We start from the raw sequence: 1,153,433 nt of genomic DNA, 5'->3' as shown, positions 1-1,153,433 counted from the left end.
GACTATGGTACTCCTTCGGGTACCTCCCACAGAAAATTTCGGGAAAAGTCGCTATGGCACCATATGTAATGCTGAAGCGCACGATGACTCTCGAACGATTCGGTCCAGAATTTTCCAGTCGTAATATTTTGTCCAAACTTAAATCATGTTCTAAGATTGGCCATATCGGTTCACTCCCTCGGGTACCTTCCCCACAAAAGTTCTACACTTTTCACTAAAATGCTGCACACGATAACTCTTGAAGGTAGTAAACGATTTATGCCATACTTTGCACATCGTTATATTTCTACGAGACATATGGAGACATTAGGTTCGAAAATCGGGTAAACTCTTTCGGGTACCTGTCACACAAAATTTCGAAAAAATGTAGTTTAAGACTGCTATCGAATCGCTTTATGTTTTTCGTGGGCAAGTCCATGCTTTCACACCAACTGAAATGACTGGTGGGCACAATACCTATTGAAAGGAATGGCTCCCAAAATAAGATCCACTTCCAAAATGGACTACATCGATCCATTCCATCAAGTACTTCCTCCGCAACACTTTTGAGCTTCAAACCAAATATATTTTTTGTCGGCAATTTCCAAAAAGGACCACAAAATCTGTAATCCGTTGATTCGATATTGCCAATAGATTCACACAGGCTGAGGATATATCTATGTCGGCAAAGCCGACTGATACTTTCTTACTTGTTTTCAAAGCTCATTTCCTGATTGTCCTTTCTTTGTGCCGTTATTCAATATTGTTATGAATGTTAGTGCTGTTGGTATACTTGTTGTGGTATTTCATTTTTTAGACTCCAACTACATGCACACGTTAGTAGTTATTCCCAGCAAACCAAATGTCGGATGTCCGTTGTTGTTGTCCGTTGTTCTGTTTTAGTTGAAGATTCAATCATATGATTGCTTAAGTCTGGAGTATTCCTCCATTGGCATAACTTCACCACTATCCTCTTTGCAGAGAGTAATGTTTACAAAACGCACTGACAGCTTGCGAAGGGAATCTTCAACTAAAACAGAACAAACAAAAAACAGCGAAGGCACGCGCAAAAGAGAATTTTTTTAAATAATAAAATTCCAAAAACATACTCACAGGTAACTGTGCTGAAGTTATTTCAATTTAACAGAAATCGATGATTTCTTAGTTGAATCGTGCTGGCAGCTTGCAAATATTTTGTTCTGGTGTTTTTTGGGAAAGCCGAAAAGTGAGTATCATTCTCCTTAACATGAGAATACTCGATGCTTTAAGAGTTCAGGTTTTCACTAAAAATTCATCATTTCAAAAACTGAAAAGCCAATTGATAATTCCCTTCGCCGGGATGATATTGGTAGCGATCAGTCAATTTTGCAAGCTGTCAGTGCGTTTTGTAAACATTACTTCTTGCAAAGAGGATAGTGGTGAAGTTAAGCCAATGGAGGAATACTCCAGACTTAAGCAATCATTATAATCTGCCAATAAAAGACATAACAAAGAAAGTTGATCAATAAAAAAGAGGCATCAGAGAAAAATTTTTTCCTTCGATAATCAAACGAAATTATTCCAAAATCGTTCAGAAATCTGTACGAAAATTCGGAGAAAAAAATTCGCATTCCGAATTTCCCAAGGCTTTTCTTCCGATTTCGTTCCGAATTCTGACCGAAATCGATCCGATTTCGCTCTGACATTTCGTTCAGAAATTATGTCAACCACTTCATACAACTTTCGTTAAGATATCGTTACGATTTCGGAACAGATATCGGACGTAACGTCCGAATTTTCTTCCGACTTCGTTACGATTGGTTTGCTGGGTTGTTCAATTTATCTGTCCGTATGTACAGCTGGAGTACCCTACAGAACTCTATATTGAAATTATTATTGATTAAAAGTACCATAATTGGTTTACAAATAGTTAGACAAAGGGGCGTCCTTCTCCACATAACATGCATATATGTTGCTTTGTAGACTTTAGACATTTATAACGTAAAAGTGATCAAATAATAACATGGCTAATGGTTTCTGTATAGCGTATACGCTCCGCTCACAATATGCAACCCATTTGACTTTTCAACTACACTTTGGTTTTGGCCTAGTCGCCCAATTCAACACGAACGCGTTATAAATTTATGGTAAATAAAATGTTGGTAGATAGCTTGGGATGATACACAATATGAAATATATTTTTTGATAGTGTAGCAGTGTTGCTTTTGTATTGTTCGCTTTTATTTCCCTTGTTACTATTGTTCTCTACGCTGTTGTTCCTGCCGTTGTTTATATGTTGTGTTATTGTATTATTTGTCATTGTGGTTGGTTAGAGAAAAACCACTAAATTGTGTTTTGACTTTGTAACGTTTTAACCACATTTTGGTGGTTCTTTTGGGGCTATTTTTGTTACATTTTTGTCTCTGTATGTCCTTACCGAAACAAACCATACACGACCACAAATACACACACACATAACAAAGGACATACATAGTTTTCATGTCTATCTACCCGTACTACTACTACCGAAAACTACTTGACTTTAGTTGTTGGTCAAATTGACTTCGTTTTTTTCTCTGTTTGTCTCTTTGGATGTTTTGTCCTTCTGTTCAAGTGGTCTGTTAGCAATTCGCCTTGCCTTGTACTTGTGTGTGCTTGAGAGTTGTAGTCGTTGTTAACTTTTACAAATTTACTTTTCAAGTTTAATTTAATTATCAGATAAATTGAAATTTACGAATTTTAAATGGAATTAATAAATAATTCATTTGTGGTTTTGAATACAAAGTAACGAAGTAATGGTTGAATGGAAGTAACTGATTTTATTTTTGCGGCAAAATATAGAACAGAATTTGTAAAGCATAGCGATGAATTTTGTAGTGGACTATCAGAGTCAGAAGAGTATAGTTGTTAAGGTTTTTTTTTAAATATTTCTTTAAAAATATTTTTTGAAAGAAGATTCTTGAAGGCTTCAGCTTTTAGGCTAACGAGGATACATATACTGTAATAAGATCAAAAATGTGCCTCATCGAAATAATGGTTTTACATCAAATGTACAGTGACTGTCACTAAAAATGATTCAACCTGAAATAAAAAATGTAAACGTTGATAACTTGGAAACGAGTTGAGATTTTTAACAATTCAAAAACAATTTTGTAGGCTGAAAAGTTGTCTTTAAGATGGCATACAAAAATATTCCATTTACAGTACCGTTGTACTAAAATTTTGCCGGAAAACAAAAAATTTACATTTTTGAAGTAAGCATCAATAATTTCCAAATTTTTCGCTTTTTATGATATTTTAGTAATCAGGATGGTGGAAAAATTGGTTTCCTATCATTTTCAGTAGTTTTGTCATTGATTCCGATAGAAAAAATGATGTTCTTGGCGTAATTTTAGATATTTTCCAACAAATTACTATGAAAAATCATTATGGCTAGAGTATGTATACAACCAATCTAATGATATATGGAAATTTCGATAGGGCTTGTGGTTTCCAAGCAAAATCCTGAAAACCTAAAAAACTCCTAAAAATGTCAACTTGAATCGCGGTTTATTTAAAAAGCGCTCCGACGATTTTTTTGTTTTTTCCCATCTATGAACATTGTAGTTTCAGAATCCACAAAAACTTCTCAGGTGTAAGCACCTTCCATTTAAAATTGATTCAAGAGCACCGTCATTTCATATGGGAAAACGGATAGAAACAATTAAAAAAGTACCAGTCGGCTTGGCCGACAGAGATATACTCTCAGCATCGGACATAAAAAAGAAGTAACACACAATACTTCTGACGTCTATATAATACGATGTACAACGTTTGGACCAAATCGGCTTCTCCCTTCGAGGGTTATATTACGTACTATCCACTTTAGTTGGTGCCGGCAGGCCTTTTTAGAGCCTGCGGCCCTTTATCTCAAGTAGTAAGGACTTGCCCCTGAAATAACATGTACTGTCGTAATGGGGAAAGCGAACACAAGTTGTTATAACAAAATCCAAAGGGATTCAAAGTCCAAAGAGAGAAAGATTATTTATTTACAATAGGCTTGACGTTGTCGGAGACTCGAAATCACAACCAATGTTGTTAAAACTCTCGTCGTAATGATAATGTCATTGCAAAAGGTTGGTGGAAATGACATGCCAAAGCATTGTGGAAATGACATGCCGAAGCATTGGTTAAATTGACATGTCAAAGCATTGGTGTAAATGGCATGCTTTGGATCCAAAAATTAATAGCATCTTTTAAGGTCCACGCTCATATAAAATTCATAGATGAAGATGCCAGATCACTTGCACCCATGATTGAATGGCATCTGTGGCATCTAACATTTTGCTGGGACATGTTGCCATAGGAGTATTTAAAACCTTTCGGACTATTTTCTCAGGAGGTATCGACTTTCCCCTGAAAAAAACGTGAACTGTCGTAATGGGAGCATTGAATACAAGTTGTTACAATAAACCACGATTCGAGAGCAGGACCTAAACTGAACTTTTCCGAAAATTTGTGTGGGATGTACCCGAAGGAGTGAACCGATAGAGTCAATCATCTATGTCTGGTGGAAATTTCACGATGTGCAAAGTATGGACCAAATCGGTTACTAGCTTCAAGAGTTATCGTGGGTACAATTTTTCCGAACATTTTCGAACTTTTGTGTGAGAGGTATCTGAAGGAGTGGACCAACGTGGCTCATCTTCGAACTTAAACTAAGTTTGGATAAAATATAACTAACGCCACATTTTGGACCAAATCGGTTCACAAAATTGGCCGATGCGCGTAAAAGTTATAGCGGTTTTTACTCTCTTATAAAAAAATATATACGAGGGCGGTTCGGAAACTTCTTAGCCTATCAATGAAAGAGAATAGTTAGTTTTTCAAAAATATTTTTATTTTTCAATATAATCTCCTGAAACTTCAATATACTTAGTCCAACGCTTTTCTAGCAATTCTATCCCTTGATTAAAATAGTTTTCCTCAAGGTCTTCAAAATAGTGGTTTACAACTATAATTGCATCTTCATTTGAGGTAAAACGCTTGCCAGCAAGGAATTTTTTTAGATTTGGGAACAAGTAAAAGTCACTGGGAGCTAAATCAGGAGAATAAGGTGGGTGGTCAAGCAACTCATACTATAATTCGTTGATTTTAGCCATTGTTAAAACACTCTTGTGCGCTGGTGCGTTGTCTTGATGAAAAATTATTTTTTTGTGTTGTAAGCCAGGACGTTTTTCTCGAATTTGTACATTTAATTGAAGGTTGCAATAGTACTCTGAATTTGTTGTTTTACCCTTTTGCAGATAGTCAATCAATAAAATACCTTTGAAGTCCCAAAAAACCGTTGCCATAACCTTACCAGCCGATTGAATTGTTTTTGCCTTCTTTGGGGCACTTCCTCCAGCTTCAGTCCATTGTTTGGATTGTTCTTTTGTCTCTGGAGTATAGTGGTGGATCCATGTCTCATCAACAGTTATGAAACGACGCTTAAAATCCATTTTATTTCGCTTAAAACGATCCAAACAAGCTTGAGAAATGTTCATTCTTATGCGTTTTTGATCGACTGTTAACAAATGCGGCACCCATCTTGCAGAAAGCTTTTTCATCTGTAGTTCTTCATGCAAAATTAAATGGACTTGATCATTTGAGATGCCCATGATATTAGCAATTCCACGCACTTTTATTCGTCGATCATTTAATACCATATCATGCACTTTGGCTACAATTTCTGTTGTTGTTGCTGTTTTTGGACGTCCACTACATGGTTCATCTTCAATGCTTGTACGACCACGTTTAAATTCAGTAACCCAATTTTTTACTGTTGCATATGAAGGAGCACTTTCACCTAACACATTCACCATATCATTATGAATTTCTTGTCCCGATAAACCTTTTTTATGTAAATATTTAATGACAGCACGCATTTCTAATTTGTCCATTGTAAAAAAATTGCGGATGCGTCTTTTTTGAACACCTGTTTCTATATGAAGGAGTAGCCAGATCGAAATAAAATTTAACATGTGTTCATAACAGTGGTGGAAGTTTCCAAAACACTTAACTTTTTTCTGTTTATACCGCGCTTTTTGTGCTAGGCTAAGAAATTTCCGAACTGCCCTCGTATATATATATATATATATATATATATATATGGTAAATTTCAAATTTCCTTTTCAATACCATTGAAAAAAAATTAAAATTTTTTGGCGATCACATCCGCCATATTTGGTACTTAGGTTAAGAAAAAAAAATTGTGGTTTCAAATACATATGTTCGCGTTCACATACATAATTGGATGCTGCACCCAAAAGTTGTAGGGGGTTTTGTTCCCTTATAAAGAAAAAATATTTAAAAATTCCATTTAGGTTTTAATAAGAAAATATATGTATAAATCGTTAACAGAATGTTATATCTATCCGCTGATGTTAAAATATTTCTAAATTTGCTTTTATTTTCGCGGAAAATCAACAAATAACGAAAAAATTTTAGAGTAAATTTAATTTATTCTAACTCAGAGTCCATATAAATCTCTAAAAAAAATAAATTAAAAATACGTACAGAATCTAGACAATGTCCAGAAAAATTTGAGACCTAAATTTTATAGATTGGGGTTTTAAATTGCATATTGCAGCAACAAAAAAAGACAAAAGTTTATTGTTGGAACATTATTTCAAAAATATATTTTTTGGTTTAAAACGAAAAATGTGAGAAAATTTTTTGGGAGTTATTCTACTATTTCGCTAAATTTCCATACAAAACCGGAAGTATTTTGCTAAAACTTCTTCAAGGAAAAAAGTTTATCATCGTGAAAGTATATGTGCTTAGGGTGCATCCGATTTCAATGGCCGCCTATTAAAAATAAGTCAATATAAATTATTTTAGACAGATTCGTCAAGAACTGCGGATGTGCCACCACATTCTATTTTGGGATAAATAGGGATATTACTCCCGAATCTTTGTAATTTGTGACACATCTTTTCGGCAAATATTATAATCGGGTATAAAGAATTACATTTATGTAAAAATAATCAAAGAAAATAGCGGTTCAATTCGCGGAATTGTCAAAATATATTTTTGCAAATTTTCCTATATTCAAGGTATCTACATATATCCGGCGTTTTAGTGGATGGATTTGAACGCGGAAAGGCTAATTAGATCCAGCATGTAAAAAAACAAAAATCACGCGGGGTTCAGGGGTACAAGTACGACAGTTGTAAATTTTAAAGCCAAAAAATAGGTTTTTTTCAGAAAATGTACTCACCAAATTTTCGCCTTGGGACTCCTATTACTAGGAAGCTGTACTGAGCACACTCATGAGATATACATCGAACGACGTGGAATTGCGAAGTCTACAATCCTATAACTAGTTTGGATTATTATATAGTTGCACCCTCTAATTATAAGAAAAATTCGAAAAACACTGAAATCAAAACTTCAAAATGTCAGCATCGATTTTAGGGGGATGCAGTGTATATATCGAAAAGTCATACACTAGAACCATATTGCCCAAGTGCTATTCTTTAGTTCTTTCTTTGAGCACATGTTTGAATTTTGCGTTGTTTGTCCAGAAATCAAGAAAGAACACAAAAAACCTTGTTTACTTCAACACATTTTTCCCATTTTTTTATATTACCACCAACGCAGCTTCCATGAAAATTATTTGTTATGGTCCATATTATGAGATCGTGGCTAAAACACTTCAATTAATATAAATATATTCATATTTTATAAAGTTCGCGACTTATTAAATGGTGAACCTCAACTTCAAGGATTGTAAAACTTTTTTTTAATATTACCATATACATATATATATATATATATATATATATATATCAACAATTTGTTTTTATTTTCGCAGAAAATAAAAAAATTAAAAAAAAATCTGGAAGCAAATCCAAATTATACTACCTCAGAGTTCTTATAAACCCCTAAAATATAAATTAAAAATACGTCCAGAATCTAGACAACGCGTAAAAAAATATGACACATTGCCTTTATAAATTACATATTATAGCAACAACAAGAGAGAAAAAAACTAATTGTTAAAATATTATTCCAAATATATGTTTTTGTTCGATTAGAAAAATTAGAAAAACATATTTCGGAGTTCTTCAACTGTTTCGCTAAAATCCCAAACAATGATTAATGTATACCTGTTTTTCAAAATAGTCAGGCTTAATCCCATAGTCGTTGTTTTAATATTTTATTAAAACAACTTTAATTTATTGTGGGAAAAATTGGCGATGTTTACCAAGGGGTAAGGCAGGGAAGACTATAGTTTCAGATCTCGCCACAGATCTTCATCAGTTCCCTTGTTTCTTGTTTTTCAACAAGAAACTTTTTATACCCAAGTGTCAATTGCTCGCTCAAATTGATACGTGAGCAAAGAAACACTCTGATCGAGAATTTTTTTAGCACTACCTAAACTCGAGCAACTTCACTTGCAAACAAAACCAAATCTTTCTTGTTGAAAAACAAGAAACAAGGGAACTGATGAAGATCTGTGGCGAGATGTAAACTATAGTCTTCCCTGCCTTACCCCTTGGTAAACATCGCCAATTTTTTCCCACTAATAAATTAAAGTTGTTTTAAAAAATATATTTAAAAAAACGACTATGGGATTAAGCCTGACTATTTTGAAAAACAAAATAGAAGTCGTCATCCCAAATAAAAAACGCCAACCCTCCTAATTAATGTATACCGCGAAAACTTCATCAAGAAATTTGCTTTACCATCGCGAAAGCTTAACTGCTTACTGTGATAACTTATAAGGATAGGAAATTAAGAGTAATATTGAAATTACAATCATTCAAAAAATATGAAAATTAAAATGCTTGTTATTCGCGAATTAGTTAAAGTCGGTTGATGCGCATCCGATTTTGGATACAGCGAATCAATCTCTTTCAATATTTATGCATATTTCGATGTTTCACTCAGCGGTCATTGTGTGCCGTCAGTTGCATCTCACAATGCCAAAAGCCTTAAAGTGGGTAAAAGTCGCGCAATGTGCATACGATATTGATGCGAATCCGGTTTCATTAGCGCCCATCAAAAATACGTCAATATACACATATTTCAAATAGATTCTTCAAGAACCGCGGATGGGCCTTCATATTCTATTTTGAGTAAAAGGAACATATAACTCGCGTATCTCTGTAATTTATGACACGCGTTTTCGCAATTATTATAATCGCGTATAAAAGATTCCATTCAAGTAAAAAAAATTAAGAAAATCACGGTTTAGTATGCGGATTTATCAAAATATATTTTTACTGACTTTCCTGTTTTCAAGGTATCCATATCCGCGGTTTTAGTGGATGGATTCGATCGCGGAAGGGCTCATTAGATCCGTCGCGTAAAAAAAATAAATTCACGCGGGGTTCAAAGGAAATTGAATGACACTTGTAAATATTGAACGCACAAAATAGGTTTTTTAAGAAAATTCACGCATCAAATTTTGGCCTTAAGACTCCAATTACTAGGAAGCTGTAAGGAGCACACTCATGACATATGAGATTCATATACGTAAAATCACGAATTCTGTAATCATATTATGAGTTTTGAATATTAGGTTGTTGCGCGTCCGAATTAAAAAAAAGTAAAAAACCCAGAAATTCCGGCTTCAAAATGTCAGCATCAATTTTAGGTGAATGCAGTGAATATATCGAAAAATCATACACCAGTATCATGTTGCCCATGGAGTATTATGTGATCCCTTCTTTGGGCATAGGTCTATCAAATGTAAGGTTAAGCCAGAAATCGGAAGGGAGCATAAAAAACTTGTTGGCTTCAACACCTTTTTACCCATTTTTCTACATTGTGCAACATTTTTAAGGTGATCTAGTGCAAACAATTCGAACTGAGGAGTACAGACCCAAACGACAAGAAACCCTAGTTGGGTTTTGTTGTGTCAGATTCAGCTCGGATTTCATGGCCCCATCTAAACATGGTTAAATATTGAGTTTTTAGAGAAATTCGGGGCTATATCTCTGAAACCAATGCGAATCTTCTTCTGACCTCTGAAGCAAATTTGTAGATAAGGACAAGAATAAAATATTTGGAGAAATAATGAACTCGAAAAACTGCATTTATTGCCTCAAATTTCAAAATATATGCAAAAATTCCACAATTTTTATACATTTCGCACCGTATCTGCAAAACCGTTAATTTTTTCTGAATATTTTCTTTTGGAAAAATATTCCCTGGAATGTAGTATACAACTCTTCGGAACATATCATTGTTGTAAAATGCCTTTATGCCGTTGTTTCAGTACATTTTTCAACGACGATTTAATAAAAATGTCAATAATGTAGTGAAATCCGAAATGCGAGAATAAACTGTTGGTGTGAACTGTGTTTGAAATACATGTTGTAAAAGATATGATGCAAAATACCACTGAAGCAACATGAAGTAAGCAATATAGACTTTATTTGGAAGATTTTTGCAAAAGGTTACTTGGTTCAACTCCCAATAGTTTAGCCGATACTGAACAGAATTTCAGCAATTGTGTAAAATTGTATATATTTTATAGATTTCAATGCCCTGGATGGAGTTTTTCTTATGTGGTATTTCAAAAGATAAGTTCTACTAATTGAGGGCTACAATATTGCTAAAGACAGCAAGTCCAAATTCCTATTCTTTTCTGAGATAAAGGCCTGATAAATGCAAAAAAGTGTAGATTTAGCCCGGTTTAGATGAGGCCATAAAATCCGAACTGGATCTGACAGGACAAAACCCTACTAGGGTTTTTGTAGTCTAAATATGTACTTTCAAAAAATGCATTGTTTGCATTTTCAGTGTTGCATAGTGATATTTTAACCTTTTTTAGTTTTCTTAGTTTCAATATGATTTTTGTTAAATCCCATATAAGAAATTGCGACGTACATTCGATATTGCCTAACCACCTGGCCACAAATAAGATTTTTCCTCATTGGATTCCGTGTCGATCGGTGTAAGAAATTATGAAAAAATACAATCGCGGTGCTTTGAAAAGAAGTTTATAAGATCGTCCCAGGTGACGAATCATCATAGATCAATTCGTATGAGCCCGAAACAAAATAGCTGTCGTCAGAACATCCTGCTGAAGCGTTCAAAACCCACGTTTTGGGAGTGTTTCAATGAGGGTGGGAAAGGGCTTGCACAATTGGGTTAAGCAAATGCGAAAGTTTATAAATCATGCTGGAGAATACTTGAGAAAACAATAAAACTATATTTGATGATAAATATTCGCGTTTTTATTATTAGGTCTCTTGTACACATTGAGAAAAGTGACAGACCAAAAAAAGGGGACGGGAATTTTGTAATAGTTTAACAAAACATCCAACAAATTTTAATTTAAATTCACATGTATTTGTAAAACGAACCAAATTGAGGACGTAGAGTATGTCCAATGAAAATAGACGACAAATAGAGTATATTAAAAAAATAGAGTACGGACCCCTAAAATAGTGTACAAGTTCCAATACAGTTGTAGGGGCTTAAATTCTACTGAGTAGATTTAGAACAGAAATTATTGTTGCACAAAGACGAACAACACTATTACCTTTTGCAAACTACAACAAACACAACAAGTATTCTGGCGATACTTACGTTTTGTTGTCTGTAAACAAAAAGAAACACTTTTAAATAAATTCAAATTGACTCTGACGGTCAAATATATTGTTTTATTTAAACACAATAAGGTTTAAATAACTACAAACAAAAGTTATTGATCTGCCGATCTCCACTATAACACCTCAAGAAAAAGAGTGATTTGTTTTTCTCATTGGTGATGGAACCTCACCGATTACAATGACTTATCGCGGTGGATGAGATCCATATCGATGTTGTCATCGAGGGGGTTGGGTGGATTCCCAACATGGCGGGCCCCTTGCACTGGTGCAACCGTTAATGCAGTCGCAATGCATTTAAAATTCTATACATCATATCTGGTTGTTGCTGGAGTGAATTTGAATTGGCTACAGATTCCGGTTGAGTCTCATTTTGGCTGATGGATTCTTGTTCTTCACTGGAGTTCTGTTGCTGTTGGTTTTCAGTGCCTTTTTGTTGCTTGCCACGCTTCCTCTGCTGCTTACCTTGTTGCTGATGGGTTTTGGGTTGGGTTTTACACTCCTTTGCATTTTGTGGAAGTTCTCCGGCTTTTTGATCAAGAATCTTCGCTTCTTGCGAAGTTTCTGGTTGCTGTTGTTTCTTGTTATTTTGACTCTTCTTTCGTACAGTTTGATTGTTTTGTTCCTTGAGACCGGTCAGAAGTTGTTGTTGCTGCTGCATTTACGAATTCCTTTGATTCATAAATGAATGGAATCTTGACCCAGATCTGTCTCCACCTTGGTTGCCGGTTCTCACCGTTGATCGATGAAGCATGGTATTGTGACGAGATCCACACATTCTACAAGTTCCAGCCCAAAGACAGTTCCAAACAAAGCGATTTTGCCCCAAGCAATTAACGCAGTACCCACGTGAAAGAACTACACATTCTCTCTGCTCTACAGTCATTGCATTAAAGGCGGCACAAAACCTTAAGTGGTGAGGGCCAAAGCGTACCATGCATATTTCACTTTGGTCCATGTTCATTATGATATAACTGGAAAGGATGTAAAGAAAGAACAAGAAAACATTCGAAAGCATGCCCTCAAGCCATATTATTTTCAACAACTACACACATAACTGTTATACTGACGACTACATAATTTCACAATCGGACGAAAAATTATACCTGTTGTAGTTTTAATATCAACTACTCTTACGTGCTCATCGTGCACTTTTACCACACGTCCCATCATCCAATCATTTGGGAGTAGCAGCTCATCATTGATTAACACCAAGTCATTTTCTTGCAGATTCCGCTTAGGATATTGCCACTTGCACCTCTTATGCAATTCCAGCATGTATTCCGTTTTCCATATTTTGCAAAAGGTGTTATGGAGAGCTTTAATTTTTTCCCAACGATTTATTAGCGATAGATCATCCGCTGGCATTTCAGGAGGAAATATAAGCGATCCACCCCTCAGAAAGTGCGCTGGAGTTAAAGCTTCCAAATCCTCTGGATCTTCCGATAATGGTGTTATGGGCCTAGACCCAGCAAAATTTGAAAGAAGGGGTTCCATGTGATGACGTGATTTCATGTCATCTTTTGCATTGACTGAAACGATGTCGTGAATGATCCGATCTTTTCATTAGCATTGGAACCAATGCAAAGGAAGTCGTGAAAGTTCCGATCTTTTCATCAGCATTTGAACCCATTCCATCGATCCAATAGAGATGAGTTTTGTGTTTTTATTTGTACACATTTTTCTAAATATGGTAACATGGGGCGCCTTCGCCACTGGGGCGGCTACGCCAGCGCCGATTTTCTCGAAAAATACAAGTGCTAGAAAAAGTCCGTTAAAGGCAAAATTGTGAGTTTAAGGAAGATCTATCATCTCCCAAAAGTTGGCAGTTGTGTCATAGGTATAGGTTGGGAAAAATAATTATGGTAGAAATTTTTTGTGATATCTTCTTTACCTTTTGTGATATCAAAAACACATTTTATACCGTTAGAACACAACTACTGAAGAATATAAATCCCAATAATTCGCATGAAAAAAGCAATTGTAAATGTCAATATATTAATATTATGAAATATGTAAGGGGTGGGGCGCCTACGCCATGATAGTGGCGTGGTGGGTTAATGTTAGAAATTTGTCATGTTTAACTTAAATTCTTTATACCATAGATATACCACACTATAATGTGAAGTTAAAGTCAAATATTATCCTAAACGTATCTTGTTTTAGTTATATTATGATTTTTGTACCTAAATTCAAGGAACCTACTTCAATTAACCACTAGAATCGGTGACTTTTTGTGAATTTTAAAATCATTTTTGATTATTTAATGGAAAACATGTTCCTTTTTTTGCATAATGATGATATTTAAGGAAGAAGTATGGTAAATTACAGTTTTACAGTCCGTTGGAGAATGTTCAATATCGATGGCGAAGCTGGCCCATGGGTGGGGAGGCTTCGCCACTTTTTAGACATTTTGTAAATTCTCAAAAATAATATTTTTAAAACAAAATTATGACCATTTATATATAAAAACTTATAGTCAAGATACGCTTATATTTGTACCAAACATAATATTTGAGAAAACTTTAACGGTGTCGGCATCAGAACATTTTGAACAAAAACGTGGCGAAGGCGCCCCATGTTACCTTATATAAGATTAATTATTTACAATATGCTTGATGTTGTTGGAGACTCGAAATCACAACCAACGTTGTTAAAACTCTCGTCGTAATGATAACGTCATTGCAAAGGTTTGGTGAAAATGACATGTCAAAGCATTGGTGTAAATGACATGCTTTGGATCCAAAAATTAATAACATCTTTTGGGGTCCACGCTCATATAAAATTCATCGATGAAGATGCTAAAAAGATGACATGCCAGCTCACTTGCACCCATGATTGAATGGCTTCTTTGGCATCGAACATTTTGCTGGGGAGTTTAAGACGCTCTCTATCCTAACCAAAACTGTGGAAAACTCCTCAAAATTAAACTTAACACCTTTCATAACCTTCTTGAAATGTGACTTAAAACTCTTTACTCCTGCTTCCCATAATCCTCCCATATGTGTAGCGCTAGCGGGATTGAACTTCCATTCGAAACCATTAACTATATACTTTTCCGAAATTTCTTTAGAGGACTTTTTTAGAAATTGTTGGTACTCTCTCATAAGAGCACGATCGGCACCGACAAAATTCGTTCCGTTATCAGACATAAGCATAATAGAGTACGGCTGGTCACGGTAGTCATAGAATAACTTATTTGGCGCGACATACCTTTGTAAAAATAATGGGTTAATAAGTTGGTTTGTAAATAGTTACGGCTACCTTCATTTCGTAATATGAGTTTATTTGGGTTAGTTAGCTGGTTCTGCTGAAACTAAAACACTGATATATACTTATTTTGGAATTAATCAAACATGATTTTAATACTTACATTTAAAGATAAGATAATAGTCCCCGTAAAGATTAAAAAATGGTGTATGTGATAGGTTAACTTAGAGATACCGCTTGGTGTAATAACAATTCATAGACCCTATATGTATATACAAATCACAATTATACTTTCACATATGATGTATGTACGTATTTTTTTTGCATCCAACTATATGATGTATGTACGTATTTTTTTTGCATCCAACTATAGGTATGCGCAAAATTATGTACGACGAATATTTGCACCAGAACAAATGACAAATTGCCAAACAAGTAATGCACAATTTAAACACAATCAGAGATGTGACACTACCATGATTAATCTATTGATGTATGGAATAGCGGTGGCAAAACGCGGCGCGGATGGATGAACGACTGAGGTTATTTTGCATACACACGGAGACTTAGTGGCTGGTTGGATGGATGGATGACTGGCGTTTAAGATGCTGATAGTCTGGTGTGACGTTTTCGCGTTGCATATAATTTAAGAGGTGTTTGTAATTTGGTGTTATTCTTTCAAAACAAATACAATGATTGACATTTGAAGAGCGAGGTCACATAGAAGAGGCAACATGGGCAAAATATGTTTAAATATTAAATTATGATTTATAAGGCACTTTGGGTCGAATGATTTTAAAATTTGCACTTTACATTTATATATATGATATATGATATGATGCTGTTTCCCATTATTTGCTCCTCCTTACATTATCTCTTTTGGGGGCAAAATGTATGTATGTACTTTTTCATTTTCATACAACATTCTTATATGGACAATATTTTTTTATCTTTATGCGAATGATTTCCACAATTTTTCACAAATTTTTCTTTATTTTCCTGAATTTCACTTTTTGCTGTCGTTGTTGTTGTTTTTATATTAATGAAACCCACTTATATTTGTTGGGAGGTTATTTTTAGATAAACATTTCCATTTAGCACATTTTCGTTAAAGACGAACACAAACGTCCAACACCATGGAATTCATTTTCCAAGCATTTTCAACAACAACAAAAGAACAGCAAAAACAAACCAAAAAAGACACTGAAACACTTTTTATTATTTCCACATTGTGTTGCTGCTGCTGCTGCCACATTTGGTGATGTGATGGTGGTGGCAACGATGCCGGATGTCGCAAGCGAACCGAAATGAATGCGTATTCCCAAATGTACAACAAGGAACAAGTGATACAACACTGGGATGGGAACTGTAACAAACCGTGTACCGAACCGCGAAATCAAGAAGCAACACTTTGGCGCGAATGTGTTGTTTGACTACAAATGGCAGCTGAAATGAATGAGGACTGAACTCTTGGCTTGGCTAAACGAAATATAGGAGTGAAAATACATCCACCCACATCTCCCACAAATAGACAGACACATGCAAAGACACTATATTTTGCACTTGCTATGCAGTAATTTCTTTTTTATTACTTCGTACAATAGCTGCAACACGGTACGACACACAAATCACACCATAAAATGTCACAGCAAGATTTTTCCGAATTTTTCCAACATTTCAACAAAACAGAAAATACTCGTAAAGGAAAATAGGATAAGGCTTTGCGTTTCGAAAATGTCCTTTATTTTCCTCCTGGTTTTTTATTAAAGCACTTGGCCAGCTGGGTGATCTGTCGGGTCACTCAACGATTTTGGCTTTTGTTTTCTCACTCAACACATTTCCACTTGTCAACCCTTTAGGATTTTAAGGCAATCGCCAATGTTTTCTTTTTTACCGAAGCAGAGAAATGTTCCGCGATATTTTTTACCGTTGGCGTCTTCGAATATTTATAGCACCTTAATCTCGCGCGTCTATCAGCCTACTGGCCTGTTGTCACTGCCGCAAACAACAACATTCTCCAAAAAATATCAGAATCAGAAAAAAACAACAACAAAATCGGCGACAAACAATAAGCCCAAAACAAATCGCAGACGCTTTTGTTGTCCATCCACCCACCCCTATCGTCATCGCCACCAGAGGGGAGATGACGGCCAATTATTTGCTTAGTGTCACCTACCTACAAACAGCAGGCAACAAATTGAGAAGACGCGCCAAAAATGTGCTTTCTTCACACAGCAACAACAACATGAATTTCCAATCAAAATTATGACACTTTCCATAAATGTAAGAAAAACAGCAACAATAACAAGAAAATTGCGATCATCGAAGCGTCTTGCTGCTGTTCTCACAAAATTTTCATTCATTAGCGTTGCCATTGCGACATTTGGAAATGGTCCAATATCTTTTAATGATTTGGTCCATTTATTGAACAAAATAAAAAGGAAATTGCTTTAGATCAGTGCCGCCCAGAATAATACTATCAAAACAAAAACTTGTGTGTATGTATGGTGGACATCTCCAAAATGTACATACCCTGCAAGCAAAAACTATCGCGGAAGTGATTTCGGCGTGTCGCCCAGGGCGATGAAAACAGCCGCTGCGATAGTCGCGGAAGTTACCCTGAAGTGACCTCCGGTGTGAAGAAATGACAGCGACACTTCTAGAATATCATTTCCGCGATAGTTCTTGGAATTAAAAAAAAAAAAAATTTTTCTATTTATTTTTATATATATTTTTTTTATTTTCTTATTTTTATAATTTTTTTTATTTTTATATATTCTTATACCCATAGCATTTATGCTAACGAGGGTATATACACTAGGGTGGGGCGATTTGTGTGGAAGGAAAAAAACCTTAATGAGCCCTTCGCGATTCTGATTCCTGGGATTGAACTGAGCAAAAAAGTCCACTGGACCATATATCTACCGTGAAAATCGAGCCTCCCGATTTTGACTTTAAGTTTTTTATCTACGTTTTTTTGACATCTTGGCATATAACAGCCAAACCATTGAGATTTTTGAGCCAACACAAAGACAAAACGGAAGAAGGATCAATAGAAATCTGATGTGAAAAAAGAAGATCTGCGCGTTTAAATTTTGAAATATAAGAAACCCAGATGTTCACTACTTTTAGTGTTATAAAAAAATGAAACGGAGTTACCCAATCGAAATAAAGACATTTTCGTTGTCCATAGATTCCAACACGATCGAATTTTGTATCCGAACGCTTGAATAATTTTCTGGTCAAATTTTGTAGCACAATGTCATTTATCGACACTTTCCGAAAAGTTTGCACATTCTTAAGGCCAAAACTGCCTGAAGGAGCGTTCCAATGCATTTGCGATGTATTAGAGAGTTTTCAATTACTGTCTTGGCTACAATTTTTGTCATTGTGTTTGATCGAAAATCTCAATGGTTTGGCTGTTATATGCCAAAATATCTAAAAAACGTCAATAAAAAACTTAATGTCAAAATCGGGAAGCTCGATTTTCACGGTAGATATATGGTCCAGTGGACTTTTTTGCTCAGTTCAGTCCCAGGAATCAGAAACGCGAAGGGCTCATTAAGGTTTTCAAATCGCCCCGGCCTTATATAAACTTTCATACGGGCAAAATGTGCCTCATCGAAATAATGGTTTTAGACCCCAAGTATGTTTGGACGAAATGTGTTTCAGACAATTTGGAGTCGATTTAGCAAAGTCCCTCCGTCTGCCTGGCTGGCTGGTGCGCACGATAACTCTCGTACGGATGAACCGATTTGGTCCAAAATTTGGCTTTCGCAATATTTTGTCCAAACTTAGTTTAAGTTCGGAAAAGTTTAATTCGGAAAATTTGCGCATAATAACTCTTGGAGGGAGTAACCGATTTAGTCCATACTTTGCACATCGTGAAATTTCTACCAAACTTAAATGAGGTTCCAATATAGACTCAATCGGTCCACGCCTTCGGGTACCTCCCACACAAAATTTCGGAAAAGTTCAGTTTAGAACCATCTCTCGAATTGTTTTGATTTTTGTTGCTATAGAGATTGTTTGTGTAATTCACCAACGATCTTCCTTGGCGTGTCTCCGGAGACACTTCCTTGGCGAGGGAGTGAGAAACTCACTTCCAAATGCTGGCAGTGTACCTTGTCGGACTTGTATCAACCAGTTGATAAAATGGTTGAAAAGTCATCTAGAGATCAACCACTTTGAATAGAGAAGAAAGTCGACAATTCTCTATTTCTGCACTACATCTCAACTAACTTTAAATTGGTTGAAAAGTCACCCAGAGATCAACCACTTTGAAAACAAGAACATGCACACCCAACAAAGTGTTTATGTTTGTCGAAAAAAATAAAGCAAAAATGAATTAATATTTCACATTTTCATTTTCTAAATAACTTTCGTATTAAGTCCCTACAGGATATTTCCTTTGTCTTCCCTCAAGACGCTGTGTTTTATGTCCAGGCTGATACCAAAGGCAACAAGTAAGAACGTCATTAAGTTCGGCCTGGCCGAACTTGTTATACCCTCCACCACGAGTTGCATTGAAGTAAAATGGAACAATTAGTTTCCTATCGTTTATGAAGAAGACAAAATACCAAATTTCAGCAATTTCGGTAATACCCTAGAAAGACGGCAGCGTTAGTTTGCATTAACTTCTTTAATTTAAATTAATTCGTGCATTATCCACATTCTTAATGCACAAAATCAAAGGGAATTTAAATTGAATTTAGGTATTTCAATATGGCAATGTTGTAAAAGAGAGCACATATTCATGTACAATTTGCATTGCAAACAACAACAAAACAGTTGTTTACCAGGAAACAGCCCCCATAGAATGGTACCTCCCGATATTCGTTATTTTGAAAGTTGTAGCCTCAATTTCCCACCGAAATGTCTGAAAATTGGTATTAAGTCTTCGTTGGGAGAATTAAATTTTCCACCTGAATTTTATCGGTATAGGTCCAGGTCTTCATATAGTCCCCATAGAATCGTACCTCCCGATATTCAATATCCCACCGAAATGACTGAAATTTGGCATTTTGTCTTCGTTGTGGGTATAAAACTTTTCACCTGAAATTTGTCGGTCTTCATATAGCCCCAATAGAACGGTACCTCCGCATTTCTGGTAATTTGGAGGTTGTGCCCTCAATATTCCTCCGAAATGCCTGAAATTTGGTATTAATTCTTCGTTGGGGGTATGAAACTTTCCACCTTAAATTTATCGGTATAGGTCCACGTCTTCATATAGCCCCCGTAGAATGGTACCTTCCGATTTTCGGTATTTTGAAGGTTGTGGCCACAATATCCCACCGAAATGACTGAAATTTGGCATTAAGTCTTCGTTGGGGGTATAAAACTTTCAACCTGAATTTTATCGGTATAGGTCCAGGTCTTCATATAGTCCCCATGGAATCGTACCTCACGATATTCAGTATTTTGAAGCTTTTGGCCTCAATATCCTACCGAAATGACTGAAATTTGGCATTTTGTCTTTGTTGTGGGTATAAAACTTTTCACCTGAAATTTGTCGGTATAGGTTCACGTCTTCATATAGCCCCCATAGAACGGTACCTCCGGATTTCTGGTATTTTGAAGGTTGTGCCTTCAATATCCCTCCGAAATGGATGATATTTGGTATTAGGTCTTCCACCTAACATTTGTCGGTATAGGTTCAGACCTTCATATAGCCCCCATAGAACGATACCTCCCGATTTTCGGTATTTTGAAGGTTGTGGCTGTGGTTATACATTTCCCTATTTTATTGACTTGTCTGAAAAGAATTTTAAACAGAAAAATTGTACACACAAACATTTTTGTACCTATTATTGAAATATTTGTTGCATAAGAAAATATTTAAAATGCATAAATTTTGCAATTTGTATTAAAATAATTACTGTTTACACCAACATTATAAATCGTCTTAAAATTTTTTGTTCAAAAAAATAGGAGTGTGGAAGAAAAAGGACAATAAAAATATTTTTAGTTGAATTTACGACCAAAACTGTAAATATTTTAGTTGATAGTACTAATTACAATATATTTGATTTTTTTTTTTTTTTTTTTTGAAAACAAAAGTCCTTTCGTATGGTTATTGTTCTTCTGGGGAAGTTTCCAATAAATTAAGCACGTATTGGGGAATTCAGTGGATTTTATAAACAAAACCTTTATTGATTAGAGTTGTTTAACACTCTGACTGTTACCTCAAACAAAACATAATGATTGGTATCCCATAATTTGGTCTATTTTGAACCATGAACCAAATTTCAGCCAGTTTTCATTGATCCTTTATGAAAGGATCGAACAAAACAACGCTTTTTTAAGTCATTTATTCCTCGACCAAATAAAATTATGAGGTCCGCAGGATGTTAGCTTTATGTACACAATCAATTTCACTTCTACTACAAAAATTTTTTAAATGTTGAACGGTTGAAATTTGTTTTATTATATGATTTATTATACGATAATCCGACTTTGACTACTCTATGGTTGGCATACACGGTACTATATTTTTCTACAAAAATTCACGTTTTTCGTTTAAAATTACTTATTTTAGATTAGTTTTCATAGAAAATTGTGTTTTATACGATGCAAAACCTAATAAACATATTCGCGTGGCAACTTCAGAAGTATTTCCTTAAAATTAGCTTTTTAACAAAGCATAAATATAAACAAAATAATTGTTCTGCGTGTAGTTAAGATGCTAAGGGCCTTAAAACATTATTTGGTCGAGGAATTAATGCCTTATAGATACGCTTTTCTGGTCAATCCTTACATAAAAGTCTAATGGAAACTAACTAAAGCTTGGCTCAAGGATCAAAATACACAAATTTATGGGGAACCAATCATTATGTATTGTTCGAGGTAACAGCTAGAGTGTTAAACAACTCTAAGCAATAAAGGTCTTGTTTATAAAATCCATCGATTTCCCAATAAATGCTCAAATTATGGGAAAATAGCTGCAAGGACAATATCCTGTTTGTGGGAACATCCAGAGACCGTTTTTGTTTTCAAACAGCCTTCAAATCTATTAAATTCACTACTTACAACTAAAATATTGACAAGTTTGGTCCTAAACTCAAATAAAAATATTTTTATTTTCCTTTTTCTTCTATTTTTTGGAACAAAAAATTTGAAGGCGATTTATAATGTTGGTGTAAACAGTAAATAATTTAAAACAAATTGCCACATTTCTGTTAATGAATTAACAGTTGGGATGTTAACAATGTTAAACAAGTACAAATTTGGCCAAAATAGAGAAGTGTAACCATGTTTATTTGACCATTCACTCGGTGTGTAGGGGCACTCCTATTATTTTGAACACAGCTGTACATACTTTATAGGGTCTCCGATGAATATTTCGATGTATTACAAAGGAAATGACAAATTTAATTATACCTTCCATATAAAGGTAGAGGTTATAATATAAATGTTCTGTGTTGGAGCAACATATCCCGGAACGCAGGCTCCGGATTCTTTTGGTCCGTGGCGGGAAAGAGAAAAACCCAGGACCAATATGTAGATGCTCTATTTGTCACATCGGCATCCACCACACTCAAACTACGGTGAGATGCAATAGATGCCGAGAATGAGTGCCTCTCAGGGATTGCTGTGAAGAAATACGATAAGGACTATGTTGCTACATGCTGCGTGAACACAGTGAGGCGTCCTCGTCATTAGAACACGAGAGTTAGAGTTAGAGTTGTGCCATTTGGTCCTCGGAACGACCAGAGGGGTGTAAAGAGTGTCACAGTTCTCCAGACATAACGATATTCTCACCTGGTGTGAAAAATGGCGACACTTTGCAACCCGTAATTTCTCTTGGGCCAGACCTTCTCCCCATAATTAGCAGACCGCCTAATTTCATCACCTCTGAACGCTGCACTCTCATCCATCAGTTAGGGAAAGCAATGTGGCCTAGTTTCAGACATTATCACTGCTGCAGCCGCTCGCAATATACTTACTGGCCGAATACCGGAAGTGAGAACAAATTTCCAAGCAGAGGCGACTGGATTATCAAATGAGCGTGATGAGCTTCGTCGTGCCAACTCAAGTGACCACAGAGTCAGGGAGCAGACACTGGAAGTTAACAGGTTGGTCGGTGAGCATAAGCGGAAAAAGTGTCTAAATCATCTGAGGAGTTTCAACATTGGAGCCGGAATAAGTTAATTATGGGCAACGGTTATGTTACTCTTGAACCTCCGAAAAAAAGGAAGATAGAACCTCAGTCACGTTTGACGACGCTGATTGAAGCGAAGAGGTGCGCATGTTATTTTAATAGACAGTTTGTCGAGCATCTTTGGAGTGACGGGGCGAAGAGGAGAATACTACCTCGCATAAGATCTCATCCCGATGTTGCGAATGCTATCAGGAACGCCAAATCATAGAAGCTATAAAAAGCAATGAACGCAAACAAACAAAACTATTCCCGTACCAATGACACAAAGTCACAAAATTTTCAGTTTCTCTGAATCGTTTCGCTATCAACACAAAACCACAAACTTTTCAATGCAAAAATACGAAAACCGTACGTTTACTGAAATGTACTTCGGCTATGCTTTGCCGAGTTGTTTCATTCATAACCGAAACAAAAATCATTTTTGCAAACGTCTGCTGTGCGAATGATCAATGCCACACTCAGACACACACACATTTGATTGCTTAACAATCCTATCAGCCAGCATCACATACTTCGAACATACCACGATTGATATTTTCAACCACCAAACGAATCATTCATTGAATCGTTCACTTTTTTGTTTTCTATCTGTTGTTATGGAATTGAGAACTTTTCGCTATTCGTTTTGTTCGCACTCACGACGAATTAAAACAGCGAGTTGGGTTAACGTGGGTTATGTTTAGTTTTGTATTGTTTCTATGGAAAATACGAAACGAAACCATTGGACACGTTTCATAAAGTATTTCTACGTACGCTGATAAAAATACGCCGTTCTTACTTTTTTATTTAAAAATCGCATAAATCTGTTTACATATTTGGTACAAAAAATCCGTTCAATGGCAACACTTGAATTGTTCGTTCTACAACATCTAAATCTCACCCACAATAGAAATAGTGCACTCCCCCAAAAAAACACAAAAATCGCCTTGATTTTTTCTGTTTCTCGTCACAACACAAATGTTCGGCCTGCCTGCCATTCAACCTACAATATTCATGTCAATGTATCCATGTTTGTTGTTGTCATTTTATTCTTGTTGTATTCAAATCAGAATTCTGATTCTCAGCCATTAAAATTGTGAGTATCACCATCATAAGTAGATATACATATGTACCTACATATACCAGACGATCTACAGTTCGTTGTCCATTTCTTATTGGAATCTCTTTGGATTTAATTCGAAATTTGGTCGCTTATAATGTGAACTGTATAGTAGCGTCGTCTTAATATTGTCCGCCTGTGATCTACTCATTCTTTTTCGATTAACTGTGACGAAGTCATTTTCATTAATATTATGAACACTTGCGACAGACACAATGAGTTTACAAACATACACACACATATACACTTTGCACTCGGCGACCGGCTGCACTATAGGTAATTTGGCCTGTTTTTGAGGCAAAAATTAATAGCGGTGGATATGTGGGCTTTTTATACATTTTTATTGCTTTATATGCAAAAGTAAGATAAAACAAAGAATTACAACGTAAAATTCGGATATAGCGAACATCGGTTATAAGAAACTGCGTTTATAGCGAACAAAGTTTTATGTTTCCAAAGAATTTTTCTTAATATTTGTACACACATTCAACTTCTTAAAACGACCACGACTATAACAAACAAAAGCTGTTACCCCGCGAATAGAATTTTTTACAATTTGTTACGATTTTCAGGCCCGCTTTAAAGCAGAAGCGGATAGCGACGAATTTAAGCACTGTTTCAAATATTTAAATATATGATATTTAAAAGTAGGCTTTAATAAAAATTTTACAGACGAATACGTCTATAACGAACGCAGGATATAACGAACAACTTTTCTTTTTCCTACCCCCTATTCTCATTTTACCTATTTTATCCGTTCCAACCCAATAAAAGCGGTTACAATAAAAGAAAAACGGTTACAATGAACTAAAGTACTGATCCGCCAAAAGATTTTTATAAACATTGATATGTTTAAAATATTTATTCGCGAAAAGATCTGTATAAATATTATATTTTTAAAGGACCAAATAAATCACGGAATCATGATCCCTAGTTAGAACTTATTACAGCTATAATTAACAAAAATGTTGACCACAACACGTATGTACATTTTTAGAACACATGGTGAATATTTCTTTAAAGAAAATGTCTTTTTAGGTCAAATCGGATGCTTTTTCGTATTTAATATTTCCTTCACCAAACAAAAAATTAAAAAATATATATTTTTCTGCAAGGAGGGCACCTTCAAAAAAGTGATATAACTCAAAAAACGCAAAAAATCGCACTTTGGTAATTATGTAGTTGATTCAGAACCCTTAGTTGAAGATATTCCCAATAGCAGAATCACGGCCAAACACGGCCAATTTAGTATAAGTCTATATGAAGTGAGTTTAATAAAAATAAAATATTTATTTTTGACTTTTTGTGTTTTTTGGTCGCTACCCATAATGTTTAAGCTATATTATATATTAAATAAATTCCTCTCGCAATTACCAATCTATTCCATTTTACATATATTTACATTCGGTTTATTTTTCCGCGGTTTTAAATACATTGAAATATGTCTTAAAATATATATATTTTTTAGTTCTTCTTCGAAATTCTCACTTTGACTGCAATTTAAACCGCGATAATGACGCTATTTTGAAATATATCATTCATATTAATAAATTTTGACATGTTCTTTTTTTAATGCCAACTAAAAAATTACTTACTTACTTACTTAGCTGGCCCATTACAGAACATTTGTTCTATAGGCCGAACTAAGAAGAGATCTCCATTCCTCTCTATTTGTTGCTTTGCTCTCTGGAATACCGCGCCTTTTCATCTCAACATCCACTTGTTTGCGCCATCTATTCCTTGGCCTGCCAATTCTGCGTGCACCGCCATGTGGCATGTATTCATACGCCTTTTTAGCGGGTTCATCATCGCTCATTCTTATGATATGGCCTAGCCAACGCAATCGCTGCATCTCGATACGTTTAACAATATTCATGTCGTTGTATAGCAGATACAGCTCGTGGTTCATGCGACGTCGATATTCACCGTCAACGCAGATTGGTCCGTAGATCTTTCGAAGAATTTTTCTCTCAAACACACCAAGCACTGCCATGTCTGCTTGCGCAAGTACCCAGGCTTCGGAGCCATACATCAGCACGGGTAGTATCAGTGTTTTGTAGAGCGTTATTTTTGTTTGACGAGATGTGGCTTTGTTTTTAAACTGCTTACTTAATCCAAAGTAGCATCTGTTGGCCAATACAATTCTTCTTTTTATTTCACAACTGATGTCGTTTGTTGTGTTGACGGAGGTGCCGAGGTAGACGAAGTCTTTTACTACCTCAATATTATAGGAACCAACTTCCACAGTCGGTCCGAGCTCAATGGACGCATTGCGCGTCGACACCATCAACTTGGTCTTCTCACCGTTTACCGCCAGACCCACTTTAGCAGATTCTCCTTCGACCTTTATAAAGGTATCAGTTACTTCTTTTACTGATCGACCCATGATGTCTATATCATCAGCATAAGCAAGTAACATGTGACTATTGGTGTAGATTGTGCCACTTCTTTTGAAAAATTATTATTATTAAAAGTTGCAAAATCGACTTTTTGCCTCAAAAACTGGGCAAATTACCTATAGTGGGCTGGGTGGATTTGCTAAATTATTTTTTTTTTCTGGGTGGTTGGTTATTTGCTTGTTCTTAGCTTGTTCAAATGACAAAAATTTTTGCCGATTTATCTATCAGTGTCCATCGGATAACCCAGTGAACAATATAGAATCTATATTGAGCGTTTTCACCACAACCGAAAATGCATGTACCTATCTAAAGAAAAAATATGTAAAACTAAAATATGTAAAAAGTAAACTAAATTTCGAAGCAAATAAGCTTTATTTCATTGCAATGGGAAAAAGTTTACTGGGAATGGCGAAGGATTGAAGCTAGGAAAAAGCTTAAAGTGCCGACTGTTGGTACACTTACCCAATATTATCTACTAGAGGTAGGTAGAATGTATGCTTCCAACGAAGAATATGAGATAAATACGTATAATATGTTGCATTCATGTAGATTGGTAGAATATTTTGCTACTAAATCAGAAAAATAAAAATTTTATTGCGCCCCCGGGTGGGCTCGAACCACCAACCTTTCGGTTAACAGCCGAACGCGCTAGCCAATTGCGCCACGGAGGCGATAAATACTTCCTTTTCACACTACATGAATGTAGTGTAATAAGACATTGTGTTAATAATCAGAACAATACAAATATTTACCCAGCCAGCATTTTTTGAAATTTTTAATCAAATTCGAGTCTTTTTTGATCCAACTGCACGACTAAAAAGCTGGAATATGAGCACATTTTCTGATCATAAATGACTCCTTCGTCGGGAGGAAAACGTAACCTCAGGCGGCTCTTCTAAACAAATCACAAATGAGTCTTCCTCTGCATTAGTTTCGAGTCATTTTTGGTCAATTTCTGATTGTATATAAAGTCTTTTTCGAGTCGTATTTTAATCATTTATTAGTGATTTGTTGATTAATTTAGGACTCTTTTTCGAGTCTTTTTTATACCCTGCACCATATGGAGGGTATAATTAAATTTGTCATTCCGTTTGTAACACATCGAAATATTCGTCGGAGACCCTATAAAGTATATATATTATTGACCAGCATAAAATTCTATGTCGATTTGACCATGTCCGTCTGTCCGTCCGTCCGCAAGTCCGTCCGTCTGTTGAAATCAAGATACAGCTCGCAATTTTAAAGATAGAGTGTCAAAATTTGGTACAGAAGTTTTTATTACTTGCAGGATGGTTGGTATTGAAAATGGGATATATCGGTCCACGTTTTGATATAGCCCCCATAGAACGGTACCTCCCGATTTTCGATATTTTTAAGGTTTTAGCTTCATTATCCTACCAAAATGGCTGAAATTTGGTACGTAGTCTTCCTTAGGGATATAAAACTTTCCTCCATAATTTTGTCGGTATCGGTCCACACCTTCATATAGCCCCCATAGAACGGTACCTCCCGATTTTCGATAGTTTTAAGGTTTTAGCTTCATTATCTTACCAAAATGGCTGAAATTTGGTACGTAGTCTTCCTTAGGGGTATAAAACTTTCCCCCAGAATTTTGTCGGTATCGGTCCACAACTTCATAAAGCCCGCATAGAACGGTACCTCCCGATTTTCGGTATTTTGAAGGTTTTAGCTTCATTATCCTACCAAAATGCCTGAAATTTGGTACGTAGTCTTCTTTAGGGTTATAAAACTGTCCCCCAGAATTTTGTCGGTATCGGTCCACACCTTCATATAGCCCCCATAGAACGGTACCTCCCGGTTTTCGGTATTTTGAAGGTTTTAGCTTCATTATCCTGCCAAAATGGCTGAAATTTGGTACTTAGTCTACGTTAGTGGTATTAAACTTTCTCCCAGAACTTTGTCGGTATCTATCCATGCCTTCATATAGTCCCCATAGAACGGTACCTCCCGATTTTCGGTATTTTGAACGTTGTGGCCTTAATATTCCACCGAAATGGGTGAAATTTGGTATTTAGACTTCGTTGGGGGTACTCAAACTTCCCCTCTAAATTTGTCGGTATAGGTTCTCGCCTTAATATAACCCCCATGAAAAGATACCTCCCGATTTTTCGTATTTTGAAGGTTGTGTCTTTAATATTCCACCAAAATGGCTGAAATTTAGTATTTAGTATTCAATGTGATATAAAACTGTTCGCCAGAAATATGTCTGTACAGGTCCACGCTTTCATAATGCCCCATTTCTGACTAAAATTCGTCGGTATAGGTCCATGTTTCGATATAGTCCCCATAGAACGGTACCTCCCGATTTTCGTAATACTGAAGATTGCGACGTCAATATCCAACCGAAATGGCTGAAATTCGTTATTTCGTCTTCCAAGAGTTATAAAATATTCTAGAAGAGTATTACCCGTGTATCACGCCTTCCTATATCCCCATAGAATCGTACTTCTTGATTTTCGGTATTTTTTAAGTTTTAGCCACATTCTCTTACCGAAATATGGGAAATTTGGTATTTAGTCTTCTTTGAGCCTAAAAACTTTCCGTAAGAAATTTGTCGACGTTTTGAAATAGCCCCCATAGAATGGTGCCTCACATTGTTTTACCGAAATTGTTGAAATGTAGTATTAAGTCTTCTTCATACACGAAAAGAAACAAATTATTCCATTTTATTTCAATACAACTTGTGGTGGAGGGTATAACAAGTTCGGTCCGGCCGAACTTAACGCCGTTTTTACTTGTTATATATTTTTCAGATGCATAAACAGCTTGAATTTTATTAGAACAAGTTGTAAACTACCAATTGTTTTGAATGCTTTCCTAATTTCCGCGAAAATTTACAACTTTTTCACTAAAGTTATGGGACCTCAGTAACCATATAGTATGTAGGGAGCCCCTAATTAAGAGAGTTTCTCAATGTAATGATTAGAGTCTTTTAAAGATTTTTTTCTTTTTATCAGAATTGAAACCGCCATAACTTTTGCGCGCAACAACCAAAATTAGTATCTCGAACAGATTTAAGAATGGGATTTTTTTTCCCAATGTATGTACCAAAAATCATTCATGTAGCTTAAAAAAAAAATTATTTTTTTTTATGGAAAACTAAAAAATTTTGTCTTTTCTTCATATACACTTTCATACGGGAAAAATGTGCCTCATCGAAATAATGGTTTTAGACCCCAAGTATGTTTGGACGAAATGTGTTTCAGACAATTTGGAGTCGATTGAGAAATGTCCGTCCATCTGTCTGTCTGTCTAGCTGGAGCGCACGATAACTCTCGAACGGATCAACCGATTCGGTTCAAATTTTGGCTTTCGTAATATTTTACCCAAACTTAGTTTAAGTTCGAAGATGGGCTATATCGGTCCTTCCGGTACCTCCCCCACAAAAGTTCGAAAATGTTCGGAAAATTTGTGCGCACGATAACTCTTGAAGAGAGTAACCGATTTGGTTCATACTTTGCCCATCGTGAAACGTGTACCAGACGTAAACAAGGTTTCAATATGTACTCAATAGGTCCACTCTTTTGGGTACCTCCCACACAAAATTTCGGAAAAGTTCAGTTTAGAGCCACTTCTTAAATCGCCTTGATTTTTGTTTTAGCAACTTGTATTCGCTGCCCTCCATACGACGGTACAAGTTTCATCAGGGGCAAGTCCATACTTCCTGAGAATATAGCCTGAGAGTTGCAAAAAACCCCTATGACACCGTGTGAGGTGGTTGGAGCGCAAGATAACTCTCGAACGGATCTTAGTAATATTTTGTCCAAACATAGTTTAAGTTTGAAGATAAGCCATATCGGTCCACTCCTTCATGTACCTCCCCCACAAAAGTTCAAAAATGTTCGGAAAAATTGTTCGTACGGTAACTCTTGAAGGGAGTGGGCGAATTGGTCTATACTTTACACGTCCTAATATATCTACCAGATATAGATCAGGTTCAAATATGGACTATATTTGTCCACTGCATCCGGTACCTCCCACACAAAATTTTGGATAAGTTCACTTTAAGACCTGATATCGAATCACTTTGATTTTTGTTGAAGCAACTTGCATTCGCTGCCTCAATTACGATGGTAAAAGTTTTTTTAGAGGCAAGTCCATACTTCTTGAACAAACAGCCCGAAGAGTGTAAAAACCACCTATGGCACCATATGTTGTGGCTGGAGATCCACTTCCATAACGGTCAATGTCGATCCATTCCTTTTAGTATCTCCTCCGCAAAACTTTTGATCTTTAATCCTAATCAACATTTTTGTCGGTTCAAACGCCCTAAATACATAGGTATTTTGGGAAAAAAATTGTTTCAATATACACAGGCTGAGGGTATATTTCTGTCGACAAAGCCGACTGATACTTTTTTACTTGTTTAATTAACAAAAACTCGCGTGCCGACGGTGAGCGTTAAACACACAACCCTAGGATTTATAGTCGGACACACAAACACTGTACCACCGTCCTCATTACTTAGTGAGGAGTAAAGTAAGCAGGTTTGCCTTGTAATTTTTTTAAGAAGTAACCCACTACTTTTCAGATTACTTGTAATGCGAAAAGAAGCATGTTTAAATTACTTTGTAATGGGTTACGTAATGGCTAACGGATCCGATTTTTTGCTGGGTAGAATCTAAAGGCAGGGACGGGTTTAAACATCCGCTTAGCTACTCTGTCTCCACCTATTTAATTATTTTGTTGCAAATTAACAACAACAAAAAAGCAATCGCCCCCGGGTGGGCTCGAACCACCAACCTTTCGGTTAACAGCCGAACGCGCTAGCCAATTGCGCCACGGAGGCTATATGACCACTGTGCAAACGATGGAGATCAATAATAATTAACTCTTATTTTTATCATTAATTAAAGATGAACGAATTTGAAATGTTAACAAACTATACAAATATCCCTAGTTTAAACGGCACTACAAAATTCATCTGGGGCTTATCTTTTAATTTTTTATTCATGAAAATTATTCGTTAATTCTCTTCAACTCAATAAATTATTACATTTGTTTGGGTCAAACCTGCAATTTCAATTTTTGCAAACCTGGCAAATACAATACTTTCCATATACATTTATTTGTTAGTATGTACCCTAGATATAATCGTTAATGAGTTTTCATAGCCATTTGTAGTAAAATAATCTCAAAAATTAGACATTTCTAGCCATATTGCCTACAAAGCAATACTTATTACGATAATGCCAGAATTTCGTCAGGAACATCAATCTTTCTGTCAGAATCAATGACAAAACTACTGAAAACAATAGGGAACCAATCGGGGGATATTAAGGTCACAACCTTCAATATACCAAAAATTCGAAGGTACTGTTCTATGGGGACTATATTAAGGCGCGGACCAGTGCCTACAGGTTTCAGATGGAAAGTTTTGTACCCCCAACGAAGACTAAATAACAAATTTCAGCCATTTCAGTGGTATATTGAGGCTAAAACCTTGAAAATAGCGAAAATCGGGAGGTACGGTCCTATAGGGGCTATGTCAAAACGTGAACAAATATAGCCCATTTTCAATACCAAACATCCTACGACTAATAGAAACTTCTATACCAAATTATAAACATCTATCTTAAAAAATGCGAGCTGTATCTTGATTTCAACAGACGGACGGACAGACGAACATGGCGGTTTCGACTTATTTCATGCTGATCAAGAATATATATTATATGGTCTCCGACGAATATTTCCATAATAATATGTTACAGATCTACCGTATTTGGATAAAAACATGTGTATGTGGAACTTTATTCAAATCTCGACGGATTTCGATATAATTTGGCAAACGTAATTCTAGACCAAATTCCAAATTCCGTTACGTATTTCTAGACCAAATTCCATTACACAAACTTCATTGAAACTGGACATACACACATAGTGTGTTTGGTGCATCAAATATATGAAATCGGCCGAAACTATTTATGGGAGCTATATCCAAATCTGACAGCAACAGCGTTAGTCCTTTGAAAAAAAACTTACCATCTTCAATAGGATAAAAATACGGTAAGTATTTTGATAACAAACATACATGGAAAGACAGACAGACACGTATAATATCCCTAAAAGGAACAATTGGTCTGTGTCGTTTCCTGATGAATAATGCAATTTTAAATTCAATTTTTGTTTGCCTTGGCAAATACATAAAATTTGACAATATAAAATCCATATAGCATTGTTAACCCAGATATGCATGCTCAAGGCTTGATAATTTTTAGACCTTTTTATATATATTGCTCTCAAAAATTTAAATTTTGTATAAAAGGCCCTTTCAATATAGCATCGAGATGCATTTCAAGCTATATCCTGGATGTCAACAATAAAAACGGTACTTTGGTAATGACGACATTTCATGAATCTTCTAAAGAGGAGTACACACTATCATTCAAAGCTGACAATCAACACACTTTTACATCAGTTTTCTGGCATATTAAAACTTGTTATGTTTTGCCTTTTTAGGGTGAAGGCCGTTATTTGTGAGCTTTTTAATTAATATATTTAATTGAGCTGTATGACCTAAGGAGATTCTATTGAAAAAATGATATGTAGGGAAGTCCTACACATCAACTGCTATGCGACGATCGTTAACTGGTTGGGTTAACATCATCACGTATATTAGATGTTGTTGTTGCTAGACAATTTTCGCCATTTGGAGCCCAAATTTATACGTAAAACATTGCAAATATGCATTTGTGAATTTTTAATTGAAGCTTTCTTATTTCCAAAGACGATATTACAATCATATCACAATCGATAGATTTTTTCCATCGTATTGTAGTATGTCTTTCATATCGAAAAATTTTGGTTTGTGGTTTGGAACGCTAAGACGTCAGAAATATTTTCTGTTGGCTGTTGACGATCCTGGTTTAAAATCCCAGCCGCTCAGGGCTCAGCTGAATGGTTAATATGCGGTTGATATGTAGGACTTCGCTAGATATGGTTTTTTAGTAGAATCTCCTTAGGTCATATAGCTCGATTAATTAAATTAAGTTCGGCAGGGCCGGACTTTTATACCCTCCAACATAATATATTCTGAACTAAAATGGAATAATGAGTTTCCTTTCCTGCCACAATTTTAGGTGCAAACATTTTTCGACCACGGCTACAACTAATGACTAAATTATCTAATCTAATCAAAGTGTGGATCTATCTTAACAATTTTTGGAAGAAAAGTTTTGTAACACCAGGGAACCTCAAATGTCAAATTACGAATAGTTCTGTCAAACAATGCAGCTAAGACCCTTACAATACCGAAAGCGGGAGGTACCGTTATATGGAGGTTATATCAAAGTGTGGACCTACATATATTGACAATTTTTTTATGGAAAAGTTTTGTAATTCAGGGAACCTCAAATATAGTTCTGTTAAGCGATGTAGCTAAGACTCTCAAAACACCGAAAATGCGGGCTATATCAAAACATGGGCCTATGTTGACGATTTTAAGTGGACATGTTTCGCGGCCACAACTGAAAGAAAAAGCTACGTAATATGAATGAAATCCTACGTTGTATCAATGAAATTTGTCATTGATTTTGAACCAAAGTGGAGCTTCATTGAATAAATGAAAAAAAATTTCATTGAAGTAAAATTAACGAGTTTGTTCATTAATGCAATAAAACTCCTCCTTTGATGCAATGAAACTTTTTCATTGATGCAATGAAACCTTTTCATTAATGCTATGAAATCCTTCATACTTTTATTGTCGTAACGAAACTTTTTCATGAAATAGTTTCATTGTTGTAATGAAACTTCTTAATTTATGCAATGAAGCCTTACGTTAGTTCAAAATCAATGACACATTTCATTGATGTAACGTAAGATTTCATTCATGTTATGAAGTCATTTCATACTCACGTAATGAAAAATATGAAGTCAATGCTAAATATGTTTGTTTCGTTTTATTGCAATTAGTGTTGACCATGAATACAACAAGTTATTTTTTTGAATTCCTCAGGTATTAACCACATTAATGATAGTATTGGGATTGTCATCTGTAAGTAAAATTTACAAGATTTCCTTTTTTCTAAATTTGAGGTGCTTCGTTGGCCAATGATAACAGTTTCTCAGCCATTCCACTCATCTTTCGATTTTCTATTGAATGCTTCCATTACAAAGAAAAAAAAATTTAAATGAAAATTCACTTAAAAAAAAACAACAACACATAAAAAACAATATTTGGATTTTCATTTCATATTAAACGCATCACACTTTTTAAAGTTGAAAACACCAGACGTAAAATAACTTTTTCAACCACACTTGATTGTGGTATAGCGCAAACTAAAACAAAGTTCTTGATCATCGTTTGATATAGCTAAGAAAACGGTGGATTACAGCTAGTTTGGTTAAAAAATTGTTGCTAAAATCCTCAAAATACCGAAAATCGGGAAGTACCGTTATATGGGGAGTAAATCAGATGGATGACAATTTTTGGTGGAGAAAGTTCTTGACCACAGAGAACCCCAAATGTCAAATTTCAGCTATTTTGGTTAAAAATTTAAGCTTAAATACTGAAGATGGACCGGTATATCCCATATTCGAAATGACCTGCCTATGGAAAAGAGATACTCTGGTGCAAACATATAGTATATAGTAATTGCGGACGCTAGTGTGATTACAACAGACGGACATGACTACGAGTATAGTGGTGGATGCATGTATCATCAACAGTTATGAAACGACGCTTAAAATCCATTTTATTTCGTTTAAAACGATCCAAACAAACTTGAGAAATGTTCATTCTTATGCATTTTGATCGACTGTTAACAAATGCGGCACCCATCTTGCAGTCAGCTTTTTCATCTGTAGTTCTTCATGAAAAATTAAATGGACTCGATCATTTGAGATGCCCATGATATTAGCAATTTCACGCACTTTTATTCGTCGATCATTTAATACCATATCATGCACTTTGGCTACAATTTCTGTTGTTGTTGCTGTTTTTGGACGTGCACTACGTGGTTCATCTTCAATGCTTCTACGACCACGTTTAAATTCAGCAACCCAATTTGTTACTGTTGCATATGAAGGAGCACTTTCACCATATCATTATGAATTTCTTGTCCCGATAAACCTTTTTTATGTAAATATTTAATGAAAGCACGCGTTTCTAATTTTTCCATTGTAAAAAATTGCGGATGCGTCTTTTTTGAACACCTGTTTCTATATGAAGGAGTTGCCAGATCGAAACAAAATTTAACATGTGTTCTTAACAGAGATGCAAGTTTCCAAAACACTTAACTTTTTTCTGTTTATCCTGATCGGTAATATACGTTACAAACGGAAAACAAACTTAATATACCCCTCATGCTATGGTGGAGGGTATAAAAATGTTTTAAATACAATATTTAAATTATTATTTGGAGATTAGGAAAGTAATTATTTAGCTTGCTTTGATATTAAAGCATAGTACACATTGACCAACTAAACTGACAGTCATCGATGTCTATTTCGTTAAAGTCAAAGTCTAGCTGAATATTTACTTTCCTAATCTCCAAATAATAAATTACATATTGTGTTTCAAGCATTTTTAGCTAAACAAATACTTTTATTTGTCAGAAAATTTTCCTTAAAGTACGTTGACTGTCAGTTTTGTGTACCCTCTTTACGAAATAGACCTCGATGACTGCTGTTTTTTAGTCAGTGTGTACTATGCTTAAATGAAGTTACTGAGTAGTTGTTGCTGAGAAAATAATCAATCTGATCTAATGTTGTCGCCCATTAACATGAACCCAGGTGTTGCAAATTCTTAACAAAAAATTCAATCGCCCCCGGGTGGGCTCGAACCACCAACCTTTCGGTTAACAGCCGAACGCGCTAGCCAATTGCGCCACGGAGGCGTTACGACCACTGTGCAAATTATGAACAATAATAAATTATTGTCACGTAAATAATATAATAGAATTAAGAAGCTTGCCTCATCAAATGTTGTTTGCCTGCATCATTAAAAAATATCAATCTAAAAAATATGTAATTGGCTTGGGAGACCCTATTGTTGTAGCCTAATGGGGGAGTATGTAAACTTATATAATATACTAAGGGGCCCCTTGTTCCTATGATATTCATTAGCTAATGTTATCCCTGTTAAAAGTACAACAATTTAAATTTAGCGCAGCGCAATGTTTCAGAGATTACTTGCCACCCACTTGTGGTGGTGGGTGGGTTGTTGGTTAAATGCGTTTTTTGGTGGCCCCTGATGTATTGGTTTTTATTTCAAAAACACTCTGCGCCCCCGGGTGGGCTCGAACCACCAACCTTTCGGTTAACAGCCGAACGCGCTAGCCAATTGCGCCACGGAGGCTACATGCCCACTGTGCATCTGCCAACAAATAATTACGCAATGCGTGTTTCACAAACTGATGTGCATACATATCTGTTCTAAAAACTATACAATCAGCATTTATTTAATCATCAAGTTATGATTTATTAATAAGTTAAATGAAAATGAAACGTGAGCTGACATGTAACACAATACTTAACAAGTTAATGTACATTGTGGTTGTTGTGTTTATTTTTATACCCTACACCACCTTGAGGTAAGGGGTATTATGTCTTTGTGCATTAGTTTGTAACATGCAAAATGAATCGAGATAGACCCATAGTTCCTTTTAGGGATATAGTACATAGAATCACTTTCTGATTCGATTTACGCATGTCCGTCTGTTCGTCTGTCCATGTTTTATTGTCCGATTTGCATAAAAATTGGGGAAGATAGTCTTTTTGGCCAAAGGACGAACGCTATTTATTTTGGTAAAAATCGGTTCAGATTTGGATATAGTCCCCATATGGTAAATTTAAAATTTCCTTTTCAATACCATTGAAAAAAAAAATTAAATTTTTTTTCCGAGCAGATCCGCGATTTTTGGTACTTAGGTTAAGAAAAAAATTGTGGTTTCAGATATGTTCGCGTTCACAAAATTGGATGCTGCACCCAAAAGTTATAGGGGGTTTTGTTTCCTTATAATGAAAAAATATTTAAAAATTCCCTTTGGTTGTAATAAAAAAATTTATACATAAATCGTTAACAGAATTTGAAATCTATCCGTAGATGCTAAAATATTTGCAAAATTTATTTTTATTTTCACGGAAAATAAAAAAATAATGGAGAAATTTTGGGGTACATTTTATTTATTCTAATTCAGAGTCCATAAAAATCTCTAAAAAATAAATTAAAAATACGTACAGAATCTAGACAACGCTTAGACAAATGTGAGACCAAAATTATAAAGATTGGGTTCATTACATGCATATTACAGCAACAAAAAAAAAAAAACGAAAACTTTAAAAATATATATTTTGGTTTAATGCGATTTCGCTAATTTTCCATACAAAACCTGAAGTATTTTGCTAAAACTATTACAAGGAAAATAATTTGTCATCGTGAAAGTATATTTGCTTTTTGCGATAAGCAATAGAAATAAGTAGTAGAGCGTAATAATGAAATTGCAACCAAAGAAAAAACACAAAAATTAAAAAGTGTGTAATTCGCGAATCCGTTTAAATCAGTTGAGGTGCATGTGCTTTTCGAATACAGCGAGTCCATGTCTATCAATATGCATGGATTTTCCCATGTTTTATTCAGCGGCCAAAGTGTGCCATCAGTTGCATCTTACTATTCAAAAAACCTTCAAGTGGGCAAAAATTACGCGATGTGCATATGAATATAAGGTGAATCCGATTTCAATGGCCGCCTATTAAAAATACGTCAATATAAATTATTTTAGACAGATTCGTCAAGAACTGCGGATGTGCCACCACATTCTATTTTGGGATAAATAGAGATATTACTCCCGAACCTTTGTAATTTGTGACACACCTTTTTGGCAAATATAATAATCGCGTATAAAGGATTACATTTATGTAAAAATAATCAAAGAAAATCGCGGTTCAATTCGCGGAATTGTCAAAATATATTTTTGCAGATTTTCCTACTTTCAAGGTATCTATATCCGGCGTTTTAGTGGATGGATTCGAACGCGGAAGGGCTTATTAGATCCGGCACGTAAACAAACAAAACATTGTTCCACAACATCCCATACGGGACAAGGGAGACATTTTCATTTCATTCATTTTTGCCAATGGCCATATTTATTTGGTATATGTTCTTACGAGCTAACAGATATGCCTTACTGTACTATTAGAGATAAATAAACACGTAGCTATTCGCCACCTACTACAGTATATTCACATATATCGCTGTGAGTTAACCACAGCAGCTATCATTAAGAGAAAAACCAAGTATATGAATTCAATTCATGTAAGCCCCAAACCTAGGGTGGATAAGGTGAGTCCGAACGGCGTGTCTTAAGACACCACTTATGGAGAAGTTTTTCAAGGCTGAAATACTCAGGAAATGTCGCCAACATTACTGAGGGGTATTTTGCCACCGTTGAAAAATGTTCGATGTTGCCTGGCCGGGGAATCGAACCCCCGACCTTCTGCGTGCAAGGCGGGCGTGCATACCATTGCACCACGGTGGCACCCGGCACGTAAAGAAACTAAAATCACGGGGTGTTCAGGGGTACCTGTACGACAGTTGTAAATTTTAAAGCCAAAAATAGTTTTTTTCAGAAAATTTACGCCTTTTTCATGAGATATACATCGAACGACCTGGAATCGCGAGTTCTACAATCCTATAAACTAGTTTCGATTATTATCTAGTTGCACCCTATAATTATAAGAAAAATTCGAAAAACACTGAAATCAAAACTTCAAAATGTCAGCATCGATTTTAGGGGGATGCAGTGTATATATCGAAAAGTCATACACTAGAACCATGTTGCCCAAGGGGTATTCTTTAGTTCTCTCTGTGAGCACAGGTTTGAGTTTTGCGTGGTTTGGCCAGAAATCAAGAAAGAACACAAAAAAACTTGTTTACTTCAACACATTTTTCCCATTTTTTATATTACCACCAACGCAGCTTCCACGAAAATTATTTGTTATGGTCCATATTATGAGATCGTGGCTAAAACACTTCAGTTAATATAACTATATTCATATTTTATAAAATATATTAACAGTTCGCTACTTATTAAATGGTGAACCTCAACTTCAACGATTGTAAAACTTTTTTGAATATTACCATATATGTATATCTTCGCCCGATTTAAGGCATTTGGTCCACGAAACACGCTATATATGACCGATTTCAATTAAATTTGGAATGTGCGACGGTATTTAGTCTAGAAATAGGTGTGTCAAATTTTATAGAAATTGGTTCAGATTTGGATATAGCTCCCATATATATTCTCGGCCGATTTTAGGTATTTGATACACGAAACGCGCTATATATGTTTGATTTCAATAAAATTTGGAATGTTTGCCGGGATTTGGCCTTGAAATAAGTATGCCAAATTATATCGAAATCGCTTGAGATTTGGATATAGCTCTCATATATATTTTAAGCAGATTTGAGGTATTTGATGCACAAACACGCTATAGTTGTCCGATTTCAAAGAAATTTGGAATGTGTGGCGGTGGTTAGTCTAGAAATAACTGTGGCAAATCATATCGAAATCGGTTCAGATTTGGATATAGCTCCCATATATATTTTCGACCGATTTAAGGTATTTGATGCCCGAAATTTTGATGAAATTTGGACTATGTGACGGAATTTGATCTACAAATAAATGTGAAAAATTATATCAAAATCTGTTCTGATTTGGATTTAGCTCACATATATTTTACATATTCACAGTGGTGTAGGGTATTATATAGTCGTCCCCCCATAGAACGGTACCACCCGATTTTCGGTATTTTGAAGGTTGTGGCCTCAATATCTTACAGAAATGGCTGAAATTTGGTATTTAGTCTTCGTTGAAGGAATTAAACTAGGTCCACGCTTTTTTATAGACCCCCTGCCGATTTACGGTATTTTGAAAGTTGTGGTCTCTATATCTTACCGAAGTGGCTGAAATTTGGTATTCTTCGTTGAGGGTATTAAACATATAACCCCCCATACAGATTTTCGGTATTTTTAAGTTTATGGCCTCAATATCATAGCGAAATGGCTGAAATTTGGTATTTAGTCGTCAGTCAAAGCTCAAATCAATTATCCAAACCCTAGTTGTTGAACCGCGGTTTGGCATGTTTTCTTGCAACGTAAAAATTGCTAAACACAAAAGCAACAAGTGGGTTTGTTTATAAGACTTTATTGGGCATTTAACAAGAAAGGTCACAAAATCGATATGTAAGTTCCGATACAGGCGTATGGACTAGTAGGGTTTCTAATTCCACAGAGGAGTATTACACCCAGAAATAATTGTTGCCCAAAAACGAACAGCAACACTCCCTGCAAACATTTGGAAGATTTTCGGAAGATTTGTTGATCAGATTATTCTTCTGTTATTTTTTCCGGCAATCTTTTAGCGAATTTTTATATAATTATCTTCCATGCGTGTAATTTGATATTTACAGACTATTCTCTAAAATTAATGTCTATAATTATAGATTCCGTAAGTTCCGTAAATGTCACCAAAGCAGGCGTTAGTCCCATCATTGTACTATTTTGGACCACGTCCAATCGTGCATGTACCTATATTTTCACTGGACCATCGCCGTAAACCCCTCACGTATTTTCACATACAACCAATGCTTATCCTAACTACGTAATTTAAGTTTAAAGTACTAAAAATACGCAATTTTACGAAGCCCGATCTGGGTTTCTATATTTTTCAAATATATATTCATCACAAATATTTCAAAGGCTGTTTAAATGGAGCACACAACATCTTTGTATGAATTTATAACGAAAAACTACCACTAAGATATTTATAGTATTAATATGGCCTAAACCCTATATCAAAAACAATGGCTGTTAAGAATGTTATGGTTACAGATTTATTCTATTCAGAGACTCATAGTGAAGTTTGATTTGGAACATTTCTTTCTTTAACAATATCCCCAAAAATGAAGGAGTTTGTTAGATTTTGATCCACTATGGAATTATGGATATACCGAAAAGTTCTAAAAATACGGTGGACAGACCGAATGAATAATAACGAAGTTCTTAGGAAAATGAATGCGAATAGGGAGCTAATAAGAACTATCAAAAGCCGAAAAGTGTCATATCTGGGACACATCATGAGAAATAACAAATACAAAATACTGCAAAACATTATCAAAGGAGTGATTGAAGGAAGACGAACCAGGGGCAGAAAAGAACTCTCCTGGCTGAAAAATATCCAAACCTGGACCGGACTCCAAGACGAAAGAAGCCTTCTAAATGCTGCGAGAAATAGAGATCTTCAATTAATATGAAATGTTCTAAAATATTCACTTTATCACTTAAAATTGTAAAAATATTGTATAATCGCATATATCCGAACATCGGATGTGCAAATAAAGAAGAAGATGGAATTATGTAAAATTAAGAGTCCAAAATTAAATCAAATGATTTCATCCTAAAATGTATAAATTTGTAATCTAATTTTCTTAAGAAAATAGTATACCTAGATATATGGTTTATTCTGAAACTCATCATAAAATTTTGTGCAGAATTTTCCTTCCTTTGACACTTTTCACCTAGAACCAAGTTTTATATTACTTTCACTCGAAAAAAGAAGGAAAAAATGTCATAAAAAAATTGGAAAATATTTTCATGTTTTTTTTTCAGCAAAATAGATACTGATATTTTCATAATATGGAATGTAAATAGACATTTCATTTCTTTGGTGACCCATAGTGAAATTTGACGAAGAATATTTTTGCCTTTGACGTCATCTCTCTAAAATTATGTTTTGAGGGACAATTTTGAATAAACTCATTTTTAGAGATTCCTGGCGATTAGATAAGATTACAGATTTGGTGCATTCTGAGATATATAGTAAAATTATATGACAAACAATTTTGAAGAATATTTGGATTTAATATGATCAAATTTTAAAAGAGTTTTTGAAAGATTTTCGAAAAAATGACACAAAAGTCCTCTTTGGTGAACCACATGAGGGTTAAATTTTCTGTAAAGTTACTAAAGATACTATATACCTAAAATGCAAGGATTTCAAGACATCTTAACTCGAATATTTCGAAAAAACTAGAAATGGGCGGAACTTGCCACTGTAAACTTTAAAACGCCGGTACTCGTGTCTCATATTTTTAGCTCTACTTTCATAATATTCACTGGTTTTCCTATCATTTTGAAAAAAAATTAATTTTTTTGCACAGTGTAATCAAACTCAATGAATAATCTTCTGTTATGCTGTTCGACAATCTTTCTGTGAATTTTCTGTTATTAGTACAGGCAAATAATAGAATATTCTATGTTAATGAAATTTTTGATTTGGTTGCATATATGTATGTATGTAATTCTGATATACATAAATGTCACGTATAATATAATATCATTATGTGTCACATCATATGATTATGTACCTATTTGTGTATTTGTATGTAACATGCAGAAAGAAGCGAGATATACCCATAGATCCTTTTGGGGGATCACTTTCTGAGTCGATGTATGTCCGTCCGCACCAGCGCACAAGAGTGTTTTAACAACGGCTAAAATCAACGAATTAAAGTACGAGTTGCTTTACCACCCACCTTATTCTCCTGATTTAGCTCCCAGTGACATTTACTTGTTCCCAAATCTAAAAAAAATTCCTTGCTGGGAAGCGTTTTACCTCAAATGAAGATACAATTACAGTTGTAAACCATTATTTTGAAGACCTTGAGGAAAACTATTTTAATCAAGGGATAGAATTGCTAGAAAAGCGTTGTAATAAGTGTATTGAAGTTTCAGGAGATTAATTGAAAAATAAAAATATTTTTGAAAAACTAACTATTCTCTTTCATTGATTGGCTAAGAAGTTTCCGAACCGCCCTCGTGCTACGATACCGCTCGATATGAAGTCTTTTAAATGACTACTTTAGTGACTTTAATTTGGTATTTCGGTTTCTTAATGGGTGGAAGAGCTCCACGAAGAAAACGATCAATAAAGGTTCATATTTTGGTATATTCCCAATATGAAGGTACATACATTTTGCATATACGAATATAACAATTTTAATCTTGGAAGTAAAGTGTGAATTTTGCATTTTTAGTTTCACATAAAATTTTGTGGGACTACACCTTTTTCAAGTGTAATTCGAATCATTTTAATTGTAATTCGATAATTCCATTTGTAATTCGTAACATTTTATTTGTAATTCGAGAATTCCATTTGTAATTCGAAACATTTCAATTGTAATTCGAATTATTCCATTTGTTATTCGAATTATTCTATTTGTTATTCGAATTATTCCATTTGTAATTTGAATTATTCCATTTGAAATTCGAATTATTCCATTTGTAATTCGAATTATTCTATATGAAATTCGAATTATTCTATTTGTAATTCGAATGATTCTATTTGTAATTCGTATTATTTTATTTGTAATTCGAATTGTTTTAGTTGTAATTCGAATTATTCCATTTGAAATTCGAATTATTCCATTTGCAATTCGAATTATTCTATTTGTAATTTCAATTGGAATAATTCGAATTACAAGTAGAATAATTCGAATTACAAATAAAACAATTCGAATTACAAATAAAATAATTCAAATTACAAATAGAATAATTCGAATTACAAATAGAATAATTCGAATTTCAAATGGAATAATTCGAATTACAAATGGAATAATTCGAATTTCAAGTGGAATAATTCGAATTACAAATGGAATAATTCGAATTACAAATAAAATAATTCGAATTACAAATGGAATAATTCGAATTACAAATGGAATAATTCGAATTACAAATGGAATTCTCGAATTACAAATAAAATGTTACGAATTACAAATAGAATAATCGAATTACAAATGAAATGTTACGAATTACAACTGGAATGTTTCGAATTACATGTGAAAAAGGTGTACACCTTTTTCAAGTGTAATTCGAATCATTTTAATTGTAATTCGATAATTCCATTTGTAATTCGTAACATTTTATTTGTAATTCGAGAATTCCATTTGTAATTCGAAACATTTCAATTGTAATTCGAATTATTCCATTTGTTATTCGAATTATTCTATTTGTTATTCGAATTATTCCATTTGTAATTTGAATTATTCCATTTGAAATTCGAATTATTCCATTTGTAATTCGAATTATTCTATTTGTAATTCGAATGATTCTATTTGTAATTCGTATTATTTTATTTGTAATTCGAATTGTTTTAGTTGTAATTCGAATTATTCCATTTGAAATTCGAATTATTCCATTTGCAATTCGAATTATTCTATTTGTAATTTCAATTGGAATAATTCGAATTACAAGTAGAATAATTCGAATTACAAATAAAACAATTCGAATTACAAATAAAATAATTCAAATTACAAATAGAATAATTCGAATTACAAATAGAATAATTCGAATTTCAAATGGAATAATGCGAATTACAAATGGAATAATTCGAATTTCAAGTGGAATAATTCGAATTACAAATGGAATAATTCGAATTACAAATAAAATAATTTGAATTACAAATGGAATAATTCGAATTACAAATGGAATAATTCGAATTACAAATGGAATTCTCGAATTACAAATAAAATGTTACGAATTACAAATAGAATAATCGAATTACAAATGAAATGTTACGAATTACAACTGGAATGTTTCGAATTACATGTGAAAAAGGTGTAGAGTATGTGAAATGGTACTGAATTGCCCGCGGGGGTACTTCTGGACTTTTTATAGTAAAAAAGCATTATTGTACTGAATTTTCCATCCCAGCCATGTACAGGTCGTTTTTTTGTCCCGGGACGGGGCCGACTGTGTCATACCCTACAGCACTACCCCTGTGCATAACCTTTTCGCTGATAAATATTTTTTAGGGACCATCAACAAAATCTGTAGGCTTCTTCCTCTCTGGGACCCCCATTATCCCTCACCGATAGTGATCCGATCTAAATTGCGAGCGATAGCGTGATTACAAAAAAAAAAAAAAAACAAAAATGGAAAGATCGGATGTATTAACAACTATTGCTTTATCTCCGTTGTTTGACGTCCTACTCAGCGTTGTCAGTATTGGGGATTTTTCCCCAAATTGGGGAATTTTTATTTGAAATGGGGAAAAAAAATTCGACTTGGGGAAATGGGAAAATTTTGAGGAAATCTGAAAAATATTTGGGGATTTTTGGGGAATTCCTTTTTGACTAATTACTTCAGATTATCTGATCTTTTGTAATTTCAGTACGTGAATAGTAGTAGCGCACGCGTGACGCACAACATGTATCATATACATACTAATTGGTATTTTACACGTTATGTTTTTTACATATGAGTTGTCACATTTTATATACAAAATGTATACGCAAAGTGACAACACATATGTAAAATAACATATCGTGTAAAACATAACTGGTCACAGTTGTAATAATTTATGACTGATTTGAAGTGTTATCATGCGGTTTGACGACTGACAGAACAGTGGCTTGAATTAATTAACATTTTCCATCATTTCTACTGCTGAAGGGGACTTAACTGCAGAAATGATTTCTGGATTGATGGGCAATGACGACATTAAACTTTAGTGAATATTCATGGCTCCAATTATAAAAGAGATAAATATGCTTAGGCCCGTTATTATATCCTTATTGTTGGCCGATATCGGACAGATAACCCGTTTTTATTCCTACAAGTTTGCAAAAACATGAAAAATTGGAGAGCAAATTCAAATCAACCAATCCGATTTGAGTAATTTTGATGTATACAATCTGTCTTGCTTGAAATGGAATGGAAGATATAATAACAAATCCCTGGTAATGCGAACTTTATTCCTTACTTTTCTGTGAAGCGAAACTTTCACCTCCGGAGAGATCGAATGTATTTAAGGTCTCTTTAGAATTTTGTGGCCCGTTTTGGACATTTGAACTTACCAACAAAAATTTGGATTAGGAATTAACTGCACTAAGACACAAATGTTGAACTTTTGTAGAGCAGGTACCCTGAGGGAGGACCGATATGGGCTATTTTAGAAGTTAAACTAAAATATTAGGAGATCCAAAGTTTGGACCAAATTGTTTGCCCTATTCAAGTGTTATCGGCCTAGCATTTTAGTGACATTTTTTAAATATTGGGGAGAAGTACCGAAAGTTGTGGACCGGTATGGCCCATGAAACTAAGTTTGGATATAATATGACAAAGACCAAATGTTGGACCAAATCGGTTGAACAGTTCGAGAGTTATCGTGCTCTCCGAACGACAAGAAATATGGACTTGCCCCTGAAAAAACTTTTACCGTCGTAATGGAGGTAGCGAATGCAAATCGCTTCAACAAAAATCAAAGTGATTCGAGAGCAGGTCTTAAAGTGAACTTATCCGAAATTTTGTGTGAGAGGTGCCGGAAGGAGTAGACAGCCAGACAGACGGACGGACATTGCTAGACCTACTCAAAATTGTCTGAAACGGATATCGTACAAACATACTTGGGGTCTGTAACCATTATTTCGATGAGGCACGTTTTTTCGTATCAAAGTGTAAACACCCTCTTTAGCCTAAAGGCTGAGAGTATAAAAATGACGGAGATTTTAAAATAATAGTGGAATTTATCGAAAACGACTCGACATATTTACCTTGAGGAACCATGGACAAGGATTTACGTTTGACCTGTACTTTTTTGAGTAAACAATTATTAAAGTTAAAAAGACTTGTGCCGAATATCTTAAACGCTTGTTAATACAAATGCTGAAACCCATGCCTACAAATATCCATTTTTTAACTTACACTTCACAATTTTAGATCTATAAGAACCTTTTTAGAATCAAGTTATCATTCGTAAATTGGAGATGGTATTAAATACATATGCTTTCCGTTCCAACAAGTAATTCATAAGTGGAAATAGTCTTTTCAATTTTGAACCATATTCAGAAATAAAATATAGTACGAGTTACTAGAATAAATACTCAATTTTCTAACAACTCCATTTGTTGTAATGTTGACCCATCTAAAGGAATGTTACAACTCTTTCATTATAAAAGTTTATATAAATCCAATGAGACTGACGATTCTGAATCACTTGAAAAGGAAGTTTTTAATGTCGTTAATTTATTTCATATATAAGTATATAGAATATTTTACAAGTTTAATGATATTAATTTAAAGGTTACAATAAAACTACATTTGATGTTTTGCAATTATTCGTTAAAAAAAATTTGGGGATTTTTTTGAGGAAATTCAATAAAATCTGGGGAATTTTGGGGAAAAGTGTTGGACAAGTTGGGGAAAAGAGGCTAAAAAATACTGGCAACGCTGGTCCTACTTTACATTGTTGTAAAGGTGATATTTTCTACTTTCATTGGCAGGTTTTGCTTTTGGTATTCCCCTTATAGAAGCGAAGATATTTGCTTTAGAATAAAACGTTGACTTTTTCTCGAAATAAGTTTTTTGCCCATTCCGACCCCTGAATATTATCCGACCTTTGATGACGGTCGGATAATATTCAGGGGTCGGAATCATCATCCTCTGGGGCCCCCATCAACCACCACAATTTCGTTATGATCCGATGAAAATAGCGACCTGTAGCGTGGGTACAAAAATTGAAAAATGGGATATATTACCGACTATTGCGTCGGTCTCCGACGTTTGACCACCTACTTCAACCTACTTTGCATCATTGTAAAGGTGAGATCTACTCAGAGTACGGAAAAATACTTTAAATAACATTTCCAATCGTTTCGTTTCGTATTTTCCATAGGAACAATACAAAACGAAACATAACCCTCCTTGGCCGCGCTCGCTGTTTAGTTTTGTTTATATTCGTGAGTGCGAACAAAACGAAAAGCGAAAAGTACTCAACTCCACAAGAGCAGATAGAAAACGGAATAGTACTAAACACATGTGAATAATAGGGTTATGACTTTTTGACATTTTTCCTCAAAAATGATTTCCTGTAGCCGGGATGAATGAACTTTTGCCTATTAATCACTATGCTATCGTTTGTTCCATTGAAATATAAAAAAAGTTCACGCACAAATCGATTTTAAAAATAATAATTTTTTGAAAAAATATATGAAATGAAAAAATTTTTTTTTTCAAAAAATTATTTTTTGTTGCACGAATGAATAAATATAAGCCTACTAATAACTATAATAACGTTTTTTTCATCCAAATATTAAAAAAGTCGCGAAAAAAGTCACTTTGAAAAAATTTTAAATTTTTTGTTTTTTGTTAAAAAATTATATTTTTGAGTAAAAGCGTTTACGACATTTTTTACGATTCTCAGAATTGATGAAAAATAGTGAGGAATAAATTTTATGTCATTTTAATTATCTCATGTGGCTCAAAAGTTTATTTTCAATTATATATCTGTTTTCGGTGACTTCAACAAATTGTCCATAATTTTGATAAATTCAAATTTTAAAATCATTTTGTGCGTGAGGTTTTTTCACCGAATCACCTTATAATTAAGATTTTATGTAATCTTATGGCAAAACTCATCACGCTATGATACAGGGATATGAGGTTGTAAAAAAGTCATAACCCTAGTGAATAAATCAAAAACGTTTGGTGGTTGATAAAATTCACTGTGGTATGCTGATTGGTGGTTGATAAAATTCACTGTGGTATGCTGATGCTCTCTTATAGGGTTGTTAAGCACTCACATGTGTGTGTGTCTGAGTGTGTCATTGACAATACGCACGGCAAACGTTTCCCAAAAATACTTCTTGTTTCGGTGGTGAATGAAACAACTCGGCAAAGCATAACCGAAGTTACATTTCCGCAATCGTACGGTTTCCATCTTTTTACATTGAAAAGTTTGTGTTTTTGTCTTGGTTGTGAGAATGAAACGATTCAGAGAAGCTGAAAAGTTTTTGGCTTTGTGTGATTGGTACGGGAATCGTTTTGTTTGTTTCCGTTCATTGGATCTACTTTCATAGCCATTATTTGCTTCTGAAAGGCCACCAGCCAGAGCTGTTGTACTCGATATTACATTTGAAATCCCAAAAATGAAAACTTGGGTTTGATTAGCGACTTTTGCGATATCTCCGTTGTTTGTCCACCTACGCCAACCTACTTTGCATTTTTGTAAAGGAAAAATTTTTCACTTTCATTACACTGTGCAACACTGAAAATGCAAACAACTTCTAGTGAACATTTTCTGAAAGTACATATTAAGACTGCAAAACCCCTAATTGGGTTTTGTATTTTTAGATCGGGTTTGGATTTTATGAACCCATCTATACCGGTCTAAAACGAGCCTTTTTTCAATTGTTCCGTTCTTTATCTCAGAAACTAATAAAAATTTTGCTTTGCGGTCTTCAGCAAATTTGGAGTCCTAAAGTAGTAGCACTTATATGTCAAACAGACGAACTACGAAGAACCACATATAGCGCATCAAAATTGATAAAATATAGGAAAGATTACATAATTTCTGGAATTATGGTCAGTAACCGCCAAACTAGTGAAAGTTGAACCAAGTAGCCTTTCGCAAAAATTTTCCAAATAATGTCCTCAGCAATTCTTCAGAACATTCTGAAACTGTAAAACACTTAGACGGTTGTTTAGACGGTATTTCATATGATGCTTTCTACAAAACATATTTCAAACAACGTTCACACAGGCTGTTTATTCTCATATTTGAATTTTCAATGTATTGTTGATATATTTATCAAATTGTCTTTGAAAAATATGATAGAGAAATTTTACAACAATGATATGTTCTGAAGAGTTGTGTATTACATTTCAGCGAATATTTTTCCCAAAGATAACACTAAGAAAAATTTGGCGGTTTTGGAGATACGCAGCGAAATATATACAAATCACCGAAATGTTAGATATATTATAAAATTTGAGGCAATAATTGAGGTTATTCGTGTTCATTATGTTTCAAAATACGTTCTTCTTGTTCTTATCTACAAGTTTGCTGCGGATGTCATGGAAAGATTTGTATTAGTTTCAAAGTTATAGCCCCGATTTTCTTTAAAAAATCAATATTTAGCCATGTTTATATAGGGCCATAAAATCCGAACCCGATCTAACTAAACAAAACCCAAAGAGGGTTTATGTGTATTGCGTCTGTACTTTCATTAGAAATTCAAAATTACCTTGAAAATGTTGCACAGTGTTATCATGCTCTGCTAAGGTGAAGGATACACTGTGCAACATTTTTAAGGTTATCTTGTGCAAACAATTCGAACTGAAGATTTTTTGAAAGTACAGACCCAAACGACAAGAAACCTTAGTTTGGTTTTGTTGTGTCAGATCCAGCTCGGATTTTATAGCCGCATCTAAACATGGTTAAATATTGAGATTTTAAAGAAATTCGGGGCTATATCTCTGAAACCAATGCGAATCTTCTTCTGACCTCTGAAGCAAATTTGTAGATAAGGACAAGGACAACATATTTGGAGAATTAATGAACGCGAAAAACTACATTATTTGCCTCAAATTTCAAAATATATGCAAAAATTACACAATTTTTATACATTTTGCACCGTATTTCCAAAACCGTTCACTTTTTCTGAATATTTTCTTTTGGAAAAATATTCCCTGGAATGTAATACACAACTCTTCAGAACATGTCATTGTTGTAAAATGCTTCTATGCCGTTGTTTTCAGTACATTTTTCAACGACGATTTAATAAAAATTTCAATAATGTAGTGAAATCCGAAATGCGAGAAAAAACTGTTGGTGTGAACTGCGTTTGAAATACGTGTTGTAAAAGATATGATGCAAAATACCGCTGAAACAACATGAAGTAAGCATTTTAGAGGTTCAGAATGTTCTAAAGAATTGTTGAGAACTTTATTTGGAAGATTTTTGCAAAAGGTTACTTGGTTCAACTCCCAATAGTTTAGCCGATACTGACCAGAATTTCAGCAATTATGTAAAATTTTATATATTTTACAGATTTTGATGCCTTAGATGGAGTTTTTCTTATGTGGTTTTTTCAAAAGATAAGTTCTACTAGTTTAGGGCTACAATATTGCTAAAGACAGCAAGGCCAAATTCCTATTCGTTTCTGAGATAAAAGCCTGATAACTACAAAAATGTGTAGATTTAGCCCGGTTTGGATGAGGCCATAAAATCCGAACTGGATCTGACAGGACAAAACCCTACTAGGGTTTCGATAGTCTAAATATATACTTTCAAAAAATGCAGACTAGAAGTTGTTTGCATTTTCAGTGTTGCATAGTGATATAATAATCGGTTCAGATTTGGATATAGCTTCCATCTCCAGTTCGCCCGATTTTAGGTATTTGGTGCACCAATCACGCTACGTATGTCCACTATCTATGAAATTTAAAAATTTTGACGGAATTTGGTCTAGAAAAAAGTTTGCCAAATTGTATTGAAATCGGTTTAGCTATATCCAAGCCCATATATATTTTCCCCGATTTTAGGTATTAAGTATACTTAATATAATATAATGGTGTATACACCAATCAATCAGTGAAATTTTTAAAGTGTGTCGGAATTTGGTCCTATATATTTTGTACACCAATTACGCTACACATGTCTAATTATGATGAAATTTGGATTGAAAATTAGTTTGTCAAATTATATTGAAATCGCTTCAAATTTGGATATATTTGCCATATACATTTTCGCCCTGTTTTTAGGTATTTGGTGCGCCAATCATGCTACGTATGTCAAATTTTGATGGAATTTAAAATGTGTGACGGAATTTGGTCTAGAAAAAAATGTTGGTCACATTATATTCAAATCGATTTAGATTTGGATATAGCTCCAATATATATTTTCGACCGGTTTTAGGTATTTGGTCCAACAATCACGCTACGTACAGTCTGTCGCAAAAGTTAGTATGCAGCATTGAAATCAATTGTGTAAAGAATTCTTGATATTTTTGAGCAAAATAAAACTAAATCTGTATTTAAGATCCTCAAGAGTATATAAATTATTTCTAATGACAGTTATAGTACTTATAGCGACAAATCCACCATACAATGGATCTTAAAACCCAGAAAAAATGGTCACCTATAAATATAACTACTGTAGCGACAAAATTATTACATGTTTCGAAAGGACATGTTTCTGTTTGGTTTCACGCTGGAAAATATGTGCTTATTTAGCACGTACCCGTAAATGCACTTTTAAGTATTAATCCACAACCCATCAAAAATTAGAATCCGTTAGTCATTATGTAAATGACTAGAGAGCGGAATCCTATGCAATGCGTAGATGATTAGGATGGTCGTAGAGAAAATATGATTAGACAGAAACTCGTTTTATCACAAAATAAAACGAACTAGGCCTAGAAATGTTTGAAATTTGGTATTTAGTCTTCCTTAAGGCTATAAAACAATCCATCTGAAGTTTGTCGGTATAGGTCCACATCTTCATATAGCCCCCATACAACGGTACCTCACGATTTCCGGTATTTTGAAGGTTGTGTTTATACATTCTCTATTTTATTGACTTGTCTGAAGAGAAAATTGTACACACAAACATTTTTGTACCTATTATTGAAATATTTGTTGCATAAGAAAATATCGAGCCCTTCCCGCGAAAAAGATGTAAGCGACATTTTTTCGATTTTCGTTTTTTTACGGAAATCTATGAAGAATATTCCAACACACCATCTCCCAAATTTTTAGAACTCAGCCATGTACCGTTACGAAATTAGAGCAAAAACAATTTTGATGTAAGCGCCATTTTTGCTTTTTGTGTACATTTGTTTGTGACAGCGAATTGTCGCTTACATCAAATTGCACATTTACATACCATGTCGTTATTCAACTATATTACAAGAAATACGTTTTAATCTTATAATTCTTCGAATAAATACTTGCTATAAAATTTGTGTGCTTTGTTTTTAAATTGTAGATAAGAATTACTCTAAAATAAATAATTTTTTTTTATGTAACCGCCACTTCTCAAAGCAAAAGCCTGATTGCGTGACAGCGAAAAAGATGTAAGCGACACAAACTACCGTTATATTGAAGATATTCCAAAATTTTTTTATTTTTTCAGTAAATAGGATTTAATAACAGAACTATACCAAATTTGAATAAACATTTTTGGTTATATCAAAAGTTATTCAATAAAAACCGTCTCCTGTAAAATTAGCTTTTTGTCGCTTACACCTTTTTCGCGGGAAGGGCTCGATATGTAAAATGCATAAATTTGCATATGTCATATGTTTCGATTGCAATTTAACCAGAAGCCAAAAATATTCCCAGTCCCAAAATTTGACATGAATCGGACCAAAAATAGGGGTTGCATAAAATTCCGCTGTGTAGGCAAGACTTTTCCTCACTAAAGTTAAAATTGTCATACCTGTTGAGCTTTAGGTAAACCCGACTGACTGATTGTTGTTTACTTCTTTTTATAAATTTTGAAATGCATATTTTTTAATCTTTCAACTATTTACAAGATTGTGTTAACAAGTAATTCAAAGTTACAGCAAGTTAAAATAACACATTTTCAAATTAATATACAGTTGAACCTCGATTATCCGGGAACCTCCATTATCCGGGATAGAAAAGAAATGTTTGTGTTTTTTCCATTTCCTATATTTTTTGTTATAAACTTTATTATCCGGGAGTAAAAGCACACTTTCCAATAAATTTGATTAAGCAAACAAAAGAAAACTGGAAATTCTCCAATATTACACAATTTGTATGGGACAAAGTCAATTCAGATGAATCTGATGATAGTATTATGTATCCTTCTAAAATTTTGTAGATTACTTTTAGAAATACATATAACCACCACCAACTGGCTCTATTGTTATTGTACAATACTACGCCATGATTACTTAAAAATATGTTCAAAAAATGCATAAAAACATTGCCTCCATTATCCGTGAAAATCGATTATCCGTAATGCCTCCGGTCCCGACCATCACGGGTAATCGAGGTCCGACTGTACTATGTTTTTGATGGTAAGCTACATTTACTTTTAATCCACTGTTGGGCAGAAATGCTCGGCCTCATACACAAAAGTGTAAAAAATACAAGAGCCTCTCGCAATTTGCCCACCATTGTTTTAATCTGACAACATTACGAATTGTATATCAAGATTTTTTCACTCGATTATTTTACAATTGTAATTTAAACCGTTAAAAACGCTCAATCACATTTAATGTCAATATTATCACAAATGTTATTATTGTTTTTTGTTTTAATATTGTTACGGAATTAGATTTAACTAATGTCCGTGTAGACGTTGTTTTATTCCCCGATACGATTTGTACCAAATAAAACAGGGTTCGTTTTAGATTACGTTTCTACAATGCTTTATTTACTTTATTACACTTCTTCGTAACCGACTTTAATTACTAAGCACGCAGCTTGTCTCTAGTTAGCACGCAGCTATTCTTTTACCGATCTGTTCAGTTCAACGCTTAAAACACAACTCCTCCGTCATTGCCATTTCACCGGTATTTATACCCCAAAGTCTCCCTGTTCTAGAGTCCTCCAGAACACATATGGCAATATCTCGAATCTGTGCAACGAACACACAGACGCACATTCAAACTAAGCGAACAACCATACTCACATACATACATGGGGAAATACAGGCGGACGACAAGCACAGTAATGACGTAATTACAACAACAAATAAATGCAAGAAAAGAAGTAACAAACTAAACGATAATTACATGATTATGGCAAAAGAAAATAAAATCACATTAATGAAAGGTAAAGTAACATCTAGAATAATGAAGAGAGTTCTACATGGTAGTTGTTGTTGCTTAAATAAAGTAACTGCGTAATAAAAACTTTACGTTACAATTCAAATTTTTAAATTAACGGAAATTAAACTAAACTAACTTAAACCTATCAGTTACATTCGTAACATTGCCTCCCGCTTAAGCCTGTTCGTCCCGAATAGGCACAGTTCCCTCTCTGTGGTATGGGCATTGGTAGCACTGCCTCCCGCTTAAGCCTGTTCCTCTTGACTAGACGCAGTTCTCGTTCCGTAGTGGGGGCAACCAATTTAGATGTACCCTCTACTGCGTCAGCTCTGGACTTTTGCTCTTCTGGACGACGTTGCTTTCTCTCCAGGAATCTTGACGTTATACCTTCTTTCTTTGTGGTCACCTTCCTAAGTGTCACCTGGTCTTCATCGGACTTGTCCTTCCTTGTTGTACGGCCGCTTTTCGATGGACCTTTCCTCGACGTACATCTTCGCTTTCTCGTCCTCGTTGCTGGATTTTTCCGCTTTCCTACGGGCCAATTGTCGGCGGCTTCCACCTTCAGCGTACGGACATCGACAGCGATCTCGCCGGATTCTGCCTTTGGGCGATGTTTGCTTTTCTCGTTGTAGCCCACACTTATCGGTATTTCCACATTGGACCAAGTCATCACACGGTGCTTTATGTCCAGGTTGATATCGAAGGCAATCATGAAGTCTACACCAAGTATGACTTCGTCCACAATATCGGCCACTATAAAATCGAAATTTACAGATTTTCTACCCATGCTCAGCCTTTGGTAGGCCTTTCCATGCACCGTTGTAGTCTCGCCTGTGGCCGTCCGCAATTTGACTCCATTTAACGGCAATACCTTCCCTTTCACCAAATCCGGTCTAATAATGGACTTTGTTGCACCGGTGTCCAATGTCAAGGTACGCAATACACCATTGACGAAGCCTTTCACCGTTAAGTTGTGGTTCTTCTGCTGGATTATGGCTATAGAAATTGTGGGACCATCGTTTTCATCCTCTGCCAGCGGCGCCTCGTGATCGACGGAATTCATTTTATTTGATTCACCTGATGTCTCTCTTTCCAGATTCTTGGCCACCGGTTGGTCGTCGCTTTTTGAAGGCGGTGAGGTGGATCTGAGCCTTGGTCGTTGCAATATGCATTCTCGTGCAATGTTTCCAGCTTTACGACAGTTGTAGCAAGTCTTTCTCGTTTTACCAGCCCCTCGTTTCACACGCATTAGTGCATCCTTTAGCGGATCGACAACGGTCTGAGAATTGTTGTCCTCAACTTGCAGCCTCCTCACGTTGTAGGCTTTAGGTTTCACCAGCATCCTCGCGGTTTCTTGGGCCAGGGCAAATGACACGGTTTCTGCAAATGTTCCTATCGGTGCCGCATACGTCGCAAATTTTATCTCTGGATCACGAATACCACTTGCAAATGTCTCAATCTTTATGCGGTCCACCAATGGATGTGTCTCTCCTGGATATGCCAACTGCGCCAACCGCTCTATATCAGCCGCAAAGTCTTGTAAGGTCTCATTTGGCTTCTGGACTCTTCCCCTCAGTTCCATTCGGTAGATCTCTTGCTTGTGTTCACTACCGTACTTACGTTCAAGAGCAGCCATTATATCTCCATAGTTGTTCCTAGAAGCGGCGGGAATACTCTGTAATACGTCAGCAGCATCACCCTTCAATGCCATAAGGAGTGATACCGCCTTGTCTTTGTCGTTCCAAGAATCTCTAGCAGCCAATGTCTCGAACTGTAATTTGAACACATTTAAAGAGGTAGAGCCGTCGAACACTGGAGGCTTGATTTTTAACGTGTTATGAATAGCTCTCACTGGACCGCCTTTAATTTCCAGTTCCGACATTTTCTTTTCTATGCCCAGAATCTTCTCATCTTGAGCCAGAAATTTCTCGTCAACAGACAAAATCTTTTTATTCAACTCTTTAATTTGTACCTCCATGTTTTCTACTCTCTTTTCAATCACCATCGTGATGTTTTCGAGTTTCTCGTTAATTGTTCTAGAATTTACCTCTAGTTTCTCTTCCATGCCCTTAGAGATTTTTCTAGAGTTCTCTTCTAATTTTTCCTCTAATTTTCTGGAATTTTCTTCGGTCTTTCTGGATATCTCTTCCAACATTTTACTGGAATTTTCTTCCATCATTCTACAATTTTCTGCTTTCATTTCGTCCATCATAAGTCTAGAAGTTTCTTCATTCTTTCTAGACATCTCTTCTAACATCTTACAGTTGTCAGATTTCATTTCCGCCATAAGCCTGGAAGTTTCTTCATTTTTCTTATTCATTTCCAGCATCATCATAGCCAGCATTGATTTCAAATCGTCACCCCTGGCAGCTACCGACGAAACTTCCTCAACGCTGGATTCGCCCTTTGCCGATAACTCGACTTCCTCCTTACCGTCGAACTCATATTCATCGATGTTCATTCCACGGCGTTCGAACTCTTCCAACAAGCGTTTTTGTAGTTCGGCCTTGTTGCCAGTAGAACACAACTCCAACTTAATTAGCTCCTTCTTCAAGTCTTCCACTCGTAGATCCTTAAACTTCATTGTAGGATGATCGTAATCTCACTGCTGACACCAATTGTTACGGAATTAGATTTAACTAATGTCCGTGTAGACGTTGTTTTATTCCCCGATACGATTTGTACCAAATAAAACAGGGTTCGTTTTAGATTACGTTTCTACAATGCTTTATTTACTTTATTACACTTCTTCGTAACCGACTTTAATTACTAAGCACGCAGCTTGTCTCTAGTTAGCACGCAGCTATTCTTTTACCGATCTGTTCAGTTCAACGCTTAAAACACAACTCCTCCGTCATTGCCATTTCACCGGTATTTATACCCCAAAGTCTCCCTGTTCTAGAGTCCTCCAGAACACATATGGCAATATCTCGAATCTGTGCAACGAACACACAGACGCACATTCGAACTAAGCGAACAACCATACTCACATACATACATGGGGAAATACAGGCGGACGACAAGCACAGTAATGACGTAATTACAACAACAAATAAATGCAAGAAAAGAAGTAACAAACTAAACGATAATTACATGATTATGGCAAAAGAAAATAAAATCACATTAATGAAAGGTAAAGTAACATCTAGAATAATGAAGAGAGTTCTACATGGTAGTTGTTGTTGCTTAAATAAAGTAACTGCGTAATAAAAACTTTACGTTACAATTCAAATTTTTAAATTAACGGAAATTAAACTAAACTAACTTAAACCTATCAGTTACATTCGTAACAATATTATAAAAATGTTGTTGCGCCCCCGGGTGGGCTCGAACCACCAACCTTTCGGTTAACAGCCGAACGCGCTAGCCAATTGCGCCACGGAGGCTACATGCCCACTGTGCATCTGCCAACAAATAATTACGCAATGCGTGTTTCACAAACTGATGTGCATACATATCTGTTCTAAAAACTATACAATCAGCATTTATTTAATCTTGAAGTTATGATTTATTAATAAGTTAAATGCAAATGAAACGTGAGCTGACATATAACACAATACTTAACAAGTTAATGTACATTGTGGTTGATGTGTTTATTATAACCTCAGCCTTTAGGCTAGAAAGGGTATATACACTTTGATACGACCAAAAATGTGCCTCACCGAAATAACGGTTTTGGGGTCTAAAACCGTTATATCGATGAGGCATGTTTGAGGTATGTATGTTTGGACGAAATTCATTTCAGACAATTTGGAGTCCGTCCGTCTGTCTGGCTGGCCAGTGCGCACGATAACTCTCGAACGGATTAACCGATTCGAACCAAATTTTGGGTGTTTTGGGTATGGTAATATTTTAGTCTTCGTCGGAGGAATTAAACTTTTCACCTGAAACTTGTCAGTATAGGTCGACATGTTCTTATACGAGGGCGGTTCGGAAACTTCTTAGCCTATCAATGAAAGAGAATAGTTAGTTTTTCAAAAATATTTTTATTTTTCAATATAATCTCCTGAAACTTCAATACACTTAGTCCAACGCTTTTCTAGCAATTCTATCCCTTGATTAAAATAGTTTTCCTCAAGGTCTTCAAAATAATGGTTTACAACTGTAATTGCATCTTCATTTGAGGTAAAACGCTTGCCAGCAAGGAATTTTTTTAGATTTGGGAACAAGTAAAAGTCACTGGGAGTTAAATTAGGAGAATAAGGTGGGTGGTCAAGCAACTCGTACTTTAATTCGTTGATTTTAGCCATTGTTAAAACACTCTTGTGCGCTTGTGCGTTGTCTTGATGCAAAATTATTTTTTTGTGTTGTAAGCCAGGACGTTTTTCTCGAATTTGTACATTAAATTGATCCAAAAGGTTGCAATAGTACTCTGAATTTATTGTTTTACCCTTTTGAAGAGAGTCAATCAATAAAATACCCTTGAAGTCCCAAAAAACCGTTGCCATAACCTTACCAGCCGATTGAATTTTTTTTGCCTTCTTTGGGGCACTTTCTCCAGCTTCAGTCCATTGTTTGGATTGTTCTTTTGTCTCTGAAGTATAGTGGTGGATCCGTGTATCATCAACAGTTATGAAACAACGCTTAAAATCCATTTTATTCCGCTTAAAACGATCCAAATAAGCTTGAGAAATGTTCATTCTTATGCGTTTTTGATCGACTGTTAACAAATGCGGCACACATCTTGCAGAAAGCTTTTTCATCTGTAGTTCTTCATGCAAAATTAAATGGACTCGATCATTTGAGATGCCCATGATATTAGCAATTTCACGCACTTTTATTCGTCGATCATTTAATACCAAATCATGCACTTTGGCTACAACTTCTGTTGTTGTTGCTGTTTTTAAACTTTTTTATGTAAATATTTAAAGACAGCACGCATTTCTAATTTTCCATTGTAAAAAAATTGCGGATGCGTCTTTTTTGAACACCTGCTTCTATATGAAGGAGTTGCCAGATCGAAACAAAATTTAACATGTGTTCATAACAGAGATGAAAGTTTCCAAAACACTTAACTTTTGTCTGTTTATACCGCGCTTTTTGTGCTAGGCTAAGAAGTTTCCGAACTGCCCTCGTAGAGCGGTAGCTCCCGATTTTCGGTATTTTGAAGGTTGTGGCCTCTATATCTTACCGAAATGGTTGAAATTTTGTACATAGTCTTCGTTGAGGGTATAAAAGACTCCACCTGAAATTTGTCGGTATAAGAACACGCTTTCATATGTATACCCCCATAGAACGGTACCTACCGATTTTCGGTATTTTGAAGGTTATAGTCTCAATATCTTAGCGAAATGGCTGTCATATCGTATTTAGTCCTCGTTAAAAGTATTAAACTTTCCATCTGAAATTTGTCGGTATAGGTCCACTGTCTTCTTATAGCCCCATAGAGCGTTGCCTCCCGATTTTCGGTATTTTGAAGATTGTGGCCTCTTTATCTTACTGATATGGCTGAAATTTGGTATTTAGTCCTCGTTAAAAGTATTAAACTTTCCACCTGAAATTTGTTGGTATAAGTACAAACTTTCATATAGCCCCCATATAACGGTACCTCCCGATTTTCGGTATTTTGAAGCTTGTGGTCTCAATATCCCACCGAAAAGGGGGAAATTTGGTATTTAGTTTTTGGGGCTAAACAAAATAGGCCCACGTTTTCATATAGTCCACTATAACGACACATTCCAATTTTCTGTATTTTAAGGTTTATATACCAATATATTTCAGGCGGAAAGTTGTATACGCCCAACGAAGACTACATTCCAAATTTCAGCCATTTCGATATGATAATGAGGCTAAAACCTTCAAAATACGGAAAATCGGGAGTTACCGTTCTATGGGGACTATATGAATACACGGATCTATACAGATAAATTTTAGGTGGAAACTTTTGTACTCCCAAAGAAGACTTAATTATAAATTTCAGTCATTTCCGTGTGATAGTGGGGCTAAAACCTTCAAAATATCGAAAATCGGCAGGTACTCCTCTATGGGGGCTATAAGAATACCACATGCGTTGTAATAATGCCATTTCGGTGTGATATATAATAATTGTTCCACAAACATCCCAGGCGGGACAAGAGAGAGTTTCGGTGTGACAAATAGGCTTAAACCCTCAAAATAACGAAAATCGGGAGGTACCGTTCTATGGGGGCTTCATCAAAACGTGGACCGATACCGCCCATTTCCAAACTTCTGTACCAAATTGCAGTGTTCTATTGCAGTGACGAACAGACGGACATGTTATATCGACTTAAAATGTTATGCTGATCAAGAATATTATATACATATATATTATATACATACATATATACTTTATAGGGTCTCCGACGAATATTTCGATGTGGTACAAACGGAATGGCAAATTTAATTATTCTATCCATATTATGGGGGAGGTTATAACAATCTTGACACAGCTGTTTGACTTTAAATATGAAAATTCTCCGAAAAATTTTAGTAATTTTAGTAAGTTGATGTTTCACGATTTTCCTCCAACAACTGCAAACATATTTTTACGACTGATTTGACATGTTTATCTGATAATCGAAAAAGATGCATTTAATTGGGACAAACCGGTCCAGATTTTTAGAAAACATATTTGACTACACAACAATTTGCGTAACTTTAATCGAAATTCAATGATTATTTTGACAATACAACCGGCAAAATTCGGTCGCTATAAATGACAGTCTTTTCTTGTATGAGCTATAAGTTGTTATAACCGATATGTCGTTATAAACGATGACGTTAGGTCTGTCTGGTTACCCTAAATTTTGTAACAACTTGTACCAATTGTTGCTGGAAGTCGTCTGTTAACACAAAAAACCAGCAAAAGAGAGCGAATTCGAGAGAGACATTTTGACAGTTTTTTCACTAACAGTGTGCAAATTATTGCTGGACAAATTTCTTCTAGCAAGCACTAGCAATTCTTCTTCTTCCTGAAAACAGTCAATCATCTGTTTTTAGTTTTTTTGTTCATTTATGTTTGTGAAAATTGTCTAATTGTATTGTTTTATGGGAAACAAATTTGTAAAGTGGAAAAATACTTTTTTGTTTCATTTTCTTTTTTATTTTTAATAAAATACAACGTGTTTGCTTCCTTTATTCTCGGACAAATTGTTCTGTTTTGGCAAGCCAGCTGATTGCTTGATGGATGGTTTTTGCTGGGAAGGTGTCTGTTTACTTTTTACAATTTTCTAGCAAAAGAGAATAAAAACCCCTTACTCTCTGAGAAAGTTCTTGCTGAACAATTCTTGCTGGGAAAGTAACCAGACAGACTTGTTATTAGCCATTTCGACTGTAATTCATAAATATCAGCGAAATAAAAAATGTTTACAAAAAGCTTGAATCGCCCCCGGGTGGGCTCGAACCACCAACCTTTCGGTTAACAGCCGAACGCGCTAGCCAATTGCGCCACGGAGGCGATGGTTAACGCTGCCAGCGATAATGTTTGTTATGAACAAAGAAAAAAGAATCGTACAAACACACAATCAAACTAAAGCATAATTTTTTTATCGGCCTAAAAGTATACTGAGGTCTGTTGTTTTTCCACATAATGAAAGTTGTTTAATATTATAATATTTATTGCCAATGAAATAAGAACAATTCAGAAAAATATTGAAAAAATATCAACCTAAAAGTATACTCAGGTTTGTTGTTTTTCCACACAATGAAAGTTAGTTTTTTAATGTTATAATATTCATTCACAATGAAATAAGGACAATTCAGAAAAATATTGAAAAAATACAGTTTCAATTAAAAATTACTTGATTTGTTCTCTCGCGATTTTTTTTTCAATTAAGAATTTCTATTACACTAATACCTCGATTTGCGTTAATGGTTGGTTCCACATATTTGTGTGAAGAATTTTTTAATTGGTTTTTTGATTTTTTTTCTAAATTTGTTATTACTAAAAATTCAAGCGAATGTGGTTTTAAATATTGACTTTGTTTTTGCTTCGAAATAACTACAAAATTTGAAAATCATACACGAGGTAAGAAGTTTTTCTTTCGTTTTCATTATCGTTCGACATAATGAAACAGGCTGCATAAATGTATTCCTAAAAAATATTTTTTTCTTAAACTATCGTCACATTATGCGAATAATTCATAGAATTTTTTTCTCTGACCTTTTTTTGTTATTTTTTGGTTGAATTAATTTTTTGATAAATAAATTTCATTTCATAATAGCATCTTCCATAGCCTTTTTAGCTTTGCCACTATGATTTTCATATGGATCGCTGTCTACAAGTATAACAATTGCTTTGGTAAGTTGCAGGTGCATAGGTTCTGTTTTTGAGTGGCATTTAAACCTCTTTTTCTGCGGTAACATTATTAGATCTAATCCCAGCGAAAAGTTTGCCTCCAAAGAGGCAGTTAAATGATATGTACAAGTGATTTGGAAGTGCATCAAATTATGCATTTTCACTCATGATTTTTACAAGGGAGTGACCCCGGAAAGAGGCACTCCATTGCACCGCATTTTAACTGACCCTTTGGCATTGCATTTTAACTGAACCTTTGGCACTGCATTTTAACTGACCCTTTGGCATTGCATTTTAACTGACCCTTTGGGGTAGAATAGGAGGCAGTCCAGAGCACGTGTTTTGAATAACAAAATAAAATGCATTTATTATTTGTGTAAAACAAAAATATTAATAACTTTATTAAATTATCACAAATTATGAAAATTCTCTATTGAATTCAATCGCAAACATGTGTGTTTCCTCCGCTCTTCATTTAATCCAAGCTTAAGTGCTTTTGCTTCATCTGCTAAATGGGTTTGATATTGTCTTCCCATCACCAGTTAAGATTTCGACATGTACTCCAACAGCACTCCATTGGGAAATTTTCTTCTCGTGAGTTACCGGAGAAATGTTCACAAATTAAATATTATTTCGTTTGTATTAACAAATGTTTGGAAATGTTAACACGATTATCTCTTTTTGGACTGCTGACTGTAAAGATGTACAAACTGATTTATGTACATGTAGGGATCTCTAAAAATGTTATTAAAATGTGACAAATGGATGTGATTCTTTGGATTGCATCCAAATGCGGTTTAAATGTGAGGAATGGAGTGCCTTTTTCACGACTCCGTTTGAACTGCATAAAAACATGCCGTGAAGGAACTAGTCTACATTGCACTACTTCCAATTTATTTTGCTGGGATGTGTACAATCGGTGCCAATTGTTTCATTGTGTGACGTCAATAACTCATGACTACAAGCCACATGCATATATTGTTTTATAATCAGTATGTTTTGTAATCGAATCAGTAACGCTAATCGAAACCAAATCTATTACTTTTTTGTTAACGCAAATCCATTCAACGAAAGTCGAGGTATTAGTGTACTTTTATGATATGTGGAGATGTAGAGCCTTGACTTTTAGCCATTAACGATATGATATCATAGACTTGATACATTTGGTTTTTTTCAATTATAGGTATGGTAAATCCGTTCTAGAAATCGTTGAAATCACTTATCTTAATCTGAACAGTTCTCAGGCAAAGAAATATAAATAAGTCTCAGACTAAAGACGGCACTTGACAGGCCAAATAATTTGCTAAAATTACTACTTTTTTCTTAATTTTTTAAACTTTGTCAATACAATTTTTCGTTTATACAAATGTGAAACATTTGTCATTTTACCAACAAGTTAAAAAAATATTTTTTTTTACATTTGTTATGTTTTATTTAGGAAGAAGAAAAATCAAAGAAATCAATGATATGCTCCAAACCAGCGCCAGAAAATTTGGATCTTCTAATTGAACAAGATTTTAGAATAAGTGTGTCACGTAAAAAAGTTAGAGAAGTACTAGTTAACAACAAGTATTTATCGTGAGTGACTATCAATACTGGTATGAATTTTTATATGGGGATTTCTGAATGAAATCGGAAACCTTTTTCCAAATGAGGCTTTTGATGTCATTTATTTTTTGCTGTGGTGATGCTGCTCATCAGCAAAACATATTAGTACATTTTCATATTTTTTCTAAAGTTTCCAGTGATATCGCGTTTCCAGTGCAATGCATGCTCATAGCTTCATTAATATTGACCCAAATAGAAAACATTTTTTTTATATTTTTTTATCAGCTAACTAATAAAAATAGAGACAATTTTTTCACGGTGGGATTTAAAATCAATTTTTATCAATAATTTTACTCTTCGATTTTCTAGAATTTGTTCGTATTAAACTATGATATATTACAAAAATGTTAAGTCCTACTTAGGCCGCCATCAGACCATCTGCTTTTTCACATGTATGAAATCAGCTGTTCTGTATATTAGTATACCCAAAGTGACAACATACATGTGAAAAAGCAGATGGTCTGATGACCGCCTTAGTAGTGAGATTCGAATCATTACTATTTTTTTCTTAACAACATTTTTTTTTTAACTTTTGTGTTGTTTTATTTAGGAATTTATCTTAAACATTGTAACAACGGAGTTATTTTTTTAATTTACCAGTCGGGCAATAAACTAAATTAACTGATGATCAAATAACTACAGCTGGGGAATTATATGCCTGGGCATCCGAGCCAAATAATCTACCAAAAATTAATGTGATATTTTCTTCAGAAGATGATTATTTAAATACGAAAGAGGATTTGAATTTAAAATATGCAATGGTTAATACCTATCGCGGGCACAAAAAAACTTCATTCAGTAATATCCAGTAATGCTGGTACACGAATTACTAAAGTTTAGCTAAACCATTCTTAAAATCGCACAATGAAGAAGTTTTCAATATCTTTAAGATAAATTCCTAAATAAAACAACAAAACAAATGTTAATAAATGCAACGTATTATTATTATTATTTTTTCTAAGAAAAAATTAGTAAAATTGTAACACTACCAAATAGGACTTAGAATCATAATCATACTTTAATACAAACAAACAAGAAAATCGAAGAGTGCAATTATTGAAAATGGATTTTATGGATTTTAAATATTAAATCGCGAAAATTGCATACAATCAAAAATCCTTTGTGCAAAAATGTTTTTCAATTTTTTATTAGATAGCTGATAACAAACAAATAAAATGTACAAAAAATCTATTTCCTATTTGAACAAATATTAAAGAAGTTATGAGTATTTCTTTGCATATGGCATTTACAGAATTTGACTTTTTCTAGGCGTAATATCTCTGAAACCTTTAGTCAAAACAATCTGAAAATATACTTAAATGCACAGTTTATACAGTTGGCCATTCAGCCCAAACTAGTTAGCCCTGACTATTTAGTTTGCTGTCAAATACATAAAATACAAAGGAAATCAAATCACAATAATGAACAATCTATTATGTTTGTTGTCAAATGTTGTTAACAGAACTCTGAATGGCCAACTGTATAAACTGTGCTTAAATGTTTTGCTAATAAGAAGGGGGAAAATACCATTAGAATTTGACATTCTGAAATGTATTTATTCAATTCCCAGAACCTTTCATTACATGCTGTAATTGATGCCCAAGGTTGGCATACAAAGTATTAAGAGCAACATCTGCAGAAATAAGATAAGACTGAAAAGTTTTTAATTTTAATTTGAAATAGTTATTTTAATTTTTGATCATTTGGGAACAGTATTTTTTATTTTATTAATATGTGTGCATGTGTAAGAGTTTAAAAATAATTTAAATGTTGTTATTTATTTTTAACAATAAAATGGCATTTCACTTAAAATTATTTAATATTTTTGGTTTTGCAATGATTATGTTGTGTAACTGTATCTATTTATGTTCTTCTCTATGGTGATTGGTTGGTGTCTAAGATGTACATTTTAGTATGATCAGTTGTATAATTAAGTTTTTAGTACATTTTTAAGAAAGGTACTAAAATTTGGGAACAGGTTGCTTTGTGCTGTCTTTGCTAAGCCAATAAAATTTATTGCATATTTTAAGGATGAATGAAATAAGTTTGTGCCAGCACTGAAGCCCGTACACCACTCTCAAAATGACTTTTCCCTAAATACATACAGTTTGTCAAGAAATTGTTTCCGAACCAAGAAAACTAAAATTTGTCTGTAGTAATTTATGAAAAATCGTTGAAAATTGTGATAAAAATTTCTGTTTTTTTTTTTGCAAAAAATATGTGGTCGACTTATTTAAGACAAGATAGAATGTTTAAATACAAAATAAACCCACGTAGTACAACAAAGATAATCAAAACCAATAACTACATGTAATGCAAGTCGTTAAATACATGTTTGCGAAATGTAGTGGTGGTTCAGCAAAACCTCCATGCTAGGAGGGTTACCATATGTTCCAAGGGATGAATCGGATTACTCTAAATGGGCAACGGTTAAATCCTAAATTTTCAAAGGTGGAACACGATGGTCTGGCATTTTTGCTCGGGGTAAAGGAATTGGACCACTTCATAAAATTAATGGATTTATGGATCGTTTCAAATATCGTAACGTATTTAAAGGCATGATGTTGTCTTATACCCTAGATAGACGGCAGCGTTAATTTGCATTAACTGCCTTAATTCAAATTAATTCGTGCATTATCCACATTCTTAGTCCATGGTCATTGAAACAATTTCATGAAACCAAGGGTTCCTAGGTCGAGTTCCATACTAGTGTAATATGATGAAGTTGTGTGTTGTGGGGAACTCGATTTATGAATACCTAAAAATTTCAATGAAACCACTCTAGTGTGACTTTGACTTAATGCACAAAATCAAAGGAAATTTAAACTGAATTTAGGTATTTCAATATGGCAATGCTGTAAAAGAGAGCCCATATTCATGTAGGAGAGAGAGCATATTCATATTCATGCTCTGAGACACAAATTGCATTGAAAATCAATTGTCTTTTGTAAAATTTCCATGTTTAAGAAAATAAAAAAGGAAAACAAATCAGAAATTTTCGCTTTTCTTTCAAATAAGTAGTGGTCTTTCTCGAATAGAATAGCAGCTAATCATTTTTCGCGGCTTCTATCAAATCTATTTTTAAAATTTTTATTTTCGTAAGCATTTCATTACCAACCATACCAATTCTATCGAAAATAATATCTTCTTCAAATGTTCCTTTAGAGTTTTGCGACATTTTTTAATATTAAAAAGACTCAAAAATATCGCGAATAAATTAAATTTATTTTTGCATTATCGTGGTGAAAAATTCAATGGTTGAAAGTATATTTGTATCGCATATTTTGGCATATTTTGGCGAACAAACAAACAACACAAACGGCTGTTTCATAAATGCAGAAATATCGTCTGTCAGGGTAAAAAGTTAATTCAAATTAAGGAATTTTAAATGCAAATTAACTCTGCCGTCTGTCTAGGATATTATGTTTAAGATGAGATGCCACTTAGATGAACATTCGAAGAAAATAACTAGCCAAAACGTGTATCTAAAGTGGTTAAGGAGTGATTCCAAAACAGTTCAACAGAAGTTCTCCATTGGCCTGTCCAATCCCCTGATCTTAGTTATCGATGGGGACCTATGGGAGATCGTTTATTCAAAAATCAACCAAAAAAATGCAAACACAAAGTCAGTATTTCCATGGAAACCAAAGTTTACGTGTTTTTCGTTCGCAATCATATTCTTTCGACACAGTGAAACAGGCGCTTCGACTTTTTTAAGGCGCGATAGCTCTGGAACCTTTAGTCAGAAAACAAAAAAAAGTATAAAAATATACTTAAATGTTTTGCTGATGAACAGCATCTACTTACTTACTTAGCTGGCCCATTACAGAACATTTGTTCCATAGACCGAACTAAGAAAAGATATCCAATTCTCTCTGTTTTTCGCTTCGCTTTCTGGAATACCACGCCTTTTCATTTCTTCGTCCACTTGTATGCTCCATCGAAGCTTAGGCCTGCCGATTCTGCGTGCACCGCCATGTGGCATGTATTCATACGCCTTTTTAGCGGGTTCATCATCGCTCATTCTCATGATATGGCCTAGCCAACGCAATCGTTGCATCTCGATTAACTATATTCATGTCATTGTATAACTGATATAGCTCGTGGTTCATACGACGTCGATATTCACCGTCAACGCAAATCGGCCCGTAGATCTTTCGAAGAAATTTCCTCTCAAACACACCAAGCACTGCCTTATCTGCTTGCGCAAGTACCCATGCTTCGGAGCCATACATTAGCACGGGTAGTATCAGCGTTTTGTATAGTGTTATTTTTGTTTGACGAGATGTGGCTTTGTTTTTAAATTGCTTACTTAGACCATAGTAGCATCTGTTGGCCAATACAATTCTTCTTCTTATTTCACAACTGATGTTGTTTGTTGTGTTTATGCCCAGCCAGCATTTTTTGAAATTTTTAATCAAATTCGAGTCTTTTTTGATTCGACTGCACGATTAAAAAGCTGGAATATGAGCTCATTTTCTGATCATAAATGACTCCTTTGTAGGGAGGAAAACGTAACCTCAGGCGACTCTTCTAAACAAATCACAAATGAGTCTTTTTCGAGTCGTATTTCAATCATTTATTGGTGTTTTGTTGATTAATTTGGGACCCTTTTTCGAGTCTTTTTAGAGTCATGTTTATAATCATTTATGAGTCTTTAGGGTGTCATTTATGAGTCTTTTTGTTAGACGAAATAAATTAAAAAAATTTTCTTTTTATTCTTCTTTTTAACTTAATTTAATTCCTTTTTATTTTATGTTTTGTTTTATTGTTGTTGTGTCGTTAATCCTTTGTTTGGGTTATTTTTAACTTTTTGGTTTTTTATTATTTAATTTAATTCATTATATTTTTATAATTGTTTCAGGAATTGTCGCTTATATTAATTTTGTCATTTGAAAAATGTGATGTCGCCTGACCAGGTAATCGAACCCCGGACATTCAGATTGCAAAGCGAGCATGCTTACCATTGCACCACCTGCGTATATAAACATCTGTGTACAGAAGTCTTATTTGTTCAACTTACAACAATTCTAAAAATAAATGTAAGCTGTCTAATTTGTATCCAAATAAAGGATGGAAAATAGATATGTCTATCTAATATCCATCCTTCATTGGGGTATACATGAGATAGCTTACATTTATTTTTAGATACATATGTTATTGTTGTTATTTGTCTATCGTATTCTTTTCTAAATGGTGACTGGATACGATACAAATGGGATAACAATGCAATTGTTATTGTATATTAGACAAATGTCGCATTTTTACAGAAAATTAGACACCAAAAAGATCCTCATTTATAAAATTAGATAAAACTCACTTCCAATTGTTGGCAGGGATGCTTTACGTCATGACAGCTATAATACAGTGCGTCACCTTTAGGTGTTGTTGTGACGCCTTTCCCAATCCATCGTATTTCCTGTATGGCAGTAATATCGGCCTTGTACTTTTCAAGTACGTCTGCCAATGCGAAGACTGCACCTTCTCTATTAAGAGTGCGAACATTCCAGGTGCAGATTCGCAGATCATGGTCCTTAAAACGTTTGCGGGGTTCGTCAACTTTAGAGGGGTTTGTTTTTCTTTTCTTTCGTTTTTTCATAGTAGGATGTTTTTTCTAGGGGAGGGTTACTAACCCGACGCCCAAACCCAAGTTTTTAACGTTCTTATGGGTGAACGCGCGGCACATGTTAGCTCACTACCTTTAACGGGTGTTAAAGGCAGTTCCCCAGGTGACACCACGGGGAGGTCAGTGTCCACTTGAGATGAAAGAGGGACCAAGATAAATCCTGGGCTTTGCCATGTTAAAGCCGGTCAAGACTGTTGCTTGGTATCATTCATCCCCTACGTCACCCAGCAGCATCACCACAGGAAAAAATAAAGGAAATCAAAAACCTAATTTTGAAAAACTGTCCGATTTCACTCAGAAATCCTTACATGTATATAAATGGAAAATAATTCTTAATACGAATATTTTTTTTTAGAAATTTGTAAAGTTTCCTGGCTTGAAAGCCAATAAATTGGAAACAAAAAATGCAAATGAATTACTTATGTTTTCGAAATTAATTATTTAATCAATTAAATATTAGTTACCAAATTGGTGTGGATTTATTTCGTTAGCACATCAAACAGTTTCGTCACATTTCAAACTCTCTCTCTCCCGCACGTTACGTTCAAAAGTTAATATCTATCATCAAAAACACACAAACAAGGGGCGTTTTAACTCTCCTACCCGTAGGTAAATCTAAAGTTTCGATAAAAACGAACAAATAAACGAAGGAAATATGTTGAGAAAAGTTTTTGGGTTTTTTGTCAAAAAGTTTACGTAACGCAAACGAAAGAAAGTTTATCGAAGAAACTTTGAACTTCTTAATTGTGTATTGAATTGATGGTTTAATAACTCAAATTTAATTTGTGCACTAAAAACTTGATATGGTATTTCCCTTTTCCCTGATACTCTTTGCCGCCCTCAAACAGTTCACCGTGCAGCTGTTGTACTTTCCTGCAAACACAAAGCAGATGTATAGTTTTCATTTTATTTGTTCCATTTCAAAAGGTCTTGAGGTATACCAAAGGCAATCTAAGGTAAAGGTAGTGTATGAAATTCCCTTTGACAAGGAGGTCTGTGAAAAAGTTGCAAAAATGCAAAACCTATGTCAAACTTAAAGATTACACAAACTAATGTGTCTCTACTATCATGGAGGAAAAGTTTACTTAATTGAAATGATTTCATAAAAATTGATAACACAACGTTTACTTCAACGTTTCGACATTGCAAATCTTTTCTCCCACTAGACAAGGGTAAAGTTTTCATCTTAAGTAGATAATTTTAATGGACATCTTTTGTATGAAATTGGTTATTTCTTTAGAAAAGTTTTGTTGCATATTTTTTGAAAATTATTAGAAAATACTAATTGAAGAATATTTATACACGAAGAAAAATATATGCTAGAAATATGTTTGGATCCAAACAAATGTATGTTTGAGACGGTTGCAAACAAATATATGTTTGGATCCAAACATAATTTGTTTGTGTCCAAACAAATATATGTCCGCAACATTTTGCAACATATCTCAATTTTATTTGTTTGGGTACCGACATATTTTTTATGTTAGAACATATTTGTTATGGCTGGAGAGAGATTGTTTTTGCTTTGGTAGTGTTTATGCGGCCAAACACTCGTGCTTTGTCGTTGTTAACCAACGTAGCAAGCGAAAAAAAAATAATATTTATAAAGATCGGATCAGTATTTTAGTTCATTATAACTTTTTTGGTTTTAACCGTTATTAAGATGTTATTTACAACAGTTTCTTTAACACCCAATCAAATCGGTAAACTATGGGAATGTTGATATGACTTGATAATTAAATCAAACATTATCGCTGTGATTTTTTACTGCTCTCTATGGGGGTTTGTGCTAGTGATGGCAACAGTTGATTTCGTTTTTTTTTTGTCAGTCATATTCAATTCCGCAGAATAAAACAAGTGAGCCAAGGCTATAGTCGGGTAAGGCCGACTATGTGATACCCTACACCACTACCCCTGTTCATAAGCTTTTGGCTAATAAAATTCAAAATATTAAAATTGGGATAGATTTGCGCCTTTGCTCTGAATGTCTTCATTAACACAGGCCAATTTTTTTGAAACGCATTTAAGTGCATCGACCGTACAACCCAAATAAAAAATGGAAAAGTGGAAAAAGGAATGCATTACCGACTATTGCGATATCTCTGTTGTTTGACCACCTACGACAACCTACGTAACATCGTTGCAAAGGTGATATTTTCTACTTTCATTAGCAAGCTTTTGATATACCCCTTTTAGAAGCGGAGATATTCGCTTTGAAATAAAACGTTGACTTTTTCTCCAAATAAGTTTTTTGCCCATTCCGACCCCTGATGTTTGACCACCTACGACAACCTACGTAACATCGTTGCAAAGGTGATATTTTCTACTTTCATTAGCAAGCTTTTGATATACCCCTTTTAGAAGCGGAGATATTCGCTTTGAAATAAAACGTTGACTTTTTCTCCAAATAAGTTTTTTTGCCCATTCCGACCCCTGAATGTTATCCGACCATCACCAAAATCAATAGGCTTCTTTCTCTGTAGGATCCCCATTAGCCCCCAAAATTTCGTGACGATCCGATCAAAATTGCTACCTGTAGCGTGATTACAAAAAAATGGGATGTATTGCCGACTATTGTGATATCTCCGTTATGTGGCCACCTACGCCAACCTACTTTGCATGACTGTAAAGATGGGATTTTCTACTTTCATAGTCAGACTTTGTTTTTGGAAGATCCCCAACCGAAGCTGTGATATTCCTTATTATTAAAATCGCAAAAATAAAAAGTTGGGTTCTATTAGCGGCTATTGCGATATATTCGTTGTTTGATCACCTACGAGAACCTACTTTACATCAGTAGAAAGGCGATATTTTCTACTTTCATGGCCAGGTTCTGCTTTTGGTATACCCCATATTGAAGCTGAGATATTCGCTTAGGAAAAAAACGGTGTCTTTTTCTCCAAATAAGTTTTTTGCCCATTACGACCCCTAAATATTATCCGACCATCACCAAAATCAATAGGCTTCTTCATCTGTGTGACCCCCATTAACCCTCAAAATTTCGTGACGATCCGATCAAAATTGCGACCTGTAGCGTGATTTCCAAAAAAGTGGAAAAAAGGATGTATTACCGACTACTGCGATATCTCCGTTATTTTGTCACCTGCGCCGACCTAGTTTACATCATTGTAAAGATGGGGTCTTCTACTTTCATAGCCAGACTTTGCTTTTGGAAAGTCCCCAACAAAGCTGTGATATTCGTCATTATAATTAAAATTGCAAAAATGAAAATTTGGGTTTTATGTGCGACTATTGTGATATCTTCGTTGTTTGATCACCTACGAGAACCTACTTTACATAATTACATAATTAAAAGGTAATATTTTCTACTATTATTGTCAGGTTTTGCTTTTGGTATACCCGGTATAGAAGCTGAGATATTCGCTTTGGAAAAAAGCTTTGTATTTTTATCCGCATAAGTTTTTTGCCCATTCCGACCCCTAAATATTATCCGACCATCACCAAAATCAATAGGCTTCTTCCCCTCCGGGACCCCCATCAACATCCGAAATTTCGTGACGATCCGATCAAAATTGCGACCTGTAGCGTGATTACAAGGTTTAGATGGACAGACGGACGGACGGACGGACTGACGGACGGACACATATAGCCAGATCGACTCAGCTCGTCGAGACATCCATTTTGGTATATATAAGTATGGGTCTACGACCATTATTTCGATGCGTTACAAACTTTTTGGCCAAAACCAACTTATAATACCCTCCCCACATAGTGGTGTAGGGTATAAAAATCACAAAAAAGTAAATGAAAATTAAATGGATTTTTCTTCATTGTAAAATTGAATTCACACACTGCAGGAGTCAGTAGAAAACAGGATATAAAAATAGATGTCAAACAAGGCAAATGAAACACTCAAGCAAATATAAATGGAAGCGATGACAAAGGGAAAGAGATAAAAGTTCAAGTTCATAATACATTTTATAAAAAAAAACACATTTAAGGTGTTCGTAGTACTGAGAGAGTTACGCTTGTGTGTACGTTATATAAAAGGCATGAAAGGATAAATGGAATGCCTGTGAATACCATGAACTCAAAGCATTATGAAAACTCATAGCTTTCACACGCAGACACACACACATACAATAGAATGTACACAAAAATGATGAAGTGAATCCTTTTTTGACTTTCTGCCAATATGACAGCTTGAAAACTAAATTCATTTTTATAAGCATTTTATTTCAGATATCATCTCTGTGGAATGGGAAAGCATGCATGATTTAGCAAGTGGTATGTTGTCAGGTTTCAGTTTTTTTAAGAATATACTTTTCAAGCACCAACAGAGCCATGGGCGTGGATTTTTTAAGAATATTTTTCAAGCACCAACAGAGCCATGGGCGTGGATTTTTTTAGAATATTTTTCAAGCACCAACAGAGCCATGGGCGTGGATTTTTTAAGAATATTTTTCAAGCACCAACAGAGCCATGGGCGTGGATTTTTTAAGAATATTTTTCAAGCACCAACAGAGCCATGGGCGTGGATTTTTTAAGAATATTTTTCAAGCACCAACAGAGCCATGGGCGTGGATTTTTTAAGAATATTTTTCAAGCACCAACAGAGCCATGGGCGTGGATTTTTTAAGAATATTTTTCAAGCACCAACAGAGCCATGGGCGTGGATTTTTTAAGAATATCTTTCAAGCACCAACAGAGCCATGGGCGTGGATTTTTTAAGAATATCTTTCAAGCACCAACAGAGCCATGGGCGTGGATTTTTTAAGAATATCTTTCAAGCACCAACAGAGCCATGGGCGTGGATTTTTTAAGAATATTTTTCAAACACCAACAGAGCCATGGGCGTGGATTTTTTAAGAATATTTTTCAAGCACCAACAGAGCCATGGGCGTGGATTTTTTAAGAATATTTTTCAAGCACCAACAGAGCCATGGGCGTGGATTTTTTAAGAATATTTTTCAAGCACCAACAGAGCCATGGGCGTGGATTTTTTAAGAATATTTTTCAAGCACCAACAGAGCCATGGGCGTGGATTTTTTAAGAATATTTTTCAAGCACCAACAGAGCCATGGGCGTGGATTTTTTAAGAATATTTTTCAAGCACCAACAGAGCCATGGGCGTGGATTTTTTAAGAATATTTTTCAAGCACCAACAGAGCCATGGGCGTGGATTTTTTAAGAATATTTTTCAAGCACCAACAGAGCCATGGGCGTGGATTTTTTAAGAATATTTTTCAAGCACCAACAGAGCCATGGGCGTGGATTTTTTAAGAATATTTTTCAAGCACCAACAGAGCCATGGGCATGGATTTTTTAAGAATATTTTTCAAGCACCAACAGAGCCATGGGCGTGGATTTTTTAAGAATATTTTTCAAGCACCAACAGAGCCATGGGCGTGGATTTTTTAAGAATATTTTTCAAGCACCAACAGAGCTTAGATTTTTTAAGAATATTTTTCAAGAACCAACAGAGCCATGGGCGTAGATTTTTTAAGAATATTTTTCAAGCACCAACAGAGTAATGGGCTTCGATTTTTTAAGAATATTTTTCAAGCACCATCAGAGCCATGGGCGTGGATTTTTTAAGAATATTTTTCAAGCACCATCAGAGCCATGGGCGTGGATTTTTTAAGAATATTTTTCAAGCACCAACAGAGCCATGGGCGTGGATTTTTTAAGAATATTTTTAAAGCACCAACAGAGCCATTGGCGTGGATTTTTTTAAAAATATTTTTCAAGCACCAACAGAGCCATTGGCGTGGATTTTTTAAGAATATTTTTTCAAGCACCAACAGAGCCATGGGCGTGGATTTTTAAAGAATATTTTTCAAGCACCAACAGAACCATGGGCGTGGATTTTTTAAGAATATAATTTTCAAGCATCCACAAAGACGTAAGCCTGGATTTTTTAAGAATATTTTTCAAGCACCAACAGAGCCATGGGCGTGGATTTTTTATGAATATAATTTTCAAGCATCCACAAAGCCGTAAGCGTGGATTTTCTAAGAATATTTTTCAAGCACCAACAGAGCCATGGGCGTGGATTTTTAAAGAATATTTTTCAAGCACCAACAGAGCCATGGGCGTGGATTTTTAAAGAATATTTTTCAAGCACCAACAGAGCCATGGGCTTGGATTTTTTAAGAATATAATTTTCAAGCATCCACAAAGCCGTAAGCGTGGATTTTTTAAGAATATTTTTCAAGCACCAACAGAGCCATGGGCGTGGATTTTTAAAGAATATTTTTCAAGCACCAACAGAGCCATGGGCGTGGATTTTTAAAGAATATTTTTCAAGCACCAACAGAGCCATGGGCGTGGATTTTTTAAGAATATTTTTCAAGCACCAACAGAGCCATGGGCGTGTATTTTTCAAGCAACAACAGAGCCATGGGCGTGGATTTTTTAAGAATATTTTTCAAGCACCAACAGAGCCATGGGCGTGGATTTTTTAAGAATATAATTTTCAAGCATCCACAAAGCCGTAAGCGTGGATTTTTTAAGAATATAATTTTCAAGCATCCACAAAGCCGTAAGCGTGGATTTTTTAAGAATATTTTTCAAGCACCAACAGAGCCATGGGCGTGGATTTTTTAAGAATATAATTTTCAAGCACCAACAGAGCCATGGGCGTGGATTTTTAAAGAATATTTTTCAAGCACCAACAGAGCCATGGGCGTGGATTTTTTAAAAATATTTTTCAAGCACCAACAGAGCCATGGGCGTGGATTTTTAAAGAATATTTTTCAAGCACCAACAGAGCCATGGGCGTGGATTTTTTAAAAATATTTTTCAAGCACCAACAGAGCCATGGGCGTGGATTTTTAAAGAATATTTTTCAAGCACCAACAGAGCCATAGGCGTGGATTTTTTAAAAATATTTTTCAAGCACCAACAGAGCCATGGGCGTGGATTTTTCAAGCAACAACAGAGCCATGGGCGTGGATTTTTTAAGAATATTTTTCAAGCGCCAACAGAGCCATGGGCGTGGATTTTTTAAGAATATAATTTTCAAGCATCCACAAAGCCGTAAGCGTGGATTTTTTAAGAATATAATTTTCAAGCATCCACAAAGCCGTAAGCGTGGATTTTTTAAGAATATTTTTCAAGCACCAACAGAGCCATGGGCGTGGATTTTTAAAGAATATTTTTCAAGCACCAACAGAGCCATGGGCGTGGATTTTTAAAGAATATTTTTCAAGCACCAACAGAGCCATGGGCGTGGATTTTTTAAGAATATTTTTCAAGCACCAACAGAGCCATGGGCGTGGATTTTTCAAGCAACAACAGAGCCATGGGCGTGGATTTTTTAAGAATATTTTTCAAGCACCAACAGAGCCATGGGCGTGGATTTTTTAAGAATATAATTTTCAAGCATCCACAAAGCCGTAAGCGTGGATTTTTTAAGAATATAATTTTCAAGCATCCACAAAGCCGTAAGCGTGGATTTTTTAAGAATATTTTTCAAGCACCAACAGAGCCATGGGCTTGGATTTTTTAAGAATATAATTTTCAAGCATCCACAAAGCCGTAAGCGTGGATTTTTTAAGAATATTTTTCAAGCACCAACAGAGCCATGGGCGTGGATTTTTTAAGAATATAATTTTCAAGCATCCACAAAGCCGTAAGCGTGGATTTTTTAAGAATATTTTTCAAGCACCAACAGAGCCATGGGCGTGGATTTTTTAAGAATATTTTTCAAGCACCAACAGAGCCATGGGCGTGGATTTTTTAAGAATATTTTTCAAGCACCAACAGAGCCATGGGCGTGGATTTTTTAAGAATATATTTTTCAAGCATCCACAAAGCCGTAAGCGTGGATTTTTTAAGAATATTTTTCAAGCACCAACAGAGCTTAGATTTTTTAAGAATATTTTTCAAGCACCAACAGAGCCATGGGAGTAGATTTTTTAAGAATATTTTTCAAGCACCAACAGAGTAATGGGCTTCGATTTTTTAAGAATATTTTTCAAGCACCATCAGAGCCATGGGCGTGGATTTTTTAAGAATATTTTTCAAGCACCATCAGAGCCATGGGCGTGGATTTTTTAAGAATATTTTTCAAGCACCAACAGAGCCATGGGCGTGGATTTTTTAAGAATATTTTTAAAGCACCAACAGAGCCATTGGCGTGGATTTTTTTAAAAATATTTTTCAAGCACCAACAGAGCCATTGGCGTGGATTTTTTAAGAATATTTTTTCAAGCACCAACAGAGCCATGGGCGTGGATTTTTAAAGAATATTTTTCAAGCACCAACAGAACCATGGGCGTGGATTTTTTAAGAATATAATTTTCAAGCATCCACAAAGACGTAAGCCTGGATTTTTTAAGAATATTTTTCAAGCACCAACAGAGCCATGGGCGTGGATTTTTTATGAATATAATTTTCAAGCATCCACAAAGCCGTAAGCGTGGATTTTCTAAGAATATTTTTCAAGCACCAACAGAGCCATGGGCGTGGATTTTTAAAGAATATTTTTCAAGCACCAACAGAGCCATGGGCGTGGATTTTTAAAGAATATTTTTCAAGCACCAACAGAGCCATGGGCGTGGATTTTTTAAGAATATAATTTTCAAGCATCCACAAAGCCGTAAGCGTGGATTTTTTAAGAATATTTTTCAAGCATCCACAAAGCCGTAAGCGTGGATTTTTTAAGAATATTTTTCAAGCACCAACAGAGCCATGGGCGTGGATTTTTAAAGAATATTTTTCAAGCACCAACAGAGCCATGGGCGTGGATTTTTAAAGAATATTTTTCAAGCACCAACAGAGCCATGGGCGTGGATTTTTTAAGAATATTTTTCAAGCACCAACAGAGCCATGGGCGTGGATTTTTCAAGCAACAACAGAGCCATGGGCGTGGATTTTTTAAGAATATTTTTCAAGCACCAACAGAGCCATGGGCGTGGATTTTTTAAGAATATAATTTTCAAGCATCCACAAAGCCGTAAGCGTGGATTTTTTAAGAATATAATTTTCAAGCATCCACAAAGCCGTAAGCGTGGATTTTTTAAGAATATTTTTCAAGCACCAACAGAGCCATGGGCGTGGATTTTTTAAGAATATAATTTTCAAGCATCCACAAAGCCGTAAGCGTGGATTTTTTAAGAATATTTTTCAAGTACCAACAGAGCCATGGGCGTGGATTTTTTAAGAATATAATTTTCAAGCATCCACAAAGCCGTAAGCGTGGATTTTTTAAGAATATTTTTCAAGCACCAACAGAGCCATGGGCGTGGATTTTTTAAGAATATAATTTTCAAGCATCCACAAAGCCGTAAGCGTGGATTTTTTAAGAATATTTTTCAAGCACCAACAGAGCCATGGGCGTGGATTTTTTAAGAATATAATTTTCAAGCATCCACAAAGCCGTAAGCGTAAATTTTTTAAGAATATTTTTCAAGCACCAACAGAGCCATGGGCGTGGATTTTTTAAGAATATTTTTCAAGCACCAACAGAGCTTAGATTTTTTAAGAATATTTTTCAAGCACCAACAGAGCCATGGGCGTAGATTTTTTAAGAATATTTTTCAAGCACCAACAGAGTAATGGGCTTCGATTTTTTAAGAATATTTTTCAAGCACCATCAGAGCCATGGGCGTGGATTTTTTAAGAATATTTTTCAAGCACCATCAGAGCCATGGGCGTGGATTTTTTAAGAATATTTTTCAAGCACCAACAGAGCCATGGGCGTGGATTTTTTAAGAATATTTTTAAAGCACCAACAGAGCCATTGGCGTGGATTTTTTTAAAAATATTTTTCAAGCACCAACAGAGCCATTGGCGTGGATTTTTTAAGAATATTTTTTCAAGCACCAACAGAGCCATGGGCGTGGATTTTTAAAGAATATTTTTCAAGCACCAACAGAACCATGGGCGTGGATTTTTTAAGAATATAATTTTCAAGCATCCACAAAGACGTAAGCCTGGATTTTTTAAGAATATTTTTCAAGCACCAACAGAGCCATGGGCGTGGATTTTTTATGAATATAATTTTCAAGCATCCACAAAGCCGTAAGCGTGGATTTTCTAAGAATATTTTTCAAGCACCAACAGAGCCATGGGCGTGGATTTTTAAAGAATATTTTTCAAGCACCAACAGAGCCATGGGCGTGGATTTTTAAAGAATATTTTTCAAGCACCAACAGAGCCATGGGCGTGGATTTTTTAAGAATATAATTTTCAAGCATCCACAAAGCCGTAAGCGTGGATTTTTTAAGAATATTTTTCAAGCACCAACAGAGCCATGGGCGTGGATTTTTAAAGAATATTTTTCAAGCACCAACAGAGCCATGGGCGTGGATTTTTAAAGAATATTTTTCAAGCACCAACAGAGCCATGGGCGTGGATTTTTTAAGAATATTTTTCAAGCACCAACAGAGCCATGGGCGTGGATTTTTTAAGAATATTTTTCAAGCACCAACAGAGCCATGGGCGTGGATTTTTCAAGCAACAACAGAGCCATGGGCGTGGATTTTTTAAGAATATTTTTCAAGCACCAACAGAGCCATGGGCGTGGATTTTTTAAGAATATAATTTTCAAGCATCCACAAAGCCGTAAGCGTGGATTTTTTAAGAATATAATTTTCAAGCATCCACAAAGCCGTAAGCGTGGATTTTTTAAGAATATTTTTCAAGCACCAACAGAGCCATGGGCGTGGATTTTTTAAGAATATAATTTTCAAGCATCCACAAAGCCGTAAGCGTGGATTTTTTAAGAATATTTTTCAAGCACCAACAGAGCCATGGGCGTGGATTTTTTAAGAATATAATTTTCAAGCATCCACAAAGCCGTAAGCGTGGATTTTTTAAGAATATTTTTCAAGCACCAACAGAGCCATGGGCGTGGATTTTTTAAGAATATAATTTTCAAGCATCCACAAAGCCGTAAGCGTGGATTTTTTAAGAATATTTTTCAAGCACCAACAGAGCCATGGGCGTGGATTTTTTAAGAATATAATTTTCAAGCATCCACAAAGCCGTAAGCGTGGATTTTTTAAGAATATTTTTCAAGCACCAACAGAGCCATGGGCGTGGATTTTTTAAGAATATAATTTTCAAGCATCCACAAAGCCGTAAGCGTGGATTTTTTAAGAATATTTTTCAAGCACCAACAGAGCCATGGGCGTGGATTTTTTAAGAATATAATTTTCAAGCATCCACAAAGCCGTAAGCGTGGATTTTTTAAGAATATTTTTCAAGCACCAACAGAGCCATGGGCGTGGATTTTTTAAGAATATAATTTTCAAGCATCCACAAAGCCGTAAGCGTGGATTTTTTAAGAATATTTTTCAAGCACCAACAGAGCCATGGGCGTGGATTTTTTAAGAATATAATTTTCAAGCATCCACAAAGCCGTAAGCGTGGATTTTTTAAGAATATTTTTCAAGCACCAACAGAGCCATGGGCGTGGATTTTTTAAGAATATTTTTCAAGCACCAACAGAGCCATGGGCGTGGATTTTTTAAGAATATTTTTCAAGCACCAACAGAGCCATGGGCGTGGATTTTTTAAGAATATAATTTTCAAGCATCCACAAAGCCGTAAGCGTGGATTTTTTAAGAATATTTTTCAAGCACCAACAGAGCCATGGGCGTGGATTTTTTAAGAATATAATTTTCAAGCATCCACAAAGCCGTAAGCGTGGATTTTTTAAGAATATTTTTCAAGCACCAACAGAGCCATGGGCGTGGATTTTTTAAGAATATAATTTTCAAGCATCCACAAAGCCGTAAGCGTGGATTTTTTAAGAATATTTTTCAAGCACCAACAGAGCCATGGGCGTGGATTTTTTAAGAATATAATTTTCAAGCATCCACAAAGCCGTAAGCGTGGATTTTTTAAGAATATTTTTCAAGCACCAACAGAGCCATGGGCGTGGATTTTTTAAGAATATAATTTTCAAGCATCCACAAAGCCGTAAGCGTGGATTTTTTAAGAATATTTTTCAAGCACCAACAGAGCCATGGGCGTGGATTTTTTAAGAATATAATTTCCAAGCATCCACAAAGCCGTAAGCGTGGATTTTTTAAGAATATTTTTCAAGCACCAACAGAGCCATGGGCGTGGATTTTTTAAGAATATAATTTTCAAGCATCCACAAAGCCGTAAGCGTGGATTTTTTAAGAATATTTTTCAAGCACCAACAGAGCCATGGGCGTGGATTTTTTAAGAATATAATTTTCAAGCATCCACAAAGCCGTAAGCGTGGATTTTTTAAGAATATTTTTCAAGCACCAACAGAGCCATGGGCGTGGATTTTTTAAGAATATAATTTTCAAGCATCCACAAAGCCGTAAGCGTGGATTTTTTAAGAATATTTTTCAAGCACCAACAGAGCCATGGGCGTGGATTTTTTAAGAATATAATTTTCAAGCATCCACAAAGCCGTAAGCGTGGATTTTTTAAGAATATTTTTCAAGCACCAACAGAGCCATGGGCGTGGATTTTTTAAGAATATAATTTTCAAGCATCCACAAAGCCGTAAGCGTGGATTTTTTAAGAATATTTTTCAAGCACCAACAGAGCCATGGGCGTGGATTTTTTAAGAATATAATTTTCAAACATCCACAAAGCCGTAAGCGTGGATTTTTTAAGAATATTTTTCAAGCACCAACAGAGCCATGGGCGTGGATTTTTTAAGAATATAATTTTCAAGCATCCACAAAGCCGTAAGCGTGGATTTTTTAAGAATATTTTTCAAGCACCAACAGAGCCATGGGCGTGGATTTTTTAAGAATATAATTTTCAAGCATCCACAAAGCCGTAAGCGTGGATTTTTTAAGAATATTTTTCAAGCACCAACAGAGCCATGGGCGTGGATTTTTTAAGAATATAATTTTCAAGCATCCACAAAGCCGTAAGCGTGGATTTTTTAAGAATATTTTTCAAGCACCAACAGAGCCATGGGCGTGGATTTTTTAAGAATATAATTTTCAAACATCCACAAAGCCAAGGGCGTGGATTTTTTAAGAATATAATTTTCAAGCATCCACAAAGCCGTAAGCGTGGATTTTTTAAGAATATTTTTCAAGCACCAACAGAGCCATGGGCGTGGATTTTTAAAGAATATTTTTCAAGCACCAACAGAGCCATGGACGTGGATTTTTTAAGAATATTTTTCAAGCACCAACAGAGCCATGGGCGTGGATTTTTAAAGAATATTTTTCAAGCACCAACAGAGCCATGGGCGTGGATTTTTTAAGAATATTTTTCAAGCACCAACAGAGCCATGGGCGTGGATTTTTTAAGAATATTTTTCAAGCACCAACAGAGCCATGGGCGTGGATTTTTTAAGAATATTTTTCAAGCACCAACAGAGCCATGGGCGTGGATTTTTTAAGAATATTTTTCAAGCACCAACAGAGCCATGGGCGTGGATTTTTTAAGAATATTTTTCAAGCACCAACAGAGCCATGGGCGTGGATTTTTTAAGAATATTTTTCAAGCACCAACAGAGCAATGGGCGTGGATTTTTTAAGAATATTTTTCAAGCACCAACAGAGCCATGGGCGTGGATTTTTAAGAATATTTTTCAAGCACCAACAGAGCCATGGGCGTGGATTTTTTAAGAATATAATTTTCAAGCATCCACAAAGCCGTAAGCGTGGATTTTTTAAGAATATTTTTCAAGCACCAACAGAGCCATGGGCTTGGATTTTTTAAGAATATAATTTTCAAGCATCCACAAAGCCGTAAGCGTGGATTTTTTAAGAATATTTTTCAAGCACCAACAGAGCCATGGGCGTGGATTTTTTAAGAATATAATTTCCAAGCATCCACAAAGCCAAGGGCGTGGATTTTTTAAGAATATAATTTTCAAGCATCCACAAAGCCAAGGGCGTGGATTTTTTAAGAATATAATTTTCAAGCATCCACAAAGCCAAGGGCGTGGATTTTTTAAGAATATAATTTTCAAGCATCCACAAAGCCAAGGGCGTGGATTTTTTAAGAATATAATTTTCAAGCATCCACAAAGCCAAGGGCGTGGATTTTTTAAGAATATAATTTTCAAGCATCCACAAAGCCAAGGGCGTGGATTTTTTAAGAATATAATTTTCAAGCATCCACAAAGCCAAGGGCGTGGATTTTTTAAGAATATAATTTTCAAGCATCCACAAAGCCGTAAGCGTGGATTTTTTAAGAATATTTTTCAAGCACCAACAGAGCCATGGGCTTGGATTTTTTAAGAATATAATTTTCAAGCATCCACAAAGCCGTAAGCGTGGATTTTTTAAGAATATTTTTCAAGCACCAACAGAGCCATGGGCGTGGATTTTTTAAGAATATAATTTCCAAGCATCCACAAAGCCAAGGGCGTGGATTTTTTAAGAATATAATTTTCAAGCATCCACAAAGCCAAGGGCGTGGATTTTTTAAGAATATAATTTTCAAGCATCCACAAAGCCAAGGGCGTGGATTTTTTAAGAATATAATTTTCAAGCATCCACAAAGCCAAGGGCGTGGATTTTTTAAGAATATAATTTTCAAGCATCCACAAAGCCAAGGGCGTGGATTTTTTAAGAATATAATTTTCAAGCATCCACAAAGCCGTAAGCGTGGATTTTTTAAGAATATTTTTCAAGCACCAACAGAGCCATGGGCGTGGATTTTTTAAGAATATAATTTTCAAGCATCCACAAAGCCGTAAGCGTGGATTTTCTAAGAATATTTTTCAAGCACTAACAGAGCCATGGGCGTGGATTTTTTAAGAATATTTTTCAAGCACTAACAGAGCCATGGGCGTGGATTTTTTAAGAATATTTTTCAAGCACTAACAGAGCCATGGGCGTGGATTTTTTAAGAATATTTTTCAAGCACTAACAGAGCCATGGGCGTGGATTTTTTAAGAATATTTTTCAAGCACTAACAGAGCCATGGGCGTGGATTTTTTAAGAATATTTTTCAAGCACTAACAGAGCCATGGGCGTGGATTTTTTAAGAATATTTTTCAAGCACTAACAGAGCCATGGGCGTGGATTTTTTAAGAATATTTTTCAAGCACTAACAGAGCCATGGGCGTGGATTTTTTAAGAATATTTTTCAAGCACTAACAGAGCCATGGGCGTGGATTTTTTAAGAATATTTTTCAAGCACTAACAGAGCCATGGGCGTGGATTTTTTAAGAATATTTTTCAAGCACTAACAGAGCCATGGGCGTGGATTTTTTAAGAATATTTTTCAAGCACTAACAGAGCCATGGGCGTGGATTTTTTAAGAATATTTTTCAAGCACTAACAGAGCCATGGGCGTGGATTTTTTAAGAATATTTTTCAAGCACTAACAGAGCCATGGGCGTGGATTTTTTAAGAATATTTTTCAAGCACTAACAGAGCCATGGGCGTGGATTTTTTAAGAATATTTTTCAAGCACTAACAGAGCCATGGGCGTGGATTTTTTAAGAATATTTTTCAAGCACTAACAGAGCCATGGGCGTGGATTTTTTAAGAATATTTTTCAAGCACTAACAGAGCCATGGGCGTGGATTTTTTAAGAATATTTTTCAAGCACTAACAGAGCCATGGGCGTGGATTTTTTAAGAATATTTTTCAAGCACTAACAGAGCCATGGGCGTGGATTTTTTAAGAATATTTTTCAAGCACTAACAGAGCCATGGGCGTGGATTTTTTAAGAATATTTTTCAAGCACTAACAGAGCCATGGGCGTGGATTTTTTAAGAATATTTTTCAAGCACTAACAGAGCCATGGGCGTGGATTTTTTAAGAATATTTTTCAAGCACTAACAGAGCCATGGGCGTGGATTTTTTAAGAATATTTTTCAAGCACTAACAGAGCCATGGGCGTGGATTTTTTAAGAATATTTTTCAAGCACTAACAGAGCCATGGGCGTGGATTTTTTAAGAATATTTTTCAAGCACTAACAGAGCCATGGGCGTGGATTTTTTAAGAATATTTTTCAAGCACTAACAGAGCCATGGGCGTGGATTTTTTAAGAATATTTTTCAAGCACTAACAGAGCCATGGGCGTGGATTTTTTAAGAATATTTTTCAAGCACTAACAGAGCCATGGGCGTGGATTTTTTAAGAATATATTTCAGGAATATTATATTTACTCTTTAAGAGTTTCTTTCAATAACAAAAATATGTCTGCGTAGAGCTCACAAATGTCGCCTACCACCTTCTCGCTATATTATTTACAAAAGATGATCATATGCCTTTGGCTAAAATTGACTTCTTATTGAGGTATTGACAGGACAGGACACAGCGACTACAATGGTGAGAGGCTATTTGGCTATAGTCCCAGAAAAATAAAATTACAATAACAGAAGAGAATGTGCTGTCTTTTCGTTTTTCTCATTGGGACACCGTGCTATAAAACTGCAGGTTCCAACCAATTTCGAACCATTGCAGCTTTTTCATTTGTTTGTTTGTACATCGTCTTGTGCACGTAGCCGTTGTCGTCATCGTCGTCGAATTTTTGGCACTGTTGAATACCAATTGTTTAAGGATTCGTTTGCCTTCAGGGTCTGGACAAAATGAAATTCACACTTTACCCAATGATTGCTTTCTCACTGCCTTAAATGAAATTATAAACAGGACAAAAGGATGTTGTTGTTCTTGTTGCCGTTGTCGTTGTTTGTGCCGCACTGCAAGACGCCAGGCCAGAGATAGAGAGTCAAAGAATTATTGCGCGTAATTGCATGGCGTTGAAGCGTGTACAAAATGGAAGTCAGTTCGTCAGTGATTGCTAGGTGAAAATGTCCATTTAAAAAAGAAAGAAAAAAAAGAAGAAGGAAGCAATAACAACAAAAGAAAACAACAAGAAATACGTGTACTTATGTAGTGATGTTCCATTGTATCACAGCGTGTGAGTGCATGAATTAAACTTCAATAAAAAATGGATGATATCCTCAAAAACAAAAAAAGAAAGAGAACACGCAAAACGACAAGAAAAGAATTAAAATAAAAACGTAGTTGTGTTCTGCTCTGTTGTAGTCGGTCGGGTCATAAAACAAGTGCTCATAAAATTTATATGAAATGAAATTATTTGATTTTCTGTGCCATCATTTTGGACCCAGAGTCCTTGCACTTAATTCAATACAAATTCTGACGGTATGTTCGCACTGTTGGAGGCGAGGTTACAACAAGGCAAAGAAACGAAAAGTATTAATGCCACAATGAGTTTTTCATCACATTTTAATTTCATGGTTATGCTTCCTCAGCATTTCGTGCTTTTTCTAACGTTTTCTTTTTTTGCTGTTTCGCTTTCCTCAAATCATCATTGTGGAATCAAAAACAGTATGTCGAAATGGAAAAAAAAGGCAGGTTGTAGTGAAAGTATTAGGAAATAAAATGGTTATTAAACAAGTAAAAAAGTCAGACAGAGGTATACCCTCAGCCAATGTGAATTGAAACTTTCATCTACGGACATATAGAATGTATTTAGCCTCTTCAGAATTTCGTGGCCCTTTTTCAACATTTGAACTTGCCGACAAAATGTGGATTAGGAACGATATGGGCCATTTTAGAAGTTAAACTAAATTTTGACAAAATATTAGGAGATCCAAAGATTGGACCAAATTGGTTGCACCATTCAAGTGATATCGTGCGCACAAATGTTTCGAACTTTTGTGGGGGAGGTACCGGAAGGAGTGGACCGATATAACCCATCTTCGAACTTAAACTAAGTTTGGGCAAAATATTGCGAAAGCCAAATTTTGAACCGAATCGGTTGCTCCGTTCGAGAGTTATCGTGCGCACCAGCCAGCCAGACGGACAGACAGACAGACGGACGGACATGGCTAAATGAACTCCAAATTGTCTGAAACACATTTCGTCCAAACATACTTGGGGTCTAAAACCATTATTTCGATGTGGCACATTTTGCCCGTATGAAAGTGTATATACCCTCGTTAGCATAAATGCTGAGGGTATAAAAATAAATTTATTCTACAGGGAGACAGTTTAGAGTAGAGTTTTTATTCTTCAACATAAACAAATAATTGTTCTATGAGAACGCTTTAGGTTTCCTACGAAAACACTATTTGGACTTGAGTCTTTTGAACTTATTAATGCGTTTTCTATTCGATAGAATATATGCTAAGGCGTCTTTTGTTCGATAGAAGACTTGATGCGTATTCAATTCGCAGGAGACTTCTAAAGGCGTATCCTACTACATAGAAGACCCCTTAAAGTGTCTTCTACTATATGGAAGACTCCTCTAAGGCGTCTTCTACTATATAGAAGACCGCCTTAAGGCGTCTTCTACTATATAGAAGACCCCTTAAGGCGTTTTCTACTATATAGAAGACTCCTTAAGGCGTCTTTTACTATATAGAAGACCACTTAAGGCCTCTTCTACTATATAGAAGACCTATTACTGCGTCGTCTACTATATAAAAGACACCCTAAGGCGTATTCTACTATATAGAAGACATCTTAAGGCGACTTCTACTATATAGAAGAAACCTTAAAGCGCCTTCTACAATATTGAAGACCCCAAAGGCGTCTTCTACAATATAGAAGACCTTAAGGCGTCTTCTACAATATAGAATACCACTTAAGGCGTCCTCTATAATATAGAAAACCCCTTAAGGCGTCCTCTACCAGATAGAAGACCCCTGAAGACCCCTTATGGCGTCTTCTACTTCTACTATATAGGACACACCTTAAGACGTCTTCTACTATATAGAAGACCCTTAAAGCGTCTGCTACTATATAGAAGATCCCTTAAGACGTCTTCTACTATATGGAAGACCCCTCAAGGCGTCTTCTACTATATAGAAAACCCCTCCTTGCGTCTTCTAATATATCGAAGACCCCTCAATGTGTCTTCTACTATATAGAAGACCCTTAAAGCGTCTGCTACTATATAGAAGAAACCTTAAAGCGCCTTCTACAATATTGAAGACCCCAAAGGCGTCTTCTACAATATAGAAGACCCCTAAGGTGTCTTTTACTATATAGAAGACCCCTTAAAATGTCTTCTACTATATGAAAGAACCCTTAGGGCGTATTCTACTATATAGAAGACCCCTCCAGGCGTCTTCTACTATATAGAAGACCCCTCAATGTGTCTTCTACTATATAGAAGACCCCTCAATGTGTCTTCTACTATATAGAAGACCCCTTAAGGTATCTTTACTATATAGAAGACCCTTTAAGGCGTCTTCTACTATATAGAAAACGCCTTAAGGTGTCTTGTACTGTATAGAAGACCCCTTGAGGCATCTTCTACTATATAAAATGCCCCTTACGGCGTCTTCTACTAAATTGAAGATCCCTTAAAGCGTCCTCTACTATATAGAAGGCTCTTTAAGGCGTCTTTTACTATATAGAAGATCCCTTCAGACGTCTTCTACTATATAGAAGACCCTTTAAGACGTCTTCTACTATATGGAAGACCCCTCAAGGCGTCTTCTACTATATAGAAAACCCCTCCTTGCGTCTTCTAATATATCGAAGACCCCTCAAGGTGTCTTCTACTATATAGAAGACCCCTTAAGGCGTCTTCCACTATATAAGGCATCTTCTCCATATAAAGTGCCCCTTAAGGCGTCTTCTACTATATTGAAGACCCCTTAAGGCGTCTTCTACTATATAGCAGACCCCTTAAGGCTCTTCTACTATATAGAAGACCAATCAAGGCGTCATCTACTATATAGAAGACCCCTCAAGGCGTCTTCTACTAAATAGAAGACCCCTCAAGGCGTCTTCTACTATATAGAAGACCCCTCAAGGCGTCTTCTACTATATAGAAGACCCCTCAAGGCGTCTTCTACTATATAGAAGACCCCTTAAGGCGTCTTCTACTATATAGAAGACCCCTTAAGGCGTCTTCTACTATATAGAAGACCCCTTAAGGCGCCTTCTACTATATAGAAGACCCCTTTAGGCGCCTTCTACTATATAGAAGACTCCTTAAGGCGTCTTCAATTATATAAAAGACCCCTTAAGGCGTCTTCTACTATATAGAAGACCCCTTTAGGCGCCTTCTACTATATAGAAGACCCCTTAGGGCGTCTTCTACTATATAGAAGACCCCTTAAGGCGTCTTCTACTATATAGAAGACCCCTTTAGGCGCCTTCTACTATATAGAAGACCCCTTAAGGCGTCTTCAATTATATAAAAGACCCCTTAAGGCGTCTTCTACTATATAGAAGACCCCTTTAGGCGCCTTCTACTATATAGAAGACACCTTCTACTATATAGAAGACCCCTTAAGGCGTCTTCAATTATATAAAAGACCCCTAAAGGCGTCTTCTACTATATAGAAGACCTCTTTAGGCGCCTTCTACTATATAGAAGACCCCTTAAGGCGTCTTCTACTATATAGAAGACCCCTTAAGGCGTCTTCTACTATATAGAAGACCCCTTTAGGCGCCTTCTACTATATAGAAGACCCCTTAAGGCGTCTTCAATTATATAAAAGACCCCTTAAGGCGTCTTCTACTATATAGAAGACCCCTTTAGGCGCCTTCTACTATATAGAAGACCCCTTAAGGCGTCTTCTACTATATAGAAGACCCCTTAAGGCGTCTTCAACTATATAGAAGACCACTTAAGGCGTCTTCAATTATAGAGAAGACCCCTTAAGGCGTCTTCTACTTTATAGAAGACCCCTTGAGGCGTCTTCTACTATATAAGGCATCTTCTCCATATAAAATGCCCCTTAAGGCGTCTTCTACTATATTGAAGACCCCTTAAGGCGTCTTCGACTATATTGAAGACCCCTTAAGGCGTCTTCTACTATATTGAAGACCAATCAAGGCGTCATCTACTATATAGAAGACCCCTCAAGGCGTCTTCCACTAAATAGAAGACCCCTCAAGGCGTCTTCTACTATATAGAAGACCCCTCAAGGCGTCTTCTACTATAGAGAAGACCCCTCAAGGCGTCTTCTACTATAGAGAAGACCCCTCAAGGCGTCTTCTACTATATAGAAGACCCCTCAAGGCGTCTTCTACTATATAGAAGGCCCCTTCAGGCGTCCTCTACTATATAGAAGACCCCTTAAGGCGTCTTCTACTATATAGAAGACCCCTTAAGGCGTCTTCTACTATATAGAAGACCCCTTAAGGCGTCTTCTACTATATAGAAGACCCCTTAAGGCGCCTTCTACTATATAGAAGACCCCTTAAGGCGTCTTCAATTATATAAAAGACCCCTTAAGGCGTCTTCAACTATATAGAAGACCACTTAAGGCGTCTTCAACTATATAGAAGACCACTTAAGGCGTCTTCTACTATATAGAAGACCCCTTAAGGCGTCATCTACTTTATAGAAGACCCCTTAAGGCGTCTTCTACTATATAGAAGACCCCTTAAGGCGTCTTCTACTATATAGAAGACCCCTTAAGGCGCCTTCTACTATATAGAAGACCCCTTTAGGCGCCTTCTACTATATAGAAGACTCCTTAAGGCGTCTTCAATTATATAAAAGACCCCTTAAGGCGTCTTCTACTATATAGAAGACCCCTTTAGGCGCCTTCTACTATATAGAAGACCCCTTAGGGCGTCTTCTACTATATAGAAGACCCCTTAAGGCGTCTTCTACTATATAGAAGACCCCTTTAGGCGCCTTCTACTATATAGAAGACCCCTTAAGGCGTCTTCAATTATATAAAAGACCCCTTAAGGCGTCTTCTACTATATAGAAGACCCCTTTAGGCGCCTTCTACTATATAGAAGACACCTTCTACTATATAGAAGACCCCTTAAGGCGTCTTCAATTATATAAAAGACCCCTAAAGGCGTCTTCTACTATATAGAAGACCTCTTTAGGCGCCTTCTACTATATAGAAGACCCCTTAAGGCGTCTTCTACTATATAGAAGACCCCTTAAGGCGTCTTCTACTATATAGAAGACCCCTTTAGGCGCCTTCTACTATATAGAAGACCCCTTAAGGCGTCTTCAATTATATAAAAGACCCCTTAAGGCGTCTTCTACTATATAGAAGACCCCTTAAGGCGTCTTCTACTATATAGAAGACCCCTTAAGGCGTCTTCAACTATATAGAAGACCACTTAAGGCGTCTTCAATTATAGAGAAGACCCCTTAAGGCGTCTTCTACTTTATAGAAGACCCCTTGAGGCGTCTTCTACTATATAAGGCATCTTCTCCATATAAAATGCCCCTTAAGGCGTCTTCTACTATATTGAAGACCCCTTAAGGCGTCTTCGACTATATTGAAGACCCCTTAAGGCGTCTTCTACTATATTGAAGACCAATCAAGGCGTCATCTACTATATAGAAGACCCCTCAAGGCGTCTTCCACTAAATAGAAGACCCCTCAAGGCGTCTTCTACTATATAGAAGACCCCTCAAGGCGTCTTCTACTATAGAGAAGACCCCTCAAGGCGTCTTCTACTATAGAGAAGACCCCTCAAGGCGTCTTCTACTATATAGAAGACCCCTCAAGGCGTCTTCTACTATATAGAAGGCCCCTTCAGGCGTCCTCTACTATATAGAAGACCCCTTAAGGCGTCTTCTACTATATAGAAGACCCCTTAAGGCGTCTTCTACTATATAGAAGACCCCTTAAGGCGTCTTCTACTATATAGAAGACCCCTTAAGGCGTCTTCAATTATATAAAAGACCCCTTAAGGCGTCTTCAACTATATAGAAGACCACTTAAGGCGTCTTCAACTATATAGAAGACCACTTAAGGCGTCTTCTACTATATAGAAGACCCCTTAAGGCGTCTTCTACTTTATAGAAGACCCCTTGAGGCGTCGTCTACTATATAGAAGACCCCTTAAGGCGTCTTCTACTATATAGAAGACCCCTTAAGGGGTCTTCAACTATATAGAATACCCCTTAAGGCGTCTTCAACTATATACTATGGATTAAGTAGGCGTCTTCTACTATATAGAAGGCCCCTTCAGGCGTCCTCTACTATATAGAAGACCCCTTAAGGCGTCTTCTACTATATAGAAGACCCCTTTATGGCGTCTTCTACTATATAGAAGACCCCTTAAGGCGCCTTCTACTATATAGAAGACCCCTTAAGGCGTCTTCAATTATATAAAAGACCCCTTAAGGCGTCTTCAACTATATAGAAGACCACTTAAGGCGTCTTCAACTATATAGAAGACCACTTAAGGCGTCTTCAACTATATAGATGACCCCTTAAGGCGTCTTCATCTATACAGAAGACCCCTTAAGGCGTCTTCAACTATATAGAAGACCCCTTAAGGCGTCTTCAACTATATAGAAGACCCCTTAAAGCGTCTTCTACTATATAGAAGACCCCTTCAGGCATCCTCTACTATATAGAAGACCCATTCAGGCGTTTTCTACTATATAGAAGACCCCTTAAGGCGTCGTCTACTATATTGAAGACCCGTTCAGGCGTCTGCTACTATATAGAAGACCCCTTAAGGCGTCTTCTACTATATAGAAGACCCCTTAAGGCGCCTTCTACTATATAGAAGACACCTTAAGGCGTCTTCAACTATATAGAAGACCCCTTAAGGCGTCTTCAACTATATAGAAGACCCCTTAAGCCGTCTTCAGATATATAGAAGACCCGTTAAGGCGTCTTCTAATATATAAAAGACTTCCTTAAGGCGTCTTCTACTATATAGAAGAACCCTTAAATCATCTTCTACTATATAGAAGACCCCTTGCGTCGTCTACTATATTGAAGACCCGTTTAGGCGTCTGCTACTATATAGAAGACCCCTTAAGGCGTCTTCTACTATATAGAAGACCCCTTAAGGCGCCTTCTACTATATAGAAGACACCTTAAGGCGTCTTCAACTATATAGAAGACCCCTTAAGGCGTCTTCAACTATATAGAAGACCCCTTAAGCCGTCTTCACATATATAGAAGACCCGTTAAGGCGTCTTCTAATATATAAAAGACTTCCTTAAGGCGTCTTCTACTATATAGAAGACCCCTTAAGGCGTCTTCTACTATATAGAAGACCCCTTAAGGCATCTTCTACTATATAGAAGACCCCTTAAGGCGTCTTCTACTATATAGAAGACCCTTCAGGCGTCTTCTACTATATAGAAGACCCCTTAAGGCGTCTTCTACTATATATAAGACCCCTTAAGCCGTCTTCTACCAATACTTCTACTTCTAGCAATACGTGCAAATACAAACCTCGTTAAAACTAAAAAAAGAAATAAAAAGAAATCGATGTTGCTTGGTAATGACGCTTTACAAAGAAATCAAATTTCAGTAGCAGCAGGAGTAACATCACCATGGTCCTTCTTCAGCAGTGTACAATGTATTTTAAATTCTAATACTATGACCATTTCATGCAATAAAACAAGAACCATGGGAGAGGGCGTACAAATAAAATAGCTACGGCAACACCAACAACATGCTGTAATGGGGATTTATAATCACAAGAAATAAAAATACGTGTTGTTATTTGCAAATGAATTATTTGATATCCTTACAAATGTCATGACGATGACAAAAGGTCATCCTTTTTTTTTTATTTCATTTATGTTGTTTGTGCGTGGGTGCCTGTATGGGGAGGGAAGGAATTACATTTGTCCATCGTTACGTACATATAAACTATGAAAATAGATTTCAAATTAGTTTCACAGACCTTTGTCAACATTGACGTTTGTGTACGTATGTGTCAAAGTGTAAAATCCACTCTTTATAAACATGGTGACCCCATGTTTGCCAGTGTCAACGGAAATCTTCAAATCTTAACACTTGTCCTGTTTTAATATTCAGATATTCAGTGTTTATCAAATTATTAAGCTATTTGATGGGGATTTCAGAAGTGTGAATATTAAGTGTTTTAAAATGTTAAAACTTTTTTCATGAACACCTTAGAGAAAAGTTTATTGGATTTTGAAAATAAACTAGAGGAAATGTCGACATATTTTGATAAAGGTTAGAATTTACATCTTAATTTTCATTAATAAAATAATGAAAAGTTTTCAAAGCTGTTGCACACGGAAGAAAAAAAATATACATATACACTCCAGTTCATCTGATTAGAACCAAGCTGATTGAATTTACAAATACCGTTATATCAAACGGTAGGAGAGAAATTGTTACTTTTATTTTTGTGAACATATAGAGTATATAGTAACCAAAATTGTCAATAACTAACATGTTTCACAAATTCTTTATAACGGTACTTTTTACTCGCTTTATGAAAATTTACGCTTAGTCCTGGGCCACACCAGAGTAATTTCAATGAAATTTTGAAATGAAACTTTGCATTTTTTAGGAAAAATTCATAATTTCAAGAAACTAGTTTACACGGTTTCATGTGTTCTGCAATTGTGCTTTTTTGCAATATTCGTATGAAACAAACAGACCGTTTTATTTTACATTTTCTTTTACTTTCATGTCAAAATTTCGGTAAAATTACTCTTAGTGTGGACCGGAACTTATTTTAGTCTTCTTACATAGTTCACCAGGATAGAACAATGCTAAAAATTTAGGTAAATCGATTGTTAGTTGCAGTAAACTTTTTAAATAACCAAATATAATAACAGGTAAGAACGGCGTTAAGTTCGGCCAGGCTGAACCTGTTCTATCCTCCACCACGAGTTGTATTGAAGTAAAATTGAACAATTAATTTCATTTCGTTTATGATGAAGACTAAATACTAAATTCCAGCTATTTCGGTAAAAGAATTCGGTTAACAAAGTGGCGGACAGATTTTAGACTCAAAGAAGACTATGTAAATACCGAATTTCCGATATTTCGGGAAAACTAGGGGATATAGGAATCCGCTGGTCTATATCGAAACGTGGACCTATACCGACGAATTTCATTCAGAAAGGCTTATACCTCCAACAAAGACAAAATACCAATGCTGTGGCCACAACCATCAAAATACCGAAAATCGGGAGGTACTGTTATATTGGGGCTATATTAAGCCTTGGACCTATACCGACAAATTTCATATGGAATATTTAATACCTCAAATGAAGACTAATTACTAAATTCCAGCAATTTCGGTAAAACCATACAAAATTTCAGCCATTTCGGTGGAATATTGAGGCCACAAACTTCAAATTACCGAAAACTGGGATGAGCCGTTTTATGGTGGCTATATGAAGGCGTGCACCTATACCGACATATTTAGAGGGGAAAGTTGAATACCCCTAACGAAGACTAAATATCAAATTGCAGCAATTTGGATTGATTATTGTGGTCATAACCTTGAAAATACCGAAAATCGGGAGGTACCGTTTTATGGGGGCTATATTAAGGCGTGGACCTGTACTGAAACATTTCTGGAGGAAAGTTTTATATCACCAACGAAGACTCAAGACAACATTTTAGACATTTCGGAGGAATATTGAGGCCACAACCTTCAAAATACCGAGAATTGGGTGCTACCGGTCTATGGTGGCTATATCAAAACGTGGACTGATATAGCCTTCTGTACCATATTACGAAGTTCTATCTTAAACAAGTAAAAAAGAATCAGAGTTATAACCTCAGCCTGTGTATATTGCAACAGTTTTTTCCAAAAAACGTATGTATTTAGGGGATTTTAAAAATTTTGGGCGTTTGAACTAACAAAAATATTGATTAGGATTAAAGATCAAAAGTTTTGCGGAGGAGATACTAAAAGGAATGGATCGACATTGACCACTATGGAAGTGGATTCCAGCCACTACATATGGTGCCATAGGAGTTTTTACACCTTTCGGGCTGTTTGCTCAAGAAGTATGGACTTGCCTCTGAAAAAATTGCAAATTGCTTCAACAAAAATCAAAGTGATTCGATATCAGGTCTTAAAGTGAACTTATACGAAATTTTGTGTGGAAGGTACCGGATGGAGTGGACAAATATAGTCCATATTTAAACCTGATCTATATCTGGTAGATATATTAGGATGTGTGAAGTATGGACCAATTCGGCCACTCCCTTCAAGAGTTACCGTACGAACAATTTTTCCGAACATTTTTGAACTTTTGTGGGGGAGATTCCTGAAGGAGTGGACCGACATGGCTTATCTTCGAACTTAAACTATGTTTTGACAAAATATTAATAAGGCCAAATTTTGTATCGAATCGGCAGATCCGTTCTAGAGTTATCTTGCGCTCCAACCACCTCAAACGGTGTCATAGGGTTTTTTTTGCAACTTTCACGATATTTTCTCAGGAAGTATGGACTTGCCGCTAATGGAACTTGTACCGTCGTATTGGGGCAGTGAATACAAGTTGCTAAAACAAAAATCAAAGCGATTCGAGAGATGGCCCTAAACTGAACTTTTCCGGAATTTTGTGTGGGAGGTACCCGAAGGACTGGACCGTTTGAGTCCATATTAATAACTATCGAAGGCAGTAACCGATTTGGTCCATACTTTGCACACTATATAGGTCCTCTCCTTCGAGTACCTCTCAAACAAAATTTCGGAAAGCAACGTTTAATAGCTGTTCTCAAATCGCTTTGATTCTTTTTTTCATTTCGACGGTACTTTTTTGTTTAGGGGCAAGTCCATACTTCCTGAGACGGTGGCCCGAAATCTGTAAAATACACAGATGGCACCGGTGTAACCTCTATTACTGAACAAGTTCAGTTCTGTCCGTCCGTCTGTTTAAGATAGAGCATTGTTCTATGGAATAAAAGTTTCTACTACTCCTAGGATATTTGGAATTGCAAATGGGCTATAACGGTCTTCATTTTGATATAGCTCCCATAGAACGGTATCACCCGATTTTCGGTATTTTGAAGGTTTTAGCCTCATAATCACACCGAAATAGTTCAAATTTGGTACTTAGTCTTCACTGGGTGTATAAAACTTATCTCCAGAAATTTTTCGGTTCAGGTTCACGCCTTCATATAGCCCCCATAGGACGGTACCTTCCGATTTTTGGTATTTTGAATGTTTTGGCTTTAATATTCCACTTAAATGGCTCAAATTTGGTATTTGGACTTTGTTGTTGGTATAAAACTTTGCCTCTATAGCCCCCATAGAATGGTACCTCCCGATTTTCGGTATTTTGAAAGTTGTGAGCTCAATAGCCATCGAAATGGTTGAAATTTGGTATTTAGTGTTTTTTCGTGGGAATACAACTTTCCCCCCAGAAATTTTTCGGCACAATAACTCATCGAAATGGCTTAAAGTTGGTATTTAGTCTTCGTTGGGGGTATTCAACTTCCCCCTTAATTTGTCGGTATAGGTCCACGCCTTCATATAGCCCCCATAGAACGGTACCTCCCAATATTCGGTATTTTAAAGGTTATGGCCTCATTTTCACAGAAATGGTTGAAATTTGGTGATATGATCGATTTGAAGGCAATCGGGTTATTGATGTCGGGTCAGAGATAATCCGATGTGTTGTACTGCTCTTGAAGTATTCGGATTCTGCCGGCTCGAAGGTAATCGTGTTGTAGCTCGGCTCTGGCAAATCGGGGTGTTGGTGTCGGTTGATAACAATAGGGTTGTTGATTTTGGAATATTCTCTTACTGTGGGCGGCTCGGTCACAATCGGGTGGTGTTGTTCGGGTTTTCTGATGCTGTCAGTTCGGATATAATAGGATGTGGGCTTATTAAGTGCGTGGAGCATGCTAAGTGCAGGATCGAAGATTTGGTTGACTATTACCAGTTACCAAGACTGCGGACGAGCCACGCCTCTCAGTTGATGGTATTCGATGATATCGGTGAGGGAAACCCGAAAATATATTTTGGCAGTAACACGAGCTGACTGACAAGTAATTTCTAAACACTTACATCGATCCTATATGATGATGTATAGATATGATGGAGTATATGGAATATTAATGATATTGACGGTGTTATATAGACACCTTAATTTTAGGATGGATATATCTGCGAGTCGAAAGAGAGGTAAAGACCGATTGGTAATTTGAAAAGGTGGAATGTGATGTGCGCACCTGCACCACGTGCTGAGCAGATGTTTTGCCCAGTAGGAATTGATCGATGCTTATCGACAGATTTTCGGATTTTTTGAATTATTCGACTCTCAATTCTTCCAGATGTTTCAGGATTACCACAAATATTCCGCTTGGGTCCTAAGCTCCGTACGAAATACACGATGTGCCTTAACCAACTTTAAATGAAAGGAGCTTACTCCGTGGAAGTTTTTGCAGATTCTGAAACTACAATGTTCATTGATGAGAAAAATCAAAAAACTAAAAAAAAAATCGGCAGAGGGATTTTTAATGAATCGCGGTCAAATTTCACACCTTTAGGGTTTTTTTAGGTTTTCACGATTTTAGTTGAAACCCGCAAGTCCTATGGAAGTGGAATTAAAGCAAATGTTGTAGCAGTAAAAGTTCTCTATAAGATTGACCTTTATTATATTTTTGTGGGTTTTACCCTTTTTGAGATATAGAAGTCCCAACTGGGACAATGTACAGACTGTTAACCTCCTTATAAAACAATGCCATGACTACAATTCCCCAACTTAAACTTTTATATCTCAAAAATGGTACAACCCAGAAATAAGTTACAATGGCCAATATTGTAGAAAATTTTCACAGGTATATAATTTTCTCTATTTCCATTTCGATAAGACTTGCCTTTTTCAAGCAAAATCGTGAAACCCTAAAAAAAACCTAAAAATGTGACCTAAACTTCTGAATCTCAAAAACGGTAAAACCTAAGAACAAATCGTAAATGCCAATCCTCTAGAGAATTTTCGCAGCTATAATATTTTCTTTAGCCCCATTTCGATAGGACTTGCCGTTTTCAAGCAATATCGGGAAAAACCTAAAAATGTGAACTTTGACCGCGATTTATTTAAAAATACCTCCAGAGATTTGTTTTTGGATTTTTCTCATTTACAAACATTGCTGTTTCAGAATCTTCAAAAACTTCCCAGGTATAAGCAGTTTTCATTTAAACGGTAAAACCTACGGAAATATCATAAAGGTCAAACTTGTAAAGAATTTTTACTGCTAAAACATTTGCTTTAGTCCCATTTCCATAGGACTTGCGGGTTCCAAGCAAAGTCGAGTAAACCTAAAAAGAACATAAAAGTGTGAACTTTGACCGTAATTTATTTAAAAAGCCCTCCGGCCTTTTTGTTAGTTTTTTGATTTTTTTCATCTATGAACATTTTAGCTTCAGAATCTGCAAAAACTTTCAAGGAGTAAGCTCCTTTCATTTAAAGTTGTGTAAGGCGTACCGTGCATAGCGTTTCGGATGGCATTGAAACGGCGTTACGAAATAAGTCCCCAAACTGAAAATGAAATAATTCCCCAAATTTGGGGCGTTATTTCATAATGAAATAAGTCCCCAAAAATTTAAATGAAATAACTCCCCAACGAAGTGAAATAACTCCCCAAAATAAAATGAAATTACTCCCCAAATTTGGGGACTTATTTCATTATGAAACAAGTCCCCAATTTTAAAAATGAAATAATTCCCCAAAAAATTTCATCGATTGTTATGTTTTTTTGTTCGTATGCAGCAAAAATAGTAATTGATAACATATACAGTTATACAACATCAATTTAGATACAAATTTTCTAGGCAACAAGGCCACTTGAAGGCGTTATTTTGTTCTGCAATTGAGTTATTTTTCAAAGATTTTATTTTCATCTGAAAAACAAACTTTTCGAATTTCCTCTTGGAAAATATTTACTTTTGGTACCACATTTGTACACATGCCGTTTCTCTCATATATTATCCAAGTTAAAAAGATTTTCACCGTTATCTTACCATTTTCCAATAACTCTGTTGACTTATCTATTTCACTGTCTTTCATAGGAATATTTTTTTAATAAAGATAAATGTTCAATGCTTTGAAATATTAAGAATTTGAATGTAAATTGTTTTGTTGTGAAAATATCACCCTATTTTCACAACAAAATAATTTACATTACAATTCTTAATATTTGAAAGCATTGAATATGTATCAAATCGTTTCCGATGAATGGTAGTACGAGTAGTTGTTTGTGGGAAAAAGGACGTGTCTTGGTATCAAGTTCGCGCGAATTTTTGTTTCATACCAAAATATCAACCTATTTTCACAACAAAACAATTTACGATCAAATGCGATGAATGGTAGTACGAGTAGTTGTTTGTGGGAAAAAGGACGTGTCTTGGTATCAAGTTAAAAATTCGCGCGAATTTTTAACTTGATACCAAGACACGCCCTTTTTCCCACAAACAACTACTCGTACTACCATTCATCGGAAACGATTTAATACATATTCAATGCTTTCAAATATTAAGAATTTTAATGTAAATTATTTTGTTGTGAAAATAGGGTGATATTTTTTTCATTTTTCATACCAAAATATCAACCTATTATCACAACAAAATAATTTACGATCAAATACGATGAATGGTAGTACGAGTAGTTGTTTGTGGGAAAAAGGACGTGTCTTGCTTTCAAGTTAAAAATTCGCGCGAATGTTGTGAAAATAGGGTGATATTTTTTTCATTTTTCATACCAAAATATCAACCTATTTTCACAACAAAATAATTTACGATCAAATGCGATGAATTGTAGTACGTGTAGTTGTTTGTGGGAAAAAGGACGTGTCTTGGTATCAAGTTAAAAATTCGCGCGAATTTTTAACTTGATACCAAGACACGCCCTTTTTCCCACAAACAACTACACGTACTACAATTCATCGAAAACGATTTACTCTCACAATCATATTTCCCTATGCTTTTAGTTATATATACTCCTTCTTAATTCTAATGATTAAGCTCCATATTTTTTTTGTTAAACAAACTTTACATCTTCCACATTCACTCTTGATTTGCAATCTTTTATGCTGCAAATGCAAGTGTAAATCATTTTTGGAATATATAATACCTTCGAACTTTTTTCTCAGCGGCAATAATTTCGACTTCCATACTAATCAGTAGACGCTCTTCAAAAAACTACTTGATAAGCAATAACTACATGAGAAAGCACAACGACTGCGTGGTAAGTCCAGTGGGATATAATTTGCAATTTTAGAAAAATGAAATAAGTCCCCAAATTAATTTTTGGGGATTTATTTCATTTCTAAATTTGGGGAGTAATTTCATAATGAAATAAGTCCCCAAAATTTTGTATGAAATAAATCCCCAGAAAAATTAAATAAATCCCCAAAAATTTAAATTATAGTTGTTGTTGTTTTGTGTATAAAATTTTGGGGACTTATTTCATTTTCAGTTTGGGGAGTTATTTCATTGGGGACTTATTTCGTAACGCCCATTGAAACAACATACATTGTAAAATTTCGTGGTGCCTTCTCGGCAGGAAGAAATTCTATGCTTATTCTTTTATCCTGTCATCCTCAGAGCTCGAGTAATTGTCAGCTAAGATAACTTGCGCTCTTTTTGGTAGAATTTGTATGTTTAAATCTAAAATTTATGTTACACTGTGTGTTGTTTTTTTGAGTCATGGTTTATTAACCATATTCTGACACCACAGCGTCATAGAAGACCAAAAATAAGAAGACACGTGTCCCGGCGTTTTTCCTATCACTTCAACTTTCGCGGTTATTGGCCCCCAAAGACCTGAGGCCTTGATGGCAAAGGGATAAATTTGTGGGGCACATATCTTCTAAATCGCTGGAAATTTGGGTTTACTCGTGGAAGCAAAGTTGTAGCTCTCGTCCTAAAGAATAATAATTGTGAACACATAAAATCCATTGAACTTCATCTTGTAGGTCAAAATTGTCATGGTCAAATTTTCATTATAATTTCTTTTCGGATTTTAGTATGCAGATATAAAACCGATCAAAATTTAAGCAAACAACCGACTTGAAAAATTTTCATTAGATCTCAGTAAACAACTTTCTAGAACATACAAACTCTGTAGAAACGGTTCTTAACATACGAAATGAAATGTCTATGACCGGTTCTTAAATGTGAAAATAGCCAAAAACTTTTGAAAATATGAGATTTTTATACTTTTTTCTCCGATTCCGGTCCACAGACTCCGAACCGCCCAAAAATTAAGGATGCAGTCAACTACAAAAATGTACCTAAGATTTCAATAAACAACTTTCTAGAACAGAAACAGATTTGAACGGTTTAGTATCTATGGAGCAGGGCCGAGAAAAGAGGATAAAAATAACATTTGATTTGCTATTTTGACCATTAGAAACCGTTTCTACAGAGTTCGTATGTTCTAGTAAGTTGTTTACTAAGATCTGAGGTAAATTTTTCTAGTTGTTTGATAGCTTCAGTTCAATCCGAGAAAAAAATTAAATGGGACATTTGACCTTGACGATTTTGACCTTGAAGGTGAGGTTGAATGGATGTTATGTGTTCACAATTATTATACTTTAAGTCGAGATCTACAACTTTTCCTCTAGGAGTAAACCCAAATTCTTAGCGGTTTAGAAGATATGTGCCTGACAAAATGATCCCTTTTGACATCAAGGCCTCAGGTCTTTGGGGGCCCATAAAACCGAAAGTTGAAGTGATAGGGAAAAACGCCGGGACACCTGTCTTCTTAGTTTTGGTCTTCTATCCTGTTGCGGTGTCAGAATATGGTTAATAAACCATGACTCAAAAAATTACACACAGTGAAATTTGGGCTTACTTTGGGTATTCGAGCAGGCGATATACAGGGAGCGGCTACTGTTACGATTTAGATTTGAATTTGTATGTTTAAATCTAAAATTTATTTAATATATTACTTATTTAATATATAAGTATATATTTGTATATATTTGTTTTAATTCGGAAATCCCTTTAGCATTCGTTTATTCCCTGTGTAAATCCATAACCCTTATTACCATCGTTTCTAAATGGAATAAAAAACAACAACCCTTTTTTATTTTAAAATACATTTTCACCCATTCTTTGCAATACAGACTTTAAAAGGATACATAACATTTTGAACGATATAAAACTACAGATAGTTGAATAATTATTACAATTTTCATACATAACATTCGTATATGTAGCTGTGTTTCTTTGTACGTAGTCCATCTTGCTATGCATGTGAAACTCAATTTTTCTCTCTCTCTCTATTCGCTATAAGAATACTTTATGCTAAGTATTTTGTGGTTTTTAGTTTATCAAAGGATAACCAGTGTATCATTATACAACACAAAAGACCAGTTTGTATACCCGTGTTGTACTTTGTTTTATATGTTTTTTTATAAAACTGTTTTTATGTCCTCTTTATTTACAATGAGGTTTATTATTAATCCGTAATGTTTGTTTCAGGACCCATGTCGGACAGTTGAATGTACATACATATGTATGTATAATTAAGATCAAAAGAATACGAATGGAATGTCCCAGGGTTAGGTAGGAATAAGTTATTAATTTTAAATTATGAGCCTCTTTTTCTATATCTCTACATTTGGGGCGTTTGGCAAAACCTGGAGGTATTTTGTCTGTTTTTTTGAGAAGAATGTTTTGTGGCTGTTATAATGTTTTGTACCCCGGCTAAAACTTTCAAAATATCGAAAATTAGTGAGTTCCGTTCTATGGGGACTATGAAGACCTATACCGGGAAAATTCAGGTGTCGGTGGGATGCTGAGGTCACAAACTTCAAAATACCGAACATCCGATGGTTCCGTTCTTTGGGGACTATATTAAGACGTGGACCTATATGGAAACATTTTAGGATGAAACGAAGACTAAATACCAAACTCCAGCCATTTCAGTGGTATATTAAGGCTAAAACCCTGAAAATGCCGAAATAAAAAATACATCCATTCTATGGGGGCTACATGAAAACGTGGGCCTATGCTGAAAAATTTCCGGCGGAAAGTTTTATACCCCCAATTAAGACTAAATACCAAATTTCAGAAATTTCAGTACTATATTGAAGCCACAACCTGCAAAATACCGAAAATTGGGAGGTACTGCTGCTCTATAAGGGCTATATTAAAACGTTGACCTATACCGAGAAATTTCAGGTAGAAAGTTGCATACCCCCAACGAAGACTAAATACCAATCTCCAGCCATTTCAGTGGTATATTAAGGCTAAAACCCTGAAAATACCCCAATTCGGGAGGTACTATTCTATGGGGGCTATATGAAGACGTGGACATATACTGATAAATTTCCGGTGGAAACTTTAACACCCCTAATTAATACTAACCAAACTACAGCCAATGTGGTGGGATATTGAGGTAAAACCTTCAAATATAGTTGATTACCCAACATTTCAAACAAGGCTGCAGGGATGTCTTCTCTATTTCCTCGTACAGCTTGGCATGGTTTTCCAAATTATTTTCAGAACCAAGTAAAAAGAATCTTTTTCCTGAATATGAGCACTCACATGCATATTCATCAAAATCTCTATACAAGACATCTAAAGGATATCATTTTGTCAACGTTTGGTTGTTGGCCAGGTTTCAAAGTATTACAGGCACACATATGTACATATGTACGTGCCTCTCTGTGTGCATGTGGACATTATATAGCTGTGCAGATGTGGCCAAAGCATAAGGCTATATAAAAAGCCATTTCCGCCACAAAAATGAACACACGTGGACTTAAGTCAATACCATGAGCATAAACCGCTCAAATATATGTGTACGTATGGACAGATGAATGGATAAATGTTTCGTGTTGTGTTTTTCATGTGTGTTTTTGGTGATAATTCTGATGATGATGAAGTTGCAACATTGTATGAACGGGTTGCAGCGGCTAAGTATTATTGGTCATGCTGCTGCCACTGCTGGTGGACAATTTTTTATCATCTTTATACGGTTGGTTGGTTGGTGGATTTGAGGCCGGTGGGCTAAAGTGCTGATGGTTCTATTCATTTTAACATGATTGCAGAAAAAACTTACAACCTGAAGAGGAAAAACATTCTCTCTTCTTCTTTTTTCTATAAGCGGATTATGTCATTTCGTAACTTTACATCATATGATGTTGTTTTTGCTGTTGTCGTTGTATTCATTGTTGTTTTTGTTTTACAGTTCACTTTTATTTTAAGTATTTTATGTATATTTTTATTTCTCACAAATAGGTTGCTGGTGTAGCGTGTGAGTGTATGTGTGTTTTTGGTGAGATGCTGAACAAAAAATTACCCAAAAAGGCTATTTGCTGTCCTTTCGGCATGTTGTATTATCGTGTTGTGTATATTGTTTGTTCGTCGTTTTTTGTTCAGTTGCTATCTGTTGTTATTGCTTAAAGCCAACATACATCATCGGCATCAGTATTAAATATCCTTCATCCTGGCCTTTAGGCATGTGAATGCCAACATACCAAATTTGCTAGGCCAAAACAGAAGAAATAAAAAATATTTAAAACGTATTTATTTTTGAACAAAATGTTATCGGTAAATCCATCAGTTGTACTGTGGATTGGAGTCTAGGACTTCAGTGACTTTAAGTGAATTTAGAGTGGAATAAACAAAATCTTTTACCTTCCACGCTACTTCTTTACAAATCTATTGATATTTGTGATTAGAAGTTCTTACGGTATACGCTCATTTAGAGGTTTTATACTCTTCACTCTTATTTATTAATTTCTTCCTGCACAACAAGATGAAGATCTTCTCCGTCTAAGGGGTATAATTTTTTCCTCTATAAGGCCTGGAAAATTGTATCCTATTAAAGAGATATTTAGGTTTTTGTTTATAAATAATCTTGTGTAGATATAATATGGCTTTCGTATGGAGAAGGGAATCGAAACTAATGCCATAAAGAGAGCATGCAAATCGCTGTGTTCTGCTCAGGCCAAACACATAATGAATGATGCTATTAAAACCCACATTTAACTTTCTTCTACTCACGGAATCGCAGTTTGTGTAGAGTTCCGATCCAAAACCGGCATAAAAAAAGTTTTCGCTAGAAGTTGTCTTATTGGGAAAGGGGTAAACGATTGCGCTAACCATAACGCGCGCAGTTTTGAGTAAGTATGTTTTTGCATGAAGAAACAATTTAATTTTTTTCGTTATTCACTTATATATTTCCATTTGCAAATTTTTATTTTTATGTATAATTAGGCATTTAGATTTTTGTCGGGCTCAGAATAAGGCCATTTGCTTTAGCCCAATTACACATTCTTTCAAGATCAAAATTTAGTTTAAGAATGGACTGACTTACATCTTTGACATGCGTGCTTAAGAAGACTTGGACATCATCGGCATACATATGCACATTGCTGTGGGCTAATTGATTGGGAAGGTCATTGGCATAAATGCTAAATAGTAGAAGGCCTATTATAGATCCATACGCACTGCTAATGGTTTTGTTATAGAATTCCTGGAATATACCGATTGTGTACGGTCAGACAAATACAATTTGATGAGGGTCGTAGAAGTGCTGGAAAAATTGGAAAGCGTTGAAGTTTTATGCAGAGATTGCTGTGATCGACTGTATCGAAAGCCTTGGAATTATTTTAGAGCGCTAAAAGAAGCCTATTGATTCTGAAATATCTAATAATGCGCTTATGCCAGTATGTTCGTCTCTGAATCCTGACTGCACATCAGATAACAATGAATTTCGTTGAAAGTATTCTGACATTTGAATATGTACTAATTTCTCAAATACTCTCGAAATATATGGTAAAATTGCAATGGGTCGATATTCCATGCTTGATTTGGGAAGGGGAACAATTTTGGCATGCTTCCAATGAGTAGAGAAAACGCTTGTAGTTAAAATTGTGTTGAAATAAGGTAGAAGACGAGGCAAGATGCTATATTAGAAATGTCATCAGTAGTTAGGTTATTATAAAATCTAGGATTTGCCGGAATGGTGGGTATATCGATGAATGAATTATTAATGTCATCTACATCGACCTGAAAAGAAGCAGAAGCCCTGGGCTTAACAACGCCAATTTCTTGAATGACCCTCCATTTACTTCTGGTGTCTAATGCTTGGTTGAACTCAGTAAAGTAAAATTCAGTTTTAAGACGATTAAAATGGTTGTTAATAAGCTTTGATTTTACTCTTGTAACGCATTGCAATTATGATTTGCGACCTTGTTAAGGACAAAACTCTGAGTCGATTTAGCCATGCCAGACTGTTCTAATTCCTCTAGCGTCCACAATAGTTAAGCTTACTTACTTGGCTGGCCCATTACAGAACATTTGTTCCATAGACCGAACTAAGAAAAGATCTCCAATTCATTCTGTGTGCTTAGTGCTTCGCTTTTTGGAATACCGCGCACCATCTATTCTTTGGCCTGCCAATTCTGCGTGCACCACCATGTGGCTCGAATTTATACGCCTTTTTAGCGGGTTCATCATCGCTCATTCTTATTATCTCGATACGTTTAACTATATTGATGTCGTTGTATAGCAGATACCGCTCGTGGTTCATACGACGTCGATATTCACCGTCAACGCAGATCGGTCCGTAGATCTTTCGAAGAATTTTCTTCTCAAACACGCCAAGCACTGCCTTATCTGATTGCCCAGGCTTCGGAACCATACATCAGCACGTGTAGTATCAGTGTTTTGTAAAGCGTTATTTTTGTTTGGCGAGTTGTGCCTTTGTTTTTAATGTGCTTACTTAAGCCAAAGTAGCATCTGTCCGCCAATACAACTCTTCTTTTTATTTCACAACTGATGTCGCTTGTTGTGTTTACGGCGGTGCCGAGGTGTACGAAGTCTTTTACTACCTCAAAATTATAGGAACCAACTTCAACAGGTGGTCCGATCTCAATGGACGCATTGCGCGTCGACACCATTAACTTGGTCTTCTCGTCGTTTACCGCCAGACCCACTTTAGCAGATTCTCCTTCGACCTTCATAATGGTATCGGTGACTTCTTTTACTGATCGTCCCATGATGTCTATATCATCTGCATAAGCAAGTAACATGCGTCTATTGGTGTAGATTGTGCCACTTCTTTTGACGTTTGCCTCTCGTATAACCTTTTCTAGCAGGATGTTGAAAAGATTACACGAAAAGCTGTCTCCTTGCCTGAGTCATTTTACAATGCCGAATGAGCTTTGCGGGGATACCAAATTCAGACATTGCTTGGAATACCTTTGAACGTAGCGGGCTGTCGAAGGCTGCTTTATAATCGACAAAAAGGCGGTAGGTGTCTCTTGGGTCTTCTCCAGTTGAGCTAGAACGGTTTATTTTTCCACCCAAATCTCTTTTTTAATAAACATGTCAAGTTCGAATATGGGCTATATCGATCCATGTTTTGGTATAGCCCCTATTTTCGGTATTTTGATTTTCGGCATTTTGATCAGTTTAGCTGCATTTTTGGACCAAACTAATGTTATTCGACACTTCAGATTCCCAGTGGCCACAGAACTTCTTCACTGAAAATTGTCAACATAAATATGATCTGAGTGAAAAAATTTTTAGACACATTTTGATTGCGGATCAACCGATGTTATCCAAACTTTACACTTCGTATTATTTTGTGCAAACTTAGATTAACTTGGAAGGTGGGGCATATTGAACCTTAGGGTATCTCCTTCACAAAAGTTCAACATTTGTAATGTAACCGTTTAGAATTCTCATACCGCCTTCATCTAGCTGTAATATCCATTCCTACCTTAAGGTCGTCTAAGATCCTAAGTGTTGGGGAAATAATTCTCAATCACATAGATTTACAACCATAATATATATTTCAGTTTTCCTCGCCAAAGTTATGGAACCTTATGGAATACCTCCGAAAAAGTATAAGTAAATAAACGTGTGGCTCTTCCTCAGTATCGATCGAGCACTCAGCACGATCTATGTTATAGAAAGATCTCTGCGTGTAGAATACTCCAGCTCTTTGCAAGCTCACTGCACGTTCCAAGCCCTAGCAAGCTTCATAGCCAGCTCAACGCACATAGCCACTTGGTAACCGAACACTGTCGCCAAACCATCACAATATTTCACAGCGAAGCCACACATCTGATTACCACCGACCCGACAGCATACATATGTATATTAGCTGACAACACTCTCGTGGCATAGCTCACCACAGTCCGACTTATGGCGTTATACATATGTGGTCAAGACGTTTTCTTTAAAGTTTCTTTCAGTTAGTTGTCGAAATTATGCTACCATCCACCATGACATTCAACTCAGTGCTCACCTCTGCAGTACAGGTGTTGAGCAGAATGGCAGTAAATTTAGTGACGGATATTTGCACATTTTTCGTGCGGAAAATGTGGTAAGATCAATAGGAGATCAGCCTTTCACAAATGACATCAGGGAAGGTACCTTATCGTACAATCATGGAGGGGGTGGAATACAGGAGAGGTAGATTTTAGTGAAATTTCACTGAATAGCTATTCTGACGATGGGGAAGAATACGGCCTCTATAGCTTTTTACCCATATAGGGTACCCCGATTTCGAGTATTTACCCATATATTGGGTAAAAACTCATTATCTGCCGAACCACTTGACGTAGGCTGAAAAAAACTGGCTTAAAAGTTTCTTATATCAATAGTATTAAACGTATTGAAAATTGAGTCCCTGGGTACATGTTTTGGTTTAGCCCCCATATAGCCGTACCTCCCGATTTAAGGTATTTTTCATCTATTAGCCACATTTTACAACCAAATTGGCTGTAATTTGGCGCATGCTTTCGATTTCCTGTAAACCCAATTACCCACCAAGCCTTCGATTACACTGTGCAACAAAATGGAGGTGAAAGTCCGGGACACGGAAAATTCCTCTTGGGGAATAAAGGCCTTGGTGAGTATATTATGAACCCAGAAGGACAGATCCGCCTTGTGTCGATCTTCCGCGTTATGGCGTGATGAAGTTTTTGCTAGAGAGCCTGTAAGCCATCAGGAATTAGCGTTATATCTTTGTTCACTGTTGCTTTAGCTTATTTTTGGGATGACATGTCTGCAGTTAAATCGAATGAGGATTATTTTCGTAGAGCACTTCGACCTTCTAACTCACTTTTTTCAATGTCCTTTTCGTCTTTTATTTTAAGAGCCGCTATAAAAGTACCACAAGATGACGTTTTTCAGCTTTTAAATGTTCTGCAAAAATCTCGCTCAAAAAAATTTAGGTACGGCTCTCATTGCCAACTAATCGATTTTTTTACAGATTTCGAGCCATTTTCTCAGGAAGTATGGACTTGTCAAATACAAGTTGCTACAAGAAAAATCAAAACGATTCGAGTGGAAATTTTGTGTGGAAGGTACCCGAAGGAGTGGACTGATATAGCCCATATTCGAACTTGATCTATGTCCGGTAGAAATATTGAGATGTGCAAAGTATGGACCGCATCGGTTAGTCCCTTCGATGGTTATCGTTGGCATAATTTTTGCGAAAAAAAACTTGAGCTTGCGTGAGGGAGATACCCGAAGGAGTGGACCAATATGGCCCACCTTCGACCTTAAACGAAGTTTGGGCAAAATATTACGAAAGCCAATTGTTCGATCATATCGGCTTAATCGTTCGAGAGATATCGTGCGCTCTAGCCAGCAAGACAGTCGGACGGACATTGCTGAATCTACTCCAAATTGTCTTAAACGGATTTCCTCCAAATATCTTCGGGGCTAAAACCATTATTTTCTCATTAGCATTTATGCTCAGGGTATAACAAGTAAAAAAGTACCGACAGAGATATACCCTCAGATTGTGTGAATTGAAACTTTCATTTTTAGCACTTTTGAGGGGAAGGTACCGGAAGGAGTGGACTGATATGGCTCTTCTTTAAACTTAAACTAAGTTTGGATAAATATTAAGAAGGCTAATTTTTTGATCGAATCGGCTGATCCTTTCGAGAGTTATCGTGCGCTCCGGGTACCTCATATGGTACCGTAGAGCTTTTTAAAGCTTCCGGGCAATTTTCTCAGGAAGCATGAAATTGCCCCTGAAAAAATTTGTAGCGGCATAATGGGGGCAGAAAGAATCAAAGCGATTCGAAAGCAGTAGTGGAATTCTGTAACTCATTTTTTGAGTTACCGACAAAAATCGGTAAAACTAAAACACAAAATTAGGAATAAAAAGTATCAATAAATGTTGACAACACTGTTCCTATTGGTATGAGTTAGCGACAGCTTTATTTTGTTTGTTAACTTACCGATACATTTTGTTAATATCCCAAATTAAAAGTTTTTTAATTTGACCGGTATTTGTCGTTATCTCGAAAAATGAGTAACAGAATTCCACTAAAGGTCGTAAACTGAACTTTTACGAAATTTTATTTGGGAGGTACCCGAAGAAGTGGACCGACAGAGTCCATATTGGAACCTCATCTATGCCTTAAGAATTTTACGATGTGCAAGGTATGGACCAAATCGCTCATCTTCGAACTTAAACTAACTTCGGACTAAATATTACGATGCCCAAATTTTGGACCCAATCTGCACATCCGTTCGAGAGTTATCGTGCCCTCCAATCCCTACATTTGGTGCCATAGGTAACTTCGTGCTATTTTCTCAGGAAGTATGGACTTGCGCCTGGTAAAACTTGTACTGTCGTAATGGGGACAGCGAATACAAGTGTTTGCAAAAAGAATCAAAGCGATTCGAAAGCAAGTCTTAAACTGAACTTATCCGAAATTTTGTGTGGGAGGTGCCCGAAGGAGTGGACTGATACAGTTCATATTGGAACCTTATATATGTCTGGTAGAAATTTCACGATGTGTAAAGTATGAACCAAATCGGTTACTATAATTAAGAGTTATCGTTCGCACAATTATTCCGAACATTTTCGAACTTTTGTGGGGGAGTTGCCTTAAACTAAGTTTGGACAAAATATTACGAATGAAATTTATACCCTCTATAGCCTAAAGACTGAGGATATAAAGACCCTGCAGGCACTAACTGAAATGACTGATGCCTACTATAACTTACGAATTGAGAATCAGATTTGATCGAAGCTTGGCTCATCATAAACTTTTTCCAAATGTACACCAATATGGTCCATATCAGACAACACCTTTGGATATCTACCTCACAAAAATTTTGTATACGAGTCTTTTTTATAGCGATATGATGTATTTCTGATGAATAAAGGTGTTATTTAAACTTTACATTTAAACCACTGTGCCACATATCAATCTTAATACACAAATTTTATTTTGCCAAATTCATTTGCTCTCCTGCTTGCTACCATAGTCAAACGGAAATGTCATTAAGGCTAGTGCTTAGGCCTTCGCTCGGAACCAAACAAAACAGCAGAAATTTTGATAAAACAAAATAAACCCGGTGGGCAGTACATTTTGTTTTTATTGAATATGGTTTGACAGAATGGATGTCATGCATTCATGAACATGTCAGAGGCTTAAGTCCACACTTGATATGAATGTAATGTTGGATTACTTACACATTTCGGCTATTGGCCAAAAACTGCACACATGGATATTTGTGAGAGATATCTAACGTTGTTATTTTTTTATCGGCCATCGGTTGTTTTTTTTTCTACAGAAGCCAAATACCCCTAAAATGTTATTTTGCTCAGAGGTTATTTGGTGAATGTGTGTATGCTGTTTTGTAGATTTTGCTATTATGCCATTACCATCAGAAAGGATTTGGTCAACGGTGAAGAAAATATTGGCAAGGCATATATATTTTGTTTAAAAGCACGACATTGATAATACCCGTGTTCGTTTATTAAAAATGGAAAGATAATCATTCTTAATGGACGGATGTACCAATATTTATTCATGGGGGGATTTTAATGAAGTTGGACGATTTATGTATGTAACAAGGCCTTGTTGATTACAATTATTGTTGTTATAGTTGTTTTTTTGTGTTATGATGTAGCTACAGTAATCAGTTTTTCCCGCATTAAATTATTTAATGTAAATATAACTAAATTAATAAGGCTAAATCGTATAACAACTAACAACCCACAAACATTGCTTTCCAATCGATCTTAATTAAAATTGTTTCATCCTGTCGGAAAAGTCTCTACAACAATACATTGCATGGCTATCCTTTAAAGTTGATTGTAATCCTCTATCTAATACCTGTTAGATTTTATCTTATTTCTCCAAATTTTAGTTGTATGGTGACATGTCTACACATAACTAACAAACTTTTTATCCTCGTCCTTGCCCAAATGTCACATAAATTGTTTTGGACTCTAATTTACAGTAGCTTTGTCAAATCTACTGTAAATTAAATAAAAATATCCTAGATTCTTGGGGCTACAAAACAATTTTTATAAGATTAACACAACTGGGATTTCATGTGTTTTTTTTTGTGAAATCATTGAAAAAGACAAGGACAATGATACAATATGTATTGTCAACAAGGTGGTGGGATAGCTTGATTGATGGGATGTTGTAGTTCATACTGCAGACATACACACATATAGCTTTCCAGGATATTTGTTGTTATTTGTCACTTGATAAAAAATCTTTCTAATTTAATAAGATAAAGTGATTGTGCAGAAATAAATGTGGGATAAAAGAAAATATGTTTTATAATAATAATAAAAAAACAAGTAAGAACGACGTTGTTATACCCTCCACCACAAGTTGTATTGAAGTAAAATGGAATAATTAGTTTCCTTTCGTGTATGAAGAAGACTTAATACTAAATTTCAGCAATTTCGGTATAACAATGTGAGGCACCGTTCTATGGGGGCTATTTCAAAACGTCGATCTATACCGACAAATTTCTGACGGAAAGTTTTTAGATTCAAAGAAGTCTAAATACCAAATTTCCTATATTTCGGTAAGAGAATATGGCTAAAACTTAAAAAATTACTGAAATCAAAAAGTGCGCTTCTATGGGGATATAGGAAGACGTGTACCTATACTGATAATACTCTTCTGGAATATTTTGTCACTCTTGGAAGACTAAATAACGAATTTCAGCCATTTCGGTGGGATATTGACGTCACAATCTTCAGTATTACGAAAATCGGGAGGTATCGTTCTAAGGGGGCTATATCGAAACGTGGACTTATACCGACGAATTTTAGTCGGAAATGGGGCAATATGAAAGCGTCCACGTGTACCGACACATTTCTGGCGAACAGTTCTATATCACATTGAAGACTAAATACCAAATTTCAACCATTTTGGTGGAATATTGAAGTCACAACCTTCAAAATACGGAAAATAGGGAGGAATCTTTCCATGGGGGCTATATGAAGGCGTAGACCTATACCGACAAATTTAAAGGGGAAGTTTGAGTACCCCCAACGAAGTCTAAATACCAAATTTCAGCCATTTCGGTGGAATATTGAGGCCACAACGTTCAAAATACTGAAAATCGGGAGGGGCTATATGAAGGCATGGACCGATACCGACAAAGTTCTGGGGGAAAGTTTTATACCACCAACGCACAGTGGTCCCACTTGTATGGGAAGGTGCGACAAAAATATTTATAATCGTCGGATCGATCTGATTTTTTCAGTATATGCCAAAAATAAGTAAAAAATCAGCAATATGGGTTTAGTTTTTCCCTATTGGGATTCCCAATGGCCAACAACCTTCTGTGCAAAAAATTGTGGTCTTAGGTCCAGGTTTCGGTATGGCTCTCATATTACGGTACCTCCCGATTTCAGGTATTTTGAAGATTTTATCAATATTTTTAGCCCTAATTGGCTGTACTTTAGTAATTGGGGTTCCCAATGGCCAAAAACCTTCTGCGCAAAAAATTGTGGTCTTAGGTCCAGGTTTCGGTATAGCTCTCATATTACGGTACCTCCCGATTTCAGGTGTTTTGAAAATTTTATCAATATTTTTGGCACGAATTGACTGTAATTTGCCATTTGGAGTTCTCAATGATCAAAAATCGTCTGCACCAAAAATTGTGGTCTTAGGTCCAGGTTTCGGTATAGCCCTCATATTACGGTACCTCCCGATTTCAGGTATTTTGAAGATTTTATCAATATTTTCGGCCCGAATTGGTTGTAATTTGCCATTTGGAGTTCTCAATGATCAAAAACCTTCTGTGCCAAAAATTGTAGTCTTAGGTCCAGATCTCGGTATAGCCCTCATATTACGGTACCTCGCTATTTCTGTTATTTTGAGGTTTTTATCTACATTTTCGGTTCGAATTGGTTGTAATTTGCTATTTGAAGTTCTTAGTGGTCAAAAAACATCTACGACTGGTATCGTGGACTGGAAAGGAAACAAATTATTCCATTTGAGGTCAGAATATTTCATGGTAGGGGATATAATAAAGTTCGGAGCGGCCGAACTTTACATTTTTACTTTTTTTCATATTATATGTAGCATCATACATATATCAGAAATATATTATATATTATATATAATATAATGTAAAAAAATACACTCATAGGTAGATCCCAAAACAAAAATGTCTAAATCTTTAAACAAAAAACAAAAAAAAAAACCAAAACAAAACAAACGATTAAAACACAAAACAAAGAAGAAACTGAGAGTACAGTAATACGGCATATTTAGTGAAACGACCAGAGGCATCGTCAGTATTTTTAATGTCACACACGGAAATGAAAATATCTGCAGCTGGAACCAAATTTGTTGTAAAATTGACACTATTTCGAACATTCTTCAAAAAATTTGGAGAGTGGCGAAGGATGGCGAAGTTAGTAAGACTCAACTTCAATTTTTTGGACTTGGAAAAAAATCCACAAAAATGTATTTTACAAAATGTGATTTCTAGCACATTTTATGGGAATAATGTGTACACATTTTTATGTAAAAGTAAGTTACTTGCCTTGGAAGAAGTCACAACCCTACTGATGTTTTTAAAGTTCTTAAAAGATCATACGTAAATGTCAACTTCTTCTGTTTTGTTAAATACCGTTATAAATTACAAAGGCAGTGCTGGAATATTAAAATATGATTTGTTTAGAGACAATTTGCTGAATTGTCGTAGAGATTTGCTAATATCGACTTTTCGATTTTTGTCGCAGGTTGGGACCAGTGTGCAACGTGGGTTAAGTACCAAATTTCAGCCATTTCGGTGTGATAATGAAGCTAAAACCTTAAAAATACCGAAAATCGGCAGGTACCGTTCTATGGGGGCTATATCAAAACATGGACCGATATATCCCATTTTTAATACCAACCATCCTGCAAGTAATGAAAACTTCTGTACCAAATATTGACTCTCTATCTTTAAAATTGCGAGCTGTATTTTGATTTCAACAGACAGACAGACGGACGGACAAACGGACTTGGTTAAATTGACATAGAATTTTATGCTGATCAATAATATATATACTTTATGGGGTCTCCGACGAATATTTCGATGTGTTACAAACGGAATGACAAATTTAATTATGCCCTCCATATGGTGGAGTGTATAAAGAGGTTTCACGACCGTAGCCAAAAATGCTCAAAATCAAGTACTTCGGAATACAAATTTATTGATGAGAATTTATAGTAAGCAGTTAATATGAACTCGCGACATAATGAGACGTTCTGTCGTGTGATCTCTTCAACATCCTGTTGGCCTCTGTGTCATATTACCTATGAATTGACTCTGTGAATATGCTGACGATGTTTTTTCCCATTGTCATATTTTAATTCGGTGACTTATAGAAACAGCCATATGTTACTTGCTTATGCCGACCACATTGTCATCATGGGTCGATCGGTAAAGGAAATAACTGATACCTTTGGAAAAGTCAAAAGGAATTTTGCTAAAGTCGGTCTGGCAGTAAACGGCGATAAAACTAAGTTGATGGTATCGACGCGTATTATGTCCACAGATTTCGAACCAACTGTAAATGTTGGTCCCTAAAATTTTGAGGGAGTAAAAGAAAAGTAACACATTACAAAACACTGATACTGCGCGTGGTAACGTATGGTTCCGAAGCATGGGTTCTTGCGCATGCTGATTAGTTATTCTACAGGCCAATCTGCGTTGACGGTGAATATCGACGTCGCACAATGGTTCAAGAAACCATTTTCCTGGCCAAAAATCAAAATTTTGTTTTGTCACAGATATTTAATTTCTATATGGGATTCGATAGTAAACATATTGAAACTAAGGAAACCAAAAACTTAGGTCAAAATATTGGAAGGTGCGGGCGTGGGGTACCTCTAAAGACGAACATTTTCCCATGTTTGAGAAATACGTAATTTTTGAAAACTTCTGGAGAAAGAAATAGCTATTTCTCGGAAACTATAACATATATTGCGTTCGCTGTTTTTTTGTTAGGTAGGTAGGATTGTGGCCTTTAAAAATAAGTTAAACAAGTTGCCGTAGCGTTTACATTACATGAGCTATTTAATGTTTCCTCACGTACTAAATTGTATGAAATTCCAAATTTAGTGGACTAGAACTTTTGTGGAACAACCTGGAACAATGTTCTGTTTCCACAGAAATATGCCCGAGAGTCTCCTCTTTCAGCCCATATATACTTTTGCTCCCGTTCAGTTCCGTCCGTTTAACACTTTTTTAAATTTATTGAAATTACATGGGTAAAAATGTGTGTTTTTTCATACCATTTCCCAATTCATATGGGAGCTTTTTTACACAAATTAACATTTTTTGGAGTATATGTGTTTTCATATGAGTTATATAAGTTTTATGAAAACCCAAGGAGCATTTTATTTTAATTTTTGAAAAAATTTAAATTTCTTTTTATTTTTTTTTTTTGTGAAAAATTTGTGAAAAAAATTTTTTAAAATTTTTTTTCGAGTTTTTTTTTAGTATTTTTTTGTATTTTTATAGTGTATTTATTGGCGTTTGACTATCTTTAATATATAAGAAGATATAAAAAACACAAAAGCACTGATATTTTGATGAAAAATAGTAAAAAAAATCAAAAGTTTAACTTTGACATTGAATTCCTCTGCAACTACTAGACCGAATTTGACCTCTTATAATTCACCGGAAAGTGTTATTGTGTTATCTGTCTAACAAAAAAAGAATTGTGAAAATATCTCTATCCGTTCAAAAGTTACAGAATTTTGACCAGGAAAAAACGATTCTGAACCACTGTGCGTCTTATGAACAACGAGCAGTATAGTTGAACGAATCAAGATACAACGATTGCGTTGGCCAGGGCATGGCATAGGAACGGGTTATGATGAACCCGCCAAAATGACGTATAAATACGGGCCGTATGGCGGCACAACAAATGGAACAATTGTTCTGTAAAAAGCCAGCTAAGTAAGAAAGAAATCGATTGTAGAATTTAATGGAAACCAGAAATATGCTCAAGCATCAATTATATTAACAAATACTTTGCCTTTATAATTGCAGTACGACTTTTGTTTGCCGCTAAGCCCTTAGTATTTGAGCTATAAATGGGTTAATTATTTTCTTATTTCGTGTTTTTAAATTGCAACCGAATGGGCTAAAAAGCTGCGTAAGTACTTTTTTCATATCTATTTTGTATGTCGGAGTCAATTAAATACATTTCATTAGATGTACGACTTTCGCTTGGATTCACTGTATTTACTTTATAGGGTCTCCGACGATGTGTTACGAGACATATATTATGGTGCTTGAATCGAATCCCCAAAGATCACCAAATCAAATCGACCAAGAAAAACATGGTGTCAAACAAGATACAAAATAACCATAAATGGTAAGATGCAAAAACAACGGCAACCAATTATATAAGAGTGCGAAGCCCTGTACGAAGAATAAAATAAATAGACCTTGATACTAAATATACTTATTTAACAATGTGTGTCTGAACATTTCCCTTTTCGACATCTGTGATTACAGACAGCAATTAACTTTTTTCGTACAGAACTAACAGTTATTAATTATATTTTTAGCCTGTTCGACAAACCAATAAATTGACAAATGAGCCTGATTCAAATGGCCTCAAGCAATTCGTATTCTTTATGTCAACACATATGGTCACAATTCTTCTTAACCCATTGCATTTACGAGGAGAGCAAAAAAACCCCTTATAAAACATCTATAATAAATAAAGGAAGTTCATAAAAAACAACACATCTTACATATGTACATATATAAACACTGACACAAACATCATATGGCTAACTATAAAATAAATGACCAACAATTTTATACTTGTACGCCTTGATAATAATAAGTTTAACGAAATTCAACATAAAGAAGTAAATACACATCTGTTTGACCAAAGAAGAAAAAAATCTTTTTCTTAAATAATCCTTATGCGCACATAAGGACAAATGGAAAAACGCTCGCACATACATACATATAGATTATATGAGTGATTGCTTGTGTGTGCAAGTTTATATGAATGATCCTTTGGATAGAGGCTAAGTGAGAAAAATGATGTAAATTGAGTCACGTTTCAACAATCACGGCCATCCTTTGGATGAATGGATAAATGGGAAAATGTGAGTTGAAATATTTATATGAGGCATTCAGGGAGAGGTGTTTTATCACAACGTCCGGGTTTTCCGGCAGTGATACCAAAAATTCCATTTGAATTATTTGCTCTAAAAAACAAGATCAGTTCGTGTTTTTCTAGGAAAACTCATCCCTGTTAATTGTATAAATGATATGGAACTAAATATTACATGGAAGAAAAAAGGCCTCTCTAACATACATATATCCCAAACATATTTTGTAGCAAACATGTATATTTTTGCAACAGTCGCACACATAAAATATGTTTGGTCCAATCAAATATTTGTTTTGGTGCGAACAAATATATTTTTGGGTGGAAACAAATATATTTATTATTGGTAATAATATTAATACATTTTGTTAATATACATGTATATATTCCAAATATGTATGTACCTATTTATTATATTACTAGCAGACCCCGGTCCGCGTTGCTGGCCCGTCGTAATGAGTTTTAATTCAAAAGTAGGTATTTTCTACCTCACTTCTTCGGTCCATTGTCAAACAGAGAAGGATTTTAAATTTATCAACAGATTTTGTCCGTAACCTTTCTTTTCTCTTACGGACTTTGTCGGATTTTTCACCAATTTGTGCCTTTTAGGATTTATTATCGTCACTGTCTTTATCCTAAAGCGATCTAATAATAAAAGTTAAAAAAATGATTAAATCGAATTCGCCCGCTTATTTAAACCTATATGTTTTAGCTTTACATGGCTGATAGACCGTTGAACCTCACCATTTAAGAACATTTGTAAATATATAGTTTTTCTTGATCGGGGGACAACCACCGTTGTCTCGAAAACTAATTTGCAACATGATGCACTCATAAGTTTAACAAATACACCGATTATAAAATAATAGGCCCCGAAATTCGTCTACAAATATATAGCATTTTGGGCCACGGGACATTCCTGAATATTTTCTGAAAATTAGGTTCAGTAGTTTTGGAAAAATAATGTTTTGAAAAGAGTGGGCGTGGTCATCAGTTTTCAAGATATAACATATTGAAAAAGTGGGCCTGGTCCGGTCCTAGGGTGCACACAACTTCATTGCCTACCAAAATGTACGCTGAAACCGATATAATCATAAGTTTGGCTTATACATATAGCGTTTAACAGAAAGGCATGGAGAAGGAACCCCACATAACAATGGCAAACATTGAGCTTTTGCTTTTTATGGAAATCCCTTCAGTAGTATTGGAGTTATGCCATACTAAAAAAACAGGCTTGGTGGGGCCTATAGGCCCCATTACTACGAGCGGAGGCAGAGAAGAACTGATGAGGAAGTTTGGCTGCTTCCGAAACTATAGTCTTCTCTGCCTCCGCTCGTAGTAATCAATTTCAATACCCACTGTTAAACATTTTGTTTCTTCAAATTTTGAAGCAACAAAATATGGACTTTAGCTGAAATAAATACACAACGATGTAAAATATTTTAAAAAGTGGGTATGGTCAAGTTTGTGGTTCTTAAAAAAGTAGGTAAGGTCGGAGACACAACGACAATTGTCTCGCAAATTAACTTCCAAATAGATACATTCGTAATTATTGTAAATATAACATTTTTAAAAAAGTAGGGTATAGGGGAAGTTCCCCGCCCTTTCCGAAATTCATTTGAATTTGTAGCCTATTTTAAGCGTGGACCATCTCTGTACATTCCCTGGCAATTTCAGGAAAATCGGTTCAGTATTTTTTGTAGAAATGATAAAAATAGAAAATTGAAACAAGTAAGCCAAGGCTATAGTCGGACGGGGTCGACCATGCAATACCCTACACCTTTACCACTGGGAATTAGCTTTCCACATATCAAAATTTCTTTATGGAACAAATAAACTTATTATAAGAAGTAAATTTGTGGATTCTGGTACCGTATCACACCAAGCTTAAATAATAACATAATAATTGTTTCACAAACATCCCAAATAGGACAACGCTCAATGATATGGAACCCACAGCTTATCTCCGAGTCCAAACGGCGTGTCCTAAGACACCACTTGTAGAGTAGTTTTACATGACTGATATTTTGCAACCGTTGAAAATTAGATTTTGCCTGGCTGGGGAAACGTTTTGAAAAAAAGGTGGCAAAGCGACCCATGCTGCAATGTATAAAAAATCCAATTGGACAATTAAAACGTTAGGGCACCATGTAATTTGCAATAATGCAACAACTTGGAATGGGAAAATGTGGTTCTCACAAAACCCATTATATATTGAGCAGTAGGCCCGTTATCTAGCAGACACTTTATTGCAATTTTCATCAGGGGGAAGATCAGTAGTTCTATTTTCATATGTAGTCTACCTTGCCGGTATATGCCCTCCAGGAAAGATATAGACCAAAAATATTTTTTTGTATTTTTCATACAAAAGTAATGGTCCATTTCACCCGCTAAATAATATCAGATCATCATCCAAAATTGTAAGCATCTTCCTCCACCTAACTCCCTACCTCGTGCAAAATTTCGTGATTGTTGGGCTATAATTGCGACGTCTAGCGTGTTTATCATTACACTACAAACAAATAACAGGGCGTATTAGGCTGTAACTCTGTTATCTTATCATGTACACCAACACAATTGACATCAATAGAAAGGTCAAGCGTTCCTCTTCCACGAATAGCTTACTTGCCCGGAATGTCTCTTCCAGGAATAAAGATATAACCTGTATATTAACATTTTTCACAATTTTCACACAAAAGTTTTGGTCCATTTAACCCTCTAAATATTATCTGATCGCCATTTATTTAAAATTTCGAGGCGATCTGACTATTATTGAGACCTACAAAGCATCTACAAATTCGGATAAAAATTATGTTTTTGGTCCATTTCACCCGCTAAATATTTCACGATCATCACCAATTAAAACAGCGATCTATTCTGATGTCAATCCGACCACCATACCAAATTTGGTGACGATCGGTACATAATTGCGGCCTGGAGTTTGATTACAATTTATAATGGACAGACGGACACACGGACGGACGGACACACATCTCAAAATCGCTTTATCTCGCCGAGATATGACGATTGGTATACCACATTGGGGGTCTCCGACGAATATTTCGCGGTGTTACATGAATTTGTACCAAAACAAACTTATAATACCCACATAGTGGTGTAGGGTATAAAAAGTGGGCGTAAAAGTTGGCATGGTCAAATTTTCTTTGTATAAAAACCAAAGTCGAAAATCGGTCCAGCCGTTCTCAACTGATGCCATTACCAACGAACGATATTTGATTTTTATTTATAAAGATTTAAAAGTTTAGACAAATAGCGATTTTTTTGAAAATCCCCTGTAGATATAACCTAATTAGAAAGTGAGCGTGGTCGGATCTTAAGTCACAAAATAAGTACGTAAGGTTGGAGACACAATCGCCATTGACTCGCAAATAAATTCCCAAACCGATACATTCGTATTTGTTGCAAATATTGCATTTTTACAAAAATAGGGCATAGGGGAGGTACCCACCCGATCCGAGAGTCAAAAAGTATGTAGCCTATTTTTATCGGGGACCAACCCTGTACATTCGCTGAAAGTTTCAGGAAAATCGATTTAGTAGTTTCGTAGTTATAATGTCTTAATGTCCCAAATAAGCACGTAAGGTCGGAGACACAATCGCCATTGACTCGGAAATTAATTTTCAAGGCGATACATTTGTAATTGTTGCAAATATTGCATTTTTACAAAAATAGGGCATAGGGGAGGTACCCCGCCCGATCCGAAATTCAACCAAATATGTAGCCTATTTCAACCGGGGGCCATCACTCTACATTCCCTGCAAATTTCAGGAAAATCTATTGAGTAGTTCCGTAAATATAACATATTTATAAAAGTGGGCGGAAAAGTGGACGTGGCCAATATTTCTTTGCATAAAAACCTAAACTGGACTATGACTAACATTTCCACAACAAATTATCCAAATCGCTCTAGCCGTTTTCAACTGATTCAATTACCAACAAACGACAATTGAGTTTTATATATAAAGACTAGCAAATGTAAGCTACTTCGCATGCGGAAAGGGAATATTATTCAAATAAACTATAATTAATATGGAAATGGTGAACACTGAAAATTTTGTTGTAGGAACAGCTACTTTAATTTCAAAAGCAGCGCTAATCGTTTGTCATGAAAGCATAACTACATTGGAAAATCCTCATTGTTGTTGTAAAAAACAAAACAAAAATGCATTTGAAAGAATAAAAGTTCGAGGATAGCGAAGCCACTCCACATCAGATATGCCTGAGGATCCTTTACCAAAGGCGAAACATGTCAAGTCACATAGTGGTGGGTGTGTGGGTTCGAATCGTCGGCTTTCCTTTTTCACTTGCATTATTGATCATCAAGCTCGATTCCGACGAGAAATTATTTAAAAAATATAAATGCGATTTTTTCTTTGTCCAATAAAATATTTCTATTCACATTTAATTAACTAAACAGCACAATTTCTTCAAGAAAATACAAAGCACTGATTTACTTACTCACATTACGTCTTTACTCAAGTATTGACTTGAGGAAACTAAAGAAATGATCTCTGACTTTCTCGCAAAAAGAATAGAAATAATTCATACCATTTTTTCTTATCCTACTCGCTTGCTAGTCTTACTAATTTACTTAGCTGGCCCATTACAATATATTTGTTCCATAGACCGAACTAAAAAAATATCTCCAATTCTCTCTGCTTAGTGTTTCCCTTTCTGGAATACCGCGCCTTGTCATCTCTTCATCCACTTGTTTGCGCCATCTATTCTTTGTCCTGCCAATTCTGCGTGCACCGCCATCTGGCTCGAATTTATACGCCTTTTTAGTGCGCTCGTCATCGCTCATTCTTATTATATGGCCTAGCCAATGCAATCGCTGCATCTCGATACGTTTAACTATATCGATGCCGTTGTATAGTAGATACAGCTCGTGGTTCATACGACGTCGATAATCACCGTCAACGCAGATTGGTCCGTAGATCTTTCGAAGAATTTTTCTATCAAACACGCCAAGCACTGCCTTATATGCTTGCGCAAGTACCCAGGCTTCGGAACCATACATCAGCACGGGCCAGTTATGGCTTTGTTTTTGAAGTGCTTACTTAAGCCAAAGTAGCATCGTTTGTTGTGTTTACGGCAGTGCCGAGGTATACGAACCTACCTCAAAAGTACAGGAGCCGATCTCAGTGGACGTATTGCGCGTCGACACCATCAACTTGGTCTTCTCGCCGTTTACCGCCAGACCCACTTTAGCAGATTCTCCTTCGACCTTCATAAATGTATCGGTTACTTCTTTTACTGATCGTCCCATGATGTCTATATCATCAGCATAAGCAAGTAACATGTGGATATTGGGGTAGATTGTGCCACTTCTTTTGACGTTTACCTTTAGCAGGATGTTGAAAAGATCACACGAAAGGCTTTCTCCTTGCATGCAACCTCTTTTGGTACAAAACTCTTCGGAGAGGTTCTTTCCTATTTCCTATTGTGTCAGTTAGAGTCATTTTACAAAGCCGAATGAGCTTTGCGGGGATACCAAATTTAGACACGGCTTGGAATACCTTTGAACGTAGCGGGCTGTCGAAGGCTGCTTTATAATCGACAAAAAGGTGGTAGGTGTCGATCTGCATCTCTTGGATCTTCTCCAGGATTTGCCGCAGGGTAAATATCTGGTCAATGGTGGACTTGCCAGGTTTAAAGCCGCATTGGTATGGTCCAATTATTTCGTTGACCATGGCCTTTAGTCGTTCGCACAATATCCCTGACACTATCTTGCAGGTGATAGGGAGAAGACTTATGCCCCTAAAGTTGGAGCATAAATTATTATCTCCTTTCTTATGGACGGGACACAGGATGCTCAGGTTCCAATCGTCGGGTACGCGTTCTTCCTGCCAGATGGAGCTAACTAGTTGCTGCATACACATTATCAGTGTATCGCCACCGGTTTTAAGCTCGGCTGGTAGGCTATCAGCTCCTGCTGCCTTATTATTCTTCAGCCGGTTTATTGCTCTTTACCTCATCTTGGCCGGGTGGTATACATTCAATACCATCTTCTGGGATTGGATCTGTGGTATCTTCGTCGACATCGCTACTATTGGATATTAGCAGATTGGAGAAATGTTCCTTCCATATCCTGAGCACGCTATCTGTATCTGTTACCAGATTACCTTATTATCAGATTACCAAAGCCATCTGTTTGATGTTTCACTCTTTGGTAGAATTTTCGGACTTCATTCTGTCTCCTGTACATCTCAATTTTTTTTACACTCCCTCTTTTCCATTTCTCTCTTTTTCTTGCGGAAAAGACGTTTCTTTTCTCTCCTTTTCTCCTGATATCTCTCTCGTGCGCTAGGCGTTGCTACTGATTGTAAGGTAGCTCAATATGCCGCATTTTTTCTTCGGTAGCAGCACGACACTCCTGGTCATACCATGAATTCCTTTGTGGAGGTCCCTGGTATCCAAGTATGGATTTTGCGGCTGTTTGGATGGAGTGGGCAATGTTTTGCCATTGTCCGGATATGTTATCGGGACGAGGAGTGCTTTGATTAAGCAGTTGGGCCAGTTGAGTGGAATATGCTGGGGCTATCTGTTGTGATTGCAGCTTACCGATGTCCAACTTCCGTGTTGTGTCTGTTCGCACTTTGTTTGCTACGTTTAATCTGGTACGTACCTTTGCTGCAACAAGGTAGTCGTCCGAGTCTATGTTTGCACCTCGGAACGATCGTACATCCAACACGCTTGGTGTATGTCTTCCATCTATCACAACGTGATCAATTTGATTTCTGGAACTTTGATCTGGCGACAGCCAGGTGCGCTTATGAATATCGAGATGCTTAAATCTGGTACTGATAACTACCATGTTCCTTGCACCTGCAAAGTCCATCAGCCTCATACCATTGTCAGATGTTTCACTGTGGAGTCTGAATTTCCCGACTGTTGGGCCAATTCAATTTTGGCATTAAAATCGCCTAGTATAATTTTAATGTCATGGGCAGGGCAACGGTCATAGGTTTCTTCTAGGCGCTCGTAAAATATATCTTTGGTCTGTTCGTCCTTTTCTTCAGTGGGAGCATGAGCGCAAATAAAGATGATGTTGAGGAATTTAGCTTTTAATCGAATTGCAGCAAGTCTTTCATTCACTGGGGTGAAGGTGGAGACCAGATGTTTATACCTCCGACCAACTACAAATCCGAAACCAAACTCATGCTCTGTGTCATGGCAGCTATAATACAGTGCGCCACCTTTATGTGATGTTGTGACGCCTTTCCCATTCCATCGTATTTCCTGTATGGCAGTAATGTCGGCCTTGTACTTTTCAAGTACATCCGCCAATGCGTAAACTGCATTTTCTCTATAAAAAGTGCGAACATTCCAGGTGCAGATTCGCAGATCATGGTCCATAAAACGTTTGCGGGTTAGTCAACTTTAGAGGGGTTGGTTTTTCTTTTCTTTCGTTTTTTTCATAGTAGGCTGTTTTTTCTAGGGGAGGGTTACTAACCCGACGCCTAAACCGAAGTTTTTAACGTTCTTATGGGTGAACCACACATGTTAGCTCACTACTTTTAACGGGTGTTAAAGGCAGTTTCCCAGGTGACACCACGGGGAGGTCAGTGTCCACTTGTGATGAAAGAGGGACCAAGATAAATCCTGGGCTTTGCCATGTTAAAGCCGGTCAGGATCGTCCCTTGGTATCTTCCATCCCCTACGTCATCCAATCGAGTTTTATACTAGATAATTTTATGAAATTGCAGTAGTAGGGAACTGATCTAAGAACGCCTAATTTCATGAGATTTGTTTCATGACAACAAAGCAACTGGAAGTCAGCCCATTTTCGTCTTTACTAAAAAATTAGAAATTTTGGCCTACTTCCCTTTTGTTGAGTAGGTCCGATATATATGTACCGTAAATATGAAACATATTAACATTGTGTAGAAAATAAAACAGATTCATTTATCTGGCGATTTCAAGAGTTTATAACATGTCTCATATGAATACTTAGCCATATGTATGTGTGTTTTATACTATTATAAATATGTAACTAATATACATACATATAAATATGAAAGTTTTATATAATACTCCAAACCAACCAGCGAATTCATGGCATCAATATTGATGTTTGATGTTATTTTCATGTCAACAACAATTGACAGGCATACATCTTTATTTTATACTTTTGGAAGGGACGCTTTAGTTTCAGGAAAAACTATAATTTTGTTTATATCTACACATTTCGAAAATATACATTCATTCTATTACAAAATCCTATACGTATATAGAATTTTACAAAATGTTCATGTATAAATTACACAAACAACGGTTTACTTTCTTTCTTTTTTTATTTTTCTTCATCCTCATTATACCCTACACCGCTATGTGGGGAGGGTGTTATAAGTTGGTTTTGGCCAAAAAGTTTGTAACACATCGAAATAATGATCGTAGACCTATACTTATATATCCCAAAATTCATGTCTCGACGAGCTGAATCGAGCTGCCTATGCTTCCGCCCGTCCGTCTGTACATCTAAACCTTGTAATTTTGATAGAATCGTCACGAAATTTTTTGGGTGTCCCTGAGGGGACGAAGCCTATTGATTTTGGTGATGGTCGAATAATATTCAGGGGTCGAAATGGGAAAACAACTTATTTGGAGAAAAAATCAGCGTTTTATTCTTAAGCGATTATCTCTGCTTATATTAAGATAGAAAATCCAACCTTTACAATTGTGCAAAGTACGTTGACGTAGATGGTCAAACAACGGAGATATCGCAAGAGTCGGTAATAATCCCATTTTCATATCCTCAGCATTTATGCTAACGAGGGTATATCACCAATATTTTTGAAAATTTAACATAGCTGAAGCCAAGGTTTGCCCTTGTAGAACACGCGACTTGTGATTGTACAAGGTGGCGCAAAAGTAATCTTCCGAAGTTTTTTGGCTGTAATTTAAAAATAAATGAAAAACTTTGATTTTTCTTGTGGATTATTTTTATACCCTCAGCCTTTAGGCTGAACAAAATGTGCCTCATCGAAATAATGGTTTTAGACCCCAAGTATGTTTGGACGAAATGTGTTTCAGACAATTTGGAGTTGATTTAGCAATGTCCGTCCGTCTGTCTGTCTATCCGTCTGTCGGTCTGGCTGGCTGGTGCGCACGATAACTCTCGAACGGATGAACCGATTCGGTTCAAATTTTTGCTTTCGTAATATTTTGTCCAAACTTAGTTTAAGTTCAAAGATGAGCTATATCGGTCCACTCCTTCCGGTACCTCCGCCACAAAAGTTCCAAAATGTTCGGAAAATTTGTGGGCGCGATAACTCTTGAAGGGAGTAATGGATTTGGCCCATACTTTGCACCTCGTAAAATTTCTACCAGACTTAGATGAGGTTCCAATATGGGCTCAATCGGCCCACTCCTTCGGGTACCTCCCACACAAAATTTCGGATAAGTTCAGTTTAGGACCTGCTCTCGAATCGCTTTGATTTTGGTTGCAACAACTTGTATTTACTTCCCCCCATACGACGGTACAAGTTTCATCAGGGGCAAGTCCATACTTCCTGAGAAAATGGCCGGAAAGGTGCAAAAAGCCCCTATGTCACCTTGTGTAATAGTTGGAGCGCAAGATAACTCTCGAACGGATCTGTCGATTCGGTCCAAATATGGCCTTCGTAATATTTTATCAAAACATAGTTTAAATTCGAAGATGGGCTATATCGGTCCACTCTTTCAGGTACCTCCCTCATAAAACTTCAACAATATTCGGAAAAATTTTGCGAACGATAACTCTTGAAGGGAGTGACCAATGTAATCCATACTTTGCACATCCTTGTATATCTACGAGATATAGATCAGGTTCGAATATGGACTATATTTGTCTACTCCTTCTGGTACCTCTCACACAAAATTTCGGATTAGTTCACTTTAAGACCTGCTCTCGAATCACTTTGATTTTTGTTGAAGCGATTTGCATTCGCTACCTCCATTACGACGGTAAAAGTCCATATTTCTTGAGAAAACAGCGCGAAAGGTGTACAAAACCCCTATGTCAGCATATGTGGCGGTCGAAGAGCACAATAACTCTCGAACTGTTCAACAGATTTGATCCAACATTTGGTCTTCGTTATATTACATATATCCAAACTTAGTTTCATGGGCAACACCGGTTCACAACTGTCGGTACATCTCCCCAATATTTAAAAAATGTCACTAAAATGCTAGGACGATATCACTTGAATGGGGCAACCATTTTGGTCCAAACTTTGGAGCTCCTAATATTTTATCAAAACTTAGCTTAACTTCTAAAATGGCCATATCGGTCCTCCCTAAGGGTACCTGCCCTACAAAAGTTCAACATTTGTGTCTTAGTGCAGTTAATTCCTAATCCACATTTTTGTCGGCAAGTTCAAATGTCCAAAAAGGGCCACAAAATTCTGAAGAGACCTTAAATACATTCGATCTGTCACATTGGCTGAGGGTATATATCTGTCGGCAAAGCCGAGTGACACTTTTTTACTTGTTATTTGGTCTTTTAATTTTTTTACATCAAGTCGAGAATATGATATCAGATAAATGGCCGCCGCCACAGTTTATTGTCATTTGAGCCCTTTTTATGGCATTTTACATCACTTCTGCCAAAACTTCCGGCGATAGGTCCTAACATTCTTGGCGGATATTGTCTTTAAGAGCTGAAAGAGTCTGAGGCTTGTTGACATAAACCCGCGACTTCAAAAAGCCTCACAAAAAGAAATCTGGAGCGCCTTATCACTCATGATTATTTTTGATGAAAAATCATCTTCCTCTTGGTGTTGATTAAGGATGGATTAATCGTATATTGGACGCGATTGGCGGTCAGCATTTAACAGCTGATGCACCGTCTGGACTTTGTACGGAAACATCTTCAAATATTGTACCAAAATTCGCTGTAAAGACCGTCAACTGATACCCATTTGCGTGGCACGTCGTCTGGTCTATGTCGACGGCGCTTCCGTGACATCCTCGGCTACAGCAGCAATATTCTCTGCAGAACGGATACTCTCGTGTTGTGCCAGTCTCTTCGAAGCGAGCGGCTAAACGTCTGCGACGAAATTCACGTTGTGCCAAAATCACCGACCGATTATTGGTCAAATAAATAGTCACCAATATTCCGCGTTCTGGAGCAGTGTAGCGTAACATTGTTTATTAACGTGTATTTCGCATGTGTTTACTACACAAATGTCAAAACAGAACTGACATTAGGGGCCAATCGCAAAAATTATAGCATTTTCTGATAGGTGGATTACTTTTGCGCCACCTTGTATTTTATACAAATTAAATATTTTTCGATGAAGTGAAATGTTTTTGAACGTGGCAAAAAATATTGTCCTTAAAAGATAATTTGCGTGGAAGCTGTGACTGACTACATTTATGTTAAAAATAGGTAAAAATGTGTTGAAGCCAACTTGTCTTTTTTTTGATTTGCCGACAAATATCGGTAAAATTAAAATGCTTATAAATTCGTTAATTAACTATTCCGATAGCAACAGTGTTGTCAACTTTTATTTTAAATTTTCGTTCATAATTTTGCGTTTTCATTTTACCGACATTTGTCGGTAACTCAAAAAATGAGTTAGAGAATCGCACTACTGATCCAATAAATCATTCCCCGTGAAAATCCATCTATTAAAACGCGAGTTACGAGAAATTCCAAAGTAGAAAAATCACCTAAAATCACCTAAAATTGTTTTAGAAAATATCTGCGGTTCGTTTCCACTGCAATGAAACAACTAGTACAGCATCTTCGTTTTAGCGGAAACAGAGATTCGAAAACTTCACTGATAAGGGAGCTGCATTCCTTTTTTAGGATCGCAAATGATTATTTCAATACTTTACAAACGGAAAAACAAACATAATATACCCTCCATACTATGGTGGAGTGTATAAAAAGGTAAAAGACCTTCTAATATTTTCCTATAAATAAAAGAAAATATAAGTCTTTTCACGCGATTCCGCCGGAGCATAGAATAAGAGTGTCCCGTGTAGAAATGGAATTATTTACTTATTGCCAGACCCATATAAACACTAAGCAGAAAAGTTCGCATCATTCTCATTAACATGACAATACTCGATGCTGAAAAAGTTCGGGTTTCACTTGAAAAATCATCATTTCAAAAACTGAAAACCCAATTGATAATTCCCTTCGCCGGCATGAAATCATGCTATTGTTGGCGATCAGTAAATTTTGCTACGCTGTCAGAGCGTTTTGTAAGCATTACTCTCTATACTAGAGAGGAATAATGAAGTTAAGCCATTTTGATAATATTAGAGATTTAAACAATCATACGTATGTACATTTAAATTTAAATCTATCTTAATTTAATATCACTTCATGGTAGTTCTTTTCAAATATAAATTTAACTTCTAAATATCCAATTCATACGAAAATAACTCTATGACGTACTTACCGTCGTAACAAATGAAATATTTTCATAGAATTTTCTACGTAAATTGACATTGATTGATAAATATATCTCCAGAGACACACTTATTTGATTTAATTCACTTTTCGGAATTTATGTTTCTTCATAAAAATGGGAAAATATTGCAAATTTCAATGAATTCCCATGAAAAGTTCATCTGTCATTTTTTTCGATTTCCAGAAATGCTAAAAGGAAATACATCTTCTAAGAATATACATATGTATGTATGTGTATTGAATCTACACTGTAGATATGTAAATAAGTATGTATGTAATATATTTATATCGCACAGGTGAATTTATTCAAATTAGTTCATGAAAGATTGGCCATGGAATGTTGATTGACATTTGGATAATTGAAAAATCCACAAATACGAAGTTTGGATTTTTCGTATTTAATATAAAAGTATAGTTTGGATATTTACTTTAAGAGGTCACGAACAGAACGTATTTTCTTCTGTGCTAACATTTGGTTACGTCTCGTTCCGGTAAAAATTGACATTGGGGTGGGAGATGTTGGGTGTTAACACATTTAAATTTTATTAATAATTAATTTGAAACAATTTTCAATTTTTGATGAAAAAAAAAAAAAAATATGACAAAATATATGTATGTATTTTGATGATGAATATACATACCCCTTTAATGCTCCGAGACACATGTTGTAGCCTTAAAAAAAAATAATAAACAATACAAATATCTGCAATGTCCAATTTCTTTGGAGCAGTACGTGTCTTCGATAAATAATGGAAATTTGATTACACAACATGAATTTGCAATTTTTCATTTGATTTCATTTCAATCGATTAGAATGAATCAGTGTGGCATTTGATTCGTGTTTGTGTTTTTCGCTTAGTGTTCAACATTTTATCCTATTGACGCCCATTTACTTCATATCCTCCAACAGCATTATTTTGCTAATGTTGTTGATTTTTTGCCACTCATGTGATGACTCCTGTCTACTGCTTGACTGAGGTTTTGTCTAAGAGATTTGTCAACTTTTCCACAGGGAATAGAAGAACAACAATAATATTATGGGTTTTGCCATTTTCGTGAATTTTTACAATTCCCTCTTTGACGTTTTGCCGTTTGATGTTTGGCCAAACTGATGTGTGTTACAATTGTTGTCAGATTTTTGTATTTTCTGCTGTTCTTGCTAAAGTTGTATTGCTGAAGAAACAGAACTTCTCTAGTTGGTATTCATATGTATGAAAATATCTAAAATATTACAACAATGGGGAGAAATGTTAGAACATATGTACGTGAACGGAATTTATAAATATTAACACATAAAAAAGAAACACGTACGGAATGCGATGTATGGATGTTCTGTCTTGATGACATGCTTGATATTTTGAGTTTTGTTTATTTTTTTTTCGATTTAACAATTTGAAATCACTTAAAAACAGCTAAGGGTGATTTTAAAGTTGAAGGTAAAACATTAAAAAATACATACCGAAAAATCTATAAAATTGGGCAATGGCTTGGATCTTACTTGCTTACTGAGGTGATCCTCTAGAGAACATTTGTCTAAGTCGAAATAAGAGTTAATTTCCACTACTCTCTATTTGTTGCGTTTTTATCCTAATTTAAAATATGTCAATTGACCCGTAGATTTTTCGAAGATTTTTTCTCTCAAATTAGTACTAATTTATCTGCATACGGAATTACATATGCTTCGGAACCATACAGTGCCGCTCAAAATATTTGCAACTCAGATGTCTATATCACATTTAAACAATTTTTAGGAACATTTAATGTTTTGAAATATATTTATTTATGTAATTTGATTCATTATTGACCCTACTCACAAGATTTAAAAATGATTATTGAGTTTTTAACACTTATGTTACAAAAATGTCTCCTTATACAAAAACGTTAACCCAAAAGGTAGAAGGTGGTTTATATTGATCTGGGGTATTTTTTATTAGATGTAAAAGATATTTATTAGATGTAAAATATAACTGGACATATAATATGTCGAAATCGCATCAGGTACACACCACAGATGTCGTATAAGAGGGTGTTTTGGCATAATACCGCCATTAAACCTATATATAATCCCGTAAAACTGGTACTTCTTTGCAAATATTTTTGTGTCCTTATCTGACCCTTTCAGCTTAAGTGATCTAAATTCATATAAGAGGTTGCGGCACCCTAAAATGGACTCTACAATTTTAAATATAGAATAAAACCTTGGTGTTTAACAATTATCCTTAGAGACAGGATTCTAAAGGGTATATTAATTTGTTTAGTTAACTGGATACCTTTATGATGTGTCATAATTTACTCAGATTTTGAATCAAATTTTCTCGGTTGCAAATGTTTTGAGCAGGACAAAAGTGAGTATGAGGTTTGTTTTGTATGTTTTTGTAAAATAAGTGCAATTATTGCAAATTATTTTTTAAATCTTTAAAAAGGTGTCAATAAACAATCAACCTAAAAAAATATCTGCATTTCATTCGATTTGCAAATGTTTTGAGCATTGGCACTTTCGTAACAGCAAGAAAACTAATTATTATATATTAGTTCTGAATATTTCATGGTTTGGCCAGGCTTAACGCTTTTTTACTTGTTTAAAAATAACAATTGAGCAAAGGCTATAGTAGGGACGGGGCCGACCATGAGATACCCTACACCACTACCCCTGTGCATAAACCTTGCACTGGTAAACATTTCTTTTAGAGAATATAATACGACTACCACCAAACATAATATGCCTCTTTCTCTCTGGGACCCCCATAAGCAACCAAAATTTCGTGACCATCAGATCAAAATTACGACCTGTAGCGTGATTGCAACAAATTGAAGAATTGGATGCATTGTGGTATCTCCCTTGTTTGACCACCTTCGCCAACCTACTTTACACCAATGTAAAGGTAGTATTTTTTTCTTCCATTGACAGGCTTTGCCGTTGGAATACCCTGACTAGAAGCCGATATATTCACAAAGAATAAAACTACTATCGCCTAAATCAATGGGCTTCTTCCTCTGTGGGGCCCCATATACCCCCAAAATTTCGTGACTATCCGATCAAAGTTTCAACCTGTAGCGTGATTACAAAAAATGGAAAAATTGGATATATTATTGACTTTTGCAATATCTCGGTTGTTTGCCCACTTACGCCAACATACTGTGCAATATAAAGGAGATATTTTCTTCTTCCTTTTGGTATACTCCTACCAGAAGCGGACATATTCGCATAAGAAAAACGTTGACTTTTCTCCACATAAGCATTTTGCTTATTCCGACTCCTGAATATTATCCGACTATCACCAAACTTAATAGGCTTCTTCCTCTGAGGGCTCCGCAACCCGAAAAAAATTACTACCCGTAGCGTAATTACAAAAAAAAAAAAAACGGAAAATTGGATGCATTACCGACTATGGCGATATTTCTGTTGTTTGACCACCTACGACAACCTACTTTACATCGTTGTAATGGTGATATTTTCTACTTTCCTCGCCAGGTTTTGCTTTTGAGATATTGGCTTTGAAATAAAACATTGACCTTTTCTCCAAATAAGTTTTTGCTCATTCCGAACCCTGAATATTATCCGACCATCATCAAAATCAATAGGCTTCTACCCCTCCGGGACCTCCATCACCACCAAAAATTTGATGACGATCCGATCAAAATTGCGACCTGTAGCGTGAAGGTTTAGATGGACAGACGGACACACATAGCCAGATCGACTCAGCTCGCCGAGACATTAATTTTGGTATATATAAATATGGGTCTACGACCATTATTTCGATTCGTTACAAACTTTTTGGCGAAAACGAACATATAATACCCTCCCCACATAGTGGTGTAGGGTATAATAAATTTCTCGACTGTTGGGCCAAAGATATTCTTCATTCCAAATTTTGCCATTAAAACGCCTAGAGTAATTTAAATTTTATGGGCAGGAATTGGGCATAAATATTTTGTAAACGCTCGTAGAATATATCTATTTTATATCTATGTAATTTGCCTTATGCCTGAACTCTCGAAACTTCTCCACTAAAAATTGTCAATATAGGTAGGTCCATGTTTTGTTATAGCCCCCATATAACGGTACTTCCCGACTTTCGGTAGTTTGAGTATTTTAAGTCATTTTCAGTTACATTTTCTGACCTAATGTTGGTAATTGAGGAATGCCTGATCATAAATTATCTCCACCTTAAACTTTGGACAGGAAAGACAACTAATTATTCCTATTTAGCTCAGAATATTTTATGGTGAAGGATATGAAAAGTTCGGCCCGCCCGAACTTAACGATATATTACTTGTTATACCCTACACCACTATGTGGAAAGGGTATTATAAGTTTGTTTTGGGAAAAAATTCATGTAACACCGCGAAATATTCGTCGTAGACCCCCCATGTGGTATACCAATCTTCATATCTTGACGAGATAAAGCGATTTTGAGATGTGTGTCCGTCTGTCCATTATAAATTGTAATCGAACTCCAGGCCGTAATTATAGACCGATCGTCACGAAATTTTGCATGGATGTCGGGTTCAGACCAGAATAGACACCTATTGTTATTGGCGGTGATCGAGAAATATTTAGGGTAAAATGGACCAAAAACAAACAAAATGTTTAACCGATTTTGTTGCTGCTTTTTGTGTAGAGAACAATATTTTCCTTCGATGCTACAAATTTGCAATAATAGTCAGATCGGCGGAAATTTTAAGTAAGGATTGGCTTTACGAGGATGAAGAAGCATGCGTTTAACATGAAGATCAGATAATATTTAGCGGGTTAAATGGACCAAAACTTTTGTGTAAAATTTTTATTATATGCTGAATGACAACGTGAGTTATATTTGGAAGACGATCTTTTAACCTTTCCATTGATGTCAATTATATTGATGTACGTGGTCAGATAACAGATTTACACACTGTTATAAACAAGGATTTGTGTGTACTGTAATTACAGTCACGCTAAAGGTCGCAGTTATAGGTCAATTCTGACAAATTTATACACGATGTAAGAGTGTTGGTCAAGGAAGATGCCAATAATTTTGGATAATGATCGGATAATATTTAGAAAATTCTACCAAAGAGTGAAACATAACTGATGGCTTTGGAACTGGCACATCCTCCTGTAGAGACCAGTAAGGTAATTTGGTAACTGATACAGATAGTGTGCTAAGGATATGGAAAGAGCATTTTTTCAAACTGTTGGTATCCAATAGTAGGGAAGTCGACGAAGATACCACAGATCCAATCCCAAAAGATGGTGTTGAATGTATACCCCACGGCCAAGATGAGGAAAGACAGCAATAAACCGGCTGAAGAATAATAAGGCAGCAGGAGCTGATGGCCTACCAGCCGAGCTGTTTAAAACCGGAGGCGACCCGCTCGTAAGGTGTATGCATCAGCTAGTTAGCTCAATCTGGCAGGAAGAACGAGTACCCGACGATTGGAACCTGAGCATCCTGTGTCTGGTCCATAAGAAAGGAGATAAGACTTTATTCTCCAACTATAGGGGCATAAGTCTTCTCCCTATCGCCTACAAGATAGTGTCAGGGATATTGTGCCAACGATTAAAGCCCATGGTCAACGAAATAATTGGACCATACCAATGCGGCTTTAGACCTGGCAAGTCCACCATTAACCAGATATTTACCCTGCGGCAAATCCTGGAGAAGACCCAAGAGATGCAGATCGACACCTACCACCTTTTTGTCGATTAGAAAGCAGCCTTCGACAGCCCGCTACGTTCAAATGTATTCCAAGCAATGTGTGTATTTGGTACCCCCGCAAAGCTCATTCGGCTTTATAAAATGACTCTAACTGACCCAAGATCTTCAGTTAAAATAGGAAAGAACCTCTCCGAAGAGTTTTGTACCAAAAGAGGTTTCAGGCAAGGAGACAGCCTGCTAGAAAATGTTATACGAGAGGCAAACGTCAAAAGAGGTGGCACAATCTACACCAATAGCCACATGTTACTTGCTTATGCTGATGATATAGATATCATGGGACGATCAGTAAAAGAAGTAACCGATACCTTTATGAAGGTCGAAGGATAATCTGCCAAAGTGGGTCTGGCGGTAAACGGCGAGAAGACCAAGCTGATGGTGTCGACGCGCAATGCGTCCATTGAGATCGGGCCAACTGTTGAAGTTGGTTCCTATAATTTTGAGGTAGTAAAAGACTTCGTATACCTCGGCACCGCCGTAAACACAACAAACGACATCAGTTGTGAAATAAAAAGAAGAATTGCATTGGCCAACAGATGCTACTTTGGCTTAGGTATATATAGTCCTTTTAATTCCGACTGGAACATAGGGCCGTTTGGCTTAAGTAAGCACTTCAAAAACAATGCCACAACTCGTCAAACAAAAATAACGCTTTACAAAACACTGATACTACCCGTGCTGATGTATGGTTCCGAAGCCTGGGTACTTGCGCAAGCAGATAAGGCAGTGCTTGGCGTGTTTGAGAGAAAAATTCTTCGAAAGATCTACGGACCGATCTGCGTTGACGGTAATATCGACGTCGTATGAACCACGAGCTGTATCTGCTATACAACGACATCAATATAGTTCAACGTATCGAGATGCAGCGATTGCGTTGGCTAGGCCATATAATAAGAATGAGCGATGATGAACCCGCTAAAAATGCGTATAAATTCGAGCCACATGGCGGTGCACGCAGAATTGGCAGGCCAAAGAATATATGGCGCAAACAAGTGGATGAAGAGATGACAAGGCGCGGTATTCCAAAAGCGAAGCACGAAACAGATAGAATTGGAGATCTTTTCTTAGTTCGGTCTATGGAACAAATGTTCTGTAATGGGCCAGCTAAGTAAGTAAGTAAGTAATATTTAGCGGGTAAAATTAACCAAAACTTTTGTGGGAAAGATATAAAAATGTAATTTTGGTTCTACATTTTAGTTTCTGTGGGACATACCTATTCAAATTACGAAAACGAAACTAGAAAACCAACTCGTGAAACCCAACTCTCTTGATGCAAATTATATCAATGTAGCGGTTAGATAACGGAAGTACAGTCTAACATATAAATTGGTTTCTTTCTTTATTGTTTTGGTTTGCTTTTAACGAACTGCATTTAGTTGCTACGGTACAAAATGTCGAGCGAAATTCCCACAATTTAAATTGATGCAAATTGCAATGATATACTAGTCTTGAAATTTTTGTGCTACCTTTGGTCAAAATTAATGTAATACCTGATTGGGTAAAAATCATCGAAAAATACTTCTAAATGTCTTTTGATATTTCTTTCTTTATACAAATAGTAATTTTTGGAAAAAACGTATGTATATGTATGTACGTACGTATGTATGTATGTATATATAGCCAAAACGGTATATGTGTCCATTATAAAATAAAGAAAATAACACCTAACGGTGTATGTATGTGCTATATCTCTGGTATGTTATCGTGTATGTCAACTTATGTATGTGTGACCGGACGGCAAAATATGTCGCAATCATATAAAATTAATCCAGTGGAAAACTAGTACCCAGGGGAAGTTGTGTAGGGTATCACATAGTCGGGCCCGTCCGACTATAGCTCTCTATCTTACTTTTTTTCTGTTCAGTCCCACAGCGGCATGTTCTTCGTCACCGGATTTCACCCAGCGGCTGTTAATTCAGAGCATGCATATTCATGTTCGATGTTGCTTGCGGTATATACATGGATGACTGCACCGGACTCGTTTGGTCTATGACGGGACGGCATGTCCGCATCCTACATACTCAGACTTAGTTGAGATGCAGCTTTCGCTGCAGTACCTCTGCAGATGTTTCCTAAGAGAGTGATCATATTCATCAAATATTTTAAAGAAACCCCGCGCGTGTCCGGAAGGATCCTTACGATCAAGAAGAGAGAGAGGTTTACACAGATGCCGTGGCTGATATCATAAGCATCTATCGTGCGAATGTCGTCCTAGTCGTACATCCCTCATCTACTGCAGCTGAACGTCTGCTGTCTCGGCAGCCCAGCGTGACTTCCCTGAACTACTTTTTCTAGATGGTGTAAACTCAGTTCACATTGGGCAAGGATTAACAACGGCAAAGTTAACTAACAGTAAAGAACTCAGAGTGGTCAAATGTTGTATTCCACACTGACGGCCTAATTTTCTAACAGTTGCTTCGCAACTTAGAGAACAACGTGATAGGATCTGCCATGAAATTAACAACCAGCTTCGTAGAAGGAAATGACTGAATCATTTGGACAACTGTGAAGCTGGTTTACACAAGCTCTGGGATCCACAAGGGGTCTTACAGGATCCAACACACAGAGAGGATATATTGCTGTATGTTTCGCATGTGTCGACATCATAGACGCCAAAAAAGAACACTAAAGTTCTGCCACAAATTTATTGCACGGAATGACGTCAAATAAATAATTCATCTCTCTCTCTCACTCTCTTCAAAAACAACAATATTTTGAACCTAATTTGTTATTCATAATAAAAAACGAACATAATTGAATTGATTGTAAGGTCTGTTCAATTTTTATGATAACATCCATCACTACCATTCTTCCTTCTCCCTCCCTCCTCGCCCGCCAATTCATTCAAAACCAAAAAACACGAAACTAATACCCAATTGCAAAAAGAGATGGCCCCCCAAAAAACCAATGAAACATTGCCTTCTGTATAAAATTGAGAGTCCATCATAAATTTGTACACCATGTGGACATTTCTCACATAAAATATTCCTGACAATATTTCTCTATTTTCACCCCTCTGCAATACTCCAGAAAAAGTATATATTTTCGCAATGTGTGTGTGATCCGATCCCCTTTTGTCAAATTGATGTGATGCGAAGCGATGCGAATTCAATGTTGCCATGAGATATGATAAATGACACACCAATGGTGACACACATAAAAATAATTTATTATCCTTATTTTAACTCACTCACTGGGGCAGCAGTGCCATAGGCAGAGAGAGAGACATCAATATTTTGCGGACATTTGTCACAAGCAATTTCCAACGAAATGAGTTAATAAAGATATACTCCAATGGATAGTTGTTGTGCCGTCGTTGTGGGTGAGCGACGAGGGATGATTGAGGAAATTCAGTCAGTTCGACGACACATGATGCCTATTTGGGGACAATTGATGCCAGGATTTATCATCATTCAATAACACCTTTCAAAAATTTTCGACAGCAGCTTATTTGAATTGATTGGTGTGGTAAGTTGATTATTATCAATGAATTGTGAATGTATGAATAATGTTTGCTTGTTTGTTGTTATTGTAATTTAAATAGATGGAATGAGCAATTTACTGGCTGTTTAATTCGGAATAGTATAGGCTTCTGTCATGGAAATCAATATTTGAGCATGTGATAATGGTTCAATACATGAAAAGAGACAGATTTATTGTCATATTACCGAGGTAGGGTCCAACAGAAGATGTTGAAGATACTAAAGTGCCATTCACACAACCCTTCAATGTCGTATGAGATGTCAAATTTGCCATCCCTAAATGTTGTACACATCGCGTTATCCCTATGAAAATTTGCATCTATCAAGATGATGTGGGAACTCATGTGTAACTTTTTCGTTTAGGGAGCGCTCTATTCGCTTATGTATCTTCTCGTATGCATTTCTGTAGTGCGATTCTCTAAAAGTTACCGTCTCTAAAGTTACCGACAAAAATCGGTAAAATTAAAATGCTTATAAATTCGGTAATTAACGATATTTTTCGGTAAGTTAGCGACCAAGGGAAAGTAGTCGTGAAGTTCTTCCGATTGCAAGAGTGTTGTCATCTTTATTTGAACTTTTCATTCATAATTTTGCGTTTTAATTTTACCGATATTTTTCGGTAACTCAAAGTTGAGTTAGGGAATCACACTACAGAAATAAATTATTGGAAGAAAAACATTTAACCAAATAAAAAAAATAATTAAAACCCGTAAGGAAAGGATCAGAGTCGGGCGGGCCGACTTTATGATACTAACACCTGTGAATAATTTCGATATAACTTGGCACATTTATTTCTAGACCAAATTCCCTCAAACGTTCCAAATTTCATTAAAATTGGACGGATATAGCGTGCTTCAAATAAATCAAATCAGCCAAAAGTATATATGGGAGCTATATCTAAATCTGAACTGATCTCGATATAATATTGCACATTTATTTCTGGACCAAATTCCGTCACAGATTCCAATCTTCATCCAAAGAGGATAGATATAAGGAGTTTGGTGCATCAAATACCTCAAATCTGTCGAAAATCTTATTATACAACAGAGCTTTGTGATAAGTGAGTGACTGATAGGTCTTGGCCCAGCAGAAACCGCTGAAGCTATAAACTTGCAATTTTGAGCGTGGGTTGTTGTTGGTGTGTAGGGATGAGACAAGGTCGGGTTTTGGAAATTCGAACTAGAAGGGTACTAAAAGGCACTAAATAGGGTACCTTTGTATTAGGCAAACGGAAAGAGCTAAATTTAGAATGAGGGTAATTGATAGAGGGTTAGAAAGTTGTACTAAACGGTTTTTGGAAATTCAAACTAGAAGTGTACGAAAAGTACTAAAATTCACTAAATTTGGTACCAATTGTATATTTTGAACGGGTATAGCTAGAATCTGAAATTTGGTGTCGGAATCAAGGTTGAGAAGTGATGTATATATAAGGAAATGGTTTTGGAAATTTGTACTTACGTGTACGAAAAGTACTAAATTGTACTAAATTTAGTAGAACTTGGATTTGGGAAAACGGATAGAGAAGGAAACCTGAGATTTGGAATTATGATTACTGTTGAAGTGTAGATTGAGATATGATCATAGTTTTGGAAATTCGTACTTATGTGTACGAAAAGTACTTAATGGTACTAAATTTGGTACTTAATTTGTACAACTTGCTTTTCGGTGAACGGATAGAGCTGGAAACCTGAAATTTGGAATTATGATTACTGGTGGAGTATAGGATTGAGGTAGTTTTGAAATTCGTACTTATGTGCTCGAAAAGTACTAAATGGTACTAACTTTGTTACAATTTGTATTTTGAAGAACGGATGGAGCTGGAATCGTGGCATTTGGAATTTAGATTACTGAGCTAGCTTTGAAAATTCTTACTTATTTGTACGAAAAGTACTAATATTGGTACAACTTATGTTTGGGTGTACGGAGAGCTGGAACTAAGTTACGGTGCACAGTGGTTCAGAATCGTTTTTTCCTGGTCAAAATTCTGTAAGTTTTGAACGGATAGAGATATTTTCACAATTCTTTTTTTGTTAGACAGATAACACAATAAGCTTTCCGGTGAATTATAAGCGGTCAAATTCGGTCAAAGTTAAACTTTTGAATTTTTTACTATTTTTCATCAAAATATCAGTTCTTTTGTGTTTTTATATCTTCTTATATATTAAAGATGGTCAAACGCCAATAAATAAACTATAAAAATGCCAAAAAAAATTAAAAAAAAATTTTGAAAAAAAAAATTAAAAAAAAAATTTTCACAAAATTTTCAGATAAAAAAATACAACAAATTTAAATTTTTTTCAAAAATTAAAATAAAATGCTCCTTGGGTGTTCATAAAACTTATATAACTCATATGAAAGCTCATATACTCCAAAAAATTTTAATTTGTGTAAAAAAGCTGTAATTCATATGGGAATTGGTATGGAAAAACACACATTTTTACCCATGTAATTTCAATAAATTTAAAAAAGTGTTAAACGGACGGAACGGGAACAAAAGTATATATGGGCTGAAAGAGGAGATTCTCGGGCATACTTTTGTGGAAACAGAACATTGTTCCATGTTGTTCCACAAAAGTTCTAGTCCGCTAAATTTGGAATTTCATAAAATTTAGTACCTGAGGAAAAATAAAATAGCTCATGTTGTGTAAACGCCACGGTAATTAGTTTAATTTATTTTTAAAGGCCACAATCCTACCCACATAACAAAAAAACATCGAATGCAATATATGTTACAGTTTCCGAGAAATAGCTATTTCTTTCTCCAGAAGTTTTCAAAAATTACGTATTTCTCAAACATGGGAAATATGTTCGTCTTTAGGGGCACCCCACGCCCGCACCTTCCAATATTTTGACCTAATTTTTTGGTTTCCTTAGTTTCAATATGTTTACTATCGAATCCCATATAGAAATTAAATACCTATTACAAAACAAAATTTTGATTTTTGGCCAGGAAAATCGTTTCTTGAACCATTGTGCGGTGTACGAAAATTACTATGTTGAACTTATTTCGGAATCGTTCGGTATACGGAATGGAGATAAAAAAGTGATTTCGAAAAATTTGTGCTTTGTTATGGGATGTAGGGTACTAAATTTTTCTAAATATGGTACTCGGTGTACGGACAGCGCTGGAAATCTAAAATTTAGTATTAGAGGAAGTGTAAGATTTAGATATGGAGGTTTTTGAAGACGATAAGTACTAAAGGGGTTGAACTGGAATTTTGAATTGGAGTATTGAGATAAGGAAAAGGTTTTGGAAATTCCTATTTATGTGTTCTAAATGGTACCAAATTTGCGACAATTTGGATTTTGGAGATCGAGGGCTATATCCAAATCTGAATCGATTTCGATCGATATAATTAGGCACATTTATTTCTAGACAAAATTCCGTCAAATTTTCCAACTTCCATTAAAATTGGGCGGATATAGGTTGTTTTGTGCAGCAAATACCTCAAATCGGCCGAAAATATAAATAGCAGCTATATACAAATCTGAACCGATTTTGATGAAATTTGGTACATATATTTCTATGCCAAATCTAGTTTGGTGCAGCAAATACGTGAAATCGGCCAAAAATATATATGGGAGCTATATCCAAATTTGAACCGATATCGATATAATTTGACCCATTTATTTCTAGACAAAATTAGTCACACATTTCAAATTTCATCGAAGTCGGACATATGTAGCGTGTTTGGTGCAGCGAATACTTGAAATCGGCCGAAAATATATGTGGGAGCTATATCCAAATCTGAGCCGATTTTCACCAAAAGCAATAGCATTCTTCCCATGGCTAAAAACATTATATTTCCCAAATTTCAGCTGAATCAGACAATAAATGCGACCTGTTCGTTGCTAACAGAAGTAAATGGACAGACGGACATGCACTAAAAACGATTCAGAAAGTGATTATATGTATGTCTCCAAAAGGAACTATGGGTCGATTTTGTTTCCTTATGCCCCTTACCACAGTGTGGTGTAGGATATAAAAATTAAGTTACAATGTTTTATTAATAAATGCGCTAAATGCAGAAAGTAGTTTTTCTCTCAGCCTCAATAAATAAATTCTTCTTCATGATGAGATGTCTCAAATGAAACGCTTGCCGTTTATTGTCATTTAATTTTGTCACCATTTTTAATTTAAATGCAAATATTTTATGTCCGTGTTTATACGTTTAAACTGGAATGGCAAATTTTCTTCTCAATTTCTTTTAAAATTTCTTTGCAGTTTAGACACGCAAATAATGTTTGTGTCAATTTTCTGATTCTTCTTCACACTCATTTTCTCGTTTGATCATGCAAAGGCAATAGGTACTAAGGCGATATTGCTTATAGAAATTAAATAAAAATTCATTAAAAATTAAATAAATACATATGTATATTAGGACTATAACCAAAAAAATACCACCACATAGCCGTGTAGAGCATGGAAAACTATTATGAAATACGGTGTCAATTTTTCTCTATCGCGAAAAAAGTTTCCGCACCAAATGCATGGAAGTTCAGAAATGCATTTTTTAATTTTATCTGTTATAACAACATATTTGCTTTTCATTAAAATTTTTATTTTTTTGTAATCTTATTTAAAATCATTATCAAAGCGTTCTGGACCAATTTGATCTCAAATCGCGCCATTTCGAAGCATATTAGGAACTTTTGACTCTATTGCAATTTTTGGTTTTTCTTTATAAACTCGTGAATTTTATGTTTATATTTTTTGTACCTATCGGACAAGAGAATTTGGGGTCATTTGCAACGAATTCGCGAAAGTTATAGGATGTTTTTGTTGACCTTGCCTGTGAGAATTGTATTTGTTTTCTACAAAAATACAACACCAGTACCATGTGGGGAATTTTGTCCTAATAATGAAAACGCGTTTCTAAAATCGATTCGATGAAAAAAGTTTCAGCACCGACCGCAATTACTAAAACCCTTTCGGTATTTTTTCTACTTATAATTTTAAATTTGCTTTGTTTGAATAAAAATTTATAGATAAAAGTACATTTCTCACAGGCAAAGTCATTAAAAACGGTCTGTAACTTTCGCGAATTTGTTGCAAATGACACCATATTCTCTTATCCGGTAGGTACAAAAAATATAAACATAAAATTCACGAGTTTATAAAGAAAAACCAAACATTGCAATAGTGTCAAAAGTTCCTAATATGCTCCAAAATGGCGCGATTTGAGAACAAATTGGTCCAGAACGCTTTGATAATGATTTTAAATTAGATTACCAAAAAATAAAAATTTTAATGAAAAGCAAACATGTTTTTATAACAAATAAAATTAAAAAATGCATTACTGAACTTCAATGCATTTGGTGCGGAAACTTTTTTCGCGATAGAGAAAAAATTACACCTTATTTCATAATAGTTTTTCATGCTCTACACGGCTATGTGGTGGTATTTTCGATATCTGCAAAAAAGTGCAAAAAGTTATATCCCTAAAGTATATGGTAATATTCAAAAATGTTTTACAATCGTTGAAGTTGAGGTTCACCATTTAATTAGTCGCGAACTGTCAATATATTTTATATAATATGAATATATTTATATTAATTGAAGTGTTTTAGCCGGGGTCTCATAATATAGACCATAACAAATAAATTACGTTGAAGCTGTGTTGGTGGTAATATAAAAAAATGGGTAAAAATGTGTTGAAGTTAGCAAGTTTTTTGTGTTTTTTCTTGATTTCTGGTCAAACCACGGAAAATTCAGACCTGAGCTCAAAGAAAGAATTGAAGAATACCGCTTGGGCAACATGGTTCTAATGTATGACTTCTCGATATATACAGTGCATCCCCCTTAAATCGATGCTGACATTTTGAAGTTTTGAAAACGGGGTTTTTTTGAATTTTTCCTATAATTGGAGGGCGCAACCAGATAATGACCTAAACTATTTATTGGATTGTAGAACTCGCGATTCCACGTCGTTTGATATATATCTCATAAGTGTGCTCCGTACAGCTCCCTAGTAATAGGATTCCAAATTCGAATTTTTGGTGCGTAAATTTTCTTTAAAAACCTATTTTTTGGCTTCAAAATTTACAACTGTGACTCAGGTACCCTTGAACCCCGCGTGATTTTAGTTTTTTTCCGCGCCGGATTTAATTAGCCCTACCGCGATCGAATCCATCCACTAAAACCGCTGATATAGATACCCTGAAAAAAAATTTTAAATTTTATTTTGACTAATCCGCATACTAAACCGCGATTTCCCTTAAATTTTGTTACATAAATGGAATCATTTATACGCGATTATAATATTTGTCAAAAAGGCGTGTCATAAATTACAGAGATTCGGGAGTAGTATTCGTATTTAAGCAAAAATAGAATCAGGTAGCACATCCGCGGTTCTTGACGGATCTGTATAAAATTTGTCTTATTGACGTATTTTAAACAGGGGGTCACTAAAATCGGTTGCGCCTTATAATCATATGAACATTCCGTTATTTTTACCCACATGAAGCATATTGGTGTAGCAAGATGCAACTGATGGCACACTTTGGTCGCTGAATGAAACATGGAAAAATGCAAACATATTGACAGAGATGCACTCGCTCTATGCGAAAATCACATGCGCCTCAACTGATTTTAACTATTTCGCGCGTTATACGTTTTTTAACTTTTATGTTTTTTCTTTGATTGTAATATCAATATCACTCTTTATTTCCTAATTCTATTGCTTATCACACTAAGCAAATATACTTTCACGATGATAAACTATTTTCCTTGAAGATGTTTTAGCAAAATAATACAGGTTTTGTTTGGAAATTTAGCGAAATAGTAGAATAACTCTCAAAAAATGTTCTCAAATTTTTCGTATTAAACCAAAAAATATATTCTTGAAATAATGTTGCAACAATAAACTTTTATCTTTTGTTGTAGCTGCAATATGCAATTTAAAATCCTAATCTATAAAATTTTGGTCTCACATTTTTCTGGACATTGTCTAGATTCTGTACGTATTTTTAATTTATTTTTTTCGAGATTTTTATGGACTCTGAGTTAGAATAAATAAAATTTACTCCAAGATTCCTTCATTATTTTTTGATTTTCCGCGAAAATGAAAATAAATTTAGCAAATATTTAGGCATCTACGGATAGATATTAAATGTTGTTACCGATTTATATATACATTTTGTTATTACAACACAAAGGGAATTTTAAAATATTTTTTCTTTATAAGGGAATAAAATCCCCCATAACTTTTGGGCGCAGCATCCAATTTTGTGAACGCGAACAGATTTGAAACCACGATTTTTTTCTTAACCCATGTACCAAAAATCGTGAATGTGCTTGTAAAAAATTTTATTAATTTTTTTTCGATGGAATTGTAAAGGAAATTTGAAATTTACCATATGTATGTTACTATTAGTTTTTACAGATAATTTTTTGTTCAATTTATTATACCCTATATCACAATGTGGAAAAGGGTATTATAAGTTTGTTTTGGTAAAAATTCATGTAACATCGTGAAATATTCGTCGGAGACCCCCAATGTGGTATACCAATCTTCATATCTCGACGAGATAAAGCGATTTTGAGATGTTTGTCCGTCCGTCCGTCTGTCCATTATAAATTGTAAACACGCTCCAGGCCGCAATTATGGACCGATCGTCACGAAATTTTTTATGGAGGTCGGGTTCAGATCAGAATAGATCCCTATTCTTATTGGTGATGATCGTGAAATATTTAGCGGGTGAAATGGACCAAAAACATAATACAGTATAATCTCACCACATGTATATACAGTATAATCTCACCACATGTTTCGGCCGTGTCCGGATTACCGAATTGTCCGGATTACCGAGTAGCAACAAAAACATATAAATTTGTACGTTTAAATCATTAAAAACGGACTTTCACTAGGTAATAACCTGGCATGTAAAGTAAACGAATTAATGTTTAGCAAATATCACGGGTTGCGACCACTTTAAGACCGGGTGCAGCTTCCCTGTCTACCAAATTTTATTATATTCTTCCAGCGTAATTTAGGTGACATTTGCTGAGTATTTTTGTCATATAAAACTTCTCTAAAACTGGTGTAATTTATTCATAGTTTTTGTTAAGGACATGAACTTCGTAGGCCATGTAAATACATATTAATTTACATTGTCCATGGGACATGAGCCTCTTACGACTCGCGATAGAACTTCAGAATTCAATTGCACTCATCTCATTATGGTGAATATTTTGCCATTTCCATTAACATCGAAATGATTTTATCTCGTTGACGAAACCAAAAAGAGATATTGACTCACAAATGTTATATCTTAGGAATAATATAAAATTGAATTTATATATGTATATTGGTTGCATAATTGAGAGAATGCAATATAGCAATATTAGTTACCGGTGATTTTGAATGCCAAAGGAAGAAAATAAAAGGGGCCATACGATTTTTTTGAATTTATTGAAATGTCTATATTACGTCTCTACTCGTTTAGCTACAAATCCCAAAAAAATAAGCTATTCCCAGCGCTTTAAATAATTTAATAATTTCTAGGTAAAATGTTCTTGGAATACATAACAGTCGCATGATTTGAGGGCTAATGAGCTATTTCCTTTACAGGAAAGGAACACTCAACATCAAATTTTAGGGGAACTAGGCTACCCAACATTAGCTTTAAAATACTGTTGCTTATCATAGCCAGTCATCAATGGCTGAACGATGTGAAAATCATTTGGCAGATTCAGATAGTTAATCACATATTGACTGTATAACTGAGTTAACAGTGGCTATCTAGAAAGTGAAGTTTTGGACCGAAAACTTTGAAAAACTTTATTTTTCTTATTCATACACCAATTACTATTGCTAAGAACGAAAACGTCAATGAAATAAATAAGAATCTAATGCTCAAGATAGGAAAAAATATTGGTGTCCGGATTATCGAGGTAAGAAAAATAAGTGATGTCCGGATTACAGAGTCTACAATGTAAAAAATTCTAGTGTCCGGATTACCGCGTTGTCCGGATTAACGAGTGTCCGGATTATCGAGACTATACTGTATTTATCCAATTTTCTAGCGGCTCTGTAGGTCTCAATAATAGTCCGATCAACGCGTAATTTTAAATAAGGTAAGAGTATATCACAAAGGAGAAGCTTGCAATTTCAGATGGCGATCGGATAATATTTAGAGGGTTAAATGGACCAAAACTTTTGTGTGAAAATTTTTAATATACGGATTATATCTTAATTCCTGGAAGTGACATTCCGGACAAGTGAGATATACTTGAAAGTGGAACGCTTGACCTTTCAATTGATGCCAATTATGTTGGTGTGCATGATCAGATAACAGAGTTACAGCCTAATATATTCCGTTATTTGTTTGTAGTGTAATAATAAACTCGCTAGAAGTTGCAATTATACATCAATAGTCACGAAATTTTGCACCGGGTAAGAGTATAGGTCGAAAAAGATGCCTACAATTTTGAATGATGATCTGACATTCTTTAGCGGGTGAAATGGACCATTACTTTTGTATGAAAAATATAAAAATTTTTCTTTTTGGTCGATATTTTAATTCCTTGAGGACATATATATTTCACAAAGTAGCCTATATATGGGAAAAAACTACTGACCTTTCCTCTGATGTAAATTGCAATAAAGTGTTTGCTAAATAACGGGCCTACTGCCTAATATATAATGGGTTCTAGGTAGAGAACCACATTTTTATCCCATGCTACATATTGTCTCTCCAAAAGCTTATGTAACACCACCAAATATTCGTCCTAGACCCCTTATTTGGTATGCCAAAATTCATATCTCGACGAGATAAAGCGATTTAGCGATGTGTGTCCGTCCATTAAAAATTGTAAACAATCTTAAGGCAGCAATTATGGACCGATTGTAACGAATATTTTAAGGAGGTTGGGTTCGGGCCAGAATAGAAATGATTAGTTTTTGCTGATGATCGTGAAATGTTCAGAGAATGAAATGGACCAAAAACAAAATTTTAACCAATTTTGTAGCGGCTCTGTAGGTCAAAATAATAACCCGCAAAATTTTAAACAAAGTTTGAGTTTGTGATGAAGATGGAGCGTACAAACCAACGTGAAGATCAGATAATACGTAGCGGGTTAAATGGACTGAAACTTTTGTGTGAAATTGGTAAAAATTTCAATAACGTAGCGGTTAAACAACGGAAGTAGTAGTACTACATAAGTGGGTTTCATTACACTTTAGTTTGTGTGAACTAAATTTTCCTTTCCTACTACAAAAATGTCTTTGTCGTGCTAGATAACTTTTTGGTTTTGGTCATAAGTATTATACATTACATCTCTGATATTTGATAATTAAATTTTCACAATCATTGAAAATAAGTTCCGTGGTATAGGGTATCCCATGGTCGGCTCCGTCCGACTATAGACTTTTCTTACTTGTTTTTTGCTGTGATGTTTTGGTATATCCTTTATATAACGCTACAACCTAACTTAACTGGTTTTGATGCTTTATCTATATTTTCGGACTTAATTGACTATGATTTGGTGCTAAGACTTCCCAGTCAAAAAAAAACTTCAGCAAAAATTCTAGAGATAGGTCTACGTTTTGGACCCCCTATGCCAGTACCAACCGATATCAGGTATGTACTTTTACGTTGTTATCTAATTTGTAGGCATAAATCGTTCTAATTTGGCATCTATGGTTCTCAGTGGTTAAAACTTCTGCAGCAAAAATATCTTTTGGCACTGGTAATTTTTTTCTACATTTTGTGACCAAATTAGCTATCATTTGTAGTTAGTACCCAGTCCTCCTAGTTTCAGATGGTGGAGGGTATAAAATTCGGCCCAGCTGAACCTATCCACCAAAAAAAAAAAAACCAAATAATGGTTTTTAATGCACTTTTGGCAGTAGTTTCTACATAACAAACCCCCTACTAACCCATTCATTTAACTAGGACATGTTGCAATGAATAACTACCCATTCTATGGCCAGTTGAGGTGTTTAGATCCCAAGTATGTTTGGACGAAATGACTTTAAGACAATTTGGAGTCGATTTAGTCATGTCCATCCATCTGTCCTTCTAGATATAGATCGGGTTGGAATATGGGTACCTCGGGTACCTCCCACACAAAATTCGGAAAAATTTAAGATTATGAGCTGCTCTCGGATCGTTATGATTTTTTTCGACAGGTTGCCCTTGCGGTCCCCTTTACGATGGTACAATTTTTTCCTGGGCAAGTCCATACTTCCTGAGGCACCTGATGGCACCAACAAATCCGCAAGATAACTTTCGCAGGGAATTTCTGATTTGCCCAAAATTTGCACATCGTATTATTACATCTAGTCATGTATCAGCGCTCCTCTCGTATCGTTTTGAAAAAATGTCAGCAGTTTGTCCTTACGGTCCTCTTTACGAAGGTAAAATTTTTTCGGGGTCAAATCTATACTTCCTGAGATAATGGCGCAAAGACTCCAAAACTCCCTGCAAACGCATACTAAAATGCTATTGTACAAGATAACTCTCAAAATGTTTGGGAAATTTTATATAAGGCATAATTATTGTATTTGCTTCTTTTTTGGGCATCGGCTGAGGGTATATCTCCGTCAGCACAGCTGACTGATGCTTTTTTACTTGTTTTATTTTGCTCTCTGCTGGATTTGATCATGTGATCTTCTTATTTGTAGCCTAACACACTAAACTCTGTGCCAGGCGTACGAACATTAAGGGTTGTTTAGACGCTTACGTGTACACCAATTTCAAATTCAATTTTTGGCAAACGTGTTTGCTAGCAATACTTCCTGTATAACTTATTGTCCTAAGAATAACATCAACATTTTGACCATTCAATTACTTCTTAATAAATTCTCAAAAAAATATTAATATTCAAATATCACCTATGAGCTAAAGGTTAGCAACATACATATGTACATATGTATAAACATATTCCTTTCATAATTGTAAATGTAACCCAAATTTCAAATAAAGATGAAACTAAAACCATAGATAAGCCACTCACTGTTCATATTTGTTAAGCCTTTTGGCAACAAAGTTCAATATTGTTTGCCACGAAATGTCCCAAATGTCATATTTCATTATTGGTTAATAAAGTCACAGAGCAACTACAATAAATACATATTTCACACACACACACACACATCTGGCAACTCATATTCAAAGGATATGTCAAACCTCATAAGTTTGTGAAGTGGCCGGGTTAACATGACAACACATCTTCAATTAAGTCTGTGACTTGAGGTAATATCAGCAACAGCAACAAAATTCTATGACAAAGCTCGAGAGTAGAAACCACAGCAACATCAATATCAAGAGCAACAACTGTAGCAATCAATGCCAATGAGCGAATGAATGACAACTTCTAAAGATTAATACAAACACACCGGTACACAACACTATGCAAATACACATGAATGGATGGAACACACAACCACAACCATGAGTATAGCTACAGTCTTAGCCAAACACAAATCCAGGCTAATAACATGAAAGCACGATACGTACTCATCATCTTCGAGCCGAATAGGGTAAAAATGTCTAACCAAGCAAATAATTTTGAAAATTGAATTTTCCATTATGTGTTTCTGTTGTGTTCGATTCATCTCTTCTGTGTTGAACAAAGCAAAGGCTATGTCACCATGTTGAAGATGATGATGTTGACGACGATGAGGCATAGGATAGGATGAAAAGCATAGGACACCATCAAGTACTAAGGCAAAAAATTGTCAACATATTATCTTCAGTCATGACTTTGCAAGGGATTTCATTAATTTAGTTATTAATGAAATGTGATTGCTTATTTTAATAATAATTTCCAATCATGTCAAGTCAATAAGGGAGGTTTAATAAATTAAATCAACACTCCTCCGAGTGCCGGCAAGAAGGAATTCATTTTCTTTATCTTTGAATTGTAACAAAATTTTAAATATGATCTAAAGGATATTATCCTTTTGGCATGTTTGTTAAGATTTCAATTGAGAGATTATGTTTGAAATTTCCTTGTTCATAATAAATAGAATTAATAAGAACCCGGAAGGATACTTAAGAAAGTGTTTGTTTGTAATGGATGAAAGGAAAATATGCTAATTTTGAAAAGGGTTGAATTGAATGTTGAAAATTAGGACGTTAATGGGTTAATTAAAATTGAATTTGCTAAAAATAATAAAAAGCAAATAAGAACGGCGTTAAGAACAGATGATAACTGTGGAAGATTCTAAATGAAGGATATCACTTTCTTTTAAATAAGGTTTAAGTCGAATGTGAGAGCGATGTTTTCTACCCACTCAAAATCCGAAATAGCATGTTACAATCATTTCCTTTCGACGTCATGGGGTATATAACAAAATATGAACCTATGTATGTATATTGATGCGTGGAGGTTGGAGCTTGGAACAACATCGGTCTGGACTTAGATATGCCTACAATTTTTGTTAATAAGTTTTTTTTAATCACTAGGAACCTTAAATTACACTGTGAACCGAAATTTTGGGGGGTGGAAAATTCCTTTTGGGGATGAAAGCCCTTGGTGGGTACATACAGAACCCCGAAGGATAGATCCGCCGTGAGTCGAACTTCTGAGTTATGACGTGATGAAAGTTTTGCTGGAAACCCTATGAGCCGTCTGGAACCAGCGTTATAGCTTTTTGCTCTGCTCTTTAAATTTGTTTTTAAGATGACATATCTTCAATCAAATCGAATGAGGATTATTTTCGTAGAGTATTTCGATCTTCTAACTCACTTTCTTCAATGTCCTTTTCGTCCCTTATTTTAAGAGCCGCAATAAATGTACCAGGGACGTAGGGGATGAAAGATACCAAGGAACGGTCCTGACCGGTTTTAACACGGCAAAGTCAAGGATTTATCTTGGTCCCTCTTTCATCTCAAGTGGACACTGACCTCCCCGTGGTGTCACTTGGGGTAGCTGCCTTTAACACTCGGCAAAGGTAGTGAGCTAAAATGTGCCGCGCGTTCACCCATAAGAACGTTAAAAGCTTGGGTTTGGGCGCAGGGTTAGTACCCTCCCCTAGAAAAAGCAGCCTACTATGAAAAAACAAATAAAAAGAAAAACAAATCCCTCAAATGTTGACGACCCCCGCAAACGTTTTAAGGACCATGATCTGCAAATCTTAACCTGGAATGTTCGCACTCTTTATAGAGAATGTGCAGTTTACGCATTGCAGATGTACTTGAAAAGTACAAGGCCGACATTACCGCCATACAGGAAATGCGATGGAATGGGAAAGGCGTCACAACAACACTTAAAGGTGACGCACTGTATTGTAGCTGCCATGACATAAAGCATGAGTTTGGTTGCGGATTTGTAATTGGTCGGAGGTTAAAACACCTGGTCTCCAGCTTCACACCAGTGAATGAAAGACTTGCTACAATTCGAATAACATCAAAATTCTTCAACATCATCTTTATTTGCGCTCATGCTCCCACTAAAGACAAGGACGAACTGACCAAAGATATATTTTATGAGCGCTTAGAAGAAACATATGACCGTTGTCCTGCCCATGACATTAAAATTATTCTAAGGAAAAAATTGGAAAGGAAAATATCTTTGGCCCAACAGCCGGAAAATTCAGTCTCCACAGTGAAACATCTGGCAATGGTATGAGGCTGATGGAACATGGTAGTTAGCATCTCGACATCCATAAGGGCACCAGGCTGTCTCCAGATCAGAAAACAAGAAATCAAATTGATCACGTTGTGATAGATGGAAGACATTCATCGAGCGTGTTGGACGTGCGTTCGTTCCGAGAAGCAAACATAGACTCGGACCACTACCTTGTTGCAGCAAAGGTACGCACCCGGTTAAACGTAGCAAACAAAGTACGAACAGACACAACACGAAAGTTAGACTTCGGTAAGCTGCAATCACAACAAATAGCCACAGCATATTCCACTCAACTAGCCCAATTGCTTAATCAAAGCACTCCTCATTCCTATAACATATAAGCGCAATGTCAAGTATTGCCCACTCCATACAAACAGCCGCTAAATCCATACTTGGATACCAGAGATCTCCACCAAGGAATCCATGGTATAATCAGGAGTGTCGTGCTGCTACCTAAGAGATAAATGCGGCATATAGGGCTACTTTACAATCATCATCTTTTCCGCAGGAAAAAGAGAGATGGAAAAGCGGGAGTGTGAACAAATCGAGATGTACAGGAGACAGAAAATTCTACCATAGAGTGAAACATCAAACTGATGGCTTTGGAACTTGCACATCCTCCTGTAGAGACCAGCAAGGTAATTTGGTAATACAGATAGTGTGCTCAGGATATGGAAAGAACATTTTTCAAAACTGTTGGTATCCAATAGCAGCGAAGACGACGAAGATACCACAGACCCAAACCCAGAAGATGGTTTTGAATGTATACCGCCCAGCCAAGATAAGGTAAAGACAGCAATAAATCGGCTGAAGAATAATAAGGCAGCAGGAGCTGATGGCTTACCAGCCGAGTTGTTCAAAACCGGAGGCGACACGCTGATAAGGCTAGTTAGCACCGCCTGGCAGGAAGAACGAGTACCCGACGATTGGATCCTGAGTATCCTGTGCCCCGTCCACAAGAAAGGAGATAAGACTGTATGCTCTAATTATAGAGGCATAAGTCTACTCCCTATTCCCTAAAAGATCGTGTCAGAGATATTGTGCGAACGACTAAAGCCTATGATCAACGAGATAATTGGACCATACCAACGCGGCTTTAGACCTGGCAAGTCCACCATTGACCAGATATTTACCCTGCGCAAATCCTGGAGATGACCCAAGAGATGCAGATCGACACCTACCACCTGTTTGTCGATTATAAAGCAGCCTTCGACAGCCCGCTGCGTTCAAAAGTATTCCAAGCCATGTCGGAATTTGGTATCCCCGCAAAGCTCATCCGGCTTTGTAAAATGACTTTAACTGACACGAGATCCTCAGTTAAAATAGAAATAACCTCTCCGAAGAGTTTTGTACCAAAAGAGGTTTCAGTAAAGGAGACCGCCTTTCGTGTGATCTCTTCAACATCCTGCTGGAAAAGGTTATACGAGAGGCAAACGTCAAAAGAAGTGGCACAATCTACACCAATAGCCATAGGTTACTTGCTTATGCTGATGACATAGACATCATGGGACGATCAGTAAAAGAAGTAACTGATACCTTTATGAAGGACGAAGGAGAATCTGCTAAAGTGAGTCTGGCGGTAAACGGTGAGAAGACCAGGTTGATGGTGTCGACGCGCAATGCGTCCAATGAGCTCGGACCAACTGTGGAAGTTGGTTCCTATAATTTTGAGGTAGTAAAAGACTTCGTCTACCGTGGCACCTCGTAAATACAACAAACGACAAAACACTGATACTACCCGTGTTGATGTATGGATCCAAAACCTTGGTATATGAGCAAGCAGGCATGACAGTGCTTGGTGTGTTTGAGAGAAAAATTCTTCGAAAGATCTACGGACCAATCTGCGTTGACGGTGAATATCGACGTCGCATGAACCACGAGCTGTATCTGCTACACAACGACATCAATATAGTTAAACGTTTCGAGATGCAGCGATTGCGTTGGCTAGGCCATATCATAAGAATGGGCGAAGATGAACCAGCTAAAAAGGCGTATAAATACGAACCGCTTCGCGGTGCACGCAGAATTGCAGGCCAAGGAATAGATGGCGCAAACAAGTGGATGAAGAGATGAAAAGGCGCTGTATTCCAGAGTGCGAAGCAACAAATAGAGAGGATTGGAGATCTTTTCTTAGTTTGGCCTATGGAAGAAATGTTCTGTAATGGGCCAGCTAAGTAAGTAAGTAAGCACTTAAATATAGGTTGTGCTCACAAGAAAATATTAGTCAAATGTTTTTAAAGCTAGTCTTAAGAAGATCGCGTTCGAATGAAACAAAAATAAATATGTGTTTAAAAAGGTCCATGCCATAGCTGTCAGAGTTGCCAGATGTTGTATCAAAATTTTGACATTAATTTTGTTTATTTTTGGCCCATGGGTGGATCCACTGTGCACTGGGAACTTCAAACTGCAGGTACTTTTGTCAAAAAAGGTAGCTAAAATCTACAAAATACCGAAAATCGGGAGGTATGTGGGCTATACCGAAACATGTTACAATTGTTGGTGGAGATATCTTTGATCTCTGAAACCCTCAAACATAAAATTACATGCAGTTCAGTAAAAAATGTAGCTAAAACCTGTATTTAACGGATCTCAATACCAAAACCTGGGCCGATTTTCAACGATTTCGGTAAAATATAGCCACATTATCTTACCGAAATCGCTGAAAATTGGTATTTGGTAACCTTCAAAATACCGAAAATCCTGAAGTTAATCAAAACATGGAGCTATACTGACAAATTTCTAGAGAATTTTTTTTTTTTTTTTGTAGAAGAATACAAAATAAATGTAGCTAAAACCTTGAAGAAAACCTTCCGCAATAAAAGTACCATAAGATGACATTTTACAGCTTCCGAATGTTCTGCAAAAATGTGGCTCGGAAGATTTTATGTACGGTTCCTAAAGACATGAAATCCATACCATCTTGTTTAAGCGGTCCTTTTCACTTTTATCCGAATATGGCTAAGACAACCCTATATCTATTTATTTCAATATATTCCTTTTAACCTATTGCTGATCTAGAATTCTCGGAGTCATTACAAATATTGATATCCGAATTTTGGAACCGAATATTTTGATACTAAACTCGAATTTTTATTCTGTTTTTATGAACCGATTAACCGTATATGTATATCTCTAGAAAGTTATTACAATTGTCAATCAGATACGATTAACATGCGTGATACATATTACGCGGTTATGGTGCTGGAACAGGAAACCCGTATTGTTGAAACGCATAGGAGGATACTTTTCACTACGCGAAAAATTATGATCTAGGTCTGGGGGGGTGAACAATTCCTTTTGAGGTTCAGAGATAATCTTGAGTATATATAGACATTTTGAGATAAAGGTACCTTACTAGGTTTTAAACCATGTTTTTTTAATCGGTTTTGTTCTATCTCTTACAGTTTTTGAGATATTCAGATGTCAGAAACCCCACAAAAAAAGGCGAAAATATCCGATGTTTACGTCAAGGTTTGCAACCATTTTTTGTGGCGTTTATACGACCCAGTGACTTTATAACCCACATAAAGTCATGTTAAAGTCTAGCTATCCTAAAATTTGAACCATATTCCAAACATTGGAGCAACAGGCTGTATTTAATTCTTACATTGGCTGGATATTATCGTTTTGGTGGCAATGTGGATGACTGTTGTCTTGTCAGGTCTACTGAAATTAGATTCAATTTTGTATGTAGAGAATATTAAACTACAGCTTACTTTACTTACTTAGATGGCTTTTATACTAAACAAAACGTCTTGTTCCATAAGCAGAACTAAGAATAGAACGCAACGATTTCTTGCTTTACTTCTCCAATTTTTGATATATTCTTCAACTTGCTATTCTAAAGCAATCTGTTGAAATTTCAAATTTTCAATAAAACATATTCATATATATGAATATAACTGATCAACTGCTTTCACTACATGATATGCTTCTATGTTAAACATGCATTGACTCTAACAAGCGGGCCTGTTGCCCTTGAGCGATATATACCAATCATCATTCCATATATTTTATTTACACTGATTCCAATTTTTAATCTCTTCGAGTCTATGTTTTAAATAATGTTTAAATAAACTAATTATCTTATAACTTAACTATTTCCAATTTAAATTCAATTTAATATGATCCCGTTTAAGAAAAATAAGCCTCTAATAAGCTTTACCCAAAGAACATTACACCCTATACTGGTACACAATTTTTCGTGCAATATTTAATTTATGGAAAGCTTAATAAAATTGGCATATTTTGAATTAAATTTTATAATTTATCATAATTAAAATTCATTGCTCATCATTTGAAGAGTTATTATAAATTGGGGAGATTTTTCTCACATTCTTCTTTAAGCGATTGTGTGTTGGCTGTGCTGTGGTATGGGAAAATTTGAAATTGTTTGTGAAAGGTATGCCAGCCGAATTATTATGTAAATGTGCGTGTGTGCATCGGATACCCTTAATGCCGCATACAAAAATTTAATTATAAAATAAATAATTAACATCGAACACTGGTTTTAATAAAATTGCTTGTCTCTCTGTGTATTGCTGTGTATATAGCATATCGTATAATCTGACAACCACATATATCTGCTTATTCATAAATCGCACCATCAAATTCTCCCGCCGAGCAACAATATTGATTCACACATTCCAAATTTACACCTTAACTTGATGGTGGCAGCTTAGGTTTGGGTGGCTTTTGGAGGTTGGTGTATTAAGTGAGGGAAAATAAATCATAAGGAAAGTTAATTAAATATTTCTTTCATATGAGTCTCTTACAAAGGCTCGTGGATTTTTATAAATATTTTTTCCAGAGGCTCCTACAAAAGCTAGTGGATTTTTAAGAATATTTTTCCAGAGCCTTTGTAGGAGGCTCGTGGATTTTTAAACATATTTTCCAGTCCTTTGTAGGAGACTTGTGGATTTTTAAGAAAATTTTTTCCAGAGCCTTTTTAGGAGGCCCGTGGATTTTTAAGAATATTTTTTCAAGAGTCCTTGTAGGAGGCTCGTGGATTTTTAAACATATTTTATCCAGGCCTTTGTGGGAGGCTTGTGGATTTTTAATTTTTTTTTTCCAGAGCCTTTGTAGGAGTAAATAGTTTTTCTTGAGCCTTTTAAGGAGGTTCGTTATTTTTAAGAATATTTTTTCCAGAGCCTTTGTAGGAGGCTCGTGCATTCTTAAGAATATTTTTTCCAGAGCATTGGTAGGAGGCTCGAGGATTTTCAAAATTATTTTTTCCAGAGCCTTTGTAGGAGTCTCGTGGATTTTTAAGAATATTTTTTCAGAGCTTTTGTAGGAGTCTCGTGGATTTTTAAGAATAGTTTTTTTCCAGAGCATTGGTAGGAGGCTCATGGATTTTTAAAAATATTTTTCCAGAGCCTTTGTAGGAGGCTCGTGGATTTTTAAGAATATTTTTTTCAGAGGCTCGTGGATTTTTAAGAATATTTTTTCCAGAGGCTCGTGGATTTTTAAGAATATTTTTTCCAGAGGCTCGTGGATTTTTAAGAATATTTTTTCCAGAGGCTCGTGGATTTTTAAGAATATTTTTTCCAGTGGCTCGTGGATTTTAAAGAATATTTTTTCCAGTGGCTCGTGGATTTTAAAGAATATTTTTTCCAGTGGCTCGTGGATTTTAAAGAATATTTTTTCCAGTGGCTCGTGGATTTTAAAGAATATTTTTTCCAGTGGCTCGTGGATTTTAAAGAATATTTTTTCCAGTGGCTCGTGGATTTTAAAGAATATTTTTTCCAGTGGCTCGTGGATTTTAAAGAATATTTTTTCCAGTGGCTCGTGGATTTTAAAGAATATTTTTTCCAGTGGCTCGTGGATTTTAAAGAATATTTTTTCCAGTGGCTCGTGGATTTTAAAGAATATTTTTTCCAGTGGCTCGTGGATTTTAAAGAATATTTTTTCCAGTGGCTCGTGGATTTTAAAGAATATTTTTTCCAGTGGCTCGTGGATTTTAAAGAATATTTTTTCCAGTGGCTCGTGGATTTTAAAGAATATTTTTTCCAGTGGCTCGTGGATTTTAAAGAATATTTTTTCCAGTGGCTCGTGGATTTTAAAGAATATTTTTTCCAGTGGCTCGTGGATTTTAAAGAATATTTTTTCCAGTGGCTCGTGGATTTTAAAGAATATTTTTTCCAGTGGCTCGTGGATTTTAAAGAATATTTTTTCCAGTGGCTCGTGGATTTTAAAGAATATTTTTTCCAGTGGCTCGTGGATTTTAAAGAATATTTTTTCCAGTGGCTCGTGGATTTTAAAGAATATTTTTTCCAGTGGCTCGTGGATTTTAAAGAATATTTTTTCCAGTGGCTCGTGGATTTTAAAGAATATTTTTTCCAGTGGCTCGTGGATTTTAAAGAATATTTTTTCCAGTGGCTCGTGGATTTTAAAGAATATTTTTTCCAGTGGCTCGTGGATTTTAAAGAATATTTTTTCCAGTGGCTCGTGGATTTTAAAGAATATTTTTTCCAGTGGCTCGTGGATTTTAAAGAATATTTTTTCCAGTGGCTCGTGGATTTTAAAGAATATTTTTTCCAGTGGCTCGTGGATTTTAAAGAATATTTTTTCCAGTGGCTCGTGGATTTTAAAGAATATTTTTTCCAGTGGCTCGTGGATTTTAAAGAATATTTTTTCCAGTGGCTCGTGGATTTTAAAGAATATTTTTTCCAGTGGCTCGTGGATTTTAAAGAATATTTTTTCCAGTGGCTCGTGGATTTTAAAGAATATTTTTTCCAGTGGCTCGTGGATTTTAAAGAATATTTTTTCCAGTGGCTCGTGGATTTTAAAGAATATTTTTTCCAGTGGCTCGTGGATTTTAAAGAATATTTTTTCCAGTGGCTCGTGGATTTTAAAGAATATTTTTTCCAGTGGCTCGTGGATTTTAAATAATATTTTTTCCAGAGAACTTGCAGGAGGCTCGTGAATTTGAAAGAATATTTTTCCAGAGCCTTTGTAAGAGGCTCGTGGATTTTTAAGAATATTTTTCCAGAGCTTTTGTAGGAAGCTCGTGGATTTTTAAGAATATTTTTTCCAGAGCCTTTATATGAGGCTCGTGGATTTTTAAAAATTTTTTTTCCAGAGCTTTTGTAGGAGGTCCGTGGATTTTTTAAAATATTTTTCCAGAGCCTTTGTAGGAGGCTCGTGGATTTTTTAAAATATTTTTCCAGAGCCTTTGTAGGAGGCTCGGCTCAGCGCCTTTGTAGGAGGCTTGTGGATTTTTAAGAATATTTTTCCAGAGCCTTTGTAGGAAGCTCGTGGATTATTAGGAATAGTTTTTCCAGAGCCTTTGTAGGAGGATCGTCAATTTTTAAGAATATTTTTTTCCAGAGCCTTTGTGGGTGGATCGTGTGTTTTTAAAACTATTTTTTCCAGGCCTTTGCAGGAGGTTCGTGGATTTTTAAGAATATTTTTTCCAGAGCCCTTGCAAGAGGCACGTGGATTTTTAAGAATATTTTTTCCAGAGTCTTTGTAGGAAGCTCGTGGATTTTTAAGAATAGGTTTTTCCAGAGCCTTTATAGGAGGCTCGTGGATTTTTTAGAATATTTTTTCCAGAGCCTTTGTAGGCATCGTGGATTTTTTTTAAAATATTTTTTCCAGAGCCTCGTGGATGTTTAAGAATAGTTTTTTCCAGAGGCTCGTGGATTTTTAAGAATATTTTTTCCAGTGGCTCGTGGATTTTAAAGTATATTTTTCCAGTGGCTCGTGGATTTTAAATAATATTTTTTCCAGTGGCTCGTGGATTTTAAAGAATATTTTTTCCAGTGGCTCGTGGATTTTAAAGAATATTTTTTCCAGTGGCTCGTGGATTTTAAAGAATATTTTTTCCAGTGGCTCGTGGATTTTAAAGAATATTTTTTCCAGTGGCTCGTGGATTTTAAAGAATATTTTTTCCAGTGGCTCGTGGATTTTAAAGAATATTTTTTCCAGTGGCTCGTGGATTTTAAAGAATATTTTTTCCAGTGGCTCGTGGATTTTAAAGAATATTTTTTCCAGTGGCTCGTGGATTTTAAAGAATATTTTTTCCAGTGGCTCGTGGATTTTAAAGAATATTTTTTCCAGTGGCTCGTGGATTTTAAAGAATATTTTTTCCAGTGGCTCGTGGATTTTAAAGAATATTTTTTCCAGTGGCTCGTGGATTTTAAAGAATATTTTTTCCAGTCGCTCGTGGATTTTAAAGAATATTTTTTCCAGTGGCTCGTGGATTTTAAAGAATATTTTTTCCAGTGGCTCGTGGATTTTAAAGAATATTTTTTCCAGTGGCTCGTGGATTTTAAAGAATATTTTTTCCAGTGGCTCGTGGATTTTAAAGAATATTTTTTCCAGTGGCTCGTGGATTTTAAAGAATATTTTTTCCAGTGGCTCGTGGATTTTAAAGAATATTTTTTCCAGTGGCTCGTGGATTTTAAAGAATATTTTTTCCAGTGGCTCGTGGATTTTAAAGAATATTTTTTCCAGTGGCTCGTGGATTTTAAAGAATATTTTTTCCAGTGGCTCGTGGATTTTAAAGAATATTTTTTCCAGTGGCTCGTGGATTTTAAAGAATATTTTTTCCAGTGGCTCGTGGATTTTAAAGAATATTTTTTCCAGTGGCTCGTGGATTTTAAAGAATATTTTTTCCAGTGGCTCGTGGATTTTAAAGAATATTTTTTCCAGTGGCTCGTGGATTTTAAAGAATATTTTTTCCAGTGGCTCGTGGATTTTAAAGAATATTTTTTCCAGTGGCTCGTGGATTTTAAAGAATATTTTTTCCAGTGGCTCGTGGATTTTAAAGAATATTTTTTCCAGTGGCTCGTGGATTTTAAAGAATATTTTTTCCAGTGGCTCGTGGATTTTAAAGAATATTTTTTCCAGTGGCTCGTGGATTTTAAAGAATATTTTTTCCAGTGGCTCGTGGATTTTAAAGAATATTTTTTCCAGTGGCTCGTGGATTTTAAATAATATTTTTTCCAGAGAACTTGCAGGAGGCTCGTGAATTTGAAAGAATATTTTTCCAGAGCCTTTGTAAGAGGCTCGTGGATTTTTAAGAATATTTTTCCAGAGCTTTTGTAGGAAGCTCGTGGATTTTTAAGAATATTTTTTCCAGAGCCTTTATATGAGGCTCGTGGATTTTTAAAAATTTTTTTTCCAGAGCTTTTGTAGGAGGTCCGTGGATTTTTTAAAATATTTTTCCAGAGCCTTTGTAGGAGGCTCGTGGATTTTTTAAAATATTTTTCCAGAGCCTTTGTAGGGGGCTCGGCTCAGCGCCTTTGTAGGAGGCTTGTGGATTTTTAAGAATATTTTTCCAGAGCCTTTGTAGGAAGCTCGTGGATTATTAGGAATAGTTTTTCCAGAGCCTTTGTAGGAGGATCGTCAATTTTTAAGAATATTTTTTTCCAGAGCCTTTGTGGGTGGATCGTGTGTTTTTAAAACTATTTTTTCCAGGCCTTTGCAGGAGGTTCGTGGATTTTTAAGAATATTTTTTCCAGAGCCCTTGCAAGAGGCACGTGGATTTTTAAGAATATTTTTTCCAGAGTCTTTGTAGGAAGCTCGTGGATTTTTAAGAATAGGTTTTTCCAGAGCCTTTATAGGAGGCTCGTGGATTTTTTAGAATATTTTTTCCAGAACCTTTGTAGGCATCGTGGATTTTTTTTAAAATATTTTTTCCAGAGCCTCGTGGATGTTTAAGAATAGTTTTTTCCAGAGGCTCGTGGATTTTTAAGAATATTTTTTCCAGTGGCTCGTGGATTTTAAAGTATATTTTTCCAGTGGCTCGTGGATTTTAAATAATATTTTTTCCAGTGGCTCGTGGATTTTAAAGAATATTTTTTCCAGTGGCTCGTGGATTTTAAAGAATATTTTTTCCAGTGGCTCGTGGATTTTAAAGAATATTTTTTCCAGTGGCTCGTGGATTTTAAAGAATATTTTTTCCAGTGGCTCGTGGATTTTAAAGAATATTTTTTCCAGTGGCTCGTGGATTTTAAAGAATATTTTTTCCAGTGGCTCGTGGATTTTAAAGAATATTTTTTCCAGTGGCTCGTGGATTTTAAAGAATATTTTTTCCAGTGGCTCGTGGATTTTAAAGAATATTTTTTCCAGTGGCTCGTGGATTTTAAAGAATATTTTTTCCAGTGGCTCGTGGATTTTAAAGAATATTTTTTCCAGTGGCTCGTGGATTTTAAAGAATATTTTTTCCAGTGGCTCGTGGATTTTAAAGAATATTTTTTCCAGTGGCTCGTGGATTTTAAAGAATATTTTTTCCAGTGGCTCGTGGATTTTAAAGAATATTTTTTCCAGTGGCTCGTGGATTTTAAAGAATATTTTTTCCAGTGGCTCGTGGATTTTAAAGAATATTTTTTCCAGTGGCTCGTGGATTTTAAAGAATATTTTTTCCAGTGGCTCGTGGATTTTAAAGAATATTTTTTCCAGTGGCTCGTGGATTTTAAAGAATATTTTTTCCAGTGGCTCGTGGATTTTAAAGAATATTTTTTCCAGTGGCTCGTGGATTTTAAAGAATATTTTTTCCAGTGGCTCGTGGATTTTAAAGAATATTTTTTCCAGTGGCTCGTGGATTTTAAAGAATATTTTTTCCAGTGGCTCGTGGATTTTAAAGAATATTTTTTCCAGTGGCTCGTGGATTTTAAAGAATATTTTTTCCAGTGGCTCGTGGATTTTAAATAATATTTTTTCCAGAGAACTTGCAGGAGGCTCGTGAATTTGAAAGAATATTTTTCCAGAGCCTTTGTAAGAGGCTCGTGGATTTTTAAGAATATTTTTCCAGAGCTTTTGTAGGAAGCTCGTGGATTTTTAAGAATATTTTTTCCAGAGCCTTTATATGAGGCTCGTGGATTTTTAAAAATTTTTTTTCCAGAGCTTTTGTAGGAGGTCCGTGGATTTTTTAAAATATTTTTCCAGAGCCTTTGTAGGAGGCTCGTGGATTTTTTAAAATATTTTTCCAGAGCCTTTGTAGGGGGCTCGGCTCAGCGCCTTTGTAGGAGGCTTGTGGATTTTTAAGAATATTTTTCCAGAGCCTTTGTAGGAAGCTCGTGGATTATTAGGAATAGTTTTTCCAGAGCCTTTGTAGGAGGATCGTCAATTTTTAAGAATATTTTTTTCCAGAGCCTTTGTGGGTGGATCGTGTGTTTTTAAAACTATTTTTTCCAGGCCTTTGCAGGAGGTTCGTGGATTTTTAAGAATATTTTTTCCAGAGTCTTTGTAGGAAGCTCGTGGATTTTTAAGAATAGGTTTTTCCAGAGCCTTTATAGGAGGCTCGTGGATTTTTTAGAATATTTTTTCCAGAGCCTTTGTAGGCATCGTGGATTTTTTTTAAAAATATTTTTTCCAGAGCCTCGTGGATGTTTAAGAATATTTTTTCCAGTGGCTCGTGGATTTTAAAGTATATTTTTCCAGTGGCTCGTGGATTTTAAAGAATATTTTTTCCAGTGGCTCTTGGATTTTAAAGAATATTTTTTCCAGTGGCTCGTGGATTTTAAAGAATATTTTTTCCAGTGGCTCGTGGATTTTAAATAATATTTTTTCCAGAGAACTTGCAGGAGGCTCGTGGATTTGATTTCCAGAGCTTTTGTAGGAAGCTCGTGGATTTTTAAGAATATTTTTTCCAGAGCCTTCATATGAGGCTCGTGGATTTTTAAATTTTTTTTTTTTCCAGAGCTTTTGTAGGATGTCCGTGGATTTTTTAAAATATTTTTCCAGAGCCTTTGTAGGAGGCTCGTGGATTTTTTAAAATATTTTTCCAGAGCCTTTGTAGGAGGCTCGTGGATTTTTAAGAATATTTTTTTCACAGGCTTCTGGATTTAAAAAAAAATATTTTTTCCAGAGGCTCCTTCATTGGCTCGTGAATTTTTAAGAATATTTTTTTCCTACAAAGGCTCGGGGATTTTTAAGTATATTTTTTCCCGAGGCTCTTACAAAGGCTTGTGGATTTTTAGAATATTTTTTCCAGAGCCTTTATAGGAGGCGCGTGGATTTTTAAGAATTAATTTCCAGAGGCTCCTACAAAGGCTCGTGCATTCTTAAGAATATTTTTTCCTACAAAGGCTCGGGGATTTTTAAGAATATTTTTTCCAGAGGCTCCTATAAAGGTTCGTGAACCTTTAAGATTTTTTCCAGGGGCTCGTGGATTTGTAAGAATATTTTTTCCAGAGGCTCCTATAAAGGTTCGTGGACCTTTAAGATTTTTGTCCAGAGGCTCGTGGATTTGTAAGAATATTTTTTCCAGAGGCTCCAAAAAAGGTTCGTGGACATTTAAGAATTTTTTTCCAGAGGCTCGTGGACCTTTAACAATTTTTTCCAGAGGGTCGTGCATTTTAAAGAATTTTTTTTTTCCAAAGCCTCGTGGTTTTTTAAGAATATTTTTACCAGAGGCTCTTGGATTTTTAAGAATATTTTTTCCACAGGCTCGTGGATTTTTAAGAATATTTTTTGCAGAGGCTCGTGGATTTTTAAGAATATTTTTTCCAGAGGCTCGTGGATTTTTAAGGAAATTTTTTCCAGAGGCTCTTGGATTCTTAAGAATATTTTTTCCAGAGGCTCTTGGATTTTTAAGAATATTTTTTCCAGAGGCTCGTGGATTTTTAAGTACATTTTTTTCAGAGGCTCTTGGATTTTTAAGAATATTTTTTCCAGAGGCTCGTGGATTTTTAAGTACATTTTTTTCAGAGGCTCGTGGATTTTTAAGAATATTTCTTTCAGCGGCTCGTGGACTTTTAAGGACATTTTTTTTCCAGAGGCTTGTGGATTTTTAAAAATATTTTTTCCGGAGCCTTTTTAGGAGAATCGTGGATTTTTGAGAATATTTTTTCAGCGCCTTTGTAGGAGGCTCATGGATTTTTAAAAATATTTTTTCCAGAGGCTCGTGGACTTTTAAGGACATTTTTTTCCAGAGGCTTGTGGATTTTTAAGAATATTTTTTCCAGAGCCTTTTTAAGAGACTCGTGGATTTTTGAGAATATGTTTTTAGCGCCTTTGTATAAGGCTCGTGCATTTTTAGGAAAATTTTTCCAGAGCCCTTTTAGGAGGCTCGTGGGTTTTTAAGAATATTTGTTCCAGAGCCGTTGTAGGAGGCTCGTGGATTTTTAGGAATATTTTTCCAGAGCCCTTGTAGGACGCTCGTGGATTTTTAAGAATATTTTTTCCAGGGCCGTTGTAGGAGGCTCGTGGGTTTTTAGGAATATTTTTCCAGAGCCCTTGTAGGACGCTCGTGGATTTTTAAAATTATTTTTTCCAGAGCCCCTGTAGGACGCTCGTGGATTTTTAAAAATATTTTTTCCAGAGCCCTTGTAGGACGCTCGTGGATTTTTAAAAATATTTTTTCCAGAGCCCTTGTAGGACGCTCGTGGATTTTTAAAAATATTTTTTCCAGAGCCCTTGTAGGACGCTCGTGGATTTTTAAAAATATTTTTTCCAGAGCCCTTGTAGGACGCTCGTGGATTTTGAAAAATATTTTTTCCAGAGCCCTTGTAGGACGCTCGTGGATTTTTAAAAATATTTTTTCCAAAGGCTCCTACAAAGGCTCCAGTATTTTAAAGAATATTTTTTTAAAAGGCTCATGGAGTTTTAAGAATATTTTTTCCAGAGGCTCTTAAAAGGATCTATATATATATAAGATCGTGGATCTTTTAAGAATAGTTTTTCCAGAAGCTACTACAAAAGCTCGTTAATTTTTTAAGAAGATTTTTTCCAGAGGCTCCTTCAAAGCTTCTAGATTTTTAGGAACATTTTTTCCAGAGGCTCCAACAAAGGGTCGTGGATTTTTAAGAATATTTTGCCGGTACTCCTTTAAAGGCTCGTAGAATTTTAAGAATAATTTTTTCAGAGGCTTCAGGAAGATTGTAATTTTAATGTTGTTCACTGAAGTGTGGGAAATACATATGTAGTACCTTGTGCTTGCCCAGCAAACCAATCGTACCAACATCGTAACGAAATCGGAACAAAATTCGGACTATACGTCCGAGATCTGATCCGAAATCGTAACGATATCTTAACGAAAGTTGTATGAAGTGGTTGACATAATTTCGGAACGAAATGTCGAAGTGACATCGATTTCGTAACGAAATCTGAAGAAAATCCTTGGGAAATTCGGAAAGAAAATTTCTTTCCGACATTCGTTCCGAAATCGGAACGAAATCGGTACAAAATCTGAACTATTTCCTCCCCCAAAAATCGTTTAGAAATCGGAACGAAATCTGAACGACTTTGCTTTTGAAATTGTTCAGACGTATCGGACATCAGACATTTGGTTTGCTGGGTGCATATCAAAAGTTAACCATGAATTTTATAAAAAATAAAGGAATAAGGAAAACATATTTAAGAAATTTTTCCTCAGCATGTATCGCTTTGGGATATCTATGGGAAATACTCCATATTTGTAATTTCCTTCAAAAAAATATTTTAAATTTTCTATAAGCTGTGTTCAGACATCAATTCATTATCATTTCATCCTCATATCCTGTTCACATCATACGCACTCACTCACACACATACTCGCTCACTAACTCACATCGAACGCCCACTTTTATTACAAGCGTTTGTTGAAAAATTTTTAACACATCACGTGCCAAATACCAAAATATTTGGCATTTTCAAATTCTTATTGACAACATATGACAGTCGTTGTGTCAACGTGCGTGCAATTGAAAATTTGTTTGTGTTTGTATACTTGTGAACAATGGTGAACAATATGAATACTCAAATATACATATGGACATAATTTGCTGAAAGAACGCACACACCCATGCATATACTAAAAGCCCCCTCCACACTAATTTTATTCTATTTTGGTGGTAAACTGGGAGTACAATTGTGTTTGTGTCATAACTGAATGGTTGTCATTTTATCCGTAGGGTAAACTTTTCACTTACACAAAAGATCACACATACACACACACCTACACGAACACTTGCAGCGTCAGCATGCAAATTTATTTATACCCACACAGTTATAAAAATTACTGTGTTTCATGAACACAATAATATAGAGCGGTGTTTGTGTGCTACATACACATGCATAATTTTTGAATTCAAGTAAACTTTTGTTAGTTGGTGTGTATGTGACCGCTAAAATTTGTGCCTGTGTTAGTGTTCGCACGTGCTAAGCTGTCATGACCAACTATTTAATGCAAAATGAATATTTATGCAACACACAAACTCGTGTCTCTAACTCAGGCTCCCATTTGCCATCACGAAGTTAAGTATATACACAAACACACACACATACACTTTTCAAGTCATTGTGTTCGCATGTGAGTACGAATATGTTACTTAGTTATTAGTCTTGAATGTCATAAGTGAAAATCATGTGTTTGGAATTTCAATTAAATTAATCTATTTAAAATATAAGTTTTTTGTTGTTTTGTTTAATGGATTAGTTTGAACTTTTAGGAATTTTGAATATAAATGACACTTTTCAGGATAGCAGTGTGTGGAATACAAAGTTACGATTAGAATTGCCTAGAAGGCACAAATTTGTTTTTGTTATCAATTTTAAACCGTTTATAACAAACTCTAACGAACGTTATTATTTGCTTTATTTACTTACTTTATTTATCCCATAAGCCGAACTAAGTATAGAGTTTCACTCCTCGCAATATCCTTCTTATTCTGATTCCCTGTGGCTTTTATCGCCTCAACAATCCCGTTATTATGTTGTGTGGTCCTTGGCTTACGTCATTCCACCAATAGTTTGCTGCTTGAAGTTCTGCAATGACTGATCTTCTCCACGCTCTAGCTGGTGCATCAGCATGCCTGCATCTTCTCTGTGGATTCCAGATAGGAAGGTGCATGCTAAATGCAGCCTTGGCTTTGCTCAAATTAATATTGTCTTCTGCACCATCCTTTGCAGCAATTAAACCAATATATTTGATCATTTAAATTGTCCTCCCATTCAATGACCCATCATCAATCATGATGTGTGTTAAAGAGCCCGCTCTATAGCCATCCGACATAATTGTTGTTTTTAAACTCTAAAGCCTAGTATGGAAGGTATTTCCATTTGTAACTCATTACAATAATCATTATTAATCATATAAAATATCTACATATATTTTTGATCAGGATATAATTCTGAGTCGACCCCAGTCGATACATATCCGTCTCCTGTATTCACTCTAGTGTCCACAATAACACTGTGCAACATTTTTAAGGTGATCTTGTGCAAACAATAAGAACTGAAAATTTTTTGAAAGTACACACCCAAACGACAAGAAACCCTAGTTGCGTTTTGTTGTGTCAGATCCAGCGCAGATTTTATGGCCCCATCTAATTATGGTTAAATATTGAGTTTTTAATGAAATTCGGGGCTATATCTCTGAAAGCAATGCGAATCTTCTTCTGACCTCTGAAGCAAATTTGTAGGTAAGGACAAGAATAAAATATTTGGAGAAATAATGAACTCGAAAAACTACATTTATTGCCTCAATTTTCAAAATATATAATAATTTTTATACATTTCGCACCGTATCTCCAAAACCGTTAATTTTTTCTGAATATTTTCTTTTGTAAAAATATTCCCTGGAATGTAATACACAACTCTTAAGAACATGTCTTTGTTGTAAAATGCCTCTATCCTGTTGTTTTCAATACATTTTTCAACGACGATTTAATAAAAATGTCAATAATGTAGTGAAATCCGAAATGCGTGAATAAACTGTTGGTGTGAACTGTGTTTGAAATACGTGTTGTAAAAGATATGATGCAAAATACCGCCGAAACAACATGAAGTAAGCATTTTAGAGTTTCAGAAAGTTCTAAAGAATTGTTGAGAACTTTATTTGGAAGATTTTTGCAAAAGGTTACTTGGTTCAACTCCCAATAGTTTAGCCGATACAGACCAGAATTTCACCAGCAATTATGTAAAATTTTCTATATTTTTTTTGATTTTAATTTTAATGCCCTAGATGAAGTTTTTCTTATGTGGTTTCTTCAAAAGATAAGTTCTACTAGTTTAGGGCTGCAATATTGCTAAAGACAGTAAGGCCAAATTCGTATTCGTTTCTGAGATAAAGGCCTGATAAATGTAAAAAAGGGTAGATTTAGCCCGGTTTAGATGAGTCCATAAAATCCGAACTGGATTTGACAGGACAATACCCTACTAGGGTTTTTGTAGTCTAAATATGTACTTTCAAAAAATGCATACTAGAAGTTGTTGGCATTTTCAGTGTAGCATAGTGTAATTGAGCTAGAACTCCATATTTATGAAAAACAGTGTCTGTTTTCCATAGGCAGGTCAAGTTCGAAGATGGGTCATTTTAACGTGGTTTTCTCGTCGGCTGGGGTAAGTTGAATCGCGTCCAGGGTCTCCATAAGGACTCACTAAATCTTACGAAATGGAAATACTCTTGGGGGCTATATTGGGGATTTATTGATTAAATAATAATTTACAATCTAGTTGAATTTTAATGCGATAAGAATTAATTCAATGGGTATCTATATGGATTAATAGCGTGAAGATTATGCAGACTCGCTGGGGTTTGGCAGCTGATGAGCTCGTGATGAATTAGCGTGTTCTTCTTCGAGGGAAACGGTGTTGTCTGTGTTCGGGTGTGAATGATCGGAAAGATGATGAATTCGGTGTTCGGCTGCAGATGATCGGGAAGACGATGTATTCGGTGTTCGGCTGCATATGATCGGGAAAATGATGGGTTGGGCGCTCGGCTGTAGATGATGGGGAAGGCGATGTATTCGGTGTTCGGGTGCAGATGATCGAGTATCTGTGTTCGTGAACACGATGAGTACGCCGTTCGGGTGTTGACACGATGGATATGTGTAGGACTACGATCTAGTTTCTACAATGTACTACTATTACCCAAACAGTGGAACAGCTGACCCGAAGGCCCTGTAGACCTGAAAAATCCGAAGGTCCAGTGCCGAATGGAATAGATGACTCGAAAGCCCTGTATAACTGAAAAATCCAAAGGTCCAGTGCCGACTTGAACAGATGACTCGGAAGCCTTGTAGAAGTGATAAACACGAAGGTCCAGTGCCGAATGAAACAGATGACTAAAGAGCCCTGTAGAACTGAAAAAACCAAAGGTCCTGTGTCGAATGGAACAGGTGACTCAAAAGCCCTGTAGAACTCAAAATCCCGAAGGTGCATTGCCGAATGGAACAGATGACTCAAGAGCACTTGTAGAACTGAAAAACCCGAAGGTCCAGTGCAATTATTAGACACCGCAATTTAATGGGTAGCTTCCAAAAAGTATTCCCAACTCGATAACACTATGGTGTACGTTGACGGATTTAGAACAGTCTTTAGTTCCAACCCGTGCAGATAACTCCCTGCAGTAGCCAGCTCGGCAGCGAATTATTCGTACTAAGCACTGACTACGACGGTTGCAAAAGACACTGGAGTTAAATTTACCAGTTTTTGGACTGTTATACCACTAGTGTCAGATAGACAATGGGTGGTGGAGTGTTGTCAAAGCGCTGTTTACCCATGATTGCAAGGGGTTTCTTGGTAGTAGTTGTTATGTTATGTACGTGATCATGTTGTCACGTTACAATATATAGGTCCACGTTTGATATAGCCCCTATATAACGTTATATTCGGATTTTAGGTATTTTGAGGATTTTTGCTAATTTTTTTATCGAACTAGTTTTCATTTCCATTTGAGATTTCTAGTTGTCACAACACTTCTATCATCTCCTGCATCTTGGTACATTCCGATTTTCGTTATTTTAGCTACATTTTTTTTTACAAAATCTGACATTTAAGGTTCTCAGTGGTCGCAAAACTTCTACACCAAAATTTTTTAACATAGGTCAATATTTGGTATATTTAATTTGATGACAGAACTATCCGCAATTTGACATTTGCGGTTCCCATAAGTTAGTCCATGGTTTGGTTTAGCCCCCATATAATGGTACCCCCGATGTTCGGTATTTTAAAGAATTTACTTACAATCTTTAACCGAACTAGCTGTAATGTGCAATTTAAGATTCCCAGCGGTCACAACACTTCGTCCCTTAAAATTATCAACATAGGTTCGCGTTTTGGTGTAGCCTTCATATAACAGTACATCCAAATTTTGGGTATTTTGAGGATATTAGGGTCATTTTGTCACCCAACTACATGTTATTTGACATTGTAAGTTCCCTGTGGTAATGGGCTACACAAACGATTACTATTAATGGTACCTCTGGATTTTACGAACTACCTGTAATAGGACATTTGAGGTTTCAAGTGGTCACAAAAATTATCAAAATAGGTTCAGGATTTGGTATTGCCCCCACATAACGGCACTTCGCGATTATGGGCATTTTAAGAATTTGAACTCCATTTTTAACCGAATTAGTAATTGTTAGCCCTCATATAACGATTTTAACTAGTTTGAGGGGTTTAGCTACTTTTTCGATCAAACTACCTCAGGGCTATACGGGGATGACCCATCAATTCCACATTTCGTTCGGTCAAAAAGGCGCTGGTTTGAATCGATGTGTAAAAGCTAACACAATGAATCGTCGTCTCCTGTTCGCTTTTCGAATTTCTCAGGAGACTTCAGGCAACCGTCCTACGTTCCTCAAGTCGTATAGTGGCCACATGTCCAGTTTAGCAGAAGAAACAGGCGACCATTTGCTTCGAACTGCTTCTTCCATGAACAACTTTCGTTGGATTTGGCTCACCATCGAAGACTTCCACGTTCGATTGCTGTTTTGATTTGGACTCGTAAACCAAAAATTCGTCGTTGACGATCTTATAAACGTCGTTTGAAGCACCGCGATGGTATTTACTCGCAGTGTCTTTGCACCAATCGACAAGAGCTTGTTTTTGAGCGTTTGTCAAATTGAAAACGGCCGTTTTTGGAAGACCCCCAGCACCTTCGTTTTTAGCGAGTGTCGGCCACGATTGAATTCATTCAACCAGGTTTGCATAGTGCTGTAGGATGATCCCCTATTGACTTACCAAGATTTAATTTGATCGATGTACTCTTGCCGTAATTATCTCCGTCGAAAATTGTGAAAAATTATCGGACGAAAATGTTCACAAGTAAATTCCATTTTTTTACCCTCCACATTAATATGGAGGGTATAAATAAATTTGCCATTCAGTTTATAACACGTCGAAATATATATCGGTACACGTTTTGATATAGGCCACATAGAGCAATACTTCCCGATTTTCGGAAATGTCTGAAATTTGCTATTTAGACTTCGTTGGGGGTACAAAACATTCCTTCATTAGCCCCTTTTCGATTTTCGGTATTTTGAAGATTGTAATCTTAATATCCCACCGAAATGTCTGCAATTTGGAAATCAATCTTCGTTGTGGGTATAAAAATGTCCACTTGACGTGTGTCGGTATAGGTCAACACCTTCATATAGCCCCCACAAAACGATACCTCCTGATTTTTCGGTATTTTGAAGATTGTGCCCTCAATATCCTACCGCAATTTTGTATTTAGTTTTCCATGCGATATAAAATATTCCAGAAGACAATTATAACTATAGGTCCACGTTTTGATGTAGCCCTATAGAACGGTAACTCCCGATTTTCGGGGTTTTGAAGGTCTTAGCCACATTATTTATTCTTGGGGGTACATATTTTTGCCGCTGAAAATGGTATAAAACATCGATGTCTCATTTGTATTAAACCATGTCCTGACTACGGGAGGATAAAAACTGTCAAACTTTCCAAAAAAAAAATCGCCTGATAACACACAGTGTAGCCTATGCCTGAAAGTTATCTTGCAGTCATCGTACAACACTTTTAGAAAAGGATTTCAAGTAACAAAATACTCAGCAAATTGCTAATTCACCGAGGAAGCATGCCAATAAATCAAAGTTGATCTTTAATCTCCCAAATGGCCAGTGGACTCGGTCAAAGAGTTATAATAGTCAGCTTTTATATTTAAAACTGCTAAATGTGCCCATGGAACTAGGACCTCCCCATAACCATTTAGAAATTACTTTCAAAACAACTTCCATTTCATTTGACATACCGCCATTTCCTTTCTCAATTGAATACAGCACGCCTTTAATATGTTTCCTGCCAATTGAGTAATTTAATTTGACTTATTTAAAGAAAACAAAATGGGGAAAAATTACAAAAACTAATGTTTACACGGAAAAAGGTCGACATATGTATCTCACCCACAATACGGAATCATTAAAATTTAATAACAAACCGCCAGCCCGAATATGTTACAGCAAACAATCCCGGAATAGTTGAAGTGAAACGAATCGAAAACAATGCCAATGTCAGTCAATCACAGATAAAATCGTCTGTATAACCGAACACAAAAGGAAAAACAATGAACAGTAGAAACACACACACACACACAAAAGGAAACAATGAAAAAAGGGGTTTTGCAAAATAATACAAATGGCCACAGAAGAATGGCGATATGTGGTGCAGCAGTAACTAGCAGAGAATAGAGTGCCACCATTCATTTATTGGCTTGTATGGAATAGAAAGAGCTGTCAGTCGTTGTTGTTTCTGCCCATCAATTTTATTTCATTCCATCACATGTCCATCTTAAATGTTCACAAACACACACACATACTCACAGCCATACGCAATCACACATGCTAGCAGCACATTTTGCTTCCAAGTTTGTTTGCTATGTGTTTAGAGGGAATTGGAATCAGTTAAGTAGTCCTCGTCGAATAGTACAACCCGTTCATTTCATTTGATGTACAATTGCGTTTGCTTTGAATTGGAATGGATGGAATGGTTGCGTTTTTATTATTTGTTCCTTGCCTCTAGAAAGATACACAAAAACACACTCACTCTTAGTTACATAGATATTCCGAGAAATGGACAGACAATCACAATCTATAATTCGTAATAACATTAAGCAAAATGTTTTGTAATTTTTCTTCCTGTTTACGTATTAGTTCCGTTTCCGAGAACCAATAACAAAGAGGAAGGAAGAGCTAACAACATCAGTGGTAATAGCCATGGACAGTGGGTTTGTGAAGGATATTTCATTCTTAACAAGTCCACTATAAAAAACATTATCGACGAGAATATGCATTTGTTTTATATACTTCGAATATGGTTTCTTCTCCAAACGATCGTGCTGGCCTGTACAATATGCTGGGATGATTTTTTGCACCACTGTCTGCCATAACTGACATGCAATAGTTCGAGGTGTACCCCGAGGACAAGATCAGGAAGATAGTTGTTTATGGAATAAGCGATTGCATCAGTGTGAATGCTATCCACTCATGGAAAGAATCGCTCCTTTTATACCTTCTCCCATAATATAAAGGATAAGTTAAGTTTGTTTTTCCTTTTGTATTGCATTGAAATAAACATTTGCGACCCTTGATCTGAGTCGATATAGCCGTATCCGTCTGTCCCTCTCTTGCTACCAATCTAGCGTCCACAATATATTTTTGCAGCGGAGTATATTTTTCCCATGGACTGGTCAAGTTCTATGATGAGCTATATCGGCCTACATTTTGTTATAGCCCCCATAAAACGGTACCTCACGTTAGCTACATTTGATGACCGAACTATCTGTAATTTAACATTTGAGGTTCCAACCAAAAATTATCAGCATGGGTCTCCAGATTTTAGGTGCTTTAATTTGTTTAGCTGCATTTGTTGACCGTACTACATTTAATTGGGCACTTAATGTTACAAAACTTAACGATCACAAAACTTCTCTGCCAAAAATTTGCCAACGTAGCTCCAGGTATTGTATAGCCCCCCAAATCCTGCTTTTAGGTGTTTTGAGGAGTTTAGAAACATATGTTGAAATAACTATCAGTAATTGGAGGTATACAGCTTTCCCCCAGAATTTTTTTTCTTCATAAACGAAAGGAAACTAATTGTTCCATTTTACTTCAATACAACTTGTGGTAAAGGGTATAACAAGTTCGGCCCGGTCGAACTTAATGGCGTTCTCACTTGTTTTTAAACTGCTTACTTAAGCCGAAATATCATCTGTTGCCCAACACCATTCTTCTTTTTATTTCACAACTGATGTTGTTTGTTGTGCTTATGACGGTGCAGAGGTAGAAGAAGTCTTTTACTAACCTAAAATTTTATGTACCAACATTCACAGATGGTGCGAGATCTGTGGATATGTTACGCGCCGATATCATCAACTTAGTTTTGTTGCCGTTTACTGTCACACCGACTTTAGCAGATTCTCTTTCGAATTTTGCAAAGGTATCAGTTAATTCCTTTACCGATGATGGCCTTTTGTATATATGGTTTCACTTCTTTTGACCTTTCCTATATCAAGCCCCAGCAGTAGCAAGCTGACTTCAACCACGAAAACTGAAATACTTAAGGTTCAGCTGGCATTAAGTTTATGAGAATTATTCTGTATTGATGAGAACAAGCGAATGACTTCAATGAATGACTGGGGTAGATGGAGGTGCCGTTGAGGGCATGCTGATTGGCTGCTACTGTGATGGCAGGGGTAGACCGTAGGTGTTGTTGTATGTAAGTGACATTTGTCACGTTACAATATATCCAAAAATTCCTTAACTTCGTATATTTGGCGCCATATCACCAAAACTGTTACATTTTTCGTTAACTTTTCATTAAAAAATATCCACTGAAGTGTAGTTCACAACTATTCAGAACATTCCATTCTTCTAAAATGCATCTATCATGTTATTTCTAGCACATTTTTATACCCTCAACATTTATGCTAACGAGGGTACCCAGCAAAAAAGTTTGGAAGTAGTGCAATGCAGAGTTATGATTTCAATGCAGAGTTATTATTATGATGCAGTCCACACGGAGTTATGAAAAATGCATTCCGCTCGATACATTTTAGAAGCACTCGCTTATAGATCCCTAGCCAAGCAAGCCAATTTTTTGATCCCTACAGTCGCAGTCTTTTTTTCTGAACACAAGAAAGAGTGTCTAAAATTATAAGAATTTGTTTAAAAAAATAAAGAAATACAAATTAAAGATACAAAAATTGTTGTAATTCACGAGACGCAAATTATTTTTGAAGTGGAGTTAGAGTTTTTTTGGAAATCTGAACTGGAGTTGGAGGAAAAATGAGAAAAACCATTTGGATGATGAAGCAATATCAGTTGCGGTGTTACAAAAAGCGGAGCAGAGGAAGTAAACTCAGTTATGATCAAATTTAATGGAGAGTTTTTATAATTTGTATTAGTGTAATAAAGTTAATATACTTGTTTACTCGAATAAACAATGTATTTTATTTATTTTGGGATATTTGCAATGGCTTGCATTTTATAGCATCTTTAGATTGCATTTAAATTCAATCCAAAACACTACATCAAAGGCTGTGATTTGGATCGAAAATGGAGTGCATCCTAGCTGTGTGCCGTGGAAGCAAAATGGAGTGCATCCTAGCTGCGCGCGCTCTTGTAAAATTCATAGGTGAATTCATAGGAAAAGATGTACTCCAGTGGCAATTGTGCTAGTGATTTAATTGCATCCGCGGATGCAAACTTTTTGCTGGGTATTCGGATAAGTTCACTTTAAGACCTGCTCTGGCATCACTTTGATTTTTGTTGAAGCGATTTGCATTCGCTACCTCCATTACGATGGTAAATGTTTTTTTAGGGGCAAGTCCATATTGCTTGGGAAAACAGCTCGAAAAGTGTAAAAAAACCCTATGTCACCATATGTGGCGGTCGGAGAGCACTATAACCCTCCAACTGTTCAATCGATGTGGTCCAACATTTGGTCTTCGTCATATTATATCCAAACTTATTTTCATGGGGCAATACCGGTCCACAACTTCCGGTACTTCTCCCCAATATTTAAAAAATTTCACTAAAATGCTAGAACGATATCACCTGAATGGGGCAACCAATTTAGTCCAAACTTTGGATCTCCTAATATTTTGTCAAGTATTTTGTATCTTTCATCTCCTACGTAACCTTGTTCCCAGTGGTCACAAAACTTCTCCAACAAAAATATCAACATAGGTCCAGGTTTTGGTATAGCCACCACATAACGGTACCTCCCCATTTCAGGTGTTTTGAGGAGCTTAGCTACATTTATTAACCGAACTATTCGTAATTTGACATTTGATATTCACAGTGGTCACAAAAATTGTCCACAATAAATTGCCAACAAAGGTCCACATTTTGATATAGGCTCCATAGAAAATTGCAGCTTGATTGAAGATATTTTTAGAAACATTTTCTGACCTAATGTTAGCATACGGGTTCTCCGTGGTTATAAAATATCTTTACTTAAAATGTAGACAGGAAAGAAAACTTATAATTCCATTTTATGTACGGTGTCCTATGCAACATATAATCACTCTTATGGTGCACCTAAGCGGATATAGCTGACGTGCGGATGACTTGTGAATGATCCACTGAAGACATGATGAGCACCGCGCTACAGATCTCCGTGCATCGTTGTGATCGTTGTTTACTGGTCAAAACTACGTAACTTTTGAATGGATAAATAAATTTTTGTAATTTTTCGTTTGTTCGGTTCACAGTTTTCCAGTGAATCAATATTGGGAATTTTACGAAATGGAGATACAGTGTAATCTCGATAATCCGGACACCACATATTTCGGCGGTGTCCGGATTATCGAATGTTTCGGATTACCGAGTAGTACTAAAAACATATAATTTTGAAAATTTAAAACATTAATAACGGATGTTTACTAGATAATAACCTGACATCTAAGGTAAACGAATTCATATTAAGCAAATATCACGGGTTGCGACCATTTTAAGACCGGGAGCAGCTTTCCTGGCTAACAAATTTTCTTCTTATATTCCTCCATCGTAAGGTGGTATTTGCTGAGTATTTTTGTCATCTAAAACTTCTATGAAACTGGTGTATATTAATTTAAAGTTTTTAAGGATATCAACTTCGTTGTCCATGTACATATAATGATTTCCCTTTTCCATGGGATACGAGCCTCTTATGACTCGCGAATTTAAATGTACATACGTACATCACCGAATGACTTCGACGAAATCAAAAAGAAAAAAAATATAAGTGTATAAGAAAAAGTGGAATTCAAATGTTTTGGTTGCATAATTACTGGAATGCAATACAACAATCCTTAGTCGTCGGTGATTTTGAATGTCAAAAAAAGAAAATAAAAAGGGCCATACGATTTTTTTAATTTATTGAAATTCCCATATAAGGTATCTACTCCTTTCTTCGTTTAGCTATAAATCCCAATAGAAACTAAGCTATTAAACCCGACGCTTTAAATGATATAAACATTTCTATATAAAATATCCTTGGAATACATTACATGCCCCAAGGACTTTCTCACTAACCGGAGGGCTAATGAACTAATTTTTTTAGAGGAAAAGAACACCCCACATCAGGTTTTAAATACAGTTGCTCATCGTAGCCAGTCATCACTGGTTCAGCGATGAGAAGATCATTTCACAGATTCAGATAGTTAATTCCATATTGACTGTATAACTGAATCAACACTGGTTAGCCAGAAAGTCGAAATTTTGACCGAAAACTTTGAAAAACTTAATTTTTCTTATTTATGCACCAATTGCTATTGCTAAGAACGCAAACGTCAATGAAATAAATAAGAATCTAACACTCAAAATAGGAAAAAAAATATTGGTGTCCGGATTATCGAGGTAAGAAAAATATGTGATGTCCTGATTACAGAGACTACAATGTAAAACATTCTAATGTCCGGATTACCGCGTTGTCCGGACTAACGAGTGTCCGGATTATCGAGACTATACTGTAGATGCCAAACCATCTCCATTTCGTAAAATCGAAATTCGCATGTAGATGGTAGCCTAGCCACACTTTGAAAACGAAGAGAGTGGCTTTCGACAATTTGAAAACTGTTGTGGTATACTCAACCCTCTCTCATCCATGTAGTTTCCTTCGGTCACTAACAGTAATGCTCACGTTGTAACACCCAAACAGGTGCTGCATCGGCAATATCTTGTTGTGTTGATGTACCCGTAAAATCTTCGTTTCCTCATGACTATCTAGTAGTGTCATGAGGATGCACCCAGTTGCAGGCATTCTGCCAGCGACTTGAGGACCTTTTCCCTACTTTTGATCTTGTCGCAAGTAGCTGTTACTTGCACGGAAGACTTAAACATGCTATCGAACGTAAAACCCAATATTTTGGGGTAGTTTGTGTGTGGTCAGCATCAAAACACTATCGACCAATATATTGCAGGAATCTTCATTTCAGCCGTCCATGTGGTGAACAGTATGGCAGTGGATTTGGCCGTGGATAGTTTCATATTCCTCAGATGGAACAACTGCACTAAGTCAGCTATGTATATATTTAACCTATCTCACATATGTCATCGACGATAGGAACCGACGCCATGATAGTACAATCATCCGCATATATTACGATCTCTATATCGTCTGGAGGCTGTGGAATTTCAGAAAGGTAGAAGGTAAATAGCCCCGGAGATATCAGCACGCCTTGGGGAGCTATCAGCTTCATTCTATTGGCCTTCGAATTCTTTTTTTTTAAATTCCACAAACGACTGACGCCCACACATACAGTTAGTTGAACGTTCCAAACAATAGAGGGAAGTCTTCTCTATGTATGTGGATATTTTGGCATGGTTGACGGTATCGATGGGGAAAATCGCACCATACCTGTTCGGACACAAGGCCTTTAATGCTGAAACTGAGAAACTGATTTTTGCTATAGGCAACAAGAGGGAGATCGGCCTGTACGATTCGTCTATGCTGTATCTTTGTTGGCTTCAGTATCGGGATCACCCTGCCAACTTGCCCGGCATCTGGTACAATATGGGTGGCTAACAATATGTTGAGGTCACTTGTTAAATACACAACTCCGGGATCATCCATTTGCTCAAGCATTAAAGTTCTGTGTAAGCCCAAAGCTTTCGATAGTTTTGCGTTTCGGATGACGTCTACAACATCATTCAACGTAAATTGTGGTGATACCTTCTTGGCCGGGAGGGCTTTTATACGGCGTATCACACTCCTCTTCGTCCAACCGTTGCTCACAATTTACTTAATCATGTACCAATGTTGCATTGCTTTAGGTGGTCTTGCCACTTTTTTGGCTTATATTTGCATACTAGCCTCCTAACTTCAAGAGTAAATTCCCTAGCTCTTAGGTCTTCTGGATTCGTACGACAAAGCTCGTAACGCTCATTTGCCCGTCTTATCGCCTCTGCTAGGGAATTTGTTCTGACTTCAGGTATTCGACCAGGTTAACGGAGACAATGAAATAAGATGATCTGAGCCAAGTGAAATTACGGGTTGCAGAACACGTACCATAGCAGCAGATATTTGGCGAGGAGCTACAGCTGTGCAGCGGAAAGTTTGCTTAGCTACCAGAGGATCTGTGGAATGAACAAATCTCTGAAGAGGTGCTCGCTTTGCTAATCAGCTTTCCAGTGATTCAGAAAAGTACAGCGGTCAGATGTTATGAAGTCGGGTGGACTGTTTACGGAGACAATGAAAAGAAGATGGGTTGCCAGGACACATAATTTATCGGGTGCCACAATGGTGATGTCTTTCAAGCGGTGGAAATCTCCGTTTATCACAGTAGGAGCGTCTTTGTTCATAATGCAAAATGTGAAGCTTTACTCGGCCAGCGCAGTACCCCTCTGGCAATTGCCAAGAGCGGAATGTCAAAGCTCATTGTGATCATTGAAATCCCTTAGCACCAGACGGTTAATGCTTCCCGAAAGCATATCAGGCATATAACGCAGGGCACAACTATTCATCGGCGGCATGCACACAATAAGCAAATCTACCAGGGCAGACCTACACTTTACCCCAATATATGTATTCTGTGTGTGGATCACAGGAGTCCAGTTCAAGCGAGATATGTCTCTACTGGACAGATTGGTGTATAAGGCAAGTCCTCCTCTTGCGCTTTTTGATCGATCCTACGATTCTTTCGTAACACTTTGTAACCATCGGAATATTGCAAACTGCATGTGACAATGAGTTTTGTTTCCTGCATTGCAGAAACCACGGTGTTTCTCCGACTCATAAAATCTATAATTTCGCTGACTTTGTTGAATTGCAGAACTCATTTCCGGGCAGTTGAACGATAACATATGGTTTTAGATACTGCGTTTATTGTTGTTGGAGAGACTGCGTGGGTGTTTCGTATTCTGACGACGATGATGAACCTGACGAGGTGTCTAAGACCAGAGCACCGGATCTGGCAAACGGATAAGAGCCGTTACTCGGAGTTCTTCTGTAATCAAATACGGACCAAAAGAGCTTGGAGCAGGCTTCCATGAAAAATATGTGAAGGATCCCAGTTCGAAGGATCACTTCGAGGTCCATAGAACAGGCTTGGTATTGCATCCGTCGTAAATTTTGGTGATGTCTACTGAGCAGGAAGAGATTTTTTGCTCGGCATGCTTGAAAAATACTCGGATCAAATCAGTCATCGCGACGTCATGATATCAATCTGTTCTCCAAGGTTTAAAGTGATTTTACAGTATGTATACTAGTTCGATTGCATGATCATACCTATGCTTGTCCCTCTGTCTCTTCTATGAAATTTTATCTTAGCAGGGTTATATCTAGCGGTTGCCAAAGTGACGATCTCCGGGATAATCAGGCAGTTATCTGAAGCGGTGATTGATAAACTCTCTGAACTTTTGGAGAATAAGCCTTCTCATTGTTGATGAAAGTGCAGCAGATCATGAAGTCGAACGGTCTTAATGGAGAAGGTAACAGGCCAAAGAGAAATAAAGGATTGCCATGAAACACCATTTGGTAGACCAGATGACACGATGGTTATGACTGACGAACTGTGGCACTCTCCAATAGTTGTGGTGGGAACATCTTCATTCACTATGGAAAACGTAGATATTTGTATCTGCTATGCCAAAAGGATACCGCTCTGCTCCCTCCTTAAGATGGAAAACCGCAACTCATGATGTGGAATTAAATCCATTCGTACTTTTCAATGACCTGTATCGTGACCAGACAAAAAGGAATATTTATCCTCCACTTCCGGTGCCACCTTTTCTAAAAAAGTTTTAGGCACCACAATGTTATATCCCTGAAACACCCACGTTTCAAATCAGATATAACCATGGCACAAAGGATTCTTGGTGGTCAAAATTCAATATGCACTTAGATCACTGTGTGTCATGCAACTACCAACAACAACTGAAGTTAGCCATTTGAAACATACCAAGACCACTGAGATCTCCAGCAAACAAAACAATGCTTTGAAGCAACAGCAATAATCCATCCATTTGAAAAGCCATCGAAGCCATCAACTCAGGCAACTAAACAGATCCAATACATTTCAAGGAACAAACATCGTTGCACTCTTAAACAATGTACAAACATACACACATACCTATTGAAGCACCTACCCAGCAAACCAATCGTACCGACATCGTAACAAAATTCGGAAGCTACGTCCGACGTCGGATCCGAAATCGTAAAGATATCTTAACGAAAGTTGTATGAAGTGGTTGACACAATTTCGGAACGAAATGTCGGAGCGACATCGTTTCGATTTCGATCCGATTCGTAACGAAATCTGAAGAAAATCCTTGGGAAATTCGGAAAGGAAATTTCTTTCCGACATTCGGTCCGAAATCGGAACGAAATCGGTACAAAATCTGAACTATTTCCGAAAAATCGTTCAGAAATCGGAACGAAATCTGACCGACGTTGCTTCCGAAATTGTTCACACGTGTCGGATATCCGACATTTGATTTGCTGGGTAGTTACACACATATTCCAACGAATGGGTATTGAAATACAAGAATATTAAATTTATGTATGTATTGGTGTGAACGTGTATATGTGTCCTACCATCTTTGAAATTCCCAATAGTATCAATACAATTCACCAACAATACAAGCGTAACAACATGACAGCGCGTAACTTAACGTAATGGCAAAATCAATTTTTATCCTTGTGGTGTGCAACACAACTGCGTACACACACACACGCAGAATGAAATAGACAAGAATTGTAAAAGCTATTGGATTCTTTGGTATTTAGTCCAAGTACAATGTAAGCCAAATAGAATGTGGTATTTATGTTAAGATGTGTGTGTACGTATGTGCGTACATGTTATTTACGTGTGTATGGACACGCGGACGTTATCGCTTCCGGTTGAATTGGTAATTTCATTCATGCTCATGATATGTGAATATTTTCGTTGGCTTCTGCAATGCGAACATTAGTTTTATAAATTGCTTTACTTTCACCATTTTTGTAGTTTAAAACCTGCGTGGTGTTTTCGTTTTATTTTGAATATTTAAAGAATATATTATTTTATAGGATTTTAGTTTGTACCAATTTTTACTCATTTAAAATAGTAAACACGGTGCGCCTGACGCAACTTTAAATGGAAGGTGCTTACACCTGGGAAGTATTTGCGGATTCTGAAACAGCAATGTTCAAAGATGAAAAAATCAAAAAAAAAATCGTAATAGCACTTTTTAAATATTTATCTTTATTTTTATTTAAAATATTTATTATAATAAGAAATTATAATAAAATTATAGTAATAAAGCACTAGCAACACATGCTACCGGCTTCCTTTTAAATAAATCGCGATCAAAGATCACATTTTTAGGGTTTCACGATTTTGCTTGGAAAGTGCAAGTTCTATATAAATGGGATGGTTTTATTTTATGTTTGTAAGTTCATGTTTATACCCTCCACCATAGTATGGAGGGTATATTAAGTTTGTCATTCCGTTTGTAACACATCGAACTAATCATTTGCGACCCTATAAAGTATATATATTCTTGAGCAGGATAAAATTCTAAGACGATCTAGCCATGTCCGTCTGTCCGTCCATCTGTCCGTCTGTTGTAATCACTCTAGCGTCCGCAATAATTGAGATAGAGTGCTGAAATTTTGCACCCGAGGGTCTTTTTTCCATAGGCAGGTCAAGTTCGAAGATGGGCTATATCGGTCCACTCTTTGGTATAGCCCCCATATAACGGTACCTCCGGATTTGAGGTATTTTGACGTTCTTCGCCACATTTGCATACCGAATTAGCTATAATTTGGCACTTAGAGTTCCTAGTGATCAACAAACTTATATCCCAAAGGATATGGGCATAGGTCCATGTTTTGGTATAGCCCCCACATATCGGTACCTCCCGATTTTCGGTATTTTGAGAATTTTAGCTACAAATTTTAACCGAACTAGCTGTAATTTGCCATTTGAGGTTCTCAGTGGTCATGAAATATCTCCACCAAGCATCATCAACATAGGTTCATGTTTTGGTATAGCCCCCATATAACGGTACCTCCCGATTTTCGGTATTTTGAGAATTTTAGCCACAATTTGTAACCGAACTATCTGCAATTTGCCATTTGAGGTTCTCAATGGTCATGAAACATCTCCACCAAACATCGCCAACATAGGTCCATGTTTTGGTATGGCCCCCTTATAACCGTATCACCCAATTTTCGGTATTTTGAGAAAATTAGCTACAATTTTTAACCGAACTGGCTGTAATTTGCCATTTGAGGTTCTCAGTGGTCATGAAATATCTCCACCAAACATCGTCAACATAGGTCCATGTTTTGGTATAGCCCCCATATAACGGTACCTCCCGATTTTCGGTATTTTGAGCATTGTAGCCACAATTTGTAACCGAACTATCTGCAGTTTGACATTTGAGGTTCTCAATGGTCATGAAACATCTCCACCAAACATCGTCAACATAGGTCGATGTTTTGGTATGGCCCCCATATAACCGTACCTCCCGATTTTCGGTATTTTGAGAATTTTAGCTACAATTTTTAACCGAACTAGCTGCAATTTGACATTTGAGTATCTCAGTGATTATGAAACATCTCCACGAAACATCGTCAACATAGGTCCATGTTTTGGTATAGCCCCCATATATCGGTACCTCCCGATTTTCGGTATTTTGAGAGTTTTAGCTACAATTGTTAACCGAACTACCTGTAATTTGCCATTTGAGGTTCTCAGTGGTCATAAAACATCTCCAACGAAACATCGTCAACATAGTTCCATGTTTCGGTATAGCCCCAATATAACGGTACCTCCCGACTTTCGGTATTTTGAGCATTATAGTTACAATTTTTAACCGAACTAGCTGTAATTTGACATTTGAGTATCTCAGTGGTTATGAAACATCTCCACGAAACATCGTCAACATAGGTCCATGTTTTGGTATAGCCCCCATATATCGGTACCTCCCGATTTTCGGTATTTTGAGAATTTTAGCTACAATTTTTAACCGAACTACCTGTAATTTGCCGTTTGATGTTCTCAGTGGTCATAAAACATCTCCAACGAAACATCGTCAACATAGTTCCATGTTTTAGTATAGCTCCCATATAACGGTATCTCTCGATTTCGGTATTTTGAGAATTTTATCTGCAATTTTTAACCGAACTAGCTGTAATGATCGGTATTTTGAGAATTTTAGCTACAATTTTGTCTGTTCAAAAATAATCGTCAATACACATAGGTCCATGTTTTGGTATACCCCCCATATAACTGTACCTCCCGATTTTCAGGAATTCTCAGTGGTCACGAAATTTCTTCACTAAAATTCGTCAACATGGGTCCATTTCTGAGGGTCTACATTGTTTTCATGAAACTACCCTCAATTTGACTCTTGAAGTTCCCTGCAGCTATAAAACTTTTCCGCCAAAAAATTTACAGATAAGTTGACTCTTTGATATAGCCCCGTAGGTGGTACCTTTCACCTAGCTGAACACATTTTTTAGATTAGATTAGATAACACTGTGCAACAAAATGGAGGTGAAAGTCTGGGGCACGGAAAATTCCTCTAGGGGAAGAAAGGCCTTGGTGAATATATTATGAACCCCGAAGGACAGATCCGCCGTGAGTCGAACTTTCGCGTTATGGCGTGATGAAAATTTTGTTAGCGACCCTGTGGGCCATCAGGAATTAGCGTTATAGTGGGAGGCAGTAGGAGTCTATCCATTGTCGAAAAGTTGTTTCACCTAAAATTGTGAAAGCACCCTAATTATTCCATTTTAATTAAGACTATTTTATGGTGGAGGGTATAAAAAGTTCGGCCCGACCGAACTTATCAACTTTTTACTTGTTCTGTTTAATTTGGTTTTGGGCCTATCTCCAGTTCTAGAAATGTGTCTGCTTCGAAGGATCTACTGGAGTTAGTTTTAACATTTTTTCAGCAGGTCGTCCATGGCAAGTCCATACTTCCTAAGATAATGGCCCACAAACTCCAAATTAGCATGATTCCGGTACTAACTAAATTGGGTAGTACGTAACATAGCGTTCGAAGGGAGAAGCCTATTTTATCCAAACGTGGTACATCGTATTATTTCTAACAGCCTCGAATTATGTCCGAATTTCCACACTTTTGGGTACCTCCCTCACAAAGTCCAGAAAGGGTGCATCTCAAAAATTCGTCTGGGATTGTTTTTAAATTTTTGGCAACATGTTTTGTATGCGGCATTGGTTAAAGCCGTAAAATATTTTTCGGTGGCCAATCCATACTTTATAAGAATTTGGCCCAAAAACTTAGAAAAATCCCTTTTGTGGTGATGATCTACTAAGCGAATACATGGAACTTTTTAGCCTCCGACCATGACCTGAAATTTGTTGCGCAGCGTGAATCCTTGCAAAATTCCGTCGTCGACAAATTACTGAGATTTAGCTGTTTCAGATGGATCTCTTGGTACGGAATCTGCATATCAAAATGTAACGACATGTCCTTAAATATTTCTCCATTGTCAGAATCTATTGTTTTGCTTGATAAACAACTCGTAGTGTACGTCATTTACGTCAGAATTTTTGAGATGTCAATTGTTATGGTTAGAATAACAGATGGACAAACAATCCAGGACATTTCAAGTTGAAGTCAATAAGATAAATTATTGATTAATTTATGTTACGTAATGAACCGAAAGCCGCTCATTTAATGTGTTACATTCGAATGTACTCCCATTTCAAGTCATTAGCTCTTCTTCCGTTCACATATATACATATTATTAAGTAAATATGTGTTTTAATTTACCGTACAGAGTTGTTGTTTCATTAGTTGTTTGTTTCAATCAATTTACATCCAGAAATAAAATGCCGACACATAAAATCCTCTTATAATCCCATATGTGATCTATTATGTAATTTGAACAATTATCTGAACAATTTATCTAATAAATTGTGTTAGAAATTTTCGCACGAGTCCCCTCATATCGCTTTTTTGTTTTATTGTTTGTTTTCATTTTACCGAGTAATGCCAATTTATCTATTGAAATGTGTGCAAAAAAAAAACTTTTATGGGATTTGGAATAAAATCCATGGTAGTAGCTGGCGTTCTGCAACTAAATATGCTGGAAATTGTATTCGTACTCCTAATTTAACTCATCACATTAAGTATACAAAAGTTGGATGGATGAAGTTGCTCAAACTCAAATATTGGATCAATTGAGGCAAAACTAAGCTTAAAATGAGAACACACACTCACGCGGGACTAGCTAACAGTAATATAGGAAAAGGGATCCTATGTGTCCCAGCAAGAGAGGGCTAAGTGACTGAGTGTGTATGTTATTGTTTCAGTGTTGTTGGTTATTGGTTGATGCATTACATAAACATTCGATACAAACGCGTTACGCTATGAATCACAACGTAAGCAGATTAGTAAAGTTTGTAATTACGTTGGTAATTGATTAGGTTCGAACAACTAACTCCTAATAAGATTATTGTGGGAAGCAGATGCAACGAGTGTGTTTGTGGCAATCATCACACATGTGACACACTTCACATAGAGCCAGGCAAACAACAAACACACTTTCACACATACTGACACAGTTTGATGGAGAATTTGAAACATCAGTATCCTCAGAAGCGTTATAAGTTAGACATGCCAATGTTTGAAAATTGAGAAAACCCCAAATACATCAACCTCATATCGGAGTATGTGTCAGTATGGTGGTCATGTGAATTTTCTTGATCCATACTGAGGCAAGGAAATGTTGGAAAGTTCGCCGTTTGGCAGAAAAAAACTATCAACTAACCAATGGCGCAATCAATTGAGACGACCAACTTACAACGAACATGATAACTACGACAATACAACCACCAAAACCAATGACGACGACGCCGGCGCTCGCCATCAGTAACATCAAGTTTCTGCATTGGGATACAATTCAATTGGGATAACGGCATAGTGATGCAATTAGTAGATGAAATTAAAGCGACTTGTGGTCAAAGCAAACATTTATATGCACATCTGATGGTAGGTACAGTGTTACAAATATTAGTGAAGACAGACTGGAAATGATTAAAACATGTAACTTGGATTTTTAAGAAAAAGGAAAGTGACGTAGCGTTTAAAGTCAAGTATCGTGGATTTTTTAAATACACGTAACGTGGATTTTTTAAATACACATAACGTGGATTTTCTAAATACACATAGCGTGGATTTTTTAAATACACGTAACGTGGATTTTTTAAATACACATAACGTGGATTTTTTAAATACACATAGCGTGGATTTTTTAAATACACGTAACGTGGATTTTTTAAATACACATAACGTGGATTTTTTAAATACACATAGCGTGGATTTTTTAAATACACGTAACGTGGATTTTTTAAATACACATAACGTGGTTTTTATAAATACACATAACGTGGATTTTTATACCCTCAGCCTTTAGGCTATGAAGGGTATATACACTTTCATACGGGCAAAATGTGCCTCATCGAAATAATGGTTTTAGACCCCAAGTATGTTTGGACGAAATGTGTTTCAGACAATTTGGAGTCGATTGAGCAATGTCCGTCCGTCTGTCTGTCTGTCTGTCTGCCTGTCTGGCTGGCTGGAGCGCACGATAACTCTCGAACGGATGAACCGATTCGGTTCAAATTTTGGCTTTCGTAATATTTTGCCCAAACTTAGTTTAAGTTCGAAGATTGGCCATATAGGTCCACTCCTTCCGGTACCACCCCCACAAAAGTTCGAAAATGTTCGGAAAATTTGTGCGCACGATAACTCTTGAAGGGAGTAACCGATTTGGTCAATACTTTGCACATCGTGAAATGTGTACCAGACTTAGATAAGGTGGACTCAATCGGTCTACTCTTTCGGGTACCTCCCACACAAAATTTCGGAAAAGTTCAGTTTAGGGCCATCTCTCGAATCGTTCTGATTTTTGTTTTAGCAACTTGTATTCACCGCCCTCCATACGACGGTACAAGTTTCAATAGGGGCATGTCCATACTTCCTGAGAATATAGCCTGAAAGGTGCAAAAAACTCGTATGACACCGTGTGAGGCGGTTGGAGCGCAATATAATTCTAGAACGGATCTGCCGATTCGGTCCAAAATTTGGCGTTAGTAACATTTTGTCCAAACATAGTTTACGTTTGAAGATAAGCCATATCGGTCCACTCCTTCAGAACCTCCCCCACAAAAGTTCAAAAATGTTTGGGAAATTTGTTCATACGGTAACTCTTGAAGGGAATGGCCGAATTTGTCCATACTTTACACATCCTAATATATCTACTAGATATAGATCAAGTTCAAATATGAACTATATTTGTCCACTCCATCCGGTCCTCCCACACAAAATTTCGGATAAGTTCAATTCAAGACCTGCTTCTGAATCACTTTGATTTTTGTTGAAGCAACTTGCATTCGCTGCCTCAATTACGATCGTAAACGTTTTTCAGGGGCAAGTCCATACTTCTTGAGTAAACATCCCGAAGGGTGTAAAAGCCCCCTATGGCACCATATGTAGTGGCTGGAAATCCACTTCCATAATGGTCAATGTAGATCCATTCCTTTTAGTATCTCCTCCGCAAAACGTTTGATCTCTATTCCTAATGAACATTTTTGTCGGTTCAAATTCCCAATATTTTTAAAAACCCCTAAATACATACGTTTTTTGGGAAAAATTATTTCAATATATACAGGCTGAGGGTATATCTCTGTCGGCAAAGCCGACTGACACTTTTTTACTTGTTTAAATACACATAACGTGGATTTTTTAAATACACATAACGTGGATTTTTTAAATACACATAACGTGTATTTTTAAAATACACATAACGTGGATTTTTTAAATACACGTAACGTGGATTTTTTTAAATACACGTAACGTGGATTTTTAAAATACACGTAACGTGGATTTTTTTAAATACACGTAACGTGGATTTTTTTTAAATACACGTAACGTGGATTTTTTTTAAATACACGTAACCTGGATTTTTTTAAATACACGTAACGTGGATTTTTTAAATACACGTAACGTGGATTTTTTAAATACACGTAACGTGAATTTTTTAAATAAACGTAACGTGGATTTTTTAAATACACGTAACGTGGATTTTTTAAATACACGTAACGTGAATTTTTAAATAAACGTAACGTGGATTTTTAAATAAACGTAACGTGGATTTTTAAATACACGTAACGTGGATTTTTTAAATACACGTAACGTTGATTTTTTAAATACACGTAACGTGGATTTTTTAAATACACGTAACGTGGATTTTTTAAATACACGTAACGTGGATTTTTTAAATACACGTAACGTGAATTTTTTAAATACACGTAACGTGGATTTTTTAAATACACGTAACGTGGATTTTTTAAATACGTAACGTGGATTTTTTAAATTCACGTAACGTGGATTTTTTAAATACACGTAACGTGGATTTTTTAAATACACGTAACGTGAATTTTTTAAATACACGTAACGTGAATTTTTTAAATACACGTAACGTGGATTTTTTAAATACACGTAACGTGGATTTTTTAAATACGTAACGTGGATTTTTTAAATTCACGTAACGTGGATTTTTTAAATACACGTAACGTGGATTTTTTAAATACACGTAACGTGGATTTTTTAAATACACGTAACGTGGATTTTTTTTTAAATACACGTAACGTGAATTTTTTTTAAATACACGTAACGTGGATTTTTTTTAAATACACGTAACGTGGATTTTTTAAATACACGTAACGTGGACTTTTTAAATACACGTAACGTGGACTTTTTAAATACACGTAACGTGGACTTTTTAAATGCACGTAACGTAGATTTTTTAATTTCACGTAACGTGGATTTTTTAATTGCACGTAACATGGATTTTTTAATTGCACGTAACGTGGATTTTTTAATTGCACGTAACGTGGATTTTTTAATTGCACGTAACGTTGATTTTTTAATTGCACGTAACGTGGATTTTTTAATTGCACGTAACGTGGAATTTTTAATTGCACGTAACGTGGATTTTTTAATTGCACGTAACGTGGAATTTTTAATTGCACGTAACGTGGATTTTTTAATTGCACGTAACGTGGATTTTTTAATTGCACGTAACGTGGATTTTTTAAATACACGTTACGTGGATAACGGTTAATTTTTTAACACACGTAACGTGAATTTTTTAAATACACCTAACGTGGATTTTTTTAAAGACACTTAACGTGGATTTTTTAAATACACGTAACGTGGATTTTTTAAATACACGTAACGTGGATTTTTTAAATACACGTAACGTGGATTTTTTAAATACACGTAACGTGGATTTTTTAAATACACGTAACGTGGATTTTTTAAATACACGTAACGTGGATTTTTTAAATACACGTAACGTGGATTTTTTAAATACACGTAACGTGGATTTTTTAAATACACGTAACGTGGATTTTTTAAATACACGTAACGTGGATTTTTTAAATACACGTAACGTGGATTTTTTAAATACACCTAACGTGGATTTTTTAAATACACCTAACGTGGATTTTTTAAATACACCTAACGTGGATTTTTTAAATACACCTAACGTGGATTTTTTAAATACACCTAACGTGGATTTTTTAAGTACACCTAACGTGGATTTTTTAAATACACGTAACGTGGATTTTTTAAATACACGTAACGTGGATTTTTTAAATACACGTAACGTGGATTTTTTAAATTCACGTAACGTGGATTTTTTAAATACACGTAACGTGGATTTTTTAAATACACATAACGTGGATTTTTTAAATACACATAGCGTGGATTTTTTAAATACACGTAACGTGGATTTTTTAAATACACATAACGTGGTTTTTATAAATACACATAACGTGGATTTTTATACCCTCAGCCTTTAGGCTATGAAGGGTATATACACTTTCATACGGGCAAAATGTGCCTCATCGAAATAATGGTTTTAGACCCCAAGTATGTTTGGACGAAATGTGTTTCAGACAATTTGGAGTCGATTGAGCAATGTCCGTCCGTCTGTCTGTCTGTCTGTCTGCCTGTCTGGCTGGCTGGAGCGCACGATAACTCTCGAACGGATGAACCGATTCGGTTCAAATTTTGGCTTTCGTAATATTTTGCCCAAACTTAGTTTAAGTTCGAAGATTGGCCATATAGGTCCACTCCTTCCGGTACCACCCCCACAAAAGTTCGAAAATGTTCGGAAAATTTGTGCGCACGATAACTCTTGAAGGGAGTAACCGATTTGGTCAATACTTTGCACATCGTGAAATGTGTACCAGACTTAGATAAGGTGGACTCAATCGGTCTACTCTTTCGGGTACCTCCCACACAAAATTTCGGAAAAGTTCAGTTTAGGGCCATCTCTCGAATCGTTCTGATTTTTGTTTTAGCAACTTGTATTCACCGCCCTCCATACGACGGTACAAGTTTCAATAGGGGCATGTCCATACTTCCTGAGAATATAGCCTGAAAGGTGCAAAAAACTCGTATGACACCGTGTGAGGCGGTTGGAGCGCAATATAATTCTAGAACGGATCTGCCGATTCGGTCCAAAATTTGGCGTTAGTAACATTTTGTCCAAACATAGTTTACGTTTGAAGATAAGCCATATCGGTCCACTCCTTCAGAACCTCCCCCACAAAAGTTCAAAAATGTTTGGGAAATTTGTTCATACGGTAACTCTTGAAGGGAATGGCCGAATTGGTCCATACTTTACACATCCTAATATATCTACTAGATATAGATCAAGTTCAAATATGAACTATATTTGTCCACTCCATCCGGTCCTCCCACACAAAATTTCGGATAAGTTCAATTTAAGACCTGCTTCTGAATCACTTTGATTTTTGTTGAAGCAACTTGCATTCGCTGCCTCAATTACGATCGTAAACGTTTTTCAGGGGCAAGTCCATACTTCTTGAGTAAACATCCCGAAGGGTGTAAAAGCCCCCTATGGCACCATATGTAGTGGCTGGAAATCCACTTCCATAATGGTCAATGTAGATCCATTCCTTTTAGTATCTCCTCCGCAAAACGTTTGATCTCTATTCCTAATGAACATTTTTGTCGGTTCAAATTCCCAATATTTTTAAAAACCCCTAAATACATACGTTTTTTGGGAAAAATTATTTCAATATATACAGGCTGAGGGTATATCTCTGTCGGCAAAGCCGACTGACACTTTTTTACTTGTTTAAATACACATAACGTGGATTTTTTAAATACACATAACGTGGATTTTTTAAATACACATAACGTGTATTTTTAAAATACACATAACGTGGATTTTTTAAATACACGTAACGTGGATTTTTTAAATACACGTAACGTGGATTTTTTTAAATACACGTAACGTGGATTTTTTAAATACACGTAACGTGGATTTTTTTAAATACACGTAACGTGGATTTTTTTAAATACACGTAACGTGGATTTTTTTTAAATACACGTAACGTGGATTTTTTTTAAATACACGTAACCTGGATTTTTTTAAATACACGTAACGTGGATTTTTTAAATACACGTAACGTGGATTTTTTAAATACACGTAACGTGAATTTTTTAAATAAACGTAACGTGGATTTTTTAAATACACGTAACGTGGATTTTTTAAATACACGTAACGTGGATTTTTTAAATACACGTAACGTGAATTTTTTAAATAAACGTAACGTGGATTTTTAAATAAACGTAACGTGGATTTTTAAATAAACGTAACGTGGATTTTTAAATACACGTAACGTGGATTTTTTAAATACACGTAACGTTGATTTTTTAAATACACGTAACGTGGATTTTTTAAATACACGTAACGTGGATTTTTTAAATACACGTAACGTGGATTTTTTAAATACACGTAACGTGAATTTTTTAAATACACGTAACGTGGATTTTTTAAATACGTAACGTGGATTTTTTAAATTCACGTAACGTGGATTTTTTAAATACACGTAACGTGGATTTTTTAAATACACGTAACGTGAATTTTTTAAATACACGTAACGTGAATTTTTTAAATACACGTAACGTGAATTTTTTAAATACACGTAACGTGAATTTTTTAAATACACGTAACGTGGATTTTTTAAATACACGTAACGTGGATTTTTTAAATACGTAACGTGGATTTTTTAAATTCACGTAACGTGGATTTTTTAAATACACGTAACGTGGATTTTTTAAATACACGTAACATGGATTTTTTAAATACACGTAACGTGGATTTTTTTTTAAATACACGTAACGTGGATTTTTTTTAAATACACGTAACGTGGATTTTTTTTTAAATACACGTAACGTGGATTTTTTAAATACACGTAACGTGGACTTTTTAAATACACGTAACGTGGACTTTTTAAATACACGTAACGTGGACTTTTTAAATACACGTAACGTGGACTTTTTAAATGCACGTAACGTAGATTTTTTAATTTCACGTAACGTGGATTTTTTAATTGCACGTAACATGGATTTTTTAATTGCACGTAACGTGGATTTTTTAATTGCACGTAACGTGGATTTTTTAATTGCACGTAACGTTGATTTTTTAATTGCACGTAACGTGGATTTTTTAATTGCACGTAACGTGGAATTTTTAATTGCACGTAACGTGGATTTTTTAATTGCACGTAACGTGGAATTTTTAATTGCACGTAACGTGGATTTTTTAATTGCACGTAACGTGGATTTTTTAATTGCACGTAACGTGGATTTTTTAAATACACGTTACGTGGATAACGGGTAATTTTTTAACACACGTAACGTGAATTTTTTAAATACACCTAACGTGGATTTTTTTAAAGACACTTAACGTGGATTTTTTAAATACACGTAACGTGGATTTTTTAAATACACGTAACGTGGATTTTTTAAATACACGTAACGTGGATTTTTTAAATACACGTAACGTGGATTTTTTAAATACACGTAACGTGGATTTTTTAAATACACGTAACGTGGATTTTTTAAATACACGTAACGTGGATTTTTTAAATACACGTAACGTGGATTTTTTAAATACACCTAACGTGGATTTTTTAAATACACGTAACGTGGATTTTTTAAATACACGTAACGTGGATTTTTTAAATACACGTAACGTGGATTTTTTAAATACACGTAACGTGGATTTTTTAAATACACGTAACGTGGATTTTTTAAATACACGTAACGTGGATTTTTTAAATACACGTAACGTGGATTTTTTAAATACACGTAACGTGGATTTTTTAAATACACGTAACGTGGATTTTTTAAATACACGTAACGTGGATTTTTTAAATACACGTAACGTGGATTTTTTAAATACACGTAACGTGGATTTCTTAAATACACGTAACGTGGATTTCTTAAATACACGTAACGTGGATTTTTTAAATACACGTAACGTGGATTTTTTAAATACACGTAACGTGGATTTTTTAAATACATGTAACGTGGATTTTTTAAATACACGTAACGTGGATTTTTTAAATACACGTAACGTGGATTTTTTAAATACACGTAACGTGGATTTTTTAAATACACGTAACGTGGATTTTTTAAATACACGTAACGTGGATTTTTTAAATACACGTAACGTGGATTTTTTAAATACACGTAACGTGGATTTTTTAAATACACGTAACGTGGATTTTTTAAATACACGTAACGTGGATTTTTTAAATACACGTAACGTGGATTTTTTAAATACACGTAACGTGGATTTTTTAAATACACGTAACGTGGATTTTTTAAATACACGTAACGTGGATTTTTTAAATACACGTAACGTGGATTTTTTAAATACACGTAACGTGGATTTTTTAAATACACGTAACGTGGATTTTTTAAATACACGTAACGTGGATTTTTTAAATACACGTAACGTGGATTTTTTAAATACACGTAACGTGGATTTTTTAAATACACGTAACGTGGATTTTTTAAATACACGTAACGTGGATTTTTTAAATACACGTAACGTGGATTTTTTAAATACACGTAACGTGGATTTTTTAAATACACGTAACGTGGATTTTTTAAATACACGTAACGTGGATTTTTTAAATACACGTAACGTGGATTTTTTAAATACACGTAACGTGGATTTTTTAAATACACGTAACGTGGATTTTTTAAATACACGTAACGTGGATTTTTTAAATACACGTAACGTGGATTTTTTAAATACACGTAACGTGGATTTTTTAAATACACGTAACGTGGATTTTTTAAATACACGTTACATGTATTTAAAAAATGACAATATATATTTTTGTACTAAAAGCTTTCTTTCGGGTGATTGGTATATATCCTTAAAATTAAACATTTTCCAAACACTGTGCTCATTGGAACTACAATAACAACAATGACGCGTTGCTCAAACTTTAGTTTTTCTAAATTAGGAAAAACTAAAATACTAAAAAGCCGAACATCGCTGTCAAAAACGATGTCACTCTGTGTCACTCTTGGTATTTGCGGGACTTCGATGTCAGAAGTTTCGCACAACCCACAAAATCCTTCAAGTATAACAAGAATTGAAATTGTTCAACCATCAGCTAAATTTATTTAGTAGCAATTGATGGTAGTTGTGGGGATTTGTTCTTCTCTAATAGAGACATCAAAGTTTTTTATTGCAAAACCAAGAACCTGGCCAGAAAGAACTTTGAAATGTAGCAGCCCTACAAATGTCCACAAATGCCGTGTACAACTTAGGTAATTTAGAAAATTAAGACCATAAGAATTTTTTAAACCAACTAGTGGTTTCTGTTACACTCAATCGTATAGGATCAATTAAAAACTACGTTAAGTGATAGAGGGATGTAAAATAGATCCTATAACGTCTTTTTATCTTGATAAGGGATTTTAACATCGGAAAATCGATACCAAAAAATTGCAATGACTATTCGCAAATTGTTTCTAAACATTTTATATTTTAAATTTCCAGCAATATTTTTGAAATTTATGACGGTACTTAACAAAGTCATACAGAAGAAGTTGACATTTAGTTATGATATCTTGAAGATTTAAAAAACGTCAGTAAGGTACTGACTTTTTACATGGTAAATAACTGAAAATTTAAAAAATAAAATATTTTTTTCCAAATTGAAATTTCAGTTAGAGGTATTTTAACTACGTTGCATAAAAATGTATTATTTGCATAAAATGTGCTGGAAATTGAGTTTTTTCAATACTTTTTTGTGGATATTTTTGCCAGTCTTTAAAAGTGAAGAAGTAGGCCATCCTAGGCCACTCTCAATTTTTTGGAGAATCTTAAAAATAGTGTCAAGTTTACAAAAAACAAGTAAAAAAGTGTCAGTCGGCTTTGCCGACAGATATATACCCTCAGCCACTGTGAAGTGAAACTTTCACCTACGGACAGATCGAATGTATTTAAGGTCTCTTCAGAATTGTGGCCCTTTTTGGACATTTGAATTTGCCGACAAAAATGTGGATTAGGAATTAACTGCACTAAGACACAAATGTTGAACCCTTTTGGGGGAGGTACCCTTAGGGAGGACCGATATGGGCCATTTTAGAAGTTAAACTAAATTTTGACAAAATATTTGGAAATCTAAAGTTTGGACCCCATTCAAGTGATATCCTCCTAGCGATTTAGTGACATTTTTAAATATTGGTGGGAAGTACCGGAAGTTGTGGACCGGTATTGCCCTATGAAACTAAGTTTGGATATAATATGACGAAGACCAAATGTTGGACCAAATCGGTTGAACAATTCGAGAGTTATCGTGCTCTCCGACAGCCACATATGGTGACATAGGGATTTTTTACACCTTTCGGGCTGTTTTCCTAAGAAATATGGACTTGCCCCTGAAAAAACTTTTACCGTCGTAACGGAGGTAACGAATGCAAATAGCTTCAACAAAAATCGAAATGATTCGAGAGCAGGTCTTAAAGTGAACTTATCCGAAATTTTGTGTGGGAGGTACCCGAAGGAGTGGGCCGATTGAGTCCATATTGGAAACTCATCTAAGTCTGGTAGAAATGTCACGATGTGCAAAGTATGGACCAAATCGGTTACTCCCTTCAAGAGTTATCATGCCCACAAAATTTCCGAACATTTTGGAACTTTTGTGGGGGAGGTACCGGAAGGAGTGGACCGATATAGCTCATCTTCGAACTTAAACTAAGTTTGGACAAAATATTACGGAAGCCAAAATTTGAACCGAATCGGTTCATCCGTTCGAGAGTTATCGTGCGCACCAGCCCGACAGACGGACGGACATTGCTAAATCAACTTCAAATTGTCTGAAACACATTTCGTCCAAACATACTTGGGGTCTAAAACCATTATTTCGATGTGGCACATTTTGTCCGTATGAAAGTGTATATCACCAATATTTTTGAAAATTTAACATAGCTGAAGCCAAGGTTTACCCTTTTAGAACACGCGACTTGTGATTGTATATTATACAAATTAAATATATTTGGATAAAATGAAATGTTTTTGGATGTGGCAAAAAATATTAGCCTTAAGGGATAATATTCGTGGAAGCTGTGGCTATATTTATGTTAAAAAATGGGTAAAAATGGGTTGAAGCCACCATGTCTTTTTTTGTTTTCTCTCGATTTGTGAGTAAACCACACTTCTCTCGATTTTCCTGTCAAAGTAAAAGTAGAAGCAAACTAAAAAAGGATCATCTCACTAATGTATTACTTTTCAAAATGTGAGCTGCGTCTACCATTAAATGATGCTGACATTTTGAAGCCAGATTTACAGTGTTTTTTTAAAATTTTCTTCTAATTTCATTCCGCAAACAGGGTTTTCAAAAAATCATATATAGGATTGTAGTACTTGCGATTCTGAGTTATTTGATACGTATATTGTGAATGTAGTCTGCACAGCTTCATAGAAATCTGCACCCAAATGCGGAAATTTTATGCGAACATTTTTCTAAAAATGATATTTTTCGGGTCTAATATTTGCAATTGCCTTTAGAATACCTCGTACTCCATTGCACATTTTAGTTTTTTACGTTCCGGATCCAATAAGTCATTCCTCGTGAAAATCCATCTACTAAAACGCGAGTTACGAGAAATTCCAAAGTATAAAAATCACCTAAAATTGTTTTTGAAAATATCGCGCATTTTATCGCGTTTTCTACGGTTCGTTTCTACTGCAATGAAAAACTAGTGCAGCATCTTCGTTTTAGAGGAAACAGAGATTTGAAAACTTCACTGATAAGGAAGCTACATTAATTTTATCCCAAAAAATAATGTGTGATGCTACATCCACGGTTCTTGATTGATCGCCTTCAAACAGATATATATCGATGTAGATTTTCACGGTGAACACTGAAATCGGATGCGGACAAAAATTGTATGCACTTTGCGCAAATTAGCGATATTTTATAGGTTTTTTAATGCTAAGATGCAGCCGATGCTACATCTTAGAGTCCAAATTATATTTCGAAAAATATATACAACTTAATAGATATAGTCTTGCTTTACATGAAAATCACATGCGGACAAAATGATTTTGATAATTACGAGATTTACACGTATTTTAAAATGAATATAAATTAAAATGGGTTATTTGACCTCTGTTTCCATTTCAGAAGCTTTGAGATATATCCTCATCAACCCAATTACCTTCCCTAATGGGAAAGCTTTAATATAAATGTCAATAAAGCAAAATCCGTCTATTTTATTGGGAGATTTAAGCAAAATGAAGGAAGTATTTCTACGGATTTTTACAATATTTTCTACTACATAATGCATGTGAAAAAATATTTTTTCAAACAAAAAAATATTTTTTTGACCAAAATATGTGTTTATTTTGGCTGTAACATTGAAACTATAACACCAATCTGTATGATTGTAGTCTCATTTGATTCGCCGTGAAGTTTTGATCCACAACAAATTTTTATGTAATTTTATGACCACTAAATGGGCCTTAATTTTGAAAAAAGTCGACTTATATTCAATAATTTATCAATTTTATGTACATTCCGCGAATTCTGTGTAACATTTTGCAGGTATTATGCAATCTACTCGTCGAATTCACTTCGAGAGAGCTTTTTTGTAACAATTGTGCTCATTAAAATAATTAGCGTTTTTATAATATTTTCTTTCTTAGAAATCGAAATAAAAGTGCCATAACTTTTGTCCGCAACAACCAAAAATTGGCTCGCGACCAGATTCGTACTGGGAATTTTTTTCTTAACCTACATATCAAAAATCATTGATGTAGCGCGAAAAAAATTTATCCTTTTTTTCTGAAATGGAATATGAAATAATTGACAATATTCGTGATATACCCTCGTTAGCATAAATGCTGAGGGTATACAAACCTTAAACTTTACATGTTTCAAATTTTGTGTGGGAGATACCCTAAGGAGTGGTACGATGTACGTTCCATATTTGGACGTAATCCAAGTATGTACGGGAGTGTTATGTTAGGCACAACCAAGTTTAGTTAGTGCCGGCAGATTTTTTGGGGCTCCAGGGCCATTATCTCAAAAAGTATGGACTTGTCCCCGAAAAAGAATACACCGTCAAGGAAAAGAATACAAAGTCAAAATTTCGATTTTTAACAAAAAAAGTGCCGTTTATTGACCATTAATCGGTCAAAAAAATTTTAAGGAAAATTCTCTTATTTGATGACAAAATGTTGATGTATTCAATAAACTCACAAAAATATATGAAGACTGAACACCAAATTTCTGTAATTTTGGGTGGATAATGTGGCTAAAACCTTAAAAACCCGAAAATTGGGCGGTACCGTTCCACGGGGGTTATATCAAAACGTGAACCAATACCAACAATTCTCTGTAAAAATATTTCGTAAGACCTGGCGAAGACTAAATACCAAATATCAGGTACATTTGTTGTTTAATGTGGCTAAAACCTTGAAAATACCGAAAATAGCGCGATACCGTTCTATTGAAGCTATATCAAAACGTGGACCTATGTACATAGTTTTTATCAGAATAATTTTTGGTCCATTGGGAACCCTCAATGCAAAATTCCGACGTATTTGGGCGTGAAACATATGTAAAATCTTCAAAATTCCGAAAATCGGGAGGTACCGTTATATGAGGTCTATATCAAAACGCGGACCTATGTCCATAATTTTTATCGGAAACGTTTTTTGTAAAGAGAAAACCCCGCATCTCAAAATTAAACCAATTTGGTTGATAAGTTTAGCTAAAATATTCAAAATACCGAAACATTAAGAAGTACCGTTGAATTTTTTGCTTTCGACATTGGCATTAAACTATAAGTATTTATATCAAAATTCATATGCCAACGCCAACTCCTTTTACATTTGACGACCGTTTATTTGAACTCGCGACATAGTGCGCCGTTTTTTGAGGTTATTCGCCATTATCTCGGGAACTATGGACTTGCCCTCGAAAAAATTACAATGAAGTAACGGGGGCCGCACGAACATCCTGTTACAAAAAATTTCATAACGATTCGTGAGGTGTCACTAAACTGCACTTATTTCAAATTTTGTGTGGGAGGTACCTGAAGGAGTGGACCGATATAATCCATATTCGAACTTGATGTATAACCTGTCCACATTATGAAGAAGATACGTTTTTCACCACTGAAAACATAATTACAGCCGATTTAGGACGAATATGTAGATATAAGCTTAAAAATACCTAAATACGATGGAACGTATTTAGGTCCTAAATCGGTTGTAATTTGGTTTTCAGTGGTGAAAACGTATCTTCTTCATAATGTGGACAGGAAAGGAACCTAATTGTTCCATATGAATATCTCATGGTGGGGGTATAATAAAGTGCAGTCCGCCCGAAATTAACATTTTTACATATTATTAATTTTGTGTGGAGCATCACATATTAAAAATTCACAAATGTAAGAGTAAAATACACTTATAAGTAGATCCCAAAAGTAAAATATCTAAATCTTGGATGAAAACAAAAACCAAAACAAACAATTAAAACCCAAAACAACACAACAATACAGCATATTCACTAAAACGAGGTATCGTTAGTATTTTTGATGTCACACACGGAAATGCAAATATATGCAGCTAGAAACTCTTTTTATACCCTCAGCCTTTAGGCTAAAGAGGGTATTTACACTTTGATACGACCAGAAATGTGCCTCGTCGAAATAATGGTTTTAGACCCCAAGTATGTTTGTACGATATCCGTTTCAGACAATTTTGAGTAGATCTAGCAATGTCCGTCTGTATGGCAGTAATATCTGCCTTGTACTTTTCAAGTACATCTACCAAAGCGTAACCTGCACCAGGTGCAAAGTGGCAGATCATGGCCCTTATCACGTTCGCAGACACAACAAATGCAGAGAGGTGCACAAAATGACGCCCAATTATTTTCGAAATTAGTTACTGTTTTATTTATTATATTTTGGATATTTTTGAAATTAGTCGTACTATGTATACACGGAGAAAAAAACTTGAATTTGCAAGTGAATGCTATAGCATTCAGGTCACCATGAAAATGAATGCTAAATCATTCACGTCCGCGAACGTGTTAAAACTTAGAGGGGTTTGTTTTTATTTTCTTTCTTTTTTCAAGTTTTTACGTTCTTATGGGCGAACGTGCGGCTCATGTCAGTTTACTACCTTTAACGAGTGTTAAAGGCCGCCCCCAGATGACACCACGGGTTGGTCAGTGTCCACTTGTGATGAGAGAGGGACCAAGATAAATCCAGGGCTTTGCCATGTTATTTAGCATCTTTCATCCCCTACGTCACCCACACTTTGATATTAGCCCAATATAAAGGTGCCGCCCGATTGAATATATTTGTAGATATTTTCCTAACCAAATTTAGACCTATGGGGTACCCGTGGTCATAAAATTATCCACCTAAAATTGTGGAAGGAAAAATAACTAATTATTTCATTTTAGTTCAGAATGTTTTAGAGAGGTGTGTATAAAAAATTCGGCGCTTCCGATCTTAAAGATGTTTTACATGTTTTCTACAAGATTGGATTTTATAAATTTGTATTGTAAAACAATCATATATGTATTTTTTTTCGCAATTCCTACAAAATATTACATTCTTTTCATAAAAGTGTAATTATGTAACTCATTCCATTTGTGATAATTTAATTTGCAAAGATATATGTGTGGCCATAAGAGGCATAAAGTCAATACCATTATGCCATTAATATTGAATTATGTGCCATAAAACATTTATCGCAATCAATGAAGTGCGCAAAATGTTGCCCTTTCAAAATGCCTTCGCACCGACACTTGCTCAGTCACTCATTTAGACAAAAGAAGCAATGATATCTATTTTGTTGTATTGAAAATCTGAAATTTATTGCCAAAAGACGTTCGACGTGTGAGAATAAACATGGCATTAACAGACAAAAACAAGTCATTCAACAACAAGGAAAATAAAATAACAAACGAAAAACAGACATTACTACTCCTCATCATACGCAGCGTAGAGAATGAGAACACCTATAAATCATACGTAAATAATAAAAGTTAATTTCGCAACGAAATGGGAGATGGTGGGAAGTGAAATTTACATAAATAACATATTTTCAATAAAACCCCACGCCCTCTTTCTGCAGCCATTCATTCAGTCAACCCAGACCATCAGTTGGAATACACATATCAACGATGCATGGCAAAGCAAAGCCAAGTTGCCAAAGAGCAAATGGCAAATCGCACAAAAACAACAAAAAGGAAAATAATTCAATTGTGAAAAATGCTTTATTGTTTGCTAACGCCTTTAAATGAATACGTTTGTTGAAATCCCCCAGCTTTTCGCCTTAAACAAATGTTTAAACACTCGCATACGCCGAGCTCAAGATACATTTACACAGGCACAATCATACACACGTTAGAAAGATTTTGCAGGCAACAGAAGCAGCAGCAGTGTTCTTAGAAAATTGTGCTGTGTGCAACATTCCAAACACCCCCAAAGAACAACCAACGAACCAAACAACCAACCAACATACAAAATGCCAATAATCACTAACATAAATCTTTCAGAAGCAAACAAAGCCACATACCGTTCGTTTGAACAATATATACGATTACGCCAATACTCTCCAAATCACGCATACACTCACACCCACATTCAATGTTGGTATTTATGTGATAGCTTATTACATAAGGATACACATGTATACACATTATATTTAGTGGGGGGTATTGGAATGAAAATCATTGCAGGATTTTTGAGTTTTAAATCATTGATCGTTTAGGAAAGCTTAATGTTTTATGTTGATCATAAGAATTGTTTTGAATGCTATCAAACCAATGCCAACACACGAGACATAACTGATGTAACTCATACATTCTCAACGTATTAATATTTAAACTGTATTTATTCCTGGTCTAAGCCGTTATTTATACCCTATAGGGTAAGTGCTCCTATCTCCGGCATGTACCAGTAGTCGGCATCTTTCGTATGTGAGTTTAAATAACTCAAAATTACTGTAACAAAATATGAAAATAATATCAAAAAGACTTCAACATAACTCTCAGCTAACTACATACATATGTGTAAAATTTCATTGAGCTAAGACCATTTATTATATCGGAATTTAACTTTTTGTAAGTGAGCGTTTTTTACCACAAACGAAAATACATGTCTCTTAAGAAAAAATTAGTGCAGTCGTAAACATAATAATGTCCGTAATTATATTAAAACTACAAAAATTTTAAAAAATTTTAAAGTGGATATGAAATTGATTAGTTGCGGGCGAAGGGTAGGGAATACTATAGTTTCAGTTGTCACCAAACAACTTCATCAGTTCCCTTTTTCGCCGACTCTGTATCGATAAACAGGTCAATAAAGCCATCTAGCAAATTAAATAAAATGAGAAATTTGCTGTATGGTCCTAAAGCTGTTTACCCTACAATTTGAGTCGAACTAAAGAATTTCATATCCACCACTGTTTTTATGTCGTCTTTGCTTCGCAAAGAATACGAACATAGGAATGTTGCTTCAATAAGCGGGGGTAAAAACAACAAGAAAGTTGTTTTTGCATTACGCATTGGATACAGAGTCGGCGAAAAAGGGAACTGATGAAGTTGTTTGGTGACAACTGAAACTATAGTATTCCCTACCCTTCGCCCACAACTAATCAATTTCATATCCACTTTAAAATATTTTGTTGTTATTCAAACAATTGAATTACAACAAAATATGGACTCAAGCTGAAATAAACACAAAGATGTAAAATTCTGCAGTCCAACAATAAAAAACGCCAACAACAAAAATAGGCATCAGCACGGCCTTGTTGACCAATGCGTAATGCAAAAACAACTTTCTTGTTGTTTTTACCCCCGCTTATTGAAGCAACATTCCTATGTTCGTATTCTTTGCGAAGCAAAGACGACATAAAAACAGTGGTGGATATGAAATTCTTTAGTTCGACTCAAATTGTAGGGTAAACAGCTTTAGGGCCATACAGCAAATTTCTCATTTTATTTAATTTGCTAGATGGCTTTATTGACCTGTTTATCGATACAGAGTCGGCGAAAAAGGGAACTGATGAAGTTGTTTGGTGACAACTGAAACTATAGTATTCCCTACCCTTCGCCCGCAACTAATCAATTTCATATCCACTTTAAAATATTTTGTTGTTATTCAAACAAATGAATTACAACAAAATATGGACTCAAGCTGAAATAAACACAAAGATGTAAAATTCTGCAGTCCAACAATAAAAAACGCCAACAACAATAAAAGGCATCAGCACGGCCTTGTTGACCAATGCGTAATGCAAAAACAACTTTCTTGTTGTTTTTACCCCCGCTTATTGAAGCAACACTCCTATGTTCGTATTCTTTGCGAAGCAAAGACGACATAAAAACAGTGGTGGATATGAAATTCTTTAGTTCGACTCAAATTGTAGAGTAAACAGCTTTAGGGCCATACAGCAAATTTCTCATTTTATTTAATTTTCTAGATGGCTTTATTGACCTGTTTATCGATACAGAGTCGGCGAAAAAGGAAACTGATGAAGTTGTTTGGTGACAACTGAAACTATAGTATTCCCTACCCTTCGCCCGCAACTAATCAATTTCATATCCACTTTAAAATATTTTGTTGTTGTTCAAACAATTGAATTACAACAAAATATGGACTAAAGCTGAAATAAACACAAAGATGGAAAAGTTTTTTGTTAAGTGAAAACCCCGCATATCAAAATGCAACCAATTTGGTTGATAAGTTTAGCTAAAATATGCAAAATACCGAAACATAAGAAGTACCGTTGCATGGGGACTATCCAAAAACTTGGATCGACCTTCCCAATTTTTTGCTCTCGACATTGTCAGTGAACTATAAGTATTTATACCAAAATTCATCTACCAACGCCAACTCCTTTTATATTTGGCCACCGTTTATTTGAAGTCGCGACATAGTGCAGCGTTTTTTTAGGTTATGCGCCATTATCTTGGGAATTATGGACTTGCCCTCGAAAAAAAATTACAATGATGTAACGGGGCCGCACGAACATGCTGTTACAGAAAATTTCATAAAGATTCGTGTGGTGTTACTAAACTGCACTTATTTCAAATTTTGTGTGGGAGGTACCTTAAAAAGTATACCGATATAATCCATATTCGAACCTGATGTATGCCTAGAGGTAGTATTGCCATATGCAAATGTTGGTTCAATTCGGTTACTGCCTTCGAGAGTTATCGTGCGAACAAGTTTTGCGACAATTTTTGAACATTTGTGGGGGAGGTACCTGAAGGAGTGGACCTATATGGCTCATCTTCGAACTTAAATCAAATCTGGACAAAATATTTCGACAACCAAAATTTGATTGATCCGTTCGAGAGTTATCGTGCGCACCAGCCAGCCAGCCAGACAGACGGACGGACGGACATTGCTAGATCTACTCAAAATTGTTTGAAACGGATATCGTACAAACATGCTTGGGGTCTAAAACCATTATTTCGATGAGGCACATTTTTGGGCGTATCAAAGTGTATGTACCCTCTTTAGCCTAAAGGCTGAGGGTATAATAAGTTTGAAAGAAATTTTTAAAAAAGTTTTAGAGTTATCTTGCACAGTATTCGACAGGGTTTTGAAGCTTGACTTACTGACTTACTCCGGAACGAAATGTACCATTGTAAATGAGGCCGCTCCAACAATTTACTGAAAAAGAGTCAAAACGATGCGAGAGGAGCCCCCAAACTTCACTTTATCAGAATTTTGTGTGGGAGGTACCAGAAGGAGTGGACCGATATGGCCCATCTTCGAACTTAAACTAAGTTTGGACAAAATATTACGATACCCAAAATTTGGTTCGAATCGGTTGAACTGTTCGAGAGTTATCGTGGGCACAAACCAGACAGACAGACATTTTTCGTATCAAAGTGTATATACCCTTTTAGCCTAAAGTCTGAGGGTATAAACATCTTCAATCTATTGGTACCTTTATAGAGGGGATTTACGAAAAAATTGACCTATGTGGACGATTTTTGGTGGAGAAGTTTCGGGACCACTGAGAACCTCAAATGTCAAATTACAAAATTCCGAAAATTCTTCTATAGGGGCTATACTAAAAACTGGGCCTCTGTGGACGATTTTTCGCGGAAAAGTCTTTGCTCGTTCGGTTAAAAATTGTAGCTAAAATCCTCAAATAAAACGAGAAGTTTCGCGTCACTAAAAACCTCAAATGTCAAAATACAGCTAGTTCAGATAAAAATTGTGGCCATAATCCTCAATATACCGAAAATCGGGGGGTACCTTTATACTGGGCTATTCCAAAACATGGAAGTATATTGAACATTTTTATTAGACAAGTTTCGGGACCATTGAGAACCTTAATCGAAACGAAAGACTATATAGGAAAATTTACCTATTTTGACATTCAGACCATTGAAACCCACTTTTATTGAATGTAAAATACTAAAGTCATAAACACAAGACATTCGAAAGTGTTGAATAGATTGAAAATAGCTTTTTAGTTCGGCTTATGGGACAAATGTTTTGTATCGAGACGTCTACCTACATAAATACCTATGTAAGTAATAACAAGTTCTTCAGCTTCGAATACTTATATTTCTTATTGTTTTCTTTTTAATTCTAGTTCTTATTTACCTTATAGCAAACAGAATGCAAATTTTATTTATTTTTTTCAAACTTACTTATTCCCAAAACCTAAAAAATTTTCAAAATTTTAACTCACGTCTTCGACAAACTAATTGACATTAAATAACAGTCTTCAATGTCAGAAATATTTATATACGGTAATATATTTACTAAACAACACATACAATTGCATACATAAATACACAATTGTCATTCCAAAACCATGTAGATTGCGTTTTGATTTACAACAATATTGGGATGTTTTAGAAGCAACCAAACGAATTGAGAATTCTAAAGCGTGATTTAATTTTGTCATTTCTTGTTTTGCCTTGAGTTTGACTGGAAACGGAAATGAACGCCTCTAAAAATTTGATTCCTGTTTGTCGCCTTTATCTTTGTCACCATCAGCATCGTCATCATCATCAGGAGCAGCAGCAGTACTGTCTGGCCTCCGAACATCCGCTACATTTGTGGCATAGTGTTGAATGAAATGTGTGTAAGTCTTCTTTAGAATTGGTAATGTATGTATGTATGGATGTGTATCTGGTAGGTGCTGAGACAACTTTTCCAAAAATGAATTCATGCTAATACGTCACGTACTTTTGACATTTGTTTACCTCTACAATTAAGTTTCCGTACGCATCGCCCAGTCTATGTGCAAAACTTTTAAATTTGTACATATGAAAGTTTGTGAGTTACATAAATACAAACGTCTGTATGTATGAGCGTGTGATTTGCAAAGAAAACTATAAATGTAGGTGTGTAAGATATTACCAAAACCGTGTTTAGAAAAACTTTGATTTAACATTTTAATATTTTTAAATATTGTGATTGTGGATTTAGTCTAATAGTTCATTTTCAAACCCTCCCACCATAATATGAAAGCTATAATTAAGTTTGTCATTCCATTTTTAACACATCGAAATATTCGTCAGAGACCCTATAAACTATCTATATTCTTGATCAGCATACAATTCTAAGTCGATACATATAACCATGTATGTACGTCTCTCCGTCCGGCCATCCGTCTTTTGAAATCAAGATAAAGCTCTCAATTTTTAAGATAGAGCTTCGTAATTTTGTATAGGAGTTGCTGTTACTCCTAGGATGTTCGGTATTGAAAATGGTCTATATCGGTCCACGTTTTGAGATTTTCGGTATTTTGGAGGTGGTTTTAGCCTTATTATAATACCGAAATTTGGTATTCGCTGGGGGCGCAAAACTTTCCATCTGAAATTTGTCTGTATAGGTTCACGCATTCGTATATCCCCCGTAGAAAAGTAGCTCCCGATCCCTCGCCTAAGAGGTCACTGCGGAGACACGCGAAGGAAGATCGTTGGTGAATTACATAAACAATTTAGCGTCATTCTCTAAGCTTTTGGTGAATAAAGATCTTCCAGTGAGAACTAAAATACTGCTATATAAAACAGCATAATACCAGTATTCTTGTATGCATTTCCGATATGGTTCAATATATCCCCCACAGTTCTTGGTGAGATGGAAATATTAGAACGAAAAGTTCTAAGACATTGTATAGGCAAGTATTACGAGTCAAGTTGTAAGCGTTACTCCAATAGGGTAATATATGGCGAGTCCAGAATTACTCCAATTGGATTACACGTTTGTGATTTGATATCAAAATTTGTGCAACGTGTAAGGGACCATGGCATTCGTGTCAGAAATTTATATGAATGAAATGTCATATAGTTGGCGGAATATTAATTACTTATCTCCTGTTGCTTACATTAACGAAGTCCCACCGAATTTTGATATTCATGCCAATATTCGTTGTCCATTTCATGAGAAAGCTGTATCTTTTACGCACAGGCGGTGAATTCAGGTTTATCAGCTGTTCTTTTTTACTTTTATTTATATTTTTTAAATTAGTTTATAAGTCTAACTGAGTTATTAACACTCCAAACAAATGTATTCCCGGTGCAAGGAAGTCTAAATTTTACACCCCCAAATTGTTGTTGTTTTTCTTATATATATGTAAAAGCATGGCGCTGAACACAAACAAATATTGTAAATTTTGATCATACATTATAATCTTAAGTACCTCTAGATATTACAAAAACTCTGTAAAATTTTTTATCGATTATTTAAAGGCTCAATAAATTTAATCTTAAATCTTACACAAACAATTTCTATAGCCTTATTGTGATTACGTTTTATCGCGTATGCCTAGACTTCGGAGTGACTTCTGGGTGACTTCTAAGGCGATTGCTTACATTTATTTAATGATTCAACACATTTGAACAAATATAGAACATTTTCTATCTGATGATCATATGAGGCGGTGGTGCAGTGGTAAGCATACTGGCTTTGCACTTTGAAGGTCCGGGTTCGCTTCCAAAGTCAGGCAACAAAACATCACATTTTTAAAATGACAAAATTAATGTAGGCGGAAATTGCAAAGAATAATTTCTCTAAAAGAGAAGAAAAATAAAAAATAAATAAATAACAAGTGAGCAAAGGCTATAGTCGGGACGGGGCCGACCATGTGATACCCTACACCACTACCCCTGTGCATAAGCTTTTCACTGGTAAACATTTCTTTTAGGGAATATAAACCGACTACCACCAAAAATAATATGCCTCTTTGTCTCTGGGACCCCCATAAGCAACTAAAATTTCGTGACCATCCGATCAAAATTACGACCTGTAGCTTGATTGCAAAAAAATGGAAGAATTGGATGCCATACCGACTATTGTGATATCTCACTTGTTTGACCACCTTCGCCAACCTGCTTTACACCAATGTAAAGGTAATATTTTCTTCTTCCATTGACAGGCTTTGTCGATGGAATACCCCTACTAGAAGCCAATATATTCACAAAGAATAAAACTTTGAATTTGTCTCCAAACGAGTTTTTCCCCATTCCGACCCCTAAATATTATCCAGCTATCACCAAAATCAATAGGCTTCTTCCTATGTGGGACCCGAATCAACTCCCAAAAAATTCGTGACGATCCGATTAAAATCGCGACCTGTAGCGTGATTGCAAACAAATCGGAAAATGGGATGCATTAACGACGGTTGCGATATCTCTGTTGTTTGAGCAGATACGACCACCTACTTTACATCATTGTAAAGGTGATATTTTCTACTTTCCTTGCCAGGTTTTGCTTTTGATATACCTCTTAAAGAAACAGAGATATTGGCTTTGAAATAAAACGTAGACCTTTTCTCCAAATAAGTTTTTGCCCATTCCGACCCTTGAATATTATCCGACCATCATTAAAATCAGTAGGCTTCTTCCTCTGCGGGACCCCCATTAACCCCTAAACTTTCGTGACGATCCGATCAAAATTGCGACCTGTGGCGTGATTACAAAAAAATCGGAAATGGGATGCATTATCAACTATTGTCATATCTTTGATATTTGACCACCTACGACAAGCTGCTTTACACCGTTGTAAAGGTGATATTTTCTACTTTCCTTTCCAGGTTTTGGTTTTGATATACCTCTTAAAAAAACAGAGATATTGGCTTTGAAATAAAATGTTGACTTTTCTCCAAATAAGTGTTTACCCATTCCGACCCCTAAATATTATCCGACCATAACCAAAATCAATATGCTTCTTCATCTGTGAGACCCCCATTTACCCTGAAATTTTCGTGACGATCCGATCAATATTGCGACCTGTAGCGTGATTTCCAAAATAATAGAAAAATGGGATGTATTACCGACTATTGCGATATCTCCGTTATTTGGTTACCTACGCCGACCTAGTTTGCATCATTGTAAACACGGGATCTTCTACTTTCATAGCCAGGCTTTGCTTTTGGAAAATTTTCAACCAAAGCTGTGATATTTGTCAATATAACTAAAATCGCAAAAATTAATATTGGGGTTTTATTTGCCACTATTGCGATATCTTCGTTGTTTGATCTCCTATGAGCACTTGCTTTACATCATTAGAAAGGTGATATTTTCTGCTTTCATTGTCAGGTTTTGCTTTTCGTATACCCCATACAGAAGCTGAGATATTGGCTTTGGAAAAAAACGTTGTCTTTTTACCCACCTAAGTTTTTTGCCCTTTCCGACCCCTAAATATTATCCGACCATCACCAAAATCAATAGGCTTCTTCCCCTCCGGGACCCCCATCAACATCCAAAATTTCGTGACGATCCGATCAAAATTGCGGCCTGTAGCGTGATTACAAGGTTTAGATGGACAGACGGACAGACGGACGGACTGACGGACGGACACACATAGCCAGATCGACTCAGCTCGTCGAGACATTCATTTTGATATATATAAGTATGGGTCTACGACCATTATTTCGATGCGTTACAAACTTTTTGGCCAAAACCAACTTATAATACCCTCCCCACATAGTGGTGTAGGGTATAAAAATAAAAAAATAAATAAAAATAAAAAAAATTAAATAAAAATAAATAGAATTTTGTTTTTAATTTCTAGAACTATCGCGGAAATGATCTTCTAAAAGTGTCGCTGGAGTGACTTCCAAAACGACACACCGGCGTGGTTAATTTCTTCACAACAGAGGTCACGTCAGGGCGACTTCTGCGACTATCGCCGCGACTGTTTCCATCGCCCTGGGCGACACGCCTAAGTCACTTCTGCGATAGTTTTTGCCTGCACCGAAAATCCGGTATTTTGAAGGTTTTAAATTTGGTATTTAGTCCTCGTTGCTGGTATATAGCTTTCCACCTGAAATTGGTCAATAAAGGTTCATGTTTTCTTATAGCTCCCATTGAACAGTACCTCCCGATTTTCGGTGTTTTGAAGGGTTGTGACTTGAATGTCCTACCTAAATGCCTGAAATTTGGTATTTAGTTTTCGCTGAGGGTATAAAACTTTCCATCTGAAATTAGCCGGTATATGTGTATTGAAAGTTGTTATTCAAACGGATTTACTGAAAATTGTTTGTTAATCTTCGCTAGAGGCATTTATATTGGTACAAAACCTCCCTTACAAAAAATCAGACAGTATATGTTTGTACCAGTACCAGTATACGAGTAAAGGCCACCATTTAAGGTTTTTTTTTACCTTTTGGTGTAATAATCGTTGACCGTTGGACTTATATTTCTTGGAGTTTTTGTTTGGCTTTCAGGTCAGAAATTAAAAGTAGCAGTAGATTTTTGTTTTTTATTTTATTTATTTTCCAATATTTCGATCATCGTCGATGATCATCATCAGGGATTTTCTTTAAATTTTAAAAGAAAAACAAATAACATTTCGTTATATAAAAGTATAAACAAAAGCATGTTTTTAATAATTACATTTAATATTTTTTCTTTTTGCTACTTGCCACTACAAATTCTCACTTGATCGCAATAATGTTCCTGTATATCTGGGCACAGTGTTCTGTGTCCATTTTGTATTTCATTCGGTTTTCCACTGGTACATTTATTATGTGGAGCATTTCGAGCATGTATCTCCGTCTGCCATTCATTTCTTGGGTTAATACCTCGACATCCTTGAAATTCGGTGTATGTCCAGTTTCTGCACAATGTGCTGCAATGGCTGTTTTTTGTTCCAACGTCTTATTTTTAGACTTTTGGTCCGATTTATGGCCACTTAATCTCGTTTTTAATTTAGTTTTCGTTGTACCAACATATACTTTTTGGCATGCGCTCGACGAGTCACCATTGCATTTTACTCTGTACACAACATTAGCTTTTTCTTCAACAGGCCTTTTTGTCTTTGTCCGACTAAAAAAGTTGTTATTCGTATTGTTGCTCCTTAACGCCAATTGGTATCGTTCTTTGTGATAAAGATTTGAGTATGAGAATCGTTCGGAAAAACCGGGTATGTATGTAAATCTTTTGAATATCTTTTCTTCTGTTTGGTCATTGTTATTAATGTTTTTTGATGTTACATGTTGAATCAGTTCATTGATCGTTTTGTTGGTTTTTTTTTGGGGGATTTGTTTTATCCTGGTTTTGTTTTTGGAATGAAATACTTGGTCACTGATGTTTTAGACCCGCCGTATAAAATTTGTTGCTGTATTTACTTTAACTCTCCTATGATGTTTGGAATGGTAATTGATTAGTCGGCCTGATGATGTTGGCTTTTGGTACCAATCAAGTAACAGTGTTTTGTCTTTTCTATATATGATTGAATCTAGGTATGGTAGTTGGTCGTTGGATTCACACTCCATTGTGAACCGTAACTGTTTATTATATGAGTTTAACGCTTTTATTGTATTGTCAACCTGATCTCTCCTTACTATACAAAATATGTCATCAACATATTTTGTTAAAAGCCTTGGTTTTGTGGGTAGTTTTTCTATAGTTTCATCAAGGAGTTTTTCCATGACAATGTCTGCAATGATTGGAGATATCGGCGAGCCCATTCAATTGTTCCCCTCAATTGTTCGAATAATTTGTCATTGTAAAGAAAATATCTCGAGTCTTTGATACATATGATTAGAATTTCTATGAAAAGATTCTGTGGAAGGTTTGTATGCTCCTGAATTATGTTCCATTTTTCCTTTATTGTGTTAATCGCCAGGTTTATTGGGACACTGGGAAACAAGGATATCACGTCAAAAGATATTAAAAGTTCGTCGTCGTCAATGTATTGTTTACTGACTCTAGATTTAAATTCAATCGCATCTTTGATATTGTATTTTGATTCCTTTGTTAAAACTTTCCGAATTGTTCTTATGTATTTGGAGAGTGTATATGTTGGTGATTTTACAAAGGAGCATATAGGACGCAACGGGATGCCTCCCTTATGGATTTTAGGAAGACCGTATATTTTTGGGGGTACAGATGTTCTATTTATAAGTTTGTTCCTGTCCATTTCGTCAATTATGTGTAACTTATATAGTTTTGTGACGAGTTTATTGCACTTTTCTTGCAATCCGGTGGTAGGATCTTTCCTTAAACGTCTAAATGTGCACATGTCTGTAAGAATTTGTTGCATTTTATTTTCATAGTCCGTTTTTAACATTGCAACGGCCTTTCCACCTTTGTCAGCGTTAAGAATTAAAATATGTTTATTTTCTTTTAAGAATTTGGTTGTTTGGCCAAATTTTTGTTGTTTGAAAAAAAAAGTTTTTTTTTTACCATTTTTCTCAAAAGCTAATTCCTGTAGCAAAAATGAATGAACTTTTGCCTGTTGATGACTAATATAACGTTTATTCTAGTTTAGTATTAAAAAGGTCACGCACAAACCACTAATAATTGTTTAAAAAATCCTAGAAGTTGAAAAAAATTATCAAAAAATGTTTTCCTGATGCCCGAATGAATGACCTTTTGCTCTTTATAAATAAAAACAAGTAAAAAAGTATCAGTCGGTTTTGCCATCAGCATGCGTGACATTTGAACTTGCCGAACATAGTCCATTATGGAAGTGAATCTTATTTTGGGAGTCATACCATCTCGATAGGTATCGCGCCCACTAGTCATTTCAGTGGTCTTCATATATCTTTTGGGCCAGTATACCAGGAAGCATGGACTTGTCCACGAAAAACGTAATATCGCTTTAAACAGGACCACGACGAACAGCATTGGTATATATTTCCGAATGATCTTCGAACAGATCCTAAACTGCAGATCCTAAACTGTACAAATGTTGAACTTTTTGCGGGAGGTACCCTAAGGAGAGGACCGATATGGGCCATTTTAGAAATTACACTATAGTTGGATAAAATATTAAAAGATCCAAAGTTGGGCCAATTCGAACTGAAACTAACTCTGGACAAAATATGACGAAGGCCAAATTTTGGACCAAATCGGTTGATCAGTTCGAGAGTTATAGTGCTCTCCAGCCACTACATATGGTGCCATCGGAATTTTTTACACCTTTTGGACTGTTTTATCAAGAAGTATGGACTTGCCCCTGAAAAAACTGTTACTATCGTAATTGAGGCAGGGAATGCACGTTACTTCAACAAAAATCGAAGTGATTCGAGAGCAGGTCTTAAAGTGAACTTATCCGTAATTTTGTGTGGGAGATACCTGAAGGCGTGGACAAATAAAGTCCATATTTGAACTTGATCTATATCTGGTAGATATATTAGGATGTGTAAAGTATTGATCAAATCGGTCACTCACTTCACGAGTTATCGTGCACATAACTGAAGGAGTGGTCCGATATGGCTGATCTTCGAACTAAGTTTGGACAATATATTACGAAAGCCAATATTTGGACAGACTCGGCAGACCCGTTCGAGAGTTATCTTACGCTTCAACCACTACAGACGGTGTCATAGGGTTCTTGTCCACCTTTCAGGCTATTTTCTCAGGAAGTATGGACTTGCTCCTAATGAAACTTGTACCGTTGTATAAGGGGCAGTGAATACAAGTTGCTACAACAAAACTCGAAGCGATTCGAGAGCAGGTCCTAAAATGAACTTATCCGAAAATGTGGGAGGTACCCGAAGGAGTGGACCGATTGAGTCCATATTGGAAACTCATTTAAGTCTGGTAGAAGTTTTACCAAGTGCACAGTATGGACCAAATCGGTTACTCCCTTCAAGAGTTATAGTGCGCACAAACTTTCCGAACATTTTCGAACTTTTGTGGGGGAGGTACCGGAAGGAGTGGGCCGATATAACCCATCTTCGAACTTAAACTAAGTTTGGACAAAATATTACGAAAGCCAACCTTTGGACCGAATGGGTTGATCCGTTCGTGAGTTATCGTGCGCTCCAGCCAGCCAGACAGACGGACGGACGGACATGGCTAAATCAACTCCAAATTGTCTGAAACACATTTCGTCCAAACATACTTGGGGTCTAAAACCATTATTTCGATGAGGCATATTTGGCCCGTATGTAAGTGTGTATACCCTCGTTAGCATAAATGCTGAGGGTATAATAATTAAAGAAGTATCAGTCGGCTTTGTCAGCAGAGATATACCCTCAGCCTGTGTGAATTGAAATGCCCATCTATTGACAATATCGAATCTTTTGGTTTGAAACTCAAAAGTAGTGCGGAGGATGTACTTCGTGGAATGAATCGACATAGTCCATTTTAGAAGTGGATATTATTTTGGGAGTCATTCCCTTTGATAAATATTGTGTCCACCAGTTCTTTTTAGTTGGTCTGAAAGCATGAACTTGCCCATGAAAAACATAATATTGAGTGTTTTTACAGATTTCTGTCTATTTTCTCAGGAAGTATGGACTTGCCCATGAAAAAGCTTATTCCGTCGTAATTGCAGCGAATAAAAGTTGTTACAGCAAATATCAAAGTGTTTCGATTGTAGGCCTTAAACTGCATTTTTCCGAAATTTTGTGTAAGATGTACCCGAAGGAGTTGACATATATAGCCGATTTTCGAACCTTATTTATGTCTCGTAAAAACATAATGATGTGCAAAGTATGAACCAAACCTGTTACTATTTTCGAGAGGTATCGTGTGAACCACTTTAGTGAAAAGTGTTGAACTTTTGTGGGGGAGGTACCTAAAGGAGTGGACCGATATGGCTCATCTTCGAACTTAGACTAAGTTCGGACAAAATGTTACGATGGCCAAATTTTGGACCCAATCTGCAGATCCGTTCGAGAGTTATCGTGCGCTCCAACCACTACACTTGGTATCAAAGTTGTTTTTTTTTTTAAATTTCGGGCTATTGTTTCAGGAAGTATGGACTTGCCCCTGATAAAACATGTACTGTCGTAATGAGGGCAGCAAATGCAAGTTGTTACAACACAAATCAAAGCGATTCGAGAACAGGTCCTAAACTGAATTTTTCCGAAACTTTGTGTGGGAGGTACCTGAAGGAGTGAATCGATAGTCCATATTGGAACCTCATCATGAGTTACATTTTGTCCGTATGAAAGTGTATATACCCTCGTTAACATGAATGCTGATGGTATAAAAACTTATATTCCGTTTAAATATGCAGGTGATATGATATATTAAATAAACAGGGTGCCACCGCACAGTGGTCCCACTTGTATGGGAAGGCGCGACAAAAATGTTTTTAATAATCGGATCAATCTGATTTTTTCAGAATATGCTAAAAATAATTAAATAAACTTTAGCCAAAAATCATCAATATGGGTCCAGTTTTTCCTATAGCCCCCATGTAGCGGTACCACTTGATTTCAGGTATTTTGAAGCCTTTATCTACATTTTAGGTCCTAATTGGTTGTACTTTGATATTTGGGGTTCCCAATGGTCAAAAACCTTCTGCGCCAAAAATTGTGGTCTTAGGTCCAGGTTTCGGTATAGCCCTCATATTACGGTACCTCCCGATATCAGGTATTTTGAAGTTTTTATCAACATTTTCGGCCCGAATTGGTTGTAATTTGCCATTTGGAGTTCTCACTGATCAAAAACCTTCTGCGCCAAAAATTGTGGTCTTAGATCCAGGTTTCGGTATAGCCCTCATATTACGGTACCTACCCATTTCAGTTATTTTGAGGTTTTTATCCACATTTTCGGTTCGAATTGGTTGTAATTTGCTTTTTGGAGTTCTTAGTGGTCAAAAACCTTCTGCGCCAAAAATTGTGGTCTTAGATCCAGGTTTCGGTATAGCCCTCATATTACGGTACCTACCCATTTCAGTTATTTTGAGGTTTTTATCCACATTTTCGGTTCGAATTGGTTGTAATTTGCTTTTTGGAGTTCTTAGTGGTCAAAAAACGTGTCCGACTGGTATCGTGGACAGGAAATGAAACAAATTATTCTATTTGAGGTCAGAATATTTCATGGTAGAGGATATCGACGCCTCCAAACAATAGTATGCTAAGTCGACTTAGCATTTTTTCAAGTTCTTTACATTTTTATATTTAACGTCCTTTAACTTAAATTCTGTCAAATTTTGGTAATGATCGGACAATCCGAACAGAAGTTATAAACAAATATTTACTTAGCATAGTCCTGAAGGTCAAAGAAATTTCCAAACTTTTAGAGCATGTCCTGCAAAACTCGCTTTTCAGAATTAGCAAACTATTATTTGGAGGTGTCGAACGTCCTTTAACTTAAATTCTGTCTAATTTTGGTAATGATCGGTCAATCCGAACAGAAGTTATAAACAAATATTGACATAGCATAGTACTAAAGTTCAAAAAAATTTCCAAACTTTGAGAGCATCTCCTGCAAAACTCACTTTTTAGACTTAGCATACTATTATTTGGAGGTGTCGATATAATACAGTTCGGTGCGACCGAATTTACATTTTTAGTTGTTTTTCATATTATATGTAGCATCATAGCATCAAAACTATACAAATATCAACAAAAATACATTCATAAGTAGATCCCAAAACAAAAATGTTTAAATCTTTAAACAAAAAACCAAAACAAACAATTAAAACACAAAACAAAGAAGAAACTGAGAATACAGTAATACGGCATATTCACTGAAACGACCAGAGGCATCGTCAGTATTTTTAATGTCACAAACGGAAATGCAAATATATGCAGCTGGAACCAAATTTTTTGTAAACTTGACACTATTTCGAATATTCTTCAATAAATTTGGAGAGTTGCGAAGGATGGCGAAGTAAGTAAAACTCAACTTCAATTTTTAGGACTTGGAAAAAAATCCACAAAAAAAAGTATTATAAAAATGTGATTTCTAGTATATTTTATGCGAATAATGTGTACAAAATTTTATATAAAAGTAATTAGGAAACCTTGTACTAAAACTTCCATTTGAAAAAAAATAATTTTATCCTTTCAATTTTGAGTTACTTGCCTTGTAAGAAGTCACAACCTTGCTGATGTTTTTAGAGTTTTTGAGAGATCACACGTAAATGTCAACTTCTTCTGTTTTGTTTTGTTAAATACCGTTATGAATTACAAAAACAGTGCTGGAATATTAAAATATGATATGTTTAGAGAAAATTTGCTGAATTGTCGGAGATATTTGCTGATATCGATTTTTTGATTTTTGTCACAGGACCAGTGTGCACCGTGGTGCAATGGTATGCACTCCCGCCTTGCACAACCTCCAAGTTTTATGTATTTAATCATCCAAATGTAATGGTATTTTGGATTTTGAATGCGTGGAAAACATGGATATCCCATACGAATTAAACCTTGTTTAAGGGAAACGATATTCTGCAGTTAGCATATTTCACTTCTCCACGGCATAAGTCTTGAATTGAGGGAAGAGCTTAGTACTTTTATAAACGAGATGAAACTAATTTTTCCATTTTGCTTAAATACAACTCGTGGCAGAGGGTATACAAAGTTCGGGCCTGGGGACCTAACGCCATTTTTATTGTTTTTAGATATTTTAGGATCTGTCAGAACCATGATGCAACTATTACGGCTACACAATAATACAACAACATGACTATTTTTATTGAAATACTAACAATCTGTCAATATGCGTGTTCATTCACTATAACAATTTATTAATAAAGTGAAGGCATATCCACGGATTTCATGAAAAAATTTGAGGGACTACCAGAGTTGTATTCAAGTGCAAATTCAAACATCCCAAAAACACTGTCATTAAAAAAAAAAACAAAACAAAATGTAACCATTGTGCACAAATATAAATATATCGTAAGACAAATCTAACCTGTATGGATGGGAGAGTTTATTTTTATGTATTTATGCAAAAGTGAAAAGTTTTACTTTGATGCGATACGATTTATTTATTTTTTGTTTTGTCGTATCCTCCTCCCTTGTATACAACAAGGTTGGGTTCCCCCCACCCCTTCCATACATCTATCGTTCATTAAAAATTGCGTAAAATGAAATAAATAACTTTTTGAGACATTCGAACATAAAACGTATGCTTCAATTCCATTTTTATTGTGTCTAAAACGAGAAGAAACTTTTCATTTTGCAGGGGGGGTGGGGGAATGCTAAGGTTGATATAAATGTTTTTTCTCTTCTTTCTTTCCTGCTGGGCGGAAGGGGCGTCTTTAAAAAGTAATGAAATTTGAATGTCAGTCCCAATTTATTTTATCTTCATACTCGGTGGGTAGAATATGTTTATGCTGACGACGATGACGATAATCATAATGCAGTGGGTGGGGGAGGCGGGTGTGTGATTGTTCAAATCTGCATGTGGTGTCATGGTAAAGTAGAATTTCATTGGTTATATATGACAAGTACCAGCTGTCACCAGAATACATTGGGAAAATTTTTGAATTTTATTTATGTTTTAAGTCAGTTTTGATAGACACCATAACACGTAGTCACAAAAGGAGGAAATTGTATAAAGATTTTTGCCGTTTCTAATGCAAAGTGTGAGAGTGAGAGAAAGGTTGAGAGTCGTTGGGTATGGGAATTACTTAAAGAAGTTGTGTCATGATTTTCTTCTGGATGTATCATAAGACAAAAATGCCTAATTAGTAACATTCACTGTGACAATTCATATTGAAGGAATGCGTGTGACAGAAGGAATAATTTTCAAAGACAGTAAAGTTTTGAACAAACATCAAATAATTAGTAATTATATGCGAAGAAGCATTGAAATGTGTATATTTTAGAATTTATTTCTGTACACATATCAAGAGAAATACCTGTCACTTAATACGATTTTGAAGAAGAAACATACATTATACACTGATAAAGTTAAATATTAAATTTATAAAACTTACACTGCATCAGATTCTTCCTTATGTCGACATGTATATTTATCATCGTTTTCATGTCGGTCCACTTTGTGAAAAACCTCGATTTCGAGTATTATTGCGTTTTACCCATATTTCTTACTAATTTCGCCAAATCTTGTTTTTTGAGTTCTTAGTTAATAGAAACTATCTATGCAAAAAATCATCAAAATAGGTCCACGTTTTGGTATAGGCATCATATATATGTAGGTACCCTTTGATTTTCGCTATTTCGAGGGTCTTGGTCACATTTTCCAATTTATAATATCGGTTAGGAACGCGGACTTGGTAGTAACATTGTAACGTTATCATTACTTTTATTTCTTGTATTTAATAATATTTTACAGTGTGGTTTACCCACCTGAATATATGCTTCTTAATGTACATCTTTCCATGAGTACCGCTACTTATGAATTTACCTTTGGTCAATACATACCCTGACATCTTCATATAATACCATCAGTTCATAACACTCGTTGTAATGGAATTATTTTACTTCAGTGCATATAAATTATAATTATTCTTAAGTGTGGGAAAGTAATTCTCATTCACTTCGCATTGACCTCCTGGTACTCCACCAGAAGTCCAGGTTTTGACACCAGAAGTCGTGAAGTGCTGGAGTTAACCGAGTATACACGAAGTTGACGTGCGGCAGTGTCCGCAGTCGCCTGGTACCCAACATAGCCGAAGCTTCCTGCGATTCGTTCGCTTTCGAGACTCGTTCGCTTCTTGTGTATACACTGCGATTCGTTCGTTTCCGCAACTCGTTCGCTTCCCTCTAAATACGATGGTCTTCTCGTTCCAGGCTGACTAAACCACAGCCGAATCCGAAGCCGAAGGTCACAACGCGATCGAACAAAGCCGACGACACCTAGCCGAGTATCATCAGCCCGAGCAGAGGGTTATCAACACATCACACCAAGTCGACGACAATTAGCCGTGTATAATCAGCCCGAGCCGAGGGTCATAGACACAATCACACCAAGCCGAGTGTCACCAATCCGAATACCACAAGCCGAGTCGCTTCAACACGACCACATCAACCCGAATACAACAAGCCGAGTCGCTCCAACAAGACTACACTAAGCCGAGTATCATCAACCCGGAGACATCAACCCGAGTCGCTTCAACACGACTACACCAAGCCGAGTATCATCAACCCGAGTCGCTTCAACACGACCACATCAACCCGAATACATCAACCCGAGTCGCTCCAACTACACTATGCCGAGTATCATTAACCCGAAGACATCAATCCGATTCGTTTCAACACGACTACACCAAGCCGAGTAACATCAAACCGAATCGATTTAACACGATTACAAAAACCAGAATACAACAAGCAGAGTCGTTTGGTACGGCCACTACCACTATGTACGATCGAGCCGACACCTGCCACCAGCGCACTGCCGAACCAACTACCACAACTTAACAACATCACTGTCGCCCGAAGACGATTGACTGCGAGGCCACAGAAAGATTCCACCCAGCTGAGACGAATAACCAACATATACATATTAGAGTTGTATAGTTCATGAACGAACTAGTTCAATTGAACGATTCATTGAATAGAGCGTATGAACTAGATCAGTCGATATAGTTCATTACAGTTCAATAGTTCACTGAACTATAATCAGTCGGCGTCCGTACGATCAACGAACGAACGATTTACAATCTAGTTCAACATGTCGTTCACATATGCATAAAGTTACGCCGTCGTCAGTGTTAAGTGATGCCTTCGTAATGTGATGAGTTTGTTTACGTTTTGGATCAAGGTACAATGTTCGAAAGTGAAGATTTCTTCAAAAACACAACAAATTCCACATATTCCCATATTGAATGTGCCTTGTTTTGGATAGAAAAAAAAGAAGCACACACGCACAAAGCTTTTTCGCATTGACAGATTCTACACACACAACATAAGATTTTTGCTATTGTTTGTTTCTATTTGGTGTATGTATGCGTTTGATTGAACGATTATGATCCGAATGAATGAACTGGATAGTGAACTATGAACTAGATTACTGAACTAGTTCAGTTAAAAGAGCTGAACTATTGAACTAGATCTTTCAAATGAACTAGATTGTACAACTCTAATACATATAATTGCATATATCACATAAATATCCACATGTTAATCATAAATTAAGCACCAAGAGGTGATAATAAAGAATTGAATTGTCATCACTCGTGTTTTCACTTAAGGTTTCGTTGGTCCTTGAGTTGACCCTGCCTGCAAGTCACCTCAGCCTTAAACAAAACCATCGTTATAACATTTATATGGAGGCTACACCAAAACCTATACCTACATATATCGTTAATCTTCTGCATGAAGGTTTTCTACTCCCAAAGGAACCAAAATACAACCAAATCGATTCAAAAATGTGGGCAAGACTCTCAAAATATGTAAAATAAGTGGTAGGTTTTTTCGGAGCTTACTCTGAAACATGGATATTAGGGTTATGATTTTTTGAAATTTTTTCTCAAAAATGATTTCCTGTAGTAAGAATGAATGAACTTTTGCCTATTAATACGTAAAATAACATTAATTCTGTTTTCTTATAAAACAAGTAAGAACGGCGTTAAGTTCGTCCCGGCCGAACTTGTTATACCGTCCACCACGAGTTGTATTGAAGTAAAACTGAACAATTTGTTTCCTTTCGTTTATGAAGGAGATTAAACACCAGTCCTATGGGGACAATATGAAAGTGCAAACCTATACCTACAAATTTCAGGTGGAAAGTTTTGCACCCCAACTAAGACTGAATACCAAATTTTAGCAATTTCGGTGGAATATTGAGGCCACAACCTTCAAAATACCGAAAACTGGGATGCAACATTCTACGGGGGCTATATGAAGGCGTGGTCTATACCGTTTGATTTGGAGGGGGAAGTTGAATACCCCCAATGAAGACTAAATACCAAAATCCGGAGGGCAATATGAAGGCGTGGACCTATACCTACAAATTTTAGGAGGAAAGTTTTGCACCATCAACGAATACTATACAAAATTTCAGCCATTTCGGTGGAACCGTTCTATGGGGGAGTACCGTTCTATTGAGCTATACGAAGGCGTGGACCTATACCGACAAATTTCATATGTTTTGCACCCCTAACGAAGTCTAAATAACTAAATAGCAAATTACAAGGCTCTACCTTTATATCGAGCTGTATCTTGATTTCAACAAACGGACGGACAGAGGGACATGGTCATAACGACTTAGAATTTTACCCTGATCAAGAATATATATACTTTATAGGGCCTCTGATAAATATTTCGATGTGTTACAAACGGAATGACAAATTTAATTATACGCTTAATATTATAGTGGAGGGTATAAAAATGAAGGGTTTTTGAAAAATCAAAATCAAACCACTTTAATTGTCCAAAAGCTCTATATCTTACGGCGACCAACTTAATTGACGGCTTGACGCCATAACTATCAAAAGAAATGACTTCCAAAATTAGGTCTACTTCCAAAATGACTCTTTCAGGTCTCTTCTATACAAAAGTGAAAAACTTTTGCGCTTTCATCGAAGTTAAACTTTTGAGCACAGCATAAGCATTTATTCGTAACGCCAAAAATCGTGAAGTTGTATACCCCAAATGTTTCGATATTATTGTCGGAAAGTTTATACGTTCAAAAACGAGAAGAAACTCTGAAACTTCCTGGCTATACAATTTATAGAAAAAATTGGCTATGTTGCTCGTATTCGATCTGTCTATATATAAAGGTCTAAACTCATATATAAACGTCTCAACTTATACAGGCTGAGGGTATATCTCTGTCTGCAAACCCGACTGTTACTTTTTACTTGTTTTCCAGAAAATAAAAGTTATGAATTTTCATAAGTTTGCTTCCGCTGTGCCTACAGAAGTTATTGGTCTTTGGAAAGTTTTTAAGGTCATCGAGTCCATAAACATATAGTCATACAATTAAGATAGAAATAAGCGGTATCAGATGGAGTTTTTGACTTAACCGTTTTTCAGGATTTAGCTGAAATGCTGACGAGCTTTTTTATACCCTCCACCATAGGATGGGGGTATATTAAGTTTGTCACTACGTTTGTAACTACTCGAAATAATAATTGTAGACCCCACAAACTATATATATTCTTGATCAGCGTGCAATTCTACATCGATATAGCCATGTCCGTCCGTCTGTCTGTCTGTCTGTCCGTCTGTGGAAATCACTCTAGCGTCGGAACGGATTGACGTAGGTGGATGAAATTTTGGGAAAGTCTATTATTTGTACGTAGGACTTTTGGTATTGAAAGTGGGCTATGTAGGTCCACGCTTTCGTATAGCCCCCATACAAAATGACGCGTGACGCGTCGTCGTTTGAAGGAATTTTTTAAATATTTGTCCCATTTTATCACCGAATTGGTTGTAATTTGGTATTTTGTGTCTCCAGAGGCCAAAAAACATTCCTACCAAAGTTGGTTTATATAGGTCCACGTTTTGGTATAGCCCCCATATAACGCCCCATATAAAGTACGCGTCATTTTAATATATTTTGAATGTATTAGTCCCATTTGACAACAGAATCGGTTGCAACTTTGTATTTTGTGTTTCCAGAGGCTAAGAAACATTTCGACCATAAAATGTTTATATAGGTCCACGTTTTGATATAGCCCCCATATGACGATATCTCCCGATTTTCGGTATTTTTAAGGTTTTGGCCTCATTGTTACACCGAGATGCCTGAAATTTGGTATTTAGTCTTCGTTGGGGATATAAAACTTCACCCCCAGAAATTTTTAGGTATAGGTCCGCGCCATCATATAGCCCCCATAGAACGGTAACTTCCGATTTTCGGTATTTTGAAGGTTGTGGCCACATTAATCCACCGAAATGGCTGAAATTTGTGGTGGAGGGTATAAAAAGTTCGGCCCGACCGAACTTAACGCTTTTCCCACTTGATAGACATATTTTTGACCATATTTTTGCGTAGTCTCAAACAGTACTGCGAGTTGGATTCGGAGTCTATGAAGTTAGTGTGTGATATATGTACTTTAAAGAAGAAAAAGCGTTCTGTTTGGGTCGAACTGTTTATATCCTCCAAACACTATATGTATCTTTTCGACATATTCGCGAATGCAATCCCTGTGTTCAAACGTGGATCTATTTTAACCACTTTTTGCATGGAAGTTTTCCCACCAAAAGGATTTCCAAAATCCATATTACTGACGATATGTTTAAAAACCATGCTAATAGCCACGAAATACAGAAAATCTTTTGAAAGCTTTAAGCTGCGAGATTTAGAACCCAAAATAACAAAATAGAGGTAATGTGGTTAAAAAATCTAGAGTACACCAAAATGTAAATCTATGTGGGTAATATTCATTTAAAAGATTTTTTAGTTATTGCTTCAATTCTGTTGGAGAATTTGGTTAAACAATATTGTATGGGCACTATACCGAACGTGGTCTGATATGGCTAATTTTCAATTCTAAACATCGAAGTTCCAAATTTCAATCTTGTATCTAAAATATTGTTATCCCTCCCTATTGAATGTATAGCATTTCCAAATTAAATGAAACCTTTTCCAAATTGAATGAAACCTTTTCCAAATTGAATGAAACCTTTTCCAAATTAAATGAAACCTTTTCCAAATTAAATGAAACCTTTTCCAAATCAATTGAAACCTTTTCCAAATCAAATGAAACCTTTTCCAAACCAAATGAAACCTTTTCCAAATTGAATGAAACCTTTATTTTTATTGAAAGAAAAAATCTAGAATATTTTGAAAAGAGAAAGAAATAAAAATGTATATGGGGTTTCAACAATTTTTTACTTAAATTCTAATCATAAGTAATGACATAAAAGTGCAACGCGCTGCATGTTTTGCTTCCTTGAACTTAAACATTTTATAATTTTTGGGCAACAATTAAGGTTTTAGCGAAATAATGCTAAAGAGAGAATTGAGGTTAAAAATTGCTAAAAATAACAGGGGCTAATTGTATTACCTAACCTAATGAAGTGGTTCACGATTTGCTGCTTGTGGAATTTTCAATGGAAATACTCATTACATAATTGGAACAGTCCTCTTTATTGGGCTGTTGGTTGCTATGCTCAATCACGTTAACGATATTACGATCTATTGTCTGATCGCGTAGTACCACTCTAGTACACAATTTTATTTTTGAAAATGCCTTTACTATTGGGTTCAACATTGCTGAATATGGCATTACAAATTTAAAATTACACCGGTTTAATTCTATCATTATGTGTATTCGTTTACTTATTAAGTTGTTACATAAAAATTATCCTGAAAAAAACTTTCAAAAATAAAATTTTGTGCCAGAGTCGTACTAAGCGATCGGACAATAGATCGTAATACCGTTCACGTGATTGAGCATTGTATCGAACGTCTCAAACAACAGACTATGAAAACTCGACAAAATCGATTAGCTACATTTTTGAAGAACATTTCGAAGCTGAAAACGTCATCATGTGGTACTTTTATAGCGGTTCTTAAAATAAGGGACGAAAAGGACATTGAAGGAAGCGAGTAAGAAGGTCGAAATGCTCTACGAAAATAATACTAATTCGATTTGACTGAAGACAAGTCATTTCATAAATAAGCTAAAACAACTGTTAACAAAGATATAATGTTAATTTCAGATTCCTTATATGGTCTTCAGCAGAAACTTAATCACGCCATAACTCGGAACTTCGACTAACGGCGGATCTGTCCTTGGGGATTCTTAATATACTCACAAAGGGCTTTCATCCCCAAAAAGAATTATCTCTGCCCCAGATTTTCACCTCCATTTTGTGTCACAGTGTTATTAGAATTTTTTTAAACCTAAATTCTCTCTTTAGGATTATTTCGCTATAACCTTAATTGATGCCCAAAAATTATGAAATGTTTAACCCTGTTCCTTTATGTGCAAGAATCTTCAAGTTTTACAACTTTTTACTCGAAAAGCGTTCCTTTACTTCAGACACCATACAATTCATATGGAAGTTGATTACAACTTTTGCTACTTTTGCCAGTTTTACCATTTTCAAAAGTAAAGGAACAGACCATTTATGTTCAAGGAAGCAAAACATGCAGCGAGTTACACTTTTATATCATTACTTAAGATTAGAATTTAAGTAAAAAATCGTTGAAAACCCGCATAATTTTTTTATTTCTTCCTCTTTTCAAAATATTCTGGATTTTTTCTTTCAATAAAAATAAAGGTTTCATTCAATTTGGAAAAGGTTTCATTTGATTTGGAAAAGGTTTCATTTGATTTGGAAAAGGTTTCATTTAATTTGGAAAAGGTTTCATTTAAGTTGGAAAAGGTTTCATTCAATTTGGAAAAAGTTTCATTTAATTTGGAAAAGGTTTCATTTAATTTGGAAATGCTATATATACTTTGTGGCAATATTGAATATACATAAAATCCACTAAAAACCTTTAAATAGCTTTACGTAACGATACACAACATTTTGAATTTTCATGATTTTTGGTCAACTTGGTACCCTCCCTCCAAATGAAAACCTGCGTACGTCCCTGTACCCAACTGGAAGCGGAGATATTCGCATATGAATAAAACTATGAATTTTCTCCACATAAGTTGTTTACCCATTCCGACCTCTGAAAATTACCTGAGCATCACCAAAATCAATAGGATTCTTCCTCTGTGAAACTCCCATCAACTTCCAAAATTTCGTGATTATCCGATCAAAATTTCGACTGTAGCGTGATTACAAAAAATTGGTAAATGGGATGTATTACCGACTATTGCAATATCTCCGTTATTTGGCACACCTACGCCAACCTAATTCGCATTCTTGTAAATACGGGATTTTCTACTTTCTTAGTCAGGCTTTGGTTTTGGAAAGTCCCCAACCAAATTTGTGATATTTGTCATTATAATTAAAATGAAATATGAAAAGTTGGGTTTTATTTGCGACTATTGTAATATCTTCGTTGTTTGACCAGCTACGGTACCCTACTTTACATCGTTAGAAAGGTGGTATTTTCTTATTTCGGACTTCTAAATATTATCCGGCCATCACCAAAATCAATAGGCTTCTTCTCCTCCGGGACCCCCACCAACACCCACAATTTAGTGACGATCCGATCAAAATTGCGACCTGTAGCGTGATTTCAAAAAAATCAAAAAATAGTATGTATGGCCGACTATTGTGATATCTCCGTTGTTTGGCCACCTACGCCAACCTACTTTGCATCATTGTTAAGACGGGATATTTTTTCTTTCATAGATAGGCTTTGTTTTTGGAAAGTTTCCAACCAAAGCTGTGATATTTATCATTATAATTATAATCGTAAAAATAAAAAGTTGGGTTTTATTTGCGACTATTATGATATCTTCGTTGTTTGACCACATACGACAACCTACTTTACATCGTTAGAAAGGTGATATTTTCTGCTTTCATTATAAGGGTTTGCTTTTGTTATGCCACTTATAGAAGCGGAGAAAAAAACGAGACAATCATTTTGGTATATATAAGTATGGGTCTACGACCATTATTTCGATGCGTTACAAATTTTTGTCCAAAACCAACTTACAATACCCTCCCCACATAGTAGTGTAGGGTATAACAAGGTCTCGCACTAACATTTTATTTTTTATGATATATGAAATAAGGTTCTATCTTATCTTATATATATAAAAATGGTGTAAAAAATGTATAGTAATTCATAAAATGAGAACGGCTAGCCCGATTTCTGTAAAATTGTTTGTCAGTTATTCGTATTTTCGAGGAGAAGGTCTTTACGGAAGAAAATTTTGGAAAATCTCTCTGGAAAAGTCGGAAAATTGGAAAAATCGAAAATTGAGTTTTTGTATGAAATTTTATTCCTTAATAGCGAGACGAAGTTCGCCGGGTCCGCTAGTATAATATAAAATGATATATATGGTCAACATAAATGCCGAAAGTTGTAACTAACAAAATAATAATTTTACAGAAGAAGCAAAAAAACCTTATAAAATGAAAAACATTTTTATGGAATGTTAATCTTATGAAGGCGAGTATTTGGGATATTTTCAATCATATGCGAATGGGAGTAATTAATGAAACCAAGATCGCGGAAACGCGTGTTCGATCTGTATATAGATAAAAGTCTCAACTCAAACAGGCTGAGGGTATATCGACCTTTTAGTAGAAAATTAACTTATGTTGAAGCTGAGGTATGGGGTACTGTAACTCGCGAACAGTTGTACTATACCATAATTTTGAACGCATTTCGGTAAAATAAACTGTTTTAGACCGATTCACCGATGGATTTCTTAAAATAATAATTTGTAAAAAAATAGGAAAAAATAGAACTTAATGCTCAAAGAAGAAGTTAAAGAATGCACTTCAGAGATGAGGTTTCTGATGTATGATTTTAAATATATCCACTTTATATACCTCAAACGGATGCTGATATTTTGAAGACTGAAAAATGTGGTTTTTGGACTTTTTGCTCTAATCGCGACAGCCGGATTTATCTAAAAGCTTATTATGTGATTGTAGTACTCGCAATTTCGCAATTTATAATGCATAACTTGGGCGTGTAATCTTCAAAGGATCACGTCAATCTGCGCCCAAAGTCGAAATTTTTGTGCGTAAATTTTTCTAAAAAAACAGTTTTTTGGATTCAAAATTTACAAATGCCATTCGATTTCAGTGGAAACCCACGTGAATTTAGTTTTTTTACGTTCTGAATCTAACAATCCTTTGCGCGTCTAAATCCATCCACTAAATCGGCGGATATGATACCCCTCAAATTTCGAAAATCTGCAAAAAAATGTTTTTAAAAATATCGCGTATTTAGACGCGTTTTAGATGTGTTATTCCTACTTAGATAAATAGAGCGAAACGCCTATTTAAAATTTGCGAAAACAGATATTAAAAAACGTTCGGGAGTCCGGAGATATAATAGATCTTTTCTAAAAACTGAGTGCGATGCTACATCCACGGTTCTTGATGGATCGCATTGAACTGACATAGGATGATGTATTTTTTTATGGTGATCATTGAAATCGGATGCGCATAAAATGCAAATGTACTTCGTCGAAATTATGGGCGTTTTACTGTTTTTTGCACCTTAACATGCAACTGATGCTACATCGTGGTCGCCAAATGGAATTTCGCAAAGTGTATATCAAATAAGAGGGATTGATTCGCTGTTTTGGAAAATCGGATGCGCATCTTGTGATTTGCACTATTACGCGGTTTCTATACGTTTCAAGTTTTGTAATATTTACTTTTATTTTATTTTAATTTTATATCCCAATGATTGATGTGATTTAATATAATGATCTAAAAATGTTCGCTAAAAAGAAAACTATAAGCCAACATTTTGTTGCAACGGAGTATCTTCACTATTGGGTTAAATTTTGACGAAATAGACAAAGAACTCAAACATTTTTTTTCCTATAAAACCATAAAAAATTAAAATTAGAATTACATGATTTTTATTTTTCTTCATATCTTCTTCGTTTTTTCATATCTTCTTCGTTTTTCCTAGCTGCTTGACTTAGGAATAATTTTATTTCTCACAGTTTATGGATGCTGTTGTAATTTTTTAATATATTTTTGTAAGTACAAGAGCTATTATTTTAAAAAAATATGTGTTTATGTCAAATGTGAACCCCCACTGTTCCCCACTTTCTTTCCTTCAACGTATCTTTAAAATTCCCAGTTAACTTAAATGTAACAACGGAAAGAAGATTTGTACTAAAGTAATCAGTACTATTAACTGATTACTGATGGTCATGTTGAGAGGGCAACTTCCCTTATACTCTATCTTGTTACTTCTGGACAGCCAACGAGCTTACACCTGTTGCATCGTAAGTTAAGAAGACCCTATTTGTACGAGTGAAATAAAATACATATTGGATCATATACAAAACCAAGACATTCGGTATAATTTCTTTTGGGTTTCTACGTTTGCATTGTTACCTACGATTTGCATCAATTTGTTAAGCTACAAAATCAAAGATACAAACACACATTCTTTGGTTCTGTTTCGGCTCTCTGCTTAATTTGTCCTCTTTTTCGCCAAATACTTTCTGCATTCCTGTTGTATGCCTATTCAGCAGTTTGAGGTGTACAATATGTTTGTAAATACGTAAAATTTTGTAAGAAATTCGATTTTTCCGAATCTGTTGAGACTTTTCATAAGTATTTTCCATCATCGCAAAGGGTAAAAATTTTTTAAACAGTAATAGGATATAGCAGCTTATTATATTAAGCCGCGATTATTTTAGAATTTTTTCTAATTATCAAAATTAAAACGCCTATATCTTTTGCGAGCAACGATCGAAGTTAGTTACAAAAACTGATTTGGAATGCCGATTTTTTTCTTAATTTGCGTACCAAAAATCATTGATGTAGTATCAATTTTTTTTTTTTAATTTTTTTGAAATGGAGAGGACAATTTTAGACCTTTTTTCGTGATATCTATGTCGGCATACCCGACTGATACTTTTTTACTTGTTTTCGAGAAAACAAAAGTTATGAATTTTCATAAGTTTGTGCCGACAGAAGTGCTTAATCTTTGGTAATAGTCCTTGGAAAGTTTTAAATATCATCGAGTTCATAAACATCTAACCGTACAATTAAGATAGAAATAAGGCGGAACAACCATTGGGATATCAGATGGAGTTTTTTCGACTTAACCTATTTTGTCAGGACTTAGCTAAAATTTTGCGGAGCCCGAATGTGGGTTTCGTAGTCTCAAACAGTACAGCGTGTAGAATTCGGAGTATATGAGTCGTAATTGGTATCGCTCGACTCCTGATAAAAATGTTTTCTGTTTTTTTTTTTCTAAATGCCTGTTCCAGAACCTGCAAGAATCTACACATTTTTACTACTGAAAATGAGTAGATTCTTGCAGTACTGGAACAGACCATAAATTTAATTTTCTGATTTTTTTAGTTGGCTTGCATGGACTCTATAACTTCTGGTAAATCTGAACTCGGGGATTCGAGTTATTCTTTTTTGGAGTTATTTATTTCAATTAATTAATGGTAATTATTAATGGTAACGAAGTCAATAGAGAAAATGTTGAAAGCATATGGAACGATGTAAAGAGCAAACTCAAACCCATAGCAGAAGATACTCTCGGATATTATAAACGATCTAAAAACAAGGAATGGATGACACAAGATATATTGAACTTGATGGACCAGAGAAGAAAATATAAAAATATTAATCATGAATTATATTGGGAGCTGAATAGGGAAATTCAAGCTTCCATACGCACTGCAAAAACGGAATGTCTAAAAAACCAATGTCTGGAGATTGAAAGACTACAAAAACTACACGACGATTTCAACCTCCATCGAAAACTAAAAGAAATTGCCGGTGCATACCGAAAGACGTCATCAAATGTATTGTATAATAAAAGCAACAAACCCTTATTTGACATTGATGAAAAGAAAACTTTATGGAGAGACTACATAAAAGAAGTATTTACGGACGACACCAGATCAATCTTTGAGCAGCACTCCCAGCAACATCTATCAGGAACAGCAATAAGTAGAGCAGAAATAGAATCTGCAATAAAGTCGCTAAAAGATAAAAAAGCGTGTGGCCCAGATGAGATTCCCTCTGAAATTTTAAAATTAATAAATCATGAAAACATGGATCTCTTAACAAAATTATTCAACAACATATATGATACAGGCCTATACCCACAGGAGTGGTTAATATCGACATTTATTACCATCCCTAAAAAAAGTCACGCTAAATACTGTCACGAGTTCAGACTAATTAGTCTTATGAGCCATGCTCTAAAAATATTCCTTAGAATTATTCATTCAAGAATATATCCGAAATGCGAAAGCGTAATGGGAACGTCTCAGTTCGGCTTCAAAGAAGGCATGGGTACCAGAGAAGCCCTTTTTTCCATAAACACTCTGATACAAAAATGTAGAAACGCCCAAAAAGATGTATTCCTATGTTTCGTTGATTATGAAAAGGCCTTCGACAACGTACTACATGATAAACTGATTGACATTCTTAACTCAATAAACATAGATAAGAAAGAAATACAATGTATAAAGAGTCTATACTGGCACCAGACTGCTCAAATTGAGGTAAACGGAGAAATGACGGAAAGTATACCTATATCCAAAGGAGTCAGGCAAGGGTGTATACTGTCTCCATTGCTTTTCAATATTTATTCAGAACAAATATTTCACGAATCGATCAATAGATTGCGAAATGGCATCCATATAGGCAGTACGGTTTTAAACAACATTAGATATGCTGATGACACAACTCTAATGGCACATAACATATCCCAACTTCAGCACCTTGTGGATACACTCTCAACTTGCAGTGAAAAATATGGCTTAAAAATTAATATCCAGAAGACAAAATTTATGATTATAAGCAAAAAAGAAGAACACAATAACGCCATATTAAAAATACACAATTCAAACATACAGAGAGTTAAGACTTTTAAATATCTTGGAGCTACAATTACCGAACAATGGGACTCCTCGAAGGAAATAAGATGCCGAATAGAGTTGGCGAGAGATGCATTTCTGAAATACAAGCGAGTTTTTACCAGCCATGACGTCAATCTTGAAACGAAGACTCGATTTGTCAAAGCATATGTGTGGTCAGTCCTACTGTACGCAATGGAGGTGTGGACAGTGAAATCTGCCGATATTAAAAAGTTAGAAGCCTTTGAAATATGGATATATCGGCGAATATTAAAAATTCCTTGGACTGCTCATGTTTCAAATGCTGAAGTATTGAGGAAAATGCATTGCGAAAGAGAACTCATCACAGCCATAAAGAGAAGAAAAACTGCTTATTTGGGACATATTATGAGGAATCAAAAATATAAATTATTACAAAATATAACCCGCATAAAGATTGAAGGAAACCCCATTAGAGGAAGGAAAGAGTTAACATGGCTTGATAACATCACGGAATGGACTGGTATTCGAGATGTCACAAATCTATTAAGCATGGCGAGAGACAGAGAGGGATTTGCAGATTTGATAAATAATGTATGAAAACAAATAATGTATATATGATAATTGTAATTAAATTGTATTGGTCGCTAATATTCGGAAAACGAATGTGCAAATAAAGAAGAAGAAGAATTAATGGTATACAAATAACATTAATAGGTTTTTTAGATAAATCTTCTTATCAGCATCAGTCCTCGCGGTAAAAATTTTTCCAATCGATAACTTAATGAGACAAAAGTAACACAAAACTTTTTTAATGGGACTGAAGTTAATGTGTGGTATATGGTATATAAAGAATAACGTAAACCTACATGTGTAATATTCATTTGAAAGATTTTTTAGGTTTTTACGTAAATTCTGTTGCAGAATTTGGTTAAAAACTTCAAAATACCAGGCGGAACTTTTGTATGGGGACTATACTGAACGTATTATGATATGCTTCATTTCCAATTCTAAACATCCAAAGACTAATTTATTATACTCTGTTCCAAATTTCAAACTTATATCTATAATATTGTAAACTCTCTCTATTGAATTTATATATTTTGTGTCAATATTTCATATAAAATCAACTAAAACCCTTTAAAATTTGTTTTATATAACGCTACACAACATTTTTTAATTTCATGATTTTTGGTCAAGTTGGGCCCCCCCGAAATGAAATCCTACGTACGTCCCTGCTCCAGCGTAATTGACATTTATCGATTATTTCTGTCATCTCAAACTTCTATACAACTGGTGTATATTCATTCATAGGTATTTTAAGTATATAAACTTCGTACTGATTTCCCTTTTTCACATGAGAATTCAAATGCACTCATCAAATTATGGGGAATATTTAGCCATTTCTATGGACATCATCAAATGACTTTATCTCGTCTGGACGAAACTAAAAAGATATATTATTTTATATGAATGTTATAGCATACAAATAAGTCAATAGGTAATAAAAATCTATTGGTTGCATAATTACGAAAATGTAATACAACAATCCTTAGTTACCCGTGATTTTCAATGTCAAAGAAAGAAAATAAAAGGGTCCAAACGATTTTGTTTTGAATTTATTGAAATTCCTATATAAAATGTCTACTCGTTTCCTCATTTAGCTATAAATCCCGATTAATCCCAACGATTTAAATGATTAAAATATTTATAGGTAAAATATCCTTGGGATACATTATATGCCCCCAATTGAATTTCACACTAATCGGAGGGCTAATGAGCTAATTCCTTTAAAGGGAAGGAACACACAGCATCGATTTTTCAGGGAACTAGGCCCCCACCCCAGTTAAACACTGTTGCTTATCATAGCCATCAATGGTTGGATTATGGGAAAATTGACAGTATAACTCAATTGGCAGTGGCTATCTAGAAAGTCGAGATTTTGGCCGTCAATAAAATAAATAAGAATCTATTGCTCAAGATAGGAAAAAATATTGATGTCCGAATTAAAGAGTCTACAATGTAAAAAATTCTAATGTAGGTACCACATGACGGTACCAACAGATTTTAAAGCAATCTCATGATTCAAAATCAATTTATTTTAAATACGGCACAATTATTGTGTTTGGTTTTTTTTTTTTGGTCAGTGGCTGAGGATATATCTCCGTCAGCACAGCTGACTGATACTTTCTTACTTGTTTTATTTTCTTTCATTCATAGGCTGGCGACATTTAGCTGTTCATTGGAAGACCTCAAATTTCAAAGAATGCGTTTTTATACCCTTCACCATATTATGGAGGTTATAGTTCAATTAAATGTGTCATTCCGTTTGTAACACATCGAAATATTCATCGGAGACCCTATAAAATATATATTCTTGATCAGGGTAAAATTCTAGTTCTACATATATAACCATGTCCTTCTGTTCGACCGTCTGGTGAAAACAAGATACGGCTCGCGATTTTGGAGATAGAGCTTTGTAATTTGGTATTGAAGTTTCTACTACTCCTAGGATGTTTGATATTGCCAATAGGCTATATCGGTCCACGTTTTGATATAGCTCCCATAGAACGGTACCACCAGATTTTCGATATTTTGAAGGTCTTAGCCTCATTATCACACCGAATTGGCTGACATTTGGTACTTAGTCTTCGTTGGGGCTTCTCCCCGGAAATGTTTCGGTACAGGTCCACGCCTTAATATAGCCCCCATAGGACAGTACCTCCCCATTTTTCGTATTTTAAAGGTTGGGGGAATAAAACTTTCCCCCAGAGATTTGTCGGTACGTGTCCACGTCTTCATGTAGCCCCCATAGAACGGTACCTCACGATTTTCGGTATTTTGAAGTTTGTGGCCCCAACAGCCCACCTAAATGGCTGAAATTTGGTATTTAGTCTTCTTGATAAAGGAAAAGAAACTAATTCTTCCATTTTACTGCAATACAACTCGTGGTGGAGGGTATAACAAGTTCGGCCCGACCGAACTTAACGACGTTTTTTTACTTGTTATTTCAATAAAAAGTTCTTCGTTGGCTATGACGCCATAAACAGAGATACATATGTCTTTTAAAGCCTCCGTATCAGGAAATAAAAGAGTAGTGGTTTTTACTTTTGTATTTAGCTTTGTTTTTTATTTCATTTATATATTCATTTGTTATAAAATCATGACACAGTTTATTATTATTAAATTATTGTTAACACATCTGAATTTTATAGCAATTTCTTTTCATACAATTACTTTTCTTATAGATTTGTCTTTGTTATAATTTACATGCATATATTTTTCTCTTTTTGTTGTTGTTGTTTTATTATTAAGTTAAAAGTATTAAACTAGTTACAGCAATTATTTATTTACAAAACTATTTTCTAATTTACAATAATAATTAATAGAATTTTTTTTTTTCATATTTTTTTGGTAGATTTACTCTATGGAAATATCACTATTGGTTGTGTGTATGTGTTATTTGAATCTACAGTTGCTGCTTGAATTGTGTATTACTTTGTGAATATAATAATTATATTTGCATTCGATTATTTTAAAAATTTTACTTTTTAGATATTTCTCTTTTTTAAATATTTTATCAGAAAACACAGCCATGCTTTGTTTAATGTTCATTCTATTTAAATTAATTTACAGTTAATATATATATATTATTTCTCATTTTATAGTTATTTTTCAACAAAGGTTATAATAATGGAAATTATGTTATTAAATAAGCAGTTGAAAATGAAGAGAAAAATTAATGATGTTTGTAAAATAGTAGGCGATAGAATTCTGAGAGACTTGGGATAGTTTATTCTACCCAAATATCATAAGAAAGAGATAAACCAGCACAAACCAAAGCATGAACTTAGCCTGTTTACTTTCTTTAACGAAAGCCTATAAAAGTAAATATGTAGAACGAAAATGTGCAAGTAAGAAGGGCGTTAAGTCGGCCAAACTTTTTATACCCTCAACCACGAGTTGTCTTGAAGTAGAATGGAAATCATTTTTGCAAATACTAAGTTCTTCCGCCAAGTCAAGGATTATTCCTAGGAGAAGTGGAAGGTGTTAACTGAATTACATGAATTTCTTTTAAACAGAGTTTAATACCAATGAGATATCTATGTTTAATACCCATTCAAAATACAAGTTAATTATACCCTCCATATTATGGTGGAGGGTTTCAGGAAGGAAGCCATAAGAGCGACCAAAATTCTTTTTTTTTTTAAATAAGGCGCGAAAAATCTACTGTTGCAGTGATGTTGAGGCTCATTCTCTTATAACAATTAATTCTGGTGTTTTATCTATGGAATAACTCGATATGAGTCCTATGTATATAAAACCCTTAAGAAGGTCTGTAGAATTCCGTTAAGGTGATTTTTTTATAAAAAGTATAACTTCTGTATGCATTCTGTCGAAAAAAAGCGATCTTTAAGCTGAAGAAGATCACCGAAGGGGAAATGTTGTTATGTATCATCTATACACGCAGGGTTATTAACTTAGTTAAAGTTATATGGGTTCACTCCTTCAAGTAACTCCCCCACAAATGTTTAAAATTGAGGTTCGAATTGGAGAGGAGTCTCTCTTGTTTGTGGAACAATTATATTATTGGATTAATAACTATATTCGACATATTCACGAATAGAATTATATAGAGATTGCAATTCTCTCAAGATGTTTAAAATAAATTCCTAAATAAAACAACAAAAGAAATGTTAAAAAAAAATAATTTTGTATATTTTTGGTAAAATAACAAATGTTTGACACTGGCATAAAGGAAAATTTGTATTGACAAATTTTAAAAAATTACGAAAAAAAAGTAATCATTCGAATTCTACAACCAAATAGAACTTAAAATTTTTGTAATTGGTCGTAGTTTAATACAAAAAAATTTCAATAAAATCGAATATTAAAACGTGAAAATTTCACCCAAGCCCACTGTGCAAATTTTTTTTTTATTCAATAGCTGATAAAACAGCAAAACAGAAGTTATGAGTATTTCTTTGTATAGAGTTTTTATAGAATTCGACTTGTTCGCGCCTTGAACAAGTCTATAACTTTGGAACCGTTAGTCAAAAAATAATCTGAAAATATACTGAAATGTTTTACTGATGAGCAGCATCACCACAGCAAAAAAATGAAGGAAATCAAAAACCTCATTTTGAAAAAGTATCCGATTTCACTCAGAAATCCCCATATATTCTTGATAAGCACAACAAATTTAATTTGATGTAACCATGTCCGTCCTTCTGTTGACATCAATATACAGCTCGCAAATTATAAGATAGAGATTTGTAATTTGGTATAGAATTTTCTATTACTCGTAGGATGTTTGGTATTGAAAATGAATATCGGTTCCCGTTTTGATATTTCGGTATTTTTAAGGTTGTGACCTCAATATCTCACAGAAAATGTTGAAATTTGCTTCTTTGTCTTCGTTGTGGTTATAAGACTTTCCACCTGAAATTTATCGGTACAAGTCCACGCCTTTATATAGCCTCCATAGAACGGTACCTCCCGATTTTCCGTATTTTAAAGGTTGTGGCCTCAATATCTCATCGAAATGGATGAAACTTGGTATTTAGTCTTCGTAGGGGGTATTAAACTTTCCTGTCGGTATAGGTCCACGCCTTCATATTGCTTCCCGATTTTCGGTATTTTGAAAATTGTGGCCTCAATATCCCACCTAAATGTAGGAAATTTAGTAATTAGTCTTCGTTGGGGGTACTAAACTTTCTACCTCATATTTGTTGGTATAGGTCCACGCCTTTATATAGACCCCATAGAGCGGCACCTCCCGATTTTGAGTATTTTGAAAGCTGCGGCCTCAATATACCACCGAAATGCCTGAAATTTGGTTGTTAGCATTCGTTTTTCCGTGCGGAGTTGTTTTTCCTCACTTTTTTTCTCCTATCGGACGCCTCCCCAGGTGGTGGATAGGGGAATGCTCGTCAGCGATTGCTCACTGAAGGGTACCGCAAAAATAAAATATGCGGGGCGAACCAAAAAAAAAAGGGGGACAAGGCAGTGTCTGTTCCCACATTGGGCGACTGCGTCTGTACTCCAGTGGAGCGGCTGAATGCGGAGACGGTAAACTCCAAACCCTTTAGAAGGCAACGGGAAACCACTAAAGTAATATCCCATGAAAATCATACAATGAAAATGGAAACACAAAATAACAACCGGCCCTCAGTCTCCGGCCAAACGAGGGTGCTAAGAATCCCCGGAGGTAAAACAAAACTTAACATCGGAACATGGAATGTTCGAAGTCTTTATGAGCTTGGAAAATTGGATAACACCATAAGCGAGATGAAGCGGCTGCAAATAGATATATTGGGTATAAGTGAGACATGGTGGACCGAAAGCTCAGAGTTCTTCTCTGAAAATACAAAGGTTTATCACTCAGGCAATGTTGACGGAATCCACAGAAAGGGCGTTGCTATCTTAGTTAAAAGTAACATTGCACCCAGTGTGACAGGATGCTTCCCGATTTCGGATAGGGTGATGATGATCAAAATATCCGGAAAACCGGTTAACTTGAACGTAATACAAGTGTATGCACCCACATGTGATGGCGACAATCTCGAGGTAGAACAATTTTACAGTGATGTGGAAAAAGTGTTGATAATGACGAAACCCCATGATATCACAATAATACAGGGGGATTTTAATGCGAAAGTTGGAAAGGAAGAAACAACTGATGTTACAGGTAAATTTGGGTTGGGCCAACGTAACGAAAGAGGAGAAAGGCTAATTCAATTTTGCCAAGAACACAAGTTTAAAATTAGTAACACTATGTTCAATCTCCATCCGAGACGATTATATACTTGGAAGTCGCCACAAGACAGCAATAATAATATAGTCAGAAACCAAATCGACTACATAATTATCAATAAGCGATATTCTTCCTGCGTGAGTAGATGCTCCACATATCCCGGTGCTGACGTTCCATCAGATCACACCCTCCTACTTTGTAAGATTGGTATAAAATTGGCTATCACCCGCAGGAGAAACCCCCGGAAGAAAATAGATTTCGAAAAGCTTAGCGACCCCTTTATGAAACAAACAATGAAAGATCAAATAAACGCCAAACTATCCTTCGTTGGGGACAACAATGAACAGCAATGGAACAGTTTAAAAGAATCCATCAACAACGTGTCGAAAGATGTATTAGGTACAACTACAACTAGACGGAAGAAGAACAACTGGATAACAGAAGAAATACGTGCACTTCGAGAAGAACGGAGCAAATACAGAAATAATAACTATGAAAAATATTGGGAATTGAATCAAGAAATTAAAACCGCAATTCGTGCCGCGAAAAATGCACAAATAAACAGAGAATGCCAGGAAATTGAAAGATTACAACTTCTCCATGACGATTTCAATCTCCACAAAAAAATGAAAGAGGCATCCGGTATATATGCAAAAAGAACGTCCGCGTTTATTTGCGACGATAATAATGTAGCTCACTACGAACGTGAGGATAAGAGTAAACTATGGGAGAGATATATCAGAAATTTATTTACTGACGAGAGTCGAACCCAGTTCCTAACCAATACACACCAAATCGGTATTCCAGGAAGACTAATCAATGAGGAAGAATTGGAATCGGCAATAAAATCTATGAAAGACAAAAAGGCACCGGGGCCAGATGATATACCTGTCGAAGTACTCAAATTAATAGAAGGAAACAATAAACAACTACTATTGGGGTTGTTTAACCAAATTTATATTACCGGGGAATATCCGCAAGATTGGCTCCAATCAACATTTATACCTATACCCAAGAAAAATAATGCGAATACGTGTGGTGACTTCAGGTTAATTAGTTTAATGAGCCATGCCCTGAAAATATTTCTAAAAATAATACACAGAAGAATATACCCACTATGTGAGGCACACATGGGGCAGACACAATTTGGATTCAATGAAGGTATGGGAACGCGAGAAGCACTACTTGGACTTAACGTATTAATACAAAAATGTCGAGAAGTTCAAAAAGACGTATATATTTGCTTCGTGGATTATGAGAAAGCATTTGATACGGTGAAACATGATAAACTGATGAATATCTTGACTTCTATTGGGCTAGACGAATGGGATATAAGATGCATTAAAAATTTATACTGGAATCAAGTAGCAAATATTAATGTAGATGGTGAATTAACAGACAATGTTCAAATTTCAAAGGGTGTAAGACAAGGATGTGTTTTGTCTCCCCTTCTATTCAACATATATTCAGAACAAATATTCGTAGAATCCATTGCTAGAAAGAACATTGGTATTGCTATAAACAATACGCTAATTAATAACATCCGTTACGCCGACGATACTACGTTACTAGCAAGCAGTTTTGCGGGGCTACAAAGATTATTAGATGTACTTGTGAAAACAAGCGAAATATATGGATTACGTATTAACATAAAAAAGACCAAATATATGATTGTGAGCCGAAAGTCTGTGGAAACAACTGCACCTATGTTAATAAGTAATACCGAAATAGAAAGAGTTAAAACGTTTAAATACCTGGGAGTCCAGATTAATGATCAGTGGGATATGTCGAAAGAAATCAAGTGCAGAATTGAAATGGCACGAAATTCATTTTTTAAATATAAAAAAACGCTTACAAGTCATGATATAAGCCTAACAACAAAAATGCGCTTTGTTAAATGTTACATATGGCCAGTACTATTATACTCAGCCGAAACCTGGACGGTAAAAGTAACAGATCAGAAAAGATTAAATTCGTTTGAAATGTGGATATATCGCCGTATTTTAAAAATTCGTTGGACTGAACGTATCTCAAATGAAGAAGTGCTTAGACGCATGAATACCGAACTTCAAATTACACGTATGATAAAAACCAGAAAAACTGCCTATTTGGGCCATTTAATGAGGAATGAAAAATATAAGCTGCTCCAAGCCATTATACAGACCAATATCGAAGGAAAAAGATCCAGAGGAAGAAAAGAAACAACATGGATAAGTAACATTAAAGAATGGACGGGTGTGCAAAACGAACGAATTCTTTTAAATGCCGCCAGAAACCGAAGCCTTTCGATAATTGAATAGAACATATTTAATTGTACTATAATATTAACAATTAGTTAAGTTAATTTATGTAACACTGCATTATAATTGTATGATCGCTAACATCCGAACACGGATTGGCAAATAAAGAAGAAGCATTCGTTTTGGGTATAAAACTTTCCGCCTGAAAGTTGTCTGTATAGGTCCACGTCTTTATATAGCCCCATAAACTATATCCCCAATTTTCGGTATTTTGAAGGTTGTTTCCTCAATATCCCACCGAAATGGAATTTGATGTACGTTACCTCCCGATTTGCTGTATTTTTAAGGTTGTGGCCTCAATATCAATTGGTATTAAGTTTTCAGTGGGGGTATAAAATATTCCTAAAGAATATCTGTACCAGGTGGTCCAATAAGCCTAGTTGATGTCTTCTCTTGATGTCAACATATTTTGTTTTAGTTACGAAAAATAAGAAATTTTTCTTTTCTAACAAAAATGCAAATGTAAAACGTTTAAATTTTAAATTGATGAAGAATATTTTATGGGTTTCTTTTGTGTTTTCGGATTCCATACAATAAAACTTTTGACAGCAAGAAAAGTCTAATGATTGAATACGCATTCTGTGTAACCTTAATAAATTCGGCATGGTTGACCCCTTGGAATGTCTTACGTCTCTAGAAATTACGCATTTTGTTAACAAAAGATGCCTTCGCTTCTATCTTTAATCTAAGATTTATGAGGGTTTGTTTGTCTAATACGAAATCTCTATCTGTATCGGAAAAAATGTTGTTAGGAAAATAGGTAAATTTTATATTCTTTAGCGAATATCTCCGCATTAATAAGGTTTCCTTTCCCGGCAATTTGTAATCGATCTAGATTTAACGCGTGCATCTAGATGGCTGATTAACCGATTGAACCTATGTATGATTTGAAGTGTTTTAGTACTTCATAAACTCAAAAATTGTTGAATTATGCAAAAACCGTAATGATCTGTAACTCGTTAAGTATTAGAGATATCAGCATGAAAATTTGACACAAGATAAAGTAGATGTCGTAGAAAAAATAAAAATTGCTAAGTCAAAAAACGCATTTTTTGAGTTATGTTACTGGAGAATTTTGTAGAAAACTATTTTTCTGTGTAAATGGAGTCAGGTAGGTTTCTTTTTAATGCACGTGTTCTAAGAATATATTTAAAAAACAAAACCAAGCGATGGAAACGGAGCCCCCGTCCAAGCTGGTTGCTGAAGGTATTGGCTGTCATCACCTAGAAATAAGTCAATATCATTCTTTATATATTTTATTATTAGTTTAGAGGCTAAGTAATGCCTTCAGCGATTTAAAAATGAAAAACAACAAGTAAGCAAGGGCTATAGTCGGACGGGGCCGACCATGTGATACCCTACACCACAACCTCTAGGAATTAGCTATGTGTAACCATTTTGCACGCTGAATGTCCGGGTTCGATTCCCAAGCCTGGCCACATCAAATTTTCAACGGTGGCATAATACCCCTTAGTAATGTTGGCTATATTTCCTGAGTATTTCAGCCATGAAAAACTTCTCTACAAGTGGCAACTTAGGGCACTCCTTTCGGATTTGGCGATAAAAACTACGTCACATATCACAAATTGATATAAGATAAGCCTCACTTGTCCCTACAGGGATATTTATTTATATAAATTATACATTTCTAAACAATATGCCAAAATTGTGAATTTTCACATTGATTAAATTTAAATTGTTTTTAAATATCAGGTTCCTTTTTGAAATGCACCTAATATAAATAAATATATATACAATGCAATTTGCCATATCTCTGATATTTGTCAGTAAGAGAGACAAATAAACTGCCAGGGCTATATCGACTCCAAATTGTCTAAACCATTATTTCGATGAGGCACATCTTTGGTATTTTGTATATATTCCCTTTATCCTAAAGGTAGCGAAGCGACCCCATGCTGCAATATTTGTATACAAATCCAATTGAACAACTGAACTGAAAATTTCTCTGTCATGTAGAGACAATTTGTAGTATAGGAGGAAATTGTGGTTCTCTACACGAAACCCATTATATATTAGGCAGTAGGCTAGTTATCTAGCAGACACATTATTGCAATATGCATCAGAGGAAATGTCAGTAGTTATTTTTCCATATGTAGGCTACTTTGCCGGTATATGCCATCCAGGAATTAAAATATGGACCAAAAATAAAATTTTTATGTTTTTCATACAAAAATAATGGTCCATTTAACCCACTAGATAATAGATATAATATGGTAGCATAATTCAAAATTGTAGGCATGTTCTTCGACCTAAACTCTTACATCGTGCAAAATTTCGTGACTATTAAACTATAATTGCGACCTCTGTCGTGTTGCGATAACACTACAAACACAAAACTGGATATATCTCTGTAACTCTGTTATCTGATCATGCACACCAACATAATTGGCATCAATTGAAAGTCAAGTGTTCCACTTTCATTTGTCCGGAATGTCACTTCCAGGAATTAAGATATAAGCTGCATATTAAAAATTTTCACAATTTTCACACAAAAGTTTTGGTCCATTTAACCCTCTAAATATTATCCGATCGCCATCTCAAATTGCAAGCTTCTCCTTTGTGATTACCTTACCTTATTTAAAATTACGCGTTGATCGGACTATTATTGAGACCTACAGAGCCGCTAGGAAATTGGATAAAAATCATGTTTTTGGTCCATTTCACCCGCTAAATATTTCACGATCATCACCAATAAGAATAGGGATCTATTCTGATCTGAACCCGACCTCCATACAAAATTTCGTGACGATCGGTCCACAATTGCGGCCTGGAGCGTGTTTACAATTTATAATGGACAGACGGAATGACGGACACACGTCTCAAAATCGCTTTATATCGTCGAGATATGAAAATTGGTATACCACATTGGGGGTCTCCGACGCGGTGTTACTGAATTTTTACCAAAACAAACTTATAGTACCCTTTTCCACATTGTGGTATAGGGTATAAACAAATTTAAAGCAAATATTTTTCATTTCAAATTTTCATAAAACAAGAATCCAGCCCCAGGTTCGAATATGGACTATATATGTCAACTCTTTCGGGTACCACTTACAATAAATTTCGGAAAAGTTCAGTTTAAGACCTGTTCTTGAATCGCTTTGATTTTTGTTGTAACAACTTGCATTCGCTACCCCCATTACGGCGGTACTAGTTTTTTCAGGGGCAAGTCCATACTTTCTGAGAAAAAAAAAAACGAAAGTTGTTAAAACCCTTATGGCACCATCTGTGGCTGGAGCGCACCATAGCTCTCGAACGGATCACCCGATTCGGTCCAAAATTTGGCTTTCGTAATATTTTTTCCAACCTTAATTCGAAGATGAGAACTGTCGGTGCACACCTTTCTGTACCGCATATCGGGCTTGTACTTTGAGTACCACCCCACCAAAGTTCAATATTTTATTTTTATGTGCATTTTAAGATCTGTTCGAAGATCCGTTGGGAAATGATACCGATGCTACTACTTGTTGTTCTGTTTACAACGATATTATGATGTTTGTCCAAAATCTCCAAGTAATACGGTGACCAACTGAAATGACTGTTTTGAGCTTGACACTTGAGCTACAATCCAAATATATTTTTGTCGGCAAATTCACACGTTCAAAAAGTCCCACTAAATCTGAAATGGTCCTAAATACGTTGTTATTGGGGAAAATGATTGTGGTTGAGTAGCCGTTATTTGATTTGGTATTGCCAATAGATGAAAGTTGTAATTCACTCAGGCTGAGAGTATATCTCTGTCAGCAAAGACGATTGGTATTTTTTACATGTTTACACTTAGCTTAAGGATTTGATGCAATAAAAAATTTGCCTACTCCTAAAATGGTTTTTGGCCCCACTTATGTTACGACTATGTCTGTTTCATATAATGTGGGGTACTTCTAGCTCCCATTATGTAACGCATAATGAGTACGGTGGCACAGAGCGTGTATTTCCGACTACAAATCCTAGGGTTGTGTGTTCAACGCACGCCGTCGGCACGCGAGCTTTTTGTGGTGCACATGTATGCACACAATGTGTATTGTGTCCGACTACAAATCAAAAGTTCGAAAAGAAATTAGCTTCTTTTTGAATCGGCTTGAGTAAATAAAGAAATAAAAAAAAAATAAAAAACTAAACAAAATTAACAAATTTCATAAATATTTTTTTTAATTTATTGTTTATTTCATTTTTCATCACTTTCATAATTACATATACTACAATTTTATTCTATGTATATTAAAAGCGTTTTAATAAAACATTGATAGAAAATTAATTAACTATTGATAAATTTCTTATTTATATATGTAATTTTATTTCTTTTCCTTAGATTTTTCTACATGAATTTACAAAAAAGCAGAACATTTATATTACAAATTTATAGTTTTTTCATACAAATTTTCGTCTTACTTCGTAAGGGCATTGTCATTACATCGAAATAAAAATAACAATTACTGTTAATATTAGGCTATTTACAATAATTTTACAATGGTTTTTTTGTTGATGGGCTTGTGTATTTTCACTGAGGATTTTGAAGAGATGTGCTACTTTATTATGGCGGGCTGCTAACATAACCGGATCGCTAGAAGTAAAAAGAGAAATAAAAGAAAGGAAGAGTCAGTAAACTAAATTTCAAAATTTGATTTTTTATTTATTCATTCTTTGTGAAATCTTTTTTGCTTTTTTTTGGAAGATAACTTTACCTTTATTTTGTATTTTACATCTTGATCTTAACAGATTTAATTAACATAAGTGTTCCTTTTTGTACGCCTTTGTGTGTTGATTTTTTTCTTGTTTTGTTTTAACAAAAACATCCAGTCTAAAGAGATGGCATGCAACAATTTCACGCAGATTCAGCATCAAAGAAGAAGGAAGAAAGGAACAAAAGAAAAAACAAGATGTTAAATTTGTTGATTAAGTATTCCAGCAGAAGGCATACAGCCTTATAGTTGGATTCGAATTTTTTGTGCTAGTTGGTTTTTCTCATTTAGTTTGTTTTTGGGTTCAGGGTTTTTCCGGTGTCTGTGTATGTGTGTAAACTTGTCTTACATTTAGGGTTTTAAGATTGCATGGATAATAGAAGGAACTACAAGCAACAAACAAAAAGCTGAAAACCTGCAAAACAATGAAATCTTCAAATAAAATCTAAAGGAAGTGAAAAAGCGTAATAACGAATTTAAATCAAAGGCATACAAAACTCAAACTTCAACATTCGCCCTCCTAAGTGAAATACCATTACCAACGATATAAAGCCAACATTTCAGTCAGCACCCACATTGGTAAACTCATGGAATAGCACAAATGTTTGTAAATTGCTGTGAATGAGGAATCAACAATCAGCCCTAACAATGGATATGGTATAAATAAAAGATTCTTGAAACTATTTTTTTCATGTTATTTCAAAACAATGGTTGTAAGTTAATAAAAATAGAATGGAAGGTTTGGTTGGCCGCACAATAACCTACAGCTTCAGTAGAGTGTTTACGTTTTAAGAATAGTTTTCTAGGTACCAACAGAGCCATAAGCGTAGATTTTTTAAGAATATTTTTTCAAGTACCAACAGAGCCATAAGCGTGGATTTTTTAAGAATATTTTTTCAAGCACCAACAGAGCCATAAGCGTGGATTTTTTTAAGAATATTTTTTCAAGCACCAACAGGGCCATAAGCGTGGATTTTTTTAAGAATATTTTTTCAAGCACCAACAGAGCCATAAGCGTGGATTTTTTTAAGAATATTTTTTCAAGCACCAACAGAGCCATAAGCGTGGATTTTTTGAAGAATATTTTTTCAAGCACCAACAGAGCCATAAGCGTGGATTTTTTTTAGGAATTTTTTTAAGCCTAATTCGTTGATTTTTTAAGAATATTTTTTCAAGCACCAACAGAGCCATAAGCGAGGATTTTTTAAAAATATTTTTTAAAGCACCAACAGAGCCATAAGCGTGAATCTTTTAAGAATATTTTTTCAAGCACCAACAGAGCCATAAGCGTGGATTTTTTTAGGAATTTTTTTAAGCCTAATTCGTTGATTTTTTAAGAATATTTTTTCAAGCACCAACAGAGCCATAAGCGAGGATTTTTTAAAAATATTTTTTAAAGCACCAACAGAGCCATAAGCGTGAATCTTTTAAGAATATTTTTTCAAGCACCAACAGAGCCATAAGCGTGGATTTTAAACAATATTATTTCAAGCTCCAGCAGAGCCATAAGCGTGGATTTTTTAACAATATTTTTTCAATCACCAACAGAGCCATAAGCGAGGATTGTTTAAAAATATTTTTCAAGCTCCAACAAAGCCAAATGGGCTATATCGGTCCATGTTTTGATATAGTCCCCATAGAACCGTACCACCCGATTTTCGGTATTTTGAAGGTTTTACCTTCATTATCACGCCGAAATGGCTGAAATTTGGCACTAGGTCTTCGTTGGGGTTATAAAACTTTCCCCCAGAATGTTGTTGGTATGGGTCCACGCCTTCTTATAACCCTCATAGAACGAAACCTCCCGATTTTTCGGTATTTTGAAGGTTGTGGCCTCAATATTCCTTCAAAATGTCTGAAATTTGGTATTTAGTCTTCGTTAGGGGTGCGAAACTTTCCCTCAAAAATTTGTATTTACAGGTCCACGCATTCATATAACCCCCATAGAACGGTACCTCCCGAATTTCGGTATTTTGAAAGTTACTTACTTTACTTACTTAGCTGGCCCATTATAGAACATTTGTTCCATAGACCGAACTAAGAAAAGATCTCTAATTCGCTCTGTTTTTCACTTCGCTTTCTGGAATACCGGAATACATCTCTTCATCTACTTGTTTGCGCCATCTATTCTTTGGCCTGCCAATTCTGCGTACACCGCCATGTGTGTATTCATACGCATTTTTGGCGGGTTCATCATCGCTCATTCTTATGATATGGCCTAGCCAACGCAATCGTTGCATCTCGATACGTTTAACTACGTTCATGTCTTTGTATAGCTGATAAAGCTCGTGGTTCATACGATGTCGATATTCACCGTCAACGCAAATCGGCCCGTTGATCTTTCGAAGAAATTTCCTCTCAAACACACCAAGCACTGCCTTATCTGCTTGCGCAAGTACCCAGTCTTCGGAGCCATACATTAGCACGGGTAGTATCAGCGTTTTGTATAGTGTTATTTTTGTTTGACGAGATGTGGCTTTGTTTATAAATTGCTTACTTAAACCATAGTAGCATCTGTTGGCCAATACAATTCTTCTTATTTCACAACTGATGTTATTTGTTGCGTTTATGGCAGTGCCGAGGTAGACGAAATCTTTAACTACCACAAAATTATAGGTACCAACTTCCACAGTTGGTCCGAGCTCTATGGACGCTTTGCGCGTCGACACCATCAATTTGGTATTTTCGCCGTTTACCGCCAGACACACTTTCGAAGATTCTGCTTCGACCTTCCTAAAGGTATCAGTTACTTCCTTTACTGATCGTCCCATGATGTCTATGTTATCAGCATAGGCAAGTAACATGTGGCTATTGGTGTAAATTGTGCCAGTTCTTTTGACATTTGCATCTCGTATTACCTTTTCCAGCAAAAATGTTGAATAGGTCACATGAAAGGCTGTCTCCTTGTCTAAAACCTCTTTTAGTACTGAACTATTCGGAGAGGTTCTTTCCAATTTTAACTGAGGACCTAGTATCAGTTAAAGTCATCTTAAAAAGCCGAATGAACTTTGCGGAGATACCAAATTCAGGCATTGCATGGAATAGCTTTGATCAGAGGGGACTGTCGAATGCTGCTTTATAATCGACAAAAAGGTGATATGTGTCGATCTGCATCTCTTGGGTCTTCTCCAGGATTTGCCGCAGGACTTGTCAGGTCTAAAGCCACATTGGTATGGTCCAATTATTTCGTTGACCATTGGCTTTAGTCGTTCGCACAATATCCCTGAAACTATCTTATAGGTAATAGGGAGAAGACTTATGTCCCTATAGTTGGAGCATACAGTTTTGTCTTCTTTCTGGTGGACGGGACATAGGATGCTCAGGTTCCAATCGTCGGGTACGCGTTCTTTCTGACAGATGGTGCTAACTAGCTGATGCATACACCTTATCAGCGCGTCGCCTCCGGTTTTAAACAGCTCGGCTGGTAAGCCATCGGCTCCTGCTGCTTTATTATTCTTCAGCCGGTTGATTGCGGTTTTTACCTCATCTTGGCCAGGCGGTATACATTCTATACCATCTTCTTGGATTAGATCTGTGGTATCATCGTCATCGCTACTATTGGATACCAGCAGATTGGAGAAATGTTCCTTCCACATCCTGAGCACGCTATTACCTTGCTGGTCTCTACAGGAGGATGTGCCTGTACCAAAGCCATCTGTTTGATGTTTCACTCTTTGGTGGAATTTTCGGACTTCATTCTGGCTCCTGTACATTTCGATATTTTCACACTCCCGCTTTTCCATTTCTCTCTTTTTCTTGCGGAAAAGACGTTTCTCTTCTCTCCTTTTCTCCCGATATCTCTCTCGTGCGCTACGCGTTGCTACTGATTGTAAAGTAGCTTCATATGCAGCATTTTTTTCTTCGGTAGCAACACGACACTCCTGGTCATACCACGAATTCCTTTGTGGAGGTCTGTGGTGTCCAAGTATGGATTTTGCGGCTGTTTGCATGGAGTGTGCAATATTTTGCCATTGTGTTCTTATGTTACGGGGACAAGGAGTGCTCTCATCAAGCAATTGGGCTAGTTGAGTGGAATATGCTGTGGATATCTGTTGTGTTTGCAGCCTATCGTTGTGTCTGTTCGTGCTTTATTTGCAACGTATAGACGGGCACGTACCTTTGCTGCAAATAGGTAGTGGTCCGAATCAATGTTTGCGCCTCGGAACGATCGTACATCCAACACGCTCGATGAATGTCTTCCATCTATCACAACATGATCAATTTGATTCCTTGTTTTCTGATCTGGAGACAGCCAGGTGCCCTTATGAATATCGAGATGATTAAATCTGGTACTGCAGCTGCAAAGTCTATCAGCCTCATACCATTGTCAGATGTTTCACTGTGGAGACTGAAATTCCCGACTGTTGGGCCAAAGATATTCTCCTTTCCAATTTTGGCATTAAAATCGCCTAGAATAATTTTAATGTCATGGGCAGGGCAACAGTCATATGTTTCTTCCAAGCGCTCGTAAAATATATCTTTGGTCTGTTCGTCCTTTGCTTCAGTGAGAGCATGAGCGCAAATAAAGTTGATGTTGAAGAATTTAGCTTTTATTCGAATTGCAGCAAGTATTTCATTTACTGGTGTGAAGCTGGATACCAGATGTTTTAGTCTCCGACTAAGTACAAATCAGTTTAAAGTTATGGCCACAGTAATCCATTGAAATGGCTGAAACTTGGTATTTATTCTTCGTCGGGGGTATTCAACTTTCCTCTTTAAAATTGTCATATAGGTCCATATAGCCCCCATAGAACGGTACCACTCGATTTTCGGAATTTTGAAGATTGGGGCCTCAATATTCATCCGAAGTGGCTTCGTTGGGGGTATAAAGCTTTGTCCCAGAAATTTGTTGGTACAGGTCCACGCCTTAATGCCGCACCCATAGAATGGTACCACCAGGTTTTCGGTATTTTGAAGGTTTTAGCTTTATTATCATTTGGTATTTAGCCTGAAATTTGGTATTTATCCTTCGTTGTGGGTATAGAATTTCCAGCCCCATAATTTTTTTGGTATGGGTCCACGCCTTCATATAGCCCCCAAAGAATGGTACCTCTGGACTTCCAGTATTTTAAAGGTCGTGGCCTCAATATTCCTCCGAAATTGCTAAAATTTGGTATTTATTCCTCATTTGAGGTATAAAACTTCCCATATGAAATTTGTCGGTGTAGGTCCACGCTTTCATATAGGCCCCATATAACGTTACCTCCCGATTTTCGGTATTTTAAATGTTTGTGACCACAACAACCCACCGATATGGCTGAGATTTGGTATTTAGTCTACTTTGGAAGTAAAACCATTTCTGACTGAATTTTGTGGGTATAGGACCACGTTTCGATATAGCCCCCATAGAGCGGTACCTCCCGATTTTCGCAGTTGTGAAAGATTTGACGTCAATATCCCACCGAAATGTCTGAAATTTGTTATTTAGACTTTCATGGGGTTATAAAATGTTCCAGAAAAGAATTATCAGTAAAGGCCCACGTCTTCCTTTATCCCCCATAGAAGCGTTCCACTTGATTAACTGTATTTTTTGATTTTAACCACATTATCTTACTGAAATATCTGACATTTCGTATTTAGTCTTCTTTGATCGACATTTTGATATAGGCCCCATAGAACGGTAACTCCCATATTACGGTATTTTGAAGGTTAGCGAAATTGTTTTACAGAAACTGCTGAAATTTGGTATTGTCTTCTTCATAAACGAAAGCAAACTAATTGTTCCTTATTACTTAAATACCACTCGTGGTAGAGGGTATAACAAGTTCGGCCCGGCCGAACTTAAAACCTTTCTTACGTGTTCTAACAAGATTTGCACCAACAGTTGATCGGAACAGTATTGCCTGAGACATGAGCTTTTGAAGTCAGTAATGTATTGTGTTTTCTAGGCAACATTGAAATGACATTTTGGAAACGGTGCCAACTCTAGCTCGAAAACTAGTGAACAATTTTGTGGGTTGATAACCCTTTCTTATTATTATATTTTAAAGCCAAAAATTTAAATTTTGAATTTTTCGGTCCACCATTTCAGTAAAATCTTTTTAAAAAATTGATCGGCAAGTTCTTTATGTTCTATAAATATTGACGATCGGGTTATTAGTTTTCGCACTAGAGTTGGCATCGTAAAACGCTTTTACAAAAAGGGTTTGGGCAAAAGCCGAAATAATAGTTTTCAAAAAAAAAAAAAAAAAAAAATAAGACACTAGATTATGATGTACTCTTTCAGGTGAAAAATCTACCAAAAAAAGTTTGGTAGTTTTCTTGAAAAAATTCATAAAAATTGCCTCTTTTTGGACTTTGCAAGTGCGGTCACCCCTTAAGAATATAGCAACAGTGCCTACAAACCTTACCTTACTTGCTACCTGTAGGGTGCCAAGTAACTAACTACGTAACAGAGAAAAAGAAAATCAAATACAAACAATATCAAGTGTAAAATAACATTGAATTTTTAATGTTTGTAAATTCTTTTGTTTTATTTCACTTCATTCCTTTCAACTTTGATTCATCTCTTCTCTTTATTCTATAACAACAGGAAATTCACACAAAGCAATGAAAAAACGAGTTTTAGGAGAGATTTTGTTTATCCATTTTCCAATTTCACGAGAGACGGACAAAGTATTTCAATGTTTTTCATTTTTTTCCTTTCACCATCTCTTGGTAAAGCTTTTTAATGAAGTACAAAAAAAAAACTCTAAGATAGTTTGCTTTTTCCTTACGGTGATGATTACAACAGGAGGCAGCCCAGTAATCCTTTGAATTTTTTATTCATAGTTAAATCAAGATTTCTTTTTTTCTTTTAATTTGGTATTACATGAGAAAAAATTGTTGTAAAAAACGAAATGCTAACTGAAAACTGAAATAGAATAAAAAGAACGATGTGAAGGTTGAAGAAAAAAGTTGATTTATGCCTTTCCATTTAGAGAATAAAGGGTAAGTGTGAAAATGAATGTTGGTCTATAGGAACTACACAAATAATATAAAGGAGTGATAATGAACAAATACTAGAGTGGAGAAACAAACAGAATGATGTTTGGGTAATCTTGATTTTGCCTTTAATGGAAAGTAAGGAGAGTAAGAAAAAGAAATACTTTTTAAATGAAAATGTTTAAGCCTTTGTAAATTTAGTTTTGCAAAACTGTTGTAAAACTTTAAATCTTAAATATCTGTTATGAGATTCAGGTAAAACTCAACTCAACTTTTGTGGAGTAAAAAGGGCAAACATGCGATGGAGACACTTCACAGGTAAAAAGCTCTAATTACGGATAATTTTCAAAATATAATTTTGGAGTTTGGCCTTTTTTAATTATGAGGCGTGGATTCTTCAGGTCATGGTGCATGGAGTTTTGGGAATATTTTATCAAACAATGAGGGTTGGTTTTGGTACTTCGAAATAATGTTATCTGTGTTTAGCACACCTGGTTTGCACTCAATATTCCCAGGGCAGACAACATCACATTATCGACGGTGGAAAATATACTCCTACGCGCAATTTTGGTGGTACTGTTAGACACGCCGTTGGGACTCGCCTTTAAGTAGATCCCATATCATTGAATAAAAATAAATCGGAGTGCACTTATTGATATTGTAGAGGTGTCAATTGTCAATTCAGGGATATTTGTGGGAAAATGTGTTGACCCATTTTAATACACCAAAATTAATTTCTCTGTCTGCTGCGGATATCAATTTTGATCGGATCATCACGAAATTTTGGTTGTTGACATAGAGGAAGAAGCCCATTGATTTTGGTGATGCACAGTGGATCCACTTGTATGGAGAAAGTGGTCAAAATATTTAGAGTGTAAAAATCAAGCCAATGCGCCGGTTACAGCTTTGCGCTGCTGTGTTTTAAGAAACCACGAGCGTAACATTCACCCCCCTTTCCCCTCTGGAGGGGGTATATGGTAAGAATTGTTTTATGCTGTTAATACAAAATTACATGAAGAAAGGTCCCGATTATCTTATGATGCAAAAATAGGCTTGGGGAAACAAAACAACATAATACCAACCAATTTAGCGGATTTCAAAAAATCTAAATTTTTGTCTGATAATTGGTAAAATTTGTAATATTGATCTTATAGCGTTCTTCCTGGAAGGCACGTACCGTCAACGTAAGACAAATTCGGAAGGAGATTTCTTCATCTTGCCACTGATGCAAATTATGTTAATGTACGTGGTCAGACAACATAGTTATACGCTAATATAACCATAGATACCCTATTTTAGGGCAACTTTAGTCGGCGACCCACCATTTATAGTCTGCACTAGATGGCAGCTGATTTTAATACTGGGTAATTTTAAACTCATGGACTATCTGGAAAATTATTCCCGAGGTGGGCACTGGTGGGCATCATGACTAAAACCTTAGGTCAAATTTAAGGATATGATCGAATTGAATTGAAATTGAAACTCTATTTTTAATAAAAATTAAGCTATTACCTCCTCCTTCAATATGTTCAATGTTTAATTGCACTTAAAATATAGGTTGTACTCACAACAAAAAATATTAGTCAAATGTTCCGAATTTTGAAGCTATTCTTAAGAAGATCGCGTTAAACGAATTAAACAAAAACTAATATATTTAAAAAAAGGTCCATGTCATAGCTCTCAGAGTTGCCAGATGTTGTACCAACATTTTGACATTCATTTTTTTATTTTTGGCCAATGGTTGGATCCGCTGTGATATGTTATGTTTGGGACTGATTGCAAGCAAATATATGTTTGCTGCAAAATATGTTTGGGACATATGACTTTTTTTCTCCGTGCAGATCTGAGTTTTTAAAGTATTTCCAAACCACATTGTCTGCTTGTAACATCTTCTAGATAAATAATGTTTTGTTTTCAGGTTGAAAGTGCTGTACCGACAACGCAGACTAAATACCAAATTTAAGCCATTTCGTTATGATAATGGGGCTAGAACTGCCAAAATACCGAAAATCGGGGAGGTACCGTTCTATGGGTGCTATATGAAGGCATAGACCCTTACGAAGACTAAATACCAAATTTCAGCAATTTCAATGGGATATTGAGGCCACAACCTTCAAAATACCGAAAATCGGCAGGTACAGTTCTGTGGGGGCTATATGAAAGCGTGGACCAATACCAACAAATTTCAGTTGGAAAGTGTTGTACCGCCAACGAAGACTAAATACCAAATTTCAGACATTTCGGTGTGATAATGGGGCTAAAACCGTCATAATACAGATAATCGGGAGGTGCCGTTCTATGGGGCTGTATGAAGGCGTGGAACTATACTAACAAATTTCAGGTGGAAAATGTTGTACCCTCAGCGAAGACTAAATACCAAATTTCAGTCAATGGGGCAAAAACCTTAAAAATACCGAAAATCGGGAGGTACCGTTTTATTGGGGGCTATACCAAAACGAAGATGTAACCCATATTCAATAACAAACATCATAGGAGTAATAGAATCTTCTATACTAAATTACAAAGCTCTGTCTTAAACATACGTGCTGTATCTTGATTTCAACTCAAGTTCGAATATGGAGTATATCAATCCACTCCTTAGGGTACCTCCTCCCACACAAAATTTCGGAAAAATACAATTTAAGAACTCCTCTAGAATCCTTTTGGTTTTTGTTGTAACAATTTTTATTCCCTGTCCCCATAACGACGCTACAAGTTTTTTTTTCAAGGGCAGGTCCATACTTCCTGAGAAAGTGGCCCGAAAAAATCCCTTATGACCAGCATGTGTAGAGGCTGGCGCGCGCCACAACTGCCGAACGGAATACTGCATATCGTATTATTTCTTCGAATATTAGATGAAATTCGAAGATGGTGCTAATAGGTCCACTCTTTCCAGTACCTCCCCCACAAAAATTCCGAAAATATTCGCTAAAATGGTACGCGCAATATCTCATAAAAGGAGCAAACGATTTGATGCAAACTTTTGATCTGGAAATATTGTGCCAAACTAAGTTTATGCTCAAAAGTTGGACCTATCGGTCCACTTTTTAGGGGTTCGCCCGCCCAAATGATCAACATTTTTGTTTAAGTGCGGTTAAGGGTCTCCTAGATGTTTTTCGTGGGCAAGTCCATGTTTTCTGACATAATGGTCCTACTGAGAGGAATGACTCCCAAAATAAGACACACTTCCAAAATGGTCTATATCGGTCCATTCCTTTACGTACCTCCTCAGTAAAACTTTTGAGATTCTATCCTAATCCATATCTTTGTCGGCAAGCTAATATGCCCAAAATTCTGAAGACCCCCTATATACATACGTTTTTTGGGAAAACGGTGTTTCAATTCACGCAGGCTGAGGCTATATCTCTGTCGGCAAAGCCGACTTATGCTTTTTTACTTGTTCTGCTTAACCAGGACAGTTGAAAAGGTACAGTGTATCATTTTGAACGGTATCATCAATCCCTGCCCTATAGAAATTTAGACGGCTGCACCATCTTGGGCGTAGTTGAGCCAAAACTACTCCGGTTTGTCACGGCAGCTAACGTTTCTCAGCTGCGATAGATTGGGGATGTTCTCCCAGGATAGTTTTTAAGGTATCTGCGACTGCTATTTGATCAAGGGGTTCTCTCTTGCAACTTTGGACCTCACCTTCTTCAATTTCCTGGGTGGGGGTTCTATCCACCATATGCTGATTAGGATGGTTTTCGCGGTAACACCCTAGCAAGTACTGCAACGAAAATATGCCATTGTGTTTCTATACTGGAAGAATATTTGACCCCTTATGTAGATGATTTCCTGAATACAAGCACTTATTTTCGCTGACCCTAGTGGACCCGCATTATATGCGTTATATATGGTCAGCAACGTTTCTACATATGCACCTCAAGTGCTGCCGGCTAGGGACTTGAGGACGTTGTTCCTATATCTAAGCTTGTCGCAAATAGCTGTGTGCTGCCGAATGTGACCCTTAGAATCTTGGGGTAGTTAGTGGTCGGAATTCTACTACCATTGACCGTGACATTCAACTCTGTGCTCGTCTGGCGGATATTTTCATTTTCTTCGCGTGGAAAAAGGTTGTAAGATCGGTCAAATGGGAGTTCAGCCTTGCACGAAGACATCAGGAAACGTGCCAAGATCTCACAATCATCGCCATAGTTACGGTTTCAACAAAGTTGGAATACAGGAAAGGTAGATGTTAAATAGTTCCGCAAATATCACCCTAGGGAACTTCCCACTTCAATATACGGGCTTGGAATTCTTGCTCCTGAATTCTATGTACGCTGGCGTCCATATACATATATAATTGATAGACTGCGGAATCCTATGCAAATGCATATTTGGTTAGGATGGTCGTAGAGAAAATCTGATTAGACAGAAACTCGTTTTATTGCAAAATAAAACGAATTAGGCCCAGAAATTTTTGCATATTTTGCATATTCTGCATATCGTACATATTTTGACATATTTGTACATATCTGCATAAAATGAGCATATGCAAAACCATATGCAAAAATATATTCAAGGATTTGTGGTCTAAATATCCCACTAAAATGGCTGAAATTTAGTATTAAGTCTTCGTTAGGGGTATGCAACTTTACAACTGAAATCTGTCCGCATAAGTCCACGTCTTCACATAGCCCCCATAGAACGGTACCTACCGATATGAAATGACTAAAAATTGGTATTTAGTCTTCGTTGGGCGTTAAAACACTCCACCTGACATTTGTCGGGATAGGTTCACGACTTCATATAGCCCCCACAGAACGGTACCTCCCAAATTTTGAAGGTTGTGGCCTCAATATTCCACCGAAATGACTGCAATTTGGTATTTAGTTTTCGTTGGGGGTAAAAAACTTCCCACCTGAAATTTCTCGGCATAGGTTCAAGCCTTTATATAGCCCCCATAGAACGGTACCTCCGGATTTCTGGTATTTTGAAGGTTGTGGCCTCAATATTCCTCCGAAATGGCTGAAAATTGGTATTAAGTCTTCCTTGGACGTATAAAACTTTCCACCTGAAATTTCTCGATATAGGTCCACGTCTTCATATAGCCCCTATGGAATGGTACCTCCCGATTTTCCGTTTTTTGAAGGTTGTGGCCTCAATATCCCACCGAAATGACTGAAATTTGGCATTTTGTCTTCGCTGTGGGTATAAAACTTTCCACCTGAAATTTGTCGGTATAGGTTCACGTCGTCATATAGCCCCCATAGAACGGTACCTCCCGATTTTCGGTATTTTGAAGGTTGTGGCCTCAATATCCCTCCGAAATGGCTGAAATTTGGTATTAAGTCTTCCCTGGGGGTAAACAAGTTTTCACCTAAAATTTGTCAGTTTGGGTGCAGGCCTTCATATAGCCCCCATAGACCGATACCTCCCAATTTTCGGTATTTTGAAGGTTGTTGCTGTGGTTATACATTTCTCTATTTTATTGGCTTGTCTGAAGAGAATTTTAAACAGAAAAATTGTACACACAAACATTTTTATACCTATTATTGAAATATTTGTTGCATAAGAAAATATGAAAAATGCATAAATTTTGCATATGCAAAAATTTATGCATTTTGCATATGCCATATGTTTCGATTGCAATGTAATCAGAAGCCAAAAATATACCCAGTCTCAAAATTTGACATGAATCGGACCAAAAATAGGGGTTGCATAAAATTCCGCTGTCTAATAATTGATTATCCAACGTTTCAAACTTGGTCGGAGGGTTGTTTGCTTAATATCCTCAAACGGTGTGGATTGCTTGACAGCACAAAGACTTTTGCTAAGACGAGCGCAACCAGCACTCTCCAATCGCACGGCTCGCTCTGGTTGAATTCTCTACTAATTTGTGTGGAGATAGAGTGCATCGCTATTGTCACGCTGTGTTGCTTACTAAACCCATGCTCGGTAACTGGGTATACTATTTCAGACGCTGGAGAGGTGTAGATCCTCAAGAGCTATTGCTAAGTTTATGAAAAGTTAGCTTGGTCTGTACGATTTCCCTTTGCTGGCATCCTTGCCTGGCTTCTGGAGAGGAACCACCCTGTTCATTTTCCAGACTTCGGGAACTAAAGGGAACAAAGACTTTTGCTAAGACGAGCGCCACCAGCATTCTCCAATCGCACGGCTTGCTCTGGTTGAATTCTCTACTAATTTGTGTGGAGATAGAGTGCATCGCTATTGTCACGCTGTGTTGCTTACTAAACCCATGCTCGGTAACTGGGTATACTATTTCAGACGCTGGAGAGGTGTAGATCCTCAAGAGCTATTGCTAAGTTTATGAAAAGTTAGCTTGGTCTGTACGATTTCCCTTTGCTGGCATCCTTGCCTGGCTTCTGGAGAGGAACCACCCTGTTCATTTTCCAGACTTCGGGAACTAAAGGGAACAAATACTTTTGCTAAGACGAGCGCCACCAGCATTCTCCAATCGCGCGGCTTGCTCTGGTTGAATTCTCTACTAATTTGTGTGGAGATAGAGTGCATCGCTATTGTCACGCTGTGTTGCTTACTAAACCCATGCTCGGTAACTGGGTATACTATTTCAGACGCTGGAGAGGTGTAGATCCTCAAGAGCTATTGCTAAGTTTATCAAAAGTTAGCTTGGTCTGTACGATTTCCCTTTGCTGGCATCCTTGCCTGGCTTCTGGAGAGGAACCACCCTGTTCATTTTCCAGACTTCGTGAACTAAAGGGTTTTTTTTTATGGTAGATAGAACTTTAAATTGTAAAAAGTAACACAAACAATTAAATTTTGATGAAACTTTTTTTTTATTTGTTTCAGTATACTCTGACAAATCATCATGAATAGACTCACGCTTGAACAACGCTACGAAATTATCCAAATTTACTTTGAAAATCAGTCGTCTATTCGCAAATGACAAGTGGCAAATGACCCGTTGTTTTATCGCAAAATTGTGTTCAGTGATGAGTCGCTTAACGGGTTTGTTAATAAGCAAAATTGCCGCATATGGAGTGAGACCAATCCACAAGGGACCCTACAGACTCCATTACATCCAGAAAAATGCACCGTATGGTGCGGTTTTCACTCTGGTGGCATCATCGGACCTTATTTCTTCAAAAATGAGGCCGGAGCTCGCGTTACGGTCAATGGAGATCGTTACCGCACCATGATCAATGATTTTTTGTTTGAAAATATGGATGACATTGATCCGGAGGATATGTGGTTTCAACAGGATGGCGCTACGTGCCATACGGCGAACGCAACCATCGACTTATTGAAATCGAAATTTGGCGATAAGTTGATTTCGAGAAGTGGACCTGTCAATTGGCCTCCAAGGTCATGCGATTTGACACCTCTCGATTATTTCCTGTAGGGCTACGTGAAGTCACTGGTTTATGCTGATAAACTAGCAACAATTGATGCCTTGGAGGCCAGCATTGTTCGTGTTATTCGTGACATACGGCCAGCAGTGCTCGAAAAAGTGGCCAAAAATTGGACGTCCAGAATGCACTTCGTCAAGAACAGCCGCGGTGCCCATATGCCCAAAATCATTTTCAAATGTTAATGTCACGTATTGATCTTTGGAACAAAAAAAAAATTTTTGGATTACAATTTAATTTTTTGTGTTATTTTTTACAATTTCAAGTTCGATTGGGCTTAAAAAAACACCCTATATGTGGGTGACTGGCGAAAGGTTGAGAACTCTGATGAGATACTCGACTCCCGGCTCATCTAGTTATTTTAACATCAGATCCCAACGCTTTGGATGGTGACATTCGCAGCATCATCCATTGTGAATTGTGGGGGTTCCACTTCAGTATGCAAAGATCTCTTACATCTTAAACTTCTCTTCGCCCTTTCACAATTAAAATAGCTTGCGCACCTCTCCGGATTAGATAGCTTAACGTCGCCAAACATTACTGAGGTTCTTTTTTCCTTCTTTCTAGTGTTCGAGATTGACTTAATCGCTACTCACAATTCACTTATTCCGGTTCCAATGTAGCAACCTTTCAGATGACTTAGCCCTTTGTTCCGTATATGCTCACCGACCAACCTGTTAACTTCCATTATCAGCTCTCTGAGTTGCCAGGTGGCGTTATTTGTCAGAAGAGATGAAACGATGGTTATTTCTGGCGAACTGTTACACTCTCATTTTGGTAGGGACGTCTTCATAGACAGTGCAAAAAGTTGAGCTATCAATCAGATCAACGACCACGATACACTGCATGTGTTTAACTGCCCAGCTAAACCCACTCACCTGTGTCCGGAGGATCCAGAACCAAATAACAGAAAACAATACACGAATGAACGCATTTGCGTGGCTACAACAAGAACTACGAATGAAAAATCGACTACAGATTATTTGAAACGAATTGGGTTCAATCCGTTTCTTTCAACGAGATTTTTTTGATCTATTTAAATAGGTATGCCCCTCAATTGCTGAAGATAGAAGGTAGGATTTTTTACACTCCTTAAACATGTAAACTGAGTTGAAGTGTCTTTCCAGATAAAACAAATTACAACAAATAATTATGTTTTTTATTTGCAAAGCGTATATTAGCAGTTGATATAAATAAAAGGCCACTTAGCAATAAAAAAATAAAACAGATTTTTTTATATAGATGAAGAACAAAAAACAAAGCTTTATTTAAATATTTCAGCAAAAAGTAAATATATATAACGATATTTAGATAGATAGATATGAACAATACAATTAAGAAAGAAAACTATTTATGTACGGTGTATTTGTGTGAGTAATTCAGTTTCTAGTGTTTGTAGGTGTTCTTTGTTTGGTTGTTTGTTTTTTTCTTGTATATAAATAACAAAATCCAGAAGAAAAAGCATTAAACAATTATATAAAAAATATATTTCTTTGAAGATTAAATAAAACAACATCAAAAAGTGACTTAGCAAGATTTTGTTTATATAAAAGATAAAGAAGTATTAACAAAAAAATAAACAAGCAAGTTATGAAACAATTTTGTATACTCATAAAGTGACAGAAATACCAAAAATTGTGTTTTAGATGAATATTAAATTCAAGAATTCATTAGTGGTCGTTCTGCTTTAAGAAAACAATTTGGGTTTTTGACAATTCAACATTCATTCAATTCATTTGACTTAAACTTAAAGATATATAGAGAAGAAAAAAGAGAAACACTTATGGCAAACATTAAATGTAGATTTGTGAGAAATTTTAAAAAAATTTTTTCAAACATAGATGAAAATTCACTTTTACAATTTCAATAAGATTTCAAATATATCATTTTACAAAGAATATTTAAATTTTGAATTTAATACACTTTTAGTGTATTTTTAGTTTTTTTTTTTTCGTGAGAACATGTGATGTATAACAGTTTCATACAGTGTACAGATATAACACAATTCTCTAGTTACACTTAACGAAAATTCCAACATAAGATTTCAAAAGTTTGTTGTTCTTTTGTTTTTTTTTTTCTCTTTGTGCTCCATAAAAACAAAATTAAAAAATAATAAAGTTGTTGTTGGTTTAACTTAAAATAACTACAAAAATTGCTATGTAACACTTTGATCCAGGTAAAAAAATTCAAATTAATTAACAATCAAACGTAAAACTTAATCTAAGACTTGCTCTTTGTGATTGATATTCGTGTAATTATGTTTTGTTGTGTAAATGATGTTTTAAGGCTTTTGAAGCTTTAATAAAAATGAGAAAGAGATTGCTATATACTACTATATATGAAACAAATAAAAGCTTTAAAAGCTCTACTAGTTACAAAAAACTACTACATACTAGAAGAATATTCAGTAAACTTCAAATTCATAAAACATAAAAATATTCAATTCAGAACGTTATACAAAAATAAAAGGTTCTTCTTTTTTGTTTTATATAAAAGTAGACATATATGTATGTGTGTGTGTTTACTTAAGGAAGAACCCAAAAATATAATTGTCTTTTTTTTCAAAATCGTGTTGGCCACCAGCACAACTTGAGGAAAATGTTGAAAGAAAATGGCACACAAATTACCTCCTTTTAAATCCTTGTAGCAGAAGATTTCAGAATTTTTGTTGTTTTCTAAGATTTGTTTCTCTTGGTTGGTCAGTTAAATGGCCTAAAATAACCACCTTATTAACTCCATTCATTCCACCCATTAATTTTATTCTTTTGTCCGCCTTTAATGTATTTTTTTGCAGCAGATTTTTTTACGGAAATTTTCTTCTCCTACATCTTCTTTTGTGTGCACGGTAATGCTTCTCTTCTTCTTTTGGCCATTTTACTTTTATTTTCGGTTTTTTTTTTTATTTTATTTTCTTAATAGGGTTTCGAAGCATCTTTGGGCTTTTTCAATTGAACTTTTAAGCGCTTGGTACCCACTTGAAATCCATTCATTGCTCGTATGGCTACCTGCGCCGATTCGGGATTGTCAAATGATACAAAACCAAAGCACTTGGATAAGTTTGTCTGCTTGTCGATGAAAACTTTGGCGGAGATGACATTTCCAAAGGGCAGAAAAGTCGATGCCAGGTCTGTGTCAGTGAATTCCTGCGGCAAATGATATATGAACAGATTACAGCCTTCAGGACCTGAAATGAAATTAAAATGGGAAAAGAAGGCGTCAGTGAATATTTAAATATAGATAATAAATGAAAATTTAGGTAATAAGATTAGATAAACGTAGATAATCGTTAAAAGTAGAAAAACGAGAGTTGCTTTAAATATACATTCCGTACATTATATACATATACATTAATGGCTGTACTTCAGGTTAAAGGTCCAACTTTTGCCAGCATTTGGAATGTCATATCCGACTGTGACATTCGTTTCTAGGTTATGACCAGAAGTGTAGAGAGCAGGCTGCGCAGATTAATAGCTCTACGTTTCTGACCATGTAGGTCTTTTTGAATGCTCCTACCAGAATTAGTTCGATACATATAACCCATCGTTGCTTTTCGGTTAGAATCTTCTCTATTAGTTGACCGTCCGATTGAATGCCGAACATTCATCAACCATGGGAAAGCTAATTGGCTTAGGTTCAGAGAGTTCACAGCCCAACCCTTCTGTGTTCGCGTAGGTAAGGATGTTCCGGACATCATCTCAAATGCAGCGTCTCGCTATATACCAGCCGATCGAACACCCGAAGTGAGACCAAAATTCTCAACAGAAGCGACGTTACTAACAAATGAAAATGATGAGCTTCGTCGAGCCAGCCCTAGTGTCTTCAGACTTAGGGAGCTGACATTAACTAGATCATGTGAAGAGTTCTAACATTGGATACGGAATAAGTGATTTGTGAGCAACGGATATGCCATAGGACCTCAGACATGTTCGGCGACATTACGCTGGCTGGTATCGGGCGATACCGTTCTATTGGAGCTATATCAAAACGTGAACCTATATACATAATTTTTATCAGAAAAGTTTTTTGGTCCATTGGAAACCCTCAATGCAAAATTTCGGCGTATTTGGGACTGAAAAATATGTAAAATCTTCAAGATTTCGAAAATCGGGAGTTACCGTTATATGGGGTCTATATCAAAACGTGGACCTATGTCCATAATTTTTATCGGAAAAGTGTTTTGTAAAGAGAAAACCCCGTATCTCAAAATTTAACCAATTTGGTTGATAAGTTTAGCTAAAATATTCAAAATACCGAAACATTAAGAAGTACCGTTGCATGGGGACTATCCCAAAACGTGGACCGACCTTCCCAATTTTTTGCTCTCGACATTGTCGGTGAACTATAAGTATTTATACCAAAATTCATCTGACAACGCCATTTCCTTTTACATTTGGCCACCGTTTATTTGAACTCGCGACATAATGCAGCGTTTTTTTGAGGTTATGCGCCCTTATCTCGGGAACTATGGACTTGCCCTCGAAACAAATTACAATGACTTAACGGGGGCCGCACGAACATCCTGTTACAAAAAATTTCATAACGATTCGTGAGGTGTCACTAAACTGCACTTATTTCAAATTTTGTACCTGAAGGAGTGGACCGATATAATCCATATTCGAGCCTGATGTATGCCTAGAGGTAGTATTACCATATGCAAAGTTTGGTATAATTCGGTTACTCCCTTCAAGAGTTATTGTGCGCACAAGTTTTGCGGCTATTTTTGAACATTTGTGGGGGAGGTACCTGAAGGAGTGGACCTATATGGCCCATCTTCGAACTTAAATCAAATCTGGACAAAATATTTCGATACCCAAATTTTAACCGAATCGATTGATCCTTTCGAGAGTTATCGTGTGCACCAGTCAGTCAGCCAGACAGACGGACGGACATTGCTAGATCTACTCAAAATTGTCTGAAATGGATATCGTACAAACATACTTGGTTAGACCCCATTTTTGGTCGTATCAAAGTGTAAATACCCCCTTTAGCCTAAAGGCTGAGGGTATAAAAACACAGAAAATTCTACTGGAATTGGAAATGTTTATTATCAGCTTAAAGGATATTCTCTGGCATTTATTCTTTTAAGTTTATGTCCATAAAATGTTGTCCCTGTCTGTCTGTCGGTAGAATCCAATTTTCGCTGAATCTTTCAATCATTTCGACTGGTAACTGAATAATGACACGTCTAATGTTTTGCCCCTAAGCCTGAATCCGCATAAAATTTAGACGTTACATATCCCCACAGTCTAACGGTGTACTATCACACGATCTTGGTGAATTGCCTGCTTATCAAAGTGTTCTCTTAATAAATCCATTGATTGATGTCATTTGGGGAAGTAGCGTCGTCTTGTTGAAACCAAAATGTTGCAGAGATCGCGAGATTTATTTCAGGCATCAAATAGTCGGCCTAATGTTTTGAAAACCTAAAATAAACCTAAAAATGTGAAGTTTGACCGTGATTTATTTAAAAATGTTTTCTTGTTTTTAGATTTTTTTCATCTATGAACATTGTTGATTCAGAATCCGCTGAAATTTCCCAGGTGTAAGCGGTTTTCATTTAAAGTTAGTTAAGGTGCACCCTGTATGACATTGTTTTATAAGGAGGCGATGATGTCAGTGCATTGTCCCAATTTGAACTTCTATATCTCAAAAATGGTAAAACCTACGAAAATACCATTAAGGTCAAATTAAGAATTTAGAGAATTTTCACTGCTATAATATTTTCTCTAATCTCATTTCGATAGGGCTTCCGGTTTCCAAGCAAAATCGCGAAAAACTGAAAAAGCCCTAAAAATGTGAACTATGAGCGCAATTTATTTGAAAATCCCTCCTGCAATTTTTTTTTTATTTTTTGATTTTTTTCATCTATGAACATTGTAGTTTCAGAATCCACAAAAACTGCGAAGGTGTAAGCACCTTTCATTTAAAGTTAGTTAAGGCGCACCGTATTAGGTCTGCACTTTGATATAGCTGCCATATTAAGGTACCGCCCGGTTGAAGACATTTTTAGATACATTTTATGACCTCTTGTAGGCATTTGGGGTATCCGTTTTCAATTTTTATTCCACCAATTTCGAGAACGAAATCGAAATCGTGGATACGGTTCCTCAGTTTTCCTCAGATTCAGCCCAATTGCATTATTTACAATCTACGACCGAACCTTAACCATTTTATGGTTGTTTTTGTCCATCCGTTCGACTTTAACTGAATATCTGGGCTCGATACCCATGCCAGACAACAGACCACATCACATTTTCCACCGTGGCTAAAATAACCCTCCTTTTATTTATATGTAGTTATGTATATGTATGACTGAATGATGGTTTTTCTATTTTTCGGACTTCAAGCCTATAGATTTACACCTTATTTTAAATGCCGTTATTCTTTTGTTTTACTTTCATGTTTTCCGTTTCATTTTTTTACTTCGTTTTTTTTCACTGTCAATATTCTCTCTAATCAAATTGAACATTTTTCACTTGCAATCTGTCATGATTTGTAGTTTTGTATGTATGAGTATGTGTGAGTTTTTTCGGTTTTTTTCATGAGTGAACATCGTATTATATATTCGTTCATTAATACAGGGATCATAGGTACTCTGACATTTTCATATCCTATACTTTCCCCGCTCAATTGTCGGCGGCAAATAATTTGATTAATAACTATCCAATATCTGCCGTGTGTTCTACTTTCGGCAATTTGTTGACACGTTTCAGCTATTTGGCGTATCATTGCTAATGTCCCTCATACGCATCCTCATCCTCACTACCGTCGAAATCAACTAAAACCCATGATCCAAAACCATATTGGTGAACACAACAATTGAAATTTTACACAATTGTTTGGCCTCATTTGTCTTTAGTTGGTTAAACAAATATTGATTTTTATTGGTTTTTTTTTGTGCTGTCTACCCTCAAAAACACAACAGTCGGTCATTCATTTTGGAAATGTTATTCATTTGTTTTACTTTCATGTTTTGCGTTTCATTTTTTTACTTCGTTTTTTTCACTGTCAATATTCTCTCTAATCAAATTGAACATTTTTCACTTTCAATCTGTCATGATTTGTAGTTTTGTCTGTATGTATAGGTGTGTGAATTTTTTTTCGGTTAGTTTTCATTCTATTTCTCATTGACATTTTGAACAAACATATGGGGATCAATTTGAAACCACAATTGCAGATTTGGTTCAATTTGTGGTTTTTGTTTGCCTGACATGTTAACATGTTTAACGAATTTATATGGACATTGGATCAAATCTGTTGTGTAAATTAGCTAAAATTTTTTCATCGATTTTTGGTTATTTTGTTTGTTTGTTTTGTATAGAGTAAATGTTATGGCATTTTAGTTGTGTATAAACTATTTTATTATTTATATTTAATACACGTTCAAATATATATTTGCTTAACATTTTTTGGAGGTTTAAATCGGCGCTTGAATGGTATTGATAATTTAATAGTTTAAATAAATAACTACACATGTGATAACATTCAAAGTAGGTATGAAAGGCAGTATGTTTGCAATGGTATCCAGTTGCAGGACACAGTTTTAAATGATATGTATAGGGTGGAACTTTTTTTAGAAATATTTGTTTCATTTACAATTAACTTCTGGTCACTTAGCTCATTTCGAAAGAGAAAAAAAAACAAAATTAAATCATATCAAAAATTATTTAGTTGCCTTTAATTTGCCCTTAATTCAAATTAAAATTTCCTCTTTAAAAAGAATATCCATCCAGACACCTTAATTTAATGAACATAAAATACAATTTATATTATTATTTATACATCGTTTATCTTTTATTAATTTTCCACATTCATCATCTGATATATTTAAAAATTCTATTAAATTTCCACAAAATCTAAATTTATGTTTAACAAAGAACTTTAACAAATCTATTTACCTGGCAAACAAGAGAAACTGTCAAACCCAACCAAGTCGAACTAGCTTGGCATGTCTGGTGCCAACTTAAACCACAAGTATTCTAATCTCGTTAATAATTTGTCAACAAATGTGACAGGAGATTTTTCATTATGCCATAGACAATAGCCACAAGTATTTTGTTTGTGTACTACTTATTCCTTTATTCATTATGCAAAATATTTACCTATAGATATGGATATTTAATCCTTTTATAATAAATTTACCAAACAAAAAGTTATCACAGCCTAAAGTTGATTGTCCTCAAGAGCTTTAAATTTGGTTATCATCTAAAGGAAATGGAAAATTATGGCAAATTATAAGACAAACCCTTAAATGAAGTTTTAAGTCTTGTAGCCACACACACGATTCTCACACATACACTAGGAGACGATATATGAAAAACTTGCCTTCATCCTCATTATCGGCAAATGTCGTCGATATGTGTACGGATTAAAAATCAATCATTGAGAATCCTTGGCAAATAATAAAATGAAGTGAATTTTAATTTGGTTTCTTACTTGTAGTAATATCTAGAAGTGCTGATGTGCTGATTATTGTACTTCTTCAAAAGAACTCCACTGACAGAGGCGTATTTAAATATCATCAATGTTAATGATTTTTCAAAAGGTGTTTGTGTGCCAGACATGTATGCAAAGGTTTACTTCAGAAATTGATCTCTGCGTTAAGCTTTATTGCTAGAAATTTGTATGGGAATTTTGGGATGACAAAATTGAAGTATTAGAAAATAAACGAAGCAGAGTAATTTTCTAACTGGATGATTAACATGAAAAATTGGTTCTAAGTGGACATCGAAACATGTTAAGGAGTCTCATCTAATCAATAATTCTTGCCGAATTTCAATAATTCTTTCCTCAGTCCACAGAAGTAAAAATTAATCTAAAAACTACTATCATTTAAAATGTAATGTTATATTGATACGTCGAATCTATGTGGCGTATAATTAGCAATGTTCCTCATACGCACCATGAAAGAAATCGGTTTTAATCCGTCCACCATATAATATTCAGAGCTCAAATGAAATAATTAGTTTTCTTTCCCGTTCACAATTTTAGATGGAGATATTTTATGACCACGGATACCCCAAATGTCTAAATTGGTCAGAAAATCTTTCTAAAAATTTCTTCAATAGGCGGCAACTTTATATGGGATCTAAATGAAGAAACTGTTGACCTATGTTGATAATTTTAGGTAGTTCGGTCAACAAATGTATAGGGTCAAAAAATGTACCTAAAACCGAATATCGGGGCTTTACTGAAAATTTTCGTGGAGAAGTGTTGTGACTCCTAAGAAAGGTATAAGTTTCTTGAATGCAGGTAATCTCAAATGTCAAATAACAGGAAGTTCAGTCAGAGAATATAACTGAAACCCTCAAAATATCGGGTACTTCAGTAAAAAAAATGTACCTAAAACCGAATATCGGGTTGAAATTGTAGCTAAAATCTTAAACCGAGAACCGGTAGGTACCGTTATATGAGGGCTATACCTTAACATGAACCTACATATGTTGATAATTTTTTAAGAAGAAATGCTGTAACCCCTTAGATCGTCAAATGTCAAATTACACCCTAACTTACTTTTTTAGCTGGCCCATTACAGAACATTTGTTCCATAAGCCGAACTAAGAAAATAAGAAACGATCTCCAATTCTCTGTTTGTTGCTTCGCTTTTTAGAATACCGCGTCTTTCTATTTCTTTTTCCACTGCTCGCACCATCGAAGCTTTGTCCTGCCAGTTCTGCGTGTACTGCCATATGGCGCGTATTTAAACGCCTTTTTCGCTCATTCTTATGATATGGCCTAGCCAACGCAATCGTTGCATCTCGATACGTTTATCTATACTGATGTTGTTGTATAGCAGATACAGCTCGTGGTTCATACGACGTCGATATTCACCGTCAACGCAGATTGGCCCGTAGATCTTTCGTAGAAATTTTCTCTCAACACACACCAAGTACTGCCTTATCTGCTTGCGCAAGTACCCAGGCTTCGGAACCATACATTAGCACGGGTAGTATCAGTGTTTATCTGGTCGATGGTGGACTTACCAGGACTGAAGCTGCATTGGTATGGTCCAAGTATTTTATTGACCATAAGCTTTAGTCGTACGCATAATATCCCTGACACTATCTTATAGGCAATAGGGAGAATACTTATGCCTCTTTAGTTAGTGTATACAGTCTTGTCTCCTTTCTTGTGGACGGGGCACAGGATACTCAGGTTCCAATCGTCGGGTACGCGTTCTTCCTGCCAGATGGTGCTAACTAGCTGACGCATACACCTTATCATTGTGTTGCCTCCGGTTTTTAACAGTTTATCTGGTAAGCCATCGGCTCCTGCTGCCTTATTATTCGTTAGCCGGTTTATTGCAGACTTTACCTCATCTTGGCTGGGCGGTATACATTCAATACCATCTTCGCAGCTATTGGACACCAACAATTTGGAAAAATGCTCTTTTCATATCCTGAGCACAATATCTGTATCAATTACCAAATTACCTTGCTGGTCTCTACAGGAGGATGTGCCTGTACGCAAGCTATCAGTTTGATGTTTTACTCTTTGGTAGAACTTTCGAAATTCATTCTGACATCTCGTTTTTTTCACACTCTCGCTTTTCCATTTTTCTCGTTTTCCTGCGGAAAAGACGTTTCTCCTCTCTCCTTTTCTCCCTATACCTCTCTCGTCCGCTACGCGTTGCTACTGATTGTAGAGTAGCCCTATATGCCGCATTACACCCAGTTCGATTAAATTTGGTAGCTATACCTCTCTTGTCCGCTACGCGTTGCTACTGATTGTAGAGTAACCCTATATGCCGCGTTACACCCAGTTCGATTAAATTTGGTAGCTAAAATCCTCAAGCACTATTCCAAATCATGTACCTATGTTGACAATTTTTTGGTGGAAATATCAATTTACAGTCAGTTCGGTTAAAAATTGTAATTAAAATCTTCAAAATACCGAAAACCGGGAGGTACCGTTATATGGAGGCTATGCCTTAGCATGAACCTATGTTGACAATTTTTTAAGAAGTCAGTTCAGTTAACATTTGTAGCCAAAATCCTCAAAATAGCGAAAATCGGGAGGTGTCGTTATACGGGGACTATTCCAAAACATGTACCTATGTTGACAATTTGTGGTGAATAAGTGATGTGATCCATAAGAACCTCAAATATCATATTCAAATATCCTGTATTAAATTCCACAAATCGACACATTTATTTCCTAATTGCGTCACACATTTCAATTTTCATTAAAATTGGACATATTTAGCGTGATTGGTGCACCAAATGGCGAAAACAGGATTGACTTGGAAGAATGTTCAGGGCGCCTCACCTCAACAATTACCTGTTTGTGTTGGTAAATTTTTTTCGCCATGGGAGCGATAATATATCCCGTTGAGCCTGCTTCGAGCTCTTTTTGTCCGTGACACAGAAGAGTTCCGGGCCATGGATCTGCTCCGTTTGTCAGATTAACAATCACCATATGTCAACATCGCTGTAGGGAATGGGTGCACTTCCGAGCCTGCTCTGTTCTATGTCTTCGCCTTCAGGACTACTACGATAGGAGTTATGTCGCTCTTTTTGTCCGTGTCGGGACACAGAAGAATTCCGGATCATGGATCTGTTGTGTTTGTCAGATCCGGTAATATGCAGGGAATGGGTGCACTTCTGACTCAGCTCTGGTCTAAGTCTTAGCCTCCAGGACTACTGTGATAGGATTTATGTTACGGCTTACTGCGTCAGATCATCTCCCAGCGTGTCTACAACATCGTCCTCGGAATAAGAGCGCCCAGAAAATCCATTATTCCTGTATTTCATTTGCAACGGTATCCGGAACAAAATCAGGGAAACCGTTCAATTAATAAAGCGGAGAAACGTCATGTTCGCCACGATCCAGGGAACAAACTTCAGAGTCACCTGTAGCTTTCAACGTTGGGATGGTTACAACTTTTTGCGAAAGGATTTTACAGATACGGAGGAAGAGCTCATCATCACAGCTGTAGCCGTTCGTCACAAACCTTCTGCTAGAGTACCAAATTTCTCAGCAGAAGCGATGAGACTAGCAATGAGCGTGATGAGCTTCGCCGTACGAACCCTGAAAACGGGTTAAATCCAGGTTAGAAAGGCTTTAACTTTCAACGGTGACAGATCCGAAGAGGTGTTCATGTTATCTTAACCGGCAATTTAGAGAGCTTGCCGAACGTGATAGGGAGTGTGTTTGCGTCCACACGGAATCTCAATGTTAATGCTTAAGGATAAACCCAGGGTTGTGTATTTGACAATGGTCCCCAATCTGTCGTTTGCCGCTTATATTGTATCAAAAGCATGGAAAGTTGGCAGGGTTTTCCCCCTACTGAAACCAGGTAGGGATGCCAGCCGAGCCGAATCGTACAGGCCGACGCCCCTTTTGCAGCCTGTAATAAAGATTCTAGAGTCACTATTACTCGCCATGATGAGAATCAGATTCCTCGTCACCCAATGTCAGCATGGATTCCATAAAGTGTACAGCACCAAAACGGCGTTACAGCCATATCCACATATATCAATCGAGGACTAAGCCAGAACAGACCCAACATTTGTGGTGACCTATTATGGTATTTCGAAGGCTTTCGTTACCGTCTACTCATGACAGGCTGTTCGGATAATATAGAGAAGACTTCCCTTCAGCAGTGTTTCAAATGATGGATAATCAAGTGTATAGTGACATGGGGTAATATTTCCGGAAACATTTAACCTCTATATTTGTGAAATTCGACAGTCTTCAGACGGCATAGATATCGTAATGTATGCGATGATTTTGTGACCTTAGGTCGTGTCCTATCGTCGGTGATATATGTCAAATGCCTACTTATTTAGCTGATTTAGTACAGTTCTTCAATTAGAGGAATATGAAAATATCCGCCGCTAAATGCACTACCACACTGTTCACCACCTGGACGGCTGAAACGAGACACCGCCAAAACATTTTGTTCGATGCTGTCCTGGTTCCGACCGCTAACGCCAAGATATTGGGTGGAACTTTCGAAAGCATATGTTAGTCGCCCGCGCACTCCACAGCTATTTGCTACAACATCAAAATTAAGAAAAATGTTTTCAACTCGCTGGCTGGCGTATACCTTTTTGACCTCTTATAAAGTAATAGGCTGGACTGTGGTAAGCTATACGGCACCAGTGTGGTATGCAAATGATAGCGCTACTAGCTAGTGAAAGAATATTTTAAATTGCTACAGTGGCGCCTTGTCGATACAGTACCTGTTTGGGTGTTATCGCAATGAACATTCCTGTCACGATTTAATGGAAAGGCTTCCCACACCAAAGCCCATCAGGAGAGATCTCCATGATCTGGAGAGAGTTCCAAAGGTACATGCGAGAACCTCTCGATCAAGCGGCCCAGCAGACAGTGGAAATGTAAAGTAATAATGCCATACTGAGATACCGACCACCTCCATTAATCCGGGGCGATTTTTATGGAAAGAAAAGCACCATATTGGGCCCTTCGCGTTTCTGATTCCTGGGACTGTACTGCCCAAAAAAGTGCACTAGACCATATGTATACGGTGAAAATCGAACCTTCTGATTTTGACTTTGAAGAGACGTTCCGATGCTTTTGCGATGTACTAGAGAGTTCTTCGTTATTGTCTTGGCTACAATTTTTGTCTTTGTGTTAGATCAAAAATCTCAATGATTCAAATGTTATAGGCCAAAATATTCAAAACAAAAAAACGTGGATAAACTCCTCAAAGTCGGGAGGATCGATTTTTTCATCGTAGACATATGGTTTAGTGAACCTTTTTGCTCAGTATAATCCCATGAATCAGAAACGCGAAGGACCAATTAAGGTGTTCAAATCGCCCCACCCTAACCCCCATCCATTACGCCAAGACAAACACAAATGGTTTTAACCCAATTAATCTTCGGCGATAATAATAATTGTTCCACAAACATCCCAAAAAGGAACAAGGGAGACTTATCTCATATCAATGAGTGCACCCCCATTCATATTTTGCTCAATGATATGGGTCCTACTGCTTATCGTCGAGTCTGAACGGCGCACATAGGAGTAATGTATGTTAAAAGTTGATTAAAACTCCTAAAACCCTCATTTATAATCCGATTGTTATAATATTTTGCACAAATCATATCTTTGGTCCAAGGACTATTTTTGTAGAAAATAATGAAAATCGGTCCAGATTTAGCTCCCATTTATATATTAGCATCGGATATGAGGTAAATAATGCACTAAAAGCGCAATATATATCCGATCAAGCTAAAAATCGGTACATGCATCCAGAACGAGACCAGAAAACAGTGTGTCAATTTTGGTTCAAGATTTATATAGTTATATATCCATTCGATTTTTTATTTCTATTATTATTTCTAAATTACTCCACTTTTATATGAGAAAAAAACGTGATTTTTCGGAATGGCGCAAATTTATATCAAAAGTTATGAGTCATTCTGATAAATAAGAGCCCCGCTAATAAGGTAGACCAAAAATTAGTGTTGGCAAACGTTACTAAAATATTTTTTTATATTATTTTACATAAATTATTCCAATTTTACTTCAGAAAAAACGTGATTTTTCGGAATGGCGCAAACTTATATCAAAAGTTATGATACATTCTGATATATAAGAGACCCGCTTATAACACAGACCAAAAATTAGTGTTGGCAAACGTTGCCAACATATTTTTTTATATTATTTTACATAAATTATTCCAATTTTACTTCAGAAAAAACGTGATTTTTCGGAATGGCGCAAACTTATATCAAAAGTTATGATACATTCTGATATATAAGAGACCCGCTTTTAACACAGACCAAAAATTAGTGTTGGCAAACGTTGCCAAAATATTTTTTTATATTATTTTACATAAATTATTCCAATTTTACTTCAGAAAAAACGTGATTTTTCGGAATGGCGCAAATTTATATCAAAAGTTATGATACATTCTGATATATAAGAGACCCGCTTATAACACAGAAGAAAAATTAGTGTTGGCAAACGTTGCCAAAATATTTTTGTAATTTTTTTAAAATTGTTTTACATAAATTATTTAAATTTCACTTCAGAAAAACCAGTGATTTTTCTGAATGGCGCAAACATTTATCAAAAGTTTTGGATTAGTCTGATAAATAAGAGCCCCGGCTACAAGACAGATCAAAAATTAGTGTTGGCAAACATTGCCAAAATATTTTTGTAATTTTTATAAAATTGTTTTACACAAATTATTTAAATTTTACTTCAGAAAAACCAGTGATTTTTCCGAATGGCGCAAACATTTATGAAAATTTTTGATTTAGTCTGATAAATAAGAGCCCCGGCTATAAGACAGATCAAAAATTAGTGTTGGCAAACGTTGCCAAAATATTTTTTTAATTTTTTTTTTTAATTGCTTTACATAAATTATTCCAATTTAACTCCAGAAACAAATTTAAAGGTTTTCATGATTGCAGTGGAGAAAAATAGGATTATTTCAGATTGGCGCAACTGTGCGTAGCGTATTATCTTTGAATCAGCATAATCTGCAGAATCTTGCATAAAACATCAAAAGTAACTATGGTCCGCAAACGTTCGCATCATGTAGTATTTCACCATTGAAATTTGAGTTATCATAAAAGATATCTATGAATGATGGGATGTATCTCAATAAACTAATAGTGAATATGCAAAAACAATTATCTTTGGCGATTTTTATGACCTCTAATACACATGAGTACAAATAAAATAAGTAGATTTGGCGAACGCTGGAACCAAAATATATTTCTATTTTGTAAATGTTTTTCTTAAATACTTCCATATTTAAATATTTCAATGGTTTTAGTTGATAAAAATGAGATTTTTTCAGAATGGCGCAAATATGCGCAATATATTATGATTGGATCTAATGTTGGAGACTTCAGTGCATAAATCACCAAAAGTAATTATGGTCCGCAAACGTTCGCATCATGCACTTTTTCACTTTTGAAATTTGAGTTATCTTAAAAATTATCATAAAAAATATGCATGAAGGAAGAGACGTACCACCATTATTAAAGAGTGAAGCTGCACAAACAATTTAGAACTTTTATAAGCTTATCTTGTACGGAGAATATACAAAAACAAAAAACTTTGAAAATTATAAATTTTCGCGAAAATATTTATATTTCAATTTTCACTTCATTTTATAATATTTGAACATGTGCTTTTTTGCTTTCATTATAGCTGAGTTCAATCGGCTGCTGCTTTGAATTGGTTAACCGCTGATAGTTGCGGATGGTCATAGCGAAAGGGGTAAAGGGTCAGGTGACTGTTTACCAATAGTTTGTTTTTAAAAACGCGATTTTTATATGTTGAGTTTTGATCAACTTTTGGCATATATTACCCGTATGTGCGGCGTGTCTAAGACTCCACTTTGTAGAGAAATTTTACATGGCTGAAATACTCAGGAAATGTCGCCAACATTACTGAGGGTTGTATGCACCGTTGAAAAGTGTTTGATGTTGCCTGGCCGGGAAATCAAAACCACGACCTTTAGCGTGCAAAGCGGGTGTGCATACCATTGTACCACAGTGGCAACCAGCCGATGCAGCCACCTCAATTCGTATTGGGTCCGAGCTGATAGCACGAAAGCCAACACATGCCTTTTATGTGGATTGGATCCGCACGATACTCTGCATTTGTTTATTTAGCCAGCTATACCCACTCTTTCTTTAAGGACGCAGCCACTCCATGTTGCAAATTTTTAGAACTGGCCGATGAGGAACCAGAACCGGTTTCTACAACAACTAATTAAAAGACAGGGGTTGTAGTTCGACTGCTACAAATATTTGAAGAGATATGTCAACCCTAAACGAAGTTCAACATCATGTGCTGGATCGCGTTCTTCGTGTTGTAATGGCAGATTAGCTTTATGGGTTTGATGACCTATTATGGTTAAACTGCCATTATGGAAACAGGCGGCTGGATAGTTTCTCCTCCACCTTAACGGTGTCGTTTGTCTTTTCACTGAGAGGAGCGAGATTTCTTTGATAAAGTTTAACCAGAGCTCAAATATATGCAATGCACGCGGAACTCTTGAGATATTCTAGCTCTTCTTGAGTTACTGCTGATACCTGAAACCCGGAACAGGCTGAAAACAAATATACATCAATCCAAAAAAATGTCACGCCTAAATCTTCTTGCATTTCCACCTATCGACAACTCCACACATACACATATATGTATCTTAGGCTAAGACCACCCACAGATATATATCACATTGAATATGATTCACTCCTACGAAAGTTTATCCAGGCTGCCTGCTTGCTTATTCACCTGAAAATTGAATTATACTGCAGTTTTGGTAAATCCAGACGAATATAGCTGAATGTTGGCGTTGATTCTATGATATTCTTGAGTTTGGTGATAATGAGGATGTCAAATTGTAGATTGTCACACACACACACATATACACACTCTTGTTGTATAGGTTAAAATGCAATTAAATTAATCGATGTATTGTATACATGCTTAAAGTGAGATTTGGGTGTAAATGTGTGTGTGTGTGTCTTCACTTTTCGTGTCATGAAGCCTCAGAATTTATCCAGGGTATGGGTGTCGATTCTACCTGTGGTTTATGGCAAACAAAAGATGCATTCATGTCTAAAACTTTGGTCGAACTTATGAAAGCCACATTAATGTCATTAATAACTTTTGACATAATAATAATATCTATGTGCATGTTGTGGTGTATCATAATATTAGTTCTCGAAACAAAAGAGCAACTTATCCATGGATACAGATGTAATGCAGGAAAAAATTGTGGGATGGTGCTTTAATGGTGGAATGCCAATAATGTTAAGCACCAAAAGACCAAGGCCAATGGGTCTATTATGCGTTGCCTTATCCTTTGAGATTTTAATAACAGCAGTCATACGGCAAGGGTGACCGAAATGCTGGAAATTGTTCTTATTAAATGTAATTTAACGATTTGTGGGTCTACGTATGATGTGAAACAATAGAAATCCGTTGTGAAAAAGAAGATATATTTACTACTTTTATCGTTATCAAATAATAAAACGAAGTGACCCAAACGAACCAAAGGTATTTTCGTTGTACATGGACCCCTCACGATAGAATTTTGTAACAGAGCGCTTGAATATTTTGCTGGTCTACTTTTGTAGCACAGTGTCATTTATCGACGAATGTGCACTTTCTCAAGGCCAAAACTGTCTTAAGGAGCATTCCAATACTTTTGCGATGTACTAGAGAGTTCTTAACTATTATTGTGGCTAAAATTTTGGACCTTGTCTTGGATCGAAAATCTCAATGGTTTGGCTGTTATATGCCAAAATATCCAAAAAAAAAAAAACGTCAATTAAAAACTTCATGTCATATGGTCCAGGGGACTTTTTTGCTCAGATCAATCCCAGGTATCAGAAACGAGAAGGAACCATTAACCATTTTTCCGCCCACACAAATCGCCACGGCCTAGACACACACACACATGAATACTCACACGAAAAATAATAAAATAAGTTCCAACCCAAAATGGTCTAGCATAATAATTCTATAAACTTCACATTTGAATAAATTAAAAAAAAAAAATGCTGATGACAGCCTATAACCGCATGAAAAGGAAAAATCATCCCCCCATAAAAAACAGTTCATGTAAATGAATCTCTTCCCATGCCAACGGAAATTAAAAATTAAATTGTCTCAGTATTCTGTACCAGAAACACCGAAAGACACACACAGACAAAATGTGATGACACCATAAGAATATGTGGCATCATTTGATGCCAACATTTGTGTTAGCTGCGAGGAAAAGCCTTTAACGTGTCACACTTAATTAGGCTGAGCAAACAAATGGGACTCTAAACTGGGAAAAGCCACCAATTAAATTCACAAAACACTTATAATGTGACTGTGGATGTATGAATGTAGTAGCGCTGATGTTAACCAAAAAAAGAGCTGCAAGTATTTTACTGTTATGTTAATTTTATAGGCAGACATAAAGTTACTGCATATGTTGGGAAGAGTTTATGGTGACATGGCATTTTTAAGCACATAATCCAATGAAACTCCTTGTAAGACTTAAAATCTATAAAGAACTAACAAGAAAACAAATAAAAAGTCGATAAATTCAGCAGGGCCGAACTTGTATATACCCTCCACCATAAAATAGTCTTAACTAAAATGGAATAATTAGTTTTCTTTCACAATTTTAGGTGGAAACATGTTTCGGCCATGGATACCCAAATGCCTATATTACACTGTGCAACACGAAAATTATTAACCATATTCTGACACCGCAGCGTGATAGAAGACCAAAAAAGAGAAGACACGTGTCTCGCCGTTTTTCCCTATCTCATCAATGTTCGCGGTTGTAGGCCTGCAAAGGTTTGAGGCTTTGATGTAAAAAGGGGCGATTTTTCCAGACTATATCTTCCAAACCGTTGGGAATTTTAAATTTATCTCAAAGGCAAAGTTGTAGATCTTGTCTTAAGGAACAAAAATTGTGAACACATATAACCCATCAAACTTCATCTGCAAGGTCAAAATCGCCAATCGCAGCTATCACACCGATCAAATTTGAAGCAAATAACCACCTACAAAAATGTACCTCAGATCCCAATAAACATCTTTCTATAACATAAGAACTCTGTATAGACGGTTCTTAAAGGTCAAAATAACAAAGCAAATGGGATTTTTATCCTGTTTTCTCTGGTTCTGGTCCACAGATACTAAACCGTTCAATATTAAAGAAAACAACCAACTACAATAATGTAGCAAAGACATCAATGAACAACTTTCTGGAACATGCGAAATGTCTATGAACGGTTCTTAAAGGTGAAAATAGCAAAAAACTTTTGAAAATATTCAATTTTTACACTTTTTTTTCCAATTCTGGTCCAAAGATACCCAATCGCCCAAAAATTAAGGATACGGTCAACTACAAAAATTTACCTAAGATTTCAATAAACAACTTTGTGGAACATATAAAGATTCTAGGAATGATTCTCACGGCTGAATTTCAAAACAATTAAATTATTTTTAACATTCCCCCTGCTCAGGTTTGGAAATAACAAACTGCTAAAAAGGAAAGAATGATCTAAAATAATCGAATTTTGAGCTTGAAGAATCGATCCTAGAATCTTCATATGTTCTAGAAAGTTGTTTATTGAAATCTTAGGTAAATTTTTGTAGTTGACGGTATCCTTAATTTTTGGGCGATTGGGTACCTTTGGACCAGAATTGGAGAAAAAAGTGTAAACATTTAATATTTTCAAAAGTTTTTTGCTATTTTCACCTTTAAGAACCGTTCATAGACATTTCGCATGTTCCAGAAAGTTATTTACTGATGTCTTTGCTACATTATTGTAGTTGGTTGTTTTCTTGAATATTGAACGGTTTAGTATCTGTGGACCAGAACCAGAGAAAACAGGATAAAAATCCCATTTGCCTTGTTTTTTGACCTTTAAGAACCGTCTATACAGAGTTCATATGTTCTAGGAAGATGTTTATTGGGATCTGAGGTACATTTTTGTAGTTGGTTGTTTGCTTCAAATTTGATCGGTTTGATAGCTGCAGACAAAAACCCGAGAAAAGTTTTTAAAAGAAATTTAACCTTGGCGATTTTGGCCTTGCAGATGAAGTTTGATGGATTATGTGTGTTCACAATTTTTGTTCCTTAAGACAAGATCTACAACTTTGCCTCTGAGATAAATTCAAAATTCCCAACGGTTTGGAAGATATAGTCTTGAAAACTGGCCCCTTTTTACATCAAAGCCTCAAACCTTTGCAGGCCTACAACCGCAAAAGTTGATGAGATAGGGAAAAACGGCGAGACACGTGTCTTCTCTTTTTTGGTCTTCTATCACGCTGCGGTGTCAGAATATGGTTAATAAAACATGACTCAAAAAATTACACACAGTGTTATCTAATCTTATACTAAAAATGTGTTCAGCCAGCTGAAAAGTACACAGGATCGACCTGTAAAGATTACACTATTTGGTGGAAAAGTTTTATAACTGCAGAGAACGTCAAACCGTCGGTGTCATGCTTAAGTGTTCCATATGCCATTTGCCTGTTTCGAGAAAACTCAATTTAATGTTTGAGTCTATACAGTCTAAAGGTGGTGCAAAAATTCAATAATTTAAAAGCACAATTCTAATTAACTAAACTTAAAGAATATATCAGAAGTTGATTTTAGTCAGATATCGGATGTAGTCTAGAAGTTATGGCCGATTTTTACAATTGCAAAACGTTGCTGATTTGTTCCTTGGGTTCTTTTTTCGTGTTTCTGGCAGTTTGCTTCACATGTAACACGCTATGTCACTTTTCAACAAACCAACTTTTTGTCAATTGTGTTCCACCTCCCTTACGTGAAGTGCTACTGAGAACCGGAAATTCAGGGGGTTAAATAAAACAGTGTTATGAGAAAGAAATACATTAGATACCATTTTTAAATGTTTCCTTTACATTTATTTAAGGGATTGTCACTTGTCACTTTGGAGAATCGCAATTTTTTTTGTTAGTTTATCTTATATGTTTTGTGTTAGGAGGAGGCGTTAAAATTAAGCGAAACTAAATGTAGTTTCATATAACAGTACAATATTTAAAAATATTTAGATTTAAAAACCATTATTCTTCAGTTTTTAAACCAAGTCCTTCAAAACAATTTGTTCTATACACCACATTATTCGCAACTTGAAAAAATTGGGCAATTTTTTGTCTCTTTTTGTTCCATACGCCAAACGACATGGGTATGGAACTAAAAAGTTCAATGTTGTTTTGTTCCATACGCCAGGCTTTATGGATATGGAACAAAATGATACATTCTTCGGTGTCGCAAGGCGGATATGGAACATATTGGCTTCTGAATATCTCAGAATCTATAAGATATAGAGAAAAACCGACTAAAAAATCTGAAAGAGCATGTTTCAAAACCTTGTAAGGTACCATTATAAAAGGCGTATGGAACACTTAGGCATGACACCGACGAAAAGTCAAATTACGAGTAGTTCCGTCAAACAATGTAGCTAAGACCCTCAAAATACCCTCCCGATTTTCGGTATATTGGAGGTTGTGCCCTCAATTTTCCTCCGAAATGGCTGAAATTTGGTATTAAGTCTTCATTTGAGGTATAAAACTTTCCGTATGAAATTTGTCGGTATAGGTGCACTCCTTCACATAGCCCCCCTAAAACGATACCTCCTGACTTGCGGCATTTTGAAGGTTGTGGCCTCAATATTCCACAGAAATGGCTGAAATGTTGCATTTAGTCATAATTTGGGGTATACAACTTTCCATGTGAAACTTATCGGTACAGGCCCACGCCTTCACAAAGCCCCCATAGAGCGGTACCTCCAGATTTTCCGTACATTGAAGGTTGTGGCTTCAATATTCCTCCGAAATGGCTGAAATTTGGTGTTTAGTCTCCGTTTAGAGTATAAAACTTTCCATAAGAAATTTGTCGGTATAGGACCACTCCTTCATATAGCCACCATACCTCCCGATTTTCTGTTTTTTTATAGGTTGTGGCCTTAATATTCCTCCGAAAAGGCTTAAATTTGGTATTTTGTATTCATTTGGGGTATAAAAGTTTCCATATGAATTTTGGAGGTATAGGCCCACGACTTCATATAGCCCCCATAAAACTTTACCTCCCGACTTGCGGTATTTTGAAGGTTATGGCCTCAATATACCACCGAAATGGTGGAAATTGTGTATTTAGTCTAAATTTGGGGTATACAACTTTCCATATGAAATTTAGCGGTATAGGCCCACGCCTTCACATAGCCCCCATAGAACGGTACCTCCAGATTTTCCGTACATTGAAGGTTGTGGCTTCAATATTCCTCCGAAATGGCTGAAATTTGGTGTTTAGTCTCCGTTTAGAGTATAAAACTTTCCATAAGAAATTTGTCGGTATAGGACAACTCCTTCATATAGCCACCATAGAACGGTACCTACCGATTTTCTGTTTTTTATAGGTTGTGTCCTTAATATTCCTCCGAAATGCCTGCAATTTTTTATTTTGTCTTCGTTGGTTGTGTAAAACCTTCCCTCGATACAGGTCCACGCCATAATATAGCCTCCATAGTACAGTACCTCCCGATTTTCGGTATTTTCAAGGTTATGGCCACAACAATCCATCAAAATGGCTGCAATTTGGCCTTTAATCTTCGTTAGAGGAACCTAGGAACCCAAAATGTCAAATTATAGCTAATTCGATTTGAAAATGTGACTAAAAACGTCAAACAAAAGATGAATCTTCCCAAAATTTTAGCGTCCTATCTCCATTTATGTGGGTGCTAGAGTGATTACCACAGACAGACGGACATTATGTCTCCTAGTAGCAGACAGTTATTGCCATGCAAAAGTTTACTAATATCAGGCATATAACTCTACCCTTTTGTAGAAAAGGTGCGATATATACTTTCAGCCAACGCAATTAGGTCTTGAAAAATTTTGCAAATAATAATGAATTCGTTGTGTTGTAGGGCCCCACCCGACTTTGATCCTTTCCTTACTAGTTTTTTTTTTTTTTTGGACTTTGGTTAGTAGTTTTATTCTGGACATTTTCTTTTAGTTTATTTAAGGATATAAGTCCTTCTGAAGGTCGCCCTTCTGAATAGCATTAACGCTCTGTCATAGAACAACTAATTAAAAAACCAGAAACGCAGTACCGAAATAGAAATATCAACGATGGTATGGACGTTCAAATTACCAACAAGACAAAATTTGTGGCCACAAGGCTTCCTATGAAATATTTTTATATGGCCTTCACTGTGATATTTGCTTCAAACAGACTAATATATACTCCAGTATATCCTCACCAACATTATACTTTGTTTTCAGTCTTTATGTTTCATAAATTGTGTATGCATGCTTACAAATTTATATTTAAATGTATGCATATATGTACGTAGTGTGAGTGTGTGTGTGTTGAGGGACTTATTAAACTGGTCCATAGGATAAAAAAGTAAGTACCAACTGTTTGTATTTTACAATTTGTTTGCCAATGTTGCTTGCCGTTATTATGCTTTATGAAAAACAGAATGGGAATGGGAGAAGTGATTATGGAAATTATTGTTGCCATCTTTTGGCTGCTTATATTTAACCAAAGAAGAAAAAAAAGAACGAATTTCCTACAGGTGTGTGTGCGGTCTGAGGATGCTGTATTTTATTTTTATCATTTTGATGAGGTAATTTAACAAATACAAAAGCAGGCAGCTACAGCCCGTACCACAATGAATGTATGAATGAAGGAACGAAGGAGCAAACATAAATGTTACCGGGTAATATAAATTTAAATAAGTGATATTTAAGGGCGGAAAACAGTTTTAAACCAAATGCCTGTGACAGACTATTTTTATAGGTTTTGATGATGATGATCTGAATGAGGATAAGTGTAGAAAGCAGGAAGTGTTTTTTTCTTTGCCTTGTGCTGTATATTTAAATAGACCCATGTCACATAAATTGGCATAGAATTGTAATTTTCGCTTAATTTGCGTATTTTTTCGCTTTTTATCAGATTATGACTGTGTGGCGTTTTTAAGGAGCCATTTTGGGGATTGCTAAAATGTATATTGTACGATTCTGAGAAGGATATGAAGTGAAGATCACATTTGGTTGATTGACTTATTTCCCTCAATATTATTTCACTTCCTGTGGAATAATTCCCATAAAAATATATAATTTTTATCCAACATTCTTAAAAATAATTATCAATTGAATTCCGAACAATATTTAACTTAACGACCTTTCAACCACAAGACATCCTTATCAAGAAAAACTAATTGCTTCCTAACTTATTTTCTTAACCTCCCACTCATACATGTGTATGTATGTGAACTTCCTTCCGTTGCTAATCTCTTTTAATGCCCTAACAAAATGTTCGACCACAAATTGTCACCTCAATCATTGGGGACGACGACAGTTTTATGTTTCCTCTTGAACAAATCCTTGAACATTATCGAAATGATTATCGATAAGAAAATTTATTTTTAAGCTGAACAAATGACGATTCCCAGGTGATATTAATAACGAAGTCTCTAATGTGGAACCCACCAGCCACGGCAAGTTAAACAGAAATCCGATTTCAAGCACAATATTCTCAACGTTAAGAAGAAACACAAGCAATGGCAGAAGATTTAAAATATCTTCCATCGAACAAAATCAATAAAATTAAATCCTTTCTAGATTTACTTTTATCTTGTTGCTGTGCAGTGCAACATATGAGCTATCCTAACACATGCTTAAAATAATCTTCTTATTTTTGAATGGGCTGTTAGAGCTGCTGGCTTTTTGCTAGCTATAGAAGGATGAATTGTGTGGCGAATGGATGGATGATACGGGGGCAAACACAAAGGGAGATATCCACAGAAATCCCTTTAGAGACTAAGAGAAATTGTAACATTTTCAACGGAAAGATGGTGTGTTCGGGGGAATATGTGTGCGGGTGAATATGTGTACGTATGTGATTTGTTTGTAATCTTATGAACAATTTAATAGACGTAATGATATTTTCTATCTTTTGGTTTTTTCTCCCTTTAAGATGAACAATACTTTCAAGTTGCCATGAACAAAAGCAAGAGGAGAACACAGACAGAACATTCACTCATGTTGAGGGAGTGCAAGACCACAAAAAAGTAACAACTGCGAGAAAAAATATCATGGATTCCCTCGTGGCCTAAAGAAACAACATAACAAAAGTCAATGGAAGAAAAGACGAACAGCCGCTAAAATAGACAACAACACAATGGATATCTCATTGTAAAGAAATGCCAGTGAGAGTACAAAGTGAATGGTTGCGAACATTAGAGGGGGTGGAAATTTGCACCATTGCAGTAAATTCTAAGAAAATTTTAAGACAACCATAAGATTGAAAATATATAGAGGCCAAATCGCAAGGGACCGACGAAATTCGGACGCTATAAGCGATAGTCGTTATAAAAGATATTAAAAAATGAGCGGACTTTCTACTATGTACTGATTTCTGGGTATAATTATATTGGTTTTTGTTTAAATAGTATATGCAATTTTGTTACTTTTTGGTATAAAGGACTTATGATTCATAAATATTAAATTTAACGCAGTTCTGAGCTTTTAAAGTATTTGCAAAACACTTTGTCTGCTTGTAACATCTTCCCGGTAAATAATGTTTTGACGGATTTCTAAAGCTAGACACCCATCTAATACAGATGGTACATGAAATTCGGGTCCTGCAGTATCTTCAGGTATTTACCATCATTAGAAGGATAAACAAGTAGGAACGGCCGGGCCGTAAATGGTATAATTAGTGTCCTTTCCTTCACAATACCGAAAACCGGGAGGTACCGTTCTATGGGGGCTATATGAAGGCGTGGGTCAATACCAGAACATTTCAGGTGGAAAGCGTTGTACGCCCAAAGAAGACTTAATACCAAATTTCAGCCATTTCGGTGTGATATTGAGGCCCCAACCTTCAAAATACCGAATACCGGGAGATACCGTTCTATGGGGGCTGTATGAAGGCGTGGACCAATACCAACAAATTCCAGGTGGAAAGTGTTGTATCGCCAACGAAGACTAAATACCAAATTTCAGCCATTTCGGTGTGATAATGGGGCTAAAACCCTCAAAATACCGAAAGTCGGGAGGAACCGTTCTATGGGGGCTATATGAAGGCGTGGATCTATACCAACAAATTTCAGGTGGAAATGTTGTACCCCCAGCGAAGACTAAGTACCAAATTTCAGTCATTTCGTTGTGATAATGGGGCTAAAACCTTCAAAATACAGAAAATTTGGAGGTACCGTCCTATGGTGGCTGTATGAAGGCATGGACCTGTACCAAAAAATTTCAGGTGGAAAGTGTTGTACCGCCAACGAAGGCTAAATACAAAATTTCAGACATTTGGGTGTGATAATGGGGCTATATGAAGGAGTGGACCAATACCAACAAATTTAGGTGGAAAATGTTGTACGGCCAACGAAGGCTCAATACCAAATTACAGACCTTTCGATGTGATAATGGGGCTAAAATCTTCAAAATACCGAATACCAGGAGATACCGATCTATGGGGCTATATGATGGAGTGGGCCACAACCAAAAAATTTCAGGTGGAAAATGTTGAACGCCCACCGAAGACTAAATACCAAATATCAGACATTTCGGTGTGATAATAATGCTATACTGTAAAAATACCTAAAATCGAAAGGTACCGTTCTGTGGGGGCTATATGAAGGCGTGGACCAATACCAACAAATTTCAGGTGGAAAATTTTGTACATAGACCGATGTAGCCCATTTTCAATACCAAACATCCTAGGAGTAATATAATCTTCTTTACTAAATTACAAACTCTGTCTTAACAATTGCGAGCTGTATCTTGATTTCAACTCAAGTTCGAAGGAATGAACCGATATGCATTCCTTCGGGTACCTCCCACACAAAATTTCGGAAAAATGCAGTTTAAATTTTTATTCCCTGTCCCCATTACGACGCCACAAGTTTTTTTTCAAGGGCAAGTTCAGACTTCCTGGGAAAATGGCTCGAAAGCTGTAAAAACCCGCTATGACAGCGCGCGATAACTCTTAAACGGGTAAACTGATTCGATCCAAAATTTGGCACGGTGCTCTTGAATCAAATTTAAATGGAAGGTACTTACACCTGGGAAGTTTTTGTGGGCTCTGAGACAACAATGTTCATAGATGAGGAAAACAAAAAAATCGCCGGAGCGCTTAAAATAAATCGCGATTCAAGTTGACATTTTTAGGGATTTTTTAGGTTTTCATGATTTTGCTTAGAAACTGGAAGCCCTATCAAAATAACACTGAAGAAAATGTAGCTATGAAAATTTTCTACAAGATTGACCTTTACGGTATTTTCGTAGGTTCTACCATTTTTGATATATTGAAGTTCAAATTGGGACAATGTACTAACTTTTAATGAAAACCGCTTACACAGGGGCAGTTTTTGTGAATTCTGAAACAGCAAAATCCAAAAACAAGAAAAAAGTCGCTGTACGGATTTTTAAATAAATCGCGGTCAAAATTCACATTTTTAGGTGTTTTTAGGTTTTCACGATTTCGCTTGGAAACCACAAGTCCAATCGAAATGGAGCTAAAGAAAATGTTTTAGCTGTTAAAATTCTCTAGAGGAGTGACGTTCATGCTTTGTTTTCAGCCTGTACCATTTTTGAGATAAAGAAGCTCAGTTTACATTTTTAGGTTTTTTTTGTTAGGGTTTCGCGATTTTGCTTGAATACGGCAAGTCTTATCGGCATGGAACCTGAGAAAATCTTATAGCTGTGAAGTTTCTCTACAAGACTGGCTTATGCATTTTTTTCCTAGGTTGCACCATGTTGTTAGATATATAAGTTTAAGTTGGGAAATTGCAGTCATGACATTGTTTTATAAAGAGACGATAGAGAATTGTCCCAATTCCAACTTCTATATCTCAAAAGTTGTATAACCTACGAAAATATCATTAAAGTCAATCTTGTAGAGAATTTTGGTATTTCCATTTTAATAGGACTTGTGGTTTCCAAGCAAAATCGCAAAAACCTAAACAACCCCTAAAAATGTCCACTTGAATCGCGATTTATTTAAAAAGCGCTCCGGCAATTTTTTTTGTTTTTTGATTTTTCTCATCTATGGACATTGTAGTTTCAGAATCCGCAAAAACTTCCCAGGTGTAAGCACCTTCCATTTAAATTTGATTCAAGAGCACCGTGTTGGTCGTAATACTTTGCCCAAACTTAAATCAAATTCTATGAAGGGTCTTATCTGTCCTCACAAAATTTCGGAAAAGTGCAGCTTAGGACCCCCTCTCGAATCAGTTTGATTTTTTCTTGCATTAGGTTTCATTCAAGGCCTCTATTGCGATGGTGCATGTTTTTTCATTGGCAATTCCATACTACTTGAGAAAATTACCTGAAAACTGTATAAAAACCCCTGCGACCAGCATGTGTAGTGGCTGGAGCGCACCACAACTGCCGAACCGAATACTGCATATCGTATTATTTCTTCGAATACTAAATGAAATTCGTAGATGGTACTTATAGGTCTACTCCTTCCAATACCTCCTCCACCTCCTCCTCAAATTGTACGAGCAATATTTCATATACGGCGCAAACGATTTTGCTCAAACTTAAATCAAGTTCTATGACGGGTCTTATCTGTCCTCACAAAATTTCGGAAAAGTGCAGGTTAGGACTCCCTCTCGAATCATTTTGATTTTTCTTGCAACAGATTGCACTCAAGGCCTCTCTCTATTGCGATGATACAAATGTTTTCAATGGCAAGTCCATACTACTTGAGAAAATGACCTGAAAACTGTATAAAAACCCCTGCGACCAGCATGTGTAGTGGCTGGAGCGCACCACAACTGCCGAACCGAATACTGCATATCGTATTATTTCTTCGAATACTAAATGAAATTCGTAGATGGTACTTATAGGTCTACTCCTTCCAATACCTCATCCACCTCCTCCTCAAATTGTACGAGCAATATTTCATATACGGCGCAAACGATTTGGTCCAAACTTTGGATCTGGAAATATTGTGCCAAACTAAGTTTATGTTCAAAGTTCGGCCTTATCGGTTCACTCCTTAGAGGTCCACCTACACCACACATGATCAACATTTTTGTTTAAGTACGGTTAAGGGCCTGTGCGAAAATCCTTTGGGAATTTTTACCGAATGTACTCCTAGCGATATGAGATTTTTCGTGTGCAAGTTCATGTTTCCTGTTATAATGGTCCTATCGGGAGGAATGACTCCTCAGCAAAACTTTTGAGATTCTATCCAAATCCATATTTTTGTCGGCAAGTTCATACGCCCAAAATTCTAAAGACCCCCTAAATACATACGTTTTTTCAGAGAGGGGAGTTTCAATTCACACAGGATGAGAGTATATCTCTGTCGGCAAAGTCGACTTATACTTTTTTACTTGTTCTGCTTAATCAGAGCAGTTGAAAAGGTACAGTGTATCATTTTGAACGGTGTCATCAATTTAGACGGCTGCCGCTCAATAGCGTAGTTGAGCCAAAACTACTTTGATTTCTCATGTCAGTTAACATTTCTCAGCTGCGATAGATTGGGGATGTTCTCCGGGGATAGTTTCCACGGTATCTGCGACTGCTATGGGGTTGCTGATCTAGGGATTCTCTCTTGTAACTTTGGGCCTGACTTTCTTTACTTTCCTGGGTGGGAGTCCTATCCACCATATGCTGATTAGGATGGCTCTCACGGTAACACCCTAGCAAGTACTGCAACGAAAATATGTCATTGTGTTTCTATACTGGAAGAATATTTGACTCCTTATGTATGACCATAGTGGACCCGCATGGTATGCGTTATATATGGTCAGCAACGTTTCTACATATGCACCCCAAGTGCTGCCGGCTAGGGACTTGAGGACGTTGTTCCTATATCTCAGCTTGTCGCAAATAGCTGTGTGCTGCCGAATGTGACTCTTAGAATCTTGGGGTAGTTAGTGGTCGGAATTCTACTACCATTGACCGTGACATTCAACTCTGTGCTCGCCTGGCGGATATTTTCATTTTCTTCGCGTGGAAAAAGATGGAGTTCAGCCTTTCACGAAGACATCAGGAAAGTTACCTGACGCCAAGATCGCACAATCAACGGCATAATTACGATCTCAACGGAGTTAAAATACAGTAAAGGTAGGTTTTAAATAGTTCCGCAGATATCACTCAGGGATAGAGTATGGGTTTTCCCGGTTTTTATCACTCCCGGGAAACAAGAAACAACAAATCGCCATTCCCGGGAATCCGGGATTTCACGCTAAATTTTAAAATACGAAAGTGGCTCAATATTTCCGTGATTTTTTATCTTCTCATAGTAACTTATATGAAATACAATATTTTCAAAGAGTTGCAGGCTCAAAAATGGATGACACGTTTTCGTTCTATCGATTAAAAACGAAAAAATACGGAAAAATGCACCATTCTACCTGGATTTTGCCCACACTGGCCATTTGCATTACTCAGAGCTAATGAAATCGCTCTATGCAAAGTTATTTGGCTCAAACAATAAAGGTATTGATGAGAAATTCCAATTTTATGGACCTCGAAAATCTAATGTTTTATTCTTATGCTTAAGATTGCTTGAAACAAGTAAAAGAATCAAACACAATACTTCTGACGTTTCTAGGGATTTTTTGAGTTTTTGAACCAATTTCTTAAGAAGTATGGATTTGCCCCGAAAAATGTGTACCGTTTTAACTAGGGGCGCACACAAAACATAGAGAGTGTGGGAGATTTCTCCCTTCGACGGCTATCTTACGTACTACCCAATGTAGTCGGTATCGGCAGGCTTTTTTTGAGATTTTATGCCTTTACCTCAGGAAGCGTGGTCATGCCCTCGCAAAAAAGTTGCGCCGTCATAACAGGGCCTTCCAGTAGAACTTTTTGGAAAGAATTTCATGTGTTAAACTGCACATTTCCTAAATTTTGTGTTGGCGGTACCCGAAGGGCTGGGCCGATATAGTCCGTATTCCAACCTGATACATGACTAGTTGAAATAATACGATATGCAAAGTGTGGACCAATCAGAAACTTCCTGTCAATGTTTCTTGGAGCTTTTAAGACATTATCTCAGGAAGTATGGACTTGCTTCCGACAAAATTTGTACCGTCGTAATGAGGGCCGTAAAGACAAATTGCTGAAAAAATTCAAATCGACACGAGAAGAGCTCTAAAACTTCACTTTTTCCCAATTTTGTGTGGAACCCGTTCTATGCCTGGAACTAATATTACCATATGCAAAATTATGACCGATTCGGTTATTCCCTTCAAGAATTATCGTGCGCACCATTTTAGTGATAATTGCTGAACTTTTGTGGAGAAGGTACCGGAAGTAGTGGACCGCCAATATGGTCCATCTTCGAACTTAAAACTAAGTTTGAAAAAATGTCGAATGCCAAATTTTTGAACTGATCGGTGGCTTCGTTCGAAAGTTATCGTGCACACCAGCCAGCAAGCCGGACCCTCTTTAGGCCAATGGCTGAGGGGTTCCACTTCAGTATTCAGAGATTTCTTATCTCTTACACTTCTATTTGCCTTGTCACGATTAAAATAGCTTGTGCAACTCTACGGATCAGTTAGCTTAACGTCACCAAACGTGACTGAAGTCCTATCTTCCTTCTTTCCAGTGTTAGAGAGTGACTTAACCGTTGTGCACAATTCACTAATTCCGGTTCCAATGTTGCAACTCTTCAAATGATTTAGCCCCTATTCCGTTTATGCTCACCGACTAACCTGTTAACTTCCATTATCAGCCTGTTAACTTGCATTATCAGCTCTCTGACTGTGGGGTCGACTAGTTGCCAGGTGGCGTTATTTGTCAGACTAGGTGACACGATTGTTATTTCTGGCGAACTGTGACACTCTCTGGTAGCGGCGTCTTCATAGACAGTGCAAAATGTTGAGCTATCAATTTGCTCAGATAGCACTATGTCCCTCTGGTCATTGCCGTGGACCGAATGCCACACCGCATGATGAGCATTTAAGTCGGACAAGATCAATCGGTTATGACCTTCCAATAGCGGACCAATGTTGGGCCTCTAACGAGGAGGACAGTTATTTATCGGCGGCATGTATACGTTAAGCAACTCTACTTCGACAGTTGCACACCTGACTGCTAACCCCACGCATTCCACGTACTGGCCATTTGAGGAAGGCTCAAGCGAGATAGGTCTGTATTGAACGAACAGTTGTATTAGGAAAGTTCCACCTCCACTTCTGCTGCAATCTTTTCACAGTGCGTTGTAACCATCTAAACGCTGTAAGCTGCAGTTGTTGTAGAGCTTGGTTTCCTGTACCACCACGACCAAGATATTCATCCGACACAAAAAATCCAATATTTCCTTGAGATTGCCTCGAAGTCCATTGTAAATAATTTGCAACTAGGATGCATTTTCAGGGATTGAAACATCACCGGCTGATGTCAAGTGCTGCATGTGCGGCGGCTTTTGGTGCAACAGCGGGGGAGTCTTGTTTTCTGGTGACGACGACCATGGCTCACTGTGTTCACGCATCATGCAGCAACATAGTCTCGTATTCCCTCACATTGACTAGTCCAGAGCAACCAGTTAGATGCACCCACTCCCGGTACCTATTGCATCTACTGAACGGAACACTATAGTTCTAGGTCAATCCAGTACCGAAGAACCCACCGCCGTGAGATTGGGTATGTATGATTTAGTCTTCGATGGGGGTAAAAACATTCGAGAAGAGATTTGTCGGTATAAGTCCACGTTTTCTTAAGGCCCCCATATAAGTGTACCTACCGATTTTCGATATGTTGAAGGTATATAGGCTTCGCTAAGAATATAAAAAAAAATTTGAAAAGAATTGTCGCCATAGGTCCACGCCTTTGATGAAATGTGCTGTACAGCACAATGACTGGAGTTTAGTATTTAGTCTTCGCTATGGGTACAAAACATCCCTTACAAGAAACATAGATTATAGGTCCATATTTTGAAATGGCCCCACGCCCGAGTCCATAAAACTAAAATGTTTTACAAAGAAATTTTCATATTTATTTTTAGTTTACAGCAACGACCCCTCCTATTCTAGCACAAGAAAAATGACATGTGGATGAGTTTTAGTATTGCACCCACTTTGAAGTTAAGTTAACCGACATTTGTTGTTGTGCCGTTCGTTCATCTTCTACTCCTTGGTTGAAGTAGGTTTTGTTGGGTTCACTCCCATTATTATTAGTTGTTGTTATTGTTGCTGAAGTTGATGCTAGTTTTTTTTTGTGTGTGCATTCGCTTAAGAGGAAGAGTAAAAGGATTTCCAGTTGTTACAAATAAACTTCCTGTTAGGTTTTTCGAGTATTGGAGATTGCATAAGAAAGAAAAGCGAACAACAGTAAAAGTAGTAACATACTTCCTTATGCTGGCAATACGTATATCCTGTGCGAAATGATACACAGGCACACACACAGATGTTAACATTGAATGCAAGAGAAATAAGAACAAAAAGCAACATTGGTAACGAAACTCCAAAGGAAACACATATTGTATTGGAAGTACGGTTGTTGATAGGTGATTGCACATTCGTATGTACATACATACATACATATGTAGGAAGGTGCATTGCCGTAGCTGCAATGAAAACTATTTACTCTACCAACCGCACACGTTTAGCCTCTTTCCTGTTACATTTGTATTTCTTTGCTTGTTTTTATTTCTCTCTTCTTCAGTTGGAGCCTCTTACTTACGTCGTTTACTCAAAATCCCTTTGAACTTTATTTGCTTCTTCTTCCTCCCTATGAGCTAGTGTTAAAATTCTGAGAAAGGGAAAAATGTATTGCATTTTTCACGTTATGTTGGTGTGGATTAATATGAGCTTTATTTGAAAGGGGGAGGAAGAGAGAGAGAGAGAGCTACAAACTATATTTCACCAAAAGCGATAGCAAAAAATATGGCAGATATTTATAGGTGCAGGTATTGGTGTTGAAATATTATACAGCCGTTTTTATGTTTTTAATATGGTATTGCACTTTTTCCGTTTCCATACTCAAGGGTATCAGTTGTCTACTATGCCGACATACAAACATATTTCTACACGGGTTACTTCAAACGGATAAAAAACGCAGGATACAAAGTGTACATGTTGCAAGGAAGGTTTGTTTTGAAAGAATTGGTAGTAAGAATGAAGTAAACATATAATGTGTTCCAACATGAGTATTCTACGACGATCTGTTGGTAAAGTCAGCTTTAGCGATTTATACGGGAAACTAAGCATACTTTTAGGAAAATAACTACAAATTATTTTTAACACAGACTGAAAGGAAACATATGGTGCAAAAGACAAACTGTGAGATCAACTGACAATATTCGTGAGGTCTGGAGCTTTCATGTGGACAATCTAAGAGGAGAAATGTTGTGGAGTTGAATATATGGGACCCTGAAAATGATATGATTTATTTGAGACACCTCAAAGATCAAGTTCCGGACTCAAGTTGCACCGAGAAATTGTTTAGAAGTCATGATGTTGTTAGCGTGTTTAAATTTGAACATGTTGATAACATTTTGAATATCAAGTGTAAAGCAACAGGTAGTGGTCATGATAAAATCTCGTATGAAATGATTAGTGCAATTTTATGAATTAAACGATATCTTCTGAAGAACTTGTTTTTATACCCTTTGCCTAACAGACAGAAAAGTGCATATATAGGGTAAAGACTTTTCGAAAAAAAAAAAAACATTTATCCCATGTAAGTATCCAAAAAGCGCAGAACCAAACAACCAGTTATATTTTAGAGAACAAATTTATATGTTTTCATTTAAAAACGGGTAAAAATGGGTTGAAGCCAACAAGTTTTTGTATATTCCTTTCCGATTTCTGGCTTAACCTTACATTTTATAGACCTATGCCAAAAGAAAGAATCACAGAACACTCCATGGGCAACATGATACTAGTGTATGATTTTTCGATATATCAACTGCATCCACCTAAAATTGATACTGACATTTTGAAGCCAGAATTTCTTTTTTTTTTAATAATACGGTCGCGCAACATCGTAATATACAAAACTCATAATAGGATTATAGAACTCGTGATTTTACATCGTTTTATGTAAATCTCTCATGAGTGTGCTCCGTGCAGCATCCTAGTAAATGGAGTCTAAAGGCCAAAATTTGATGCGTGAATTTTCTTAAAAAAACCTATTTTTGCGTGTAAAATTTACAACTGTCATTCAATTTTCCTTGAACCCCGCGTGAATTTAGTTTTTTTTTACGCGACGGATCTAATGAGCCCTTGCGCGATCGAATCCATCCACTAAAACCGCGGATATAGATACCTTGAAAAAAGAAAAATCTGCAAAAATATATTTTGACAAATCCGCGTACTAAACCGCGATTTTCTTTGAAATTTTTTACATAAATGGAATCCTTTATACGCGACTATAATATTTTCGAAAACGCGTGTCATAAATTACAGAGATACGCGAGTAATATGAGTTTTTTACGCAAAATAAAATGTGAAGGCACATCCGCGGTTCTAAAAGAATCTATTTGAAATAGGTGTATATTGACGTATTTTTATCGGCGCTAATGAAACCGGATGCGCATCAAAATCGTATGCATATTGCGCGACTTTTGGCATTGTCAGATGCAACTGACGGCACACAATGGCCGCTGAGTGAAACCTCGAAATATGCATAGATATTGAAAGAGATTGATTCGCTGTATCCGAAATCGGATGCGCATCAATCGACTTTAACTAATTCGCGAATAAGAAGCCTTTTAATTTTCATATTTTTTGAATGATTCAAATTTCAATATTACTCTTAATTTCCCATCCTTATAAGTTATCATAGTAAGCAGTTAAGCTTTAAGTTTTAGCAGTATTCATTAATTTTTGTGTGGGATTTTAGCGAAATAGTTGAAGAACTCCCAAATATTTTTTTTTCTAATTTTATTTTCGCGGAAAATCAAAAAAATTACAAAAAAAAAACTGGGAGCAAATCTAAATTATACAACCTCAGAGTACGTATAAAACTATAGAAAAAAAATTAAAAATACTTACAGAATCTAGACAACGCATAAAAAATATGATACCAAAATTATAAACATTGGCTTTATAAATTGCATATTATAGCGACAACAAAAGAGACAAAACTTATTGTTAAAATATTATTCCAAATATGGTAACATGGGGCGCCTTCGCCACGTTTTTGTCCAATATGTTCTCATATCGACATTAATAAAGTTTTTCCAAATATTATTTTTGGTAAGAATATTAGCATGTCTTGACTACAAATGTTGACGTATAAATGATTATAATCTTTTTTTTTATATATTATTTTTGAGAATTTACAAAATGTCTAAAAAGTGGCGAAGCCTCCCCACCCATGGGGTAGCATCGCCATCGACATAGGACATATATCAACGGACTCTAAAACTGACATTTACCATACTTCCTCCTCAAATATCAACATTATGCATAAAAGGAACATGCTTTCTATTTAATAATCAAAAAGATTCTAACATTTACAAAAAGAAACATATTCTAGCCGTTAATTGAAGTAGGTTCCTTGAATTTAGGCATAAAAATGAAATTTTTGCCAAATTAGATAGGTTTAGCACAATATTTGATTTCAACTTCACATTATAGCTTGGTATATCAATAGCATAAACAATTTAAGTTAAACCTGACATATTTCTCATATTAACCCACAACACCCCTATCATGGCGTAGCCGCCCCACCCCCTACATAGTTCATAATATGAATATATTTGCATTTATAATTACTTTTATCATGCAAATTATTTGGATTTATATTCTTCAGTAGTTGTCTATTAACGGTATAAAATATAATTTTGATATCACAAAAGGTATACAAGATATCACAAAAGGTATACAAGATATCACAAAATATACCTACCATGAATATTTTTCGCACTACCCCAAAAACATGAAACCGCGTGCATCAGCAATCATATATTTGATAGAAATGCCAATTTTTTGGGAGATGAAAGATCTTCATTAAACTCACAATTTTCCCTCTAACGGCATTTCTGTAGCAGTTATAATTATCAAGAAAATTGGCGCTGGCGAAGGCGCCCCAGTGGCGAAGCCGCCCCATGTTACCATATATTTTTTAAGTTTTTTCTTTTTTGTTGTTGCTATAATATGCAATTGATAAAGCCAATGTTTAAAATTTTGGTATCATATTTTGTATGCGTTGTCTAGATTTTTTGGTATAGCCCTCATATAACGGTACCTCCCGAATTTCGATATTTTGAGGAATTTAGCTACAATTTTTAACCGAACTGGCTGTAAATTGACATTTGTGGTTACCTGTGGTCACAAAACTTCTACACCATGTTTTGGTATAGACTCCATATAACGCTACCTCCCGATTTTCTGTATATTGAGGATTTTACCTAAAATGTTTAACCGAACTTGCTGTAATTTAGCATTTGAAGTTCTCAGTGGTCACGAAACTTCTTCACAAAAACTCGTCAACATAGTTCCATCTTTGGTTATAGCTTCCCTATAATGGTAACTCTCGATTTTTGGTCTTTTGAGAGTTTCACCTAACATTTTTAACGGAACAGCCGCAATTTAACATCTGAGGTTCTCTGTGGCCACGAAACTTCTCCACCAAAAATCGAACTAGCTGTAATTTGACATTTGAAGTTTTCAGTGGTGGCGAAACTTCTTCACTAATAATCTGTAACATGTTTTGGTATAGCTCCCATATAACGATACCTCCCGATTTTCTGAATTTTGAGGGGCTTAGCTACATTGTTTGAAGAAACTACCCGTAATTTGACTTTTGAGGTTCCCTGCAGCTATAAAACTTTTCCACCAAAAATTGTAAAGATAGGTCGACACTTTGATATATAGGTTGTACCTTTCACCTGGCTGAACACATGTTTTAGATTAGATATTTAAGTCATATGGGGTATCCATGTCGAAAAATGTTCCACCTAAAATTGTGAAATGAAACTAATTATTCTATTTTAATTAAGACTTTTTAATGGTGGAGGGTATAAAAAGTTCGGCCCGGCTGAACTTAGCGAGTTTTTACTTGTTAAATCATACAATAGAAATCAATTAACATCTTCCGTTTTTATTTACAATTTTTGATCGTTTATTACATCGCTGTAAACATGACCTTCAGAAAAAAATTCAAAACGGTCCTTGAAATGCCCTTAAACTGCACTTACAGCCTGTTTTTTGTAAAAATGCTTGCCTGTCACACAAACCGTTCGTATTAAAACGTAAACGTTCAAAATTTGGTTCTTGTAAAATTTTACGAACCATTCGTCTTCATCTAAAAGTTTTCGTCTGTTTCGGAAAAGCTTTTATTTTCAGGGTTTTTGCATCTGCATTTGTACGTGATATGTGTTGCTTGATGGCAATCCCGATAAACAGATGACAAACAACAAAGAGGATAAAAATGTAAACAAATTTGTCAAAAAATAATTCACACAATATGAAGGTTTTTGGGACACTTTTTTAATGTGAGAGAAAAATACAAAATATTGTCTATAAATTCGTACTTGTTCTAAGTCTGGATGAAATATAATCGAGCCATATCGGTTTATCCGCTTGAGAGTTATCATGCTCACCACTTAAGAGAACAATTTTCATATTTTGTGAAGAGGCACCGGAAGAAGTGGAAGAGATTTTTTGACCTATAAGAACCATTTCGACAGAGTTCGTATGTTTTTATTGAGACGTAAGGTTGTTTGCTTCAAGTTTGATCGATTTGTTATCTGTAGACTAAAACTGCACACAATTGTAAAGAAAGTTGTGTACCTCTTTGTGTTTATTTCAGCTTCAGTCCATATTTTGTTGTAATTCAATTGTTTGAATAACAACAAAATATTTTAAAGTGGATATGAAATTGATTAGTTGCGGGCGAAGGGTAGGGAATACTATAGTTTCAGTTGTCACCAAACAACTTCATCAGTTCCCTTTTTCGCCGACTCTGTATCGATAAACAGGTCAATAATTTAGTTCGACTCAAATTGTAGGGTAAACAGCTTTAGGGCCATACAGCAAATTTCTCATTTTATTTAATTTGCTAGATGGCTTTATTGACCTGTTTATCGATACAGAGTCGGCGAAAAAGGGAACTGATGAAGTTGTTTGGTGACAACTGAAACTATAGTATTCCCTACCCTTCGCCCGCAACTAATCAATTTCATATCCACTTTAAAATATTTTGTTGTTATTCAAACAATTGAATTACAACAAAATATGGACTGAAGCTGAAATAAACACAAAGATGTAAAATTCTGCAGTCCAACAATAAAAAACGCCAACAACGAAAGTTGTGTACTTTAAGGCAAGGAGCTTGTCTCCGAGAGCAAATTAAAGTTATTAGCGGTTTTGGCATCAAGTCCTCATACCTTTCGGGGGTCATAACCGCGATAGTGCAAGTGACGCGATAAAAAACGGACATTTATCTTCTTATCCCTATTCTTCTATTACACAGCGGTATAAGAATATGCTTACATTTCTTCCCGTCGCAAAGTAAATGGACCTTAACATATAAATAAATTTACTGAGAGTATTTTCTGGTCAGGGATTGAACGACATACCTTCTGCTTACCACAAACTTTAAAACACTTATATGAAGTTTTAAACAATTACCACTACAACAGCATTTAACGATTTAATTCACATTAGCACTATGACTTTGTCTTTTTCTACTTGCCCTGCAAGCAAAAAGTATCGCGGAAGTGACTTAGGCGTGTCGCCCAGGGCGATGAAAACAGTCGCGGCGATAGTCGCGGAAGTCACCCTGAAGTGACCTCCGTTGTGAAGAAATGAACCACGCCGGCGTGTCGTCTTGGAAGTCACTCCAGTGACACTTCTAGAAGATCATTTCCGCGATAGTTCTTGGAATTAAAAAAAATATATTTTTTTATTTTTTTTTCTATTTATTTTTATTTCTCTTCTCCTTTATAGAAGTTATTCTTTGCAATTTCCGCATACATTAATTTTGTCATTTTAAAAATTTGATGTTTTGTTGCCTGACTTGGGAAGCGAACTTGGTCCCTCAGTGTGCAAAGCGACTATGCTTACCACTGCACCACCGCCTCATATAACAATCAGATAGAAAATGTTCTATATTTGTTCAAATGTGTTGAAACAGTAAATATATATAAACAATCGCCTTGGAAGTCACTCAGAAGTGACTCCGAAGTGTCGGCATACGCGATAAAACGTAATCACAATAAGGCTATAGAAATTGTTTGTGTAATTCACCAACGATCTTCCTTGGCGTGTCTCCTGAGTGACTTCCTAGGCGAGGGAGTGAGAAATCCACTTCCAAATGCTGGCAGGGTAGGTACATATATACATATGCTCCCACATACAAATACCCTGCCAGCAATTGGAAGTGAGTTTTGCACTCCCTCGCCTAAGAGGTCACTCCGGAGACACCCCCAGGAAGATCGTTGGTGAATTACACAAACAATTTCTATAGCCTTATTGTGATTACGTTTTATCGCGTATGGCGAGACTTCGGAGTCACTTCTGAGTGACTTCCAAGGCGATTGTTTATATTTATTTACTGTTTCAACACATTTGAACAAATATAGAACATTTTCTATCTGATTGTTATATGAGGCGGTGGTGCAGTGGTAAGCATAGTCGCTTTGCACACTGAGGGACCGGGTTCGCTTCCCAAGTCAGGCAACAAAACATCAAATTTTTAAAATGACAAAATTAATGTGGCTGAAATTGCAAAGAAAAATAAAAAAATGAATAAAATTAAAAAATAAATAAAAAATAAATAAAAATAAATGGAATAAAAATATTTTTTTTTTCAATTTTTAGAACTATCGCGGAAATGATCTTCTAGAAGTGCCGCTGGAGTGACTTCCAAGACGACACGCCGGCGTGGTTCATATCTTCACAACGGAGGTCACTTCGGGGTGACTTCTGCGACTATCGCCGCGACTGTTTTCATCGCCCTGGGCGACACGCCTAAGTCACTTCCGCGATAGTTTTTTCTTGCATTGTATAAGTGTGCATATGTAAACACATACTATCGAAGGCACATAGAAATTATGAAAGTTTCCTTTAGCACCACACTCCAGTGATATACACGAATCCTTTGGAAAATTATAGTCTCTTCACTTTTTTCCTGCATACATACGCACACATACAAACCAGTAGCTGCTATACACTTGTGATATAAATAGCTTTGTATGGATAGAATATCAAGCAAACAAAATAAAAGGAAAATAAGTATGAACATCGACAGAAAAAAAGAAGAAGAAAAAATAGAATAACCAGGAAATCTATGACAACGGCAACACAAACAAGAAATAATCATGAAATTTTGCTTTTCACACACTAGTCCCTCATACCACACTGCAAACATAATGTTAAAGTGAATTTGAACATGATTTAACGGAAGCTGCTTATCAATATGAGGATATATGGAGGAAATTGCAACAAAATAAGAAGAAAAAATATATAGAAGAGAAAATATAAAACTTTGAGGAAGAGCATTGGTAAAATCTAAAAAAAAATGTGTTCGAAAATAAAACACTTTAAAGTGGGCTAATGTTGAAAGAAGTGCACTAATATTTTCCCTACTGAAGGAAGACGAAGGCGTTTATTTGCCACGAAGGCAGACAGATTATGCTTTTAACTAAATAGATCATATGGATTTTCTTTGCATTAAAATATTCCCTATGAATATAAGAAGATGGTGATTATTTACCACGAAGGGAAAATATCTTTTTTATATAAATAGGTGTAGATCAATTTTGTTATTAACTATATGATACCAAATTACTTATTCGACGAGTCGGAGCAGTAGGTCGGTCATTGAAGGTCCCAACTTAGTGATAGTGTTTTCTTGTCAAAATATTTAGAAAATGGGAATTTTTCTTATATAAGAGCTTTTACTCAGGTCAACATAATTAATAGTTCTTGTAATAGAACCTTTTGAAGAAGACCAGATGTTTTTCTCAAAGAAGAGAGGTGTTCTGTGGATAGAAGACCAACAGATCTTCTTATACAATGCCAAAAGCGCTTTTCACAAAAGACTAATAAAATAAGTATTCTCACAGAAGGCATTAAGTCCGCTAGCAGAAGAGCTATAGGTGGACCCTACCCAGCAAAAAGTTTGCCTCCAAAGAGGCAGTTAAATGATATGTACAATAGGGCTATAACCAAAAAAATACCACCACATAGCCGTGTAGAGCATGAAAAACTATTATGAAATGTGGTGTCAATTTTTCTCTACCGCGAAAAAAGTTTCCGCACCAAATGCATTGAAGTTCGATAATGCATTTTTCAATTTTATCTGTTATAACAACATATTTGCTTTTCATTAAAATTTTTATTTTTTTGTAATCTAATTTAAAATCATTATCAAAGCGTTCTGGGCCAATTTGTTCTAAACTCGCGCCATTTCGGACCATATTACGATTTTTTGACACTATTGCAATTTTTGGTTTTTCTTTATAAACTCGTGAATTTTATGTTTCTATTTTTTTCACCTATCGGACCAGGGAATATGGGGTCATTTGCAACGAATTCGCGAAAGTTACAGGCTGTTTTTGTTGACTTTGCTTGTGAGAATCGTATTTGCTTTCTACAAAAATACAACACCAGTACCATGTGGGGAATTTTGTCCTAATAATGAAAACGCGTTCCTAAGATCGATTCGGTGAAAAAGTATCCGCACCAACTTTGATTACTAAAACCCTTTTGATGCTTTTTCTACATATAATTTTAAATTTGCTTTGTTTGAATAAATATTTATAGAAAAAAATACAATTCCCACAGGCAAAGTCAACAAAAGCAGCCTGTAACTTTCGCGAATTAGTTGCAAATGACTCCATATTCTCTTGTCCGATAGGTTAAAAAAATATAAACATAAAATTCACGAGTTTATAAAGAAAAACCAAAAATTGCAATAGTGTCAAAAAATCTTAATATGGTCCGAAATGACGCGATTTTAGAACAAATTGGTCCAGAACGCTTTGATAATGATTTTAAATTAGATTACAAAAAAATAAAAATTTTAATGAAAAGCAAATATGTTGTTATCACAGATAAAATTAAAAAATGCATTACAGAACTTCAATGCATTTGGTGCGGAAACTTTTTTCGCGGTAGAGAAAAATTGACACCACATTTCATAATAGTTTTTCATGCTCTACACGGCTATGTGGTGGTATTTTTGATATTTGCAAAAAAGTGCAAAAAGTTATATCCCTAATGTACAAGTGATCTGGAAGTGCATCAAATTATGCATTTTCACTCATGATTTTTACAAGAGCGTGACTACTGAAAGAGGCACTCCATTACACTGCATTTTAACTGATCCTTTGGCACTGCATTTTAACTGACCCTCTGGCACTGCATTTTAACTGACCCTTTGGCATTGCATTTTAACTAACCCTTTGGGGTAGAATAGGAGTCCAAAGCACGTGTTTTGATACAGGCATTCTGCGGAAATTGTGCAAGCCATTACAAAATATGCCAGAACAAATAAAATGCATTATTTGTGTAAAACAAAAATATTAAGAACTTTATTACATTAACACAAATTATGAAAATTCTCCATTGAATTCAATCGCAAACATGCGTGTTTCCTCCGCTCTCCATTTGTTCCAAGCTGAACTGTTTTTGCTTCATTTGCTAAATTGGTTGTCTTCCCATCACCAGTTAAGATTTCGACATGTACTCCAACAGCACTCCATTCGGAAATTTTCTTCTCGTGAGTTATCAGAAAAATGTTCACAAATAAAATATTATTTAGTTTGTATTAACAAATGTTTGGAAATGTTAACACGCTTATCTCTTTTTGGAAAATGTATGCCGCTGCCTGTAGAGATGTACAAACTGATTTCTGTACATGTAGGGATCTCTAAGAACTGCTAATAAAATGTAGCGAACGGAGTGCCTTTTTCACGACTCCGTTGGGACTGCATCCGGATGCTGTTAAATTGTGAGGAATTGGAGTGGCTTTTTCACGACTCCGCTGAACTGCATCCGGATGTTGTTAAAATGTGACAAGTGGATCTGATTCTTTGAATTGCATCCAAATGCGGTTAAAATGTGAGGACTGGAGAGCCTTTTTCACGACTCCGGTTGAACTGCATCAAAACATGCCGTGACAGAACTAGTCAACATTGCACTACTTCCAATTTATTTTGCTGGGTAGTTATTTCAAAAACACTAATAGAAATTCTCACAGATAGGTCTTTTTACAGAAGACCGATTGGTCGACCAATATGTCTTCCCCCAGGAGATCAATAATTGTTCTCAGAGGAGAACAATGGGTGTTCTCATAAACACCCAAAGAAAGATAACAACAACAAAACATTGTGCCACAACATCCCATACGGGACAAGGGAGACTTCTCTCATATCAATGAGTGCACCCCGATTCATATTTAGCTCAATGATATGGGATCTACTGTTTATCGCCGAGTCCGAACGGCGTGTCTTAAGACACCACTTATGAAGAAGTTTTTCAAGGCTGAAATACTCAGGAAATGTCGCCAACATTACTGAGGGGTATTTTGCCACCGTTGAAAATTGTTTGATGTTGCCTGACCGGGGAATCGAACCCCCGATCTTCTGCGTGCAAGGCGGGCGTGCATACCATTGCACCACGGTGGCACCCACCCAAAGAAAGATATTCCCACAAAAGACCAATAGGTCGACAGGTCTTCTCACTAAAGACCAATAGGTCTTCTCATAGAAGACCAAAACGTCTTCAATATGTCTTCCATCAGGAGACCAATAAATGTTCTCATAAGAGACTCTAAGGTCTTCCCACTGAACACAAATATGTCATCTTACAGAACACAAACAGGTAATCTCTAAGAAGACCGACGGGTCTTCCCACTGGAGATAAATACGTTTTCTCACAGAACACCAATAGGATCTTTCATAGAAGGTAAACAATTCTTCTACAGAAGGCCCAGAGGTTCTTTCATAAAAGACAAAAAAGTCTCCTCACAGGAGACCAATAGGTCTTCTCACAAAGCACCCACAGGTTTTTCATAGAAGACAAAAACGTCTTCTCAGAAAAGGTCTTCTCAAAGAAAACCAATAGACTTTCTCTCAGAAGATCAGTATGCCTTCTCTCAGAAGACAAGTGGGTATTCGTAGAGAAGACCAAATTGTCTTCTCACAGAAGACTGAAATTTTTTCAACACAAGACCGATCGGTCTTTAGAGAAGACCAATAGTTCGTATCACAGAAGACAAACAGGTCATCTCAGAGAAGACCAATATGTCTTCTCACAGAAGATAAAGAGGTCTCCTCACAGACGACGAAGAGGGTCTTCTCACAGAAGACGAAGAGGTCTTCTCATAGAAGACCAATAGGTCTCCTCCCAGAAGATCAATAGGTCTTCTCATAGAAGAACCATAGGCCGTACCACAGAAGACCAATAGGTCTTCTCACAGAAGAACCTCAGTTCGCCCCACAGAAATCCAGTAGGTCTCCGCATAAAAGTCCAGGTGTTCTTCTAACAAAAGACCAATAGGTCTTATAGCAAAAGACCAATAAGTCCTCTCACAGAAAACCAATGAGTATTCACACAGAAGATCAGATTATCCTATCACAGAATAACCTCAGTTTGCACCAAAGGAGACCAATAGGTCTTCTGATAAAATTCTATTCTAAAAAAAAAAAACAAATAAGCCTTCTCAGAGAAAACATATTCTTATAGAAGACCGACAAGTGTTTTCACAGAAGGTCCACCGGTCTTCTCACAGGAGGCCCATGGACCTTCTCATAAAAATCAATAAGTCTTCTCACCGAAGAAATAGATTTTTTCACAGAAGAACCATATTTCTTATCATAAAAAACGAACATGTCTTCTCCCAGAAGAGCAAGAGGTCAACTCAGAGAGACTGATACTTCTTCTCGCTGAAGAAGAATAGGTCTGAACACGGAAAACTGATGGGTCTTCTCAAAGAAGACAATAGGCCTTCTCATAAAAGTTCAGATGTTCTTCTCATAGAAGTCCACAGCTCTTCCCACAAAAGACCGATAGGTCTTCTCATGGAAAACCAATATTTTTCTCATAGAAGACCAATAGGTCTCATTACAGAAAACTGATAGGTCTTCTCACAGAAGGCCAATAGGTCATCACGCAGAAGATCAAAAAGTTTTTTCGTGGAAGGCAATAAGTCTTCTCATAGAAGGCCAATATGTCTTCTTCTAGAAGACCAATAGGTCTTCTTATAAATGTCAAGGTGTTCTCTTCATAGAAGTTCATATCCCTTCCCACAAACGACCAATAGGTCTTCTTCCATAAGATCACTATATCTTCACCCAGGTGATTAATAGGTGGTCTCATAGGAGACCATTAAGTGTTCTCATAGAAAGTCTTCCCACAGAGGGCTTTAAGGTTTTCTCACAGAAGTGCAATAGGTCTTCTCACAGAACCCGATAGGTGAGAAGGCACCAATATGTTTTCTCACAGAAGACCTACAATAAATGTAGGTCTTCCCACAGAGGGCTCTAAGGCCTTCTCACTGAAGACTATTAGATCTGCTCACTGAAGGTCAATAGCTCTTCTCACAAAAGTCCAAACCGATATGTCTTCTCAGAGGGCACCAATAGGTCTTCTCATAGAAGACCGAAAATAATTTTTCTTCTTCTTACAGAGGACCTATAGAAGTCTACAGCACACAGAAAACCAATAGACCGAATAGGTATTTTCATAGAAGTCTATAGCTCTTCTCACATAAGACCAATAGGTCTTTTCACAGAGGCACTCCCATAGAAACGGATTATTCATAGAAGGCTATGGGACACTAAAACGTATTCTCATTGAAGATCTAAGGTCTTATTACTATAGAATTTCTCACTAAATCCATTCACGGAAGCCGATATTTGTTACATACAAAATCACCATATGACCAATACCACCAACTACTGTAGCGAACAAATACCAGAATAAGCTGAAGAGAACGGAAATATATACAGGAAATAAAAATACTTTAATACATTTCTATGTGTCCTGGCAATGTAATTTTCGTTTCCTTCTTGCAAAACATGAATATATGAAAATGTCACTAGCAGAAGAGTAATATGTTGTGTTCAGTTGTTGTGGGTGATATTTTTTTGTAGAGATAAATCGAATTTCGGCACTGATGCGTGAATTAATTGACAGATTTTTTGATATTTGAAATGTAGTAGGAAAAATATATCTAATATGGTGAGGGATTATGCTGTAAGCTAAAATATTTATAGGTATGAAAAATATTAACTTAAGGATTTAAGATATCATGTTTACTTTACATTTCCTATAAAAATTTGGAATAATTTAATATAGTATTTTGCAAACTTACCCTCAATTTGTTTTCCAGCGGCAGCAGCTGCTGCTGAACTTAAGGCAACACTGGCTAAAGGTGATGTGGTCAGAGCGGTACTACCAAATTGTGGTAAGCCAGCCGCTGTTGACATGTAAGCTGATGCAAAATTATTGGCATCAGCCCCTGCGAAAAAGAAACAACGAGAATGGTTATTACAGTTTTAAACTATGTACATATATTATACAAAAATTTATATCAAACACAAAAACATACATTCAACTAAAGGAAGAACATAAATATAACGCTTATATCGTACTCATGAACAATTTTTAAAAATAAAAATTAAGAGAAAACAATAACACTTAACATAATTTTGCATTTCAACCTACTTTTCCTAGATATAGGTTGGAATTTTGTTGACGTTGGTAAAACTTTTTTCACATTAGAAAATTATAAACGCACAAAATTAGCATAACGTGTGTACACATTTTCATAATACTCAACAACAACACAACAACAACATAAGTTGCTGCTCCTTTAAAATGCACATTATATACTTTCCTTGCTATGCATGATAATTAGTGCATAACTAGTACGTGAAACATTGAAGTGAATTGCGGAATCAAGCCACAATGTTTAAATAAAAAAAAATCAGAATTTGTATAAGGCTTTAATTCTACAACTAAGAACGCAATGTACATGGTGCAAATATATAGTATTTGGCATATTTGGTTGTTTAATATACAATTTAATTTTATTCCCATCATATAATCTTAGAAATATGTAATAAAGTATAGAAATATATGGTAAAAAAAAATATTTTGCAATTCCATTTGAAAAAAATTTAAAAACATTTTTGCGAGCACATGTACGATTTTTGGTATAGAGGTTAAAGAAAAAAAATTGGTTTCAAATCCGTTCGCGTTCACATAATTGGCCGATGCGCTCAAAAGTTATAGCGGTTTTTATTCTCATTTAAAGAAAAATTATTTTAAAATATCTTATTTGTTTTTATAAAAATATTGCATAAATCGTAAACAGCATTCCATGTCTAATCGTAGATGCTTAAATATTTACTAAATTCATTTTTATTTTCGCGGAAAATCAAAATATAATAAGAAATGGGGAAATGATAATGAAGTAGATCCAAATTATCCTGCCCCAGAGTATGTACAAACCTCAAAAAAAAAAAAAAAATTAAAGATATCTACAGAATCTAGACAATGCACAGTGCCAATTTTACGAAAAACCTGGCCAAAAATTCTTATGTGTTTCGGGTCGCTGGTTTCAATTTTTTATATTTTTTAACCCTCAGACGGTCATTAAAGGGGTCTTCATGGTCCCTTCTCCTATAAAATGTGATCGTGTTAGTTCAAAATATTCTACAAATTTGTTTGCCATCAATTTTTACTATAGGTCATAGAATGCACGAAAACTCTATATCTTACCTAAACTCCAAAAATATGCAAAATTGAAAACAGATTTTAGGGTTAAGGTCGTACTTCATGTGAGTATTGGCAAAATGTTCATACAAAACATCATTTTAGAATAGGCCTGCTCAAAGTGCGCACCTGGGCTGTCGGTGTGTGTCAATTTGCTCACACACACAATTTAAAAAGAGAGCTTTTGTTTTTGTTTTGAATATTTTCAAAATTACCAATCAGTCTCTATTGAACATTCAATGAGGAAGGTTCTGTTTTCGAATTTGTCTATGAATTTATATGCGTACACTGAAAAAATGAATGAAGATACTGAATACGAATTTTTATTTGCCGAAAATTATTACGGCAAATTAGAGTGTTTGGTTTGTCACGAACTTGATTTGCAACAAATTATAACATCAACAGTCATAAACAGTCAAAATAAAATAATTCTTCTACTTTAAATTTTGAAACATAAAATAAAAAAAAAACTTGTACAATATTCCTCACAGTCTACAGAGGCAAAATGAAAACATTGAAATTTGTGTATTTCAAAACTAACACAATAACAAAATGTATTTGTATGTGTGTGAGCAGGCCTATTTTAGAGGGATGGATACAAAGACAAAAATATTTTCCGCTAAATTTCACTATAGGTCACCAAAGAAATCAAATCTCTATTTGCATTACATCCCAAGGAAATATCGGTATCAATTTTGCCAAAACAGAAAACTAAAATAGGTATGCAAGCTTCTACCATTTCTACAGTTTTCGAAATATTTGAGTTAAGATTACTTGGAATCCTTGCACTTTAGGTATATGGTGTCTTTAGAAACTTTACTGACACGAATAAGAGGAATATTTTTGACAAGGTTTTCCGGAAATTTGGGAAATTTGAAATTTTAAAATGTAGTGCAGTATTACGTAAAGCTGTTATAAATGTTTTTCTTTGTTGTTTTTATATGAAAAATTGACAAAATGTATATAAATTCACAATATTGATGATACAATTTTGAAAATGTGCACATAGTACCAAATGAAAACAAGTGAAAAAGTATCAGTCGGCTTTGCCGACAGTCTATGTGAATTAAAATTTTCATCTACGGACTGATGGACACAATTCGTCGGTGTCATGCTTAAGTGTTCCATATGCCATTTGCCTGTTTTGAGATAATCGCATTTTAATGTTTTGCGTCACAACTGTGTGGAGCAGGCTAAAGCAAATATTTATATTTTTGACTTGAAATATTAATAATAGTGTATAGAACATATTTGCAAAAATTTAGAGGAATATGTATTGGAATATAAAAGTTATAGAGATTTTGTAAAAAAAAGAATTTTTGTCGATTTGTTCCATATCCGCACTTATGACACAAATGTGAAATATTGCAAATCACATGGAACAAAGTGACAAAAAAAATTTCCATCTTTGCCTCAATAAATTAAATACTTCTAAATCGAAAATTAAAATTCTGATTTTTGAAATGTGTTTTTAAACTTGTAAGTTTTTAAAATATTAATTTCATAACTGAAAAAAGTTTATGCTTTCCCATCGAGGTGTGGATATCTCGGAAACTAGAGCAGATAGGAATTCAGAAAGAGCATACCGGAAAACCCTAGAAACCATCTGTATCTCAAAAAGTCAAAAATGGCGTATGGAACACTTAAGCATGACACCGACGAATTGTTGAACTTTTGGGGGGAGGTAGCATAAAGAGAAGATCGATATTGGCCATTTATTTTAGAACTTAAATTTGGACATAATATTAGGAGATCCAACGTTTGGATAAATTTGGTTGCCCCGTTCAAGGGATATCGTGCATACCATTTTAGTGACATTTTTTTAAAATATTGGAGGGAAGTACATTAAGTTGTTGCCAATCTTCGAACTGAAACTAAGTTTGGACACCTTTTGGGCTGTTTTCTCAAGAAGTATGGACTTGCCTCTGAAAAAGCATGTACCGTCGTAATTGAGGCAGCGAATGCAAGTTGCTTCAACAGAAATCAAAATGATTCGAAGCAGGTCTTAAAGTGAATTTATACAAAATTTTGTGTGAACCTGATATACATATGGCAGATGTATTAGGCGCACAATTTTCCGAACATTTTTGAACTTTTGTGGGGGAGGTACCTGAAGTTATGGACCGATATGGCTTATCTACGAACTTATACTAAGTCTGGACAAAATATTACGAAACCCAAATTTTGAACCGAGTCTGCAGGGTGTCATGGAGTTTTTTTGCACTTTGCCGGCTATTTGCTCATGAAGTATGGACTTGCCCCAGATGAAACTTGTACCGTTGTATGGGGGGCGGTGAATACATGTTGTTACAACAAAAATCAAAGCGTTTCGACAGCAGGTCGAAAACTGAACTTTTGCGAAATTTTGTGTGGGAGGTACCCGAAGGAGTGGACCGATTGAGTCCATATTGAAACCTCATCTAAGTCTTGTAAAAATTTCACTATGTGCAAAGTATGGGCCAAATCGGTTACTCCCTTCAAGAGTTATCGTGCACACAAATTTTCTAAACATTTTCGAACTTTGGTGGGAGGTACCGGAAGGAGTGGACCGATATAATTCATCTTCGAACTTAAACTAAATTTGGACAAAATATTACGAAAGCAAATTTTGAACTGAATCGGTTGATCCGTTCGAGAGTTGTCGTGCGCTCCAGCCGGGCGGACAGTGCTAAATCAACTTCAAATTGCTTGAAACGGATTTAGTCCAAGCATACTTGGGATCTAAAACCATTATTTCGATATGACACATTTTGCCCGTATGAAAGCCTATATACCCTCGTTAGCATAAACGATGAGGGTATAATGAACCAAGTCGGACCCCATTCGGTATAGTTCCCATACAAAGCGTTCCACCCTGTTTTCGGTATTTTGAACATTTTAACCATATTTATAGGAATCTATAGGTTCTCGTTTTTGTATATCCTTTGCCTTTGCCAATTATCTTTAATGAATGTCTGCTTATCTATAACTTACCAGTAGTCCTCTCTTTGAATAAAACGCACACAAACTAGTAAGAAGCAACAATACTTCTCGTCTCTAACTTCTTACATGAAACCACTAAATTGAATTATGCCTTATAACGTTTATAAATAAATACTACATTTTTGCGTTTTATTTCACATCTCTTTACAAACCTCTAATTATTTCTCATTGGCTATGAGGAATAATTAATACAAAAAAAAAAATACACTCCACTCTGCTCTAGAAGTTGTCTGTTGGAAATCGATGTTTGGCTCCATTCTCTCTATCTCCAACAGAAGCTACCAACAAAGCAGCAGATTTGTCAATCTCAGAAACAAACTTTCAGAAACCTTTTGCGTCTGACAAAATACTACAAGTGGAGAAAACTTTATGATTTTTGTTCAGGGTGTATTTTCAACTTTTGGTAGAATGTTACAGAAGAAGCATTATCAATTTCTTAAAACTTAGCTGGACACCGTTTTGATATTTATTGGAAATTGAATACAAACAATTTTACAATTAGATTTTTTGCGAATATACCACACTTATAAATCAAGCCAGTGAAGCCAACTCATGAAAATTTTTGACTTTTATTTTCTGGAAAACAAGTGAAGAAGTACCAGTCGGCTTTGCGACAAAGATATGCCCTCAGTCTGTGTGAATTGGGAGTCTTATCTATTACAGATCGAATTCCGGCTACACAATTAAAATCTTTCTCCCCAAAAGTAATGTACTCAGGGAGTTTTAAGAATTTTGGTAACTTCTTTGTACGTATGATTTAGCAGATAAAAATATCGAAAATTTTGGGCTATTTATTTTCACGATTGTGGACGTTCCGAATAAATGCTTACGTTTTGTTTATATATTTGATTTGGATTAAAGGGCAAATGGTTGCACTTTTGAGGAGAAGGCACCTGCAGGAATTAACCATGTTTGGAAAAAGCATTAGGAGATCAGATTCATACACTATATCTAAAGTTTGAACATTATTAAATTTTACGGTTGTTTTTGCGGCCACATGCATTTGGGGAATTCCTAGTGAAATCGGACCCTTTGGAAAAAGTGAATTTTGATTTCCTTTAATTTTTGCTGTGTTGAAGATGTTCCTCAGCAATACATTTCAGTATATATAATTGTTCCACAAACATCCCAGAAGGAACAAGGGAGTCTTCTCTCATATCAATGTGTGCACCCCGATTCATATTAGCTCAATGATATGGGACCTACTGTCTATTGCCGTGTCCGAACGGCGTGCCCTACGACACCACTTGCAGAGAAGATTTACATGGCTGAAATACTCAGGAAATGTCGCCAACATCACTGAGGAATATTTTGCCACCGTTGAAAATTTTGATGTTGCCTGGCCTGGGAATAGAACCCAAAGACATAAATACAAAAAGATAAGAAATTTTTTTTTTGCTATCATTAATCAGTGAATGGCTTTTGAATTTAACATAATGTAATTTTACGATATGGTTAAATAACATTTTTTTCTTTTATACGTTTTGTACGTATTTAACCGAACTTAACGATCCAATTGACATGGAATTCTTCTGGAATAGATTCTTGAATTCATAAATTTCATTTCTGATACTATTACATGAAATGTTCCTCCTAGAGTGCAATTTTAAATTATCTGCAACCTGCATTGTTTCTGTTAAGGGTAATGTTTCTATACATTCTTTCACAAACATTTTTGTTGCGTGCATTTTGTCTAGTCTTATTTCTTTTATGTCTTTGTCGAACCCACGACCTTTAGTGTGCAAGGCGGGTGCGCATACCATTGCACCACTGTGGCACCCAATATATTTCAGTACATTTTCAGATATTTTGGCGGTTGCGGAGATATATCACTTTGAAAAAGTCGAATTCTATAAAAACCATATGCAAAGAAATACTCACAACTTCTTAAATATTGGTCCAAATATTTTTCAAACGGATATGTCTTCGAATCGTCTTAATGAAACTGGGCATCAGTCTATCAAAATTTGACTACGCTTACTAAATTTTTACGGCCTTAAAATTTTTTCTAAAATTAAAATTTGTATTGGCTTTCGGACTACATTTAAGACTTTCGCCTTAGGGCAAATGCAAAATCCTGGTTCACAGTGTTGGTTTATCGAATATTTTGTCTATCTAATTTCTATCTTGCTAATCACACTCAAGACAACTTTCCCCCCCATAAGATCACTTAAGATTTCAGAATGTTTATTTTCGAAGAATTAAATTCCAAAACTTTTAACATACGACAGCAAAAACTGTCAAAACAGCATTGTTAGTTTTTCAACTATGCTACGAAATATAAAAGATTTCCAAGAAAAATTAGCATACGTTTGTAGAACATTTTACAAGTGAAAACGACAGAAAAGAACAGGAAACAGGAAATAATATGTACATTAAATTCAAAGTAAGAGTATTTAAATGTATAACTACTCTTTGTATAGAGTGTGCGGAAGTCAAGTTCGTATCTTATCAACGATAAAGGATGCATATTGTTCTTATATTTAAATTACTATCTATGACGGATAGATAAGCAAAAGTTTTGTTTAGGGTGGAGTTGTGCAATTTGAACTAGTTGAAACGATCTAGTTCACTGAGTATACGTAATCGCACCATTTAGTTTGTATGACGTTACTCATACGTTTTGAAACTAGAACATTAAAGTAGGAACTAGATTGCCCAACGCTAGTTTTGAAATTCACAAGTGAATACACTCAAGTATAAACAGATGGGGTTGTACAAGTATACATACACATGCATAAAATCTCAAAAAGAACTATAAAAATGCATATAAACTAATATAAGATTTTATTTAATATTGTTGAGATTAGGCAAAGATTTTGTTATGCCAAGAAATTTTCAAGAAGTTATGTCAGGGCGTTATTCAACTTAATTACTGCTGAATTTGTGGATTTAACTTTTAAAATAAACTATAATAAACGCAAATTATTTAAGTATTTTTAGATGTCGGATTAAATGTGAATAGTTTTCGAGGATTGACGTTTTTGGGATGACGACTTTTATTTTGCTTCCCAAAACAGTCAGGCTTAATCCCATAGTGGTTGTTTTAATATATTATTAAATTTAATTTATTAGTAGGAAAATTGGCTTTGTTTACCAAGAAATGTTTATACACAAGTGTAAATTGCTCGCTCAAATATATACGTGTCCAAAGAAACACCTTGATTGCGATTTTCAAGTTGAGGTTGTGCCAAAGAAGTTCACAATCTGAGTGTTTCTTTGGAGTATTTCAATTGACACTTGTATATAAAAAGTTTCATGTAGAAAAACAAGGAACAGGGGAACTGATGAGGATCTGTGGCGAGATCCGAAACTATAGTCTTCCTGGTTTACTCCTTGGTAAACATGGCCATTTTCCAATAATAAATTAATGTTGTTTTATTAAAATATTAAAAAAAAACGACTTACTATTTTGAAAAGCAAAAAAGTGATACTTTACTATATCTCCACTTTTTACCACAAATCACCTTGGTTTGTCCTTTTCTAAGAAAGATTATTCTTAATTCCCAATTTACCAACATCCCTTTTTGATAATTCTAACTATTAATTTATATTTATTAAGCAAACTAAAAAAAGTAGCTTAAGATTTTTATAAATCTTTTTTTTTGTTTTCATTACTTCACCCACGTTTTCATGCTATTTTCATGTAAAAAGTATTTTCCGAGGGAGTACAGAAAAAGAAACCAAACAAACACAACACAAGTACTAAAACAGAGAAGTTTTTTTTTTTCAAAATTAACTTGTTTGAACTTTACCATAAATATTTCCACACATAACATAAAATTATTACATTTTACAGATGTTACAAGAGCCACAAAGAGAACAAAACCCACCAACCAACAACAACAACAGCGATAACAACAATGGCCAAGAATGTACAGAGTGATGACAGGCAATGCCCTGCTACACACAATGAACCGCATCCTTGTCGTCGTCAGACCATTCAACCATCCAATCTAATGAACGAAGCGAACCCTTACAAACCAAACCAAACCAATTCACTTCTTCTGGATGGTTGACTTTGCTTGAACTCCATTCATATATATTTTCATGTTATGCTCTTTTCTCTTATATTTATTTTTTTGTTTCGACTGAGTTTGTGTGTGTGCCTTTGCGGGTGGTACATGTGCATTTAAAGTTTCCTTCATTTCCTTTTACATTTCATCTCCATATTTTCGCATCAAACTTTTATTATTATTTTGAGAAACACAGTGTGTTATAGAAGATGACCACATGGTCTTCTTATAGCAGAACACATGTTCTCCTCGTGGAAGACCACAATGTACTCTTATAGAAGACTACAAAATCTTTTTATAGAATACCACAATTTTTTCTCATATGAGACAACAAGGTATTATTATAGAAGATCCCAAGGTATTATTATAGAAGACCACAAGGTCTTCTTATAGAAGACCACAAGGTCTTCTTATAGAAGACCACAAGGTCTTCTTATATAAGACCAAAAGGTCTTCTTATAGAAGACCACAAGGTCTTTTTATATAAGACCACAAGGTCTTCTTATATAAGACCACAAGGTCTTCTTATAAAAGACCAGAAGGTCTTCTTATAAAATGCAGGAAAGTCTTTTTATAGAGGTCCACAAGGCCTTATTATAGAAGACAACAAGGTCTTCCTATGGAAGACCACAAGGTCTTCCTATAGAAGACCAAAAGGTCGTCTTATAGAAGACCACAAGGTCTTCCTATAGAGGACCACATGGTCTTCGTATAGAAGACCACAATATCTTGTTATAGAAGACCACAAGTTCTTCCTATAGAAGACTACAAGGTCTTCCTATAGAAGACTACAAGGTCTTCCTATAGAAGACTGCAAGTTCTTCCTATAGAATAAACAAGGTCTTCTTATAGAAGACCACAAGGCCTTCTTACAAAGACCACTAGGTCTTCCTATAAGATGCAAAAAAGTCTTCTTATAGAGGACCATAGAAGACCATAATATCTTCCTATAGAAGAACAAAAAGTCTTCGTACAGAAGACCACAAGGTCTTCGTACAGAAGACCACAAGGTCTTCGTACAGAAGACCACAAGGTCTTCTTATAGAAGACCACAAGGTCTTCTTACAGAAGACCACAAGGTCTTCTTATAGAAGACCACAAGGTCTTTTTATAGAAGACCACAAGGTCTTCTTATAGAAGATCATAAGGTCTTCTTATAGAAGACCACAAGGTCCTTTTATAGAAGACCACAAGGTCTTTTTATAGGTCTTTTCATAGAAGACTACAAGGTCTTCTCATAGAAGACCACAAGTTCTTCTTACAGAAGACCACAAGTTCTTCTTACAGAAGACCACAATGTCTTCTTATAGAACACTACAAGGTCTTCTTATAGAAGACCACAAGTTCTTCTTACAGAAGACCACAATGTCTTCTTATAGAACACTACAAGGTCTTCCTATAGAGGACCACAAGGTCTTCCTATAGAGGACCACAAGGTCTTCCTATAGAAGAGCAGAAGGTCTTCCTATAGAAGACCACAAGGTCTTCCTATTGAACAAACAAGGTCTTTTGACAGAAGACCACAAGGCCTTCTAATACAAGACCACTAGGTCTTCCTATAAGATGCAAGAAAGTCTTCTTATAGAGGACCACAAGGGCTTCCCATACAAGACCACAAGTTCTTCTTACAGAAGACCACAATGTATTCTTATAGAACACTACAAGCTCTTCTTATAGAAGACCACAAGGTCTTCTTATAGAAGACCACAAGGTCTTCTTATAGAAGACCACAAGGTCTTCTTATAGAAGACCACAAGGTCTTCTTATAGAAGACCACAAGGTCTTCTTATAGAAGACCACAAGGTCTTCTTATAGAAGACCACAAGGTCTTCTTATAGAAGACCACAAGGTCTTCTTATAGAAGACCACAAGGTCTTTTTATAGAAGAACACAAGGTCTTCTTATAGAAGATCACAAGGTCTTCTTATAGAAGACCACAAGGTCCTTTTATAGAAGACCACAAGGTCTTCTTATAGAAGACCACAAGGCCTTCTTATACAAGACCACTAGGTCTTCTTATAAGATGGAAGAAAGTCTTCTTCGTCTTCCTATAGAAGACCAAAAGGTCTTCTTACAGAAGACCACAAGTTCTTCTTACAGAAGACCACAATGTATTCTTTTAGAACACTACAAGGTCTTCTTATAGAAGACCACAATGTGTTTTTATAGAAGACCACAAGGTCTTCTTATAAAAGATCACAAGGTCTTCTTATAGAACACCACAACGTCTTTTTATAGAAGACCACAAGGTCTTCTTATAGAAGACCACAAGGTCTTCTTATAGAAGACCACAAGGTCTTTTTATAGAAGACCACAAAGTCTTCTTATAGAAGACCACAAGGTCTTCTTATAGAAGACCACAAGGTCTTTTTATAGAAGACCACAAGGTCTTCTTATAGAAGACCACAAGGTCTTCTTATAGAAGACCACAAGGTCTTCTTATACAAGACCACAAGGGCTTCCCATAGAAGTCCACAATGTCTTCTTATAGAAGACCACAAAGTCTTCTTATAGAAGACCACAAGGTCTTCTTATAGAAGATAACAAGGTCTTCTTATAGAAAACAACATGGTCTTCTTATAGAAGACCACAAGGTCTTCTTATAGAAGACCACAAGGTCTTCTTATAGAAGCCCACAAGGTCTTCTTATAGAAGACCACAAGTTCTTCTTATAGAAGACCACAAGTTCTTCTTATAGAAGACCACAAAGGTCTTCTTATAGACAACTATAAGATCTTCTTATAGAAGACAGCAAAGTCTTCCTATAGAAGACCACAAGGTCTTCTTATATAAGACCACAAGGTATTTTTATAGAAGACCACAAGGTATTCCTATAGAAGACCTCACGGTCTTATAATAGAAGACCCAAATGTCTTCTTAAAACAACCTCTTACAAAGCAACAGGATTCACATCCCCGGTATGTCAGGAAAGTATCTTCATGATAAAGAGCACGTAGTGATGTCTGTATTATAATATATTTCCACGACTTATAAAATTATACAAAGTTTTATGTTGAATTTTTAAATGGTCGACATTGTTCTGTGGGGTTATTTTGTTTTCCGAAGTTCCTGCCGCATGTTGCTCTTGTATGCTCTTTTCCTACAGTGCTTACAAAATCAATGTCAAACATGAAGTCTAGATGGTGCTAAAATATACGTATGTGGAACAAGGGTCTGTTTGCGTTCCTTTCCAAAAAAATGTATTCATATTTATATGAAAAATCTCATAAAATTCCCCTTCGATTGGTTTTGCCACACTGTTTAAATGAAGCAAAGACTAATAATATTAATAAAGTACTAAGGTACACTATACCATGAGGTTGCTCAATAAAGGCCAAGCACATCCAACAAGAAGAGAGGGAGACGAAAAAAAATACTGAAAGGAAATTTACCAAGCCGCACATCTTCAAGGATTGTAAAAATTCAACTAAGCGTAAAATCAAGTTCACTATAAAAATATGTATGCTGCTATTGCAAACGAGTTTTTGCCATGGATACGTCATATCAGCAACAGCATCTTCATCATCATCATTGGCATCGCCATTTCTATCGTCATCAACATCAGGAAAATAAAGTTATGTTATGACTACTGGAGGTTTGTAAGGACTGTTTTTGTTTTACTTTGGATCAACTGATGCGCTATATTAAATGGTGAGTAACTGAATAGATTCCAGCTGTTTTTTTTGTGTTCTTCTCTACCTTCTAACATGTTGCAGGCAATATGGTTTAGAAATTGGATGGGATTCGAAATCTATAAAATGTTGAGGGTATATGTAAAGAATTTGTGCGTTAATCAGGATTTGTGGTTAATTGGTAAAATGGCAGTTTTAAAGAAGATAATTTAGTGACTTCAAGTTGTTAATACCTCGCTAGATATTACAACACTGTGCCACACAAGAAATATGCCGGGGTTCTAATGTATTAATTCAGTTTTGTTGGGGTCCATGGACGACGAAAATGTCTTTGGTTTCCTTGGGCCACTTCATTGTTTGATTTTATAACGGCCATGTAGTGAAGAAGGGGACATAACTTCATTTTTCACAAAGGATTTCTTTTGTTTTTTCTTTAAAGGCGAGAATGACATACTTGGAACAAATCATTACTTTTTAAAATCGGTCAAGTGTAGTGTAGAAAAAACGCATAGAGAAACATAAAACGCTATTTCTCGGGCTCTAGGCAGCTAAGAAGATACAAACAGTATTATTATTTATTTCTACCAAAAAGGAAATTAAGTTAGCTTTCGAAAATGGGAAAAGACCTTTTATTGTTGAAAATCTACGAAACTCTGATTTTTATACCCTCAGCAATAATGCTGACGAGGGTATACACACTTGTGGGCAAAATGTTTCTCATAGACATAATGGTTTTAGATCCCAAGAATGTTTGGACATAATCAGTTTCAGAGAATTTGGAGTCGATTTAGCAATGTCGGTCCGGCTGGAGCGCACCATAACTCTTGTACGGATGATTCGATTTGATCCAAAAGTTGGCTTCGTAATATTTTATCCAAACTTAGTTTAAGTTCGAGGTACATCCTCCACGAAAGTTAAAAATGTTCAGAAAAATTGTGAGTAATTGAAGGGGATAACCGAATTGGTCCATGCTTTGCACATGGTGTAATTTCTACCAGACATAGATGAGGTCTTAATATGGACTATATCGGTCAACACCTTGGGGTACCTCCCACACAAAAATTCGGAAATATTCATTGTATTCGCTGCCCCCATTACATGTTTTTTCAGGGGAAGTCCATATTTCATAAGAAAATAGCACGAAACCTGTAAACAACCCCTATTCTACCATGTATAGTGGCTGGTATTTTTTTCAAACTTAGCTTGAGTTTGTAGATGGGCAATATCGGCCCCACCATCCGATACCTCCCGTAACATTTTGACCAAACTTATCATAAGTTTGAAGATGATCGGGTACTTCCCACACAAAAGTTCCAAATTTTTCGTTAAAATTATGGGCGCTATGTCTGTTGAACGGAGCAACCAATTTGGTCCAAACATTGAATCTCGGATTAGTTTGGTGGAAAGTTGTATACCTCCACCGAAGACTAAATGTCTAAGGGCCCAACATTTAAAATACCGAAAATCGGGAAGTAACCTTCTACGTGGGCTATACCGTTCTATGGGGGCTATATGAAGACATGGACCTGTACAGACAAATTTCAGAAGGAAAGTTTTATATTATCAACGAAGACTTAAGGTCAAATCTCAGCCATTTCGGTTGGATATTAAGGTCACAACTTAAAAAAGACCGAAAATAAATACCAAAAAATCCGGAGGTTGCCTCCTATGGGGACAAGTTGACCTATACTGGTTATTCTTTTCTATATGCTTTATACTACCATCGAAGACTGAATACCAAATTTCATCCATTTCGGTTTGATAGTGAAGCAGAAACTTCTAAAATACCGGAAATCGGTTGGAACTATTCTAAGAGGGTTATATGAAGACGTGCATCTATATCTACAAATTTCTGGTGGAAAGTTTCATACCCCCAACGGAGACCAAATACGAAATTTTAGCCATTTTGGAGGGATATTGAGTCTACAACCTCTAAAATATAGAAATTCTGGAGGTACCGTTATATTGTGGCTATATTAAAACGTGGACCGATACAGCTTACTTTCGGTACCAAACATCCTAGGAGTAATAAAAACTTCTATAACAAATTATGCAGCTCTATCTTGATCTGATCAAGAATATATATAGGGTCCCCGACGAATATTTCGACGAGTTACAAACAGAATGAGAAATTTAGTTATATATGGTGGATGGTATAAAAATGTGCGTAACTCTTAAAATTTAGTGAGGGAAGCACTCGTATATGCTGCCGATATAGACCTGATAGATCAGAAGATTCGACCAAATCGGTCCAGCAAGACTCACAATTGTGTGAAACATTTTTCGTCCAAACATACTTGGGATCTGGAACCTTTAATTCGATGAGGAATTCGTGTACAAGCAACTTCTACCGAGCATTTTATGAAAGTAGAGACCCAAAAGACAAAAACCCGATAGGGGTTTGTCAGATCCAGCACCGATATTATGGGCTGATCCAAACATGGATAAATATTGACATTTGAAAAGAAATCGGGGCTATAACTCTGAAACCAATACAAATCTTGTTTTGACCACCTTACATAAGAGATCTCACGCCTCTCAGTAATGTGGCGTAAGACACTAGTAAGGTGGAATAAAAAAACTGCATGTCTTCTCTTCAGCCGCCTGTTTCCTTAATCACTGTTTTACTATTGCTAAATGCTGCTTTCAATTGATCATAATTGCACATCAAATCCTGCAGAAAGATGTATACGATGTTTGGTAATTAAGTCGACCCAAGGAGTTCATCTTCTATGACAACGCGAAGAACAGTATCCAGCACAGAATGCTGAACTTGGGTGTGGAGGTGACCATTCCCTTCCAACATTTGCTGCAGTCGAACTACAACGTCCGTCTTTTTGCCTGTATTGTGGTTGTTCCAGTTTTCCCATCTTTCAATTTGAACAGTCAACATAGTTTCCTCAGATTCTTTCTTGAGGACTAAAACTCTCAAGGTGTTTACCGTCAAAGTGCTTGCCCCACTTCTTCGAATATCTAGATTATTATTCATGTTATGAATAAAAGCACCCATAAATAATGATGTCTTAAATAATGCATGAGTCAATAAATGAAAAAAGCTAATTTATAAAATCCTATTGATAAAATCTTATTACACTGTGAACACAAATTTTGAAGAAGAGACAATTCCTTTTGGAGATGAAAGCCCTTGGTGAGTATATTAGGAACCCCTAAGGACAGATCCGCCGTGAGTCGAACTTCCGCGTTATGTCGTAATGAAGTTTTTGCTATAGACCCTGTAAGCCATCCGGAATTGGCGTCATATCTTTGTTCGCTGTTGCTTTAGCTTATTTTTGGGATGACATGTCTTCAGTCAAATCGAATGAGAATTATTTTCGTAGAGCACTTCGACCTTCTAACTCGCTTCCTTCAATGTCTTTTTCGTCCTTTCTTTTAAGAGACGCTATAAAAGTACCACAGGATGACGTTTTTCATCTTCGAAATGTTCTGCAAAATGTCGCTCAGAACATTTTAGGTACTCTCAACTAATCGATTTTGTCGCGTTTTCATAGTCATAGTGTAGGCTCGGAAAAAACTGTGTTTTTGTATGTTATGTAACGAATATACAAAAAACAAAATCAATTAGTTGTCGATGAGAGCCGTACCTAAAATTGTCTGAGCGACATTTTGGCAGAATATTTCGAACGTCATCTAGTGGTACTTTTATAGCGGCTCTTAAAATTCAGGACGTTGACATTGAAGGAAGCGAGTTGTAAGGTCGATGTGCTCTGAAAATAATACTCATTCGATTTGACTGAAGACATGTCTTCTTAAAAATAAGCTATGGCGAAAAAAATTCAGAAATAACATGGATCAAAAACATTCAGGAATGGACAGGACACCAAGATGAAATAAGCCTTTTAAGCGCCGCCAGAAACAGAGAACTAGCTATAATTGAATGAAATTTTTAATTTTTTAACATATAACCAAATAACTCTGTAATAATTAACATTGTATGATCGCTAATATCCGAATACGGATTTGCATATAAAGAAGAAGAAAAAATTCTTCACTAAAAATTACCAAGATAGGTCCACGTTTGGATGTAGCCGCCATATAACGGTACCTCCCGATTTTCGGTATTTTAGGGACTTTAGCTACAATTTTTGACCGAACTATCTGAAATTTGAAATTTGAGGTTCCTAGTGGTCCCAAAACTTCTCCACAAAAAATAGTTAACATAAGTCTATGTTTTGGGATAGCCCCTATAGAACGGTACTTCACAATTTTCAATATTTTGAGAATATTTCTACAATTCTTAACCGTACTAGCTGTAATTTGACATTTTAAGTTCTCAGAAGTCCAAAAATCGTCCACATAGCTTTATTTTTGGATATATCCCCCCATGTAAAGGCACCAATAGAAAAATTATTTTTATACATTGTTTGTCCTAATTTAGGCTATCCGTGGTCGAATAATTTTAGCACCTAATAAGAAACTAATTATTCCATTTTAGTTCAGAATATTTTATGGTGGAGGGTATAAAATGTTCAAACCGGCGAACTTAATGTGTTTTACTTGTTATATTTTTGTTTCGCACTAATTTTCTTACTTGTGAGAATCATAAAAAATCGTGAACTCTTTTTGCAAAGAGATATGTACATTCGTTTCAAAATTCGATGGCTTCACTTAATTGGAAATAAAAAAAAATTTAAGTGGTTTGTGCCTGACCTTTTTCAATATTTAAATTAAATAAATATTATCTTAGTCATTAATAAAAAAATGATCCTGATTTTTCTATTTTTTAAATTATTTATTTGTAGATGTGACTACAGACAAAATTGAAATGGAAAAGAAAATACTTTAAATTCCTCAGCCATGACGATTTTCATTTCAAGGATACAGGATATATAAATTTAACATTTTGAAATTTATTTCTCCATACACTTGCCTTAACGCTTTCACTCTAGCGAGAATTACAATTAGTTCACTCGTAAAGAAATTTTTGTTATTTTAGATAAGATTTTTTCTATTCGAACATATTTCCTTCGTACTTTGTGAATTCTAAAGACTGGCACTACCTTTTTGTATGTGGCATTACAATATTTGGTAGTCGTTTGTTACTTCGAATGAAATACAAAAATTGGAACAAGTCGTTTTTATATAACGCAATTTTTTAGTTGCCGACAAAAATCGGTACATTTGAAACGTAAATTTATGACTGAAATATACTAAAATATGTTGACAACTCTGTTGCTATCGGCGAAAATTTTATATTGGTTGCTTTCTTACCGACAAATTTCTTTATTTAGCGAAATTAAAAGCATTTAAATTTTGCGATTTTTGTCGGTAATCAAAAAATGTGTTGGAGAATCGCACTACAGGTATACGATTTTTTTACATTTCTCTTTACAGTCATTGCGGACGGCAACGAAGAAAAATTATCAATTACACTACTATAGAAAAAATTTCAAAATATTCCGAATCCAAATAAGATTTAATTTCAAAATTTGAAATATTATGCTCACTACGATCCATTGTCAATTGTTGTAGTATACATAAATGTCGCCTATGCACATCTATAGTCTATCTGATTTGTTTCACTCATACTTCTTTTGTTTCTCATTCTCTTCTTTACCACTTGCTATTTGGAACAATTGCAATAATTCATTCGATATAATAGAATTTTTGTGTGCAAAAGCATACTGACATGCCTATTATAACCGTATGCTACTGCTGCTGTTCCATTCTCCAGCCAGTCAGCCAACCATTCATGTCGGCATTGTTAAATGAAATTATAACCGCTGCACAGCCGTTGTCTTCTAGTTGAGAATAACAGCGAAAAAAAAATAACAAGACTCCCCCTTTTTTGGACAAACATCAGTGGCGTTATTTGGCTACATGGTATCAGTAGACTAGTTGATGGCATTCACATCTTCCCCATTCAAGTTTTTTTTTTGCTTCTTTATTTTCAAATTGGATAGCTAGTAGTTGCCAGCAGATTGGAAACTCAACAGCTTTTATGGTGGTTTGTTTTTTTTTGGGTAACATCTACTTTTTCTTTTTTACATCTATCTATCGTTGTTAGCCGTTTTGGTTTTGGTGTAATAATTCTTTTAACAAAAGGAATGCGTAACAAAAAATATAAAAAAACAACAAAAAGAAAACTTTCACAAACATAAGTTTTGTTTCCAACAGACTTTGCTCATACTTTTTTCTCAATTTTTTGTGGTTCTTAAGGCAGATTTCAAAATTTATGTGTTTTTGGGAAAGGTTTTGGTTATTTTTTATAACCTTTTCTAATATGAAGTATACAAGAGTTTCTTAAAGAATAAACGGTATTGTTTAGTGCAATGTCTAAACATAAAATTTGATTATATGATGCAATATCGATAAATAAATATCTAATTACAAATGTAATATTTTTTGAATATTTAACAATAATATGCAATTCAGCTAATGGTTTGAAATAAAATGTCTATAAACAGCAAATTATAAAATATGATATATTTAATAAATATTATTTTCATATTTTTGTATACTAACTATTCGTCAGGTCCACAAAATTTATCCGGTTGGCTGTTGCTGGCTCAGCCGTTTCCGTTTTTAGAGAACGAACTTTGCGTTGTCTCGCTATATATTGTATGCGATTGTATTTTTGTTGTAAATAAAGTACATAAAATGGAAATATGGAAGACATAAAGAGACAAGGAGAAACATGAAAATAGGAAGAACAACAATTATTATTTAATTATTTTCATGGTTTAGAAAAATCTATGAGAAGAAAGAAAGCGACATGCACAAAAACAATATTTCCTTATGAACATAAAACAGAAAACGTTGAAATTGAATCAAAACGAAGAAATCAAATAAATTAATATTTTAATTTAATCAAACAAACAACATTTATATAGCCAATAGCACAACATCTCTAAAAAGAAAACTCTAAACATAACATTTAATTGTTACATTTATTGTTTTTCTCACCTGTATTGGCAGATTTTCCTAATAGACCTTTTTATGGTTCGGAATTGCATGTTTAAAAAGGGAAAGATAAATATAATTATTATTGATTTATATAGAACATATGTTGCACAATTAACAATTATAAAACAATTAAGAAGGATTAGAATAAACATGGAAGGTCACGTAACTTTTTCATCTCATCATTATTAAGAAAATTATTTCACTAATAAGATCGAAGTTTCAACAATATTTTATAAATTGTGCTCTTTGGTTGAGAATAAAAACGTCAAAACACGCTGCACAGTGTCAGGACTGCGGCCAAAAAGGGTCAAAACCAAGTACCTCGGAGTACAAATATACTAATGGCAGTCGATAAAAACAACATTCCAATTAGAAGGATTTTGAATATTGACATTGATACATCAAATAGTTTTTTCTATATGACCTAGTAAAATGTTCCCAGCAAAATTTGAAGGAAGGGGTTCCATGCGATGACGTGATTTCATCTTTTGCATTGGTTCAAACGAAGTCGTGAAAATCCGATCTTTTCATTAGCATTTGAACCCATGCAAAGGAAGTCGTGAAAGATCCGATTTTTTCATCAGCATTTGAACCCATTCCATCGATCCAATGAGATGAATTTTGTGTTTTTATTTATAAAATTTTTTCTAAATATATACATTATTATTTACAATAGGCTTGATGTTGTCGGAGACTCGAAATCACAACCAACGTTGTTAAAACTCTCGTCGTAAGGATAATGTCATTGAAAGGGTTGGCGAAAATGACATTCCAAAGCATTGGTGGAAATGACATGCCAAAGCATTGGTGAAAATGACATGCCAAAGCATTGGTGTACATTACATGCTTTGGATCCAAAAATGAATAACATCTTTTGGGGTCCACGCTCATATAAAATTCATCGATGAAGATGCTAAAAAGATGACATGCCAGCTCACTTGCACCCATGATTTAATGGCATCTTTGGCATCGAACATTTTGCTGGGTTTGCTTCCAAAGATGCAGTTAAATCATATGTACAAGTGATGTGGAAGTGCATCAAATTATGCATTTTCATTCATGATTTTTACAAGAGGGTGAATACTGAAAGATGCACTCCACTAACTAACCCTTCGGCACTGCATTTTAACTATCCCCTTGGAATCGCATTTTAACTAATCCTTTAGGGTAGAAAAATGCAAGCAATTGCAAACTATCCCAAAATAATAAAAAGAATTTATTGTTTGTGTAAAACAATAATAATAATAACTTTATTACATTAACACCGGTTATGAAAGTTCCTCATTAAATTGAATCGCAACTGAGTTTGTTTCGTCCGCTCTCAATTAAATCCAAGCTGAAATGTTTTTGCTTCATATGCTAAAGGGGTTCTTGTATTGTCCTCCCATCACCAGTTCACTTCTGCACTACATTAGGAAATTTTCTTCTCGTGAGATACCGTAAAAATGTTCCCAACTTTTGGTTGTATTTTTTTATTTTATATAAAAATTTTAGAAATTGAAGCACACATTTTCTGTCTTCGAAAAAATTCTGTAGTTGTAGGTATCTACAATAGGGTTATGACTTTTTTACAACCTCATATCCCTGTATCATGGCGTGATGAGTTTTGCCATAAGATTACATAAAATCTTAATTATAAGGTGATTCGGTGAAAAAACCTCACGCACAAAATGATTTTAGAGTTTGAATTTATCGAAATTATGGACAATTTTTTGAAGTCACTGAAAACAGATATATAATTGAAAATAAACTTTAGAGCCACATGAGATAATTAAAATGACATTCAATTTATTTCTCACTATTTTTCTTTAATTCTGAGAATCGTAAAAATGTCGTAAACGCTTTTATTCAAAAATATAATTTTTTAACAAAAAACAAAAAATTTAAAATTTTTTCAAAGTGACTTTTTCGCGACTTTTTTAATATTTGAATGAAATAAACGTTATTTTAGTTATTAGTAGGCTTATATTTATTCATTCGTGCAACAAAAAATAATTTTTTGAAAAAAAAATTTTTTTCATATCATATATTTTTTCAAAAAATTATTTTTTTAAAATCGATTTGTGCGTGAACTTTTTTTATATTGCAATGGAATAAACGATAGCATAGTGATTAATAGGCAAAAGTTCATTCATCCCTGATACAGGAAATCATTTTTGAGGAAAAATGTCAAAAAGTCATAACCCTAATCTACAAATTATCTTGCTTGCTTGCTAGGGATCACTAAACAACTGCTTGTAAAATGTATCGAACGGAGTGCCTATTTCACGACTCCCTTCAACTGCATCCGGATGCAATTTAAATGTGAGAAATGAATGTCAATCGTTGGATCGCATCCAATTGCTGTTAAAATGTAAGGAATTGGAGTGCATTTTTCACGACTCCGATTGAACTGCATTCAGATGCTGTTAAAATGTGAGGAAAGGATGTCATTCATTGGATCGCATCCGAATGCGGTTAATATGTAAGGAATGGAGTGCCCTTTTCACGACTCCGTTTGAACTACATCAAAACAAGCCGTGAAAGAACTAGTCTACATTGCACTAATTCCAATTAATTTTGCTGGGGAGGGATCCAATCCACAGTGTTTCTGTCCATTGGCCAAAACTAAAAAAATGAATCGCAAATGTTTGGTACAACATCTGGAAACTCTAACAGCTATGACATGGACCTTTTTATACCCTCCGCCATAATATGGAGGGTATAATTAAAATTGTCATTCTGTTTGTAACACATCGAAATATTCATCGGAGACCCTATGAAGTATACATATTCTTGATCAGGGTGAAATTCTAAGTCGATATAACCATGTCTGTACGTCCGTCTGTCAGTTGAAATCAAGATACAGCTAACAATTTTTAAGATAGAGCTTTGTAATTTGGTACAGAAGTTTCTATTACTCCTAGGATGTTTGGAATTGCAAATGAGCTATATCGGTCTACGTTTTGACATAGCCTCCATAGAACGATACCATCCGATTTTCGGTATATTGAAGCCGAAATGGCTGAAGTTTGGTACTTAGTCGTCATTGGGGGTGTACAACTTTCCCCCAGTATTTTGTCGATATAGGTCCACACCTTCATATAGCCCCCATAGAACGGCACCTCCCGATTTCCAGTATTTTGAAGGTTATGGCATCAATATTCCACCGAAATCGCTGAAAGTTGGTATTTGGTCTTCATTTGGGGTACTGAACATTCCATATGAAATTTGTCGGTATAGGTTCACGCCTTCATGTAGCCCCCATAGAACGGTACCTCCCGATTTTCGGTAATTTGATGGTTATGACCCTAATATCGCTCTGAAATGGCTGAAATTTGGAATGTTGTCTTCGTGACGGGTACAAAACTTTCCCCCGGAAATTTGTCAGTACAGGTCCACGCCTTAATATAGCCCCCATAGAACGGTACCTCCCGATTTTCGGTATTTTCAAGGTTATGGCCACAATATTCAATCGAAATGGCTGACATTTGGTATTTAGTCTTCTTTGGTGGTATAAAACCCATAGAACGGTACCTCCCGAGTTTCGTTATTTTTAAGGTTGAGTCAACACCAGGGTTTCGGAGTCGGAGTCGGAGTCTACGAGTCGGAGTCGAGCAATTTTGCTGGAGTCGGAGTCGGAGTCTGAGTCGAAAAAAATAACTCGACTCCGACTCCGGGCAAAATGTTTTCTACGTTATAGAAATATAACATTAAATTTGGAACAAGAACATTTTTTTAAAAACTATTATTTATTTTAAAAGAAAGGTATAAGAAAACAGATATGCAAATGGTATATTATACTAAGTTAAAGGACAATTCAAAGGATATTTATTATCCTCTGAAGTGTAGTCTATTCATCCCTATTTTGTTGATCCAAATGATTCTTTACATTTTTGCAAGCAAAAGTAAAGTTCTATGACAATCGAATTAAGATTTAACCTCTTTCGTCAGAAGTCTTACTGGTTTTCTCAGAAAGGTCTATTGGTATTCTCATCATGTGTTTTATATAAGTCATCCTTGTCTTCTACTAAAGACATTGTAGTCTCTATGGGAAATCTTACTGAATACCCACTGACACAAAATGGAAATCAAGATCTTGGGGGTGGAAAAATTCCTTTACGGAATTTTTGCCCCAATTAAGAACCCCAAAGGATCCCATAGCTGAAATTTCTGAGTTATGACATAATGAATTTTTTGATTGACCCCCATCAATCATTGAGAACATAGCTTATATTTCTGTTTGGAGATATTGTTTCATCATTTTTAGATGACATGTTTTCAGTTAAATAGAATGAGGAACCGTTATGTCGAATGTGCTGTCCTTCTCTCAGTTCCTTCCATGTTCGTTTTGTTCTTGAACTCAAAAAGTAAAACAAAATGAAATTTTCTACAAAAATGTTCCACCGAAAATTATATGTAGGTTTCCCATATCCAAGAAATCGATATTTTCACGTTTTCCTTGTTCCTTATCAGTTTTACCCGTTACTTTCTCAAAAAAGCGTATGTTTGTGTATTTCGGTAAAATTTCGCATAATCTATTAACTATGTATACATATATGAAATTCGGATGGTTACGCTTCTGAATTAGCCCATTATAAATTCGTTTTTGGTCAACGACAGATTCATCCCGCCATAACTCAGAAGTCTGACAAACGGTGAATATTTCTTCCAGGATTCATTATATACTCAATGAGGTCTTTAGATGTAGACATTTAAATAACCGGATCTGTCTGCCAGAAACAGATATAGTTCATGTGTATTCGAGTTTTCTACCCAGTCAATAGCATATACGAAATTTTATGAAATACATAATCATAGAGTTTTCATGAGGAAGGATCGGGTAATACCCCGGTTACACTATACCGGATTAACCCAGTGGGTTTGGATTTCAAATGTCAATTCCATAGCGCAAACGTCAAATAAATCCTCTCGAAGTGGGTTAACCCGGCAAAAAACCCTAGTGTAACCGTACTATAAAAGTGATAAAGGACAATAAAAACATGACAATATCGATATCTTGTCCTAGTGGACCGACCCTACATACAATTTTCCTAGCAACATTTTTGTAGAATATTTTCATGCACGAAATCTCATCGTGTGCTAATTTTTTAGTTCCAGAAAACATCCATCTGCCTACGTGCTGAGTGGTGTACACAATATATCTCAAATATTTCAATAAAGTTATCCACTCCACACCAAAGTTCAAAATGTGAGCCCTGAATTTTAATTTAAGGGGTGATCCCTACTTACATATAAATTTCATAAAAAAGTAGAAAGTGTAAGTGGCATAGAATATGTGGTCAAATTTTTAAGTCGATCGGAACAATATGAGCGTTGGATGGGAACAATTTATTTTATTTTGTATGCAGCATATAAACGTTGTTTTTCTCGAAATCGGCCACAAAAATATATGACAATTGGTTTATTAGTTTTGGAGCTAGTGTTGGTCCATATTTGTATTAGGCCATTTTCCTTGCGGCAATTGTCAATTTGTTGGTGAGAGAGGGTGTTGACAGGCAACGGGTTACCATATGCCTCAACTCTCTCTCCTTCAAACTGACAATTGCCGCAAGGAAAATTGCCTAATATAAATATGGACTTGACACCGCAAAATGCTTTAATAAACACAGGGTTTCATATATGGCCTCAAAACTTCGTAATATTTTTCGCTTTCAGGTGAAGAAAAAATCTGCCAAAAAACTACGTAGTTTTCTCGGAAAAAATCATTAAAAATTTATAACTTTACAACTAGGGATCTCCTTTTAAGCCTAAGCACACTAAAATGTTGGCCTACATCCAGTTTGTATCTTGTTCATGAATTGCTTATAATTTTTATTGCATGTAGTCCTTATGATTTGTAGTGCCTCTTCATTTTCGCATATTTTGAAAGCTTAAAGATTTTCTCATGCGGAAGAATTCCGTCCAGAATATACTCGTGTAAAAAAGGAAAACCGACAAAAACTTTCTAACTTTGCTATTTTTCAATGTAAGATTCGGCAGAAACAATATTGATATGTTCGAATGTTTTCGAACGAATGTCTTTTCTAATGAATATGTAAGGAAAAACTAACACATTAGCCTATATAGGTCAAAATATAGGAAAAAGTTAAAAATTTGTGCACATTTTATTAATTTTTAGTGGTATAGGAATTCACTCTCGGAGTCGACCCGGAGTCGGAGTCGGAGCCGGAGTCGTGAAAAAAACTCGTCTGGAGTCGGAGTCGGAGTCGAGCCAAAAATACCTCGACTCCGAAACCCTGGTCAACACAACAACCCACCGAAATGACTGAAATTTGGTATTTAGTCAACGTTGGAGGAAAAAACCATTCCGACTGAAATTAGTCGGTGTAGGTCCACGTTTCGATACTGCCCCCAAGAACGGTACCTCATTCTCCCGAAATTCCTAATTCTGAAGGTGGTGACGTCAATATCCCACCGAAATAATTGAAATTTGTTATGTAGTCTTCAATGCGGTTATAAAATATTCCAGAAGAGAATTATGAGTATAGAAACGTAACTTTTGATTTTCGATATTTTTTAAATTTTTTTGCCACATTATCTTACCGAAATATCGGAAATTTGGTATTTAGCCTTCTTTGAGTCTAAAATATTTCCGCCAGAAATTTGTAGGTATAGATCGACGTTTTGATATAGCTCACATGCAGTACCTCCCGAATTTCGGCATTTGGAAGGTTAGCCACATTTTTTCACCGAAATTTTTGAAATTCGGTATCTAGTCTTCTTCATAAACGAAGGGAAACTAATTGTTCCATTTTATTTCAATACAACCCGTGGTGTAGGGTATAAAACTTACTTAGCTCCGTTCTTACTTGTTTCATTCGAACGCGTTGACTAATAGTTTTTAGTGAGTACAACCTACATTTTATGTGCAAGTAAATATATTCATAATATCGTAAAACGAATACGTATTGCAAAATATTAATGTGGATTTTGAAGCATGAGGCAGTAGCTTTTTTCAAAAATAGCATTTTAGCGTGTTGTGGAATTCAAGTTAGCTGTGTGTTTTCTTAGTGAATTTTATAAAGCCAACTCGTTCATATACTTATATTCGACATAACTTTTTAGTCATGATGCCCACCAGTGCCCACACCGGCAATAATTTTCCAATGTAGATCCATTATTAATATGAACTGCCATCTAGTGCCAGACTTTAAATAGTGGGTCGCACACTAAAGCTGCCCTAGAATATGGTTTCTATGGATATATTAGGATGTAACTCCGTTATCTAACCACACACATTAACATAATTGACATCAATGGAAAGGTCAAGAGTTCTCCTTTTCAATATTACTTACATGGGCGGTACGTGTCGCCCAGTAAAAACGCCATAAGATATGTATTAAAAATCTTAAAAATTTTCAGGCTAAAACTTTGGTATTTTTAACCCGCTAAATTGGCTTTATCGTAAAATAATCGGTGCTTTTGTTCATGACATTTTGTATTAACAGCATAAAACAATTCATACCTTATACCCCCTCTAGAGGGGAAAGAGGGGGAATGCTACGCTCATGTTTTCTTAAATTAATCTTCGCAGGAGCACAAAGCTGTATCCAGAGCATTAGCTTGATATTTACACTGGGAATATTTTTGGGTGCAATGGTATGCACACCCGCCTTGCACGTAGAAGGTCGTGGGTTCGATTCCCCGGCCAGGCAATATCAAAATTTTCAACGGTGGCAAAATACCCCTCAGTAATGTTGGCGACATTTCCTGAGTATTTCAGCCATGTAAAACTTCTCTATAAAGTGGTGTCGTAAGACACGCCGTTCGGACTCGGCGATAAACAGTAGGTCCCATATCATTGAGCTAATATGAATCGGGGTGCACTCATTGATATGAGAGAAGTCTCCCCTGTCCCATCTGGGATGTTTGTGGAACAATTATATTATATATATTTTTGGCCACTTTCTTCATACAAGTGGATCCACTGTGCAATCTGAGAACCGGCTATCAAAAACTAAAGTTTCATTCAATTCGGTTAGATAATGTGGTTAAAATCTTTAAAATACAGAAAGTAGGGAGGTAGGTTGCGGCGTAATGGTAAGGCTAAAACTATTAAAAATCGGAAGTTACCGTTCTATAGGAGCTATATCAAAATCTTTTCCGGTGCGGACAAATTTCTCGGGAAAAGTTTTGTAACCGGAATGAAGACTAATAAAGTTCGGTGCGATAATGAGTTTGAAATTATTTAAGTATGGAAAATCGGCCGGTACCATTCTATGGGGCTGTATAAAAACGTGGACCGATATAGACCACTTTCAATACCAAACATCATAGGAGTAATTGTAGCGTCGGTACCCTTTATGAAGATTATGTTGCGAGCTGTATCTTGATTTCTACAGACGAACGGACATGGTTCTATCGACTTAGCCGATTATGCTGATCAAAAATATAGAAGTTTATGCTGATCAAAAATATGTGTAATTTATAGGATCTCCGATGAATATTTCAATGTGTTACAACCGAATAATATGAATTTAGAAAACAACTTTTAAATCGCAAAAATCGTGATCAGGAATGGAAGGAAGATAAATATGCACGTTGTCATTGGACAGGATGAATTTAAGTGAGAGTTTCCTTCTTGCGGCTGGACTTGAATGAGACTTATTTAACTGCACTGGTTGCTTTGGTTAGTGCTGTTTGGAGATTCATCGTATTTCGAAAAAATAGTAATTATTCGAATCCCACTACCAAATAGGACCTAAAATTTTTGTATTTAATCGTAGTTCAGTACAGAAAAATTTCAAGAAAATCGAAGGGTACAACAATCACCGGCAAAAATTGATTTTAAATATTAAATCGCGAAAATTGCATCAAAGCCCACTGTGAAAAATTTATTTCTATTATTTATTAAATAGCTAAAAAAATAGTTCTATTTGGACCAATATTAAAGAAGTGAGTATTTCTTTGCATAGAGTTTTTACAGAATTCGACTTTGTCAAGGGGGATATCTCTGGAACCTTTAGTCAAAAAATCTGAAAATATACTAAAATGTTTTGATGATGACCAGCATCACCACATCAAAAAATAAACCTCTCAAAAACCTCTTTTAAAAAAAAGTGTCCAATTTCATTCAGAAATCCCCATATATACTGACATTGATATAGTTAAGCGTATTGAGATGCAATGATATGAAAACTACATTAAATGTTATTTTCAATATAGTACCGGCCCATGTTCTGTCATTATGATCACCAGATTTAAAACCAATTTTGGTAAATGTGCGAATTGGTCGGAAACGAATTGCCACTTTAAACAATATCCATTATTCGAAGTATAATATTCTCAATTAAATATTTGTTTTTGAATGACAAAAACAATAATTAAACTGATTCCTCGTTTAACATTTTAATTTTGTTGTGTCGATTTTTTATGGCAAATTGACAGCATTAAGACAATGTTGCAAGCATTTGCATTTGACAGGTATATATTTTCGAGCATGTTTTTTTTCCTACTCTACCATTGATGGCCATTAATCGTCATTATAAAAAGGCATGTACGTTCTGTGTACATTTTCTTGTTTTAATTTCGCAACCACAGAGAAAACGACTGTGAAATTCGCCCCAATTGAATTGGTGTTGATTGTTATTGTTTTTGGCCACAAACATTAAAAACCTTAAAATAAGTGTCTAAAGCCTTTTGTTGGCAAGCACCAACGAATAACTACAACTGTGTGTGTGTGTCAACGTGTTACTGTATAAATACGTAGGCCAGAGCTGGCGGTGGCTAAAGAGACAGAGAGGTGGCATAAAATCATAAGGGGGATATTTTCCCTTTTTATTCATTTTCCCTTATTTCTTTATTATACATTCGCCGGTAAATAGGTGTTATTCAAGCTCAAACACAACATGGAAAAAACGAATATGTATTATTAGTTATCTAAAAGCTTTTCCAATTACATTGGAGAAGCATCGCAGGAAATACGTTATTGTAAAACGTGCCTTCTGTATATGAGACTCTTCCTATTCGGCCGATTTAAATGCATCTTAATGCCGGATAAGTCGTCTTCGTCGTCCAAAAACCTTAACGTGTCAAAACATGTATAAGCGAAGTACATAATTGGACTCTGATACTTGCTTATGATGTTTTAGCTAGCTATGCGAAATAGGATGTAACGAATGGACATACTTTCTGGGTTTGAACTTTAATGCTACTGTGTCCAAAAGATACCCATTATTTTCTCTTTTGCAAAAACAACTACCACCCTGACTTTGACATGTCATTGTATATGTGTGTTCGTACACTGACAGGCATATAATGAATTATTTAATTAAATGATTTTTAAATTATCAATATAATTAAGTTTAAGTCAACAAAAAACCAACGAATATTGGCCCAAGCGAACACTGGTGGATGGGTGGGCAACAATTACAAACGATAGCGGTGAGGAAATTGAAAATGAACTCACAGCGAAACGATGAGATTGTCGGTATGTCTGCGTGTTGTTTCTGTGGTCTGGGGGATTACAATTTATTAACAATATCCGGCAATCAATGGTCAATGATGCATGGCCATGTATTAATGGCAACCATGGCCATGCAACAGAGGGAAATGTGGAAAAGAATGGAGCGCAAAACTGAGGGTGGTATTATCTCCACCACTAACACCACCAAACGACCGACCGACCGACCCACCGTTGTGCATATGTGTTAAGTAATGTTGTGTAATTTTCACTTAAGCATTACTTATGGAATCGGATTAAACGGGGCATTTCTCTTATTAAAAGTTAAAATAAATGTGGGGTAGTTGTAATTATCCGTCGAAGGATTAACATCTCATTGTCATTGTTATTATGTATTTGGGGGGTTTTTAATCAAGGCTGGCAGTTTTGATAGTGAAGCGATATTGAGGTTTGTATAGAGATTGACATGTGGTAATGGTCAAGCGGCGTTTATTGTAAAAATTAAAAGTGGGGATTTGTTGTAACGACGAACGAATACTTTTCGATTTAAAATTGCATTTCACACAAAAATTTACGATAAATGCTGTTGACATTTCCAGCTTAATTTGAAACTTTTAAGCATCAATTAATTAATTTTTCTTATCAAAGTTAAAACATACACACAATTTCAGACGCACACATTTACTTATATATAATTCATAGTTATAATAGTATATAAACATGCTATATATATATAATACTTACACAATAAGGCGGCTGTATTTGTCAATTGAGCATTGCCCGGATTGTTGGCCGTGTTCGTCAATGAGGATTGAGTCATGGCTGCAAGGGCAGCTAAATTTTGTACAGTCATCGGAGGTAGTAGACCAGCGGCAGCAGCCGCTGCTGTTGCGGCCGTTGTATCCGCTGCATTTGTTTGGGCACCCAGGCCTTGATGAAACAAGTGGGAGAGAGAGAGAAAAACAAATAAATTTATTAGTAACTAGTAGTTAATTGGTTGGTAAATTATGTGGTACAGTGGCTGGTATGGAAGTAAATAAATATCCAGTGATTAAAAAAGGGTTGAGATAGGTCAATGAAAGAAATGTTCGTGGAGCATTTTTAGGGAGCATTTAAGCTGTTAAAAGTGGATTTTTGAATGATATATAGAAATGCAGATTTAAACGTTGAATTTTAAGGGTATTTTCTATGACGCATTTAAATTAATCGTGTTACTATTTGCATGTTTGGCCTGTACTATCTTAATCTATGGTTGTTTCGTGCGGTTACATGCCCTAAGTAATGCTTCTAAACATTCCAGGTTAGCTGCTGTTCAACGTGCTACGTCCGTTCTTAGTACTGGAGCTATAAAAAGCACATTTCAGCTATAAAAAGCTTTAAGGGCATCAGGGTATTCTTTCTCTATTAAATATAAAACTGTTCAAAATTATAGGTCTACCTAAAAACTTGTGGTATGGTTGTTAAATTTTGTTGGGTTCCAGGGCCCTGCAATGTTGAGGTAAATGAGACAGATGATGACTAGCAGCACGGGGTTCCCAATGTTCTGACTTACAGGTGTTGGACTGTGCTAAGTTACTCATTTTGCCTTTTCCTTGACAAACTCGATACGTTTTACTTAGAGAAAACCATAAAAATCTGGCAGGACAGATCTGCATGTAAGGTTTCTGGTCCATAATCTAAGGACTTAGAACTGCGTCTCTTTTCTCAATTTTAAAGTCAGAGAATTGCTGTGGGGGTCAGATTTATGAAAACTAAGTGGGGGAGGACAAAAACGTTGGGTGCTGCAGGTTATATGAGGTTGTGGATGAGAATGAAACAATCGGACATTTTCTCAGCCGACGTCCTAGTCTAATGAGTTAAAGATACGGATTGTATCTCATTCTTACTTTTCTTCACTAAATCCTGCGGTCCTGTAAAGAATGCCGTGTTTCAGGTGGACATGGGACAGGACATCGTAGATTTTTTTCAACTAATTTTTTCCATCCTTTCTCGTTTGTTATACCCCCTGCTCACCACCCCTTTTTCTGTCCCTTCCTGTTTCCCCTTTCCTTTTTTCTCTCATTTCCGGATGATCACAATGGACCACAGGTGATAGAGTGAAGTGCCTGTCTGCATTAACGGCAGATGCGCATTCTACAACCCAGCCTAATTTGTTTGGATACTAGCGTGCTTACTCTCCGTCTTTAGCCACACGAAGATATATACAGTTTTACACTATAAAACAACGAGCCTCATCGAAATAATAATTTTAGACCCTAAGTATGTAAGGACGTAATCAGTTTCAGACAATTCGGAGTCGATTTAGCCTTGTCCGTCTATCTGACTGGCTGCAGAGCACGATAACTCTCCAATTGGTCAACCGATTTGTTCCAAACATTGTCATTCGTAATAGTATTTCGTCCGAACATAGATAATGTTCGATGATGCGACGTATCGGTACCCTCCTTTTGTTACCTTCCCCACAAAAGTCCAAAATGTTACACATCAATTTGGGATAGACCAGATTTGGATTATATTGGTCCACTCATTCCGGTACCTCAGAAAAAGCTAATTAAAAGTATCAATCGGCTTTGCCGGGAGAGATATATCTTCAGCCGGTGTGAATTGCAACACATCTTTCCAAAAAAAAAAAAAACAAAATTATGTATTTAGGGGGTTTCCAGAATTTTGGGCGTATACACTTGTCGACAAAAATATGGATTTGGAATAAAGCTCAAAAGTTTTGCAGGGGAGGTACCTAAGGGACATAGTCCATTTTGCAAGTGGGTCTTATTTTGGAAGTCATTCCTTTCGATACATATCGCATCCACCAGATATTTCAGATATTCATAATTTAGATCATTGGACCATTATATCAATTTCCAAAGGATCATCGAATAGACCCTTGACCGCACTTAAACAAAAAATGTTGATCATTTATGAAAGTACCCCAAAGGGAGGACCGATAGGGACCTACATAGTCCACTTTGGAAGTGGGTCTTATTTTGGAAGTCATTCATTTCGATAGATATCGCGTCCTCCAATCATTTCAGTTGGTCACCATATAATTTAGACCTTTGGACCATTATATCAGGAAATATGAACTTGCCCATTGCAAACAGGGACAACACGAGTACCTTTGGTAAAAATTTCCAAAGTATCTTCGAACAGACCTTTAACCGCACTTAAACCAAAATGTTGAACATTTCTGGAAAAACCCCAAGGACAGGACGGATAGGGACCACTTTTGAACATAAACTAAGTGTCGACACAATATTTCTAGATCCAAATTGGTTGCTCCGTTTATGACATATCTCGCGTACCATTTTGGTGAATATTTTCGAACTTTTGTGGGGGAGGTATCGAAAGAAGTGGACCTATAGGAGTTTTTTACATCTTTCGGGTCATTTTCTCAAGAAGTATGGACTTGCCACACAAAAAACATGTACCAACCTAATAGGGGCCTTGAGTGCAACATGTTGCAAGAATTAAAACGATTCGAGAGGAGGTCTTAAACTGCCCCTTTCCGAATTTTTGTGTGGCAGGTAGCCGAAGGACTTGACATATATAGTCCCGAGGGTGTTTGTCTGTTCCGCTAACGGGCGTGCGGATGGCCGTGCTACTCTATCATTTACGAGGGAAAACACTTGTGACATGACCCGTCTAGGGTGGAGTGGCACGACCACCTACCTACCTCTGGAACCTCTGAGGTTCCCGCGGACAAAAAACTGAATACGGGGGCCTAAATAACCCAGTACCGGCGGGGAATAGTGATCTACCTGCGAGTCACACCTCGTCGTCAACAAGCGATGGTGAGCAAACATCTCCCACAGATGTGGGTGCCTTGGCATCTGTGGTCGACGGTACTGCTACAAGCACGCAACCGAAAGGTAAAAAAGATGAGGAGAAGGGGAAGTGTTGGGAGAGTTTAATCTGGACCCAGCCATCCGAGGATGGGAGCGACCCTCCACCACCGTTGTGGAGAAGCCCGTTAACGAGGAGGTCCACAAGATGGTAGAGGAGGTAAGCGAAAGCATATCTAAACTTACAACGGAGAAAAAAGTTCGGTGGACTGGAGCCCAGAGACGTAGGTACAGGAGGATCCAGGCACAGCTAAATAAAGAACAGCAGGACGCCCCAGGATCAGATCTCCAGAGGAAGAAAATTCCGCCAAACCAAGTAAGAAGAAAATGAGCTTACCACCATCAAATGCCCTAAGCAATTCCTCTCAAATCCCACGCGAAGGAGACTGCCCAAAGAACCTTTCGACGGAGGGCGAAAAGGAGTGCTCGGACACGAAGAATGCGAGCGCGACCGCGGAATCCTCTGGAAGTTCCAAGGGCTCTAATAAGAAGCCCAGGGCCTTCCAGAAGAGGAAGATGGGCGCAGAGACTGGTTCGGAGCCGCCATCTACTTACGCCAATGTGGCCAGGAAGAACTACAGGGACGAGAGGTGCTATGCAGTGATCGATACCAGTAGAGGGTCCGACAGATTACCTAAAGAGCACCAGCAGGCCATCGAAAATATGGTCAGCGATAAAATAATGGAACACATTTTAAAGAGTGTGCCAATAAAAATTGTCAGCAGCGAGCTCAAAGGGGACCTCTTAGTATACCACTTGGGACCGCACGCGAACCCGGCCGCTCTCGAGGAAGTGATCAACAGTATGACAACTCCTTGGGAAGGCAGCAAATTGAAGCTAGTGAGGAAGGACGAGATACCTCACCTGACTAAAGCGACGGTTTACGTCAAAGGGTATGGCTGCAAGTTCGAGACAGAACGCATGCTCCAGGTCTTTGGCAAGAAAAATAAGACCTTCGAAGTGAAGAGGTGGGAAGTCTTCCACAGGGAGGAGAAAGAGGATGGCACTCTCCTTGTGGTTGGAATTGACGACACTCACAAGCCAGTCTTACAAAGACAAAGGGCAAGGCGTATTACATCTGTAATGCAGTCACCTTTAAAGTTGGATGGGCACGAGTCGGGGAAGAAGAAGAGGATGCCCACTTATCCAGCAAGGAGGAAAAACCACCGAGCAACACCGAAGAGGGGGTCAAAGCCATTAGCGACTCCCAACAAGCCCGCTTACTGGATGACTCTTGATTGAGGTCATCCAGGTAAACCTCCATCGGAACGAAACGGCAACCCAAGCCCTGATGGATAAAATAAACAAAGGTAATATACACATCGGTTTAATCCAGGAACCTTGGACCGTAAAGAACAAGGTTTCCAGACTAAACCACATTAATTACCAACTCTTTTAGCTAATACAGGAAACCGACCGAGGACCTGTATTATATGCCATAAAAACTTCTGCTTTCTTTTCTCCCCAGAGTTTTTAACCTCGGACGCCACAGTGTTGAAGCAAGGGAATGGTAATATATACCTAGCATCAATTTACCTGCCGTTCGACTCGCCGACATTACCACCCTCGTCGGAGCTGCAGCAACTGGTGAGGGAAATCAAGCAAACAGGTAACGAAGTAATAGAAAGTAGCGATGCTAACTCTCACCACATTTCGTGGGTAGTACTAACACCAACAAGAGGGGTCAAGCACTTCTAGAATTTTTGAATACTAACGACCTGATAACCCTTAACATATGAAATACACTAACCTTTGTTAACAGAGTTAGGGAGGAAGTATTAGATGTAAGAATATGTTAAAAAAATCTAATAAACGAGGTACATGAGTGGAGGGTTTCAAAGGAACACTCCTTCTCTGACCATAGGTATATTAGGTTTAAAATATTAGGGCCAGCGCCGAATCCGATAACTTTCCGTAATAAATCCAAAACTAACTGGACTGAATTTCGAAAACAATTTAAAGATAGACCAGGGCAAGAAGTTTAGGTTTGCCTAAGCAAAGAAGATATAGATAGAAATGTCAATAAATTCGACTGCAAATTGTCTGAAACGGATTTCGTCCAAACATAGTTGGGTTCTAAAACCATTATTTCGATGAAGCACATTTTGTCCTCATGAAAGTGTATATACCCTCGTTAGCATAAATGCTAAGGGTATAAAAGAATCTCAAAAGTGTAGAATGAAAATGATATTCGGATATCTCTCTCACAAAAATTCAAACTTGTTCGCTTAAGTGCAGTGTAAGGGCTGTTTGAGGATGGTTTTGAAAAGATATCCATGTGATTATGATTACAACTATATAATGTTGGAACCGTACCTACGTACTTGCTTGGGGCCAAGAGACTCGACTACGACCAGCTTCTTAAACCTGTTATATCATTAAAACTAATGAACCTATTTTCATAAAATCTTCAGAAAAAGTGTTATATGTGTAAAACTTATAAAGATATCTGTTCGCTAGGGCACTTCTACCTGTGAGCTAATTCCCCTGTTAAACTTTATCTCTCAGAAATTAGGGCATATATGATATGGGTCTCCAAAATGGTTTCTATACGTTACACCATGATAGCCTATTATAGGGATTGTTTATAACGCATATCATGTGGTTCGATTCGCTGATTTTGTAGACAGTTGCCGGTGTTGAATCGAATCTCACCCATACTAATAAAAATATTTATCAGTGGAATATTTATCAGATCAGAAAATGTTGTAGAGTTGGAATATACACCAGGTCAAATCTGGCACATAAAATGGTTAATAAAGGCTTAGCAAATGGAAAGTTAATCTATAATCGTATCAAAGAAAACAAATCTCGAAACGTTATAATTACATAAACATAATTTTATCTTTGACCTATTCACATGAAAATCTAATAACTTACCTGTGAAGATTAAATTTGTTGTAGAATTTTAGTCTTTGTCTCTGTAGTGTGGACATCATAGAGAGAGCTTAGCCGCTCTTACTATTAAACTTAAGATGTAAAAACAAACACATTATCTACATAACACAACATTTGACCTTTGATATCCCAACTCTTCAACAGAACTGCATATTTCAATGCATCATCATCATTTATTTTACTTCCATACCACTGTTCCCCAAAGGCTAAGTGAGCTAACCAAAACAGACCCTGTCGTAATCATTGAAATGTAATAAATTCAAATCAAAGATTGTTGTTTATATTCCCTACTCCTGTCCCAAAGGCTCTCACACTTCCTAACTTATCTAACAAACACTCCTCTGTCATACATACCTTGCAATAGTTGCTGTTGCAGACCGACTGCCTGCAATTGTTGCAACAGCTGCAATGATGCTGGTGTTATGGCATCAGCTCCCAATACCGGACTGGCCTGTTGCGGTGTACTTGGCATTATGGCCGGCGTCGAAACCGTTGTCGCTGTCTGTCCCAAGGGTATATTCATGTTTGTCGCCAAATTCCATAGATTCGCTTGGATTTGTTGGATTTTCTTTTGTTCCTTTTCCTTTTGGGTATCGGCGAATTTTACCACTAATGGTGAGGTGCAGCCTTCCATGGTCTTGTTTTGATTTAGTGTCTGCAGCAAGTGGATATTGTGGGTGGGCGGCATTCGAAAACAAAATATGAAATGAAAATTTGCAAAAAAAAGAAAATAGTAACATACAAAAAAATTCGATATAAATAAAAGGAAAAGATCATAGAAGAAAACAGAGAAAGAGAACGACAACAACAGCAGCATGAAACGAAAGGAAAAAAGAATTGTGGAAAAAATCCATGAATTACAAATGAAGTTATTTTTTCAGTATTTGTTTGTGTTAAAAAATGCAGTGATTTTTTATTCCTCCAACGGGGCAATAAATCTGAAAATCCTTGTTTTTTTAGCTTTTTTCGTTAAGGATTTTCAAAAATATTGCTGCAGTCTACTGCAGTGATGTATTTTTTTCGTTTGTTTGTTGGTTTTTGGTTTTGAATGTTAACAGTTAGTGAAATGCAATTTACGTTGGACAATAAATTTCCATAACTTACACCAGTTGAAAAATAATAAAAGAAAAACAAAGAACAGCAGGGTGAGTAGACGGCAGAAGAAGATTTTTATACCTTAGGAAGAACAAGGATTTATAATTACAAATTAGTTATCAAAATGTATTTCTTTTCACAGGTCAATAGATGGGAATGTTCTTATTAGATAAAACTGTGCAATAATGGACTTTTTTGAAGTTTCTTTTCTTATCGAGGTACTTCCGATAACCATATACGTTAAATAGTATTCGCGTAAGGCTCATTTGCCTTTGCAAAATGCCATTAACTGACACGCGAGTTAAGATTTTGAAGAACGCTTTCTTTCAGTTCAGTATCAAAATTGGTTTGAAGACAGTCCCTCGTGTGATCTTTTTAAACAACCCGCTTAGTGAGTCTTACGAGACTTAAAAATAAATAAAAATGGAAAAATTAAAAAAAGAAATTACTTGCTTATGAGAACAACAGCATAGGTAGTAGAAAAAGTAACAGCTACCATTAATATATGAAAACAAGTAAGAACGGCGTTAAGTTCGGCCGAGCCGAACTCGTTATACCCTCCAGCACGAGTTGTATTGAAGGAAAATGGAACAATTAGTTTCCCTTTGTTTATTAAGAAGACTAAATACCGAATTTCAGAAATTTCAGTAAAACAACCGAAATTCTGGAGGTACTGTTCTATGGGGGCTATATCAACACGTCGATCTATACCGAAAAATTTTCAGCGGAAAGTTTTTAGACTCAAAGAAGACTAAATACCAAATTTCTGATATTTCGGTAATATAATGTGGCTAAAATCTAAAAATACCGAAATACCGTTCTATGGGGGCTATGAAGGCCTCGACCTGCACGGAAAAATTTCAGCTGGAAGGTTTAATATCGGTGGAATATTGAGACCACAAACTTCAAAATACCGAAAATTGGTAGGTACTGTTCTATGGGGGATATATGAAGCCGAGGACCTATACCGACAAATTTTAAGGGAAAAGTTGAACACCCGCAATGAAGACTAAATAGCAAATGTTAGCCATTTCGATGGATTATTGTGGCCATAACCTTCAAAATACTGGAAATCGGCGGCTATATTAAGGCGTGGGCCTGTACTGACAAATTTCCAGGGGAAAGACTTAATACCAAATTTCAGCCCTTCGGAGCAATATTGAAGCCATAACCTTCAAAATACCGAAAATCGGAAGGCATGGACCTATACCGACAATTTTTATATGGAATATTTAGTACCCCAAATAAAGACCAAATGCCAATTTTCAGCCATTTCGGAGGTATATTGAGGCCACAACCTTCAAAATACCGAAAATCGTAAAGTACGGTTCTGTGGGGGCTATATGAAGGCGTGGACCTGTACCGACAAAATTCTGGGGGAAATTTGTATACTACCAACGAAGACTAAGCAGTGTTCGAAAAGAAACAGTACACTAAAATAACGTACCGTACCAGGTACGGTATCACTAAAAAATATTTTAGTGTACCGTACCGGTACGCAACCACTAAAAAATATTTTAGCGTACCGTACCGGAGCACAACGAAAATTGTAGTGAACCGCAGTCGGTACACTAAAAAATCGTAGTGTACCACTGGTCGGTTCACTAAAAAATAACGTACCGGTAATGTACCACACATGTGTTTTTTTAATTATGAGGAAATATGAATTGTTATATGCTTTCTTGGGAAAGAAGGCAAGTATAATAAATAAAATTCAATATTGTATAAATTAATTACATTTTAATCGTTTATAAATATTGAGAAAATTACTAGAAAATATAATGTTGTTTAAAAAAATCGTGAATTATAAAATCATTTACATGAATGAGTAATTTTACTTTTTTTGATGTTATTAGCATTTTTTGGAAAAAGATTATTCAGAAAAATTTAATATTTGCTATACAATCCACATTAATATTACCAGTACCAACAAAAAATACCCATCTGTTTTGTTTGTAGCGAACAGTACTGTTCATCACTAAGGTTTTTTTCCAAGCTATGTTTATTTACACATTTAAAAGTATTTGTAGCCAAATTACAAATTTTAATATGATTGTTTCAATATGGAATGTATTTATCATAACACCAGTATGAGGTTATAAGGATGTTTAAAAATCCCCTCGTGCAAAATCATTATTATTGGCGGCACCAATAACAGAAAATCTATTCATAGCAAGGTAATGTGGACGATCAACGAGAATTTTGCCTGTTACTTTGTGGTACTACTGAAAAGGACGAAGCAGTAAAACTTCGTAGTTCGTATTGTTGGAACAATGAAAATAATATACGTATCTGTAATGTAACATACATGTGTTTTTATGAATTATGAGAAAATGTAAAATATTTAATGGTTTTTTGTTTTATTATGGAAGACTATACAAATTGACCCCATAATTGTGTTATATACATATGTATATCCAAAATATTTGTATAAAGTAATAAGGCACGTGTTTGTGTCACATTGATGTTTTTTGGGCCAAACGAACAGTGGAAAAAATACAGATATAGCGCGCCAAAACTTAAAAAAATCACATACGCCTATGTAAAAATTATTGGTGCAGTATTGATCTAAGGTGTCCACAGAATCTAACGACAGTTAAAATAATTTGTTTTACATCAGCCAAAGCAAAATAACGTTTAATTTTTTGTTCACAATTTATGGACTGGTTTTTATAATATATTTTAGTAGTAAATTTGCGATCGTCGTATGCAGTCTTCCTACAAAGTAATTTTAAAGCTTTTCGTGAAGACAGGTGAGCAAAAAATATTTTATATAATATGTTATTTATTGTAACTCGGATTTTACACATATGTAAATCACGTGACATCCGCTTTTCTTTCAAATTCTGTACTTTGTTAAAGCTTCTTAGTAGGGAGTGTCGCGGGATGGCGCGTAGATTTTTTATTTTATTTTTAGTACATATAGTTCTTACCAAATTTGTAAAGTTTTAGCTGCAACAAAGTGCAACAAAATATTTTATAATTGTTTTTATTATTATTTTCTATCTAATATTAGCAAAATTCGGGCGGTACATTTCTATGGGGGTGATATCAAAACATGAACCTGTGCAGACAATTCTCCGTCGGAATATGTTATACTCCCAACGTAGACTAAATACCAAGTTTCAACTAATTCGGTTGGATAACGTGGCTACAACCTTCAAAATAATCAATATCGGCGGAACCGTTCTATGGGGGCTATATAAAAACGTGGACCTGTACCGAAAATTCTTATAGGAATGCATGTATAACCCCAACGGACACTAGATACCAAATCTAAGCCATTTCGGTGGGATAATTTTAGGAAAAACGTAAACGTATTCTACCAGCAGAAAGTTTGAGTTTTTGGAGGAATTATTCTCATATTCTTACCATGGCAGAACTACCAGGTAGTGGTATCACACCAGCTGATCGAATATGAAAAGTAAAATCACTTTATAAAAAAATTATTTTTGTTGTAATTTCCCCAACAACATAAAGAAAGTTTTGACATAACATATTCAAATTTTTACGATGCCACTACCTGTGTAATTGTGCCTTGATTCTTACCATTTTTTTTGTTACCTATTACAAACGGATTTTATGTTTTATGCAATTTTATTTTAATTAATTCAAACATATCAACATTAAAACTTCAACAGAATAAACATATTAAAATTTTAAAATATACTACCTGGAGACTCAATCTTTAGTGATCCGACTGTGGCTGTTTTGTTTGTTCATGTGGATTGGACAACAAACATAACCTTTCTATGAATTGACTTTTGCCGCAAATAAACATCCTTATGACACCAACATATTAACGTTATTCTTTTCCATTCATAGAAATGGTTTTATGATACATGCATTATCACCCCTTTTTACTTGTAAAAACTGTCTAATTATTTAACTAGGGAACAAATAATATTTAAAAAGCAGTGTTTTAATATGTACATTGACTACAAGGACCTTAATGAGCCCATAATAAAATTTTCTCAAAGCGAGTAAATAGAAATACATACATTAATAATATGGGTTTTAAACCTAATACTATAATAGAGGGTAAATTTATTAAAATATGTATTGGTTGGAAATTTTAGCTAATTTCATATTTTATACTAATTTTCTCAACATTCGTATACCGGCCGAATTTACCACATTCGTGCATTTAAATTATATAATCTTGAATTTTAGTTACTATTCTTGCCCTTATTTTCAAAAACATCAAACATATAATTTTTCATCACAATTTACAAAAAACACACGTGCGGTACATTACCGGTACGTTATGTTTTAGTGAACCGACCAGTGGTACACTACGATAATCGTACTGTACCGCAGTCGGTTCACTAAAAATCGTTGTGTACCGCAGTCGGTACAGTAAGATTTTCGTTGTGCTCCGGTACAGTATCACTAAAATATTTTTTAGTGTTTGTGTACCGGTACGGTACATTATCGTAGCGTACCTATCCACCTTGGTACGGTACAGAACGGTACGGTACGATTCCATAGTGTTTATTTTCGAACACTGAGACTAAGTGCCAGATTTCAGCCATTTCGGTGTGATAATGAAGCTAAAACCTTCAAAATACCGAAAATCGGGTGGTACCGTTCTACCGATATAGCCCATTTGCAATACCAAAGATCCTAGGAGTAATAGAAACGTCTATACCAAATTACAAAGCTCTATCTTAAAAATTGCAAGCTGCATCTTGATTTCAACAGACGGACGGACATGGTTATATCGACTTAGAATTTTACCCTGATCAAGAATATACATACTTTATAGGGTCTCCAATGAATATTTCGATGTGTTTCAAACGGAATGACAAATTTAATTATACCCTCCATATTATGGCGGTCGGTTCTACACCCAGAGCAAAAATGACACCATACGTGGCCAAACTGATCACATCCGTTGTCGATATTGCATCAACACCGTTTGTGGTCGAAATGAGCACGCAGTTGTCGATTTAAAATGATTTTGAGAATCGACAACGTACAGTGGTCAAAGTGAGCACGTTTGTAGTCGAAACTGAGCACGCATATGCTCATATTGACACCATTAGTGATTAGATTAAAAAATGACGGTTGTTGTCATTGTCGAAAAAATCGAACACGCCAGTGCTTATTTTGACACCATACGGTGTTGATTTTGAATCGACTTTTTTACATCTGTGTATACACCGGATTGAGCGCGGATATATCCCAGAATGCCTGCTGGCAGCTCCTTTGGTCCTTGCCGGAAGAGGATTTTTAGCCCATGGACCTATTGCATTTGACAGATCCGCATCCAGCATATGTTAACTTCGGTGAAATGCAACGGATGTATGGGATGGCTGCTCTGAACTTAGTCGCCTACCACAACTAAGAGTTATATTGCCGGTTGCTGCGCCACAGCATCTCCCAGCGTGTATCTAACATCGTCGTCAGAATCATTGTCGTCGTCGGAATAGGAGACATCCCCAACAACAACAGAGGTAATACTCCAAATTGTAGTTCAGGGCCCCGAAAAAGCATCATTACGGCAATTCAATTACAACGGTCTCCGCAACAAAGTCAGCAAAATCGTAGAATTTATGGACCGGAGAAATATCATGGTCACCGGGATTTAAAAACCATAGCTCATCATAACCTACAGCTTACAATGTTGCGATGATTAACATTTTTTTGCAAAAGGACAATAAACGGCTGAAGAGGACTTGCCTTGACTCTATTGACCCATACATGGAATGTGTGGGGGTAGCAACGAAGTGTAGGACTGCCGAGGTATACGAGGGGCACTAGAAAACTATCTGGCCTAGGCAAAACTCAGTGTCGCCAGGAGTCATTTAATTTTTTTTTTTGAAAGTTTGACAGTTTTTAGCCTAGGCGTAGTCAGGACAGTTTATACGACCATGTGTTGTCATGATGCAGAACGATTCGTCTTTTCTTGTTGGTTTTTCGAATTTCTTGGGAGACTTCAGGCAAACAAATTGTAGTGCAACACTCAGAATTAACCGTCCTACATTTCTCAAGCCGTATAGTCGCCCCACGGTCAGGTTTGCAGAAGAAACATACGACCATTTGCTTCGAAGTTCTTCTTCCATGAACAATTTTCGTTGGATTTGGCTCGCTTCCGAAGACATAAACGGTCGATTCCTTCTTTGTTTCGGGCTCCTAAGCATAAATCCAAGATTCGTCGTCTGTGACGTTTTTATAAATGTCGTTTAAAGCACGGCGATTATTTTTATTCACAGCTTTGTTTGCGGCTTGCCTCTTGTGGATGTCTTTTTTTGAGCGATTGACCAATTTTTCTAGATTTTGCAAGAAAAATCCATTTTTGCGGCCATGTGTTCATGCAATATCAAAACTTAGTTGGTGGAATAAATGCCCAATAATGCCTCTATCTCACGGTATATAACATGGCGATCTTGCATTATCCGTTCACGGCTTAATTTGTTTCTGGCACAACGGCCGATTTTGGTTGACCCTCACGACCTTCGGTTTTTAGCGAGTGTCGGCCACAATTGAATTCATTCAACCAGTTTTTCATAGTGCTATATGATGGTTCTTTATCGACATACAAAGATTTTATTTGATCGATGCACTCTTGCCGTGATTATCCACGTCGAAATTTTTGAAAAATTATCGGACGAAAATGTCCACAAGTAAATTCCATTTTTTTGCAAAGTGAATTTTTCATGTCACTGTAAACAACACATGACCGTATGTCACACTGTCCTGCGTACGCTTAGGCTAAAAACTGTCAAACTTTGCAAAAAAAAGACGCCTTGCGACACCCTGTATTGCCTAGGCCAGAGAGTTTTCTAGTTCCCCTCGTATTTGTCAAATTTGTATATACCGCCGATGAATAGCTGGGTCTTGCGTTATATGGCCGGCATTAATTCGGTTTTGGAGGGCACTAACCTACAGTGCTAGGGTACTTCAATGCTCATCATAAGCTTTAGCATTCAGCCTTTGCTAATGACCTGTGGGGTACAGTGCTGGTAGAGCAAATTGGTAGCTCCATATTTTGCACGGTGAATGAGAACACGAGGTTAAAAGGGGATTACCAAATCATACCAGACATCATTATTGTGGCACCCGGTCTGATAAATAACACTTTTCTGGCATCGTCTCCGTTACCTGAAGCAATGGTACATGATTAAGTAAACGGTTAAGTCCCTCTCAAATCCGGGAAAGAAGGATAATAGAACGGCTGTTACTTGGTAGTGACAGATCTGAAAAGGTGCGCGTGTTAATTGAACCGGTAACTTATAGATCACCCCGAGAATGATAGGGCGAAGAGGAGTGTGCTACGCCGAGGATGTACCACCACAATTTACGATGATTTATGTTACAATGGGTGCCACCGTGGCGCAATGGTATGCACACCCGCCTTGCACGATGAAGGTCGTGGTTTGATTCCCCGACCAGGTAACATCAAAACTTTTCCACGATGGCAAAATTACCCCTCAGTAATGTTGGCGATATTCCCTGAGTATTTCAGCCATGTAAAACTTCTCTACAAGTGGTGTCTTAGGACATGCCGTTCGGACTCGGCGATAAACAGTAGGTCCCATATCAGTGAGCACTCATTGATATGTGAGAAGTCTCGCTTTTCCTTCTGCGATGTTTCTGGAACAATTATTATTATGTTACAAACGTCATCCGAAACGCCAAAACATTCAAAGCGTTGGGCCACGCATATTTTGCTTGAAACCGGAAAGTGGTCCCGCTACTGAAGCCTTGGAAGAATGACGGCAGAGGTGAATAGTACATGCCGATCTCCTTCTTGTCGCCAGTAAGAATGCTTCTAAAGACACTACTCTTCCCCATGATGAGAAAGAAGCAGGTCCCAAATTGTCCAACATAAGCATGGATTCCGAAAAATACACAGAAACAGGACAACATTACACACCATATCCACACATACTGAAGCAGAACAGGCAACCGCATATATAGATAAAGAGAAAACCTCCCTCTAGCCTGTTTGAAACCATGGATAATATAATTCAAAAATAAGAAGTCCCAACCTGCATAGGGAAACAGCGTATTTCCCGGAACTGTTTAGCCTCTACATTTCTTAAATTCCATACCCTCCAGACGGCAAGAGATCGTAATGTATGCGGATAATTGTACGATCTTGGGGTAGCGGTCCTATCGCCGATGAATTATGTGACAGGTTAAATCTCTACAAAGCCGACTTGGTGCAGTTCTTCCATCTTCCACTAACACATTTTTAACCCCTGGAAGGCTGAAATGAGTCTCCCCTGAATATAGTAGTCGCCGGTGTCCTGATTCCGACCACTATTTATGTTTAAGTAGGAACAAGCTTCTCAAGCCCTGGTCGGCAGCACTTGGGGTGCGGACAAAGGAACCTTGTTGACCTCTTATAAAGCAATAGGCGGGTCTGTTGTGGGCTATGCTGCGCTAATGTGGTATGCAAATGTTAGACCTACGCAGTGAAAGAATATTCAATCATGCCAGAATGGACCGCCGTGAGCAACCCTGTAACGATCTAATGGAAGGTTGGCCCACCCTGACACGTCAGGAGAGATCTTCACGATCTAGGGTAGTGGAGACCAACAAAATAAAATCAAAACAAAAACATGTGTGGATGTACATATGAGTAAAAAAACAACAACCTAATGATGTGTATCGTTTGTTTTTGTTCACGTACAGTGAGCGTGAGGGAGAGAAACAAATGCAAAGACACCTCAGCGGGATCGCTGAATATACCGTCCTTGCAAAAAATAGCACCCCTGATCTAGAGAGAGGGACATGTGGATTGAGACCGCACGACATGGTTCTTTCGACACAGAAGAACCAGACGCAGATAAATGAATAAAATATACGAACAAACATGTTTGCTTTGCTACAATAACAACAAAAGTCACATGTTATTTACTAATGCAGACGACATTGGCATTGTATGTCGGTCCTTAGAAGAATCAACAGCTACATTTGAGAAAGTAAAGAATGAATCGGTTATAAGTGGGTGTGACAGTAGTTGGCGAAAGGAACAAATGTATGGTATCGACTCGTGAAGCGTGCATTGAATTCAAACTAATTGTGAATTTTGACAACTACAATTTTGATATTTTTGTATCCAATGTAATGTATGGAATGTGGACATCATTCCATACATTATTGCAGACGAAAATATATTTTTTTCAACTAGCGTAAGTTGTGTACTATTCTCCTTCTGAGTGATTTAACTTGGGATGTACATACATAGGTATAAACATCAAGTCAATAAATTCATTACTACAAATGTTATCATAACAAATCTATTGACATGAATCATGCTGTTAGTATTGTTATACATAAGAAAGACATAAGAAAAAGAAAATTACTACTTTTATCGCAGATATCGCCGAATGTTTTGTTGCGTATGTCACAAAGGCACACCCTTTACTTTGACCGTTTTGATCACGTAACACCGTACACTCTTCAATGGCTCCGTGAACTTCAAATAATTTTCGAACGTCGTTTTCGTTCAGTTTCTTATTTAGCATACCAATGAACAGTTTACGTTCTGAAAAGAGATAAGAAAAACAAAATACAATTAGTGTTTGTTGTAAAAAAGAAGAAGAATCATTTTATGGTTGGTTTATGAATGAACAATTCAATAAAAACACATATTCACATAGCCCACATAAATGTAAGCTATGTCAAGATCATGAGACATATGAAAACATATTATAGTTTTGTTTTTGGAAATATAAGTCATGCTTGAAGATTTTAAACTTGACATTGTACCAGTCGTCTGTACAATTATTCGTTTGAGAGATTAGAATGATGAGACCATAATATACAGGGGGTTTGAATAAAATGCAAATGTTAAACCGTTGGGTATCACTCAATAATTACGAGAAAAAACAGTAAGTAATGGACTGAAAATTATAATTTCTAAGATGAAGCTTTTTAAGCTTTTTATACCCAAAATAGAACGTTCATACTAGAGCTTTTACCACAATAAACTTGTATTTATGGATTATTTGATGTATTATCGTGGTAATAAGCTGTAGTACGAACGGACTATAAGTGCCAAGAATATTTTAGCTGCATTTATAATTATCGGCTTCTAAACATGCCATAAATATGAGTAATATAAAACATTTTAATAAGCGAGAGAAGTCTCCCTTGTTTTGTATGGGATGTTTGTTGAAAAATTATTATTATAAATATATATACCAAATAGAGGTAATGAAATGCCATTTTGTCACTGTATTCATTTTAATGAAATTTCAAAACCTTAACTTCGATAACATAACCAAAACCCATTAATACCACTGTGTCATATGATGACATCTTAATTTAATCACAATATGAGCAGCAGCAAAGTCAAGTTGTTGATAGCTGAAGGTACTGTTTTTTTGTTCTTGTTTTTTTTTTTCATAAAATAATACTCTCATTATAATAAAGACCTTCACAATGGCATTAAAATAATAATGTTTTTTGTTTTGTTCTGGTTTTCTATTATAGTCTGCATTATAGTACCGCACATACATATAAACACACTCTTTCCTAAAACTACAACAAATAAAGAGCCCTTGGATGTGAGCATAAATATTAACGCTTGACTTATATTTCATATACAATAGTGATGCTGCTGCTGTTGGTTGGTAAGGTTAAAATTCATTATAATAAAATGCAAAAAAGAATACAAAAATACAATGCAAATTTTAGCATTGTATATTTTTACAAAAGTAATAAAGAATAAATGTGGTTAAGGACAAAAAACCATTTAAAGTTAAATACAAATGGGAAATAAAACCTTCTAAATGCTGTTGGAAGATTAGTCTTTGAGTACATCTTGAAACTTTTTATAAATATTTTGATAAAAGCGATTATAGCCGAATGCGTCAGAGCTTTGAGTAGGATGTGAAAAATGTAGGAATACTAGTAAAACTACTTTCCGGATTTTTCTAAGAACATTTGGGAATGAATTGCTCAGCATGCATGACGAATCTTACAACGGAATGAGGCTGATATACAGTATCGGCCAAAAGTTAAGCACCCCATCAGAACATTTTTTAATTTATAATTTTTTAAGAAAACTAAGTTATGAATTTATTTTTTATTAAAGAACACAAACCTAAGGAATTCCGAATTTTATAAAAAATATTAAAATTAAAAAAAAAATTGATTGCTTGAGTTGGAGTATTAAAAAAAAAAAAAAATAATTAAGAAAAATAAGTTACAATGTTTTATTAAAAATGCACTGAAAACTAGAAAACAATTATTCGTTTAGCCTCAATAAGTATATCCTTCTTCATAATCGGATCTCTCAAATAAAATGCTTGCCGTCTAATTTTGTCACCATTTGTAATTTTGAATGCAAGCGTTTTATTGGAGAGATTCGATTATGAAGAAGGACATACATATTGAGGCTAAGCGAAAAATTATTTTCTAGTTTTCAATGCATTTCTAAATAAAACAATGTAACTTAATTTTTGTTTGATTATTTGTTAATTTTAACTTTTTAGTAAATTAATTGTTTGACCACTAAGAACCCCATAACCAAATTACCAACAAACTTAGGCCGAAGTGTATATAAAAACTTTAAAAAGACTCTATGGGGGATATAGGAAGAAATGGACCCATATTGGTTTTGGTTTCATATTCATGTATTGTCATCCAAATGTGAAAAGTGTAATCTGCAACTGAAAACGAGTTAGTAGATTTGAACTAAACACGACAACAAATCAAGTTAATTAAAACAAAACAGTGTTAAAAAAACATTTTAAGTCGCAAATATAAGTGGACAAAACTAAAGCACACCCCAATAAATATTTTATTGTGTATCCATAATTTTGGATGTGTCATCTTGTATGTATGGAGGATATTAAGTTCCCTGCAAAATTAGAAGGAAGGAGTTCCATGCGATGACGTGATTTCATGGCATCTTTTGCATTGCTTTAAACGAAGTCGTGAAAGATCCGATATTTTCATCAGCATTTGAACCCATGCAAGGGAAGTCGTGAAAGATCCGATCTTTTCATCAGCATTTAAACCCATTCCATCGATCCAATAGAGATGAATTTTGTGTTTTTATTTGTACAAATTTTCTAAATATATAAGATTAATTATTTACAATAGGCTTGATGTTGTCGGAGACTCTAAACCACAACTAACGTTGTTAAAACTCTCGTCGTAATGATAATGTCATTGCAAAGGGTTGGTGAAAATGACATGTCAAAGCTTTGGTGTAAATGACATGCTTTGGATCCAAAAATGAGTAGAATCTTCTGCCGTCTACGCTCATATAAAATTCATCGATGAAGATGCTAAAAAGATGACATGCCAGATCACTTGCACCCATGATTGAATGACATCTTTGGCATCAAACATTTTGCTGGGTTATTAATTATTTCAGGCGAAATAATTAATTTTCGGAAAATGTAGATATGGGGCTATACCCAAATGTGGAATCAGGTCCACAAATAATGCAAAGGCGGAAATCCCATTGAGACACCTGCAGAAGGTGGTTTTTGAACGTTTCCACAGCATGTTCTGGCGGTTGCTTTTTTGGGGCACATACTCATAGTTCCGTGATTCGTTACCTCGGACCTTTTTTAAATATCTATAAACCCATTTTTGCGGCCAGGTGTTCATGCAATATCAAATGTTAGTTGCCCAAGGATGCCCCTATCTCACGGTATACGGTGGCATTAGCCGTTCACGGACGGCTTAATTTTTTTCTGGCAAAACGGCAGTTGTTGGACGACCTTCGTTATTAGCTAGGGTCGATTGAATGCATTAAACCAATTTTTCACAGAACCATTGGATGGTGCTCTTGCCATGAGAATTCACGTCGCACAATGGTTCGGAAATCGATTTTCGTGGCTAAAACCCCAATTCTTAGTCGTCACCGATTTTCAATTTCTATATGGGCTTCAACAGTAATAACACTGTGCAACAAAATTCAATTTTTTTCAAAATGATGGGACAAACCGAGTACATTATGAAAGTAGAGCTAAAAATATGAGACACGTGTATCGGCGTTTTTAAAGTTTACGTCGGAAAGTAACCAAAATAGGCGGGGCAAGTTCCGCCCATTTTTAATTTTTAATTTCTTCGAAATATTCGAATTAAGATATCTTGGAATCCTTGCATTTCAGGTATATAGTGTCTTTGGCACCTTTACTCAGGAGGGTGTGGGGAATATTTTTCATACAAATTTTAACCCTCATGCGGTTCATCAAAGGAGTCTTTTTTGTCCTTTTTTTGAAAGTCTTTCAAAAACTCCTTAAAAATGTGATCGTATCAAATCCAAATATTCTACAAAATCGTTCGCCATAAAATTTTACTATAGGTCTTAGAGTACACCAAATCTGTAACTCCTGTCTAATCGCCAGTAATCTCTAAAAATGAAAAAACACGTTTAAGGGTTAAAGTCGGACTTCATCTGAGTTTAGTCAAAATTGTCCCACAAAACATAATTTTAGAGAGATGATGTCAGAGACAAAAATATTCTTCATCAAATTTCACTATGGGTCACCAAAGAAATGAAATGTCTATTTACATTTTATAGCATGAAAATTTCAGTAACAATTTTGCTGAAAAACATGAAAATATTTCCCAATTTTTTTGATGAAAAATTTTTCCTTCTTTTTTCGAGTGGATACATGGAAGTATTATAAAACTTGGTTATAGGTGAAAAGTGTCAAAGAATGAATTCTACACAAAATTTCACTATGAGTTTCAAAATAAACCATATATCTATGTATACTATTTCCTTAAAAAATTAGATTACAATTTTATATATATTAGGATGAAATTATATGTTTTAATTTTGGACTGTTAATTTTACATAATTCCATACTGGATCAAAATCTAGCAAAATCCTTTACTTTTTGGGAATATTGTTAAAGAAAGAAATGCTCAAAAAGAAATTTCATTGTGAGTCTCTGAATAAAAGAAATCTGTAACCATAACGTATAACATTCTTAGCAGCCCTTGTTTTTGGTGTAGGGTTTAGGGCCGTATTTTACAATTTTTAACCAAATTGTTGTTGTGATTAAAAAATATAAATAACTTATTGATAGTTTTTCGTTATAAATTCATACAGAAGATGTTGTGTGTTCAATTTAAATAGCTTTAAAAACATTTGTGGTGAATATATATTTGAAAAATAAAGAAAACCCAGATCGGACCTGCCAAAATTGCGTATTTTTAATACTTTTAACATAAATTACGTATTTAGGATAAGCCATTGGTTGCTTATATTGTACGTAAAAATACATTAGAGGTCTACGGCTATGGTCCAGTGAAAATATAGGTGTCATATAGGCTCTCACATGTACAATTTGGTGTGCTCCAAAAAACTACAATGATGGGACTCACTCCTACCTTTGGTGGCATATACGTAATTAACTATAGAATATATGTTTTCCGTGGACATGTCCATACTTCCTGGCATACTGGTCCAACAGGTGTACGATAACCCACTGAAATTACTAGTGGGCGCAATATCTATCGAAAAGGTATGACTCTAAAAATAAGATTCACTTCCGTAATGCACTATGTCGTTCCATTCCCTCCTGCGCAAAACTTTTGAACTTTATTCCTAATCCACATTTTTTCGGCAAGTTCAAATGTCCAAAAAGTGCAACAAAATTAAGAAAAGACCCTAAATATATTCGACCTGTATGTAGATGAAAGTTCCAATTCACATAGGCTGAGGGTATATCTCTGTCGGCAAAGCCTACTGATACTTTTTGACTTGTTTCTGTGTATGTATATGAGTTTTGTGAACACCCAAGTTGTATTTTTTTATTTTTGAACAAATTACAATTTTTTTGAATTTTTTTTTTTTTAAATTTTTGTATTTTTATAGTTAATTTATGGAATTTTATCATTTTTATACCCTCAGCCTTAAGGCTAAAAAGCATATATACACTTTGACCAAAAATTCGTTTCAGACAATTTGCATTTTGATATCGTAATATTTTGTCCAAACTTAGCTTAAGTTCGAAGATGGGCCATATCGATGCACTGCTTCGGGTACCTCCCCCGTTCAAAGTTCAAAATTTTTCTGCAAAATGGTGTGAACGATAACACTGTGCAACACGAACATTATTAACCACATTCTGACACCGCAGCGTGATAAGAGACCAAAAAAAGAGGACACGTGTCTCGCCGTTTTTTCGTATCTCATTAACTTTCGCGGTTATTGGCCTCCAAAGGTTTGAGGATTTTATTTAAAATGGGTCATTTAGTCAGGACTATATCTTCCAAACCGTTAGGAAATTTGAATTTATCTCAGAGGCAAAGTTGTAGCTCTTGCCTTAAAGAACAAAAATTGTGAACACATATAATCCATCAAACTTCATCTGCAAGGTCAAAATCTCCATGGTCAAATTTCTTTTAAAATTTTGTCTCAAGTTTTGTTATACAGCCGATCAAATTTGAAGCAAACAACCAAATAGAAAAATGTACCTCAGATCTCAATAAACATCTTTTTAGAATATACGAACTCTGTAGAAACGGATTTTAATTGTCAAAATAGCAAAACAATATCAATTTTTATCCTCTTTTCTCGATAGATAGATACTAAACATAGATACTAAACCGTTCAAAATTCAAGAAAACAATCAACCACAATATTGTAGCAAAGTCATCAATAAACAACTTTTTGGAACATGCGAAATGTCTAAAATATCCATTTTTTATTCTTTTTTCTCCGACTCTCGTCCAAAGATGCGCAACCGCCCAAAAATTAAGGATGCAGTCTACCACAAAAATTTACCTAAGATTTCAGTTCGAAAAATTATTTGGAAAACGTTTCAAATTTGGATTAGCTTCCATATATATTTTCAGGCGATTTCATTTATTTGACAAACCAAACACAAAATAGGGCAAAAAATTTGACGAACTTTTGACGCAATTTGGTCTAGAAAAAATTTCACCAAGTTATGTATATTGAAATCGTAGTGGTGTAGGATATCATAAAATCGACCCCTGCCGATTTTGATACTTTATTTACTGGTTCAGATTGTCTGACTCCAGTGCCTAGTATGAATGTAAAATTTCGAAAATATTGGTTTCTAGATTTGGTTTTTATCGTACATGCCAGTAAAAGTCCTAACATAAACATAAATGTACTAAATTGCTAAGAAGAAACTATAATCTTGTATTTGCTTTTTGAACGCTTAAGCTTTAATATTACCCCAGAGCTTGTTCCAAGTTAACCTACAGCTGCTGATGATGAGCCAAAGTGTGAAGAAGAATAAACAAAAATTCATTTGAAAACAGCAAAAACAAAAACACAACCAACATCAATTCCAAACAAAAACAAAAAACTGCATGTAATGTAAAATTAATGTAATAATAAAATTCGTATTTAGCTCATTTTAAGATTAAAAAAAACTCTGTAGTGCAAAGAAAGGAAGCTTGAGCTTGAGGTTTAAGGCAAAATACACACAACAACAGCAAAAAACGGACTTATGGATCTTTGGCCAAGTCAATCCCAGTTAAAATGGCTTTGGTACTTCATGGCCAACAAGAGCTGCTACTGCAAACACATTAAGGTCATTTTGTTGTGTTCCTCTTTTTTCTCTCTACACTCTTCCGTTTTCACTGTTTGCTGTGTGCAAAATTTAACATTGGAAAAAGTGCTTTGCATTTTTCATTGAATTCAGTAGTTTTTTGTTCGTTTTTGTTTTAAGCAGCTGAGGAAAACTGAAGGGTAGTGATGGTTGGTTGGCTGCCTGTTTGGTTGGTTGATCCTGGAGCGCTGGAGTATAAGTGTTATGAAGTCTAAAATACTTATGCATATTACTCGTACATTTACAGAGCAATTGTTGATTCATTCCAGTCGTATTTTTTTTATCATAACGTTCTTTAATCACATGCAGATGTAAGGAGGTGCAAATGATAAGTTTTGGTGGTATGGAGAAATGTAAGAGAAGGTACAATAAATTTGGTAACAAAATGGAGTAAAATTCTTTAGATTTCGTATCCTTAGAACCGGTTGTTTCCTCAATTTTTACACCGACCACTTTTTGCTGGCCCTTCATCATTTTCCTCTTCCCTTCTTTGGTCTGAAAATTAAAACATCATTTTAATGCAGAAATGATGAGGCAAAAAGAGCTGAAGAAACTCATCAAACAACAGCGCCATGGCGTGAAGCTGTAACACGTGATATAACAACGTTCACACCCCAGAAATGAGGCAACCAACATATGTAGGTATGTCTTCGGTAGATGTTTTCCACTTCCAATTGCTCCTCGTTCACTACAAGTATTTTACAAAATGGGCAGTTAACGTGTAACGCGGTGGTGGGCACAAAGTGAAAATAAAATAGACGCCTCCAACCGTGTACGCGCGCAAAGTGTTTGTAAGTAAACGTAGAAAACTGAACAAAATCTTCATGAATATTTTATATGCTGCTGCTTAACATAAAGAAAATTTTAAATTTTTAACGTAAATTTGTGCAAAATTATCCTGCATTACTGAATTAAATTTAATAATAAATGCGTTGCTCTGACAGGCATAGAGTAGTAGTATGAAATTACTGCTACCAACCATTGTTTTATTATTCCACAGGCTTTTGCTTGGCATTTGGATTTCATTACGACGATGATGACGACGAATACCGTTTTTTTTCATCTTGGCCATTATAGTTTTGTTTTGTAAATCCGTTGTTTGCCTTCGCCTTTTTTAGAACTTACAGAAACGGACGACTGCACAGTATACCACTTGTATGTTAACAAGTAGGGTTGTGTGTGAACATTGAGGGAAAACAAAAGGCGATTTATACATGTCGAGCTTGTAACTACATTTCTGTTTTTAATTTTTTATTACGGAAATATGAGGTAGAATATATTTAATTAATAAAGAGAGAAAATTAATATAGTTTTAAATATCACATATCAGGAGAACTGAAATTATAACAAAGTACTATGGAAATCGGCCATGGGACCGGGTTATCTATCGTTAACCGATCGTTATAAATTGTTGTAGAAATCGTTTTTTAGCTACAACTATGAACTGGTAATTTTTTATACCCTCCACCATAGTATTGAGTATATATTATATTTGTTTTTAAATATTCATTTGCTATAGGGTCGCAATATATACATATATTCTTGATCAGGGTAAAATTATGAGTCGATCTATGCATGTCCGCCCGCCTGTCAGTCTGCAATAATCACTCTTAGTCCGGTCAAAATAGACATTGAAATAGCAAAAATTCCCACAAAGCTGAATTTTGGTGGTGAGCTAGGGTTTGCCATTAGAAGCAACGTCCTAAAAGTCTCCATCGACCTCATGTGTGCAAACAAAATTATTCGGGGTCAAAGGTCAAAATTTAAGTGTTTTTAGGTTTTCGGATTTATTTTATGAAAACGGTTGATCTAATCAAAAAGTGACTAAAGTAAATATTGTAGACAGAAAAATTATCTACAAGTTTGATCCTTATAATTGTTTTCTTAGAAGGAACCATTCTTGAGATATAGCTGTTCTAAAAAACACATGATTTTTATGCACTTATAAGGGAAATATGCACATATTCAGACGAACCGGCTAAAATAAGCGAAATAATCGGGTCTGTCCCCCAAAAAAATATATATTTTCTTGAATAGTGAAATTATAGCTATCTTCTTAAAAAAATTCCAACAAAATCGGAGTGTGTTTAGTAGAGTTATTCAATGTTAGAGTCATTTTATGCAAAAATAGCTCATTTAACCCACATGTATAATCGAAAGCCCAACGGGAGCGACCCCAACGAAAACTCTCAGATTTTTTTCAAGTTTTGTCCGAAGGTAGGGTTTGTTGCGCTGATTACGGAAATGTATAATTTTCAACGGTTGCGGATCCGGTTCGCCGGTTACTACAAAGTGGATATCGTTTGAAAGCTTACGGAAGTATCTAACACATAGTGTCGTTACTTTAACCGGTTCGCCTCATAATGTACTTACGCGGCTAATTTTTTATTTGACCTTTAGATCGAGATATCTCGAAAATGGTAAGTCTTTTTTAAGAATAATAAAGACCAATCTTGTAGACAATTATTGAATCTACAACTTTTACTTTAGCGTGCTTTTCCTTAGTATTACCGTTTTTGAGAAAAATTAAAAAAACTGAATAATGCCTCCAAAAATGACCCTTGACCCCGAATAACTTGCTTTGCACACATGGCATCGATTGGGACTTTTAGGACGTTGCTTCTAATGGCCAACCCTAGCTCTCCAACAAAAGTCAGCTTTGTGGAAATTTTTGCTATTTCCCCCTTATACGCATGTCTATTTTGACCGGACTATCTAGCAACCTGAAATTTAGGGAAGATGCGTCTTTAGTTTGCTGGCGGGTCAAGTTCAATGATATGCTATATCGGCCCACGCTACCGCCCGATTTCAGGTATTTTAGACGTTGTTAGTCACATTTGCAAACCGAATTAGCTATAATTTGTCATTTAGGGCTCCTAGTTATCAAAAAACTTATATTCCAAAAATTATGGGCATAGGTCCATGTTTTGGTATAGCCCCCATATAACGGTACCTCCCGATTTTCGGTATTTTGAGCCGTAATTTGTCATTTGAGGTTCTCAGTGGTCACGAAACTTCTTTACTAAAAATCGTCAGCAAAGGTCCATATAACGGTACCTCCAGATTTCGGTATTTTGAGGATCTTAGCTACATTGTTTGACGGAACTACCCGCAATTTGACTTTTGAGGTCCCTAGCAGTTAAAAAACGTTTCCACCAAGAATTGTAAAGATGTACCTTTCACCTGGCTGAACACATTTTTATACCCTCAGCATTTATGCTAACGAGGGTATATACACTTTCATACGGCAAAATGTGCCTCATTGAAATAATGGTTTCAGACCCCAAGTTTGTTTGGACGAAATGTGTTTCAGACAATTTGGAGTCAATTGAGCAATGTCCGTCCGTCTGTCTGTCTGTCTGTCTGGCTGGCTGGAGCGCACGATAAGTCTCGAACGGATGAACCGATTCGGTTCAAATTTCGGCTTTCGTAATATTTTGCCTAAACTTAGTTTAAGTTCGAAGATAGGCTATATCGGTCCACTCCTTCCGGTACCTACCCCAGAAAAGTTCGATAATGTTCGGAAAATTTGTGCGCACGATAACTAACCGATTTTGTCCATACTTTGTCCATCGTAAAATGTGTACCAAACATAGATAATGTTTCAATATAGACTCAATCGGTTCACTCCTTCGGGTACCTCCCACACAAAATTTCGGAAAAATTCAGTTTAGAGCCATCTCTCGAATCGCTCTGATTTTTGTTTTAGCAACTTGTAATCACTGCCCTCCATACGACGGTACAAGTTTCATTAGGGGCAAGTCCATACTTCCTGAGAAAATAGCCTGAAAGTTACAAAAAAACCCTATGACACCGTGTGAGGTGGTTGAACTCTCGATCGTATCTGCCGATTCGGTCCAAAGTTTGGCCTTAGTAATATTTTGTCGAAACATAGTTTAAGTTTAAAGATAAGCCATATCGATCCACTCCTTCCGGTACCTCCCCCACAAAAGTTCAAAAATGTTCGGATAATTTGTTCATACGGTAACTTTTGAAGGGAATGGCCGAATTGGTCCATACTGTACACATCCTAATAAAACTACTAGATATAGATCAGTTTCAAAAATGGACTATATTTGTCCACTCCATCCGGTACCTCCCAAACAAAATTTCGGATAAGTTCACTTTAAGACCTGCTATCGAATCACTTTTATTTTATTATTTTTTTTTTTTTTTGAAGCAACTTGCATTCGCTGCCTCTATTACGATAGTAAACGTTTTTTTTTCAGGGGCAAGTTCATACTTCTTGAGCAAACATCCCGAAGGGTGTAAAAACCCAATATGGCACCATATGTAGTGGCTGGAGATCCACTTCCATTATAGACAATGTAGATCCATTCCTTTTAGTATCTCCTCCGCAAAACTTTTGATCTGTAATCCTAATGAACATTTTTGTCGGCTCAAATGCCCAATATTTTTAAAACCCCTAAATACATATGTTTTTTGGGAAAACTTGTTTCAATATATACAGGCTGAGGGTATATCTCTGTCGGCAAAGCCGACTGACACTTTTTTACTTGTTTTGATTAGATTAGATAATTTAGGCATTTGGGGTTGGGGTTAGGTGAAAAAAATATCCACCTAAAATTGTGAAAGGAAACTAATTATTCCATTTTAATTAAGACTTTTTACTTGTTTATCGTTTGAACCTTTAAAGAATTTTCGTGAAAATTACCTTTGAACCATACAAATGACTATGGAAACAAAGATCGCTCGGGCAGTACGTGTTAACGTTAACCGATCGCCATAAAATTTCACATGTCACGTTAATGGACCTGTACCGACAATTCTGTGATGGAACATTTAATACCTTTAACGGAGACTCAGTACGAAATTGTAGCCATTTACTTAAGCCTCGAAAATATAAAAAATCTGGCGATATCGTACTATGGGTGTTATATCATTCTATTTTTTGTAGAATACTTTGTAGCCCCAAAAACACAAAAATAATTCCAGCCATTTCGTTGTGTTAATGAGACAAACCCTCATTATTATAAGTCTTCTTTTGTAATAGTTTGGATTTACCGAACAGATTTATAGCATTCCGGTTAACTTAAAGTTAAAAGTGATGATTGAATTTCAAGGAGGAGCTCCTTGGCATTAACTTTCAATGTAAAAAATATATTTTTAATGCCTCCAAATGGGTTTATTTTGCGTTTTCAAATCCTTCAGATAGTAAAAGAACACATATAATAATGGCCCTAAAACTACTAATTTACCAATCGGGAGGTACCGTTCTATGAGGCCATATACCAAACAGTGACAAGAATGAAAAATTTCTGGAATAACGTTTTGTAGCACCAAAGGGGCTATATGAAGGCGTGGACCTATACCGACAAATTTCTGGGAGAAAGTTTTATTCCCCCAGCGAAGATTAAATACCAAATTTCTGCCATTTCGGTGTGATAATGAGGCTAAAACCTTCAAAATATCGTAAATCGGGCGGTACCGTTCTATGGGGGCTATATGAAGGCGTGGGCCTATACCTACAAATTTCATATGGAAGGTTTAGTACCCCAAATGAAGTCAAAATACCAAATTTCAGACATTTCGGTAGAATATAGAGGCCACAACCCTCAAAATACCGGAAAGAGGGTGGTACCGTTCTATGGGGGCTATACTAAGGAGTGTACCTATCCCGACAATTTTTATATGGAACGTTTAATACCCCAAAATACCAAATTTTAGCCGTTTCGGAGAGATAATGAGGCTAAAACCTTCAAAATACCGAAAATAGAGAGAGGCCATTCGATGGGGCTATAAGACGGGAACCTATACCAACATATTTCAGGTGGTAAGTACCCAATTTGAGTTATTTTAATGGCATATGGTGGCCACAACCTTCAAAATATACTGATAATTCTATACTATAAATATACTAATAATTCTATTCTAGAATGTTTTATACCCCAATCGAAGACTAAATGCCTGAACCAATGCCGACAGATTTCTGGTGGAATTTTTTACACCCCAAGGAAGACTAAATACGGAATTTTAGTCAATTTTGTGCGAGACATTGAGGCCACAACCTTTAAAGTACCGAAAAGACGGATGTATCGTTCTATGGGCGCTATAGAAAGACGTAAACCTATACTGACAAATTTCAGGTGGAAAGTTTAATACCCCCAATGAAAGCTAATTACCATATTTCAGACACCTTCACAATACAGAAAATCGGGAGGTATCCTTCTATGGGGGCTATATGAACATACATATTTTTATAATTTTTATACCCTCAGGCAAATATAGATCTGGTTCAATATGGACTATATCGGTCCATATTTGTTATTACAGAATGTTGTCTTCACGGACCCTATTACGACAGTACAATTTGTTTCAGGTGGAAGTCCACAATTCCTGAGATAATGACCTAAAAGCTCCAAGAATCCCTGACGGCACCAACTAAGATGAAAAATCCGCAAGATAACTCTCGCAGGGATTACCAGTTTGGTCCAAACTTTGTACATCGTATTAATTCATCCAGTTATGTATAAGATTGTACTATGGACTATATCGGTCCACTCCCTCGGGTACCTCTCACTCAAGATTTGGAAACAGTGAAGTTTAAGAGTTCTTCTCGGATAGTTTTGAATTTTTGTTCAGCAGGTTTTCCTTGCGGCTCTTTTATGACGGAGGAAATGCCTACAATAAACTGAGTGGATTTGCCACCGCCGAAAATTTGGATGTTCTGGTCAGGGATTGAACAGCAGAAAATATCCTTCAAAATTCATAATAATCCCTTAAAAATATTTTTCGAAAATCTACATACATATATTGTCATGCTATTCTTTGAAAAATCCAGGAGCATTGTCCTGTTGTTCCTTGAAAAAATATTCTTTGACAATTTTAGAAACATTTTCCTGTTGTTTCCTGAAAAATATTCTTTGAACATTTCACGAACATTGTCCCGTTATTCCTTGAAAAATATTCTTTGAAAAATCCACAACATTGAAAAATTTCACAAACATGTCACGTTTTTCTTGAAAAATATTCATGGAAAATATCACGAACATTGTCCTGTTATTCGCTGAAAAATATTCTTTGAGAAATCCACGAAATATTATTTTAAAATCTACGACATTTTTTCAGATATTTCTGAAAACCTTCCATGAAAATCCTCGACAGTTTCCAGCAAGTCCTTGAAATTTAAAAATTGTTCACAATTTCCCTCTTAGTTATTGAAAATTTATTTGTTTAAATCCCCCAACATTTTTTGATGATCCTAGTAAAACAAATATTAAGAATTAAGATTATTTCCCTGCTGGTCCTTTAAAAGTGCGAATATTCTTAAAAAACTCTTGAATTGCCAAACTGGCCTTTATAAATAAATTTCTTTAAAAATGCAGGAAATTTTTCCATCTGTTGCTTAAAAAAAAATACTTTGAAATCCACGGAACTAACCCTGTTTACTTTAAACAATATATATATATTTTTTTGTAAAATCCGCAATAACTGTCCCGCTGCACAGAGGGGAAATTTGTGTTAAAATTTGATCAAAAGCCCTAGAAAGATCATTTATAGTCGGATTGATATAACATTTTGCACAAAGCATATCTTCTGTACAAGGATTAATCCTATAGAAAATAATGAAAATCGGTCCAGATTTGGATGCAGCTTCCATATATATTCGCATCTGATATGAGATAAAAATGCACCAAAATCACTGAAATTTGACACATGCAACCTGAACCAGCTTAAAAAACATTGAGCCAATTTTCAAACAAATCGGTGCAGATGTATATGAAGAAAAGACAAAATTTTTTAGTTTTCCATAAGAAAAAATATTAAAAATTTTTTTTAAGCTACATGAAAGATTTTTGGTACATAGATTGGGAAAAAAATCCCATTCTTAAATCTGTTCGAGATACTAATTTTGGTTGTTGCGCACAAAAGTTATGGCGGTTTCAATTCTGATAAAAAGAAAAAAATCTTTAAAAGACTCTAATCATTATATTGAGAAACTCTCTTAATTAGGGGCTCCCTACATACTATATGTTTACTGAGGTCCCATAACTTTAGTGAAAAAGTTGTGCATTTTCGCGGAAATTAGGAAAGAATTCCAAACAATTGGTAGTTTGCAACTTGTTTTAATAAAATTCAACCTGCTTATGCCTCTGAAAAATAAATAAAAAATATGTACGTAATCTATACATCGCGAAGATTCAAATGAAACCAAAACTATACAAATCCTTTTAGTGGTTTTCATATTATAGTGAAAACAAAAAAATATATTGAGGAAATTTATAAAATTTTTGTAAGAGAAAATATTTATTAAAATTTATTTTGTGAGTTAGTTGAACAAAATGTAAGAAAAATAGGTCGGAGCTTTTCCTCTATTTTACTTAAATTTCACGCAATAAATCACATTTTTTATTCTAATCACTTCTCGAAAACACGCTAACATCTAGCAGAAGATATGAATATCTTTCAAATAAATGTTGGGTTCCTTTAAATGGGGTATAATCTTGAAATAAAATTGTATCGGGTAATGTTCATTTTGAAATGCGTGTAAATCGAGAAATCCTCAAAATCACTTGATGCGCATGCGGTTTACCAATACAGCGAATTCTTCTCTTTTAATTTGTACACATTTGCCAGGATTTACTTTGGCCGCTAAGATGTAGCATTGTCTGCAGTTTAGTGTGCAACAAACTGTATAACGCTTATATTTTGCACAAAGTTCATACACTTTTTATGCGCATCCGATTTCACTATCAACCGTGAAAAAATACATCGATCTAAACATATTTCAATAAAATCCATCAAGAACCGTGGATGTAGCATCACACAGTATTTTTTGGATAAATCGGATACAGCTCCCACGCCACTAAATTTTTCAAACCGCTGTTTTCGCACAAACGCGAGTGATGATTCACTTTCTTCATTAAAATGGACACGATCCACATAAAACGCGAATTAGTCAGCGATATTTTGAAAAATATTTTTCGCAAATTTTTCAATTTTTGCAGTAGCCATTTCCGCCGTTCTAGTAGATGGATTTTTATGATCTGGGATTCATATGATCCGGATCGTCGAAAAAGTAAAATATCGCGGGGTACCAGCACACTCAAAACGATATTGTAAATACTGTACCCAAAAAATAAGTTTTTTAGAAAAAATATCACACTAAATTTTGGCCTTTGCCAGTAGATTACTCTGCTGCTGTGTGGGCTACATACTCAATATACATATCAGATTATGCGAAATCGCGAGTTCTTTAATCTTATAATTGGTTTTTCGAAACATCCGAATGCGCGTCCCAGTTACATAAAAAATACAAAAAACGCCTGAAATCCGGCTTCAAAATGTCATCATCCATAAAAGGTGGATGCAGTGGAAATTTTGGAAAGTGATACATTAGAAGTGTAATCTTCATTTTGTATTCTCCTACTTTTACTTTGGACAGATGTCCGTCATTTGAATGGTCTAATCAGAAATCGAATAGCAATGTAAACAACCTGTTTAGCTTCAACGTGTTTTTACCTATGTTTTTCCTTTACGCGGTCGTAACTACCACGTAAATTAAATTTTTTTGCTAAATTTTTGAGCTTTGTACAAAAACATCTAAAATAATCCAGCAACAGTCATAGTTACTGGTAAACTACAATAGTTCGCGTATTATAATAGTGCAAACCTTGGCTTCATGGAAACTAAAAAATTTTGACTTTTCCTCATATATAGTCCCATATACATATATTTCATACCAAATTTTATTTTTTGCAACATTCTTAAATTAAATTTTTCTCAATTCACATGAGAAAACCCGTGAATGTTTCTGAATAATGAAAACATATTTAATATGTGTTGGTTTAGTATGATAAATAAAAGTCCCGGTTATAAGGCGGAAAAAAATTTAGTGTGAGTAAACCTTGCAATTCCATATAAAAATATTTCATATTTTAGTTGAGAAAAATTAGATTTTTTCGGAATGGCGCGAATATGCGCAATTTTTTATGATTGAATCTGATATTTGAGACTCAAGCGCATAAAACATTAGAAGAAACTATGGTCGGGAAACGACGGGGAAATAGACTTTTTCACTAGTGAAATTGTAGTAATCATAAAACTATCATAAAAAAATTTCATAAAGAGGATATGTATCACCATTATTAAAGAGCAAAGATGTAAAATCAATCTAAAAAATTTTAAATGCTAATCTTGTTCGGAGACTGTACAAAAACAATAAATATTGAAGAATATAAATTTTCGCGAAAATAATGTTATTTTAATGTTCACCTAATTTCTTAGTTTTCGAAAATTTACTTTTTGTTTTCAGTATGGCTGTGTTCAGTCGACTGCTGCGTCGGATTGGTTAATCTTACAAAGTCCAGGATGGTTATAGCCAATGTAGAAAAGAGTCTGGTTGCCCTTTATCAATTTTTTTTCCATAAAAAACGATTTTCATATTTTGAGTTTTGAGCAACTTTAGGCCTATGTTTCCCCTCTGTGCGCTGGTCCCTATGAAATAATGTGAAAATCAATGATAATTGTCCTGCTGGTCCTTGAAAAATATTCTTTTAAAATCCATGATAATTTTCCTGCTGGTCCAAGTAAAATATTGTTAGAAACTCCAAAACAATTGTCCAATTGTTCTTTCAAAAATATTTTTTAGAAATCGTAAAAATTTTTCTTTGAAAACTCATTGCGTTCCCGCTCCTTGAAAATGTTTTTTAAAAATCCACAAAAATTTCGTTTCTGCTCCCTGTAAGTAATTTACAAAATCCCACATAATTTACAAAAAATTATAAAGAAAATACTTATAGAATTCAGTATAAATGCGCTGCTAGTATTTGAAAAAATAACCTTTTAAAGTCCACGAACATATTTATATTTATTCTATGAAAATTAAACATAATTGCACTGCTTGTCCTTCAAAAATATTCCTTAGAATATATGTTAATTGACCTGCTAGCCATGCCTTCAAAAATCCTAAAGTATTTATCTGTAGTATACTTAGATTTTTCTTTAAAAATCTACTATTATTTTTTCTGATGGTCTTTGAAATATATTTTTGGAAGTGATCTTCTAACCCTTCAATATTATTTCCTTGCTTAAGCTTGAAAAATCCCCAACAATCCACAATCATTGCCCCGCTAGTCTTGAACAGATAGTCAAATCATCAATCATTGCTTTCACTCTTCATTTTGCACTAATAGCACAATAACCAATCAAAACTAATTTTCTACTTAACAATTTGAAATGTGTTCAATGTTTTATTATTTTTTTTTCTTCATTGAAAAATAACATTTTGGCATTTTTCAATTAAGTAAATTAAATTCAACAGTAAAATACCAAAATTCCTGACAAATATAATCAAAAAACTTTACATGCATAACACAAACTTAACATGCATTTGAAGACTTTGGATTACGTTTTTGGGTGAAAGTTTCTTCATTGAAGCAATGCACTTGTTTTCTTGTTCCAAAGCAATGTCATCATCATCTTCCCCCCCGCAGTCTATTCCAAATGCTAGAGCATTGTGTGGCATACATTTTTATTCAAGGCAGTTGTACAATTACATTAAAAAGTTCGTCTCTAGGATTTTCTGTGTTGCTGTTGTTTTTCAAAGAATGTACCTATAGAGGATTTCTTGCTTCATCCACATTGTATTGTAGAATAGTTTACAGCAAACTTTCGCATTTCTGTGCCATGCACTGGGTTCGTTGGTATTCATTGCAGTACTCCAGAAACGCGATATCGATATTGAACACAAAAAAGTAAAGTATATTGGTAACAAAGCAATTTTTGACATGGAATTTCTAACAACACTCAACACCATTCTCTTCCGTAAGGGCAGGCAATTGCCGTTTATTGTCACAAAAATGCCAGCAATACACATGTCGATAGCAGCAGGCATTTTTACAATCATGACATGCATTCTTATATGTATGTACATTTATGCCAACATACATGAAGATGTGCGTCACATTATATATCCAACAATGTGTGTGAAATTTTCCACTATAAAATTTTAGTTGTCTCTTGAAAATGGATAAACTTTATGTAAATTTAATTTTTCCTCTACTCATCAGTTTCCCCACCTAATGTTTTATATAGTTGGATTTTTCTCCAAATATTTTAATTTATAAAAATTATATAAAATGTCATATAAGTAGTTTTTACTTTCTTAAATCAACTTGGCAGTGGACACCCATGAAAGTTCATAAACAGCTCAATGTGCACAACATTTTGTGCCACCAAAATGCCAACATCATCGTCTGACTAATATTTATGTCACAAAATGCGCTTGGTTGCACCCATCGGTTGCATTTAACATTTTTCAATAAAAGTTCCAATGTTAACGTTTGTACATTTTTGTTTGTTCGTTTTGCAAATCAATGTCTATGCATATTCAATGGGTGATCTACATGAATACATATGTATGCATGTGCATTAGGGCGGTCCAAAAAAGGACAAAATAGTTTTTTTGAAATGCCTAAATTTTCTTCCTTTTGATGTAAAAACTTTATGTATGGAATTTTATGGCGAGCGATCTCTGTTTCCATAGTATTTTGTATGGGAACAAATGTGAATTTTAACGAAAATTCTCTAAAAGCCGCATTTATAGTCCAATCGATGAAAAAAGCTTTACCAGTTCGTTATTGTGACTATAAAATGATTTAAACAAAATGTACGATCACCGATTTTTTTATTTCCATAGTACTTTATAAGTTGGTCTTAGCCGAATTTTCAGGAAATCGCACAACAGGCCACCATTATTTTCCAATCGATTAACAAATTTTACCAGTTCATTCTTGTGGCAAAAAAAAAAAACGAATCCTACAAAAATATTGGATCAAATGGAACAAAATAGGAGATAGGCCTTTTATAATAACAAAATAAATAAATAAAACAAACAAAGATTTGTAGTTTTTTGGGCCTCCCTAATGGGCATACATTCAATAGTAGACATATTGTTTTACACCAAATGCAAACTAGAAAGCATGCAAAACCATCACCGACAAACTTTTACGAGATGCAGACCTCTTCAAATGTTAAACACGGCGCGCAAAATGTTTATCACCAAAACTTTTTTAGGAAAATATTTAGTATAAAAAATTAAACAGTAACCGCCGACCAAAAAATTGTAAGGACCACGATTTTCGAAATATTCGTTTTTTTTTTAAGAGAAGCTCCAGTCAAGGGCTGCTTTTTCAAAAATTCACTTTAAAAACTACCTAAAAACGTCTTGCTTTTCTTTAAAAATCAACAGTACATTATTCTAAAGATCTTAAATTTTTTCTATTACAAGTAAAAAAGTATCAGTCGGCTTTGCCGACAGAGATATACCCTCAGCCTATGTGAATTGGAACTTTCATCTACCGACAGATCGAATATATTTAGGGGTTTTTCAGACTTTTGTGGCACTTTTTGGACATTTGAACTTGCCGACAAAAATGTGGATTAGGATTAAATTGGAATGGGGGGAGGGGATGGACCAACATAGTGCATTACGGAAGTGGATATTATTCTGAGTGTCATATCTTTGGGATAGATATCGCGCCCACTAGTCATTTCAGTGGGTTATCGTACACCTGTTGGACCAGTATGCCAGGAAGCATGGACTTGACACGGAAAACATAATATGGCTGTACATCATCGGTATAAATTTCCAAAGGATCTCCGAACAGACCCTAAACTGCACTTGGTCACAAATGTTGAACTTTTGTGGGGGAGGTATACTAAGGAGAGGACCGATATGGGCCATTTTAGAAGTTAAACTAAGTTTGGACAAAATAGGAGGAATGCCAAGTTTTGGACCAAATCGGTCTATCAGTTCGAGAGTTATTGTGCTCTCCAGCTACTACTTATGGTCCCATAGGGGTTTTTTACAACTTTCGGGCTGTTTTCCCAAGATGTATGGACTTACCACTGAAAAAACTTTTACCGTTGTAATTGAGACAGCGATTGCAAGTTGATTTAACAGAAATCAAGGTTATTCAAGGGCAGGTCTTAAGGTGAACTTATCCGAAATTTTGTGTGGGAGGTACCCAAATGAAAGGTCAAATATAGTCCATATTCAAACCTGATTTATATCTGGTCGATTATTAGGATGCGTAAAGTATGAACCAAATCGGTCGGTCCCTTCAAGAGTTATCGTGCGCATAATTTTTCCCAACATTTTTGAACTTTTGTGGGGGGAGGTACCTGAAGGATTGAACCGATATGGCTTATCTTCGCACTTAAACTAAGTTTGGAAAAATTATTATGAAGGCCAAATTTTGGATCGAATCTGCAGATCCGTTCTAGAGTTGTCTTGCGCTCCAACCATTACACGCGGTGTCATAGGGGTTTTTTGAACCTAAACTGAACTTTCCCAAAATTTTGTGTGGGAGGTAGCGACAGCGTGGACCGATTGAGTCCATATTGAAACCTCATATAAGTTTGGTAGAAATTTCACGATGTGCAAACTTTGGACCAAGTCGGTGCTCCCTTCAAGAGTTATTGTGCCCACAAATTTTCCGAACATTTTCGAACTTTTGTGGGGGAGGTACCGGAAGGAGTGGACCGATATAACCCATCTTCGAACTTAAGCTGAGTTCAGACTAAATATTGCGAAAGCCAAATCTTGGACCAAATCGGTTCAACCGTTCGAGAGTTATCGTGCGCACCAGCCAGACAGACAGACCTACGGACATTGCTAAATCGACTCCAAATTGTCTGAAACACATTTCGTCCAAACATACTTGGGGTCTAAAACCATTATTTCGATGAGGCACATTTTGCCCGTATGAAAGTGTATATGGTAAATTTTAAATTTCTTTTGCAATTCCATTGAAAGAAATATTAAAAAATTTATTGCGAGCACATCCGCAATTTTTGGAACATAGATTAAGAAAAAAGTCGTGGTTGCAAATCTGTTCGCGTTCACAAAATTGGATGCTGCGCTCAAAAGTTATGGGGGGTTTTATTCCCTTATAAAGAAAAAATATTTAAAAATTCTATTTTTGCTGTAATAAGCGTTAACAGCATTTAATATCTATCCGTAGATGCCTAAATATTTAATAAATGTATTTCTATTTTCGCGGAAAATCAAGAAATACTGAAAAAATCTTGGAGTAATTTAGAGTCCAAATAAAACTCGAAAAAATAAATTAAAAATGCGTACAGATTCTAGACAACGCGTAGAAAAATATGAGACCAACGATTTTAAAGATAGGATTTATAACTGCCATATTACAACAACAACAAAAGATGAAAACTTATTGTTGGAATATTATTTCAAAAATATATTTTTTGTTCAATTCGAAAAATAGAAAAAACATTTTTGGGAGTTATTCTACTACTTCGCTAAATTTCGATGCAAGGACTGACGGACTTTGCTGAAACTTCTTCAGGGAAAATGCGATGACAAACCCGAAAATGTATTTGCTTACTTTGATAAACAATAGGATTATGAAATATAAAGTAATATTGGCATTACAACAAAAGAAAAAACATAAAAGTTAAAAAACGTATAATTCGCGAATTCGTTAAAATCAGTTAAGGCGCATGCGCTTTTCAGATACAGCGAGTGCATCTCTATCAATATGTAGCGATTTTTCCACTTTTCATTCAGCGGCCAAAGTGTGCCGTCAGCTGCATCTTACTGTTCAAAAACCCTTTATGTGGGTATAAATTGCGCGATGTACAAAAGATTATAAGGCGCATCCGATTTCAGTGACCGCCTATAAAAATACGTCGTTATAACAAATTTTAAACAAATTCGTCAAGAACCGCGGATGTGCTACCAAATTCTATTTTATACGAAATACGAATATTACTCCAGAATCTCGGTAATTTATGCCACACGGTTTTGGAAAATAACATAATCTCGTATAGAGGATTCCATTGATGTAAAAATAACCAAAGAAAATCGCGGTTCAATGCGCGGAATCATCAAAATATAATTTTGCAGAATTTCCTACTTTCAAGGTATCTATAACCGCCGTTTTAGTGGATGGATTTGAAAGCGGAAGGGTTCATTAGATCCGACGCGTAAAAAAACTAAGATCACGCGGTTCAAGGGTACCTGAGTCACAGTTGTAAATTTTGAAGCCAAAAAATAGGTTTTTAAAAAAATTTACGCACCAAAATTTCGTCTTTCTTTTTCTACTAGGGAGCTGTATGAAGCATATTCATGAGATATACATCAAACGACGTGGAATCACGAGTTCTACAATCCAATAAATAGCTTGGGTAAATATCTGGTTGCGCCCTCTAATTATAAGAAAAATTCAAAAAACCCAGATTTCAAAACTTCAAAATGTCAGCATCGATTTTAGGGGGATGCTGTGTATATATCGATAAGTCATACATTAGAACCATGTTGCCCAAGGGGTATTCTTCAATTCTTTCTTTGAGCTCAGGTCTGAAATTTCCCCAGAAATCAGGAAAGAACACAAAAAAACTTGTAAACTTGAACACATTTTTACCCATTTTTTAATATTACCACCAACACAGCTTCCACATAAACTATTTGTTATGTTTCTTTTCATGCGACCCCAGCTAAAACACTACAATTAATATAAATATATTCATATTGTATAAAATATATTGACAGTTCGCGACTTATTAAATGGTGAACCTCAACTTCAACGATTGTAAAACATTTTTGAATATTACCATATACCCTCGTTAGCATAAATGCTGAGGGTATAAAAATCTACGTCAACTTCCCGCTAGTAATTGATAAATACATATTTACAAAAATAAGATAATTGACTTGCAGGACCTTAAAACTCCTCAATAAATTCGATGCTGGTCCTTCTCAGTATATATTTTATTCCATGATAATTTCCTTGTAGCTTCTTGAAACAGTATTTTTTACAAAGCCACGTTTATTGTCCTACTGATCGTTAAAAATATTCTTTAACAAGTAAGAACGGCGTTAAGTTCGGCCGGGCCGAACTTGTTATACCCTCCACCACAAGTTGTATTGAAGTAAAATGCAATAATTAGTTTCCTTTCGTGTATGAAGATGACTTAATACTAAATTTTAGCAATTTCGGTAAAACAATGTGAGGCACCATTCTATGGGGGCTATTTCAAAACGTCGATCTATACCGACAAATTTCTGACAAAGTTTTTCGACTCAATGAACTAAATACCAAATTTCCTATATTTCGGTAAGAGAATGTGGCTAAAACTTAAAAAATACCGAAAATCAAGAAGCACGCTTCTAAGAGGATATAGGAAGATGTGGACCTATACTGACAATATTCTTCTGGAATATTTTATAACTCTTGGAAGACTAAATAACGAATTTCAGCCATTTCGGTGGGATATTGACGTCACAATTTTCAGTATTACGAAAATCGGGAGGTACAGTTCTAAGGGGGCTATATCGAAACGTGGACCTATGCCGACGAATTTTAGTCGGAAATGGGGCAATATGAAAGCGTGGACCTGTACAGACATATTTCTGACGAACAGTTTTATATCACATTGAAGACTAAATACCAAATTTCAGCCATTTAGGTGGAATATTGAAGCCACAACCTTCAAAATACGGAAAATCAGGAGGTACCTTTCCATGGGGGCTATATGAAGGCGTGGACCTATACCGACAAATTTAAAGGGGAAGTTGGAGTACCCCAAACGAAGTCTAGATACCAAATTTCAGCCATTTCGGTGGGAAGGCATGAACCGATACCAACAAAATTCTAGGGGAAAGTTTTATACGACCAACGTAGACTAAGTACCAAATTTCAGACATTTCGGTGTGATAATGAAGCTAAACCCTTCAAAATACCCAAAATCGGGAGGTACCGTTCTATGGGGGCTATATGAAGGCGTGGACCGATACCGACAAAATTCTGGGGAAAGTTTTATACCCCTAAAGAAGACTACGCAACAAATTTCAGTCATTTTGGTAGGATAATGAAGCTAAAACCTTGATAATACCGAAAATCGGGAGGTACCGTTCTAGGGGGGCTATATCAAAACGTGGACCGATATATCCCATTTTCAATACCAACCATCCTGCAAGTAATAAAAACTTCTGTACCAAATATTGACTCTCTATTTTTAAAATTGCCAGCTGTATCTTGACTTCAACAGACAGACGGACGGACGGACAGACGGACATGGTTAAATCGACATAGAATTTTATGCTGATCAATAATATATATACTTTATAGGGTCTTCGACGAATACTTCGATATGTTACAAACGAAATGACAAATTTAATTATACCCTCCATATGGTGGAGGGTATAAATTAAACAGTAACCGCCGCCAAAAAAGTTGTAAGGACTACGGTTTTCGAAATATTCGTTTTTTTAAGAGAAGCTTCAGTCAAGCTCTAACAAGGTAGACTACTGTACAGCTGTTTTTTTTTTTTTTTCAAAAATACTTTTTAAGAAGTACCTAAAAACAGTTTCCTTTTCTTTAAAAATCAACAGTACACCTTGCAAAAATACTTTGAAATAAAAAACAAGTAATAAGTATTAGTCGACAGAGATATACCCTCAGCCTGTGTGGATTGAAATACATTTTTCCACAAAAAACGTATGTATTAAGGGGGGTTTTCAAAATATTGGACGTATGCACCGACAAAAGTATGGATAGGATTAAAGCTCAACAATTTGCGGGGATATCGATCGATAGGTCTGCCGAAATTGAGGCAGCGAATGCAAGTTGCTTCAACAAAAATCAAAGTGATCTGAGAGCAGGCCTTAAAGTGAATTTATCCAAAATTTTGTGTGGGAGGTACTCGAAGGAGTGGACAAATCTAGTCCATATTCGAACCTGATCTATATCTGGTAGATATATTAGGATGTGTAAAGTATGGACCAAATCGGTCACTCCCATCAAGAGTTATCGTGAACACAATTTTTCCGAATATTTTTGAACGTTTGTGGGGGAGGTAACTGAAGGAGTGGACCGATATACCTTATCTTCGAACTTAAATTAAGTTTGCACAAAATATTACGAAGACCAAATTGTGGAACGAATCGGCAGATCCATTCGAGAGTTATCTTGCGCTTCAACCACTACACACGGTGTCATAGGACTTTTTTGTTCCTTTCAGGCTATTTTCTCAGGAAGTATGGACTTGCTCTGATGAAACTTATATCGTTATATGGGGAGCAGTGAATACAAGCTGCTACAACAAAAATCAAAGCGATTAATGAACAGGTCCTAAATTGAACTTTTCCGAAATTTTGTGTGGGAGGTACCCGAAGGAGTTAACCGATTGAGTCCATATTGGAACCTCATCTAAGTCTGGTAGAAATTTTACGATGTGCAAAGTATGGTTGCTTCTTTCAAGAGTTATCGTGCGCACAAATTTTCCGAACATTTCCGAACTTTTGTGGGGGAGGTACCCGAATGAGTGGACCGATATAAATAACCCATCTTCGAACTTAAACTAAGTTTGGACAAAATATTACGGAAGCCAAAATTTGGACCGAATCGGTTGATTCGTTCGAGAGTTATCTTGCGCTCCAGCCAGACAGACAGACAGACGAACGGACATGGCTAAATCAACTCCAAATTGTCTTAAACACATTTCGTCCAAACATACTTGGGGTCTAAAACCATTATTTCGATAAGGCACATTTTGCCCGTATGAAAGTGTATATACCCTCGTTAGCATAAATGCTGAGGGTATAAAAATGTGATTTCCAGCTCATTTTATGCGAATAATGTGTACAAATTTTTATGTAAAAGTAATTAGAAAATCTTGTACTAAAATGTCCATTTCGAAAAAAAAAAATACTTTTATCCTTTAAATTTTGAGTTACTTGCCTTGTAAGAAGTTTTTAGGAGATCATATGAAAATGTCAACTGCTTTTGTTTTGTTTTGTTAAATACCGTTATAAATTACAAAAACATTGCTAGAATATTAAAATATGATATGTTTAGAGACAATTTTCTGAATTGTCGCAGATATTTGCTGATATCGATTTTTTTTTGTCGCAGGATGGGACCAGTGTGCGGTGGCACGGAGGAGGATCAAATGGAAAAATTAGGGGATAGGCCTTTCATAAAAAAAAATAAATAAAACAAATAAAGATTTGTAGGTTTGTGGGCCTCCCTAATATGCATACATTCAATTGTAGACATATTGTTTTACACCAAATGCAAACTGGAAGGCATGCAAAACCATCACCGACAAACTTTTCCGAGATTCAGACCTCTTCAAATGTTAAACGCGGCGCGCAAATTGTTTATCACCAAAACTTTTTTATTAAAATACTTAGCATAAAAAATTAAACAGTAAGCGTCGCCCAAAAAATTGTAAGGACCACGATTTTTGAAATATTCTTTTTTTTTAAAGAGAAGCTCGAGTCAAGGGCTAACAAGTTAGACTACCGTACTGGTGCTTTTTTATACCCTCCACCATAATATGGAGGGTATATTTAAATTTGTCATTCCGTTTGTAACACATCGAAATATTCATCGGAGACTCTATAAAGTATATATATTCTTGATCAGCATAAAATTCTAAGTCGATAAAACCATATCCGTCTGTTGGAATCAAGATATAGCTCGCAATTTTTAAGATAGAACTTTGTAATTTGTATGGAAGTTTCTATTACTCCTAGGATGTTTGGTATTGCAAATGGGCTATATATGTCCATGTTTTGATATAACCCCCATAGAAAGGTACCACATGATTTTCGGTATTTTGAAGGTTTTAGCCTCATTTTTACAATAAAATGGCTGAAGTTTGGTACTTAGTCTTCGTAGGGGGTATAAAACTTTCCCCCAACAATTTGTCGGTATAGGTCCACGCTTTCATATGGCCCCCATAGAACGGTACCTCCCAATTTTCGGTATATTAAAGGTTGTGGCCACAATAATCCACCGAAATGGCTGAAATTTGGTATTTAGTCTTCTTTGGGGTATAAAACTTTCCCCCAACAATTTGTCGGTATAGGTCCACGCCGTCATATAGCCCGCATACAGCGGTACCTCCCAATTTTCGGTATTTTGGAGGTTGTGTCCACAATAATCCAACGAAATGGCTGAAAACTGGTATTTCGTCTTCATTTAGGACATACAATTTTCCATATGAAATTCGTCGGCATAGGGGGTATTCAACTTTCTGCTCTTAATTTGTCGGTATTGATCCACGTCCCCATAGAACGGTACCTCCCAATTTTCGGTATTTTAAAGGTTGTGGCCACAATAATCCACCGAAATGGCTGAAATTTGGTAGTAAGTCTTCGTTAGTGGTATTAAACTTTCCCCCAGAAATTTGTCGTTACAGGTCTATGCCTTAATATGGCCTCCAATACAACTCGTTCTTACTTGTTAAAAAATCACTTTAAAAACAACCTAAACATCTTGCTTTTCTTTAAAAATCAACAGTACTCCTTGCAAAAATATTTTGAAATACAAAATAAATGTCCTGCTGGTCTAAAATGCTAGAGAATTTATTCTACAGATTTAATTTTTTTTCTATAAAAATCTACGTCAACTTCCCCGCTAGTAATTGAAAAATATTTACTAAAAATTCCTCGATAATTCCGTTGCTAGTCTTTCTTAGTATATATTTTATTCCATGATAATTTTCTTGTAGCTCCTTGAAAATGTTTAAAAATATTCGCTGAAAATCCGCCATAATTGTTTTGCAGGTCCTTAACAATTTTTCTATGAAAATCTACAATAATTGCCCTGTTGGCCTTGAACATAATTTTGTTTAAAGATCTATGACAATTGTCCTAATGTTTTTTGCAAAAATATTTTTTAAATACACGAAAGCTAAAGTCCTCAAAGTACCGAAACTCGGAAGGTACCGCTATATGGGAGCTATACGAAAACATGGACCTATGCTGACGATTTTTAGTGAAGAAGTTTCGTGGTCACTGAAAACCTGAGAATCTTCTTGATCTCCCTAGAAAATCTCATGGTCTTCCTACAGAAGAGCATATGGCCTTCCTATAGAAAACCTTATGGTTTTAACATACAAGACCTGTAGGTCCTCCTATAGAATACTTCATAGAAATCATTATTATTTTTCTATAGAAGACCTTATCTATAGTCATTGTTGTCTTCCTCCAGAAGAACAATTTGCTCTTTGAAAAAGAGTAAGATCTCAGGGCTATTGGCCCTTGGAAAAATATTCATAAAACTCTCCATCTTTTGTCCAAAAAATATTTTTTTAAATATACCCCAAAAAATATCTTCATTAAGTTCGCGTGCAAAAGCATTCAAAATTTTTCTGTGCCTTTTGATTACAACAAAAGTAATGTTTATATATTTGACATAAACACAATTAGTCCATTCCACCATATACGCCCAATTTAGTAACTGTCGATGGGCCTCTGCACCGTTTACTACTAAATAAATGGATGTTGAAAGAAAAGACTGTTGTTTAGCTTTTTTGTCTTATGCCGCTTGTTTTGATATACCATTATTAGAATTATTTTATTGTACTACACCCGACATAAGAGGTCTCAACAACAACATCGCGGTGCCTCAGCTTTGTCATAATACATATGTATGTTTGGTTGTCGTGTCGTGATGGTTGGTGATTGTGGTGCCAGCACAGCGGAATCACTTTTGCAAAAGTTCTCAATGAGTTTTTAGATTTTCCATTGCATTGCAATCTAATCAAAATTCTGCAACGTTTGCTGAATATTCAGTTCAGTTGCGATAAGTAGACAAATGTACTGCATATGTTCAACCAAAAACAACTTTGCATGTGTATGTGTGTCTATGTCTATGTGTTTGCAATAAGAAGAATTATGGCCACATAAAAATAAAGGATTTGTGGTAAAAGCAAACATTTTTCCAATTTCTATAAATGTATTTCGAATTTGGTTGGTTGGTCGGTGGGACGGTTGGTTATTTGGTTGGCATGGAGGATGGTAGTAGGTTCATGGTGACTGCTTCGACATCAAAGCCTTTTGGGTGGTGGCGAAGGCACATAAAAAGCTTTGATTTATAATTGATTCATGTCATTATCATAAACTTTTATGGGCAGCAAAATTTTGTCATAGCGCATTACGAAAATATGAAAATTGCAACCATGAAACCTTGGCCAAATTGAAAATGAATTTCCGTCCATTATTATAATCAGCAAAAATTTAGCGATGTAGTTTTTTTTAGGGAATTAAAATTTGGTTACACAAGATTTGTGTCCTTAATGCGTACCAAAAGAATAAAAATTAAAAAAATATATATAAAAAATAATAAATTTTTGGACAACTTTTGCAGGAACAATTTTATTGTGAGACACATACGTCCTGAGAAAATGACCCAAAAAGGTATAAAATGTCCTGCCCGCACTAAGTGAAATGAGTGATGATCACGATTTTAGTATCCGATTTGGCCAAACTACTGACGGTTCTATTGCTTTATAAGAGATTAACCAATGTTTTATTGTCAGCACTCCCAAGTGTTGTCGGCCAGGGACTTTCGAACCGGGTTTCTATTTCTGATTTTGTCGCAAATAGTGGTGGCTTAGGTGAGCGACTTTAACATGCTGTCGAACGTTAAACCCAAAATCTTTAGAGTAATTAGTGATCAGAATCAGGACACCATCGACCAATATATCAAGGGTTCATTCCGTCCATGTTGTGAACAGTGAGGCAGTGGACTTAGCGGAGGCAATTTTCATATTCCTCAGACATTTAACCATTAACCCCATGTAAATATCGTACAATCATCTGCATATACCTATTACGCTCTCTATGCCCACTAGAGGGTGTGGAATTTCAGAAAGGCATTTATGGCATTTCCAGAGATATCACCCCGTCTAGCGAACTCCCTATTTCACTGTAAAGGGTATTGGATTTTTTATTTCGGAATTCTCTAAACGATTGCCGTCCAATGATTATCCAACGTTAAGAGGTTTTCCCTATATATTGGCATGCTTGACTGTAATGATGAAGGCCTTCGGTAGAAAAACCATGAAGTCTTCTATAGGAAGTCTATGAGGTTTTCTATAGGAAGATCATGAGATATACCCTCAGCTTGTGTAAATTGAAACGCCCATCTATTGACAATAGCGAATCTAATGATTACGGATTTTGTGGCCCTTTTTGGAATTTGCAGACAAAAATATATTTGGTTTGAAGCTCAGGATGTCTATGAGGTTTTCTATAGGAAGATCATGAGATATACCCTCAGGTTGTGCGAATTGAAATGTCCATCTATTGACAATATCGAATCTAAGGATTACGGATTTTGTGGCCTTTTTGAAATTTGCCGACAAAAAATATATTTGGTTTGAAGTTCAGAAGTGTTACGGAGGACGTACTTGAAGGAATGGGTCGACATACTCCATTTTGGAAGTGGATTCCTTCCTCTTGATAGGTATTGTGCCCACCAGTCATTTCAGTTGGTTTGAAAGCATGGACTTGCCCACGAAAAACATAATATCGAGCGTTTCTACAGCTTTCGGGCTATTTTCTCAGGAAGTATGGACTTGCATCTGAAAAAACTTGTACCGCCGTAATGGAAGAGAATAACATTTGTCACAACAAAGATCAAAGAGATTCGATAGCAGGCCTTAAACTGCATTTTTCCGAAATTTTGTGTGAGAGGTACCCGAAGGAGTTGACATATATAGCGGATTTTCCAACCTGATCTATGTCTCGTAGAAGTATAACGATGTGCAAAATATGGGCCAAATCGTAGTACATCGATATTGCTCATAAATAAATACATCCCCGAACTTAAATTAAGTTCGGAAAAAATATTACGATGGACACATTTTGGACCTAATCTGCAGATCCGTTCGAGAGTTATTGTGCACTAAAACCACTACACTTGGTGCCATAGGGGTATTTTGCAACTTCGGGCTATTTTCTCAGAAAATATGGACTTGTACTGCTGTAATGGGGGCAGCCAATACAACAAAAATCAAAGCGATTCGAGAGTAGATCCTAAACTGAACTTTCCGAAATTTTGTGTGAAAGGTACTCAAGGAGTGGATTGATATAGTCCACATTGGAACATCATCTATGTCTGGTGGAAATTTCACGATGTGTAAGGTTTGGCCCAAATCGGTTACTACCTTTAAGAGTTATCGTTCGCACAATTTTTTACATCATTTTCGAACTTTTGTGGGAGGTACCTAAAGGAGTATCGCTCCATTTCGAACTAAAACGGTATTGGCCCGTATTCGAACTTAAACTAAGTTTGGACAAAATAGGTAAAATTTTGGACCAAATCGGTTCATCCGTTCGAGAGTTATCATGCGCACCAGTCAGACAGACGGACGGACATTGCTAAATCGACTCCAAATTGTCTGAAATAGGGATAGCTAATGGAAATCAACAATCGATTTTTCAACTTTTCGATTTTGTCCTAAAACTAAAAATGCGATTTTGTGGTCTGGCGATTATTTCATTTGCCCTAACACTAGACTTTTTCATCGATTTTCGAGTTTTCCTTTGAAACTGTAAAATCGCCAAAACTGTAAAATCGCCAAGTCAACAATCTATGGGCAAACTCGAAAATCGATCACAAGATAATCGATTATACGATTTCCCTCCAGGCAAAAGTTGACTAAGATTTTTAATCTTTTGACTGCAAAAAGTCAATTAATCGAAAGTCGACTTATCTATCCCTAGTCTGAAATGGATTTCGTCCAAACATACTTAAGGTCTAATTCCATTATTTCGATGAGGCTTATGTTGCCCGTATAAAAGTGTATATATCCTCGTTAGCATAAATGCTGAGGGTATAAACACCAAAAGGTCTTCTACAAAAGGAGAATGAGGCCATCCATAGGACGATAAGGTGGTCTCATATAGGTCTTGCCTATGGGAAGACCATAATGTTATATAGAGGAAGAAAATGGAATCTACTCTAAGAAGATAATGATGTCTTCCAAAGGAAGAGCATGATATCATCTAAAAGAAGATCAGGACGTATTCCATGGGAAGACGGCATATCTTCTATAAAATTATCCTAGGGACTTTTTTTAGAAATATTTTCTGACCTTCAATAGCAAGGACTTCTTGTCTTCTGTAAAAATGCTTTCAGATCTTCTATGGAAAGAATTTCTACTATTCAATGAAAAATTGTTGTTCATTCTGGTCTAGTCTAGAAAGATCTTCTCGCTATCCATAGGGCTTCCTCCTGGCTTTCTATACCAAGACCTCGAGGACTTCTATCAGAAAACTCTGGTGTCCTCTGTAAGAAGACCTTGTTGTCTCAAGATATTCTGTTTATACCCTCAGCATTTATGCTAACGAGGGTATATGAGGAAAAGTCAAAATTTTTTAGTTTCCATGAAGCCAAGGTTTGCACTATTATAATACGCAAACTATTGTAGTTTGCCAGTAACTATGACTATTGCTGGATTATTTTAGATGTTTTTGTACAAAGCTCAAAAATTTAGCAAAAAAATTTAATTTACGTGGTAGTTACGACCGCGTAAAGGAAAAACCATAGGTAAAAACACGTTGAATCTAAACAGGTTTTTTACATTGCTATTCGATTTCTGATTAAACCATTCAAATGTCGGACATCTGTCCAAAGTAAAAGTTGGAGAATACAAAATGAAGATTACACTTCTAATGTATCACTTTCCAAAATTTCCACTGCATCCACCTTTTATGGATGCTGACATTTTGAAGCCGGATTTCAGGTGTTTTTCGTATTTTTTATGTAACAGGGACGCGCGTTCGGATATTTTGAAAAACCAATTATAGGACTAAAGAACTCGCGATTTCGCATAATCTGATATGTATATTAAGTACGTAGCCCACACAGCAGCAGAGTAATCTACTGCCAAAGGCCAAAATTTAGTGCGATATTTTTTCTAAAAAACCTATTTTTTGGGTACAGTATTTACAATATCGTTTTGAGTGTGCTGGTACCCCGCGATATTTTAGTTTTTCGACGATTTGGATCATATGAATCACAGATCGTAAAAATCCATCTACTAGAACGGCGGAAATGGCTACTGCAAAAATTGAAAAATTTGCAAAAAATGTTTTTCAAAATATCGCTGACTAATTCGCGTTTTATGTGGATCGTTTCCATTTCAACGAAGAAAGTGAATCATCACTCGCGTTTGTTCGAAAACAGCGGTTTGAAAAATTTAGTGGCATGGGAGCTGTATCCGATTTATCCAAAAAATACTGTGTGATGCTACATCCACGGTTCTTGATGGATTTTATTGAAATATGTTTAGATCGATGTATTTTTTCACGGTTGATAGTGGAATCGGATGCGCATAAAAAGTGTATGCACTTTGTGCAAAATATAAGCGTAATACAGTTTGTTGCACACTAAACTGCAGACGATGCTACATCTTAGCGGCCAAAGTAAATCCTGGCAAATGTGTACAAATTAAAAGAGAAGAATTCGCTGTATTGGTAAACCGCATGCGCATCAAGTGATTTTGAGGATTTCGCGATTTACACGCATTTCAAAATGAACATTACCCGATACAATTTTATTTCAACATTATACCCCATTTAAAGGAACCCAACATTTATTTGAAAGATATCCATATCTTCTGATAGATGTTAGCGTGTTTTCGAGAAGTGATTAGAATAAAAAATTTGATTTATTGCGTGGAATTTAACTAAAATAGAAGAAAAACTCCGACCTATTTTTCTTACATTTTGTTCAACTAACTCACAAAATAAATTTTAATAAATATTTTGTATTACAAAAATTTTATAAATTTCCTCAATATATTTTTTGTTTTTTGCTATAATATGCAAACAGCTAAACGGATTTGTATAGTTTTGGTTTCATTTGAATCTTCGCGATGTTCAGATTACGTACATATTTTTTATATATTTTTCAGATGCATAAACAGCTTGAATTTTATTAGAACAAGTTGTAAACTACCAATTGTTTTGAATGCTTTCCTAATTTCCGCGAAAATTTACAACTTTTTCACTAAAGTTATGGGGCCTCAGTAACCATATAGTATGTAGGGAGCCCCTAATTAAGAGAGTTTCTCAATATAACGATTAGAGTCTTTTAAAGATTTTTTTGTTTTTATCAGAATTGAAACCGCCATAACTTTTGCGCGCAACAACTAAAATTAGTATCTCGAACAGATTTAAGAATGGGATTTTTTTCCCAATGTATGTACCAAAAATCATTCATGTAGCTTAAAGAAAATTAAAATTTTTTTTTTTTTATGGAAAACTAAAAAATTTTGTCTTTTCTTCATATACACTTTCATACAGGCAAAATGTGCCTCATCGAAATAATGTTTTTAGACCCCAAGTATGTTTGGACGAAATGTGTTTCAGACAATTTGGAGTCGATTGAGTAATGTCCGTCCGTCTGTCTGGCTCGCTGGCTGTAGCGCACGATAACTCTCGAAGGGATGAACCGATTCGGTTCAAATTTTGGCTTTCGTAATATTTTGTCCAAACTTAGTTTAAGTTCGAAGATGGGTTATATCGGTCCACTTCTTCCGGTACCTACCCCACAAAAGCTCAAAAATGTTCGGAAAATTTGTCGCACGATAACTCTTGAAGGGAGTAACCGTGTCGGCCATATTTTGCACAACGTGAAATTTCTACAAGGATGAGATGAGGTTCCGATAAGGACTCAATCGGTCCACTCCTTTGGGTACCTCCCTCACAAAATTTCGAAAAAGTTCAGTTTAGGACCACCTCTCGAATCGCTTCGGTTTTTGTTGTAATATCTTGTATCCACCGCCCCCCATACGACGGTACGGTTTTATCTGGGGCAAGTCAATACTTCCTGAGAAAATAGCCTGAAAAGTACAAAAAAACCGTATAACACCGAGTGTAGTGGTTGTAGCGCAAGATTACACTCCTACGGATATGCCGATTTGGTCCAAAATTTGACCTTCGTCATATTTTGTCCAAACTTAGCTTAAGTTCGAAGATAACCCATATCGGTACACTCCTTCAGGTACCTCCCCCACAACAGTTCAAAAATGTTCGGAAAAATTGTGCGCACGATAAGTCTTGAAGGGAGTGACCGATGTGGTCCACACATTACACACCCTAATATATCTACCAGACGTATATCAGTTTTGAATACGGATTATATTTGTCCACTCCTTTTCGTACCTCCCACACACAATTTCGGATAAGTTCACTTTAAGACCTGCTCTCGAATCACTTTTATTTCTGTTGAAGCAACATGCATTCGCTGCCTCAATTACGACGGTAAAAGTTTTTTCAGGGGCAATTCCATTCTTCTTGATAAAACTGCCCGAAAGGTGTAAAAACCCATTAACACCATATATAGTCGATGGAGAGCACTATAACTCTCGAACTGATCAACCGATTTGGTCCAAAATTTGGCTTTCGTCACATTTTGTCCAAATTTAGTCTATGTTCGAAGATGGGAAACAACTTTCGGTACTTAAAAAATTTCAATAAAATTTCAATATTTAAAAAATTTCAATAAAAATGCAAAATGGCATGTCTGTTAAACGGGTAGTCGGCAAAGCCGACGGATACTTTTTACTTGGTTTTTTTTTAAGAATAGTACAGTCATAAGGGGGAAATAGCAAAAATTCCCACAAAGGAGAATTTTGGTGGAAAGCTAGGGAAAGTTTAAGTTTTTTTGATTTTTCTCAAAAACGGTAATACCTAACAGAAATCGACTGAAGTAAAAGTTGTAGGCTTAAAAATTGTCTACAAGAATGATCTGTTTGAATTTTCAATAGGAGTGGCCATTCTTGAGATATCGTGTTATAAGAGTCAACTTACACATGTGAAGAAGTAAGCCGTCTAAGAAGATCATGAGGCGGACCGGTTTAAATAGCATCTCCATATGTTAGGTATTTCCATAAGCTTTCAAACGATAGTCACTTTGCAGTAATCGGTTAAGTAGAACCGGGTATAGCTCGGTTTTAAGTCTGGCCTTTCGTAATCAGCGCAACAAACGCTACCTTTTGACAAATATCGGAGAGTTTTTGTTGGGGTCGTTTCCTTTGGGGTTTACTTTTGCATAAAATAACTTCAACATGGAGTGGAGGTTGCGTGGGTTCAAATCTTCGGCTTTCCTTTTTCACTTACCAAAATCATCGGTCATTAAGCTCGAGTACAACGAGAAATGAATTAAAATTAATATTAACAACACACAAAACACGACACAAATTTCAGCCATTTTGGTGAATTAATGTGGCCACAACCTTCAAAATACCGAAAATCGGAAGGTACCGTTCTATGGGGGCAATATGATGGCGTGGACCTATACCTAAAAATTTCTGGGGGAAAGTTTTATACCCCCAACGAAGACTTAATACCAAATTTCAGTCATCTCGTAGAAATGGTAGAAATGTTTCTTAGACTCTGGAAAAACAAAATACAAAGTTACAAACGATTATGTTGTCAAATGGGACTAATACATTCAAAATATATTAAAACCAGTAAGGAAACCTCATAGTCGGGCGGGGCCGACTATATGATACCCTACACCACTGTGAATATGTAAAATATATATAGGAGATATACATCAATTTGAACTGATTTCTATATAATATGGTACACTTAATACTGGACAAAATTCCGTCACACATTCCCAATTTCATAAATATTGGACAGATATAAGGTGATTGGTGCAGAAAATACGTGAAATCGGGCGAAAATATATATGGGAACTATATCCAAATCTGAACCGATTTCGATATAATTTGGCACACTTTTTTCTAGACCGAGTTCAGTTACACAACCCAAATTTCATCAAAATCGGACTATATAACGCGTTTGGCGCAGCAAATACGTCAAATCGACTGAAAATATATATTGGAGCTATATCCAAATCTGAACCAATTTCGATGTAATTTGGAACATTTACTTTTAGGCCGAATTCAGTCACACATTCCATATTTCATCAAAATCGGACGTATATTGTGGGTTTTGTGCCGCAAATACATCAAATCGGCGGAAAATATACATGGGAGCTATATCCAAATCTGAATCGATTTCGATATAATTTGGCGCACTTATTTCTAGACCGAGTTCAGTTATACTATCCAAATTTCATCAAAATCGGACGTATATAGCGTGTTTGTTGAAGCAAATACCTCAAATCGGCCGAAAATATATATGGGAGCTATATCCAAATCTGAACCGATTTAAATGTAATTTGGCACATTTATTTTTAGACCGAATTCAGTAACACATTCCATATTTCATCGAAATCAAACATATATAGCGTGTTTGGTGCAGCAAATACGTCAAATCGGACGAATATATGGGAGCTATATCCAAATCTGAACCGATTTTCACCAAAAGCAACAGCGTTCTTCCTATGGCGAAAAAAATGATATTCCCCAATTTTCAGCCGAATCGGGCAAAAAATGCGACCTGTACGTTCTGAACAAAAATACATGTACAGACGGACAGACGGACGGGCATGCATAATCGACTAAACGTGGACCTATAAAAACCAACTTTGGTAAGAATGTTTTTTGGCCTCTGGAGACACAAAATACCAAATCACAACCAATTAAGTGGTAAAATGGGACAAATATCTTAAAAATTCCTTAAAACGACGACGCGTCGCGCGTCGTTTTGTATGGGGGCTATACGAAAGCGTGGACCTACATAGTCCACTTTCAATACCAAAAGTCCTACGAACATATAACAGATTTTCCCAAAATTTCATCCACCTACGTCAATCCGTTCGGACGCTAGAGTGATTTCCACAGACGGACGGACATGGTTATATCGATGTAGAATTGCACGCTGATCAAGAATATATATAGTTTGTGGGGTCTACAATGATTATTTGGAGTAGTTACAAACGGAATGACAAACTTAATATACCCCCATCCTATGGTGGATGGTATAAAAATGATCTTCGCCATAATAGGCAAATAAATAGAAATCAGCTTGAGACAGGCTGGGGTTTTGAACCCACGTCCTTGGAAAACACATGAAAAAAGTGTTGTCATGACGTATTAGAGTTCAGAGCCAAATTCATAACTTCATGGAAACCATACAATGAAATTGCATTTGAAAGAGGAAAAGTTAGATGATAGTGAAGCCGCTCCACAGCCGATATGTCTGATGAGCTTCTACCAAAGGCGAAACATGTCACATAGTAGGGGTTGTGTGGTTTATAATTTTCGGCTTTCCTTTTTTATTTGCATTAAGCTCGACTTGAACGAGAAATTAATTAAAATGAATATTAAAAATTATCCTTATCCTAATAGGTAAAAAATAAAAAAATTATTTATAAAAAAATTAAGTTACAGTGAAAACTGGAAAATAATTTTTCGCTTAGCTTTAATATGTATATTCTTCTTCATGATCGAATCTCTCACATAAAACGCTTTTCGTTTAATTTTGTCACCATTTTTAATGTAAATGCAAGCGTTTTATTTGAGAGATTTTATCATGAAGGAGTATATACATACATATTGAAGCTAAGCGAAAAATTATTTTCTAGTTTTCAGTGCATTTATAAATAAAACACTGTAACTATATTTGTTTAAATTATTTTTTATTTTTTACTTTTTAATATGTTTTTCCACCTTAACGAAATTACACCAATTTAGGCAGAAAATGTCGTTTATAGTGGCTACACCAAAACCAGGACCTTTGTCCACAATTTTTAGTGGGGAAGTTTCTGTATATTTGGGAACTCCAAATGCCAAGTTACAGCCAATTCGGCCTAAAAATGAAGATAAAATCCTTAAAACACATGAAATCGGGTGGTACCGCTATATGGTGGCTATACCAAAACCTGGACCTATGTCCACAATAAATTTTTGGTGGAGAAGTTTCTGTACCATTGGGAACTCCAAATGCCAAGTTACAGCCAATTCGGCAAAAAATTTAAGATGAAATCCTTAAAATTCTTGAAGTCGGGTTGTACCGCTATAAGGAGGCTATACCAAAACCTGGACCTATGTCCACAGTTTTTGGTGGAGAAATTTCTGTACCATTGGAAACACCAAATGCCAAGTTACAGCCATTTCAGCCTAAAAATGAAGATAAAATCTTTAAGACACATGAAATCGGGTGGTACCGCTATATGGATGCCATACCAAAGCCGGGAGCTGTGTCCACAATCTTTTGTGGAGAAGTTTCTGTACCACTGGGAACTTCAAATGCCAAATTACAGCCAATTCGGGCTAAAAATGAAGATAAAATCCTCAAAATACCTGAAATTGTGTGATACCGCTATATTGGGGGCTATAGAAAAAAATGGACCCATATAGGTTTTGGTTTCATATTCATGAAATGTCATCAACTGCAACTGTGTTAAAAATGTGTTAATAGATTTGAACTAAAAGGACACCAAAGCCAGTTAAATAAAACACTGTACAAATGGATTTTCCTTATGTGCATAAAATGATGTGTTTTTAGAACCGCTATATCTCAAGAATGGTTCCATCTAGCAAAAAAAATTATTAAGACCAAACTTGTAGAGAATTTTTCTGTTTACAATATTTGCTCTAGCCACTTTTTGATTAGACCTACCTTTTTCACAAAACAAATCCAATAACCTAAAAAATGCTTTAATTATGACCCTTTACCCCGAATAACTATTTTTGACGGGACTAGAACTTAATGTTTCTTTCTATAAAATTCCTTCTGGCTGTATACCTTTGGTCTTACATAACAAGTAAAAAGGCATCAGTCGGCTTTGTCGACAGAGATATACCCTCAGCCTGTGTATATTGAAACAATTTTTTTCCAAAATACATACGTATGTTTTTAGGGGGTTTTAAACATGTCGGGCTTTTGAACCGACAAAAATTTTGATTGGGATTAAAGATCAAAAGTTTTGCGGAAGAGATACTAAAAGGAATGGATCGACATTGACCGTTATGGAAGTGGATCTCCACCAACAACATATGGTGCCATAGGGGGTTTTTACACTCTTCGGACTGTTTGCTCAAGAAGTATGGACTTGCCCCTAAAAAACTTTTACCATCGTAATTGAGGCAGCGAATGCAAGTTGTTTCAACAAAAATCAAAGTGATTCGATATTAGGTCTTAAAGTGAACTTATCAGAAATTTTGTGTGGGAGGTACAGGATGAAGTGGACAAATATAGTCCATACTTGAACCTGATCTATATCTGGTAGATATATTAGGATATGTAAAGTATAGACAAATTCGGCCACTCCCTTCAAGAGTTACCGTACGAAAAAATTTTCCGAACATTTTTGAACTTTTGTGGGGGAGGTACCTGAAGGAGTGGACCGATATGGCTTATCTTCAAACTTAAACTATGTTTGGACAAAATATTACTAAGGCCGTATTTTGGACAGAATCGGCAGATCGTTCGAGAGTTATCTTGCGCTCCAACCACCTCACACGGTGTCATAGGGGTTTTTTTTGCAACTTTTATGCTATTTTCTCAGGAAGTATGAACATGCCCCTGATGAAACTTGTACCGTCGTATGGAGGGCAGTGAATACTAGTTGCTAAAACAAAAATCAAAGCGATTCGCGAGATGGCCCTAAACTGAACTTTTCCGAAATTTTGTGTGGGCGATACCCGAAGGAGTGGACCTATTGAGACCATATTGAAACCTCATATAACTCTGGTAGAAAGTTTACGCTATACAAAGTATGGACCAAATCGGTCACTCCCTTCAAGAGCTATGGTGCGCACAAACTTTCCGAACATTTTCGAACTTTTGTGGAGGAGGTACCGGAAGGAGTGGACCAATGTAGCTCATCTTCGAACTTAAACTAAGTTTGGGCAAAATATTACGAAAGCCAAAATTTGAACCGAATCGGTTCATCCGTTCGAGAGTTATCGTGCGCTCCAGCCAGCAGGACAGACAGACAGACGGACGGACATGGCTAGATCTACTCCAAATTGTCTGAAACACATTTCGTCCAAACATTAGACCCCAAGTATGTTTGGACGAAATGTGTTTCAGACAATTTGGAGTCGATCTAGCCATGTCCGTCCGTCTTTCGATGAGGCACATTTTCATCGTATCAAAGTGTATATGAAGAAAAGACAAAATTTTTTAGTTTTCCATATAAAAAAAAATTAATTTTTTTTTTTAAGCTACATGAAAGATTTTTGGTACATAGATTGGGAAAAAAATGCCATTCTTAAATCTGTTCGTGATACTAATTTTGGTTGTTGCGCGCAAAAGTTATGGCGGTTTCAATTCTGATAAAAAGAAAAAAATCTTTAAAAGACTCTAATCATTATATTCAGAAACTCTCTTAATTAGGGGCTCCCTACATACTGTATGTTTACTGAGGTCCCATAACTTCAGTGAAAAAGTTGTGCATTTTCGCGGAAATTAGGAAAGAATTCTAAACAATTGGTACTTTGCAACTTGTTTTAATAAAATTCAACCTGCTTATGCCTCTGAAAAATATATAAAAAATATGTACGTAATCAATACATCGCGAAGATTCAAATGAAACCAAAACTATACAAATCCGTTTAGTGGTTTTCATATTATAGCGAAAACAAAAAAATATATTGAGGAAATTTATAAAATTTTTGTAGGAGAAAATATTTATTAAAATTTATTTTGTGAGTTAGTTGAACAAAATGTAAGAAAAATAGGTCGGAGTTTTTCTTCTATTTTAGTTAAATTTCACGCAATGGATCACATTTTTTATTCTAATCACTTCTCGAAAACACGCTAACACCTAGCAGAAGATATGGATATCTTTCAAATAAATGTTGGGTTCCTTTAAATGGGGTATAATCTTGAAATAAAATTGTATCGGGTAATGTTCATTTTGAAATGCGTGTAAATCGCGAAATCCTGAAAATCACTTGATGCGCATGCGGTTTACCAATACAGCGAATTCTTCTCTTTTAATTTGTACACATTTGCCAGGATTTACTTTGGCCGCTAAGATGTAGCATCGTCTGCAGTTTAGTGTGCAACAAACTGTATAACGCTTATATTTTGCACAAAGTGCATACACTTTTTATGCGCATCCGATTTCACTATCAACCGTGAAAAAATACATCGATCTAAACATATTTCAATAAAATCCATCAAGAACCGTGGATGTAGCATCACACAGTATTTTTTGGATAAATCGGATACAGCTCCCACGCCACTAAATTTTTCAAACCGCTGTTTTCGCACAAACGCGAGTGATGATTCACTTTCTTCATTGAAATGGAAACGATCCACATAAAACGCGAATTAGTCAGCGATATTTTGAAAAACATTTCTCGCAATTTTTTCAATTTTTGCAGTAGCCATTTCCGCCGTTCTAGTAGATGGATTTTTATGATCTGTGATTCATATGATCCGGATCGTCGAAAAACTAAAATATCGCGGGGTACCAGCACACTCAAAACGATATTGTAAATACTGTACCCAAAAAATAGGTTTTTTAGAAAAAATATCACACTAAATTTTGGCCTTTGGCAGTAGATTACTCTGCTGCTGTGTGGGCTACATACTCAATATACATATCAGATTATGCGAAATCGCGAGTTCTTTAATCCTATAATTAGTTTTTCGAAATATCCGAATGCGCGTCCCAGTTACATAAAAAATACAAAAAACACCTGAAATCCGGCTTCAAAATGTCAGCATCCATAAAAGGGGAATGCAGTGGAAATTTTGGAAAGTGATACATTAGAAGTGTAATCTTCATTTTGTATTCTCCAACTTTTACTTTGGACAGATGTCCGACATTTGAATGGTTTAATCAGAAATCGAATAGCAATGTAAAAAACCTGTTTAGCTTCAACGTGTTTTTACCTATGTTTTTTCCTTTACGCGGTCGTAACTACCACGTAAATTAAATTTTTTTGCTAAATTTTTGAGCTTTGTACAAAAACATCTAAAATAATCCAGCAATAGTCATAGTTACTGGTAAACTACAATAGTTCGCGTATTATAATAGTGCAAACCTTGGCTTCATGGAAACTAAAAAATTTTGACTTTTCCTCATATACCCTCCTTAGCCTAAAGGCTGAGGGTATAAAAATACCTTTCGGTCTTCTATAAGAAGTCTCCCTTTTCTTCTATAAGAAAAATGTATCTTATGTAAAAACAATATCTTTAAACCTTCTGGTTTTCTATAAAAAAAACAATTATTTAGACAAATTTTACTTAAATTCCGATTAAATAATTGTATTTTTTTATTTAAAACCCGCAAGAATTCAACCAATACGTAGAATCAAATATCAAATTCCAAAGCACCCACACAATGCACACAAAATGAACACGTTGCAGTTTCTGATGATTATAAAAAATTCCAACAATATACCTTGACCAACTTTATATCCTTAGCAATGTCATGTATTTCCCTTAAATCCAGCGAGAGTTAAAGGACAATATAAATTGTCAAGTACTTTATCTTCCTCTCTAGGAGTAAAGTTGTTACTGTAGTGGTGTGTCCACGATTTGTTTTTTGTTCTTTATCAATTTTCAAGACAGCAATTAAGTCGGAATTAAAAAATCATTTATTTTAGATGACCTCAAATGCTGTACATGGATAAAGAAGCGATACACTTATCGCCACACATTGGAAATACCCGGCAGAGTTGAGTTTTTTTGTCCTACTCTTTGACTCAATTGATGGTAGGTCATCGTTATGTTAACCGATTAAATCCAGTTATAAACAACAAGAGGCTGGCTTGGGAATACCTGCCGCCTCATGCCTGCCTGTTTGACCAAAATACCGACACACATCCACATGCCAGGCCACACATAAGGTGTTTGCTTAGCTATAATTACCAGTGCAGCAAACTATTAGTAGTAGCAATAAAATTCTACATGTCCCTATTTACAGGAGTAAGGTACCTCCTTCTTCTTGTTTTGTGTTTTCCTTGCTTTTTAGATTCTCCAGCGCCTCCATACAATGCCACCATCACTAATCGTGTACACATTTACTATTATGAATATGGGTGTGTGTGTGTGTGTTTGTGCTCGGCTTGTACATGCATTGAATTTATATGCTAAACTTTCACTTGCCATGTTCCAGTAGCCTCATTCGGAAATGGTTTTAATGTCCTATTAGAAAACAACGACTGTGTGACTTTCCATATACAGCGACAAATGATGATGAGGAGTCACTAGCAATGACTCGGTTAACGACTGGCATTTATACACATGGAGGAATTACAAAAATGCACCTAGATTTTTTTCTAACCTTTTATTTTCCAGAGAGAGAGAGAAAAAGAGAGACAATTTCCACAATTTATAACATTGCAATGTGTGCCCAGTTAGCACAACCTAGTGTTCCATTATTGTAATGTGTGCAAGAGGTTCAAAATGGACGGGGAGAGAAGTTTATTCTTCACAACATATTTTAAACAGTGACCCAAGGACAATAAGTTGTGGAGTTTTACATGATTTAAGATAGATTCAGAGACCAAAATTAAGTTGGGGTTTCAATATGTGGATTTAGAAATTTTTTTTCGGAGGGCACAAAGAGGACAGCAAACTTGGGGTTTCAGTAGGTCTTGAGACTGCAATGGCTGTGGATTTTGAAAGGTTTTTAAGTTGACCAAATGACCAATTAATATCAATTTTGAGTTTTTCGGTTGATATTGAAACGGCAGCAAAGGTGGATTTCCATAAGGTTTTAATTTCTAAAGATTTCCAGCTAAGCGACCATAATAAACGAGGGATATTGCAATGTTGGGCGGATCTTACCATAATAGATGAAGATTTTCTAAAGATTTTTTGACCAACCTAAAACTAAAACAAATATGGATATTATATCGCATTTTCTACCGAATTGGTTGGAATTTTGTGATCCCAAAAGAAAGAAAACTTACTCGAAAAAAACTATGCATATAAATGCATCCAAGTTTACGTCTAGCCGGTACTACCCAACTTTATATATTTCGAGTTTTTTTGTCAAATTATCGAACCTGGATTGCTGTAATTTAATATTGTGTATTGCCAGAGGATACAAAAGCTGAATTTCAGTTAAGATATTCTGCTGCTTCAATGAATAAGGGAGGAAAGAAAACTAATTTTTCCTATTTACTCCAATACAGTTTGTGGTGGAGGGTATAAAAACTTCGGCCGAAATATAAATTTGCCCTCGGTACCTTCAAAATTTTATTTTGAAACACTGTCTCACAGATTATAAGTTCTTAAATTCTCACATTTCTAGACTATTTAAATTTCCATTCAAACTTAATATTGAAATTGCTAGAAGAAAAAATATGAATACTGCAGTATGAGTTGACTACAACCGTACAATGAATTTCGACTTTATATACACTTTTAGTCAGCAGAGATGAGACAATTTATCAAAACAAAAAATTTATTTGTGGACGAATACGGCAGTTTTGCAGGATTTTTATGCAAATTAAACTAACATTGGCATAGAACCAACCATTCTTAGAATACATGCAGCCCACATTTGCATCAGCCTCCCTCCCACAACATTTCACACGCTGCACAATCGTCGTACAGCTAGTGACATAAATTGTGGTTATATCTGGCAAAGGCCAGAAAGAATTGGAGAATATTTAACTATAGTAGTAACAAAAAAGAAGTAAACCAAATACCGACAGAAAGTGAGTGCAATGTAGTTTTTATGAAGCAAAAAAAAAAATCATTTCTAGAGAGGATATTGTGTTTTCAATTTTTGTTGTTGTTGCCGCTCAACGAATGGTTTAAAGGATATAAAGTGTTTTGTTGTAGATATGCCAGTATTAAAAACAAAGTGGAGAATATTTATTAAAGGATTTTCCATAGCGATTTAGTATAAATCGACAGATGGGAAGAAGAAAAATAGAGAGATAGGTATTTCATGAAAGTTAAAATGAAATACTCTGTTGAAATTAAATAAATCAATTCGCATCTGAAATTCTGAATATAGAATTCAGTTATGCCAATGACTGTTAAGTCTGAAAGAAATACTTAATGATTTTAATAGAAGATATACATTAACATACAGAAACAAGTGATAACGGCGCACAACGGTTCATCATTTTTCTTTCCTAGTCAAAATTCTGTAACATTTGAACGGATACATATATTTTAATATATTTTTTTTTTGTTCCACAGATAGCACATTCAGCTCTGCGTTGAATAAAAAATGGTCAACAAATGAAACGCAGAGTTAAACTTTTGAGTTTTTTTAATCTTTCTATATATTAAAAATGGTAAAAACATAATAAAAAATAATAATAACAAGTAAAAAAGTATCAGTCGGCTTTGCCGACAGAGATATACCCTCAGCATGTTGTTAGGGGGTTTCAAAATTTTGGTCGTATGAACCGACAAAAATGTTGATTAGGATTAAAGTTTAAAATTTTTGCGGAAAAGGTACTTAAAGGAATGGACCGACATAGACCATGGGGGTGCCATAGGGGGTTTTTACACCCTTCGGGCTGTTTTCTCAAGAAGTATGGACTTGCCCCTGAAATAACTTTTACCATCGTAATTGAGGCAGCGAATGTAAGTTGCTTCAACAAAAATCAAAGAGATTCAATAGCAGGTCTTAAAGTGAACTTATCCAAAATTTTGTGTGGGAGGTACGGGATGGAGTGGACAAATATAGTCCATATTCGAACCTGATCTATATCTGGTAGATATTATGAGAATGTGTAAAATATGGACCAAATCGGTCACTCCCATCAAGAGTTATCGTTCACACAATTTTTCCGAATATTTTTGAACTTTTGTGGGGTAGGTACCTGAAGGAGTGAACCGATATGGCTTATCTACGAACTTAAACTAAGTGTGGAAACAATATTACGAAGGCCAAATTTTGGCCGGAATCGGCATTTCTGTTCGAGAATTATCTTGCGCTTCCACCCATAAACATGGTGTCATAGGGTTTGTTTTTCAACTTTCAGGCTATTTTTCAGGAAGTATAGACTTGTACCTTCGTATAGGGGACAGTGAATACAAGATGTTACAACAAAAACCAAGGCGATTCGTGAGCAGGTCCTAAACTGAACTTTTCCGAAATTTTGTGTGGGTGGTACTCGAAGGAGTTTACCGATTGAGTCCATATTGGAACCTCATCTAAGTCTGGTAGAAATTTCATAATGTGCAAAGTAATGACCAAATCGGTAACTTCCTTCAAGAGTTATCGTACCCACAAATTTTCCGAACATTTCCGAACTTTTGTGGGGGAGGTCCCGGAAGGAGTGGACCGATATAATCCATCTTTGAACTTGAACTAAGTTTGGACAAAATATATTACGAAAGCCACATTTTGGACCGAATCGGCAGATCCGTTCGAGAGTTATCTTGCGCTCCAACCATTACACACGGTGTCATAGGGTTTTTTGTAACTTTCAGGCTATTTCCTTAGGAAGTATGGACTTGCCCCTAATGAAACTTACAGCGTCGTATAGAGGACAGCGAATACAACTTGCGTAAACAAAAATCAAAGCGATTCGAGACCAGGTCCTAAACTGAACTTTTCCGAAATTTTGTGTGGGAGGTACCCGAAAGAGTGGACCGATTGAGTCCATATTGAAACCTCATCTAAGTTTGGTGGAAATTACACGATGTGCAAAGTATGGACCAAATCGGTTATTCCCTACAAGAGTTATCGTGCGCACAAGTTTTGCGACAATTTTTGAACATTTGTGGGGGAGGTACCTGAAGGAGTGTACCTATATGGCCCATCTTCGAACTTAAATCGAATCTGGACAAAATAATTCGATACCCAAAATTTTAACCGAATCGATTGATCCGTTCGAGAGTTATCGTGCGCACCAGCCAGCCAGACAGACAGACAGACAGACAGACGGACAGACAGACAGACGGACGGACATTGCTAGATTTACTCAAAATTGTCTGAAACGGATATCGTACAAACATACTTGGGGTCTAAAACCATTATTTCGATGAGGCACATTTTTGGTCGTATCAAAGTGTAAATACCCTCTTTAGCCTAAAGGCTGAGGGTATAAAAAACATTTTTTCCACAAAATGTAAAATTTGTTAGAAAATTAAAAAAAATGTAAAATTTTTTTAGAAAATTAAAAAATTTAAATTTTGTTAGAAAATGTATGTATGTATGTATGTATGTATTCCACTTTTATCCGTTCACTCAATGCCGAATAGTACTAAAATTAGTACCATTTAGTACTTTTCGTGCCACCGTATGCACACCCGCTTTGCACACATAAGGTTGTGGGTTCAATTCCCCGGCCAGGCAACATCAAAACACTTTTTCAACGGTGGCAAAATACCCCTCAGTAATGTTGGCGACATTTCCTGAGTATTTCAGCCATGTAAAACTTCTCTACAAAAGTGGTGTCTTAGACACGCCGTTCGGACTCGGCGATAAACTGTAGGTCCCATATCATTGAGCTAATATGACTCGGGGTGCACTCATTGATATGAGAGAAGTCTCCCTTGTCCCTTATGGGATGTTTGTGGAACAATTATTATAGTACTTTTCGTATATATTTGTACACATTTCCGAATCACCTCCTTATATTAACAAACGAATATCTCAACCGATATTAGCATATCAATTTTGAAGATTTTAACTTTATCCGTTCACATTATACCAAATTGTACCCTTTTAGTACCATTTAGTACTTGTCGTAAATTTATTATTCGAATTTCCAATAACCCGTCCGTGTCCCAATTTTCCGCTCAGAATTCAAGTTCTACTCTTTCGCCTAATACGAAAGGTAAAATTTTTGTACATTTAGAAACCCTCACTCAGAATTTGGAGATTCTACATTTATCCGTTTCGCCTCGACGTTGATTACCAGTAAGTCACTCATTTTAAAAATTTTAATACATTTAAGTACTTTTCGTAATTTTCAAAAACCCAGTCAAATCGACCACCTACGCCCCATGACTACAGATGGTAATTAACGGGTATTTGCCCGGTAGATACCCACTCGGTAGGTTTTTCTCTATTATCCAAAGCTTACAATCTTATTGGCTTTAATTGGGCACAGTGAGTTCTCAATGTGTTTAAAACATCCTCGCACAAACCTGTCAACTGAGGTTCACGTTTTCTTGTAGCCAGCCAGACAGACGGACGGACATTGCTAAATCGTGTCCAATTGTTTGAAACGGATTTCGTCCAAACATACATGGGGTCTAAAAGCACTATTTCGATAGGCACATTTTGTCCGTATGAAATTGTATATGAGAATAAGTAAAAAAGTATCAGTCGGCTTGGCCGACAGAGATATACCCTCAGCCTGTGTATATTAAAACAATTTTTTTCCCAAAAAACGTATGTATTTAGAGGGTTTTAAAAATTTTGGGCGCATGAAACGACAAAAATGTTGATTAGGATTAAGGATCTAAAAGGAATGGATCGACACTGACCGTTATGGAAGTGGATCTCCAGCCAAAACATATGGTGCCATAGGGGGTTTTTACACTCTTCGGGCAGTTTGCTCAAGAAGTATGGACTTGCCCCTAAAAAACTTTTACCATCGTAATTGAGGCAGCGAATGCAAGTTGCTTCAACAAAAATCGAAGTGATTCGATATCGGGTCTTAAAGTGGACAAATATAGTCCATATTCGAACCTGATCTATATCTGGTAGATACATTAGGATGTGTAAGGTATGGACCAATTCGGCCACTCCCTTCAAAAGTTACCGTACGATCAATTTTTCCGAACATTTTTGAAATATTGTGGGGGAGGTACCTGAAGGAGTGGACCGATATGGCTTATCTTCGAACTTAAACTATGTTTGGACAAAATGTTACTAAGACCAAATTTTGGACCGAATCGGCAGATCCGTTCTAGAGTTATCTTGCGCTCCAACCACCTCACACGGTGTCATAGGGGTTTTTTTTGCTACTTTCATGCTATTTTCTCAGGAAGTATGGACTTGCCGCTAATGAAACTTGTACCGTCGTATGGGGGGCAGCGAATACAAGTTGCTAAAACAAAAATCAAAGCGATTCGAGAGATGGCCCTAAACTGAACTTTTCCGAAATTTTGTGTGGGAGGTACCCGAAGGATTGGACCGATTGAGTCCATATTGAAACCTCATGTAAGTCTGGTACAGGTTTCACGATGGACAAAGTATGGACCAAATTGGTTACTCCCTTCAAGAGTTATCGTCCGCACAAATTTTCCGAACATTTTCGAACTTTTGTGTGGGAGGTACCGGAAGGAGTGGACCGATATAGCCCATCTTCGAACTTAAACTAAGTTTGGGCAAAATATTACGAAAGCCAAAATTTGAACTGAATCGGTTCATCCGTTCGAGAGTTATCGTGCGCACCAGCCAGCCTGACAGACAGACGGACGGACAGACAGACAGACGGACGGACGGACGGACATTCCTAAATCAACTCCAAATTGTCTGAAACACATTTCGTCCAAACATAATTGGGGTCTAAAACCATTATTTCGATGAGACACATTTTGCCCGTATGAAAGTATATATACCCTTTCTAGCCTAAAGGCTGAGGGTATAAAAAATCATAATTAGGCTAAAGAGGGTATTTACACTTTGATACGACCAAAAATGTGCCTCATCGAAATAATGGTTTTAGACCCCAAGTATGTTTGTACGATATCCGTTTCAGACAATTTTGAGTAGATCTAGCAATGTCCGTCCGTCTGTCTGTCTGTCTGTCCGTCTGTCTGGCTGGCTGGTGCGCACGATAACTCTTGTAGGGAATAACCGATTTGGTCCATACTTTGCACATCGAGTAATTTCTACCAAACTTAGATGAGGTTTCAATATGGACTCAATCGGTCCACTCCTTCGGGTACCTCCCACACAAAATTTCGGAAAAGTTCAGTTTAGGACCTGGTCTCGAATCGCTTTGATTTTTGTTTACGCAAGTTGTATTCGCTGTCCTCTATACGACGCTGTAAGTTTCACTAGGGGCAAGTCCATACTTCCTGAGGAAATAGCCTGAAAGTTACAAAAAAACCCTATGACACCGTGTGTCTCGAACGGATCTGCCGATTCAGTCCAAAATTTGGCTTTCGTAATATTTTGTACAAACGTAGTTCAAGTTCAAAGATGGATTATATCGGTCCACTCCTTCCGGTACCTCCCCCACAAAAGTTCGAAAATGAAAATTTGTGCGTACGATAACTCTTGAAGGAAGTAACCGATTTGGTCATTACTTTGCATATTATGAAATTTCTACCAGACTTAGATGAGATTCCAATATGGACTCAATCGGTAAGCTCCTTCGAGCACCTCCCACACAAAATTGCGGAAAAGTTCAGTTTAGGACCTGCTCACGAATCACCTTGGTTTTTGTTGTAACATATTGTATTCACTGTTCCCTATACGAAGGTACAAGTTTCCTCAGGGGCAAGTCCATACTTCCTGAAAAATAGCCTGAAAGTTGAAAAACAAACCCTATGACACCATGTTTATGGGTGGAAGCGCAAGATAATTCTTAACAGAAATGGCGATTCCGGCCAAAATTTGCCCTTCGTAATATTGTTTCCAAACTTAGTTTAAGTTCGTAGATAAGCCATATCGGTCCACTCCTTAAGGTACCTACCCCACAAAAGTTCAAAAATATTCGGACAAATTGTGCGCAAGATAACTCTTGATGGGAGTGACCGATTTGGTCCATACTTTACACGTTCTCATAATATCTACCAGATATAGATCAGGTTCGAATATGGACTATATTTTTCCACTCCATCCCGTACCGCCCACACAAAATTTTAGATAAGTTCACTTTAAGACCTGCTATTGAATCACTTTGATTTCTGTTGAAGCAACTTACATTCGCTGTCTCAATTACGATGGTAAAGTTATTTCAGGGGCAAGTCCATACTTCTTGAGAAAACAGCCCGAAGGGTGCAAAAACCCCCTATGGCAACCCCATGGTCTATGTCGGTCTATTCCTTTAAGTACTTTTTCCGCAAAAATTTTTAACTTTAATCCTAATCAACATTTTTGTCGGTGCATACGACCAAAATTTTGAAACCCCCTAAATACATAAGTTTTTTGTGAAAAAAGTGTTTCAATTTGCCCATGCTGAGGGTATATCTCTGTCGGCAAAGCCGACTGATACTTTTTTACTTGTTTAATATTCCATTTGGAAAAAAATAAAATTTTGTTTAGACGCTACTTGAATGATTTTTGGTACATGGTTTGAGAAAAAATTCCCATTCTCGAAATACTAATTTTGGATATTGCGCGCAAATGTTATGGCGGTTACAATTCTGATTATTAGAAAAAATCTTATAAAAACGCTATTCATTATAACGAGAAACATTGTTAATTTATGGCTTCCTACATACTATATGTTTGTTTACTGAGGTGCCATGACTTTAGTGAAAAAGTTGTAAATTTTCGCGGAAAATCGGAAAAAATTCAAAACAATTGGTAGTTTCCAACTTGTTTTAATAATATTCAGGCTGTTTACACATCTGAAATATATATAAAAAATATTTACGTAATCTAAACATTGCGAAGATCGCGGTTTGCAATATTATAGCAAAAACAAAAAAAGTTATTAAGGAAGTTTATAAAAAAAGTAAGAGAACATATTTTTTCAAATTTATTTTGTGAGATAGTTGAAGAAATTTTAGGAAAAATATTTTAGTTAAATTTCACGCAGAAAATTAAATTTTTTATTCTAATCGCTTCTCGAATACACGCCAACATCTACCGGAAGATATGGAGAACGTCAAATAAAGTTTGGGTTCCTTTAAATGGGGTATAATCTTCAAATAAAACTGTATCGGTTAATGTTCTTTTTGAAATACTTGTAAATCGCAAAATTCCTCAAAATTACTTGATGCGCATGCTGTTTACCAATACATCGAATCCTTCTCTTTTAATATGTACACATTTGCCAGGATTTACTTTGGCGGCTGCGATGTAGCATCGTCTACAGCTTAGTGTGCAAAAAATTGTATAACGGTTATAATTTGCACAAAGTGCATACACTTTTTATGTGCTTCCGATTTCACTATCAACCATGAAAAAATACATCGATCTAAACCTAGTTCGATAAAATCCATCAAGAACCGTGAACGTAGCATCACACTATTTGTGTGATAAATCGGATACAGCTCCGTTGTCACTTAATTTTTAAACCGCTGTTTTCGCGAAAACGCGTGTGATGTGCCAGTTTCTTCATTGAAAGGGAAATGTTCCACAGAAAACGCGATTAAATCCGCGATATTTTCAAAAACATTTTTCGCACATTTTTCTGTTTTTGCAGTAGCCGTTTCTGCCTTTCTAGTGGATAGATTTTCACGATCTATAATTTATATGATCCGGACCGTGAACTACTAAAAAAACTAAAATATCTTGGGGTCCCAGCACAATCAAAACAATATTGTAAATACTGTACCCAGTAATTTAAACGGTTTAACCAGCAATCGAATAACAACGTAAAAAACTCGTTTGCTTCAACGTGTTTTTACATATTTTTATTCATTTACGCGGTCATAACTTCCACGCAAATTAACTTTTTTAGCCACATGTTTTAGCTTTGATCAAAAACAGTTCGTTTGGTCCAACTATGGTCGTATTTCGTGTTACACTGTAATATGTCGCGTATTATGATAGTGCAAACCTTGGCTTCATCAATATTAATTTTTTTGACTTTAACTCATATTTATTTTGCGTAACTCTGTAATATAAAAGATCTCTATTTTATAAACATATCCTCCAAGTTTCATTGTTCTATCTTCATCCGTTTAGAATATATAGATTTTTGACACAAAAATAAAACCAATTTGGGGCACACTATGCCTTGTGGCGAAGGGTATAAAAAGTTCCATTTAGACAATTAACGCAGTAAGCTCAAACAATTTCAAAATATATTTGTTTTAATATTTTATATTGGAATTTAAGTTGAAACAATCAACGGACTTCTCTTTAGAAGATCTTTGTACCTGAAAGCATTTTTTTTCTTGGAAGGTCTGACAAAACCTATGTTTTTAAAAAGCCCGATTCTTTTGTTCTTAATTTTGGAATCTTTTGAAACTAAATTTTGAATTTCTTTATTTGTTATTAATTATTTCTCTATACCAAGTGTTTTCAATTGTCACTGATTGGAACAAATTATTTCTTAGTTCATCATCATACGTACAAAGTTGAGTGTTTAAGGGGTTATGGCCACTTATTGTGCATGAAAAAAAATTTTCATGAATTTTTTACAAGAAATCTACAAAGTTTTTAGAACATTTTGTTTTCATCAGAAAGGTCATAATTACGGCTATTTTCGGATTTTTTTATGAAAAAAATTGAAAATTTTTCTGACAAATGGCCCCCTACGAACCACTGTTTTTACTAAAGCAGTTTGCGGTGTCCACTGTAGCTACAAAATCAAATAAATCGATAAGCGTACGTTTTTTGTGGGATCATTAAGAACCTAATAATCTTGTCCTTAAGCGAAACGGAATTAAACAAGTAAAAATTATCAGTCGGCTTTGCCGACAGAGATATACCCTCAGCCTGTGTGAAGGTACCCTAAAGAGAAGACCGATTTTGACAAAATATTAGATCTTTGGATCCCCCTGGACCTAATCGGTATGTCCGTTTAAGAGATATAGTTCGTACCATTTTAGTGACATTTTTTTTAACTTTTGTGATGGAGCTAACCGGAAGAGTGGACCGATATGGCTCTCCTTCGAACTTAAACAAAGTTTGGACAAAATATTACGGAGCCAAACTTTGGACCGAATCCGTTCGATAATTACCGTGCGCTCCCGCTACTGCTGTCGTAGGAGTTTTTACAGCTTTCGGGTCATTTTTGCCACTTAAAAAAAACTTGTGCCGTCTTAATGGGGGAAACGAATACAAACTGCTACAACAGAAATCAAAGGGATTCGAGAGCAGCTCTTAAACTGCACTTTTCGGAAATTTTCTGTGGGAGGTACCAGAAGGAGTTGACATATATAGTCCATATTCGAACTTAATCTATGTCTCGTAAAAATATTGCGATGTGCACAGTATGGACCAACTCTGTTACTACCTTCGAGAGTTACCGTGCGCACCATTTTAGCGAAAAGTTTAGAATTATTGTGAGAGAGGTACCAAAAGCAGTTGACCGATATGGCTCATCTTCGAACTTTTGGACCAAATCGGCAGATCATTTCTCGAGCTATCTTGCGCTCCTACCACTACTCGCGGTGTAATTGGGGTTTTTTTGCAACATTCAGTCTATTTTCTCAGGAAGTATGGACTTGCCCCTGATGATGGGGCAATGAATTCAAGTTGTTACACCAAAAATCAAAACGATTCGAGAGCAGACCCTAAACTGAACTTTTCCGAAATTTTGTGTGGGAGGAGTTGACCGAAGGAGTTGACCGATTGGGTCTATATTGGAACCTCATCTAAGAATCTGGTAGAAATTTCACCATGTACAAAGTATGAACCAAATCGGTTACTCCCTTAAAGAGTTATCGTGCGCACAAATTTTCCGAACATTATCGAACTTTTGTGCGGGAGGTACAGGGAGGAGTGGACCGATATAAAACATCGTCGAACTTAAACTAAGTTTGGACAAAATATTACGAAAGCCAAATTTTGGACCGAATCGGTTGATCCGTTCGAGAGTTATCGTGCGCTCCAGCCAGACAGACAGATGGACGGACATGGCTCAATCAACTCCAAATTGTCTGAAACGGATTTCGTCCAAACATACTTGGGGTCTATACCCATTATTTCGATGAGGCACATTTTGCCCGTATGAAAGTGTGTATACCCTCGTTAGCATAAGTGCTGAGGGTATAAAAATACCTATTTAAAAACTGGTGAACTGTCAAAGTCAAAATTTCAATTTTAACTATAAAAATTGACAGTTCTGTGGCATAAATCCGTCCAGTTATTAAAGTCTCTCGCTTAAGAACATGCTTTTTATGTGTATAGTAAACCGCAATTTTCGGAACATATTCTATTCTACCTGTACTTAAAAACGAGCCAATAAAAATTTTTCGATTTTGTTAAATTTGCAAGTGGCCACAACCCCTTAATAAAAATGCTTTCTTATTTTTCGTCATTTTCGTCAGAAATAATAATCGCATTTAATTTAAGAGTTTCTCAACCTGCTTTTATTTTATTTTTATGGCTTTTGTCATCATGTCAGTGGTTGTCATTCTGGCGTTGCAGCATATTTATCGTTAATAAAGATATTAATTTTCACATTTTCATTTAATAACGCCTGTATTTTTAACCAAAGTCGAAACTCTTGTCGTCATCATGTCGTGAGAGTGCCATAAAGTTGTATAAATATATCCTTTATTGAGTTTTTACCGCCAATCCTAGTACATATATGTAAATGAGTTGACATGGTTATGGAAGTAGACAGGTATAAATCATATATTATATTAAAGTGTATAGGTAGGTAATGGTAGGATATGGAATTATTCAAAGGGTTGGTTTTTTAATTTCGGTATAGTTTTTCCACAAAAATCTCCATATAGTTCAAATAAAATACAGTGAATTTAAGTTGCCGTGGAGAGAACGTTCTTTGGAGTGTCATATCTTTGTAGAATTTAAATTTTAATATTGTAAAAAAATACACATAAAAAAATACAGATTTGTAAGAGTTCCGGAAATCGTATCATGCAACATAAGTATTCGGGTTAAAAATATATATTTTCAAACTCGACACAATAAAGAAATTAATGGTTCTAATCGAAAGTGTTAAAAAAGAATCATTAATCACCTTCAGCCTTAATAAATATTGTTAATTACAAAAGAATGACAAATAACAGTTACAAAAATTAAATACATAAGAGGTACTTGTACGACTTTTTTTAGGGAAATGCCAATTTCCCTAGAAGTGCCCATTTTTTGGTGCTTCTGGGTAGACCCAATCATTCCACTGACATGTTACAAAATCATCACTTTAATACTCCAATACTCTTTTCCATAGAGTCGTATGAATAATATATAAATCATACGGCCCACCAGTTATTGGAAAATTACCATATACCTCCTCACTATTTAAGAGTTTGCCTTATCACGCACACATTGCATAAGTTTTCTTTTCAGTTATTTTAATCTATTTTCGTTCTACCTCTCATTGTTGTTGACAAAACAAAAACATACTCTATTACGCATTTTACTTTGTCCACCATTTCACATGAAACCCAATGACATTTAGTTTTACGCTAAAAATGTCATCATCCAACTGTCGCCTCTATTGGAATATTACCAAGAAAACAAGTAACTCGGCAATGCACAGCTGTCTATCAAAAGAAACGGAAAATTGGCGCACGACCGACATCATTGATAGAGGTAAGTCAAACCGGGTACATAATGTCATATATTCCTATATGCAGATAAAATAAAAAACAAGAAAAATAACGTGACAAATTAAGGCAGAAACTGCATCGCCATCATCATCAACATGCATCCTGTCTACCATGAGGCTAGAATGGACTCGACCTCTAGGTGTGATTAAGTTAGCATATAATTTATTTACATTCATTCACTCACTCAGTCTTCTTTTTTATTCAAGTCGCCATAGGCCTGAAGTGTGTGTTACCCAGCATATCTTATGCAGGTTGATGTCTTCTCACCGTATGAAATCTCTTAATTTATATACATGAGCACGATTTCATGCTGAAACATCATATGTAAAAGGATGGACACTGGGTTCAGTGGTATAAAATGCAGAGGAAGTGTTATACCAAAAAATGAGGTTATATAGCCAGTAGGACGATGCGTATTCTCCAATGGATGGAAATCGTAAAAAAATTAATATATGTGAAATCAATCGATTCCGCAATGAAAAGAATTCTAAACATAAGGACATAATTTTCAACAGAGTGTCCTTTAGTCAGTCAAGAGTGCCGAATCTAAATGTGCTATGAGACCCCAGGCCCCGGTTTTAAAAATAAATAGAATTTTCATAGGTGACAAGAGAAGCATGCATTTCAGCATAAATTTGTAGGCCTAAGTTCTCCACTGATAGACCAAATCAACAGAGTCTACCCAGAATAAAATTATAGCCTTGAAACAATGACCCTAAATATCGTTTAATTTCGGGGTCAATATATCAGAAAGTATTGTCTTCCCATAGCAAAAAATAATGTAGACATCATGACAGTGGTTACACGTTATTCAAATTTCTACACGTCATAATTATACCCTCAGCATTTATGCTAACGAGGTTATATACACTTTCATACGGAGAAAATGTGCTTCATAGAAATAATGGTTTTAGACCCCAAGTATGTTTGGACGAAATGTGTTTCAGAAATTTTGGAGTTGATTGCCCGTCCGTCTGTCTGGCTGGCTGGAGAGCACGATAACTCTCGAACGGATCAACCGTTTCTGTCCAAAATTTGGCTTTCGTAATATTTTGTCCAAACTTACTGTTAGTTCGAAGATGGGTTATATCAGGCCACTCCTTCCACTACCTCCCCACCTGGTCTACCAGGTATAGATCAGGTTCGAATATGGACTATATTTGTCCACTCCATCGGGTACCTCCGAGACAAAATATCGGATAAGTTCACTTTAAGACCTGCTCCCGAATCGCTTTGATTTTTGTTGAAGCAACTTGCATTCGCAGCCTCAATTACGACGGTAAAAGTTTTTTCAGGAGCAACTCTATACTTCTTGAGAAAGCAGCCCGAAAGGTGTAAAAACCCCCTATGGCAACATATGTAGTAGCTGGTGATCCAATTCCATAATGGTCTATGGCGGTCCATTCCTCCGCAAAACTTTAATCCTAATCCAAATTTTTGTCGGTTCATACGACCAAAATTTTGAATACCCAATAAATATAAACAATTTTTTTCAAGAAAGAATTGTTTCAACTTACACAGGCTGAGGGTATATCTCTGTCGGCAAAGCCGACTGATCCTTTTTTACTTGGAACTGGATTAAATTATGGATAGTTACCGCGCCCGTAATTCATTTAATTAGCCGCCGTAACATTTGGAGCTTTTGCACCATTCCTTACATAAATATGGACTTGTCCACGAAAAACATAATATCGCTGAAAGCTGGAACCTCGAAAAGACCTTAAACTGCACTTAAGAGATGTTAACCTTTTAAGATGGAGGTACCTGATAATGTTGTCTTATATGGATCTTTTTGGAACTTGATGTGTTTTGGAAGCAATTTTACCACGTACGATTATCTTGGGAAGTATGTATTAATTTGCCCCAAAAAATTGTACCGTTGTAATAAGGGGGAAATATCATTCAACAAATTTCAGAGCGATCCAAGACATATCCTTCAACTGCAATTTTGCGAAATTTTTAGAAATTTTGTGTAAAGGTACCGGAAGGGGTGACCGGTACAATTCTTCCATATTTGAACCTGATCTATGATCTAATGTACAACTTTTGGATTACATCGTTTGAAAGTTCGAGAGTCATACTACGCAATATTTATAGCGAAAAGTTTTGAACTTTTGCGGGTAAGGTTCACGAAGGATTGGACCGGTATGGCCGGGCCATCTTCGAAATAATATCATGTTCTACTGGTTTGCCAAATCGGTTGTTCCGTTCGAGAGTTATCGTGCACTTCAGCCAGCGAGACAGACGAACAAGGCTAAATCGACTCCAACATTTCTGAAAAAGATTTCGTCCAAACATACTTGAAGTCTAAAACCATTATTTCGTTTAAGCACATTTTTGTCGTATAAAAGTGAATATACCATGGTAAGCCTAAAGGCTGAGGGTATATGCAATCGTACAAAAACCAGTTTTATGATGGTACGTGCAGTACTGGAGGCAAAAATCCTGATGGAATGTGCAAGAGGAAAATAAACAAGTAGGAACTGAATTAAGTTCGCACAGGCCGAACTTGTTATACCCTCCACCACGAGTTGTATTGAAGTAAAATGGAACAATTAATTTCCTTTCGTTTATGAAGAAGACTAAATACCAAATTTCAGCAGGTTCGGTAAAACAGTGTGACTATCCTTCAAAATACCGAAATTTGGGGGTAATGTTCCATGGGGGCTATATCAGAAGGTCCATCTATACCTACAAACTTCTGGCGGAAAGTTTTTAGACCTCCAGAAGACTAAATACCAAATTTCCGATAATAATATATAATAATTGTTCCACAAACATCCCATACGGGACAAGGGAGACTTCTCTCATATGAGTGCTCCCCGATTCATATTAGCTTAATGATATGGGACCTACAGTTTATCGCCGAATCCGAACGGCGTGTCTAAGACACCACTTTTGTAGAGTAATTTTACATGGCTGAAATACCCAGGAAATGTCGCCAACATAACTGAGGGTTATTTTGCCACCGTTGATGTTGCCTGCCCGGGGAATCGAACCCACGACTGTATGTGTGTAAGACAGGTGTGCATACCATTGCACCACGGTGGCACCCACCAAATTTCCGATATTTTAATAAAACCTTCAAAATTCCGAAAATCAAGAGGTACGCTTCTATGAAGGGTGTATGAACTCGCTGACCTATACTGATAATTCTCTTTTGGAATATTTTATAACTCCATGGAAAACTTTCCGTGGGATAATGACATCACAACCTACAGAATTCGAAACGTGAACCTATACCGACGAATTTCAGTCAGAAAGGCTTTTACCTCCAACAAAGACTAAGTAACAAATTTCAGTCATTTCGGTGTGCTAATGAGGCTAAAACCTTCACAATGCCGAAAACCGGGTGGTACCGTTCTATGGGGGCTGTATGAAGGCGTGGTCCTATACCGACAAATTTCATACCCCAAAATAAATACCAACTTTCAGCCGTTTCGGTGGATTACTGTGGCCCCAACCTTCAAAATACCGAAAATTAGGAGGTACTGTTCTATGGGGGCTATATGAAGGCGCGGACCTACACCTACAAATTTCTGGAGAAAGTTTTATACCCCCATCGAAAACCAAGTACCAAATTTCAGCCATTTTAGTGTGAGAATGAGGCTAAAACTTTCAAAATACCGAAAATCGGGTGATACCGTTCTATGGGGCTTTATCAAAACGTGGACCGATATAGCCCATTTCCAATAGCAAACATCCTAGGAGTAACAGAAACTTCTACAAAACTCTTTCTTAAAAATTGCGAGCTATATCTTTATTTCAACAGACGGACGGACGGACATGGTTATATCGACTTAGAATTTTACCCTAATCAAGAATGTTTATACTTTATACTGTCTCCGATGAATATTTCCATGTGTTACAAATGGAATGACAAATTTAATTATACCCTCCATATTATGGTGGAGGGTATAAAAAGACATGCAGGAATAATACATACAAGAGAAGGCTGCTACCATATTAGGCAACCCCACATTAGTCTTCTACAGAGGTTCTCTTTACCAAAAAAAGTCCCCTATAAAGGTCATCTATGCTTTAGAAGACCTGTGTACATGTCCCTTTTACCATACAGGACCTCTGTAGACATCGCCCGTGTTAAAGAAGACCTCTGCCGATATATTTTGCAGCATACAAAATCTCGTTATAGCTTTTCTATACTGTAGGAGACTTTTTCACAGGTTCTCTATATATAAACGGAAAAGAGTTCTACAGCGCTATACACATACACACATTACCTTTACAGAGGTATTTTTGCTATAGAAATCCTCTACTAATGTTCTTTATACCAAAGAAGACGTCTGTACCACAGAAAGACTTCCACGTGCGTAGTTCCTCTATATCTCAGAGGACTTCTGCAGAAGTTCCGTTACCATGGAGCGTTTTCACCACAGATAACTTCTACAGAATTCTTCTGCACTTTTACAGAAGTCATAATTCCACAAAAGATCACAAAAAACCGCGCTACAGAAGAAATCTACAGAGATATTTTGTACTAAAGAAAATCCTTCAGTAGGTTCTCTTTACCACAGCAGTCTATAAAAATCGAAGAAGAATTCTACAGAGTTCAACTAGTCCCCTTCCTCTGCGGGGTGTTCTATACCAATGAAGATTTCAGCAGATGTTGTCCGACCGCTAAGAAAACTTTCATGTACCACAGAAAACCTCTATAAAATTTACAGTACACAGAAAAAACAAATTAATGCAATTTATGAATAGTGTTCAAAAATTGTTTACAGTGTTCAGATTTTTACATTCTATGAACCTAATTCATAAAGCAATAAATACTGTTTTCCTTTTGAATGAAACATAAACATTGGATATATGCCTACTCTCTTTTGCAAAATATGAACCAATTCATTCATTTCAAAATAATCGTCTTTAAAGCAAGAAAAAGTTACTTATATTCAAAACTCTGTTTATATTTTTTATAATTTATTTTTTCTATAAACATTTTGTTTTTTATTTTATTTTGAAAATTTGTTTTTTTATTTTGTTTTGAAATTAGTTGTTTTTATTTAAATTTGTAATTATTGTTCTTTAAATGATTTTTCCTAATGAATTATGTATGTATCTTGAAAAGCAGAACAATGTATACCATTTATACATACCTATTGAGAACATAAGCAGTAGCTTGAATTATTAGCAGTTGCATTTATATTACAGAAATTCTAAAATTGTATATGCGAAGTAATGCTATTGATATAGTGAGTGTTTTCCGACAACAAACGAAATCTATACGTGTTTGGTTTGTTAGTGTAGTAGTGATGGTTGTTTAGGCTGTTGTGCTTTGTTGACACGGAGTCAATGTGCGTGTAGATACGATGAAGAGGAGGAAAGACAAAAGCAATAGAAGCAAAACCACAACATCTTTATAGGCAAAGCTCAAAAACCGTTTTTTGCCAGAAAAAAATAATGGGCAATGTAGGGGAAACTAGAAAATTAATTTTTGTATTTTAGAAAAGCATGCATACTTTTGCAAAAATAGTTTGGGTACATGAATACAAATATTTGTCCATTCACTTTAAAAGAGGTCCGTTCAAATTATGGGCAAAAAAATTATGAACGGAATTAGTAAAAAATTCATACTTTTTTTCTGTGTTCCAAAAATACATTTATTCCATAGAATATATTTTTGGACGTCTACCTTTCTAGAGGTCCTGTATACCAAAAATACTTCTGTCGATGTCCCATATTCCTTAGAAAATATCATTGGAAGTCCACTTTAGCAATCATATAACGATTATACCGTTGATAAATCCTTTAGCTTTGTTGTGTCGTGTTTTCTAGTGCCACGAACACGATAATCACAAACACCAATAACATCTCTGGTTTTGATTTAAAACCCATAGAACGGAACCTCCCGATTTTCGGTATTTTAAAGGATTTATCCAGATTTTCTCACCGAAATGTAGCATTTAGTCTTCTTTGGAGATACAAAATTGTCCCTAAGAAATTTGTCAGTATAGGTCCACGTTTTAATATTACCCCCATAGAACGGTACCTCCAATATGCCTATTTGGCCGATTTTGGGTTCTTTGGGCTCCATATGGCTATAATACAAAGTACAGGAATACAAAGTACTGTGGATCTAAGATCGCTCGGTTGGCACGGGTTAAAGTTAACCGATCGCCATAAACGTTCATATATAAGGCTTTTTGATCACGTGCAGAAAATTTAAGGTGTAGGAGTACCAACAAAGAAAATTTGGGTCGCCCTATTGTATTCACATGGTCCAAATATAATGACGGTAATATGTTATTTAAGATTCTGAATGGGTAGAAAACATCGAAGTTTCATTGTTATTCAACCTCGTTTAAAACATAGAAGAAGCCCTTTCCTACTTCGACATGCCCTCCATATCATGAAAGATGTCTAAATGGTACTGTATACATTTTTTCCCCACCTATCCACTGTTTCTTTTTAATATGTTTTTTTTTTTCAACAAGACTATCCAAAACACTGAAGGATATTTTCCTGATACACTGACAATATAACGTTACCTGGTATCGTATACGGCGAAGGATGTGGTGATGGCAGCCAATATGCGGAATTTATTGACGGATATGGCTTAAACGACGACAACAACGACGCTGTGGATGATGTAGATGATGTTGTTGCACATCCAGCTGATGCAGATGATGCTGACGGCGTTGTTAAAGATGATGAGTTAAATAACGATGAAGCGATAGCTTTGGCAGTGGCAGCTGCATCTATGGCTGTGGTTGAGGCATATGGATGCAAAGCCAATGAGTACTTGGTAGTGATACTTGAAACGTTAGTGGTGTTGTTTTTGTTGTTGATGATGATGCTGCTGCTGTTGTTATCGTTGTTGATGATGTTTGAGGAAATTGAGGCTAGGCTGTGGGTATTGGAATGAGAATTGCTGCTGTTCTTATTGTTGTTGGCTGTTATTGCATCACTGGCAGCACCTGCTGTTAGCGAACCACTACCACCACCAGTACCAATACTACTACTGGCACTGCTACCACTACTACTAGCACCACTGGCACTGCAGTTGATACTGCAACAGTTATTATTGGATAAATTCTCAATTACCGTCGGTAATTGCCTGTTTCTGTTGGATATATCGCTGAGGCTGTTGGCCGCTGAATTAATGTTACTGCTGTTGTTGTTATTGTAACTATTTGCATAATTTGCCAATGCAGTTGAAGCCACCAACATGGAGTTGGATAACAAAGACGACGACGCCGCCGATGATGATGATGGAGTCGTCAATGACGTTGATAACGTTAATACCGGCAACGTTCCAGTAGACATGGATGAAGTGTTTGATGTTACATTCGTATTTGGATTTAACATCATGCCAACAAGGGGTGTGTATGTCCCGCAGAGGAAGTTAATAATCCGCACAAAAAAAATTAAGACAAAATCAGCAAATATTTGTAGAGTGTAGAGTTCTTAACTGGATTGGGTTACACAACAAACGAAATTACCAAAATAAAACAATTCTCGACTACTATTAATCACGTCCGAATTGTGTTGTTTACAGAATAATTTTTTATTTTTCTTTTATACGTAGGAAAAGTTTTTTTCTTTGGAGGAACACATTTTAAACACGTACGGAAAGAACACGGCAAGTGTACGTCTTTTCTGATTTATTCGTGGTGGTGTGTGTAGAAAAAGTGTTAAAATATCAGTGAAGTGTACATGAAGAGAAGTATTAAAATATAAATTTGTTTATAATCTTCACTCAAAATTTTAATTTTGTCACTCTATTTGGTTTGAAATATTCGTCTGAGACCCTATTACTTGTAATTGATCACTAGAAAACTTTTACTAGGATTAAACATGAAATCTCAATAAAGTTCGCAAAATGTTTAAATAGGATTGACATAGGTACTGATCTTTTATCTTCACACAGATAAAGTATATTCTTAAAGCAAATCTATTCTGAGAGCAAAATAATGAATTACAAATATGTATAAATATATTGGGTGTTTTTAACTTTTTAATATACTTTTTAATTTAGTTGTCCATTTTGTAAGAAAAGTTCAAATAGCACGATATTTTGGTATGGTAGCCCAGCCCATGAGCGGTTACCCATGATGTATTTGATGTTGTTAAAACTATTTAGTTTTCATTGCAGGGTCAAGATCCGGGCAAAATATTTTTTCAATTGAGTTATATTTTAAGTTCTTGATTTGGTTTTAAATATCATTTCTCTAAATTTGCCGCTTTATTTGTCCTTTGGTTCCATTTCTTCATTTGTGTCAAAGATAAGTAGGACTCATTGAGAAACACTTACCTGAGATTGCTGAGATGAGTGCAGGCTAAATGTAGAGATGTGTAATTTATTTACCCTACAACACAGCTGAGCAACGCAATGTTTAACAACAATATTGGTGATTTTGCTTAGTTGGAATCCTTGGGGTTGTATTATAAATTCGTTTTCGTTATTTGTCTCTCCCTTAATGAGAAAGTTGATTTATTATTGTTGCACATACATATGTTTTAGAAAACATACGTTGAACGTTTTGTACTTACCGTAACAAGAAAACTAAAATATTTTCCAAAAAAAAAAAAAATATTTTGCACGGATATTTGAACCAAATTTGAACAAGAAACCAACATGATAATTAAAAAGTAGTGAACTAAATAGCTCATACCCGAAAAGAACAATTGTTTAAAATTCAATAGCAAAAGTGAAGTAAAAAATTGAATTAAAATATCGCTCATTTACTCAAAGAGTGACACATTTCCAAAAATCAAGTTTGGAGAAAAACGCGTTTTAAGATGCCTATTCAAAATTGTCATCCCAACTTAAAAAGACTACACAAAAAATAAAATAGCTACTTGGACCATCTTTTGTGTAGAAGTAGCCACATATCAGTGCAAAATTTCTGGGCAGGATCAAGCAAGATTTGAAGTGTTTTAGTGCTTCATAAACCCCGAAAACATTTTTGTTGATTTATGCCAAACTCCTAGTAAATAACCTTTTACTCGTTGAGTTTTAGAGATATCGACATGAAATTTTGACACAAGATAAAGCAGAAGTCGTAGAAGAAATAGAAATTGCTAACTCAGAAAACGCCTTTTTTGAGTTATGTCCCTCTTTGAGTAAATGAACGATATGTCATTCAAGTAGAACGCTTCTAACGCGGAAAAGAGCCAATAAACCTGCACAAAAAACCTAGTCCAGGTCCCTGTGCCATCAAATGTAGGGATCGCACAGTGGTTCCGCCCGTGGCACAGTGCGAAATATGGGCACTTTAGTGGAACTTTACTTATAACTTTTAATGTGAAGAACGTAGCTACTAAAATTTTCTAAAAATGTTTCTTATAGTTGAGGGTCGTATGTGGATAAATATGGGCCACATAGACCTGCGGTTTTCTATAGCCACCACATAGAGGTGGTGACCGTTTTTGCGTATTAGGTTCATTTGTCAACCGATTTAGCTGCAAATTGGTATATTGGGGTTTCAGAGGATGGAGAACATATGCACAAAATACTGTCAATATCTGTTCACGTATAGGTATAGCCCCCATTGAGCGTTACCGGCCAATATAACATATTTTAAAGATTCCAAGCACATTTAGCAATCTATTTGTTTGCATTTTAGAGATATTATTTTAGAAATATTAGCAACGTATTGTTTTTATCATTTTGCTATAGCCCCCATATGAGGGGGCACCCCATTCGGGATATTTAAATGGTGTTAGGTAATTATTGCCAACCGAGTTTAGTTTACTTTAAAATTTGTCTTCATTGAATAGAAAATATTCTAAAAACAATTCAGAGAATAGATCCTTGCTTTGGCCCCTCCCCCAAGCATCCACATACTTTAGTAAATAAAAAAATTAGATTTTTTATTTTTGGTATACTGTCATTGAGATAACCTAAATTTTACAAATTGAACGTTTCGACTGAGGATATGTTTATCTTATTACACGGTTCTGCAAATGGGTATATCATATAAAAGCATCTGGTGCAACTATGCTTTTTTTAGGTACTCAACGATGTCCTGAGAAAACTGCTCAAATTTGACCACTTTTTATATAAAATGTGAATGAAATTCGCAAGAATAGGCATAAAACTTTTAAAAGCAACATTTCTTAGTATTGGTGAACCCATTTTGGGATAAACGAAACCAACATTGACGTCTAATGGCGGTTCTTCTATCAAATTTTCAAAAATATAGATATATGAATATTCCAATGACTTTTTGAAGAAGTCGCATATCTCGCAAACCTGCGCGAACCTGCAGCTAATTTTTGGTTTGTCCATAGAAAAATATCCTACATCTCAGAAAAATGTGCGATTTATTCTGCAATTCACCAGAATGCATTAAAAAACCTCCAAAACTTATAAAAAAAATAATTTATTAAACTTTTAAAAAATCACATTTTTGGGGAACGAATAGAACGAATAAATTAGATATTACAAATCTATAAACGCCAAATAATCAAAAAATTGTCGAGAATTATAAAAGCAACAAAAACTATAGTCAACTAAAGTACAATTTGTTTGTATCACTATATTACTTAAGCAAAGCTAGAAGCAATTGTTTAAGAAAATAAATATTGTAAAACAAAAGTGCAACTTTTAAGTGCATTTCTAGTTGTTTCGCGGGGTAAATCGCAAAACTGAATATGAGGCATTAGTCATGGGATACTTAGCAATAGAATTCAAGAAGATTCTCATTAGTTTGGAAAAGCCGAAAAGTGAGTGTGATTCTCATTCATATGAGAATACTAGACACTTAAAGAGTTCGGGTTTTCGCTAAAAAGGCATCATTTCAAAAACTGAGAAGCCAATTGATAATTCCCTTCGCCGGGATAAAATCATGATATTGGTAGCGATCAGTAAAATTTTGCAAGAGGGTAATAAATGAAGTTGAGCCAATGGGGGAAAACTCCACTCAAGCAATCGAAAAAAAGAGGTTTAATGTACTTTAAATTTTGAGTAAAGTTCCACTAAAGTTCCCATATTTCACACTGTGCGATGCAAAAAAACCCCTATGACACCGTGTGTAGTGGTTGGGGCGCAAGATAACTCTCGAACAGATCTGCCGATTCGATCCAAAATATTTTTTTTCCAAACTTAGTTTAAGTTCAAAGATAATCCATGTCGGTTAACTCCTTCAGGTACCTCCCCCACAAAATTTCAAAAATGTTCGGAAAAATTGTGCGCACCATAACTCTTGAAGGGAGTGACCGATTTGGTGCATATCGATCAGGTTCGAAAATGGACTATATCTGTCTACTCCTTCGGGTACCTACCACACAATTTCGAATAAGTTTACTTTAAGTCTTGCTCTCGAATCACGTTGATTTTTGTTGAAGCAACTTGCATTCGTTGCCTCCATCACGACGGTAAAAGTTTTTTCAGAAGCAAGACCATACTTCTTGAAAAAGCAGCCCGACCATTTAAAGTGGCTGGAGAGCAGGATAATTTGGCCCTTCCTCATATTTTGTCTAAACTTAGTTTTAGTTCGAAGATGACCAATACTGGTCCACAAGTTCCGATACTTCCCTCCATATTTAAAAAATGTCCTAATATTTTTTCCAAATTTAGTTTAACTTCTAAAATGGCCCATATCGGTCCACTTTTTAGGGTAACTTCCCCACAAAAGTTCAACATTTTTGTCTAAGTGCAGCTTAGGGTCTGTTCGAAGATCCTTTGGAAATGTATACCGATGCTGTTCGTTGTGTTTCTGTTTACAGTGATATTATGTTTTCCGTGGACAAGTCCATGATTCCTGGAATACTAGTCCAAAAGTTATACGATGACCCACTGAAATGACTAGTGGGCGAGGTATCTATCGAAAAGATAAGACTCCCAAGGTAAGATCCACTTCCAGAATGGACTATGCGGTCCATACCTTCAAGTACCTCCTCCGCAATACTTTTGATCTTTAATCCTTGTTGGCAAGTTCAAATGACCAAAAAGCTCCAACAATTTCTGACAAGACCCTAAATACATTCGATATGTCCGTAGATGAAAGTTTCAATTCACATAGCCTGAGGTCTTTTTTACTTGTTTGGTATAGCTTTCATATAACGTGAACTCTAGATTTTTTATATCTTAAGGGGTCTTTTAAGCTAACACTATCAGCCGAACTAGCTGTAATTTGACATTTAAGGTTATCCGTGGTCACGAAACTTATAGGTCGATTCCTTAATGCAATTTTCCATTACGCATGCAGAAGTCGCCCGACTACGTCAAATTCTGTCGCCATAAAGTTAATTTTCCGGCGGCAACAAAATAGCTGTCGCCTTGCATTTTTACAAACGAATAAAAACGAACAATTTAAACGTAAGTAACATTTTCATATATTTTAAGTGAATTTATTTAATATTATATACGTTTTTTGGTGTGTTTAGTACTTATATTGGTAAAAATTACTACAAAACAGCAATTTGAAATGCTGCTTGAGAAAATGGAAGCCCACCCAAACGTAGCTCGTGGAGTCAGACTTTTCGGCGAAACTAAAGCCACTTTTGATGAGGTGTGGAAGGATGTTGCGGATCAATTAAATATTTGTGTGCGTACACCAGATGAATGGCACAGAGTATGGACTCATTTTAAATCCAAACTAAAGAAAAAACTTTCCGAAAATAAAAAGAACCTTACAGCTACAGGAGGTGGACCATCACAAGAAATATCTTTGTCGTCGATGGAACAAGAGTCATTGCCATGGGATTTTCGAAAGCTTCCTTCTGCAAAAAAATCTTAAAGCAGCACACACTTTAAGGATTGGCTGTATTGCGGTTGATCTGTGGGTTTTTTAAAGTCATTTTAATTGCCTCTACTATATAAATAACAGCGTCTTTTGGAAGCCGAAAATAGGCTTTAAACCTAAAAAATTAACAATTATTTTGATGAATGTTGGAAACCAAAATACTCACAATACTCATGGCAATTCTAAAGCATTCGATTTATCTCTTAAGTGTCGCATGATAGATGCTACGTTAACTATATTCTCCTCACTACCGTCAAAAAAAAAGTTCCACTGAGGTTATCATTTTAGAAAACTTTAACTTTTGTGTACACCTTCCTTGATATTTTTTCTGATTTATTCAAATCAAAACAGAAACCGCTCCGCTACATCACCGATAACTTGTTATCGACGATTATTTTCCATCGCATTTTTTAACCGAATTAGCTGTAATTTGACATTTGAGGTTCTCTGTGGTCACGAAACTTCCCCACCAAAAATCACCAACATAGGTCCATGTTTTGGTATTGCCCCATATAACAGAACCTCGTCATTTTCGGTATTTTGAGGATTTTAGCTACATTTGTTAACCGAACCGTCATGAAAGTTCTCTAACACAACTCGTCAACATTTTTCCATGTTTTGTTATAGCCCATATATAACGGTACTACCCGTTTTTTGGTGTTTTGAGGATTTTAGCTACAATTTTTCAGCAAACTAGCTGCAATTTGACATTTGAAGTTTTCAGTGGTCACGAAACTTTTTCACTAAAAGTCGTCAACATAGGTCCATGTTTTGGTATAGCTCCCATGTAACGGTACCTCCCGATTTTTGGTATTTTGAGGGTAATTTTACTTTTCAGTAGTGGGATTCTGTAACTTATTTTTGTTGTTATCGATAATTGTCGGTAAAATTAAAATGCTTATAATTTCGATAATTAACAATATTTTTCGGTAAGTTAACGATGAATAAAAAGTAGTCGCTAGCCTCTACCGACACAAACAGTGATGCCAAATTTTCTTTATGTTTTTAGTCATAATTTTGCGTTTTAATTTTAACGATTTTTGTCGGTAACAGCAAAAATGAGTTACAGAATCCCACTACAGGTTCCACCAAAAAAATTATAGATATGTCCACACTTTGACATAGCCCAGTAGGTGGTAGCTTTCAGCTGGCTGAACACATTTGTTAGATTAGACAATTAGGCATTTGAGGTATCCGTGGTCAAAAAATTGTTTCCACCGAAAATTGTAAAAGGACACTAATTATACTATTTTATTTTAGACTATTTTATGGTATAGGGTATTAAAAGTTCGGCCCGGCCGAACTTAACAATTTCTTACCCGTTAGTATAAATTCGTAAAAATGTATCCTCTTCTATCTATCTTTTGTTTTTGTAGCAACTACAAACCAAACAAATGATATTGTTGTAAAATAAACAATGAAGTTGTTAAAAAGTTGGTGAATTCATTTGAATGAACTTTTCCCCAATATACTTCAATACTTCTTTTATTACAACAAACAATTGCCACTCCTCAATGTCATGTGGCTCTTTTTATATTTTATATATATTTTTGTTAATTTTCAGGCTTTATTTTTATGTTTTAATATTTAAGTAATACTGTTTCGATCTTTGGAGCTGAGAGTTTTAGTTGATTTTTTCCCACCAATAACTACAACTTGTTTTAATAATATATTAAAATATGACACTGAAGATAGACTCGACAATGCGAAAAAAATTAAAAAGAAAAACATTAATGATTATTGTTTGTCTATATTTCTTCAACACTTGTTGATCCTGTTTCATATTTTAGCCCTTTATTTTATTTTTCGTATAAAGTCACAAAGAGAATCAGTTTTGAGTGTATTTTTTCTAAGTTAAGAAAAGGGGTATTTATAGCCTGTTTCAATAAGAAGATTCAAATACAAATTCGTTTAAACTACAATAAAACTTCTTCTTTTTTTTTTTTTTTTTTTGAAAAATGTTTGCTTCATTTGTGTTTTCGATCAATTTTGTTTCAAGGAGTTTGGTAGTAAGTGGAACAAATTTGAATTCGAATCGTCTTAGAGAAACAGACCATTAATGCTTTATGTTTATGAAGTACATATGTATACATTTGTTGTAGTGTTTTTGTAGATTGTGTTGAATTCTCAGAAAAGATAGTTTGGACTACTTTTTTGTAATTATACCATTAAAAATGTTAATTAGCTACCAACAGAGGCAACAACATATTTACACAACGAAATATTTTCTACTTTCTTTACACAGAAAAAAAAAAAATTAAATATGGATATTACAAATTACAAAAATTTTAATAACACTATATGTAATTTTTTGCATAAATCTTTTCAAACATAAATCAGTAGTGACTATTGTGCCTTAAGGGCCGTTCAAACCAATCGTAAATTATTATTTGACACGCAGTTAAAATCAATTCGTAAATTCAAACATAAAGAATAACAGAACCGAAGATACATTTAAATTATTTAAACATTTCAAATAGTTGGTTTTTTATTGATTGGTTTTTTAACACAAACACATAAGTATAAATGTATGTAATTTTGTAATTTACAATTTGCTTTCTTTCCAATCGTAGTTTGGAATTTGTATTTGCTTTTCAGATTACAACGTATATAAATTACACAGTGATGGTATTTTTATTTATTTGACTTTTTTATTTATTTATTTTGTTTGGTAGGTTGGGTTTTTTATTCTGTTATTTGTATTTATTTAAATTTAACAATTAACACTTAATACGAATTTAAACAAGAAGAAGAAAAAACACAACGTTTATGTGATCAGTCTTTTAGATTGCCGGCAGTTTTATGCGCGCGCTACGCTACGTTGCATTATTTATCAGTAAATGTTTGGCAGACCATTTAATCAAATCGTTTAGACCTCATCAATTGATTGCCAAATATAATTTTCAGTTACCCCTTTTCTTCTTTGGGGTTGTGAGTGTGTGTGTATGCTATTTTTTTGGGTTGTCGACTGATTTATTTTAGTGAGATTTGTTCTGTTTTGGTTTTTAGTTTGCATTTTGTTTTTCTCGATTATCTGAAATGACTCTAAAAATAGTTTGATTTATCACCCGAAACAATGAATGCATTGATTTCCACATTGAATGACATACCAAATGTTTTGGGCATGTTGGGCGCCATTGTTGCAACAAAATACCAAAGGACATTTGTGGCTTTAATGGAATTGAGGCGATAATATCAATAGGGCGAGTGAAAGGGCAGTATTTTAAAAGAGCAATTTTAGTTAGTGGAACACTGTGCAACACTGAAAATGCAAACAGCTTCTAATGGACATTTTCTGAAAGTACACATTGAGACTACAAAATCCCACCTAGTGTTTGGATTTTATAGCATTATCTAAATCGGGCCTTTTTCCAATGACCGGGGCTTTATCTCAGAAACTAATACGAATTTTGGTTTGCGGTCTTCAGCAATATTGTAGCCTTAAAGTTGCAGAACTCACATGTTAAACAGAAGAACTAAGAACGTAAGTATACCTTATTTCTGGAATTATAGTCAGTAGCAGCTAAATTTTGGGAGTTTAACCAAGTAACATTTCGGAAAAAATCCAAATAATGTGCTCAGCAATTCTTCAGAACATTTTGTTCTGTTCATGCTTTATACTTTCTATAAAACATATTTCAAACAATGTTCACACTTGTTGTTGATATATTTATCAAATTGTCATTGAAAAATAGGCTGGAAACAACGAGATATAGACATTTTACATGAATGGAATATTCTAAAGTGTTGCGTATTACATTCCAGCGGATATTTCTCAAAAGAAAAGTCAACGAAAAATGTAATAGTTTTGAAGATATGGTGCGAAATATACAAATTAATGGACTTTTTAGATATATTTGCTTTATGCTTTTATCTACATGTTTGATTCAGATGTTTAAACAAAATTCGAATTGGTTTCAGAGATATCGCCTTGAATTGCCCTAAAATGTCAATATTTAGCCATGTTTAGATGAGGCCATAAAATCTAAACCCGATCTAACAACATAAAATCCAAATAGGGGTTTTTGTCGATTGGGTCTATACTTTCATAAAATCGACAGTAGAAGTTGTTTGCACACAATTTCTTTGAAAATGTTGCACAGTGTTATAGAAGCAAAGCTATTTAATGTTGAAATATATAGCATTCTTAGCATTATGAATTTTGGCTATGATGGGATTTGGGAATAGTTAATTTATGTCATATTTGTGAAATTATCTTAAAAAACACTTTTCAATGCATGTCGTTCCCTATTTGAGTGACGCACAATGGTTCAAGAATCGATATTCCTGTCCAAACCCCCAAATTTTTGTCTTCACCGATTGTTAATTTCTATATGGGAGACTATAGTAATTGATTGAAACTGATGACATCAAAGAACTAAATCAAAATATTGGAAGGTGTGAGTTTGACGTGCTCCTAAAGACAAAAAACTTCTGAACAATTTTGGAAAATATGTATTTTTTTTTGCAAATTTCTAGAAAAAAACAGCAATTTCTCGGAAACTATAAGAAATATTGTGTTTTCTTAGGTATGTAGGACTGTTGCACATTATGGCCGTTTTAATAAATTACCGTAGCGTTTACACCAATCGAGCTATTTTATTATTTCTCAGATACTAAATTTTATTGAAATTCCGAATTTAGTGGGCTAGAACTTTCAGGGGAAAACATGAAACAATGTTTCGTTTTTGCAGAATGATGCCTCAGAGTGTCCTTTTTCAGCCGTTTAGCACTTTTTTATTATACCCTCCACAATATAATTAAATTTCTCATTCCGCTTAAACATATCGAAATATTCATCTGAGACTCTTGATCTGGGTAAAGTTCTAAGTCGATATACCCATGTCTGTCTGAGACTTATAGCCTGTTTCTCTAAGACGATTCGAATTGAAATTCATTCGAATTACTATCAAAATCCAAAAAACAACCAAACAATTCAAATATTTTTCGAAAAACAGAAGTTTAGTAGTAGTTCGGGCGAGTTCGTATTCGCCTCGCCTTAGTAAAACAGGTTATTAATTCTAGGACAACGGGTACCAATTGCCCCTAGGTCTAATGACCTAGTCTGGTAGTTGGTGTCGGCCCACTTGTGGGAGTATCGTGTTGGCTGTGGTTGTACCCAAATCACGGGGAGATTCTTCTGCTTGAATGTGGAGTTGCATTTCAACCGGCTGTCTGAGCCATAGAAAGACCGGAGCTTTGGATGGTGCTTCGCAACAAACCAAGGTGGTGAACAGGACCAAACTCTTGAACACATTTTGTACCTCACTATGGTGCAAGGGGCGTTGGTTAGTCGCCTGTAATCAACCCGGTGCTGAGAACACCGTGGGGTTAAGCCGACGCTAATCATCACCACTTCATACCCATGTTTGTCTGTCCGTTCGTATGTTAAAGTTGAACTTTGTTATTTTGAATAGAATATATATTACACCTAGGATGTTTGGTACTGCAGGTTTTGATATAGACCCCATATAACAGTAACAGCCGATTTTCGGCATTTTCAACATTTCATCGAAATGGCTGAAATTTGGCATTAAGTCTTCATTTGGGGTATAAATCTTTCCAAAAGAAATTTGGATATAGCCCCCATAGAACGGCACCTCCGGATTTTCGGTATTTTAAAGGTTGTGGCCTCAATATTCCTCCGAAATGGCTGAAATTTGGTACTTAGTCTTCGTTGGGGATATAAAACTATTCGCCAGAATTTTGTCGGTATAGGCCCACGCCTTCATATAGCCCCCATAGAACGGTACCTCCCGATTTGCAGTGTTTGAAGGTTGTGGCCTCAATATTCCACCGAAATAGCAAAAATGTTTGTATTTAGTCTTCATTTGGTGTATAAATTTTCCATATAGGCCCACACTTCGGTATAGGCCCACACTTTCATATGGCCCCCACAGAACGGTACCTCCGGATTTTCGGTATTTTCAAGGTTGTGGCGTCAATATTCCTCCGAAATTATTGGGGATATAAATTGGGGATATAAAATTATTCCCCAGAATTTTTTCGGTATAGGCCTCAATATTCCACCGAAATTGCTGAAATTTGATATTAAGTCTTCGTTGGGGGTTCAAAACTTTCCACATGAAATTTGTAGGTTTAGGTCAACTCCTTCATATTGCCCCCATAGAAGTGTACCTCCCTATTTTCGGTATTTGAAGGTTGTGGCTTCAATATTCCACCGAAATGGCTGAAAGTTGGTAATTATTTGTCATTGGGAGTATTCAACTTTCCACTCTAAATTTGTCGGTATAGTCCACGCCTTCATATATCCCCAATCTTCGTTAGGAGTGCAAAACTTTCTACCTGAAGTCCATAACTGTACCTTCCAAATTTCGGTATTTTAAAAGTTAGCCACTTGTTTTACCCAAACTGCTGGAATTTGGTATTGTTCAGTTTTACTTCTATACAACGGCGAGTTGTTGAAATCACATAAGGAAAGATATGTGTTTGTAAACATAAATCGGTCATAGCGTTTCCCATATTTATGAAAACCCAAGGAGTATTTATTACTAGACCCCGGTCCGCGATGCTGGCCCGTCGTAATGAGTTTTAATGACAACTTTTTATAGACTTTATGCTTGACAATTCAAAAACAGGTATTTTCTACGTCACTTCTTCGGTCCATTGGCAAACATTGTGGTTTTGCTGAAAATTTGACGGAAGTCTGTTTTTGCAATTAAAAATTAAATTGAACAAGTAAAAAGTCGTTAAGTTCGGCCGGGCCGAACTTTTTATACCCTCCACCATAAAATAGTCTTAACTAAAATGGAATAATTAGGGACCTTTCACAATTTTAGGTGGAACAACTTTTCGACAACGGATAGACTCCTACTGCCTTCCACTATTGCTTAAATTACACTGTGAACACAAATGTTGGGGCAGAGATAATTGATTTTGAAGATGAAAGCACTTGGTTTGTGTATATTAAAAACCCCGAAGGACAGATGCGCCGTGAGTCGAACTTCCGCGTTATGACGTGATTAAGTTTTTGCAAGAGACCCTGTAAGCCATCATGAATTAGCATTATATCTTTGTTTGTTGTTTTTGTAGAGCACTTAAGCAACAGTGAACAAAGATATAACGCTAATTCCTGATGGTCTACAGGGTCTCTAACAAAAAATTTCATCACGCCATAACGCGGAAGTTCGACTCACTGCGGATCTGCCCTTCGGGGTTCATAATATACTCACCAAGGCCTTTCTTCACCAAGAGGAATTTTCCGTGTCCCAGGCTTTCACCTCCATTTTGTTGCACAGTGTTATCTAATCTAAAAATGTGTTAAGCTAGGTGAAAGGTACCACTTACGGGGCTATATGAAAGAGTCAACCTACGTATCTTTAAATTTTTTGGCGGAAAAGTTTTATAGCTGCAGGGAGCTTCAAGAGTCAAATTGAGGTTAGTTTCATCAAAACAATGTAGACCCTCAAAAATGGACCCATGTTGACGAATTTTAGTGAAGAAATTTCGTGACCACTGAAAATTCCCGAAAATCGGGAGGTACAGTTATATGGGAGGATATACCAAAACATGGACCTATATTGACGATTATTTTTCAATAAACAAAATTTTAGCTAAAATTCTCAAAATACCGATCATTACCGCTAGTTCGGTTAAAAATACGGAAAATCGGGAGATACCGTTATATGGGGGCTATACCAAAACATAGACCTATGTTGACGATGTTTCGTTGGAGATGGATGGAGATTACAGCTATTTCGGTTAAAAATTGTAGCTAAAATTCTCAAAATACCGAAAATCGGGAGGTACTGATATATGGGGGCTAAACCAAAACATGGACCTATGTTGACGATGTTTCGTGGAGATGTTTCATGACCACTGAGAACCTCAAATGTCAAATTACAGCTAGGTCGGTTAAAAATTGTAACTAAAATGCTCAAAATACCGAAAATCGGGAGGTACGCTTATTAGGGGGCCATACCAAAGCATGGACTTATGTTGATGATGTTTGGTGGAGATGTTTCATGACCACTGAGAACCTCCAATGTCGAATTGCAGATAGTTCGGTTACAAATTGTGGCTAAAATTTTCAAAATACCGAAAATCGGGAGGTACCGTTATATGGGGGCTATACCAAAACATGGACCTATGCCCATATCCTTTGGGATATAAGTTTGTTGATCACTAGGAACGCTAAGTGCCAAATTGTAGCTAATTCGGTCTGCAAATGTGGCGAAGATCGTCAAAATACATCAAATCCGGAGGTACCGTTATATGGGGGCTATATCAAGGAGTGGACCGCTATAGCCCATCTTCGAACTTGACCTCCCTATGGAAAAAGGACCCTCGGGTGCAAAATTTCAGCACTCTATCTCAATTATTGCGGACGCTAGAATGATTACAACAGACGGACAGACGGACATGGCTAGATCGTCTTAGAATTTTATCCTGATTAAGAATATATATACTTTATAGGGTCGTAAATGATTAGTTCGATGTGTTACAAACGGAATGACAAACTTAATATACCCTCCATACTATGGTGGAGGGTATAAAAAAGTAAAATTTTCTTTCCATAAAAACCTAATTGGGTTATGACGGAATTTGATGTTTATTCATAAAGATATGGCGTTTTTTTAAATATGTCATTGGAAAGTTCCCTGAAAATGTCAGAAAACTGGGTTCAGTAGTTTTGTTTATATAACATATTTTAACAAGTGGACGTGGTCACTCTTAAATTAATTTCCAAACTGATACATTCGAAATTATTGTAAATATAGAATTTTCAAAGCAATAGGGTATAGTACCCCACCTCCTCCGACATTCAACAAAATTTGTAGCCCATTTTAACCGGGTGCCATCCCTGTACGTTCCCTGACAAATTCACAAAAATCGGTTCAGTAGTTTTTGTAGAAAAGATAAAAATTGAAAATTGAAAAAAGTGGGCGCGTTCAATTTTTTGCATAAAAACCTAAGTTGGGTTATGACAAACATTTCTAAAAAAAGAATTATACAAATAGGTCCAGCCGTTCTCAACTGATGCTATTACCAACAAACGACATTTTATTTTTATTTATATAGATTTTTATGTTTTGTTTATTGGTGTTTTAGCTTTCTTCATAGATTTGAACATACTCAAAAACACTCATATTTTATTGCAAAATATGGAAAAACTCAAAATTTTAACATAGACCTTGAATTCCTCTGCAACTACTACTAGACCGAATTCGATCGCTTTTGATGCATCGAAAATCCAAGTGTTATCTGTCTAACCAAAAAATATATGAAAATATCTCTATACGTTAAAAAGTTACAGAGTTTTGACCAGGAAAAAACGACCACTGTACGCCGACAGCAATGTTGTCACTCATGAATGATTTCCGCGAATGAACACATCATAACATTTAACAGCATTGATTACAAAAACAAATATTATTCATTGTTAAAAAAAAACAAACAAATTAAATTACTTACATTTTTCATAACATATTTTCAGATGTAAATCAGCAGCAAAACAGGGATATTGTTATCATTTATTGTTGACAGGAATGAGATTTTATTTTAAATGCCACACGGAAATTTAAAGGCACTGTTTGTAGTATCCCAATTTACGTTTAAACAATTAATTATACCACGAAGACGACTAATTCAATACGTAATTCCTTGATCAAAATATGCTTAAGAAAACACATTCACAATTAAATAAAATCCATCTTAAATTGCAATATGTCATTCAAATTGAATACAAAACAAAAAAAAAAAAAACATTCACAGATCCGTATGTGTCTTTAAGGTAGACAATTTGAAAATCTCTTTTTCTTTTAATTTAGTTCTTCTTCTATTCTTTAGTGTCTGATAGCATTTGTGATTACATTTTGGTATTATTTAACATAAAAAAAATCGTATTGAAACTCCCATTGACACAATCACTTCTTAATTGTGCACTTTAGCAGCAGAAGCACATTTAACGGCAATGCAAAAATAGACAGCCAAGGAAAGGAGACAAACGGACGGACATACAAATAAGAGGATGTGCCAGCATCATTGTAGTAATTCACGCAGAAAATTGTTGATTTCGAGACGACAACGACGACGCGATAAAATTGCTTAGCACATGGAAAACAGATTTAAGTGTTCAAAAATAAATCAAACAACACACCGCTGTTGCAAGCAAAAATCTGCTGCTTTTATTGCTGCTTGATTTTTTTTTTTTTTTGGGTTTGTGTCAATCTTGTCGATGACAGTGAGACAATTTACAAACAAAAAGAAAGAGATTTGATATTCTTTAGGAGGATTTAAGTTACACCATTTCCAAAAAAAGATATATCTAATTACTTTAGACATGGTAATATCCGGGGGTGGCTTGAGGAACTACTCCTAGCACACCTTCAAAATAGTGAACAAACGATTACTGGGACCAGAACTTTTTAATTTAATGTATATAATTATAATACACGGTGCGCCTGAACTAACATTAAATGAAAGGTGTTTAGACCTGGGATTTTGTTGCGAATTCTGAAACTACAATGTTCATAGATGAGAAAAATGAAAAACATCGCCGAGGGCTTTTTAAACAAAACGCTTCCAAAGTTCACATTTTTAAGGGTTTTTTTTAGGTTTCCACGATTTTGCTTGTAAACCGCAAATCCTATCAAAATTGGATTAGAGAAAATGTTGTAGCCGTGAAAATTCTCTACAAAATTGGCATGTTTGGCGTTTTCCTAGGTTTTACCATTTTGGAGATATAGAAGTTCAAATTGGGGCAATGCACGGACTGTATCTCCTCCTTATAAAACAATTTCATGCACGATGGGCCTTAACTAACTTTAAGTGAAAACCGCTCACACCTGCGATTTCTGAAACAGCAATGTTCACAGATGAGAAAAATTCAAAAACAAGAAAGAATCGCTGGAGGCATTTTTAAATAAATGGCGGTAAATATTCACATTTTTAGATTTTTTAGGTTTTCGAAAGATTTGTTTGTTTGTGTTTTTGATTTTTCTCATCTATGAACATTGTAGTTTCAGAATCCGCAAAATTTTATTTTTGTTTTTCAAAATAGTCAGCACCTTTCATTTAAAGTTAGTTCATTCGCACCGTGAATAGAAAGTAGGAACTAAGTGTTTCTGAAGGCTTCAATAATTTTTCACAACATTCTAATGAAAAATCCCAATTATATATGTATATATAAAAGTAGTTGATGCGGAAAGACCCATTAATTCATCCCTCAGGCTAAAGTGTGTATATACACTAGGGTGATGACTTTTTGCCTTTTTTTATCAAATCGTTTTCCTGTTGCGAGAATAAATAAGTGTTTGCCTATTAATGACTACAATATCGTTTATGAACAATCTTTATTTCCATAGTAATGTGTATGGGACCAAAGGTGAATTTTCACGAAAATGCTCCAAAGGCCACATTAAGTATAATTCTACAAAAAATTGTGCAAATAATTGTGGCCTGTAAAGCGATTTCCTTTCCTTTGGTACACCCGTACAAAGTATTTTGGGAATAAAGATCGCTCTGGTGGTCGGGTTAACGTTAACTCATCATCATACATTTTTGTAGACATCGTTTTTAGCCACAACAATGAACTGGTAAAATGTTTCATCGATTGGATTCATAAATAGGGCCTTTGGAGAATATTCGTGAAAATTCCCCTTTAGTCCCATAAAAAATACTATGGAAACAATGATCGCTCAGGTCGTCCAGATAGTTAACGTTAACCGATTTCGATGTATTACAAACGCAATGACAATGATAACTATACCCTCCATATGATGGTGTAGGGTATAAAAAGTCGATAGTAGAGCCATACAGTATAGGGAAAGTACGAAAGGAGACAACAAGGAAGTTGGACTTTGGCAAGCTGCAATCACAAAAGATACCTGCAGCATATTGCACTAAGCGTTGCGACGGCCCAGCATTATATGCTGCTACAACAACAACGACATATATGTGCGGTAGCAAAGTATTGCCCACTCATACCAAGAGTCGCAAAATGTACACCTGGTTACCAGGGGGCTCCACCGATGAGGAACGCATGCTACCGAAGAGAAGAATGCGGTAAATGGGGCTACTTTACAATCAGTAGTAACGCGTAGCGCACGAAGGAGGTATCGACATAATATGAGAGAGAGGAGAGAAGTATTTTCAACATTAAAAACTGAGTCCTGCAAAAACCGGATTGGTAAAAAACCGATATGTACAGGAGCCAAATTGAAGGTTGAAAATTCTACCAAAAGTGAAACATCAAACTGATGGCTTTGGTACAGACACATCCTCCTTTAGAGACTAGCATGATAATTTGGTAACAGACACCGATGGGGAGCTCAGCTTATGGAAAGGGCATTTTTCAGAAATGTTGGAGCACAGTACCAACAAAAACAACAAAGCGGCCACCGATCTAATCTCAAAAGAGGGAATTGTGTTATAATCCGGCTGCAGAATAATATCGTAGGAGCTGCTGGTTCACCTGCAGAGTTTTTTAAGAACAGAAGCGACACGCATCAGCAAGTTAGCTCCATCTGGCAGGATGAACGAGTGATCGATGATTGGAACGTACTCATTCTATGTCCCGTCCACAAGAAATGTTTTAAGGCTGTGTGTTCAAATGGTAAGGGCACGATTCTGCTCTTCTCCTAACAGTTTAGTACCAACAGAAAATATTCCCAAATTAGATCCATTTTCCATTTCATTTTGCAAATGTGTTTGTGCTTTATGGGGCAATAAATTCGCTCATTACCTCAATTTATTGTAGCTGTTCACTTCCAAACCCAATGTAGAAGATATTTTTTCGCAATTTTCAATGTTGCAGATTTCGAGCAGTTATGTTGTTGCGCCAACAAAGTAAATAACATCCTGTGTTTTGTGTAGATAGGACACTCCTTGGTACCTCTACTACATAAAAGATTCAAAAAATATCAAGATTTTTGAGTGAAAATTGTCAATACTTCCTGACATAATGTACCAAAAGTTTTGAAACTAAAATGCCTGGCGCACTCGATAGCTGTTGGAAGGGTTCATTCCTAGCACATCGTATAATATAGTAACTGTTCCACATTCATTCCAGAAGGGGCAAGGGGACTTCTCTCATTTCACTTAGTGCACCCCGATTCATATTGGCAATGGGTTTCCTAAAACACCACTTATGTATAGAGAAGTTTTACATGGCTAAGATAGTCAGGAAAATTCGCCAAACATTGTGCTGAGGGGTATTTTGCCACCGTTGAAAACTTTATGTTAAATAGCGTACAAGGCGGATGTGCATACCATTGCATTACGGTAGCACCCTATCACATTATTATTTCTCTAAAAATCGTATTACTTTTCATTAAACAGTTAAAGAAAATTAAAAGATAGACTTTTAGACTCTCACCCATATTTGAAAATGTTCCCCTAAGTGCAAGTTTAAGGTCTGTTCCACGATCTTTGTGAAATTTCTACCTAAGGTGGTACATTTAGTCCAATCGATATAACGTCCCGAAATTAAAATAGGTGCTAAAATGGGCTGTGGCAGTCGATTCCTTCACGTACCTCCTCCACAAAAATCAACACTTTTGCGCTTAAATACATTTCTCGGATGATGTGGTCTTGTGGGCACGGCTACATCAGTATACTTTTTTAAGGGAGTATAAAGTATATTTTTTATACCCTCAGCTTTTAGGCTAATGAGGTTATATACACTTTGATACGACCAAAAATGTGCCTCGTCGAAATAACGGTTTTAGACCCCAAGTACATGTGAACGAAATTAGTTTCAGATATTTTGGAGTCGATTTAGCCATGTCGTCCGTCTGTCTGGCTGGTGCGCACGATAACTCTCGAACGAATTTCGGTCCACTCTTTCGGGTGCCTCCCCCAAAAAATGTCAAAATTTTTTTTGTAAAATGGTGTGAAAGGGAGCATTCGATTTGGTACAAACTTTGCACATCGTATTATTACTTCGAGATATAGATCGTCCCACACAAAATTTGGATAAAGTGAAATTTAAGAGCTCCTCTCTGTTCGTTTTGAATTTTTTCCAGAAGGTTGTCCGGCTCCCTTTACGACGGTACAATTTTTTCGAGCGCAAGTCCTGTTTAAATGGCCTAAAACCTCCAAGAAACCTTGACGGCACCACCTAAACTCGGTATTACGTAAGATAATCTTCGAAAGGAGAAACGATACTGTCCAATCGTTGCAGCCTCGAATTATGTCCGACTATTGACTACATAGTACCACCCACACAAAGTTTGGAAAGAGTGCAAATTAAGGAGGTAACGGTTTAAAACCTCCAAGAAACCTTGACGGCACCCCCTAAACTCGGTAGTACGTTAGATAACCCTCGAAGAGAGAACCCGATATCGCCCAAACTTTGTAAATCGTATTATTTCCTGTATCCTCGAATTATGTCCGACTATTGACTACATAGTACCACTCTTTCGGGTACCTCCCAAACAAAGTTTAGAAAGAATGCAGTTAAAGGTTAGTATTTTTGGTTAAATGTTCTGTATGCGACCCTAGGTAAGAAGGTACAATTTTTTTTGGGAGCAAATCCATTCTTCTTGAGAAATTGGTCCAAAAACACAAAAAACCCTATAGATGACAGAAGTATTGTGTTTGATTCTTTTCTTTAGGTCCGAGGCTGAGGTTGAATTTCAGTCGGCACAGCTAACTGATACTTTCTTACTTGTTTTTGTTTTTTTTTTCAGGAAAAGAGTCACTTTATTATTCACACAATGTATTTACTGCAGGTAGTTATATTACAAGGACTATAATCATAATCCTATTACAAGGATTATGAAGGATAATAGATTTTTTCGTCAGTCGGTTGAACTATTTTATTAGCAGGACCGAGAAGACGCTTTGAAATGAATAGCGGATTAGCGGAATTCCGGAGGAAACCAATACTTCCCAAATTATGGGTCTTGAAATCTCCCATTATATAGGGCCACTAAAATTGTTCTTACACTTCACGTAGGTCCTCATAAAAATCTCTTATAAATCCGCGTTTATTGCCATAAATGGATTTTTAGTATTTCATCTAGTTTTGGAAATGGTGTAATCCCTGCCAGCTATGGATTCATTTGCAATTGAATTTAAATGTTGCTTTCACTCCGTTATATTTTTTGAGCATCCCTTAAAAATTCCAGCACATTATAACATCGTTTTTGTTGCCATTCTTTTACTCTTCGAATTGTCATTTCAATTACATTTCACTTTAAGTGGATGCCATCGTCGTTGTCGTCGTCAGATACTCGAATTATCCAGTAGTATTACCCGATTGCAGTCGGTATAATATCGTATATTGGCAATTTGCCTTTTGTATTCTTGCAAACGTACCGACAAACACACAGACACACAAACAAGCCCGCACTCGGATACAAAACGAGAGGAAAGTAATGCGAACGAACGTCCGACAATTGTTGGCGATTTTGTGATTTATTTTAACTGATTGACATTTTAGTTGCAACCGATATCTCGGAGTTCTCGTCTATATCTGCGGTTTGTGCAATATTTGTAAATGTAAGTTGCATGTAAATGTTGATGATGCTGCTACGGATGCTATGGATGCTGCTGCTGATATGCAATGTGTGTATGTATGTAACAGCTCGAGTGCAAAATGTTAAATGCAATTGAAAAGACAGACAGACACTGATAGACAATGTTCTCTTGCTTGAATGAATGACAGATAGACAAACATACATATAAACATATATTTGTGTTCACTTTAAATGGCTAGTAACCGTGGATAGTCAGACAGACAGAAAGACATACATACAAACATATGGAATTTACGTCGTATTTACATTCAGGGTGTTCATGTATATTTCATTGCAAAGTGTTAATGCATTGCCATTGCCGTCGTAGTTGCTTCTTAACGCTTCTCTGAACACAGCGAAGTTTAACACCGACACCGGTGTTATGTGTGGTACGAGAGTGAGAAGGTCGGCGAGGTAGCGTTTAAGTAGTAATCAAGCAAAGGTTTTTGGAATGAACGTTGGTTGTTTAACACAAAACAGGTAAAATTGTAATAAACTAAGTGCTGGCGTCATTGGCAAAATTTGAGTAAATTCAACGAGGGTAGGTATTTCGGTGGAGTGGTATAGGGGAAGCTAAATATCCACACAATGGGTCTGATTGGACTTGACATAACAAAGCCCAGCAAGTACTTCGGCCCCATTTTCATCTCAAGTGGACACCGACATAAAAAATGGAGTCGCCAATGAACAAGGATATTCGTTGAGTGTAGTGAGTAAATGTGTGCTCACCCATAGCGAATGCTAAAACTTATAATGCGGCAAATCAGACGCTGATTTTGCAACAACTAAGATATCCTGCAAAGTCATAAAAAGTAACACCTTCAATCGTAATTGGGTTTCGAAAGTGACCTTATAATTTACCTATAACCGGAAACTGACGCGAATAGTTCATCCTTATCAAGCCATCATTGGAAAAAAAACAATCTTGGCCATACCACACTTATTACACGACCCCCCTTTTCCGAATATTGTATTACACAAATTACAATTGTACATGCATGTTCATATCTCTTTATATGTACGGACGTCTCTAATGCTGATTCATTTCTTAAATGTTCTTGTTTCATTTATTATCAATGCTGTGTGAATTGTTTGTTGCAGTGTTGAGTAGAGTACATTTCATTTGATCCCCTTGCCACCACCACCACCACGTCGAAGCCATTTAGTAATGCAACGATGCATTAATTCAATGGTGAGGTATAACAAGCCTCTAAGCCTATTCCGTCATAATTAGCTTTGAAAAAGTGTTAATTACAATGTTTTGGTTGAAAACGTAATGTAATGCAATTTGTAAACTCTTTAAATAATTGTAACAATCATTGCCGAAGTTATTTTGATGAGAAGGGACAAGGATGTAATGTTGTACTTTGCAGAGAACTTTTATAAGGAGACCACCTGAGCTTCTATAAGGAGAAAAGCTTCTGCTCTTCTATACGCAAAATGCCTCCAGGTCTTCTGTATACAAAGAAGACCTCTAGGTCATATATAAGAGGGAGAACCCCAAGTCTTCGATATGAAAGATTCCAGGTTTTCGCTAGGAAGACATAAAGATCTTCTTTACGAAGGCTGCCAGGTCATCTTTGGGAAAAAGACCTCTTGGCCTTAAATATAAAGAAGAACACCCCAAGGACTTTTTTAAAAAGAAGAATCTACTATTCTTACAAGAAGAAGGCCTCCAGATCTTCTACATGAATATATCGAGAGTTATATACCAAGACTCCAGGTCTTGGTTCCTCATAGAAAACCCAGAGGTCTCCTTTGAAAAAACCTGCAGGGTTTCTCAAGAAGACCTGGAGGTATTCGAATAGAAAACCTTTATTTGTTCACACAGAAAACCTGTAGGCCTTCTTATAGAAAACTTGACCTTCGGATTTTCTATAAGGAGACCTGCTAAAAGAAGACCTCAAGGTCTTCTATAATAAGACCTCAAGGTTTTCTATGAGAAACCCTCAAGGTTTTCTATGAGAAACCCTCAAGGTTTTCTATGAGAAACCCTCAAGGTTTTCTATGAGAAACCCTCTCAGTCCTCATAGTCTTCTATAAGAAAACTTCGAGGTGTTCTCTAAGAAGAGCTTGAGGCGTTCTATAAGAAACCCTCACGGAATTCTCTAAAAAGAGCTTAAGATGTTCTCTTAGAAGATCTCAAGGTCTCTTATAAGAAGACCTCAAGGTCTTCTATAATAGATCTCAAGATCTTACCTAAGAAGACCCCAAAGTCTTCTATAAAAAGACCTCAAGGTATTCTCTAAGAAGAGAAGACCTTCAGGTCTTCTATGAGACCTCCAGACCTGTTATGAGAAGTCTTCCAGGTCTTCTATGAAAAGACTTCCAGATCTTCTATGAGAAGACCTCCCGACCTGCTATGAGAAGACTTCCTGGTCCTCTATGAGAAGACCTCCAGGACTTATATGAGAAGACCTCCAGGTCTTCTATGAGAAGACCTCCAGATCTTCTATGAGAAGACCTCCAGATCTTCTATGAGAAGACCTCCAGACCTGTTATGAGAAGTCTTCCAGGTCTTCTATGAAAAGACTTCCAGATCTTCTATGAGAAGACCTCCCGACCTGCTATGAGAAGACCTCCAGATCTTCTATAAGAAGACCTCCAGGTCTTCTATGAGAAGACCTCCAGGTCTTCTATGAGAAGACCTCCAGGTCTTCTATGAGAAGACCTCCAGGTCTTCTATGAGAAGACCTCCAGGTCTTCTATGAGAAGACCTCCAGGTCTTCTATGAGAAGACCTCCAGGTCTTCTATGAGAAGACCTTCAGGTCTTCTATGAGAAGACCTCCAGGTCTTCTATGAGAAGACCTCCAGGTCTTCTATGAGAAGACCTCCAGGTCTTCTATGAGAAGACCTCCAGGTCTTCTACGAGAAGACCTCCAGGTCTTCTATGAGAAGACCTCCAGGTCTTCTATGAGAAGACCTCCAGGTCTTCTATGAGAAGACCTCCAGGTCTTCTATGAGAAGACCTCCAGGTCTTCTATAAGAAGACCTCCAGGTCTTCTATGAGAAGACCTCCAGGTCTTCTATGAGAAGACCTCCAGGTTTTCTATGAGAAGACCTCCAGGTCTTCTATGAGAAGACCTCCAGGTCTTCTATGAGAAGACCTCCAGGTATTCTATGAGAAGACCTCCAGGTCTTTTATGAGAAGACCTTCAGGTCTTTTCCTGGTCCTTTATGAGAAGACCTCCAGGACTTATATGAGAAGACCTCCAGGTCTTCTATGAGAAGACCTCCAGATCTTCTATGTGAAGACCTCCAGATCTTCTATAAGAAGACCTCCAGGTCTTCTATGAGAAGACCTCCAGGTCTTCTATGAGAAGACCTCCAGGTCTTTTATGAGAAGACCTCCAGGTCTTTTATGAGAAGACCTCCAGGTCTTCTATGAGAAGACCTCCAGGTCTTTTATGAGAAGACCCCCAGGTCTTCTATAAAAAGACATGTAGGTCTTCTATAAGAAGACCTCCAGGTCTTCTATAAGAAGACCTCCAGGTCTTCTATAAGAAGACCTCCAGTTCTTCTATAAAAAGACCTCCAGGTCTTCTACGAGAAGACCTCCAGGCCTTCTATGAGAAGACCTCCAGGCCTTCTATGAGAAGACCTCCAGGCCTTCTATGAGAAGACCTCCAGGCCTTCTATGAGAAGACCTCAAGGTCTTCTATGAGAAGTCCTCAAGGTCTTCTAAGAGCAGACCTCCAGGTCTTCTATGAGAAGACTTCCTGGTCTTCTATGATAAGACGTCCAGGTCTTAGGTTTTCTATGAGAAGACCTTCTATGAAAAGACCTCCAGATCTTCTATGAAAAGACCTCCAGATCTTCTATGAGAAGACCTCCAGATCTTCTATGAGAAGACCTCCAGGTCTTTTATGAGAAGACCACCAGGTCTTCTATCAGATTTCCAGGTCTTCTATGAGAAGACTTCCAGATCTTTCATGAGAAGACCTCCAGATTTTTCATGAGAAGACCTCCAGATTTTTCATGAGAAGACCTCCAGATCTTCCATTAGAAGACCACCAAATCTTCTATGAGAAGACCTAAAGGTCTTCTATGAGAAGACCTCCAGGTCTTCTATGAGAAGACCTCCAGGTCTTCTATGAGAAGACCTCCAGGTCTTCTATGAGAAGACCTCCAGGTCTTCTATGAGAAGACCTCCAGGTCTTCTATGAGAAGACCTCCAGGTCTTCTATGGCAAGACCTCCAGGTCTTCTATGTCAAGATCTCCAGGTCTTTTATGAGAAGAACTCCAGGTCTTCTATGAGAAGATTTCCAGGTCTTCTATGACAACACTTCCAGACCTTCCATGAGAAGACCTCCAGATTTTCCATGAGAAGACCTCCTGATCTTCCATGAGAAGACCTACAGGTCTTCTATGAAAAGACCTCCAGGTCTTCTATGAGAAGACCTCCAGGTCTTCTATGAGAAGACATACAGGTCTTCTATGAGAAGACATAGAGGTCTTCTATGAGAAGACCTCCAGGTTTTCTATGAAAAGACCTCCAGGTCTTCTATGAGAAGATTTCCAGGTCTTCTATGAGAAGATTTCCAGGTCTTCTACGAGAAGACTTCCAGATCTTCCATGAGAATACCTCCAGATTTTCCATGAGAAGACCTCCAGATCTTCCATGAGAAGACCTCCAGATCTTCCACGAGAAGACCTCTAGGTCTTTTATGAGAATACCTCCAGGTCTTCTACGAGAAGACCTCCAGGCCTTCTATGAGAAGACCTCCAGGCCTTCTATGAGAAGACCTCCAGGCCTTCTATGAGAAGACCTCCAGGCCTTCTATGAGAAGACCTCAAGGTCTTCTATGAGAAGTCCTCAAGGTCTTCTAAGAGCAGACCTCCAGGTCTTCTATGAGAAGTCTTCCTGGTCTTCTATGATAAGACGTCCAGGTCTTAGGTTTTCTATGAGAAGACCTTCTATGAAAAGACCTCCAGATCTTCTATGAAAAGACCTCCAGATCTTCTATGAGAAGACCTCCAGGTCTTTTATGAGAAGACCACCAGGTCTTCTATCAGATTTCCAGGTCTTCTATGAGAAGACTTCCAGATCTTTCATGAGAAGACCTCCAGATTTTTCATGAGAAGACCTCCAGATTTTTCATGAGAAGACCTCCAGATCTTCCATTAGAAGACCACCAAATCTTCTATGAGAAGACCTAAAGGTCTTCTATGAGAAGACCTCCAGGTCTTCTATGAGAAGACCTCCAGGTCTTCTATGAGAAGACCTCCAGGTCTTCTATGAGAAGACCTCCAGGTCTTCTATGAGAAGACCTCCAGGCCTTCTATGGCAAGACCTCCAGGTCTTCTATGTCAAGATCTCCAGGTCTTTTATGAGAAGAACTCCAGGTCTTCTATGAGAAGATTTCCAGGTCTTCTATGACAACACTTCCAGACCTTCCATGAGAAGACCTCCAGATTTTCCATGAGAAGACCTCCTGATCTTCCATGAGAAGACCTACAGGTCTTCTATGAAAAGACCTCCAGGTCTTCTATGAGAAGACCTCCAGGTCTTCTATGAGAAGACATACAGGTCTTCTATGAGAAGACATACAGGTCTTCTATGAGAAGACCTCCAGGTTTTCTATGAAAAGACCTCCAGGTCTTCTATGAGAAGATTTCCAGGTCTTCTATGAGAAGATTTCCAGGTCTTCTACGAGAAGACTTCCAGATCTTCCATGAGAATACCTCCAGATTTTCCATGAGAAGACCTCCAGATCTTCCATGAGAAGACCTCCAGATCTTCCACGAGAAGACCTCTAGGTCTTTTATGAGAATACCTCCAGGTCTTATATGAGAAGACCTCCAGGTCTTCTATGAGAAGACCTCCAGGTCTTCTATGAGAAGACCTCCAGGTCTTCTATGAGAAGACCTCCAGGTCTTCTATGAGAAGACCTCTAGGTCTTCTATGAGAAGACCTCTAGGTCTTCTATGGGAAGACATCCAGGTCTTCTATGAAATGACCTCAAAGGTATCTAATGCGGAAAGCTCCAAAAGAAAAAGGGTCCGGGTCTTCCAAAAGAAGAAGAGTTTGAATCTTCTATAGGACTACAGTCCAGGTCTCTAAAAACCTCCATGTCTATTAACTTTATAAATGTATATCCAGGTTTATAGGAATACATCTAGGTCTATTAGAAGGCATTCGACTCTATATGACGATTTTAGGTCTATCATCTATATTTCATTAAAAAATGACCAGTTCTTCTATAAGAAGATTTCCTCCAATTCTATTAAAAAAGACGTTCAGGTACACTATGACAAGTCTTCTAGAAGAAGACTTCCATGTACTCTGCAAATTGACCACCACCTTTTCTTACGAACACCTTCAAGTTTAATTAAGCAAGACTCTAAGGAGACGTCTAGGTCATAGAGACCCGGTGCTCTTTTTTTATTAGCAGGCCTACATTTTTTCATATGGAAGATCTGGAGATCTTCATATTCTAAAAGAAGTGTTCAATGTGTTAAGAAGATGAACTCAAGGTCTTCAGGAAACCTTGAGTAATAAAACGAGGAGGTATTCTTAAAAGGAAATTTTGTAGTCTTCTAATAGCTTGAGATCGTTTAGTATGAGACATTCTGGTGTTCTATAAGGAGACCTTGTTCCTCCGCGATTTCTTCCATGACCTAATTTTGAAATCTTCGAAATATGTTATTTATTTTATGACTTTGTCAACTACCACATTCCTCTGTCATATTTCTTTTCTAAATTATTCCATTTACGCAACCATTAGTTCTGTAATTACCCCACATTTTATAAAATAAAGCCTACATAAATTCCCAAAACAAGAAAATATTCAAAGGGCAGACAATTTTAATATTTTATAATCTCACTACAAGTCTCAGTTAATTTTGTTGTTTTTTTTAGGTTGAAAACATTTTTATGATTTGTTTATTTTATTCCTCCCAAAACCCGACCAAGCAAATCCACTTATTGCCAAAAAATGCCAGCAACAGTCAAAAAGCAACAACAATGGAACATCAAAGGCCATTCTGGCGGCAGGTCAACACACAAAAAATGATAGCCGTTTTTTGGCTTCTTTCACAGCATACCAACAAAAAACACTTTATATGATTTAGTGCCACGCTCTCGTTCAGTGTCACCAAGTGTTGATGTATGTTTTGGATGCTTTTTGGAATTGAAGCTTAGATCTTCTCCCTTGTACTATGGACAAAGCTAGGCTATATAGTCAAGTGGTAGAACGATGCTACATACTGACGATGATGGTAGTGATTGTCGTAGGTGGGTAATGGTGGTGACAACATGACGGCAGCACTTGATATTTTGTAAGTTGTACAGCAATGCTGAGGAAGGGTGAGAACATTCCGCTGCTGTCACTGCTGCCGTTGTGGACTAAAGTTCAAATAATGTGAGAGTTTGTCAAGTGTTTGCTAGTGGTATGGCCTAGGCACATTGTTTATGTGACCCTTTCATCATCAACAAATTTATCTAGGGGCAGCATAACATGGTGGCTGTCAGAATGGATAGATAGATGGATGGTCGTCTACTGCACGGGAGGAAAGGAAGAAACAACAACAGCAAAAAAAAAAACAGTATCGAATGACTAAACTAAACCATAACAAAACATTTCTGGGCCAACAAACAAAAACAACAACACCAACAAAGTCATGGAATGTGGTATATTCTTTTTTTTCGTTTGAACCCACAATTTTGTTTGTCCTACTGGCTGGTTGTTGTTTGTTTCGTTGCTAGGGACCGGTCATTTGTCCGTCTCTCCTTTATAAGTCTTTTGATGGTAAATAGTTTTTTTCTTCTTTCTTTTATGTCGCCTCATATCTGTTGTGCCTTTTTTGGGTCAATTTGATGCTTTTTTGGAAGATTCCATCGTTTTTTTTTCTATTTTAGAAAGAGAAATGAATGGATATTTGTATGAAGATATATTCGCATTTTTCTATTGGCATTTACATACATTAGAATGATAGACAGTTCGTTAAAAGCTTCAAAAAAAACCTATAGGACTTTTTTCTTTCTAACAGAGAAAAAGTTTTTTAATTGCAAAGTTAAAAACTTTGTTTTTCTTTGCTGAGCTTGACAATTTTTTTTTCAATCAAAAGAGGCTTGGGGAGTATGTAATAAATCTTGCAAACTGTAATATAATTGGGATGTGTCGTTTCAACTTTATTGCTTACGTTTTATGATAATCTTAAAAATTTCGTGTATCTTAAGTTTGAAAATCTACTTACCATTACGATTTTCACTATCGGCGGGTTTCATTTGTATGGGATGATACATCTGTAATTAAAATTAAAAATGTATATGTTAATTGCAATTCATATCAATATTGTAAATTGTTGTTAACTCATCAAAATATTCGTAGGAGACCCTATGAAGTATATGGGGGCAAAGAGGTTTTTGATTTTTATACACTCCACCATAATATGGATGGTATAATTAAATTTGTCATTACGTTTGTAACACATCGAAATGTTCATCGGAGATCCTATAAAGTATATAAATTCTTGATCAAGGTTAAAATTGCAAGTCTTTATAACCATGTCCGTCCGTGCGTCCGTCCGTCAGTTGAAATCAAAATACCGGGCGCGATTTTTAAGATAGAGCTTTATATTTTTTATAGGAATTTCTATTACTCCTAGAATGTTTGGTATTGAAAATAGGCTATATCTTTTCATGTTTTGATATGAGGCGCTCAGTGCCAGAATTGCCAAACCCACATCTTCAAAAAAATTAAACTGGCTATAAAGTTATAGCCAACATCTTTTGAAATAATACTAAACAAGTAAAAAAGTATCAGTCGAAAAAACCATGTACCGTCGTAATGAGGAAAGCGAATACAAGTTGTTACAACAAAAACCGAAATTCAAATTTTGAATCGATTCGGTTGAACCCTTCGAGAGTTATCGTATTTTGAACCTTTCGGATTATTTTCTCAGGAAGTATGGACTTTCCCCTGAAAAAACGGGTACTATCGTAATGGTGGCAGCGAAGACAAGTTGTTACAAAAAGAAGCAAAACGATTTGAGAGCAGGCCTTTAAACTGCACTTTTCCCAAATTTTGTGTGGGAAGCCATCGAAGGAGTAGACCTATATAGTCCATATTCGAAAGTGATCTCTGCCCCGTGGAGATCATACGATGCGAAATGTATGGACAAAATCGGTTAATCCCTTCAAGAGTTATCGTGCGCACAATTTTTCGAACATTTTAATTTTTTGTGGGGGAAGTACCCGAAGGAGTGGACCGATATGGTCTATCTTCGAACTAACACTAATCGATTAATCAATTCGAGAGTTATCGTGCGCTCCACACACATGGTGCAATAGGGGTTTTCTAAACCTTTTGGACTATTTTCTTAGGATGTATAGACTTGCCCCTGATAATGGTTATACCGTCGTAATGGGGGCAGCGAATACAAGTTGTTACAACAAAAATTAAAGCGATTCGAAAGCAGGTCCTAAACTGAGCTTTTCCGAAATTTTGTGTGGAAGTATCCTCGGGTAGTCCATATTGGAATCTCATCTATGTCTGGTAGAAATTTCACGATGTGTAAAGTATGGACAAAACCGATTGCTACCGTTTAGAGTTATCGTTCGCACAAATTTTCCAAATATTTTCCAGCTTGTGTGAGGAAGGTACCTGAAGGAGTGGACGGATTTAACCCACCTTCGAACTTAAAGTAAGTTTGGGTAAAATATTTCGAAAGCCAAATTTTGGTTTGAACGGACATTGCTAAATCGACTCCAAATTGTCTGAAACGGATTTCGTCCAAACATACTTGGGGTCTAAAACCATTATTTCGATGAGGCACATTTTGTCCGTATGAAAGTGTATATGGGCAATATTTTTGAAAATTTAACATAGTTGAAGCCAAGGTTTAGCATTTAATAACTCGCGAAATGTGGTTGAATATTATACAAATTAAATGCTTTCGGATAAATTGAAATGTTTTTAGACTTGGCAAAAAATATTGGCCTTAAAAGTTAATTTGCGTGGAAGCTGTGGCTACATTTATGTTAAATAATGGTAAAAATTGGTTGAAGCCAACTTGTCATTTTTTGTTTTCTCTCGATTTGTGATTAAACCAAATTTTTCCCGATTTTCCTGTCAAAGTGAAAGTAGAAGCCAACTAAATAAGGATCATCCCACCAATGTATAACTTTTCAAAATTTGATCTGCGTCTCCCATTAAATGATGCTGACATTTTGAAGCCAGATTTTAAGTGTTTTTTTGAAATTTTCTTCTAATTTCGTTCCGCAAACAGGTTTGTCAAAAAATCACATATAGGATTGTAGAACTCAAGATTCTGAGTTATTTGATATATGTGTCATGAATGTAGCCTACACAGCTTCACAGAAATCTGCATCCAAATACGAAACTTTTGTGCGAACATTTTTCTTAAAACCCTATTATTGTAATAATTTTTTCTTAAAAGCAGAAGTAAAACCTCGATAACATTTGTCCGCAACAACCAAAAATTTGCTCGCGAGTGGATTTGTTCTGGGGATTTTTTTCTTAACCTATGTACCAAAAATCGTTAAGGTAGCGCGAAAAGAAAAAAACTCAATTTTTTGGAAATGGAATATGAAATAATTGACAACATTTCCCATATACCCACGTTAGCATAAATGCTGAGGGTATAAAAATTACATTGCATTGTTTTACCAAGTAGGTAGAAAAACGTTCCCGCTGAATCTTGTTGGTATGGGTCCATGCCTTCATATAGCCCCGATAGAAGGGTACCTCCCAATTTTCGAAATTTTGAGTGTTGTGGCCACAACAACCCACCGAAATGGCTGAGATTTAATATTTAGTCTACGTTGGAAGTAAAACCCTTTCCGACTGAATTTCGTCGGTATAGGTCCACATTTCGATATAGTCCCCATAGAACGGTACCTTCCGATTTTCGTAATTGTGGAATATGTGACGTCAATGACTAAAATTTGTTTTTTAGTCTTTCATGCGGTTATAAAATGTTCCAGAAAAGAATTATTAGTAAAGGTCCACGTCTTCCTGTAACCCAATAGAAGCGTTCCTCTAGATCTACTGAATTTGAATTGAATTTGAATTGTTTTATTTCGAACGAATTTGAATTCGAATCGTTTTAGTCTTCTTTGAGTCTAAAAACTTTAGCCAGCAATTTGTCGGAATAGATCGACGTTTTCATATAGTCCACATTGAACGTCACCTCCCGAATTTCGTTATTTTGAAGTTTAGCGACATTGTTTTACCGAAATTGCTCAAATTTGGTATTAAATCTTCTTCATAAACGAAAGGAAACTAACTGTTCCATTTTACTAAAATACCACTAGTGTTGGAATGTATAACAAGTTCGGCCCGACAGAACTTAAAGCCGTCCTTACTTGTTTTGTAAAATGTTGTCCGTTAAAATGTTAACGGGATGAGAGAACGAAAAATCCTAAAATTTTAAGTGCCACTTTACTATATTTCTTATATAGTTTCAGACGGATATAGCCCGGTTCATTGTAATTTTGGTTGTCGGACGGTTTAATAGGTATGGTGACGAACACAGTTTTTCACAAAACGATGTATTTTTCGTGATTTCTTATATCAATATGGATATTATCCGAAAATTTAATTAATGTTTGATAACTTCCTCTGCTTAACAGAAAATAGAGCTTAATTGTTTCCTTCAAATTTTGTGTTTAGTCTTTGTAAAAAATCTAGAATAATTAATAAGAATTCATAATCTCCTTCACAAAAAAACCTTTCCACATTTTTAAAAAGCATGTTTTTCATAGTTTCTAATTAAAATCAGCTTAAAAATCCACTTCGAACACAAGCAAATCCCCAACACAAACACTTTTATATAGAGGATGAAAGAACACTGCTCGCACAAAAGCCAAGTCGTGGCGTATTAACATTTTTCAGGCACACACACGCAGATGCCCACATTTTAGCCATAACTTCGTGTTTGCTTTTATAGAGTATAGAAGAACATAAATAATTTGCAACTCTCTTTCTCTGTCTCCCTCTCCAGCTATTCCTCTTGCATGCTATGATTTATTGACATTGCAGTCCATTTTAAAGTGCCGGAAATTCTCGGTATAAAGTTCAGTCAAGACATGCTTTAAAAATTTAACAACACGTACGCATACAATAAACCATTGCCAAGAACAATTGTCGCATGCAGTTGCAGCTAAAAGCAGAATGTTAAAAATCGGGAAAAAAACTACGGCAATGGCGACGGAAATGGACAAAACGAATTATACCGAATATAGATAATGCATTATAGAAGCAAGCTCATAAGTTTGCGTGTGTGTGTTCATGTATGCAAGTTTGTGTTTATGTCATCTAATTGATGTACGATGTAATGAAAATATTACACTAAAGGGCAAAATTATGTTGGTAAAATGAATCCACCCACTAAAAAAAAAAAAAATAAAAAAAAAATAAAAAAAAACACCAATCAATATGCCTGATGATCGGTCTAACCACTCGTGAAACGTAGCATAGTGGTTGAATGTGTGGGACTTCGGTGGATTCCTAATTTTTCAATGTACCTATTAGGTCTAAATAGCTCAACTCGAAAGAGAATTAATTCAAATATCACTCTAAAAATGACCTTCGCCTTAATAAGGCAAAACAAAAAAAAAAAAAAAAAAAAATGATTTCAGCATGAGCCAGGCTGGGATTCGAACCTGGGACCCCAACAACCAAGTGACACGGTTGCAGGCGTCTTAGCGTTCTAAGCCACCATAAACTTGTCAAAGATTCCGATGACAAATATTGATGATCAAAATCTTCTGAAACAGAAGAACAAATAAAATAAAGGTGGAACAAGTAAAAAAGTATCAGTCGGCTTTGCCGACAGACATATACCCTCAGCCTGTGCAAATTGAAACACTTTTTTCACAAAAAAATTATGTATTTATTATGTATTTTGGTATGAACCGACAAAAATGTTGATTAGGATTAAAATTCAAAAATTTTGCGAAAAGGTACTTAATGGAATGGACCGACATAGACCATGGGGGTGCCATAGGGGGTTTTTACACCCTTCGGGCTGTTTTCTCAAGAAGTATGGACTTGCACCTGAAACAACTTTTACCATCGTCATTGAGGCGGCGAATGTAAGTTGCTTCAACAAAAATCAAAGTGATTGAATAGCAAGTCTTAAAGTGAACTTATCCAAAATTTTGTGTGGGAGGTACGGGATGGAGTGGACATATATAGTCCATATTCGAACCTGATCTATATCTGGTAGATATTATGAGAATGTGTAAAGTATGGACCAAATCGGTCACTCCTATCAAGAGTTATCGTGTGTACAATTTTTCCGAATATTTTTGAACTTTTGTGGGATAGGTACCTGAAGGAGTGGACCGGTATGGCTTATCTACAAACTAAGTATGGAAACAATATTACGAAGGCCAAATTTTTCCGGAATCGGCATTTCCGTTCGAGAATTATCTTGCGCTTCCACCCATAAACATGGAGTCATAGGGTTTGTTTTTCAACTTTCAGGCTATTTTCTCAGGAAGTATAGACTTGCTCCTGAGGAAACTTGTACCTTCGTATAGGGGACAGTGAATATAAGATGTTACAACAAAAACCAAGGCGATTCGAGAGCAGGTCCTAAACTGAACTTTTTCGAAATTTTGTGTGGTAGGTACTCGAAGGAGTTTACCGATTGAGTCCATATTAAAACCTCATCTATGTCTGGTAGAAATTTCATAATGTGCAAAATATGGACCAAATCGGTTACTCCCTTCAAGAGTTATCGTACGCACAAATTTTCCGAACATTTTGGAACTTTTGTGGGGGAGGTACCGGAAGGAGTGGACCGATATAATCCATCCTTGAACTCGAACTAAGTTTGGACAAAATATTACGAAAGCCAAATTTTGGACCGAATCGGCAGATCCGTTCCAGAGTTATCTTGCGCTCCAACCACTACACACGGTGTCATAGGGTTTTTTGTAACTTGCAGGCTATTTTCTCAGGAAGTATGGACTTGCCCCTAATGAAACTTACAGCGTCGTATAGAGGACAGCAAAAACAACTTGCGTAAACAAAAATCAAAGCGATTCGAGACCAGGTCCTAAACTGAACTTTTCCGAAATTTTGTGTGGGAGGTACCCAAAGGAGTGGACCGATTGAGTCCATATTGGAACCTCATCTAAGTTTGGTAGAAATTACACGATGTGCAAAGTATGGACTAAATCGGTTATTCCCTACAAGAGTTATCGTTTATCGTTTTGCGACAATTGTTGAACATTTGTGGGGGAGGTACCTGAAGGAGTGGACCTATATGGCCCATCTTCGAACTTAAATCGAATCTGGACAAAATATTTCGATAACCAAAATTTGAACTGAATCGATTGATCCGTTCGAGAGTTATCGTGCGCACCAGCCAGACAGACAGACAGACGGACAGACAGACAGACAGACAGACAGACAGACAGACGGACGGACATTGCTAGATCGACTCAAAATTGTCTGAAACGGATATCGTACAAACATACTTGGGGTCTAAAACCATTATTTCGATGAGGCACATTTTTGGTCGTATCAAAGTGTAAATACCCTCTTTAGCCTAAAGGCTGAGGGTATAAAAAAGCTGCCTTAGTATTTGTAATAAAGCATTGAAAAATAGGGTTACCAGCCAAGTCGGACTATATGAAAGGTTTGGAATTAAATGACTAACATTAAAATAAATAAATAATTCGAATATACAAATTTCGAATGATTTGTGATATAAATGCTAGTCTCCAAGCTTAGCCTTCGTCCACCCACTAAAAAAAAAACACCATTCAATATGCCTGATGATCGGTCTAACCACCCGTGAAACGTAGCATAGTGGTTGAATGTGTGGGACTTCGGTGGATTCCTAATTTTTCAATGTACCTATTAGGTCTAAATAGCTCAACTCGAAAGAGAATTAATTCAAATATCACTCTAAAAATGACCTTCGCCTTAATAAGGCAAAACAAAAAAAAAAAAAAAAAATGATTTCAGCATGAGCCAGGCTGGGATTCGAACCTGGGACCCCAACAACCAAGTGACACGGTTGCAGGCGTCTTAGCGTTCTAAGCCACCATCAACTTGTCAAAGATTCCGATGACAAATATTGATGATCAAAATCTTCTGATACAGAAGAACAAATAAAATAAAGGTGGAAAAAAGCTGCCTTAGTATTTGTAATAAAGCATTGAAAAATAGGGTTACCAGCCAAGTCGGACTATAGGAAAGGTTTGGAATTAAATGACTAACATTAAAATAAATAAATAATTCGAATATACAAATTTAGAATGATTTGTGATATAAATGCTAGTCTCCAAGCTTAGCCTTCGTCCACCAACTAAAAAATAAAAAAAAAAAAACACCATTCAATATGCCTGATGATCGGTCTAACCACCCGTGAAACGTAGCATAGTGGTTGAATGTGTGGGACTTCGGTGGATTCCTAATTTTTCAATGTACCTATTAGGTCTAAATAGCTCAACTCGAAAGAGAATTAATTCAAAATGAAATTATTTTGAAATTCTTCAAAATTTAGTCAAATTAAGGATACAAATCTGATGGAAAAAAGTCAAAAGCTGTTACAGTGATGAAATCTTGAAACTTTTTTTGAACTTATCTTCATTGACGCTCCACAATATTTGTAAGGTTTTTGAGTTTCACCATGATGTATTCCATTCAATATTACGCCAATGATGAAGTGTAAAATTGTAGATTTTACGACAACTACTTTAATTGTTTGCTACGTACAGACATACACAATTATAGATTGTCAAGGAAGACAATAACAAACGAACAACATTTATAATGCGCATGAATGTTCATGTTTTTTCCAACTCCATTTTATGACTTTGAATTTTGTCCTTACAAACAACGCCATGCTACGAACCACAATCTCCTCTAGTTTTATTGTGGCTATAATTGTGTGACATTTGGTGGAATGCATACGTATACGTATACACATACATCTTCATATTTATGTGTGCCCAGCAAACCAAATGTCGGATGTCCGACAAGTCTGAACAATTTCGGAAGCAACGTCGTTCAGATTTCGTTTCGTTTTCTAAACGATTTTTCGGAGCGGAAATAGTTCAGATTTTGTACCGATTTCGTTCCGATTTCGGAACGAATGTCGGAAAGAAATTTCCTTTCCGAATTTCCCAAGGATTTTCTTACCCAGCAAATCAATCGTACCGACATCTTAACGAAATCGGAACAAAATTCGGACGATACGTCCGATGTCTGATCCGAAATCGTAACGATATCTTAACGAAAGTTGTATGAAGTGGTTGACATAATTTCGGAACGAAATGTCGGAGCGACATCGTATCGATTTCGATCCGATTTCGTAACGAAATCTGAAGAAAATCCTTGGGAAATTCGGAAAGGAAATTTCTTTCCGACATTCGTTCCGAAATCGGAACGAAATAGGCTACAAAATCTAAACTATTTCCGCTCCGAAAAATCGTTTAGAAATCGGAACGAAATCTGAACGACGTTGCTTCCGAAATTGTTCAGACGTGTCGGACATCCGACATTTGGTTTGCTGGGTAAGTATATTACTAATGTGTATGTCTCAATGTGAGACATACCATATAAGCTTGTATGCCCTGGCTTGTTGCTGTTGTTCTTGTGGATTGTGAATGGCTGCTCTATAAAATTTTTATGAATGTCTGCGATAATGGTTTTTAGCGGATATTATCACAGTTACGAATGTAACATATGAGACGAACATAAAATGTAAATTTCATTAGGGTAAAATTTTACACTTTACCATGACAATTCATAATTTTTGTTCTAGCTTCATCCTCCCACTCCCACTAACTCCGTCCTCTGACACACGCAAACGTATAGTAATATATAACTAAGTGGTATCCTATTCATCACACTCTTATATTTTTTTCTTTGCGATTATTTTCTTTTTGCCCATTCTTTATGTTGTGGCTTTAGTATTTAATGACTCCGAGTAGCATGAATTATAAATTGTCCGTTCTTTAAGTCGCAATGGTATATGGGGTAAGGGAGTGTGTGCGTGTGTGGTTTAAACCCCGATAAAGATAATTTCTAGCTTTAAATAATAAATAAATAAAATCGTTTTTTTCTCTCTTTTTGCTTTAGTCATTTATTTGTGGGTTTATTATAATTATTATTACGCGGTTTAACTTTTGTATCATTTTAGAAGTGGGAGTTGTATGGAAAGTTTGCAGTGATTTATTGAATTTAATTTCAGTTAAGACACAAACGATTTTTAAATGTGAAAATAAAAATTAATAACTGTCAATGGGATTACTTCCTATAAATAAATATATAAAGGTACCGTCCGATTTCCTAGGAATTGCCCACATTATTCCATTATGCCTGGCTTTGCCTACGGAGATATACCCACAGCTTGGGAAGTAATGAAGAGAAGCCAACACAGTATGTAGTTTTTCCAAAACATTGCTGTGAATCAAATGAGCTTACAACTGGGAAATTTTTGATTACTCTGAAACAACAATGTTCATAGATGAGAAAAATCAAAACTCAAAACCAAAATCGCCGGAACATTTCTTAAATAAATCGCGGGTAAAGGTAAAATTTTTAGGGTTGTTTTGGTTATCAGGATAATGCTTGGAAACCGCAATTCCTATCAAATTGAAATTAGTAAAAATCTTGTAGGTATGAAAATTATCTACAAGATTGGCTTTTATGACTTGTTCTTAGGTTTTACCATTTTTGAGATATAGAAGTTCAAAATTGGGAAATGCATTGACTGTATCGCCTTCTTATATAAAAATGTCATGCACTCTGCGCCTTAACTATATTTAAGTGAAAAGTGCTTACATCTGAAAAGAAAAAGAAAAATCAAAAAACAAAAGAAAAATCGCCAGAGGGATTTTTAAATTAATCGCGGTCAAAGGTCACATTTTTAGGGTCTTTTTAGATTTTGAGGATTTTGCTTGAAAAATGCAAGATCTATCGAAATGGCACAAAAGAAAATTTTGTAGAAATTTTCACTGCTACAACATTTTGTTTAGTCCCATTTCTATAGGGCTTGCGATTACAAAGCAAAATCCTGAAAATATAAAGAAACCTAAAAATTTGACTTTTTGAACGCGATTTATTTAAAAATCACCCTGGTAATATTTTATACCATCCACCATAGGATGGAGGATATATTAAGTTTGTTTTTCCGTTTGTAACGCATTGAGTAATAACTTGCCACCCTATAAAGTATATGGGAACATGGGGCGCCTTCGCCACGTTTTTGTTCAAAATGTTCTCATATCGACACCATTAAAGCTTTTACAAATATTAATTTTCGTGAAAATCTTAGTAAATCTTGACTATAAACTTTGATATATAAATGATTATAAATTTGTTTTTAAAATATAATTTTTGAGAATTTACAAAATGTCTAAAAAGTGGCAAAGCCTCCCCACTAGGGTGCGGCGATTTGAGCACCACCACGGACGCCTGGATTTTCTGATTATTGGGATTGTACTAAGCAAAAAAGTCCACTAGACCATATGTCTACGGTGAAAATCGAGCCCCCGGATTTTGACTTGAAGTTTATTTTCAAGGTTTTTTGGGTATTTTGGCATGTATGTAACAGCCAAACCACTGAGATTTTCGATCCAACACAAAGACAAAAATTGTAGCTAAGACAATAATTAAGAACTCTCTAGTACATCGCAAAAGCATTGGAACGCTCCTTCAGGCATTTATGGCCCCGAGAAAGTGCAAATTTCTCGGAAAATATCGATAAATTACACTGTGCTACAAAATTCGACTCAAAGTCAGTGGGTGGAAATTTCCTTTTGGAGATGAAAGCCCTTGGTGAGTGTACTAAGAACGCAAAAGAAAATTTTCAGGATAGGTCAAGTTTCTGAGATATGGTTTGGCCAAAATATCCTTGAAAAAAATTTCAAATCAAAATCCGGGGACTCGATTTTCACCGTAGACATATGGTCTAGTGGACTTTTTTGCTCAGTACAATCCCAAGAATCAGAAACTCCAGGCGCCCATTACCACTTTTTTCCTGCCATACAAATCGCCCCGGCCTACTCCCCACCCATGGGGTAGCTTCGCCATCGACATAGGACATACATACATCAACGGACTCTAAAACTGGCATTTACCATACTTTCCTCTCAAATATCAACATTATGCATAAAAGGAACATGTTTCCTATTTAATAATCAAAAATGATTCTAAAATTTACAAGAAGAAACATATTCTAGCCGTTACTTGAAGTAGGCACCTTGAATTTAGGCATAAAAATGAATATATTGCCAAATTAGGTTTAGCACAATATTTGATATGCCACCGTGATATGCCAATATTTGGGTGCCACCGTGGTGCAATGGTATGCACACCCGCTTTGCACGCTGAAGGTCGTGGGTTCGATTCCCCGGCCAGTCAACATCACTTTTCAACGGTGGCAAAACACCCCTCAGTAATGTTGGCGACATTTTCTGAGTATTTCAGCCTTGTACAACTTATCTACAAGTGGTGTCTCGGCGATAAACAGTAGGTCCCATATCATTGAGCTAATATGAATCGGGGTGCACTCATTGATATGAGAGAAGTCTCCCCTGTCCCGCCTGGGATGTTTGTGGAACAATTATATTACATTACAATATTTGATTTCAACTTCACATTATAGTGTGGTATATCAATAGCATAAACAATTTATGTTAAACCTGACATATTTCTCATATTAACCCACTACACCCCTATCATGACGTAGCCGCCCCACCCCCTACATAGTTCATAATATGAATATATTGACATTTATAATTACTTTCATCATGCAAATTATTTGTATTTATATTCTTCAGTGGTTGTCTATAAACGGTATAAAATATAATTTTGATATCACAAAATATACCTACCATGAATATTTTTCGCAATACCCCAAACATATAAAACAGCGTGCATCAGCAATCATATATTTGATAGAAATGCCAACTTTGGGGAGATGAAAGATCTTCGTTAAACTCACACTTTTCCTTTTAAGGGCATTTCTCTAGCAGTTATAGTTTTCAAGAAAATCGGCGCTGGCAAAGGTGCCCCAGTGGCGAAGCCGCCCCATTTTACCATACATATATTCTTGATCAGGATGCAATTCTGAGTCGATATAGCTATGCCCGTCTGCTTCACTCTAGCGTCCACAATAATTGAGCTAGAACGCTATATTTTGGAACCAGAGTGTCTTCTTCCCGTAGACAGGTCAAGTTGAAAGATGGGCTATATCGGCCTACGTTTCGGTATAGCCCCAATATAACGGTACCTCCCGATTTTCGGCATGTTAGCTACAACTTTCAGCCAAACTAGCTGTAATTTGACATTTAAGGTTCTTAGTGGTCACGACACTTCTTCACCAAAAATTGTGAAGATAGGTCCATGTTTTGGTATATCCCCCATATAACGGTGCCTCCCGTTTTTCGGTATTTTGAGGGTATTAGCTACATTGTTTGATAGAACTACCCGTAGTTTGACTTTTGAAATTCGCTGCATTTATAAAACTTTTCCTTCAAAAATGGTCAAGATTGTAGGTCATTGTTTGCCAAAAATAAAGCACCCCTTCAGTACATTTTTATACCATCCACCATAGTATGGAGGGTATTTAAGTTTGTTTTTCTGTTTGTAACACATCGAACTAATCATTTTCGACCATATAAAGTATATATATTTTCGATCCGGGTGAAATTCTAAGACGATCTAGCCATGTCGGTCTGTCTGTCTGTCCGTCTGTTGTAATCACTCTAGGGTTCGCATTAAATGAGCTAGAGCGCTATATTTTTGCACCCGAGTGTCTTTTTCCATAGGCAGGTCAAGTTCGTAGATGGGCTATATTGGACCACTTTTTGGTATAGCTCCATATATCGATACCTCCCGATTTTCGATTTTTGTGGAGTTTAGCCACATTTTTTGACCGAACTACATGTAATTTCACGTTTGGGGTTCTCAGTGGGCACAAAATATCTACACCAAACACCGTCAACATACGTCCACGTTTGGGTATGGCCCTCATATAACGTTACCTCCCGATTTTCGGTATTTTGATACCTGCATTTGAACACTTGGAGTTCCCAGTGACCGCAAAACATCTCCACCAAAAACCGTCAACATAGGTCCATGTTTTGGTATAGCGCCCATATAACGGATTTTAGCTACAATTTTTTCCCAAGTACTCGTATCTGCAATTCGACATTTGAGGTTCCTAGTGGTCACAAAACTTGTCCACCAAAACATATGTAGGTCCACACTTTGATATAGCCCCATATAAGGTTCCCGGCCGATTGAATACATTTTCATGCTTTTTTTAGCTTTAAAATTCTAAGTCGATATAACCATGTCCGTATGTCCGTCCTTCCGTCTGTCTATTTATATCAAGATTTAGCTCGCAATTTTTCAAGATAGAGCTTTGTAATTTGGTGTAGAAGTTTCTATTACTCCTAAGATGTTCGGTATTGCAAATGGGCTATATCGGTCCGCGTTTTGATATAGCCCGCATAGATTAGTACAACCCGGTTTTCGATATATTGAATGTTTTAGCTTCATTATCACACCGAAATGGTATGATAAAACTTTTCTCCAGAATTTTTCGGATAGGCCCACGCTTTCGTAAATCGCCAATAGGAGGTACTTTCCGATTTGCGGTAATTTGAAGGTTGTGGCCTCAATATTCCTCCTAAATGGCTGAAATTTGTTATTTAGGCTTCATTTGGGGTATAAAATTTGTCAGTATAGGTACGTCTTCATATAGCCCCTACAGAACGGTACCTCCCGATTTTCGATATTTTGAAGATTGTGACCTCAATATTCCACCGAAAAAACTGAATTTTGAATGTTGTGGTCTCAATATTTCTCCAAAATGGCTGAAATTTTGTATTTAGTTTTCGTTGGTGGTATACAACTTTCCCCCAGAAATGTGTCGGTACATGCCTACGCCTTCATATACAGCCAGCACAGAACGGAATCCATCGAATTTTTGGTATTTTGAAGGTTGTGGCTCCAGTTTTCCACCGAAATAGCTGAAATTTGGTATATAGTCTACGTTGGGGATATTCAGTTTTCCCCTCTAAATTTGTCGGTTTAGTCCCCGTCTATAGCCCCAATAGAACGGTACATCCCAATTTTCGGTATTTTGAAGGTTGTGGCCTCAATATTCCATTGAAATGGCTGAAATTTGATAATTAGGCTTCGTTGGTCGTATAAAACTTTACCCACGAAATTTGTCCGTACATGTCCACGCCTTCATATAGCGCCCATAGAACGATACCGAATTTCGCTATTTTAAAGATTAGCCACACTGTTTTATCGAAATTACTGGAATTTGGTATTTAGTCTTATACTTCAAAACAACGCCGTTCTTTCTTGTTTTAAAATAATTTTTTTAAGAAAACAGGGTTGAATTTTTTTATTTATTTATGTATATCTATATTATTAAAAAAACACAAATTTAAGGAATTCCAAACTTAATAAAAACAGTTAAAACTCAAACAATTTATGTCCAACTACAAGTAGACAAAACTAAAGCACACCCCAATTAAGGAACAAAAAAAAACTTTGAAGTAATATTTTTCCGAAAACGAATTATATCGCCTGAAATAATTAATAATTTAATATCATCTATGACTATAAGATGTATGTCATCCAGGATATATAATATTGATTTCACTAGTTTTTTTCCTTAAATTGTGGTTTCTTTAGTTTTGTCCACTAAACATTTTTTTCTTTTTTTAATTTTAACTTTTTTATTTAATTCAGAATTCCTTAAGTAAGTAAACAGAAAAATAGAAAAAATACAAGTCTGTTTACTTAAAAAAATATCATTTTAAAAAATGACCGATACTGTGTCAATTTTTGGTGGAGCAGTTTTTTGGCCACTGGGAACCTCAAATGTCAAATGTAAATAGATCTACCCACAATTTTTTCCTAACGAAGAATATGTATATACAATACATTATAGGGTCCCTAAAGATTATTTCAATGCGTTACAAACCAATATTTGAAGATCTATGAAGGACCAATCGGCTATAAACGTCAATTTTTTTAGCAGAGCCAAAAACATGAAATTTAAAGTATGTGTTTAAAGAAATGTCTGAGCCAAAAATTAGCACATTTGAAAGACAAGGATATATGGTAAATTTCAAATTTCATTTTCAATACCATTGACAAAAAAAAAATTAAAATTTTTTTGTGAGCACATCCGCGATTTTTGGGACTTAGGTTAAGAAAAAAATTGTGGTTTCAAATATGTTCGCGTTCACAAAATTGGATGCTGCACCCAAAAGTTTTTATTCCCCTATAAAGAAAAATACCTACGTAAAATAATTATATGTGCAAACTAATATTGTGATATTTATTATCGAAAACAAAATATATTTCCAATATTATTTTTACATTGTAGTTAGTGCTTACGATTGCTTTTAAAATATAAAAGAAAATTGTGTTCTTATTAATTTCATATTAGAGAAAAACAATTTATAAAAAAATTGTCATAGAAAATAATTATATGTGCAATAACGAAAATTTTTAAAAAAATCATAATAATGAACAAAATTGTTGTACATTTAACATGATATTGTATTGTACTTGTGGATTAGGACTTGTTGTAGCCTTCGTCTCATAGAACCGACTAGGTTTCTTAAGGTGTTAGTGGTGATATACTCCCATTCCGCCAATAATGCACATTTCAATGCTTTCAGCTTCGAGCACTCCTTTGACTTCGCGAAAACTTTGGCAGATAGTATGTCCCGAAGGTCTTCAATGGGTTTATGGCCATGAGTTATAGCTGGCCATTCCAATAACCGTACGTTTCGTGCCTTTAAAAACTCCTTTGTAGGTCCAACAGGGTGATTCGGGGCAATATCCTGCTGGAAAGTCCAATTTTATCCGTACAGTTCTCCAGCAAAATCTATAAAGTTGTTCTCTAACAACTAAATTTATGTTTCGGCACTCATTTTTGTCGGAACAAAACTTAAAGTAGACTTTCGTCGATGTTAAGTGTTCCCTATATGACGTGACATACGCGAATGTTTTATAATTCTCATATAATTATTTTTTATTGGTTTGTAAATTAAAATCGAATGTCTCAACTAACGGGATTACAAATTAAATTCAATTAAGGTATTACCACTAAGCAAAAAGTGAGAGGATATAAGCAAAATGTAGAAAAAATTTAAATTTAATACCGTTAGAATTTATTTGAGAATTGGGAAGTTTTCGAGGAGGATCTCTTATGGTATGCGCTGCATTCAGAGCTGGACGAAAGCATAATTTAAGTTTTGTTCCGACAAAAATGAGTGCCGAAACATAAATTTAGTTGTTAGAGAACAACTTTATAGATTTTGCTGGAGAACTGTACGGATAAAATTGGACTTTCCAGCAGGATATTGCCCCGAATCACCCTGTTGGACCTACAAAGGAGTTTTTAAAGGCACGAAACGTACGGTTATTGGAATGGCCAGCTATAACTCATGGCCATAAACCCATTGAAGACCTTCGGGACATACTATCTGCCAAAGTTTTCGCGAAGTCAAAGGAGTGCTCGAAGCTGAAAGCATTGAAATGTGCATTATTGGCGGAATGGGAGTATATCACCACTAACACCTTAAGAAACCTAGTCGGTTCTATGAGACGAAGGCTACAACAAGTCCTAATCCACAAGTACAATACAATATCATGTTAAATGTACAACAATTTTGTTCATTATTATGATTTTTTTAAAAATTTTCGTTATTGCACATATAATTATTTTCTATGACAATTTTTTTATAAATTGTTTTTCTCTAATATGAAATTAATAAGAACACAATTTTCTTTTATATTTTAGAAGCAATCGTAGGCACTAACTACAATGTAAAAATAATATTGGAAATATATTTTGTTTTCGATAATAAATATCACAATATTAGTTTGCACATATAATTATTTTACATGGGTATTTACAAATTCCCTTTGGGTTTTAATAAGAAAATATATGTATAAATCGTTTACAGAATGTTATATCTATCCGCTGATGTTAAAATATTTCTAAATTTGTTTTTATTTTCGCGGAAAATCAACAAATAATGAAAAAATCTTAGAGTAAATTTAATTTATTCTAACTCAGAGTTCATATAAATCTCAAAAAAATAAATTTAAAATTTCTACAGCATCTAGACAACGCATAGAAATATGTGAGACCAAAATTATAAAGATTGGGTTCATAAGATGCATATTACAGCAACAACAAAAGACAAAAACTTATTGTGGAAATATTATTTCAAAAATATATTTTTTGGTTTAATACGAAAAATTGAAGAAACATTTTTAGGAGTTATTCTACTATTTCGCTAAATTTCCATACAAAACCTTAAGTATTTTGCTAAAACTTCTTCGAGGACAATAGTTTGTCATCGTGAAAGTATATTTGCTTAGAATGATAAGCAATAGAGTTAAGAAGTACAGAGTAATATTGAAATCACAATCAGAGAAAAAACACAAAAGTTAAAAAGCGTGTAATTCGCGAATCCGTTTAAATCAGTTGAGGTGCATGTGCTTTTCGGATACAGGGGATCCATGTCTATCAATATGCATGGATTTTCCCATGTTTCTTTCAGCGGCCAAAGTGTGCCATCAGTTGCATCTTACTATTCAAAAAACATTCAAGTGGGCAAAAATTGCGCGATGTGCATATGATTATAAGGTGGATCCGATTTCAAAGGCCCCCTATTAAAAATACGTCAGTATAAATTATTTTAGACAGATTCGTCAAGAACTGCGGATGTGCCACCACATCCTATTTTGGGATAAATAGGGATATTACTCCCGATCTTTGTAATTTGTGACACCTCTTTTTGGCAAATATTATAATCGCGTATAAAGGATTACATTTATGTAAAAATAATCAAAGAAAATCTCGGTTCAATTCGCGGAATTGTCAAAATATATTTTTGCAGAATTTCCTACTTTCAAGGTATATATATCCGGCGTTTTAGTGGATGGATTCGAACGCGAAAGGTCTTATTAGCTCCGGCAGGTAAAAAAACTAAAATCACGCGGGGTTCAGGGGTACCTGTACGGCAGTTGTAAATTTTAAAGCCAAAAAATAGTTTTTTTTTCAGAAAATTTACGCACCAAATTTTGGCCTTTGGACTCCTATTACTAGGAAGCTGTACGGAGCACACTCATGAGATATACATCGAACGACGTGGGATCGGAGTTCTACAATCCTGTAACTAGTTTGAAAATATTATCCAGTTGCACCATATAATTATAAGAAAAATTCGAAAAACACTGAAATCAAAACTTCAAAATGTCAGCATCGATTTTAGTGGGATGTAGTGTATATATCGAAAAGTCATGCACTAGAACCATGTTTTCCAAGGGGTATTCTTTAGTTCTTTCTTTGGGCACAGGTTTGAATTTTGCGTGGTTTGGCCAGAAATCAAGAAAGAACACAAAAAACTTGTTTACTTCAACACATTTTTCCCATTTTTTTATATTACCACCAACGCAGCTTCCACGAAAATTAATTGTTATGGTCCATATTATGAGATCTTGGCTAAAACACTTCAATTAATATAAATGTATCCATATTTTATAAAATATATTAACAGTTCGCGACTTATTAAATGGTGAACCTCAACTTCAACGATTGTAAAACTTTTTTGAATATTACCATATGTATAATATAGAAATATCAGTGAGGATAATTCATGATTATTCAAAACAAACATTGTTGGTCCGGCATGGCAATACACGTGAATTTTGAATCAAGTTTTCGTATTCGAATCGATTATTTTCTCTATACCAAAGTAAAATCAAACGTGCAACATGATGCAAGCAGCAAAAATAACCCCATAATTTGTTTCTTAAAATGTACTCTGTTTTTGTATGCAACTTCCTTCTTTGTATGCAGCTAACACTCTTTGCTTTTAATGCCTTAAGCTGCTAAGCAACAATCTTTGGTTAATTTCCTTTTTTCTCACAAGCGCCACTTAGTTTACTTAATTTTTTTCTTCTTTTATGAAATATATTGCGCTATTCTTTTGATGACAGCTAACATCCAGTAGGAGACCAGAAACTAGGTCACTTTATGTTAGGGAACTGATTGTATAGCTACTATTTTCTTTTCCTTATGTTGCCTTTGGTTAAAATATTCTCTTGACTTTCGCTATTAGAAGTGCTGCATAGAAAATTAATCGGTCATTGTTTTGGAATCATTTTTCAAAATGTGATTAACATAGTTTTATGGCGTTGTTGATTAATGCGGTGCCGCATTGGAATTTGGATGTCCAGTAACTTTTGCTATGCATGTGTCGTGTATTTTGTGCGGAGAAAGGAATGTGGAATGTGTTGCATAGATATAGGACTCCTCAATATTTAGAAATTGTGAGATTTAATTTTTTTTAATTGTATGTGACAAAACCCATAATTCAATGAATAAATTCGAGAGCATTTTTATCAAGATCATCATAATTTTTCTCCATTAAATTTTAAACACCTTAAACCTCATTAATATTATTTAGTCATCTTGACTGAAAATTCCTTAGAGATTAAGAAAAATATTATAAAATTCATAAATGCCTCCACCATGCCCAAGAGACGTTTTAAAATCCAATTAGTAAAAATTTAAAGAAAAATAAGCCGAGAGCCGTCAAGAAAATAACCGAGAGATCCCAAATCCTAATTGTGGCAATTATTAATTATTCTTGTGATGTTGCATGTCTGGCAAGGAAAAAAATGCTTTGCTTTTAAAAGGATTGCTTTTAAACCGAAACCATAAATAAAGGTTTTACACAACAAACTGCCTAATCACACAAATAAAAAACAACAACATAAATCCAAGGGTCCACCACAATAATAATAAAAATAAATATAATTTTAAATAAGTAGCAGCTTTTCTCCAATAATGTGGACAAATTACTATTCATACTGATTTAAAGGTTTTTAGGTTTGTTTTTAAAGACCAATCAATACACAAAAAATTTTGCTTTTGGCGCTTTTTATTAACAGCGATAGAAGATATGAAACCTCGATATTTTTCAAGAGACAACTAAAGTCCTAAAACGTCCCAGCAAAAAATGCATTACCAAATAATGGGTTTTAAGAGTACCCTTTATTTAAACAAGGGCATATCGCTCTGAACAACTAGTTATTCCATAGTCATTAGAAGTTCAAAATAAGCTGCAAAACATATGTTGTATTTTTAAAACATTTGAGGTAGAATTTGTTTTCAATTTCAACACACTTCATATTTCTATTTAATATTACTCTATGCTGGATTTGATCATGCGAACTTCTGATATGTAGCGGAACACACTACACTCTATGCTAAGCGTACGAAATTAAGGATTGTTTAAACGCTAACATGTGCACCACAACTGTTCTTTAATTTGTCAACAAAAGCAAAAAAAATCCTACCTAAATGATGGTTTTTATAGTACCTACCAGGGCTTCGGAGTCGGAGTCTGGAGTCGGAGTCTAGCAAATTTTGCTGGAGTCGGAGTCGGAGTCTGGAGTCGTGAAAAAAAGCTCGACTCCGACTCCGGGCAAAATGTTTTTTTCTACATTTAATAAAAGAGTTTTTATTTTTTTATGAGATTAACTTTATTAAAATTTTGATAAATCGTTTATTCATTTTATAGGAAATCTATGAGTAAACTTGTAAGCAAAGGATTTATTATATTTAGTAATGTTCCATGACAATAGAATTCTAATTGCATCTTTCAATATGAATCGATTTCTTAATATACCATCACATTTATGACAAAACGTGTATACACTCTGGAATACTAGTTTTAGATCTCACATATTTATACTTCACAATATAATGTGGAAAAAGTATTACAGTCGACTCCGCTTTACTGAAACGGACAAAAATCAGCATATTTGTTTCAGTTATCCCAACTTCTTATAAGCGAAAATGTTTTCAGTTATCCGAACTTTGAATAAAAGTAAAAAAATCGGAAATCATACAATCATATACAGTTTTTAACAGTTAAAAAATAAAAAATACATTTGACACGTACATCACCATAATTTACATATATATAGAAACTGGAAATCCCTATATTTTAACTGCTATATTTTGTATCGAATAAGTTGACCATATGTAGTATATAAGTACGGTAATCAGAACATTACCCTTCAAGAAAAAAATTAAATTAAATTTAACTACTTTATGATGAATAGGTACTTCAACAGTTTCTTCTGGAAGCTGCCCACTGTGAGTTATGACAGATACAATATGTTCTTCATCTTTTGACCATACCCGATTTGCATCTATATCACCGAATTTATTGTACATAAAGATATGCAGTTTTTACAAATAGACTTCAACAAGTAGGCTGCATTTTACAAATAGACTACATCCTTGCTGCACCTTGTAAAAATCATGGTTTCTTTAACGTAAAATAAGTGGTCATGAATCACATGCAGTCATAATGCAAGTATTTTTGGCCACAAATAGTTTTCTGCGATTTTACTTCTCCGTAACATCACTCATGTACTTCATTTCTAAAGTTCAAATAACGTCGCCACTGAACTATAATTGTTACCTCTAGAGACGTTATTTTAATACAATTAAAATAATGCAAAAATCTAAATCACTGACTTCCTTGTTGCCTGTTTAGGTTGCATTTCTGAACAAATTAGTAAAGCACTTGCAGTGTTTTTAGGTGAAACTGATCTATGTCCTTCCATCATTTCTTTTTGGATCCACTTCAATTTCGATCGTTTCTTTATTTTTAAAGTTCGAGTTATTGTCGTCGTACTTCATTTCTAAAGTTCATAAGTTTATTTTCCTGATTTGATTTCACATTTACTTTATTCTTTAAACTTTTTTGTCCCACATATATAACTAAAAAGAAATTAGAAATGTTTAAATTATGTTAATAATCTATATCAATACTAAACGTTACGTCATTCCCCTGTCTTCTAATGAGTTTATTTAGTTCAAGATCTATTTACCAGATCATGTAAGTAGCACAACAACAACTGTATTTTGACCAAAAATTCTTCAAGGCGTCAAAATATTTGTTTACGTTTTCATACAATTTCTTCACAACAACAACAAAAATGACAGATTGAAACCAAGACGCTGGAGTTTTACGAAACCTTATAATTTCATCATGATCTAGTTATTGACAAAAATATGGCGACAATTTTTTTTTTCAGTAAAGCGGAGTGATTTCAATGGAAAGTCCAAAATTTTGCCAAAACTAAATTGCAGTTATCCGATATTTTCAGTTATGCGGAGTAAATAGTGAGAAATTTACCTAAAAATGTAATGGTGCAGGAACTCGATTTCAGTTGTCCGATATTTTTCAGTAAACCGACTTACAGTAAAGTGGAGTCGACTGTATAAGTTTATTTTGTCCACAATTAAGGGGTTATTACGAAAAATGAAATTTTTCATGAATTTTTAAAAGTAATCTACCAATTTTTTCCAAAAGATATTGTTTTCATCTGATTTTTTTTGTTGAAAAATATTGCACAGTTTTCTGACAAATGGCCACCTACGAAACACTGTTTTTACTAAAGCAGTTTGCGGTGACCACTGTAGCTCGAAAACGAATAAACCGATCAGCATATGTTTTTGTGGGATCATTAAGAACATAATAATAGTGTACTTAAGCGAAACGAATTAAAAAATATGCATTTAAAAAAATGTGAACTGTAGAAGTCAAAATTTCAATTTTACCTAAAAAAGTTGAGAGTTTTTTCGCCATAAATCCGTCAAAATGTTTTTAAAAAGTCTCTTGCTTAAGTACAATCTTTTTATACGTATAATAATCCCAAAATGCTATTTTGAGAAAACCGTGTTTCAAACTTCGATGTTACATACAAATCACAATGAATTTTCTCTTTCTAACGCTTATATCTCAGCTAATTTTTATCCGTTCGACATATTCTATTCTACATGTACTTTAAAATGAGTCAGCAAAAAATTATTGCTTTCGTAAAATCTGTAAGTAACAAATTACTGTTGGCATACCCATCTTCATATTTCGACAAAATAAAACGAAAAAGATATGTGACCCGTCCGTACAAAAAAAATTTTAATCAAACTCGTCAGTTCTACTTGTTTTTGTTTTAAATTGATAATCTGAGGGTATACTCGTACATATATTTCGGCAAAATCTACTGAAACTTTCTAAATTCTTTCTGTTGTTTTTGTTCTTTTTGATATAAGATACAGCAGATTCAATACGGAACATCAATTTTACATCGCATTGCATTACAAATTGTCTTAGAGAAAAGAACAGATAAGCATATAGGGTCCTAGTATAGGAAAAGTTGAAAAATGTAGCAAATTTTATTAATTTTTAGTGGTATAGGAAATTTCCCTCGGAGTCGACTCCGGAGTCGGAGTCGTGAAAAAAAACTGGCCAGGAGTCGGAGTCGAAGGAAAAATGGCTCGACTCCGAAACCCTGGTACCTACAGCTAGTTCGGTTACACATTTTAACTTAAACCCTTAAAATACCAAAAATCGGGGGGTACCGTTATATGGAGACTATAACAAAAATAGACCTATGTTAACAATTTTTGATGGAGATGTTTCGGTTAAAAATTGTAGCTAAAATCGTCAAAATACCGAATATCGGAGGTACCGTTATATGGGGCTATACCAAAACTTGGGACTATTTTAACAGTTGTTGGTGGAGAAGTGTTGTGACCAATAACAACGATTTTTCGTACTGCTGAAAACCTCAAGTGTCAAATTACAGCTAGTTCAGTTAAAATTTGTTGCTAAAATCCTCAAAATGCCGAAAATCGGGAGGTACCGTTGTATGGGGGCTACACCAAAACTTGGACCTATGTTGACAATTTTTGGCGGAGAAGTGTTGTGACCACTAAGAACCTTAACTGTCAAATTACTGCTAGGTTGGTTAAAAATGTAGCTAAAATCCACAAAATAACAAAAATCCGGAGGTACCGATATATGGGGACTATTCCAAAATATGTACCTATATTGACGATTTTTGGTGGAGAAGTTTCGGGACCACTGAGAACCTCAAATGTCAAATAACATCTAGTTCGTTTAAAAATTGTAGCTAAAATCCTCAAAATGCCGAAAATCGGGGGTATAGTTACATGGGGGCTCTACAGAAATGTGGACCTAAATTGATAATTGTTTGTAGAGAAGTTTTTTTAGTCATTGAGAACATCAAATGTCAAATTTTAGCCATTTCAGACAGAAAATGTTGCTAAAAGCCTTAAAATATCTGAAATCGGGAGGTACCGTTATATGGGGACTACACCCAAACGTGGACCTATATTGACAATTTTTAGTAGAGAAATGTTCTGGTCATTGAGAACCTCAACTGTCAAATTTCAGCTAATTCGGTAGGAAATGCAGCTAGAGATGCTATATGCGGCATATAATAAAACGTGGACCTATCTTCTTGAGTTTTGGTGCAGAAATTTATTGGTAATTGAGTTCGGTCAAAAATGTAGCTAAACTACTTTAAATCGGGATCTACCGCTTTATGGGGCCTATACCATAACGTGAACCTATATCCCCGTTTTTGGTGCATAACTTTTTTTGATCCCTTGAAATGCCAAGTGCCAAATTGGATTCAATTTGGGCGGAAAATGTAGCTAAGATCCACAAAATACCATAAATTGGGAGGTACCGTTATATGGGTCTATACCAAACGTGGACCTATCTTGAAAAATTTTAGTGGAGAAATTTCTTGGCCATCGGGAACCTCGGTACCTAAAATTCTCAAAATACCTTAAATCGGGTGGAACGTTATATGGGTGCCAATCCAAAACGTGGACCGTATAACCCATCTTTGAACTTGACCTGCCTATGGAAAAAAGAAACTTGGGTGCAAAATATTAGAGTGATAACAACAGACGAACGAACAGACGAATATGGCTATATCGTCTTAGAATATTATCCTGATCAAGAATATATATCGTCTGCTACGCACGAAAAGGTCGTAAGTCCACTTTTTTGGAAATCGCGTTTTTGTTACGGAATGATAGTACAAGTCAAAATACGTCGTATGATACAAAGAAATTGGTAGAATGTCGCGTTTTTTATAGGTTTTGCCCTTGTCGGAAAAGGTCGTAAGTCCACAAAACTTACAAATTTGAATACGAAAAGGTCGTAAGTCCACAGGAAAATTTATGTTTTAAAAAAATACTACAGCTAATTTAATTCAGATATAATGTTTAACGTCATCCATAGTTGGGGTACAATGCAAAGAACTAGCCTACACCTTTAGATGATAATCGGATGATATTTGGCGGAACCAGTGGAACAAACTTTTGAACAAAAATCTGATTATTTCTATATTGCAACGAAAATTTACATTTGAAATCTATTTTCCTCTATAAGCAACCTGATTATGAAAGATGAACTTCTGGATTTTTCATTGATACTAATTGGGATACTGTATGTGTTCAAATAGCTCACATATTGAAAAATTTGTAAGGGGTAGCTTAATCAGAATACGCATTTATATTATTTTTGAATTTCTTAAAATGTTACATTTGCAAGAGCTTAATTTTTTATATCATACTATTTTGATTTCATTTAAAACCCGCTAGTTATTATCTGATCATCATGTTAAATTTCAAGCTTCTTCTTTATCTGAAACTCAAATTATTCTTTCAATCCAATTGGACTATTACTGCGACCAACAGGACAGCTACAAAAACGGATAAGAATTTTGTTTTTGGATCATTTCACCCTTTACGATCATCACTAACATCTAATGGGGTCTCTCAACCAATCTACAAAATTTCGTGACGTTCGGTCCATAATTGAAGACTGGAGTTTTATTACATTTTTTAATGGATGGACGGACACACGAAGTTAGATTGCGTTATCTCGTCGAGATATTGAATATAGCACGGAGGAACTGCGACGAATACCTCGCGATGTTACATGAATAATGGACAAAACAAACTTGTAATACCCTTTCCTTTTTTATGTTAAAAAATCCGTAAATTGAAGGAAAAGGTCGTAAGTCCCAGCAAAAATACAAAACTGTAGAAAGAAAATGTCGTATGTCCAAAGACATCCAATTATCTCCCAAACGCACGGAAGTTGGTCAAACAAAGTAAATATATTGAGGCGGAATAAATAAACAAAGAATACTGTTTTTACCACTATTATATAATCTTTAATACAGAAAGCGTTGGAATGTTTTTTCTTCTTCCTGAAAATATTCTCAAAATGGACTTACAACCTTTTCGCACGTAGCAGACGATATACCTAAAATACTTTATATTCTATGTGTTACAAAAATTATATTTTGATAGGGGGTACCAGAACCGTAAATTTTCGAAGATTTTTTTATTTTTCTCTGGATTTTTAATTTTTTTTTTTGTTTGAAGTCACCAAAACCTTCGCATTACACTGTGAACACAAATTTTGGGGCTGAGATAATTTCTTTTGGAGATAAAAGCCCTTGGTGAGTATATTAAGAACCCAGAAGGACAAATCCGCCGTGAGTCGAACATTTTAGCGGCTCTTAAAATAAAGGACGATGTCCGTGAAGGAAGCGAGTTAGAAGGTCGAAGTGCTCTACGAAAATAATCCTCATTCGATTTGACTGACGACATATCATCCCAAAAATAAACTAAATTAACAGTGAAAAAAGATATAACTCTAATTCCTGATGGCTTACAGGGTCTCTAGCAAAAACTTCATCACGCCATAACGCGGAAGTTCGACTGACGGCGGATCTGTCCTTCGAGGTTCTTAATATACTTACCAAGGCCTTTCTTCCCCAAGAGGATTTTGTCGTGCCCCATACTTTTACCTTCATTTTGTTGCACATTGTTATAAATAATATTTTTAAAAAGGAAAACTTTAGCAGTGGAGTCATAAGTTTATTTTTCAACAGGAAATCGGAACAGTGAATTTAAAATATGTGCATTAAGCATTGTTCTAAAGAACACCGTTGCGATTGTATTTAAAAATTATATATATTTTTCCTACATTACACCAGAGTCTTGTATTTTTAAAGAAAACTTTTGAACGGAGGCCAACTGAGCCCTGGGATTTAAAAATAATATTATTTTCTAAAAGACAACAGAGGGATGTAATGTCAAACAATAATTTTGATAGAGGTAGCAGTGCAGTGAGGTGGATTGACAAATATATATTAGCAAGTGACACCACAAATACATGCCTGGCGATTGGAAATTGATAGTGCACATACAAGTAGAAAACACAAACAATCAAAAAATCACATCCAAGATCCTTTTCCCGAAAAAAATTAAGTACTCACCGTAGGATATTTTAGAGCTCTAGTAGTACGCTTAGATCTACAACCTGGAATTTAAAATGTCAATTCCATAGCCTATACGTCAAAAAATCGTCCTCACAAACCTAGTAGATTTTATCTAAGGTATACACAATAAAATATACACTTAAAATAAAAATTTACTAATGGATGCATGGATTGCCCGCAAAAAAATTAGTGTTGTAATCAGAAACTCAAGGACTATAATATGCACTACCTTTATTTAAGTTAGAGAAAAATCATATGATGTGCAAAGGTTGAACCAATGAGAGTCACTCCTTGTCGAACCCACCAAGTATGTTTGATGGTTAACGTACATATGACGTCTTAAGGTTTTGTCAGTAACATAGAATCTCAAAGCCGTCTTTAAATAGTCATTGACCAAAATTTTGAAAGTTTGTGCGGGAGGTACCCGAAGGTGTTGTTCGATATAGACCCTCTAGGAACTTAATATAATTTTAGAAGAATTTTCGCGATAAATAAACTCTCAGCCAAATTGGATATTCAATTCGTTAGTTATCGTCCTCATGAGTAAATATAGTAGATATAAAGGTTTTTATAGATCATTTTAGACGAAGTCGTTTGATCCGCATTATTATTTATTCAGTTTTTAAATATCATCAAAAAATTTACTTCTTGTCGTAGATACAAATTTATGGAATATTTTTTAAGTTAATTTGAAAATTGACAGATTTTTCTAATGAGATTACCTTTATTATTGTGCAATGATTATAAATGTCGAAAGAAAAAAACTTACCCCATTTAACGTTTTCACATTGTGCAGGGCATCTTGGGCTTTTAAGGCAGCACGGCGGGTATAAAATGTCACAAAACAACAACCTGCAAAAAAGCAAAAAAAAGAAAAAATCACAAAAATATCACAAAAATATCAAAACAGAATAAATAAAACAAGTGGACCATCAGCAAGAAAACACAACCAAATACCCCCTCTCAGAAAAAAAACAACTTCAAATAAAGTGGACTAAATAAATGTAATAAAAAGGAATTATGGTTGAACAACAACAACGGCAAAAAAACGTTCAGGAATTTGGTTGTCCTTATTGGTTTTGTACGCTTAGTAGAGGCTTAAAAAATGTTTGCCGCATCAAAAAATAACGCAAAGAGGAAACCAACAACGACACACACAGTTGAATGAAATATTAATATTCACAATTTTAGGGGATTCCTGGTAGAGAATGAGTGTATATCAATGTGTATGTGTGTGTGTGTGCAAGACTGCGTAAGAATGAAGATTACCGCATAACTATGGCCAAGGACTGCAAAGTCCCTTTTTTTGGAAGTGATCTATGAGGTCGTTTTAGGGGTCACTTGAAAAGGTCACTACGGTTCAAAATTTATGTTTTTTATTGTGCCACTAAATATTTCCTTAATATGAAATTTAAAATTATTTGTAATGCAAGAATTTTCACACAATTTATGGCCAACGACGTGAGGGTCAACAAATGGGAAATGCCAAAGAAAATTTAATGAGATTGTCGAGGCTCTTTGAAAAGTATTTTCTTTTCTTTTGGAAATTCTAAGCACGTTTGCACGATTGTTGGGCTATTTAAAATGGGTATTGCTGCTGATTGAAAGGTTTTTGTGTTGGGAATTTCGAAACTGATTTTATCCTGAAGGGTTTTGGGAAGGATTACCTAGCTTATTAAAAAAATCACATTAATGAGTTAAATGCTATAGTGGGCTATGAATTAAAAAAGCCGTATTAAGTAACTGTATACATTATCATTGTTTTAAGGGTGAAATACTTAGAAAGTTCCCATGTTACCGAGGCACGAAATAGCTCCATTATGAACATTCATTAAGTCGCACTTTAAGGAAACATAGTAGAATACTACCGAACAGGTCCACGTTTTGCTATGTTGGAATGCCCAGTAAATATATTGGGTGGTCGTGACTCAAATAGGCATTTAGCGACAGCTGATGGGATCTCGAAGTAAATGTCGGAGTGTCTAATAATGTTTGCATCCAATATATTCAATAACAATAACCCATAATAAAAATCAAAAGTTGAGCATAGAATTTAGATTAGGAAGAAATATTACTATCAACAAATATAAAAGAAAACTTTACCCACCCGAGCCCTGTAAGAAAAAATACTTAAAAAACACGGGTAAAATATGAATTATCCAATACCGAACGAAGACAAACAAGTAAAAAACATTAAGTTTGACCGGGCCGAACTTTTTATATCCTCCACCATAAAATATTCTGAACTAAAATGGAATAATTAGTTACCTTTTAAGTACAATAATTGTTCGCCCACGGATACCCTAAGAGGCAAAATTAGGTCAACAAATTTATCTAAAAATGTACTTTATCTATTGGTACCTTTACATGAGGGATATACCAAAAACAAAAATGGACATATGTGTACGATTTTTTGTGAAGGAGTTTCAGAACCTCTGAGAACTTCAAATGTCAAATTACAGCTAGTTCGGTTAAAAGTTGTATCTAAAATCCTCAAAATACCGAAAATTGCGAGGCACCGTTCTATAGCGGCTATACTAAAAAATGGATCTATGTGGACGACTTTTGGTAGAGAAGTTTCGGAACCACTGAAAACCTCAAATGTCAAGTTGTAGCTAGTTCGGTTAAAAATTGTAGTTAAATCCTTAAAATACCGAAAATCGGGGCGTTATATGGGGCTATACCAAAACGTGGTCCTACGTAGCCCATCTTCGAACTTAACCAGCCTATGGAAAAAAGACAAGCGGGTGCACAATAGTAGTGTTCTCCTACGTCATGCAAATCAGATGGATGTGGTATCTAAAATCCGAAAACGTAAATGGCAATGACATTAAGAAAGAGGGGTTGGAAGACCAAAGAAAACCTCAAGGTGTTCCATTGAAGCCGAAATGAGATATTTCGGATTATTATTGTAAGCGCCATATGCTCCAGTGGGAGTTAAAAGAATAACAAAACAATAAAGAACGGCGTTAATTTCGGCCGGCCGAACTTGTTATACCCACCACGAGTTGCATTGAAGATATACTGAACAATTAGTTTCCTCTTTCGTTTATGAAAAACACAATGTGGCTAACCTTCAAAGTAGCAAAATACGGGAGGTACCGTTCTATGGGCGCTATATGAAGGTGTGGATCTGTACGGACAAATTTCGGGGGGAAAGTTTATTACCAACAACGAAGATTAAATACCAAATTTCAGCCATTTCCCTGGATTTTTGTGGCCATAACCTTCAAAATACCGAAAATCGGAAGGTGCCGTTCTATGGGGGCTATATAAAGGCTAAGACTATACCGACAAATTTAGAGGGGAAAGTTGGATAACCCCAATGAAGACTAAATACCAAATTTCAGCCACTTCGGTGGAATATTGTGGCCATAACCTTCAAAATACCGAAAATCGGGAAATACACTTCTATGGAGGCAATATGAAGGCGTGAACCTATACCTACACATTTCAGATGGAACGTTTTGCACCCTAACGAAGACTAAATACCAAATTTCATCCATTTCGGTGCAATATTGAGGCCACAACCTTCAAAATTCCGAAAATCTGGAGGTACCGTTCTAAGGGGACTATATGAAGGCCTGGACCTATACCGACATATTTAGAGGTGAAAGCTTTATACCAACAACGAAGACTAAACACCAAATTGCAGTCATTTCGATGGATTATTGTGGCCATAACCTTCAAAATGCCGAAAATGGGGAGGTACCGTTCTATAGGGGTTATATTAAGGCGTGGACCTCTACCGACACATTTCTGGGGGAAAGCTTTATAATACCATCGAAGACTAAATACCAAATTTCAGCCATTTTGGAGGAATATTGAGGCCACAACCTTAAAAATACCGAAAATCGGGAAGTACCGTTCTTTGGGGGCTATATGAAGGCGTAGACCTATACCCACAAATTTCATATGGAAAGTTTTATACCCTAAACGTAGAATAAATACCAAACGCCTGCCATTTCGGCGGAATATTGAGGACACAACCTTCAAAATTCCGAAAATCGGGATGTATTTGGGGGCTCTGTGAAGGCGTGAACCTATACCCACAAATTTCATATGGAAAGTTGTGTACCAATAAGTTTGAAAAGTTTTATAAAAATTCATTTCAGCCATTTCGGTGAGGTAATGAGGCTAAAAACTTCAAACCATCGAAAATCGGGTGGTACCGTTATATGGGGGCTATATAAAAACGTGGACCGATATTGGCCATTTGCAATACCAAATATCCTAGGAGTAAGAGAAATATCTATACCAAATTTCTAAGCTCTATCTTAAAAATTGCGAGCTGTATCATCAGAATTTTATAATCACACACACACACCCTGACTTTATAGCGTATCCGATTAATATTTCGATATGTTACAAACGGAATGACAAATTAAATTATACCCTCTATATCATGGTAGAGGGTATAATAATCCGCTACCGAACGCTTGCGTTTCCAAGCAGTGAACAACGTCACATTTAGGCTCTTTCAGCTTCAAGACGCTCGGTATTCCACTAGAATACCAAGAGGTTGGATATCCAATATAACATTCAATGCCGCCAGAAGGGTGCCTTTTACTCCTCCAGTAATGAGAACTCACACAGTTCTAAATTGGACAGCTTCGAAGTACTGGTTGGGGCCTGCCACCTGCCTAGGCAGCCATATGTAAGATGGGGGAGACCACTGCCCAATACATCCGCTTTATTGCATATGGTCTGTAATGCGATTCTCTAATTCATTTTTTGAGTTACCGACAAATGTCGGTCAAATTAAAATGCTTATAATTTCGGTAGTTAACGATATTATTCGGTAAGTTAGCGACCAATAAAAAGTAGTCATAAAGTTCTACCGATAGCAACAGTGTTGTCAACTTTTATTTGAACTTTTCATTCATAATTTTTCGTTTTAATGTTACCGATTTTTGTCGGTTACTTGGTGCGCTCCTCAGTGTTCCTCTTCCATTTAAGGACCACCCCCAGGTATTTTGCTTCTGTAGAGAGATTTAATTGTACACTATCCAGTATAGACGACAAGAAGTCAGCAATATATCTTTTCCTGGTGAAGAGTACCAACTCTGTCGTTGCTGGATTCACACCAAGACCGTTATGATATACCCAGCGAGAGAGTTTACCAGTGCACCCTGCATCAGTTCAGAAAGCATTGACAAAAATGATCCGCTGATTAGAATGACTACTTCGTATGCTTACGCAACTACCCTAGTTCATAGTCGATCAAATTTCTTGAGAATTCTATTCACCACCAGGAGCCATAGTAAAGGAGATAAAACTCCTACCTGTGTGGTGCCTCTAGTGACTCACTAACGGAGCTCTCTCCAATGTTAGAATTTATTAATCTGTTTTTCAGCCTTCTATCAATCCAACAGTTCAGGATATCTCTATAGCCGAATGGATGGATTCTTTTTTCACATTATTGAACGCTAGAATGTCGGCCAAGGTGTGATTTGAGTCATCCATATTCTTTTCATCATAGCTCACAACCTCGTGTGAAATAATCATGTTGCGAGGTTCTTATGAGGTCTTGATTTATGTAGGATCTTATTTTCAAGTCAGGCAGCCTTTCTATTACTTTCATTAGGAAAGAGGAGAGACTAAACTCTCTATAGTCCGAGATAACGGAGATAAGATAACGAGTGATTTTGCAAACCTCTTGCCATAGTGCCGGTACGTGCGTTAGTAGCGATCAGCCCTGAAAATTTCCTTCAGTATAGTAATCAAGACAGGTGTTGTATTTCGAAGCATCGCCGGAATGACACCATCTGGTCCAGAAGATTTATAGAGCTAAAAGGTACTGATCGTCAATGAGATCCTTGAATTACTTATTAACTCATCAACAAATATCCTCTTGTCAGTAGAGCAGGTCAAATTCGTTTAATATAGGGCGATGGAAGCTTGATTGATCCGAGATTCAAACACCGACCCGGAACACTATTTATTGCAGCAAACATTGCCGACCGATTTAATAAAGCTGGTCATAGGAAAACTGTACCCACAAACAATTAACGGCTAAATTGCAAGTTTTTAAGACGAAACTACAGAGAAGCTTCATAACTTACTAATCAAACAAGAACATGTCATTTTGAAGGTTTCTATTAGATCCCTAAAACCAATTGACGTTAACTTTCCGTTTCTGGTAATGTAAATAAATATTTAATATTATTATGAAATTTTAAAGTATACCTAAAATTTAAAATTTCATGTTTCCCACAATTTTTTCACTTTCAATTGTTTCATAACTTCCAAAAAACAAAAAAAGAGAACTTTTCAAGCAACAATCCTTTCATATCTGCTGGTGTCAGAAACATGTACGTTGTATGCTTCCCAGCAGTTACGGTAATCCTTAGTCTATGTATTTCTTAGTTCATTTCTTTCTAAATTCCTTGCAAAGATTCACTAAAAACCCCTAACCCCTTAAAAGAAGATATAAACGAATCCATTGTCTTTACATGTTTAAGGCACAAGAACACACAGAGACACCTACATACATAAATACTCAATACCAGCAATGGCAGACTTGCCTGACTGGCTATAAGCTGCTTGTCTATGTCGATTTGATGTTGCTGCTGAACGAATGAACACGTAGAGGAAACGAATTAATCGAACTTAAATAAATCAGTATCCCCTGACTTAATATAATACAGATAACAGCAGTATACAAAACTCAACTACAGCAGTAACAATAACAGGAACAACAACAACGGCAACAAGCAGCGACAATATAACACGCACACAACATACTGGCAACTTCCATACATACATACACACTTTTATACTAACAATGATGTACATTGTGCTTGCACGAGAACTTACCAAATGATATGATAGGATAATACACTAACACATCGTTCACAGCATGTGTTGCTTTAAGGAAGAATGTATGTATTATTGGTAGTCTCTATGTACATACATATGTATGCTTTTGTCCATAAGTGTTTAGTATGTTTTGCTTTACAAGAATATTACTGTTGAAGTTGTTGCTCTTTTTTTGGGTTTCCTTTTTATTTTCCGATTATTTTCTTTGTATGATCATAATCAATGATGTCCTGCCTGTACTGTGAGTATAAGTGTGTGCGTGTGAGGTACAGTGGTACAGGGTTTACTTATCAACAACAATTATGTATATTTTTAAAATATAATTACAAATATAATGTGTGTAGTACATCTGGCCTTAGGCCTTCAGTTAAATTAATATTTGTTTCTATCATCCGCTTAAAAAGTTCTTATTCTACCAAGCAAACATTTTTCTTGTATTTTTTACTGTACACATTTTTATTTGATTCAATCATATTCATATTTAAATAATATATTTTTGCAATAAGATAGAGTTCGATGTCTTAGAAAACAGGGTACTATTATTTTTTTAATATTTTTTTAATTTTTTTATTATTCCTTCCCACTGTTGTTTTTTCGAAAACTTAACGTCCAGCATAACATAATCATCATTTTAAGCAAGAAGGATACTACCTTAAGAAAAATGTCCTGCAGTGTTGCTTCAAGCAATTCGCAAGAAAAATGTGTATAGAAAGCAAAATAAATACACGACATAACATAAAAATAAATCGCTAATAGGATCCGAAAAAAATATTTCAATTTTTAACCATAATCAAATATGTTATTAATATATTTAAAATGGTATTGAAACAAGTAAGAAAGTATCAGTCAGCGGTGGTGACGGATATATACCCTCAGCCTCTGTAGGTACCGTATTGCGGGGCTATACCAATTCATTGACATACAAAAGATGTTTAATAAGCAAACTCCTGCTTTAAAGATAACTCAAAATATTAAATTACGTTACGTTATGTTTGGAAGAAATTTTTGAAAAAGTTTGAGAGTTATTTTGCACACTAGGCCTTGCCGGCAGGGTTTCTGGGCCATTGTATCAGGATGTATGAACTTACTTAAAAAACAACAAAAAATACCGTTGTAAAGGCGGCAGCTAGGACAACGTATTGAAAAAAAATTTCAAAACGATCCGAGAGAAGCTCTTAAACTTCACTTTTTTCGCATTGTGTTTGGAAGGTACCAGAAGGAGTGGACCGACGTAGTCCATATTCAACTTGATCTATATTTAGAAAGAATAAAATGATGTGCAAAGTTTGGACCAAATCGATTGCTTCCTTCGGAGTTATCGTTCACACCATTTTACAGAAAAAAATTGTACTTTTGTGGGAGAGGTACCAGAAGGAGTGGACTGATATATTCCATATTCCACCCTGATGCATGACAGGATGAAATAATAAGATATGCAAATGTTGGATCAAATCGTGAGCACAATTCAGCCAGATAGACGGACATGGCTAAATCGACTCCAAATTGTCTGAAACGAATTTCGTCCAAACATACTTGGGGTCTAAAACCGTTATTTCGATGAGGCAACTTTTTGCTCGTATCAATGTGTTTATACCCTCGTTAGCCTAAACCTTGAGGATATTATTACTTTCAAAATTTCCAAAATATATAAAATCGACAAGTAAAATTTAATTCTTTTTTATTTTACATCTGAAACGCATATGTGGAATAGAAGTTCAAACAATTAAGAAAACAACTATTTAAAAAAAATATACATTTAATACCCTCAACCTTTAGAGGAACACTTTCTTACGGGCAAAAATGTGCCTTATCGAAATAACGGTTTTCGATCCCAAGTATGTTCGAAGATGGGCCATATTGTTCCACTCCTTCGGTTACCTCGCCCACAAAGTTCGAAAATGTTAGAAAAATTGTGCACACGATAACCCTTGAAGGGGGCAACCGATTAGGTCCATACTTTGCACATCGCAATATTTCTACGAGGCATATGTAGATCATCTTCGAATATGTACTATACACGTCAACTCCTTCGGGTACTTCTCTCACAATATCTTGGAAAAATTCTGTTTAAGGCCTGCTCTCGAATCGCTTGGTTCTTTGTTGTAGCAACTTGCATTCGCTATCCCCATTGCGACAGTACAAGTTTTTCAGGGGCGATACAAGTTTCCTTAGAGAAGAGTTCGAAGATGGACACTACTGATGTGCACCAGGAATTCACACAGGCTAAGTGTTTTTCTCGGTCGGCAAAGCCGACTGATACTTTTTTACTTTATTCTACAAAATAAGAAATTTTGAAGAGGTTTTTCTCACAAGCAACATCGGATAATGTTAAATGCGATTTAAGTTTCGAAAAATTCGGAATGTCGAGAATCAATTCTTCTGTTTAAAGTTTTAAAGAGGACATGATTTTTTTTATTTTTTTTCCAATCCACATCGGATGCCCTTAAATTTGTGGGAATTTTCTGTATTCATACTCCGGGACGTATGGACATCCGCCTGAAAAACATTATTCTGCAGTAGCCATGATCAAAAAAAAATATTAACGCAATTCAAATGTCAACACGCCAGATTGAAAAATTTTCTAGAAAATGCTCTCAGTAAAAATTTCAAAAACATGTTCGAGTAGGCATTATATTACACCTAAGTGGACATCCTTTTTTTGTGGTTTAGGTTTTGTTTTGTTGTGTGGACTAATATAGACCATAGTGGGATTTTATGTAAATTAGGAAATGTGCAAATATTGGACGAAAACATGCGAACTCCTGATTTGTACTTAGATACCCTATGCTTTCTAGCAACAATTTAGGATCCACATGGGCCGAATAATACCCTTTGTATTATCAATAACACAGAATAATATTAGCTTAGAAAACAGCCCGAAAGTTGTATAAAACTCCTATGGCACCATATGTAGTGGCTGGAGAGCTCGAACCGAATACTGCGTTCGTCCATACCTTGGATATCGTAATATTTCTTGGAATATTAGATGAAATTCGAAGGTGGTGCTTATAGGTCCACTCCTTCCGGTACCTCCCCCACAAAAGTTCAAAAATATTCGCTAAAATGGTACGCGCGTTATCTAATAGACGTTGCAACCGATTTGGTCCAAACTTTGAATCTCTAAATATTGTCGAAACTTAGTTTATGTTTAAATTTGGGCCCTATCCGTCCAATACTTGGGGTACCACCCAAACAATTGTTCAACATTTTTGTGAGGCTCGAGGATCCTTTGGAAATTTTTACCGAAGGTTTTCCTAGTGGCCCTGTTTACATCGATATTATATTTTTTGCAGGCTAGTGTGATAAAAAGCCCTATCTATCGATATGCGTTGATCCCATCCATATTTCTGTCGGTTCATACGCCCAAAATTTTGAAAACCCCTAAATACATTTTTCTTCGGGAAAAAGTATTTCAATTCACACAGGCTGAGGGTATATCTCTATCGGCAAAGCCGACTGATACTTTTTTACTTGTTTGAAAAATATTTTGTTCATTTTTGTTCTCAATCAAACCTTATCTACAATAACTGGAATAATGTTGTTCTTGGAACGAAATTGAATTTGAAATGCCATAAACGTTTACAAGTAAAATTAAAAGATGTGTGTCCGATTAATCCGATCTGCCTTTAATACCCGTAAGTTCGGCCTGATAGAACCCCAAATTTTAGCTATTTCGGTCGAATAATGTGTCTAAAATCTTCAAAATACCGGCAATTGGGAAGAACAGTTCTGTATACACCCACCTTCGGCTTCGACAGCCCAGCTATACGAGATTCAAATGAAATGGCAAAGTATACATAAATCGCCACATACAACTTGTTCAAAACGACAGCATTGACAACATGGGTAGCAGAGAAAAAATATGATTGATCCAACAATATTCGAATAGCAAAATATGTATTGTGAAGATATTGTTAGATTCCATATGTAGTATTGTGACTCCAACAATCTTTTTTTGTTAGTTACAACAATTGTTTTTGTCATATCCAACAATAGTTTTTGTCTGCTGGACAATATTATTCTCTTTTCTTCGACAATTTTATTCTATTCTCTCGCTATTGATGCCGTGTTGAAAAAACAACTTTAGTGAGTTCCTGTTATCTTTTTTATTTAATTTTGTCAAGTTCAAATATCCAAAAAGGGCCACAAAATTCTGAAAAGACCCCGAATATATTCTATTTGTACGTGGATGAAAGTTTTAATTCACATAGGCTGCGGGTATATCTCTGCCCGCAAAGCCGACTGATACTTTTTTACTTTTCAAAATTGAGAAAGCAAAGAAACAAAAAGGAGAGGATTAGAAATCTCTTCTCAGTTCTGTTTATAAGACAAATTGTTTGTAAATTGCCATCTAAGTAAGTAAGTTCTAATCACCACGCTATAATGTTTTTGGTACGGAAATCCATACTTCCCCTCACTGGCTAAAATTTCCGAATATTCATCCGGAGTTTTTTTTAGGTACAGTTAGGTCCTTTTGGACAAGATTGGTTTGGTTTAATTTTTTCTTGACCAACCCCATATTTCCGGCGACAAGGGCACCATAGATTTTCATAAACCCTATAAATACCAAATACAATTTCGTTTTATAGTTACAAATTAGGAAATTAGGATGTTATTCTCTTAGTATTATTTGGTTCGGTCTTTGTGGTACAGCTTATATTCTTTTACTGCTGTCATATAAGAGTATATAACACGGACTGACTTTTTTAATTATTAATTATTTTTCATATAAGATACATTTTTTATTCCTCCCTCTATAAAAATTAAAATCCACTTTAACAACTTTGTCTATTATTGCATTCGACTTTTTCTCTTAAACAACATCCATTAATTAGAATTTACCAAGTTTGTGAGAACAAAAAACACAAACTTTTTCTCACTTTTCATATCACATTTATTGGGTCATATCCTTCAACTTCAAACTAGCTGCAAACTACCAAAAAAATTTCTTTCTCTCAAAATTAATTGAGTAAATCCTAAATCATGCGTCAACTAGCGAAAGTGAAGTTTGTCGCATTGTTGTTGTTTCCATGAAATAACAACAACAAGGATTTTTCTTTAACTACAAATAGAAGAAGAAGACTACGACGAACTAAGACAATATTTTTCAAGTGATTTATGTCTTTGAAAGCAAAAAATCAACAACAAAAAATTAAGTTTTTTTTTGGGAGAAAAAAAATCTTCTTTTCCATGCTTAACCTTGGAGTCAAATAGTGTCGTTTGGGGTCGAAGTGGTATATAGCAGGGTGTGTTTGGATACCACGACAATTTATGCGAATATCTTATAAAGAATAAAATGTTAATGGCTGGGGTAAACTTATGTTAAAAGCGTTAATCTTATGCGACATTTTTCTTCGGCAGTTTTTTATTTTGCTAGTGATTGTTAAATTTGTTACGGAAGACTTTGGTGTGAGTGTGAAGGTAAGTAAGCCTGTATAAAATCAACTTCTTTTTTAACTTGTTTTTGTCATTTTCTTTTGAAACTTTCCTGATGATATGGCTATAGAAAAAATAAGCATAAAATTTCAATTTATTTTGTTTTCCCAAGAAAAAAATATCCATTCTTATCGACCTGTTTTGTCGATTTGTATAACAATGCATTTGGAAATGAAACACCAACACACACCACACGAAGAACTTTTGTTGGGACAGTGGGTGGAAATTCGAAAAAAAAACATATGACAATATATGAAATAACAGAAGTGTTGAAAAATTCAGAAAAAAAAACTGAGATGAATTACACTTTATTCAGATGTAATTCGAATCATTTTAGTTCTAATTCTAGAATCCCATTTGTAATTCGAAACATTTCAATTGCTATTCGAATTATTTTATTTGTAATTCGAATTATTTTATTTGTAATTCGTATTATTCCATTTGTAATTCGAATTATTACATTTGTAATTGGAATCATTTCATTCAAATGCAAACTGTTTTTTTAATTGTTTTGTTTCGAGTTTCAAATGGAATAATACGAATTACAAATGGAATAATCGAATTACAAATGACATGTTACGAATTACAATTGAAATGTTTCGAATTATGCTGTTTGGTATTGAAAATGGGCTATATCATCCACGTTATGATATAGCCCCCATAGAACGATACCTCACGATTGCCGGTATTTTGAAGGTTTTAACTTCAATACCCCACAGAAATGTCTAAAATTTGGTACCAAGACTTCGTTGGGGGTATAAAGGTTCCCACCCGAAATTTTTCGGTATAAGTCCACTTCTTCATATATCCCCCTTAAAACGGTACCTCGCGATTTTCTGTATTTATAAGGTTTTAGCCTCAATATCCAACCGAAATGGGTGAAATTTGGCATTTAATCTTCGTTGCGGTTGTAAAACTTTCGACCTGAAATTTGTCGGGATAGGTGTTTATATAGCACCTATAGAACGGCACTCATGGATTTTCGATATTTTGAATGTTTAAGCCAGGTGTACGAAACATTTCTTCCAAAACATCAGACAGCATACGACCACGTTTTGCCAAAGGCCCCAAGTAAGAGTACCACAAAATTTAAGATGTTTTATATATCCTCCACCATAGTATGGTGGTCTGCAGCGCATTGAAATCATTTGCGACCCCATAAAGTATATATATATTCTTGATCAGGGTAAAATTGTGAGTCGATCTGTGGTCCGTTCGTCTGTGGTAATCCCTCTAGCATCCACAAAAATTGTGATAGAACGCTGAAATTTTAGGACGATTCGTCTTTTGGAAGATTCGTCAGACATGTCAAATTCAATTAGGGCAGTATCGGTCACGCTTTAGTATAGCCCTCATATAACCGTAACGCCCGATTTCAGGTATTTGATGATTTTATCTAAAATTTTTAACCGTACTAGCTGTAATTTGATATTTTAGGTTCCAGTTGCCACGAAACTTCTCCACCAAAAATCATATAGGTCCATGCTTTGGCATAGCCCCCATATAAAGGTACCTCCAGATTTTCGGTATTTTGAGGATTTTAGCTACAATTTTTTACCTGACTTTTGCTGTAATTTGACATTTGAGTTTCTCAGTGGCCACGAAACTTCTTCGCTAAACATCGTCAGTACTATGAGGATTTTAGCTACAATTTTCAACCGAAGTAGCTGTAATTTGACCATTGAGGTTCTCAGTGCCCACGAAACTTCTTCACTAAAAATCGTCACCATAAGTTATTCTTTTGGTATAGTCTCCATATAACGATATCTCCCGATTTTGGGTATTTTGAGGGTGTAATCCAAAAATTTTGACAGAACTAGATGTAATTTGGTATTTTACTTTGCCTGTGGTCACGAAACTTCTCCTCCAAAAATCGAACTAGCAGTAATTTGACATTTAAAGTTTTCAGTGGTCACACAACTTATTCCCCTAATTTGACTTTTGAGGTTCCATGCAGTCATAAAACATCAGGTTCGAATATGGATTATATCGGTTCACTCCTCCAGGTACCTCCCACACAAAATTTGAAATAAGTGCAGTTTAGTGACACCTCACGAATCGTTATGTAATTTTTTGTAGCAGGATGTTCGTGCGGCCCCCGTTACATCATTGTAATTTTTTCGAGGGCAAGTCCATAGTTCCCGAGATAATGGCGCATAACCTCAAAAAAAAAAACGCTACACTATGTCGCGTGTTCAAATAAACGGTGGCCAAATATAAAAGGAGTTGGCGTTGGCAGATGAATTTTGGTAAAAATACTTATAGTTCACTGACAATGTCGAGAGCAAAAAATTGGGAAGGTCGGTCCACGTTTTGGGATAGTCCCCATGCAACGGTACTTCTTATTGTTTCGGTATTTTGAATATTTTAGCTAAACTTATCAACCAAATTGGTTGAATTTTGAGATGCGGGCTTTTCACTTTACAAAAAACTTTTCCGATAAAAATTATGGATATAGGTCCACGTTTTGATATAGACCCCACCTACCGATTTTCGGAATTTTGAAGATTTTACATATGTTTCACGCCCAAATACGCCGAAATTTTGCATTGAGAGTTCCCAATGTACCAAAAACCTTTTCTGATAAAAATTATGTACATAGGTCCACGTTCTGATATAGAACGGTATCGCCCAATTTTCGGTATTTTCAAGGTTTTAGCCATATTAAACAACCAATGTAGCTGATATTTGGTATTTAGTCTTCGCCAGGTCTTTCGAAATATTTTTACAGAGAATTGTTGGTATTGGTTCACGTTTTGATATAACCCCCATGGAACGGTACCGCCCAATTTTCGGGTTTTTAAGGTTTTAGCCACATTATCCACCCAAAATTACAGAAATTTGGTGTTCAGTCTTCATATATTTTTGTGAGAAGTCAAAATTTTGACTTCAAATAAGAGAATTTCCCTTAAAAGTTTTTTGACCGATTAATGGTCAATAAACGGCACATTTTTTGTTAAAAATCGAAATTTTGACTTTGTTCTCTTTTCCTTGTAATCTTTTTCGGGGATAAGTCCATACTTTTTGAGATAATGGCCCTGGAGCTCCAAAAAATCTGCCGGCACTAACTAAACTTGGTTGTGCCTAACATAACACTCGCATACATACTTGGAACGTACATCGTACGTAAGGTTTTTTTATACCCTCAGCATTTATGCTAACGAGCAATGCCCGTCCGTCTGTCTGGCTGGCTGGTGCGAACGATAACTCTCGAACGGATCAACCGATTCGGTCCAAAATTTGGCTTTTGCAATATTTTGTCCAAACTTAGTTTAAGTTCGAACTTCGAAGATGGGTTATATCGGTCCACTCCTTCCGGTACCTCCCCCACAAAAGTCCAAAAATGTTCGGAAAATGTGTGTGCACGATAACTCTTGAAGGAAGTTACCGTTTTGGTCCATACTTTGCACATCGGGAAATTTCCACCAGACTTAGATGAGGTTCCAATATGGACTCAATCGGTCCATTCCTTCGGGTACCTCCTACACAAAATTTCGGAAAAGTTCACTTTAGGACCTGTTCACGAATCGCTTTGATTTTTGTTGTAGCATCTTGCATTCACCGCCCCCATATAACGGTATAAGCTTCATAAGAGGCAAGTCCATACTTTCAGAGAAAATAGCCTGAAATATACAAAGAAGCCCTATAACACCGTGTTAGTGGTTGGAGCGAAATATAACTTTCGAACGGATCTGCCGATTCGGTCCACAATTTGGTCTTTGTAATATTTTGTGCAAACTTAGTTTAAGTTCGAAGATGGGCTACATCGGTTCACTCCTTCAGGTACCTTCCCCACAAAAGTTCAAAAATGTTCGGAAAAATTGTGCACACGATAACTCTTGATGGGAGTGACCGGTTTGGTCCATACATTACACATCGTAGAATATTTACCAGATATAGATCAGGTTCGAATATGGACTATATATGTCCACTCCTTGGGGTACCTACCACACAAAATTTTGGATAAATTCATTTTAAGACCTGCTCTCGAATCATTTTGATTTTTTTTTTTTTGAAGCAACTCGCATTCGCTGCCTCAATTACGGCAGTAAAAGTTTTTCAGGGGCAAGTCCATACTTCTTGAGCAAACAGCCCGAAGGGTGTAAAAACCCCCTATGACACCATATGTAGTGACTGGAGATCCACTTCCATAATGGTCAATGTTGGTCCATTCCTTTAAGTATTTCCTCCGCAAAAATGTTGCTCTTTAATCCTAATCAACATTTTTGTCGGTTGATACGCCCTAAATTTTTAAACCCCTCTAAATACATACGTTTTTGGGGAAAAATTGTTTCAATATACACAGGCTGAGGGTATACCTCTGTCGGCCAAGCCGACTGATACTTTTTTCTTGTTTAGATTAGATTAGATAATTTAGGCATTTTGGGGTATCCATGGTCGAACGTAAAATTGTAAAAGGAAACGAATTATTCCATTATAATTAAGACTATTTTACGGTGGAATGTACAAAATGTTCGGTCCGGCAGAACTTAACGACTTATTACTTTAGTCATATTTTCCTACCGAATCAATTCGAATTTGGAGTTCCCAAAAGATAGAAGACTTAATCGCAAAAAAAACATGCACATACAAATTTGCAGTTTTTAGTCTAACCCGCCTGGACCCTTTTTGCTCAATTTTATGTATTTCGAAGGGTTTTTGTCAAATTTTCGAATCGAGATTGCTGTAATTCGGTACTGCGTTTAGTCAAAGGATAGAAAGGACAGCGATGAGCACTTTTAAAGAGCGTTGCTACATTTTCCTTCTGAAGTGGATTTAACTTGGATTTAAGAATCTCAATGGGTAGAAAACATCCACACAAAAAATTATAAGTATAAAGTGATTACCATAAGTTAAGATATTATTCTCCTGCAAGGAATTTTACATAACGTAGAGAAAGAGTTTAGTGATTACTTATTATTTATATTTCCTTCAATACAGTGGTAGTAGTCTTCTTTCCGGCAGTAATTTGTAGGTATAGAACGACGTTTTGATACAGCCCCAGTGGAACAGTAACACCCAAATTTTGGTATTTTGAATTTGGGATTCTGAAGTCTTCTTCTTCAGAAACGGTGGAGGGTAAAATAAGTTCGGCCTGGCCAAATTTAACGCCGTTCTCATATGATTCTTTTATTTATCAAAAAGTTAATTAATTCCGGAATTCTATTTCTTACATTTCCAACCACTGTCAATATCTGATCCAATTTGAACTTCTAAAGTGTAGCTTCAATGACAAAAAAACACAAACTTTGTTCATTGTTGCCATTGCTGATATTGCTGTTGTTGTTTTTGTTGCCTCCAATCCTCTTTACTTATTTATTTCCTAAAGTTGCCATTAATTCTAACAGCCAATAAGTTTACAATGTGAGACATTTGGAAAAAGTTTATAAATCTTTTTAGGTTTTTTCTTTTCTTGTCTATTTTTTCCATTGTGATATATTTTTCTCTGAGATGGCATTGTTGCATTGGCAGTTGTTTTGCCTGACTATTTCGTTCGGGCATTGTTGTGTTGTTTTATTTGTATCATGACTTGCTGCTGTTGCTGGTGTTGTTGTTGTTTTTTGCTGTTGTATACATTGTATTTGTTAACCTATCTATGGAAATTATTTTCCGCTCTGTGTCCTGCCAAAAACATAAACTTTTCTCATGGCATTTCGATTTCCATGTTTGTAGTTGTCGTTGTTGTGCTTTCATAAACATATATCTAGATTTTCTTAGAAATTTTTCAATACACTTGGTCACTTTGGTATGGGGAAGAAAAAAGTATGTTTTTGATAAAGACTCTGGAGTATGACAAAAAAATTGAAAATGTTTTGATTTGTTTGTTACTTTTGAAAGAAATTTGGAGGTGGAGTGGAGGGATTGATTTGAAAAATTTGTTTACACAAGTGTCTGGAGTTAGTCTGAAAGTTTATATCTCGTTTGAAGGAATTTGACTTTAGGGGTTACCACCACTTGCAATTTTCAACTAATCGAAAAAATTAATTGGCCTATTTTGAAGTATTAGTAGCATAAAATATGTGGTATGAACGCTGAAAGGAAAGAATCCATTGAGTTTTCACTTTTCAGTGTGAAATAAAGTTCGCAGAAGAAAAAAACAGATCTTCTTATATTTTTAATCCCCCGTTTAAAGACAAACTTAAGAGCCACCTGTGAAGAATATGAGAAAGAGCCTGACAAAGTAGGAATGGCAACAAACGACTTTAATGCCAAGTTCGTGAAAACATCTGCACACGGGATGTGCAGTAGACCCGGTCGAAGAGTTCGAGTTAGTGATTAGATCAACGTTGTTAATAACATTAATTAAACAAATATCAGTTTTGAAATAAGGGTAATAAAAATGGCTATATAAGTTTAATGGGCCTAATATACGATTTAACAAGAATGGCGTTAAGTTTGGCCGGGCCGAACGTTTTATACCCTCCACCACGAACTGTATTGACGTAATTGAGCTTTTGAACTCCTGACAATCCATAATATTAAATTACAGCAATCTCGGTTCCACAATTAGACAAGAAAAACCCTTGAACTACATAAAATTGGGCAATACAGGCTAGACTTAAAGCTGATACCGTTCTGTGGGGGTTATACGAAGACGTGGAGCTAAACCGAATAATTTAATTTGGAAACTTGTATACCCCCAACGAAGGATAAATACCAAATTTCAGCCATTTCGGTTAGATACTGAGGACACAACCTTCAAAATACCGAAAATCGGGAGGTATCGTTCTATGTGGGCTATATCAAAGCATGGACCTATACCAATAACATTCACGTGGAAAGTTTTGTACCCTCAACGAAGACTTAAAACCAAATTTCAGCCATTTCGGTGGGAAATTGAGACCACAAGTTTCTAAATGCAGAAAATCCGGAGGTACTGTTCTATGGGGGCTATATGAAGCGTGGACCCACACCGACCAATTTCAAGTGGAAAGTTTTACACCCTCAACGAAGACTAACTACCAAACTTCAGTAATTTCGTTGGAAAATTGAGGACACAGCCTTAAAAATACTGAAAATCGGTAGGTACCATTCTATGGGGGCTATATGAAACCTCGGATCTATACCGACAAATTTCAGGTGGAAAGTTGTGCACTTTACACAACTTTAAAAATACCGATAATTGGGAAGTACCGTTCCATGGGGGCTATATCAAAACGTGAACCTATACCGACAAATTTCAGGAGGGAAGTTTTGTACCCCCAACGAAGACTAAACACCAAATTTCGGGAGGTACCGCTCTATGGGGGCTATATCAAAACGTGGACCAATATAGCCCATTTTCAATACCAAACATACTAGGAGTAATAGAAACCTCCATACCAAATTACAAAGATCTACCTAAAAAATTGCGATTTGTATTTTGATGTCAACAGACGGACGGACAGACAGGTATGGATATATCGACTTAGAATTTTATACTGATCAAGAATATTTATACTTTATAGGGTCTCCGACGAATATTTCGATGGGTTCCAATTGGAATGACAAATTTAATTATACTCTCCATAAATAAAAACCACTTTCTATAATACACTGTTATAGTAGGCGCTAAAAACACCCATGGCGGACTGTTCTATACATCGGATTGAGGCGTTGGAATCTTTGACTAGGGCCTACCACCTTACCAGTTCATTTTCGTGTATTTTTTCCATGGGAGCCGTAGTGTATCCCAGAATATTTGCTTAGAATTCTCTCGATTCGTTCTGGGTTACAAAACAAATTAATGGCAAATAATCTTAATGGCAAATAATCTCAATGGCAATGCCACTTATACGGCGAAATGAAAGGTCTGACCACTTTTTCCTATAGAAAAAATTCAGACCAAAAAAATGCAGACCAAAGGTCTGACCACTTTTTCCTATAGAAAAAAATTCAGACCAAAGGTCTGACCACTTTTTTCTATAGAAAAAATCAGACCAAAGGTCTGACCACTTTTTTCTATAGAAAAAATCAGACCAAAGGTCTGACCACTTTTTTCTATAGAAAAAAATTCAGACCGAAGGTCTGACCACTTTTTTCTATAGAAAAAAATTCAGACCGAAGGTCTGACCACTTTTTTCTATAGAAAAAAATTCAGACCGAAGGTCTGACCACTTTTTTCTATAGAAAAAAATTCAGCCCGAAGGTCTGACCACTTTTTTCTATAGAAAAAAATTCAGACCGAAGGTCTGACCACTTTTTTCTATAGAAAAAAATTCAGACCGAAGGTCTGACCACTTTTTTCTATAGAAAAAAATTCAGACCGAAGGTCTGACCACTTTTTTCTATAGAAAAAAATTCAGACCGAAGGTCTGACCACTTTTTTCTATAGAAAAAAATTCAGACCGAAGGTCTGACCACTTTTTTCTATAGAAAAAAATTCAGACCGAAGGTCTGACCACTTTTTTCTATAGAAAAAAATTCAGACCGAAGGTCTGACCACTTTTTTCTATAGAAAAAAATTCAGACCAAAGGTCTGACCACTTTTTTCTATAGAAAAAAGATCAGACCAAAGTTCTGACCACTTTTTTCTATAGAAAAAATTCAGACCAAAGGTCTGACCACTTCTTTCTATAAAAAAAATTCACTGTGCGTCGCCAGCGCATATGCAACTGCAACACAATGGAAGAGTATTCAGACATGCCAGAACGCTACCCTGAAAACTACAACAGGCTGGCTAATCATGTCTTCAGTGATCTGAAAACTGCAACAGATTGCTTAAACAAGTCTGACATTGACGATTTACTACTACGAGGATTTTAATAGTAATTTTTGGTAGTCTTAACTACTTACAAAACCCCCTACTAACCCATTATTTTAAGAAGGGCATATCGCACTGAATTGCTGTGGTCACTAGAAGTTGAGAAATAAGCTAAAAAATATTTCTATTTTTATTTCGCTCTCTGCTTGGTTTGATCTTCCTAACTTATGATTTGTAGCCGAACACACTACGCACTATGTCACGCGTGCAAACATTAAGAGTTGTTTAAACGCTTACATGTACACCACCATCTTTTTGTATTTTGTTATCAAAATCCTATGATTTGTAGTCAGACACACACGCTCTGTGCCATCGTACTCATTACTTAGTAAGTAGTGAAAAAAGTAGTTTTAACTCGTTAAATTACTTTGTAATGGGTTACATAATGACTAACGGATGCGTGGAGTTTTTTTTTAGAAGATTATGGCGTTACATCCTGGGGAAGTTCCTATGACCGATTATCCCTCAATGTCCAACCGAAAGTATTCAAATTTTGTGGTTAGACTTCGGCAGAGGTATCAAACAATCCAACAGAGAATTGTGGGCTTATGTCCACTTTTTGATATAGCTCCCATACAACGGTACCTCCCGATTATCGGTATTTTGAAGATTTTAGCCTTATTATTACACCGAAATTGCTGAAATTTGGTATTTAGTCTTCGTAGGGGGCATTATACCTTCACCTTGAAATTTGTCTGCATAGGTCCACGCCTTCATATAGCCCCCATAGGACGGTACCTCCCGATTTTCGGTATTTTGGAGGTTTTAGCCTGATTATCACACAGAAATGGCAGAAAATTGGTATTAAGTCTCCGTTGGGGGACTTATAACCTTCCACCAGAAATATGTCGGTATAGGCCCTCGTCTTCCTATAGCCCCCATAGAACCGCGCCTCCTCATTTTCGGTATTTTGAGTGTTGTGGCCTCAATATCCACCCGATATGACTGAAATTTGATGTTTAGTCTTCATATTGTTTGTGAGCATATTGAATATATCAAACTCTTGTCTCTATATATGAAAAATTTCCTTTAAAAAATTTTTTTGACCGATTAGTGGTCAAAAAACGGTAAATTTTTTGTAAAAAATCGAATTTTGATTTTCGCTGTTAACAATTTTTTTAAAAATTGATATTTTTAATATTCTCTCTTTTTAAAGCAAGATTATTAGGTACTTAATAAGCCCACAAAAATATATGATGATCGGTTCATTCGTTTTCGCGCTATAGCCAACACCGCAAAACGATTTGTTAAAAAAGGGGGTATCCTCTCAGTGAGGTGGTCTCTGAAAAAGAGAAATGACACATTCGTCTGCAAACCTCTGCAGCTGGCACCTTCATATATTTGAAGTACTCACTTTTTACTACTCATACAGCAAAAAATATCGATATACACTTTTATACAATTTTTTCCCCACTCCACTCAATTTAAAATTTGCTTCAGAAAATTAATAAACCTAGTAATACATGTTTGGGTAAATGTAAACACCATATGATTAATATTTACATGCAAATAAAAGTGTAGCCAAGTTTATTACATCCCAAGAGAACTTAGGAACCATTTTTGCAGAGACCATTACTTTTAAATTTTAAATATTAACGCATAATATAATTTATTAATTTTAGAAAAAAAAACACAAAAATACTTATTAACTAAAATTGTCGGATTTAAATCCTCATATAGCAAAAACTACTTCACGTATCAGCACCAAAATTCAGATTCTTCTTAATAAATATGTTTTCTATCACTCCCCATCAATAAATTTGTTCAACGAAGTATTTAGTTTTTACCATGTTTGGCCACGGTCGTGACACTGTGCGACGACATATGTATGGATTATGGTCTCAACAACACTTGTCGCCGGTACTGGGTTATTTAAGCCCTACACCGTAACTTGCTTCATTTTATTTTTCTTCTCCACCATAGTTAATTACACTGTGATACAAAAGTGGACAAAATTTTTTTGCAGGATTTCTGATGCATAAATTCGGTTTTGTGGGAGTCCACAGAAGACGAAAATACCTTTGATTTCTTTGGGTCACTTCGGTTTTTCATTTTATAACGGTAAATGTAGTGAAAAATGGGCTTTCTTGGATTTTCAAATTTAAACGGACATTTCTTCTTTTTTCCACAACTGATTTGCACACACTGTTTTTCATTATAAAGGGGAGAGTAATGCCTTTCGAACAAGCCATAGATTTTCAAAATCGGTTAACAAATGGCTAAGTAATAGTGGTTTAAGTGTGACAAAAACGCATTAAAAAACAGTAAAACGTTTTTCCTTGTGCTCTAGGCTGCGTAAACGACACCTAACGGTACAATTATTTACTGTTAGCAAGTAGGAAATTTAGTTGCCTTTCCAAAATGGGAAAAACCAACGAAATCGGTAGAAAAATGAATGCGTTATGGCATTTTTTGTGTTTCAACTTTTTGGTTTTTTTCATATTTTCCTTTATAAAAGATGGGTATCTTAGCATGTATAATTCTAATTGTGATTATCCTGCTTAACAATTACGCACAAGGTATCAATGTTTTATAAAGGAAAATATGAAAAAAACCAAAAAGTTGAAACACAAAAAATGTCATAACGCATTCATTTTTCAACGGATTTTGTTGGTTTTTCCCATTTTGGAAAGCCAACTAAATTTCCTACATGCTAACTTTAAATAATTGTACTGTTAGGTGTCATTTACGCAGCCTGGAGCACAAGGAAAAACATTTTACTGTTTTTTAATACGTTTTTGTCACACTTAAACCACTATTAATTAGCCATTTGCTAACCAATTCTAAAAATCTATGGCTTGTTCGAAAGGCATTACTCTCCCCTTTATAATGAAAAACAGTGTGTGCAAATCGGTTGTGGAAGAAAGAAGTAATGTCCGTTTAAAGTTGAAAATTCAAGAAAGCCCATTTTTCACTACATTTACCGTTATAAAATGAAAAACCGAAGTGACCCAAAGAAACCAAAGGTATTTTCGTCTTCTGTGGACTCCCACAAAACCGAATTTATGCATTAGAACCCCTGCAAATTTTCACTGTAGCACTGTGTTATTATAGGCGAAAATTGGGTGTTTATTATTTTCAGCATGATGTTTTTACTATTACCTTCCCTTGTATCTTGTCCGTTGCCTTTGTTCATATTTTTTATTTAATGAAACAAAAAAATTTATTTATTTTTCTTATGAAATTATAAGAGATGTAGCCTATTAAAAACCTAATCTAGACAAATTTCATTTTCTTTCTTAATTTTGAAAATTCCAATATTCTTTGTTTTTCTCCTTTGGCCAAAAGACAAAACGATTTCAATAATTTTTCATGGTTTAACATTTGACCAACCGCTATCCATCCGCTGCAATTGATAGCAAATTAATGACACGTGTCACGAATATTTTCTTAACGCACGAAATCTCATAAAAAGGACCATTAACAATAAATTGAGTGAAAGAATTCCAATAGCAATCTAAGAAAAACCACCCAAGACTGATAAAATAAAACTATAATTAATTGGATAAACTTGTAATCATGTAACAAAGAATAAGAAGAAGAAACCCACAAATACATATTACCTGGACAATGCCATTGGCCTTGACATTGACAGAGTATAATAAATCATGAGAATCAGGGCGGCAGTGACGTAGATACACAGTACACCTCAGTCATGGGGACATCATAGGTCTTTATCTAAGAATTTTTATTACATTCAAAGAATGTACCGTCCAGACAATTTGCTCCAGGCAACTGGTACAAACTACGCCAATGTCAATGACCAAGGAAAAATATTATCTGCTGGCCTATTCACTTAACAACAAAGTAAATGTCATAAAACATGTCTATGTAGACATCTTTTTCTATCCATCTATCCATCATCCGTTAATGATTGTCAATCATCGGAATTTGTCGTCCATCTATACGCATTATGTCATTTTATTAAATCCAGTGGGAAACATTTTTGACGAAAAAACTTTAATGAAAATTCTCCAAATTCATATTGTCCGTTGCTGTAGTCCATATTCCTTCTCACTTCTTAATAACCAAAGTTATGTCCACATTTTTAATATTCATCACAAGTTTTGGTGTGTTTTTTTCGTTGTTCTCTTTGGTATCACAAACTTTTCAGACATCTAGGATTTTGTAGTCTCTGTGTGTGTGTATGCGTGCCTTAGTTGATATTGAGTGACGACTTATTTTGCCTGCTTTCGTTGTTATTTTTGTTGATAAAAAATGTTATCGTTGTTGTTACTGTTATTGTTGCCACTCTTGTTGGCAAGCGACTCCGGTCTTTGCATTATTAAACCGCACAGCGTAAATAGTTTTGTGGCTAATTTAATTAAAATTTATAAAGTGCCACAATGTGTGGCAATGCCATTTATGGCCATAAATGAGTCTGCCTCATGAATTTATGATGAAATCCGAATAAGTGGAAAGGCAGGAAACAAAAGAAAAAAGCGATTAAAGGTAGATTATGACTGACTTAAATTTGTTAGAGAGGTTATAAAGAGGGCATTTTAGTTCTGACCCATAGTTTGTGTTTAGAGAAAGAAATTATCGAGATCAACTTTTCAGAGTTGGTAAATTAAGTCGTTCTCCTTAGTTTGCTGCAAAGAGAATAAACCTGAAGTTAGTTTACAGAGTCGCGTAATGCAAAATGGAACTACCAGAAGAAACAAGCACCAAAAAGCGTAAAGTTCGGCAGGACCGAACTTTTTATACCTCAACCATTAAATATTCTGAACTAATATGATGGAATAATGGGTTTTTATTCCTGTATAATTTTAGGTGGAGAAGTTTTTCGACCATGAACACACCAAATGCCAAAATGCATCTAAAATCCTAAATTTTGTGGTTCATATGGGGGCTTTATTAAAGCTTGGACCTATGTTGGCAGTTTTTGGTGGGGAAGTTTTGTGACAACTGGGAACCTCAAACTTCAAATTACAGATAGTTCTGCAAACTAATTTACTCAAAACAGCGAAAATCTGAAGGTTCTGTTATATGGAAGCTATAACCAAACATGGACCGATGATGACAATTTTTTGTGTAGAAGTTTCGCGACTACAGGGAACCTCGAATACACTGTATGACAACAACAAAAATGACAAGGAAAACTGAGTAGATTATGAAGGTAGAGGTAAAAAATATGAGACACGTGCAACGGCGTTTTTAATTGTTTTATAAGGGGGCGATACAGAATTGAATTGAATTTGAATTGTCCCAATTTGAACTTCTATATCTCAAAAACGGTGAAACTGCCGAGAATACCATAAAGGTCAATCTTGTAGAGAATTTTCATAGCTACAACATTTTTTTTAGTCCCTTTTTGATAGGACTTGCGGTTTCTAAGAAAAATCGAGAAAACCTAAACAACCCCTAAAAATGTCAACTTAAATCGCGATTTATTTAAAAAGCGCTCCGGCGAATTTTTTTGTTTTTTGATTTTTCTCATCTATAAACATTGTAGTTTCAGAATCCGCAAAAACTTCCGAGGTGTAAGCACCTTCCATTTAAAATTGTTTCAAGAGCACCGTGAGGGATATACCGTTATATGCGGTTTATATCAAAACATAAAATAATAAAAATCTCAAAATTTCTAAAATCGGGAGGTATGCTTATGTTTGGGCTATACCAAAGCACAGTCCTATATTAAAACTTTTCTATGGAGTAGTTTCGTGATCTTTGGGCAGATCGAATGCCTAATAACAGTTATTTCTGTAAAAAAATGTTGCAAAAATCCTAAAAATACCGAAAATAGGGAGGTACCGTTATGTGGGGGCTATACCAAAGCTTGGACCTATGTTGACAATTTTAGATGGAAAAGTTTCGTGACCTTTGGAAAGCTCAAATATCAAATAACAGACAGTAGCAAATCTTCAAAATAGCGTAAACCGGGAGGTACATTCCATTATATGGGGGTGGGCCTATGTTGACAATTTTTGGTGGAGAAGTTTCGCGACTGCAGGTAGTCTCAAATGTCAGATTACGTACAGTTAAGACAAAAAATGAAGAAAAAACTCTCAAAATACCGATAATCGGGAGATATCGTTATATAGGGCTATTCCATCATAATTTTGTGAGCAGTTTTTCGACCACTTCGAACCAAAAATGAAAAAAATAGCTAATTCGGTAAAAATATCGCTCAAATGTCAGATTACGTATAGTTCAGACAAAAAATGTTGCTATAACACTCAAAATACCGAAAATCGGCAGGTACCGTTATATGTGAGCTACACTAAAAACATGGATATATGTTGAAAATTCTTGGTGGATAGGTTTCATGACTGTGTAGAACCTCAAATGTCAAATTACGGGTAGTTTATAAAAAATGTAGCTAAAATCCTACAGATGCCGAAAATCGGGGCGTACCGTTATATGAAGGCGATACCAAAACATAGACCTATGTTAACGATTTTTGGTGGAGAAGTTTCGTGACCTTTGAAAACCTCAAATTACGGCTAGTTCGGATAAAAATAATAGCTAAAATCCTCAAAATACCTTAAATCGGGGAGTACCGTTGGATGGGGATTATTCCAAAACATGGACCTATATTGACGATTTTTGGTGGAGAAGTTTCGAAGCCGCTGAGAACCTCAAATGTTAAATTACAACACGTTCGGTCAATCAATTTAGCTAAAATCCCCAAAATACCTTAAATCGGGAGGTACCGTTATGTGGTGCCTATACCAAAACGTGGACCTATCTCCACCATTTTTGTTGCAGAAGCTTTTTGACATCTTGAAACTCCAATTTGGAGGGAAACAAGTAAAAAAGTATCAGTCGGCTTGCCGACAGAGATATACCCTCAGCCTATGTGAATTGAAACTTTCAGCTACGGCATCGAATGTGTAAAGTATGGACCAAATTGGTCACTCCCTTCAAGAATTATCATGCGCACAATTTTCCGAACATTTTTGAACTTTTGTGGGGAGGTACCTAAAGTAGTGGACCAATATGGCTTTTCTTTGCACTTAATGTATATTTTGGTCCGAATCGGCAAATCCGTTCGAAAATTATCTTGCCCTCCAACCACTACGCTCGGTGTCATAGGGGTTTTTGCACCTTTCAGGCTATTTTCTCAGGAAGTATGGACTTGTCCCTGATAAAGCTTGTACCTTCGTCTGGGGGGCAGTGAATACACGTTGCTACAATAAAAATCAAAGCGATTCGAGAGCTGGTCCTAAACTGATCTTATCGGAAATTTTGTGTGGGAGGTACCCGAAGGAGTGGATTGATTGAGACCACATTGGAGCCTCATCTAAGTCTGGCAGAAATTTCACGATGAGAAAAATATAGACCAAATCGGTTACTCTCTTCAAAAGTTATCCTATGCCCAAATTTTCCGAACATTTCCGAACTTTTGTAGGGGATGTACCAGAAGGAGTGGACCAATATAACCCATCTTCGAACTTAAACTAAGTACAAAATATTACGAAAGCCAAATTTTGGACCGAATCGGTTGATCCGTCCAAAAATTATCGTGCGTTCCAACCAGACAGACAGACGGACGGACATGGCTAAATCAACTCCAAATTGTCGGAAACACATTTAGTCCAAAAATACTTGGGGTCTAAAACCATTATTTCGATGAGACACATTTTGCCCGTATGAAAGTGTATATACCCTAGTTAGAATAAATAGCCAAGATCCTCAAAATATCTTTAATCGGGAGGTATAATTATATGGTGACTGTACCAAATCGTGGACGTATCGTGGCCATTAGGAACCAAAATGTAGTTAAAATCCTCAAAATACTTAAATCGGGTGGTACAGATATTTGATAGAAAACCGATATTCGAGCAGATGCTAAGGTAATCTGGATTTGGAGATGATACTTGTAGCTCAAATATTATTGACGTGAGATAAGAACATCAATTTACCAATTAAAGTATAATAAGGCTGCGGTAGCTGATGCACCGATCATAGACCAACATAGTATAGCACTTTCCAAAGCTTCTTCAAGCCTAGTGGTTGTATTGGATGCCGTAGATAAATAGTAACAGACACTTCGGGGGAACTGTAGTGGAATTCAGTAACTTTAACATTTCCTATGTTTTTGTAACAACTACAAAGAATCAAATGAAATGGTTATAAAATAAACAATGAGTAAAGCTCTTAAAAAGCTACTGAATATTCCCCTAGCCTAATTTAGAGACTCGAAATAAATGTCCCAAACATCAAAAAAGAAAACTTAGTTTAATAAACCTAGAAATTGGACGCGGTGTTCTATTTAATTTGGGTTTTGTGATCATCAATAAGGCAGTCAAAATACCCAAAGTGAAACTGGGCCTAATAACCATGGTCTGACTTGGTTTGTCAGGTCGCCACTCACGATATACACAGCAGGAAGAGACCAAAATTTCTATGAAATCTTCACATGGAAAAAGTCAGAATTTATCTACAAAAAACCGAGGTTCTGTTACAGCTATATGACGATGCGTTAAGAATTAATATTTTTATTGAAGGTTTTAAAATTTGAAATAAATTATTTTTAAATTCTAATTTTTAAATATTTTGTAATAAACCCCTCTCCTTTTTATCAAATTTTTATCCTAATCAACGCAAAAACACACACTTTTTGTGTTCATTCACCTAAAAGATATCAATTTCTTTTATATCTTTCCCTCTCTCACCCTGCGTGTGTGTGTCTGGACATTAAGTCGTTTGTATTTGTTTATGTCCAAAACAAACAAACCCACAACAGCACCAACAACTAGTACAACAATAAAGAAATGTATCTTATCTCCATAATTTAATTAATTGTTCAAGCAGAAAATCAAGAAGAATATCACAGACAGACAAAAACATAAGAAAAACAACAAAACGCCACATAAAAGGACGAGAGATAATAATACACAAAAAATAAGCAGCTATTATAACGCCTTAAACAAATACACCCACACAAAAAACAAACATAGACACAGTGAAGTAAATAGTTGAATGTCACTTACAGAACTCTTTGGGGTCGCCCTCATCATTTGCAAAAAGCAAAAAATGTTTTCTTACAAAAGGTTGGGAACCTATTCATTCATTGAGTCAGTCTGTCTGTCTGTCAGTTTTGATAGATAAACATATTGCGAAATATAATTTGTTATATATTTTTTTTGCAGTCCAACCCACCGGAATATCAGCCTATACTAAGCTGGGGCAACATCACAGTTATAGGCGTAACAACAAAGGCTTTTTGCAATAACTATGAACATTTATTTCATAAATGTGTCAAAAGCAGAATTTAATGTTTATTATTAATTAATGAATTAAAGCATGGAGTGTAGGATATACAATTTTAAAAATCGATGGTGGAGGTATACAAATGCAAACTCATGCTAGCATTTTTATACCCTCCACCATAGTATGGATGGTATATTAAGTTTGTTTTTCTGTTTGTTACACATCGAACTAAGCATTTGCGACCATATAAAGTATATATTTTCTTGATCTGGATAAAAGTCTAAGACGATTTTGTTATGTCCGTCTGTCCGTCCCTCTGTCCGTCTGTTGTAATCATTCTAGCGTCCGCAATAATTGAGATAGAACGCTAAAATTTTGCACCTGAGTGTCTTTTTCCATAGGCAGGTCAAGTTCGAAGATGGGCTTTATAGGTTCACGTTTTCGTATAGGCTCTATATAGCGAAATCACCCGATTTAAGGTATTTTGAGAATTTCAGATATATTTTTTGACCGAACAAACTTAAATTTGACATTTGAGGTTTCCAATGGACAAGAAATTTCTCTACTAAAAATTGTCAAGGTAGGTCCACGTTTTGGCATAGCTCCAATATAACGGTACCTCCTGATTTAAGGTATTTTGACGATTTTAACTACATTTTCGCCCAAATTGGCTTCAATTTGACACTTGATATTTCAAGAGGCACAGTGCTCTTGAAACAACTTTAAAAGGAAGGTGTTTATCCCTGGGAAGTTTTTGCGGATTCTGAAACTACAATCTTCATAGATGAGAAAAATAAAAAAAAAATAAAATCACCGGAGAGCTTAAATCGCGATTCAAGTCTGCTTTTTAGGTTTTCAGGATTTCGCTTGGAAACCGCATATCTTATCGAAATAAGACAAAAACAGTGGCATGACTGCAATTTCCCAACTTGAACTTATATATCTAAAAAATGGTACAACCTAGGAAAAAGATACCAATGCCAATCTTATACAGAATTTTCACTGCTATAATATTTTCTTTAGCCTCATTTCGATAGGACTTGCGGCTTCTAAGAAAAATCGTGAGAACCTAAAAAGCCTAAAAATGTGAACTTTGACCGCCATTTATTTAAAAATTCCTCCAGCGATTTTTTCGTGTTTTTTGGATTTTTCTCACCTATGAACATTGCTGTTTCAAAATCCGAAAACACTGTAAGCGGTTTTCACATGTACGACATTGTTTTATAAGGTAGCGATAAAGTCAATGCATTGTCCCAATTTGAACTTCTATATCTCAATAACGGTAAAACCTACGAAATTATCATACAGGTGAATGTTATAAAGAATTTTCATAGCTACAACAATTTTTTTAGTCTCATTTCGATAGGACTTTCGTTTTCCAATCAAAATCGTGAAAACCCAAAAAACCTCTAAAAATGTCAACTTGAATAGCGATTTATTTAAAAAGAGCTCCGGCGATTTTTTTTGTTTTTTGATTTTTCTCATCAATGAACATTGTAGTTTCAGAATCCGCAAAAACTTCCCAGGTGTAAGCACATTCCATTTAAAGCTGCTTCAAGAGAACCGTGGAAGTCAACGACCTTCTGCGCCAAAACTGGTGGAGATAGGTCCAAGTTTTGGCATAGACCCCATATAACGGTACCTTCCTATTTAAGGTATTTTGTGGATTTTAGCTAATTTTTTGACGGAAGTATCTGTTATATAACATTTAGTGGTGCCAAAACTTCTCCACCAAAAATCGTTAACATAGGTCCATGCTTTAGGAAAACCCCCATATAACGGTACCCCTGATTTTCGGTATTTTGGGGATTTTAGCTGCAATTTTTAACCGAACTGGCTTGAGCTGACCACATAGCACAGTGGCCAAAAATATTTAGAGTGTAAAAATCAAGCCAGTGCGCCGGACACAGCTTTGTGCTGCTGCGAAGAGTGTTTTAAGAAACCACGAGCGTAACATTCTCCCCCCTTTCCTCTCGGGAGGGGGTATACTGTGAGAATTGTTTTATGCTGTTAATACAAAATGGCATGAAGAATGGTCCCGATTATCTTATGATGCAAAAATAGGCTTGGGGAAACAAAACAATCTCCAAAACAACATAAAATCCAATCAATTTAGCGGTTTAAAAAAATGAAAATTTTTGTCTGAAAATTGGTAAAATTTTTAATATAGATCTTATAGCGTTATTCCTGGAAGCCACGTACCGCCAACAAAATACACTAAGAAAATATGAAGCTAACTAGAATTCCACAACACGCTAAAACACTATTTTTTAATGAAAATTAAGCGATTACCTCCTCCTTCAAAATCCACTATAATATTTTGCTATACGTATTAATTTCGCGATATTTTGAATTTATTTACTTGCACTTAAAATATAGGTTGTACTCACAACAAAAAATATTAGTCAAATGTTCCGACTTTTAAAGCTATTCTTAAGAAGATCACGTTCGAATGAAACAAAACCTAATATATTTTTAAAAAGGTCCATGTCATAGCTGTCGTAGTTGCCAGATGTTGTACCAAAATTTAGACATTATTATTTTTAATTTTGGCCAATGGGTGGATCCACTGTGCATATGTCAATTTTTTGGTGTATCCCCAATTTTCGGTATTTCGAGGATTTTAGCTACAATATTTAACCTACTTAGCTGTAAATTGACGCTTGAGGTTTTCAGCGGCCACGAAACTTATCTACCAAAAATCGTTAACATAGATCCGTGGTTTGGTATACCCCCATATAACTGTACCAGGATTTCCAGGATTTTAGCTAAAATATTTAATCGAACTATCTGTAATTAAATACTTGAGGATTTCAGTGCACACGAAACTTCGCCACCAAAAATCGTCCACATAGGTCCTTTTTTGGTACATATATCCCCCATATAAAGGTACCAACACATTAAAGAAATTTCAAATAATTTTTTACCAAATTTAAGCATTTTGGGTATCCGTGGTCGAACAATTTTTGCACCTATGGTGAAGGGTATAATGAGTTCGACCTGGCCGAACTTAATGTTTTTTACTTGTTTATTTTAACAACGTGTGAGAAGTCACGCTGTATTATAATCTTTTTTTCTGTAATTTGAGAAACGAAATTCTCCGCCTCTGCAGAAAATTATAATCGCCATGGCAAACATATTAATTAAATTAAGTAAAATAGTGAAGCTTTTTTATTGTGGCTGAAGGTGAACAACTCATAGACGTAAAGCCAGTTATCTCCGGCAATCATTTGCACTGTATTCCCCTTTAAAATCCTCTGTAAGTGATTGGTCACATTGTCCAATGAATTACGTTTACACAATTTAAAATCCCCTTACCTTTTAATAACGTTGAAATAAAAATTTGTTTCTAATAATAATACCAAAGACCCAATGACCATAGGGTAGTTTACGCACTGATCTATATAATTGGAAAATACGTAGTGCGATCGCATCAACACACGAAGAAGGTGAAATTTTTATGGTAAGTCGTTTTTCTCAATATATATTTATCTCGGTATAAGAAAAAATACCCAAAATCTGGACGGTCATAATGCCCAAGATTCATTTTGGGTGCTATGTAACAATCTGACATAGCATAAGAAAGAATAGCGACTATTTAGATATAAGGCAAAACCACTACGGAAAGAATTTAATTCGGGCGGTAATATGTAATATATATCGTCACCTGGAATGCCCAAAGATGTAACCCTCAACGGGTTAGGTTGAGGGTTACGTCTTTGGGCATTTCAGGTGACGATATGTATGTGGGAGTTATATTTAAATCTGAAATTTCAAAGTCAGTCACACATTCCAATTTTCATAAAAATTGGAAATCGGTTGAGAAACAAATGGAGGCGAATTTTCATATAGTTACTTTGTCGATGCCTTATGCTAAAGGCACTGGTTAAATACTATATATATGAAATCTCAACACTCAGCTGGGTCTAGTCTTTTTTAGGGCGTGCATTAAGAGTCAGAATTACCAACCCATCATCCTTCATTATTTTTACTCTATATACCCCCTACTCTATTTACTTCTCCAATTATTAATCTTTCCTATTGGTTTTACAATGGAATTGAGGTCACCGAATGAAGTTGCTACGATGAGTTATGGCTTCGTATCCTTCAAGCTAAATTTACTTACCTAGCAATAACATCAGCTTTTGAAAATTGCGAAAAAGAATCTCCTAAGGTAGGTATGACTGTAAATAGGACAAGCAAAAACGGCGTTTTGGTATAGCCCCCAAGTAATAACGGCGTTTTTTATACCCTCCACCATCACTTTATTGAAGTTAATTTGAAAAATTAGTAACCATTAAGCTCTTTCCCTACGTTTAGAATAATTCCTTGGAGGAGAATAATATCTTCACTGATGATAATCACTTTATACTGATAATTTTCTGTGTAGAGGTTTTCTAACAATTGAGATTCCAAAATTCCAAGTTACATCCACTTCAGAAGGAAAATGTAGTTACACTCTTTAAAAGAGCTAATGGTTGTTCTTTCTATCCTCTGACTACACACAATACCAAATTACAGCAACCTTGGTTCGAAAATTTGACAAAAAATCCCTAGAAATACATAAAATTGAACAATTCTGGTTCATAGGGGTAAGACTAAAACAGGCCTCGGCAGTGGGAGCCCCTTTTTTGTAGTAGTGTGTGTAAAGATTTTTCACACCCACAATAAAAAATAGAACATTTGTTTCTCAAAAGAGAATTTTCAAAATATGTACAGAAAAAAAAACGAACCCAAAATACCATAATTCTTCCAAGCATTTGTTTGTATTTAATTAACTACGAAACAAGTAAGAAAGTAAGAGCTGACAGAGATATACCCCTAGCCCAGACAAGATCACCCATATACGTTATCGTGACTACAACAACAACATATGTTACCATTTTTTCTCATCTGCCGTGGTTTAGCAAAGGAATGGCTCGCTCAGAGAGACTATTGCACAAAATATTTTGAGCACCACCGCCCTAGCCAGAAAAAACAGCAACAAAACCAAACACAATATAAATATATTGAGTTCGCTTTAAAATCTGTACGTACCGCAATGTGGGGCTTTATCTTGCACAATAGCAATTTTAGTTTGTGACGGCAGGGTTTTGGAGCTTTTGGGTCATTATCTCAGGAAGTATTGACTTACGCCGGAAAAAAAAATGTACCGTTGTAAATGAGGCCGCTAGAACAACGTACTGAAAAAAGAATCAAAACGATGCGAGAGGAGTTCTTAAACTTCACTTTTTCCCGAATTTTGTGTGGGAGGTACCCGAAGGAGTGGACCGATATTGTCCATATTCCAACCTGATACATGACTGGATGAAATAATACGATGTGCAAAGTCTGCACCAATCAGAAACTATCCGCAAGAATTATCTGGCGGATTTACCATTTTGGTTGGTGCCTTCAGGATTTCTTGGAGCTTTAAGGCCAATATCTCAGGAAGTATGGACTTGCTCAAGAAAAAAATGCATCGTCGTAAAGGAAACCTACTGAAAAAATTTCAAGACGATCCGAGAGGAGCTCTTAAACGCCACTTTATCCGAATTTTGTGTGGGAGGCACCTGAAGGAGCGGACCGATCTATATCTGGAAAAAATAGCACGTTGTGCAAAGTTTGGACCAAATCGATTGCTCTCTTCGAGAGTTGTCGTTAACACCATTTTATAGACAAATTTTGAACTTTATCGGGGGAGTTGCCCTAAGGAGTGGATCAATATGGCTAATCTTCGAACTTAAACAAAATTTGGACAAAATATTACGATACTCAAAATTTGGTTCGAATCGGTTGATCCTTTCGAGAGTTATCGTGCGCTCTAGCCAGACAGACGGACATGGCTAAATCAACTCCAAATTGTCTGAAACGAATTTCGTCTAGACATACTTGGGATCTAAAACCGTTAGCCTAAAGGCTGAAGGTATAAAAATGGTATATTAGGGAACTTGAAAACAAGCATGGTCACAATTGGCACGGCGGTGCCGATGATTTTCGGCAATTTACACGCACACGACCCGAATGTGAAAGAAAGAGCGTACAAAAGAGAACAAATGTTTTGATTTGTTTTTGTTTTACAGCTTGCGTGATTACAAACTTACTAACACACTGTTATAAGTTGCCAATATTTTGAATACATTCACATTTTCTCAGTTCACTTTTTGGTCATGTCTGGACTAAAACCTACATATATGTACATGAATAGTTTTTTGCGAATAAGTGTTCTATATTCTGGGAACACAAAACTCCAATTAACAAACAATTCGGTAGGAAAATGAGAATTCAATCTTCAAAAAATCTTAAATCGGATGGTACCCTTACATGGGGCCTATGCAAAACACGTATACTGTCTGATATTTTGCAAGGGATGTTTTGTACTTGTTATAATGTTTTGTATTCCTGGCTAAAACTTTACAAAATATCGAAAATCCGTGAGTGGCGTTCTATGGGGCTATTTGAAGACATACACCGACAAAATGTTGACGGCAATTTCGGTGGATGTTTGGGCCACAACCTTTCAAATACCGAAAATGGGGACGTAACTTTCTATAGAAGCTACATGAAAATATAGACCTATACAGAACAATTTCAGTTGGAAAGTTGTTTACCCCCGATGAAGACTACACACCAAATTTCAGTCATTTCGGTGGGATGTTGAGGCCAAAACCTTCAATTACCAAAAATCGGAAAGTACCGTTCTGTGGGGGACTATATGAACACGTGGACCTATACCGACAAATTTCAGATGGAACGCTGTGTACCCCCAACGATGTTTAAGTACAATTTTTCAACCAAAAACTTTAAACTTTTAAATTCGGGAGGTATCGTTCTATGGGGGCTATATTAAGACGTGGACCTATACCGACAAATTTTAGGTGGAAAATTGTATACCACCAATGAAGTCTAAGGACTAAATTGCAACCATTTAGGTGCGATAATGAAGCTAAAATCTTCAAAATACCGAAAATCGGGAGGTACCGTTTTAGGGGGGCTATATCGAAACTTCGACCGATATAGCCCATTTGCAATACCAAACAGAATGTTGTGATATTTCCTTATCCACCAAACAAGTATAGCCAAACACGTTAAGAACCGTATGCATCTCCAAAATGGTTTATAATGCTCCAGCAAACATGTTATGAAATAAGGACCCTAGTTATGATAAGGACAATTAAAAGTTGAAACAGGATATCAGTTTTGCCATCCCTCAATTAGTAACTGGACTTTGGCTTCACCCAACTTCATAATTTTTTGAGATGCAATTGGAAGTTTACCTATAGACTTTTTCCTATCTGTTTAACCTCTTGTTCTAAGCTTTGACATCAACAAAACACATCACCTGTCTTTGAACACTTTAATGGCTATTTTTTTCCTCACACGATTCATTTTAAATTAAATGTCGATCTTCTCATGTGGCAACGTCTGGGCAAACAAGCATTTGCTGCAACCAGCACACAATTGAACCCGGCAATCTGAGAGGGGCGAAAACAATTTATTTTTATAAATGATTTTTAAATAAAAATCTTGTGAAAAACAATAAATTATCATCACCTTGGCATTAATGAAAACAACCAACAAGGTAGGCAGATAGGCAGTCACACAGCCAGCTAGACAACAGTCAACGATACTCGACATTGTTCTACTCCGGCTACTGGCAAAATACACAATGCAAGAAGGGGTTCAAAAAAAAATGAAGGACATATAGGCAAAAGGCAACATGATGCTGCTACTTCAATGTTACAGGACACCATGCAACATACCCACATCCATTGAGCAATTGTTGTTGTTGTTATTTTTGTTACTCTACACATTTCATTTCCACTTACCTTTACTGATTCCGGTGGCTTTGTCGCGCAATACATTTATCGAATGTACTGGTCCATATTCTTCGAACATGGCACGCAATTGAGCCTCATCCATGGACTTTGGCACCTGGCCAACGAACATTTTAATATTGTCTGGATCTGGTTCTTCGCGTAGGAATGGACCATCGGTGTCCATGCGAAAGCATGATTCACCATCGACTACCATCAGATTGCGATTTGTACTGCATGTATTGTTGTTGTTATTATTGATGGCATTCGCGTTGTTATTGTTGCTGCACAGGTTCGAGACGGCATTGTTTTTATTCAACAATGATGTGTTGTTGTTATTGTTGTGAATAGGGCTATTCGGTAGGCTGTTGGTGGTACTACTTTTATCACTCATACCAAATGCACTGTAAAATAGAAATGGGAAAAGAGAGAGAATGAAGAATATTAGAGTGGCCGAGAGTGTGAAGAGGAATGTTACAATCAGTTTATGGCTCTTTAACAATAATGAATCTCTTATATCGGCGATTAATGATTAATGTGACAGGGTTACCGTTACCGCACAATGACAGTTTCAGTGGAGTCGAAAAAAAAACAGTGGGGTTTAATTGACCGTAATGCAAAAAATGTTTTGGCCTGAGATGTTGTTGGTGTAACAATTAAAAATAAATTCGTTGCAAATAATGGGCATATATAATGTCATGTATGAATGAGAAGAGGTATTGAAAACCGCAAATTTAATTAAGGGTGCCACAAGTTTACCAAGGAAAAACCTGTTCGGTGCTGATAACTTTAATTCGTTGGGTGCCAAAGTTTCAGATTAATTTGTTTACAACTGTACACTATGGTCTCAAATCATTTTTTTTAAACAGGTCCACTAGGACTACAAAAAAAAAAACATTGTTCCACAACATCCCATACGGGACAAGGGAGCCTTCTCTCATATCAATGAGCGCACCCCGATTCATATTAAGCTCAATGATATGGGACCTACTGTTTATCGCCGAGTCCGAACGGCGTGTCTTAAGACACCACTTATGGAGAAGTTTTTCAAGGCTGAAATACTCAGGAAATGTCGCCAACATTACTGAGGGGTATTTTGCCACCGTTGAAAAATGTTTGATGTTGCTTGGCCGGGGAATCCAACCCCCGACCTTCTGCATGCAAGGCGGGCGTGCATACCATTGCACAACGGTGGCACACACTAGGACTACCTTCGGTAAAAATTTTTAGAGTATTCTCGAACAGACCCTTAACCTCCCTTAAGCAAAAAAGTTGAACATTTACGTGGGCGGTATGGTAGGTCCCACTTTTGAACATAAACAGCGTTTGGACACAATATTTCGAGATCCAAGGTTTGGGCCAAATCGGTTGCTTCGTTTATGAATATTTTTATGAATATTTCCGAACTTCTGTGGGGGAGGTACCGGAAGAAGTGGACCTATAAGCAAGCACTACATTCAAATTTTATCTAATATTCGAAGAAATATTACGATATGCAAAGTGTGGAACAACGCACTATTCCCTCCAGCCACTACACTTGAATTTTTTACAGCTTTCGCGTCACTTTCACAAGAAGAGTCGACTTGTCACTCAAAAAACTGGTACCATCGTAAAGGGACCTTGAGCGTTACCTGTTGCAAAAAAAAAAAATCAGCACGATTCGAGAGGAGAACTTTTCCAAAATTTTGTGTGGTCCCTATTATAACCTGATCTATACCTCAATGTGCAATGTATGGACCAAATCGGTTACAGCCTACGAGAGTTATCGCTCGCAGCATTTTAGCGTAAAATTCTGAACTGTGGACCGATATGGCCCATGATTTAAGTCTGCGCAAAATTTTACGATTGCCAACATTGGCATCGAATTGGTTTATTCGTTGGAGACTTATCTTACGGTGCATCCACTGCACATGGAGCCTTATCGGGCTTTAAATGCTTTCGCGCCATTTTCTTATGAAGTATGGACTTGCCCCCCAAAAAGCATGTCTCGTCGTGATGGGGGCAGCGTATTCAAGTTGTTACAACAAAAATAAAGACGATTCGAGAGGAGGTCTCAAACTGCACTTCTCCGAAATTTTATATACGAGGTACCTGAAGGAGTGGACCGATATAATCCATATTCCAGCCTTATTTATCTCTGACAGAAATGATACGATGTGCAAATTATGGACCAAATCGGTTAGTCCCTTTGAAATTTGAACTTTCGTGGGGGAATTACCCAAAGGAGTTGACGTATATGGCCCATCTTAGAATTTGATTTAAGTCTGCGCAAAATATTAATACTGCAAAATGTTGGATCGAATAGATTTATTCGTTGGAGACTTATCGTGTGGTGCACCCACTGCACATGGAGCCTTATCGGGTTTTTACAGCTTTCGGACTATTTTCTCAGAAAATATGGACTTGTTCCTAAAAAATGTTGTACCGTCGTGATGGGGGCAGCGAATTAAAGTTGTGACAACAAAAATCAATACGATTCGAGAGGAGGTATTTAATTGCAATTTTCCTAAATTTTTGTGTAGGAGTTTGCCGAAGGAGTAGACTGATATAGTCCATAATCCAACTTGATTTATGTCTGCTAGAAATATTACGATGTGCAGAGTGTGGGCCAAATTTATAGTGCGCATAATTTTTGCGAAAAAATTTTAACATTTGTGGGGGTGGTACCCGAAGGGAGAGGTCCGATTTTGCCCATCTTTTTTGCCTATCTAATTTTTTGGAAAAAATATTACGAAAACCAAATCGGTTAGACAGACGGACGGACATTGCTAAATCGACTCCAAATTGTCTGAAACGGATTTCGTCCAAACATAGTTTAAGATCAATGATGGACAATATCGGTACTCTTCGGTCCTTTTTCGCAAAAATTATGCGCACGAAAATCTCGAAAAGACAAACCGATTTGGCCCTAGAGGCGGTCGATAAGCCACATGGTGTATATATGTACCTTCGTTAGCATAAATGCTGAGGGTATAAAAAGTCCATATCATTGATCACAGCTCTCTTGGAAGTGAGATAACTGTTTCTTTATGTTTTCTATGTAGTTTGTTGCAAATCCTTTTTTCTTAAACAGGGGAACACCGTTACAATATGCTTAACTTATCCTTCACCCTATTTCAGCCTTTGTTGAATACATATCCCACAAACACAATTCAGTGCTCACCTAGCATTGTAATAGGTGAAAACAATGAGTGATGTTACAATAACAAAATAACTGTATATGCAATATTTCATTTCTTTATTGTTGCTGTTGCTTGCTTTACTTTGTTTTAAACGAGAATTCACAGCATCGCTACCTACTGCAGGTCGCTGATGGTTGAACAATATATTGTTCATGTATGAAAAAGTGGAGTAAACAAAATGAATAAAACAAAAACCAAAATGTAGTATAATGGACAAAGAGGAGGAAGAGAGAGAGTGAAAAAAAAAACAACAGTAAATTGCTATTAAAATCTGTCAATTTTTTATATTTCACTTTTATTCCATCCTTCAATTTTTTATATGCCTGTCGTCCAACTGACATTGGATGGATGGAAAGGCGAAGAAGTAAAATTACTCGTGCAAATATTACACATAGTAATAATGAATGCTGATTGGAATCGATGTATGAAAGAACAGTGGACAAGGGTGGTTATGTTGTAAAAGACTCAAGAAGGCATATCGCTCACTTATCCAATGAATGCCTTATTTTCATAAGAATTGATTATGCATTTGAAATTGTCTATTGCAGATGATTTCTCAACTTGAAAATAAATAAGTAAAAAGCTTTAAGTTCTGCAGTACCGAACTTTTTATACATTCTGAACAAAAAATGAATAATTAGTTTCCTTTACTGTCTACAATTTTGCCCGATGAAATGCCTAAATTAAGTAATTGTACCGTTTTAACTAGGGCCGCTTAGAAAACATGCCAACAATTTAAAAACGATCCCAGACGAGACCTTAAACTTCACTCAAAACTTTGTGTGGGAGGCTGTAAAATATAATATGATGTATAACGTTTGCACCAAATCGATTTCTTCTTTTGAGGGTTATTTTACGTACTACCCAATGTAGTTAAGAATTTTTAGAGACTTTGGGCCATTATCACTGGATGTAGGGCTTGCCGTCCAAAAAAATTGATCCGTCGCACAGTGTCCAATTTTAAGCAAAACCTGGTCAAAACTAAAAAATGACCCAAGCTTGGGTTCTTATTTTTCAGGGCGCTGGTTTCGTTTTTCATATTTTTACATAAAAATTACATAAAAGCTAAAAGTGCAAATATGTGCAGGATGTTTCGATGGAAATTGGTAAAAAAAACTCTTCCTTTTTATGAAATTGTAAGGTATACAGCCCAACACGATCTTACTCATAACTATTTTCATCAGTTATTGTGAAAATTTACCTTGAAAAAATCCAACACGTACGGACATCATTTATTAAGAAATGCACACTTCATTAACGACCCTGAACATTTTAAATTCGTTTCACATACCATTCATTACAATTACCAAAAAAAAAATATTTAAAAACCGTTGTTTATTTTGGATATTATCATAGTTTTATAAGCAACTTAGATATTGAGACAAAAAATCCAAATAGGGTCACTTTGACCTGCTTTTATACCCACTTGTTAAACAAGAAACGTAAATACATATAAACAATATTTAACCCTATTTAGTGTAAATTGATACATTTTTTATTTTTGGGCAGTTTTTTTCGTAAAATTGGACACTGTGCGTTATAACAGGACTCCCAAGAAAAACTTTTTGGAAAAAAGTTGGGAGGTGCACAAAGGACGGGACCGATATATTCCATAATTCAACCTAATACATATGAAACAAGTGAGCAAAGGCTACAATCGCGACGGGGCCGACTATGTGATACCCTACACCACTACCCCTGTGCATACGCTTTTTACTGGTAAACATTTTTTACGGCATATTGTCCGACCTTCATCAAACCTAATATTCATCTTCCTCTCTGGGACCCCCATTAGCTACACCGAATATTATCCGGTCATCACCCAAATTAATAGTCTTCTTGTCCTTCGGGACCCCCCAATAACCACCAAAATATCGTGACGATCCAATCAAAATTGCGACCAGTAGCTTGATTAAAAAAAAGAAGAACAAGTAAGTACGGCGTTAAGTTCGGCCCGACCGAACTTGTTATACCCTCCACCACAAGTTGTATTGAAGTAAAATGGAATAATTAGTTTCCTTTCGTGTATGAAGATGACTTAATACTAAATTTCAGTAATTTCGATAAAACAATGTGAGGCACCGTCCCGTTGGGGCTATTTCAAAACGTTCTGACGGAAAGTTTTTAGACTCAAAGAAGACTAAATAACAAATTTCCTATATTTCGGTAAGAGAATGTGGCTAAAACTTAAAACAATACCGAAAATCAAGAAGTACGCTTCTATGGGGATATAGGAAGACGTTGACCTGCACTGATAATACTCTTTTGGAATATTATATAACTCTTGGAAGACTAAATAACGAATTTCAGCCATTTCGGTGGGATATTGACGTCACAATCTTCAGTATTACGAAAACCGGAGGTACCGTTCTAAGGGGGCTATATCGAAACGTGGACTCATACCGACGAATTTTAGTCGAAAATGGGGCAATATGAAAGCGTGTACCTGTTCTGGCGAACAATTTTATATCACATTGAAGACTAAATACCAAATTTCAGCCATTTTGGTGGAATATAGAAGCCACAACTTTCAAAATACGGAAAATCGGGAGGTACCTTTCCAAGGGGGCTATATGAAGGCGTGGACATATACTGACAAATTTAAAGGGGAAGTTTGAGTACCCCCAACGAAGTCTAAATACCAAATTTCAGCCATTTCGGTAGAATATTGAGGCCACAACGTTCAAAATACCGAAATCGGGAGGTACGGTTCTATGGGGGCTATATGTAGGCATGGACCGATACCGACAAAGTTCTGGGGGAATGTTTTATACCACCAACGTAGAATAAGTATCAAATTTCAGCCATTTCGGTGTGATAATGAAGCTAAAACTTTCAAAATACCGAAAATTGGAGGTACCGTTCTATGGGGGCTATATGAAGGCGTGGACCGATACCGACAAAATTCTGGGGAAAAGATTTATACCTCTAAAGAAGACTAAGTACCAAATTTCAGCCATTTGGTAGGATAATGAAGCTAAAACCTTAAAAATACCTAAAATCGGGAGGTATATGGGGGCTATATCAAAACGTGGACCGATATATCCCATTTTCAATACCAACCATCCATTTTCAATACCAACGAATATTCCGATGAGTTACAAACGGAATGACAAATTTAATTACACCCTCCATATGGTGGAGGGTATAAAAATGAGATGCATTACTGACTATTGCGATATCTCCGTGGTTTGTTCACCTACGGTAACCTACTTCGCATCATTGTAAAGGTGGGTTTTTCAACGTTCGTAGTCAGGATTTGCTTTTAGAAGGTCCCCAACCAAAGCTGTAATATTCGTCATTACAACTAAAATCTCAAAAATGAAAGGCTGTGTTGGATTAGTGACTATTGCGATATCTTCGTTGTTTGACCACCTACCGCAATTTACTTTAGATCTTTAGATAGGTGATATTTTCTACTTTATCTTTTGGTATACCCCTTATAGACGCTGAGATATTTTCTGTGGAATAAAACGTTGACATTTCTCCAAATAAGATTTTTGCCCATTCTGACCCTGAATATTATACGGCCATCAACAAAATCAGTAGTCTTCTTCTCCTTCGGGACCCCCTCCCATTAACCACCAAAATTTCGTGACCATACGATCAAATTTGCGACCTGTAGCATGATTTCAATAAAATGGAAAAATGGGATGTATTACCGCCTATTGCGATATCTCCGTTACTTGGCCACCTACCACCATTATAAAATAGGATTTTCTACTTTCATAGTCTGGCTTTGCTTTTGGAAAGTGGAGGAGTGGGCCGATATGATCCATTTTCGAACTTAAACTTAGTTGGAAAAAAATATTACGAATGCTGAAGTTTGGACCCGTTCGGTTCGGACATTGCTTAATCGACTCCAAATTGTCTGAAACAGATTTCGTTCAAACATACTTGGGTTCTAAACCCGTTATTTGGATTAGGCACATTTTTAGTCATATCAATGTGTATATACCCTCTATAGCCTAAAGGCTGAAGGTATGAAAATACCATAAAATATGGACCTATGTATATTGATAATTTTGGTGGACAGGTGTTGTGATCACTAAGATCTTTAAATGTCAAATTACCGCTACTTCGGATATAATTTGTACCTGAAATCCAAAACATAATACGAAAAATTGGGAGGTACCGTTATATGGAAGCTAAACAAAAAGGACACTCTGGTGCAAAATGTAGTGTTCTACCTTATTTGTTGTGAACGCTAGGGTGATTACAAAAGACGACCATGGCTATATCGATTCAGAATTTAATGGTATAAAAAACAAGCACCAGAAATGTCCCTCATCGATACAACGGTTTTGCACCCCAAAAGACAGACGGATTGCCAAGACTAAATCGACTGAAATTTACTGAAACTGATTTTGTCAATTCATACGTATATGAGGATGAGTACAGTATCCCCGAAGACAAAAGGAGTGCACGCCGATCAAGGTGCGCCTGCACCAACATTAAATGGAAGGAGCTTACACCTGGGTAGTTTGTGCAGATACTTAAACTACAATGTTCATAGATGAGAAAAATCAAAAAAAAAAAAATCGCCGAGCAGCTTTTTTAATAAATTGCGGTCAAAGTTCACATTTTTAGGTTTCTACAAATTTGCTTGGAAACCGCAAGTCCTATAAAAATGGAAATAACGAAAATTGCGGTCAAAGGTCACATATTTAGGTTTTTTTAGGTTTCCAGGATTTTTCTTGGACACCGCAAGCCCTATCAAAATGGAGCTAAGTGAAAATTGTGAACGTTGACCGCGATTTATTTAAAAATCCCTCCGGTGATTTTTCCTTATTTTTGTATTTTTCTCATCTATGAACATTGCTGTTTCAGAATCCTCAAAAACTTCCCAGGTGTAAGCACCTTCCGTGCGATGTATATTGTCCTACCGGCTTGTTTTACGACACCTCTTGTAGAGAAATACTCAGGAAATGTGATTAGGCCAAATCAGTTTCAGACAATTTTGTTGTTCTAGCCATGTCCATCCCTATGTATGGCTGGTAAACCCTATAACTCTCCAAGGGAGAATAATAAACTTAGAATCTAACACTAAGATCATCTTCTGGGATGGTCTATATCGGGCCACACCTTCGTGTACATCCACCCCAAAACTTCCAATTTTTTTTTACTTTTACCAGCTTAAGATCTTCTTGTGAATTCTTTTAGAATTGTTACCGAACCAAAGTCTTGCGGTTTTTTTCGAACTCTTCTCTCCCAGAACCAACTACAACCACTGATGAGCAAGAACAAACATGAACGATTTGAGTATTCTATTCTATATGGCTCAAACTTTGCAAATCGTAATATTTCTTTTAAAAGTACTTGAAGTTCGAAGAAGGTGAAGATATATGCAGTTCATTGGGTGACCTCTATCACAGATGTGAAAATTGTTGCAGTTTAAAACCATTTCGAGGATCAACGATATAAATTCATATTCGTGAGTAAGTCAAATATTTCTGACTGAAGGCTGTAACTAAAATGGATATTGGATACGATAACTATTGGAAAGAGTAACTCCAAAAATTAAATCAAACTTTAAGATGAACTATCTCTTCCCATTTCCTTTGGTAATACCGCTACTGGAGAACATTATCTTACTCCATCATACACATACACGTGGAAAATTATAAACCACTAACGAAGACTAAATACCAAATTTCAGTACCGCAAATCTGGAGGTACCGTTCTATGGGGACTATATGAAGACGTGGACCTATACCGACATATTTTAAGTGGAAAGTTTGATATCGCCAACGAAGACTAAACAAGCATTTGCTGTGGAATATTGAGGCCACAACCTTCAAAATACCGTAAATCGGGATGTACCATACTATGCGCGCTATATGAAGGCCTCGATCTATACCGACAAATTTCAAATGGAAAGCTTTATACCCCTAACGAAGACTAAATACCAAATTCAAGCCATTTCGGGGCGATATTGATGCCACAACCTTCAAAATGCCGAACCTTCAGATATGCCACCAGCGAAAAGATCATAGCATATTGGTTGGGTGTGTGGGACTTCGCTAGAATTCACTTTTTCAATACATAACGATTAATTAAATTAATTAAAAGCGTTCATAAATAATGACCTTCGTCCTAATAAGACAACAATAAATAATAAGTTGTTGTTTTTGTTTACATTACTTTTCAATGGGTTACATAATGACTAACTCGGAATTTTTGGTAGGTAAAATAAAAAAATGAGAAATAGGTTGGATTCTTTCTTCTACACAGAAAAAAATTTAGCCATTTGATAAAACAATTCAAAGATTCAATCAAAAATTTATCGATTTTCCGGCGATAAAAAAATTGTCATATTGACAAAATTCGATAAAATTACTTGATCACAAAGTAAAAATACAACTGATAAAATATTTCACATATTTACAAAAATATTTATCAAAATATTCCACATTGTGCTTGTTAAAACAAAATATTTTCTTGATGAAAAAAAATTATTGAATTTTTCAATCGATAAAAAGTGTTCATATTTACAATTATTTTGTTGTTTTATTTTATTAAATACAACCCCAAAAGCCAAATTGGTCGAGAATGGTTCGATACTGATTTTAAATTAGATTAAAACTATTAATAAGTTATTACGGAAAGGGTATATGTAATTTTAACAAATAAAATTAAATAATGCATTACTGAACTTCAATGCATTTGGTGTGGAAACTTTTTCGCGATTAAGAACAAATTACAACGTACATATTTCATAGTAGTTTTTCGTACTCTATGCGGCTATGCGGTGGTATTTTTGATATTTGCAAAAAAAAGTTATAACCCTAATAATTATTGGTAGATATTCTAACAACCACTGATACAAAATTTGGAATATTTTGATACCTATTTTTGTCAATATGTGAAATATTTTATCAGTTCAATACAAAAAATCGATAAATATTTTAGTCAATATAATAATTTTATCGAATTTCGTCAATATGATAATTTTTTTATCGCCGGATTTTTTTTTCTCTGTATTGTCAGGCTTTTCTTTGGACTATCCCTTATAAAATATTGATTATTTCACCAAAGTCATATTTCTTTTTGCCCATTCCTACCGCTATTTATTATTTGAACATCATTAAAATCAATAGGCTTTTTCCGCTCTTATAACCCAAACATTGTGGTTGATTGGGGTCTAAGAGATCAGATCAGAAAAAAATGGGACCTGTAGCTTCATTACAAAGGCTTAGATGGGCAGAAGGGGGGACGTACACACCATACATCATCGCTTTCCTTTGTCAAGACGTTCATTTTGGTATGTATGGGTAAGTTGACGAACATAATTTCAATGTGTTAGATTTGGTCTAAAAATATGTGAGTACTATATCCATTACTTCGTCAACAAGGATGCCAACTGTTCCGAGGTAAAAATCTCTACAGCCACATACGCACCATAGGTCTGTTGCGATTTTTACCTTAAAACAGTTGACATTTCTGCTTAAACAGTGGTTTTTGTACGTCAAAAATCACCACAAGTAGTGGGAAAACCACCAACTTGGCAATGCAGGTCTGCATATCATTGATGTTTATCCCACTGTATTTGGTAAATATATACATCATCAGACACAACACAAATATATGCCGGCGATATACAGTGAAACGAAATGGCCAATGTCTATAAACATCATCATTTTATATGAAAAGCTGATGGAATCGGACACTATCGATTTGTCTGTCCGATGTTGCAGTTGATTGTCATTTTTGACGAGTTGCGAATGTAATGGTGGGTGTATTGAATTGAATGAATGGATTTTAAATGAAAATGAAAATATATTACAAATGAAAAAAAAAAACAAAAATACATTCACTAACTTATTCTCTGCTTTATTTCATACACACATGTGTATTAATGTGAACAACTCTCAATAGCAAAATAAATGCTGTCCAAGCTAATGAATGATTGAATAGGAAAAATAATCACTTTTTTAGTTATCATTTCCTTTCAATTAAATTACTAATTTCGTAATTATTTTTAATGTTACATTTACAATATGACCCAGTCATTTTCTTTTAACAAAAATATATATTTGACAGGAGGATACTAAACAAACTAATTATGTATAGAGTTTAATGATTAGTGGGTGTCCTTGCTTTCTATTGGAGCTTGGAGTATGAACTTCGTAAGTGTAATGTTTTTTCTATGGCAAGTAGTATATCGTATTTTTCTTTTCGTTATTTTATTATTATTTTTTTTGTCATACGACTCGCAAGAATTCTTAAATTCCATCTCTACCGAACTTCTGAAATCCATTCGTATTATTTAATGCACAATTAAATTTTCTGCAATTTTACTCATTGAAGAAAAAAATAAAATACGTTTCTTAAGACATTAACGACAAGTTCTCATCTTGGATTACACAAAAGACCACGAAACAGGCGAAGAATAACATCTTCAGCTTTCACTTGGGCTATCTTATTTCGACTTAATCGTCGTTGTTGGTCACCTGTTATTGGCCATTACAGGTAATAATCATTTTCTCAAATTCCTTGTCCTGCAGTTCACTCAAGGAAAGCCCATAGACGGCAGGACAGAAAGGCAAGAAAAACAACAGAAACAACGCCAACGTGAAGAATGAAGAAGAAAACATATAAAATACCCACCAATAATTCGACATAATTAATTAAATTACCAAGAAATAAATGAAGAAGAACTGACTGAAAAAGCAATTTGATACTACTGAACAATTAAATTCATTATCCAAAATGGGAGGAAAAATGAAATGAAAAGGGAGAATGGAAAATCATCAGAAAAAAAACAGACAAAATGAAAAAGAAAAATGCTTGAGAGCAAATGAATTTTTTTTGTCTTTCTGAGGGAAAATGGATAAATGAAGAATCCTTTGTATGCCTCTAGCCTGACGTTTGGTGGACCAATGAAAAAGTAAACATTGTAACACAATACAAGAAGAAGGGGGTAACAAGCAAGGATCTATGATTATGTGGAATATAGTCTGGCCTTTGACATGGAGATGCTCAATAGTTTTACTGTTTGGTAAATAATAAATAAACTTAATTGATGTCTGGACTTTAGTCAGTTTTGTCAATGAAAATGAAATTAAAAATCGATATATTGTTATCTTTAAAAAATACATACTAATGTTAAAATGAAATTTTGAGAAAAAGACAGAGATAAAGCAAAATAAAATCAATTCTTAGAATTTTATCTTGTCATTTCTGTTTTATTTTTAGAATTTTTTTAGTTACCGATAAAAATCGGTAAAAATAAAATTTAATTTGTTTAATATATTAACAACATTCTTCGGTAAGTAATCGATCAGAATAAGAGAATTACATACAAAAAGAGAGTTACATAATTCCAGTACAAATTGGTTGAATAGAATTTCCAGTAAATGTCATTTTTAAATTTTTGTAGCATATCGTTGCTACGCACGAAAAGGTCGTAAGTCCACAGGAAAATGTATACTTAAAAAGAATACTACAGCTAAAGTAGTTCAGATATAACGTCATCCAAGGTTGGTGTACATTGCAAAGAACTAGCCTACACCTTTGGATGATAATCGGATGATATGGGCCAAACTTTTGAGCAAAAATCTGATAATTAATAATTTAATTATGATACTTAATAATTTAATTATTTATTTTGCAAGGAAGCTGCATACTTGACAGCTATTTTGCTTTATAAGCACAAATGTGGACTCTTTTTCATCGATGGCAATTGTGATGATGTTTGTGTTCAAAAACCTCGCATATTGCAAAATTTGTAAAAAATACAAATTTTTTATTTTTATTATATGTGGTGCCTATACATATATTATAATACGTCCTTTGTGCTTTGCAAAATAAAAAGGTTGATGTTTTCGCTGATTACACTGTGCAACATTTTTAAGGTGATCTTGTGCAAACAATTCGGATTGAGGATTTTTTGAAAGTGCAGACCCAAATGACAAGAAACCCTAGATGGGTTTTGTTGTGTCAGATCCAGCTCGGACTTATAGCCCCATCTAAACATGGTTAAATATTGAGTTTGTAAAGAAATTCGGGGGTATATCTCTGAAACCAATGCGAATCTCCTCTGAAGCAAATTTGTAGATAAGGACAAGAATAAAACATTTGGAGAAATAATGAACTCGAAAAACTACATTTATTGCCTCAAATTTCAAAATATATGCAAAAATTCCACAATTTTTAAACATTTCGCACCGTATCTCCAAAACCGTAAATTTTTTCTGAATATTTTCTTCTGGAAAAATATTCCCTGTAATGGAATACACAACTCTTCAGAACATGTCATTTTTGTAAAATGCCTCTATCCCGCTGTTGTCAGTATATTTCTCAACGACGATTTAATAAATATGTCAATAATGTGGTGAAATCCGAAATGCGAGAATAAACTGTTGGTGTGAACTGTGTTTGAAATAAGTTTTGTAAAAGTTATGATGCAGAATACCCCTGAAACAACATGAAGTAAGCATTCTAGAGGTTCGGAATGTTCTGAAGAATTGTTGAGAACATTATTTGGACGATTTTTGGAAAAGGCTACTTGGTTCAACTCCCAATAGTTTACCCGATAGTGACCAGAATTTCAGCAATTATGTAAAATGTTCTATATTTGATAGATTTTGATGCCCTAGATGGAGTTTTTCTTATGTGGTTTTTATACCCTACACCACTATGTGGGGAGGGTATTATAAGTTGGTTTTGGCCAAAAAGTTTGTAACGCATCGAAACAATCTTCGTAGACCCATACTTATATATACCAAAATGAATGTCTCTACGAGCTGAGTCGATCTGGCCATGTGTGTCCGTCCGTCAGTCCGTCCGTCCGTCCGTCCGTCCGTCTGTCCGTCTGTCCATCTAAACCTTGTAATCACGCTACAGGTGATTCGGATCGTCACGAAACTTTGCATGTTGATGGGGGTCCCGGAGGGGAAGAAGCCTATTGATTTTGGTGATGGTCGGATAATATTTAGGGGCCGGAAAGGGCAAAAAACTTAGGTGGCTAAAAAGACAACGTTTTTTTCCAAAGCCAATATCTCAGCTTCTATATGGGGTATACCAAAATGAAAGCAGAAAATATCACCTTTTTAATGATGTAAAGTAGGTGCTCGCAGGTGATCAAACAACGAAGATATCACAATAGTAGCAAATAAAACCGCAATTTTCATTTTTGCGATTTTAATTATATTGACAAATATCACAGCTTTGGTTGAAAATTTTCCAAAAGCAAAGCCTGACTATGAAAGTAGAAGATCCCGTCTTTACAATGATGCAAACTAGGTCGGCGTAGGTAACCAAATAACGGAGATATCGCAATAGTCGGTAATACATCCCATTTTTCTATTTTTTTGGATATCACGCTACAGGTCGCAATTTTGATCGAATCGTCACGAAAATTTGAGGGTTAAAGGGGGTCTCACAGATGAAGAAACATATTGGTTTTGGTGATGCTCGGATAATATTTAGGGGTCGGAATGGGCAAACACTTATTTGGAGAAAGTCAACATTTTATTTCAAAGCCAATATCTCTGTTTCTTTAAGAGATATATCAAAAGCAAAACCAGAGAAGGAAAGTAGAAAATATCACCTTTACAACGATTTAAAGTAGGTTGTCGTAGGTCAAATAGCAAAGATATGGCAATAGTCGATAATTGCATCCCCTTTTCCGATTTTTTTGTAATCACGCTACAGGTCGCAATTTTGAACGGATGGTCACGAAATTTTGGGGGTTAATGGGGGTCCCAGAAAGAAAGAAGTCTATTGATTTTGATGATGGTCGGATAATATTCAGGGGTCGGAATGGGCAAACACTTATTTCGAGAAAGGTCAACGTTTTATTTCAAAGCCGATATCTTTGTTTCTTCAAGAGGCATATCAAAAGCAAAATCTGGTAAGGAAAGTAGAAAATATCACCTTTACAACGATGTAAAGTAGGTTGTCGTAGCTGCTCAAACAACAGAGATATCGCAATAGTCGGTAATGCATCCCATTTTCCGATTTGTTTGTAATCACGCTACAGGTCGCAATTTTGATCGGATCGTCACGAATTTTTTGGGAGTTGATGCGGGTCACACATAGGAAGAAGCCTATTGATTTTGGTGATAGTCGGATAATATTTAGGGGTCGGAATGGGGAAAAACTCATTTGGAGACAAATTCAAAGTTTTATTCTTTGTGAATATATTGGCTTCTAGTAGGGGTATTCCTACGGCAAAGCCTGTCAATGGAGGAAGAAAATATCACATTTACATTGGTGTGAAGCAGGTTGGCGAAGGTGGTCAAACAAGGGAGATACCACAATAGTCGGCAATGCATCCAATTCTTCCATTTTTTGCAATCAAGCTACAGGTCGTAATTTTGATTGGATGGTCACGAAATTTTGGTTGCTTATGGGGGTCCCAGAGACAAAGAGGCATATTATTTTTGGTGGTAGTCGGTTTATATTCTCTAAAAGAAATATTTACCAGTGAAAAGCTTATGCACAGGGGTAGTGGTGTAGGGTATCACATGGTCGGCCCCGTCCCGACTATAGCCTTTGCTCACTTGTTTTCAAAAGATAAGTTTTACTAGTTTAGGGCTACAAGATTGCTAAAGACAGCAAGGCGAATTTCTTATTCGTTTCTGAGATAGAGACCTGATAAATGAAAAAAAGTGTAGATTTAGCCCGGGTTAGATGAAGCCATAAAATCCGAACTGCATCTGATAGGATAAAACCCTACTAGGGTTTTTGTAGTCTAAATATGTACTTTCAAAAATGCATACTAGAAGTTGTTTGCATTTTCAGTGTTGCATAGTGTTATATAAGTATTTACAAAGCAGTCCGTCATGATTTGAATCATACATTTTAGAAACGTTACATTCTTTGAAACTATTCGATCTGCTCGATGATGCAAAAGTGGCGGATAAGTGTGATTTTAAATACATGCCAAATTGAGATCAATTGTTTGAATTGAACTTTTCGGATCAGTGGAAGAGTTCACCTCAAAAAATTAATAACGGAATAACTGCAATGGAGATCTAACCCACATATATATTTAAGAATTCCGTTATTTAACCGATACTTTAATTTACATCAATGGAAAGGTCAAAAGTTCTTTTCCATATATTTTTTAAGCAGCTTTACCGAAATATGTCCTGCATAAATTAAAATATTCACCAAAAATTATACTTGGTTATTTTAAACACCATATGTTCATTTTCACCCGCCAAGTAGATATTGAACTTTAAATGCGCTCTATAGAGTGATGATCGTTATACTACAATCAATTAAAACTATGGATCCCGGTATATATGTATGTGTTTGGCTGAAACTCTGTTATCTGACATGTACATCAATATATTTGGCATCAATGGAAAAACCAAGAATTTCTCTTCCAAATATATTTTACGTGAGTGGAACGTTTCTTGCAGGAATACAGAAATATTCATCATGATAAAGAAATTACCAATTTTCAGCAAAAAGTTTTGGTCCATTAAACCCGCTAATTATTATCTGATCATAATGTTTAATTGCAAGCTTCTTCTTTGTCTTAAACTCAAATCATTTTTTCAATTTCGCTCCGATTGGACTATTACTGCGGCCTACAAAATCGAGTTAAAAATGTTGGTCCATTTCACCCCTTACGATCATAACCAACATCTAATGGGGTCTCTTCTGGTGGGAACTCGCGCTATCTTCCAAATTTCGTAACGATCGCTCCATAATTTATGCCTGGAGTTTTATTACAATTTTTAATGGACGGACGGACACACATAGTACGATCGCAAGGGGGATCTGCGACGAATACTTCGAGATGTTACATGAATATTGGACAAAACAAACCGTTTCCGCAAAATCCGTAAATTGAAGGAAAAGGTCGTAAGTCCTAGCAAAAACACAAAAATGTACAAGGAAAAGGTCGTAGGTCGCAAGACATGCAATTATATCCCAAACGCAAGGGAATTTGATCAAGCAAATACAGCTATTGAAGCGGAATAAATAAACGAAGAACGGCCCGGCCGAACTTTCCGCCGTTCTCACTTGTTTTCATATTCCAATAGTTTTTTTTTTCATATTGCAAGAATACGATATCCGCTCGGCTTTTGGATACCACTGTGCAACATTTTAAGGCAATCTTGTGCAAACAATTTGAGCAGAGGATTTTTTGAAAGTACAGACACAAACGACAAAAACCCTAATTGGGTTCTGATGTGTCAGATCCAGCTTGGATTTTATGGCCCCATCTACACATGGTTAAATATTGCATTTTTAAAGCAATTTTGGCCTGTATCTCTGAAACCTATGCGAATTTTCATCTGACCTTTGAATCAAATTTTTAGGTAAGGGCAAGAATAATATATTTGGAAAAATAATGAACTCGAAAAACTACTTTTATTGCCTCAAATTTTATAAAATATCGAAAATTTCTATAATTTGTATACATTTCGCACCATATGTCCGAAACCGTTAATTTTTTCTTAATGTTTTTTTTTCGAAATAATATACGCTGGAATGTAATACACAACTATTCAGAACATTTCATTTTTGGAAAATGTCCCATTTAATAAATATGTCAATAATGTTGTGAAATCCCAAATTCGAGAATAATCTGTTGGTGTGAACTGTGTTTGAAATACATATTGTAAAATATATGATAGAAAATATCACTGATACAACATGAAGTGTGCATTGTAGAGTTCTAGAATGTGCTGCAGAATTGCTAAAAACTTTATTTAGAATATGTTTTCAAAAGGTTCCTTGGTTCAACTCCCAATAGTTTAGGTGATACTGACCCGAATTTCAGAAATTATGAAAAATTGTCTATATTTTATCAATTTTGATGTCCCAGATGGAATTTTTCTTATATGTTCTGTTCAATAGATAAGTTCTACTAGTTCAGGGCTACAATATTCCCAAAGGCAGAAAGGGCAAATTCCTCATCGTTTCTGAGATAAAGGTCCGATAAATGCAAAAAACAATAGTTATAGCCCGATTTAGATGAGGCCATAAAATCCGAACTGGATCTGACATGACAAAATTCTACTAGGGTTTTTGTAGTCTGAAAATGTAGTTTTATAAATGCATACTAGAAGTTATTTGCATTTTCAGTGTTGCATAGGGTACTATAAAGTTAGAAAGGACCACAAAGAATGCTTAAACATAAGTGAGGTAGTTGTAAGAAGAAGAGGATTTTTCCCTAGCAAAAAAAAACGGAAAAAAAGCGTTAAGCTTTTTATACCCTACTCCACATGAACTCACATGGAATTTGTTTTTATTCTTTACTTTCATAGGTACCAATGTCTACTATTTTATTTTTTGAAATTTTGCCTGTTAAGGCGAAGATCATTATACCCTACACCACTTTATGGGGAGGGTATTATAAATTGGTTTTGGCCAAAAAGTTTGTAACGCATCGAAATAATGGTCGTAGACCCATACTTATACATATATACCAAAATGAATGTCTCGACGAGCTGAGTCGATCTGACTATGTCTGTCCGTCCGTCCGTCTGTCCATTGGTGATGGTCGGATAATATTTAAGGGTCGGCATGGGCAAAAAACTTATGTGGATAAAAATACAACGTTTTTTTCCAAAGCGAATATATCAGTTTCTATATGGGGTTTTCGCTTTGGAAAAAACTTTGTCTTTTTATCCAAATAAGTTTTTTGCCCATTCCGACCCCTAAATATTATCCGACCATCACACTAGGCTTCTTCCTCTGTAGGACCCCCATTAACCCCCATAATTTCGTGAAGATCCGATCAAAATTGCGAGCTGTAGCGTAATTACAAAAAAATGGAAAAATGGGATGTATCACCGACTATTGCGATATCTCCGTTATTTGGCCACATACGCCAACCTGCTTTACATCATTGTAAGGATGGGATTTTCTACTTTCATAGTCAGACTTTGTTTTCGAAAGGTCCCCAACCAAAGCTGTGATATTCGTCTTTATTATTAAAATCGCACAAATGAAAAGTTGTGTTCTATTAGCGGCTATTGCGATATCTTCGTTGTTTGACCACCTACGACAACCTACGTTACATCGTTGCAAAGGTGAAATTTCCTTCTTTCATTATCAGGTTTTACTTTTGATGTACGCGGAAATATTCGCTTTGAAATAAAATGTTTTTTACCCATTCCGACACCTAAATATTATCCGACCATAACCAAAATCAATAGGCTTCTTCCCCTCCAAGACCTACTTCAACACCCAAAATTTGGATTAAAATTGCGACCTGTCGCGTGATTAGATGGGCAGACGGACGGACACACATACCCAGTTCGTTGAGTAATTCATTTTCAATTTTTGGCCAAAACCAACTTATAATACCCTCCCCACATAATGGTGTAGCGTATAAAAATGTAAACTTTGACCGCGATTTATTTAAAAATTCCTCCAGCGATTTGCTCTTGTTTTTTGGATTTTCCTAATCTGTGAATATTGTAGTTTCAGAATCTGCAAAAACTTCCCAGGTGTAAACTCCTTTCATTTAAAGTTAGTTAAAGCGCCCCGTGCATGACATTGTTTTATAAGGAGGCGATACAGTCAGTACATTGTCCCAATTCGAACTTTAATATCTCAAAACTGGTAAAACCTAGGAAAAAGTCACAAAGGTCACTCTTGTTGAGAATTTTCACAGTTTAAATATTTTTTAATCCCATTTCGCTAGGACTTGCAGTTTCCAAGCAAAATCCTGAAACCCTAAAAAATCCTAAAAATTTTACATTTTACTGCGATTTTTTTAAAAATACCTCCGGCAAATTGTTTTTTTTTTTATTTTTCACATCCATGAACATTGTAGTTTCAGAATCCGCAAAAACTTCGCAGGTGTAAGCTCCTTTCATTTAAAGTTAGTTCAGGCTCAATATTATTAATATTATAAAAGTGTTATACATGAAATTGGAGTAAATATTCATATATAATAAAATAATCTCAATTAATGTCATTTATATCAAGCCATTAGACGTTTAATTTTTATTAAAAGGACTGGCAGAGAAATTCGGATTTTAAAATTGATGAATTTCAGATGTTTGTAGGTTATTCACAATTAAAATATATGCTCTAAATCAAACCTAAGCATTCATAAACTTTAAAAGTAAAGCACCAGCGTATCAACATTTGTTCATTTTTTAATAATTTTTAATAATAACCTGAGAACGATTTTAAAAAGCATAACACATTGCACATTGTTTGAATTGATCAATCAAAAATAATTTAGTTTTAGTTCCTCTTTATATAAGCCCTTTCGGCCTCCCCTTGTTAAGATAAAGATAAAAACGCCAAATGTGCATCACTGCTATTCTTTGAATTGGAGTGCTTAAATTTGACCACTCATAATAATTGTTATTTTATCTCTCCCAATGAGACGGGATTTAGTGTGATAAAAACAGCCCTACTCAAAGAGAACAAGACATCATTTAAGAGAAATTAGAAAAAAAAACTATTTGTGGAAGTTTTTTTTTTTTCGAAATTTTATCAATTTTTTCACTTAGGTTTTCTTAAAAACGAATCTCCTGATTAAGCTATTAAGAAATTATAAAACAATACTAAAGAAATATTTACTTATTTCTGTTTCAACAAAAACCGAAAGAGAATTAAAAGTGCTAAATTTGACTGTTCCGAGAGGCGCTGGATAGAAATGTCACAAAAGTTTTGTGACCAAACCGTTCTCATTTAATGTTTCTCTTTTTTAATACAGTGAGGGAGGAAGGGGAAAAGAGAACTTATTACCTACACCTGTTTGCATGCCAAGAGAACCACTGTTATGCACATTTATTATGATGGTTGGCCTTGAATTAGTTTTTGAAAACGTGACTAAGCAATATTTAGAATAATTTAAGAAAATAATAATTTTTGAATACTATTGGACAATAATTAAGAAAATTCTTAAATTTGAATTAAAATATACAAGAAAGCTAATGTTTTCAAAACTTTATATCAAACAAATATTGATATTTTGAACTTTTATAATTCGTATTATTTTTCAACTTACTCCAAAAGTAATTCCTTCTTTTCGGCAAAATCAAAAATGGAACGGCGATTGCCCAAAAAGCAAGAAGATTTTGTGCTAAACATGATGATGAACTTAAGGCACACGCGGACGTCTAAATTTGTTCTCACTTCCACTCAGGACAAAATGTAATTCAATTCAAATGGAATTAATTGTATAAAATAATAAATATACACAAGTTTTAAAAAAAATACTTTAGATATATTTACGCTTATATATCAAAAAACACGTGGTACACTTAAAGACTATATATTTTCACGCAATATATTTAATTGGGGGGGGGGAATTCAAAAATGTTTCAAAATAAATATTTTTGCACGTTTAACACTCTCAGAATTCACAATTAACGTTAAAGTTGGTTATTGTTGTTTCCTTTATTTATGGAAATTTTTCAAACGGAAAAAGTTCCAATAAGCCCACACTTGTTAACTTTTGTTTGAAACACACTTTCTATTCACTTTTAAAGGACAATTCATGTAACGGAGCGGCTGGGGTGGGGGATAAAATAAAACCGACAAATTTTCGAAATGGGGGTTGATGATAAAGGGACACTGTGTGAGAGGGTGAGCGTTTTGTTTTAACAAAAACACAACAAATTTCCGGGGATGTTGTTCAACTTCCGAGACGCGCGTTATGTCCTTCCACGACAACGGTCGACTTTGAAATGAACGAGAAGTTGGTAACCAACCAACAAATAATCCATGTAAAGTTCTACTTTTGCCACCTTCGAAAAAAGAAGAATCAAAGAAGTTGTCGGTGTTTCGTTAAGTTTTTGTGTTACAACAAATAAATTGACTTGTTGCAAATGTACCGTTAGAGATCATATGATGTTATTATTGTTGTTTTTTTCTTTCTCGCTGTTTTGAGTGAAACATCATGTGGTGTTTGGAAATGTTGGAATTTATTACAAAACAACAAATTAAATGAAATTTGAAAATAGGCTTCTATAAATTGAATTTTAAATCAATGAAAAAGACGTAACTACTTAAAGTAAAATTGTCATGTAGTCTATGGAAATATTGCAGTAGAGGAAGAGCATCTACCACATTTTAATTTAATTTAATATGATAAGATTTTTTCAATGTAGAAACAAGTAAATATATCAGCAAAAACTAGAGGTTTATTTAACCTTTTGTATTTGGCATGGTAACTTTTATTATATCCTCCACCAAATATGAAGGGTATAATTAAATTTGTCATTCCGTTTGTAACACATGGAAATAGTCATCGGAGACTAGACTTTAAGGATTTGTCTAACTTCAAACATTCAACATTCCGAGTAAATGTTTCCAGTTGCTATGAACAAAAGCTTATTTGCTTTGAAATTTTGTTTACTTTTCGATGAAATAAAAAAATTTTGAATTATTTCTGATAAATGTTGAGAAAAATGCGAATTTAGTGAAATATTGCTTTTTTGCTGGTAGTCGGCACCATTTCCCACTTGTCGGCATGATTTGTTCTAGCGGGCGGGGTATCGTATTTTAGTAAATAAATGTTATAAGTTTATCGTTTCTTTTATTTTAAACAACAAAAAACTAATTTTACAGAAATAATTCTTATTTTAATCCATATTGCTTTTTAAAATTAAATAATTATAAGATTTTGTAAACATTTGGAATTCAGTTAAAATTTTTTTAAGTGTTTATAACATAAGCATAATTTTTGCATTTTTTGTTCACATTCCTATTAATTTTGTATCAAAAAGTAAAAAAATAAATATGTTGCTTAAATAAATTAGTTATTGTCTATAGTCGGTAACTATAACCTAATTGTCGGCATGCCACAAACGCACGCACTTCAAACCAGTAGTGCGATTCTCTAACTCATTTTTTGAGTTACCGACAATTTTCGGTAAAATTAAAATGCTTTTAATTTCGGTAATCACCGATATTTTTCGGTAAGTTAGCGACGAATAAAAAGCAGTCGTAAAGTTCTACCGATAGCAAGAGTGTTGTCAACTTTTATTTGAACTTCTCATTCATAATTTTGCGTTTTAATTTTAACGATTTTTGTCGGTAACTCAAAAAATGTGTTAGAGGATCGCACTACAGGCCTAATATAACCAAAAATCACATAAAAACTCATTTCTTATTGAATTAATTTTTATTATACCTTCAGCCTTTAGGCTAGAAAGGGTATATACACTTTCATACGGGCAAGATGTGCCTCATCGAAATAATGGTTTTAGACCCCATGTATGTTTGGACGAAATGTGTTTCAGACAATTTGAAGTCGATTTTGCAATGTCCGTCCGTCTGTCTGTCTGGCTGGCTGGTGCGCACGATAACTCTCAAACGGATGAGCCGATTTGGTGCAAAATTTGGCAATCGTAATATTTTGTCCAAACTTAGTGTAAGTTAGAAGATGGACCATATCGGTGTACTTCTTCCGGTACCTCCCCCACAAAAGTTCGAAAATGTTCGGAAAATGTGTGCGCACGATAACTCTTGAAGAGAGAAACCGATTTGGTCCATACTTTGCACATCGTGAAATTTCTACCAGACTTTGATGAGGTTCCAATATGGACTCAATCGGTCTATTCCTTCGGGTACCTCCCAACACAAAAGTTCGGAAAAGTTCAGTTTAGGACCTGCTTTCGAATCGCTTTGATTTTTGTTGTAACAACTTGTATTCACCGTCCCCATACGACGGTACAAGTTTCATCTGGGGCACGTTCACACTTCCTGGGCAAATAGCCTGAAAGTTGCAAAAAAACGTAAGAACCGTCTCGAACGGATCTGCCGTTTGGGTCCAAAATGTGGCCTTCGTAATATTTTGAGCAAACTTAGTTTAAGTTCGAAGATAAGCCATATCGGTCCACTCCTTCAGGAACCTCGCCCACAAAAGTTCAAAAATGTTCGGAAAAATTGTGCGTATGATAACTCTTGATGGGAGTGCCAGATTTGGTCCATACTTTACACATCCTAATATATCATCCAGGTATAGGTCAGGTTCGAATATGGCCTGTATTTGTCCACTCTGTCTTGTACCTCCTACACACATTTTTGGATAAATTCACTTTAAGACCTGCTCTCGGATCACTTTGATTTTTGTTGAACCAACTTGCATTCGCTGCCTTACTTACGACAGTAAAAGTTTTTTCAAGGGCAAGTCCATACTTTTTGAGAAAAAAGCCCGAAATTTGTAAAAAAAACCCCCTATGGCACCATACGATATGATATGACTGGAGAGCTCGAACCGAATACTGTGTTCGTCCACACTTTGGATATCGTATATTTCTTCGAATATTAGATGAAATTCGAAGTTGCAAGGAGTGGATCTTCCCCACAAAAGTTCGAAAATATCCCGTATTTTGAAGATTGTGGCCTCAATATCTGTCTGTATGTCTTCATTTGGGGTAAAAAGCTTTCTATATGAAATTTGAGGGTATATATATCGAAGGTGGAAGGAGTGGATCTTCCCCACAAAAGTTCGAAAATATTCGTATTTGGAAATTCCACCGAAATGGCTGAAATTAGCTACTTAGTCTTCATTTGGGGTAAAAAGCTTTCTATATGAAATTTGAAGGTATAGGTCTTCATATAGCCCCCAAAGAACGGTACCTCCTGATTTTCGGTATTTTGAAGGTTGTACCAACGATAATCCATCGAAAAGGCTGAAATTTAATATTTAGTCTTCGTTGGGGTATTTTACTTTCCCTTTTAAATTTGTCGGTAAAGGTCTACGCCTTCATATAGCCCCCTTAGAACGGTACTACCCGATTTCCCGTTATTTGAAGGTTATGGCCTCAATATTCCCCTGAAATGAAATTTGGTATTTAGTCTTCGTTGGGGGAACAAAACTTTCCACCTGAAATTTGTAGGTACAGGTCCACGCCTTCATATAGCCCCCATAGAACGGTACCCCCTGGTATTTTGAAGGTTGTGGCCACAACATCCCACAGAAATGGATGAAATTTGGTATTTAGGCTACGTTGGTGGTAAAAACATTTCATACTGAAATTCGTCGGTATAGATCCATGTTTCGACATACGCCCCATAGAACGGTACCTCCCGATTTTTGAAGAAGACTGAAGACTGTTACGTCTTCCATGGGGTTATAAAATATTACAGAAGAGAATTATCAGTATAGGTCTACGTCTTCCTATATCCCCCATAGAATCGCATCTCTTGATTTTCAGTACTTTTTAGGTTTCAGTCACATTATCTTATCGAAATATCGGAAGTTTGGTACTTAGTCCTCTTTAAGTCTAAAAACTTTCAGCCGATCTATATTTGGCGGTATAGGTCGAAGTTTTGTTGTAGCCCACATAGAAGGTACCTCTCGAAATTCGGTATTTTGAAAGTTATCCGCATTGTTTTACCGAAATTGCTGAAAGTTGGTATTTAGTCTTCTTTATAAACGAAAGGAAAATAATTGTTCCATTTTACTTTAATACAACTCGTGATGAAAAGTGAAATCTGTATGAAGAAGTTGCCCTAAATATTGCGTCATTTCGGGGCCCATATATCAGGAAGAATTGTCTTCCTTAAAAATAAAGAAATATTAATACCCGGTTAAAACTCGGATCCGTTACTCATTAGGTAACCCATTGTTGCAAAGTAATGTAAACAATAATAACTACTTACTTTTTAATTGTTCCACAAACATCACAGGCGGGACAATGAAGACTTCTCTCATATCAATGAGTGCACCTCGATTCACATTAGCTCTATGATGTGGGACCTACAGTTTATCGCCGAGTCCGAACGGCGTGTCCTAAGACACCACTTGTAGAGAAGTTTTACATGACTGAAATAATCAGGAAATGTCGCCAACATTGCTGAGGGGTGTTTTGCCACCGTTGAAAATTGCATGTTGCCTGGCCTGGGAATTGAACCCACGACCTTCTGCGTGCAAGGCTTACTTTACTCCTTTCTAAGTAATGAGCACGGTGACACAGTGCGGGCGTGTCTGATTACAAATCAGAGGGTTGTGTGTTCAACGCTCACCGTCGACACGCGAGTTTTATGTTAACAAAATAAGGAGCAGTTGGTGGTGCACATGTACGTGTTTAAACAACTCTTGATGTTCGTACGCGAGGCACAGTGTGTAGCGTGTTCGTCAACAAATCAGAAGTTTGCGGGGCCAAATCCAGCAGAGACAAAAATTAAACACAAATATGAATTGTGTTGAAAATGAAAACAAATTCTAGAACATATCGCTCATTTACTCAAAGCGTGGCATAACTCCAAAAATGTTTTTTTTTAAGTTAGTAATTTCTATTTTTTACGACTTCTACTTTATCGTGTGTCAAATTTGCATGCCGATATCTCTGAAACTCGGCAAGTTACAGCACATTTACTACGAAATTCGCATAAATCAACACAAAAGTTTTTTGAATTTATGAAGCACTAAAAGACTTCAAATCATGCTTGACCCTTCACAGAAATTTAGCACTGATATCTTGCTAGCTATGGCAAAATATTGTCCAAGTAGTTACTTTAGTTTTTTTTTTTTTGTAACAATAGGTGTGTCTTTTTACGTGATAATTTGTAATAATTATTACTAAATGTTACTAAATGCTGTCTTTTTACACAAAAGTTCAGTAAAAGAGAGCGAAGTGAGATAACAATTTTGACAGTTGTTTGCTGAGAAATTGCTAAAAGTTGCTGACAGAATTTTTCCTAGCAACATTTAGCAAGTTCAATCAGCTGTTTTTTAATCATCTGCTAATGGTCAGCTGCTCAATGTTTATCTTATTTTTGCGGAAAAATGCTATAAATATTACGATTCAGCTATATTTATTGATTGTTTTATTTATATTTTAATTATTTTTTATTTATTTTGCTTAAAATTGAAGAACTTTTTCATTGCTTTGAAGTTTGTTTTTCTTTCATGCATTGGCGCCTATGTTTTTGTTTTGGTTACCAACTGTTATCTTGCTAAAGTTTACAAAATGTTGTCTTTTTACTTTTTTCTCTATTTTCGTATTAAAGAGTAAAATCTCTCTTACTCTCTGAAAAGAGAGAGTTGGGAAGTCAAATTTCAATCAACAACTTAAAACGCGTTTTTCTCGAAACTGGATTTTTTGAGATGTGTCACTCCTTGAGTAAATGAGCGATATGCTTTTCAGCTTATTTTTTATATTGACAATTTTTTTATTAAAATTTTTGTGACCACTGAGGGGGGGCCTCAAATGTCAAGATTCAAGATACGTTTTTTTGAGACTTTTACAAAATTATAGGGAAATATTCAATATTTAACAAAGAGAACTAAAAATTGTTGAGTATTATTTTAATTCGATAATAGGTTAAAAGCTACTTCGGATAAGTGATTTCATAAAAGAACATGTATGGGTGTTGTATCAGTGTGTGCTCTCGACACTTTGTCTGATAAAAGAGGGGACATCGCCATAAAAACAACTTAAACTAATTCTTCTTAATACTAACTTAAAATTAAATATATAACTAGAAGCTAGCCTCTATGAGAGCCTGGAGTTGTCATATTACAGATAGTTCGGTGAAAACAAATAATGTTTTCAAAACCCATAAAATCGAAAGGTATCCTTATATGTGGGCTATACCAACACATGAACCTGTGCTGACAATTCGGCTGGTCCATCACGAACTGTTTCGAAGTAAATAGGAAGAATTAGTTTTCTTTCGTTTATGAAAACATGAACTAAGCTCTTCCTCCTATTCCATGCAGGAGCAGAATATCTTACCTGATAGTCATCGCTGTTCTATTCGTAACTTGGATCCTCGGGCTACCCTTATATGAGAGCTATACAAAAATGTGTACCTATACCGACAAATTGCGTGTGGAAAGTTTTATACTCCAAATGTAGACTTTATATCAAATTTCACAAATTTCGGTGGGATATTGAGACCACAACCTTCAAAATACCGAAAATCGGGAGTTACCGCTATGGGGCTATATAATGCGTGGGCCTATACTGACAAAGGTGGGAAGTTGTATACCCCAACGGAAACTATATACCAAATGTCAGCCATTTCGGTGTGATAATTAGGCTAAAACCTTAAAGATACCGAAAATAAAAACCGTCAAATATCAGGTCGAAAGTTGTATACCCCCAAGTGTATATTGGGATATTGAGACTATATCCTTCAAAATACCGAAAATCAAGAGGAATCGTTGTCAAATTTCAGGTGGTTAGATTTATACCTCCAACGAAGACTAAATACCAAATTTCAGCCACTTATTTATTCTATAATGTAACATCAAAGTGGTATATTGAGGCAATAACGTTCAAAATACTACAAATAAGGAGGTACCATTCTATGGGGCCTATATGAAGATGTGGTTTTTACCTACAAATTACCCGCAATAATGACTAAATACCAAACTTCAGCCATTCCGGTGGGCTTTGAGGTTAAATCCTTCAAAATACCGAAAATCAGGAGCTACCGTTCTATGGGGGATATATGAGGCGCTCAGCGCCAAAACGGCCTAACCCACATTTTCAAAAAAATCAAACTGACTATGCTGGACGAACCGGAACCTATTGTAATACATACTAAAAAATTCCCAATTACATAGATTAACCCTATGTTATTCTACATGCCGAAAACCGTTTTTCCTTTACTGAAAGTTTGAAAAAATGTGGTCGCCAAAATGGCCTAAGCCACATAGGTAAAATCGAATACTGGAAGAAAATACGTGTGGGTTAGGCATGTTACGTTTTAGTCAGGAGTATATTAGAAAAATAATATAAAAATAAATTTTCGAGAAGATTTTGTAAGTAAAAACCAAAGGTTATGTAATAAAGTTGACTTACGCCCTGGCGTCAATGTACAATGTAAGAAGTTAATAATGTATCGCGATCAATGTGGTGGCCAAAACCGTAACATAAGAATGAACAATATTTGCACATTCATAGTCAATAATTCGACCTTCTCAGTGGAACGGATAGACCACAAATTTTTCGTGTTTGGCCATTCATGCCTACCATGCGATCAAGATTTTGGTCTCATTGAAAAGGAAAAAAAATATTATAAGGGCATTTTTACGCCTGATGATTGGGATCGTGTAATCCTCACGGCAAAAAGGGAACCATGTCACTTGGTAAAGATGACGACAGATGAAATAAAAAGCATATCCTCAATTGAGAAACTAGTATCAAACAGAAAAATCGATTCCAAAATGCGAAGCCATTTATAATTCAATACAAATATTCAAATAACATACATGTTTTATTTCAAGAAGTTAATATTTCAAAAAGGAAATCCAGCAAGTACGTAAATTTTGAATTGGAACCGCTTTATCCGGGAGGATGATTCATTAAAGTTGCAAAGTTTAAGGATTTACAGAAACTCAAAGGATAAATCATGCATTTTATAATAATTTAAAAACAAATTCGAGAGCCGAAGATGAAGATATCCAGGAAGAAGACCAATAATTTTTATTAATATGTATCAATTAAAATGCTCACAGTTATTTTTATTATTCATCTGCATAACTTTTGTTTTAATAAATGGAGACAAAATGGCCTAACCCTCAGTTCCTATCAATATTTTTTTTTAAATGGATGCCAAAATGGCCTAAGCCACTTTAATTTTTTATTAACTGAGTAAAACAGTTTTTATCTATGTAAACTAATACCTAATGATTAACCTAAAACAAATATTACAACTAATATGTATTTATGATTAATAAAAAAATTATAAAAATATTTTAAAAACTTGTTTTCTTTGAACTTCGTTTTTCTCGAAACCATCTCTATGTGGGTTAGGCCGTTTTGGCGCTGAGCGCCTCATATAAAGACCTAGACCTATACCAAACAAGTGAGCAAAGGCTATAGTCGGGACGGAGCCGACCATGTGATACCCTACACCACTACCCCTGTGCATAAGCTTTTCACTGGTAAACGTTTATTTTAGGGAACATAATCCGACTACCACCAAACATTTTTTGGTTTTTAATCAAAAAAATATGCCAAAATTTTGTGACCATTCGATCAAAATTTCGACCTGTAGAATGGAAGAATTGGATGCATTGCCGACTATTGTGGTATATCCCTGGTTTGACCACCTTCGCCAATCTACTTTACAAATGTACAGGTAATATTTTCTTCTTCCATTGACAGGTTTTGCCGTTGAAATTACCCTACTAGAAATCGATATATTCACAAAGAATACAATTTTGAATTTGTCTCCACATGAGTTTTTCCCCATTCCGATCCTTAAATATTATCCGACTATCACCAAAATCAATAGGCATCTTCCTCTCCAATCAAAATTCCAAACTATAGCGTGATTACAAAAAATGGAAAAATTGGATATATTATATTTTATAATATATTTTGCGATATCTCGGTTGTCTGCCCACTTACTTCAACATACTTTGCGTCAATGTAAAGGACATATTTTATTCTTCCATTGGCGGGATTTCCTTTTGGAATACTCCTACTAGAAGCGGAAATATTCTTATAAGAAAAAAACGTTGACTTTTCTCCACATAAGCTTTTCGCTTATTCCGACTCCTGACTATTATCCGACCATCACCAAAATAAATAGGCTTCTTCCTCTGTGGGACCCGCAAAAAATTCCAAAAACTTCGTGACGATCCGATCAAAATTGCGACCTGTAGCGTGGTTACAAAAAATCGGAAAATGGGATGCATTAACGACTATTGCGATATCTCTGTTGTTTGAGCAGCTACGACAACCTACTTTACATCATTGTAAATGCGATATTTTTTACTTTCCTTGCCAGGTTTTGCTTTTGATACACCTCTTAAATAAACAGAGATATTGGCTTTGATATAAAACGTTGACCATTCTCCAAATAAGTGTTTGCCCATTCCGACCCCTGAACATTATCCGACCATCATCAAAATCAATAGGCTTCTTTCTCTTTGGGACCCCCATTAACCCCCAAAACTTCGTGACGATCCGATTAAAATTGCGACCTGTGGCGTGATTACAAAAAAATCGGAAAATGGGATGTATTACCGACTATTACGATATCTCCGTTATTTGGTTACCTACGCCGACCTAGTTTACGTCATTGTAAAGACGGGATCTTCTACTTTCATAGTCAGGCTTTGCTTTTGGAATGTTTCCAACCAAAGCTGTGATATTCGGCAATATAATTAAAATCGCAAAAATGAAAATTGGGGTTTTATTTGCTACTATTGTGATATCTTCGTTGTTTGATCACCTACGAGCACCTACTTTACATCAGTAGAAAGGTGATATTTTATACTTTCATTGTCAGGTTTTGCTTCTGGTATACCCCATGTAGAAGCTGAGATATTCGCTTTGAAAAAAAACGTTGTCTTTTTATCCACCTAAGTTTTTTGCCCTTTCCGACCCCTAAATATTATCCGACCATCACCAAAATCAATAGGCTTCTTCCCCTCCGGGACCCCCATCAACATCCAAAATTTCGTGACGATCCGATCAAAATTGTGACCTGTAGCGTGATTACAAGGTTTACATGGACAGACGGACAGACGGACGGACGGACGGACTGACGGACGGACACACATAGCCAGATCGACTCAGCTCGTCGAGACATTCATTTTGGTATATATAAGTATGGGTCTACGACCATTATTTCGATGCGTTACAAACTTTTTGGCCAAAACCAACTTATAATACCCTCCCCACATAGTGGTGTAGGGTATAAAAATTTAATGTGGAAAGTTTTATACCCTCATCGCAGACTAAACACCAAATTTCAGCCATTTCGGTGGGATAAAAATATCGAAAATCGGGAGGTACCGTCCTATGGGGACTATATTAAGACGTAAACCAATACCGACAAATTTCGGTTGGATAATTTTATACCCCTAACGAGGTCTAAGTTTCAAATGTCAGCCATTTCGTTGGTATAATGAGACTAAAAATACCGAATATCGGGAGGTACCGTTACATGGGTAAAAAATACCCCTCAGTAATGTTGGCGACATTTCCTGAGTATTTCAGCCATGTAAAACTTCTCTACAAAAGTGGTCTCTTAGACACGCCGTTCGGACTCGGCGATAAACTGTAGGTCCCATATCATTAAGCTAATATGAATCGGGGTGCACTCAGTGATATGAGAGAAGTCTCCCTTGTCCCTTATGGGATGTTTGTGGAACAATTAATTAATTAACCGTTCCATGGGTGCTATATCAAAACGTGGACCGATATAGTCCATTTTCAATACCAATCATCCTAGGAGTAAGAGAAAATTCTATATCAAATTATAAAGCTCTATTCTAAAATCAGCAGCCAGACGGACAGCGGACATGCCTATTTTGACTTAGAATTTTATGCTGATCAAGAATATATATATTTTATAGGGTCTCCAACGAATATTTCGATGTGTTACAAACAGAATTACGAATTTAATTATACCCTCCATATTATGGTGGAGGGTATAAAAATCACGATACGAAATAGGCTAAGCAAGGGGTTAGCTAAGTAGTAGTTTGTACATTCTATTTTTATGTGGAGACCGATTTTAGGATTATTGTTTGCCAAATTTAGAATAAGCTTAAGAACAAATTGTGTGTACTCTAAAGACTGATTAAAAAACATGTTTGGATTAAATATTTGTTAACATTGATATAGACTAATAGCGGTCATGAGAAATGAGCGACATGGAAACTGCCAAGGAGAATTTTAAAAATTTAATAGTCTTACTAAAGTCGATGTCACATAAACTTTCCTTGTCTACGAACTTATTTCTTACCAATATTGTCTTCTAGAAAAAATGTCAAATTCAGTGACATATTCTTCAAACCTCATTCCACTCTTTTGTTTGCCCAGTGCCAAATCATATAATTTTAATAATACCCAGGTATCTCTATGTCTTAACTCAATTTGTCGACATTATCTTTCTCACACAATATGTATTATTTTGATTATAAATTCTAACAAAAGCCGTATTATTCTTATATAACCAAAGTAAAGGACAATGTACCGAAAGCTCATCTCTTTCCCAAATGGGCCCAACGACGACGACACAAAAGGCATGTAAACTTATTAAGTTGTTAGCTAAACAAAACTTATTTCCTTTTATAACAAGGAACAATGCAATCAGATACTTCTCATTCCTAAGTATGATGGTCAGACATGAATACAACCGACCGAATGGAAATGGAACAGGAGGGACTACAAGGAGAAGCAACAAGGCAATAAGTGAATGAATGAATTGTGAATATTCTTTCTCTACTCATATGATTGGAAAAGAAAGAAACTTATTTCGTAAAATTGTAACAAAAGATAATAACAACAAAAACAACAGCAACAAAGTAATAGAAAAAAACTATTGTCATTTTGGGGTCTTTAAATAACTTCCTTTTGGAGTTGGCTTTTTGTCATGTTGTTATTGCTGTGGAGTTATTGTCTCTGGTGCTTTGTTTAGATTACTTCATTCATGTATTTTTTGTTCTTCATATCCATGGTTTTCAGAGACCTTTCCCAAGTTTGATTTGATGTTTCCAAATGTTAACAGACAGGCGATGTGGAGAAAGAGGCTTTGTTTGAATAGTTTTTCAAATTATATTTTCTTTTTTTTGCTAACTTTGTTTAGAAGATTTGTTGTTGACAACAAAATTGTATGGGCAAATAATAATGTACTTGTTGCATTTTTTTGTGACAAGTTGCACCGGTTCCATTGATGCCAAAAGTAACTACTTTTATAAAAATATCAACAATTAGGTCTACTCATACGAAAATTGCATGGATTCAGATGATACTGTAATTGTTTGGTGTAAATGTTCAATATGCTGCGATTATTATGTGAGACAATAACAAACAGAGTTACCAATCATTGTCAAGTTTATTATTTAGTTCAGTCAGAATAGACATGCGTATAAAGGAGAAATAGCAAAAATTCCCGCAAAGCTGAATTTTGGTGGAGAGCTGGGGTTAAACATTAGAAGCATCGATCCCATGTGCGCACGTTTTGGATCGTCTCATATCACTCCGTTAGACTTGTTCCTGTGAGAATATGTAAAGTCAAAATTGTATGCGGATAAAGCGGCTTCGGTTGCGGTCTTGGGGGAAAAAATCAGATGTGCCATTCGCCAGTTACCAGTCTAAAAGCTTGAACGAGTCATTGAAAATTGGACTCAACGGATGGACCGTCTGAGACGAAGCCTCGACCAATTTGTTAGATATAATCCGCAAAAAAATAAATGTCATCGAATGTTCTTTCAAATGATATTAAACATTCGCTATTCAATTTGACTTTTCTGTGTTTTTTTCTTTAAAGAAAAGAGCAACCTCTAAATGGATCACCCTTTACATTATGAGGCGATCCTGTTAATATTACCACACCATGTGTTAGGTATTTGTATAAGTTTTCAAACGATATTCAATTTGAAGTAGTCGGCCTACCCCTGTTTTTATACCCTCCACCATAATATGGAGGGTATAATTAAATTTGTCATTCCGTTTGTAACACATCGAAATATTCATCGGAGACCCTATAAAGTTTATATATTCTTGATCAGGGTAAAAATCTAAGTCGATATAACCATGTCCGTCTGTTCATCCGTCCGTCTGTTGAAATCAAGATACAGCTCGCTTTGTAATTTGGTTTCTATTACTCCTAAGATGTTTGGTTTTGCAAATGAGCTATAACGGTCCACGTTTTGATATAGCCCCCATAGAACGCTACCACCCGATTTTCGGTATTTTGAAGGTTTTAGCTTTATTATCACACCGAAATGGCTAAAATATGTTACTTAGTCTTCGATGGGTGTATACAACTTTTCCCCAGAATTTTGTCGGTATAGGCCCCGTAGAACGGTAACTCCCGATTTTCGGTATTTTGAAGGTAGTGGCCTTAATATTTCTCCAAAGTGGCTGAAATTTGGTATTTAGTCTTCATTTGGGGTATAAAACTCTCTATATGAAATAGGTCCACTCCTTCATATAGCCCCCATAAGACGGTACCTCCCGATTTTCGGTCTCAATATTCCACCGAAATGGCTCACATTTGGTATTAAGTCTTCATTTGGGATGTGAAACGTTCCATATGAAATTTGTCGGTATAGGTCCACGCCATCATATAGCCCCCATAGAACGGTACCTCCCGATTTGCGGTTTTTTGAAGGTCGTGGCCTCAATAATCCTCCGAAATGGCTGAAATTTTTATACCCTCATGGCAAAATGTGCCTCATCGAAATAATGGTTTTAGACTCCAAGTATGTTTGGACGAAATCCGTTTCAGACAATTTGGAGTTGATTTAGCCATGTCTCTGTCTGGCTGGCTGGATCGCACGATAACTCTCGAACGGATAAACCGGTTCGGTAAAAAATTTGGCTTTCGTAATATTTTGTCCGAATAAAGTCTAAGTTCGAAGATGGGTTATATCGGTCCACTCCTTCCGATACCTCCCCCACAAAAGTTCGAAAATGTTCGGAAAAGTTGTGCGCACGATAACTCTTGAAGGATGTAACCGATTTGGTCCAAACTTTGCACATCATGAAATTTCTACCAGACATAGATGAGGTTCTAATATGAGCTCAATCGGTAAACTACTTCGGGTACCTCCCACACAAAATTTCGGAAAAGGTCAGTTTAGGACCTTCTCTCGAATAGCTTTGGTTTTTGTTGTGACAACTTGTATTCACTGCCCCACATACGACGATACAAGTTTCATCAGGGACAAGTCCATACTTCATAAGAAAATAACCTGAAAGTTCCAAAAAACCCCTATGACACCTTGTGTATTGGTTGGAACGTAATATTTTGTCCAAACTTAGTTTAAGTTGGAAGATAATCCATATCAGGTACCTCCCTCACAAAAGTTCAAAAATGTTCGGAAAAATTGTGCGAAAGATAACTTTTGAAGGGAGTGTCAGATATGGTACATACTTTACACATCCTAATATATCTACCAGATACAGATCAGGTTCGAATATGAACTATACTTGTCCGCTCATTCCGGTACCACCCACACAAAATTTCGGATAAGTTCACCTTAAGACCTGCTATAGAGTCACTTTGATTTTTGTTGAAGCAACTTGCATTAGCTGCCTCAATTAGGACGCCTTCATATAGCGTCCATAGAGCGGTACCTCCCGAATTTAGACCCCGAATAACTTCTTTTGCACAGTAGTGTACATTGCTTCTAACGGCAAACACTAGCTCTCCACCAAAATTCACCTTTGTGGGAATTTTTGCTATTTCAATGTCTATTTTGACCATTGATGCCAACGCCTGCACGTTGTCGTAGCAACAGAGAATAACGAATTCAAATGAGAGCTATGTCAGCCGTTGTTTAACGAAGGGACATTATCTCCCACCAATTCTCTCTCATTTATTTTGGACACCAATGATTTTGACTGGGCTAATTGTTAGACACGGCATTTAATTGCACTCCCCCTCCGTGACAGTTTAACGAGAAACATTCATAATCATATCATCAAAGGCCATCATAGCCTGATACCTGATCTCAATGAATATATTCTCTCCATTATCTTTATCTCTAATTTAGTGACAAAACTACAGTCAGGGACAAAAGTTTACATACACCCCATAAATCTCAGGTTTTAGGACAAGTATGCAGTTTTATTTCTCTCACTAATAAACAATATTTGAAACAACAAAAGTATCATCCATAATACAAGTAACGGTAAATTTTACAAAAACCAAAAAATGGTGGGGACAAAAGTTTACATACACCCCAAGGAAAAGGTGTATTGCCGTAGAATTTATGGAATTAGCGGCAAAATTTCTACATTTTATTGTTTCAGCGAACGACTCTGGGTGTCCAAGATATATTTTAGAGAAACAAAAATAATTTTTGGGGGTTAAATGTCGTTATTTAAGGTCAGAATTCTTGTATTCCTCATCAAAGCTGACCCTTGCTTAATTCCTTGCGTTTTAAGGTATTGTACTTTATAAAAAGTATAAAATTAGTGTCAGATGGCAAATCTTGAGACCCTAGAAAGCTTTGAAGTTGTTCCTGTTCATAATATACCTTCCTGGAAGTCGATAATGCACGTTTTTTCTCAGATATAGCTTGAAGTTAATAGATTCTGAAGAATTCTTTGCGCAAATTACAACCAGAAGGCTTTGAAGTGCCTTGTAATATGGTCTGATACAATCCTTAGACATCAATTGACTCTGAAATGTACAATTATCCGAAACTTTTCGCCACTATAGTGACGGTAATTATCATAATACAAAAACGACATTGTTCACGGTACAAATTTCATGCTTTTTTGGTAGTGTTTATATTTTGATGCTATGGAAGCTTTGGGAGCAGGTTTGTAACAGAATATTTCACATGTCTGGTTCAACTGATGTCCAAGGATTGTATCAGACCATATTACAAGGCAATTCAAGGCCTTCGGTATGCGATTTGCGCAAAGAATTCTCCGGAATCTATTAACTTCCAGCGAAATCTCAGGGAAAACGTGCCTTATCGACGTCCAGGAAGGTATATTATGAGCAAGAACAACTTCAAAGTTTTCTAGAGTCTCAAAATTTGCCATCTGACACTAATTTTATGCTTTTTATAAAGTACAATACCTTAAAACGCAAAGAATTAAGCAAGGGTCAGCATTGATGAGGAATACAAGAATTCTGACCTTAAATAACGGCATTTAAGCCCCAAAAATTATTTTTGTTTCTCTAAAATATATCTTGAACACCCAGAGACGTTCCCTGAAACAATAAAATGTATAAAATTTGCCGCTAATTCCATAAATTCTACAGTAATACACAATTTCCTTGGGGTGTATGTAAACTTTTGTCCCCACCATTTTTTGGTTTTTGTAAAATTTACCGTTATTTGTATTATGGATTATACTTTTGTTGTTTCAAATATTGTTCATTAGTGAGAAGAAATAAAACTGCATACTTTGAATTTCGTAAAAGTCATTACTTGTCCTAAAACCCGAGATATATGGGGTGTATGTAAACTTTTGTCCCTGACTGTATGTTGTTATTGTTTTAATCAAGAACTGTGACAAAATGCTTAAGAGTTGTTCTGTTGATGGTTTCTCTATCGCTGTGCTCTCCCATGGTTGGCAGTTTTCTCTTCATTTGGCCATTGAAAACTCCCACATTGCTTAAACTTAAGTTAGAGAACAGTTAACTTTCTTAGTGATAGCGTTGCCAGAGTGGGTTTTTGTCCACCACAGGGGGAACTATGATTACAAAATGGGAAAAAATCCGAAATGGGGAAAAATTATTATTATTTTTATACCCTCAGCATTTATGCTAACGAGGGTATATACACTTTCATACGGGCAAAATGTGTCCCATCGAAATAATGGTTTTAGACCCCAAGTATGTTTGGACGAAATGTGTTTCAGACAATTTGGAATCGATTTAGGAATGTCTGTCCGTCTGTCTGTCTGGCTGAGTGGTGCGCACGATAACTTTCGAACGGATGAACCGATTGTCCAAAATGTGGCTTTCGCAATATTTTGTCCAAACTTAGTTTAAGTTCGAGATAGGTTATATCGGTCCACTCCTTCCGGTACCTCCCCCACAAAAGTTCGGAAATGTTCGGAAAATTTGTGCGCACGATAACTCTTGAAGAGAGTGGCCGATTTGGTATATACTTTACACATCCTATCTACCAGATATAGATCAGGTTCAAATATGGACAATATGTTTCTACTCCTTCCGGTACCTCCCACACAAAACTTCGGATAAGTTCACTTTAAGACCTGGTCTCGAATCACTTCGATTTTTGTTGGAGCAACTTGCATTCGCTGCCACCATTACGACGGTAAAATTTTTCAATTGCAAGTCCATAATTCTTTGGAAAACAGCCCAAAAGTTGTAAAACACCCCTATTGCACCATATGTAGTAGCTGGAGAGCACAAGAACTCTCGAACTGATGAACCGGTTTGGTCCAAAATCGTCATATTTTGTCCAAACTTAGTTTAATTTCAAAAATGGCCCATACCGGTTCAACATTTGCGTCCAAGTGTAGTTTAGGGTCTGTTCGGAGATCCTTTGGAAATTTATACCGATGATGTTCTTTGTGGTCCAGTTTACAGCAAAATTATATTTTCCGTGGACAACTCCATGCTTCCTGGCATACTGGTCCAACAGGTGTACGATAACCCACTGAAATTACTAGTGGGGGCGATATCTATCGAAAAGATATGACTCTCAAATTAAGATCCACTTCCGTAATGCACTATGTCGAACCATTCCCTCCTCCGCAAAACTTTTGAACTTTAGTTTGAACAAAAAGTGCCACAAAATGCAGAAAAGACCCTAAATACATTCGATATGTCCGTAGATGAAAGTTCCAATTCACATAGGCTGAGGCCGACAGATACTTTTTTACTTGTTTTATTTATTATTCATTATTTATTATTCATTATTCATAATTCACTATTTATTACCTTATTATTTATTTATTAATTATTTTTTGTTTGTTATTAATTATTTATAATTTATTATTTATTTTTATTCTTCATTACTTATTATATATTATTAATTTTTTTTATTCATTATTTATTATATATTAGTTATTATTTATTATTTATCGCATATTATTTTCTATTTATTATTTATTGTTTATTATTAATTATTAACTATTAATTATGTATTATTCGTTATGTATTATTTATTATTTAAAATTTATTATTTAGTATTTATTATTTAGTACCATTTTTTTATTTAATATTTTTAATTTAATATTTGTTATTTTTATTCATTATTTATTGTATATTATTTATTATTATTTATTTATTTTTTATTCATTATTATTTATATTATCATATATTATTTATTTTTATTATTAATTATTTATTATTTAGAACTCGTTGTAATTTATATAAGTATCAGTATCATCAAACAAATTACATTATGCCGTGTCAACAATTTGTTTCATGTATATGTGACTATCGGTGTAAGAATATAAATATGGTTTCTATTTATAAAAACCTCAGGGAAAATATAATGTTTAAATCTCCTTAGTGATTTTAGCACAGGTCAAAAGGGTGGCAACGCAGATTTAGAGTGATGGCCAACAATTAAAGTAGGGGTGAGCACGCCTGTGTGCTAGCACACAGGCAAATTGTTAAAACTTACTCTTAGTTTTTTGTGAACCATAAACAATTAAAAGTTTATGCATTTTTTTATTTATATTTTTTAATAATTTGCAATGTGGACGATTTTAGACAACATAAATGTTTAAAAAAAGTTGAAATAAGTAATGAAACATCAAGAAAAATTAAATATTAATTCTCTCTTAAATTTTCTCTTTTCCTATTTTGCTCACCATTGAATTAAAGTATTCCAGCAAGATTATTTCCATTAGTGGTGGAGGGAGTATTTTTTTCATTTCTCTCAAAATACACACGGGACCTGACAAATCCCAATGTCTGGTTGGATGTCTGTCTGTCTATCTAAATGTCGGTTTGTCTCGTCATCTCGCAATTCACACACCATTCACAACATAATTGGCTTACTCAAATCTTATTAAATACCCCCTGCCTTCATGCCGCTTGCCGAAAATGCCAAAATACCAAAGACGTAAAAAACAAACCAGCAAAATGCTCAGTCGTCAAGAAAATATCCTCAAAGCAGAATCACAAAAAAAAGTCGAATGCTTTAAAAGCATAAAAGGAAGGAAGTATTCAAACGAACGTTGGAGACATGTCTTTCTGTCTGTCATTCTACCACCACCTCCCTCAACTCCCACAATATTTTGCATTCAGCTGCTATTAACATGAAGTACTAAGCAAACTCTCATAAAAAACATCAAACCCCAAAGTTAACAAACTGAGGGCAAAACATGCGGTATGATGGTCCCCTGTCTTTTGTTATTGTTTTTATTTTCTATCGTTTTGTTTTCAACGTATTGGAGTATTACTACCAAATTTCTTTTTGAAATTGACAAAAGAAAAAACGTAACATTTTTTCGTAAACAAAAGGGTAAAGCAAAACAAGGGGTATAGAGGGCTCAAATGGAAGAAACTTCTCCCATGAGGCATATTATGCAAAATGGACGAAAACTAAGAAAAAAAGAGGCCCAATGACTATTAAAAGTGAAGAGTATTGGAAAAAAACTGCACTAAATCTTAAATAACACAATAAACAATACCCTGAAACTCTGAAAAAAGTTTTCACAAAAATCGTCACATAAGAAAACAAACAATTAGGTTTTGTTTTTTAATAGGCCGAGTAAAACAACATTGGGGGTGTAGAGAAACATGTGCTAGACGATAACCAAAGATGTTGCCTTTGCAATAACATCTAGTAATAGAAACTTGTTTCTGAACATGCATTGTTTTGCAATATGAAGTCAAATTTGTGATCGGATTTATCATGCTATTTGTTTTGATTAATATTACATTCCAATCGGACAGTTAAATGGGAGCTATACTAAAACGAGGGCCGATATAGCCAAGCTTCGAACTCGACCTTGTTGTTACAACAGATATACGGAAGGCTAGATAGGGCAAGACCGACTCCTATTCTTACCCTTATCTCATTACAAATCACTAGAAGTCAATAGTAGAAGAATAAGTAGTTAAATAAGTAGCTGCGACATAAGGTAGCAAAAGAGTACCTAGTTGCTTGTAGACTTTTTATTACGTTCCACTTATTCCCTTATTTTTTGATAAAACAACTCATAGACCGACCTCAGCAACTTATTCCGTACATTCTGTCTGTTTAAAAAAAAAAAAATACTGACCGTCATGATGTAAGGTTCAAAAATATTTGGTTCTTGTCAGAGTTAAAGATCAGGCAGTACCGGGAGTATTTGCAATTATCCCACATCAGTAGTCAACTGACCCTGTAGATAATAAATGAACACTTCTGTATTGGAACTACATACAGTTTGTCAAGTAATTGTTTTCGAACCAAGAAAACTAACATTTTTCTATATTAATTTATGAAAAAATTGCTGATAATTGTGATAAAAATGTCGGGTTTTTTGCAAAAATTAGTTGGACGACTTATTTAAGACAAGATAGGATATGTATATAAAAAATAACCCACGTAGTCCAACAAAAAATAACGAAAACCAATAACTACATGTAATGCAAGTTGTCAAATAAATGTTTTCGAAATGTAATGGAGGCTCCAATATACCCCATATTTTCGGTAAATACTTGAAAATCAGGACAATTTATGAATTTTATTTTTAACAGGGAGTAACTACTAACAAGTATCAACAGTATTAGGCATGGAATATCCGTACTAGGAGGGTTACCATATGAACCAAGGGAGTACCAGGTCATATTACATGTAAACAGGGTCCTATAAGTTTTAAACCGGGAATATCTGAAAACTAAGACTTTTTATGAGTTTTTTTAGATCACAAGGATGGGTTGCCAACAACTAAAATAAATATTACCTTCAGAATAATTAAATCGGGAGGGTTGCCAGATGTACTAAAAAGGTACCAGGTTATATAAACAGTAAACGAGATCACCTGTGTCTCAAGACAGGGCACCGAAGTTTGTTGTTTCACTTAAAATTAATTAGGAGATAATAACATTTCACGAAACTATCGGAAATACCGCAGTAAGATACCAATATTACTTAGAAATGTATGGGATACAGATCTTGACAATGTTCAGAAATGCCTACTACGACCTATTGGACTCACTTCGTGTACTCTGCAGTACTACTGTTGCATATTTTTTAAAAGGAAAATAATGCTGACGGCAAAATAATGCTTCAGTGTTACCATGGAAGCCAAAAAACTTGGAGAATTCCTCTGAACTGGCTCTAAACAGTTGAAATCGGATGTCCATTATAAAATCATAATAGACTGACAATATCTTGCATATGTATTTCTAAGCGATATTTGTCCTTTTATGTCATATTTTGGTTTGTTTTGGAGAATTGCCTTATCCATTAATTCAATTTGAGTTAAATAAACAAATCTTAAGCCCTGGTTATGGATTCAGGTGGTCCCATTTACTGTTTATACAACCTGGTACCTTTTTCGTACATCTGGCAACCCTCCCGATTTAATTATTCTGCAGGTAATATTTATTTTAGTTGATGGCATTCCATCCTAGTGAACTATAGAAAGTCATACAAAGTCTTAGTTTTCAGATATGTCCGGTTTTAAAGCTATAGGTCCCTGTTTACATGTAATATGACCTGGTACTCCCTTGCTCCATAAGGTAACCCTCCTAGAAGGGTATTCGATGCCTAATATTGTTGATACTTGTTAGTAGTTACTCCCTGTTAAAAATAAAATCCATAAATTGTCCTGATTTTCAAGTATTTACCGAAAATATGGGGTATATTGGAACCTCCATTACATTTCGAAAACATTTATTTGACAACTTGCATTACATGTAGTTATTGGTTTTCGTTATTTTTTGTTGGACTACGTGGTTTAACATTTTATTTATACATCCAATCTTGTCCTAAATAAGTCTTCCAACTAATTTTTGCAAAAATCCCGACATTTTTATCACAATTATCAGTAATTTTTCATAAACTAATACAGAAAAATGTTAGTTTTCTTGGTTCGAAAACAATTACTTGACAAACTGTATGTATATGAGCAATACCCTCAGCCCTTATACTAATGAGAATATATGAAGAAAAGACAAAATTTTTTAGTTTTCCATAAAAAAATTAAAAAAATTTTTTTAAGCTACATGAACGATTTTTGGTACATAGATTGGGAAAAAAATCCCATTCTTAAATCTGTTCGAGATATTAATTTTGGTTGTTGCGCGCAAAAGTTATGGCGGTTTCAATTCTGATAAAAAGAAAATAATCTTTAAAAGACTCTAATCATTATATTGAGAAACTCTCTCTTAATTAGGGGCTCCCTACATACTATATGTTTACTGAGGTCCCATAACTTTAGTGAAAAAGTTGTAAATTTAGTTTACAACTTGTTCTAATAAAACTCAAGCTGTTTATGCATCTGAAAAATATATAAAAAATATGTACGTAATCTAAACATCGCGAAGATTCAAATAAAACCAAAACTATACAAATCCGTTTAGCGGTTTGCATATTATAGCAAAAAAACAAAAAATATATTGAGGAAATTAATAAAATTTTTGTAAGAGAAAATATTTATTAAAATTTATTTTGTGAGTTAGTTGAACAAAATGTAAGAAAAATAGGTCGGGGTTTTTCTTCTATTTTAGATAAATTTCACGCAATAAATCACATTTTTTATTCTAATCACTTCTCGAAAACACGCTAACATCTAGCAGAAGATATGGATATCTTTCAAATAAATGTTAGGTTCCTTTAAATGGGGTATAATCTTGAAATAAAATTGTATCGGGTAATGTTCATTTTGAAATGCGTGTAAATCGCGAAATCCTCAAAATCACTTAATGCACATGCGGTTTACCAATACAGCGAATTCTTCTCTTTTAATTTGTACACATTTGCCAGAATTTACTTTGGCCGCTAAGATGTAGCATCGTCTGCAGTTTAGTGTGCAACAAACTGTATAACGCTTATATTTTGCACAAAGTGCATACACTTTTTATGCGCATCCGATTTCACTATCAACCGTGAAAAAATACTTCGATCTAAACATATTTCAATAAAATTCATCAAGAACCGTGGATGTAGCATCACACAGTATTTTTTGGATAAATCGGATACAGCTCCCATGCCACTAAATTTTTCAAACCGCTGTTTTCGCACAAACGGGAGTGATGATTCACTTTCTTCATTGAAATGGAAACGATCCACATAAAACGCGAATTAGTCAGCGATATTTTGAAAAGCATTTTTCGCAAATTTTTCATTTTTTGCAGTAGCCATTTCCGCAGTTCTAGTAGATGGATTTTTACGATCTGTGATTCATATGATCCGGATCGTCGAAAAACTAAAATATCGCGGGGTACCAGCACACTCAAAACGATATTGTAAATACTGTACCCAAAAAATAGGTTTTTTAGAAAAAATATCACACTAAATGTTGGTCTTTGGCAGTAGATTACTCTGCTGCTGTGTGGGCTACATACTCAATATACATAACAGATTATGCGAAATCGCGAGTTCTTTAATCCTATAATTGGTTTTTCGAAATATCCGAATGCGCGTCCCAGTTACATAAAAAATACAAAAAACACCTGAAATCCGGCTTCAAAATGTCAGCATCCATAAAAGGTGGATGCAGTGGAAATTTTGGAAAGTGATACATTAGAAGTGTAATCTTCATTTTGTATTCTCCTACTTTTACCTTGGACAGATGTCCGTCATTTAAATGGTTTAATCAGAAATCGAATAGCAATGTAAAAAACCTGCTTAGCTTCAACGTGTTTTTACCTATGTTTTTTCCTTTATGCGGTCGTAACTACCACGTAAATTAATTTTTTTTGCTAAATTTTTGAGTTTTGTACAAAAACATCTAAATTAATCGAGCAATATTCATAGTTACTGGTAAACTACAATAGTTCGCGTATTATAAAAGTGCAAACCTTGCTTCATGGAAACTAAAAAATTTTGACTTTTCCTCATATACATTTTGATACGATGAAAATGTGCCCCGTCGCAACAATGGTTTTAGATCCCAAGTATGTTTGTATGTACGTCTGTCTGCTTGGATGTCGTTAAAATGGTGCACTCGATAACTCTCGAAGGGAGAAACTGGGGCCTAATTACGACATTCGATTTAATCGAGTATTTGCTTGAGAATGAAAAAATCGAACCTGTACAACCGTACATTTACTAAGGTAAATACATTAGCAATCTGTTACAACAATGTCAAAAAGTTTTACAAAAATAAATAATTTCGTACATTTTTATATCCTCAGCATTTATATGAGGAAAGAAAAAGATTTTTTAGGTTTTCATCGAAAAAATAATAAAAAAATTTTTTTAAGCAATAAAGAAAGAAGAAAGATTTTTGCTACATAGATTGAGAAAAAATTCCCATTCTTAAATCTGCTCGGGATACTAATTTCGGTTATTGCGCGCAAAAGTTATGGCGGTTTCAATTCTGATAACACTGCGCGACACGAAAATTATCAACCATATTCTGACACCGCAGCGGGACAGAAGACAAAAAATAAGAAGACACGTGTCCCGGCGTTTTTCCCTATCACTTCATCTTTCGCGGTTATGGGCCCCAAAAGGCCTGACTCCTTGATATCAAAAGGGATCATTTTGTCAGGCACATATCTTCTAAACCGCTAAGAATTTGGGTTTACTCGTAGAAGAAAAGTTGTAGCTTTCGACTTAAGGAATAATAACTATGAACACAAAAAATCCATTCAACCTCACCTTCAAGGTCAAAATCGTCAAGGTGAAATTTCGTTTTTAATTTTTTCTCGGATGTTAGTCTACAGATATCAAACCGATCAAAATTGAAGCAAACAACCAACTAGAGAAATGTACCTTAGGTCTTAGGAAACAACTTTCTAAAACATACGAACTCTGCAGAATGGTCAAAATAGCAAATCAAATGCGATTTTTATCTTCTTTTCTCGGTCCCTGCTCCATAGATACAAAACCGTTAAAAATTCAAGAAAACAATGGACGACAATAATGTTGCAAAGATATCAGCAAACAACTTTCTGCAACATACCAAATGTATGTGATCGGTTGTTAAATGTGAAAATAGCCAAACACTTTTGAAAATATTCGATTTTTATACTTTTTTCCAGAATCGAGCAAATTGAAAAAATGTTTGTCAGAAAAAATATTGTTTTCAAATTTATTTGGTGAGTTAGTTCAAGAAAATGTAAAAAAAAACAGGTCGGAGTTATTCATCTATTTTAGGTAAAATTCACGCGAAAACGCACAGTTGTCATTGTAATCACTCCCCGAAAATAACCTAACATCTTTGAACGACTTTAAAATAAATTTGGGTTCCTTTAATTGCAGAATAATTTTGAATGAAAACTGTAACGGGTAATATACATTTTAAATGTATGAAAATCGCGAAATCCTCAAAATCATTTGATGCATGCGGTTTTCCAGTACAAAGAATTGTTTTCTTTTTATTTGTATACATTTACCAAGATTTACTTTGATGGGTGCGATGTAGCATCGTCTACAATTTAGTGTCCAAAAAACTGTATAACGCTTATAATTTGCACAAAGTGCATATACTTTTTATGCGCATCCGAATTCACTATCAACCGTGAACAAATTCATGGATCTATACCTATTTCAATAAAATCCATCAGAAACCGTGGATGTAGCATCGAACAGTATTTTTGGGATAAATCGGACACTGATCCGATGCCACTAAATTTTTTAAACCGCCGTTTTAGAAAAAAACCGTGAGTTATGTATCGCTTTCTTCACTGAAATGGACACGATCCACACAAAACGTGAATTAGTCCGCGATATTCTCAAAAACATTTACGCAAATTTTTCAATTTTTGCAGTAGCCGTTTTCGCAGTTCTAGTGGATGGATTTTCACGATCTATAATCCATATGATCCGAACCGCCGAAAAACTAAATTATCACGGGGTACCAGCATACTCAAAAATATATTGTAAATACCGTACCCAAAAAATAGTTTTTTTAAAAAAAATATCGCACTAAATTTTGGCCTTTCGTTTTTTGAAATACACGAGTGCGCGTCCAAGTGAAATAAAAAATACAAAAAAGACCTAAAATCTGGCTTCAAAATTTCAGCATCCATAAAAGGTGTATGTAGTGGAAATTTTGAAAAGTGATACATAAGAAGTGTAATCTTCATTTTGTATTCTTCTACTTTTACTTTGGACAGATGTCCGTCATTTGAATGGTTTAATCAGAAATCGAATAGCAATGTAAAAAACCTCGCCAGCTTCAACGAGTTTTTACCTATGTTTATTCATTTACGCGGTCATAACTTCCACGCAAATTAATTTTGTTTGCTAAATTTTTGAGCTTTGTTCAAAAACACTTCATTTTATCCAGTAATAGTCATAGTTACCGGGAAACTATAATAGTTCGCGTATGCAATCCTTGACTTCATGGAAATTAATTATACCCTCAACCTTTAAGCTAAAGAGGGTATTTACACTTTGATACGACCAAAAATGTGCCTCATCGAAATAATGGTTTTAGACCCCAAGTATGTTTGTACGATATCCGTTTCAGACAATTTTGAGTAGATCTAGCAATGTCCGTCCGTCTGTCTGTCTGTCTGGCTGGTGCGCACGATAACTCTCGAACGGATCAATCGATTCGGTTCAAATTTTGGGTATCGAATTATTTTGTCCACATTCGATTTAAGTTCGAAGATGGGCCATATAGGTCCACTCCTTCAGGTACCTCCCCCACAAATGTTTAACAATTGTCGCAAAACTTGTGCGCACGATAACTCTTGTAGGGAATAACCGATTTGGTCCATACTTTGCACATCGTGTAATTTCTACCAAACTTAGATTAGGTTCCAATATGTACTCAATCGGTCCACTCCTTCGGGTACCTCCCACACAAAATTTCGGAAAAGTTCAGTTTAGGGCCATCTCTCGAATTGCTTTTTGTTTTAGCAACTTGTATTCACTGCCCTCCATACGACGGTACAAGTTTCATCAGGGGCAAGTCCATACTTCCTGAGCAAATAGCCTGAAAGTTGCAAAAAAAACCCTATGACACCGTATGAGGTGGTTGGAGCGCAAGATAACTCTCGAACGGATCTTTCGATTCCGTCCAAAATTTGGCCTTAGTAATATTTTGTCCAAACATAGTTTAAGTTTGAAGATAAACCATATCGGTCCACTCCTTCAGGTACCTCCCCCACAAAAGTTCAAAAATGTTCGGAAAAATTGTGGCACGATAACTCTTAAAGGAAGTGACCGATGTAATCCATACTTTGCACATCTTAATATATCTACCAGATATAGATCAGGTTTGAATATGGACTATATTTGTCTACTCCTTCTGGTACCTCTCACACACAATTTCGGATAAGTTCACTTTGAGACCTGCTCTCGAATCACTTTGATTTTTGTAGAAGCGATTTGCATTCGCTACCTCCATTACGGCGGTAACAGTTTTTTCAGGGGCAGGTCCATATTTCTTAGGAAAAACGTCCGAAAGGTGTAAAAAATCCCTTTTGTCACCATATTTGTCGAAAAAGGGCCACAAAATTCTGAAGAGACCTTAAATACATTCGATCTGTCGGGAGGTGAAAGTTTCACTTCACATGTCTAAAACCTTTTCACAATCTTTTAAGCCCAGAAAACCATCAGGCAGAGAAAAAAATATGTTTGATCCAACAATATTCCAAGAGCAAAATATGTATTGTTAACATATTGTTGGATTCCTCATGTAGTATTGTAAATCCAAAAATAGTTTGTGTCAACTGAACAATATTTCTCTCTTTTCATCGAAAATTTGTTTCTCTTCTCTCGCTATTCGATGCCGTGTTGAAAAAACAATTTTGGTGAGTTGTGGTGTGTTTGTATGACATGCTGCCTTTACCTTTGTTTTTGTGTGTATGTACTTGTGAGACTCTTGTTTTTATTTGTTTCTGTTTTGTTTCATTCTTCTTTCCTTTTCATGTTTGTTATGGTGTTTAATTATTCCTTATGTTGTGGTGGGTTTTGTGGCTTTTTGTTTGTCTTTGTTGTCAGCCAATGCAGCAAACCATGTATTGTGTTCATCAATGATTGCAATATTATACGCGACATTTATATCCAAGTTATGCGAAAAGTGTATATGAGAAGTATATGCACTCAAATCAAAAATTTCTGGGCTGGTTTTCTGTATTGACAATACTTTTTGTAAACAAAATTAGATTATGATAGTTCCTACAATCGGTATTGTTAACGATTTTAACAATATTGCGGAAATTCGAAAGTTGTTTTTGTTTTCTATGTTTGGAGCAAAAGATGGTATTTTTGGATTTGGATTACAATGTTTAAACAAAACAAATACATTTTTGGAACCAAAACATATATTTTTGTTCCAACAAAAGCGAAAAATATTTTTTCTCTGCGTGCATTGGCTGAGGGTATATATCTGTCGGCAAAGCCGACCGACTCTTTTTTACTTGTTTTTTTGTCCTTTACTCATATTCACTTTCATATGGGTAAAATGTGCCTCATAGAAATAATGGTTTTAGACCCCAAGTGTGTTTGGACGAAATCCGTTCCAGACAATTTGAAGTTGATTTAGCCATGTTCGTCCGTCTGTCTGGCTGGCTGGCTTGAGCGCACGATAACTCTCGAACGGATCAACCGATTCGGTCCAAAATTTGGCTTTCGTAATATTTTGTCCAAACTTAGTTTAAGTTCAAAGATGAGTTATATCGGTCCATTCCTTCCGGTACCTCTCCCACAGAAGTTCGAAAATGTTCGGAAAATTTGTGCACACGATAAATCTTGAAGAGAGTAACCAATTTGGTCCATACTTTGCACATCATGAAATTTCTGTTAGACTTAGATGATGTTCCAATATGAATTCAATAGGTCCATTCCTTTGGGTACCTCCCACACAAAATTTAGGAAAAGTTCAGTTTAGGGCATGCTCTCGAATCGCTTGGATTTTGGTTTTAATAACTTGTATTCACTGTCCCTTATACGGCGGTACAAATTTCATCAGGGGCAAGTCCATACTTCCTGAGAAAATAGCCTGAAAGGTGCAAAAAAACTCCTATGACACCGTGTGTAGTGGTTGGTGCGCATGATAACTCTCGAACGGATCTGCATATTCGGTGCAAAATTTGGCCTTCGTAATATTTTGTTCAAATTTAGTTTAAGTTAGAAGATAAGCCATATCGGTCCACTCCATCAGTAACAGCCCTCACAAAAGTTCAAAAATGTTCGTAAAAATTGTGCGCGAGTGACCGGTTTGGTCCATACTTTACACATCCTAATATACATATAGATCAGGTTCGAATACGGACTATATTTGTCCTCTCCTTTTGGTACCTCCCACACACGTTTCGGGATAAGTTCACTTAAAGACCAGGGGCTGATTTTTGTTCTATGAACAAATTTTTTTTGATAGTTTTTTCCTTTACATTTTCATAGAAACAGAATTGAGCCTGCTCTCGAATCACTTTGATTTTTGTTGAAGCAACTTGCATTCGCTGCCTCAATTACGACAGTAAAAGTTTTTTCAAGGGCAAGCAAGCCCATACTTCTTTAGAAAACAGCCCGAAAGTCGTAAAAACTCTTATGGCACCATATGTAGTGGCTGGAGAGCTCGAACCGAATACTAGGTTCGTCCACACTTTGGATATTATAATATTTCTTCGAATATACGATAAAATTCGAAGGTGGTCCCCAACAAAAGTTCGTCAAATATCTAATTGTGAAAAGCATTCAAATTGGTCAACAATCAAATATCGACAATATTCGCTAAAATGGTACGCGCGATTTCTCATAGACGTAGCAACTGATTTTTCCAAACTTTGGATCTGTAAATATTGTCGAAACTTAGTTTATGTTCAAATTGGGGCCCTCTCTGTCCAATCCTTGTGGTACCACCCAAACAAATGTTCAACATTTTTGTGTGGTTAAGGGTCTGTTCTAGGATCCTTTGGACATTGTTACCGAAGGTTTTCCTAGTGGTCGTGTTTACAGCGATATTATGTTTTTCGTAGGCTAGTGTGATAAAAAAAGCCCTATCTATCGTTATCCCCGCAAATTTTTGAGCTTTAATCCTATCCATACTTTTGTCGGTTCATTATTCAAAACCCACTTAAATAAATACGTTTTTTTGGGAAAAAAGTATTTCAATCCACACAGGCTGAGGGTATTCTCTGTCAGCAAAGTCGACTGACACTTTTTTACTTGTTATTGTTCTCGACTTATGAAAATTAAGGTATGCAACATATGAAAGGACAGCTCAACTCACAGTCACAGTTTGTCGAAGTTCACGCTAGAGTGGTTTCATTGAAACTTTTAGGTTTTTATAGATCGAGTTCCCTACTACAGCAACTCTATGATATCACTCTACTGTGAAACTCGACCTAGGAACCCTTGTTTTCATGAAACTGTTTCAATGACACACTCTAGTGAGACCAAGGACTTTATGTGAAATGCAGCTAAAAATTAATATACCAAGATGCTTCCCGTCGGTTTCGAATGCTTTATTTTACCTGTCCTTAGTTGTTATATACTATATTTTTAAAATTTATATATAAAATTCTTCATACACTTTGCATGATTTTTGCCATTTTATTGTTTTTTTTTTTTTTTTTGATAACCATGAATTTTTGTTTCATTTGCTTTCATTAACCACCACCAGCACTGCCACACCAAATAAACAACAAAATATGACCCATAACCTTTGGCACTAGGCCAAAAATATAGCGACTTATAAAATCACTTCACTGACCACTACATAAAATAAAATTAATTCTGTACTAAATTTCAATGAAATTCAAAACTGCAGGCAGTCGAATGCAAATACACACAGTTTTCGGAAAAATAATGGAACTGCAGTCCAAATTGTCGGAGAGAGATAGAAAGGCATACACAAAAAAAAAGAAATTTAAACAAAAGACAACCATTTCCGCAGAAAATTAATTTAAACTTTACGAAATAGTGATAGAGAGGGCCGAGAACAACAGCAACAACAAAACAATTGTATGTTCATTCCCTCTTTGCCGTTTGCGATACATATTTTTCTTTGAGTGCACAAGTCCCAGTGCCCTTGTCCATGATGTTCCATGGCAAACTTAAAACAAAAGGCAGCTACAATTGAAATCAACAGCAACTTGGAATGTCCTCGAAATGGCAGCAACAACAACAACTATTTTATGTGGAACAAATTAAAAATTCATTTTCTGCATTTGCAACTTCCTTTCAAGACGAAAGAAAGTCCAATTTTAATATGAAAACTTCTTTGAATACTTGTCATTGTGCTGCAGCAGTTGCCAGTGGCTTGCTTCTTATTTTGCTAGCTTTAATGTTATTGCCAGAGCGTCATCATTTGAACTGTGTCAGTTTCTGGCTACTTTACTTCTGGAAAGTTTTTTTTTTTTTTAATTTTGAACCAGTTTTTATCTGTTCATTTGTGGGTGTTAAGCCAAGAGTGCTAAAATTTAAATATAAAAAATATTTCTCGTTTGGCATTGCGGGATTTGCAGCTCCCTATCATAAAGTCGTAGCGGATAGAGGCAGTACTGAAAAAAATTTCAATATAGTATATTTCATTACAACAAAATCCTATGTCTGCGAAATCACAAAGTAGTAAGATAGCAACAATAAGGATCAATTATAAGAAGAGACAAACGCTCCCGATTGTTACCTTAAAGGAGGTAGCATCAAGATAATTTTCTACTCTAAAGAATTTACGAAAGGATTATAATGTAATTTTCACAGAGGAAACACGTTTGAGTAGCAACAAAGGAATCAGAGGAACCCGCAAAGACAATCATGGTGTACCCTACATTGATATTATCAAACCGACAAAGAACAAACAAACCACCCAACATCACCAGCTGCAATTGCCACAATTGCATGCAGAGCAGTTGAAAGCACAAGTTGCCATTTCCTGCTAACTATTGCTTTTCCTTTGAGCTTTGAAGACAATTCAAGAGAAGACAAAAAAACTAATTCCAACTATTGAAAAGTCAAAAACTTTTCACACAAAAACTATAAAAACAAAAAAATACAGAATAAAACTCTTCAAAAGCACAGGAATGACAAAAAATAGAGAACAACAGACAGAAAAAACGTAAAAAAAAACTGAACAGAATCGACAAAGACAAAGCGTCGAAGAATAGCACAATATGTTTCACGCAGTAGCTAAAATTGTAAGCACCAACATGGGTTTGGCAAATGAAAGCTAAATTTTGCTCAAAGAAAAGGTAACTTTTGGGGATGATAAGAACATAAAAAAATCCTTAACAATGTCGTCTATGGGCAGAAGTCCTTTAAAGAGTCACGGTGCTCTTAAATCTAATTTAAATGGAAGGTGCTTACTCCTGGGAAGTTTTTGCGGATTCTGAAACTACAATCTTCATAGATGAGAAAAATCAAAAAACAAAAAAAAAAAAAAATCGCCGGAGCGTTTTTTAAATAAATCGCGATTCAAGTTGACATTTTTAGGGGTTGTTTAGGTTCTTGCGATTTTGCTTGGAAAGCGCAAGTCTTATCAAAATGGGAATAAAGAAAATGTTGTAGCTATCAAAATTCTCTATAAGATTGACCTTAATGACATTTTCGTAGATTTTACAACTTTTTAGATATAGAAGTTGAAAGTGGGACAATTCAAATTCAATTCAATTCTGTATAGTCTCGTTATAAAACAATGTCATGACTGCAATTTCCCAACTTAAACTTATATATCTAAAAAAATGGTACAACCTAGGAAAAATTACATGCCGATAAGACTTGCCGTATTCAAGCAAAATCGCGAAAGCCTAACAAAAAACCTAAAAATGTAAACTCAAAAATGGTACAACCTGAGAACAAATCATAAACGTGAATCCTATAGAGAATTTTCACAGCTACGACATTTTCTTTAGCTCCATTTCGATTGGACTTGCGGTTTCCAAGCAAAATCTTGAAAACCTAAAAAACACCGAAAAATGTGAATTTTGACCGCGATTTATTTAAAAATCCCTACATCGATTTTTTCTTGTTTTTGGATTTTTCTCATCTATGTTTCAGAATTCACAAAAACTTCCTCTTCATTCTTCATGACATTGTTTTATAAGGGGGCGATACAGTCAGTGCATTGTACATTGTCCCGATTTGAACTTCAATATCTCAAAAATGGTAAAACCTACGAAAATACCGTGAAGGTCAACCTTGTAGAGAATTTTCATAGCTACAACATCAGTCTCATTTTGATAGGACTTGCGGTTTCTAAGCAAAATCGTGAAAATCTAAAGAACCCCTAAAAATGTCAATTTGAATCGCGATTTATTTAAAAAGCGCTCCGGCGATTTTTTTTTTGATTTTTCTCATTTTTGAACATTGTAGTTTCAGAATCCGCAAAAACTTCCCAGGTGTAAGCACCTTCCATTTAAATCTGATTCAAGAGCACCGTGGAGTAACATGTGAGCAGAATACCTTTACAAGGTCTTATATGAGCAGAAGACTTTCACCAGGTCTTCTGTCGACAGAATACTTTTACCAAGTCTTCTTCAACCATTTTAAAATCTTCTAAGCGGAGAAAACCTTTACAAGGCCTTCTATTAGCAGAATAACTTTTTCAATGAAAGAAGACCTATAGAGATCTTCGATGGACAGGAGGTCTTCTATGGGGAGAAGACCTTAAAGGGTCTTCAATGTACAGAAGGCCTTAAAAAGGCCTTCTATGGACATAAGACCTTTACAAGGACTTCCAAGGACAGAAATCTTTTAAGAAAAGCTTAAAAGGTATTCTGTAGAGAGAAGACTATTACAAGGTCTTTATAGGCAGACCACTTTTACGAACTCTTCTACAGGCAGAAGATTCCTATGGACAGAACACCTTTACACGGTCTTCTGTAGACAGAACACTTTTACAAGAACCTCTATGGACGGAAGACCTTCTGTGGACAGGAGACCTTTACAATGTCTTATATGAGTGTAAAATCTTTACAAGGTCTTCTATTAACGGAAGACCTTTACAAATCTTTAAAAGTTCTTCTGTGGACAAAAAACCTTTGCAATGTCTTCTATGGACAAAATACATCCTCTTTATAGACAGGAGGCCTTCACATTTTTTCTATGAACGGAAGATATTTAAAAGGTTTTCTATTGGCAGCAGACCTTTACAGTGTCTTCTATGCACTTCACTTTTATAGGCTTAGAATAACCCTTAGGGGTCCTCTATGGGCAGAATACCTTTGCAAAGCCTCCTATGGACAGAAGATCTTCACAAAGTCGACTGTAGACTGAAGACCTTTAAGAGGTCTTCTATAGACAAAATACCTCTACCAGGTCTTCCATGGACAGAAAACTATTACAAGGTCATCTATGGGCAGCAGACCTTTATAACGTCTTCGATGCACTTTACTTTTATAGACTTAGAATAACTCTTAGAAGTCCTCTATGAACAGAAGACCTTTAAATGGACTTCTATGGGCAGAAGACCTTTACAAAGTCTCCTATGGACAGAAGACCTTCACAATGTCGACCGTAGACCGAAGACCTTTAAGAGGTCTTCTTTAGACAAAATACCTCTACAAGGACAACGACAGAAGGCCCTTAGAAGGTCTTCTATGGGAAGAAGACCTTTATAAGGAATTCTATATGCAGAAGACAAAATCTTCTTCAACAGAAAGTCTTCAATGTAAAGAAGACCTTCCCATAATCTACAATGGACAAAAGACCTTTACAATGTCTTCTATAGGCAGAAGATTTTACATGGACTTCAATGGACAGAAGACCTTCACAAAGTCAACTGTAGACCTTTACACAGTCTTCTATGAGCAGAAGACCTTTACAAGAAATTCTATATGAAGAAGACTTTCACGACGACTTCTATGGACAAAATACCTTCACAATGTGAACTGTAGACCTTGTAAAGGTCTTCTGCCCATAGAATACCGTGTAAAGATTTCCTCTCTATAGAAAACCTTCTAAAGGTCTTCTTTCTATAGGAGACCTTCTGTCTTTAGAATACCTTGTAAATGTCTTCTGCCTATAGTAGACCTCGTAATGGTCTCTTTTCCATAATAGACCTTGGGAAGATCTTCTGCACATAAAAGACTTTGTAAAAGTCTTCAGTTCATAGATCGTGCACAGGCCTTTAGCCATAGAAGGCCATGTAACGGTCTTCTGCCTATAAAATACCTTGTAAAGGTCTTCCTACCTTAATAAGGTCTTCTATGGACAGAATACCATTACAAGTTGTTCTATAGAAAGAAGGACTTTCCAATATATTCTATAGGAATAAGACCATTACACGGTCTTCTATAGGAAAGTGGACCATTGCAAAAGTCTTCTCTCGGAAGATTTTAAGAAGAAGACCTTGCTAAGGTCTTCTATAAATAGAAAGCCTTTCTATAGAAGGAAGACCGTTGAAATTTCCTCTATTGGTAGAAGACATTTACATTTAAAATATCGTCTATGGGCAGCTGACATTTATAATACCTTCTATAATCGGAAGATCTTAAAAAAGTCGTCTATGGGGAGAAGACCTTCAGAGGTCTTCAATGGACAGAAGGCCATTTTGTGGTCAGAAGACCTTCTATGGACTGAAGACCTATAAAAGCTCTTCTGTGGTCAGAAGACGTTTACAAAGATTTCCAAGGACAGAAACCTTAAAAAACCCTTAAAAGGTCTTCTATAACAGAGCACTATTACGAGGTCTTCTATAGGCAGATCTACGGATAGAACACTTTTACCGGAGTTTCTACAAACAGATGACCTTTAAAAGGTGTTCTATTTACAAAAGAACTTCACAAGGCATTCAATGGTCATAAGAACTTTACAAGGTCTTCTGTGGATACAAGAATTTTACAAGGTCTTCTATGGACAGAAGAACTTTACAAAGCCTTCTAGGGACAGAAGAACTATACAAAGTCTTCTATGGACAGAAGGACTTTACAAGGTCTTCTGTGAACAGAAGACCTTCATAAGATCTACTAGGGGAGCTTAAAAAGGTCTTCTAGAGACAGAAGAACTTTACACCGTCTTATATGCACAGAAGCCTTTTACAAGGTCTTTTCTTGTATGAAAACCTTTAGGAGGTCTTCAAAGACTCTGCAATGTCATTTATGGACAGAAGATCTCTTAAAGGTCACCTATGGACAGAAGACCTTTGAAAGGTCTTCTATCGACGGAAATACATTACAAGATCTTCTATGGACAGAAGACTTTTACAAGGATTTCTATGGACAGAACACCTTCACAAGGTCTTCTGCAGACAAAAAGTTTTTGCAAGGTCCTCTATGGACGGAAGACATTCTATGGACAGGAGACCATTACAAGGACTTCTATGAGCGGACACCCCTTACAAAGTCTTCTGTGAACGGAAGACCGTTACAAGACCTTCTGTTGACAGAAAACCTTTAATCAACCTTTAAATGGTATAGGTGGACAGATGACACATACATGTTCCACTGGGAATAGAAGACCTCCACAATATACTCTATAGCAGGGACGTACGCAGGATTTCATTTCGGGGGGGGCCCAACTTGACTAAAAATCATGAAATTAAAAAATGTTGTGTAGCGTTACGTAAAGCTATTTTAATGGGTTATGACCAATTATAAGAATCCATTTTCATGCATTGGTTTAAGAAATCTATTAAACCTTGAGTTACCTTCTATTTTTTTTTTTTTTTTTTTTTTTTTTTTGAAAAAATCTTTCTGACAAATGCCCGCCTATAAAGCACTGTTTTTACTAAAGCAGTTTACGGTACCCACTGTAGTTTGAAAATAAATGTGCAATAAATGCGTTCATGTATTTCGCAAACTATCGTGCGAAATACTACTAATTTGATTGTACATTTGTACAACTATGTTTATAAATGAGAGCCAAATGAGAAATGAAAACAAAATCCAAATATACATACAAGCATCGGAATATGTTGGAATTGGTTTGTTCGAAAAATAAAATGTGTCAGTATTTTGAATTATTTTATTTTATTGATTTCTTGAAAATAATGAATGAAACCGACATTAAAACGAGTCTATACAATTTTTATTTTGTTTGAAGAATGGCTTGCATAAATTTGTTTTAAGATTTTCGGTGTTGTTCGCGAGTTTATGTTCTACTCGGCAGCTACAAAGCAAGTGAGTGATTTTGACATTCTCTTTTTATAAGAGACAGTCTTTTCGAAATACATAAACAAATTTAATGGAAAAGTGTACGTTCGTTTACGTGTTTTTTCGTATGGCTTGTCGGTAGCATAGATTTTTGTTTCGAAGGCGTTTACATGAACAGAAAATAATTTTTTTCCACTTCCGAAGCGCAAAAAACCTTTCGGTCGACATACATGACCTGGCTGTTAGAATTGAAAATAGAATATAATCTATAGGTCCACGTTATGGTTTATCGCAAAAACAAAGAATTGCCGTTATCTCTGCTATAGCAAGATTTTCACTATTTCGATGATCTTAGCTTAATTTTTAAGAATATCATTTGTCGTTTATATGTTTCCAAATGAAAACATTAAGAAAAATTTAACAGTTTTGGAGATATAGTGCGAAATGTTTACAAATTATGGAATTTTTAGACATATTATAACATTTGAGGCAATAAATGTACAGTTCATTATTTCTCCAAATATTTTAGTCTGGCCCAAGGCATATTTATACAAGGTAGAAGTGACAACCTGCTGTATTCTTACTTTTTTTTGTAAATTTAGTTTTCAAAATGTAATAGGGTTTACTCATGAAATTTGAAACTTCGAAATTCGCTACAATAAAATTATTCTTTTCATCGTAAACGTGTAATAACAATGAATTAAGACAGTTCGGTATGCTTTATATTTACATTTTGTGTGTTACATGTGTTCTATTTTAGAGGATTTTCAAAATGTATTTATGTCTTTCCTGAAAAAAATTTTGGAACGTCCCTATTATTCAATATTTATTTTTGACAATTAATTTTCAATAACAACAATGTTGTTTTTGTAAATTTGTTAGTTGTTGTAATTCATGCATATACCTTATATAATTTCCCTTGGTCTGACCCTTATCTACAAATTTGCTTCAGAGGTCAGAAGAAGATTTTCATTGGTTTCAGAGATATAGCCCCGATTTGCTTTAAAAAGTCAATATTTAACAATGTTTGGATAATCTGAGCTGGATCTGACTCAACAAAACGCAACTAGGGCTTCTGTATTTTGGGTCTGTACATTCACAAAATCCTCACTTCAAATTATTTGCACAAGATTACCTTAACAATGTTGCACAATGTTATTTACCGGAGGAGATAGAGTCTGATTCCAGGATTATTTTTACTTTTTATATAATGTTACAAAGGAAGCGTTATAATTTGTGTTCTTATTAATTGTACGATTAGAAGTTTTTGGACTCGATGACAAATACTTTGATGGACTTAGTTCTATATAGTGTTGACAAATAACGATCGATCCTTATTGAACCCCACATAATTATTCACTAATAATTAGATAATTAATTTTGGAAACGGATCTTATTTTGAGAGACACTCCTCTCGATAGTTACCGCGCCCATAAGCTATTTTAGTTGGTCACCGTAGTATTTAGAGCTTTGTCAGGAAACATGAACTTGTCCACGAAAAATAGGATATCGCTGTAATCAAGACTACAAAATGTTCAAAGGATCCTCGAACAGTCTTTAAACTGCAGTTATGTTAGACTTGTATGAGGGACCTGAAGATGTTGTCCAAAAAAATCCTCTTGGAACTTGATGTACTTTTGGAAGTAAATTTGCGAGTGGACCAAGTAGTCCATACTAGGTTCGATTTTAGACTGAATCGGTTAGTCCCTTCCACCATTTTTTAACTTTTATGGCAGAGGTACCGACATAACTTACATTTAACTTTGACAAAACATTACGAGATCCATATCTTGGAACAAATCGGTTGATCCGTTCGAGAGTTATCATGAATTCCAACCTGCCAGACAAACAGAGATACAGACGGACGGACGGTGGTAAGTACTTCCATCTTGTCTGAAACGAATATCGTCCAAACATATGTGGAGTCTAAAATCATTATTTTGATGAGACCTATTTGTTTCGTATCCTAGTGTATATAATCTCGTAACCTTAAAGTCTGAGGCTACAATTATACTTCGGTGATGATAAGGAAAAAAATAAAGTGACGCAACAAAAATTCATTTGTCTTCATTATTTTCTCATACTGTTTAGCAGCTAATTTGTCTAAACTAGGATAACAAAATTTTAGCGATGCCAGTAAAACAAATTTCTAAATGGCTTTCATGATGTAGTCACGAAGGACCGACTCTTCATACATTTTATCCAATAGACATTTTTTCATATACTTCCATTCCCACAATACTCAACTCGTTATGAGTTTTAAGCTTCGAGAGCTATATATAGTTCGAATATGACATAAAGTTGGAGTATATTCATTATGGAATTCGCATTTGATAGTGGAATGATATGACATGAAGAAGTAATTCAGATTTCATTGGAAGTTTCTCTCAAAAACAGCATACAAACAAAAAATTTTCAAATATTTTCTTACAAAACTTGTTAATGATGAGCATTTTCTGTTCAGAAACTTAAAAAAATATAAGTTTTAATTTGAAATCTTCAAACATACTAACATTTTTATGAGAAAAAAATATAATAAGTAGTTACAGTAGCTTAACAAATTTTGTTCGACCAAACCATTTCGGGGGGGGGCCCGGGCCCCCTGTGCCCCCCCCCTGCGTACGTCCCTGCTCTATAGGCAGAAGGCCTTCACGTGTTTTTCTATGTACAGAAGGTAATTACAAGGTCTTCTGTGGGCAGCAGGCCTTTACAAAGTCTTCTATGCACTATACTTTTATAGGCTTAGAATAACTCTTAAAGGTCATCTATGGACAGAAGACCTTTACAAAATCTCCTATGGACAAAAGACCTTCAAAAAGTCGGCTGTAGACCGAAGACCTTTAAGAGGTCTTCTATAGACAAAATACCTTTACAAGGAATTCTATATGCAGAAGACAAGATCTTCTTGAACAGAAGACCTTCACAAAGTCTTCAATATACCGAAGACCTTCCCAAAGTCTACAATGGACAAAAGACCTTTACAAGGACTTCTATAGACAGAAGACTTCTACAAGAACTTCTATGGAAAAAATACCATTGAAAAGGTTTTCTTTATATAGTAGACCTTGTGAAAGTCTTCAGTTCATGGAAGATCTTGCACAAGCCTTTTAGGCATAGAATACCTTGTAACGGTCTTCTGACCATTGAAGGCCTTGTAACGGTCTACTGCCCATAGAAGACATTGTAAAGGTCTTTTTAGTTTAACAAGGTCTTCTATGGGCAGAAGACCGTTTCAAAGTCGTATATGTACAAAAGACCTTTACAAGGTCTTCTATGGACAGAATGCCATTACAATGTGTTCTATGGAGAGAAGTCCTTAGAAGTTCCTTTATGGGCAGAAGTTCTATACAAGGTCTTCTAAGGACAAGGACCTCTACAAGTAAAATCAATGATGATCAATCTCTTCCATAGAATAAATACCTGTACAAGGTGTTCTATGGAAAGAAGCCTGTTCCAATATCTTTTATAGAAATAGGACCATTACAAGGCCTTCTATAAAAAATTAGACCATTAGAAGAATATAAGAAGCAGTCCTTGCTAATGTATTCTATAGAAAGAAGTAATTTCTATAGATAGAAGACCGTTGAAAGGTCCTCTATAGGAAGAAGGCATTAACATTCAAAATGTCTTCTATGGGCAGAAGACATTTACAATACCTGCAATGGTCGGAAGATTTTAACAAAGTCGTCTATGGAGGGAAGACACGGTTTTTGGGCAGAAGATATTTACATAGACAAATACCCTCCACCATAATATGGAGGGTATAATTAAATTTGTCATTCCGTTTGTAACACATCGAAATATTCGCCGGAGAACCTATAAAGTACATTTATTCTTGATCAGCATACAATTCTAAGTTGATATAACCATATCCGCCTGTCCCTCCTTCTGTTGAAATCAAGATCGTCATTTTGAAGATAGACCTTTGTAATTTGTTATAGAAGTTTCTATTACTCCTGGGATGATTGGTATTGGAAATGGGCTACATCGGTCCACTTTTGATATAGCCCCCCATAGAACGGTACCTCCCAATTTTCGGTATTTTTGAGGTTGTGTAGTTAGCCTTCGTTGCGGGTACAAAATTTTTCACCGGAAGTTTTTCGGTATAGGTCCACGCCTTTATATGGCCCCCATAGAACAGTACATCCCGATTTTTGGTATTTTTAAGGCTGCGTCCTCAATATCCTACCGTAATGGCTGAAATTTGATAGTTAGTCTAAGTTGGGGGTGTAAAACTTTCCGTCTGAAATTGATCGGTATAGGTCCACGCTTTCTTATAGCTCCCATGCAACAGTACCTCCGGACTTTCGGTATTTTTGAGGTTGTGGCGTTTATTTCCCACCGAAATAGCTGAAATTTTGTATTTAGTCTTCGTTGGGGGTATAAAACATTCTACCTGAAATTTGTTGGTATAGATCCTCATGTTAATACGAGTATAGACCCCATAGAACGGTACCTCCCGATTTTCGGTATGTATGGAGTGCTCAATATCCCACCGAAACGGCTGAAATAAGTTACTAAGTCTTCGTTGGGGTGTATTAGTGTCCAAATGAAATTTGTCGGTATTGCTCCATGTCGTCATATTGCCCCCATAGAATGGCGCCCTCCGATTTTCAGTGTTATACAGGTAAAAAACATCCCTTGCAAAAATCAGACAGTATAGGTTCACGTTTTTGTACAACCAAAATATAAGCGTAGCTACCATTTAACGTTTTTTTTTTTTTAATTTTAGCCACATTTTTCTACCGATTTGAAAGTTATTTGGATTTTAGTGTTCTCAGAAGATAGAATAAAAATGAGATCTTTACTAAGTCCTATATAGGCAGAAGAACCTCACTATGTCTTCTATGGACTGAAGACCAATGTTTCCTATAAACTGAAAGCCAAGGTATTCTATAGGATGAAGATCTTTACAAGGTCTTCTGTTAGAAAGAATTCGTTTGCAAGTTCTTCTATAGGAATAAGACTTTGACAAGATTTTGTTGGCGCAGAAGATTTTTACATAGCCGGTTTGGACCTTTACACTGTTTTCTAAGGCAGGCAAAAGTCTTCTTCAAAGGGTTCTGTGGATAAAACTCATTAAGAAGGGTTTCTGATGTTAGAAGACAAGATATTTCTTCTGTATTCGGACAACAATTACATTTGTAACATTCTCCAGTGTACAGTAGGAATTCTTCTATATACAAAGGATCTTAACAAAGTTTTATATATACAACAGACCCATAAAACTTCCTTCATTTCCAAAGATTTTGAAAATGTCTTCTATGGAGAACAGTTCATCATATCTTCTTCTTACAACTAAACCGAATTTGTCTTTCGACTTTGATGTGTTCTATTTAGAATACCTATCTCATGCTATTTCTGATTTTCTTTCTGATTTCAATATGTGTTTTCATCCCCGGAACAACACCCTATACATTGTTATGTTTCTAAAGGCCATGGAACTTTGGCTGGATGCCCTTACAACAAACTTAGATCACGTTACTACTTGGTGGTGGCGGTGGTAATAACGGAGGCGGATGTTTGTTGATGGCACTGAATGCAATAACTGCAGTTATTTCTCTACCACCAACAAAGAGATGACATTCTGTGCTATAAAAAACCGATGCATGAGCCATACCCACCTACATTCCCACCCATAGCAATTGTGCAGCAAGTGAAACAATATTTATAACCAAAGCTGCAATGTTGTTGCAATGCATAGCGAGCAGAGCGCGCAAGCACTCGCACAAGTTCAAAATAGAAAACTTCTTCGAAAATATAAGGATTGCTTCCATTGACCTGAAGCACTATTGCCATTACCTCCCCATCCCATATCCCCTGTTTTAGTGCACAGACTCTGCATTAGCTGTAAGAGTGTGTTTGTAAGTGTGCACGGCCACCACTCACAAAACTAGGATGAAAGTGAATTTTCATTTTATAAAGTTCAAGTGGATTGTGGAGGGCATTACTCTGCAGAATGGAAACAAAAACAAGCACAAGACTAGAAAAATCTCTTGTAAGAAAAGTAGGAAAATCTAAAAAGGGAATTATGCAAAACTTTTTTTTTGTATTCAACAAAGTTAAAAGTTAAGAATGTAAACCCATAAAGATTTTGATAGAATGCGATCAGTTTTTGAGTTAGTAGTTTTACATCATGTAAATTATCTTTAAATTGGAAACATATCTCGGAGATGAGAATCATTGACAGATTTGACAGGAAATATTCTTGAATTGAATGGGTGGCAATGGAAGGATAAATACAATGATTAAAAAAATAAAAGAATGCAAAATGCGGTTGTGGTTGAGATCACTTACAAAACTGACCTTATATGCTCCAAAGTTCTAGTAGAAAAATATACTCACGGTATACAAAACTTTTAGTTATTTGGAATTAAACTTACCTGAAAATAAAAGAAATAGATAAAGATTAGAATATTAATATTACATAATGAGGGTAGTAAATATAAATATTAACTGACAGTTAGACAGATAAAGATTAGGGACACTATTGCTTCGAATACGTTATGGGTAAGTGTAGATACTTTATTAAAATCTGCAACATATAACCATAAATTCCTTCACAATTATGATCTTAACCAACTTCCCGAAATTAAATCAATTTTAACTGCATCCATCTTTAAAAAAATGGTACTTTTAAAAATTAAAATCAACAAAACTGAGATAAAGCTGCATTACCGTACAATAATAAAATTAACCTACTTATTATGTCTAAAAACGGAAACGGCCAATAACATAGAGACAAACCTAATGACATCCACATTGAAGGTACCTTGTAAGTGAGACATGAAATCATAGATTGTTGTTCTATTTGCAAGACCAGGGGCTGGATTCTTGTTCTATGAAAATTTGAAAAGAAAAATATTTTCTTTATAATTTTTTTCATTTGACATTAATTTCACATTTCCATAGAAATATAATTGAGCCCCAGGAACCCAATTCAAGGTGAACAAAGAAAAAAGTATCAGTCGGCTTTGCCTACAGAGATATACCCTCAGCCTATGTGAATTGAAACTTTCATCTACGAACAGATCGAATGTATTTAGGGTCTTTCCAGAATTTTTTGGCCCATTCTGGACATTTGAACTTGCCGACAAAAATGTGGATTAAGATAAAAGTTCGAAAGTGTTGCGGAGGAGGTACTTGAAGAAATGGACCGACATAGTCCATTATGGAAGTGGGTCTTATTTTGGGGATTATCTCTTTTCGATAGATATTGCATCTTTTGGACCAGTATGCCAAGTAGCATGGACTTGTCCACGGAAAACATAATATCGCTGTAAACAGGGCCACAAGGAACAGCATCAGCTTACATTTTCAAAGGATCTTCGAGCAGACCCCAAACTATATTTAGACACAAATGTTGAACTTTTGAGGGGGAGGTATCCCAAGGAGGGGACCGATATGGGCTATTTTAGAAGTTATACCAAATTTGGACAAAATATTAGGAGATCCATCCATACCCGTGCATACCATTTTAGTGAAATTTTTTAAATGTTGGGGGAAGTATCGGACGTTGTGGACCAGTTGTGGATCTACGAACTGAATCTAAGTTTGGACAAAATATTACGAAAGCCAAATTTTGCACCAAATCGGTTGATCAGTTCGAGAGTTGTCGTGCTCTCCATGTCGTCATAGGGGTTTTTACACTTTTCAGGCTGTTTTCTCAAGAAGTAGGGACTTGCCCCTGAAAAAAAAACTTTTACCATCGTAATGGAGGCAGCGAATGCAACAAGTTCCTTCAACAAAAAGCAAAGTGATTCGAGAGCAGGTCTTAAAGTGAACTTATTCGAAATTTTGTTTGGGGGGTACCCGAGGGAGTGGACAAATATAGTCCGTATTCGAACGTGATGTATATCTGGTAGATATATTAGGATGTGTAAAAAGTTATCGTGCGCACAATTTTTTCGAACATTTTTGAACATTTGTGGGGGAGGTAACTGACGGAGTGTACCGATATGGTTCATCTTCGAACTTAAACTAAGTTCGGACAAATTATTATGATGGCCAAATTTTTGACCCAATCTGCCGTAATGGGGGCAGCAAATACAAGTTGCTACAACAAAAATCAAAGCGATCCGATAGCAGGTCCTAAACTGAAATTTTACAAAATTTTGTGTGGGATGTACCCGATGAAGTGGACTGATAGAATCCATATTGGAACCTCAGTTATGTCTGGTAGAAATTTCACGATGTGTAAAGTATGTATCAAATCGGTCACTTCCTTCAAAAGTTATCGTTCACACAATTTTTCCAAATATTTTCGAACTTTTGTGGGGGAAGCACCTGAAGGAGTGGACCGATATAACCCATCTTCGAACTTAAACTTATATCCAAATAATACTACGAATGCCAAAGTTTGGACCAAATCGGTTTATCCGTTCGAGAGTTATCGTAGGCACCAGCCAGACAGACAGACGGACATTGCTAAGTCGACTTCAAATTGTCTGAAAAGGATTTCGTCCAAACATACTTGGGGTCTAAAATCATTAATTCGATGAGGCACATTTTGTCCGTATGAAAGTGTATATGCCCACGTTAGGATAAATGCTTAGGATATAAAAATCCTTATAAACATTTTATGGAAGTTATTCCATGCAATGCTATAGCTTCACCGGTTCTTTAGCTAGAAATGAAGTCGTCGAATGTTTTGAGTTTTTGAATTTTAATCCCTCGGAGATTGGAAAGTTATTCAAGTTTTACTTATTTTGATAGTTTTACCATTAACATAGTACAGGAAGCCATTTTTTTACCAAGGTAAATAAAACACACAATAATGCGCTTGCACGGTTACGAAAGAATAAGTAAAAAGTCGTTATGTTCGTCCGCACCCAACTTCGTGTACCCTCTACCAAAAAATATTCTAAACTATATGGAAAAATAAATTTTTTTCTTGTCCAAAATGAAAATTGTAGGTGGAGATATTTTATGACCACGGATACTAAAATGCCTAAATTAGGCCAGAAAGTGTATATAACTGTGTATTTAATCGGGCGATAACTTCTTAAAGTGATGTCCTATATTGACAATTTTTGGTGGAGCGGTTTTGTGATCACTGGGAACTTCAAATATCAAATGACAGGTAGCTCAGTCAAAAATATAGATGAAACCCTTAAAATACCTAAAATCCGAACAGGTAGTAGTTCAGCCAAAAAGCAGCTAAAATTCTAAAATGGTTAAAATCGGTAGGTACCATTATATGGGGGTTATACCAAAACATGGACCTACATATATTGACGAATTTTAATGGAGAGGTGTTGTGACTGCTAGGAACCTCAAACAACAAATTACGGCAAGTTTGTTTAAAAATTTAAGCTATAATTCTCAAAATAACGAAAATCAGGAGGTACCGTTATACCAGAACATGGACCTATGTTAACAATTTTCGGTGTAGAAAATTTGTGAGCTCTAGGAACCTCAAATGTCAAACTAAAGCTAGGTCGGTTAAAAATTTAGCTAAAATCCCCAAAATAACCAAAATCGGGAGTTACCGTTATATGGGGGCTATACCAAAACATGTATTATGTTGAAAATTTTTGGTGGAATGTTTTATGAGCTCTGGAAACCTCAAATGTTAAATTACAGGTAGTTCGGTGAAAGAAATGTAGCTAATACCCTCAAAACCGAAAATCTATAGTTATCGTCATGTAGAGGCTATACCGAAACATGGAAATTTTTGGTAGAGTTGTTTTGTGACAACTGGAAGCTTCAAACGTCAAACAGCAAGTATGTCTGTCCAAAAAGCTAGTTAAAATTCTTAAAATACCGAAAATCGGGAGGTATTGTTGTATGGGGACTACTCCAAATCATGGACCTATGTTGACAATTATTGGTGGACATGTTTTGTCACCTCTGCGAACCTCAAACGTCAAATTACAGGCAGTTAGGTCAAAAACTGTTTTGCTAAAACCCTCAAAATACCGAAAATCGCGAAAATCTGGGGAAAATCGGGGGCTATACCGAACATATACCTATTTTAAAAATTTTTTGTGGAGATTTTTTTGACCACTGGGAACCTCAAATATTAAATTACAGGTAGGTCGACCCAAAAATGCAGCTATATGGGGGCAATACTGAAACGTGGACCTATGTTGTACATTTTTTGTAGAGTAGTTTTGTGACAACTTGGAGCCTCAAACCCCCTGTTTTTGTAACTAACTTTTGTTCGTTCGTCTATATTCGTAATAATTCAGGCATCCATAGCTCAGCCCCTAGATGACTTACGGACCTAATTTTTCGTAGACGCGTTCCATATATAGTTAAGAATTCCCCTTTTAAAAATCAGAGCTCTACATTGGCCCTAATGCGAGTAAATCGATCTACAAAATTTGACAATTCGTGTGAGAAGAATAAAAAATTTTACAAAAACAGGGGGAAAGTCAAATTGCAGGCCCTTCGCCCAAAAAAATTTGATAATACATATTTTCAAAATACGTAAAATCGGAAGGTACCGTTGTGGAGAAGTTTTGTGACTACTGCGAACTTCAAATTTCAAATCAAAAATAGTTCGAACATAAAATGCAGATAAAATTAGCAAAATACCTATAGTCCGCAGTCACCGTTATATGGGGAACTGTACAAACACGTGCACCGATATATCCCACATTCGAACTTGGCCTAGCCATGAATCAATTATTGCGGACACTGGAGTTATTACAATAGACGGACATGACTAAATCAACACAGAATTTTACCTTGTTCATACCCTCCATACTACGGTGGAAGGTATAAAAATGAATTTTCTCAGAAAGCTAGTGCCCAGGTGAGGTGGTGTGTGGTATCATATAGTCGCTCCCGTCCTACTATAGGCCTTTCTTACATGATTTCAGCTGTTTCACTGGCCTTTCGGTTCAGCTGTTCACAGGATCCTGGATCAGCTGTTCCACTGGGCTGTCGGGCCAGCTTTTCCGCAGGGACTTTAGTTCAATGTTCGGTATCAAAAAATCAGCAACGCATGATAGAAATTAGACCGTAACCCTAAAATAATACCCGTTCCCGTTCATCTACATCCGAAGACCGAATACATCGTATTCCGATCATATATACCAACGCCTAATACATCATTTTCCCCTAACGTCGATTTCCCGATTTCAATTACGCAAGGTTTCCCACGGTGCTCTTGAAGCAACTTTTAATGGAAGGTGCTTACACCTGGGAAGTTTTTGCGGATTCTGAAACTACAATGTTCATAGATGAGAAAAATCAAAAAACAAAAAAAAAAAAAATCGCCGGAGCGCCTTTTAAATAAATCGCGATTCAAATTGAGATTTTTAGGGGTTTTTAGGTTTTCACGATTTTGTTGGAAACCTCAAGTCCTATTGAAATGGGACTAAAGAAAATCATGTAGCTAAGAAAATTTTTATAAGGTTGCGATACAGGCAATGCATTGTCCCAATTTGAACTTCTATATCTCAATAACGGTAAAACCTACGAAATTTTCATAGCTACACTTGCGGTTTCCAAACAAAATCGTGAAAACCTAAAAAACAATAAAAAATGTCAACTTGAATCGCGATTTATTTTAAAAGCGATCCGGCGTTTTTTTTTTGTTTTTTGATTTTTCTCATTTATGAACATTGTAGTTTCAGAATCCGTAAGAACTTCCCAGGTGTAAGCACCTTCCATTTAAAGTTACTTCAAGAGCACCGTGTTCGTTGGTTCTTGTGAATACCCTGAACGCCTCTGAACTTCACATATTCGACGACAAAACCATCTTAAATTCATTTGTTCTTCGATCGAGATTGGACGCAGATGACTCTTATTTTTCAGAAACAAGTTTAGGCAACAGTGAGACCATTTAATGATAATGGTCGTGTAAAAATATCTTTTGCTTCATATATTAAAACAAAACATATATGTATATTAAAATGTTGCTTAAAATTTTAGTAATTACTTAAAATGACAATTTTCTGTCGCAGACTATCACTACTTCCACTGCCAAAGACTATGCCCTCAAATATTAAATATGCTTGAAACAATAGCAGTTTGTCCTTGGTGTTTCGATTCTAATAAGAAGAACAAAAGAGGATAAATTGGTACATGACACCCTTTTCCTTATTCCTACTTCAGTGTTTGGATGGAGGTGATGGCCAAATATCCATCCTTTTTTTGTATTGAAAGAAAATTGAGCTTTCATTGTTTAGCTCTCTTTGAAAATGCAAGAAAAACTAGTTCATGAAAATCGATAGTATCTCGATGGCCCTGAACTACTTGAAGTATCATGGCGTTTTTTAGTAAAGCAGCTTCAAGGAAAGAAAGTATAGTTAAAGTTTTGATTATGTTTATATGGGCGGGTATGCACACATAAAATGTTATATTCTTTTATGAAAATTTTGACAAAAAGAAGAAAGTTTTTATTTACACACAACTATGAAGGAAATTCGGTTATATTAAAAAAACAAGTAAAAAAGCATTAAGTTCGGCCGGGCCGAACTTTTCATACCCTCCACCATAAAATATTCATTCCTGTCCCCAACTTTAAGGTAGTACGTTAAAATGTCAGATAATGTACATAAAATGCTTCATTCGGGAGGCCCTTTTTTATGGTGCCTATATCTAACTGTTGACAATTTTTGGTGGGCTAGAAATTGGGAGGTACTGTTATATAGGGGTTATAATAAAACATGGGCCTATGTTGACAGTTTTTGATGGGAGCCTTTAATGTCAAATAACTCCTAATTCGGTTAAAAAATTTAGCTAGAATCCTCAAAAAATCGAAAATCGGTACATAACGTGGGAACTTCAAATGTCATTAACAGCTAGTTCGGAGGTATCTGGGCTATACGAAAATATGAACTTAAATGAACAATTTTTGTTGCAGAATTTTTGTTGACTTTTAAATTTCAAATTACAGAAAGTTCGCCCAAAAATTAAAGCTAAGGTACGAAAAATCGGGAGGTTTGTTTTGGGGATATACAAAAACATGGACCTACGTTCGGTTAAACATTTTAAATAAAATCCTCAAAGTACCGAAAATCGGGAAGTATCGCTTTATTGGGGCTATGTTGAAAATTGTTGATGCAGATGTGTGGTGACCACTACAACCTTCAAATGTCAAATTACAGTTAGTTCTGTTAAAAATTGTAGCTAAAATTGCCAAATGGGCTACCGTTATATGGGGGCTATACCAAAACGTGGACCTATGTCCACAAATTTTGTTATATAAGTTTATTGACACTTAAGAACCCTAAATGTCAAATTATAGCTGCATCGGTCTGAAAATGTAGCTGAAAACGTCAAAATACCGTAAATCGGGAGGTACCGTTTATGGGGGCTATACCAAAACGTGGATCTATGTCCAAAACTTTTGTTATATAAGTTTATTGACATTTAAGAACCCTAAATGTCAAATTATAGCTACATCGGTCTGAAAATGTAGCTAAAAACGTCAAAATACCGCAAATCGGGGGGTACCGTTATATGGGGGCTATACCAAAACGTGGACCTATGTCCACAACTTCTAATATATAAGTCTATTAACACTTAGGAACCCTAAATGTCAGATTATAGCTACATCGGTCTGATAATGTAGCTAAAAACGTCAAAATACCGTATATCGGGGGGTACCTTTATATGGGGGCTATACCAAAACGTGGACCTATGTCCACAACTTTTGTTATATAAGTTTATTGATACCTAAGAACCCTAAATGTCAAATTATAGCTAAATCGGTCTAAAAATATAGCTAAAAACGTCAAAATACCGCAAATCGGGGGGTACCGTTATATGGGGGCTATACCAAAACGTGGACCTATGTCCACAACTTTTGTTATATAAGTTTATTGATACTTAAGAACCCTAAATGTCAAATTATAGCCAAATCGGTCTGAAAATGTAGCTAAAAACGTCAAAATACCGTAAATCGGGGGGTACCGTTATATGGGGGCTGTACCAAAACGTGGACGGATATAGCCCACCATCGAACTTGACCTGCCTGCAAACAAAAGACGCATTTTCCCAAAATTTCAGCGTCCTATCTCCATTTTTGTGGATGCTAGAGTGATTACCACAGACGGACGGACGTACTCAGATCGACTTAGAATTTTACCCTGATCAAGAATATATATACTTTATAGGGTCGCAAATGAGTATTTCAATGCGTTACAAACGGAAAAAAATACTTAATATACCCTCCATACTATGGTGGAGGGTATAATAACTACAACGAATTACCAGAATATTGAGTAAAACAAAATTAGCTGTGTTCGAATCCTAGGCCAGACAACATTACATTTACAATGGTGACAAAAATACCCGGTAATATTAGCTATAATACCTGAGTATTTCAGCCATGACAAACTTCTTTACAAATGGTGTCATAAGACATACAGTTCGGACTCGGCGAAAAAGAGGGTCCCATATCATTGAGGTAATATGAATGTGGGTAGTGGGGCACTCATTAAAAGAAGTCTCTCCTTGTCCCTTCTGGGATGATTATGGGAACAATTAAGATTCATGGCCAACACTATTTGATAAAAAAAATCTTCTGTGGAATTCTGCGTAATGAAATAAGGGTATTTTATTGGAAAATTCTCACCATTGTTACACATCAAAAATATAAAGATTAGCTTGCAACATTTCTAAGCTAAGCAAATAGGAATAACAAGCAAACATTAACAAACATGTTATTATGAAAATTTCTTTCTTTAGTTTTCAAAGAATTAATTTCACTCAACATTGATTTTAAGGCCACTTATTATAACAAGCCTATTTCCAGTTTTCAAACATTTCTAGAATACAATAATTGGATTGCTCCCCAGACAACACCTTTTAAGTTTAATACGATTTATTTTTTCCTTATTCTAAAATTTTCCTTAAAAACATCAGACAAAGAGCTAAAAGAGAAAAAAGAAAAACACAACAAAACAACTTAAACACCCCTAATCATTTGCATTTTACACATTAACCCAGAAACAATTCTGACCAACTCTTAATATGTCTCTGGAGAACAACAACAACAAAAAAAGATAACGAGGCAGCAAACAATAATAACTGTAAACATATACCGAACGACCAGCAGAACAGCACATAGTCTCAAATGCAGGATAACGAAATAAAAATATAAATTTTGATAACGAACAAAAAACAAAGCTACTCCACACCATCACACTCACTCACACACAAGAGAATGTACCGGCACATAACCTTCTTCTTCTACAGAAAGAATGGATACGTTACCGAAAAACAACTTGAAGTAATCCACTTGCAGCAAAACCAAAAGTTTGTTCTTTATACACTCACATACAAATCGGTTTCAAACATAATCATGTGTGTGAGGGAGTGAATATATGTGTAGGTATGTGTGTTTTATGTATGATAAGCCCAAACAATCAATAACATCCAAGCGAATGTTGTTTCGGGTTACAAAGTCCTTTACATGTCCTTTGTATAGATATGTACATATGTGGACATGAATCCACCATGCCAGGCAATGTGGGTGAATGAGTATGCATATCTATCAGCTCGTGGTAGCTTTGGTAGCAAGTTTGCCATATAAAGTGGCAACTTGAGTGTCTGGGGTAATGCTTTTGTTTTCTGGATTTAACTGATTGTATATTTTACGCTTCGTGGAACATTGCCTTTTTTGTATCTATGGTTGGAAGCGTGTGAATGTGTGTGTCTTTAAGGGTAAAGACCTCAAATTCACAGCAGCAAAGTATCAAAACAGTAACCAAACACAAAAAAAAAGTACAGAAAAGTTGCAAAAGTACCAAGAAATATGTAGCGTGGAGAAAATGCTCGTAGAAAAAAAAAAACACAAAAAAGGATATTTCCCCATGGAAACATGTACGAAAAATGTGTTATTAGCGCACTTTTGTGTGCCGCCTTACTGCCAATTCTCTTACATGGAAGATACACAACGACTAAAAGGGGAATACCAAGCATGGACATATACATATTTGGGAACGCTATTCTGGCACAGAGGAAATTTAAAATAAAATGCCATTTAAAAATTTGTCGACAGTCAATAAGATTTCTTTGCAGAATTAATCGATATTCGACAAAAATGTTAATGTATTTTTTATCGATAAAGTTTCTATAGGAAATTTATATCGATAAAATTTCTATAGGAAATTTGAAATTTATTTAGGAACTAGCTGAACCCGGTGCGCTTCGCTACCCCTTTAGATTGATATGCATTTGAAATTTTACGGATTTTTTGAAATCAGAAAGAAATCAAATTCAAAAATTTAAAGTAAAGTATTCATTGGTATACTTTAGGATATACAATGTTTTTTGTTTTTCCTTCAGGAGCGTAAACAAACAAATCGGCCGGTCTACCAACACGTGAACATGCAACGTAGAGCTGACCATCAGAAAAGCAAGAACATGCTAAATTTAGGCCGCATACACGAAGAGTCTGTCCTTGGGATTTATTTATAGTCATTGCAAATGCCAAACGTACAGGAAACTGCAATCTTTTAAAATTGAAGGGTGTTTCTGTTGCTATTAGAGGGATTCGAGGTAGAAGTACATCTGAACCTATATACTTCCCAGTAATAATCGTTGCCTCAATTAAATAATTATGTAGTTTTTTTACTGTTAACCTTGTACCATTGCAAAGGCGAGGTGGGTCTATGTTTCTTAATAAAATAAAAGGAACACCAACTTTTAGCACTAAATTATGTGGTGGAAAGCCTGGAAGGTCCAACGAATTTAGGAATTCAGCTGGATAGTTAACCGCATCGTCATCAGTTGCCACAGTATCAATGGATTTGTACGTTCGTGCATTTCCTGAAATTCTGTTGACTGAAATTCTTTCAATATAATTTACCAATTTGTTTTGTAGATCAATTTCCGCCACATATTTCAAATTTCATTGAAATTGGACAAACATAAGGTGTTTATTGCATAAAATACATAAAATCGGCCAAAAATATATATTGGAGGTATATCCAAATCTGATCCGATTTCAATATAATTTGGCAAACTAATTTCTAGGATCAATTCCGTCAAAGATTTCAAATTTCGTCAAAATTGAACATACATGGCGAGTTTGGTGTAGAAAATACATGAAATCTGCCGAAAATATATATTGGAACATTTATTCCTCCAATAAATTCCGTCACACATTCCAAATTTCATTGGAATTGGGCATACAAAACGTGTTTTATGCATCAAATGTATTAAATCGGCCGAAAATATATATCCAAATCTGAGCCGATTTCAAATTACTTTGGCAAATTTATTTTTAGAACAAATTCCGTCACACTTACTAAATTTGAAAACTGTATCGATAATCGTTCGTTAGATATCAGCATACAAAGTCTACAGTTTCTGGAGGTACTTCCGATCCTGAGGCTATATCTCCAGATCGGGGCGGAATTTTTAAGATTTATATAGCCTGTGCCATGTGGTAATATATTCTGAAAGTTTCAGGAAGATCGGTTCAGCGGTTTTTAAGTCCATAAACTTCAAACAAACAAACGTACAAACATTTTCCTCCGTTATAGATATACTCGTAGATACCGCACAAATTTCATTGAAATAAATATATCAACACCGATTTCAATACTTATTTCTACTCCAAATTTAGTTACACATTGGACATACATAGCGTGTTTGGGGCATCAAATACATGAACTCGGCCGAAAATATATATAGGAGCTATATCCAAATCTGAACCGATTTCAATATAATTTTGCATACTCATTTCTAAAACAAATTTAGTTACACATTTCAAATTTCATTGAAATTGGACATACATAGTGGGTTGGGTGCATCAAATACATGAAATCGGCTGTAAATATATAAGGAGCTATATCCAAATCTGAACCGATTTCAATATAATTCGGCATACTCATTTCTACAACAAATTTAGTCACACATTCCAAATTTTATTGAAATTGGACATACATAGTGGGTTGGGTGCATCAAATACATGAAATCGGCCGAAAATATATATAGGAGCTATATCCAAATCTGAACCGATTTCAACATAATTTGACATGCTCATTTCTGCAAAAAATTAGCCACACATTCCAAATTTCATTGAAATTGGACATACATAGTGGGTTGGGTGCATCAAATACATGAAATCGGCCGAAAATATATATAGGAGCTATATCCAAATCTGAACGGATTTCAATATAATTCGGCATACACATTTCTACAACAAATTTAGTCACACATTCCCAATTTCATTGAAAATGGTCATACATAGTGGGTTGGGTGCATCAAATACATGAAATCTGCCGAAAATATATATAGGAGCTATATGCAAATCTGAAGCGATTTCAACATAATTTGGTATGCTCATTTCTGCAAAAAAATTAGCCACACATTTCAAATTTCATTGAAATTGGACATACATAGTGGGTTGGGTGCATCAAATACATGAAATCGGCTGTAAATATATAAGGAGCTATATCCAAATCTGAACCGATTTCAATATAATTCGGCATACTCATTTCTACAACAAATTTAGTCACACATTCCAAATTTTATTGAAATTGGACATACATAGTGGGTTGGGTGCATCAAATACATGAAATCGGCCGAAAATATATATAGGAGCTATATCCAAATCTGAACCGATTTCAACATAATTTGACATGCTCATTTCTGCAAAAAAATTAGCCACACATTCCAAATTTCATTGAAATTGGACATACATAGTGGGTTGGGTGCATCAAATACATGAAATCGGCCGAAAATATATATAGGAGCTATATCCAAATCTGAACGGATTTCAATATATTTCAGCATACACATTTCTACAACAAATTTAGTCACACATTCCAAATTTCATTGAAATTGGTCATACATAGTGGGTTGGGTGCATCAAATACATGAAATCGGCCGAAAATATATATAGGAGCTATATCCAAATCTGAAGCGATTTCAACATAATTTCTGCAAAAAAATTAGCCACACATTTCAAATTTCATTGAAATTGGACATACATAGTGGGTTGGGTGCATCAAATACATGAAATCGGCTGTAAATATATAAGGAGCTATATCCAAATCTGAACCGATTTCAATATAATTCGGCATACTCATTTCTACAACAAATTTAGTCACACATTCCAAATTTTATTGAAATTGGACATACATAGTGGGTTGGGTGCATCAAATACATGAAATCGGCCGAAAATATATATAGGAGCTATATCCAAATCTGAACCGATTTCAACATAATTTGGCATGCTCATTTCTGCAAAAAAATTAGCCACACATTCCAAATTTCATTGAAATTGGTCATACATAGTGGGTTGGGTGCATCAAATACATGAAATCGGCCGAAAATATATATAGGAGCTATATCCAAATCTGAAGCGATTTCAACATAATTTGGCATGCTCATTTCTGCAAAAAAATTAGCCACACATTCCAAATTTCATTGAAATTGGACATACATAGTGGGTTGGGTGCATGAAATACATGAAATCGGCCGAAAATATATATAGGAGCTATATCCAAATCTGAACCGATTTCAATATAATTCGGCATACTCATTTCTACAACAAATTTAGTCACACATTCCAAATTTCATTGAAATTGGTCATACATAGTGGGTTGGGTGCATCATATACATGAAATCGGCCGAAAATATATATAGGAGCTATATCCAAATCTGAACCGATTTCAACATAATTTGGCATGCTCATTTCTGCAAAAAAATTAGCCACACATTCCAAATTTCATTGAAATTGGACATACATAGTGGGTTGGGTGCATCAAATACATGAAATCGGCCGAAAATATATATAGGAGCTATATCCAAATCTGAACCGATTTCAATATAATTCGGAATACTCATTTCTACAACAAATTTAGTCACACATTCCAAATTTCATTGAAATTGGTCATACATAGTGGGTTGGGTGCATCAAATACATGAAATCGGCCGAAAATATATATAGGAGCTATATCCAAATCTGAACCGATTTCAACATAATTTGGCATGCTTATTTCTGCAAAAAAATTAGCCACACATTCCAAATTTCATTGAAATTGGACATACATAGTAGGTTGGGTGCATCAAATACATGAAATCGGCCGAAAATATATATAGGAGCTATATCCAAATCTGAACCGATTTCAATATAATTCGGCATACTTAATTCTGCAACAAATTTAGTCACACATTCCAAATTTCATGGAAATCGGACATATATAGCGTGTTTGGTACATCAAATACTTGAAATCGGACGAAAATATATATGGGAGCTATATCCATATCTGAACCGATTTCGATATATTTTGGCACATTTATTTTTAGGCTAAAATCCATCACACATTTCAAATTTGGAGTCTGTATCTGTAACCGTTCTATAGATATTTGCATACAAAGTTTAAATTTTTTTTGGAGGTTCCTCCGATTCTGATGCTATATCTCCGGATCAGAGCGGAATTTCGAAACTTTTTATAGCCTATATTACTTTCAGGCGTTGTAGTAATATACCCTGAAAATTTCAGCAAGATCGGTTCAGCGGTTTTTGAGTCTATAAATTTCAAACAAACAAACAAACAAACATACAAACATTTTTCTATTTTATATATGGGCAATATTATTGAAAATTTAACATCGTTGAAGCCAAGGTTTACCCCTTTATAACTCGCGAATAGTGGTTGTATATTTTACAATTGAAATGCTTTTGGTTTAAATGAAATGTTTTTAGACTTGGCAAAAAATACTGGCCTTCAAAGTTGATTTGCGTGGAAGCTGTGGCTATATTTATGTTAAAAAATGGGTAAAAATGGGTTGAAGCCAACGTGCTTTTTTTTTGTTTTCTCTCGATTTGTGATTAAACCACATTTTTCCCGATTTTCCTGTCAAAGTGAAAGTAGAAGCCAACTAAATAAGGATCATCCCACCAAGTATAACTTTTCAAAATTTGATCTGCGTCTACCATTAAATGATGCTGACATTTTGAAGCCAGATTTTAAGTGTTTTTTGAAATTTTCTTATAATTTCGTTCCGCAAACAGGGTTTTCAAAAAATCAAATATGGGAATGAAGAACTCACGATTCTGATTTATTTGATATATGTGTCGTGAATGTAGCCTACACAGCTTCAGAGAAATCTGCATCCAAATACGAAAATTTTGTGCGAACAAATTTCTAAAAATCATATATTTCGGGTCTAATTTGTACAATTGGCCTTCGATTTACTCGTGCATGATTGCAAATTTTGGATTTTTACGTTGCGGATCTAATAAATCATTACTCGTTAAAATCCATCTACTAAAACGCGAGATACGAGAAATTCCAAGGTAGGAAATTCACCTAATATTGTTTTTGAAAATATCGCGCATTTTATCGCGTATTCTGTCGGCCGCTTGCACTGCTATGACAAAACTAGTGCTGCATCTTCCTTTTTGCGAAAACAGAGATTTAAAAACTTCACTGATAAGGGAACTACATTCATTTTATCCCAAAAATAGTGTGTGATGCTACATCCACGGTTCTTGACTGATTGCCTTGAAATAGGTATATATCGATGCAGATTTTCATGGTGACACTAAAACCGGATGCGGAACGAAATTGTATGAACTTTGCGCAAATTAGCGATGTTTTATAGGTTTTTTAATGCTAAGATGCAGCCGATGCTACATCTTAGCGTCCAAATTATATTTCGAAAAATATATACAAATTAAAAGATATGGTCTTGCTGTACATGAAAATCACATGCGGACAAAACGATTTTGATAATTACGCGATTGACACATATTTTAAAATGCATATAAATTAAAATGGGTTATGTGACCTCTATTTCCATTTTAGAAGCCTTGAGATATATCCTCAGCAATCCAATTATCTTCCTCAATAGGAAATATTTTATATGAATGTCTATAAAGCAAAATCCGTATATTTTAATGGGAGATTTAAGCAAAATAAAGGAAGTATTCCTATACATTTTTCCAAAATTTTATACTACATAATGAATGTGAAAAATAATTTTTTCAAACAAAGAATTATTTTTTTAACCAAAATATGTGTTTATTTTGGCTGCGACATCGAAACTATAATACAAATCTGTATGATTTTAGTCTCATTTGATTCGCCGTGAAGTTTTGCTTCCATGCGATTTTTTTCGTAATTTTATAGCGGGTAAATGGACCTTTATTTTGAAAAAAGTTGACTTACATTCAATAAGTTATCAATTTATTATACATTCCGCGAATACTGAGTAACATTTACCAAATAATATGCATTCTTAAAACTCAAGTCACCTCGAGATACATTTCTAGTGAGATTTGCGCGCGTTAATGTAATTAACATTTTTATAATAATTTTTTCTTAAAAGCAGAAGTAAAACCGCGATAACTTTTGTCCGCAACAACCAAAAATTTGCTCGCGAGCGGATTTGTACAGGGGAATTTTTTCTTAACCTATGTACCAAAAATCGTTGATGTAGCGCGAAAAGAAAAAATTCAATTTTTTGGAAATGGAATATGAAATAATTGGCAGTTTTGCCCATATATAGATTTGTTTTGGATTATCGATGAAATTTCTATAGGAAATTTTTTCGATTATCGATGAAATTTCTATAGGAAATTTTTTTGATTATCATGAAATTTCTATAGGAAATTTTTTCGATTATCGATGACATTTCTATAGGAAATTTTTTCGATTATCGATGACATTTTTATAGGAAATTTTTTCGATTATCGATGAAATTTCTATAGGAAATTTTTTCGATTATCGATGAAATTTCTATAGGAAATTTTTTTGATTATCAATGAAATTTCTGTAGGAAATTTTTTCGATTATCGATAAAATTTCTATAGGAAATGTTTTCGATTATCGATGAAATTTCTATAGGAAATTTTTTCGATTATCGATGAAATTTCTATAGGAAACTTTTTCGATTATCGATGAAATTTCTATACAAAATTTATTTAGGAATTTGTTTTGGATTATCGATGAAATTTCTGTAGGATTTTTTTTCGATTATCTATGAACTTTCTATTGGAAATTTTTTCGATTATCGATAAAATTTCCATAGGAATTTTTTTTCGATTATAGATGGGATTTCTTTAGGAAATTTTTTCGATTATCGATGAAATTTCTGTAAGAAATTTCTTCGATTGTCGATGAAATTTCTATAAGAAATTTCTTCAATTATCGATGAAATTTCTATAAGGAAATTTCGTAGATTATCATTGAAATAGGACATTTTTTCGATTATCGATGAAATTTCTCCAGGAAATTTCTTTGATTATCGATTAAATTTCTATAGGAAATATCTTCGATTATCGATGAATATTCTATAGGAAATTTTTTCGATTATCGATGAAATTTCTATAGGAAATTTTTTATCGATAACATTTCTATAGGAAAGTTTTTATCGATTATCGATAAAATTTCAATAGAACTTTGTGATTGTCGATTAAATTTCTACAGACATTTTTTTTTCGATTTTCGACGAAATTTCTATAGGAAATTTATTCGATTATCCATGAAATTCCTACAGAAAATTTCTTCGATTATCGATCACATTTCTGTAGGAAATTTTTTCGATTATCGATGAAATTTCTATAGGAGTTTTTTCGATTATCGATGACATTTCTGTAGGAAATTTTTTCGATTATCGATGAAATTTCTATAGGAAATTTTTTCGATTATCGATGAAATTTCTATAGGAAATTTTTTCGATTATCGATGAAATTTCTATAGGAAATTTGTTCGATTATCGATGAAATTTCTATAGGAAATTTTTTCGATTATAGATGAAATTTCTATAGGAAATTTTTTCGATTATCGATGAAATTTCTATAGGAAATTTTTTCTAAATTTCTATAGGAAATTTTTTCGATTATCGATAAAATTTCTATAGGAAATTTTTTCGATTATCGATAAAATTTCTATAGGAAATTTTTTCGATTATCGATAAAATTTCTATACGAAATTTTTTCGATTATTGATAAAATTTCTATAGAAAATTTTTTGGATTATCGATAATTTCTATAGGAGATGGAATTTCTATAGGAGATTTTTTCGATTATCGATGGAATTTCTATAGGAGATTTTTTCGATTATCGATGAAATTTCTAGAGGAAACCTTTCCATTGTCGATGGAATTTCTATAGGAAATTTTTTCGATTATCAATGAAATTTCTAGAGGAAACCTTTCCATTGTCGATGGAATTTCTATAGGAAATTTTTTCGATTATCAATGAAATTTCTATACAAAATTTTTTCGATAATCGATGAAATTTCTATAGGAAATTTTTTCGATTATCGGTGAAATTTCTATAGGAAATTTTTTCGATTATCGATAAAATTTCTATAGGAAATTTTTTCGATTATCGATAAAATTTCTATAGGAAATTTTTTCGATTATTGATAAAATTTCTATAGGAAATTTTTTCGATTATCGATAAAATTTCTATACGAAATTTTTTCGATTATTGATAAAATTTCTATACGAAATTTTTTCGATTATTGATAAAATTTCTATAGAAAATTTTTTGGATTATCGATAATTTCTATAGGAGATTTTTTCGATTATCGATGGAATTTCTATAGGAGATTTTTTCGATTATCGATGAAATTTCTAGAGGAAACCTTTCCATTGTCGATGGAATTTCTATAGGAAATTTTTTCGATTATCAATGAAATTTCTATACAAAATTTTTTCGATTATCAATGAAATTTCTATAGGAAATTTTTTCGATTATCGATGAAATTTCTATAGGAAATTTTTTCGATTATCGATAAAATTTCTATAGGAAATGTTTTCGATTATCGATAAAATTTCTAAAGGAACTTTTTTCGATTGTCGATAAAATTTCTATAGGAAATTTTTTCGATTGCCGATGAAATTTCTAAAAGAATTTTTTTCGATTATCGTTAAAATATCTATAGGAAATTTTTTCGATTATCGATGAAATTTCTATAGGAAATTTTTTCGATTACCGATGAAATTTATATAAGAAATTTTTTCGATTACCGTTGAAATTTATATAGGAAAATTTTTCGATTATCGATAAAATTTCTATAGATTTTTTTTCGATTACCGATGAAATTACTATAGAAAAATTTTTCGATCATCGATGAAATTTCAATAGAAATTTTTTCGATTATCAATGAAATTTCTATAGGAAATTTTTTTGATTATCGATAAAATTTTTAGAGGAAATTGTTTCGATTATCGATGAATTTTCTATAGGAAATCGTTTCGATTATCGATAAAATTTCTATAGGACATTTGTTCGATTATCGATGAAATTTCTGTAGGAAATTTTTTCGATTATCAATGAAATTTCTATAGGAAATTGTTTCGATTACCGAGTTCCCATATGACATTTTTTATCGATTATTGATAAATTTTCTATAGGAAATTTTTATTGATTATCGAAAAAATTTTTATAGGAAATTTTTATCAACTATCGATAAAATTTCTATAGAATTTTTTTTTTTATTTTATTCATAAAATTTCTATAGGTAATTTTTTTTATTGATTATCGATAAAATTTCGATAGGAATTTTTTAGGGTCTATCGAGAAAATTTCTATAGGGAATTTGCTATCGATAAAATTTCTATAAGAAATTTGTTATCGAAGAAATTTCTATAGGAATTTTTTGCGGTTATCGATGAAATTTCTATAGTAAATTTTTTCGATTATCTATGAAATTTCTATAGGAATTTTTTCGATTATCGATGAAATTCCTAAAAGAATTTTTTTCGATTATCGATGAAATTTCCATGGGAAATTTTTTCAATCATCGATGAAATTCCTATAGTAAATTTTTTCGATTATCGATGAAATTTCTATAGGAAATTTTTTCGATTATCGATAAAATTTCTATAGGAAATTTTTTCGATTATCGATAAAATTTCTATAGGAAATTTTTTCGATTATCGATAAAATTTCTATAGGAAATTTTTTCGATTATCGATAATATTTCTATAGGAAATTTTTTTGATTATTGATAAAAATTTTTATAGGATTTTTTTTCGATTATCGATAAAATTTCTATAGGAAATTTTTCCATTATCGATGAAATTTCTACAGGAAATTTTTCGATTATCGATGAAATTTCTACAGGAAATTTTTCGATTATCGGTGAAATTTCTATGGGAAAAATTTCAATTATCGATGAAATTTCTATAGAAATTTTTTCGATTATCGATGAAATTTCTATAGGAAATTTTTTCGATTACCGATGAAATTTCTATAATTTTTTTTTCTATTATCGATGAAATTTCTTCAGAAAATTTTTTTGATTATCGATGAAATTTCTATAGGAAATTTTTTTTGATTATCGATGAAATTTCTATAGGAAATTTTTTTTGATTATCGATGAAATTTCTATAGGAATTTTTTTCAATTATCGATGAAATTTCTATATGAAATTTTTATAGGAAATTTTTTCGATTGCCGATGAAATTTCTAAAAGAATTTTTTTCGATTATCGTTAAAATATCTATAGGAAATTTTTTCGATTATCGATGAAATTTCTATAGGAAATTTTTTCGATTACCGATGAAATTTATATAAGAAATTTTTTCGATTACCGTTGAAATTTATATAGGAAAATTTTTCGATTATCGATAAAATTTCTATAGATTTTTTTTCGATTACCGATGAAATTACTATAGAAAATTTTTTCGATCATCGATGAAATTTCAATAGAAATTTTTTTCGATTATCAATGAAATTTCTATAGGAAATTTTTTTGATTATCGATAAAATTTTTAGAGGAAATTGTTTCGATTACAATGAATTTTCTATAGGAAATCGTTTCGATTATCGATAAAATTTCTATAGGACATTTGTTCGATTATCGATGAAATTTCTGTAGGAAATTTTTTCGATTATCAATGAAATTTCTATAGGAAATTGTTTCGATTACCGAGTTCCCATATGAAATTTTTTATCGATTATTCATAAAATTTCTATAGGTAATTTTTTTATTGATTATCGATAAAATTTCGATAGGAATTTTTTAGGGTCTATCGAGAAAATTTCTATAGGGAATTTGCTATCGATAAAATTTCTATAAGAAATTTGTTATCGAAGAAATTTCTATAGGAATTTTTTGCGGTTATCGATGAAATTTCTATAGTAAATTTTTTCGATTATCTATGAAATTTCTATAGGAATTTTTTCGATTATCGATGAAATTCCTAAAAGAATTTTTTTCGATTATCGATGAAATTTCCATGGGAAATTTTTTTCAATCATCGATGAAATTCCTATAGTAAATTTTTTCGATTATCGATGAAATTTCTATAGGAAATTTTTTCGATTATCGATGAAATTTCTATAGGAAATTTTTTCGATTATCGATGAAATTTCTATAGGAAATTTTTTCGATTATCGATAAAATTTCTATAGGAAATTTTTTCGATTATCGATAAAATTTCTATAGGAAATTTTTTCGATTATCGATAAAATTTCTATAGGAAATTTGTTCGATTATCGATAAAATTTCTATAGGAAATTTTTTCGATTATCGATAAAATTTCTATAGGAAATTTGTTCGATTATCGATAAAATTTCTATAGGAAATTTTTTCGATTATCGATAAAATTTCTATAGGAAATTTTTTCGATTATCGATAAAATTTCTATAGGAAATTTTTTCGATTATCGATAAAATTTCTATAGGAAATTTTTTCGATTATCGATAAAATTTCTATAGGAAATTTTTTCGATTATCGATAAAATTTCTATAGGAAATTTTTTCGATTATCGATAAAATTTCTATAGGAAATTTTTTCGATTATCGATAAAATTTCTATAGGAAATTTTTTCGATTATCGATAAAATTTCTATAGGAAATTTTTTCGATTATCGATAAAATTTCTATAGGAAATTTTTTCGATTATCGATAAAAATTTCTATAGGATTTTTTTTCGATTATCGATAAAATTTCTATAGGAATTTTTTTCGATTATCGATAATATTTCTATAGGAAATTTTTTTGATTATTGATAAAAATTTTTATAGGATTTTTTTTCGATTATCGATAAAATTTCTATAGGAAATTTTTCCATTATCGATGAAATTTCTACAGGAAATTTTTCGATTATCGATGAAATTTCTACAGGAAATTTTTCGATTATCGGTGAAATTTCTATGGGAAAAATTTCAATTATCGATGAAATTTCTATAGAAATTTTTTCGATTATCGATGAAATTTCTATAGGAAATTTTTTCGATTATCGATGAAATTTCTATAGGAAATTTTTTCGATTACCGATGAAATTTCTATAATTTTTTTTCTATTATCGATGAAATTTCTTCAGAAAATTTTTTTGATTATCGATGAAATTTCTATAGGAAATTTTTTTTGATTATCGATGAAATTTCTATAGGAATTTTTTTCAATTAACGATGAAATTTATATATGAAATTTTTTCGATTATCGATGAAATTTTTATAGGAATTTTTTTCGTTTTTAGATGGGATTTCTTTAGGAAATTTTTTCGATTATCGATAAAAATTTCTATAGGATTTTTTTTCGATTATCGATAAAATTTCTATAGGAAATTTTTTCGATTATCGATAAAATTTCTATAGGAAATTTTTTCGATTATCGATAAAATTTCTATAGGAAATCGATAGGATCGATGAAATTTCTATAGGAAATTTTTTTTGATTATCGATGAAATTTCTATAGGAATTTTTTTCAATTATCGATGAAATTTCTATATGAAATTTTTTCGATTATCGATGAAATTTTTATAGGAATTTTTTTCGATTATAGATGGGATTTCTTTAGGAAACTTTTTCGATTATCGACGAAATTTCTATAGGAGTTTTTTTTTCGATTATCGATGATATTTCTGTAGGAAATTTTTCGATTTCGGTAGAATTTCTATAGAAAATTTGTTCGATTATCAATGAAATTTCTATAGGAAATTTTTTCGATTATCGATGAAATTTCTATAGAAAATATTTTCGATTATCACTGAAATTTCTATACAAAATTTTTTCGATTATCGTTAAAATTTCTATAGAAAATTTTTTCGATTATCGATAAAATTTCTATAGGAAAAATTTTATTGATTATCGATAAAATTTCTTTAGGAATTTTTTTCGAATATCGATGACATTTTTTAAGTAAATTTGTTATAGATTATCGATACAATTTCTGTAGGAAATTATCGATGAAATTTCTATATGAAATTTTTCGATTACACTGTGCAACAAGGTTTCTGTGCGGTGGAAAATTCCTTTTGAAGATGAAATCCCTTGGTGAGTATATTAAGAACCCAAAAGGAAATTTTCCCCATAGGTCAAGTTTCTGAGATATCGTGCGATGAATTTTTTGAATTTTTGCCTATGATGCTTGAGAAAATAGCTTTAAATCTCTGTTTGCCGTTATTGTAGCTTTGTTTTAAATTACACGTCTTCAGTCAAATCGAATGGGGAATCTTTTTGTAGAACATTTCATTCTTCTAACTCAATTCCTTTCATGTCCTTTTCGTCCTTTATTTCTTGAACCGTAGTAAAAGTACCACAAGATGAGATTTTACAGCATCCAAATATTCCACAAAAATGTTGCTCAGAGAATTTTAGGTACGGTTCTCATTGACAACTAATCGATATTGTCACGATTTCATTGTCTTTTTTGACATTTACCCGGTTTTTGTTCAGAAAAAAAACTATGTTTTGTTTTTCTGTATATTCGTTATTTGTTATGTATTGGTAGGTAGACATACCCATTGGTTATCGCTTATATTGAATCTGGGATGTATCTAAAATATTTACCATATATAGCTCCCGATATTTTAAACTCGTTAATGACAAATTTTCTTGGAAAATAGATCCGGTTATCTAATAATTTGGACCGGATACAGCGATATAAAACCCGGATTTTGTACCGATTTTAAGTAACCGATTAAGCTTATATGTATACCATTAGAAAGCTAATAAAATTGCCAATCAGGGAAAATAAATTTTTTGACAGCGTCTTACCTGAGTTCCGTGCTAAAACAAAAAACCCGTATTCTTGAACCGTTTTTAAGGAAAAATATCACTGCGCGTAAATATGAAGATAAAAGCTTGGTGGGTGAAATATTCTTTCTGCCGATGAAAGTCGATGAAGTTAATATTATGAACCCGGAAGGACAGTTATGCCATAGGTCAAACTTCTGAGTTATGGCGTGATGCATACATTCTTGATGAACTTTAAGAGCATGACAATAAACCCGTAACATAAATTCCATTTCGCAATAACTCAGAAGTTTGACCTATGGCATAACTGTCCTTCCGGGTTCATAATATTAACTTCATCGACTTTCATCGGCAGAAAGAATATTTCACCCACCAAGCTTTTATCTTCATATTTACGGGCAGTGATATTTTTCCTTAAAAACGGTTCAAGAATACGGGTTTTTTTGTTTTAGCACCGAACTCAGGTAAGATGCTGTCAAAAAAATTATTTTCCCTGATTGGCAATTTTATTAGCTTTCTAATGGTATACATATAAGCTTAATCGGTTACTTAAAATCGTTAAAAAAATTCGGGTTTTATATCGCTATATCCGGTTCAAAATATTAGATAACCGGATTTTTTCCAAGAAAATTTGTCATTAACGTGTTCAGCATATCGGGAGCTATATATGGTAAATATTTCAGGTACATCCCAGATGTCAATATAAGCGATAACGAATGGGTATGTCTACCTACCAATACATAACAAATAACGAATATACAGAAAAACAAAACATAGTTTTTTTTCTGAACAAAAACCGGGTAAATGTCAAAAAAGACAATGAAAACGTGACAATATCGATTAGTTGTAAATGAGAACCGTACCTAAAATTCTCTGAGCAACATTTTTGTGGAATATTTGGATGCTGTAAAATCTCATCTTGTGGTACTTTTACTACGGTTCAAGAAAGAAAGGACGAAAAGGACATGGCAGGAATTGAGTTATAAGAATGAAATGTTCTACAAAAAGATTCGCCATTCGATTTGACTGAAGACATGTAATCTCAAAGCGAAGCTACAATAACGGCAAACAAGGATATAAAGTTATTTTCTCAAGCACCATAGGCGAAAATTCAAAAAATGCATCGGGCGATATCTCGGAAACTTGACCTATGGGGAAAATTTCCTTTTGGGTTCTTAATATACTTACTAAGGGCTTTCATCTCCAAAAGGAATTTTCCACCGCACAGACCTTGAGATGCAATTTGTGGCACAGTGTTATCGATGAAATTTCTATAGGAAATTTTTTCGATTATCGATGAAATTTCTATAGGAAATTTTTTCGATTATCGATGAAATTTCTATAGGAAATTTTTTCGATTATCGATGAAATTTCTATAGGAAATTTTTTCGATTATCAATGAACTTTCTATTGGAAATTTTTTCGATTATCGCTGAAATTTCTATAGGAATTTTTTCGATTATAGATGGGATTTCTTTAGGAAATTTTTTCGATTATCGATGAAATTTCTATAAGAAATTTCTTCGATTGTCGATGAAATTTCTATAAGAAATTTCTTCGATTGTCGATGAAATTTCTATAAGAAATTTCTTCGATTATCGATGAAATTTCTATAAGGAAATTTCGTAGATTATCATTGAAATAGGACATTTTTTCGATTATCGATGAAATTTCTCCAGGAAATTTTCGATTATCGATGAAATTTCTATAGAAAATATTTTCGATTATCACTAAAATTTCTATAGAAAATTTTTTCCATTGTCGTTAAAATTTCATTAGAATATTGTTTCAATTATCTATAAAATTTCTATAGGAAATATCTATAATTTTACCAACAAATTTTCTCTGCGATCGTCTTTCAAAAACTTCATTATTCTTCTAAATTTTTGTTCGAACTTATAAACGTGTTTGTTGGTATGCCATATACGGCTTGCCTTTTGCACATTTGTTACCCCAATCCTGGATTTGTATTATATTGAATATTGTTTCCAGGCGTAGCAGCATGCACTTCAGAAGTGCGAGACGATAAAGCAGTGGAAAAACAACAAAAGTAGCCAAAGAGTTTCAAACATGCAAATCACTTAAAACCGAATCAATACCAATCAAGTTTTGGGGTTTTGTTCCTGAAACCCTTTTGCCATATTGCCAAAAAGTGGGAAAAGGTGGTAACGAACGTGAATAAACGGAAGCTCCCACAAGTGGATTTACGTTATAGCCCTTTACACACTCGCTCGTTGTAACTCGTATTTGGCATACATACATGCATAACAAATAGATTTTTCTGTTGGCGAAAGTTGTGCATGAAAATCGGATGTTGTTTTGGTTTTTGCGAAAGATATGAGAGTACGTTTGCGATGAAAATATGTATAGATGTCTGTGGGAATATTATATGCGAATTTATGGATGTCTATATATATATTTGTGTATATAGATTTATTGAAATTCAAATCGATGATCATATAGGGGTATCACAGGCAAATTTTAAGGATAAACTAACATGGCCTTTTAATTCTGCATAATTATATCGGCATAATGATTTACTTTAACTTGGTTTCGGGTTATATGCTGCTAGGTTGAACAACATATATCGAAATTTTAGTCAAAAAATTATCCGATTTTTTTACTAACCACCCTATGTTTAGCCTTTCAATTCTATATTTATCTACACTTCCCCAACATATGCACATATTTTATATGCGGTCAAATATGATGGTATTCTGTCGTTCTGTATCTGCAATATATATTTTTAAACATCAGTTTTTTCTCCATTCTTCCGGAATGTTCATTTTTTGCCCTAGTCCAATTCGATTATTGAAAAATTCCTGCCACTATTTTCATGTATAAAACCTTTTTCCACTCGAGGAGAGGTTATGACACACTCACACAGAGCATTTTGCTTGAGGTTGATATGCATCCTTTTGAAAGTGAAACGTGTGTAAAGTTATATTTATAGGACATAAGGGAATAAAAAAAATCATGCACACACATATTCTCATACATGTAAAAATATAGCGAAAAAATAAGTTCACTTTGGTTAAATGTGTGAAAGGAGTGTCGGTTAGAGGAGAGCCATATGATTTGCTTTCACTTTGTATAACAACGTTCGTTGTTATTTTGTTATATTTACCACATAAACAAATTTAATATTTGTTGTTGTTATTGGTTATATTGTTATGCTATAAAAATATACATAAGAAAATATACTACGAATACAAACTTCATGCCACACAAAATTTACCACAGCATACTAGAACATATATTGTTATTTGAGAAAATTCGGCAGCGAAAGAGGTGCAGCTGGTGGGATATATTCGTAGGTACTCATGTATCAGTAAATGTGGTTTTTGTGTTTAGTAACTTGCGAAATGTCTTATAAGTGGTTGTCACCCGCTAGCCGGACTATGTGATACCCTAAACTACAATTTAAAAGGTTTTGATAATTTTAAAATAACTCAAATTCACTCAAAGAGTGTCATTATTTTTTCAAATCTTTGTCACTCACACACACCGAAATATTCGTCGGAGACCCCAAGCATAAATTTCTATGTCGATATTACGATGTCCATCCCCTTCTCTGTTGAAGTTAATTTACTGTTGGCAATCTGTAAGATAGAGCTTTATGATTTGGTTTCATGTACTTCTAGAATTGTTTGATATGGAACAAGTAAGAATGGCGTTAAGTTTGGCCGGGCCGAACTTTTTATCCCTCCACCATCACTGTATTGAAGTACATATACCAAATTTTACAATTTTGGTGAGATATTGAGGTAATAACCTTGAAAATAGTGAAAATCGAAAAGTACCGTCTTATGGGGGCTATATAAAGACGTGGACTTATACCGGCAAACTTCAAGTGGAAAGATTTATACCTCCAACGAAGACTAAATGCGAAATGTCAGTCATTTCAGTGGGATATCGATGCTAAACCTTGAAAATACAAAAAATCGGAAGTTACCGACAAATTTGAGGTGGAAAGTTGTATACCCCAACTGACACCAATTACCGAATTTCAGTCTTTTCCGTGGAGTATTGAAGCAAAACCCTTGGAAATAAAGAAAATCGGAAGGTACTGTTTTATGGGGGCTACATGAAAATGTGACCAATACCGACAAATTTGAGGTGGAAAGTTGTATAACACCAACGAAGACTAAATAACAAATTTCAATTGTTTCTGTCTAATAATGAGGGCACAACCTACGAAATACGGCAAATAAAGACATACCGTTCTATGAGGTCTATATGAACATATGGATCTATTCTGACAAATTTTAGGCGGCAAGTTGTATATCCACAACGAAGACTGAATAGCAAATTTCAGCCATTTCGGTGGGCTATTGAGGCCACCACAGCCCTCAAAATACCGATAAATGGGAGGTATTGTTTTATGGGGGCTTTATGAAGGCGTGGACCAATACCGACAAATTTCAGGTTGGAAGTTTTGTACCCCCCAACGATGACTAACCCAGCAAAATGTTCGATGCCAAAGATGCTATTCAAGAATGGGTGCAAGTAAAATGGAATATCATTTTTTAGCATCTTCACTCATTCTTTTTACAAGAGCGTGACCCCCAAAAGATGCAATTCATTTTCAGATCCTAAGCATGTCATCTCCACTAACTTGGTGGAATGGCATCTTCAACAATTCTTTGACATGGCATCTATATCAATTCTTTGGCATGTCATCTTAATTAATTCCCTAGACTAGCTTTTTCGCTAATCTTTGGCATGTCATTTTCACCAACCCTTTGGCATTAATTTTTCACGTCTTGTTCGGTTTTTTATTTATTCAAAGCAATTTATGAAATAACTATAACTTAATTATAATTGCAGTTTGTTGTTGTAACAGTAGTTTATATGTTCATTTTTCTGCGTAATGAATGTGACTACATATTGAAGTTTGTTAGTAGATTTGATGCTGAGCAGATCTTTTATGCCATGAAACCTTGCTCTATAGAAATTTAAACGGCAGTACCATCCCGAGCGTATTGAGCCAAAAGTACTCTGCTTCGTCCTGACAGCCAACGCTCCTCAGCTGAGATAAATGGTCGACATTCTCCGAGGACCGCATGCAGACGATAGATAGTTGTTTATTGAATCTGCGACTGCATTCATGTGAATACTTCTTAAACCTGCTTGATAGGCTTGTTGATCCTGGATCTGCTTGTTGATCCTGGTTCTGCTCCCAGCGACCATGACATTCAACTCTATTGTTCTCAACTCTACCGCCCAGGTGGTAAACAAAGTGGCCGTAGATTTATTGGCTGATATTTGTATATTCCTCGAGTGGAAAAGGGTGGCAAGATCAGACAAAAATGAGCCATTTACAAATGTGATCAGGGAAGGCACCTGACACCAAGATCGTACAATCATCCGCATACGTTATAGGTTAGACAGTACCTGCAATATCACCTCGGACAACTCCAAGTTTCACTCTACGGGTCTCGGACATCTTGATCCTAAATTCTGCGCACGACAGGCGTCCAAACATATAATTTATTATCCAACGTTTCAAACTTGGCCGTAGAGTAGTCTGCTCGATGAACTGAAACAGCGAGGAGTGTTTGAAAATCTCAAATGGTTACTATCACTACTATCACTGTTCTATCGCACGGCTTACTTTGATTGAGTCCTCGACTAATATGAGTAGAGATGGCATGTAGCGCAGTTGTTGTGCTGCTTGCGGATCTCATGGTATTGATCGGCAACTAGACAGTTATTTCTGATGCTGGAGTCTTTGTTACGGACGACTAAAGCGAAATTGGTCTGCACGATTTATCTTTGCTGACATACTTGCTAGGCTTCAGTAGCTGGTATATTTTCCAGACTTCGGGAACGATGTGTGTGGCTAGCGACAGGTTGAGATACTTGACATTCGGCCGCCAGCTGTTGCAGTTTAAGTACCGCCGCTACTCGCAACATAGTTAATTCCTCCGCAACTGATTGATTGATTCATCTTACAAAAGGTTTTTCAGTTTCCATCACCAGTACAGATTTCGACATGAACTCTAACTGCAAATTACTATTTCGTAAATTTTATTTTACAAACATTTTGGAAATGTAGGGATCTACAAATCGACTTGTAGAGCAGGGCTCTATAATACCAAAGATTGCAGACCGACTCTATTTTTTGCTCAATGATTGGGACTTCCTAGCGTAATAAATCGTACATAGCTTTAACAAATCTTAGATAAGTAAAAGAAAAAATATATACATGTGTATAAATAAAAACACAAAATTCATCTCTATTGGATCGATGGAATGGGTTCAAATGCCGATGAAAAGATCGGATCTATCACGACTTCCTTTGAATGGGTTTAAATGCTGATGAAAAGATCGGATCTTTCACGACTTCATTTGAACCAATGCAAAAGATCCAGTGAAATCATGGCATCTAATGGAACCACTTCCATAAAATTCTGCTGGGTAAGTACCAAATTTCAGCCATCTCGGTGTGATAATAAGGATGAAACTTTCAAAAGGCCAAAAGTCAGGAGGTACCGTTCTATGGGGGGCTACACCAAAACGTGGTCCGATATAGCCCATTTACGATACCAAACATCCTAGGAGTAATAGCAACATTTTATTAAACTTTTATAACAAATTACAAAGCTTTATCTTAAAAATTGCGAGCTGTATCTTGATTTCAACAGACGGGTATTAAGGAAACATTGAATTGACAAATTTTAAAAAATTCAGAAAAAGTAGTAATCGTCCGAATCCCATCACCACATAGAACTTAAAATTTTTGCAATTGAACGTAATTTAATACAAAAAAAATTAAAAATTTATTTGAAATATTAAATCGCGAAAATAGCTTCCAAGCCCACTGTGCAATTTTTTTTGCTATTTTTTATTTAATAGCTGATCAAACAACAAAACATACAAATTGGACCAATGTTAAAGAAGTTATGAGTATTTCTTTGCAGAATTTGACTTTTTCAATTCGCGATATCTCTGGAACCGTTAGTCAAAAAATTTGAAAATATACTAAAATGTTTTGCTAATGAGCAGCATCACCACAGCAAAAAATAAAGGAAATCAAAAAGCTCATCTTGAAAAAGTGTCCGATTTCACTCATAAATTCCCATAAATACTTTATAGGGTATCCGATGAATATTTCGATGTGTTACAAACGGAATGACAAATTTATTTATACTCTACATATTATGGTGGAGGGTATTAAAAGATCGGTTCCTCCCCATTTTCGGTATTTTGAAAGTTTTAGCCTCATAATCCCACTGGAAAGGCTGGAATTTGGTATCTGAGGTTCTTTTGAGCTATTAAATGTGCACCCACACTCGCGGAGGACGACAAAGTGAGCTCAGGCATGAAGAGCTGAGCCATACCACTAAACCTTCTGAAAAAAAAACTGGTGACCCTGAAAAGGAAATCCCGGACCTCTCCGAAAAGGAAGATGGCCGAGGAAATTAGAAAGGAGTCACCACCATCGACTTAAGTCCAGGTATCCCAAAGGCATAGCAGGGACGAGTTGTGTTGTGCGGTGATCGATACCGGTATAAAGTCTTGCAGTTACATAAAGATCATCAGCGAGCTTAAGGGGCGCCTACTAATGTACCACTTGACCCAGCATGCGATCGGGGAGATTATTAGTAGCCCTGAAACTCCATGGGAAGGAAGTAAATTAAAGTTGATGGTATACGTCAAAGGGTATGGATGGAAACTTGAGATAAAACGCATGATTGGAGTCTTTGGCAACTAAAAAGAGGCTTTAAATGGAAAACAATGATAAACAGGAGAGCTCTCTCTTCTTGCAGTGCGACAATATTTCACTGGCCAGTTAGACAAAGGCAAGAAGCATGTTGTATCACGTTTCAAATGCTGTCCATTTCAAAATTGGAAGTGCAATAATCGGGAAGGAGGAGGAAAAAAAACCAAAGAGAGAGTCGAAACCATTTATTGGAGGGCCCATGGTTTAGGTCATGCGAATAAAACTACATACATATAGCAACATACATAATATGTATATGTATATTATACAACAAAGAAGAAACTCTCCGCATTAAATCATATAAATGATAATTTTTTATGTTACTTCGGGGACTCGTTGTCAACGTCGAACGCCCTGTACTAAAACAAGGGAATGAAAATATATACCTAGCGTCGTTTTATCTGCCGTAAAGGCCTAGGTATATAAGCTGCCTTGCCTGCTTGCCTTGCTTGCTTCTGATAAAAGAATAGAAAAAGAAAAGGGCTGTACGTCCGTATACCCAGGGCGTGTGTGGTGAAAAAAGCGGAACACATGTATTCTTATGAAAAGTACCGAAATATGTCGAGCGTATAATTTTTGTAAGTTGAACAAATTCAACTATGACAGAACGTTTTGTAAGCATGTATGTGTGTGTTTTGTATTTTGAAAACAAAAGCCCAACAAAACCTGAAATCCAATTAATTGCAAAAGAAAATTATTTATTTTACGAATGAAAACATTTAAATAAGTTTTGGTCGCGGATGTTGTGTTTTAAATGTGATTTTGTACTCAACGTATTTGGGTAATATGGACGCTCAGTTATTATATATGGAAGCAGTTATTCTTTTATTATACCCTACACCACTATGTGCGGAGGGTAATATAAGTTGGTTTTGGTCAAAAAGTTTGTAACGCATCGAATTAATGGTCGTAGACCCATACTTATATATACCAAAATGAATGTCTCGACCAGCTGAGTCGATCTGGCTATGTGTGTCGTTCCGTCTGTCCATCTAAACCTTGTAATCACGCTACAGGTCGCAATTTTGATCGGGTTTTGATGATGGTCCCGGAGGGGAAGAAGCCTATTGATTTTGGTGATGGTCGGTTAATATTCAGGGGTCGGAATGGGCAAAAAACTTATTTGGGGAAAAAATCAACGTTTTATTTTAAAGCGAATATCTCCGTATCTATAAGGGGTATATCAAAGGCTAATGAAAGCAGAAAATATCACCTTTACAACGATGTATAGTAGGTTGTCGTAGGTGGTCAAACAACGAAGATATCGCAATAGTCGCTAATAGAACCCAACTTTTCATTTATTCGATTTTTATTCTAATGACGAATAACACAGCTTTTGTTGGGGGCTTTCCAAAAACAAAGCATAGCTATGAAAGTAGAAAATCCTGTCTTTACAATGATGCAAAGTAGGTTAGCGTAGGTGGCCAAATAACGGAGATATCACAATAGTCGGTAATACATCCCACTTTTCCACTTTCAAAGAAATCACGCTACTGGTCGTAATTTTGATCGGATCGTAACCAAATTTTGGGTGTTGATGGGGGTCCCGGAGGGTAAAAAGCCTATTTATTTTGGTGATGGTCGGATAATATTTAGGGGTCGGAATGGGCAAAAGACTTTTTTGGAAAAAATACAATGTTTTTTCCAACCGAATATCTCAGCTTCTGTAGAGGGTATGCAAAAAGCAAAACCTGCTAATGAAAGTAGAAAATATCGCCTTTGCAACGATGTAAAGTAGGTTGTCGTAGGTGGTCAAACAATGAAGATATCGCAATAGCCGCTAATAAAACACAACTTTTCATTTTTGCTTTTTTAATAATAATGACGAATAGCACTTCATTGGTCCAAAAGCAAAGTCCGACTATGAAAGTAGAAAATCCCATCTTTACAATGATGTAGAGCATGTTGGCGTATGTGGCCAAATAACGGAGATATCGCAATAGTCGGTAATACATCACGCTACACGTCGTAATTTTGATTGAATCGTCACGAAATTTTGAGTGTTAATGGGGTCCCACAGAGGAATAAACCTATTGATTTTGGTAGTGGTCGGAATGTGATGGCTGATGGTTGGCGTACATCCCACTTTTCCACTTTTTTATTTGAGTTATTCTGACGATGCACTTAAATGCGTTTCAATAAAATTGACCTGTATTAATGAAGACATTCAGAGCAAAGGCGCTAAGCTATCCCAATTTTAATATTTTGAATTTTACCAGTCAAAAGCTTATGCACAGGGGAAGTGGTGTAGGGTATCACATAGTCGGCCCCGACCCGACTATAGCAGCAAAGCAAGGCAAGCAGGCGAGGTAGCTTATGTACCCAGGCCTTTAGATTAGTCGGAAATGCAGCGGCTGATGATATGTTTACAAATTAAAGTCATTCGGCGTACAAAAAACCCTTATTGATAGGAGAAGTAATAAGGGTAAATAGGTCCGAATGTTTTACAAATGCACAAATATTTATCAAAATGCGTTTGTTAAAAAAAAAAGAATTTAACAAATGAATATTTATTTAAAAGAATTGTTGCAACAAAGTGTATTGTTGAAAGTTCTGACGAGAATGAAAAATATTTCGAAAGACTCGAAATGTGTATTCAATTTATAAAAAATGGAAAACTTAAAATTCATTTATTGCTTTGCCGATTGCCGTTGTATACCCGACATCACAGTATGGAGTGTATATTAGGTCTGTTTTTCGTTTGTAACTCATTAAAATAATTTTTTGAGGTTCGCAGTGGTTGCAAAACTTCTACAATACAAATGAACATAGGAACATATTTTAGTATAGCCCCATAGCTACAGGATTTTAGCTACACTTTTTACCCGAACCAGTGGTAATTTGAAATTTGAGGTTCCCAGTGGTCGAAAAACTTCTATCCCAAAACATATAACAGCCGATATTACGAACTAATTTGGCAAAAATTGTCCAACAAGAATTGTCAAGGGAAAGGAATAAAAAGTTCGGCGAGACCGAACATAACGATTTTTATACCCTCAGTATTTATGCTAACGATGTAACATACACTTACAAAATGTGCCTCATTGCAATAATGGTTTTAGAACCCAATTATGTTTGGGCGAAATTTGTTTCACACAATTTAAAGTCGATTTGGCCATTTCCGTCCGTCTGTCTGGCTAGTGCACACGATAACTTTCGAACGAATCAACCGATTTGAACCAAATTTTGGATATCGTAAACTTTGTTTAGGTTCGCAGATGGCCCATATCGGCACACTTCTTCGGGTACCTCCCCCACAGAAGTTCAAAAATTTTCCGTAAAATGGTGTAAACGATAATTCTCGAAGGCAGTAATCGACTTGGTCCATACTTTGAACATCGTAATATTTCTACCAGACATATAATATGTTCGAATATGGACTATATCGCTCCAGTACTTTCGGATACCTCTAAATTTCGGAAAAGTGCAGTTTAAGACCTCCTCTCGAATCGTTTTGATTTTTCTTGTAACAAGTTGTATTCGCTGCTTCCATTACGACGTTTCAAGGATTTTCATGGGCAAATCTAAACTTCCTGAGAAAAGGGCCTGAAAGATGTAAAAACCCGGCACCATGTGTAGAGGATGGACAATCGAACGGACAATCCGATTCGGTACAAAATTTGGCAGTCATAATATTTTAAGCAAACTTAAATCAATTTCTAAGATGAGCCATATCGGTCTACTCCTTTGGGTACCTTCTCAATAAAAATTCAAAATTTTTCGCTAAAATGGTGGGCACGATAACTCTCGAAGGCAGTAAGCTATATGGTCCATACTTCGCACATGGTAATATTTTTACGAGACATACATTAAATTCGATGTGGACTATATATGTCAACTCCTTCGGTAACGTGTTTAAGACCTCCATACGCTTCGTTTTGATTTTTCTTGCAACAGGTTGCGTTCAAGACCCCTATTACGATGGTACAAGTTTTTTCGGTGGCAAGTCCATACTTCTTGAGAAACTGACCCGAAAACCCTTAAAAATCCCTACGTTCAGGATGTGTAGTGACTGGTGCTCACGAACCGAATACTGCGCGTTGGTCCAAAATTTGCATATCGTAATATTTCTTTGAATATTATAGGTCCACTTCTTCCGGTATATCCCCCACAAAAGATCGAAAATATTCGCTTAAATGATACGCTCGACATCTCTTAAACAAAGCAACCGATTTGGTCGAAAATTTAGATTTCGAAATATTGTATCCAAACTTAGTTTATGTTCAAAAGTGGGCCCTATCGGTCCACTGTTTGGTATAACAAATGTTAACATTTGTGCCGTTAAGGGTCTGTTCGGGGATCCTAGTGGCCCTGTGTACAGCGATATTTTATTTTTCGTGGGCAAGTCCATGTTTCCTGATATAATCGTCCAAAAAGCAAATGAAATGAAATGACTGGTGGGCGCGATATCTATCGAGAGGAAAGACTCCCAAAATAAGATTCACTCCCAAAACGGAGTATGTCGGTCCATTCCTTGAGGTACCTCCCCCGCAAACCTTTGAGCCTTAATCTAAATCCATATTTCTGTCAGCAAGTTTATACGCCCAAAATTCTTAAAACCCCCCTAAATACATAAATAAGTGTTTCAATTCACACAGGCTGATGGTATATCTCTGTCGGCAAAGCCGGCTCATACTTTTTTATACCCGCCACCATAGTATGGAGGGTATACTGAGTTTGTTTTTCCGTTTGTAACGCATTGAAATAATAATTTGCGACCATATAAAGTATATATATTCCTGATCAAGGCAAAATTCTGAGTCGATCTATGCATGTCCGTCCGTACGCCCATCTGTGGTAATCACTGTAGCATCCACCAAAAATGGAGATAAGAGGCTGAAAGTTTGGGAAGATGCGTCTTTTATTTGCGGGCAGCTCAAGTTCGATGATAGGCCATATCTGTCAAAATCGTCAACATAGGTCCATGTTTTGGTATGGCCTCCATATAACGGTACCATAATTTGACATTTGAGGGTCTCAGTCGTTACGAAACATCTTCACCAAAAATCTTCAACATAGGTCATTGTTTTGGTATAGTCCCCATATAACGGTACCTCCAGATTTTCAGTATTTTGAGGATTTTAGCTACAATGTTTTACCGAACCAGCTGTAATTTGACTTTTGAGGTTCTCAGTGGCCACGAAACTTCTCCACCAAAAATCGTCAACATAGGTCCATGTTTTGGTATAGCCTCCATATAACGGTACCTGCCGATTTTCGGTATTTTGAGGATTTTAGCTGCAATTTTTAACCGAACTAGCTGTAATTTGACATTTGAGATTCTCAGTGATCACGAAACTTCTCCACAAAAAATCGTTAACATAGGTCCATGTTTTAGTATGGCCTCCATATAACGGTACCTCCCGATTTTCGGTATTTTGAGGATTTAGCTACAAGCAAACTGGTTGTAATTTGAATTTAGAGGGTCTCAGTGGCCACGAAATTTCTCCACCAAAAATCGTCAACATAGGTAAATAGTTCGGTATAGTTCCCATATAACGGTTCCTTCTGATTTTTGGTAGTTTGAGGATTTTAGGTACGATTTTTTGCCGAACTAGCTGTAATATGACATTTGAGGTTCTCTGTGGTCACGAAACTTCTCCAGCAAAAATCGAACTAGCTGTAATTTGACATTTGTCATTTGAAGCTGTAATTTGACATTTGTAATCCCAATTTTCGGTATTTTGAGGGTCTTAGGTACATTGTTTGACGGAACTACCTGTAATTTGACTTTAGAGTTTCCCTGCAGTTATAACACTTTCCCACCAAAAACTGTAAAGATAAGACTATTTTATGGTGGAGGGTATAAAAAGTTCGGCCCGGCCGAAGTTAACGACTTTTTACTTGTTAATTGATTTCATTGTTTTCGATATAAATTTTTGAATTTGAAATTTTTGATTTGAAATTTTATGTTTAAAAAGCTTCTAATGCCAGGGTAAAATACATTGCATCGTGTAGAATTGTAGTTACTAGACCCTATATCAGAGAAAATTTCGGGAAACAGAATTCCTAAATGGACACCAGGCGGCATTATTTTAAATATTCGACATGAACTACTTGCCCTCATAACGTATGTGTAGCGTACCCGAAAAATTTCAATAATAAATACTATTTATGACGAAATTCAAAATGTATAAAATTGAATAAATTGAAATTTATATAGCAAAGGGATGAATATTTTGTTGTCGTTGTTGTCTTCTACTCGGTTCTGTTATAACGCATAAATTTTCATTTTCTATGTTATTTGTGAAACGGTGTGAGTGTGTGTTTGTGTATGAAGAGGAGGAAGGATGAAAATGGCTAAAGAAAAATGAGCTTTAACTAGGTCACAGTCAGTCCATTTAAAGTTATTCAACTACAATATTTTTTTGCCATGAATGTGAAGTATGGCGGAAACTATTTGGCGAAAGATAGTTAGATTAACAAAAATAAGTAAATAAATATATACGGAGGATTAGCCATGGTGAGGCCTTGTTGTTTTGGGTGGGTTGTGAGATTTTTTGCAGGATATTTGTTTTGGGTAGCTTAGGGGCTTTTGCTTTGGAAAAAGGATGAAAGAAAGAGGAAATTGAAACGATTTAAGAAACTTTCCAAATTTGGCTATAGATTTTGGGGAGATGTTTTTTCTTAATATTTATATATTTTATATAAATATTAAGGAAAAAAATCTTATTTGAATTTACCCTTTAAAGTCCTAAACAAAAATATAAACATTTTTCATTTTTTTTTAAGGAAAAGTTAATTTCATGACAATTTGTTTTTCTCCTTTACTGGCAAGTGAAAATGTGTGTCAACATTTTTATTATAATTTCATTAAATTCAGCATATTATGCATGCTTTCTCTCATTCTGAGTTATGTAAACAGTAAGAAGTAGAAGAAGACATAGAAACGAAAAGAATCCTTCATAAATAAAAGTGACAGCTGTGCTATTTGAGAAACTACTGTCACAACGAACCCAGAGACCACAATTAAAAATGCACTAACGCCAAAACCAAACAGCAACCGGCAGTCACAAACACACACCATCGCCAGCAGCACTAGTAAAAATTAAACTAACTAACCGAGCCAGGGTATGAAATCTAAGAGCTCTGCTACTCTGGGGGTGTCGTCTGCTAAGTACCCCAGCTATGAAACGAACAGACAAAAACATGAAATGACTTTTGCTGAAAAACGAAATTGCACTTAACCTACAATTTACAGAACACTTGGTGGAGTGTGAGTGGTTTAACTTTGTGAGAGGCGGGGATGTGGAAAAGAAGGTGACGTTGTCAACTAAAAGATGGTGTGGACGAAGCCAACAAGTAACAACAATGAAACCAAGAAGTTTTGTAAATGAGTGTCATCTGTTGTGTGCTAAAGGGAGGGAGAATAGTTTTGTTTGGGTAACGGAGAAAGTGTTTTCTTGGGTTGATATAATATTTTGTAAAGGCATTTTCAGCTGTGAAAGGTGTTGCCATGAAGCAGTACTCCTATTTAACAGCAAATGTTAGTTTTGGGGTATTTTAAGTCTTATTGTTTGATGGGACAATAGTACCCCAAAAACCAAAGTACTTTTTTGACGAATGTCTGCTCCATTATAGTTAAGATGTTACGCTTATTGTTAGCATTTAGAAAAATCAACTCATGAAACAAAGTGCTCTGAGTTTTGTGTTGCTGACAAAATGTTCAAAATACTTGAGACTTAGTTTTATGTAGGGCACTTATTGTTTACATTTTAGTAATTATGAGAAGGTGGTAAGTATTTATATAAAATACATAGGTATGCATTATTTTGTAAGGGTGATGCAAACAGAGCCACTTGCTAAAGATATTGTATTTGAAAATAAAATATAGCATTTTGTCAAAATGTTGGCAAATAATAACGAAAACAATGTAAATATGTATCTCTAAAGAACCGGCTTCAGTATCTCGAAACAACAACTATTCTGAGACATCGAGTTAAACTTTCTTATAAACAGTATAGTCTCGATAATCAGGATACTCGTTAATCCTGACAACGCGGTAATCCGAACTCTAGAATTTTTTACATTGTAGACTCTGTAATTCGCACATCACATATTTTTCTTACCTCGATAATCCGGACACCAATATTTTGAGCATTAGATTTTTATTTATTTCATTGACGTTCAACCATTGATTTCTTATCTCATCAACTTTCGCGGTTATATGCCTCCAAAGGTTTGAGGCTTTGATGTTAAACGGGTCATTTAGTCAGGACTATATATTAGAAACCGTTAGGAAATTTGTATTTATCTCAGAGACAAAGTTGTAGCTCTTGGCTTAAAGAACAAAAATTGTGAACACAAATAATCCATCAAGCCTCATCTTCAAGGTCAAAATCGACAAGGTCAAATTTCTTTTAAAAATTTTTCTCGGGTTTTGGTCTACAGCTATCAAACCGATCACATTTAAAGCAAACAAGCAAACTACAAAAATGTTCCTCAGATCTCAATAAACATCTTTCTAGAATATACGAACTCTATATAGACGGTTCTTAGAGGTCAAAATAGCAAAGCAAATGTGATTTGTATCCTGTTTTCTCTGGTTCTGTTCCACAGATACTAAACCGTTCAATATTCAAGAAAACAACCAAATACAATAATGTAGCAAAGGCATCAATAAACAACTTTCTGCAACATGCGAAATGTCTATGCACGGCTCTTAATGGTGAAAATAACATATTAAATTTTTTCACTTTTTTCTCCGATTTTGGTCTACAGATACCGAATCGCCCAAAAATTAGGGATACCGTCAACCACAACAAGTAAAAAAGTATCAGTCGGCTTTGCCGACAGAGATATACCCTCAGCCTATGTAACTTGAAACACTTTTTTCCTAAAAAACTAAGGGAGTTTTCAAAATTTTGGACGTATTAACCGAAATCATGAAATCATTGACTTGTCCACGGAAAACATAATATCGCTGTAAACAGGACCACAACGAACAGCATCGGTCCACATTTCCAAAGGATCTTCAAACAGACCCTAAACTGCACTTAGACACAAATGTTGAACTTTTATGGGCGAAGTACCCCAAGGAGAGGATCGTTGTGGGCCATTTTAAAAGTTAAACTAAATATGGACAAAGTATTAGAAGCTCCGAAGTTTGGACCAAATTGTTTGTCCCGTTCAAGTGATATCGTACATACCATTTTAGTGACATTTTTAAATATTGGTGGAAGTACCGGAAGTTGTGGACTGGCATTGCCCATCTTCGAACTGAAACTAAGTTTGGATAAATATGACGAAGGCTAACTTTTGGACAAATCGGTTGATCAGATACATATGGTGTCATCGGGGGTTTTTTAACACCTTTCGGACTGTTTTCTGAAGAAGTACGGACGTGCCCCAAAATAAACGTTTACCATTGTAATTGAGGCAGCGAACGCAAGTTGCTTCAACAAAAATCAAAATCAAAAATCAAATCAAAATCAGGTCTTAAAGTGAACTTATCCGAAATTTTGTGTGGGAGGTACCCGAAAGAGTGGACAAATATAGTTTATATTCGAACCTTGTCTATATCTGGTAGATATATTAGGACTTGTAAAGTATGGACTAAATATGTCACTCCCATCAAGAGTTATCGTACGCACAATTTTCCGAACATTATTGAACTTTTTTGGGGAGGTACCTGAAGGAATGGACTGATATAGGTTATCTTCGAACTTAAACTAAGTTTGCACAAAATATTACGAAGGCCACATTTTGGACCGAAACGGCAGATCCGTTCGAGAGTTAGCTTACGCCACTACACACGGTGTCACAGGGGTTTGTTGTGTGGGAGGTACCCGAAGGAGTTGACTGATTGAGTCCACATTGAATCCTTATCTAAGTCTGGTACACATTTCACGATGTGCAAAGTATGGATCAAATCGGTTACTTCCTTCAAGAGTTATCGTGCGCACAAATTTTCCGAACATTTTCAAACTTTTGTGGGGGAGTTACCTGAAGGAGTAGACCAATATGTCCCATCTTCGAACTTAAACTATGTTTGGACAAAATATTACGATAGCCAAAATTTGGACCAAATCGGCTCATCGGTTTGAGAGTTATCGTGCGCACCAGACAGACAGACGGACGGACATTGCTCATTCGACTCCAAATTGTCTGAAACACATTTCGTCCAAACATACTTGGGGTCTAAAACCATTATTTCGATGAGGCGCATTTTGCCCGTTTGAAAGTGTATATACACTTTCTAGCCTAAAGGCTGAGGGTATAAATACCCAGCAAAATTTATTTTAAGTTGTTCTATGTGAAGTAGTGATTGAATAGCTTTTTTAGAAGCAGTCATTTTGACAATGTCCGATTTGAATCCATTTCACAAAATTTTCACATTTTAGCAATGTTTACATTTATAATAACTTTTTGCAAATAAAATGCTTAAGGACACAAGAAACAATTTATTTTATGGTATTTTAATTACTCAGCAAAATGTTTGTATCCAAAAAGATAGTCATAGGTGCAAGAAATGTCAGACTGCACATTTGTTTGTAGCCAAAAAAGTAGTTGAATCATGATTGCAAGTGACTATTGGAGTTATCATGAACGGCAATTCCCCGTGAATTTTTTCAATTTCTCCCTTAAGTTGCAACGGCGGAAGGACGAAACTCACGGGGAAATTTCATTCATGATAACCCCCAATGTCTTTTTTCCGTGAAAGAAGTCAGCAATCAATTTTAGATATTTATCACATATTGGCATGACTCTACGCAAGAAGCGTTTTAAGGTGTTTTTGGGTATTTTTGAGTAATAAAAGCTAACTTTCTAGAATAAAAGTATTTGATTTTTTTTTGCACTCAGTCGCTTTTTAAAATGATTTATTTGAGATATTCCATTGTTTTATATTCATTATATTTCAATTTCATTAAGACTATCGAACTATTTTCAAACTACTGTTTTTTCAAACAAAAATGTTCTACAAAAACATGAGTTTGGTAGTAATTTGAACGAAACTAAAAAAAGAGGCCATAAATATTAATTAGAAGTTACCACAACTCTTTTAAATACCTTTTCCAAATGGCCCTGAGTTCTCAAATCAGTGAAAATCCTCGCTTAATAGATGTTAACTTCTCCCATATCCTCAAATTGCATGCTTGCGAATCAATTTTTAAATCAATCGAAAAATCAATTCAAAATACTTTCCATGGAATGTATATTTATTCACTACAAAGAACAAATGCAAAAAGTGTGCTTAAGAAGCAAATTAGACAGTATCCTCACTGCACCATGCCCTTGTAAAAATCATGACTTCTTTCACGTAAAAAGATGTAGTCCGAAATCACTTGCACTCATGATTCAACTACTTCTTTGGCTACAAACATTTTGCTGGGTAGCAAAACACCATTGAACATTGATACCTGATACCGCCCACAAATTAAGGTTACAGTCAACCACAAAAAGGGACCTAAGATTTCAATAAACAACTTTCTTTCTCTGATTCTGGTCAACAGATGCTTATGTAGCTAAACTTTTCAAAAAGCTTTAAATGAGGGGTCAATTACATGCATATCCTGACAATTTTTGGAGTACACGTTTTACGACCACTGGGAAGGTACCGTTATATAGCGACTATACCAAAACATGAACCTATATTTACAATTTGTGGGGGAGCAGTTTTCTATACAATGGGAACCTCAAAAAATTTAGGGAAACCCTTAAAATACCGAAAATCCAGAGGTACAGCTGTATGGGGGCTATACCTAAACATGGACCTATGTATATACGGAGAAATGTTGTGACCACTTGGAACCTCAAATGCCAAATTACAAAGAGTTTGATTAAAAACTGTAGCTAGAATCCTCAAAATTCCTAAAGTCGTCATAAATATGCCGGCTCTTCCAAAACATAAGACCTACATACGAGTATGTTGAACATTTTTGGTGAAGAAGTTTTGTAACCACTGGGCATTTCAAATAACAGATAGTTCTGTCAACAAATGTAGCTCATCGGGAGGTACAGTTATGTGAGGCTATACCAAAACATGGACCTAGAGTGACAATTTTTGTTGAAGAAGCTTTGTGAGCACTGGGATCCTCAGATGTCAAATTACAGGTAGTGCGGTAAAAATGGAGCTAACATCTTCAAAATATCTGAATTCGGTAAGTATCGCTACATATGACCTATATAAAACATAAACCTATATAATTAATTTTTGGTGTGAAATTGTGGGAATGTAAAATTACAGCGAGTTCGGTCAAAAATACCGCTAAAATTTTCAAAATACCTAAACTCGGAAGTCACCGTTATATGAGGGCTCTACCAAAACATGGACCTATGTTGACGTTTATTAGTGAAGATGTTTTGTGACTACTGAAAATCTCAAATGAATGTATCATCTCAGCTAGCTCGGTTAAAAACTGTAGCTTCAAATACCGAAAATCTGCATGGACCTATGTTGTGCTGAGGATACTAATGGCACTCAACTGCAAGGCACTGTTCGGGAGGACTTGTGTTGTCACTACATCCGGTGATATTCCTTTAGGGTTTACTCGTAAGAACATCATAAGGAGAAAACTTCTTTTATCGGAACTAAGAAACTGTCTAGTGGTAGTCTGAAGATGCTCTTTAGACTCCTGTCACGAACTGGCATATAACGAACCAAATGGAGTAAAAGTAGGAACTAGTTTTAATCCTCTTCCATCCACCGATATCAATCAAAACATCAATGATTCTGACAGTCTCGAGCTATGTGGTTTATGCTAATATCAAAGAAGGAAAGCCCCTTCCGTCCGACATTATGATTCCTCAGCAACAGTAAAATACATACTTAGTAAGATAGCCTCGAATTGTACCAAAGGAACCAAATTGTTTACACCAGAATCATCTTGGAGTACGAGAAAGACAGACTCATCCATGCTGACAATCGTCGATTGACTTCTAGACAAGGGTTATAAGAACTGCAACATACTACGCTAAATTGAGCTCTTTCATAAGATAACTTCTTGGTTGTCTTGGTCATCGGCAAAAAGGGGTAAAACTGCGGAATAGAGTAAAGTAGAAGCTAAATTGTCTGAACTAGTTATATACCATGTTTTGTCTTACGATGATTCTACTGTATCCCATTTGAACTCTAGTGAGGTACATCGCAGAGATTACTGAGCATTGCACTGCTCGGTTATTCATGGGACGACATCACCATGAGATTGATCCCGATGAATCCTCGCGGATACTAAAATGCTATGGCATAAAGGAAACACAAGTTAAAATATTACGGTGCCCGCCTGTTCTAATTTGGAGAATGCGAGGAAACAGGCATTAATGATGCCGAATTTGAAATTAACGTCCTGAATGGAGGAACATTAACATCATTGTTGTCCAACAAATATGATGCTTAAGGCAACATACATATCCATGTAGTAGGGAAGATCTAAAGTTTAAACTTACATCAAGTTCGAAGATGGGTCATAACGGTCCACTGCTTCGGCTACTTTCGCCGCAAAAGATTAAACATTTTCGATGATATGGTAGTCACGATCTCTCGAAAGGAGTAACCGATTTAGAGCGATTCCCTAACTAATTTTTGGATTACCGACAGAAATCGGTAAAATTAAAACGCAAAATACGGAATGAAAAGTTCAAATAAAAGTTGACAATACTGTTGCTATCGGTGGAACTTTGCGACTACTTTTTATTCGTCGCAAACTTACCGAAAAATATCGTTAATTACCGAAATTGTAAGCAATTTAATTTTACCGACTTTTAACGGTACCTCAAAAAATTTGTTAGAGAATCGCACTAAAGGTCAGATTATGGGTAATATCATTCCACTTTGGAGTAGGTAGTGCTCGCGGTCCCAACTACGACGGTATATTGTTTTTCCAGGGCAAATCCATACTTCCTGAGATAATTACCCTAAAACTGTCGAAATCACGAGGTCACCAACTAATATAGCTACTGCGCAAGATATCTTTCGAATGAACGATCCGATGTGATCAAAATTTGCACATCGTTAAATATGCATTAAGTTCAAAGAAGGTACATATCGGACAACACTTTTGGGTACATCCGCCAGACAAACTTAAAATTTGTTCATAAGTTCAGTTTAGGTGATATTCGAGGATAGTTCTTCTACCGCAGGTATGTCCATGCTTCCTAATTTAATGTTGATTAAATTTGGTGCAATTGGGCGAATATATCAGAAGGGCGGGACCGATATAGTCCATATCCCAATCTTATATATGAATGGATGAAATAATATGATGTGCAAAGTTTGAACCAATCAGAAACACTCTGCGAGGGTTATGTTGCGGATTTGCCATTTTAGTTGGTGCCGTCAGGGTTTCTTGGAGCTTTTAGGCCAGGAAGGAATTTAAAAGACGATCGGGGAAATGCTCCGAAATTTCTCTTTATGCCCTCAGCATTTAGGCTAGAAAGGGTATATATATTTTGATACGACCAAAATTGTGTCTCATAAAAATAACGGTTTTAGACGCCAAGAATGTTTGGACGAAATTCGTTTCAGCCAATTTGGAGTCGTTTTAGCCATGTCCGTCCGTCTGTCTATCTGTCTGGCCGGTGCGCACGATAACTCTCGAACGGATCAACCGATTCGAACCAAATTTTTTGTATCGTAATATTTTGTCCAAACTTAGTTTAAGTTCCAAGATGGGCCATATCTGTCCACTCCTTCGGGTACCTCCCCCTCAAAATTTCAAAATGTTTCTGTAAAATGGTGTGAACGATAACTCGCGAAGGGAGCAGTCGATTTGGTCCAAACTTTCACATCGTATTATTTCTTCCAGATATAGATCGGTTTTGAATATGGACTATATCGGTCCACACCTTAGGGTACCTCACACACAAAATTCTGATAAAGTGAACTTAAGGAGCTCCCTTCGGTACATTTTGAAATTTTTTTCAGTTTGTTTTCTTGCGTAAGTCCATACTTCCTGAAATATTGGCCTAAAAGAAACCCTGACGGCACCAACCAAAATGGCAAATACGCAACATAATTCTCGCAGGGAGTTTCTGATTGGTGCAGACTTTGCACATAGTATTATTTCATCCAGTCATGTATCACGTTCCAATATGGACTAAATCGGTCCACTTCTTCGGGTACCTCCCACACAAAATTCGGAGGAAGTGAAATTTAAGAGCTCATCTCGCATCGTTTTGATTGTTTTTTCAGTATGTTGTTCTTCGAACTTAAACTAAGTTTGGGTAAAGTATTACGATACCCTAAATTTGGTACGAAGCGGTGGATCCGTACGATAGTTATTGTCTAAAACGAATTGCGTCCAAACATGCTTGTACATACGCTCTCTAGCCTAAAGGCTGAGGGTATAAAGAGTAAGTAAGAACGGTGTTAAGTTCGGCAGGGCCGAACTTTTTACAGCCTCCACCACCACTGTATCGAAGTAAATACATATGAACAATTAGTAAATTCGAAAATCCGTGAGTTTCCTTCGTTGGGGGCTATATAAGGACCTATACCGACAAATTTCTGGTGGAATGTTGTATACCCCCAACGAAGACCAAATACCACATTTCAGCCACTTCGGTGGGATATTGAGGTAAAAACCTTCAAAATACCGAAACTCAGGAGGTACAGTTCTATGGGGCTATATGAAGACGTGGACTTATACCGACAAATTTTAGGTGGAAAATTGTATAACCCCAACGAATACTAAGTAACAAATTTCAGCCATTTCTGTGGGTTATTGAGGCGAAATCCTTCAAAATACCGAAACTCGGGAGGTACAGTTCTATGGGGGCTATATGAAGACATGGACCTATGCCGGCAAATTTCAGTTAGAAATTTTATACCCCCAACGGAGACTAAGTAACAAACTTCAACCGTTTCGGTGGGTTATTGAGGCGAAATCCTTCAAAATACCGAAAATCGGGAGGTACCGTTCTATGGGGGCTATACGAGGACGTGGATCTATACCGACAAATTTCTGGTAGAAAGTTGTATACACCCAACGAAGACTAAATACCAAATTTCAGCTATTTCGGTGGTTTATTGAGGCTAAATCCTTCAAAATATCGAATCTCGGTCAGTACCGTTCTATGGGGACTATATAAAGACGTGGACCTGTACCGACCAATTTCATATGGAAAGTTTTATACTCCTAACGAAGACTAAATATCAAATTTCATCCATTTCGGTGGGACAATGAGGCAGCAACCTTCAAAATACCGAAAATCGGAAGGTACCGTTCCAAGGGGACTATATGAAGACGTGGACCTATACCGACAAATTTCAGATGGAAAGCTTTATGCATTCAACGAAGACTAAGAACTAAATTTCGGCCATGTCGGTGAGATATTGAGGTAAACACTTTCAAAATACCGAATATTGGGAGGTACCGTTCAAATTGTCTGGAACGAATTTCGTCCAAACGTTCTTGGGTCCCTCTTGAAAGGTATGACCTCATCTAATAAAACAAAGGCTATACCCTAGCAATCAGGACCACAAGGTTTACCAGATTAACAAATTACAAATATCCAAGTACATAATAGCTTTAAGCTAAACTTAAGCGAAAATTATTTAACTCTTGGGGGAGCTACATATATATTCTGGAAGGATTTGACCGATATAGTCCATCTTCGAACTATATATAAGTTTGGTAGAAATCTTACGATGTCCATAGTTTAATTTTACACATATGTGTTTCCTCACGATGGATGACCCAACAATTTCTTCTTGTAGCCGGTGTTGTGACAGGAAAGCATGAGGTACTAACAGATCTGAACAAGCTGCCTGAAAAATATGCTAATACAAGTTATGTGTCCCCGTCTGTGAAGGTTCCTTACTTTGCTAATTTTATCCTAGCACTCATAACAAAATGTTTAAATTTCATACTCTCAATGGCAGAGATTTTTGCCACAAAATACAGAATCAGCCTTGGTTTAAGCCGATTTACTTTAAAAACTAAATATTTGTTGTTGATACTTTCTTTGACATCTCACTTTACTCCAGCCCTATACATATGCATATATTCGTATATATGTAAGGAAAAGTTGTGGCATAAAATCAACACTGTTGTGAGACTGTGTCACATGTGAAACTGAAGCTAAAGTTGTTAAGGGCGTACATTGGGGAGTGTGTCACTGTAGCTGTCATGCGATTTTAGTTACATAAAAATTAGGCGTGATAAAGACACGCAGCCAGACGACACATATTCCAAAGAAAACACACGTACATACATGCATATATGAGAAGCAATATAATCTGCAAGAAAATTAAAGGGAGTGAAAAAATCGCTGCCTTATAAAGACTGAGAGAAAAAACTAACTGAACACGACACGAAGAAACTCAGCCAAGTCACGTAAATAATTAAACACGTGACATGTTTACAATTTTAGTTACTTGCAACTTCTCCCTGCTGCTTTTGCTGCACATATCCCGCCTTGGAAATGACAACAGCAAAATTGTAGTGTTGATGTTGTTGTTATTTTGAGACGTACATACTTACAATCATCATTAACACCCTATATAATTTGCGACAACAACTACAACTATGTTGAGTATGAGTGAAAGTTATGGTAGTGTTTCTTTCTCTATTGCTTTTGCTGGCACTTTTAATTTATAAGTTATGTTCGAGGGTTCTGCCTCGGGTGGTATGGTGTCACAGGTCATAGGACTACTTTACACATTGGATTTCTGCCATATTTAAATTAAGAAGATGCTATCACATCAAATGTCAACATCAGTTGTACTCGTGTGACAAATTTATTACTTTACAGGCGTGTGGGAAAGACAGTGTGTGTGTGTGCGTTGATACAACGCTGAGACGACATTGTCTGACCTGAGTATCCTTAACCTCCTTTAAAGCTGTGACAATCATGACAACGGGCAACTTGCCATGTCTTGCCAACTGATTGCCTGTTTGCTTTGTTTGTTGAGTATCATCATTTAACTATGAATCGCTCTTTGATATCACAAAAATGCCACTGTCAGTCTCCATCAAATGCTTTATTATGGCTGTTGTTTTTGTCTGAGCTTGAAATATTTACGAGTTGTTTCATCTTCATAAATATCCACTTATTCATTCAGTTCAAAATAAAAGCTTCACATTTTTAATATAAAATTTTGAATGATGGTATAAATATGGACTTTTGATAAAATTTAATTTTAATACTGCCGGAATATCACACACAGAGATGAAAGATTTTGTTTTGCCAAAACAATTGTTTGTGGCATTTTTGTGGCTTTTAAAGAGAGAGATTTGTTGTCATTTGAAATGAGACAGAGTTTTGCATGCAGGAATATGAAAATGAAAATTAAAAACGTTTTAAAACATGGATCTAATTTTAAATTAAATTTATATTTATGAAGTAAACAAGTTAGAATCAGTCAGCTTTGCCAACTAAGGTATACCCGCAGCCTTGGCCATAAGGAAAAGAATCAAACACAAGAAGTATGGATTTGCTCATGAAAAAAATTGTACAATCCTAACTAGGACCGCATACAGAACATGCTACAAAAGATTTAAAAACAACCAGACGAGTCCTTGTGTTGCACTCTTTCCAAACTTTGTGTGGGATGTACCCGAAAGAGTGGTCCTATGTAGTCAATAGTCGGACATAAGTCGAGGCACTAGGAAATAGTTCACAACATATTACAGCAAAATTGTATACTTTTGTGGGGGAGGTACCCGAAGGAGTCTTCGAACTTAAACTAAGTTTGGACAAATATAACGATACCCATAATTTGGTTCGAATCGGTTGATTCGTTCGAGAGTTATCGTGGGCATCAACCAGACAGGCAGACGTATAAACAGGACAGGGCTAAAACGACTCGAAATTGTCTGAAATGAATTTCGTCCAAACATACATACTTGGGATCTAAAACCGTTATTTTGATAAGGCACATTTTTGGTCGTATCAAAGGGTATACAAATAACAGTCTTCTCCCTATAATATACCCGCTGAAAGGGACTTCCGTATACAAAAGACCACTTGAAATGGTCTTATGCCTATAGAAGAGCCGCTGAAAGGGTCTTCTGTTTGTAGAAGACGCGAGTTCTGTAGATAAAAGACCTTTCAACTGTTCTTCTATAGATAGAAGACCATTTCAAAGGGCCTTTCACGGGTCTTCCATAGATAGAAGGCCCTTTCAACGGGTCTTCTATAGATAGAAGACCCTTTCAACGGTTCTTCTATAGATAGATGATCCATTCAACGGGTCTTCTATAGGTAGAAGACCCTTTCAACGGGTCTTCTATAGATAGAATACCCTTTCGACGGGTCTTCTATAGATATAAGGCCCTTTCAACGGGTCTTCTGTAGATTGAAGACCCTTGCAACGGTTCTGCTATAGATAGAAGACCCTTCAACGGGTCTTCTATAGATAAAAGATCCCTTCAACGGGACTTCTATAGAAAGAAGACCCTTTTAACGGGTCTTCTATAGATAAAAGATCCCTTCAACGGGACTTCTATAGACAGAAGACCCTTTCAATGGGTCTTCTATAGACAGAAGGCCCTTTCACCGGGTCTTCTATAGACAGAAAGCTCTTTCAACGGGTCTTCTATAGACAGCAGACCCTTTCAGCGGGGCTTCTATAGACAGAAAGCTCTTTCAACGGGTCTTCTATAGACAGCAGACCCTTTCAGCGGGGCTTCTATAGACAGAAGAGCCTTTCAGCGAGCCTTCTATGGACAGAACATCCTTTCAACGGGACTTCTATGGACAGAAGACCCTTTCAAGGGATCTTCTATACACAGAAGACCCTTTCTACGGATTTTCTATAGATAGAAGACCCTTTCAAAGACAGAAGACCCTTTCAACGGGTCTTCTATAGACAGAAGACACGCTCAACGGGTCTTCTATAGGCAGCAGACCCTTTCAGCTGGTCTTCTATAGACATAAGACCATTTCAAGTGGTCTTTTGTATACGGAAGTCCCTTTCAGCGGGTATATTATAGAGAGAAGACTGATATTTGTATACCCTTTGATACGACCAAAAATATGCCTCATCAAAATAACGGTTTTAGATCCCAAGTATGTATGTTTGGACGAAATTCATTTCAGACAATTTCGAGTCGTTTTAACCCTGTCCTGCCTATCCGTCTGCCTGTCCGGTTAATGTCCACGATAACTCTCGAACGAATCAACCGATTCGAACCAAATTATGGGTATCGTTATATTTGTCCAAACTTAGTTTAAGTTCGAAGACTCCTTCGGGTACCTCCCCCACAAAAGTACAAAATTTTGCTGTAAAATGCTGTCAACGGGCCTTCTATACATAGAATACCCTTTCAACGGGTCTTCTATAGATTGAAGACCCTTTCAACGGATCTTCTATAGATAGAAGACCTATTCAACAAGTCTTCTATAGATATAAGGCCCTTTCAACGGGTTTTCTGTAGATAGAAGACCCTTGCAACGGTTCTGCTATAGATAAAAGATCCTTCAACGGGTCTTCTATAGATAAAATATCCCTTCAACGGGTCTTCTATAGATTAAAGATCCCTTCAACGGGTCTTCTATAGGCAGAAGACCCTTTCAACGGATCTTCTATAGATAGAAGACCCATTCAACAGGTCTTCTATGGATATAAGGCCCTTTCAACGGCTCTTCTGTAGATAGAAGACCCTTGCAACGGTTCTGCTATAGATAGAAGACCTTTCAAAGGGTCTTCTATAGATAGAAGGCCCCTTCAACTGGTCTTCTATAGATAAAAGATCCCTTCAAAGGGTCTTCTATAGATACTAGACCCGTTAAAAGGGCCTTATATCTATAGAAGACCTGTTGAATGGGTCTTCTATCTATAGAAGATCCGTTGAAAGGGTATTTTATCTATAGAAGACCCGTTGAAAGGGTCTTCTGTCTATAGAAGACCCGTTGAAGGGATCTTTTATGTATAGAAGACCCGTTGAAGGGATCTTTTATCTATAGAAGACCCGTTGAAGGGGCCTTCTATCTTTAGAAGACACTTTGAAAGGTCTTCTATCTATAGCAGAACCGTTGCAAGGGTCTTCTATCTACAGAAGAGCCGTTGAAAGGGCCTTATATCTATAGAAGACCTGCTGAATGGGTCTTCTATCTATAGAAGATCCGTTGAAAGGTTCTTATATCTATAGAAGATCCGTTGAAAGGGTCTTCTCTTTATAGAATACCCGTTGAAATGGTCTTCTATCTATAGAAGACCCGTTGAAAGGGTCTTCTATCTATAGAAGACCCGTTGAAAGGGTCTTCTGTCTATAGAAGACCCGTTAAAGGGATCTTTTATCTATAGAAGACCCGTTGAAGGGATCTTTTATCTATAGAAGACCCGTTGAAGGGATCTTTTATCTATAGAAGACCCGTTGAAGGGGCCTTCTATCTATAGAAGACCCTTTGAAAGGTCTTCTATCTATAGAAGAACCGTTGCAAGGGTCTTCTATCTAGAGAAGACCAGTTGAAAGGGCCTTATATCTATAGAAGACCTGTTGAATGGGTCTCCTATCTACAGAAGACCCGTTGAAAGGGTTTTTTATCTATAGGACACCCGTTGAAAGGGTTTTCTATCTATAGAATACCCGTTGAAAAGGTCTTCTATCTATAGAAGACCCGTTGAAAAGGTCTTCTGTCTACAGGAGACCCGTTGAAAGGGGTTTCTATCTACAGAAGACCCGTTGAAAGGGTCTTCTATCTATAGAAGTCCCGTTGAAAGGATCTTCTATCTATAGAAGAACCGTTGAAAGGGTCTTCTATCTATGGAAGACCCATGAAAGGGAATTCTGTCTATGAAGATTGGAAGACCCGTTGAAAGGGTCTTCTATCTATAGAAGACCCGTTGGAAGGGTCTTCTGTCTATAGAATACCCGTTGAAAGGGTTTTTCTGTCTATAGAAGATCCTTTCTGTCAATATAAGACCCGCTCTGTCTATAGAAGACCCTTTCTGTATATAGAAGGCCCGTTGAAAAGATCTTCTGTCTATAGAAGACCCGTTGAAAGGGTCTTCTGTCTATAGGAGACCCGTTGAAAGGGTCTTTTGTCTAAAGAAGACTGGTTGGAAGGGACTTCTTTCTAAAGAAGGCCTGTTGAAAGGGTAGAAATCTGTAGAAAACCACTTGAATTATCTTTTGGCTATAGAAGACCCGTCAAAATGGTCTACTATTTAAATAAGGTACCTTCTTATTCGGAAGACCTAATGGGTCTTCTAGCTACAGAGGATCCGTCTCTGTCTATAGAAGATCTTCTGAAGGGGTCTTCTATCTGCAGAAGGTCCTTGGAAAAAATGTACAATTTATGATATGTTTTAGGTACTTCATATAACTAAATCTGAATGCAATGGTTTCCATTCAGATTTAAATAAAGTGCACACTCATTTTCGTTTTAAATTCAGCAGAAATTAATATTTAACTGCCAACATCACAATTCATAACCTTCAACAACACAAAGTGTCAGATTGAAGTGAGCAAAAAAACGAAAGAGGAAGTGTAAAAAGAACTCATTAAATCCGTATTTTTCATTACTATGGCCTTTACTTTGGTTTACATATTTCACAACAAATAAAAATAAAAGACAAACTACTGTTTATGTCTTTTCATGTTGGTGGAAAACTATATTCAGTACAACACTATATATACAAACATACGTTATACATATATTGCAAAAGTCGAGAAATATGAACGGATGTGTGTGTGTGTTTGTGTGCACCACACATAACTCTGTAAGTTGCCTGATTTTCATCCATAGTTGATGGCAATAAAAAACCGCTTACTATTTAATGTTTTGCATGGATTTTAATTGTTTACATGCCAATCATGCACACATACATATTCACATGCATGTGTTTGTATTTGTACATTCACTTTACAGCAATTTCTTTAACAAAATATAGGAGTATATCCTATCATGTATATTCGTGTGTATGTATTTTCATACAATAACTCCACTGAGAAAGTCAAACTTTATGTGCAAAGTTTTATGAGTTTCCTCGTTTGTGTGCTTGTGTGTGCGTGGCCCTATATGTATACATACAAAGACGAGTCCTAGGTCGTGAACAAATTGTGCAAAACAATAGCGTCATTGTATTTCTGGCATGTAAGTATATGTAAATATATGTTTGAACATTAATTTTATAAAATATATGTATGTATGTATGTGTTTTTTATTTAAGCCATTTACTGGTGTATTGGTTGGCAAGTAATTAACTATTTCGTGGGAGTTTAAGTTGGTGGTTTCCACCCGATGATACCCTACGCTACGCCATAAGATTAATGCAAATTAAAGGTTATTTTATTTTTATTATATGTTTTAACTGATGTTGATTTTTACGAGTTCGGTTTCCATGAACTGTGGAAGCATTAGAGATTCAGCTTACGCCTGTTATTGTGCTTTGAATGTCAAAAAAGTACTGTAGAATTTGAGCGGTTTAATTTCGACAGAAAACACATAAACATTCCTGCAATTAAAACTTAAAAATAGTTATGTTGAGACTGAGGTATGTGGTACTTTTTTGAACGCATTTGGCTAAAATAAACAGTTTTTTAGTCATTTGAGCGGAAGCTGTGGTCGTATTAATCTAAAAAATAGGAAAAAAAGCGTTGAAGAAAACGAGTTTTTATACCCTCAGCATATATGCCATATGGACAAAATGTGCCTCATCGAAATAATGGTTTTAGACCCCAAGTATGTTTGTACGAAATCCGTTTCTGAAAATTTGAAGTCTATTTAGCAATGTCCGTCCGTCTGTCTGTCTGTCTGTCTGTCTGTCTGTCTGTCAGGATGGTGCGCACGATAACCCTTGAACGAATGAACAGAGTTGGTCCAAAATTTGGCTTTCGTAATAATTTTTCTAAACTTAGTTTAAGTTCGAAGATGGGTTATATCGGTCCACTCCTTCCGGTACCTCCCCCACAAAAGTTCGAAAATTGTGCGCACGATAATTCTTGAAGGGAGTAACCGATGTAGCCCATACTTTGCACATCGTGAAGTTTCTACCAGATTTAGATGAGGTTCCAATATGGTCTACTCCTTCGAGTACCTCCCACACAAAATTTCGGAAAAGTTCAGTTAAGGACCTGCTCTCGAATCGCTTTGATTGTATTCACTGCCCACATACAACGATACAAGTTTCATCACGGGCGGGTTAATACTTCCTGAGAAAATAGCCTGAAAGTTGCAAAACCCCCTATGACACCATGTCAAGTGGTTAGAGTGCAAGATAACTCTCGAACTGATCAACCGATTTGGTCCAAAATTTGGCCTTCGTAATAGTTTGTTCAAACATAGCTTAAGTTGGAAGATAAGCCACATCAGTCCACTCCTTCATGTACCTCCCCCACAAAAGTTCAAAAATGATCGAAAAAATTGTTCGCACGATAGCTTTTGAAGGGAGTGACCGATTTGGTCCATACTTTACATATCGTAATATATCTACCAAATATAGATCAGGTTTGAATATGGACTATATTTGTCCACTCCTTCCGGTACCTCCTTCACAAAATTTCGGATAAGTTCACTTTAAAACCTTCTCTCGAATCACTTTGATTTTTGTTGAAGCAACTTGCATTCACAGCCTCAATTATAACGGTAAACGTTTTTCAGGGGCAAGTCCATACTTCTTGAGAAAACAGCGTGAAAGGTGTAAAACCCCCTATGGTACTATATGCAGTGGCTGTCCAAATTTATCTTAATTTCTTAAATGGTCTAAGTGCAGTTGAGAGTCAGTTCGAATAACCTTTGGAAATGTATACAGCTTCTGTTCGTTGTGGTCCTGTTTACAGCGATATTATTTTTTCCGTGGACAAGTCCCTGCTTCCCGGCATACTGGTCCAAAATTATACGGTGGCCCACTTAAATGACTAGTTGGCGCGACATCTATCGAAAAGATATGACTCCCAATATAATATCCACTTCCCTAATGGACCGACATACCATTCCTTCAAGTACCTCGTTCGCAAGTACCTAATCCTAATCCACTTTTTTCGGTCGATCTTGAATTTATCAGAAAACTATGCAATATTTTGATTAATTTTTAATTAATTAATTTTTTTTGCGACTAAGTGACTAACTAAAAATTGTATGTGGAAAGTTGTATACCCCCAATAAAGACTAAATTCCAAATTTCATCCGTTTCAGTAGGATATTGAGGCCACAACCTTTAAAATACCGAAAATCGGGAGGTACTGTTCTATGGGGGTTATATGAAGGTGTGAAATTTCAGGTGGAAAGTTTTGTACCCCCACAGAAGACTAAATATTAAATTTCAGCCATTTCGGTAAGATAATGAGGCTAAAATGTTCAAAATTCCGAAAACCAGAAGATACCTTTCTATGGAGGCTATATGAAGATATGGACTTATACTAACAAATTTCAGGTCAAAAGTTTTGTACTAAATACCAAATTTCAGGCATTTCGGTGGGATCTTGAGGCCACAACCTGCAAAATACCGAGGTGGTGGGTGGTGGTACTCCTATATGGGGGCTATATGAAGACATGAACCTATACTGACAAATTTAAGGTGGAAAGTTTTGTACCCCCACCGACGACTAAATAATATATTCAGCCATTTCGGTGTGATCATGAGGCTAAAACCTTCACAATGTGGACCGATATAGCACATTTGCAATACCAACCACCCTAGGAGCAATATAAACTTCTATACCAAAAATAAAAATAAAATAAATATACTCTATAGGGTCTCCGACGAATATTTCGATGTGTTACAAACGGAGTTACACATTTAATTATACCCTAAATATTATGGTGAAGGGTATAAAAAATCATGAAAAATGTTTTTTCGGAACACAAGAAGTGGCTACAACAAGAAGTGGAACACAAGAAGTGACAGCCAAAATCCTCAGAGAATGGGCGTCGGGAAGCAGCAAATTCAACAGATACCATAGATTTACTCCATTAAAACTGCCCAATAGCAGGAAGCAAGACCTCAGTGTCACGATAACATGGAAGCGCTATGTCAAAAAAGTCCTGTCAAAAAATCACCACAACACTACCCGCCTAAAAATCCATTGGACGATCACGAAACAAGACAAAAGGTCTGCTTATTGATGACCACAACGTTTTTTATAAGGTATTCTTATAAAAGACCTCTAGGTCTTCTTGTAGAAGACTTAAAATCTTCTTAAAGAAGAATAATGTCTTCATATAGAAGACTACAAGTCTTTTTATAGAAGAGCAAAAGGTCCTCCTTTAAAAGAATAAAAAATCTTCTTATAGAAAACCACAGGACTTTTTATAGCAGACCGCAACGTTTACATATATTTTAGACCACAACGTCTATATTCTTCTTTTAAAAGACCACAAGCTCTTCATAGAGAACAACACAAAGTCATCTTATAGTTGAACACAAAGTTTTATTACAGAAGACCACCACAAAACGTCAAGGACTTTTATAGAAGACCACACGGTCTTCTCATAAAGGGCCGCAAAGTGCTTTTATAGAAGACCGCGATGACTTCTTACAGACAACACAACAAAATCCTCTTTAAAAAGACTACACGTTTCTGTTATAGAAGACCAAAATGCCTTCTTAGAGAATACTACAACATATAATAGAAGACCACAAAGTCTTCTTTTAGATGATCACAAAAACCTTCTTTAAAAGGACTTCAAGGTATTCATATAAAATACCACAAGTTTCACTTATGGAAGAATAAAAAGTCTTCTTAAAAAAGACCACAAGGTCTTCATAAGGAAGACTAAAAAGTCTTCTTATAGAAGACTAAAAATTCTTTTTGCAGTGTCTTCTTATAGAAGACCATAAGGTATTCTTATATAAAACCAGAATGTCTTCTTTTAGAAGACCACAAAGTCTTCTTTAAGAAGACCACAAAGTGTTCTAATAAAAGACCAAAAAGTATTCTTTTATATGACCTCAAAATAATTTTTAAGAACACCTTACAGTCTTCTTATAAAAGACCACAAGTTTCTCTTATAGAAAATTAAAAAGTCTTCTTATGCAGTGTCCTCTGTAGAAGACTACACAGTCTATAGAATACCACAACGTCTTCTTTTAGAAAACCACCAAGTCTTCTTTTAGGAGACCAAATAGTCTTCTTATAGAATACAAAAAAAGTGTTCTTATAGAAGATTAAGGAGTTTTCTTATAGAACACTAAGGAGTCGTCTTATATGACACCACAAAGTCTTCTTTTAGACGATCACAAACTCCTCTTATAGAAGACCACAAGGTCTTATAGTTGACCACAGACTTTTCTTTTGAAAGACGACTTCTACAAAAAGGACCACAAGGACTTCGTATAGAATACTTCAACGACACGGTCTTCTTATAGAGGAACACAACGGGCATTCACAGAATACCGCAACGTGTTCTTATAGAAAACCACAGGGTCTTCTTATAGAAGACCTCAAGGTCTACTCTTAGAAAACGACAACGACTACAAGGTGTTCTTATAAAAGACAACAATATATTCTTTAAAAAGACTACACGGTGTTGTTATGGAAGACCAACATACATTCTTATAGAAGAATAAAAAAATTCTTCTAATACAAGACCACACAGTCTTCTAATAGAAAGCCACGAAATCTTCTTTTGGATGACCGAAGTCTTCTTTATGAAAGTTGAAAAAGTCATCGTATAGACGACTATAAAATTCTTGTTACAGAAAAATAAAAATCCTTCTTATAGAAAAATACAAAGTTCTTCTCATAAAAAGCGAAAAGGTCTTAGGTCATTAGATCTTTCTTTAGAACACCATACGGTTTTCCTATAGACGACCAAAAGGTCTTCCTATAGAAGACCAAAAGGTCTTCATATAAGACGAAAGGGCCATCTTATAAAAGACTATAAATTCGTCTTATAGAAGGCCACAAAGTGTACCAATAGTCATGTCATCTAATAGAAAACCACGAGACTTTCTATAGAAGGCCACAAAGTCTTTCTGTAGAAGACCAAACTATATTCTTATGGAAGACTACAAAGTCTTGAAGACCACTAGGAGTACCAAAGAATCTTTTTTAGAAGGTCGCAAAATTTTCTTTTAGATGACCACAAAGTCTTCTTTCAGAAGACCAAAATGTCTTGTTTTAGAAGACTACAAGGTCTTTTAATAGAAGACTATAATGAATTCTTCATTTTAAGACGACCTTGTGGTCTTCTATAAGAAGACCCTATGGTCTTATAATAGAAAAAATTGTGGTGTTCTATATATTCTTCTTATAGAATATAGAAGCACACAATATATATTAATAGAAAAGCTAGGAGTCTTAGAACAAGGCAAAGTATTTTTGTAGAGACTACAAATTGGTTTGGGGTATACAAGCATTTTAGCATTCATGAAAAGTTCAATCGATGCCATAATTTACAATATCGTGCCATGAAGTTATAGAGTATATAAAGAAAACACAACTCCACCACACCACAAATATTTATTAACATGATGTGTTAACAAGTGTTCGCGGGAGTTTCCAATGTTGATAGTTTTTTACTCGTCTTGCTAACTGGTTGTGAATGTTGTTATTGGTAAGAAATTATCCATTTGATGGTGAGTGTGAAAGTTAAAGCGGTATGAAACAGTGGAAAATATCAAGTTAAAACAAAATAAAAGAAATATATTTGTGGGACCTGTCTCAGTAAATTACAGTCAATATTTCAGAAGCTTTATTAACTATGCAGACAATTATTGGCGCTGGTATACCTCTTGATTGGTTAAATTTTGAACCCTATTTAACTTCACAAAATACCAGAGTACGACTAATTTGTTACGTATAAAGTTGTAGATATGATTTAAATTACCTTGGCATTATTATGAAATTCGCCCACTGTCCCGATGTATTGAATATGCAAATTGTATTCAGTTGCTTGTTGCTATAAAGTAACTTTTATTGTTAGCTTTTCGTGCCTGTCACTTATAAAAAAATTGTAAATGTCAACAAAAGCTACGTTTTTGCTATCGTTTCTTGCCGTTTTTTCCATTATCCTTTTCGTCAAAAAGTCATATTCAAACGGTTTAATTACTTTCTACCGCCTCTGTAATAAGTTTGTCATTAAAGTTTGTTATGTCGACAATTCTTGTTAACGATGAAATCAATGTCGTACTAAATATAACGTTTAAACGCTAAATAATCATTATCTGGCCATGAAAGTTGGAAGAGGGAAAATTATGTTTTGAGGCATGAGTTGAAATGATTATGGAGGAAGGTACTAAAAAGCGGTAGCCAAATACAAGAACAAAAATCGTCGGTGCGCCTTTTTAAAAATAAATGGGGTTAAAGTTCACATTGTTAGGGTTTTTTAGGTTTTCATAATTTTGCTTGGAAACCGCAAGTCCTATCGTAATGGGACTAAAGAAAATGTTGTAGCAGTAAAAATTTTTATTGAAGTTTAAATTGGGACAACGCACTGACTGTATTGCCTCATTATGAAACGATGTCGTGCAAGGACAACACGTAAGCGGGACATCGAAAAACTGTTATCATAACAGACAGTCGCAAAATTCTCCACACTCAACTTACCAAATTGGAAAGGGAAATAGTAGATATCAGAAGCCCACATTCCAGTAGATACCAGGAACCCACGATATGATCAGGATTGTCGTGCTGGTGGGAAAAAATCGAGTTGCAGGAGCTTTGGTACAGTTACTTCTTCCTGCAGAGGTGATCAAGGTAATCTGGTCACACACACAGATAGTATGTCAGTGTATATGAAACATACTGTTCCATGGTGTTGGTATCCAGAAATAAAGGCTGTAACGATACCATAAAACAAATCCCAGTAGATGGCGTCCATCAATAATAAATTCGAAATTCCGATGGTGTAGACTAAGAGAATGCATCCGCTAGTTACCACCATCCGCCTGTGTGATTATACTATATGGACAAACGTCTCTTAACTATTGTATATTTAACGGAAGCCGGAATATTGTGAGATCAATGAAAAAGTTGGAACATATAAATTATGTTTTATTCCTGGCATTGACCAAATATAACATTAAGGAAAATCTTCATAAGACCCAGGAGAAGCAGATTTTCACGTACTACTTGTTTGTCGCCAATACGGCTGTATTCTACAGCCCCATACGTTCTAAAGTATTCCAGAGAGTGAAATATAGACATAATTCGGTGAGGTAACATGTTTGCAGGGAGACAGCATAGGTCATAGTTCTGTCTTTCGAGCTTCGACAAGCTGAAGACAAAGGTGGTTGTTTATGCTGATAATACTGCAGTAAGGATAAGTGGTACGTTGTCTGCAAGTGCTGTCGGCAGATTGAGCTCGTGCTAATGAATTTCTGGTAAACCCCGCATTCGCTCATGCTATACACCTGCAAGTATTAACTTTCCAACTAATTCTGGATGGAGCTTCATTGGAGTTTTCTTATGGTACGATCATGCACCATTATAGGAATTGGAAAAATACGCTTGTTGGGGAGTCAAACAATAAGATATGCACTGGTTGTATATAATCGTGCCCAGGGCTTTGGAGTCGGAGTCTAGCAACTTTTGCTGGAGTCGGAGTCGTAAAAAAAGCTCAACTCCGACTCCGAATGCATTTCCTATTTTTCAGATAATTATCTCTATCTCTCTTTTTTTGATATGTTGATGTAGAACAAAATGTTGGGCAAAATTTACATTTTTATACCCTATTATATATTAAGTTTGTTTTTCCGTTTGTAACGCATTGAAATACTCATTTGCGGCCCTATAAAGTATATATATTCTTGATCAGGGCAAAATTCTGAGTCGATCTGTGCACGTCCGTCCGTCCGTCCGTCTGTGGTAATCACTCTAGCATCCACAAAAATGGAGATAGGACGCTGAAATTTTGGGAAAATGCGTCTTTTGTTTGCAGGCAGCTCAAGTTCGATGATGGGCTATATCGGTCAACGTTTTGGTATAGCCCCCATATAACGGTACCCCCCGATTTACGGTATTTTGACGTTTTTAGCTACATTTTTAGACCGATGTAGCTATAATTTAACATTTAGGGTTCTTAAGTGTCATTAAACTTATATAACAAAAGTTGTGGACATAGGTCCACGTTTTGGTATAGCCCCCATATAACGGTACCCCCCGATTTACGGTATTTTGCAGTTTTTAGCTACACTTTCAGACCGATTTAGCTATAATTTGACATTTAGGGTTCTTAAGTGCCAATAAACTTATATAAGAAAACTTGGGGACATAGGTCCACTTTTTGGTATAGCCCCCATATAAAGGTACCCCCGATTTACGGTATTTTGACGTTTTTAGCTACATTTTCAGACCGATGTAGCTATAATTTGACATTTAGGGTTCTTAAGTGTCAATAAACTTATATAACAAAAGTTGTGGACATAGGTCCACGTTTTGGTATAGCCCCCATATAACCGTACCCCCCCATTTAAGGTATTTTGACGTTTTTAGCTACATTTTCAGACCGATTTAGCTCTAATTTGACATTTAGGGCTCTTAAGCGTCACTAAACTTATATAACAAAAGTTGTGGACATAGGTCCACGTTTTGGTATAGCCCCCATATAACGGTACCCCCCGATTTACGGTATTTTGACGTATTTAGCTACATTTTCAGACCGATTTATCTATAATGTGACATTTAGGGTTATTAAGTGTCAATAAACGTGGACATAGGTCCACGTTTTGGTATAGCCCCCATATAACGGTACCTCCGATTTATGGCCTTTTGACGTTTGTAGTTACATTTACAGACCGATTTATCTATAAATTGACATTTAGGGTTCTTAAATGTCAATAAACTTATGTAACTAGTGGACATAGGTCCATGTTTTGGAATAGCCCCCATATAACGTTACCGCCCGATTTCAGGTATTTTGACATTTAAATGAACTTTTGTAGACCGAATTAGCTATAATTTTATATTTAGGGTTCTTAGTGACCAAAAAACTTATATTCGAAATAATTATGAACGTTGGTCCATGTTTTGGTATAGCCCCATATAACGGAACCTCGGTATAACGGATTTCGGTATCCCCATATAAGGGATTTTCGGTATTTTGAGAATTTTACCTACAAGTTTTAACCGAATTATCTGTAATTTGAACATTTGACATTTGAAATTCTTAGTGGTCACCACACCTCTCCACCAAAAATTGTCAAGAAAGGTCGATGTATTGATAAAGCTCCCATATAAAAGTACCTCCCAATTTTCAGTAATTGACAATTTTAGCTAAAATTTTTAACCGAACTAAATGTAATTTGACATTTGAAGGTTGTAGTGGTCACCGCACATCTGCATCAATAATTTTCAACATATCCCCAATATAACGATACTTCCGGATTTTCGGTACTTTGAAGATTTTACTTAAAATGTTTAACCGAACGTAGGTCCATGTTTTGGTATAGCCCCAAAACAAACCTTAGCCTTATTTTTTGGACGAACTTTCCGTAATTTGAAATTTAAAAGCCAACAAAAATTGTTCATTTAAGTTCATATTTTCGCATAGCCCACATACCTCCGAACTAGCTGTTAATGACATTTGAAGTTCCCACGTTATGTACCGATTTTCGGTATTTTGAGGATTCTAGCTACAATTTTTAACCGAATTAGGAGTTATTTGACATTAAAGGCTCCCATCACGGTACCTCCCAAATTCTAGCCCACCAAAAATTGTCAACATACAAAGTAAGATATAGGCACCATAAAAAAGGGCCTACCGAATGAAACATTTTATGTACATTATCTGACATTTAAACGTACCCACTTAAAGTTGGGGACAGGAATGAAAACTAATTATTCCATTTTAGTTCAGAATATTTTATGGTGGAGGGTATGAAAAGTTAGGCCCGACCGAACTTAACGCTTTTTTACTTGTTATTTGATAGATCAGTGGTAACTCTTCTAGTTAAGTGCATACATCAATGTATAGGTTGTGAGCGCGAATAAGGAGCACAAGGGAAGCCCTGCCTTATAGTGGCATACATACATATCTCTCTGTAAACAGTTTACATGTACTGAAGGAGACAAGTAGAGAAATCTAAACAAATACAAAACACACATTCTGGGTTTACGATCCGCAGAGTAAAAACATTTATTTACCTATAATTAATCCTTTAACAGATCGAGAGGGATCCGATATTCAGAAATCCTTTTACTGCCATTTTGTCTTTTTCGGGGTCGACTCCGGAGTCTGAGTCGGAGTCGGAGTCGGCCAATTTTTACCTCGACTCCAAAGCCCTGATTGTGCCTATCATAAGCTATGTTTTTATCACACATTACATGTGTATTCTTTCTTATTTTTATTGATTTGGTTCTTCTTTCCAACTCCATAAAGGAATTTGAGTCAGGTGTGTTTTGACTGACCGGACTTGACTGGTTAGCTGATGAACTTGTTTGGTTCATGCTTCCATCCGATCAATTGCTCGATCTGTTAGGCCACTCTGTAGGTATCCTTTGTTGCAAACATTATTTTGCTTAGCGAAAACTAGTTATAAAATGATAAATGAACTACTTTACACATTACATCGTTTAATTTCTGCTGGTAAATAAACAACAATTATTAATATTTACTTTTCATTTCACTTGACATAAGCTAGTAATCCACAACTTCCTATATACAAACATAGTTTCTAAAGAAATCTACAGTATTTGCGTCTCCATTGAAAGTTTTGATATGAGTAAACGCCGTCAGCTAATGTGTAGTGTCATTCTTCTTCGTCAATTCATCATCAGCATCATCGTCGTCATTAAATTCAGATTACCTGGAGCATTTGTCAACATTTTACTTACAACATTTTTCCTTAATGAGATATTGAGTAAAGTATTTCAAAACTACAAACTATATAATGATGAATATTTAGATAGATGTGTGTGTTACACATTTAAACAAACCCATTGATGACAGTGGTTCGATTTTCCTCGCCAAAAGGTAAATTTTTGTAGTCACAGATTGTGGATTCCTGTATAGGATTTGATAGTAATCATAACTAAACTACGGAAAATAAAAAAAATTAGGTCAAAACTTGAGACGACAGTTTTCCTCGTATTTGAAAATACGTCATATTTAAAAATTTCTCGAGAAAGAAACAAATGCTTCTCGGAAACTATAACATATATTGTGTTCATTGTGTTTTTGTTAGGTAGGTAGGATTGTTGACTTTAAGAAATTATAGTAGCGCATAGAGGGGAAATTTGTGTTAAAATTTAATCAAAAGCCCTAGAAAGCTCATTTATCATCGGATTGATATAAAATTTTGCACAAAGCATATCTTCTGTACAAGGATTAATCCTATAGAAAATAATGAAAATCGATCCAGATTTGGATGCAGCTTCCATATATATTCGCATCTGATGTGAGATAAAAATGCACCGAAATCACTGAAATTTGACACATTCAACCTGAACTAGCCTAAAAAAACATTGAGCCAATTTTCAAACAAATCAATGCAGATGTATATATAGTCCCATATGCATATATTTCATTCCAAATTTTATTTTTTGAAACTTACTTAAATTAAATTTTCTCAATTCACATGAGAAAAGCCGTGAATGTTTCTAAATAATGCAAACATATTTGATAGGTGTTGGTTTAGTCTGATAAATAAGAGTGCCGGTTATACGGCGGAACAAAATTTAGTGTGAGTAAACCTTGCAATTCCATATAAAAATATTTCATATTTTAGTTGAGAAAAATTAGATTTTTCGAAATGGCGCAAATATGCGCAATTTTTTATGATTGAATCTGATATTTGGGACTCAAGCGCATAAAACATTAGAAGAAACTATGGTCGGGAAACGACGGGGAAATAGACTTTTTCACTATTGAAATTGTAGTAATCTGAAAAATTGTCATAAAAAATTTTCATAAAGAGGATATGTATCACCAATATTAAAGAGCAAAGATGTAAAATCAATATGAAAATTTTAAATGCTAATCTTATTCGGAGACTGTACAAAAACAATAAATCTTGAAAAATATAAATTTTCGCGAAAATAATGTTATATTAATGTTCACCTAATTTCTTAGCTTTCGAAAAAATACTTTTTGTTTTCAGTATGGCTGAGTTCAATCGATTGCTGCATTGGATTGGTTAATCTTACAAAGTCGAGGATGGTTATAGCAAATGTAGAAAAGAGTCTGGTTGCCGTTTATCTACATTTTTTTCATAAAAAAAACGATTTTCATATTTTGAGTTTTGAGAAACTGTGCGACGTTTGAATATAGCCCCCATAGAATGGCACCTCCCGTTTTGTGGTATTTTGAAAATTTTAGCCTCATTATCACACCTGATGCCCCATATAGTCTTCATATAGTCCCCATAAAACGATACCTTCCGATTTTCGGTATTAAACTTTCTACCTCAAATTTGTTGGTATGGGTACACATTTTCAAATGGCCCCCATTGAGCGGTTCATCCCGATTTTCGGTACTTTGAAGGTTGTGGCCCCAATATCCAACCGAAACGGCTGAAATTTGGTATTTACTTTTCATTGGGGTTATAAAACTTTCCACCTAAAATTTGTTGATATAGGTCACGTTTTTATATAGCCCCCATATAATTGTACTCCCCCCATATTCGGTATTTTGGAAGTTGTAGCCTCAGAATCACACCAAATGGCTGAAATTTTGTGTTCAGTCTTCGTTGTGGGTATCAAACTTTCTGCATACAATTTGTTGTTATAGGTCCACGTCTTCATATAGCCCCCATCGAGCGGTACCACCTGATTTTCGGTATTTGGGTTCAGTATCCCACCGAAATGGCTGAAGTTTGGAATTTAGAATTCGTTGGGGGTGTTAAACTATACAACTGAAATTTGTTGGACTAGGTGCATGTCTACATATAGCCTCTATAGAGCGGCACCTCCCGATTTTCGATATTTTGAAGGTTAAAACCGTAGTTTCTTACCAAACGCGATGATGAATTTGGTATTTAGTCTTCAATGGGAGCTTTCCTCGAAAGTTAGTTCGTATAGGTCCACCTTTGGATATAGCCTCGGTAGCTACAGATTTTCGGTATTTTATAGGTTTTAGCAGCATTTTCTTGCAGAATATATAAAATTCGGTATGTTTGTCTTTGTTGGGAATATACAGCATTCCTGTCAAGAATTGTCGGTATAAGTCCACGTTTTGATTTAACCCCATAGAAGGTACCCCCTGATTTTCGGGATGTTGAAGGATTTAGCCACCTTATCCAAAATTGCTGCATTGGTATTTAGTCTTCGTGGGGGATACAAAATGTTCGCACTGAGAAGGTCGTAAAGATCCTCGTTTTGATATAGCCCTCATATAAGGTACCACCCGATTTTTGTTATTTTGATGGTTTATCGAAATGGTTGAAATATAGCATATAGTATTCAACATGGATAAAATTTAATTGGAAAGGAGAATATCTTTGGACAAACAGTTGGGAAATTCAGTCTACATAGTGAAACATCAGACAATGGAATGAGGCTGATAGACTTCGCAGCGGCAAAAAACATGGTAGTTAGCAGTACCAGATTCAAGCATCTCGATATTCATAAGGGCACTTGGCTGTCTCCAGACCAATAAATCAAATTGATCACGTTGTGATAGATGGAAGACATTCATCGAGCGTGTTGGATGTACGATCGTTCCGAGGAGCAAACATAGATTCGGACCATTACCTCGTTGCAGCAAAGGTACGTACCCGTCTAAACGTTGCAAATAAAGCACGGACAGACACAACACCAAAGTTGGACAACGCCAAGCTGCAAACACAACAGATAGCCACAGCATATTCCACTCAACTGACCCAATTGCTTAATGATAGCGCTTCTCGTCCCGATAACATATCAGAACAATGGCAAAATATTGCCCACTCCATGCAAACAGCCGCAAAATCAGTACTTGGATACCAGAGACCTCCACCAAAGAATCCGTGGTATGACCAGGAGTGCCGTGCTGCTACCGAAGAAAAAAATGCGGCATATGGGGCTACTTTACAATCAGTAGCAACGCGTAGCGCACGAGAGAGGTATCGGGAGAAAAGGAGAGAGGAGAAACGTCTTTTCCGCAGGAAAAAGAGAGAAATGGAAAAGAGGGAGTGTGAACAAATGGAGATGTACAGGAGACAGAACGAAGTCCGAAAATTCTACCAAAGAGTGAAGCATCAAACTGATGGCTATGGTACAGGCATATCCTCCTGTAGAGATCAACGAGGTAATTTGGTAACTGATACAGATAGTGTGCTCAGGATATGGAAAGAACATTTTTCCAAACTGTTGGAATCCGATAGCAGTGAAGACGACGAAGATACCACAGATCCAATCCCAGATTATGGTATTGAATGTATACCGCCCAGCCAAGATGAGGTAAGGACAGCAATAAACCGGCTGAAGAATAATAAGGCGGCAGGAGCAGATGTCCTACCAGCCGAGCTGTTCAAAACCGGAGGCGACACGCTGATAAGGTGTATGCATCAGCTAGTTAGCACCATCTGGCAGGAAGAACGCGTACCCGACGATTGGAACGTGAGCATCCTATGTCCAGTCCACAAGAAGGGTGATAAGACTGTGTGCTCCAATTATAGGGGCATAAGTCTGCTCCCTATTACATATAAGATAGTATCTGGCATATTGTGTGAGAGACTAAAGCCTATGGTCAATGAAATTATTGGACCCTATCAGTGCGGCTTTAGACCTGGCAAATCCACCATTGACCAGATATTTACCTTGAGATAAATCCTTGAAAAGACCCAAGAAATGCAGATCGACACTTTCCATCTTTTCGTCGATTATAAAGCAGCATTCGACAGCCCTATACGTTCAAAGGTGTTCCAAGCCATGTCTGATTTTGGTATTCCTGCAAAGCTCATTCGACTTTGTAGAATGACATTAACTGAGACGAGATCCTCAGTTAAAATTGGAAAGAACCTCTCCGAAGAGTGTACTACCAAAAGAGGTTTCAGACAAGGAGACGGCCTGTCGTGTGATCTATTCAACATCCTGCTGGGAAAGGTCATACGAGACGCGAAGGTCAAAAGAAATGGAACGATATACACGAACAGCCACATGTTACTGGCTTATGCCGACGACATTGACATCATGGGTCGATCGGTAAAGGAAGTAACTGACACCTTTGCAAAAGTCGAAAGAGAATCTGCTAAAGTTGGTCTGGCAGTAAATGGCGTAAAAACCAAGTTGGTGGTATCGACGCGTAATATGTCCATAAACACCGCACCATCTGTGAATGTTGGTACCTATAATTTTGAGGTAGTAAAGGACTTCGTCTACCTCGGCACCGCCATAAACAGAACAAATAACATCAGTTGTGAAATACGAAGAAGAATAGTGTTGGCTAACAGATGCTACTTTGGGCTGAGTAAGCAGTTTAGGAATAAAGCCACCTCTCGTCAAACAAAAATAACACTGTACAAAACACTGATACTACCCGTGCTAATGTATGGTTCCGAAGCATGGGTACTTGCTCAAGCAGATAAGGCAGTGCTTTGTGTGTTTGAGAAAATTCTTCGAAAGATCTACGGGCCAATCTGTGTTGACGGCGAATATCGGCGTCGTATGAACATCGAGCTGTATCAACTATACAATGACATCAATATAGTTGAACGAATCGAGATACAACGATTGCGATGGCTAGGCCATGTTATAAGAATGAGTGATGATTTTTGTTGCTTTTTTTCTAAATGAGTATTTTTCAAAATAATATACTTAGAACATTTTGCATTTTCTGCAATTATTTGCCATGATAGATACCTGTCTTGAAACAAACATTCAAGTAATTACATATGTAGCTATTTTAAATATAGTTCCATGCCTAATGATGCTGCTGAATTCCGGTTAAATGTTAATGTTGTCGCTTCATTACCCTCGTTTTCTAGCTCAAAGCATTTCGAGAAATTAAGCCTCAACTATCAACAGGCATACCGGTTGTACCGGCCTTCTAGTGAGAACATACATTAAGGTGTCTGTCTTTCATATCCTATCTCTGCAGCAGCAGCGTTAAAAACCGTTGATATACTCATTCAAATATCAAACCACCACCACCACACATCATTGCCGTTTGTAAACCATCACCAATCTACTCCCCCACATACCTGTACTAGTCATTTAGTTGCTCCAGCAGCAAATGCTTTGCCAACGATCGTTGTCGTCATCATCATCATCATTATCGTCATAGTGTAGTCTCATACTTTTTCAATTACCACAATTTGTAAAACTTACAACAACAAAAAAGTACAACGAAACATATGCACAAGCACACATTCACACACACATATACACAGGTGCATTGCCTTGAGGCAATGTAAATGTATTTATGTGCCAAAAAAATGAGGGAAAGATTTTATGGTAGACGGTTGGCTGAATGGTTGTGTTTGTCAAGGATATGCCTTGTTAGTTAACTTAATGGAGCAAAATTTCCGACAAAAGTAATACAAGAATCTAACGACAATTCCTTGTGACTGTGGTTTGTGGGAGGTAGAAAACTATACAAAATATATTATAGATAGAAAAAAAAATTTGTATTTTTAAACGACTATTATTTAAAGGAAATAAAAACCTCCAAATTGGGAGTAAGGTCCTTTTTATTTAAAATTTAAGTGATTTAAAGCGCCGCAGTCGAAAATATTTAAGAAAATACAGAGTTTTTGAGTTAATATATGTCTGCTATGAGGAGATCGAATACCGTACTTTAGTAAAACATCCCCGAACTGCTACTGACATATTACGATATGATATGATCTTATTTTTAAATAATTTTATGAAATCTTGATGATTTTGTGGAGACTTCGGTATTGTTTAGCACTTAACCCTTCCCAATTATACAATTCCGCTTAGATTCTAACTTCTTCTATAAAATTTATAACAGTTATTTCCCAAATCAATGTAATCTAATGGACAATTTTGAAATTAAGCAATTAAAGCGAAAAATGGCTTTGAAATTAAGAAAAAAATTTTCGGGAGTTAAGATAAGCAAAGCGGAAACACCTTTGAGTTTCATATGAGAAGACCTTTGGGATTTCTCTAAAAAAACTAACAACGCTTTTCATAGGACACCTCTTGGGCCTTTTTGGGTTTTCCATCAGAAGACCATCGGTAATCGGGTTTTCTATGAGAAGGCCTTTGTGTCTCCTATGAGGACATCTATTGGTATTCTTGGAGAAAAACTCTGGACCTTCTATGAGAAGGAAGGAGTTTTGAGTTTTCCATGAATATCATTCTGGAAATTCTATGAGAAGACCTATTGCTCTTTTATGAGAAGAGACCTATGGGTCTTCTATGAGAAAACCCTTGGGTGTTATGTAGCAAGATCTTCGGATTTTTTTATGAGAAGACTTTTTGAGAAAGCCTTTGGGGTTTTCTATGAGAAGAATTTTGGGTCTTGTATGAGAACAACTATCGCTTTTCTATGAGAATACTTTCGTGTTTTCTATGAGAGGACCTTTGTGTCTTCTATGCGGAAACCTATTGATCTTGTGTGAGAAGAACTTTTGTCTTTTAAGACTTCCATGAGAAGGCGTTGTCTTTTCTATGTGAAGACTTTTGGGTCTTCTATGGGAAGAGCTATCGGTCTTCTGGGAGAAGATTTTCGGGTTGTCTATGAGAAAACTATTTTTCTTCTATGAGAAAACCTATTAGTATGCTATACTCTAGAACTCTAGGCAACCTATAAGAAGACTTATAGAACTTCTACGAGAATACTTTTGGGCTTTTGACAAGACTTTCGGAGTTTATTGAAGAAGAACTTTAAGAATTCCATGAGAACTCTTTTGAGTCTGCCTTGGGAACAATTATGAACATTCTATAGGAAGAACATTCTATGAAAAGACTTTCAGATATTCGTTGAGAAGAATTATAACTCCTCTATTAAAAGACCTTAGGGTCTTCTATGAGAAGAACTCTGTGTCTTCTATGAAAATACCTTTGTGTCTTCTATGAGAAGTCTTCTATGTGTCGTCTATGGGAAGAATGTTGAATGTTCTATGAGAATACCTTAGCGTCTTCTATAAGAAGACCTTTGGGACTTCTATTAGAAGGCCTCTAAATCATTTTTGAGAAGAACGTTGGGTCTTCTACGAGAATACCTTTGTGTCTTCTATGGGAAGACCTTTGGGTCTTCTATGAGGAGGCCTTTCGGTATTCTATGAAAAAATCTTTGGGTATTCTATTAGAAGACCTTGGGTCTTCTCTGAGATGATCTTTGTTTCTGCTATGAGGAGATCTTTGAATCCTCTAGAAGAAGACTTTTGGGACTTCTATGACAAGACTTTCGGATTTTCTATGGAACACATTAAGTTCCATGGGAAGAGCTTTGGGTGTTCTATGACAAGACCTTTGGTTTTCTATGAGAAGACCTTTAAATCTTCTAAGAGAAGACTTTCTGGTTTTCTGTGAGAAGAGATAAATCCTGGGCCATTTATGAGATGAGCTATTTTTCTTCTAAGAGAAAATCTATTAGTCTGCTATGAAAAGACTTTTGGGTCTTCCATGTTAAGAACTGTGGACATCCTATTGATCTTCTACGAGAAGACTTTTGGGTCTTCTCTGGCAAAACTATCGGATTTTCTACAAAAAACTGTCGGATTTTAATTGGGAAGGATTTTGAATGAGAAGACAGTTGGGTTTTTCTTTGAAAAAACTTTCGGGTTTTCTATGAGAGGGGTTTTTAATGAGAAGACAGTTGGGTTTGCTATGCCAAGACTTTCGGGTTTTCTATGAGAAGACCATTGTGTTTTCTATGAGAATATCGTTTGGTTTACTATGACAAAATTATCGGGATTTCTATGAGAATACATTCGGGTATTCTATGAGAAGAACTTTGGGTCTTCTTTGAGAAAAAATTTGAGCCTTCTATGGGAAGAATTCTGGACACTCTTAGAGAAGAGCTGCAACGAGAAGACTTTTGGGTTTTCTATGACAAAACTTTCGGTTTTTCTATGAGAACACTTTTGGGTTGTCTTTGAGAAAACTTTTAAGTTTCCCATTAGCAGACCTTAGGGTCTTCTATGATAATAAATTTGTGTCTTCTATGACAAGGTTTTCGGGTTTTCTTTGAGAAGAACCTTGTGCCTTCTGTGAAAAGAACTCTGGCCCATTTATGAAAAGAGCAATTTTTCTTCTAAGTGAAAACCATTAGTCTGCTATGAAAATATCTTCTACGAGAAGACTTTTGTTTCTTCTCTGACAAACCCATCGAGGTTTCTATGAAAAAACTTTCGGGTTTTCTATGAGAAGGGTTTTCAATGAGAAGACAGTTGGGTTTGCTATGCCAAAACTTTCGGGTTTTCTATGAGAAGACCATTGTGTTTTCTATAAGAATATCGTTTGGTTTACTATGACAAGATCTTCGGGATTTCTATGAGAATACATTTGGGTCTTTTATAATAAAAACTTTGGGTCTTCATTGAGAAGAAATTTGAGGCTTCCATGGGAAGAATTCTGGACATTCATAAAGAAGATCTGCTACGAGAAGACTTTTGGGGTCTTCTATGACAAGACTTTGCGGTTTTCTATGACAAGGTTTTCGGGTTTTCTATGAAAAGCACTATCTCTTTGAGAAGACCTTTGGATGTACTATGAGAAGACCTTGCTTCTATGAGAACATTTTTGTATCCTCCAATAAGAGAAAACTTTTAGATCTTCCAGGAGAAGACTTTCGGATTTTCTTTGAGAAGACTTTGAGTCTTCTATGAAAGAACCTTTGGGTCGTCAATTTCGAGAAATTTGGCTTTTCTATGAGAGGACATTGCGTTATTCAGCGAGGAGAGCTTTGGGTGTTCTATGACAAGACCTTTGGACTTCTATGGGAAGAACTTGGGTCTACTATGTGAAATACTTTGGTCTTTTATGAGAAGACTTTATGATCTTCCCTACTTGTCTTCTGTTAAAAAACTTACTGGTCTTCTATGAGAAAACCTTTGGGTATTCTATGAAAGGGTGTATTATTTTTCTATTAGAGAACCCAATAGTCTTTTTTGAGAATACTTAATGGCGTTCTATGAGAAAACTTAGTAGTCTGCTCTGAGAAAACCTTTTAACCTTTGTGAAGACCTCCGAGTTCTCTATGAAAAGATTTTTACATTTTCTGTGAGAAGAACTTTGGGTATTTTATGAGAAGTCCCTTGCGTCTGGTATAATAAGACCTTTGGTTCTTCTGTGATAAGTCTTTTGGGTTTTCTTTGAGAAGAACTTTGAGTCTTCCATGAGAAAACATTTGATTCTTTCACGGGAAGAATGCAGGACATTCTATGAGAAAATCTGCTACGAGAAGACTTTTGGGTCTCCTATGAGAAGACTTTCTAAGAGAAATCTTCTATGAGAAGTCTTTTGGGGTTCTGTAGGGAAGTTGTTTAAGTCTACTATTAGAAGACCTTGTGGTCTTCTATGAGAAGACCTTAGTGTCTTCTACGACAAGATTTTTGGGGTTTCTATGAGTACAATTATCGCTTTAAGAAGACCATTGGATCTTCTATGATAAGACCTTTGGATCTTCTATGAGAAAACTTTTGGTCTTTTATGAGAAAACCTTGGGTCTTCCATAAAGAGAACTATTGTCCTTCAATGGGAAGATATTTGGAGCTTCTATGAGAAGACCTTGGGTCTTCTATGTGAAATCCTTTGGTCTTTTATGAGAAGACTTTATGATCTTCCCTACTTGTCTTTTGTAGAAAACCTATTGGTCTTCTATGAGAAGACCTTTGGGTATTCTATGAAAGAAAGTATTATTTTTCTATTAGAGAACCCTATAGTCTTCTTTGAAAATTGTTAATGGTATTCTATGAGAAGACTTAGTAGTATACTTTAAGAAAACCTTCTAGTCTACTCTGAGAAATCCTTAATATCTTTTATGAGAAGTAAATCTCTTTTCTATGAGAAAACCTAATGGCTTTTCATGAGAAGATCTAATTGCTTTATATGAAAAATGTCTATTATTATTCTTTAGGAAGAGGTAATGGTGTTCCATGAGCAGCCCTATTGGTCTTCTATAAAAAAGCCTAATGCTTTTCAATGAGAAGATCTATAGATCTTCACCGATCTTCTATGAGATCTCCTATTTTTCTTCTATGATAAGATATATTTGTCATCTTTGAGAAAACCTAATTGTCTTCTCTGAGAAGATCTACTGATCTTCTATAAAAGGACCTTCTGATCTTCGCTAAGAAAACACAAAAGTGGTCTATGAGATGACCTATTGACCTTATGCGGGAAGATCTAAACGTCTTTTCTGATAGAGACCTACTGATCTTCTATGAGAAGATCTAATTGTCTTCTGTGAGACTGCCTATTGGTCTTCTTTAATAGAACCTAATTGTCTTCCTGGAAATGACCTATTGGTCTTCCGTAAGAAAACCTTATGGTCTTCTATGAGATGACATATTGGTCTTCTATGAGTAAATTTAATGGTCTTCTGCGAGAAAGGCCTATTGTTCTTCCAGAATTCTTCCCGTCACTACATCCTTGTTAAATACAGTATGAGACTACCATTGTAGAATACATAGCGCACAGTGTGAGTCAAAGCTAGTAACAACAACGGAAAACTATTCACGAGATAGTGGACCCCAATCTGAAACACTGTAGACAACAACGGGCCCACGCAACTTTCAACCTTTCGATTTCTAAAGTTGGTTTTCAAAGATCACAAAAAATCGCCTGAGAACTAGGTATATCCAAATCGCCTGAGAACTAGGTATATACGCAGGCAAGAAGAACTCAACAGTCGAACTTTTTTGAAATCAAAACTGATCGACCAAACGTATTCTCTCTAATTGAAATCACCATAATACAATGTTGTTGTCCCCAATTATAAAAGTATTTCTTTTATCGAAAAAATGTTTTCCTTATGCAACAGTAGGGAAAAGGTCCTTTCTGTTAAGAGCTTAATTTAGTGTAAAAATAATATTCTGAATTTTTAGACATTTGTGTAAATTTTTTGCTCTTCACTGTGCAATAAATCACAATTTGTCATTGGTAAGGCATCACTCTGTGTAGAAGCCTATGGGCCAACCATCCCAAAAAAAGGAACAAAAATCTATACAACACATGCCTAATTATTGAGGTAGGAACTGTTGCAACTCTGAGTACAGCCCTAGGAATCTCTTTCACATTTCGTAGGTTTGTTTTTTTTCAGTATGACAAATGGTACCACCAAACTTGGGTATACGATGTTACTTAGCTGTATAATTCAATGTTGCGGATAAGTTTCCCATTGTGATTGTTTTTGACAAAAAATAACGATGATGATGGCGACGTTACTAGAAATGTTTTCCACAACAATGATTATGATGACGATGTTGATGAAGATGAGTGTAACGACTTTGTTGACGTCTTGCCACAAAACGACATCACTGTTGTTATTGTTGTTGTTTTCGTTGTTACTGGTGTAGCAGCTGTTACAATTCAATGGTCCTGTGGAACCATTGATGTTTTGGTCTGTGTTTTTAGTATTTTCTCTAAGTATGCCATTGCGGCTGGCTGACTGACTGACGGCTGGCAACAGGCAATTGAGAGGCATAACATTTATACCTCATCTGGCACAATTTCCGTTTGACAGGATATTGACATTTTCAAATAAGTATGAAGGGGTGGGGGAGTGTGGATGTGGGCCAATTTGTTTTGTGGAAAATGAAAAACAAAATAAGTTAGCAATAGAAAACAAATAACAAGTGATAAATTGTTGTTGTTGTTCGAATTCTTTTGCTTGCCCTTTCTTCCAAGCCAATTCGCAAAAAATTATTTTTCATTTTAGAAAATAATTGAATAAATTTTTGTAATGAACAAAGTTTGTTGTCAATATGTTAATTTTGTCCTAGATAATTATGCCATGAAAGTGGAAAATTTGATTTGCCCTGGTTCGACGATTGAGCATAAATTCAAATTCAATTTGGTACAACTGATTTGAATATTGTTTTATAATTGAGTTTAAAATTATTGCATCGAATTGTAGGCAGCGAAACATTTTTAACTAAACTGTGTAAATAAATTGAAGAGAAACAATGTTAATTTGCAAATATTTATTCAAATTAGGTCATAATTAATTTTAGAAAAATGTTAGCAGTCAAATGAGACTGAGGCGATGAGGGAAAATATTTATAATGAAAGAATTGAAGGAATTTAATAAAATAAACTATAAAGCTGTAAATAATTGCGAACAACTAAAAGCGAAAACCCACAAAGAACCGAAATTCCACATTGTACCCAACAGCGATTTTTTCTTGTTTTTGCATTTTACTCATCTATGAACATTGCTGTTTCAGAATTCACAAAAACTTCCACTGTGTAAGCGGTTTTCATTAAAAGTTAGTTAAGGCGCATTGCATTGATTTATAAAGGGGTGATACAGTCAGTGCATTGCCCCAATTTGAACTTCAATATCTCAAAAACGGTAAAACATATGAAAATATCATAAAGGTCAATCTTGTGGAGAATTTTACAGCTACAATATTTTTTTTTAGAGCCATTTACAAAGGAATCGCGATTTCCAAGCAAAATCTTCAAAACCTAAAGAACCCCTAAAAATGTGAATTTAAATCGCGATTTATTTGAAAATCCCTCCTGCGATTTTTTTTTTGTTTCTTGATATTTCTCATCTATTAGCATTTTAGTTTCAGAATCTGCAAAAACTTCCCAGGTGTAAGCACCTTCCATTTAAATTTGGTTAAGGTACACCGTGCTACTAGTTACTGTAACCCAGAGAATCGACCAGTTTCCGATGCCGAACTAGTCCATCTTGCCAGCGGGCATGTACAATTATTTTCTCTCTGGTTATTTATAACGAATTTGCCCAAGCAGCACAAGAGAAAATAGAAAAATCTCTTCAGAGAGAGAGAGAGATAGAGTTCGTCAGACTAACCGGACAGAGTTCGGACTGAAGTCGGTCAGACGCGTCTGAAAAAACTTCCGACTTTGAGCAGACACGTCGGACGTCTGACATTGTGTTTGCTGGGTAGATTACATTATTTGAATATACCTAATTAAGGCAGAGATATTTGTCATTTCAATCAAAATATTAAAATTGTAATAACATAATCCTTGGTCACACTAGGGTGGTTTCATAGAAACTTTTAGGTGTTCTTTGATCGAGTCCCCACTATGGCAACTTCATCATATTACTCTGGTATGGAACTTGATCTAGAAAACACATCTTATAATATCATGAATGCCAGAGAAATTGTCACTCTAACCACTACACGAAATGTTTCGCACAAAGGCTACTAAAACCTTTAGTGCGAGAGTATGAGTATGGAGGAGTGCACCTGAATAGTGGGATATTTCGCGGTCCACATCTCAGAAATTGTTGACTTTGCGCTATAAAAATTTCCACATCAAGCTGGATTAGAGGGCAAATGTGTTGCACTTTAGATATAATTTTGGGAGCCATTCTTTCGATATTTTTGAAAGACAAATTACGATGCACAAAGTTTGAAACAATTAGGTTATCGTGTAAACTAGCCAGACTAAAGGACGGATATGGCTAGATCGACTCGAAATTGTCTGAAAAAATTGAACTTCAAATATCTTTGGCCTAAAATCATTTTTTTAATGAGGCACATCGTGACAAAGCCTATTTACCGCCTGTACCAATAGCCAGAAACTTTCCATAGAATACCAGAAGGTCAAAAGATCAAATAGTGTCTCTATAGAGGTCCCTGGTTTCTCTGTAGGGAACCGGAAGATCTTCCTATAGTACAACAAAACAGGGAAAAAAGGTATTTTTAATTTAAGGATAGATAGATAGATTTACTACAACATACAAAATGGTTTGTAGAATGTTCCAATGTTTTTATATGTTTCACTATAACATTTTATACATACGGCAAATCATACGATTTTGAATAGCTCGTGTTGTGACTTTTTTAGAATAGAGAAATTAATTAATTTATTTAATTAGTTATTTATTTATCAGTTAATGTCATCTTACAAAGCCGAAATGAGTTTTGCGAGAATACAAAATCAGACATGGCATGAAATACTGCTTTGTTCTCGACAAAAAGATTGTAGGTGTCAAACTTCATTTCTTTACAGGTCCTTTCCAGGATTTGTCTCAAGGTAAATATCAATGATATGTTCCGATTATTTCATTGACCATTTAGGTGTCAATTTTTATTTCTTGGGTCCTTTTCAGGATTTGTCTCCAGGTAAATATCACTGATATGTTCCGATTATTTCATTGACCATTGGCTTTCGTCGTTCACACAATGTTTCAGATACTAACTTATATGCAATAGGGAGCAGTCTTATGTCCATGCAATTGAAGCACACAGTCTTATCTCCCTTCTTGTGTACGGGACATAGGATGCTCAGGTTCCAATCGTTGGGTACGCGATCTTCCTGCTGATGCATACACCTTATCACCGTGTCGCCTCCACTCTTAAACAATTCGGCTGGTAAGCCATCGGTTCCTGCGGCCTTATTATTCTTCAACCTGTTTACAGCTGTCTGTACCTGATCTTGGCTGAGCGGAGTACACTCTATTCCATCTTCTAGGATTGAATCAGTGGTATTGAGGTCTTCGCTAGTATTAGAAGCACACTATGTGTATCTGTTACCAGATTTCTCTGCTCGTCTCTACAGGAGGATATGCCTGTTGTAAAACAAGCAGTTTGATTCATTCATTCATTCTGGCTTTTATACATCTAGATTTTTTCGCATTCCTGCTTTTCCATTTCTCTCTTTTTCTTGCGGAAACGACGTTTTTCTTCCCTCCTTTTCTCCCGATACCTCTCTCGTGCGATACGAGTTGCTACTGATGCATTTTTCCCTTCGGTAGCAGCACAACACTGCTGGTCATACCATGGGTTTCTTGGTAGAGGCCTCTGGCATCCAAGAATGGATTTTGCGGCTGTTTGTGTCTGTTCGTTCTCTATTTGCTACGTTTAGATGGATACGTACCTTTGCTGCAACAAGGTTGTGATCCAAGTCGACGTCAGCTCCTCGGAACGATCGCACATCCAACACACTCGATTATTGTCATCTTTAATCATAGCGTGATCAATGGTTTCCCGTTTTCTGATTTGGTGACAGCTAGGTGCCCTTATGAATATCGAGATGCTTAAATCTTGTGCAGCTAACTGCCATATTTTTGCTGCTGCGACGTCTATCAGCCTTATATCAGATATTACATTATGGAGAATAGATATTTTTGTTTACATTTTTGACATTAAAATTGCCTAGAATAATTTACTGTCGTGCGCAGGACAACGGTCATGTGTTCCTTCTATGCGCTTGTAAAATATATCTTTGGTCTGCGCTTCCTCATCTACAGTGTGAACATGGGCGCAAATATAGCTGATGTTGAAAAAATTAGCTTTTATTCGAAAGACTTGCCACTCTTTCATCCACCAGGGTGAAACTTAATCTCCGACTAACTATAAAACCGCAACCAAACTCATACTTTATGTCATGGCAGCTATAATACAGCGCGTCACCTTTGGGTGTTGTTGCGACGCCTTTCCCAATTCATCCTACATGGTAGTAATGTCTTATTTTCAAGTACATCTGCCAATTCGTAAACTGCACCTTCTATATAAAGAGTGCGAACATTCCAGATGCAGATTCGCAGATCATGGTCCTTAAAACGTTTGCGGGGTTCGTCAACTTTAGAGGGGTTTGTTTTTCTTTTCTTTCGTTTTATCATAGTAGGCTGTTTTTTCTAGGGGATGGTTACTAACCCGACGCCCAAACCCAAGTTTTTAACGTTCTTATGGTGAACGCGCGGTACATGTTAGCTCACTATCTTTAACGGGTGTTAAAGGCAGTTCCCCAGGTGGCACCACGGGAGGTCAGTGTCCACTTGAGATTAAAGAGGGACCAAGTAAATCCTGGGCTTTGACATGTTAAAGCCGGTCAGGACCGTTCCTTGGTATATTTCATCCCCCACGTTTTAGATATAGTTTTTAATGAACTACCCGTAATTTGACCTGCCGCCAAGAAATTGTTCCACCAAAAATTGCAAACATAAGTGCATGTTTTGGTATAGACCCATATAACGCTACTTCCCGGTCTTGTTCATTGCAGGGGCATATTCGCAGATTACTGTGGCTAAAATATTTGAGGAGGTCGTCATCTGTAAAGGGGTTTTCTTTTATTTTATAGTGTATTTCTTTATACCCTCAGCATTTCATAAGGGCAAAATGTGCCTAATCAAAATAATGGTTTTAGACCCCAAGTATGTTTGGACGAAATGTGTTTCAGGCAATTTGGAGTTGATTTAGCAATGTCTATCTGGCTGGCTGGAGCGCAAGACAGTCTCTCGAACGGATTACCCGATCCGGTCCAAAATTTGGCTTCTGTAATATTCCGGTACCTCCCTCACAAAAGTTCGAAAATGTTCGCAAAATTTGTGCGCACTGTAACTCTTGAATTGAGTAACCGATTTGGTCCATGCTTTGCACATACTTTGCAATTTCTTACAGACTTAGATAAGGTTCCAATATGGACACAATCGGCACACTCCTTCGGGTACCTCCCGCACAGCATTTCGGAAAAGTTCAGTTTATTACCTGCTCTCGAATCGCTTTGATTTTTGTTGTAGCAACTTGTATTCACTGCCATACGACGGTACAAGTTTCATCAGGGGCAAGTCCATACTTCCTGAAAAAAATGCCTATGACACCGTGTGTAGTGGTTGGAACGTAATATAACTCTCGAACGGATCTACCGATTCGGTCCAAAATGTGGTCTTCCTAATATTTTGTGCAAACTTAGTTTAAGTTTGGTAATGGTCCGTGCGAGAATCCATGGGATATTTTTCCGGGGGTTTCCTAGTGACCCTGTTTACAGCGATATTATGTTTTTCGTAGGCTAGGGTGATACAAAAGATTTATCTATCGATATCCAAATTTTTGAGTTTTAATCAAATCCATATTTTTGTCTGTTCATACTCTCAACATTTTGAAAACCACCCTAAACACATAAGCTATTTTTTTGAAGATATATATCTGTCGGCAAAACCGACTGATACTTTTTTACTTGTTTCATTCGTTATTTCATACTAGGCTGCTTTTTTCTAGGGGAGAGTTCTTAACCAGACGTCCAAACCCAAGTTAACGTTTAACGTTCTTACGGGTAATCGAGCGGCACATGTTAGCTCACCACCTTTAACGGGTTTTAAAGGCAGCTCCCCAGGTGACACCGCGGAGAGGTCAATGTCCACTTGAGATGAGGGAGTGATCAAGATAAGTCCTGGGATTTGCCATGTTAAAGCCGGCCAGGGCCGTTGCTTGTATCTTCCATCCCCTGCATGACCCTGTTGCAATATATGGACAAGTATTTTCTATCGCGGAATATCACTGGTAGAGTTTTGTCGACAACCATTTTTCTTGCTACAAAATACCTAGCATAATTACTAATCCAAAACTACATATCGTCACCATAAATGCCCAACGACGTATATCCAAAAAATCAAAATTAGTTTTTTGATTGAATCTAATACATAAGACTAAAATACACGCTGTTGCAAAATTTCAAGCTTTTACGTTTAAAAATAAGGATCCTATTCAATAAAAGGCATTTCGGAAAATGGCATAACATTTTAGACTTTGTTGTAATGATGGGTCCCATAACCAAGCGTTTCCGCGGTCTTGATTTCATTACTTACTCCCATTCGTAAATGATTGATAACACTGTGCAACAAAATGGAAAAATGTCGCTCAGAAAATTTTAAGTACGGCTCTCATTGATAACTAATCGATTTTGTCGCGTTTTCATAGTCGTTTTTGAGACTTACCCCTGTTTGCTCAGAAAAAAAATTCTGAGCGACATTTTTTGCAGAACATTTGAAGCTGAAAAACGTCATTTTGTGGTACTTTTATACCGGCTCTTAAAATAAATGACGAAAATTACATTGAAGGAAGCGAGTTAGAAGGTCAAAGTGCTCTATGAAAATAATCCTCATTCGATTTGACTGTCATCTCAAAAATAAGCTAAATCAACAGTGAACAAAGATATTACGCTAATTCCTGATGGCTTACAGGGTCTCTAGCAAAAACTTCATCATGCCATAACGCGAAAATTCGACTCACGGCGGATCTGTCCTTCTGGGCTCTTAATATACTCACCAAGGGCTTTCATCTCCAAAAGGAATTATCTCTGCCCTAAAATTTGTGTTCACAGTGTAATATACCAAATACTCGCTCTCATAAGATTGATATACCATAGAACAGTTTTTCATTTTATAACGGTTTTTTGCTTCTCCTGTAAAATTATTATTTTGTTAGTTAGTCTTTGGGCATTTATGGTGACGATGTACATATTATCTTTTTATTTCAATCAAAATTACCCATACCTTTCTTAAAGCTTTAATTACATTTTTGAAAAAAAAAAAACACAAATCCTCCATTGTCATTCAACTCTCACCACATCCTTTAGTTACCTTTAAATTTACTACGGTAATGCAATCAAATCACGGAACATTGATTTAATGTGTAACATTGCAACATACCTAGCTGCTGATGCATGGCAATTTTCCTATACCTACCTATTGCAGATGATACGACGGTCAAGCGGTAGTTGTAACATATCAATTCCTTTGGGGGCACAGAACACAGTTGTTTTAGCCAATGTCATAAACATGTTCGTCTAGCTATCTATCTATCTGTCTCACGATATATATTTCTGTAGACAAACAACACTTAATTTGCCTGCATGCCACATGGAACATTACAAAGGTATGTGTGGGCCTGGTAAGTGTGACAAAATGAATAGCTAGCTAGCTGCTGTTACAATCGACTACTTTGGTAAAAATTTAATTTACACCTTTAATGCGAGAAATGGCACATCTGATACTCCCCAATGTATGTTTAGCCAGAATAATGGCAACAACAAAGTGCTTTTAGCAAATTTTCCAACAATGCCACACATACACTCAACTCAACACATTATATTCTCGATATGCTATTATGTTTAAAAGGGGAAGTAAAGGAGGAGGATGGGGCGAGTCAACTTTTACTACCCTTCTATACTTTTCTATGCAATACCTATCCATTTTTCGTTCATTTGGGTTCTTTTCATCATCATTCTGTATAATTTATCGTAAGAGTTGATATGGGTTTATTGTCGGCTAAATAAAGGTGGAACTAACCAACAAACCGAGCAGCCAGCCAACCAGCCAGCAAACCATCCAGCCATAACTAGTTTGAAGGGCTTTGCTTCGATTTTGTTTGCCACTGCTGCTATTGTGTCTAAAATACAGTAACGCATTTTGTTGGTAAGCACTAAGTGGGCCACATGTCTGCAACTTTGTCCAACTACATAAAGTTAAGTGGTTAAAACAGCATTAACATGGCCTAAAGTTGTTTTCTACTAATGGAGTGTCACCTGAAGTGTCTAAAAAGGGGGAAAATATCGAATATTTAATGGGGAGGAAAAGGTAAGTAGAGGCAAGAGCTATTTAAAGTGAGGTGGGGGCGGGAAATATGAATGTTAAAATTGACTAAATTTGCAGTATGGTTTTCGATGAAGGCAACAAACATGAATTCGCAATTTATTGTTGGTATGGTAAGACAGTGCTTTGTCGATAATCGCCTCTGTGGCCAGTAAGTGAGCTGCTATACATGAGAAGTGTTGTTTTCTGTTGCATATCTTACGGAGCTAGGGAATATTAAACATAGTTTAATAGCCTATGCAAAGTTACACAGCTGTAAGAACCCTTTCATGTCTGTATTTGTATATGTAATTCATTACACATTATGCCATTTATATTTGTTATGCACCCCATTATCAACTTCAAACTGTCTCAATTACTGGCACTCTACTCCACATATATCACTCATATTGACCCATTCCACAAATACGCACTCAATTCCCTTTATAGCCAACCGTTATAAAAAGCCCAAGAATAAATAAGGTATTAACATTTAACCGCAACATAATCAGATTTTGACTTGGCAACAACGAAGAAGATGGAAATGAAGAACATCAAATAAAACTGAATAGATGAACAATGAAGGCAACAAAGTAATGACTGAATGCGAACAAAAAAAAAAAAAAAAAGCATGCGATGTGGGGTATAATAAACGTCGAAATTTTAACTCGTTAAAAAGATTTAAGGGCTCATTATTTCCAACACATGTCTGGGCGGACGTTGACTTAATTTTACCCTGCATGTTTCATGTCAATTTTTTGTTGAGGTTGCTCTTGTTGCTGCTGCCGTCCGTGGCTTATGTTTGAGTGTAGACACACTCGCACTTGTATTTCCTTTTCGGACGTTACGCTCATCTCTATTTCATTGCCCTTGTTGATAGACACAATAGACACTTGAGTGTGCATACGTTACGACGTATGGCTGGCTGTAATCATGCATATCCTGTTAAAAAATTATATTAAATTATTTGATTGTATGTGTGTGTGTGATTTGCTATAAAACACATGTGTGTTTATATATTTCGTAAAGCTAAATGTTGGTGGTGAAACTTTACGCTTAAGCTTCCGGCGTTAAAAGCAATAGGAAATAAAAACAATGAAGACTCGTTTTAACGTAATTCACACAGTGGTGTTAAATCAAGCTATTGTATCATGAATATGCATAGACTGCTTTTAGCTCATAAGTTTATTGTCTTGTATGCCCATTCTAAAGTCAGTGGGACATTAATATTTTACCCGAAAGGTGCGTAGTGTCTATCGCTACTCCACTCCTTCGGTAACCGGCCCACAGTGGTTCCTAGCCAAAACCCCAATTTTGTGTCGTCACCGATTGTCAATTTCCATTCGGTATTCGATAGTAAATAAAGGGTGTTTTTGTAAGCTAGATAGAACTTTAAATTGTAAAAAGTAACACAAAAATTAAAATTTTGATGAAACTTTTTTTTATTTGTTTCAGTATACTCTGACAAATCATCATGAATAGACTCACGCCTGAACAACACTACGAAATTATCCAAATTTACTTTGAACATCAGTCGTCGACTTATAGACGACTTCGTCATTTGTATGGCGTTCAGCGATGAGGCGCATTTTTGGCTTAACGGGTTTGTTAATAAGCAAAATTGCCGCATATGGAGTGAGACCAATCCACAAGAGACCCTACAGACTCCATTACATCCAGAAAAATGCACCGTATTGTGTGGTTTTCACGCTGGTGGCATCATCGGACCTTATTTCTTCAAAAATGAGGCCGGAGCTCGCGTTACGGTCAATGGAGATCGTTACCGCACCATGATCAATGATTTTTTGTTTGAAAATATGGATGACATTGATCCGGAGGAGATGTGGTTTCAACAGGATGGCGCTACGTGTCATACGGCGAACGCAACCATCGACTTATTGAAATCAAAATTTGGCGATAAGTTGATTTCGAGAAGTGGACCTGTCAATTGGCCTCCAAGGTCGTGCGATTTGACACCTCTCGCTTATTTCCTGCGGGGCTACGTGAAGTCACTGGTTTATGCTGATAAACCAGCAACAATTGATGGCTTGGAGGCCAGCATTGTTCGTGTTATATTCGTGACATACGGCCAGCAGTGCTCGAAAAAGTGGCCAACAATTGGACGTCCAGAATGCCATTCGTCAAGAACAGCCACGGTGCCCATATGCCCAACATCATTTTCAAATGTTAATGTCACGTATTGATCTTTCGAATAAAAAAAAAATTGATTACAATTTAATTTTTTGTGTTATTTTTTACAATTTCAAGTTCTATCGGGCTTAAAAAACACCTTTTACATTGAAACTAAGGGTGTGGTGTGCTCCTAAAGACGAAAATTTTCCTCATAGGAAATAAATAGCTATTTCTCAGAAACTATAACAGATATTGTGTTCATTGTAGTTTTTGTTAGGTAGGTAGGATTGCGGCCCTTAAAAACCGTTTCAATAATTTACGGTAGATTTTACACCAAGTGAGATGTTTTATTTTTCATCAGAGTAAAATTCCAAATTTAGTGGACTACAACTTTAAGGGAACAGCATGGAACAAGGTTTCGTTTTCGCAGAATGATGCCTGAGAGTGTCCGTTTTAGGGTTATGACTATAATACCTTTTTTACCTCCTATCCCTGTATGATATTTTAACGAGTTTGTACATAATATTAAATAAAATCTTAATTATAAAGTAATTTGTTAAAATAGCTTCCGCACAGGTTTTATTTTTCAGAATTTAGACAATTTTTTGAAGTCTCTGTAAGCAGATATTTAACTGAAAACATGGTACAGGAGCCCTAGACATAACCTAAATGACATAACCGTTTGTTTCTCACTAAGTTTATCATAGTCTTATAACATATATACCATTTTATATTATATATAAGTTTATTTCATATATCATAAAAATTAAGTGGTTTAAGCGGGACTTTTTTTAAATTTAAATGGAATAAAAGTGAATTTAGTCATTAATAGGCAAAGGCCATTCATTCGCGCAACGGGATATAATTTTTTGAGAAAAAACAATTTTTTCATCTCAAAGAATTTTTTTCAAAAAAAAAAAAAAAAAAAAAAAAAATAGTAAATAAATACTCGTAAATAAATTTTCAAAGTGTTTATTGTGGACATTATTTAAGACATTAATAGACAAAAGTTCATTGATTCTCACTACAGGAAATCATAAAAAATGTCAAAAAGTCATAACCCTAGTCCTCTTTCTGCCCATATATACCTTTGTACCCGTACCGCTCCGTCCGTTTAACCCTTTTATACCCTTCACCATAATATGGAGGGTATAATCAAATTTGTCATTCACATCGATATATATTCATCGGACACCCTATAATTATATCGTCACCTGAAATGCCCAATGACGTAACCCTCAAAGGGTTACGTTGAGGGTTACGTCTTTGGGCATTTCAGGTGACGATATATATTCTTGATCACGGTAAAATCGACATAACCATGTCCGTCTGTTCTTTTCGTCCGTCTGTTGAAATCAAAATTCAACTCGCAATTTTTAAGAAAGAGCTTTGTAATTTGGTATTAAAGTTTCTTTTACTCCTAGCATGATTGGTCAATATCGGTCCAAGTTTTGATATAGCCCCCATAGAACGGTACCACCCGATTTTCGGTATTTTGATTATCAAATTTGGTACTTAGTCTTCGTACAAAACTAAAAACTTTCTCCCAAAAATTTGTCGATATATGTCCACGTCTTCATATAGCCCCCATAGAACCGAACTTGCTGAAATTTGGTGTTTACTCTTCTTCATAAACGAAGGAAGCTAACTTCAATACAACTCGTTGTGGAGGGTAGAACAAGTTTGGCCAGGCCGAACTTGAAGCTTTTCTTACTTGTCTAAATTTGTTGAAACAAGTAAGAAAGTATCAATCAGCTTTTGGGTCGTTAACTCAGGAAGTATTGACTCACTCCAGAAAAAATATATAGTTAGTCAACTATATTATTGCAAACGACGAATTTTTAAAAATTTAGATTTTTAATTAGGAATTACTACAAGAAATTCTTTCAATATTGCTGGGCTTTTTGTAAATATCTGTTGATTTACTTGTTAATGACAACATCAAGCCAACAAATTCAGAAATCGGTCGGAAATAACAAAAACAACGGGCAAAAAGGATAGGTACCTGGTTTTTGCGGTGTCAACTAAAAAATTTCAAAATAAATGAATGTGCAATAAAATCGTGGGATTTTCCCCGCGGTTTTTTTCCAATTAAGGATTTTTATGATTTTATGGTTGTGGACATGTAGATCCATAATTTTTGATCATACATTAATTTTTTGTGTGTAACATAGACAGTACAATCAGAAAAAGAGAAAGTCAGGTAAACGGTTTCGGAAAATATACTACATTTGGTCTATTCCAATTGTAATAATGGTAAATCCGAAAGAGAAATCCTTAAAGTCACGTCTCGTAAGCTGAGAAGTGTATACAACATAATATACCGCACCGAGAAAGAAGCCAGGCTAAAACTGAAGGCGTTACATGGCTGGCCCAAAATAGTAACCATAGGAATTGACAGGAGAATGATTAAAGAAATTGACGAAAGAGCCCAAAGCAGCACCAGAAAATTGCATTTTTTTAATTAAAAATGGTTTTGGAGTAAGTGTGTTACATGGAAGAGTCAGAAAAGTGCTACATAATAACAAGCACTCATCACGAGTGACTAGGTGAAAACCATTGCCCTCCCACAGCACTATATATAGAAACTACTCAAACTTGTTACAGACAACTTTTCACGCCATCTTTAGTATCGGCATGACGATATATTTTCTGATGAGACTAAAATTATGCTGTACTATCACGATGGGGCTCAAAAAGTGTTGCGAAAACCCCTTACAGCCATGGAAAACCAGAATTTAATACATACCGTAAAGTTCGGAAAACTGTCATTTATGGTATGGGGTTGTATACCAAGCAGTTACATTGGTAACATCCAGCTTTTGGAGGAAATAATGACAGAGGAAGTTTATTTAGATGTTTCAAAACATGATTTAACCAAAAGCGTCAAGAAATTTCTGCCTGTTGGCCCTGAAAATTCAAACAAATTGCAATACAAGACAACGCCCCTAAGCACAAATCTAATTTATGTAAGACTTGGTTGTTATACAACTGTACCAAAGTCATTGGAAAGGGGTGTATCCAATGTCTAGATATTAACCGCATCGACAATTCATGGGTACATCTAAAGGGAAAAGTTGGGAATAGGCCGCCCACTAACCTGGGGACTGAATAAAACGCAATAAAGAAGAATGGCAAAAAATACCATTGGAATATGACATTCCGAAACTTATTTATTAAATTCAGATTCGTTTACAAGCTGTTTTTTATGTCAAAGTTGGGCATACGAAATATTAAAACCAACTTTTCGAAAAATACCGTGAAAGTCTGAAAAGTTGCGAATTTTGCAATTTTTTAGTTGACAGTGCAAATAATGAGTTGTTCTCATTTTTGTTAATTTTAAGAAAATGTTTAGTGAAATTTAGCGACTTTTAATTTTTTTATATTAATAAACATCTGTAAGAATTATACTCTTAACAAAAATATTAAAAATGATATTTGCTTATACCAATAAAATGATGTTTTATTTTAAATTTTGTAATAATTTTGGTTTTGCAATAATTAAGTTGACTAACTGTACCTTTGTAAATGAGGCATCTAGAACAACCTGCTGAAAAACGAATCAAAACGATGCGAAAGGAGATCTTAAAATTCACATTCTCCTAGGAGTGGACCGATGATACATGACTGGATGAAATAATACGATATGCAAAGTCTGCACCAATCAGAAACTCACTTTGGGTAATATCTTGCGGTTTTGCCAGGTTGGTGCCGTCAGGGTTGCTTGGAGCTTTTAGGCCAATTTCTCAGGGAGCCGCAAGGAAAACCTACCGAGAAATATTAAGAACGAGCCGAGGGGAGCTCTTAGACTTCAGTTTTCCTGAATTTTGTGTGAGAGGTACCCGAAGGATTGGACCGATAAAGTCCATATTCGAACCAGATATATATCTGGAAGGATAATACTATGTGCGAAGTTCAGTTGCTCCCTTCGATAGTTACCTTTCACACCTTTTTACAGGAAAATGTTGAAATTCTGTGGGGGAGGTACCACAAGGAGTGGACCGATATGGCCCATCTTCGAACTTAAACTAAGTTTGGACAAAATATAATAATTGTTCCACAAACATCCCAGGCGGGACAAGGGAGACTTCTCCCTTTTTGGACAAAATATTGCCATACCCAAAGTTTGGTTCAAATCGGTTGATCCGTTCGCGAGTTATATTGCACACCATCCAGCCTGACAGACGGACGGACATGGATAAATCGACTCCAAATTCTCTCTAATTTCGTCCAAACATACTTGGGGTCTAAAACCGATATTTCGAGGAGGCACATGTCTGGTCGTATCAAAGCGTATGTACCCTTTCTAGCCTAAAGCCTGAGCCTAGCCTAACGAGAGAATTGTAACATTCATAAGGCAAAAATGTGCCTCATCGAATAACGTCTGTTTGGACGAAATCCGTTTCAGACAAGTTGGCGTCGAGTTAGCAATGTTCGATAACATTAGAACGGATTAAGCGATTTGGTCCACAATTTGACTTTCTAACACTCCCTCGGGTGCCTCCCCAACAAAAGTACAAATTTTTGCACAAAAACTATGCGCATAGCTCTCGAAGGGACAAACAGATTTGGTCCATACTTTGCACATCGTAATATTTCTACCCGACATACATAGATAACGTTCGGTATGGACTATATCGAATCACTCCTTCAGGTACCTCCCACACATAATTTCGGAAAAGTGCAGTTTAAATCCTCCTCTTGAATCCTTTTGGTTTTTGTTGTAAAAACTTGCAAATCATACTTCGTGAGAAAATGGCTTGAAAACTGTGAAGTCCCGCTCTCCATTACGACGGTGCAAGTTTTTTCTGAGATAAAGACCTGAAAGCTGTAAAAACCCGCTATGGCACCATGGAGGGCGCGATTCGGTACAAAATTTGCCAGTACCGATTCGGTACAAAATTTCGCAGTCTAAATATTAAAAGCCAATTTTAATCAAGTTCTAAGATTTCCCATATCGGTCTACTCCTTTGGGTACCTCCTCCTCAACTTTTCGATAAAAAGGTGGGCACGATAACTCTCGAAGGCGGTAACAGATATGGTCCATACTTCACACATCGTAATATTTTTATTAGACATACATTAAGAACGAATATCGACTATATACATATGCATGTAAACTCGCTCGGTTGCCTCCCCTTACGATGGTACAAGTTTTTTGAGTGGCAAGTCCAAACTTCTTGAGAAAATGACCCAATGGTTGTAAAAAAACCCCTACGTCCAGCATGTGTACTGACTGGTGCGCACGACAATCCTAGAACAGAATACTGCGTTGGTCCACGATTTGCAGATCGTAATATTATTTAGAATATTAGACGAAATTTGAAGTTGATGATTAACTTCTTCTTCTTTTATTTGCCCATCCGTTGTTCGGATATAAGCGATCATACATTAAATCGTTTTACAATAATTATATTACATTTCAGAATATATAAATATTTTCTTGTATATATTTTTGTTATTTATATTGTCGTCAGTTCTCTATTTTTGGCCGCCCTAAACAAGTTCCTTTCGTCATCGTAGCCAGTCCAATCTTGAATATTTTTAAGCCAGGAGAGTTCTTTTCTTCCTCTACTGGGTCTTCCTTCAATTTTCCCTTTGAGAATTGTTTGGATGAGTTGGTATTTATCATTTCTCATTATGTGGCCGAAATATGAGATTTTCCTATTTTTTATCGTTTTAATCAATTGTCGATCCACGTTCATTCTTCTTAAAACTTCATTGTTAGTTACTCGATCGGTCCATGGTATTTTTAAGATTCTTCTATAGATCCATAGTTCAAATGCCTCTAGTTTTTTTTTTTCATCTTTGGCTTTAATTGTCCTTGTCATCATGATGATTAACAATTTTGTTTAAGTCCGGTTAAGCGTCGATGAGAGAATCCTTTGGACATTTTTAGTAGCCCTGTTTATAGCGATATGATGTTTTTCTTAGGTAAGTCCATATTTCCTGATATAATGGTACTATTGAAGGGAATGAATCCCAAAATAAGACACACTTCCAAAATGGTCTATTTCGGTCCATTCCTTTAGGTATCTGCCCCGCAAGTCTTATGAGCTTTAATCCAAATTCATGTTTTAGTCGGCCAGTTCATACCCCCTAAATACCCACGTTTTTTGGGAAAAATGTTTATCATTTCACACCGTCACAGCCGACTGATACTTTTTTCATACCGTTTTCATTATAAATTTTTATAACAACTATATGAGTTTTATGAACATCCAAGAAGTATTTTTTTTTTAATTTTTGAACAAATTGGAAGAAAAAATTGAAAGAAGTTGTTTATCCTCTGTTTATATAATTCGAAACGAAAATGTGTGCGCATGACACACACCCAAACTTTAGTTTTGGAAATATTATTTCCTTTGCTTTTACTTCAAAACAAAAAACTAATTTGAAAATGACACTCAAATTTGGTAGTTTTTCTTATGCATTCATTTTCTTATCGACATACATAAGCAGGCCCCTAGTTTTGTTTTAAATTTTTTACATTTGTTGTAGTTTTATGGTTTGATTATTAGTGTTTGACTTTTTTAAAAGATTAGAACAAATGAAAAACTCAACTACTAGACTAAATTTAAATGCTTTTAATGCGTCGGAAAGCTGGTGTTACAGAATTTTGACCAGGAAAAAACAGTTGAACCACTGCACATAGGTTTCAATCAGGAAATCAGCCCACAAAACGTGGATTTTTTAATACAAATTTTGAGGTATCATCAGCCCACAAAACGTGGATGTTTTAATAAAAATTTTGAGGTATCATCAGCCCACAAAACGTGGATTTTTTTAATAAATATTTTGAGGTATCATCAGCCCACAAAACGTGGATTTTTTAATAAAAATTTTGAGGTATCATCAGCCCACAAAACGTGGATTTTTTAATACAAATTTTGAGGTATCATCAGCCCACAAAACGTGGATTTTTTAATACAAATTTTGAGGTATCATCAGCCCACAAAACGTGGATTTTTTAATACAAATTTTGAGGTATCATCAGCCCACAAAACGTGGATTTTTTAATACAAATTTTGAGGTATCATCAGCCCACAAAACGTGGATTTTTTAATACAAATTTTGAGGTATCATCAGCCCACAAAACGTGGATTTTTTAATACAAATTTTGAGGTATCATCAGCCCACAAAACGTGGATTTTTTAATACAAATTTTGAGGTATCATCAGCCCAGATGCGTGCATTTTTTAAAGAAAATATTTTGAGGCGCCATCACACATAGGTTTCAATCAGGAAATTTTTGGCCAAGTCCCTATTTTTGAAGTTTCGAAATTTCATTTTTTTTTTGCACAGAACAATAGAAAACACTTCAAGTCATCTGAAAATAATTAGTTTTTGTAAATAACGTTAGTATTCGTTGATTGGCGCAGTACCAAAGTTGACATTTTTTTATGTAAAAATAAAACAGACTTTGTGCTGTAAAATATACAATTTTGTTTGTATTGCGTCGCTGCATAAATATACAGAAGTGAGACCAAAGTTATTACCCAGCAAAAATTTGGATCCGGTAGTCATTACGTAACCCATTACAAAGTAATGTAAACAAGCTTCTTTTCCCATTACAAGTAATCTGAAAAGTAATGGGATACTTCTTAAAAAAATTACAAGGCAAACCTACTTACTTTGCTCCTCACTAAGTAATGAGGACGGTGAAACAGTGAGTGAGTGTCCGACTATAAATCCTAGGGTTGTGTGTTCAACGCTCACTGTCGGCACGCGAGTTTTTATAATTAAAAAATAACAGTTCGTGGTGCACATGTGTACTGCACATTTAAGTTCTTAAGCAACCCTTAATGTTCGTGTGCGTGGCATAGTATGTAGTGTCTTTGGCTAGAAATCAGAGGGTTCGTGTGTTCAACTCGCAAAGCGAGCGAAATAAAATAAAGTAAAATAAAAGTAAGAAGTGTGATGAAATTAAAAAAATCTCTACATCAACTATTCTAAAAATAGAATTTTTTTCAACTTACTTTTCAACTTCTAGTGGACACAGAATAACTATTTATTCTAGTGGTCATAAAATAACTACAAACTGAGTGCGACATGCCCTTGTAAAAATAATGGGGAAGAAAGGGGGTTTGCGAGTAGTTACGGCTGCCAAAAATCCCTTACAAAACCCATGATTTTGGGAGGACTTTTTTTGCTGGGTATGAATGGGGAAACTGTTAATGAGTACTTTCATAACATTTACAAAAAAAAAAAAAAAACGATGAAATTTGTAAAATTGGCGTAATAAAATAATGTTTTTATATATATCAACAATTATTTTTTATAAATATTTTTTTTAAATATATTTAAACTTTTAAAAAAATGTCCACCAAACAGAATTTGGAAGCTAATAAATTCAGAAGTCAACTCGTGCTCAATTTTTTTTTTTTTTTAATGGGAGAATTTTTTGTAAATACCTGTTGTGACTGTACGTAGTATCAAATTGAAATAGAACGGTAATACCCACAACTATCAACCGATTTTCCTTAAAATTCATATTAAAGGGTTTCAGAGTGTAGAATACAAGTATGTTAATTTTTTTTTTTTTTTTTTGAAAATAGGTCCATTTTTTGTAATAGCCCCCACATAAAATACCGTCCGATTTTAGATATTTTGTGGATTTTAACGACACTTTAAGACCGATTCGACTTTAATTTGGTATTTTGACCTCTTGGAAGATATGAATCCTTCGTACCAAAAATTATTAACATAGGTCAATGTTTTGGTTTATACCCCACACAACGGGACCACCCTGTTCAACAAATTTCGGCAGTTTTTGGTCATTTTGGTCGACAAAACGTAAGAATTGCTGTTTGTACACACACGGTGCTCTTGAAACAATTTTAAATAATATGTGCTTACACCTCGGAAGTTTTTGCGGATTCTGAAACTACAATGTTTATAGATGAGAAAAATAAAAAAACAAAAAAAAAATCGCCGGAGCGCTTTTAAAATAAATCGCGATTTAAGTTGACATTTTTAGGAGTTGTTTAGGTTTTCACGATTTTGCTTAGAAACCGCAAGTCCTATCAAAATGGGACTAAAGAAAATGTTGTAGCAATGAAAATTCTCTATAATATTAACCCTTATGGTATTCTCGTCGGTTTTACCGTTTTTGAGATATAGAAGTTCAAATTGGGACAATTCAAATTCAATTCAATTCTGTATCGCCCCCTTATAAAGCAATGTCATGACTGCAAATTCCCAACTTAAACTTATATATCTAAAAAAATGTTACAACTTAGGATAAGTTACATAAGCCAGTCTTGTAGAGAATTTTCACAGCTGTAAGATTTTCTCAGGTCCCATATCGATAAGACTTACCGTATTCAAGCAAAATCGCGAAACCCTAACAAAAAAACCTAAAAATGTAAACTGAGCTTCTTTATCTCAAAAATGGTACATGCAGGGAACAAATGAAAAAACGTCAATTCTCTAGAGAATTTTCACAGCTACAACTTTTTCTTTAGTCGCATTTTGATAAGACTTGCGGTTTCTAAGCAAAATCGTGAAAACCTAAACAAACCCTAAACATTTCAACTTAAATCGCGATTTATTTAAAAAGCGCTCCGGCGATTTTTTTGTTTTCTGATTTTTCTCATCTATGAACATTGTAGTTTCAGAATCCGCAAAAACTTCCAAGGTGTAAGCACTTTCCATTTAAAATTGTTTCAAGAGCACCGTGCATATTTATTATAAATAATAATTAATTTCAATACAAAATGGACGTTGAAATAGTTTTGGCCAGAAAATTTGGAAATTTGAATGGTCCCATTGTGCACAGTGGCAGAGCAGACAAAAAATTTAAAATCAGTCGTTATATTTAGTATGATAATTTTTCTAAATTTCTGGTACACGTTGCATATGGCAATATTTTTTATATTCATAGCTTACCAAATAATAACTGTAATATTTAATTTTGCTGTCACTTACCTAAAAAGACAAAAGAAAAAAATTTTGTAATTTAAAATTTGTATTTAACAAATATGTTTTTATTTGTATTTAATGTTTTTTTAGAAGTTCTTTCATCATACTAAAGAAAATAGTTATGATTCTTTTAGAGATTTAGGTGTTTTTATCACTTTTTTCGTACTGAATTATCCAAGGCTTTTTACTTTTATACTTTAAAAATTAAATTATACAATTTTTAGTTTAATTTAATTTATTATTATTATTATTATTATTATTTTTTGATTCTAATTCACTGTCCGTTAATCCAAAAACAAATGTAATTCAAGTACATATGTGTATGTATACACACAAATTTGTTTTCCTTCACCAGACAAATGAACCGAATTTTTCTTTATTGTTTAATAAACAAGAAACCAAATAACCAACGAATTTTGTAGTTCGTTTTGCCCTTCAAAATGCCAAACAACATTTGGTGAGTTGATGTACGAAAACCCACAACAGTGAAAGACCAGTAAGTTTTTTTCTTTCCCTCATATATAAAGAACAAGGAAATAAGATAGACTGCAAAAACCATTGGACTAACAAATGGACGGACATACCAACAGACAAAACATCCTTTAACACATATAATCACTTGCTTCTGGGGTGTTATCACATCAATGTGGCATTTTACTCTTTCCGTACTTGTGTTAGAATGAAGTTTACTTTTTTGTACATTGATATCTGTGTGTGTGTCCATTTCAATAAAACATCCGCATGTTTGTTATATATATGTAAGTGCATATGTGTGTGTGTTCGGTTTGCCCACTTGTGTTTTCTTAATTTGCTATTCTATTCATAATAAATAAAAAATAACCGGTCATATGGAGAGAAAAAATTTGCCCCTGGGGAGCCTTTAACGATGGCATAATGACGATATGTTTTAAATGCAATGCCGTCAGCCCCAGTAAAATCCCCCTCCCCGTCATCCAAGCTAAGCAATAACAATAATGATAATAATAACAGCGCTACACAATGACTACAACAACATTAACTGTGATGCCAACAGAAAAAATTGTAAAAGTTAAGTATATGTGGATATTATATAAAGGGATGGAGTTTGATATATACTGTATCGAGACCAAGAGTATTCAGAGCATTTGTATGATTTTTTTAAATATTTCTTTATATACTATCATAAATATAGTATTCGGTTTAAAAAATATTTGTGAAATGTTTCTTGCAAAATAGTAGATTTGTGGATTTTTGCAAAAATAATATTTTTACGTAAACTATTTTGTTTATTTGAATTAAATCCCTTTCGAGTAGAGCTGTTATGACCTAAGAGGTACATTGAACAATTAGGAATCCACCGAAGACCCTCATATTTAACAATTATGCTACGTTTCACGGGTGGCTATGTCCTATCATCAGGCATATTACAATGTTATTGTAGTAGGTGGACGCAGACTAAGTTTGGAAACTAGCATTAATACGTAAATCATTCGAAAATTTTATATACGACTTGACGTTAAGGCCTGCATACATAAGCTGCCTTGCCTGCTAACCTTGCTTACTTTTGATAAAAGAATAAAAAAGAAAAGGGCAACCCAGTTCGAAATTTCCTCGGCCTTCTTTATTCTTTTATTTTTATTATGTCAAAAATGAAGCAGGAAAGCAAGGCAATCAGGCAGAGCAGCTTATGTACGCAGGCCTTTAGTTATTTAATTCTAAATTTTTCCTATAGTCGACTTGGCTGGTAACGCCATTTTTCAATGCATTATCAAAAATAATATGGCAGATTTTTTTTCCAACGTTATTTGTTTTTGTCCTTCTCCATCAGAAGATTTGATCATCAAAATTTGTCATCAGAAGTTTTCCCAAGTTGATGGTGTCTTAGAACGCTGAGAGGCCGTGTCAACTGGTTGTCGTATATCCAGGTTGAATCCCAACTCATGATGAAATTTTTCTATTAAGGCGAAGGTCATTTAGTATTGATATTTGAATTAATTCTTTTTCGAGTTGATCTGTTATGACTTAAGAGGTACATTGAAAAATTATGAATCCACCGAAGTCCAACATATTCATCGATTATGCTACGTTCGACGGATGGTTATTCTGTTTATTATTTCGTGAATCCTGAATCATAACTGTATCAGATGCGAACTGTTCCGTTTGGTATAAAGATATATAGTTTTTAACAGAGCGACTGAATAAACACGGATTTGCGTATTTTAATCCCGCTCTCAATCTTGTTAAGTCATCCACATCCACAAGTGCAACCAATTTCGTGAATTTGATGCATGTTCCCCAGAGCAAATTTCATCTTATTCTATCAGAAAATAGACCTACACTCTTCAAAATACCTAAAATCGGGTAATTCCGTTATACGGGGTCCATAACTTGGAACAGAGAAAATTTCGAATGTGTTACGGACTGCATATGTATTCCATGGAATTGTAAGCTGTCTTCCCCACAAGGAAAAGGAAACAAATTAAAACAAGTAAAAGTAGTTAAGTTCCGCGGGGGCGAACCATAAAATATTCTTAACAAAAATGAAACAATAAGTTTCCTTTCTTGTCCATAATTTTAGGTGCAATAATTTTTCGACCACGGATACCCCAAATGCATAAATGTCCTAACCTAATCTAAAAAAATGTGCTCAATCAGGTGTTACCTTTAGATGGGGCTATATCAAAATGTGGTTAATCCACAATTTTTGTTAGATGACAATTTTTGGTGGAAAAGTTTTTTGACTGCAGAGAACCGCAAATGCCACATTACGGGTAGTTTCGCAAACAATGTAGACCCTCAAAATACCAAAAAAGGCAGGTACCGTTATATGGGGGCTATATATTCAAACATGGTCAAATATTTACAATGTTTGGTTGGGAAGTTTCGTGACTAGAGAAAACTTCAAATGCCAAATTTCGGGTAGTTCCGTCAAGAAATGTTGTCAAACCCCACCAAATACCGTTATATGGGGCCTATACCAAAACATCATGGACCTATGTATATTGGCAACCTTTGGTGGAGAATTGTTGTGATCAATAGGAGCATCAAATGTCAAATTACTGCAAGTTCTGTCAAGAAATACAGCTAAGAATTTCACATACCGAACATCGAAGGTGAGCTTAGATGGGGCATATACCAAAAAGTAAAACTATATCGAAAAATTTTAGTGAGAACGTGTTGAGATCACTGTGAATATCAAATGTCAAATTACGGGTAGTTCCCTTAAACAATGTAGCGAACCTCAAGAGGAAAACTACATCTAGTTTGGTTAAAATTGGTAGCTAGCTAAACTACTCAAAATACCGAAGATCAGGAGGTACCGTAAAATGGGGACTATACCAAAACAGTGTTTGTGTTGTGTTTGTGACCACTAGGAATATAAACTATCAAATTACATGTAGTTCTATCAACAAATGTAGCTAAAATCCTGAATATACCGAAAATCGGGAGGTACTGTTGTATGTCAGCTGTACCAAAACAGTTGTTGGTGAAGATGTTTTGTCACCACTAGGAACCTTAAATGTCGAATTACATGTAAATTGGTTATGTAATTAGGGGGTTTTCAAAATTTTGGGCGTATGAAACGACAAAAATGTGGATTACGATTAAAGTTCCACTAGTCATTTCGGTGGTCATCGTACAACTTTTGGGCTAGGATTTTGGAAGCATGGATTTCTCCACGGAAAACATAATATCGCTGTAAACAGGACCACAACGAACAGGATCGGTATGCATTTCCAAAAGATCTTCGAACAGACTCTAAACTGCACTAAGACACAAATGTTGTGTATGTATCCTAAGGAGAGGACCGATATGGGCCATCTTAGAATTTAAACTAAATTTGGACAAAATGTTAAGATATCCAAATTGACTGCCCCGTTCAAGAGATATCGTGGATACTATTTTAGTGACCTTTTTAAAAATTTGGGGGAAGTACCGAAATTGTGGATAGGTATTGCCCATCTTCGAACTGAAACTAATTTTAGACAAATTATGGACTTGCCCATCAAAAAACTTTTACCGTCGTAATTAAGGCAGCGAATGTAAATTGCTTCAACAAAAATCAAAGTGATTCGAGCGAAGGTCTTAAAGTGAACTTATCCGAAATTTTGTGTGGGAAGTGCCCGAAGGAGGGGACAAATATAGTCCATATTCGAACCTGATCTATATCTAGTAGATATATTAGGCTGGGTAAAGTGTGGACCAAATTGGTCACTCTCATCAAGAGTTATCGTGAGCACAATTTTTCCGGATATTTTTGAACTTTTGTGGGGGAGGTACATAAATAAGTGGACCGATATGGCTTATCTTCGAACTTTAACTTTGTTTGGACAAAATATTACGAAAGCCAAATTATGGACCGAATCGGCGATCCGTTCGAGAGTTATCATGCGTTCCAACCACTACACACGGTGTCATAGGGGTTTTTGCAACTTTCAGGTTATTTTCTCAGGAAATATTGATTTGCCGTAGATAAAACTTGTACCGTCGTATGGGGGGCAGTGAATACAAGACTTTCACATGCTCCATGTCGTTTACTCCATTCAAGAGTTATCTTGCGCACAAAAGCGGACGGAGTGGGCCGATATAACCCATCTTCGAACTTAAACTAAGTTTTGACAAAATACTACGAAAGCAAAATTTTGGACGGAATCGGTTGCTCCGTTTGAGAGTTATCGTGCGCTCCATCCAGACAGACAGACAGACGGACGGACATGGCTAAATCAACTTCATATTTTCTGAAACGGATTTCATCCAAACATACTTCGGATGCTATTGAATGTTACTTCTCCGTTTGAGAGTTATCGTGCGCTCCATCCAGCCAGACAGACAGACAGATGGACGGACATGGCGAAATCAACTTCAAATTGTCTGAAACGGATTTCATCCAAACATACTTGGGATCTAAAACCATTATTTCGATGAGGCACATTTTGCCCGTATGAAAGTGTATATACCCTCGTTACCTAAACAAGGACCTATATATGTTGACAATTTTTGTGGATAAATTTTGTGACCACTGGGAACCACTAATGGCAAATTACAGCCGGTTCTGCTAAACAATTTTAGCGAAAGAAAAATTTTAACGAAAATCCGTAGAAAACGTTATATGGGGGCTACACCAAAGCATGAATATAAGTAGATAATTTTCGGTAAAAATGTAAAATTGCAGGTACTGTCAAAAAAAGTTGCTAAAATCCTCAAAATTCAGAAAATCGGGAGGCACCAATATTTGGGGGGTATACCAAAACATGTACCTATGTTAATTTTTTTTGGTGAAGATATTTTGCGAGCCTTGGCAACCTAAAATTGTAGCTAAATTCCTCAGGAGGTTCCGTTATATGGGGCTTATACCAAAACATAGACCCATGTGGACAATGGTTGATTGTGATAGTTTGTGATCTCTATAAACCTCAAATTTTAAGTTGTAGGTAGTCCGGTCCAATAATGTTTTCGTGCACCCCTCGTAGAAACGTTATTTTGTTAATACCTGACCCCTTTAAATCATGTTATGACGACCTATTTCTATGCATATACGACTAAACTATGAGGTATTTTATACGAAGGAGCTTTATGTATGTAAATGATATCTATCGTAAATATTCCATTTTTAGTCAGCATACCCTGTGAGCAGATTTTAAATAGGTATCAGGGACCATTATCGTATATTCCAACAAGTTTAGGTTCCTTTAGTAGGTTCTATCTAAAGAAATTTTCTTTAAAATGCCTTTTATTAAAACTAATGTCTTCCATTTGTATGAGTCCCTTTTAGGCGGTCTCCTGTCCATAGAAAACCTTTTCGTTTCAGGTGGTTTGAGTGTTCTTTCAACAGTTTCTTGGATTTTGTATTTCGGAGTATTTAATATAATTTTTCAAAATAATCTTGTGTGTATAAACAATATCGCAAATGAGGCTCTTATCGCAGGAAATATTGACTAGTTCACCGAAAATTTTTTACTGCCGTAAAGAGCCGAGAGAAAAATTAACTGTAAAAAATTCAAAACGATCCGAAACATTTCCTTAAACTCACATTTAGTGATAAATCTGATTGGAGGTAAGCAAAGAAAAAAAAAAACACTCATTACAAATTCCCTTACGAGAAAGCTAGTATTACACTGTGAATACTAATTTTGGGACAGAGAGTATATTAAGAGCCCCGAAGGACAGATCCGCCGAGAGTCGAACTTCCGCGTTATGGCGTGATGAGTTTTTTGTTAGAGACCCTGTAAGACATTTGGAATCAGCGTTATATCTTTGTTCACTGTTGCTTTATATTATTTTTGAGATGACATGTCTTCAGTCAAATCGACCTTCTAACTTTCCCCTGCTTGGGGCCTTTCATCCCCAAGATGAATTTTCGTGCCCCAGGCATTCACCTCCATTTTGTTCCGCAGTGTTATTAGTTATTTTTGGCCACCAATATAATTAGTTGCAACTCTTAGAAGTCAAAGTTAAATTATTTTAGTCGAATCTGTTCTACGTTTAGAAAAACGTTCACGTTTTGCAAAGTTTGGACCAAATCAGAATTACTGATTTTAATTACAAATTTTGAATTTTTTTTATGGAAAGGTGTGCAACGACATGGTCCATTTTTAAACTTAAGCATTTGTGCATTTAAAGCATGGATGTATTAATTAGAGATCCAAATTTTGGACTAAACCGGATAATCTGTGCGAGACATATTGTGCCAGCCAGACAGACGGAAGAATGGGACTGAAACGAATCCAAATTGTCTGAAGCGGATTTCGTTCAAACATATATCAACAACCATTACATCAATGAGACACACTTTCGATCGTTGGTGATATAAATAAGAATTAATAATATGTTACACCCCACGTTCCGCTATAACACTGACTTAATCAGAGTAATTTCACAAACTAAAACCTTCAAGATAATTAACAAAACCACTGTATTTCACGTTATGAACCACAGTACTGACAATGTCCTTTTTGTTCTCCTTTTTATTGAATTTTACACAACGGTTGGGTATGCGTGTGTGTTTAATGAGGTAAGCGGAAGTAAAATTCACAAAATGAAATACAAAAAGTGTATTTTCAGCTTTTATACATGACGGTACAGACACACACACCCCATACACATACAAACATTTTACGTTATTAAATGGCAAATTATATTTCACCGAGAAAAAAATCTGTTTTATTCAACCTTTTTTCATCTACATTCACCGCTTCATATATCGTCTCTATATACAAATATTTTTATTTATCTGATGCGATTCTCTCTTATTTTTGTGTGTACAGAGTACCACTGCCTGAGGCATTTAGAATTGTCCTCTGCTTACTCAATGATTTTTTGTAAGGAACATAAAAGGCGGATGTTGTTGAATGTTACTTCTCAAAAAAAAAGGAACTCATATTTGAAAAAAGGTTGTGAAATTTTGAAATGTTCTTGTTATTGAATTTTCTGCTGAAAAGGATATTTTTTATGGCAGAGCTTTTATTGTTCGTTTTGAATAAATGGTTGTTAAATGTTGTGTCCTCCTCCTTCTCATCCGTTAAGAAGTACCTTATTAAGAAAATCATAAAAATGGGTTCTTTAGAAATGTTTATTATTGTTGAGTATAAGGGAAAGATGAATGATGAATTTTAAATTATATAAGAGTTCTGAAAGAGTTTTCGAGAAAATTATTTAGATAAAGCTTATTTTTTTTTTTTAATATTTCCAAGGAGCCACATGTTTGGTAATCCCAGTACATGGCCCTGAAAGAGTTCCACAGTGCAACGAATAATCCGATCCTTTTTTACCTTCTTATTTTACTTAATTTAGTTTCTTCCTACTTTCAAATACGCCATTCTTTGCAAATTTATTGCATTTTCCACTTTAACTTTGTTTGCTCCCAAGAAAAATGAAAACTTCGTACAATATCGATTTCAGATTAAGAATTATATAACGTTTATTTTTCTTGTTATTATCGAAAGTAGTTTCCATTTGATTATAAATGTCTTAAACTAAAAAAACTATACAAAGCTCGATATTACCTCAGCGCTTCTCCATCCTGCCATTCGGGCACCACTAGCAATAGTTTTCACAAAACAAAATCAATCATTTCCCCAAAACAAAAAAAAAAAAAAAAAAAAAACTAAAACGAATCCAAACTTTTACCATTAAATGAGTGCTAGTCGGAAAAATGGAATTTTTGTGAAGTTTTGTCAGAAAGTGGGTTAAAAATTTAATTGAAAATCGATTCCTTAATATGTTTTGTGCAAATGCTCCACATACCCCCGCACCACGACAGCTACTCTCATTCATTTCAAGTTTGTTTGAAATCTTAGCAAAAAATGCCACTCCACAGCTCCACACTAAAAAGAAGTTAGATTCGAAGTGTTTTTTGTTTGCCATTTCTGGGTGAATGGTGGTGGCAATAGAAGAAAGAAAACAGAACCAACTGAGTACCGCTCAGGAACCTAAAACCCAAAACGAGCATTTCTATTCCATTTGCATTCATTGTCTATGCAATTCATACTTTAATTTGCATAGAAAACTCTCAAACATGAAATAACGATGATGAGGAAGGGGAAGAAGACGCAAGAGATTGAAACAAACCTTGCTGAACTTTTTGCTCGATATTTTTTTAAGGTCATTAAAGTTTCACACGAGTACGAGGAGACTTCGTTCGTTATACTATTTGGGTTATGTATGCCATTTTGTGCAATACACAAAAATTGTTCAATGTTTTAGGGGTAGGGTTGCCATGTTGAAAAAGAAATCATACTGAAGAATAAGATCCCGTCCAAAATACTGATATTTCCCAAGCTGTAATATGGGTCGAAAGCATGCATATTTGGGTAAAAGGGCAAGACAGAGCTTGGGGTGGCTTAGTGGATTTTGTTGGGTTTTATGAAACGCCATCTATGTACGTAAAGCTGTTGAAATTTATAACATTTCCAGGTTTACGCCTCGTCTTGGAAAATCTTTTTAAAAAATATTAAATTTTTTCTTTAATTCCGAACATAATACCAAAATTTTTCTCCCTAATTCCCTGCCTTCCTCACCGATCAAAATTTCTTTGTAATTCCCAAAACTCCAAAGGATTTTCGGAAATAACAAATTCTCCCCAGGATAATCCTTCTGGCAATTGCCGAATTTGCATACTTTCTCCTCTTTGTGTGCATTTCTGTTTGTTTGTTTGTTCTTCGCTTTTGTAGGAAGTTCTCCTCCTATCTTTTTTGTAGAACAAAAATGCATTTTGACTTGGTTTTTTTTTTGATAATTAAAGTTTTTGATTTTTTGTTGCTGGTTACCGTTCTGTTTCTGGTACAAACACTCAGGCAACCGACAACAAACTGCTCATGCACGCACACACTAACAAAAAACTTTGTTTGTCTGTGGCTTTGTAATTAGATTTAAAATCGTATTATGGTCATTACTATTTGCCGAAACTGTTTAAAAATTCAGTTAAGTGATTAAATGAAATGATGGTGAATAAATTTTGTCGAATCAACGGATAACAAAGATAAGCAGAGTTAAGAATAGGTGTGGCGTGGCATTATAGGATCAATTAGTTAATTTCACACCATATTGAAAGTGAATATTACGTTAAGGGAATTGCGGAATTTAGGGTAAATTATTGAACTCAATTCTCTGAAGCTGTATAAATTGGCGTAATATTGCATTGACAAATGGGTTTGTAAAGGAATTTGAAAAGCGAATGAAATGAAGATTAAGTAGAAACTCAGCATTCGTAGATCATGTATTTGTTCTACACAAAAGTGTTCTAACCATCTACAATAAGCCAATATGGGTAGTACTCAACGAGTAGTGTCAACTATAACAAAAGATCGCCACATATCTTTATCCGTTCCCTTGTTTCTTATTTTTAACAAGAAGCTTGCTTTTTATACCCAAGTGTCAATTGTTCGCTCAAATAGAAGTGTCCAAAGAAATACTCTAATTGAGAATTCCTTTGGTCGAAAAAAAGGGCTGTATTTTTTCCAAAGTGAGAACAGACCGGCAGTTACTGTGAATGCCCTTGGTTATCGCGAGATGATAACGAACTTGTTATGACCCGAGTGAGAAGATACGGACGTGCACGATATGTGGTTTTAACAGAACGGTACCACTTGTTACACAGCTAAAAAAACAATGGCTCATTTGTGCGAAAAATTCAATAGCGGTGTTAACTCACGTGGTGGCGATGTCTATTGTTCGCCAAGATGATGAAATTTGACACCGTTAACAAGTAAAAATATATCAGTCGTCTTTGCCGACAGAGATATACCCACAGCTTGTGTGGATTGAAATACTTTTTTTCCAAAAAAAAAAACTATGTATTTAGGGGGGTTTTTAAAATTTTGAGTGTATGCACCGTAAAAAGTATGGATAGGATTAAAGCTCAAAAATTTGCGGGTATGTCGATAGATAGGGCAAGGCAACGATTGGACAGATATGGCCCAAATTTGAACATAAACTAATTTTCGTCAATATTTAGAGATCCGAAGCTTGGACCAATCTATGAGAAATCGCGCGTACCATTTTAGCGAATATTTTCGAACTTTTGTGGGGGAGGTACCGGAAGGAGTAGACCTATAAGCACCACCTTCGAATTTCATCTAATATTCGAAAAATGTTACAATATCCAAAGTGTGAACGAACGCAGTATTCGGTTCGAGCTCTCCAGCCACTACATATGGTGCCATAGGGGTATTTTACACTTGCTCCTGAAAAAACTTTTACTGCCGTAATGGGGGCAGCGAATGCAAGTTGCTTCAACAAAAATACAACTGATTCGAGAGCAGGTGTTAAAGTGAATTTTGCCCAATATTTTGTGTGGGAGGTACCCGAAGGAGTGTATAAATATAGTCCATATTCGAACCTGATCTATATCTGGTAGATATTTTAGGATGTGTAAAGTATGAACCAAATCGGTCACTCCCATCAAAAGTTATCGTGCGCACAATTTTTCTGAACATTTTTGAACTTTTGCGGAGGAGGTACCTGAAGGAGTGGACCGATATGGCTTATCTTCGAACTTAAACTATGTTTGCACAAAATATTACGAACACCAAATTGTGGATCGAATCGGCAGATCCGTACGAGTGTTATCTTACGCTCCAACTTTTTTGCAGCTTTCAGGCTATGTATGGACTTGCCCCTGATGAAACTTTTACCGTTATATGGGGGGCCGTGAATACAAGTTGCTACAACAAAAATCAAAGCGATTCGTGAACAGGTCTTAAACTGAACTTTTCCGAAATTTTGTGTGGGAGGTACCCGAAGGAGTGAACCGATTGAGTCCATATTGGAACCTCATATAAGTCTGGTATAAACTTCACGATGTGCAAAACAAGAGTTATTCTGCGCACAAATTTTCCGAACATTTCCGAACTTTTGTGGGGGAGGTACCGGAAGGAGTGGACCGATATAACCCATCTTCGAACTTAAACTAAATTTGGACAAAATATTACGAAAGCTGCAAAGTATTATCCGTGTAAACAACAACGAATATGGATCAACAACATCCAAGAATGGACCGACATACGTGATGTCATAAATCTGCTAAGCGAAGCCAGAAACAGAGAGACTTTTGCCGATATTATAAACAATATTTAATAATTTAAGTATGATAATGTAAAACTATTGTAATAATATTCTTATATTTGAATTTTGGTCGCCAACATTCGAAAATCGAATAGGCAAATAAAGAAGAAAGATTACGAAAGCCAAATCTTGGATTGTATCGGTTGATCCGTTCGAGAGTTATCGTGCGCTCCAGCCAGCCAGACAGAGAGACGGGCGGACATTGCTAAATCAACTCCAAATTGTCTGAAACTCATTTCGTCCAAACATACTTCGGGTCTGAAACCATTATTTCGATGAGGCACATTTTGGCCGTATGAAAGTGTATACATATACCCTTTCTAGCCTAAAGGCTGAGGGTATAATAACATGCGTCTACTTAATTATAATATGAAAGAAGAGGTCCTCTATAAAAAGAGGACATCTGCAAGGGAACCTCAAGGTCTTTTATTAGACGAGGTCTTCTATACCGGCTTCTACAAGAAAGCTTCAAGTTTTTCTATAAGAAGACCCCATGTTCACAGTGGTCCCACTTAACGCCTGACAGTATTTTATTAGAAGTACTGACAGTATTCTACAAGAAGACCTGGCAACTTCTATAAGAAGACCTAACAGTCTTATATTAGAAGACCTTACAGACTTCTATTAGAAGACCTGACAGTCTTCTATAAGAAGGCCTGATAGTCTTCTATAAGAAGTCCTGATAGAAGACATGACAGTCTTCTATAAGAAGTCCTGGGAGTCTTCTATAAGAAGACCTGACAGTCTTCTATAACAAGACCTGATATTCTTCTATAAGAAGATCTGATAAAATTCTACAAGAAGACCTCAAGATCTTCTATAAACCAGTAAGGAAAAGATCAAAGTCGGGCGGGGCCGGCTATATGATACCGTACCCCATTGTGAATACGTAAAATATATATGGTAGATATATATCGTCACCTTAAATGCCGGAAGACGTAACCGACATGAAAATCGAAATTCGTTTTTTGATGGAATCTAATACATTAAGCTAAAATACATGCTCTGGCAAAATTTCAAGCGTCTACGTTTAAAAATAACGAACCTATTTAAGAAATGCCAAAAGACGTAACAACATACTGTAATTTTCATAAAACAAAAAAGACGTAACCCACATTATTTGTAAATTAAACAGCAGTACAAACAATGTAGTCCTTAATTTTTGCAGCAATTATAATGCCCGATGGAGGGTTTATTGGGTATAATGTATAATTTCCACGGGGGTAGATCCGGTTGTCCGGTTATTTGACACGAAAGTCCAGGTTCAAAACCGGGTTAGACCCGTGTAACGTATTAAAGCTTATGGAAATACCTATCACACGGTGTAGTTACTTTAACAGTTATATGTGTAATTTAACTCTTAGGTGACGATATCTACAGAATGGTAGCTTTTTTCAAAAATCACAAAGATTATTCTTTTAGTTGATTTTGAAATCAACTACTTTTACTTCAGACCGTTTTTAATGATCTTTCAGAAAAAACCCATAATTGAAATAATATGAAAGCAATATGTTAACTGGACAAAAGGAAGTGGTTATTCGGAAGGCAATGCAAGACAAATAAAACCCGGATGTAAAGTAGGTTGTCTCGATATTTCTCATTTTTCAAAGAGAAAGAACGAACGGGAATATTCAAAATTTCTGACAGCAAAAAAAAAGATGCACGTAACGAGAATATTGATTTGATACGGAAACGTGTATATGCTCAAAATTCTCGTCGGTCTAACAAAGAGATGTTTTTTTAAAGACAACTACGATTATAGTGTAAGTTTGCCGAAAAATGACTAAAATAACACAAATAAATAATATTCTGTATCTGATGTTTTAAATATCGTCTAATGCACTTGAAATTATAAGTAATTGTAGTGCTGGTTGGAATAGACAGTTCACCTAATTGTGGTCCATTGAAATATCACCGTTAAGAATGGGAATTGTACCCAACACCTTCAGATTGCTAGTTTAAAGTTAGTTTAACCGCGTAGGGCAATAAGTCAGTTCTATCTTGATTATAATTTTTCACTTATACTAGTTTCTTTAAATTTATGCTCAATAAACTGTGGGTTACGTCTTTTGGCATTTCAGAAAAATACAATACCAAAAGACGTAACCCACACAGCTTCTGAAATTCTAAAAAAAAATTATTTTTTTTTCCAAAAATAAATTTCTTCTCTGTATGTGGGAGTTATATCCAAATCTGAACCGATTTCGATATAATTTGGCACATTTATTTTCAGACAGAATTAAGTCACACATTTCAAATTTCATCAAAATCGGACTCATACAGCGTGTTTTGGGCAGCAAATACGTGATATCGGCAAAAATATATTTGCGAACTATATCTAAAGCTAAACCGATTTCGATCAAGTTTGGCACATTTATTTCTAGACCGAATTCAGTAACACATTCCAAATTTCATCAAAATCGGACGTATATAACGTGATTGGTGCAGCAAATACATTAAATCGGGCGAAAATATATATGGCAGCTATATCCAAATCTGAACCGATTTCGATAAAATTTGGCACATTTATTTCTAGACGGAATTCAGTAACACATACCAAATTTCATCAAAATCGGACGTATATAGCGTGTTTGGTGCAGCAAATACGTAAAATCGGCCGAAAATATATATGGTAATATTCAAAAATGTTTTACAATCGTTGAAGTTGAGGTTCACCATTTAATACGTCGCGAACTGTCAATATATTTTATACAATATGAATATATTTATATTAATTGAAGTGTTTTAGCCGCGGTCGCATAAAATGAACCATAAAAAATAATTTATGTGGAAGCTGTGTTGGTGGTAATATTAAAAAATGGGTAAAAATGTGTTGAAGTTTATAAGTTTTTTTGTGTTCTTTCTTGATTTCTGGTCAAACCACGGAAAATTCAGACCTGAGCTCAAAGAAAGAATTGAAGAATACCCCTTGGGCAACATGGCTCTTAGGTATGACTTTTCGATATATACACTGCATCCCCCTAAAATCGATGCTGACATTTTGAAGTTTTGAAATCTGGGTTTTTTGAATTTTTCTTATAATTGGAGGGCGCAACCAGATAATTACCCAAACTATTTATTGGATTGTAGAACTCGTGATTCCATGTCGTTTGATGTATATCTCATGAGTGTGCTTCATACAGCTCCCTAGTAATAGGAGTCCAAAGTCGAAATTTTGGTGCGTAAATTTTCTTTAAAAACCTATTTTTTGGCTTCGAAATTGACAACTGTGACTCAGGTACCCTTGAACCCCGCGTGATTTTAGTTTTTTTACGCGCCGGATCTAATGAACCCTTCCGGTTTCAAATCCATCCACTAAAACGGCGGTCATAGATACGTTGAAAGTAGGAAATTCTGCAAAATTATATTTTGATGATTCCGCGCATTGAACCGCGATTTTCTTTGGTTATTTTTACATAAATGGAATCCTTTATACGCGATTATATTATTTTCCAAAACCGTGTGGCATAAATTGCCGAGATTCTGGAGAAATATTCGTATTTCGTACAAAATGGAATTTAGTAGCACATCCGCGGTTCTTGACGAATTTGTTTAAAATTTGTTATAATGACGTATTTTTTATAGGCGGTCACTGAAATCGGATGCGCCTTATAATCTTATGTACATCGCGCAATTTTTACCCACATAAGGGTTTTTTGAACAGTAAGATGCAGCTGACAGCACACTTTGGCCGCTGAATGAAAAGTGGAAAAATCGCAACATATTGATAGAGATGAACTCGCTGTATCTGAAAAGCGCATGCGCCTTAACTGATTTTAACGAATTCGCGATTTATACGTTTTTTAACTTTTATATTTTTTCTTTGGTTGTAATTTCAATATTATTTTCTATTTCATAATCCTATTATTTATCAAAGTAACCAAATACACTTTCGAGTTTGTCATCGCATTTTCCTTGAAGAAGTTTCAGCGAAGTCCGTCAGTCCTTGCATCGAAATTTAGCGAAATAGTAGAATAACTCCTAAAAATGTTTTTTTCTATTTTTCGTATTAAACAAAAAATATTTTTTTGAAATAATATTCCAACAATAAGTTTTCGTCTTTTGTTGTTGCTGTAATATGGCAGTTATAAATCCTATCGTTAAAATTTTGGTCTCATATTTTTCTACGCGTTGTCTAGAATACGTACGTATTTTTAATTTATTTTTTTCGAGTTTTATTTGGACTCTAAATTAGAATAAATTAAATTTACTCCAAGATTTTTTCAGTATTTCTTGATTTTCCGCGAAAATAGAAATACATTTAGTAAATATTTAGGCATCTACGGATAGATTTTAAATGCTGTTAACGCTTTATATATACATTTTCTTATTACAGCAAAAATTGAATTTTTAAATATTTGTTCTTTATAAGGGAATAAAACCCCCCATAACTTTGGAGCGCAGCATCCAATTTTGTGAACGCGAACAGATTTGAAACCACGACTTTTTTCTTAATCTATGTTCTAAAAATTGCGGATGTGCTCGCAAAAATTTTTTTTAACATTTCTTCCAATGGAATTGCAAAGGAAATTTGAAAATTACCATATAGGAGAGATGTATATTTTCAAAGAACATAGAAGTCCAGAAGAAAACACAAATAATATCCTTATTGCTATTTATACACCACCCTGAGTTCCTTTTATTAACTAGGTTATTCTTTCTCTTAATGGTTTTCTGTTTTCCTTAAACTAAATGCTATAATGCAGTTAGTTGATATCGAACAGCAACGAAGTTTTTCAATGATTATGGGATTCAAGATATTTTGTGTACTATACATATGCAAAATGCATATCGATTGTTATGACATTTAAGTTTGTAAACCTTCCAACAGTTTTCCCAAAACTATTTCATGATTTGACCCAATATTTAAACAATTTTAATTCAAACCCATATACCTCATGTTACGTGCTTACAGGCAATTACATTAGCCTCATCACAAAATTACCCATTTGCATTGGGTCACTTTGGTAAAATGGTAATTGCAACGACAGTTTAAAGTGTTTACACTTCTTTATACCAGGGGTCTGGTAGTATTATCAAACAAAACCAAATACCAAAAGCAATTGGTCTTTAACTAAATTGCCCCCTCTATCACTCTCTCTGTTCTTCTCTCTTAAGACTATAACATTTTCGCTTGCATAGATTTTCACTTTGGTGTAAATTACAGAGGCACGTAATGTGTGTCAAACAAATACGGCAATGTGTTTTTATTTTTGTTGGATGAAACCTATGATTATACACACACCAGAGAAAAATGGCACATGCAGGGGGAGGAGTAAGAGAGCAAAAATAATACCTAATTGCATTGTAAGTTGCATAATTCATTTCATTTTAGCCACCTTTTTCATACACCCACCTTCGTGTATAACTTCTTGCATAAAATTAAACTGGAAAACGCATACAGAGTAGCTGTGCTTTCTCACTGTGAGGATATACAATTTTCCTCGCAAAAAACATGTTCTGCCTGTGGAGCCAAAATCACAGGAATAATTTCATATGTTCTCTTCGAAACATGTAAAAATGCTATTTGGTAAATAATTTATGGTATATATGGGAATTTTTTCACTTTCGTGTATTATTTGGAATAATACACAGAAACACAACAACAACAACTGTGTGTTATGAATTTGTTTACCAAAATAGAAGCAAATTTTTCTAGACAGCATGGCTCGTAGAAAAATCATGTTTTTCACGCTTAAATATTTATAAGACAGTCAAGCAGCCATAGTCTTAAAGCATTAAATGTTAATTTTGTACCACCAGCCTCTAAGAGGATAATTGTAAATATGATTTGCTTGGACAGGCAAGTTGCCTTAGAGTTTGAATATTAAATGCTAAGATTTTTATACGCTTTCCCTTTATTTGTGGATAGTGAATTTAGTTTCCTTGCCTAGCAGAAATATAGTATTGTAACTTATCAATGTCTATTAGGGTGGGGCGATTTGTGTGGAAGCAAAAAAACCTTAATGAGCCCTTCGCGTTTCTGATTCCTGGGATTGAACTGAGCAAAAAAGTCCACTGGACCATATATCTACCGTGAAAATCGAGCCTCCCGATTTTGACTTTAAGTTTTTTATTGACGTTTTTTGGATATTTTGGCATATAACAGCCAAACCATTGGGATTTTCGATCCAACACAAAGACAAACATTGTAGCCAAGACAGTAATTGAAAACTCTCTAATACATCGCAAAAGCATTGGAACGCTCCTTCAGGCAGTTTTGGCCTTAAGAATGTGCAAACTTTTCGGAAAATGTCGATAAATGACATTGTGCTACAAAATTTGACCCGAAAAATATTCAAGTGTTCTGATGCAAAATTATATCGTGTTGGGATCCATGGACAACGACAATGCCTTTATTTCGTTTGGGTCACTTCGTTTTATTTTTTTATAACGGTAAAAGTAGTGAAAATCTGGGTTTCTTACATTTTCAAATTTAAACAGGCATATCTTATTTTTCCACAACGGATTTCTTTTGGTCCTACTTCCTTTTTAAGGGGTGAATAATATCTTTTGAATAAGCTATTATTGTTTTAAATCGGTTAACAAATGGCTAAGTTATAGTGGTTTATGTCTGAAAAACCCCACAAAAAACCTATAAAGGGATTTCTCATAATTTTCAAAAATATAATGTTTTTTTGTTTTGTTCAATATTTATTTTGAAAATTATGAGAAATTCCTTTATAGGTTTTTTGTGGGGTTTTTTCAGACATAAACCACTATAACTTAGCTATTTGTTAACCGATTTAAAACAATAATAGCTTATTCAAAAGACATTATTCACCCCTTTAAAAGGAAGAAGGATCAAAAGAAATCCGTTGTGGAAAAAATAAGATATGCACGTTTAAATTTGAAAATGTAAGAAACCCAGATTTTCACTACTTTTACCGTTATAAAAAAATAAAACGAAGTGACCCAAACGAAATAAAGGCATTGTCGTTGTCCATGGATCCCAACACGATATAATTTTGCATCAGAACACTTGAATATTTTTCGGGTCAAATTTTGTAGCACAATGTCATTTATCGACATTTTCCGAAAAGTTTGCACATTCTTAAGGCCAAAACTGCCTGAAGGAGCGTTCCAATGCTTTTGCGATGTATTAGAGAGTTTTCAATTACTGTCTTGGCTACAATGTTTGTCTTTGTGTTGGATCGAAAATCCCAATGGTTTGGCTGTTATATGCGAAAATATCCAAAAAACGTCAATAAAAAACTTAAAGTCAAAATCGGGAGGCTCGATTTTCACGGTAGATATATGGTCCAGTGGACTTTTTTGCTCAGTTCGATCCCAGGAATCAGAAACGCGAAGGGCTTATTAAGGTTTTCAAATCGCCCCTGCCTAATGTCTATAGTGTTCTTTTTCAATCTCGTTATTTTTCCCCCGTTCGACAATTTAATCATATTATGCCTTATTATATTCCGGAATGTCTAGTTAACCATTTCATCCACTCCAGGGTCGTAGTGAGGACGGTGGCCAAGAAGGGCTCGGATATCAAATATTCATAAACCATTTGCTTTCAGAAGATCACATTTTATCCATGGGTCCCAAGAAAAAAATTTCTACGAACGTTCCTGCTCCACTCCTCTTTCTTCTTTTATTCTTCAAATGTATGCATTGCATTCGATTTTATTTTGAAAAGATTTGAAAAACATATTTTTTCCGTTTCTCCTTCCTCTTCTCTGTCTCTTGTCCACCGCCATCCACGTCTGACTTCCTAATAAATATCGAATGTCGACAATTTATTCGCATTATGTGGAAAACTGATTTCGTTCTAAACTCAAGCTGTACTGACCAAATAAACAAAAACTGTTGTCCATAAACTAGCCAAGGATATTTACCAACAAAAAAAAAACTAAAGCGAGGACAGTAACAAAAAAAACCATAGATCCGATAAATTTAATAAAGAAGAAAAAAGGAAAAAATGAGGTACTTAACTGCAAACGAAAAAGAACTATGGAGAATAGTCTGTATTAAAAAATACGCTAACGAAGATTGTTATAGAAGGAGAAAGTGGCAACGCCACAAAACATATTGTTTTCTTATTAGGTTTAACTTAACCCCATGTAGACGTTGTTTTATTTCCAGATAAGATTTGTAATAATCAAAACGCAAGACCGTTTAGATTACGACACTCACAATACATTATTTACTTCGTTTTACTGAGCGCACAACATTACTTTACTTCTTCTTTTCTATGGCTGCCGAGTTTAAAGAATTATTCTTCAAATTTATAACAGCTTTGGTTCAGAACTCGATCTGGCATTCGCTTCTTCAAAGAGAAGGCATAATATTCTTCTAAAAAATCCAGACGTTCTTCGATAGACCTCTTGATTCCTCATGGTTTTATTCCAAAATGCGTCTCAATCCTCTAAAAGAAAGCCTTAAAATTTTCTTTTTGAAGATACCGAGAAGGATATTAGGAGTACAATCAATCCTCATGACAAAAGATTTTCATATATAAGACCATGAGGTCATCTTAAAGCTGACCATGAGGTATATTGAACATGAGGAAGACAATTACGTCCTCTTATAAAAGATAATGACGTCTTCTTATAGAATACCATGACGTTTCCTTATAAAATACCGTGAGGTCCTATTAAAGAAGGCCATGTGGTCATCCTACAGAGGACCATATGGTATCTTCTAATAGAAGACCGTTGCACTTTTTACAGGAGACCATGACGTTTCCTTAAAAAAATAAGTTCGTCTTTCCAAAGATCGTGAAATCACCTTATGGTAGACCATGTGGTTTTCTTATAGACGACCATGAATTCTTATAGAAGACCTTGGGTGTTCTTATAGAATACCTTGGGTCTTCTTATAGAAAACCTTTGGCTTTCTTATAGAAGACAATGAGGCCTTCTAATTTCACACAATTAGGTCTTATTATAGAATTGGGCGCCACCGTGGTGCAATGGTATGCACGCCCGCCTTGCACGCTGAAGGTCAGTGGTTCGATTCCCCGGCCAGGCAACATCAAACATTTTTCAACGGTGGCAAAATACCCCTCAGTAATGTTGGCGACATTTCCTGAGTATTTCAGCCTTGAAAAACTTCTCTACAAGTGGTGTCTTAAGACACGTCGTTCGGACTCGGCGATAAACAGTAGGTCCCATATCATTGAGCTAATATGAATCGGGGTGCACTCATTGATATGAGAGAAGTCTCTCTTGTCCCGTATGGGATGTTGTGGAACAATGCTTGTTTATAGAACACCATAGGTCTTCTTATAGAATACAATGGGTCTTCTTATAGCGGACCAAGAGGTCCTGTTATATAATACCATGAGGTCTCCTTATAGAAGACAATGAGCTTGTAGTATAGAAGACCATGAGGTCTTCTTATAGAGGAAAATGAGGTACTCTTATAGAAGACCATGAGGTCTTCTTTCGAAACACCATGAAGACTTCTTATTGAAGACTGTAAGGCCTTCTTATAGAAGACAATAAGGCCTTCTTATAGAAGACAATAAGGTCTTCCTATAGAAGACCATGAGGTCTTCTTGTAGAAGATCATGAGGTCCTCTTTTAGAAGACCACTTAAGACTTCTTATGACAATGAGGTCTTCTTACAGAATACCATTAGGTCTTCTTATATAAGATTATGATTTGTTCTTTTAGAAGACCGCGATGTCAACATGTAGAAGTCCTTTGGGTCTTCTTATAGAGCACCTTTGGGTCTTTTTATAGAAGATCTTGGGATCTTCTTATAGAGGATCTTGGGGTCTTTTTATAGAAGACCATGAGTTCTTCTTATAGAAGACCGTGAGTTCTTCTCCTTATAGAATACCATGAGTTCTTCTTATAAAAGACCTTAACGTCTTCTTATGGAAGAACTTGATGTCTTCTTAGAGAATACCGTGGGTCTTATAGAAGACCATAATGTGTTCTTAAAGAAGACCATGAGGTCTTCTTACAGAAGGCCATGAAGTTTCTTTATAGTTTACAATAAGGTCGTCTTATAGAATACAATAATGACTTCTTATAAAACACCATGACCATGAGATGTTCTTATCGAAGACCATGACGTCTTTATATATAAAACCATGAGGTCTTCTTACAGAAGACCACCAGGCCTTTTACTATAAGACCATGAGTTCTTCCCCTAGAAGACCTTGGAATCTTGTTATAGAAGACCTTGGGCCTTCTTATAAAAGTCTATGAGGTCTTCTTTTAGAAGAGAATGAAAAGTTCTTATAGAAGGCCATGATGACCCTTATAGAACACCATGAGGTCATCTTTTAGAAGACCATAAGGTCTTGCTCTAGAGGACCATGAAGTCTTATAGAAGACCATGAATTCTTATAGAAGACCATGAATTCTTATAGAAGACCAGGAAGTCTTCCTATAGAAGACCACGAAGTCTTCTTATAGAAGACCATGAATTCTTATAGAAGACCACGAAGTCTTCCTATAGAAGACCACGAAGTCTTCTTATAGAAGACCACGAAGTCTTCTTATAGAAGACCACGACGTCTTCTTATAGAAGACCACGAAGTCTTCCTATAGAAGACCACGAAGTCTTCTTATAGAAGACCACGAAGTCTTCCTATAGAAGACCACGAAGTCTTCTTATAGAAGACCACGAAGTCTTCTTATAGAAGACCACGAAGTCTTCTTATAGAAGACCACGAAGTCTTCTTATAGAAGACCACGAAGTCTTCTTATAGAAGACCACGAAGTCTTCCTATAGAAGACCACGAAGTCTTCCTATAGAAGACCACGAAGTCTTCTTATAGAAGACCACGAAGTCTTATTTTAGAAGACCACGAAGTCTTCTTATAGAAGACCACGAAATCTTCTTATAGAAGACCACGAAGTCTTCTTATAGAAGACCACGAAGTCTTCTGATAGAAGACCACTAAGTCTTCTTATGGAAGACCATGAGTTCTTATAAAAGCCTATGAGGTCTTCTTTTAGAAGACAATGAAGTGTTCTTATAGAAGACCATGATGTCCCTTATAGAACACCATGAGGTCATCTTTTAGAAGACCATAAGGTCTTCCTATAAAAGACCATGCAGTTTTATAGAAGACCACGAAGTCTTCTTATAGAAGACCACGAAATCTTCTTATAGAAGACCACGAAGTCTTCTTATAGAAGACCACGAAGTCTTCTGATAGAAGACCACGAAGTCTTCTGATAGAAGACCACGAAGTCTTCTTATGGAAGACCATGAGTTCTTATAAAAGCCTATGAGGTCTTCTTTTAGAAGACCATGATGTCCCTTATAGAACACCATGAGGTCATCTTTTAGAAGACCATAAGGTCTTCCTATAAAAGACCATGCAGTTTTATAGAAGAACACGAAGTCTTTTATAGAAGACCACGTAGTCTTCTTAGAGAAGACCGCGAAAACTTCTTATAGAAGACCATGAGTTCTTCTTATAGAAGACCGTGGGGTCTTTGTATAGAAGACCTTGGGGTCTTCGTATAGAAGACCTTGGGGTCTTCGTATAGAAGACCTTGGGGTCTTCGTATAGAAGACCTTGGTGTCTTCGTATAGAAGACCTTGGGGTCTTCGTATAGAAAATCTTGGGATCTTCGTATAGAAGACTTTGGGGTCTTTGTATAGAAGACCTTGGGGTCTTCGTATAGAAGACCTTGGGTCTTCGTATAGAAGACCTTGGGGTCTTCGTATAGAAGACCTTGGGGTCTTCGTATAGAAGACCTTGGGGTCTTCGTATAGAAGACCTTGGGGTCTTCGTATAGAAGAACATGCGTCTTCTTATAGAAGACCATGAAGTGTTCTTAAAGAAGATCATGAGTTCTTGAGGTGTTCTTAAAGAATATCACGAGTTCTTCTTATAGGAGACAATGAGGTCTTTTTAAAGAATACCATACATCTTCTTATAGAAGACCATAATACTTTTTATAGAAGACCATATTCTTATTATAGAAGACCCTGAAGTCTTCTTATAGTAGACAATGATGTCTTCTTGTAGAAGACCATGTGGCCTTATGATGGAAGACCATGAGGTCTTCTGTAGATGACCATGGGGTCTTCTTATAGAAGAGGAGGTCTATTTATATAAGACTGTGAGGCCTTCTTATAGAACACCGTGAGTTCTTATAGAAGACCGTGGGTTCTTATAGAACACCGTGAGTTCTTATAGAAGACCGTGGGTTCTTATAGAACATCGTGGGTTCTTATAGAAGAAGTGGACCGATATAGCCAAGGACTAAATGTTAAGAGCCATTTTAGTTAGTGGACTTAAAGTTTTTACTGCTTGGGGTTAATTATCTCGGAAAGTAAGGATTTACATACATCAAAGCCAAAAAAAATATATATATAAATATGGCACGGTGCGCCTAAACTAACTTTAAATGAAAACCGCTTACACGTGGAAAGTTTCTGTGGATTCTGAAACAGAGATGCTCACAGATGAGAAATATCAAAAAATATTAAAAAAATCGTTGAAGGCGTTTTAAAATAAATCAGATCAAAAGTCACATTTTTGGGGTTTTTTAGGTTTTCACGATTTTGCTTGAAAACGGCAAGAGCTACCGTTCAGTTCAGTTCACACTTTTAGGATTTTTTGTTAGGTTTGCACGATTTTGCTTGAAAACGAATGCTTTTGTAATTTTTTCCTAGGTTGTGCCATTTTTAAGATATACAAGTTTAATTTAGGAAATTGCAGTCATGGCATTGTTTTATAAGGAGGCGATACCGTCAGTGCATTGTCCCAATTTCAACTCTTATATCTCAGAAACGGCAAAAACTACGAAAATATGGTAAAGTCCAATCTTGTAGAGAATTTTAACTGCTACAACACTTTCTTCATTCCCTTTTCCATATGTCTTGCGGTTTCCAACAAAAATCGTGAAAACCTAAAAGAAACCCTAACAATGTGAACTTTGACCGCTATTTATTTTAAAAGCCCTACGGCGATTTTTTTGTTTCTGATTTTTCTCATCTATTAACACAGAAACTTCCCAGGTGTAAGCTCCTTTCATTTAAAGTTGGTTTAAGTGCACCGTGATGGTCGTAATATGAACCACGAAGACTACCTACTGTATAAATATCAAAACCATCCTAGTTATGACCCTAAACTATATATTTACGAAAGAGTTTAAAATTTTGTTTCGAAATTACACAAAAGAAGTGTATGGTATAGTCAATATTCAAAGTTAATTAAAGTGTTAGAGAAATATTACGATATGCAACGGTTGAATCAAAGTCAATCACTTCTTTCTATACTTATATTATCCATCAGACATTTTAATTGGCCACCGTGGGATTTTTTGAGCTTTTGACCATTATATAAGAGTAAGAGACTTACCCATGAATAACATTATATCATTGTAGATGGGACCAAAGGATTCATTTTAGTTTGTGAAGACGTTTGTTTCCAATATAGATCTAATTGCAACTTGATGTACGCTTGGACGAAATGTTACAAAAAAAAAAATTTCGGCACATTCAGATACTCACTAATGTAATTTTTCAATCTCAACACACTGCAAAAAATTACAAAACTGTACGAGGCATGACTTTTAACTGCACTTTTGAATATGGACAGAATATTACCAGAACTAAAGTGGTATTAACCACGTTTGAGAGTTATCGTGCTGTCCTGCCAGGCAAACAGACAGACAGACGGACAGGGCTAAATCTATTCCACAACGAATTGCGTCTAAACATATTTGGGTTTTAAATCGATTACTTCGATCAAAGCCTAAAGGCTAAGGAAGAGCCTTTAGGAAGAGCTGATCTTTGATAATACTTTAGGAAGACAATAAAATATTCTGAAAGACATTATGATTTTCGATAATATATAAGTTTACTTTATAATATAATACACAACAAAAAGTGAACATGAATATATATAGTCGGACAGACCTCTTCAATAATCAACTGTCTGGAGAAGGGTAAGTGGCCACTTTCGTTTGTCCAATCAACTATTCATACATACATACATATCCATACATATATATCCAAATTCAACTCAATCATGTTAGGAGTTTTAACGATAATATGCATATATATACAAACTCACACTCCAACTACATACATACACATGACAAGAAAAAGTAATCCTCCACAATCAGTAAAGTTTGATAGAGTTTCCGTGGGGCATGAGGATTGGTAGTTAGCAGAACTGTTAGCACGCAGTAAAGGAGAACCAAAAAAATACACCATAAAGTGAATGGCAAGAAAAAAATTTATATGAATTTTTTAGAAGGGATATTGGAAATATTGCAAGTTACGAGAGAGAGGAAAAAAGCTTAAAGTTATTGGTGTTGTAAAAGACAAAAAATGGAAAGCCATGAAAAAAACCCTGGGCACATCGATGTTCAATATTGGGAAAAACTTTAAACGAGAATTTGCTAAACTCTGGTTGTAGAGTTGAAAAAGACAAAAAAAAAACATTTTTTATTAGTTTAATTTTTGATGCTGGTGCTTTTTTCAGACTCGCCATAAATTCCGGTTTTCGTTTTGTCTTTTTTACACTGTACTCAAACTGGGTGTCTATTTTTTATGGGGTGCTATGCAATTTTCTCATTGAACTTTAAACCACAAAACTGTGGCAATGTTGGTTGGTTATGTTTTATCCCAATTGCATACCTCAATATTTTCCATAGTTTAAGGAGGAGGATGGTGGATTATGTGAAAAGTTAACGATTTGTTGGAAACATAGACACCCTTAGTGGACGTTGCCTGTTACTGGGATTGTGGTGGGGTGTTTAGCACACATTTGATTTGGAATAAAACTACAAACTTTTTTCCCCTTCATATTGGGAATTTTATTTGATTTTTATATGTGAATTTGTAAAGTTTGTTTTAGTTTTGCTGGCTAATGGTGATTAGATTAATGGTTCTATTGATTTCAGTGTAGATATTTATATATGTATATATATTTTTTTTGATTAACACTCATGGAGAGTATAGGGGAATTTCTACATTGTAAAATTATGAAAAAAATATTGAGTAACTGACTTTGCCACTACAGCAACTTTCTTCTGCGTTACCCTTTTCCACTTCACTAAACTTCACAACCACAAAGATCATTGGTGCGTATGATTAACAAAACATAATCCTAATTTAATAATGCTCATACTCTCGGAAAACCAGAAAATTGATTACCTTTACAAGAATATTTTTGCTTAGCATTAAACAAAATTTCATCTCCAATTATTTTCATATTAGGCTAACAAAATTGATTTTATTCCTAACAATTATTGGTTGTTTCCCAAAACAAATGAAATAAAGACAAAAACCATTGAGTCGTAACGAAGGAACGTAAACAAGGACTAGACATTGGGGTTATTTTTAGCCAAAATATAAAAGAAAGCTTAAGGACATCATTATGTGTCAAGTTTATTATTGTTGACTCAGTACTTTCAGTAAAACAAAATTGCAATAAAAGTGGTCAAATAAATTTCATGACCTGTTTCACTAAGACGATTCGAATACAAATTCGTTCGAACCTCTGCCGAACTTCTGTTTTTGAAAAATATTTGATTCATTATATCCTCAGCATTTATGCTAACGAGGGTATATACATATGTATTCATTCCGGCAAAATATGCCTCTTCGAAATAATGGTTTTAGATCCGAAGTATGTTTGGACGAAGTATGCTTCAGACAATTTGGAGTCGATTTAGCAATGTCCGTCAATATGTCTGTCTGGCTGGCTGGAGCGTACGATAACTCTCGAACGGATCAACCGATGGGGTCCAAAAAGTTTGCATAAGTTCGAAGATGGGTTATATAGGTACACTACTTCCGGTACCTCCCCCACAAATGTTCGAAAATGTTAGGAAAATTGTGCGCACGGTAACTCTTGATAGGAGCAACAGATTTGGTGCATACTTTGCACATAGTAATATTTCTACAAGACATACACTGCCGCTCACTTGAATAGAACCCCCTACAACATTTTTATCAACCTCATTTTTTTAATTCGGCTTATTTAAATAGAACTCACCTTTAAAACTACGACTTGGGCGGCAATTTCTTTCACCCCAAATGCGCACGACAATTTACAAAGGAGTTCAGTAGCGAGAAGCATTTTCGGATATCCCGAGTGGCAATTTCATCAAGACTTTATAAACATTTGTACACTTCGATTCATCAAAACTTTATTTTTTGAAAAGAAATGTGGATAACCTGGAGGAACTGTCATATTTTACAGTGGTAAATATTCTCTAAAATGTATGGGAATGACTTATGCGTAAAATATACGACTAAAAGAGACTTTCAAAAATAAACTTGTTAAAAGAAAAAAGCTAGGTTTGTTAGACATTACACCTGATTATTTAAAGAATCCTTGCCAACGCAGGATATTCGGGTGTATCCTTAATCAGGAGGGATATACTTTTGCTGAATATTACTGAAAGTACTTCGTTTTTAATATAGAGTGAATATGCATCGATATTCTAATACAATCGTTCTGTACTCCCAAGTTTTAAAGGGGGTTCTATTCAAACGAGTCAATTTTTTTACTTCAATTTTTGACTTTATTTTGTTTTTCTTGCATAATTTTACTCCAAACACATAAAGAAAAATATAATACCATTTAAGAACTAAATATCTTGTACAGTTCGGAAAAAATGGACGTTGAAAAAAATTTTGCAGGGGGTTCTATTCAAGTGAGCGGCAGTGTAGATAAAGTTTGAATATGAACTATATCGGTCTACTCTTTAGGGTACCCCTCGCCCCACACAAAATATCAGAAAAGGGCTGTTTAAAACCTCCTCTTGAATCCATTTGATTATTCTTTTAGCAACTTTTATTAGCTGCTCCCATATGAAATTGTTCCACAAACAAGGCCAAGGGAGACTTCTTTCATATCAATGAGTGCACCCCTATTCATATTAACTCAATGATATGGGACCTACACTTTATCGTCGAGTCCGAACGGCGTGCCCTAAGACACCACTTGTAGAGAAGTTTTATACGGCAGAAATACTCAGGAAATGTCGCCAACATTACTGAGGGGTATTTTGCCACCGTTGAAAATTTGATGTTGCCTAGCCAAGGAATCGTACCCACGGCCTTCTGCTTGCAAGGCGGGTATGCATACCATTGCACTACGGTGGCTGCTCTCATAACGACGTTACAAGTATTTTCAGACACAAGTCTCTATTTCCTAAGAAAATGTCCCGAAGGCTGTTAAAGCCCCATGTGTAGTGGATGGAGCGCACGATATCTCTCGAACGGATAAACAGAATCGAACCAAAATTTGGCAATCGTAATATTTTGCGCAAATTTAATTCATATTCTGGGATGGCCATATAGGTCCACTCTGTGTGTTCCTCCCCCACCAAAAATGAAAACTTTTCTGTGAAATGGTGCGTACTATAACACTCGAATGCAGTAACCGGTTTTGATCAAACTTCGCACATCGTAATATTTCTACGAGACATAGTTCAAGTTCGAATATGAACTATGAATGTCAACTCCTTCTGGTACCTCCACACAAAATTTCGGAAGAGTGGAGTTTAGGACCTCCACTCGAATGGTTTTGACTTTTCTTGCGCTCAACTCTCCTATTACGATAGTACAAGTTTTTTGAATGGCAAATGGTGCGCACAACAACTTTGGAACTGGCTGCTGGGTTTGCAGTTAGTATTTTGGGGTTCGAAGATGATACTTATTGGTCCACACATTCCAGTGCCTCTCCAATAAAATTCAAAAATATTTGCTTATAAACGAAGCAACCGGTTTGGTCCAAACATTGGATCTCGAAATAATTTATTCAAACTTAGTTTACGTCCAAAAGCGGCTTTATATCCGCTCCTTGGGGTATCACCTACACAAATGTGTAACATTTTTTCGCGGTAAAGGGTTTGACCTTGTATCACTTGTATATTTTTGCAGAAGGTACTCCTACTAGCCCTGTTTATAGCGATATTATGTTTTTCGTAGGCAAGTACATGTTTCCTGATGATAATACTCCAAAATCTCTGAATTATTTGGTAACAACTAAAGTGACAGGTGAGCGCGATATCTATCGAGTGGAATGACTCCCAAAATAACACCTATTTCCAAAATGGACAATGCCGGTGCATTCCTTTAGGAAAAATCAAATCCAATTTCATAAGCCCAAAATTCTGAAACCCCCCTAAATACATAAAAAGTCGGCAAAGCCGACTCACACTTTTTTACTTGTTTTTGTTTTCAATCAAGCGCACATTTTCTACAACAACACAAAATAGAACAAATTTGAATTCAAATCGTCTTAGAGAAACAGGTCCCCAAGCATTTATACAATCGAGATGAAGGCTTTATGAGTCTGAGAAATAAACTCACCGTCTCTGTAGTTTGCAACGATGGAATGAATACAACGCTGAAAGATCATACAAGAAGAGGGGGACTTTTCAGTTTTAAAAACCAGTCTTTCTAGTACATACCTACCTCGCTTGTGCTTTTATTTGAAAGTTTTTTCGTTGATAAGGGTTGTCATTTCACATTTATTTACACTTTGATACGACCAAAAATGTGCCTCATCGAAATAATGGTTTTAGACCCCAAGTATGTTTGTACGATATCCGTTTCAGACAATTTTGAGGAGATCTAGCAATGTCCGTCCGTCTGTCTGGCTGGTGCGCACGATAACTCTCGAATGGATCAATCGATTCGGTTCAAATTTAGGGTATCGAATTATTTTGTCCAGATTCGATTTAAGTTCGAAGATGGGTCATATAGGTCCACTCCTTCAGGTACCTCCCCCACAAATGTTCAAAAATTGTCGCAAAACTTGTGCGCACGATAACTCTTGTAGAGAATAACCGATTTGGTCCATACTTTGCACATCGCGTAATTTCTACCAAACTTAGATGAGGTTTCAATATGGGCTCAATCGGTCCACTCCTTCGGGTACCTCCCACACAAAATTTCGGAAAAGTTCAGCTTAGGACCTGGTCTCGAATCGCTTTGATTTATGTTTACGCAAGTTGTATTCGCTTGTGCGTACGATAACTCTTGAAGGAAGTTACCGATTTGGTCCATACTTTGCACATTATGAAATTTCTACCAGACTTAGATGAGGTTCCAATATGGACTCAATCGATAAACTCCTTCGAGTACCTCCCACACAAAATTTCGGAAAAGTTCAGTTTAGGACCTGCTCACGAATCGCCTTGGTTTTTGTTGTAACATCTTGTATTCACTGTCCCCTATACGAAGGTACAAGTTTCCTCAGGGGCAGGGTCCATACTTCTTGAAAAATAGCCTGAAAGTTGAAAAACAAACCCTATGACACCATGTTTATGGGTGGAAGCGCAAGATAATTCTCGAACAGAAATGCCGATTCCGGCCAAAATTTGGCCTTCGTAATATTGTTTCCAAACTTAGTTTAAGTTCGTAGATAAGCCATATCGGTCCACTCCTTCAGGTACCTACCCCCCAAAAGTTCAAAAATATTCGGAAAAATTGTGCGCACGATAACACTTGATGGGAGTGAACGATTTGGTCCATACTTTACATATTCTCATAATATCTACCAGATATAGATCAGGTTCGAATATGGACTATATTTGTCCACTCCATCCCGTGCCTCCCACAAAAAATTTTGGATAAGTTCACTTTAAGGCCTGCTATTGAATCACTTTGATTTTTGTTGAAGCAACTTACATTCGCTGCCTCAATTACTCAAGTCCATACTTCTTGAGAAAACAGCCCGAAGGGTGTAAAAACCTCCTATGGCACCCCCATGGTCTATGTCGGTCCATTCCTTTAAGTACCTTTTCCGCAAAAATTTTGAACTTTAATCGTAATGAACATTTTTGTCGGTTCATACGACCAAAATTTTGAAACCCCCTCACTACAAAAGTTTTTTGTGAAGAAAGTGTTTCAATTTGCCCATGCTGAGGGTATATCTATGTCGGCAAAGCCGACTGATACTTTTTTACTTGTCATAGAACAAGAGTTAAGCGTTAGTGTGGAACTCCGTAAACATATCACACGACTTCAAAATCTCTGAACATTATGTGAATAATGGGCAAGATTGACAAGGATTTAGAGAATTTATTTGTCGCCGCTGAGAGATTTTTCAAGGACATAAGTAAAGTTGCGTGCTCTCGCTACATTCCTGCTGTACAAGTACCAAATTTTCACATCGTGACACCGGAATAATCTAAGAGGTTGCCGTGTCATTTAAATCGGCAGTTTATAGGGCACCACTAAAGTATCAGAGCAAAGAGGAAGCGTTGGGTATATTCATTCCATTTGTAACTCTTGGAAATAATCATATTAAAACCCACATCGATATAGCCATGTCCGCCAGTCCTTCTAAGGAAATCACTATAGCGTCCGAAAATAATGAAGTAGGTGGATACAATTTTGGTGAAATCGATTGTGGGTCCGATGAATTTTTGTATTAAAAATTGGCTATATAAGCCCACGTTTTCATATAGCCCTCACATGACTGTCATATAACGTATGCGTGACTTTAAGGAAAGTATTACCACAGAACGGTACCTCCGATTTCCAGGGATAATGTGGCTATATCAAACTGAAATGGCTGAAATTTGGTATTTAGTCTTTACTAGGGTTCTTTGTCACATTTCGAACAGAAATGTGGATACAAAAGTGTTATTCAGAAAATTATTTATACGAATGGAACTAGGAAAGTTTCTGGTCTAGTCCGATTGAGACACCTCCAAAACATGGTTTTTGAACGCTTCAACAGCATCCTCTGGCAATATCAATCGTTGGCCACGCCTTTTTTCTTGATTTGTGAGAATCAAGTGAAGTCATTGTGTTCCAAGTCGGGGCTGTACGGCGGATGACCCATCAATTCCACGTTTTGTACGATCAAAAAGGGCTGGTTTAAGTCGATGTGTAGGAACTCGCCTTGCCTTAGTGCACAATGACTCGTCTTCTCGTGTTCGTTTTTTTTTTAATTTCTCAGGAGACTTCAGGCTAACATATTGTAATGTATCACTCAAAATTAACCGTCCTACTTTCCTCAAACCATATAGTAGTCACATGGTCAGTTTTGCCTAAGAAACAGCCTTTCATGAACAACTATCGTTGGATTTGGCTCGATTTTAAAGACTCACACGGTTGATTGTTGTTTTGTTTCGTGCTCATACGCATAGGTCCGAGATTCGCCATCTGTCACGATCTTATAAAAGTCGTTTGAAGCACCGCGAACGTATTTATTCACAATTTCTTTGCACTAATTGACAAGCGCCTTTTTTGAGAGATTTCCAAATTGTGCTGAATCTAACGAGAAAACCGATTTTTGCGGCCAGGTGTTCATGCAATATCAAATGTTAGTTGATGGAAGAAATATCCAAGGATGCCTCTATCTCTCGATATATAACACAACGATCTTACATTATCCGTTCACGCACGGCTTAATATTTTTTTTTTTTTTTCTGGCACAACGGCCGTTTTTGGACGACCCTCGCGACCTTCGTTTTATTTGGCGAGTGTCGGCCACGATTGTATTCGTAAACCAGTTTTTCATAGTGCAATGGGAAGGTCATTTATCGATACATTGATTATCCACGTCGAGAATTGTGAAAAATTATCAGAAGAAAATGTTCAGAAGTAAATTTAATGCTTTTTTTGGCAATTTGATTTTTTATGTCAATGTGTACAACACGACACAAATTTTACGTCAAGCTGCCCTGATTAGGCTAAGAACTATCAAACTTTCCAAATGCCAAATGGGGACTTTTCTTGTTTCCGTCGTACAAGGCAATGTTTTGGTACCCTACCATATCTGAGGAGCTTAGTACTTGCCTAAACTAAATGAAACTAATTACTCAATTTTGCTTCAATACAGCTCGTGGCAGAGGCTATAAAATCTTTGCCCCGTCAGATTTTAACGATTTTATTTGTCTTTCAGACTAATAGAATTTGTCTAGTCTTTACAATTTATATATGTATCACGGTGCTCTTGAAACAATTTTAAATGGAAGGTGCTTACACCTTGAAAGTTTTTGCGGATTCTGGAAATACAATGTTCATAGATGAGAAAAATCCAAAAACAAAAAAATCGCCGGAGCGCTTTTTAAATAAATCGCGATTTAAGTTAAAATTTTTAAGGGTTGTTTAGATTTTCACGATTTTGTTTAGAAACCGCAAGTCCTATCAAAATGGTACTGAAGAAAATATTATAGCTATGAAAATTCTCTACAAGATCGACGTTTATGGTATTTTCGTAGTTTTTACCATTTTTTGAGTTATAGAAGTTCAAATTGGGACAATGCACTGACTGTATCGGCCCCTTACAAAACAATGTCATGAAGGGTGCGCCTTAACTAACTTTTGATGAAAACCGCTTACACAGGGAAAGTTTTTGTGAATTCTAAAACAGCAGTGTTCATAGATGAGAAAAATCCAAAAACAAGAAAAAATCGCAAAATCGTGAAAACCTAAACAAAAAATGTCAACTTAAATCGCGATTTATTTAAAAAGCGCTCCAGCGATTTTTTTTTTGTTTTTTGATTTTCCTCATCTATAAACATTGTAGTTTCAGAATCCGCAAAAACTTTCGAAGTGTAAGCACCTTCCATTTAAAATTGTTTCAAGAGCGCCGTGGTATAACTAGGCTATAATAAGTCGATAATTACGTATTGTGAGTCACAGGACTGGTCTTCGATTTATTGTTTGGAACAACAATGGATCTCTGATGCAATCGTACCTGCTTATACTATTCTATAAACACTTTATCTTATTGTTCAAATTAAATTAAGTCGTATCCCTTATTTTGAGGGAATAAACATATGGGAATATCTCTGAAATGAATGAATTGTCAGTATTATTTTCTCATTTTCCCCTCGAGACATAAACAGTAACAATTGGCAGTAACAATTGGTAGAAACAATTTCATTTTATTGTTTCGCATTTAAATATATATTTTTATAGTTATGAGTTTTTTCACCGACAATTGTCGGTTTGGTACACACATACTTCTTTTTTCGTATACGTTTTTGTAAGCTAGCAGAAAACTTGGTATATCTTCCAAAAAACAAAAATGCAATTTTATATGCGAAAGGGAAGAAACATTTATATTTACATACGTATTGTACGATTACATTATTTATGTAAGTAGTTGCAAATTATATTGTATACAGTAAATACACTTTTGACACGCTTACTCTATGGTTTTTTGCCGATGCATGTCTTTGCGACTTTACAATGCATCGGTAATGCATATACAGATGTGTATGATTTAAATAAATTGCAGTCAGCCAAAGGTTGAATTGTATTGGTTGAAGAGCTGCTGACGTTTTGCACCCTACAGAACATTGCTCATTGATTAACATAAATAGCCAAAACTGTTTGTAGTTTATAGGAAATATCGAGTGCATCTAAAGAGAAGTTTATAAATAGTAAGAATAAGAGAGATTAGTAAACATATAATCATAGTAAGAGGAGTTAATATTTCTCCACGGTGAAAGTGGAAGACCGATATTCTTTTTTTGAAATTTTTGTAATTTCTGAAAATCTTCTGGTAATAAAGTCTTCAAGAGACTGATTGTAAATAGTCCCCTAATCTTAATATGAAGTTATTGGAAAATATATGACCAACAATATTTAAAATTCAGTTTTCTTTTTTAAAAAATCAAAAAAAAAAAAAAATAATTAATTCTCCGTCAATGACTTTTGGTGCATAGATTAAAAAAATTGTAATTCCAAATCTGTTTTTGTAATAAGACCAAAATAGTCCATTTTGGAAGTGGGTCTTATTTTGGGAGCTTTATTCCTCTCGATACATATCGCAGCCACCTATCATTTAAGCTGGTCGCAAAATAATTCAGAGCTTTTGAACCATTATATCAGGAAAAATGTACCATGTACTTGCCTACGAAAATTATAATATTGCTGTAAGCAAGGCCACTAGTAGTACCTTCGGTAAACATTTCCAAAGGATACTCGTACAAATCGTAACTGCCCAAAAATGTTGAACATTTGTGTAGTTGGTACCACAAGGAATGGGCCAATAGGGCCCACTTTTGAACATAAACTAAGTTTGGACAAAATATTTCGAGATCCACAGTTTGGACCAAATCGGTTGTACAATCTTCGAACCCCAAAGTACCAAACCCCAAGCCCAGCAGCCTGTTCGAAAGTGGTTGTGCGCACCAGTCACTAAACAAGCTGGCCGTAGGGGTTTTTTTACAACTTTCGGGTCATTGCCACTCAAAAAACTTGTACCATCGTAATAGGAGCGTTAAGCGCAAAATGTTGAATCGATTCGAGAGGAGGTCCTCAACTGCACTTTTCCGAAATTTGGTGTGGGAGGTACACGAAGGAGTTGACATATACTTTCCATATTCTAACCGAATCTTTGTCTCGTACAAATATTACTATGTGTGAAATATGGACCAAATCGAGAATTGTCGTGCACTATTTAGCAGCTTTTTTACAGCTTCCGGGCCATTTTCTCTGGAAGTATGGAATGAGCGCGGCGAATATAAGTTGTTAAAACAAAAAACAAAACGATTCGTGGGGAGGCCTTAAACTGCACTTTTCCGAAATTTATGTGGGGGTAACCGAAGGAGTGGACCGATATAGTCCATATTGGAACTTGATCGATGTCTGGTAGATATATTACGATGTGCAAAGTATAAATGAAAATGTATGTCAGAAACTGTATCTTAAAATGTCTTCAATCGGGCTGCACCTTTTTATGGGGGCTATATAAAAAACTCTCATTGTAATGTAGGCGACATTTCCTGATTATGTCCGCCATGTCCTCTGCAAGTGGTGTCGTAACACAGGCTCTTCGGACTTGGCGATGAACAGTACGCCCCATATCATAGAGCTAATACGAATCGGGGTGCACTCATTGATATGAGAGATATGTGGAACAATTTTTATATAACAAATTGTGGTCCTATATTGTCAAATTTTGGCTGAGAAGTTTTGTCGCAACTGGGATCCTCAAATGTCAAACTAGCTAAACTCGTGCAAACAGCTAAAATCGGGTGGTACCGTTATACGGGGGCTATGCCAAATCATGGATCTACGTTGACGATTTTGGTGGAGAAATTGCGTGACCACTGGAAACTTCAGATGTCAAATTAAAGCTGTTACGTTAAAAAGTTTAGCTAAAATCTTCAAAATATCGAAAATCGCACCTCAAATATTAAAATATAGATAGTTTGGCCAAAAAAGGTAGGTAAAACCCCAAAAATACCAAACCCCGCGGTATATGGTGGCTTTATACCAAAGCATGGACCTACGTTGACGATTTTTGTTGGAGAACTTCCGTGACCACTGAGAACCTCAAACTCAAAATACAGGTAGTTCTGTCAAAAAATGTCGTTAAAACCTTCAAAATACCGAAAATCGGGGGTACCGTTATAAGGGGGCTATTCCAAAACATGGACCTATGTTGACTATTTTTAGTGGAAAAATTGCGTGACCACTGCAAAACTCAAATGCTAAATCACAGATAGTTCGATGAAAAATTGTAGCTAAAATCCTCAAAATACCGAAAATCGGGAGGTACCGTTTATATGGGGACTATGCCAATAAATATGGACCTAATGTTGGCGATTTTTGGTGGAGATTTTATAGCTAGTTCTATGAAAAATTGTAGCTATAATTCTCAAAATACGGAAAATCGTTATATGGGGCCGATATCGATACATGGGCCGTTATATGCGGCCTATACAAAAACTTGGCAATCTTGGCAATTTGTAGAGGAGAAGTTTTTGGGCGATTTTTGTTGGAGAACTTTCGTGACCACTGAGAACCTCAAATGTCAAGTTATAGCTGGTTCGGTAAAATTGTAGCTATAATCCCCATAAGAAAGGAGATAAGACTTTATGCTCCAACTACAGTGGCATAAGTCTTCTCCTTATCGCCTACAAGATAGTGTCAGGAATATTGTGCGAACGATTAAACCCCATAGTCAACGAAATAATTGGACCATACCAATGCGGCTTTAAACCTGGCAAGTCCACCATTGACCAGATATTTACCCTGCGGCAAATCCTGGAGAAGACTCATGAGATGCAAATCGACACCTACCACCTTTTTGTCGATTATAAAGCAGCCTTCGACAGCCCGCTACGTTCAAAGGTATTCCAAGACATGTCTGAATTTGGCATTCCCGCAAAGCTCATTCGGCTTTGTAATATGACTCTAACTGACACAAGATCTTCAGTTAAAATAGGATAGAACCTCTCCGAAGAGTTTTGTACCAAAAGAGGTTTCAGGCAAGGAGACAGCCTTTCGTGTGATCTTTTCAACATCCTGCTAGAAAAGGTTATACGAGAGGCAAACGTCAGAAGAAGTGGCACAATCTACACTAATTGCCACATGTTACTTGCTTATGCTAATGATATAGACATCATGGGACGATCAGTAAAAAAAGTAACTGATACCTTTATGAAGTTTGAAGGAGAATCTGCTAAAGTGGGTCTGGCGGAAAACGGCGAGAAGACAAAGTTAATGGTGTCGACGCGCAATGCGTCCATTGAGATCGGACCAACTGTTGAAGTTGTATACCTCGGCACTGTCTGTAAACACAACAAACGACATCAGTTGTGAAATAAAAAGAAGAATTGTATGAGCCAACAGATGGTTCCGAAGCCTGGGTACTTGCGCAAGCAGATGAGGCAGTGCTTGGCGTGTTTGAAAGAAAAATTTTTGCGTTGACGGGGAATATTGACGTCGTATGAACCACAAGCTACATATGCAGTAAAACGACACCAATATAGTTAAACGTATCGAGATGCACCGATTGCGTTGGCTAGGCCATATAATAAGAATGAGCGATGATGAATGCTCCAAAAAGGCGTATCAATTCGGGCCACATGTCGGCGCACCCAGAATTGGCAGGCCAAAAAATAGTAGGCGCAAACAAGTGCATGAAGAGATGACAAGGCGCGGTATTCCAGAAAGCGAAGCACTAAACAAAGAGAATTGGAGATCTTTTCTTAGTTCTGTCTATGGAACAAATGTTCTGTAATGGGCCAGCTAAGTAAGCAAGTAATCCCCAAAAGGAGAAAACAATTTTTTTCGAGAAGCTTCATGGTCATTAGAAACCTCAAATGTCAAATTTCAGCTAATTTGATCAGAAAATGTTAATCGGGAGGTACCGTTACATAGGGGCTATACCAAAATGTGGACCTATTTTTGGTGGATAAGTTTGTTGATCATTTAGAATCTTTAATGCAAAATTTCAGCTAATTCAGTTAAACAATGTAGCAAAAGTGCTTTCAATCGGGAGGGGGCCTATACCAAAACTCATACCTATGTACATCATTTTTGGTGCAGCAGTATTTTGACGTCTCGAAACTGCAAGCGCCAAATTTGGGAGGCAAATGTAGCTCAAATCCTGAAAATCCTTAAATCGAGTGATATACCAAAACGTGGACCTTTACCTGCCTATGGAAAAAGGACACTCGTGTACAATTTTAGCGTTCCATCTCAATTATTGTGGACGCTAGAGTGATTACAACAGACGGACGGAACTAGCTTGATCGTCTTAGAATTTTATCCTGATCAAGAATATATGGGGATTTCTGAGTGAAGTCGAACACTTTTTCAAAACGACGTTTTTGATTTCCTTTATTTTTTGCTGCGGTGATGCGGCTCATCAAACATTTCAGTATATTTTAAAATTGTTTTCGACCAATGGCTCCAGAGATATCGCGCCTTGAAAAAAGTCGAATTCTGTAAAAACTATATACAAAGAAATACTCATAACTACTTTAATATTGGTCCAATTTGAATTTTTTTTTTTTGTATGTTTAATTGTTTTATTATTTAATAAAAAATAGAAAAAGACTTTGCACAGTGTGCTTGGATACAATTTTCGCGATTTAATATTTAAAATCAATGATTGACCCTTCGATTTTCTTCAAATTGTTTTATATTAAACGACTTTCAATTACAAACATTTAATGTCCTATTTGGTAGTGGGATTCAAATGAATACCATTTTTATACCCTACACCACTATGTGGGGAGGGTACTATAAGTTGGTGTTGTCCAAAAAGTTTATAACGCATCGAAATAATGATGGTAGGCCCATACTTATACATACCAAAATTAATGTCTCAACGAGCTGAGTCGATCTGGCTATATGTGTGTCCGTCCGTCTGTCCCTCTGTCCATCTAAACCTTGTAATCACGCTACACGTCGCAATGTTCATCGGATCATCAACAAATTTTGGGTGTTGGCGAGTGTCCGGAGGGAAAGAAGCATATTGATTTTGGTGATGGTCGGATAATATTCAGAGGTCGGAATGGGCAAAAAACTTATATATATAATTGTTCCACAAACACCCCATAAGGGACAAGGGAGACTTCTCTCATACCAATGAGTGTACACCGATACATATTAGCTCAATAATATGGGACCTACAGTTTATCGGCGAGTCCGAACGGCGTGTCTAAGACACCACTTTTGTAGAGAAGTTTTACATGGCTGAAATACTCAGGAAATGTCGCCAACATTACTGTGGGTTATTTTGTCATCGTTGAAAAGTGTTTTGATGTTGCGTGGCCGGCGAATCGTACCCACGACCTTATGTGTGCAAGGCGGCTGTGCCACCACGGTGGCAGCCAAAAAATTTATTTGGAGAAAAAGTCAACGTTTTATTTCAAAGCGAGTATCTCCGCTACTATAAGGGGTATAACAAAAGAAAAACCTGCTAATGAAAGTAGAAAATATCACATTTGCAACGATGTAACGTATGTTGTATTAGGTGGTCGAACAACGAAGATATCGCAATAGCCGCTAATGTAACGCAACTTTTCATGTTTGCGATCTTAATAATAATGACGAATATCACAGCTTTGGTGGGGATCTTCCAAAAACAAAGTCTGACTATGAAAGTGAAAAATCCCATCTCTACAATGATGTAAAGCAGGTTGGCGTATGTGGCCAAATAACGGAGGTACCGCAATAGTCGGTAATACATCCCATTTTTTATTTATTTATTAATTTTTTTTTTTTTTTTGTAATGACGCCACACGTCGCAATTATGATTGGATTGTCACGAAATTTTGGGTATTAATAGGGGCCGCACATAGGAAAAGCCTATTGCTTTTGGTAATAGACGGATATTATTCAGGGGTCGGAATGTGAAAAAAAAAACTTATTTGGAGAAAAGGCCAACGTTTTATTTCGAATATCTCTCTTCTGTAAGAGGTACATCGAAAGCAAAATCTGGCAAGGAAAGTAAAAAATATCACCTGTACAACGATGTGAAGTAGGTTGTCATAGGTGGTCAATAACAGAGATATCGCAATAGTCGGATCCTCACGAAATTTTGTTTTTTTAATTTGTTTTAAAATTTGTCAATACAATTTTTCCTTTATACCATTGTGAAAAATTTGTTATTTTACCAAAAAATACAAAATTACATTTTATTAACATTTGTTTTGTTGTTTTATTTAGGAATTTATCTTAATCATCTTAAAAACTTCTTAATTTTGCGATTTGAACAATGGTTTAGCAATTAGTGTACCAGTTTTACTGAATTAACTTTTTTGTGCCTCGATAGGCTTCGCCATTGCATGTTTCAAATTAAATTTCTCTTTCGTATTTAAATAATCATCTTCTGAAGATAATATCACTTTAATATTTGGTAATATTATTCTGATTACCATTTAGTAAGTTTATTGTGCGGCTGGTACAATAATTGCTAATCCATTATCAAAACCGAAAAATGACGCAATTTTTAAGATAAATTCCTAAATAAATCAATTTTAAAAAATGTAATTTTGATTTTTTTTGTTGAAATAACAAATGTTTAACACTGGTATAGGGGAAAAACTGTATCGACAAATTTTTAAAAAATTAAAAAAAATTTAAATATTTCGAATCCCGCTAACAAATAGGACTTACAGTTTTTGTAATTGATCGTAGTTTAGTAAAAAACAATTTCAAGAAGATCGTTAAGTAAAATCATTGTTCAAAATTAATTTTATAAATTAAATCGCGAAAATTGCATCCAAGTCCACAGTGTAAAATTTGTTTCTATATTTTTATAAATAGCTGATAAAACAACAAAACATACAAAAAAGATGTTTTTTAAATTGGACCAAGAACATCGAAGAGTACAATCGTTGTTATAAATTGATTTTAAAAACAAAATCGCGAAAATTGCATCCAAGCCCAAGATGTGCAGAATTTTTTTTTCTATATTTTATTAAATAGCTCATAAAACAACAACTTTAATTGGACCAATAGTAAAGAAGTTATGAGTTTTATTTTTTGCATAAAGTTTTTATAGAATTCAACTTTTTCAAGGCGAGATACCTCTGGAACCATTAGTCAAAAAAACTGAAAATATACTGAAATATTTTGTTTATTTTGAAAAAGTGTTCGATTTCAATTAGAAATCCCGATATACTTTACATGGTTGATTAAAAAAAACAAACAGAAAAAGAAACTTAATTGAGGGTAAAAAAATCCCTCGATGATTTATAGTTTCAACATACATATGTTAATTTTCTACCATAAGACCCATATTGTTTTTATACCCTCCACCATAGTATGGAGGGTATATTAAGTTTGTTCTTCCGTTTGTAACGCATTGAAATACTCATTTGCGACCCTATAAAGTATATATATTCTTGATCAGGGTAAAATTCTAAGTCGATCTGAGCACGTCCGTCCGTCCGTCCGTCCGTCTGTGGTAATCACTCTAGCATCCACAAAAATGGAGATAGGACGCTGAAATTTTTGGGAAAATGCGTCTTTTGTTTGCAGGCAGGTCAAGTTCGATGATGGGCTATATCGGTCCACGTATTGGTATAGCCCCCATATAACGGTACCCCCCGATTTACGGTAGTTTGACGTTTTTAGCTACATTTTCAGACCGATTTGGCTATAATTTGACATTTAGTGTTCTTCAGTGTTAATAAACTTATATATTAGAAGTTGTGGACATAGGTCCACATTTTGGTACAGCCCCCATATAACGGTACCCCCCGATTTGCGGTATTTTGAAGTTTTTAGCTACATTTTCAGACCGATGTAGCTATAATTTGACATTTAGTGTTCTTAAATGTCAATAAACTTATATAACAAAAGTTGTGGACATAGGTCCACGTTTTGGTATAGCCCCCATATAACGGTACCCCCCGATTTACGGTATTTTGACGGTTTTAGCTACATTTTCAGACCGACTTAGCTATATTTTAACATTTAGAGTTCTTAAGTGTCACTAAACTTATTTAACAAAACTTGTGGACATAGGTCCACGTTTTGGTATAGCCCCCATATAACGGTACCCCCCGATTTGCGGTATTTTGACGTTTGTAGCTACATTTTCAGACCGATTTAGCTATAATTTGACATTTAGAGTTCTTAAATGTCAGTAAACTTATATAACAAAATTTGTAGACAAAGGTCCACGTTTTGGTATAGCCCCCATATAACGGTAGCCGCCGATTTACGGTATTTTGACGTTTTTAGCTGCATTTTCAGACCGATATAGCTATAATTTGACATTTAGGGTTCTTAAATGTCAATAAAATTATATAACAAAAGTTGTGGACATAGGTTCACGTTTTGGTATAGCCCCCATATAACGGTACCCCCCGATTTACGGTATTTTGACGTTTTTAGCTACATTTTCAGACCGATGAAGCTATAATTTGACATTTGAAGTTCTTAAATGTCAATAAACTTATGTGACAAAACTTGTGGACATAGGTCCACGTTTTGGTATAGCCCCCATATAACGGTACCCCCCGATTTACGGTATTTTGAGAAGTTTACATACAAGTTTTTACCGAATTATCTGTAATTTGAACATTTGACATTTGAAATTCTTAGTGGTTACCACACCTCTCCACCAAAAATTTTCAAGAAAGCCCCCATATAACGGTACCTCCCGATTTTCAGTAATTTGATGATTTTACCTACAATATAAAACCGAACTAGCAGTAATTTGACATTTGAAGTTCTTAGTGGTCACAACACCTCTCCATCAAAAATTGCCAACATAAGTCCATGTTCGGATATATGTAGCTTCCATGTAACGGTACCTCCCAATTTTCAGTAATTTGGCAATTTTAGCTACAATTTTTAACAGAACTAACTGTAATTTGACATTTGAAGGTTGTAGTGGTCACCACACACTGCATCAACAATTTTCAACATAGCCCCAATTTTACTTCCCGATTTTCCGTACTTTGAGGATTTTACTTAAAATGTTTAACCGAATGTAGGTCCATGTTTTTGTATAGCCACAAAACAAACCTCCCGATTTTCCGTACCTTGGCTTTATTTTTTGGACGAACTTTCCGTAATTTGTACATTTAAGTTCATATTTTCGTATAGCCCAGATACCTCCGAACTAGCTGTTAATGACATTTGAAGTTCCCACGTTATGTACCGATATTCGATATTTTGAGGATTCTACCTAAATTTTTTAACCGAATTAGGAGCTATTTGACATTAAAGGCCCCCATCAAAAACTGTCAACATAGGCCCATGTTGTATTTTAACCCCTATATAACAGTACCTCCCAATTTCTAGCCCACCAAAAATTGTCAACAGTTAGATATAGGCACCATAAAAAGGACCTCCCGAATGAAGCATTTTATGTTCATTATCTGACATTTTAACGTACTCACTTAAAGTTGGGGATAGGAATGAATATTTTATGGTGGAGGGTATGAAAAGTTCGGCCCGGCCGAACTTAATGCTTTTTTACTTGTTTTTTTTGCCCACAATATAATGCACAAAATAACTGCTGTATATAAGTATATTTGTATAGCGTATTGTTTAGTCGTCTTTAACGCTTCAATTTGCCTTTTTTACTTGTTTTGCATTCCGTGCTTAAATGAGGCGTTATTTCATTATAGTTTAATTTTATAGCCAAGTCAATGTAAATTAAAAATAAATACATTATATCCAATTTATTTATTGTATTGAGTCATATATCAAACGAATGCTTGCGAAACTCAACTCAACAGTATATCACGTAATGTACAATATGTAAATTATATAAAATTTATATTTAATAGTTGTTATTTAGTTGGATTATCATCAAATGGTTATTGAATGCATATTAAATGTATAATTCTATAATCAATTATAGTGAAATTTATATATCAATTTGAGCAAAATTAAAGACAAGATAATTGGGGGGAGAAAGGAATAAAGTTTTACAAGATTGATAATTTATTTAATATGATGACGATGAGTCATGTCTTGGAAGCATTAAACATTTTGAACATAAAGATTTTTATTTGCAAAAGATATTTGTTTTAATTCCATAGAAACTAATATTCATACCAGAAAGTTATTCACATTACCACCTACGATCCAGTTACTTTCCACATAAATTGTAATGAATATTTTATTTTTATTAAAAATCTTTTAATTACACATTTCTCTCTAATTCCTTAGAAAATCCAATAAAATTGAATTTGCCAAATCAAATTGATTTATTTTTTGGCAACCTTTCAACACCATACCTCTTTCCGCAAGATGAACTCCATAGAAATAATTTTCATTAAACAATAAAGCAATCATTCAACCTAAGAAATGTGTATTTATGTTTGAACTGATATATGGCCGTGTGTTTACCCCTCTCAAGACCTTTGGACTTCGACCTACCTCAGGTGACATACCCCCATAGCGACATGAAAGAGTATAAATGTTTATGTTCCCCCATATATTAGTTGACTAATTTAATGTTTTATAGCTTTTGACATATTGCAGATTATTTATGGCTTTCATAACAAGCCAACGACACAAAGTGAACTACGAGGGGGTGGTGTAAATTGAAAGGCCTGATGTTTAAGTGAAATTAAATGATTTTTATTTATTTTTTAAATAAATGTTAGCTGATGGGGACTTCTGGGGCATAATCCACGTTTGAATGTAACAGTTCATTGATCTAATGTGGTCCCTAATCAGAAACTACCACAAGTACATATGTTATACAGATAGGTACTCAGCTAAAATAGGGTCTTTGTTAAGGATCTTTTGTATATAGAGGCCTTTTGATAGGCGTCCTCTTTAATGACCCAACACTGCTCTCATAGTTGCTAAAATTTACAACACCAACCTCAACCAACCACGCATCCAGCCATTGTCTTTTGTTATTGTAGTCTTAGTAGGTGTTGTTGTTTAGGGAACAAACAATAGTTTAACGAAATGTTGTTCTTTTATTGTGCGAGTTATCAGCAGAATATATGTATGTTTGAGTTTTATTACACATACATAAATATCACTATAAATGAGAATAAATTCCCTGTTATACAAAGTCATTTGAATTATAATTGATTTTATTGTTTATTTTTATTAGAATAATAAAACAATGGGGGATTCTTTAATAATAGGTGTGTTCGTTTACTCAACAATTTGTACAAATTTGTACAAGTCCAGTAACTTCTCGTAATCGACTCAGGTCTTTTGCATTGTACTGTAGAATAAACGAACAGCATTAACTAACAATTTGTACAAATTTTGAGTAAACGAACACACATAATATTAGCATTAATAAATGAGGTAGGTTATATGAGGGTTACATTATGGTTATGACATTTTTATAACTTCATATCCCTGTGTCATATTGTGATGAGCTTTTACCTAATCTATATAACTAATGGTATATAATCTATATAATAATGGTAATGGCATCAGTTGAGTACGGCTGGACCGATTTCGATAATTATACCCTACACCACTATGTGGGGAGGGTATTATAAGTTGGTTTTGGCCAAAAAGTTTGTAACGCATCGAAATAATGGTCGTAGACCCATACTTATACATACCAAAATTAATGTCTCGACGAGCTGACTCAATCTGGCTATGTGTGTCCGTCTGTCCGTCCGTCCGTCTGTCCGTCTGTCCATCTAAACCTTGTAATCACGCTACAGGTCGCAATTTTGATCGGATCGTCACGAAATTTTGGATATTGATGGGGGTCCCGGAGGGGAAGATTGATTGATTTTGGTGATGGTCGGATAATATTTAGGGGTCGGAAAGGGCAAAAAACTTAGGTGGATAAAAAGACAACGTTTTTTTCCAAAGCGAATATCTCAGCTTCTATATGGGGTATACCAAAAGCAAAACCTGACAATGAAAGTAGAAAATATAGCCTTTCTAATGATGTAATATCTCTTTCCTGGCAAGGAAAGAAGAAAATATCACCTTTACAACGATGTAAAGTAGATTGTCGTAGGTGGTAAAATAGCAGAGATATGGCAATAGCCGATAATGCATCCCATTTTCCGATTTTTTTGTAATCACGCTACAGGTCGCAATTTTGATCGGATCGTCACGAAGTTTTGGGGGTTAATGGGGGTCCCACAGAGCAAGAAGCGTATTGATTTTAATGATGGTCGGATAATATTCAGGGGTCGGAATGGACAAAAACTTATTTGGAAAATGGTCAACGTTTTTTTCAAAGCCAATATCTCTGTTTCTTTAAGAGGTGTATCAAAGTAAGGAAAGTAGAAAATATCACCTTTACAATGGTGTTAAGTAGGTTGTCGTAGCTGCTCAAACAACAGAGATATCGCAATAGTCGGTAATACATCCCGATTTTTTTGTAATCACGCTACAGGTCGCAATTTTGATCGGATCGTCACGAATTTTTGGGGGTTGATGGGGGCCCCCCACAAAAAAAGATGCCTATTGATTTTGGTGATAGTCGGATAATATCTAGGGATCAGAATGAGGAAAAACTCATGTGGACCCAATTTAAAATTGTATTCTTTGTGAATATATCGATTTCTAGGAGACTTATTTCAACGGCAAATCCTGTCAATGGAAGAAGAAAATAGTACCTGTACATTGCTGTAAAGTAGGTTGGTGAAGGTGGTCAAACAAGGGATATACCACAATAGTCGCTAATGCATCCAATTCTTCCATTCTACAGGTCGAAATTTTAATCGGATGGTCACAACATTTTGGTTGCTTATGGGGGTCCCAGAGAGAAAGAGGCATATTTTGTTATTAAAAACCAAAATATGTTTGGTGGTAGTCGGATTATGTGCCCTAAAATAAACGTTTACCAGTGAAAAGGTTATGCACAGGGGTAGTGGTGTAGGGTATCACATAGTCGGCCCCGTCCCGACTATAGCCTTTGTTCACTTGGTTTTTATCCAAAGAAATTTTCACCACGTCCACGTTTACGGCACTTTTTTCCAATTTTCAATTTTAATATTTTCTACAAAAACTACTGGACTGATTTTTCTGAAATTGCCAGGGAATGTACAGCGATGCCCCCCGTCAAAATAGGCTACAAAATTTAGTTTTGTATTTAAAATAATTACGAGACAATTGTGGTTGTGTCTCCGACCTTACCTACTTTTTTAGGACCCAAAGTCTGGACCACACCCACTTTTTACAATATTTTACATCTATAAAACTATTGAACCGAATTTCCTGAAATGTACAGGGATGGCCACAGGTGGAAATATGATGCATATTTTCTTGAATTTCGAAGTGGGAGGGGTACTTCCCTTTGCCATATTTAAAAAACCATATCTTTATGAATAAAAATCAAATGCCGTCATAACCCAACTTAGATTTTTATGAAAAGAAAATTTTACCGCGCCCACTTTTTCCAATTTAAATTTTAAATTTAAAGTTTTACTGCAAAAACTAGTGAACCGATTTTCCTAAAATTTTCAGGGAATGTACAGGGAATTTTTGAAGGGGCGGAGAACCTCCCCGAAGCGATATTTAAAAAAACGTTATATTTGCAAAAAATACGCATGTATCGGTTTGTCCAATGCTACTGAACCGATTTACATCAAATTTGCAGCAAAAGCTAAATGTTTGCCGTTGTTATGTATATTTTATGAATTTCGGAGAAGGTGGGGTACCTTCCCCACGCCTTTCTTAAAAATGCGTTATGTATAAGCCAAAATTATGATTATATCGGTTTCAGCATAAATTTTGGGAGGCCCTAAAGAGATATGTGGAGCCAAAAAACAGAATCACGCCCACGTTTTGAAATATGTTATATCTTGTAAACTGATTACAACGCCCACTCTATTCAGCAACAGTGATTCTAATACTAAAATTTAAAATTCCAATTCCATATTTTAGCAAATACCAAACGGTTTTAAATTTAGTTCCACGTATCACTTTTCATATACATAACTATCTCCATATCTCAACCCTGCACTTAATTCCAATTTTCGGGATTATATCTCAATTCTTCACTCCACCAGTAATCCGTATTCCAGCTATCTATTGTACAAAATTTAGTACCATGTACTACTTTTCGTACACAGAAGTACGAGCTCCCAAAACTATATCAATTCTATATTCCAACAGTAATTTGAATTCTAAATTTCAGGATTCCGTCTCTATCCGTTGCCCAAATCCAAATAGTACCAATGTTAGTACCATTTGGTACTTTTCGTACACATAAGTACGGATTTACAAAACTATCTTAATAGTAATCTTAATTCCAAATTTCAGTATTCCGTCTCTACCCGTTCCCCCAAAATCAAATAGTATCAAATTTAGTATCATTTAGGACTTTACGTGCACATAAGTGCGATTTTCCAAAACTATGTTCTTCAATCCTATATACCAACCGTAATCATAATGCCAATTTTCAGGATTTGAACTTAATCTGTTCAACCAAATCCAAATAGTACCAAATTTAAAACCATGATTACTTTTCGTTTACATAATTACGAATTTCTAAAACTAGATTCATATCTCTATTGTATACTTCAACAATAATCTTAATTCCAAAATTCAGGTCTCCAGTTCTATCAGTTCACTCAATTCCAAGTTGTAACAAATTTTGTACCATTTATTACTTTTCGTACAACTAAGTACGAATTTCCAAAACTACATCAATTGTATACACCAACCGTAATCTTTATTCCAAGTTACAGGTTTTTAGCTTCAATCCTTCACCCAAATCCAAATTGTTCCAAATTTAGTACCATTTAGTCCCAATTTACATTAGGCGAGTTTACTTGCGGCAATTGTCAGTTTGTGGGTGAGAGAGGGTGTTGAGAGGCAGAGGGTTACGATATACCTCACCTCTCTCTCCATCAAACTCACAATTGCCGCAAATAAACTCGCCTAATGTAAATTGGGACTTAGTACTTTTCGTACACAAAAGTACCAATTTCCAAAACAATTTCCTTAAATCAATAACTCTTCCTTCCTAACTTTATGGTCTGTTTAACTATGACGATTCAAATACAAATTCCTTCGAACTATTACCAAACTTCCGCTATTTTTTTAATGATTTTTTTTTTTTTTTGAAAAATATTTGATTTTTTTTATTTTCCATCAAACAAACGTTTCCTACAACAACAATGGTTTGATAGCATTGGCAGGTCATTAATTCCCATACCAAAATTCAAGATTCTAGCTGTATCCGTTCAAAATATACAATTAGTACCAAATTTAGTAAACTTTATTCCTTTTCGTGCACTTACAGGTGGAATTTCCAAAAACCTTTGGTAAGTATTTCTAACTCTCCATCTCCATTCCTCATTTCAGAATTCTAGCTCTTCCCGGTTGCTTAATAGAAAAGGTACCCTATTTAGTACCCTTCTGGTTCAAATTTCCCCCTGCACACCAACACAACCCACCACGTCAAAATTTCAAGTTTCTAGCTTCAGCTGCCTTCGTCTGGGCCATGATCTGTCAGTCACTTACTCATTACTAATAGTACGGTTTCACTACAGTTTTTTGCCGAGTTAACCCACTTCATGAGGATTAATTTGTAGTTTGCGCTATGGAATTGACATTTGAAACCCAAAACCCACTCATATCAATTAAAAATGGTTTGTGCGTGGCCGTATTCAATATTTAAATGTATAACACTGTGCAACATTTTTAAGGTGATCTTATGCAAACAATTCAAACTGAGGATTTTTTGAAAGTACAGGCCCAAACGACAAGAAACCCTAGTTTGGTTATGTTGTGTGAGATCTAGCACTCATTTTATGGCCCCATCTAAACATGGTTAAATATTGAGTTTTTAAAGAAATTCGGGGCTATATCTCTGAAACCAATGTGAATCTTCTTCTGACCTCTGAAGCAAATCTGTAGATAATGACAAGAATAAAATACTTGGAGAAATAATGAACTCGAAAAACTACATTTATTGCCTCAAATTTCAAAATATATTCAAAAATTCCACAATTGTTATACATTTCGCACCGTATCTCCAAAACCGTTAATTTTTTCTGAATATTATAATTTAGAAAAATATTCCCAGAAATGTAAACACAACTCTTCAGAATTGTCAATGTCATTGTTGTAAAATGCCTCTATGCCGTTGTTTTCAGTACATTTTTCAACGACGATTTAATAAATATTCCAATAATGTAATGAAATCCGAAATGCGAGAATAAACTGTTGGTGTGAACTGTGTTTGAAGTACGTGTTGTAAAAGATATGATGCAAAATATCGCTGAAACAACATGAGGAAAGCATTTTAGAGTTTCAGAATGTTCTAAAGAATTGTTGAGAAATTGATCTGGAAGATTTTTTCAAAAAGTTACTTCGTTCAACTCCCAATAGTTTAGCCGATACTGACCAAAATTTCAGCAATTATGTAAAATTTTCTATATTTTATAGATTTTGATGGAGTTCTACTAGTTTAGGGCTACAATATTGCTAAAGACAGCAAGGCCAAATTCCTATTCGTTTCTGAGATAAAGGCCTGGTAAATACAAAAAAGTGTAGATTTAGCCTGGTTTAGATGAGGCCATAAAATCCGATCTGGATCTGACAGGACAAAACCCTACTAGGGTTTTTATAGTCTAAATATGTACTTTCAAAAAATGCATACTAGAAGTTGGTTGCATTTTCAGTGTTGCATAGTGTAACAGAGAACACGGTGCTCTTGAGCCAACTTTAAATGAAAGAAACTAACACCTGGGAGTTTTTGCTGATTCTGAAACTACAAAGTTCATAGATGAGAAAAAATCAAAAAACAAGAAAAACCCGCTGGATGGATTTTTGAATAAATCGCGATCAATGTTCACATTTTTAGCTATATTTAAGGTTTTCGCGATTTTGCTTGGAAACCGCAAGTCCTATCGAAATGGGGCTAATGAAAAGGTTGTAGCTGTGAAAATTCTCTAGAGGATTGACTGTTATGATTTGTTCCTAGGTTTTACCATTTTAGAGATTAGGTTTTCACGATTTGCTTGAAAATGGTAAATCTTATTCAAATGGGACTAGTGAAAAAAGCTATAAGCTGTGAAAATTCTCTAAAAGATTTTCTTTCGTAATATTTTCCTAGGTTGTACCATTTTTGAGATATATAAGTTTAAGTTGGGAAATTGCAGGCATGACATTATTTTGTAAGGAGACGAGTCAGTCAGTCTATTGTCCCAATTTGAACTTCTATATCTCAAAAATTGTGAATCGACATATTCCATATTGGAAGCGGATCTTATTTTATGAGTCATTTGAGTTGGTAAACGTACAACTTAGAGGTTTTGGAGCAGTATGTCAGGAAGCATAGACTTGCCCACGAAAAAACATAATATCGCTGTAAACAGGACCACAAGGAGTAGCATCGGTATAATTTTCCAAAGGATCTTCGAACAGATTCTAAACTGCACTTAAATAACAATGTTGAACTTTTGTGGGGGAGGTACCCTAAAGAGAAGAAGGATATGGACCATTTTCGAAGTTAAACTACAATTGGACAAAATTTTACGAAGCTCAAATTTTGGACCGAATCGGCTGATCCGTTCGAGAGTTATCGTGTGCTCCAGCCACTACACATGGGTACCCGAAGGAGTGGACCGATAGTGACCATATTCGAACCTCATCTATGTCTGGTAGAAGTTTCCCTATGTGCAAAGTATGGGCCAAATGGGTTATACACTTCAAATGTCATCGTGTGCACAATTTTTTCGGATATTTTTTCAACTTTTGGACCGAATCGGTTAATCCATTCGAGAGTTATCGTGCGATTCAGTTACTATACATTGCACCATAGAAGTTTTTTTACACCTTTCGGGACATTTTCACAGGAAGTATAGACTTGCCTCTGAAAAAAATTGTACCGTTGTAATGGGGCAGCGAATACAAGTTGTTACAACAAAAATCCATACGGTTCGAGAGGAGATCTTGTACTGCACTTTTCCAAAATTTTGTTTGGAAGGTACCCTAAGGAGTGAAACGATGTTGTCCATATTCAAATTTGATGTATGTGCGGTAAAAATATTAGGTTGTAAAAAGTATGGACCAAATTGGTTAGTTACCGTGCGCATAATTTTTGAGAAAAATTTGAACTTTTGTGGGGCGGTACCTAAGGGAAAAGACCGATTTGGACCATCTTCGAACTTAAACAAAGTTTGGACAAAATATTACGAAAGCCAAATTTTGGACCTAATCCGTTGATCCGTTCGAGGGTTATCGTGTGCCCCAGACAGCCAGATAGACGGACATGGCTAAATCAACTCCAAATTGTCTGAAACATACTTGCGGTCTACAACCATTATTTCGGAGAGTTACATTTTGCCTCTATGAAAGTGTATATCCCACCATTAGCATAAATGCTGAGAGTATAAAAAACAAGTAGGAAAAGCGTTAAGTTCGGTCGGGCCGAACTTTTTATACCCTCCACCACAAATTTCAGCCATTTCGGTGTATAATTGTGGCCACAACCTTTAAAATACTGAAAATCGGAAGGTGCCGTTCTATAGGGGCTATATGATGGCGTGGACCTATACCTACAAATTTCTGGGGAAAAGTTTTATACCCCAACGAAGACTAAATACCAAATTTCAGCCATCTCGGTGTGATAATGAGGCCAAAACCTTCAAAATACCGAAAATCGGGAGATCTCGTCCTATTGGGGCTATATCAAAACGTGGACCTATATACAAATTTTATGGTAGAAATATTCCTTAGCCTCTGGAAATACAAAATACAAAGTTACAACCGATTCTGTTGTCAAATAAGACTAATACATTCAAAATATATTAAAATGACGCGTACTTTATATGGGGCGTTATATGGGGGCTATACCAAAACGTGGACCTATATAAACCAACTTTGGTAGGAATGTTTTTTGGCCTCTGGAGACACAAAATACCAAATTGCAACCAATTCGGTGGTAAAATGGGACAAATATCTTAAAAATTCCTAAAAACGACGACGCGTCACGCGTCATTTTGTATGGGGGCTATACGAAAGCGTGGACCTACATAGCCCGCTTTCAATACCAAAAGTCCTACGTACAAATAATAGATTTTCCCAAAATTTCATACACCTACGTCAATCCGTTCGGACGCTAGAGTGATTTCCACAGACGGACAGACGGACAAGCGGACGGACATGGCTATATCGATGTAGAATTGCACGCTGATCAAGAATATATATAGTTTGTGGGGTCTACAATGATTATTTCGAGTAGTTACAAACGTAGTGACAAACTTAATATACCCCCATCCTATGGTGGAGGGTATAATAAACATAAAGAGCGAAATATTCAAAAGGAATTTTTCAACCTTAGTGAAGACAAAGTTTAAAATTTCAGCTACTTCGGCTGGTTAAAGCGACTAAAGTTTTAAAAAACCGGAAAACGGGTGTAACGTACTATGGAAGCTTTATCAAAACGTTGACCTACAACGACATTTTTGGAGAAAAGTTTGTAGCCCCAAAGAAGATTACATATCTATATTCAATCATTTCGATGATGTGGGATGCTGAAGCTTAAACCCTTAAAATCCGATAATCGGGAGGTACCGATCCATGGGGCTAAAACATAACGTGAACCGGTAAAGCCCATTTTTAGTACCAAACATCCTAGGAGTAATAGGAACTTCTGTACAAATATAAAAAATCATATCTTAAAAATTACGAGCTGTAGTTTGTTTCAACCGACGGATCGTTATATCAGCTTAGAATTGTATCCTCACTAACAACATGTACTCTTATGTATACATTATAGGGTCTCGGACGATTGTTTAATTGTTTTACAAACCTAATGACAAAATACGTATACTCTTCATATTATGATGGAGCGTATAAAAATGCATTCCCTATCTCAAAATCACGTCATTCTTCCACAACATTTCCTTCCCTCTCCCTTTTCTAATAACAAAACACCAATAAAATTCTATTACGAAAAATTCTCTCTAAGTGAAAAATCGCTTAATCAGGAAATCCTATTAAATCATGACCTTTCTTAATAGGCTTTGGCATTACTAGTTAAAAGCCGGATACAGCCAATAAACCAAAAAACGCAACCAAACACTAAGTGGATAAAACCCAAAAACGACAGTAAAAAAAAACTAACAACCCAACCAGACACCCGCAATAAATTGACGGTGACGACAACGCAAACCAGAGTCGACGACGATGATGGTAATTGTAAACGACCCACCAAACCAAATAAGTATTTATATTAAACTAAACAAATAGTTGACATCATGCAATCATTCATGTCATTGTTCCTCGTCTATATCGCTGTATGTATGTTGTTAACATTGTTTTATTGTAATTTTTACAAGTAACATTTAATGTTTGTCATATAAATTGCCTAAAAGCACACAACAGATATTGTATAATATTAACATAGTGGGAGAATATACAAAATACAAAGGTATGTAGAAACCCAGATAGCATTTAGAAGACTGTTTTTTCAAAAATCACATTGAGGAGTCTTTTTAGAGTCCTTTTGGTGATCAAAAATTGATTAAGTCGCTTGTGTGATCAGAAAGGGACTCGAAAGTGACTCCCTGTAATGATTAAAAAGAGTTCAATTTAAAATACAACAAAAAATGTGTAGCAATCACAAATAAATCATTGAGGTGTTTAAAATGTGACAATTTTTTGTTATTTATTGTCACATTTTGATCATCTGGAAGATTGAAAAATGCTTAATCAAAAAAGGGTCATACAGGTGTTTGAAAAGTGATTATAATTATGTATACTCTGATCATATTTTGAACAGTTAGGTGATTAAAAACTGATTGCTTTGTTTTATTTTTATTTGGTTGTAAATAAAAAATAAAATTCTCATATACACTTTCTACAAAATTTTGATATAAATGTAACGTATAATGTTAAAGGTACAGACAAACACAACACAACAGGTTTTGCCAAGTGAAATGAAGAAGCAGTATACTAACCACCAAGCAACATAAAGGATAATTAAAAGACATAACAAAGCAGAAAAGACTATAAAACAAAGGAAAGAAGAATAAAAAGAAAATTTTTTTAATTTATTTCGTCTAACAAAAAGACTCATAAATGACTCCCTAAAGACTCATAAATGATTATAAACATGACTCTAAAAAGACTCGAAAAAGGGTCCGAAATTAATCAACAAAACACCAATAAATGATTGAAATACGACTCGAAAAAGACTCATTTGTGATTCGTTTAGAAGAGTCGCCTGAGGTTATGTTTTCCTACCGACAAAGGAGTCATTTATGATCAGAAAATGAGCTCATATTCTAGCTTTTTAATCGTGCAGTCGGATCAAAAAAGACTCGAATTTGATTAAAATTTTCAAAAAATGCTGACTGGGAATGTACATATGGGTGTGCATGAGTATGTGTGTGGTATATGTATAGTATACATAGTGTTAAATGTGTTAAATATACATATGCCTGGAGCTTCACAACCAGAAAATGATTCATTTCAAACCACAATGTAGGCACATCATAAATTTACACTACCACCCACAGGCAAATATGACTCACACACACTCGGTTATAATGTTTCCTTTAAGCCAATACGAAGGATTTCAATATGTTAACATAATATGTATGTTATTTTAAACATGTATATGTGTATTTAATACGAAAAAAAGAGGCTATATGTTCTTTAGGCTTATTACCAAACAAAAGTCCTCAAGGAATAATATGTACTTCTTTAGTTTAAAATGGAATATTTTGAATTTAGAATAGTGACATCGAAGAACTTTAAATACGAAAGCCTGAATTTAAATACGCCACAGAATAAAAATATTCTAACATGCCAAAGGCAAATGTGAATAACAACAATCACCGAATTAGAACAAATTTTGTGTGCTTACAACATCGCATTGCATTTGTACAAGGAATCTAAATTAAATTTTAATAAAAATCTAACAAATTAAGATTCCTTTAAATCCGAAGAATTTCCATATTAAACAAAATTACTTTGTATAAAACTGTGAGTGGATACAAAAAGCGAAAAGAGAGAAGTGTCTTACCCTTCCGGTCATGCACAACATCCGCTATCTTATCTGTTGCACAGAAATTCATTCAAAACAAGAAGAACACCAAAAACTAAATTAAAGTATTTTTCCCTCATTACTTACAAACAAATAATAAAATTAGTAAATTGATACTATCACAGACAAATGCACCATCAGGCGAGCACGCACGCAAACACACACACAAGCACATACACTCACCCATCCACCCTCTCAAAAAGGATAGTTAGTTAAACAGACAAAACACGTTCTCCCCCAAAGCCAATGACCATCCACAGCACAAATGCAACCATGGTAACAGTGGTAGTGGAAAACAACTAAAAACGGTCGGTCATACGGAATCTCACTCACACTTTGAACGTGCATATTCAACTTAGACTCTAAGTATTACAGTAATTATATGTAATCAAAGATTTTCTGGGTTTTTGTATAATTTTTTTTTCTTATAGAAAACTAAAAGTCTTCTCATAGATGACCACCAGGTCTTTTCATACATAGTCACCAGACCTTCTCACAAGTTCTTCTCAAAGAACACCACCACGACTTCTAGTAGAAGGCCACCAGATCTTCTTATAGAAGACCGCTAGATATTCTCATATAAGATCACAATATCTTCTCATAAATGACCACCAGGTCTTCTTATAGAAGAATACTGGTCTTCTCATAGAAGACCGCGTGGTCCTCACCTAGAAGACCACTGCAGTGTTCTTGCAGGCCAGTCATAAAATGCCACAAGGTCTTCTCATAGAAGACTATAAGCCCTTCCTAAAGAAGACCACAATGTTTTCTTATAGAAGACCACAAAAACGTTCGTAGAAAACCAAAAGTTCATCTCTTAGAAGAACACCAGGGTCTTCTAACAGAAGACATTGACGTCTTCTCATATAAGACCAGAAGCTCTTCTCACAGAAGAAAACATAATGTTCTCATAGAAGACAACAAGGTGACCTCAGAGAAGACCACAGCCTATTCCCAGAGAAGCCACACGTTCTTCTCATAGAAGACCACAGGGTCTTCTCATAAAAGACCACAAGGTCTCCTCAGAGAAGACCACAGAAAGACTCTCTTCTCACAGAAGGCAAAGTGATTTTCTCATAGAAGACCACATGGTGTTCTCAGAGAAGATCACAAGGTCTTCTCATAGAAGACCACAAAGTCTTCTCAAAGAAGACCACAAGCTCTTCTAATAGTAGACCACAAGGCCATCTCACAGAAGACCACAAGGTCTTCTCATAGAAGACCACAAGGTATTTTAATAGAAGGCCACAAGGAATTCTTAGAGAAGGCGAGAAGGTTTTTTTCAGAGAAGATAGGAAGGTCTACTCACAGAAGACCAGAAGGTCCCCATTAGAGAAGACCATAAGAACTTCTCATGGAAGACCATAAAGTCCTCTCACAAATGACAACACCGTCTTCTCATAGAAGCCCACAATATGTCCCGCAAAGATCACCAGAAAGCCTTCTCACAGGAGGCCAGAAGTTATTTTTAAAGAAGACCGGAAAGTCTTCTCATACAAGACAGGAAAGTCTCCTCATAGAAGACCAGAAAAAAAAGTCTTCTAGAGAAGAAGGCCACAATATGTGTAGTTTCTCAAAGAAGACCAATAAGTGTTCTCAAAGAAAAACACAAGTTCTTCTCATAGAAGAACAAGAGATCTTCTCAAAAAAAACACAGTGCTTCTTATAGAAGATCCCCAGGTATTCAAATAGAAATCCACCAATTTCTCTTAAAGAAGGTCTTCTCATAGAAGACAAGAAAGTCATCTCAAGTCTTCTCATAGAAGGCCAGAAGGTCTTCTCATAGAAGACCACAAGGTCTTCTCATAGAAGACCAGAACGTCTTCCCATAGACGACCAGAAGGTCTTCTCATATAAGACCACGTAGTCTTCTCATAGAAGTCCACACCGTCTTCTCATAGAAGACCACAAGGTATTCTCATAGAAGACCTGAAGGTCTTCTCATAGAAGTCCTGAAGGTCTTCTCATAGAAGACCAAAAAGTCTTCCCATAGAAGACCAGAAGTCCTCTCAGAGAAGGCCACGCTGTCTTCTCATAGAAGACCAGAAGGTGTTCTCAAAGAAGACAAGAAAGTCATCTCATAGGAGACCAGAAGGTCTTCTAATAGAAGACCACAAAGTCTTCTTATAGAAGACCACAAAATCTTCTCAAAGAAGACCACAAGTCCATCTCATAGAAGACCAAAGGTCTTCTTATAGAAGACCACAAGATCTTCTCATAGAAGACCAGAAGGTATTCTCATTGAAGTCAAATGGTCCTCTCATAGAAGACCAGAAGGTCTTCTCATTGACGACAAGACGGTCCTCTCACAGAAAACCTTCTGTCTTCTCATAGAAGACCACAAAATCTTCTTAAAGAAGACCTCAAGGTCTTCTAATAGAAGACCACAAAGTCTTCTTATAGAAGACCACAAGATCTTCTCATAGAAGACCAGAAGGTATTCTCATTGAAGTCACATGGTCCTCTCATAGAAGACCAGAAGGTCTTCTCATTGACGACAAGACGGTCCTCTCACAGAAAACCTTCTGGTTTCTCATAGAAGGTATTTTCATAGAATACCAGAAGGTCTTCTTATATAAGACCAGGAAGTCGTCCCATTGAAGACAAGAAGTCCTCTCAGAGAAGGCCACGTCGTCTTCTTATAGAAGACCAGAAGGTGTTCTCATAGAAGACAAGAAGGTCTTCTCATAGAAGACAAGAAGGTCCTCTCATAGAAGGCCACGCAGTCTTCCCATACAAATCCACACCGTCTTCTCATAGAAGACCAGAAAGTCTTCTCACTAAAGACAAGAAGGTCCTCTCAGAGACGGCCACGCCGTCTTCTCAAAGAAGACCACAAGGTATTCTCATAGAAGACCGGAAGGTCTTCTCATAGAAGACCTGAAGGTCTTCTCATAGAAGACCAAAAGTCTTCCATAGAAGACCAGAAGGTCTTCTCATAGAAGACCAAAAGTCTTCCATAGAAGACCAGAAGGTCTTCTCATAGAAGACCAGAGGGTCTTCTCATAGAAGACCAGAAGGGCTTCTCATAGAAGACCAGAGGGTCTTCTCATAGAAGACCAGAAGGTCTTCTCATAGAAGACCACGCAGTCTTCTCATATAAATCCACACCGTCTTATCATAGAAGGCCAGAAAGTATTTTCATTAAAGACAAGAGGGACCTCTCAGAGAAAGCCACGCCGTTCCTCATAGAAGACCACAAAGTATTCTCATAGAAGACCACAAAGTCTTCTCATAGAAGACCACAAGATATTCTCATAGAAGACCAAAAGTCTTCCATAGAAGACCAGAAGGTCTTCTCATAGAAGACCAGAGGGTCTTCTCATAGAAGACCAGAAGGGCTTCTCATAGAAGACCAGAAGGTTTTATCATAGAAGACCACGAAAGTCTTCTCATAGAAGACCACGAAGATCATCTCATTGTAGACAAGGCCGTTCTATCATAGGGGACCACATCGTCTTCTCATAGAGGACTACAAGGTCTTCTCATAAAAGACCATAGGGTCTTCTCATAGAAGACCATAAGGTCTTCTCATAGAAGATCATATGGTCTTCTCATAGAAGACACAATGTCTTCTCAGAGAAGACCACAGAAAGACTCTCTTCTCACAGAAGGCAGAGTGATTTGGTCATAGAAGACCACATGGTGTTCTCAGAGAAGATCACAAGGTATTCTGATAGAAGTCCACACCGTCTTCTCATAGAAGACCACAAGGTCTTCTCATAGAAGACAAGAAGGTCCAATCATAGAAGACCACGCAGTCTTCTCATATAAATCCACACCGTCTTATCATAGAAGACCAGAAAGTATTTTCATTAAAGACAAGAGGGACCTCTCAGAGAAAGCCACGCCGTTCCTCATAGAAGACCACAAAGTATTCTCATAGAAGACCACAAAGTCTTCTCATAGAAGACCACAAAGTCTTCTCATAGAAGACCACAAGGTCTTCTCGTAGAAGACCACAAAGTCTTCTCATAGAAGACCACAAGGTCTTCTCATAGAAGACCACAAGGTCTTCTCATAATAGACTAGAAGGTCATATCATAGAAGACCAGAAGGTCTTCTTATAGAAGACTAGAAGATCTTCTCATAGAAGACCAGATGATCTTCTTATAGAAGACCAGAAGGTCTTTTTATAGAAGACCAGAAAGTATTTTTATAGGAGACCAGAAGGTCTTCTCATAGAAGACCAGAAGGTCTTCTCATAGAAGGCCAGAAAGTCTTTTCGTAGAAGCCCAGAAGGTCTTCTCATATAAGGCCAAAAGGCCTTCTCATAGTAGACCAGAAGATCTTCTCGTAAAAGACCAGAAAGTCTTCTATTCTCTTCTCTTCTCTTCTCTTCTCTTCTCTTCTCTTCTCTTCTCTTCTCTTCTCTTCTCTTCTCTTCTCTTCTCTTCTCTTCTCTTCTCTTCTCTTCTCTTCTCTTCTCGTCTCTTCTCTGAGAACACCGTCTTCTCATAGAGACCACTAGGTCGCTAAGCATAATTATTTTATATAGGTTACAAACACTGATGGGCAGAAATGCTCTCCCTCACACACAAAAGTGTAAAAAATACATGAGTCTCTCGCAATTTGCCCACCATTGGTTACAAACATAATGTTCAACTAGAAATACCCTCACGTCCATACCACGTTGAACGTGAAGCGTATAAAAATGCAATGAAAATGAAAACGCAGTTGAATGAATGAATGAAACATTAGCAAAAAACAGAAAAAGATATCAGGATAACTTTTATCCAATTACAATCAGATGCAGCAAGAAGTACAATGTGGGAGGAAAATAAGAGAAAAACCAAAAAACAGCCAAATGGGAAATGAAAAAAATCAGGGTAAAGGCAAAAAATCAACGGCAATGAACAAAAAAGAAGGGGGCGGAAGGCAAACGATAGCAACAACATTCTTATCGTACAACAAACATAAAAGCAAGAATAAGAGAAGAAAACGAAAGAAACAGAATGAATGAATGGAAAATGACAACAATGCATTTCATTTTGGGAGTTGGAAGCTTTGGGTTTCTTTTTTGTTGGTTATTGTTGTTACGGTTGTTTACTTACTTTTCCTTCAGACAACTGCCAAATTCATGCTGGGAATCATTTTCGTCATAAGACTGCGACGTGGGTGTTGGTGGTGACATAGGAGGCGATGCAACTGATGATGACTGCTGAAGTTGTTGTTGCTGTTGCTGCTGGTGTTGCAGTTGTTGTTGTTGCTGCTGCTGCAACTGCTGCTGAAAAAGTTCATGCTGCTGTTGTCGTTGCTGCGCACATTCTTGGGGTGATAATGAGGATAACGGCAATGGTGTGGTGGGCGGTGATGAATTTGATGATGATTGCTGGTAGTTGGCCAATTTGGCCTGATGCAGCAGGTGATTGTGGTGGGACTGGTTTTGGTGTTGCTGCTGATATTGTTGACTGCTGCTACCATTGTTGTTCGGTGAATTCGGTTGTTTGTGATAGGGATGTATGGAATTGTGAGTGATGTGGCATAATTTGTTGCCATTGCTATCGAGGCCATTGTTATGATGATGATGATGGTGGTGGTTGTGATTGTTATGAGGATGGTGGGCTTGATTGCCGTTTAAACGTAATGACTGATTTGACTGGTTGTCTGGGCAATCGTGTGTGTCTGGCTTCAAATCTGTCTGATACAAAGGACTTCGTAGAATGGAACGTGACAATGTTGTTTGTTGAACCTGCTGTGTCGACTGATTTTGTTGCTGCTGCTGGGACGGAGAATTATTTCCTGAGCCAGGTGATATTTTACTAGCCAAAGCATCCAACGAACTTAACATTATGTTAACTTCTTAATTTTGAATGTTTGCCTTTCGTTTTCTTTTTCCGTTATTTTCTTTTCGTTTCGTTATTCTATGTGTGTTCTTTTCCACTTTTAATTTGAAGTTGACAATTTACTTTTTATAATTTCACTTTTTTTGTAGCCTTCACTTTGTTTATAATTTTTTTGTTTAGTTTGTTTTCTGTTCAATTTTCACTTTTTTAATGGATTTAATTTGCCGTTTGTTGCTGTCGTTTATTTGGTTGCCTGAAGGAAAAGTTTTGTAGAGGGAGAGAAGAAAATTTGGAAAAAAAGTTGCGATTAGTAAAACAATGAAGTTCGATTTTGTTGATGTATTTGTTGTTAGTAAATATAGCATTATTATACTATATACAGAAATTTAAAGCTATATGATAATGAAGCCTTAATGAGAGATTTATATTACGAATAAGAAGACATGGCTATGTTCGACTTGGCTGGATCTGCATCATAAGAACAAAGATACGACTAAATGATAGCCTATACCACTATCCCTGTGTGGGCGTAAATATAAAATTTCAGTTGCGCTATTTTCATAAATATATGTATATTATTGCAAGGCCACCACCTGTACAAAACGCGGTGACCTAGGGTAACAATAGCGACGCAATCAGTATTAACTATAAATGAAAGTCATCTGAGAACTCTTACTAAAAGGCTAAATTCACAGTATTTAAAGACCAGCTGTTTGATGTTAACCAATCAGAGATCACCAAAGAAAATTCTTTTTATTTTATCAACAATGCAACGAGAAACGTTAAATGTTTGTGGAACAATTAGGCATACATATATAATAATAGGTAAAGATTTGAATATTGGTATAGATTGACAAATTTTGCTATATGTTTTATATTTCACTACAGTCGACAATCTATTTGGTAGTGATGAAAAGTTCTTCTGGTCTTTTCGATTAACAACAGAAAATATATTCTTCGTTAAAATAAAAAAATAAAATTTGGATAGCTTACACAATTGGCGTTGCACAGAGGCCAATTTTCCGAAAAACCTGGCCAAAAATCGAAAAAAAAACAGTTGTATCAATTTACACTAAATAGTGTCAAATATTGTTTATAGGAGTCTACTGCGTGTAAAAATACCCAGCAAAAAGTTTGCCTCCAAAGAGGCAGTTAAATCATATGTACAAGTGATTTAAAAGTGCATCAAATTATGCATTTTCACTCATGATTTTTACAAGAGCGTGACTACTGAAAGATGCACTCCATTGCACTGCATTTTAACTGACCCTTTGGCACTGTATTTTAACTGACCCTTTGGCACTGCATTTTAACTGACCCTCTGGCACTGCATTTTAACTGACCCTTTGGCATTGCATTTTAACTAAGCCTTTGGGGGTAGAATAGGATGCAGTCCAAAGCACGTGTTTTGATACATTCTGCGGAATGTGTGCAAGCCATTACAAAATATCCCAGAACAAATAAAATGCATTTCTTATTTGTGTAAACCAAAAATATTAAGAACTTTATTACATTAACACAAATTATGAAAATTCTCCATTGAATTTAATGGCAACCATGCCTGTTTCCTCCGCTCTCCATTTAAACCAAGCTGAACTGTTGTTGCTTCATCTGCTAAATGGGTTTGATATTGTCTTTCCATCACCAGTTAAGAGTTCGACATGTACTCCAACAGCACTCCATTGGGAAATTTTCTTCTCGTTAGTTACCGGAAAAATTTTCACAAATTAAATATTATATAGTTTGTATTAAAAAATTTTTGGAAATGTTAACACGATTATCTCTTTTTGGAAATGTATTCCGCTGCCTGTAGAGATGTACAAACTGATTTATGTACATGTAGGGATCTCTAACAACTGCTAGTAAAATGTAGTGAACGGAGTGCCTTTTTCACGACTCCGTTTGGAATGCATCCGGATGCTGTTAAATTGTGAGGAATTGGAGTGCCTTTTTCACGACTCCGTTGAACTGCATCCGGTTGTTGTTAAAATGTGACAAGTGGATGTGATTCTTTGGATTGCATCCAAATGCAGTTAAAATGTGAGGAATGGACTGCCTTTTTCACGATTCCGTTTGAACTGCATCAAAACATGCCGTGAAAGAACTAGTCCACATTGCACTACTTCCAATTTATTTTACGTTTATTGTTTAGTAAGTGCGTATAAAAACAGGTCAAAGTGGCCCTATTTGGAAAAAAAATTTTCTCATAATTCATGTTGTTTTTTAAAATATTATAATATCCAAAATAAACAACGGGTTTTAAATATTTGTTTTTGTAATTGACATATTTAAAACGTTCAGTGTCGCGAATAAAATGCGCGTTTTTTTAACAATTGATGTTCGTGTTTGATTCTTTTAAGATCTATTTGCACAAAAAGCGATGAAAATAGTTATGAGTAAGATCGAGTTGGGCTGTGTATCTTATCCTTTCATAAAAAGGGAAGAGTTTTTTACCAAATTCCATCGAAATATCCTGCACATATTTGCACTTTTCGTTTTTATGTGATATTTTGTCTTGCAGATATGTACAGATTTTCTTTGATTCAGAATGTCAGAATATATTAAAGGGTCACTTTCTGGCGTTTGGGTATATAGTAAAATTTTATGGCGAACAAATTTCTAGAATATTTCGATCTGATTCCATCACATGTCATTGGAGATTTTAAAGATTTTTAGAAAAAGGGACCAAAAAAACCCTTTTATGACTCGCACAAAGGTTAATTTTTTTAAGAAAACTATTCCTCGCATTCTTTTCAGTAAAGTTGCCAAAGACATTATACACCTAAAGTGCAAGGATTCCAAGTGATCTTAACTCAAACATTTCCAAAACTGTAGAAATGGTAGAATCTTGCAACCCTATTTTAGTTTCTTGGTATTTTGGCAAAATTGATACCGATATTTCCCTTGTATGTAATGCAAATAGAGATTTCATTTCTTTAATGACTTATAGTGAAATTTAGCGGAGAACATTTTTGTCTTTGACGCCATTCTTCTAAAATGATGCTTTGTATGGCAATTTTGCCAAAACCCATATAAAGTACGTCCCTAACCCTAAAATGTGTTTATAATTTTGCATATTTCTGGAGTTTAGTAGAAATTGGTGGCGAACAAATTTTGTAGAATATTTTGATCTGATACGATATAATTTTATATGAGAAGGGTCCAAAAAGACCCCTTTAATGACCGTCTTTTTTTTTTCCTTTATTATTCCACTTGGGAACATAGGGCTTCTATAATACATTTCCATCTTAATCTATCTTGACATATTAATTTTATTTCATCGAAAGATTTATTTATCTGGTTTAATTCAGTCTTTATGGTTCTCCTCCATGTATTTTTTGGACGTCCGGGTCGACGGTTTCCCTGAGGGTTCCACTCCAAGGCTGTTCTTGTGATGCTGTTAATTGGTTTGCGCAATGTATGGCCAATCCATTTCCACTTTTGTCTTATAATCTGTTGCAGTATTGGATCTTCCTTTGTCTGTCTTAAGAGTTCGTCGTTTGATATGGTGTTTGGCCAAAACACTTTTAATATGATGCGCAAACATTTGTTTACAAATGTTTGTAATTTGTGTGCCACGCTTTTGGTCATTAGCCAAGTCTCGCTGCCATACAGTAATGTTGATTTTACACAACTGTTAAAAAGCCGAAGTTTCGTGTTCTTTGAAATGTGTGCTGATTTCCACGTTCTTCTCATGCGACCGAATGCTGATCTTGCTTTCTTGATCCGATTTTCAACATCGTCGCTTACTCCACCGTCTGCAGACATGATGCTACCGAGGTAGCAGAAGCTTTTTTCGTATTTTATAGGATTGTTGTCAATCATGAAGTTGTTTGCGTTGGTATTATTTATTCGCATCGCGTATGTTTTTGCTGTGTTTATTTCTAGACCCACAGTTTTTGCAATTTTTACTAAGTCGTCTAATTTGCTCTGCATTAGATTAAAGTTGTGTGACAGTAAGCATATATCGTCGGCATAATCAAGATCTTCCAAGTGTCGGTCAAAGGTCCAGTTAATACCTCTTTTTTTGGAACATACATTTACCATAATCTCATCCAAAACTGCTGCAAATAGAAGGGGGGAAAGGGGGCAACCTTGTTTAACTCCCGCATTCGTATGGAAGTGTTCACTTGTGAGGCCGCAGTGACGAACAGTGAGGGTGGTGCTCTCGTACATTGCCTTGATTATATTGATTATTTTTTGTGGCACCCCTTTCGCTGCTAGAGTTGCCCATATAGCTTCACGGGTTATTGAGTCGAAAGCTTTTTTGAAATCAATAAATATGAGATATAGTGGTGTTTTCCATTCTATAGATTGCTCTATTATTATACGTAGTGTGTTAATTTGATCTAATTAGCTTCGGTTTGGTCGAAACCCTGCTTGTTCGTCACGCAGAGATTTCTCTATGCTTAGCAATCTATCATTTAGAAGAATGGACATTATTTTGTAAATAGTGTTTAATATAGTGATGCCTCTCCAGTTGTCGCATAATGATGACCGTCTAAGGGTTAAAAATTACGAAAAATGAAATCAGCCATTCATTTTTGGAGTTTTGGCCAGGTTTTTGGGAAAATTGGCCACTGTGCGTTTTTTTAAAATTCAGATGGTCTACTTTCATAATCACGTCTTAAGCTCGTTATACGTCCCAAATTTTCTCAACGCAGGAGTCGAAGACACCATGATATTTCTAGAGTCACGCCTCAGCATTTTAAGAATGTATCATAGCGTTTGATATAAGTTTGCGCCATTCCAAAAATTCCATTTTTTTCTAAAGTAAAATTGGTATTATTCATGTAAAACAATTAAAAAACAAGTAAAAAAGGATCAGTCGGCTTTGCCGACAAAGGTATACCCTCAGCCTGTGTAAATTGAAACTTTCCTCTACGGACAGTTCGAATGTATTTATGGTCTCTTCAAAACCCTGTATTGGTATTAAATGTCATAAGTGTTGCGGAGGAGGTATTTAAAGGAATAGACCGACATAGTCCAAGAGGATCGAAGGCCAAATTTTGGATCAAATCGGTTGATCAGTTCAAGAGTTATCATGCTCTCCACCCACTACATAAGGTGTCATAGGTGTTTTTTACAACTTTCGGGTTGTTTTCTCAAGAAGTATGGACTTGCCCCTGAAAAAGCCTTTACCGTCGTAATTGACGCAGCGAATGCAAGTTGCTTCAACAGAAATCAAAGTGTATTGAGAGCAGGTCTTATCCGAAATTTTGGGTGGGATGTACCCGAAGGTATGGACAAATATACTCCATATTCGAACCTAATTTTTATCTGGTAGGTATATAAGGATGTGTAAGGTATGAACCAAATCGGTCACTCCCTTCAGAAGTTATCGTGCGCACAATTTTTCGAACATTTTTGAACTTTTGTGGGGGAGGTACCTGAAGGAGTAGACCGATATGGCTTATCTTCGAACTTAAAATAAGTTTGGACAAAATATTACGAAGCCCAAATTTTCGACCGAATCGGCAGGACCGTTCTACAGTTATTTTGCACTCCAACCACTACACATGGTGTCATAGGGGTTTTTGCACCATTCAGGCTATTTACTCAGGAAGTATGGACTTGCCCCTGATGAAACTTGTACCGTCGTATGGAGGGCAGTGAATAGAAGTTGTTACAACAAAGATCAAAGCCATTCGAGAGTTGGTCTTAAACTGAACTTATCCAAAATTTATCCGACAAAAATGTTGATTAGGATTAAATATCAAAAGTTTTGCGGAGGAGATAGTAAAAGGAATGGATCGACATTGATCATTATGGAAGTGGATCTCCAGCCCCTACATATGGTTGTACACCCTTCGTGCTGTTTTCTTAAGAAGTATGGACTTTTACCATCGTAATTGAGGCAGCGAATGCAAGTTGCTTCAACAAAAATAAAAGTGATTCGATATCAGGTCTTAAAGTGAACTTATCCGAAATTTTGTGGGGGAGGTACCGGATGGAGTAAACAAATATAGTCCATATTTGAACCTGATCTATATCAGGCAGATGTATTAGGATGTGTAAAGTATGGACCAATTCGACTACTCCCTTCAATCGGCAGATCCGTTCTAGAGTTATCTTGCGCTCCAACCACCTCACACGGTGTCAAGGAAGTATGGACTTGCCCCTATCGGCCGAAAATATATATGGGAGCTATATCCAAATCTGAACCGATTTCGATATAATTTGGCTCATTTATTTGTAGACAAAATTCAGTCACACATTCAAAATTTCATCAAAATTGGACGTATATAGCGTGTTTGGTGCAGCAAATACGTGAAATCGGGCGAAAATATATATGGGAGCTATATCCAAATCTGAACCGATTTTCACCAAAAGCAATAGCGTTCTTCCTATGGCTAAAAAAGTTGTAGTCCCCAATTTTCAGCTGAAGCGGACAAAAAATGCGACCTGTATGTTGCGAACAAAAATACATGGACAGATGGACGGACACGCATAAATCGACTCAGAAAGTGATTATATGTATATCCCCAAAAGGAACTGTGGGTCTATTTCGTTTCCTTTTGTATGTTACATACAAATGCAAATACCCCTTACCACTGTGTGCACTATAGGTCAAACAGCCCATTTTACTGACCAAAAGTCAGATTTCGCAGTTTCTACTTTCAGTTATTTTGTGTTACTTTCTTGTAAGAAACACTTCAAATATAATAAAAATAAATTTTGTTTTTGGTATGAGAAATTATACCGTTACATGGCAGGCTGCCAAATATGTATTATCCAAATATCTTTAAAAACTTGTTAACGAAATATGTTTACTTGTATACGTTCAGGGTGAAACAAAATCACGATATTAGCATAAGTAACGATTTGATTAGAAAGTATTCGATATCTATTTATTAAAAATGCTCTCCTATCATCATTTATGTGTATAAATAGTTATTAAATGGGTGTTCACTTTGAATTTTTGAAGAAAGTAGAACATTTTGAGGTTATGTACGCTTTCAAAGTCTCGGCAACGTTCGGCAATGAAAGTGAAAATTGAAATTGGTTCATTAGAAAAATCTAAAAAACAACAACAAATCGCTAAAGTGATTTTTAAATAAATCGCGGTAAAATTTCACGAACATCGGAAGGTAGTGTTCTATGGGGGCTATATCGAAACGTGGACCTATAACGACGACGTGGACAAAGACTAAATACCAAATTTCAGCGATTTCGGTGTGTTTCTGTGGTCACAACCTTCAAAATACCGAAAATCGGGTGGTAGTGTTCTATGGGGGCTATATCAAAACGTGGACCGATATAGCCCATTTACAATACCAAACATTCTAGGAGTAATAGAAACTCCTATACCTAATTACAAAGCTCTATCTTAAAAATTGCATACTGTATCTTGATTTCAACAGACGGAGGGACATGGTTATATCAATGAATTTTACCGTGATCAATATATACTTTATAGGGTCTCCGATGAATAATTTGATGGGTTACAAACGTAATGACTAATTTAATTATACCCTCCATATTTTGGTGGAGTGTATAAAAATAAAACATCTTTTTTTAAATTGGGGGAAAATCTTTTTACAAAAAATCTGTCTCGCTTAAAGACCAGATTCGTTTGTATTTAATAAGCTCACCAAAATACATGAAGATCGGTCCATTCGTTTTTAAGCTATCGTTGGCGCCGTATTTATAAATGTTTTAAGTCGCTCCTCTATACACAAAATGCAGCGGGTTCTTCACTTTGAACGGTAATATCTCAGCCAATTTCACTCCGATCAACTTGAATTTGTTGCGGCACACTTTACCTGTACTTCAAAAGAAGTCGATATATTTTTTTCGATTTTTTGAAAGTGATAAGCAGGGGTCACACCTTAAAAGGACAGGAAAACAGTCTGCACTTTAAATGTTAAAACTCCTGTAGCTGTTTGCCTTAACCCGTTAACCCCACCTGCACTTACGCTTTAAAAATATGTTTTTTTTATTTTCATTTCTGTTACGTACATAAAAATGTAGTGCCAAACGTAAACAATAATGGCAAACAACAAATGCAGCGCTTAACATTTTTCTTCTACAGATATGTATATTCCTGTGTGTGCGTATGTGTTTTCACTTAAGGCTTTTGGTTGCCGGCGCACAAACTTAAATCCAAAAGAGCTTAGTAACGATATGTGAGCATCCTAGAGAGATGGTCAGCAGCTAGTGTTACCATCAACTATTGTTGAATGTCTTACAAGTGGCTTTAGAGCAAAGAGCTTACTTTTAAAAAATATATGCTTGAGAATTGTAGCTGACCTTAAGCCTTAAAATAAACATATAGTGCATTTTGTGTGTATTGTGCATGTGTGGGGTAAAAAAATGAAGTTCAGAGTTGCAACTATCTGTAAAAGGATTTAAAGTTAGGAAACTTAAAACTTTAATAAACATGAGTGAATAATAATCAATATAAATAAGGTTCGTTCCAGGAACGAAAAGAGCTGTGCCAATAAAGCGGAGAATAAATCTTATCTGAAGCTGTTTAAATATGATTGAACTGTTTAAATCTGATTAAAAAGATCGTCATAAATGGATAATCTTCATACTCCTTAACGGCAGAAAAATCTCTAGAATTTCTGCAAAAGTTTGTAATTGCGATTATTTTGCAAACAATGCTTAGAATGCATGGCATATGCTGCAGAACATGACATGCGAAATACCACGAAATTAAGACAATATAGATAACGCCAGCTTTCTGACATAACAAAATATAACCGAATCCAACTTTTTAAGTCTCAAAATTCATAAAAATAAATCTACATAATCTCCCCGCTTATCACACTGACCTCGTTAACAAAACTAAAAGACACTTTGTTGTTTGTTTCACACCAAAAACAACAACAGCAACCAAAGCTGCTTACTCCTAGAAAAAATTCCGTAAATATCGCCTGGATGATAAAGTGTTTCACTATATTTTCACTGTTTATACTTTTACAGGGAAAGTAGTAATGTTTAACTGCTGTGTGTTGCTGCTACAGCTCTTTGAATATTGTCCTCTCAGACGATGGTTGCAACAATAAACTCTTTCACTTCATGGAAGATAAAAACGATGCTAAAGAATATTGCAACAATGTTTGTGACAACAACAACTGGATTTGTTTGTTCTTTTGTTTTCTTTTTTTCACATTTACTGATGATGTTGCAGGTTTTTGTTGTTGTTTTTTTTTAATATAAGGATGTTCTTACAGCAAGGACACAAAATAAATATGTCTATTTATATATATTTGTATAAGAGAGAGTATGTGAGTATGTATGTGATAAAGCAACCTGTCACATTTTTAAGTCCATAAAGATCAAAAACAGTAAATGTTGATTGTTTTTCATTTCATTCTTTCTTTTTTGCAGCTTAAAATAAACAGGACGTTTGAATTAAAGTAGAATGTTTGTTTAAACTGCTTTGGGTTGACAGGAGAATAGTTATTAAAGAGGTGCAGTAAAGTACGGATTGTGTTGTTCACATATTGATAAAGCAAACATCGCGAATTTTTAAAGAATTTTTGCAAATAAGATTCAGAGCATGGGTGACGTAGGGTATGAAAGATACAAAGCAACGGCCCTGGCTTTAGAATGGAAAATTCCTGGACTTATGTTGGTCTCTCTCTCATCTCAGCTTCACACCAGTGAATGAAAGATTCACTACAATTCGATTAAAAGCTAAATTCTTCAACGTCAGCTTTATTTGCGCTCATGCTCCCACCGAAAAATAGGACGAGCAGACCAAAGATATATTTTACGAGCCTTTAGAAAAAACATATGACCGTTGTCCTGCTCATGACATTAAAATTATTCTATTGCAATTTTAATGCCAATATGGGAAAAGAGAATACTTTTGGTCCAGCAGTCGGGAAATTCAGTATTCACAGTGAAACACCTGACAATGGAATGAGGCTGATAGACTTCGCAGCAGCAAAAAACATGGTAGGTAGTAGTACCAAATTTATGCATCGCGATATTCATAGGGGCACCTGTTTGTCTCCAGTTTAAAGAACAATAAATCAAATTCATCACGTTGTGATAGATGGAAGACATTCTTCGAGCATGTTCGATGTGTGATCGTTCCGAGGAGCAAATATAGACTCTGACCACCACCTTGTTGTAGTAAAGATACGTAACCGATTAAACGTTGCAAATAAAGTGCGAACACTAGTTACATAAACACCTGTACATACATGTACATTGTTTAATAAAACATTCTTATGTAACCATATAAATAAATATAAACATACACACAAACATACATTCATACATATATACTTCTCACAGTTCATTAAATTAGAGCAATAACCTCTTACTTACATTTCACCAAAAAGCTGACCAATACAATAATATAAACATACAAAGATACATTCAACTTTACTTCCTACAGTCAACCAAAATAGAACGACAACCTCATGCCCATATTTCACCACCAATCTAGACTAAAAAAGCATAATTTGTAAAATAGCATTTATGATGATATTGCACTATTGTAACTTTGTTTTATACTTGCTTAAGAAATAAAAATTGTAACAAAATCATTCTGAAAGGTGACATCGTAAAATAAAGTCAAAAATCGGTAAAACCAAAAACCCATCTTTTATTCTTGGAAGAAGGAAACCATAACTCACGCACAACACGGAAGTTGCACATCGGTAAGCTGCAATGAAAACAGAGAGACAGTGTGCTCTACCTACAGAGGAATATGTCCGCTCCATTTTGCTAATAAGATAGTTTCAGGGATAGTGTGCGAATTACTAAAGCCTATGGTCAACGAAATAATTGGGTCATACCGGTGCGGCTTCAGACCTGCCAAATCCACCATTGACCAGATATTTACCCTGCTGCAAATTCTGGAGAAGATCCAAGAGATGCAGAATGACACCTACCACCTTTTTGTCGATTATAAAGCAGCATTCGACAGCCCCCTACGTTCAAAGGTATTCCAAGCCATGTCTGAATTTGGTATCGCCGAAATACTCATTCGGCTTTGTAAAATGAAAGAAAGAAGGAAAGAACCTCTCCGAAGAGTTCAGTACCAAAAGAGGTTGCAGACAAGGAGAGAGCCTCTCGTGTTACGTGTTCAACATTATGCTGGAAATGGTCATACGAGATGCAGATGTTAAAAGAAATGACACAATTTACACCAATAGGCACATGTTACTTGCTTATGCTGACGATATAGACATCATGGGCCGATAAGTAAAAGATGTAACCTTTAAGAAGGTCGAAGGAGAATCTACTAAAATGAGTCTGACGGAAGACGACGAGAAGACCAAGTTGATGGTGTTGACGCGCAATGCGTCCATAGAGCTCGGACTAACCGTGAAAGTTGGTCCTATAATTTTGAGGTAGTAAAACACTTCGTCTATCTCGGCACCTCCATAAACACAACAAACAACATCGGTAGTGAAATAACAAAAATATTTGTATTGTTCAACAGATGCTACTTAAGCTTATAAAGCTTATAAACAAAGCCACATCTCGTCGAACAAAAACAACGCTTTACACAACACTGATACTACCCGTGCTGATGTATGGTTCCGAAACCTGGATAATTGCGCAATCGAAAGATGTACGGGCAAATCTGCGTTGAAGTTGACTATCGACGTCGTATGAACCACGAGCTATCTGCTATACAACGACATCAATACAGATAATCGTATCGAGAAGCAACGATTGCGTTGGCTCGGCCATGTCATAGGAATGAACGATGATGAACGCGTTAAAAAGGCGTATAAATACTGGAGGTACACGCAGAACTGGAAGACCAAGGCTTAGAAGGAGGCAGCAAGTGGAAGAAGAAATTAGAAAACACCCGAATTGGCAAAATATAGCACCAAAAATAGAGGAATGTAAAGTACAGCTAAGTAAGTTTCAGAGCATAAGTTATTGAGAAAATTAGTCTATGTTACCGGGCTGATGGGATTTGTTGAGATGTTAGCTGAACGGAATATTTATAAATGAGTTAGGGGTAATTTTCAGGACGAACTTAAGGAAATCTTTAAGGATTTGCTGAAGCAGGGAGTCCTTGTAGGAGCTGAAGCTGAGCTGTGTCTTTATAGTTCTGCTCAAATGAGTCTTGATAGACGAGCTAAAGTCTTTGTTGACTAGGTAGAAGGTAGTCTTTATAGACCAGCAGAAGTGAGTCTTTATAGACCAGCTGAAATGAGTGTTTACAGACCAGCCGCAATGAGTCTTTATAGACCAAATAAAGACAAGCTTGAGGGAGTGTTTGTTGACGAGGTAGAAAGTAAACTTCATAGACCAGCAGAAACGAGTCTTTAAGGACCAGCTGAAGTGAGTCCTTATAGGGCAGCTGAAGTGAATTTTTATATACCAGCTGAAGTGAGTCTTTACATACGTTAAGTGAGTCTTTATAGATCAGCCGAAATGAGTCGTTATAGAGCAGAAGTAAGTCTTTATAGACGAGCTTAGAGGAGTTTTTATGAGCCAGCTGAAGTTGAGGGACTTCTCTTTAGACTGAGCTAATTGATTCTTTATTAAAGGAGTAGTCTTTTAGACACGAATTAAGGCAGGAGAGAATCTTTTGTAGACTACCTGAAATAGGTAGTCTTTCATAGAAGGGCTGAAGCAGGAAGTCTTTCATTGACGGGCAGGGGCAGGTAGACTTTCATAGGCAAGCTGAGGTGGATAGTCTTTTATAGACGACCAGTAGTGCGATTCTCTAACTCAATGTTTGAGCTACCGACAATTGTCAGTAAAATTGCAATGCTCATAATTTCGGTAATTACCGGTTTTTCGGCATGTTAGCGACGAATAAAAACCAGTCGTAAAGTTCTACCGATAGTAGGAGTATTGTCGTCTTTTATTGAACATTTTATTCATAATTTTGCGTTTAAATTTTACAGATTTTTGTCGGTAACTCAAAAAATGTGTTTGAGAATCGCACTACTGAAGCAGATATTCTTTCATAGGTGACCTGAGCCAACTAGTTGTTCATAGACGATCTACAACAGGAAATTTTTCATAGACGACCTAAAGTAGAGAGTCTTTCACAGATGACGTGAAGCAGATTGTCTTTCATAGGATATGTGACTGAAGTAGAGATTCTTTCACAAAGTGAAGCAGGGAATCTTTAAAGACGAGATGAGGTACGGATTCTGTGATGGACCAACTGAAACAGGAGTTTTTATGGACGACTGAGTCAGGGAGTTTCCATAGAAGGAATGAATTGAGACCAACTAACATTTGTGTGTATAGATGTGCTGAAATGAAATGGTTGTTCGACCTCTTATATACAATTTCTAAATATATAAATCAGAGACAATATCGTGGGTTTCTTTGGGAACATTGAATAATCTAATTGCGGAATTTTAAATAGACATTCGAAATATAGCTTACTGGGTTATATACAAGACCAATGAATAAGATGATAGTGGATTTTAGGGGATTTAGGGCCTGTTTATGTATGTCGATAAGAAAACGAAAAACTACCAAATTTGAGTGTGTATTTCAAATTTGTTTTTGTTTTGAAGCAAAAGCAAATGAAATAATATTTCAAAAACTAAAGTTTGGGTGTCTTTCATGCGCACACATTTTCATTTCGAAAAACATAAACTGGGGGTTAGTCTGGGATATTAAGTATCGTAGAATTATTTGCTTTCTATGGTAGAATTATTTGGATAAAGGAGACCTATGATTCACCTTATCGTGAATTTACCGCTAAAAACTGGAATAACTTAATCATTGATTTGAAGGGGACCTATTCATGACTTTATCTTGGAACTTTTTGTAAAATCTGACAGTCGTGTAATCGTCTACTTTTGATTGAAATTTTTAAAGATTCGGTTGTGGACTTTTTACTGCGATCTTTAGGGAAATTCATCGTGGGTTTTCAATAAAATCTTGGCAGGTTTAAAAAATGGACCTTAAGAGAAATTGATCAAAGTCTTAAGGAAGTTGTGAAGCGAGTCTCTACTTTGATGTGAATAGAGCCGCTTAGTCGCTGTTTAGGGGCTTATCTTTAGACTGAGCTAATTGATTCTTTATTAAAGGAGTAGTCTTTTAGACACGAGTTAAGGCAGGGAGTATGTTATAAACGAGATAGAACGGGGATTACTTCATAGACGAGCCGACACTGGGAGTATGTCATAAAGGAGGCTTCCACAGATGAGCAGAAAATCTTTTGTAGAGTACTTAAAGTAGGTAGTCTTTCATAGACGGACTGAAGCTGGGACAGGTAGACTTTCATAGGCAAGCTGAAGCTGGGAGCATTTCATTGACGAATGGGAACAGGTAGTCTGTCATTAACGATCTAAAGCTGGTAGTATTTTATAGACGAGTTGAGGTAGAGATCAAAAATTCTATGATAGACCTGTTGAACCTGGATATCATTCATAAATAAATGTGGGATAAGAGCAACAAAGAAAACAGTCTTTTCTAGACGACCTGAAGCAGATAGTCTTTTATAGGCGACCTGGGCCAATTAGTCGTTCATAGACGAGCTACAACAGGACATTTTTCATAGACGGCCTAAAGTATAGAGTCTTTCATAGATGACGTGAAGCAGATTGTCTTTAATAGGCTATGTGACTGAAGTAGAGATTCTTTCACAAAATGAAGCTGGGAATCTTTAAAGACGAGATGAGGCACGGATTCTGTGATGGACCAACTGAAACAGGACGACTGAGGCAGGGAGTTTCTATAGAAGAAATGTCTTGAGACCAACCAATTAAATCAGGTGAAATGAAATAGTTGTTCGACCTCTTATATAATTTCTAAGTATATAATTCAGAGACAGTATCGTGGGTTTCTTAGGGACCATTAAATAATCTAATTGCGGATTTTTAAATAGACATACATATACGACTTTTGGATGATATTTTCTTTTTTTTACTTCACATCACAAGAATAGCTACATAATTCTGAAATTTAAATCAGACCATTAAATGAATTCCCAGTAAATTATTACTAAGGTATTTTAGGGAAATAGTCAAGGATATTTAATGAACATCATTGAGGACTCAATCGTTGACTTATAATACCTTCTTTAGAGTACATAATCGTGGTCATTTAATGAGCGTTTATTGCTTATTTTAATGACACCTTTCAGGGATGACATTGTTATTTTTCAATCTTTGGACGACTTCTGTTGATTTTTTTTAAGACTTTTCATTGGTATAATCCTTGGTTTTGGATAATTTCGTCAGATTACTTAATAATGGGATTTAAAAAATCTAAATTTTTGAATTTTAGTTATACTTTTCGGAGATATCTTTGTTGATTTTGGTGATAGCTTAATTGCCTTTTATTTCGTCCTTTCAGACAGTACAATGCTTAACATACCCGTCCCACTACATCCCTATAGAGATGTTCGTGAGAAATATTTTTTTTATTTAAGTACTTAATTTCGGATTGCTATTGTTAACGACTGGTAGTATTTCTACGAAAATGGATTAGTCTTTTGGTCTAATAGTCCTTGCATCAGTTTTAACTTGTCACTTCACTTATATCTATTTCCCTCTGAATTACAACGAATCCAATTAAGATTACTTCCTTCCTTTAACATTAAACTTTTCAAAATGCATTTAGATTTGAATTCAAATATTCATAGAATAAATCATGCATTTGATTTGGCTAGCTGGGCTAGCCGCATGCTATGGTTTGTGATCTGGACTTACATGAAATACATTAGGGATTGCAGTCAGACGTGTTGGCATATTTAAATGCTATTAAATATTAAACAATTCAATACTGCATAGTTCATACACGTTACACTCTAACTCTCATAAACACACACCTTCAGAGCAATAAGGACTATTAGCAAAATACAGTGGATAAAGGAATAAATAACTTTTGAGGGATATAAAGTACTGAATTTATTATTTGTAACACGATTTTGTAATATAAGAAACGTTAACAAAAATTCGTGCTATATATGCCATTTTTTTATTTTTTCTTTATTTGAAAATCATTGACCTGCTCCTCTGCCATATGGTTCCTACTGTGAGCTTCGTTTTTGCCAACAAAGTAAGGAGCAAAACAAAATCTCTTTAGAAAGTGTAGTCTGTAAAATTGTTTGTATTTTTGTTTGCTTTTGGCGGAAACAGGACATCTGAAACAAACTCCAACAAATATTGATGTACACCAACATATATTCTGGCATGCCTGCAGTCACTCTTTGACAATATGAATCTTCTTTCGCAAATATAACAACTATGTCCTCCATACCTTTAAATGTAATAGCAATTTTCTGCATTATGCTGCAATTGTTCAGATGTTTACAAACATATATTACAACAAACAGAATACACCCACATAGCTATACATGTACACACACTCGAATATGCTTACTTCAAGTCCCCGTAAATACAAACAAACACATGTAAGCTCCTGTTTAGTTCTTATAATCTTAAAGTATAAACAAAAATCTTGTTGTAAGAATGAACGTTTCTGCTCTGAGGTGTTGTTGATGTTGTTCTTTGGACAGGATATGGAATTGTGCATTGCAAGACACAATACTCAGGAGTCTTACGACTAGTGGAATACACACAAAACAAGTGGGAAATTGTATACAGTGTAAATTTTGTGGCTGCACTCGTGTCAATGTATCCTTTTTCATTATTGCAATTATCTTGTGAATTTGATGTGTTTGTTTGTAGTTGTTGTTGTTACTGTTGTGTTTGTAAACACTTAAAATATGTAAGAGTGAAAAAAGGGGTAAACGTTAAAAGAAATATAAAAGTAAATAATGAAGGATACTAAACGACAAGGTGTATCAGTGTTGCCATTTAAAATTTATTACAGAGCAAATTTCGGTAGAATCACAATTTTTTTAATTTGCGTGTACACCGTGCATAGCTAGCAATGATTGACAAATTATTTCTGGTAAATATCTGAAAAAAGTAATATATCCAAAACTTTTTGGTCCAAATATCCCAAAATGGGCAGCCCTTACATTGTTTGTGCTCTTTTCCATATGCAAACACGTACACTTAGTTTACTTTTTTGACATATCTTCTTAGCTTCAAAGGACCACAAAATTTGTGTTACCTTTGGCATGCTGGTCTACTATAGGTGTTTTGTGCTGACTGTGCAGACAGACCCAACATACCTTTGTGAGACGACATAAACATTTTTATTACTTGTATGTTGTATTTTTTGTTGTTGACTTGACTTTTTACCAGACAAACAAAATTTTTATGGTAAAATAGGTTCTAAAAACGAGTTACACAAAGGATTATAACATGAATATTATTTCAACACAGGATAACAGTGGTAAGTTTGATAGGAATGTGATAAGAAAGATGTGCATAGATACAAGAGATAGGATCAGATGAAGAAAGTCTTCAAAGACAGGCTAAATGTAGTCTCTATAGACGAAATAAGTTTTTACAACCGAAGGGAGGCTTAATAGACGAAGAGAGTCTTACAGACAAACAGAAGGAAGTTTTTTAGGGGAGCTGAAGTGAGTCTTTACAAAAGAGATAGAGGGAGTCTTTATTAACAAAGGAAGTCTTTATAGACGAGCTGAAGGGAGTCTTTAGAAACGAGCTGAAGATAGTCTTTTGAGACGAACTGATGGGTGTCTTTAGGAAGTCTTTATAGACGAGCTGAAGGGAGTCTTTATAGATGAGCTGAAGGGAGTCTTTATAGACGAGCTGAAGGTAATCTTTATAGACGAGCTGAAGGGAGTCTTTATAGACGAGCTGAAGGGAGTCTTTATAGGCAAACTGAAGAGAGTCTTTATAAACGAAGGGAGTCTTTATAGACGAGCTGAAGGGAGTCTTTATAGACGAGGTGAAGGGAGTCTTTATAGACGAGCTGAAGGGAGTTCTTATAGGCGATCTGAAAGGAGTCTCTATAGACGAGCTGAAGAGAGTCTTTATAGACGAGCTGAAGGGAGTCTTTATAGACGAGCTGAAGGGAGTCTTTATAGACGAGCTGAAGGGAGTCTTTATAGATGAGCTGAAGGGAGTCTTTATAGACGAGCTGAAGGGAGTCTTTATAGACGAGCTGAAGGGAGTCTTTATAGACGAGCTGAAGGGAGTCTTTATAGACGAGCTGAAGGGAGTCTTTATAGACGAGCTGAAGGGAGTCTTTATAGACGAGCTGAAGAGAGTCTTTATAGACGAGCTGAAAGAAAGTCTTTATAGAAGAGCTGAAGGGAGTCTTTAAAGACAAGCTTAAGGGTGCTTTATAGACGAGCTGAAGGGAGTCTTTATAGACGAGCTGAAGGGAGTCTCTGTAGACGAGCTGAATGGAGTCTGTATAGACGAGCTGAAGGGAGTCTCTATAGACGAGCTGAATGGAGTCTCTATAGACGAGCTAAAGGGAGTCTTTAAAGACAAGCTTAAGGGTGCTTTATAGACGAGCTGAAGGGAGTCTTTATAGACGAGCTGAAGGGAGTCTCTGTAGACGAGCTGAATGGAGTCTCTATAGACGAGCTGAAGGGAGTCTCTATAGACGAGCTGAAGGGAGTCTCTATATACGAGCTGAAGGGAGTCTTTATAGACGACCTGAAGGGAGTCTTTATAGACGACCTGAAGGGAGTCTTTATAGACGACCTGAAGGGAGTCTTTATAGACGACCTGAAGGGAGTCTTTATAGACGACCTGAAGGGAGTCGTTATAGACGACCTGGAGGGAGTCTTTATAGACGACCTGAAGGGAGTCTTTATAGACGACCTGAAGGGAGTCTTCATACACGAGCTGAAGGGAGTCTTTATAGACGAGCTGAAGGTAATCTTTATAGACGAGCTGAAGGGGGTCTTTGTAGACGAGTTGAAGGGTGTCTTTATAGACGAGCTGAAGGGAGTCTTTATAGACGAACTGAAGGGAGTCTTTATAGCAGTTACGGGCTTCTTTGCAAAGAAGTAAAGTGAGGGCACCGACTGAGTTTTTTTGCATTTGCTTCGCTCTCTCACAGTGTAAGTGAATGAAAACAAACAATAAACATCATGTAGTTGTTGTTTTCTTCACCCATCCATACACACATACTAAAACATTGATGGAAATTCTTGGGCGAAGCTGCTTTATAGACGAGCTGAATCGAGTCTTTATAGACGATCTTAAGGGAATCTTGATAGGAGAACCGAATGGAGTCTTTATAGAAGTGATTGGTTATAGATGAGCTGAAAATTTGGTTACTGACTAGGTGAAGTGATATTTTATAGTCGAGCTGAAAGTAACCTTTGTAGAAGAGCTGAATATTTTCTTTATGGACGAGCGGAAATGGTTCTTTTTAGAAGAGTTGAAGGGGGTCTTAATAGAGGAGCTGACTCGAGTCTTACTATAACATCTTGTATAATAGAGTCTTAACAGACGAGGTGAAGCAGTGATGATTTCATAGACAAGCTGAAGCTGGGAGTCTTTCATTGACTAAAAGAAACATGTCTATATAGGCGTGTTGAAGCAGGGAGTCTTTCATAGACAACCTGAAGCAGGATTTCGTTATTGATAAATAAAAGCGGGGGAGTCCTTCATAGACGAATCGAAGCAGGGATTCCTTCTTAGACGAGCTGAAACAGGGAGTCTTTCATAAACGAACTGAATCAGGGAGTTATTATAGGTGAACAGAAACGGGTAGTCTTTCATAGACGAGCTGTAGCAGTGACCTCTAAACTGACCGAACTGAAGCAGGGAGTCCTTCACAGACGAATGGAAGCAGGGTGTCATTCATAGAGCTGATGCTGAGCTTTTATGGCCCTTATAGATGGTCAGACGCGGAGAGCTCTTATAGATAAATATATGCCGGGAGTTTTTCATAGCCGAACTGTGGCAGGGATTCTTTCATAGACGACTTACAGTAGAAGACTTAGAACAGAAGTGGGGAGTCTTTCATATAGGAACTGAAGCAGGGGGTATTTAATACACGAGCTGAACAGTGAAAGAGACCCAACATGGATAATGGTATTAGGCCCCTGGCTGGACCGCACGATAATATGTCTTCCAGGTGGGGGTCGAATGTGAATGTGACCTTCGGGTAACTCTCATACAAAATTTCAAAAATTTTCGCAGAAGTGAAATTGAAGTACATGTTCCGGATCGTCTTGAAATTTTGTACATTAGGTTGTCCCCGCGGTCCCTTTTAAGTTTTTTTGAGTCGTAACTTCCTCAGATCATGGCCCACCCTAACGGCACAATAATGTACGAATTAAGTATTTGAAGATCGTAAAATTTCTTTCAACCGTATATTAAGTTCCAAGAGCGTCCATATCGGAGAAGAAATTCCCTCACTAAAGTTCAAAATGTTTGCTTATGTGCAGTTTAACGGCTGCTCGAGACTCGTTTTGCAATTATTAACGAAAGTACTCCCAGTGATCCTTTTTTAGAACATAATGGTCCAAAGCTTTAAAAAATCCCACGGTGACCAACTTAAATGACTGTTGGCCACAATAATCGATAGGAGTTACGGAAATTCGTCCTATCTTTGGTCATTACAATATTTCTCTCAAGCGTACATCAAGTTCCAGGAAGGTATATATCGAACAACACAAAACTTAAAAACCCTAACAAAACTTAAAAATCTTCACTTAAGTATAATTAAACGGCTGTTCGAATGTTGTTTTGAAATTTTCAGTGAAGGTATCCTTGTATTTCCGATTCGTATGTAACTCTGTGCATTCGTCTATAATGACCCAAAACCTCATAAAAATCCTACGGTAACCAACTTAATTGGCTGGTTTGTACTTTCGAAAGATATGACTTCTAACATTAGAACCAGTTCCACGATGTAATATTCGGTTTTCAATGTAATATTCGGTGTAAAATGTATAGACTGTGTTGAATAGGTCTGTCATTGGAATAATTAGGCCCACAGAATCGCCTAAAAATTTAAGTTGGAAACTTCCAAACCGTCCCTAAAAATTCTATGTAATCAATCTAAAAAAATCTTACAGTTTCGATTATGAAATATGACATTAAGTACATATACATATGTGTTCCCACAACACTCCCGAAGGGACAATTGAAATTCTCTCATATCAATGAGTGCACTGCGATTCATGTTGGCGCAAGGATATGGGCCTTAATTTTTATCGCCGAGTCCGAACCGTGTGTCTCATGACACAGCTTGTAAAGAAGTTGTTCGTGGCTGAAATACTCTATCGCAGACCCTCTGAGTGCAAGGCGGACCTGCTTACAAATGCGCCACTTTGGCTCCCTAGACATTTCTTACAATATATTTTACATCGGATATTAAATATCTTCCACAGCCCTTAAAGTGAATACACTTTAAACCACTGTAACGTGTGATTTTAAATCTACTTATTTTTTTCATTTTGTATCTTCTACACCACACAACCACTTGTTAAATGCTTTTGAAATTTTCGCTTCATAGGAATCATTTGCTAGAGATTTTTTTAATAGAATTTTTGTGTGTTTTGCATTAATGCTTCAATAGACTTTTTTATTTGTGCTGTGTCATCAGCTTTCATAAACTTCCGGGTGGTTCCTTTTTATTCATTACGTTTCGTTTTATTTCTTCTATGTTTCTCTCTATTTTACATTGAAGTAAACAAAGAAGCCAAGCCACCATATATACGGGGTAGACATAATCGTTCTTCTTTTAAAGAAGCATATCTCTATTCACACATTCATATGGTTGAATGGAAACCAAACCATCATCGTAATCATCACCACCATACTCGTACCAACATCCAAAGCTAAGCGCGTTAGCAATAGCAGCAACGTCATCACCATTCATCATCTTTAATAGTTTTTTTTGAGGCAAACGAATAAGAACAAAAAAAGTGTAATAAAACTGGTTAAAAAACATTTAACGCATTTCGAATCTTCCCTTTTACTCCTCCCAGTCGTTAAACACTCCAAGTCCTCGTAGGTTTTAAATCTTTAGTTGTAGGTTTCTATAAACACTCTTGGGGTTACCACACTCACACACACACCTGCGTGTAAATACTAAAGGTGTAAGTTGTGTGTTTCCGTGAATTTCCTCCGAGTTCCTATTCTCTCGCTTTCATGTCATACATTCATGGCGACCGCAGACTTGGCTTAGCTTGCTATTCTCATTAAAAACCTTGGAGGGAGAAAGGCAGAGGTGGGTGTTGTATTAATCCTTTTCTAAGAAAAAACACTAAAGTTGTGTTAAAATGGGGCAAGGACGACATGCGTGCACCCTTCGCAAGTACCTATAATCACAAACAGTCGCAAGGAGCGCAGGTTGGCAAACTATCGAAAGTCTGATTATCGATATGATTGCTGTCGTTAAATAACCTTTACTGCGACCACCAAAACATTTTTTGGGTTATATGTTGCGAATTACATACTTGTTATGTTATTGGTTTGGAATCTGATTTAAATAAAAATTTTAAGACAGCGATCAAAACGATAATCGGACTTTCGATAGTTTGCTAGCTCTAGTCTTAGGATTTTGGCTTTACAAAACATAATTTAAAATTTTAAAAGAATTGCTCCAGTAGTCTACTATGGCCACCAGCTTCTAAAGGAAGAAGGCTTACAAATATTAAAATTTAAAAGCATCTGCAAAAATCGCCACTAGTTCCAAATCGAAGCCAAGCGTCTGTAGATTAAAAAAAAGTTTAGACTTTCAGCGGACATTTGCGGTTTGTGCAGTTATGCCCAAAAGTTTAACTAGGTTTTTAGGTGTTGAATTATTTTTATACTCTCAGCATTTATGCTAACGAGACAAAATATGCCTCATCGAAATAATGGTTTTATATCCTAAATATGTTTGGACGAAATCCGTTTCAGACAATTTGGAGTCGATTTAGCAATGTCCGTCCGTCTTTCTCTCTGGCTCGACCGCTCGAACGCATTAACCGATTTGGTCCAACAATTTGATTCTGTAATATTTTGTCGAAACTTAGTTTAAGTTCGAAGATGGACCATATCGGGCGACTCTCTCGGGTACCTCCCCCACAAAAGTTCAATTTTTTTTCCAAAAATTATGCGCACGATAACTCTCGAAGGGACTAACCGATTTGATCCACACTTTGCACATTGTAATATTTCTACCAGACATATGTAAAGTTCGAATATGAACTAATCGGTTGATTCCTTCGGGAGCCTTCGACACAGAATTTCGGGAAAGTGCAACTTGTATTGTATTGTAGCAACTTGTATTCGCTGCCGCCATTACGACGGTGCAAGTTTCTTCAGGGACAAGTCCTTACTTCCTGAGAAAATGGCCTGAAAGCTGTAAAAAACCGCTATGAGACCATGTGTGGTGGATGGATCGCACAATAACTCTCGAATGAATTAACATGTTCGACCAAAAATTCGTAATATTCTTCTTCTTCTTTATTTGCAAATCCGTTATCCGGATATAAGCGATCATACAAAAGAATTATAAATGTGTTAATATAAGTTCATATTTATATTATAATGATTATTCAGGCATAAACAGCTCTCTATTTCTTGCAGCCGAAATCACATTTCCTTCATCTTGGCAGCCTGTCCAGTCTTGGATATTTTTCAGCCAGTTCAGTTCTCTTCTACCTCTTCCTCTTTTTCCTTCTATTTTACCTTTTATAATGGTTTGCATAAACTTATATTTGTCAAAGTTAAATCAAGTTCTAAGATGGGCTTTATCGGTCCACTCCCACAAAAGTTCAAAACTTTCGTTAAAATGGTGCGCACAATAACTCTCGAAGGAAGTAAACGTTGTGGTCCATACTTTGGACATCGTAATATTTCTACGAGACGTACATCTGAATTCTTATACCCTCAGCCTTTAGGCTAGAAGGGTATATACACTTTGATACGAAAAATATCTGTCTGTCTGGCTTGTGCGCACGAAAACTCTCGAACAGTTCAACCGATTCGAACCAAATTTTGGGTATCTTAATATTTTGTTCAAACTTAGTTTATGTTCGAAGATGGGCCATATCGGTCCACTGCTTCTGGTACCTCCCCCACAAAAGTTCAAAATTTTTCTGTAAAATGGTCTGAACGATAACTCTCGAAGGGAGCAATCGATTTGGTCAAAACTTTTTCAATAAGTTTTCCTTGCGGCTCCCTTTATGACGGTAAACTTTTTTTTTCTTGCGGAAGTCCATACTTCCTGATATATTGGTCTAAAAGCTCCAAGAAACCCTGACGGCACCAACCAAAATGGAATTCCGCAAGATAATCCTCGCAGGGAGTTTTTGATTGATGCAGGCTTTGCACATCGTATTATTTCATCCAGTCCAGTATGGGATTGAAATATAGACTATATCGGGCCACTCCTTCGGGTACCTCCCACACAAAATTCGAATAAAGTGAAGTTTAGGAGCTCCTCTCGCATCGTTTTGACTCTTTTTTAGTAGATTGTTGGAGCGGCCTTCTTTACAATGGTACATTTTGTTCCGGAGTAAGTCAATACTTCCTAAAAAAAGCTGCAAAACCCTGTCGGATATTGTGCATTATAACTCTAAAACTTCTTCAGAAATTTCTTTCAAACTTATTTTAACATAATTTAATATTTTGCGTCCTTTATGAGGAAGTTTGGTTGCCAAAAATGTTTGGTATATGTCAATGATTTGGTATAAGCCCACGTTACGGTACCTACAGATTTTATAGCAAACTCGTGATATAAAATCAATATATTTTATATACGGCATAATTATTGTGTTTGGTTTGGTTTTGTTGTTTTTTTCTTGGTCAGTGGCTGAGGGTATTTCTCCGTCAGCACATTTGACTGATACGTACTTACTTGTCTTGCAACAGGTTGCACTCAAGGCCAAGTTTTTTTCGGTGGCAAGTCCATACTTCTTGAGAAAATGACTCGAAAACTGTAAAAAAAAACTATTACGGCCAGCATGTGTAGTGGCTGGTGCGCACGACAGCTCCGAAACCGAATACAGCGTTGGTCCACACTTTGCCTATCGTAATATTCTTCAAATAATAGATGAAATTCGAAGATGGTGATTATAGATCCACTCCTTCCGGTACCTCCGCCACAAGAGTTCAAAAATATTCGCTAAAATGGTAAGCGCAATATCTCATAAACGGAGAAACCGATTTGTTCCAAAATTTGTATTTCGAAATATTTTGTCCAAAGTTAGCTTATGTTAAAAGTGGGCCCTTTTGGTCCAATTCTTAGGAGACTGCCCACACAAATTATCAATAATTTTGTTGAAGTGCGGTTAAGGGTATGTGCGAGAATTCTTTGGAAATTTTTAGCGATGGTACTCCTAGTAGCCCTGTTTATAGCGATATGATGTTTTTCGTGGCCAAGTCCATGTTTCCTGTTATAATGGTCCTATCAATGAGAATGGCTCCCAAAATAAGACACACTTCCAAGAAGGACTATGTCGGTCCATTTATTTAGGTACCCCCCCGCAAAACTTTTGAGATTTTATACTAACTCATATCATTGTCGGCAAATTCATGTCATACTCCAAAAATTCTGAAGACCCCCTAAATATATACGTTTTTTGGGAAAAATGTGTATCAATTCACTCAGGCTGAGAGTATACCTCTGTCGGCAAAGCCGACTGATACTATTTTACTTGTTTGGAATATTTTTAAATAATTTTATTATGCTTTCAATATGTCTTCAATATAATATACTTGGAGTCGCACTGAAATCTGGTGAAAGGAAAAAGAAAAGTTTTGGGGGTATTCACTTTAATAAACATTTTTTTTGGGACATCCTAATATGGGATCACGCCAAAACATGGTAATTTCCCCGTAATGAAAACTTAAAATACATTATTACAGGTAATTCTGTAGAAAAGAGTGACTAAATTTTATAAAGTACCGAAAAATGGATTGTACCCTATATGGAGGCTGTGGTCAAAAGTGGACCGACATCACATTTCTTTATAGGGCGTTGTTCTTGAGCCATGGTTCATTATTAAAACCTATCTGGTTTAAATATTTGGTTAACACCTGCCTACAAAAATCGAGATGAAAATAATATAGGGAGTATACTAAACCATGGACCAATAGTGACAATCTTTGGCGAAAAGGTTTACTATGCAATAAGAACTACTGTTACCACATTGCAGCAAATTCGGTTGAACAATGTGTTGGTTATACTAAAATACTTGAATTCATCATGATTCGTAACATGGGAACCATGCAAAAACCTGACCTAGGACTGCAATATTTTTGTTAGAGTGTTTTTAGGCCACTAGTACTCATTGATAAAAATTTCAGTTCGATATATTATCTAGAAGTTATTTTACCATACCTTCTCATGTAAGTGCTACCACTGTCCATTGGACTACCTGTCCCCTATTTTCATCATTGCTATTTGTGTGAATCTGCTCCCGTAATACATTCGTTATCTTAATGTCCTTGTGTATTGTAGTCGGCCTACCATGCCCTCTACTCCCTTGAGGATTTCATTCCTTTCGGTTTGATAATGAAGATGAAACATTCAAAATATCGAAACGGAATGAATAATTTAATTATACCCTCCATATTATGGTAAGAGAAAATAGTCCGAAATCTCTATTGCACCACTCCGAACAGATAAACCAATTCGGTCCAAAATCTAACAAAATCTTGAGGCAACAAAGTTCAAAATACTAAAAATCGTTAGTTACCGTTGGATACTTAGGACACAACCTTTAAAATACCGAAAATCGGGATGTACCCTTCCTCGGGGGCTATATGAAAACGTTTTGTACCCCCAACAACCTTCAAAATACCGAACATCGGGAGGTACCTTTCTATGGGGGCTATATGAAGACGTGGACCTATACCGACAAACTTTCATTAGAAAGTTTAGCACCCTCAACGAGGACTAAATACTAAATTTCAGTCATTTCGGTCGAGCATTGAGGCGACAACCTTCAAAATACCGAAACACTACCTCAGATTTTCGGTATTTCTATCATGGATATATCAAAACGTGGACCCATATAGACCATTTTCAATACCAGACATCCTGGGACTAATATAAACTTATATTCAAAATTATAAAGCTCTGTCTTAAATATTGCGAGCTGTATCTTGATGTCAAGAGACAAACGGATGGACGGACAGTCGGACTATAGCCATGTCCGACTTAGACTTCTATTTTAATTCTGATCAGAAATATATATACGAGGGATTTTAGTAAGTCCACTAGGTGTGGACTACGTTTAAAATCGAGCCTCCATGTTTTTTATCCACGTGTTTTTTGTTGATATTTTGACATATAACAGCCAAATCATTGAGTTTTTCGATCCAATACTAAGACAAGAATTGTAGCCAAGACAATAGTTAAGAACTCTTTAATACATTGCAAAAGCATTGGAACGCTCATTCAGGCAGTTTTGGCCTTGCGATTAAAAAACTTCAAGTCAAAATCGGGAGGCTCGACTTTCATCGTAGACATATGGTCTAGTTGACTTTTTTGCTTAGTACAATCCCAGGAATCACAAAAGGTATTTTTCCTTCCACACAAATCGCCCCGGCCTAATATATGTATACACTTTATACGGTCTCCTACAAATATTTCCGTGTGTTACAAATGGAATGACAAATTTAATTATACCCTCCATATTATGGGTATAAAAGGAATATATATACATAAATAACCCGCCTTAGATACCCTCTATGTAAATACTTCTATCAAACCTGGCTAAGTCCACATAGTCCAAAACTTGGCCAAAACAAGTTGATTGCTTCAGAAATGTGTGCACAAAAGAACAAACAACTGGATCACAAACACCCACCACACCTCACACACGTATCATAAAACCCATCAAGTTGTCCTGATGATTATCGTCATCCATCTCATCACATCGTTGCCGTTGCGATTTCTGTCTTCACGTTCTTAACATTCTCCTTGTTATCATCATTATGTGTATTTACCTACCCTGTAAGTGGGTTGTTAACCTATGAAGGTGTGATTAAATACTTATGAAATCATTAAAACGGTTTACGAGCTTTTTTTTACTTGCTTCTAGCCAGAGCTAGCTAGCTCTTAATGCCCACTTTTTATGGTTTTAGAGTTTTATAGCAGCTTTAGAATTATTGGGATTTCGTTTTCTTCTACGTTTTAATGTGACTACTTTGCTTCCATACAGGTAAGGGTAAATGAAAACCTTGCTGAATTTAAAACTCTAATAAGAAATCTAAAATCTTGATATAACCTCAGTTGTAATTGGAGTAATAAAGTAAGAATTTAATCAGGGGGAAGGGGAAGTAAATTGGCATCATAAAGAAGGATATGTAATTAAGCAAATGCTAAAAGATTTTTGGAAAAATATTTTTGAAATCGTAGCAAAAGCACAGGCGGATTTTTAACGTTTTCAGCGGTATTTTGTATGATATCATTTAGAACACGTGGCCTCAATTTGGATGGTTTTTTGAATTATAACGTTTTTTATACAATTCTGATTTTCGTAGGTTTGTGTTTTTTTAATAATAACGATATAAATAAATAAAAAGAAAAACAAAAGATAAATTTATAACTTTTTCTTATATCAATTTAAAAATGTACTGAGGAAGTGCTTAAGTTTTGCCCGACACTGTAATAAGGAACATATTTTGAATAGAGGTAGGATTTTTACATGCCATAAAAAACAGAATCAATAATTCTTTTCCTATCCTAAGACTAGCCGTATTTAACCTGGTAAATCAGAGTGTATTTCCCAAAGTAGAAAATATTTCAAATTTTGTTAAAATTTGTCTAATATTTAAAATGATTTTTTTAAATAAAATTCCATGTTATTGTACTAAAATAAAACTATGTCCACAGTTAATTTTCTCTACAGAATTTAGTAAACAATTTTCACCAATTATATTGGAATTTCAGCTAACTAGAAGTTCATTAGTTGGCATTAATTCTGGGCTTAAGTAACTTGTGTTAGCAGAATGCATGCACACACACACTAACCAAACACAGAATAAAACTAATAAACAAATATTTATTGGACTAAATTGGATTTAGTTTTTTTTATGGCCAGCCCAACCACACATCGAATGACATTAATATGGCTTTTATCAATAAATTTTAATATTTCTTTCATAATTCAATAACCACAAAATATAAATGGAAAACCACAAAACTAATAACAATAACAACAACGGAAATGGCAACAACAACAATATGACGACGACATAACAACACACATTAAAAAAAAGTTTGGTTGCGTATAGAGGAAGTTATGTGTCTGTTAGCTATATATGTATTTGTTGGTATTTGTACAAAAAATAAACACCTAACAAAATGGAGAAAAAATAACTCTACAAATACACGAAACAAATAAAGGAACTTAATGATACATAAAAATTAAATTACAATAAAAAAACAGAAATAATAATAATAATTGTAATAATCACAAATAACCGTAACCGCATAACGACATGAAATATTTACTATTTGGTTGGTTGGGTTATTGAACATTCCATGGCAAAATGACAAAAGTCGAAAATAACAACGGACGGCTGTTATAAGAACAATAATCTAGGCGGCTTGGAAATTCTAATATTGGCATTTTACTAATGTATTTTGTGGGTTTAATTTAGCAATGCGGTCGCCAAATACATACATAGCTATTTTGTTTCCAGGGGAATTTGAATCATTTTCAAGAAATTTGCAAAAATCAGAGTATTAACAATAAATCATTTTGCTCCGATTGACTTGAAATTTTTTTGCGACAACCTGTACTTCAAAAATGCCAGTATTTTTTTAGATTTTTTGAAGTTGATAAGTAGAGGTAACCCCTTAATATGTAATGCAGATTTCACTAGATGCGTAATTAAATTTAACAAAAATATCAATAAAAGAATTAATGATAAATACCGATGGACCTGAAAACGTCTTATGGCATGATATTGAAATTTTAAATGATAGGTGGTTTAGTGTAAATTATCGATTTGGTGGTGAACCAGTTAGATAAAAGTAAAAGGGCATAAGGATCGCTACATGTTCTGGTGAACAAACACTTAGACCAGATTGGGCCTGTCGTGCGCTTTGCAATAAAATTTGAACAATTGAGAAACATTTCAGTATATTTTAAGATCGCGACTTGAAAAAGTGAAGTTGTATGTTTAATATTGGTCCAAATAGAAAAAAAATAAATTTTTGTTATTTTATTTTGTTTTTTTGTTCTAATAAAAAAAAATAGAAAAAAAGTTTGCACAGTGGGCTTGGCTGAAATTTTCACGATTTAATATTTAAAAATCAGTAATAATAAAATGTAGTAAAAAATGAACAGCGGGCTTGGATGCATATATAATATTTAAACCAATTTTTAACAATGATTGTACTCTTCGTTTTTCTTAACATTTTCTGCATTAAACTACGATTAATTAAAAAAATCAAGTCCTATTTGGTAGTGGGATTTGAATAATTACTAGTTTTGCTTATTTTCTTAATTTGCCAATACAAATTTTCGTTTATACGAGTTTGAAATGTTTGTTATTTTACAAAAAAAAAAAAAAACAAGTAAAAAAGTGTAAGTCGGCCTAGCCGACAGATATATACCATCAGCCAATGTGAAGCGAAACTTTCACCACCGGACAGATCGAATGTATTTAAGGTCTCTTCAGAATTTTGTGGCCGTTTTTGGAACTTGAACTTGAATTTGAACTTGCCTAAAAAAATGTGGATTAGGAATTAACTGCACTAAGACACAAATGTAGAACTTTTGTAGGGCAGGTACCCTTAGGGAGAACCGATATGGGCCATTTTAGTAGTTAAACTAAATTTTGATAAAATATTAGGAGATACATAGTGGCATGGTGGTGGCATGTCATAACGTCCAGGGTCATAATGTCCATGGACGCTATGACACCAAAAAAAGTGTCATATCGTCCATGGACATAATGACACATTTGGGAGTGTCATAAAGTCTAAAAATTTGCGACACTACGTCCATGGACATTATGACACTTTTGGAGTGACATAATGTCCAAAAATATCAAAACTTAAAATTTCGATGAAAAGAACCGTTCTTTAGTGAGTAGTTTACTCAGAACCTGTTTTGTGATGTGCTATTGAATTGGAGATTCATTCTGAAAGTGTCAATTGAATAGTGCGGTAGAAAATTGGAAAAAAATAAAAAAGAAATGGAAGTTGAAAAATTAAATTTGATGTTCGAATTCATGTCGGGATTTTGCAAGAATTCCAAATTACTTGTACTAACCGGCGAAAATCAAATTTTTAGGCAAAAAAATGTATACACAAGTTATACTCGCTATAAATGTTATTTTGAAAAATGCAGCTTAACAGTGACATTAAAATAATATTTAAAACATATTCAATTTTGAGCCTTCACTGTTTCACACTGACTATGAAGTCGCTTTGAAACAAGCTTTGGAATGCGTCTTTCCAGGAGTCACCCAAAAAGGCTGTTGGTTCCACTACACTCAGGCTATTGTGCGTAAAGTACATAAAATCAAAGGCTTCGGAAATGTTGTAAAGCGCAAAGAAGAATGCAGAAAGTGGTACAGAAAAATTTTAAGACTACCATTAGCAAATCCGGAGCAAATTGAAGAGATGTTTTTAACACTTACAAATTAATTAGAGAATTTTTCCCAAAACGATAAGGAAATTGTTAATACATTTCTGAAATACTTCGAAAAACAGTGGATGAGAAAGGTATGACAAATTATTCTTGGTGGTGGTGAGCAGGATAAAGGGAATGAAAAATCGGCCGCCGATTTTTCATTTCCTTTGTTTATGACGAATAAAGACGGACGACACTGTGAAGAAGTCGGTGCGGAAAACCGTAAATGCAAATGTAATGAAAAATCGGCCGCCGATTTTTCATTACATTTGCATTTACGGTTTTCCTCACCGACTTCTTCACAGTGTCGTCCGTCTTTATTCGTCATATCGTTTTAAACAATCGTTTATCAATATCGTCTCTATGTTTTGAAATACAGAAGCTAATTGCATTTACCTTCTTCTTAAATTATTTAGGTTACACCTTATGGATTTTCTGTCAGTCTTGAGCATGTGAGGACTGCTAGTGCGCTCGAAGGCTATAACTCGAAATTATCAAGGAAATTGGAAAAACATGGTCAATTTTTAAAGTTCCTCGATATTATTCGCGATGAGGATTTCTCATATTCTGTTTCTTTGGCGCAAGCTTCGGCGGGTAATTTGAGTGTTTTGCCGAAAAAACGACGAATTCAATATAGTAAAAACTGTTAGATCAGTTGTCTTACCGAAAAACTCAAGAAAGGCGTTATGACTCTATCTGAGTTCTTCGAAGCTATTATAAACAAGGAAAACAACATTGTTAATAATGACATCATAGAGGATGCTGATAGCCAAGATATTTCTGTGTGCAGGAACCGAGAAATATTTTGCTTCAACCATGTAAACATTTCAAGATTTGTTCGTATTGTTTTGAAAAGTTAGATGCAAAGTCCAAAACAAATCGATCACCTTTGCTTTGCCCTTATTGCAGACAAATTGTTGAAACAAATTTAAAAATTTATCAATAAAATTATGAATTATGAATACAACTTTTATACCATATTTTTTTATTTTTAAAGTGTCATATCGTCCATGGACATTATGACATTTGCAAAAGTGTCACAATGTCCATGGACGATATGACACTTTTTTTGGTGTCATAGCGTCCATGGACATTATGACCCTGGACGTTATGACATGCCACCAATTTGGTTGGCCCATTCAAGTGATATCGTCCTAGCATTTTAGTGACATTTTTAAATATTGGGGAGAAGTACCGAAAGTTTTGGACCGGCATTGCCCACGAAACTAAGTTTGGATATAATATGACGAAGACCAAATGTTGGACCAATTCGGTTGAACAGTTCGAGAGTTATCGTGCTCTCCGACCGCCACATATGGTGACATAGGGGTTTTTTGCAACTTTCCGACTCTTTTCCAAAAAAACTTTTACCCTCGTAATGGAGGTCGCGAATGCAAATCGCTTCAACAAAAATCAAAGTGATTCGAGAGCAGGTCTTAAAGTGAACTTATTTTGTGTGAGAGGTACCTTAAGGGGTAGACAAATATAGTCCATATTCGAACCTGATCTATATCTGGTAGATATATTAGGATGTGCAAAGTATAGATTACATCGGTCACTCCCTTCAAGAGTTATCGTGCGCAAAATTTTTCCGAACATTTTTGAAGTTTTGTGGGGGAGGTACCTGAGTGAGTGGACCGCTATAGTTCATCTTCGATTTAAAACTATGTTTTGGTAAAATATTACGAATGCAAAATTTTTAGCCGAATCGACAGATCCGTTCGAGAATTATCTTGCGATATAGTTCATCTTCATGGGGGCTTTTTTCGCATTTCCGGAAGAAGGACTTGCCCCTGATGAAACTTGTACCGTCGTATGGGGGGAAGTGAATACAAGTTGTTGCAACAAAAATCAAAGCGATTAGAGAGCAGGTCCTAAACTGAACTTATCCGAAATTTTGTGTGGGAAATACCCGAAAGAGTGGGCCGATTGAGTCCATATTGGAACCTCATCTAAGTCTGGTAGAAATTTCACGATGTGCAAAGTATGGACAAAATCGGTTACTCCCTTCAAGAACATTTTGGAACTTTTCTGTGGGAGGTACCGGAAGGAGTGGACCGATATATCTCATCTTCGAACTTAAACTAAGTTTGGACAAAATATTACGAGAGTTATCGTGTGCTCCAGCCAGACAGATAGACGGACGGACATTGCTCAATCGACTCCAAATTATCTGAAACACATTTCGTCCAAACATACTTGTGGTGTACAACCATTATTTCGATGAGGCACATTTTGCCCGTATGAAAGTGTATATGAGGAAATATCAAAATTTGTTAGTTTTCCATAAAAAAAATTCAAAAAAAAATTTTTAAGCTACATGAAAGATTTTTGGTACATAGATTGGGAAAAAAAATTCCGATTCTGAAATCTGGCGAGATACTAATTTTGGTTGTTGCGCGCAAAAGTTATGGCGGTTTTTATTCTGATAATAAGAAATAAATCTTAAAACAACGCTACTCATTATATTGCGAAACATTGTTAATTAAGGGCTTCCTACGTACTATATGATTACTGAGGTCCCATAACATTAGTGACAAAGTTGTAAATTTTCGCGGAAATTAAGAAAGAATTAAAAAAATTGCTTGCTTGCAAATTGTTTTATTAAAATTTAAGCTACTTATGCATCGGAAGAATATTTTAAAAATATGTACGTAATCTAAACATCGCGACGATTCAAATGGAACCAAAAATATAGAAATCTGTTCAGCGGTTTGCACATTTTAGCAAAAACAAAAAAAAAATATATATTGAGGGAAGTTATAAAAGTTTTGTAAGAGAAAATATTTTTCAATTTTTTTTGAGTTAGTTGAAGAAAATGTAAGGAAATTAGGTCGGAGTTATTCTTCTATTTCAGTTAAATTTCACGCAAAAAATCACGTTTTTTATTCTAATCACTTCTCGAGTACACGCTAACATCTAGCGGAAGATATGGGTAACGTTCCAATAAATGTTGGGTTCCTTTGAATGCGGTATAATCTTCAAATAAAACTGTATCATTTGAAATGCGTGTAAATTGCGAAATCCTCAAAATCGTCTGATGCGCATGCGGTTTATCAATACGGCGAATTCTCCTCTTTTAATTTGTACACATTTGCCAGGATTTACGTTGGCCGCTAAGATGTAGCGTCGTCTGCAGTTTAGTGTGCAACAATCTGTATAACGCTTATAATTTGTACAAAGTGCATAAACTTTTTATGCGCATCCGCTTTCACTACCAACCGTGGAAAAATACATCCATCTAATCCTATTTCGATCAAATCCATCAAGAACCGTGGATGTAGCATCACACACTATTTTTGGGATAAATCGGGTACAGCTCCCATGCCACTAAATTTTTTAAACCGCTGTTTTTGCAAAACCGCGAGTGATGTGTCAGTTTTTTCATTGACAAGAAAACTATCCACAGAAAATGCGAATAAATCCGCGATATTTTCAAAAACATTTTTAGCACATTTTTCGGTTATTTGCAGTTGCTGTTTTCGCCATTTTCACGATCTATGATTTATATGATCCCGACCGCCGAAAAACTAAAATATCGCGGGGTACCGGCACACTCAAAAGGATATTGTAAATACTGTACCCAACAAATATGTTTTTTAGAAAAAATATCGCACTAAATTTTGGCCTTTGGCAGTAGATTACTCTGCTGCTGTGTGGGCTACATAGCCAATATACATATCAAATTATGCGTAATTGCGAGTACTTTAATCCTATTAATTGTTTTTTGAAATACTCGAATGCGCGTTCCAGTTAAATTAAAAATACGAAAAACACCTAAAATCCGGCTTCCAAATGTCAGCATCCATAAAAGGTGGAAGCAGTGGAAATTTCGAAAAGTGATACATTAGAAGTGTACTCCTCATTTTGTATTCTTCTACTTTTACTTTGGACATATCGCTCATTTACTCAAAGAGTGACACATTTCAAAAAATCAAGTTTCGAGAAAAACGCGTTTTAAGTTGTCGATTGAAATTTGAGTTCCCAACTTAAAAAGGTTATTACAAAAAACTAAAATAACTAGTTGGACCATATTTTGCAAAGAACTTGCCAGATATCAGTGCTAAATTTCTGTGCAACATTAAGCATGACTTGAAGTGTTTTAGTGCTTCATAAATTCAAAAAACTTTTTTGATGATTTATGCCAAACTCCTAGAAAATAAGCTGTAACTCGTTGAGTTTTAGGGATATCAACTTGAAAATTTGACACAAGATAAAGTAGAAGTCGTAGAAAAAATAGAAATTGCTAACTCAAAAAACCCATTTTTTGAGTTATGCCACTCTTTGAGTAAATGAGCGATATGTCCATCATTTGAACGGTTTAATCAGCAATCAAATAGTAACGTTAGCTTCAACGTTTTTTTCCTATTTTTATTAATATACGCGGTCATAACTTCCACGTAAATAAAATTATTTTGCCAAATTTTTGAGCTTTGTTCAAAAACACTTGAATTGATCTAGCCATGGTCATAGTTACTGGTAAATTGCAATAGTTCGCGTATTATAATAGTGCAAACCTTGGCTTCATGGAAACTATTTTTTTTTAATATTCACTCATATACCCTCGTTAGCATAAAGCTGGGGGTATAAAAAACGGTAATCATTCGAATCCCACTATCAAATATGATTTAAAATCGTAGTTTAATACAAACAACTTTGAAGGAAATCGAAGAGTACAATTACTGTTAAAACTTGATGTTAAGTATTAATTCGCGACAATTGCAGCCAAGCCCCCACTGTGCAATTTTTTTATATTTTTTGTGAAATAGCTAAAAACAAATAAAAAAGATTTTTCAAATTGGCCAATATTAAAAAAGTTATGACATTTTCAAGGTGCGATATCTCTGGAACCGTTACTCAAAAAAAATGTGAATATATACTAAATTGTTTTCCCAGTGACATAATGGCATAACCACAGCAAAAGATATATATTTGATATATCCACAAAAATTGAGTTAGAACGCTATATTTTTGCACAAGAGTACCTATTTTCTGTAGGCAGGTCATGTTTTCGTATAGGTCCCTTATAACGATACCTGCAGATTTTCGGTATTTTGAAGATTTTAGCTATGATTTTTAACGGCACTAGCTGTAATTTGACATTTGAAGTTCTTAGTGATAACAACACTTCTCTACCAAAAATTTTCAACATAGGTCCATGTTTAGGTAGAGCCCCCATAAAACGGTACCTCCCTATTTTCGGTATTTTGAGGATTTTAACTACAATTTTTAACCGAACTAGCTGCAATTTAACACTTCAGGTTGGTAGGGGTCTCCACACTTCTACATCGAAAATTGTCAACATAGGCCCATGTTTAGATATTGCATCAATATAAAGGTACCTCCCGATATTCGGTATTTTTAGGGTTTTAGCTTTTATTTTTGACAGAACCACCCGTAATTTGACATTTGAGGTTCCCCGCTGTCACAAAACTTCTCCACCAAAAATTGTCGACAAAGATCCATGTTTCGGTATAGCCCCCAATAACAGTGTCTCCCGATTTTCGGTATTCATTAACAAAAACATAAAGAAATGTATTTAAAAAATATATTTTTTCTTACCAAGGGCACATATAACAAAATTTGATATTTACCTGAAAAGAAAAAAAACATATGTGAATTAATATAACTGCAGTAGTATTAGTATCTTAGCCAATTGTCTAACAAAACAAGTAAGAAGAAATAAAGAAAATATTGTAGCAGTGAAAATTCTATACAACATTTTCTTAAGTCCCATTTCGATAGGACTTGTCGTTTCCAAGCTAAATCCAGATAACCCCGAAAAAACTAAAAATGTGAACTTTGACGGCGATTTATTTAAAAATCCCTCCTGCGATTTTCTCTTATTTTTGGATTTTTCTCATCTATGAACATTGCTGTTTCAGAATCTGCAAAAACTTCGCAGGTGTAAACGGTTTTTATTTAAAGTTAGTTAAGGCGCACCGTACATGCTATTGTTTTATAAGAAGGCGATACAGTCAGTGAATTGTCCCAATTTGAACTTCTATATCTCAAAAATGGTAAAACCTACGAAAATATCAACCATCGAAAATATCCATTTTGTAGAGAATTTTTACTGCTACAACATTTTCTTAAGTCCCATTTCCATAGGACTTGCCGTTTCCAAGCAAAAACGTGAAAACCTAAAAAAACTAACAAGTAAGAATGGCGTTAAGTTCGGCCGGTCCGAACTTGTTATACCCTCCACCACAAGTTGTATTGAAGTAAAATGGAATATATAGTTTCCTTTCGTGTATGAAGAAGACTTAATACTAAATTTCAGCAATTTCGGTAAAACAATGTGAGGCACCATTCTATGGCGGCTATTTCAAAACGTCGATCTATACCGACAAATTTCTGACGGAAAGTTTTTACGCTGAAAGAAAACTAAATACCAAATTTCCTATATTTCGGTAAGAGAATGTGGCTAAAACTAAAAAAAAAATACCGAAAATCAAGAAGTAAGCTTCTATGGGGATATAGGAAGACGTGGACCTATACTGATAATACTCTTCTGGAATATTTTATAACTCTTGGAAGACGAAATAACGAATTTCAGCCATTTCGGTTGGATATTGACGTCACAATCTTCAGTATTACGAAAATCCGGAGGTACCTTTCTATGGGGGCTATATCGAAACGTGGACCTATACCGACGAATTTTAGTCAGAAATGGGCAATATGAAAGCGTGGACCTGTACAGACATATTCCTGGCGAACAGTTTTATATCACATTGAAGACTAAATACCAAATTTTAGCCATTTTGGTGGAATATTGAAGACACAACCTTCGAAATACGAAAAATCGGGAGGTAATTTTCCATGGGGGCTATATGAAGGCGTGGACCTATACCGACAAATTTAAAGGGGAAGTTTGAGTATCCCCAACGAAGTCTAAATACCAAATTTCAGCCGTTTCGGTGGAATATTGAGGCCACAACGTTCAAAATACCGAAAATCGGGAGGTACCGTTCTATGGGGGCTATATGAAGGCATGGACCGATACCGACAAAGTCCTGGGGGAAAGTTTTATACCACCAACGTAGACTAAGTACCAAATTTCAGCCATTTCGGTGTGATAATGAAGCTAAAACCTTCAAAATACCGAAAATCGGGAGGTACCGTTCTATGGGGGCTATATGAAGGTGTGAACCGATACCGACAAAATTCTTGGGGAAAGTTTTATACCTCTGAAGAAAACTACGTACCAAATTTCAGCCATTTTGGTAGGATAATGAAGCTAAAACCTTCAAAATACCGAAAATCGGGAGGTACCGTTATATGGGGGCTATATGAAGGTGTGGACGGATACCGACAAAATTCTGGGGGAAAGTTTTGTACCCCTAAGGAAGACTACGTACCAAATTTCAGCCATTTTGGTAGGATAATGAAGCTAAAACCTTCAAAATACCGAAAATCGGGAGGTACCGTTATATGGGGCTATATGAAGGTGTGGACCGATACCGACAAAATTCTGGGGGAAAGTTGTGTACCCCTAAAGAAGACTACCTACCAAATTTCAGCCATTTTGGTAGGATAATGAAGCTAAAACTTTAAAAATACCGAAAATCTGGCTATACCGTTCTATGGTGGGCATATCAAAAATTATTTTCCTATTAATTGATTTATTTATTTATTTGTTTATTTACTTATAAAGGAATACATTTCAATTAAATTAAGAAAAATATCACTAAATTCTCCTCTATCAATGTCAATTATTGTGAAAACAATTACAACTTATTCAAACTGCGCTTAAGGCGACCATTGACTTTGGAATTCCATAATGGACAACTTTTGCTTTCTAGTTCCCCTAACAATAAAACTTTCTTTGGCAATTGTTTTAATAATTGGCCAAAATCATTTCAATATAACATTCACATTGGCTAAGAAATTAAGTCATTTATGTAGCCATTAATTCGTCTACTTAATTAGTTGTTACTGCTGATATTGTCATAAACTTTGCCGCCGTCATTACCACCACCAACAACAACAAGAGCCAATGAAGTAAACACCAAACTTGTGATTTTCATCAACTTGTAAGCAATAATTTGAGTTGGGACATAGTTTTTCCAAAGAATTTTTCAAAGCAGCAATTCTAATGGGAGTTAATTATAATTACCATTTTAGTTGTTGTTGTTGCTACTGTTATTAGTTACGGGATTTTTTTGAAATTCTTTTCTTTCCAACTATAACCAGGCAGGCCAGCCAGTTCACCAGCCAACAATGTTCGTGTGCGTGTCTAAATGTCTATCATTAGGCGATTTCATTTAATAGAACAACACATAATAAATACAATGACACATAGTAGCTCATAATATATAATTGTATATGTGGTAATGGATTACGAGCTATGTGAAAGATATATGGAGCGAGACAAAAGAAGAGTCACAGAACAGAAAAACCAACACAAATGAAAATGTTGAAACACTCACAAAAACAAGGATAATAACCTAAATGACAAAAATAGAAAAAAATAGAGCAAAAAAATCATGCAAAAGGATAAGCACGATATGCTTGGGATACATTCATTTGAAGAGTCAACGACACACACGCACACTGTAACAGCGAACATTGTATCAATGTGTAACGATATGCATACTCACATAAATAGCAGTTAGATTTTATACATTTGTTTTTGTTTCACTCTTGGAAAGATATATAAAGGACACTGTCACGCTTAGATATCTCTCTCCACTACACAGACAAGCAGCCATTGCTTTAGCGTCAGAATTTGAGGAACATTAACAAATACAAGGCAAAAAAGCGGGGGAACAAACAACAAATAAATGCTTTTAAACTGTCATTAGCTAATTATTGCCAAAGTCATTAAGTTATGCTTGTCATTTCTGTAGAGTCACTGTCATTGCAAAAAAACCCTTTGTTTGTATTGACAATCACTGTTGTCCTGAATTGAGTTTCGCGTTCGCCTAAAACAGTTGTCATTCAAAAATCGTAAACATGATGTTGGTTGCTGGGTCAATTGTAAGGTGGGTTTAGAAAAAATTTGATATAAAAGGAAAGGCTTTTACACTTACATTAACAGACTTTCGTTAACAGACTAGGCAATGACGACCGCTCAAAGGCGCAGTAACCCAAATCAACATGGTAATAAAGGAAAATCCGTTATTGAACGGTACGTTCCAAAAATTTGCTCTATTCAGGGCATTGTTTAAGCGTCGATACAGGTAGCAAGGAACCAATTCTTCGGTCGGCTGCTCGCGGAATTTTTCAAGGCCAGCGACGATATTCTGATAAGTTGATTAGCGATATCTGACAGCAACTGCAACCTTAGTCTGCAAAACCACTTGAAGAATTCTGGTCTTTACTCAGAATTCTGATGTTGGGTTCCCAGAAATAACGAAACAAATTTCCAAATTTCTAGGGATAATTCAAATTAAAAGCTCCTGCTTTATTGAGATCTTCTATAAGACTAATTACAAAATTTAAAGTTTTTAAAATAAGAAGGCGCTCCTAGCGCTATGTACGAAATAAGTGAAGATATATATGTGTATATACATTGACAATGAGTGAGGATTAGTAATAATGGATAAAGAGTAAGTTAATGAGAGAAAATACTGGAATGTACTAAAATAGGTAATTCATGATATCGAGTAATTGATAACGAAAAAAAACTAAAACTAAATAGTGATGGCAAGAAAGTGATGAGTCAGGGGGAAGTCTCAGCTGTTGAACATGGCTTCAACACCACTTATACAATGTGCTACGAGCTACATAGGGTTACGTCTCTTACCCACAGCGTATGATTGACGAGCTTTCCATTCCAATGTTGTGATAGAACTCGAGATGAGATCTTAACTCTATGCCAAATACCGAGATAGAACAACTAAAAAGTCGCTAAGGCCAGCCGGCCCGAACTTTTTATAACCTCCACCATTAAAATATGCTTAAATAAAATGAAATAATTAGTTTCTTGTCCTGTCCTTTCGAACACGGATACCCCGAATCTAATATAACAAATAAGAACGGCGTTAAGTTCGGCCGTGCCGAATCTCGGATCGAAAATTTGACAAAAAAACCCTTGAAACACATAAAATTGGGCAATACCGGTTAGACTTAAACCTGGATAAAGGTTTAGATATAATCTTCCTCGAAAACAAAAATCGAATTATAGGCTTATTCGGTAGAAAAATGTGACTAAAATCTTTAAAAAACTTTAGAAGGTGACTAGGCTTATATGGGGACTATACCAAACCGTAAACCTATACTGTCTGATTTTTTGAAAGAGATGTTTTGTATTTGTATAAATGTCTTGTGCCTTTAGCGAAGACTAAATACCAAATTTCAGTCCGTTTGAATAGTGTGGCTTAAACTTTCAAAACACCGATAATCGGAGGGTACCGTTCTATGGGGGCTATATAGACGTGAGCCTATACCACCAAATTTCTGGAGGAAATTTGTATGCCCCCAACAAAGACTAAATACCAAATTTCAAACATTCGTTGGGATATTGGATCCAAAATCTTTAAAATAGCGAAAATTTGGAGTGGCAGTTCTACGGAGGCTATATGAAGACGTCGAGCAATACCGAAACATACATATCATTTGGAAACTTATATACCCCCAACGAAGACTTGTTACTTAATTTCAGACATTTCTGTGGGATATTGAAGCCACAATACATACGGTAAATCGGGAGGTACTGATCCTAGGGGGGCTATATGACAACGTGGACTTACAGCGACAAATTTCAAGTGAAATGTTTTAAACCCCCTAAGATGATCAAATACCAAATTTGCGCCTTTTCGATGGAGTATTGAGGCCACAACCTTCAAAATACCGAAGATCAGGAGGTACCTATATGAAGACGTTTACCTATACCGATAAATTTAAGGTGGAATGCTTTATACCCTCAACGAAGACTAAATAACAAATTTCAGCCTTTTCGGTGGGATATTGAGGGTGCCACCGTGGTGCAATGGCCTTGCACGCTAAAGGTCGTGGCTTCTCTACAAGTGGTGTCTTAGGACACGCCGTTCGGACTCGGCAATAAACAGTAGGTCCCTTATCATTGAGCTAATATGAATCGAGGTGCACTCATTGATATGAGACAAGTCTCCCTTGTCCCGTATGGGATGTTTGTGGAACAATTATAAATATATACATATATTGAGGTCAAAACCTTCAAAATACCGAACATCAGGTAGTACTGCTCTATGGGGGCTACATGTATGAAGCTATAAAACTATACCGAAAAATTTCTGGTGGAAAGTTTTATACCAAAGAAGAACTAAATGCCACAACCTTCAAAGTACCGAAAACCGGGATTACCGTTCTATGGGGGCTATATGAAGGTGTGGAGTTATACCCACAAATTTCAAGTGAAAAGTTTTTGTACCCTCAACGAAAACTAAATACCAAATTTCAGCCGTATTAGTGCGATATTGAGACCACAAACTTCAAAATCCAGGAAATCGGGAGGTACTGTTCTATGAGTGCTATATGAGGACCTATAGCAACTAATTTCAGGTGAAAAATTTTACACCGGCAACGAAGACAAACTACCAAAATTCAATCATTTCGGTGGGACATAAAATACCGAAATTCGGGAGGTCCCGTCATATGGGGGCTATATGAAGACATGGATCTAAAAATTTTAAGTGGAGTTTTGCACCCCCAGCTAACTCTGAATATAAAATGTCAGCCAATTATGTGTGATATTGAGGACACAACTTTCCAAATACAGAACATCGGAAGGTACGGCTCTATGGGAGTTATATGAAGACATGAGCCTATACCAAAAAAATTCAGGTGGAAAGTTGTGTAGCCCAACGAAGACTAAATAGCAAATTTCAGATATTTCGGTGTTATAAGGAGGCTAAACCCTTCAGATTACCAAAAATTGGGAGGTATCGTCCTATGGGGGCTATATCAAAACGTGGACCGATATAGTCCGCTTTCAATACCAAACATCCTAGTAGTAATGGAAACTTCTATACCAAATTACAAAGCTCTACCTTAAAAATTTCGGACTGTATCTTGATTTCAACAGACGCACGGATGGATGGACGGGCAGATCTAGAATATATATATTTATAGGGTGTCCGACCAATATTTCGATGTGTTACAGACGAAATGACAATTTAATTATACCCTCCATGTGATGGTGGAGGGTGTAAAATGTGCTCAAATAGGTGTTACCTTTATATGGGGGCTATATATAAGTAGGGACTTATATTGAACATTTTTGGTTGAACATTTTGTGACTGCAGGGAACCTCAAATGTCAAATTACGTGCCAAATAATGGCTAAGACCCTCCAAATAACGAAAATCGGGAGGCACGCTTGTATGGGGGTTATACAAAAACAAGATATGCTTAGATGAGGCCTATACCAATAAGTGGAACTATATTGAAAATGTTTAATGAAAACGTTTTCTGACTACGGAGAATCTCAAATGCTAATTACGGGTAGTTCCGTTATATGACGGCTATAATAAAACATGGACCTATGTTGGCGATTTTTTATAGAGAAGTTTTGTGACCACTGGAAACCTCAAATGTCAAATTACAGCTAGTTCGCTTTATAATTGCAGCCAAAATCCTCAAAATACCTAAAATCGAGAGGTACCTCCCCCACACAAGTTAAAATTTTTTCGCAAAAATGATGCACAAGGTTACTTTTGAAGGGCTTGACCGATTTCGTCCATACTTTGCATATCGTAATATTTCTACCAGATATAGATAAAATTCGAAATCGGTTCACTCCTTCGGAAAAGTGCAGTTAAAGACCTCTTCTCGAATCCTTTTGATGATTTTTGTTGTAACAACTTGTATTCGCTGCCCCCATTACGACGGGGCAACTTCTTTCAGGGACAAGTCCATACTTCCTGAGAAAATGGTCCAAAGGTTGTAAAATCTCCCTTTGGCACGATATCTTTCGAACGGACAAACCGATTTGATCAAAATTTGGCAATTCGGTATTTTGAAGGTTGTGTCTTCAATATGCCACCAAAATGGGTGAAATTTGGTATTTAGTCTTCATTGGGGGTATAAACATTCAACCAGAAATTTGTAGGTATAGGTCCACGCCTTCAAATATCCCCCATAGAACAGTTCCTCCCATTTTTCGGTATCAAGAAGGATGCGGCTTCAATATTCCACCGAAATGGCCGAAAATGGCTAACTGGTATTCGTTGGTGGTAAAAAACTTCCCCAAAAATTTGTCGCTACAGGTCCACGCCTTCATATAGCCCCCATAGAACGGTACCTCCCGATTTTCGGGATTTCGAAGGTTGTGGTATTTAGTCTTTGCTGGAGGTAAAAACCTTTCGGACTAAAATTCGTCGGTATAGGTTTATATTTTGATATAGCCCCCATAAAACGGTTCCTCCCGGTTATCGTAAAAATCCCCTCTGGTACCATGTGCCGTATATCTCCGATCTAAAATTTAGCAATGGTAATAGTTTGCCCAAAGTTAAATCAAGTGGGAACCTCCCCCACAATAGTTCAAAATATTTCGCTAAAATGGAGTGCTCGCTAACACTCAAAGGCCGTAACCGATTTGGTCCATACTTTGGACATCGTAATATTTCTACGAGACATAAATCAGGTTAGAATATGGACTATATATTTAAGCTTCTTCGAATACCTCCCACACCAGAGTTCGGAAATATGCAGGTTAGGACCTCCTCTCGAATCGTTCTGATTTCTTTGCAATAGGTTGCACTCAATGCCACTATTACGATGGTACGAATATTTTCAGTGACAAATCCATACTTCTTGAAAAAATGACCCGAAAACTGTAAAAAACTCCATACGGCCAGCATGTGTTGTGGCACGACAACTCCCCAACTGAATACTGCGTTGGTCCGCACTTTGCACATCGTAATATTTCTTCGAATATTAGATGAAAATCAAAGATGGTGCTTATAGATTCACTTCCGGTACCTCCCCCACAAAAGTTCGAAAATATTCGCCAAAACGTTAAGCGCAATATATCATAGACGGAGCAACAGATTTGGTCCAAACTTTGGATCTCGAAATATGCTGTCCAAACTTAGTTTATGTTCAAAAATGTGCACTCCTTATGGTACCACCCACACAAATGATGAACAATTTAAGTGCGGTTAAGGGTCTGTGCGAGAATCCTTGGAAATTTTTACCGAAGCTACTCCAAGTAGCTATGATCAGTTTCGTAGACAAGTCCATGTTTCATGATATATTGGTCCTATCGAGAGGAATGACTACCAAAATAAGACACACTTTCGAAACGGAATATATTGGTGCATTCCTTTAGGTACCTCCCCCGCAAGATTCTATCCTAATCCATATCTTTGCACAGCAAGTTCATAGGCCCCAAATGTAAAGACCTCCTATACACACACTTTTGTTTGGGAAGAAGGTGTTTCAATTCACACAGGCTGTGTCGGCAAAACCGACTGATACTTCTTTACTTGTTTTATTTTAAAATCTTAGAAATTCTGCCAAAAGCACACGATTCCTAAAGTTTGAAATTTAAAAAATATGTGTATGTGTATGTCAACCTAACATGACAGAAGTTCCTATGTACTCCCATTGGGAATTATTCGTATACACAATAATCCATAAAAATTACCGATATTCTGATTTTAATTTTAAGAAATTTGTAGAAACATAATTTTAAAAAATTCGTAGAAACTTTTTTCTTCGTTCTTCGCCCAAACATACGTTTCCTATCATTGCCACTTTTCCTATCCTGCTAATATAGCCAGTTTCCATTTATGTTATATACGTTTTTTTTTTCTTCTTGCTTCCTGATGGATATCGTTTCCAATTATGCTACAAAAATATCCTGTTAACATTTCAACCACATCATTCACAGTTGTGATACCACCAACTGCTTGTGCTGCACAACCTAACTTTACCTTCATTCAGGTTAAGTAAACATGCAATCCTGCCAGTCAGGTATCAATAGACACTGAGATGCGTTGCAAAATATAGAAAAAAAAACAGAATAACCAACACACCGACAAGATTCATAAAATGTGATGATGCAGCTGATTTTTTTTCTACTTGTTCCAACTGACTTTTTGACATGACATTACAAAGCTATGGTATGTGTGGGTGGGTGTTCGTAAGAGAGTGATGTAGAAGGAACACCATTTCCATGGGGTATTATGAGGATTTCAGGAAGGGAAATCACTGTAACTACAGATATCCTTGAAATAGGGACTTTGGCTAATTAAAAAATGTTTCTTCAGAAGCATTATTGGAGTTATTGAGGGAGTTGTATCCGGAGCGTATGAATAACACAAATTGATAAATGCATCGTGTATACGGGCCAATGACCTAAAACAATTGCTGCCGAGTTTTATGTTTTAGGGGACCAGACAAAATTTGAAAATTTTTAAATTTTTTTAATCAAAATGCTTAATGCCAACATTATACTTTAGATATATATCGAAGACCATGCGTATTTAAGTTGAGAAAATTGTATACAATGAAATTACCTAAAAAAAGTCAATCCATATTGATGTCTGTGATTTTAAAATATGACTTTTAGATTTACACCTGAAACTGTGAGTTATTGCTGTGAAAGTATATTTTCCAATACCAAACATACATATGCATCTTTCATTTTTTCTTCAGACCAATGTGCTTTTTCAACATTACATTGATGCTGTCGTAACCCAACCACTGAACATGTGTAGTAACTGATGTGACTTTTTCTCTTAACCGCTGTAATTGGCGTCATACGTGAAAAATATTTTTTTATATTTCTCTCTGATATTTTACAGTTGCGTGAGTGAGTGCGTGTGCCTGGGATGGAGGTGAATGTTGCTGTGACCGGAAATGTTCGGTGTGCGGCTGTGATTTCCGTTTTATTTGACACGATGTACAGACATAACTGTATGTTTTGGGTATGTTTCATTTTCCTCTTCGGTTAACGTAGAAACGTTTGAAATTTTTTGGTAATGTAGAAAACAATATTTTTCTGCATTTTTTGATGGCATACGAGGAAAGGAGTTAAAGCAAGTTTTATGGAAGAAACATTTTTCGTAGGGCGGTTTTATTAAAAATGTACGCTTAAAAAATATTTTTATTAAAAACAAACACTCGAAAAATATATTTTTTGCTTTAAAAAATATTTTTATTTTAAATGCACCCTTAAAAAATATTTTTATTATAAAAGGAAGGTTGAAAAATATTACCGTTAAAAAATATTACCGTTTTTTAATACCGTTTAAAAAATATTGAAAATATTTTAATTAATAATACCGAATTGAAAATTATTTTAATTAAGAATTCCAACATGACAAATATTTTGATTAAAAATTCACGGTTGAAAAATAGTTTTATTTAAAAACACAACCTTGAAAGAATATTCTTATTTAGCTTGAAAAAAAAAATATTTTTATTAAAAATCCTCGCTAAAAAAATTATTAAAAGTCAAAACTTGAAAAATATTTTTATTATTAATCCCAACTTAAAAAAATATTTTTATTAATAATCCCAATTTTAAAATTTTTTAATTAAGAATCCTAAATTAAAACATATTTTTATTAAAATCCACGCTTGAAAATATTTTAATTAAAAATCCCGAATTGAAAAATATTTTAATTAAGAATTCCATCCTGAAAAATATATTGGTTCAAAACCACGGTTGGAAAAATTGTTTTATTCAAAAACGCAGCCTTGAAAAAATATTTTTAATGAATATCCAAGCTTGAAAATATGTTTTTATTAAATATCCTCGCTTGAAAAATATTTTCATTAAGAATCCCAACTTAAAAAATATTTTTATTAATAATTCAAATTTTAAAAATATTTTAATTAAGAATCCCAACTTGAAAAAATATTTTAATTAAAAACACACGGTTTAAAAATATTTGTATTAAATATCCACGATTTAAAAACATTTTAATTACATACCACGCTACGGGTTGAAAATTATTTTTTTTTTTAAATGTACGTTCAAAAATATTTTTATTGAAAATACAAATTTTAAAAAAACATTATTATTAAAAATGCAAATTTAAAAAAAAAAATATTAAAAATACAAATTTGAAAAAATATTTGTACTAAAACACAAATTAGAAAAGATAATAATAATCCACGCTTGAAAAAGTAATTTTTAATAATAATCCACGCTTGAAAAAGTATTTTTTAATAATAATCCACGCTTGAAAAAGTAAATTTTAATAATAATCCACGCTTGAAAAAGTAATTTTTAATAATAATCCACGCTTGAAAAAGTAATTTTTAATAATAATCCACGCTTGAAAAAGTAATTTTTAATAATAATCCACGCTTGAAAAAGTAATTTTTAATAATAATCCACGCTTGAAAAAGTAATTTTTAATAATAATCCACGCTTGAAAAAGTAATTTTTAATAATAATCCACGCTTGAAAAAGTAATTTTTAATAATAATCCACGCTTGGAAAAGTAATTTTTAATAATAATCCACGTTTGAAAAAGTAATTTTTAATAATAATCCACGCTTGAAGAAATAATTTTTAATAATAATACACCCTTGAAAAAATAATTTTTAATAATAATCCAAGCTTGAAAAAATAATTTTTAATAATAATCCACGCTTGAAATTGTTAATAATAATCCACGCTTGAAAAAATAAATTTTAATAATAATCCACGCTTGAAAAAATAAATTTTAATAATAATCCACGCTTGAAAAAATAATTTTTAATAATAATCCACGCTTGAAAAAGTAATTTTGAAAAAATAATTTTTAATAATAATCCACGCTTGAAAAAATGATTTTTAATAATAATCCACGCTTCAAAAAATAATTTTTAATAATAATCCACGCTTGAAAAAATGATTTTTAATAATAATCCACACTTGAAAAAATAATTTTTAATAATAATCCACGCTTGAAAAAATGATTTTTAATAATAATCCACGCTTCAAAAAATAATTTTTAATAATAATCCACGCTTGAAAAAATGATTTTTAATAATAATCCACACTTGAAAAAATAATTTTTAATAATAATCCACGCTTGAAAAAATGATTTTTAATAATAATCCACGCTTGAAAAAATTATTTTTAATAATAATCCACGCTTGAAAAAATTATTTTTAATAATAATCCACGCTTGAAAAAATGATTTTTAATAATAATCCACGCTTGAAAAAATGATTTTTAATAATAATCCACGCTTGAAAAAATGATTTTTAATAATAATCCACGCTTGAAAAAATGATTTTTAATAATAATCCACGCTTGAAAAAATAATTTTTAATAATAATCCACGCTTGAAAAAATTATTTTTAATAATAATCCACGCTTGAAAAAATTATTTTTAATAATAATCCACGCTTGAAAAAATTATTTTTAATAATAATCCACGCTTGAAAAAATGATTTTTAATAATAATCCACGCTTGAAAGAATAACTTTTAATAATAATCCACGCTTGAAAAAATGACTTTTAATAATAATCCACGCTTGACAAAATGATCTTTAATAATAATCTACGCTTGAAAAAATAATTTTTAATAATAATCCACGCTTGAAAAAATGATTTTTAATAATAATCCACGCTTGAAAAAATGATTTTTAATAATAATCCACGCTTGAAAAAATAATTTTTAATAATAATCCACGCTTGAAAAAATGATTTTTAATAATAATCCACGTTTGAAAAAATGCTTTTTAATAATAATCCACGCTTGAAAAAATTATTTTTAATAATAATCCACGTTTGAAAAAATGCTTTTTAATAATAATCCACGCTTGAAAAAATTATTTTTAATAATAATCCACGCTTGAAAAAATTATTTTTAATAATAATCCACGCTTGAAAAAATATTTTTAATAATAATCCACGCTTGCAAAAATATTTTTAATAATAATCCACGCTTGCAAAAATATTTTTAATAATAATGCACGCTTGCAAATATATTTTTAATAATAATCCACGCTTGCAAAAATATTTTAATAATAATCCATGCTTGCAAAAATATTTTTAATAATAATCCACGCTTGAAAAAATATTAATAATAATAATTCACGCTTGCAAAAATATTTTTAATAATAATCCACGCTTGAAAAAATATTTTTAATAATAATCCACGCTTGCAAAAATATTTTTAATAATAACCCACGCTTGCAAAAATATTTTTACTAATAATCCACGCTTGCAAAAATATTTTTAATAATAATCCACGCTTGCAAAAATATTTTTAATAATAATCCACGCTTGCAAAAATATTTTTAATAATAATCCACGCTTGAAAAAATATTTTTAATAATAATTCACGCTTGCAAAAATATTTTTAATAATAACCCACGCTTGCAAAAATATTTTTAATAATAATCCACGCTTGAAAAAATATTTTTAATAATAATCCACGCTTGCAAAAATATTTTTAATAATAACCCACGCTTGCAAAAATATTTTTACTAATAATCCACGCTTGCAAAAATATTTTTAATAATAATCCACGCTTGCAAAAATATTTTTAATAATAATCCACGCTTGCAAAAATATTTTTAATAATAATCCACGCTTGAAAAAATATTTTTAATAATAATTCACGCTTGCAAAAATATTTTTAATAATAACCCACGCTTGCAAAAATATTTTTAATAATAATCCACGCTTGAAAAAATATTTTTAATAATAATCCACGCTTGCAAAAATATTTTTAATAATAATCCACGCTTGCAAAAATATTTTTAATAATAATCCACGCTTGCAAAAATATTTTTAATAATAATCCACTTTGAAAAAATATTTTTAATAATAATCCACGCTTGCAAAAATATTTTTAATAATAATCCACGCTTGCAAAAATATTTTTAATAATAATCCACGCTTGCAAAAATATTTTTAATAATAATCCACGCTTGCAAAAATATTTCTAATAATAATCCAAGCTTGCAAAAATATTTTTAATAATAATCCACGCTTGAAAAAATATTTTTAATAATAATCCACGTTGAAAAAATATTTTTAATAATAATCCACGCTTGCAAAAATATTTTTAATAATAATCCACGCTTGCAAAAATATTTCTAATAATAATCCACGCTTGCAAAAATATTTTTAATAATAATCCACTTTGAAAAAATATTTTTAATAATAATCCACGCTTGCAAAAATATTTCTAATAATAATCCAAGCTTGCAAAAATATTTTTAATAATAATCCACGCTTGCAAAAATATTAAAATATTTGAAAAAATATTTTTAATAATAATCCACGCTTGCAAAAATATTTTTAATAATAATCCACGCTTGCAAAAATATTTTTAATAATAATCCACGCTTGCAAAGATATTTTTAATAATAATCCACGCTTGCAAAAATATTTTTAAAAATAATCCACGCTTGCAAAAATATTTTTAATAATAATCCACGCTTGCAAAAATATTTTTAATAATAATCCACGCTTGAAAAAATATTAATAATAATAATTCACGCTTGCACAAATATTTTTAATAATAATCCACGCTTGAAAAAATATTTTTAATAATAATCCACGCTTGCAAAAATATTTTTAATAATAACCCACGCTTGCAAAAATATTTTTACTAATAATCCACGCTTGAAAAAATATTTTTAATAATAATCCACGCTTGCAAAAATATTTTTAATAATAATCCACGCTTGAAAAAATATTTTTAATAATAATCCACGCTTGAAAAAATATTTTTAATAATAATCCTCGCTTGAAAAAATATTTTTAATAATAATCCACGCTTGCAAAAATATTTTTAATAGTAATCCACGCTTGCAAAAATATTTTTAATAATAATCCACGCTTGCAAAAATATTTTTAATAATAATCCACTTTGAAAAAATATTTTTAATAATAATCCACGCTTGCAAAAATATTTTTAATAATAATCCACGCTTGCAAAAATATTTTTAATAATAATCCACGCTTGCAAAAATATTTTTAATAATAATCCACGCTTGCAAAAATATTTCTAATAATAATCCAAGCTTGCAAAAATATTTTTAATAATAATCCACGCTTGCAAAAATATTTTTAATAATAATCCACTTTGAAAAAATATTTTTAATAATAATCCACGCTTGCAAAAATATTTTTAATAATAATCCACGCTTGCGAAAATATTTCTAATAATAATCCAAGCTTGCAAAAATATTTTTAATAATAATCCACGCTTGCAAAAATATTTTTAATAATAATCCACTTTGAAAAAATATTTTTAATAATAATCCACGCTTGCAAAAATATTTTTAATAATAATCCACGCTTGCAAAAATATTTTTAATAATAATCCACGCTTGCAAACATATTTTTAATAATAATCCACGCTTGCAAAAATATTTCTAATAATAATCCAAGCTTGCAAAAATATTTTTAATAATAATCCACGCTTGCAAAAATATTTTTAAAAATAATCCACGCTAGCAAAAATATTTTTAATAATAATCCACGCTTGCAAAAATATTTTTAATAATAATCCACGCTTGAAAAAATATTAATAATAATAACTCACGCTTCCAAAAATATTTTTAATAATAATCCACGCTTGAAAAAATATTTTTAATAATAATCCACGCTTGCAAAGATATTTTTAATAATAACCCACGCTTGCAAAAATATTTTTACTAATAATCCACGCTTGCAAAAATATTTTTAATAATAATCCACGCTTGCAAAAATATTTTTAATAATAATCCACGCTTGAAAAAATATTTTTAATAATAATTCACGCTTGCAAAAATATTTTTAATAATAATCCACGCTTGCAAAAATATTTTTAATAATAATCCACGCTTGAAAAAAATATTTTTAATAATAATCCACGCTTGCAAAACTATTTCTAATAATAACCCACGCTTGAAAAAATTATTTTTACTAATAATCCACGCTTGCAAAAATATTTTTAATAATAATCCACGCTTGCAAAATTATTTTTAATAATAATCCACGCTTGAAAAAAATATTTTTAATAATAATTCACGCTTGCAAAAATATTTTTAATAATAATCCACGCTTGCAAAAATATTTTTAATAATAATCCACGCTTGCAAAAATATTTTTAATAATAATCCACGCTTGCAAAAATTATTTTTAATAATAATCCACTTTGAAAAAAAAATTTAATATTTTTTTAATAATTATCCACGCTTGCAAAAATATTTTTTTAATAATAATCTACGCTTGCAAAATTATTTTTAATGATAATCCACGCTTGCAAAAATATTTTTAATGATAATCCACGCTTGCAAAAATATTTTTAATAATAATCCACGCTTGGAAAAATATTTTTAATAATAATCCACGCTTGCAAAAATATTTTTAGTAATAATCCACGCTTGCAAAAATATTTTTAATAATAATCCACGCTTGAAAATATTATTTCTAATAATAATCCACGCTTGCAAAAATATTTTTAATAATAATCCACGCTTGAAAATATTATTTCTAATAATAATCCACGTTTGCAAAATTATTTTTAATAATAATCCACGCTTGCAAAAATATTTTTAATAATAATCCTTGCTTGCAAAAATATTTTTAATAATGATCCACGCTTGCAAAAATATATTTAATAATAATCCACGCTTGCAAAAATATTTTTAATAATAATCCACGCTTCCAAAAATATTTTTTATAATAATCCACGCTAGCAAAAATATTTTTAATAATAATCCACGCTTGCAAAAATATTTTTAATAATAATCCACGCTTGCAAAAATATTTTTAATAATTATCCACGCTTGCAAAAATATTTTTAATAATAATCGAAGTCCCTAAAAAATATGTTTATTAAAAATCCAAGCTTGAAAAATATTTATTTTTAAAAATCCACGCTGTTATTAAAATAACTCGCTTAAAAAAAATATGTTTATTAAGTATCCACGCTTGAAAATATACTTTTATTTTGTGAAGCATCCCACAAACGTAGATTTTTAACGAATAGTTTTGAACTGGATTTTTAAAGAATATTTGTGAAGCATCCAACAAACGTCACCCCATCTTATATTGCAAACTATCAAATTTTGATGATTACCCCATTAGGCTGGAAACCCTGCAGCAATAAACAAATTCACCAACACTGATTTGTGTTTATTTGGTTATAAGTCAATACAGCAACACTCACAGGAACTCATCCACTCATTTGTATTTGTTTTATGCCGAAATGTGTGCGTAATAACATGGCTATGCCAGTATGGCATAGTTTCTTCTCCACACACATGTTACGGGTATGTGTGCGTATTTATTTACTTCCCTTGGCAATTTTATGATAACGACAAATGTTTACATGTGTAGTGGTAAAATGTTACTTGCTCTTGAATCTCATCGATACGCAGTATATGTTTGCTTCATCGTTTCGATTTCATTTTCTCGTCATCCAATTACCAAATCAAACCACCTACTATTTTTGGCTGACTACAATTCCGTTTGCCTATTAAAATGCCCTGCTGGATATTTGGCAGTTTCATGTAAGTGTGTGTGTGTGTTCGGGACAATATGTGTTCAATATATGTTTACTTTATTATTGTTGTAATTGATGATCAGGGTAAAAATAAGTACACTTAAATGAACACCATAGTCAACCACGTTTATTTCCCCAAATTCATGTTGATTTCAGACACACACCATAGTAACTTATATCTATGTACAATGTCGGTATGTTTGAAGGTCTAGTAAAATTTGTATACCTTCTCCTTTGTAAATATACATTGGTTACTTTGTAATCATCATTACTTGATAATTACTATATAATAATTGCTAATTAAAGGTAAAAATAAGCTTAGAAAGTATATTTTCCCCTTTGTTGATGGTTGCCTTTATTTTCAAATTATGTTGTGCTTTTTTTTTGAGAGTGTTATTTTATTTTATTTATTTATTTTTTTCTTTTAAATATTGCTTACTTTCGGGGCAAATTGCGTCTGCTGTTATTAAGAAAAACATTTGCAATGCACGCTGTAACTTTCGTGCAGTTCTAGCTCTAATATGATGCTAAAATAAGTGTGAAAGAACAGTAGCATAGATTATGTGGTAAAATTTAAAAGATAATAGAAACAATATTGCCTGAGATATGAGTTATGGAAGGGACGCATGGCATTTTGAAATCGGTGCTAACTATAGCTCGAAAACTAATGAACGGATTGTCATATATTTTTGTGGAATTGTCAAGGACATCAAAATCTGGTCCTCCGCCGATTGTTTTTTTTTTTAATTCTGTTGTTGGTTTTATGACAAATCAACTAAAAAGTATCAGCCGGCTTTGTCGACAGAGGTATACGATCTGCCAAATTCGGCGTATGAACTTGCCGACTAAGATATGGATTAGGATAAAATCTCAAAAGTTTTACAGGGGAGTTACCTAAAGGAATGGACCGACATAGTCCATCTAAACATCATATCACTCTAAACAACCTTCGGTAAAAATTTGTATAGGATTCTCGCAAAAACCCTCAACCGCACTTAAACAAAAATGTTGATAATTTGTGTGGGTGATACCTTAAATATTGGACCTATAGGGCCAACTTTGAGTATAAACTAAGTTTGGACCAAATATTTCGAGACCCAAAGTTTGGGCCAACTTGGTTGCTCCATTTATGAGAAATTGCGCTTACCATTTCAGCAAATATTTTCGAATTTGTGTAGGGAAGGTACGGGAAGTGGACCTATGAGCACCATCTTCAAGTTTCATATAGTATTCAAAGAAACATTACGCTATGCAACGTGTAGACCAACGCATTATTCGGTTTGGGAGTTTTCGTGCGCACCAGCCACTACACATACTGGTCGTAAGGTTTTTTTACGGTTTTCCGTAATTTTCTTGTTCGTGCGTACCAGCCAGCCGGACAGACGGACGGACATTGTTAAATCGACTCCAAACTGTCTGAAACGCAGTTTGTCCAAACATACTGAAGGTCAAAAACCATTATTTCGATGAGGTACACTTTGCCCGTATGAAATTGTGTATACCCTTAGCATAGAAACTGAGGGAATAAAAATCGTCCGTTTTATAAGGCAAAAATGTAAATTTTGACATTTTCTGTCCACCATTTCCGTTTTTCTTTTTGAATCGATCGATGAAGGACTTCACCTTCTTTTCTTAATAGCAGCAGACGGCAATTTGGCCCGAAAGTAAGCAATATTTAAAAAAATAAATAAATAAATAATCTTCTTGGAAACTATTCATGAAAAATGGCTTTACAACTGGGATCACCCCTTACGATGTTTTTGAATATTTTGATCAATAAAAACGAAAGAAAAAACTTCATGTCGTCTGTTCTTACTTACTTAGCTGGCCCATTACAGAACATTTCTTCCATAGGCCGAACTAAGAAAAGATCTCTAATTTTCTCTGTTTATAGCTTCGCTTTCTGGAATACCGCGCCTTTTCATCTCTTCATTCACTTGTTTGCGCCATTTATTCCTTGGCCTGCCAATTCTGCATGCACCGCCAAGCGGTCCATATTTATACGCCTTTTTAGCGGGTTCATCATCGCTCATTCTTATTAAATGGCATAGCCAACGCAATCGCTGCATTTCGATACGTTTAACTATATTGATGTCGTTGTATAGCAGATACAGCTCGTGGTTCATGCGACGTCGATATTCACCGTCAACGCAGATTGGTCCGTAGATCTTTCGAAGAATTTTTCTCTCAAACACACCAAGCACTGCCATGTCTGCTTGCGCAAGTACCCAGGCTTCGGAACCATTCACCAGCACGGGTAGTATCAGTGCTTTGTAAAGCATTATTTTTGTTTGGCGAGATGTGGCTTTGTTTTTAAACTGCCTTCTTAAACCAAAGTAGCATCTGTTGGCCAATACAATTCTTATTCTTTTTTCACAACTGATGTCGTTTGTTGTGTTTACGGTGGTGCCGAGGTAGACGAAGTCTTTTACTACCTCAAAATTATAGGAACCAACTTCCACAGTTCGTCCGAGCTCAATGGACGCATCGACGCGGCGACACCATTAACTTGGTCTTCTCACCGTTTACCGCCAGACCCACTTTAGCAGATTCTCCTTCAACCTTCATAAAGTTTACTGATCGTCCCATGATGTCTATATCATCAGCATAAGCATGTAACATGTGGCTATTGGTGTAGATTGTGCCACTTCCTTTGACGTTTGCATCTCGTGTAACCATTTCTAGCAAGATGTTGCAAAGAACACACGAAAGGCTGTCTCCTTGTCTGAAACCTCTTTTGGTACAAAACTCTTCGGAGATGTTCTTTCCTATTTTAAGTGAGGACTTCGTGTCAGTCAAAGTCATTTTACGAAGCCGGATGAGCTTTGCGGGGATACCAAATTCAGACATGGCTTGGAATACCTTTAAACGCAGCGGACTGCCGAAGGCTTTAGTCTTTCGCACAATATCCCTGACACGATCTTGTAGGTAGACTTATGCCCTATAGTTAGAGCAGATAGTCTTAACTCCTTTCTTGTGGACGGGGCACAGGACACTCAGGTTCCAATCGGTTGGTACTCGTTCTTCCTGCCAGATGGTGCTAACTGGCTGATGAATACACCTTAACAGCGTGTTGCCTCCGGCTTTAAACAGCTCGGCTGGTAGGCCATCAGCTCCTGCTGCCTTATTATTCTTCAGCCGGTTTATTGCTGTCTTTACCTCATCTTGGCCGGGTGGTATACATTCAATACCATCTTCTGGGATTTGATCGGTGGTATCTTCGTCGTCTTCGCTGCAATCGGATACCAACGGGTTTGAAAAGTAATCTTTCTATATCCTGAGTACACTATCTGTATCAGTAACCAAATTACCTTGCTGGTCCATTTAGGAGGTGGTGCCTGTACCAAAGCCATCAGTTTGATGCTTCACTCTTTAGTAGAATTTTTCATTGTGGCTCCTGTGTTATCTCTCTCTTTTTCCTGTGAAAAGACGTGCTCTACGCGTCGCTACGGATTGTAAAGTAGCCCTATATGCCTCATTTTTCTCTTCGGTAGCAGCACGACGCTCCTGATCATACCATGGATTCCTTGGTGGAGGTCTCTGGCATCCAAGTATGGATTTTGCGGATGTTTGCATGGTGTGGAGTGGAGTGTAGAAGACTATTCCGTTAAAAAACCAAACACATAATTTTTTCAAACTTGTCAAAATAATTATGTCGAAAAACTTTTCCAACTAAAGTTGTCGACAGGAAAGAAAACATAATATTCCAAATAAGTTAAGTATATTTCATGGTGGAGGGTACAAAAAGTTCACCCGGATAATCTAAAAGCATTACTTTCCTGATCTTGTAGCCGTGTTTCGGCCGCTATCAAGTCTATCAGGAATACCTTCTACACAAATTTTTACACTGTTCAACTGATAATTTCAATGCACTATTTTACATTTAAGACTTTATTACAAATATTTAAATGTATTTATAATTCCACATTTCCTCTACGTTTAAAGTTTAACAGTATGTAATTTAACAATATTCTACCATATAATCTTAAAAGGACAATTGTAAATGTATGTGCGTGTGTGTAATATGTCAACATTCAGGAATAAGTCGTTTTTAAATGCTCTCAAAACTCATCTGCTGTCACAGGTAAATATACTAAATTGCAGAATAACCCCCTACCAAAAAACAAAATAAATATATATTTGAGTAGGTAGTCGTAGATGACATTGTGTGTGTTGGTTGTTTTGTTAAAGCAGAGTGTTGTGTCTGTGGCATTGCCATTTCCGCATCCGCAACTAAAACGCAAAAAATAGAACAGAACAGCAAAAGTCATTTAAACTTTACAAGTATCAATCTCAGCTCACAATTTTAGTGACTGTGGATTTCAGGTTTCTTTCCTCATTTCTACAATTGCGAATGTGTACACAGGAAAATAAAAATGTTTATAACATTACATAAATACATATGTTTTGTGATTACATATAGACATAAACTATGCATGGATTATTATGTTTCATTCCAACACAAAAGACACGATTTTTCTAAAAAATATATTAAATATTAAACATATTTGCCTAACCAATCACATCTGATATACCTAAAGGTCTGGATAACCACCAGCGAAAGGATCGTAGCATATTGGTTGTATGTGTGGGAATTCACTAGATATCACTTTTTACCATACACAGTCCTTGCGTAATGATAGCTCAATTAATTCAATTAATTAAAAATTTCCATAAAAAATGACCTTCGTCCTCAGACAGCAATAAATATACTACGGATGAAGTCTGTTTATGGAGAATTTTCCTATTAGAAATATCAATAATTCCTATATAGATTTCTCAAGTCGACAACAGATTACCTTTTTGAAAATGTTACCTTTTCCAAAAGAATAGAGTTGGGTCATCTAGTTCCTAGTTCCTGGTACTAGTTCCAAAGCGTATGAGTAACATCATTAAATATAACGTGTGATAGTAAGTATACGCAGTTTGTTCAAAGAAAAAAGGTGGGCCATTGGAACTGCGAAGTGAACGAGATAGTTCCATATAGTTCCTTTGGCACAACTCTACAAAAGAAATATGTGTTATATTCAATAATCTTTTTGTTCTACTTATGTAGGGTCTCACATGATTCCCATCTATAGCTTCTTAATCCTATTTTTATGAACAAAAAAAAAAAAACACAAAAAACCATGGATATTTGAAATTCATTGAAAACTTTTTGTTTTTGTTTTCACATATAAACAACCAACAACGAAAAAAATCAAAACTTTATTTTGAGATCATTGCATTAGAAACCACAAAACACAGGCAGACAGACATTCAGTCACACACACACACACGGACAGACAGACAGACTGGTATATGGTTGAAATGTTGGTTTCCAATTTCAAAACAAATTTACAACTAATTGTGTGGCTTTTGCTGTTGAATTGTTTCTTTTGAATTTATTTTTCTTTCATTTTTGAGTTTATGTCATGTGTGTGCGTGTGTTTTTCAGTTTGTTGTTAATGTCATTTAGTTTATAATTAAAGTTTTGTTTTTGTTGGTTGTTTGTTGTTTTTGATTTGTTGTAAATGTTTATAAAACATGTTTTTGCAATTATAGAATACAATTATCGTATGAAATAACTTTTGTTTTTTGTATAAGTTCCATTTATATTTTTGTTGGGAAAACTTTTTTTTTTTGCTAAGAAGGCCATAGTGTGTCGGCTAATGGGACAACAAGTCAAGGAGAAATTTTGTTAAATATTTAAAATAGCAGTAGTGGATGGCACTTAGTAGACATATGACTTCTCCTTAGGATACGGATTTAGAGAAAACAAGTTATAACGTTAACATTTGTGACATTGGTTAAATATTAATACATACTATACCATTACCAACACTACTCAAACACAGTTCACACGTCAAGCACACACTAACATAAGTGTTAAATAAACCACAAATCCTTTTTCCAGCAGCTCCTCTCTTTACCAAAAATGTATTTTATTCTTATTCTCCTTTAAACACTTAAACCCCAAAACTTAATTAGAAATTCAATTTAAATGAAATATTTAACCCTAATTAGTGTACTACTATTATTTACACACTCTTCACGATTTCCCTCCCCCCACTGTTTCCTCCACTCTATCCCTTTGCTGCCAAAACATCAAATTAAGTTCATATAAATAAGTAGAAAACAACAAAAATTTCAATTTGGAAAACATTTTTCAATTCCAAACAAGTTCACACGAATGAATTTAATGTTTTAACTCTTGAAACGCCAACCAACCAACCAACCAACCAACCAACCAACACCCAGCAATCCAGCAGCGCTTCAAGCCACCATGGCAGAGAACAGCTAACACCAACTATGGCATCACATTGGCATTATTTTTGGCGGCAAAAGGTAAGAAGGAACACGTAAAATATCGTCGATTTAAATGTAAATTCAAGTCAGAAATAAAACTTCTTTCGAAATGGAACAACTGCCATGGGAAGAATTATTAGGTTAATTAAAAGACAATAACATTTTTATACCCTAGACATGATTTTCGCCCTAATCTGCGGATTACGAACCAGTAGCGATCAGAAGAAATGTGAGTTCTTTAAAACCAGTCTTATCTGCGGTCAATTTGGATGCATTATATACCCTTTGGCCTTCGGAAAAGCTTTGGAAGATTTGTTTGATTTTGTAGATTTTCGGGAAAAACTCTAGTTCAGTAAAAACTCTCGATTTTTTTTTTGAAATTTTTTCCAGAGTTAGATATTGTTGCACTAATCACGGGAATGTATAATTTCTTGGTGTCATACGATGAGGTTATTCTCAAGTTTTCGGGTACTATAGCCAAACCCCGATTTTTAGACCCGGGTTTTTCCATAAAATCATCAAAAAACCGAATATGGGCCCATTATAGGTGCTCGCTAATTTACGCCAGATTATAGCTCGCACTTTAACCTTTCTAAAATGGTGCTACATATTGTAATATCTTCTCTGGATGCAGAGATATGGCCCTTAGAATCTTGACAAACCGGTTCTGTTAGGCTGGCTAACTTCTTTACATTTTAGTTGTCTACTAAAAATTTTAAAGTTCAAAATTTTATTTTAAATTATAAATCTTTCGCTAAATAGATGGCCTTTGGCCGTGGATTTAAGACTTTCTTCTATAGACGGGTGTAAAACTCGGGAACGGGAACAACATTTTCTTTTATATTATAAATTTGTGTCTAAATAGACGACCTTCGGCCGGGAATTTAAGTCCTCCTCCTATGGACAGGTACAAATCTCGGGAACGGGAACAAAATTATCTTTTAAATTATAAAATTTTCTCTAAAAATCCACTTAGAGAAACCGGGTTGTCAAGATTCTCTGGATCCAGAAAAGGTATTACAACATGTAGCACCATTTTGGAAAGGATAAAGTGAGAACCACAAACAGGCTTACGTAAGATAGCATCCCAAATGGGCCTATTTTTGACCATTTGAGGGTTTTATGGAAAAACCCGGGTCCAGAAATCGGTTTTGTGGCTATAGTACCCGAACACTTGAAAATAACCGTATGCCACCTTGTTGGATAGGTATTTCCATAAGCTCTCTAATTATACTCATTTTGTATCATTCGGTTCAGTAGAGATGGGTTCAGTTCAGTAGAGGTGGGTCTAACCCGGGTTTTCGGGTCAAATAACCGGGTAACTGTGTTCGTCCCCCAAGAAAATTATACATTCCCCTTATCAGCGCATCAATATCTACCTCTGCAAAAAATTTCAAAAAAAAAAAATCTGAGAGTTTTTGCTAAACTGGATAAAAGCCGATTTTTGATCGATGGAAGTATGGAGAACAGAGTTTTATGCTGGAATTGTCTGAAGGAGTGACCTTAAATACTACAACACCGGCGTTGTCAAAAGTACTTCGCACAGCACAAAGCTGTACGTCTAGTTCCTTTGGAGATCAGTGATTACAACTCACCGATACTCAACATCCTCAACAGTGGTAAACCGCTTCCATAAAACTAGGCCATGTATAGTGGATCCTCGGTTATGTCCGGTTATCATATAAACTGCATCTGATCCTAGCTATTTTAGAGACCCTGGAGCTGGCACAGGTGAATTTGAGTGTTTCTGAGGGGACGATAGTGTTGTTTGTCAACAGACCGGCGGGACTCCTTAAAAAGACATCTCCCAGTGTGTCTGTTTGTCAACAGACCGGCGGGACTCCTTAAAAAGACATCTCCCAGTGTGTCTCCGAATTCGTCAACCGATTCTTCCTCGTCGACGGAATACGAGGCGCCCCTGCAGTTTCCCCAACAACAACAAACGAAGTATCTAACACAACAACTTGTTGTTCAGTGGCCCGGATATGCATTATTCTGACAATTCAACGGCCTCCGCTATAGGGTCAGCAAAATAGTGCACCTGTAGCTTGCAAAGTTGCTATGATTACAACGTACTGCGTAAGGATCGCACAAGAAGCGGAGGAGAAGGACTTGCCTTCATAATAGACCAGTGTGAGCAATGAGCTTGACTCTAGTGACACATTCATGGAATGTATGGGTGTAGCAGTAAAGTTTAGTACTGCCGAAGTAGAGGTGGTTAATGTGTACATACTGCCGCTGAATAGCTATATGTCCAGTGTAGGCGGATAGCGCTGGCCGAGCAAACTGATAACTCAAGATTGACATAGCTCGCCTGATATCACCATTGTGACACCAGGTCTAATAAATGACGAATCTCGGCAACCCGTCATTTCCCTTGGCTCAGACCCCCTTCTTATCATCGTATCCGAAAATTGACCACCCGACTTCATAACCTCTGATTGGCAGGGATTCAGAGAATTTACCAATCGCCACTTTAGAGAACTGCACATTCCCTCAGATCCTCGAGTAGCTGAGGGAACTTTCCGGGACATCATCACTGCAGCAGTCGCTCGCTACATACCTGTTGGTCGAATACCCAAAATCAAACTAAATTTCCCAGCAAAGGCGACGGGACAAGCAAATGAGCGTGATGAGCTTCGTCGTACGAACCCTGAAGCCGCAAGAGTTAGAGAACTTCCCTTGAAGTCAACAAGCTAGTAGGCGAAAATAAGGGGAAAATGTGGGCAGACTATCTGAATCAATGCGACATTGGTACAGGATTAAGTAAATTGTGGGCAACGGTTAAATAGTAACTGACAGTAACTGAAAAGCCTAACAGAAGAGCCCTGCCGGCCGAGGAAGTAGCACCACATGGGCGATGTTGTAGACGTCATCCAAAACGCGAAATTACACAAAGCGTTGAGCGCACACGGAATAGCAATGGTATTGCTTAAGTAACTGCATGAACCCGGAGATGAGTATTTAACACGTGTCCTAAACTTTCCGTTAGCCACTCATATTGTACTAGGAGACTGCAAAGTTAGCTGGATGGTCCCGCTACTGTAGCCTGACAAAGATGACAGCAGAGTTGAATCGTACAGGCCGATTTCGCTCTTGTCGCCAGTAGCAAAGATTCTAAAGGCACTACTTCTCCCCACGATGAGAAGCACCATAAGAGCATTACACATATCTGTAGAGGACTGAACTAGAACAGGCAGCGAAATTCCACGCTCTCAAGACGGCATAAAGATCGTAATGTATGAAGATAATTGTACGATCATGGCGTCGGGTCCTATCGTCGATGACATATGTTATAGGTTAACCCCCAGTTTTTGTAAAAATTTTTATTCTTCTCACACGAATTGTCAAATTTTATAGATCGATTTACTCGCTTTAGCGCAAATGTAGAGCGCTGATTTTTAAATGAGGAATCTTTAACGATATATGGAACGGGTATACGAAAAATTATATGTGTATGTCATCTGGGGGCTGAGCTATGAATGCCTAAATTATTACGAATATAGACGAACGAACAAAAATAAGTTACAAAAACTGGGGGTAAATGTCTACGTAGTGTACTTTGCGCAGACCTTCCATGTGAGGAATATGAAAATATCCGCCGCTAAATCCACTGCCACACCGTTCACCAATTGTACGGCTGAAATGAGGCTTCCCTTGAACATATTTTTCGATAGTGTACTGATTCCGACCACTAACTTCCCAAAATAACATTCAATAGGATAAAGGTCCTCAAGTCACTGGCCGCACTTGGTGTGCTGAAAGACCGGTCTGTGATAAGATATGTGGCGCCAGCAGGGTATGAAAATTTTAACGCTACGTAGTGGAAGAATAATCAAATATGATAGAATGCAACCCTGATGACTGCAACGTGGTGCTTCCCCATGACACCAGTGGTCCGACCATCTTCATGAGGAGACTAAAGTTTTATCGGCGCATCCGCACAACAGGATGTTTTCGATGCAGTACCTGCTTGGTTGTTATCGCCGCGAGCATCCCTGTCACGATTTATTGGACAGGCTTCTCCCAACCAGCACGTAGAGAGAGAGAGAGTTCTAAAGGTATAAGCAAGAACCTCTAGACCAACGAGTCTATCAGGCAGGCTTAGGTTACATTTACTCTGATGCAGTCGAGCAAGCAGTACAGAGATACTGTGTGAATGCCGTACTTGGGGACCATCCCTACCATCGCATCAGAAGAACGCCAGCTGTCAAGACAATCCTAAGTATTTAGCCCAGATAAGATCGACGCGATGCAGCCGCTTCAATTCGTAGTGGACCTGAATTTATGGGATTCACGGCCCGCTGCATTTGTTTAGCTGTCCAGATAACCCGACAACCCTGTCTCCTGACACTTCATGGACACAACCAGTCCAGGTTGCAGAATTTTTGAGTCTGGATACAGAGGAACCAGAACCTGGTATCTGAAATAATACCCAAACGAACATATTTGAGTTGCTACAAAATGTCTACACAGATAAAATTGTTGGATAATAATAGAACGATCTCGATTGCAGAACCGCCTCGAGATTATCTGACCGGTTACTTCGAGTCGTAAAACTTCTTCCTTACTTCTACTATATAGGGCCTAAAGGAAATTGCTATAGAGATCATAACGGAATACTGCTAAGTAAGATCAAGAGCTTGGTTACTGCAGTCTATATAAGGGTGAGGAGGAGACAGAAGCCATCCAGCACCTGCGATGATAGTTTCCAATGTTTAGCAATCAACTAACGACTTCTGGAGTGATAGTGTGTCGTGTAGGTACAGTGTGCCGCGCGGGCATGTACTGTATGCTGGGCAGATGTTTGCATCGATGTCATCATCAGAAATTGATGCGGCTACACGACCCCGACCAAAGCAGCTGGCGATAAATGGTTTGTGCCATTTGCGAATGCATCTGTGTGAATGATATTCTATACTGACTGTTAAGCATGCTGAACAGGAATTCCGCCTTGTAACATTAGACTACTCTCTTTAGCTTATGAAAATTCTCTCTGGATCGGGTAAAACCCGATCAATTACTACATGTATTTGTATTACCGTACAGGAAGAGTTTCTTCCTGTTATATGTCTCCTCTTGGTCCACTGACGACGTCGCTTGTCGCAGATAGTTGGGACCTGCCCGGACCACGTAAACATAATGGCGAATATGACCCCTGGAATATTGGGATAGTTAGACGTCGGAATTCTGCTACCATTCGATGAAAATATTAAGTTCTGTTTTCATTTCCGCAGTCAGTCAGGTTATGAAAATGGTCGTCTATTTAGTGGTGGTAATTTGGATATTCCTCGCGGATAAAAAGGTGTTAGATTGCACTGTGTGTAATTTTTTGTGTCATGGAAAATTAACCATATTCTGACACCGCAGCGTAATGGAAGACGAAAAATAAGAAGACACGTTTTTCCCTGTTACTTCGAATTTCGCGGTTATGGGCCCTCAAAAACCTGAGGCCTTGATGTCAAAAAGGACCATTTTGTCAGGCTCGTATCTTATAAACCGCTCTTCTAACGCCAGCTGTCAAGACAATCCTAAGTATTTAGCCCAGATAAGATCGACGCGATGCAGCCGCTTCAATTCGTAGTGGACCTGAATTTATGGGATTCACGGCCCGCTGCATTTGTTTAGCTGCCCAGCTGCCCAGCTAACCCGACAACCCTGTCTCCTGACACTTCATGGACACAACCAGTCCAGGTTGCAGAATTTTTGAGTCTGGATACAGAGGAACCAGAACCCTGTATCTGAAATAATACCCAAACGAACATATTTGAGTTGCTACAAAATTTCTACACAGATAAAATTGTTGGAGAATAATAGAACGATCTCGATTGCAGAACCGCCTCGAGATTATCTGACCGGTTACTTCGAGTCGTAAAACTTCTTCCTTACTTCTACTATATAGGGCCTAAAGGAAATTGCTATAGAGATCATAACGGAATACTGCTAAGTAAGATCAAGAGCTTGGTTACTGCAGTCTATATAAGGGTGAGGAGGAGACAGAAGCCATCCAGCACCTGCGATGATAGTTTCCAATGTTTAGCAATCAACTAACGACTTCTGGAGTGATAGTGTGTCGTGTAGGTACAGTGTGCCGCGCGGGCATGTACTGTATGCTGGACAGATGTTTGCATCGATGTCATCATCAGAAATTGATGCGGCTACACGATCCCGACCAAAGCAGCTGGCGATAAATGGTTTGTGCCATTTGCGAATGCATCTGTGTGAATGATATTCTATAGTGACTGTTAAGCATGCTGAACAGGAATTCCGCCTTGTAACATTAGACTACTCTCTTTAGCTTATGAAAATCCTCTCTGGATCGGGTAAAACCCGATCAATTACTACATGTATTTGTATTACCGTACAGGAAGAGTTTCTTCCTGTTATATGTCTCCTCTTGGTCCACTGACGACGTCGCTTGTCGCAGATAGTTGGGACCTGCCCGGACCACGTAAACATAATGGCGAATATGACCCCTGGAATATTGGGATAGTTAGACGTCGGAATTCTGCTACCATTCGATGAAAATATTAAGTTCTGTTTTCATTTCCGCAGTCAGTCAGGTTATGAAAATGGTCGTCTATTTAGTGGTGGTAATTTGGATATTCCTCGCGGATAAGAAGGTGTTAGATTGCACTGTGTGTAATTTTTTGTGTCATGGAAAATTAACCATATTCTGACACCGCAGCGTAATGGAAGACGAAAAATAAGAAGACACGTGTCTCGGCGTTTTTCCCTGTTACTTCGAATTTCGCGGTTATGGGCCCACAAAAACCTGAGGCCTTGATGTCAAAAAGGACCATTTTGTCAGGCTCGTATCTTCTAAACCGCTAAGAATTTTGGTTTACTCGTGGAGGCAAAGTTGTAGCTCTCATCTTAAAAAATAATAATTGTGAAGACATAAAATCCATTCAACCTTATCTCCAAGGTCAAAATCGTTAAGGTCAATTTTCCCTTATAATTTTTTCTCAGATTTTGGCATACAGATATCAAACCGATCAAAACTGAATCAAACAACCAACTACAAAAATGTACCTTAGATCTCAATAAACAACTTTCTAGAACATACAAACCCTGTAGAAATGGTTCTTAAAGGTCAAAATAGCAAAACAAATGCAATTTTTATTTCCTTTTTTCGGTTTCTGCTCCATAGAAATTAAACCATTCAAAATTCAAGAAAACATTCAACCACAATAATGTAGCGAATATATCAGTATACAACTTTGTGGAACATCAGAGCCCACTACGAACTGTTCTTAAAGGTCAAAATTGCAAAAAAACTTTAGAAAATATTCGATTTTTATACTATGTTCTCCGATTCTGGTCCATAGATACCGAACCGTTCAAAATTCAAGAATACAAGCAACTACAAACATGTACCTAAGATCTTAGTTAACAGCTTTCTAGAACACATTCTAGGAACGGTCCTTCATGTTCAAAATTCACTAACAATTATATTATGGTTAATGCTCAGGTCTGGAAATAACAAACTGTTCAACACTCTGGAAAATTTGAAAGGTTTGTTATTTACGGACCTGACCAGGAAAGAACGAGTAAAACTAATGAATGTTCATATGTTCTAGAAAGTTGTTAACTGAGATCTTAGGTATAGTTTTATAGTTGCTTGTATTCTTGAATTTTGAACGGTTCGGTATCTATGGACCAGAATCGGAGAAAAAAGTATAAAAATCGAATATTTTCTAAAGTTTTTTGCTATTCTGACCTTTAAAAACAGTTCGTAGTGGGCTCTGATGTTCCACAAAGTTGTATACTGATATATTCGCTACATTATTGTTGTTGAATGTTTTCTTGAATTTTGAATGGTTTAATTTTATGGAGCAGAAACCGAAAAAAGGAAATAAAAATTGCATTTGTTTTGCTATTTTGACCTTTAAGAACCATTTCTACAGGGTTCGTATGTTCTAGAAAGTTGTTTATTGAAATCTAAGGTACATTTTTGTAGTTGGTTGTTTGATTCAATTTTGATCGGCTTGATATCTGTATGCCAAAATCTGAGAAAAAATTATAAGGGAAAATTGACCTTAACGATTTTGACCTTGGTGATAAGGTTGAATGGATTTTATGTCTTCACAATTATTATTTTTTAAGATGAGAGCTACAACTTTGCCTCCACGAGTAAACCAAAATTCTTAGCGGTTAAGAAGATACGAGCCTGACAAAATGGTCCTTTTTGACATCAAGGTCTCAGGTCTTTGGGGGCCCATAACCGCGAAATTCGAAGTAACAGGGAAAGACGCCGAGACACGTGTCTTCTTATTTTTCGTCTTCTATCACGCTGCGGTGTCAGAATGTGGTTAATTTTTTTCGTGTCGCACAGTGTTGGTTAAATGGGAGTTCAGCCTTTCACAAATTGCATTGGGAAGGCTACCCGACGACCCCAAGATCGTACAATCTTCTGTATACATAACGTTCTTAATGTCGTCGAATACTGGGAAGGTCGATGTTCAAGATTTCCAAGATAGTAAAGTGTAGCAGTGTAGTATGGCGGCATTTTAAAGCCATGTTGATGATCGGTAATTGGATAGGCGGTAAGATTGGTTAAATAGGAGTTCAGCCTTTCATAAATGACATCGGGAAGGCTCCCTGACGCCAAGATCAATCATGTGTATACATCGTGTTCTTAATACTGTCTCAATAAGGTGGAATGCAGGGAAGGTAGAGGTTCAACAGTTCCAAGAGAAGGTGTTGTGTAGTGCTGTATTCGGCAACTGGATAGCTATTTCAAAAAAGCCTCAAGAGTTGTTGCTAAGGCTGAGAACTATTGTGAGAAACTGAACTCTCTGCTCATTCTACTGTTTCATAATTACCATTCTGTCAGGGCCAAACCATTTGGATGATTTAGCATTAAAATTTAATGACATAGTACTCTCATATTCGCCCTGCCATTTTATCGACAAATTGTTGAAATTCAACTTCTGTTCACTTGCATTGTCGGCTCCTTGAGTTTGGTCGCTAGAACTGGCTCGATGAAGCACATGAGGGTCAGTTGCTGGTCCCTGCCACTCTGATGGAAAATTTGAAATAACTTCGGGTACTGATGTTTCTCGAACTCCTTTATGCTACCGAATATCAAAATGGTTGGGTAATTGTCTGATGCAGTGATTCTCTTAAACTAGGACAATTAGCTTTCCAATTATTGATGAAAATGAGGCATTAAAAGGTGATGGAATCGGGCGGTCTACTGATGTGGCAGTCCCCATAAGAAAATGGTTTAGAGAAAAACATACCCATACTTATGTCATAGGCAGTAGCCGCAATACAGATGGGACTGTTTGAATTTCTTTGAGGGCGGAACCCGAAAAAATTGGCCAAAATATATGTGTTGTGCTTTATTCGAACTTGAGATTCGTTTGGAAGAGGTGTTTGCAATGTTTTTGATCGCTCATTGGTCATTGGACATTTAAACATTTTAGGACATTATTTCAGGTATATGGACTTGTGCTACTTAAAAAAGATATCAATGAATTCATGACTACATGCATTTTTACGATCAGTAAAAATTCTAAAACGAAAACAACAGTCCGTAAACTTAATCGACATAGTTTGGACTTTCGTGGTGGAGTTTGGAAGAAATTTTTTGGTGTACATACATAGTGTTGATCCTCAGGGTTAGGGGAAAAAATCTATATTCTTTCTAAAATATTACGAATTTTTTGTCTTAAAGAGTTATTGTTACATTTACACCTTCAAATTTTGAGGCCTACATTATGTACTCACATATTTGACATTATGTTAACAATACCACTTTATATTAAATATTTCATTCTAACTTTTTTCATTTCTACCTCTCTCGTATACTACGGAATATTGAATCCACAAATTAGCACTCCACGTTTTGCCACACATTATATTACCCAACCTTATAATTCCCTATTCATAATCTCAAGATTTTGTTAACCCCATCATCTAAATTTAACTTAGAAACATTTTAAACAAAATACCACAAACACACACACACAACAAAAATAAAACTAAAATACCTACTACGTACTCAAAACTCAACAAGCGTCAGAAAATGTGAAGAACAATTTCGCAGCAGCTGGTGTAACGCGAACTCCTGGCTGGCATTGCAAATACTTTAAATTCTAAATGCCTGTAAGCTGTATGTTTTATTACGGTTTTTGTTGTTGTAGTTGCTGTTCTTTAAATGTATATATGTTGTTGGTATTTTTGTGGAAAATTTTTCATGTTAGTTGTGGTTTGCTGCAGTTGATACTATTGTTTTTTATACGCAATCATACGTACATATATATGTACATGTATATGTTTGTATACAATTTTTTATTTTATTTCTGTTTTTTATTTGTTACTGAAAAAGTTATTTCAGTTGTACTACAATTCGTATTTTATGGTATTAAGGTATATATCTGCATTCATATGTAAAACTGTGTGCATGTGTGTGTGTGCGGCAAAGTAGTTGAATTTCATATAAACCACTTCGATGGCTTTTTTTGGTTAACGAGGGTACTTCTTGTTGGAGACATACGACTTTTGTGGGTAGAATCAATATATCCAATCATGGCCATGTGGTTTTTCACATATTCCTAGAATATTTCAGAAGTAATAAGGGAGTTATATTTCATGTTAAAAAGTCTTCCTTATTTCTGTTGCAACAGAAAACCGAAAATTTCGAGTATTAAATATGGATTTAAACAATATTTATCTATAGCAAATTCTAAGCTGTAATATTGATTTTAAAAAATGTGCTCTTGCAAAATTGGTGGAGAACTTTTTTAGTAGAGAAAATTTGGCAGTGTTCGCCGAGGCGTAAGGCGATCGATATTTGGGTATAAATTTTTTTGTTGGAGAAGTTATTGAAGAACAACCTCGCTGGAGAATATCCACAAGCAAATAACTACGGAACTGATGAAATCCTCTGATGAGGATCGAAACTGACGAGCAATGCTAAATTTCCTCCACTAATAAATTCGTAGTTTTAAAATATTAAAACATCAACAATGGGATTAAGACATACTATTTTGAAAAAACAAGTAAAAAGTCGTTAAGTTCGGCCGGGCCGAACTTTTTATATCCTCCACCATAAAATAGTCTTAATTAAAATGGAAAAATTAGGGTCCTTTCACAATTTTAGGTGGAACAACTTTTCGACAATGGATAGAATCCTACTGCCTCCCAATATTGCTTAAATTACACTGTGAACACAAATGTTGGGACAGAGATAAAAACTAGGAAGGACAGATGCGCCGTGAGTCGAACTTCCGCGTTACGGAGTGATGAAGTTTTTGCAAGAGACCCTGTAAGCCACCATGAAATAGCATTATATCTTTGTTTGTTGTTTTTGTAGAGCACTTAAGCAACAGTGAAAAAAGATATAACGCTAATTCCTGATGGCCCACAGGGTCTCTAACAAAAATTTCATCACGCCATAAAGCGGAAGTTCGACTCACGGCGCATCTGTCCTTCGGGGTTTATAATATACTCACCAAGGCCTTTCTTCCCCAAGAGGAATTTTCCGTGCCCCTGACTTTCACCTCAATTTTGTTGCACAGTGTTATCTAATCTAATCTAAAAAAATGGGTTCAGCTAGGTGAAAGGTACCACCTACGGGGCTATATCAAAGAGTCAACCGATCTATAAATTTTTTGGCGGAAAAGTTGCATAGCTGCAGGGAACTTCAAGAGTCAAATTGAGGGTAGTTTCATCAAAACAATGTAGACCCTCAAAAATGGACCCATGTTGACGAAGTTTAGTGAAGAAATTTCGTGACTACTGAAAATTCCCGAAAATCGGGAGGTACAGTTATATGGGGGGATATACCAAAACATGGACCTATGTATATTGACGATTATTTTTGAATAGACAAAATTGTAGCTAAAATTCTCAAAATACCGATCATTACAGCTATTTCGGTTAAAAATTGCGGCTAAAATTCTCAAAACGCTATACCAAAACATGGACCTATATTGACGATGTTTCGTTGGAGATGTTTTATAACCACTGAGAACTTCAAATGTCAAATTACAGCTATTTCGCTTAAAAACTGTAGCTAAAATTCTCAAAATACCGAAAATCGGGAGGTACCGCTATATGGGGGCTATACCAAAACATGGACCTATGTTGACGATGTTTCGTGGAGATGTTTCACGACCACTGAGAACCTCAAATGTCAAATTACAGCTAGTTCGGTTAAAAATTGTAACTAAAATGCTCAAAATACCGAAAATCGGGAGGTACGGTTATAAGGGGGCCATACCAAAACATGGACCTATGTTGACGATGTTTGGTAGAGCTGTTTCATGACCACTGAGAACCTAAATGTCAACTTGCAGATAGTTCGGTTACAAATTGTGGCTATAATTGCCAAAATACCGAAAATCGGGAGGTACCGTTATATGGGGTCTATACCAAAACATGGACCTATGTTGACGATGTTTGGTGGAGATATTTCATGATCACTGAGAACCTCAAATGGCTAATTACGGCTAGCTCGGTTAACAATTGTAGCTAAAATTCTCAAAATACCGAAAATCGGGAGGTACCGATGTATGGGGGCTATACCAAAACATGAACCTATATTGACGATGTTTGGTGAGGATATTTCATGACCACTGAGAACCTCAAATGTCAAATTGCAGATAGTTCGGTTAAAAATTGTGGCTAAAATTCTCAAAATACCGAAAATCGGGAGGTACCGTTATATGGGGACTATACCAAAACATGGACCTATGCTCATATCCTTTGGGATATAAGTTTGTTGATCACTAGGAACCCTAAGTGCCAAATTATAGCTAGTTCGGTCTGCAAATGTGGCGAATAACATCAAAATACCTCAAGTCCGGAGGTATCGTTATATGGGGGCTATACCAAAGAGTGGACCGATATAGCCCATCTTCGAACTTGACCTGCCTATGGAAAAAAGTCCCTCGGGTGCGAAATTTCAGCACTCTATCTCAATTATTGCGGACGCTAGAGTGATTACAACAGGCGGACAGACGGACATGGCTAGATCGTCTTAGAATTTTATCCTGATCAAGAATATATATACTTTATAGGGTCGCAAATGATTAGTTCGATGTGTTACAAACGGAATGACAAACTTAATATACCCTCCATACTATGGTGGAGGGTATAAAAAAATACAACAGCTATCCCAAAAAAAAAAAAAAACGCCACCAATGTTCTGGTTATTATATATAGCAATCCTGAATTTTCATACATACATATGGTCCCATACACATCCCTTAACGGGCAAGGTATACTTCTCACATATCAACGAGTACACGCCTATTAATATTAGCTCAATGATATGAGACCTACTTTTTATCCCCGAGTCCAAATGGCGCACAATGGTTCAGAAATCGATTTTCCTGATTTTTGTCTTCACCGATTGTTTATTTCTATATAGGATTCGATAATTATCATATTGAAACTAAGAAAACCAAAAAATTAGGTCGAAATATTAGAATGTGTGGGCGTGGTGTGCTCCTAAAGAAGACTTTTTTCCCCAATTTTCGGACACTATACCAGATATTGTCCTCATTTTTGTTAAGTAGGTGGGATAGTTGCCTTTAAAAGCCGTTTTAATAAATTAACGTATCGTTTTCATGAAGTGGGATATTTTATTTTTCCTCAGGTACTAATTTTAGTGAAATTCCAATTTAGTGGACAAGAACCTTTAGGGAGTAACGTGCAACAAAGTTTCGTTTTCGCGGAATGATGCCTGAGAGTGTCTTTCGCCTTATGCGTGTTTTAAAACCAAAAAGTTTTCTCCATAACATTCCTCAAAAAACCTCAAAGAAAGTCTGCCCATAGAAAGTATTAGCACTTGGTACATAAGAGCAGAAGGTCTTCGTTTATGAGATTAGAAGGTATTGGTGTAGAAGAACAAAAAGAATGCCGGATGTTGTTTTTATATAAACAACACAACGACTTCGAATAGATAAAGACCTTGTCATGGGAGACCAAAAGACAATAGAATACAAACAGTTCTTCTTAATATTCTTTATAGTTAATTTTACACCTACCTATAGAAGACAAAGAAGTATTGCCAGGTACGACCACTAGAATACCTACAGAATTCTAAATGATGTAATGTATCTTCTAAGGAAGAACAAATAATGCTCCGAAAAAGTCGGTTTTTACGTCTTCCTATAGAAACCAAGTATAAGTCGGCTTTGCCGACGTAGATATATCCTCAGCTTGTGTGGATTAAAACTCTTCTTTCCCAAAAAAACTTATGTATTTAGGAATTTTGCAGCATTTTGGGCGTATTAACTTGCCGACAAAAATATTGATTTAGATTAAACCTCAAAAGTCTTACGGGGGAGGTACCTAAAGTAACGGATCGACATAGTCCATTTTGGAAGTTGATCTTTTTTCTTGGGAGTCATTCGCCTCGGTATATGTCGCGCCCACCAGTCATTTCACTCGGTCACCATATAATTTAGACCTTTGGACCATTATATAAGCAAACATGGACTTGCCCACGAAAAGCGTGATTATCCGTTTATTAGATATCGCACGTACCATTTTAAGGACTATTTTCAAACTTTTGTGGAGAAGCTACCGGAAGAAGTGGACCTATAAGAACCACCATCGAATTTTATCGAATATCACCAGCCACTACACTTGCTGGCCGTAGGGGTTTTTTTACAGCTTTCGGGTCATTTTCTCAGGAAGTATGGACTTGCCAGTCAATGAACATGTACCATCGTAATACGGACCCTGAGTGCAAGCTGTTGCAAGAAGAATCAAAACTATTCGAGAGGAGGTTTCAGCATTTCCGAATTTTTTTTGTAAAATGCGATTAACTCAAAACGAGAAAATGCCGTGTGGAACACTTAAGCATGATACCGACGATACATAGTCAATATTACAACCTGATATATGTCTCGTATGAATATCACGATGTGTAAAATATGGACCAAATCGGTTACTGCCTGAGAGAGTTATCGTGCGCAAAGCAAAAGTTTTGAACTGTTGTAGGGGAGGTACCCAAAGGAGTTGATCTATATGGCTCATCGCAGAACTTGATTTAAGTCTGCGCAAACTATTACGAATGCCAAATCCGTTGAATATCCGTTGAATAGTTATGGTGCACTGCATCCACAACACATGGTGCCTTAGCGGGTTTTTACCTCTTTCGGGCAATTTTCTCAGGAAGTATGGACTGGGGGCAGAGAATACAAGTTGCTACAACAAAAATCAGAACGATCCGAGAAGAGGTCTTAAACTGCACTATTCCGAAATTTTGTGGACCGAAGGAGTGGACCGAAGAAGTTGTGGAGCTTGATCTATGTCTGGTAGAAATATTGGGATGGGCCATGTATGGAACAAATCGTTTAGTCCCTTCGAGAGTTATCGTGCGCATAATTTTTGCGAAAAAATTTAAATTTTTGGACCAAATGGGCTAATCCGTTCGAAAGTTTTCGTGCGCTCCAGCCAGACAGACTGAAGGTCTGGCATTGCCAAATAGACTCAAAATTGTTTGAAACGGATTTCGTTTAAACCTATTTGGGGTCTACAACCACCGAAGACTAAATGCCAAATTTCTGAACATGTGGCTAAAACCTTCAAAAAAACGAAAATCGGGAGGTACTCTTATTTGGGGGTATACCAAAATACGGTCCTATACTGAAAAATTTCAAAAAATTCAACCGTTCCATAAGATGATGTTCATTAAACCTTCTAAATGCCGAAGATCCGGAGGTACAGTTATAATGGGGCTATATCAAAACGTGGACTTATACTTACAAAATTCTGGGTGAAAATGTTGTAGCCCCAAGAAAGATTTTCTACCAAATATCAGCAATTTGGTAAAATATTGTCGTTAAAACCTTCAAAAAAACTGAAAATCGGTCGTAAGGTTCTATGGGGGCTATATACAAAAGTGGACCGATAGAACCTATTTTGCAATACCAAACATTAAACAAATTTGTAATGAAATTGATCAAAATAAAGTACTTGTTGTTGTTGTTGTTGTAGCAGCATGAAACCTACGTAGAAGCATAGGTTTAATACTGGGTTGGCAGCCGCTGGCCGAAACACAATGGGTTTGGGTCAATCCGGTACTTAAGAACCCGCTGCCGTGGGATTGAAAGTACTTGAAATCGGGTGGTTATATGGGGCCCCACTAAATGTGAACCTATGTCCACATTTTTGGTGGAAGTTTATTGAAAAAGACAAAATGCTGAATTTTTTATTTATTCAATTTATTTATTTATTTATGTCAAAAACGTCGGATTACTTTGGCCAAAATTTTTGGTGCAGAAAATGTTTGACCTATTTATTATATTATGCCAATAATTGGCGGAGAAGTCTTTCATTACTTCAAACTCTAAATACCAAATTCAACTTAGGTTGGAAACATTGATTAAAACTATAAAATAATTGAAATCGGGCTGTACTGTTATATGGGGGCTATTTCAAAACATGAATCTACGTTCAGATGTTTTTGCGAAGAAATTCTCTGACCCCTGGAAACTCTCAACTTCAAATTTAATGTTTTTGATAACTAGGAAACCTAAATGAAAAGTTATAGCTAAATGACAAAAAGTATAGCTGAAATTGAGCCGAATAGCCTATTCAAAAACCCGAGCCAATATAGCCAGCCCATCTTCGAATTTGAGTTGCCTGCAAACAAAATTTGTTTGGATGCTTGAGTGATTAACAGAGACACGTGCACAGACATGCATGTCGACTTAGAATTTTATCCTGAACAAAATTTGTTTTCATTTTTCCATTTGATCCAAAAACCATATATATATATAATTTAATAGCGATAGGCTAACGTTAATCCGTGGCTCCCGGCCGATCTTTGTTTACTAAGTACTTTGTACTAGGCCAAAGGTGCAATTTGAAGAAAATTCTCTAAAAGCCCCATTTAAGGTCCAATCGATGATCCTAAAAAATTCCGAAAATATAATCGGATTTTGGTATAGCCGATCTTATCCGATTTTTTACAATGTTTCGTAGGATTGGTTTTTTAGCCACAACCATGAACTGGTCATACATTTTCATCCATTGGACCATATACGCAGCTTTTAGAGTATTTTCCAAATTTCAAAAACTGCCCTCATGTATTGCTTTCTTCTGTACAACTTTTAAGAGCAGAGGGAGTAGATTTTAACGCTTTAAATTATTTATTGTTCACTTTTTCCGTGAGTTTATTTTTTTTTTGCGAATTTTTATTTCATTTGATGCTGTTTCTGCTGATGCTATTACAACAGCTGAGCTCATAGGGTTGACTGCTTGGTCGGTTGGTTGGTTGGTGGCTTTCACTCGTTCAATGTTCGATGGATGGTTTCTCCTGGCTGGGTGAAATTTACACAACAAATTTTCGGTTAGTTTGCTGTTTATAATGAAGTTCAACTATTTGAATAAAATTCCGGTTAAAGTTAATATAGGAAAAAAAAACAAAAACAACAATACAGACTGATTTTTAAAGTGGAAAACATTTTGTTTTTCAAATTTGCCTAGGGCAAGCTGGCAAAAAATGGCAAGGATTTCCAAATCAAAGGAGATATACAAAAGCTGAAAGAAGTAAAAGCTAGGAGTAGAGGAAATTTTTGTTCATTTGTATATAATTCATAATCGATGAGCAATGTGCAAAGAGTGAAGAGTTTTTCGATTTGCATTTACGCTGTTGGTAGAAGTATGGTGGCTACGTAAACCTCTACTGATCATTTTCTTCATGGAGCTTCTATCTTAAATTTCATACTCCAATTTATCAAATTAATATATCGTTTAAATTTTCAAATATATTCGTATTCTTATATTGCACAAATATTTAATTAAATATTTAATTAAATGCGAAGACAATTATAACTAAAAGTCAATTAAATGTATACTTAAGACTCAAGACAGGGGCAATAATATTGATTTACCTTCAAGGTAAACTCATAAATATAAAAGACACTCAAAAGCCAAGACCAATGTGTAAACAAAAGCAAATATGCAAACACACACACACACACTCACGCACAACAACATGCTGCAGACTTAATGACCCAGCAAACCAATCGTACCGACTTCGTAACGAAATCGGAACAAAACGTCGGACGTATCGTCCGAAATCGTAACGATATCTTAACGAAAGTTGTATGAAGTGGTTGACATAATTTCGGAACAAAATGTCGCAGCGACATCGGATCGATTTCGTTCCGATTTCGTAACGAAATCTGAAGAAAATCCTTAAGAAATTCGGAAAGGAAATTTCTATCCGACATTTGTTCCGAAATCTGAACGAAATCGGTACAAAATCTGAACTATTTCCTCTCCGAAAAATCGTTTAGAAATCGGAACGAAATCTGTACGACTTTGCTTCCGAAATTGTTCAGACGTGTCGGACATCAGACATTTGGTTTGCTGGGGAGGTACCTTAGAGATAAAATGAGACACCACACTACATATTAATTTATAGCTTGAATTTATTACCTTTTATATTTACAAAATGCCTCTACAAATATTTATTGAAATGAGTTTGTGCGTGTACACAAATATGTATATGGACCCATAAACAATATTCGTAATATATTAATGTTCTTAGAAAATTTATATGTTTCATTTAACCATAGGCTAGCTAGTAGGGTTCAAATGGTATTCCATTAGAGGAAAAAAATTATCTTAATTTAAATAATAAAAATGTTTTTTTTTTCAAAAGACGCCCAGAAGGGAAATGTTTTTATATCGAAGAGTACTGCCAGATTCCAGTTAAATGATATGATTCTCCTACTTATTGCTCATACCTAAGGAAGGGCCAAGTACACTATGATATCACTAACAATAAAGTTGTACATGGTTAACCTCCTCAAAAAAATCACCGTTTTATACACCTACTTACAAATTGAAATTTATTTACCAGGGACTGGTGCTCTTTCCTTATTTTTATTGTATTAAATTAATATTAAATAGATGAATGTAATGTGTCAATCTCCTAACATCTCGTTTATTGTAAAATTAACCCCCTTTTCCCATTCATGGGTTAAATCCACAAACATACTCATCATAATAAGCTACATACATACTTCTCTATTAATGACAATTGTTTGAAGAATAACTGAATTGAATAAATATTTATCATATAGTCTATGAAAGACAATAAATTGTAATTAATAAGTCATGTTAAATTAAAACCTTAAGATAATAATTGTATGTTGTACGAAGTGAAATTTAAGAAGATTTGCATTAATATTAAATATTTGTATGAATAAATAGTTATCGTTATTGCTAAGAAAAAAACTTAAATAAAAAAATGTTAGAGTTGGCAATGCCATCTGCCTTAAAAAATCCGTTGTATTGAATTCCTAATTGCAAATTTGTAATAAATTCAGTATATACGAGGGCGGTTCGGAAACTTCTTAGCCTATCAATGAAAGAGAATAGTTAGTTTTTCAAAAATATTTTTAATTTTTAATATAATATCCTGAAACTTCAATACACTTAGTCCAACGCTTTTCTAGCAATTCTATCCCTTGATTAAAATAGTTTTCCTTAAGGTCTTCAAAATAATGGTTTACAACTGTAATTGCATCTTCATTTGAGGTAAAACGCTTGCCAGCAAGGAATTTTTTTAGATTTGGGAACAAGTAAAAGTCGCTGGGAGCTAATTCAGGAGAATAAGGTGGGTGGTCAAGCAACTCGTACTTTAATTCGTTGATTTTAGCCATTGTTAAAACACTCTTGTGCGCTGGTGCGTTGTCTTGATGAAAAATTATTTTTTGTGTTGTAAGCCAGAACGTTTTTCTCGAATTTTTACATTTAATTGATCCAAAAGGTTGCAATAGTACTCTGAATTTATTGTTTTACCCTTTTGCAGATAAAAAAAATAATAAAATACAAAAACCGTTGCCATAAACTTACCAGCCGATTGAATTGTTTTTGCCTTCTTTGGGGCACTTCCTCCAGCTTCAGTCCATTGTTTGCATTGTTCTTTTGTCTCTGGAGTATAGTGGTGGATCCATGTCTCATCAACAGTTATGAAACGAACCAACCAAACCATTGTATTTCGCTTAAAACGATCCAAACAAGCTTGAGAAATGTTCATTCTTATGCGTTTTTGATCGACTGTTAACAAATGCGGCACCCATCTTGCAGAAAGCTTTTTCATCTGTAGTTCTTCATGCAAAATTAAATGGACTCGACCATTTGAGATGCCCATGATATTAGCAATTTCACGCACCATATCATGCACTTTGGCTACAATTTCTGTTGTTGTTGCTGTTTTTGGACGTCCACTACGTGGTTCATCTTCAATGCTAGTACGACCACATTTAAATTCAGCAACCCAATTTTTTACAGTTGCATATGAAGGAGCACTTTCACCTAACACATTCACCATATCATTATGAATTTCTTATCCCGATAAACCTTTTTTATGTAAATATTTAATGACAGCACGCATTTCTAATTTTTCCATTGTAAAAAAATTGCGGATGCGTCTTTTTTGAACACCTGTTTCTATATGAAGGAGTTGCCAGATCGAAACAAAATTTAACAAGTGTTTATAACATAGATGGAAGTTTCAAAAACACTTAACTTTTTTCTGTTTATACCGCGCTTTTTGTGCTAGGCTAAGAAGTTTCCGAACTGCCCTCGTATAGAAGGAAAAATTTAGGGTAGAGACATAGTCAGATTGCAGCACAAAATACACATGATGAGCGCTTCTCACCAAAGTGCGAAAGTGGTTTGTTATGACAATTTCTCTGACATTCTTTTTCATTTACAAAAACCTTCTGATGAATCAGCTCGTCTCGAAAGAGAAAAATAACAAAGTTAAAAAAACTTAGGCTGCATATTAATCATTAATCACACATTCTAGAAAATATAAAACGGACTTAAATTTTATAGTCCCACCTTTACCCATATTTTAACCCTTAAGAAGTAGAACCAAAGCACAGTGGTCCCACTTGTATGGAAAGGAGTGCCAAGAATAGTTCTTATCGAGTTACCGCCTCTAAATTTTAAACATAGGTTTATAACGAGACAAAAAGGATAGAAAAAAATTAGTGGATGTAGGTCCACATTTACATAGGTATAGCCCCCATATAAAGGTATCGCCCGATTTGTGGTATTTTGAAAAATTTAGACAAATTTTCCAACCGATTTAGTTGTAATTTTGCATTTTGAGTCCTGAGTGAACAACATACATCCTTACGAAATATAGGTCAATATAGGTCAACGTTTAGGTATAGTTCCCATATAAAGGTACTGCCCGATATTCGGTATTTTGAACTATTTTTGCTAAATTTTTCAACCGATTTGGCTGTAATTTTGCATTTTGAGTTCTCAGTACAATATATACCTCCATTCAAAAAATGTTCAACATAGGTCCAAGTTTAGGTATAGCTCCCATATAAATGTAAAAGGGGAATAACTTGCCGGGTGGCGGATGGGGGCAGCTGGATTTTTTTTTCGTTGTAAGCTAGAGACTTTCTCCCGTACTCACAACATTAGTAAAACTCAACCTCAAGTAATAGGAATGATATTAAAAATACCAGAAAAAGAATTATGAATATCGTCTGCTCCGTCGGAAAAGGTCGTAAGTCCCTCTCAATAAATTTTTCAGGAGGAAGAAAAAACATTCCAGCGCTTTCTGTATTAAAGATTTTATTATGGTGGTAAAGGCAGTATTTTTCGTTTATTTATTCCGCTTCGATACCTGTACTTTGTTTGATAAAATTCCGTCGCGTTTTGGAGATAATTGAATGTCTTTGGACTTACGACCTTTTCCTTGTACAGTATTGTATTTTTGTAGGGACTTACGACCTTTTCTTACAATTTACGGACGTTTTTAAAATAAAATATTTATACTTTACAAAACAATGTGGAAAGGGTATTATAAGTTTGTTTTGCCCAATATTCTTGTAACATCGCGAAGTATTCGTCGTAGACCCCCTCCCCTTGCCATTTTTTCATATCTTGACGAGATAAAACGATCTAGCTATGTGTGTCCGTCCTACAAGCCTCAATTTTGGACCGATCGCCACGAAATCTTGTGGAGAGGTCGGGTTCCGACCAGAAGTGACCCCATTAGATGTCGGTTATGATCGAAAGATGTGAAATGGACCAAACCCACAATTTTTACCCGACTTTGTAGCTGTCCTGTAGATCGCAGTAATATTCCGATCGGAGCGAAATTTTAAGAATGATTTGAGTTAAAGGCAAATTATTACCGGGTTTAATGGACCAAAACTTTTGTGTGAAATCTTATATATAAAAGACAATGTGTGTATGTTTGTATGTTCCGCATAGACTCAAAAACGGCTGAACCAATTTTTTTGAAAATTTCAGAGAATATACAAGGAACAACCGAGGTGAAAATAGGCTTTATATGTTTTGAATTTCGGAGAGGGCGGGGGCAGGCCCTATTTTTCAAAAAACGATTTTTTTGTAAAAGTTATGAAAGTATCGGTCAGAAAATTAATTTGCGAGCCAACGGTTGTTGAATCTCCAACCCTAAGTAGTTATTCCATGTAATTTTCAGATTATGCACAGGGATGTCCCTTGGTTTAAGTAGGCTATATATGTATTTTGTTGAATTTCGGGTTACACCTGTGCCCTATTTTTTAAATGCGCTATATATAAAACTTACGAACGATTTCGTTTCCCCAATCCTGGGTACATATTTAAGCAATAAGACCCGACCAGACTAAAATTCTAAGTCGGTATAACAATGACCGTCTGTCCGTCTTTTGAAATTAAGATATAGCTCGCAATTTTTAAGATAGATCTTCGTGATTTGCTATAGAAGTTTCTATTACTTCTAGGATGTTTGGTATTGACGTCAGAGCTTTCAGAATCACCCTTAAACCATAGGGAACTAGACCCATGACAACATTTTCTAATTCCATTCCAAATTCATACTGCAAAAATCATGATGCCGTTTAGTTTAATATCATTTCAATCAATTATTATTTTAGAATCATTTAATAATATAAACATTACACTTACCCGTCCGTTAGAAGGTATTACTTTATTGAATTCAGAATACAAACTAATCTCGTTATGTGAATAAATGTCCCTCGATAAACCACTAATTACCATTTGATAAAGTTAAGTAAGATATACGACAGTAAAAACAGTAAAAATTTTGATTTTTTTTTTTTAATTTTTCAATATATGAGGTATTTGAACACATACAGCATCCCAATTTGTATCAATGAAAAGGCCAGAAGTCCATCTTTCATAATCAGTTCGCTTATAGGGGAAAATAGATTTCAAATGTAAATTTTCGTGCAATATAGAAATTATCACATTTTTGTTCAAAAGTTTGGTCCAAAGGCTCCGCCAAATATCATCCGATTATCACCCAAAGGTGTAGGCTAGTTCTTTACATTGTACCCCAACCATGGATGACGTTAAACATTATATCTGTACTACATTATCTGTAGTATCCTTTTAAAGTATACATTTTCCTCTGGACTTACGACCTTTTCGTACTCAAATTTGTACGTTTTGTGGACTTACGACCTTTTCCGACAAGGGCAAAACATATAGAAAAACGCGACATACTACCATTTTCTTTGTATCATACAACGTGTTTTGACGTGTACTATCATCCTGTAACAAAAACGCGATTTCCAAAAAAAGTGGACTTACGACCTTTTCCGACGGAGCAGGCGATATGTTTTTTAGTAAAAACTTAGCCAATACCATCGTTTTTGGAAACTGTACATTTACCTATTAATTTTTTTATAATTTCGCGCCTAACCTACGAATGCTTTGCTTATTTATTTTACTTCTTCAAGGCGCCACATACAAATCACAATTTGTTCGACTTAACTTAGCATATTACCCCTGTAAATTGACAAAAATAATACTGGATATTAACAATTTGATGTGTTAAGAGAATACTCATTTCATGCAATTTTTCGATTTTTGTCCATGGGCGGAACCAGAGTGCAAAGTGTCGAAAAAGTCATCTAGAATATACAGATTTTTCCGCATTCCTGGCTGGAATTCCGGTCAAGAGTTAGTTAGCTATTTGGCGTTGAACTAAGTAACCTTACGAAAAAAATCTTTCCAATAATGTGCTCAAATATTCTTCAGAATATTCTGCAACTGTAAAATCAAAAGCTCTGATGCATTGTGTACTACTGAAATCAGTGAATATTTTGCAGAAAGATAACACTACGGAAAATGTAGAGTTTAGGAGATATGATACGTATATAAACATGAGGAAATTTTTTTATGTTATTATACCCTTCACCATTATGCGAGGAGGGTATTATAAGTTGGTTTTGGCCATACTTATGCATGCCAAAATGAATGTCTCGACGAGCTGAGTCGATCTGGCTATATGTGTGTCCGTCTGTCCACCTAAACCTTGTAATCACGCTACGCAGTGTCACGACCGTGGCCAAAAATGGTCAAAGTCAAGTACTTCGGAATACAAATTTATTGATGAGAATATAAAGTAAACATTTCAATTTGAAGGAATTTTATTTATGGCATTGATTTGTCAAGTAGTTTTGTCCATGTGAAGGTTCAAATCCGACAATTGTTGGAAATGTGTATTTTTGTCATTATTGTACTTAAATTAATAACTTGTATTATGCTCCAAAATTTTAATATTTAAAGTAATTTATCGTTCTAAAAAAGTTTTAAGATTGCTTTGGATGTAGTAAACATAGATTTAATTTTGTTTGGGAGTAAATAGTGATCATATGGTGTTACTCAGTGGTACTCAGTAAATAGATTTTGTGAACCAGATTTTAAAATTAATGTATATCGATATTATTTGCTGTTTGAGTTGTGAAAAGTGAGTACTTCAAACGTATAAAGGTTCCAGCTGCAGAGGTTTGCAGACGAACATGTCATTTCTCTTTTTCAGCGACCACCTCAGTCAGAGGATACCCCCTTTTTTAACAAAGCGGTGTTGGCTATAGCGCGAAAACGAATGAACCGATCATCATATGTTTTTTTTTTTGGGCTTATTAAGTACATAATAATCTTGCTTTAAAACGAGAGAATTTTAAAAATATAATTTTTCAAGTCAAAATTCAATTTTTTACAAAACATTTAGCGTTTTTGACCACTAATCGGTCAAAAAACGTTTTTAAAGGAAATGTCTCATATATAAAGACAAGGGTTTGATATATTCAATATGCTCGCAAACAATATGAAGACTAAGCACCAAATTTCAGTCATTTCGGGTGGATATTAAGGCCACAACACTCAAAATACCGAAAATGAGGAGGCACGGTTCTATGGGGGCTATAGCAAGACGATTTCTGGTAGAACGTTTTAAGTCTCCTAACGAAGACTTAATACCAAATTTCAGCCATTTCGGTGTGATAATCAGGCTAAAACCTCCAAAATACCGAAAATCGGTAGGTACCGTCCTTTGGGGGCTGTATGAAGGCGTGGACCTATGCAGACAAATTTCAAGGTGAAAGTATTATGCCCCCAACGAAGACTTAATACCAAATTTCAGCAATTTCGGTGTAATGATGAGGCTACAATCTTCAAAATACCGATAATCGGGAGGTACCGTTGTATGGGGGCTATATAAAAACGTGGGTCTACACGCACAATTCTCTGTTGGAATGTTTGATACCTCTGCCGAACACTAACCACCAAATTTGAATACTTTCGTTTGGTCATTGCATCTAAAACTTTCAAAATACCGAAAATCGGGAGGTACGGTTCTATGGGGGCTATATCAAAACGTGGACCGACCATCCCAATTTTTTGTCCTGAAGATTGTAAGTCAATACTATGTACGTGTACTTAAATTGATGCACTTACGACAACTCCTTCTATTAATATGAACTCGCAACAGTGCACCCTGGTCCCAAACTGCGACAAAAATCGATATCAGCAAATCTCTGCGACAATTCAGCAAATTGTCTCTAAACATATCATATTTTAATATACCAGCACTGTTTTTGTAATTTATAACGGTATTTAACAAAACAAAACAGAAGAAGTTGACATTTATGTACGTATTATCTCTTAAGAACTTTAAAAACATCAGTAAGGTTGTGACTTCTTACAAGGCGAGTAACTCAAAATTTAAAGGATAAAATTATGTTTTTCGAAATGAAAGTTTTAGTAGAAGGTTTTCTAATTACTTTTACATAAAAATTTGTACACATTGTTTCCATAAAATGTGCTGGAAATAACATTTTTTATAATACTTTTTTGTGAAACCTAACTATTCTTTTTGGGATTTTAATTATAATGGCGAATAACATCGCTTTGGTTGGCGACCTTAAAACCCCAAAGACTGGCTATAAAAGTAGAAAATCCCATCTTTACAACGATGCAAAGTAGGTTGGCGTATGTGGCCAAATAACGGGGATATCGCAAAAGTCGGTAACACTATGCAACACTGAAAATGCAAACAAATTCTAGTATGGATTTTTTGAAAGTACATATCAGATCCAGTTCGGATTTTATGGCCTCATCTAAACCGGACTGAAACTACACTTTTTTGCATTTATCAGGCCTTTATCTCAGAAACGAATGGGAACTTGGCCTTGATGTCTTTAGCAATATTGTAGCCCTAAACTAGTAGAACTTATCTGTTGAACAAACCACATAAGAAAAACTTCATCTAGCCATCAAAATCGATAAAATATAGAAAATTTTACATAATTTCTGGAATCCTGGTCGGTGTCAGCTAAACTATTAGGAGTTGAACCAAGTAGCCTTTTGCAAAAATCATCCAAATAATGTTCTCAGCAATTCTTCAGAACATTTCATGTTGTTTCAGCGGTATTTGGTATCATATCTTTTACAACACCTATTTCAAACACAGTTCACACCATCAGATTATTCTCGCATCTCGGATTTTACTACATTATTGACGTATTTAGTAAATCGTCGTTGAAAAATATAGTGAAAACAACGTGATAGAGGCATTTTACAACAATAGCATGTTGTGTTGTGTATTACATTCCAGCGAATATTTCTCCAAAAGAAACATTAAGGAAAAATTAACAGTTTTGGAGATATGGTGCAAAATGTATACAAATTACGGAATTTTTAGATATATTTTGAAATTTGAGGCAATAAATGTAGTTTCTCGAGTTCATTATTTCTCCAAGTATTTTACTCTTGTTCTTATCTACAAATTTGCTTCAGAGGTCAGAAGAAGATTCGCATTGGTTTTAGAGATATAGCCCCGAATTCCTTTAAAAACTCAATATTTAACCATGTTTAGATGGGGCCATAAAATCCGAGCTGGATCTGACACAACAAAGCCAAACTAACGTTTCTTTTCGTTTGGGTCTGTACTCTCAAAAAATCCTCAGTTCGAATTGTTTGCACAAGATCACCTTAAAAATGTTGCACAGTGTATTTTGCCAAAAGATAACACTACGGAAAATAAAGAGTTTTGGAGATATTATCCAAAGTACGTATATAAACATGATGGAATTTTTAGATTTTATTATACCCCACACCAAAAGGTTTGTAACGCATCAAAATAATGGTCGTAGACCCATTCTTATGTATGTATACCAAAATTAATGTCTCCACGAGCTGAGTCGATCTGGCTATATGTGTGTCCGTCTGTCCACCTAAACCTTGTAATCACGCTACAAATCGCACTTTGGATCGGATTGTCACGAAATTTTGAGTACAGCGCTGGCAGAGCAAGTCGATAGCTCCACGTTTTGCGCGGTGAATGAAGACGCTCCTACGAGGATTAGAGGAAACTACCACAGCTCGCCAGATATCACCATTGTGGCACCAGGTCTGATAAATGACGTATCCTGGCAATCCGTCATTTCCCTTAGTTCGGACCACCTCCCTACCATAAATCGTCTCCGTAAACAGACCGTACTTTCCTGAACCATGGGAAAGCTGATTGGCAAGGTTTCAGAGAATTTGCCAATCACCGCTTCAGACAATTGCCCACCCCCTCAGATCTTCGGGTAGCTGAGAGAACTTTCCGAGACATCATCACTAAAGCAGCCGCTCGCTAAATACCTGCTGGTCGTATACCCGGAATAAGACCAAATTTCCCAGAAGAGGAAACTAGCAAATGAACGTGATGAGCTTCGTTGTACGACCCCGAAAACCCGAGAGTTAGAGAGCTTACTCTTGACGTCAACAGGCTAGTAGGCGATCATAAGCGGAAAAAGTGTCTAGACCATCTGAAGCAATGAAACATTGGTGCATGCAGGAATAAGTAAATTGTGGGCAACGGTTAAATCACTCTCGAGTTCGGGAAAGAAGGATGACAGAACGGTAACCGACCCAAAGAGGTTATTTTAACCGGCAGTTCATAGAGCACCCCGAGAGTGATAGGGCGAAGAGAAGTGTGCTACGCCGTATAAGAAGAGCTCTTCCAGCCGAGGAGGTACTACCACAGTTTACAATGAGCGATGTTGCAGATGCCATCCGAAACGCTAAATCATCCAAAGCGATGGGCCCGCACTGAATATCGATGGTAATCGTTAGCCACCCATGTTGTACCAGATGTCTGGATAGTTGGCAAGGTGGTCCCGCTACTGAAGCCTGGCAAGGATGCCAGCAGATATGAATCGTCGTAGGTCGATTTCACTCTTGTCGCCAGTAGCAAAGATCCTAGAGGCGCTACTCCTCCCCACGATGGGAAGGTGTTTTCCAGTTGATTTCGGAAAATGCATAGTACTACAACAGCATTAGACGCCATATCCACACATATCAGTAGAGGACTGAACCAGAAAAGGTCGTGCGACCGAACAGTCATGGTGGCTCTTGACCTATCTAAGGCCTTCGATACCGTCAACCATGCCAAGCTGTTCGAGGATATAGAGAAAACAAATCTCCAGCCATGTTTGAAATGTTGGGTAATCAACTATATGTGTGGACGCCAGTCGTTTGTAGAATTCAGAAACAAGAAGTCCAAAACCCGTAGAGTGAAACAGGGAGTTCCCCAAGGAGGGGTGATATCTCCGGAACTGTTTAACCTCTACCTTTCCGAAATTCCACACCCTCCAGACGGCATAGAGATCGTGATGTATGCGGATGATTGTACGATCTTGCCGTGGGGTCCTATCGTCGATGACATATGTGATAGGTTAAATGTCTACATATCTGACCTAGTGCAGTTCTTCCATCTGCGGAATATGAAAATATCCGCCGCTAAATCCACAGCCACGTTGTTCATCACATGGACGGCTGAGATGAGGCTCCCACTGAACATATTGGTCCATGGTGCAATGATTCCGACCACTAACTACCCTAAAACACTGGGTCTGCAAAGGTTAGCGCATCGCAGTGGAAGAAGATTCAAACCTGCCAGAATGTCGCCCTGAGGACTGCAACAGGGTGCCTCCTCATGACACCAGTGGACCATCTTCATGAGGAGGCGAAGGTTTTACGGGTGCGACAGCACAATAAGATGTTGCCGATGCAGTGCCTGCTTGAGTGATACCGTAGTGAGCATCCCTGTCACGATTTATTGACAGGCTCCCCCACCCAGGCACGTCAGGAGAGACCTTCTTGATCTAGAGAGATAGGTCCAAAGGTATAAAAGAGAACCGCTAGATCAACTGGCCTATCAGGCAGGCTTGAATCGCATTCACACCAACATGGTTGCGCAAGCAGATACAGTGTGAATGCCGTACTTGAAGACCATCCCCATCCATCGCAGCAGAAGAACGTCAGCTGCCAAGGCAAACACGAGTGGTTTTAGCTCAGTTAAGTTCCGGACGATGCAGCCGCCTCAGTTCGTATTGGGCCAGAATTGACGCCACGATACCCAACATATGCCCAGCATGTGGATTGGGACCACACGCTACTCTGCATTTATTCAACTACCCAGCTAACCCCACTCACCTGTCTCCTCATTCTTTATGGACGCAACCAGTCCAGGTTGCAGAATACAGAGGAACTTGATAACTGAAATAATACACGAACGAACATATATGCGTTGCTACAACAACAATATTTATCCATTTTTTAAATCACGCTATAGATCGCAAGTTTGATCTGTTCGTCACGAAATTTTGGGGGTTAAAGAGGGTCCAACAGTGGAAGAAGCATACTTTGGTTATGGTCGGATAATATTTAGGGGTCGTAATGGACAAAAAACCTATGTGGAGAACATTCAACGTTTTATTCATATGCGCATATCTTCGCTTCTAGTAAGTATGGAATATGCCTACAAAATACGTTGGTGCACATATCCCACTTTCCCATTTCTATACCCTCAGGATTTGTGCTATCGAGGGTATATGGGCAAAACTGCCAATTATTTCATATTCCATTTCCAGAAAATTGAACTTTTTCTTTTCGCGCTACATTAACGATTTTTGGTACATAGGTTAAGAAAAAATTCCCCAGTACAAATCCGCTCGCGAGCAAATTTTTGGTTGTTGCGGACAAATGTTATCGCGGTTTTACTTCTGCTTTTAAGAAAAAATTATTATAAAAACGCTAATTATTTTATTGAGCACAATTGGCACTAAAAAGTTATCACGAAGTGACGTCATTAAGTAGATTCCATAATATTTGTAAAATGTTACTCAGCATTCGCGGAATTTACAAAAAATTGACAAAATTTTAAATGTAATCCGAATTGTTTGAAAATATAGGTCCATTTACCCGTCAGCAATTAGAAAAAAGTAACAGTTTTAAAGAAAGACTTCACGGGGAATCAAATGAGACCAAACTTATAATCATCGGGATAGTAGTTAGGATATTATAGCCAAAATAAGCACATATTTGTGATACAAAAAACAAATTTTGGTTTGGAATAATAATTTTCACATGCATTCTAGAGTAGAAAATATTGGAAAAATTCTATAGGAGTACTTCTTTTATTTTTCTTGAAACTCCAAAGAAAATGGAAAATTTTGCTTTATCTACATTTACATAGAAGATTTCCCATTGAGGAAAGTTATCGGGTTGTTGAAATAAATCATTAGACTTCTTCGACGGAAATAGATTTCAAATAAACCGCTTTAACTTATATGCATTATTAAAATATGTGTAAATCGCGTAATCATCAAAATCGTTTTGTCCGCATGTGAATTTCATGTACAGCAAGACCATATCTTTTAATTTGTATATATTTTTCGAAATATAATTTGGACGCTAAGGTGTAGCATCGGCTGCATCTTAGCATTAAAAAACCTATAAAACATCGCTAATTTGCGCAAAGTTCATACAATTTCGTTCCGCATCCGGTTTTAGTGTCAACATGAAAATCTGCATCGATGTATACCTATTTCAAGGTAATCAGTCAAGAACCGTGGATGTAGCATCACACACTATTTTTGGGATAAAATGAATGTAGTTCCCTTATCAGTGAAGTTTTTAAATCTCTGTTTCCGCAAAAAGGAAGATGCTGCACTAGTTTTTTCATAGTAGTGCAAGCGACCGACAGAATACGCGATAAAATGCGCGATATTTTCAAAAACAATATTAGGTGATTTTCCTACCTTGGAATTTCTCCTATCTCGCGATTTACTAGATGGATTTTAACGAATAATGATTTATTAGATCCGCAACGTCAAAATCCAAAATTTGCAATCATGCACGAGTAAATCGAATGCCAACTGTACAAATTAGACCCGAAATATATGATTTTTAGAAATTTGTTCGCACAAAATTTTCGTATTTGGATACAGATTTCTCTGAAGCTGTATATGCTACATTCACGACACATATATCAAATAAATCAGAATCGTGAGTTCTTCATTCCTATATATGATTTTTTGAAAAACCTGTTTGCGGAACGAAATTATAAGAAAATTTCAAAAAACACTTAAAATCTGGCTTCAAAATGTCAGCATCATTTAATGGTAGACGCAGATCAAATTTTGAGAAGTTATACACCAGTGAGATGATCCTTATTTAGTTGCCTTCTACTTTTACTTTAACGGGAAAATCGTGAAAAGTGTGGTTTAATCACAAATCGAGAGAAAACAAAAAAAGACACGTTGGCTTCAACCCATTTTTACCCATTTTTAGCATAAATATAGCCACAGCTTCCACGCAAATCAACTTTGAAGGCCAATATTTTTTGCCAAGTCTGAAAACATTTCATTTTATCCAAAAGCATGTAAATTGTACAATATACAACCACTATTCGCGAGTTATAGACGGGTAAACCTTGGCTTCAACGATGTTAAATTTTCAATAATATTGCCCATATACACTTTCATAAGTGCAAAATGTGCTTCCTCCAAGTATGTTTGGAGGAAATCCGTTTTAGTCAATTTGGACTTGATTTAGCCATGTCCGTCCGTCTGTCTGGCTGGAGCGTACGGTAACTCCCGAACGCATCAGTCAATTCGGCCCAAAATTTGGTTTTCGTAATATTTTGTCCAAACTTAGTTTAACTTCGAAGATGGGTTATATCGGTACCTCCCCCACAAAAGTTCGAAAATGTTCGAAAAAATTTGTGCGCACTAGAACTCTTGAAGGGAGTAACCGATTTGGTCCATACTTTGCACACCGTGAAAATTCTACCAGACTTAGACCAGGTTCCAATATGAACAATGGATCGCTTTGATTTTTACAGTGTTTTATTTAACTTGCTTTGGTGTCCGTTTAGTTCAAATCTGGCAACTCATTTTTAACACAGTTGCAGTTGACCAATCGAACTGAAACTTTGCACACTTTTCAGATTTAGATGACAATACATGAATATGGAATCAAAACCAATATTGGTCCATTTTTGTTGAAGCAACTAGCATTAGCCGCCTCAACAACGACGAAATGTGTAAAAATACGACTATGGCACCATACGTAGTGGCTGGAGAGCACGATAGTTTTCGAAATGATTAACCGATTTGGTCCAAAAATTGGCCTTCGTCATATTTTGCCCAAACTAGTACCTATCGGAAAGATATGACTCCCACAGTAAGATCCTATTCCCTAATAGAATATGTCGGTCCATTTCCTTAAGTACATATTCCGCAACACTTTTGAACTCTAATCCTAATCGACATTTTTTCGGCAGCTTCAAGGGTTCAAATTCTGAAAAGACCCTAAATACATTTTATCTGTCCGTAGATAAAAGTTTCAATTCACATAGGCTCAGGGTATATCTCTGTTGGCAAAGCCGACTGATACTTTTTTACTTGTTCTATTTAAATTGTATTGACGAGCATCTGAGCTTTAGTTGGATGCGATTCAACAATGAAGACATTCTGAGTTTTTAAATTTTCCCAATTGCGTTACCAAAATTGGTGAAATTTTTGTGATGTTGAAAAAGACGCTGGGATATCCCAATTTCCAAATTATGGAATTTTTATTTCCGTGTCAGATATTTCTGCTTCTGCTGGACATATTCCGAAGAGAGAGCTTGATAATGAAACTAATCCATCTGAGTTTTAAATTAATACAAAATGTGGTATTTATGGTAAAAATTTATTGCAAAGGCGCTAAGCTATAACAATTTTAATATTTTAAAGTTTTTATTTGAATCACAAATACCTCTGCTTCTAGTTGGTATATTAAACTTAAAATTGTTGTAATTAATAATAGTTTAATACAAATAATCAAGAACATCGAAGAGTCCAACCACAGATAAAAATTGATTTTAAATATTAAATCACGGAAATTAATACCAGCCCACTATGCAACGTTTGTTCTATTTTTATTAGGTAGGTGATAAAAAAATGGAAAGTACAAAAAAGATTTTTATCTTTTTGGATCAGCATTCGGCACACAACAACAATAATTTGAGCAAACACTGTTGTCAGTGCATGGTTTTTCAATTAGTGAGTGGAGAGAGAAGCTGTCTATTTGCTTGCTCGCGAGTAAAGAGGTGCCGAATTCTGATTTGGATCAATATTAAAGAAGTTATAAGTATTTCTTTGCATACAGGTTTTACAGAATTCGTTACAAGGCGCGATATCTCTGGAACCTTTAGTCAAAAAAAGAATATGCAAATATACTAAAATGTTTTGCTGATAAGCAGCATCACCATAGCAAAACATAAAGGAAATCAAAAACCTAATTTTGAAAAAGTATCCGATTTCACTCAAAAATCCTCTATTATATTCATTTGCAAAATTCGTATGAATTTAATTTGCTTTAAATTTATTTCTTCTATGTATTAAACGTTAAAGCCATTTACATTTTCCAAGAAATGAGTTGGTTGGAGCGTATAATTAATATAAATAAATTAAATTTGTATCACTCATACGTCATGTGGTTACGTCTCTGTACGTGTGTACGAGTTCATTTGTTGAAATGACAGCCTAATTCTTTAATTTACATTAATTTATTTTAAAAGCAAAATTGACAGATAAATAAACATACAAACACATACATAAGAGTATACAACAGCAAAAACAAACGACTTGCCAACATAAAACCAGCCATAAGAAGAATCATTCAATTTGGTCGTCTCAACTCTTGTCTGAATTATTAAATTAATTATCCTGTAAACATTTAATAAAAACTTAAGGAAACACAATAAAACGATTGCAATATTAATGAGTGTATTAAGCAGAAAACCAGTACTAATTCATACACAAACACACACACACACAAGAGAAGCATTTATGTTGAACATGGCAAATCTGCCAGAAAGAATTTCCGGTAAAATTGATACAGACTTTGTGAAATGTTACAATATCGAATATCAACAGTTTGCCAAAAGAAAATATGTATAGATGCAAAAACAAATTTGTGTGTGTGTATGTTATTTTGTGTTTGTATAAATAAATTTATTTTACCACAGTAAATTTAGCTCATAAAATATACATTACCAAATGTATTTATTTATATATTCGCACATTATATGTACAGTGTGAATGTAGTTTTTCCAATACTATAGTTTTATTATTCACATATATGTTTTAGTTGTATGTTCTTGTATATTTCTACATATCTGCATTTAATAGAAACATTGAACAAATACATGTTACATAGATAGAACAAATATTGCCAAAGATATTAATAAAGATTGGTTTAAGCAAACAAATAGTATACCTAAGTTTTATAAGGAAGTATCTATACAAAACAATAACATTTGTTTGCAGCATTAATTTTTAAGATAGTCTGATTAAGAGATTAATTTCAATAGTTATTACTGTTTCCTGAGAGTCATTTATTTAAATGAAAGAACTACGACATTCTGGACTGGAATATTCTATATTAAATGAATATTCCAGTACCTAAAGCAACCAAGTATGTGAGACAACGAAGCCAACCATGCTGAAAAAATGACAAAAGTCGGTAAAATTCTCAAAATTCTAAGATCCGCCATATACGAAAAAGAGTTCCTATTACCCAAGTTAAAATAAATAACAGAAATTCCCACATAGCTAAATTTTAGTGGAGAGCTAGGGTTTGCCATTAGAAGCAATGTGCTGAAATTTTATACTGATCCCATTGCGTGGGGACAAAGTTCAAATTTTAAGGGTTTTTTAGATTTTCGAAATTTTCCTTGAAAACGGTGGGTCTAATCAAAATGTTACTAGGGTGAAAATTCCAAAAACATCCCTACATCCCCTTCAGAGTGAAATCAAACACTTGTTCAAAAAGTAGTTTTTGATTTCCTTTATTTTTTTTTTGTGGTGATGCTGATATGGCGCCTAGAAAAAGTCGAATTCTGTAAAAATTATATGCAATTAAATACTCATAACTCTTTTAACATTAACCCAATTTGAAAAAAAAAATGCACGGTGGGCTTGGAAGCAATTTTCGTGATTTAATATTTAAAATAAATTTTTATCAAAGATTGTACTTTTCGATTTTCATAAAAATTTTTAAATTAAACTACGATTAATTGCAAAGATTTTAAGTTATATTTTTCTTAATTTTTTAAAATTTGTGAATAAAGTTTTTCCTATATAACAATGTACAAAATTTGTTATTTTACAAAAAAATAAATAAATAAATAAAAACTTACATTTATTAACATTTGTTATGTTCTTTTATTAAGGAATTCATCTTAAGCTTTTTAAAAAAATTTTCATTTTTCGATTTTGAAAATTGTTTAGCAATTATTGTACCAGTTTTAGTGGGTATTACTGAATGGCGATTTTTGTGCACACGATAAGCTAATATCTCAAATTCAAATCCTTCTTCGTATATAAATAATAATCTTCTGGAGAAAATATCACTTTGACATTCGGCTCGGATGCCTATTCATGTTATTATCCAGCTGCAGCTATTGGATCATCAATTTAATTAGTTTATGGTACGTTTGGTACAATAATTGCCAATCCATTTTCAAAATAAAAAAATTAAGCAGTTTTTAAAATGATTAAGATAAATTGTTAACTACAACAACAAAACAAATTTTAAAAAATATAACTTTTTTTGTTTTTATTTTATTATTTATTTTTTTTTTTTTCTAAATAACACACTGGTTTAAAGGAAAACTTTATTAAGAAATTTAAAAAAGAAAAATTAGAAACACTTAGAAAGTATCAATCGTCTGTGTCGACAGCAATATATCCTCAGCCTCGGATCTAAAGAAAAGAAACCAACACAATACTTCTGAGGTCTATAGGCCAATTTCACAGGAATATTGGATTTGCTCCAAAAAATTACACCTTAAAACGATACCAGAAGAGTCCTTAACGTACACTCTTTCCAGACTTTGTGAGGGAGATACCCAAAAGCTGTAGTTAATATTCGGACATAATTTGAGGCTACAAGAAATAATACGATGTAAAACGTTTGGACCAAATCGTTTTCTCCCTTTAAGGTTTATCTTACGTACTACCTAGTTTAGATGGTTACGGCAAGGTTTTTTTAAGACTTTGGGTCATTATTTCAGGAGGTACGGACTTGCCCCCGAAAACAATTTTCTGTCGTAACAGCTTCCGCAAGAAGAACCTTTTCGCAAGTTTTCTCAAATTTTGTGTGTGAGGTACCCGAAGGATGGGACCGATATAGTCCCTATTCCAACGTGATACATGACTAGATGAAAAGTTTGGGCCAATCAGAGACTACCTGAGAGAGTTATCTTGCGGATTTGTCATTTTAAATGGTACCGTCAGGGTTTCTAGGAGCTTTTAATCCATTATCTCAGGAAAAGAGGATTTTTATAGTCAGATTCTTAAAGTTCTTCTACGGACAGGAGATCTTTTAGAGCTATTCCATTGACAGAAGACCTGATAAATATGCCTATAGACATACAAAATATTCAAATTTTAAAGAAAAACTATTTTTCCTGATTTTTTTCCTGATTTTTAATCTGAAAAAACACATCCAAAACTTTTGGAATTTGTATACCCTACATCACTATGTGGGGAGGATATTACAAATTGGTTTTGTAAGGCATCGAAATAATGGTCGTAGACCCATACATATATATACCAAAATGAATGTCTCGACGAGCTGAGTCGATCTGACTATGTGTGTCCGTTTGTCCGTCCGTCCGTCTGTCGCAATTTTAATCCGATCGTCACCAAATTTTGTGTGTTGATGAAGGTCCTGGAGGAGAAGAAGCCTATTTGCTGATGGTCGGATAATATTCAGGGGTCGGAATGAACAAAAAACTTATTTGGAGAAAAAGTCAACATTTTATTTCAAAGCGAATATCTCCGGTTCTATATGGGGTATATCAAAACCAAAACCTGCTAATGAAAGAAGAAAATATCACCTTTGCAACGATGTAACGAAGGTTGTCTTAGGTTGTCAAACAACGAAGATATCGCAATAGCCGCTAATAGAACAAACCTTTTTCATTTTTATTAATATTTTAATAATACTGACGAATATCACAGCTTTGGTGGGGACCTTCCAAAAGCAAAGTCTGACTATGAAAGCAAGAATGGGGGGTCCCACAGAGGAAAGAAACCTATTGGTAATGGTCGGATATTATTCAGGGGTCGGAATGTGAAAAAACTTATTTCGAGAAAAGGCTAACGTTTTATTTTAAAGCGAATACCTCTCTTCTGTAAGAGGTATATCGAAAGCAAACCCTGGCAAGGAAAGTAGAAAATATCGTCTTTACAACGATGTGAAGCAGGTTGAAGTAGCAATAGACGGTAATGCATCTCTTTTTCCATTTTTTGTGCAATCACACTGCAGGTCGGAATTTTGATCGGATCCGCACGAAATTTTTGGGGTTGATGGGGGTCTCACAGAGAAAGAAGCCTATTGATGGTTGACGATGCACTTAAATGCGTTTCAATAAAATTGACCTGTATTAATGAAGACATTCAGAGCAAAGGTGCTAAGCTATCCCAATTTTAATATTTTGAATTTTACCAGACAAAAGCTTATGCACATGGGTAGTGGTGTAGGGTATCACATAGTCGGCCCCGACACGGCTATAGCCTTGGCTTACTTGGTCTTTTTTGTAAAAGCGTTTTGCGGTGCCAACGATAGCTCGAAAACTAATCGGCCTGTCTTCGTATATTTTTGTGGGCGTTTTAAGAACCTACAAATCTTGTCTTTAAGCGAAACAGAATTTAAAAAATCTATTTTGAAAAAAATTGTGAACTCTCATAATCGAAATTTCGATTTTAACGACAAAAATTTACAGTTTTTGGTGCGCTTAAAGACATTACTGACCCTGTTCCGCGTTGCTGGCCCGTCGTTTGCGATTTTCTTGTAAATCTATCTACAATTTATATATCTAATATTGATAACTATAGATTTTCGAACCGAATTGACACCAAAGTTTTGGTATAACCCTTATTCAATGGTATCTCCAGTTCTAAAATAGAAAATTCCTTTAATTATACACCCCACCATAAGATGAAGGTTCTCCGGAATATTCGTCGGAGAAGCTATTAAGTATATATTCGTGATCAATATAAACAATAAGTCGATATGTTAAGTCAAGATACAGCTCGCGATATTTAACATAGAACTTTTCAATTTTGTACAGAAGTTTCTACAGTCCACATTTTGATATACCCCCATTAAACTGACCGCCCGATTTTCGGTATTTGCAAGGTTTTAATCTCATTATCCTACCGAAATGGCAATAATTTGGTATTTAGTCTGCCATGGAGGCATAAAACATTTCTGCAAATAATTATCGGCATAGGTCCATGTTTTGATACGATATTTTGGAGGTTTCAGTCTCATTATCCGACCGAAATGGCTACAATTTGGTATTTAGTCCTTAGTGAGGGAATGAAACATAGAATATTCAGAACAGGTCCATATTTTGTAAATAGTATTCATAGAACGGTACCTCTCGATCTTCGGTATTATCAAGTTTATAACAACATTATTTATTCGAAATGGCTATAATTGATATTTAGTCTCACTTGGGGCTATAAAACATTTCTGCAGAAAATTATCGGCATAGGTCCACGTTCTGATACAGCTACAATAGGACGGAACCTCCCTATATGTTGGGGGTTTTAGTTTCATCGCCGAAATAGCTACAATCTGGTGTTTAGTCTTCATTGTGGGTATAAAACATTCCCTCATTGAATATTAGGTACAGGTACAGGTTTTTTTATGTAGCCTCCATAGAACGGTAACTTCCTATTTTCGGTATTTTTAAGGATTTAGCTGCATTATTTAACAGAAATGGCTATATTTGGTGTTTAGCCCCCCTTGGAGGTATCAAATATTTTCGCAGAGAATTGTAGGTATAAATCCACGTTTTGATATAGACCCCATAAAACGATACCTACCGAGTTTTGGGTATTTTGAATATTTTAGCCACATTCTCCAACCGAAATGGCTGAAATCGGTTCAGATTTAGATATAGCCCCTATATATATGTTTCCCCGATTTTGCTATAATTCGCTGATTTTTTGATGAATAGCCTTCAAATTTAACTTGGGATTCCTCAGGCCCCTGTTCAGTTTTACCGTTGTCCTGGGTTGATGAATGTTTTGCACAAGTACTTATGAGGGCACAGGCCTAAGAAAACACCCCATGTTAAATTTGAATGTTATTTTTCAAAAATTTAACGATTTATAGCAAAATCGGTGAAAGATATATATGGGGGCTACATCCAAATCTGTACCGATTTTTGCGAAATCAAATCAAAATCGGTAAAACTGAACAGGAGCCTGGGGAAACGTCCCATGTAAAATTTGAAGACTATTCATCAAACATGGAGCGATTTATAGCAAAATCGGGCAAAGATATAGGGGCTATATCTAAATCTGAACCGATTTTTACGAAAATCGGTGAAACTACTCAGGCCTAAGAAAATATCACATATTAAATTTGAAGGCTATTCGATTAACATTGACCGAGTTATAGCAAAATCGGGGAAAGATATATATGGGGGTTATATCCAAATCTGAACCGATATGGACCAAAGTTGATATTTTTCATTCCTGCGCCCTCATACGTACTTGTGCAAAAATTCATCAATCTAGGTCAACGCCTTCTATTTTTGTCCACATTTGCATGGAAGCGGCAACACTGTGCGTCGTTTTAGTGAACAATGAACATTTTTTAATATTTAAAATTATCGGGGTTGTAACTAATAACTGTTAAACAAACATACCATATGGGACAGGAGAGACTTCTCTCATATCAAGGAGAGCAGCCCAATTCATATTAGCTCAATGATATGGGACCTACAGTTTATCGCCGAGTCCGAACGGCGTGTCCTAAGACACCACTTGTAGAGAAGTTTTACGTGGCTGAAATACTCAGGAAATGTGCCAACATTACTGAGGTGTATTTTGCCACCGTTGACATTTATTGATTTTGCCTGGCCGGGGAATCGAACCCACGACCTTCAGCGAGCAAGGAGGGTGTGTATATCATTGCACCACGGTGGCACCCTTATCGGGGTTGTACTGTATAAAACATATCTTACGGCCTATTCTCAGACCTAAAAGCTCCACATATAAAATTTCATCGAATTCGGTCCAGCCGTTTCGGAGGAGTTTAATTTCGAACATCATGGAAGTCTCGTAGAATAGTATCTATATATAGATAGGCTCAGCAAAATATATGAAGATGGGTCCATTCGTTTTCGAGCTATCGTTGGCACCGACTTCAAAAATGACATTTCTAGAAAAAACGAGTTTTAAAATGCACGTCTGCACACAAAACATAACGGATTTTTCACTTTGAACGGACATATCACAGTTAATTTAGTTCCGATCGACATGAATATTTTGCGACATACTCTGTACTTACTACATGCACTACAAAATAAGCCAATACATCGGGTTGGTATAATAAGTATAAACATGAAGATTAAAATTCGGGGCCTGTGTTAAAATTATGCAAATAAACGCTTATGTCTGAGATTTATTAAAATCTAAACATCGTTTTTATAAGAAAATATATTTTACGCGCCATGAAAGAAAATTCAAGCTTAACATTATGATTCAATTACTCCCAAATACTATTAGTTTCAATTTCATAGCGTGTTCTCCTGCTTCTAGGATAATAAAGGTTATTAGCTAAAACCATTATGGTCATATCACTATCAAGATTATTATATTAATATGCAGCTAAAGCAATATTATCATTTGGGTCAGTGTCATTAAGGGTCTACAAAAAATAGTTTTACATTTCCAAGAGTAACACACATATATCTCCCCCATATATGTACAATATTACTATCCATGTTAATGTGCATGGAATTTTCCTTCTTCTCCTGATTCATTCAAACATATCTTAACAAAGGACAAAAAAATAATTTAATTTGTCGAATATGTCATGGCATTCAAACATAGCTTACAAATGAATTTGTCACATTTCTTGTTGTTCATGGTAACTTCTGCCAACGGCCACTTACGTTTCCGGTCAGGCTGTCTATTCTTTGGTAAATGTCCTCCTCCTACCTCCTATATAACGTTCGACTGCAGAGCAAATTTTTCAACAACAATCACCAGCAGGGCAAAACAAAAATTCAATTGGAATAACTTTACACAATAGAGGAGAACACAAAACTCTCTTATGGTCTCTCAAACTCACACACATACATAAACATTCGAAAAAAAGTTCTTTGCAAAAAACGACAAACCCATAGCAAATTTGTCATTCATACAGCAAGACATCAACACACCCAAACAATAAGGAATCCATGCATCCTCCTTTCGTTCTCACTGTCCCTCCATCACAGGCGATGACTTTATTATGAATGACGACGATACATGATGATGTATCAGCATGTGTCTGTCTCTTTGCCTGTAAGAGAATGTGTAACAAAATGTGCAAATATGTTACATGTCTTCGTAAATGTGTCCTCTTATGATTGAGTACATTTAATACATAGAGAGACACATACACACATACACATTGCCAAATGAAATTAATAAATTTAATGGACTCATGGAAATATTATGTTATTATTATGAGCGAACAGTATGTACTAAAAATAAAATAACTTAAGTTCTTTCTGTGTATGTGTGGGAGATAAACAGAGGATTTAGAGATTAACTTTATAAAAAGAAGGAAGTTTAAATGGCGGATTTTTGAAGAACATTTAAAGTATATCTGATCTCAAAGCTTAAACATTTAAGGCAGGATTAAGGGTAGATGTGGTTCACGGCGTCAACGATTTTTACACAGTAACAGTATATTTTACCTTGGAAAGAGATATAAAGCAAGCTGTTATCATATGAACAAAAAACTGAGCTACAACCACTTCAAAATCTAACCTTAAATTTCTTTTTCTAAATTTCATGCCACTCATACCACATTACAACCACTCCAACTTATAAAATATTATTCCCTCTCGTTTCAACCACAAAGTATGGTGTAGAAAATGCCTTCCTAAATAGAGTTTATTGCACTTGGCATTCTTTGCATTTCCCATTTGTCTTTTCAATTCCTCGAAAAAAGGAAACCCACAAGCACGCATTTAAGTTATAAGTCATAATGCAGAAATGCATTACATCATCAACAACATTCACATGGTGGGCTCAACGCATTAACAACAATTTCAAATGGCGGCATAGAGCATAGAAACGCTGCACAAAGTAACAAAGACATTGTTTGCAACAGGGTAAAACAGTCATGCAATGAGTTAAAAGGATAAAAAACTGCGTAGGAAGTGTGTAATAGATGTGAAACCAAAACAATGCTGATAACATAACCACAACATTATGTTTGGCTGATTATTTTACGAGTGGAAGTCACAATACACTACAACAATCATAATAGTCATTCTCATTTAGGCCACATGTTGTATAACAGGCTACAACACATTTCGCAAATGATTTTGTAGGACCCTAGGCAGCATTTTATGACCAATAAATGTGGCATAGAAGACCATGAGGTCTTCTCGTAGAAGACCACATGGTCTTCTCATAGATAGTCATGGTATTCTCATAGAAGATCACGAGGTATTCTCATAGAAGACCACGAGGTCATCTCATCGAAGACCACGAGGTCATCTCATCGAAGATCATGAGAACTTCTCATAGGAGACCACGAGTTCTTCTCACAGAAGACCATGAGGACTTCTCATAGAAGACCACGAGGTAATCTCTTCGAAGACCACGTGGTCTTCTCATAGAAGACCACGAGGTATTCTCATAGAAGACCACGAAGTCATCTCATAGAAGACCATAAGGTCTGTTCATAGAAGATCATGAGGTCTTCTAATAGAAGATCATGAGGTTTTCTCATGGAAGACCACGAGGTCCTCTCATAGAAGCCCACGAGGTCTTCTCATAGAAGCCCACGAGGTCTTCTCATAGAAGGCCATTAGGTTTTCTCAAAGCAGACCATGAGGTCTTCTAATAGAAGACCATGAGGTCTTCTCATAGAAGATCATGTGGTCTTCTAATAGAAGACCATGAGGTTTTCTCATGGAAGACCACGAGGTCCTCTCATAGAAGAACATGAAGTCTTCTCATAGAAGCCTACGAGGTCTTCTCATAGAAGACGACGAGGTCTTCTCATAGAAGACCACGAGGTCTTCTCATAGAAGACCAAGAGGTCTTCTCATAGAAGGCCAAGAGGTTTTCTCATAGAAGACCACGAGGTCTTCTCATAGAAGACCATGATGACTTCTCATAGAAGACCATGAGGACTTCTTATAGAAGACCACGAGGTCATCTCATAGAAGACCATAAGGTCTGTTCATAGAAGATCATGAGGTCTTCTAATAGAAGATCATGAGGTTTTCTCATGGAAGACCACGAGGTCCTCTCATAGAAGCCCACGAGGTCTTCTCATAGAAGACCACGAGGTATTCTCATAGAAGACCACGAGGTATTCTCATAGAAGACCACTAGGTATTCTCATAGAAGACCACGAGGTCATCTCATCGAAGATCACGAGGTCATCTCATCGAAGACCACGAGGTCATCTCATCGAAGACCACGAGGTCTTCTCATAGAAGATAACGAGGTCTTCTCATAGAAGACCACGAGGTCTTCTCATAGGAAACAATGATTTCTTCTTATAGAAGTCGATGGAGTATTCTCATAGAAGGCAATAACACCTTCTCATAAAGGAGACAAGGATCATGAGGTCTTCTCATGGTGTTCCCATAAAAGACCATGAGGTCTTCTCATAGAATACCATGAGGTCTTCTCATAGAATACCATGAGGTCTTCTCGTAGCAGACCAAGAGGTCTTCTCATAGAAGACCATGAGGTCTTCTCATAGAAGACCATGAGGTCTTCTCATAGAAGGCCATTAGGTTTTCTCATAGAAGACCATGAGGTCTTCTAATAGAAGACCATGAGGTCTTCTAATAGAAGACCATAGATTCTCATAGAAGATCATGTGGTCTTCTAATAGAAGACCATGAGGTTTTCTCATGGAAGACCACGAGGTCCTCTCATAGAAGAACATGAAGTCTTCTCATAGAAGCCTACGAGGTCTTCTCATAGAAGACGACGAGGTCTTCTCATAGAAGACCAAGAGGTCTTCTCATAGAAGGCCAAGAGGTTTTCTCATAAAAGACAACGAGGTCTTCTCATAGAAGACCATGAGGACTTCTCATAGAAGACCATGAGGACTTCTCATAGAAGACCACGAGGTCTTCTCAAAGAAGACCATGAGGTCTTCTTATAATAGGCCATTAGATTTTCTCATGGAAGACCATGCTGTCTTATCATAGAAGACCACGAAGTCTTCTCATAGAAAACAATGATTTCTTCTTATAGAAGTCGATGGAGTATTCTCATAGAAGGCAATAACACCTTCTCATAAACGAGACAAGGATCATGAGGTCTTCTCATGGTGTTCTCATAAAAGACCATGAGGTCTTCTCATAGAAGGCCATTAGGTCTTCTCATAGAAGACCATGAGGTCTTCTCATAGAAGGCCATTAGGTTTTCTCATAGAAGACCATGAGGTCTTCTCAAAAAAGACCATGAGGTCTTCTCATAGAAGATCACGAGGTCTTCTCATAGAAGACCATGAGGTCTTCTCATAGAAGACCATGAGGTCTTCTCATGGAAGACCATGAGGTCTTCTCATAGAAGCCCATGAAGTCTTCTCATAGAATACAATGAGGTCTTCTTATATAAGACCATTAGGTCTTCTCATAGCAGACCAAGAGGTCTTCTCATAGAAGACCATGAGGTCTTCTCATAGAAGACCATGAGGTCTTCTCATAGAAGACCATGAGGTCTTCTCATAGAAGACCATTAGGTCTTCTCATAGAAGACCATGAGGTCTTCTCATAGAAGGCCATTAGGTTTTCTCATAGAAGACCATGAGGTCTTCTCATAAAAGACCATGAGGTCTTCTCATAGAAGATCACGAGGTCTTCTCATAGAAGACCATGAGGTCTTCTCATAGAAGACCATGAGGTCTTCTCATGGAAGACCATGAGGTCTTCTCATAGAAGCCCATGAAGTCTTCTCATAGAATACAATGAGGTCTTCTTATATAAGACCATTAGGTCCACTCATAGAAGACCAGGAGGTCTTCTCATAAAAGACCATTACGTCCTCTCATGGAAGGCAATTAGGTCCTCTCATAAAAGACCACGAAGTCTTCTCATAAATGACCACGAGGTCTTCTCATAGATGACCACGAGGTCTTCTCACAGAAGACCATGAGGTCTGCTCATAGAAGATCATGTGGTCTTCTAATAGAAGACGAAGAGGTCTTTTCATAGAAGACCATGAGGACTTCTCATAGAAGACCATGAGGACTTCTCATAGAAGACCACGAGGACTTCCCATAGAAGACCAAGAGGACTTCTCATAGAAGACCATGAGGACATCTCATAGAAGACCATGAGGACTTCTCATAGAAGACCACGATGTCTTCTCATAGAAGACCATGAGGTCTTCTTATAGAAGACCATTAGGTCCTCTCATAGAGGACCAGGTGGTCTTCTCATAGAAGACCAGGAGGTCTTCTCATAGAAGACCATGAGGTCTTCTTATAATAGGCCATTAGATTTTCTCATGGAAGACCATGCTGTCTTATAGAAGACCACGAAATCTTCTCATAAAAAATAACGATTTCTTCTTATAGAAGTCGATGGAGTATTCTCATAGAAGGCAACAACACCTTCTCATAAACGAGAAAAGGATCATGAGGTCTTCTCATGGTGTTCTCACAGAAGACCATGAGGTCTTCTCACAGAAGACCATGAGGTCTTCTCACAGAAGACCATGAGGTCTTCTCACAGAAGACCATGAGGTCTTCTCACAGAAGACCATGAGGTCTTCTCATAGAAGACCATGAGGTCTTCTCATAGAAGACCATGAGGTCTTCTCATAGAAGACCATGAAGACTTCTCATAAAAGACCATGAGGTCGTCTCATAGAAGAACACGAGGTCTTCTCATAGAAGACGACGAGGTCTTCTCATAGAAGACCATGAGGTCTTCTCATAGAAGACCATGAGGTCTTCTCATAAGGGACCATGAGCTCTTCTCATAGAAGACCATGAGGTCTTCTCATAAGGGACCATGAGCTCTTCTCATAGAAGAACATGAGGTCTTCTCATAGAAGACCATGAGGTCTTCTTATAGAAGACCACGAGGTCTTCTCATAGAAGACGACGAGGCTTCTCATAGAAGACGACGAGGTCTTCTCATAGAAGACGACGAGGTCTTCTCATAGAAGACCATGAGGTCTTCTCATAGAAGACCATGAGGTCTTCTCATAGAAGACCATGAGGTCTTCTCATAGAAGACCATGAGGTCTTCTCATAGAATACCATGAAGACTTCTCATAGAAGACCATGAGGTCGTCTCATAGAAGACCACGAGGTCTTCTCATAGAAGACGACGAGGTCTTCTCATATAAGACGACGAGGTCTTCTCATAGAAGACCATGAGGTCTTCTCATAGAAGTCCATGAGGTCTTCTCATAAGGGACCATGAGGTCTTCTCATAGAAGACCATGAGGTCTTCTCATAGAAGACCATGAGGTCTTCTCATAGAAGACCATGAGGTCTTCTCATAGAAGAACATGAGGTCTTCTCATAGAAGACCATGAGGTCTTCTTATAGAAGGCCATGAGGTCTTCTTATAGAAGGCCATGAGGTCTTCTCATAGAAGACCATGAGGTCTTTTCATAGAAGACCATTAGGTTTTCTCATAGAAGACCATCATAAAAGACCACGAGGTCTTCTCATAGAAGACCATGAGGTCTTCTCATGGAAGACCATGAGGTCTTCTCATAGAAGGCCATGAGGTCGTCTCATAATAGACCATGAAGTCGTCTCAAAGAAGTCCCAAAGTTCCGCTTATAGAGGAGGTCTTCTCTTCTTAGACCAAAATGTCTTCTCAAAGAACACTAGAAACATCAGGTCTTTTATATAAATACGTTTATATAAGACCATAAAATACCAGGAGTTCTCCGTGCAGAACGCGACTACCTCCTCTTGTATACTACTAAATTTCGGTCTAAGTTCAAAATCGCTGGTTGTTGTAGAATTTTTCGACCTTTAACGTAGGTGATATTTCAAAACGTGGGCCCATATAGCCCATGTTCGAAATTGGCTTGCCCACAACAAATATATCAGTTGCCTGAGTTTTCTTTTAAACCACTGTTTCAACTCTAACAAAAAATAATGAAAATGCAATTTCTTGCCTTCGTCATTGTTGTCACAGCCAGCGATTCACTTAAGTAATATTGAGATCATTTCCGTTACTTGTTCGCTTCATTTTATAGCATTTTCCTTATCTTTATTGGCGAGGATGAGTAAGGCAAGGCACACTGCAGCCATTGAGATAGTCCACCATCCAGCCAGGCAGCAGCTATTCATTCAAAGAGACAATCATATTTTCATAATGGCCATACATCACACACAATCTTTGGACGGTTTCTTAGACATTACCAAGATCAACAACAATAACCATATGCCGTTTTATATCTATGTACATGATTTATACATACAGATAGATATACGTTGGTATGTGTGATGGATTATGAATCCACGTTCTGTCTGTTTCTTTCTACTGCTGCTGGCTGCTGCCTTCGTTGTTTTCTCTATCTAAATTGTTCCTATCATTATATTGTAGTCATATTGTTGTTGAACATTTTATTTGGTAGTCTTCTGAATGTAAATACATATAAATGTGGGAACAGAAGTTTGAGTGAAGTTTAGAGAGAGAGCAATGATGTTTAGCTATGATGATGTCCCGCTACAATTATAAAAATGAGTTGCATTTACGACGCGAACAAATAAAGACGTTCTCAAGACGGCTCGCATAAACGACGATTAACGACGATCATTATTCATGTTTCTTTTATTTTAATTTTCCTTTGTTTTAATTACAATTTCATTTTAATAAACTTGAGCTAAATATTATATTAATTAACCCTAGACAAAAGCATTGAGTTTCATTTAAAAAGGAACCCTATAAATTTGGGGACTCAACCGCGATAAGGAAAAACAAATAAATTTGAAGGCGCCGATATGAAAAGAAATAAATTTGAGAACTCAATCGCGAGAAAGAAATAATAATTACATATGCAAACTCAATTTCTGTAGTGTTACGTAACGTGTATATTGTGTAACAAACGTGTAAAAAACATTTGAGGTTATTTAAACCATTCGATTAAGTCGTGTAATTGTGAACAAATATTAAATACATGAAACCTGGTGTATTTAAATCTCCACAGATTATTTTAAACAATATTCTGGAGAAGAGGTTACATGTTTTAAGAAAACACATTTATGTTTTATGTCTTGTAAAAAATCAATACGTTCAAACAATATTAATGTATGTACAAATGTTTTAAACGACGGTACGGCTCGGTTCGGTTCGAAATAAAATTCTATGTATGAAACAACAAAAATACTCTTAACTTTGATTTAACCTTGAAACCAATTTAACCTTGAGTAACAAAAACGCATTTGCAAAAAGTTTGAAGCGAATTACAACAATGCCGACTCTCGGAGATTATGACGTCATACGCAACAATTTATCTACGTCCAAAAGAACAATAACAACGGCGCTGCATAAATTTATCTTTGGCGAAGAAGGAGATCGATCAAACAGAAAACGATTACGCAATTTTGAAGGGTTTGAGTATGCAGAGGACAGTGCTGAGTATCAAGAGAAAGTGAAGTACATCAAACAGAACTTGTCAACAGCCGATTTGGTCTCAATTTGCAATTTATTATGTTTGAGTTATGACGTTGAGGATTTATGTGCTCACATATTCTCAAATTTGAAGAAGGGTATGCTGTTAACAAATGACGTCGATGTTGAGAGTCAAGCAGATGATGACGAAGCAGAGAATGAAGTAGACGACGCGGAGAGTCTAACAAATGATGATGAACCGGGATCGATAAATGACAATGATTTAACCATGGTACCGAGAAAAATAGATGATAATGATGTAAACACCGTTAGTCAAAATTTGCAAAGCAGAGTCCGTATGGAGAACAACAACTTTTCTAATGGCAACGAAGAAGGGAGACAACATATTTTAAAACAACAACAACCAACGAATAAAGTGCATAGCGAGGACTACGAGAATAATAAAGAGAATATTGCGACTGCTGAGCAATATAACCTGTCACTCCATGTACCAAAATTTGCAATGAATTTCAGAGACATAGAGGACACAATAAGAAATTTCGATGGAAGCAAAAACTTATCAATTCGCTCATGGTTGGATGAGTTTGAGGACAATGCCAGAGTGATGTGTTGGGATCAGTTTCAAATGTTTATTTTTGCAAAACGGTCACTGAAGGGTTTAGCGAAATTGTTCATATCGAGTGAAAGGGGTATTACGTCATACAATCAATTAAAGAAGGCTTTGTTGGACGAGTTTGATACTGTGGTAAATAGTTGCCAACTACATAAAATGCTCATGGAAAGAAAAATGTTAAAAAATGAGAGCATTCAAGAATATTTTTTGCACATGAGAGAGATTGCATCAAGAGGTTCTATTGAAGACAAGGCGCTCATGCAATATGTAATAGAAGGTATTAGAGATTCGACGGTGAATAAAGCCATACTTTTTGGAGCGGAAAATATAAATGAATTTAAAAAGAAACTTCGATGTTATGAAATGATGCAGTCCTCAACAGTAAAGAAAGAATATGTTACGCCAGTACAAGCAAAAATGCCGTACAAAACTGAAAAGACTGAAATGAAATGTTATAATTGTGGAGCAAAGGGCCACACTTCCAAAAAATGTCCAAATGCTGGAAAAGGTTTGAAATGTTTTAATTGTAACAACTACGGTCATATTTCGAAAGATTGCCCATCAAAACAAAACGAAAAGGTTCGACGAATAAATTCAGACAAAGATATAATCATAAAAGTAAAGATCAAAGAGGAGAATTGGTTTGCCTTATTCGATACTGGAAGCAAGTTCAACATTGTAACTGAAAATGTCTACAAGGTCTTGAATAAGCCTGAACTAACAAAAACAAACTTTTATCTTGTCGGATTTGGAAACAATAAAATAAAGCCAATGGGATGTTTTGAGCATGAGGTTGAAATTGATGGTGAGAAATACAGGTTATGTTTTCAAGTTGTACCAGTTACGTGTATAGATGTCGACGTAATTATTGGAAAGGAATTTTGCTCTTACGCTGAAGTGAACATAACACCTGAACGAATACAGTTTAGAAAATTGAAAGACGATGGATCCGAAGATGTTTACAGTATGATGGCTTTGGATATTTGGAACGGCGCAAATGACACGGATATTGATATTGGAGAAACGGCAAGTGATGACGCTAAAGAAAAAGTTTTGGATATGATGAACAACTATAGACCGGAAAAGACCAAAAGAACGAATGTGGAAATGAGAATAACAGTAAGTCAGGAAGATCCAATATTTTGCAACCCACGGCGACTTCCTTTAACTGAGAGATATATTGTCGATGACCAGATAGACAAGTGGATGGCGGAAGATATAATAGAAGTTTCAAATTCTGAATTTTGTAGTCCAGTAGTTTTAACGAAGAAACGTGATGGAACGCATAGATTGTGTATAGATTACAGAAAAATAAATAAGGTAATCGTAAAGGACCATTTTCCATTACCCTTAATCGAAGATCAGCTGGATCGGTTACAAGATACGCTGAAGTGAACATAACACCTGAACGAATACAGTTTAGAAAATTGAAAGACGATGGATCCGAAGATGTTTACAGTATGATGGCTTTGGATATTTGGAACGGCGCAAATGACACGGATATTGATATTGGAGAAACGGCAAGTGATGACGCTAAAGAAAAAGTTTTGGATATGATGAACAACTATAGACCGGAAAAGACCAAAAGAACGAATGTGGAAATGAGAATAACAGTAAGTCAGGAAGATCCAATATTTTGCAACCCACGGCGACTTCCTTTAACTGAGAGATATATTGTCGATGACCAGATAGACAAGTGGATGGCGGAAGATATAATAGAAGTTTCAAATTCTGAATTTTGTAGTCCAGTAGTTTTAACGAAGAAACGTGATGGAACGCATAGATTGTGTATAGATTACAGAAAAATAAATAAGGTAATCGTAAAGGACCATTTTCCATTACCCTTAATCGAAGATCAGCTGGATCGGTTACAAGATGCGACGGTTTTTAGCACAATTGATCTGCGAAATGGTTTCTTTCACGTGCCTGTAAATGAGGAAAGCCGTAAGTACACATCGTTTGTAACACACAATGGTCAATACCAGTTTAAGAAGGTACCATTTGGACTTACAAATTCACCAGCAGTGTTCCAGCGACATGTTAACGCGATTTTTAGAAATTTGAACAGAGAAGGTATTGCCTTACCCTACGTCGACGATATTATCATCCCAGCTAGCGACGAGGAAGATGCGGTAAGAAATCTTGAACGAGTTTTGAGAACATGCAAAGAATATGGACTTGAGATTAATTTGAAGAAATGTCATTTTCTGAAGAAGCGTATACAATTTCTTGGTCATGTAATTGAGGATAAGAAGATTTACCCGTCACCAGAAAAAAATGAAGCCATGATCAAGTATCCAGCACCCAAGAATTTGAAAGAAGTTGAAAGTTTTTTGGGACTTGCGGGGTATTTTAGGAAATTTATTCCACAATTCTCATTAATATCAAAACCGTTATCTGATTTAAAATCAAGTAAAGTGTCTTTTTATTTTGGTCCAGAACAAATGAAATCTTTTAACAAATTAAAGGAAATGATGGCGAGTCAACCAGTTCTGAATATATTCAATCAAAAGTACGAGACGGAACTTCACACGGATGCATCGATTGATGGTTATGGAGCAGTGTTGCTGCAGAAATCTCCTGATGATGGTTTATTGCACCCAGTTTATTTTATGAGTCGAAAGACTACTTTGCAAGAGAGAAAGTATTCGAGCTACGAACTAGAAGTTTTGGCAATCGTGGAGGCGTTAAGAAAATTTCGTGTTTATCTAATTGGATTGAAGTTTAAGTTAGTTACGGACTGTAACGCGTTCACCAAAACAATTGAGAAGAAAGACATACCAACAAGAGTAGCCCGATGGATAATGTTGCTGCAAGAGTATGATTTTTATGAGGAACATCGCCCTGGTAATCAGATGCGACACGTTGATGCCTTAAGCCGACACCCTGTGATGTTTATTGGCGAAGATAGTTTGACGGCGAGAATAAAACAACTACAACAACACGATGACGACCTAAAAGCAATACGGCACATTCTCAACGATCAGATGGATTACGATGGATATTTCATGAAAGGAGGTGTTTTATACAAATTGGTAAATGATTTGGAATTGTTGTGTGTACCAAAAGGAATGCAAAATGAAATAATTAGAAAAGCTCACGAAAGAGGTCATTTTTCTGTAAAGAAAACAAAAGAACTGTTATCAAAAGATTATTTCATTCCGAAGTTGGAAGAAAAGATTCAAAAACAAATATCAAACTGTATTCCTTGTATAATAACGAATAAGAAGAAAGGTAAACAAGAAGGAGAATTACACACAATACCGAAAGGAGAAATACCATTGCATACGTATCACATCGACCACTTAGGACCGTTAGAGTCAACGAGTAAAATGTATAACCATATTTTTGCTGTAATCGACGCATTCACTAAATTTTGCTGGCTCTATCCTACTAAAACGACATCAGCACGAGAAGTTATATCTAAATTGCAACTACAAAGTTTAACGTTTGGAAATCCAGTCAATATAATATCAGACCGTGGTTCAGCTTTCACCAGCGAAGACTTTAGGAACTATTGCGAGTCCGAGAATATTAATCACATGAAAATTACAACAGGTCTTCCCAGAGCAAATGGACAAATTGAACGACTTAACTCTGTAATTATTTCTGTTTTATCTAAACTTAGTATTTCAGATCCTACGAAGTGGTACAAGTATGTTGGAGACGTACAACGAATAATAAACTCAACTTATCACCGTAGCATTAAAAGCACTCCATTTGAGCTGTTGGTAGGCGCGAAGATGAGAACAAAAGAAGACGTCAAAATTAAGGAGCTAATCGAAGAAGAATTTATGATGGCATACGACGAAGAACGAAATGAACTACGACAAAAAGCAAAACAACAAATATTGGAAGTTCAAGCTGAAAATAAGAAAACGTATAATCTTCGACGTAAAGCTGCTAGAAAATACAAGATTGGTGACTTAGTGGCGATTAAAAGAACTCAGCTTGGAGGAGGTCTTAAATTAAAACCGAAGTATTTGGGTCCATATCGTATCACAAAAATCAAGCCTAATGATACCTATGATGTCATGAAATGCGGAGATAATGAAGGTCCTAAGCAGACAACAACTTGCGCAGAGTTTATGAAGCCTTGGCCTGTAGGAGAAGAAGAAGACGATGATGAATTACTTTCGCAGGATGGCCGAGTTGTGGGAACAGAAGTTTGAGTGAAGTTTAGAGAGAGAGCAATGATGTTTAGCTATGATGATGTCCCGCTACAATTATAAAAATGAGTTGCATTTACGACGCGAACAAATAAAGACGTTCTCAAGACGGCTCGCATAAACGACGATTAACGACGATCATTATTCATGTTTCTTTTATTTTAATTTTCCTTTGTTTTAATTACAATTTCATTTTAATAAACTTGAGCTAAATATTATATTAATTAACCCTAGACAAAAGCATTGAGTTTCATTTAAAAAGGAACCCTATATAAATACGTATGTATATGTTTGAGTGTTATTGTGGGATAATATCATGAAAAATATTCTTAGTTTATAAAAGATAGATGCTGAAAGGTTCCTTATTTCAGTTCAGTGTTTACTAAAGATTATATTTATGTTTGTATTGCTAAATATAACAGCATATGTTTTGACTTATGATTGATGCTTCTTGTCATAAGAACAGTGTTTTCCTTGGCCTTTTGTTTGTTATCCCTCATCACTTCTTTGCTGCTGCTGTTGTTGTTGCATATTATATTTTATGTTGTTGCTATTTTCACGCCATATACCAACTTTAGGTATGTTGATGATAGGTAGAATTTATGCTTAAATTTAGGTTTTGTTTAAAAGTAACATTAAAATGAAAGTATAAATTGTACACTTTTAGATGTATTAGAAAATTTAATAGATTTCTACATAAAAATCAAAATTTAACAGTAACTTTTGCCTTCATATTGCAATTTTGTGTTACATTAGAATATTGCTCGTTTAATATTTACCTTAGTTTACGATGTTTCGTCTGAAAAGAAAAATAATACAAAATAATATTAATTAAATATTTTTGATTTTTCCAAATCTTAAAATATTTTTGGTATTCGAAAATCTAACTTTAAGCTTTCTGAATTTTCCAGGATTTTTTTATGGGTCATCGGACTGGAAAAATCAATGTTATGACATCATTGGTATATATATAATTATGTTATACAGTATATAGATATACGGTGACCAACCGTACTTTATTATAGAGTACAGTACACATCTACGTGCACTCAAAGCAATTTTTGAAGCACTTTTTCCACTACAATTGAAACACGGCCAAAATGTGGTTTTTGAACGATTCAACAGCATGTTCTGGCTATTGCTTATTAGTTTCAGACTTACGCCCATATATCCATGATTTTTCACCTGCGACGATTTTTTAAGTCTATTGAAGCACCTATTTTTTCCAAATTGCATGCAATATCGAATATAAGCTGGGTAAAGAAATGTCCAAGGATGACTCTATCATGGCGGTCTTGCATTACCAACCAGTTCACGAATGGCTTCAAAGTTTTGTGGCACAACCGCAATTTTTTGCTGACCTTCACTAACTTCGTCGTTGGGTGAGCGTCGGCCACGGTTGGGTTTATTAAACACAGTGCTATTGGATATTGCTTTATCGCCATACAAAGATTTCATTTCTCTTGCCGTGATAAACCACGTCGAAAGTTATGAAAAATTATCGGACGAAAATGTTCACAAGTAAATTTCGCTCTTTTAGCAATGTGATTTTTCAAGTCGCAACACATGGTTGTACGTAAAACCATACTGAGTAAATTTATGCTAAAATGTGTCCAACTTTCAAATGGCAATGCGAAATGGAGCCTGGCAACTCGTATTGTTGCCTAGGCCAGAAACTTATGTAGTAGTCCTCATATATGTACTTGTTTTTCATCGAAAAATATTGTCCACCGTAAGTATATAACACGTCGAGGCAGTGCCTTAATACTACCCTACATACCACTTTGTTTAAAGCAACAAGTAAGTACATACGTATCAGTCAGCTGTGCTGACAGAGAAATACCCTCAGACACTGACCAAGAAAAAAACAACAAAACCAAAACAAACCCAACACAATAACTATGCCGTATATAAAATATATTGATTTTATATCACGAGTTTGCCTTAAAATCTGTAGGTACCGTAACGTGGGCTTATACCAAATCATTGGCATATACCAAAATATTTTTGGCAACCAAACTTTCTCACAAAAGACTCAAAATATTAAATTATGTTAAAATAAGTTTGAAAGACATTTGGGAAAAAGTTTTAGAGTTATTGTGCAATATCCGACAGGGTTTTGAAGCTCTTGGGCCATTATCTTAGGAAGTATTGACTTACTCCGGAACAAAATGTACCATTGTAAATGAGGCCGCTCCAACAATCTCTTGAAAAAGAGTCAAAACGATGCGAGAGGAGCCCCTAAACTTCACTGTATCCGAATTTTGTGTGGGAGGTACTCGAAGGAGTGCACCGATACAATCCATAAACCAACCTAATACATGACTGGATGAAATAATACGTTGTGCAATGCCTGCACCAATCAGAAATTCCCTGCGAGGATTATCTTGCGGATTTGCCATTTGGGTGGTGCCGTCAGGGTTTCTTGGAGCTTTTAGGCCAATATCTCAGGAAGTATGGACTTCCGCAAGAAAAAATTGTACCGTCATAAAGGGAGCCGCAAGGAAAACTTACTAAAAAAAATTGCAAAACCATCCGAGATTAGCCCTTAAACTTCACTTTATCCGAATTTTGTTTGAGAGGTACCCGAAACCAAATCGATTGGTCCATTCGAGAGTTGAACTTTTGTGGGGGAGGTACCAGAAGGAGTGGACCGATATGGCCCATCTTCGAACTTAAACTAAGTTTGGACAAACTATTACGGTACCCAAATTTGGTTTGAATCGATTGAACTGTTCGAGAGTTATCGTGCGCTCAAGCCAGAAAGACAGACATTTTTCGTATCAAAGTGTATATACCCATCTAGCCTAAAGGCTGAGGGTATAACAAAGTATTTCCAATGTATAAGATGGGTGATTGGAATTTGGCACCGGCTTTTATCATAAAATCTCGGGTTCATATGCCCTTCTCTGGTTACCTATTAATTCATTCTCATAGCATAAGGTGTATAGATGTTTTGGAACCGCTCAGTGGCCTATGGACTAGGTCGGCAAGTTCAACCTACATCCGAAAACGGAATGATTTCGATTTCACAGCAAAAAAAAAAACACGACATCAGACAGCTCAATATTCTGGAAGTCTCCAGATGCCTATGCCAGATATCAGATTGATAATATTGAGATCGACTTTGTGCGAACATTAATTCGAACCATTTCTTTGTAGCAGCCAAGGTAAACAACTTTTATCTTATGGATTTATCTTTATATTGCGGCAAGAGTGCGATCTAACACTGGACTAAAGCTGGAAGAAGCTGCAACAACAACAGATTGCTCGAGCCTACTCTGCTAATCTCGCCAATTTGCTGAAAGACGGCACACCGGCCGGCCGAAATTTTAAACCCTTTACCATAAAATATTCTAAACTAAAATTGAAATTGAAACAAATGAAAAAGTGTTATCACGGCGTGTTAACGTTCAGAGCCAAACTCATAACTTGCAAACGCTGCGCTAAGCTTTTTTCATAGAAGCCATACAGATTGAATAGCCAAATATCCATCTCTGTAAAAACAAATTGCATTTGAAAGAAGAAAAGTTCGGTGACAGAAAAGTCCCTCCACAGCCGATAGATCTGATGAACCGATACCAACGGCGAAACCGATCAAATAATGGTAGTTGTATGGTTTCCAATCTTCGGCTTTCCCTTTTCACTTGCAAAAAATCATCGGTCATTAAGCTCCACTCCAACAGGAAATTAATTAAAATTATATAAGTTTTCTTTATTGCCCAATATTTAAGAGGGGACATGTCTAAATTTTATTCAAAAATGTATTTGATAATGTCTTTAATCAGACGGAACCTTTATATGGATCCTATATTAAAGTGTGGATCTATGTTAAAATTTTTTTTGTGGAAAAGTTCCGTGACTGCAGGTAACAAAAAAAGTAGCTAAAATCCTCAAAATATTGACAAATTTTGATGGAGAAGTGTTATGACCACAAGCAGTCTCAAATGACGAATAACAAAAAAATATAAAAACCAAGTAAAAAGTATCAGTCGGCTTTGCCGACAGAGATATACCCTCAGCCTGTGCAAATTGAAACACTTTTTCACAAAAACCTTATGTATTTAGGGGGTTTGAAAATTTTGGTCGTATGAACCGACAAAAATGTTGATTAAGATTAAAGTTCAAAAAATTTGCGGAAAAGGCACTTAAAGGAATGGACCGACATAGACCATGGGGGTGCCATAGGGGGTTTTTACACCCTTCGGGCTTTTTTCTCAAGAAGTATGGACTTGCCCCTGAAACAACTTTTACCATCATAATTGAAGCAGCGAATATAAGTTGTTTCAACAAAAAAGTGATTAAATAGCAGGTCTTAAAGTTAACATATCCAAAATTTTGTGTATGAGGTACGGGATGGAGTGGACAAATATAGTCCATATTCGAACCTGATCTATGTATGGTAGATATCATGAAAATGTGTAAAGTATGGACCAAATCGGTCACTCACATCAAGAGTTATCGTGCGCACAATTTTTCCGAATATTTTTGAACTTTTGTGGGGTAGGTACCTGAAGGAGTGGACCGATATGGCTTTTCTACGAACTTAAAGTAAGTTTGGAAACAATATTACGAAGGCCAAATTTTGACCGGAATCGGCACTTCAGTTCGAGAATTATCTTGCGCTTCCACCCATAAACATGGTGTCATAGGGTTTGTTTTTCAACTTTCAGGCTATTTTTTCAGGAAGTATGGACTTGCTCCTGAGGAAGCTTGTACCTTCGTATAGGGGACAGTGAATACAAGATGTTACAACAAAAACAAAGGCGATTTGAGAGCAGGTCCTATACTGAACTTTTCCTAAATTTTGTGTGGGAGGTACTCGAAGGAGTTTACCGCTTGAGTCCATATTGGAACCTCATCTAAGTCTGGTAGAAATTTCATAATGTGCAAAGTATGGACCAAATCGGTTACTCCCTTCAAGAGTTATCGTACGCACAAATTTTCCGAACATTTTCGAACTTTTGTGGGGGAGGTAACGGAAGGAGTGGACCGATAAAATCCATCTTTGAACTTGAACTAAGTTTGGACAAAATATTACGAAAGCCAAATTTTGCACCAAATCGGCAGATCCGTTCGAGAGTTATCTTGTGCTCCAACCACTACACACGGTGTCATGGGGTTTTTTGTAACTTTCAGGCTATTTTCTTAGGAAGTATGGACTTGCCCCTAATGAAAGTTACAGCGTCGTATAGAGGACAGCGAATACATCTTGCGTAAACAAAAATCAAAGCGATTCGAGACCAGGTCCTAAACTGAACTTTTCCGAAATTTTGTGTGGGAGGTTCCCGAAGGAGTGGACCGATTGAGTCCATATTGGCACCTCATCTAAGTTTGGTAGAAATTACACGATGTGCAAGGTATGGACCAAATCGGTTATTTCCAACAAGAGTTATCGTGCGCACAAATTTTGCGACAATTTTTGAACATTTGTGGGGGAGGTACCTGAAGGAGTGGACCTATATGGTCCATCTTAGGACTTAAATCGAATCTGGACAAAATATTTCGATACCAAAAATCATGCGCACCAGCCTGCCAGACAGACAGACAGACGGACGGACATTGTTAGATCTACTCAAAATTGTCTGAAAGGGATATCGTACAAACATACTTGGGGTCTAAAACCATTATTTCGATGAGGCACATTTTTGGTCGTATCAAAGTGTTAATACCCTCTTTAGCCTATAGGCTGAGGGTATAAAAACGTCAAAATACCTAAGCTCGGGAGTTACGGTTATATATAAGCGTTGTAACCACTAGGAACCTCAAATGACAAATTACAGCTATCTCGGATAAAAAATGTCGCCAAAATCCTCAAAATACTTCAAATCCGGAGCTACCTTTATATGGGAACTATGTATTCCAAAACATGGACCTATGTATTTTTTTAGTTTTGTGACTATTGCAAATTGCATCTAGTTCGGTCTAAAATTGTAGCTAAAATCCTCAAAATATAAAAAAATCGGGAGTTACCGTTATATGGGGTCATACCAAAACTTGGACCTATACCGACAATTTCTAATGGAGAAGTGTTGTTACTACTACGAACCTCAAATGGCAAAATACAGCTAGTTCGGTGAACAATTGTAGCTACAGTCCTCAAAATACCGTAATTCGGGAGGTACCGTTATATAAGAGCTATACCAAAACATACACCTATACGGATATTTTTGGTGGACAAGTTTTGTGACCACTTTGAACCTCAAATGGTAAATGACAGGTAGCTAATTTAGTTAAAAATTTTAGCAAAATACCTAAAATCTGGAGGTACCGTGTATGAGGGTTATACTAACACATGGACCTACATATGTTTACAATTTTCTGTGGAGCAGTTTTGGGACCACTGGGAACCTAAAATGTTAAATTAAAATAAGATCGGTCAAAAAATTAACTAAACTCATCAAAATATCGAAATCGGGTAGTCTCGTTGTTTGGGGACTACACCAAAACATGGACATATATAGACAATTTTTTAGTGAAACATCAAAATGCAAAAAAGCTAGTGCGTTTAAAAATAGTAACTAAAATTCTCAAAATGCCTGAAATCAAAAAAATTTTTGATTGAGAAGTGTTTTGAAATGACAAATAATAGCAAGTTCGATTAAAAATTGTAGCTGAAATCCTCAGCTAAAATCGTGAGTTGCCGTTATATGGAGGCTATTCCACAACTTTAACCTGCGTCGACAATTTTTGGTGCAGAAGTTTGTGGTCACTGGGAACTTCAAATGTCAAATTACACCTAGTTTCGACAAGGAAGGCAGCTAAACCCCTCAAAACACCTAAAATATGTAGGAACCGTTATATAAAGGCAATACCAAAACATGGATCTATGTTGCAATTTTTGGTGGAGATATTTTGTGACGTGGGGGCCACAGTGGTGCAATGGTATGCACGCCCGCCTTGCACGCAGAAGGTCGGGGATTCGATTCCCCGACCAGGCAACATCAAACATTTTTCAACGGTGGCAAAATACCCCTCAGTAATGTTGGCGACCTTTCCTGAGTACTTCAGCCATGTAAAACTTCTCCAGAAAGTGGTGTCTTAAGACACGCCGTTCGGACTCGGCGATAAACAGAAGGTCCCATATCATTGAGCTAAATATGAATCGGGGTGAACTCATTGATATGAGAGAAGTCTCCCTTGTACCGTATGGGATGTTGTGGAACAATGTTTTGTTTTTGTTTGATATTTTGTGAGCACTACTGCTAGTTCGGACAAAAAAGCATCTAAAATCCTCAAAATATCTAAGATATGGGGACTATAACAAAATTTTGGTCATATCGTTGAGACATAATTTGAATTTTATCTGGATTTTTGCTAGTCTTTCGCCCCTAAAGAGATTATGAAATTTTGTTAATAAAACTTTATTCTATTTGTATTAAAAATGTATGGATTTAAAGAAATCATAAAATTTGTATTTTATAATATAAAATTCCCAACATAAAGCCATTTACAATCATAAAAGCCAAACATTTTTAGAAATCCACATAAACACATTCACATTATTTTTATGAGAAGATTTTGAGAAAACAAATATTTTTTCTTGACTTTTTGTGTGCTTTGCCACAATGATGTTCTCTAAAAGCTGTTGCTTTTTTATTCGTTTTCTTATTCTAATTATGTCAAAACCAAAAAGGAAACAAAAAAACGTTTATAAAACAAAACAATGCAGAAGAGATGAGACACAATTCTCTTTTTAGGATAATACCACAAAAATAGACAAAGGCAAGCAAGTAGTAGCTGAGAAAAGTGAGGGATGGAAAGACATGTAACTGAGGTTAAGGAAAATACCATAAAAAAGACAACAACACCAACAGTCCTCCATTTACCAACAACACAAAAGAAGATAATAGAAAAATGCCTTGCAGCATAATTGTATGTGTTGATGCTTTTATTTACCACGAAAGCAACAAAAATAAAACTGAAAACCAAATAAAATCTTCAAGGAAGAAAAAAGATTTTCTCTATGCTTTCTTAAACAATAATGCCATTATTAATATCACAAATTTTTAACTTGGCCCTCTTTCTTGTCGTTGTTGTTGTTGTTTGAGACAGTAAAACCAACACAAAAACATTACAAAATCTAATAAAACAACATATTTAGCCGAGAACACTTCAACAGTAAAATGCTTTTCATTCCCTGAGGACAACAGGAAAAACGTCATCGTTTTAGAATATGAATGAAAGAAAAATCAAAAGAATTACTTAAACGGATATAAAGAGATAAGCAGCACTTGACGAAGACGATGACAACGATGAAGGCGATATAAACGTGAACAACAAAAACTTGGTTAATAAAAATATTAAGAAAAAAAGGATTTTGAAAATTGAATTAAATGAAGATAATTTATAAAAAGAAAGGAAAAAAGAAACTGAAATTGATAATCCGCCCAAGTTCATTGGCCATATTAGAAAAAAATAATGGGGGTGGAAACATCACCTGGGTGAGCCTAAATAGGAAAATTAAATTGAATGGACAATAAGAGGACGATTATATGATGAAAAGGTAGGCATAGTGGGAGAGTTTTATTTGAGCCAACATAAGATTGGCTTAAATTGCATTATGGAAGTAACTATGGGGTATTTGAGAGATTTTCTGGAAAGTATAGAACAAAAAAAAAGAAAGAAAAAACAGTAAAAAGTCGTTAAGTTCGGACGGGCCAAACTTGTCATACCCTCCACCATAAAATATTCTTAACTAAAATGGAATAATTAGTTTCATTTGTGTGCACAATTTTAAGTGCAAAAATTGTTGGCGCACCGATACCCCAAATGCCCAATATTATAAAATCTAAAAAATATGTACAACCAGGTGGTACCTTTATATGGGGGCTATATCAACATGGACTTATATTGACGGTTTTAAGTTTTAGGTGGACTTAAATGTCCAATTACAGCTAGTTCGGTTCGGTGGGGGCTATATCAAAATATGGACCTATGTTGACGATTTTTGGTAGAGAAGTTTCAAAATTGTAGGTAAAATCCTTTAAATACCAAAAATCGGGAGGTACCATTATATGGGGGCTATACCAAACCTTGGACCTATGTTGAACATTCGTGCCTCTGAAAACCTAAAATGTCCAATTACAGCTATATAAAATAAGAATTGTTCCATCAACATCCCCGAAGGGACAAGGTAGCCACCGTGATGGAATGGTATGCACACCCGCCTTGCTTTCAGAAGGTCTGAGGTTCGATTCCCAGACCAAGCATCATAAACATCGACGGCGGAGAAATACCCTCAGAAATGTTGACGATAGGAAAATTAAATTGAATGGACAATAAGAGGACGATTATATGATGAAAAGGTAGGCATAGTGGGAGAGTTTATTTGAGCCAACATAAGATTGGCTTAAAATGCCTATGGAGTATTTGAGAGATTTTCTGGAAAGTATAGAACAAAAAAAAAAGAAAAAAAAAACAGTAAAAAGTCGTTAAGTTCGGACGGGCCAAACTTGTCATACCCTCCACCATAAATATTCTTAACTAAACTGAAATAATTAGTTTCATTTCACCACCGACACCCCAAATGCCCAATATTATCCAATATAAAAAATATGTTCAACCAGGTGGTACCTTTATATGGGGGCTATATCAACATGGACCTATATTGGTGGAGAAATTTCGTGTCCTCTGAGAACCTTAAATGTCCAATTACAGCTAGTTCGGTTAAACATTTTTGCTAAAATGCTCAAAATACCGTAATATGGGGGCTATATCAAACTATGGACCTATGGTGACGGTCTTCAGTGAAGAAATTTAGTGACCTCCGAGAACCTCAAGTGTCTAATTACAGATAGTTCGGCTAAAATTTTTAGCTAAAAACCTCAGAATACCACAAATAGGGACGTAGCATTATACGGGGGCTATACCAAAACATGAACCTATGTTGACAATTTATGTGGAGAACTTCCTTGTCTACTGAGAACCTCAAATGTCAAATTACAGCTACTTCTGTTAAAAATTGTAGTTAAAATTCTTTGAATACCAAAAATCGGGAGGTACCGTTATATGGAGGCTATACCAAACCTTGGACCTATGTTGACAGTTTTTAGTGAAGACCTTTTCCGACCACTGAGAGCCTCAAATGTCAAACTACAGGTATTTCGGTTAAAATTTTTAGATAAAATCTTCAAAATACCGAAAATTGGGAGGAACCGTTATGTGGGGACTACACTAAAACATGGACCTATTTTGACGAGTTTAGATGTAGAACTTTCGTGTCCGCTGAGAACCTTCAATGCCTAATAACGGCTAGTTCAGTTAAAAATTGTAGCTAAAATTCTCAAAATACCAAAAATCGGGAGGTACCGTTATGTGGGGGCTATTCGAAAACTTGGACCTATGTTGACGATTTTAGGTGGAAAATTTTCGTGACCACTGAAAACTCAAATGTCATATTATAGACAGTTCGATTAGAAATTTTGGCTAAAATCCTATACCAAAACATGGACCTATGTTCATAATTCTTGGAATAGACAGCTTTTGGTCGCTAGGAACCCTAAATGGAAAATTACATCTAAACCCGGTCTTCAATTCTGAATAAAAACGTCAAAAATCATCAAAGTGTCAAAATACTGAAATCGGGCGATACCGTTATATGGGGGCTATACCAAAACGTGGACCGATATGGCCCATCATTGGACTTCACCTGCATGTAAAAAAGACGCCACTAAAAATTTAAAATTCTCTTCAGACAAGCCAAAAAAAAATAGAGAAATGTATAACCACAGCCACAACCTTCAAAATATCAAAAATCGGGAGGTATCGTTCTAGGGGGCTATATGATGGTCTAGACCTACACCGATAAATTTCAGGTGGAAAGTTGTGTACCCCCAAGGAGGACTTAGTACCAAATTTTAGCCATTTCGGAGGGATATTGTGGCCACAACCTTAAAAATACCGGAAATCGAGAGGTACCGTTCTATGGGGGCCATATGAAGGAGTGGAACTATACGGACAAATTTCAGGTGGAAAGTTTTATACCCCCAATGAAGACTTATTACCAAATTTCTGGCATTTCGGTGGGATATTGAGGCCACAAACTTTAAAATAACGAAAATCGGGGTAAAATTTTCTATGGGGGCTAAATGAAAACGAAATTTTTTTTGGGATATTGAGGCTACACCCTTCAAAAGATCGCAAATCGGGGGTACCGCTCTATGGGAGCTATATGAAGACGTGGACCTATACCGACAAATTTCAGGTGGAAAAATGTATACCCCCAACGAAGACTTTATACCAAATTTCAGCCATTTCGGTGGGATATTGAGCCCACACACAAAAGTTTTGGTCCATTTAACCTGCTAAATATTATCCGATCACCTTCTAAGATTGGTAATTCGTCTTTGTCATGAACTCAAACCTAATTTCAAATTCCCCGTCGATAGGACTATTATTGCGACTTACATAGCAGCTGCAAAATCGGGTAAAAATTTTGTTGTTGCTCCATTTCACCCGTTAAATATTTCACGTTTCACGCGTTTTGGAGACCACATTCACTTGTTCAACAGTCTCTTTCTTCATCCTTTCACTAAACCCCAATTTAATGTGTCACTTTTTTCTGTATTTCGTCAAGAGGGTTTACAAACCAGCAACACTTGAAATTTTTCTCTTGTCATTTTAAGATGTCCTCCACAAGGAAAACATTAACATTTCAATTTTATGGTAATATCTTTTGTTGTTGTTACTGCTATTTGCTTAGAGTTTCCTGTTGAGAATTGTAGAATTGTCAGATCAAATGTTTGAATTTGAATAAATTCCATTTTAAAGTGAAAGACTTAAAAACGAAATGCAGAATTCATTTGCGACAATAAACATAAAATTGCATTAACTACTTTTTTATGGTTATGACAGGCTACGACGAGTTTTCAAGCGACAAGAATGTCGCTTACTGTTTGTTTTTTGTCTTTGCTGTCCTCTGACCGCATAACATTTAAAATGTCCTTGGCAGAAAAACATGTTACTTTTACGATTTAATGTGTTCTGTTTCTTGTGTGGAAGTAAATATAGAATGGAAAATAATCGATAATAAGGATATGAATGTCTTAAAGGCAAAAGGGATGAGGATAGGAAATTAAATTTTCAATTGTAAGAATTATTTTAAATTTAGAAGGTGTTTGATTCCACGTATTCAGAACATTCTGTTTTTTAATGAATTTTATAATTCAGTAAAAATGTGAATATTAGGAAAATTAATTATTCCTACTATAAAGAATGTGAAGACAAACCTTTTTACGGAACGAGCAGTTACAGTCCACGGTGTCGAGGATGAAATGACCAAGTGACCAAACATATGGAAAACAAGTAAGAGTGGTGATAAGTTCGGCCGGGTCGAAATTTTGATACACACCACCATGGTAGAGAATAATATCTTAACTTATGATAATCACATTATACTGATAATTTTCTTTGTGAAGTTTTTCTACCCTTTTGAGATCCCAAAATCAAAATCAGTGCGAAACTTTGACAAAAACCCCTCGAAATACATAAAATTGAGCAATAGGGTTCCATGGGGGTTAGACTAAAACCTATATACATATATGTATATGGATAGTTTTTTGGGAGTAAATTTTCTGTGCTCCGAAGCACACAAATATCAAAATAATAACCAATTGGCTGGTATTATTACATGGGGCCTTTGGCAAAACGTGGACGTATACTGTCTGATTTTTTGAAAGGAATGTTTTGCACCTTTTATAATGTTTTGTACCCCTGACTAGAATGTTCAAAATATCGAAAATCCGTGAATGTCGTTTTATGGGGGCGCTATATAAAGACATGTACCGACAAATTTCTAATGGAATGTTTTATACACCCAACGAAGACTACGTATTAAATTTCAGCCATTTCGGTAAGGTGTTAAGGTAGAATTAGATGTGACATAACCATAACGCCATAAGGCCATATCAATCAGCTGATTGAACCAAACCTATGGAAATCAATGTATTCGATTAGTAGTAACATAATATAATGCCATAGCCATAACCATAGGAAAACAATTGGGTTTTGGTTTTCTATGTTTATGGTGTTATGGCTATGTCAAGTCTAATTCTACCTTTAAGGCCACAACCTTCAAAATACCGAAAATTGGAAGGTGTCATTCTAAGGGGACTATATGAAGACGTGGACAGGTGGAAATTTTCGTACCCCTCCGAAGACTAAATACCAAATTTCAGCCATTTCGCTGTTATATAGAGGCCACAACCTTCAAACTACCGAAAATCGGGAGGTACATGAAGACGTTGACCTACAACGACAAAGTCCAAGTAGAAAGTTTCATACCCCCTACATGAAGACGGTGACCTACACCGACAAAGTCCAAGTAGAAAGTTTCATACCCTCACCGAAGACTAAATACCAAATTTCAGCCATTTCGGGGTATTTTGAGGCCACAACCTTAAAAATACCGAAAATCCAAATGTACCGTTCTATGGACACTATATGAAGACGTGGATCTATACCGACAAGTTTCAGGTGGAAAGTTTTGTACCCCCAATGAAGACTAAATTCCGAATTTCGTCAATTTCAGTGGTATATTAAGGCTAAAATCTTGAAAATACCAAAACTCTGGGGGTAGCAGTTTACAGGCTATATGAAGACGTTACCTTATACCGACAAATTTCAGGTGGAAAGTTTTATACCCCCACGGAAGACATAATAACAAATTTCAGCCATTTCGGTGGGATATTGAGGCCACAACCTTCAAAATACCGAAAATCGGGAGATACCGTTCTTTGGGGCTATATGAAGACGTTGACCTATATCGACAAATTCCATATGGAAAGTTTTGTACCCCAAACGAAGTCTAAGTACCAAATTTCAACAATTTCGGTGTATAATAAGGCTTAAACTGTCAAACTATCGAAAATCGGGAGGTACCGTACTATGGGGGCTATATAAAGGCGTAGACCTATACTGACAATACTAAATACCAAATTTCAGTCATATCGGCGGATTATTGTGGCCACAACATGCAAAGTACTGAAAATCCGGAGTTACCGTCCTATGGGGGCTATATTAAGGCGTGGACATGTACCGACAAATGATGATTAAATACCAAATTTCAGCCATTTCTGAGTGGTAATGAGGCTAAAACCTTCAAAATACCGAAAATCGGGCGGTACTGTTCTATGGGGGCTATATGTGGACCGATATAGCCCATTCTCAACACCAAACATCCTAGGAGTAATAGAAACTTCTACAACAAATGTTCGCACTCTTTATAGAGAGATGTACTTAACAAGTAAAAAAGTATCAGTCGGCTTTGCTGACAGAGATATACCCTCAGCCCGTAAAATTGAAACAGTTTTTTCCCAAAAAACGTATGTATTTAGGGGGTTTTAAAAATTTTGGGCTTTTGAACCAACAAAAATGTTGATTAGGATTAAAGATCAAACGTTTTGAGGAGGAGATATTAAAAGGAATGGATCTACATTGACCATTATGGGGTTTTTACACCCTTCGGGCTGTTTGCTCAAAAGTATGAAAAAGATTTTACCATCATAATTGAGGCATCGAATGCAAGTTGCTCCAAAAAAATTAAAGTGATTCGATAGCAGGTCTTAGAGTGAACTTATCCGAAATTTTGTGTGGGAGGTACCGGATGGAGTGGACAAATATAGTCCATATTTGAACCTGATCTATATCTAGTAGATATATTAGGATGTGTAAAGTATGGACCAATTCGGCCACTCCCTTCAAGAGTTACCGCACGAACAATTTTCCGAACATTTTTGAACTTTTGTGGGGGAGGTACAAGAAGGAGTGGACCGATATGGCTTATCTTCAAACTTAAACTATGCTTGGACAAAATATTACTATGGCCAAATTTTGAGCCGAATCAGCAGATCCTTTCTAGAGTTATATTGCGCTCCAACCACCTCACACGGTGTCATAGGGTTTTTTGCAACTTTCAGGCTATTTTCTCAGGAAGTATGGACTTGCCCCTAATGAAACTTATACCGTCATATGGAGGGTAGTGAATACAAGTTGCTAAAACAAAAACCAGAGCGATTCGAAAGATGGCCCTAACTGAACTTTTCCGAAATTTTGTGTGGAAGGTACCCGAAGGAGTGGGCCGATCGAGTCTATATTGAAACATTATCTAAGTCTGGTACTCATTTTACGATGGGCAAAGTATGGACCAAATCGTTTGCTCCTTTCAAGAGTTATAGTGCGCACAAATTTTCCGAACATTTTCGAACTTTTTTGGGGGAGGTACCGGAAGGAGTGGACCGATATAGCCCATCTTCGAACTTAAACTAAGTTTGGGAAAAATATTACGAAAGCCAAAATTTGAACATTTGAACCGAATCGGTTCATCCGTTCGAGAGTTATCGTGCGCTCCAGCCAGCCAGACAGATAGACGGACGGACATTCCTCAATCGACTCCAAATTGTCTGAAACACATTTCGTCCAAACATACTTGGGGTCTAAAACCATTATTTCGCTGAGGCACATTTTGCCCGTATGAAAGTGTATATACCCTCGTTAGCATAAATGCTGAGGGTATAAAAAGTACAAGGCCGATATAACTGTCATACAGCAGATACGGTGAATTGGGAAAGGCGTAAGAACAACACCTAAAGGTGATGCACTGTAATATATCTGCCATGGCATAAAGCATGAGTTTGTTTGCAGTTATGTAGTTGGTCGGAAGTTAAAACATCTGGTCTTCGGCTTCACCCCAGTGAATGAAAGACTTGTTAGAATTCGAATAAAAGCGAAATTCTTCAACATCAGCTTTATTAGCGCTCATGCTCCCACTGAAGACAAGGACGAACAGTCCAAAGATATATTTTACGAACGCTTAGAAGAAGCATATGACCGTTGCCCTGTCCATGACATTAAAACTATTCTAGGCGAGTTTAATGACAAAATTGAAAACGAGAATGTCTTTGACGGGAAATTCAGGCTCCTCAGTTAAACATCTGACAATGGTATGATGCTAATAGACATTGCGCAGCGGCAAAAAAATATAGTAGTTAGCACCACCAGATTTAAGCATCTAAGGGTATCTGGCTGTCCCCACCTTATCAGCGACACGTTGATCATCAGCTAGTTAGCACCATCTGGCAGGAATAGCGAGTACACGACGATTGGAACCTGGACATCCTGCGCCCCACAAGAAAGGAGATAAGACTGTATGCTCTAAATATAGAGGCATACGTATTCTCCCTATTGCCTACAAGATAGTGTCAGGGATATTGTGCGAACGACTAAAGCCTATGGTCAAGGAAATAACTGGGCCATACCAATACGGATTAAGACCTGGCAAATCCACCATTGACCAGATATTTACCCTGCGGCTAATTCTTGAGAAAGACCCAATAGATGCAGAGCGAGACCTACTACCCTTTGGCGATTATAATGCAGCCTTCGACAGCCCCCTACGTTCAAAGAGTATTCCAAGCCATACCCGAATTTGGTATCTCTGCAAAGCTCACTCGGCTTTGTATAATGACATTAACTGTACCAAAAGAGGTTTCAGGCAAGGAGACAGCCTCTCGTGTGAGCATTCAACATCCTGCTGGAAGAGGTTATTCGAGAGGAAAACGTCAAAAGAAGTGACACAATCTACACCAATAGCCACATGTTACTTGCTTATGCTGATGATATAGACAACATGGGATCAGAAAAAGAAGTAACAGATACCTTTATGAAGGTCGAAGGAGAATCTGCTAAAGTGGGTCTGGCGGTAAACGGCAGGAAGACTAAGTTGATGGTGTCGGCGCGCAATGCGTCCGTAGAGATCGGGTCAACTGTTGACGTTGGTTCCTATAATTTTGATATAGTAAAAGACTTCGTATACCTCGGCACTGCCGTTAACACAACAAACGACATCAGTTGTGAAATAAAAATAATAATTGTATTGGCCAACAGATGCTACTTTGGCTTAACTTAGCACTTTAAAAACAAAGCCACAACTCGCCAAACAAAACACTAATACTACCCGTACTGATGTATGGTTCCGTAGCCTGGGTACTTGCGCAAGCATATAAGGCAGTGCTTGGCGTGTTTGGGAGAAAAATTCTTCGAAAGATCCACGGACCGATCTGTGTTGACGGTGAATATCGACGTCGCACAGTGTTGCCGCGTGGGCAAAAATCAAAAAATGTGATGTTAACTTTTACATATGTTTATGTTTTTTTTTTTTTCTTACAGTAAACACATCCGATACAAGGTATCTGAAAGAATTTTGTCGATATGTGCATCCATAATGAAGTTATAGCTCTTTAAATATGAAAAACATTTCCCAGGTAATCTAAGGTGATAATCATATGAAAATAAGGCGACATTTAAAATAACAGTTTCTGAAAAATTTGTTGATAATACTAAAAGTTTTGGATGGGAATTTGATGAGTGGGCTATAAATATAACTTTTAGTACAAAAAGTTGACATTAACTGCACATGGGCAATGTACCGTTATCAAGAAATCAAAATTTAAATTTGATAAAAAAAATTCAATAGAGCAGATCTTTTGATTGCCACCTATTGCCACCTTGGCTCCTGGTCTTCGTTAATTGGACATATCTTCCAAATTAAAATGTGTAAAAACATTCTGCCCATCCTTGCAACCTTCTGAGATATATCGGTTCAGATTTTATATAGCCCCCATATATATCTTTTCCCAATTTTGCTACAACTCGTTCAATTTTGATCGAATAGCCTTCAAATTTAATATGTAGCTATACCGAGTAGCTATACCGATTTTCCCAAAAATCGGTTCAGATTTGGATATAGCCCCCATATATATCTTTCCCCGATTTTGCTATAACTCCGTCAATTTTAATCGAATAGCCTTCAAATTTGATATGTGATATTTTCTTAGGTCCCTGAATAGGTTCACCGATTTTCGTAAAAATCTGTTCAGATTTGGCTATTCGATCGAAATTTACCGAGTTATAGCAAAATCGGGAAAGATATATACGGGGGCTATATCCAAATCTGAACCGATTTTTGGGAAAATCGGTAGAGCTACTCAGGGGCCTAAGAAAGTATTACATATTAAATTTGAAGGCTATTCGATCAAAATTGACCGAGTGATAGCAAAATCGGGGAAAGATATATATGGGGGCTATATCCAAATCTGAACCGATATGGACCAAAGTTGAAATTTTTCATTCCTATGCCCTTACAAGTACTTGTGCAAAAATGCATCAACCTAGGTCAACTCCTTCTATTTTTGTCCACTTTTGTATGGAAGCGGCAACACTGTGCGTCGTATGAACCACGAGCTGTATCTGGTATACTACGACATCAATATATGTAGTTAAACGCATCGAGATGCAGCGATTGCGTTGGCTAGGCCATATAATAAGAATGAGCGATGATGAACCCGCTAAAAAGGCTTATAAAATCGGACCACGTGACGGTACAGGCAGGCCAAGGCTTTGATGGAGCGAACAAGTGGAAAAAGAGATGGAAAGACGCGGTATTCCAAAAAGCAAAGTAACCAACAGAGGGGAATGGAAATATTTTCTTAGTTCAACTTATATGACAAATGTTTTGTATTAGGTATATCAATTCATAAAGCTCTATCTTAAAAATTGCGAGTTGTATCTTAATTTCAACAGACGGATATTTCAATTTAAAATTTTTTGCTAAACAAGAATATATTCCCCATATATTTCTGAGTGAAATCGGACACTTTTTCAAAATGAGGTTTTTGATTTCATTTATTTTTTGCCGTGGTGATGCTGCTCATCAGCAAAACATTTGAGTGTATTTTCAGATTTTTTGACTAACGGCTTCAGAGATATCCCGCCTTGAAAAGGTCGAATTCTGTAAAAACTACATACAAAGAAATATTTATAATTACTTTAACATTAGTTCATTTAAAAAAAATGTTTGTTTTGTCTCTTTTGATTCCTCTAATGTTGCCATATTTATATTCGATAATACGCTGTTTGAAATTCACCAAATCGATCGAAATCTGAAGCAGCTAAAACAAAAACAATCGAAATGAAATTACAGAATAGAAACCATTCCGATCGGAAACTGTGACATGCCTGATAATATTATATTTCCTTGAAATTCGTATTATCTGGTATTGACTGAAAAAAAAACTCCTTTATATACAACATTCAACTATAAAGATTAAATAAAATATCATACACGTGCTATATCGACACGAACAGTCTATAAAAATTTTAAAGTTGTGGTATTTTTAAGTTCCATCAACCAACTTATTGTCTTGTGCTTCAAGTGTTAACTGTTCCTTGGACTTGAACAGAGACAACAATACAACTTTATGTAGAGTTATTTATAAAACATTTCTTTTTTGTAATTTTGGACTTCATTTGTATGTGCATTTCCATTTTCATAGACTTTCAAGTGCAATGCTGCAAGTTATGCAGAGCAATGTACACTGGAAAAATCCAAGGAAAAAAAACTTTAAACAAAAACATTTTTTCTACTTGTTGTAGTTAACATTTATTTTGTCGCCATCACACAACATCAGCAGCAGCAGCAGTAACTGCAAAAATACAGTTTTGTTTATTTCTTCTTGTTCTTATCCCCTTTCGAAGTGTAACAAAAACAAAAGTTATCATAAATCCTTCCAGTTACCAGAGACACTTGAATAAACAGAAAGAGTTTGTCTGACTGGCTGGCTGGCTGTTTGGTTGGTTGGTTAGCAGACCGGCTGGCAATGTCCTTCACAGATGTGATGTATGAAGTTAAAAAATGTTGGAGTTGATTTAAAAAATAAACAATGAAACAACAACAATGATGAAATGAAATGTATTTTTAAATGGACATTCAAGAAGCATACAAATGATTTTGACCGAAGAGCAAAAACAATGCAATACGAAAGGCGAATTATTTAAGGGACACATTGGACCTGAATGGGTATGGTGAAACAGTGATTTGAAGAAAAGAAAATCCTTTTTATACCCTACGACACACTGTGGTAAGGGTTTCGATAAAATTTGGAATGTGTGACTGAATTCGGTCTACAAATAAATGTGCCATAGTATTTTGAAATCGGTTCAGATTAAGATATAGCTCCCATATATATTTTCGGCCGATTTCATGTATTTGCTGCACCAAACACGCTATGTATGTCCGATTTCGATAACATTTGGAATGTGTGACTGAATTCGTTTAAGAAATAAATGTCCCAAATTATATCAAAATCGGTTCAGATTTGGATATGATTTGATGACATTTGGAACGTGTGATGGAATTTGGTCTAGAAAAAAATGCCCAAAAATTTTATCGAAATCGGTTCAAATTTGGATAAAGCTCCCATATACATTTTACATATTCACGGTGGTGTAGGGTATCATATAGTTGTAGTGTAACCATAATCACGCATTTATAGTTAAAATATGGACTACATTTTCCACGAAGGAAGATGCGAATAATTGTGGAAGATGATCGGATAGTACTTGGATGGTGAAAAGTAATCACATGGTGTTAAAAATAGCCTATTTTAATTTTTGGTGCATATTTTAATTTATGCACGACATATTTCGGTAAAGTCACTAAAAAAATATATAGAAAAGAACTTTTGATCTTTCCCTTGTTGTATTATCCATCCATTATAATTTTCAATTTTTTTAAGTAAACTTTTCCACTGATGTGGCATGTATTTAAAACCGCTCAGATATGTCACTGTTGCATCATCAACCAGATCGAATATTTTTGAAGAAAGGAACTTTTTTAAAACTTAATAAAAGTATGATTCAAATACATACAAATGTATGATCATACGGCTGTTTTGCAAATGCTTATATACTCTGAGGAACGTCAACATTTTTTATTTTGCAAAACACAAAGGAGATATTACATATAAACATCACATATAATTTTAAGTAAAATATGCGACAAAAATAAAAAAAAAACATTAAAAAATTAGCAATTTTTACAAATTTTGCAATATGCATGGTATTTAAACACATACATCATCATAATTGTGATCAATGAAAAGGCCATGAGTCCACCTATCATAATCAGTGCGCTTATAAAGCCAAATAGCTGTCAAGTATACATTTTCGTTGAAAAATAAATAAATAAATTATTAAATAGAAATTATCAAATTTTAATGCAAAGGTTCCTTCCATTGACTCCGCCAAATATCATTCGATTATCGTCCAAAGTTGTAGGCTTCTTCTGTGCAATGTACCCCAACCATGGATGATGTTTATCATTATATCTGAACTACTACACATTCAAATTATAACTTTTCCTGTGGACTTACAACTTTTTCGTACTCAAATTGCCACATTTTGCGGACTTACGACCTTTTCCGACAGGGGCAAAACATATAGAAAAACGCGACATAATACCATTTTCTTTATATCATACGATGTGTTTTGACTTGTACTATCATTCTGTAACAAAAACGCGATTTTCAAAAAAAAAAAAAATGGACTTACAATCTTTTCGTGCTTAACAGACGATATTGTGAACCCAATATTTATAATTTTTGTTACATATTTTTCTACGCGCTGTCTAGATTCTATACGTATTTATGTACACTCCACCATAATTAAATTTGTCATTCCGTGTGTAACACATCGAAATATTTATCGGAGACCCTATAAAGTATATATATTCCTGATCAGCAAAAATAAAACTGTCGTTTGTCCGTTGTCTGTTGAAATCAAGATACAGCTCGCAATTTTAAAGATAAAGCTATATACTTTGGCATTATTACACCTAGGATGTTAGGTATTGAAAATGTGCTATATCGGTTCATGTTGCGATTCATATTCCTATACCGCTAACATTTATAAAATGTGCACAAATTTTTAAATTTTTGGAATATTTGGGCTCATATAGGCTAATCTCTTGACTTTTCCTAACATGTTATTTACAAAGGGCATCCGATCGAGTATAATACACAACTACAGAACATAAATATGAACTAAAATTCATATCTATATTATTTCTGCTAAATCTTACATTGGAAAATAGCACCGAAATACAAGTTAGAAATTATTTGTCGGTTTTGCCCGTTTTTTTGCACGAGAACTTTTATCCGTCAGAAAATATGTGAAAATGAAGGGGCAATACAAATCATAAGGACTACACGCAGTAAAATTTATAAGCAATTCATGACCAGGTTTTAAATGGATATAAGCCAACAGTTTAAAGTTCTTCGAGAGCCTTAAGAGGTGACCCTCAGCTCAAAAAAGCCAATAAAACCCCCTTTTTCATGATTTTTTCGAAGAAAACCACTAATATTTTGCGGTAAATTTTTTCCTTCATCTGAAAGATTTACAAACTTAATCTGATTTCTGAATTTTTTTGTTGAAAAATATTAAGGGCCTGTTTATGTATGTCGATAAGAAAATGAATGATTAAGAAACACTACCAAATTTGAGTGTGTTTTTAAAATTAGTTTTTTGTTTTGGACCAAAAGCAAGGAAATAAAATTTCGAAAACTGAAGTTTGGTTGTGTTTCAAGCGCACACAAGTTTTGTGGAAAATGACCGTCTACGAAACGCTGTTTTCATTAAAGCGTTTTGCGGTGCCAACTCTAGTTCGAAAACTAGGATCAAGGACATAAAAATCTAGTCCTTCATCGATTTTGTAAAAAATATTAGATTTTACGGAAATGGCATGGAAAAAGGCGAAATTTAAATTTTTGGCTTTACAAAAATTACGTTTTTGGCTATAAAACGGGCAAAACAGAATTGAAAAAAAAAATCGATCGATGAATTACTAGAGGAACATTTCTGTAAAAAATTTTAACGTAGAAAGTCTGATCTTGTGTTTCTTCTTCAGTCCAAGAACAAAATAGACATTTAAGGAACTAAGCCAGAATGACAAAATAATCTACAAAAGGATTCTTCATTCTATTTATCTGAAAACATTTCATTACAAAATTATGAATCAATATCGGCAAACAAAGATATAAAGATACTTACTCAAGTATTATTGAGGGCCAATAAAAAATCATTACGTCATAACTCAGAAACTTCTGCTATAGGTCCTTTGGAGTTCTTAATATACTCAATAGGGGCTTTCATTCCAAACGTGAATTTTTTACCTCCAGACGTTTTATTCTATTTTATGTCACAGCGAACACTATGTCCTTCATAGGAGTCCAAGAGGTCCTTTAATAGAAGACAAGGATGACATCTCACAAAAGGCAAGATAAGAAGAACAGTAGATTTTTTGTGAGAAGACCACTAGGTTTTCTGACAAAAGACTTGTAGGGCTTATATAAAAGACGTTAAATGTCCAATTATAATTCGATTGTCATAGAACTTAAATTTTGCTTGTAAAAAATTAATGGATCAATTTGACCAAAAAATATCCTGGGCATGCATTTTGTAATCAAAATGGAAATGAAAAGAATAGACTTCTATGTACTGTAAATATCCTGTGAATCGTCCTCTGTTTTCTTTTAGCTCATTTTTAAAATAAATAATGATTTTTGAAAAAAGACAAATGGTGTCCCGAATTTATTGTTATATTCCTAATTATACCCTCAGCATTTATGCTAACGAGGGTATATACACTTTCATACGGGCAAAATGTGCCTCATCGAAATAATGGTTTTAGACCCCAAGTATGTTTGGACGAAATGTGTTTCAGACAATTTGGAGTCGATTGAGCAATGTCCGTCCGTCTGTCTGTCTGGCTGGCTGGAGCGCACGATAACTCTCGAACGGATGAACCGATTCGGTTCAAATTTTGGCTTTCGCCATATCGGTCCACTCCTTCAGGTACCTCCCCCACAAAAGTTCAAAAATGTTCGTAAAAATTGTGCATTCTTTACACATCCTAATATATCTTCCTAATATAGATCAGATTCAAATATGGACTATATTTGTCTACTCCATCCGTTACCTCACACACAAAATTTCGGATAAGTTCACTTTAAGACCTGATATCGAATCATTTTTATTTTTGTTGAAGCAACTTGCATTCGCTACCTCAATCACGGTGGTAAAAAATTTTTTCAGGAGCAAGTCCATACTTCTTGAGAAAACAGCCCGAAGGGTGTAAAAACCCCATAGTGTAGTGGCTGGGGATCCACTTCCATAATGGTCAGTGTCGATCCATTCCTTTTAGTATCTCCTACGCAAAACTTTTGATCTTTAATCCTAATCAACATTTTTGTCGGCTCAAACGCCCAAAATTTTTTTTAAGTTTACATACGTTTTTTTGGGGAAAAAATTTTTTCAATATACACAGGGTATATCTCTGCCGGCAAGGCCGACTGATACTTTTTTACTTGTTTTACAAAAAATTGCTCGGAGTCGGAGTCGAGTTATTTTTTTCGACTCAGACTCCAGCAAAATTGCGCGACTCCGACAACCTGGTTGCGATATAGCGTCCATAGAACGGTACCTCCCGATTTTCGGTATTTTGAAGATTTTATTCTCATTATAACACCGAAATTGCTGAAATTTGGTATTTAGTCTTCGTTGAGGCTATAAAACTTTCCACCTGCAATTTGTCGGTATAGTTCCACGCCTTCATATAGCTCCCATAGAACGGGACCTGCCTATTTCCGGTATTTTGAAAGTTGTGGCCTCAATATCCCGCAGAAATGATTGAAATTTGGTATTTGGTCTTCGTTGGGACTATAAAACATTCCACCTGAAATTTTACGGTATAGGTCATCATCTTCATAGAGCCCCCATATAACGGTACCTTCCGATTTTCAATATGTATTTTGAAAATTGTGGCTTCAATATTATACGGAAATGGCTGAAATGTTGTAGTTTGACTTCGTTGGGATTATACAAACCTCCAAATGAAATTTTTCGGCATTTCGTCTTTTTATAGCATCCGAATAATTGTCTTTAAAAAATTTCGGTGTTTTGAAGATTTTGACTCCAATATCCCGCAGAAATGGTATTTGGTATTTAGTCTTAGTTGGGGACAAAAAGCTTTCAACCAGAAATTTGTCAGTGTAGGCCTACGTCTTCATATAGCCTCTATAGAATGGTTTCCTCGGATTGTCGGTGTTTTGAACGTTCTACCCACATTATACAAACGGGATAACTGACATTTGGTATTTAGTTTTCGCTAAAGGAACGAGACATTTATATAGGTACAAAACATCCCTTGCAAGAAATCTCAATTCGGAAAATTGTAAATATTGATCCATGTTTTGGAAAGAACTACGATGACGCCTCATATGAGCTCTTTTGATGGGAGTATTATCAGTTGGGATATACTACTCCTGCAATAAGAGAAAGAGCTTAGTACTTGCATAAACGAAAAGAAACTAATTGTTCTTATTCACTTCAATACAGTTCGTGGTGGAAGGTATAAAAAGTTCCTCCCGGCGGAACATAACGCCGTTCCTAATTTTTTTTTAATTTATTTTTAGAGGTTTATACGGAATCCGAGATACTTTCATTTAGATTTGCTCCCACATTTTTTTTCATTTGTTTATTTTCGGCGAAAATAAAAACAAATTTTGTTACATTTTCAAATGTTGTTACAGATAGATATATACAGTTAGTCAACTTAATTATTGCAAAACCCAAATTATTACAAAATTTAAATAGAACATCAATTTATTGGTATAAATAATATCATTATTAATATTTTTATTAACAGTTTAATTAATACACATGTTTATTACTAAATTAAAATAAAAAGTAGATAAATTTCACTAAAAATGTTCTTAAAATTAACAAAAAGGAGAACGACTCATTATTTGTACTGTCAACTAAAGAATTGCAAAATTCACAACTTTTCAGTCTTTCACGGTTTTTTTCAAAAAGTTGGTTCTAATATTTCGTATGCCCACCTTGGGCATCAATAACAGCTTGTAAACGTCTCTGAAATTAATAAATAAGTTTCGGAATATCATATTCCCATGGTATTTTTTGCCATTCTTCTTTATTGCATTTTATTTAGTCCCTCCTGTTAGTGGGCTACCTATCCCCGACTTTTTTCTTCAGGTGTACCCATGAATTGGCGATGGGGTTAATATCTAGACTTTGGACTGGGGTGTCAGTGACTTTGGTGCTGTTGTAAAAAAACATGGTAGTACTTATTTTGTAACAGGGTCAACAGACCCAAATTTCTTAACGCTGTTGGTTAATCACTTTTTAAAACATCTAAATAAATTACCTGTGTCATTGTTTCCACCAAAATCTGGATGTTACCAATGTTACTCCTTGATATACAACCCCATACCATAACTGACAGTTTATTATTTTTTTGTTTTCCATGGCTGTAAGGGGTTTTCGCAATACTTTTTGAGGCCCATCGTGATAGTACAACATAATTTTAGTCTTATCAGAAAATATAATGTCAGCCCAATATTAAAAAGGGTGTGAAAAGTTGTCTGTAACAAGTCTGAATAGTTTCTATATATTGTGATGGTAGGGCAAAGGTTTTTATTTAGTCACTCTTGAAGAAAGCTTGTTATTATGTATCACTTTTCTGACTTTTCCATCTGACACACTTACCACGGTGCTCTTGAATCAAATTTAAATGGAAGGTGCTTACACCTGGGAAGTTTTTGCGGATTCTGAAACTACAATGTTCATAGATGAGATAAATCAAAAAAACAAAAAAATTGCCGGAGCGCTTTTTAAATAAATCGCGATTCAAGTTGACATGTTTAGGGGCTGTTTAGGTTTTCACGATTTTGCTTAGGGGTAGTTTACACTATATGTAAATGTCATATGACATGAAATTTGCCATCATTATATAGTCGCTAATATGTTCAACATTGGGGATTTTCCTTACGCCATTTACTTTGTGCGTCCACACCAGCAAAAATGTAATAAAATTGCCTGAGTGGGTAGATATGGAATGTTTTTATTTCGTGTCATATGACATTGATAGGTAGTGTAAACTACCTCTTAGAAACAGCAAGTCCTATCAAAATGAGACTGAAGAAAATGTTGTAGCTATGAAAATTCTCTACAAGATTAACAATTACGGTAATTTCGTTATTGAAGTTCAAATTGGGACAATGCAATGACTGTATAGCCCCCTTATAAAACAATATCATGAAGGGTGCGCCTTAACTAACTTTTAATGAAAACCGCTTACACAGGGAAAGTTTTTGTGAATTCTGAAACAGCAATGTTCATAGATGAGAAAAATCCAAAAACAAGAAAAAATCGCTGTAGGGATTTTTAAATAAATCGCGGTCAAAATTCATAATTTTAGGTGTTTTTTAGGTTTTCACGATTTTGCTTGGAAACCGCAAGTATATTCGAAATGGAGCTAAAAAAAAGTTGTAGCTGTGAAAATTCTCTACAGGACTGACGTTTATGATTTGTTCTCAGGCTGTACCATTTTTAAAATAAAGAAGCTCAGTTTACATTTTTTAGTTTTTTTTTGTTAGGGTTTCGCGATTTTGCTTGAATACGGCAAGTCTTATCGGCATGGGACTTGAGACAATCTTATAACTGTTAAAATTCTCTACAAGACTGGATTATGTAATTTTTCCTAGGTTGTACCATTTTTTAGATATATAAGTTTAAGTTGGGAAATTGCAGTCATGACATTGTTTTATAAGGAGACGATACAGAATTGAATTGAATTTGAATTGTCCCAATTTCAAGTTCTATATCTCAAAAGTTGTAAAACCTACGAAAATATTATAAGGTCAGTCTTGTAGAGAATTTTGATAGCTGCAACATTTTCTTTATTCCCATTTTGATTGGACTTGCGGTTTCCAAGCATAATCGCAAAAACCTAAACAACCCCTACAAATGTCAGCTTGAATCGCGATTTATATTAAAAGCGCTCCGGCGTTTTTTTTTTTTTTTTTTGTTTTTTGATTTTTCTAATCTATGAACATAGTAGTTTCAGAATCCGCAAAAACTTCCCAGGTGTAAGCACCTTCCACTTAAATTTGATTCAAGAGCACCGTGAAACTGCTATAACTTTTGCCCTCATCGGCCAATTTTGTGAACGCGAAAAGATTTGAAACCAGAATTTTTTCCTTAATCTCTAACTCGCAAAAAAATTTAAATTTTTTTCAAATGAAATTGCAAAAGAAATTTGGGCTTTGGATATAAAAACAAGTCATTCAAATGTCGTTTAAATTACGAGATACTAGTGCAACCGATGTGACAAAAACAAAGATCACAAAAAAATTACAACAACAACAAAACTAAAATAAAATAAAAAAGTATAAACTCATAATTATTTCTTTTTTCTTTGTATCATTTAATGTTTCTGCAATCATTATAAAGGTTTCCGTTGTTTTTTATAAACATACATACAACGCTTTGTTTGTAACAATTTACAGTAATGGCCGGTCAGCGCACCATCACTTCCCTTGTGCTCTTTAATGTTTATGTCTGGAGCTTTATTCTCAACGTTTTTTTTTCTCTACTTCTTGCCACATAATATAAAATAACAACAGGACATTGTTTTTTTCTATGCAATTTTTTGTTGCTGCTTCACTCCAATAGCCTTGTTGCCACAAACAGCCACAAAACCAACAACATGTTGTTGTGAAAGTGTAAACAAAATCTAAAGCTGTACAAAACTGCCATTATACACAGAGACAGAGGGGAAGAGAGACGCAATAACTTCATTGTTGTGGGTTGTGGTGGACGGACACTGAGCCAGTGAAGCCAATGAGTGACTGACTGATTTACCACAAAATAGAGGGCGGAGATTTTTGTTGTTTAATAAAATAGTACTAAAAAGTAATAAGTGAAATTGATTTTCTTGTTTGTTGTCGTTGTCTTTTGTAGATTGTTAAGTTAATGATTTCATGTGGTAAACGTTAGAAACGAGGAATATTACTGAGAGACCTTCAGAGTTGTGAATCGTGGATTTTTTGGGGAATATTTTCTTGAGGGTACTGGTGAGATATGAAAGGGGGTTTTTAAGAATATGGACTTGGGAAATGTATTTTTACATTTAACCTCTGAGCGGAAAACCTGGATATTTTTAAATATTTTTGACGGACTATCGGAGCTAAGCATCCGCTAGGAACACATTTATGTTCTCTTTGTCTAAGATATTTAGATATCATTTTAATTATTTAATAAATTTACTACACTTTTGTTATAAAATAAACCAAAATAAAGGTTTCATTGAATTCCATACACAATATCATAATAATCATTTGAAATTTCGAATCCAACAATGCTTCCATGAAATCCGTAAGACATATTTAATGCGCAACAAATCCCCTTTGAACATTAATCAATTTTTATGATTTCTCTGTAAACGTAGATTGTTGTTGGTAGGTACTTAAAATTTAATATTGGCCTATGGCTAAACCATAAATAATTGCGTTTGTTACTAGACATTGGGCACAGAAAGTAATGGAAAAATTCCAAGGAATTCTGGAGCATTTGCGGATATCGCTTCAATCAAGTTCTTTAAATTCGTAGAATACAAATCACGTATTCGCCATGTGGTACCATGGAGAGTTAACAACAAAACAAAAGCAAAACAACAACAACACGGAAAATACGACTAGGACACGGTACTAAAGTAAAATAACGAATCGACTTTTGTGCAGAGATTTTCTTTTTCAATTTGACATTTCCACATGTCACCGATGATGACAATGCCTTGGTTCCCAATTGTACTTTATGCCATTACCCTTTTCCTTCCAATGCTGCGGCTGCTGCCGTTGTTTCTCCTCTAGTTTTTAAGACGAAACAATCAAGGATATAAAGCTCTACTACCACAAAGCGATAAACAAACGTAGTAGCAAACACACACACACCAAGACGAAAGGACAATTAGAAACTGAATGTGAAGATAGCAGAGAGAAGGAGACATGACAAACATAAACATGATGTTGTAAGTTAGAAGAAAAAAAAAAACACACACACAACAATAACTGGCAACAACTATAAAACCATAAAATAGAAAACACGCTGATGTAGGGAAGGAATAACTGGAGAATGACAAAAAAGGATAGACCGGCAAAAGTATGAAGTGTGGAAAAAATAACATTTTAATTGAAAAACGTGACTGTTTTCGTGTTAGTGTCATTGTTGTTTTTTGTTTTATTGCTTTTGTATTTTTTGCTCTAGTTGTTTTTAATGGGCGTTTTGTTTATTTGTTTGTCTTCTAATGTATTTCATTGTCATTTGTTGGCGCTGTCGATATATGTATTTTTCTTAAGTGTTACAGGAAGAGTTTTGGAAAGGTTTTTGTTATTAATATTTATCGGCATTAATTAATAACACTGTGCAACAAAATTGAGGTGAAAGTCTGGGGCACGGAAAATTCCTCTTGGGGAAGAAAGGACTTGGTGAGTATATTAAGAACCCAGAAGGACAGATCCGCCGTGAGTTGAACTTCCGCGTTACGGCGTGATGACCTTGTAAGCCATCAGGAATTAGTGTTATATCATTGTTCACTGTTGCTTTAGTTTATTTTTGAGATGCCATGTTTTCAGTCAAATCGAATGAGGATTTTTTTCGTAGAGCACTTCAACCTTCTAACCCGCTTCCTTTAATGTCTTTTTCGTCCTTTATTTTAAGAGCCACTATAAAAGTACCACAACATGACGTTTTTCAGCTTCGAAATACTCTGCAAAAATGTCGCTCAGAAAATTTTAGGTACGGCTCTCATTGACAACTAATCGAGTTTGTCGCGTTTTCGTGGTCGTTTTGTGCATTTACCCTATTTTTGTTCAGAAAAAGACTATATTTCCTTTTTTTGTATATTCGTTACAGAACATAAAAAAAGAACAAAACACAGTTTTTTTCTGATCAAAAAGGGGCAAATCTAAAAAATGACTATGAAAACGCGACAAAATCGATTAGTTGTGAATGAGAGCCGTACCTAAGTCGTGAATGAGAGCAGTACCTACCGTTTCTGAGCGACATTTGTGCAGAAAATTTCGAAGCTGAAAAACGTCATCTTGTTGTACTTTTATAGCGGCTATTAAAATAAAGAACGAAAAGAACGTTGAAGAAAGCGAGTTAGAAGACCAAAGTGATCTACGAAAATAATCCTCATTCAATTTGACCGAAGACATGCCATCCCAAACAAAAGCTAAAGCAACAGTGAACAAAGATTTAACGCTAATTCCTGATGGCTTACAGGGTCTCTAGCAAAAACTTCATCACGCCATAACGCGGAAGTTCGACTTACGGCGGATCTGTCCTTCGGGATTCTTAATATACTCACCAAGGGTTTTCATCTCCAAAAGGAATTATCTCTGCCCCAAAATTTGCGTTCACAAATCAAATCAAAATATTCTACAAAAATATTAAACAGGTCTCAGAATACATCAGTAGTGTGGTTTTCTAACTGAATATTGTTGAAAAAATCGGTAAACTTAGAAAACTTATAATTTCGGTAATTAATGTATTATTCGGTAAATATTTAAAAGTTATTTGAACTTTTCATTCATAATTTTGTGTTTTAATTTAACCAACCCACCGGTGTTATATTTTTGTGTGCGTTAGTTTGGCAAAAAATTAAAAACTCTCCGAGACATGTCTTTCAACTGCTCTTTCGTGAACATTTGTAAACAATAGGAACATATAGTACATATTCGAACCCGATCTTTATTGCATACGCAGTTCAAACTTTATCTATGTTTCGAAAAACAAGTGAAAAGTATCTTTGCCATTAGAAATACCATCAGCCTGAGACAATGACAGGAGCTGTGAATCCAAATGTGCTAAGAATAGATATCTAGTTGCTTTTTTATAAATAACATTTTCGTAGGTGACAGTTTTGGAAGTTTTCAGCGCACAGTGGTTCAGGAATCTATTTTCCTGGCCAAAACCCCAATTTTTTGTCGTCAACTATGTACTACATATGGTGCCATAGGGTTTTTTAAAAACTTTTGGGCTATTTTCTCATTAAGTATGGACTTGCCCCTGAAAAAAACTTGAACTGTCGTAATGGGGGGCAGCGAATACTAGTTGTTACAACAAAAATCAAGAGGATTCGAAAAGACGTCTTAAACTACACTTTAAGAGTTATTGTGCGAACAATTTTAGCGGAACTTTTGTGGGGGAGCTACCCGAAGGAGTGGACCGATATGGCCATCTTCGAGCTTAAACTAAGTTTGGACAAAATATTACGAAAGCCAAATTTTGGACCCGATCGGTTACTTCGTTCGAGAGACGGGCGGACATGGCTAACTCGAACCCGGACTGTCTAAAACGCATTTCGTCGAAACATACTTGAGGTCTAAAACCATTATTTCGATGAGGCACATTTTGTCCGTATGAAGGTGTATATTTCCTCGTTAGCATAAATGCTGAGGTTATAATTTTAGTGGACCAATTTTAGTGGACTAGAACTTTTAGAGAAAAGCTTTTAACAAAGAATAATGCCCGAGAGTGTCCTCTTTGGGCCCATAGATACTTTTGTACCCGTCCATTTCCGCCCGTTTAACACTTTTTTTAATTTTTTTTTTTTAAATTACATGGGTAAAAATGTGTGTATTTTTTAATATATGAGTTTCTGTAAGAGTTATATGAGTTTTATAAAAACCCAAGGAGTATTTTTTTTATTAATTTTCTCGTTTAGAGTTAAGCTTGATGATCGGAAATTATTTGCATTTGAAAAACGATAAGGTCTAGGACAGAGAAGCCATTACATAGTCGATACGTCCGAAGATTTGCTTTACCACCAATGAAACCAGGTAACGTAATTTGGTGACTATGTGGGTTCGAGTCCTTGGTTTTCCTTCTTCACTTGCAAATAATTTCCGATCATCAAGCTTAACTCTAAACTAGAAAATTAATAAAAAATAATTAAAAATGATCTTCGCCCTTACAGGCAAAATTTAAAAAAAAAAAAAAAAATATATATAATCTTGATCAGCACAAAATTCTTAGCCGTCTGTCTGCTGAAATCAAGATACAGCTCGCAATGGCTTGGTACAGGGTGTTTTTTTAAGCCCGATAGAACTTGAAATTGTAAAAAATAACACAAAAAATTAAATTGTAATCAAATTTTCTTTTATTCGAAAGATCAATACGTGACATTAACATTTGAAAATGATTTCGGGCATATGGGCACCGCGGCTGTTCTTGTCGAAGTGCATTCTGGACGTCCAATTTGTGGCCACTTTTTCGAGCACTGCTGACCGTATATCACGCACAATGCTGGCCTCCAAGGCATCAATTGTTGCTGGTCTATCAGCATAAACCAGTGACTTCACGTAGCCCCACAGGAAATAATCGAGAGGTGTCAAATCGCACGACCTTGGAGGCCAATTGACAGGTCCACTTCTCGAAATCAACTTATCGCCAAATTTTGATTTCAATAAGTCGGTGGTTGCGTTCGCCGTATGGCACGTAGCGCCATCCTGTTGAAACCACATCTCCTCCGGATCAATGTCATCCATATTTTTAAACAAAAATCATTGATCATGGTGCGGTAACGATCTGCATTGACCGTAACGCGAGCTCCGGCCTCATTTTTGAAGAAATAAGGTCCGATGATGCCACCAGCGTGAAAACCGCACCATACGGTGCATTTTTCTGGATGTAATGGAGTCTGTAGGGTCTCTTGTGGATTGGTCTCACTCCGTATGCGGCAATTTTGCTTATTAACAAACCCGTTAAGCCAAAAATGCGCTTGTTCATATGGACTATTATGTACGCCATACAAATGACGAAGTCGTCTATAAGTTGCGCGAATCGACGACTGATTTTCAAAGTAAATTTGGATAATTTCGTAGCGTTGTTCAAGCGTGAGTCTATTCATGATGATTTGTCAGAGTATACTGAAACAAATAAAAAAAAGTTTCATCAAAATTTAATTTGTTGTGTTACTTTTTACAATTTAAAGTTCTATCTAGCTTAAAAAACACCCTTTATTATGTTTTCCATGGTGGTATAAAAAATTCCAGAAGGGAACTATCGGTATAGGTCCACGTCTTCGTATAGCCCCAAAGAAGCGTACTTGGTAGACCGGGACGATTTGTATGGAAGGAAAAACACCTTATTGGGCCTATCGCGTTTCTGATTCCTCTCATGACCCGATCACCGTAGACATATAGTCTAATAGACTTGTTTTGCTCAGTACAATATCGCCCATCCTCCTTTTTGAGACCGTCACCGTCCTCTTTGGGACCAAAAAACTTTCCTCCACAAATTTGTCAGTATAGCTCCACGTTATGAAGTCGGTATTTTGAAGTTTTAGTCGCATTATCCTTCAGGAATATGTAAAATTCGGTATGTTGCCTTGGTTGGGGATTCCTGCAAAGAATTAGCGGTTAATTTATAGGTTTTAATATAACCCTTACGTTTTACCCGCATTGTTCCATAGAAATGGGTATACAGGTCTACTTTGTGAAGTAACCCATATTATCTAACCGAAATGTCTGATTTTGTGGTACAAAAATGAACCCACTGAGAATGGTCGTAAAAATTCACTTTTTGATATAGGACCCATATAACGTACCACCTGATTTTCGTTATTTTGATGGTTTTAACCCCATTATTCTACGAAATTTGTTGAAATTTGGCATATAGTATTCGACATGGGTATTAAACATGCCTATATGGAATTGTGGGTAAAGAGCACGTTTTAATATAGCTGCCATTGAAGAGGTATTGCGGGTTCAAAGAATGGATAGAAAACCTTTACGGAGGGTTATAAAAGGCATTGTTTGCCCTTTTATAACCCTTATAAAAGGCATTGTTTGCCCTTTTATAGCCCTGCGTAAAGGTTTTCTATATTTTCAAAAAAATTCCCCATATACCGTCGTTAGTCTTAAGACTGAACGTAAATATGTTGTATGTGAACTAACTATATTTTGACTATACGTACTTATATGAGGTCACAATTCATTATTTCCATGGCTAGGAAACGGAAACACAACTTCTTCCCATGCTATAAGGAATAGGAGGATGGACAAAAATGCTCTCCGCAAACCATTCTATGATTTTACTAATGTAAAAAATGTATATTAAAAGTAATGAGTTTAAATATTTGGAGTTAACCTAAAGTGAACATTGAAGGACACATACACAAGCAATATTCAGCGCCCTTTTCACAGTTGGTTAAGCAGCTCGCCAAACATATTTGATGTCAGTAGCTAATTGCATATTGGTTGGATATATGTGAAACATCACTAGATACCAGAGCTTAACTCCAAAGAGATATAATTGAATATATAGCACAATTTTTGTTTGATGAAACGAAGAAAATTATCATATTTTTATGTTCAAATCCTTTTCACTTTAAATTATATTACTTTTTTTGTATCTTTGAAACTGAGGGCAATTTTTTTCTGTCCTTTAATAATTCCAACAAATATGTATTTCTTTATATTATTTTTAACTGTAATCTAATACGACAAATAAATGAACAATTTTCTTTATTATAACAATATCAAAAAAATAACACAATATATTTTTCTATTCATTGAATTTAATTTTTAATTGGCATTCTACAAAAAAGAACAAAAACAAAAACATAACATTCACAATTTGCCAATAACAGATTAAAAACTGATATCTGGCATTTTTTTGCATTATTCAAACGAAATAAATTTGTTCTTTTCTCATTGCCATTTAAATATTGTATTATGGTATTGAAATATTACTTAAGCTATATTCTTACAAATTACATACACACACTCAGCATGGTAGTAATAAAAACAAAACAGAAATTTGAATTTCTTTTACAATGACTGTTGGTATCGTATATCATCTTTGCATATGCAGTCTGAAATTTAAATAATTTTCCCCTTCTTCACTTCCACTTTTTCTTTAAATTGCCAAGAAATTACAGGCCAACAACTAACATCAACACTCATTTACACACATACACTCCGACAAACACACTTTCACATATCCGGTACATAATAATGTTGGATTGTGAAAGGAAAAGGAATATTCGTACAATGGCAATATAATAGCAAAGCAAGAACGACAACAACAACAAAGCAACTACAACTACAAGAGCGTTACAACAGCGTTAGCATTGCCAGCAAACGGATTTGGAAAAAAATGTTTGCACTTCCGGTATGTTAATGACGTTTGGTATGCTTCTCTTCTGTTTTGTACAAATGTCTGTGTGTCCGTGTGTCTGTGTGTGTGGGTGGCTGATGGTGGTTAGATGGGTGCGAAACATGCCATACATTTTTTGTTTGTTACAACGCACCGAGGTATGAACATTCTCGCCTATCAGTTTACGCGAACATATAAATATATGTGCACATGTACATACATGTTATGTGTCACAAATTATCAGCATGTGTAAAATACAACAAAAAAGAGCTAGCTGCATGTGTCAATTTGTACTTACAAGGTAGCGACGACTTGTAATGTGCTACCCGATAGCAAGTAACTTATTATAGAATCAGCTTAATGGCATAACATATTCGCCTACTCAGTCGTACCTCACTCATAAAAGTTTAAAGTCTTCACTTAGCTTATTTTCGGACCATCTTAAAATTTTTATATCAGGTTACCCAAATGTTCAGCCTGTAGAAGATTTTCTGTCTATAAAAGTCACTTTCAAGGTCTTCTGTCCATGGAATACCTTTTGAAGTTCTTCTGCCCAAAGAAGACTTTTTGAAGGACATTTAGAAAGCCTTCTGCCTATAGATGACTTTTAGGAGATCTGCTGTCCATGGAAGACCTCCAAAAGATCTATAACAGACCTTTTCAAGGTTTTCCGTCCACCAATTGAAGGTCTTCTCTCCTTAGAAGACCTTTTGTAGGTCTTCTGTCTATAGAAGACCGTAAGAAGGTCGTCTGTCCATAGAAGACCTTTTGAAGGTCTTCTGTCCATAGAAGTCCTTTTGAAGGTCTTCTGTCTATAGAACACATTTTGACGGTTTTCTGAAGAAGGCCTATTAAAGGTATTCTGTCCAAAAAAGACCTTTTGAAGGTCTTCTGTCCATAGAAGACCTTTTGAAGGTCTTCTGTCCATAGAAGACCTGTTGAAGGTATTCTGTCCATAGAAGACATTTTAAATGACTTCTGTCTATAGATGACCTTTAAAAGGTCTTCTGTCTATAGAAAACCTTTAGAAGGTCTTCTGTCTATAGAAGACCTTTAGAAGATCTTCTGTCAATAGAAGGCCTTTAGAAGGTCCTTTGTCTACAGAAGACCTATAGAAAGTCTTCTGTCTATAGAAGACCTTTAGAAGGTCCTTTGTCTATGGAAGACCTTTAGAAGGACTTCTGTCTATAGAAGACCTTTAGATGATCTTCTGTCTGTGGAAGACCTTTAGATGGTCTTCTCTCTATAGAAGACCTTTAGAAGTTCTTTTCTCTATGGAAGACCTTTAGAAGGTCTTCTGTCAATAGAAGACCTTTATATGCTCATCTGTTTATAGAATATCTTTGGAAGGTGTTCTGTCTATAGAAGACTTTTAGAACGCCTTCTGTCTATAAAAAACCTTTAGAAGGTCTTCTGTCTATAGAAGACGTTTAGAAGGTCTTCTGTCTATAGAAAACTTTAGAAGGTCTTCTGTCTATAGAAGACCTTAAGAAGGTCTCCTGTCTATAGAAGACCTTTAGAAGGTCTTCTGTCTATAGAAGACCTTTAGAAGATCTTCTGGCTATAGAAGACCTTTAGAAGGTCTTCTGTCTATAGAAAACCTTTAGACGGTCTTCTGTCAGTAGAAGACCTTTAGATGGTCTTCTCTCTATAGAAGACCTTTAGAAGGTCTTTTGTCTATGGAAGACCTTTAGAAAGTCTTCTGTCTATAGAAGACCTTTAGATGATCTTCTGTTTATAGAATATCTTTGGAAGGTGTTATGTCTATAGAAGAAGGCCTTCTGTCTATAGAAGACCTATAGAAAGTCTTCTGTATATAGAAGACCTTTAGAAGGACTTCTGTCTACAGAAGACTGTTAGATGGTCTCCTGCCTAAAGATGAGCTTTAGAATGTCTTCTATCTATAGTAGACCTTTTGAAGGTCTTCCATCCATAGAAGCCTTTTTGAAGGTCTTCCATCCATAAGAAGACCTTTAGAAGTTCTTTTCTCTATGGAAGACCTTTAGAAGGTCTTCTGTCTATAGAAGACCTTTATATGATCATCTGTTTATAGAATATCTTTGGAAGGTGTTCTGTCTATAGAAGACTTTTAGAACGCCTTCTGTCTATAAAAACCTTTAGAAGGTCTTCTGTCTATAGAAGACGTTTAGAAGGTCTTCTGTCTATAGAAAACTTTAGCAGGTCTTCTGTCTATAGAAGACCTTAAGAAGGTCTCCTGTCTATAGAAGACCTTTAGAAGGTCTTCTGTCTATAGAAGACCTTTAGAAGATCTTCTGGCTATAGAAGACCTTTAGAAGGTCTTCTGTCTATAGAAAACCTTTAGACGGTCTTCTGTCAGTAGCAGACCTTTAGATGGTCTTCTCTCTATAGAAGACCTTTAGAAGGTCTTTTGTCTATGGAAGACCTTTAGAAAGTCTTCTGTCTATAGAAGACCTTTAGATGATCTTCTGTTTATAGAATATCTTTGGAAGGTGTTATGTCTATAGAAGAAGGCCTTCTGTCTATAGAAGACCTATAGAAAGTCTTCTGTATATAGAAGACCTTTAGAAGGACTTCTGTCTACAGAAGACTGTTAGATGGTCTTCTGCCTAAAGATGAGCTTTAGAATGTCTTCTATCTATAGTAGACCTTTTGAAGGTCTTCCATCCATAGAAGCCTTTTTGAAGGTCTTCCATCCATAGAAGCCTTTTTGAAGGTCTTCTGTCTATATAAGACCCTTTGAAAGTCTTCTGTCGATAGACGACCTTTTAAAGGTCTTCTCTGTATAGAAGACCTTTTGAAGGTCTTCTGTCCATAGACGACCTTTTGAAGGTCTTCTGTCCATATAAGACCTTTTGAAGGTCTTCTGTCCATAGAAGACTTTTTTAAGGTCTTCTCCCCATAGAAGACCTTTTGAAGGTCTTCTGTCCATAGACGACCTTTTGAAGGTGTTCTGTCTATAGAAGACCTTTTGAAGGTCTTCTGTCCATAGAAGACCTTTTGGTCTTCTGTCTATAGAAGACCTTTTAAAGGGCTTCCGTCCATCCATAGAAGACCTTTTGAAGGTCTTCTGTCCATAGAAGACCTTTTGAAGGTATTCGGTCCTTAGAAGACCTTTTCAAGGTCTTCTGTCCATAGAAGACCTTCTGAAGGTCTTCTGTCCATAGAAGACCCTTTGAAGGTCTTCTGACCATAGAAGACCTTTTGAAGGTATTCTGTCCATAGAAGACCTTTTGAAGGTCTTCTGTCAATAGAAGACCCTTTGAAGGTCTTCTGACCATAGAAGACCTTTTGAAGGTCTTCTGTCCATAGAAGACCGTTTGAAGGTCTTATGTCCATAGTAGACTTTTTGAAGGTCTTGTCCGTAGAAGACCTATTGAAGATCTTGTTCATAGAAGACCTTTTGAAGGTTTTCTGTCCATAAAAGACTTTTTGAAGGTCTTCTGTCCATAGAAGACCTTTTGAAGGTCTTCTGTCCATATACAACTTTTTGAAGGTCTTATGTCCGTAAAAGACCTTCCAAAGGTCTTCTGTCCATAGAAGACCTTTTGAAGGTCTTCTGTACATAGAGGACCTTTTGAAGGTCTTCTGTCCATAGAAGACTTTTTAAACGTCTTCTGTCCCTAGACCTTTTGTCTATAGTAATCTTTTATAAGGTATTCTGCCTATGGATGACCTATAGGAGGTTTTCTGTGTATAGAACTGTTAGTAGGTCTTTTGTCTGTAGAGGATCTTAAAAAGTTTGTAATTATGTCGATACCTTCGCAATCAATACATTTCCCATCTATCGCTGCGATTAGGCCAAATTTCATCCCCAGTCTATCAGTCACCTGTCTGTAGGGTATATTACAATTGTAAAACACTGCAAACATGAATTACTCTCGTCATTTGAGTAGGTGCCCAACACTGACTGAGCGGAAGTTGTACACACTAGCTCACTTAAATATATTTTTCAGAACGTACATTCGGCTATGTTATGTAAAGGCGAGGTGGAGTAGGAGGACAACGTATTCAGTACTGTTCGAAATGAAAAGGACATAGTACTTACAAACAGCCTGGCCATATACAATTACAATAGCTTGAGGTATTGGTCGGTCGTTTGGTCTCCCCTAAATGCTGAGCGTGAAAAATAACAGCAACATCAACCAACGAAAATGAAAAAAGTCACAAGCCAGGTTGGTTTGTTCGTTGGTTGTACGACGTATGTGGTATTTAAAATATGGCTTTCACTGGCTTGTGGAAATGTTAATTCCGTGTAATTTTTACAAACATTTCTCGTTTTGTTTTACGATTCGTCTCTTGTTTACACTCACTCGCACTTTTGTTGTTCACACAAAAGTACACAAAATTAAGCTTTAAATAATTTGCCCTACCGTTTTCGTATTGAGTTGGGAAGTTGTGTGTGGGGAGGGGGGATTGTTGAAATTAAACAATTGAAGTAAAATTACGCTCTTGGGTGCAAGGCCATTATAATTTAAAAACAATTGCACAAATACTAACGTAAAGTTAAATCTGTGAATTTTCACTTAAGCGTTACAAAATGTTTTCTAACATTTCAACGTTCAAGTGGTTACAATAATTATACACTAAATGCATAAACGCAAAAATGAGTAAATATTTGAAAAAAAAAAATAATTATATACTTTTGTTGGTGTTAGGGGAACAAATTGTTAAACTGTTAAGTCACATGAAAAAGGATATTAATCCTTAACACTTAAATTGTCACTTTAAACATCACATTTCTTCTGTAATCTTTACATTACGAATATGCAAAATATACATATGAATTATCTTACTTACTTACTTAGCTGGCCCATTACAGAACATTTGTTCTATAGGCCGAACTAAGAAGAGATCTCCATTCCTCTCTATTTGTTGCTTTGCTCTCTGGAATACCGCGCCTTTTCATCTCAACATCCACTTGTTTGCGCCATCTATTCCTTGGCCTGCCAATTCTGCGTGCACCGCCATGTGGCATGTATTCATACGCCTTTTTAGCGGGTTCATCATCGCTCATTCTTATGATATGGCCTAGCCAACGCAATCGCTGCATCTCGATACGTTTAACAATATTCATGTCGTTGTATAGCAGATACAGCTCGTGGTTCATGCGACGTCGATATTCACCGTCAACGCAGATTGGTCCGTAGATCTTTCGAAGAATTTTTCTCTCAAACACACCAAGCACTGCCATGTCTGCTTGCGCAAGTACCCAGGCTTCGGAGCCATACATCAGCACGGGTAGTATCAGTGTTTTGTAGAGCGTTATTTTTGTTTGACGAGATGTGGCTTTGTTTTTAAACTGCTTACTTAATCCAAAGTAGCATCTGTTGGCCAATACAATTCTTCTTTTTATTTCACAACTGATGTTGTTTGTTGTGTTGACGGAGGTGCCGAGGTAGACGAAGTCTTTTACTACCTCAATATTATAGGAACCAACTTCCACAGTCGGTCCGAGCTCAATGGACGCATTGCGCGTCGACACCATCAACTTGGTCTTCTCACCGTTTACCGCCAGACCCACTTTAGCAGATTCTCCTTCGACCTTTATAAAGGTATCAGTTACTTCTTTTACTGATCGACCCATGATGTCTATATCATCAGCATAAGCAAGTAACATGTGACTATTGGTGTAGATTGTGCCACTTCTTTTGACGTTTGCCTCTCGTATAACCTTTTCTAGCAGGATGTTGAAGAGGTCACACGAAAGGCTGTCTCCTTGTCTGAAACCTCTTTTGGTACCAAACTCTTCGGAGAGGTTCTTTCCTATTTTAACTGAGGACCTCGTGTCAGTTAAAGTCATTTTACAAAGCCGGATGAGCTTTGCGGGAATACCAAATTCAGACATGGCTTGGAATACCTTTGAGCGCAGCGGACTGTCGAAGGCTGCTTTATAATCGACAAAAAGGTGGTAGGTGTCGATCTGCATCTCTTGGGTCTTCTCCAGGATTTGCCGCAGGGTAAATATCTGGTCAATGGTGGACTTGCCAGGTCTAAAGCCGCATTGGTATGGTCCAATAATCTCGTTGACCATTGGCTTTAGTCGTTCGCACAATATCCCTGACACGATCTTGTAGGCAATAGGGAGTAGACTTATGCCCCTATAGTTAGAGCATACAGTCTTATCTCCCTTCTTGTGGACGGGGCACAGGATACTCAGGTTCCAATCGTCGGGTACTCGTTCTTCCTGCCAGATGGTGCTAACTAGCTGATGAATACACCTTATCAGCGTGTCGCCTCCGGTTTTGAACAGCTCGGCTGGTAAGCCATCGGCCCCTGCTGCCTTATTATTCTTCAGCCGATTTATTGCTGTCTTTACCTCATCTTGGCTGGGCAGTATACATTCAATACCATCTTCTGGGATTGGGACTGTGGTATCTTCGTCTTCTTCGCTGCTATTGGATACCAACAGATTTGAAAAATGTTCTTTCCATATCCTGAGTATACTATCTGTATCAGTTACCAAATTACCTTGCTGGTCTCTACAGGAGGATGTGCCTGTACCAAAGCCATCAGTTTGATGCTTGACTCTTTGGTAGAATTTTCGGACTTCATTCTGGCTCCTGTACATCTCGATTTTTTCACACTCCCGCTTTTCCATCTCTCTCTTTTTCCTGCGGAAAAGACGTTTCTCCTCTCTCCTTTTCTCCCTGTATCTCTCTCGTGCGCTACGCGTTGCTACGGATTGTAAAGTAGCCTTATATGCCGCATTTTTCTCTTCGGTGGCAGCACGACACTCCTCATCATACCATGGATTCCTTGGTGGAGGTCTCTGGTATCCAAGTATGGATTTTGCGGCTGTTTGCATGGAGTGGGCAATGCTTTGCCATTGCGCTGATATGTTATCGGGATGAGGAGGGCTTTGATTAAGCAATTGGGCTAGTTGAGTGGAATATGCTGTGGCTATCTGTTGTGATTGCAGCTTACCGATGTCTAACTTTCGTGTTGTGTCTGCTCGTACTTTGTTTGCTACGTTTAAGCGGGTGCGTACCTTTGCTGCAACAAGGTAGTGGTCCGAATCAATGTTTGCGCCTCGGAACGATCGTACATCCAACACGCTCGATGAATGTCTTCCATCTATCACAACATGATCAATTTGGTTTCTTGTTTTCTGATCTGGAGACAGCCAGGTGCCCTTATGAATATCGAGATGATTAAATCTGGTACTGCTAACTACCATGTTTTTTGCAGCTGCAAAGTCTATCAGTCTCATACCATTGTCAGATGTTTCACTGTGGAGACTGAATTTCCCGACTGTTGGGCCAAAGATATTCTCCTTTCCAATTTTGGCATTAAAATCGCCTAGAATGATTTTAATGTCATGGGCAGGGCAACGGTCATATGTTTCTTCTAAGCACTCGTAAAATATATCTTTGGTCTGTTCGTCCTTTTCTTCAGTGGGAGCATGAGCGCAAATAAAGCTGATGTTGAAGAATTTAGCTTTTATTCGAATTGCAGCAAGTCTTTCATTCACTGGAGTGAAGCTGGATACAAGATGTTTTAGTCTCCGACTAACTACGAATCCACAACCAAACTCATGCTTTACGTCATGGCAGCTATAATACAGTGCGTCACCTTTAGGTGTTGTTGTGACGCCTTTCCCAATCCATCGTATTTCCTGTATGGCAGTAATATCGGTCTTGTACTTTTCAAGTACGTCTGCCAATGCGAAGACTGCACCTTCTCTATAAAGAGTGCGAACATTCCAGGTGCAGATTCGCAGATCATGGTCCTTAAAACGTTTGCGGGGTTCGTCAACTTTAGAGGGGTTTGTTTTTCTTTTCTTTCGTTTTTTCATAGTAGGCTGTTTTTTCTAGGGGAGGGTTACTAACCCGACGCCCAAACCCAAGTTTTTAACGTTCTTATGGGTGAACGCGCGGCACATGTTAGCTCACTACCTTTAACGGGTGTTAAAGGCAGTTCCCCAGGTGACACCACGGGGAGGTCAGTGTCCACTTGGGATGAAAGAGGGACCAAGATAAATCCTGGGCTTTGCCATGTTAAAACCGGTCAGGACCGTTCCTTGGTATCTTCCATCCCCTACGTCACCCACATATGAATTATCACAAACTTCAATTCTCTAGAATCTCTTATAAAGTAGCCATATAAATAACGCTATAATAACAATTTTGGTTGGTATTGACAGTGGGTTCGTACGCTACATTGTGTTGGAATACTGCATTTTGAAATTAAGAGTACTGTTAAATTGTAATATAATTTAAAATTAAGATTGCTGTTGGAGTGTAGAGTAGTTTTTGGAAATTCGAAAAATGCTAAGTGCAACAAAATTGTGGACCTTTTAGTTGATTAATATTAAGATCACTGTTGGTGTGTATAATGGAGATAAGATACCTCGGAATTTAGTACATGCATATGTCGTTATACATTTAATATTGGGTTTAAGAAGTCGGAAACTTGGTATAGGGTTGAGATATGGATGTGGTTGTGGAAATATATAGCACAAGTATAGGGAAAGAAACCTGTTATTAGATTCGTTCGTTTCTTGACAAAAGAAAACACATTTTATTTAATTAATTCTCTTTCGAGTTGAGCTCTTATGACCTACATTGAAAGATAAAGAGTCTATCGAAGTCCCACACATCCAACCATTATACTATTATCAGGCATATTAGGATGTTGTTTTTGTGGCAGATGAAGGCAAAGCCTTGTAACTAGTATATATACGCAATTCATTTGATAAATGCATATGCGAAATGTTGTTAATTAATTGAACATCCAAACTTTTCTAATAGTCCAACTTAAATATCGCTATAAACGACATTCGTTTTAATAAGGCAAAAATAAAAAATTGGTTTTTGTATCAAAAGTTGTTTGTGTGTGTTACAAACGAAACTTTTGATTTGTCACATATTTTCCTCACATTTTTCGTTTTCATAACAAAAATAAATGAACGAAAACGTCAGAAAAAAACGATTTGAAGAGGCCCAATATTTTGTGCCGAATTTGTTGTTGAGGACATGATTTAGAGACAAGTATAAAAGTATCAGTCGGCTTAGCCCACAGAGGTATACACTTAGCCTGTGTGAATTGAAACACATTTTTTCCAAAAAAACCTATGTATTTAAGCGTTCCTAAGATTGGGCGTATAAACTTGTCGACAAAGATATGGATTAGGATAAAATATCAAAAGTTTTGCAAGGGAGGCATCTTAGGGAATAGACCGACATAGTCCATTTTGGATGTGTGTCTTATTTTGGGATTCATTCCTCTCGATAGGACCGTTATAAAAAGAAACATGGACATGCCCACGAAAAACATTATATAGCTGTAAACATATGATCCTTGCACAGAACCTTACCTGCACTTAAAAAAATTTTGATCATTTGTGTGGGCGGTACCCTAAAGAATGAACATAAACTAATTTGGGACAAAATATTCCGAGATATAATGTTTGGACTAAATCGGTTGCTCCGTCTATGAGACACTGCGCTTACCATTTTACCGAATACTTTGAACTTTTGTGGGGGAGGTACCCGAAGGAGTGGACCTATAAGCATCATCTTCGAATGTCATCCATAGTTTGGACCAAATCGGTTACTTCGTTTTTTAGATATTGCGCTTAACATTTTAGCAAATATTTTCGAACTTTTGTGAGGTAGGTACCGGCAGGAGTGAACCTATAAGCACCATCTTCGAATTTCATCTAATATTCGAAGAAATATTACGATATTCAAAGTGTGGACCAACGCAGTATTCGGTTGGGGATTTGTCGTGCCACTACCAGCCACTGCACAGTTGTCGAGTCATTTTCTCAAGAAGTATGGACTTGCCACTGAAAAAACTTGTACCATCGTAAAAGGGGCCTTGAGTGCAACCTGTTACAAGAAGCATCAAAAGGAGAGGTCCTAACCTGCACTTTTCCGAAATTTCATGTGAGAGTTATCCGAAGGAGACCAAATTTAAAACGTATACGTTTGAGCACGAGAGATTCATTTCAAAAACAATTTTTACAAAAACACGCTCTTAATCATTATAAATGTGGTATTGGGTGTAGGGACTGATCAGGAGTTTTTAGATTTGGTGTTGGAGTTATTTTTGGTGTCGGGGTTAAAATATGGCGGTAGTTTTGAAAATACGTTGCCTATAAAATACTCAATGGTACGGAATTTGGTACAATTTATTAAGGTAAGGTCACATTAGGCAAATGTTTGCTCCAGTCACAGTCAGTGTGGGTCCACTGACCGCAAGTGAGCGTAAACAATGCATTGGAATTTATGCTCACTTGCTCTCAGTAACAGCACACTGCCTGTCGCTGGAGCAAATATTTGCCTAATGTTACCTTTACTTTTACTTTGTAAAGGGTTCAAGCTGGAATTTTGAAATATTAGGAGGAGGGTTTCAGAAATGTATAGTTATGCAATTAAACAGTAAAGAATAAAAGTCGGTCGGCGCCTACCAGCTCCGAATATTTATATTTGAGTATAGTTCCCATGTATTCACAGTAGTGTAGTGTATCCACTGTGAATAAGTCAAATATATATGGGAGGTATATCCAAATCTGAACCGATATCGATTTAATTTGGCACATTTATTTCTAGATTAAATTTGGTCACACATTCCAATTTCATTGAAATGGATAGATATAGCGTGTTTTGTGCATATAAATCGGCCGAAAGTATATATGGGTGTTATATCCGAATATTAATGGGTGACCCCCAGTTGTAAAGCCCTATTAAAGCCATCTTCATGATTTTTTTTCCAAACAAACTATGAAATATTTTTCGTAGATGTTTGTTTTTTTCATCTGCAAGAGCACATCATAATCTACTTCCTGAATTTTTCTTGACGAAAAATATTAAGTAAGTTTGTGGCAATTGGTCGTTTACCAAAGCCTGTTATTATTAAAGCCTTTTGCGGTGCCAACTCTAGCTCAAAACGTAATGAAAATATATTTTATATGGTTATTTAGAACATAAATGTAAAGTCTTTCATCGATCGATTTTTAAAAATTATGAGGTTTTACGGAAATGTTAAAACATAATGATTTTTTTAATGAATTTTATGAAATTTTCGCTTCCAACACTCATATCTCAGTCAATTCTGTTCCGTTCGACTTCAAAGTTTTACCACATATTCTATTTTACATATAAAAGACCAATCAAATTTTTCGATTTTTTGAAATTTACAAGCCTTAACTGATTTCAATAGAATTTGGCACATTTATTTCTGGACCAAACTCGGATGTAAGTTCCAAATTTCATCAAAATTGGACAGATAAAGCTTTTTTTAAACACCTCAAATCGGCCAAAAATATTTATGAGAGCAATATGATTGTTAAAGTATGGAGTATGGCAAAAATGGCTTAACTTCATTTACACTCTATTACAGAGGGCAGTGTTTACGAAACGAACTGACAGAGCTGCAAAATTTGTTGATCGCTACCAATACTCGTATCATGATTCATCCCGGCGCACAGCGGCCGAAATCTAGCGGCGCGAAATTAACAACATACAAGCGAGTTGCGATATGTTTCTGAAGTTTTGCAGAAACTCAGTCTGTGTATGTGGGTAATAATGAGCCGAATATGAACAACATCGGCTAATGTTTTGGTATAGCCGCCATACAATAGTACCTTCAGATTTTGGGCATTTTGAGGATTTAAGCTACACTTTCCTACCAAATTAGTTGTAGTTTGGTACTTAGGGTTCCTAGGGTTTTAAGGATTGGATTAAACATCACAGAACAATTGTATTTACGCTCAATTCAACAATAATAATTTTTGAAAATTTATTGGTATATAACTCAGTACCTCCAGGCCCAAACTATTTTAACAGTGTTTTATTTGACTTGCTTTGGTGTCCGTTTAGTTCAAATCAAGTAACTCATTTTCCACACAGTTGCAGTTGACAAATCAAGCTAAAACTTTGGATACATTTCAGATTTGGGCGACAATACATGAATGAAACCAAAACAAATATGGGTCCATTTTTTCTTATAGCCCCCATATAGCGGTACAACCCGATTTAAAGTATTTTAAGGACTTTATCTTAATTTTTAGGTCGAATTGGCTGTAATTTGGCGTTGGGGTTTGCAATGGTACAAAAACTTCCTCACCAAAAATGTTGGACATTAGTCAAGGGTTTGGTATAGCCTCCATATAGCGGTACCACCCGATTTAAAGTATTTTAAAGAATTGGTTGAAACTTGTAGTTTGCAATGGGTCAGAAACTTACCCACCAAAAATTATGGACACAAGTCCAGGTTTTGGTATAGACCTTATATAACGGTACCACAAGATTTCAGGCAATTTAAAGTTTTTATCTACATTTTCGGCCTTCGTTGTCTATAATATTGTTATGAGGCTTTCAGTGGTCAAAAAATTTAATTACTGAAAAGCAAAAAATTAAAAATAAGTAAAAAAATTAAGTTGCAGTGTTTTATTTAAAAATGCACTTAAAACTAGAAAATTTTCATGATGGAATCTTTTAAATAAAATGCTTGCATTTGAATCAAAAATTGTGACAATATTAAACGTTTTATTTGAGAGATTCAATCGTGAAAAACTATTTTCTTAATTTTTTTAATTATGCAACTTAATTTTTTTAATTATTTTTTATTTGCAAAGTGATTTTTTTGAAGTCACTGCCACAACACATGGTCGTATCACAAACTGTACTGACTACCTTAAGGTTAACAAGTAAAAAGTGTTAAGTTCGGCCGGGCCGAACTTTTCATACCCTCCACCATAAAATATTCTGAACTAAAATGGAATAATTAGTTTTCATTGCGGTCCCCAACTTTAAGTGGGTACGTTAAAATGTGAGATAATGTACATAAAACGCTTCATTCGGGAGGCCCTTTTTTATGGTGTCTATATCTAACTATGCATGTTGACAATTTTTGGTGGGCTAGAAATTGGGAAGTATCGTTATATACGGGTTATAATAAAACATGGACTTATGTTGACAGTTTTTGAGGGGAGCCTTTAATGTCAAATAACTCCTAATTCGGTTAAAAATTGTAGATAGAATCCTCAAAATACCGAAAATCGGTACATAACATGGGAACTTCAAATGTCATTAACAGCTAGTTCGGAGGTATGTGGGCTATACGAAAATATGAACTTAAATGAACAATTTCTGTTGCAGAATTTTTGTTGGCTTTTAAATTTCAAATTACAGAAAGTTCGTCCAAGAATAAAGCTAAGGTACGGAAAATCGGGAGGTTTGTTTTGGGGCTATACCAAAACATGGACCTACGTTCGGTTAAACATTTTAAGTAAAATCCTCAAAGTACCGAAAATCGGGAAGTATCGTTATATTGGGGCTATGTGAAAATTGTTGATGCAGATGTGTGGTGACCACTACGTCAAATTACAGTTAATTCGGTTAAACATTGTAGCTAAAATTGCCAAATTACTGAAAATTGGGAGGTACCGTTATATGGGAGCTATATCTGAACATGGACCTATGTTGACAATTTTTAATAGAGAGGTGTTGTGACCACTAAGAATGTCAAATTACTGCTAGTTCGGTTTAATATTGTAGCTAAAATCATCAAATTACTGAAAATCGGGAGGTACCGTTAAATGGGAGCTTTATCAATACATCGACCTTTCTTGACAATTGTTGGTGGAGAGGTGTGGTGACCACTACGAATTTCAAATGGCAAATGTTCAAATTGCAGATAATTGGGTTAAAACTTGTAGGTAAAATTCTCAAAATACCGAAAATCGGGAGGTACCGTTATATGGGGCTATACCAAAACATGGACCTATGTTCATAATTGTTTCGAATATAAATTTTTTGGTCACTAAGAACCCTAAATATCAAATTATAGCTAATTCGCTCTAGAAATGTGAAATCGGGCGGTAACGTTATATGTGGGCTATTCCAAAACATGGACCTATGTCCACTAGTTTTATTGTGTAAGTTTATTGACGCTTAAGAAACCTAAATGTCAATTTATAGCTAAATCGGTTTAAAAATGTAGCTAAAAACGTAAAAATACCGTAAATCGGGGATACCCTTATATGAGGGCTATATCAAAACGTGGACCTATGTCCACTAGTTTTGTTATATAAGTTTATTGACACTTAAGATCCTTAAATGTCAATTTATAGCTAAATCGGTCTGAAAATGTAGCTAAAAACGTCAAAATACCGTAAATCGGGGGTACCGTTATATGGGGGCTATACCAAAACGTTGACCTATGTCCACTAGTTATATAAGTTTATTGACATTTAAGAACCCTAAATGTCGAATTATAGCTAAATCGGTCTGAAAATGTAGCTAAAAACATCAAAATACCGTAAATCGGGGGGTACCGTTATATGGGGGCTATACCAAAACGTGAACCTATGTTCACAAGTTTAGTTGTATAAGTTTATTGACATTTAAGAACCCTAAATGTCAAATTATATCTAAAACGTCAAAATACCGTAAATCGGGGGGTACCGTTATATGGGGGCTATACCAAAACGTGGACCTATGTTCACAAGTTTTGTTATACAAGTTTATTGACACTTAGGAACCCTAAATGTCAAATTATAACTAAATCGGTCTGAAAATGTAGCTAAAAACGTCAAAATACCGTAAATCGGGGGGTACCGTTATATGGGGGCTATACCACAACGTGGACCTATGTCCACCAGTTTTGTTATATAAGTTTAATGACACTTAGGAACCCTAAATGTCAAATTATAGCTAAATCGTCAAAATACCGTAAATCGGGGGGTACCGTTATATGGGGGCTATACCAAAACGTGGACCTATGTTCACAAGTTTCGTTATATAAGTTTATTGACACTTAGGAACCCTAAATGTCAAATTATAGCTAAATCGGTCTGAAAATGTAGCTAAAAACGTCAAAATAGCTTAAATCGGGGGGTACCGTTATATAAGGGCTATACCGAAACGTGGACCGATATAGCCCATCATCGAACTTGACCTGCCTGCAAACAAAAGACGCATTTCCCCAAAATTTCAGCGTCCTATCTCTATTTTTGTGGATGCTAGAGTGATTACCACAGTCGGACGGACGGACGGAAGTGCACAGATCGACTCAGAATTTTACCCTGATCAAGAATATATATACTTTATAGGGTCGCAAATGAGTATTTCAATGCGTTACAAACGGAAAAACAAACTTAATATACCCTCTATACTATGGTGGAGGGTATAAAAACTGTCAAATTTAAAAAAAAAATTAAATGGCGCCTGGCAACACGCAGATAGTTTTCGTGCAGCCCTCGTACAAGTTGTTTGATTGGCAAATCCACAATTCTTGAGAAAATGACCCGAAAGCTGTAAAAAACGCTACGGCCAGCACGATAACTTTCGAACCGAATACTGTGTTGCTCCACAATTTTCATATCGAAACATTTCTTCTTATATTAGAGGAAATTCGAAAGTGGTCCACTCCTTGCGGTACATCCCCCACAAAAGTTCGAAAATATTAGCTAAAATGGCCTAAAACGGAGCAGTTGATTTGGTGCAAACTTTGAATCTCGACAAATTTTGTCTAAACTTTGCTTATGTTACAAAGTGCTACCCATCGGTTAACTCCTTTGGGTCCCACTCACACAAATGTTCAACATTTTAGTTTAAGTGCGGTTAAGGGTCTGTTCGAGGATCCTTTGCAATTTTTTACCGAATGTACAGCGATATTGTGTTTTTCGTGGGCAAGTCCATGTTTCCTGATATAATGTTCCAAAAGCTCTAAATTATATGGTGACCAACTGCAATGACTGGTATGCGCGAGAGAGGAATGACTCTCAAAATAAGACCAACTTCCAAAATGTTTAAAGGTCAGATGGTATTCTTTAATTGTGTAACTTTTTACGAATATGCCTAGACTTTTTATATATATTAGTGACGGTGCTCTTGAACCAACTTTAAATGGAAGGAACACCTGGGAAGTTTTTGCGGATTCTGAAACTACATTGTTTTTCTAGGTTTTTCACGATTTTGCTGGGAAACCGCAAGCCCTATCAGAATGGAACTATGGAACATGTTGTAGCTGTTAAAATTCTGTAAAAGATTGTATGATATTTTCGTTGATTTTACCATTTTTGAGATGAAAAAGTTCAAATTAGGACAATTCACTGTCTGTATCGCCTCCTTATAAAACAATGTCATGTACCGAGCGCCTTAACTAACTTTAAATAAAAATAGCTTACACCTGGGAAGTTTTTGCGGATTCTGAAACAGCAATATTCCTAGATGATAAAAATCCAAAAAAAGAAAAAATCGCTGAAGAACCTTTAAATAATTCACATTTTTAGGTCTTCGCGATTTTGCTTGGAAACCCCAAGTCCTATCGAAATAGGGCTAAAGCAAATGTTGTAACTGTGAAAATTCTCTAGAGGATTGGCCTTTCTGATTTGTCCCTGGGTTTTATAATTATAGATGGTCACATTTTAGGTTTCGTTAGGTTTTCACAATATGCTTGAAAACGGTAAGTCTTATCGAAATGGGGCTAACGAAAATCTTATAGCTGTGAAAATTCACTACAAGTTTGGCTTTTGTAATTTTTTCCTAGGTTGTACCATGTTTGAGATATATAAGGTTATGTTGGGAAATTGCAGTCATGACATTGTTATATAAGACGATGCAGTCAGTGAATTGTCCCAATTCGAACTTCTATATCTCAAAAATGGTAAAACCTACGAACATATGATAAAGGACAATCTTGTAGGGAATTTTCACTGCTACAGCATTTTCTTTAGTTTCATTTTGATTGGGCTTGCGGTTTCCCAGCAAAATCGAGAGAACACAAAAAAAATGAAATTTGACTGCGATTTATTCAAAAAGCGCTCTGGTAATTTTTTTTTTTTTTTTGTATTTTTGTTTTTCTCATCTATGAACAATGTAGTTTCAGAATCCGCAAAAATTTCCCAGGTTGAAGCTCCTTTCATTTAATATTCGTTCAAGAGCACCGTGTAGCTTTATAACGATTATAGTGAAAGATGCTTTAAATTCCGACCCAAACATTTATTACACTACTCTAAGATGCAGTCCAAGTGAAAGCCAATTCTGTTCCAAAATGTGGCAAAGCCCCCCATAATATCGAAAATTGTAATATACAGGCTTTACCGTAACCATGATTTAACCTGTTTTTAACACACTTAGAACCGAGAATTGTATAGCGAAAAATTTAAAATTTTATATGAAAATAATATTATTGAGACTTCTTAAGCATTATTAGAAAATGCTAACTATTTTCTCCCGGAATCGGAGCCGGATATATGTAATTCAATCTCTAAATTCAGAAAAATTTTTTTGTGGATATTTTACAAATAGTAATTCTATCATATACAGAAGAAAAGGTGTTCCTACTTAAAGAATTTTAACACCATTAGCTCATGCAGCAAAATCCAAAAGAGTATTTCGAAATTAATCCATTTCCTGCATTGGAGTGACTTGAACAGATTAAAAAAAACTTCATAATTCTTACAACTCTTCTTCATATTAAAGGTTTAGCATTTCAAAAGAATGTTACAATATGACAAAATTATTTCTATTGGGAATAACCCTTGGAGACAGAAGCTAAGCACTTTTATGATAACACTTTATGAACTTGCTGACACATTTAGTACAACACGTTCTGCACATATTTTACACACACACACACACCCAAAGTTGCTATATAACCAGCTGTATGCACATGGCCCAACAACATGCTTTCACCCAAAAAAATTTTCACACATTCACTTGTGACACAATCAAATTACATACTCTAATTGGCCCTTTTTGGAAAATGGTAATTAAAATTTAAAAAATGTGGAGAGAAAACGCGCAAAGTGCTGGCAACCAACATTTTTAGCAGTTCATAATTGCGGGGTTGGGTTAGGTCATATGCATGAACCACCACCGAACACGTGTCACATAAAAACATGAATTTAATAAAATTTATTTTGAAATGAAATGAAAATATACATTTTTAACACATACTTTGGAGGGGAAGAGTTAGTTGTTGTCGACTTTTCAATTATCTGATGACAAAATTTGGGGGCGTTTTGATGGTTTACAGCAACTGCTTTAAGCGATTACAAATAGTTTATTGAGCTTTAACTTAAATGCAACATAAATTCAAAGAAAAAATTCTGCTATGTTATTTAAATTTTATGACATAGCCTTGCTTTGTTCTTGCGTATTGTTAGGGACGGACTTTTCGATATGATGTGGACTTTTATGTTGGCTTAGGTTAAGGTAGTTCAATATTTCAACGTTTATTTCTGTTGATTTATTTTTGGAAAGGTAATTTCGTATTTGCCACAATTTCCGTAACGACAAAAACAAACCAAAATTGAAAGAGGAATGGAAAAATAAATCTAAAATTTATGGAACACCAACAAACCGTTACCGGAATTATTTACGATGTTGCACTATACGTTTCGCGATTGGTGATGGCACACAAACAGACAACGACATTATCAGATTCATATATGTGGCTATGTAGGAAACACACTGACGACTAACTTCCCCACGTATATAGAACACGTATTTTCTATTCCTTACGTTTTTTATTTTTTCTTTATTTCTGGAATTCCTTCTACCGAACCGAAATAAGATTGGCAAAATCAAATCGCTTGCTTCCCTCTACAGCTGTGAGGATTGAAACAAAAAATTCCACTATCTTCTTCGACGTTACTAACAACGATTTACCGATTCAGCTGCACACACACACGGAGTAAAACACATACTACCGAAACGCAATTGAAAGAAATTGAATATGAATTTCTTTGAAACAAATTTAAAGGTGATTTTTTGACATTAGACTTCCGCGAATTTATATTTTATTTTTCTTCAAATTTTGATATTAACCCAGAAACACAGAATTTAATTTGCTCGTTTCGTTTAGATTAAAACACTTTTCACAATTTTCTCGATTACGCGCTGCGTGAAAAAATTCCGCTTTATACATCCGTACGTTTTGATAGCAAAATTTGTACTAAACTTGTGTAGGAAATTTCGAAAATTCGTATAACAAAAAAGGATATCATAGCCGCTGTCGCCGCCGCCATGCACAATGTAATATTCCTAACCATGGCTACAAGCAAGCAAGCGAATAAAGCCAACAGCCAGCAACCATTCATCCCCCACATAGCAATACACATTAGCAGAATATTGCTCTTTGTCGAACATAACGCAATGATATACTTGCCAAAATGCAAAAGCCCTTAAAAACCAAGGATTTTTGCAACAAATATCCCTTAAAGTATGCTTGATTATATTACAATCATGTAATACAACAAGTATGCTTTATTATTTACTCTTTTCATAAGAGTAAATCCAATTCTCTTGCGGTGTTGCAATATAACTGTTATACAAAACAATGTCTCTCTCACTAACATTCACGAACACAAAATCAGCTGTTTTGTAAATTTCTTTCTCTTTGGCTCTCTGTTTACAACTTTCAATGTTAATATTTGCAAGTGTTGACGCTCTCAGTAATACTCTCGCCAACCCAAAACCTGTCATACTTTGCGAGTGAATGAAATTTTATCTACGACCAGCGTAAAATTTTAGTACAAAATTTACACACAGACACAGACAACAGGCACCTGTTAGTTCTGTTTTATCCTTTCGTAGCAGTCAGCTATGCCAAAAGGAATTCGTTATTGACGATAAGAAGAACGAGAGTGTTTTTGGTGTTTGTGTCTGATAAATAGCACGTGCCATGTAAACGAAGGCATTTTCTTCCCACCCGTAGGGGGTTGGCTCAAGCATAATGAAAGGGTTTAATTGAAGGCGATGCGAAATTAAAATTTACTTGTGTATTCTTTTTTTTGGGGGGCTTTATTAAAAATAAATATAGGAAAAGAAAAACGGCAGTAAGTTTTGCCGAGTGGAACATGCCTTTTGCCATGAAGAAAACTTTAAATTTTAAAATATTTGAGATTTTACCGCTCGTTTCCTGAAGACTTAGTTTCCGACATTTTATACTAACCAAATCTTCGGCTTTCCTTTTTTACTTGCAAGAAATCTACAGTCAATAAGCTCGACTCCAACGAGCTGTTAATTTAAATCCAATTATATTGGCAAATATTTGGTAGTTCTTCAGTGTATTAAAAATCAGGCTCTTAATAAAACAAGATATATATCCTCAGGGTGCTACGGTCGTGCAATGGTATGCACGCCCGCCTTGCACGCTGAAGGTCGTGTGTTAGATTTCCCGGCAGGCAACTTTAAAAATTTCAACGATTTCAAAATACTCCTCAGCCATGTAAAACTTCTCTAAAAGTGGTGTCTTTAAACACGCCGTTCAGACTCGGCAATAAACAGTAGGTCCCATATCATTGAGCTAATATGAATCGGGGTGCACTCATTGATACGAGAGAAGTCTCCCTTGTCCCGTATTGGATGTTTGTGTTACAATTATTATTATTATATATCCTCAGCCTAATATGATGTTAATGGAAATAAAAAGAAGTTAGAACGACGTTCTGGCAACACAAAATTTCAACTAGCAACCAATTCGGTAGAAAAATGTGCTTAAAATATTATAAAAAATCGTAAATCGGATGGTACCTTATATATATTGGGGCTACACCAAAACGGGGACCTATACTGTAAGATTTCTTGCAAGAGTCAGTTATTCCGGTTGAATAATGTAGCTTAAACTTTTAAAATACCGAAAATCCGGAGCACTGTTCTACTGGGGCTGTAACAAAACTTCGTTCTTTACCGAGAAATTTCTGGAGGAAAGTTTTGTAACCCTAACGAAGACTAAATATAATCCGTAAATTATTTTAGGTTTAAGGCGTATTTTCGATTGAAAATGATGCATTATGGAAACGTTAAAGGATGACTTCAAAGTAAGTTACAGATCAACAGCAATACCCCCACTTTTAAAAGTGTGCGCTGCATTGAGATTTTTCCAAAAGTCCCATGGTAATGATTACAACAAACAATTGCATGGCTGAATCTATCGAACGTATTGAAGGAAGTTGTCCGCTTGATAGAGGACAAATTGTGCCAAAATTGGATCATTTCGAAATTGTCGGAGGAGGAAAAAAAGACAAAACAAAAATCATTAATCATCAATTAATTAAAAAACCTCAGAAATAATGGCCTTCGCCCTAAAAAGGCAAAACTTAAAAATAAAAAAATATTTTTATTCAAAAACGAAATTCCCTGGTGTTGTCGGCTGTATAGATGGAACCCATGTGCACATTGGATTTGCACTCAATTTATCAATTAATATTTCAAACTGTTGTTTTGTTGTTATTTTCACCATATTTTTTATACACAAAATTAATTAATTATGCAAATAATCAACAATATTCACTACAACTGAAAATAATTTGTTCTTGGGAAATAGCCGGTTCATCAACTGAGATTCGCAACTTCAGTTGAATGATGCCATGAATAAAGTAATTGTGACAACTGACAACTCCACTCAACGATAAGTTCTATCGATAATCAACCCCTTAATACCAAATTTCAGCCATTTCGTTGGGATATTGAAGCAACAACCTTCAAAATACCGAAAATGGGAAGGTGGAAAATTGTATACCCACAACCAAATTTCAGCCATTTCGGTGGGATATTGAGGCCAAGATCTTTAATGTAACGAATATCGGGAGGCGTGTTCCTATACCGAGAAATTTCAAGTGGAAAGTTGTATACCTCCAAGGAAGACGAACTACCAAACTACGGTGTAATAATGTTACTAAAACATTCAAAATATAGTCCGGTCAAAATAGACATTGAAATAGCAAAAATTCCCACAGGGCTGAATTTTGGTGGAGAGCTAGGGTTGGCCATTAGAAGCAACGTCCTAAAAGTCCCCATCGATCCCATGTGTGCAAAAAAAATTTATTCGGGGTCAAAGGTAAAAATTTAATGCTTTTTAGGTTTTCGGATTTATTTTTTGAAAACGGTTGATCCAATCAAAAAGTGACTAAAGTAAATATTGTAGACAGAAAAATTATCTACAAGTGTGATCTTTATAATCCATTCTTGAGATATAGCACATATTCATACGAACCGGCTAAAATAAGCGAAGTAACCGGGTCTGTCCCCCAAAAAATATATATTTTCTTGAAGAGCGAAATTATAGATATTTTTAAAGAAAATTCTAACAAAATCGGAACGTGTTTAGTAGAGTGATTCAATGTTAGAGTCATTTTATGCAAAAATAGCCCATTTAACCCACATGTGTAATTGTAAGCCCAACGGGAACGACCCCAACGAAAACTTTCCGTTTTGTCAGAAGATAGGGTTTATTGCTCTGATTATGGAAATGTATAATTTTAAATGTATAATGTTATAATTTTAAGTCTTTTTTAAAAATCATAAAGACCACTCTTGTATACAATTATTAAATCTACAACTTTTACTTTAGCCGGCTTTTGCTTAGTCTTACCGTTTTTGAGAAAAATTAAAAAACTGAATAATGTCTCCAAAAATTACCTTTTTCCCCAAATAACTTGTTTTGCACACATTGGATCGATGGGGACTTTTAGGACGTTGCTTCTAATGGCCAACCCTAGCTCTCCACCAAAATTCAGCTTTGTGGGAATTTTTGCTATTTCCCCCTTATACGCATGTCTATTTTGACCGGACTAATATCGAAAATATGGATGTACCGTTCTACGGGAGAGCTATATCAAAACGTGACCGATATAGCCCATTTCCAATGCCAATCATCCTAGCAGCAATAAAAACTCCTTTAGAAAATTCAATGCCCGGTCTACGCTATGAGGCAATCTTAAAGTTTTAAAATATCAGCAATTGTAAAGTTAACGAATGAAAGCAAGCAGAAATTAAACAAAATATTGTCTTGGTTTGATTGAAAACACTGACTTTCCTGTTGTTGTCCATGTTGTTTTTAAAAATGGAAGGTAAGGTTTTATTGACAGAAACAACATTGAGCACCAAAAGGAAATGATTTGTGATATAAATGCTAGTCTCCAAGCTTAGCCTTCGTCCACCCACTAAAAAACACCATTCAATATGCCTGATGATCGGTCTAACCACCCGTGAAACGTAGCATAGTGGTTGAATGTGTGGGACTTCGGTGGATTCCTAATTTTTCAATGTACCTATTAGGTCTAAATAGCTCAACTCGAAAGAGAATTAATTCAAAGGAAATTTTTCATGTTTTGGTATATACTTTGCAGATGAAATTTCTACCACACAAAATTTCGGATAATTTCTCTTTAATACGTGCTCTCGAATAGCTTTAATTGTAATTGCCATAACTTGTAATCGCTGACCCCATTACAACGGTACAAGCTTTTTCAGTGGCAAGTACGTGCTTCCTGAGAAAATAGCCCCTATGGCACCATGTGTAGTGGCTGGAGTGCACTATAACTCTCGGACTGATCAAGAGAGTTGGTCCAAAATTGTGTCTTCGTTAAATTTTTTAAACTTACGGTACCTCCCCCCAAAAAATTAAAAAATTCTCAAAAACGGTACATGCTATATATGTTGAAGGGAGCTACCGATTTGTTCCATACTTTGGGTCTCCGAATATTATGTCCAAATTCATAATATATAATTATATAAACAAAATAAAAGTTCAACATTTCTGTTTAAGTACTCGAAGTGTTCGAAGATCCTTTAGAAATTTATACCGATGCTACTCGATGTGGTCATGTATACAGCGTTATTATGTTTTTCGTGGACAAGTTCATAGGGGTCCAAAAACTCTAAATTATATGGCGACCAACTGCAATGACTGGTGTGCGCGATATATATCGAAAAGAAATGATTCCCAAAATAAGACCAATTTTCAAAATGCACTAAGTCGCCCGCAACACTTTTGGGCATCAATCCTAATCCACGTTTTTGTCGGCAAGATCCAACGTTCAAAAAGATCAAAAAAATCCTCCCTAATACATGATTTTTAGGCAAAAGGTCTTTGGTTTTGGATCCGCTATTCGACGTGCCCATAGATGTTTCATTTCAGATAGGTTGGACTTTTTCACCTTTTTTAATATTGCATAGTTTTCTGACAAATACTCGCTTACGAAACACTATTTTACTGAAGCAGTTTGGGTTATTGAGATAAATCATTAGGATTCTTAAACGGAAATAGAGTTCAAATAGACTGTTTAAATTTATACAGCAAGACCATATCTTTTAATTTGTATATATTTTTCGAAAAATAATTTGGACGCTAAGATGTAGCATCGGCTGCATTTTAGGTGATTTTCCCACTTTGAAATTCCTGGTGTCTCGCGTTTTAGTTGATGGATTATCATGAGTAATGATTTATTAGATCCTCAACGTAAAAATGTAAAATTTGCAATATAGTACGAGGAAATCGATTGACAATTGTAAAGATTAGGCCCGAGAAATATGATTTTTAGAAAATTGTTCGGACAACACTTTCGTATTTGGATACAGATTTCTGTGAAGCTGTGTAGGCTACATTCACGACAGATATATCAAATAACTAAGAATATCAAATAACTCAGAGTTCTACAATCCTATATAATATTTTTTGAAAAGCCTGTTTGCGGAACGAAATTAGAAGAAATTTAAAAAAAGAAACGTATAAAATCTGACTTCAAAATGTCGTCATCATTTAATGGTTGACGAAAATAAAATTTTGAAAAGTTATCCATTGGTGAGAGATCCTTATTTAGTTGGCTTCTACATTTACTTTGACAGGAATATAGTGAAAAGTGTGGTTTAATCACAAATCGAGAGAAAACAAAGAAAGACACGCTGGCTTCATCCCATTTTTACCCATTTTGTAGCATAGGTATAGCCACAGCTTCCACGAAAATTAACTTTTAAGGCCAATATTTTTTGCCAAGTCTAAAGACATTTCATTTTATCCAAAAGCATTTAATTTGTATAATATACAACCACAATTCGCGAGTTATAAAAGGGTAAACCTTGGCTTCAGCTATGTTAAATTGTCAAAAATATTGCCCATATATATTTTTGATCAGCATACAATTCTTAGTCGATATATCCATGTCCCTCTGTCTGTCCATCTATTGAAATCAAGATACAGCTCTTATTTTTAAAATAGGGTTTTGAAATTTGGCATTTAAGCTCATATTTTTACTATGATGTTTAGCATTGAAAATGGGCTATATGGGTCCACGTTTTCATATAGTCCCCAAATAGCGTTCCCTATCGATTTTTGGTAGTTTGAAGGTTTCAGCTTCAGCTTCACCGAAATGGCTGAAATTTGGTATTTAGTCTTCGTTGGGGGTATAAAAAGCATCCCATCTTAAATTTGATACTATAGGTCCATGCCTATTGAACGTTACCTCCAGATTAACGGTTATTATTTAATAAATAATATATTATTTTTGATTTTTCTATGAATGTTAATACTGTGTACAGTAAAATTTTAATATATTTAAATTCTGAAAATTAAGTTCTAAAAATATTGTTCACTGTAGCTATATCGGCCCACATTTTGGAATAGACCCCATTCAATACCATTGGTATTTAAGGTTCCTAGTGGTCAACAAATATTCTCGTCCCAAATTGGATGCAATTTGGCATTTACAGTTCAAAGTGGTTAAACAACTACTCCATCGAAGACACTAGCCAACGTTTTGGATTCGGATTTTCCTTCCATTATGAAACGAAACCAACAGGTAAATAAATATTGACCTATCTTCTTTAACTTAATAAATTCGTAAAATTATTTAAATGTTTTCGATATTAAGGAGATACGTTTTGGTTAAGAGAAAAGCAACTGTAAGGAAAAAGAGTTGCATTACTTTGTTAAATAAAAATACAGGAGAGAATTTTGCGCATGTCCATAGAGGATTACCGGTTGAAAATACTGGGTTGTAGGTCATGAATGGTTTTGTGATGTTGAAAACAACATAAACATTTGTTGTCTGGCAATGACCGGATAGAGATGTTGCTCTAGCAAGAAAATAAATGGAAATATGGAATAATATGTAAAAAAAGGACCAGCTATACATGTATATTTTAATGTTGTGTTTAAAATGTTAAAGACTTCACAAATGTTTATGTTATCTCTTAAATTCTAACCAACAACAAATGATAACTTGTAATAATGGCACTTAGATCAGCAATTATGTAAATTTGTACATTTGCGAATCTGCGCTTGGAATGTTCGCACTCTTTAAAAGCTTTAGTTTACGCATAGGCAAATGTACCTGAACAATTAAAAAAGTATCAATCGGCTTCGTCGATAGAGATATACCCTCAGCCTGTGTGAATTGAAATACTTTTTTCTCAAAAAACTGACAAGATATGAATTTGGGTGTCATTCCTCTCGATAGATATCGCGCCCACAAGACATTTCTATTGGTCACCATATAATTTAGAGCTTTTGGACCAGTATATCAGTATACATGGATTTGTCCACGAAAAACATAATATCACTGTAAACAGGATAGTCGAACATACCCTTAACCGCACTTAATCAAAAATGTTGATCATTTATGTGGATGGTACGCTAAGACATTCATGGAGCATGTTGAATGTATGATCGTTCCGAGGAGCAAACATCGACTCGGACCATCACCTTGTTGAAGCAAAGGTACATATGTACGTGTTTGAACGTAGCAAATAAATTTCAAACAGACACAACACTGAAGTTGGGCATTGGTAAGCTGTAATCACAAGATATAGCCACAGGACATTCCTCCCAACTGGCCGAATTACTTAACCAAAGCACTCCTCGTCCCGATAACATATAAGCACAGTGCAAAACATTGCTTACTCCACAGCCGCAAAATGCATACCTGGATACCAGAGACATCCAACAAGGAACCCATGGTATGACCAGAAATGTCGTGCTGCTACCTAAAAAAAATTGCGGCATGTAGGACTATTCTACAGTCAATGCGTAGCGTCCGAGAGATGTATAGGGGAAAAGGAAAGAGGAGAAACGTGTTTTTCGCATGAAATAAAAGAGAAATGGAAAAACCAGAATGAATTCCAAAAATAGTGAAACATCATACTGATGGCTTCGGTAGAGGCCACCAAGGTAATTTTGTAACTTATACAGAAAGTGTGCTCAGGATATGCACTAGAACATTTCACCAAACTGTTGGTATCCAATACTCGCGAAGATGACGAAGGTACCATAATTCCAATCCCAGAACATGGTATTGAATTTATACCGCCCGGCCAAGATGAGGTAAAGCCAGCAATAAACCGGCTGAATAATAATAAGGCAGCTTAAGTCTATAGCTTACAAGCCGAGCTGTGCAAAACCGTAGACGACCGGCTAATAAAGTGTATGTATAAGCTAGTTAGCAGCATCTGGTAGGACGAATGAGTACCCGACGTGGGAGCCTGAGTATCCTGAGTTCGGTCCACAAGAGAGGCAATAAGACAGTGTGCTCTAATTATAGGGGTATGAGTTTGCTCCCTATTGTTTACAAGATAGTGTCAGATACATATTGTCAACGAAATAATTGGGCCATACCAATGCGACTTTACACCTGGCAACTCCACCATTTACCAAATATTTACACTGCGCCAAAACCAGGAAAAGACCCAAGAGATGCAGACCGACAATTACCATATTTTTTTCTTTCATGTCGGAATTTGGTATTCTCGCAAAGCTCATTCGGCTTTCGTAGATGAATGTAACTGATACTCGTTAATCAGTTAATATAGGAAAAAACATCTCCAAACCGTTTAGTACCAAAAGGCACTTGTGAAATTAGAAGAATAGTAACGGCCAACAGTTGCTACTTGCTAAGTAAGTAGTTTGAAAGCAAAGCCACCTCTCGCCAAACTAAAATAATAATTGAAAAAACTCTGATACTACACACGCTGAGTAGGAAGCTGAGTATAAAGCCTGTTTGAGAAAAAAGAACAAAATGGCATTAACTTTTCCACCAGAAAAATGTACGGTACCTCCCGATTTTTTTTGGGTGCCACCGTGGTACAATGGTATGCACACCCGCCTTGCACGCTTCCCCGGCCAGTCAACCTCAAAATTTTCAACGCTGGCAAAATACCCCTCAGTAATGTTGGCGACGTTTCTTGAGTATTTCAGCCATGTAAAACTTATCTACAAAGTGGTGTCTTAAGACACGCCGTTCGGACTCGGCGATAAACAGTAGGTCCCATATCATTGAGCTAATAATTGATATGAGAGAAGTCTCCCTTGTCCCGTATGGGATGTTTGTGGAACAATTATTATATTAACTCCCGATTTTCCGTATTTTTTAAGGTTTCAGCCACATTATCTTACCAAAACGGATGTAATGTAGTACTTAGTCTTCTTTTGGGATACAAAACATTCTGTCCGAAATTTACCAGCATAAGTTCACGTGTTTATGAATGTAGCCCACACACGGTGCTCTTGAACCAACTTTAAATGAAAGGAGCTTACACCTGGGAAGTTTTTGCGGATTCTGAAACTACAATGTTCATAGATGAGAAAAATCAAAAAATAAAAAAAAATCGACGGAGCGCTTTTTAAGTAAATCGCGGTTAAAGTTCACATTTTTAGGGTTTTTTAGGTTTTTATGATTTTGCAAGGAAACCGCAAGATGGAACTAAAGAAAATGTTGGAACCGTAAATGTCTCTACAAGATGGTCCTTTATGATATTTTCGTAGGTTTTAAAATTTTTGAGACATAGAAGTTCAAATTGGGAAAATTCACTGACTGTATCGTCTCCTTATAAAACACTGCCATCACTGCAGTTTCCCAACTTAAACAAAAATGGTACGACCTATGAAAAAGCTACAAAAGCCACTCTTGTAGAGAATTTTCACAGCTATAAGATTTTCTCTAGTCCCATTTCGATAAGACTTGCCGTTTTCAAGCCAAACTTGAAAACCTAACAAAAAACCCTAAAACTGTGACCTGAACTTATGTATCTCAAAAATGGTAAAACATAGGAAAAAATCATAACGGTCAATCATCTAGATAATTTTCACAGCTACAACATTTTATTCACCTTACTTCGATAGAACTTGCGGTTTCGAAGCAAAATCGCGAAAACTAAAATAAACCTAAAATGTGAATTTTGACCGCGATTTAATTAAAAATCCCTCCACCGATTTTCTTCTTGTTTTTGAACACCTATGAACATTGCTGTTTCAGAATCCGCAAAAACTTCCCATGCGGTTTTTATTTAAAGTTAGTTAAGGCGCAACGTAAAGGACATTGATGTATAAGAAAGCGATACAGTCAGTGCATTGTGCCAATTTGAACTTCTATATCTCAAAAATGGTAAAACCAACAAAAGTATCATGAAGGGCAATCTTGTAGAGAATTTTCACAGCTACAACATTTTTCCATTTCGATAGGAACTGCGGTTTCCAAGCAAAATTGCAAAAACCCTAAAAATGTGAACTTTGTACTTTGAAAATTATTTAAGAAGGGTATTTTTTTGTTTTTCGATTTTTCTCATCTATGAACATTGTAGTTTCAGGATCCGCAATACCTTCCTTTCATTTAAAGTTGGTTCAAGAGCGGCGTGCACATAGAACGGTACCTCCAATTTACGGTGTTATCAAGATTTTAGCCACATTATCACATCTGAAATTTCATATTTAGTCTTTGTTGGGAGCAAGGATAATTCCCATGGGGACACCATGGTGGAGGAGCTTAGTACCTTCATAAACTAAAGGAAAGTAATTGCTCCTTTTTGCTGGAGAACAATTCGTGGTGGAAGGTAAAAAAAAATTTGGCCCACCGAACTTATAGCGTTTGTTGTTTGTTGAGATTTCTTCAGCTTTCCATTCATTTTTGTCTTCGGCAGTCACACGGGCATAAATAAGCCTAATTTTGAAGACTTTAGCTTTAATACGTATTGTTGCTAGTCATCTGGTGATGAAATATCCTTGCAATACGAGATCAGTGCCACACACATGTCCACCGATAATAAAGTGAGTCTCTTTAAGACGTTTTGCCTTGACTTTCAGTTCCATCGCATTTCCTGCAAGTCTAAACAATGGGCCAAATTTTACCCTGCGTGGATCACATAAAAAAGTTAAGAATAATCGCAGAACAATCTGTGGAATGGAACTCCCCTCGGTTCCTGATATTTGTAGACTTTGAGCGCCCCTTCGACAAATTTCACAGAGACTCGATATGGAAATGTTTACACAATATTGGAATTTGCCAGAAAATTATCAAAATTATTCAATAGATTTACCACAATACGCCGTGTAAAGCTCGCGTCAAAGGTTTCGACAGTGAAAGCTTCCACATACACAGCGGAGTTAGACCAGGATGCGTACTATCACCCACTCTCTTCCTGTGGGTTTTAGATATGGTGATGCCAAAGACGAAAACCCAATCACCCGACGGTATACAATGGAAGTTGAATGAACGATTGCATGTCCTGGATTACGCGGACGACATATGCTTAATGTCGCAGATGCGAGCGGGAGCATAGGAAAAAATCAGCAGATTGTACGATAATGTCCTAAGCGTCGGTCTAAAAATTAACTTCCTCAAGACTAAAGTGATTAGAATATCAGCAAACAACTCCACTCCAGTAATTATCAATAATCACATTATAGCAGAAGTAAAAGATTTTACCTATCTGGGCAGTGTTATAAGCACAGATGGTGGTGCGGACGCTCATGTAACAAACATAATAAATAAGGCTCGTCATGCAGTTGCCTCTCTCGGAAGAGTGTGGCAATCATCACAAATATCAACACAAACTAAAATCCGTATATTCAATACGAGTGTCAAATCGGTTCTGCTCTACGGATGTGAAACATGGAAAGCAACCGGCATAATCCCCAATAAACTGCAGGTTTTTGTCTGAGAAACATCAATAAAGTCTTTTGGCCAATGCATATAAGCAATCAAGACCTTATGCAGATATGCAACATACTTCCGTAATGGAAATGGATAGGTCACATTCTCAGACAAGAGGATACGAGCATTGCTAAAGTCAGCTTCCAATGGAACCCACTGGGATACGGAAACAGGGGCGACCAAAGATTACATGGCAAAGATCAGTGGAAGAAGAATTTAGAAGCAAAGGTATCACATTGCAACAGCTCCGACACCTGGCACAAGACAGCAGAAGATTCTGAAGTTTTGTCGACAATTTGTTAATATATTGTTTTTTAAATGTTGTTGCTAGAAGTTCCAATTGGAGTGATTTGATTTATGTATAATTAATATGTATGTAAGCAAATTAACTAACTTATTTATTTATTTAATTTATTTATTTATTAAAGAAATTTACTTGTTTATTAAAGAAAAAATACAGCAAAGGAAAAATATTACCTCCCCAGCCATAACTAAAAAAGTGAGGAAAAGTTACAAAAAAGATGTGAAAAGCAACAAGCGATTCATTACAAACCCACTCGAATAATTAGAATACTTGAAAAATTCATTTAAAATAAAACAAGTAAAAAGTGTCAGTCGGCTTTGCCGACAGATATATACCCTCAGCCAATGTGAAGTGAATCTTTCACCTACGGACAGATCGAATGTATTTAAGGTCTCTTCAGAATTTTGTGGCCCTTTTTCGACATTTGAACTTGCCGACAAACATGTGGATTAGGAATTAACTGCACTAAGGCACAAATGTTGAACCTTTGTGGGGGAGGTACCCTTAACACCTTTCGGGCTGTTTTCCTAAGAAATATGGACTTGCCCCTGAAAAAACCTTTACTGTAGTAATGAAGGTAGCGAATGCAAATCGTATCAACAAAAATCAAAGTGTTTCGAGAGCAGGTCTAAAAGTGAACTTATCCGAAATTGTGTGTGAGGGTTACCAGCAGGAGTAGACAAATATAGTCCATACTCGAACCTGATCTATATTTGGTAGATATACAAGGATGTGCAAAGTATGGATTACATCGGTCACTCCCTTCAAGAGTTATTGTGCGCACAATTTGTCCGAACATTTTTGAACTTTTGTGGGGGAGGTACCTGAAGGAGTGGAACGATATGGTTTATCTTCGAATTTAAACTATGTTTGGACAAAATATTACGAAGGCCAAATTTTGGACCGAATCGGCAGATCCGTTCGAGAGTTATCTTGCGCTCCATCCACTACACACGGTGTTATAGGGGCTTTTTGCATCTTTCAGGGTATTTTCTCAGGAAGTATGGACTTGCCCCTGATGAAACTTGTACCGTCGTATGGGGGGCAATGAATACAAGTTGTTGCAACAAAAAGGAAAGCGATTCGAAAGCAGGTCCTAATCTGAACTTATCCGAAATTTTGTGTTGGAGGTACCCGAAGGAGTGGACCGATTGAGTCCATTTTGGAAACTCATCTAAGTTTAGTAGAAATTTCACGATGTGCAAAGTATGGGCCAAATCGGTTACTTCCTTCAAGAGTTATCGTTCGAACAAATTTTCCGAACATTTTCGAACTTTTGTGGGGGAGGCACCGGAAGGAGTGGACCGATATAATCCATCTTTGAACTTGAACTAAGTTTGGACAAAATATTACGAAAGCCAAATTTTGGACCGAATCGGCAGATCCGTTCGAGAGTTATATTGCGCTCCAACCACTACACACGGTGTCATAGGGTTTTTTGTAACTTTCAGGCTATTTTCTCAGGAAGTATGGACTTGCCCCTAATGAAACTTACAGCGTCGTATAGAGGACAGCGAATACAACTTGCGTAAACAAAAATCAAAGAGATTCGAGACCAAGTCTTAAACCAAACTTTTCCGAAATTTTGTGTGGGAGCTACCCGAAGGAGTGGGCCGATTGAGTCCATATTGGAACCTCATCTAAGTTTGGTAGAAATTACACGATGTGCAAAGTATGGACCAAATCGGTTATTCCCTACAAGAGTTATCGTGCGCACAAGTTTTGCGACAATTTTTGAACATTTGTGGGGGAGGTACCTGAAGGAGTGGGCCTATATGGCCCATCTTCGAACTTAAATCGAATCTGGACAAAATATTTCGATACCCAAAATTTGAACCGAATCGATTGATCCGTTCGAGAGTTATCGTGCGCACCAGCCAGCCAGACAGACGGACAGACAGACAGACAGACGGACGGACATTGCTAGATCTACTCAAAATTGTCTGAAACGGATATCGTACAAACATACTTGGGGTCTAAAATCATTATTTCGATGAGGCACATTTTTGGTCGTATCAAAGTGTAAATACCCTCTTTAGCCTAAAGGCTGAGGGTATAAACAAGTAAAAAAGTGTCAGTCGGCTTTGCCGACAGATATATACCCTCAGCCAATGTGAAGTGAATCTTTCACCTACGGACAGATCGAATGTATTTAAGGTCTCTTCAGAATTTTGTGGCCCTTTTTCGACATTTGAACTTGCCGACAAACATGTGGATTAGGAATTAACTGCACTAAGGCACAAATGTTGAACCTTTGTGGGGGAGGTACCCTTAACACCTTTCGGGCTGTTTTCCTAAGAAATATGGACTTGCCCCTGAAAAAACCTTTACTGTAGTAATGAAGGTAGCGAATGCAAATCGTATCAACAAAAATCAAAGTGTTTCGAGAGCAGGTCTTAATGTGAACTTATCCGAAATTGTGTGTGAGGGTTACCAGCAGGAGTAGACAAATATAGTCCATACTCGAACCTGATCTATATCTGGTAGATATATAAGGATGTGCAAAGTATGGATTACATCGGTCACTCCCTTCAAGAGTTATTGTGCGCACAATTTGTCCGAACATTTTTGAACTTTTGTGGGGGAAGTACCTGAAGGAGTGGAACGATATGGTTTATCTTCGAATTTAAACTATGTTTGGACAAAATATTACGAAGGCCAAATTTTGGACCGAATCGGCAGATCCGTTCGAGAGTTATCTTGCGCTCCATCCACTACACACGGTGTTATAGGGGCTTTTTGCATCTTTCAGGGTATTTTCTCAGGAAGTATGGACTTGCCCCTGATGAAACTTGTACCGTCGTATGGGGGGCAATGAATACAAGTTGTTGCAACAAAAAGGAAAGCGATTCGAAAGCAGGTCCTAATCTGAACTTATCCGAAATTTTGTGTTGGAGGTACCCGAAGGAGTGGACCGATTGAGTCCATTTTGGAAACTCATCTAAGTTTAGTAGAAATTTCACGATGTGCAAAGTATGGGCCAAATCGGTTACTTCCTTCAAGAGTTATCGTTCGAACAAATTTTCCGAACATTTTCGAACTTTTGTGGGGGAGGCACCGGAAGGAGTGGACCGATATAATCCATCTTTGAACTTGAACTAAGTTTGGACAAAATATTACGAAAGCCAAATTTTGGACCGAATCGGCAGATCCGTTCGAGAGTTATATTGCGCTCCAACCACTACACACGGTGTCATAGGGTTTTTTGTAACTTTCAGGCTATTTTCTCAGGAAGTATGGACTTGCCCCTAATGAAACTTACAGCGTCGTATAGAGGACAGCGAATACAACTTGCGTAAACAAAAATCAAAGAGATTCGAGACCAAGTCTTAAACCAAACTTTTCCGAAATTTTGTGTGGGAGCTACCCGAAGGAGTGGGCCGATTGAGTCCATATTGGAACCTCATCTAAGTTTGGTAGAAATTACACGATGTGCAAAGTATGGACCAAATCGGTTATTCCCTACAAGAGTTATCGTGCGCACAAGTTTTGCGACAATTTTTGAACATTTGTGGGGGAGGTACCTGAAGGAGTGGGCCTATATGGCCCATCTTCGAACTTAAATCGAATCTGGACAAAATATTTCGATACCCAAAATTTGAACCGAATCGATTGATCCGTTCGAGAGTTATCGTGCGCACCAGCCAGCCAGACAGACGGACAGACAGACAGACAGACGGACGGACATTGCTAGATCTACTCAAAATTGTCTGAAACGGATATCGTACAAACATACTTGGGGTCTAAAATCATTATTTCGATGAGGCACATTTTTGGTCGTATCAAAGTGTAAATACCCTCTTTAGCCTAAAGGCTGAGGGTATAAACAAGTAAAAAAGTGTCAGTCGGCTTTGCCGACAGATATATACCCTCAGCCAATGTGAAGTGAATCTTTCACCTACGGACAGATCGAATGTATTTAAGGTCTCTTCAGAATTTTGTGGCCCTTTTTCGACATTTGAACTTGCCGACAAACATGTGGATTAGGAATTAACTGCACTAAGGCACAAATGTTGAACCTTTGTGGGGGAGGTACCCTTAACACCTTTCGGGCTGTTTTCCTAAGAAATATGGACTTGCCCCTGAAAAAACCTTTACTGTAGTAATGAAGGTAGCGAATGCAAATCGTATCAACAAAAATCAAAGTGTTTCGAGAGCAGGTCTTAATGTGAACTTATCCGAAATTGTGTGTGAGGGTTACCAGCAGGAGTAGACAAATATAGTCCATACTCGAACCTGATCTATATCTGGTAGATATATAAGGATGTGCAAAGTATGGATTACATCGGTCACTCCCTTCAAGAGTTATTGTGCGCACAATTTGTCCGAACATTTTTGAACTTTTGTGGGGGAAGTACCTGAAGGAGTGGAACGATATGGTTTATCTTCGAATTTAAACTATGTTTGGACAAAATATTACGAAGGCCAAATTTTGGACCGAATCGGCAGATCCGTTCGAGAGTTATCTTGCGCTCCATCCACTACACACGGTGTTATAGGGGCTTTTTGCATCTTTCAGGGTATTTTCTCAGGAAGTATGGACTTGCCCCTGATGAAACTTGTACCGTCGTATGGGGGGCAATGAATACAAGTTGTTGCAACAAAAAGGAAAGCGATTCGAAAGCAGGTCCTAATCTGAACTTATCCGAAATTTTGTGTTGGAGGTACCCGAAGGAGTGGACCGATTGAGTCCATTTTGGAAACTCATCTAAGTTTAGTAGAAATTTCACGATGTGCAAAGTATGGGCCAAATCGGTTACTTCCTTCAAGAGTTATCGTTCGAACAAATTTTCCGAACATTTTCGAACTTTTGTGGGGGAGGCACCGGAAGGAGTGGACCGATATAATCCATCTTTGAACTTGAACTAAGTTTGGACAAAATATTACGAAAGCCAAATTTTGGACCGAATCGGCAGATCCGTTCGAGAGTTATATTGCGCTCCAACCACTACACACGGTGTCATAGGGTTTTTTGTAACTTTCAGGCTATTTTCTCAGGAAGTATGGACTTGCCCCTAATGAAACTTACAGCGTCGTATAGAGGACAGCGAATACAACTTGCGTAAACAAAAATCAAAGAGATTCGAGACCAAGTCTTAAACCAAACTTTTCCGAAATTTTGTGTGGGAGCTACCCGAAGGAGTGGGCCGATTGAGTCCATATTGGAACCTCATCTAAGTTTGGTAGAAATTACACGATGTGCAAAGTATGGACCAAATCGGTTATTCCCTACAAGAGTTATCGTGCGCACAAGTTTTGCGACAATTTTTGAACATTTGTGGGGGAGGTACCTGAAGGAGTGGACCTATATGGCCCATCTTCGAACTTAAATCGAATCTGGACAAAATATTTCGATACCCAAAATTTGAACCGAATCGATTGATCCGTTCGAGAGTTATCGTGCGCACCAGCCAGCCAGACAGACAGACGGACAGACAGACAGACAGACAGACAGACGGACGGACATTGCTAGATCTACTCAAAATTGTCTGAAACGGATATCGTACAAACATACTTGGGGTCTAAAATCATTATTTCGATGAGGCACATTTTTGGTCGTATCAAAGTGTAAATACCCTCTTTAGCCTAAAGGCTGAGGGTATAATAAATTGGACTCATGCTATGAGATGTGAAGGCTTGAAGTCGAAACATGATTCAGCAGTTTCAATCTAAACGCACTATTGGACTGTGAATATATTCTTACTTCTGCCGGTAAATAATTCCAAATCCAAGCAACTCGTATCACAATAGTTTTTTAAACCAATAATTGTAGATCCCCGGTATAAGTATATGCGTACTGCGTATTTGTCCCTTCCATATAAATAAATCTAACATTTCACTTATAAATTCGCAACTAACGGTACATAGTCATTTATGTACCGTCATGGGCTTAATCCCAGAAGTTTAAAAGGCAACATTAGAGAAGGGTCAACTTTAAGATTTTAAACTAATTACACTCTTTATGCTGACCTTCTCTTTTCCAACCTTGAATAATACATTTAATACCAATTTAAAAAATTGAAATTTCAAGGTCTAGTTAAATAAAAAAAAAAAACACACACACAAAAGAAACAAATCCCCAAAAGGTGTTTTAATTGCCTGCAGCAAAAACAACAACTGTTAACGATTCTTAGAATTTATCTTTTCTTCTGTTCAAAAATTATATTCATTTTAATTTTACCTCATCTGTTCGTAAAATTTGTAGGTACATTTGTTTTCACTAAGTCTTCGTAATAATTTACAATATCCGTTTCCATACCTTATAGCGAACGCAAAAACACCACGGCAAACACGAAACAAATAATATTCACACAATTGGGATCCAACGAAATCCTTTCGTAAACAGAAAAGCCATAGCTGTTGGTTGGTTGGTATGGCGTATATTTCTTTACGCTTCATCTACTGGCCATATTCGTTTTTTTCGAAACAGCGGTAAAATAGCGTTGAAAAGTGAACCAAAAAACCTTACAACTGACAGTTTATATTGCCACGTTAAAACAACAGACATCCGTACCATAGATTGCGCGCGAATATTGCATACAGCAAATCCTTTGTGGCATACCCCAAATTAACAACAAGAAAAACTTTGCCATAACCTCCTCTTTTTAGAGGTGCACCAGAAATAATAAAAAAAGAAACTAAGGAGCAACGACGTTGGGCCTGTTGTCGTTTTTAAGTTGTGAACCATTTATAAGTTGTTGGTTTGGTACACATCATGGACCAAAAGCACCAACAACAACAACAACGACAATAAAATATACAAATTCGAAAGACCAAAACTCTGAGCCATTTTTTTCATACGCTGTTGAACAATTATGTGTGGAACATTACATACGAGGGTGATCTGATGTGCGAAATATGAACAATTAGTATCTACTACGCTATTTCTCTTTGTAGGAGAATAATATCTTAACTGATGATAATCACTTTATGCTGAGAATTTTCTTTGTGGAGGTTTTTCTATCCACTGAGATTTCAAAATCCCAGTTTACATCCATTCAGAAGAAAAGAGGTCATCGTTGTTCTTTCTACCCTCTGACTAGAAAATTTGACAAAAATTTGGCAATACCGGTGGAAAGTTGTTACATCCAACGAAGACTTAATACCAAATTTCAGCCATTTCGGTGGGATATTAAGGCCACAATCTTCCAAATAACAAAACTTGGAAGGTACCGTTCTATGGGGATTATATGAAGACGAGGACCTATACCGACAAATTTCAGACGGATCGTTTTGTACCCCCATCGGAGACTAAATAACAAACTTCAACCATTTCGGAGGAATATTGAGGCCACAAGGGTGACGTAGTGGATGAATGATACCAAGTAACGGTCTTGATCGGCTTTAACATGGCAAAGCCCAAGACTTATCTAGGTCCGTCCTTTCATCTCAAGTGGAGACTGACCTTCGCATTGTGTCACCTGGGGAGCTGCCTTTAACATCCGTTTAAGGTAGTGAGGTAACATGTGCCGCTCGTTCACCCATAAGAACCATAAAAACTTGGGTTGGGCTAGTAACTCACACCGCCTACTATGAAAAACCAAAGAAAAAGAAGAAAAACAAACACCACTATTGTTGACGAACCCCGCAAACGTTTTAAGGACCATGATCTGCGAATCTGCATCTGGAATGTCAGGACTACCTACAGCGCAGGTGCAGTTTGCGCTCTGGCGGATGTACTTGGTAAGTACAAAGCTGATATTATCGACATACAGGAAGTGCGATGGAACCGGACAGACGGAAAAATAACAAACATGACGTAAAAAAATAACATGGATTTATGGTAAATCGAGGCTTAAAAATCTCGTCTCTAGCTTCACTCCGGTTGATGAGAGAATTGCCACAATCCGTATAAAATCAAAGTTTTTTAACATCAGTCTCATCTGCGCCCATGCCCCGATCGAAGAGAAAGATGAACAGACCAAGGATATATTCTACGAGCGCCTAGAGAGAGCATATGACCGCTGCCCGGGCCATGACATTAAGATTGTTCTAGGAGATTTTAATGTTAAAATTGGACGGCATTAAAATGGTTAATGCCACGGATGGGAAAACAAGAAACCAGATTGATCATGTTGTGATAGACGGAAGACACTCGTCCAGTGTGTTAGATGTCCGATCGATTCGAGGAGCGAACATCGATTCGTACCATTTCCTTGTAGCAGCAAAGGAACGCACTCGTCTTAATTTTGCGGCAAAAGTGCGATCTAACACAGGACGGAAGCTGGATGTCGAGAAGCTGCAAACACAACAGATAGGACAAGCCTATTCCGCTCAACTGACCCACATGCTGAAGACGGCACTGCTTGTCCCGATAATGTGGAAGTGCAGTAGCAAAGAACAGCCCACTCAATTCAAACTGCCGCAAAATCTGTGCTTGAGTACCAAAAACCACCACCTAAAAATCTATGGTACGATCAGAAGTGTCGTAAGGCTACTGAAGGAAATAACGCGGCATACAGAGCAACCCTGTATTCAGTAGCAACACGAAGCGCGAAAGAAAAATATGGGGAGAAGAGGATGGAGGAGAAGCGTGTTTTCAGAAGAAAAAAGAGAGAGCAAGAAAAACTTGAGCGTGAGAAACTCGAGATGTTCGGAGTCAGAATGAAGTCCGATTTTACAAGAGTGTAAAACACCAGACTGAAGGGTATGGTGCAGGCACATTCTCCTGCAAAGATCATGAAGGGAATCTGATAACTGATACAGATAGCGTACTGAGCTGCTCGCCGAAATGTTCAAGACCGGTAGCGAAATGCTGATAAGGAGTATGCATCAGTTAATTACCGAAGTTTGGCAGGAAGAAAGCATACCCACCGATTGGAACCTCAGCCTCCTATGTCCCGTACACACGAAAGGAGACAAGACGGTGTGTACAAACTACAAAGGCATAAGTCTGATACCAATCGCATACAAAGTGCTGTCGAGCGTAGAGTGTGAACGTTTAAATCCTGTTTAATCCTGTCATACCAATGCGGTTTTAGACCTGGAAAATCGACAATTGACCAAATCTTAACACTGCGCCAAATACTGGAGAAGAGCCCACGAAAGACAGATCGACGCATACCACCTGTTCGTCGACTATAAGGCCTCCTTCGAAAGCCCAATTTAATCAAAGGTGTTCCAAGCCATGTCTGTGTTTGGTATCCCTGCAAAACTTATACGATTATGCAGGATGACATTAGCTAATACAAGATCAGCTGTTAAAGTAGGAAAGCATCTCTCGGAATCTTTTGAAACAAAATGAGGTTTTAGACAATGTGACAGTCTATCGTGTGACCTATTTAACAGCACGGTGTGCCTTAACCAAATTTAAATGGAAGGTGCTTACACCTGGGAAGTTTTTGCTGATTCTGAAACCACAATGCTCATACGTGAGAAATATCAAGAAACAAAAAAAATCGGCGGAGGGATTTTCAAATAAATCGCGATTTAAGTTCACATTTTTAGGGGTTCTTTGGGTTTTCACGATTGTGCTTGGAAACCGCGGGTCCTATGTAATTGGGCCTAAAGAAAATGTTGTAGCTGTGAAAATTCTCCACAAGATTGATTTTTCTGATATTTTCGTAGGTTTTACCGTTTTTGAGATATATAAGTTCAAATTGAGACAATGCACTGACTGTATCGCCCCTTTGTAAAACAATATCATGAAGGGTGCGCCTTACCTAACTTTTAATGAAGAACGTTTACACAGGGGACGTTTTTGCGATTTTGATTGGAAACCGCAAGTCCTATCGGAATGGGACTAAAGAAAATGTTGTAGCTGTGAAAATTCTCTACAAGACTGACCCTTAGGTTTTTCCATTTTTGAGATATAGAGGTTCAGTTCAATTTTTTAGGTTTTTATCTTAAGTCTTCAAGATTTTGCTTGAAAACCGCAAGTAATGTCAAAATGGGACTAAAGAAAATTTTGTAGCTGTGAAAATTTTCTACAAGATTGTCTGATTTATTTTTTCTTAGGCTGTACAATTTTTGAGATATTTACGTTTAAGTTGGAAAATTACAGTCATAACATTGCTTTACAAGGAGACTGTCCCAATTTGAACTTCTATATCTCAAAAACGGTAAAACCTACGAAAATGTCATAAAGGCCAATTTTGTGGAGAATTTTCACAGCTATAATATTTTCTATAGGCCCATTTGCATAGGTCTCGCGGTTTCCAAGGAAAATCGTGAAAACATAAAGAACCCCTAAAAATGTGAACTTAAATCGCGATTTATTTGAAAATCCCTCCGGCGATTTTTTTTTGTTTCTTGATATTTGTCATCTATGAGCATTGTGGTTTCAGAATCTGCAAAAACTTCCCAGGTGTAAGCACCTTCCATTTAAAATTAGTTAAGGCGCACCGTGACATTCTATTGGAAAAAGTGATACGAAAAAAGAATATACAATAATGATATAATGTTACTGGCCTACGCCAGACCTATAATAGGTCGATCAACTCGATCCGTAACAGCCACCTTTGCGAAAATTGAAAAAGAGTATACCAAAGTGGGTCTGGCAGTCAACGGCGATAAGACCAAACTTATGCATGGATCTGAAGCATGGAAACGATAAGGCAGAAAGTGTTTGAGAGAAAACTTATTCGCAACATTTACGGGCCAATATGCGTTGACGGTGAATACCAGCGTCGTATGAACCACGAGCTGTACTAGCCGACCGACACACGGTGGTCGAAAGCACTGATCTAGCGGCGCGAAATTTATAACTTGCAAACAAATTGAGATACGTCAGTGAAATTTTGCACAAACTCACCTTGAACCTGTGGGTAATAATGGGCCAAATATGAACAATATCGGCTAATGTTTTGGTATAGCCCCCATATAACGGTACCTTCCGATTTTCGGTATTTTGAGGATTTAAGCCACAATTTCGTAGCAAATTAGCTGTAATTTGGTACTTAGGGTTCCTAGTGGTCATAAAATATTTCCACCAAAAATTATGAACATATGTAGGTCCACGTTTTGATATAGCCCCCTTGTAACCATACCTCCCAATTTAAGATATTTTGAGTATCATGACCACATTTTTAATTCAACTTGGCTGTAATTTTGCATTCCGTGTTCTCACTGCGTATAAAATCTTCTTCCAAAACATTTTCAATACGGATTTATGTTTCGATGTAGCCCCTTTGATGGTACCCCCGATTCGCTGAATTTTTACTTGTTATCCCATATTTAATAACATATGTATTTGGCTATAATATGGTATTATAGTGTCTCCGGGGGTAGAACTCCTCCTTGCAAACATTTCTCAAGATAGGTCCATATATTGATTTAGCTCCCATACAAATGCACAGCTAAGTTTGTATGAATTTCATACAAGATCCCTTATTTTAAAAGTGCAGTCATCAAAAGATTTGCAAATATTTGCAGCCCGAATGTGGTTATTCAGTATCCAGATAGTCCAATTTCATTCCCCAAGAAATAATCGGACCTAAGTTCGGCCAAGTTTACAAGATGCACTCTATGGAACAAGCGCGTACAAGCCATAAAAACACTAAAAAATTAAATTTTTTGAAAATTTATTGCTATATAACTAAGTACCTCCAGACCCCAAACTAATTTTTATAATTTACATCACACCCTCTGCTATTAATTAAAAATACATCTTGTCCATTTTCATTACGAATTTATTTAACATTTAAACAAATATGAAGTTAACTTTTTTGCAACAATTTTTTAAAATCTGATGCAACAAAAACTCTTGTATTTTATAGCGAATAACTGAGTGAATATTTACAACAACCAAAATGAAAAAAACAAAATCTTTGTCTGCAAAGTGTCTGTAATCGATACAATGGAAAATATTTCGCAATTTTATAGTTAGATTTTTTGACTTTTGCGCCGCTAGATCAGTGGTTTCGACCAGTGTGCGACATCGATATAGTAAAACGTATCGAACTACAACGATTGCGTTGTCTGGGCTACGTCAGCAATATGGATAGTGACGCCCCTGTCAGAAAGGCATTTGAATACGAACAACTCGTATACCCCAAGGCGGTATACGCCCCGATGGAAAGACCAAGCTGAAGAAGATATCAAAAAACATGGCCATGACATCCAACATTGGAGAAGTAAAGCAAAAGATCGGAGCGTTTGGAAATCTATTCTTAGTTCGGCTTATGGAACAAGACGTTCTGATTAGTATAAAAGCCATCTAAGTACGTAAGTATATAAGTAATTGAGGCCACAACTTTAAAAATACTGAAAATCGGGAGGTACCGTTGTATGGAGGCTATATGAAGATGTGTTCCTATACCAACAAATTTCAGGTGGACATTTTTATACAACTAGCTAAGACTATGGGGCTATATGAAAACGTGGACCGATATAGCCCATTTTCTATGCCGAACATCCCAGGAGTAATGAAAACATCTATACCAAATTATGAAGCTCTATCTTTAAAATACGAGTTGTATCTTAGTTTCAACATACAGACGGGCAGATGGACATGGATATTTCGACTTAGAATCTTATGCTGATCAAAAATATATATAATTTATGGGGGAATATTTCGATGTGATACAAGCGGAAGATAAATTAAATTATACCCTCCACAGCATGGTGGAGGGTATAAAAATGCAGTTAAAAACGTCAAAATAACTTATATCCGGAGGTACACATGGACAGATATTGACATTTTTTGTGGAGAAGTTTCGTGACCACTGGGAACCTCAAATCTCATATAACTGGAAGTTCGGTCAAGAAATGCAGCTAAAATCCTCAAAATACTTCAAATCCGGGGATCCGTCTACCTATGTTGACAATTTATGTTAAAGAACTTTTGCGTCCACTGGGAAGCTCAAACATGAAACTACAGGTAGTTCGGTCAATGTAGGTAATATCTTCAAAATGCCTAAAATCGTGTGGACCGTTATATGGGGCTATGCCAAAATATTCGGCTATGTTCACAATTTTTTGCGGAGAAGTTTTGGGATCGCTGGGAACCTCAAACGTACCAAAATGCAGCTAAAATCCTAAATATACTAAAAGCTGGGAAGTACCGTTATCTGGGCCCACGTTGGATACTTTTGGGAAGTGTGGAAATACTCTTATACGTTAGTTCGATTCAAAATTGTAGCTAAAATTCTCAAAATACCGAAAATCAGAAGGTAACGTTGTACGGGGGCTATACCAAAACGTGGGCCGATATAGCTCAACTTGACCTTCATATAGGAAAAAGACACTCGGGTGCAAAAATATAGCGTTGTAGCTCAGTTATTGTGGAGTGTAGAATGTCAAGCTGACCGATATGTTACTGGCCCATTCTCCTCGGTTCCACCAAAATGCAGTGGTTAGGAGACCAGTAGTGGGATTCTCTAACGCATTTTTGGCTATCTTAGCCTCTTTCTCTCTGGGACCCAGATAAGCAACCAATATTTCGTGACCATCCGATCAAAATTACGACCTGTAGCGTGATTGCAAAAAATGGAAGAATTGGATGCATTACCGACTATTATGGTATCTCCCTTGTTTGACCACTTTCGCCAACCTACTTTACACCAATTTAAAGGTAATATTTTCTTCTTCCATTGACAGGCTTAGCCGTTGGAATACCCGTACAAGAAGCCGATATATTCACAAAGAATAAAACTTTGATTTTGTCTCCACATGAGTTTTTCCCCATTCCGACCCCTAAATATTATCCGACTATCACCAAAATCAATAGGCTTCTTCATCTGTGGGGCCCCAACTACCCCCATCGTGACTATCTGATCAAAATTCCAACCTGTATTGTGATTACAAAAAATGGAAAAATTGGAAATATTACTGACTTTTGCGATATCTCGATTGTTTCCCCACTTACACCAACATATTTTGCATCAATATAAAGAAGATCTTTTCTTCTTCTAAACGTTGACTTTTTCTACATAAGCTTTTTGCTTATTCCGGCTCCTGAATATTATCCGACTATCACCAAACTTAATGTTGTTGTTGTAACAGTGTTGTTGTAACAGTGTTTGTTATTATGTTTGTATGTTCGTTCTTCTGTTCAATCTGGCTCTGGGTCTATCTCCAGTTCCAGGAAAGTGGCTGCTTTGATGGGATGTAACCATAGATCCACTGGAGTTGGATGAGTAGATTTGGCTGGGCAGTTGAAAAGGTGTTTTGTGTCGGGCCCATGCCACATACTGGGCAGATGTCTTGCACGCCGCGGTCGATTTCCGTCCAATAAGAATTTAGGCGACTGCAATATCCCGAGCGTAGTTTAGCCAAAACTACTCTAGTTTGTCGTGGCAGCTGACGCTCCTCCGCTGCAATAGATGGGGGATGTATTTCGAGGACTTTTTTCACACTATAATTGCTTAAGGTCTTGGCAACTGCATGCGTGTGAATACTATTTAAACCTGCTTGATATGCTTGTTGATCTAGGGGTTCTCTCCTGTATCGTTGGACTTCTCCCTCTAGGGCATGGATATCCTTCCTGGTCTGCCTGAATGTGTCGGGCCTACCCAAAAGATGGTGATTGGGATGGCTCACACGGTAACACCCAAGCAGGTACTGCAACGTAATCATCTCATTGTGTTGCTTTACTGGAAGAATCTTTGCTTCCTCATGTAGATGGTCCACTGAAGATTTGAGGAGGCACACTGTTGCTGTTCTCAGGGCGGCATTCTGGCAAGTTTGAATCGTTTTCCAATTCGTATCACATAATCTCGGAGACCAGACTGGCGCCGCATAGCTTACCACAGACCGACCTATCGCGTTATATGTGGTCAACAAGGTTTCTTTATCTGCACCCCAAGTGCTGCCGGCTAGGGACTTGTTCCTACTTTTCAGTTTGTCGCAGATAACTGTGACGTTCTCGTACGACGTGAAAGTAGTGTCGAATGTGACCCCTAAAATTTTGGGGCAGTTTGTGGACGGAATTCTGCTACCGTCGACCACGACATTCAATTCTCTTCCAAACTGCGCTGTTCATGTGGTGAACAGAGTGGCTCTTGATTTTGTGACGGAAATCTGCATATTCCTCGAAGGGAAAAAGGTGGTAAGATGGGTTAAATAGTTGTTCAGTCTCTCACAGATGTCATCAGGATAGGTACCCGACGCCAGGATCGTGTAATCATCCGCATACGTTACGTTGCCGTCTGGAGGGGGCGGAATACAGGAGAGGTAGACGTTAAACAGTTCCGGAGATATCACCCCACCTTGGGGAACTCTCTGTTTCACTCTACGGGGTTTGAACTTCTTGTTCCTGAATTCCACGTACGACTGGCGTCCACACATATAATTGACTATCCAACGTTTCAAGCTTGGCCGGAGGGTTGTCTGCTCAATGTCCTCAAACAGCGTTGAGTGCCTGACTGTATCAAAGACTTTTGATAATTCAAGCGCCACCATCACTGTTCTATCGCACGGCCGTCTCTGGTTGGTTCCTTGACAAATATGTGTGGTAAAGGTGTGCAGCGCAGTTGTCGTGCTCTGCTGCTTAGGGAATCCATTCTGATGATCGGCAACTTGATAGCTATTTCTGATACTGGGGAGGATTAAGGCCTCAAGTGTCTTTGCCACGGGCGACAAAAGCGAAATCGGCCTGTACGATTCACTTTTGCTGGCATCCTTGCCGGGCTTCCGTAGTGGGACCACCCTGTCCATTTTTCCAGCGACAAGTTGAGAACTTTAGTGAGATATTCCACACTCCCGGCTCATCCAGCTGCTTCAGCATTACCATGGAGATTCCATCAGGGCCCAACGCTTTGGATGATTTAGCCTTCCTGATGGCATTGGCAACATCATCCATTTTAAACTGTGGTGGTTCCTCCTCAGCAGGAAGAGATCTGATGCGACGTAATACTCTTCTCTTCGCCCTGTCAACCTCGGGGTGCTCGACAAACTGTCGATTGAATTAACTTGCGCACCTCTTCATACAAATTAAATAGGCTTCTTACTCTGAGGGACCCGCATCAACTCCCAAAAAATTCGTGACGATCCGATCAAAATTGCGACTTGTAGTGTGATTACAAAAAAATCGGAAAATGGTATGCATTACCGACAATTGCGATATCTCTGTTGTTTGACCACCTACGACAACCTACTTTACATCGTTGTAAAGGTGATATTTTCTGCTTTCCTCACCAGGTTTTGCTTTTGATATACCCCTTAAAGAAACAGAGATATTGGCTTTGAAAAAAAAACGTTGACTTTTTCTCCAAATAAGTTTTTTGCCCATTCCGACCCCTGAACATTATTCGACCATCGCCAAAAACAATAGGATTCTTCCTCTACAGGACCAACATTAACCCCCAAAATTTCGTGACGATCGGATTGAAATTGCGACCTGTAGCGTGATTGCAAAAAATGGAAAAATGGGAGGTATTACCGGCTATTGCGTTATCTCCGCTATTTGGCCACCTACGCCAACCTACTTTGCGTCATTGTAAATATGGCAATTTCTAATTTTATAGTCAGGCTTTGTTTTTGGAAGGTCCCGAACCAGAGATATGATATTCGTCATTAATATCGCAAAAATGAAATGTTGGGTTCTATTAGCGGCTGTTGTGATACCTTCATCGTTACCGCGTTGCAAAGGTGATATTTTCCACTTTTGATATACCCCATATAGAAGCGGAGATATTCGCTTTGAAATAAAATGTTGACTTTTTCTCCAAATAAGTTTTTTGCCCATATCGACCCCAGAATATTATCCGACTATCACTAAAATCAATAGGCTTCTTCCACTTCTGGACCCCCATCAACACCCAAAATTTGAGACCTGTACTGATTACAAGGTTTAGATGGACAGACGGACGGACCACATAGACAGATCGATTCAGCTAGTCGAGACATTAATTTTGGTATATATGTATATGTATGGATCTACGACCATTATTTTAATGCATTACAAACTTTTTGGCCAAAACCAACTTATAATACCCTCCCCACATAGTTTTGTAGGGTATAAAAATTTCAAGGGTGGCAAAACCCCTCACCGTAATGTAGACTGCCATTCATCGTCCATGTATAACTTCTCGGTAAGTAGTTTCCAATTCGGTAATAAGAAGTAGGTCCCATATCAATGAGTGAAATATGGAATATGTCTGCATTTATTGATATGAGATAAGTCTCTTCTATTCCTACAAAGTTTACGAAGAACCTCGGATCACAAACTTTTTCCCCAACATTTACACTCCAACCTCCTATAAAACAAAACTCTAAGCTATTATGAACAAAAAAACTTAAACGGCTATGATGATGTTCAGCAAAAAACAAACGCCTGTCTGTAACCAAAAACATTGGGCTAACAAACATAGCTTTCAACAAGAAAATAATAAAACAGGACTCTCTCCTCCGCAGCCAAAAAAAAAAAAAAAACATCACCAGGCATGTGGTTTAGGCCCGGCCACCTCTGTACCCAACCACTTCTTGCAGATGATTTAAAAGTTTTGCCACGCAAACAAAATACAAAACCAAAAATTGACTCCAGAGAAAAGGTTGCAAACGAAAAAAAACTCCATTAATGTAAAGAGTCGGAATTCTCAATTTCGACAAAGCCTTCTCCACTGTTGCTTTTATGCTTAAGCCAACCAGCAACCAATGGAACATTTGCCATCGCAAGCAAAAATACAATCCGGTGAGCGAAAAAAGGACATACCCCCTTCTACCCACACCACCACCAATGCCATAAAGCAATCCAAAGAGACATCAACAAATCCATGTATTTTTATAAATATGATGATATTACGGTTTGTATTTGTATCCGGATAAAATACGGCGGCTTATGGCAAGGACAATTGTTGGATGGAATGAGAATGTACATACATACCGTCACCATAAATGCCGGAAGACGTAACCGACATGGAAATGGAAATTCGTTTTTTGATGGAATCTGATATATTAAGCTAAAATACATGCTCTGGCAAAATTTCAAGCTTCTACGTTTAAAAATAACGATCCTATTCGAGAAATGCCAATAGACGTAACAGCATACCGTAATTTTCATAGAACACAAAAGGCGTAACCCACATTATTTCAAAACTAAACAGCAGTACAAACAATGTATTCTTTGATATTTGCAGCAATTATAATGCCAGAGGAAGGGCTTATTGAGTTAATGTATAATTTCCACGGGGGCGGATTCGGTTAACCGGTTATTTGACCCGAAAGTTCTGGTTCAAAACTGGGTTAGACCCAGTTCTACTGAACCGATTACTACAAAATGGGTAAGGTATGAAAGCTTATGGAAATATCTATCACGTGGTGTAGTTACTTTAACAGTTTTGTCTTTTACTCTGCTTATTTCTCCATATGTGTAATTTGACTCTTAGGTTACCATATCTCAAGAATGGTAGCTTTTTTCAAAAATCACAAAGACCATTCTTTTAGTTAATTTTTAAAGCAATAATTTTGACTTTAGACGGTTTTTACTGGTCTTACAGAAAAAATCCATAATTGAAATAATTTAAGATGATAACAGAAGGCCTATGCCCTGATTTAAATAAACATCTAAAACGCACATATGGAAAACAATATGTTAACCGGACAAAAGGAAGTGGTTATTCGGAAGGCAATGCTCGTCTCGATATTGTTCATTTTTCCAAGAGAAAGAACGAACGGAAATATTCAAAATTTGAGACGATGATACGAAAACGTGTATATGGTCAAAATTCACGTCGTTCTAGTACAAAGATGTATTCTTTAAAGACGGATACTGTAAGTTTGCAAAAGATGGTCTGGTCAACCAACCCATGGTTTAATAGAGATCAACTGATTGTAATAATCGAATAGGTCCAGACAAAAACGCAAATTTTCTATATTGGTTTGGATCATTTAAACTGTTACAGATCACTTAATTTATATGAACTATATTTTGTCCATAAATTGACTTAAATACAACAATAAATATAATATTCCAGTTTTAATATCGTCTAATACAATTGAAATTATAAGTAATTATAGTGATGGTTGGAATAAACAGTTCACCTAATTGTGGTCCATTGAAATATCAACGTCAAGACTGGGAATTGAACCCAACACCGTCAGATAGCTAGTTTAAAGTTCGCTTAACCGCGTAGGCCAATAAACTAGTCCTAATTTGTTTATAATTTTTCATTTATACTAGTTTCTTCAAATGTATACTCAATAAATTGTAGGTTACGTCTTTTAGTATTTCAGAAAAATACAATACCAAAAGACGTAACCCACACAGCTTCTAACATTCTGGAAAAAAATTTAATTTTTTTCAAAAAATATATTTCTTCTCTATCTTGATACACGATACTAAAATTTTTCGATATTTTATAACACCGTTTTCATTTTATAATGTTTTTTGCTTCTCCTGTAAAGTTTTATTTTTGTAGGTTACGTCTTCCGGCATTTATGGTGACGATACATAGCATGGCAGTTAAAGAGTTGTAATTGTTGTAGAGAAAGCAAAAAATAATAATAAAATTGTGCTAAGGTTAGAAATAAAATTTGTATGGGTGGATAATACGTATTGCTTTAGGACGATTAATCACTAAGGATTAAGTCAGTCAGTCAGGCAGACAGACAGATATACAAACCGATTGAGAGAGAGTAATGAAAGCAAATGAAATCAACCAGCAATACAGGGTCATTTTATTGTGGTATTAGTAAAACATATATAAATGTCATGGATGAGTTCAAACTGCCAACAAAATGAATTTGCTTTCCTTGACCATAGCAAATTGCAGAATGTGTGTTTACCTGAAATGTATTTATTATTATTGGCATAGATGGTGAATAGGGTTTCTGGTAATGAGTAAGCTAGAATTGAAATACGAAGTAATAACTGTTCGATGGGTGGCGCTGGTGATAGAAAATGAAAAATATTGGATCTGCAAAGTGGTTCAGGGATCGATTTTCCTGGCCAAAACCCCAAATTTTTGTCGTCACCGATTGTTTAGTTCTATATGGAATTCGATAGTAAACATATTAAAACTAAGGAATCCAAAAAATTAGGTCGAAATATTGGAAGATATGCTCCTAAAGACAATTATTTTTTAGCAATTTTGGAAAATACGTCTTTTTTGCAATGTTCTGGAGAGAGAAATAGCTATTTCTGGGAAACTATAACGCATATTGTGTTCATTGTTTTTTTGTTAGGTAGGTAAATTCTTGTATTTAAGAACCGTTTCAATAAATTACCGTAGCATTTGCATGAAGTGAGTTATTTTATTTTTCCTCAGGTACTACATTTTAGTGAAATTCCAACTTTAGTGGACTAAAACTTTTAGCTTCAGCATGGAACTTACTTACTTAGCTGGCCCATTACAAAACATTTGTTTCATAGACCGAACTAAGAAAAGATCTCCAATTCACTCTGCTTAGTGCTTCACTTTCTAGAATACCGTGCCTTGTCATCTCTTCATCCACTTGTTTACGCCTTTTTAGCGGGTTCATCATCGCTTATTCTTATTATATGGCCTAGCCTAGCGATAGTGTTCGCTGCATCTCGATACGTTTAACTATATTGATGTCGTTGTATAGCAAATACAGCTCGTGGTTCATACGACGTCGATATTCACGGTCAACGCAGATCGGTCCGTAGATCTTTCGAAGAATTTTTCTCTCAAACATGCCAAGCACTGCCTTATCTGCTTGCGCAAGTACCCAGGCTTCGGAACCATACATCATCACGGCTAGTTTCAGTGTTTTGTAAAGCGTTATTTTTGTTTGACGAATTGTGGCTTTGTTTTTAAAGTGTTTACTTTTTTTATTTATTCTTTTTATTTGCAATCTATTTACAATATAACAGAATTGTTAAACCCCAGTGGATTTAACAATAAATACATATTACAATTTAAATTTCAGATTACATATTTTATGAAACTCATTAAATAAATGGGAGGTCTAAAACATGTCTTCGTTTTAGTCTTCTAATTTCATCTGTGTCATCTAATAGATTAATTGCTAACACATTCGAATGGTTACTTAATCTGTTAAGATACGTAGTACTAATTTTTTTGATTGCATCTGTAATTTTATTTATGTTTAAATCTCTATGAATCGCGTTATTATTAAGAAACCAAGGACCACCCTAATCAATCTAAGCGTCTTTGATTGATATCATTGAAGTATCTCAATATTAGAATTGCTGGCTGTTCCCCATAGTTGTACTCCATATGTCCAAAATGGCTTAAGAATGGTCTTATACAGTAGTAATTTATTATTCAGGCTCAGTTTTGATTTTGGACCAAGAAGCCAGAACATTCTTTTAGTCTTCAGATCTAGTTGCTGCCTCTTATATGTTATATGATTTTTCCAGTTAAGTTTTCTATCAAGGTGCAGACCGAGATATTTAACACAATCCGCAGAAGGAATTGTAAGTCCATTAAATTTTGGAGAAGGACATTTTCCTTTCCTTAAGGAAAATGTAACATGCACAGATTTTTCAGTATTGACTCCAATATTCCAGTTATTAAACCATTTCTCGATATCATTCAGATGTGTTTGGAGTAAGTCAGTAGCTGAAGAAGGATCATTGTGAATAGCAAGAACGGCAGTATCATCTGTATAAGTAGCAATCATAGTCTCATTTCTTACGGGCATATCTGCTATATAAAGCGTATATAAAACAGGACCTAAAACACTACCTTGTGGCACACCAGCTTTAATGACGCCAAAATTAGATTCTTTATCATTGATGTGCACATAAAATGTTCTTCCATTCAGATATGAATTTAATAATAAATAAAAAGGAGCAGGTAATAACATTTTTAGTTTATATAAAAAGCCTTGATGCCAAACCCTATCAAACGCCTGTTTGACATCCAGAAAGGCAGCAGAACAGAACTGCTTACATTCCAAACAATCTCTTATAACCTTCACCAGTCTATGACACTGCTCAGGTGTCCCGTGATTTTCTCTGAATCCAAACTGATGATCTGGCATAACATTTATATTATTTAAAATCGGAAAAAGTCGCATTCGAAACAATTTTTCGAACAGTTTAGAAAATATGGACAATAAACTTATAGGCCTATACGATGATAACAGGTTTTCAAGTTTTCCAGGTTTTGGTATCATAATTATTTTAGCACATTTCCATTGCACTGGAAAATGGGACAGCCCCATAATAGAATTATAAATTGTTGTTAGGAACACCAAACAACTAAGTCCGACCCTGGTGTTTTTTTCTTTAGATTTTTAATTTCCTTACAAACTTCACTAAACGTAAAATGTTTAATAGGGCGACTCATTTGGCATGGAACATCCAAAAAATCGGAAATTAATATATTTTGTTGGGGACTACATAAATCAAAAGGTGTAAAGGAATTCTCCAAGTGGTCTTTAAACGCCTCAGCTTTGTCCTTGTTTGATCTACACCAATTTCCATTTGAATTTTTTTTAGACACATTTCTCTTTTGAGGTCACTTAAGATATTTTGTTGCTCTCCATAAACTGTGCTCGTTACTTTCATCTGGGCTTAAATTACTTAAGAAGCTTCCAATTGATTGGTTTTTATAGTCACTTAGAAGGGTTTTAAGCCGATTTGAAGCTCTATTTAAATTTGTTTTGTCCATTGGGTGTCTCGAATTTTGCCAAATTCTGGGCAATCGTCTCTTTTCTCTTATCATTGATCGTATTTCAGCCGTAACATAAAAGTTTGTGGAATTTAAATCAATTTTATCGAGAGTGTATAGATTTGTAGCATAGCGTATGACTTGTGTTAAATGTTCTACAGCATTTTCCAATTCCTTTCCGGATTTAATCGGGATATTTAAATTTAGGTGTTGTTCAATGTGATGTTGTACCATAGGTATGTTGGTTTTTGATGTAATTAATATTTTATGTTTATGTTTATGAACATTTCTTGTACTAAAGTTAAGAATAATTGGACTGTGATCTGAGTCTAAGTCATAACATGCGTTTATACTTAGCATTGACTGGCATATTCCTGAGTAGATGAACAAATCTATTAGATCGGGAATTTTATATGGGTCTGCAGGCCAATATGTAGGACTACCAGTTGACAAAACTTCGTAATGGTTTAAAGCGATGCATTTATACAGTTCTCTTCCTTTGGGGTTTGATAGCCGAGATCCCCACCAAGTATGTTTGGCATTGAAATCGCCACCGACGATGAATTTGTTTCCAAGATTTTTGAGGAAATTTTCATATTGTATACATTTCAAATTAAATCGAGGAGGAAGATAAACGGAGTAAATAGATACTTTTGAATTTTCGCATATTATATTAACACCAGCTGCCTGCATAAAAGATTCTAAGATTGAATCCGCTTCTTCGTATATAAATTTAGATTTAATAATTATAGCTGCACCTCCATGGGCTCGGTTATCTGGATGATTCGCTGTTATAATGTCATAATCTTTAGTTCTGAAGTATGATTTGCTTGTAAAATGAGTTTCAGAAATAAGTAGAATATCTATGAAATTTTTATGAAGAAATAATTCTATTTCATTTCCATGATTTGTAATGCCATTGGCATTCCAATCAGCAATGATCAATCTACTTGCATAATTTTGACATTAGCAATGTCATCATATTCATTAAAGAATTTGTCATTTCTATTTGTTTTGTTAGCAAAGATTCTATCTTGCTTAACAAATTTATTTCTCCCATGCATTGACCTTTTACGGCTTGGGCATATGACACAAAGTTATCTGAAGTCTGGTTGGGCATGTTGTTATCTTCATAAGCAGTTTCGTTACGTTTAGAATACACGGGAGCAGACTTCTTTTGAACCAGTTTTTGGTAAATCGGGCATCCTTTGTAACTAGCTGTATGGGTGTTCAAGCAGTGCAAACATTTAGGTGCGGTATTTTCTGGTTTATTACATTCTAATGTGGGATGACCTAAACCACATTTAACGCACCTAAAAGGTTTACGGCAGTATGATTTTGTGTGTCCAAATTCTTGACATCTAAAACATTGCACTAAGTCGTCCAATTTTCTTGGGGGTTCAATAGTAACAATGTCATTGAATATGCCAGTAATATTATAAATCTCTTTATTGTTACTTTTGGGGTCCAAATCAACGAAGAACATGGGTAAAGGCTCCTTGGTTTTTCTGCTAATTATGTTACGTACGCTCCTTACATCGTGACCCTTGCTCATTTAAAAGGCTTTTATATCCGATACATCGGTGGTGTAATGTAAATTTTTAATTACTACCCTGTAAGCTCTTTCCGTTTTCAGTTGATAAGTATGATAGCATATATTGTTACTATCAAAGTGCTTAATTACTTTTCGGTACGAATCAACGTTTTTTATCATTAGACGAATTCCACCTTTTAGAAGAGATTTAAAATTAAAATCTTCAACTGGAATAATTTTATTTAAGCTATCCAACATTTTAGTAACATTCTTGACGTCCGGAATAAAAATTGGTGGCGGTTTTGGTACAGCTTGATTTGGTTCTGGTTGATTCGGTTCAGCTTGATCTGCTTCATCGATGTTGTTTTCATTTTCCATAGCTGATAATACACTAAATTTGTTGGATGCGGACGGCTGGTTGTCATCAAACACTTGCTTCCTTTTTGGCGAATTGCCTAAAGGTGGGGACACAGGTATTTTTCTTTTAGTTGACACTTCCTGCCACTTTTCTTCTTGATCATCAATGCAATCAGTTGCATTACTATTAATTATTGTTATTATTATTATTTATTGTTATTTTTTGTGTTGTGGTTAATTCAGGTTTTGCAAGCAATGCAATTAATGCACGCATGCAAAAAATTGGAAAACTGCAAGACAGTGCACTGCCTTTTTGTTTGTTAAAATTATAGAACAAAAAAATAAATAAACCGTTGCAATTTTATATGAAATTGTTGTTAACGAAATATTGCCGTTTTAAGCAGTGACACGTCTGGCCAAAGTAGCATCTGTTGGCCAATACAATTCTTCTTTTTATTTCACAACTGATGTCGTTTGTTGTGTTTACGGCGGTGCCGAGGTATACGAAGTCTTTAACTACCTCAAAATTATAGGAACCACCTTCAACAGTTGGTCCGATCTCAATGGACGCATTGCGCGTCGACACCATCAACTTGGTCTTCTCGCCGTTTACCGCCAGACCCACTTTTGCAGATTCTCCTTCGACCTTCATAAAGGTAAAGGTTGCTTCCTCTACTGATCGTCCCATGATGTCTATATCATCAGCATAAGCAAGTAACATGTAGCTGTTGGTGTAGATTGTGTCACTTCTTTTGACGTTTGCCTCTCGTATAACCTTTTCTAGCAGGATGTTGAAAAGATCACACGAAAGGCTGTCTCCTTGCCTGAAATCTCTTTTGGTACAAAACTCTTCGGAGAGGTTCTTTCCTATTTTAAATGAAGATCTTGTGGCAGTTGAGTCATTTTACAAAGCCGAATGAGCTTTGCGGGGATACCAAATTCAGAAATGGCTTGGAATACCTTTGAACCTAGCGGTCTGTCGAAGGCTGCTTTATAATCGAAAAAATGTGGTAGGTGTCGATCTGCATCTCTTGGGTCTTCTCCAGGATTTGCCGCAGGGTAAATATCTAGTCAATGGTGGGCTTGTCAGGTCTAAATCCGCATTGGTATGGTCCAAATATTTCGTTGACCATGGGCTTTAGTCATTCGCACAATATCCCTGACACTATCTGTAGGCGATAGGGAGAACACTTATGCCCCTATAGTTGGAGAATAAAGTCGTATCTCCTTTCTTATGGACGGGACACAGGATGCTATTATTCTTCGGTTTATTGCTGTTTTTAGCTCATCTTGGCCGGGTGGTATACATTCAATACCATGTTCTGAAATTGGATCTGTGGTATCTTCGACTTCGCTACTATTGGATACCAACAGTTTGGAAAAATGCTCTTTCCATATCCCTAGCACACTATCTGTATCAGTTACCAGATTACCTTGCTGGTCTCTACAGTAGGATGTGCCACTTCGAAAGCCATCAGTTTGATGTTCCACTCTTTGGTATAATTTTCAGACTTCATTCAGTCTCCTGTACATCTCGATTTGTTCACACTCCCGCTTTTCCATCTCTCTTTTTCCTGCGAAAAAGACGTTTCTCATCTCTCCTTTTCTCCCGATACCTCTCTCGTTGCTACTGATTGTAAAGTAGCCCTATATGCCGCATTTTTCTCTTCGGTAGCAGCACGACACTCCTGGTCATACCATGGATTCCTTGGTGGAGGTCTCTGGTATTCATGTACTGATTCTATTTTTATTGTTTGTTTAGTGGTGTTTGACCTTTTTTAAATAGTTATTACACTCATATTTTGATGAAAAATATGAAAATATCTCTATCCGTTCAAAAGCAAAAAAAAAAATGATTCTGAACCACTGTGCGACGCTGGTAAATGCAAGTCTAACAAGATAACATATGAAATTTTTAGCTAATTTGGAATTAGCTTTTATCAACAATTCGACGCCAATCTTGAGTTCCATAAGTTAACCAACCGCCTGTGGACCTATATCCACAATTTAAAGTGAAGATTTTTTTGGCCACTGGTTACTCCTAACACGAAATAATAGCTACTTTAGTCGAAAAAACTTAACAAAACTGGAAATCAAACGGTCCTGTTAGACTTAGGTCCACAATTTTTGGTGCAGACGTGTTTGCATCATTGGGAACCCTAACCCTCAAATTACAACCAATTTAAAACGAAACAAGTAAAAAAGTATCAGTCGGCTTTGCCGACAGAGATATACCCTCAGCCTGTGTATATTGAAACAATTTTGTTTGCCAAAAAACGTATGTATTTAGGGGGTTTTAAAAATTTTGGGCGTTTGAAACGACAAAAATGTTGATTAGGATTAAATATCAAAAGTTTTGCGGAGGAGATAGTAAAAGGAATGGATCGACATTGACCGTTATGGAAGTGGATCTCCAGCCACAACATATGGTGCCATAGGGGGGTTTTACACTCTTCGGGCTGTTTGCTCAAGAAGTATGGACTTGCCCCTAAAAAAACTTTTGCCGTCGTAATTGAGGCAGCGAATGGAAGTTGCTTCAACAAAAATCAAAGTGATTCGATATCAGGTCTTAAAGTGAACTTATCCGAAATTTTGTGTGGGAGGTATAGGATGGAGTGGACAAATATAGTCCATATTTGAACCTGATCAACATCTGGTAGATATATTAGGATGTGTAAAGTATAGACCAATTCGGGCACTACCTTCAAGAGTTACTGTACGAACAATTTTTCCGAACATTTTTGAACTTTTGTGGGGGAGGTACCTGAAGGAGTGGACCGATATGGCTTATCTTCAAACTTAAACTATGTTTGAACAAAATATTACTAACGCCAAATTTTGGACCGAATCGGCAGATTCGTTCGAGAGTTATCTTGCGCTCCAACCACCTCACACGGTGTCATAGGGGTTTTTTTGCAACTTTCAGGCTGTTTTGTCAGGAAGTATGGACCTGCCCCTGATGAAACTTGTACCGTCGTATGGAGGGCAGTGAATACAAGTTGCTAAAACAAAAACCAAAGCCCTAAACTGAACTTTTCCGAAATTTTGTGTGGGAGGTACCCGAAGGAGTGGACCGATTGAGTCCATATTGAAACCTTATTTAAGTCTGGTACACATTTCACGATGGGCAAAGTATGGACAAAATCGGTTACTCCCTTCAAGAGTTATGGTGCGCACAAATTTTCCGAACATTTTTGAACTTTTGTGGGGGAGGAACCGGAAGGAGTGGACCGATATAGCCCATCTTCGAACTTAAACTAAGTTTGGGTAAAATATTACGAAAGCCAAAATTTGAACCGAATCGGTTTGTCCGTTCGAGAGTTATCTTGCGCTCCAACCACTACACACGGTGTCATAGGGTTTTTTGTAACTTTCAAGCTATTTTCTCAGGAAGTATGGACTTGCCCCTAATGAAACTTACAGCATCGTATAGAGGACAGCAAATACAACTTGCGTAAACAAAAATCAAAGCGATTCGAGACCAGGTCCTAAACTGAACTTTTCCGAAATTTTGTGTGGAAGGTACCCGAAGGAGTGGACCGATTGAGTCCATATTGGAACCTCATCTAAGTTTGGTAGAAATTACACGATGTGCAAAGTATGGACCAAATCGGTTATTCCCTACAAGAGTTATCGTGCGCACAAGTTTTGCTACAATTTTTGAACATTTGTGGGGGAGGTACCTGAAGGAGTGGACCTATATGGCCCATCTTCGAACTTAAATCGAATCTGGACAAAATATTTCGATACCCAAAATTTGAACCGAATCGATTGATCCGTTCGAGAGTTATCGTGCGCACCAGCCTGCCAGACAGACAGACAGACAGACGGACGGACATTGCTAGATCTACTCAAAATTGTCTGAAACGGATATCGTACAAACATACTTGGGGTCTAAAACCATTATTTCTATGAGGCACATTTTTGGTCGTATCAAAGTGTAAATACCCTCTTTAGCCTAAAGGCTGAGGGTATAAATATTGATACAAACACAATAAGCACTGGAGAAGATTCTTGGCCACTTCGACCAGTCAGTGAATGAAAGTAGATAATAACTTCACAATACCTGAAGTCGGGTGGTATTGTTCTATATACCGTCATTCGAAAATGGAGATGTATTTTGACCTATAAGAATCCTAACTGCAAATAACAGTTAATTCGGTCTGCAAATTTAGCTAAAGTACCCAAAATCGGGAAGTACTGTTATATGGGTCTATTCGAAAACATGCCCATGTTGAACATTTTTGGTGGAGAAGCTACGTGGAGATATGTTGTGATCACTTAGAACCTCGAATGTCAAATTAGAGATTGTTTGGTTAAAAATTTTAGCTAAAATCCTCAAAATAAAGAAAATCGGGACGTACTGTATTATGGAGCCTGTTCCAAAACATGACCTATGTTCAAAATTTTTGATAAAGAGGTTTCGAGACCACACGAGTCCTCAACTGTCAAATTACAGCTACTTCGGTTAACAAGTGTAGATATAATTAAAAAAAAAATACCGAAAATCGGGAGGTTCAATTGTATGGGGCTATACCAAAACATGGACCTATACGAGGAGGACTAGAAAAGTCTGCGGACTAGGCAAAACGTACTGTTGCCAGACGCGATTTGACATTTTTTTTTGGAAAGTTTGACAATTTTTAGCCTAAACGTATTCAGGACAGTGTGACATACGATCATGATTTGTGTTATTTAAAGTGACTTGATTGAAACACCAACAAAACATGGTTTTTGAGCGCTTCAACAGCATCCTCTGGCGGCGAAAATCGTTCACCACTCCTTTTTTCTTATTGTTCGGGAATCAAGTGAAGTCATTGGGTACCAAGGCAGGGATGTGTGGCGGATGACCCATAAATTCCACGTTCTAAAAAAAAGTTATTTTTCAGTTATTTTTTTCATTTTTTTTCAAAAACGGTAAGACTTAGCAAAAGCCTAAAGTAAAATTTGTAGATTTAACAATTGTCTACAAGAATGGTCTTCATAATTTTTACAAAAGACTTACCATTATCGAGATATCGCATACACTAACTTCGGACAAAACTTAAAAAAACAATCGGAGAGTTTTCGTTGGGGTCGTTTCCTTTGGGCTTTTGTTCACACAGGTGAGTCAAATGCGTTATCTTTGCATAAAATGACTCCAACATGGAATAACTCTACTAAACACGCTCCGATTTTGTTGGAATTTTTTTAAAAGATAGGTATAATGTTGCTCTTCAAGGAAACATATATTTTTTGGTTATTTTGGCCGGTTCGTCTAAATATGTGCATATTTCCCTTATATGTGCATGAACATTATGACCAAACTTGTAGATAATTTTTCTGTCTACAATATTTACTTCAGTCACTTTTTGATTAGATCTACCGTTTTAAAAAAATAAATCCAAAAACCAAAAAAGCCTTAAATTTTGACCTTTGACTCCGAATAACTGTTTTTGCAGACATGGGATCGAAGGGGACTTTTAGGACGTTGCTTCTAATGACAAACCCTAGCTCTCTACCAAAATTCAGCTTTGTGGGAATTTTTGCTATTTCAATGTGTATTTTGACTGGGCTATTATTTTGGGTGGCATTGGTTTCGTTAGATATCGGGCCATTTTCATTTCAGTCAGTCAGAGTATTACTTACAGGTTTTGGAGCAATATGCCAGGAATCATGGCAGCACAACAAAAAGCAGAACCACAATAGACCTTAAACTGCTCTTAAAAAAAAAATTAAAACTTTTGTGAGACCCATCTGATACATTTTCGAAGTTAAACTAAGTTTAGACAAATCGGTTGATCTGTTTAGGGGATATAATCTGTACTATTTTAATGAATATGTTTGAGCTTTGTTGGGGAAGTACCAGAAGGAGTGCACCGATAAGCTGTATTTACAGACTTTATCTAATAATATTGCCGATTTTGGACCAATGCAGTATCTGGTTTGAAGGTTTCTTGCGCAACTGCCAGTACACATGGTGGCCGTAACGGATTTTTACACCTGTCGGGCCATTTCCATAGGAAGTACAGAGTTGCCCTTGAAAAAATGTACCGTTATAATAAAGAGAGTAATTAAAAGCTGTTGCAAAAATCAAAACAAATCGAGAGCAGGTCCTAAACTGCAATTTTCCGAAATTTTGTGGGGGAGGTTCCCAAAGAGTGCGCCGATATAGTCCATACCCGACCCTGATCAATGTCTGTTGGAAATGTTGCAATGTGCAAAGTATGGACCAAATCGGTTACAGCCTTATTGTGCTCACTATTTTTACGAAGGCCAAATTTTGAACCCAATCGAGACAGACAGAAGCAAGGAAGCGGCTAAATTGACTCCAAATATTATTTGTATTATTATTATTTCGATGATGCACATTTTGGTCCTGTGAAAGTGTATGTGTGTGTGAATAATATAAAAATAAACCTTCAAATACCGAAAATCAAGAGATACCGTTCTAGTGGGTGTATATCGAAACTTGGACCTCTACCAACCGTTATCTGCCTGAATTTTTTAATCCCCCAACGAAGACTTCAAATCAAATTTCGTCTATTTTGGTTGCATAATGCTGCTAAAATCTTAAAAATTCCCAAAATCGCGAGTTACCGTTATAAGAGGCTATATCAATGTGAACCTACATATATCCACATATATCCACAATTTTTTGTGGACAATTTTTTTTTTTACCACGGAATGATAAATCCCATTTTACGGACCTTTAATACATTTGACCAAAAATATATCCACCGACTTCAACCCGTTCAGACGCTAGAATGATTTCAACAGACGGACGGATATGTCTATATGGATGTAGAATTGCAACCTGGTCAAAAACTATATATGATAAAAACCAGATTTCCTTTGCAATTCCATTTGAAACAATTTTAAAAAAATTATGCGAGCACATCTACAATTTTTGGTATTGAAGTTAAGGAAAAATTCTGGTTTCAAATCTGTTCCCGTTCACAAAATTGGACGATGCGGGCAAAAGTTATAGCGGTTTTTATTCTCATATATAGAAAAAATATTTAAAAATATCTTATTTGTTATTATATTCGTAGATGTTTAAATATTTATTAAAATTATTATTATTTTCGCCGAAAATCAACATAACACATAAAATCAACATAAAAAAATTAACATAAAACAACATAAAAAAATTTTGAAGTAAATCCAAATTATCTTGTCCCAGAGTCCGTACATACCCTCAAAAAATAAATTAAAAAATATATGCGAAATCTAGACGATGCGTAGAAAAATATGAAACCAAATTTATAGAGATTGCGTACATAAATTGCATATTATAGCAACAACAAAAGAGAAAAACTTATTGTTGGAAAATATAGTTGCAAATATATTTTTTGGTTTGATTTGAAAAACTAGAATATGGACTATATCGGTCCACTCCTTCGTGTACCTCCCACACAAAATTCGGATGAAGTGAAGTATAAGAGCACTTCGAGGATCGTTTTGAAATTTTTTTCAGCAGGTTGTCCTTGTGGCTCCCTTTACGACGGTAAATTTTTTTCGGGTGCAAGTCCATACTGCTTCAGATAGTGGCCTAAAAACTCCAAGAATCCCTGACGGCACCAACTAAAATGGCAAACCCGCAGTGAGTTTCTGATTGATGCAGATTTTGTACATCGTATTATTTCATCCAGTCATGTATCAGGTTGGAGGTCTTCGGAATTCAAATGATCCGTCTAGATTCCCTGCCCTGAGAGCAGACGTACGGAATCTGGACCACATCATAGACGATTCTATACGAATTTTTGAGCAAGAGCGCTTCCAGGGCTTCTTGGAGGGAATTCAGGTAGACAGTAGGACATTCGGACAAGTTAAAGTTGCTGCTGGACTTGTATCCAGAGAACAAATTAGGAACCTAACGGACGCAAATGGTGGTCAAATCTTCAGCGATCCTTTGAAAGCTGAAGATCTTGCTGATCATTTGCAGGGTGTGCTGGGTCCGTGAAGGGGCTGGTCGACCATTCATTCCGCAGTTCATTTAATAGGACTGCGGATGAAATGGACGATCGGTCACCCGCGGAAAACTTTAGTGTCGCGTTCACTGCTGATGGCCCCTCAATCGACAACACTGCCAGATGGGAGGAAGCTGGATTTATATATCCGAGCTGCATAGGCAATGCACTCGCATGTAGACCTAACAAGAAATCCGGTGGTTTGGACAAAATTCCTGACATCGCTTTGAAAAAAGCGGGCAATGTCATATTTGCTTTTCTGTCCATTCTTTTTAACCACTGCTTGAATATCGGCTACTTCCCAAAGGTGTGGAAGCGAGCCATGGTGGTTCCCATTTTACAAAAAATATTCCCCTCCCGACAAATGCGGAAATTACAGACCAATCTCCATGTTGTCTGCATACGGTAAACTCTTCGAAACCTTTATTCTAAGGCGAATTAAAACTATAGTTGAAGACAAAAGAATACTTAAGAATTGCCAATTTGGTTTTCGAAGTGGCCGTTCAACGTCACATGCTCTCACAGCCTTCTCTACCTTTGTTGTGAGAGGTTTCGACCGGAGATACGAAACCATTGCTGTAGGGCTGGATTTTTCCAGAGCGTTTGATTCAGTCTGGCACAATGGTATCCTGTACAAAATGAAACAATTGGGATTCGACTTCCAAACTTGCCGACTAGTAGCCAGATATCTCAAGGAAAGGGGCTTTAGAACCAAGGTAGGTGACAGTATTTCTAGCGTTAGACCAATCTGATATGCCTGAACCTCCTCCAGGTGGTCTTCAGCTCCTCTACGCTGACGATATAATTTTAGGGGGGACTTAGAGCTAGCACTCTGACTACTCGCCTTAACGAACATCTTGAGGTTCTACATAGATATTTCTCTGTGTGGGGCCTCAAGCTGAATGTGGGGAAATGTACGGCGGTTGTTTTTAAGGGAAAATCTAATGTTGTATACCCTAAATTTAGTTCCTTCTGCCCGATCTTGAAAATTGGGGGCGAAGCCATCACAATTGCCGACAAGATCAGATATCATGGTGTAATATTCGACGAAAATTTTGAATTTATCCGACATGTGGAGTGCATTTTGAACAGGGCCAAGAAGATATATTTCGGCTACCACGGTGTTTTGCGCCATAGTGGTGGACTATCTAATCATATCAAACTTTTGATATATAAACAAGTCATAAGACCTGTTGTCGCACATGCTTTCCCAGTCTGGTTCTTGATATCCTCGAGACAGATGGATAGACTGAAGAGATGGGAAAGATCTATTTTGACTTACTGTCTGGGTTTAAGACCAACAATTAGGAGCGATGGTTCAATTAAGAGACCATCATGTAGGGTAACGTATGACACTGCCAACATTGAAAGAATTGACAAGTTTCTCATGAGATTAGCCCTGAACTTCGTTGAGGCGGCTCAGAACGTGCAAAATGAGCTGACTGAGGATTCCCTGCAATGTTCTTATCACGCAAGTGTCCTAAGCACAAAAAACACTTACCATCTGCTGCCCTTCCACTGCTTCTCAATGAGCGGTTTCTGTATTATAACGAAGATAAACTTGTATTTGACCTTAGAAGGTACAATACAATGAACACCAGCAACACTGTGTACATTACAACAGAGTAATTGCTTATAAATCTGTAAATAGTAGTCTAAGTTCATTTTCTTTTTATCATTAATTTCGTTTCTAATTATTAACTTCCTTTCTTATCATTATTTTTAGTACTTAATTTAATTTTAACTCTTACATAAAACACATTCTGTGTTGCCCTTTTTTAAATTGAATTTTTTGGGCTAAACCATTCAAATTATTATTTAATAAATTTTGTTCGATATTTTGCTAGTGGCCAATCCACAGCATTAAATTATATATCTTAGAAGGGAGCGCAATGCCACATGTTTATTTATATAAGACTACCAATAAGTCATTTTGTATAGATTTAAGATTTTCTCAATAAATAATGGCTCTAGCCAAAAATGGAAATGGAATGTAAGGGTGAAACTCGGATTCATCGATTGTAAAACATTTTTGGTTTTTACCATATACAGTTGGACAACTTATGTATTGCAAAAACCAAAATTGTAGAAAATTTCATATTAATTGTTCGTTTATGGCAAAAAATTATTTAAAAACTATACGGTTTTTTGTGCATATATCTTGCTACTGGTCCTTAAAATAATATTCCGTCAAAATATGCAAAGTTTATTTACAATTTATAACAAATACGGCAAAAAAAATTATCTACTACATGGGGTGACAATAAAAGAATTGCAAAAATTTCCAAATCTATGGTTTCTTGGAGAACTACCAAACTTGTGTTTCTTATTGAGTTGTCTATCCACTTTGAACATTCGTTGGAGCTTAAATGAGCTTTGTTAATCCAAAATTAGGGCTCAGCATGTTACGCTCAAAGGGTACTGATTCCCCAATTTTTTATTAAATCTTGATCTTTCGTTGGAGGATCTTCTTCGAGTTTGTTTTTTAATGGACCCAAAAATTGTATAAGGGTTGATATTAGAACAATTAATATGAAATTTATTACAATTTTGGTCTGTGCAATACATTTGTTGTCTCCCAAAAAGTCGAGGATATAACTCCCAGAAACTAAGAAGATTTTGTTATTCTGTTTGTTTTTGCCCGGCTAGCCGTTAAATACCGTCCGCAGATTGGCCGTCTACATCAGCTATTAATTTTAAAACAAAATTTAAATGTAAAAAAATCGTGCGTTATTTCTTTTGGAAATGGTATTTGGGAGTTTTGTGTGTTAAGTCCATATTTACCTTAGGCAATTTTCCTTGCGGCAGTTGTCAGTTAGTAGGTGATAGAGGGTGTTGAGAGGCAAAGGGTTACCAAATGCCTCACCCCTCACTCCATCAAACAATTGCCGCAATTACCCCAAGGAATATTGCCTAATGTAAATATGGACTGAGAGCTATGTTACGGTACCTTGCAAAAGATTTGTGTTTATTTCCCTATATATCGATATAAAGCTGAAAACATTTAGATAGATTTAGATAAAAAATGTATCGTTACTCCCCTTGTCTGCTGCACCCTGTATTTATCTTTCTATACACTCTCGCTTATTATAATCACAATTGTGCATTTCGAGTCACAATACTCATATATCCATTCTCTTATTGTTAGTTAATAGCTTAATGAAACATTTTAATCCTTCTGCACTTAGTTGCAGCTAAACATTAAACTTGACAACAAATAACTTTACACATTGCCAACTTGATGTCCTATTTATTGCCTGGGCTTTTGTGTATATTTCTACCATTATGAGCCTCTCCCTCTTGCTCTTCTCCCTTCTGACATTTAACCATTACCATGAATTTCAAGACAATTGGCCACCACCTACTCCTACTCCATTGTAACAACACCGAGAGGGAACATTTTTGCTGTGCCAGCAATGACGTCTGTGCAGAGTAAACACGCCAAAGCATCGTCATCAAACTGGAGGCCAAAGCCAAACATTTACAATGCCATAAAGTTTGTGTAAACCCAATGTTCTGTGGTAAATGGTTTGCAGCCTAAAATCTACACTCCACTTGCGGGTCTATTTGTTGCATGATCCCGTAGTAAGTAACAATGCATATTCTCTGTCTGGTTATTAGTACGTTGTATAGGAGAACGGTTTGTCCCTACGTCCTTAGTTTGTTTTCGTACGTATTGTATTTACATTTCCGTCGTAAATGGGAAAAGTTTTTCAGCGGAACTAAAATCTAACAATAATAAAAAGTGTTGCCTTTAGTGGAAGAAGGCATTTCATTGTGTGCATTCGCGTGTGTTTGTTGGGGATAGTTATAGTGCCTCAAACACACTTGGCTGTTAATCTACAGATACTATTCTCTTCGTATATCTTTCGCCAGATATGTATTCTGTTTTATGATTATATTTACACCAAAGTGACATTGCTATTAGCGGTAACCTTTTTATTAATATTCTTTTATTCTCAATACTCAAGACACGATGCTCCTGGCCACAAACTATGAAAACGTTAATAAAAATAGCTGAATTTTTACACAATGAAATTGTATTGAATTTAGTTTGCCAAATATTCACAATGCATAGAGAAAGATGAACGTTTTGCTTAAAATAAATGCAATTTTACTTACCTTTATCACCACAAATTCCTAGAATTCCAATTGCCCCTTACGTTCTTGAAAATTTGATTGCTATTTTGCCAATTATGTTCTCACACTTAACACGAAAAATCCAATTTCCATTTGACCGCAAAATAAAAATCCAATAAATTGTTGATTTCTTTTTGTTGTTTTTTATAAATTATAACACGTAAAATTTTGCAAAAATAAATAACGAAATATACACGCTTACAACTAAAAAAAGTATTAACAATTTTTTTATTCTAGAAAATTAGAATTTTTTCATAATTTCAAAATGACAAGTCACAGGGTATATTAAGGTGGCCCCAAGGCAAATTGAACAGGTAGTGGTATCTATTTGAATATGTTATGCCAAAATTTTCTTTATGCTGTTGCATGGTAGAATAAGAAAAGGTAGCAGCAATACACAGCTGACTGAACTGGGTTGTAACGTTAGTGCCAAATTTCATATGACATTTTATACATTTATTTCTATTTCGATGTACATTAGGGACATATATTTTTTGAGAAAAAAAAAATATACCATTCGAAAAAACCATTTCCCAGAAAGACTTCTTCATATCAATGATATGTAACCTCCTCGAAGTTCGAACGATAAGCCGCGCGGTAAATCCCCGCTTGTAGAGGCGATACAACGTTTGTTAATATGTGAGGTAATTTGTTAAAATTTAAAAAAATAAAGCCCTAATAAACATGTGCTTCTTTGATTTCTTAAACAAAACATTGAAACAGCTTCTCCTTTTTCTATGAATTTCCAGCGACCCCAAACTTTTCTGCAAGAAATCTACTTTCTGCGAGAATCTATGCATTTAGTGGAATGATGTGGAAACATAAAAATTGAAAATGTAAAGAATTGTCATTCATGTTTTCCAAAATATTCAACCAAATGTGAAAAATTATTAGTTTTTTAAATTCCAATAATTTATAGACATTTCCTTGTTTTGTTTACAAATACAACTGGCAGTAACGTTACAAACAAAAACAAATTCCTTTGTGGTTGTTGTTCGAGTTGTATTTGTTGTAGTATTAACTTTACCTTGTATTTGTTCTACCATGATGCTGTTGGGGAAATTAGAACAAAAATAATTTTTTTACAAAGGAATTTGACACTTCATATTCGAACAGCTGGTGTGACCCTACTACCTTGGTAACTGTGCCATCGGTATCACCAATGCATATCGAACATGTAGTGGTGTCACACCAGCTCACACTGGTCGAAAACATTGATCTAGCGGCGCGAAAGTCAAAAAATCAAAGTATAAAATTGCGAAATGTTTTCCATTGTATCGATTACAGACACTCTGCTGACTAAAATTTTGTTTTTTACTTTTTTGTTGTTGTAAATATTCACTCAGTTATTAACTGTCAAGTGCAAGAAATTTTGATGCATCAGATTTTAACAAAATTGTTTCTAAAAACCTGATTTCATATTTGTTTCATTGTTTAATAAATTCGTAATAAAACTAAACAAAGTTTATTTTTTATTGATAGGGGAGGGTGTAAATTAAATTTAAAAAAATGTTTGGGGCCTGAAGTTACATAGTTATGTAGCAATAAATTTTCAAAAATTATGATTTTTTTATGTTTTTAGTGCAATATACTTTTGTTGAATGGAGCGTAACTACCAAGGTCCACTGAGGTTCAGTCCAATTCTTTTTTTACTAATTAATTTGGACTTCCTAGATTCCGAATAACCACAATTCAGCTGATAAATGGTCTTGCAAAATAGCTTAAATCTTAAAAATACCCAAAATCTGTCGAAACAGTCATATGGGGACTATATTAAAATGTAGACCTATGTTCACAATTTTGGTGGAGAAGATGTATAACAAACGAGAAACTCCTATCGCAAAATTCAGCTTATTTGGTCTGAAAATGTAGACAAAATCCTAACAATACCGAATATTGGGATGTACCGTTATATGGGGACAATATAAAAACGTAGACCTATGTCCACAAATTTTGGTGGAGAATGTTTGTATCCACTGGGAACCCCAAATACCAAATTACACCTAATTTGGCCGGAAAATATAGCTTTAAGCCCCCAAAATACTGAAAATCGGGAGGTACCTTCAAGGGGGCCTATACCCAAATGTGGACCTGTGTCCACAATTTTTGGTGGAAAGGTTTAGTGATCACTAGAAACCCTAAGTACTAAATAACAACTAATTTGGAAGGAAAGGGTGGCTTAAATCCTCAAAATACCGAATATCAGGAGGTACCGTTATATGGGGGCTATTCCAAAATATTAGCCAATGTTATTCTTATTTAGTCCATTATTACCCACGGACACACACTGAGTTTGTGCAAAATTTCAGAAAGATATCTCCATTCGTTTCCAAGTTATTAATTTCGCGCCGCTAAATCGGCTATTTCGACCACCGTGCAGCTGTTCGATTAAGAAGTGTCAAATCCCTTCATAATATTATCAAAATTATATTTGATGTAATTTCTCCGGCAACATAAAGAACATTTTGGCATAATATATTCAACAATTTTCGATGCCACTACCTGGTTAATTTACCTTGGGTGACCGACATGTGGTCTGTTCCAGAACTGCAAGATTCTACTAATTTTTAATATTTTTTCCGATAACATAAAGGAAAAACTGTTATCGTAGTAAAAAATAGTAGCTTCTTGCAGGTTCTGGAACAGAGCAATGGCATGGCACATTTATATAAGGTAGAAGTGACAATCAGTTGTAAGTCCCAATTTACATTAGGCGAGTTTACTTGTGGCAATTGTCAGTTTGTAGGTGAGAGAGGGTGCTGAGAGGCAAAGGGTTACCATATGCCTCACCTCTCTCTCCTACAAAATGACAATTGCCGCAAGTAAACTCGCCCAATGTAAATTGGGACTAATTTTACTTTTTTGGTAAATTTGGTTTTCAAAATGTAATAGGGTCTACTCATGAAATTTGAAACTTCGAAATTTGCTACAATATAATACTTCTTCATCTTAAACGTGTAATAACAATGACATAAGACAGTTCTGTATGCTTTATATTTACATTTTCATTCAATTTTTTTTCTATTTTGGAGGGTTTTCAAAATGTATTTATGTTTTTTCTTAGAACATTTTAGAACGACACCAGTATTCAATATTTTCTTTGAAATTAAATTTTCTATAGCAACAATGTTGTTTTTGTAAATTTGTTAGTTGTTGTAATTCATGCATTTACCTTATATAAATTTGCCTTGGTACAAATCAAGGCGAATTTAAAAAGGTGATCCAAAAATCGAATTCAGGCCGTAGTTTTCATTTGCTGTCAAAATTTTTTGCGCGAAATATCCCCAGAAGAAAACGGTAGAATATACTTCGCGATGCTTAAATAAAGATGTTGTACACAGATATTCTTTATAAAAGCGAAATATTTGTTATATATTATACCCTACACCACTATGTGGTAATTGTATTATAAGTTTGTTTTTGGGAAAAATTCATGTAACACCGCGAAATATCGCTCCTAGACCCCCAAGATAAAGCGATTTTGAGATGTGTGTCCGTCCGTCTGTCTGTCCATTATAAATTGTAATCAAACACCAGGCCGCAATTATCGACCGATCGTTACGAAATTTTGCATGGAGGTCGGGTTAAGACCAGAACCAGACCACTGGGTTAATCCGGTTAAGTGTAACCGGGGTATAAGAGTATATGACAAAGAAGAAGCTTGCAATTTGAGATAGTGATCATATAATATTTAGAGGGTTAAATGGACCACAACTTTTGTGTGCAAATTGTGAAAATGTTTAATATACAGCTTATATACTATGTATTCCTGGATGATACATTCCGCCCACAGTTGGAAGGCAATTTCTTGGCCTTTCCTTCGATGCCAATTATGTTGATTTACGTGCTCAGTAGTGGGATTCTGTAACTCATTTTTGCAATTACCGACAAAAATCGGTAAAACTAAATCGCAAAATTATGACCAAAAACATAAAGAAAAGTTGGCACCACTGTTTGTGTCGGTAGAGGCTAGCGACTACTTTTTATTCATCGTTAACTTACCGAAAAATTTCGATAATTATCGGAATTATAAGCATTTTAATTTTACCGACAATTATCGATAACAGCAAAAATGAGTTACAGAATCCCACTACAGATAACAGAGTTACAGCCTAACATATCAAGTTATTTGTTTGTAGTGTAATCAGAAGCACGTTAGAGGTCTCAATTATAGATCAATAGTCGCGAGATTTTGCACGATGTAAGAGTTTAGGTCGAAGAACATGCCTACAATTTTCGATGATAATCTCATATTATGGACCATTACTTTTGTATGTAACTGCTATGCCTAAATACGACCGTATTCCAAAAACGTATGAGGTGAAAAAAGTAGAGCACATGTATTCTTATGAGAACTACCGAAATACGTCGAGCGTATACTTTTTTAAGTTGAACATTTCCAACTTTGACAGAACGTGATATGTTATTGTATGTATGTATGTGTGTGTTTTGTATTTTGAAAACAAAAGCCCAACAAAACATGAAATACAATTTATTGCAAAGGAAAAATGTTTGTTTTACGAATGAAAACATTTTATAAAGTTTCTGTCGCGGTTTTTGTGTTTTAAATGGGATTTCGGATTCAACGTATTTGGGTAATACGGACGCTCAGAGAGCGTTGTTGTGGTAGGTAGGTGAATATTTTTTGTACGTCACGACTTAAATTAGGTATAGCTGTAAAATATAAATATTTAAAATTTGGCACATATTTTACATGGTAGAACAATAAAAGGTAACAGCAATACACAGCTGACTGAACAGGGTTGTAACCATGGTAGAACAAGAAAAGGTAGCAGCAATACCCAGCTGACTGAACTGGGCTGTAATGTTAGTGTCAAATTCCATAGGACATTTTATATATTTATTTCTATGTTTGATGTGTATTAGGGATATATATTTTTTTAAGAAAAAATTTATTCATCAGAAAAAAAAATATTTCTCATAAAGACTTCTTCATATAAGTGACGTGTAACCTCCTCCAAGTCCGAACGACGTGCCGCACACTAAAACACCGCTTATAGAGGCGGTACAACATTTGTTAATATGGTGTGGTATTTTAATAAGCTTGAAAAAATGAAGCCCAAATAAACATGTGTTTTTTATTTCAAAAACAATACAAGTCTTTTTAAATGAATTTCCAGCGACCTCAAACATATTTCCAAGAATTCTACTTTCTGCGAGAAATAATGCATTTAGTGGAATGATATGGAAATATTCAAATTGAAAATCAAACGAGTTTTCATTCATGTTTTCCAAAATATTCAATCAAATGTGAAAAAATATTAGTTTTTTAAATTCCAATAATTTATAGACATTTCCTTATTTTGTTTACATTTATATTTGACACTAACGTTACAAACAAAAACAAACTCCTATGTGGTTGTTGTTGAGTTGTATTTGATGTAGTACTTACTTTACCTGGTTTGTTTTACCGTAGGTGGAGGGTATAAAAATTTGGCCCGACAAAACATTAGAGTTGGGCAATCTCGTTCAATTGAACGATCCGGATCACTGTCCTCGTTCAAAAACGTATGATTAACATCATAAAAACCAACGTGTGGAATTAAGTATACGTAGTTTTGTCAAAGAAATTACGAGATTGCCCAACTCTACCAAACATACCGCTCTTTTTACTTGTTTTACTTTATTTGTTGTGTAATAATTTTTGAAGTTTGGAATTTAAATCAGCGATATGTTTACATTTTATGTCAACGGTTATTAACCTCTTTTTACTTATTCCTAAAGAAATTATTGAGGTCTTCTATATTAAGAGAATACCGAGGAAATGAAAAAAGTAGTATCTAATTTACTCTAAGTTAAAAATAAAAATTGCTTATATTTGACAATAAATTAACTTACATTAACGCATCAATTCAAATCAAATATAACACTTTATATTTATTTCCAAATGTACATTCAATTAGTTTTCCCCAAAGATTGCTCTAATTCTGTCAACATACTCGTACATCTATTTTCATTGTTGCGAAAACATTTCGTTGGCATTTAGTTTTGTTTAAAATAGATTCATTACTCAGTGATTTTAATTAATAGGTCAGATTAGAGGAAAGTGTATAATGAGAAGGGAAAACCAAAATAATATATGTTTATGTGGATATATAATAAGAAATTATACCATCGTAGATGCACAAGATTATTGGTCTGTTCCTTTAAATTTCAAAAATTGTAAATGTGGCAAAAGTTGTGAACTTCTCTCATATCAATTGTATGCTTTCATCAAGCAAAGGAATACTTTTCGAGCAAAATGTGGTAAAACTTGAAGATTGTTGCAGGTATAGGAAAAGAGCTTATTTTTGTGGTTTAAACGAGGCTAAAACATCTCATCTCCAGATTCACTTAGTTAAATAAATACTGCAACTGTTCAAATGAAAGTAAAGTTCTTTAACTCCAGTATCATACCGCTCATTTACTTAAAGAGTGACACATCTCAAAATATCCAGTTTCGCGAAAAAAAAAGCTCGTTTAAAGTGGGCAATTGAAATTTGAATTCCCTACTTAAAAAGATTATTACACAGAAAGTAGAATAACAACTTGCACCATATTTTGCTAAACAAAAAAGTAGCCAGATATCAATACTAAATTTTTGTGCAAGATGAAGCATGATTTGAAGTGTTTTAGTGCTTAAAATACCTGTTGGTTGAATTTTGCTAAACCTGTAACTGTAACTCGATGATTTTTAGAGATATCAGCATGGAAATTTGACACAACCTAAATTAGAAGTCGTAGAAAAAATAAAAATTGCTAACTCAGAAAACGCGTTTTTTGAGTTATGCCACTCTTTGAGTAAATGGAAAGGTTAACAAACCATAGATATATGTATAATAGTTCCACAAACATCCCAGAAGGCAGAAGGGAGACCAAAGATATGTACAAACCAAAGAGATATGTACATTAGGGTGGTCCGATCGATGAAAAAACTTTACCAGTTCATTATTGTGGGTAAAAAACGATTTCTACAACAAATTTTAAAAATCGGATCGGATTTTGATATGGCTATATATGACCCAAAACACCAAAAATCGACCAAATATGCATATTGGAGCTATATCAACTTCCGATCCGATTTACAAAATTGTTAGAAGAAATCGTTTCTTACCCATAATAATTAATTGGTAAAGTTTTTTCATCGATCGGTCCACAATTATGGCATTTACAGAATTTCGGTAAAAAAGCGCTTTTGGCCCCATAAAATTACTATGGAAACAAAGAATACTAGGTTGACACGGGTTAACGTTAAGCGATCGTCATAACATTTCATGTATAAGGTTTTTCGATCAAATGACAATAATTTAGCCTAAATCCAAAAAACAAAACAAATTTTGTTTTTGGGTCACCCTAATTTACATATATTCTGCGAGCGGCAATATAGAACATAGGTCCACCGACCTGGCCATATTTTTAATATTGCCCTACGTCAGTGAAATCGGACATATATAGCATTTTTGGTGCATTAAATACATGAAATCGGACGAAAATATATATGGGAGCTATATCGAAATCTGAACCAATTTCGATATATTTTGGCACATTTAGTTATAGTCCAAATTCCTTCACACATTCTAAATTTGGAGACTGTATCTGTAACCGTTCTATAGACATCTGCATACAACGTTTACGTTTTTTGGAGGTAACTCCGATTCTGATGGTATATCTCCGGGTCAGAGCGGAATTTCAAATATTTTTATAACCTATGTTACTATCAGGCGATGTAGTAATATACCCTGAACATTTCAGCAAGATCGGTTCAGTGGTTTTTGAGTCCATAAATTTCAAACCAACAAGCAAATATACAAAATTTTTATACCCTCCACCATAGTATGGAGGGTATATTAGGTTTGTCATTCCGTTTGTAATACATCGAACTAATCATTTGCGAGCCTATAAAGTATATATATTCTTGATCAGGATAAAATTCTAAGACGATCTAGCCATGTCCGTCTGTCCCCCTGTTGTAATCACTCTAGCGTCCGCAATAATTGAGATAGAGTGCTGAAATTTTGCACCCGAGGGTTTTTTCCATAGGCAGGTCAAGTTCGAAGATGGGCTATATCGGTCCACGTTTTGGTATAACCCCCATGTAACGGTACCTCCCGATTTTCGGTATTTTGTGGATTTTAGCTACAATTTTTAACCGAACTAGCTGTAATTTGACGTATGATGTTATCTGTGGCCACGAAACTTATCCACCAAAAATCGTCAATATAGGACCATGTTTTGGTATAGCCCCCATATTCCTCCTGATTTTCGGTATTTTGAGGATTTTAGCTACAATGTTTAACCGAACTTGCTGTAATTTGACGCATGATGTTATCTGTGGCCACGAAACTTATCCACCAAAAATCGTCAATATAGGACCATGTTTTGGTATAGCGCCCATATATCGGTACCTCCCGATTTTCGGTATTTTGTGGATTTTTGATACAATTTTTAACCGAACTAGCTGTAATTTGATGTATAATGTTATCTGTGACCACGAAACTTATCCACCAAAAATCGTCAATATAGGTTCATGTTTTGGTATAGCCCCCATAAATCGGTACCTCCCGATTTTCGGTAATTTGTGTATTTTAGCTAAAATGTTTAACCGAACTAGCTGTAATTCGACGTATAATGTTATCTGTGGCCACGAAACTTATCCACCAAAAATCGTCAATATAGGACCATGTTTTGGTATAGCGCCCATATATCGGTACCTCCCGATTTTCGGTATTTTGAGGATTTTAGCTACAATGTTTAACCGAACTTGCTGTAATTTGGCATATGATTTTATCTGTGGGCACGAAACTTATCCACTAAAAATCGTCAATATAAGTCCATGTTTTGGTATAGCCCCCATATATCGGTTCCTCCCGACTTTCGGTATTTTGTGGATTTTAGCTACAATTTTTAACCGAACTAGCTGTAATTTGACGTATGATGTTATCTGTGGCCACGAAACTTATCCACCAAAAATCGTCAATATAGGTCCATGTTCTGGTATAGCTCCCACAATTTTTAACCGAACTAGATGTAATTTGACATATGAGGTTCTCTGTAAAACCTATCGATCAAAAATCGTCAATATAGTTCCATGTTTTGGTATAGCCCCCATATACTGTACGTCCCGACTTTCCGTATTTTGAGATTTTTAGCCAAAAACTAACCAATATGGTTAATTGGTGATTTTATGTAAAGTTAATCGGTATTATATATGTAACATCATTTACTCCTAGGAATTGAGCCTTGACGTGGCGGAGGAGCTAAGTACTTTCCCAATGGAAAGGAAACCAATTATTCCGTTTGGGTTATTTTATGGTGGAGGGTATAAAAAGTTCGGCCCGTCCTTAACACTTTTTCACTTGTTCTACTTTATATATGTATATAGATATTAGCCGAAGGATATATAGTTTGCATTGATAAATTCTTTTTTACAATCAACTGTAATTTTTTTAATGTATATAACAAATTCGTTGAGAGAAACTTTAGCAAACATATAAAATAAACGAGTTTGATTTCACTATGTTCCACTGTAATAAAAACATGTACTTAATTTCGCATACTTTTTCTTAGAATTTGCAAATTGCATATAAACATTTAATTTTGATCACGAGTTTGTGTCTTGAAATTATAGAATATTTAGAAACATTGAGAAACCGAGAAGGAAAAGAAAAACACAAAAACAAATACAAAATGTAGAAACAAATGAACAACATTCAATAAAAACTGATAAGAGCATCATTTCAGCATGCAGCAATCAGAAAAGACACAAAAAAAATAACAAATAATAACAACAACAAAAAAAAAGAACAAAAATCAAAACGTTTTTTTATTTTAAATTTCATGTTCAAACTAATACTCACATAAATCAGATACCAACACAAATGTATTTAACTTTGAAGCTTATCGCTGAGACAGAAAAAGCTGAGTTTTAGATTGTTATTTTCGCATAAGACGTAAGACAAAGACAAAGCTTATAGACGATGACAGTACAATAATAAACCAAAATTGTGTTTTTTTCTTATTTCGCCAAAATATTATTTTTCGAAATTATTTGGTTTTTTGTTATTACGGGTTTGGACGTCACACTTAAATTTATGCAATAATTTTGCGTTCAACAAAAATTTTGTTGCCAAAAGAAGTTTTGATTGCGGCACAATGGGTTACTCCAAAAAAGAAAGACAACAGAAAATATTCCCAAAGATTTTATGATTTAAGTTTTTTGTTGTTGCAATTATGAATTTCAAGGACGCATTCACGTAAGAAGCCAAACACACCACAATGCTGATTTTTGGGACGTAACAATAACGACGACGGCGAAAAAGACGACTACGACCACGAGATTTACTACGACGGACACAAAAAATTAACTGAGGAGGTGATGAGACAAAACGTTTTAGTGAAATCTTATCAAGACAACAGACTCTGACAAACTGGTGGACCGATGAGATTGTCCGGCAAAGAGTGATTTTTTTATTTGAATTTTTGTGTTTTTTTCATTTCATTTTATTTAGAGGGGCGGTGTTGGCGTTCATCTGCTTGCGGGATGATCATTCTTATCGAACGAATGAATTGAATGTGATTATATTCGTCATGAGATGTATTGAGTGAGCATCAAAACATTTTGTATGTGCATCACCAATTACAACAACTACAATATAATTGAAATGAAATCGATTAATCTGTTCTCGTAAAGTGTAGCGAGATATGCGCAGCAATAGCAGCAACAACAACAACAACGCTGCAACACATTACAATACCGCACATTCAGTGACATTTCAAATGTATGGTAAATGCGCCCTCGAACAAAATTTACTGATAACGCTGAGTGAATGAGAAAATACATACATACATACACATGCAATGTGTGAAATATCGTTGTCTAGACATTCCTTCTAAAACAATATAAGGGTGTCGCGAAAATGAACAAGAAAAAATATTTTTGTTAATATGAAATTTGTTGTAAATCCCAGATAAATCAGAGGAATAATAGGCATGGACAATGATAATAATTATTTATATATGTATTATACGCTTCATCTTATGATGGAAGGTCATTCGTCTGCAACACATCGAAAGTATATGGTAAAAACCAAAAATGTTTTACAATCGATGGATCCGAGTTTCACCCTTTCAAACCCGCGAACTGTTGACATACGAGGGCAGAACGATAACTATCTGCCCTAACAATGAAAACGCGAATATTTACCATCAAATATGGTTTTAATGTTTTCTTAAGTAGTCGCCAGCATGATTTATACACTTTTTCGTGCGGTCAAACCTATTGGCGAAGCAATTTTTCCACTCGGATTGAGACACCTCCAAAACATGATTTTTGAACGCTTTTAAATCATATTCAGGCGACAAAAATCGTTGACCCCGCCTTTTTTTCTTGATGTGCTGGAATCAAATGAAGTCATTGGATCCCCAGTCAGTGTTGCACGGCGGATGACCCATCAATTCAAACATGCGCTGAGTTGAATCGATGTGTGAGAGCTCGCATTGTCATGATGCAGAACGATTCGTCTTCTCCTGTTCGTTTTTCGAATTTCTCAGGAGAGTTCCGCAAACAAATTTTAGTGTAACACTCAGAATTAACCGTCCTATATTCGCTACACGGTCAGTTTAGCCGAAGAAACAGACGACTTGAACATGAACAACTTTCGTTGAATTTGGCTCGTTTTCGAAGACCCCGATTACTGATTTGTTTCCGACTCCTAAGTATAGATCCTAGATTCGTCGCCTGTGATGATCGTATAAACGTCGTTCGAAGCACTCCGATCGATTTTATACACAATTTCTTTCAAACAATCCACAAGAGCCTTTTTTTTTTGAGCGATTGCCCAATTTTGCTGGATCTAACGAGAAAAATCCATCTCTTCGGCCAGGTATTTATGTAATATCGAATATTAGTTGGTGGAGCAAATGTCCACAGATGCTTCAATCTCACGGTATATAACTCGGCTATATCGTGTTATCCGTTCACGCACGGTATATTTCTTTTCTGGCATAACGGTAGATTTTGGGCGACCCTGACGACCTTCGTTTTTTGGCGAGGGCCGTCCACGATTGAATTCATTTAACCAGTCCTATAAGAGGGTCCTTTACCGATACACAATGGTTTAATTTGATCGATGCATTCTAATCAAAGATTTGGTTGGGTGTATTTGAACAGAAGTGGCCACTATTAAAGAAGACCTTTTGGTGTTTTAAATTGATGCTAAAAGGTGCGAAAGGTGCTCAGCTATCACCATTTCCAATTTTGTGTAATTTTATTTCCTTGGTGGATATTTCTGCTTCTATTGGAGAAGAGGAGAACCTGATGATGAAAGTAAAGGGTCTGAGCTTTAAATTAAAATTAAATGTGTCGGTGTTGATGGTGACGCAGGGGATGGAAGATACCAAGAAACGGACCTGAACGGCGTTAACATGACAAATCCCAGGATTTGTCTAGGTCCCCTCCCCGTGGTGTCACCCGTGGAACTGCCTTTAACACTCGTTAAAGGGAGTGAGCTAACATGTACCGCGTGTTTATCCATTAGAACGTTAAAAAATTTAATTTGTTCGTCGGGTTAGTAACCCTCAACTAGAAAAAACAGCCTACTATGAAAAAACAAAAGAAATGAAAACAAACCCCTCTAAAGTTGACGAACCCCGCAAACGTTTTAAGGACAATGATCTGCGAATCTGCACCTGGAATGTTCGCAAACCTTTTAGAGAACGTGCAGTTTACGCATTGGCAGATGTACTTGAAAAGTACAAGGCCGACATTACTGCCATACAGGAAATACGATGGATTGGGAAAAGCGCCGCAACATCACCTAAAGGTGACGCACTCTATTATAGCTGCCATGACACAAAGCATGAGTTTGGCTGCGGATTTGTAGTTGGTCGGAGATTAAAACATCTGGTCTCCAGCTTCACCCCAGTGAATGAAAGACTCGCTGCAATTCGATTAAAATCAAAATTCTTCAACGTCAGCTTTATTTGCGCTCATGCCCACTGAAGGCAAGGACGAACATACCAAAGATATATTTTACGAGCGCTAAAAAGAAACTTATGACCGCTGCACTGCCCATGACATTAAAATAATACTAGGCGATTTTAATGCTAAAATTGAAAAGGAAAATATCTTTGGCCCAACAGTCGGGAAATTCAGTCTCCACAGTGAAACATCTGACAATGGTATGAGGCTGATAGAATTTGCAGCTGCAAGAATCATGGTAGTTAGCAGTACCAGATTTAAGCGTCTCGATATTCATAAGGGCACCTGGCTGTCGCCAGAACAAAGAACAAGAAATCAAATTGATCACGTTGTGATAGATGGAAGACACGCATCGAGCGTGTTGGATGTACGATCGTTCCGAGGCGCAAACATAGACTCGGACCACTACCTAGTTGCAGCAAAGGTACGTACCAGATTAAACGTTGCAAACAAAGTGCGAACAGATACAACACGAAAGTTGGACATCGTTAAGCTGCAATCACAACAGATAGCCACAGCATATTCCACTCAACTGGCCCGACTGCTTAATCAAAGCACTCCTCGTCCCTTTAACATATCATGACAATGCGAAACATTGTCCACTCCATGCAAACAGCCGCAAAATCAGTACTTGGATATCAAAGACCTTCACCACGGAATCCATGGTATGACCAGGAGTGTCGTGCTGCCACCGAAGAGAAAAATGCGGCATATATGGCTACTTTACAATCCGTAGCAACGCGTAGAGCACGAGGGAGGTATCGGGAGAAAAGGAGAGAGGAAAAACGTCTTTTCCGCAGAAAAAAGAGAGAGATGGAAAAGCGGGATTGTGAACAAATCGAGATATACAGGAGACAGAATGAAGTCCGAAAATTCTACCAAAGAGTGAAACATCAAACAGATGGATTTGGTACAGGCACATCCTCCTGTAGAGACCAGCAAATTAATTTGGTAACTGATACAGATAGTGTACTCAGGATATGGAAAGAACATTTTACAAAACTGTTGGTATCCAATAGCAGCGAAGACGACGAAGATACCACAGTCCCAATCCCAGAAGATGGTATTGAATGTATACCGCCCAGCCGAGATGAGCTAAAGACAGCAATAAATCGGCAGAAGAATCATAAGGCAGCAGGAGCCCATGGCTTACCAGCCGAGCTGTTCAAAACCGGAGGCGACACGCTGATAAGGTGTATTTATCAGCTAGTTAGCACCATCTGGCAGGAAGAACGAGTACCCGACGATTGGAACCTGAGTATCCTGTGCCCCGTCCACAAGAAGGGAGATAAGACTGTATGCTCTAACTATAGGGGCATAAGTCAACTCCCTATTGCTACAAGATCGTGTCAGGGATATTGTGCGAACGACTAAAGACTATTGTCAACGAGATAATTGGACCATACCAATGCGGCTTTAGACCTAGCAAGTCCACCATTGACCAGATATTTACCCTGCGGCAAATCCTGGAGAAGACCCAGAGATGCAGATCGACACCTACCACCTTTTTGCGTTCAAAGGTATTCCAAGCCATGTCTAAATTTGGTATCCCCGCAAAGCTCATCCGGCTTGGTAAAATGACTTTAACTGACACGAGGTTTAGCACCAAAAGAGGTTTCAGACAAGGAGACAGCCTTTCGTGTGATCTCTTCAACATCCTGCTGGAAAAGGTTATACGAGAGGCAAACGTCAAAAGAAGTGGCACAATCTACAACAATAGCCACATGTTACTTGCTTATGCTGATGATATAGACATCATGGGACGATCAGTAAAAGAAGTAACTGATACCTTTATGAAGGTCGAAGGAGAATCTGCTAAAGTGGGTCTGGCGGTAAACGGTGAGAAAACAAAGTTAATGGTGTCGACGCGCGTCCATTGAGCTCGGACCAACAGTGGAAGTTGGTTCCTATAATTTTCAGGTAATAAAAGACTTCGTCTACCTCGGCACCTCCGTAAACACAACAAACGACATCAGTTGTAAAATAAAAAGAAGAATTATATTGGCCAACAGATGCTACTTTGGTTTAAGTAAGCAGTTTAAAAGCAAAGCCACATCTCGTCAAACAAAAATAACGCTCTACAAAACACTGATACTACCCGTGCTGATGTATGGCTCCGAAGCCTGGGTACTTGCGCAAGCAGACATGGCAGTGCTTGGTGTGTTTGAGAGAAAATTTCTTCGAAAAATCTACGGACCAATCTGCGTTGACGGTGAATATCGACGTCACATGAACCACGAGCTGTATCTGCTATACAACGACATCAATATAGTTAAAAGTATCGATATGCAGCGATTGCGTTGGCTAGGCCATATCATAAGAATGAGCGAAGATGAACCCGCTAAAAAGGCGTATAAATGCGGACCGCTTGGCGGTGCACGCAGAATTGGCAGGCCAAGGAATAGATGGCGCAAACAAGTGGATGAAGAGATGAAAAGGAGAGAGAAATGGAGATCTTTTCTTAGTTCGGCCTATGGAACAAATGTTCTGTAATGGTCCAGCTAAGTAAGTAAGTAAGCTCGCAAATTTTATTTTAATTTTTTTTTTCATATGGAATTGCAAAAGAAATTTGGTTTTTGCCATATATTAAGCACATGTACATATGTAGGTCCATGTTTTAATATTGTCCCCATCAACCCGATTTCAGGCATTTTTTGACATTTTTACCTATACTTTTAGATCGAATTTGCTATTATTTGCATATTAGCTTTCTAGTGGTTAAACACTTCTACACCAAAACTGGTGGATACAGGTTCGTTCATGTCTTGGTATAGCCCCCATATGGCTGTACATCACAAATTTGAGGTATTTTTAGGTTTTAAGTTACATTATCAGACCGAAATTAACTATAATTTGATATTTGAAGGTTCACGTTTAGTTTGTTAAGGCCCTATAAAGCGACATTACGGATTACGGATTTCGGTTTTTTTGTCTATTGTTTGGGCAAGTTTGGATGTCAGTGGTTAAAAACTTCTCCAACAAAAATTGTGAACATAGGCCCACGTTGTGGTATAGACCCCATATAACGGTACCGCCCGATTTCTGATGTTTTTAGCCCAGTCTAAATAGATATTGAAATGCGCTATGCACTTGCTCGCCGGAGCGCTTTTTAAATAAATCGCGGTCAAAGTTCACATTTTTAGGGTTTTAGGTTTTTACGACTTTGCTGGGTGGTTTTACCATTTTTGAGATATAGAAGTTCAAATTAAGACAATTCACTGACTGTATCGTCTCCTTATAAAAGAATGTCATGACTGCAATTTCCCAACTTAAACTTATATCTCAAAAATGGTTAAATCAAGGAATAAAATTATAACGGCCAATCCTCTAGAGAATTTTCACAGATACAACATTTTCTTTAGCCCCATTTCGACAGGACTTGCGAAAACCTAAAATAAACCTAAAAATGTGAATTTTGATCGCGATTTATTTAAAAATCCCTCCAGCGACTTTTTCTTGTTTTTAGATTTTTCTCATCTATAAAACATAGCTGTTTCAGAATCCGCAAAAATTTCCCAGGTGTAAGCGGTAGGGTGACTTGATAAAGAAGAAGACTTAAATAAATACTTCATAATTATAAATTTGTAAAAATGTTTGTATAAATAGAAGTTATCAAAATCAGCCTTTGTCTTCTAGCCATTAGCATTCAAATACGCCTGATGAGCCTGGCTTAAACCACCAGGCGAAACGATCGTAGCGTAATGGTTGAGTGTGTGGTATTTCGCTAGAATTCATTTTTCAATACAAAAATCCTTAGGCCATGTTAGCTCGATTAATCCAATTAATTAATTAAAAACTTTCATAAATTATGGCCTTCGTCCTAAATAGACAATAATAAATAAAAAAAGCGGTTTTTATTTTTAGTTAAGGCGCACCGAACATGACATTGTTTTATAAGCGCTCCGGCCATTTTTTTGTTTTTTGATTTTTTCTCAGCTATGAACATTGTAGTTTCAGAATCCACAAAAACGTTTCAGTAGTAAGCACCTTCCATTTAAAGTTGGTTCAAGAGCACATTGAATGGCAAAAATTCGCACAAAGCAGAATTTTGGTGGAGAGTTAGGATTTACCATTAAAAGCAATATGCTAAAGGCAACCATCGATTCCATGTGTGCAGAAATATATTCTGTCAAATTTTAAGTGTCTTTAGTCTTTCGAATTTATTCTTGAAAACGGCTGATTTAATCAAAATGCGATTAGAATAAATATTGTAGATGAAAAAATTCTCAAGTTAGGTCTTTATGATTTCTTCCTAGAACAAACCAATCTTCAGTTATAGCGGTTCAATAAGACACATCATTTTATCCACATATGAAGGGAGTATTCCCATATTCAAGGGGAACCAACTAAAATAACAGGCGTAAACAGGTATGTTCCCGCCGTTAAGAGCGTATTTGAACCTATATTTTAAAAAATCTAACAAAATCGGAGAGTGTTTAGTAGAGTTGTTCTTTGTAAGAGTCATGTTATGTAAGCCCAACTGGAACGAATCCAACGAAGACTTTCCGATTTATTTTTATTTTCGTAAAAAGGTAGGGATTGTTGAGCTGATTAGAAAAATCTATAACTTTCATGGGCGGCGGATCCGGCTTCCCGGTAATTTGACCCGAAGAGCCAGATTTAAAAACCGGCTTAGACCCGGTTCTACACTACCGATATACCTATCACATTGCGCAGTTTAGGTGTAATTTGACTCTCATAGTGCAATATCTCAAGAATAGTGGCTCGTACTTGAAAGTCATAAGGACAATTCTTGTATACAATTTTTAAATATACAACTTTCACCTTAGCTCATTTTTGATAAGTCTTACCGTTTTTAAGAAACATCGAAATAACTGAATAAGACCTTCAAAAAATTACCTTTAATCCCGAATAACTTCTTTTGTACGCATGGGATCTATGGGGACTTTTAGGACATATCTTCTAATTGCAAGCCCAAGCTCTACTATACACATTAGGGTTATAAGCAAAAAATACCACGACAGTACCATGTGCACATGGGGAAAATTGTGCTGATAAAGAAAACACGTTTTTTTAAGTTGATTCGGTGAAAAGAGTTTCCGCACCGACTGCCTTAAAATTTGCTTTGTTTGAATAAGTATTTATAGAAAACAAATACGATTCTAACAGGCAAATTCATTAAAAACAGTCTGAAACTTTCGCGAATTCATTGTAAATGACCACAAATTCCCTTGTCCTATAGGTACAATAATATAATATATAATTGTTCCACAAACATCCCATGAGGGACAAGGGAGACTTCTCTCATATCAATGAGTGCACCCCGATTCATATTAGCTCAATGATATGGGATCTACTGTTTATCGCCGAGTCTGAACGGCGCACATTGGGGCAAGATTCCAAAAAACGGAGATTAATTCAGGGAAGCATTTGTGTGATCTAATGTTAATATTTTTCGAATGTTTACACTTCAATCAATATAACGGATGGTGCAAATTGAGAGATTGGAGAGGTATATTCGAAGCCCTCATAACTGGGTACCATAAAAACTATGAAATGTTTTTACGGTTTTGCCTACATTTCTTATTCTAATATGATAAATTATTGGTTAAGCTAATATTTGGCAAAAAATTATTAAGTTAGGCCAATATTTTAGTGTAGCTCCCATACAAGGGTATCTCCCGATTTTATGTATTTCGAGGGTCTTGACCACATTTTTTAGTACATTTATCTGTAAATTAGGATTTATTGTTCTGAATGCCTAAGAATTCATATATATGTCAATGTTTTGGTATAGGCCCCATACAGAGGTACAGTAAAATTTGGGGGTTTTTCGCATATTTTATGCATATATTGCAACTAAACTTGCTAAAATTGTCAATTGTGCATTTTGAAGGGATTGAAAATATTTCTATCAAACATCATCTCTATATATTCTCGTTTTGGAATAACCTCCATATAAAATATTCCGCTACTTTTTTTAACTCTAAATACTTTTCAAAAAATAGGGAATGTATCCATTTTTCAAATTAATTTTTAATATGCTTCTATACTTCTTTTGCCATAAATATATTTTTCTAAGACTCAGATTTGTAACTGAAGTTGACGATTCCATTCTAACAAGGGCACTTTTGATGCGTAAAAAAATATTACTCTTTATATACCAAAAAATTTAAATTTTTATGGTGCTCTTTAAATTATTAAAAATTCTTTAGCTTTATCACAGTGTAGCTGTAGAAGTAAACAATATATGATCTCGACATCTTGGTTAAAGACTTAGAATTTTGTACCATATTACCATGTAACGACAGTCATACCAAAAACCGAATTAATTTTTTAATTAATCTCCATTTTTTGCGATTTCACCCCTTGTGCATCGCCATCATTTCATATAAATCATTATATATAGTAACTATAACATAATGGTGGACCTGTACACATTGTCTTATGTAGGGTGTCCACAGACATTAAACCAAAACACGACATACTGTACAACAGTAATAGGGAAAATGAAGACAAAAACCCCAAAATGCAAAAAATTGACCCACAGCTATTTCCACCATTTTTGACATAACTTAAAATGCGCAAGCAAGATGCAAGTTTTGTTTGTGCAATATCAAAGACAACAATCAGAAAAAAAAATACAAAAAAATTTCTCACGACCTTTTCGACACTCTTTTTTGTTACACTCCAATACATTTCAAAATTATGCAAAATCTGGACACATTTTGACGAATTTTTTAAACACATTTCTACAAGACTTTTTCAATACATTTTTTTCCTAAAATATTAAGAATTACCTCTGTTTGGAACATCCATTTTGAAAATGCCAAGTTTATGTAGCAAAAACTACGTTATGGCGATTTAAAAGCAGCAAAATTTAATAATTTTCACCTGTTTCTTAAATTTTAAAAATACACGAAAATAAACAACATACGACTTTGCTATTTTGGCTAGTGATGTAGAATTTTGTACTCGTTATCCCTGTCAAGACAGATTATCAAAAATTTGTGTTTCAATTAAGATCCGTTTTTTCAATCTTGCCCCAACGTGCGGCGTGTTTAAGGCACCACTTGTAGAGAAGTTTTACAAGGCTGATATATACTCAGGAAATGTCGCCAACATTACTGAGGGGCATTTTGCCACCGTTGAAAAATGTCTTTTTGATGTTGTCTGGCCGGGGAATCGAACCCACGACCTTCAGCGTGCAAGGCGGGTGTGCATACCATTGCACCAGGGTGGCACCCAATTTTGATAACAAATTGGTCCAGAAGGTTTTGATATTGATCTTAAATTAGATTAAAACTATCAATAAATTATTACGAATAGCGTATATGTCATTGTAACAAATAAAATTAAATAATGCATTACTGAACTTCAATGCATTTGGTGCGAACATTTTTTGTCGCGATAGAGAAAAAATTACAACGTATTTCTCAGTAGTTTTTCATGCTCTAAAAGGCTATGCGGTGATATTTTTGATATTGCACAAATTGCAAAAAAGTTATAACATTAATACACATGTATATTTTGACTCGACTATTTAAGCTGACCGAATTAGTTCAAATTGGGTATTTGAGGTAGTAAGTGGTCAAAAAACTTATCCATCTAAAATTTTGGGTATTGCTATATTCGTAACAGGAAGAAAACTAATTATTCCGTATAAATTCTGAATATTTCATGGTGAAGTTCGGTACGGCGAACTTTACGCATTTTTGCTTGTTTTGATTTGAATTTTAAAGATGAATATACAAGCTTTGGTTTGCGCCGTTTCAACAAAAGTGGCCAACATTAAAGAGGTCATTTTCCGCTTTAAATTGAACACAATTGTGTTACCAAAAGTTGTCAAATACTATGGAACAATCCGCTCAGGTATCCCAATTGACTATTCGTGGCATTTTATTATCATGGCGAATATCTCAGCTTCTGTTAGACATATTTCAAGGCGAGAAGTTGATAATGAAAGTAGACCGTTTGGACTTTAAATCAATACCAAATGTGATTGGTGATGATGGTCCAATATAAAAAATTTTTGCAATAGGCACTAAGCTATCCCAATATTTTGAAACGTTTGTTTATATGTATGACAAAAATATTGACAAAATTAGCAAACAAAGCTTTAAATCAGTGCAAGGTACATTGTCGACAGTACTCAAACATAAAACAAAATCTAGTATGTCCCTGAAAAGCGTATGCACATGGTAGTGGTGTAGGGTCGACCCCGTCCCAACAGAAAAATATATTGATATTGATTTTTTTTTGTTGTGTGGTCATTGTCATCAGGAATTGTTAGATTTAACACTGACATACTACCCATTAAAACCATAGAATATTAATCTCAAATATTCGAAATACCTTCCGCAAGTAGTAACAATGTACAAAGATAAATTATGTGTCGTTGTCAGTTTTGTTGTCATATCACCATTATCGTCATTGCTGTTGGAAAGGTTGTACAGTGCCAAGAATTGTTTTATAAAATTTTGTCACGCATTCCTTTAGAACATATTTTGCAAATCAAGAACAAATCAACAATGGAAAGGCAGACCAAACAACAAGTGAGGGTTGATAAAACAAAGGGATTCATTAAAATTTAGTTTATTGTCTTTTTGTTGCTGATGTGACAGTGGGACACGAGGAACTAGTTACAAACTACTTATTAACTGAGCTAGCATTTGCCAGCCGTAATAAGGAAAAGAATTTTGTTTGAGTGTCGGTTTAGTTTCCTATCTTAATAAACACGAAGAGAAGAAGAAAACAATCATTCTGTAGTGTTGACGACCCCCGGCAAACGTTTTAAGGAACAAGATCTACGAATCTGCATAAGGGATGCCCGACTACTTATATAAAGTTTAGTAGAGGTAGATCATGCTCCGAAATGGACTCTCTCGCCTCATTCATTCAGGTACAAAATTTTAACATTTTTGCGCTAAAATCCTGCTTAACGTACAATTTTCTAGGGAAAGCCAATACTTGCGGAGATATGGACAATTTAAATGTCTGAAATTTAAGGGTCCTTTATAAACTTCTGTCTTCATTATTGGTCTCTATTACAACGATTAAAACTTATTTCCCGCACTTCTTTCGACAATAGCCCGAAAGTTCGGTTTGATTCTTCAACTAGTAACACTGTCATAGTTGCCACTTTCAACTCAAATATAAAAAACTGCAACAATGTCATATCCCACATAGCCTCTACACGCAGAAAAATATATGTTAGAAATAGAAGGGTTGCCGTTTTTTATTTGGGATGACGACTTCTATTTTGCTTTTCAGAAATATCAGGCTTAATCCCATAGTCGTTTTTTTTATTATTGTATTAAAACAACTTTAATTTATTGCTGAAAACAAATTTGGGATGTTTACCAAAGGGTAAGGCATAGAAGACTGTTTATTCCGCACTATAGCGACTTGGGGGGAACAAGTGTATGAAGGCTCTCCCAATAGAGCCAGTACGCCCAATGCGTACGTTTGGCCGTCAATATAACAATGAAAAGAAATAAATAAAATAAAACACGATAGTTTTAGTAAATAGGTTGGCTCAATTGCCGGTGTTTATTTAATGGTAAACAATATTACCATTTAATTAATGTACTACGATATGTACCAAGGCTTACGATAGGGCCAATTCAAATTAAATAATCAATTCGAAATCTTCTGTGTTTGCATGAAATGAGAAGTTTTGGCACTTTGTATAATTCGAATTGTAAAGTGTCTCATAAATCTTGTACTTCTTCTCCTCACTCTTCTCCCAGTCCCAAACACCAAACGACACCTCTTCGTTCGTCTCCTAATTCTTTTTGCGTTCTTTGTGCAGAGCAACAACACAAATTAAATATTTGCCAGCGGTTCGCCGGTACGCCGTTGAAAAGATTTAAATTGGTCAAAAAGCATCGTTTGTGTGTGAATTGCCTTCGGAAGCGACACGAAGTCAAAAATTGTGCTAGTCGTTATTGTCGAAAGTGCAATCAGAGACATCATACTCTATTGCACAGAGATCGCTCTATTGTGAGCAGTCCGGGTCAAATTGTGACTCCCAGAAGTTCGAAGTTGTCTGCTTCAGCTTCCACCTTTCGACCTAGGATATTAGATAGTAATAATTCTTCGTCTCCATCTAGCGCTCCATCGACATCGGTCGATAATTTAGTTCGAAAATCCTTTCACGTCAGTCAGTCAGGAAAAGCTATATTGGGAACAGCGCTGGTGAATATCGCTTCTAAGTCGTCTTTCATTTCGGAACGACTTCAGAAGGATCTGCGACTCCAGGTTCAATCCAATATCTGGAGTTAATAGTACTGTCGCAGCTACAGTAAAATTTGTTCGTTGAAACTTCGTAGTTGTGCTGACAGGTCGTCTACTTTTGGGACTTCGGCGTTGGTAGTAGGTTCCATATCGAGAACTCCTTCAACCTTTTTGGTCACTTCGAACCTTAAATCGGATTTGTCGAATATAGTTTTGGCAGATCCTCAATTCGGCGAATCGCGCCACGTAGATATTTTGATAGGTGCAGAATTGTACCCGAGGATAATTAAAGGTCACACTTTTCAACTTTCGGCTGGTTCACTGTTCGCTCAAAATACATCGTTTGGATGGATTATTACAGGCCCTGTCACGTAAATTGTTGTTCTCGTAGATCGTACGGAAAATAGTTGTAAAGCGGCCCCAAACAAACATAACGCACGTTAGCTCACGTTGCACTATCTTTCGCGGGGTCCCTAATGGCCCAGCGTCTCCATGGTCCCTAATGACCATAATTACGGGGTCCCTAATGGCCCCATAGTTTAGTTTGTAAGCATATCATATGGTCCCTAATGGCCATATTTACCGCGTGGTCCCTAATGGCCCGGGGTCCCTTATGGCCCCATCGTTTAGCATGTAAGAATGTTTTTGAAAAAAATGATATGCTAAAAAAAATCAAAATTGTTTGAAAAAATGTAAAAGGTTATTGCTCACGCCTGCACTTACTAATGCTGAATATAATATAAGATTGCTCATTTATCGAATTAGTTAAAACATTTGGATGTTTCAAGGGAGGCGGCAAATGTTTAAATTAGAATTGATCACATTGTTTTATTTGGCCCTATGAATCGCATAGGTATATTCGTTGAAATCTCCTCATTCCCATTAATTACACCCCTGTAATAGTATGAGAGATTTCAACGAATATTCACTTGACAACCGCCCCACAGTTGAAAAAAAAAACAATCTAGCGCGCCAAAAGTGAAAAAATCGCATACGCCAATTTAAAAATTATTAGTGCAGTATTTATCTAAGGTGTCCACTGAATCTAACGGAAGTTAAAATAATTTGTTTTCCAGCAGTCAGAGCGGAATAACGGTTAATTTTTCGTTGAAAATTTATGGACTGGTTTTCATAATATATTTTAGTAGTAAATTGGCGATCGTCTCTTGCAGTCTTCCTACAAAGTAATTTTAAAGCTTTATTGTATTAAATATTTCTTGTAGAAAGGTGAATTAAAATATATTGAATATAAGATGTTATTTATTTTAACTTGGATTTTACACTTAAAACATGTGACATCGGAATTTTTTTCAACTTGAGTACTTTGTTAAAGCTATCACTAGGGAGTGTCGCAGGATGGCGCCTAGATTTTTATACCCTATACCACAATGTGGAAAAGGGTATAATAAGTTTGTTTTCCCAAAAATTCATGTAACGCCGCGAAATATTCGTCGTAGACCCCTCATGTGGTATACCAAACTTCATATCTCGACGAGATAAAGCGATTTAGCGATGTGTGTCCGTCCGTCCGTCTGTCCGTCCATTAAAAATTGTAATCAAGCTAGAGGCCGCAATTATGGACCGATTGTCACGAAATTTAGTATGGAGGTCGGGTTTGGACCAGAATAGAACTGATTAGTTTTTGGCGATGATCGTGAAATGTTAAAGGGATGAAATGGACCAAAAACAAAATTTTTGCTCGATTTTGTAGCCGCTCTGTAGGTCGCAATAATAGTCCGATCGGCGCGAAATTTTAAACGTAGTTTTGGTTTGAGATGAAGAAGTAGCGTGCAAGTCAACGGTATGATCGGATAATATTTAGCGGGTTAAATTGATCAAAACTTTTGTGTGAAAATTGGTAAAATTTCTAATGCACATCTTATAACTTTATCCCAAGAAGACGCGTTTAGTGGTATAGGGTATCACATGGTCGGCCCCGTCCGACTATAGTCTGTTCTTACTTGTTTATTTTATTTTTAGTACACATAGTTCTTAACCCTTTCGGTGCTTCTTTTTTGTTTTTGATCTGAAAAATAAATGTTTCCAATTTTATATATACTTAAGCCCACTATATGAATAATCAAAACTAATTTTTTAACATTTTGTTTGGAAAAGTGGTTTTTGGACACTATGTCATATGGCATAGAATGTATTTAAAGGAAAAAAAAAAAACAAAATTAAAATATTCAAATTTTTAATTAACAAATTTGCAAAATTTTAGCTGCAACAAACAGCAACAAATTTTTTATAATCAGATCGTTTGTATGAAAAAAACTATGTATATGTAATATCACATGTTAGTTTGTATGGCGTTACTCATATGTTCTGGGACTAGTACAGTGAACTAGGAACTAGAGCTACAGTAGCTACAATTTAAAACGAATGTTTGGTCCAACATAGTCATTATTCAAGAAATCGGCGAATTTTCCGATGTTGTCTAATATTCACTATGATCAGCCTTATTAGGCGAAGTCTGTGCATAATGAACATCCCAGCAAAATATTCGATGACAAACAGGGTTCGATGACAAATCATGGGTGCAAGTGAAATGGCATCGATGAAAATTCGGGTGAATCACCGATTAAATTTACAAGGGAGTGACACACGCTTTCACACATTCATTGTCACTGAATTTGCACCAGTTCATTGTCATGGCAACTTGCACCATTTCATTGTCATGGCATCTTGCACCAGTTCTTTGTCATGACTATTTGCGCCAATGCATTGGATCTGGACTTCCAACAATCAGAAATAAAATTTGCGGACCAATTATGTAATTTGTTGAATACACAGATGATTTCTACCACACAAAATTTCGGAAAAGTTCAGTTTAGGGACTGCTCTCAAATTGCTTTGATTTTTGTTGTAGCAACTTGTATTCACCGCCACCCATATGACGGTACAAGTTTCATCAGGGCAAGTTCATACTTCCTGAGAAAATAGCCTGAAAGGTACAAAAAAGCCATATGACACTGTGTGTATTGGTTGGAACGCAAGATAACTCTCGAACGGATCTGCCGATTAGGTCCAAAATATGCCACATCGGTCCACTCCTTCAGGTACCTCCCCCACAAAAGTTCAAAAATGTTCGGAAAAATTGTGCGCACGATAACTCTTGAAGGTAGTGACAGATTTGGTCCATACTTTAAACCAGGGTTTCGGAGTCGAGGTATTTTTAGCTCAACTCCGACTCCAGACGAGTTTTTTTCATGACTCCGGCTCCGACTCCGAGAGTAAAATCCTATACCAATAAAAATGAATAAAATTTGCACAAAATGGTAACTTTTTCCTATATTTTGGCCTATATAGGCTAATGTGTTAGTTTTTCCTTACATATTCATTAGAAAGGACATTCGTTCGAATACATTCGAACATATCAATATTTTTTCTGCCGAATCTTACATTGAAAAATAGCAAAGTTAGAACGTTTTTGTCGGTTTTCCTTTTTTCACGAGTATATTCTGGACGGAATTCTTCCGCGTGAGCAAATCGTTAAGCTTTCAAAATAAGTGAAAATGAAGGATCAATACAAATCATAAGAACTACATGCAAAACAATTATATGCAATTCAGGACCAAGTTTCAAACTGGATGTAAGCCAACATTTTAGTGTGCTTAGCCTCAAAAGGAGACCCCCAGTTGTGAAGCTCAATAACAGCCATTTTTCTTGATTTTTTTTCGAGAAAACTACGTAACTTTTTGGCAGTTTTGTTTTTTTCATCTGAAAGAGAAAGATATTACGAAGTTTTGAGACCGTCTACGAAACCCTGTTTTTATTAAAGAATTGTGGGGTGCCGACGTTAGCTCGAAAACGAATAAACCAATTGTCATAAATTTTGGTGGCCGTTTCGAGAAAAACACAGTTTATGCGGTAAATAAAATAAAATAAATTGTTCCAATCCAACGCTCACACTAAGGCAATATTGTTCCGATCGACTTACAAAGTTTACTACCTATTCTATGATAATTATACATTCTATTTTTTTGAAATTTATACAGATTTTGAACATTGGTGTGGAAATATTTGAGATATAGTGTGTATTCTACCCAGCACGAAGGAAGATGGAAGTTTTCGTGAACTGAAAAATTAGCACACGATGAGATTTCGTGCACGAAAATATTCTACAAAAATGTTGCTAGGAAAACTTTATGTAGGGTCGGCCCACTAGGACAAGAAATCGATATTGCCATGTTTTCACTTCTTTATCACTTTTACCCAATCCTTTCTCATGAAAACTTTGATTATACATATATTTCATTGATTTTCGTATGTGATTGTGTAGAAAACTCGGATACACATGAACTATATCTGTTCCTGGCGGACAGATCCGGTTATTTGAATGTCTACATCTAAAGCCCTCACCGAGTATATAGAAAGAAAGGTTCCTCACTGAAAACATGTCATCTAAAAATGATGAAACAATGTCTCCAAACTGAGATATAAAGCGATTTTCTCCATGAGGGATGGGGGTCAATAAAAAAATGCATTACGTCATAAGTCAGAAATTTCAGCCATGGGATCCTTTGGGGTTCTCAATTGGGGCTTTCATTCCGAAAAGGAATTTTTCCACCACTAGATCTTGAATTCCATTTTGTGCCACAGGGTATTCAGTAAGAGTCGAGTTATATTTTTCGACTCAGACTCCGACTCCAGCAAAATTGCTCGACTCCGACTCGTAGACTCCGACTCCGAAACCCTGCTTCGAATATGGGCATATTTGTCCACTACTTCGGGTACCTCCCGCACAAAATTTCGGATGAGTTCACTTTAAGACCTGCTCTCGAATCACTTTGATTTTTGTTGAAGCAACTTCCATTCATTGACCCCCTTTACGATGGTAAAAGTTTTTTCAGGGGCTAGTAAATACTTCCTGAGAAAATAGCCCGAAAGTTGTAAAAATCCCTATGGTACTATAGCAATCGAACTGGTCAACCGATTTGGTCCGAAATTTGGTCTTCGACATAATTTGTCCAAACTTAGTTTTAGTTCAAAGATGGCAATACCGGCCCACAACTTTCAGTACTTCCCCCAAAATTTAAAAAAAATCACTAAAATGGTACGCATGATACACTTTCTTGAACGGAGTAAGCAATTTGGCCCAAATTTTCGATTTTCTAATATTTTGTTGAAATTTAGTTTAACTTCCAAAAATGGCCTATATTGGTCCCCTGCTTAAGGTGCCTTCCCTGCAAAGTTCAAGATTTTTGTTTAAGTGCGGTCTGTTCGAAGATCCTTTGGAAATGTATACCGATGCTATTCGTTGTGGTCCTCTTTATAGCGATATTATTTTTTCCGTGGACAAGTTCACGCTTCCTGGCATACTGGTCCAAATGTTATACTATAACCTACTGAAATGACTAGTGGGTGTGATATCTATAGAAAAGATATGACTCCCAAAATAAGATCCACTTTCATAATGGACTATGTCAGTCCATTCTTTCAAGTACTTTCTCCGCAACACTTTTGAACTTTAATCCTAACCCACATTTTCGTCTATAAGTTCAAATCTTCAAAATTCTGAAAGACCCTAAATACATTCGATCTGTACGTAGATGAAACTTTCAATTCACATAGGCTGAGGGTATATCTCTGTCGGCAAAGCCAACTGATACTTTTTTACTTGTTTTTATTTATTTTTATGTAATTTTCAAGATTATTATCTTTATGTGTTGTTTATTATATTATACTAGCAAAATGCCCGCTACTTCGTATGCGGAAATGGAATAATATTCAAATAAACAATATTTAATATGGTGAACACTGAAAATTTTTTTATGTGGCAAAAATACCACTCAGTGGCAAAATACCACTCAGTAATGTTGGCGACATTTCCTGAGTATTTCAGTCATGTAATACTTCTAGTACATTTATTGTACGACCATTTCTAACAATAAACTTAACAAATAAATAATATACCAGAATTCCACTCCTATTCCTTAGCCCAATACCAAATTTATTGCAATTTTGTACTTTTCACACACTAATTATATAATCCCAGCTTCATTGCTACACCAACGTCAAATTTAATACCATTAAGTACATTTCGTATTTCTCAATAAGTCAGCCAGCCCTCACTCTAATTTCAGAATTTGTATGCATTTCAAAAAATCCTTATCTAAACAACAACATACAACAACCATACCTCATACAACAATTCGAAATTCCACCTTTATCCCTTCAAGCAACGCCAAACTGGTACCAAATTCAGTACTTATAATATGTATAAGTTAAAAAACTACTTCCTTTTATCCTAAACTAAATCCCAATCGCAATTTAGTATTTTTCGTATACATAAGTACGTATACATAATACCGAATTTTACAATTTCAGCTCTACTAATTTACACAATAACAATTTGAACCAAATTCTTTGCCATTTTGTAATTTTCGTACACTTATTGTACGTATATCCACAACCACATCCATATCTCAACCCTGCACATCAAGAGGGTGTAAAATACCAAACTTCCGAATTACATCTCTATTCATAATACCATCAATATTTTTGGTATGAAAGTACGAATTTCAATAACTATCAAATTTCAGGATTCTACCCTATCCGTCCACCCAAAACTAAATTTAGTACCATTTAGTACTTTTCGTACACATGAGTACGAATTTCACAAACCATTTCCTTTTATAAACACCACTTCCCAACCTTCATTTCCATACCAAATTCCAAGTTTCTAGCTAAATCCGTTCAAAATATACAATTGGTACTAAATTTAGTAACTTTTCGTACACTTATAGCTCGAATTTCCAAAAACCCTTTGGTACATCTTTCTAACTCTTCATCAGTTACCCTCATTCCAAATTTCAGAATTCTAGCTCTTCCCGTTTGCCTAATACAAAGGGTACCATATTTAGTACCTTTTAGTACTTTTCGTACCCTTCTTGGTCGAATTTCCAAAAACCCAGCCTTATCTCACCCCTACACACCGACAGCAATCCACAGTCAAAATTTCAGCTTTCTAGCTTCAGCGGTTTCGTCTGGGCGATGATATGTCAGTCACTCACTCACTCACTAAGCTCTTTTATATATATAGATAGATTGTTCTGCCAAAATGGTAGTTATCTCTTCCCATGGGGTTCCGTTCTTTCAATATTTGATAAATTATGTGACAATCTCTGCAACAGGCTCATCATTTGGGAAATCTAGTATAAATTTGAATTCTATTATTTTTAAAAATTGTATTCTGTAATAGTTACCATGTTTTGGTGGTCTCATTTATACTTATTTAGATGGCTTTTATTCTAAACAGAACATGTTGTTACATAAGCCGAACTAAGAATATGTTTCCAAACGCACCGATCTTCTACTATGCTTCTACAATTTCGGATGCCATGTTTTGTGACATTATATTCAACTTGTTCTTTCCATTGGAGTTTACGACAAAATGGCTCGTATCATATGCCGGTCCTCTTGGTATGGCCCACCCAACGCAGTAGATGCAGCTCCTTGATACGTTTTACTATATCGGTGTCGGTCGGCGGGTACAGCTCATGGTTTATAGACCGGGTCTCTATTATACTTACGTATTTTTAATTCCACAAGAAGGAAACAGTTTTCCAAACCCAAAATATATTTTTCTTTTTGTTTTATAACAATTTTAACATAGTTTTTTTAATTGAAATATGTAAAATTTTCCACTATCGATCACTTTCTTCTGACTTTTATTTTCATTTTAACAATTACTTTTACAAGTAAACAATTATTCGGGTACACGATTATTTGATCATTTATTGTACGGGTACTTATCAATTTATTTAAACTCATGACAATATTATGACAAAGATCGTATCTTTCACCACTTCATATGCACTAATGAAAATTCGATGAGAAAGATCGGATCTTCCTTCAATTGCGCTAATGAACATTCAATGAAAAGAATCGGATATTTCTGACTCCAGTAGAACTCACGATAATTCGATGAAAAAGATCGAATTTTTCACGACTCCATTCGAACCCATGATAATTTGATGTAAACGATCGGATTTTTCACGACTTCATTTGAACTCTTGCAAAAGAACCAGTGAAATCATGATTTCACATGGAGCCACATCAATTTAATTTTGCTGGGATGATCTTTATAGTACGTTTATATATAACCGGATTTAACAAACCCACTGCGTTTCAAATGCTAATTCCTTTGCGTATACGCCAAATAAATCCTCATTAAGAAGCTTAACCCTGCAAAAAGCTATAATATAAACATGGCCTTAGTCAAATGTCATGTTATAAGGGGTAGCGATAACAAAATATATATCTGGAATAGTAAAAGCCAAAGGACTTAACTTTACATGTCCTTTGGCTTTTACTATTCCAGAGCACAATATCTGTCTTAACCCTACGATCCATAACCAGGGTACCCGGGTACCCAAGTGAAGTTTTTTCGTTTATATTCAAATAAAATAATATTTATATGTACAAATCATTAAAATCGCTTAGTTTTTACATCTCAACTGTACAAATTTCATGTTTGTAAAATAAAATTGGTTTCTGTGAGCATTTTGTAGGCTAGAAAGGCTCACAAAAAAGGCCTGGTTTTGTGTTTTTAGGTAGAAAATGTAGGGTTTTTTATTTGTGTACCCGGGTACCTGGTCATGGACCCTCGTATACAAAAACTTTAAAGTCATTTTTTAGTTAATATATTTAACCAAAATTGATAAGCTTTTTTCCAGTCTCTAAGTTTAGCCGAAATCTCTGATGATCCGGAGTTTCATGTTGATATCTTCAATAATAAAGGAACAGCAGCACTTTAAAGTTGAAAAAAGTACCCGGGTACTTGGTTATGGATCCCCGTTTAAAAAAACTTTAAACTCATTTTTTAGTTAATATATTTAATTAAATTTGATAAACTTTTATCCAGTCTCTAAGTTTAGCCGAAATCTCTGATGATCCGGAGTTTCATGTTGATATCTTCAATAATAAAGGAACAGCAGCACTTTAAAGTTCAAAAAAGTATCCGGGTACCTGGTTATGGATCGTAGGGTTAACTTTTCTCTCCCCACTTCGAGGTTGAATGCCAAATACCCATTGTAGCAAATTTTTAATTAAATATTTATCAATTACTAGTCGATCTGGCGAACTTCGTCTCGCAGTTTGTTAGGTACAGAACTTGATGGCTTTGGTTCAAACCTATAACACTATTATTATTGCTATCACCTTGTTCAAAGGCACGTATTTCTTTGTTTTGCACTGTTTAGGACGATCTTTGAAGCAGAAAGGCTTTCGTCAGTTTGACGAAGAGAGAAGGTAGTGAGAGGCAAAGTGCTTCTATTTTCCTCGACTCCCTCTCCTATTGTGACGACGTATTTTCTACTTTGCAGCTGGGGTAGGTTCAGCGGGTCACAAAAATTTATTTTGATTTAGAGACATTAGAGAGAGAAACACATCAGTTGATTTCCTTTTTTCATAATACGTTATAAACACACTTTATTAACTATTTTTATCACAATAACACTACACATATTTAACACTGCATCGTTGTTCTGAACCTAAATATACTGGTACATAGATGGCCGGGCAAGTTTATACGAAGAAATTTTGGCACTAGATGATACGCTGGATGAGTCAGGTTTGATTGGCTTGGACTCGAGACAGCGGGACAAGGCGGTAGGCACAGGCTTTAGCGCAGCAGCGGCGCGATGAATATGACGTTGATTCGTTGAATGACGACTGTGTAATTGGCATATGGTTTGGCACAGCCGTGGCCCGACAAATGCTGGAGGCACGACGATTTGCAGCGACGTAAGCACAGCAACGGCGTCCGAATGTGGCGGTCGGATACGCGCTGAGGTATTGTCGAAATGTCGAGGTTCGTTTTTACAACCCCACTCGACGAGACAAACACTAATTCTTCTGCGCGTCGAGGTTCGTTTGCACCCCACTCGACGAGACAGACACTATTTCTACGGTGCGACGAGGTTCGTTTTACAACCCCACTCGACGAGGCAGACACTATTTCTATAATGCGTCGAGGTTCGTTTTACAACCCCACTCGACGGGACAACACTAATTCTTCTGTGCGTCGAGGTTCGTTTGCACCCCACTCGACGAGACAGACACTATTTCTACAATGCGTCGAGGTTCGTTTTACAACCCCACTCGACGGGACAACACTAATTCTTCTGTGCGTCGAGGTTCGTTTAACAACCCCACTCGACGAGGCAGACACTATTTCTATAATGCGTCGAGGTTCGTTTTACAACCCTTACTCGACGGGACAAACACTAATTCATCTACGTGTCGAGGTTCGTTTTCACACCACTCGACTACGTAGAAACTACATCTACTCTATTTTCCACAGAGTCAAGGTTTTGTTTTGCAACACCACTTGACTACGCAGAAACTACCATCTACTCTACTCCCACAAAAGCCAAGGTTTTGTTTTCACACCACTTGACTCAACAACCGCCTACAGACGACTGCCCCGATTGTCTCTGAAGCACCTCCTTTTATACCTGCTGATGATGCCAGCTGACTGCTTGTTGACAGATTGTTTATGTTCGTCCGCATTGCCGCTAGGAGGACTCATTCATCTGGTTAATGCTCTTCGTCACCGCTAGAGGGCATTTCGCCCGTTAAATTTGAATTTAACATTTGAAATAATTACAGTTTATTTAATACGAAGGAAGGAATGCGATTGTAGGAATTTGAATTTAATGCTGAATATAGTGCTTATTTAAATTTGCGTTTTAATCAATTAACCTATTTTGAGGAGAGAGATCAGATCGTTATAAGATCTGCTGGTGTGCTTTTTTCTGACTTCTCCGTGTAACGTGAATTCTACTTGCATTGGAAGTTCGGAATTAGATGCAATGGCTCTGGTAATTGAATTTTGACTGAGACTGTACAATCCAGTATTGCTCCATTGATGCTTGTTAGCAGAGCTATTCTATTCTATTCTTGATTTTTCAAGTGGATTTGTGGATTTTTACCTTTTTCCTCATAACTGTGGAAACCACTTTCGGCATTACCATCTTCATCTTTTCAATCGGAATCTGACCGAAACCACCACTAATCTTTACAAACTCTAAACTAAGCCCTTTCCTTTCAACCATTTTTCGGTGTTAATTTCCTAAAACGCCACTTGAAAATAAATGAATATCGATTTGATTGTAAATAAAAAATTCTGTACAGCTTTTAAAAATTGACTAAACAGATGTGCACAATGGACACTCACAGTTGGTGCATATCCAATTTTCGCTAAAAACTGTCCAAATAAGTGTCAAGGTATACTCCAAACGCGAAACTCGATAGAAAATTGTGGAAAAATTTACATTCTTGAAAAAATATTTTTGCAAATTGTACCCAAATTTTCGCGATTTTTTTGGTTTTATCCTTTTCTGCCATGAAACCATTCCGAATTGGTGCGAATTGTCAAAATCTGTTCAGCCATTCTTGAGTTATAAGCGTAGTAACTAACATTATCCTTTTTTATATATAGATAGATATAGATGAGTAATTTTGTACTTATATAACAAAACCGGTTAACCGGTTTTGAAAAAATCGTTTATCCGAAAACCGTTTTTTGAACACCTAATATATAACCACGTACTTTCCTGCAAATATGCTTGTGTTCTTATCGGAACTCAACAGCTTATGTGATCTAAATTCATATAAGAGGTTCCGGAACCCTAATATTAACTCTAAATATCAAACAAACCTTGGTATTTAACAATTATCACAGGATTGCAAAGCATATAATGACTTATTTAGTTAACTGGATTCCTTTATGATGTCTTCTGATAATAAATGTAAAGTTTAACTCAAAATATTTTATCAAACCAAAAATAATTTCTTCAGAGTTTGAATCAAATTTTCTCAGTTGCAAATGTTTTAAGCAGAACCAAATGTGAGTTCAAGCTTTGTTTTGTATATTTTTGTAAAATAAGTGCAATTGTTCCATAAATTACATCAGAACTAAATAAAATGTGAAATTGTCAGTCCAGTTGCAAATGTTTTGTGCAGCACTGTATGTACGTTAGAGAGGCCTTTTTTATTCCGTGTATCACCATCTCACATAGGCAACTGAAAAAAGTTCCAATAGATATGCCAAGAATAAATACTAACTAACATCCGTCAATGGCGGCATCGCTTCTGTACTGCAGGATGAATCAACAATCTAAAGTTGAAGTTAACAAAATAAAAATCGTTAGGTCCGGCATATGACAACAAAAAGCAAAGTAATAAAAATGAACTGAAGAATAGAAGCCATCGTTGTCGCTGCCACCTCTTCCATCACAATCATCACATCTGCCCACCACCAACAACAACAGCAATGAGAAATAAAGAATGGAATTAACAAGTGGTTGAATTTTAATACCCACAACACGACAGAAAGATTTGCACATTCACCAGAGACACAAATAGATACAAATCCACCAGATGCTCATTGAAACAATAAAAACAGAACAAAAATGGGACAACAACAAAAAAGGAAAAACGTTGTGAATTAATGAAATTTGTAAATAGAAAAAATACTCAAACGCAATTTGTGGTTTATTTGTATGTTGAGCATCGCCATCATCATCATCATTGAACATCAAGCGTTAATGCCATCCAACCACCGTGCAGCAACTTGGAGTCGTCTTATCTATCATAATTATTTTATTTTTAATATACAGTGGAGAATGTCATTATAATTACCAATATTACTTAGATGCATAGAACATGGATCTCTCTGCGATTTAAAGCTGTTGGTTGGGTTAGAGAAATAAAGAGGTTTATCTTTGTTTAATGTGATTAAGAAACTTTTTGCTTGTTATTGTCTTGCCCACTGTTCGTTTAGAAAATTAGTCACTAACCGTCATTGTCCTGCTCAAACTTCATCACATCAGCTATTGCCAAAATTCAAAACAAAACGATACAAAACGGAGAAATTTCCTTTGTTAATATCGTACTCTTCATCTGCAACATTGGGGAAACCAGAAATAATATGCGGTTAAGGTTAAGCTGGTGGTATTGGAATTATTTTATTTCAGCATGGTTTGAGGGATTAAAGTTAATGAATGCGGCTCAGAAACATCATATCGAATGAACAAAAACAGGGACAATAAGTCTAAAACAAAGTCGAGAATCACGTTTTAGGTTGGTTTGTTGTTTTGTTTGTTTCTTTTGTTTATCAACAAAAACGAGAAGGGGGTTTCGTTTCCTTTGCTATGCCTATTAATGGAGCATAAAATGCGGTGTGTGTGTGTGTGAAGGATATCACAAGTAAATTGAGCTTACGTCTAACGAAAGCCTTAAATGCTTTCACATCTATTTAATGATTCAGCATTTGTAACAATTCAAAAAACAACAACAAGTATTAAACGTGCCATATCGTTAATTCCTTTGGTTTTACTGTTCCAATGGTGTTTGAGGTTTTGAATATCTTCACTGTTATGATTAAACGATATCATTTAATCATATCAGAAACCAACAACATCTCTTTTGTTAACTTTTGATTGAAAAAGGAAATTAGTGGTGATGAAGTTAAAGAAGCAACCGAAACAATTAGCAAGCCATTAAATAGTTTATGACGTTAAAATAATACATTATTTCCTTGGAGCAACCGAGAGGACTAGAGAAACATTTTTCATTTCGTTTGTAATACATTCGTCGGAAACCCAATAAGGTACAACGATACCGCTCGACGTACATAGGGGAAACATACACCAAAAGTTGCTCAAAACTCAATATATAAAAATCTCGTTTTTAAAAACATACTGTTGGTTAACAGTATCCTGACATTATCTCCCATTCGCTGAAACACCCCCAACTTTCTGAGCGAAACCAATCTAACGCACCAGTCGATTAAACTTAGCGATACTGGAAGCAATAAAGTACATGTTCAATTTTTTTCGCAAAAAAAATTATATGCAAAAAAAAAAACAAGTAAAAAAGTGCCAGTCGGCTTTGCCGACATAGATATACCCTCAGCCTATGCGAATTGAAACTTTCATCTACGGACTGATCGAATGTATTTATGGTCTTTTCAGAACATTTTGGCCCTTTTTGGACATTTGAACTGTGGATTAGGAATAAAGTTCAAAAGTGTTGGTATAGGGTTTCTGCGAATGAGAAACATTACCTTTTGTATGTGAAGCTACGAAAGGAAAGCAATAGGAGTGTGACTCCTTCGAAAGTTAAATATCAAGTGTGGTTACCAGTGAGCATAATAGCGCTATGAAGGTCGTGATCAACAACGACGACCGCAGCATTGGAAAGCGCCCCTCTGCATCCGAACTGAGCGAATGTGACCTTTTAGGAGAGAGTGTGGGAAAGAATGAATATTCTCTCCCAGCATCCGAACCAGGCGTATATGACTCCTAAAGGAAAGGCAGATAAGATTTCCCCATTAAGTTCGAACGAGCGCCCATTTAATGCGGTTAATTGTAATGCTGCGGAAGGGGAAAACAATATTTCGAACGTATGTATGTATACATTGGCGTAACCAATGTATCGAACTTAAACACATCGTATAACTTTTGTACAAGTATCCTAGGAAGCGTGGAGTTGTCCACTGAAAACATAACATCGCTGTAAAGAGGACCAAAACGAACTGCACCGGTATAATTATCATCTTCGAACAGACCCTAACTGCACTTAGACACAAATGTTGACCTTTTGTGGGGGAGGTACCCTAATGAGAGGACCGATATGGGGTTTTCCACCTTTCGTGCTGTTTTCTCAAGAAGTATGGACTTGCTCATGATGAAACTTGTACCATCGTATAGGGGACAGTGAGTAGATGTTGCTTCAACAAAAATCAAAGCGATTCGAGAGCAAGTCCTAAACTGAGCTTTTCCGAAATTTTGTGTGGGAGGTAACCGAAGGAGTGGACCGATTCGGCCCACATTGGAACCTCATCTAAGTCTAGCAGAAATTTCACGATTTGCAAAGTAAGGCCGAAATCGGTTACTCCTTTCAAGAATTATCGTGCGCACAAATTTTCCGAAGTTTTGTGGGGGAGGTACCGGAAGGAGTGCACCGATATAACCCATCTTTGAACTTAAGCTAAGTTTGGACAAACAAAAATGTTTCTCTAGTGCCCGTATGAAAGTGTATATCACCAATATTTTTGAAAATTTGACATAGCTGAAGCCAAGGTTTACACTTTTATAAATCGCGAATTGTGGTTGTATATTATACAAATTTAATGCCTTTGGATAAAATGAAATGTTTTAAGATTGGCAAAAAATATTGGCTTAAAAAATTAATTTGAGTGGAAACTGTGGCTGTAAAAAATGGGCTGTGTTCAAAAAATGGGTAAAAATGGGTTGAAACTAACATGTATTTTTATACCCTCCACCATAGTATGGAGGGTATATTAAGTTTGTCATTCCGTTTGTAACACATCGAACTAATCATTTGCGACCATATAAAGTATATATATTCTTGATCAGGATAAAATTCTAAGACGATCTAGCCATGTCCGTCTGTCCATCCGTCCGTCTGTCCTTCTGTTGTAATCACTCTAGCGTCCGCAATAATTGAGATAGAGTGCTGAAATTTTGCACCCGAGGGTCTTTTTTCCATAGGCAGGTCAAGTTTGATGGGCTATATCGGCTATATCGGTCCACTCTTTGGTATAGCCCCCATATAACGGTACCTCCGGATTAGAGGTATTTTGACGTTCTTCGCCACATTTGCAGACCGAATTAGCTATAATTTGGCACTTAGGATTCCTGGAGACCAAGAAACATATATACTAAAAATTATGTATATAGGTCCAAGTTTTGGTATAGCCCCCATATAACGGTACCTCCCGATTTGAGGTATTTTCACGTTCTTCGCCACATTTGCAGACCGAATTAGCTATAATTTGGCATTTAGGGTTCCTGGGGGGCAAACAACATATCTACAAAAAATTATGTATATAGGTCCAAGTTTTGATATAGCCCCCATATAACGGTACCTCCCAATTTGAGGTATTTTCACGTTTTTCGCCACATTTGCAGACCGAATTAGCTATAATTTGGCATTTAGGGTTCCTGGAGGCCAAACAACATATCTACAAAAAATCATGTATATGGGTCCAAGTTTTGGTATAGCCCCCATATAACGGTACCACCCGATTTGAGGTATTTTCACGTTTTTGCCACATTTGCAGACCGAATTAGATACAATTTGGCATTTAGGGTCTCTGTCACCGACGTAGCCAGGCCCGGGCCCCCCTCCCGAAATGATTTTGGTTCCCATAGGATATTAGCTTATGTTACACATTTTTATACCCTATACCACAATGTGGAAAAGGGTATAATAAGTTTGTTTTCCCAAAAATTCATGTAACGCCGCGAAATATTCGTCGTAGACCCCTCATGTGGTATACCAAACTTCATATCTCGACGAGATAAAGCGATTTAGCGATGTGTGTCCGTCCGTCCGTCCGTCTGTCCGTCCATTAAAAATTGTAATCAAGCTAGAGGCCGCAATTATGGACCGATTGTCACGAAATTTAGTATGGAGGTCGGGTTTGGACCAGAATAGAACTGATTAGTTTTTGGCGATGATCGTGAAATGTTAAAGGGATGAAATGGACCAAAAACAAAATTTTTGCTCGATTTTGTAGCCGCTCTGTAGGTCGCAATAATAGTCCGATCGGCGCGAAATTTTAAACGTAGTTTTGGTTTGAGATGAAGAAGTAGCGTGCAAGTCAACGGTATGATCGGATAATATTTAGCGGGTTAAATTGATCAAAACTTTTGTGTGAAAATTGGTAAAATTTCTAATGCACATCTTATAACTTTATCCCAAGAAGACGCGTTTCGCCCAAATATGTTTCATATGTTATCTTAATAAAATTGATTATAACATAGTTTAATGTTACATTTTCACATGAGAACAAAATTCTTGCACTTATAGTATTGCATTAGTTACTGTTTTACATTTATTGCTTTAGAACAAATATATGTATGTAGATTATTATTTCAACATGTTATTGTTTTCTTTATTACTTAATAAATGTATACATTTAAATAAAAGTTATCATTTATCAAAAGCTAGCCCGGAAAGCTAGTGCACAGGGATAGTGGTATAGGGTATCACATGGTCGGCCCCGTCCGACTATAGTCTGTTCTTACTTGTTTTTTTTTTTAATTTTTGAGTTAAATTTTAAACTGTTTTGAATTTTTCATGAAATATGTAAAGTATTTGGAGGAATTATTACATAGAATTATTTAACTACATTGGTATACTTATTGTCCAACATATTTGAAAGTATAAAAATAATGAACACTTTAGGCTGTTTGAGTCATTTTTTGCATAGTTGTTAAGTTTTAAGGTTTTGTTTAAGCGTTTAATGGTAATTTTTGGCTGACTGTAAGTGTTGCTGAGTTCAAAACAAGACGTTTATTTGTATTTATTGAACGTTTGTAGCATATTACCTCCAATACTTTGGCTTATAAACAACATCTAGAAAAAAGATTCTTGCGATCTTTTGTTTTTGACAAGAGCAATAAGTATATAGTCTCTAAGACGTTTTTGTGATGAACTATTTTGAACATCATAACAATTACAAATTCCACTGTGAACCTAAATTTTGGGGCAGAGATAATTCCTTTTGGGGATGAAAGCCCTTGGTGAGTATATTAAGAATCCCGAAGGACAGCTCCGCCGTGAATCGAATTTTCGCTCAGAAAATTTTAGGTACGAATCTCATTGACAACTAACCGATTTTGTCACGTTTTCATGATCAGTTTTGACATTTACCCTGGTTTGGCTCAGAAACTATGTTTTGTGGTTTTGTATATTCTGTATATTCGAACAACCAGAAAATAACGAATATACAAAAAAACAATATATAGTCTTTTTCTAAACAAAACCGCGTAAATGTGAAAAATGACCATGAAACGCGACAAAATCGATTGTCAATGAGAGTCGTACCTAAAATTTTCTGCGCGACATATGTGCAGAATATTTCGAAGCTTAAAAACGTCATCTTGTGATAGTTTTATAGCAGTTCTTAGAATAAGGGACGAAAAGGACAACGAAGGAAATGAGTTAGAAGGTCGAAATGCTCTAGACATGCCATCTCATAAGTGAGCTAAAAAAATAGTTAACAAAGATATAACGCTAATTTCAGATGCCTTACAAGGTCGCTGAATCTTCATCACGCCATAACTCAGAAGTTCGATTCGCGGCGGATCTGTCCTTCGGGATTCTTAATATACTTAATATACTCACCTCCATTTTGTGCCACAGTGTTCTTTATTATGTTTGAAATTTGCAAAAAAAAACTATATCAACCATTTTTATGGTATAATTTTTATTCCACCGCAGTGTCGTCCGTTGAGATTATTTGAAACTAGTCTCTTCCTACAAATTAGTAAATGTCTATTGTACAAAAAAGGATTTTCTGTCGTATTTTTATGTTTTGTTCGACCTTTCGAATGTTAATAAAATCAAGATTATTGAGATAGAGGTCAATGTTTATATTTTATTTATTGCATACTATTTCCTTTATTTGGAAATTACATTGAATTTCATCTTCAGGGATTTTTTGTCGATTACACTTTGAATTGTATTTTGGGAAGTACTTTCAATGGATGCACATTTCTAGAATTGTTCCTTTTCCTTCTTTGGCAGAGGCCCTTATAACGACAAACGAAATCAAAAAAGGAAAAACGGCTACACAACCAAAATCCTTTAACCCAAAACTATGTATTAGGAGATTTTCAGAATTGTGTAGCCATTTTCGGACGTATGAACTCACCAACAAAATATGGATCTTATCACTGATTACAAATGTTACGGAGGAGGTACCTGAAGAAATGGACCGGACCGACATAGTTCATTTTGTAAGTAGATCTTATTTTGGGAGTCATTTCTTTAAAAGAAATGGGATGTACCCATTTTCGAGCTAAAACTAAGTTTGGACAAAATATTACTAAAACCAAAGTTTGCGACAAATCTGTTGCTCCGTTCAAGAAAAATCGCACATACGACTGTAGCTAAAATTCTTGAATTTTGGGGGGGAAATACCAGAAGGAGTAGACCGAAAATCACCATCTACGAACTTTATACTATAAGGCTCGCAGAAATATTGCTATAAACAATGTTTGGACCAAAGCCATATCCGGTTCGAAAGTTGTCGTATGCACCAGCCACTACACATGATGGCCGTTGGTGTTCCTTACAGCTTTCGGGCCATTTTCTCTGGAAGTATGGACTTTTCCCTAACAAAAACTTGTATTGTAAAATAGGGGCCCCGAGAACAATTATTGCAAAAAAGCAAAGCGTTTCCAGAGAGGTCTTTTTATTTATTAGTTTATTTATTTCATATTTTTACTTATAACTAAATTATTAGCATAAAGGAAGTGAAGCCATGACTACTGAGGTCTTAAGCTTACACAGGTATATTGACTAATTATCCAGAGAGGTCTTAAACTGCACTTCTCTGAAAATTTTTGAAATACTCTGTGTAAGGTTATTGAAAGAGTAAATCGATATTTGGACAAAATAACACGGAGGCCAAATTTTGGACCGAATCGGTTGATCTTTTCGAGAATTATCGTGTTTTCCAGGCAGCTATCCAGACCGACGAACATAGCTAAGTCGACTCCCAATTTTCTGAAACAGATTTCTTCCAAACACACTTTGGCACTAAAACCATTATTTCGATGAGAGTATAAAAAATGTAGATTGCAAAAAATTGTGTTTATGGATTTTTGCTAAAATTTAATTTTAAAAGTATTCAAGACTGACAAGACAGGTGTTTTCTTAGTTCCTGATCAATTTATGAGAAAATCCACTATAGGAATCCAGAACTTCTATATAACGGTAGCTCCCGATTTTCCGTATTTTGAGATTTTTATCTACAATGTTTAACCGAACTAGCTGCAATTTGACATATGAGGTTCTCTGTGGCCACGAAACTTATCCACCAAACATCGTCAATATAGGTCCATGTTTTGGTATGGCTCCCTTGTAACGGTTCCTCCCGATTTTCCGTATTTTGAGATTAAAAAGTTAAACGGTATTATATAAGTAACATAACTTACTCCTTCTAGGAATAAACCTTGACGTGACGGAGGAGCTAAGTGCTTTCCCAATGGAAAGAACCCAATTATTCCATTTAGGTTATTTTATGGTGGAGGGTATAAAAAGTTCGGCTTTACACTTTTTTACTTGTTTTGTTTTCTCTCGATTTGTGAGTAAACCACACTTCTCTCGATTTTCCTATCAAAATAAAAGTATAAGCAAACTAAAAAGGATCATCGCACTAATGTATTACTTTTCAAAATTAGAACTACTTCTACCATTAAATGAAGCTGACATTTTGAAGCCAGATTTACAGCGTTTTTTGAAATTTTCTTCTAATTTCATTCCGCAAACAGGTTTTTCAAGAAAATCATATATAGGATTGTAGTACCTGCGATTCTGAGTTATTTGATGCGTATATTGTGAATGTAGTCTACACAGCTTCATAGAAATCTGCATCCAAATGCGGAAATTTTGTGCGAACTTTTTTCTAAAAATCATATTTTTCGGGTCTAATATTTGCAGTAATGTTGGCGACATTTTCTGAGTATTTCAGCCTTGTACAACTTCTCTACAAGTGGTGTCTTAAGACACGCCGTTCGACTCGGCAATAAACAGTAGGTCCCATATTATTGAGCTAATAAGAAGCGGGGTGCACTCATTGATATGAGAGAAGTCTCCCCTGTCCCGCCTGGGATGTTTGTGGAACAATTATATATATATAATATTTGCAATTGTCATTGGAATACCTCGTACTTTATTGTTCATTTTTTTTTTTTTTAATTCCTTGGCAACATTTATTTAACAATTATAAAACACATTCATATGTACATTTGAACATTGCATGTAAAATTTTTTGTTAAAAATATGCCGTTCCTACACGGAACATAGGGCGGAAACTAGTTCGTTCCAACGTTGTCTATCTTGGGCAATTCTTCGTATTTCTGGCCATGTGCCGAAGTTCTTGCTTTCTGCCTGAATTGTTCGTATCCATGTCATCTTGGGACGTCCTCTGCGCCTTGTACCCTAGGGATTCCATTCGAAGGCCATTTTATTTAGATCAGTGTCATCTTTTCTGAGTCTCCATTTTCGCCTTTTTATCTCCCTTTCTATAGGTTCTGATGACGTGAGTTGCAGAAGGTCTGCATTGGATATTATGGTCGGCCAGAAAATATTGCATATTCTTCGTAAGCATTTGTTTATAAATACCTGCAGAGCTTGATTAATGGTTTTGGTCACCTTCCAAGTTTCGCAACCGTAAAGTAGTATTGGTTTGATGCTCGTGTTGAATAGACGCAGCTTGGTACTTCTGCTTATGTTGCGGGATGACCATATTTTCCTCATGTTGTGGAAAGCAATTCTAGCTCTATATTATACGGCTTTGTACGTCAGTATCGGCGCCCCCGTCCTTCGTGATTATGCTCCCCAAATAACAGAAGCTGTCGACGTCATCCACGACAGTGGGTGTGCTGTCCACCATTACAGTCAAAGGGGAAGTGTTTTGAGTTTCTAGGCGCATGAGTTTGGTCTTTTTCATGTTAATTTTGAGACCTATCGTTTTTGCATTTTGTAATAGCTGTTCCAATTTAGCTCTGGTTCCTGCGATGGAATGACTCATGAAACAAATGTCATCAGCATAATCAAGGTCGCTTAGCTTTTCATGTGGACGCCATTGTATACCATCTTCGATTTCTGAATTTGTTTTGCGCAGGACATTATCAAGCACAAGTATAAATAGAAGTGGGGATAAGACGCATCCCTGGCGGACGCCGTTGCGAATGGTAAAGTTTGGGCTAGTTTTTTGTTTAAATCGCACGCTACATTCTGCATTTGTGTAGAGCTCACGGATAATATCAATGATTTTATTAGGGAGCCCATACTCAGTTAGGGTATCCCATATTGCGTCTCTATTGAGATTATCGAATGCCCGTTCAAAGTCCACAAATAGTAGATATAAAGGTGACCTGAATTCTACGGACTGTTCCACAACGATTCGGAGTGTGTTTATATGGTCAGTGCATGATCTCTGTGGTCGGAAACCGTTTTGTTCGCGCCTCAATTGTGGGTTTAATACTGGTGTGATTCGGTCAAGTATTATAAAGGCTAGAACCTTTTGGATGGTGTTTAGGAGAGTGATTCCCCTCCAGTTTCCGCATGAGCTTAGATCTCCTTTTTTTGGAATTGTGATAATGACACCTTCTTTCCATTTCGATGGTATATTGTTAGTACTCCATGCTTCGCTGACGATGGGTTGTAATATGGGGGTTAAGACATCTGCGGCGTATTTGAAAAGTTCCGGGGGTAGATTATCAGGTCCTGCGGCTTTATGTCTTTTGAGTTTTGAAATTGCGCTGGATATTTCCTCATTCGTTGGTGGTGCTACATTTATGTTGTGCGGCGGGCTGTTTCGGGATTGTTCCGTTGGCTGGTATTGGACAGTACTGTTATCATCGGCGTCTTTATAAAATTAGGTCCAACGTGTAAGTTGATGCTCAATTGTTGTAAGAGGGAGTCCGTTCTTGTCTTTAAGGGGCGGTATGTTTGGCCTTTTGTTTTATTGCAGTATAAACTCCTCTCAGATTGTTACGTCGAGCAAAGATTTCAGCATCTGCTGCCACTCCGTTTATGAAATTATTTTTGTCTTCCTTTGCAAATTGCTTGACTTGTTTTTCAGCTTCCGTATATTGTTGCTTTTTGGTAAGTTTTTCTGCAGCTTTTTTTGCGTTTATTAGATCCTTTTTAAGTGCTCTCCTTCGTTCGATGGCTTCCCATGTTCTAGGGCTAATCCATTGCTTTTTTTTCCCTATTCTTTAGTCCAATCGTTTTCTCTGCTGCTATCCTACAGGCGTGGGAGACATCTTCTAACGTATGGGGGTGGTTGTGTTTTAAAAGTTCATTGTTTAGACATGAAACATAATTATGGCGCATCTCGCCATTCTCCAGACCCTCTATATTTAGTTTAGTGTTACGTTTCCTCTGGGATTCAATAGCAGATGGTCGTAATCGTATTTGTGCTACTAATAAGTTGTGGTCACTGAAGATGTCAGCACCTCTGCGTGTTCTCACATCCAAGAGTGAATTATGGTACCTTCTACTGATTAGTATATGGTCAATTTGGTTTCTTGTACTGCCATTTGGTGATTCCCACGTGTACTTATGTATTCTTTTGTGCGGAAACCTTGTACCGCCTATGAAGAGGTCATTGTTGCCGCATAGTTCAACCAGTCGCTTACCGTTATCGTTTCTATCTGAAGGTAGCGCGTGTTTTCCCATAATATGCTGTAGGTTTGTGTTATCATTTCCGGCATATATACAACTGGCATTGAAGTCACCTAAAATCATTAGTATATCACCTTTGGGAGTGTTTGCAATTGCACCTTCAAGTTCTCGATAAAAGTCATCTTTTATTTCTTCGTCATCTGGCTCCGTCGGGGCGTAGCACTGCATAATGGTGAAATTTCTAAACTTGGTTTTAAATCTTGAGGTGATAATGCGATCTGAGATAGGGTTGTAACCTAGGAGTGCATTTTTTGCACTACGAGATATAAGAAATCCTACTCCGTTCCGTCTGGTGTCTTGGGTGCCGCTGTATATGAAGTAGTATCCAGAATGCGTCCACATGTCTCCTGTTCTAAGCCACCGTGTTTCTGAGAGTCCTAGAATATCAATTTTGTACCTGTCCATTTCTTTGCAAACTTGTTCAAGTCTCGATGCATCCGATAGTGAACGAACGTTCCATGTTCCAATCATATTCCTTTTTCGAAAGCTAAAAGTCGTCATCGTTGTATTCCGTTGGTTTGTTATTCTTGTTTCCGTTTCTTGGGTAAGTTGGTTTTACGACCGGGCTACCAACCCTGAGCAACCCCATTTACGTCAGTGGGATACGTACTGGTGATTTCGTAATCTTCAGGCATCCAGTCTCACCTTATCAATCACATTTATATAGCGGACCGCTTGCTTCAAGACCGACGTTCGCTCGTAACCGCTCCTAAGATGGAGAACAGACGTTACGTGGGTTATTGGAGATGCTAATGTAAGACGGCATCTACTCGTCTTGTCAGTGTTACCACCCGCTGATTGTCCGGGACTGCTTATTTGTGTTTTACTTATTCGCAGCTAACCTTCATATCTGAAGGTTTTTCACTATCCGCAACCTGTGACCCGTCCGGTAGCCTTCAGCTCGGCTTCCACGTAACACCCATAAAATTCCGTGGCCCGGAATTGTTCATTTTAGTTTAGATCTAATAAATCATTCCCCGTGAAAATCCATCTACCAAAACGCGAGTTACGAGAAATTCCAAAGTAGAAAAATCACTTAAAATTGTTTTTGAAAATATCGCGTATTTTATCGCGTTTTCTGCGGGTCGTTTCCACTGCAATGAAAAAACTAGTGCAGCATCTTCGTTTTAGCGGAAACAGAGATTTGAAAACTTCACTGATAAGGGAGCTACATTAATTTTATCCCAAAAAATGGTGTGTGATGCTACATCCACGGTTCTTGGTTGATCGCCTTGAAATAGATACATACAGTGTTCATGGTGAACACTGAAATCGGATGCGGACAAAAATTGTATACACTTTGCGCAAATTAGCGATATTTTATAGGGGTTTTAATGCTAAGATGCGCCCGATGCTACATCTTAGCCTCCAAATTAAATTTCGAAAAATATATACAATTTAAAAGATATGGTTTTGCTGTACATGAAAATCGCATGCAGACAAAATCTATTTCCATTTCAGAAGCCTTGAGATAAATCCTTCACAACCCAATTATCTTCCTCAATGGGAAAGCTTTAATACAAATGTCAATAAAGCAAAATTCGTCTATTTTATTGGTAGATTTAATGCAGGAAGTATTCCTACAGATTTTTCCAACATTTTCTACTACATAATGCATGTAAAAAAATATTTTTTCAAACAAAAAAATATTTTTTGACCAAAATATGTGCTTATTTTGGCTGTAACATCGAAACTATAATACCAATCTGTATGATTTTAGTCTCATTCACTAGCCGTGAAGTTTTGATCCACCACAAATTTTTATGTAATTTTATGACCGGTGAATGGACCTTTATTTTGACAAAAGGTTGACTTATATTCAATAATTTATCAATTTTATGTACACTCCGCGAATTCTGAGTAAAATTTTACATGTATTATGCAATCTACTTGCTGAAGTCACTTCGAGAGAACTTTGTAGTAACAATTGTTCTCATTAAAATAATTAGCGTTTTTATAATATTTTCATTATTAAAAGCCGAAATAAAACCGCCATAACTTTTGTCCGCAACAACCAAAAATTGGATCGCGACCTGATTCGTACGGGGAAATTTTTTCTTAACCTATATAATAATAATTGTTCCACATACATCCCAGATGGGACAGGAATACCAGAAATCTTTGATGTTGCGCGAAAAAATTTATCCTTTATTTCTGAAATGAAATATGAAGAAATTGACAATATTCGTGATATACCCTTTCTAGCCTAAAGGATGAGGGTATAATTAAGTTATCAACAGTCTATGTCAAATATGTATATCCCATATTTTCCAAATATTTAAGTGGTGTCAAACTACGTACTGTACACCATTGAACTCAGCCATAGAGAGAAGGTACTAAAATCTGTTATACGAATGGCTTTTTATAATAGATCGTACGTATGAAAATGTCCAAACGTTAAGAATATGCACATTCTATTCCATATTGTCCTCTAAAAACACATCATATGTACAGTACTGAAAATGTATCACACATAAATACATACATATGTACATATAACAACACTTTCTTGCTGGCACATACTCATAAACATTGGACTCGTGCAAGTGAAACACGAAGTATAAAAATGATGAGCACACATAAAATTTTGTGATGCCACAAAAAGGATTTTTGATCCCTTTATGTCGTTTGTGAAACCATTGTGTCATGTCGCGCTGCAGATTCATGCAAAAGATGCATAGACGCGTGTTCGGAACACATACAAAATACTTGCCAGAGTGATGTTTGTCGTTGTGCCAGCAGCATGTTATACACTATGTAGGTACGAGCGAAACCTTCGAAGTGAATATCATATGAAGTTTGAAAGTTTTTAGATGTGGCATTAGAGAGTATTAGATGTTGCGTAGTTGCTGTTGTTGTTGGTAGTAATATTTTGGGGAGGGTGTATGAACCAGAAATATGTACCACGCTAGAAGATGGCCAGTAAATTTAAAATGTGTGTGTGTAGATATATGTGTGTGGCGAGTTGATTTGACATAAAGGCGGAAACGGAAATGTCAGAAAATTAGTTTATGGTTTCAAAAATGACAATGCGCTTATGTATGAAAGATGAAATGATGAACTGACTAACTAACGAACTGATTGCCTGGCTGATGGCTGACATATGAACGTTTGCGAAATAAAAATGGACAAGTAGTGAACATGAAGCGTGAATTAATATGGCAGTACCAAACACACATAAACGCACACATGCAGTACCATCCAATCAAACACACACATACGGATACGTATGTATGTATACAACGGAAGTATAGCTTACTTAAATATGCAACGCATTTGTTTTCAAAACTGATGTGGAAAATTAGAAACATTTTAACTGCATTTCCGCTGTTGTTAGTCCTTGTTATAAAATAATAAAGCAGAATATAAGGAAACCCCATTAAGGACAAAAGAGTTAATTTAATATTCTTTGTTAGCATTTTATGTTGATGAAATTAAAAGAATAAGTCGTGTTTTTTTATGCATTATTTTGACAGGAGAATATATTTAATTTTTGGGTCAGTTAATACAAAAATATTTAAACTTAGAAAGCCCATTTCAATTTGCGAGCAAAATCGAAATTCAATAAGTTTTTTAGGATGAACGAAATGTGAGAAAGGACGTGGATAGATATTTTAAAATCGTCTCTACGATCCGGAGCTTGCCGAAAGAGCTTAATATCTATATTTGTCGCTACTATTGCTATTTATGAAGCAGCCCATATTTTCTCTGCATAACTTAATTTCAAAAGATTCACTAAAATTATTCCAACGTTCAGAAATAATTCTGACCTTTGTAATAAATTTATTAAGATTAAATAATTGTCAGTCAAATTAATCGTTCCACTCCTTCCGTTCAAAAATTTTCGTGTAAGGAAATGTCTCGGGTAGCTTTTATTTTTCTGCAGCAGTTTGTCCACGCCGCGCATTTACAGCAGTACAATTTTTTAAGGAGCAAGACCACACTACCTGAGAATAATAACCCAAAAGCTCTTAAAAAGCTGCCGACACCAACATAAATGACTGATGAACACGATAGCTTACAAATTGAGTATCCCTCCAACCGTACAGTACTCAATTTTAAGCGTCCGTACTCTACTTTTTACTCAAGTACTCAATTTGTCCTCTATATTCAGTGGACCTACTAAATATCCTCTTTTTTTAATTGTTTTACAAATACATGAGAATACGTACATATCGTCACCTGAAATGCCCAAAGAAGTAACCTCCAAAGGGTGACGGTATATAACACTATGCAACACTGAAAATGCAAACAACTTCTAGTATGTATGATTTTAAAAGTACATATTGAGACTACAAAAACCCTTGTTGGGTTTTATCCTGTCAGATCCAGTTCGGATTGTATGGCCTCATCTAAACCGGGCTAAAATTAAAATTTTTTGCATTTATCGGGCCTTTATCTCAGAAACGAATAGGAATTTGGCCTTGATGTCTTTAGCAATATTGTAGCCCTAAAGAAGGCATTAAAATCGATAAAATATAGAACATTTTACATACTTTCTGGAATTCTTGTCAGTAGCTGCTAAACTGTTGAGAGTTGAAGCAAGTAACCTGTAGCAAAAATCTTCCAAATAATGTTCTAAATAATTCTTCAGAAAATTCTGAAACTTTTACAACACGTATTTCAAACACAGTTCACACCAAATGCTTATACTCGCATTTCGGATTTCAACACAGTATTGACATTTTTATTAAATCGTCGTTGAAAAGTAGGCTGAAAACAACGTGATAGGGGCATTTTACATTCATTCCAACGAATATTTTTCTCTAAGATAACATCACGAAAAATGTATCACTTTCGGAGATATGGTGACTCTCACGACTTGAGATATAACTTCGAATAACTCATCTCATTATGGTGAATATATTTTAGCCATTTCTATGAACATCAGCAACTGACTTTATCTCGTCGTCGAAACCAAAATAGGGTATTTTTTAATATTTTAGGCAGCTTTCCAACAAGAGATACTTTTTCAACAGCCTTTTTTGACAGATCACGCGTGAATCGTGTCACTTGTTCATATTATTTTTGTTTAGTACTGTTAGGCATTTTATCATGGAAAGCTTACGCCTCTACAACGTTTACAAATCGTTCAACTTTATTACGAAAATTCGCGATATGTGGCGAGTGTGTTTTGAGCCTAATTTTGTTCAGTGATGAGGCACATTTCTGGCTTTATATGTATGTTAAAAGCAAAATTGTCACATTTAGGAAGAAAAGCAACTTAAAGAGATTCAAGAGCTGCCACGTCAACCAGAAAAAATAACGGTTGGTGGGTCCGCGGAATCGTCGGACCCTATGTCTTCAAAATGATGCCGGTTAGGACTTTATCGTCAATGGCGGCCGACTATTTGATGTCTGAAATTGAAGGTTTTAATCTCGGCGACATTTGTTTTCAACAAAACGGCGCCACTTCCCACACATCGCATCTATCAATGGATTTATTGAAAGAACACTTCGGTGAGCACGTTTTGAACCAGTCGATTGGACACCAAGATCGTCTCATATCACTCCGATAGACTTTTCCTGTGAGAATATGTAAAGTCAAAATTGTATGCGGATAAAGCCGTTTCGATTCCGGTCTTGGCGGAAAACATCAGACGTACCATTCGTCAGTTACCAGTCGAAAAGCTTGAACGAGTCAGACAATTGGACTCAACGGATGGACCGTCTGAGACGTAGCCTCGGCCAATATTTGTTAGACATAATATGCAAAAAATAAATTCCATAGAATGTTCTTTCAAATGATAATAAACATTCCCCATTCAATTTGATGTTTCTTTGTTTTTTTTTTTTTCTTTAAAGAAAGTAAAAACCTCTAAATGGATCACCCTTTATTACAGCCTTCAAATAAGACAATGGAGTTTAAATCTGTTGGTGGTATAATTACAAGAATACAATACAACAATCCAGAGTGCTGTCAAATTTTATTTAAACTTGCCATTCATCATTTTGCTTTTTAATTTTATCGATTTTTTTCGGTAACTCAAAAAATGACTTACCCCCAGTTTTTGTAACTTATTTTTGTTCGTTCGTCTATATTCGTAATAATTTAGGCATTCATAGCTCAGCCCCCAGATGACATACACATCTAATTTTTCGTATACCCGTTCCATATATCATTAAGGATTCCTCATTTAAAAATCAGCGTTCTACATTTGCGCTAAGGCGAGTAAATCGATCTACAAAATTTGACAGTTCGTGTGAGAAGAATAACAATTTTTACAAAAACTGGGGGTTAGAGAATCTAAAAAAATCGAAATCTTAAAACAGGGCTATTATTCCCAACGCTCTAAATGTTTTAAACATTTCTAAGTAAAATATCATTGGAATACATTACACAGTCCCAAGCGACTTTCTCAATAATTGGAGACCTAATAAACTAATTCCTTTAGAGGAAGGGAACAGCCAACATAGATTTTTAAGTGATGTAGGCTACTCAACACTAGTTTCAAATTACTGTTGCTTATCATAGTCATCCATCGATGGATGGATGTGGACCGAAAAATTTGAAAAACTTAACTTTTCTTATTTATACACCATTTGTTATTGCTAAGAACGAAAACGTCAATGAAATAAATATAAATCTAATGCTCAAGATAGGGAAAAATATTGATGTCCGGATTATCGAGGTACGAAAAATATGAGATGTCCGGATTACCGAGTCTACAATGTAAAAAATTCTAGTGTCCGGATTACCGCGTTGTCCGGATTATCGAGACTATAAAATTTCCAATCAATAACATATTTTTTAATTACTTGGAATGGTGTACCAAAAAAATTATGTGTACAGCCTCTTATTATGACATTCGGTTTGGAAAAGATTCCTCGCTTGGAGGTTATTTTAAATATAGACTCATTATAGTATTTTTACATTTATGAAACCTTTTTGGATTTCAAATGTCAATTCCATTGCGTAAATGAATAAGTAACAATAGGGCTAATATGATCGTACCATAGGGACGTTTATTTGCGGCAAAAATCAATTCATACAAACGTTACGTTATTGTTGTTGAATCCACATGAATTTTACCTGTACCAATGAAGCAACCACTGTTGGAGCATTAAAAAATTGTAGTGTTTCACTAATTAGATGACCACAGGCGTATGTTTTGTGAGGGAGTGTTAAATGTTTATGAGGATAAGTGCAGGCATAAAAAATAAAAATCAGGATTTTATACCTTAAGGAAATGTTATATTCATGCATTTCTAAATCGTTTGAAAATTTTGAGAAATATGTAGAGTAAATTCAAATAGCTTAATTTACATTAACTGAGTTAAGAGTTTGTTGCAGTTAATTTTAAAATCATAATTTCCGGTATCATAAAAGAATTCGTATGAATCAATAACACTGTGCAACACGAAAATTATTAACCATATTCTGACAACGCAGCGTGATAGAAGACCAAAAGAGAGAGGACACGTGTCTCGCCGTTTTTTCGTATCTTATCAACTTTCGCGGTTATAGGCCTCCAAAGGTTTTAAGCTTTGATGTAAAAAGGGTAATTTAGTCAGGAATATATCTTCCAAACCGTTAGGAAATTTGAAGTAATCTCAGAGGCAAAGTTGTAGCTCTTGTCTTAAAGAACAAAAATTGTGAACACATACACTAGCGATCATCTGAATAGGTTTGAATTTTTTTCATTTTATATGTTAAGGTATCTTCCGATGTGTTCGTATTGCAGATCCATACTATTTACTTTTTGAGAGTCCTATAATATGCTAAAATTCCCAAGAAAAACCTTGACGGTGTTGCCATATTTTCGGAAAATATCCCAATTATAGTAAAGAATGTACAAAAAGTGTCCAATTTTTGCGATCATCAGAAAAGGTTTGAATCAAATAAAAATGAAAAATTGTAGTACCCATGCAAATATTGCGCAGTTTTTTGGTTTAGTTTAGTAAAATGGAACATACTGATAAATACTACAAAAATTTGACCCGCTTTATTTGGAACGTGGGTTCAATTCTCAATATGGAAAAGTTACCAAGAACTTTCAGATAAAATCAAGAAATATTCAAACAAAAACGTTTTATAAACCTGTAGTGCGATTCTCTAACTCATTTTTTCAGTTACCGAAAAAAATCGGTAAAATTGAAATGCTTATAATTTCGGTAATTAACGATATTATTCGGTAAGTTAGTGACTAATATAAAGTAGTCGTAAAGTTCTACTGATAGGAACAGTGTTGTCAACATTTATATCAACTTTTCATTCATAATTTTGCGTTTTAATGTTACCGATTTTTGTCGGTAACTCAAAAAATGAGAATGAGAGAATCGCACTACTGCTTTAAATGACTTTTTGATTTCGTTAGGTCTCTTCTGAGCTTCGAAAATTGTCTGAAAGCAAATACCAAGTGTTAGCTATATTATTAGGATGGATAAGTTAGAAAGATCATTGAAAATAGTTGGTATTTTAGCTTAAGTTTCATTGTTTAACTACCCTTGCAGTAAAAGTTTAAGTATTATCATGCTCAAAAATCCACCATAGTTGACCACATGTATCATAGATGTTCGAAAATTGGTCTGGAAGAATGTTTCTTCGACGACAATAAAGTAGAAAATAGTAGTTTAAATTTAACTCAAAGGGGCATGATATCGCCGACTTTTATAGTGCTGTAATACCTATACCAATATAGTCAGGTCAAAAAGGTTTTTTCTGTTCACAAGTCATAAAACAAACACGAATAAGTACAAAAGAATGGACTACTGTTTCTTATCGAACACTGGTATAGCCCCGAATTGCTTTAAAAAGTCAATATTTAACCATGTTTACATGGGGCCATAAAATCCAAGCTGGATCTAACATAACAAAACCCAACTAGGATTTTTGTTGTTCAGGTCTGTACTTTCAAAAAATCCTCAGTTCAAATTGCTTGCACAATGTTACCTCAAAAATGTTGCACGGTGTCATCCAATGAAATCAGGCAGAAGTTAAACAAAATAATGTCTTGGTTTAAATGAAATCACGGATTTTCTGTTGATTTTAAGGTAAGTTTTTAATAACAGAAGCATTATTGAGCATCAAGAAGACATTTTTCAAGATTTTTTTTTTACCAGAATTCTACCAAACTTTTTTAGATTTTCTTTTTTTTTTGCATCTGAAAGGTCACAACATGAGCCAATTTAGATTTTTTTTGTGAAAATTTGTGTTCGATCGACTCGAGATTTTTTAACCTTGCCACCGTAGTGCAACGGTATGTACACCCGCTCGTTCACGTGGGTTCGATTCCCCGGCCAACGGTGGCATAATACCCCGACATTTCATTCAAAATTTGAAGGGAGGGGTTCCATGCGATAACGTGATTTCATTGGCATCGTTTGCCTTTGTTCAAACGAAGTCGTGAAAGATCCGATTTTTCATTAGCATTTAATCCAATACAAAGGAAGTCGTGAAAGATCCGATCTTTTCATCGGCATTTGAACCCATTACATCGATCCAATAGAGATGAATGTTGTGTTTTTATTTATAAAATTTGTTCTAAATATATAAGATTAATTATTTAGAATAGGCTTGATGTTGTCGGAGACTCGATATCACAACCAACGTTGTCAAAACTCTCGTCGTAATGATAATGTCATTGCAAAGCATTGGTGGAAATGATTTGCCAAAGCATCGGTGAAAATGACATGTCAAAGCATTGGTGTAAATGGCATGCTTTGGATCCAAAACGGAATAGCATCTTTTGAGGTCCACGCTCATATAAAATTCATCGATGAAGATGGTAAAAAGATGACATACCAGCACATTTGCACCCATGATTGAATGGCATCTTTGGCATCGAACATTTCGCTGGGTATTGATATTGCTTTAGTTGATTTTGTTGACCTGTAACTTTTCATCAATTGGTCACCGGATACATCTGGCACACCTACGCCTCTACAAAAGTTTAAAATGTTCATTTTTATACCCTTCACCATAGTATGGAGGGTATTTTAAGTTTTTTTCGAATTGAAATAATAATTTGCGACGTTATAAAGTATATTCCTGATCAGGATAAAATTCTGAATAAATCTAGCCATGTCGGTCTGTTGTAATCACTCTAGTATCCACAATAATTGAGCATGCTTCAAAAACAACATAAAGCCACAGCATATTCCGCTTAACTAGCCCAATTGCTTAATAAAAGCAATACTCGTCCCTATAACATATCGGTACCATGCAAACTATTGCACAATCTGTTCGGACAATAGAGTGATTTCCTCACTGAATGTATGTATAGTGGGTGCCACAGTGGTGCATTGGTACGCAAACCCGCCTTGCACGCTGAATGCCCAGGTTCGCTTACCAGGCCTTACTTACTTACCTAGCTAGCCCTTACGGAACACTTTTTCCATAAGCCGAATTAAGAATAGATTTCGTTGTGATATTCTGCCAATCAGGTGTTTTCTGATTTCTTCTTTCACTGACTAACTCCATCTAAGCCTTGGCCTTCCAGTTCTGCGTGTACCGCCGTTGGTTAAGTCGATACCTTTAACTATACTGATTTCCCTGTATAGGCGATACATCTAGTGGTTCATACGCAAACGCGGATTGGGCCATAGATCTTTCGAAGAATTGTCCTCTCGAACACACCAAGCGCCGCCTTATCTGCTTGCGCGAATGCCCAACACGTGCAATATCAGGGTTTTATAAAGTGATACTTTTGTTTCTTACTTTGTTAGCCACATCTCGCTTTATTCTTAAACTGCTTACTTAGCCCAAAGTAGCATCTGTTGTTTGTTGTGCTTATAATGGTTCCGAGGTAGATGAAGTCTTTTCCTACCTCAAAATTGTAGTTACCAACATTCACAGTCAATGCGAGATCCGTGGACGCATTACGCATCGATCAGTATCAGTTACTTCCTTTGCCGATAGACCCATGATGTCAATGTCGTCGGCATAAACTAGTAACATATGGATGTTTGTATATACTGTTCCACTTCTTTCGATCTTCGCATCTCCCGGATACCAAAATCACACATGGCTTGGAATACTTTTGAAAGTATAGGGCTGTCGAAGGCTGTTTTATAATCGACAAAAAGATGGAAGGTGTCGCTCAGCATTTTTTGCATCTTTTCTTGGATTTGTCTTATATATATGCTCAATGCTGAATTTGTCCGGTCTAAAGCCGCATTGATAAGATCCAATTATTTCATTGACCATATACTTTAGTCGCTCACACAATATGACAGATACTATCATATATACAATAGGGAGCACACTTATGCCCCTGTAATTGGAGCACAGAGTCTTATCTCCCTTCTTGCGGACTGGACATAGAATGCCCACGTTCCAATCATCGGTTTCGCGTTCTTCCTTATCAGCGTGTCGCTCCGTTTTTCAACATCTCAGCTGGTAGGCCATCGCCTCCTGCTGCCTTATTATTCTTCAGCCGGTTTATTGCTGTTTTTACATCATCTTGGCCGGGCGGTATACATCCAATACCATCTTCTGTGATTGGATCTGTGGTATCTTCATCCTCTTCGTTAGCATTGGATACCAAGCACACTTTCAAATTACCATGTTCGTCTTTACAGGAGGATGTGCCTGTACCAAATCCATCAGTTTGATGTTTCACTTCTTGCTTTTGTACATCTAGATTGGTTGAGGTCTCTGGTATCCAAGTGTGCATTTTGCAGGTGTTGGCATGGAGTGGGCAATAGTAGAGGAATAGAATTTTGGTCAAAAGAATTGTAGGTCCGTCGAATTGTTGTTATTTAAAATAATACAATATAAGTCCACGTTCTTAATAGTTACCTGCAAATTAAAAAAAACATTGACAGTGGTTTGATGAAATTAGTCTCCCTTCCACCTGTGCCATAACGTTCTATTCACTCTTCAAAATCTGCTAACCCTTTCAACAAAACTTTGAGCAATTACTAAGTCTTCGACAACTTTACCTAACTAATTTATTTCGAAACACAATATTTATATTATATCTCCTTCATTCTCATTTATCATCTGTTTCCATCCAACTCATCGTTTATTTCTTTTTTGTTTCTTTGTTTAATTTGTCTATAAGAATAATATTTGCAATCCTTTCCAACTTCCATTTGGGATGAAATTCTTTCGTATCTCCTTTTTCTAATTGTTCGATAAAAGTTAATTTGTTTATGTTGCTGGAAAATTATTTCACACAATTTGTGTAAAATCATTTTCGTTCATTTCATTTTCTTTGTGTCAAAAATTTTGTTGATGATTGACGATGATTGGTAGGATGGAAGGAACCTGTGTAGAACGCTAGACGACAGTACCGAAAGGGGATAAAGAATAACACCATGGTTGTGGCAAAAATGAGTGTTGGGTGCCAACGATGTTGGTTGCTTGGGGTGATGATAGGCTGGGTTGGGCCGGTGATTAGATGAGTTGTCAGCATTTAAAAAGAGCTCCTTATTAAATCTACTTAAAAAGTTGTTAAGCTGAAAAATTTGTTTGCTTAAGTCAACAAAAACGTTGCGGAAAAGCCTCAAGTCATTTTAAAATTTGTGTGTGTGTGTGTATGTGTTGGTGTGTACTCCAAAAACTTAGTAAAAGAGAAAGTAATGCTGGCTGGAGGGGAGGAAGGTGACAAAGAACAACCTTTAGCTACTACAACTTGTGGTAGTGAAGAAGGAACTTAATACTGAGGGTTGCCGTATTGTGGTACTACCAATTACTATGGTAACTCATTGTACACATCTTTAAACATCATTTGCAGGCATTCGATGATAATTCTCAATAGCTTTCCCTTAACTGAATTTTTGATCGATTTTCAAAGGTAAAATCGAAAAAGGGCAACACTGACTACCATGGCAGAAACTGTCAACTGCCTAGAAGCCATGATAATAACTGTACGTTTGAAGTAGTACTTGTGAACGTTTTTGCTTTTCTTGCAAAATAACTTTGGTCGGTTGTTAATGAACTTCACTTAGGCCCTCATTGTAATCCTTCGTTTGCTGCTGTAGCTGTTGTTATTGCTATTTGTACATAGCGAGTGAGGTCGTAGTGCAGTAGTAAAATCAAGAAAAGCTTTTTACAATTGCCTTCCAAATCTAATGCGTGGACCATCACCACCAAGAAAAGGGTTGGTTGGTTGGTTGGTAAAATTAGTGGTCACACAGCTCAGCTAACGAGTTGCCAAAAATTCGTAAAGAACTTTTATCATTTATGTTGAAACGTCATTACCTCAAACCAAATTTTATGCAGCACTTAACAAAAGTACGATAGCATCGAAATGGTATACATTTGAAAAATGATTGTGGTTTGTTTCGATTGTACCCAATCGAGTTAGAATTATTGTTGTCAGGGTATTTGTTTGTGTAGCGAAATTAAATACACTTGCCTTTAATTTGAAGTATTTATTGGCATAAATTATGTTGTTAATGAAGACGTTTTGAAATAAGTAGATTGATAAGGAAATTCAAAATGGTTAGAAGTTAAGTATTATGGAACGGGTACAGTAGGATCCAATTAATTAGTCTGAAATTGGCTAAACTAAAAATGCTGTAATTAAACATTCTTCCTTCGAATAAAATTACTACCGAACTTCTATTATTGTGGATGCCTTTGTTTGATTGGAAACAGTATACAACATTCAATCCGATGCCCAGAGAAGTCATCCATTATCCGATATGCCTGAATATATGAGTAAAGGTAAAAAGACAACATATCTTGGTGGAAATTTGAACTCATCTCTGGCTTTTTCAATTGCAACCATTGATTATAAAAGCTGAACTCGAAAGTGAAATTAGATTTCTGTTCTAACCCCACACACCTTTCTCCTGATTCTTTATGAACGCATCCAGTTCAGGTTGCAGAATTTTTGAGTCTGTGTGCAGAGGAACCAGAACCTGATAACTGAAAACATACACGAACGAACATATGTATATGCGTTGCAACAACAACAACAACGACGAATTTTGTGCAATGTAATTTTCTTCAAAACTGAAATCAATTTCAGAGATGGACTATATCTACGAAGATCAATATTTTTGGATGAAAATAGAGTACATTAAACACATTGATGTGAAGTTATAGGTCGAAAAGAGGCCGGTAAGTGTGTAATACCTTTAAAGAAAATTCAACTAATTTTAAGGCCTTATAGCCACATGCAAATTTTAAAAAAATCGAAATTTTTATTGATTCATTTTAAGGTATATGTAGAATAGAATATGTTGCAAATAATACCGAGTCGATCAGACAAAATTTGTCTGAGATATGATTGTTCAAATGTAAGAACCCGTTGTGTTGTTTGTGCGTTGAAGCTCAGGTTATTTGTATTAACCTGTTCTGTTTTATTATACATGGGAGTGGTTACCAGATGGGAAATTCGAAAACTTATTGTATTCTTTATTGTAATATTAATTCGAAATTCGTTACCCTTTAAAAGGGCTCAGTACCAGCTTAATTCACTACTTACCTATAAACGAAAACAAAATTCAAACGAATTTTTGAAAGCGGTGCCCACTGTAGTTCGAAAATGGATGATGGATATTTTTTTATAAAAAAAATACAGAGTTAGTTTTGATTTTATGTATCTACAGATTCAATGTGTTTTGCCAGGATATTACGTCTGTTGAAAGGCACTGTACTTACTCAATATATCCTGGAAAAGATAGCATCGGATAATTGTAAATTATGTGGTCGATCGACTGGGTTTGGGCTCTGCACACGCAGCTAGGGTCGTCGGCGAGACCCCATCTATGTAGGTTTTCCATTGTTCGGCCTGTGGAAGAGCGGAGCGGATTAAAATTACACCTAGGTTTCCGTAGTATGTAGATCGAATTCAGTTGTTCTGTTTTGTGGGTTGAAAAGTGGACTGCTGCGGCCCATAGAGTTCCACTGCGATAGCCAAGCAGTATGTGTATTAAAATCTTCGCTGTGTAGCTGGCTAGTAGTAATGGCGGTTTTCTGGATTTCAGCCTGGATTCATATGCCATTAATAAATCTCGATTGAGGGGGATGCTGGTATTTTCGGTGATTTTATTATACTCCTGGAGAAGAAAGTGTTTTCTTCTTAAGTTTGGAGGTTGAATGTTCGATAGCATTGGGAGCCATTCTATCGGTGTTGATTTTAGTGTCCCTGTTATCAATCACATGATGGAGTTAAGTTGAGCGTGAATTCGTTCTACGTGGTGACTGTTGAGCCACACAGGTGCTCCGTATTCGGCTGTTGAGTATACCAGAGACAAGGCAGATGTTCGAAGACAGTTGGCCGAGGCACCCCAATTCGTTCCTGCGATTTTCTGGATGATGTTGCTTCTAGATTTGATTTTTTGGGTTGTGTTATTAAGGTGTTGTTTAAACGAAAGGGTTCTGTCAAGGGTTATTCCCAGGTATTTTGGATTGAAGTTGTGGGAGAGAACAGACCCATTGAGGCGAACTGTAAGTTTTTTTCCTGCATCAATATGCGTGAGGTGGAAAACAACATACTTCGGTTTTCGACAGACTGGGCTTTAGTCTCCATCTTCGGCAATAGGATGAGATTATTGGATGATCTGTCAATAATCCCTAAAGCCTTTTCCAAAATATGAAACTTAGAGTTTTGTACTCGTACTGCGAACGCCATATCGACCGCGTAGATGAACTTGCGGGAAACAGTCACAGGAAGGTCGTGGGTGTACAGAGTGAAGAGTGTGGGAGCTAGAATTGAGCCCTGTGGCAAGCCGTTGTTGAGTTTTCTCGTTCTGCTATGATTGTTGTTTAGATAAACAGTGAAAAAGCGGTCGCTGAGGAGAGCTGATATAATGTTACAAATTCTACTGCACGGTATGATCTGATTTAGTTTCAGCAGGAGTCCTTTTTTCCATACTGTGTCATAGGCAGCCGACAGATCGACGAATGAGACCGCTGTTTTTTGCATTTGGTAGAAACCATTTTCTATGAAATTCGTGAGTGCTAGTACTTGGTCGGTGCCGTTCCTACCTTTTCTAAATCCAGCTTGTTCAGGTGGGATAAACTTCTCTATTTCTTCATCAATACGGCTCAATAAAAGCCTTTCAAATAACTTTAGGCACACTGAGAGGAGGCAATCGGACGGTAGCTCGAAGCTTCAGCTGGGTTTTAGCCTGGTTTGAGAAGGGCAATGACTTTTTCCTTCTTAAAGAGACCCGGGATACGGCCTGAGTGAAGGATATCGGTGTAGAATCTGGCAAACCATTTCCTAGTACGGGGACCACTATATTTTATGAACTCTGGATTGATGCGGCTGTTCCATTTTTCATCTTTGACAGTGCTTGGTCAATTTCCGATACGGAGAAAGGGTGAGAGAAGGAGTCATTTGGGGTGGTGTGACTACGTAGGGCCTTTAATTCTGAGTTAATATTTCGTGTGAACGGTTTGTTAGCCTCGGCCTTGGATAAATTGACTATATGGGCAGCAATGATGTTTGGATCCATCTTAGGATGGGGGGTTTGCAGCCCCAAGCTTGCGAAGGAGTTGCCACGCTTTACGACTGGAGTGTTTGAAGCTCATGTTGGACATGGATTTTTCCCACTCAGATTTTCTCCCATCCTCCAGACTTTTTATGACTTCATCTGCTACCTCTGGGCTTTGGTTTGTACGGAATTCTGGGAGAGTCTTTCACTGTCCTCATTCCAGCATGGGATATAGTCTTTACGGAAGTCTCTTGGGATGCACTTTTTGGCTGTGGGAACAACAAGTCCAGAGAAACTTTCGAAGTTGTTGGACTTAGGGGGTATAAATCTAACGTCCCCGTCGAGTTTAGCGGTGAATTTGGGCCAGTCAGATTTGCGAAAGTTCTACCTTGGTTTAGGGATAGATCTTATAATCGGAACGGTTATGCCAATGTTTACAATTGCCGGACGGTGTTGCCTTTGAGGAAAGTGAGGCAGTATGCGTCTTGAGGCTGTGGAACCAGAAACAAAGCATAGATCGGGATTGTAATCACGGTGCCATCTGGCAGAGCGAAAGCTGCCGGGGTCCTTGGAATCAAACAGTAGGTGGAAACCATGATTTTCCCACCAATGGTAGAGCCGCTCGCCATTTTCATCTTCGTTGGCATATCTCCAGAGGCTGTGGTGGCTGTTGAAGTCGCCGCAGTAAACAGCCGGGTGGGGGTAGACGGACTGTACGTTTTCCTGCCAGGAGACTGTTGGAGGTTTATAGCTGTTTACGATGTGCAGGCCTTGTATCAGAATTGTGATTATTGATACGTCTCCTGTATCTGAACGTAAAATCACCTCAGCAGAAGATGTGTCATTGTGTAAATACGTAGCGATGCCGTATTTGCTGTAATTAATGCCTGTTAGAAGTTTATAGCCAGATTTAATGCCTCTGTTGTGTAATGTTTGGTGTGAACCTGTATGAGTTTCCTGTATGAGGACAACGTCAACTTTTTCATCTGTCAATAATCTGAACAGATAGGCAGACTTCGATTTGCTTATTCCCTCGATATTGAGTTGGCATACACGAATCTGTTGTCCTATTTTTTTTTTTTTTTTGATTTTGCCATTTTAACTTATTTGTGGCTTTGTCAGGATTATGCTTAGGTTGCTTTCCTTTATTTTCCTTGTATCTCGTTTTCTGTTTATCAATATTTTCTCCTGGGAATCGAAGACGAGTATATATATATATATATATATATATATATATATATATATATATATATATAGATTCTTTTTATACCCTCCACCATAGTATGGAGGGTATATTAAGTTTGTCATTCTGTTTGTAACACATCGAACTAATCATTTGCGACCCTATAAAGTATATATATTCTTGATCAGGATAAAATTCTAAGACGATCTAACCATGTCCGTCTGTCCGTCTGTTGTAATCACTCTAGCGTCCGCAATAATTGAGATAGAGTGCTGAAATTTCGCACCCGAGGGTCTTTTTTCCATAGGCAGGTCAAGTTCGAAGATGGGCTATATCGGTCCACTTTTTGGTATAGCCCCCATATAACGGTACCTCCGGATTTGAGGTATTTTGACGTTCTTCGCCACATTTGCAGACCGATTTAGCTATAATTTGGGTTCCTAGTGATCAACAAACTTATATCCCAAAGGATATGGGCATAGGTCCATGTTTTGGTATTGTCCCCATATAACGGTACCTCCCGATTTTCGGTATTTTGAGAATTTTAGCCACAATTTTTAACCGAACTATCTGCAATTTGACATTTGAGGTTCTCAGTGGTCATGAAACATCTCCACGAAACATCGTCAACATAGGTCCATGTTTTGGTATAGCTCCCAAATAACGGTACCTCCCGATTTTCGGTATTGTGAGAATTTTTGCTACAATTTTTAACCGAACTAGCTGTAATTTGCCATTTGAGGTTCTCAGTGGTCATGAAACATCTTGTAACGTGACGAATGCCACGTACATTACAACAACGCCCACGTTCTGCCTTTAACAGCGTAGCGACAATAAGGCAAACAGCACACACATACAACAACACCCACTGTCCGCAAGTACTATCATAACAACAGTGAGACAATACGCATTCAACAGCGCCTCCATCTACTTCAGTCGTGTAGTAGGGTTGTTTGCTCACTTTAAGTATATTAAATAATTCGCAATCACTCTGTACAACGTAAGCCTTTAGTATTTTGGTTTTCGCTGTTGGAGTCAGCTTGCTACTGCTGGGGGCTTGCTATCCACCAAGGCATTCCTGGGTGGTTTGTTGCGTTGGCAAATTTTGGAAGGGACTACCCATTGTGGCTGTCCCATTAATAAATTGCACACAGTGAATTCTGTTTACTGTCCCCCACAGAGACTTCGGTTTCCTGTTCCACACAGAGACTTCGGTTTTCTGTCCCACACGGAGACTTCGGTTTCCCGTACCACACGGAGACTTCGGTTTCCCGTCCCACACGGAGACTTCGGTTTCCCGTACCACACGGAGACTTCGGTTTCCCGTCTCACACGGAGACTTCGGTTTCCCGTCCCACACGGAGACTTCGGTTTCCCGTACCACACGGAGACTTCGGTTTCCCGTCCCACACGGAGACTTCGGTTTCCCGTCCCACACGGAGACTTCGGTTTCCCGTCCCACACGGAGACTTCGGTTTCCCGTCCCACACAGGGACTTTGGTTCTTTGTTCCTAGGTATACGCAGTAGTCTGTATGAGTTCGTAGCTGTAATTAGTGTCGTGTAGTAGTCGTTCCGAACAGAATAGCAGATCGTCGTCAACCCGCCCGACATCAATCAACACGTTCCCGATCACTATCATCGACAACCATCGTTACCAGCCAGCATCGTCATCACCGATCCCCGCCAACCATCGGCGTTCCCGAACACCCCCGAAACGTCATAACCGAGCGTCGTCACCCATCGCCGTTCCCGAACAGCTTCGGACGAGTTACCGAACATCACCGAATCGTCGTCACCGAGCTTCGTCAACCGTCGTCGTTGCCGAACAACTTTAGCCGAGTTGCCGAATCGTCGTCACCGATCTTCGTCAACCATTCTCGTTCCCGGACATCACCGATCACCGTCAACCATCTTCGTTCCCGAACATCACCGAGCTTCAGCAGCCATCGTCGTTCCCGAACAGTTTTTTGCCGAGTTGCCGAACACCAACACATAGAGTTGATAAAGTTCCCGATCACCTATAAATCGCCAGCATCTGTCCTATCAGCATCCTCCCCTCCGAAGAAGGGCCAAAGTAATAATATCGCATTTCATTGAAGTAGAACTTGCTAGTTTCTTTTAAATCAATAAACTACTGATTTAGCCCCAAAAGGGAAACACGAGTCTTTTTAATTCATAAGGTTTAGTGGGTCCTTATGGAGGCCCTGGACGCGACTGGAGCTACCCCAGCCGTCGAGAAAACCACGTTACAATCTCCACCAAACATCGTCAACATAGGTCCATGTTTTGGTATAGCCCCCATATAACGGTACCTCCCGATTTTCGGTATTTTGAGAATTTTAGCCACAATTTGTAACCGAAATATCTGCAATTTGACATTTGAGGTTCTCAGTGGTAATGAAACATCTCCACCAAACATCGTCAACATAGGTCCATGTTTTGGTATAGCCCCCATATAACGGTACCTCCCAATTTTCGGTATTTTGAGAATTTTAGCTACAGTTTTTAACCGAAATAGCTGTAATTTGACATTTGAAGTTCTCAGTGGTCATAAAACATCTCCAACGAAACATCGTCAACATAGGTCCATGTTTTGGTATAGCCCCCATATAACGGTATCTCCCGATTTTCGGTATTTTGAGAATTTTAGCTGTAATTTTTAACCGAACTAGCTGTTTGAGAATTTTAGCTACAATTTTGTCAATTCAAAAATAATCGTCAATATAGGTCCATGTTTTGGTATATCCCCCCATATAACTGTACCTCCCGATTTTCGGGAATTTTCAGTGGTCACAAAATTTCTTCACTAAAATTCGTCAACATGGGTCCATTTTTCAGGGTCTACATTGTTTTGATGAAACTACCCTCACTTTGACTCTTCCCTGCAGCTATAAAACTTTTCCGCCAAAAAATTTAAAAATAGCTTGACTCTTTCATATAGCCCCTTAAGTGGTACCTTTCACCTAGCTGAACACAATTTTTAGATTAGATTAGGTAACACTGTGCAACAAAATGGAGGTGAAAGTCTGGGGCACGGAAAATTCCTCTTGGGGAAGAAAGGGCTTGGTGAGTATATTATGAACCCCGAAGGACAGATCCGCCGTGAGTCGAACTTCCGCGTTATGGCGTGATGAAATTTTTGTTAGAGACCCTGTGGGCCATCAGGAATTTGCGTTATATCTTTGTTCACTGTTGCTTAAGTGCTCTACAAAAACAACAAAGAAGGATATAATGCTAATTCATGATGGCTTACAGGGTCTCTTGCAAAAACTTCATCACGCCATAACGCGGAAGTTCTACTCACGGCGCATCCTTCGGGGTTTTTAATATACACACATCAAGGGCTTTTATCTCTGCCCCAACATTTGTGTTCACAGTGTAATTTAAGCAATAGTGGGAGGCAGTAGGAGTCTAACCATTGTCGAATAGTTGTTCCACCTAAAATTGTGAAAGGACCCTAATTATTCCATTTTAATTAAGACTATTTTATGGTGGAGGGTATAAAAAGTTCGGCCCGGCCGAACTTAACGACTTTTTACTTGTTTTGTGTTTATATGGTAATTTGCGATTTCTTTTATGTTACTTTTTAGATTAGGAGGGGCTTTATTTCAGTTTCACTTTCTTTCTCTGTATTATTTTTTGTATTGGGCAGGAGGTTAGTTTCAGTTTTTGTTGAACTCAACATAAATTCTTTGGCCTCCGATTCGATGTAGTTCATTTAGCGTTACCCAGAATGCACCACGAGGTGGCGAACTACGGTTGTTTGGGTGCTAACATATTTTTATGGGTGGAGAGAGGATTTTTGTCGAAGAGAGTAACAACAGGGCTCTCGAGGCTGCGGAATGCTGTTTTATTATAAAGAGCTGTGTGTATGGTGTAATAGATGTCGCAGAATCGAAGACGGGAAGGAACAAGTTTGTTTTTGCTTTGGTGGTGTGTATGCCAAACGCTTGTGTTTCGTGCGTTGTTGTTGTTGCGATATTTTACAAGCTGCATTTTTTCCTGTTTCTTGCAGTTAGCAAGTGGAAAAGAAAAAAAATGGTATGTATTATTTTTGTTATTTTTTTCTTTAGTTTTCTAAATACAATCTTTGGGTAAAGACGGTAAAGTGAGTGAATAAATCAGTGTTTTGTGTTTTCCTAAAGAAATTGTGATTTTCAGTAAATTAAATTCCCGATACATTTTATAATTAGAAGTTTTATAATTGAATCAAAAAGGTGAACAGAAATATTTTATTGAACAAGAAGAAATCGCATTTAATATTGGTAATTATATCAATACATTCTTCATATACATACATAGGTATATTTGAAATATGGATGTACCTATTTATTACATTATATAATCATTTCACGCCAAATGCCGATTTCCCGCTGATGATTTCAACTTTGATTTTGAATGTATTAATCTCATTTGACCACTGAATCGATTTGGTATTTTGTGTTTCCAGTGGCTAAGAAACATTTCTACCAAAAATGTTTATATTGTTCCACGTTTTGATATTGCCCCCATAGGAAGGTATCTCCCGATTTGGGCTACAAAACTTTCCCACGGAAATTTGTCGGTATCGGTCCACGTTTTGATATACTCCCCATAGAACAGTAAATACTGATTTTCGGTATTTTGAAGGTTTTAGCCTCATCATCGCACAGAAGTATCTGACAATTGGTATTTAGCATTTTTCGGGTTACAAACATTTCCCCAAGAAATCTGTCTGTATCGGACCACGTTTTGATATACCTCCCACAGAAGTTACATACCGATTTTTGGTATTTTCAAAGTTGTAGCCTCAATATAGCACTGAAATGGCTAGTATTTGGTATTTAGTCTTCGTTGGGGGTATAAAATGTTCCACCTTAAATTTGTTTGTGTAGGTTAACGTCTTCATATAACCCTTATAGAACGGTACCTCCCGATTTTGGGTATTTTCAAGGTCTTAGCCTCAATATACCACCAAAACGGCTGAAATTTGGAATTCGTTAGAGGTATAAAACTTTCCAACTGAAATTTGTTGGTATACGTCCACGTCTTCATATAGCCTTCATAGAAAGATGATTCCCGATTTTCGGTATTTTGAAAGTTGTGGCCTCTATATACCATTGGAATTGGAGTATAAAACTTTCCGCCAGAAATTTGTCCGTATAGGTATTTATAACGGAACTCACGGGTTTTCGACATTTTGAATGTTTTAAAAACAGATTTTCCTATCGGATTGGTTTTTAATTGGAATTTTGTGTTCCCAGAAGATACAATATTTACTCGCAAAAAACTACCCATTATTAGGATTAATCATTGACCGGTATTGCCCAATTTTATATATATCGAGGAGTTTTGCCAATTTTCGAACAGAGATTGCAGTAATTTGGTATTGTGTTTAGTCAGATGGTAGAAGGAACAACGATGAGCTCTTTTAATGAGTGTTGCTACATTTTCCTTCTTAAGTGGATGTAACTTGGTATTTTGGGATCTCAATGGGTAGAAACCCCCCCCCCCATGATTATCATCAGTTAAGATATTATTCTCCTCCAAACAATTATACTTAACGTAGAGAAAGAGCTTAGTAGTTAATAGTAGTTTATATTTACTTCAATACATTTGTCGTGGAGGTTATAAAAAGTTCGGCCCGACCGAACTTAACGCCTTTGATATTTGTTATAATTTATTCGATTCCGCTTTTATTAAAGTCTGTAAAGTTAGGTTAGGTTAGGTTGAAAAGAGGGGCGCAAGTCGCCACATGTCCAATGGACATACACTTAAGCCAGAATAGGCCTGTTGTGCGCTCTAGACTAATTGAAGAATGGGTCGTATTTGGTCTCTTTATTATTTTAGGAATTCTGTGCCCTAAACAAAATCCCTTAACTGTTTAATATCTTTTACCGTTATCTGATTAAGTCCCGGTATGGTGGGGACGGGGACCTGATATTTGCGAAAGATGGGCATTGGCAAAGAAAGTGTTCCAACTTTTCGTCGTCCTCTCCGCATGCCCTGCATAACCTGTTATCTGGGCTTTCATTTTATGCAGTTATAATTTATTCGATTCCGCTTTTATTAAAGTCTGTTAGGTTAGGTTGAAAAGAGGGGCGCAAGTCGCCACAAGTCCAATGGACATACACTTAAGCCAGAATAGGCATGTTGTGCGCTCTAGACTAATTGAAGAAAGGGTCGTATTTGGTCTCTTTATTATTTTAGGAATTCTGTGCCCTTAACAAAATCCCTTAACTGTTTAACATCTTTTACCGTTATCTGATTAAGTCCCGGTATGGTGGGGACGGGGACCTGATATTTGCGAAAGATGGGCATTGGCAAAGAAAGTGTTCCAACTTTTCGTCGTCCTCTCCGCATGCCCTGCATAACCTGTTATCTGGGCTTTCATTTTATGCAGTCTGTTATGTATTTCTTTGGAATTATTTATGTACTTATGCGTCTGTTGTTGCTTTTGTGTTTCGTATTTTTCTATGCATTTCAATAAATCAACACCATTTATAAATGTGTGTATATATTAGAAATAGGAACTGAGCGCTTAATGAGAGCAAGTGAGCATTCTTTTCAATGTGTTTTTTGTGTGGCTTCTGGGTTTGTATTTATATTATATCTATACAAATGTTTGTTTGCACCCAAACATAAATTTGTTTGCACCCATTTCGGTGGGATATTGAGGCCGCAACCTTCAAAGTACCAAAAATCGGGAGATACCGCTCTATGGGGGCTATATCAAAACATGAACCGGTATATACCTTTTTCAATAGCAAATATTGTAGGAGTAATAGAAACTTTTATACCAAATTATAAAGCTCTATCTTTAAAATTGCGAGCTGTATGGTCATATCGACTTAGAATTTAGTGTGATATACTTTATAGGGTCTCCGACGAATATTTCAACGTGTCAAAAACGGAATGACAAATTTAATGTTACCCCCCCATATTATGGTTAAGGGTATAAAAACACCTAAAATCAGCATATATAAAGGTGGATGTATTGGAGTTTTTGAAAATTGTTACCTTAGAAGTGTAATCCTCATTTTGTATTCTTCTACTTTTTCATTCGACAGACATCTGTAATTTCTTGCAATCGAATAGCAACAAAAATGTCGATAGTTTCAACGTGTTTTACTTGGATATTTTTATTGATTTACGCGGTCATAGCTTCCACGCAAATTAACTTTTTTATTCAAAATTTTTGAGGTTTGTTAAAAACACTTCATTTGGTCCAGCTGATGTCATATTTGCTGATAAACTACTATAGTTCGCGTATTATAATAGTGCAAACCTTGGCTTCACCTTAAGAATTTTTTTACTTTTATTCATATAGCTAAAAGTCGTTAACTCATTGAACATCTTTGCTTAGCTTAGCAAAAATAAAAAACAAAAATAAATTATTCGTAGCATAACTTCTCCTTCCATTACTGGCACACTTCTAATTGGCTACGATACAATAAATTCCGAACTTAATAAATTGAAATTAAGCTTATCTACTGCGTTGGTACGAACTTAAGCTGAATATTTATTTTCTAATGATAAAAGCTAATTTAGAAGCACAAACCAATTTGTTCGAAGTGCTAGAAATCAACTTTAAGTAAAATTTACGTTCACAGCAGGGAATGAGGATGATGCGAGGCCAAGGGAGAAAAACGGTGAAACAAACTGAAAAACTTCCAAGACATATAAATAAAATTTGTAAATAAAACTTTTCTAGCCACACTTTTAACTGAATTTCTTTAGAAAACAAATTCTTATCATTTGGCAACAGAAGAACGAGAGACTGGACGTAGCCATGGTTGCTGGTGTGGTACATTTGTGTTGGTTGATACACTTTTCTACTTGCACCAGAATTTACGCTAGAATAAACGTGGAAATGAGTTAAAGGTAATAGCCATGGCCTTAAAAACTAACAGGGTTAAGACAAAAGTAGTAACAGAGGCAGCATCAGCATTAATACCGCAGATTTTAAAGCATAAATGAAGACATGAATGAGAAGAAGATGAAGACCACGACCGACAACTATTGCAGTAAAGTACAACGGAGCATAAAATGGTGAAACAGGAAACTCATTATATGATGAACGATACCAGAAGTGGTCTTTAATTACAGAGGCTGTAATTTATTAACAACTTTAAAACAAGTCAAATTACAGCTAAGCTCAGGTGTATGTTTATGTCTGCTTGGGTTTGGGGGTAGTTGAGGTGTGTTTGAATCTCTCTTGTTATTAAGATATGAGCGAATATTTTGTAGTAGACATTATTTTTTTCCTTCTGGGAAGTAATTCTTTAAAATATAAATCTTTCAAGGATGAGAGCTAACGCTAAATTTATTACAATGAAGTTAATTGCACTCGCCTTCAATTTATACATCAGTTGTGCGATTCTCTAACACATTTTTCGAGTTAGCGACAAAAATCGGTCAAATTAAAATGCTTACAATTTCGGTAATTAACCATTTTATTTGAACTTTTTATTCATAATTTTGCGTTTTAATTTTACCGACATTTGTTGGTCTACACTACACTACAGGTCTACATACACAAGACCTCAAGAGGTCTTCTGTCAAGATGTATTTTGTTTATTGGTGACTGCTTCACTCGGAGACCGTTGGTCCATTGTGTTCATCCTGTGTTGGTTAAAGTTGCAGACGGTGATTTAAAGATGTAAGGAAGTTGTTGTGGTGAAATAAGATGAAGATGATAAGGTAGAGATGATAAGATGATGATGAGGTAATGATGTAAAGATGAGAAGTTATTATGCTGAGGTAGAGATGATGTTGTACTGGAAAATAGAAGAAACTTTTTAGTATTTCGTAGTTATGGACCCTTGCCGAGCCATGACAGATGTTTGGCAAATATGAGTAGAACAATGGGATCTATGTTAGACAGGAAAGTCAGAGTATCTATCCCATATCTATCCAGTGTTCGGTATTACCTTTTTGCAACAAGGGGAACCTAAAAAGCAGATGTTCGACAGTCTCTATCTATTCTGCATCTTCACATAAGTCTACAATAGTCAATGCAACTGCCATCCCATTTTGAGGTTAGATATCTCACTCTAAAGTGACCTGTTATAAGTCCCACCGCGATTTTCATCTCTAGCTTATAAAGTGAGAGAAGGGACGCCGTTCTTCGACAGGCCAGATTGCCTTGGATAGCCTACAATCAGGTTCCAATTGCCATCTTTGATGTGTCCTCCAATTGAAGATCTCACGAAGTTTGCACATGTAGTAGCACATCGGTGGCCGGATGATTTCGATAGACTTGGAGCCTCCTCGAGCTAGTTTATCTGCTGCCTCGTTTCGCATAATTTTACTATGACCCGGAACCCAACATAGCTTTACGATATCGTGTATGTCATGCAGAGCTTTCCTACAATCGAGAATAGCTCTTGCATGAATGGTCCATGACTTGAGAGCCTTGAGGGCCGCCTGACTATCGACATATATAGTCACCGGTCCTGTAAGACTACCCTTAAGCCTTTTCACCAGTTCAGCTGCTTACATGATAGCAAGAATCTACGCCTGAAAAACACTACAATTATCGTTCCGCTTGTATGAGTTTTTAGTCAATGGATTCTCGCTGCAGGTAATAATGTGCCAAATATGAACAATATTGGCTAATGTTTTGGTAGAGCCCCCATATAGCGGTACCTTCCGATTTTCCGTATTTAGGGGATTTAAGCCACATTTTCGTTGCAAATTAGTTGTAATTTTGTACTTAGGGTTCCTAGTGGCCACAAAAAATTTCCATCAAAAATTATGGACATAGTTGCACGTTTTGATATTGTCCCTATGTAACCGGGAGGTAAAGTATTTTGAATATCATGACTACATTTTCCAACCGACTTGGCTGTTATTTTGTATTCCGTGTAAAATATAAAAGAGCTTAGGGATGACTGAGTTACTGAGTGACTGACAGATCATCGCCCAGACGAAACCGCTGAAGCTAGAAACCTGAAATTTCGAGTATGTGTTGCTGTTGGCGTGTAGGGGTGCGATAAGGCCGGGTTTTTGGAAATTCGAACTAGAAGGGTACGAAGAGTACTAAAAGGTACTAAATATGGTACCCTTTGTATTAGACAAACGGGAAGAGCTAGAATTCTGAAATTTTTGCATGAGGGTCACTGATGGAAAGTTAGAAAGATGTACCAAAAGGTTTTTGGAAATTCGACGTCTAAGTGTACTAAAAGTTACCAAATTTAGTACCAATTGTATATTTTGATCGGGTATAGCTAGAATCTTGAAATTTGGTATGGAAAACAAGGTTGGAAAGTGTTGTTTAAAAACGGAAATGGTTTGGGGAATACGCACTCGTACGAAAAGTACTAAATTTGGATTTGGGTGAATGGATAGAGGTGGAATCCGGAAATTTCGAATTAAGATTACTGTTGAGGAGTAGGATTGAGTTATGGAGACAACTTTGGCAATTCGTGCTTATGTGTACGAAAAGAACTAAATTTGGTACAATTATGATTTAGGCGAACGGACAGAGCTGGAATCCTGAAATTTTGAACTAAGACTACTGTTGGAGAGTAAAATGGAAGTAGTTTTGAAAATTCGTACTTATGGGTACGAAAATTACTAAATGGTACTAAATTGTGTACAATTTGGATTTAGGTTGAAGGGATAGACCTGGATTCCTGAAATTTTGAATTAAGTCTACAGTTGGAGGGTAGAATGGAAGTAGTTTTGAAAATTCGTACTTATGATTCGTACTTATGGGTACGACAAGTACTATATGGTACTAAATTTTGTACAATTTGGATTTAGGTTGAACGGATAGAGATGGAATCCTAAAATTTTGTATTAAGATTGATGTTGTAGTATGGGATGGAGATAATTTGGAAATTCCTTATGGGTTACGAAAAGTAATAAATTTGGTACAATTAAGATTTGGGTCATCGGATAGAGCTGAATTCCTGAAATTGGTAATAAAATTGCTGCTGGAGTATAAAAATGGCTACTGTTGGATTGTAGAATGGGAGTTGTTTTTAAAATTCGTACTTAAGGTTACGAAAAGTACTAAGTTGTACTAAATTTGGTACAATTTGTATTAGTGTGAAAGGATAGAGCTATAGCCCTGAAACTTCGAATTAACATTGATGTTAGAGTATGGGATTGAAATAATTTGGAAATTAGAACTTCGTAGGCTACATTTGGAGTGTAAAATGAAAGTAGTTTTGAAAATTCGTACTTATGGGTACAAAAAGTACCAAATTTGTATTTGGGTGAACGAACAGAACTGAAATAATGAAATTTAGAATTAAACTTGCTATTGGGGTGTTAGATGGAGTTAGTTTTGCAAATTCTTATTACGGGTAAGAAAAATACTAAATTGGGTACAGTTTGGATTTGGGTGAACGAATAGAGCTGGAAACCTTAAATTCGTAATTGAGATTAATGTTAAAGGGTAGGATTGAGTTAGTTTTGGAAATTCGTACTTATTGATACGAAAATAAGTAAATTTAGTATAATTTGGATTTGGGTCAACGGATATACCTAGAATCCTGAAATGTGGAATTGAGGTTTCTGTTGGAGTGTAGGATTGTGGTAGTTTTGGAAATTCGTACTTATGGGTACGGAAAGTACTAAATAATATTAAATTTGGTACAATTTGTATTTGAGTGAATGAATACACCTGGAATCCTTAAATTTGGAATTAAGATTACTGTTGGAGTAAAGGATTAAGGTAGTTTTGGAAATTCGTACTTATGGGTGGGTACGAAAAGTACTAAATGGTACTAAATTTGGTACAGTGAGTATTTGGGGGAACGGATAGAGCTGGAATCCTTGGATTTGGTAAGACTACGGTTGTACGATTGAGACATGGAGGTAGTTTTTGAAATTCGTACTTATGGGCACGAAATGTACCAAATTGTACAACTTGAGTTTGAGTGCACTGATAGCGCTGGAATTCTATTTTTTAGAATTAAGTTTACTGGTGAAGTGAAGGATTGAGGTAGTTTTGGAAAATCGTAGTTATGGGTACGAAGAGTACTTAATGGTACTCAATTTGTTGTTGAGTGTAGGGTCAGTTCTGGAATCTGTATTTTTTTTGGATTTAGTGTTGGTCTCGCTGTTAATATGTAGGGTGAGATATGGCTGATCTTTTTGAAAATCGAACTAAAGTACTAAAATAATAATAAATATTGATTAAAATTGGTATAAGTACAATAATATTTTATTTGTTTTTTATATCCTTTCCGCATACGAAGTATTTACTTGTTATCCCATATTTATTACCGGATTTAGCTATAATATGGTATTTTAGGGTCTCCGGGGGTAGCACTCCTCCTTGCAAAAATTTCTCATGATAGGTCCATATTTTGATATAACTCACATACAAATGCCCAGCTATATTAGTATTAATGTCAAACAAATTCCCATATTTTAAAAGTGCAGTTATCAGAAGATTTGCAAATATTTGCAGCCCTAATGTGGTTATTCCGTATCCAAAGAGTCCAATTTAATTCCCCAAAAAATAATCGAACCCAAGTTCGGCCAAGTTTACAAGATGCACTCTGTGGAAAAAGCGCGTAAAACCAATAAAAAAAAAACCTATAAAAATATTTTTTTTAATTTATTGCTATATAACTATGTACCTCCTGACACAAAACTATTTTTTTCATACCCTCCACCATAGTATAGAGGGTATATTAAGTTTGTTTTTCCGTTTGTAACGCATTGAAATACTCATTTGCGACCCTATAAAGTATATATATTCTTGATCAGGGTAAAATTCTGAGTCGATCTGTGCATGTCCTTCCGTCCATCCGTCTGTAGCATCCACAAAAATGGAGATTGGACGCTGAAATTTTGGGAAATGCGTCTTTTGTTTGCAGGAAGGTCACGTTTTGGTATAGCCTCCATATGTTTTTAGCTACATTTTCAGACCGATTTAGCTATAATTTGACATTTAGGGTTCTTAAGTGTCAATAAACTTATATAAAAAGTTCGTCCCGGCCGAACTTAACGCTTTTTTTCTTGTTATAATTTAATTCACGCCCTCCGCTATCAATTAAAAATAAATTATGTTCAGTTTTATTACGAATTTATTTAACATTTAATAAAATATTCAGACAATTTTTTAGCAACAATTATTTTAAAATCTGATGCAGCAACATTTCTTGTATTTGATAGTAAATAACTGGAAAATATGGAAAATATTTCGCAATTTTATAGTTTGACTTTTTGGACTTTCGCGCCGCTAGATCAGTGGTTTCGACCAGTGCGCAGCGCCAGTACCTTCTTCCATCTTAAACCCGTATATGTATATTGCCTGACCGTCCAGAGGAGATATGCACTCAGCCCATGCGTCCCTACTTGGGTTAAGGAATCAAACTTGAACTTATACAACCATTGTCTCCTAAATCAAGTCCACTATCAATTAGTTTCAACACGTTCGAGTGTCCGAAGTGCAAACCACGCCAATATCCTGACTCTCAGAGTCTAAAAGCCGTTCTTGCCGCCTGAAACTGGAGTAGGATGTCCTGAGGTTGAAAATCAAAGATGACGTTTACAGCAGCCTGATGAGTGCTTTTATATTTAATCAGCAATGACGCAGTTCCTTGTACACTTGATAGTTTGGTGAGTAACGCTTTGTTCTCAAGTCCTTGTCACCAAACCAGCCTACCATAGGTAAGTATGGGCCCCCCATAGGTAAGTATGGGACAACGGTTACATACAGCCAGTTTATGATTTGCAGTCTCAATTCCCAGTTTTTCCCAATAGAGTTTTTACAGGAGTAGAGTGCTATGAGTCCTTTGTTCGTTCGCCCCTCGATATTCCTTTTCCATGTCAAGCGATGGTCTAGAATAATGCCGAGGTATTTTTCTTCCGTAGATAGTTCCATGACCACCCCGTCCAGGACTGGAGGCTCGAAATCGGGATTTTTGCGTTTCTTAGTGAATAGTACAAGCTCTGTTTTCTCTGGGTTTACATCCAGACGATTGTTCTGGGCCCAGATTTGTACCAAAGCGCTTTGCATGAGTTCCGACAGTGTTGGTAAGAATTTGCCACTTATCAGCACAACCACAACATCAACCACCTTGGTCTTCAGCCGATCGAAGTACACAAGTATGGCATTTATTACCAGAAGCCATAGCAGAGATGAGAGAACTCCCCCTGCGGAGTGCGTCTGTTAACAGTTTTCCTCACAGAACTCTCTCCTATGTATCAGTTGATGATTCTACTTTTCAGCATCTCATCAATATATTGTGATTTGCTGATGTAATTGAGATTTGATTGTATTCGAATTTCCAGATCTAGTAACCTTTCCATAGTTTTTAAAAGAAAGGAAGAAAGACTAATTGGTCTTTAGTCATTGGGTAGTGTGTGACTTGGCTTCCCCGCTTTGAGGATGTAGGTAACTTTTAACCCCTTCCACAGACCAGGTATATGCGATAACCACAGCCACATTCTGTAGCATTGCCGTTATTATACCATCCGGTTGAAAGCTGTTGATCGATGTTAATCAATCAGTTGCTCTTCCTCGACAGTTCGGACTCGACTGTGACTTGCTATTGGCAAGACTCCGTCGAAGGCCGCGCATCCCGGAAAGTGAACACCTGACAACAGGTCCAGAGTCTCTAAATCAGAGCTAGTCCAGGAACCATCGCTCCGTTTAATAATACCCATGGATTTTGGGTACTAAGGTAGTACCTTACGAAACCTGGCAGCTTCACTAACTCCTCTATTGACTCACTGAAACCAACCCAAGAATTTCGCTTAGCTTTCTTGATTTCACTCTTGTGCTTGTTGAAATTGACCTTATAGGCATCCCAATCCATGCTGAGTTTCGTCTTACTGGCTTGATTGTAGGATTTCCTTGATGATTTACGCAGATTAGCTAATTGTTTGGTTTTGGATTTCTTCCCCGGATAGGTGATTGGACAGGAGTCATCATAACTCGCTAGGAGGGTTTTACTTAGGGAATCCACAGCTCTCTCGACTTCCTCGACTGTGCGGAGAGTATTACTTCACATAGTTTTGAAGCAGTCAGAGATTCGAATTCACCCCACTCCGTTCTCCTGGGATTTCTATGGGTGCTTTGCGTTACTCCGAGTATAGAGATCTGGAATAATATATTCTTGTGATCCGAGAAGGAACACTTTTCCGATACCTTCCAACTCTCTATATCGGAGTCGTCCATGTTGGTCAGGTTTATGTCAATGACTTCCTCCTTAACCATATTCTTAAATTATTTTTTAAAATAAAATTTGAAATGAACTCAGCTCTGGCGTTTGTGTCACTGCTTCCCCAGAGGAAATGGTGGGCATTAGTTCATCCACAAGATCCTGCGTGACCTTGCCTGGCGGTTCGGGGTTTTCATGAGGCATGTAAATCGAAGACAGTATGAGGGATTTGCTCCGATCTTCTTCCATCCGAACCGTGGTTATATCACCTCTACTGTAATTGGACATAAGCATTAAATTAAGATTCTTTTTAGCAACCATACATGTCCTCAACTTGTCCCCATCCGAGACTGCGAACACAGTATTGTTTTTGCTGCTTAGCCCGCTCACCTTATTTTTGTTTAAATAAGGTTCCTGGACTAGGGCGATGTCGATATCTAGGTTCGAGAAGGTTTTCAGTAGTTCAGCAGCAGCTTTGCAATGATGCAGATTTATCTGCACAAAGCTAAGCTTTTGCTGCTTCCTACCTATTGGTGCTTTGGTGTTATTCGGAAACATAATCTTCCTAATCCAAAGCTAAGCACGCCTCCTCGACTTCTAAAAAGGTCCTCTGTCGACTTGTCAGTGACAAACTTGATGGCTAGTCCGTCGTTCTTCTTAAAGGAGTTTAGAATCCTCCAATTCCCCATTTGAAGACCGACGTTCTGTTTCTCAACCAACTTTAGTATTCGTACTAGTTCCATTGAAGCAGGAGGGACCCATACTGAGGTCACCATCCCACATGGTATTTCGACTAGAGGCACAACCGCCAGATTGCTGTCTTCCTAGAAGCTACGTGGATTATTATTGGGAGTCTGCGAGAGTGTGTCGTATTCCGACGATGAATCCGAGATCGAAGTTGGAGTCATGTTGCGAGATGTTTTGGCACAGTAATATTAAGTGAGCATTCTGCAGTGTGTCCACACTTTACTGTAGTAAACGAAAGCGTGTGAACACACATACGCCTGAATTATCACCTACGAGATCATCTTCATAAATTCACATACTTACACTCAATTACTCAAATTCTAACCGAGGTATCAACAAATCTCAACTACATTTCTTCAAATGCACTCCTCCATTCAATTCCATCTACACACGATGACATTTGACGCACGCACACACACTCATATTTATACACTAAGTCAGAGAATGAATGCTGGTGGCATTCACATTATGTGATGCTGATGTCCTTGTGAACACACACATACACAGAATTACATTCCCTAGTGATGTTTCACTTCACACCAAAGCTCATGTGTGGGGAGTGAAATTAAAATGAATGCATCCTTTGAGGTTGAAAACAAGGATATAAATTCAATTTCCGACACTCTCCAAGTGGCGGGCAAATGTAATAACATTTTCATTTAACCTGCAATGCATTAAAATATATATTTTCATTCTTTGGCACAAACAAGTAAACACACACATGTGGACACACTCAAACAACCACCTACATTTGTAGGACAGAAGAAAGTCGTTCTTTTCGTCGTTTTTCACAATAATCCACTATTCTCGGGCACGTATTTGCCATATGGACGTTTCATTCTACACCGAATAGTCTTATCTTGCAAGTATCCTTCACTTTTGTTAGACGTTGTGAAATTGTAAGAGTGTTTGAGATGAGTGTTGGCGGTATTGTCTAGGGGCGTTACCAAAAAAAACATCACTTCGTTGCATCTAACTTATGAGATATTTTTAGTAAACATCCATTCACTCTCACCCGTTCAGTTTGTGATATTTTGTTGATGTTGTAAAACGTGAAACGAGGCGTTTCCGTTAGTTAACACAATGTCTGTGACAACAACATATATGTGTATCACACCCCTTAATCAGCTTTTAATTTTATTATAACTAAAATGTAATGCTTTTAAGAAAATTATAAAATGACCATGGAGAATATTCGCGGGAAATTTCCTCATGAAGGCATTAATACTTTTTAATTGAGAGATTTCGAGATAATGTCGAGCAAAAGGCAACTAGACAGGTTGAAGTTATCGAATATAAAAACCGCATACTAAAAATAATTTATCAGAGAATAAATGGGGTCAACGTAAAGGCCCGATCACTTCTATAACAATTAAAAAGGTATCAGTCGACTTTGCCGACAGAGATATACCCTCAGCCTGTGTGGATTGAAATACCTTTTTCCCCAAAAAAAAAAAAAAAAACTTATGTATTTAGGGGATTTTTAAAATTTTGGGCGTATAAACCGACAAAAATATGGATAGGATTAAAGCTCAAAAATTTGCGGGGATATCGATAGATAGGTTTTTTACCATACTAGCCTACGAAAAACATAATATTGCTGTAAACAGGGTCACTAGGAAAACCTTCGATAAAAATGTCCAAAGGATCCTCGAACAGACCCTTAACCACACAAAAATGTTGAACATTTGTAAGGGTGGTACCACTAGGATTGAACAGATAGAATATAACGAGGGTTTTGTCTAAGGCTGAGGTGAGTTCAGTCGTAGCCAGGGTCAACTCAAGGACCCACGAAACCTTAAGTGAAAACACGAGTGATGACAATTCAATTCTTTATTATCACCCCTTGGTGCTTAATTTATGATCAACATGTGGATACTTATGTGATATATGCAATTATATGTGGTGGTTATTCGTCTCAGCTGGGTGGAACCTTACTGTGGGCTCGTAGTCAATAGTCTTCGGGCGACACGAAAAAAGTGATGTTGGTAAACTTGTAGTTGTAGCGGTGTTGGCTTGATCGTACCCGGTGGTAGTGGTCGTTACGTTGATGCTCGGCTGTAGTACTCGCACTCAACGACTCGGCTTGTTATATTCGGGTTGATGTGGTCGTGTTGATGGACTCGGGTTGATGGTATTCGGCTTTGTGTAGTCGTGTTGAAGCGACTCGGGTTGATGTTACTCGGCTTGGTGTAGTCGTGTTGAAGCGACTCGGGCTGATGTCTTCGGGTTGATGATACTCGGCTTAGTGTAGTCGTGTTGGAGCGACTCGGGCTGATGTCTCCGGGTTGATGATACTCGGCTTAGTGTAGTCGTGTTGAAGCGACTCGGGCTGATGTCTTCGGGTTAATGATACTCGGTTTAGTGTAGTCGTGTTGGAGCGACTCGGGCTGATGATACTCGGCTTAGTGCAGTCGTGTTGAAGCGACTCGGGCTGATGTCTTCGGGTTGATGATACTCGGCTGGGTGTAGTTGTGTTGGAGCGACTCGGGCTGATGTCTTCGGGTTGATGATACTCGGCTTAGTGTAGTCGTGTCGAAACGCGGAAGCGAACGAATCGCGGAAGCGAACGAATCGCGGAAGCGAACGAGTTGAGGAAGCGAACGAATCGCGGAAGCGAACGAGTCGCCGAAGCGAACGAATCGCGGAAGCGAACGAATCGCGGAAGCGAACGAATCGCGGAAGCGAACGAATCGCGGAAGCGAACGAATCGCGGAAGCGAACGAGTCGCAGGAAGCTTCGGTTGTGTTGGGTACCAGGCGACTGCGGACACTGCCACACGTCAACTTCGTGTATCTTCGGTTAACTCCAGCACTTCAAGACTTCTGGTGAAGCTGGAGGAAGTGCCCAAAGAAGGCAAAAACAATTCAATCGGCTGGTAAGGTTATGGCAACGGTTTTTTGGGACTTCAAAGGTATTTTATTGATTGACTATCTGCAAAAGGGTAAAACAATAAATTCAGAGTACTATTGCAACCTTTTGGATCAATTAAATGTACAAATTCGAGAAAAACGTCCTGGCTTACAACACAAAAAATAATTTTTCATCAAGACAACGCACCAGCGCACTAGAGTGTTTAAACAATGGCTAAAATCAACGAATTAAAGTACGAGTTGCTTGACCACCCACCTTATTCTCCCGATTTAGCTCCCAGTGACTTTTACTTGTTCCCAAATCTAAAAAAAAAATCCTTGCTGGCAAGCGTTTTACCTCAAATGAAGATGCAATTACAGTTGTAAACCACTATTTTGAAAACCTTGAGGAAAACTGTTTTAATCAAGGGAAGAATTCCTAGAAAAGCGTTGGACTAAGTGTATTGAAGTTTCAGGAGATTATATTGAAAAATAAAAATATTTTTGAAAAACTAACTATTCTCTTTCATTGATAGGCTAAGAAGTTTCCGAACCGCCCTCGTATCTAGCGCTCCAACCACAACATGCGGCGTCATAGATGTTATTTGCATTTTTCAGGCTATTTTCTCAGGAAGTGTGGACTTGCCCCTGATGAAACTTCGGTTGTGTTGGGTACCAGGCGACTGCGGACACTGCCACATGTCAAGTTCGTGTATCTTCGGTTAACTCCAGCACTTCAAGACTTCTGGTGTCCAAAACCGAAATACTTATGTGGGTAGCAAAAGGAAGAGAATGAGAATTATATTCACACACTGTGGAAATGATTCTCATTTATATGCACCGAAGTAAAATAATTCCATTACATTGAGTGTTATGACTGAGGGTATTTTATGAAGATTGCAGAGTATGTATTGACCAATGGTAAATTCATAGATGGCGGGACTCGTAGAAATATGCACATTAAGGTGGGGCATATAATGAGGTGGGTTAACCACAAAATAAAATATTTTTAAGGAAAAGGAATAAAGGTAATGGTCACGTTACAAGGGCCCAAGTTTGAACATAAACTAAGTTTCGACAATATTTAGAGATCCAAAATCGCGCGAACCATTTTAGCGAATATTTTCGAACTTTTGTGGGGGATTTACCTGAATGAGTGTACCTATAAGCACCACCTTCGAATTTCATCTAATATTTGAAGAAATATTACGATATCCAAAGTATGGACGAACGCAGTATTCGGTTCGAGCTCTACAGTCACTACATATGGTGCCATAGGGTTTTTTTGCAAAGTGATTTTAAAGTGAATTTATCCAACATTTTTTGTGGGAGGTACCCGAAGGAGTGGACAAATATCGCCCATATTCGAATCTGATCTGTTTTCTCAAGAATTATGGACTTGCCCCTGAAAAAACATTTACTGCCATAATTGAGGCAGCGAATGCAGGCTGCTTCAACAAAGTGATTCGAGATCAGATATTAAAGTGAATTTATCCAAAATTTTGTGTGAGAGGTACCCGAAGGAGTGGGCAAATATAACCCGTATTCGAACCTGATCTATATCTGGTAGATATATTAGGATGTATAAATTATAAACCAATTCGTTCACGCCCACCAAGAGTTATCATGCGCACATTTTTTCCGAACATTTTTGAACTTTTGTGGGGTAGGTACCGGAACGAGTGGACCGATATGGTCTATCTTCGAACTTAAACTAAGTTTGCACAAAATATTACGAAGACCACATTTTGGATCCATTCGATAGTTATCTAGCGCTCCAACCACAACATACGGCGTCATAGGTGTTATTTGCATTTTTCAGGCTATTTTCTCAGGAAGTATGGACTTGCCCCTGATGAAACTTGTACCGTCGTATGGGTGGCAGTGAATACAAGTTGCTACAGCAAAAATCAAAGCGATTCGAGACCTGGTCCTAAACTGAAATTTTCCGAAATTTTATCTGCGAGATACCCGAAGGAGCGGACCGATTTAGTCCATAATAAAATCTCATCTAAGTCTGGTAGAAATTTCACGACGTGCAAAGTATGGACCAAATCGGTTACTCCCTTCAAGAGTAGAGTTGGGCAATCTAGTTCCCGGAGCGGATCGATCTTTCTAGTTCCTTTTCCCAAAAGGAACTAGTTCCTTAATATAGTTCCGAGACCGATATAGTTCAACGAATCTTTCTCTTTCATCGTTCTTTTCGTTCCAAATAGTACCGAAATCGAAATAGTTCAACGAATCTTTCTCTTTCGTCCCTCTTTTTGTTTCATTCGTTCCAAATAGTTCCGAGACCGAAATGTTTTCATGGTTTGGTGGATGAATTGACATAAAAATAAATAAATTGCAGCGAACAAACAGCAACAACTTAAGATCGACGTAGGCGTTAAATTGAAGGAACCAGAAAAACCGAAAGGAACTATATAAACGCACGAGCTGGATATAGTTCCAATAGTTCCTTGTCCGGAATAGTTCCTTGGAACTAGTTCGTTCCGGAACTACACAACTCTATTCAAGAGTTATCGTGCGCACAAATTTTCCGAACGTTTACGAACTTTTGTGGGGGAGGTACCGGATGGCGGGGACCGATATAACTAATCTTGGAACCTAAACTAAAATTGGACAAAATATTATGAAAGCCAAATTTAGGGCCGAACCTGTTGATCCGTTCGAGAGTTATCGTGCGCTCCAGCCAGCCAGACGGGCGGATATGGCTAAATCAGATCCAAATTGTCTGCAGTGGATTCGTCCAAACATACGTGAGTTCTAAAACCATTATTTCGATGAGGCACATTTTGCCCGTATGAAAGTGAAAAAATTCAGTTTAGGACTAGCTCTCGAATCACTTTGATTTTTATTGTAGAAACTTGTACTCTTTGCTCCCAAAAAGACGGCTAAGTTTCATCGGGGGCAAGTCCATACTTCTTGAGAAAATAGCCTGAAGGGTGCAAAAAAACCCTATGACACCGTTTGTAGTGGTTGGAGCGCAAGATAACTCGCGAATGGATCTGCCGATTCGGTAAAAAAATTGTCCTTCGTAATATTTTGTCCAAACATATTTCAAGTTCGAATATAAGCCATATCGGTCCACTCCTTCAAGTACTTCCTCCACAACAGTTGAAAAATGTTCGGAGAAATTGTGCGCACGATAACTCTTGAAGGGTTTTACCGATTTGGTCCATACTTTATACATCCTAACATATCTACCAGATATAGATTAAGTCCGAATATGAACTATATTTGTTCACTCCTTCGGTAACCTCACACACAAAATTTAGGATAAGTTCGCTTTAAGACCTACTCTTGAATCACTTTGATTTTTGTTGAAGCAATTGCAATCGCTGCCTCAATTACGACGATAAAAGTATTTTCTGGGGCAAGTCCATATAGCTTGAAGAAACCGCCCGAAAGGTGCAAAAAAGGCTATGGCACCATATGCAGTGGCTGGAGAGCACAATTAGTCTCGAACTGATCGACCTATATGGTCCACAATTTGGTCTTCGGCATATTTTGCCCAACTTATAGGCGCGATATCTATCGGAAAGATATTACTCCCGAAATAAGATCCATAATGGACTATGTCGGTCCATTCCCTTAAGTACCTATTCCGCAACACTTTGGAACTCTAGGATCCACATTTTTCTCGGCACGTTAAAAGGTCCAAAAGGGTCACACAATTCTGAAAAGACCTTAAATACATTTGATTTGTCCATAGGTAAAAGTTTCAATTCACATAGGCTGAGGGTATATCTCTGTCGACAAAGCCGACTGGCACTTTTTTACTTATTTTTTTTTTTATTTTCGTAATTTCTTCCTTCATTTGCTTATTTCATGGAAAACTAGGCCAGACATACAAGCAGATATCAATTTGTTAGGGCGTTCGTCATCGCTTATTCACATGACATGACCTTGTCCAATAATGTTTATACCCTACACCACTATGTGGGGAGGGTATTATATGTTGGTTTTGGCCAAAAAGTTTGTAACGCATCGAAATAATGGTCGTAGACCCATACTTATATATACCAAAATGAATGTCTCGACGAGCTGAGTCGATCTGCTATGTGTATCCGCCCGTCCGTCCGTCTGTCCGTCTGTCCATCTAAACTTTGTAATCACGCTACAGGTCGCATTTTTGATCGGATCGTCACCAAATTTTGGGTGTTGATGAGGGTCCCGGAAGGGAAGAAGCCTATTGATTTTGGTGATGGTCGGATAATATTCAGGGGTCGGAATGGGCAAAAAACTTATTTGGGAAAAAAGTCAACGTTTTATTTCAAAGCGAATATCTCCGCATCTGTTAGGGGCATATCAAAAGCAAAACCTGCTAATGAAAGTAGAAAATATCACCTTTACAACGATGTATAGTAGGTTGTCGTAGGTAGTCAAACAACGAAGAAATCACAATAGTTGCAAATACAACCCAACTTTTTATTTTTGCGATTTGAGTTATAATGACGAATATCACAGCTTTGGTTAGGAATCTTCCAAAAGCAAAGCCTGACTATGAAAGAAGAATATTCCACCTTTACAATGATTCAAAGCAGGTTGGCGTAGGTGGCCAAATAACGGAGATATAGCAATAGTCGGGAGATATAGCAATAATCGGGCTACAGGTCGCAATTTCGACGGTCAACGTTTTATTTCAAAGCCAATAGCTCTGTTTCTTTACGAGGTATATCAAAAGCAAGGAAAGTACAAATTATCACCTTTACAACGATGTACAGTAGACTGTCGTAGGTGGTCAAACAACAGAGATATCGCAATAGTCGGTAATGCATCCCATTTTCCGATTTTTTTGTAATAACGCTACAGGTCGCAATTTTGATCGGATCGTCACGGAATTGATGCGAGTCCCACAGAGGAAGAAACCTATTAAGTTTGGTGATGGTCGGATAATATTCAGGAGTCGGAATAAGCAATAAGCTAATGTGGAGAAAAGTCAAAGTTTTTTCTTATGCGAATATCTCCGCTTCTGGTAGCAGTATTCCAAAAAGAAAGCCCGCCAATGGTAGAAGAAAAGATCTTCTTTATATTGATGCAAAGTATGTTGGCGTAAGTGGGCAAACAACCGAGATATCGCAAAAGTCAGTAATATATCCAATTTTTTATTTTTTTGTAATCACGCTACCGTGTTTATTCTTTGTGAATATATCGGCTTCTAGTAGGGGTATTCCAACGCAAAGCCTGTCAATAGAAGAAGAAAATATTACCTTTAAATCGGTGTAAAGTAGGTTAGAGAAGGTGGCCAAACAAGGGAGATACCACAATGCATCCAATTCTTCTATTTTTTGTAGGTCGCAATTTTGATCGGATGGCCACGAAATTTTGGTTGCTTACGGGGGTCCCGAGAGAAAAAGGCATATTATTTTTGATGGTATTCGCATTATATTCCCTAAAGAAAATGTTTACCAGTAAAAAGCTTATGCACAGGGATAGTGGTGTAGGGTAACGCATGGTCGGCCCCGTCCCGACTATACTCTTTGAGTAAATGAGCGATATATATTGGAAGCAACACACTAGCACAGTATCTGTAAATGTTACCATAGGAGGATGTGCGTTTAACAACATGATCAGATTGATTTTAGATTAGCCCTAAATGCATCATCCTGCATATCGGTAACATCACGATACTCCTGGACGCATCTGTTATCCAAGTGCGGGCTTTGGATCTTTTTGAATGGAGTGAATACTTCGCCACTGTATTGAGAAATTGGACCAGTTGAGTGGAATATGATGTGCCTATCTGTTGTGATTACACCTTTAACAATATCATCAGAGTGATTTTAGAGTAGCTTTAAATGCAACATCCTTCACATCGGAAACATCACGATACTCCTGGACGCCTCTGTTATCCAAGTCTGGGTTTTGGAACTTTTTGAATAGAGTGAATACTTTGCCACTATATTGAGCAAAACTCTCATTAAGAAATTGGACCAGTTGAGTGGAATACGATTTGGCTATCTATTGTGATTACACCTTACGGATGTCCAACTTCAGTGTTGTGTCTGTTTCTTTTTTAATTGCTGCGTTTAATCTATTGCCAAGAGTTCTCTGGCACAATGGTCGTTTTTGGACGAACTTCGTTCTTGGCCATCATTGAAACCGCACTGAGTACTATGCTAAAAATGTCAAACTTTCCATTGGAAATACCAAATAGCGCCTGACAACACGTATTGCTGTCTGGGTCAGAAACTTCTTTAGTAACCCTCGTATCACGGTGCTTTATATAAGGATGGGTTATTTACCGGACCACCATCCAAGTCTTATGGGTGACGCACGATATTTGTGAACTCACTACCTTTTACAGACTTCAAACACAGGTGACAAGACGGGGAAGTCAGTGTCTACTTGAGATGAAAGAGACACAAAAAGGTCCTGGGCGTCACCTTTATGTGTTGTTAAAGCCGTTGATTGGTATCTTATATCAGCTACGTCACATTCGTGTATGATGTAGTGTTTCTTCGTAGCCTAGTCTATACTTCCTGAGATATTGGTCCAAAAACTAAAAAAATGCGACAAACATCTAACACTGCTAGTTCGCACAACGACTAGCAAAAAGACTGACAAACATTGGTCCAAATTTTTTACATCGTAATATATCTCTTAAACATAAATTATGTTCGAACTCTTGCCTGTTCCTCCCTCACTAAGGTACATTTTTAAACTGTCCATCAAAGTATGGAGGATATACAAAATAGTATAGAGGGTACAAAATCCTACCAAAGAAAACAATATTATTCAGTTCATGTTCAACACAAATAAACCAATAACATTTTTAGCTAAATTGTATAAGACATCGATAAAGTTGAAGAAATAACATTTTCAATTTGTCTAGAATATTTAGTTAGTTAATTGCTATTATTGAAAATACCAGTGTTTTATAAAACTTAAACTGTTTCGCCAGAAAAAGAAGAAAAAAAAACACCGATAATTGATTGCAGCTGCGTTTGTTATTGTACTATTCCCAGTGGCAGACATAAACATAAAAATGTGGACGTTAACAATTTTTCATTCGTTTATGAATTGTTATTGAAAAAGTTTCTTTGGTAAAGTCCGCCCGCCTTCATTACAAATTAACCGCAGGCACGCAATTGTTACAACAACACGTCATTACAAACTATTTACCACGTTATCACCACTTCGTTTTCTTCCTTTCTTGGCCAAATATATCAATTCTTGGCTTATGTCTTTTTTATATTCGATAATAATTAATAATAAACTGTTAAGAATATTGCTTTATTTAAGTCGTAACGAAAAAGAACAGAAACAAAAACTTAATAGAATTGCGTGAATGTTTATTTCATTTTAACAATCTAATCGTAGGGTTGTTGTTGCGTTTATACTATGAAATCATGCGAATGAGCCCCGCTCCTTAGGTTGACAAGTCTACTTTATGTGCCTTGTGGTAGATGATAATAATAGTGAATTAATAGAATGTAGGGAATGGTAATAGTGGGAGGAATAGACTATGTAATACCCTACCACACACGCCCAAGAACTGCTAGATTCTAGATAAAGCTGTTCAGTTTAAACCTCACTAGCTATAGACCAGCTGAAGTCTGACTATCAGACATGCAGAAGTATGTATATATAGACCAGCTAAGGGCGGTCTATCAATAGACCAGGTGAAAGCTGTACATATATAGACCAGCAGATGGCGGTCTACCATAAGACCACCTGAAGGCGGTCTATCAATTTACTAGAGGAAGGCGGTCTATCAATCAATAGACCAGCTTAAAGCGGTCTATTTATTGACCAGCGGAAGGCGGCCAATCAAAGGAACAGCTGAGGGCGGTCTATTAATAGGCCAACTGAAGGCGGTCTATCGAACAATAGACCAGCGGAAGGCGGTCTATTAATAGAGCAACTGAAGTCGGTCTATCAATGGACCAGCTTACGAGGTCTTTCAATCAATAGACCAGCGGTTTTTCAATAGACAACGCAAAGCGGTATAACAATCAATACCCGAGCGGAAGGCGCTCTATCAATCAATAGACCAGCGGCACTGAGTCTATCAATCAATAGACCAGCTGAAGGCGATCTATTCAATGAACCGGCTGAAGACGTTCTTTCAATCAATAGGCCAGCTGAAGGCCGTTTTTCAATAGACAAGCGGAAGGCGGTCTATCAATCAATAGACCCGTGGAGGTCTATCAATCAATTGACCAGAGGAAGGCGGTCCATCAATCAATAGGCCAGCGGAAGACGGTCTATCAATCAATATACCAGCCAAATGCGGTCTATCAATGAATATACCGAATAGACCAGCGGAAGGGGTTTACCAATCAATAGACCAGCTGAAGGCGGTCTATCAATCAATTGACTTGCTAAGGCAGTCTATTAATAGGCAAATGGAAGGCGGTCTATCAATCAATAGACCAGTGGAAGGCGGTCTATTAACATAGCAATTCAAGGCGGTCATCAATAGACCAGCTGCAGGCGGTTTTCAATAGACCAGCCAAGGCTGTCTATCAATCAATAGACCAGCTGAAGGCGATCATAGACCAGCCAAAGCGGTATATCAATCAATGGACCAGCGGAAGGTTGTCTATCAATCAATAGACCAGCTGAAGGCGGTTTCTCACTAGACCAACCAATGCGGTCTATCAATCAATAGACAAGCCAATGCGGTCTATCAATCAATAGACCAGCTGAAGGCGGTCTATCAATCAATACACCATCGGAAGGCGGTCTTTCAATCAATAGACCAGCTGAAGGCAATTGACCACCGGATGGTCTATCAGCCAATAGACCAGCGGAACGCGTTCTATCAATGGACCAGGTGAAGACGTTCTTCCAATCAATAGACCAGCTGAAGGCGGTTTCTCACTAGACCAACCAATGCGGTCTATCAATCAATAGACAAGCCAAGGCGGTCTATCAATCAATAGACCAGCGAAACGCGGTCTATCAATCAATAGACTAGCGGAAGACGGTCTATTACTCAGTAGACCAGCGGAAGGCGGTCTATCAATCAATAGACCCGCTGAAGGCGGTCTATCCATCAATAGACCAGCTGAAGACGGTCTATCAATCAATAGACCAGCTGAAGGCGGTCTATCAATCAATAGACCAGCTGAAGGCGGTCTATCAATCAATACACCATCGGAAGGCGGTCTTTCAATCAATAGACCAGCTGAAGGCAATTGACCACCGGATGGTCTATTAGCCAATAGACCAGCGGAACGCATTCTATCAATGGACCAGCTGAAGACGTTCTTCCAATCAATAGACCAGCTGAAGGCAGTTTTTCACAAGACCAGCCAAGGCGGTTTATCAATCAATAGACCAGCGGAATGCGGTCTGTCAATCAATCAATATGCCAGCCAAATGCGGTCTATCAATCAATAGACCAGCCAAGGCGGTCTATCAATCAATAGACCAGCTGAAGGCGATTTTCAATAGACCAGCGGAAGGCGGTCTATCAATCAATAGACCAGCTGAAGGCGGTCTATCAATTGATAAGCTAAGGCGGTCTATCAATCCGTAGACCAGCGGAAGGCAGTCTATCAATCAATCAATATACCAGCTGAAGGCGGTCTATCAATCAATATACCAGATGAAGGCGGTTTATCAATCAATAGATTAGCTGAAAGCGATATATCAATAAATAGACCATCTGATGTCGATCTATCAATTGACCAGCGAAATTCGGCCTATCAATCAATAGACCAGCGGAAGGCGGTCAATCAATCAATATACCAGCCAAATGCGGTCTATCAATCAATAGACCAGCTGAAGGCGATCTATCAATCAATAGACCAGCGGAACTCGGTCTATCAATCGAGAGACCAGCGGAAGGCGGCCTATCAATAAATAGACTAGCTGAAGGCGGTCTATCAATCAAAGACCTACTGAAGGCGGTCTAATAATAGACAATCTGAAATAGGTCCATCAATAGACCATTTGAAGCCTGTCTATCTATAAGCCAGTGGACCAGAAGTAAACTACCGGAGGTATATCTATGTAGGTTTCCACCCCTTATATTCTTTGCACATTGTAGGGCATTGTAGAACCAGTCACTACCACGTTAACCTTTTTGTTTACTTTAATTAATTAACCATAGATTTATCGACTTTAGCTATCGATTTCAATATTATTTGTTTGAACCCCAGCACTCCTCCGAACCCTCACACACTTTACCTATTCCAACAACCACTAGCAATTTGATAACATACAAACAAACTTAAATAGTTCAATATATGTGAAAATGAAACGTTTCAAATTTCTTTTTTCTCAGCAAATTCGTAAATGGGAGGGCAGTTTTGAACAAAGTTGTTTCACTGATTTTTTGTCTAAATAACAACTAACGAAAAAAAAACTAAAAACAGATAACTAATAACATTTAAACATGCAATATTTTGATGTTTGGTTTTTGCTTGCTTTGGTGGTGCTGTAGAGGAAGGTAGACGTCCTGTTTTTCTAGCTGTCCTTTAATTTTGTTGCTTTTGTTTGTTTCTTGTAGCTGCTGTGAAACCTTAATAGGAAAAGTTAATTAAGTTTTATTGATTTTTTTCGTATTGGCTTTGCACGAAAGAAGACCTACTACTGTTAAGTTCAAAAAGGGAAGTTTTTAATTACAATGGACAAACGGTGAATTGTAGATTTGCTGTATACATTTTAGATATAGGAGAATTGGTCGGATGAATATGGAATTAAAAATGGTATTTTAAAAAGTCTGATTTCAATCCTGTTTGGAATATTTCGATGGGGCCAAACATCAGTAAATATCTATTAATTCGTTCGGTAAGTCCCAGACAAGGGGAATGTAGGTACAGGCCAATGGTCTTGATCGGCTTTAACGTGGCAAAATTTTGGTTTCTATTTCAACATAAGTGGACACTGCCACTGCCTTTAACACCAGTTTAAAGTAGTGAGTTTTCTACCTTCTGGGAAAACAAAATTCCAATTAACAACCTCTTCGGTAGAAAAATTGGCTAAGATCTTCAAAAAATCTTAAATGGAGGCTACCCTTTTATGGAACTAGAAAAGTTTCTGGCTTAGGCAAGACGTAGTGTTGCTAGACGCTATTTGACATTTTTTTGGAAAGTTTTACAGTTTTTGGCCTCAACGTATTCAGAACAGTTTGACACACGATCATGTGCTGTCCTGTTTACAGTAAATGGTATTTACTTGTGACCATTTTCGTCCGATAATTTTTCACAACTTTCGACGTGGAAAATCACAACAAGAGTGCATCGATCAAATTAAAACTTTGAACGTCGATACAGGACCATCCTATAGCACTATTAAAAACTGGTTTAATGAATTCAGTCGTGGTCGAAACTCGCTAAAAACAAAGGTCGTGATTTGTGCAATGATATCGCGGAGCTTCAAACGACGTTTGTATGATCGTCACAGCCGACAAATATTAGGTCAGCAATCGAGCAAGGGGGTCCTGGAAGTCCAGCCAAATTCAAGGAAAGCTGTTCATGAAAGAAGCACTTCGAAGCAAATGGTCGCCTGTTTCTTCGGTTAAACTGACCATGTGGCTACTAAAAGTCCACAACTTTCAAAATACCGAAAATCGGGAGGTACCGTTATATTTGGGTAAATTGCGAACTTGATTTCTACAGACGACGGACGGACATGGTTATATCGACTTAAGGTAAGGTCACATTAGGCAAATATTTGCAAGTGAGCATAAATTTAAATGTAAGTAAGGGCACACTGCCGTTCGCTGGAGCAAATTTTTGCTTAATGTGATCTTACCTTTAGAATTTTATGCTGATCTATGTAGAATATGTATACTTTATGGGGTCTCCGACGAATATTTCAATGTGTTGCAAAATGAATGACAAATATAATTATAACCTCCATATTATATTGGATGGTATACATCTTTGGTTTCACACAAAACAACATAAGTCGACTTATGTATGTAAATTTTGAATTATTAATGCCATGTAGTTGTACTTTTTGTAAAAATTAAATATTTATTTATTCTCTTTCAATTGAAAATGTGCTCTTTTGCCTGCTATTTTATATTACTTTTCTGTTTTTATCACACAAGTCTCGTTGCTTGCAGTTTGGACAGGCTACACATACATATACCCAGCAAAATGTTCGATGACAAAGATGTCATTCAATCATGGGTGCAAGTGATCTGGCATGTCATCTTTTTAGCATCTTCATCGATGAATTTTATATGAGCGTCGACCCCAAAAGATGCTATTCATTTTGGGATCCAAAGCATATTATTTACACAATGCTTTGACATGTCATTTTCACCAATGCTTTGGCATGTCATTTCTACCAATGCTTTGGCATGTCATTTTCACCAACACTTTGCAATGACATTATCATTACAACGAGAGTTTTAACACCAGTGGTTGTGGTTTCGAATCTCCGAATCTTATATATTTAGAAAAATTTTATAAATAAAAACACAAAATTCATCTCTATTGGATCGATGGAATGGGTTCAAATACTGATGAAAAGATCGGATGTTTCACGACTTCCTTCGCATGGGTTCAAATGCTGATGAAAAGATCGGATCTTTCACGACTTCCTTTGCCTTGGTTCAAATGCTAATGAAACGATCGGATCTTTCACGACTTCGTTTGAACCAATGCAAAAAATGCCATGAAATCACGTCATCGCATGGAACCCCTTCCTTCAAATTTTGCTGGGTAAAGAATCAGGAGATTAGCGAGTGGGCAGCTAAACATATCCAACTCGTCATGCGGTCCACTCCTCATGCAGGCCGTATATTGGGTACTAGCGTGTGCCCGCTACTTCGTTAGCGGAAGTGACACAATTATAAAGAAAATCTCAACATTAAAACTATTTTTTTAATAGAAATTATTTTTGTTATTTCTGACCGATTTCTGAATTTAATACCCTAATTTTGTCTTCAACAGCAACTCATATGTACAACAAACCAAACATTTTCTCTGTTCCAGAACCTGCAAGAAGCTACTATGTTTTACTACGATAACATTTTTTCCTTTATGTTATCGGAAAGAAAGTAAAAATTAGTAGATTCTTGCAGTACTGGAACAGACCAATTATTGAAAGAAATTTGTTTTAATTTGAAATTGAAAATCAAAATTTTTACAAATTCATCATTTGTAATCATTTTTTGTCTAACTGGATTTTAACGAAAGAAAATCTTTTGTGCGACATCTGTTATGTGAAAACAAAATTATATAGCTTATAGCAACATTTTATAGCTTACTTGAAGTTTATACCATTATCACCAACCGCGACATCCCATCTCCTAGCTTTAGCCGTTTTAGCTGGGCGTTGATGATGAGTCAGTCACTTATCACCAAACTCAAATCTTTATATATAAAACTCAATTGTCGTTTGTTGGTAATTGAATCAGTTGAAAACGGCTGGAGCGATTTGGATAATTTTGAAATAGGCTACATATTTGGTTGAATTTCGGATCGGGAGGGGTACCTCCCCTATGCCCCATTTTTGTAAAAATGCAATATTTGCATCAATTACAAATGTATCGCTTTGAAAATTAATTGTGTCTCCGACCTTACGTGCTTATTTGGGGCATTAAGACTGGACAACGCCCACTTTTTTATACCCTCCACCATAGTATGGAGGTTTGTCATTCTGTTTGTAACACATCGAACTAATCATTTGCGACCCTATAAAGTATATATATTCTTGATCAGGATAAAATTCTAAGACGATCTAGCCATTACCGTCTGTCCGTCCGTCTGTTGTAATCACTCTAGCGTCCGCAATAATTGAGATAGAGTGCTGAAATTTTGCACGCGTGGGTCTTTTTTCCATAGGCAGGTCAAGTTCGAAGATGGGCTATATCGGTCCACTCTTTGGTATAGCCCCCATATAACGGTACCTCCGGATTTGAGGTATTTTGACGTTCTTCGCCACATTTGCAGACCGAATTAGCTATAATTTGGCACTTAGGGTTCCTAGTGATCATCAAACTTATATCCCAAAGGATATGGGCATAGGTCCATGTTTTGGTATAGTCCCCATATAACGGTACCTCCCGATTTTCGGTATTTTGAGAATTTTAGCCACAATTTTTAACCGAACTATCTGCAATTTGACATTTGAGGTTCTCAGTGGTCATGAAACATCTCCACGAAACATCGTCAACATAGGTCCAGGTTTTGGTATAGCCCCCATATATCGGAACCTCCCAATTTTCGGTATATTGAGAATTTTAGCTACAATTTTTAACCGAACTAGCTGTAATTTGCCATTTGAGGTTCTCAGTGGTCATGAAATATCTCCACCAAACATCGTCAACATAGGTCCATGTTTTGGTATAGCCCCCATATAACGGTACCTCCCGATTTTCGGTATTTTGAGAATTTTAGCCACAATTTGTAACCGAAATAGCTGTAATTTGACATTTAAAGTTCTCAGTGGTCATAAAACATCTCCAACGAAACATCGTGAACATAGGTCCATGTTTTGGTATAGCCCCCATATAAGGGTGTCTCCCGATTTTCGGTATTTTGAGAATTTTAGCTGCAATTTTTAACCGAACTATCTGCAATTTGACATTTGAGGTTCTCAGTGGTCATGAAACATCTCCACGAAACATCGTCAACATAGGTCCATGTTTTGGTATAGCCCCCATATATCGGTACCTCCCGATTTTCGGTATTTTGAGAATTTTAGCTACAATTTTTAACCGAATTAGCTGTAATTTGCCATTTGAGGTTCTCAGTGGTCATGAAATATCTCCACCAAGCATCGTCAACATAGGTCCATGTTTTAGTATAGCCCCCATATAACGGTACCTCCCGATTTTCGGTATTTTGAGAATTTTAGCTGAATTTTTAACCGAACTAGCTGTAATGATCGGTATTTTGAGAATTTTAGCTACAATTTTGTCTATTCAAAAATAATCGTCAATATAGGTCCATGTTTTGGTATATCCCCCCATATAACTGTACCTCCCGATTTTCGGGAATTTTCAGTGTTCACGAAATTTCTTCACTAAAATTCGTCAACATGGGTCCATTTTTGAAGGTCTACATTGTTTTGATGAAACTACCCTCAATTTGACTCTTGAAGTTCCCTGCAGCTATAAAACTGTTCCGCCAAAAAATTTAAAGATAGGTTGACTCTTTGATATAGCCCCGTAGGTGGTACCTTTCGTCTAGCTGAACACATTTTTTTAGATTAGATTAGATAACACTGTGCAACAAAATGGAGGTGAAAGGTGGGGCACGGAAAATTCCTCTTGGGGAAGAAAGGCCTTGGTGAGTATATTATGAACCCAGAAGGACAGATCCGCCTTGAGTCGAACTTCCGCGTTATGGCGTGATGAAATTTTTGTTAGAGACCCTGTGGGCCATCAGGAATTAGCGTTGTATCTTTGTTCACTGTTGCTTAAGTGCTCTACAAAAACAACAAACAAAGATATAATGCTAATTCATGAAGGCTTACAGGGTCTCTTGCAAAAACTTCATCACGCCATAACGCGGAAGTTCGACTCACGGCGCATCTGTCCTTCGGGGTTTTTAATATACACACACCAAGGGCTTTCATCTCCAAAAGGAATTACCTCTGCCCCAACATTTGTGTTCACAGTGGAATTTAAGCAATAGTGGGAGGCAGTAGGATTCTATCCATTGTCGAAAAGTTGTTCCACTTAAAATTGTGAAAGGACCCTAATTATTCCATTTTAATTAAGACTATTTTATGGTGGAGGGTATAAAAAGTTCGGCCCGGCCGAACTTAACGACTTTTTAATTGTTTTTTTTTTTCAAAAAAATAATAAAAATACTCCTTTGGTTTACATAAAACTTACATAAAAACTCATTTATTTTAAAAATTATTTTTATATTTTAATTGATAGAATACATATTAAAATTATTATATTTAAAAACATGGAACTTAAAGTTTCTTCTTTAATCAAAAAAAAAAAAAAAATGTTTATACTCTAACATAATATCACAATTAACAGTTTCATTTAATAATGAGTAGAACATTACATATACTTAAATCTAATTTAATGACAACGCGTTGTCTAGGAATAAATTTTCATCAATATATTCCGAAAAATCCTCCTCGATTTCATACATATTATCTATGTTTTCTGACGTGGTTATTTCAACAATATGTTCACAGCATAATAATTCTTGAACTTGTGGAGGCAATGCCAATATTTTCCTCTGGTGAGCTCGGGTACTTAAACTTATTGATGAAATTAAGGGATCTGATGTATCAAGAGCTCTACAAAAAACGTCGGCGAGATTATCACTTCTACTAGTTTTGCGAGCATGGTGCAATCTGTCACTTTTGTACATTTTATTTCTAGATTCGGCTGCGTCTTCTCCAAAATAACCAACTGGAAGGCATGTGTTTTGTAATATTTGTTTTGAATGTGCCAACACTTTATGGACTGTTGGAGTTATTATTTTTAGGCGAAATATTAATTCAGCATTCACGCCTACTATTTTAGAGAATTTCTCATATTCCGTAAATGCTCTTAGAGCGGTATTGCCGTCATTAGATGTGCCATATCCACCAGTTTTTGGAATTTCCACACGAAGACTTAGTTCATTCCAAAATTTGTCTTGAATTTCCCTTTTTCTGTTCTTTATAGCCTCTTTGTGTTCAATCAGCCTTATTTGTCATTTTTTTATCTCCATTTTATACCCCAAATGGAGAACAAATTCAAAGAAGCGAATCCAGCAATGTAATGGACTTATTCCGTACTTTAAATTTCCTTGATTTGAACTTTACATTATTATAGTCGGTAACCTTAAGAAAATCAGACGGACTACAATGGCATATTGGACATTTTTGAGTGGAGTTTGTGTCAGTTAACACATTCAAAACTTTTCCGTCAATAACGGTTAGGCACATCTTAAACTTTATTTTCACTGTTTTTCCCGGTTCTACTTCAATACTTATTTTTTTTAAATCTTCAATTTGTTTGTTCAGATCAGCAGCTTCTTGTTTTATTTTGTCTTTAGTTTCAGCAGTAAACTCTAATTTTAATGGCCTACAATATCTAGTAGACTGAGGGAAATTATTGTTCCAAAGAATAGTTCCAGACTTGGCTATGGGTCTTAAGGGAATCATTGTAGTAGCCAAAATACTGGAATCCGCATTATATGATGAAAATGGACCATTAAAAGATTGTTTATATTCTGATTGTCCGGAATTGCTGTCAAACCCATAACTACAGATGAGTTCTGTTGAGTGGAAATTCCCAGGTATTGAATTTATGATGTCTTTTTGTATTTCTACAATTCTTGTTGCTGTATGATTTACGAGGCTTTGCATCGGAACCTTTGCACACATGTCATACACAAGAACACCATCTGGTCTACATTTATTTTTCATTGCTAATATATGATTGTAAGGTGGAAAAATATTACAATTTCTCTGGCAGCTTTCATTTCGAATGGCACAATATTGCCTCTTCGTAAAATTATTCTCAAGGAAAAATGCAAGTGCAGTCTTCGTCTGACATTGAAACAGGTGTCTTTTCAGTACTTTCGCAAAGCTTTCGTATCTTTGACGATCTGGTTGGGGTTGCAATTGTTTCCTTCAGAACAAATGACAAGTCAATATTATTATTTTTTCGCGCTGAAGTTGATGCAGCTTGTACCAATAAATTAGTATCATTTTGTTGCGTTATACATAAATTTGTGGCCTGTCTTCGTTTACTGCGTTGGGATTTTTCACAGAATGGAATTTGTGGTCGACCGTTCTTTTGTTTAATATTTTCCATTGCATTTGCCACTCCTAATATCGGGGTTTGTTGTTCAAGTGTTTCCACGTTCATTTGGAAAATTTGTTTTGGAAAACGTCCAACTTCCTATGACATTTTTCCCATTTTTTGGAAATTGTTGAGTTAATTACACGGGATTTTTCGGTCAAATATTTGTTGTAGGTTTCAGAAATATCTTTGTATCCACATTTTTCTTTAAAAAAACTCCAGCAGCCGGTTCGTTGTTTGACGTTCTTTGCTATGTACTAGCCAAATATTAAACATTTCTGAATTTGATATACAAATGTATCCTAAAAAAATTGTGGTTCATTAATCGCAGATAATCGCAACTTGAAATGTGGTTTTTATTAAAGTATACATATCAAAGTAATTTTGATTTTTTTTACGCCGCTCAATCGCGCTCAAAATTATTTCGGTCCAGAACAAATTTAAAATTGCAAAAAGTCAATAATTTAAAAGGCCTTCCGAAATATGCTGATAAATTTGCTCTTGGACCGAATTTTTCTTCAGTTATTTTTTCAAAAATGAAGCTACTTACTGTCGTCTTTCGTCTCCTTATTTGATTTTTACCCTTTTAATTTGTCTAATTACGATTTTTTAAACCCGAAATTACCACAAATTATTGCACACTTAACTCTATTAATATACCGGTAAACAAATCTCAACTTTGACAACTTCTCGTCTAACGATAAATGCAAATTTAGAAAAAACAACTTTTGTTTTTGTTGTTTTGGAGTGTTTACTTCCATATGGCGAAGAAAAAAGCAAGAAAGAAGAATGTCAAAAATTTGACTTTTGGCCACAGAATTCGTGTTTGGGACCTATGTGCACAGACGGCCAGGCAAAGCGATCGTACTCACACGTATAGAGTAAACATCTTCGTGTGGCTTCGTTAGGTTGGCGTGTTGTTTACATTTTGCAAATCAGTCGATGAGAAGAACGTTGGTTTGTTAGTGTAATACTAATGTTGGTCGTTCGGATTTTTTATACTCACACAAGTGCAATGTATAATCTACAAATGTGTGTTTTTGGCCATCAATGCTTTAGATCAGGGATACACAAAGAGAATCTGACACATTTTCTCTTAAATATTTCACACTGCATTTTTGTTGGCTTTTCTTAACTTTTTATGTTGTATTCAAAAATAGTAAAAGTTGCATATTGTTTAAAAATATTTATAAAACAATGTGTATATTTTTGATTGTATTTGTGTCAATTATGGCTTCGATTAACAGTAATCGACGCTAGAGAACTGTTTTGTTCATCATTGATTTGGATCCAGCACAATTTTACAATTGCCCATAAAAGGTTCTTGTCGACTTGTGCAAAGAAATTGTTAATAAATACGATCGCGGTGCTTGAAACGACGTTTATATGATCGTCACAGCCAACAAATATTGGATCTATGCGTATGAGCCCGAAACAAAACAGCAATCGACCAAGGGAGTCCACGAAGTCCAGCCAAATCCAAGGAAAGCTGTTCATGAAAGAAGCACTTCGAAGCAAATGGTCGCGTGTTTCATCGGCTAAACTGACCCTGTGGCTACTAAACGGCTTGAGGAACGTAGGACGGATAATTGTGAGTGGTACATTACAATTTGTTTGCCTCAAGTCTCATGAGAAATTTAAACAAGTAAGAAAAGCGTTAAGTTCGGCCGGGCCGAACTTTTATACCCTCCACCACAAATTTCAGCCATTTCGGTGGATTAATGTGGCCACTACCTTCAAAATACCGAAATTCGGAAGGTACCGTTCTATGGGGGCTATATGATGGCGTGGACCTATACCTACAAATTTCTGGGGGAAAGTTTTATACGCCTAAAGAAGACTAAATACCAAATTTCAGCCATATCGGTGTGATAATGAGGCTAAAACGTTCAAAATATCGAAAATCGGGAGATATTGTATTATGGGGGCTATATCAACACGTGGAGCTATATAAACATTTTATGGTAGAAATGTTTCTTAGCCTCTGGAAACACAAAATACCAAATTACAACCAATTCTGTGGTCAAATGGGTCTAATACATTCAAAATATAATAAAATGACGCGTACTTTATATGGGGCCTTATATGGGGGCTATACCAAAACGTGGACCTATATAACCCAACTTTGGTAGGAATATTTTTTGGCCTCTGGAGACACAAAGTACCAAATTACAACCAATTCGGTGGTAAAATGGGCCAAATATCTTAAAAATTCCTTAAAACGACGACGCGTCACGTGTCATTTTGTATGGGGGCTATACGAAAGCGTGGACCTACATAGCCCGCGAGGTACGACTTGAACATGCTGTCGAATGTTACACCCAAAATCTTGAAGTAGTTAATTATCGGAATCAAAACACAATCGAACAATATATACGGGGTGAGCCTCATTTCAGAAGTCCAGGTTCCTAATAGTGTGGCAGTTGATTTAGCGAGGGGTATTTATATATTCCTCAGAGGAAAGAACTGCACTAAGTCATCTATGAAGACATTTAACCGATCACATATGTAGAGGTTAAACAATTCCGCAGATATCACCCCGCCTTGTGGAAAATCCTGCCTCACTTTACAAGTCGTGTACGTCTTATTTCTGAATTCTACAAACGACTACCGTGCAGACAAATAGTGGTTTATCCTACGGATTTCTAAAATTTGTTATTAATAAATAGAGGGTAATAAAATGAAGTTAAGCCATTGGGGGGATACTCCAGCTTAAGCAATCAAATGTTAATTATAAATTTGATGTTGGCTGTAGGGATGGAGCTGAAATTCTGAAATTTAGTATTACGGCCAATGTTTGGTAGTGAGTGTAGGGTTGGCATTGTGTGAAAGACAGGGACCCTAGTATCAACTGTAATGTGCTAAGATAAGAATATGGTTCGTGACATCAAATCTAATATACATATGTATGTGTACAAAAATTACTAACTTTGATACCGTTCTTTTTCAAGTTGTTATTATACCCTACACCCCACTGTGGTAAGGGGTATAATGTCTTTGTGCATTTGCCTTTTAGGAATTTAGGCCATGTATTTTTGTAATAAAAGTACAGGTCGCATTTATTGTCCGATTCAATTAAAATTTGGAGAATATCATTTTTTGGCCAAACGGCGAACGCTATTTATTTTGGAAAAAATCGGTTCAATTTGGATATAGCTCCCTATATATTTTCGACCAATTTGAGGTATTTGGTGCATCAAATACGCCATACACGTTATGTATGTAAACTTTTGTTATGGAATTCGAACAGATAAGGAGCAATATATAGCACAGGAGCTATTAAATTTGTTAAGATTATTAGGATATAAATCCGTTCGACTTCGTGTGTATGTACAGCTTCTGGGCTTTGAGCTAAGCCGTTGAATTCACCGACAACATGAAAGGCGGCCAATAAATCCGCTGTGTTATTCCTCCGAGGAATAATCCATGACGTGATGGTGGAGCTAAGTACTTTAATTACAACGCACAGTGTGTCCAAATTCAATATTTTGTGCCAAATGCAAAAAACAAATTGTCGAAAATTCCCAAAAATTGTATATGAAGGGATAGAAAACATGCTAGCTAAGAGAGAAAAACAAAAAATTCGTTGGTTGTACCATTATAATTGAAGTAACGGTACCTATAACATGATCTTATTTTCGTTAAAACAAATACTAAAAATCGCAAGGAAATTCGTCGATTTTGTGAGGACCATATTATCACGAGTTATTGGAATTTTTTAATGGTTCTTTTTGCTATCCGATCATACGAAACCTGACGTATTAAACTGTGCTTAGAAGTAAATGTATTTGCGTTCCTGTTTTGTATAATAACCTGATTTGTTTTGAACATTTTAAGTGTATATTTTTAATAAGTTCTTTTTTTATAGGATATAACTAAAAAGTTCCACGGGGTTCCACTGTTGTAATGGTACCCAAATATAGAGGAGCTCTCGAGCTATCAATTTTTCAATAGAGAAATTGCGACCAAGTGCGACGCCGGAAAATAGGTCCTTTATAACGTTACCACCCGATCTTAGGTGTTTTGAAGATTTTACCTACAATAATCAACCTATCTAGCTAAAAATTTAAATATAACGTTTTCTACAAAATTAAAAAAAATAAATTTTCTTACTAAATATTGTATTTATAGGTCCACGTTTTGACGTAGCCCCTATATAAGGGTACTGCCCGATTTCAGGTATTTTAGGGGTTTTAAATACATTTTCGGAACGAAGTTGCTACAATTTTGCATTTAGGGTTCCTAGTGATCAATAAACTTGCGCACACAATATTGTGGGCATAGGGCCACTTTATGATAGAACTCTCATATAACGGTACCCCTGATTTTTGGTATTTTGGAGTTCAAAGATACATTTTCCGACCGAATTATATATTGTTTAATATTTGCAAATATAATTTGCTTATATTTAACAAAATGAAATAACGAAAATAGTTTCACTGTTGACAGCCTGTCATTCTTTTATTTATGGCAACAATGACGTTGCCATTCATTGATAATGGCCATTAGTTGGTAATACTGACGATCAGCTGTGGTACATGAATCAGCTGTCGTTAACATATTCCCAAGCTCCTGAATAGCACCCATAAACAAAAAAAAAAAATAAAACATAACTTAAACACCGAAATATTACCATTTTTACGTTAAGTAAATATTCCCCATAAATTTAATTAGTTAAATTTTTGATATAGTATGCATATTAGTTGAATTATTTTATGTTGTTAAAACACAAGTCTGTTTTTGAGAATATAGCGTTTTATGTTTCTATAACTCCAAAACGTGTTTTAAATAACTCTAAGAAATTATCAATTCATATTTAAATGTAAATATATTACACAAACTTTAAAATTTCGAAAAACCTTTTTTATTCATTAAAATTCTTTAGAAGACGTGGACCGAATAGCTCGTAGCTACGTGGAATAAAAGATCCATGTCTGATAAACATCTCCTCCAAATTTCATAGCTCTATCTTTATCCGTTAAGAAAATATAGATTTTTGACACAAAAAACCCATTTTGGACACACTGTGCAACGGTGCTCTTGAACCAACTTCGAATGGAGGAAGCTTACACCTGGGAATTTTTTTGCGGATTCTGAAACTACAATGTTCATAGATGAGAAAAATAAAACAAAAAAAAAATTCGGAGAGCTTTTTATATAAATCGCTCTCAAAGTTCACATTTTTGAGTTTTTTCAGGTTTTCACGATTTTGCTTTGAAACTGAAGGTCCTATTGGTCCCGGATAATTTAACTACATCTGTATACTGATTGTCCAAAATATTTGAAAATATAAAAATAATGAACAAATTAAGCTTTTTGATAAATTTTCTGCATAGTTGATTTCAAGTTTTATGTTGTTTTAATGATAATTTTAGGTTAAATGTGGTCTTACTGAGCTCAGAAAACAAACAAAAAAAAACTATAACATTTATGTTTCACCCTCCACCACAGTGAAGTCCATTAAGATTATTTACAACTGGGCTCCTGCTATAAATTTGCTTTATTTCGAATATGTTTCCGAGATATAGCCGTATTTGCCATCATAGAAACCCACAATGATTGTATTTTGGGTAAAATAGGGCGTAGTAAATAAGAAGTACTTCCAATGATTGCACATTTCTAGAAATGTTCCTACCTCGGCAAAGGAATTTGCGAAGACAAAAAAACTGATCGGAAACCTATTCTTGTTCCTCATCACTTCAGGAATATATCCTGATACTTACGGCTAGGTACAGATCGAATACAGGCTACACAACCAAAATCCTTTTCCCCAAAAATTATGTGTTTCCAACATTTTCAGAATTTTGTGGCCCTTTTTGGTCGTATGAACTTGCCGACAAAATATGGATTTGGATAAATGCTCAGAAGGGTTGCGGAGAAGGTACCTAAAGGCATGGACGGACCAACATAGTTAATTTCAATCGATGTTTGCGCCAACAGTAATATCAGTTGGTCACCGTATAATTTAGACCATTATGTTCACGAAAAACATAATGATACCATCGGTTAAAATTTCCAAAGGATCCTCGAACATACATTAAATCGCACTTAAACAAAATTGTTGAACTTTTTGCGATCGATGAACCCTAAAAGACGGAACCATACGTCCTATTTTCGGGCATAAACTAACTTTGGGCAAAATATTACAAAGTTTGGGCCAAATCGGTTGCTCCGTTCATGAAATATCGCGCGTATCATTATAGGGAAAATGTTTGTGGGGAAGATACCGGAAGGAGTGGACTGATAAGCACCATTTTCGCACTTTATCTAAGATTCGGAAAAATATTACGATATTACAAGTGTGTACCTACGATTATCCGGTTCAAAAGTTGTCGTGCGCACCAGCCACTACACATGGTGGCTTTCGGGCCATTTTCTCTGGAAATAGGGTCTTGCCATTGAAAAAAACAAAACGTTTCGAGAGAAGTCTTAAACTGCACTTTTCTGAAATTTTTTGAGGCCTAAGACCATTATTTCGATGAGGCACATTTTTGCCGTAATCTAAAGTTTGAGGTTAAAAAAATGTAGATTAGCAAAATTGTGTTCATGGATTTTTGCTAAAAGAAGAATTCTTTACACGTCTTAAGACTTTTTATATATTTAAATGTATAGACCTTTGATTGGGCGCCAGAATTTTATTATAAAATAATTCAAATCTGGTTACTGGTTTATTAGAAAATTCACCATTTCTCTAAGAGAAGATCGACGACTGTACGGCAAAGTTAGTCTTTTGACAGATGCAGTTGGACGACAGAATTTGCATTAACAAAACCACGATTGGGTACTAGAATTTCATTATGGATAGACTTACTCAGCATTAGTTCTCTATCAACAAAACCACTATTGGCCTTCAGAAATACTTTATGATAAGATGTACGATTGGACACAAACATTTCATTATGATGGGAATATAACTACAATTGGTTTACCCATTTACCCACGATTGGGCTGGAGAATTGCTCTATTAACAAACCCACTTATTGGCGCTAGAATTTTTATATGGAAATCATAATAACACCGTGTGTAATTTTTTGGGTCATGGAAAATTGACTACATTCTAACACCGCAGGGTAATAGAAGACCAAAAAAGAGGACACGTACCCGATGCTTTTCCTCATCACTTTTATAACTCCTAATTCTACCTGTCAATATAAACAAATACAAGTGGAGGACGCCATGTTGTCCCAACATTCCCCCTACATAGATCAATTCTCAAATTCTTTCCATAAATTCCTCAATACAATTAGAATGGAAAATTGAAGACGAAATTTTGAACTTTTGTGGAGTAGGTAGCACTACAAATGCCAAGGCTATGTTCTATGTGCTGAAATAAATATTTGTAAAAAACGTTATTTTTGAATAATTTTTTAATGCTACCTACATATGGTAAATAACAAAAATGTTTTGCAATCGATGAATCCGAGTTTCACCCTTTCAGAATTCGCGAACTTTTAACATATTCTATAAAGTATGACTACAATTCTTTAAAATAAAGTGTTTTAGGAGGGATCCTATAATGTCGACCATTAAAATTAATTTTCGTGGAAGCTGTGTTGGCATCAATGTAGAAAAATGGGTAAAAATGTGTTGAAGCCAACAAGTTTTTTTATGTTCCCATGCGATTTCTGGCTTAACCTTATATTTTATAAACCTATTCCCAAAGAATGAATCACAGAATACTCCATGGGCAATAAGATAGCTGTGTATGATTTTTCGATATATCCACTGCATCCACCTAAAATTGATGCTGACATTTTGAAGCCGGAATTTCGGGGTTTTTTGCACGCAAGAAGATAATATTCCAAACTCATAACACGATTATAGAACTCGCGACTTTACGTCGTTTGGTGCATATCTCATGAGTGTGCTCCTTACAGCATCCTAGTAATTGGAGTCGAAAGGCCAAAATTTTATGCGTGAATTTTCTTACAAAAATATTTTTTGCGTGTAAAATTTACAACTGTCATTCAATTTCCTTTGAAACCCGCGTGAATTTAGTTTTTTTACGCGACGGTTCCAGTGATGCCTTCCGCGATCGAATTCATCTACTAAAACCGCGGATATAGATACCTTGAAAATCGAAAAATCAGCAAAAATATATTTTGACAAATCCGCGTACTAAACCGCGATTTTCTTTAAAATTTGTTACATAAATGGAATCCTTTACTCGCGATTATAATATTTGCGAAAACACGTGTCATAAAAAAACAGAGATACGCGAGTAATATGGGTATTTCGCCAAAAATTGAATGTGGGGGCACATCCGCGGTTTTTGAAGAATTTATTTGAAATAGCTGTATTTTGACGTATTTTTGATTGGCGCCGATGAAACCGGATGCGCATCAAAATCGTATGCACATTGCGCGACTTTTACCAACTTTAAGGTTTTTTGAGGTGCATGATGCAACTGGCGGCACACAATGACCGCATCAACCGACTTTAACTAATTCGCGAGTTACAGGCTTTTTAATTTTCATATCTTTAAATTATAGTAATCTCAATATATATATAGTCCTTTTAATTCCGACTGGAACATAGGGCCGTCACAAATGTTTTCCATCTATCTCTATCCATGGCAAGGTTTTTCATTTCAATCCATGTTATTCGGCTCTCTTTTAATTCAGATTCTACTTGGCGCCTCCAGGTGTTTTTCGGTCGACCAATACGTCTCGAACCTTGGGGATTGTACTCGATTAGTTGTTTGGTTACGTCAGTCGACGCTTTCCTCATGGTATGACCAAGCCATCTGTATTTCTTTCCTTTAATTTCATCTTCCAGTGGTTGTTGATTCGACATATTCCACAGAGCATTGTTGGTTATGGTGTTGGGCCAGTAAATACCATATATGCGACGCAGGCACCTATTCGTGAATGCTTGCATGGAGCGCATTAGGTTCTTTGGAATCATCCAGGTTTCACATCCATATAACATAACAGATTTTACATTGCTGTTAAATACTTTTAGTTTGGTTCCCGAGGATATAGTCCTATCTCTCCATAGTTTATTAAGCATTCCAAATGCAGTTTTAGCTTTGTTGAGTCTACATTGTATGTCTTTGTCGCTACCGCCATTTGTAGTTATAATGCTGCCGAGATAATTGAATGAGGATACATCTTCAATTGGCTGGTTCATCACTTGGAAGTGGTTGGTGTTTCCGCTATGTATTCTCATTGATTTGGTTTTTGCTATATTGATGTGAAGTCCAGCTCTAACAGCTCTGTCCGTAAGATTTGTAAGTTTTGAAGACATGTCGGAGAAACGGTGTGACAGGTGGCAAATGTCATCTGCGTAGTCAAGATCATCTAAATTTCCATGTAGGCCTATTGTCACTCCACATTGTTCTGCCATAGCTCTTCTCATAATAACATCAAGAACAATGTTAAATAGAAGCGGCGATAGGACGCAACCTTGTCTCACTCCAACATTAACCTTTATTTCTTCACTTACAAGGCCTTCGTGAGATATACGGCAATGTGCATCTTTATATAGCTCTTTGATCAGGTTAATTATTTTACGGGGTACACCTTTACATTCCAATGCATTCCAAATAGCATTGTGGTGGATTGTGTCGAACGCTCGTTTAAAGTCCACAAATATTAGATACAGTGGAGAACGCCATTCAGCAGACTGCTCCACGATCACTCGGATGCTGTTAATGTGGTCTACACATGACTTGTTTGGTCTGAAACCTGCTTGCTCTGGTCTTAGTTGGGGCTCAATAATTGTTGATATGCGCTTATGAAGAATAAGTGCAATGATTTTATTTAACATATGTAGCAACGTTATTCCTCTCCAGTTGCTAACGTTTTGAAGACGGCCTTTTTTGGGTAACTTTATGACTAATCCCTCTTTTAGTTGTTTCGGCAGGTGCTTGTTTGTCCAAAAGTGATTAATAATTGGATATATTAACCTTGTCGTTAGCTGAATATCAATTTTTAAGATTTCAGGAGGTATGCCGTCTGGCCCTGCCGCTTTGCCACTTTTAAGTTGCTGGACTGCTTCCGATATTTCGGCCGGTGTTGGAGTTAAAACATTAATATCTTCTCTGATGTTGTTTGTGTGCTGCATTGGATCACAGTCACATATATTTATATTTTCATTGTTGCTCGTTGTCAATAGTCCTTTATAGTACTTTTCCCAGATTTTCAACTGCTTGTCCTTATCGCATGTAAGGATTCCATTTTCATTTTTGAGGGGTTTTGCGCTGCATTTGTTGTTTCCTGCAATTTGTTTTGTTATTTTGTATAGGTCTTTCAATCTTCCTGTCTGGCAGGCTTTTTCTGCTTCTTCTGCAAGACTTTGTATCCAGTTCCTCCTATATTTCCTGGCACTTCTTTTTACTTTCTTATCTTCAGAGTTGTATTGTCTTAACTTTTCTCCTTTTTGATTGGGAGAATTGGCCTTGTTGATTTCGGCTTTCAACTGTTTCCTCTTTACAATGTATTCCCATGTTGTGTCTGAAATCCATGGTTTACTATCTTTTTTGGTGTAGCCAATTTCATTTATTGCTGTTTCAGTGAACGCAGATGTTATCTTTTTGCAGTATTCTTCAATTTCTTCATTCTCTGAGAGGTTGTTGACTTTTTCCTTCGGTTTGTTCGTGAAGTTGTTGCAGGTGTCATGGTTTTTGAGTTTTGTGATGTCCAATGATCTTCTCATACTTCTGTTGTTGCGAATTACAGATCGAAGTTTTAATCGTATATCAGCTACAATCAGGTGATGGTCGCTCGCAACGTCTGCTCCTCTCTTGTTTCTCACATCATCAGGGATCCTCTCCACATCTTGCTGATGGCAATATGATCTATCTGATTCTCAGTTAGCCTATCCGGGGAAACCCATGATACTTTGTGAATTTGTTTGTGCGGGAAAAGTGTTCCGCCTAATACAAGGTTGAAGTTGTCGCATACTTCTAGTAGCAGCTCTCCATTTTCAGACAGGTGACCAAGTCCATGTTTGCCCATAACATTTTCACGGTTGCGGTTGTCACTCCCAACCTGTGCATTGAAATCACCCATTAGAATTTTGATGTCGCCATGATTAATGTTGTTAAGTACATTTGATAGTTCGCTATAAAAACGTGATTTGCATTCCATGTCGGCGAGTTCGGTGGGTGCATAACATTGAATGCATGATATGGGTCTTGCTTTTGTTTTAAGTCGGACCACAATTATTCTATGTGTGTGTGGTTTCCACTCAATTAGAGCTTTTTTGGCTTCTGCAGAAAGGAGGACTCCAACGCCGCTAGCTCGGGGTTGGTCGGGAGGTTTTCCCGAGTACACAAATTTTGATCCACCGATAGTGTTGATTTCCCCACTATCCGGCCATCTCACTTCGCTTAATCTCAATATTACTCTTAATTTCCTATCCTTATAAGTAATCACAGTAAGCAGTTAAGCTTTCACGATGGTAAACCATATATTTTGATAAAGTTTTAGCAGAATTCTTTAATTTATGTATTAGATTTTAGCGAAATAGTTGGATAACTCTCAAATTTTTTTTCTAATTTTTCGAAACGAACCAAAAAATATATTTGTAACAATATTTTCCAACAATGAGTTGTTTCTCTTTTGTTGTTGTTATAATATTCAATTTATAAAGCCAATGTTTATAATTTTGGTTTCACATTTTTTTACGCGTTGTCTAGTTTCTGTACGTATTTTAAATTTAGTTTTTAGAGGTTTATACCGACTCTGAGTTAGTATAATTTGAATTTATTGCCAGATTTTTTTAATTTTTTTTTAATTTTCCGCGAAAATAAAAACACATTTTGGAAATTCTGGTGCATCTACGGATGGATATCAAATGCTGTTACTGATATATGCTTACATTTTCTTAATACAAAAAATAAGACATTTTAAAATATTTTTTCTTTATAAGAGGATAAAAACCGCTATAACTTTTGCGCGCATCGGCCAATTTCGTGAACGCGAGCAGATTTGAAACCATATTTTTTTATATACCAAAAATCGTAGATGTGCTCGCGAAATTTTTTTTAAATGGATTTGCAAAGGAATTTTGTTATTTGCCATATATACTTTAGTTGTGAGTTATAATCTACTTCGGAAGTATTCTGATGGGGGGTTTGATTTGATTTGAATTTAATAAATGATACCTCCAAAAATATATGTGATTACTAATAGGTCAATTGTTTGAAAAATATTGTAACTCCGATTTATTGTGCAAAGTGTTCTAAGAACAAGTGGAAATTGGTAAAGAAGTCTTACGCCATTTTAATGAAAAAATAGTAATGAAAATGATTTCATCAGTAATATAAGTCTAAAACAAGGGGTACATCATTGTTAAATAAGACTTTTTTGCCAACATGAACTTCAAAAATGTTGGTCCGGTGGGCAATTCTCCACCAAAAATCGCCAATAAAGGTATAGGATTTTAGCTGCATTTTTTAACCGAACTATTTGTAATTTGACATTTGAGTTTCCCAGTGGTCATGAAACTTTTCCACCAAAAATCGTCAATATAGATCCATGTTTTGTTCCCCATATAACAGTACCTCCAGATTTTCGGTATTGTGAAGATTTTAGCTACAATTTTTAACCGAAATAGCTGTAATTTGACATGTGAGGTTCTCAATAGTTACAAAAAATGTGTACCAAAAATCGTCAATATAGATCCATGTTTTGGTATCTCACCCATATAACGGTAATTTCACATTTGAGCTTATCCACCAAAAATCTTCAATATAGATCCATGTTTTGGTATAGCTCCCATATAACGGTACCTCCTAATTTTCGGTATTTTTGAGGGTCTTAGCTACATTGTTTGATGGAAGTACCCGTAATTTGACTTTTTAAGTTCCCTGCAGTTATAAAACTTTTCCACCAAAAATTGTAAAGATAGGTCGACACTTTAATATAGCCCCGTAGCACAGTGGTGACACTTACATGGGAAGGTGTGACAATAATACTTCTAGGTGATATATCGAACTGAAATTTTTATCAATTGGTCCTCGGGGGCTAAAAACACGCTAACAATAATAGTTGGAGGTCCAAAATTTCGCGTGGTTCCCATGTAGCGAGTCATTCTGAATTGAAGTATTTTACTGTTGCCAACAATTGTTGAACCGAATTCGCTGTAATCCGGTACTAGGAATTGTTATTGCATAGTAAACCTCCCCGCTAGAAACTGTCGATATTGGTCCATGATTTCTATCTCGATTTAATGTATTTTACAGATATTTAACAAATTCTAAGCGGATTAGACTTCACTTGTGAACTCAGAGTTTAGAACAAGATTTTATAAACAAATGTGACATTAGTCCACTAGGGATACGTATTACCAAGCAAAAATCGATCTTTTGATTCTTAATTAGAACTCAAGAATCGATCTTTTGATTCTTACTTAGAACTCAAGAAGAATCGATTTTTCGATTCTTACGTAGGAATCAAAAATCGATCTTTCGATCCTTTGATTCTTACTTAGAACTCACTTGGATAAAAGAATCGTTCGATCGAGATGACTTCTTAGTTGAAAATGTGAACGTTTTAGTGTACAATGCTTCGCGTTTAACACTGCCGTACCGTTAGATTAACTTTGTTCATCAGTACAACAAATAATATAATATTGTTGTCTTGCTCTTACCAATGTAATCTGCATATTTAATTTTCGTGGTACATCAAAAAGTCAAAACAGAATTGATCTTTCGATTCCCACTGCAAGAATCGCAAAATCATAATAGAAAATCGATCTTTCGATTCTCTATGAAGTCAAAACTTGATTTCAATTTTTAGATTCTTCAAATCAAAGAATCGAGGAATCGATTACTCGAAAATAGACTTACGTATACCTATAGTCCACTTTTGGCCATAGCCTCCATAGGGTTACCGTATAATTTTCTGTACTTTATAAGATTTAATCACCTTTTTTCTGCAGAATTACCAGTAATAATGTATTTTTGGTTCTCAGTGCGAAGAAAATTTCCACGTTTTGACGTGTTGCAACATTAGGGTGTCCCTAACAAGAAAAGCTATTTATTAAAATATATGGGCAAAAATTTGTAAAATTGAGTTTTACTTTTTAAAAAAATCAAAGAAATTTTTTGATGCTACATCAATGATTTGTGGTACATAGATAAAGAAAAAAATCGTCATTCCAAATGTATTTTTACCTTGACCGTTGCGCAAAAAAGATATGACCGTTTTAATTTTAATATTTAGAAAAAATCCTAAGATAATCGTGGCTTGATATAATAAGCTGTTATATCTTATTACTGTTAACTGAATTTGTACCCTTTACGATGATGTCAAAATACTCCTAAAATGTTTCAATGAATTCGCGAAAAATCAAATTTATTACGAATTTGTACTTATTTGCAAATATATTTTTGAAATAAAATCGCTTATGCTTACAAAAATATGTAAAAAATACAAAAGCATCCAGACAATGTAAGAAATAAAATGAAGCAAATGGTGTGAAGATCGGAGCTATAATATTCATGTTATTTGCAAAAATGCGATGAAAATATGAGAAAAAAATAAAAATTATGTTATTCTAGTTTGGTTGTTTTATGATTTTACTCGTAAAGGAAAAGTTGAAGAAAAAAATGTTAGAGTTCTGTCTCTTTTTCGTCTAAATTTCGTGCAATAATGAATATATTCCGTTGCAACCAATTTTAGCTCCATAGCGAAAGTGTTTAGATCATTATATTGAATCACAAGGACTTCGAATTGTGGCATAAAATTAAAATAAATTTAAAGTAAATATTACAACTTTCGAAGCGCATTGAAACCGGGTAGTAGTGGAAATGATATGATGCGCATCCGATTTTCGAAAACAGCGAATCAATCCCTTTTATTTGATATATACTTTGTGAAATTCCATTTGGTGACCACGATGTAGAATCAGTTGCATATTAGGGTGCAAAAAACAGTAAAATGCCCATAATTTCCACGAAGTACATTTGCATTTTATGTGCATCCGATTTCAATAATAACTATTAAAAATACATCATTCAATGCCGTTTCAATCGAGAACCGTGGATGTAGCATCCCACTCAATTTTTAGGACAAATCTATTTTATCTCCGGATTCGCGATAGTTTTTAAATATTTGTTTTCGCAGGTTTTAAACACGCGCATCGATCTATTTATTTAAGTAGAACTGACACATCCAAAACTCGTTTTAATACGCGATATTTTTGAAAACATTTTTTGCAAATCTATTGGACCGATTTGGACGCGTTGCGGCTTATTAGATTCAGAACGAATAAAAACTAATTTTACGCGGGTTTCCACGGAAATTGTATGACAGTTGTAAATTTTTTACCAATAAAATAGGGTTTTTAGAAAAATTTACGCACAAAAATGTTGACATTGAGCACAGATTGCTGGAATCCTACGAAGATTACACGCTGGACTTATACATTAAAAAATGCGAAATAGCAAGTACTACATTCACATATTAAGAAAAAAATGATACGTAGGAAGCTTAATGTCTGTATTATTTAACTTTCTCTTTGAGCATTAAGCTGTGCATTGTGTTCTAAAGCTAATACTTGGACAATAACAAACAAAAACGTGTTTGCTTCAACACATTTTTCCCTATTTTTTTACATTAATGTGGTCACAACTTCCGCACAAATAATTATTTTAAGAAAAATCCCTCGGTGAATCGTGCTAAAACAGTTAATTTTACCGATATACGTTCAGAGTTTGTGTTGATGCACAACAGTTCGCGTGTTACAATACACCAAACATGCGCTTCAACATAAGTTAAATTTCTGCAAATCTTTTATTTTTCAATAGCGAGTTTTCAGTGCGGCTCCAAGTTACCATGATGAAAGAAATCACAAATAGCACAAAAACATTATATTGAAGATAAATGTAAGAATGGGTAATAAAAATAATTTTTAAAATTCAAAAAATATGAATTCAGCAACTTAAAAAGGGATTTAAATTTTTTGTCATAACTGCCAATACCGCAAATTTCCGCATAAAGTCTATATAGTTTTGAAATCTACAGGTGGTAGGCCATGGGCCTACCCAGCTATGGGCAGATCCTTCAAAAAATTTTGAAAAATTATACTGTTATACAAAAGTTGAAAAAAAATTGCAGATGTTCTGATGTACTATTTTTTATTTTGTAACGGCAAATGCTGTTAAGTGGTTAACCTAACCATTTGTTAACAACTTTTCAAAAAATATAGCTTACGGTTATGTAGTTATAGTATATACCCAGCAAAAAGTTTGCCTCCATAGAGGCAGTTAAATCATATGTACAAGTGATCTGGAAGTGCATCAAATTATGCATTTTCACTCATGATTTTAACAAGAGCGTGACTACTGAAAGTGGCACTCCATTGCACTGCATTTTAACTGACCCTTTGGAACTGAATTTTAACTGACCCTTTGGCATTGCATTTTAACTAACCCTTTGAGGTTAGCACGTGTTTTGATACATTCTGCGGAATGTGTGCAAGGCATTACAAAAGTCCCAGAACAAATAAAATGCATTTATTATTTGTGTAAAACAAACATATTAAGAACTTTATTACATTAACACAAAATGCGTGTTTCCTCCGCTCTCCATTTAATCCAAGCTGAACTGATCTTGCTTCATCTGCTAAATGGGTTTGATATTGTCTTCCCATCACCAGTTAAGATTACGACATGTTATCCAACAACACTCCATTGGGAAATTTTCTTACCAAAAGAATGTTCGCAAATTAAATATTTTTTATTAACAAATTTTTGGAAATGTTAACACGCTTATCTCTTTTTGGAAAATGTATGCCGCTGCCTGTAGAGATGTACAAACTGAAAATGTAGCGAACGGAGTGCCTTTTTCACGACTCCGTTTGAACTGCATCTAAATATGCTGTGAAAGAACTAGTCCACATTGCACTACTTCCAATTTATTTTGCTGGGTAGTTATGGTGATTGAAGTGTAAAAAACGCACAAAAACAGGAAAATGCTTTTCCTCGAGCTCTAGGCTACTTAGAAGATACCAAACAGTATAATTTATTTCTTTTTTTTATAATATTAAATTTATTATTTGCAAGTAAGCTTTCGAAAATTGGAAATACCAATGAATTCGGTTGAAAAATAGATGAGATATGTAATTTTTATACACACCACCATAGTATGGAGGATATATAAAGTTGGTTGGTTGGCATATTTGCAACCCTATAAAGTATACATATTTTTGATCAGAATAAAATTCTGAGTCGATATAGTCATGTCAGTCAGTCTGTAGAAATTAAAATCGGTCCAATCTTAGTTTAACTTCGAAGAGGGCCATATCGGTCCCCCTTTTAATTATTTGTGATGTCAAAATGTGTTAAATAGATATTTTTGTTTAGCATTGAAAATGGTTTTATTTAAGAAAGCATATATGAAATTCTTTAAAGTATGTTTGGACGATCAATGTCTCGTAGAAATATTATGATGTGCGAAGTAAGGACCAGAGTTTCCATGCGAGCCATTTTAGCGAAAAGCTTCGAATGTTTATGGAGGAGGTACCTGAAGAAGTGTACCGATACGGCTCATCTTCAAACTTAAACTAAGTTTGGATTAATTATTACGAAGCCCAAATTTTGGACCAAATCGGTTGATCCGTTCGAGAGTTATTGTGCGTCCAGAAAGCCAGACGGAAGGAGATAGCTAAAACGACTCCAAGTTGTCTGAAACAGATTTCGTCCAAATATAATTGAGGCGCTAGGTAACACTACCTTCTAAAATAATACAATATGGCCTTTTTTAGAATTTGTTTCAAAAGGTTCAAGTTAAATCTTTACAGTCTGTTTGATTTTTTGGGCATGTGGGTTAGGCCTTTTTGGAGTTGAGCGCCTCAATTGGGGTCTAAAATAGTTATGTCGATAAGACACATTTTGGTCGTATGAAAGTGTATATAACCTCGTTAGCCTAAAGGCTGAGGGCATACAAATGCCATTCATAGCTACAACATTGTCTTTAGTCCCATTACGACTTGCGGTTTCCAGCAAAATCGTGAAAACCTAAAAAAAAACCCTAAGAGTGTGAACTTTGATCGCGATTTATTAAAAACCTATACAGCGATTTTTTCTTGTTTCTCATCTATAAACATGGCTGTTTCAAAATCCGCAAAAACTTGCCTGGTGTAAGCGGTTTTCATTCAAAGTTAGTTAAGGTGTACTGTGCATAACATTGTTTTATAAGGAGGCGATACAGTCAATCGATTGTCCTAATTTGAACTTCTATATCTCAATAACAATAAAAACTACGAAGATATCATGAAAGTCAATCTTGTAGATAATTTTTATAGCTACAACACTTTCTTTAGTCCCATTTCAATAGGCCTTGCGGTTTCCAAGCAAAGTCGAGAAAACTAAAAAAACCCTTAAAAATGTCAACTTGAATCGCGATTTTTAAAAAAGCTCTCCGGCGATTTTTTTAGTTTTTTTTTATTTTTCTCATTTATGAAGATTGTTGTTTCAGAATCCGCAAAAACTTCCCAGGTGTAAGCGCCTTCCATTTAAATTTGATTCAAGAGCACCGTAATTTTTGAACGAAAAAATGATTAAAGTGTGGTATTGAGTCTTCTTTGGGCCTACAATACTTTTCCCCAGAAATGTGTCAGCACTGGACCACGTTTTTCATTACCCACCATAGATCGGTACGGCTCGATTTTCGGGGGTTTTCAGGGATTTAGCTGCATTATCCTATAGAAATGGTTGTAATTTTATACATATTTATTCTTATTAGGGGCTACTAAACTTCCCTTCAGAAATTTTTTAGCACTGGTTCATGTTTTATATAGCCTATAGCGATATTAGGACTTTTCAGGATTTTAGCCGTACTCTCCTACCGAAATGGCTGATTTTTAGTATTTAGTCTTCTATGGGGCTATAATAACTTTTCCCCTTATTTGTCAGTACGTTTCCACGTTGTGATATAGCCACTGACATGTTTGATAAGTACCAGTGTTCGAAATTGCGCTTATTTTTTCTCATTTTTAAATATGTACATATTTTTCTTCACAATTAGTCATGTTTGTGAGGCTTTTTCTCCTTAAGAACCGGGAAAAATGGAAAAAATAAGTTGAGTTTCGAAAAATTTGGAATGTTTTGAAGCGATATGCATCTTTCAATTTTTAAAATGACGACATGAATTTTTCGATTTTTGTCGTTGGGCGCATCCACTGTACGTAGGTGGTACCTTTCACTTGGCTGAACACATTTTTAGATTATTTTAGATAATTTAGGCATTTGGGGTATCCATGGTCGAACAATTTTTCCACCTAAAAATTGTGAAAGGAAACTAATTAATCCATTTTAATAGTGACTACTTTATGGTGGAGGGTACAAAAAGTTCTGACCTACCGAATTTAACGACTTTTTACTTGTTTTAACTAATTTCTTTCTCTGTGGAGAAAGTAAAGGGGTAAATCGACACGTGTTATCTTAATACCGCGTTCAATTCAGATGTTGTAGTGACCTTATTGATAGCTTATCAGTAGCAGCAAATTATTCCAATTATTTTAGTTCAAATTAATATTACATTGTTTTCATTCGAAGCCTTTTGACATTTAAGAAAACTTCCGCGTTGGCCACGAAGACATCAAATATCTTTTGATTGATTTCAAGTAGTATAATTAAGTACGTCATCATAGACTCCATCTAAATGTGATAAATGATACGAAAAAATGTAATGATTTTCCCTTAATATAAAAGGCAACCAGCACTTCTAATGTGACAGTTACAATGTATTCTTTCACTTCGATGGTGGCATTTTGTATTGCGCCTTTGGTCATGCTTACGTGGAGTACGGCAATTACAACAATCCAAGTGAATGAAGAAGTGCATTTCTATGAGAACTTTTTAAAAGAAATCTACCACGAACGAGCCTATGATACATTGGTTGTAATACTGGATGGCTATGCTGAGGATGCAAGACTAGCAGATATTTATAGTTTTTCTCATCCCAAAATATTTTTATCCAAAAACTTGGAATTCGTTTATAAATTGGAAAAATATAATTCTGAAATCTTGGCAATAATTTTAATGGAAAATGCTTTGAATGTGGAACTAATGGAAATCGCAGCCAGATCTCTGTATTACATACGACAGTCAAGAGTGCTGATTATTGCTCAAAATATAAGAGATAAGGAAGATTACATGGATACATGCTTAAATTTACTTCAAGAGTATCCCATGACCAATGTTTTGTTACATTTTATGGAAAGCTCTCAAGAAATTCCATTGGATTATCAACAATTGAAACCATATCCGAAATTTCATTGGCAAGTGAAGAGTCTAAGAGAGACAAAATTGGTTTATTATCCTCAGCATTGGCGTAATTTGCATGGAGTCAATATAACCACCCATACAGACCAAAATATTCCCGGAACAATTGCATATAAAGACGAACAGGGAAATTGGAAATTAAATGGACATGTGGCCAGATTGGTTTTACTTTTTGTCGAGCATTTCAATGGTACTGTACGGATGTATAAAACCCTAAATGAGAGCGATGTTGGCCACTTTACCATAGTTGCTGATATGGCCACAAAACGTTTGATAGATATTGCAATGTGTTTGCATGTTATTTCCACTCCTGGTCACAGTACATGGATTTATGCCTCAGATGTTTATGAAATCGGACAAGGTATGCTAATAGTACCCTGTGCCCAGCCACTTAACACCCGGGATATGTTTCGAATTCTGCTCAATGAATATTTTTTTGGCACAGTTGTTATTTGCAGTGTTTTATTTTCATTTTTACATTTTCTAATCGACTATTATTTTGATGGAGACCTTAACTATCTGAACCTGTTGTTCAATAATCGTATCATAGGTGGAGTCTTGGGTTTATCTTTTTCCGGTCGCCGTTCACCGTGGCGTGGCCTAAAACTTATCTATATTCTATTATTTATTGCTGGTCTTAATATTAACACGCAATTTTCGGCAAATATGAATACTCTTTTCACAAGTCCGCCACACTATCGACAGATTGAAACTTTAGCTGATATAAGAGAATCACCTTTAAAAATAAACATTCTAAAAGCAGATTTGTCTGTTATGGGTGGCATCATGTTGGACATATTTCGATCCCTGGTCATCACCGAAAATATTACCGAATATAGGAGAATGCGTTTTGATTTCAACACAACAACCGGTTACTATACACCAATGTATCTATGGAAATTATTTAATTTTAAGCAAAAGTATCACCGTTACAAATCCTTTTGTACGTATGACAATTTAACTGTACACCGTTTTATACCCTGGAACGTATTACTACAGCCAAATTCTCAGTATAAGGATGCCTTTAATTATCTGCTACACCGTGTACATCAAGCTGGTATGTTGGATGCATGGTATGCAAGTGCATTTTATGATCTCGTAAAATTGAAACGTTTATCTCTGGTCGATCCAAATCCTGAGCGTGGACCACAAGCTATGACTGTCGATGATTTACAAATCGCTTGGCTGGTTATTGTAATTGGTTTAGTTGTCAGTGGAGCTATTTTCTTTTTAGAACTATGGTATTATCATAATTTTAGATATAGAGATTAAAATTATCAATAAAGGTAAACGTTACATATCGCTGCTCATTTGTTCAGACATTTCCTTCTGTTATATAAAACCCAAATGGTGTTCGTACGTGAATCAAAAACTCGGCCAATTTGGAACGGATTTGGTTTGTTTATGTTATAAAATGTTTGTATCTAACCGAGGAAAGTTTTGACATACTTTATTTTTTAAAACAACTAACTATTTAGAAGATTCTCATCTCCTTTTAGACTTAAAAATCAATGTTTGAATTTAGCGTATAGACTAAAAAACGGCTAAACCGATTTTAATGAAATTTTCGAAGTACATGTGTACACTGTACAGGGATGGCTCTAGGTGAAGATACGCTACAAATTTCTGCAAATTTCGGATGGGGAGGGGTACCTTCCCCTATTTTTTAAACACTTCAAATTTCCTAAAATTACGAATGTATCGATTTGCACGATGCTGCACTCAAAAGTTATGGAGGGTTTTAATCTCTTATAAAGAAAAAATATTTGAAAATTCCTATTGTGTTGTAATAAGAACATGTATATATGAATCGTTAACAGCATTTGATATCTATGTGTAGATGCTAAAATAGTTGTTAAATTTATTTTTATTTTCGCGGAAAATTTTATTTATTCTAACTCAGAGTCCATAAAAATCTCTAAACAAATAATTTAAAAATACGTACATAACCTAGACAACGCGTAGAAAAATGTGAGACCAAAATTATAAAGATAGCGTTTATAACTTGCATATTACAGCAACAACAAAGAACGGAAACTTATTGTTGGGAATTATTTCAAAAATATATTTTTTGGTTAAATACGAAAAATTTGAAAAAAATGTTGGGAGTTATTCTATTATTTCGCTAAATTTCCATACAAATCCTGAAGTATTTTGCTTGAACTTCTACAAGAAAAGTAATTAGCCATCGTGAAAGTATATTTGCTTTCTGTGATAAGCAATAGAAATAAGAAGTAGAGAGTAATTTTGAAATTGCAATCAAAGAAAAAACATAGAAGTTAAAAACCGTATAATTCGCGAATCCGTTTAAATCAGTTGAGGTGCACGTGATTTTCGGATACAGGGAGTCCATGTCTATCAATATGCATGGATTTTCCCATGTTTCATTCAGCGGCCAAAGTGTGCCATCAGCTGCATCTTACTATTCAAAAAACCTTCAAGTGGGCAAAAATTACGCGATGTGCATATGATTATAAGGTACATCCGATTTCAATGGCCGCCTATTAAAAATACGTCAATATAAATTATTTTAGACAGATTCGTCAAGAACTGCGGATGTGCCACCACATTCTATTTTGGGATAAATAGGGATATTACTCCCGAATCTTTGTAATTTGTGACACACCTTTTTGGCAAATATAATAATCGCGTATAAATGATTACATTTGTGTAAAAATAATCAAAGAAAATCGCGGTTCAATTCGCGGAATTGACAAAATATATTTTTGCAGATTTTCCTACTTTCAGGGTATCTATATCCGGCGTTTTAGTGGATGGATTCGAACGCGGAAAGGCTTATTAGATCCGGCACGTAAAAAAACTAAAATCACGCGGGGTTCAAGGGTACCTGTACGACAGTTGTAAATTTTAAAGCCAAAAAATAGGTTTTTTCAGAAAATTTACGCACCAAATTTTCGCCTTTGGACTCCTATTACTAGGAAACTGTACGGAGCACACTCATGAATATACATCGAACGACGTGGAATCGCGAGTTCTACAATCCTATATACTCGTTTCGATTATTATCTAGTTGCACCCTCTAATTAAAAGAACAATTCGAAAAACACTGAAATCAAAACTTCAAAATGTCAGCATCGATTTTAGGGGGATGCAGTGTATATATCGAAAAGTCATACACTAGAACCATGTTGCCCAAGGGGTATTCTTTAGTTCTCTCTTTGAGCACAGGTTTGAGTTTTGCGTGGTTTGGCCAGAAATCAAGAAAGAACACAAAAAAACTTGTTAACTTCAACACATCTTTCCCATTTTTATACCCTCCACCATAGTATGGAGGGTATATTAAGTTTGTCATTCTGTTTGTAACACATCGAACTAACCATTTGCGACCCTATAAAGTATATATATTCTTGATCAGGATAAAATTCTAAGACGATCTAGCCATGTCCGTCTGTCTGTCCGTCTGTTGTAATCACTCTAGCGTATGCAATAATTGAGATAGAGTGCTGAAATTTTGCACCCGAGGGTCTTTTTTCCATAGGCAGGTCAAGTTCGAAGATGGGCTATATCGGTCCACTCTTTGGTATAGCCCCCATATAACGGTACCTCCGAATTTGAGGTATTTTGACGTTCTTCGCCACATTTGCAGACCGAATTAGCTATAATTTGGCACTTAGGGTTCCTAGTGATCCTAAAGAATATGGACATTGGTCCATGTTTTGGTATAGTCCCCATATAAAGGTACCTCCCGATTTTCGGTATTTTGAGAATTTTAGCCACAATTTTTAACCGAACTATCTGCAATTTGACATTTGAGGTTCTCAGTGGTCACGAAACATCTCCACCAAACATCGTCAACATAGGTCCATGTTTTGGTATAGCCCCCCATATAACCGTACCTCCCGATTTTCGGTATTTTGAGAATTTTAGCCACAATTTGTAACCGAACTATCTGCAATTTGACATTTGAGGTTCTCAGTGGTCATGAAACATCTCCACCAAACATCGTCAACATAGGTCCATCGGTACCTCCCGATTTTCGGTATTTTGAGAATTTTAGTTACAATTTTTAACCGAACTAGCTGTAATTTGCCATTTAAGGTTCTCAGTGGTCATGAAACATCCCCACCAAACATCGTCAACATAGGTCCATGTTTTGGTATAGCCCCCATATAACGGTACCTCCCAATTTTCGGTATTTTGAGAATTTTAGCTACAGTTTTCAACCGAAATAGCTGTAATTTGACATTTGAAGTTCTCAGTGGTCATAAAATATCTCCAACGAAACATCGTCAACATAGGTCCATGTTTTGGTATAGCGCCCATATAACGGTATCTCCCGATTTTCGGTATTTTGAGAATTTTAGCTGCAATTTTTAACCGAACTAGCTGTAAGATCGGTATTTTGAGAATTTTAGCTACAATTTTGTCTATTCAAAAATAATCGTCAATATGGGTCCATGTTTTGGTATATCCCCCCATAAAACTGTACCTCCAGATTTTCGGGAATTTTCAGTGGTCACGAAATTTCTTCACTAAAATTCGTCAACATGGGTCCATTTTTGAGGGTCTACATTGTTTTGATGAAACTACACTCAATTTTACTCTTGAAGTCCTCTGCAGCTATAAAACTTTTCCGCCAAAAAATTTAAAGATAGGTTGACTCTTTGATATAGCCCCATACGTGGTACCTTTCACCTAGCTGTACACATTTTTTAGATTAGATTAGATAACACTGTGCAACAAAATGGAGGTGAAAGTCTGGGGCACGGAAAATTCCTCTTGGGGAAGAAAGGCCTTGGTGAGTATATTATGTACCCCGAAGGACAGATCCGCCGTGAGTCGAACTTCCGCATTATGGCGTGATTAGAGACCCAGGGCCATCAGGAATTAGCTTTATATCTATGTTCGTTGTTGCTTAAGTGCTCTACAAAAACAACAAAAAAAGATATAATGCTAATTCATGATGGCTTACAGGGTTCCTTGCAAAAACTTCATCACGCCATAACGCGTAAGTTCGACTCCTGGCGCATCTGTCCTTCGGGGTTTTTAATATACACACACCAAGGGCTTTCATCTCCAAAAGGAATTATCTCTGCCCCAACATTTGTGTTCACTGTGTAATTTAAGCAATAGTGGGATGCAGTAGGATTCCATCCATTGTCGAAAAGTTGTTACACCTAAAATTGTGAAAGGACCCAATTATTCCATTTTAATTAAGACTATTTTATGGTGGAGGGTATAAAAAGTTCGGCCCGGCCGAACTTAACGACTTTTTACTTGTTTTATATTACCACCAACGCAGCTTCCACGAAAATTATTTGTTATGGTCCATATTATGAGATCGTGGCTAAAACACTTCAATTAATATAAATATATTCATATTTTATAAAATATATTAACAGTTCGCGACTTATTAAATGGTGAACCTCAACTTCAACGATTGTAAAACTTTTTTGAATATTACCATATGGGAAATGTTGCCAATTCTTTTATATTCCAGTTCCAAAAAATTTAAATACGTCTGAAGAGCTGCTCAACTAACAGCGAAACCAGTTCACGTAATTTGATGACTGTGTGGGTTCGAGCCCTTGGCTTTCCTTTTTCACTTGCAACAAATTTCCGATCATCAAGCTTAATTCTAAACGAGAAAATTAATAAAAATCATTAAAAATTATCTTCGCCCCAACAGGCAAAATTTCAACCATAATAATTATAAAGTATATCTATTAGGCCGGGGCGATTTGTATGGAAGGAGAAAAGTGATAGTGGGCGCCTAGAGTTTCTGATTCTTGGGATTATACTGGACAAAAAAGTCCACTAGTCCATATGTCTACGGTGAAAATCGAGCCCCCGGATTTTGACTTGAAATTTTTTTCAATGATATTTTGGCCAAACCATATCTCAGAAACTTCACCTATCCTGAAAATTTCCTTTTGTGTTCTTAGTACACTCACCAAGGGCTTTCATCCCCAAAAGGAAATTTCCACCCACTGACTTTGAGTCAAATTTTGTAGCACAGTGTAATTTATCGATATTTTCCGAAAAATGTGCACATTCTCGGGGCCATATCTGCCTGAAGGAGCGTTCCAATGCTTTTGCTATGTACTATTACTATTACTAATTATTGTCTTGGCTACAATTTTTGTCTTTGTGTTGAATCGAAAATCTGAGTGGTTTGGCTGTTACTTATATGCCATAATATCCAAAAAACCTTGAAAAAAAACTTCAAGTCAAAATCCGGGGGCTCGATTTTCACCGTAGACATATGGTCTAGTGGACTTTTTTGCTCAGTACAATCCCAATAATCAGAAAATCCAGGTGCCTGTGGTGGTGTTCAAATCGCCCCACCCTAATATCTATACATATAAAAGGAAATGGTCTTAGTTACTACGCTTAATACTCACGAACCGCTGACCTGATTTTGACAATTCGCACCAATTCGGAATGGTCTCATGGCAGAAAAGGATAAAACCTAAAAAATCGCGAAAATCTGCGAAAATTTTGCAAAAATATTTTTTGACACATTTCTATTTGGCTTCGTGTTAGGAGTATACCGCGACACTTTTTTGACAGTTTTTGGTGAAAATTGCATATGCACCGTCAGGATCCATTGTACTACTCTATTTTGTCAATTTCTAAAAGTTGTATAGACATTTTTTATTAACAATCAAATCGATTTTCATTTATTTTGAAGCGCCTTTTTAGAAAATTAACAGCGAAAATTTTGTTAAAAAGAGAGAGTTTAGTTTAGAGTTTGTAAAGATTAGTAGTGGCTTCGGTCAGATTCCGATTAAAAAGATGAAGATGAAAATACTGGAAATGGTTTCCACAGTTTTGAGGAAAAAAAGTACAAAATCCACAAAATTGGTGGGTTATTTGAAAACTCTAGGGCTCAGAGGTAATTTCATTGGAAATGAGGTTGTGGCATTACACTGCCGCTCACTTAAATAGAACCCCCCTGCAAAATTTTTTTCAATCTCCATTTTTTCCGAATTATACAAGATATGACGTTTTTAGTTTTATTATATTTTGCTTCATATGTTTGGAGTAAACTTAGTCATTCATTTGCATTCAAATCCAATTTGTATAAGAATTATACAAAGAAAGCAAAATAAAGTAAAAAATTCAAGTAAAAAATTTGGCGCATTTGAATAGAACCCCCCTTTAGAACTTGGAAATACAGAAAGATTGTATTAGAATATCGATGCATATTCACTCTATATTGAAAACGAAGTACTTTCAGTAATACTCAGTAAAAGTATATCCCTCCTGATTAAGGATACTTTGCTTTGGCAAGGATTCTTTAAATAATCAGGTGTAATGCCCAGCAAAGCTTCCTTTTTTCATTCAACAATTTTATTTTTGGAAGCGTACTGTCTCCCTTAGTCGTATATTTTACGAGTCATTCCCATACATTTTAGAGAATATTTACCACTGTAGGATATGGCGGCCACACAAGGATATCCGCATTTCTTTTCAAAATTGTATGTTTTGATGACTCCAAGTGTACAAAACTTTATAAATTCGTGATGAAATTTCCACTCGGGATATCCCACATTGTTACTCACTACTTGATATGTCTTTTTCAGAACTCCTTTATAAGTTGTCGTGCGCATTTAGGGTGAAGTAAATTGACGCCCATATCATTCATAATTAGTAAAGCATTCTAGCACAGTAAAAGCACATCCATCGCTACAGAAACAATTTAGAGATGATCTTCTATTCAATAGACGCGAAAAAATAGTTATATAGTTATGCAATTGTTTACTTAATGAGGAGAGTCCTTACTAATTATGAATGACTTGAGCGTCAATTTCTTTCACCCTAAATGCGCACGGCAATTTACAAAGGAGTTCTAAAACAGGAATTTCCAACAGTGAGAAGCATTTTCGGATATCCCGAGTGGAAATTTCCTCACGATTTTATACACTTTTGTACACTTCGAGTCATCAAAACTTAAAATTTTTAAAAGAAATGCGGATATCCTTGTGGGGCCGCCATATTCTACAGTGGTAAATATTCTCTAAAATGTATGGGAATGACTTATGCGTAAAACATACGACTAAAGGAGATAGTTCGCTTCCAAAAATAAACTTGTTGAATGAAAAAAGCAAGCTTTGTTAAGCTGAGTACACATTGCCACTTTTGAATGACAGCTTTGTTGGTGCTTGCTAGTGTGGCCGTTCATTTTTGTCATTCATCATGCAACCACAAAATGTTTTGTGGTTGCTGGACGGTTGGACAGTTATCGATAACTGCAAAATATCGACATTCAAAACTGACAATGTGTACTGCACTTTAGGCATTACACCTGATTATTTAAAGAATCTTTGCCAAAGCAGGATATACGGGTGTATCCTTAATCAGGAGGGATATACTTTTACTGAGTATTACTGAAAGTACTTCGTTTTCAACATATAGTGAATATGCATCGTTAGAATACAATCTTCCTGTATCCCCAAGTTTTAAAGGGGGATTCTATTCAAATGAGCCAAATTTGTTACTTCAATTTTTGACTTTATTTTGTTTTCCTTGTATAATTCTTATACAAATTAGATTTAAATGCAAATGAATGACTAAGTTTACTCCAAACACATGAAGCAAAATATAATAAAACTTAAAAACCTCATATCTTGTATAATTCGGAAAAAATGGAAGTTGAAAAAAATTTTGCAGGGGGGTTCTATTCAAGTGAGCGGCAGTGTATGTACTTATGTATACTTTTATACCGTAAGTAAAAAATCTTCGAAAGATCAACATCCGATTTATGTCGTATAAAATTTGAGCAGTACCAGATATATATTGATACTGTCTAGGTCCTGTCATGTTACTAACAAATGATATCCCCACTGAAAATCAGTTTTGTTCCCGCAGAGCTGGAACGCAATTACAAATGGTCAACTACATACACATGTATGTATATCGAAAAATTATGATATTCAAAATTGGAAAGAAACAAGTAATAAAGTATCAGTCAGCTGTACCCTCAGCCTTTGACCAAAAACAAAAAAGAAGCAAACACAAGTTTAAACAGCGAGTTTAAACCAAGTTTGGAAAATTTTTTTGAAAAATTTGAGAGTTATCTTTCATACTAGCAGTTTAAGCTGTGCCGGCAGGGTGTCATGGACTTACTCCGGAAAAAATTGTACCATTTTAATAGGAATTGTGAAAACAACCTTCTGCAAAAAAAAAAAATCAAATAGATCCGAGACGAGTCCTCAAAGTCCACTTTTCCCAAATTTTGTGAGGGAGGTACCCGAAGGACTGGACCGACTGGACTGGATGAAATAATACGATGTGCAAAGTTTGGACCAATCAGAAACTCGCTGCGAGAGTTATCTTCAGGATTTGGCATTTTAGATGATGCCGTCAGGGTTTCTTTGAGCTTTTAGGCCAGCATCTCAGGAAGTAGGACTGCTGAAAAAATTTCAAAACTACATGAGAGAAGCTCCTAAACTTCATTTATGGTGTGTAGTAGGTACACGAAGGAGTAGATAGATATGGTTCATATTCAAACCCGATCAGCCAGACAGACGGCCAGACGGCCAGACGGGCGAACAGGGCTAAATCGACTCCAAATTGTCTTAAAAACTTCGTCTAACAACCTTGGGGTCTAAAACTATTATTTCGATGAGGCACATTTAGCCTAAAGGCTGACGGTATCAAAAGCAAGAAGTAGGAGGTACTGATAAGAAGAAAACCATCGATTATGAAACGAATGGTGGCTTTACGATACTACTTTGTTCCAACTGTGCGTCGCAAAATATGTTATTTGCTTAATAAATATATCTTAGTCACGATTTACAGTTGCCCAATTGTCAGTTTATGGGACAGAGATTCGAGGAAAATAGAAACACTTTGCCTCTCAGTAGCCTCTTTCTTCGACAAACTAACAATTATCGAAAGTACAATTGTCTAATGGGCATCTGCGTCAAAGATCGTCCTATATAGTTCAAGACAAAGAAATATTTGCAATTGAACTCGACAAGAAAGCCATCGACTTCAGTAATACGACTTCTAATAGACTGCGAGACGAAGTTCGCCAGGTCCACTAGTATATAAATATAAAATATATCGATTTTGAATCAAGAGTATGCTTTAAAATATGTAGGTACAGTAATGTGGGGATACACCAAATCACTAACATATACCAAACATTTTTAGTAACAACACTTCTTGATAAAGGACACGAAATATTAAATTTGTTTTAGAGTTATCTTGCACAATATCCATTTTAGTATGTGTCGGCAGGGCCATTATCTTAGGCTGTATTGACTAACTCCAGAAAAAAATTGTACCGTTGCAAATGAAGCCGCTAGGACAGCCTACTGAAAAAAAGAATCAAAAAGGATACGAGAGGAGATCTTAAATTTCACCTTTTCCTAGGGAGGTACGCGAAGAAGTGGACCGATATAGTCCATATAGTCCATATTCGAACCCGATATATATCTGGAAGGAATAATACGATGTGCGACGTTTGGACCAAACCAATTTCTCCCTTCGAGAGTTATGGTTCACACCATTTTACAGGAACATTTTGAAGTTTGAATATTACCATACCCAATATTTGGCTCGAATCGGTTGATCCGTTCGAGAGTTATGGTGCGCACCAGCCAGGCGGATGGACATGGCTAAATCGACTTCAAATTGTCTGAAACGAATTCCTTCCGAACATACTTGAGGTCTAAAACCGATATATAGATGAGGCACATTTTTGGTCGTGCCAAAGTGTATATACCCTTTCTAGTCTATAAGCTGAGGGTATAAAAATTGGCACGAAGGGACGTCAGTGAGTAGATTGCATAATATTAGTAAAATTGTTTCTCAGTATTCGCAAAATTTACAAAAAATTACAAAACTTTAAATGTAATCCAACCTTTTTTAAAATAAAGGTCCATTTATCCGTCAAAAATTACAAAAAAATAGTTTTAAATAAAAACTTCAAGGGGAATGAAATGAGACCAAAATCATAATGATTGCTATTAAAGGTTGGATGTTATGTTTTCATGTGCAACAAAATCATACTTTAAATTTGTACATATATTTTTTCAAGTTTGATTAGGAGGCATCTTAGTATCCAGAAACATATAAAACGTCGCTAATTTGCGCGGAGTGCATCCGGAGTGTCCTCATCCGATTTCTGTGACCACCATGTAAATCTACATCGTTGTATATCTATTGCAATACTATCTATGAAGATCCCCAAAGTAAAAATCTAAAATTTGCAGTCGAGTACGAGGAAATCGAAGGACAATTGTAAAAATTAGTTTCGAAAAATATGATTGTTAGAAAAATGTTCGCACAAAATTTTCGTATTTAGATACAGATTTCTGTAAAGCTGTGTAGAGTACATTCACAACACATATATCAAATTACTCAGAATCGCGAGTTCTACAATCCTACACATGATTTTGTGAACGAAATAAGAAGAAAATTAAAAAAAACTTAAAATCTGGCTTGAAAATGTCAGCATCATTTAATGGTAGACGCAGATCAAATTTTGAAAAGTTATACAATGGGGAGATGCTCCTTATTTATTTGTCTTCTACTTTTACTTTGACAAGAAAATCGTGAAATGTGTGGTTTAATCACATATCAAGAGAAAACAAAAGGACACGTTGGCTTCAACACATTTTTAACCATTTCTTTACATAAGTATAGTCTCAGCTTCCACGCAAATTAACTTTTAAGGCCAATATTTTTGCCCAGATTAAAAACATTTAATTTGATCCAAAAATATTTGATTTGTATAATATACAACCACAATTCTCAAGTTATAAACGAGCAAACCTTGGCTGCAACTATGTTAAATTTTCAAAAATACTGGCAATATTTTTTAATGAATGAGGTTACAAAAAGTAAATATACATACCTTCAGCCTGTGTGAATAAAAAATTATATATTTAGGGGGTTTTAAGAATTATGGGGGTAAGAAGTTGCCGAGTTAAATATAGATTTGGACTAAAGCTCAAAAGTTTTTCTGGGGTGGTACCTAAAGGAATGGATATATAGCGCCCACAAGTCATTTCAGTTGGTCCTTATTTAATTTAGACCTTTGCACAATTATATGGACTTGCCCACGAAAAACATATTATCGCTGTAAACAGGCATACTAGGAGTGCCTTTGGTAAACTTTTCCAAAGGATCCTCAAAGAGACCCTTAACCGCGCTTAAACGAAAATGCTGAATATTTGTGTGGGTGGTACCACAAGGAGTGGACCGATAGGGCCCACTGTTGAACATAAACTTAGTTTCGAGATCTAATGTTTGGACCAAACCGGTTGCTTCGTTTATGAGATATTGCACGTACCATTTAACGAATATTTTCGAACTTTTGTGGGGTAGGAGCCTTGAGTGCAACCTGTTGCAAGAAAAATCAAAACGATTCGAGAGTAGGTGCTAAACTGCGCTTTTCCGGAATTTTACGTGGGAGGTAACCGAAGGAGTTGACATATATAGTCCATATTATAACCTCAAATATGTCTCGTAGAAATATCTAGATGTGCAAAGTATGTACCAAATCGGCGAAAAGATTTGAACTGTTGTGGATGAGGTACCCAAAGGAGTGGACGGATATGGTCCATCTTAAAACTTGATTTAAGTTTGCCCAAAATATTACATTTGCCAACTTTTGGATTGAATTGGTTTATCCGTTGGAGAGTTTTCGTGCCCTGCATCCACTATACATGGTGCCTTTGCGGATTTTTTACAGCTTTCGGTCCATTTTCTCAGAAAGTAAGGACTTGTCCCTGAAAAAACTTGAACAAACATAACATATGTGTGGGTTCTGCAAACAAGTATGTGTTTGGGTGCAAACAAATTATATGTTTGGTTGCAAACAAATATTTGTTTGGGTGCAAGCAAATACAAACCCAAAAGCCACAAAAAAAAACAAACACATGTACCAGTGGGCGCTTACTGAGAGCAGGAGAGCGTAAATTTCAATGTTAAATCGTTGTACCATCGTAATAGGGGCCTTGAGTGCAAGCTGTTTCAAGAAAAAAACAAAACGATTCGAGAGGATGTCCTATACAGCGCTTTTCCGAAATTGTGGGAGGTACCCGAGGAGTTGACACATGTAGTCCATATTCGAACCTGATCTATGTCTCGTAGACATATTATGATGTGCAAAGTATGGACCATATCGATTACTATCTTCGAGAGTTATCGTGCGCACCATTTTAGTGAAAAGTTTTGAACTTTTGTGGGGGAGCTACCTAAAGGAGTGGACAGATATGGCTAATCTTCGAACTTAAACTAAGTTTGAACCAAATATTACGATAACCAAATTTTTGACCGAATTGGCTGATCAGTTGGAAAGGTATCGTGTGCTCCAGCCACTACATAGTGGATCCACACAGTGGATCCAATTGTATAGAGAAAGTGGCCAATGCAAATATCAAGCTAATGGGCTGGTTACAGCTTTGTGCTATTGCGAAAATTGTTTTAGAAACAATTGGCGTAGCATTCCCCCTTAATACAAAATGTCGTGAACAAAAGAAAACACCATTCAATATGCCTGATGATCGGTCTAACCACCCGTGAAACGTAGCATAGTGGTTGAATGTGTGGGACTTCGGTGGATTCCAAATTTTTCAATGTACCTATTAGGTCTAAATAGCTCAACTCGAAAGAGAATTAATTCAAATATCACTCTAAAAATGACCTTCGCCTTAATAAGGCAAAAAAAAAAAAAAAAAAAAAAAAAAATGATTTCAGCATGAGCCAGGCTGGGATTCGAACCTGGGACCCCAACAACCAAGTGACACGGTTGCAGGCGTCTTAGCGTTCTAAGCCATCAACTTGTCAATGATTCCGATGACAAATATTGATGATCAAAATCTTCTGATACAGAAGAACAAATAAAATAAAGGTGGAAAAAAGCTGCCTTAGTATTTGTAATAAAGCATTGAAAAATAGGGTTACCAGCCAAGTCGGACTATAGGAAAGGTTTGGAATTAAATGACTAACATTAAAATAAATAAATAATTCGAATATACAAATTTCGAATGATTTGTGATATAAATGCTAGTCTGCAAGCTTAGCCTTCGTCCACCCACTAAAAAACACCATTCAATATGCCTGATGATCGGTCTAACCACCCGTGAAACGTAGCATAGTGGTTGAATGTGTGGGACTTCGGTGGATTCCAAATTTTTCAATGTACCTATTAGGTCTAAATAGCTCAACTCGAAAGAGAATTAATTCAAATATCACTCTAAAAATGACCTTCGCCTTAATAAGGCAAAACAAAAAAAAAAAAAAAAAAAAAACAAAAGCACCGATTGTCTTGCGAAGCTAAAATATGCATGGAGACCCAAAAAAATCTCCAAAACTACATAAAATCCAGCCAATTTAGCGGATTAAAAACACCCACATTTTTGTCTCAAAATTCGTATAATCTAATATATAAAAGGCAATGTGTGTATGTTAGTATGTTTGTATGTTCCGAATAGAATCAAAAACGGCTGATTTTCTTGAAAATTTCAGATAACGTACTGGGAACACCGGTGGTGAAAATAGGCTATATATTTTTTTGAATGGTCGTCGCGGAAGTGAAATATCGCGGTCATCCCAAATTATTCATATATGTATTATTTCAGATAATATACCTAATTTTAGTAAGCGTGACTACAAAACCGCTAAAACACTGGCTTCAATATGTGGGATAACGCGGTCAACGCCATATTTTGGAATACATTAAAACCCCGATGACTTGAGATGTCACTATATAGAAATTCCGAAAAATCGATTGGGAAATCTTATGAAATTTTGTATGTGGAGTTTTTAGGTCTGAGAATAGGTCGTAATCTATTTTTTATCACGCTAAGTGTAGTGACCGGTGGTCCTCCCCACAATTTTTTTTTAAGAAAACCGCGAAATTCAAGATACGTTTTAATATATTGTTTACAAATTGTTTGCAATGCTATGGTAATTACAGTCTTGACCCTTAATGGTCGTCGCCGAAGTGAAAATCGCGGTCATCCCAAAATTTTCGAAAATGTATTATTTCAATTAATTTGAACTGTCGTAAGCTGTTTTTATACGGCTAGGAGTAGCGACCGGTGGTCCTCCCCCACAATGTTTTTAAGAAAATCTGAAATCTTTGTTTTCCCTGAATGATCGCGGTCATCACAAAGTTTTCAAAAATGTATTATTTCAATTAATATACATAATTTTAGTAAGCGTGACACAAAAATGATATAAACACTAGCTTGAACAAGTGGAATAGCGCGGTCGTGAGCTATTTTAGTACGGCTAAGTGTAGTGACCGGAGGTTCTCCTTCAAAAATTTTTTTTTTTTTTTAAATCTGAATTCCATGATATTTTTGAACGTATTGTTTACAGATTGTTTGCAATACTACTGTAATTACTGTCTTGACCCTGAATGGTCTTCGCGGAGGTGAAATATCGCGAAAAGTGAAATATCGCGGTCATCACAAAATTTGCAAACATTTATTATTTCAGATAATATACATAATTTTGTAAGCGTGCCTAAAAAACGCTATAAACGCTGAACACTAAACAATAAGTTGGACAGCGCGATCAACTCCACATTTTGGAATACAGTAAAATCCGGATAACTTGAGATGTCACAAGATCGAAATTCCAGAAAGATCCATTGGAAATCAGACAAAGTTATTGATATACAATACAACATCATCATTGGAATCAGAATACCGCGATCGTGTTCGATTTTTGAAAATATTTTAATTACGGATAAAATCTCAAAATGTGGGAAGTGAAACTTCATGAGCACTGACTGAAATCAAAGTCCTTGGAATAGCTAGGTAAAGATACATTTTTTAAATACAGCAAAATCTCGATAATAACAACTACAATTTATAGAAGTAATTTTTTTTATGAATTATATAAATGTTGCCATACATATCCCGAAGGAACATACATTTCGCTGAGGGGTATTTTACCACTATTGCATATAGAGCGCGAAGAAAAAAGGCGTTACGTTCGATCGGGCTGAATGAGGTTAAATCCACCAAAAATAGCGAAAATCAGGCGCCACCGTTCTATGGGAGCTATGTCAAAACGAGGACGTATACTGAACAGTGGCTATATCTCTGAACTATCGAAAATCGGGAGGTACTGTTTTATGGGAGCTATATCAAAACGTGAACCTATTACTGTTACATACCGAGCGCCAATAAAAAGGCGTGTCTTTCGGTCGATACGAATATTTATGCTCTCCTCTTTAAAATATATTAAACCAGATTTCAGCCATTTCGGTGTGATAATGATGTTAAATCCTCAAAAATAGCGAAAATCAGCCGGTACCGTTCTATAGGAGCTATATCAAAACGTGGACCTATACTGACAATTCTCTGCAGTAATAATTACGACCCCAACCGAGACCAACAATCCAATATATAGCAATGTTAATTGACGTGCACCGACCATTATATGTGGGTCACAAAGTGCTTTAAACTGTCGATTTATGGTGAAGGGTATAATAAAAGAGATTTTATATCTTAAATTTGGGGGATACCATTATATGGAATTTATGTCAAAACATTGATTTATATTATGAAGTTTCTAGAGGGATGCCTAATTATGGGTGTATCAATACTGGATAGATAATTAAAGTTTACACGGAGAACCCAAACAACGGGCCAGCAACGCGGACCGGGTCAGCTAGTCTAATATATAAAAGGCAATGTGTGTATGTTAGTATGTTTGTTTGTTTGTATGTTTGTATGTTCCGAATAGACTCAAAAACGGCTGAATAGATTTTCTAGAAAATTTCAGATAATGTACTGGGAACACCGGTGGTGAAAATAGGCTATATATTTTTTTGAATGGTCGTCGCTGAAGTGAAATATCGCGGTCATCCCAAATTATTCAAAAATGTATTATTTCAGATAATATACCTAATTTTAGTAAGCGTGACTACCAAACCCCTATAACACTGGCTTCTATATGTTTGGGATAACGCGGTCAACGTCATAGTTTGGAATACAGTAAAATCCCGATAACATGAGATGTCACTATATAGAAAATCCGAAAAATAGATTGGGAAATCCTATGAAATTTTGTATGTGGAGTTTTTAGGTCTGAGAATAGGTCGTAATCTATTTTTTTATCCCGCTAAGTGTAGTGACCTGTGGTCCTCCCCACAAATTGTTTAAAAAAACCGCGAAATTCAAGAAACTTTTTAATATATTGTTTACAAATTGTTTGTATTGCTATGGTAATTACTGTCTTGACCCTGAATGGTCGTTGCGGAAGTGAAATATCGCGTTCATCCCAAAATTTTCAAAAATGTATTATTTCAATTAATTAGAACGGTCGTAAGCTGTTTTTTACTGCTAAGAGTAGTGACCGGTGGTCAGAAATTCAGAAATTTTTCATATTTTAAGATTGTTTTCCCCGAATGATCGCGGTTATCACAAAGTTTTCAAAAATGTATTATTTCAATTAATATATATAATTTTAGTAAGCGTGACACAAAAATGATATGAACACTAGCTTGAACAAGCGGGATAGCGCGGCCGTGAGCTATTTTAATATGGCTAAGTGTAGTGACCGGAGGTTCTCCTTCAATTTTTTTTAAAGTCCGTGATATTTTTGAACGTATTGTTTACAGATTGTTTGCAATACTACTGTAATTACCGTCTTGACCCTGAATGGTCTTCGCGGAAGTGAAATATCGCGGTCATCACAAAATGTTCAAACATTTATTATTTCAGATAATATACATAATTTTGAGTGCCTAAAAAATGCTATAAACGCTGAACACTAAACAATAAGCGGGATAGCGCGATCAACTCCACATTTTGGAATACAGTAAATTCCCGATAACTTGAGATGTCATTATCCAGAGGTTAAATCCACCAAAAATAGCGAAAATTTATGAAATTTATGCTCTCCTCTTTAAATTACATTAAAACCAAATTTTAGCCATTTCGGTGTGATAATGATATTAAATCCTCAAAAATAGCGAAAATCTGCCGGTACCGTTCTATGGGAGCTATATAAAGCTATAAAACGTGGACCTATACTGACAATTCTCTGCAGTAATAATTACGACCCCAACCGAGACCAACAATCCATTATATAGCAATGTTAATTGACGTGCACCGATCATTATATGTGGGTCACAAAGTGCTTTAAACAGTTAATTTATGGTGAAGGGTATAATAAAAGAGATTTTATATCTTAAATTTGGGGAATACCATTACATGGAATTTATGTCAAAACATTGATTTATATTATGAAGTTTCTAGAGGGATGCATAATTATGGCTGTATCAATACTGGATAGATAACTAAAGTTTTCACGGAGAACCCAAACAACGGGCCAGCAACGCGGACCGGGTCAGCTAGTCTATGTTTGTATGTTCCGAATAGACTCAAAAACGGCTGAATAGATTTTCTTGAAAATTTCAGATAATGTACTGGGAACACCGGTGGTGAAAATAGGCTATATATTTTCTTGAAGGGTCGTCGCGGAAGTGAAATATCGCGCTCATCCCAAATTATTCAAAAACGAAAAAACTCAAAAACGGCTGAATAGATTTTCTGGAAAATTTCCGAAAATGTACTGGGAACACCGGTGGTGAAAATAGGCTATATATTTTCTTGAATGGTCGTTGCGGAAGTGAAATATCGCGGTCATCCTAAATTATTCAAAAATGTACTATTTCAGATAGTATAGCAAATTTTAGTAAGCGTGACTATAAAACCGCTATAACACTGGCTTCTATGTGTGGGATAACGCGGTCAACGCCATATTTTGGAATACAGTAAAATCCCGATAACTTGAGATGTCACTAGACCGAAATTCCAGAAAAATTATTGGACATCAGACAAAGTTATTGATATACAATACAATATCATCATTAGAATCAGAATACCGCGATAGTGTCCGATTTTTGAAAATATTACAATTACGGATAAAATCTCAAAATGTGGGAAGTGAAACTTCATGAGCATTGATTTCAGTTTATAGTTTATAGAAGTAATTTTTTATGAATTATATAAATGGTGCCATACATATACCGAAGGAACATACATTTCGCTGAGGGGTTTTTACCACTATTGCATATAGAGCGCGAAGAAAAAAGGCGTTACGTTCGAACGGGCTGAATGAGGTTAAATCCACAAAAAATAGCGAAAATCAGTCGCCACCGTTCTATGGGACCTATGTATATCAAAACGAGGACGTATACTGAAAATTTCCTGCAAGACTGTTTACGACCCCCAACAGTGGCTATATCTCCGAACTATCGAAAATCGGGAGGTACTGTTTTTTGGGAGATATATGAAAACGTGAACCTATAGCTGTTGCATACCGAGCGCAAATAAAAAGGCGTGTCTTTCGGTCGATCCGAATATTTATGCTCTCATCTTTAAATTGTATTAAAACCAGATTACAGCCATTTTGGTGTGATAATGATGTTAAATCCTAAAAAAATAGTAAAATCAGCCGGTACCGTTCTATGGGAGCTATGTATATCAAAACGTGGACCTATACTGACAATTCTCTGCAGTAATATTTATGACCCCAACCGAGACCAACAAACCAATATATAGCAATGTTAATTGACCTGCACCGACCATTATATGTGGGTCACAAAGCGCTTTAAACTGTCCATTTATGGTGAAGGGTATAATAAAAGAGATTTTATATCTTAAATTTGGGAGATACCATTACATGGAATTTATGATTTATATTATGGAGTTTCTAGAGGGATGCCTAATTATGGCTGTATCAATACTGGACAGATAACTAAAGTTTACACAGAGAACCCAAACAACGGGCCAGCAACGCGGACCGGGTCAGCTAGTTTTTAATAAATAAATCTTATAGCGTTCTTCCTAAACGACACCTAAGTCATATTTGGAAGTAGATTTCTTGACCTTTCCACATATGTCAATTATGTTAATGTACGTTGTCAGATATCAGAGCCATACCCTAATGTATACATAGAAACCATATTCTATGACAGCTTTTGTCTGCGAGCCACCATTTAAAGTCTGGCACCAGATGGAAGCTCATATCAGTACTGGATAATTTATTATTTTGATTTTTTGACCTTTTAGTTTTTAATCTATGAAATAAATTATTCAAGTACTGGATAATCTTAAACCCATGACCCACATTGGAAAATTATTCCCGAGGTGGGCACTGGTGGGCATTATGACTAAATTGAAACTTATATTGAAATTTGATGGAGAATACTTTTCTCTTTGACTTCTTCTATCTAAAATGAAGTTTTGTGGGACAAAACTTAATAAACTCAGATAAAGACCAACATTAACCCTAAAACGTGATTTTACTTTTGGCAGATTCCTGACGTTTAGGTACGATTTAGAGTTTTGGTGTATTCGGGAACCTATAGTAAAATTTTATGACAAATAATTTTGTAGAAGATTTTGACCTGAAACGATCACATTTTAAAGGAGTTTTTAAACGACCAAACGACCCCTTTAGTGACTCGCATGAGGGTTAATTTTTTTCATAAAAAATACCCCTCATTGTTTTTAGTAATATTGCCAAAGACATTTTATACCTAAAATGCAAGGATTCTAAGGAATCTGATGTAGAATATTTCAAAACCTGTAGAAATGGGCGGAACTTGCCAGGCCTATTTAGGTTACTTCCAGTTGTAAACTTTCAAAACGCCGATACACGTGTCTTCTTTTTTCGGTCCACTTTCGTAATCTGTGCGGGGTTTCTTGTAATTGTTTTTGTGTTGTACAGTGTAACAAACTTTTCCAATTTCCCTGAGTTTTGAACAATATGTTATTTCCAGGCCTGAGCTGGGGGAAACGTTAAAAATAAGTAAATTTTTTTGTGAATTTCAGCTTGAAGAACCGTTTCTATAGTCTTTTTATGTTCTAGAAAGTTGTTTAATTGAAATCTTAGGTACATTTTTGTAGTTGGCTGCATACATAATTTTTGGTCGTTTCGGTATCTGGACCGGAATTTTTGGCTATTTTCACATTTAAGAACCGGTCATAGACATTAGGTATGTTTAATAAAGTTGTTTGCTGATATCTTTGCTACATTATTGTGGTTCATTGTTTTCTTGAATTTTAAACGGTTTAGTATCTATGGAGCAGGGACCGAGAAAAGTGGATTAAAGCCGCATTTGATTTGCTTTTTTGACCATTAAGAACCGTTTCTACATAGTTCGTATGTTCTAGAAAGTTGTTTACCAAGGTAAATTTTTCGAGTTGGTTGTTTTGATCGGTTTGATATCTGTAGACTAAACTCCGAGAAAAAATTAAAAGAGAAATTTGAATTCGGTTTTGACCTTGAAGGTGAGGTTGAATGGATTTTATGTGTTCACAATTATTATTCTTTAAGACGAGAGCTACATTTTTTTTCTACGAGTAAACTCAAATTCTTAGCGGTTTAGAAGATATGTGCCTGACAAAATGATCCCTTTTGACATAAAGACCTCAGGTCTTTGGGGGGCCCATAACCACGAAAATTGAAGTGATAGGGAAAAACGCCAGGACACGTATCTTCTTATTTTTGGTCTTCTATCGCGCTGCGGTGCCAGAATATAGTTAATAAACCATACCTTAAAAAAATTACACACAGTGATATTTGTCAAATGTTCTGACTTTTGGAGCTATTCTTAAGAATAACGCGTTAGAATGAAACAATAATTAATATATTTTTAAAAGGTCCATGTCATAGCTGTCAGAGTTGCCTAGGAAATTTGACCATATCGGCCCAATTTTTATATAGCCCCCATAAAACGGTACCTCCCGAATTTCGGTGTTTTGAAAGTTCTATCCTCATTATCCAACCGAAATGACTTCATTGGAGATATTAAACATTCTATCCGAAATTTGTTGCCTAGGAAATTTGACCATATCGGCCCAATTTTTATATAGCCCCCATAGAACGGTAACTCCCGAATTTCGGTGTTTTGAAAGTTCTAACCTCATTATCCCACCGAAATGATTTCATTGGGGGTATAAAACATTCCATCCGAAAATTGTCGGTATAGGTTCACATCTTCATATAGTCCCCACAGAACGTCCACGTCTTCTTATAGCCTGCATAGAACGGTACATCCCGATTTTCGGTATTTTGAAGATTGTGGTGTCTTTATCCCACCTAAATGAATGAAATTCGGTGTTTCGTCTTCGTTCGGGGTATAAAACTTTCCACCTGAAATTTTCGGTATGGGTCCACGCCTTCATATAGCCCCCATAGAACGGTACCTCCTGATTTTTAATATTTTCAAGGTTGAAATTTAGTACATATTCTTCGTTGCGTTTATAAAATTTTCCACCTGAGATTTGTCGTCTTCATATCGCTCCCATAGTACGGTACCACCTGATTTTCGGTATTTTGAAGGTTGTGGCCTCAATATCCCCCCGAAATGACTGAAATTTGGGGGTATAAAACTATCCATCTAACCCCTATGGACCGGTATTGCCCAATTCTATGTATTTCGAGGGGGTTTTTGTACATTTTTGAACCCAGATTGTTGTAATTTGGTATTGTGTTTAGTCAGAGGATAGAAAGAACAACGACGAACTCTTTTAAAGAGTGTTGCTACATTTTCCTTCTGAAATGGATGTAATTTGGTATTTTGGAATCTCAATGGGTAGAAAACATCCACACAGAAAATTTTTAGTATAAAGTGATTATTATCAGTTAAGATATTATCCTCCTTCAAGGGATTATAATTAACGCATTTAGTAGGAACTAATTCTTCATATTTACTTCAATACAGTGATGTGGAGGGTATAAAGAGTTTGTACAGCCGATCTTAAGGCCTTTCTTACTTCTTGAACTAATACCGTTCTGTACGAAAACCACAGTTTATAAAAACAACTTTTTCATGAAAATTATTAAATTTCCATTACAATTAAATTCACACAAATTTCCAAACAGGAATGAACATTTATGCAATTAACAACACAAATTATGTTTCACCACCACTTAATGCCATGCCATGTACACCCTATTGAAAAACTAAAAATCATCATCATCATTATCCTCTTACACAACTTTAATTTGTTTCAAGAAATATGAAAACCGGCAGAGGTGAACATTGACGATGTTCAGGTTGGTTGGATGGTTGTTCTATTCTGTTCGCATTTTGTATGCAATTAAAAACTTTACAAAGAGCATCAATTGTTTCTGAAGTGGTGCTGTGCAGTTCTACTGTTGAACAAGGAGTCAAGGAACGAACGAACGAACATCAAACACCAAACAATTGGAATACATGAGACAATAAAAGAATCCTTCCTCCAAATTTTCAAGGAGCCGGAAAAGAGTAGACTTGCAAAACCAAAAATTACAAGCTGCCGTATTGAATTTTCATTAACACAGAATTGATGATGATAATGATTATGACGATCACGATGATGGACTAAGAAGCAAATAGTAAATAAAGGTGGAGTGCTGTGTGAAGAGGATACTACAAATGAATATAATGTTCAATGAACGGGAGCAGCAATAAACCATACTAGTGCAAGTAATCCATTAATTAATGTTGCATTCGACGAAAATTTATGTACTAAAGTTTAGCAAAATTGGTTGCGATGTTGTTCGGCGTGTTTGTAAACTGTATGTAGACAATCAACATAATGTTGATGATGATGATGCGAACGATGATGATGGCACGCAAAGGATGCACTGCGCTGATGATGTTGACAGCATTAGGATGAGTTGTAAATCAATGGGTTTTGCCGTTCACAATTGGCCGCCAACAAATATCTAAAACTGCGAACTGTGAGTTAAACAAACTTATGTGGAACATTGCAGACATTTCCGTTTTTTCCGCGCTACATGTTAAGTTTAACATTTATTAATTACTTCCTTTTAGCTTTTGTGTGTGTTGTTGGAACGCACACATACTCTCCGCCGTTTTATCATCATGTTTGGCCTTTATTATTTGCCTTTAATGTTTGTAATGAACATCAAATGAATAATAGCAGATAAACGTAGACATTTGTTACAAATACTCGAGCCACAGTATCAATGTGTATTCATTCTACAGACACAATGGCTTTATTCAATGAATAACAAATATAGTGAAAAGAGGAAATATTCTCAAGGGCTAAAGGGTGTGAAGACAAGGTTTCATTGGTATTATACGATTAGCAGTCGTAAATGAATAATATTTATATAGTGATAAACATTTTAGATGGAAACATACTTTCCAATACATTCATCATAGGAACATCAGGTCCTAATACGATTATTCTAATTGTATCTACACGGTGTAGAGTTAGATACTCTAACCTGAGAAGTTTCAGAAACTACAATATTTATAGATGAGACAAATCAAACAAAAACAAACTAAAATCACCGGAGGGCTTTATAAAAGATCTCGGTCAAAATTCACATTTTTAGGATTTTTAGGTTTTCGCGATTTTACTTGAAAACCGCAAGTCCAACGGAAATGAGACTAAAAAATGTTGTAATAGTGAACATTCTCTACAAGATTGACCTTTACGATATTTTCGTAGGTGCTATCGGTTTTGAGATATAGAAGTTCAAATTGGAACAATGCATTGACGTTATCACCTCTCTATTAAGACAGATGTCATGCACGGTGCGCCCTTAACTAACATTAAATAAAAACCGTTTACTCCTGGGAAATTTTTGTGGATTCTGAAACAGCAATGTTCATAGATGAAAAAATCCAATCGCTGGAGGAACTAAAAAGAAAACATGTAAAAAAGTGTTAATTCGGCCGTCCCGAACTTTTAATACCCTCCACCATAAAATACTCTATGGGGGATATACGAAAACGTGGACTTATGTTGGCAATTTTTAGTGGAGAATTTGTTGTTCATTGGGAACCTCAAATGTCAAATTTCAGCTAATTCGGCCAGAAAATTTAACTAAAAGCCTCAAAATACTTTAAATCGGCAGGTACCGTTATATGGGGCCTATACCAAAACGTGTACCTTACATACTTACTTAGCTGGCCCATTACAGAACATTTGTTCTATAGGCCGAACTAAGAAAAGATCTCCAATTCTCTCTATTTGTTGCTTCGCTTTCTGGAATACCGCACCTTTTCAACTCATCATCCACTTGTTTGCGCCATCTATTCCTTGGCCTGCCAATTCTGCGTGCACCGCCAAGCGGCCCGTGTTTATACACCTTTTTAGAGGGGTCATCATCGCTCATTCTTATGATATGGCCTAGCCAACGCAATCGCTGCATCTCGATACGTTTAACAATATTGATGTCGTTGTACAGCAGATACAGCTCGTGGTTCATGCGACGTCGATATTCACCGTCAACGCAGATTGGTCCGCAGATCTTTCGAAGAATTTTTCTCTCAAACACACCAAGCACTGCCATGTCTGCTTGCGCAAGTACCCAGGCTTCGGAGCCATACATCAGCACGGGTAGTATCAGTGTTTTGTAGAGCGTTATTTTTGTTTGACGAGATGTGGCTTTGTTTTTAAACTGCTTACTTAAACCAAAGTAGCATCTGTTGGCCAATACAATTCTTTTTTTATTTCACAACTGATGTCGTTTGTTGTGTTTACGGAGGTGCCGAGGTAGACGAAGTCTATTACTACCTCAATATTAAAGGAACCAACTTCCTCAGTCGGTCCGAGCTCAATGGACGCATTGCGCGTCGACACCATCAACTTGGTCTACTCACCGTTTACCGCCAGACCCACTTTAGTAGATTCTCCTTCGACCTTCATAAAGGTATCAGTTACTTCTTTTACTGATCGGCCCATGATGCCTATATCATCAGCATAACATGTGACTATTGGTGTAGATTGTGCCACTTCTTTTGACGTTTGCCTCTCGTATAACCTTTTCCAGCAGGATGTTAAAGAGATCACACGAAAGGCTGTCTCCTTGTCTGATACCTCTTTTGGTACCAAACTCTTCGGAGAGGTTCTTTCCTATTTTAACTGAGGACCTCGTGTCAGTTAAAGTCATTTTACAAATCCGGAAGTGCTTTGCGGGGTTACCAAATTCAGACAGGGCTTGGAATACCTTTGAACGCAGCGGGCTGTCGAAGGCTGCTTTATAATCGACAAAAAGTTGGTAGATGTCCATCTGCATCTCTTGGGTCTTCTCCAGGATTTGCCGCAGGGTAAATATCTGGTCAATGGTGGACATGCCAGGTCTAAAGCCGCATTGGTATGGTCCAATTATCTCGTTGACCATTGGCTTTAGTCGTTCGCACAATATCCCTGACACGATCTTGCAGGCAATAGGGAGTAGACTTATGCCCCTATAGTTAGAGCATACAGTCTTATCTCCATTCTTGTGGACGGGGCACAGGATACTCAGGTTCCAATCGTCGGGTACTCGTTCTTCCTGCCAAATGGTGATAACTATCTGTTGAATACACCTTATCAGCGTGTCGCCTCCGGTTTTGAACAGCTTGGCTGGTAAGCCATCGGCTCCTGCTGCCTTATTATTATTCAGCCGATTTATTGCTGTCTTTACCTCATCTTGGCTGGGCGGTATACATTCAATACCATCTTCTGGGATTGGGACTGTGGTATCTTCGTCGTCTTCGCTGCTATTGGATACCAACAGTTTTGAAAAATGTTCTTTCCATATCCTGAGTACACTATCTGTATCAGTTACCAAATTACCTTGCTGGTCTCTACAGGAGGATGTGCCTGTACCAAAGCCATCAGTTTGATGCTTGACTCTTTGGTAGAATTTTCGGACTTCATTGTGGCTCCTGTACATCTCGAGTTTTTCACACTCCCGCTTTTCCATCTCTCTCTTTTTCCTGCGGAAAAGACGTTTCTCCTCTCTCCTTTTCTCCCTGTAGCTCTCTCGTGCGCTACGCGTTGCTACGGATTGTAAGGTAGCCCTATATGCCGCATTTTTCTCTTCGGTGGCAGCACGATACTCCTGATCATACCATGGATTCCTTGGCGGAGGTCTCTGGTATCCAAGTATGGATTTTGCGGCTGTTTGCATGGAGTGGGCAATGCTTTGCCATTGCGCTGATATGTTATCGGGATGAGGAGTGCTTTGATTAAGCAATTGGGCTAGTTGAGTGGAATATGCTGTGGCTATCTGTTGTGATTGCAGCTTACCGATGTCTAACTTTCGTGTTGTGTCTGTTCGTACTTTGTTTGCTATGTTTAAGCGGGTGCGTACCTTTGCTGCAACAAGGTAGTGGTCCGAATCAATGTTTGCGCCTCGGAACGATCGTACATCCAACACGCTCGATGAATGTCTTCCATCTATCACAACATGATCAATTTGATTTCTTGTTTTCTGATCTGGAGACAGCCAGGTGCCCTTATGAATATCGAGATGATTAAATCTGGTACTGCTAACTACCATGTTTTTTGCAGCTGCAAAGTCTATCAGGCTCATACCATTGTCAGATATTTCACTGTGGAGACTGAATTTACCGACTGTTGGGCCAAAGATATTCTCCTTTCCAATTTTGGCATTAAAATCGCCTAGAATGATTTTAATGTCATGGGCAGGGCAACGGTCATATGTTTCTTCTAAGCGCTCGTAAAATATATCCTTGGTCTGTTCGTCCTTTTCTTCAGTAGGAGCATGAGCGCAAATAAAGCTGATGTTGAAGAATTTAGCTTTTATTCGAATTGTAGCAAGTCTTTCATTCACTGGGGTGAAGCTTGATACCAGATGTTTTAGCCTCCGACTAACTACGAATCCGGACCAAACTCATGCTTTACGTCATGGCAGCTATAATACATTGTGTCACCTTTAGGTGTTGTTGTGACGCCTTTCCCAATCCATCGTATTTCCTGTATGGCAGTGATATCGGCCTTGTACTTTTCAAGTACGTCTGCCAATGCGAAGACTGCACCTTCTCTATAAAGAGTGCTAACATTCCAGGTGCAGATTCGCAGATCATGGTCCTTAAAACGTTTGCGGGGTTCGTCAACTTTAGAGGGGTTTGTTTTTCTTTTCTTTCGTTTTTTTCATAGTAGGCTGTTTTTTCTAGGGGAGGGTTACTAACCCGACACCCAACCCAAGTTCTTAACGTTCTTATGGGTGAACGCGCGGCACATGTTAGCTCACTACCTTTAACGGGTGTTAAAGGCAGTTCCCCAGGTGATACCACGGTGAGGTCAGTGTCCACTTGAGATGAAAGAGGGACCAAGATAAATCCTGGGCTTTGCCATGTTTAAACCGGTCAGGACCGTTCTTTGGTATCTTCCATCCCCTACGTCACCCACTTCTTCACTGAAAATCGACAACTTAGGTTCATGTTTTGCTATACACCTCATATAATGGTACCTCCCCATTTCGGTATTTTGAGGATTTTAGCTTGAATTTTTAACCGAACCAGCTGTGAGGTACTCAGGCATACCTCCTGATTTTCGATATATTGATTTTCGGTGATTTGACATTTGAGGTTCTTTGCAATCACAAATTTAGGCACATGGGGTATACATAAGTGGTCGAAAAAGTTTTGCAAAAAGTTTGAGCAGGAAAAGAACTAATTAATTATTGCATTTTTTTTTTCTTAAGAATATTTTGAAGTGGAGGATATAAAAATTTTCGCCCGGCCGAACCTAACGACTTTTTATTCTAACGAGGGTGTATACACTTTTATATGGACAAAATGTGCCTCATCGAAATAATGGTTTTAGACCCCAAATATGTTTGGACGAAATCCGTTTCAGACAATTTCGAGTCGATTTAGCAATGTCCGTCCGTCCGTATTTCTGTCCGTCCGTCTGTCTGGCTGGAGCTAGAGTTGTGTCGTTCATGAACGAACCGGCTCAAAGGAACGACTCCGTGGAAAGAACGAACGGATCCGTATCCAGCTCATTCGTTTATATCGTTCATTTAGATCGCTGATGGCCAAGACTCTGCTGCTTACAAAACAAAACCACCACCGTTAGCTTTGCACACATTTGCACACACAAGCAAACAAGAAAAACAAATGCATATGGTTTTCAGAGTTGTGTCGTTCTTTTATATCGTACGTTTAAATTTTGAACTGATTCATCTCGTTCAGTTGGCTCCGCTCGTTCTTTTTTGCTTATCTCGCTCTTTTTACTGTTCTCGTTCTTAAAGCTCTTGTTTCTCTAGTTTTTAAGTTGAACGTGTGTTAACAAGAAAAAAACGAAATGTTTTCATCGTAAGGGATAGATTCCTTACGATGAAAACATTTCGTTTTTTTCTTGTTAACATCATTACGCGTTGGTGAATTAAAAAATAAATATCTTGTGTGTCGAATGTAGTGTTTTTTTAATTTATAGGTATAAATTAAAAATATATCGAAATTATATTCAAATAAAAATTAGTTTTTCTATATTGAATGGAAAGAAACATTTTTGGCTTATTTTTAAGACTGATAAGATCAATCCGCTCAACGAACGAGATTGCCCAACACTAGCTGGAGCACACGATAACTCTCGAACGGATTTGCCGATTTGGTACTAAATTTGGCTTTGGAAATATTTTGTCCAAACTTAGTTCGAAGATGGGTCGTATCGGTCCACTCCCTTCCACACAAAAAGTTAAACGTTTTTTGCAAAAATTTTGAGCACGATAACTCTCGAAACACTCACCGATTTGGTCCATAAGATGCACATCGTTATATTTCTACCAGACATAGATCAATATTGAATATGGACTATGTCGGTCACTTCTCACAAAAAATTTCGAAACAGTTCAGTACAGTTTAAGACCTCCTCTCGAATCGTTTTGATTTTTAACAACTGGTATTCGACGGTGAAAATTTTTTCAGGGGTAAGTTCATACTTCCTGAGATAATGGCACGGAAGCTGTGAAAACCCACTAATGCGCCATGTGTAATGGATGCAGCGCACGATAACTCTCTAACGGATAAACAAATTCAATCCAAAATTTGGCAGTCGTAATATTTTGCGCAAACAATTCAAAACTTTCAATCGGTTAGCTGCATTTTTAACCCGAAATGGCTGCAATTTGACATTTGAGTTTCCCGGTGATTACGAACCCTTTCCACCAAAAACCGTCAATATATGTCCATGTTTTGGTATAGTCCCCATATAACGATACCTCCACATTTTCGGTATTTTTGAGGGTCTTAGCTACATTGTTTGGTGGAGGTACTCGTAATTTGACTTTTGTGGTTCCATACAGTTATAAAACTTTTCCACCAAAAATTGTAAAGATAGGTCGACACTTTAATATAGCCCCGAAGGTGGTACATTTCACTTGGCTGAACATATTTTTAGATTAGATTAGATTAGATAATTTAGGCATTTGTCCACCTAAAATTGTGAAAGGAAACTAATTAATGCATTTTAATTAGGACTATTTATGGTGGAGGGCATAAAAAGTTCAGCCCTACCGAATTTAACGACTTTTTACTGGTATTGACTAACTTCTTCCTCCGTGGAGAAAGTAAAGGGGTAAATCGACACGTGTTATCTTAATACCTTCAACACAGAACGTATATAATGCGGAAGTCTGTATTCAATTTAGATGTTTTAGTGACTTTATTGATAGCTTATCAGTAGCAACAAATTACTCTAATTATTTTAGTTCAAATTAATATTACAATGTTTTCATTCGAAGCCTTTTGACACTTAAGAATACCTTCGCCGTTGGCCAAGTAGATATCAAATATCTTTTGATTGATTTCAAGTAGTATAATTAAGCAGGCCATCATAGACTCCTTCTAGATGTGATAAATGATACGAAAAAATGTAATGATTTTCCTTTAATATAAAAGGCAACCAGCACTTCTGATGTGATAGTCACAATGTATTCTTTCACTTCGATGGTGGCACTTTGTATTGCGCCTTTGGTCATGCTAACGTGGAGTACGACAATTACAACAATCCAAGTGAATGAAGAAGTGAATTTCTATGAGAACTTTTTAAAAGAAATCTACCACGAACGAACCTATGATACATTGGTTGTAATACTGGATGGCTATGCTGAGGATCCAAGACTAGCAGATATTTCTAGTTTTTCTCATCCCAAAATATTTTTATCCAAAAATTTGGAATTCGTTTATAAATTGGAAAAATATAATTCTGAAATCTTGGCAATAATTTTAATGGAAAATGCTTTGAATGTGGAACTAATGGAAATCGCAGCCAGATCTCTGTATTATATACGACAGTCTAGAGTGCTGATTATTGCCCAGAATATAATCAACAAGCAAGAGTTTATGGATACATGCTTAAATTTACTCCAAGAGTATCCCATGACCAATGTTCTGCTACATTTTATAGAAAGTTCGCAAGAAATTCCATTGGATTATCAACAATTGAAGCCATATCCGAAATTTCACTGGCAATTTAGGAGTCTAAGAGAGACAAAATTGGTTTATTATCCTCAGCATTGGCGTAATTTGCATGGAGTCAATATAACCACCCATACAGATCAATCGATTCCCGCAACAGTTGCATATAAAGATGTACAGGGAAATTGGAAATTAAATGGACATGTGGCCAGATTGGTTTTACTTTTTGTCGAGCATTTCAATGGTACTCTACGAATGTATAAAACTCTAAATGAGGGCGAAGTTGACCACTTTACCATAGTTGCTGATATGGCCACAAAACGTTTGATAGATATTGCAATGTGTTTGCATGTTATTTCCACTCCTGGTCACAGTACATGGATTTATGCCTCAGATGTTTATGAAATCGGACAAGGCATGCTAATAGTACCCTGTGCCCAGCCACTTACCATCCGGGATATGTTTCGAATTCTGCTCAATGAATATTTTTTTGGCACAGTTGTTGTTTGCAGTGTTTTATTTTCATTTTTACATTTTCTCATCGACTATTATTTTGATGGAGACCTTAACTATTTGAACCTGTTATTCAATAATCGTATCATAGGTGGAGTCTTGGGTTTATCTTTTTCCGGCCGCCGTTCACCTTGGCGTGGCCTAAAACTTATCTATATTCTATTATTTTTTGCCGGTCTTAATATCAACACGCAATTTTCAGCAAATATGAATACTCTTGTGACAAGTCCACCACATTAACGACAGATTGAAACTTTAGCTGATATAAGAGAATCACCTTTAAAAATAAACATTCTAAAAGCAGATTTGTCTGTTATGGGTGGCATCATGTTGGACATATTTCGATCCCTGGTCATTACCGAAAATATTACCGAATATGTGAGAATGCGTTTTGATTTCAACACAACTACTGGTTACTATGCAGCATTGTCTCAATGGAAATTATTTAGTTTGAAGCAAAAGTATCACCGTTACAAATCCTTTTGTACGTATGACAATTTAACTGTACATCGTTTTATACCCTGGAACATAATACTACAACCAAATTCTCAGTTTAAAGAGGCATTTAATTATCTTCTACACCGGGTGCATCAAGCTGGTATGTTGGATGCATGGTATGCAAGTGCATTTTATGATCTCGTGAAATTGAAACGTTTATCTCTGGTCGATCCAAATCCTGAGCGTGGACCACAAGCTATGACTGTCGATGATTTACAAATCGCTTGGTTGGTTATTGTAATTGGTTTAGTTGTCAGTGGAGCTATTTTCTTTTTAGAACTATGGTATTATCATAATTTTAGATATAGAGATTAAAATTATCAATAAAGGTAAACGTTACATATCGCTGCTCGTTTGTTCAGACATCTTCTTTTTCTCTCTATTATATAAAACTCAAAAGGTGTTCGTAAGTTAATCAAAAAGCCGACCAATTAACAACGGATTTGGTTTGTTTATGTTTTAAAATGTTTGTATCTAACCGAGGCAGGTTTTGACATACATTCATTTTTTAAAACAACTAAATATTTAGAACATACTCATCTCCTTTTAGACTTAAAAATCAATGTTTGTATTTAGCGTGTAGACTAAAAAACGGCTAAACCGATGTTAATGAAATTTTCGAAGTACATACATATGTACAGGGATGGCTCTAGATCAATGGTTTCGACCAGTGTGCAGTGCTACCTCGGGAATAATTTTGCAATGGTTAATGGGTTTAAGATTATCCAGTCCTAATGTGAGCTGCCATCTAGCGCCAGACTTTATATGGTGGCTCACATTAATATAATTTACATCAATGGAAAGGTCAAGAATTCTTCTTCCAAATATGACTTATGTGGGCGGTACGTGTAGTTCACGAAGATCGCTATAAGATTTTTATTAAAAATTTTACCAATTTTGAAACAAAAATGTTGGTATTTTTAACCCGCTAAATTGGCTGGTTTTCACGTTGTTTTTGAGAATGTTTTGTTTTCCCATGTATATTTTTGCTTCGTAAGATAATAGGTGCTTTTGTTTACCTCCTCTAGAGTGGAAAGAGGCGGGAATGCTACGCCCATTGTTTCTTAAAACAATCTTCGCGATAGCACAAAGCTGTAAGCAGTGCAGCTTTAGCTTGATATTTACACTGGAAATATTTTTGGTCACTTTCTTCATACAAGTGGATCCACTGTGCATGGATATAATGTGAAGTTAAAATCGAATATTATGGTAAACGTATTTTATTTTAGTAATATTGTTATTTTTTGTACCTAAAATCAAGGTACCTACCCCAATTTACTGCTAAAATCTGTCTCTTTTGTGAATTTTAGAATCATTATTCAATAGAAAACATGATCGTTTTTGCATAATGTTGATATTTAAGGTAGAAGTATGTTAAATTACAGTTTTAGAGTCCATTGGTGAATGTCCATCGATATAGCGATGCTACCCGATGGAGCTTCGCCACTTTCTAGACATTTTGTTAATTCTCAATAATAATATTTTAAAAACAAAATTCTAACCGTTTGTTTATCAAAAATTATAGTCAAGATTTGCTAACATGTTTACCAAAAATAATAATAAAAACCGTTGATAGAGCGCTTCATATTACCATATACTCCTTACAGATTTCTGACACAGATTTTGTTAATAATCTTTGGTGTTAAATTTCAGATTTTAAAATATTTTTATTCATTTCAGTGGTTATTTAAGTATTTCTTATTAATTTAGATTAAACTACTTTTTTATAAAATAAACTTTTATTTAAAATACTAGAAGAATATCTCCTTCCAAAAAGCATTTTCCATATAACAGTTGATACTGATTTAATACTAGTGTAAATTTAACATAGATTTCCATCACGCTTAACAATTCTAAGCTATGTCTGCATTCGCAACATAAATGAAAACTATTTTACGACTATAAAACAAACTTTCCAGCCACTACGAGTACCACCACCCTCAAGCTGACCCCCGCTAACAGAAATGTCAATATCAACGTATTGTAGATGCATAACATATCCAAGACCACCACCATCTTCCCTCTAGTCTGTCTATACAGAATGTGTTTATGAACAACTCGTACTTCAAAACAAATTGAAGTTACCTTACAACATGCTATGGGGTATTTGGGGTTAGTTTAGCTTGTCTGCTTCCCTTATTCCCGTGAATATGTCATTGTCAACAAGCACTTAGCGTTTTGTTTTCTCATACCCTGTGGTTATCCTAGACCCATGGTCGCTGCTATTACTATCATCAACATCACTCACTAACACCGGTGTGATGGGTGTTACATTGTTATCATTATTGTTGTCATCATCATTATCATCATCGTCATCGGTGGCAACAGCAAGCAATATCATCGGCATAAGCATCAAATTGTGCCTTCAATAACCGGTACATATTTGTGGAGAGAGAGAATTATTGTAGTTATAATCAGGGTTTCGGAGTCGGAGTCGGAGTCGGAGTCTACGAGTCGGAGTCGAGCAATTTTGCTGGAGTCGGAGTCGGAGTCTGAGTCGAAAAAAATAACTCGACTCCGACTCCGGGCAAAATTTTTTTCTACGTTATAGATATATGACCTTAAATTTGGAACAAGAACATTTCTTTAAAATGATTATTTATTTTAAAAGAAAGGTAAAAGAAAATATATATGCAAATTATATATTATATGAAGTTAAAGGACAACTCACAGGATATTTACTATCCTCTGAAGTGTAGTCTATTCATCCCTATTTTGTTGATCCAATTGATTCTTCACATTTTTGCAAACAATAGTAAAGTTCTATCAATCGAATTAAGATTTGACCTTTAACCTCTTTCGTCAGAAGTCTTACTGGTCTTCTCACAAACGTCTATTGGTATTCTCATCTTGTTTTTTTTATGAGAAGTCATCATTGTCTTCTATTAAAGACATTGTGGTCTATATGGGAAATCTTACTGAATACACTGTGACACAAAGAGGAAGTTAATATCTGGGGAGGAAAATTCGTTTTGGGAATGAAAGCCCCTATTGAGAACCCCAAAGGATCCCATAGCTGAAATTTCTGAGTCATGACATAATGATTTTTTTGATTGACCCTCATCAATCATTGAGAAAATAGCTTCATATCTCTGTTTGGAGATATTGTTTCACCATTTTTAGATTACATGTTTTCAGTTAAATGGAATGACGAACCTTTATGTAAAATATGCTGTCCTTCTAGCTTAGTTTCTTCCATGTCCTTTTTGTTCTTGAACTCATAAAGTAAAACAAAATGAAATTTTCTACAAAAAGGTTCCACCGAAAATTATATGTAGGTTTCCCATATTCAAGAAATCGATATTGTCACGTTTTAATTGTCCGTTATCAGTTTTACCCGTTACTTTCTCAAAAAACTTATGTATTTCGGTTAAGTTCGCATTCGGATGGTTACGCTTCTGAATTAGGCATCATAAATTCGTTATTGGTTAACAGAAGCCTCACAAACGGAGAATCTTTCATCTAGGATTCATTAAATACTCAATGAGGGCTTTAGATGTAGATATTCAAATAACAGAATCTGTCAGAGTTTTCTGCACATTCAATTGCATATACGAAATTCAATGAAATACATAATCATAGAGTTTTCATAAGAAAGGATCGGGTAAAAGTTATAAAGGACAATAAAAGCATGACAACATCGATTTCTTGTCCTAGTGAAGCGACATTACATAAAATTTTCCTAGCAACATTTTTGTAGTATATTTTCATGCACGAAATCTCATCGTTTGCTAATTTTCAGTTCCAGAAAACATCCATCTGCCTTCATGCTGAGTGGTGTATACAATATATCTCAAATATTTCAATAAAATTATCCACTCCACACAAAAGTTCAAAACGTGAGCGCTGAATTTTAATTTAAGGGGTGATCCCTATTTATAAATTTCAGAAAAAGGTAGAAAGTATAAATAGCATAGAATATGTGGTCAAATTTTTAAGTCGATCGGAACAATATTGCCTCAGTATGAGCGTTGGATGGGAACAATTTATTTTATTTTGTATGCAGCATATAAACCTTGTTTTTATCGAAATCGGCCACAAAAATATATGGCAATTAGTTTATTAGTTTTCGAGATAGAGGTGGCACCGCAAAATGCTTTAATGAAAACAAATTTTCGTAGACGACTTCAAACCTTCGTAATATTTTTCTCTTTCAGATGAAAAAAAAAATTCTGCCAAAAACTTACGTAGTTTTCTCGGAAAAAAAATCATGAAAATGGCTTTTATGGAGCTTTACAATTGGTCTCCTTTTAAGGCTAAGCACACAAAATCGTAAAATGCTTATAGTTTTTATTGCATGTAGTCCTTACGATTTGTATTGCCCCATCATTTTCAAATATTTTGAAGGCTTAAAGATTTTTCACGCGGAAGAAATCCATCCAGAATATACTCGTGCAAGAAAATGAAAACCGACAAAATCTTTCAAACTGTGCTATTTTCAATGTAAGATTTGGCAGAAACAGTATTGACATGTTCGAATGTATTCGAACCAATGCCCTTACTAATGACTAAGTAAGGAAAAACTAACACATTAGCCTATATAGGCCAAAATATAGGAAAAAGTTAAAAATTTGTGCACATTTTATTCTTTTTTACTGGTATAGGAATTCACTCTCGGAGTCGACCCGGAGTCTGAGTCGGAGTCGGAGTCGTGAAAAAAACTCGCCTGGAGTCGGAGTCGGAGTCGAGCCAAAAATACCTCGACTCCGAAACCCTGGTTATAATACAGTGACGGTGTTTGGAGAAAAAACAAATAGTAAATAATAAAAGTTTGTTTGGTTTTCGAAGATAACTGCGTTTAATTACATAGGCTTATAATATCGAATGGAAATGGTACGAATTATTTTATTATTGGGAGAAACCTTTGTTGGAGTCATTAATTCAATGATTTGATTAATTAATTTAAGAATTCTCCATTTATTTCTATAACCCCACTGTCCACAAACTCTTAACCGAACACATTGTCAACTTGGCACCGTAGAAGGTCTAGTGTTTTGTTACTGTGGCTATTGCTTTCATTTCAGCTACTCCATGGTACTCTGTATTCCCAGAACAAAGCCTGAAGTGGTTTTGTCTCATGTTTTAAGGCTAACAATAACAACATTTTGTATCCAACTACTAGCGGAATATGTCTGATACACCTTTATCATGCAAAAGGTGGATGTACATATGTGTGTGTATGCAGTCGCATCATTTTATTTTCTCGTTAAATTGAATCTGAAGTGCACTCAATGCTAGCCGAAATTCAAAACAAATTGGACTTTCACAATAAGAAGCCACTGGTGGCTACAAATGTTTTGATTGAAAATAATAGAATGGAATTTATGAAAACTTTAGCTTTAAACTTTTCACTAGCAATGTCATCATATATAACATGTCAGTGTGATAGTCAGTCAGTGTCGAGGAGAATGAACTTTTAGTAATGTATCCACAGGAACCGCGCCGCCTTATAAGATACAAATAAATGTCAGAATCATCTATATTGGAACATATTCGGAAGAAAAATATAATTGATTTGGGTGTTCTTTGGCACTACCAAAGCTGTGCCTCATCGAAATAGTGGTTGTATACCAAAACTATGTATAGTTAGTCAACTAAATTATTGCAAACGGTGAAGACTATATACCAACTTACACCCATTTCAGTGCAACAATGAGACCACAACCTTCAAAATACCGAAAATCGGGTGGTACCGTTCTAGGGGCTTTATACCCCAAATGAAAACTTAATACCAAATTTCAGAAATTTCGGTGAATTATTGTGCCCACAACCTTAAAAATGCAGAAAATCGGAAGGTACGGTTTTATCGGGGCTATATGAAGGCGTGGACTTACACCGACAAATTTAGAGGAGAAAGTTGAATACCCCCAAATTACATTTCGGATGAATATTGAGGCCACAACCTTCAAAATACCGAAAAACGGGAGGTACCGTTCTATGGTTGTGCACCTGTACCGACAAATTTAGGGTGGGAAGGTTTATACCCCCAGCGGTTTCGGAGATGCCACAACTTTCAATTACCGAAAACCCGGACGTACCGTTCTATGGAGGCAATCTAAAGGCGTGGACCTATACATACAAATTTCATATTGTGCCACAACCTTCAAAATGCCTCAAATCGTTCTATGGGGGCTATATGAAGGCATAGACCTATACCGACAAATTTAGAGGGAAAAGTTAAATCAAAATTTAAATCAAATTTCAGCCATTTCGGATGAATATTGATGCCACAGCCTTCTAAAAACAGGAAATCGGGAAGTACCGTTCCATGTGGGCTATATAAAGGCGTGGACCTGTACAGACAAATTTCATGTGGAAAGACTACATATAAAATTTCAACCATATCGGTAGGATATTGAGGCTACAACCTTCAAAATACTGACAATCGGGAGGTACCGTTCTATTGGGGCTATATGAAGGCGTGGACCTATACTGACAAATTTCACATGAAAAGTTTTGTATTCCAAATGAAGACTAAATACCAAATTTCAACCATATCGGAGGATTTTTGTGCCCCAACCCTCACAATACCAAAAATCGGGAGTAACCGTTCTATGGGGGCTATATTAAGGTGTGAACCTGTACCGACAAATTTAGATGGGGAAGTTGTATACCCCCAACGAAGACTAAATACCAAACTTCAGCCATTTCGGTGGATTATTGTGCCCACAACTTTCAAGATACCGAAAATCGAGAGGTATCGTTCTATGGGGGTTATATGAAGGCGAGAACCTATATCGACAAATTTAGAGGGAAAAGTTGAATACGGAAAAGTTGAAAACATCAAAATACCCGAAAGTGGGTTGTACCGTTATATGGGGGCTATACCAAAACATGGACCTATAAGTATTATGATTTTTTAATTCAGTGTGAAATGTAGGTTAAACCACCAAAATACCATCTTCGAATTTGACCTACCTTTAAACACTCATCTTTCCAAAATGTCTGTCCTATTTCAATTTTTGGTATGGTAGAGTGATGTAGAGGATGAACCCAGGAACGATCTTGACCGGATTTAACATGCCAAAACCTACAACTTCTTTTGGTCTCTATATCATCTGCGTCTACCATTATATGATGATGACATTTTGAAGCTAAATTTAGAGTGTTTTTTGATATTTTCTTCTAGTAGCAGATTTAAAAAAAAAAAAAATCATTTATAGGACTGTAATATTCGCAATTCTGAGTTATTTGATATATGTATCGTGAATGTAGTCTGCACAACTGCATCCAAATGAGGAAATATGACCGAAGATTTCCTCATTTGGATGCAGTTGTGCAGACTACATTCACGATACATATATCAAATAACTCAGAATTGCGAATATTACAGTCCTATAAATGATTTTTTTTTTAAATCTGCGACTAGAAGAAAATATCAAAAAACACTCTAAATTTAGCTTCAAAATGTCATCATCATATAATGGTAGACGCAGATGATATAGAGACCAAAAGAAGTTGTAGGTTTTGGCATGTTAAATCCGGTCAAGATCGTTCCTGGGTTCATCCTCTACATCACTCTACCATACAATAAGGGGTAAAGTTTATCATTCCGTTTGTAACTACTCGAAATAATAATGTTAGACCCTACAAACTTTTGATCAGCGTGCATTGCCTGTATCGATATAGCCATGTCCGTCCGTCTGTACGTCTGTGGAAATCAATCTAGCATCCAAACGGATTGAAGTAGGTGGATTAAATTTTGGTAAAATTTATTGTATGTACGTAGAACGTTTGGTATTGAAAACGGGCTATGTAGATCCCCATACAAAGTGGCGCGTGACGTGACCACCGAATTGGTTGTAATTTGGTATTTTGTGTCTCCAGAGGCTAAAAAAGATTTCTACATAAAATGTGCATATAAGTCCACATTTTGATATAGCCCTCCTAGGGCGGTATCACCCGATTTTCGGTATTTTGAAGGTTTTAACTATTCTATCTTAGCAAAATGGCTGAAATTTGGTATTTAATCCACCTCTGGGCTACAAAACTTTCTCCCAGAAATTTGTCGGTATCGTTTTAATATAGCCCCCATAGAACGGAACCACCCGATTTTCGGTATTTCGAAGGTTTTAGCCTTAGTATCGTGCCGAAGAGGCTGACATTTGGTATTTAGTCTTTTTCGGGGTTACAAAACTTTCGCCCAGAAATTTATCGGTAACAGTCCACGTTTTGAAATAGCCCCCACAGAACGATAATTCCCGGTTTGCAATATTTTTAAAGTTTTATAACACCGAAATTGCTGAAATTTGGTGTTTAATCTTTAATCTTCGTTGGAGGTACAAAACTTTCCACTTGAAATTTGCCGGTACAGGTTCACTAGACAGGTTTTAACTCAAAGGGAAAAAATCGATGTCGGATTTTTTTTTATGCGGCACCCTCCTAAATGTTTAGTTTTTTTAAAAACCAAGATTGCCAAAGTTTGATCTCAATCGGAATATGTTAACACGTGCCACTGGGGCCTCAAAGTTTGTATAGCTAATATTAAAATCTGACCCGGTTTTCAATTTTTTTTGTAGGATTACTTGTTTAGCCCCTACCAAGAACTGGTAAACTGTTTTCATCCATTTGGCAATAAATGTAGTCTGTAGAGCGATTTCTTTAAAATTTGTATGGGGCCAAATGCGAATTTTCCCAAAATCACTCTACAGACCACATTTATTGTCCAATCGATGAAAACAGTTTACCAGTTCTTTGTAGTGGCTAAAAAAGTAATCCTACAAAAAAAAGTTTTGAAAATCGGGTCAGATTTCAATATTAGCTATATAAACTTTGAGGCCCCAGTGGCACGTGTTAACATATTCCGATTGAGCTCAAACTTTGGCAATCGTAGTTTTTAACAAAACTAAACATTTAGGAGGGTGCCGCATAAAAAAAAATCCGACATCGATTTTTTAAAACCACTCTAAGATTCACGTCTTCGTATAATCCCCGTAGAAAGGTACCTCCCGATTTTCGGTATTGTGAAGATCGTGTCTTCAATATCCACCGAAATGGCTGAAATTTGTTATTTTGTGTTAGCTGGAGGTGCAAAACTTTCAACCTGAAATATGTCGGTAAAGGTCCACGTCTTCGTATAGCCCCCATGAACGGTACCTCCCGATTTTCGGTATGTTAAAGTTTGTGTCCTCAATATCCCACCCAAGTGACTGACATTTCGTAGTTAGTCTTCGTTGGGGGTATAAAACTTTCCACTTTAAATTTGTCGGTATGGGTCCACGCCTTTATATAGCCCCCATAGAACAGTACCTCTCGATTTTCAGTCTTTTGAAGGTTGTGGCCTATATATCCCATCAAAATGGGTGAAATTTGGTAGAAGATTAAAGCTGGGAGTTTACAACTTTCCACCTGAAATTTGTCAGTATATGTCGACGTCCTCATATAGACCCCATAGAATGGTACCTCCGAATTTTCTGTTTTTTTTTGAAAATTGCGGTCTCTCATAGCCCCCATAGAACCGTTCATTAACTATCCAAATGTAGAATATCCAGATTTTGGTCTAGCCGGTATTGTACAATTTTATGTATTTCCCTCAATTCGGAAAATTGTAAATATTGGTCCATGTTTTAGAAATAAAAACGATGACGTCCCATATGAACGGTTTTGAAGGGAGTATGTATTATCAGTTGTGATATATGTACTACTCCTGCAATAAGAGAAAGAGTTTAATACTTTCATAAACGTTCCTACACTTCAAAATGTAAAAAGTTACATTTCTAAAAATATGTATACACAAAATCAATGGTATGGGGTTCCTGCACATGAAAATCACATGCGGACAAAGTGATTTTGACAATTACATGATTTGCACATATTTTAAAAATGCATATAAATTTAAATAGTTTATTTGAACTCTTTTTCCGCTTATGAAGCTTACGATTTATCTCAACAGCCCGGTAATCTTCTTCAATAAGTAGCCATTTATATGAATGTAGATAAAGCAAAATCCGACCATTTGTTTCAAGAAATATAAAAGAAGGTTTTATGTTAGGATTAATCTCAACAGCCTGGTAATCATCCTCAACATGTAACATGAATGTAGATAGAGCAAAATCCGTCCATTTTATTCAAGAAATATAAAAGAAGTACTCCCCTAAATTTTTTCCAATATTGCTTGGAAATCGCAAGTCCTATGGAAATAGGGTTAAAAACAATTTTATAGCAGATAAAATTTCCTACAAGATTGGCCTGTATGATATTTTCGTAGGTTTTACCGTTTTTGAGATGTAAAAGTTCAAATTGCGATAATGCACTGACTGTATCGCTTCCTTATAAAACTATGTCAGGTACGGTGCGCCCTTACTAACTTTAAATGAAAACTGAAACTGAAACAGCAATGTTTATAGATAAGAAACATCAAAAAACCAGATATAATCACTGAAGGGGGTTTGGTATAAATCGCGGTCAAAATTCACATTTTTAGGTTTTCGCGATTTTGCTTGGAAACCGCAAGTTCTATCGAAATGGGGCTAAAGAAAATGTTGTAGCTGTAAAAATTCTCTAGAGGATTGGCCATCATGATTTGTTCCTAGGTTTTACCAGTTTTGAGGTATAGAAGTTCAAGTCACATTTTTAGTTTTTTCGGTTAGATTTTCGCGATTTTGCTTGGAAACCGCAAATTCTATCGAAATGCGGCTAAGGAAACTGGTACAGCTGTGAAAATTCTGTACAAGATTGGCTTTTTAGTTTTTTCCTGGGTTGTACCATTTTTGAGATATATAAGTTTAAGTTGCGAAACTGCAGTCATGGCAATTTTTTATAAGGAAACGATATATTCAGTGAATTGTCCTATATCTCAAAAACAATAAAACCTACAAAAATATCGTGATGGTCAATCTTATAGATCATTTTCACTGCTACAACACTTTCTTTAGTACTGTTTCGACGTTTATAAATTTTTCAAGTTTTTGTAGATTCTGCGAATATATTTTAAAACAAGTGAGCAAAGCTATAGTCGGACGGACCCGACCATGTGATACCCTACACCACTACCCCTGTGCATAAGCTTTTCACTGGTAAACATTTCATTTAGAATATGTAATCCGACTACCACCAAACATAATATGCCTTTTTCTCTCTGGGACCCCCATAAGCGACCAAATTTTCGTGACAATCCGATCAAAACTGAGACCTGTAGCGTGATTGGAAAAAAAAGGAAGAACTGGATGAATTACCGACTATTGTGATATCTCCCTTGTTTGACCACCTTCGCCAAACTACTTTACACGAATGTAAAGGTAATATTTTCTTCTTCCATTGACAGGCTTTGCCGTTGGAATACCCATACTAGAAGCCGATATATTCCCAAAGAATAAAATTTTGAATTTTTCTCCACATGAGTTTTTCCCCATTCCGACCCCTAAATATTATCCGACTATCACCAAAATCAATAGGCCTCTTCCTCTGTCCATCAACCCCCCTGTAGAGTGATTACAAAAAGTGCAATAAATTGGATATATTACTGACTATTGTGATATCTGGGTTTTTTGCCCGCTTACGCCAACATACTTTGCAACAATATAAAGGGCTTTCCTATTGGAATACTCCTATCAGAAGCGGAGATATTCGCATAAGAAAAAAACTTTGACTTTTTCCAAATAAGCTTTTTGCTTATTCCGACTCCTGAATATTATCCGACCATCATCAAAATCAATAGGCTTCTTCCTCTGTGGGATCCCCATTAACCCATTTCGTGACGATCCAATCAAAATTGCGACCTGTAGTGCGATTTCGACTATTGCTATATATCCGTTATTTGGCCACCTACGCCAACCTACTTTGCATCATTGTAAAGGTGAGATGTTCTACTTTCATAGTCAGGCTTTGCTGTTGGAAGCTCCCTAACCAAAGCTGTGATATTCGTCATTATAATTAAAATCACAAAAATGAAAAGTTGACCTTTTCTCCAAATAAGTTTTTTGCCCATTCCGACCCCTGAATATTATCCGACTATCACCAAAATCAATAGGATTCTTCCCCTCCGGGACCCTCATCAACACCCAAAATTTGGGGACGATCCGATCAAAATTGCGTCATGTAGCGTGATTACAAGGTTTAAATGGACAGACGGACGAACACACATGACCAGACCGTCCCAGCTCGTCGAGACATTCATTTTGGTATATATAAGTATGGGCCAATATTGGCCAAAACCAACTTATAGTACCGTCCCCACATAGTGGTGTAGGGTATAATAAATATTATACAATCTATTGGCTGCGGTTATTTCTTGATAACTTTTTAGTGACAATTTTGCTTATAAAAATCAGAAATAAAACCGCAACAACAAAAAATAGGCTCACGAGGGGATTCGTACTGGGAATTTTTTGTTAAGAAATCTCAAAAAAATTTTGATATAGCGCGAAAGGAAATGTTTAGTTTTAATTAATTTCTCATTGGAATCGATCTTAATGACCGCCTATTTTTGCAAGTGAAAAAGGAAAGTCGTAGATTCGGACCCACACAACCACCGCTATGTGACATGCATGTTTCGCCGTTGGTAGAGCGGCTCTTCACACATATCGGCTGTGGAGTGGTTTCTATGTCATCGAACTTTTCTTCTTTCAAATGAAATTTTTGTTTTTTTTACAACAACAATTGGTATTTGCCCATTTAGTTGTGCTTTCATAACAAAAGCTTAGCGTTGCCTTTGAAAGTAATGATTTTGGCTCTAAACGCTAATACGCCGTGACAACACATTTTTTCTTGTGTTTTTCAAGGAGGTTGGTTCAAATCCCAGCCTGGCTCAGCTGATTTTATTTATTTGAAAATTTTGCCTATTAGGGCGGTCATTAAGCTTGATTCCAGGGAGAAATTAATTAATATTAATAAAAATTTAAATTCCTAAAAATTTAAATTTTTAGGAAGGCGAGCCAAATCAGAAGGCGTGCCAAATCAGACGAAAGTTGTTCATGGAAGAAGCACTTCGAAGCAAATGGTTGCCTATTTCTTCGGCAAAACTAACCTTGTGGCGAATATACATACGGCTTGAGCAACGTAGAACGGTTAATTCTGAGTGATACATTAGAATTTGTTTGCCTGAAGTTTCCTGAAAAATTCGAAAAACGAACAAGAGAAGACGAATCATTGTGCACCATAACAATGTGAGTCCTCAGTGAGGACTCCTCACAAATCGATTCAAACCAGCGATTTTTGATCGGATAAAACGTGGAATTAATTGGTCATCCGACGCACAGTCCATACTTGGAACCCAGTGACTTCATGTGATTCCCGCACATCAAAAAAAGGCGTGATCAACGATTTTTGTGGAAAAAATTGCTGTTGAATCTTTCAAAAACCATGTTTTTGTGGTGTCTCAATCGGAGGGGAAAAAGTGCTTCAAAAATTGGTTTAAGCGCTGGAGAATACTTGGAAAAACAATAAAACCATTTTCGATGATAAATATTCGCGTTTTCGTTATTAGGCCAGAAGGTTTTCTTTCTCGTATTAAAATACTAACAAATATTATTTAGGATATTAGGAGGGTTGGTGTTTTTTGTTTGGGATGACGACTTCTATTTTGTTTTTCAAACGTTGTTGTTTTAATATTTTATTAAAACAACTTTTATTTATTAGTGGGAAAAAATTGGCGATGTTTACAAAAAACGCCAACCCTCCTAATTGTGAGACCGGGCACCGTCGAAATGTTGTTTATTGCTGTAGTATGCAATACCAACAAATTAGTTATGTGTTTTTTCGTCGAGAATCGACGAACGCATAGCAGTGGGAAAGATTTGGTTTTGTTTGCAAGTGAAGTTGCTAGAGTTTAGGTAGTGCCAAAGAAATTCTCGATCAGAGTGTTTCTTTGCGCACGTATCTATTTGAGCTAGCAATTGACATTTGGTTATAAAATGTTTCTTGTTGAAAAACAAGAAACAAGGGAACTGATGAAGATCTGTGGCGAGATCTGAAACTATAGTATTCCCTGCCTTACCCCTTGGTAAACATCGCCAATTTTTCCCACTAATAAATAAAACTTGTTTTAATAAAATATTAAAACAACGACTATATGATATATTTTTATACTTCAGCTTATGTTTCCATCCGTGAGTATAAAATGGTTCAACAAAAACCTTCTGATAATCCAATATCATACATCGCATAATAAAAGCAATTTTGTCAAATTATTAAGTTTTTGTGAGCATTTGTTCCATACAAACATATGTACGAATTTTGTTAAATATTTACACATGTCAGACATGATTGTAATAATAATCACTCCGTAGAACCGTGACATTTTGCACAGAAATATAAATTCATTGGCCAATTTTTTTCGTTAAAGCCAAACAAAAAGAAACAATAATTCAAAGTTGATTGAATATTTGCAATATTGAGCAATTCGGCGGTAGGTCGAATTGCACACATCTACATACATATGTACATATGTATGTATGTATGCATCACATACTGTGAAATGAATAAATTTATTTAAAATAATAATAAAGCAACGAATATTGGTCACTGGTGGCTATTGTCAACGCCTGACATTCATAAACATTTATGAATATAATCGTCATAAATTCGTAATGGATTCCTGTTTTTTTTTCGGCTGAGCTTTAACTGGCTCTATGTCCAATTTGTGTGTTATACTTTTGTTGTTGTCGTGTCGGGGTATGGCTTTTGCCCTTTAGTTTTTGTTGCAAATATTTTTTTATTTATTTTAAATTTTCGTTGGACAATAACTATGAATGGTAACAGCAAAAAACAAAAACAATCGAAGTAGCTGCAACGTATTGTGTGAAAAATAATTTTATCGAATGACACTTTATTCAATGCAATTAAAACAATATTGACATATTCCCAATTCGCATACACATATGTACAAACACTTACATCCAATGCATGTTGATTCACCTACATAAATGCATTTTGTATATTCATGGGTCCATTATCAAAGTCACACAGTTGTGCGTGACATATATAAATGTTGCATGATGACAATGAATTGCGTGGCAAGTGCCAAATAGTGTTTGTGTAGAGAGTATACTTTTGAATGTGCACTTTGAGAAATAGTTTAAATTAAATTAAAGAAGTGTAAACGACTAAGACTAACCGTAAGGCAAATTTAATGATTTAACAACAGCAATGGTAGTATCAATGTTGAGCCTGATTTTTTGTGGGAAAGATAATTTTATTGTTGAATAATTTACTTAGAGGTAGTTTACACTAGCCATAAATTTCATAATACAAAATAAAAATAATAAATAAAAACATTCCATATCTACCCACACAGACAATGTGGAGACGTAATTACACTTCATTTTTGCTGGTATAGACCCAAAAATTAAATGCACGCAAATCTAAGGAAAATCCCCAGTACACATTGTCGACTGTACATGGATGAACATTTTTGAACGTATGACATTAATGGCTAGTCTAAACTATCTGTCAGACCAACGAAGTATGGTCATTAAAATTCTACATCGAATTGCAATTAAAACTTGTTGTGCTAGAAAATGCCATAAAATCTTGCAAAATAGCTGGTATTAGTATTACAAATCTCCCTAATAACCCATTATTTTAACCAGGGCATGTCGCACTGAATTACTAGTTATTCTATGACCACTAGAATAACTAGTTATTCTACGTCCACTGGAAGTTAAAAAATAAGCTATATCGCTCATTTACTCAAAGAGTGGCATAACTCAAAAAATGCGTTTTCTGAGTTAGCAATTTCTATTTTTTCTACGACTTCTACTTTACCTTGTGTCAAATTTTCATGTTCATATCTCTAAAACTTGACGAGTTACAGATCATTTACTACGGGTTTGGCATAATTCACCAACAAAGTTTTTTAAGCTTGCTAAGCACTAAAACACTTCAAATCATGCTTGATCTTGCACAGAAATTTAGCACTGATCTCTGGCTAGCTGTTTGCAAAATATGGTCCAAGTATTATTTTATTTTTCGTGTAATAATCTTTTTATGTTGGAAAGTCAAATTTCAACCGCCAACTTAAAACGCGCTTTTCTCGAAACTCGACTCTTTGAGTAAATGAGCGATATGATAAAAAAAATATTTTTTAAATTAATTTCTCGTTAGAGACGAACTTACTGACCAAGATGTTTTTTTTTTTTTTTTTTTTTTTTTTGAAAAAGGAAAGCCGACGATACGATCCCACACAACCACCACTGTGTGACATGACATGTTCGCCTTTGGTTTAGGAAGGCTCCTCAGACACATCGATTGTGGGGCGGCTTCGCTATCATCTAACTTTTTTCCTCTTTCAAATGCAATTTGTTTTTTTACAAAGTTGAATTTTTTGTTCAAATCTTTGTATGGCTTTCATGACAAACGCTTAGCGTAGCCTTTGAAAGTTATGAGTTTGGTTCTGAACACTAACACGCCGTGACAACACTTTTTTCCATGTGTTTTTCAAGGACGTGGGTTCGAACCCCAGCCTGGCTCAAGCTGATTTTTATTTTTTTTATTTGAAAATTTTGCCTATTAGGCGAAGGTCATTCTTTTTTTATTAATTTTTAATTAATTTCTCGTTAGAGACGAGCTTACTGAGCAAGATGCTTTTTTTTGAAAAAGGATGGTTGTGTGGGTTCGTATCGTCGGCTTTCCTTTTTCACAGGAGTGGACCAATATAGTCCATATTCTAACCTGATACCAGTCTGTACCAGTCATGGAGCTTTTAGGCTAATATCTCAAGTTGCGCAAGAAAAAAAATTGTACCGTCGTAAAGAGAGCCGCAAGGACAACCTACTGAAAAAAATTCAAACCGATCCGAGAGGTGCTCTTAAAATTAACTTTATCCGAATTTTGTGTGGGAGGTACCCGAAGGAGTGGACCGATATAGTCCATATTCGAGTCCTATATATATCTAGAAGGAATAATACGATGTACAAAGTTTGGACCAAATCAATTGCTCCTTTCAAGAGTTATCGTTCACAGCGAGGTACCCGAGGGAATGGACCGATATGGCCTATCTTGGAACTTAAACTAAGTTTGGACAAAATATTACCATAGCTAACATTTGATTCGAATCGGTTGATATTTTCGAGAGTTATCGTGCGCACCAGCCAGACAGACGGACGGACATGGCTAAATCGACTCCAAATTGTCTCAAACGGATTTTGTCCAAACATACTTGGGGTCTAAAACCCTTATTTCGGTTAGGCACATTTTTGGTCGTATCAAGTGTATATATACCCTTTCTAGCCTAAAGGATGAGGGTATAACAAGTAAGAACGGCGTTAAGTTTGGACATTTTATACCACCAACGAAGGCTAAATTCCAAATTTCAGCAATTTCGGTTGAAGCCACAACCTCCAAAATGCCGAAAGTAAGGAAGTATAGGTCTATGTGGATTATACGAAAACGTGGAGCTTTACAGACGAATTTCAGGTTGAAAGTTTTGCACCCCAGCTAACACTAAATAAGGCGAAAATTGTGATGTACCGTTCAATGGGGGCTATATGAAGGCGTGGACCTATACCGACATATTTAGAGAGGAAGGTTGAATACCTCCAACGAAGACTAAATAAATACCAAATAACCTTCAAAATACCGAAAATCGGGAGGTACCGTTCTATGGGGGCTATATTAAGGCGTGGACCTGTGCCGACACATTCCTGGGGGAAAGATGTATACCACTAACGAAGACTTAATACCAAATTTCGGCCATTTCGAAGGAATATTGAGGCCACAACCTTAAAAATGCCGAAAATCGGGAGGTACCATTCTATGGGGGCTATATGAAGGCGTGTACCTATACTTTCATATTTAAAGGGGAAAGTTGAATACCCCCAACGAAGATTAAATAAATACACAATTACCTTCAAAATACTGAAAGACACTAAACTAAATACCAAATTAAGGCGTAAATTGTGATGAACCGTTCAATGGGGGCTATATGAAGGCGTCGACCTATACCGACAAATTTCATATGGAAAGTTTTATACCCCAAATTAAGACTAAATACCAAATTTCAGCCATTTCAGAGGAATATTGAGGCCACAACCAAATACCGCAAACCGGGCTATATGAAGGCGTAGGCCTATACCGACAAAATTCTGGGGGCAAATGTTATACACCCAGCCAGGGACGTACGCAGGATTTCATTTCGGGGGGGGCACAACATGACCAAAAATCATGAAAAATTCAAATGTTTTGTAGCGTTACGTAAAGCTATTTTAAGGGGTTATGGCCACTTATAAGCATGAGAAAAGCCATTTTCATGCATTTTTTATAAAAAATTATTAAACCTTAAGTTACTTCTATTTTTTTATTTATTTTTTTTTTTTTGAAAAATCTTACATTCAAATGCCCGCTTATAAAACACTGTTTTTACTAAAGCAGTTTGCGGTACCCACTGTAGTTTGAAAAAGAATAAACCGATCAGCATATATTTTTGTGGGATCATTACGAACCGAATAATCTTGTCCATTATCAAAAAGGAATTAAAAAATCAATTTTTAAAAATGTTGAACAGTTAAAATCAAAATTTCGATTTTAACAAAAACAAAACACTGTACAAAATTGATATTTTTTCTGACTCCGTCAGCAGTTTTTTTAAAACTCTCTCGGTTAAGCACATGATTTATGTGTACAATAGTCCCACAAAAACATATAAAGTGCCACTTCGAGGAAAAGACGTTTTTAGTTTCTATGCTACATACAAAATACAATAAATGTTTCCCTTCGAAAGCTCATATCTCGGTAAATTTTTGTCCGATGGACTGGAAATTCAAAGAAAGAATTCATAATATTTAGTCCCAATTTACATTAGGCGAGTTTACGTGCGGCAAGTCTCAGTTTGTAGGAGAGACACGTAAGGTGTATGGAAGTGGAAAAAAATTGCTCGTACCTGCAATTTTCAGGCAATTCCTTTTATATTTTTCGTTTTTGACATTATTTTCATTGTTTTGAAAACAAAACTTGCGGAAACAGAATTGCCTGTATAAACGCAAGAGGCAAGTTTAAAAGAGAACGAGGAAAATTGCCGCAAGAAAAATCGTTTAATGTAAATCGGGACTAAGGATACAATTTTAAATATTTACAGAGAAGGATATTTAGAATTGAAAATAGACAATGGGCCACGTTCCGTAATGTCGCCATGTAAAATTTATTGAAGTATATTGAAGTTTTTAATCATACAGGTCCACGTTATGGTTTATCGCAGAATTTTACAACCACAAAGAATTGCCGTTGTCTTTGCTATAGCAAGATTTTCACTATTTCGATAATCTTAGCCTAATTTTTAAGAATATCGGCTGTCGTTGTCGTTGATATGTTTCCAAATGGAATTTTTAGATATATTATAAAATTTATTTTTTTTTCATTTCTCCAAATATTTTATTTTGGCCCTTATCTACAAATTTGCTGCAAAAGTCAGAAGAAGATTTGCATTGGTTTCAGAGATATAGCCCCGAGTTGTTTAAAAAGTCTATATTTAACAATGTTTAGATGGGGCCATAAAATCCAAGCTGTATCTGACTCAACAAAACGGAACTAGGGCTTTTGTACTTTGGGTCTGTACTTTCAAAAAATCCTCACTTCAAATTATTTGCACAAGATTACCTTAAAAATGTTGCACAGTTTTATTTACCGAAAGAGATAGATTCTGATACCAGGATTATTTTTACTTTTAATATTATGTTACAAAAGAAGCGTTATAATTTGTTTTCTTAATTGTACGATTAGATGTTTTTGGACTCGATGACAAACACTTTGATGGACTTATTGAACCCCACATAATTATTCACTAATAATTATTTGAGAGACACTCCTCTCGATAGTTACCGCGCCCATAAGCTTTTTAGTTGGCCACCGTAGTATTTAGAGCTTTGTCAGGAAGCATAAACTTGTCCACAAAAAGTAGGATATCGCTATAAACAAGACTACAAAATGTCCAAAGAATCAACGAACAGTCTTTAAACTGCAGTTATGTTATAAGAGACCTGAAGATGTAGTCCAAACATATTCTCTTGATGTACTTTTGGAAGTAATCTTGCGAACCATATTAGGTTCGATTTTAGACCGAATCGGTTAGTCCCTTCGACCATTTTAGTGAACATTTTTGAACTTTTATGGTGGAGGTACCGATATGACTTAAATTTAATTTGGACAAAACATTACGAGATCCATAACTTGGACCAAGAGTTATCATGAGTTCCAACCTGCCAGACAAACAGAGATACAGACGGACGGACGGTGGTAAGTACTTCCATCTTGGCTGAAACGAATATCGTCCAAACATATGTGAAGTCTTAAATCATTATTGTGATGAAATCTATACGATACAATCCTAGTATATATAATCTCGTAATCTAAAGTCTGAGGTTACAATTATACTTCGGTGATGATAAGTAAAAACCAAGTGACGCACAAAAATTAATTTGTCTTCATTATTTTGTCATACTGTTTAGCAGCAAATTTGTCTAAAACAGAATAACAAAATTTTGGGACTTTGCGGACATAACTCCCAAAATTCGTTGGGAGTTATGTCCGTAAAGCAAAGCGGACATAACACCCAAAAAAATCGCGGACATAACTCCCAACGATTTTTTTTAATTTATAAATTATTTCTTTGCTCAATTTTGAAATTTATAGTTATACTTTTTTTTTTAAATTTTAGAGTAGAAGTTAGAACGTAAGCGGAATTATACATTTGAGAAGGCCTAAGTGCCAACCAATACCGAAATTATGCCCGAAATTATGTATGTAGCAGTTAGGAGAAGTTTTAAATTGAAAAAATATTTGTTAAGAAAATCGCGCTATTTATTCAAAAATATTTTCGTTTTTCAGAAAGTATTTGAATATTTGTACAAACACTTTTTATCTTTTTAAATTGTGAACATATTTTTCTAAAAAATCGCGTGATTTTTTTTCAAAAATATTTTAGCCTTTTTATCTCCTAAAATTGTGAAAATATGCCTGAATACTTTTACAAAAAATTTTTATTTTCTTAAATTGTGAAAATATTTTTGTAAAAAATCGCAAATATTTTTACAAAAACTTTTTATCTTCTTAAATTGTGAAAATATTTTTGTAAAAAATCGCGCGATTTTTTTTAATATTTTTGCCTGCGGCGCTTTTCGTTTTTCAGAAAGTATTTGAATATTTTTACAAAAACTTTTTATTTTCTTAAATTGTGAAAATATTTTTGTAAAAAATCGCGCGATTTTTTTTAAATATTTTCGCCTGCGGCTTTTTTTTGAAAAAGGATGGTTGTGTGGGTTCGTATCGTCGGCTTTCCTTTTTCACAGGAGTGGACCAATATAGTCCATATTCTAACCTGATACCAGTCTGTACCAGTCATGGAGCTTTTAGGCTAATATCTCAAGTTGCGCAAGAAAAAAAATTGTACCGTCGTAAAGAGAGCCGCAAGGACAACCTACTGAAAAAATTTCAAACCGATCCGAGAGGTGCTCTTAAAATTAACTTTATCCGAATTTTGTGTGGGAGGTACCCGAAATATTTTCGTTTTTCAGACTTTTACTTTATTTTCTTAAATTGTGAAAATATTTTTGTAAAAAATCGCGCGATTTTTTTTAAATATTTTCGCCTGCGGCTCTTTTCGTTTTTCAAAAATTATTTAAATATTTTTTAAAAAAAAAACTTTTTACCTTCTTAAATTGTAAAAATATTTTTGTAAAAACTCGCGTGATTTTTTAAAAATATTTTCGCCAGCGGCGCTTATTATTTTTCAGAAAGTATCTGCTAATTTTAACAAAAACTTTTTAGTTTCCTGTAGGCAGCATTGAAAGCAAATTTTGAATATAGTTCGATTTGAGATGGCTACCACTTATTTTGTACTTAATTTTCTTAAACATTTTAAATCAATTATAAATTATTTTATGAAATGAAAAATGCATATGAACTTAAAGTTAATTTTTAATTGTTTTCTTATACATTTGAAATAAAAATTTTATTTAAATAAAAATCACTTAAATTTTAAAACGGACATAACTCCCATTGGGACTTATGTCCGCTAAGGGGGATCGGACATAGCTCCCAAAATCGTTTTGGGAGTTATGTCCGTTAAGAGTTATGTCACGGCACCGCAGTCCACGAAGGACCGACCCTTCATAAATTTTATTCAATAGATTTTTTTATATATTTCCATTCCCACAATACTGAACTCGTTAGTTTTGTTATAACCGGATGAGTTTTAAGCCTCGAGAGCTCTATACAATTCGAATAAATAATATACATGGGGTATATTCATTAGGGAATTAGCATTTGATAGTGATATGATATGACATAAAGAAGTAATTCAGATTTCATTGGAAGTTTCTCTCAAAAAGACCTTACAAACAAAAATTTTTAATATATTTTCTTACAAAACTTGTTAATGATGTACATTTTCTGTTCAGAAACTTAAGAAAATATAAGTTTTAATTTGAAATCTTCAAATATACAAACATTTTTATGAGAAAAAAATATAATAACTAGTTACAGTAGCTTAAAAAATTTTGTTCGACCAAACCATTTCGGGGGGGGGCCCGGGCCCCCCGTGCCCCCCCCCCCCCCTGCGTACGTCCCTGCACCCAGCGAAGACTAAGTACAAAATTTCATCCATTTCGGTGTGATAATGAAAACGTGGACCGGGAAATTTGATATCCATTTGCAAAACCAAACATCCTAGAAGGAAATTTGTATACCAAATTACAAAGGTCTATGTATCTTAAAAATTGCGAGTTGTATATTGATTTTAATAGACGGACGGACGGATAGAAGGACAGACGGACATTGCTGTATCGACTTAGAATTTTACCCTGATCAAAAATATATATGTATATTTTATAGGTTCTCCGGTGAATATTTCGATGTGTTACAAACGGAATGACAAATTTAATTATACCCTCCATATTATGGTGGAGTGTATAATAAATTCCAATCATTTTGTGTGGATCAACAAAATCGAGGAATTTCCTTGCGACTTTGAGTGTTTGTTTCAACGAAAATAAGGTCATGTTATGGGTACCGTTAGTCCAATTATAACGGTATAACCAACTAAATGTTTGTTTCTCTTAGCTAGCATGTTTTCTATCCCTTCATGTACAATTTTTGGGAATTTTCGATTTTTTTGCATTTTTTGCACAAAATATAAATATCATATACAGATCGTGGTTCATTCGACGTTGATATTGACCGTCAACGCAGATCGGGCTGTATATCTTTCTCTCAAATACACCAAACACTGCCTTATCTGCTTGCGCAAGTACCGATGCTTCGGTTAGTATTAGAGTTTTGTATAATGTTATTATTGTTTGACGAGATGTGGCTTGGTGTTTAAATTGCTTATTTAAACACAAGTAACATCAGGTGGCCAATACAATTTTTCTTCTTATTTCACAACTGGTGTTGTTTGTTGTGTTTATGGCGGTGCCGAGGTAGACGAATTCTTTAACTAGCTCAAAACTATGTGAAGCAACTTCCGCAGTTGTTCCGAGTTCTATGGACGCATTGCGCGTCGACACCATCAACAACCACCACATTAGCTGATTTTTTTTGAACCTTCCTAAAGGCATCATTTACTTCACTTGCATGATGTCAATGTCGCAAACATAAACATAGACGATGGCGATTGTCGTGTTAGTGGCAATAGAAAACACGACACAACAAAGCTAAAGGGTTTAGAACGTAGTCGTCGCTAAAGCGTTGTTGTTTATGTGTGTATTTGTTGTTGTGTCGTGTTTCTAGTGCCACGAACACGACCATCGCCCACCATTAATCTCGTATAACCTTTTTCAGCAGACCACACGAAAATCTGTCAGAAACCTCTTTTGGTACTGAATTGTTCTAAGAGATTCTTTCCTATTTTAACTGATGAACTAGTATCAGTTAAAGTCATCTTACAAAGCCGAATTAGCTTCAATACCATTGAGCGTATGGAGCTGAAGAATTCTGCCTTATAATCGACAAAAAGGTGGTAGGTGTCGATCTGCATCTCTTGGATCTTCTCCAGGAATTGCCGCAGGGTTAATATCTGGTCAATGTTGGGCTTGCCACCTTTAAAACCACATTGGTATGGTCCAATTATTTCTTTGACTATAGGCGATAGTCGTTCGAACAATATCCCTGAAACAATCTTGTAGGCAATAGGGAGAAAACGTATGCCCCAGTGCTCTTGTTATTCTTCAGCCGGTTTATTGCTGTCTTCTCAACTTGGCCGGGCGGTATACATTCACTACCACCTTCTAGGATTTGATATGTGGTATCTTCGTCGTCTCCGCTACTATTGGATACAATCAGTTTGAACAATGTTCTTTTCATATCCTGAGCCCACTATATGTATCAGTTATCAGATTACCTTGCTGGTCTCTACAGAAGGATGTGCCTGTACCAAAGCTATCAGTTTGATGTTTCATTCTTTAGTAGAAATTTCCGATTCATTCCGACTCCTATCCATATAATTTGTTTTATACTCCCCACTTTTCCACTTCTATCTTTTTAAAGCGGAAAAGACTTTCCTCCTCTCTGCTTTTCTGCCGATACATATCTCGTGCGCTACGCTTTGCTACTGATTGTGTAGTAGCCCTATACGCCGCATTTTTCTCTTCGGTAGCAGCACGATATTCCTGGCTATATATGGGTTCCTTGGGGAATATGTATTGTATCCAAGTATGGATATGGAAATACTTTGCAATTGTGCTATTATGTTATTTGGATGAGGAGTGCTTTGATTAAGCATTTGGAATACGCTGTGATTATCTGTTGTGATTGCAGCTTACCAATATCCAACTTTCATATTGTGTCTGTTCGTACTTTATTTGCTACGTTTAAACTGGTACGTAACTTTGGTGCAACAAGGTAGTGGTCCGATCAATTTGATTCTTTGTTTTCTGGTCTGGAGACAGCCAGGATATGGATATCGAGATACTTAAATCTAGTACTGCTACCATTGTCAGATGTTCCACTGTGGAGGCAGAATTAGGCCAAAGATATTTTCCTTTCCAATTTTTGCATTAAGATCGCCTAGAATAATTTTAATGTCATGGGCAGGGCAATAGTAATATGTTTCTTCTAAGCGCTCGTAAAATATTTCTTTGGTCTGTTCGTCTTTGTCGTCTGTACCTTCTCTATAAATAGTGCGAACATTCCAGGTGCAGATCATGTTAAGGACCATTGCGTTTGCGGGTTCGTCAACTTTAGAAGGGTTTGTTTTTCTTTTCCTTTGTTTTTTCATAGTAAGCTGGTTTTTGGTTGGATGGGTTACTTGGGCTAGCCCAACCCAAGTTTTTAACGTTTTTATGCGCGAACGCTTGGCACATGTTAGCTCGCTACCTTTAACTCTTGTTTAATTGTGCTTTAACCATCCCAGCAAAAAAAGTCCTCCCAAAATCATGGGTTTTGTAAGGGATTTTTGGCAGCCGTAACTACTCGCAAACCCCCTTTCTTCCCCATTATTTTTACAAGGGCATGTCGCACTCAGTTTGTAGTTATTTTATGACCACTAGAATAAATAGTTATTCTGTGGCCACTAGAAGTTGAAAAGTAAGTTGAAAAAAATTTTATTTTTAGAACAGTTTATGTAGAGATTTTTTAATTTCATCACACTTCTTACTTTTATTTTACTTTATTTTATTTCGCTCGCTGTGCGAGTTGAACACACGAACCCTCTGATTTCTAGCCAAAGACACCACATACTATGCCATGAACACGAACATTAAGGGTTGCTTAAGAATTTAATGTGCAGTGCACCACGAAATGTTATTTTTTAATTAAAAAAAATCGCGAGCCGACAGTGAGCGTTAAACACACAAGCCTAGGATTTATAGTCGGACACACACTCACTGTGCCACCGTCCTCATTACTTAGTGAGGAGCAAAGTAAGTAGGTTTGCCTTGTAATTTTTTTAAGAAGTATCCCATTACTTTTCAGATTACTTGTAATGGGAAAAGAAGCTTGTTTACATTACTTTGTAATGGGTTACGTAATGACTAATGGATCCGAATTTTTGCTGGGATGCTGCCATATTTTTTGATAGACTACTTGATCTAAAGGTTCATATTGGGAACTCACTAGATCATGAAGATCTCTCCTAACGTGCCTGGGTGGGGGAAAATTGTGTCAGAGATACTCATGACGATAACACCCAAGCAGGAACTGTTGCGTTAATGCACCGCCAAATTCTTCGGCTCCTCATGAAGATGTCCCAATGGTGTCGTGATGATGTACGCTGTTGCAACCCTCAGGCGGCATTCTTAAAGGTTTGAATATTCTTCCATTGCCTGGCATAATACATAACACACTGGCGCCACATAGGTAAGCACTAACCTGCCTAAAAGAAGTCAGCAACCCAAGTACTGCCGGCCTGCGACGTGAGGACCTTATTTCTACTTCTGATCTCGACGCAAAACATGCTATTGAATGTTACACCCAACATCTTGGGGTAGTTAGTGATCTAAATTAGAACACCATCCACCGATATGTTCAGTTTGGAAGAACTGTAATAAGTCATCTTCATATGTAGATTTTTAACTCTATCACATACATATATCAACGCTTATTGGATCCAAAGCAAAGATAGTACAATCATCCGTATGCATTACGATCTCTATTAGGTCCAAAGGATGGCGAAGAACAGAAAGATAGTGGTTAAACAATCCCGGAGATATCACTTTGACTTGGGAAACTTTCTCTCCTTCACTCTACGGCGATTCGATAAGCGAATACAACGATAGCTTGTCGCACGGCCTGTTCTGGGTCAGTTTTCGGACCTAATATGTGTAGATATGGCACATAAACATGTTGGGGTAATATGCCTTTTCCACAAATCATGTATCCTTGCCAGCCTTCAGTATCCCAACTACCAACTTTCCTGGCTTCTATATCAAAAATGGTAAAACCTAAGAAAAACTCGTGTAGGTGCCTCCAGATTTTCGGTAATCTAAGCTAAAATTTTTAACCGAACTAGCTGTAATTTGACATTGGAAGTTCTCTGTGATCACTAAAATTCTCCACCAAAACTTGTCAACTTGTCCATGCTTTGATATTGTACGCATATAACGGTACCTCCCGATTTTCGGTATTTTGAGGGTCTTAGCTACATTGTTTTTCGGAACCATCCATAATTTGACATTTAAGTTTCCCTGCAGTTATAAAACTTTTCCACCAAAAATTGCCCAGATAGGTTTACACTTTGATATAGCCTTCATAATTTTAGCTAAAACTTGTATCCGGGCTAGCTGTAATTTGACAACAAAAGTCCATGTTTTGGTGTAGCCCCCATAAACGGTACCACCCGATTTTCGGTATTTTGGGGGTCTTAGCTACATCGTTTTGTCAGAAATACCCGTAATTTGACATTTGAGGTCCTCTGCAGTTACAAAACTTTTTCACCAACAATTGTCAAGATATGTCCACACTTTTATATAGTCTCAATACCGAGTACCTTCGATTTTCGGTATTTTGAGGATTTAAGCTAAAATTTTTATACGACATTTGAGATTCTCAACGCTGCCTCCCGATTTTCGGCATTTGATGTTTTATCTACAATTTTTAACTGAACTATCTGTAATTCGATATTTGAGTTTCTCTGTGGTTACGAAATTTCTTCATTATAAATCGTCAATATAGCATCACGTTTTGGTATAACCCCATATAACGGTACCACCGATTTTCGGTATTTTGTGAGAGTCTTAGCTACATTGTTTGACAGAACTACCTGTAACTTGGAGGGTAAAAAAAGTTCGGCCCGGCCGAAATTAACGACTTTTTAAATATGAACATTGACAGCGATTTATTTATAAGTCCCTCCGGAGAGTTTTGTTTGTTTTGCGATTTTTTCATCTATGAACATTGTAGTTTAAGAATCCTCATAATAAAAATTCCTCCGGTAATTTATTTTGTTTTGTGATTTTTCTCATCTATGAACATTGTAGTTTCAGAATCTTCAAAAACTTTCTAAGTGTAATCAGCTATCATTTTAAGTTAGATAAGGCGGTCCGCCTTATATACAACTTTTCTTTATAACATTATTTTAAAGGAAGAGAAGTGTATACTGCTCTCTTTGGTCCGTACAGGTCTTTGCATTATTTGGCGATATAAGATTCAAACTAAATAATTTTCCAAAATATGCAATATTCTCAGTGTATTAGTCTCTTTAATGTTCCTAGGTGCCAGGAGTCATTTACATTTTTGTAATACGACATTTATTGGCAGTTTGAATATTTTACAAATGTTGCACTTAATTTGATAGTTGACAACAGTAACCGAAAATAATTATTGAATTTCTGTAAAATGATTTTTAACACTCAAGAGCAAACAACCACAAACGTTCCAGGAGGAACCTGACTGATTTTGTTTTTATTTAATAATTTGGAAAAAAGCCTGTGAAATTAAATTGGAGAGCGGACTTTTGGAGTCAAGTCTTAACTAGTTGGCGACATTGTCATTTGATGAAGTTGTTGATAAAATAATCCTTAATTTAAGTTTATCAAAGAAAATGTCTAATATGTTCAACGGTGGTAAAAACCCCGCAGCTTAATATTAGCTATCAATTCCTGAGTAGTTTTGAGTGTTTGAGCTCATCGATAAAAGAAGGAATCGTGGAGCTAAATATAAAATCTTTTTTGTCCCTTCAGGTAAATGAAAATTATTTTTTTAACATTTTTAAAAATTATTCCAAAAAAAATTGTGTGCTGATCTTTTTGTACAATATTAATCTATATATCTTTATATATATAAAAATGGTGTAAAAAATGTATAGTAATTCATAAAATGAGAACGGCTAGGCCGATTTCGGTAAAATTTTTTGTCAGTTATTCGTATTTTCGAGGAGAAGGTCTTTACGGAAGAAAATTTTGGAAAATCTCTCCGGAAAAGTCGGAAAATTGGAAAAATCGAAAATTGAGTTTTTGTATGAAATTTTATTCCTTAATAGCGAGACGAAGTTCGCCGGGTCCGCTAGTATATTATATTTTTACGTGAATATACATTTAGCATTATATTTTTTCAATCCAAAATATCTAGAGATGGGAAATGGGTAAATACCCAAATGGTAAATACCCATTAAAATGGGTAAATTGGGTACAAATGGGTAAATATCCAGGTATTTACCCAATTTGTGGGTATAAACTACAGAAACTAAAATCATGAAATAAGATGCAAAAACGCAGTGTTTTAGCAAATTTTAACTGACTATGAATAAAATTACCGTTTTTGGATGCATGGCAAGTTAATATATGATAAATTTTTTGGTCGATAGTTTGGTAAATCTCTCATATTTTGTGACATCATGTTTTTAGTATTTGACAACTTTTAGAGCAGTTTGTTGTGGTTATTCTTGCAGAAAATCATAAATGCTGGATCGAAATCCAAAAGTTATGATATATCAGATAGATTAACGCAAGATTTCAGTGGATAATCTTGAGATTTAATTCCTCCTTGACAAAGCTATAATTTTTGCATTCTTCGCTAATTTTTTCGCACAAGCAACTCCAACGACCGATTTGACGTATAAAAAGTTTAGTCCGCATGGTTTTACCACTTTTCTGGTATTCTTTTTGATTTTCTGTCTGACAGAAAAACAAAATTTTGATTTCAAAATAAAATTTTATTTACCCAAATAAATACCCAAAAAAGATATTTATTTGGTATTTACCTGGTATTTACCCAAGTTTTGGGTAAATACCGGGTAGAATCCCATCTACATATAAAAATATAAATAAAATAATAAATGCGTAATTTAAAGCCCGTGGAACAATATTCATCCTCTTCCATTTTATTGCAAACAAAAAGTTTTGCAATTGGACTAAAAAGTGTAAATATGTGACAATTTACACACTCAACCAAGAGTTCAATAAATATGTCAGAGTTTTTGTTCAAAATTGTTTGAGGGTCATATTGAAATTTTGTAATAAAATTTTAATACTTTACAATAGGGTTGTGTGATTATTTTTTATGTAAATTTTATGGCAAGTGATAATGGAAAAACAAATAACAACTCAAACGGCTATGTTGCACAGATCCATTGAAATTTTTTTTAAATATTTTATTATTTGACCTCCTTAATAATATTAACAATAATATTAGTCGTTAAGTTCGGCCAGGCCGAACTTTTTATACCCTCCACCATAAAATATGTACATATTAGTTAATTTTCTCTCCTGGCCAGAAATTTATTTGGAGATATTTTGTGACCACTTAAACCCAAATGCTTAAATAAGCCCAGAAAACGTATTAAGGAATCTTTTCCAAAAGGCGCCAACTTTATATGCCAAAGTGTGAACCTATTTTTGGACAATTTTTGGTGGAGAAATTTTGTGACCACTGGGAACCTCAAATGTCAAATTACAGATAGTTCGCTCAACACATTTAGCTCAACTACTGACAATTGACAATTTTTAGTAGAGAAGTTTTGCCACCACTTTTAACTTCAAATGTCAAATATCAGGTATTTTGATCAAAATATAGTTAAAATTCTCGAAATACCGAAAATCGAGAGGTTCCGTTATATGGGGGCTATACCAAAACATGGGCATATATTAAGAAATTTCAGGTGAAAGGTGTTGTGACCGCTAGGAACCTCAAATAGCAAATAACGGCAAGTTTGGATAAAAATTGTAGCTAAAATCCTCAAAAAAAGAAAAAAACGGGAGTTACCGTTATACCAAAATGTGGACCTATGTTGACAATTTTTGGAGAAGAAGTGTGAGCACTCAGAACCTCAAATGTCAAATAATACGTAGTTCAGCCAAAAAGTAGTAAAAATTCTCAAAATACTTATAAGTAGGAGGTACCGTTACATGGGTCTTAAATCTTTAAATTATGGAAATACGGGACGTAACGTTATACCAAAACATCGACCTATGTTGACAATTCTTGGTGGATAAGTTTTGTGACCCCTGTGAACCTCAAAAGAAGTTTACATTCTCGAATTACCTATAATATGAAGGTACCGTTATATGGGCGCATTGCCAAACATAACAACATATGCCATATGCAACAGTAAAAAATTGGGTTGCTGAATTTAAACGTGGTCGTACAAGCATTGAAGATGAACCACGTAGTGGACGTCCAAAAACAGCAACAACAACAGAAATTGTAGCCAAAGTGCATGATATGGTATTAAATGATCGACGAATAAAAGTGCGTGAAATTGCTAATATCATGGGCATCTCAAATGATCGAGTCCATTTAATTTTGCATGAACTTTTACTAGAGGTGAAAAAGCTTTCTGCAAGATGGGTGCCGCATTTGTTAACAGTCGATCAAAAACGCATAAGAATGAACATTTCTCAAGCTTGTTTGGATCGTTTTAAGGGAAATAAAATGGATTTTAATCGTCGTTTCACAACTGTTGATGAGACATGGATCCACCACTATACTCCAGAGACAAAAGAACACTCCAAACAATGGACTGAAGCTGGAGGAAGTGCCCCAAAGAAGGCAAAAACAATTCAATCGGCTGGTAAGGTTATGGCAACGGTTTTTTGGGGCTTCAAAGGTATTTTATTGATTGACTATCTGCAAAAGGGTAAAACAATAAATTCAGAGTACTATTGCAACCTTTTGAATCAATTAAATGTACAAATTCGAGAAAAACGTCCTGACTTACAACACAAAAAAATAATTTTTCATCAAGACAACGCACCAGCGCACAAGAGTGTTTTAACAATGGCTAAAATCAACGAATTAAAGTACGAGTTGCTTGACCACCCACCTTATTCTTCTGATTTAGCTCCCAGTGACTTTTACTTGTTCTGAAATCTAAAAAATGCCTTGCTGGCAAGCTTTTTACCTCAAATGAAGATGCAATTACAGTTGTAAACCACTATTTTGAAGGCCTTGAGGAAAACTATTTTAATCAAGGGATAGAATTGCTAGAAAAGCGTTGTTAGAAAACCGTTGTTGAAGATGTTTGGTGAAGATATTGTGTGCCTTCCTGGAACCTCAAACTTCAAATTACACGTAGTTCAGTCAACAAATGTAGTTAAACAAGTAAAAAAGTATCGTCGGATTTTCCGACGGAGATATACCCTCAGCCTGTGTGAATTGAAATGTACATCTATTGACAATATCGAATCTACGGTGTTAAAGTTCAAATGGGCTTTTATAATTCAATTCGACTGACTTTCAGTCATATGTCAACCCCCCTTGTCAGAAATAGTCTACTACGTAAATGGTGCAACTTTGCGCTTTCGGCGCAAAGTAATATTGACATATTGTGACAAGAGAGGTTGACAGTTTCCCCGCCAAATGTCTAGTTTAAGCTGCGTTTGAGTAGGGTGTGTTATTCGACACAAGGCAGAATAGACGAACTTCGTTCACGGACTCCGTCCACCTAACATTACTAACAAGTATTGTTTACGAAAAAAGGTAAAAGCTTTACGAGCAAACATTCAATAAACATACCAAACATCAATACTAAAAACCCTTGTGTTTTTATTTCTCTTCTTTTTCGTTTATTTACACCGCACAACCTCTACGAGGCAAACAACAACAAAAGCTACGCTTTAAAATATACAGTCCACTCATCATTTGGTGTCCCACCTAAAAATTCTGCTTTCGCAACTCAACATCTGGCCAATTCAGGCTGGATTAAACATTTGGTCCATTCGTACCGGATAAAAGCAAGCAAGGATTTCATCCACTACGCCTGGCTCCGTCAGCGTCATCAATACAAAAGGTACGTACTGTCAGTTTTCTACGAAAGTGAGCAGTGTTACCTTTAAACAATAACAACAAAATAATAAAAACATCCATCGATCGTTTTACAATAGTGCCGCGTTAGTGTTTTTGTTGTAATATTCTCTTACTTTTGTTACACGAAAATAAGCATAAAACGTGTGGTGTAACTAGCAGCAGTGATCAGTGATTTTTACAAAAACAACTGTGCTTGCTATTTAGTGGTCAATTTCATGCATAAAAAAGAATAGAATATGTAAAAGAAATTGGCAACAACAACATATCCAGCACTGTAATTCTGTTGTGTGTAGTAACAACAACTACATAAGATCACTTATCAGTGCTGTAGTTTCGTTGATTTTGTTTCGATTATTAAGAAGTAAATAATCGGTAATCACATTTACGGTATAATAAAGCAGGTCGTAAAAATTCAAAATTAATTTTATAAAATATAATTTTACAAATTATTAATAAAATTAATTGTACTTTGTTACAAGTAAAATTTGTTAGTGCATTTTTCGATACACAGAGAAAAATTACGTGAATTTTTCGATACACTAAAAAAATTAAATATTTATTTTAATGTTGATTTTTACTGAAATTTCTTTAAAAAAAATTATAACAATTGTGTATTTTTCGATACACTGAACAAAATTACGTGTATCTTTCGATACACTGTTATAAATTATTGGTATATATTTCGATATACATTTTGTACAAAATTAGAAACATTTTGGTAGTTTATTCCAATTATCGTTCTTATTTTGCATTTCTGAATTTAATCTTCGATTAAAATGGCCCTCACCCCATACGAGTTCTTTATTCGAGCAATTGATGCTCTAATTACTTTCGAAGCGAGCTTCACTTCTTTACGGGATGAAGATCTCGACATTTATTTTCTAGAGGTCCATGGGTCAGAGGCCAAAGAACTATGGAATAAAGTCAAAGACACATTTGATAAGTGCTTGTATTATCTTCAGACCTCCGAAAAGTCAAATACTTGTGACATCACTTCCGCTAAGAGCAAATATGATATCGCATACCGATCATATATGCAGGTCCTGGCGAGCATAAATAGAAAGACAAGTGCACTTCGTGCAACACCAAATCCTTCCATTCAGCCGAATATGACTCCAAGGTTGGACGATTCGCATCCATCTAGCAATCATACTTCGGTTCATTCTACAATAGAGAGTGCTACGCACAATCTGAACCTACCTCCTTGTGATATTGATGTATTCGATGGAGGTTTTGAGTCATGGCCAACATTCAGAGACTTGTTTTCAGCAGTCTATATTAAGAACTCCAGCATAAGCGATGTTGAACGGTTGTGTCATTTAATCAATAAAACTAGCGGTGAGGCTCGGGAACTTGTTTCCAAGTTTCCTCTTACCCATCGAAGTTTTCATTTAGCATGGAAGGCATTAGTAGATGCATACGACAACGTCCGCATCTTGGTAAATAATCAAATGAAAATGCTATTCAACCTTCCGTTCTTAAATTTAGAGACAAGTTCGGGTCTGAAAAACTTACAACGTGGTATAAATAGGTGCATTTCTGCCCTGACGATCTACGATGTGTCAACTAACGGATGGGATCCATTATTAGTGTTTCTTTGTATTCAGCGATTACCAAGAGATACTGTAACTTTATGGGAGCAAAGCATTACAAATAAATCAGCTTTGTCTTTATGGAAAGATCTGGATATCTTTCTTACAGAAAGGATCCAAACTTTAGAATGCCTTCATAATATAAGGGGGCTAGATTCAAAACCCATCTCCGATGGTAAAAATCAAAAAAGACATTCTCCGAATGCACCATCTTCTAATTCACCCTTTTCCAATTCTACGAAATATTGTCCAGTATGTCCCCGACAGAAGCATCATCTTCGAAGTTGTGGGGAATTTCAAAAACTTTCAGTTCCTGATCGTTTTGATATTGTAAAACGGAATTACTGTTGTGCCAACCGTCTTTCTCGTGGGCACCATATCAAGGATTGCAGTAGCCGTTTTAATTGTTCTTACTGCAATAAAAGACACCACAGTCTTTTACATCGTGAGATGACAGTAGGATCTCCCATTTCGGCGATAGCATCGCCATCGACTTCTATTTCTAGTCGTAGATTTCGTTCTGATACTGGTTCCCAATCAAATTCGACTCCGAGTTCGTCCGATTCGCCCATTACAATTACAACACCTCCAAATCCTTCCACTTTCGTGAATAGACAGGTATTTCATACCACTTCATCCAACAATGTTGTAATGGGGACAGCTATGGTGAATGTTATTCACAAGGGTACTTTTTATCCAGTTCGTGCCATAATTGATCCAGCATCAGAATCATCATTCATTTCAGAGCGAGTGGTTTCTAAACTCGGTATTTCTACCAACTCCTCTTTATCCTCCATTACTGGACTTAACCAATCGGTTTCGGCTATTTCTAGCCAAATCTCCTCCATTGAGATAGGGTCTTCATTCAATAGACATTTATCTATCAATGTTAATGCTTTGGTTCTTCTAGAACTCTCCAATAATTGCCCGTCTATTTCATCTGATATTGATCTGTCTTCTCGACTGCCAAATATACGTTTGGCAGATCCAACTACGTTGGATTCCGGTCGAGTGGATCTCCTACTAGGAGCGGACATTTATCCTAAAATAATTACTGACGGTATCATCCACAACGTAATTGACACTTTATTGGCACAAAATACTGTCTTTGGCTGGGTTCTAACGGGACCAATTCCATCATCAAATAATCGAACGTCTTCGAAATCAAACGTTTCCAATAATTGATCTTCCGGATTAAAGTTTTATATTTCGAAACATTTCTATCGATATCCGGTCGTCTTGTTTTGAAAACGCTTCGCAAAATCTACGAAAAACTATTGTAAGACGATCATTACCATGATCTACGCTAAGGCGTCTCCTCTACGGGAGTTTGCACTCGCCTTTCATAATCACTAATCTAGGACTTTCGTCCTGAACGGCAGTAGACACCCTTCTGGTACTTCTAGCCGCAACTTAATGTCTTTCGACAAGATCAGCACGCTCCGCTCTCTTCTACGAGAGATTGCACAGCGGGCTGCTCCATATCAAGGCTTCGCCTGGACTATGATACGGCGTCTCCTCTACGGGAGATTGTACACGTCTTTCATAGTTTTTCAACAAATTAATATCTACAAACACTTGCTGGGACCATCGTCCCGGAGCCTGCTCTTCTACGAGGGCTTGCACAGGCGCTGTTTGTTTGATTAACCGTTAACTATGATAAGGGGTCTCCTCATCGGGAGTTTGCACTCGCCTTTCATGGTTATTCAAGAAGTAAATACCTTCAAACACTTGCTGGGATCATCGTCCCGGGGCCTGCTCTTATACGAGAGCTTGCACAGGCGCTGTTTGCTTGGTTACTCGACTAACCATTACTAATAAATAAAGTATTTGCATCATTACCGCCATCCAACTGCTCACTGAACTGACAGCTACACCTTTGTATATTTACTTTATAAAAATCTTTGTTTATTTTGCAACAAACGTAGTTTTTGCGAGGCCGGCGGAATGTTAAAGTTCAAATGGGCTTTTATAATTCAATTCGACTGACTTTCAGTCATATGTCAACCCCCCTTGTCAGAAATAGTCTACTACGTAAATGGTGCAACTTTGCGCTTTCGGCCAATTCAGGCTGGATTAAACATACGGATTACGGATTTTGTGGCCCTTTTTGGAATTTGCCGACAAAAAATATATTTGGTTTGACGCTCATTCCTTTTGATAGATATTGTGCCCACCCGCCATTTCAGTTTGTCTGAATATATGGACTTGTCCACTAAAAACATAATATCGAGCGTTTTACAGCTTTCGGGCTATTTTCTCAGGAAGTATGAACTTTTACCGTCGTAATGGCAACGAATAAAAGATGTTACAACAAAGATAAAAGTGATTCGATATCAGGCCTTAAACTCATTTTTCCGAAATTTTGTGCGAGAGGTACCCGAAGGAGTTGACATATCGTCAGTGTCATGCTTAAGTGTTCCATACGCCATTTGCCTGATTCGAGCAAAACTCAAATTAATGTTTGAGCCAATACGGATAAAAAGTGGTACAAAAATCCAATACTTTAAGAGCTCAGTTCTACTTAACTAAACTCAAAGAATATATCAGCAGTTTATTTTAGTCAGATATCTCTGATAGTCTAGAAGTTATGGCCGATTTTTATAATTGCAAAAGGTTGCTGAATTGTTCCATGGGTTCTTTTTTCGTGTTTTTGGCTGTTTGTGTCACATGGAACACAATTTGTCACGTTTCAACAGAACCACTTTTATCAACTGTGTTCCACCTCCCTTATGTTAAGTGCTACTTTGAGGTTGAAAATTCACGGCTTCAAATGACATATTTATTTGAGCAAATAAACACATTAAGGACTATTATTATAGGTCTCCTTAACATTTATTTTTTGAAATATATAGAAGTAGTGTAGAATATGAGGTAAACATTTCGATCGGAACTGATTTTTACAT

General features: G+C 35.9%; 3 protein-coding genes and 6 non-coding genes across 38 annotated transcripts; 2 read left to right on the top strand and 7 right to left on the bottom strand.

The window, feature by feature from the left end:
- Positions 1-27,012: 27,012 nt before the first annotated feature.
- TRNAN-GUU (transfer RNA asparagine (anticodon GUU)) lies at positions 27,013-27,086 on the bottom strand. The gene has a single exon. It is a non-coding gene; the product is annotated as a tRNA-Asn (tRNA).
- Positions 27,087-31,151: 4,065 nt separating this feature from the next.
- TRNAN-GUU (transfer RNA asparagine (anticodon GUU)) lies at positions 31,152-31,225 on the bottom strand. Its single transcript has one exon. It is a non-coding gene; the product is annotated as a tRNA-Asn (tRNA).
- A 4,973-nt stretch (positions 31,226-36,198) lies between these two features.
- Positions 36,199-36,272, bottom strand: TRNAN-GUU (transfer RNA asparagine (anticodon GUU)). Its single transcript has one exon. It is a non-coding gene; the product is annotated as a tRNA-Asn (tRNA).
- Positions 36,273-36,659: 387 nt separating this feature from the next.
- TRNAN-GUU (transfer RNA asparagine (anticodon GUU)) lies at positions 36,660-36,733 on the bottom strand. Its single transcript has one exon. It is a non-coding gene; the product is annotated as a tRNA-Asn (tRNA).
- A 21,599-nt stretch (positions 36,734-58,332) lies between these two features.
- Positions 58,333-58,406, bottom strand: TRNAN-GUU (transfer RNA asparagine (anticodon GUU)). The gene has a single exon. It is a non-coding gene; the product is annotated as a tRNA-Asn (tRNA).
- A 3,957-nt stretch (positions 58,407-62,363) lies between these two features.
- On the bottom strand, positions 62,364-62,437 carry TRNAN-GUU (transfer RNA asparagine (anticodon GUU)). Its single transcript has one exon. It is a non-coding gene; the product is annotated as a tRNA-Asn (tRNA).
- A 207,903-nt stretch (positions 62,438-270,340) lies between these two features.
- Positions 270,341-974,060, bottom strand: bru1 (bruno 1). 30 transcript variants are annotated; one of them, XM_073970790.1, is made up of 12 exons: positions 973,458-974,060; positions 861,107-861,126; positions 744,528-745,512; positions 521,472-521,863; positions 484,273-484,355; positions 456,511-456,559; positions 361,935-362,113; positions 351,871-352,171; positions 345,521-345,706; positions 334,372-334,398; positions 315,412-315,558; positions 270,341-270,862 (listed from the first exon to the last, which is right to left on the bottom strand). In XM_073970790.1, exons 3-12 carry the CDS (start codon positions 745,262-745,264, stop codon positions 270,591-270,593), a joined length of 2,373 nt encoding a protein of 790 aa, XP_073826891.1. In that variant the 5' UTR covers positions 745,265-745,512; positions 861,107-861,126; positions 973,458-974,060; the 3' UTR covers positions 270,341-270,590. The 30 variants fall into 30 exon arrangements, with proteins under 30 accessions (XP_073826891.1, XP_073826887.1, XP_073826888.1 ...); XM_073970786.1 differs by having other exon boundaries at positions 361,932-362,113; positions 973,458-974,032; XM_073970787.1 differs by lacking the exon at positions 973,458-974,060 and adding an exon at positions 963,583-963,875 and having other exon boundaries at positions 361,932-362,113.
- A 109,582-nt stretch (positions 974,061-1,083,642) lies between these two features.
- On the top strand, positions 1,083,643-1,085,457 carry LOC141392509 (uncharacterized). Its single transcript, XM_073965446.1, has one exon. The coding sequence runs from the start codon at positions 1,083,643-1,083,645 to the stop codon at positions 1,085,455-1,085,457; it is 1,815 nt and encodes a 604-aa protein (XP_073821547.1).
- Positions 1,085,458-1,115,131: 29,674 nt separating this feature from the next.
- On the top strand, positions 1,115,132-1,116,646 carry LOC141392508 (uncharacterized). The gene is made up of 2 exons (XM_073965445.1): positions 1,115,132-1,115,735; positions 1,116,138-1,116,646. The coding sequence occupies exons 1-2, from the start codon at positions 1,115,132-1,115,134 to the stop codon at positions 1,116,644-1,116,646; spliced, it is 1,113 nt and encodes a 370-aa protein (XP_073821546.1).
- Positions 1,116,647-1,153,433: the final 36,787 nt, after the last annotated feature.

This window comes from Musca autumnalis, unplaced genomic scaffold, assembly GCF_047663935.1.
Source record: "Musca autumnalis isolate F117 unplaced genomic scaffold, ASM4766393v1 scaffold_2, whole genome shotgun sequence".
In the NCBI taxonomy this organism is placed as follows: domain Eukaryota; kingdom Metazoa; phylum Arthropoda; class Insecta; order Diptera; family Muscidae; genus Musca; species Musca autumnalis.
This window is presented reverse-complemented; position numbering and strand designations above follow the sequence as displayed.

Bases quoted from the DNA above. Each gene is read 5' to 3' on its own strand.
- bru1 (XM_073970786.1), bottom strand. From the start codon at position 745,264: ATGTTAAGTTCGTTGGATGCTTTGGCTAGTAAAATATCACCTGGCTCA. The intron at 521,864-744,527 runs GTAAGTAAACAA...TCTATTTTACAG, and splicing joins GGCAGTTGTCTGAAGGAAAA to TGCATTTGGTATGAGTGATA. The intron at 362,114-456,510 runs GTAAGTAGATTT...ATCTCTTTTCAG, and splicing joins CGATAGTGAAAATCGTAATG to AACGTAAACTGTTCATTGGT.
- LOC141392509 (XM_073965446.1), top strand. From the start codon at position 1,083,643: ATGTATTCTTTCACTTCGATGGTGGCATTTTGTATTGCGCCTTTGGTC.
- LOC141392508 (XM_073965445.1), top strand. From the start codon at position 1,115,132: ATGGAAAATGCTTTGAATGTGGAACTAATGGAAATCGCAGCCAGATCT. The intron at 1,115,736-1,116,137 runs GCATGCTAATAG...TTCTAAAAGCAG, and splicing joins TGTTTATGAAATCGGACAAG to ATTTGTCTGTTATGGGTGGC.